Below are 1,153,433 nucleotides of genomic sequence, written 5' to 3'. Positions count from 1 at the left end.
TCCTATTACTAAGAATTGATCTGTAGCTCATACATACCAAACAGAATAAGCCTTCAGCCAGCCTTGTGTTTTTAGTTATTGACATTCCGTTTTTCATCTCCAGTGAGCATTCAAGATTCACAACAACAGGAGAGAATATGAAAATTAAAAATACAGATTAAAATAACAATAAAATCACTCAAATCACCCAACAATTAAACATCTGTTTTTGGTTGTTTTTTTTTAAATCGTACTTACAGATTTCCTACACAGTGACGAAGAATTTGCCCCATGCAACTCCCAAGGAAGTGTGTTCCAGAGCTTGGGAAAATAAGTAGAGTTTCTTGGGTAGGTCAGAAGGAGTTTGGATACCTTGTAAAGGTAAAGGTTCCCCTCGCACATATGGGCTAGTCGTTCCCGACTCTAGGGGGCGGTGCTCATCTCCATTTCCAAGCCAAAGAGCCAGCGCTGTCCGAAGACGTCTCCGTGGTCATCTGGCCAGCATGACTAAATGCCAAAGGAGCACGGAATGCTGTTACCTTCCCACCAAAGGTGGTCCCTATTTTTCTACTTGCATATTTTATGTGCTTTCGAACTGCTAGGTTGGCAGAAGCTGGGACAAGTAACGGGAGCTCACCCCATTATGCAGCACAGGGGATTCGAACCGCTGAACTGCCGACCTTTCGATCGACAAGCTCAGCATCTTAGCCACTGAGCCACCACTTCCCTTTCTGGATAGCTTGATGTAAGAATAATTCTTATTGACCAACCCAAGTAGTCAATGCTATGCCTATATAATAACCAAAAAGTCTGCATTTGCAACTATACATTAGGCCAGGGGTGTCAAACTCAATGCCCACGAGTTGGATCCAGCCCATGGGGTGCTAAGATCTGGCCTGTGGGGCCAGCCTGGAAACAGCAAAGGTCTGCTCTGCGCCTCTGCTAGTGAAAATTGTGCTCCGTTTTCACTGGCAGAGGACTATCAAAACAAACTAAAAACAAAACAAAAGGAGAAATGATTCCCCTTTTGCATCTGAGCATGCAAGAAGGGACAGGGAAGGAGAAAGGGAAAGACAAAGAGGAAAGAAAAAGGAAAAAAAGGAAAGATGAGAAGAGAGCAACGAAGGAAAAAGAAGGAAAGGAGAAAGGAGAATTAAGAGGGAAGGGAAAAGAAGAAAAGGAAGGGAGGGAGGGAGGAGGAGAGGGAGGGAGGAAGGGAGGGAAGGAAGGAAGGAAGGAGATTATAATGAGAGTGAGGAAGGGTCTCAGGAAAATCCTGCCTTAGAGCTTGGCCACCACAGATGCCCCCAACATGAGTCCCATGTCATGCCCACCCCTGGCCATGCACCCCCACCCCGGCCCTCCGAGATCTGACACAACCCTGATGCGGCATTCAATGAAATTGAGTTTGACATTCCTGCATTAGGCTATGGAGAAAGCAGCATTGTATCAGATACCGTATTTTCCGGCGTATAAGACGACTTTTTAACACATGAAAATCTTCTCAAAAGTCGGGGGTCGTCTTATACGTCAGGTGTCGTTCTCCTGTAACCAGGCAGACCAGCCCGAAAGGCTCTGACGAGCCTTAAATGGCTCTGGTGATCCCAGCTCTGACGATCCCAGCTGAGTTCCCTGCACCTCAGCTGGGATCGCCAGAAACCATGTAAAAGGAAAAAAGTTTTCCCCCTCCAGCTTGCTTACCTCAGCTGCTAGTCGCAATGCTTGCCTTACTTCCTTGCCTGAATCTATTCCATCAGCAAGCAACTCCCTGCCTGCAATCAAGCAAGCAGGGAGTTGTGGACTTCAACTCCCAGAATTCCTCAGCCAGCAAAGCAAAGCTGGCTGAGGAATTCTGGGAGTTGAAGTCTACAAGTCTTAAAGTTGCCAAGTTTGAAGATCTCTGTTCTATTGGGTAAGTTTTTTTCCCCTTTGGGAGCTTTAAAAAAAATAGTCAATTGGGGTTATAATTGGGGTGTTTTTTAGTTGTTCTTTTTTAGACCTAGCCATTTAAAGTTTAGGAAGTTTTAAATTTAGCTTTCATATAAAAATAAAAATAAAATAAAATAAAATAATATTTGTGCAGCTTTCTGAGATTTAGTGTGTTTTTGTAGTGTTTCACTCTAACTACACAAACACACAAATCTCACAAAGCTGTATGTGGAATTTTGTGTGTGTAAAGTGTGAAAGTTGGGTTTTTGGACTTTTTGTGGCTATGTGAGGTTCCTGCTTGTTGCAGGGGCCATTTTGGGTCTAGCACAGCTGCTTTTACATTGTGGGTGAGCCAGTTGTGTTGTGTATGTGTAGAGTGTGAAAGTTTTTGGGGGGGCTTTTTGTGGCTGTGTGAGGTTCCTGCTTGTTGCAGAGGCCATTTTGGGACTAGCACAGCTGCTTTTACATTGTAGGTGAGCCAGTTGATGTTTTTTAATTTTTATTTGGTGTGCATTGGAAGAGGGGTAGTCTTATATGGCGAGTATAGCCCAAACCCTATATTTTAACAGGAAAAGTTGAGGGTCGTCTTATACGCCCAGTCGTCTTATACGCCGGAAAATATGGTACATAAATTCCTAACAGAATGCAGAAGGTGTCTCCTGACAACAAATACTACAAAGCAATTTCTTCTTTCATCCTTCTCTCCCCTTCCTCCCTCCCTCCCTCCCTCCCTCCCTCCCTTCCTTCCTTCCTTCCTTTCTTTTTCTTTCTTGTTCTCAGTGGAAGGACAGTTCAGGGTAAACAATTAATCATGAGGAGGTTCCTGAAAACATGTGCTTTGTGACAGGGGTGAAATCCAGCAGGTTCTGACAGGTTCTGGAGAACCAGTAGCGGAAATTTTGAGCAGTTTGGAGAACCGGCAAGTACCACCTCTGGCTGGCCCCTAAATGGGGTGGGAATGGGGATTTTGCAGCATCCTTCCCCTGGAGTGAGGAGGGAATGGGGATTTTGCGATATCCTTCCCCTGGAGTGGGGTGGGAATGGAGATTTTGCAACATCCTTCCCCTGGAGTTGGGTGGGAATGGAGAGTTTGCAGTATCCTTCCCCTGGAGTGGGGAGAGAATGGGGATTTTGCAACATCCTATCCCTTGATTTGGGGAGGGAATGGAGAGTTTGCAGTATCCTTCCCCTGCCACGCCCACCAAGCCACACCACGCCCACCAAGCCATGCCCACAGAACTGGTAGTAAAAAAAAAAGTTGGATTTCACCACTGCTTTGTGAGGAACAGACAATTGAGCCAATGAAGGAGAATATCATATGTTATTATTGATGGTAACACAAGCTAAATTATGTAACAGAATGGATGGCGACTAAGAAAGGGACAAAAGGGACCCAGCTCGTAGGTGACATAACCGACTAAAGAAGATATTCTACCTGGGCTTCATCTACACAAATGGTTGCTAGATGGGGGATTCTTAATAACAGAATAACAAAATAACAGAGTTGGAAGGGACCTTGGTCTTCTTGTAGTCCAACCTCCTTCTCAAGCAAGACACCCTATACCAGTGATGGCGAACATTTTAGACACCGAGTGGCCAAACTGCATGTGTGCACATGCCCAAACTGAAAGGTGCGCACCAGGGGTGGGTTCTAAATTTTTTACTACCGGTACTGTGGGCGTGACTTATTTTGTGGGTGTGGCTTGGAGGTCATGTGACTAGGTGGGCGCGACTAGCTGGTCAGAGTCATTTCTGGAAGGTCCTCTCACTTACGACCCAACTCATTTGTTTGCTTTTAACACTGATCAGCTGTAGGACGGCCCTTTGAAGCCCCGCGGCAAGAGTTTAAACAGTTTTTTTCCCTCTAGTCATCAGCTGGGACTCAGGAGGCAGCAATAGATTGGGGGTGGGACCAAATAAAAGGTAAGAATAACATGGGGAGGGTGGGGGGTGGGAGGGCAGGGGGGGGAGAACCGGTTCGGTGATGTCATATCATCACCGCTACCGGCTCGGCCGAACCGGACCGAACCGGGAGGAACCCACCACTGGTGCACACGAACGTGAGCATGCACGGAAATGCAAGCATGTGCAGCAGAGACCAGCTGGCCAGCGGGAGGTGGGGCATCCCAATATCGGCAGCGCAGCAAGAGGTAAGAACTTTTTCTTTCGGGAGCTTCTGTTTCTTTGTTTGCAGGGAAACAGAAGCTCACAAAAGAAACACCACAGAGATCTGATCTAGGGCGATGGCGCGCGTGCCAGCAGAGAGGGAGGGCTCTGTGGGCCACTTCTGGCATGCCTAGCATAGGTTCGCCATCACGGCCCTATACCATTTCAGGCAAATGGTTATCCAAACTCTTCTTAAAAACTTCCGTGTTGGAGCGCTCACGACTTCTGGAGGCAAGTCATTTCACTGATTAATTTGTTCACACTGTCAGGAAATTTCTCTTTAATTCTAAGATGGTTCTTTCCTTAATTATTTTCCACACATTGCTTCTTGTCCTGCCTTCTGGTGCTTTGGAAAATAGATTGACTTCCTCTATATAAGGGGCATCCCCTTAGATACTGGAACACTGTACATTGTTTATACCTAAAAAATGTGATGGGGATTTTGAGAAATATATTTCATAAATGGAGATATAAGATAATTAACTGAAGTAATGTTAAGAAATTAGGATTTGAAGGGCAGATGGTGATATTGTTTATATATTGTGTATCAAGAAGAGATTAAGATAAGATAAAAAAAGTAGGGGAAAAGAATATGATGGCAGAAATGGAAATATGTAAATTGTAATTGGAAAAAACAAAAAAGAAGATTGGAATAGAGTATAAAAATCAATATATAACTATGTTATAAGTTTTATAAGATGTGACCTAGTCAATACTCTGTTGATAAAATAAGTATGTATAAGAAATATTTAATAAAACTTGTTCAAAAAAAAAAAAAGATATTGGAACACTGGAGTTGAAGTCCATACAGGGGTGAAATATAAAATTTGTTACTACCAGTTCTGTGGGCGTGGCTTGAGAGGGGGTAATGTGACTGGATGGGTGCGGCCAACTTTTTTTTTTTGTACTTTTAAAAGCATTTTTTAAAAATGCTTTGAAAAGCCTCTGACGATCAGGCAACTCAACTGGGATCGTCAGAGACTTTTCAAAGCATTTTTTTTACCACCTCTTCGGCCAAGAGGTTGCAGAAAAAAATGCTTTGAAAAGCCTCTGACGATCCCAGCTGAGCCGCGTGATCATCAGAGGCTTTTTTTTTAACTTTTAAAAGCATTTTTTCATCGGAAGAGGTTGTAGAAAAAATGCTTTTAAAAGTAAAAAAAAAAAAAAGCCTCTGATGATCATGCCGCTCAGCTGGGCATGGTGAGGGGGTGGGGGGTCCAGGGATTTTTGCTACCAGTTCTCTGAACCACCTGTCGCCATCGCTACCGGATTGGGCGATCCAGTCCGAACCGGGAGCATTTCACCCCTGAGTCCACACATCTTAAAGTTGCTATGCTTGAAAAACAGTGATCTATAGTTGAGAGTTAGCACATTTTTCTCACTGCCATGCTGCAGTTACCTGGATTCTATCAAAGCAAGAAGATATATTTTTGCTTGAGATTTTTTCCTGTTTTTTTTTTTTTTAGCTCCTGCAGCATAAAAGTGTTGGAATGTTGGTAGATGGTTAAATGAGAGGAGAGCGAGTTTAGCTCCCATCGCCTTTGGTAGAAAAATCAGATTTAACACACCTATTTTAATTCTCTCTTTTTTGATCCCAGCAAAACTGCTAAAAAAAACAACAACACACCAACTCAACACCATTCGGGTGTGACTACATACTGCAAACACAAGGCTGCCTTTGGAATAATTTGAGAAACGAAGGTAATCACTTCAGCGGCAGACCAAGACACAATCATCTTGAAACTTTCAAAAACAGCAATTAATTCTTTTTTTCCCCATATCGCCTTTATTATTTTTATAATACAACTCAAGATTGAAAACATATTTAATGTGCCTTCTTCCTCCTATTTTTCCCATACTTGTGAGGTGACTGGCCCAAAATCAGCCAGCCAACTTTCATGCCTAAAGTGGGACTAGAACTCACTGTCTCCTGATGACTGACCCAAAGTCACCCAGCTGGCTTTCTTATCTAGAGTGGGACTAGAACTCATAGTCTCCTGGTGACTGACCCAAAGTCACCAAGCCAACTTTCATGCCTAAAGTGGGACTAGAACTCACTGTCTCCTGATGACTGACCCAAAGTCACCCAGCTGGCTTTCTTATCTAGAGTGGGACTAGAACTCATAGTCTCCTGGTGACTGACCCAAAGTCACCAAGCCAACTTTCATGCCTAAAGTGGGACTAGAACTCACTGTCTCCTGATGACTGACCCAAAGTCACCCAGCTGGCTTTCTTATCTAGAATGGGACTAGAACTCATAGTCTCCTGGTGACTGACCCAAAGTCACCAAGCCAACTTTCATGCCTAAAGTGGGAATACAACTCACAGTCTCCTGATGATTGATCCAAGGTCACCCAGCTGGTTTTCATACCAAACTAGATCTCACAGTCTCCCAGTTTCTAGCCTGATGCTTTCATCACTAGCCCAAACTGACTCTCAGCAATCTCTCTCTTATAGTTTATGTTAGGAGAAGTCCATGGATTCAATGGATTTTTGGCAAAAAGCCATTCAGTCACACCATGGGTAGCAGTGATGGAATGATGATGGAGGAAAAGGAGAAAAATAATAATAATGTCTTCTGTTGTAGCCAAACATTTGGCCCCTTCATTCATCTTCCATTAAAATGAATTACATTCAAACAGGAGTTGCATGGCCACCTAAATTCTTGACTTGAACCAGATGATTTACCTGATTCTATGGTTTACCTCAGGGGTGTCAAACTCGATTTCATTGAGGGCCGCATCAGGGTTGTGTTTGACCTTGTGGGACCAGGGTAGGCGTGGCCAGGGTGGATGTGGCCAGCATGATGTCACTCATGTCAGGGGGTTGCCTGTGGTAGCCCAAGAGCTCTGCCAGTGAGAACAGGCTCCTGAGTTCCGTTTTCGGCTGGGACAACATCCTGCAACCCTCTGCCAGTGAAAACGGACCTCGGGAGGGCTCTGTGCGGCCCTCCCCAACTAAATTTTTGCTGGCAGAAGCACCATGGGCCAGTCCTTCACTATTTCCAGGGTGGCCCCATGGGCCAAATCTAAGCACTCCGCTTGCCAGATCCAGTCCCCGGGCCTTGAGTTTGACACCTCTGGTTTACCGTATCAAAACTGATCATTCCTGCCCCTGTTTTCTATCATAATACGTTGGAATGTCTGCCGGGCATTCCAGGAGGGAGGGACCAGGAGGGACATGGTGGCTCAGTGGCTAAGATGCTGAGCTTGTCAATCAAAAGGTCTGCAGTTCAGTGGTTCTAATCCCTAGTGTCGCGTAATTGCCGCGTAGCAGTTCGAAAGCACGTAAAAAATGCAAGTAGAAAAATAGGGACCACCTTTGGCGGGAAGATAACAGCGTTCCGTGCGCCTTTGGCATTTAGTCATGCTGACCACATGACCACGGAGACGTCTTCGGACAGCGCTGGTTCTTCGGCTTTGAAACGGAGATGAGCACTGCCCCCTAGACTCTGGAATGACTAGCACATATGTGTGAGGGGAACTTTTACCTTTACCAGGCTACCAGTCATTGTTTTCTTTTATTCTTTTATTGTACAGCTTTCATCCAGCTTTCTTTTTCTTCTTCATTAAGACAACTTTTTTTTTTCTTCGAACAATGACCATGTAATATTTTGACAGGGATGATTTTTGCACAGGGCCCCACATTAAATTCAATCGGACCTGATCCTAAACAGAAATTTAAACATGGCTGAGAATCTGGCAAAGGGGGAAAATAAAATTGAAAGCCTTTTTCTCAAGGGGAAAGAAAATCTTTGAAAAGTCAGGGACAGATTTCGATGCAAAATTAATAGCTATCATAAAACTAATAAGATATTATTTGATTACAATGGGAAATCTCATGTGTTCTGATGCATAAACTACAACTGATTTGGATAATTATGGATAATATAATTTGGACATTATGGATAATATAGTCTAACTCATACTTAGGGCAACAAACCTCATTTTCTTTCATTTTTAGAACAAATGAGCTTAACAGCCATAATCATATTTCTGAAATGTAAAATGGTTTTCTTTGCGGGGAGGGAGGAAATGAGGCCACAGATATAACACCAAGATATATTTGAGTTTGAAAACAGTGCCTTTTTTTCTAAATATGACTTACTGTCAACACTCAATGGAATTAGATCCCCCCCCCTCATAAATGGTGGAAATCATGCAAATCCACTGATTTCAATCAGCTTTGCTATTCACAGCAGCTGACCATCTGGTTTGGCTAATTTAATTGGATTAGGACAGGAATGCAAAAGAACAGCCAGGGAAAATCAAGCTAGGCCACTAAATGGATCCTTATTTACAAGGTACAATCTAGCGACATGAATCTGGATCCCCTGAGTTTTCAACCTGCCTGCTATTTTAATTGAGATGTCTTTTGGAGCCTGTTTTCTCAGGAGGAAGCAAACCACCGAACAATGCCTCTGAAATTGTTAAAATAACCACAACCATTTCCTAGAACAGACCAGGCTTTCTCCATGCAAGAGAGCCACTTACACGGAGATCTAGCCAGTGGTGGGATTCAAATGATTTAACAACCGGTTCTCTGCCCTAATGACCAGCTGGGTAGGCATGGCTGCTGGTCATGTGACTGGGTGGGCGTCAGTGGCGAAATCCAATTTTTTTTTTACTACCGGTTCTGTGGACGTGGCTTGGTGGGTGTGGCAGGGGAAGGATACTGCAAAATCTCCATTCCCACCCCACTCCAGGGAAAGGATACTGCAAAATCCCCATTCCCACCCCACTCCAGGGAAAGGATACTGCAAAATCCCCATTCCCACCCCACTCCAGGGAAAGGATACTGCAAAATCCCCATTCCCACCCCACTCCAGGGAAAGGATACTGCAAAATCTCCATTCCCACCCCACTCTAGGGGAAGGATAGTGCAAAATCCCCATTCCCTCCACACTCCAGGGGAAAGATATTGCAAAATCCCCATTCCCTCCCCACTCCTGGGGGAAGGATATTGCAAAATCTCCATTTCCACCCCATCTGGGGCCAGCCAGAGGTGGTATTTGCCGGTTCTCCAAACTGCTCAAAATTTCTGCTACCGGTTACACAGAATCTGTCAGAACCTGCTGGATTTCACCCCTGGTGGGCGTGGCCAACTTGACATCACTCACAGAAAAGAGGGAGTCGGGGAGGGGTTGGAGTCCTACCAGGAGCATTAGCCCTGCCCAAACTTCCTGGGGTAGTCCAATGTAGTTGCTGGTGGCCCGTGGTGGTAGTCTCATGGCTCAGATGCTGAAAAGGAAAAGGAAAGGCCGAATGGCACAGGCATAAAGAAAGGGAGTGAGTGAGCCTGCCTGCTCCCACTCCCTCCCCTCATCATGGTGTGAAGCGGCTCTAGTAAGCTCGGGCGAACCGCCCATCAAGGAGAGCCCAGGCGAGGAGAGGAGTGGCTGGGGGAGGGGAGGGGCGAGGCTTCAAGGCTTTTTATCAGGTTCGCCTGATACGCCAGTTGCGTCCCTTTCTGGATCGGGACTCCCTACGCACGGTCACTCAAGCACTCGTCACTTCCCACCTGGACTACTGCAATGCTCTCTACATGGGGCTCCCCTTGGGGTGCACCCGGAGGCTGCAGTTGGTCCAGAACGCGGCCACGCGGGGGATTATGGGAGCAACGGGGCGCTCACATATAACACCTCTCCTGCGCGAGCTGCACTGGCTTCCTGTGGTCTTCCGGGTGCGCTTCAAGGTGTTGGTGACCACCTTTAAAGCGCTCCATGGCTTAGGGCCGGAGTATTTGCGAGACCGCCTTCTGCCGCCGATAGCCTCCCACCGACCGGTTCGCTCACACAGAGAGGGCCTCCTCAGGGTGCCGTCGGCCAGACAATGCCGGCTGGCGACCCCCAGGAGGAGAGCCTTCTCTGTGGTGGCACCTACCCTATGGAACAATCTACCCCCAGAGATACAAGTGATCTCCGACCTCCTGACTTTTCGTCGGGCCCTGAAGACACACTTGTTCCATCTAGCTGGGCTGGCTTGATCCCATCCTCTCAGTTTTAATTGAATTTGGTTTTAATTGGGTTATTTTAATCACTGGGCTGAAATTATTTAATTGTTTTTAACCTGTGTTTTAAATTTTTTTAAAATTTTATATGTTATGTTTTATCTCGGCTGTGCACCACCCTGAGTCCCGCAGGAGAAGGGCGGTATAGAAATATAATAAATAATAAAAAAAATAATAAAAACCAGTTTGCCGAACTGAAAACAAGTTAGCTACCAGTTCTAGTGAACCGGTGCAAACCAGCTGAATCCTACCACTGGATCTAGCCATGCATGAGATATCCAAGTATTTGGGAGAGCATTGCTAATCAGATATCGGAAACCTGTGGCCCTCATCCCACTTTCAAAAGCTCTTTGCAATCAGTCAGTTCATATATTCAGGAAACACAGCTTATCTTTTTGCTGCTGGTGGATACAAAGAATACAACCCAAGAGTGTCAGAAAGAGCAAGAGGGAGAAAAATAGAGATAAGGGATGTGTCAAAAAGAAGAGAATGAATAGATAAGCCTATCTACAATTTTAAAACAAATCTGGGGAAGCTTTCCCTTACTCTCAGCAGTCCTGTTTTCAGGACATGTGCTCTTTGAAGATAGTCAGAAAGGGGTACTTTGGGATCTTGTACAAATTCTTCAAAGTAACTTTTCTGTTTTTCCTCAAAGCAGTTCTACTTTGAACTGAAAAAGACAAGGCTGCTTTAAGCAATAGCTGAGAGGTACCATGTTCATATGAAGTCCAAGACATTTCTTCCAAATCATTTTCAAAGAGTACAGAGTTAAAACTAAAGAAAGATGACAGCTATTTTTAAATTACATATGGTTCCAAATACTCATTTTTGTGATGTATCTAGTGTCAATAAATCGTATTGTGGATGGATGGATGGATGGATGGATGATAGGTAGATGATACGTGATAGATAGGTGATAGAAAGATAGATAGATAGATAGATAGATAGATAGATAGATAGATAGATAGATAGACAGACAGACAGACAGACGGTAGATTGATGGATGGATGGATGGATGGATGGATGGATGGATGGATGGATGGATAGACGGACAGACAGACAGACAGACAGACAGGCAGAAGATTATGGATAGATAGATAGATAGATAGATAGATAGATAGATAGATAGACAGACAGACAGACAGACGGATGATAGTTGGATGGATGGATGGATAGACAGATGATAGATAGATAGATAGATAGATAGATAGATAGATAGATAGATAGACAGACGATGGATGGATGGATGGATGGATGGATGGATGGATGGATGGACAGATGATAGATAGATAGATAGATAGATAGATAGATAGATAGATAATTATTATTATTATTTATTTATTTATTTTATTATTCATATTTTTATGCCGCCCACTCTCCGAGGACTCTGGGCGGCTTACACCAAAGACAGTATACTAAATAGCATATTGCCCCCAACAATCTGGGTTCTCATTTTACCCACCTCGGAAGGATGGAAGGCTGAGTCAACCCTGAGCCAGTGAGATTTGATCCGTTGATCTGCTGAACTAGCAGTCAGCTGAAGTAGCTGCAGTACTGCACCCTAACCACTGCGCCACCTCGGCTCCTCCTACAGACAGACAGACAGACAGACAGACAGACAGACAGACAGACAGACAGCTGGATAGGTAGGAGATGAGAGAGAGAGAGATTTCCCTTCTCACCCATATGGGTGGTTTGTGTCTTCTCAGTCTTAGTCCTCTACCAGAAACCAGGGAGTTTGAGGGTTCTGCATAGTATCTTACTGTTCCTGGCTCTGCACTGTTCTGGCCTCAGAGCTCTGAAGCTGTTCCCGGGATCTGTTGGAACCTTTCTCCCAATTTAGGAATCACAATCCTAAGTGTTCCTCCCATCACCGTGACCATTTTGGCCTTGACTTTCCCCAACCTGTCTAGTTCCTCCTTCAGGTTCTGGTACTTCTCCAGCATCTTCCAATCTTTCTTCTTGATTTGTTGTCCTTTGGCACCACTACATACATACATACACACACGAACAAATATATACTTCACACACATACAGTATATCCCGCTTACACTTACACTCCAGATAGTTTCTTTCAGGCTAAGGGTTGCCTTTCATTGGTAATACAAAAAAAAATAATAATAATTGAGTTCAACTAATCGTGAGTGTAAGGACATAGTCAGGGGTGAAATGCTCCCGGTTCAGACCAGATCGCCCGATCTGGTAGCAATGGAGGCGGGTGGTTTGGAGAACTAATAGCAAAAATCCTGCCCCTCACCCCCATGCCCAGCTGAGCCGCACATCATCAGAGGCTTTTTTTTTTTTAATTTTTAAAAGCATTTTTTCTACAATCTCTTTGGCCGAAAAAATGCTCTTAAAAGTAAAAAAAAAAAAAAAAGCCTCTGATGATCACACAGCTCAGCTGGGATTGTCAAATGGTTTTAAAAGCCTCTGACGATCCAAGCTGAATTGCCTGATCGTCAGAGGCATTTAAAAGAAAAAAAGCCTCTGCCGATAAGGCAACTCAGCTGGGATCGTCAGAGCCTTTTGAAAGCATTTTTTTACAACCTCTTCGCCAAAGAGGTTGTAGAAAAAATGGTTTTAAAAGTTAAAAAGAAAATTAGCCACGCCCACCCAGTCACATTACCCCCCACACACCAAGCCACACCCACAGAACCGGTAGTAACAAATTTTAGATTTCACCACTGGACATAGCCATGTATGTTTCTTAGAAACAACGTTTTATCTTTACCCTTTTCCGAAACGTTCATTCATCCCAGCAATTCTTTAAAAAAGGGGGGGGGGCAGGAGCTCATGTGACATCGTTCACAGTATCTGAAATTGATCATTAGTATTTAAGGAGCAGAGAAGAAACACAAATTTTTGCAAATGCTATAATTTTTTCTCTCCCCCCCCGCCCCCAAGAAAATGCAGAAAGCCTAATTTAACTTTCAAAAAAAAATACTTTCTTAAACCATCTATTAAATTGCTACGATAAAGATGAGGAGTTAGAATTAGAGCTGAGGACAATTCTGCATCTTCTTTTTATATAGGGCAGTATACAAATTCAAATAATAATAATAATAATAATAATAATAATAATAATAATAATAATAATAATAATAATAATAATATGTTGCTACTTAAAAAATAAATCCTTTGAATTCAGAGAACCATCTTTCTATGAAGGGGATCATGTATTCATTCCTTATTTGACTTATTTGAGGTACGATTCAGAGAATTGTATGGAATTGCCATCGTCTAATCAATATATCATATGCGATGAATTCCTGTTTCTTTCATTTCGATTAAAAAGGAATCCTTTATTTACTCAGAGCTCTTTCATCTCTCGAAAAACAGCCCGGAGCAATGTCAGATAATTTAACTAACATCTTTCTTATCAAAAGTTTAAATCCCTTTTTGAAAAAGTTGTCCTTTAGGGCTTACTGTTGATCAAAGGTCCAGATACAAAGCTGTTATTAAGACAAAGAGGATTCCTGATCACACTTTAAAAGGAGCAAGAAAGTAATCTTAGAACATAGAACAACAGGGTTGAAAAGGATCCTGGAGTTTTTCTCCATGGCTATACCCTTCTGGATGTTCTTTGGACTTGGTGGGATGGATACACATGAGCCTAGAAAGAATAATAGAATAACAGAACAGAATAATAGAGTGGGAAAGGGAATGCGCTTCAAGGTGTTGGTTATCACCTTTAAAGCACTCCATGGCATAGGACCTAGATATCTTCGAGACCACCTGCTGCTACCGATGGCCTCCCATCGACCTGTGCGCTCCCACAGAGAGGGCCTCCTCGGGGTGCCATCAGCCAAACAATGTAGGCTGGTGACCCCCCAGGGGGAGGGCCTTCTCTGTGGGGGCACCTACCCTCTGGAACCAGCTGCCCCCAGAGATAAGGAGAATCTAAGACCTCAGTGCCTTCCGCCGTGCCCTTAAAACTTTCTTTTTTCAGCAAGCCGGGCTGGCCTAACACTTTTTTTAAATGTTTTTAATTGTTTTGTCATTGCTTTTAATTATGGGGCCAAATATATATATATATATATATATATATATATATATATATATATATATATATATATATATATATAAATATATATATATCTTTTTAATTGTATTTTAATGTTTGTAGTTTATGTTTTTACTTTGGCTGTACACCGCCCTGAGTCCTCAGGGAGAAGGGCGGTATATAAATTTGATATAAAATAAAATAAATAAATGCCTGCTGAGTTAGGTCCATGTTTTACAAACTTGTCACTGTTGAATGCTATTATCACTAGAAATTTATAAATTTTACATATTGTTATGGCTACCAGATTAATATATGCACAATATTGGAAAGAAAAGGGCCTACCACCGGAAGAGCATATAACCAGAAAAGTATTTGAATGTGCTGAGATGAGTAAACTAACATATGAGTTAAAGGATGATGAAAATTCGGAGTACTATACGGTGTGGGAAGGGTGGTATAAGTGGATGGAAGATAAAATAAAAGAAGGAATAAGGGATGGTGCAACTACTAAAAGGAATAAGTAATTTAAGAGACACCATGTATGCAATCTGTAAATATGTATGAACACTGCTTAACCAATATCAGTTGAATTGTAACATTATGTAACTTAATAAAAAATGGGGGGAAAAAAAGAAAGAATTTTTCTTAGCAGCATGATTCTTAGGAAATGTCTATGGCGATTCTCAGTCATTCAGGTCATAGTTGTCCCAAAGATAGCTACAGCACTTAGATTTGCATACTGCTTAGACTTATATACTGCTTAGCCCTCTCTAAGTGGTTTACAGAGTCAGCCTATGGCCCCCAACAATTTGGGTCCTCATTTTACCCACCTCGGAAGACCGGAAGGCTGAGTCAACCTTGAGCCTGGTGAGATCTGAACTGCCAAATTGCAGGCAGCCGGCAGGCAGCAGAAGTAGCCTGCAGTACTGCACTCTAACCGCTGCGCCACCATGGCTCAAGATGCTTTTTGAAAAGGCAACTGGACTTTCTTTGTTTTTTTCCTTGAAGACATTTCTCTTCTCATCCAAGAAGCTTCTTCAGTTCTGAATGGATGGTGGAGAATAGAAGGATTTATATTCCTTGCAGTCATCTGATCATTAGCACTCTGTCTGAGTGCTCTTTTAAAAACAGCAAAGTCTGGACAGAGAGGACTGCTGGTTTGAAAGAAGGGCCAAAGAGGCCATCTACGATTAAGACTGAACAGCCAATCTCAACAGAGGGGGAGGGATACAACGTCACCTATCTCCTGTTTACAACACAGTCCTTTCAGCAGTTTCAAGGTTTCACAGCCATTTGCACTATACAGGTGACCCAGGGGAGAAATCCAGCAGGTTCTGACAGGTTCTGGAGAACCGGTAGTGGAAATTTTGAGCAGTTTGGAGAACCAGCAAATGCCACCTCTGGTTGGTCCCAGAGTGGGGTGGGAATGGAGATTTTGCAATATCCTTCCCCCAGGAGTGGGGAGAGAATGGGGATTTTGCAGTATCCTTCCCCTGGAGTGGGGTGGGAACGGAGATTTTGCAGTATCCTTCCCCTGGAGTGGGGTAGGAATGGAGATTTTGCAGTATCCTTCCCCTGCCATGCCCACTGAAGTGACCCCGAGGGCACAGTTAAACTTCCAACTGACCTCCATGACTCTCAGAAAACATGTGCTTTGTGACAGGGGTGAAATCCAACAGGTTCTAACCGGTTCTGGAGAACCGGTAGTGGAAGTTTTGAGCAGTTCGGAGAACCGGCAAATACCACCTCTGGCTGGCCCCAGGAGTGGGGAGGGAATGGGGATTTTGCAGTATCCTTCCCCTGGAGTGGGGTGGGAATGGATATTTTGCAGTATCCTTCCCCTGAAGTGGGGTGGGAATGGAGATTTTGCAGTATCCTTCCCCTGCCATGCCCACTAAGCCATGCCCACCAAGCCATGCCCACAGAACCGGTAATTTAAAAAAATTGGATTTCACCACTGAGGTGACCCCGAGGCACAGTTAAACTTCCAACTGACCTCCATGATTCTCAGAAAGAGCGCTAACAACCAGATGATTTCAAGGAATATAAATCCTTCCATTTCTCCACTATCCATTCAAGTACCGAAGAAGCTTTTTCTTGGATGAGAAGCGAAACGTCTTCAAGCAAAAACAAAGAAAGTCCAATTGCCTTTTGAAAAAGAACCTTTGGGGTTGCTAGGAAATGTCTCCAGGATGGTATAATATTAAATAAAAATATTTGCTGCTATGCCCTTATTTGCGCAAAAAAAAGAGAAAAGGACGATTCAAATTTCCTTCCACAAGGTCTCAAACTGCATTGAGATGCAAATGAAATAACCTCCATTCCCAATTATTTATATTTAAGCAGGGAAAGATTGCTTGGCTGAATGATAATAGGTGTACAGCAAATCATCAGTCTGGTTGGTGGCCATTACCTTCAGACCTCAATTGGAATGGAAATACTATTGTGCAGTTTCACAATGTATATTTAAACATGTGAGAACATGTCCTTGTGGTTAAGCCTTATAGGGAAATAAGCTTTGGGGATAAATTATTGGCTTAGGCTGGTTTTGCGCCAGCAAACGTTGTATTGTCATTTCTTGTTTTGCAGTATATCTTTTTCCAATTATGTACGGCTGAGTCCAGAAATGGGATGTTCCTACAGAATAAAGTCACACTCTTAAACAGACGGAAAGTAATAAGATTATAAAAAGAAAGAGGAAGGCTTATGAATCACACGAAACAGACTAGACTGTTACAAGCTATATTTTAACCACTTTTATTTTAAACTTCACATTCCTCTTGCGTTCTCGTGTATTTTTATTCACCCTCCATTTTGCCTGCGGAACAGGGGAAAAAAATGGTTTTGCAACTAAAAGCTGGATTTTATTTTGGCCTATGATCGGCGTTTGACTAGTTTTAATAAACTGCTCTGCAGTAGAATGTCATTCTTGTATTGTACTCATTCCCTGTAAGGCTTAGCTAAAAGGGCAAGATATTAGCCTGAATTTAAAATAAATAATAAAAAAAAAAAACTCCACACAATCAGATGAGGGCTGTAATGAACTTCTTGGAGAGATCTGGGTTTTCTCGAATAGCCTTATTAGAGTTCAAATGAACGCTGCAGGTGGCAGCTCCAGAAGATTGGCTTTATAACAACGTTCAACTTATTCATCACTAGGAAGATTAGGAACAGCATTAACAAACAAGGGACCTTCCCATTTTGTCCTATTGGGTACTGTTGGAAGAAACATCCTTCTAGGTTCTGCTCCAAGTGGGGAAAAAGACACTGGAAACATGGAGACTGCTTGGAAAGATGGTTTAATGGTGGACAGGATCACATGGCTTGAGTTCCTGAACAGCAAAGGGGCAGATACAGTAAATCCTTGGGTTTTTATGCTCTCTCTGGCTCTGCATTTCTTGGGGCCCCGAAAGAGTATCCTGATTGGTTGTCAGACTCCCAGGGGGTGGGGGCCTTGCTGGCTGATGGTCACATGTGCTTCCCAGGTCACATGTGGTGAGTTTCTGCTGCTATTGTATAGAGGGCTAATCCTATCTTTGTTGGATCTTTGGCAATTCCTACTATGGCTCTGCCTGAAGGAGGCAGATCTTTGTTATGTAGAATAGACTGGCCCAGGCCTTAATGGCCCATTGACAAAGGGTGGGGGGCAGGAAGGTGGGAGCTGCTTTGTCTGTAAAATATGCTTCTCCATTTCTCATCCAGGGAAATATAATATTCTGCCTTTTTCATATTTCCTAAAATATTTCACTCTTCCAGGAAAGGGGTGGGTCCTAACTTCCTACAGTACTTCACTCCCATCTACCATACTGTGTCTTTCATTATGCAGAATAGCAATAGCAATAGCACTTAGACTTATATTCCGCCTTACAGCCCTCTCTAAGCGGTTTTACAGAGTCAGCCTATTGCCCCCAACAATCTGGGTCCTCATTTTACCCACCTCGGAAGGATGGAAGGCTGAGTCAACCTTGAGCCCGTCAGTATCAAACTCCAGGTTGTGGTCAGAGTTAGCTTTCAATACTGCATTCTAACCACTGCGTTCTAACTGGGGGAAATGTCGCGTTCCCTGACCTGCCCGAGGCAAACGGTGAGCAGGCAGAGGAGGCTCCGGGGCAAGGCTGGAGCTGGGGAATGGTGTGTCCCTGGGCCTCAACCCAAGATGAAGGGCAAGCGGGCGGCATCCTTACCTTCGGTGAGCAGAGAGGGCAAGGCACAGAGGTGAGAGATTAGTTGGGCTGCATGGCGAAGGCAAGATATATAGGGTGGGGTGGGGTTGGGAAGGACAGGGTGGGCAGGGTGGGGCAAGTGGCAAGCGGGCAGGTGGGGCCAGGGCCAACAAGAGGTGGTATTTGCCGGTTCTCCAAACTACTCAAAAATTCTGCTACTAGTTCATCCAAACTGGTCCAAACTGGCTGAATGCCACCTCTGTTTACAACCCTCTCTATATTGTTTACAGAGTCAGCATATTGCTCCCTGTTAGGATATGGTTTGAGCCTAACAAGTTGTCCAGGCAATATATGTGTTCTGTAACTTTAATATGAATATGTATTGTGTGACTTTAAAGTTTTCCTGCTGATTCATTGTAATGCTGAGTCATGCTGTAATTAGATAATCACTGGTTGTAAACGTATTTTAAAAAAGGTAGTGTAAAGTATTCAGTTGATGATAAGCTACCATAGTGTGTGGAGTTGCTACCATTGTGCTATCATCGTTGGATGGATCTGCTATCATCGTGGTTTGTGAACCAGAGTGAGTTTGTTATTCTAACCAACTACTGTTTGTGTGGTAAGAAGATTTTTGTATCACTGGACTGATTTAACTGGCAAAGACTTGGATTGATTTAAAGACTATGAGATTGTTTTGAGAGCCTTGGTAGTACAGTGGTCTAAAGCACCCTGTTATTAAGAACAGCCGCCTGCAATTACTGCAGGTTTGAATCTCGCCAAGGCTCAAGGTTGACTCAGCCTTCCATCCTTTCTAAGGTAGGTAAATTGAGGACCCAGTTGTGGGGGCAATAAGCTGACTTTGTATAAATATACAAAAGAATGAAGGCTATTGCTTAGTGCATTGTAAGCCGCCCTGAGTCTCCGGAGAAGGGTGGCATATAAATCAATTTTTTTAAAAAAATGTTTTTTCACTATAAAGTAAACTTTTGATAAACCAGTTTGCACATCTCTTATTCATCGCTCTCAGCAACAGTTTCTCTGTGCTCTACACTCTGCTGGTTGGTAACACAACAACAATATCCTTAACACTCCCAACAGTCTGGGTCCTCATTTTACCCACCTCGGAAGGATGTAAAGCTGAGTCAACCTTGAGCCTGGTGACATTTGAACTGCCAAATTGCAGGCAGCCAGCAGTCAGCAGAAGTAGCCTGCAGTACTGCACTTTAACCACTGCGCCACCATGACTCTTACAAGAATAAAAGAGGGATCACCTGGTGTCCTCCTTTTCATCTCTATTGTGCAGTCGTATGTAAATAGTTAAGACTGGAATAACCAAAGGCCACTCCCTTTGGGATTTTCCATGCTAACTAGCTACAGTAATGTTTCCAGGGGCTCTGAGAATTTCTCCCTTTTTGATAGAGATATAAAGATCCAGATAAAATAGAATAGAATAACAGAGTTGGAAGGGACCTTGGAGGTCTTCTACTCCAACCCCCTGCTAAGGCAGGAAGCCCTACACCACTTCAGACAAATGGTTATCCAACATCTTGGATAAACTTCCAGTGTTGGAGCATTCCCAACTTCTGGAGGCAAGTTGTTCCACTGTCAGGAAATTTCTCCTTAGTTCTAAGTTGCTTCTCTCCTTGATTAGTTTCCACCCATTGCTTCTTGTCCTGCCCTCAGGTGCTTTGGAGAATAGTTTGACTCCCTCTTCTTTGTGGCAACCCCTGAGATATTGGAAGACTGCTATCATGACTCCCCAAGTCCTTCTTTTCATCAGACTAGACATACCCAGTTCCAGCAACCGTTCTTCATATGTTTTAGCCTCCAGTCCCCTCATCATCTTTGTTGCTCTTTTTGGCACTCTTTCTAGAGTCTCCACATCTTTCCTAAATTCTTGCTTAACTGTTTTGATGTTTGCTGATGTTTAACATAGAAATATGAAGCTCTATTTTTTTGCTGAGCTGAACTGAATAACAGGTATGCTTAAATTGAAAATTACTCACTGGGATTTTGCAACAGTTTCTGCTCTGCCTTTCCTTCGTTGGATAATGGATAATATTAGCAGCTTCCTCTTAGTCTACTTCTTAGGGAAGCTCGAAATACTTTATTTTCTATGGGGTCCTTGGTGCTCTCTGAGCTTGGTTATTTTCTTGAAAACATTTCCTTACCAAACTAGGTAATATCTTCAGCGCATCTGAAAAGGAGCCTTGGTGGCGCAGTGGACTAAAGTGCTGTTAAGTAGCACTTACCTGCAGCTGCCTGCAATTACTGCAAGTTCAAATCTCACCAGGCTCAAGGTTAACTCAGCCTTCCATCCTTTCAAGGTAGGTAAAATGATGACCTGGATTGTGAGGGCAATAAGGAGACTTTGTATAAAGAAAGAACACCGCTTGGGGGGGCCGAAAGCCCTACTAAGCAGGTATATACAAAAAGTATGAAGGCTATTGCTTAACGCATTGTAAGCCGCCCTGAGTCTCCGGAGAAGGGCGGCATATAAATCAAACCAATAAATAAATAAATAAATCTGCAAGAAAACAACCAAGCTCAGAGAGCATCAAAGACCCCACAGTTCAACTGTGAACTATAAATATTCTCTTCGATTGGTACTTCCTTTTCTATTCTTCCTCTCTGAGGATAGGAAAGCTATAGATCAGTGATGGCGAACCTTTTCTGGACCGAGTACCCAAAGCACGCGCACATCCAAACCCCCAAAATGCAATGCGCACAGGCCCCATGCATGCACTCCACCCCCCCACATGCACACATGCCCCCTGCATGTGCCCCACCCCCCAGCATACACACACCTCCACATGCACTTCACCCCCTGCATGCGCTCTGCCCCCATGCATGCACATGCACCCCATATGTGCCCCGCCCCCTGCATGCACACACCTCCGCATGCGCTTCACCCCCTGCATGCGCCCTTCCCCCGTGCATGCACATGTGCCCCTATATTTGCCACCCACACATGTGCAATAGAGACCCAAAGAACAGCTGGCCAGCAGGAGGTGCGCACAGATGCGTGATGAAGCTGAGCTGGGGTGACGGCTCATGTGCCTACAGAGAAGGCGCTGTGTGCCACCTCTGACACGTGTGCCATAGGTTCACCATCACAGCTATAGATACAGAGTTTCTGTCAAAATGCCTAAATTCATAATTTTCACAACCTTTGGACTACCTACCTCTAGGTAGTCTCAATTAGTTTGCTTCTATTCACTAAATGCTCCCGGTTTGGACTGGATCGCCCGATCCTGTAGCGATGGCAGCGGGTGGTTCAGAGAACCAGTAGCAAAAATCTCTGCCCATGCCCAGCTGAGCCGCACAATCATCAGAGGCTTTTTTTTTTTTTTTTACTTTTAAAAGCATTTTTTCTACAAACTCTTCGGCTGAAAAAATGTTTTTAAAAGTAAAAAAAAAAGCCTCTGATGATCGCGCGGCTCAGCTGGGATCGTCAGAGCCTTTTAAAAGCATTTTTTCTACAACCTCTTCAGCCGAAGAGAAAATGCTTTTAAAATTCTTTTAAAAGGCTCTGACGATCCCAGCTGAGCTGCGCGATCATCAGAGGTTTTAAAAGCATTTTTTTTTACAACCTCTTCAGCTTAAAAAAATGTTTTTAAAAGTAAAAAAAAAAAGCCTCTGATGATCGCGCGGCTCAGCTGGGATCGTCAGAGCCTTTTAAAAGCATTTTAAGAGGTTGTAGAAAAAATGCTTTTAAAAAGGCTCTGATGATCCCAGCTGAGTTGCCTGATCGTCAGAGGCTTTTAAAAGCATTTTTTTAACAACCTCTTTGGCCGAAGAGGTTGTAGAAAAAATGCTTTTAAAAGTAAAAAAGAGAAAAAAAGTTGGCCACGCCCACCCAGTCACATTACCCCCCCCCCACCAAGCCATGCCCACAGAATGGTAGTAACAAATTTTACATCTCACCACTGTACAGAACCCAGTTGAAAAAGCAAAATAGCCCCCATCTCAATTATTTATATTAATTGCGAGGGTTGCTTACTTTTCGGCATGCCATCGGTAGGTTAGCAAATCATCAGCCAAAACTCACAACCGATGGATTTGAAACTTTGGTTGTAATGAAAGCCAGTGAAATGGAGAATTTCAGCCAGCATTACTTTAACATAATTGTTGGTGCCCGAATTAGAGATCCTGCGAAGCGCCTATCCAAAATAGCCACAGTCTGGCTTGTCAGATTAAAATGTCTATTTAAAAAATAGACAGTTGAGCAGTTCCAAGCTGCAGCGTTTTCCGAACAAACTGAGGATATAAAAATCTGGAAGTTAACACCCCTGAAATTGAGTCTTAAATGTGTGGGTTAATAGCCACCCTTCAGAGGTTTGTCTAGAGGGACTCAAAAGTTGGTTCATTTCTTAGCAGGGTGGTCTGGCTAAATGCCACCCTTAAAAGAAAGGTGAAAATAAGGCTATGCGTTAGCAGAAATGTGTTTGGATTTGCTGACACAGAACGATGAATGCCGCTGCCCAATTCCCTGGTCTAATTCAACAATATATGAAACTGGCACCATCAGGCAGAAGACAAGTCAATGAACCAACACAGTGGCTGATTTTGAGCACTGGGCCGCCCAGAAGAGAAGCTGAATATGCCTTCTGCCGTGCAGTCTTTGCCACTACACAGAAAGAGATGGAAGAATTTGCTAAAATACCATTAGCAATAGCACTTTTTTTGTCACTAATGGTTTGTTTGTTTGTTTGTTTGTTTGTTTGTTTGTTTGTTTGTTTGTTTCATCAAGCATGTATTAGATAACCAGAGCTGAGGTGGTGCAGTGGTTAGGGTGCAGTACTGCAGCTACTTCAGCTGACTGCTAGTTCAGCAGATGAGTGGATCAAATATCACCGACTCAAGGTTGACTCAGCCTTCCATCCTTCCGAGGTGGGTAAAATGAAGATCCAGATAGTTAGGGGGCAATATGCTATTTAGTATACTGTCTTTGGTGTAAGCCGCCCAGAGTCCTCGGAGAGTGGGCGGCATAGAAATGTGAATAATAAAATAAATAAAATAAAAATAAATAACAGATATAAGTACTGTATAAACATGATTATGAATACAGGAAATGGATACGAATAAATGGGGACATTAGGACAGGGATGGTAGGCACATTGGTGTGCTTATGCATGCCCCTTACAGACTTCTTAGAAATGGGGTGAGGTCCATGGTAGAGAATCTAAGGTTAAAGTTTTGGGGGGTTGGGAAAGAAACCACAGAGTCAGGTAGTGCATTCCAGGCATTGACCACTCTGTTACTGAAGTCGTATTTTCTACAGTCAAGTTTGGCGCAGTTTACCTTGAGTTTGTATCTATTGTGTGCTCTTGTATTGTTGTGGTTGAAGCTGAAGTATTCATTGACAGGTAGGACATTGTAGCAGATAATTTTATGAACTATGCTTAGGTCGGACCGAAGACGGCGAAGTTCTAAGTTGTCCAAGCCCAAAATTTCAAGTCTGGTGGCATAAGGTATTCTGTTGAGAGCAGAGGAGTAGAGGGCTCTTCTCGTGAAATACCTCTGGACTCATTCAATTGTATTAATGTCCAATATGCAGTGCGGGTTCTAGACAGATGAGCTGTATTCAAGAATTGGTCTAGCAAAAGTTTTGTATTCCCTAGTTTGCAGTTCAATATTACGGGAGAAGAAGCTATGCAAGATTAGGTTAACAACTCTTAATGCCTTTTTGGCAATGCTGTTACAGTGAGCTCTGGCACTTAGATCATTTGATCTAAGATCAGATTAGATCACTTAGACTTATATAGATCACTTAGAGTTATATAGAACATAGGACATAGAATAATAGAGTTGGAAGGGGTCTTGGAGGTCTTCTAATCCAACCCCCCTGATCAAGCAGGACACCCTGTACCAGTGATGGCTAACCTTTTTGCCATCACGTGCCAGGAAGGGGGGGGGTCACGCGTGTGCGTGCTCATACCCATAATTCTATGTGACCCACCCATCCCCTGCTCACCCCACTCCTGGCACACAATGGCCCGGTAGGCCCGTTTTTGTTTCTCATCTGGCTCCAGGACTTTTCTAGGCATCTGGGGAGGGCAAAAACAGCCTTCCCCACCCCTTCAGAGACCCTTCGGAGGCCAAAAATGGCCCTTTTGACAACTTCCAGTCTCACCGGAAGCTGAGCTTGTGTGCGCACTGATATGGTTACGCGTGCCATAGGTTCGCCATCACAGCCCTATACCATTTCAGGTAGATAGTTATCCAGTTTCTTTTGAAACACTCCAATGATGGAGTACCCACAACTTCTGAAGGCAAGCCATTCCACTGGTTGATTGTCCTTACTGTCAGAAAGTTTCTCCTTAATTCCAGGTTGCTTCTCTCCTTGGTTAGTTTCCATCCATTGTTTCTTGTCTTTGTAGACATGCCAACTCCATTAATATACATCTTGGATAAACTTTGCAACAAGGAATGAGAGATTCAAAATGCATAAAAAGCTCCAGTGTGCCTGTCTTATTCAAAACACCTGTTGATGCATTTAAAGGAATAAAGGCCAAGAAAGGGAGATGGAGGAATATAAAATGCCCAGCTTCCCATTACATCACCACCTGATGTTTTACTTTCTAGGTAAAAGGATATTGCAAGTCACTTAATAAAACATTCGGGGGTATCAAATTTAAAGTAGCAAAGAAAAAAACCAGACAGTCAGCTGTTGGAAATGTTCCTTTGCTTTTTGGATCAGAAGAAAAAAAAATTATCTTGTTTGGGGTTTTATCGAGCAGCCTAAGACCCCCTTTGGACCAGTCTCTTCCTCTTCAGTATGTGTTACTTTGAAATAAGCCAGGCAAAGTTTGGTAATTTTGACTCCCTGTTTTCCTCCTACTCCTCTGGATTCAAGGCAAGTACTTACTTCTTACCAACCCCTCTTAAACTCAGTTCTCACCTGTGTAGGAGCTGTCAGATTAAGTTTAACACACACACCCTACCTACTCTGGCTGTCAAACTCCAGATTTACCTAATCTGTTACCCAACAGATTTACCCGCAACCTATCCAACAACGATAATGAAGCTTGATTTAGCTTGATAAACTTAGTTACTACTGCAGTTCTTTTAGCTTTGTATTTATGCTTTGTTTTCTTTTAGCTACATTTGAAATCTAGAGTTAAGAAAGATTGGGGAACAAGAGACAAAGAGTTTTTTCCCCCGAATGCCATCACTCTCCTAAACAACTAATTCCCACAATACTGTCAAATTAACTACTAAGACTGTATTACTATTCTTCTTCTCATCCTTACTAGTACCTATCTCTTCCCACTTATGGCTATATCCAGTGGTGGGATTCAGCCAGTTCGCACCACTTCGGGAGAACCGGTTGTTAACTTTCTGAGCAGTTTGGCAAACTGGTTGTTGGAAGAAATCATTAGGGCAGAGAACCGGTTGTTAAATTACTTGGATCTCACCACTGGCTATATCCATGTTGCTTATATCTTTACAATTTATATTGTTTTTATTGTTTCCTGGTATGATTTGATTGCTTATTAGTATCTTATGACTATCACTAAGTGTTGTATCTTATGATTCTTGACGAATATATATATATATATATATATTTTATGTACACTGAGAGCATATGCACCAAAGACAAATTCCTTGTGTGTCCAATCACACTTGGCCAATAAAGAATTCTATTCTATTCTATTCTATTCTATTCTATTCTATTCTATTCTATTCTATTCTATTCTATTCTATTCTATTCTATTCTGCATTTTTTCTGCATTCTATTCTATTCTGTAGTTTTTCTGCATTCCATTCCATTCCATTCCATTCCATTCCATTCCATTCCATTCTATTCTATTCTATTCTATTCTATTCTATTCTATTCTATTCTATTCTATTCTATTCTATTCTATTCTATTCTATTCTATCCTATTGATTTAGCTTGATAAACTCAGTTACTACTGCAGTTCTTTTGGCTTAGTATTTATGCTTTGTTTTCTTTTAGCTAAATTTGAAATCTAGAGCTAAGAAGGATTGGGGAACTCAGTCCGGATGAAGGACTGCATAGTCCAACATATACATAATATGATAACATCCAGGGAAGAGTCTTCAGATAGTGTAATTCCAGTAAAATATGCTCCGTGATTCCACGATGCCTAAAGGGATAGAGAGAACTGAGCAAATTTCCACTCCATAATCACATGCAACTCAACTGTGGTTTGTTTTCTTTTTTTTAACAGCCCTCCAGCAAATTTCCAAAGTCCTTTGCAAAAGTGAATGGCTAAAACAAACTAACCCCTTTTTTTCCCCCTGAGTTCCAAGGTTGGAGGGCAATAAAGACAAGAGACATGTTGGGTGTCAAAAAAATTATTGTCCATCTTGCCTTGGTCCTCATGTCGTTCTGCGGATCTGCGGTCCACTCTGCAAGGGTTTGTGTGTATCGGAAGGTAGATTGGTTGGGGAATTCTGCAGAGAATTCTGGGGTTTCACATAATTTTACCACCGGTTCGCCGCACACCGAAAATGTGAGCGTACGCAGCTTGCATGCAAGCATGCAGCTTAGAAAGCGTGGCTAAATAGGACCAGGGCGGGTGGGTAGGCAGGTTGCCACTACTGATTCGCCCGAACCGGTCCAAACCAACTTAATATCACATCTGGAATCCTGGGAGTTGAAGTCCACAAGTCTTTTTTTTTTAAGTTTTTTTATTTTTATTTCTTATACACATATTGTAAATGTACATTCTCTTATCCATAATTGATCATATATATATATATCAATTTGCCCATAAGAACCAAACCGAGAATTTCAGCCAGAAGATGACGAATATGATTTCGTCCAAACGTCGCTACTACCCTTTTAAGGATATGTTTACAATTACACGGGAAGAAACCCGAGATATTAACTGTATACACACACACACACACACACACACACACACACACACATATATATATACACACACATATACATATACATATACATACATATTGTTTCCTAATGAAAACATAAAAGTAAGATTTTAATTACATTTGGGGTTGCTCTTCTACCCAATTTCCCCTCTTTTCACAACAAACCTTCTTCTCCTTCTTTCTTTCTCCTCCCTCCCTCCCTCCTTCTACTTTCTTCCTCTCCCTCCCCCCTACTTCCCTTTCCTCTCCCCCACTCTTCCCCTCTTTTCCCCCTTTCTCACCTTCTCTCCTGCTCTTGCTCCCTATCCTTTCTTCCTCTCTTTCCCCTTTCTTCCATTCCTCTCTGTCCCTCTCCTCCTCTATCCTTTCTTTCTCCTTTGTTGTGCAATATTTCCCTTATTTGGTATCCGAGCAACTCCAATTTTCTAATACTATATGTATTAGACTATATATAGAGTCCTTGCATCCTAGATATCAGATGAGGCAGTATATAAGTCTAAGTGGTATTATTACTGCTATTATGGTGCTTATTTTCACAAAGGGCCCTCTGTGGAGATTCACTGTTGATGGGGGATGCTCAGCAGGCAAATGGGAAGTCAGGCTGTGGGGCAAGGGAATGGAACTGAGAACCTTCAGAACTGGGCAATCCACAAGCCGAGATTTGACTGCCTTCTTTCCAGGTTGAATTACAAGTTGAACTGATAAGGGAGTCTGGAGGCTAAAGTAAATGACAAATGATTGATAGTTATGTCTAGCCTAAAGAAGAGAAGGACTAGGGTTGATATGATAGTTCTAGTGTGTCTTGATGTGTCCAAGCTTCTTGGATGAGAAGCGAAACATCTTTAAGGAAAAACAAAGTCCAGTTGCCTTTTGAAAAAGTACCTTTGGGACAACCATGATCTGAATGAATGAGAATCTCCGTAGATATACAATGAACGATTGAGGGAACTAGGTATGTCTAGTCTAAAGAAGAGAAGGATCAGAGGTGATATGACAGCAGTCTTCCAATGCTTGAAGGCCTTTCAGAGAAGGGAGAGGGAATCAACCTATTATCCAAAGCATCTGAGGGGAGGACAAGAAGTAACAGGTGGAAGATGATTCAAGAGAGATCCAACCTAGAACCAAGGAGAAATATCCTGACTATGAGAAAATATTAATAATGAAATGGCTTACTTCCAGAAGTTGTGGGCTCTCCATCACTGGAGGCTTCCAAGAAGCATTTGTCCTGAAAGGTATAGGGTCTTCTCATAGAATAGAATAGAATAGAATAGAATAGAATAGAATAGAATAGAATAGAGTAGAGTAGAGTAGAGTAGAGTAGAGTAGAGTAGAGTAGAGTAGAGTAGAGTAGAGTAGAGTAGAATAGAATAGAATAGAATAGAATAGAATAGAATAGAATAGAATAGAATAGAATAGAATAGAATAGAATAGAATAACAGAGTTGGAAGGGACCTTGGAGGTCTTCTAGTCCAATCCTTTGCTTAGGCAGGAAACCCTAAACCACTTCAGACAAATGGTTATCCAACATCTTCTTAAAAACGTCCAGTGTTGGAGAATTCACAACTTCTGGAGGCAAGTTGTTCCACTGATTAATTGTTCTAACTGTCAGGAGGAGGAGGAGGAGGAGGAGGAGGAGGTGGTGGTGGAGGAGGATTTCTTATTTTGGTTCTATATATCAAATTTTATCTTGTTTTATTATTTCTTTTGTATAGTGGAGGATGGTAAGCTTTTCTTTGAGGGGTAGCAGTCATATTCCGGAGCTCCAAACATAACTTCTTAATTTGTACAGACTGAATGTCTCATTATCTGTGATTTTGACATCTTGGTTCTGTACGAAGCTTCACCCAGCAACTAATAGCATCTACCTGTCCTGTGTATAATTTTGCTTGCCACATGTCAAAAAAGATACTGTAAAGTCGCGTGAGCATTCTAATCATAAAATTAAACTTGACACAACTTTAACCTTCGACAATGCCTCTTAGCTTGGCACTTACACGCTCTGGAAATCATCTTCATTGTGTGCTTCTAATTTCGCTTCAAATTATTGTGAGTCTCGGCTCTCCAACACTCGCCCAACACTGCCCTAGAAAAATGCGAGCTGCAGCAATTGGCAGTTAAAAATAAGGTTCCCAGGAAAGCTTAACAGACATCAGTGCTCTGATCCAATTTAACTAATAGAAGTTGATGGTTTGACAATCGGGGACCTACGGAGTGGAAACAAGACGCGTTCATTTGATGACATGTTTTGGCAACTCATCATAACTGAAAACTATGCATGGAGAAGCGCACATGCTCCATGTCTCTGGATCAGAGATGGACATCTTCTAGCTGAAGGGCATGATGTATCTACCTCCAAGCTGATCCTCTTGCCCCCAGGTGCTGCTGCTAAAAAAATGTTTTATCAATGCCTTCTTTTTCCCATTGCTATTTTACAACAGCAATGTTCTTGGTTACGGAACACTTATTCCACTCTTCTTCAGAGGAAGCAGTTGATGGCTGGAAGGCATCACAGTAGGGTTTATGAATAGCCGGCCATATGGAGAAAAGCTCTAACGTAGCCGAGCCCAGCGTGGTTGGCTGAGGAATATTGGGAGCTGAAGTCCATATATCTTAGAATTGCCAAGGTTGACCTATCCTGTATATCCTGTTGAGCCGAGGTGGCGTAGTCGCTAGAGTGCAGTATTGCAGCTTACTTCTGCTGACCGCCAGCTGACTGCAATTTGGCAGTTTGAATGTCACCAGGCTCAAGGTTGACTCAGCCTTCCATCCTTCCGAGGTGGGTAAAATGAGAACCCAAATTGTCAGGGCAATAAGCCGACTCTGTAAACTGCTTAGAGAGGGCTGTAAAAGCACTGTAAAGCAGTATATGAGTCTAAGTGCTATTGCTATTGCTTAGAGAGGGTGTAAAGCACTGTAAAGCAGTATATAAGTCTAAGTGCTATTGCTATTGCTATTGCTATTGCTTAGAGAGGGTGTAAAGCACTGTAAAGCAGTATATAAGTCTAGTGCTATCTCTATTGCTATTGCTATTTTGAATAGGAGACCAAGACCATGAGGATGCTGCAATGGTTTTAGGTGTGAAAAACAGTCATAAGTCTCTTGGGGGAAAGGAGGGAGGGAGGGAGGGAGGGAGGGAGGGAGGAAGGAAGGAAGGAAGGAAGGAAGGAAGGAAGGAAGGAAGGAAGGAAGGAAGGAAGGAAGGAAGGAAGAGTTTGATCCTGACCGGCTCAAGGTTGACTCAGCCTTCCATCCTTCTGAGGTGGGTAAAAGGAGGACCCCGCTTAGAAAGGGCTGTAAAGCACTATGAAGCGGAATATAAATCTAAGTGCTATTGCTATTGCTATTTCTGCTCTGGTATTGAGAGGTTGCTTAGAGTCAGAACTGGAGAATTGTGCTCAAAAACAAGTACAACTACGGAATAGTGTGGGTGAGAAAAAAAAGGAGAAGATGAGATGGGTAATTTTTCCTGAATCCAGAGTGTCTTTTGGGCTTGGAACGATGTACCAAGTAAGGACTATATTTGTTGAAATGAGACATCATTGAAAGATGTTTCAAGAGAGACACAAACTCCTAAAACTAGTCAGTGAATCCAGAACAGAAACATTCGGTTTCATTTCATTTCTATTTCCATTTGATTACACGACTGTGTTTAACTTAGTAGTTAAATATAGTTTTATTCCGTACATGTTTACAATTCATTACACAACTGTGTTTCATTTTAAAATTAATATTATTCTCTAGTCATGCATTGAATAGTTTTCCCCTTGCATCATATTATAAATTACAACTTGGTTTTTGGAGGTCTCTAATGGTTGCGTTTAAGGCCTTCAGCCCTGAATCCAGCCTTCAGGTAGTACCTGTCTGAACTAACTAAATGAAGCTAATATGTCAGCTTTGGCCATTCTAAGTGCATCCAGGAACTGGGTAACAATAAGCTGCCATCATTTCACTGAATGATGGCAGCTGGGAAATTATTATGGGAAAGATGTATCTATTTAAAAGATTTGTTTCCTCCCCCCTGAAGTCCTTGACTTCAACAGTTCATTTAATGACCGTTCAAAGCAGTGATGGAATTCAATTTTTTTTACTACCAGTTGTGTGGACGTGGCTTGGTGGGTGTGGTGTGGCTTGGTGAGCATGGCTTGGTGGGCGTGGCAGGGAAAGGATACTGCAAAATCCCCATTCCTTCCCCATTCCTGGGGGAAGGATATTGCAAAATCTCCATTCCCTCCCCACTCCTGGGGGAAGGATATTGCAAAGAGGAGGAAGAAGAAGTGGAGGAAGAGGAAGAGGAAGAGGAAGAGGAAGAGGAAGAGGAAGAAGAGAAAGAGGAAGAGGAGGAAGAAGAGGAAGAGGAAGAGGAAGAGAAAGAGGAAGAGGAGGAGGAGAAAAAGAAGAAGAAGAGGAGGAGGAGGAGGAGGAGGAGGAGAAAAAGAGGAAGAAGAGGAAGAGGAGGAGGAGGAGAAAAGAAGAGGAAGAAGAAGAGGAGGAAGAAGAAGAGGAGGAAGAAGAGGAGGAGGAAGAAAAAGAAGAAGAAGAAGAAGAAGAAGAAGAAGAAGAAGAAGAAGAAGAAGAAGAAGAAGAAGAAGAAGAAGAAGAAGAAGAAATAACAACCACTTCTAAAAACATAAAGTTTCCTAGCTGAAACTATATTGTGTGCTTCTTATGCATAGAATGGTGTCATTTTAACTGGCTGCTTTCAGTTGCCATGAAAGTGAAATGCCATTAGTAAATAACAACAATGATATCACACAACTGCTTACTCCATTTTTTTTGTTGTTGCTCTTCTTCTTAGGAAAACGCTATTTTAGTGAACTGGTTGGGTTTGGATGTATCGATTGATTTACTCCCTGATCTTGGCCTTTTTGTTTATCTTCCACAATTTGACTCTGTTTTTAATCTGAGTCCCCCTCTGGGCTGCAAATCACCCAACTATTTACATTAATTAAATTCAATGTGTTCTGCCTCTCTCCTTACCGTGCCATAATATCTTTGTGGAGAAGAGATGGTAATAAGCCTTGCTTCACTTATGAAGAAGTGTGGAAGCTGCTCCTAATCACATAACACCTCATTTCTTCTGCATGGATGTGCAAGACTATAGGACAGTATTGGCAAACCTTTTCAGTACCGAGTACCGAAATAGGAGCGTGCACGGGGGAGCACCGGAAACCGGAAGAGCAGTTCCCCAGTGAGTATGCGTATGCTGGGAAGCTGAGCTTCCAGTTTCTGGTGTGCGCATGCGCGCCGGTTACCTGGTCTTCCGGTTTCTGCGCAAAGAGCTGTTGGGTAGGGAACATGCACACCAGGGAGCTGCTCTTCCGGCACTCCCGTGTGTGTGAAGACCAGCTGGCTGGCACGCATGTGAGCACCGGAACCCGGAAGATCAACGGGCGATGGCTGGCGTGCCCGGAGAGATGGTTCTACGTGCCACTTCTGGTACGCATGCCATAGGTTCGCCATCACTGCTATAGGAGATACAACTTCTTTTCCCAAAAGGTTGGAATGACATCCAGGGTCCTCACTAAGAAAGACCATGCTAACCAATTAGTTGCATCCATTTCTGAAAGGACATGGACTAGTCCTATCTGTAGGGCAGGGACCATCCTATCATACCATATTAGACCCGCTTTGCAAAACCCTAGTAAAGCCACACCTGGAATATTGCAACTAATTTTGGTCCCCATACTACGAAAAAGATGTTGAGACTTTGGAAAAAGTTCAGAGAAGAGCAACTAAGATGATCGAAGGTCTGGAGAGTAAACCATATGAAAAACGGCTGCAGGTTTTGGGTCTGGCTAGTCTAGAGAAAAGAAGGACTAGCAGTGACATGATAGCAATATTCCAGTATTTGAGGGGCTGCCACAAAGAAGAGGGGGTCAAATTATTCTCCAAAGAACCAGAGACAGGGGCAAAATGTACTTACCTTTCCTACTGGCTCGTTGACGTGCCAGAGTAGAGTTTACCACAGCTGTACTAGGTAAAAAGGTAAAGGTTTACCTGTCCAGTCATGTCCGACTCTCAGGTATGGTGCTCACTCATCTCTATTTCTTAGCTGAGGGAGCCAGCATTGTCTGAAGAGATTTCCGGGGTCATGTGGCCAGCATGACTATACACCAAAGGAGCAAGGAACACTGTTACTTTCCCTAAATGACTTTGTATAAATATACAAAAGTATGAAGGCTATTGCTTAACGCACTGTAAGCCGCCCTGAGTCTCCGGAGGAGGGCGGCATATAAATCAAATTAAAAAAAATAAAATAAGTGGTACCTATTTATCTACTTGCATTTGCATGCTTTCAAACTGCTAGGTGGGCAGGAGCTGGAGCAAGGAACAGGAGCTCACCCTGTCCTGCCATGTTTGGTTCTTGAACCAGGCTGTCAACTTTCTAGCTGATAACCTCGGCATTATTAACCTCTGAGCCATTGCACCCCTATTAGCTAAGTACTAAGTACTTAATACTAAATACTAAGTAGCAGATCTCAAATTCTTCATACATACAGAGTCTTCTCATCAGTTCCTCTGTTATATTCAAAGCTTTCTGACAAAGTCTGCCCCAAACTCTTGAGTTCTTTTTCACTTTGCAATTCTTCTAACTAACTGAGGTTGCTAGTAGTTTGTCTCTGGCCCTCCTTTAACATTAATTCACCTTCTCTAAGGATATGTCACAAGCTGGGGTACATCTTCCCCAAGCTGAGAAGAATAGCAGAGGTAACACAATGTCACAAGTGCAGTCTTTGCTTTGCTGGATATTTTTAAATGTTGGCGTTTAAGCATGTGATCTTTCCCCTAAGAGCCACCATGGCTTTGAATTTAGAACCACTTAAGTGCACCGTTGGAGACAATCCATGCCATAATTGCTTGAACTTCACGATGGTCCTTGTGCGTCTATGGAAGAAAGAGCTGAAAGATAGGGTGGGGGAAGAAGGGATGGAGCCACCAATCACTACCCCCCAAATCCTACCATATACACACTCCACATTTTGCAGGACAAAGAAGAAACAAATTAATCCATTGGTTTTGGCAACCTTCAATACAAGCCAGCCAATTATAGCAAAGCAATCACTCAACAGTTCTGCTTCATCCAAAAGAAGAAAACAAGCTTTGTTTGTCTTAAAAGGCTCTCACGGGGGTCAGTGGCGAACATGCGCGTAGAGAAAGAGTCCAACTCACAGAAAGAGGGCATAAAGAGAGGTTGAAAGGAGGAGACAGTGACAGGAATTGAGGACTTAAATTCAATTTGCAATGCATTAACAAGGACCATAGTGTCCTGCCTGATTAAAGCATAAAATAGGACCACACCTATGATGGGTCACCATTAAGGTAAAGATAAAGGTTCCCCTCGCACATATGTGCTAGTTGTTCCCAACTCTAGGAGGCGGTGCTCATCTCCGTTTCAAAGCTGAAGAGCCAGCGCTGACCAAAGACATCTCCGTGGTCATGTGGCCAGCATGACTAAGCAGCAAAGGCGCACAGAACACTGTTCCCTTCCCACCAAAGGTGGTCCCTATTTTCCTACTCGCATTTTTTACATGCTTTCGAACTGCTAGGTTGGCAGAAGCTGAGACAAGTAATGGGAGCTCACCCCGTTATGCGGCACTAGGGATTCGAACCGCTGAACTGCTGACGTTTCGATCGACAAACTCAGCATCTTAGCCATTGAGCCACCGCGTCCCTACATCATTGCATGGAGCCAATCTAGTGTTGCAGCTGGACAAAGAATTAGAATTGTCATCCTCTTTTCCCCTTTCTCTCCTTCTTTTCCTCTTTCCTGACAGTTCGAACAATTAATCAGTGGAACAACTTGCCTCCAGAAGTTGTGAGTGCTACAACAGTGGACGTTTTAAAGAAGAGATTGGACAAGGCCAAGAAACAGACACCACATGAATTATTGGATCTGTCCTTAATTAAGATACTGGTAGGGCGTAACAACAGATTTAATGGTGAAAGTGAAGAGAAGCTATAGAGCCTCTTGATAAAAGTGAAAGAGGAGACTGTAAAAGTTGACTTAAAAACTCAACATTAAAAAAAAAAAATCCTAAGATCAGGAGAGAAGCAACCTGGAATTAAGGAGAAACTTCCTAACAGTGATAAAATTATCCAGTGGAACTGCTTGCCTATAGATGTTGTGGGGGCTTCATCACTGGAGTTTTTAAGAAGAGACTGGACAACCACTTCTCTGAAAAGGTGTAGGGTTTCCTGCTTGAGCAGGGGGTTGGACTAGAAGACCTCCAAAGTCCCTTCCAAGTCGACAACTACTTATGTTCTCTTTTCCTCTTCCTTTGTTAGACGGAACCCAACAATCATTGTATCAGTGCAGTGTGATCTTCCTCCCCAGAATTGTGCTTCATCCACAACAAGTCCAAAGTTGTCCTTCATTAATTTAAAAGAGAGAGAGAGAGAGAGAAGTCTGACCTCCACCCAAAGCATAGGAAATGGAAACAAAAATGGAGAAAGGAAGAAAATCAGGTGTCTGAGGCTAGCTAGAACAAGGAAAAGCTTGACAGGGAAATCTACTGTATATCCTGATGGATATTTTTTTTATCTTCCTTTGATCAGAATGAGATGCTTGATTGAACATCATCTGGTGGTACTTTAGTCCTTCAATAACAGATTAAAGGAGGGTTTTCTGTCCTTCTATTCTCCAGTCTACTCCTTCTCTATCTGATGGGAAGGCCAAATGGGATCTCCAATTTAGAATGAATGAATGAATGAATGAATGAATGAATGAATGAATGAATGAATGAATGAATGGTGCAGTCTTCTGGTAGTTTTTAATCCTCTGACTTTGTTGAATAAGACTCCAGTGTATTGACTTCCATTCTTCAGTCCAATACAGATTTGACTAATCAGGTTCACTAATCACTGAGTTCAGCTACTGTGAAGGAGGCACAGTGGCATCACGGATGGCAATCACTCAGCATTAATTAATTAATGTGCCACCCAATTAGATGAAATAAATAAAATGTGCTCTATACCTTAGCTCAGCAGCAAAGTAGATGCTTTGCATGTGGATGTTCCTTTCCAGAAAAGATCAGAAATGTACAGACGCGTTAAAGGCAGCTAAAAATATAGTAAAAAATTTTTTTGTTGTACTTAATCTTGTTGTGCTAAATTTTATGATACATTTTTGGTGCATTAATTTCAAAATGTTTTGCAGGCTCCAGCAAGCAGCATGTTCTCTTCAGAATGTGTTTAGCATAATAAGAAAGCTAGAGTGCAGTTGCAAATAAATAATTTTATTCAGTACTTTTACAAGCTCATCTTCCTTGACTGTTGTTTAACTCTTTTTGCACTGCTCTATGTATGGCACAAAATGTTTTGTTGCCTGCAACAGTTTTCTAACTGTACACTCAGATCACTTTCTGAGCTTCACAACAGGAAAGCATCCTGAACTGGAGGATCCCGATTTCTCATTTGATCCTTAGTTACTCTACTGCAAGAGTTTTTTTAAAAAAAACAATGACTTTATCTTATTAGGCACAAACAAAACCCACACATACAAAGTTCAAGCTAACTACTTCATTGTGTTCTGCCTATAATACAAGAATCTTCCTAAGTCTGGCAACCTCTTTGTGGGAACAATTAGATAAGGCTCCAAGGAATTTGGAGCCTTGGTAGTACAGTGGTCTAAAGCACCCTGTTATTAACACCAGCTGCCTGCAATTACTGCAGGTTCGAATCTCACCAGGCTCAAGGTTGACTCAGCCTTCCATCCTTTCTAAGGTAGGTAAATTGATGACCCAGTTGTGGGGGCAATAAGCTGACTTTGTATAAATATACAAAAGTATGAAGGCTATTGCTTAGCGCATTGTAAGCCGCCCTGAGTCTCTGGAGAAGGGCGGCATATAAATCAAATTAAAAAAGAAATTAAAAAAAAATTTAGGGGGAGTCAACCCTAGCCCTTTGGCAATTGTGCAGTGACCCTAGGCTAGCTCAGTGCTTGATCCCTCCTCCCTGCCCGGGTGGCAGTGTGGGTTGCCCCCGGTTCGCACCGGTTCTATAGAACCGGTAGTAAAACCAGCGAGAGGCCCTGCCCACTGACCCTGATGTCATGAAAATGCTTCTGCGCATGCGCAGAAGAGCAAGCGAGTGAGCAAAGCAAAGGTAAGTAGAACCCATCCCTGCCGGGTGGGTCCTTCCCAACAAGACCCGTGGTGCAGAGGTGGGTTTCAGCAGGTTCTGACCAGTTTTGGAGAACCAGTAGCGGAAATTTTGAATAGTTCGGAGAACTGGTAAATACCACCTCTGACTGGCCCCATCCCCATCTATTCTCTGCCTCCCGAGTCCCAGCTGATTGGCAGGAAATGGGGATTTTGCAGTATCTTTCCCCTGGAGTGGGGTGGGAAAGGAGATTTTACAGTATCCTTCCCCTGCCATGCCCACCAAGCCACACCCACAGAACCGGTAGTAAAAAAAATTGAAACCCACCAATGCTGTGGTGGCGCAGTGGTTAGAGTGCAATATTGCAGGCTACTTCTGCTGACTGCCGGCTGCCTGCAATTTGGCAGTTCAAATCTCACCAGGCTCAAGGTTGACTCAGCCTTTCATCCTTCTGAGGTCAGTAAAATGAGGACCCAGATTGTTGGGTGCAAGAGGCTGACTCTCAAAACTGCTTAGAGAGGGCTGTAAAAGCACTGTGAACCGGTATATAAATCTAACTGCTATTGCTATTTTCCTTCCTTCCTTCCTTCCTTCCTTCCTTCCTTCCTTCCTTCCTTCCTTCCTTCCTTCCTTCCTTCCCAGTCCTGCATTCTAACTCTGCCCATTGCCAGCAGTTCGATTCTGACCAGCTCAAGGTTGTCTCAGCCTTCCATCTTTCCGAGGTGGGTAAAATGAGGACCCAGATTGTTGGGGGCGATATACTGATTCTGTAAACTGCTTAGAGAGGTCTGTAAAGCATCTGTGAAGCAGTATATGCTGTGCTATTGCTATATCTGTATGTTGAAAAAATAATCATGGGGTCCCCTCAACCCCCTCGGTGCCTTATAAATATTAGAAGTAGAATACTAGTTCTCAGCTAGTTCCCTTTCATTTCAGATAGGTAACTCTGCAGGAATTTTTTTAAAAAATGGCAGCCATGATGATTGAATGGAAGGAATTTTTTTAAAAAATGGCAGCCATGATGATTGAATGGAACTCCCTGCTTTACTTTGTATCATGATATATATAAAAAAGAGTCAAGCTTCTATCCCCTAGTTAGGGCAGCTGTCAGGGTCCAGAAACTAAGAAAGACACGTTATGATTCTTCCAAGCAGATTTTTTTTTATTGTTCTTCTCCTATAGAAAGAATCTTGTCAAACTGAGGTAAACTAAGAGATACATATGCTCTGCATATATTAACATATGTAGCATATGTCTGGGAACTATTAGAAAGAAGTTGTCTTCACCAGTGGTGGGATTAAAAAAATGTAACTAATGTGGGCGTGGTTTGATGGGTGTGGCATGGCATGGCATGGCATGGCATGGCTTGGTGGGCATGGCAAGGGAAAGATACTGTAAAATCTCCATTCCCTCCCCACTCCAGGGGAAGGTTACTACAAAATTCCCATTTCCTCCCGATCATCTGGGACTCGGGAGGCAGAGAATAGATGAGGGTGGGCCAGTATTTACCGGTTCTCAAACTACTCAAAATTTCTGATACCAGTTCTCCAGAACTGGTCAGAACCTGCTGAATACCACCTCTGGTCTTCACCCTCTTTCTCTCCCATACGCTATCTAAACCAGTGGTGAAATCCAAATTTCTTTACTACCGGTTCTGTGGGCGTGGCTTGGTGGGAGTGATGTGGCGTGGTGGGCGTGGTGTGGCATGGTGGGCGTGGCTTGGTGGGCATGGCAGGGGAAGGATACTACAAAAACCCCATTCCCACCCCACTCCAGGGGGAGGATACTGCAAAATCCCCATTCCCACCCCACTCCTGGGGGAAGGATATTGCAAAATCTCCATTCCCACTCCACTCTGGGGCCAACCAGAGGTGGTATTTGCTGGTTCTCCGAACTACTCAAAATTTCCGCTACCGGTTCTCCGAACTGCTCAAAATTTCTGCTACCGGTTCTCCAGAACCTGCTGGATTTCACCCCTGATCTAAACTGAGTTGCCTCTTGTTCCTCTGGAATGCACTCCTTCCCTCTATCTTGGTAATCCAGACTATATTCCATCACACCAGCCATCTTCACCCTTTGACTCCCTCACCAAGGATGTGCCCGATTTCAGAGGAAGAAGCAGGCTCCATGACTGTAGCTGAATGCAACATTTGTGTAGCATTGTTGTTTTGTACTATTTTTTTTTTAAAAAAAAAAAACCACTTGGTTTCCCTGACCTCGATTTTATAATTTAGTCAGCAAAACATCAAACCGGATAAAAATTGTTTCAATTAACCAAATGCAATAGTTGCCAACCCCAAGGAAATGAACATTGATATATTATACTTTGCAGGGTCATGCAGCCATGCATCTTGAAGGATACCAGGAGAATATAAGAAGGAAGGAAAATTATGGCTATTTTTCTCACCCGCTTGAGAATCGTCATAATTCATTCACTGACCATGAAGTTGTAAAATTGCAGTTGTTGTTAGTTGACTGTGTTAGCTAAATGTTATTCTTGTTAGCTGGGATGGAGGAGAGAAACTCGTTTCATTTGCATTTTAATGCAATAGTCCCCAGATTTGTGTTCCCTGAACTTATATAGAAGTCAGAAGATAAAATATTTTTTACAACTCTTGGGATAGAGTTGGCAATGTAAACATATGTGCAGAAAAATGAGGATATTGGGAAAATGTGCTAGCAAAAAATGTGTGTGAGTGTTCACAAGGGATTTGTTTTGTTTTTTTTTTAAATGCAAGCCTATAAATAGGAATAAATTACTTTTGTAAAAATATTTTTGAAGACAGAGGGCAGGCAGGCACGAAGGAGAATCTATATGAATATTCATCACTCATAGATAATTCAGTTAATCTTATTATGAGTGCCCCTATATTGTGTGATACCGACTGTAACTTTTAAAAAGAAATGGATATATATGGATGATTTAACAGTAGCAGGATACACACAGTCCACAGTTCTAAATCATTTTCTAGGAAAGATTTCTGCTGAAAAAAAATTTTTTTTTCCAACTATGGAAAGAGAAGTCAGTTGGATTTCTTTATTTTTTTTTCTAATACCAACCTATTTAATCGCAAAAGCATCCAATCTATTTGTCCTCTTGTTAATTTCTATCCCAATGGGAAATAGTTTAAAAGAACAGGAGCATCCACAAAAAATTAAGTCTTGCAAATCAAAATGTGTATTGTGAAGTAACCTTTCATTAAAATAGAGTCCTTATAAGCCAAGATCACATAATGGAAACCAGCATTTGCATTTTGAACATTGCATCTTCCGAAATTAGCTTTGTAATTCCTTCCTAGGATGGTAATAAGGTGCCCAAGAGAGACAAAAAATAATACTTTTGTAGAGGTTGGATGTAAAAAAAAAAAAATAGAAACAGAGGAAAAGTAGACCAATCGTATCAGACAGTTTCAGTCATGCAAAATTATTGTTATATGCTTGGATTCTGACTCAATAAGAGGAGTTACTTCAATAACTTAGTGCCAAGGAATATATTTAAGTAATAGAAGGAAAAGTTTTCTTCTCTCCTTTACAAAGGAAGGAAGGAAGGAAGGAAGGAAGGAAGGAAGGATGGAAGGAAGGAAGGAAGGAAGGAAGGAAGGAAGGAAGGAAGGAAGGAAGGAAGGAAGGAAGGGAGGGAGGGAGAGAGAGAGAAAGGGAAGGGAGGGAGGGAGGGAGGGAAAGAAGGAAGGAAGGAAGGAAGGAAGGAAGGAAGGAAAAGAGAGAGAGAGTAAGGAAAGGGAGGGAAGAAGGAAGGAAGGGAGGGAGGAAGAGAGTAAGGAAAGGAGGGAAGAAGAAAGGGAGGGAGGGAGTAAGGGAAGGGAGGGAGGGAGGAAGAGAGGGAAGAAGGAAGGGAGAGAGAGAATAAGGGAAGGGAGGGAGGGAGGAAGAGAGGGAAGAAGGAAGGAAGGAAGGAAGGAAGGAAGGAAGGAAGGAAGGAAGGAAGGGAAAGAGAGAGAGGGAAGGGAAGGGAGGGAAGAAGGAAGGAAGGAAGGAAGGGAGAGAGAGAGAGTAAGGGAAGGGAGGGAGGGAGGGAAGAAAGAAGGAAGGAAGGAAGGAAGGAAGGAAGGGGAAAGAAGGAAGGAAGTCAGAGTAACAAAATAACAGAGTTGGAAGGGACTTTGAAGGTCTTTTAGTCCAACCCCCAGCTCAAGCAAGAGACCCTCTACCATTCCAGATAAATGGCTGTCCAATCTCTTCTTAAAAACCTACTATGATCTACTAGATGAACTAGTATCAACTAGATACAATTATTCTGTCATAATTCAACACATAAAGAACGTATGCAAAGTAATCCCAAAGGTGTTTTTTTTTCAGGAGGCAACTGGACTTTCTTATTTTTTTTTCTTTTGAAGATGTTTCGCTTCTCATCCAAGAAGCTTCTTCAGCTCTGACAGGATAGTGGGGAATGGAAGGATTCCCTCCCACCCTCCATTCCTTCCTTCCTTTGTAAAGGACAAAAGAAAAAATTTCCTTCTATTATTTAATTCTTCCGTTCCCCACTATCCTGTCAGAGCTGAAGAAGCTTCTTGGATGAGAAGCAAAACGTCTTCAAAAGAAAAAAATAAGAAAGTCCAGTTGCCTCCTGAAAAAGCACTTTTGGGACAACCATGACCTAGATGAGTGAGAATCTCCTCAGATTTATAGGCAAAATAACTTCCTTTTTACCATTTTCTGAATTGATCCCTCCAACTATATTTCCAGCTTCACTGATCAATATCAGTGATCAGTGATCAAGATATTTATCACTTACCGGTATCTTTTATTTTTGGAGACACCTCAAAATTAAAAATAATATTATCCAGTCTGGAAATGAAACCGGATATTTCCCACATTTCCTTGACAATTTTTTCCCCCTCCTTTTGAAAACCCTACCAAAGAATTTCAGTTATGGCGGAGATTAAGAACGTTTGGTTTCTGTTCAGATAAGGACACTGTAAGTGTAAAAAGGTAGTCTTATTTAATCTTTAGCAATATATTTCCAAAGATCTAACATTCTGGAAAACGTCTTTTGACAGGAGGGACAAAAGAACATCTGAGAGAATGCATGTTGGAAAGAAATAATTATGTTCAGTTTTTCTTCCTGAAGCCCTCTTTGTGTCTCTCCAAAACAAGGAGACATGGAAGTCAATTCTGCCTTCTATTAACGTATCTCATTCTGCAGAAATACAACAATTTGTTTTTCTGGATCTCTCATTCCATTGGAGCATGTGGGAGATCTTGGCGCAAATCTTGGTAAATTGAGTTATTTCTTTAGATTATATATCTAAAGGGCTTTTTTTTTCCCCCTCCCCTCCTCTCCTGGCTGCCAGACAGGATGTATCCTATTATGTTTTTATCTACAAAACCTTGCTTATCTTTACAAGTGATTTATGGGGTACATTTTAGGAACTGAGATGAAAACTTTCTTACGGATCAAACGCATATTTGGGGAGAGGAGATATTTATTTTTCAAGGGTCCCCATCAAAGAGAATTATGCTTCATGAGTTCCACAGCTTTTCATATTTTAAGTCTTCCTTGGCTAAATTAATCTACGATATTACTGTAGGAAACTCTTTATCTGCAAGGAAGAAAATTAAACTATTTGTCATTTATTGGCGCTCTCGGCTTTCGTCTCAGAAATGTAAAATTGGCAAATATGCCATCTTCAACAGAGCTTGGCAGATAACTGGAATACTAGACTTTTTTTAGATGTTTGGAGAAAACATAACATTTCTGAAATTAAAGATGTCTAATGTTTACAGTGTTTTTCTTTTTTTGCCTTAGAAGAAAGAAAAATCCTGACATTGTTTCTGTTGGCCTGAATTTGAAGGATTTGAAACGGCTGCAGAGTGGTGGATATTGTTTCTCCTAATTACCACTTAATTTTCACTTTTGCTATTTCCAAACAAGTGTAAAAAGGAGAATGAAGATGCAGTTAGGAGACAAATTATAAAGCAGACACATTTCTTAGCAGCATGCAAAGCTTGTATTCAGATTAAAATTAAAAATGACAACTCAGCAACAGTTCCCTAAAATTTAATCAGCTTTATGATAGAGGTTATTTACTTTATTGTCTCCTTTGTTTTCTACAGCATTCTGCTCCATCTCATTGCCCACACGGGAATATAGGAGTTTCTACACATTAATAATTTTATTCTTGCAGGGATTCAAAACCAGATTTATGCAGAATGTGTGCATAAATACACACACGCAAAAACATACACACTCAGTTGCTATGGTAGTAGTTTACTCAAGGTCAAGGAACTAATAGGAGACAAGAAATGCAAATCTAAACAGAGTCCCGGAAAAGAGCTTGCTTGAATGGTTGCTTTTAATAGGAACATGCAAAGGAATAGTCAAAATCCAGTCCAAGTTTCCAAGAGCCGAGTTAGGGTAGCTAGGCAGTCTAGAGGTCAGAATTTCACAAGCAGAGTCCAAATGGCACCCAAGAACCTCACATCAAACACTTGCTTCCAATGAGGGGTCATAGGTCAGGGCCACCTGCCAGTTGTCACTCATCAAAGAATTTATTCCCTTGCTTGGCAAGGAGCCTCTTAGAATGTTTATGCTCAGCTCTCCTCTCTCCTCTCTAGTTGATGGGTGCAAGGGCTGGGAGTTCTTACCTCATCACCTGACTTCCCCAGCTGCTCAGGTGATGCTGTGTTTCAGCCCCATGTGATTCTTCATTTTGTGTCTCCTAGGGCTGACATTCCTCAGGTACTCCTACAGAAGCTTTTTCACATGCAGAGTCATTGTCTGATTTCTGGGAGATAACAATGGGGATTTTGATGTAAAAGTAGCTTTTAAGTACAGTTGAGTTTGGGGACTGACCAGAGGAACATTTTTATTATATTCAGTGTAGCTGAATGTTTTTTTTTTTTTTGTATACATTTTATTAAATTTTATTAATTTTCTATTAATTACATTTCTTAGTGCTTAATAAACGTTGTTTTGTCTGGGTATTTAGTTTGCTTAACAACACAGTTTTACATTCTTAATCTCCACCAGTGGTGGGTTGCCCCTGGTTTGGACCGGTTCGCAAGAACCAGTAGTAAAACCGGCGGGAGGCTCCGCCCACTGACCCGGATGTCATCAGAAGTGATCTGCCCGGGCACGATGCGAACCGGTAGTGCAGGTAAGTAGAACCCACCCCTGATCTCCACCCCTTTTTTCCAACCACTGATAAAATAGATCCCATGCTTGATAACTGTGCAGAAATGGATAGACTGACATTGAAAATTAAACAGAAAGAAGACACAGAATATTATTACCAGAGGAACATTTAAACATGCCAAATTATACTTCTATTATTTGTCAGTAAGAAAACCTAGTATCTGTCAACACTTTGGGGTAGATCAGATCAGGAAATGGACCCAAAAGAAAGACTAGAGCAGTGATGGCTAACCTTTTTGCCGTCGCATGCCAAAAACGGGGGGAGTGTGGGGGGGTCATGTGCATGCGTGCCCACACCCATAATTCAATGCTCCCCACGCCATGCTCCCCACACATGCACGTGTGCCCCCCGACACCCCCCCCCCACTTTTGGCATGAGAGGGCAAAAAAGTTACCAGTGGGCCCGGTAAAGCCCATTTTTCGCCCTCCCCAGGCTCCAGAGCGAAAACGGCTTTCCCCATCCCCATGGAGGCCCTCCGGAGGCTGGAAGCGGCCCATTTCCCGAATTCTGGTGGGCCCGGAAGGTCTGTTTTTTGCCCTTCCCAGGCTCCAGAGGCTTTCTTGGAACCTCTTGAAAACGGCCTTCCCCACCCCTCCAGAGGCCGGAAACAGCCTGTTTCCCGACTTCAGGTGGGCCTGGAAGGCCCAAAAATCAGTTGGCCCACCCTGCACATGAGCTCTGGAGCTGAGCTAGGGCAACGCTCACATGGCCACAGATATGACTCTGCGTGCCACCTGTGGCACACGTGCCATAGGTTCTCCATCACAGGACTAGAGATTTATTAAAAGAAGCTATAATAGCATCTTGATGGTGCATCTCCTCTCCTCCTTCTTCTACTATGATGAGTCTGCTTCAGTATCTTCTGAATATTAAATGTCTATGGAGATTCTCAGTCATCCAGGTCACAGTTGTCCCATAGGTGCTTTTTCAAAAGGCAACCAGACTTACTGTTTTTCCTTGAAGACATTTCACTTCTCATCCAAGAAACTTCTTCAGTTCTGACTGAATGGTGGAGAATGGAAGGATTTATATCCCTTGCAGTCATTTGATCGTTAGCGCTCTTTCTGAAAGTCATTGAGGTAACTTGGAGGTTTATCTGTGCCCTCAAGTCACATGAATAGTGTAAATGGGTGTGGAACAGAGGTGATATTCAGCAGGTTCTAACCGGTTCTGGAGAACCAGTAGCAGAAATTTTGAGTAGTTCAGAGAACCGGTAAATACCATCTCTGGCTGGCTCCACCCCATCTATTCTCTGCCTCCCAAATCCCAGCTGATTGGGAGGAAATGGGGATTATACAGTAATCTTCCCTTGGAGTGGGGAGGGAATGGAGATTTTATAGTATCCTTCCCCTGCCATGCCCACCAAGCCATGCCATGCCACGCCCACCAAGCCACGCCACAGAACCAGTAATAAAAAATTTTGAATCCCACCACTGGCGTGGAACCTTCTTAGAACTGCTGAAAGTTGTAAACAAGAGATATATAATATCCTATCTCTCCCCCTCTGTTGAGAGATGGTATTCAATCTTAAAATAGATGGCTTCTTTGACCATTGACTATTTGGCTCTGTTCTGAATACTAACTTGCTTCCTAAGGCTCAAGGGTTGTTTCAGTCCTTTTTGCTTATATCATGGTTCTTGCCTATCTCCCTCAAGGTCATCTCTGATTCTCTACAGTATTCCCTAATGGTGTTTGACACCTTTCCAGCCATAATTACACTACCCAATTCCTTCTCCTGCTCCATTCACTTTCCCAACCTTTAGATAATTGGAGGCTGCTGATTCCTATTTGTCACTCCAATTCCTGTTTCATTAAAGGGCCTCCCCATCAGTAAACCTATGTGTTAAATCTCATTCCACTTCAATGGATTTGTTTTGCCACATTCCTACGCTACTAGGGGTGAAATCCAGCAGGCTCTGACAGGTTCTGGAGAACTAGTAGCAGAAATTTTGAGCAGTTCGGAGAACCGGTAGTGGAAATTTTGAGTAGTTCGGAGAACTGGCAAATACCACCTCTGGCTGGCCCCAGAGTGGGGTGGGAATGGAGATTTTGTAATATCCATCCCCCAGGAGTGGGGAGGGAATGCAGATTTTTTTTTTTTTATTATTTATTTATTTATTTATTTATTTATTTATTTATTTATTTATTTATTTATTTATTATATTTCTATACCGCCTTTCTCTCATAGGACTCAAGGCAGTGTAGTCAATAAAATATAGATACACAAACATCATAAAATTGCTAATTAAAATTATTATTATAACATAGTTTGGCCCAATTAAATAGAACCTAAAATTAGATAACATTTTAAAAACATTCACATGTTCATATGTTTAGCCCCGCTTGTTGGAACATCAGGGTTTTGAGGGCATGGAGGAAAGCACGAAGATCAGGGATATTTCGTTTCTCAGGGGGCAGTTCATTTTGCAGGATTTTGCAGTATCCTTCCCCCTGGATGGGGTGGGAATGGAGATTTTACAGTATCCTTCCCCAGCCACACCCACCAAGCCACACCACGCCCACCAAGCCACGCCCATAGAACCGGTAGTAAAAAAAAATTGGATTTCACCACTGTACTCTACCCAGAGGTAACCTCACTTATTTCATTTATTGAATTTATATCATGAATGCAGGCAAATATACATGTCTCAGGATAATGTTACAGGATCCAAGATGGGTTGGTAACGGGCACCAGAGGTTTAGTCTTCCCAGTTTTTCCACTCTTGCTGGACCCATCTTCAGGGAACGTCTCTCTAACAGAATGTGGCACATTTTGCTAGAGAGAAGTTCCCTGAGGATGGGCTCCAGCACGAGTTAGAGAGTTCAAAAGACTAAACCTCTGGTTTCTGTGATTGACCCAGATTGGATCCTGAATTCATATCCTCCCACGGTCTCACGAGTCTCAGAGATGTAGAAGATGTGAAAAGAAATGCATCATGAGATTATAACACAGATGACAGAAATAACAAAATGCATTAATAATATTGATCACAACAGCAAAAATTAAAGAAGTAAAAGATGGCATGGGAGATGAGAATCAAGAAGAGCCCAATATTAAATAGCCTTCTGAAAGCCATTAAAAAGGGGGGAGCCAAATCTCTGCAGACAAATCTTTCTACAGTAGTGGCCAAAATTGTGGAAACCTTTTGGGAAAAGTGTATTTTCTAAAACTAGCTAATAACACCACTTTTTTTTTTTTGGGAGTAGTACCATAAAATGATATATCAATGGAAAGATAATTTAATCAAGAATGTAATGCAATAGCTTTTATGAAGGATTTGCTATTAGAATAGCAGTTGCAGTATAAAGAAGCAAAGTGAAACACGTAGAAAAAACGAGATATACAAAAATTATCACCATGTCAGTTAATACTTAGTTGGGTAACCTTTAGCATGAATGACGGCCTTACAATGTCTTCCCATGGAGTGAACCAAGTCTTTTAGTTCTGCAGTTTTTATAATGTGAAACTAAGATTGAATGTTTGTTTCTATTAACTGGGTTTTATTGCTGGGTCGCTTCTGACCAGTAGTGAGTTTCAAAAATTTTTACTACTGGTTCTGTGGGTGTGGCTTGGTGGGCGTGGCTTGGTGGGTGTGGCCGGGGAAGGTTACTGCAAAATCCCCATTTCCTCCCAATCGGCTGGGACTTGGGAGGCAGAGAATAGATGGGGGTGGGGCCAGCCAGAGGTGGTATTTACCAATTCTCCAAACTACTCAAAATGTCCACTACCGGTTCTCCAGAACTGGTCAGAACCTGCTGAAACCCACCTCTGCTTCTGATTAACAAGTTTCTTTAGTCGGCTCCATAGAATTTTCAATTGGGTTAAGGTCTGGGCTCTTCCCAAGGCTTTCCAGCAGTGGAATAGGATTATCTTGAAACTCCAAAAAAAAGTGGTGTTATTAGCCATCAAACCTCAAAAATACACTTTCCCCAAAATTGTTTCCACAATTTTGGCCACTACTGTACAACTTGGATACTACCATTGAAAAATAAGACCTTCTAGTCTAATTTCCCAAGAGTTTGGAATTACAATGAGTTTTTATCTCAGTGTCTATTTCGGTTTGGGCTGCTACAGGTTGGAATGTGCAGGCCTTCAGCAGACCCTCAGAGACCAAGCGAAAAAACATTATACAGGATAAACCCAGTATTTGAATTTGTACACAGAACTGAATCAGCAACTAGGGTATCGGAGTTATGTATTCCCAGATTTTATGAATACATGAGAGACTGCATTCTGTAGTAGTTTTGATTTCCAAGTCAAAGGCAACCCCACGTGAAATGCATTGCATTGCAATATTCTATCTGGACGGTATTGTGGTCCGCCAGCAGTCTGCGGAGCTGACAGCGGAGTCAGACAGTGAGGAGGCTGGGGAGGACAATGGGCCAGTCCTGGAGTCTGGGGAAGGCCCGGACAAGGGCTCTGCGTCAGAGGCAGTGATGGGGGCAGGGCCATCTGGGAACAATGCACGGACTCCGGAGCCTCAAGAGGTGGATAGCAAAGAGGCAGAGGAACAGGAGGAGCCTGTTCCTAATTTACGCATGCGAAGAGCTGCCAGAAGGCAACAGCAGCTAAAGCAAAAAGGATGACTCGGGAGTAAGGCCTGGAGATGATTGGCCCCTCCCAGAAGGTTTAAAAGAGCAGCAAGGGCTCTTGAGTTCTTTGTAGGAAATCAACGTTGCTAAATTTGTTTCTTGTCTTGCTACATATGTTTCTTGTTGGTCTTTTGCTTCTGAACTTTTGCCAAGAAAAGCTTTTGGCAGGGTGCCAAAGTAGATAAAGGTTGGTGATAAGGCGGCCCTCCCGAGCTTCGTTTTTGCTGAGAGAGGCGCCACAGGCTGGTCCTTCACTGTTTCCAGGGTGGCCCCGTGGGCTAGATCTAAACACCCCACAGGCCAGATCTGGCTCATGGTCCTTGAGTTTGACAGCCCTGTTCTAGAGTCTTTTTTTATATCGTGGTGATACAGAACATTTATTTTTTTTAAAAAAATATTAAATTTCCAAAGATTAAAATACACAGTACAAAAAGAAACATAATACACAAAAAAAGCAAGAAAAAAAAACACACACACAACAAAAAATATAAACAACCAAAAACAAATTGAAATTCAAAATTTCAATACTAAGAACAACTTTTCTGCATCGGTATCTCTAACCTATTTAACCTCTTTACACAAATTCTACTTCTAAATATCTCTATCTTAAAGATATAAAACATTTCTAAAATACCTAACAGGCACCAATATACAAGGGTCTTGCCCAGCAAATAAATAAAAGATTAGATGAGGGGTTTTGTAGTCCAAGGGAGCTGCACTCAAAAAAAACAGTAAATGTGTAGCTTTCCATCAGTGATTATTTCAAATTGCTTGTAAGTAAAGAGATGGCCCAAGCTAAATCCAGCCAAATTCCTCTCTTTGGTCAAAGCTCTGTAGCTTAATTTACATGACAAAAAAAAATTGTATTTCTGACATGTTCAAGTCACAACATCCCCGGAGTGTGTTTAGAGTTTGAAGTGTTGGTATATAAACACAGGATACGCTGAATGAAATAGAGAATTACAATACCAGCATCCTAGGTTCTGAAGAGAGCTGTGTATAAATCCCAGCAGAACAAGTTTGATCTGTTAAAATAAATGGCACCTATCATTTTGCACACTGAGTTGGCACCCACGATCAAATGCTTCATTATTCTATTATTCCAACGGTTGACCTTCTTGTGCTCTTTGGCTCAGTGATCCATGATTCCTAAGCTTTTGCAGCCAGAGTTCGGAAAAGGAATGCCAGAGACAGATAATCTCTTAAACGGTGAATTGCACAGGCTCCTCTCTTATCTGACCTGAGACCATGTGGAGGGAAACAGAGATTGCAATTTTAGTCTAGTATAAAGTATATCTGTATGTTGCAGGATTCTTCTGTGTCGAAAATCAAAAATGTCAAAGGTGAAGTTTGTCTCTCTCATATTTTTATATTAGACTCCGAAGATCTGTGCAGTGGCAGAAATAAAATTAAAGTGCCATCCAAGCTGCTTGACCTTCAGCCCCAAATTTATTGTTATTTTATATATATATATATATATATATAAATTATATAATATAATATAATATAATATAAATTATACATAAATAAATTATATATACATATATACATATATATATATATGTGTGTATATATATATATATACACACATACACACACACACACACACACACACACACACACACACACACACACATATATATATATATATATATATATATATATATATATATATATATATATATATATTTACACATGCAATTCCTCAGAGTTATGCTTTGCTGTGGACTGTGGATGGGTTGAGAACAAGGAGAAAGTTTTAGTAATAAAAGAGTCCATGGGATATACCCTAGATCAGTGATGACTAACGTCAGTGGTGAAATTCAAATTTTTTGACTGGTTCTGTGGGCATGGCTTGGTGGGTGTGGTGTGGCTTGGTGGGCATGGCAGGGGAAGGATACTGCAAAATCCCCATTCCCTCCCCACTCTGGGGCCAGCCAGAGGTAGTATTTGCCGGTTCTCCGAACTACTCAAAATTTCCGCTACCGGTTCTCAAGAAACTGTCAGAACCTGATGGATTTCACCCCTGGCTAACCTTTTACGTCACCACATGCCAACCTGCATGCTGGAAATGGCACACAAAACCATCCCGCTTGGACCACGAGGCCTCGCTAGCCTTCACGCACACAGGCGCGCCGAAACCTGGAAGAGCAGTGTTCCATCGCGCATGTGCTCATCGACACCCAAACTTCCAGTTTCTGGCACAGAGGCATACTCAACAAACAGCTGGTCGTCGTGCATGCATCCGACAGAAACCCAAAAGTTTGGATTCCAGTGCATGCATGTGCAATGGAACACTGCTCTTCCGGGTTTTGGTGCTCCCGTGTGCATGAAGGCCAGCTGACTGGAGCGCGCTTGGGCACAGGAATGCAGAAGAGGAGCTAGCGAGGCCGCACATTCCGCGTGGGATGGTTCTGCGTGCCGCTTCCGGCACGTGTTCCATAGATTCGCCAACACAGCCCTAGATTGTGCTGTTTTGTTATTGTATTGGTAGAAAGAGTGGCATAAAACACAATGAGTCATTGCTTCCCAAATGTTTTCCTTCATTACTCTAAACTGCTTAATCAAAAGTCTTATTATTCTTTGAGGAGCTATTGTAAATCCCTTTCTTTAGCACTGTGTAACGTCAGATTTATTCAGTGATCTGAATAAATGGTCATAACCCAAGGACTAACTCTATTTTGAGGGTGGAGGCTCGTTCTCTGAGCTTGTTTATTGGTTTCTGAATGTTTCATGACCAGGTTAGGTAACATCTTCAGTGGAATTTAGGGGATGTCAGTGTCGGTGTTCTTCTGCTTATAAGGGCTTTGTGTGGTCAGTAGGTGTTATGATGGGGAGGTCACATCAGGTGAGGGTTACATCAGGTCAAGGTCTTGTGATGGGTCAGTTGTGGGTTTGTCAAATCAGAGTCTTGTGATGGGTCAGGTGTGGGTTATGTCAGGTGAGGGTCTTGCGGTGAGTCTTGTGATGGGGAGGTCACATCAGGTGAGGGTCATTGGGAGATGACCCTCACCTGATGGTTGTGGGAGTTGCGTGGATTGGTTGAGGGTCGGTGCCATCGCTGGTTGGCTGTGTGGTTGATTTGAATTCTGAGGGGTTTGAAAGCTGGTGGTAGGTCAATGTGTCTTTTGATGGAATTGTTTGTGGAGTGCCAAGCTTCGATAAATTGGCAAGCATGGTGGGTGGTAGCATGGCCCAGGGGTGAAATCCAGCAGGTTCTGACAGAATCGGTAGTGGAAATTTTGAGCAGTTCGAAGAACTGGTAGCGGAAATTTTAAGTAGTTTGGAGAACCGGCAAATACCACCTCTGGCTGGCCCCAGAGTGGGGTGGGAATGGGGATTTTGCAGTATTCTTCCCCTGCCACGCCCACCAACTCACACCCACAGAACCAATAGTAAAAATAGTTGGATTTCACCACTGGCGTGGCCTATGAATCTTGTATTGCTCCAATCATATTGGTGCTGTTCGGGATCAGTGTAGATAGAGGTTAGGGATTTGGGATCATGGCATTTGACTGCCAGCTGGTATTCATGGATCCTAGTTTTGACGTGATGTTTGCCCCAGTTGCTTGCAATTGTTACAGTTGATTTTTATGGTTGCAGCCTTATAACTCTATTATATGAACCTTATATTACTGAATGATCTTTATGATCTTTCAGCAAATTAGCATTTCATCTTTTTTTTTCTTAGTAGGAATACTTTGGAAAATGTTCAAATATATATTTTTGTGCACGTGGCAATCTTTAACCTAATTTAAATCTCCCTCTTGAGATGGGTAATGGGTTCATGTCTTGTTACCCAAAGAAAATCCAATTTCCTAGAATTGGGAGACACTGCTTACATGCACATACAAGCTTTTATCACTGATTTGATGATAGACAACTTTAAGGCCTTGAAATTTTCTACCTTTTTCCAAAATCTACTAAGTCAAAGATGAATCCCCAATTTCTCTTGTTTTTTTCCACTGCCTTTATTTTCCTGAATCCAAGATTGCCAAAATTTGCAGCATTTAGAGCCCCTAGATCTTTGTAGGATGCCCCCAATTAAAACAAACCCACCCGTGATTTAACTGGAGTTATAATTGAGCAAGAACTAATAAAATAGTAAATGATGCAACTGGAACAGATCACAAAAATACAAAGACCTGCAAATAGAAGTAGAACGACTGTGGCAAAAGAAAGCAAAGGTAGTACCAAGAGTAATAGGCGCCTTGGGTGCAATCCTGAAACATCTGGATGACCACTTGAATACCGTCGGCATTGACAAATTCACCATCCGTCAATTGCAGAAGGCAGCTTTACTTGGAACAGCTTACATCATGTGACAATCCCTCTTTACACCATCAAACATCAACATCTGCCTATGTCAACGAAAGGCTTGATAATAATTTTAATAATTAGTTTATATATTGCAAACTGCCAACCAGTGTATCGATTTCCCCCTCCTACTTCTTCTACAAGCAAAATAAGGAACAAAGCCTAGGTCAAAACCCCAATCAGATTATAATTTTTTTTTAAAAAAAAATTGCCAAGCTCCTTGTGAAAAGCCATGGCCCCAAATGCTTTACAGCCAATTCAGCTAGAACGGTTAATGAATATTGTGTAATCGGTGGTGTCTTTGACACAGCCAAATGGCCCAAATGATCAAAGTAAAGCATTTTGTGTCCCAAAAAAGCTTCACTGTTTTAATGCTCTTTGGCTGCTTCCTTAAAGTGCCAATTTTCCTTCATTTTGAAGAAGTGCTAAGCTGAAATTAAAGGAGCAGCTTCTCAGAAAAGGTTTGAGAGGGACCAGATTCCTTCAGTTAGAGTTAAGGCAGAGGTGGGCAGCTGTGTCCCTTTTACAACCTGTGGCCTTCAATTCCCAGAATTCCTGAGACAGCCAAGCAGGCTCAGGAAATCTGGGAGTTGAAGTCTACAGGTTGTAAAAGGGCCACCGTTGCCCACCCCTGAGTTAAGGGATCAGAAGGACTTCAGAAAATCCTCATTCTTCTTGAACGCAATTGGGTTGTGTTCTGAACCAAAGGTGCTTCTTCAAAAGGCAACTGGCTTTTCTTTCTTTATTTCTTTTCCTTGAAGACGTTTCGCTTCTCAACAAGGAAGCTTTTTCAGATGGAAGCAAAACATCTTCAAGGAAAAGAAAAACAAAGGAAGTCCAGTTGCTTTCCGAAAAAGCACCTTTGGGACAACCATGACCTGGATGACTGAAAATATCCATAGATGTTGCATTCTGAAATGTATCTGTTGGGTTTTGACTGAAGCTTAGTCATGATTTTGAGATTCTTCTTGAATCTGCCTGAAATACTGATTGCCTTGCAGTCTTTATTTATGCCTTGTTTTTGGAATATGTTTCCAAGAATGCCCTCACTCTTCAGTCCCAATGATGGACATTGATATGGCTTTCCATAGATTGTCCACTCTTGTTGGTGTTCTTTGTTACATCATTTGTCAATACTATAACTCTAGAGGTGTGGGGGAAGAGGAGGAGGAGGAAGAGGAGGAGGAGGAGGAGGAGGAGGAGGAGGAGGAGGAGGAGGAGGAGGAGGAGAAGAAGAAGAAGAAGAAGAAGAAGAAGAAGAAGAAGAAGAAGAAGAAGAAGAAGAAGAAGAAGAAGAAGAAGAAGAAGAAGAAGAAGAAGAAGAAGAAGAAGCCTCTCACCGACCAGTACACTCCCATAGAGAGGGGCTCCTCAGGGTGCCGTCTGATGAAAAGAAGGATTAGAAGTGACAGGATAGCAGTGTTCCAATATTTGAGGGGCTGCCACAAAGAAGAGGGAGTCAAGCTATTTTCCAAAGCACCAGAAGAAGCAATGGATGGAAACGAATCAAGCAACCTAGAACTAAGGAGACATTTTCTGACAATGACAACAATTATCTAGTGGAACCAGTTGTCTTCAGAAGTTGTGGTGCTCCATCACTGGAGGATTTTAAGAAGAGATTAAACAGCCATTTCTCCAGAATACAATAATGGCCAAAATTGTGGAAACCTTTTGGGGAAAGTATATTTTTGAGGTTTGATGGCTAATAACAACACTTTTTTTTTTTTTTTTGAGTTTCAAGATAATCCTATTCCACTGCTGGAATGACCTGGGAATAGCCCAGACCCTAACCCAATTGAACATCTATGGAGCCGACTAAAGAAACTTGTTAGTCAGAAGCGACCCATCAATAAAACCCAGTTAATAGAAGCAATCCTTCAATCTTGGTTTCACGTTATAACAGCTGCAGAACTAAAAGACTTGGTTCACTCCATGGGAAGACATTGTAAGGCTGTCATTCATGCTAAAGGTTACCCAACTAAGTATTAACTATTTTGTTTTTTCTACGTGTTTCACATTTCGTCTTTATACTGTAACTGTATACTGTATTCTAATAGCAAATCCTTCATAAAAGTTATTGCATTACATTCTTGATTAAATTATCTTTCCATTGATATATAATTTTATGGCAATACTCCCCCCAAAAAGTGGTGTTATAAGCCATCAAACCTCAAAAATACAATTTTCCCAACAGGTTTCCACAAATTTGGCCACTACTGTAGTGTGAGGATTTCTGCTTGAGCGGGCGGTTGGAAGAGAAGACCTCCAAGGTTCCTTCCAACTCTGTTATTCTATTCTGTTTGATGATGATGATGACAATGATGATAAGTCATGAAGTCATTGTCAACCCATAGAGACTGCAAAGATATATTTCTCCCAAACCTATCCCTAACCTAGACCTTCAGCTCTCCCAATGGTGCATTCATCACTACTGTAACTGAGTTCATCTCCCTTGTTCAGAGCTGGGTTTCAGGAGGTTCTGACCAGTTCTGGAGAACCAGTAGCAGAAATTTTGAGTAGTTCGGAGAACCGGTAAAGACCACCTCTGACTGGCCCCACCCCCATCTATTCTCTGTCTCTCGAGTCCCAGCTGATCGGGAGGAAATGGGGATTTTGCAGTATCCTTCCACTGGAGTGGAGTGAGAATGGAAATTTTACAGTATCCTTCCCCTGCCACACACACCAAGCCATGTCACACCCACCAAGAACCAGTAATAAAAAAAAAATCGAATCCCACCACTGCCCTTGTTGCTGCTTGTCCTTCCCTTTCTTTTTACCTACAGAATTTCCACCAACTTTGTGAGTTTAGTCCCAGTAGTGCAGATTGCAGAGAAGGCATGGACCTACAGTGATTGCAGGAAAAAAAATCCAAAATGGAAAACTTAAAAAAAAAATATGGAAGGATTAGATCTATTCTTGATAGAAGTAGGTTAAAAGAGAATTTCAGAGGTTCTTAATTATTGTACAAATTACAAGATTGTATAAGTATTTGTAGTTTAACCTTAACCTTGGCTGTCTTCTTTCAGGCAATTTTGTGTATGCCTGAAATACAATATATATACAAAAACTTAAAAAAAATAATAACCCGGTTTTGTAAAAGCCACTAAATTAGAATAGAGTAGAGTGGAGTGGAGTGGAGTGGAGTGGAGTGGAGTGGAGTGGAGTGGAGTGGAGTAGAGTAGAGTAGAGTAGAGTAGAGTAGAATAGAATAGAATAGAATAGAATAGAATAGAATAGAATAGAATAGAATAGAATAGAATAGAATAGAATAGAATAGAATTCTTTATTGACCAAGTGTCATTGGACACATAAGGAATTTGTCTTGGTGCATAGTCTCTCGATGTACATAAAAGAAAAGATATATTCATCAAGAATCATAAGGTACAACACTTAATGATAGTCATGGGGTACAAATAAGCAATCAAATCATATTAGGAAACAGTCAACATAAATCGTAAGAATTTATATCCACATTAGTCTGGATGTGAAAATCAGAACCTCAACCATACCCAGCCTTTTCATTTTTTAAAAGGTTTTTGTTGTGTTTTGGGAGTTTTTTTAGCATTTTTTTTTTCAGTTTGAACCACCAGATAACCCAAACATTAAAATTACATTTCTTTGGTTAGATCTCTTGAGCTACACCGCTGCAGACAATAGCTGCAGGTAAATGTTTTGCTTGAAAATCTAGCATTTTAATTTTATTTTTCGTTGTAACATAGCGGTACAGCATTACCAGGAAAACGGTGCAATCCCAGAACAATTAATAAGTTCTTCTGTCTAATATAATTTATTGGAATCAATAAATCAATGCAGATCTTTAGGGCAGTGGTTTTTTTTTTAACCTTGGCAATTTTAAGATGTTGTGGACTTCAACTCCCAGCATTGCTGGCTGGGGAATTCTGGGAGTTGAAGTCTATGCATCTTAAAGTAGACAAGTTTGAAATACATCGCTTTAGAGCCCGGAGATATGAACAGAGAACTTCTTTGAGGCTGTTTAATGCAGCTGTATTTCTTCTCCCAGATCATTCAGCTGCCCTCTGCAGCTGCAGCCTCAATCCTAGAGAAAAATGCATTACGTTTAAAGCAATTTTTTTGCCCCATAAATGCAGCACTTTCTTTATATTACTATAAGGGTGACTTAAGCTTCCTAAGGGCACTCTTCCATAAGGGGAAGTCCATGCTGGCTGAAGAAAAGAAATAATGGCAATGACATGGAGGGGGGGTGGAATTGGTGTACAAGCCACTTTGGCACTTTGTTCCAAAAACTCAATTCAAACAATTCAGTGCCATAAACAGAGTGAAGATTATTGTTGTTGTTGTTGTTGTTATAATTCCCTCACCAGAATCCAGCTGTATAAAGAACTACACAATTGCTGCTACATAAACAACCATCTCACTAGAACTGGGATATAAATATTAATTAGAGAGACGAAAATAAGGCAGCATCTCAACTGTTTCTATTAATTCCTTGGCTGGTGTCCAGTTCACCGCAGCATATTGGACTTTCTTCCCTATTTAAATTCTCGGAATGAGCTGTCTGTAGTTTTGATTTTAGGCTGAGGGAAGGAATTTGGAAAGGAGCACAACATTTCCTCAGCTGTACAATTTTTATTTCCTTGGTGAAATGAAGGGGAACTTCTGAATGGATATCCAATAGCCCAGCGCTTGTAGCGTTCCCATTTCAGCCCCCAAACTCCAGTTTCCGTCCAAATGTTTCCAGTGGGAAATCTAAATGTTTATACTACCAATTAAAATGCAACCTTACTTTGGAGGCAGTGGGGAAGACGCTTGTCACAGTTTTTGGACATGTGCGTAGTAAGATTGTTCCTCCTGGTTTTTCTACACTCCTATTCTTATAGTTAGGGCGGCGTGGTAGCTCAGAGGTTAAGACTCTGGGTTTGTTGGCTGGAAAGCCAACAGCCCAGGTTCGAGACCCGAGCACTACGCAACAGGGTGAGTTCCCATCCTTGCCTCAGCTCCTGCCAACCTAGCAGTTCAAAATCATGCAAATGTGAGTAGATAAACAGGTGCCACTTTGGTGGGAAGGTAACAATGCTCTTTGATGTCATGCAGGCCACATGACCACAGAAAGGTCTTCGGACAGCGCTGGCTCAACAGAAACAGAAATGAGCATTGCCCCTTATAGTTGGCAATGACGAGCGGAGTGAAATCCACAGGGACTCCTTTTTACTTTTATTCTTAACAATTATTTACGTAGGAATTTATGTCATTTATCTCTAGGGGAAATTTAAGTGATTTACCGATGATGATGATAAGAATGATGAAAGGGGAAGTTAAGCATTTAGTACCTTTCAATAATATAGATAATACAGGTGGTTCTCAACTTACAAACCCATTTGGAACTGGAAGCAAGGTGGTCATTAGGTGAGCCATGCCCAGTTGTATAACCTTTTTGCCTTGGTCATTAAGTGGACCATGCACTTGATGAAGTATAATCAATCAGAAAGAACCAGGGGAAGATGGTATCTTAGATACTCAAACCTAATGAAGGGAAATGTCAGTGCTTTAGAGTTGTGCCAGGCCAAGAAACAGACTCCACATGAATATTGGATCTGTCCTTAATTAACACAGGGCATAAAAACAGATTTAATGGTGAAAGTGAAGAGAAACTAAAGAGCCTCTTGATAAGAGTGAAAGAGGAGACTGTAAAAGTTGGCTTGAAACTCACAACGTTAAAAAAACAACAACTAAGATCATGGCATCCGGTCCTATCACTTCCTGGCAAATAGAAGGAGAAGAAATGGAAGCGGTGACAGATTTTATTTTCTTGCACTCCAAGATCACCGCAGACGATGACTGCAGCCATGAAATTAAAAGACACTTGCTCCTTGGGAGGAAAGCTACGGCAAACCTAAACAACATATTAAAAAACAGAGACCTCCCCTTGCCAACAAAAGTCTGTATAGTCAAAGCTAGGGTTTTTCCCCAGGAGCAATGTATGGCTGTGAGCATTGAACCATAAGGAAGGCCGGGCACTGAAGAATTGATGCTTTCAAATTGTACTGTTGGAGAAGCTATGCTTACGATTGTGACTATGGAGATTCTCAGTCATCTAGGTCAAGGTTTGTCCCAAAGGAGCTTTTTTCAAAAGGCAACTGGTCTTTTGTTGAAGACGTTTCGCTTCTCCTCCAAGAAGCTTCTTCAGTTCCATTCTCTACCATTCAGTCAGAAGTGAAGAAGCTTCTTGGAGGAGAAGCAAAATATCTTTAAGGAAAAACGAAGTCCACCTTTGGGATCTATGGTTTGTGAATTTCTTCAATGCATCTAGTAAGCGACGTGGAATACTGGGAAACATTTTTACTTTAAAGATGCTTTTTGAGGGATCCTTGGTGCTCTCTGAGCTTGATCATTTTCTTGAACGATGTTTCATTACCAAACTAGAGAACATGATGTTACCTAGTTGGGTAATGAAATGTCAGCACCAAGGTACCCTCATTTCAACCCTGAGCTATCAATGTTCTCCTCTATCAATAAGATGCTTTTTATTTGAAATTGAAGACTAGCAAGATTGCACCAGGAACAAGTATCCTGCTCTACCACATTTCATTTGGCTCTTGCAGCCATATTTTGAAATTAAAAGCTCAGGGATTTGTCTGTGAGTGTACTACCTGCCTTAAAGTGATTAGGCGACCAGCAGGATGGTAGAATAGATGGTTGTATAAACACAGGCATAAAATCGAAATCACGTGAAGTATAAGTACAGTTTTATGAATCCTTAGCAAGACCACGCCAGGAATACGGCATCCAATTTTGATCACCACATGACCAAAAAGATGTTGACACTTTGGAAAGAGTGCAGAGAAGAGCAACTAAGATGATTAAGGACCTGGAGACTAAAACACATGAATAACAGTTGCAGGAATTGGGTACAGCTAGTCCAGAGAAAAGAGGGACTAGGGGTGACATGACAGCAGAATTCCAATATTTGAGGGGTTACCACAAAGAGGAGGGGGTCAACTTATTTTCCAAAGCACCAGAGGGCAGGACAAGAAACAACAGATGAAAACTAATCAAGGAGAAAAGCAACCTGGAATCGAGGAGAAACTTCCTAACAGTGAGGTCAATTAACCAGTGGAACAGCTTCCCTTCAGAAACTGTAGCTGTTTCATCACTGGAAGTTTTTAAAAAGAGACTGGACAGCCACTTCTCTGAAAAAATAGAGTAGAGTAGAGTAGAGTAGAGTAGAGTAGAGTAGAGTAGAGTAGAGTAGAATAGAATAGAATAGAATAGAATAGAATAGAATAGAATAGAATAGAATAGAATAGAATAGAATAGAATAGAATAGAATAGAATAGAATAACAGAGTTGGAAGGGACCTTGGAGGTCTTCTAGTCCAACCCCCCACTTAGGCAGGAAACCCTAAACCACTTCAGACAAATGGTTATCCAACATCTTCTTAAAAACTTCCAGTGTTGGAGCATTCACAACTTCTGGAGGCAGGTTGTTCCACCGATTAATTGTTCTAACTGTCAGGAAATTTCTCCTTAGTTCTCGGTTGCTTCTCTCCTTGATTAGTTTCCATCCATTGTTTCTTATTCTGCCTTCTGGTGCTTTGGAGAATAGCTTGACTCCCTCTTCTTTGTGGCAGCCTCTGAGATATTGGTACACTGCTATCATGTCCTTCTTTTCATTAAACTAGACATACCCAGTTCCTGCAACCATTCCTGGTATGTTTTAACCTCCCTAATCATCTTTGTGGCTCTTCTCTGCATGGTATGGGGTTTCCTGCTTGAGCAGTGGGTTCGACTAGAAGACCTCCGAAGTCCCTTCCATCTCTTATTCTGATTCTGACTGAATACAGAAAACATCCTCACCAACCCACAAGGGTTTCTGTTAAAACCTGACTTGCTCTTTGCAAACCAGCCTAGCTGGCTGACAAATGGGATAGCTCAGCTGTTCCTCACCTCTACCCCCTTATCCTTTGCCCCTCTGCAATATATCCTATTCCCCTAGCTAAAAGTTCAAGGGGGGGGGGGGAAAGATCGCCGTAGACGATGTGGCTCAGAGGTGGGCGGCTTGCCGTGCCCTGTCACATCCGACCCCTGACCTCTTCTCCACTCTGCACTTCCCTCCGGAGCTCAGACTTCGCACAAAAGCAAGCGGGAGGTCGGTGGCATTTTCTGTGCCGCTGAACCAGGGCCAGCCTTTGGCACCGGAGTTCATTTCCTGGTGTTAATGAAAGAGTCTGATGCACGAGGTGAGAAATGCATGAAGGAATGCCATCCGGGGAAATTAGATGTTTCTATGTTTGGATGGACAGTTGATTGGAGGTGTGGACATCTTTGTGTGTGTGTGTGTCTGTGTGTGTGTGTGTGTGTGTGTGTGTGTGTTTGTGTTGCTCTGCCTATACATTTTTCTCTCGGAGGGCTGTTTAAATTTTCTCTTGGAGATCAAGCAGCTCCCGTGTAGAGATTTATAGCCCTCTCTTTGCTCTTTCTGTGCCTGGAAAATGCTTCCTTCCCTTTGACATTTCATGCTATTGAGCCCAGGCGATGGGTATTCTTTAAGGCACCGTTTCTTCTTTTTATCCGAAAAAGGACGCATCATGAATTTAAGGGGGCGAGCCAATTATTTCTGCCCCATTATTTCTGCTGGGATTTCTCTCCCCTCCTCCCCCGCTCCTCCCTATTTGCTGCACCGTCCTGCCACGCAAAGAAAAAAAAAAAATCAGGATGGCCACTGAATGTCTTAATCTCTTTGCTTTTAGGCAATCTGGGTGTCAATTAGATAAGCCTGAAGGATTCCTGAATGCTCTTCTCCTCTCGGCGCCTTCTCTCTGCTACATTACTTGGTTACGTGCAAGGAATGCTAACTTCGACTTGCCTTTCCTGGCTTGGAGAAAGGATGCAGATGAGAGGACGGGGGTTCCATTTGCAATGGGAGGTGGTGGTACAAACCAGCCGTCAGCTTAAATGTTGAGCTAAAGTGTGGGAAGTCGGTGGCGTTGATTTCACGACACTCTTTTAGAGTCTCAACATTCTACAGCAGGGATGGTGAACCTTTCAACACCGAGTGCCCAAACCAGAATGTGGGTGCATCAGGGGTGGGTTCTACTCACCTTTACTACCGGTTTACAACAGGGTCGCGCGCGTGCACTCTTCTGCGCATGCGCAGAAGCGTTCAGATGACGTCGGGGTGGGTGGGCGGAGCTTCCCTCCGGTTTTACTACCGGTTCTATAGAACCGGTCCAAACCAGATTCTGGTTCGGATGGTTCTACCCACTACTGGCATGCATGTGCATGCATGTGTGCACGCCGGAGTGACGGAAACCTGAAGACCAGCTGCCTGGTGCGCATGTGCACGCCGGCCAGATGTCCTTCGGGTTTCCAACATGTGCATGTGTGATGGCCAGCTTGTCTTCATGTGCATCGGAGCATCGGAAACCCAAAGACAAAGCTAGCCAGCATGCATATGCCTGTTTTTTGGCTATTTTTAGATCGTTTTGGGGGCCATTTTCAGGCTGTTTTGGGGGCTGTTTTCAAGCCGTTTTCCAGCGCCCGCAAAGACCAGTTGGAAACCAGAAGAGCAGCTGGCGATGGCACGCTTGCCCACAGAGAGGGCTCTGCATGCCACCTCTGGCACGCATGCCATAGGTTCGCCATCACAATTCTACAGGGTCTTCTAAAGAAGAAGTGCGCACAAATGCTGCAAAGTTCACTTTGCATTACGCAATTAAACAATAAAAAAGTGTGACGCTGTGCTTTGAGTATTCACGGGATGTTTCAAAATGCAGAAGAACTTTTTTTTTTTTTAAAAAAAAGCATTTCCTACAGGATAGGGTATCCTGGTGCTTCCCATTCCCTTGTGTTCTGTCCCCAACCACACGCACACACACCAACAGAGGTTCAAGAGTTAAAGACCAAACCAGCCGGCAAAATCCTTTTCCTTATGATAACGGAACTTGGCAACAACCTAGTGGCTGCCTGCCAAGAGTTTATTATTTACGAAGAGGAGAGATAACTTCTCCCCACTCCTGGTACATCAAAAGAAACAGCTCAATAATTACGGAGTCAATCAAGTCCAGAGATAATCCAGCAAAGTCTATAGCAAAAGTCCGGCAAAGCAGAATGGCGTGGAAGCTTTCAGCTTTGTTCGTCACAAGGTTTGACTGGCCACCACGCTCCCTTTTATATCCTGTGGGGTGTGGTCCAGTGACTCAGCCTAATCTCGGGCACGCCTTTTCTTCTGTTGCGCGTGCTTATCTCTGCGACGCTGGCGTGGATCCAACCAAGACTCATTACCCTCATCACTGTCCATCTGTGGCTGCGTGGACGTGCTTGGCCCCGGCCCTATCTCTTGCCCTTCGGCAGACACCGAAGGCATTGACAGAGAGGAGGGTCCTGGAGAGGGAGGCCTTGCCAACTCCTCTCCTTCACTCTCGGAGTCCTCTCCTGCCGATGACACAGGCTCCGGTAACGGAGCCACAACACCTTGTTTGGCATTTGCTTCACAGTATTCAGAACTAAGCGTTATCAGTTTTGGTTGAGATATATATCGCCCTTCGTTTTTCGATAAAAAGGAAAATGATCTGTAAGAGCTATTTTAGGCTTCACGGACCTGTAAAACCAGTCTCCTTAACGTCTTCCAGGAATACAGTCGGAGAGAAGGAAACGGATACCTCTAATTCTGTAGCTAGAATTGAAACTTTGCTCAGCCTCAAGAAAGCTGAAACTCTTTTCCATCTGTCTTTTTTTTTTTTTTAACCTGTGATAATATGAGACTTTGGAGGCAAACATATGCCTGAAATTGGTCATGGGATATTTCTTAGGTCAAATGAGGCGCTGACCAGAATTTTATTTATAAGTCAATCCTTGATTTATGACCAGTTGCCTAACTATCATTCAAGTTATGCTGGACTTGAAAAAAAGTTACTTATGACTTTCTTCGTGATAGGGTTTCTTCTGGAGCAGGGGCTGGACTAAAACAAGGGTGTCAAACTTGCGGCCCGTGGGCCAGATGCGTCAGGTGCTGGCCACGCCCACCCCGGTTTAGCGAATGGGGAAAAAGTTGTGATACATCACATGACGCTAATGTGACAACACAAGTTTGACACCCCTGGATTAGAAGATCTCCAAGTTTGCTTCCAACTCTGTTTATTTGCTAATCTCCTTTCACAATAATGTTTTCAGAACTATATGTAATCTACACTAGGTGAAGAAAAGGAAGAGGAGAGGAAGAAAGGAAAGCGGAATAAGAGTAGGAGGGAAGGTTAGATAGGGGGAGGAAAGGAGGAGGGAGAAAAAGGAAGGGGAAGTAGAGAAGGAATAAGAGAGGAGGGAAGAAGAAGGTAGGAAGGACAAAGAAGGGAGGGAGAGGAAGAGAAAGAAAAGAAAGATTGCTGTAAAACAAAAAAGATGAAATGGAAGAAAGGCACCCCCGAACACATTTAAATATATTAAGATAAAGATTGAATTAATAAAAAAATAAAATGAAGGAGAATGTATATGATTAGGAATGGAAAAAATAGAATTTGAGGGTGAAAGAAGATACTGTTTAGAAAAATAAGAATAGAAAAATTAAGATTTGATTAACAAATATGGAAAAAGAACACTTTGGCAGAAACTGTAACTAAGTAAAATATATTTGGATATGATGAATTATATAAGATATGATATGATATGATATGATATGATATGATATGATATGATATGATATGATATGGTCAATACTCTATTTCAAAAATATATGGGTGTGTATTGGGGGCGGGAAATCAATAAAACTTGTCAGAAAAAAAACTAATCTACACTAGGTGCAGTCTGAACAACAAACAATTAAGAAGAAAAAAACTCTATAACTTAAGTTTTTTCATATTACTAATAACTGGCATTCATTGCAAAGTATTACATTGCCAGGACTACTCATACTCAAGATCCATACGTTACCTTTGGTGTATCAGTATTATAAGACACCCTGTTTCCCCGAAAATAAGACCCAGTCGGAAAATAAGTCCTAGCATGATTTTTCAGGATGCTCGTAATATAAGCCCTACCCCCAAAATAATTCCCAGTTAAGATTGTCAGCCAGATGGATGCATTTAGTACCGTATTTTCCCCAAAATAAGACCTAACCAGAAAATAAGCCCTATTTTTTGGAGCAAAAAATAATATAAGACCCGGTCTTATTTTCAGGGAAACACAGTATTATTTTGGGGTAAAATCTAAAGATTACCCAGCCAAGCTCTTGTGGGCCTCACATTGTTCCATGACCAAAGACCCTAGATAAATAATGGCCAGCAACTTCACATAAAGCAGGGGGTGGGGAAATCATATCTCAGAGATTAATAAAAGGTGATATTTGTAGCTCATGATTGAAAATAAAGGGTCCTAGGTGCTCTCTGAGCTTGGTTATTTTCTTGCAGGCATTGCTTGCTAGTTTCTTGCTAGCACCAATGATGTTACCTAGTTTGGGTAATGAAATGTCTACAAGGAAACAACCAAAGCTCAGAAAGCACCATGGAGCCCTCATATCTCAGAGAATTAATAGAACAGAATAACACAGTTGGAAGGGACCTTGGAGATCTTCTAGTCCAACCCCCTGCTCAGGCACGAAACCCTGTACCACTACAGAAAAACGGTTGTCCAATCTCTTCTTAAAAACTTCCAGTGTTGAAGCATCCACAACTTCTGGAAGCAAGTTGTTCCACTGATTAATTGTTCTAACTGTCAGGAAATTTCTCCTTAAATTATAAGTTGGATCTCTCTTTGATTAGTTTCCATCCATTGCTTCTTGTCCTGGCTTCAGGTGCTTTGGAGAATAGGTTGACCCCCTCTTCTTTGTGGCAGCCCCTTGGAACACTGCTATCATGTCATCATCACCCCTAGTCCTTCATTTCATTAAACTAGACATACCCAGTTCCTGCAACCATTCTTCATATGTTTTAGCCTCCAGTCTCCTAATCATCTTTGTTGCTCTTCTCTGCACTCTTTCTAGAGTCTCAACATCTTTTTACACATTGTGGTGATCAAAACTGGATGCGGTATTCCAAGTGTGGTCTTACCAAGGCATTGTAAAGCAATACTAACACTTTACTGCTCTGTCTTATTATTGCTTTGTCTGACCTAGTGGATTCAGGACGTTGTCACAAGTCATGATTAACTCAAAACATTCTTTTATGTCCGGTCATATAACAGCTACATGCACTTTCAGCAAGTCCTAAAGCTTGACTGCATTTTCTGAATAAGGATCTCCCAACAATTTCCAATCAGATCTTTCCAATTCTTCCCCTGAATTGTTTTCATTTGTCTCAGTCTTGGGGAACGTGTATGCTTGTAATATAGCACAATGTTTCAATTATTGCCATAGTAGTAGTGTGAAGAAAAATATAATTAACTTGCTTGGTTTATATGCACCAGGCCCATCTTCCTCATCTTTCTTGTCACCAACCTAGAATACAATATCTAAAATCTATGTAACATTTGTTCCAGTTCACATTAAGGCATAATTACTTTTGGAATCAATTGCAACCCATTATTTATTAACTGCAATGTTGAAGTTGTACCCTGCAACAAGTCTCGAAATAATATCAGGTAAATTAGCGCTGACATTTCTCATTCATTTATAATCTCTCCGCTCGCTGCTAAAATGCTTGGCAACCATGTTTCCCATACCATCAAAATGTCCCAAATGACTGATATTTGGAATCCTCAAAAGAACTAATGTACATAAGGGAATTTAGTATTAATTCTAGGGTGTGGTTAGCACATTTCAGAATAACGGAGTTAGAAGGGACCTAGAAGTTCTTCTAGTCCAATCTCCTGCTTAGGCAGGACACCCTATACCATTTCAGACGAACGGTTGTCCAATCTCTTCTTAAAAACCACCAGTGTTTGAAGCACCCACAATTTCTGGAGGCAAGTCGTTCCACTGGTAATTATTCTGACAGTCAGGATATTGGTCCTTAGTTCTAGATTGCTTCTCTCCTTGATAAGTTTCCATCGATTGCTTCTTGTCCTGCCTTCAGGTGCTTTGGAGAACAGATTGACTCCCTCTTCTTTATGGCAACCCCTCAAATATTGGAACATCATGTCATGTCACCCAAGTCCTTCTTTACATTAAACTAGACATACCCAGTTCCTGCAACTGTTCTTCATATGTTTTAGCCTCCAGTCCCCTCATTATCTTTGTTGCTCTTCTCTGCACTCTTTCTAGAGTCTCAACATCTTTTTCATATCATGGAGACCAAAACTGGATGCAATATTCCAAGTGTGGCCTTACCAAGGCATTATAAAGGGTACTGACACGTCATATGTGCTTAAGCAGAAGTTAGGTAATCTAAATTGTCCTTTCCAACTCTATGATTTTGTTATTTATCTTAGACTTAGAATAACTTTATTGTCACTTTAAATGTGCACTAATCAGCATACATTAAAATGAAATTTCATTGCATACAGCTCTGAAAGGGCCACCACCTCCAATATGCACTACATAAAGATGACTAAATAAATAAATAAACAAACAAATAAATAAATACAAAATTATGCATATACCCACATATATTATATGACACAGAGAAACAACACAGCCTAGTTTGGAGTATACATGATATATGATACATGATATACATGTATACTTGATCAGAAAAATTCTCATGTGTCTTTTTATGCAAGTTCTTATTCAATCTGCAGAAAGCTTTTTATTTTTATAAGCTGGAGAATGAGTGATCATGAATTGTCTTCCTTTGCGCATTGCTCCCTGTGCAATGCCTGCAACTTCCTGGCTTACCATGTTCCCATTAAATCCCAAGAAAAAAATATATATATCAGGAGAAAACTTTCTACTAAAAGTTCTCCAGATGCTTATTATCTTGAGAAGTCTACAAGGCTGGAAAAGTCAGAAGGAGAGAGGAGAAGATGAGACAGCCAGCAGCGTGGTGGATGGACTCAGTTACAGTTACAGCAACAAGGGGTTCAATGTTAGAAGTCCAGAAGAGCCATGTTAGAGACAACTCATACCATAGAAGATCTACCTAGGTCACCGAGTGCCGAAAAGGTTGCATGGAAATATCACACGCATGGCTGTGCGCTCGTAGGGGCCACGGTCTGGAAAAGCCGAACTTCCAAGTTCTAGCACGCATGTGCACCCAATGATCAGCTGGCTGGCGCGCATGTGCAGGCCGGTTTTTGGTGCACGGAAGGCATCACATTCCAGAAAAGCCAAACTTTGGGTTCTGGTATGCATGCGCACCCAACAATCAGCTGGCCGGCATGCATGCACACACCAGTTTTCGGCACTGCCGCACATGCGAAGGACAGCTGATCATCACACACATGTGCACCAGAAAACCGGAAGACAAACAGGCAAGGCCATGCATGTTGGGTGACATGGCTTTGCATGCCACAGGTTCGCCATCACGGACCTAGGTGGTCTCTAAAACTCAACTTTGACTTGATGACACCCAATCAATCAATACCTCCAAATCAGGGGTGAAATCCAGCAGGTTCTGACATGTTCTGGAGAACCAGTAGTGGAAATTGGAGAACCGGTAGTGGAAATTTTGAGTAGTTTGGAGAACCGGTAGCGGAAATTTTGAGTAGTTCGGAGAACCGGTAGCGGAAATTTTGAGTAGTTCGGAGAACCGGTAGCGGAAATTTTGAGTAGTTCGGAGAACTGGCAAATACCACCACTGGCTGGCCCCAGAGTGGGGTGGGAATGGAGATTTTGCAATATCCTTCCCCCAGGAGTGGGGAGGGAATGGGGATTTTGCAGTATCCTTCTCCTGGAGTGGGGAGGGAATGGGATTTTGTAGTATCCTTCCCCGGCCATGCCCACCAAGCCACACCACACCTACCAAGCCACGCCCACAAAACCGATAGTAAAAAAAAATTGGATTTCACCACTGCTCCAAATGTTACTGAAGATGAGTGTTGCGCTTGAAAAATTGTTAGAAAATGTCTCCTTTCCTTAAAAACTCACCCACATAAAAAACCTCCCAACCAATTTCTCTGCCCAATGATTGGATGGAGAATTTCCAAAAAGCTCTTTGTGATCCATTTTACAACCATCTCTTTACATCCATAGGGAACTACACCAATGCCTGTGGTCCCAGGCATTTAGCTTTAGTTCTGAACACTAAAGCACAGATGTTTAGTTTAGTTCGCTCCAGCTTTTTTCCTTCCTGTGCTCTTCATATTGCCTGAATGACTCGCAACTCGGTTTAAAAAAAACCGTTTGAACACATTTGATTTTCAATAAACTACATCTCCTCAGTTGAAAACTGCCGTAAAGATGTGACACGTAACAACAAATGCCTTTTAAGGAAGAAAATAAATGTCTGTTAAATAAATCTATAGCGTAAAAGAGGAATATTTTGTTATCAACAGCTGGCACGAAACTTCTCTGCTCATGCTTGCAAATATATATTCCGTTCAGGGGGCTCATTGATAGAGCTTATTTCTAATGCTTAATTTGCAACCGCTGTTGATATTTCCAGTATCTCATTAGCATAGACTCTATGCTCTGTAAATTATACAGTCTGCGCTACAGAGAGAAAAGAAATTGTTCAAGGACATTCTCAAAAAGCTGTTGGCACATAAACACATATGACGTTGCAACACCCATCCTGGTGTCAAACAGCCAAGTTCTACTCTGGTGCATCGCAATTAGGAAACTCTTGAATGCACAGCCTCAAGGGAACCCAGGAAAATCAAATATTTTTAAAAAGTGTATACATTTATCACAATAAGTATTTTACAACATCTGGAAAGCTGATGGTTCCTGCTACTATTGTCACCAACTGTACCTGTTTGTATATGCGCTCATTATAGATGCTGGGCTTAAAACATTCGTATGTATGTATGTATGTATGTATGTATGTATGTATGTATGTATTTATTTATTTATTTATTGGTTCGATTTATATGCCGCCCTTCTCCGGAGACTCAGGGCGGCTTACAATGCATTAAGCAATAGCCTTCATACTTTTGTATATACTTGCTTAGTAGGGATTTCTGGGGCCCCCTAAGCGGTGTTCTTTTTTATACAAAGTCAGCTTATTGCCCCCACAATCTGGGTCCTCATTTTACCTACCTCGAAAGGATGGAAGGCTGAGTCAACCTTGAGCCTGGTGAGATTTGAACTTGCAGTAATTGCAGGCAGCTGGTGCTACTTAACAGCACTTTAGTCTGCTGCGCCACCAAGGTGTCATAAGTTTATTTGTCAAGCATATATAAGATAATAGGTAAAAGTATAAACATAATTTGAATACATGAAAAGAGTAAGTAAAAAGGAATATTAGGACAGGGACGGTATCAATTGTATGGAGAAATGATTGTCCGTGAGCCAGACAAACATGCCAGAAGCTCTTTCTTAATCTACAGTCTCTCTCTGAGTTTGAACAGGTCTAAAAAATTTAGATCTCCTTCTTCTCTTTCTTTCTTTCTTTTTTTTTTCTTTTTCTTTGTCTTACTCTTTCTTGGACAGACATAGAATCATAGGGCTAGAAGCAGTGGTGGAATTCAAATTTTTTTACTACCATTTCTGTGGGCGTGACTTGGTGGGTGTGGCTTGGTGGGCGTAGCAGGGGAAGGATACTGCAAAATCTCCATTCCCACCGCACTCCAGGGGAAGGATACTGCAAAATCCCCATTCCCTCCCCACTCCTGGGGGAAGGATATGCAAAATCTCCATTGTGTTCCAATATTTGAGGGGCTGCCACAGAAGAGGTCAAGCTATTTTCCAAGGCACCCAAAAGCCAGACAAGGAATAATGGATGGAAATTGAACAAGGAGAGATTCAACCTAGAAATGAGGAGAAATTTTCTGACTGTGAGAACAATTAAAACCAATGGAACAGAAGTTGCATTTGGAAGTGGTGGGAGCTTCATCACTGGAGGCTTTTAAGAAGAGATTGGACTGCTATTTGTCAGGGTCTCCTGCCTGGAGGGTCTCCTGCCTGGAGGGTGGGGTTGAAGTGGAGTCACTAGATCTGTTAATTTTACTAATATAGCTTTACAATAAAGTAATATTATCTTATCTGGCTGTATTTCCTAATTTACATAGTAAGGCTGACAATATTCTTTAGCTGACTTCTTTCATTGCATCATGTGTTTTAATGGGTGCTTTTACTCCTTGTCAGCATCCCAAATTGGACAGTTTCCCAAGACAGGAAAAACAGCCAGATCAGATTAACTAATGCCACTATATTGTAAGACTGTATTAACAGGATCTTACAAGTCTGAAGGCACAAATCTCCTCCCGTCTCTTTTTAACCTCCTAGTAAGTTAGAATGGATCCTTTCGAAGTTTCTTTTTCTGCCCATTACTCAGTCATAGGTTTCTCCCTCTTTTTATATATATATAATCATACCTTAGGCAGTCTATCTTTTCCCCATCTTCCAAAATCACTCTCACAGTCCCTTACGCACCCCTAAAAATTCTGTATTTTCCTTGTGGTGTGAGTGTGCATATCTCATAACATACTGTTGGAAAAAATGTCCATCTGGGTTCAGTTCCAAGTGGGGAGAAAGACACTGGAAACATGGAGGCTGCTTGAAAAGATGGTTTAATGGTGGAGAGGACCACACCATTTTGAGGTCCTGGGCAAAACAGCACATGGGTGAAAGGGAGAGAGAGATTTATACCCTTGTTCGGCTTTGAATTTGAGCTTGTATTCTGATTGGTTGTCAGGCTCCCATGGGGCCACACAGGGGTAACTTTGTAGGTTGTCTTTTGAGTCCCAGGCTTGGTTGAGTCTTGCTGGGTGATGCAAACTCCCCAGGTGCCATGTGGTGAGTTCTGTTGCTAGATGGGTAGAGGGCAGAGATGGGTTTCAGCAGGTTCTGGAGAACCGGTAGCAGAAATTTTGAGTAGTTTGGAGAACCAGTAATAAAAATTCTGACTGGCCCTGACCCCATCTATTCTCTGCCTCCCATGTCCCAGCTGATTGGGAGAAAATGGAGATTTTACAGTATCCTTCCCCTGCCACGCCCATCAAGCCATGTCACGCCCACCAAGCCATGCCCACAGAACCGGTAGTAAAAAAATTTGAAGCCCACCACTGGTAGAGGGCTAATCCTATCTTGGGTGAGGGCATTTACTTATGAATAGATCTGGCTATCTCTTTATCTTTTAAGTGTTGACATCTGCTACGGGCTATTGAGGAGGGTGGGGGCTATTAAGAGTGAGTCTGCTTCCTGCCTAAAAAACATGTTTCTCCATTTCTCATCCAGGGAAGTATAGTATTTTGCCTTTTTAATATTTCCTAGAATATTTCATTTTTCTAGGAGACAGGTGGGTGCTAACTTCCTACAATACATATTTATATGCCCAATTCACCAAAATTATAGATAATTCAGTCTAATTCAAATCAGGCTACCTGATCTGAGTTGCAGAACTCCAGATGACCACTGGATGTCAGGTTATCACAGGGTTTTTTGTATCTCTTTGCTGCCATCTACTGGTCACCTAGTGTTTTCCAATCTGTATCTGGACTTTTGACCTGGTAACCAAGAATCAATGCAATGCACCACGGCTAAAATTCCTATGTTGCAGACTCTGTAACTAACTCGAATGCTTTGGGGCCCTTTAGATAGATGAGATTACATTGAACGGTGACAGACATTTTAATGAGCTTCTATTTATGCATAGATCTTTGTTGTTGTTCATAGAGTGATAAAAAGGGTACAAGCCAATAAATGAATCAAGCTTAACACTCCCAGATACATTAATAGAACGGAATATTGTGCCACTGTTACCAACTCTTATTAACTGCAGAATAATGGGGCGATCTGATACCATCAATGTTGTTACGTCTCCTGTGGAATCTTAATTTGCTGCATTCCTTCATAAATTACCCATCTGCCCGTGGTCTCTTTGCAATCACTTCCCAAGATCTCTCGGACTGAGGAAGATGGGTTGTTCTATTACTCTTCCCCACAGGGGTGGGGGGAGGAAACCTCTCCACACTTTGGTTATAAACATTTAGCCTGAATCAAGTTTCTGCAACATGTAAGTATTTCTTGTTATCAGGCCCAGCAAATTTCATTTGGCGATGCCTCACATGAAATCGGATGCGAGGCTGCGGTTGGTCTAAGGTCATCCAGCATCTTCAGAGCTTTTGCAAGGACTCCATCCCAGCTATCGGGAACAGCCATAAATCAATGTTATATGTAAGGCCCAGCCAGGATCAAGATAACATTCTATAAAAATGTGAGGGGGAAAAAAAGGATTTGTTTTTATGAGCACATAAAGAAGAGAAGGCTGGGAGGGAAGAAAGATTTTGTGTCAGGAGGTCCCAAAAAAGAAATCTTAGTACAAAAATAACCCCTCGGTTTGTCAGCGTCAGATGAATAACCTAAGACCTACAAACTGTGGCCCCAAACTTATTTATTTATTAAATTCATAAGCTACCTGACTCCATTGTGACTCAGGAGTGATACATACAAAATTTAAACAACCCATACAGTGGTGGGCTTCAAATATTTTTACTACCGGTTCTGTGGGTGTAGCTTGGTGGGTGTGGCATGGCTTGGTAGGCGTGGCAGCGAAAGGATACTGTAAAATCTCCATTCCCTCCTCACTCCAGGGGAAGGTTACTGCAAAATCCCCATTTCCTTCCAATCAGCTGGGACTCAGGAGGCAGAGAATAGATGGGGGGTGGGGGCAGTCAGAGATGGTATTTACCGGTTCTCCGAACTACTCAAAATTTCCACTACCGGTTCTCCAGAACTGGTCAGAACCTGCTGAATACCACCTCTGAATCCATACAATATAAAAATAATGTCTGGAAAAAAACAACTAACCTCTCACAAATCAAGCAAACACACACACAGAGAGAGAGAGTTATTTTAGCTAAAGCCCTGGAAACAATCCAGAATTTAAGAGCTCCTCTAAATAAGGTCAAGGTGTGGAGGCGTAATGGATTTCTGAGAGAAAGTCATTTTTATGCCCTTTCTGAAACCCAATGGCATGGCTTCCCACTGCTTTAGAAACACAAAAATTATAATAGCGTTTTTGTTATACACGGGCTATCAATTGTATGGAGAAATGATTGTCCATGAGCCAGACAGACATGCCGGAAGCTCATTCTTAATCTATAGTCTCTCTCTGAGTTTGGACAGGTCTAAAAAATGTAGGTCTCCTTCTTCTCTTTCTTTCTTTTTTTTTCTTTTTCTTTCTTGGACAGACATAGAATCATAGGGCTAGAAGGCACTTTGAAGTTCTCCTAGTCCAACTATTTGTCCAAGGCAGGAAACCTATACCATCCCATACAAATGGTTATCCAATCTTTTCTGGAAAACCTCAATTTATGGAGTACCCACAAATCCGGGAGGCAAGTTGTTCCACTAATTAATAGTTCTCACTGTCATGAAATTTCTCCTTAGTTCCAGGTTGGCTCTCATTTTGATGAGCATCTACCCATTGCTTCTTGTCCAATCTTTAGGTGGTTTGGGAAATAAGTCAACCCCCTCTTCTCTGTGAGAGTCCCTTAAATACCAGAGGATGGCTATTATGTCAGCTCTAAACCTTCTTTTTGTTAGGCTCAACATAACTGGGAACAGTTCTCCCAACTGTTCATCATATGGTTTAGCTTCCAGACCCTTATCATCTTTTTTTTTTATTTTATTTGATTTATATGCCGCCCTTCTCCGGAGACTCAGGGCGGCTTACAATGCATTAAGCAATAGCCTTCATACTTTTGTATATTTATTTATACAAAGTCAGCTTATTGCCCCCACAAACTGGGTCCTCAATTTACCTACCTTAGAAAGGATGGAAGGCTGAGTCAACCTTGAGCCTGGCGGGATTCGATCTTACTTTAATTGCAGACAGCTGGTCTTAAATTACAGAGCTCTGTCTGTTGAGCTATCCAGGCTCTTCTCTGCATTGTTTTTAGGACTTCATCAACTTTTTTGATATCTTGGTGACCAGATTTGGATGCTGTATTCCAACTGTGGTCTAACTAGTGCAGTATAGAGGAATACTATCACTTGAGGCTATCCCTCTGTTGATGCAGCCTTTTTTCTCTTTCTCTCCCCGTTCCCCCATTTGGGAGGATTTGGCCAAATTTTCCAAATGAAAAAAATGTACTGCCTACCTCTGCTTTATATGTTAGAATAGATTAAATGTAAGCTCCCTTGAGGGGAAATATATAAACTCAACATAGGAATGGCCTTAAGCAGCCATTCTTCTTTCCTAATCATGATTATAATGTAATGGAAAAAATACGACTTTCACATTTAAGGTTTCATCATTTGCAACCTGGGTTGTATTCACAAGAGTTATAATCCTCCATCCCTGAAGTTGCATCATTGGACTTTTGAGGAGATGGCTGGGAAAGAGGTTGGTTTAGAGCATTAGGAATTGTTTCTTCTTCCCCTTGAGTAGGACAGAATATCTGAATAAGGTTTGAGGAAGAGAAGACAAGACTACAGAGTGTCATATTATACAACCTTGGAAGCATGCCTATCTGCAGTCCCTGCTCTATGGAACACCATACCCCCCACCCCAAAAATCTGATTGGGCTTGACCCCGTGGCCTTTCATAAAGCATTGAAGACCTTCATAAAGCATTGAAGACCCCAGCCAACTGGGTAATTCTGAGAATTGAAGTCCTCCAGGTTTAAAGTTGCCAAGGTTGGAGACTCCTGCTCCAGGGCTTGGGATCAAGAGGTTAGAATGCTGTGCTGATTGTTTTGTTTGGGTTTATCCTCACTGACCATTGTTCGTTTGTTATTCTTTGCTAATATTTTTAATTGTGTTTAGCTACCCAAACTAACATTTCAAGTTGGGCAGCCACATACATTGATTAAACAAACAAACAAACAAACAAATGGGGTTCCCCTTGAGGAGCACATGGAGGCTCCAACTGGTCCAGAATGCGGCCGTGCGGGTGATTATGGGAGCAGCATGGCGCTCCCATGTAACACCTCTCCTGCGCGAGCTGCACTGGCTCCCGGTGGTCTTCCTGGTGCACTTTAAGGTGTTGGTTCTCACCTTTAAAACGCTCCATGGCTTAGGGCCAGGGTACCTACGAGACTGCCTGCTGCTACCGATAACCTCCCACCGGCCAATACGCTCTCACAGAGAGGGCCTCCTCAGGGTGCCGTCAGTCAAGCAATGTCGGCTGGCGGCCCACAGGGGGAGAACCTTCTCTGTGGGGGCACCTGCTCTGTGGAATGAGCTACCTCCTGGAATACGACTGATCCCAGACCTCCGTACCTTCCGTAAGGCCCTGAAGACTTATTTATTCCAGCAAGCCGGCCTAGCCTAAATGGTTTTTTTAATGGGAATTTTTAAATTTTATAGACTTGGGGTTTTAAATTGGGAGGCCGATTGATTTAATTTATTTTAGCTAGCTTAACTTTTGTATTGTATGTATTTTAATTTTGGCTGTCCACCGCCCTGAGTCCCTTTTGGGAGAAGGGCGGTATACAAATTCAATTAATAAAATAAATAAATAAATAAATAAATAAATAAATAAATAAATAAATAAATAAATAAGCAAGCCTATTTATTTATCTATTTATTGGGGTCAACCTATTCTCCAAAGCACCTGAAGGCAGGACAAGAAGCAACGGATGGAAATTAATCAAGGAGAAAAGCAACCTAGAACTAAGGAGAAATTTCCTGACAGTGAGAACAATTAATCAGTGGAACAACTTGCCTCCAGAAGTTGTGGGTGCTCCATCATGGGAGGAATTTAAGAAGAGATTGGACAGCCATAAGTCTGAAATGATATACCGTTTCCTGCTTGAGCAGAGGGTTGAACCAGAAGACTTCCAAGTCCCTTCTAGCTGTGTTATTCTGCCTAAACTTCACCCCCAGACCACAAATATCATTATGTAGATGGTTATAGTCAATTTTTATTATCACCCAGCTTGGGAAGGCCTTCACCTTCCCCCACAAAATTAAAGTACGAGTCCTGACCACTACAAAGTTGGCAGTTCAAATATAGGAGAAGGTCGTTCATCAAATTATTTAGGCGTAATTTCCTTGGCCACTCAGCATGTAATGATGGTATTGAATTAAGCATTAAAGGCCTCCAAAGCGGTATTGTAAGTCACCCATCCTCCCCTCCCCCAAGAAAGGAGAGTTTCGGCAGAAAGAACAAGAGGGATGACTAGAATGGATGCTGAAGAGGGGGAAAAAATAGCATTTGAATAGGCAAGTAAATCACCCCTGTCCCCATATGCACTTCATCAAAGAAAATAAGCCATAAGCTCAGCCATAAAACACTTAGAGGAATGCTGATTCAGGAAATGGAAGTGCTAGAAGGCAAGGACATTTGAAAACACCTAGGAAAAAAAGAAGGGATGCAGTAGCTCAGTGGCTAAGACGCTGAGCTTGTCGATCGAAAGATCGGCAGTTCAGCGTTCGAACCCCTAGTGCCACATAATGGGGTGAGCTCCCGTTACTTGTCCCGGCTTCTGCCAACCTAGCAGTTTGAAAGCACGTAAAAAATGCAAGTAGAAAAATAGGGACCACCTTTGGTGGGAAGGTCACAGAGTTCTGTGCGCCTTTGGCATTGAGTCATGCCGGCCACATGACCACTGAGACATCTTCGGACAGCACTGGCTCTTTGGCTTTGAAATGGAGATGAGCACCGCCCCCTAGAGTCGGGAATGACTAGCATATATATGCGAGGGGAGCCTTTATCTTTTAGGAAAAAAGAAATGCTTCTATGACATTCCTAGATCACCTTTATTTCATTCAGGAGAGACCTTTGCCATAATCCAATCAAACCATTTGCTGTCTTGGTTAAATATATACTATTTAATATATATTATTAAAGTGTAATTAAAGTCTGCAATGAGGATTAGGATTACAGTTAGGGTTGTCTCCCTAGAGAATTACATCCCTACCACTTTGGACTTGTGTTTCGGTTCTGGTACTGAAATAAATCAATGTTAGTTAGTTTACTTTATCGTCATTGCATCTCGTACAATGAAATTAAATGTCAGTGTACATTATACATTTTAAAAAAAACATCCTTCACATTCTATTCAATTGAATTGAAACCCCTGATATTGCATTCATATTGCACTATACAGTAGAATTCAATATAGTTACTGCTCTGGGATAGAAGCTGTTTTTCAGCCTATTTGTCCTTGTTTTTATTGTCCTGTACCGTCTGCCAGATGGTAATAGTTCAAAAAAAAAAAAAAAAAAGGTGCCCAGGATGAGATGGATCTTTAAGGATGTTTTGAACTTTCTTAAGGCAGCGGGAGCTATAAAGCTCTTCCAAAGAGGGGAGAGGGCAACCAAATGATCCTCTGGGCAATCATAGAATTTTTATTGGCCAAGTGTGATTGGACACACAAGGAACTTGTCTTGGTGCATATGCTCTCAGTGTACATAACAGAAAAGATATGTTCATCAAGAATACTATGGTACAGCACTTAATGATAGTCGTAGGGTACAAATAAGCATTCAGGAAACAATCAATATCAATATCAATCGTAAGGATACTGTCAAGTTTCGTGGTCGTCTCGAATAAAACGCATTTCAAATAAAATCTTTGAAGAAAAGACTCCTATTTATTGAGCACGACATCCTAACATGACTCCAAACGAAGCCAACACTGACTTCCTGACCCCAAACCTTCCCTTTCCGTTCCCCAATTCTCAGCGTCCCATTGGCCCTCATCCAAATCACTCTCCCCATATCTAGTACTTCAGCTCCCAGGAATGTCCCCCCTCCCATCTCATCTCCTTGGGAACATTATCTTCAGGGAAAATAATTAGGTGAGAAGTCAAGCGTCCTCTTGCCAGCTGCCCCCTCTTCTCCTTCTTATGTCAGCACTAGAGTAAATGCAGGTTGAAGTGCTGACAGATACAAGCAACAAAGTTACAGTCATGCAGTCATAAGTGGAAGGAGATGGGTGATGGGAATGATGAGAAGATTAATAGTGCAGATTTAGTAAATAGTTTGTTTAGCAGAGTGACATTAATCCTCTGGAGCACTGTCCTATCTGCCACTGTGCAATTGGCAAACCATACACAGGTGCAGTAAATTAAAATACTCTCTATGGTGCAGCGGTAGAAGGTCACCAGCAGTTTTTCATTCAGTTGTTGTTTCCTGAGAAGTCTCAGATAGTATAATCTCTGCTGGGCCCTTTTGACCAGTGCTGCAATGTGAGGGTCCCAGGTCAGGTCCTCTTTTATGATAACACCCAGAAACTTAAAACTAGCTACTTGCTCCACTTGGTCTCCATTGATAACCAAGGGCTGGATGTCTGATCTATTCCTTCTATAGCCCACTATAAGCTGGTCTTGTTGGTGTTAAGGACCAAGTTATTGTCTCCACACCACGAAAGCAACTGGTCCACCTCATCTCGATAGGCAGACACATCCCCCCCGGAGGTGGGGTGTTGTATCATCTGCAAATTTAATAATAGTATTACTGGTGTGAGTGAGAGTGCAGTCATGTACATAAAGAATGTTAGGATATGGTTTGAGCCTAACAAGTTGTCCAGGCAATATATGTGTACTGTAACTTTAATCTGTAAATGTATTATGTTACTTTAAAGGTTTTCTTGTTGATTCATTGTAATGCTGAGTCATGCTGTAATTAGGTAATGACTGGTTGTGAGAGTATTTAAGCAAGGTATTGTAACGTATTCAGTTTGATGATGAAGCTGATATGATATGCTACCATTGAGAGGAGTTGCTATCTGCTAATCATGGTTTGATGGATCTGCTACCATCGTGGTTTGTGAACCAGAGTGAGTTTGTTATTCTAACCAACTAATGTTTGTTTGGTAAGAAGATATCTGTAACTACTGGACTGATTTAACTGGCAAAGACTTAAAGACTATGAGATTGTTTTTCTACTATAAAGTAAGCTTTTGATAAACCAGTTTGCATATCTCTTATTCATTGCTCTCAGCAACGTTTCCTTGTGCATTTACTCTGCTGGTTGGTAACACAACAACAATATCCTTAACAAAGAGTATAGAGTAAGGGACTCAACACGCAACCCTGTGGTGTACCAATGTTAAGAATAAGGGCTGACGAGATACGATTACCTAATCTGACCCTCTGAGAGCAGCCGGACAGGAAATCCATAATCCAAAGGCAGATTGAATAAGAAAGCCCAAGATCCATAAGTTTAGAGTGTGTGCTTCAATGTGTGCTTCAGTTGAATTATATGCGTGTCCCTGGTCCAAATGAACATTCATTCATTCATTCATTCATTCATTCATTCATTCATTCATTCATTCATTCATTTATTTATTTATTTATTTATTTATTTATTTATTTATTTATTTATTTATTTATTTATTTATTATATTTCTATACCGCCTTTCTCCTGTAGGACTCAAGGCGGTGTACAGTCAAGAAAAAATATAGATACACAAACATCATAAAATTGCTAATTAAAATTATTATTATAACATAGTTTGGCCCAATTAAATAGAACCTAAAATTAGATAACATTTTAAAATCATTCACATGTTCATATGTTTAGCCCCGCCTGTTGGAATATCAGGGTCTTGAGGGCACGGTGGAAAGCACGGAGATCAGGGATATTCCGTATCTCCGGGGGCAGTTCATTCCAAAGGGTTGGAGCCCTCACAGAGAAGGCCCTCCCCCTGAGAGTCGCCAGTCGGCATAATTTGACTGACGGTACCCTGAGTTGTCCCTCCCTGTGAGAACAAACTGGTCGGTGGGAGGCTATTGGTGGCAAAAGACGGTCTCGTAGGTACGCAGGCCCTAAGCCATGGAGCGCTTTAAAGGTGATGACTAACACCTTGAATCTCAAACTTCTCTTACAATGCTACAGTATCCGCATGGAACTGTACACAAACTGCTTTTTAACACTTTCTGCCAACTTTATGGGAAAAGAAATTGGTTGGATGATATTTCTGAATTTCCCCAAGAGAAAATGAGATTTCCTTAAAGACTGGTACTTCTTTTTATAAGCAATAACAGTAGTATTATAGTGGAGAAGTTTAAGAGGTCCCTCTGGGGTTTGTGTACTCTAGAGAAAAGAAGAACTAGGGATGACATGATAGTAGTATTCCAGTATTTGAGAGGTTGCCACAAAGAGGAGGGGGTCAATTTATTTTCCAAAGCACCAAAGGGCAAGATGGATGGAAACTAATCAAGGAGAGAAGCAATCTAGGATTAAGGAGAAACTTCCTAACAGGGAGGACAATTAACCAGTGGAACAGTTTCCCTCCAGTGGAGGTTTTTAAGAAGAGACTGAACAGTCACTTGTCTGAAATGATACAGTATGTCCTCCTTGAATACTGGGTGGGACTAGAAGACTTCCAAGGTCTGTCTCTATTCTGATTGATTGGGTCTTCCCTTGGGATTATTGCATCCTCGACTCGCATCCTGGACATAAATTGTTTCAACTCCTACCCTCAAAATGATGCTATAGAGCACTACACACCAAGACAATTAGACACAAGAACAGTTTTTCACTGAACGTCATCACTCTGCTAAACAAATAATTTCATCAACGCTGTCAAACTATTCACTAAGGCTGCATTACTATTACTATTAGTCTTCTCATTGTTTCTATCACCCATCTCCTCCCACTTATGACTGCATGACTGTAACTTTGTTGCCTGTATCCTTACGATTTATATTGATATTGATTGTTTCCTGATGGCTTATTTGTACCCTATGACTATCATTAAGTGTTGTACCTTATGATTCTTAACAAATGTATCTTGTCTTTTCATGTACACCGAGAGCATATGCACCAAAGAGAAATTCCTTGTGTGTCCAATCACACTTGGCCAATAAAGAATTCTATTCTATTCTATTCTATTCTATTCTATTCTATTCTATTCTATTCTATTCTATTCTATTCTATTCATGAAAGTGTGAAACCAGGGAGTTCCCAGCCCACAAAAGATTCATTCTGAAATGGAAGCTGTAGAAGAAGATATTCATTTCTAAACTAGCTAAGTAAATAACTTATCCACAGCTTCTTGGAGAATAGACAGTGGAGGCGCAGTGGTTAGAATGCAGTACTGCAGGCTACTTCTGCTGACTGCCAGCTGCTTGCAGTTCGATTCCCACCGGTTCAAGGTTGACTCAGCCTTCCATCCTTCCTGGGTAAAATTAGATTGTTGGGGGCAATGTGCTGATTCTGTAAACTGCTCAGAGAGAGCTGTAAAGCACTGTGAAGTGTTATATAAGTCTAAGTGCCATTGCTATAATCACAAAACCTGACATGGAATATCTTGGATATTCTATGCTTTTAAAACAGAAGTCCTAAAGTAAACTAAATGAGAACAGGTGGAAAAATAATGCAGAAGGATTTGTTTGGCAGCACTATACTAGCTGGCCCTCCTGTCAAAGATGCAGATTTATTTCACTTTACATCACCGGTTAAGCGGTCCCAAATTTTTGGTTTTATGTACCATTCCCTGTAATATGCCAGGAAGCTGGGGAAGGGGTTTTTTTTTTAGAAAAACTTTTTTTTTTTGCTTTCTTCTCCACTATTTAATTACATTTGCTCCATATTTCTGAGCCAGACATTTTGACACTTTAAAAAAAATAAGTGTATAAATAAGTATAATTTTTTTTCCCTGAACTTGTCCTAACCTATCTTTAACTGACATCTAATTCCTTGTAACATCTACATGCCAAGCTGTTTCTTATTGCAACTTGTCACAGAAACTTGTTACAAATGGCAGAACAAGATGTTTTACAACCTGGAGGTATTTCTGTTTGCAAATTCATCTAGGTTTGCTTTTTGTAAAAATTTGTGTGTGTGTGTGTGTGTGTGTGTGTGTGTGTGTGTGTGTGTGTACATATACATACATATATATATATATAAAATGAAAAATAGAAGAATCTAACTACGCAACCTCCTTGACTTTCTTGAAGAAACTCTGTCTAGAAATTAATTACTTGCATTATGTTTCTTATCTATACTGAGATTATTCCTTTTTTTACTGTGTTATTTAAAACAAGTCTTTTTCAGGGAAAAGTCTATGCTTGTGTTCTGCCCCAGCTATGGACCCCAAAGAACGCAGCACACACAAAGTCCGCTCAAACCTTAGTTTACTAAATAAACCAGTATTTTACAACAACGGCTGTTAATTAACTGCATTAACAGCCACCAAGAATTCAAAGAAAATACTGAAAGCTTACTGTGGTTGGCAGAATGCCCAGAAGCAATTTGCAGGAAGCTGATAAAATAAGCAAGACAAGACATGAAGGTATGTGAACGAAGTTCTTCCCTGCAAATTGCTTCAGTTGACTTTCCTCCTTAAGTAGGCTAAGGGAGTGGCCAATTAGCCCCAAGCCTTACTTTCGAGGAGACCTCCTCCTGAGGAGCCACTCCTGCCTTTTGGCAGCTCTGTGCGCCCGTGCATCGAGAAGAGGCTCCTCCTCTTCGTCCTCTTCACTTAAGGGAGCTTCTGGAGATTCTGAAGGCCCTGACTGAATCCCCACCTCTGGCACCACAACTTCTCCAGCCTCCTCATTGTCTGACTCGAGTGCCAGCTGCACAGGCTGCTGGCACAGCACCACACCAGCCTCCTCGCTGTCTGAATCAGCTACTAGCTGCACAGGCCGCTGATGGGCCACAACAGCTTGGCATCTAAGTGAACAGAGATGGTGGTCCGAAATGGTAATCCAGGATGCATTGCAAGCCAATCCCACCAAACCCTGAAAACAAAAATCTGCCCTGGGGGAAATCTGGTTGAAAAATATGGGGAAATGATCCTTCCTTCCTCCCAGTTTCTCTGCCCACAAATTTGCTGAAAAAAATTCAAAAAGCCATTTGTGATCAGCCCTCCCTGTCAGATAGAACTACAGAGAAAACTGATCAAAATGACACACACACACAAAAAGCCACAAGAACTATGACAAACATTCAGAGGGCTTGGAGCTTTTAAGTTTGCACAACACAATAAATAAGCAGGGAAAACCACGATCATAACATGATACATAGTGTGGGAGAATAGACATATATACACATTATCAATTGCCTTGCACCCCTTGTGTATGTTTCATCTAAATCTTAAAACTTGAAAGATGCTCATCTTTAAGGCTTCAGAATTAAGTCCTCCCGACTTCAGTTTGACCTAAGCATAGTACATAAAATTATCTGCCACAATGTCCTTCCTGTCAATGACTACTTCAGCTTCAACCACAACAATACATGAGCAAATAATAGATACAAACTCAAGGTAAACCGCTCCAAACTCGATTGCAGAAAATACGACTTCAGCAACAGAGTGGTCAATGCTTGGAATGCACTACCTGACTCTGTAGTTTCTTCCCCAAACCCCCAAAACTTTAACCTTAGACTGTCTACTGTTGACCTCACCCCCTTCCTAAGATGGCTGTAAGGGGCGTACATAAGAGCACCAGCGTGCCTACCGTCCCTGTCCTAATATTCCTTTTTTACTTAGTCTTTTCATGTATTCAAATTATGATTATACTGTTACCTGTTATCTTATATATGCTTGACAAATAAACTTATGACTTAGGATGTCCACAGATCATTCCCAGCCATGGACAAGTTAGCCTGAATTAAGGCTAACTTAATTTAGTCTTAACTTAACCATTAACTTGAATTATTGATAAATTAAGGCCTATTTAAAGACTAGGGCTGTCCACAAGAATGTCAAAAAAAGTCAAGATGATGGACATCTTCTGAATGATTGAAGCTCAATCCTTTTTGAGCAGGACTTTGAATACATGGATGTGCCCATCATTTTGATTTTTTTTTTTTTTTGACACAATCTTGCTGGAGATGCCTTCGCTGAAGCCTCTTTATAAGTCCTCCCCTGGTCACATGCCTATAGATCAGTAGTGGAATTCAAAAATTTTTACTACGGGTTCTGTGGGCATGGCTTGTGGGGTGGTGGCTTGGTGGGCGTGGCTTGGTGGACATGGCAGGGGAAAGATATTGCAAAATCCCCATTCCCTCCCCACTCCTGGGGGAAGGATACTGCAAAATCCCCATTCCCTCCTCACTCCTGGGGGAAGGATATTGCAAAATCCCCATTCCCACCCCACTCTGGGGCCAGCCAGAGGTGATATTTGCCAGTTCTCCAAACTACTCAAAATTTCCGCTACTGGTTCTCCAGAACCTGTCAGAACTACCTGGACAAATTCCGGTGGTTTTCTTGGCAAGAGTTTGGAAGTGGTTTATTTTTACCTCCTTCCTAGGAGTAAGAAAGAGGGACTGGCCCAAAGTTACCCAGCTGGCTTTGTGCCTAAGGCAGGAGTAGAACTCATAGTCTCCCAGGTTCTACCCTGAGGACTTAACCGTTACAATACACCATACTGGCTATATATAAAATAGATATAAGTGTTGTGTCTCCGTTGCCTGAGCCTGGGCTGTCGACAGATGCAGACTCTGAGAGTGAGGGAGAGGAGTTGGCAAGACCTCCCTTTCCAGGACCCTCCTCTCTGGCAATGCCTCCGGAGGACACCGAAGGCCAAAAGATAGGCTCAGAGCCAAGCACGTCCCCGCAGCCACAGGTGGACAGCGACAAAGAAGATAAGTGCTGGCTGGACCCTCGGCAGAGGCGCAGGGAGAAGCGTGCACAGCAGAGGGGAAGGTGTGCCAGAGATTAGCTGAGTTACTGGACCACACCCCACAGGGTATAAATGTGGGTGTGGTGGCCGGTTCAGTTTGTGATGAGCAAAAACTAGAAATAATCCATGATCTCTGTGTTACTGGACTTTGCCTGCTTTATCGGACTGCATTTGGATTAATCCTTATATTGTTGAAACTCTGTCTGCTTTATCAGAATGCTTGCAGTCTAATCTTTGTTTTGTGTGAGTAAAGTCTGAATTGGCAGCTAGCCACTGGGTTGCTGCCAGCTTTATCTTCAAAGAGTTTTGTCGTGTGGCTTATTAACTCCAAGCCATCCATGGGGGTGCGTGTGTCGTACAGGGACAGAACAATAAGCTTCTAAATATGCAGACACATTCGGACTTAAATGAAACCATAAAACAAACACAGAGATATTCCCATTTACTTTTCTGCTGTGATTTGTTTTCTTCTTGGCTGGGGATGGGTAGATGGGTGATATTCAAACTGGGCTCCGCAGAACTCCAGAGGTTCAACATGACAGTTGCTCCTATGCAGGGGTGAAATCCAGCAGGTTTTGACAGGTTCTGGAGAACTGGTAGCGGAAATTTTGAGCAGTTTGGAGAACCGGTAGTGGAAATTTTGAGTAGTTCGGAGAACGAGCAAATGCCACCTCTGGCTGGCGTCAAAGTGGGGTAGGAATGGAGATTTTGCAATATCCTTCCCCCCAGGAGTGGGGAGGGAATGGGGATTTTGCAGTATCCTTCCCCTGGAGTGGGATGGGAATGGAGATTTTGCAGTATCCTTCTGCGACGCCCACTAAGCCACGCCCACCAAGCCACACCACGCCCACCAAGCCACGCCCACAGAACCGGTAGTAAAAAAAAAATGGATTTCACCACTGCTCCTATGGTATCAAACGTATCCTTGCAATATTAATTGTTATCTCTTTGTTCCAATAAAACGCAATACATGAAACTTATGAATGGATTCAGCGCCGACTTTTCACATTGAAAAATGTTTCTCCTGTATCTCCACTTGGAAGACCAAAGTTGATCTAGGCCGACTCCTACATTTCACAAAGGCAAGAATGCAGGGGGGTGGGGGGTGGGAATCCAATCTCCGCAGAAACAGTTTCGACAGATTTTCCTTATTGGTGTAACAGTTGTATTACCTGTCCTATATACAGAATGTCCCCAGTTCAAAACCCATCAGGAATAGGTTTTATTAGGTTATTATTTTTCTTTCCCTAAGCTACCTATTTTCTGCTGTGCTGCATTTTTTATTAATAAGGCCACCAGATGTACTATTGGAAAAATTATAAAACAGTGCAACAGTGGATTTATCGAGAATATATATATATATATTGTAAAAAGCAAGCAAACTGGTCGATTGTTTACCATATGGTAGGTGGAACATCTGGCAATCTGCAGCCAGTGTCTCAATGCAGAACGGGTTTTGTTAGTCTAAAGCCTGCATTAGCATAGGACAGGAACAATTTAAACATATAGTATGAATCAGTGGTGGGCTGCTGCCAGTTCAGACCAGTTCAGGCGAACCGGTAGTTCCAACAATCAGCTGGCCCCGTCCACCCACCCCTGCTCTATCCTGTCCTATATTTCCTTCTTTCTGGCTCAGCTGATTCACGTGGCACAGCTGATTTCCGCACCTCTGCTGTTCTACTTACCGGGGCTGCCTTAGAAGGTAAGCAGCTGAGCTTCAAATTGCTGTATTTGGAGCGCTGCGCGCAAGCGTGTTAGGCACACGCACACACAAAGCGTGTGAAACGCCAGCTCACAGAACCAGTTGTTAAATCAGTTGTAGCCCACCACTAGTATGAACTCTAACAATTTACAATACATCACTCTTAAGCACTTTTATTGTACTTCCCATATACTTTCTACTTTCTAATACAGGTAGTCCTGTATTAGGTTGACTTACAGTACGACCACAGCTGAGCCCCAAATTTCTGTTGCTAAGCGAGTCAGTTGTTCGCTGAGTTTTGCCCCAGTTTATAACCTTTCTTGCCACTGTTGTTAAGTGAATCACTGCAGTTGTTAAGTTAGTAACATGCTTGTTAAGTGAATCTGGCTTCCCCATTGACTCTGCTTGTCAGAAGGTCACAAAAAAAAAGTGTTCACATGACGCCCCAGGACGCTGCAACCATCATAAATATGAATCAGTTGCCCGGTGTCTGAATTTTGATCACATGACCACAGGGATGCTGCAATGGTCATAAGTGTGAAAAATGGTCATAACTCATTTCCTTCAGTGCCATTGTAACTTTGAACAGTCACTAAATGAGCTGTTTTAAGTTGAGGACTACCTGTGGAGGAGAAATATGAAAACTTCCTTCCATCAGTAGGTGTAGACCAGAACCCCCATTTTGGTTAATGCATGGGCCCAGTGGTGGGATTCAGCCAGTTTGGGCCAGTTCAGGCAAACCGGTAGTTAAATTGCTGGCTGGCCCCACCCTTCCCCTTCCAGGAGTCCCCACGCACTCCATTTTGGCTCCCAGGTAAGTGCAGGGAGGCCTACTAGGCCCAAAATGGGGTGGGGGTACGGCACACCGCCACCATGGCCCGTTTTCGCTGCAGGGAGGCTTCCTAGGCCCAAAACTGGGCCCGGGGGCGGTGCATCTCCCCACCCCCCACCCCGTGACCCATTTTTGCTCCCAGGGGGTGCAGGAGGCCGAGTACATGGCCACGCCCACTCAGCCGGTCATTAGGGCAGAGAACCGGTAGTTAAATTATTTGAATCTCACCACTGCATCGGCTTTCTGAAACTCCTCTGAATTTGCTGTAAGAAATGTAATCGTTTTGCAGTTTAGTATTTAAACCTTGCTTGGAAAATGTGCATGTGCTAGGAACTGAGTATGGAAAATATAAAGATAAGAAATTACAGAGAGCCTTGAAGATTAATGAAATGCAAACAAAGACCTTGGCGAACTTATCCTTGGAGAATTGAGAAACCTGGCCAAAAGAGATGGGATGAAATTCTTAATTCCTCGGCCACCTCAGACTTGAACAATTTTGAAAATGGTTGCAGTCAGTGATCATAAGATAAAAGGTAAAATGAAAAGATAAAGGTTCCCTCGCACATATGTGCTAGTTGTTCTCGACTCTAGGAGGCAGTGCTCATCTCTGTTTCAAAGCCAAAGACATGTCCGAAGACATCTTCGTGGTCATGTGGCCGGCATGACTAAACACCAAAGGCAAACGGAACGCGGTTACTTCCCACCAAAGGTGGTCCCTATTTTTTCTACTTGCATTTTTTACATGCTTTCGAACTGCTAGGTTGGCAGAAGCTGGGACAAGTAAGGGGAGCTCACCCCGTTAAACGGCAAAAGGGATTCGAACCGCTGAACTGCCGACCTTTCAATCGACAAGCTCAGCGTTTTAGCCACTGAGCCACCGCATCCCTTTTAAGGACCTTTGAAAAAAGAAAATATATTTCTCCCCAGATATTTCTCTTTGGATCAAGTTGGTCAGAAGACATGGATATTTCAGGCACATTAAGTTTTATGGTGTCAGTCCAGGCTAACCCTGGTATATATATATATATTCTTCTGGCCAATAAGGTCCAAGCAGAGATGACACCAAGGAAGAGAAGGGCAATGAAGGGCTGAACAGTTTAGACATTACAGGACATTGGGATACATGTGTCTTTAAGATAGATAGGAGGCCTAAGGTTATGGACAGCTGTAGAAAACATAGCATCTCTCATAATTCATAGTAGCTAGCTGTTCAGCTGGCTATCACGAAGGAATTCATTATCCCAGTGAGATTTGGGATACTGAAACTTGAAAAAAGGAAAATACACAACGAACCCATCTTTTATTCTGTTGAGATACAGTAAAACACACGTTCTCCTTGGAGAACATGCTACTGCTGGCCTTTTTGAGTAAATCTAATGTATCTCATGTTCATTGACAGAATCAACACAGAAGCTTTCGGTTTTCATCTTCTTCAGCATGGAATTGAGGGCCTCGGTCTCGCTCTCTCATATTTTTTTCACTCTAAACGTCTATCCAAGCATTCACAAAGCATCAGACCTGAATACAAATCTCATAATAGACCCCTTTTCCCTGTTTGTTTGTTTGTTTTCCCCATAGGCAGGATTAAAAATAATGTCGATACAACAATGCGGAGAAAGTTCAGTCTGGAAAACGAATATTTAAAAAGCTCTATAGCAGTGTGGGCTAACCTTTTTGCTGTCGCGTGCCAAAAGCGGCAGGAGTGGGGGGGTCGTACATGCGCGTGCCCACACCCATAATTCAATGCCCCCCTGCGCTCCCCCCACTTTTGGCACGCGATGGCAAAAAGGTTACCGATAGGCCCGTTTTTTCGCCCTCCCCAGGCTCCAGTGGCTTTCTTGGAGCCTGGGGAGGGTGAAAACGGCCCTCCCCACCCCCATCCCCCCAGAGGCCCTTCAGCCCATTTCCCAACTTCCAGTGGGCCCAGAAGGCCTGAAAATCAGCTGACTGGTTCTCACATGCATGCTGGAGCTGAGCTAGGGCAACAGTCGTGTGCCTACAGATATGGCTCCATGTGCCACCTGTGGCACGCGTGCCATAGGTTCGCCATCACAGCTCTATAGAATGTTGATTTTTTAAAAAAACAAGCAAGAGCATTATTCCATCCTCTACCCTGCTTAAGAATTTAAGAGATAATTATATCTACCTATGTAAATTCCTATACTGAGGAGCTTGATCTTGAGAAAATTTGGTTTTAATGAATTCTGATATGAAATGACCTGAACTGTCATTTCTGGATTAAATCATTGGCAGCCACTTAATTATTCAACCATTTATATATTTTCTGACTGTTCTGATGCAGCCTTGGCTTAAAACCTACTCAAACTACTTATTCAACATGTATATTTTGGAACAACTGTCTTTTGGAAAATACATGTATTTTACATGTAAACAGGATTGGAGATCGATCTGGTCGTGTTTTAGAGTAAACCCGCTGTAATCAATGAGGTTTTAATTCCCAAGACTAATTTATCCCACTGTTTTCAAGAAGCCTGTTTGAAACCTGACAAATCCTGACCATATCTTTAAACTTGCTTATTTTAACATGTAAAGCAGGGGTGAAATCCAGCAGGTTCTGACAGGTTCTGGAGAACCGGCAGCGGAAATTTTGAGTAGTTCAGAGAACCGGCAAATACTACCTCTGGCTGGCCCCAGAGTGGGGTTGGAATGGAGATTTTGCAATATCCTTCCCCTGGAGTGGGGTGGGAATGGAGATTTTGCAGTATCCTTCCCCTGCCACGCCCACCAAGCCATACCACGCCCACCAAGCCACACCCACAGAACCAGTAGTAAAAAAAAATTGGATTTCACCACTGATGTAAAGTAGAAATTTTCATGAAATCTTATTCTTATTGAAACAGAATAACAGAGCTGGAAGGAATCTTGGAGGTCTTCTAATCCAACTTGCAAAAGCAGGACACCCTATACTATTCTGGACAAATGGTTGTCCAATCTCTTCTTAAAAATCTCCAGTTGATGAGGGCACCCACAACTTCTGAAGGCAATCCATTCCACTGGTTAATTTTTCCCACTGTCAGGAAATTTCTCCTTAGTTGCTTCTCTCCTTAATTGCTTCTCAGGTGCTTTGGAAAATGAATTGACCCCCTCTTCTTTGTTGCAGCCCCTCAAATATTGGAACATTGCTATCGTGTCACCCCAATCCTTCTTTTCACTAGACTAGACATACTCAATTCCTGAAATTGTTCTTCATATGTTTTAGTCTCCAGCCCCCTAATCATTTTGGTTGCTCTTCTCTGTGATGTGATACAATGGATTAGGATTGAAGTTCTTTATCATTCATTGTTGAATGTATAGTAAAAAAAGGGGGGAGTGGGCAGTGGTGAAATCTAAAATTTGTTACTACTGGTTCTGTGGGCATGGCTTGGAGGGGGGTAATGTGACTGGGTGGGCGTGGCCTTTTTTTTTTTTTTACTTTTAAAACCATTTTTTCTACAACCTCTTCGGCGAAGAGATTGTAAAAAAAATGCTTTTAAAAGTTTAAAAAAAAGCCTCTGATGATTGTGCGGCTCAGCTGGGCATGGGGGGAGGCAGGGATTTTTGCTACCGGTTCTCCGAACTACCTGCCTCCATCGGTACCGGATCGGGTGATCCGGTCCGAACCAGGAGCATTTCACCTCTGGGGGAGGGGCTGTTGAATTCGACTCCCAGTGATGGCTGATAGGGGAATTCTGGGAATTGAAGTCCACAGGTCTTAAAATTGCCCAAAAGTTGGACACCTCTCATGTATATTGTTGCAATATTTTCAGGATCAGACTCAATAATGATAATAAGAGTTAGAGGTTTAAATATATTTCTCTTTAATTATAACAGGCATTCTATATTCACTGAATATTCACAGATAGAAGCAAGGAAAATGGTGAAGGTGGCTCCTTATATATACAAGGGGTGGAGCCAAGAATGGGAGTGGTGAATTATGAATACATTAGGAACCAAAGAATAAGTTAACCCCCGATGTCCCATATATACATTATTTACACATTAGAGAATAAGGCATTTACATCTCACAAATCCCCCTCTAAATGCCGGTTCGCTATACAACACCAATTACATTCAGATTCAGGACAATATAAGACATATAATTTTGATGTTAAATATTTGTGCTGTTTAGAAGGTAAAGGCTTCGTCAATATGTCAGCTAATTGTTCAGAGGTATCACAATGCACTGCTTTGATAAATCCATCTTGAGACAATTGTCTCACATGCTTAAATTTTATATCTATATGCCTGGACCTTTGTCCAATGGCATCGGATCTGGATATTTCAATGGCTGCTTTATTATCTTCATGCATAACAAAAGGCAAAGCAGGTTTTTTCCAAACATCTGAAATCAAATCATTAAACCATACAAGGTTATTTGCAGCTTTGGACAAACAAACATATTCCGCTTCTGTGGTCGAAGTGGCTACCAGTTCTTGTTTACCAGTGTACCAGTAAACTGGACAGTCATTTAATAGAAAAATATAACCAGAAGTGCTCTTTCTGCATGATATATCTCCAGCCCAATCCGCATCTGCGTAACATGTAAGTTTTGGTTCTTTACCATTACTAGGTTCTAATACTAAGCAAAAGTCTAATGTACTTTTCAGATATCTTAGAATTCTTTTGACTGCTTCCCAATGATACATTGTTGGTTTGCTAACATATCTTGACAATAAGTTGAGTGGTAATGCAATATCTGGCCTGGTCCAATTAGATATATAAAGAAGTGAACCTATGACTGATCTATAAAATGTATTATCCTTGAATTCAGGGGAAGATTCATCAGTGTTTCTAAGGAAATCAGTTTGCATAGGAGTGTCACAGGGTTTGGCATTGTTTAAATTGCATTTGTTCAGAAGTTCAATGATTTTATCTTTCTGAGTAAGTTTGAATCCCCTTCTAGTTTTGTTAATTTGTACACCAAGGTATTTGTTTACTTTACCTAGAGATTTCAACGAGAAATGTTCGTTTAGCTTATTTACAAAGGTTTCTCTTCTCTCCTTGTGTTTTCCTATATATAAAATATCATCTACATAAATTAATACAAATTCAATATGATCATCACTCTTTTTTACAAAGAAACAGTTATCAGCAGTGGTAGCGTTGAAATCCATGGTCTTAAGTACTTTTACCAAGCAATCGTACCATCTTTTGCCAGATTGCTTTAATCCGTATAGACTCTTGTTCAATAGCCAAATTTCATTCTTATTAGTGTATTGACTGTGTGGTGCTTTTACATATATTTCCTTATCTAGTTTTGCGTGTAAATACACAGTCTGTATGTCATATTGAGATACATCAAGATTGAGTGCAGATGCCACTACTAGAGCTGTTTTAACACTCTCTGTTCTCACTGTGGGGGAGTATGTGTCAGTGTAGTCCTCCGGATATTTTTGTGCATAACCTTGTGCAACCAATCTAGCTTTGTATAGAGTATTGCCTCCTTCTAGATTCTTAATTTTATAAATCCACCTGGTACCTATAATCGTTTTATCTTTAGGTGCAATCGCAGGTGTAAACACATTTAATCCTTGCAAACTTTCCATCTCTTTTTTCATAGCTAGTTCCCATTTTTCCTTTTCTTCACGAGGGAGTTTTAATACTTCCTCATATGTATTAGGTGTCATTTGTTCACCATCCATATGCATTATGTAATCTCTGTATTTATTTGGTACTTGATTTCTATTGTTTCTAATAGCTCTTTCGGGTTTGCTATGGTTATCATGCAAATATCTTGCTTCCTTTTTTGTTAATGTGTCTGTCTTTATTTTGTGCTGACTATTTGTCCAAGTTTTGGTTTTGTTTTTATTTTTGTTGATATTTTGATTTTCTATTGTCCCTTCCTCACAAGATTTTGTATCTTTGCATTTATTTGGAAATATTTCATTAAGATGTAATTTAGACCAATTGGCCTGTTCATGGAACACAGCTGTTCTGGAGACTATAAATTTGTTATTATTATCAATGAATCTGTACCCTTTGGTGCCAGTTTCATATCCCATAAATCTTAATCTTCTGGATACGTTTTCTCCCTTTCTTCTCAACTGCTTAGGTATGTGTACGTCTGCAGTGACTCCAAATATGTGCATGTGTGCTAATTTGGGTTTCCTATTATACATCACCTCATATGGTGTTTTATTCACAATACTGGACCAGGTTCTATTTTGAGTGTAATTTGAATAATGTAAGGCCTCTGACCAAAATTGTTTGCCTAAACCAGCATCCTCTAATGTGCACCTAATCATGGTTTGTAGTGTGGAATTCTTTCTCTCTACAATCCCGTTTTGGAACGCAGAAAATGGACTAGACGTGAAATGTAGCATTCCTCTATCCTTTAACCATTGGGAGAATTCTTTAGACATGAATTCACATCCCCTATCTGTCATAATTTGTTTTATTCTGATATTATGTTGTGTTTCTATGCGTTTGTAGAATTCCTTAAATTTCTGAAAGGTTTCATCCTTGTGTTTTAATGTGTAAACAAAACCATAGCGACTGTAATCGTCTACTATTGTTAGGAAGTAACGTTTTCTATAAGTGATTGATGGAGTTAATGGACCAACTAGGTCCATATGTACTAAGTCAAAAATTTTGTTAGTTGATCTGTTGGATTTTTTTGGTCTGGGACTAGTTTTTAGTTTAGTGGATTTACATACTGAGCATTCCAAATAATTTTCACAATTTTTTATTTTGACACCTTCTGCGTGTTCAGTCATTTTTTGTACTACAGGAAAACTTGCATGTCCTAACTTCCTATGCAAGATGTGAGCACACTCATCATGAATTGGTTTACCTATTCTTGGTTTCTTCTCATTGTGTGTATTTGCGTGATCATGAGATATTTTACATTCATCATTGTCACTGTTACTAACATTTTCATCATCTGCCTCAATACAATCTTCCATATTTGAATCAATGTTATGTAACCATCTTTCTTTTGTTATTAGATAGGGTAGGCCTCCTTTAATCATCACAGTGCCTACATTTGTTTTGTCCTTCTCTAAAGTTGCTTTCCCCTTTGAGAAAACTATATTGATGTCAGAATCTCTGCTTAGTTTTATGGCACTTAGTATGTTATGAGGTATTTCTGGAATTAACAATACCCCCTCTATTTTTCCTAGGCCAGGCAAGGTCACATTTCCTCTGCCTAATACTTGAACCTTTTCTTGATTAGCTACCTTTATTACAAATTTATCTTCTGTAAATGAAGACAATATATTTTTGTTATTAGTGGTGTGGTTGGTTGCCCCAGAATCAATAAGCCAATTATTGTTCTCATTTTGTTGTGTTTTAGTGCTGTCTTGTTTATTTAGTCCATTCAGTGAACCAGATTTTCTCTCTTTTGAATTTTCTCTACCCCCTCTACTATCTCTGTAATTTGGTGGGCTTCTATATTTATGTCTATCTGTGGAAGACTGTCTATAATTGTATTTGCTCCTATACTTTGACCTATGTCTCTCCTTTGAGATTTTGGGACGGTCTCTTCTATTGTGTTCCCTGGACCCACAATTATGGCATTTAAAAGCTTCATTGTATTTTTCCTGGAAAGCTACCTTCCTAAAAGATTTGTGTTCTGTGTGATTGCTGTAACGATTTTTTCTTGAATTGTCTTCTGCTATCAATTTGTTAGATAGATTTTCTATGGATAAATATCCTAGATTGATGGTGTCTAAGTGTGACATAAAACTATCCCATGATGAATCAAGTGAATTGATAATAACACTTTTCATTGTTTGATCTGAAATTATTTCCGCCCTCAAATGCAGTTCAGCTCTTATTTTGTTTAGAGATATCAAATGCTCACTTATGGAAACCCCTGGTTTTACTCTGGAAGAAAAGAAATCCTTAGACATTCTTGTAGTGGTAGCTACACTATCGCTGTGAAACAGATTAAACATGCATTGAATTATTTCTGAAACAGTTAGGTTTGGTTTGATGCTATGATACATTGCAGGAGACACACTAGATATTGTTAGGTAAAATGCTCTATGGTGTAAACAATCTATTTTTAAAGTCCAAGGTCTTCTTGGGGGACTGGTGATAAAAAACAGCAGGTTTTCTTTCATAAAGGCAACCTGGAGTTGCTGATACCACTCTTGCAAATTAATGCCATCAATTCTAAGTTTTGGAAAATCGCTAGGTAAGTCCCCAGTATTATTATCCCCACTACTTACAACGGAGGGTAGTCCATGGTCTCGTAAGTGTTGAAAGTCACAGGATGGAGTGGGTATTCTGTGCATTAGTCTGAGTGGTTTTTCTTCATCATAATGTCTTCTGTAGTTCTCTGAATGCATCTGCGCATGTGCATAGTTTGTATTTCTGTTGAAGCCGCCATAGGGAGCCTCTGTCGCTGCAGTTTCTTCGTAAGGTTCCTCCTCCGACGATTCGGTCTCCATCTCTACCTTGATCTTCTTGCCGATGGCTGATGCTTGCCTCTTTTCGCCAAAGCCGCTCCGCTTGAAGCTCTCCACCTCTGGAACCGTCTGCGGTGTGGGAAAAAACCTGCAGGGTCCTCTGGGCTCGGGTGTCGTCATCCTTTCTGCACGAATTGAACTGGATATGTTCTGGTTTGTCCTTTTGCTTGCTTGTCTTTTTACTTTTAGGTCATTGACTTCCGTTGATTTTTTCGTCATTTTTAAATTTGGATCAGAAGTTTTAAATAGTTGTTTCTTGATCGCTTCTACTTTCAGTTTAATAGATGTTTCTTCTGTGTCCGTGTTTGATCTTTCTGAAGAATAAAGATTTTCTTTACTATTTTTTGTACTGTTTGATTCTTTTCGCGCCAGAGATTTTGAATGGTGTATCGTGATTGGCTCTGCTTTGCTTGTCTCAGTGGCCGGTTGAAGACAAGATGGCTGCCATTCGAAATTTTGAGCGGGATCTCTGTTCTTTCTTCTCGTTATTTTCTCTTTTATAGATGGGTTGCTCACCGTTTTTGTTTCTTTGAATTCGGCTGTCTCGATGCTATTTTCTCTCGCTGCTTCGTTTTCTTTCAAGAAGTTTTGAAGGTTCGCGATGAGATCGTAGTCATCCTTTTGTATTTTTATTATTCTCAGTATCTCTGATCTGAGATCGTTGCTTTCTATTTCTTTTTTATACATGTTTATTTTATTGAGTCAATTAACCATCCTCTGCTACCAGTTTGTTGCAATATTTTCAGGATCAGACTCAATAATGATAATAAGAGTTAGAGGTTTAAATATATTTCTCTTTAATTATAACAGGCATTCTATATTCACTGAATATTCACAGATAGAAGCAAGGAAAATGGTGAAGGTGGCTCCTTATATATACAAGGGGTGGAGCCAAGAATGGGAGTGGTGAATTATGAATACATTAGGAACCAAAGAATAAGTTAACCCCCGATGTCCCATATATACATTATTTACACATTAGAGAATAAGGCATTTACATCTCACATATATAACCCTAAAGACAGGGGTGGGTTCTACTTACCTTTACTACCGGTTCACAATGGGATCGCATGCGCAGATCGCTTCTGATGACATCAGGGTCAGTGGGCTGAGCCTCCCGCCAGTTATACTACCCGTTCTATAGAACCGATCTGAACTGGGGGCAACCCACCACTGCCTAAAGATCAAACAACTTTGGCTGCTTTCCAAAAAAAAAATGTTGCAATTTGGAACTGTCTAGGACTTGGGAGATCACAGATCCAGTGTTATAGGTTTGGTTGGGGAGTTTAACACACAAAATCCAGAAAGCAACAAAAGCAAACTATTTTTGGCATGGCATTGCCAAGGTTTTTATTATGGTGTGGTCATTCCACGAATGGAAAAATCAGAGGCAAAATTTAAGAGCAGCAGAAAAAGGGTTGAGTAAGTTCTAGCAAATTCTACCTAAATATGCAGAATCCTCAGCTTCTTTTAAGATTCTTAAAATCAGGGGTAAAGACATAGGATTGCATATTTTCCTGTTTAGAGCCACAGCGGTGAAATGGGCAGACATATAAATGGGGTGTGTCTCTGTGTATCTATGTGTATGTGTGTGTTTGTATATATATGAATGAATAAACAAATACATAGTATATAAATAAATACAATGTCTAATGTAGTTATAGCTATTGGAAAATTCCTGTGGCTAATTTCCAGTTTGTAACCAGCACATTCCCAGTCAATTCTTACATTCAGATCAAATCAGAGCAAGCACAAACCCCCACTCACTTCTGAAAGCAAAAATAGAGATAGTTATTGTTTATTCCTAAACATCAGGAAACACCAACATAGTTAACTGGCAAAACTAGTTAAAGGCAGGCAAGAATTTACTCTATCTGTCTGTCTCTCTATCTATCATCATCTGTCTGAAAAGGCATGATAGGACTTTCCAAAACCATTGGAAATACTTCTGTGGTTAATCAGAAAGGACAATCCCCAAAGAAGAGATCTTTGCTTATTCTGAACAGATCAGTTAAGAAAAATTAGTCTTACGTAATTAAAACCCCACTGATTACAGTGGGTTTACTCTAAGACTTTTAAGCCTGGAAAAAGCGAAGATCATTTCTTCTAAACAGATCAGGCTTAGCCCTTTATGTATATATGTACATGACATATGGGTATATGTGCGAGGAAGTATGTGTGTGTATCTATATCTTTATAACTCTATATCTCTATCTCAGTGGTGAAATCCAAATTTTTTTACTACCAGTTCTGTGGGTGTGGCTTGGTGGACGTGGTGTGGCTTGGTGGGCATGGCAGGGGAAGGATACTGCAAAATCTCCATTCCCACCCCACTCCTGGGGGAAGGATGTTGCAAAATCTCCATTCCCACCCCACTCTGGGGCCAGCCAGAGGTGGTATTTGCCGGTTCTCTGAACTACTCAAAATTTCTGCTACTGGTTCTTCGAACTGCTCAAAACCTCCACTACCGGTTCTCCAGAACCTGTCAAAACCTGCTGGATTTCACCCCTGATCTATCTATCTATCTATCTATCATCTGTCTATCTATATCAATAGATGATAGATTAAGAAAGATGATATAAATATAGATGCTAGAGAGAAATACAGAGAGAGAGAGAGAGAGAGAGAGAGAGAGAGAGAGAGAGAGAGAGAGAGAGAGAGAGAGAGAGAGAGACGGACGGACTATGTGCAGCAGAATAGAAATGGAAAAGAGGACACTAGTTGATCTCTCTAGTCTTCACCTTGAAGAAACAATTTGGTGAGTGGGACTGATGTATCCAATAATGCAATCAGGGGTAGTATTCACTTACTTTCCCTACCGGTTCGCAAATGAGGGCACACCCAGCGCATGCGCCCAGCCTCAAAAATGTGCCTAAATACGATGGCATAGAGCCTGGATGGGTGGGCGGGCCCACCCTTGATTTCTGCTACCGGTTCAGGCGAACCGGTCCGAACCAGTTGAATACCACCTCTGAACGCAATCCACACAATGTTTAGCTCATAAGATTATTTACCAAAACGTCCTACCTGTAAATGAGTACTTTAATTTCAAACGCGATAACACAAGAGCTATCAATAGATTCAAACTCAATGTAATTCGCTCTAATCTTGATTGTAGGAAATATGACTTCTGCAGTAGAGTAGTAAATGTCTGGAACACTCTACCTGATCCTGTTGTTAGTCTCTCTAATCCCTCATACCTTTTACCTTAAACTGTCTACCGTGGACCTTTCATGTTTCTGAAGAGGTCCCTAAAAAGGGGCGTGCATAAGCGCACCAGCGTGCCTACCATCCCTGTCCTACTGTTCCCATTTATATATACTCATTTTATGTATTTATGGCTATGTTTTGCCCATTTATATCCTTTTATTTGTGCCAATATTTTTCACGTGTCCATGTCTATGTCTATACTGTTACTTGTTTCCTTGTACTTGTTGACAAATAAATAAATAAATAAATAAATGTTTGATCTATTACCTCTTGGTTGCAATGGAATAGCAACCAATATAGCAATAGCAAGCAAGCAAATGGTCCTAAGGGAAGAACATATATTTTCTTCAAACACATCAATGGTGGGTTCCCCTAGTTTGGACCGATTCGCAAGAATCGGTAGTAAAACTGGCGGGAGGCCCCGCCCACCGCCCCGGATGTCATCATCGGCAATCTGCAGGCGCAGAAGTAAGGCGCGCGCACAATCCAGTTGCGAACCAGTAGTAAAGTTAAATAGAACCCACTCCTGAAACACATGAACATTCAAGCAGGCCTCCACAAAAGAAGAGCAGAGAAGCCAAGCATTTGGAAGCCAGACACTTTTACACAATAATTGTTCTCTTTGACTTATCTGGGTAAAAAAAAATGTGCCCACGGTAGAGGTGGGTGAGAAATTGGATCGCCCATTATTTATTTATTTACACAATGGATGTGGCCGCTCATCTCATTACATGCAACAAGCAGTAAAAAGGATAAAAGCAGCAATACCCTTCACCCAGGCACCAGACCCAAGAGTTTCCCAGCTCATCCCCAATCCTAGCTCAATGCTTACAAGAAGAGCCAAATCTTTATGGTTTTCCAGGAAGTCAAAAGGGTAGGAATCTGTTGGACCTCAGGTAGGAGGCAACTCCAAATGATGGGGCAGCCTCCAAAATGTCACACCCTGAGGTCCACTCAGATGACAACAGAGAAGGGAGGGGTCCTGGAGCACAGCCATTCTACCTAATCTAGTAGAATGGGATAGTTGGTCCCATAGATAAGGTAAAGGTAAAAGTAAAGGTTCCCCTCACACATGCGTACTAGTCATTCCCGACTCTAGGGGGCGGTGCTCATCTCCGTTTCAAAGCCGAAGAGCCAGCGCTATCCGAAGACATCTCCGTGGTCATGTGGCCGGCATGACTAAACGCCAAAGGTGCACGGAACACTGTTGCCTTCCCACCAAAAGGGTCCCTATTTTTTCTACTTGCATTTTTTACGTGCTTTCGAACTGCTATGTTGGCAGAAGCTGGGACAAGTAACGGGAGCTCACCCCATTATGCTGCACTAGGGATTCGAACCACCGAACTACCAACCTTTCAATCGACAAGCTCAGCATCTTAGCCATTGAGCCACCAGTCCCATAGATAAGAATGCATAAATATTTCCCCATAGCAAGAGTGCAGAAAAGACCGACAAAGACAATTGAAGGAGCTGAAGGCTAAAACATATGAAGAATGTTTGCAGGAATTGGATATGTCTAATCTAATGGGGGGAAGAGGACTTGGGGTGACATGATACCAGTCTTCTAATATTTGACGGGCTGCCATAAAGAAGAGGGGATCAACCTATTTTCCAAAGCGCCAGAGAGCAAAACAAGAAGCAATGGATGGACATTGAACAAAGAGAGAAGCAACCTAGAACGAAGGAGAAACTTCCTGACAGTAAGAACAATTAACCAATGGAACAACTTGTTTTCAGAAGTTGTGGTTGCTCCAATACTGAAGGCTTTTAAGAAGGAACTGGACAAGTATTTGTTGAAAATGGTATAAGGTCTCCTGCTTGAACAGAGGGGTTGTACTAGAAGATCTCCAAGGTCCCTTCCAACTCTGTTATTCTATTATAACCTGACCCTGTGCATCAGGGGTGGGTTCTACTTATCTTTACTACTGGTTCGCAACGGGAAGCTTCTGCGCATGCGCAGATTGCCGATGACGACATCCAGGGCAGTGCATGGAGCCTCCCGCCGGTTTTACTACCAGTTCTTGCAAACTGGTCCAAACCGTGGGCAACCCACCACTGCTGTGCATGTAAGGCTTTAAATCTATACACTGGTATAGTCATGGCTGTTCAGAATGAGCCCTGTTGGCTGAAGGACAGGGTTATCAAACACTAAGGGCAGGGGTGAAATGCTCCCGGTTCGGACCAGATCGCCCGATCCAGTAGAGATGGAGGCGGGTGGTTCAGAGAACTGGTAGCAAAAATTCCGGGGGAGGGCCCCATTGCCCAGCTGAGCCGTGCAATCATCAGAGGCTTTTTTTTTAATTTTTAAAAGCATTTTTTCAACAACCTCTTTGGCCAAAAAAATGCTTTTAAAAGTTTTTTTTAAAAAAAGCCTCTGATGTTCACGCGATTCAGCTGGGATCATCAGAGGCTTTTAAAAGCATTTTTTTTCTACAACCTCTTCGGCCGAAAAGGTTATAGAAAAAATGTTTTTAAAAGGGAAAAAAGCCTCTGTCAATCAGGCAAGTCAGCTGGGATCGTCAGAGGCTTTTTTTAAAAAAAAAAAGCTTCTGTCAATCAGGCAAGTCAGCTGGGATCTTCAGAGGCTTTAAAAGCATTTTTTTTACAACCTCTTCAGCCGAAGAGGTTGCAGAAAAAATGGTTTTAAAAGTAAAAAAAAAAAAAATGGCCATGCCCACTCAGTCATATTACCCCACACACCACCAAGCCACATCCACAGAACCGGTAGTAACAAATTTTACATTTCACCACTGACTAAGGGTCCTGAAGATCTCAGTGTCAATATCACAATACCATAGGAGTGGGAGCAGCTTCTTCTCTACCCTTCTTGCAAACATCCCAAAAGCCTCTGTTAGACCATTGTGAGTAGCAAAATGCTGACCTAAGATGAACCTTGGTCTGATCTGGGAGAAATGTTCTTATATTTTTAAGTATTGGAAAATGAAACTGTTGTGTCTATGGATCACGCCTTGCCTAATGACCTGAGGGTTAGCCTGAAGCATGGAGAGAAGTCAGCCTGTGCTACTTCCAAAGAATGTTACTCCAAGCCTAAAATAGCTCTACTACAACCTCTGAATCCACAAGGAAATCACTAAAGCATCCTTGAAAATCACTGAGGACCAGAGGGTGAAATGGTGCAGAAATACCAGACTATGAGTTCAGATTTTCAGGAAGCAACAGCCTTTTTCAAAAATGCCGATGAATCTGGCTGAGCTCAAGAATTTTATAAGCATTCTTTTTTAAAAAAATAGTTCAGATAAATTTTGGATTCTGGTGGTGTATAAATGTGAGAACAAATAAATGTAAATACATACATTAAACAAATTGCACATTAAAATATGAACATAGCAAAAGAAGGCTACCCAAAATATATTTCCATAGAAGAAAAATTATTTGCAAAAGGTGTGCACTTTAGGAAAAACATAAGTTAGAAAAGATATGAATATTCATGCTAACCTTTCATGCCCATTTTATAAATAGTAAAGTCGTTCCTAACCTGTAGTTGGCAAGATTTGAAATTCAGCAAAAAATGAAATTGACAGAATTGCTATGCGAGGAACAGTAGACTGAAATTAATTATTTACTGGAGAGTTTTCTGTTCAAATTGAACTCTTTATTACAGGTCAGCCAACCAGGCGAGAATCTTCTGTTGTATGATGGGTGGTAATTAGACAAGTTGAAAGAACGAAGCTACAGGATGCTTTTCGACAAGATCAGAAATTGTATCAAGTTACAATCTTATCCATCTTTTTAAATATCACCTGGGTTCAGTCTCACTGTCTGTCTGTCTCTCCCTCTCTCTCTCTCTCTCTCTTCATTTCTACATGTTGCAGCAGTGTTGGACAAATTCTGGAAATTGTGGGTTGAGGGTGTGTGGTTTTTGACACATCAATGTCCTCACCATCGTGGCTAGTGTATTTTGTTCTTAAAATCTTTCCCAGATAGAAAACTTTGCTAGAAAATATTTCCCTCTCACAGAGGGATGAGTGAATGAGGTCAGAACAAAATGGAATAACAGAGTTGGAAGGTACCTTTGAGGTCTTTGAGTCCAACCCCCTGTTCAAGTAGGAAGCCTTATGCCACTTCAGATAAATGGTTGTCCAATTCCTTTTTTAATACCTCCAGAAGTTGTGTGTTGGAGTACCCACAACTTCTGAAGACGTTCCACTGATTAATTGTTCTGTCAGGAAATTTCTCTTTAGTTCTAGATTACTTCCCTCTTTGATTAGTTTCCACCCATTACTCCTTGTTCTTCCTTCGGGTGCTTTGGAGAATAGGTAGACTTCCTCTTCTTTCTGGAAGCCCGTTGGATATTGGAACACAAGTTCAAATCTCACCAGGCTCAAGGTTGACTCAGCCTTCCATCCTTCCGAGGTAGGTAAAATGAGGACCTGGATTGTGGGGGCAATAAGCTGACTTTGTATAAAAAAGAACACCGCTTAGGGTGGGGCCGAAAGCCCTACTAAGCAGGTATATACAAAAGTATGAAGTCTATTGCTTAACGCATTGTAAGCCGCCCTGAGTCTCCGGAGAAGGGTGGCATATAAACAGAACCAATAAATAAATAAATAAATAAATAAATAAATAAATAAATAAATAAATAAATAAATAAATAAATAAACACTGCTGTTAGGTCACCCCAGTCCTTCTTTTCATTAAACTAGACATACCCAATTCCTGCAACTATTCTTCATACGTTTTAACCTCCAGTCCCCTAATCATCTTTGTTGCTCATCTCTGCACTTTTTCTAGAGTCTCAACATCTTTTTTTATATCATGGCAACCAAAACTGGATGCAATATTCCAAGTATGGTCTTACCAAGGCATTATAAAGCAGTACTAGCATGTCACGTGATCTTGATTCTATCTCTCTGTTAATGCAGCCTATGATTGTGTTGGCTGTTTTGCCAGCTGTAGCAAACTGCTGGCTCATATTTAAGGTCTCAACAGCCTTGTATTAAATAAAACGATCACTTGGCACAAGGAATGCACTGTTGACATTTTGAAGCTTCATTTAATGTGTTCAGGTTCCCAATCATCTATTGGAGCCTAATAACTTTAGAGAAAAGGGCACAGTGGCTCTGCGTTTAAAGACAAAGGTCTTGTCAGCTGGAAAGCTGACAGCCCAGGTTCAAGACCCAAGCACCGTGCAATGGGGGTGAGCTCCCATTACTTGCCCCATCTCCTGCCCACCTAACAATTTGAAAACATGCAAATGTGAGTAGATAAATAAGTACCACTTTGGTAGAAAGGTAATAGCATTCCATGTGCCACGACGTATAGTCATGCTGATCACATGACTATGGAAGCGTCTTCGGACAATGCTGGCTTTTTCGGCTAGGAAACAGAGATGAGTACTGCCCCCTAGAGTCAGACATGACTGGACAGGGGAAATCTTCATCTTTAACTTTAGAGGATTTCCATTATTTTATTTTATTTTATTTTATTTTATTTATTTTATTTTATTTTATTTTATTTTATTTTATTTTATTTTATTTTATTTTATTTTATTTTATTTTATTTTATTTTATTTATTAGTTTGTCAAACATGTACAAGATAGCAGGTATAAATATGAACATGGACCTGAACGAAGGAAATGAATACAAATAAATGGGGACAGTAGGACAGGGATGGTAGGCACGTTGGTACACTTATGCACGCCCCCTTACAGACCTCTTAGGAATGGGGTGAGGTCCACGGTAGATAGTTTGAGGTTGAAGCTGTGAGGGTTTGAGGCTGTAACAACAGTCGGGTAGAGCATTCCAGGCATTGACCACCCTGTTGCTGAAGTCGTATTTTCTGCAATCGAGTTTGGAGCGGTTTACCTTGAGTTTGTATCGATTGTTTGCCCATGTATTATTGCGGTTGAAGCTGAAGATGTTGTTGACAGGTAAGACATTGTAGCAGACAATTTTGTGTCAGACCGCAGGTAGTTGTCTAAGCCCAAAATTTCGAGCCTGGTGGCATAAGGGATTCTATTGTGAACAGATTGAGTGGAGTACTCTTCTCACGAAATACCTCTGGACCCGCTCGATCGTATTAATGTCCGATATACAGTGTGGATTCCAGGCAGACGAGCTGTATTCGAGAAGGAGAAGTAATAACCCACAGATCTTCTGTGGGTCATGATTTGATCTAGATAAGGTCTGATTCTTCTCTAATTAAGACAGGATTGGAGTCATCCTATTGAATTCTTCCAACACGTACAGGTACAAAAATAGATTGAAAGCAGCTTAGCTGTGAATAATGTCATAATGACAGTGTCAATGAGCATGCCAGCGAGTTGCAGAATGATTCCTATCTCCCTGGGTTGTTTAGTTTTCTCTGAATAGTTTTACCTGGCACCAATGCCAGTCTAGAGAAAACAAGGACTAGGGGGGGCATGACAGCAGTATTCCAGTATTTGAGGGGTTGCCCCAAAGAAGAGGAGGGGAGGGTCAACTTATTCTCCAAAGCACTGGAAGGCAGGACAAGAAGCAACAGGTGGAAACTAACCAAGGAGAGAAGCAACCTGGAATTAAGGAGAAACTTCCTAACAGGGAGTTAGCATTCCAAGTGTGTTTCCAGAACTTGGATTATAGAAAAATAAACAAGTAAACAACATGAGAACTATACTGTAGATGGACCCTGCAGTTGGGTCCAATTCATATTTACCATTGGGTAATTATAACTTTCCAACATAATTGATAAAAGGCCAGTTTCCTGGTTTTTTTTTTTTTTTTTAAATCTCAGCTAAGCATTTTTAGGAATCATCTTCCCAAACATTTAAGTGCTTATCTGATTCAGAAATCTAAACCCACTGAACATGGCCACTGCCTTTATTACAAATTCAAGGTTGAAAACCTTCATGATTAATCGCCGATGGATAATTATATCTAAAGTCTCTCATTAGCTCTCATTAAATCTGCACTAAATCTCTGTGAGATTCTGCTATCATGCTTTTCTCAACCAGATCATGTTCCTCCACTCTTGGCAGGACTTTCCCCATACATCTATCATGGACTTGCAATGCATTTCATATTTTGTCAAATTGAGTTTGCTACTCTTTCCATTATCCACATACTACATATCCTGGGACTATTTGTCCACTGAAGAAACAAGCTGACTTATTTTAGTATTAGCATTGGGGGGGGGAGGAATTCAGTGGGTATGATCCAATCAAACTTAAATGAAATTTTTGGATCAGCAGCTAGTGCAGGGGTCTGCAACGTTAAATACTCAAAGAGCCATTTGGACCCGTTTCCCACAGAAAAGAAAACACCAAAAGCCACAAAACCCCTCCCGTGCCTGACTATTTCTTGGGCGGCCACAAAACTAGCGTATGTAGTTGAATTAAACCTTCCATTTTCTTTCAAAACTTTTCTTTTCTACGATTTATCCATGGTTGGCCTACTGAGGGTTGAAAAGTTTAATAAATTGTGTGTCGGGCAGGTGTTGCACATTGGCAGTTGTGATGTATATTTTGAATGACAGGGAGCCGCAGCAGAGGAGTGAAAGAGCCACATGCGGCTCCAGAGCCTCAGGTTGCTGACCCCTGAGTTAGTGTTAGCATGAATGTCTAGGAATGCTTTTGTTTTTAGTATTGTGTTGTGTCTGGTTTGAATCCATCAGAGAAATCTTTAGATTTCTCTCCTGTCTCCCCATCTGGTCAAACAATGGCTTCCTTTAAAGTTATAAAATATGGTGCATGAGCTAGATATTTTTATTATTTATTTATTTGTCAAGCACGTCTAAGATAACAGATATAAGTATAAATATGATTATGAATACAGGATAAGTTTACGAATAAATGGGGACAGTAGGACAGGGATGGTAGACACGTTGGTGCGCTTATGCATGCCCCCTTATAGACCTCTTAGGAATGGGATGAGGTCCACAGTAGACACTCTAAAGTTAAAGTTTTGGGGGTTTGGGGAAGAAACCACAGAGTCAGGTAGTACATTCCAGGCATTGACCACTCTGTTGCTGAAGTCGTATTTTCTGGAATCGAGTTTGAAGCGGTTTACCTTAAGTTTGTATCTATTGTGTGCTCGTGGATTATTGCAGTTGAAGCTGAAGTAGTCATTGACAGGTAAGACTTTGTTGTAGCAGATAATTTTATGTACTATGCTTAAGTCAGACCAAAGGCGGCATAGTTCTAAATTGTCTAATCCCAAAATTTCAAGCCTGGTGGCATAAGGTATTCTGTGGTGAGCAGAGGAGTGGAGGACTCTTCTCGTGAAACACCTCTGGACTCGCTCAATTGTATTAATGTCAACCATATAGACACAAATTGCATTAATTAAGGTTCGTTCTCTGAGCTTGTGGGTTGGTTTCTGAATGTTTCGTTACCATGCTAGGCAACATCTTTAGCAGAGTTTAGGGGGTGTCAGTGTTCTGTTTATAAGGGCTCCAGGTGTGGGGGTATCGAGGGAGGGTCTTGTGATGGACCTTGTGATGGGTCAGGTGTGAATCATGTGATGGGTTTTGAGATAAGGTCTTCACCGTTCATCCTACAGCCGAGCTAGAGATATTCACCTCAATTGCATTAATATTGGAAAGTTTTTCATGCCCCCAACGTTCTAGGTTATATGAAGTTTGTTTTCATTCTTCGGAATAATTCAGAAATGAATAAGGGACTTTTATGATCCCTGAAAACGCAGCAAGTTGACAGCAAAGCAGAAAATTGAATGTGTTGTAACCTATTCAGAAGTAACAGCAACAACATATATGTACATCCAGGGGTGGATGTACACCAGCCAGTTCGGACTGGTTTGGGCAAACCGGATGTTAATTTTAATCTGGTTCACCAAACCAGTTGTTGCGAGGACTGGCTGACCCCATCCACCCCACCCCACCCCTCCCAGGAGTCTCCACGCAGCCTATTTTGGATGTCAGGTAAGTGCAGGGGCCGTGCGGAGGCTCTGAGAGGACAAAAAACAGGCCTACCATAAGTTCCAGAAGTCCAGAAACGGGCCTGTTTCCGGCCTCCGGAGGGTCTCCAGAGCCCGGGGGAGGCTGTTTTTGCCCTCCCGGAGGCTCAAAGAAAGTCTCCGGAGTCTGAGGAGGGCAAAAACCCCCACCACCACCATGGTGCAGGAGGCTGAGTAGGCCATGCCCACCACGGCCACGCCTACCCAGCAACCAGGCAGAGAACCAGTTGCTAAAATTTCTGAATCCCACCCCTGTGTACAACGTGTGTGTTTGTGTGTGTGTGTGTGCGTGTGTGTGTGTGTGTGTGGCACACTGGGTCTTCAGATTCCAATCTGAAGATGGAACTAGTACCAGGTCTTTACAATCCACACATAAACTACCAATGATATCTCCTTCAAAGTCCTGATGGCCAGTACCATTATGACACTGCCAGATGAGCAGAGACATAACTTCCCATTCAGACTTTTTCAGGAAACTTAAGGGACTCCTGAATATTTTGTTGTTGTCTACTCCAAGAGTATTCAGGTAGGCCCCTAACTGGATTTGGGTTTTTCGAATCCAGACCAGTGGTGAAATCTAAAATTTGTTACTACCGGTTCTGTGGGTGTGGCTTGGTGGTGGTGGGGGGGGGTAATGTGACTGGGTAGGCGTGGCCAATTTTTTAATTATATTTTTTATTTTTAAAACCATTGTTTCTACAACCTCTTTGGCGAAGAAGTTGTAAAAAAATGCTTTCAAAAGGCTCTGACGATCCCAGCTGAGTTGCCTGATCGGCAGAGGCTTTTTTTCTTTTAAATGCCTCTGATGATCAGGCAATTCAGCTTGAATCGTCAGAGGCATTTAAAAGAAAAAATGCCTCTGCCCATCAGGCAACTCAGCTGGGATCCTCAGAGGCTTTTAAAGCATTTTTTCTACAACCTCTGAAGAGGTTATAGAAAAAATGTGTTTAAAAGCATTTGAGGATCCCAGCTGAGCTGCGCGATCATCAGAGGCTTATTTTTTTACTTTTAAAAGCATTTTTTCAGCCAAAGAGGTTGTAGAAAAAATGCTTTTAAAAGTAAAAAAAAAGCCTCTGATGATTGTGCGGCTCAGCTGGGTGGGGGGTGGGGGGGCAGGGATTTTTGCTACCGGTTCTCCAAACCACCCGCCTCCATCGCTACCAGATCGGGCGATCTGGTCCGAACCAGGAGCATTTCACCCCTGATCCAGACCTAAACTAGGTGAGCCTTTCTGGGAACTTCAGAGGGTTGTTAGAGGCAGGATGTGGCTGATGGGTACCACCGTAGTTTAAAAATTCCATAGCTATGATTTGCTATGACCATTTTTCTTGATTTCAGCTATAAAAATGTCAGCATTGGATCTTGATAGGAAGACACCTGATATCTTCAAATACCAATTGTATTCATAGGGATCCAACTCCCAGGCTTATACCTCTCTGAGGCAGCTTGTGGGGAAGAGGGATTCAGGGCGTTGCCCTGGGGACTGAATTCTACTTAGTGATCGTAACCTCATTTTCTGTCTAAATAAGGAAGTCACTTAGTCTCTTGCAGAAAATTAGGGTAACATTGAAGCAGGGGTGGGCTTCAAAAATTTTAGCAAGGGGTTCTCTGCCCGGTTGCTGGGTGGGTGTGGCCATGGTGGGTGTGGCCTAGTCGGCTTCCAGCACCAAGGCAAGGGGGGCATTTTTGCCCTCCCCGGGCTCTGGAGGCTTTCCTCGAGCCTCCGGGATGGCGAAAACAGCCTCCCCAGGCTGCAGAGGCCATCTGGAGGCTGGAAACAGGCCCGTTTCTGGTCTTCCCAAACTTCCGGTAGGCCCGTTTTTTGCCCTCCCTGAGCCTCCACACGTGCCCTGCACTTAACTGCATCCAAAATGGGCCATATGGGGACTCCTGGGAGGAGCGGAGTGGGAGGGGCCAGCCAGGAGTGGGATTTGGGGTTCTCCAAACTGCACAGAATCTTAGCTAGAGGTTCTCGCGAACCCACAACAGCCCACCCCTGCATTGAAGGTTGCTAACTTTGGAGCCAAGCAGTAGTCACAGCAACTGCAAGCGGAAGAATTTATCGAAAGCTAAATGCTAGCTGCCCTAGCCACAAATAAGAGACTTTCTGATTTTTTTTTTAGTGATGCAGGGAAGAATAAAAATAACTAAACGCTCATGAAAGCCAATGCAATTTCTTTTTTTTTTTTCTGCATTAGATAATCTATGTAAGTTTGCTTGAAGATGTGCTTGAGGTTTTGCCCAAGGAAATATTGTCAAATGGATCTTTGGTGTGCTTGGCCAGACAGTGTAAACCAGTGATTGCTAACCTTTTTGCCGTTGCGTGCCAAAAGTGGGGGGAGCGTGGGGGATTTGCGTGCGTGCATGTCCACATCTATAATTCAATATGCCCTGCCCCCCCACCATGCATGCATGCGCTCCCCCCGCCGCTTTTGGCACATGATGGCACGGTGGGCCTGGTAGGCCTGTTTTTCGTCCTCCCTGGCTCCAGAGGCTTTCTTGGACGCTGGGGAGGGCAAAAACAGCCTTCCCTATCCCCCAGAGGCCCTACGGAGGCCAGAAACGGCCTGTTTCCCAACTTCCAGTGGGCCCAGAATGGCCAAATATCAGGTGGCCAGCGCACACATGTGTGCTGGAGCTGAGCTAGGGCAACGCTCGCGTGCCCACAAATATGGCTCCACGTGTCATCTGTGGCACGCGTGCCATAGGTTCACCATCACGGGTGTAAACTGTTAATAAAGGCACTGGAGACTTCAAAAATTGTGTTCAATGTAGAAGACTCTAGTAGTACTACAATATTACTTCTGCATCATATTCAACAGGGCCAGTTTGGCGTAGCAGGTTAAGGCATGAAGCTAGAAACAGGAAGTCCATGAGTTCCAGTTCTGCTTTAGGCATGAAGCCAACTGGGTGGCCTTGTCAGGCACATACTCTCTGCCCAGGGATGGGTTCTACTTACCTTTACCACCGGTTCGCAACGGAATCGCATGCGCAGATCTCTGATGACGACAACCGGAGCGGTGGGAGGGGCTTCCCGCCAGTTTTACTACGGTTCTTGTGAACCGGTCCAAACCGCCCTAAAAGCAGGCAATGACAAATCACTTCTTACTTACTTACTTACTTACTTGTTTCTTTATATGTTTGTTTATTCATTCATTCAAATTTATTTGCTGCCCATTTTGTAGTTTAAGAGACTCTCACTGAAATTGGAAAGGAATGGAGTAGAGTAGAATAGAATGGAATGGAACGGAACGGAACAGAACAGAACAGAACAGAACAGAAAACAGAACAGAACAGAACAGAACAGCACAGAGAACAACACAGCACAGCACAGCACAGCATAGATTAGCATAGCAGCTGGAAGGGACCTTGGAGGTCTTCTAGTCCAGCCCTCTGCTCAAGTAGGAGACCCTATACCCGTGATGGCGAACCTATGGTACATGTGCCACAGGTGGCACGCAGTGCCCTCTCTGTGGGCACATGAGCCGTCGCCCCAGTTCAGCTCTGCCACGCATGTGCGTGTGCCTCCTGCCAGCCAGGTCTCTGCTGTGCATGCGCAGCAGCGGGTGCGGGGGGGGGGGTACGTGCATGCGCGGGGATGGGCACGGGCAGGGGGTGCATGCACAGGGGTGGGGCGCATATGCAGGGGCTGCGCATGCATTGCATTTTGGGGGTTCGTGTGTGCGTTTTGGGCACCCGATCTGGAAAAGGTTTGCCATCACTGCCCTATACCATTTCAGAGAAGAAATCTGTAGGAACCTATCCAAGGAAGCAGTTACCAGGACTTAGCACTGATCCGAAGGCATCAAAAATCATATTCAATATTCTAGTATTATCCACAATGCAATTTGCTTCACCAATATCCTTGTGAAATATTGCTCCATTATCTAAATTTAAATGGTGGTATTTTTTACTTGAAGTCAATGTCAAACTGTTCTTTGCACATTCAGCATTTAAGAATCCTGGAATCCCAAAGCAGATCAATAGCTTTCATCTGGTTCCCCCAAGAGAGTGTGCTTCAAAACATTTCTTTATGTTGCGGTCCAGAAAAGTTTCCATAGTTAGAGTAATGGGCTGCGCAAGAAAGGGATGTTGGGAATTCTTGCCTTTGTGTATTCCAGGGTTTATGCTAAAACACACACGAAAAGCAAAAGCATCTCTGATGATTTTCATGGGGGAAAAAAATCCAAAATCCATTTTAAGATAGTACTTTTATTAGGGCAAGTTAAGGTTCATATTTTGGAGGGTGGAGTGAGGAGGCAACTCTCTATATGCTACATATACACCTCTCTTTTATGTGTCATTCCCCACCACCACTGACCCCTATAATTCAACTCCCAAAATTTGATGGCAAATTTTCTGCAGGAGTTTGTATTGTTCATCTTGCAAAATGAGAAGTAATATGGTTGTAATAAAACAGGGTTAGATTTAGAAAAAAAAAATAAAGGGAAAGGGAAAAAAATAAGAGTTCCATCAGAGGAAAGGAAGGGAGGGAGAGAGGAGGGGAGGCAAGGGGAGGGTTGGGAGGAGAAGACAAGGGAAGAAGAAGAAGGAGGAGGAGGAGGAGGAGGAGGAAGAGGAGGAGGTGGAGGTGGAGAGGAAGGAGGAGGAGGAAGAGGAAGAGGAAGAGGAAGAGGAGAACAAGGAGAAGGAGAAGGAGAAGGAAGGAGAAGGAGAAGGAGAAGGAGAAGGAGAAGGAGAAGGAGAAGGAGAAGGAGAAGGAGAAGGAGGAGATGAGATAAGCACAACCCTGATGTGGCCCTCAATGAAATAGAGTTTGACTCTTATATGTTTTATATGAAGGTATGAAAGTTTGTATGGATTGTATGAAGGTTGCCATCTCTTAATGCCAAGAGTGTCTGTTGTCGTATTAACTTCTCAATAGCATTTTCCATATTGGAAATATGGAATCTCCACGTTGGAAATAATTTGTAATTGAATTTGGCTGGCATAAATGCGGGGGGGGGGGGGGGGGAATTGCATAATTTTCATTTTTAAAGACCGTCAAGCTTGGTGCAACTTGGTGCAAAAAATAAACAAAATTTATAGCTGTGTTTGTCCTTAGTCAAAAGTGATTGGATTTACCAATGTCTTGCTTTAACGCTTGCTTTGACTATGAAAGCAATTTTATACCCCCTAACTATTTGGGAATATAACTCTCCCTTAATCGTAGAACAGAATAGAACAGAACAGAACAGAACAGAACAGAACAGAACAGAACAGAACAACAGAGTTGGAAGGGACCTTGGGGGTCTTCTAGTCCAACCCCCTGTTCAAGCAGGAGACCCTATACCATTCCAGACAAGTGGCTATCCAGTCTCTTCTTAAAAGCTTCCTTGATGGAGCACCCACGACTTCTGAAGGCAAGCTATTCCACTGGTTAATTGTTCTCACTGTTAGGACATTTCTCCTAAGTTCTAGATTGCTTCTCTCTTTAATTAGTTTCCATCCATTGTTTCTTGTCTTGCCTTCTGGTGCTTTGGAGAATAGGCTAACCTCCCTCTTCTTTGTGGCAGCCCCTTACTGGTATCATGTCTCCCCTAATCCTTCTTTTCAATATTTGTTTGTTTGTTTGTTTGTTTGTTTGTTTGTTTGTTTGTTTGTTAAATTTTTATACCGCCCCCTCTCCCGAAGGACTCGGGGCGGTGAACAGCCAAAATTAAAAACACACAATATATACAAATATTAAATACATTAAAACGAAATTAAATTATCTTTGGCTTTTCCAATTTAAAACCCCTTGCCCATAAAATTCCCCAATTAAAAGATTTTTAACCCAGCCCGGCTTGCTGAAATAAAAAAGTCTTCAGGGCCCGGCGGAAGGTACGGAGGTCCGGGATCAGTCGTATCCCTGGGGGTAGCTTATTCCAGAGGGCAGGTGCCCCCACAGAGAAGGCTCTTCCCCGGGGGGTCACCAGCCGACATTGCCTGACAGACGGCACCCTGAGGAGGCCCTCTCTGTGGGAGCGTGTTGGCCGGTGGGAGGTTATCGGAGGCAGAAGGTGGTCTCGTAAGTAACTGGGTCCTAAGCCATGGAGCGCTTTGAAGATGAGAACCAACACCTTGAAGCACACTCGGAAGACCACTGGAAGCCAATGCAGCTCGCGCAGGAGAGGTGTCACGTCGGAGCGCCATGTCGCCCCCAAATAGACTAGATACGCCCAATTCTTGCAACTGCTCTTCATATCTTTTAGCCTCAAGCCCTCTAATAATCTTTGTTGCTCTTTTCTACGCTCTTTCCAGAGTCTCAACAACTTTTTTATAATATGGTGAGCCAAATTTTGATGCAGTATTCTAAATGTGGTCTTACTAAGGCTTACTTAGTAAGACTAATTACCAGGTCCTGGTAATTGACATGATCTTGATTCTATCCCTCTGTTAACGCAACCTAAGATTGCATTGGCTTTTTTGGCTGCTGCCACACATTTCTGGTTCATATTGAAGTGATTGTCCACTAGGACTCCAGGATCAGGGGTGAAATCAGCAGGTTCTGACAGGTTCTGGAGAACCGGAAATTTTGAGTAGTTTGGAGAGCTGGTAAATACCACCTCTGGCTGGTCCCAGAGTGGGGGTGGGAATGGAGATTTTGCAATGTCCTTCCCCCAGGAGTGGGGAGGGAATTTATTTATTTATTATTTATTTATTAAATTTATATACTGCCCTACTCCCGAAGGACTCAGGGTGGTGAACAGCCAAAAGATAAAATACACATAGTACAAATGTTAAAAAACCATTTAAAAATACATTAAATACTTTGACCCAAAACAAATTTAAAACACCCCAATTTATAAAACAAATTTAAAAGCAATTAAAAGGGAGATTAGGCCAGACCAGCCTGCTGGAATAAGAATGTTTTGAGGGCACGGCGGAAAGTGCACAAATCCGGGATCCTCCGTATTTCCAGGGGGAGCTCGTTCCAGATGGCAGGTGCCCCCACAGAGAAGGCTCTCCCCCTGGGGGCCGCCAGTAGACATTGTTTGACCGACAGCACCCTGAGAAGACCCCCTCTATGGGAGCGTACTGGTCGGTGAGAGGCTACTGGTGGCAGAAGGCAGTCTCGCAGGCAGGGCCGGATTTTCCTATAGGCTAACTAGGCTTCAGCCTAGGGCCTCAAGATCAAGAGGGGCCTACATTCAAATTGTTAGCAAAATTAAAATTACACTTTCACTATAAGTGAAAGGGCCTCATAAGTGGAATAGCCTAGGGCCTCTTTTCATCTAGATCCGGCCCTGCTCGTAGGTACCCCGGTCCTAAGCCATGGAGCACTCTAAAGGTGGTAACCACCGGGAGCCAGTGCAGCTCAGGCAGGAGGGGAGTCACATGGGAGCGCCACATCGCTCCCATAACCACCCGCGCGGCCGCATTCTGGACCAGCTGGAGCCTCCGGGTGCTCCTCAAGGGGAGCCCCTTGTAGAGAGCAATGGGGATTTTGCAGTATCCTTCCCCTGGAGTGGGATGGGAATGGATATTTTGCAATATCCTTCCCCCAGGAGTGGGGAGGGAATAGGGATTTTGCAGTATCCTTCCCCTGGAGAGGAATGGGAATGGAGATTTTGCAATATCCTTCCCCCAGGAGTGGGGAGGGAATAGGGATTTTGCAGTATCCTTCCCTTGGAGTGGGGTGGGAATGGAGATTTTGCAGCATCCTTCCCCTGTCACTCCCACCAAGCCACTCCCACCAAGCCACACCACGCCCACCAAGCCACGCCCGCAGAACCGATAGTAAAAAAATTTGAATTTCACCACTGTCCAAGATCCCACGCACTGTTACTGCTATTGAGCGAGGTTTCACCTACTGTGCACCTGTACATTTAGCTTTTTCTTGCCTAAGTGTAAAACTTGACTTTTCTCTACGCTGAATTACATTTCGTTTGATAGGGCCCAGTGTTCTGTGGAGTCTGTGGAGATCCATCTGCAAATTCCAACTGCAAATTTGATGAGTTCCCCTTCTATTCCCTCATCTAAGTCATTTATTTATCATCTAAGTCGTTTATCTCAATGAAATTTCCTTCTGCATAGACATATGTGTTCATTTTTTTTTTACAGCATGTGAACTGTCTGAAGGCGATGGTAGTTGTTTATACCAGCAATTAAAAAACTTGACTTGTCTTTCAAATTTCTAATCTGGTTTTCGAGCTAGAACACTCAAGGCAGTTTAGAATGTTAATGAAAATCATCATATTAAAGCATAATTAAAACACAATTAAAGCCATCAGAGTAGTAATACCATGGGTTTATCTGTTCCAATTTATAGTCAGCATTTCTGAAGCATTTCTCATCAGCAAGTTGCCTAGGACTTTAAAAAAAAAAAAAACTCTTTATAATTACAGCATGTACACAATGGGGATAATGGGAAAATTCATGCAGGTCACATTTTAATTTTTTTTTTTAACTCTGCAGCCTGGATCCATCAATGTACTATAGAAACAAAAAAGAAGAAGGCAGAGATTCATAAACGTAATGTAATAGCAAGAAAGAAGCTAACTTATACTGTCCACTATATGTGTTTCTATAAACCTTTAACCTTTCCTAAAAGTACAAGAAAACTGCTTCAAGAAAATTGGTGTCTAAAATGGACCATCAGTACAGAGAGTCCTTGACTTAGAGCCATAACTGACCCCTCCCCAAATTTCTTGCTAACTGAGACATTTGTTAAGTGAGCTTTGCCCCATTTTACGACCTTCCTTGCCACAGTTGTTAAGTGAATTATTGCGGCTGTTCAGTTAGTAACATGGTTGTAAAGTGAATCCCTCTTCAGGCAACTTCTCTCTAGCAGTGTGTGTGCTGTATTCTGTGTGGTATTTATAGTATTTGTTGTACGTGGCTTTTTAGATGTCGATTGGGATGTGGGATTCGGGTAAGGAGGAATTTCCTGACAGAACAATTAGTCAGTGGAATGACTTGCCTCCAGAAGTTGTCAGTGCTCCAATATTGGAGGTTTTTAAGAAGAGATTTGACAACCATTTGTCTGAAATGGTATAAGGTCTCCTGTGTGAGCAGTGGATTGGACTAGAAGACCTCCAAGGTCCTTCAAATTCTGTTATTCTGTAAAATCTCATGACCTATTAACCACAAGGGAGCAGTGAAATATATGGAGTGTTAAGGATATCTCAGGGGGCGCAGTGGCTCAGTGGCTAAAATACTGAATTTGTTGATCGAAAGGTCGGCAGTTCAGCAGTTCAAATCCCTAGTACCACATAACGGGGTGAGCTCCTGTTACTTGTCCCACCTTCTACCAACCTAGCAGTTCAAAAGCACGCAAAAAATGCAAGTAGAAAAAATAGGGACCACCTTTGATGGGAAAATAACAGCGTTCCGTGCGCCTTTGGCATTGAGTTATGCCGGCTACATGACCACGGAGACGTCTTCGGACAGCGATGGCTCTTCGGCTTTGAAGTGGAGATGAGCACCGCCCCCTAGAGTCAGGAACGACTAGCACATAGGTGCGAGGGGAACCTTTACCTTTTACCTTTACCCAGTGGTGAAATCCAAAATTTTTTACTACCAGTTCTTTGGGCATGGATAGGTGGGCGTGGTGTGGCTTGGTAGGCGTGGCAGGGGAAGGATACTGCAAAATCTTCATTCCCACCCCACTCCAGGGGTAGGATATTGCAAAATCCCCATTCCCTCCCTACTCCTGGGGGAAGGATATTGCAAAATCTCCATTCCCACCCCACTCTGGGGCCAGCCAGAGGTGGTATTTGCCGGTTCTCAAAACTACTCAAAATTTCCACTACCGGTTCTCCGAACTGCTCAAAATTTCCGCTACTGGTTCTCCAGAACCTGGATTTCACCTCTGCCTTTACCAAATGATATCTGTCTCCTTCTTGTCTATCACTCTGCCTGCTCTTTTTTTTTTTTAAATTTGATTTATATGCCGCCCTTCTCCGAAGACTCAGGGTGGCTTACAATGTGCTCAGCAATAGCCTTCATCCTTTTGTATATGTCAAATGTAAATGCCTTATTCTCTAATGTGTAAATAGTATATGAACGGGGTATCAGGGGTTAACTTATTCTTTACTTCTTAATGTATTCATAATTCACCACTCCCATATCTAGCTCCACCCATTGTATATATAAGGAGCTGTATGCACCCACTTCCTTGCTTCTATCTGTGAATATTCAGTGAATATAGAATGCCTAATGTAAATAAAAGAAGATATATTTAAACTTTTAACTCTTGCTAATTTTATTGAGTCTGATCCTGAAAATATTGCAACAGTATATTTATACAAAGTCAGCTTATTGCCCCCACAAACTGGGTCCTCATTTAACCTACCTTAGAAAGGATGGAAGGCTGAGTCAACCTTGAGCCTTGGCGAGATTCGAACCCTGCAGTAATTGCAGGCAGCTGGTCTTAATAACCAGCTTAATAACAGGGTGCCTTAAACCCCTGTACTACCAAGGCTCTTTATCTAAGCAATTGCTAATCTGAGATTTCTTTCTTTTGCACATTTCTTCCCAAAAACCCAACCCAACACCTGCCTCCTGGTGGATATAGCTAGCTAGATGTTAGGTTTTGCTAATCTCTGCAATGTACATAAATACCTACAATAATAATAGGTTTAAATCCATGGATCTATAAATATATTTCCTTTCTATTGTAGTCATGAAACCTGCTTCAACAATCCTTGTTCAGGCTCAATTGCTCTCTGAGCCATGTTCCTAGGTACACATACAATGCTTCAACTTCTAACATTCTTTTGATGTCAAGGCAATTATCAGTAGCCCCTTGTGACATAAAAAGCTCTTTGTGAATTTCTCTCAGAAAGTGCAAGGCAAAAAGCACAGTCCTTGTCTTCAGGAAAACAGTGGAGAGTTTTTTTTTTTTTTTTTTTTGTTTTTGATCGGATGTAACTGGTTCTGGAAGGAAAATATTTCTTCCTTTTTTTTTACATAAGATGTTTTGAATGGAGAAGCTGACTTCAGGCATCCACAATTAGGCATTACGGATAAATCCTGCTGATAACTGAATGTAAACATTTCCAGCTAGTGAAACAAAAATCTCTGAATGCCCTTTTCGTAGGGTGATTCGGTGTACTTCCGGTTTCTGAAAAGAATGTCTCTAAACAGGTCGAAAAGTTGACATTGATAAAAGCAAAGTTTGGGAACAATGCAGATAAACTCACCTTCTGGAGTGTGGGGGCTTTGTGTATAGCAGGGAGAGAAAATGAAAAGCATTTTCAGTTTTCACTCTGTTCTGGCTGCTTCTTCATGGGACAATTGCTTGGTTTCCACTCTTATGACTTAAATGCTGTTCAATAGTATAATGCAAACATAGAAAACCGATGGCAGTAAAAGCCAATAAAAAAAACAAAACCGATGGCAGAAAAAGGTTCTCTGTAGGAGGTGGAGTTAAATGCACTATCAGTTTAGAGTCGTTGCACTCCCACAAGAGCTCCAAGTCCAACCCCTCCTGACCCTTATCAATTTAGTGTTCAACTTTGGTTCACCAGATTCTTGTGTCAACTTGGAAATGACTTTGGCCGAAACCATGTTTACTTTCACTTCATTTCTTAATTGCCACTAGTGGGGGGAGGGGGTGTTAGAATGGACTGGAATATGGTGCCTTAATCCGCTAGACCAGGGGTCAGCAACCTGTGGCTCTGGAGCCGCATGTGGCTCTTTCAACCCTCTACTGCGGCTCCACAATTGATAGGGTTTTCGGTTAGGACAGATAGAGGAAAAAGGACACCAAGCTAGGGGAAGACTCTTTGATGGGGGAACCAGACTTCCAGTCAGCAGAGGAAATAGGATGCTGCACTAGGAGGACACTCTATGGTGCGGGAACCGGACTTCCGGTTGGCAGAGGAAAAAGGACACTGCGCTAGGAGGAGACTCTATGGTGGAGGGAACTGGACTTTCAGCCGGCTCCAGAATTGACTGGAGGGCTTCCGGTTAGGACCTTTGTGGCTCTTTGAGTGTTTAAGGTTGCCAACCCCTGCACTAGACAAAACATCAACCAGAAGCAGCATAAGAACCAAGGTCATGGCCACAAACATCTGCTGAGACCGAGGAGGAACCTACCACTGAATTGATTTGTTAACTTGACCCAGGACACTTGAGAGGGGTGGGAAGTTTCTATTCTTTTTAGTACTCTGAAGCACGGGAAATACTCAGAGCTAGCTTCACCTTTCTAAGTGCTGATACGATGTACTCAATATAAGGTCTTTCAAGCCTGAATGGCGCTTTCAAGTCCTGATTGAATTGCGTTCATTGCTCGGAATGATGGTATCTTGTGAATACCTTGAATAAATCTTCTATGCTGCAACTTTATGAACAATCCTGATTCTTTGCACCTGACAGTCTCCGTGGAATAACCAAGAACAATACATTTTAAGGGCTAGCAGGTGGGGCTAAAGTCCCCTTGGAGGGAATGAGATTCCAAATGAGTCATAGCTGAAAATGCCTATTTTCTGGGTCTGTCAGATGGAACTCCTTAGCAGACCACACCTGCAACATATTCCTCAGTGGTGGGTTTCAAAAATTTTTGCTACCGGTTCGGTGGGTGTGGCTAGTTGGGGGGCCATGTGACTGAGTGGGCATGGCCAATTTGACATCACTCATGCCCACACCCACTCACTCAGTCACATGATCCCCCCACCTAGCCACGCCCACAGGAAAAGGTAGAATTTTGGGGGGAATTTCCACCTATCTACCCCTGCCCTCCCTTCGCCAGCTGCCCCTGTTTCCCTCCTTTAGCAGCCCCAGCCCTAGCCCTGCTTCCTTCCCCACCACCGCCTCTTTCTTCAGGCTGCTTACCTTCCACAGCGACTGGTCCAGAGTCCAGAAGGTAAGATGACCGGAGTTTTCAGCAGCCCACAGTCAGCCGCTGCTGCTGGAAAGCGGCTGGCAAAGAAGCTTCCCTCTTTGAGAGCTGCTTTGTGGCTACAGAGGCTGGCCACAGGCCACCGAAAAGTACCAGAGGTCACGGAAAAAGCTGCTGCCATCACCGCCATGTTCTTCATGCATGCGCATCCCAATGGACTTGCAAGGCAACGCAGTGTCTGTACGCAAAGAACATGGCAGCGATGATCATGGCGGGTGGGATGAGCAAGCGGCGATTGGGGGACCAGTTCAGCGGTGTGGCTAGCCAGCCACTGCTACAGTTTTGGCAACCTTGGCCAAATTTCCACCAACAGTTTGTGCGAACCAGTGCGAACCGGCTGAATGCCACCTCTGATACCCCTCCTGCTAGTTCTGTTAGGACGGACAGACGTAATCAAAAAGAGGTGCAGTGGTGGGTTCCAACCGGTGTTACCACCGGTTCTCTTTGTGCACGCGCTTTGCGTGCAATTGCCACATGCATGCGCTCTGCACAAGCACATTAGGTTTCTGCCCAGCTGAGGTGCGGCAATCCACTCTGCCGCGCCTATCAGTGGGGCTAAAGAAAGAGAAATAAAGGTAAGTTTAACGCAGGGATGGGTGGGAGGGCCCAGCTCCCACTCAAAGAGAACTGGTTCAGAGACGTCATATCATCACCACTACCGGCTCACCCGAACCGGCCCGAACCAGGAGCAACCCACCACTAAAGAGGTGGTCTCTCTAATAACCTGGTCCCATGCCATGTAGGACTTTATAGGTCAAAAACAGCTCCTTGAATTGCACCCAGAAGCAAACCATAAACTGATACAGCTGGTGCAACAGAAGTGTAACATGTACAATCCTTGGGGCACACATAGCTGTCCATATAGTCACCCTCTGCATCTCTTGAAGCTTCTAAATGCTCTTCAAGGTCAACCCCACATACAGCACCTTGCAGTAATTCACTCTGGAGGTGTCCAGAGCATGAGTAACTGAGACGCCTCATGGTCCAGGAAAGGACACAAATGATTCATAACATGACGCTGTGCAGAGGTCCTCCTAGCTACTACTGCCCACTGCTTGTTGAGCAGAAGTCATCTAGAAGGATTCCCAGACTGTACACTGAATCTGTCTGGGGTGGGGTCACACCATCCAGCACCAAAGATGGTAAGGTTCCAGATCTTGAAGGTCATGAAATCCAAAGCCACTCAGCCTTACCAGGGTTCAGCTGCAGCCTCTTGTTCTTCATCCAGAGCTTCCAGGCAATGGGAGAAGACATTACTTAGCTCAAAGGGGCAGAGGATATATATTTCAATCTCATCAGCAGCCCCATCAATGATAGACTACTATAATTTACTCTACATAGAGCAAAGCACAAAACTGACCAAATAGAGGTAAGAACCTTTATTAAAGACTACACAGTGATGCTAACAACAGCAAAACATGATTATTATTCTGTTCTTATTGTACCCGTGAATTGTATTTTTTTTTCCTTTATTACTCAACTGTGCTGAATTGTATCTGATTGGGCAGCTATATAGATCAGTCAATTAATTAAATAGGGCTTCCTTTGAAGGCTACCCACAAACTGCAGTTGGTATAAAATAAAGCAGCTGGTGTTTTGGCCGGTGACGGCTGTTACACGCATGTCACATGGGTGTTGCAAATTCTACATTGGCTACTAATAGGCTTCTGAGTACAATTTAAAGTGATGTGTCCAAACAATAAGGTCACACATGGCTTGGCACTCAGGTTCCCCCAGGATCATCTCTTCTATCTGGTCTGCATGTCCTGAATAAAGATTTTGAGGCTTACCTTTTGGATGGGGAGGGGTGTCGGAAAACAGTTATGGCCCTATTCCCCTTGCAGTTCTGTCTAATGCTCTCTTCTAACCTTTAAGTTTAGAACAAGCTGCTCCAAAGTGGTTATAGTTGTTAAGATAATCACTAGAGGACAGGCAGCAATTAATGCTTTCTGGTGTGGTGAATTTTGATTTTAACTGTGTTGTTTGGGTTCCGGTTGATTTTAATGCATATTGAACAGCATGGGGGGGGGTGTCTTTCTATGTATGCCACCGTCTAGAAATATAGCAAATAATTAAATAAACAAATAAATGATATGCTTCTCTTACACCGTCCTCCCTAAAATTCATTCCAGCTGGCCAAGTCTCTGACCACTGGTAAAATCAGAAAGCTTAGAAAGAAGCAGGGGTAGGCTGCTGGGGGTTTGGGAGAACCTCTAGCTAAGATTCTGTGCAGTTCGGAGAATCCCCAAATCCCACTTCTGGCTGGCCCCTCCTGCCCCACCCTGCCCATCCCAGGAGTCCCCAATTGGCCTGTTTTGGATGCAGGTAAGTGCAGAATGCATGTGGAGGCTCGGGGAGGGCGAAAAATGGGCCTACCAGACATTCAGGAAATTCTGGCCTCCAGAGGGCCTCTGGAGCCTGGGGAGGCTGTTTTCGCCCTCCTGGAGGCTCAAGGAAAGCCTCCGGAGTCCGGGGAGGGCAAAAACACCCCCCACCATGGTACAGGAGGCTGACTAGGCCACACCCACCATGGCCACGCCCACCCAGCAACTGGGCAGAGAACCCCTTGCTAAAATTTTTGAAGCCCACCCCTGGAAAGAAGTGCGAGGTTATAAGAATTCTAGCCACTAAATAATATCAGTTTAGAACTAACAGATCCCTAGGGCTATTATGATGGAGACTGATTTTTTGACAGCCTTCCTATGGTTTTTCTGAGAGACTCTTCACTGATAAAATGGGGGGAGCTTTCAGATGGCTTTTGTGTAACCATCACATGAGTCTTTATCACTCAGGGAACTAACTCTTAGATCAACACAAGCAACAGGACATATGAGATCAACACAAGATCAGCACAAGGAGCATGACGTACTTAGATCAACACAAGCAATAAGTCATAAAGGCAGGAGAAAGGAGAGAAACAAAATGGACTAATTCTATATTTAGGCTAAGGGTTTTATTTATAGGTACATAGGGAGGTTGGTTGGCTGGTTTTTGTGGTATTTGCATCCTGTCTTCATCTAAAGACTTCTCAGACGGCAACAAAAAAGCATTTAAGCAGCCATCAAGATTCTAGTAGAAGAATTCAAAGTTATGTCTAGGACATGGATTCAAGATGTTCTTTTTCTTCAAATCCTTTTCTTGGAGGACTGAGGAGATAAAACAATGCAAGTGACTGATGGATACTGGTGTCTTCACCACTTGGTTGAAGGGATTGACCATCCCAAAGGTGTTTTTTCAAGAGGCATCTGGACTTTCTGGCTTTTCTTTGAAGACGTTTCACTTCTCATCCGAGAAGCTTCTTCAGCTCTTCTTGAGCTCTTTTTCATCTTGAAAAAGCACCTTTGGGACAACCATGACCTGGATGACTGAGAATCTCCATAGAGATTGAAGGGATTGAGTTTGTTAAATAAACTTGTTTGTTTGTTAGTTATGCTATCCCAATGATACAGCCATTTTGGGAGGGATGGGATGGGATAGGATGGTATGGGGTGGGGTGGGGTGGAGTGGAGTGGAGTGGAGTGGAGTGGAGTGGAGTGGAGTGGAGTGGAACGGAACGGAACAGAACGGAACGGAACAGAACAGAACAGAATACTTTATTGGCCAAGAGTGATTGGACACAATGAATTTGTCTCTGGTGCAGAAGCTCTTGGTGTACATACCAACAACAAGATAATATAATCAGTGTACATACATTTATACAAACAACAAGTGTACATACAAACAACAAGATAACAGATTCCTAAAATACCAATGGGAGAAGGTAACAGAAAATATGAGAAGGATAATAATAATAATATAGCCATACTACCAGGGTAAATATCCTTAGACATAAGACAGTACGATGGTAATTAGTTGTTCAGCAGAGTGATGGCATGGGGGTGGGTGGGTGGGAAAGCTGTCTTTGTGCCTAGTTGTCTTGGCATGCAATGCCCTAGAGAAGCTTCCTGAGGGGAGGAGTTGAAACAGTTTATGTCCAAGATGTGAGGGGTGTGTAGATATTTTCTCAACACTCTTTCTGATTGTTCTGTCCCCGTCCCACACACGCACCCCCACAGATGGCCTGGAGTTAATTAAGCCACACGACAAAGTCTTTGAAGATAAAGCTGGCAGCAACCCAGTGGCTAGCTGCCAATTCAGACTTTACTCACACAAAACAAAGATTAGACTGCAAGCATTCCGATAAAGCAGGCAAAGTTTCAGCAATACAAGGATTAGTCCAAATGCAGTCCGACAAGGCAGGCAGAAGTCCAGTAACGCAGAGATCATGGATTATTTCTAGTTTTTGCTCATCACAAACTGAACCGGCCACCACACCCACATTTATACCTTGTGGGGTGTGGCCCAGTGACTCAGCTAATCTCTGGCACACCTTCCCCTCTGCTGTGCACGCTTCTCCCTGCGCCGCTGTCGAGGGTCCAGCCAGCACTTATCTCCTTCGTCGCTGTCTACCTGTGGCTGCGGGGACGTGCTTGGCTCTGGGCCTATCTCTTGGCCTTCGGTGTCCTCCGGAGGCATTGCCAGAGAGGAGGGTCCTGGAGAGGGAGGCCTTGCCAACTCCTGTCCCTCACTCTCAGAGTCTGCATCTGTCGATAGCCCAGGCTCAGACAACGGAGCCACAACACTGATCCACACAATATACAAGTCCTCAATGGAAGGCAGGCTAGTTGCAATGGTTTTTTCTGAAGTTCTAACTATTCATTTGAAGTCTCTACCTGTCCTGTATAGTTGCTGTACCAAACCAATATGATAAAAAGTAAAAAAAAAAAAAAAGTACTGCAAAACAATTAAAATTAGAAGAATTAAATTGTTGTCATTGTTAGTTGCGAAGTCATGTCCAACCCATCACGGCCCCATGGACAACTTTCCTCCAGGACTTCCTGTCCTCCACCATCCTCTGGAGTCCATTTAAGCTCACACCGACTGCTTCAGTGACTCCATCCAGCCACCTCGTTCTCTGCCGTCCCCTTCTTCTTTTGCCCTCAATCTTTCCCAGCATTAGGCTCTTCTCCAGTGAGTCCTTCCTTCCTTCTCATTAGGTGGCCAAAGCATTTGACCTTCCTCTTCAGGATCTGGCCTTCTAAAGAGCAGTCAGGGTTGATCTCCTCTAGGACTGACCAATTGGATCGCCTTGCAGTCCAAGGGGCTCGCAGGAGTCTTCTCCAGCACCAGAGTTCAAAGGCCTCAATTCTTTGGCGCTCAATAGACAAGCTAAAAACCAATAAAATAAAATAAAATAAAATAAAATAAAATAAAATAAAATAAAATAAAATAAAATAAAAAAATAAAATAAAATAAAATAAAATAAAATAAAATAAAATAAAATAAAATAATAAAATAAAATAAAATAAAATAAAATAAAATAAAATAAAATAAAATAAAATAAAATCTCAGTAGACAAGCTAAAAACCAATATGATGGAGGTGCCTAGAGGTTTTCTTTACCTAGCGTAGCAGGTCCCTATCAAAATTCAGACAGTTGGCAACTGACTCACAGTTATGACGGTTGCAGGGATCACGTGATTATCTTTTGCAACCTTCTAGCAAGCAACGTCAATAGGGAAGCCAGGTTCACTTAACAACCCTGTTACTAATTTAATAACGGCAATGATTCACTTAATAACTGTGGCAAGAAAGATCGTAAAATGGAGGAAAACTCACCTAACAAATGTCTCGCTTAGCAACATAAATTTTGGGCTCTATTGTGGTCGTAAATTGAGGACTACCCAGAGGTGGTATTCAGCAGGTTCTGACCAGTTCTGGAAAACCGGTAGCAGAAATTTTGAGTAGTTCGGAGAACCGGTAAATACCACCTCTGACTGGCCCCGCCCCCATCTATTCTCTGCCTCCCGAGTCCCAGCTGATCGGGAGGAAATGGGGATTTTGCAGTAACCTTCCCCTGGAGTGGGGTGGGAATGGAGATTTGACAGTATCTTTCCCCTGCCACGTCCACCAAGCCACACCCATAGAACCGGTAGTAAAAAAATTTGAATCCCACCGCTGGGACTTCCTGTATTTATTGCATAGGCTCTGGAGAACACATAGTAAATAACTAAATAAAGGGTCTGAATCCAGTTCTATTATACAAGACTGAAGACTATTTTGAAATAAGTCTACCCTTGTTATTGTTAATGCGATGAATCTGTCAATTCCTTTTTGGCAGTTCTGTCCATTGACTCAGTGAAGCTGATTGTGGGAATTGCAGCATTAAAATAAACAAGGGCAATAATTTAATTGGCTTCAATTTAATTTAAAAATACATTGGAGGGTTGTGAATCCTTGAAAATCAATTGGACTACTTTAATGAATATTAGAGAGATTTTGTGGTTCTGTAATATATAAAACCCTGCTTTGGAATAATTTTCGAAGCCTGCATAGTCCTAATGGATATAATTCAAATTAAAGAAAGAAATTGAATACTGTTAACATGAATTTATTATATACAATTAGCACGGTTGTTCCTTGTGTGTTTAATAATTTTCCTTTTCAAAATTAGTATTTAGTGGTCAAGTCATCAGGGAACACAGAACCAGCTGTGTTGATGAAGATATGGAGCCCTAATCTTGTCTATATAATTTTCCTCCAATCTATGGACTTTTATATATACATATATTCCTATTTTTTTTCAAAGGGTATTCTTTTCAGTATTAATTTTAAATTGGAAAACAGAGAACAATCTGGAATAATTGCACCCCAGTTTACATGTTAGTTAGTATAGGAAAGCGAATACAAATTGAGATCAATTTGTATTAAAATGTGAACTAAAGAAGTTATCAAATCTGTAATGGGAATTAGGGAATTGGGAAAAAATATGAGGAAGGAAGGAAGGAAGGAAGGAAGGAAGGAAGGAAGGAAGGAAGGAAGGAAGGAAGGTAGGAAGGAAGGAAGGAAGGAAGATTTATATACTTATCAGATTTTTATGCCACCAGATCTATCAAATCTGTGGCTTGCAACAGCATAAAAAATCAACACACCATCCTACTTAATAAAATCACCCTGTGCAATACAGTTTCATAATTCAAAATAAAAACAAGATGCAGCATGTTATACTTTAATCTCCCGAGACACCCTATAAATCAACATGCAGCATATATCATCGGAATGATACATCCATAAACATTTAAATGTCAACATATTTCATTTCTAAGGAAAACTGCAATATGATTCTCATTCTTTATCAAAGCAGCGGTCTCAATACGGGTGCCAAAATAATTTAAAATATAAATATAGTTCAGGAGGAAATTAGCACCTATAGTAAATAAATTAAATTTTGCTGGTCTAGAGAGCTAAGCAATTTCAACCTAAAGAAATAAAAGTCTGATCATTCACAAAATAATAGTGAAACCCCAGAAGCCACACCAATCCATATCACAGGGCTGATTAAAATGTTAAAGCTCAAACAAATATTATACACAGGGGTTATGAAATACAGAGATATGTCTGGAGTAATAAGGGAAACAGCAGGACACATCATCAATCGCATCCATTAATATTTTTATTAACACGTGAAAATGATACAGAGACAACAAAGATGCCGAATTAAATTTTAATGTTACTTACAGCTAAAAGGGCTTGATAGGATATAGCAGGAATCAGACAAAGACAGAAAAATGGGTATTTAAATCATGCACTGGAGCCACAATATTTTTTTAAAAAATCATTTGAATGAAAAAAAAAAAACAGAAGGTAAATTGTACCTTTCCTTAATGATAGCAGCTAGCTTAATTATTATAGAATTATTAATTATTATTAATTATTATAGAAATAAGAAAGAAAGAAAGAAAGAAAGAAAGAAAGAAAGAAAGAAAGAAAGAAAGAAAGAAAGAAAGAAAGAAAGAAGAGAGATTTAATGTTGTTCCAGGAAGCTTTATGTTGGTTGGAAATTATTTCAAGAGAAAGGGAAATCAATGTTAGGGAAGAAAATCTGATGCTTGATTTCTGATTCTGAGGCTTGTCTTCTGATTATTTCCTAATCTGGAAAATATAATGAAAAGAGCAATATGGTGACGATTGGGATGAACCCATGCTCGCTTCCATATGTTTGCTTCTTTGAGCCGTTTGTAAAAATAGTAAAATTAATTCTATCCCTCTGTTAATGCAGCTTAGGACTGCATAGGCTTTTTAGTGCTGCAGCTGCCAGAAAGCCAACACAATCCTAGGCTGCATTAACAGAGGGATAAAATCGAGATCACATGAAGTGTTAATACCATTCTATAATGCCTTGGAATACTGTATCCAGTTTTAGTTGTCATGATATAAAAAAGATGTTGGGACTCTAGAAAGAGTGTAGAGAAGAGCAACAAAGATGATTAGGGGACTGGAGCAGGGGTGAAATCCAGCAGGTTCTGGAGAACCGGTAGTGGAAATGTTGAGTAGTTTGGAGAACTGGAAATTACCACCTCTGGCTGGCCCCAGAGTGGGGTGGGAATGGAGATTTTGTAATATCCTTCCCCCAGGAGTGGGAGGGAATGGGGGTTTTGCAGTATCCTTCTCCTGGAGTGGGGTGAGAATGGAGATTTTGCAGTATCCTTCCCCTGCCATGTCCACTAAGCCATGCCCACCAAGCCACACCAAGCCCACCAAGCCACGCCCACAGAACCGGTAGTAAAAAAAAAATGGATTTCACCACTGGACTGGAGGCTAAAACAAGAAGAACGGCTGCAAGAATTGGGTGTGTTTAGTCTAGTGAAAAGAAGGGTGCTGAGTTGACATGATAGCAATCTTCCAATAATTGAAGGGGTGTCACAGAAAATAGGGGGGGGGCGGGCTGATCTATTCTCCAAAGCAACTAAAGAGAGGACATGAAGCCATGAATGGAAACTAATCAAGGAGAGAAGCAACCTAGAACTAAGGAGACATTTCCTAACAGTGAGAACGAGTTGCCTCCAGAAGTTGTGTGTGCTCAAACACTGGAGGTTTTTAAGAAGAGATTGGATAGCCATTTGTCTGAAAGGGTATAAGGTTTCCTGCCTGATCAGAGAGTTGGAATGGAAGATCTCCAAAGTCTCTTCCAACTCTGTTATTCTATTATTCTGTTAAAGGCAGGAAATAAATAAATAAATAAATAAATAAATAAATACATACATACATACATACATACATACATACATACATACATACATACCAGTAGTGGGTTTCAAAACCCATCGCGACCGCTTCATTCGTGGGTTTGCGCGCGGCGAGCAACACTTCTGTGCCTGCACAGAAGCGTCCAGGCGAGTGGGCGGAGCCTCCCGCCACCACCGCTACGGTAGCAACCCACCACTGATACATACATACATAACCCTACCTCCGAGACCGTCTTCTGCCACCAATAGCCTCCCACCGACCAGTCCGTTCCCACAGAGAGGGTCTCCTCAGGGTGCCATCAGCCAAGTTATGTCGGCTGGCGACACCCAGGGGGAGGGCCTTCTCTGTGGGAGCCCCAGCCCTGTGGAATGAATTACCCCCAGAAATGCATAAGATCTCCGACCTCCGGGTGTTCCGCAGTGCATTGAAGACCTTGTTGTTCCGCCAGGCAGGGCTGTCAATATAATAATTTTAAATTGGGGTATTTTAATTTTTAGAGTTTTAAATCAGCCAAATCTATTTAATTATTTTAATTTTTAATTATTGTTGTGTCTTGTGTTTTTAAACTGGCTGTACACCGCCCTGAGTCCTTCAGGAGAAGGGCAGTATAGAAATAAAATTATTATTATTATTATTATTATTATTATTATTATTATTATTATTATTATTATTATTATTATTATTATTATTATTAGGAAATAATTTAGAACACCACTCAAACTTTGGAAGTTTTCATAACAGAAACTCCAGTGTTGGATTTCTTCAACTCAATAATAGAATGGCTCATCCAGGGTTAGATCCAGACCTTGTCACCTTTGCAGGAGGAATCAGTAAGCCCTAAATTAGATGCAATCCCTTTAACTCTAACTGATGTTATTGGATCGATGGAAACATGATAAGCTCTGGATCCAAATATACCGTACATTACAGCCTACAGCCTTTAGAAATTCCATTTCTTGTTCCTAAAAACCTAGTAACTGGAAACTCGATTATGTGAACTGGATTGATAACCAGATGATAGGCTGCTGTTTGTACTCTAGACCAGGGATCCCCAACCACCCGGTCCATGTACCACCACCAGATCACGGCATGTCAGAAACCGGGCTGTTGACCTCACACACACACTCAATTTGGATTTCGGGCAGTGGTGAAATGTAAAATTCGTTAGTACCAGTTCTGTGGGCATGGCTTAGTGGTGGTGGGGGTAATATGACTGAGTGGGCGTGGCCAACTTTTTTTTTTTAACTTTTAAAACCATTTTTTCTACAAAAATACTTTTAAAGCCTCTGACAATCCCAGCTGACTTGCCTGATCGGCAGAGGCTTTCTTTTTTTTTTTTTAAAGCCTCTGACGATCCCAGCTGACTTGCCTGATCAGTAGAGGCTTTCTTTTTTTAAAAAAAAAGTCTTTGACGATCCCAGCTGACTTGCCTGATTGGCAGAAGCTTTAAAAAAAAAAAAAAAACCTCTGACGATCCCAAATGACTTGCCTGATCGGCAGAGGCTTTTTTTTTCCTTTTAAAAACATTTTTTCTATAACCTCTTCGGCCAAACAGGTTGTAGAAAAAATGCTTTTAAAAATTAAAAAAAAGCCTCTGATGTTTGTGCGGCTCAGCTGGGCAATGGGGGGGGCAGGGATTTTTGCTACCAGTTCTCCGAACCACCCGCCTCCATCACTACCGGATCGGGCGATCCGGTCCGAACCAGGAGCATTTCACCCCTGATTTGGGGTTACCATCTGCCTAATATATAGGTTTTCTTTCCCAAAAAGTTAACCTTCTTTAAGATCCATTCTGCTGGCTGCTTTTTTCTTTTCACATTTCAACAACAACCAACTCTCCCGCTCAAATTGTTTCCTTGCTGTCTGCAGACCAATTACACTGGCATCTGAAAATGCTTGCACAGCAGTTGTATAAACAAGCCTGCAGGCTATTTGCAAGTAGGGCAGTGCTGGATTTTGACTTTGGTCTTCAAAAGTCGCTTTGCAGCACAAATGTAGCGCTTGTCCACAATAATCTGAAAAACTGTTCTGCATTTTCCTGGAATCACAGCTGGGAAAAGGACCTCCTGCACAATTTGGAGACCAAATACAGCCCTAATTTATTCGACAAATCTTAACGGGGGAGAGCAGATGTGGGGGGAAAATAAATGACCAAATCAGTGTCAAACAGTTCTGACTTGCGCCAACTTTTCTATCCATGCATCGCATCTGCACAAGATACAGATGAAAGGAACATCATGCTATTGCAATGTAGTTTTCATCATTTTGACAGAAACTTTTAATAACAGAATAACAAGAGTTGGATCTTGAAGGCGTTTGGGTCCAACAGTGGTGGGATTCAAAAATATTTACTACTGGTTTTGTGGACATGGCTTGGTGGGCATGGCGTGGCTTGGTGGGTGTGGCAGGGGAAGGATACTATAAAATCTCCATTCCCACCCCACTCCAGGGGAAGGTTATCATTTCCTCCCAGCCAGCTGGGACTCGGGAGGCAGAGAATAGATGGGGGCGGGGCCAGCCAGAGGTGGTATTTACCGGTTCTCCAAACTACTTAGAATTTCCACTACTGGTTCTCCAGAACTGGTCAGAACCTGCTGAATACCATCTCTGTGGTCCAACCCCCTGCTCAAACAGGAGAACCTATACCATTTCAGACAAATGTTTGTCTAATCTCTTGTGAAAAACTTCCAGTGTTGAAGCACCCACAGCTTCTGAAGACAAGCTGTTCCACTGATTAATTGTTCTATCTTTCAGGAAATTTGTCCTTAGTTCTAGGTTGCTTCCCCCTTTCATTGGTTTCCATCCATTGTTCCTTGTTCTGCCATCAGGTGCTTTGGAGAATAGGTTGACCCCCTCTTCTTTGTGGCAGCCCTTCAAATATTAGAAGATTGCTATCATGTGGTTCCCAACCTTTGTTTGGCCATGACCCACCTAAGCATTTCTAAAATCCTGATGCCCCCCCCTCCCCATGACATATAATTCTTACTGAGGGGTAAAATCCAGCAAGTTCTGACAGGTTCTAGAGAACCGGTAGCGGAAATTTTGAGCAGTTTGGAGAACAGGCAAATACCACCTCTGGCTGGCCCCAGAGTGGGGTGGGAATGGAGATTTTGCAGTATCCTTCCCCTGGAGTGGGGAGGGAATGGGGATTTTGCAGTATCCTTCTCCTGGAGCGGGGAGGGAATGGGGATTTTGCAGTATCCTTCCCCTGCCAAGCCCGCCTAGCCATACCCACAGAACCTGTAGTAAAAAAAAAGTGGAATTCACGACTGTTCTCATTATTCAAAAAGTGAACTCCTACTCACATGGAGGAAGCCTAAAATGTCATTAACTTGATTTTAACAAGGTTCCAATTGCCCCCATTAAAAATCAAATTGTCCTCCTGTGGGGCGTGGGCCCCACATTGGGAACCACTGATCTAACCCAATAAAGAAAAATTGAAGGTCCTCCTTGATTTTTTAAAATGGCAAGAGTTGTTGAAAGTAATTTAAGAAAACTGTTTTAGACAAAGAGGAGGAAGAATGACAGACAAAGGCAGGATACAAAGTAAATCCTTAACTTTTTACCTAAACCTTACTTACCTCTTGATTAGGAGCTGGTCAGGAAGTGCCGAAGAGTCATACCCAGAGGTGGGTTTCAGCAGGTTCTGACCAGTTCTGGAGAACTGGTAGCGGAAATTTTGAGTAGTTTGGAGAATCGGTAAATACCACCTCTGACTGGCTCCACCCCCATCTATTCTCTGCCTCCCGAGTCCCAGCTGTTCGGGAGGATATGGAGATTTTGCAGTAACCTTTCCCTGGAGTGGGGAGGGAATGGAGATTTTACAGTATCCTTCCCCTGCCACGCCCACCAAGCCATGCCCACCAAGCCACGCCCACCAAGCCATGCCACGCCCACAGAACCAGTAGTAAAAAAAATTGAATCCCACCACTGATCATACCTCAAAAACATGAGAAGATACACCCATCTTCTCCACCACCACCCCAAAAAAAATTTGATTCAAAAATAGAACTTTAAATATAAAATTCCTTCTCTCATCCTTTGTTCTCCAGTCACAATTATCAAATTTTCCAAAGCCACGGTCTTTGCCTGAAATTTATTCTGGAGAACCTGTTTTTAAAAATATCAGTTTTAATTTAAGTGTTGTTGTTTTTTTTAAACAAAACAAAATTCACTTGAAAATGAAAAGCTAAATAATTTAAAGTGGTTAATAATTAACTATATGCAGCACTTTCTAGTTCACACTAGATCTGTTCAGTCAAGAAAGTGAAAGAGAAAACACAGAAGCTACTGTATGTCCTTCAAGGATAGAGCTGGAAGAGTCATGGAGAATGACTAAAAGAAAAAAAAAACTTTTGTTTTGTAATGTGCCATTAAACCTCACCCACTCTGGAAAAAAATTGAGAAGAAGTTCTTAATTGCTTCTGAAAATTATTCCTATGTAATTGTTCCATTACTGCGTGGCTTCCATTTCTCCTTTGCCGGCATTTATTTTTAATTGTTTGTAATGTTTTAGATTGCTCACTCATTCCTAAACTGATTGTTATATGTCTTGATGGTGTTTCAGACCAAAAGCTGAAGCGCCCAGCTTTCCATTATAAGAAAGATAAAAGAAAAAGTTAATCTTTCAGCAAACCAACCTTCAGTCAGAAACATTAAGGAAGAATCCTTAATTAGCTTTAGTGGTTGATTTTTAAGGCTTTTTCTTGATTATGGAAAACAAAACCTCCTGATTAAGATAAGTAATAGAAAATCATATTATTGCATGAAAATATACCACCATGTATTATTTGGACGTCACGTAATTAAATGCATAAATCCTCAAACTAGTGTCAAGGCTTATAATTAAATGAGACAATGGGGGGGGGGATTCAGGCTCCAGACAAATGTGGGAACTACATAAATAAATATATAAAGAGCTTCTATAGTATAAGTCCGAATGAGTCACTGCTTTACATTCTGAATGGCAGGAAGATTATTGTCTCACTTTCATCCATATGAAAATTCAATTAAACTCTCCACACAAATTACTGTTGAACAAATATTAAACCACAGATACGATGACCTAATTATGCTGAGGACTTTCTATCTGAAGAAGAAAAAGGTCAGGTTTCAGATATCAGAAATTAGCAAATAGCTCCTATTCATATTAATTTTTTTTCTTCCCCTCTTTGGCTTACCTCGCCATACACTTGCCAAATTTGTGGTCTTTCTCAGTCAGAGGCATAGATAAAGATGGGGCTCCAGCTGTTTCTCTTTTTTCATAGAATAGAATAGAATAGAATAGAATAGAATAGAATAGAATAGAATAGAATAGAATAGAATAGAATAGAATAGAATAGAATAGAATTCTTTTATTGGCCAAGTGTGATTGGACACACAAGGAATTTGTCTTGGTGCATACGCTCTCACAAGAAAAGCTACGTTCATCAAGAATCATAAGGTACAACACTTAATGATAGTCATAGGGTACAAATAAGCAATCAAATCATATTAGAAAACAGTCAATATAAATTGTAAGGATACCTGCAATAAGGTTATAGTCATACAGTCATAAGTGGGAGGAGATGGGTGATAGGAATGTTGAGAAGATTAATAGTAATAGAAATGCAGACTTCGTAAATAGTTTGACAGTGTTGAGGGAATTATTTGTTTAGCAGAGTGATGGCATTCGGGAAAAAACTGTCCTTGTGTCTAGTTGTTCTGGTGTGAAGTGCTCTATAGCGTCATTTTGAGGGTAGGAGTTGAAACAGTTTATGTCCAGGATGCGAGGGGCCTGTAAATACTTTCACAGCCCTCTTTTTGACTCGTACGGTATACAGGTCCTCAATGGAAGGCAGGTTGGTAGCCATTGTTTTTTCTGCAGTTCTAATTATCCTCTGAAGTCTGTGTCTTCATTCAAATAAATGAGAAAAATATTCTCTTTAGACTTCGCTGTTCATAGTCTGGCAAAGTCTAAAAGGAGTTTGGAAGTCTGCAAGTGGTTTGGAAGTATGAGAAGCAGTGGTGAAATCCAGCAGGTTCTAACAGGTTCTAGAGAACTGGTAGCATAAATTTTGAGTAGTTCGGAAAACAGGCAAATACCACCTCTGGCTGGCCCCAGAGTGAGGTGGGAATGGACATTTTGCAGTATCCTTCCCCTGCCACGCCCACCAAGCCACGCCCACAGAAGCGGTAGCAAAAAATTTTGGATTTCACCCCTGATGAGAAGTCTACCTTGGAACCATATCCTTTTCGATAGAAGATAATATTTGCAGCTCAGGGCTGAACGGTGGGGACCTTGGTACTCTCTGATCTTGGTAGTTTTCTTGCAGGCATTTCATTACCCAACTACGTAACATCATCAGTGCTAGAAAAGAGAGGGATTTGCTCTCTTGTTATATACTAGCGGCTTGCCTCATCAGTGTTGCACCTAGAAAAGGAGCAACCACACAGACATAGCACCTTCCTTCAACTAATAGCACTTAGCAATAGCACTTAGACTTATATACTGCTTCACAGTGCTTTTACAGCCCTCTGTAAGTGGTTTACAGAGTCAGCCTATTGCCCCCAACAATCTGGGTCCTCGTTTAACCAATCTCAGAAGTATGGAAGGCTGAGTCAACCTTGAGCCGGTGAGATTTGAACTGCTGAACTGCAGCTAGCAGTCATCTGAAGTAGCCTGCAGTACTGCACTCTAACCACTGCACCACCTTGGCTCTTGCATTAGTCTGATGCAAGACTTTTCTTTGGGGCAGGGCAGTAAGCAATGATTGTGTCCTCCTTTCTAGACATTGAGACTTTTGCATAAACTGACTATTCATAGACTGAATATAAAAGACTGAGTTTTGAAGACATCTTTACGTGGCAACATCACCTTACAAAGTTCTAGAACATGGATCTCCAAACTTGGCGACTTTAAGACTTGCGGACTACTTGGCAACTTTAAGATTCCCCATAATGGCTGGGGAATTCTGGGAGCTGAAGTCCACAAGCCTTAAAGTTTGGAGACCTTTGTTCTCCAAGGGTGGAAGTGGCCTATTGTTGAGGAAGATGTGTACTACAATAAAGTATTGTGCACAGGTTTGCTACACTGTGTTGGGTCCAGTCCTTGGAGAGCAAAGAAGCCTCACATTCAGCCAGTGTTGAGCACAATATTGTCCAAGACTGCAGTGCTATAACTTTTATTTGCAAGAATGATTTCTGGATCTAGATGAGTGGAGGGGCTGAAGCAACCAAAACTATTTTTAACATCAAGGAGGAACAGAACACAGTTGGGAGGGAAGAGGAACCAAGGAAAAGCAGATCTTCATTCTGCATTATAGAGACCAAGAAAGGATTGCTATTTGGAAAAGTAGAAGCTAACATGTACTATGTTTTAACGTGTGCACCAGAGGTGGGTTTCAGCAGGTTCTGACCAGTTCTGGAGAACCGGTAGTGGAAATTTTGAGTAGTTTGAAGAACTGGTAAATATCACCTCTGGATGGCCCCGCCCCCATCTATTCTCTGCCTCCCGAGTCCCAGCTGATCAGGAGGAAATGGGGATTTTGCAGTAACCTTCCCCTGGAGTGGGGAGGAAATGGAGATTTTACAGTATCCTTCCTCTGGAATGGGGTGGGAATGGAGATTTTACAGTATCCTTCCCCTGCCATGCCCACCAAGCCACGCCCACCAAGCCATGCCACGCCCACCAAGCCACGCCCACAGAACCGGTAGTAAAAAAAATTTGAAACCCACTACTGGTGTGCACATAGAGGTGAAATAAGATTGTACCCAGATATGAAATTAATCAGGGAGGGAGGGAGGGAGGGAGGGAGGGAGGAAGGAAGGAAGGAAGGAAGGAAGGGAGGGAGGAAGGAAGTGTTGTGAGCTAGGCTCAAGTAGTGATTACCAGACACAATCAGTCCTAAACAAACATATTTTATTAGAACAGCTGAGAATTACTTCATTCTCAGCTTAGTCCAAATTAATTCCAAAACAAATTCTTCATAAACAGTCCTTCGGCCTTATCACCAACCTTTGTCTACTTTGGCACCCTGCCAAAGGCTTTTCTTGGCAACAGCCCAGGAAGTCAAGAAGCAAGAGATGCCGACAAGAAACAAATGTAGCAACGTTGATTTCCTTCAAAGATCCGAAGAGCTGTTGCTGCTCTTTTAAGCCTTCTGGGAGGGGCCAATCATCTCTTGGCCCTACTCCCGAGTCATCCTTTTTGTTTTAGCTGCTCTTGCCTTCTGGCAGCTGTTTGCATGCGTGCACTAGGAACAGGCTCCTCCTGTTCCTCTGCCTCTCTGCTATCTGCCTCTGGAGGCTCCGGAGTCTGCGCATCACTCCCAGATGGCCCTGGCCCCATCTCTGCCTCCGACACAGAGCCCTCATCCGGGCCTTCCCCAGACTCTAGGACTGACCTATTGTCCTCCCCAGCCTCCTCACTGTCCAACTCCGCTGCCAGCTCCACAGGCTGCTGGCGGACCACAACAGAAAGGAAGGAAGGAAGGAAGGAAGGAAGGAAGGAAGGAAGGAAGGAAGGAAGGAAGGAAGGAAGGTATTTTCCAATTTATACCAATGAAACTGCAGAATTGTGATCAAATGAAAAATAAAACTTTAGTGATATGAATTCACAATGTAGATGTATACTACACATTCAATTATAGTTGACTGCGATGAACTGTCACAAGTCATATAACTTAACAGTATAGAAATCAATGAATAAATAAGTGTGGGGAAAAAAGCCAAGTGAACGGCAGATAATAAAATTCAGATCACTATAAGTTGTAAGGTATCTACTTGGTTTTTAATAGGCCTTCTGCTTCTTCTGGAATTAGTCTTCCTCTTCGTTCTTTTATTGGTTTATTCTCTAGATTTACATCCTACAGAACATTCTACAAAAGCAATAACATAACCTTCTCCAGGATGGTGGGGAATGGTTTATATTCCTTGCAGACAGCTGGTCATTTGCATTCTTTCAGAGGGAAGTTTAGAGAGGAGTTTAGGGACGTGGTAGCTCAGTGGCTAAGATGCTGAGCTTGTCGATCAGAAGGTCAGCAGTTCATCCCTAGTGCTGCATAATGGAGTGAGCTCCCATCACTTGTCCCAGCTTCTGCCAACCTAGCAGCTCAGAAGCACATAAAAAATGCAAGTAGAAAAATAGGGACCACCTTTGGTGGGAAGGTAACAGCGTTCCGTGAGCCTTTGGCATTTAGTCATGCCGGCCACATGACCATGGAGACGTCTTCGGACAGCGCTGGCTCTTAGAAATGGAGATGAGCACCAGCCCCTAGAGCCGGAAATGACTAGCATGTATGTGCTGGGGAACCTTTACCTTTAGAGGGTCGTTGAAGCACTTGGAGGTTTATCTGTGTCCTCAGGGTCACAGTAGTGCTCCTGGTTCCTGTAGTCTGCAATTTTTCCTCTGGAAATCCATTCCTACTCCCACACCATTCAAAGGGTGTTCATCCCAAATTGGATAGCTCCAAAGAGGATGCAAATGACCAGCTGTCTGCAAGGAATATAAATCCATCCATTCCCCACTATCCTGTCAGAGCTGAAGAAGCTTCTTGGATGAGAAGCAAAACGTCTTCAAAAGAAAAAACAAGAAACTCCAGTGGCCTCCTGAAAAAAAAATCACCTTTGGGAGAACCATGAGCTGGATGATTGAGAATCTCCACAGTCAAGACCAAAGGTGAATTTCAACTGCCCTTTCTTTGTCCAGTACTCTCCCTATCTCAATAAATTTGCCTCCAACCTTAGAATGGTCTTAAATGCAAACCATGTGGATATTGTCCGTTAGCCTTTAAGGTACACTGAATTAACTGTACTCCCTAAAGCAGTGATGGCTAACCTTTCCTGGACGGAGTGCCCAAAGCGTGCACCCGAACCCCCAAAATGCAATGCATGCATGGCCCCCTGCATGCACCTCCCATGCATGCACATGCAGCCCCTGCATATGCCATGCCCCCCATGCATGCACACGCGGCCCCCTGAATGCACCTGTTGTGGCTCCATTACCTGAGCCTGTGTCATCGGCAGGAGAGGACTCCGAGAGTGAAGGAGAGGAGTTGGCAAGGCCTCCCTCTCCAGGACCCTCCTCTCTGGCAATGCCTTCGATGTCCGCCGAAGGGCAAGAGATAGGGCCGGGGCCAAGCACGTCCACGCAGCCACAGATGGACAGTGATGAGGGTAATGAGTCTTGGCTGGATCCTCGGCAGCGTCGCAGAGATAAGTACGCGCAACAGAAGAAAAGGCGTGCCAGAGATTAGGTTGAGTCACTGGACCACACCCCACAGGATATAAAAGGGGGTCAGGTGGCCATTCAGACTCTGTGACGGACAAAACTAACTACTATCGAGTCACATTGCATCTTTGGAAACAACTTTATCAGCCTTGGATTTATTTTATGAAATGGACAATTCTTAACTGTGTGTATTTTGTTTATTGAGTAAAAGTTCTTGGCAAGCAGCTACTAGGTTGCTGCCAAGCGTCTTATCAGAAGAATTGGTTGTCTGCCAGTTTATTTAACCCCCGGCTGTCTGTTTATGTGCGTGTGTGGGACGGGGACAGAACAGCACCCTGCCCCTGCGCATGCTCACGTGGCCTCCCCGCATGCACCCCATGCATGTGCATGCTCCCCCCTGCTCATGTGCAGCAGACACCTGAAGACCAGCTGGCCTGCGGGAGGCATGCGCGCATGTGCAGCGGAGCTGAACTGGGGTGATGACTCACTTGCCATCAGAGAGGGTGCTGCATGCCACCTCCTGCACAAGTGCCATAGATTCACCATCACAGTCCTAGAATGACTTACATACAAACTGGATCTTAACATAGATCTTGGCAGGCTATTTTCACCCTGCTCTTCCAGACCTTGGGACTGTGGTGGAAATGACCTCTTTGGATACCTGGAGATCTACAAGTTGCTGCCATCTCATTCATTCTGACACAGCTAGTTTGGAGTGATGGTTAAGGCGATGGCCTAGAAACCAGGATGAGTTCGAAAGTGTGAAAACCGGTCATTTTTTTTTTCAATGCTGTCGTAACTTTGAACAGCCAGTAAACAAATTGCTGTTAAGTCGAGGACTATCTATACATATTCAATAATGGAGGAACCAATTGGTTCTCTAGCTGTATCATTTTAACTTTCAGGAAGTTTTCACTAATATTGCCTTGGGCAAGGCAAATATTAGAAGACTTCAAAGATCACTTCCGGCACCTATGATTTGTAATCAGCTGTTCTGTTAAACTAGATCCTGTTTGGAGCAGATCATTACATTCTTAGAGCCGTGGTGGCGCAGTGGTTAGAATGCAGTATTGCATGCTGACTCTGCCAACTGCCAGCAGTTCGATCCTGACTGGCTCAAAGTTGACTCAGCCTTCCATTTTTCCAAGTTCAGTCAAATGAGGATCTAGATTGTTGGGGGCACTAGGCTGATTTTGCAAAACCACTTAGAGAGGGCTGTAAAGATCTGTGAAGGACAGAGGTGGTATTCAGCAGGTTCTGACCAGTTCTGCAGAACCAGTAGCGGAAATTTTGAGCAGTTCGGAGAACCGGTAAATACCACCTCCGACTGGCCGCATCTATTCTCTTCCTCCTGAGTCCCAGTTGATCAGGAGGAAATGGGGATTTTGCAGTAACCTTCCCCTGGAGTGGGGAGGGAATGGAGATTTTACAATATCCTTCTCCTGGAGTGGGGAGGGAACGGAGATTTTACAGTATCCTTCCCCTGCCCTGCCCATCAAGCCACGCCCACCAAGCCATGCCACGCCTACCAAGCCACGCCCACAGAACCAGTAGTAAAAAAATTTGAATCCCACCCCGGTGAAGGTGCATATACGCCTAAGTGCTATTGCTATTGCAATTTTTCTATTTAACATTCTATTGAGTGTTTGAGACTGCTATCGTATTTCCTCTCTAAGTTAAATAAATTCATCACCTTTAAGCTCTCTTTACAGGACTTAGTTTCTCTCCCCTGATCCATGGTGTCGCCCTTCTCTGAGTCTGCTCCACCTTCTCTGAATTCCTATTCAAAGTATAGTGTCCAGAACTAATGCCCAAGATGAAGTCTGATCAAAACACAGTGAAGTAGAATGATATTAGCCTTCCTGTGATTTCAAATTATATTTCTGTTATGCTGCCAAAGTTTGCCTTTGTCATTTTTCCATAGCTGGCTCGTATTCATCTTGCAATCAGTTACCATTTCAAGGGCTTTTTCCCCAAGCCATTTGTCCCTCATGCTCTACTTGGGCATGTGATGTTTATTTCATAAGAAAAGAAAGTTGTATTTGTCTCTGCCAAATTTCCTTCTGTTACTTGAGCCCGATTTTCTTAGCTATCCCATCATTTTCCATTTTATTTCTGTCTTCTAAGATTTTAGCTATTCCATCCAGTTCTATGTCAGCTATAAATCCGATGATCATTCCTCCCGCCTCTTCATCCAAGACATTAGTAAAAGAAAATACTAAAAAGTAAAGAAAGTATCCAGGACTGAACATTGTGCCACCCTAGTGTGCCTTACCTCTTGCCAGGTTGATGTGGTATCTTATTTATTTATTTTATTTATTTATTTATGGGACTTATATGCCGCCCTTTCTCCACAAGGACTCAGGGCGGCTCACAGCAATAAGCAACAACAAGTCCAAATTAAAATTCAAACAATAAAAGAATCTAAAATTCCCATTAAAACCCCTTCAATCCAGGGGTTCTGGACTGCTCTACCAGCTACTATAAGTAAAGGTAAGAATTGGCAAACCTTTCCATTCCCTAGCTCCAAACCGTAGAAGTGTAGAAGTCATTTCAAAGAAAGCCATACGTGTGGGCTCCTTGGTGTTCTCTGAACTTGGTGGGTTTTTTTTCAGACTGTTGTGGCCCACCGGTGGCCGACAGAGCTGGCAGCAGAGTCGGACAGTGAGGAGTTTGGGGAGGAACATGGGCCAGTCCTTGGGGCTGGGAAAAGCTCAGACGAGGGCTCTGCATTGGAGGCAAAGAGGGAGCTAGACAGCAGCGAGGCAGAGGAATAGCTGGAGCCTGTTCCCAGTATGCGCATGCGCAGAGCTGCCAGAAGACAACAATTCAGAAAACAGGGTCGACTTGTAAAGCCACACCTTAGAGGTGATTAGCCCCTCCCATAGGAAACAAAAGAGGAGCGAACAGAGAGTCGGCTTTTGCAGGAAACAATTCATTCGTTCCATGACTCTGAGAGACTCTGTGCCAAGTTTTGCCTTGTACTGCATTTGGAAATTAGTTACCTGGAAACTTTCCAAGCGAGGTAAGTTCTGTGTTGATAAATATTCCTTTGAAAAACTGTTTGGACAGGTCTTGCTGACTGTGAATGAAAGGAATTCACAGTCATGTAAATAAAAGAGGTTTTGCCGGGACCAAGACTCTGCTTCCTGCTTTTTAAGGGAGCCTAGGTCAGAACATAGACATTTCATTACCTAACTAGGTAATATCATCAGTCCTAACACAAATCACAGGAGCAAAAGTTATCCCTTGAGATGTCATGTGGTACTTCTCCTACATGTTCCCAACATCATGATATGGGAACCATATCAAGTTGAAGTTAAAGGTATCAGAGATGCTTTCAAGAGTGCAGAGAAGAGCTACAAAATGATTAGGGGACTGGAGGCTAAAACGTATGAAGAACGGTTGCAGGAACTGGGTATGTCTAGTTTAATGAAAAGAAGGACTAGGGGAGACATGATAGCAGTGTTCCAATATCTCAGGGGCTGCCACAAAGAAGAGGGAGTCAAGCTATTCTACAAAGCACCTGAGGGCAGGACAAGAAGAAATGGGTGGAAACTAATCAAGGAGAGAAGCACCTTTGAACTAAGGAGAAATTTCCTGACAGTTAGAACAATTAATCGGTGGAACAACTTGCCAGCAGAAGTTGTGAATGCTCCAACACTGGAAATTTTTAAGAAGAGGTTGGATAACCATTTGTCTGAAGTGGTGTAGGGTTTCCTGCCTGGGAAGGGGGTTGGACTAAAAGACCTCCAAGGTCCCTTCCAACTCTGTTATTCTAAGAGGTTCACAAGCCATATTTCTCTCGCAAACATGTTCTATGAACTAGTCTAAGCTTTGCAATGTACAACACAATTGAGTCATCTGGTATTTCAAACATAGCTCCAAAGGATGCTCCCATATTACTTAGGGTGCATGTGGGCTGAATCAGTATAACGGCTTGACCATACAAGAATATATATGGGAAAATAAAATGGGGAAAGCAAAAGATATCTCACTTAACTTGAAGTATTGTCATCCAAGGATGGGCTACATGGCGAGAATGACAAGGCATTATGCTAGAATTGGCTGTACATCAATCTGTACGTTATGATAAGATGCCGTTTCAGCAAAGTGGGTGCCTCCTCTGCCTTTGCTGAGCCATCAGCAACAGCCAAAATTGGAGGTAAGCTGTCAGCTGAAGCTCTGAGCTGTCTGACACTAACAATGCATTGGAGAACTATAATGGCTTTTCTCTGTCTTTTTTATCACTTCATTTATTGTCAAAGTTCTCATCTGGTCTTGCATTTTCCATCAGGCGATCCAGATATTTGAAGACAGGACAGGATAAGTATGTATGGCCCATATAAGTGAGATTGATTGTTTATCCATGTCAGCTGGCCGTTTATGGCTTGTTCGTTTTGGAAGCTGACTCAAGATATCTACTAGACGTTGGAGAATTTCTTTCCTATTGCCTAACTTTGTGCATTAGGTACATCACTGGTTTTTCCTGACATCTTCGTCTTCCAAGGGAATAAACGAACACTGCAAGAACCATATGCAATATATCACAAGGGTAGGAAGAAATAACAGATATGAATCACCATTTTAAAAACGGCTGTTTTAAATGGAACAGAGAGACTCTCTTAAATGTTTGGTCTCAAGAGGAGTAATAAACATTCATGATTTCATAGGCAGCTAATGATAATTTCTTAATGGGTACTGGTGGCTGGTTGGATATGTACAGATTGCTGTTGATGGCTGAAGATTGCTGGGTCTTTTCTACTCAAGAAACAAATCACAAAAGTAAGGAATAGCTTTTTTTCATTCCTGGCTTTGTTGAAACTTCAAGGAGGACTAAAATCTGATGAGTCTTCAAGAATTAACACCCAGGCAGTCCAAAGTAATCAAACAATAAAACAAACTCATGGGCATTGCTAAGAAGGGCGTGAGGGCTCAGCAATTAAGATGCTGAGCTTGTCAGTTGGAAAGCTGACAGTCCAGGTTCGAGACCTGTGCACCGTGTGATGGGGTGAGCTTCCATTACTTGCTCCAGCTCCTGCCAACCTAGCAATTTGAAAGCATGCAAATGCAAGTAGATAAATAGGTATCATTTTGGTGGGAAGGTAACAACGTCCCATGCACCTCGGCGTATAATCATGTTGGCCACATGACCACAGAAAAGGGTCTCCGGACAACATTGGCTGCCTCAGCTAAGAGACAGAAATGAGCACAGGCCCCTAGAATCATGCGAAATTAGACAGGGGAAAGCTTTTCTTTACTTCTATTCATTCCTAACCAATGAGCATAAATAATAATCTTCCCATCAAGATACAGATCAGGGGTGGGTTCTAAAATTTCTTACTACCGGTTCTGTGGGCGTGTCTTATTTTGTGGGCATGGTTTGATGGTCATGTGACAATTATTTAGGTTTTAGCAGAGGTACTGGTCTACCAGGCTTTTAACCGCTTGCAGAGCTGTACTGATCTACCCATTTATTTTTGGAGGCACTGATCTACTCATGTATTTTTGCAGGCACTGATCTACTCATGTATTTTTGCAGGCACTGGTCTACCCATTTGTTTTCTTTTAACACTGATCAGCTGTAGGGCGGCCCTTTGAAGCCCCACGACAAGAGTTTAAATAGTTTTTTTTCCCTCTAGCCATCAGCTGGGACTCAGGAGGCAGCAATAGATTGGGGGTGGGGCCAAATAAAAGGTAAGAATAACGTGGGGGGTGGGAGGGCTGGGGGGGCAGAACCGGTTCGGTGATGTCATATTGTCACCGCTACCAGCTGGGGAGAACCAGGCCAAACCGGGAGGAACCCACCACTGATACAGATCTTATTATATTTACATATCTAGCTGCTGTGATCGTTTTATTTTGCAAATGGGATAGTCTTTGTCACCCTAGACAGAAAAGTTCATTGTATTCAATGGTACTGGTGACTATGGAATAATCACTGGTTCTATGCCCCCTTTGGGCAAAGGTACTATTGGCAGTCCAACTATTGTCCAAAGTACCTGAAAGCAGGACAAGAAGCAATGGATGGAAACTAATCAAGGAGAGAACCAACCTAGAACTAAGGAGAAATTTCCAGACAGTGAAAAGAATTAATCAGTGGAATGACTTGCCCCCAGAAGTTGTGGGTGCTCCCACATTGGAGGTTTTTAAGAAGAGATTGGACAACCATTTGTCTGAAATGGTATACAGTGTCCTGCTTGAGTAGAGGATTCGGCTAGAAGGCCTCCAAGGTCCCTTCCAACTCTGTTATCCTCATAAACAAACCTGACTTAACTTGATATGTTGAAACTTTTGTTAAGCAGTAATTCGACAATTACAGTTGAGTTTCCAACTAAGTCAGGTGCAAATTTATTCTTTTTGTATCTGCGTTCTCTTCAGATGGTCATAGTGATGTCTACAAAAGAGGTCCATTTCTTTCTCTGATTTTCCAGTTGTCCACTTGGAGCTTCCTTCCATTGCTAATAGAATAGAATAGAATAGAATAGAATAGAATAGAATAGAATAGAATAGAATAGAATAGAATAGAATAGAATAGAATAGAATAGAATAGAATAGAATAGAATAACAGAGTTGGAAGGGACCTTGGAGGTCTTCTAGTCCAACCCCCTGCGTAGGCAGGACAACCTATATTTCACCCTATATTTCAGACAAATGGTTATCCAATCTCTTCTTAAAAGCTTCCAGTGTTGGAGCATTCACAACTTCTGGAGGCAAGTTGTTCCACTGATTAATTGTTCTAACTGTCAGGAAATTTCTCCTTAGTTCTAAATTACTTCTCTCCTTGATTAGTTTCCACCCATTGCTTCTTGTTCTACCCTCAGGTGCTTTGGAAAATAGTTTGACTCCCTCTTCTTTGTGGCAACTCCTGAGATATTGGAACACTGATATCATGTCTCCCCTAGTCCTTCTTTTCATTAAACTAGACATACCCAGTTCCTGCAACCGTTCTTCATATGTTTTAGCCTCCAGTCCCCTAATCATCTTTGTTGCTCTTCTCTGCACTCTTTCTAAAGTCTCCACATCTTTTTTACATCGTGGCGACCAAAACTGAATGCAGTATTCCAAGTGTGGCCTTACCAAGGCGTTATTATTAACACTTCACGTGATCTTGATTCTATCCCTCTGTTTATGCAGCCCAGAACTGTGTGGGCTTTTTTGGCAGTTGCTGCACATTGCTGGCTCATATCTAAATGGTTGTCCAGTGGAGAAGTGTTATGCTTCATCATGAGAAGCTGTCTGGCTTCCTTCAACTGTTGGTCCTGATCACTCCTTCTCAAATCAGATTTGAGAAAGACCATCCTTGGACATAAGAAATGACCGAAGAACAATTATTGGCATTTGATTTGTAGTTGCATGTACTGTATTGTGATACGAGAGTACAATATTTTCAAGATTTGCATTCAATAGGCTGGGGTTTTTTTTCCAGACATTCCAGACAGAATGCTCATAAAGCACTCTAGAGACAGTGAGCAAACTTTCCACTCAGTTCATGACATGCTACTGATGTTTTATGTCTTATTCTAGTCGTTGTTTTTTTTTTTTTCAAAAATGCCTTGAAATTTTTCCAATCCAAATTGTGGTGCACTGTTACTCACTAAGACTTCATAACACCCAATGTCTCAAAAAATTTCCCTCCGTACAACTGTAGTTTGTATAACTATCATTGAAAATCAATTGAAACACCTCCAGCCTATCTGAATATGTGTCTCCCATAACTAAAAAGGTTGAGCCCATAAATGGACCCATAAAGTCTATAGGACAGGGGTGTCAAACTCAAGAGCCTTGAGAGTACAGTGGTTTAGTGCACCCTGTTATTAACACAGCTGCCTGCAATTTCTGCTGGTTCGAATCTCTCCAAGGCTCAAGGTTGACTCAGCCTTCCATCCTTTCTAAGGTAGGTGAAATGAGGACCCAGTTTGTTGGGGCAATAAGCTGACTTTGTATAAAATATACAAAAGAATGAAGGCTATTGCTTAACGCATTGTAAGTCGCCCTGAGTCTCCGGAGAAGGGCGGCATATAAATCAAATTAAAAAAAAAAAAGACCTGGGGGCCAGATCCAGCTTGTGGGATGCTTAGATCTGGCCCATGGAGCCACCCTGGAAACAGCTAAAGGACCGGCCCATGGTGCAAAAATGGCATGTAGCCTTCCCGAGCTCCATTTTTGCTGGCAGAGGGTTGCAGGAGACCGTTGCAACCGAAAATGAGCTCAAGAGTCCATTTTCACTGGCAGAGCGCTCGGGCCACCACAGGTGTCCCCGACACGAGTGACGTGGAGCTGGCCACACCCACCATGGCCACGCCCATCCCAGCCTCCCAAGGTCAAACACAACCCTGCTGCAGCTGTCAATGAAATCGAGTTTGACACCCCTGATCTGGAACTTGAGTCGAACGTCAATGTAGATTCTTGGAGGCTCTGTGCCAATCTGGCCCAAGTTGCGTGCATTCTTGCATTTTGTGTCCTTTTAATATTTAAGAGCCTTGGTGGCGCAGCAGACTAAAGTGCTGTTAAGTAGCACCAGCTGCCTGCAATTACTGCGAGTTCAAATCTCATCAGGCTCAAGGTTGACTCAGCCTTCCATCCTTCCAAGGTAGGTAAAATGAGGACCCGGATTGTGGGGGCAATAAGCTGACTTTGTATAAAAAATAACACCGCTTAGGGGGGGCCAAAAGCCCTACTAAGCAGGTATATACAAAAGTATGAAGGCTATTGCTTAACGCATTGTAAGCCTCCTTGAGTCTCCGGAGAAGGGCGGCATATAAATCGAACCAATAAATTAATTAATTAATTAATTAACATTATGGCACCAATGGAAATTTGGAGTTAATTCCCAAAATGCAGAATTTGACACCTCTGCTATAGGGCGTCTTCGCCGTGGCAAAAGAGGGACATTCTAAAGAGTGAAGCGATGCTCCTGTTAATTATAGGTAGTCCTCAACTTGCAACAGTTCATTTAGTGACCGTTCAAAGTTACAACGGCACTAAAAAAAAAGTGACTTCCGACCGTTTTTCACATTTTACGGTCTTTGAAGCATCCCCATTGAGCATGTGATTGAACTTCAGATGCTTGGCAACTGGTTCTTACTTACAACCATTGCTGTGTCCCAAGGTCATGTGATCAACTTTTGCAACCTTCAGACAAACTAAGCCAAGGGTGGGAAGCTAGATTCACTTAACAACTGTGTTACTAACTTATCAACTGCAGCGATTCGCTTAACAACCGTGGCCAGAGAGGTCATAAAGTGGGGCAAAGCTCATTTAACAAATGTCTGACTTAACCACAGAAATTTTGGGCTCAGTTGTGGTCGTAAGTCGAGGACTACCTGTAATGGGAGCAACTCACTGCAAGCTATTTGATTTTATAAAAGGCGCAGTGGTCAGAATGCAGTATTGGAGATTAATTCTGCCCACAGCCAGGAGTTCAATCCTGATGGGGCTCAAGGTTGATTCAGCCTTCCATCCTTCCCAGGTGGGTAAAATGAGGACCCAGATGGTTGGGGGCAATTATGCTGACACTGTAAACTGATCAGAGAGGGCTGTATAGCTCTATGAAGTATATATAAGTCTAAGTGCTATTTCCGGCACCAAGCATAATTATGAATTAGCTTATTACTCCAAGATGCCATCAGATAGCTCCTCCCACAATCAAGCATGGACAGTTTGATCTTTCTAAACCTCTTTATATTGTAATCCCACCATCTTCAAGTATACATTCATTGTGGCACTGAAACCATTTCTTAAACCGATATTTCCGCCGTGCATTCTAGCCATCCTTAATTGCTGCGCAGACTTGAGACAGTCTTGGGTGTATTCTAATTTCTCTTTGAAACATCTCAGCTGTGAAGGGAAGACTTTTGATTTGTATGGGGGGGGAGGCAAAACACGGAGAAGAAATCTCATCTGATGTGGGCTTTTCACACTATTAACCACCTAGAAGAAATGAGTCAATCAGTCATTGACATTTGCATGATTGTGTGTCCTTTTGAACTCTGTTCCAACAATGCACGTAATTAGCTGCGGTAAATGGAATCCTTTTTTTGTGTGTGTGTGGATTGGAAATTGATAGCAGTAGTTGATCTGCTAAACTCCCTAAAAAAACTCCCTCACTAAACTTTAAAGTATTGGCTGAAATATTTACCTCCAGAAATCGTGCTTAACACAGAATGGAAGGGAAGGGAAGGGAGGGGAGGGGAGGGGAGGGGAGGGGAGGGGAGGGGAGAGGAGAGGGGAGGGGAGGGGAGGGGAGAGGAGAGGAGAGGAGAGGAGAGGAGAGAAGAGAAGAGAAGAGAAGAGAAGAGAAGAGAAGAGAAGAGAAGAGAAGAGAAGAGAAGAGAAGAGAAGAGAAGAGAAGAGAAGAGAAGAGAAGAGAAGAATTGGAAGGGACCTTGGAGGTCTTCTAATCCAACCCCCTGCTTAGGCAGGACACCCTATACCATTTCAGACAAATGGTTATCCAATCTCTTCTTAAAAAGTTCCAGTGTTGGAGAATTTACAACTTCTGGAGGCAAGTTGTTCCACTGATTAATTGTTCTCACTGTCAGGAAATTTCTCCTTAATTCTAAGTTGCTTCTCTCCTTGATTAGTTTCCACCCATTTCTTCTTCTCCTGCCCTCAGGTGCTTTGGAGAATAGCTTGGCTCCCTCTTCTTTGTGGCAGCCCCTGAGATACTGGAACACTGCTATCATGTCACTCCTAGTCCTTCTTTTCATCAAACTAGACATACCCAATTCCAGCAACCGTTCTTCATATGCTTTAGCCTCCAGTCCCCTAATCATCTTCGTTGCTCTTCCCTGCACTCTTCATTGTCTATTTGTGTATAATTCTTCTCTGCAGATCCAAGTAGAGATGATGCCAAAGCTATTGATCGTTCTTGACCATCTTTCAAAATGTGTAACCTAAGAACACAGGTGAAATATTATGAAATTGGCAACTGAGCTAATATCATGGATAGGTATGGATTGTAACTACATAAAATGTCACATTTTTTGTTTGTTTGTTTCTGTGGTTTACATGGTTTTGTTCATTGCAGTGTCTTCAGCATTTGTAGTAAAATATTCATGTGGTGGACCATCGTCACTTAATTTGTCAAGAACTTGTTATAACAATGTATCTTAAGAGGAATTGTAACTGTGACACCTTTTATGATTTGAGGTTGGACAACAATTTATTTAGAGACTGGACAACCATTTGCCTGAAGTGTTATAGGGTTTCCTGCTTGGGCAGGAGATTGGACTAGACTACCTCCAAGGCAGTGGGGGTCTCTCCCGGTTCGGCCCTGTTCCGCCAAGCCAGTAGCGGTGACGATATGATGTCACTGAACCGGTTCTGCCCTCCCCCGCCCCCGCCACGTTATTCTTACCTTTTATTTGCCCCCCCCCCCCAATCTATTGCTGCCTCCTGAGTCCCAGCTGATAGGCTATAAGGAAAAAAACTGTTTAAACTCTTGCCACAGGGCTTCAAAGGGCCGCCCTACAGCTGATCAGTGGTAAAAGGCAGTTTGGTGGTAGACCGGTGCCTCCAAAAACAAATGAGTAGACCGGTGCCTGCAAAAATAAATGGGTAGACCAGTGCCTGCAAAATTACATGAGTAGACCGGTCCTGCAAAAATAAATGGGTAGACCAGTGCTTGCAAAAATAAATGAATAGGCCGGTACAGCTCTGCAAGTAGTTAAAAGCCTGGTAGGGTCCACCACCAACCTTGGAGTCATTAACGATGATTCAGCTGCCAAAAGATCAACGACTGACAAGGGCTACCTATAAACAACATATGGCACAACAGCCTCAAGATCCAACTCAACAAGCCCAAAAAACGCAAGCAGTGGGAGGAGCTAGGCCGAAGTCTAAAATGGCGGAGGAGGTTCAGCTGATGCTCTCAAAGCTTGGAACGCCCAGAGATGGCAAATAAATTTCTATCTTGGAATGTTAACGGATTAAATTCTCCACAAAAAAGAAAGAAAATATTTCATTATTTGAAGCAATTTCAGAACGATGTTATTTGTTTGCAAGAAACGCATATTAAATCTTCAGATCAAAAGTACTTGATAAATTCGAAATTAGGTACACATTTTGTGGCATCAGCACCAGAAAAGAAAAACGGCCTAGTAATATATGTTAAAAGAGGCTTAGTGGCCAATTTAATTGAGGCTGATACTCAAGGTAGATATATCGCAATTGAATTAACAACACAGAGTGGGAAGCTGCTTGTAATCGGAGTATATGCACCTAATCAACAACAAGATAAATTTTACAAACTTTTACATACCAAAATACTACAATGGGACTATAGATCCTTATTTTTAATGGGTGATTGGAATGGGGTATTAGATACCCAGAAAGATAAAAAAAGTCTTTCCAAGATCTCCATGCGTGCTAAGTTGCCTAAATCTTTTTTTGATATTTTGGAGGATATGGAGCTTAGAGACATTTGGAGAGAAAGGAACGTATTGGAGAGCGATTTTACTTTTTTCTCAGATAGGCACCAATCTTTTTCGAGGATTGATTTTATATTAACTACAAACGATCTTTTTTCTAGGGTGAAGAGTACGAAGATATGTCCAAGAACTTTAACTGATCATAGCCCGGTTTGGGTGGAACTAGAGCAGGAGAGAGGGGAAAGGAGGTCTTGGAGGCTAAATGAGAATTTATTCAGATATGAAGACAATTTGTGTGAGCTTAAAAAACAAATGAAAGAATTTTTTATTAATAATATGAACAAAGGAACTTCGATGGAGATGGTGTGGGATGCGTGTAAGGCTTATATGAGAGGAACATTAATCTTTTTGAATAATAAACATAGATTAAAACAACAAAATAGACGGAAAGAGATAGAGGAGGAAATTAAAAAGAAAGAACAATTGCTTATAATTAATCCGGGAGATAAAAAGGCAAAAGATATGATTAATATTTTAAGAGAGCAATTTAATATGTTAATGGCGGGGCAAGTAGCAACTAGTATACAATATGCCAGACATAACACATTTTGTAATGCTAATAAACCTGGGAGATGGTTGGCTTACACGATGAGGAAAAAACAGAAATCACGTCTTATAGATAAAATAGAATTTAGAGGTAAAGAGATTTATCAACAGAATTTAATAAAAAAGGCTTTTTTGGAGTTTTATACAAAATTATATGCTAAAGATGCAATTCAAGATGTTGATATTGATAGATACCTAAAGATGGAGATTCCTGAATTAACGTTGGAACAGAGAGATAGTTTGAATCAGCCAATAACTTCTGAGGAAATTGTTGGAGCAATTAAACAATTAAAAATAGGTAAGGCTCCGGGAACAGATGGACTAACAGCTGTCTATTATAAACAGTTACAATCCGAAATGTTAGAACCACTAAAAATTTTATTTAATAAAATACAATTAGGAGGAGGAGTACCACCTTCTTGGAAAACAGCCTTTGTTTCACTAATTCCAAAGGAGGACCGAAATTCCATTAAACCGGAGAATTTCAGGCCAATTTCACTTTTGAATACTGATTATAAGATTTTTGCTAAAATATTAGCTAATAGACTAATGCCCGTTATGCAACAAATAATTCACAATGATCAATCAGGGTTTATAAAAGGTAGACAAATGAGATATAATGTCAGACAAATTGTAAACTTATTGGAATATTTGGAAAAAAATAATCAAGTCCCTGCAGCGTTTATATTCTTGGATGCAGAGAAGGCATTTGATCGTTTGAACTGGCAATTTTTGTTTAAAATAATAGAGAAAATGCACTTTGGGGAATATTTTACACAATCAATTAGAGCGATATACCAGCAGCAATCAGCACAAATTATAGTTAATGGAGGTTTAACAGAGGCTTTTAAAATTGAGAAAGGAACAAGACAGGGGTGTCCTCTGTCCCCATTATTATTTATTTTGACTTTGGAGGTATTACTGAATAAGATACGTGATTCACAAAAATTGAAGGGTATTGTAATTAGACAACAAGATTACAGATTAAGAGCCTTTGCAGATGATTTGGTTATTACTTTATCTCAACCTATAGAGTCAGCTCCATACATATTGGATATAATTAATCAATATGGGAAAGTATCAGGATTTAAAGTTAATTCACATAAGACAAAGATGATAGTTAAAAATATGACTACACTTGAAAGAGACAAATTAGCAAGATTAACAGATTTTGAAATAGTTAAAAAGGTTAAATATCTAGGGGTATATATAGCAGCTTCAAATACAAAATTATACAAAAACAATTATGAGGTACTTTGGCAGAAGGTACAGAAGGATATGGAAAATTGGAAAAAATTACAGTTGTCTTTATTGGGAAGAATTGCAGCAATTAAAATGAATGTTTTACCTAGATTTTTATTTCTGTTCCAAATGATACCTGTGCTTAAGAAAGATGAAAATCTGAGAGAATGGCAGAAAGGTGTTAATACTTTTATTTGGGCTGGGAAAAAACCCAGAATAAAAATGAAAATTATACAAGATACATGTGAAAGAGGGGGTCTTAAAATGCCTAATTTAAGATTATATTATGAAGCAGCGGTTTTATCACAAATCAGTGATTGGTTTAATTTAACTGAGGGGAGAATTTTGAATTTAGAAGGTTATGATTTGTTATATGGATGGCATGCCTATTTGTTATATGACAAAAAAGTGGATAAAGTATTTAAGGTTCATATATTAAGAAATGCTTTGTTAAGGGTTTGGAAAAAATATCAATATAAGTTAAATTATAAGATACCTTTATGGGCAAATCCTAGACATGCAATAGAAAATATAAGTATAGAACAAAAACAGGAGGTGATTACATATAAAGAGCTTCTTATTATGGAAAGGGGGGTAATGTATTTGAAATCTTTAGATACATTGAGAGAAGAAGGTATAATTTATACATGGTTTCAGTATGGTCAACTTCAAGCTAGATGGAAGGAAGATCAAAAAATTGGCTTTGTGCAAAATGAGGAGAATTTGGTAAAACAAATTAGAGATCAAAAACAAATGCATATTAAAAGGTTGTATAATGCTTTATTGGAAATAGATTCTGAGACGGAATTGGTTAAAGACTGTATGATTAAATGGGCACAAAATTTTCAAGAGCCAGTAATGATGGAAACTTGGGAAAAGATTTGGATTAGAAATGTGAAATTTACACAAGCACAAAATTTAAGAGAAAATTTTTATAAAATGTTTTATAGATGGCATTTAGATCCTAAAAAATTATCATGTATGTATTCTAATGTGCAAGCTAAATGTTGGAGATGTGACTGTGATGATGCAACTTATTATCATATATGGTGGACTTGTAGAAAAATCAAAGCATTTTGGATAAAGATTTGGTGGGTGATGCAGAATATTCTTAAAAAGAGACTGAAATTTACTCCACAGTTGTTCTTACTGGGTATAACTACGGACTGTACAGTTGCAGAGACTAAATTGATTTTGAACTTGATAACAGCAGCAAGATTGTTGGTAGCACAACACTGGAAGAAGGATTTTTTGCCTACTATTGATGACTGGATATTGAAAGTAACTAATTTAGCTGAAATGGCTAAAATTTCAGCATATCTGAAGGATCACACACAAGAAAGGTACATACAGGACTGGAGAAGATGGATTGATTATATACAAAATAAGTATCAGACCAAAAAATATCAAATAGCTTATGAATGATTTCTTTTATTTGTATAAGCGTTACATAAGTGACATTAGAAGTATTATGTTTAAGAAATAGGATTTTATATATGGGGGGTTAAGAATTTTTTTTTATAGGGATGTTAGTTTAATGATTGGTTATGCAATTTAGATTATTGTTAAAGATCAATAGAAATACCTTGTGTTCTGCTCTGGTAAGTCGGGGAGGGGGAGGGGGGGGTTGGGGGGGTTGTGGGGGGTTGTGGGGAAAATATGTTTGTTTTTAAAACTTTTTCAATAAAAAAAAAAAAAAGCCTGGTAGACCAGTACCTCTGCTAAATCCTAAAGAATTGTCACATGACCATCAAGCCACACCTACAAAATAAGCCACGCCCGGTAGTACCGCCAGAACCAGTAGTAAAAAAAATTAGAACCCACCCCTGCTCCACGGTCCCTTTCAATTCTGTTATTCTGTACCTTGGGGCATTCAGCATTGCTTGACTTTTCCCTGTGAGTATGCATTTATATAATCACAATATGTAATGCTAGGTTAACAACTCAGATTTGTTGCCATGTGCTCTAAAACCTTCGTCTTCCCAGTCTCTACTACACTGACTTGATATTTTGCAGAAGCAACTTATCGTATTCTCTGGTGATAATGGTTTATTTTAATAACGTTGGATGCTTGGACTCTTAGTCCAAGGCTTGCTGCCAGAATGCATTGGCGATGCTAATCCAACAGTTATGTTGAGATGATGTACATTTTTGTGTATATCTATTTTGAGAAACACCTAAGAATCTTCCCTCTGCCAATAAATCTCTGCTAGACCTACCGTACTTTGAGAGCGCTAGTTCGTTTTACTGCTTAAAGGTACCAAACCAGGGGTGAAATGCTCCCGGTTCGGACCGGATCGCCCGATCCGGTAGCGATGGTGGCGGGTGGTTCAGAGAACCGGTAGCAAAAATCCCTGCACCCCCCCACCCCCCCCACCATGCCCAGCTGAGCCGCGGGATCATCAGAGGCTTTTTTTTTTTTTTACTTTTCAAAGCATTTTTTCTACAACCTCTTCCACTGAAAAAATGTTTTTAAAAGTAAAAAAAAAAGCCTCTGACGATCCCACGGCTCAGCTGGTATCGTCAGAGGCTTTTCAAAGCATTTTTTTCTGCAACCTCTTCGGCCAAAGAGGTGGTTAAAAAATTGCTTTGAAAAGCCTCTGATGATCCCAGCTGAGTTGCCTGATCGGCAGAGGCTTTTCAAAGCATTTTTTTTCTGCAACCTCTTCAGCCAAAGAGGTGGTAGAAAAAATGCTTTGAAAAGTTAGAAAAAAAAAAGTTGGCCACATCCACCCAGTCACATTACCCACCACCACCACCAAGCCACGCCCACACAACCGGTAGTAACAAATTTTACATTCCACCCCTGTACCAAACTAAGGTCACACTTGGAATATTGCATTCAGTTTTGGTCGCCACAATGTAAAAAAGATGTGGAGACTCTAGAAAGAGTGCAGAGAAGAGCAACAAAGATGATTTGGGGACTGGAGGCTAAAACATATGAAGAACGGTTGGAGGAACTGGGTATGTCTAATTTAATGAAAAGAAGGACTAGGGGAAACATGATAGCAGTGTTCCAATATCTCAGGGGTTGCCACAAAGAATAGGGAGTCAAGCTATTCTCCAAAGCACCTGAGGGCAGGACAAGAAGCAATGGGTGGAAACAAATCAAGGAGAGGAGCAACTTAGAACTAAGGAGGAATTTCCTGACAGTGAGAACAATTAATCAGTGGAACAACTTGCCTCCAGAAGTTGTGAACGCTCCAACACTGGAAGTTTTTAAGAAGATGTTGGATAACCATTTGTCTGAAGTGGTGTAGGATGTCCTGCCGAAGCAGGGGGTTGGACTAGAAGACCTCCAAGGTCCCTTCCAACTCTGTTATTCTATTTCTATTTCTATAGAAACTGGGACACTGAAAGATCTAATTCTGCCTTAGGCACAAAGCCAGTTAGGTGAGCTTTGGCCAGTCTCTCTCTCTCTCTAGCCCTAGGAAGAAAACAATTGCAAACTACTTCTGAAATATGTTGCCAAGAAAACTGCACAATGTAGTCAAGAGGAATCAAAGCTGACCTGATCATCACAAACAGACACACACATGGTCTAATTTGCTGAAACATCCCCAGCAGTATTAGTAAAAAGACCCTCAATTCTAGGCAAGGGATACTGTTTAGTTTGTAGTAGTGAATTAAATCCTGGGGCTTCAGTGGTTAGAATGCAGCATTGCAGGCAAACTCTGCCCACGGCCTGGAATTCGAGCCTGATGGGGTTCAAGGTTGACTCAGCCTTCCATCTTTCCGAGGTTGGTAAAATGAGGACCCAGATACAGAGTTTTACAGATTAACAGAGTTGGAAGGGACCTTGTAGGCCATCTAGTCCAACCCCCGACCAAGCAGGAGATCCTACTCCATTTCTGACAAATGGCAGTCCAATCTCTTCTTGAAAGTCTCAAGTGATGAAGCTCCCACAACTTCCTAAAGCAACTTCTGTTCCATGGGTTGATTGTTCTCACTGTCAGAAAATTCCTCCTTATTTCCAGGTTGAATCTCTCCTTGGTCAGTTTCTATCCATTATTCCTTGTCTGGCCTTCAGGTGCTTTGGAAAATAGCTTGATCCCTTCCTCAAATATTGGAAGACTGCTATCATGTCTGCCCTGGTCCTTCTCTTCACTAGACTAGCCATGCCCAGTTCCTGTAATCATTCTTCATATGTTTAGTCTCCAGTCCCCAATCATCCTGGTTGCTCTTCTCTGCACTCTTTCTAGAGTCTCAACATCTTTTTTATAAAAAGATAGTTGGGGGCAATATGCTGACACCATAAGCTGCTCAAAGAGTATTGTAAAGCACTATGGGGTGGTATATAAGTGCTATTGCTATTGCTAATGGCAGTGTTAAATAGCTGACAATTCCAGTTAAGGAACTGAGCCCAAGGCAGTGGTGGGTTTCAAAAATTTTTACTACCGGTTCTGTGGGCATGGCTTGGTGGGTGTGGCATGGCTTGGTGGGCGTGGCAGGGGAAGGATACTGTAAAATCTCCATTCCCTCCCCACTCCAGGGAAAGGTTACTGCAAAATCCCCATTTCCTCCCGATCAGCTGTGACTCGGGAGGCGGAGAATAGATGGGGGCAGGGACAGTCAGAATTTTTACTACCGGTTCTCCAAACTACTCAAAATATCCGCTATCGGTTCTCCAGAACTGGTCAGAACCTGCTGAAACCCACCTCTGGCCCAAAGGATTCCAATCAGCTTTTAAAAGAATTCCCTCAGCTTCTATCCAGCTTCTACCTCATGACATACAGCATGTGGAACATACATATGTTTTGTGAAACATGACTGAGGCGTTTTCTTGTGATGTTATTTATCTTTGATGTGCTGAGTCATCTTGGGGAAGTAGAGCTGATCACTCTGCCCTCTCGGCTTCCCTATAGGTCACAAGACTCTGTCCTGGAAGCAGGGACCATTTTAGGAATGGCTGTAATGCAGTGGTGGGTTTTAACAATTTTTTGCCAGTGGTTCTGTGGGTGTGGCTTGGTGGGCGTGGCATGGCTTGGTGGGCGTGGCTTGATGGGTGTGGCAGGGAAAGGATACTGTAAAATCTCCATTCCCACCCCAATCCAGGGAAGGTTACTGCAAAATCCCCATTTCTTCCCCATCATCTGGGACTCAGGAGGAAGAAAATAGATGGGGACAGGGCCAGTCAGATTTTTACTACTGGTTCTCCGAATTACTCAAAATTTCCGCTACTGGTTCTCCAGAACTGGTCAGAACCTGCTGAAACCCACCTCTGCTATAATGAATTCATCACTAAGCGACCGATCGTAAATTGGGGACTATTTATTTTTCCAAGTTTCCCAGTTTCACTTTCATTATCAAATTCTTTTTTTAATTGATTTTTTATTAATTACATTTCTTAGTACTTAATAAACATCATATTGTCTGGGTATTTAATTTGCTTAACAATTCTGATTATATTCTTACTCTCCACCCCATTTTTTCCAACCAGTGGTAAAATAGATTCCATGTTTGATAGAATTCTGTGTCTTCTTTCTGCTTAATTTTCAATTCTATCCATTTCTGTACAGTCTAGTATCTTCTTAATTATCTCTTCATCTCGTGGTGTTTCTTCATTTTTCCAATATCGTGCGAAGATAATCCTCGTTGCTGTTACAACGTGTAATATTAAATACATACTTTTCTTATCTATTTTTTCTGATATTTTACCTAATAAAAACAGTTCAGGTTTAAAATCTACATGTTTCCCTATCATCTTTTCTAGCAATCTGTGTATCTTTGCCCAATTTTTTGTTTTTGTTTTAGCACAAGTCCACCACATATGATAAAATGTGCCCGTCTTTTGGTTACATTTCCAACACTTGCTAGACATATTTTTAAACATTTTAGCCAACCTAGCAGGTGGTAAATGCCATCTATAAAACATTTTATATAAATTTTCTTTATAAGACGTTGCCATTCTTAATCTATAGCTCCTTTCCCATAAATTTTGCCATTTCTCTAAGTCTATGTTCTAGCCAAACTTTTTTTCACCATTGTACCATTATGTCTTTTATTTGTTCATCCTCCTTTTTTAAAATTTAACAACAAGTTATATACCTTCTTAATTAGTTTTTCATCAGGGCTCAACAGTGTCATTATCAAATTCTTAATCTGTAGCATGCATAACTGCCTTCCTCTTTAAAGGAATTTAAAGGTTTCGTTGTTCATCTTTAGCAAAAGGTTTGCTTTTCCCTGGGCCACAGGCTCTCTCTTTCCCCCCCTCCCCTTATTGCATTTTCTGCAGGTTCCTCTTTTAAATCTACACTGAGTTAATGTGAGTGAGCCTCGGCCACAATAATAATTCATTTGACCGTTTCACTGTATTTGTATGCTATCGCATGCTTATTTACATTTGCTTTTGCCTCTGACGATAGCTCCGGCAGCAATTTCCATGGAGAGAACAATCCGTTAAGGTTTTGCTGTTGCTCAAACCGTTATGGGTATTTCTCACTTTTCACATGTACAGTAACACCACTGCTCTTTTTTTTTAAAATTTGATTTATATGCCGCCCTTCTCCGGAGACTCAGGGTGGCTTACAATGCGCTAAGCAATAGCCTTCATCCTTTTTGTATATTTATACAAAGTCAGCTTATTGCCCCCACAACTGGGTCCTCAATTTACCTACCTTAGAAAGGATGGAAGGCTGAGTCAACCTTGAGCCTGGTGAGATTCAAACCTGCAGTAATTGCAGGCAGCTGGTCTTAATAACAGGGTGCTTTAGACCACTGTACTACCAAGGCTCTTATAAAGCTCTGCAAGCTGTATGGGTTACCAATGAGTGCAATTCAATAGGTCGGTTGTTACCTATGAAGTTCTTAATGGCTTGTGAGTCCTGGTTACTTTGGGGTCTTTCTTTCTCCTGTTGTTTCTGCCTATCTGGTGAACTCTGGAAGAGTTGGGGTGGTCAACTTCTGAGATCTAGCACAACCCCCACCCGACAATCTTTTGGGCACCAGGGACCAATTCCATGGGGAAAAAAATTCCACTAATTGGGGTGGGGTGGGGAGAGGTGTCTCATGCACTGCCTGGATCCCACACATGTGCAGATAAAACTTCACTCACTTGCATGGACCGGTTTCCTAATGGGCCACTGTGATGACCTGGGGCAAGACACAGAGGCAACACAGTTCAAATCGCCCCTTTATTGCTCCAACATTCCCCCAAATGCTCCCACGTTGATGGCAAGTCCCAGAGCAAAATGATCACACACACACACACCTCCAGCAGACACTCTGGCTGCAAATAATCCACCACAGCACTGAGCACAACAGCTGCAAAGGAAGAAATCCAGCAGGGCAAGGGAGTCAATGAGTCCAGGAAGCAAAGGAACAAGGCAATTAATTCAGGAAGCAAGAAATAAAGCAAGAAGTCCAGGAAACGCCAAACATCGGCAACTGCACACAACACTCCATGAATTCAATGTTTGTTCCTGATGAATGCCCCTCCGCACAGCATCTCCTTAAAGCTCAGTCCCCAGGTGTGCCTTGTGAAGAGGGGCGGGGTGCTCTCTTCCCAAGTCATCGGGTCAGCCTGCGCTGTTCCCACCTTCTCTCCACTCTCCATGCTCGGGGATCAGGAGGGGGTGGTCCTTGCTCATTGCCTGAGCTCTGTCACTCATCATGTTCACTGCTTGCCCTCTCTTGGTCATCCTGCTCCCATTCTTCCCTGCCTACAAACCGTCCCAATCCCGAAAGGCCCTGGCCTGAGTCAGCCTGCACCTCCCCACATTCCTCTGAAGCCAACAAAGTTGTCCCCCTCGATCTCCAATGGCTCCAGCTCCGGCTCGTCTTCCTCCACAGATTCAGGCTCCCATGGGGGCATGACAGCCGCGGACCAGTCTCAGTCCGTGGACCGTGTCTTAGGGAGCCCTGATCTAGCAGATAGCAATAGCAATAGCACTTAGACTTATAAACCGCTTCACAGTGCTTTTACAGCCCTCTCTACGCAGTTTATAGAGTGAGTATATTGCCCCCAACAATGTGGGTCCTCATACTCAGAGATGTATCTTCTCAGTAACATCCCTTATCTTGTGAGGTCCCCCTATGGCCCCTCTTAGGTTTCCATAAATCTGTAAAATCCTATCTCCTTCATCTGACCCTAAGGGAAGAATGGGACTTTGCTCCCTGATATGATATTAGGTGGAGGATAAACTTGTGTCATTCTTATTCCTGAGATGTGCCCTACATTTTACTGTTCTTGTGTGTTTGTTAGTTTCTCATTGTTTTTAACCTGCAGTGGCACTGAGGCAGCATACAAGATGACAAATACTGTCAATAAAATATCCCTGCATTTTTCTTTCCACCAGCTCTGCAAAGCTACAGTACATCATAAGGGTTTTGTGGGGCAACCAAGCTTCATAATAGGTTGTGTGTTAGGCTTCCTTTAATTCTTAGTTTTTGCTCTGATTTTATCCACTTGTAGCCTCTTTCTCTTGCTAATAGTTAGCCCAGTGGAGAAGTATTATGTTTCAGCATGAGAAGATGACTGGCTTCCTTCAGCTGTTTGTCCTGATCACTCCTTCTCAAATCTGGTTTGAGAAAGTCCACCCTTCAACATAAGATATGACCTAAGAACAATTATTGGCATTTGACTTGTAGTTGCATGTACTGTATTGTAATGTTCTTGTTGTTGTTAGTTGCGAAGTCGTGTCTGACCCATCACGACCCCATGGACAATGTTCCTCCATGCTTTCCTGTCCTCTACCATCCTCTGGAGTCCATTTAAGCTCACGCCAACTGCTTCAGTGACTCCATCCAGCCACCTCGTTCTCTGCCGTCCCTTTCTTCTTTTGCCCTCAATCTTTCCCAGCATTAGGCTCTTCTCCAGTGAGTCCTTCCTTCTCATTAGGTGGCCAAAGCATTTGAGTTTCATCTTCAGGATCTGGCCTTCTAAAGAGCAGTCAGGGTTGATCTCTTCTAGGACTGACCGGTTTGATCGCCTTGCAGTCCAAGGGGCTTGCAGGAGTCTTCTCCAGCACCATAGTTCAAAGGCCTCAATTCTTTGACACTCAGCCTTCCTTATGGTCCAACTTTCACAGCCATACATTGCAACTGGGAAAACCATCGCCTTGACTATACACACTTTTGTTGGCAGGGTGATGTCTCTGCTTTTTAGTCTAACTTTGCCATAGGTTTCCTCCCCAGGAGCAAGCTTCTTTTAGTTTCTTGGCTGCAGTCCCCATATTGTGATATTCCAACCCTATTATTATATGTTCAGTCTGGAGGAAATAAAAGCTGAAAAGTGACAAATTATCGATGTTCAGGTTGCTCAAAGATGCTGTACGGATGATAATCAGGAGCTATTTTCCACTGCCACATAAACTAATGGGCACAAGTTAAAGCTATCTAGATTTAGAAAGAAAAAACTTTCATGCACAGTAAAATCCGTACAATCATAGAACAAGATACTTATGAAGATTTCTTAGGCTTATAAGAAAACCTGATTGGCCATCTCTCAATGGTTATATAATTGGTTTTCCAGCACACTGAAGACGATTGAAATTGATAGTCCTTGCGGTTCCTTCCAATTCCACAATTCTATTATTTTAATGTCCCATAATCATCTAGATATGTGAATACAAGTCAAGGCTGGGAAATTTAAAAAAAAACAGCAGATGTTACAGAGTGGATTCTGTAGGGATCACTTGTGAAGTTGCCCACTGCCATTGTGTCTGCTGTCAGGACAGCAATGAAAGACGAATCCTCTAATAAAAAAGCTATCTTGGGAATTCATTCAAAAAATAGTCCTAATTAGAACCCCAAGCAATTAGGAATAGTGTAGCTATTAAACAGAATTTTTTGAATGATATACCATATTTTTCAGACACACTTTTTTGTCTCCCAAAAGGGGTTGATAATATCTGTGCATCTTATAGACCGAATATTGCTGAAGCCTGGCCCACCCACCGTCCATTTTTTCGCCTCTGCACACCCCATTTTTGGGCCTTTTTTCGACCTTTTTCAGGCCTTTTTTCAGGATATTTTGGGGCTTTTTTCAGACTGTTTTGGGGGCTTTTTTGGCCCGTTTTCTAGGTTTTTGGGGCCATTTTGGGGGCTTTTTTGGCCCATTTTCGGGGCTTTTTTCAGCCCATTTTGGGGGGTTTTTTGGCCTGTTTTGGGGGCTTTTTTAGCTTGTTTTCGAGGCTTCTTTGGCCCGTTTTTGGAGCTTTTTTTAGCCCGTTTTTGGGGCTTTTTTAGCCCATTTTTGAGGCTTCTTTGGCCCATTTTTGAGGCTTTTTTTCAGCCTGTTTGGGGGGCTTTTTTCAGCCCATTTTTGAGGCTTTTTTTGGCCTGTTTGGGGGGCTTTTTTCAGCCCATTTTCAAGGCTTTTTTTTGGCCTGTTTGGGGGGCTTTTTTCAGCCCATTTTTGGGGCTTTTTTTCAGCCTTTTTGGGGGGCTTTTTTCAGCCCATTTTGAGGCTTTTTTGGCCCATTTTTTAGGCTTTTTCAGGCCTGTTTTTGAGGCTTTTTTCCAGCCTGTTTTTGAGGTTTTTTTCAGCCCGTTTTCAGGGGTTTTTTCAGCTCATTTTCAAGGCTTTTTTCGGCCCATTTTCAAGGCTTTTTTGGGGCCAACACATTTTTTTGTGTTGTCGTTTTCCTAAATTTAGATGCATCTTATAGTCCGAATAATATGGTATGTATAAAAAAAAAAGCTAGCATGTCCATTTTGGGACATAATATGCTATACAGTATATAGTCTTTGTGAAAACAGATTTTTTTAAAAGATAGAATATTTTATTGGCCAAGTGTGATAGACACAAAAGGAATTTGTCTCTGTTGAATAAGCTCTCCACCATGAACATGGAAATCAACAAAGTTGTATGATAAGCATAATATCAAAGTAATAATAATCATAATAATGAATATAGGTATAGAATCAAAATCATGTGAAGTATTAGTACGGCTTTATGAAGCCTTAGTAAGCCCACACCTGGAATACTGCATCCAGTTTTGGTCACCATATTGCAAAAAAGATGTTGAGACTTTGGGAAAACTTTGGGAGACTTTGCAAAGAAGAGCAACTAAGGTGATTAATGACCTGGAGACTAAAATATATAAATATATATAAATATATATATATATATAAAGAACGGATGCAGGATTTGGGTTTGGCTAGTCTAGAGAAAAGAAGGACTAGAGGGGACATGATAGCAGTGTCCCAGTATTTGAGAAGTTGCCACCAAGAAGAGAGGGTCAGCTTTATTTCCAAAGCACCAGAGGGCAGGACAAGAAACAATGGATGGAAACTAATGAAGGAGAGAAGCAACCTGGAATTAAGGAGAAACTTCCTAACAGAGAGGACAATTAACCAGTGGAACAGCTTGACTTCAGAAGTTGTAGAAGAAGAGACTGGACAGTCACTTGTCTGAAATGGTATAGGATTTCCTGCTTGAGCAGGGGATTGGACTAGAAGACCTCCAAGGTCCCTTCGAGCTCTATTCTGATTGAAATTGATTGATGATACCAATAAGAAAAGGTAGTAGAACAGGTAAGAAGGAGAAAAATAATGCAAACCAACTGCATGGTAAATGTAGTTAGACAGTGGTAAAATCCAATTTTTTTACCTACCAGTTCTGTGGGTCTGATTTGGTGGGTGTGGTGTGGCTTGGTGGGCATGGCTTGGTGAGCATGGCAGGGAAAGGATACTGCAAAATCTCCATTCCCACCCCACTCCAGGGGAAGGATACTGCAAAATCCCCATTCCCTCCCCACTCCAGGGGGAGGATATTGCAAAATCTCCATTCCCACCCCACTCTGGGGCCAGACAGAGGTGGCATTTGCTGGTTCTCCGAACTACTCAAAATTTCCGCTACCGGTTCTCCAGAACCTGTCAGAACCTGCTGGATTTCACTCCTGTACTTAGACATAAGATAGCACTGTGGGAATTAGGTGTTCAGCAGAGTGATGGCATGAGGGGAAAAACTGTCTCTGTGTCTAGTTGTTTTGAAAACTGTTTTTATTTGCTTTGGAGCCTTTGAGCCAGTTGAACAAAATGGAGTTTTCCAAGTTTTTTCATTCACTAAGTTCAATCTTATTCAAACTGTTGTCTAAGGATTGGAATAATGCTTGAAGTGGATTATAGCAATACAGCCTATCTGTCTTTCCCTCCCTCTTTCCATATTCCAATACTTATTGATTGTGGCATCCAGATTCTTCTGGTTATCGCAAAGATTAATGGACCCAGTTCATGTTGCAAAAAGATGCTACACATGAACTCTCTTGCAGACCATTGTTTCATCATACAACTGTGCCAAGGGATTGTGCCAATTATTTACAGTACACTATGAAGCCTGTTGCTAGGCCAACTTAACACAAAAGATTCTGTGGAACTGGCTGCATAATGAGTCCACAATGTTGGACATTAGTTAAATTGACTTTTGCTCTCTTGTTTTTGGGACCTCATTAGCAACAGAATCTAGCAACAGAATGAAAATACTTAGAGGGAAATACATCTGCAGTAATTTAAAGAAGACTTCCAAATCTGATACACAGGCAGTCCTCGACTTACGACCACAATTGAGCCCAACATTTCTGTTGCCAAGTTGTTAAGTGAGTTTTGCTCCATTTTATGACCTTTCTTGCCACAGTTTTTACAGTGAGTCACTGTAGTTGCTAAGTTGGTAACACGGTTGCTAAGTGAATCTGATTTCTCCGTTAACTTTACTGTCAGAAGTTCGCAAAAGGTGATCACATGACCCCGGGACACTGCAACTGTCATAAATATGAGTCACTTGCCAAGCATCTGAATTTTGATCACATGACCATGGGGATGCTGCAATGGCCAAAAGTGTAAAAAATGGTCATAGGTCACTTTTTTGAGTGCCGTTGTAAAGTAAGACAATAAAAGGAGCAGGAATGTTGAATCCCGATACTGTAGTTTCCCTTTAAAAATCTACAATAAAAATCTACAATAAAACTCAGAGTGTCATTCCAAATATTCCATTATTTGGTATTCCAAATAATGCAAGAAAACTCTACTACTTACAAGGGATATCAAGATCATTATCCTCCAGGATTCTGAAGAGACAACTTATTACATTAACCTCGTTGAATGATTTCATTCATTTCATTCATTTATTATTTAAACTACTAGATAATAGAATAATAAGAGTTGGAAGGGACCTTGGTGGTCTTCTAATCCGACCCCCTTCTGAAGCAAGACACCCTATATACAATTTCACACACTTGGTTGTCCAATCCCTGCATGCTCATGTGACTCCATCACTAACTATTGGAGGCGAGTCGTTGGCCCCCACGGAGAGGGCTCACAACTTGGGCATCCTCCTGGATACACAGCTGTCCTTGGAGGAACATCTGATGGCTGTGGCCAGGGGGACTTTTTATCAGGTTCGCCCGACCCTTCCTAGATCGGGATTCCTTGTGCACAGTCACTCATGCCCTCGTCACCTCTCGCCTGGACTATGGCAATGCTCTCTACATGGGGCTCCCCTTGAAGAGCACCCGGAGACTTCAGCTGGTCCAGAATGTGGCTGCGCGGGTAGTGACGGGAGCTGCATGGCGCTCCCACATAACACCCCTCCTGTGTGAGCTGCACTGGCTCCCAGTGGTCTTCCGGGTGCACTTCAAGGTGTTGGTTATCACCTTTAAAGCGCTCCATGGCATAGGACCTGGATACCTTCGAGACCGTCTGCTGCCACCAACGACCTCCCACCGACCAGTGCGCTCCCACAGAGAGGGCCTCCTCAGGGTGCCATCAGCCAAGCAATGTAGACTGGTGGCCCCCAGGGGGAGGGCCTTCTCTGTGGGGGCACCTGCTCTCTGGAATCAACTGCCCCCAGAGATACAAAGAATTCAAGACCTCGGTGCCTTCTGCCGTGCCCTGAAGACCTTTCTTTTTCAGCAAGCCGGGCTGGCTTAATGCTTTTAAATGTTTTTAATATGTTTTGTTATTGCTTTTTAATTTTGGGGCCAAATGTATATATATCTTTTAAAATTGTTTTTAATATTTGTATTTATGTTTTTACTTTGGCTGTACACCGCCCTGAGTCCTTCAAGAGAAGGGCGGTCTATAAATTTGATAATAAATAAATTAAAAAAAAACAGAAGGGTTATCAATGCTCTCCTTGGCCCTCATAGCACGTGGATGTTGATAGTTGGCTGCAGAACTCGATGTTCCAAATGGTGTGTGCATTCTAGAATATTCTGTTTTCTCTAATCTGGCCATTCTGAGGTAACGGTCATTTTTCAAATCTAGAAATCTAGAAGTTTCTAGAAGACGAAGTCATTTGTGCTATTCTGGCCACCGTCCAGCCTTGAAAATACTTCCTGAGTCTAAAGTCTTATTTAAAAATCTATCTTGGAGATTCTGGAGAAAAAAAAAACACCCCAGTCCTTTCCATGTTGGAGAAAGAAGACGTCAAGATAGAGAGGAGAGGGGAGAAAAGAATGCTTTAGAGAAAATAACATTATCTCCATTTTTGTTTGATTCAGTTCTATTGCCTCTGTGACTTTAATAGAACGGAATAACAGAGTTGGAAGCAGTGGTGGGTTGCCCCCGGTAGTAAAACCGGCAGAAGGCCCTGCCCACCGACCCCGATGTCATCAAAATGCTTCTGCGCATGCGCAGAAGAGCGCGCCTGCACACACAAGCAAAGCAAGCGCGCACGTGCGGCCCCGTTGCAAACCGATAGTAAAAGTATCGGAGGTCTTCTAGTCCAACTTCCTTCTCAAGCAAAATGCTCTATGCCATTTCAGATAAATGGTTGTCCAATTTCTTCTTAGGAACCTCCAGTGATGGAGCATCTACAACTTCTGAAGGCAAGCCGTTCCACTGATTAATTGTTCTAACTCTTAGGAAATTTCTCCTTAATTCTAGGTTGCTTCTCTCCTTGGTTAGTTTCCATCCATTGCTTCTTATTCTGCCTTTCAGGTGCTTTGGAGAATAAGTCAACCCCCTTTTCTTTGTGGCAGCCCTGAGATATTGGATTGAATTTCTGGCCATTATCCTTTTAGTAGATCCTTCTGTAGGGCAGTCTTAACATTTCTTTTCCCATTAATGCCTTCTCTGATTGGGTCTTATTTTTGATTGCTCTGAATTCATTTAAAATCTGTTTCGTTTGAAGTCCAAGATAATACATTTGACCGTATTTCGTTTTTAGTTTCCCTTCCAATAAAGAATTTCAGAAATATGGCACAGCCACAATGTTCCTGCTACTTCCCCGTTAATTAACATCAGATTGAGGACAGCTATTTCTTTTCTGCTTTCTTTTAATCCCTGGATATTTTTCAACATAATAAATTGACCCTCTCTCCATTGTGGCAGCCCTTCAAATATTGGAATATAGCTAATGTTGAGGAATATTAAGGAGGCACTGGCAGGAATCACAGGGAAGGATCACAGGGAAGGGCAGCACAGGTGTGCATAAATTGGGGGAGGGCAGGTGTAGGAAGTTAACATCTACCCCTCTCCTAGAAAAATTAAATATTCTAGGAAATATTTAAAAGGCAGAATATTATACCTTCCTGGATGAGAAAAGGAGAAACATGCTCTTGGAAAGCGGCCTCCATCTTTGTTAATAGCCCCAGAAAGACTGGGCCATCCTATCTACAAGACAAAAGGCTGGGCCATCCTATCTACAAAACAAAAGACCTTCAACTCAAGGGTGATGGGATTAAGAGATGGCCCTCAGGACATGATAGGTTTAGCCCTCTACCCATCTCACCACATGGGAAGATCACATCACCCAGCAAGGCTCAACCAAGCTTGGAACTCAGGAGTTGTCCCTGCATGGCTCCATGGAAGTCTGACAACCAATCAGAATACAAGCTCAAATTCAAAAGCCCAGAGAGGGTATAAAACTCAGGCACTCTCAGCGTCTCTGGCACCTTTTTTTTCCCTTCACTCAACATCTTCAAGGCATGTGATCCTGTCCTCCATTAAAACCATCTTTCGAAGCAACTTCCATGGATCCAGTGTCTTTTTCCCCCACTTGGAACTGAACCCAGATGGACATTTCTTCCAACACAAGGGAGGGATTGGGAGGCCCAAAGCAAACCATGCAACAAGGGCAGGAAGCCCAGAGGGGAGATGGCATGGGATGGCATGAGCAAGGAAACCTAGAGGGATTTACCAGAGCGACTTAGAACTTTTTTTGCCAGCTTCCAAATTGAGTTTGCTTGTGGGAAGCCATCAGGGAAGTTCATAAATGATGACCACACGACTATGGGAACATTGCAATCATTGTAAATGTGAGACAGTTGCCAAGCATCCAAATGGTAATTATATGACTGCAGGGGCCCTGCAATGGCCAGAACATTGAGGACCAGTGGTAAATACCACACATTTAGCACTGTCACAACTTTGAGCAAGTCATTGGTAAATGGGGGGCTATCTGTGTTTGCATCTACAACTCCTTTGCCACTGTGGCCAAGCTAGGTTCTCTTATGCATACCCCTGTAAGTGAGAAAATTCCTATATTCCTATATAATTGTTTTTTACCTTCCTTCAAAGGGGGAATAGAAATGCTCAGAGCCAATGGTGGGATTCAGCCAGTTCAGGCCGGTTCAGGCAAACCGATTGTTAAATTGCTGGCTGGCTATGCCCCATCGTGCCCCTTCCAGGATAATTATTATAAAATAATTATTATTTTATTAGTTTTAAAAGTAAAACAATGGACATTGCTCAACGTCTCTGGTTTCTAACATTTACATCAAAATCAAGTTAATAAGTAATCTATTCCTTGCTCTGTATACAAATTTACATATCTCCTACTTCATTATATATCGAGTATACAGTATTTTACTTTCTAACCAACTACGCGCCCCTTTTTGGCTCCCAGGTAAGTGCAGGGAGGCCTAGCAGGCCCAAAATGGGGCACGTGGGGGTGCCGCACCCCCCCCCCGCAACCCATTTTTACTCCCAGGAGGCTGCAGGGAGGCCTTCTAGCCCAAAATGGGGTGTGGGGGGTGCAGTGCATCCCCATCTCCCCCCTGTGGCCCATTTTTGCTCCCAGGAGGCTGCAAGGAGGCATACTAAGCCCAAAATGAGGTGTGGGGGGTGCGGCGCATCCCTGTCCCCCCCGCAGCCCGTTTTTGTTCCCGGGGGGTGTGCAGGAGGCCCAGTACTGCCTGTCACACCCTCTGGCCACGCCCACCATGGCCACGCCCACCCAGCCGGTCATTAGGGCAGAGAAGCAGTTGTTAAATTATTTGAAGCCCACCACTGCTTAGAGCCTTTTCTAAAGCAGCGGAAGTTGTAATTTCATAACAGAAATCAAAATCAACTTTCTTTCATTACGAGTTTACTGTTTTTAGAGATACCTTTTTTAATCAGATTTTTGCCGTACTCTTTCCTTAGGTAGATAAGGGAAGTCTTAGTGGGTCCTCTCAAAAATTTCAACAGCACTTCCTCACTTGGGGCCTTCTTGACAGTAATAGATTTGCATGTTACAAGGCAAGGGGACGATAACCGCTGTTCTGAACCTTTTCTTGGAGCACAGAAATGAGTCTCGCTATTATGATTGTCAAAATAGCTCCCCATTTAAGTGGCAGAAACCTGAAGTGCTGAAGGCCACTAAAATAAGGCTGGAAAGTATATCCCTCTGCGAGATGCTGGTTGCCAAGTCCTGCTTCAAATCTATTGCAAAATAAAATACCAATAGACAGGCTGCATGGGGGGGGGGGTGGATTACAACTTGCGAATGTTAGTCATGCATAGCAAAATATCATATTTCGTACGTCTGAAAAAATAATTCCGATGACATGGCTGGCCTTCCACTCTAAAAGACAGTTGAGCAATCTTCAATTCCTTTTTCGTTGGTCTTTCTTATATTTTGGTGGTCTTTGACTTACAACCATTTCTTAGTGACCAAAATTAGCATAGCGCTGAAAAAGGGGGCACGACCATTTTTCACACTTATGACAGTTGTAGCATCCCTATGTTCATGTGATCAAAATTCAGACTTTTGACAACTGGCTCATATTTATGATGGTTGCAGTGTCCCAGGGTCATGTGGTCACCTTTTGTGACCTTCTGACAAACAAACGGGGGAAGCTAGATTCACTTAACAACTGTGTTATTAGCTTAACAATTACAATGATTTCCTTAACAATGGCATATAAGGTTTGCTGCTTGAGCAGAAGGTTGGACTAGAAGATCTCCAAGCTCCCTTCCAACTCTGTTTATTTTGCTAAATGGGGCCAAGTACTCATTTAATGACTGTCCCACTTAGCAACATAAATTTTGGGCTCAATTGCAGTCATAAGTTGAGGACTACTTGTATCTTGTTTATCTGTGCTTAACAAATGTTTGGCTCAGGTGTGGTTGAAGAAAAAAAACTTCTCTGGAACTTGCCAATTAATGGTAAGAAAGCCATTAAGCATAATAATTATTATTCCATCTGAGCAGAAGCATTTATACAATGAAATGGCCGGAAGCATCGAAAAAACATAGTCATGAATAAAACATTGACAGAATATTGGTGGGTGGATTGCAAATGGGAAAACCCTTCTGTGTATACATCGAGTGATTTTGTGTTTGGAGGTGTCTTGTTTTTTTTTTTTCAGAAGTCACACCAACACCGAAAAGTGGCGCTGATGAAAAAAAGGAGTGAAAAAGAGAAGAGAGATTATCACTTTGACGTGTACTGTTGCCAACATTATCAGCATCACCCAAAAGCTTTGCAATCGGTTTCAAGGATGTGGCATGAAATCAAGGTGTTATTGTGGAGTGGATCATCCCACCTGCCAAATAAGATAACTTAAAAACAAGATAAGAAAAAGATATTTAAATGCCCTGGTCATTTTATTACATTTTTAAGACAAGGAAAAGTGGACGGTGTTGTAGGAAGCCCCCGCTCCCCGGATTAAAATATTCCTTATTCTTAATATTAAAAAGAATATATTAAAATATTCCTTATTCTTAATATTTTTAATATTAAAAATATTAAAAATAGAATATTTCCCCAAAGGAGAAATGGAGAAACATGTTCTTAAAGGCAGAAAGCAGACCAGTCTCCCTACCATGGGAAAACAGCCTCAAGCAGAAAAGACCAGTCTTTTGGGATGGAGATTTGGTATCCATTCTGAAAAACTGGGCCTATTCATGAACAAAACGCCTTCAGCCGTAAGCTCCCACAGAAGTCTGGAGCTGATGGGATTAAGAATTTATACTCCCCTACCCAAATTCTAAGGATGGGACAAGATCTTTAGGACATAATAGGATTAACCCACCACCACTGAAATAGTAAAAGACACAAGGCTCACTACATTGTACAACCTCTGGAGCATCTCAATTACAAAACCCCAGAACCTTATAAAAATCCATCCACTCACTCAGCCAATTGGTAAGCCACCCCAGAAACATTGCTGCTGTCACTGAAGTTTCTGGAAACCAAATAAACACTTTCTTTTTTTGTAGACAGCCTCCATTGATTTTTTTTTTCTCTCGGCTTAGAACCAGACTGGATTTTTCTTCCAACAGTGGGGTTTTTTTTTTTTCAGTCAAAGGTCATATTTGCTCTTGAAAGTATGGAATTGGGTATGGCTAGTCTAATGAAAAGAAGGACTAGGGGTGACACGATAGCAGTCACGTCAAAATTTTTTGGGGCTTGCCATAAAGAAGAGGGGGTCAGCCTATTCTCCAAAGCACCCGAAAGCAGGACAAGAAGCAATGGAAGGAAACTAATCAAGGAGAGAAGCAACCTAGAAATAAGGAGAAATTTCCTGACCGCTAGACCAATGGAATGGCTTGCCTTCAGAAGTTGTGGATGCTCCATCAATGGAGGTTTCTAAGAAGAGATTGGACAACCATTTACCTGAAATGGCATAGAGCGTCTTGCTTGTGAAGGAGGTTGGACTAGAAGACCTCCAAGATCCCTTCCAACTCTGTTATTCTGTTCTATTAAGGTCACAGAGGCGACAGTACTGAATCCAACAAAAATGGAGATAATTTTATTTTCTCTAAGGCATCCTTTTTTTCCCTCTCCTCTCTGTCTTGATGTCTTCTTTCCCCAACACAGAAAGGACTGAGGTTTTTTTTTCCTAAAGAATCTCCAAGATAGATTTTTAAATACGACTTTAGACTCAGGAAGTGTTTTCAAGGCTGGACGGTGGCCAGAATAGCACAAATGACATCGTCTTCTAGAAACTTCTAGATTTCTAGATTTGAAAAATGACCGTCACCTCAGAATGGCCAGATTAGAGAAAACAGAATATTCTAGAATGCACACATCATGTGGAACATCAAGTTCTGCAGCCAACTATCAACACCCACGTGGTATGAGGGCCAAGGACAGCATTGATAACCCTTCTGTCCACATGAACATGCAGGGATGTGTGCAGGGTATGGTTAAAAAAAAGTCAATAAATGCCCATAACTGTGATGAAAGCTCTGCCTGGGTTTTTTTGTGGGCATCATCTTGATGTCTGTTAGCCTCAAGTCTCTTGGAGAGATTAAAGGGTCTTGCAAGTACATATTTATGAGAACGCGTGTCTGGTTCCAGAATTCCATCCATTGATGGATCATTTGTGAGGTGGCTCCATTATTATGAATAGCCCTCCATTTGTTATTTGTTTTGTTTTTATAGTTTTTTTTTTATAATTAATACGGACATTGTGGGTTTTTTTGTACATTTATTCTTTGGTTTAGCTGCCCAGAGTCTGGTGAGATGAGTGTGTGTGTGTGTGTGTGTGTGTGTGTGTGTGTGTGTGTGTGTGGCATATAAATTGAATAGATAGATAGATAGATAGATAGATAGATAGATAGATAGATAGGATGGATGGATGGATGGATGGATGGATGGATGGGTCTCCGGAGAAAGGCGGCATATAAATTGAATTAATAGATAGATAGATAGATAGATAGATAGATAGATAGATAGATAGATAGATAGATGATAGATAGATAGATAGATAGATAGATAGATAGATAGATAGATAGACAGACAGACAGACACTCAGACAGACAGACAGACAGACAGACAGACAGACAGACAGACAGACAGACAGACAGGCAATCAAGTGAAAACAAATATCACACTGAAAAGCAGGGTTTTCTTTCTTCTGAGACTTCTATAATCACTCCCCCAAATCTCTAATGGTTTAGGAGAACATTGTCCCTGTCTATAGATCTGTACTTAATGAGATTTGAGTAGTGAGGAAATTTGGTATTTTATTTATGCTTCCTAAGATACTTCTGCTGTTCATACCTTGAAACAAAACTTAATATTAATACTGTAGATTACAGTATGTCCACCAGGTTTGCATTGATTCTTAATGAATTATTCCCAGCCTGGTGTTTCAGGTCCTCCAATGGCCATCCGCTTTGCCTGAGTTCTTCTTCCTTGCTCTTGTTTGTCCTCTTTTTCTCTTTTCTTCCATCTTTTCCAACATTGCAGACTTCTCCTGAAAGCTGGGTCCTCCCGTGTCTTCAAACATGATAATCTGAGCCTGTCATTCAAGTCAGAGCTCTGCGTTGATTTATTCTGTTATCCGTTTGTTTGTTTTCTAGGCTGTCAGAAGAATTCTCAGGAGTCTTCACCGGAAAAAAAAGTGCTTACAGGGGCTTTCCAAATGACAAATGATGGCATGTATGTACAAAAGAGAGAGAGAGAGAGAAAGAGCTGTCAATTATGAAGCTGTGCTACCATCTTGCCAATTTTGATACCCTTTCCCCGAGAACTCCCTTCTTTTCATGAGAAAAGGTGACTCTAGCTGCAACAAATGAGAAAAAAAAAATACAAATACACATCCATCCAATTAAAATTGTGACTTAAAAAGAATTGACTGAAGGAGATGGGCCTAAAACTGACACGATTTAAGGTACATATGGCGGATGTTCCAGCTTTCTGAGTAGCAAAATGTTATTTGCGGTGAGCTTTCTGCAAAGAATGTTTAAAAATTCACCTGGGAGGAAAAACATGGATTCTTGTTTTCCCCAGAGGTGGGTTCAACTGGAGCATTATGAAAGGAATTGTTCTGACCTAGGCTTCCTTAGACAGTATACAGCACAAACTTAGTCCCGGCAAACCTCTTTAATTCAGACGGCTGTGAATTATTGTCATTCCCAGTCAAAAGGCTTCTCAAACAGTCTTTCAGGGGAGTGTTTACAAACACTCACCTTATCTCCCTTGGAATGCTGCCAGAGAACTAATTGCCAGACGCAGGGCAAGGCCAAATTTAGCACAGAGTCTAACAGAGCTTTTCCATAGTTTTTACCGACCAGATGAACTAATTGCTTCCTGCAAAAGCTCATGTGCCATTCGCTTCTCTTTTATGTCTTATGGGAGGGGCCAATCATCTCCAAGCCTTACTCCCAAGTCGACCCTGTTTTCTTAATTGTTCCTGTCTCCTGACAGCTCTGTGCATGCGCACACTGGGAACAGGCTCACGCTGTTCTTCTGCCTTGCTGATGTCAGACTCCGGAGACTCCAGAGGCAGCAAAGAACTACCAGATGGCCTTGGCCCCCTATCTGCCTCCGTCTCAGAGCCATTGTCCAAGCCTTCCCCAGACTCCAGGACAGGCCCACATTCCTCCCCAGCCTCCTCACTGTCTGAATTTGCTGCGAGCTCTGCTGGCCGCTGGCAGGCCACAACAGGAATATTCCAAATCCAGTTATCTACCTGCAGCTCATTCTGCTTCAAAATCTGCTTTGACTCAAACTCGGCTCTTGGTGAGTTCTTGGACACACTCATGTAGTTTCTTCTTTAGGGATTTTTTTTTCTTTTCTCAATTTGTCAATTTCTCAATTTTTGGGAGGGATGTCATCCCATCCAAGCTTTCAAAAAGTCCAAGCCTCCTTAACCTGTGAAGATAAGCCAATGTTAGCTCCTAGGTTTAATATTTTTGAATAGAAGAGAATATATGTAGCTCAGGGTTTTGCTATGGAGTCTTTGGTGCTTTCTGAACTTGGTTATTTGCTTGCAGACATTTCATTACCCAACTAGGTATCATTATCAGTGTGAGTATGAGTGAGTGTGAGGTTTGCTCCCTATATATATATATGCCCTGCCAGTTTTGGTGAGGATATGGTTTCTTTCTTGGTGGTTCCTTTATTAGGCTATTGTTCTCTGCTTTTTTTTTTTTAATTTGATTTATATGCCGCCCTTCTCCGAAGACTCAGGGCAGCTTACAATGTGCTCAGCAATAGCCTTCATCCTTTTGTATATTTATACAAAGTCAGCTTATTGCCCCCACAACTGGGTCCTCAATTTACCTACCTTAGAAAGGATGGAAGGCTGAGTCAACCTTGAGCCTTGGCGAGATTCGAACCCTGCAGTAATTGCAGGCAGCTGGTCTTAATACCAGCTTAATAACAGGGTGCCTTAAACCCCTGTACTACCAAGGCTCTGCTTGATTGTTTGTCTGGTGTTAATCCCTGCTTATCTGGATATGGGCTGCTAGAGGTGATGTCTTCTGCTCTTTTTGTTTCCTTCCTAGCTTTTTTTATGGTGTGTAAATATGATTTCTATGTGCTTATTGATGGCAGATTTGCCTGAATGCCAAGCTTCTAGGAATTCCCTAGAATTTTTATTTATTTATTTAGCTCAGTCTTAGGATCTCATAGTGGAAACGGTGGTTGAATCTGTCCATGTGTTGCGAGATTAAGGAGTTCTCATCTTGTCTTCTGGCTGCTACTTGGTGTTCATGGATGTGCTCTGCTAATTTTCTGCCTGTCTGTCTTCAAAACTGCTGTTGTCGTTCTGTTTTAGACCTATTTCTATTCTGTAAGGAGCAAGAGAATTACTGAAACGAGACAAAGCTTCTAAGCAGCCCGGATCAGATTTCTCAATCCATACAATTGCTGAACCATTCATACAACTTGCTTTCCAAACATTTGTTCCATGGCTAACAATCCACTTCAAAGTCTCTTGTTTTTCATCTGACTGGCTGGGGTGACATGTCCCTCTTCAAAACATTTTTGAGAGGATACCAGCTGCGGGAGGGAAGAAAAGAGGGAGGGAAGGAGGGAGGGAAGGAAGGGGAGGGAAGCGAGAAAGGGAGCGGGAGAGGGAGGGAGTAAAAGGGGGAGGGAGAAAGGGAGGGAGAGCGGGAGAGAGGGGGGGAGAAGGATGGAGGAGAAAGGGAGAGAAATATATTAAAGTGATAAAGATCCTTTAAATCTGAGGGAAACCGCCAAGGCACAGCCCTATGATTAATGGTACTGAAAGCAGCTGAGGTATCCAGTGACTTTATCCATTTCTTATCCCACATTATGATTTTTCTCTTTCTGGCTTTATGTAAAAAAACATCATCAGTCTGGGAGACCTAGCTGATCCAGCTCCTGTTCAGCTTTTGCAGCAAGCAGACAAAAGCTAATGAAGGCAATATCCCTGGCAACCCAGGGATTATATGGCAAAAGTTTCCCCCCTAAAGCAATGTCCCTCTACCTTGACGACTCGAAGATGTGTTGACTTCAACTCCCAGAAACCCTAGCTGGCATTAAAGTTGCCAAAGTTGAGAAACTTTGCGTGTGACTTTGTGCTCAAGGGTGGATGTTAACACATGTGAATGTGTGTAGCGTGGAGTTAGCTCGCCAAACGTCACCCCTTACTTTTGTTTTTCCTTCCAGGTTTTGGGGTTTTTTTGTTTTTGCATTTTTTCCCAACTTTTTCAGAAGTGCTCATTGTTTGGCCTACACTTGAAAACTGTCTTGTTTAGCAGCAAAAAAACGTTGTGCTCAATTGTGGTCATAAGACAAGGACTTCCTATACTACATAATTTACCATAAGTCAGTATAGATGATTGCGAAAGAGAACAAAGTCATGAAGGATTGTATGATTAGTGATTACCAGACTTGATCACTGTTATCTACTTCTGGATTCACGAAGAGGTATGTCTTGAAATATACTCTTAATCTCCAGGATGGAAACGGACTCTTTTTGTCCTTATTTGAGATCCTTTGTCAGGGTTCCAAGGAACACCCCCAACAAAATAAAGCTCTGAGGCCTGAGGTTCCTCAAAGTTCCAATTTATTAGAGATGTCATGTTGGCACATCTGGGAAAACCCGAATTTGAAAGCTTCCAGGTTTCCCTCACCCAGCTAAGAATTCACAGCCCTGCCCACACCCACAAGTTATCACATTGCCCAATCAACTCTTCACACACCACTGGATACAATCTTCAGGCAGTCTCCATCAGACGCAGGCAAAAGTCCTTGAATACGGAATGTTGTTATAACTAACTTTCTACTGCTCCAACAACAACCCCCTCCCAACTTCCCCAGCTAAAATATGTGGCAGTTTAGAAGCAAAAAGAAAACTGTCTTCCAAAACTGACATCCTTCTGAATGTACTGGACATGGTGGGATTCAAATAAATTAACAAACAGTTCTCTGCCCTAATGATTGACAGGGTGGGCGTGGACATGGTGGGCATGGCCAGGGGGTGTGACAGGCAGCATTCGGCCTCCTGCACCCCCCTGGAGCTAAAACAGGCCGCAGGGTGGGGCCACCCCTACCCTGCCCTGCACCCTGTTTTGGGCCTAGTAGGCCTCCCTGCAGCCTCCTGGGAGCAAAAATGGGCTGTGGAGGGCCTGTTTTCAACCTCCCCGGGCTCCAGGGGCTCTCTGGAGGCTGGAAATAGGCCAGTTTTTGCACTCCACAGGCCTCTGGGAGGCCTGTTTTCCACCTCCATTGGCTCCACATGCCCCCTGCACTTACCTGGGATTCAAAATGGGCCACATGGGGACTTCTGGGAGGAGTGGAGTGGGGCGGGGCCTGCTGGTCGTCAGAACTACTGGTTCACCGAACTGGACATAAAATTAACATCCGGTTTGCCCGAACCGGTCTGAACTGGCTGAATCCCGCCTCTGATACTGAACCATGATATGGTCCAGAATATGAATCAAATGGTCTTCTAATCTGATCCAGAAGACCTCTTTTGTTTTCACAGCATTGTGTTGTCTATATCTAACACACCAAATCACTATTGGATTTTTGCACTGAGTGCTAAATATTTAAAATGTGATGGAAAATTAAGATATAAAGACTAAGGCAGTATATGTGATGCATAGAAATTGGCTGAAGATTGTCAGAATATGAAGGCATGAGGCCAACAATCCCATATTTTTTTTTTCCTTACCCATCTCCTTGGCATGGAAATTCCATTGACAAAAAAGTTAATCATAGCTAGGAACAACCAACATTCTCCATGTTAGGAGGATTCTAACAGTAGGGCAGTCAATTTTTAAATAATGTTCCGAACAGACATACAGAGTTGCTCTTTCCTTTACTTTTTATCAATTGTTTTAATTAATACTTACAAAGTATTGCTTATTCTCTGATCATTAATATTTCTTAAGCCTTTTCCCAACAGGACAATAAATCATTTTAGAGAATTGATCCACCCTTTAGCATTTCAGCTACAATAATACATGAGAAAAAGTTTGTAAACATTCAAGACAAAATTAGGACAACATTTGGTATAGATAAATTTGCCTATGAGTATGCTTATGTGACAATCTTATCTCAGGTATATCCCTTCTGATTGTGTTACTTTATTTAACAAATATGATCTACAAACCTAGTCCTTTATTGCATACTGTAAATTATGCAGAAGAAAAAAAAACTGTACAATACTAGTTCTATTTTTAAGCATCGATACAAATATTTTGATCCTTTAAACTTATACTTTAAAGAAAAAATTCCAACTGTAATATAGTTCTAGTTATAAATTGTAAATATATGTCTGCATGGTACTCATTGCAATTCAAACTTAATAAAATAACCAAATGGCAATGTATTTTCAGTTATAAATATTGGGCTGCATGAGAAACGAAGAGGGAATCAAGATTAATTTGGCTTAAAAGAGCAACTGGGCCCTGAAAAAAAAATTGAAAACAGAACTGGAGAACAACTGGAGAACAAAAAGTGGTCCATAATATGTAGAGCGATTAAAAAATAAAAATATTTACAAAGAAAAACCTGGGATGAGGGAACAAAACTAAATGTAAGGGAGAGAGTTAGAAAACCTAGCAGTGGAGTGAAAAGAGGAATCAGCCTAGAATCCCTATGTAATCACAAGCAAACTAAATCCAATCTCCCTTGAATTCCATAGACCTGTGATGGTGAACTTTTTCGGCACCAAGTACTGAAAAGGGAGAGCACATGCGCCGCATCAATTACCAAAAAGGGAGCACTTCACACACAAGAGCAACTGGGCCACAATCAGGAAGAGGAGTTACCCAGAAGGCTTGCATGCCCCGAAAAATTTACTTCTAGTTTCTGGCGCGCAATTGCACGCCGGCTAGCAAGTCTTCCTGTTACTGCTGCACATGCGCACATGCCGATCAGCTGATTAGCGTGCATGCTCACCGAACACCTCTTTCAGTTTCCAGCACTGCCACATGCATAAAGGCCAGCTGATCGTTGCGTGCACATGCGCACCAGAAACCCAGAAGAGGAACAGCTGACACCACGCATGCCAGGTGACATGGCTCCACATGCCACTTCGGGCATGCATGCCATAGGTTCGCCATCATGGCCATAGACCCTTATCTACTGTAATTCCTACCAGATGCTAACCTTTGGTTGAGAATTTTCCTGTGTATAGACATGACTAACAATAAATCACTGGGTGATTTACAATAAAATAGATTAAAACAAATACAATAACATGATATAAAATAAAGACATGTTGTATCTGAGCTTCATAAATAATAAGTAAAAACTAGTGGGAAAGGATGGGAGGAATGGAATAGTGGCTGGAAGTCTGCACAGGAATATTCTGTGTCAGGGCTATGCACAGTGGTGGGATTCAGCCGGTTCAGGCCAGTCTGGACGAACCGGTATTTAAATTGCTGGCTGGTCCCACCCTTCCCCTCCCCGCCCCTTCCAGGAGTCCCCATGCACCCCATTTTGGCTCCCAGGCAAGTGCAGGGAGACCTACTAGGCCCAAAACGGGGCACGGGGTGGTGGCACATCCCCCCACAGCCCGTTTTCGCTCCCAGGGGGGTGCAGGAGGCCGAGTGCTGCCTGTCACACACCCTGGCCATGCCCACCATGGCCACGCCCACCAAGCCAGTCATTAGGGCAGAGAACCGGTTGTTAAATTATTTGAATCCCACCACTGGCTATGCATGATTTGAAAATAATTTGGTAGGGCTTCAAAACTTGGAGGACTATGAGCACCTCAACTCTTGCTACTCATTAAAGCAAATTTGTCTTTTCTCAGGCTTCTACTCAAGCCCTATAAATGATATTTGGATTCCTGCTTTGGCAGGGGATTGGACCTGAAGACCTCCGCGGTCTCTTCCAGTCCTAAGATTCTATGGCCCTACGATATGAGTTGCATTACCTGCTTAAGAACCAGTTTGGCATAGTGATTAGTCAGAATAGAGCTGGAAGGGGCCTTGGGGTTCATCTAGTCCAACCCCCTGTTCAAGCAGGAGACCCAAAACCGTTTCAGGCAAGTGGCTGTCCAATCTCTTCTTAAAAACCTCCACTGACAAAGCACCCACAACTTCTGAAGGCAAACCGTTCCACTGGTTAATTGGCCAATTAAGGCAACTCAATACTAGTCTTAGAAACTAGGCAACTCAGTTCTACTCCCACCTTTGGGAGACAGCTGGATGACCTTGAGCCAGCCAGTCTCTCAGCCCTAAGAAGGAGGCAATGGAGTAAATCTCTAAAGACTCCATCTATTTTACTATCTCTATAGCGTTCTTAGGACACTAGAGTTGAACTAGAATGAGGATTAAAAAAAAACAAACTTATGCACTGAGGTACAAACAAAACTTCAGAAAAAGACTGTCTCTCCTAGAAACAGATCTCTCTGGATCCAATGCTAGTAATTTGACCTTATATTGTTTAGGAGATGGCTCCTCGCACATTACTTTTCAGGTTTCTAAATTTTTTTTAAGAGCTGTAACTATTAGAGGAGAACGCTGTAATTCCTCTCAGCCAAGGCTTTTGGTAGCCAACTGTTTATGATATTACTTTCCCCACGTTCTTGTGACGGCAAATAAAAGTTATTATTATTATTACTTCAGAAAAAGAGAAATTATTAAGGAGTTACAAAGCAAGCCCAGTCCCTAACTAGTCACACACACACAAAAAAAATTCTACAGCTGTCCAATCTCATTTAAATTTAGACTATCACACCATTATCATACCTGCATTTGTCTTCTCACCTATTAAATTACATTCACCGGGAACACAGCCAAGCAACAACTTTTGGCAGTGTCCCTCTAAGGAACTTCTTTTTAAAAAAAAACAAAAAAAAAACAACTTTAGTCACACCACTGCATTATTCCAGTTCGGAGAGGAAAACATCCTACAAGCAATTAAAAAGATGTCACAGATTAGCAAGGAGCAAAAACCCGTCATTAAATCTTTAAGGATTGGATTCTTTTTTTTTTTAATCCAAGAGGAGTCAAGTTCAAACCCGCAGAAGAATTCCCTTTTTGGAGGGTTGACAAATGGTGGGAGAAAGGAAATCTCTTGTAAAGAAAATACGAAAATCCCCAGAACGGAAGGATTCCCATTCTATAAAACCACCTGTCTTTTTCCACTTGTAAGGTAAGGAAAGGAGATGGGGGGGGGACAGAGGCAGGGCTCAGAGCCAAAAAAAAGACCACCTTAAGCATTCTGAGGAGATCATTATCTAAATGAGATGAAATCCATTAGACTAATTGCAGTAGGGTACCAAAGCATCCTCCAAGAGAACAGGTGCTTCTCTCTCTTTTTTCCCCCAATCTCAGTCCTTGATTTTGTTATTTCATCCAGTTTTCAAGCAAGCCATTTTCCTTTTGTCCTCTTGCACCGCACCCACCCCCATGCCCTGTTTTGGGCCTAGTAGGCCTCCCTGGGCCATGGGGGGGGAGGGCTGCGCTTTACCGCCCCCCCCCATTTTGGGCCTAGTAGGCCTCCCTGCATTTACCTAGGAGCCAAAACGGGGCATGTGGGGCCTCCTGGAAGGGGCAGGGAGGGGAGGAGCGGGACCAGCCAACAATTTAACAAGTGGTTTTTTACAAACCGGCTGAATCCCACCACTGGCTTTTATTGTTGTTCATCTGTAGACAGACTGAAGAAACTATCAGCATAATCATTAGACGTAGTCTATGAGGGGCCATGGTGGCGCAGTGGTTAGAATGCAGCATTGCAGGCTAACTCTGCCCACTGTCTAGAGTTGGACTGTCATTTCTCAGAAATGGTGTAGGGTCTCCTGCTTGGGTGGGGGCTGAGGCTTTGGACTAGATGACCTACAAGGTCCCATCCAACTCTGTTAATCTGTAAAACCATCAGACAGACAAAAGCCAGAAGAGGTTCTAGGAGCGTCAACAAAGCAATGCTCTTTGTTGTAGAAAACAAAGTTTGACCCTAACCTGTGATCAGGCAAGGTCAGGAACTTTTGGTACTTTGTGAGCAACCTGCATATAGCAAAGGCTGGAACATCAGTCCTTGAAGGCCTCAACTTTTAGCTACAAAAACATCACTGACATTTGACTTTGTCTCAACTCCTGATTTCCCAATTCATTTATTCCTTTGTACCCTGTCTTCCCAGTGTGCCTGCTTTCGCACTCCGAACATGGACTTGGCTTGTTTTTGTGCTCTGAACTTTATGGCCACTAGATTAGCCTGAAAGATTTATTATGGCAGTAACCCAGACAACGTTCTTCCATTCGTGAATCTAGGACACAGTGGCAGTAGTGTTCCTCTCTGTTAAAAGCCAGAACTGAGTATATCGCTCAACCGACTCCTTTCCACAAACACATGCCATTCTGACATTATAGCAGTGTTCCAGTATTTGAGGGGCTGTCACAAAGATGAAGGGGACAAACCAGGGGTGGGCTTCAAAATTTTAGCAAGGGGTTCTCGGCCTGGTTTCTGGGTGGGCGTGACCTAGTCAGCCTCCTGCACCATGGTGTGGGGGGGGCATTTTTGGCCTCCCCAGCCTCCAGAGGCTTTTCTCGAACCTCCGGGAGAGTGAAAACGACCTCCCCAAGAGGCCCGTTTCTGGCCTTCCCGAACATCTGGTAGGCCCATTTTTCACCCTCCCTGAGCCTCCGGGCGTGCCCTGCATTTACCTGCATCCAAAATGGGCTGCATGGGGACTCCTTGGAGGGACGTGGCGGGATAGGAGGGGCCAGCCAGGAGTGGGATTTGGGGGTTCTCCGAACTGCACAGAATCTTAGCTAGAGGTTCTCCCGAACCCCTGCGAACTCCCAGCAGCCCACCCCTGGGGCAAACAATTTACCAAAACATCAGAAGGCAGGACAAGATACAATGGATGGAAACTAATCAAGAAGAGAAGCAACCTGGAACTGAGGAGAAATTTCCTAATGGTGAGAAGAATCAAGGAGTGGAATGCCTTGCTTTCAGGAGTTGTGGGTGCCCCATCACTGGAGGTTTTCAAGAGACTGGGTAGCCACTTGTCTGAAATGGTACAGACTCTTGGACTAAATGACTTCCAAGGTCCTTCCAACTCTGCTATTCTATGTTCTATGCTGCCTAAACCTGTGAGGCAATCTCAAGGGTTTGCTAAAATAAGACCCAGCTGCTTGAACCATTAAATTCAGAGGATGACTTGGGAAAAGGGAGCTAAAGCGTTAGACTATGTATGAATAGGCAGCAAATATCTTGGGCCAACCTCAGCTTTTGACATCATAGAGTGTTTGTATGTATGCGATGTGTGTATATTTGCGGGAATCAATATAGAGATGAGGGAGAGGGAGAGGGAGAGAGAGATAATAGATAGATATAGATTGATGATTAGATAGATAGATAGATAGATAGGTAGATGATAGATATAGATAGATAGATAGATAGATAGATAGATAGATAGATAGATAGATAGATAGATAGATAGATGTGGATGGATGGGTGGAGAGAGAGAGAGATGTGGGTGGGTGGATGGATGATGGATGGATGGATAGATGGATAGATAGATAGATAGATAGATAGATAGATAGATAGATAGATGATAGATAGACAGACAGACAGACAGTCAGATAGATAGATGTAGGTGGATGGATGGGTGAAGAGAGAGAGAAAGAGATGTGGGTGGGTGGATGGATAGATGGATGGATGGATGGATGGATGGATGGATGGATGGATGGATAGATAAATAGATAGATAGATGTGGATGGGTAGGTGGGTGGATGGGTGGATGGATGGATATAGAGATATAGAGTGGGAGAGATGATAGAGAGGGAGAAGGAGAAGGGCAGAGAGAGAAAGAGAGAGATAAAGCAACTTTAAAGTCTCTGAGTACTCTGGAGTAACATTTAAAAAAAAAAAGAAAGAAAATAGTTTGGACTTTTTTCCAAAAATGTTTCAGCCGAATAAGGGAGCCTACAGCATCTTGATTGGCCCAGCAAAAGGAGAAGTGCTTTACCGTCCACATCACTGCAAAGTGTTGCTCTTAACAGCTGTGGCAGGACATTTATCACCATTATGATGACAGGAGTATAGTACAGGTGATAGCTGCCATAAAAAGCTTCTTGGGTAGGCCACAAGCGCAGGTCTTCTATTTACAAATTAGGATGTAACGTCATCAGAGAAGATGCTTTTGTATGACAGTCTCCATGCTGTCATCGCTTAAGTCAACCTGGCAATTTCTGCTGCATTTCAGTCAGAGTACCCAAATCTTTCCAGAAGGGCAGAATAGAGTTTGCATCTCCAAAAACGCTTGTCATAAACTTCTATGTAAGGGAAATGCAAGAACACACCTTAAGCATTAAGACAGAGTGTGTACAAGAACTTAATATTATTAGGCAGCCATTGATTTCATAAGGCATCTCAATTAGAAAAACTGTGCTCAAGTACACCTATAAAGACTAAAAGGCGAAAAATATAAATTGATGTAGAGCTAGGCTGAAAAAAACCATTAGCATCGTGATAAATAGAAAGAGAAACAAACACTGAAGATTTATGCATCTTCTATTTGGATGTTTGGTGTAAAGAAAGATGGGGGGGGGGAAGAAAAGAAACTGAGTATATTTTTTTTTCCCCAGATCTGGTTAAATTGAAGTTAGAGATGCTTGAGGAAATCAGTCATGGAAATATATATGCAAAAAAAAGCTGTCCCATCTATCTCAGTCTAATATGCTGGTTGAAATACAACTAGCCAGCAAATTCCATCCTTTCCTGAAAATAAACAAACAAACAAGCAGGAATTTATTATACTAGACAGCAGGGGTGAAATTCACTTACCTTTCCCTACTGGCTCGCAAATGTGAGGGTAAAAAAATGGGACATGATGACGTCCGGGGCGGGTGGGCGGAGCCTCCCGCCGCCAGAGCTACCAGATCGCGCGATCCGGATAGATCCGGCTGAATTTCACCCCTGCTAGACAGGACTTAAGGTGCAGACTACACAAAGAGGTTTCAGAGACTGATGTAGAGTGGCAGGAATAGCATTCATTGAGTGGCATGACCAAGTAAAGTAGATGGCATTGTGTACAGGCAGATCTGGATTGTGTATGGGCTAGACCAGGGGTGTCAAGCCCATGGGCCGGTTCCAGCCCATGAGGTGCTTAGATCGGGCAGGGGTGGGCTTCAGATCCTTTAGCAACAGATCCATCGCTGCCCCGTTGCTGGATGGGCATGGCCATGGTGGGAATGGCCTACTCGGCCGCCTGCACCACAGCAGGGGGGACTTTTTTGCCCTCCCCAGGCTCCGGAGGTTTTTCTCGAGCCTCCGGAAGGGCGAAAACATCTTTCCCCGGGGTGTGGAGGCCCTCTGGAGGCTGGAAACAGACCCATTTCCGGACTTCCGGAATCTCCGGTAGGCCTGTTTTTTGCCGTTCCAGATCCTTTGCACGGCCCCTGCACTTACCTGGAATGATGAACGGGATGCGTGGAGACTCCTGGAAGGGGTAGGCTGGGCTGGGCTGGGCTGGGCTGGGCTGGGCTGGGCTGGGCTGGGCGTGGCCACCCAGGGGTGACATTTGGGGGTTCACTGAACCCCGGCGATTAGTGTTGCCAGGTGTCCACTATTTGACAGTCCACTTTTTTCACATTATGTTCACTATTTTTTTTCACAAAATAGTGGACATTTTTTTTATTCAAAAGCTTTATGATGAAATTAAAATGTAATTTAATATTTTACATATTATTATAATATATTTGATGTTTTGAATTTTAAGTAAAGTTTTGAAGTGATTATTTTAATACGTGTTAAAATGCTTGTAAGAAAATATATAATTTAATTGTAAAAAAAATTTTACTACTTAACCCTCCCCCCCCCGCTTGTCCGCTATTTTTTGGAAGCAGACCTGGCAACCCTACCGTCGATCCTTGACTAGAGGATCACCCATACCCTATCGAACCCCCAGGAGCCCGCCCCTGCCCGTGGGGCTGCCCAGGGAACAGCGAAGGACTGTTTCGTCCAGTCCTAAGGTCGTGATGGTTGAACCTATGGCACGTGTGCCAGAGATGGCACGCAGCACCCTCTCTGTGGGCATGCGAGCCGTCACACAAGTTCAGATCCGCCACTCGTGTGCGCGTGTCTCCCACTGGCCAGCTGGTCTTCGGGTCTCTGCTGCGCATGTGTGGGGGTGCACATGCATGCATGGGGGGGTACATGCACGGGGGGGTGGGGAGCATGTGGGGGTGGAGTGCATGTGGGAGCTGTGCGGGGCAGTGTGCATTGTATTTGGTGGGTTCAGGCACGCGGCCACACATTTGCGGGCACGTGCATGGGCTTTGGGCACTTGGTCCGAAAAAGATTAGCCATCACTGCCCTAAGGAAATGGAACCTCTGTTGAGCCTTCCTGACCAACAGGGATGTGTTATTTTTCCAGGTGAGATCTATTGCTATCTAGAATTGAACTCCCAACCTTCCGAGTGGGAGGCGAGCATCTTCACCACTAGGCTGCCTCACACTCTCGCTTTGAGGCTCCTAATATTTGTTTCTAATTTCAGCTATTCATCATAATTTCTGCAATGTACATACTTCCTGAGCTTGAAAGTTTGAGATTGGCATTATTTCTGGTCAAACCCAGCACAAAATAAACTCCCAGCACAAAATAAACTGTTTCATTTATTCAATTTGCTTTCTCTAACAATTGTCCACTTATCTAGACACAGTTGCATCTGAATAATCTTTCCCAAAAAGTGGGGGGGATACCTACTTGAACATGTTTAGCAACTCTTTCAATATGCAGATCATTTTATTTTATTTTATTTTATTTTATTTTTGGAAGCCTTTATCAGTATTTTCCTGCAAGTATATAATCAGAAGAAAAAGAACATGAAGCAAATAGGCTGCGGTCCAAATTGCATTTAAGAAGAAATAAATCCTATTGATTTCATTGTTGATCTTTGCAACTTCTGCTGGTCGGTTTCTTTTCTTTCCCTTTTTAGAAAATTATAGATTTGGATTATTTCAAGGCAAAATTCCAGGAGAAAAAAAAACATTACATCAGTGTTTGGCCCTTCAACAGGCAGAACAATTATGCCGAAATCTTATAAAACACAATCCTACCAGAAAAAAAGAGAGAAAAATCCAGCGATTTCTTTTCTTCTAGTTTCAGATATTTCTCATTTTCTTATTTTAAATACAAATCACTCAAGATGAAATAAGAAAATTATGGTGGGTGATATCCAGTCTAGCTCCCAGCCTCCCTGCCAATCAATTCCTAGATAAGAACAAGCTAACATACCTCTCCGTTCAGCTAACAAAATGCACCTTGATGTTTGTTCATTCAACATCAGCAAATATCAGAACTGTGAACTGGCAAGAAGTCACAGAACATCAGGTAGAGGGAGAGAGACAGAAAACAGGCAAGGATTTGTATTAACTGTATCTCTATCTATGTACAGGGGTGGGCTTCAAACATTTTAGCAAGGGGTTCTCTGCCCGGTTGCTGGGTGGGCATGGCCTAGTCGGTCTCCTGCACCAGGGCAGGAGTGTCATTTTTGCCCTCCCTGGGCTCCGGAAGCTTTACTCGAGCCTCCGGGAGGGTGAAAATGGCCTCCCCAGGCTCCGGAGGCCCTCTGGAGGCTGGAAACTGGTCCGTTTCCAGCCTTCCTGAACTTCAGGTAGGCCCATTTTTTGCCCTCCCTGAGCCTCCACACACGCCATGCACTTACCTGCATCCAAAACAGGCCGCGTGGGGTCTCCTGGGAGGGCGGAGTAGGGTGGGCGGGGCCAGCCAGGAGTAAGATTTGGGGGTTCTCCGAACTGCACAGAATCTTAGCTAGAGGTTTTCTCAAACCCCTGATAACCCCCAGCAGCCCATCCCTGTCTATATACCTATCAAAAGATTTTGTAGATAGCTCGTGGTACCAAACATCAAATGAATTTAAACAAAATATATTCCCTATCATTATTTCCAATGGGAAAAATCTTCCCTCCCCACAAACCAGCCACTCCCTTTGGGACTATCTATGCCAATTACCCGTAAAGCTGGGATTCAATCGCTCTGGAAAGTTTTGTGCTGTGATACAACTAAATAGCTAATGTGAATTCTTGCTTGTTCATGTCTTTCCCTGCCCTTGCTTTGGCCTGTCTCTTCAGCCCTTTTCTCCAGTTAATCGGTCTCGATCTTTGCTGATGTTAAATAAATAAACCTCAAGCTCTACTTTTTTTTTTTTTGCTAGAGGAACTGAATGTTGTGTGGGCTCTGCTTTGATCTGGAGGTCAAGATCGACTGGGAATCGTCTGCTGGGTGCAAACAAAAGTGGAAATTGCTCAGGTTTCAGGTTTTCCCACCTCACATTCTGCCCAATGTCTAGAATTGTTTTACCAATGACGTTGATATTATCCCTTGTGTGTGTGTGTGTGTGTGTGTGTGTGTGTGTGTGTGTGTGTTGTTTGCTGTCCCTGAGCAGCTGTCGAAAATAGATTTATAGAGTTGGGGGAAAACCTGGTGACCCTACTCTGCAAAACAAACTCAGCCAAGAAAATTCTATGGTTTTACCAACAGGAGAATAAAAAAAAATAGTACCCATAATAGCAGACGCCTTTGATGCAATGCCAAAACAACTGGGGTATCACCTAAACACCTTTGTCCTTGAAGCAGTTTCACTGATTGCTCTACCGTGGCCTCTGCAGACTCCGAAAACTGTAGAAAGCACAACCTGTTTATATGTGTGATTGTTTTGAAGCTTCGGGAGGGAATGGGATAACGTACCACAGCCTACTTGCTATGGCAAACTTGCTGCAGCCAACTCCCTATGGCCAACTCCCCATGGCCAGCTCGCCACAGCCAATTCACCATGGCCAACTTGCCACAGCCAACTTGCTATGGCCAATTTACCATGGCCAACTTGCCAAATCCAACTCGCCACAACCAATTCACCACAGCCAACTTGCCACAGCCAACTCACCAAAACCAACTCGCCATGGCCAACTCGCCACAACCAATTCACCACAGCCAACTCGCCACAGCCAACTTGCCATGGCCAATTCACCACGGCCAGCTTGCCACAGCCAACTCACCAAAACCAACTCACCACGGCCAGCTCACCACAGCCAATTCACCACGGCCAACTTGCCACAGCCAACTTGCCAAAACCAACTCGCCACAACTAATTCACCACGGCCAACTCGCCACAGCCAACTCGCCAAAACCAACTCGCCACGGCAAACTCACCACAACAAACTCACCACAGCCAACTCGCCACAGCCAACTCACCATGGCCAATTTGCAGCAGGCAAACTCACAGCCAACTCGCCACAAGACAATTTATTGCAGGACAATTTAACAATTCTATTTAATTATTATTTAAAATAAATAAAAATTATTTTAATTTTTGCCATTCACATTTCATTCTGTCCCTCCTTTTGCATCCTTTCTGTACTGATTCTATTCCACCATTTCTTTGATATTAGTGTAACTCTTGTCCCGCGGCCACTTGTCTGTGCTGAGAGGGGCATGCTGAATTGTCCTGCAGTGAGTTGGCCATAGTGAGTTGGCTGTGGTGAGTTGTCATAGATCCCTTTGGGAGGCCATGCAACTTCCAGAAGGACCAGAGGCTGCTCAAGAACACAACCCATTCCTGCACACCCTCTGAAAATGCATGCTTTCAAGAATAGCTGTTGTCAAGTATTGGCAAACGGTGTGTCACTCAAAACATTGTAGCATGTCATCTTTGACCCATATCAAAGGCTATCCATCAGTGTCCTGGGTCAGAGCTGACTGGAGAATTCTGGGAGTTGAACTCCACAAGTCTTAAAGCTGCCAAGTTTGAAGACCTCTGTCCTAGGTTCTTGGGAAGAACTGGCAAGTGTGACATCACATTGTTGTCATATAATCATAGGAATAAAGGGTTGTATTTTATGAAAAAGATTTTAAGCTGATCCATCTTCTACACAGGTAGTCCTCGACTTACCACCACAACTGAGCCCAAAATTTATGTTGCCAAGTGAGACATTTGTTAAGTGAGTTTTGTCCCATTTTGTGGCCTTTCTTGCCACAGTTGTTAAATGAATTACCGCAGTTCTTAAGTGAGTAACACGGTTGTTAAGAGAATCTGGCTTCCCCATTGACTTTGCTTGTCAGACGGTCGCAAAAGGGGATCACATGATCCTGGGAATCTGCCACCATCATACATATGAGTCGGTTGCCAACTGTCTGAATTTTGATCATGTGACCAGGAGGAAGCTGCAAAACGGTCCTAAGTGTGAAAAACGGTCATGAGTCACTTTTTCAGTGCCATTGTAATTTTGAACGGTCACTAAACGGATGGTTGTAAGTCGAGGATTCCCTGTATATATTTAAAACTATAGCCTGGAAATGTTTCCCCGAAAATATGACCTACTCAGAAAGTAAATCCAAACTTGCTTTTTACATGTGTGCCCAATATAAGCCCTACCCCTAAAATAAGCCCTAATTAAGACATCACCCACTCCAGGGTGCATTGGCAGAGGTGGGATTTACTTACCTTCCCTATTGATTCGCAAATGTGAGCATGCAACCTCTGCACATGCGCACGTCCTTCTGCGCATGTGCAGTAGTTGCGCATTACGTACAGGCGAGTGGGCGGAGTCTCCTGCAGTTGCCGTTACTGGTTCGCGTGATCCGGATGGAACCGGCTGAATACCACCACTGTTCCATGGGTAAAAATTAAGCTAGGATGGGGATGGGGCAGTGGTGGGTTGCCCCCAGTTCGCACCGGTTCTATAGAACCGGTAGTAAAACTGGCGGGAGGCTCCGCCCACTGACCCTAACATCATCAAAACGCTTCTGCGCATGTGCAGAAGTTTCTGCGCTTGTGCAGAACAGTGAGCACACGCAAGAGCGTTGCAAACCGGTAGTAAAGGTAAGTGGAACCCACCCCTGGGATGGGGGGTGGAGCTGCCCTACTACTTACCTTCGGATAGTTGCAGCCAGGCCTCGCACACCTCGGCCCATTTCTTCTGCAGCCAGCAGGGCTTTCCTGAAGGCCCCTGTAGCCGATAACAGAGCTCCAGATCGATCCGGAGCTCTGTTATCGGCTACAGAGGCCTTCAGGTAAACCTTGCTGGCTGCAGAAGAAATGGGACGAGGTGTGTGAGGTTTGCCTGCAACTATCCGAAGCCAAAGAAGTTCCTGAAGGCCTCTGACAGCGAAAAGAAGGCCGGGAGTGAAACATGTAAGTGAGGTGAGTCAGTGGACGTCATCCACCCCCGTCCCGAAAATAAGACCTGGTGCCTTTTTTGGTGGCAAAAAAATTATAAGACAGGGTCTTATTTTCGGGTATTAGTTTTCAGTTTGCATGAATGTTGCAGGGTTAATCCCATTTAGGTCGAAAAGGACAATTCCCACACCATGAGAAAGGGTTAAAGAAAACTCCGTGATTGAAATCTCTGTTAAGCTTGTCCTAGCTAGAAGGCATTCTTTGCATAGCTTTGCAGAGAGCATAATTTTCCCCTCAAAAAGATGAAGTCACGAAGAAGCCTACCGAAAAAGACACATCCCCTTGCTTTTAAGGGAGCCGTGTTTACACGCTGGAAGCAGAATTTCTCCTCTTAAGCTCTGACTTCATGATTCAGATATAAATACGTTACTCAGGACAATGGCTCGCAAAATGCCAGGCAGACCTTCTTATGAACCCACCACGGATTTTTTTTTTGCCTTGCCGATTTCTATTTCTAACATTCATTCAAAGGAGCTGCTTCCACGTATGTGCCGTTGAGCAAATGGAAAAAATGTTATTAGACTCTTCAGTCTACTAACGTAGCTTTTTTTTTCAGGCATATTCTCTCACACAGCCCAGCTTTTGAAGGGGGAAAAAAAGCAGACTTTTTAAAATTACCTATTTGGGTATGTTATATTCAAGAAGATTACATCTGGGCAAACTACAAAACTGAAACCCCTTAAATGCTCTATTTGTTTTTCCCACCAGCACTCAAATGAAACACACACTTTCTCTTCCACTTTCTGGATGTGTAAACTGTGTGTCACATTTGCACACTACTAATGTACCTCCCTTCCATTTTTGTGTTATTCTGCCTTCTCTCTCCCATTCTCTCTCTCTCTCTCTCATTCTCTCTCTCTCTCATATTCTCACTCTCATATTCTCTCTCTCATCGCTCATATTCTCTCTCATTCTCTCTCTCTCATATTCTCTTATTCTCTCTCTCTCATATTCTCACTCTCCCATAATCTCTCTCCTATTCTCTCTCTCCCATTCTCTCTCTCTCATATTCTCTCTCTCATATTCTCTCATTCTCTCTCTCTTTCATATTCTCTTATTCTCTCTCTCTCATATTCTCACTCTCCCATAATCTCTCTCCTCTCTCTCCCATTCTCTCTCTCTCATATTCTCTCTCTCATATTCTCTCATTCTCTCTCTCTCATATTCTCACTCTCATATTCTCTCTCTCATCTCTCTCTCATATTCTCTCTCATTCTCTCTCTCTCATATTTTCTCATTCTCTCTCTCTCATATTCTCACTCTCTCATAATCTCTCTCCTATTCTCTCTCTCTCTCATTCTCTCTCATATTCTCTCTCTCATATTCTCTCACTCTCATATTCTCACACTCATATTCTCTCTCTCATCTCTCTCTCTCTCATATTTTCTCATTCTCTCTGTTATGTATTGATACTTTTCAGCGGGAGTTTCAAACCTGCCTAAGTTTCTGATTGGCTGACAGTCCCTCCAGGATTGTATATAAGGAGGGCTGCAGCCTCTGAGTTTTTGCTGAAGTCTCACTGTATATTAAAGAGCTGTTGTCACTTGCTTGCTTGTGCCTCTCGTTATTCCCGAACCACTTCACTCTCTCTCTCATATTCTCACTCTCTCATAATCTCTCTCCTATTCTCTCTCTCTCATTCTCTCTCTCTCATATTCTCTCCCTCATATTCTCTCCCTCTCATAATCTCTCTCATATTCTCTCTCACCCACACTCACACAAACACACACATAGACAGGTGGACATGGACACAGCATGCACGCATGCGCACACACACACACACACACACACACACACAGAGAGAGAGATGGGCACAGCACACAAACACACACACACATGCACACACACACACCTCTTTTTTTCTCAAACCCTCTTTTAGAAACAAACCTCCCCATGTTGTGGGAAATTGTGAATGAAAACAGACAGGCAATTCTGTTCTGCATCATATTTAATTCATTGAACACTAATCTACTGCCATATTTTGCTAATACATATTTTGATTTCTGTATTCCGATATATACAGGTTATGAATTTGAGGTCAATCCAGGATTCTCACTCAAAGCACAAACAATTATTCTACTTTTGACACGTTATACGAAAACCCCGCTCTCTGGAGAAGACCCTGATCCTGGGAACGGTAGAAAGAAAGAGATTGACCACTAACAAGATGGTTTCAGGTTTAATAGCAGCAGGTTACTACCAGAAGACCAGCTTAGGGACAGATCCTCATGAAGAAATTTTTTCTCTATCATGTCTGTCTGGCTATCTATCTATCATCTTTCTGGCTCCTAGGAGTAGAAAACAACTTAATGACATAATCAGTTTGTTACGATATTTTCAGGATCAGACTCAATAAATAGGTTGAAAATTAGAGGTTCAAATAAATCACTGTTTATTTACATAAGGCATTCTATATTCACTGAATATTCACAAATAGAAGCACAGAATGGACGTATGCAGCTCTTTATATATACAATGGGTGGAGCTAGATATGGGAGTGGTGAAATATGAATACATTAAGAAGTGAAAAATAAGTTAACCCCTGATACTCTGTTCATGTACTATTTACATAATGAAGAATAAGGCATTTACTTGTGACACAGTTAATCGATCAATCAATTTGTGGGGGGTTCTGATCACTTACACACGGTCTATAGCACTAGCAATAGCACTTAGACTTAAATGATCATTCATTCCAAGCCTTCATAGCCATCATGTAGGTAGGTAGGTAAGCTATTGTTAAGGGCAAAACTATCTGCTTTGTTTCAAGTTCTTAGCACGGGTAGAGACCCTTTCCAGAACACCAGGAGAATCCATCAACTGCTCCAAGAGATCATCTTTTCCAAGATTCCTGGGTATTTTCTTGGATCAATGCCCTTCAAAGACCTTTCTGGCAACCTTCAAATCAGTTTGCCTCTTGTGAGCAAAGACCTTTAGAATTCATGCCCGTGAAACTGATGCACAGCTATACAAATGCGGTGACATTTCTTCCTAATTAGGAGCATCGCTATACAAACAAGCCTTGGCTCTATCAAAACATGTTCCTGTTCAAATTACAGCCTTGCTGCAAAATCGAAGCTGGGTTCAGAGATAATTGCCTTAGACGGGCCCGTTCACGAGGCACATTGTGTGTTGAAGCAGGCCGAAGCTGGAGGCCTGCAAACTGTCTTCTCTGTGTCTTGTTTATGATATGACAGAATCTAAGGCTTAAGCCCAACCGAAACTCCTTATCCTTTGACCCAGACGTGTAGCTATTCCCAAATTCCAAAGGCATGAAAGAGGCAGTCTTTGGGTTATTTGCTATATGATCCAAGAGGTTATAGCTCAAACCACATTCCACAGAACTTTGAGATTCTTTCAGGGTTTCTTTAAACTAAAATCAATGTCGAACAGTCACCGCAAGCTGCGCATCAGAACAAAAGAAGAGCATGTAGCAATAGCAATAGCACTTAGACTTATATACTGCTTATCTAGAGTGATATGCAGCAGTGGTGAAATTCAAGGTTTTTTACTACCGGTTCTGTGGGCATAGCTTGGTGCGCATGGCCTGGTGAGTGTGGCAGGGGAAGGACACTGCAAAATCTCCATTCCCACCCCATTCCAGGGGAAGAATACTGTAAAATCCCCATTCCCTCCCCACTCCTGGGGAAAGGATACTGCAAAATCCCCATTCTCACCCCACTTCGGAGCCAGACAGAGGTGGTATTTGCCGTTTCTCCGAACTATTCAAAATTTCCGCTACCAGTTCTCCAGAACCTGTCAGAACCTGCTGAATTTCACCCCTGCTTTGCAGCCCTCTCTAAGCATATAGATCCCAACAATTTCAGTCCTCATTTTACCGACATTGGAAGGATGGAAGGCCGAGTCAACCTTGAGCCGGTGGGAATCGAACTGCTGGCAGTCAGCAAAATTAGCCTGCAATACTACATTCTAACCCCGGCGCCACCACTGCTCAAAAACAACCATGAGCATTTTGAAAAGCACCTTTGGGACATCTAGCTGACTGTGCAACCAACTGTAATTGTGCAAATATAACTGTGCAATGAGCCACGGTGGCACAGTGGTTAGAATGCAGTACCGCAGGCTACTTCTGCTGACTGCCGACTGCCTGCAATTTGGCAGATCGAATCTCACCAGACTCAAGGTTGACTCAGCCTTCTGTCCAGAGGTGGTATACAGCAAGTTCTGACCAGTTCTGGAGAGCCAGTAGCGGAAATTTTGAGTAGTTCGGAGGACCGGTAATTACCACCTCTGAGTGGCCCCACCCCCACCTATTCTCTGCCTCCCGAGTCCCAGCTGATTGGGATGAAATGGGGATTTTGCAGTAACTTTCCCCTGGAGTGGGGAGGGAATGGGGATTTTACAGTATTCTTTCGCACCAAACCACACCCACCAAGCCATGTCACGCCCACCAAGCCACGCCCACAGAACTGGTAGTAAAAAAAAAATTTGAATTCCACCACTGCTTCCATCCTTCCGAAGTGAGTAAAATGAGGATCCAGATTTTTGGGGGCAATAGGCTGACTCTGTAAACTGCTTAGAGAGGGCTGTAAAAGCACTGCGAAACGGTATAGAAGTCTAAGTGTATTGCTATAATAGTGATACCATTTTCTATACAAAAGGGACATAGCTGTCTCTTCACACTTTGCTAATATTCACCCAAGATTGCATTTTCATGGCAATGCTGTTCTGATGTCACAGAATCATCTGATTGCACAGACAGCACAATCTTTGCAGAAAGTAGCAAATTGCCACAATTCTACAGGCCTTGTCAAGACTCCATTTGTTTATGGATCAGTTGAGTTGTTTCAGCGTCCTGGATAGAAACAGGCAGAGGGATGAAGCTCACTGTTTTTTTTAATAGGATGCAGCCTTTCCACCTATCTGCTTCTTGAAGGCACAGAATAAAATAATTAAAAGCAATCTGGAATATTAGCTGTATAATAACATGCGAGTGCAGCGTCTCACGTCCCCAGCTGTGATTTATGCTGACTAGGTATGTGTTATATTCCCTGCTTCATCAGTTTTGCCAAACGCTTAACAATAAATCTCGCAAATGTTGCAACTTGTAATATTGCAAACCGTGTGTGTGCCTTTATATAGACAACCAAACTAGGAATGGCACTGCTCGGCCAGCAGAATTCTTGGCCGGAAGCCTTGTCTCTCCGTCTTTTTAAAAATCATTTTTTTAAAAACCTTCTATTTTTTTAGGGGTCTTAATTCAACTGTTTTTCCCTCCCCGAGCCCTATAAATTCTTAATTGTTTGTCAGAGGCTGCCCTTTGTGAGCTCCGAGCAGAATCTATCAAAGAATAGATTCTTTGATATCTAATAAGAGTAAGGAGAACAAGCAGAATCTATCAAAGAGACAAGAAGGAAGATATCTACAAAGTTTAACCAACAAGCAAGGAAATGTTTATAGAATAGAATAGAATTCTTTATTGGCCAAGTGTGATTGGAAACACAAGGAATTTGTCTTTGGTGCATATGCTCTCAGTGTACATAAAGAAAAAAAATAAAATATATTCGTCAAGAATCATAAGATACAACACTTAGTGATAGTCATAGGATACTAATAAGCAATCAAATCACACTAGGAACCAATAAAAACAATATACATTGTAAAGATACAAGCAACATGGATATAGCCATACGTGGGAAGAGATAGGTACTAGTAAGGATGAGAATAGTAATACAGTCTTAGTAGTTAATTTGACAGTGTTGTGGGAATAAGTTGTTTAGCAGAGTGATGACGTTCGGGAAAAAAACTGTCCTTGTGTCTAGTTGTTCTGGTGTGTAGTGCATCGTTTTGAGGGTAGGAGTTGAAACAATTTATGTCCAGGATGCGAGGGGTCTGTAAATATTTTCACAACCCTCTTTTTGACTCGTGCAGTATACAGGTCCTCAATGGAAGGCAGATTGGTAGCAATTGTTTTGTCCACAGTTCTAATTATCCATTGAAGTCTGTGTTTGTTTTGTTGGGTTGCAGAGCCAAACCAGACAGTTATCGAGGTGCAAAGTTATCTTTGGCAGATGGTGTACATCAGGGGTGGGTTCTACTTACCTTTACTACCGGTTTGCAACAGGATCGCACATGTGCAGATCGCTTAGCTCGCACGCGCACCTTGCTTCTGCGCATGCGCAGATTGGCGATGACGACATCTGGGGCGGTGGGCGGAGCCTCCCGCCGGTTTTACTACCGGTTCTTGCAAACCGGTCTGAACCGGGGGCAACCCACCACTGGTGTACATCTGATCTAATTACTGCCATAGAGGTGTTGGCCCAGTGCATTTTTGCAAAGGAAGTGTTTCACCAGCCACAGCAAATATGTGTGTGTGTTTCGATCTTTGCATGTGTGTGTATGCGCATTTCCCCACAGTCCTCTGCTATTATACAGAAACACACTTTGAAGCGCCCTCATCTTGAAAACCTCATCAGATCAATACTGCAGATGCTTCCACTCACCCCTTTCATTACTGGGAGATTCCTGCTGCTGCCTGGCATTCCCCTTCCGATTTAATTGCACTCACATTTAAAATTCTGGTGCACCTACAGAGGTGAAGCCGGTTGCGAACAATGAAATCGCCTAACCTCCACTGTCATGTCCCGTGTCCCCCCACCCCACCCTCAGCACCCCCACCGAAGTCACAGGAGAGACAGAAGCTATAAATCATCCATCAAGAGCATCAAGGCAAATGGCCCTGAAGATGGAAGAAAAAAGGTTTATCAGCCAGGCGGTATCTCCAGCTGACCGTAGGAAATGAACCACAAAAATAAGAACGGCTTCTTATCCTCCCACCCCACCCCACCCCATTTCCCTTTTTTCGGGGGCTGAACATGATTGCTAGCTTTGCAGAGCCACAAATCCAGATGGATTCAGGGAGGTTTGGAGGTTAGCTAGCAAAAAAAATAGATAAATTTGGAGAGAGGTTTGCAGTCCAATTAGAGAAAAATAAGATCAAGAAATATGGGTCATCTTTCTGTGTTGTTTCTTCTTCTTCTTCTTCTTCTTCTTCTTCTTCTTCTTCTTCTTCTTCTTCTTCTTCTTCTTCTTCTTCTCCTCCTCCTCCTCCTCCTCCTCCTCCTTCTTCTTCTCCTCCTCCTCCTCCTCCTCCTCCTCCTCCTTCTCCTCCTTCTCCTCTTCCTCCTCCTCCTTCTCCTCCTTCTCCTCTTCCTCCTCCTCCTCCTCCTCCTCCTCCTTGTCTGACTTCAGTTTCTTGACTGAGAGAGCCAGTGTTGTCCAAAAGACATTTTCCATGGTCATGTGGCCAGCATGGCTATTTGCCAAAGGTGCAGAGAATGTAATTACCTTCCCACCAAAGTGGTACCTATTAATCTATTTGCATTTCCATGTTTTCAGACTGCTAGGAGCTGAGGCAAGGAACAGGAACTCACCCCTTTGCATGGCGCTCGGGTCTCCAACCCAGACTGTCAGCTTTCCAGTTGACACGCTCAGCAACTTTAACCTGCTGAACCATTGCGTCTCCATCTTCTCAAAAATCCCCACTGAATTCCATCAGCTTTGTGCTGGACTCTCATTCTATGTTACACCTGTCTATTTGAAGCTACCCTGCACCAATTAGTTTTGCTCAAGCAAGTCAAAAAGGGGGGGGGGGGGAGAGAGAGCCTTCCTCGGATTACCTGTGATCTTCTGCACAGGCATTACAAATCAAAATACTGTAAAGGATTTCTACGCATTGCAAGCTTCCTGTTGACAATTCTCCTTGAAACTCTGTATATGACAAATATCTTTGGAGACTTTACAGAACTCTGTTATTCTTAACTGCCTTTTCAATGGCTCCAAAACCTCCTTTTCCTTCCCCAAAAAAGGAAAGACCGTAAGAAGTTAAAGAGATGCCCAATGTTTCAAGGAACAGTTCAGGCTACTTTTCCCCCTTGCCCCCTAGTTCTCATTATTTGGGAAACAGATTGGCATCTCCAGCACTAACAATACTGTAACCTTAGTCCTGCAGTCACAACAAAGTACTAATGACTCCAGCTGTCTCCAACTGTCTGCAGTTAGTAAGTTCGAATCTTGCCAGGCTCAAGGTTGACTCAGCCTTCCATCCTTTCTAAGGTAGGTAAATTGAGGACCCAGTTTGTGGGGGTAATAAGCTGACTTTGTAAAATATACAAAAAGTATGAAGGCTATTGCTTAACGCGTTGTAAGCCACCCTGAGTCTCCAGAGAAGGGCGGCATATAAATCAATTTTTTTTAAAAAAATGAGTTTGGTTTAGAGAAGGGGTCAGCAACCTGCGGCTCTGGAGCCGCATGTGGCTCTTTCACCACTCTGCTGCGGCTCAGTCACTCAAAATATGCATCACAATTGCCAATGCATGACACCCGCTGGCATATGATTTATTGAGCCTTTCAACCCCCGATAGGCCAACCATGGATAAATCCAAGAAAAGAAAAGTTTCAGAAGAAAGCAGAACGTTTAATTCAACTACATTTGCTAGTTTTGTGGCCGCTCAAAAAATAGCCAGGCACGGGAAGGGTTTTGTGGCTCCCGGTGTTTTCTTTTCTGTGGGAAACAGGTCCAAATGGCTCTCTGAGTGTTTAAGGTTGCAGACCCTTGGTTTAGAGTTTACAGGAGAGCCCCCTGCATCAGAGAAAGGGTTATTCTTCCCAACTGGTTTATCTTTCTTATCTCATCTAAATTTCAGTTACTTGAGACAGATGTGGCAAACATTTCCAATGGAATTCCTCTAGGAATATGGTTTTATGAGAAGAGGGGAAATGTCAGCTGAGAAAGCAAAAGCTCAGAAAAAATAGAATAGAGAATCAAAGCGAATCAAACGGGGAGGGGGAGGGAAATGTGGTGGCCATGTTGACTTTGCCACCAAATTATATATGTCATATTCTATATAATACAATGCAATGTTTGATCACGCCATGCTTTCCAGAACCTCCAACAAACACCCCTCTAACCTATCTGCCCATCACCCAAAAAACATTTTCTGAAATCTTATATGATTGGGGTAAAAAAAAAAAAATCGTGAGGTTTCAACAATTTCCTGGATCAGATTTTGCAAGATTGATGACATTTGTGAAATTTTGCATTAGAATGAAGACATCTTTTGCATTCTCATGTTATATTTCCTTCCTTCCTTCCTTCCTTCCTTCCTTCCTTCCTTCCTTCCTTCCTTCCTTCCTTCCTTCCTTCCTTCCTTCCTTCCTCTTTGTCTTTCTCCTTTTGTTCTTTTCTTTCTTTCCTTCCTTCCTTCTTTCTTTCTTCCTTTTAATTTATTTCTTTCTTTCCTTTCATATGCCACCCATTTCACTTTGCAAAGCAGTTCTGGGCAATTTTTAACTAAAATCATAAGTATTGAAAACATTAAAAACATTAGGTGCAAAGATAAGAACAAGAAAATGAAATTGATTTAACAATGGGATCTTCCTTGTTAATCTACCAACTACCTCCAACAGGGACACGGTGGCTCAGTGGCTAAGACGCTGAGCTTGTCGATCGAAAGGTCGGTAGTTTAGCGGTTCAAATCCTTAGTGCCGTGTAATGGGATGAGCTCCCGTTACATGTCCCAGCTTCTGCCAACCTAGCAGTTCAAAAGCATGTAAAAAATGCAAGTCGAAAAATAGGGACCACCTTTGGTGGGAAGGTCACAGCGTTCCGTGCACCTTTGGCGTTTAGTCATGCTGGCCACATGACCACGGAGACGTCTTCGGACAGCGCTGGCTCTTCGGCTTTGAAACGGAGATGAGCACCGCCCCCTAGAGTCGGGAACGACTAGCACTTATATGCGAGGGGAACTTTTACCTTTACCTCCAACAAGAGCACTCCTTCAAAATCTCAGAATGACTGTCCCTTCTACTTTTCAATCCCCAGGATTGACCAGAAGCATGAGAAATCAGGAAAGACAAACCATGGATGAGATGATTGTACAATGACAGGCACCTGCCTCCCCCCACCCCCCCCACCCCCCCATCCCGCAAACAAGCTCAATTCTTACATCTTTCTTTCTCTCCTTAAAAATTGTCCATTTTGATTTACTCATCAAGCCAAGTGAGATACAATCGGCAAAGTGATTAGCAATAGGCAAATTTGTCCATTTTGATTTCACTGAAGCCCAAACCCATCTCTTCCAAACAAGCTCACAGGTTTGGGTTTGTTTTTTTTAAACAAAAAAAAAAATCCATATTGTGACTGATTTTTCATTTATTAACCATGTCCGCTCTAGGTCTTGCCCTCGGTCTATTGATTTAAACAACCCAATCCTAATAGATCATGATCCGATTTTAATCCTTTTGTTTGTCTTCCATTCCTCAGGAATTTCTCCGTATGCCACATCCCCATGATATTTAAAATAATAATAATGCAGCAACCACTTTACAGCAATTCTCTCATCTTGTGCTACATTTTTGAGAAGTAAGATAAAATGAATATGTTTCCAAAGCCGGATGATTCATGCTGACCAGTTTTTCAGAACTGTGGATGCATGCATATTGTAAATTCAGCCTTCATTGAACGGGAAAATAGATTCCAGCATCGGGAAAATCAATGCTAGCATCAACATTAGCATCAGCTTAATCAATTGCTCATCCCAATATTTCTTCAGTGTTTGGGCCTTATTGCAATCATGGGATTGGCACACCATGGAAGGGGGGGAGGGGAATCTACTGAGTTTTCAAAGACCAGAAGAAGCACAGGATAATACCCATAGTAAATGACCCTATTATTCAATCAATCCATCGGAATAGATCTGGAAGGGACCTTGGAGGTCTTCTAGTCCACCCCCCTGCTCAAACAGACCTATATAATTTCAGACAGGTTGTCAGACTGCGATGCTATCTCAAAATTAAATGAATTTCCAAACTGCCAATCTTTAAGGAAATCTTTCTTTAATTGAGCACAGCCACCGGATCATGACTCCGCACGGACAAGATTGACCTTTTGCCTCCCAATCCCTCCCTTTCCGATCCCCAAATCTCTGCTTCTTATTGGCTGTCTTCCAAGTCATTCTTCAGACTTCTTTTCAGTCATTTCCCAGGAATGTGCCCCCTCCCCTCATTTCCACGACAACCCGACTTCAAAGGGATTTAGCAGGCAAAAGTTTCAGAGTTTATCTCTCGGTCTCCTCTGCTCTCTATGCCAGCGTTGAAACGCTGACACAGGTGGCTTTTCCAGTCTTTTCTTAAAAACATCCAATGTTAGATCGCCCATGATTTCTGGAGGGAAGTTGTTTCACTGGTTAATTGTCCTCACTGTTAGGAAGCTTCTCCTTAATTCCAGGTGGCTTCTCTCCTTGATTAGTTTTCATCCATTGTCTCTTGCCTTGCCTTCTGGTGCTTTAGGAAATAAGTTGACACCCTCCCCCCTCTTCTTCGTGGCAAATATGTCTGTGTGTCTGGCAAGCCGATCAGAAGTTCCAATCACATTTATTTATTTTATTTTAGAACAGTTATAGAGCCACCCACTCACTCACAGAAACTCTAGGCGGCTTACAAACAGTAAAAATACAAAATAGAATAAAAATAAAAAAGCAATAAAAAAGCAATAACTCCCCCCCCCCACACACACACACACACAAACCAGCAACAGGACATGATTAAATAAGCCATTTGATGGGTTCCATCACAATCTGGGTACCTCAGGCCCACTAGCAAAACCACATCTTCAGGGCCTTCTGAAAGACTGCCAAAGTGGGGGCCAGTCGAATTTCTACAGGGATGATGTTGCAAAGTGAGGGAGCCACCATGGAGAAGGCCCTTCTTCTGAATCCTGCCAGATGTACCCAGGGGTGGCATTCAGCCGGTTTGGATCGGTTCAGACGAACCGGATGTTAATCTTAATCTGGTTTGCTGAACTGGTAGTTGCAAGGACTGGCTGACCCCACCCACCTCACCCTGCCCCTCCCAGGAATCTCCACATGGCCCGTTTTGGATGCCAGGTAAGTGCAGGGCCCACACAGAGGCTCTGGGAGGATGAAAAACGGGCCTACCAGAAGTACCGGAAGTCCGGAAATGGGCCCATTTCTGGCCTCCGGAGGGCCTCTGGAGCCCGGGGGAGGCTGTTTTTGCCCTCCCGGATGCTCAAGGAAAGCCTCCAGAGCCTTGGAAAGGGCGAAAATGCCCCCTTCACCGTGGTGCAGGAAGCTGACGCTCCCATGGTCACACCCACCCAACAAACAGGAAGAGAACTGGTCGCTAAACTTTTTCAATCCTACCCCTGGATATACTTCCTTAGGGGACAGGATGGGACCCTCAACATTCCATGCAGGGGTGAAATGCTCCCGGTTCGGACTGGATCACTCGATCCAGTAGCAATGGCAGCGGGTGGTTCGGGGAACCGGTAGCAAAAATCCCCCCCCCATGCCCAGCTGAGCTGCACAATCATCAAAGGCTTTTTTTTTTTTTTTTTACTTTTAAAAGCATTTTTTCTACAACCTCAGTAGAGAGATGGCCTGAGGAGAAAAAACTGTCCTGTGTCTATTTTTTCAAGTGGCAACTGGACTTTCTGGTTTTTCTTTGAAGACATTTTGCTTCTTGTCCAAGAAGCTTCTTCAGCTCTGACTGGATGGTGGGGAGCTGAAGCTTCTTCGGTCAGAACTGAAGAAAGTTTCTCGGATGAGAAACAAAATGTCTTCAAAGAAAAACCAGAAAATCCTGTTGTCTCTTGAGAAAAGCACCTTTGACCTGGATGACTGAGAACCTGCATAGATATTTGCCCTATGTCTAGTAGTTTTGGCATGCAATGCCCTATAACGCCATCCTGAGGGGAGGAGTTGAAACTGTTTATGTCCCGGATGTGAGGGGTCTCTAGATATTTTCTCAGCCCATTGTTCTGACTTAGGTTTCACAAAAGCACGAAGCGGACTCCTTATCCCAACAAAACCCCTTTTTATTAAGCTAATGTGAATTCCTCTCATTCACATCCAGCAAAGTCCCAGGGTGAATAATCTTTCCAGGGTGGATTTACAACCACAGACCTTATCAGGCTTGGAGAGCTGCCAGGGCGATATCTTCTAAGTGCAATGGTGTACAAGAAAATACTTGGCAAGTAGTCTCTGAGACTCACGAACAGATCTTCACACTAATGAAATGAACTAATTGTCTCCGCAAACTCCACTCCCCTTTCAGTCCTCTGTATTCCCTATGGGAGGCGGCATTCACCGTCCACCTGTGCCTTTACTCCCGAGTCGGCCCTTGTTCCTTAGCTGTTCCCTTCTCCTGGCAGCTCTGTGCATGCGCACATCAGGAACAGGCTCCAGCTCTTCTTTAGCCCCACTTATCTCCGACTCCGAGGGTAGCTGATAACTATCGGATGGCCCTGGCCCCATCTCTGCCTCTGATGCAGAGCACTCATCAGAGCCTTCCCCAGACTCCAGGACTGGCCCATGTTCCTCCCCAACCTCTTCACTGTCCGAGTCTGCCGCCAGCTCTGCTCGTGGGCCACAACACTCTCCTTCTGACCCACACAATGTACGGATCTTCTATAGAAAGCAGGTTGGTTGCGATTCTTCTTTCTACAGTCCTAATTATCCATTGGAGTCTGTGCCTGTCCTGTTTGGTTACTGTACCAAACCAGACAGTGAAACTGGCATATGCTATTGCTGGGTTAAAGTCATTTATGTATTATAAATGCTCCTTTGCTTCTTCAATCATGTGACACTAAGCTGCTTACAGCAAAGCATGCAGTATATATCATAAATCTGCATTTATCAAATTTGTGTAACCATATTCAGCCCTAACCGATAATAAGAAAAACACTAACAGCACAGATTCAACATGATCTACGAATCATCATACAACCCTGAGATAATATCACGCAGCCAGATTAAACTCTGCTCGGTTCAAATCCATCTCTCATTCTTGTTTCAGTTCCCAAATGCCCAGGTTTTTTAAAAAAAACTTCCTGCGTATTAGGAATGAGGGTGTGGTTCTTACATTTGGTAGGGAGGGGGAGATGTTCACAAGAGGGGAGAGCCTACAGGGAAAGCTCATCTCTGAGTCTCTTTTCCTTAAACCTCTGTTATGCCTTCGTCGGAGCCAATGGAGCTGACGGAGATCGAGAAAGTGGTTTCATTGGCTTCGAAGGAATGTGGGGAGAAGCAGGCCGAGTCAGGCCAGGGTCTTTCAGGATTGGGAGGGCTTGTAGGCAGGGAGGAATGGGGGCAGGATGACCAAGAGAGGGCAAGCAGTGAACATGAGGAGTTACAGAGCTCAGACAATGAGCAAGGACCACACCTCCTGATCCTCAAGCATGGAGAGTGGAGAGAAGGTGTCTTTTGCTTTTTTGGAATCAACTCTCTCCCTCCTGGGAATCCAGACTGCACTCCATCACAATAATTACCTTCATGGGCCATTTTTCTTCTCTCATTTTAGGATTCTTTATCTTAGCATCAGACCATCCCAATCTGCTGCCCTTGTATTTTCAAGCTAAAGTCCCATTTTGTCATGCCCCTGTCAAAGTCTGAATCTGAGACGGAAGACGAACAGTTGACAGAGAGAGGGAGAGTGGCTCTGTTGGCTGTGGAGGAAACTGGGGAAGAGCAAAGTCAGGGTGGGCAGAGCAGGGGAGAGTTAGAACAAGGTAGAGGGGGTTCAGATGAAGACCAAGACCCACCCCCTCCTCATCCTAGGGCATGCAGGGAAGAATGCAGAAGAGAGCAACATGGGTTGCTTGGCTTTCGAGGAAGGAAAGGGCCCCGATTCCCTTTACAAGGCACACCTGGGGATGGAATTTAAAGGAGAGGCAGTTGGGAGGGGCGTTTGTTGGGAACAAACACTTCTGCACGAGCTGCACTGGCTCCCAGTGGTCTTCCAGGTGCGATTCAAGGTGTTGGTCACCACCTTTAAAGCGCTCCATGGCATAGAACCTGGGTACCTTTGAGACCAACTTCTGCCACCAATAGCCTCTCACCGGCCAGTCCGTTCCCACAGAGAGGGTCTCCTCAGGGTGCCATCAGCCAAGTTATGTTGGCTGGTGACACTCAGGGGGAGGGCCTTCTCTGTGGGAGCCCCTGCCCTGTGGAATGAACTGCCCCCGGAAATGTGTAAGATCTCCGACCTCCGTGTATTTCGCTGTGCCCTCAAGACCCTGCTGTTCCGCCAGGCCGGGCTATCAATGTAATGATTTTAAATTGAGTGTTTTAAATTTTGGGGGTTTTAAATCTGAGCCGAAATTATTTAATAATTTTAATTATTTTTAATTGATGTCTGTCTTCATGCTTTTAATAGGCTGTACACCACCCTGTGTCCTTCGGGAGAAGGGCAGTATAGAAATAAATTTATTTATTTATTTATTTATTTATTCATTCATTCATTCATTCATTCATTCATTCATCTAGTGTTGAGAGTTGTGGCCTGCATTCCTGGCATTCCTCCTGACTGTTTGAATTAGTGCCCTGCTTCTGTGCTTATGTATGTATGTATGTATGTATGTATGTATGTATGTATGTATGTATGTATTTATTTATTTATTTATTTATTTATTTTATTGAATTTATATACCGCCCTACTTCCGAAGGACTCAGGGCGGTGAACAGCCATAGAATAAAACATATAAATATAAAATTTAAAATAAAATAAAACAAATTAAATAATTTGGCTGAACAAATTTAAAACCCCAATAATTTAAAACCAAATTTAAAATTTCCATTTAAAAAGAGGAAAAACTTAGGTCAGGCCAGCTTGATGAAACAAGAAAGACTTGAGCACGCGGCGGAAGGTACGCAGATCCGGGATCCTCCGTATCTCTGGGGGGAGCTCGTTCCAGATAGTAGGTGCCCACACAGAGAAGGCTCTCCCCCTGGGGGCCGCCAGTCGACATTGTTTGGCCGACGGCACCCAGAGGAACCCCTCTCTATGGGAGCGTACTGGTCGGTGGGAGGCTATTGGTGGTAGCAGGCGGTCCCGTAAATATCGGGACCACCTGCTACCTTGTCTTGTCTTGCTAGAATTATTGCCATGATTCTTCACTTCTGGGACTCATTATCTTGCCCTGCTGGGGTGATTGATTGCAGTCATTCTGCTTACAGCATTTGGACTGGAGTATCTATGGACAGAAGCTGCTGCAGGTTTGTGGGAGAGTTTTTCTCCAGGCTGGAGAGTAAACGGGACGTTGGGGGCAAAGTTGGTGCCAATAAAGGGACTCATACTGGTTCTCTGGCTTTGTTGCCTTCGTGCCACACCCCCGGTCATCACACATCTCCTCAAGAAGATATATGTAGTCCTCAATTTACAAACATTCATTTAGTGACCATTCGAAGCTACAATGTCCCTTAAAAAGTGACTGATGACCGCTTTCCACACGTATGACTGTTGCAGCATCCCCGTGGTCACATGATCAAAATTTAGATGCCTGGCAACTGGTTCAGCGTCTTGGGGGGGGGGGGTATTGCCAAATGATCACCTTTTGACAAGCAAGTTTAATGGGGAAGCCAGATTCACTTAACAACCATGTTATTGACTTAACAACTGCAGTGATTCACTTAACAACTGTGGCAAGAAAAGTTGTAAAATGGGGCAAGGCTCACTTAACAACTGTCTCGCTTAGCAACAGACATTTTGTGCTCAGTTGTGGTTGTAAGTCAAGGACTACCTGTACCAGGTTGAGAAAGGCAGGAACATAAGGTAAAGGTAAAAGTTCCCCTTTATATGCTAGTCGTTCCTGACTCTAGGGGGCAGTTCTCATCTCCATTTCAAAACGGAAGAGCTAGCGCTGTCCAAAGATGTCTCCGTGGTCATGTGGCTGGCATGACTAAACACCAAAGGTGCACGGAACGCTGTTACCTTCCCATCAAAGGTGGTCTCTATTTTTCTATTTGCATTTTTTACGTGCTTTCGAACTGCTAGGTTGGCAGAAGCTGGGACAAGTAACGGGAGCTCACCCCATTACGCGGCACTAGGGATTCGAACTGCTGAACTGCCGACCTTTCGATCGGCAAGCTCAGCATCTTAGCCACTGAGCCACGATGCCTTTAAATTGAAAACCCTGTCTTACAAACTACGCTATGCGGCCTACCCAAGAACCAATGAAGAATTGAATGCAATTTTCTCCTCTTGTCGCACTCTGAGAGTTTGGGAACTTGTTAAATGTCCTCAGGCAATTTCCTTGTTTCTCTTACTTTCCACCCAGAGAAATGGTGGTGTCAGCTTAAATTTAAAGCTATTTCCTTCTTCTTCAGCAAACTGTCCTTCACCAGAAAGAGAGCCCTTTGCTCGAAGATGGATTCCAAATTTGATAGGAAGGGATCTCCCCCATTCTCTTACCTCTAGTCCTTCTTCTTCAGATCGCTTTTCCTACTGGTCTTGTGGGAAATATATATAGGATCATATGTGCGTGTTGATACACACACAATATATATACATATCAAAAAGGACCAAAAGAAGAGTGATGGAAAATCCACTGCACTCCTCCAGTGGCCTAGAAAGTGAAAGAGATTCCAAATAGTTCTTTGTAGAAGAATCAAAGCTTTTTCAATTCCATGCTTCTTTCTTTAAAACAGGACACAGGTTCCAAGAAAGGAGAATATTTGTAGCTCAGGGTTGAAATTGCGGGGAAGGTCCTTGGGGCTCATTGAGCTTGGTTGTTTTGTTGCAGATGTTTCATTGCCCAAACTAGATTACATTACTAGGTAATGAAACATCTGCAAGAAAATAACCAACCTTGGAGAGCACCAAGGACCTCCCCTCCCCTCCCCTCCCCACCCCCACTGTACACAAGTTATGGTATCTATGTTGGCCTCGGAGGTTTTCACACTGTGTTCTAACCTCACTCCTTTCTTCTTTTCTTCCTTCTCTTCCCACCTTCCTTCCTTCATTTCTTTCTGTTACTTTCTTTCTCTTTCTTTGTCTTCCTTCTTTCCTTATTCTTCTTTCTTTCTTTCTCTTCCTTCCTTCCTTCCTTCTTTCCTTCCTTCCCTTCCTTTTCCTTCTTCTTTCTTTCTTTTTCTTTTTGTCTTCCTTCCCTCTTCTTTCTTTTTTCTTTCTTTCCTCCCTTCTTTCTTCCTTCCCTTTCCTTCCCCTCTTTCTCTCTTTCTTTACTATCTTTCTCTTCCTTTCTTCCTTCTTTCTTTCCTTCCCTTCCTTCTTTTTCCTTCTTTCTTTTTTCTTTTTGTCTTCCTTCCTTCTTCTTCTTTCTTCGTTCTTTCTTTCTTTCCTTCCTTCTTCCTTCCTTCCCTTTCCTTCCTCTCTTTCTCTTTCTTTACTATCTTTCTCTTCCTTCCTTCCTTCTTTCCTTCCTTCCCTTCCTTCCTTTTCCTTCTTCTTTCTTTTTTCTTTTTGTCTTCCTTCCTTCTTCTTCTTTCTTCTTTCTTTCTTTCCTTCCTTCTTTCTTCCTTCCCTTTCCTTCCTCTCTTTCTCTCTCTTTCTTTACTATCTTTCTCTTCCTTTCTTCTTTCCTTCCTTCCCTTCCTTCCTTTTCATTCTTCTTTCTTTTTTCTTTTTGTCTTCCTTCCTTCTTCTTCTTTCTTCTTTCTTTCTTTCCTTCCTTCTTTCTTCTTTCCCTTTCCTTCCTCTCTTTCTCTCCCTTTTGTTACTATCTTTCTCTTCCTTCCTTCCTTCCTTCCTTCTTTCCTTCCTTCCCTTCCTTTTCCTTCTTCTTTCTTTCTTTTTTTATCTTCGTTCTTTCTTCTTTCTTTCCTTCCTTCTTTCTATTCCTTCCTTCTTTTTCTTCCTTCCCTTCCTTTTCCTTCTTCTTTCTTTCTTTCTTCTTTCTTTCTTTCTTTCTTTCCTTCTTTCCTTCTTTCTTTCTAGCATTTCTTTTTCTCAATGGAAAAGTTTGTTTATTAGACCCTTCCTTTATTTTGATTCCATTTCTAAATTCTAAATGGTGCCAGTGGATAGTTTAGTCTTTCAGTTTTCTTACCTTGTTTTACTTCCCTTTTTGGGGTCAATTAGTCATAGAAGGATACTTACAGAAGCATAGTAGGATTCAAAGAGATTATAACAGGAGGGTACAGAGAACAGAATGAAGAAATTATATAAGTAAAGAATAACGATAATTGTACATATCAGCTGTAGGAAATCTTTGGGCTGTGTGGCCATAGCAGGAACAGTTCTTACATCTTCATAGTTTTCTCTACAGCCATGAGGGCTGGAGACTTAATAATAACCCATGGCAATAAAAAGAGAAAACAGCTGGCAGTGTGCTTGGCAGCATGACATTCAGCCACAGGTGTAGAAGGGGCTGCCTTGAGAAATGAGCCCTGACCATTAAAATTCCAGTAAATATCAACTGAGATCTCTTTGCCTTTCTTTGTGAGATATGTGCAACAGCTGGCAGATAGCGCTCCCCAAAATGGTTTTTTAGCTGGCATTTGTAGCAGAGTTAAACTTCAATGGGCACTGAGCTATTCAAGGAGTATTCATCAGGATCTATTTTATTCTTTTCATTTTTACTGGTGGGCTGCTTTTTTACTTCCTAGGGGTTTTCAACCACTCATCCCTATATCATCATTTCCAAATTAAAAAAAAAAAAAAGATTAACAATTGCACGATCTCAAATAGAGAGAGAGAGGGAGAGGGCGGGAGGGAGGGAAAGAGAGAGAGATGTGAGAGAATGAGAGAATGATAGAGATATATTGATGATAGATCATTAGATAGATGATAGAGATGATAATAGGGAGGGAGGGAGGGAGGGAGGGAGGGAGGGAGATAGATAGATAGATAGATAGATAGATAGATAGATAGATAGATGATAGATAGATAGATACAGACAGACAGACGGACAGACATAGAGATGAGAGAGAGAGAATGATAGATATTGATAGATCATTAGATAGATGATAGAGATGATGATGATAGATAGATAGATAGATAGATAGATAGATAGATAGATAGATGATAGATAGACAGACAGACAGACACAGACAGTTCATTGGATAGAAGATAGAAGAGAGATGGGAGATAGATGATAGAGAAAGAGAGAGAGAAATGAGCAGTATGGTGGCCTAGTGGTAAAGACACTCAACTCGCCCCACTCAGAAGGTTGAGAGTTCAATCCTAAGTAGCAGCAGATGTTTCTCTCCTAGGGCCCAAAGAAAAAATATATGCTGCGAACACCACATAGGCCTCAGGAAGGGCATCCGGCCAGTATATTCTTAGTCTGGTCTCCCTTATAGGGCTGACATGTTCCTTAGGTCAACTGATTCACTTCTGATGTTGCCATGATATACCAATCCTGTCTCCCATTCTTCAAATTACAGGAACTTCAAGTACAGGAACTAAACTATATTGCCCTGCTCCTGACTTGTGATTATTTCTTCAGCCAGGAAGAGGAAAGAATAGATCTCTAGACAAACTGGTACAGGCTTGCCTTTGGGCCCAGTGAAAACCTGCAGATCAATTACTCCAGTGGTGGGATTCACATGTTTTTACCACTGTGGGCGTGGTGGGTGTGGCATGGCTTAGTGGGCGTGGCTTGGTGGGTGTGGCAGGGGAAGGATACTGTAAAATCCCCATTCCCTCCCCACTCCAGGGGAAGGTTACTGCAAAATCCCCATTTCCTCCCTGTCAGCTGGGCCTCGGGAGGCAGAGAATAGATGGGGGCGGGGCCAGTCAAAGGTGGTATTTACCGGTTCTCCAAACTACTCAAAATTTCTGCTACCAGTTCTCCAGAACTGGTCAGAACCTGCTGAATACCACCTCTGATTTACTCCCACAACTCCGATTACAAATTAAACACCAGGTCGCTGATGTTGTCAGTCTCAGCTAGAGAGCCAAACGGTTCAAACTAAAAAGGCACAGATGTGGTCTTGAAATATCAGGATCTATAACTAGGATTGATAAGCTCCAATTGTTTTATTTGTGCTCTATTGTGCTGGAAGCATGGAAGCTACGTGATAAAGCATTATCCAAGGGCAACTTAGGTGCTGGATCAATATTTCCCATTTCCACGTGACTCAATTAAAGTTGTATTTCACTGCTGGAACATTTCTGCTGTGTTCTGATCATGTCTCTGCCTTTCCCTTCAGATCCTGCTGCTATAGTACGTTTGGCTCTGGAAATCCTTACTGCTGTTTGTTTGGTTTTTTTCCCCTCCCCAATGTCTCATTCATTGATAGCCTATGCCTGGATTCAGACTGAATAAATGTTAATGACCTTGGCTTGCAAATTAACTGAAAGCGATGGCTTGTTGCTTGGTGAGTGCTTATAAAGGCAACAGGCTAAGACAGACAGAGCCACTGGTAGGATCTCCTCTTTCTTATTTCTAAGGAAATAGATGAGATATTTTGCCTCTATTTAATTCTTGGTAGGAATGGTGTGGTGGAATGTAGCCTGGATTCCCAGGAGGGAGGGGCTGCTTTCCAGAGGACAAAGAGGCAGCAGAGCTTGGAAAGTCTGGTTGCAGAAAGAGGGTTCTCTTTCAGAGCAGAAAACAGCTCTGTCCTAGCTTTTTCCAGAGTATGTATGTATGTATGTATGTATGTATGTATGTATGTATGTGACATGGTGTCTCAGTGGCTAAGATGCTGAGCTTGTCGATCGAAAGGTCGGCAGTTCAGCAGTTTGAATCCCTAGTGCCGCATAACAGGGTGAGCTCCCCTTACTTGTCCCAACTTCTGCCAATCTAGCAGTTCGAAAGCACGTAAAAAATGCAAGTAGAAAAATAGGGACCACTTTGGTGGGAAGGTAACAGCGTTCCATGCACCTTTGGCATTTAGTCATGCTGGCCCCATGACCACGGAGACGTCTTCGGACAGTGCTGGTTCTTCGCCTTTGAAACGTAGATGAGCACCGCCCCCTAGAGTCGGGAACGACTAGCACATATGTGCGAGGGGAACCCTTTACCTTTATATGTATGTATGTATGTATGAATGTATGTATGTATGTATGTGTGTGTGTGTGTATGTATGTATAAAATTTATATGCTGCCCATCTCACTTTCGAGAGTGATTGTCGGTGGTGAAGAGTATACCCATAATTATTGCTAAGCGATGCAATCATCAACCATGGTATCATGTGAACATGACAGACTAACCACCTCATTTCTGCCAAGGTCATTAAGCAAATCACCCGCATCAACCCGCAGGTCGCCACTACCGGTTCACCAGAACCAGTACGAACTGGCTGAATACCATCTCTGCTTGACATATCGAATTCCTGCAACTATTCTTCAGATATTTTAGCCTCCAGAAATGCTGTATGATCTCCCTCCCAGTTATTGTTTCTGAAGGTCCTGCCAATGTTTGGGATTATGGCAGATTCTTCTGGAACGACCATTATTAATAGTGACTTACATTCTTGGAACTCCATTCTGTCAAAGCTCCTCTCACCAACTCATTGTCAATCTTTCAGGCAATAGTGGTATCCTTCTTGTCTACTACTTTAACTTGGCTCTGGATTTGAACCGATTGCTTTTCATATTCCACTTTTCAATAGTTTGTCATTCATCACATTTTCTGGCTTACGTGACTGGACATGCCTGAAGAACTGACACAAAGAATGTACTTATGTACCCATTGGCTTTGCAGTACCCTGCTGAAATGCTTAGCTTTAAAATAAATTAATAGCTTTTCAGCAGAAAGATGCTTCCGAGTGAATATTTAAGTGCAATGTGGATGCTGATTTTTTTAAACCCCGTGGATTAAAATGGAAAGTAGATCTTCTAAGATCTTTGGGGGGGGGGGGTACCTTTCAAGAAGGTTTTGTGTAAATAATATTGATGTAACTTCAAGAGTAGTGTAGAGTAGAGTAGAGTAGAGTAGAGTAGAGTAGAGTAGAGTAGAGTAGAGTAGAGTAGAACAGAACAGAACAGAATGCAGAAAAATGCAGGATAGGATAGGATAGGATAGGATAGGATAGGATAGGATAGGATAGGATAGGATAGGATAGGATAGGATAGGATAGGATAGGATAGGATAGGATAGGACAGGACAGGACAGGACAGGACAGGACAGGACAGGACAGGACAAGACAGAATAGGTATATTTGGCAAGTGTGATTACACATGCAAGGAATTTGTCTCCAACGCAGAAGCTCTTAGTATACATGCAAAGCAACAGAAGTAATAATAATCATAATAATGATACCAATGAGAGAGGTAGTAGAGAAGATGCGAAGGATAGTAATAATACTATTACCATACAACATGGGTAAATATACTTAGACATAAGACAGCACTGTGAAGATTGGGTGTTCAGCAAAATGATGGCTCAAGGAGGAAACAGTTTATATCAAGGATATGAGGGGGGGTGGGGTGTCTGTAGATATTTTCTCAGCCTTCTTTCTTACCTGCGCAATATACAGGTAAGGCAGGCTGGGTGCAATTTCTTTTTTTCTGCGGTCCTCATGGTCCTCTCTGTCAGGTTCCAATTAATGCATCCATCATAAATTGAATTCTGAGGCATTCCTTTCGCTCAAAGAACAAATTTATTTAGATACACCATCTTGGCACTAACTGGTGAAAATCCAGTACTGAAGTTCCCGGGCTTTTCACCCCAATATAAGTTTCACTTTCTCAATTTCCCAAAACAAACTGTCATATTGTCCAACCAAGATGGGAGCTGGTTGCTTGGCCACTTCTCTCCTCCGGCCAACCAGCCGTTGGAATGTGGTTGACTCATCGGCTAGGAATGATGTTTTGACTGAAGGCTCTTTCCTCCTTCAGCTTCAAACTGTGTCAAGCTGAATTCATGTCAGAATACCCAATGATACAAATAATCCCGGACCCCAGTCAAATTCAGACTTGACACTCTCATTTATAGGACCTCTTTTGCAGTGGTGGGATTCAAATAATTGAACAACCGGTTTGCCCAGGTCAGGTTGGTTGTCGTGGAAGGCATGGACCAGCCCCGTCCTCCACCTCTGCCACACATGTGGGACGAGCCTCCCATGACGGCCAACCTGAACATGAGCGAAGCAGTTGTTAAATCCCCCCCCCCACAATGCTATCAAAGTGGATTCTGGGCGCTGTGCTGCAATGGAGAAATGGGCAATGGAGTGGCCTTCTCCTTCCCTCGTGCCAGCCGCTCCACCACCCATTTCTCCATTGCAGCGCAGCACCCAGGATCCACTTTGATAGTGGGGAGGGGGGTTAACAACCGGTTCACCTGAACCGGTGCGAACCACCTGAATCCCTCCACTGCTCTTTTGGCATTTGCAATTGTTGGGACATTCACAGTATTTGTGCAACACATTTGCAGCAACTGTCTTTGCAAGCAACAAATAATCCTAGGAAACAGGAAAGTGATGTGAAATGCTTGGCTGTGGCAATACAAAAGTGCCTCACACTGTCCTAGGAGAAACAATATGGAGTGGGAAGATTATATAGAAATTGCCTGACATGCACAAAAAACTGTTTTGAAGAATGACTTTATTTTGTAAGCCATTTCAGGGCATCATACATTTAAAAGAAAAATTGCTGGTCCATAATTCTGCAGCTGTTTATTTTCAGTACAGGTAGTCCTAGACTTATGACCACAATTACCATATTTTTCAGAGTATAAGACGCACTCCCCCCCCAAAAGAGAGTGAAAATTTGGATGCGCCTTATAAACCGAATGTAGCCAAAAACAAGAGACACGAAGTAGGCGATGGTCTATGGCAATCCCTGCAGCCTGGAATAGCTGATCGTGGGTATTCTGGGAGGCCAATTCACTGCCAATCAGGACCTCATGCTGAATCAGGCTGCAATAATGTGCTGAAGCTGACCTGGCTGTTCACTATTTGCTGCAAGGACTGTCAGAGTTTGCAGCAACAAGCAAAACACAAGCAGAGGAGAGGAGTTTCAGTTTCAGTTTTAGTTTCAGAGATCAGCACAGCATGCAGCTTTAGAACAATTGATCTAAGCCATGCCCAGGCTCCTTGCTGTCTCCTCCCTTGTTGCTCACACAGCAAATACTGTTTCAATTTCCAAACAGTCTCACACGCTGACAGGCCTACCGATGGATGCTGGTAGGCAGAGGCAGATTTTTTTTTCTTATTTTCCTCCACCACAACTAAGGTGCGTCTTATATTCCGTAGCGTCTTATACTCCAAAAAATACAGTAAGTGAATCACTGGTCTTGTTAAGTTAGTAACACGGTTGTGAAGTGAATCTGGCTTCCCCATTGACTCAGGTCACAAAAGGAGATCATATTACCCCAGTCGTAAATATGAGTCAGTTGTCAAGAATCCGAATTTTGACCTCATGGCCATGTGGTCATAAGTCACTATATTTTAGATCAAATGTTATTATTTTTTATAAAAACATAAGATAAAATGAAAATAAAAAGTAATGGAAAACTACCCCATTTCCCCCAAAATAAGACATCCCCTGATAATAGGCCCAATTGGGCTTTTGAGCACATGGCAATAAGGCCAAGCACTTATTTCAGGGTTCAAAAAAGTATGAGAGGGTCTTATTTTCGGGGAAACATGATAGGAGGAGGAGAAAAATAAAAAAAGGTGTGACTTCCAACTCTCTTTGGCACAGTAGAAGATAAAAACATTACAACTTCAACTTTTTACTTTTGTACAATAGTATATACTAGCCATTTCTATAACAACAAACCTGTCTAACCAACAAAAGCAAAATTAGTTATTAATTTTAGAAATGTTCTTAAAGAAAAGTTCGAAGTTCTACCATTTAGAAAAAGTTTTTTTTTTTTTTTGTCTTTTGGGTTAAAAAATTTGAAAGAATATTCTGAATGTTATTATTATAAAAGTACATCGATTTATAAACTAGGATAGTCTATACATATTAATGAGAAAACAGAAATATATATTATTTCCCACAGCAAGGAAAAGCAGAGATTGTTAAATCAATTCTTTTATCCAAAGAGAGGATTTATTTAATTTTGTTTCTATTGAGAAATTGCTTCTGGACTTTGTGCTTGTGATGGGGGGGAAAAATTAAATTTTGATATGTCACTTTTTTCAGTATCTATGCAGTTTCTCAGTCATCCAGGTCATGGTTGTCCCAAAGGTGTTTTTTTAAAGAAGACACTGGACTTTCTTGTTTTTCTTTGAAGACGTTTCGCCTCTCATCCAAGAAGCTTCTTCAGCTCTGACTGGTGGGGAATGGAAGGATTTATACACCTTGCAGACAGCTGGTCATTTGCATCCTTTTAGAGAGTCGTTGAGGCAAATGACCTATACAATAAAAGAATGCAAATGACCAGCTATCTGAAAAGAATATAAATCTTTCCATTCCCTACCATCCAGTCACAGCTGAAGAAGCTTCTTGGAGGAGAAGCAACACGTCTTCAAAGAAAAATAAGGAAGTCTAGGTGCCCCTTGAAAAAGCACCTTGGGGAAACATTTTTCAGTGTCATCGTAACTTTGAATGGCCACTAAATGAACTGTTGTAAGTTGAGGGCTTGTTGTTATGTTGTTGTTGTTAGTTGTGAAGTTGTGTCCAACCCATCGCGACCCCATGGACAAAGTTCCTCCAGGCCTTCACCTTTCTCTGGAGTCCATTTAAGCTCACGCCGACTGCTTCAGTGACTCCATCCAGCCACCTCGTCCTCTGCCGTCCCCTTCTTCTTTTGCCCTCAGTCTTTCCCAGCATTAGGCTCTTCTCCAGTGAGTCCTTCCGTTTCATTAGGTGGCCAAAGGATTTGAGTTTTCTCTTCAGGATCTGACCTTCTAAAGAGCAGTCAGGGTTGATCTCCTCTAGGACTGACCGGTTGGATCGCCTTGCAGTCCAAGGGACTCGCAGGAGTCTTCTCCAGCACCATAGTTCAAAGGCCTCAATTCTTTGGCGCTCAGCCTTTCTTAGGGTCCATGTCAAGGGCTACCTGTATTGATTTATTTATTTTGCAATCTCCTGTGCTTTTTGGAAGGGAGTCCTCTTGAAAGAGGCAGAACCAGCTTCTGAGCAAACATGCCCAGGACTGACTGAATCGAAGGCACATTTCGGCTCCAAATTGCTCGGCAGGCTACCGAGCCTGATACTCTCTCCTCCTGCCATGCCACATTCCATGTATTTCCTGCGCCACATGTGTAAGGAATTCCACTTAAAGCCCCTTGAAACGCTTGCTCCCTATCTGAAGTGCTTGTGGGTCCCCGCTGTTCTCAGCGCTGACATGAGCTAAGAATAACCCCGATGGCATTTATCTTTCCTGCTCCCCTTATGAAATTTTGTTTACTTTAATGAGGTACTCTGTTCGGCTCTTGATTTTCAAAGCATCCCTTCCCTTCCCTTCCCTTCCCATCCTCCACCCTCAGCCTGCCATCATTATTCTTCTTGAAGAAACAAATATTTTTCTCCCCCTCTCTCCTTTTTCTCTCTCTTTATCAAACTGGCTGCCTTCTGTTCTGTGTTTTCCATTTTTAGCATACCATTTGTTAACTGGAACCGAATACAAGATGTCGAGCTTGCCCTCACTTTGAAGGGGGAAGGGTGTGTATGTTTTTTCCCTTCTCCGAGCTGCATGCAGACTCCTTTTTTTTTTCCTATCCTGCAATCGGAACAAATATGTGTTTGCTTGGAAAGATCTGAGAGATTTGTCTGCCAGCAGCTTACCAGATGCCTTCTGACAATCCTAGCACAGGTCTTTTCCCTCTGGGATTTTCAAGCCAGGCTTTAACTGAGATATTCAAATGGATAGGATAGCATAGCATAGCATAGCATAGCATAGCATAGCATAGCATAGCATAGCACAGGACAGGACAGGACAGAATTAGAATTAGAATTAGAATTAGAATTAGAATTAGAATTAGAATTAGAATTAGAATTAGAATTAGAATTAGAATTAGAATTAGAATTAGAATTAGAATTAGAATTAGAATTAAGGATAGAGATAGAATTAAGGATAGGAATGGGATAGGATAGGATAGGATAGGATAGGATAGGATAGGATAGGATGCAGAAAAATGCAAAATAGGATAGCATAGCATAGCATAGCATAGCATAGCATAGCATAGCATAGCATAGAATAGAATAGAATAGAATAGAATAGAATAGAATAACGGAGTTGGAAGGGACCTTGAAGGTCATCTAGTCCAACTCCCCTGCCCAAGCAGGAGATCCTACATCTAGGGTGTCAAACTCTTTTTTATTGAGGGCCTCATCAGGATTGTGTTTGACCTTGGGGGATGGGGTGGGCGTGGCAAGGTGGGCACAGCCAGCTCGACGTCACTTGTGTCGGGGGTACCTGTGGTGGCCAGAGTGCTCTGCCAGCGAAAATGGGCTCCCAGGCTCCATTTTCGGCTGCAACGGCTTCCTGCAACCTTCTGCCAGAGAAAACAGAGCTTAGGAGGGCCCTCCCGAGCTCCGTTTTCACTGGCAGAAGCACCATGGGCCAGTCTTTGCTGTTTCCAGGGCAGTCCCGCGGGCCAGATCTAAGCACCCCGTGAGCCAGATCCAGCCCCCGGGCCTTGAGTTTAACACCTCTGCCCTACATCATTTCTGACAGGTGGCAGTCCAGTCTCTTCTTGAAAGCTTCCAGTGATGAAGCTTCCACAACTTCTTTTTTTAAAAGAAAAATCTTATTAAACACATATTAAAACATTGGACATGGTGTAACCGTCCTGGCATTATCTTTGCTATACATACGAAAATGTATAGTTTTATACAACGTAGCTCATTGCGCCCATGTAACTCCTCTCCTAAGCGACCTGCACTGGCTCCCGGTGGTCTTCTGGGTGCGATTCAAGGTGTTAGTTATCATCTTTAAAGCGCTCCATGGCTTAGGACCTGGGTACCTACAAGACCATCTTTTGCCACCAATAGCCTCCCACCAACCAGTTCGTTCTCACAGGGAGGGACTACTCAGGGTACCGTCAGTCAAATTATGCCGATTGGCGACTCCCAGGGGAAGGGCCTTGGTAGTAAAAGGGTTTAAGGCACCCTGTTATTAAGCTGCTTAAGACCAGCTGCCTGCAATTACTGCAGGGTTCGAATCTCGCCAAGGCTCAAGGTTGACTCAGCCTTCCATCCTTTCTAAGGTAGGTGAAATGAGGACCCAGTTTGTGGGGGCAATAAGCTGACTTTGTATAAATATACAAAAGGATGAAGGCTATTGCTGAGCACATTGTAAGCCGCTCTGAGTCTTCGGAGAAGGGCGGCATATAAATCAAATTTAAAAAAAAAAAAAAAAAAAAGAAGGGCCTTCTCTGTGAGGGCTCCAACCCTTTGGAATGAACTGCCTCCTGAGATACGAAATATCCCTGATCTCCGTGCTTTCCGCCGTGCCCTCAAAACCCTGATGTTCCAACAAGCGGGGCTAAACATATGAACATGTGAATGTTTTTAAAATGTTATCTAATTTTAGGTTCTATTTAATTGGGTCAAACTATGTTATAATAATAATTTTAATTAGCAATTTTATGATGTTTGTGTATCTATATTTTTCTTGACTGTACACCGCCTTGAGTCCTACGGGAGAAAGGCGGTATAGAAATATAATAAATAAATAAATAAAAAATAAATAAATAAATAAATAAATAAACAAATAAATAAATAAATAAATAAATAAATAAAATAAAAGATAAATATCATATATACCTTACTACTTACAGTATATACATTTGGTCTATTCGGTAATTACATATATAAAAACATCATTCTTCTTTCCATATTACTTATACATTTGTCTTATCCACTTTCACGTAATTTGACTAATTACATACATAACCTTAGTTCTCCATTCTATGAAGTCTAGTCAGTTCATATTTTTCGTCCCTCGAGGTACCACGAAACTTTTTTAATGTTTTCCGGTTTGGAGCCGAGCAAGCATGTCTCTGGTCGCAATTCAAACTCCTGATTGAAAATCTCTTTTAGCCATTTTTTAATTTTCTCCCAAAATTTAATTGCTTCTGGACACGTCCACCATTGATGATAATAAGTGCCACATTCAAATCCACACTTCCAACATTCAGCGGACTGTATACCTTGTATTACATATTATTACTGCAGCGAGAATAACATTTGCTCAATTCTGGAAAGATAAAAATATCCCATCAGATGAAGCAATAATAAAGAAGATTTTGGATTGTGTGGAAGCAGATAGATTGACAAAAAAATTGAAAGATAGAGACCAAACGCAAACATTTCATCTTGGGAAAAATGGTATACTTGGCTATCGAAAAGAAAATCAAATTCAAAATCAGAATAATATGAATAGGCGTGGTATTTATTGAAAATATTTTATTACACACAAAAAGTGAGGTTGGATAGACCTGATCGATTTATAAACTTAAAATAGACCGTTTTGTCTCCCCTGGAATGTAGTATGAATTTGTTGTATAGATTTGTACTAAATATTAGGTTACTAAGGCATTATTTATATGCATTTATGTTCTTTGTTTTGTTGTTTTGTTTTGTTATTTGTTTGGTGTGTTGTTGTCTTTTTTAACTATAAATGTAAATAAAGATTTTTTTTAAAAAAAATATATTTTTCGTCCCTCCTTTCCGTTCCAACCATTGATAAAATTTGTTCCATATCTCATTGTATTCTGACTCGCCTTTATTTTTCAATTCCAGCGTTAATCTATCCATTTCCGCGCATGCCAAAATTGGAAAAAATAAGGAAATCCCCCTAGAAGATGAAGTGATTAAAAAAATTTTGACCAGCTTCCACAACTTCTGAAGGCAACTTCTGTCCCATCGGTTGATTGTTCTCACTGTCAGAAAATTTCTCATTTCTAGGTTGCATCTCTCCTTGAACAGTTTCCATGGGAAATGTCTGGTTGCTGGAAGAGTTGGCAGTGCAGGCAAATAACAGGGTTTTAGGCAGTGTTGGGATTCAGCCAGTTCGCACCACTTCGGGAGAACCGGTTGTTAACTTTCTGAGCAGTTTGGCAAACTGGTTGTTGGAAGAAATCATTAGGGCAGAGAACCGGTTGTTAAATTACTTGAATCCCACCACTGGTTTAAGGGTCAAAGGTTAAAGAATAGGACTCTGCAAACATTCCATCCAGAGATTTGATCTGAGAGTGATTTGCTTTAAATTGGATTCTTGCACTAATGCAGGAATTTGATTCTGATGATCAACTGGAAACAGACATTTTGGAAGGGACCTTGGAGGTCTTCTAGTCCGACCTGCTTCTCAAGCAGGAAGCCATATACCAATTCAGACAAATGGTTGTCCAATCTCTTCTTTAGAAACTGAAGATTAGAGAATCTAATCTAATTTGCAAACTGATTAGATTCTCAGGTGCGCTGCCTGCCGGTCTTTTAGGATTTGAATTGAACCAGATTGATTATTTATTTATGCCTATTACAGCACTCATATGCTCCTCCAGTCATAAGAATCTGATTTTTAATCAATATTTTTTTAAAAAAAAATTAAAGCAGCAGCTTGGATCAAATTAACTTGGCAGTCTAAACTGGTAGTCAGAGCAGATTTGCACAGGCCTGTTAAACATCTATTGGCACAAATATACTGTGTGAATATCTCATGAAAAAATATAGCACACTCAGTTCTTTGGGTAAGTCAGTCCAGGAACCAGGAAGTTTTCAGTTCAAATGTTATTCATTAATTCGAGGAGAAGCCATCTTCTTCACTAGGGATGACATGAGAGCAGTGTTCCAATATTTGAGGGGCTGCCACAAAGAAGAGGGAGTCAACCTATTCTCCAAAGCACCTGAAGGCAGGACAAGAAGCAATGGATGGAAACTAATCAAGGAGAGATGCAACCTAGAACTAAGAAGAAATTTCCTGACAGTTAGAACAACTAATGAGGAATGACTTGCCTCCAGAAGTTCTGGATACTCCAACACTGAAGGTTTTTAAGAAGAGGTTGGTTAACTATTGGTCTGAAATGGTATGGGTTTCCTGTTTGAGCAGAGGTTTGGACTAGAGTACTTCCAAAGTGCCTTCCAACTCTGTTAATCTGTTTAGTCATTATGCTTATATAAATATACCTCTCAACACTGTGTAGAAATATAAAGGTAACGGTAAAGGTTCCCCTCGCACATATGTGCTAGTCGTTCCCGACTCTAGGGGGTGGTGCTCATCTCCGTTTCTAAGCCAAGAAGCCAGCGCTGTCTGAAGACGTCTCCGTGGTCATGTGGCCAGCATGACTAAATGCCAAAGGCGCACAGAACGCTGTTACCTTCCCACCAAAGGTGGTCCCTATTTTTCTACTTGCATTTTTACATGTTTTCAAACTGCTAGGTTGGCAGAAGCTGGGACAAGTAATGGGAGCTCACCCCTTTATCTGGCACTAGGGATTCAAACCACCGAACTGCCGAACTTTCTGATCAACAAGCTCAGCGTCTTAGCCACTGAGCCACTGCATCGCCAAGTGTAGAAATATAATAGAGTCTAAAAACTGGAGTACCTGTTATATCAGTTACTTTCAGTCTTTCACTCTGGATAGCCTCCCACAGAACTCTTCCCTTGATTATTAAATCCATATTTTTAATCCAACCCATAACATTTATCTGGTGGCCAGTCAAAATGCATTCTGCCACAACTTTTAATACCCGTACCAATGGAGCTTGGAATTGCAAAATGTAAATTTTTCATATCGACTAGACCGCTCAGTGAAACTATGAATATGTGTGGATGTTTCAATGCAACCTTCTTCTGAGCCAATCTGAAACTGAAAAACGTCCAGACATTGCTCACTGAACACAAATTACAAAGCCAAATAACAAAATAGACCATCAGCATTCAGATCTGAGGTAACAGGGTTTCTCCAGAATTATTAAAGAAGCAACCAAAATCCATAAACATCCAAATAATTCAGGGAGGAAGGACCTCAGCTGTTAACTATGAGGCTGTGAGCAATTGGCTAGAGGTATTCTGGTCCACTGAATGCAAGCAACGTACAGATATCTTCTGCTAGCTTCGGATCCGCTACAAAGAAACTTACAACCAAAAGGCTGGAACTATTTGCATGCAAATCTACATCTTCTTTATAGCCTTTGAAAACCTCTCTCTGACCTACAGAGCTATGACCTCTGACTCTAGAAAGAGTGCAGAGAAGAGCAACCAAGAGGATTAGGGGACTGGAGGCTAAAACATACGATGAACGGTTGCAGGAACTGGGCATGGCTAGTCTAGTGAAGAGAAGGACCAGGGGAGACATGAGAGCAGTCTTCCAATATTTGAGGGGCTGCCACAGAGAGGAGGGGGTCAGGCTATTTTCCAAGGCACCTGAAGGCCAGAGAAGGAATAATGGATGGAAACTGATCACCCACCCATAGTCACTACTACCAGTTCGCCTGAACTGGTCCAAACCAGCTGAATACCACCACTGGATCTAGTGATATAAGGCGCCAGGCTAGAAACTGGGAAACAGTGAGTTCCAGTCAGTGGTGAAATCCACATTTTTTTTACTACCGGTTCTGTGGGCGTGGCTTGGTGGGCGTGGCTTGGTGGGCATGATAGGGAAAGGATACTGCAAAATCTCCATTCCCACCCCACTCCAGGGGAAGGATACTGCAAAATCCCCATTCCTTCCCCACTCCTGGGGGAAGGATATTGCAAAATCTCCATTCCCACTCCACTCTGGGGCCAGCCAGAGGTGGTATTTGCCTGTTCTCCGAACTGCTCAAAATTTCCGCTACCGGTTCTCCAGAACCTGTCAGAACCTGCTGGATTTCACCCCTGGTTCCAGTCCTACCTTAAGCATGAAAACCGACTGGGTGATTTTGAGCCGAACACTCTCTCTCATGTTATTTTTTTGTATGAATGAAGAACGTCCTCCACCATTTTAAGTCAACTCACATTGCCATTAACTCTCTGTTGAGTCTGTAACTTTGTATTTGGCTATAATTTTTCTCTTTTTCACTCTTGTAATCATGCTTCTGAAGCGTAAATCTGATGCAAATGCTGGTGATTGATAACTGATTGATTGATTTTTATCAGTAACATGTTCTATTGTGGCCCTGTATCTCTGATACAGTGAGTGATTAAGGAAAAGGATCACAACTAAAAATAAAGTGGAAATAATAAAAAGATGCAACAGATGATAGCATTTGAGGAAGAAGCTTGGGACCTACAAATTAAAACTTTTTTTTTTTTTTTACAGTTACCCAAAGCTCTTTATGTTATTCAAACAGGGATGGCAAAGTTAGAGAAGCAAGATCCTAAAGTGGAGAAGTTCGCCAGAGATTATCATACAGTTACCAAGGAATTCAACTGAGGCTGTTTAGGATAAGAGAATCTCTGTACAAACCTCTTTTCATACCTAAGGTAAAGGTAAAGGTTCCCCTCGCACATATGTGCTAGTCGTTCCCGACTCTAAGGGGCAGTGCTCATCTCTGTTTCAAAGCTGAAGAGCCAGCACTGTCTGAAGACATCTCCATGGTCATGTGGCCGGCATGACTAAATGCCAAAGGCTCATGGAACGCTGTTATCTTCCCACCAAAGTGATCCCTATTTTTCTACCTGCATTTTTTACGTGCTTTCAAACTGCTAGTTGGCAGAAGCTGGGACAAGTAACAGGAGCTCACCCCATTACGCGGTACTAGGGATTCAAACCACTGAACTGCTGACCTTTTGATCGACAAGCTCAGCATCTTAACCACTGAGCTACCATGTCCTCCTATTACCTACTATACCTACTAGATACCTACTAGATACCTACTAGAAGGTAAAATATATACTGCATAATAAGTGAAAGACTTATTTACCTCACGGATGCCAAACTCACGGTGTCACGTTGCTGTCACCTGATGTATCACAACATTTTTTTCCCTTTGCAGAGCTGGAGTGGGCGTGGCCTGTGCATGACGCATCAGGCCCACTTCAACTGATGCTAAATAAGAACTTATATACCTGTTCCAATTTATCTACAAATTCAATTTAAAGCTAGATTTAGCAATGGATCTTTTTTGTAACCCAGGAACTGCCTGTATGGCAAAGAGATAAATAGTCACTTTCTCTTCAGTTCCGGATCAAAGGATCTAATGCTGCTTTTCACTTCGGTATCTCCGAGTATTTTGATTTAATTATATTTTTATTTGTTTATTTTCTTTATAAATAACTCAAGGCAGCTATCATACCCGACACCTGTCCCTCTTCCTATTTTAAGAGAGATTGGACAACCATTTGTCTGAAATGGTACAGGATTTCCTTCCTGAGCAGGGAGTTGGACTAGAAGACCTCTAAGGTCCCTTCCAACTCTGTTATTCTAATTCTATTTTTCTCACAACAACCCCATGAAGTGGGCTGATCTGAGAGAGAGGGACTGGCCGGAAGTCACCCATCTAGCTTTCTTGCCTAACGCAGGACTAGAATTCAGTCTCCTAGTTTTTAGCCAAATGCTGGAAATATAATTGTAACAGAACTAATATAATTTGACGTATCTACATATCACTTAGTTTGCACTAAGGACTGAAGTGTATGCTACATCACAGTATAGCTTCTATTTTGGGGCTATATCACTTTATAATGCTGAGAAGTTCTTCCCACCTAGAAAAACTCCTTGCATGCTGCAAATTCATCAGGAGAGAGAGAGAAAAAGGACCATGTTAACTTTCCCCCTAAAGCAACAATTTTTCCTTATGAAAATGAATGTATTGTTTCTTTCCTGTTTTTTAAACATAAAATAGCATTCAAACCAGAGATGGGATTCACATACTGTAGCAACCAGTTCACCCAGCATTGGCATTGTGAGCGAGCGAGAGCTATCCAACATGCCTGTGGCGTCACATAACACGGCAATTCGCTCTCGCATGCCATCCACACATGTGTGCAACATCAAACAACACGGCCATTTGCTCACACGTGCCGTCCGCACATGCATATGGCATCAAAAACACAGCGATATAGGACAGGATTGCGCCCAGGCAGGTGAGTGCAGTGGGCCCAGGCTACCCACAGGTCGCCTCCACCGGTTCGCCTCAACCGATCCGAACCGGCTGAATACCACCTCTGATTCAAACAATGACCTCTTCAAGACCAACCTTTCTTCAGAGAGATCTAGAAAACTATCAGCAGACCTCTTTGGGGCTGATTCAAACCCCCATGTTTGATCAATCCCTAAGGTCACGTTCTCAAATTCGTGAGCTGTACAATCTTTAGTTGCCAAAAGTCTCTGGAATGTTCAGAATATTAAACTTTTATGGCTGAGAAAACCTAGCTGATGGGGATTTACAGCCATTAATTCAATAAATGAGGTTGAAAAGATAGTGCTGATTTAAAACCTCTCGCTTTTTGATGGAACTATTTTTCAATCACTTCTCTCCTATAAAGATTGGCACCCATGCAAACCTAAGCACACGACAAACGTTGTGTGAGTAATAATAGCGATGCCAATGAAAACTAGAAGGGCTTTTGCCAACTTTTAGCTCTTTCAAGTTACTGTATACAGAGCCCCACATGCAGTGCTGGGATTCAAGTAATTTAACAACCGGTTCTCTGTCCTAATGATTTCTCCCAACTACCAGTTTGCCAAACTGCTCAGAAAGTTAACAACCGGTTCTCCAGAAGTGGTGCGAACTGCCTGAATCCCACCATTGCCCACATGGCTTATGCTATCCTCTTATGGGGTAAACAGCATGATGAAAAATGGAAAAGAAAAAAAAAAAAGGAGTAAGGAAGAGAAACCAAGCGAATTAAAAGTGTGAGGGTTTTGGAGTTTTTTTAAAGGAAACTGGCTGCAGAAATGTGTCTATTTTCCATATTTGGAGATGCAGAGATTCCCCCTAATTTTATTTCAGAAACATTAAAGGTGATATCATAGAAATAATTTTGCTCTGTAATGCATAATTATGTTGATTGTACAGGCAGTCCTTGACTTACAACAGTTTGTTTAGTGACCAGTTACAATGGCACTGAAAAAATTAACTTATGAACATTATTCACATACAACCTTTGCAGCATCCCTATGCGCCATAGTGGCACACTGGTTAGAATGGAGTACTGCAGGCTACTTCTGCTGACTGCCGACTGCCTACAATTTGGCAGATTGAATCTCACCAAGATCAAGGTTGACTCAGCCTTCCATCCTTCCAAGGTGGGTAAAATGAGGACCCAAATTGTTGGGGGCAATAGGCTGACTCTGTCAAACCGCTTAGAGAGGGCTGTAAAAGCACTGCAAAGTAGTATATAAGTCTAAATGCTATTGCTATTGCTATGACCATGTGATCAAAATTCAGACACTTGGCAACTAATTCATATTTATAACAATTACGATGTCCCAGGATCACGTGATCTCTTTTGATGACCTTATGACAAGCAAAGACAATGGGGAAGCCAGATTCACTTAACAACCAGTTTACTGACTCATCAACTGCAGTGATTCACTTAACAACTGTGGCTAGGAAGGTCATAAAATGGCACAAAACTCACTTTACAAATGTCTCTCTTAACAACAGAAATTTTGGGCTCAGTTGCGCTCGTAAGCCAAGGACTATCTGTGTAGAAATTTCCACCATTATCACAATTTTTAAAATATATATATATAATTTGAATAATCTTTGACACTATTGCAATTTGTTTTTGAGATACCTGGGAATAATTTCTTGCTGAACTAAATTCACTTTTAGATCATAAGAAACATTTCTAACATTCATTAAAACCTGATGGCATATATATATTAATATAGGGTACCCTAGTTCTCAGTTTCCCAATTTCTTTGAAGTAGATTTTTCATTTTTTTAAAAAAAAACATGTTAAATCATAATTAAATGACAATTTAAGCAAAGCTCTTTTCTAATAAAATCAACACCTTTGAGTTTTGATGGTCATGAGGATGTTGAAGGCAAACAATGTGTGGTGTTTTAATTATAAGTGTTATTAACACCAAACTTTGCAGTGGGGTACATTCTAATATTAAATTTAAAAGGCTGTATCAAAGAGATAGGGATGTGGTGGCTCAGTGGCTAAGATGCTGAGCTTGTCAATCGGAAGATCAGCAGTTCAGCAGTTCGAATCCCTAGTGCCGCGTAACAGGGTGAGCTCCCGTTCCTTGTCCCAGCTTCTGCCAACCTAGCAGTTCGAAAGCATGTAAAAAATGCAAGTGGAAAAATAGGGACCACCTTTGGTGGGAAGGTAACAGTGTTCCATGAGCCTTTGGCTTTTAGTCATGCCGGCCACATGACCACGGAGACATCTTTGGACAGCGCTGGCTCTTCGGCTTTGAAACAGAGATGAACATCACCCCCTAGAGTCGGGAATGACTAGCAGATATATGCAAGGGGAACATTTACCTTTACCTTATCAAAGAGATGAGCATAAACAAAGAACAAAAGTAGGATAGTGTGCACATTTTAAAAGTTACTTTAAATCAGAGGAAGATGCATTAGAAGCTTGTCTGTGGTTTCCCTGGGTTTAGTGTGTTTGGGGCAGCGGTGGCTCACGTAGTAAGATGCTGGGCCTGCGCACCGCTGAGGTGGGCAGCTTGGTGGCTTGATTCCCGTGAGTGAATAAACCGCGTAGGGACAAGAAAGGAGCCTCCCCCAATTGCCTACCGGCATTCAGGCATCCGGCGGGTAAAGATAACACCGCCTGAAAAATTCCTTTCAGAGAGTCAGCCAGCCACCTCGGTGATCCCTGGCCAACATGTGCCATACACTTTTTTTTTAAAAAAAGTGTGCTTGTGAAGCTCCTGTTGTGTTCTTTATTATTGTGGTTGTTTTTCATTCCGGGCTGTTATGTGTAACTGTCATATTTTTAATGGTTTCAACTGTATAATTGTAAGCCATCCAGTTTTTTGAAATGAGAGGCCACAATATTATATCTATCTATCTATCTATCTATCTATCTATCTATCTATCTATCTATCATCTATCTATCTATCTATCTATCTATCTATCTATCTATCTATCTACAGTATCTTTCTGTATCTCTGTATTTTCTGTCTGTCTGTCTGTCTGTCTGCCTGTCTGCCTGTCTGTCTCTGTCTGTCTGTCTGTCTGTCTGTCTGTCTATCCATCTATCTGTCTATCTATTTACTAAAAGACGCTCTGGACTATAAAACGCACCTACCTTTTTTGGTGAGGAAAACAAGAAAAAGAAATCTGCCTCTGCCTCCCAGCAATTTAACTCCTTGCAGCAAGAAGCAGAAGCCCACGGAAAACAGCTGAGAGTCGAGAGGTCGATCCAACAGACAATCAACTTGTGCTAATTAGGCTGTGCTGAAGCTGAAATAGGCTTTTTCTTCTTGCTGCTTGCTGCAAGGAGGTAAATTGCTGGGAGGCAGAGGCCAAAGGGTGGGGGCCAGTGGGTGGGCGGGGCTACATTCGGTGTATAAGACGCATCTAAATTTTCACCCCCTTTTAGGGGGCAAAAAGGTGCATCTTATACTCCGAAAAATATGGTATCTATCTATCTATCTATCTATCTATCTATCTATCTATCTATCTATCTATCTATCTATCTATCTATCTATCATCTATCTATCTATCTACAGTATCTATCTGTATCTCTGTATCATCTTCTGTGTATCTATTTATCTTTCTATCATCTATCAATCAATCATCTATCTGTCTATCTATCTATCTATCTATCAACAGTATCTATCTGTATCTCTGTATCATCTTCTGTGTATCTATTTATCTTTCTATCATCTATCTATCAATCAATCAATCATCTATCTGTCTATCTATCTACAGTATCTGTATCTCTGTATCATCTTCTGTGTATCTATCTATCTATCTATCTATCTATCATTTGTCATATTTTTTAACCACCCATCTCCCTGGGAGATTAATTATATTTTATTACTGGTATGAATATTAACGATACTATAATAATGACATTATTAGATGTTGCTCATGAAATGCTTGGGAAATGTTGTAGTTTTGTTTCTTAAAAAGTCTATTTCCCCAATATACATATAGACACACACACACACTCACACCCCCAACTAAAAATGCTGCCTTATTAATATGAATAATAACGCTAACAGGTTTTTTGCAATTTCTCCACTCCCACCAGCCTCCGTATCACTGTCTAACTTTCCACGTCGAGTGTTCAGCCTTGTATGTCAGGCAAGCGATTCCTTTGAGTGCATTCTCTCAAACAAGACCCAACATTTTTCTTCGTGCAATCTGTCCACTGGGATTATGTGTGGGAGAGGGTGTAAGCCCAACTCAGCTGGAACCCCAGAATATGTGACACAGCGTTCATTTTCAAGCTGTGCTCCCGAAAAATCTTTGGAAGCTTAGCAGGGATTCCTTAAGAAGATCAGAAATGATTGGCAAAGTTCCTTTAGAAGAACAGTTTGTCTGCTACTCACTTACGATCTTTATTTTATTTTATTTATTTATTTATTTTCGTCAAGCATGTATTAAATAATAGATATAAGTATAAACATGATTATGAATACATGAAATGGGTACGAATAAAAAGGGACATTAGGACAGGGACGGTAGGCACTTATGCACGCCCCTTACAGACCTCTTAGGAATGGGGTGAAGTCAACAGTAGACAGTCTAAGGTTAAAGTTTTGAGGGTTTGGGGAAGAAATCACAGAGTCAGGTAGTGCATTCCAAGCATTGACCACTCTGTTGCTGAAGTCGTATTTTCTGCAATCAAGTTTGGAGCGGCTTACCTTAAGTTTGTATCTATTGTGTGCTCATGTATTGTTGCGGTTGAAGCTGAAGTAGTCATTGACAGGTAGGACATTGTAGCAGATGATTTTATGTACTACGCTTAGGTTTGCCTGAAGACGGCGAAGTTCTAAGTTGTCTAAGCCCAAAATTTCAAGTCTCATGGCCTAAGGTATCCTGTTGCGAGCAGAGGAGTGGAGGACTCTTCTCGTGAAATATCTCTGGACTCGTTCGATTGTATTAATGTCCGATATACAGTGCGGGTTCCAGACAGATGAGCTGTATTCAAGAATTGGTCTAGCAAAGGTTTTGTATGCCCTAGTTTGCAGTACAATATTACTGGAGAAGAAGCTACACAAGATTAGGTTAACAACTCTTAATGCCTTTTTGGCAATGCTGTTACAGTGAGCTCTGGTGCTCAGATCGTTTGAGATGATCTTCCTTCGCAACAGGAAACCTCAAGGGAGGGTTGACCGTGTTCCAGAGTGTATTTATATTTCCAGGGATTGACATCAAGGACTAATAAACCTGGACACCTCTCTGCATGAAAAGACCAGTTTTGGTACGAATTTTTGGATTTACCTCAGCTGAGCTGTCAAGAGATAGACCTGGTTCTAGATCTGGCAAAAAACAACAACAACATGTGAAGTGATCACATAGATCAAAATTCATTCTGAAGGGACCTAATTAGCCCGATTGTTGTATTAATTATCTCCCCAAAAGATGTGACAGCAACCCAGACACAGTGGTGGGCTACAACCGGTTTAACAACCAGTTCGTTAAGCGCGCATGCGCCTAGAGCGCTTACGTGCAGCGCTAAAATTGGAGGCTTTTAAAGCTCAGCTGTTTACCTTCTAAATCAGCCCCGGTAAGTAGAACAGCTGAGGCACGGAAATCAGCTGTAACATGCAATTTAGATAATCTAGAAACAAGGAAATAAAGGACAAGATAGGGCGGGGGTGGGTGGGAGGGGCCAGCTGATCGTCAGGACTACCAGTTTGCCTGGTACCGGTCCAAACTGGCTGAATCCCACCCCTGCCCAGAGATCATCCTTGCCATCCTGAACAGCAAGATCCCAGATGCATGATATTTCAATCAATCAGCATAGAACTTGGAGGTCTCCTACTCTAACCCTCTGCACAATTTGAGATGAGTGGCTGTCCAGTCTCTTCTTAAAAACCTCCAGTGATGGAGCACCCACAGCTTCTGAAGGCAAGTGCCAAAGGTGCTTTTTCAGGAGGCAACTGGACTTTCTTGTTTTTCTTTGAAGAGGTTTTGCTTCTCATCCAAGAAAGATCCTTCAAAAAATAACCCAGGAAATTCAGTTGTCTCTTGAAAAAGCACCTTTGGGACAACCATGACCTGGATGACTGAGAATCTCCAGAGACATTCTGCTGCTGCATCACATTGTTGAAGCACAATTTAACTTGTGATTTTTAAGGTATGTGATGGCACATACCTGATGGCCTGGCATTCCAGGAAGGAAGGGAGCGGGGGAGGGAGGGAGGAAGGCAAGGAAGGAGGAGAGAGAAAGGAAGGAAGGAAGGAAGGCAAGGAAGGAAGGAAGGAAGGAAGGAAGGAAGGAAGGAAGGAAGGAAGGAAGGAAGGAAGGAAAGAGGAAGGAAAGAAGGAAGGAAGGAAGGAAGGAAAGAAAGAAAGAAAGAAAGAAAGAAAGAAAGAAAGAAAGAAAGAAAGAAAGAAAGAAAGAAAGAAAGAAAGAAAAAGGAAGGAAGGAAAGAAAGAAGGAAGGAAAGAAAGAAAGAAAGAAAGAAAGAAAGAAAGAAAGAAAGAAAGAAAGAAAGAGGAGGGAGGAAGGAAGGAAGGAAGGAAGGAAGGAAGGAAGGAAGGAAAGAAAGAAAGAAAGAAAGAAAGAAAGAAAGAAAGAAAGAAAGAAAGAAAGAAAGAAAGAAAGATAGATAGATAGATAGATAGATAGATTTGGAAGTTAAACACATTAGTACTCCAAACACTTGATATTTACCTGCTCAAAACTGGAATGCTTAAAAGAGACATTTGCACAAACAATATTGCAATAATTTGGCACTGCAATCTGTTCACTCAGCACATGGCTGGTGCTCAGATTTTAAAAAATGTATATATATATTTATATATATATATGTTTTCTTATTTCTTCGTAGGGTTAGAGCTTGCTAGCTGTTAGAAAGGAAAAAAGCCCAGAACCGAGTAGATGTGATTCTACTGAGCTGGAGCTACAAAAAAACCTTGGTTACGTAGGGAAAACCTGGCTAGAAGAAAAAAACACACACACACACACACACACACACACACACATACACACACACACACATATATATATATACATACATATATATATATATATATATATACACATACATATATATATATATATATATATATATATATATATATATATATATATGTAAAAAATCTTGATTCTTTACATACTGCATGCAATGATCCAGCTGTCCCTGTTTCACAGTAACTAGCTTATTTGTTTTTCTCTCGCTTTTTGCCTTAGTTAGTCGTCTATTAAACTTTGCTGCCCACAGGATTCCTTCGCATTATTCTGCAACATCGATTGCCATTTAATAAGATAAAATAAATACGCCTGCTCTGTTTGCCATGAAAACTCTAAGCCATGCAGCTTTCACAATCATGTTATTTACTTACAAGAAGAAAAATGCAATTTTTTCTTCCAAATTTCACCTGCCTTTAACTTCACTCTGCCGTTTCTTTTTACTCCTTGCCATTTGTGCATTCATATCTCATGTTATGATATATTTATTAAATATTGAATGTATACTTTAATCATGGATAGATGGAGATATTAAAAAATCATCGTCAAATAAATAAAGAAATCGTAGATTTGTAAATTCAAATTATCTCTCCGTGTACTAAATATTTCATGATATATGACACTAGAATCAATAATTTAATGAATGTACAATGATGTATGCTTTGAAAAGGGTTCAGAATCAATGCTTTCAGAGTTTCCTGTGCCCAGCAACTTCCTGCTGCTCACTAATTTATTCAATTATTTATTGACTAAGGACACTGCCAAATGCAGAATCCCTCCAGAAATTAACAATGTCAGTTAAAATGTCCACTGTAAACAAAGCAATTCTAAAAATAGAATCCAAAGATTAAAAAATAAGACAGAACAAACTAACGTTACAGGTGGTATGAAGGAATTCTCTGGCTGTAAAAATGAAAAGGGACATTTCCAAACTATTGCAGAACAGGGACAGATTGATGGACATTTTTTGGGTTCACCAAATTTCAAATCTTTCTTGTCAGCGCACAACATATGTACAATGAGATTGGTTGAGCTCCCTCAGTGCACCCCCCCCAACACAATACAACTCACAGTGAAGACAGAAAATTCCTAACCCAATAAATCATATTAAGAACCCCAGTCCTATTGCACCAGTGTGAACATGTTACATGTTGTGGCGGCCCTACAAGTCCATTGTACTACATTGTTATAATGTTATTTTGCATTCAGGAGTCTGACAGCCCACGGATAAAAACTGTTCTTCAGCCTGTTTGTGCGGCTGGCTATGCTTCTATAGCTCCTTCCCGATGGTAGGAGGGTAAAGAAGTGGTGACCAGGATGAGAGTCGTCCCTGAGAATTTTCCTCACTCTTCTAAGGCAGCGAGCCCTAGCGATCTCATCTAACTTCCAGTGGAAGCAGCAGCATCTGCAGAGGGTTAAAAAGGTCCCAGCAGAGTATGTTCAAAACCCTGCTTCTTTGTATTTGAATGCAACACCAAAACATGTAGACAATGGGTAGGGCTTCAAGTATGCCTTCCATCTATCAGTCAATCATTTTTTTTTCTTTTTAGGACACTGTAATCCCTTGTTTTCAGGGTGGAGTCAGGACAACTGAATGGAGTTGAGCATTTACTGGCCAGATGCCCTTCCTGATGCCTATGTGGAGTTCACAGCAGATATTTTCTCTTTACGCCCTGATAGAGAAACATCAGTCACTGCCTAGGATTGAACTCTCAACCTTCCGAGTGAGAAGCGAGCATCTTCCCCTCTAGGCCACCACACCGCTCAATAAATCGATCAATCAAATAAATAGTTCAATAATATGAAGTGTTTTTTTTCCGGTGAGACCAGTCTATCAGGGCAACCTGGTCTACCCAATTATGGGATGGAGCATACTGCTTCTGCTTTCGCCTTTCAGCCCCAATCCAGAAGCCTTCGTGGGCAGTTGCTTTCATGACAAACTATTTTTGTGTTGAATTTATGTTTTACTGACAAAGAAATAAAGGGAGACTAGCATAGATCTATTTCGAGCTATTTAGCTCTCATCAGTTAGCCATATCCTTCTGGGATTCAAACTCGGGCTGCTTACAGAATCGAAGCAGAAGCAGTATGCTCCGTCCCATAATTGGGTAGACCAGGTTGCCCTGATAGACCGGTCTCACTGGAAAAAACACTTATATACCCTGATATAGCCAATAAAGTGAGGAGAGCCCATGCTTTAGAGCAGGGGTGTCAAACTCAATTTCATTGAGGCCGCATCAGGATTGTGTTTGATCTTGGAGCGGCCAGGGGGGCCAGGGGGCGTGGCCAGCTTAATGTCACTAATGTCAGTGACTCGAGAGCTCTGCCAGCGAAAAGGGGCTCCTGAGCTCCGTTTTCACCTGCGATGGCTTCTTGCAACCCTCTGCCAGTGAAAACGGAGCTCGGGAGGGCTGTCCGCGCCCCTCACGAGCTCTGTTTTCACTGGCAGAGGCACCGCGGGCCGGTCCTTTGCTCTTTCCAGGGAGGCCCCACGGACCAGGTCTAAACACCCCACAGGCCAGATTCGGCCCCCGGGCCTTCAATTTGACACCTCTGGCTTAGCGGTTAATACAACTACCTAATATGTAAGCAGCCCGAGTTCGAATCCCAGAAGGGTATGGCTAACTGATGAGAGCTAAATAGCTCGAAATAGATCTATACTAATCTCCCTTTATTTCTTTGTCAGTAAAACATACTGTATTTTTCGGACTATAAGACACACTTGTTTTTCTCCCAAAAGGGGGTGAAAATGTCTGTGCGTCTTATAGACTGAATATTGCTGAAGCCCCACCCACCTGCCAACCGATTTTTTGCCTCCACATGCCCCGTTTTTTGGCCCCCTTTTTTGGCCTTTTCAGACCTTTTTTCGAAAAAGCCACAAAAATGGTCTGAAAAAAGCCTAAAAAATGGGCCAAAAAAAAGCCTCAACAAGGGCTGAAAAAAGCCTCAAAATGGGCTGAAAAAGCCTTGAAAACGAGCTGAAAAAAGCCTTGAAAACGGGTTGAAAAAAGGGCCAAAAAAGCCCCCCAAAAAGGGTCAAAAATTGGGCGTGCGGAGGCCAAAAACCTTTTTTGTTGTTGTTTTCCTCTTCTAAATTCAACAGTTCAATAAGATATTTTCCCGTTCTTGGCCACTATTGTGCTTTCCACACCTGTTTACAAACCACAAATAGCCATTCATCACCAATATCTTGTACTAGTTCTAAAAAAGTTTGGCCAGTAATTCATCGACTCCAGTAGCTTTGTTGTTAGCAATATTTTCTAGGGCTCATTTAACTTCACTTTCTGAAAATGTCTCTCTCTAGTTCAGCGCTCACCCCTTTATCGGTATCATCAATTTTGGAAGATTTTGGTACAGTCGTATAGCCTCTTTACACCATCTATTCTTTACAATTTAATTCTCCAGTAATTTTATGTCTTCTTTGTCTTTTGTTGTGTTTATCTCTATGTTGTCCTGATTTCTGTACTTTTCTTAACTCTCATGTTCTCCCCAATGGACTGTAATGTTTAATTTATGTCCATTGCTTATTTAGATGTAACTACTTGTCTCCTCATGTTCTTCTCTGGAACACAGCATTTCATCGTGCAAATATTTCTGCCTTTTATTCTTGCTTTCTGCTTTTCTTCAGCTATTCACTTCACCTCGTCTCGCTTTTAGCATTAGGGAATGTGTTTGTTTGCTTTATCTGTAATTATATCACTAATTTCAGTTCATTAAGCCAATAAATGCATTCTTTATCTTAACCAGAAAATCAAATGGAACACTGCTGAGATCATATCTTCTTGGCCTGGTTATTTTTTTAAATAAGGACTTTTTCTATTTTTGTAATGATTGTTTTTGTGTATTGGGGGTTTTATTTATTTATTTATTTTATTTTATTTATTTATTGTCCAGAGATGGACAGCTACCGTGTTTTCCCAAAAATAAGACCCTGTCTTATATTTTTTTGAACCCTGAAATAAGCGCTTGGCCTTATTGCCATGCGCTCGAAAGCCCGATTGGGATAATTATCAGGGGATGTCTTATTTTGGTGAAAACAGGGTACATAAATGTAATTCATCAATAAAATAATAAATAAATTGTATTTCTTCTCTTTTAGGGTAAGTTGTAATTTTGCAAAGAATTCTTGAGTGGAAACTCAGCACCAATGTTTTTGTTTGTTTTCTTGTTGATTTAGTAGGGCTGTATTATCAAGGAGAGAAGCAACTTAGAACTAAGGAGAAGTTTCCTGACAGTTAGAACAATTAATCAGTGGAACAACTTGCCTCAAGAAGTTGTGAATGCTCCAACACTTGAAGTTTTTAAGAAGAGGTTGGATAACCATTTGTCTGAAGTGGTGTAGGGTTTCCTGCCTAAGCAGGGGGTTGGACTAGAAGACCTCCAAGGTCCCTTCCAGCTCTGTTATTCTAAATTTATTTATTTATTTATTTATTGGTTCGATTTATATGCCGTCCTTCTCCGGAGACTCAGGGCGGCTTACAATGCGTTAAGCAATAGCCTTCATACTTTTGTATATACCTGCTTAGCAGGGCTTTCGCCCTCCTCCCCCCCAAGCAGTGTTCTTTTTTATACAAAGTCAGTTTATTGCCCCCACAATCCGGGTCCTCATTTTACCTACCTCGAAAGGATGGAAGGCTGAGTCAACCTTGAGCCTGGTGAGATTCGAACTTGCAGTAATTGCAGGCCGCTGGTGCTAATTAACAGCACTTTAGTCTGCTGCGCCATCAAGAATTCTATGTTCTATTATACTATTATCCTTCTCATCTTTTCTACTACCTACTCCTATTGGGGTGTTATGTTTATACAGGTAGTCCTTGGCTTACAACCACAATGGAGCCCCCAATTTCTGTTGTTAAGTGAGACATTTGTTAAGTGAGTTTTGCCCCATTTTATGACTTTTCTTGCCACAGTTGTTAAGTGAATCACTGCAGTTGATAAGTTAGTAAGCTGGTTGTTAAGTGAATCTGGCTTCCCCGCTGACTCTGCTTGTCAAAAGATCGTAAAAGGGGATCACATGACCCTGGGGCACAGCAAAAGTCATGAAGATGAGTCAGCTGCCAAGTGTCTGGATTTTGATCACATGATCATGAGGAGGCTGCAAAGGTCGTAACTATGAAAAACGGTCATAACTCACGTTTTTCAGTGCCGTTGTAACTTTGAACGGTCACTAAATGGACTGTATTACTTTGTTGTTTGTATGTACACTGAGAGCTTCTGCACCCGAGACAAATTCCTTGTGTGTCCAATCACACTTGGACAATAAAGAATATTCTGTTCCATTCCATTCCATTCCATTCTATTCTACATTTTTTCTGCATTCTACTGTTCCGTTCCGTTCTGTTCCGTTCCGCTCCGTTCTGTTCCATTCCGTTCCATTCCATTCCATTCCATTCTATTCTATTCTACATTTTTTCTGCATTCTGCTGTTCTGTTCCATTCCGTTCCATTCCGTTCCATTCCGTTCCATTCCGTTCCGTTCCGTTCCGTTCCGTTCCATTCCATTCCATTCCATTCCATTCCATTCTATTCTACATTTTTTCTGCATTCTGCTGTTCTGTTCCATTTCGTTCCATTCCGTTCCCTTCCATTCCATTCCATTCCATTCCATTCCATTCCATTCCATTCTACATTTTTTCTGCATTCTACTATTCCATTCCATTCCATTCCATTCCATTCCGTTCCATTCCGTTCCATTCTATTCTTTTCCGTTCCGTTCCGTTCCGTTCCGTTCCATTCCATTCAACTCTACTCTACTCTACAGTAGTCTATTCTTTGTTTTCACTGAATAAATAGAAATTCTCCATCTACCTTTGTAGACTGTATAAACAGTTTGATTTTGGCATGGTCGAACTGGTGATGCCCAATGTATCCAGCATCTTTTAGGTTGTCGAAATAAAGTGTTTGCTATAAACATATACTTTTCTTGGCAGACCCCTATTAATCTGTTTCCTGCTTCACCAAGGCCGTTCTCCCACTATTCCAAATGCCATTTTACTTCAAACTTTAGATTTTAATCTCCTGTAATGAGTGTGATGTCCTCTGTGAGAGAGGCTGCATGGCATTGTTCATGTGTTCAACTCCTACTTCCTCTGCATTTGGGCTTGGAGAAGAGATTTGAACGATTGCGGTGTTGATTGGCTTGCCTTGGATGCAGATTTAGATAAATTCTATCCGAGTACTGACTTTCATACCCTTTTGTTAATAATGATGGCTATCACATTTCTTCTGCAATTTCCTTGTCCGTAGCAGGAGTGCCGATGCTTCTCTGATATGAAGTGACCCATTCCGATCCATTCCAACGTAGTAATTTCCAGAATGTCAAATTTGGTCTTGACATTTCAGCTCTAACAAGTTTGTCTTGGCTCATGGTTTTGACATTTCATATACTTTTTTTTTTTTTTTTTACATCTCACAGGCCTGCTCATTTTTCATAGGCCTTTTCGGTCATAATTCAAGACTGGAGGTGGGACAAAAATGACATTGGTCACTGCTAGGACCTCAGTGGGGGAACATGTCCCTTCTAGATCGTTTTGGATCTCTCCATGGTTCCATCATGTCCATCTTGGACTGCCTTCAATGATTGAGGTTTAGGAGACACCGTTCTGCAGAAGGTTCCTTTCTTCCCTAAGTGTCATATCAGGTACAGGGGTGAAATGCTACTGGTTCAGACCGGTTCTCCCGAACCGGTAGTAAAAAATGCTACCGGTTCGGGCAAATAGGTATTTTCGACGATCAGCTGGGCGACAATCAGCTGTGACGCGCGATTTATACTAGCTAGAATCATTGGATTTCCTGCTTTCTAACTAATCTAAATCACATGGCACAGCAGATTCCGCCCCCTCCCGCTCACTGTTCTATTTACCTTTGTGGACTTGGAAGCAGGGGTGAAATCCAGCAGGTTCTGACAGGTTCTGGAGAACCGGTAGTGGAAATTTTGAGTAGTTCAGAGAACTGACAAATTCCACCTCTGGCTGACCCCAGAGTGGGATGGGAATGGAGATTTTGCAATATCCTTCCCCCAGGAGGGGAGGGAATAGAGATTTTGCAGTATCCTTCCCCTGGAATGGGGTAGGAATGGAGATTTTGCAATATCTCCATTCCCCTGCCATGCCCACCAAGCCACAGAACCCAGGAAAAATTTGGATTTCACCCCTGCTTGGAAGGCTTCAAAATGTTCCTTTCTAAGCTGCACAGGTGCGCCTCAGGTGTGCATGCATGCGCAAGCGCACGCTCGGTAGCAGATTCACAGAACCGTAGCAGACTTCAGAGGATTTCACCATTGATCAGGTAGTTATCTAAAGATGGAGGTAGGGTTATCCTCTATGACTACTACATGATATCTTGCATCGTTGGGGCACTATAAAAAATTCTAATGCCTTCAAGAATTCTACTTTGTTATACTTCCTTTCCTTCATTGCACCTATCCTGCAAATATGTCTCTTATCCTTTTGTGAGGAATTGAAATCTTGGTCCGGAGAAAATATAGGGGGCGCAGTGATTCGGCGGTTAAAGACACTGAGTTTGTCAGCTGAAGAGACCCGAGACCTGAACTCCGCACAATGGGGTGAGCTCTAGTTACTTGCCCCAGATCCTGCCCACCTAGCAGTTCGAAAGCATGCACATGCAAGTAGATAAAAAGAAAAAACTCCGTGCACCTCGGCGTATAGTCATGTTGGCCATATTTCTTCTTTAATGACCCCGTAATCCCTTCCATCAGGGTGGAGTCGGGGCAACTGAATGGAGTTCAGTATTCAGTGGCCAGATGCCCTTCCTGTCACCAATGCAGAGTTCGCTGCAGATTGTGCCCAGAGAGAGAAATATCTGCTACTACCTAGGATCGAACTCACAGCCTCCTGATTGTTCATGATTGATCATGTTGGCCATATCAGCAGTCACCAACTGATGGTCCATGGACCACTGGTGCTCTGCAGAAAAATTATTTGCATTTTTTTTATATTGCACTAAATCAGGGGTCCTCAAACTACGGCCCCTGGGATGGATACGTGCAATGAACGTTTGTGTTGCTGCTGAGAGTTTCCCCCTTCTGGGTCTTTTTGTGCGGGTTGAAGGGGGGCAGAAATTCCGACTTGGGGTCTGCTTCAGCCTCCTAGTGTGGGGCTTTGGGTCAGTGGTGAAATCTAAAATTTGTTACTACCGGTTCTGTGGGCGTGGCTTGGTGGGGGGGTAATGTGACTGGGTGGGCATGGCCAATTTTTTTTTTCTTTTAAAACCACTTTTTAAAATCATTTTTTGTAAAAAAAAAAATTGCTTTCAAAAGGCTCTGATGATCCCAGCTGAGTTGCCTGATCGGCAGAGGCTTTTTTTCTTTTAAAAGCCTCTGCTGATCAGGCAACTCAGCTTGGATCGTCAGAGGCTTTTAAAAGAAAAAAAGCCTCTGCCGATCAGGCAACTCAGCTGGGATCATCAGCTGATGATCCCTTTGACGATCCCAGCTGAGCCGCACGATCATCAGAGGCTTTTTTTTTTACTTTTAAAAGCATTTTTTCGGCCAAAGAGGTTGTAGAAAAAATGCTTTTAAAAATTAAAAGAAAAAGCCTCTGATGATTGTGCGGCTCAGCTGGGCATGGGGGGGGGCAGGGATTTTTGCTACCGGTTCTCCGAACCACCCGCCTCCATCGCTACTGGATCGGGCGATCTGGTCCGAATCAGGAGCATTTCACCCCTGCTTTGGGTGAAGGCTGGAAGGAAGCACCACTGTTGGCGAAGAGCCGAAGGGCCTTGTTCCAGTAGGACTGCATCATGGTCTGGAACTGGCTGACCATCGCAGCCTGCTGAGCCTCCAGGCACCGGTACCTGGCCTTGCACTCCTGCAGGTCTTCCCTCTGCTTGGAAAGCCTATGCTTGTAGTCCTCAGTGAGGTGCTTCTGCTGAGCCTCCTTCTTAGTCAGATCCAATTTGAACCTTTGCAAGCTCTTTCTCATTATGGCTGTTTAGCTCCAGCAACTGCTTCCTGTTGGGGCCCTAAGGAGCCTGGGCAGGCAGGCAAAGAGTAGTGAGTAGAGGCTGGCAAGGCGCTCCTCAACGTGAGTGACATCAAGTTGGCCACACCCACCCAGTCACATGACCACCTAGCCACGCCCACCCAGCCATTCATTAGGCAGATCGTATTAGTGATCCGCGGGATTTAAAAATTATGAATTTAGTGGTCCCTGAGGTCCGAAAGGTTGGTGACCCCTGGGCCATATGACCATGGAAATATCTTTGGACAATGGTGGCTCCCTCAGCCAAGAAACGGTGATGAGCACAAAGCCCTAGGGTTGGACACAACTGAGAGGGAAACCTTTACCTTTTACAGAGAAAATATTAGAGATATATTTGAAAGGGATGCTAACAAGGATGCTACTGCAGTGCCGACATCCAAATGTTCATATTTGCATTGTGAACAAGCCTAAAAGTCTCTCCCAATATCTGATTGGTACTATCATGTGCCCTACTGGGAAAAGTTTCTACTTTCTTCACTTGTAGACCATCTCTTCAGCATATCTTGAAGGGAGATCTTTGGTAAATGTCCTGTTAAACAACATCCAGATGGTGACCATCCATCATCCAACCTTGGCAACTTTAAGCTTGGAGGACTTCAATTGCCAGAATTCCCCAGCCAGCAAAGCTGGCTGGGGAATTCTGGGAGTTGAAGTCCTCCAGGCTTAAAATTGCCAAAGTTGGAGACCCCTGATCTGGAGGACATTGTTCATTATGTCTTCCACTGTACCATTTATGATGAAATCAGCACCAAACTATTCATGGTAGATGAATTCAAGAGCTTGGACCATGCGTGATCGAATTATCTTCTTGCAAATGCCTTTGCAACTGTTAGTCAGGTTGCTGCTTCTACTTTATTGCCATGCAAACTTAGAATGAAATATTAAAGTTCTTAACCACGGCCCTGCTTTATTATGTTTTGACCTCTTTGCAACACTCTTTTTTATTACTTTATTTTATTGTTATTTTGTTTTACGGCATTTTATACCATGCTAGATTGCTACGGCCTGTGGTTACAACAATAAACTAGCTTACTTATAGGTCCAGATGGTGTTGGTTGGGGATGAGTAGGTGTTCCCTTGGGTGCCACAAAGTTTGTTTCTTTCCCTTATGTTGTTTAACATATGCAGGAAAGCATTGGGGGAAACCATCCATCGTTTGGGGATGAGGTATCGTTAATATGCTGGTGATACCTAGCTGTATATTTTCTTGGCTAGGTTAGAGGTGCTATTGAGGTTTTATCTGGAGCTATTTGTAGGTTTGATGCAGTTGGGGGAATTCAATTTTTTTGACTACCGGTTCTGTGGGCGTGGTGTGGCTTGGTGGGCATGGCTTGGTGGGCGTGGCAGGGGAAGGATACTGCAAAATCTCCACTCCTGGGGGAAGGATATTGCAAAATCTCCATTCCCACCCCACTCCAGGGGAAGGATACTGCAAAATCCCCATTTCCTCCCCACTCCTGGAGGAAGGATATTGCAAAATCTCCATTCCCACCCCACTCTGGGGCCAGCCAGAGGTGGTATTTGCTGGTTCTCTGAACTAGTCAAAATTTCCATTACCAGTTCTCCAGAACCTGTCAGAACCTGCTGAATAGCACCCCTGGTTTGATGGGAACAAACAAGTTGAGTATGAACAATAGCAAGACAGAATTGAGAACTAAGCAAGGAGAGTATTGTAGGTCAGGGTTGACACGAGGGGGTCCTTGATGCTCTCTGAGCTTGCTTGTTTTCTTGCAGATGTTTCGTTACCCAAACTAGGTAAATCATCAGTGCTAGAATTGAAATCATCATTCTGAAATCATTTGATGTAGTCCAGGAGAGCCCAAGAGCCTTGATAGTACAGGGGTTTAGTGCACCCTGTTATTAACACAGCTACCTGCAATTTCTGCTGGTTCGAATCTCTCCAAGGCTCAAGGTTGACTCAGCCTTCCATCCTTTCTAAGGTAGGTGAAATGAGGACCCAGTTTGTTGGGGCAATAAGCTGACTTTGTATAAAATATACAAAAGAATGAAGGCTATTGCTTAACGCATTGTAAGCCGCCCTGAGTCTCCGGAGAAGGGCGGCATATAAATCAATTTTTTTTAAAAAAAAAAAAGGGATGCGGTGGCTCAGTGGCTCAGATGCTGAGCTTGTCAATCGAAAGGCCGGCAGTTCAGCGGTCCGAATCCCTTGTACCAGCTTCTGCCAACCTAGCAGTTCGAAAGCACGTAAAAAATGCAAGAAGAAAAACAGGGACCACCTTTGGTGGGAAGATAACAGCGTTCCGTGCGCCTTTGATGTTGAGTCATGCCGGCCACATGACCACGGAGACGTCTTTGGACAGCGCTGGCTCTTCGGCTGTGAAACAGAGATGAGCACCGCCCCCTAGAGTCAGGAACGACTAGCACATATGCTCAAGGGGAACCTTTACCTTTACTTTTAGGGGAGCTCAATTTCTGCCCAACTAAGTTTTGTGCAGATGAATCATGAAAATGGGTCAGGTCAAGGCCCATTTTACAAATGTATTTAAAGAGTACCAATAAAGGAGAATATTTGTAGCTCGGGGTTGAAATGAGGGGTCCTTGGAGATCTCTGAGCTTGGTTGTTTTCTTGAAGACATATCATTACCCAAAGTAGATAATATCATCAGTGCTAATAAAGAATATTATTTACTCTCAATTTATATTCTAATGCAGGGGTGGGCAACTATGGCCCTTTTATGACTTGTGGACTTCAACTCCCAGAATTCCTGAGCCAGCCATGTTAGCTCAGGAATTCTGGGAATTGAAGTCCACAAGTCATAAAAGAGCCATAGTTGCCCACCCCTGTTCTAATGGGTTGGTGGGTGTGATCTTGGAAGTTCTTTGGTTGGGGCCTTTATTGTTAAGTTGTTCCTTGATTGGGGTATCATTTACTTCTTGATTGTTGGTCTGATTTAATCTTGCAGTTAATCCATGCTCATCTGGATGTTGATTCCTAGTGGGGAAGGGTTTTGGTGTTTTTGTTCCCTTTTGGGCTTGTTGGTTGTCTCTTGTGTATAGTATGTAGATATTGTTTACGTCTATTTATCTAAGGATGGCTAATTTGTCAAAGTGCCAGGCTTCTAGGAATTCTCTAAAGTTTTTTGGGGGATTTGGCTTGGTCTGGGATGGTTACAGTTTCCCAATTTAAAATCTGGTTAAGTCTGTCCATATGCTGTGAAATTAAAGAGTTTAAAGAAGTAAAACAGCAATTTAAGAAGTAAAATGAGTAAGGAGGGACAAATGCAAGAGTCTCTCAGCTCTGACCAAATGCAGTAATAGTCTCAAGGTTTGGGGCCCACTCATTCAGGGGCCACAGAAGGAGTGCCGGTGTGAAGATATGAGCAATAGAGTTATTCCAATAATAACAGACTTTGAGCACAAAAGTAGTCTAGATCTAGACTTCAAAAGGATCAGATGTTAGCCTTTTCCTCTCATATCTCATTTTCTAGCACAGGAGTCAGCAACCTGCAGCTCTGGAGCCGCATGCGGCTCTTTGGGCCATTTGCTGTGGTTCCCTGTCAGGTGATCCCACCACTGGCTGGCCCCAACCCTCGCCGTCCCCTCCCAGTCACTCCTCACCTGGCCTGAGAAGGTAAGGGCGATGGTGGGGGATGGAGAAGTGGCCAGGGCAGAGACAGAGAGATACAGAGAAAGGGGGGGAGAGGGAGGGGGGAGAGAGAGAGATGTCAAAAGGATTTTGTGGTGTTTTTTAACAACTGGTTCTCTGCCCTAATGACCATCTGGGTAGGCATGGCTGGGGGGGGGTCATGTGACTGGTAGAAGTGAGTGACATCGAGTTGGCCACGCCCACCCAGGTTTTGTGGCTCCCGGTGTTTTCTTTTCTGTGGGAAACAGGTCTAACTAGCTCTTTGAGTATTTAAGGTTGCAGACCCCTGTTCTAGCATCAGGCAGTGGTGGTATTCAGCCAGTTCTATCCAGTTCGGGGAAACCATTAGCGGTGACGGCGGGAGGCTCCGCCCACCTTTTGACGCTCTGTGCATGCGCGGAAGGTCCTGTACATGTGCACTCACATTTGCGAACCCGTGGTGAAGGTAAGTGACTACCAACCCTGGCATCAGGAGATACTGTATATTCTCCCAGCCATCTAGCTATCCATTCTTCTGGAGCTGCTCTTAATTATATCAGAAGTGGAACCTTTCATTGGTAATCAGAATGCAGGACTAATATGTAATTATTTTTCCATCAATATCTAATAGACACGATTAATCAAATTTAGCATTTCTGGTGTGGAACGATTATTTTCTAGAGGGAAATTATTCCCTTTCTTAAGAATTAAGAGTTCTACTTTACATTATACAAATAGCCATCCCTTTCTGTTTATTAATTACATTGTTTAATGAAATTATTTCCCACACACACACACACAGAAATGAAGAATACAGGTTGTCTGACATAAGCCTTTTTTGGGGTAGGAAGGAATCAATGGTTTTCTCAGATTTCTGTTAAGCCAGAAAAATAGATGAGGGAAAGGGGATGCTCTTGCAAAGGACAACCAAAGGATTATGGGGCTAGAAGTTCATTTTCCCCACCCACCCACCCCCCAAAAAAGACAATATGGTTTCTGACTTTGACAAAATGCAAGATAACCAGGATGGCTCCAGACTGTAATCATGCATCTTCCCTGCTTCACAACACACCTAATTTCCATCGTTGTCCTTGTCACTGCATTTTTGTATTTACCAGATGAGCTCATATTTTTGGACATTCAGACTTACCGTAGCTTGCCAAGTTTCTTATCAGTAAGCTAACTGCGCATGTCTACATTCCTTCACCTTTCTTCTAAAACTTTCCTTTGTTCTCCTGCCAGGAGAGGTTCGGCAGGAACGTTGCCAAGATGTAACTAATTAGGCTAGTGAGATGTTCTATTTTCTTTATAACAAATAAATGAGTTTTTCTTAGAAAACATATCTTCGGGTTTATTTTCTTGCTAAAAGTATACACAAGGAGAATGCCACAATTCACCTCTAACTCAGGCTATTACCCCAGGAAGGTAACGGGGCTGATTGCCACTCTGACAGTCCTTCCATCCTGTTGTGTGGTTTGGCCACGCATACTGATCTAAGAGCAGCCCTCTGACCACCAACCAAGCTGTTTCTTCCTAAACAAGTGCAACTAACATTGATGAAAAGAAGTCTAACAAAATGAAATTCAATGGTGGAAAAAAAGAAAGGTTCTACATTCAGGCAAGAAAAACAAAAAGCACAGGTACAGTATATGTCATACCTCAGTCAATAGTGGTGACTTGAGAGGGATTTTGGGAGTCCTAGTGGACAGTCACTTAAATATGAGCCAGCAGTGGGCAGCAGCTGCCAAAAAAGCCAACACAGTTCTAGGCGCCATAAACAGAGGGATAGAATCAAGATCACGTGAAGTGTTAATACCACTTTATAATGCCTTGGTAAGGCCACACTTGAAATATTGTATCCAGTTTTGGTCGCCATGATGTAAAAAAAGATGTTGAGACTCTGGAAAGAGTGCAGAGAAGGGCAACAAAGATGATTAGGGGACTGGAGGCTAAAACATATGAAGAACGGTTGCAGGAACTGGGTATGTCTAGTTTAATGAAAAGAAGGACTAGGGGAGACGTGAAAGCAAAAAAGATGATTAGGGGACTGGAGCAGTAGTGGGTTTCAAATCCCGGCGCTATTGGTTCGCTATTGGGAGTGTGTGGGTGCACATGGGTGCTTTGTGAGCGCGTGGCACTTCTGTGCATGCGCAGAGTGCTTTTGATGACGTCTGGGCAGATGGGCAGAGCCTCCCGCCGCCACCACTACCGGTTCGCCCAAACCAGAGCGAACCAGTAGCAACCCATCACTGGACTGGAGGCTAAAACCAGTGGTGGGATTCAGCCAGTTCGCACCACTTCAGGAGAACCGGTTGTTAACTTTCTGAGCAGTTTGGCAAAGTGGTTGTTGGAAGAAATCATTAGGGCAGAGAACCGGTTGTTCAATTACTTGAATCCCACCACTGGCTAAAACATATGAAGAACGGTTGCCGGAACTGGGTATGACTAGTTTAATGAAAAGGACTTGGGATGACATGATAGCAGTGTTCCAATATCTCAGGGACTGCCACAAAGAAGAGGGACTCAAGCTATTCTCCAAAGCATCTGAGGGCAGGACAAGAAGCAATGGGTGGAAACTAATCAAGGAGAGAAGCAACTTAGAACTAAGGAGAAATTTCCTGATGGTTAGAACAGAACAGAACAGAACAGAACAGAACAGAACAGAACAGAACAGAACAGAACAGAACAGAACAGAATAGAATAGAATAGAATAATTTATTGGCCAAGTGTCATTGGACACACAAGGAATTTGACTTGGTGCATATGCTCTCAGTATACACTAAGAAAAGATAACCTTCATCAAGAATCATAAGGTACAACACTTAATGATAGTCATAGGGTACAAATAAGAACAATTAATCAGTGGAACAACTTGCCTCCAGAAGTTGTGAATGCTCCAACACTGCCAGTTTTTAAGAAGATGTTGGATAGCCGTTTGTCTGAAGTGGTGTAGGGTTTCAGGGGTTGGACTAGAAGACCTCCAAGGTCCCTTCCAACTCTGTTATTCTAAGTCTCATGGCACTGCTGGCAAGACGATTCTCAATCGAACCAAAGCACATACCAACAAGAGATCGTACATGCAAATTTAACAGCTCCGAAAAGGAAATAAAAGATGTTTCCGTAACAGGTCCTCCTCCCTGCTGCTTCAGCTGGGGCATATACCACACTTGTAATTAGACTGTTCTTTGTCCACCCAACCAATTAAATCTGCAGGCTTTCTTATCCAGATTCGGCGCTAAGATTTTTCAGTCTGCAAGGACCAGGTTCTGATTTAAAGCGTTCCTTGTGTTTCGATAGCTAATTGATCAGACCCGTTGTAAAATGCCAGCAGCAGAATGATTAAACACGTTTCCCACTCGGGGCTCTGCATACATCTATTGTTTGAATTATGTGTCTGTGCATTACACTATTGGCATTCAAAGGGCTGTGCATGTGGCCCACACCTACACACTTAACACTCTGATATTGGGACAAATTCCAAAGCCTGGTCTATAAATAGCTAGGCTGTACAAGCGACACATATTTTACTATGCGTTTTTAAGGGAGAAAGAGAGGTTGTTTGCCTGCCTTTTCAATGTCTAAATTGAAATGTAAAACATTTTTGGCAACGTTCTTATTTATTGTATCAAGGAGCACATTAGAACATCGAGTGATGGTTTGCTGGTTAGGTTGCTGCCATCCTTAGGTAGTTATGATATTTGCCCATTTCACTCAAAAAGAATACAGAATAACAGAGTTGGAAGGGACCTTGTAGGTGCCACAGGTGGCACGTGGAGCCATATTGGTGGGCCCGCGAGTGTTGCCCTAGCTTAGCTCCAGAGCGCATGCGCACATCGGCCAACTGATTTTCAGGCCTTCCGGTCCCACTGGAAGTCGGGAAACTGGCTGTTTCCGGCCTCCGGAAGGATGGGGAAGGCTGTTTTTGCCCTCCCCAGGCTCCTAGAAAGCCTCTGGAGCCTGGGGAGGGGGGGAAAATGGGCCTACCGGGCCCACCGTGCCATTGCGTGCCAAAAGCAGGGGGAAGTGTGGGGGGTCACATGCGCATGCGTAGGAGGGCAGGGCGCATTGAATTATGGATGTGTGCACCCGCACTCGCGACCCCCCCCGCGACCCCCGCTTTTGGCACGCGACAGCAAAAAGGTTAGCCATCACTGTTGTAGGTCATCTAGTCCAGGGGTCAGCAACCTGCAGCTCTGGAGCCGCATGTGGCTCTTTTACCCCTCTGCTGCGGCTCCGTCACTCAAAATATGCATCACAACCACCAATGTGTGACACCCACATGCACAAGATTTATTGAGCTTTTCAACCCCCGGTAGGCCAACCATGGATAAATCCAAGAAAATAAACATTGCAGAAGAAAACAGAACATTTAATTCAACTACATTTGCTAATTTTGTGGCCGCTCAAGAAATAGTCAGGCACGGGAAGGGTTTTGTGGCTCCCGGTGTTTTCTTTTCTGTGGGAAACGGGTCCAAAATGGCTCTTTGAGTGTTTAAGGTTGCAGACCCCTGATCTAGTCCAACCCCCTGGTGAAACAGGAGACCCTATACCAGGGGTGTCAAACATAAGGCCCGTGGGCCGGATCTGGCCTGCAAGGAGCCCTGGTGGCGCAGCAGACTAAAGTACTGTTATTAACATCATCTGCCTGCAATTACTGCAAGTTCAAATCTCACCAGGCTCAAGGTTGACTCAGCCTTCCCTCCTTTCTAAGGTAGGTAAAATGAGGACCCAGATTGTGGGGGCAATAAACTGACTTTGTATAAATATACAAAAGTATGCAGGCTATTACTTAACGCATTGTAAGCTGCCCTGAGTCTTCGGATATAAATCTTCACATATAAATCAATTTTTTTTAAAAAAAATGTGGTCAGATCCGGCCCGTGGGGCCGTCCTGGAAAATGTAAGAAGCTGGCCTATGTCGCTTCATTGGGTCTACCCAATGCGAAGAGGAAACATGCCAGCAGTTTGGGGAGTGGTATCAAGCTGGCCATGCCCACCCAGTCAGCCACACCCAGTGAGGGGAATCAAGGTGGCTACGCCCACCCAATTGACCATACCAACACGGTCAGCCCCTCGAGGTCAACCACAGCCCTGATGTGGCCCTCAATGAAGTTGAGTTTGACATCCGTGCCCTATACCATTTTTGACAGATGGCAGTCCAGTCTCTTCTTGAAAGCCTCCAGTGATGAAAGCACCCACGGCTTCTGAAGGCAACTTCTGTTCCATGGGTTGATTGTTCTCACTGTCAGAAAATTTCTCCTTATTTCAAATTTCTCTATTTGAATCTCTCCCTTGATCACTTTCCATCCATAGTTCCTTGTCTGGCCTTTGGCTGCTTTGGAAAATAGATTGTCCTTCTCTTTCTGGCTGAACCTAAAAGACGGCACTGCCTTTGTCCTTCTGTAGCACATAATGACACTCATTTTCTTTCTTTTTGGGTCAGATGTCAACATCATATTCTTCTCTGACAAGCCACCCTAATGAGAGAAAGTACAATGCAGGCTGCCTCGCTTTGGGCACTTGGAGAATCTGTTGGGCAAGAACATATCTTGATGGCCTGACTTGTTTTGGAACAGAAGGTTCTAACCTATTTTTCACTCTGTTACCAGCTATTTGAAATTCTAACACCATCCTCCGCTCCCTTCTTCAATTGAGTGATGTGTCTTTTTTTTTTTTTCCTTCCAGAACTTGTACAGTGTAGAGAGATGACAAAAAACTGAGCTCTTTCTTCTATTGGAGGTCAACGGTTCATTCTCCTTTTGTTTCAGAATCTGATGAGGAGCAGTTCCTGATGAAAAGGTGGCTGGCAATAAAAAAATTCAATAAAAAGCAAACTGGCTTGCCAGTTTCAATCTAGCATGAGTGGATCTGTAGAGCAGCCATTTTCCAACATTCTGTTCTATTTCTGCAACATTCCATTCTATTCTCCCAACATTCCACTTTATTTTCCCAACATTCCATTCTATTCTCCCAACATTCCACTTTATTTTCCCAACATTCCATTCTATTCTCCCAACATTCCACTTTATTTTCCCAACATTCCATTCTATTCTCCTAACAGTCCACTTTATTTTCCCAACATTCCATTCTATTCTCCCAACATTCCACTTTATTTTCCCAACATTCCATTCTATTCTCCCAACATTCCACTTTATTTTCCCAACATTCCATTCTATTCTCCTAACAGTCCATTTTATTTTCCCAACATTCCACTTTATTTTCCCAACATTCCACTCTATTTTCCCAACATTCCATTCTATTCTCCCAACATTCCGTTCTATTTTCCCAACGTTCCATTCTATTTTCCCAACATTCGGTTCTATTTTCCCAACTTTCCATTCCGTTTCCTCAACATTCCATTCTATTTTTCCAACATCCCATTCTATTTTCCAAACATCCCATTCTATTTTCCCAACTTTCCATTGCAGCAGTTTTGCAAAATTCCATCATACTCAAGGTTGACCAAAACACAAAAGCTAGTTTGGGGCAAGGAGCTAAAAGGATGGAAGTAGGAGTAAGGGTGATTCTCACTTAAACTGGGAGCACCTGGGAAAGTGGGGGGCTGATTGGCCACAATCTTTTTGGTAAAAGGAGTTTGTTTATGTATTTTTTCAAGCAAGCGACTCTAAGCAGTGTTAAAAAACAGAGACTGTGAAAAACTAACAATAATTTATTTATTTATAAATAGGGCTTATAGGCTACTCCAATCAACCACTTCTGACTGACATATCAATGCTGTAACAGCATTGCCAAAAAGGCATTAAGAGTTGTAAACCTAATCTTGCGAAGCTTCTTCTCCGGTAACATTGTACTGCAAACTAGGGCATACAAAACCTTTGCTAGACCAATTCTCAAATACAGCTTGTCTGCCTGGAATCCACACTGTATATCGGACATTAATACAATTGAGTGAGTCAAGAGGTATTTCACAAGAAGAGTATTCCACTCCTCTGCTCACAACAAAATACCTTATGCCTGATCTGTCCCCGTCCACACACACACACAAACACAGCCAGCTGAGAGTTAAGAAAGTACTTGGCATGCAAACAGGTCGTTATCTCAAACTTGGCAGCAATATAATCACCATCTGCCAAGAGCTTTTACTGCAACAGATAACATAAAATTACATACGCATTGCAAATAGTCCAGCAAAACAAAATCCCTTTCGGCAGCTTCAGACATTGTTCAAGTGACTAGCCAAAGTTCGTTTTTGTTCGTCACGGAGTTTTACCAGCCACCACCCTCTCTTATATAGTCTCTGAGGTGTGGTCCAGTGACTCAGTTCTAATCCCTAGCACGCCTCCTTAACTGCTGCAACCGTTTATCACGCCTTCGTTGGCGTGCATTCAGGAATGATGGCTCTCCTTCGCTCTCATCCGAGACACCTGGCTCCTGGCTAACCTCCTCTCCCTCGGCCGGCACCTGAGACAGTGCCAGAGGGGAGGGGCCTGGAGAGGGAGGCCTGGCTGACTCCTCTTCCTCATGTTTGGAGCTTTCTTCCTCTGATGAGATAGGCTCAGAGGGCGGGGCCACAACAATGCTAGCAGGCTTGAAATTTTGGGCTTGTACAACCTAGAACTATGCTGCCTGCAGTCCGACCTAAGCATAGTACAAAAAATTATCCACTACAACATGCTACCTGTCAATGACTACTTCAGCTTCAACCGCAATAATACATGAGCACACAATAGATACAAACTCAAGGTAAACCGCTCCAAACTCGAATGCAGAAAATATGACTTCAGCAACAGAGTGGTCAATGCCTGGAATGCACTACCTGACTCTGTGGTTTCTTCCCCAAACCCTCAAAACTTTAACCTTAAACTGTCTACTGTTGACCTCACCCCCTTCCTAAGAGGTCTATAAGGGGGCTTGCATAAGCACACCAGCGTGCCTTCCGTCCCTGTCCTACTGTCCCCATTTATTCGTACCCATTTCCTGTGTTCATATCCATGTTTGTACTTATTCCTGTTATCTCGTATATGTTTGACAAACTAACTAAATAAATTAAATAAATAAATATAGCTCCCATTTATGTAATCTGCAGTTCAAAGCAAACGCTAACCATACAGTGACAGAAATGCAATATATAATTACAGTGAAAAATACAGCTAATATAATATGCTTAGCAACAGGAACCCTATAAGGCAAAAAGCCTTTAACAAGAGCCACATTTTTGCAAGCTGGAAAGTTAAAAGAGTGGGAGCCATCCTTGCCTTTCGGGCAAAATATTCGAGAAAGGTGGAGCCCTCAGTGAGAATTCCCTACCCCTCAGTGGCAGAACAGTTATTGCTTGGTGAGCAGACAATCCCCAGGTAACAGATTAGAAGATTCCATACCTTTTGTCCCAAGGCAGCCCTTCATTTTCTCTCAGACAGCCAAATGGTTATAGTTTACTAGTGTGGGTAAATAAATAAATAACCACATTGCATTTGTGATTTTTTTTCTGGAGTGAGCACTACTCACTGCAGTACGCTGCTCAAAAAAATAAAGGGAACACAAGCAGAAGACATCCGAGATCTGAATGAATGAAATAGCCTTATTAAATACTTTGTTCGTTACATACAGTAGTTTTGTGTTCCCTTTAGTTGTTTGAGCAGTGTATAAACTACTGTATGTAAAGAATAAAGTATTTAATAAGGCTATTTCATTCATTCAGATCTCGGATGTCTTCTGCTTGTGTTCCCTTTATTTTTTTGAGCAGTATATATTCACAGAATTAAGTTTGTGTGAGGATGGACATGGAACTGTTCCTGTCCTTCTCTTTCAGCGCCATGCCTTATTTGGAGCATTTATTCTCGATTTATTCTCAGCTACCACTTTTTGTTTCTTTTTCTTGGATCATATGTTCTGTTTACAGATATTTATACTATTGTTTTAGCTTTTAATTCTGCTTGCTGTTGCATGGGAAAATAGTTAAAGCATTCTTTTAAAGGTACAGTGAGGGGAAGGTGGGAAGTGGGAGGTGGGGAGGGAGGAGAGGGGAGGAGAGGGGGAGGAGAGAGGAGGAAAAGGAGGAGGAGGAGAAAGAAGAAGAAGAGGAGGAAGAGGAAGAGGAGGAGGAGGAGGACGAGGAAGTGGAGAAAGAAGGAGAAGAAGAGAAGAAGAGGAGGAGTAGGAGGAGGAAGAAGAAGAGAAGGCTTGCTGAGGCTAAAATTCCAGAGTTACTAAACTCCAAAGACTTCCAAAACAAGGTGGAATAACCTTCTTGTAAGGTGGCACTTACACTGAAGAAAGCATCAACAGAACCTTTATAAACAAACCAGGTAAAGGATGGAGATATGGCCTGCATGTTGGGAAGTATTCCAGGTGCTGGCAGACTAGACTGGCAGCCAGGGAGAAGTTAGTTTATTTATTTATTTATTTATTTATTTATTTATTTATTTATTTATTTATTTATTTATTTATTTATTTATTTATTTATTTATTTATTGGTTCGATTTATATGCCGCCCTTCTCCGGAGACTCAGGGCGGCTTACAATGCTTTTAAGCAATAGCCTTCATGCTTTTCTATATACCTGCTTAGTAGGGCTTTTGGCCCCCACTAAGTGGTGTTCTATTTTATACAAAGTCAGCTTATTGCCCCCACAAACCAGGTCCTCATTTTACCTACCTCGGAAGGATGGAAGGCTGAGTCAACCTTGAGCCTGGTGAGAATTGAACTCACAGTAATTGCAGGCAGCTGGCAGCTAAATACTACTTTAACAGTAGTTTAGTCCACTGCACCACCAGGCTCTTGTTGAACATCAGCTAGCATTAAGAAAAATATCTAAAATATTGACAGTTGCTGGAGTAGTGCTCAAGAACAAGAGCTGAATGATTGGACTCAGGATGCTGGCAGAAGAGACAGGATGGCCTAAGAGCCCAGGACACCAATAATCCTGGATAGCAGCAAGCGTTAATGAGTAGCTATTAAAGAGCAGCCACAACTACTGAATTCAGCAACCAAAAGAGATGCTACTCAGCTCTTAGCTGGATGAGGCTGAGCGTGAAATAGAGTAGTTTTAGGACAAGTGAAATTGGAGAAAATACTTCAAGTTAAAAATAAGGTAAAGGTAAAGGTTCCCCTCGCACATATGTGCTAGTTGTTCCCAACTCTAGGGGGCGGTGCTCATCTCCGTTTCAAACCCGAAGAACCAGCGCTGTCCGAAGACGTCTCCGTGGTCATGTGGCCGGCATGACTCAACGCCAAAGGCGCACGGAACGCCTGTTACCTTCCCACCAAAGATGGTCCCTATTTTTTCTACTTGCATTTTTTACGTGCTTTCGAACTGCTAGGTTGGCAGAAGCTGGGGCAAGTAACAGGAGCTCACCCCATTATGCGGCACTAGGGATTCGAACTGCTGAACTGCTGACCTTTCAATTGACAAGCTCAGCGTCTTAGCTACTGAGCCACCGCATCCCTTATTTAAGTTAAGAATAGAGGTTGATAAAGGCAAGTATAGGGGAAAATATAGAAATATATATGTAAAGCAAGGTGTATGTTAGTTTATAACATGATTATACTGAAAGAGAACACTGTAGTAGAAGGAATGAGACCTTAACAAGGTGAAAATAGACTAGAGATACTGTAAGTTATGACATGAATAGAGGAGAAAACAAGATAAATAAAATTTAGAAATAGAGAATCAAAAAAATCACACCATTACTTTAAGAAATAAATATCTTTTCATGTAAAACAGTTTTGTAATAAACACACTTTCTCCTAACAGCCTCCTAAATCCTGTCTAGGTTTGTACAATTCCTGAATCTATGAGAATATAATGTAATATAATGTAATTCTGCACCAGGGCACCAAAATACAATGCAATCCAATCCAATTCTTTATTGGCCAAGTGTGATTGGACACACAAGGAATTTGTCTTGGTACATATGCTCTCAGTGTACATAAAAAGAAAAGATATATTCGTTAAGAATCGTAAGGTACAACACTTAATGATAGTCATTGTAAGCCGCCCTGAGTCTCCGGAGAAGAGCGGCATATAAATCGAACTAATAAAATAAAATAAAATAAAATAAAATAAATAAATAAATAAATTGGGTACAAATAAGCAATCAAATCATACTAGGAAACAATCAATATAAATCGTAAGGATACAGCAACAAGTTTCAGTCATACAGTCATAAGTGGGAGGAGATGGGTGATAGGAACGATGAGAAGATTAATAGGAATAGAAATGCAGATTCAGTGAACAGTTTGACCGTGTTGAGGGAATTATTTGTTTAGCAGAGTGATGGCGTTTGGGAAAAACTGTTCTTGTGTCTTGTTGTTCTGATGTGCAGTGCTCTATAGTGTCGTTTTGAGGGTAGGAGTTGAAACAATTTATGTCCAGGATGCGAGGGGGTCTGTAAATATTTTATTTACATATATTAATATTATAATAATATAAATATTATTATACGCCTGAGTGGCGTAGGAGGTTAATGCCTCCTACTAAGGCAGCATTTAACATCCCGCTGCCTCCAATTACTGCGAGTTCAGTTCTCACTAGGCTCAAGGTCGACTCAGCCTTCCATCCTTTCTAAGGTGGGTAAAATGAGGACCCGGTTTGTGGGGGCAATAAGCTGACTTTGTACAAAATATACAAAAGTATGAAGGCTATTGCTTAACGCCTTGTAAGCCACCCTGAGTCTCCAGAGAAGGGCGGCATATCAATCAAAATTAAAAAAAAAAAAAAAATGTGTGAAAATGACTTCATGGTATCTTACAGAAAAGAATTCAGTTATACAGGACCAAACCTCAACTATTTTAGTTCTAACTTACAAAAACATACAAGGAATTGCTTTTTTTTTCTTTTTTCTTTTCTTTTTTTGCTGATGATCCATCATGAACTCAGATTGAACTCTGTGTATAAATAAATGCTCACCAGTGTGGTCTCTTCCTGGGGTGGCCTAAGTCCTTTTCTACAATCTTCTTATCTGTAAAGTTCACCAACATCCTTCCCTCTCTTTCTAAGGTTCAAACTTCAAGGGCCATTGAAGGAGATGACAGAGAGCTTGGAAACCCCAAGCTTGCAGATGTATCACACATTAGTAAAAAGAAAAAAGAATCTCTAAAGAAGGAGGGGGCGGGGGACCTTGACAATATACTGTGTTCAATGAAGCCCAAACAGCAAGTAAAATATCAACCAAAATCATTTAGATATGAGCCAGCAGTGTGCTGCAGCTGCCAAAAAACCAACACAGTTCTAGGCTGCATAAACAGAGCATTGAACATTGGGCGCTATCTAACAAAATGAAATTCAATGGTGAAAAAAAGTAAGGTTCTACATTTAGGCAAGAAAAACAAAATGCCCAGGTACAGTATAGGCCAGAGATGGCTAACCTTTTTGCCATCGGGTGCCAGGAGTGGTGGGGGGAGGGGGTTGTGCGCACAAGTGCCCACACCAATAGTTCTATGTGCCCCACCCCTATGCATGCGCGCACGACCCCCACACTCCACCCGCACTCCTGACACGCGATGGCACGGTGGGCCTGGTGCAGAGGTGAAATGCTCCCGGTTTGGACCAGCTCGGTCAAGTAGGTAGCGATGGTGGCGGGCAGTTCGGAGAACCGGTAGCAAAAATACCTGCCCTCGCCCCCCCCCCCCATGCCCAGCTGAGCCATGGGATCATCAGAGCCTTTTTTTTCTTTTAAATGGCTCTGACCAGCCAAGCTCTGACAATCCCAGCTGAGTTGCCTGCTAATCAGGCAACTCAGCTAGGATCGCCAGAGCCATGTAAAAGAAAAAAACTTTTTTCCTTTTAAATGGCTCTGACAATCCCTCTCCCTCCCCCACTCAGCTTGCTTACCTTAGCTGCTGGTCGCAACGCCTTGCTGTAATCCCTGCAATCAATTGCATCAGCAAGCAACTGAATCTCCCTGCCTGCAATCAAGCAGGCAGGGAGTTGTGGACTTCAACTCCCAGAATTCCTCAGTCAGCAAAGCAAAGCTGGCTGAGGAATTCTGGGAGTTGAAGTCTACAAGTCTTAAAGTTGCCAAGGTTGGAGACCCCTGTTCTATTGGGTAAGTTTTTTTCCCCTTTGGGAGCTTTAAAAAAATAGTTAATTGGTTTTTTTTTTAGTTGTTCTTTTTTTAGACCTAGCCATTTAAAGTTTAGGAAGTTTTAAATTTAGCTGCTTTTATATAAAAATAAAAATAAAATAAAATAATATTTCTGCAGCTTTCTGAAATTTAGTGTGTTTCTGTAGTGTTTCACTCTAGCTACACAAACACACAAAATCTCACAAAGCTGTATGTGGAATTTTGTGTGTGTAAAGTGTGAAAGTTGTTTTTTGGGGCATTTTGTGGCTGTGTGAGGTTCCTGCTTGTTGCAGAGGCCATTTTGAGTTTAGCACAGCTGCTTTTATATTGTGGGTGAGCCAGTTGTGTTGTGTTGTGTTTTGTAGGTTAAAAAAGGGCAAAGAAGTGACATTGACTTGGCCACGCCCACCTTACCAACAAGCCACACCTTCCCAGTCACTTTACCACCAAGCCACGCCCACTAATTAAGCCACACCCACAGAACCGGTAGCAAAAAATGTTAGATTTCACCCCTGGCCTGGTGGGCCCATTTTTGTCTCTCCCCAGGCTCCAGAACCTTTCTAGGAAGTTGGCATACGGGCCATTTCTGGCCACCGGAGGGCCTCTGGGAGGGGCATTTTCACCCTCCCCAGGCTCCTAGAAAGGCTCTGGAGGCTGGGGAGAGCAAAAAACGGGTCTTCCGGTCCCACCAGAAGTTGGCAAACGCGCCATTTCCAGCCTCTGGAGGGCCTCCAGCGGGGGAGGCCATTTTTGCCCTTCTCAGGCTCCTAGTAAGGCTCTGGAGCCTGGGGAGAGACAAAAATGGGCCTTCCCAACCACCCTCCGAGGCCTTCCAGAGGCAGGAAACAGCCTGTTTCCCTACTTCCGGTGGGCCCACAAGGCCCAAAAATCAGCATGTGCACGCGCGCTGGAGCTGACCTTGTGTGCCCACCGATATGGCTATGCGTGCCACCTGTGGCATGCGTGCCATAGGTTCACCATCACGGGTATAGGTGGTACCTTGCTGTAGTAACTGTGAGAGGGATCGTGGACTCCTAGTGGACAATCACTTAAATATAAGCCAGCCGTGTGCAGCAGCTGCCAAAAAAGCCAACACAATTCTAGGCTGCATAAACAGAGGGATAGAATCAAGATCACGTGAAGTGTTAATACCACTTTATAATGCCTTGATAAGGCCACACTTGGACTACTGCATCCAGTTTTGGTCGCCACGATGTAAAAAAGATGTGGAGACTCTAGAAAGAGTGCAGAGAAGAGCAACAAGGATGATTAGGGAACTGGAGGCTAAAACATATAAAGAACAGTTGCTAGAATCGGGTATGTCTAGTTTGATGAAAAGAAGGACTAGGGGAGACATGATAGCAGTGTTCCAATATCTCAGGGGCTGCCACAAAGAAGAGGGAGTCAAGCTATTCTCCAAAGCACCTGAGGGCAGGATAAAAAACAACAGATGGGAACTAATCAAGGAGAGAAGCAACTTAGAACTAAGGAGAAACTTCCTGACGGTTAGAACAATTAATCAGTGGAACAACTTGCCTACAGAAGTTGTAAATGCTCCAACACTGGACGTTTTAAAGATGTTGGATAACCATTTGTCTGAAGTAGTGTAGGGTTTCCTGCCGAAGCAGAGGGTTGGACTAGAAGACCTCCAAGATCCCTTCCAACTTTGTTATTCTATTCTATTCTAAATACTCTACCTGCCACATTCTGAGCGCTGAATCCACTTGTCTTAATATAGCGAATCAAGAGCTCCTATTTGTCATTCCCACTGCTCTTAAATGATCTTGAGATCATTCCGTTATTTAAAGCTATGGGTACTGGAAATTATATTGCTGAAGCATTTTTGAGATTTACTTAAGGCAGCATTTTCTCCAAGGACCCAGTAATCGATAAGCTTTAGATGGTCCATCAAAAGAAGCTAATGATGCTCTCTGCACATTCCTGGCTTATTCATATGAGCATCAAATTTACAGCTTTTTCGTCCAAGATCAGAATTGCGATTAGATGACACAGGGCTTGGGATTTAAAGGCAAAAAGATATGAACACGGTCTCTAAGTGGAACTCCTTAATAATCACCCCAAGAAATGTTGCTCTATGAAATCCTGAGGAATTGTTGAGGAAGTGTTGAGGATCTAAACAGCCCTTATTCCTGGCGACTGTTACCACCACACCATTCTGCTACTACCACTTCCTTGACAATATGCCAGCAGTCATGTGCTGAAAGAAACCACCGAATAGCAGAGTTGGGAGGGACCTTGGAGGCTTTCTAGTCCAACCCCCTGCTCCAGGTGGACATCATTTCAAACAAATGGTTGTCCAATCTCTTCTTAAAAACCTCCAGTCATGGAGCACCCAGAAGTTCTGAAGGCAAGCCATTCCACTGATTGATTGTTCTCTCAGGAAATTTTCTTTGTTTTAGATTGGATCTTTTTAAAATGATCTTTCACCCCTTATTTCTTGTCCTCCCCTCAGATGCTTTGGAGAATATGTCGACCCCTCTTCTCTATGACAGCCCTTCTTGTATTGGAAGACTGCCATTATATCACCCAGGGATGGGCATCAGCCGGTTCAGACCGATTCGGTCGAACTGGTAGTTCCAACAATCAGCTGGCCCTGCACACCCATCCCATCCCCGCCCTATCCTATCCTATATTTCCTTCCTTCTGGCTCAGCTGATTCGCGCCTCCGCTGTTCTATTTACCGGGGCTGCCTTAGAAGGTAAGCAGCTGAGCTTCAAATTGCAGTATTTTGAACGCTGCGCGCAAGCATGTTAGGTGTTTTGCGCGCTCACCAAACCAATTGTTAAACCGGTTGCATTCCACCACTGATATCACCCCTAGTTCTTCTCTTCATTAGACCAGACACACCTAGTTCCCTCAATCGTTCATCCGACAGTTTACCCTCCAGACGCCTTATCACCATTGTTGCTCTTCTCTGCGTTCTTTCTAGAGTCTCAATATCTTTGGGCTAGAAAAGGAGCCAAGATGGAAAGATTTAATGACATCCATTCATGCCTCGGTTTCTATGGGCAAGGAGATGACAGCCCTAGTATGATATTATGCTTAAAAAGGTAAAGGTAAAGGTTCCCCTCGCAAGATCCTAAAGTGGAGAAGTTCTCCAGAGATTATCATCCAGTTACCAAGGAATTCAACTGTTTAGGATAAGAGAATCTCTGTACAAACCTCTTTTCATACCTAAGGTAAAGGTAAAGGTTCCCTCGCACATATGCGCTAATCGTTCCCGACTCTAGGGGGCAGTGCTCATCTCTTTTTCAAAGCCGAACAGCCAGCAATGTCTGAAGACGTCTCCGTGGTCATGTGGTTGGCATGACTAAATGCCAAAGGCGCACAGAACGCTGTTACCTTCCCACCAAAGATGGTCCCTATTTTTCTACTTGCATTTTTTACGTGCTTTCGAACTGCTAGAAGCTGGGACAAGTAACGGGAGCTCACCCCGTTACACAGCACTAGGGATTTGAACCGCTGAACTGCCGACCTTTTGATCAACAAGCTCAGTGTCTTAGCCACTGAGCCACCGCATCCCTTATACTATTCTTAGACTTATACTATGCTTATAAAAGTTTAAATGTTCTTCAAAATAGAGAGGCTTTTAAGCAAAGTTTAAGTATTGATTCTTAAAGCTCTTAGAAATTTAGAATTTTATATACAACCTATCCTTGGAGATAAATCTTCTTTTACTTTGAAATGTGATTCACAACTTTTTCTGGATGGTCCATTAGCAATGAGGCATAAAGGAAAAGGATAATGAATATAAGGTTCACTTCAGTGGCATAACTCTTTCCCTAAGAAGTTCAGATGTCCAAAATGAATTGGGTGCCTGATAAGCCTGACTTCTGAATGATTATAAATATAGCAGATCTGGTTTTCTCTCTCAATCTCACTTTTAAAAAAATATATATTCTCCCAATATTCTCAATTTGTTTTGTTCTGCTTTAATATTTTTAGAAGGTGCTTACACTTTTAAATCGTGAAGTTACCTTGGAGTCCAAGAGGCACATTAGAAAGAATAAATGAAGAACAAATAAAATTTTGCAAGGGGCATATGAAAACCTGTTTAACAAGCTGTATTTTTGGGCACTTCGTTTGCTCTTCCTACATTTTTAACTACAAGCCCTTTACCATTTTTTCCCCCTAATAATTCAAAAGAACTGCGATTTCAGAATCACTGGAACTGGCAAGAGATAAAACAAATACAAAGAGGAAACCAATAAAACAAAGCCAGATATACGAACCGCTTGACCAAGTGAACTTATAACAGAAATATTCCAGCTGTTCCTCCTTCATTGTGTCTTCCTGCTGAAATTATTTTCCTTTCCCATTTTACCGGTACATAATTAATGGAATTACCAGGTAGAGGTTTCTGTAAATCAATCAGACCTGAGCTGAAATTGTAAAAAGCTTTTGACTTGAGCTACAAAGAGCTATTCTAAGGAGTGGAAGGCACATATTTCACTGACAGTAAAGTTCCCTCCAGATCTGTTAGGTCAGTGGCTCCTAACCTTTTGGGCATCAGGGACTAGTTCCATGGAGAAAGGTTTTTTTCTGTGGACTGGAGGGGGTGTGGTTTTGCATGCTGCCTGCATCCCATGGATGGGGCTTCGCTTATTTGCGTGGCCTGTTGGTGGCATACTACGGATCAGTGCCTGTCCATGGACCAGGGGTTGGGGATCCCTGTGCTAGATGACTCTGCTCCTTACATAAAACTAGCCATGGCTATCTGACATTTAGTGATACATAGAATAGAATAGAATAGAATGGAATGGAATGGAATGGAATGGAATGGAATGGAATGGAATGGAATAGAATAGAATAGAATAGAATAGAATAGAATAGAATAGAATAGAATAGAATAGAATAGAATAGAATAGAATAGAAAATAGAAAATAAATAGAAAATAGAAAATATAGGATGGGATCGGATGGGATCGGATGGGATGGGATCGGATGCAATAGAAGAGAAGAGAAGAGAAGAGAAGAGAAGAGAAGAGAAGAGAAGAGAAGAGAAGAGAAGAGAAGAGAAGAGAAGAGAAGAGAAGAGAAGAGAAGAGAGAATAGAAAATAAATAGAAAACAGAAGATATGGGATGGGATGGGATGGGATGGGATGGGATGGGATGGGATGGGATGGGATGGGATGGGATAAAATAGAGTAGAGTAGAGTAGAGTAGAGTAGAGTAGAGTAGAATAGAATAGAATAGAATAGAGTAGAATAGAATAGAATAGAATAGAATAGAATAGAATAGAATAGAATAGAATAGAATAGAATAGAATAGAATAGAATAGAATAGCAAAGTTGGAAGGGATCTTGGAGGTCTTATAGTCCAACCTCCTGCTCAGGCAGGAAACCCTATACCATTTCAGACAAATGGTTGTCCAGGCTCTTCTTAAAAACTTCCAGTGTTGGAGCATTTACAACTTCTGGAGGCAAGTTGCTCCACTGATTAATTGTTCTAGCTGTCAGGAAATTTCTCCTTAGTTCTAGGTTAGTTCTGTCCTTGATTAGTTTCCACCCATTGCTTCTTGTCCTGCCCTCAGGTGCTTTGGTGAATAGCTTGACTCCCTCTTCTTTGTGGCAGCCCCTGCATGCATTGCCCCTCTCAGGTAGACATAGAACTATTATTTCTTTCTTGTTCATCGTATGATCACTGGCACGGGATACGTTGTGAGTAAGAGAGACTTCTGGATAGCCTAGTAAATTGTTCAACCACCCACTAGCTACTCTGAGAAACAGGCCTTTCAGAAAAAGGGGGAAATGATATACGCTCGTGTTTAACGGGGCGTACCTGTTTACATTCAGATTCTGAAGTCCAGCCAGAACCGCTGAAGTATGTTGATACTTGAAACGGTCCTCCGTTTCTACCTGAAAGATGGTTTGCTGGTCTGCCACAGGGGTGGGGAAAAATATTTGCTTCTAACAGCTGTATCAATAACCACCACCGCCACAACTCGGAAAAGCAGATCGTTGTATCAGATTCCACCCTGCTAAACAAATTTACTTTACTATAGTTTACTTTGTTGTCATTGCACTTCAGACAACAAAATCAAATGCCATCTTCAGTGTACAATATAACTATAAAAAATAAAACACACATCCTTCGGACTCTATACAATTGAATTGAAAACCCCTGATATCGCATTAATATTGCACTATACAGTAGAATTCAATATAGTTATTGCTCTGGGATAGAAGCTGTTTTTCAGCCTATTTGTCCTTGTTTTTATTGTCCTGTACCGTCTGCCAGATGGTAATAGTTCAAAAAAAAAAAGGGTGCCCAGGATGAGATGGAACTTTAAGGATGTTTTGAACTTTCTTAAGTTAGCGGGAGCTATAAAGCTCTTCCAAAGAGGGGAGAGGGCACCCAATGATCCTCTGGGCAATGATGTTAACCCTCTGCCACTTATCTGCCACTGTGCAATTGGCAAACCATACACAGGTGCAGTAAGTTAAAATATTCATTACGGTGCAGTGATAGAAGCAGCGGTGAAATCCTCTGAAGTCTGCTACCAGTTCTGTGAATCTGCTACCAAGTGCACGCACGTGCAGCGCTAAAAAAGGAACATTTTGAAGGCTTTTGAGTCTGCAAAGGTAAGTAGAACAGCGAGGGGGGGGGATTCGCTGTGCCACGTGATTTAGATTAGCTAGAAAGCAGGAAATCTGATAATTCTAGCTAATATAAATCGTGTGTCACAGCTGATCATCGCCCAGTTGATCGTCGGAAATATTGGTTTGCCCGAACTGGTAGTATTTTTTACTACCGGTTCAAGAGAACCGGTCCGAACCGATAGCATTTCACCCCTGGGTAGAAGGTCACCAGCATTTCATTCAGTAGTTGTTTCCTGAGAAGTCTCAGGTAGTATAATCTTTGCTGGGCCCTTTTCACCAGTGCTGCAATGTGAGCGTCCCAAATTGCGATTGGAAAGGGTTCCATGACCACATTCTTGAAACTAAATCGAGACTTTCAGCAAACATTACCTCATTGCTTTTCCAAAGACTGTTTACATCTCATTTTAAGCCTGCTCCTTCGCTGTGTTAAGCCTTTTTCCTACCTCAGGAGTTAAGATTTCAATTGTGGCTCATGTCTCTCATAACAAACAGTCCTCACATGTATAACCATTGCAGCATCTCCACTGTCACATGATCAAAATTTGGGGCACTTGGCAGCTGGCAATCCCGCCATTTCTGACCTTACCAGTTAGTTTCTGACAGGTGAAGTCGACAGGGGAAACAGGATTCAGTTAATGACCGGAATAACTTAATTTGCTTAATAACTGCAGTGATTGTCTCAGTTATCCAGGTCATTTTTGTCCCTAAGGTCCTTTTTCAAGAGGCAAGTGGACTTTCTTGTTTTTCTTTTGAAGATGTTTCGCTTCTGATCCAAGAAGCTTCTGCAGCTCTGACTGGATGGTGGGGAATGGAAGGATTTATACTCCTTGCAGACAGTTGGTCATTTGCGTTCTTTTAGAAAGTCGTTGAGGCAAATGACCTATAAAATAAAAGGATGCAAACGACCAGCTTTCTGAAAGGAATATAAATCCTTCCATTCCCCACCGTCCAGTCAGAGCTGAAGAAGCTTCTTGGATGAGAAGCGAAACACCTTCAAAGAAAAACAAGAAAGTCCAGTGGCCTCTTTGAAAAAAAGCACCTTTGGGACACTTTTTTTCAGTGCCGTTGCAACTTTGAACCGTCACTAAATGAACTGTTGCAAGTCGAGGGCCACCTGTATCGATTTTATTTGTTAATTTTTGCAATCTCCTGTGTCTTTTGGAAGGGAGTCCTCCTGAAAACAGCAGAACCAGCTTCTGAGCAAACATGCCCAAGTCTGAATAGAAAGCAGTGGGGCACGTTACCTCTTGATAAAGAAGCTTTGAGATAACTGCAGTGATTTGCTTAACCATTGTGGCAAAAAAAAAAAGGTTGTAAAATTGTGTGTGGCTCCTTTAACAACCATCTTGCTTAGCAACAGAAATTCTGGTGGTTGTAAGCAGTGCTGAAATCCTCCGCGGGTTGCCACCGGTTTCTGCCCACGCATGCACGGTGCGTGCCAAATGCACGCTGCGTGCACACATGCATATTGTGTGCCAAACACACCAGTGGTGGGTTGCCCCCAGTTCGGACCGGTTCACAAGAACCGGTTGTAAAACCAGTGGGAGGCCCTGCCCACTGCCCCAGATGTCATCATCAGCGATCTGCACATGTGCAGAAGCAAGGCACGCACACGAGCAAAGCAAGCGCGTGTGCATGATCCCATTCCGAACTGGTAGTAAAGGTAAGTAGAACTCACCCCTGAAACACATGCTGTGCGCGCATGTGCAATACACACCAGACGCACCAGAGGTGGGTTTCAGCAGGTTCTGACCAGTTCTAGAGAACTGGTAGCGGAAATTTTGAGTACTTCAGAGAACCAGTAGTAAAAATTCTGACTCCCAAGTCCCAGATGATCAGGAGGAAATGGGGATTTTGCAGTAACCTTCCCCTGGCTTGGGGTGGGAATGGAGATTTTACAGTATCCTTCTCCTGCTACACTCACCAAGCCATGCCATGCCATGCCACGCCCACCAAGCCACACCCACAGAACCTGTAGTAAAATATTTTGAAACCCACCACTGAGACACGCGCTTCATATGGAAAATGGAGCCTTTTCCAGCCGGGGGAGGGGGGGGAAACAGCTGTGCCACGCGATTTAGATTCGCTAAAAATCAGGATTTCCTGCTTTCTAATGAATATAAATTGTGTGGCTCAGCTGATCATCGGAAATACCGGTTTTCCCGAACCGGTGCGAACCAGTAGCATTTCACCCCTGGTTGTAAGTTGAAGGCTACCTGTACCATGGGAGATTTGGGAAGAGACCATAACTCAGAGACCAAAACATTAAGTGCCCATATGTTCAGTCCTTGTAAGTATAGACTAGGAAAACTTGTACCTCTTAATTTTTAAAAAAATCTGAATTGTTTTTCTGTGTGTGTGTGTTTACAGGTAGTCCCCAACTTACAACAGTTCACTTAGTGGCCATTCAAAGTTACAATGGCACTGAAAGAAAGAGACTTACGACTGTTTTTCATACTTATGACCGTTGTAGCATCCCCACGTTGTCCTGTGATTTAACATTCAGATGCTTGACAAAATGACTCCCATGTACGACCATGGCAGTGTCCTGTGGGGTCATGTGATCCCCTTTTGTGACCTTCTGACAAGCAAAGTCAATGAGGAAACCAGATTCACTTAAGAACTGTGTTACTCGCATAACAATGGCAGGGTTCCACTTGACAAACGTGGCAAGAAAAGTGTTGTGACCCAGGCCCAAGTCGGTATTATCAGACGCAATCAGTTCGAAAACAAACAGACTTTATTAGAACAGCTGAGAATTAACTCATTCTCAGCATAGTCCGAACTAATTCAAAATAAATTCTTCATAACACAGTTCTTCAGCCTTATCACCAACCTTGGTCTAATTAGGCAACCTGCCAAAGGCTTTTCTTGGCAAAAGTTCAGAAGCAGAAGACGCCGACAAGAAATAAATGCAGCAAGACAAGAAACAAATCTATCAACGTTGTTTTCCGACAAAAAGCCCAAGAGCCGTTGCTGGTCTTTTAAGCCTTATGGGAGGGGCTAATCATCTCTTGGCCTTACTCCCGAGTCGTCCTTTTTGCTTTAGCTGCTCTTGCCTTCTGGCAGCTCTTCTCATATGTGCACTAGGAACAGGCTCCTCCTGTTCCTCTGCCTCTCTGCTGTCAGCCTCTGGAGGCTCCGGAGTCCGCACATCACTCCCAGATGGCCCTGGCCCCATCTCTGCCTCCGATGCAGAGCCCTCATCCGGGCCTTCCCCAGCCTCCAGGACTGGCCCATGTTCTTCCTCAGCCTCATCGCTGTCCGACTCCGCTGCCAGTTCCGCAGGCTGCTGGCAGACCACAACAAAAAGTCATAAAATGGAGCAATACTCACTTAACAAATTTCTCACTTAACAGCATCAATTTTGGGCTCAATTGTGGTCGTACGTTGAGGATTTACCTGTACTTTCTGCTGGCTATTAATTCTGTACCAACTGCTTTCATTTTTGGTGTGTGTTTTTGTGTCTCTGTATCTCTGTGTGTGTTTTTTTGCCAACCCAACCACCATGAGTATCTTCTCAAGTAAGGCCAAGATATGCCTGTTTCAAATAAATAAACAATGGGTGGGGAACAAATAGACCAACCAGAAAGAAAAGATTTGCACATTTGCGAGTCTTGTGAATGTCTGCTTTGCTAACAGTTAAACAGAGAGGGTGGTTTGTCTTGTTTCCTATCCTTCCACATACACACACTTTAAAAGGAGCCTGCGGGTTCAAGGTATGTGAGCAGCTACAGTTAAAAAGCTAACGACATGTCCAGACAAATATTCAAGCTTCCATTTGTGTGTGACTGTAAATTTATTGGTTTTCAACCTTGAGTTTTGGCAAGGGCCACTCTCTGCCGTCATAAACCCTTCCTGAAAAGTTGCAGAAGATTAAAAGCTCTTAATGAGCTGTAAATATTAATCAGAGTGGACCAGTAATCAGAAAATCTTTTTCTCTTTTCTCTCTCTCTCTCTCTCTCTCTCTCTTTTTTTTCCGGCAATCATATCAAATCACACCCTGCTAAACAAACAGCAATCGGAAATGGTTCCACCACGACTACATTCTTGAAACAAAATTGAAACTGTCAGATTGCTTTTCAAAAGAGGTAGATCCACTCATATCTCGTTTTAAAAGAGTCCTTTGTCTTGTAAAGACTTTCCCGTATGGGGCATTATACATTTTATTTTGATTCTCACTCCAATATTTTTTTTTTTTTTTTTTTGCAAGCATGGAGGGGAAAAAATTCACCCTGATTTAATTACAATTTTGCTTCTACTCTTCAGGGTTGATTCTTACATAAATTACAAAGCTTTACGTATCTGCATGTGTATTTCAATGATAGAACTAAAGGAAGGCTGCCTTTTAAAAGGACAGAATTTGTGAAGGCTACGAATACAGATAGTCTTCCGCTTACGACGACAATTGAGCCCAATGTTTCTGTTGTTAAGTGAGACATTTGTTAAGTGAGATTCACCCCGTTTTGCAACCTGTCTTGCCAGAGTTGTTAAGGGAGGCACTGCAAGTTGTTAAGTTAGGAACACGGTTGTGAAAGGAATCGGGCATCCCCATGGATTTTGCTTGTCAGAAGGTCGCAAAAGGTGGACACACATGACCTCGGGATACGGCAACCGTCATAAATATGAGTCAGTTGCCAAGTGTCTGAATTTTGATCATGTGACCATGGATATGCTGCAATGGTCATAACTGAAAAATGGTGATAAGTCACTTTTATCAGTGCTGTTCAGAGGTGGGTTTCAGCAGGTTCTGACCAGTTCTGGAGAACCGGTAGCAGAAATTTTGAGTAGTTCAGAGAACCGGTAGTAAAAATTCTGACTGGCCCCGTGCCCCATCTATTCTCTGCCTCCCAAGTCCCAGCTGATTGGCAGGAAATGGGGATTTTGCAGTAACCTTCCCCAGGATTGGGGAGGGAATGGAGATTTTATAGTAACTTTCCCCTGCCACGCCCACCAAGCCACGCCCACAGAACCGGTAGTAAAAAAGTTTGAAACCCACCACTGGTGCCCTTGTAACTTTGAATGATCACTAAATGACTGGTTGTAAGTCAGGATTACTTGTATATCTATATACCTGTACACCTATATATAGAAAGCTTTTTTTTTGGCCTGAGGTCCTAGAACAGTGATGGCTAACCTTTTTGCCGTCGCGTGCCAAAAGCAGGGGGAGAGCGGGGGGATCGTGCGCGTGCGTGCCCAGTCCCATAATTCAATGCCCACCCGTGCCCCGCCCTCCTGCACACATGCGCGTGCTCCCCCCGCTTTTGGCATACGATGGCACAGTGGGCCCATTTTTCATTCTCCCCAGGCTCCAGAGGCTTTCTAGGAACCTGGGGAGGGCAAAAACGGCCTTCCTCAACATCTCCTGGAGGCCGTCCAGAGGCCGGAAACAGCCCATTTCCCAACTTCCAGTGGGCCTGGAAGGCCCAAAAATCAGCTGGCCGGCGGGCACATGTGTGCTGGAGCTGAGCTAGGGCAATGCTTGTGTGCCCTCAGATACGGCTCTGCGTGCCACCTGTGGCACCCATGCCATAGGTTCGCCATCACAGTCCTAGAATCAGGGGTGGGCTGCTGGGGGTTTGCAGGAGTTCGGGAGAACCTCTAGCTAAGAATCTGTGCAGTTCGGAGAACCCCTAAATCCCACTCTTGGCTGGCCCGCCCACCCAGCCCGTCTCTCCCAGGAGTCCGAAGTGGCCCGTTTTCGATGCAGGTAAGTGCAGGGTGCGCTCGGAGGCTCATGGAGGGTGAAAAACCGGCCTACCGGATGTTTGGGCCCATTTCCAGCCTCCAGAGGGCCTCCGGAATCTGCAGAGGCCATTTTCACCCTCCCAGAGGCTCGAGGAAAGCCTCCAGAGCCCGGCAAAAACGCCCTCCCCCACCGCCATGGTGCAGGAGGCCGACTAGGCCACACCCACCATGATTACGCCCACCCAGCAACCGGGCAGGGAACCCCCTGCTAAAATTTTTGAAGCCAACCCCTGCCTAGAATGGAGCTCAATCTTTCAGAGATTGGTTAGTTATTCTCTTCTGTGATCCCACATAATCCTAGTTGAAAGACATATGTTCAGCAGATAAAAATATATTGCTAAAGTAACACCTTAGATTGACCTGCTCTGGGTGAAATAATAAACAATACTAACTGTTGGTTTGTACCTATCTGAGTTCTTTGATCATGGCTTATCCTGTTCTCTACTTTATATTATTCGCTCTGCTTCCCCACCCCCCCCCCACCCCCCCCGGTCTCTTCTCAGTTGTGTTACACTGTGCAATTACAAGGAGATTCAGTCACAGAGACATATCCATATGCTCATAAGGTGTTCTTAAGAACGACACACCTGGAACCAGATGGAGGTGAGTGAAAAACGAATAAATAATGTATCTTTCGCTTACAAACTGTCACTCGTTCAAAAACTCTGAAGAGAGCAAGACTGAAATATATCAAAATAAATATATTCAGCGTCAAAATAATTCCAGCAAATTATCAAATTCTAGATTTCTCTTCCGAGTCTCTTTGAAGAAGAAAATCTAAGGCAAGGAGAGACTTCCTTAAGTCGCTTGCTGCGAGATGTTTCTCCTAATCAGAGATGGCAGCTACAAAGCGAGTGCCAACATTGGCATTTTGAAATACATTATTTATGTGCATTTTGGGAAAAAAGGTATTCTGAATATCTGCAGCGGCTGAAACCTTTTGAAATTGGAAGCAATTCTTATGAACGCCAACGTTTCTGTTGCTAACCAAGACAGTTGTTAAGTGAGTTCTGACTCATTTCATGACCTCTTTTGCCACCGTTGTTAAGTGAATCACTGCAATTGTTAAATTAGTAACCCGGTTGTTAACTGAATCTGGTTTTCCCATATTGCATTCAGAAAAAAATCCATGAAAGAATGCACAGGAGCTCAGTTTTAAAACACCTCTATAATAATAAGGATCTTGACAGACTTGAACATTGGGTGCTATCTAACAATATGAAATTCAATGGTGGAAAAAGTAAGGTTCTACATTTAGGCAAGAAAAACAAAATGCACAGGTACCGGATAGGTCAGTGTTGGTGAACCTTTTCGGCACCGAGTGCCAAAACAGGAGTGCATGCTTGCGCGCGCGCACATATGCCAGAAACCGGAAGAGAAACCACCCAGGTGGCATGCACACGCCGAGAAGATGATCTTCCAATTTCCGGCACGCCACCTAGTCTTCCGGTTTCTGGCGCGCATGCATGCACGAAGACCAGCTGGCTGGTGTGCATGCACGCACCGGAAACCAGAAGATCATCTTCCCAGTGTGCGCATGCGCATCGGGCGGCTGTTCTTCCAGTTTCCGGCGCTTCCACACACGTGAAGACCAGCTGACCAGCACCGCTGGAATCCAGAAGAGCAATGGGAGATAGCTCGCATGCCCGGAGAGATGGCTCTGCGGGCCACTTCTGGCACGCGTGCCATAAATTCTCCATCATGGGGATAGGTGGTACCTGGCTCAATAGTAATAACTGTGAAAAAGATCTTGGAGTCCTAATGGACAACCATTTAAATATGATCCAGCAGTGTGCAGCACGTGCCCAAAAAGCCAACACAGTTCTAGGCTGCATAAACAGAGGGATAGAATCAAGATCACGTGAAATGTTAATATCACTTTATAATGCCTTGGTAAGGCCGCACTTGGAATACTGCATCCAGTTTTGGTCGCCATGATGTAAAAAAGATGTGGAGACTCTAGAAAGAGTGCAGAGAAGAGTAACAAAGATGATTAGGGGACTGGAGGCTAAAACATATAAAGAACAGTTGCAGGAACTGGGTATGTTTAGTTTAATGAAAAGAAGGACTAGGGGAGACATGATAACAGTGTTCTGGTATCTCAGGGGCTGCCACAAAGAGCAAAGGGTCAAGCTATTCTCCAAAGCACCCGAAGGCAGGACAAGAAGCAATGGATGGAAACTAATCAAGGAGAGAATCAACTTAGAACTAAGGAGAAACTTCCTGACAGTTAGAACCATTAATCAGTGGAATAACTTGCCTCCAGAAGTTGTAAATGCTCCAACACTGGAAGTTTTTAAGAACAGATTGGATAACCATTTGTCTGAAGTGGTGTAGGGTTTCCTGCCTAAGCAGGGGGTTGGACTAAAAGACCTCCAAGGTCCCTTCCAACTCTGTATTCTATTCTATTCTATTCTATTCTATTCTATTCTATTCTATTCTATTCTATTCTATTCTATTCTATTCTATTCTATTCTGTATATCCAAATAATGCATGTGTGAGTATGTACATACACACACACATACATATATATATACACACATTCTTAATAAGAGAAAAATGTAGGCAAATGATTATCATTCTTGAATCAAATGCAAAGCCAATTTGTGGGAAACCAATTATCTTTGCAGCATCATTTTTACACGTGCTCCCAGAGGAAGGATTTGAATTAATAGATCATTTTCATTATGCAAATACTTTTCTCTGTTCTGAAAAATAGCAGGGTATCTAACATTTGGCCTGTCATGGAAGCCATGCGCCCCACCACATCCCTTAAAGAGGCCTTTGCATTAATTCAACGTGAAAGGTCAGTTCTTCATAATTAATGATAACCTGCTAAGATCTACTCTCAGCTGCGCTGCTGAAGGTCTGACCAGGACCGTCTCTGAAACTAAGACAACCAATTCTTTCTTGTAATGTCTGACAGTCTCTTCTCTGTCTCACATTTTAACTTCTGGAGTTATATTTTGGCTAAGTGTTTCCAGATGTTTTATCTTAATCTGACATTAGCGTATGGCAATATTACAGCTGATCCCTACTTTTTATACTTTCAAGTTGAGCTCAACTTCTGAGGATTACTGTATTTTTCTTGGCACTAGGATTGAAATGGTATGTCACTGCCTTCTTCAGAATTTTTTTCTTCGTTTCCCAGTCTAGGGTACAGCCAGTGATGGGATTCAATTAACAACCGGTTTTCTGCCCTAATGATGGGTTGGGTGGGCGTGGCCATGGTGGGCATGGCCAGGGGGTGTGACAGGCAGCACTCGGGAGCAAAAACGGGCAGCGGGGGGCCGCGCCGCCCACCCCCATGCCCCATTTTGGGCCTAGTAGGCCTCCCTGCAGCCTCCTGGGAGCAAAATCAGGCTGGGGGGGGGCACGGGGGACCACGCTGCACCCTCCCATGCCCCATTTTGGGCCTAGTAGGCCTCCCTGCACTTACCTGGGAGCTAAAATGGGGCGCATGGGCACTCCTGGAAGAGACGAGGTGGAGCGGGGCCAGCCAGAAATTTAACTACCAGTTTGCCCGAACTGACTGAATCCCACTACTGGGTACAGTCCTAACTCAAGTCCTTGTGACCATTGGATTAGATCCGGGATCTCCAAACTTGGCAACTTTAAGACTTGTGGATTTCAACTCCCAGAATTCCCCAGCCCGCACATGTTCATCATGGTTGGAGTTATTCTGGTAGTTGAGGTCCACGTCTCTTAAAGTTGCCAAGGTTGAGAAACATTGACTAGAGCAGGGCTGTCAAACTCGTGTAGTCACAGTGGCATCACGTGACATATTGGGATTTTTTTCCCCTTCACTAAACCGGACATGGGTGTGGCCAGCATGTGACGCATCCAGCCCGCAGGCCACAAGTTTGGCAGCCCTGGACTAGAGACATATTCCTCATGGTTGGCTGGGGAGTTCTGGGGGTTGAAGTCCACAAGTCTTATAAATTGTCAATTTTGGAGACCCCTGGATTAGACTACTGGAATGCACTTTAATTTTACCTCCACGGCCTCGTGAAGTAGGTTGGGTGAGCAGCAGAAGGGGTATTCAGCCGGTTTGGGTGAATCAGCAGTAGCGACCTGCGGGTAGCCGCCCATCTGCCCCAGCGCTATGCTATCCTTTTTAGCCATGTTTTCAGGCCATGCACATGGGTGGAAACCACACATATGATCAAAGTGCATGATCGGAAGGTCACATTTTCGGTGCTAGGTGAACCGGTAGATAAATTATGTGAATTCCACCCCGGTGAGCAATTGTCTGACTCATTCAGCCAGTACATTTTCTTGGTAGAAAATAGACTTGAATAAATTGTTTAACCTTCTTAGTCCAGCATATTAACTATTCTACTATATTGAGTCTCCAATGTACAGGGAAAAGGTTGATATCTTCTTTTTCTTAATAGAAAGCTTACCAGAGATATACCTGGAGGGAAATGGCTTTCATGGTAACAATTTTCAAGGGAAGTTGCCTTTCTGAATGTTGACCTTATGGCCAAGGAAATACCCGGAACAGCATTCAATTGTACTCAATTATTAAGTAATAATTTTGCTTTTGCTGATGAATCCACAGCTACTAAATATTTACTTTTTAAAAAATAACCCCGCCATCCTGTCTCAGTTGCTTATCTTTAAATCAAAAGGCTACTACCCTGTTTCCCCCCAAAATAAGACCCAACTGGAAAATAAGTCCCAGCATGATTTTTCAGGATGCTTGTAATATAATCCCTACCCCCAAAATAAGCCCCAGTTAAGATTGTCAGCCAGATGGATGCATTTAGTATTTTCCAGTGCTGAAATCCAATTTTTTTTATTAACGGTTCTGTGGGCATGGCTTGGTGGGTGTGGTGTGGCTTGATGGGCATGGCAGGGGAAGGCTACTGCTAAATCTCCATTCCCTCCCCACTCCTGGGGGAAGGATATTGCAAAATCTCCATTCCCACTCCACTCTGGAGCCAGCCAGAGGTGGTATTTGCCAGTTCTCCGAACTACTCAAAATTTCCACTACTGGTTCTCCGAACTATTCAAAATTTCCACTACCAGTTCTCCAGAACTTGTCAGAACCTGTTGGATTTCACCTCTGGTATTTCCCCCAAAATAATACCTAACCAGAAAATAAGCCCTAATGCATCTTTTGGAGCAAAAAATAATATAAGACCTGGTCTTATTTTTGGGGAAACACGGGTAAGTAATTTTAAGCAACCCAACCTATATTTCCCAGTAGTTCTGCAATTGTTTCATCATTCCCTTAGGCTCACTTATTTCAGGATAGTGGCTTGGTGAGAACCATTTTTCCATTTGATTCTATCCTATAGTTTTGGAGATGTTAGATTTCACTTCAGGGGGAAAGACTCCGAAGAGTTTTTCTTCAATCTGAAAGGTCCCCTTTAAATGTGCAAAAGATTTCTTCAACTCCTGGAATTCCCAATCCATGTTGGCTAAGGATTCTGGGAGCCCTCATTCTTCAACACATTTGGAAGACACCAAATTCCAATCTGACCTTTGAAACAAATACTTCTCCCTCCGTTTCAGCTTTGCCTTGAATGTACTTAAGAGATGTACAGTGTGTAATTGCTATTAGTAGGAGTAATTAATTCCATTTTCCTCATTAATCAAGCCCCTGTAACATTTTTTTTCTTAATTGTTCTCTGAACTGGATCCAGCTAGAAAGCAAGCAGTCTTGATCAGGAGCAACCATCTGAAGGCCTATGAGATATTTTCAGATCTCTGCCTACTCCAAGTCAGTAAATCCCGTTTTAGATGACAGTATAGTAATTGTGTGTATAGTAAACCACTGTAGTATAAGAAATAGTCAAGGTTGTTTTTTTTTTTTTTTTTTTTTTGCAATAAGAGTGATTTTGGATAGGAATCCTTAGTAACATATCATTGGGACAGCATAGGTAGCAGCTTTTAAGGAAGTTTTTTTTTTATCAGAAGACAGGTGATGCCACCTGCCAGAATAAATTATGGAGCTGCTATAAAATGAGGTACAGGAAGGAGATGACAGTAAGGATTTAAAATCACAATTTATGGCAATGATGGTCTCAGCAGGCTACAACTGATTTAAGCTTAGAAGCTGGAGAGTACTTGAGTGGGAGACTTCCACAGAATTGTTGGGTTGTTGCAGGCTAGACTTGAAAACCTTGAAGAGCCTTGGTGGCGCAGCAGACTAAAGTGCCGTTAAGTAGCACCAACTGCCTGCAATTACTGCAAGTTCGAATCTCACCAGGCTCAAGGTTGACTCAGCCTTCCATCCTTTCGAGGTAGGTAAAATGAGGACCCGGATTGTGGGGGCAATAAGTTGACTTTGTTTAAAAAAGAACGCCGCTGGGCGGGGGGGGGGGCGAAAGCCCTACTAAGCAGGTATATACAAAAGTATGAAGGCTATTGCTTAACACATTGTAAGCTGCCCTGAATCTCCAGAGAAGGGCGGCATATAAATCGAACCAATCAATCAATCATCAATCAATCAATCAATCAATCAATCTGAAAAACATCTTGGATGAAGTCAGATACGTCCACTACTTTGCTACCAGTTTGCTTCATGCACGCATGCGCGGTGCATGCCAAATGTTCGCTTTGCGCACATGTGCACCACAGGCACTACTGCGCAGTGCTGAAAAAGGAGGATTAAGAATCCATTTCTGAGTCTTCAAAGGTAAATAGAATAGCGAGGGGGGGGCACAATTTAGATTCGCTAGAAAACAGGATTTCCTGCTTGTCGGATTGTCAGAAATCCTGGTTCGCCCGAACCGGTAGCATTTCACCCCTGCAACAGAGGGTATAAATCTCTCTCTCTCTCACCCATGTGCTTTTTTGCCTAGAACCTCAAAACCATGTGGTCCTGTCCACCATTAAACCATCTTTTCAAGCAGTTTCCATATTTACAGTGTCTTTCTCCCCGCTTGGAACTGAATCCAGGTGGAGATTTCTTCCAACACTGCTTTATGGTATTTCTTCACCTTGGCAACTTTAAGATGTGCGGATTTGAGCAGATCTGGGGAATACTGAGAGTTAAAAGTCCATACATCTTAAAAGTTGCCAAGGTTATGAAATCCTTTTCTAGTACTTCAAATGCTGTTCCATTTTCACAAGATCCTTTGCATTTTTAATTAAAGCTACCTCTGACAGGCAGCCTCTTCATTCTCTGGAACAGATTTGGAGGGGAGAAGAATTTATTTTGCCAGTGGAATGAAACATTGAACGGAACCCAACATCATGTCATAAGAGTCAAATAAACGCTTCTTTGCAATACATCACTCTTACGAAGAACTCGGGATGCAGAGACAGCATTCACCATTTTGTCATCATTTTCCAAAGAAAATATTCCTTTCAGGGAGAAAACAGTCCAGCTGTAACAGGCCAAACGCTCCCTGTTGTCCAGTCTTCCCTATATTGTCTCTTAAACAGAGAAATTGCATTTCTTTCTTTTTGACAGATTGAAACGGGTGTATTAACAGCCTAGAGATACAGTCTATCTCGAAGCAACATAAACATAAAAAGCTTAACATCGCATAAAGATAGAAAACCGGGGCAAAATACACAAAAGCTTATCCCATTTATCCAGATCTGTCCATCTTAAAGCAACCGGAGATTAATTTTAAGAATCCAAAATGCAAAAAAACATGGAAACTCAGAAAAAAGATTCTTTTTGATGCCAAAATGTGTAACAGCACAAGAGATTAAGTTGACTTCTTTACGGCAGCAATCCAAAGACAGGATCCCTTTTATAATTTTTTTTTCCTGTCGGTGCCTGATCTTAACTTCGATGATACCAAAGTCATAAAGCACATGTTGCAATGTCACCCCATAAGCTCCAGTGCTTTCATGAAACTGCTGTGAAGCAACCGCAAAAGGAGGGCTCTTTGTATGGCGACAATGCAACACATGTATTGTCATTTAGCCCCTTGCTTTCCCAGGAGACATCTCTATTAAGAGTGAGCTTTCTTGGACCACTTAATTGATTGCATTTAAATCTTGCATTTTATCTGAAAGCTCAGTGATGTACAGAATCTCTGGTTTTATATCCAGAGGTGGTATTCAGCCGGTTCGTGCAAACTGGTAGCGGTGACAGTAATGTTAAGCCCAGACATAATGCCGTCCTATCTAGCCACATTTTCGAGGCCGGGCACATGCGCGGAAGGCACATACGTGAGCAAAGTGCATGCGTGGATGCTGCGCGTGTGCATGATGCGAGTGTGCACGCGCGGGGTGAACCGGTGGTAATAATATTGGAAACCCAGCGCTGTTTATGTCCATCATACAACCTTACGGAGGTAGGCTCTGCTGTAAGACAACAACAAGCTTAGAGTCCCCACTGATTTCCACTAGTGATCAGAGATTTGAAACTGGGTTTCTTCATTTGTCAAATACCACTATATCAGGGGTGTTAAACTCGATTTCATTGAAGGCCGCATCAGGGTTGTCTTTGATCTCGGGGGTCGTGGTGGCAGGGGGCGTGCCCAGGGGGGCATGGCCAACTTGACCTCACTCGTGTCAGGGGCACCAGTGGTGACCTCGGTGGGGCTGGGGGAAATTCACTTTTGTAGTAGTTTGTTTTGTTAGCACTCTGCCAGCAAAAAAATGAGCTCAGGGGGCCCCACGCGCCCCCCCCAGGCTCCATTTTCAGCTGTGACGGCCTCCTGCAGCCCTGTGCTGGTGAAAAGGGCCATCATGTGTGCCTCCCTCCCCCACAAGCTCCATGTTTGCTGGCAGAGGCACCATGGGCCGGTCCTTCGCTGTTCCAGGGCGGCCCCGTGAGCCAGATCTAAGCACCCCATGGGCCAGATTCAGCCTGAGGGGCCTTGAGTTTGACACCACTGCACTACACTATCCTACTTAGAAGAGGGAAGACTGAAGTACAGTAAATCCACACCCACAATACCAACCTAAAGATACTTACTTTTTAATAAGTATGTGGCAGGGGTGGGTTCTACTTACCTTTACTACCGGTTCGCAATGGGGCCGGACATGCTCTTCTGTGCATGCACAGAAGCATTTTGATGACGTCGGGGTCAGTGGGCGGAGCCTCCTGCCGGTTTTACTACCGGTTCTATAGAACCGGTGCGAACCAGGGGCAACCCACCACTGGTATGTGGCATATGTTGGCATTTCATATAACTGAAGGGATGGAAAGGTTCTTAAATTCTACTTGTCTATGGAGATTCCCAGTCATCCAGGTCAGGGATGGGTTCTATTTACCTTTACTACCGGTTCGCAACGGGACCACACACACGCACTTCTGCGCATGCAGAGAAGCTTCCTATGACGTCGGGGTCGGTGGGTGGAGCCTCCCGCCGGTTTTACTACCTGTTCTTGTGAACCGGTCCGAACTGGGGGCAACCCACCACTGATTCAGGTTATGGTTGTGCCAAAGGTGCTTTTTCAAAAGGCAACTGGACTTTGTTTTTCCTTGAAGACATTTCGCTTCTCATCCAAGAAGCTTCTTCAGTTCTCTAGACCAGAACTTGAAGAAACTTCTTGGAGGAGAAGCGAAATGCCTTCAAGGAAAAATAAAGTCCGGTTGCCTTTTGAAAGAGCGACTTTGGGCTAAATATTTATTTACTTAAAACATTTATATATCCACCCATCTTCTAACCTAATTTTAATCTTTTCATCATTAATTCTTAATTTTAAATGTCTAAATTGGGTAGCTTTATTTTAATTAGATATGGGCCAAACTATTTAATATTTTTAAATTGTTTTTAAATTTTATATTTGTGTGTTTTATGCTGGCTGTACACCGCCCTGAGTCCCTTTGGGAGAAGGGCGGTATATAAATTAAATAAATAAATAGATAAATAATAAATAAATAAACCAATTCTGGGAAGCTCTCAATCATGTCATTTAATCCAGTCCTGGGCTTCTTGTAGAATGTTTGCAGTTGTAGGATTCCTGCCATCTTTGCTTACTTACAAGCAATCCTAACTTGTAGGATTTTGTGCAAATTGTTGGTTGCCATTTCTGCACATGTGCAAATGGCAGTTGAGTTTTTGTTCGGGGACAATCGGGTGCCTGTCATTTTTTTTATGTATGTACAAAAAGCTGACTACTCAAGCTGTTCATGTCCCTTCTTCGGATACAGTCCAATTCACCTGATGTATCTTGTATAACCCTCAACCACTTGTTCATTGGAAGCTGGATACCCATCATCTTGAGGTGATTTGTCAAATAGCTCTCAACATTTAAATCAGAGGTGTCCAACCATGGCCATTTTAAGACATGTGGACTTCAATTCCTAAGGCTGGCTGGGGGAATTCTGGAAGTTGAAGTCCACAGGTCTTAAAGTTGCCAAGTTTTCGAAACCTGGGATTTAGATGTTTCTCCAGAGCTTTACCAAAATTACCTCCCTTACATTTTTTTTTCTCTTGATGGAAGTTTCTTTAGATTTAACATCCGATACCTTGCTATTTCCATCCGTACGTCTGTTCCCCGGACTGGTATTAAAGTACCGTAACTGAGTTCCATCTTCTTTTTGACCAGCCACTGGAGTTTTGGAAGTCTACTATCGTGTTTCCTCTTAATTGTAACCTGCTCAATGTAACCAACGCTGTTTTAAACATTTCTCATAACTTGGTTTCTATGACGCTTCACAGGGCTTTACAGGTTTTGAAGACACATGGAAGGAAATGTCAGAATATTCCACTGTGGATTATAAAATAGCAATAAATGCTCAGATACCATATCTGGAGTCAGTATTTACCAGTAAGTGACATTTTCCACATCATTGGCCTTCGATATCAAAAATAAGCCTTGGGACATATTTTGTTATTGTTACATTTTCCAACGGACCTCCTAAAAACCATTAATAGTGAGTATCGACATTCACCAATTTTTTCATCATTTACTGCAAAGGTCAAAGCCTCGACAGGTTTATTTCCCCATTCGAGCTATATATTTTATTTATTTAAAGATTATTCCAGGTGTCCCAACTGCATTAGAGAAGAACGATGGGTAAGTAGGGCAGGTCTCTGAAGAAATGTCTCTGCTGAATTTTTAAAAAAATAAATAAAGAATTCGAAAAAGGAGTTACATTTCTGAAAACCCTTACTCCTATTGAATTCCCAGCGGCAATTTATTTATTTATAAACAAACAAACGAACATCTTACCACAGGGTAACTCATCTGCTCATCTTACCACAGGATAATTTACCACAGGATAATTTTCATAGCATTTATTTATTTAATTTGTATTCTGCCTTTTATTATTTTTACAAATTAACAACAACCCTGTGAGGTAGATTGGGCTGAGAGTGAGTGACTGGTCCAAAGTCACCTAGCTGGCTTTCATGGTTAAGGCAGGACTTGAACTCACTGTCTCCTACTTTCTAGCCTGCTGCTTTAACCACTAGACCAAATTGGCTCTCTATTAATTGCTCCTACACCAGTCAGATTTGACAATGGCAACATAGACCTGACTTGACTACTGCAGTGTGTTGTATATGGGTCTATCCTTTATGACTGACTGGAAGCTTCAATTTTGAATAAATATGCCGGGCAGGCTGCTGTCTATTATAATATCACTGAACATGGAACGGATTAAAGACCTGCAGTTTTTAAATCGTTTTCCAATACCTGTTTAAGGTTATTTGCGTTGACCTTTCTAAACCAGGGCTCTTCAAACTTTAAAGACTTGTGGATTTTTAACTCCCATATTTCCTTAGCCAGCATGGCTGATCCGGCTTCTGAATGTTCTTCAAAGGCAGATCACATTGCAAGAGTTTAGCAAAGCGGTGAATAAAGGAGAGTAGCTGTGATTGTATCTGAAGGTAAGCCAAATCAATAAGTTTTATTGCTCAGGAGCAGAACTATTTATAGACCCCTTGCATCCTGGACATAAACTGTTTCAACTCCTACCCTCAAAATGATGCTATAGAGCACTGCACACCAGAACAACTAGACACAAGGAGAGTTTTTTCCCTGAACACCATCACTCTGCTAAACAAATAATTCCCTCAACACTGTCAAACTAGTTACTAAGTCTGCACTACTATTAATCTTCTCATGTTCCTATCACCCATCTCTTCCCACTTATGACTGTATGACTGTAACCTTGTTGCTGGTATCCTTAAGATTTATATTGACTGTTTCCCTATGACTATCATTAAGTGTTGTACTTTATGATTCTTGACGAATGTATCTTTTATGTACACTGAGAGCTTATGCACCAAGACAAATTCCTTGTGTGTCCAATCACACTTGGCCAATAAAGAATTCTATTCTATTCTATTCTAACTGGAGAAATCCACTTCTTCAATAGCAACCAGATGGGCCTTGGGAAGTAAGGAAATACAGGTTCGCCTTGACATATGTCCATAATTGAGCCCAAAATTTATGCTGCTATGTGAGACATTTCTTAAATTAGCTTTGCCCCATTTTACGACTTTTCTTGCCCCAGTTGTTAAGTGAATCACTTCAGTTGATAAGTTAGTAAGCTGGTTGTTAAACAAATCTGGCTTCCTCATTGACTTTCACTTGTCAGAAGGTCGCAAAAGGTGATCCCATGACCCCTGCAACCGTCATAAATATGAACCAGCTGCCAAGCATCTGAATTTTGATCATGTGACCACGGGGATGCTGCAATGGTTGTTAATTGTGAAAAATGGTCGTTAAGTCACTTTTTTCCAGTGCCATTGTAACTTCGAGCGGTCACTAAATGAACTGTTGTAAGTTGAGGACTACCTCTCAGGAATGCCGTGCGAGACGCAATCAAAACACAGCTACAGCCTTATTCAGCTCTTTTGGCACGCTGGTTTATTCGCATCCGCATCCGGCTACACGCTGTGATTCGTAAACACGATTGAAATCGGCGCTACATTACACCAAGAATGGGGTGTTTATATAGCCCATCTTTCCATTAACTCATTAGGACCGCGCCCTTGTTTGTTACCACGCCCCTCTTTTAGGGGCGTAGATTGCGCCCTTGTTTATTACCACGCCCCTCTTCTAGGGGCGTAATTGGTCTTCAGCGTGTTCTGGAAGGTGCTGCCGCTGTGTCCTCCGGAATGGCCCTAATCCCGTTGCACCCGATACCACCACCCCACACCCCGCATACGGCCGCCTTCACCCAGTGCCACCACCACCAAGTATGTATATGTCCCTCGATGCTTTCAGCACGCGTTAGCGATGTCGAGCAGGTTGCTAGGCTCGACACTACCTGTATTCAAGATAAATTTTTCTGCTCACCCTAACGTCCAGGTAAGGTTCATATGGAAGTAAGTGGTCCTTTAAAAAAGTCTTACCGTAGTAGTAAAAGAACAGGGCCCTCCAAGCTGGACGATTTTTAAGACCTGCGGACTTCAACTCCCAGAATTCCACAACAGGCATGACACTTACATTAAGGCAGGGTTGTCAAACTCAATTTCATTGACGGCTGCATCAGGATTGTGTTTGACTTCGGGGGGGGGTGGGTAAGTGGCCAGCTCGACATCACTCGTGTGGTGGCTCGAACGCTCTGCCAGCAAAAACGGACTTCCGAGCTCCGTTTTCGGGTGCGACGGACTCCTGCAACCCTCTGCCAACGAAAACGGAGCTTCGTTTTCATTGGCAGAGATACCCCAGGCTGGTCACCCTTCGCTGTTTCCAAGGTGGGCCCCACTGGCCAGATTTAAGCACCCCAAGGACAGGATACGGCCCGCGGGCCTTGAGTTTGACACCCCTGCATTAAGATGAGCAGAAAAGCTTTTGACTTTAAAGACCAGAATGCAGCAGCCCAGTATTGGGTGTCTCATGGTACCAGTGGTGGGATTCAAAAATTTTTACTACCGGTTCTGTGGGCGTGGCATGGCATGGCATGGCTTGGTAGGCGTGGCAGGGGAAAGATACTGTAAAATCTCCATTCCCTCCCCACTCCAGGAGAAGGTTATTGCAAAATTCCCATTTCCTCCCGATCAGCTGGGACTCAGGAGGCAGAGAATAGATGGGGGCGGAGCCAGTCAGAGGTGGTATTTACCGGTTCTCCGAACTAGTCAAAATTTCCGCTACCGGTTCTCCAGAACTGGTTAGAACCTGCTGAATACCACCTCTGCATGGTACGCTCATTTAATACCATGTTTTATGAATTGCACTGGCTCCCAGTCAAGCTTCTGGGTGCAACAACTACAAGATTCCAGTTGTCCTACATGGCCTTGGGTGAAGTTACTTGTAGGACCCCAAGAAATGGATGACTCTGACCCTGTTCTTCCACAAGGCCAGAAAGGTATCTGGCTATGCCTCCAATCACTGGTGGGGCCAGGGTGTTAATGGAGCTCTGATGTGCCTGCAGGTACAATTGTTACCTCACTACCGAGGCGTTTTAGAGACCTCAATTGCTATTGGTAGCGCAGCAGACTAAAGCACTGTTAAGTAACACCAGCTGCCTGCAATTACTGCAAGTTCAAATCTCAGCAGGCTCAAGGTTGACTCAGCCTTCCATCCTTTCGAGGTAGGTAAAATGAGGACCCGGATTGTGGGGGCAATAAGCTGACTTTGTATAAAAAAGAACACCGCTTAGGGAGGGGCCCCAAAGCCCTACTAAGCAGGTATATACAAAAATATGAAGGCTATTGCTTAATGCATTGTAAGCCGCCCTGAGTCTCCGGAAAAGGGCAGCATATAAATCGAACCAATAAATAAATAAATAAATTTTATGCTTTTTTTTTTAATGTCACGGATTGTGATGTTGCTTTACACCACTCAGAGTCCCTTGGTAGATGGGCAGCCATATAAACATGTTAAATAAGTAATAACTGGAGCAGGGAACACATAAATCAAAATAAACTTATTATTATCATCATATACTTTATTCATTAAACATGAAACTCAGTCAACCAAACAGTTTCATGTTTATTGAATAAAGCATATAATAATAATATAAGTTTATTTTTATTATTTAGGATGATGATGAGGATGTTTTAAAATAACCCTCTACGGAGCCAAGCGTGGTCTAATCTAATTTCGAAGTTTGAAATTAGATTAGATCCATGATGGCGAACCTATGGCATACGTGCCGGAAGTAGCATGCAGAGCCATTTTTCCGTGCACGCGAACTGCTGCCCAACTCACCTGCAGCTGCGCATGTGTGCGCGCCCCAGCTGGTGTTCAGGCCTCTGGTGTGCATGCATGCAATTCAGGGGACCCAGATGGTCTTCGGAGCTCTCCTGTGCATGCGCATGCATTTGCGCATGTGTATGAGAGTATTGGTGCACAGCGTGCGCATGCGCAGACAGCGTTCGTGCACATACACTGCAGGAGTGAAAACCACATGCATGCGCAGATGGAGTGATTGAATGTGCAGTGCATGATGAGGCGCACGCATGAAAGCTGCGTGCATGCGCAGACGGTGGTTGTGCACAGTGCATGTTGGGGGTGCGTGCGAAAGCTGCATGCATGCGCAGATGCTGCGGTTGCATGCACAGCACATGGGGGGGAGCCGCGCAAAGAACAGACATTTTTGGGACTTGGTGAGTAAAAGGTTCGCCACCACTGGCTCATGACGGGTTTAGAGGAGGAAGAGGTGAATTCTGTTCTTCCACGCTACCAATCTGTAAAGTTTTACCGGCAAATTCAAGATTTAATTGCTTTTCTAAAATTCCAAAGGTCTAGGACCAACTTGAATTTAAGGGAAGTTTATTCTAGAAGAAGGAGTCAGCAATGTAGAAGAACTAAGTCTGTAGTCCCAGTAGATGACCTTCCTAGAAGTAGAGGCTCTTAATGGACAGGCAGAAGCCACTGGGGATCGGCAAAGGTGCTCAACAGGAGGACTCCCAAAATTTGAGCCACAGTGGCACAGTGGTTAGAGTGTAGTACTGCAGGCTACTTCTGCTGACTGCCGACTGCCTGCAATTTGGCAGTTCAAATCTCACCAGGCTCAAGGTTGACTCAGCCTTCCATCCTTCCGAGGTCGGTAAAAATGAGGACCCAGATTGTTGGGGGCAATATGCTAACTCTGTAAACCGCTTAGAGAGGGCTGTAAAGCACTGTAAAGCAGTATATAAGTGCTATAAGACGTTTCGCTTCTCATCCGAGAAGCTTCTTCAAAGAAAAACCAGAAAGTCCAGTTGCCTCTTGAAAAAGCACCTTTGGGATATATATTCAGGTCGTTGAAGTCCATAAGTCTTAAAAGTTGCCAAGCTTGGAGTCTCCTGCTCCATATTTTGTCCAATATGGGATTGGAAGATATTAAACCACAGATAAGTTACCATAAGGCTTCAAGACAATGAAGATGTAGAAAGATGAGGTATTTGGATTGCTGGCCAGCTCTCCAAACCACAGGTATAATTTTCAGCTCCACCTGTCAGGTATAATGAGACCGCCTTCTGCCACCAATAGCCTCTCACCGCCCAGTACGCTCCCATAGAGAGGGGCTTCTCAGGGTACCGTCAGCCAAACAGTGTCGACTAGCAGCCCCCAGGGGGAGAGCCTTTTCTGTGGGGGCACCCACCATCTGGAACGAGCTCCCCCCAGAGATACAGAGGATTCCGGATCTGCGCACTTTCCACCGTGCCCTCAAAACATTCCTGTTTCAGCAGGCCGGCCTGGCCTAACTTTCCCTTTATATTGCTTTTGATTTTATTTTAAACTGGGATGTCTTGAATTATCTAGGACCAGAGTGTTTAGTATATTTTAATTGGTTTTTTTAACACTTGTATTACATGTATTTTTATCGTTCGCTGTTCACCGCCCTGAGTCCCTCAGGAATAGGGCGGTATATAAATTTAATAAATAAATAAATAAATAAATAAATAAATAAATAAATAAATAATGAGTTCTGAATTAAATTGCTTACAGAACTTATATCAAGAGGTGGGAATACATGAATATCCTTATATTTCCTTTAGCTGAAGCACCCTGCGCTTCAGCTAAAGGAAAATACAACGTGGATTTTGTGTTCATGTGACAATGGGGATGCTGTGATGGCCACAATGATGAAATATAGCCAGAAGTCCCCTTGTTCAGAACCATCGTAAGTTTGATCACTAAATGGGAAATACCTGTATATTAAGAGTGGGGATCTTGATGAGAGCGAAGCTGTGGTTAAGATGCTGAACTAGAAACTGGCAAATGGGAGTTGTAGTCCTCCCTTAGCTTGAATAATGGCTGGGTGACTTTGGGCCTGTCCCTCTCTCTTAGCCCAACCACCTCGCAGGATTGTTGTTGCTGTTGTTGTGGAAAAAAGCAAGAGATTATGTATGGTGCCTTGAAATGTATATAAAGATCTCGCTTTGCAGTGAGATGGAGGGCAGGTGAATTTAAGAAATGAATAAAGACAAAAAACAAATAAAATTTAATAAATAAATAAAAATAAATAATTTGATAAATAAAAATACATAATTTGATAAAAAATAAATAATTTAATAAATAAAAATAAATAATTTGATAAATAAAAATAATTTGATAAATGAAAATAAATAATTTGATAAAGAAATAAAAATAACAAAGGTAGGATATAAATTGAATAATAACAAACGAAATACTTGTCCCATTAAAGCTCCTTGTTTTGCATTTAATCAGACCTTATCGCAACGACAGTGGGAAAATCAGTAGCAATTTCCTGCTGTTTCGAAGAGCAAAGTGAGAAAATTAATCTTTTTTTAAAAAAAAAAGATCGTTAAGATTGAAATTGTTAAACCAAAGCAAAAGTTTAGGGGGGGGGGAATGGAGAAAACTCTGGCTCCCCCTTCTCCCCAAACCTCTAACCCCCTCCCCCCACCCTTGGCATTATCTCCCCAAGCCTCTAAACCCCCCCCCATCCTTGGCATTATCTCCCTCTACCCCCCCCTTGCCTGGCTAGGTGGCTCAGTGGCTAAGACGCTGAGCTCATCGATCAGAAAGCTCGGCAATTCGCATCCCTGCGTGAGCAGGGGGTTAGAATGGATGACCTCCAAGGTCCCTTCCAACTCTCTTACTGTTACCCTTCCCCTTCCCTTGAAATTGTTAAACCAAAGCAAAAGTTTAGGGGTGGTGGTGGAGAAAACTCCCGCTCCCCCTTCTCCCCAAACCTGTAAACCCCCCCCCCGCATTATCTCCCCAAGCCTCTAACCCCCCCACCCACACACCCTTGGCATTATCTCCCCCTACCCCCCTTGCCTGGCTAGGTGGCTCAGTGGCTAAGACGCTGACCTCATCGATCAGAAAGCTCGGCAGTTCGCATCCCTGCGTGAGCAGGGGGCTGGACTAGATGACCTCCAAGGTCCCTTTCCAACTCTCTTCCTGCTACCCTTCCCCCCCTCCCTTGGCGATTTACCAGCCCCCGCTTGGTTTTTACCCACAACCAGCGCCCCAACACAAACACACACACACCACCACCACAACGATCGGCAACGATCTATCTACCTACCTACCCATTGCGCACCTTCACACCAAGAACGGCGCGCAGGTCGAGGCTCAAGCCCGCAATCCCAACTACATCATCCTCTCCTCCCCACCCACCCCCGTTGAACCCGGGCTCGTTGCGCCGCACCAGCCCGGCCAGCGGAACTACAGGCGGGCCCCGCTGCCCGTGTGTGTGTGTGTGTGTGTGAACCCCCTTTATAAAACGGCGGCTCTTCCAAAACCAAGGAGCAAAGAGCCCGGGGGCAACAAAAAGGAGGATCCTTCCTCCGGGTAGCTTTCCTTTCCCTCCTTTTTCCCCGGCGCTCCGGCGGCATCCCCTCCCCAATCGGACAAGGGCGCCCGATCGTCCGAATCTTTGTGCGGAGCCGAGCCCGGCGGCATCGCTGCGCATCGGGGCGGGTTAGGAGACGGGCAGGAGCGAGAAGCCACGCGTGCCTCCTTCCTCTGCCTCTTTTCTCTTGCCCGGCTCCGCTCGGAAACCTCGGCGCCGAGCCCGGCTTGTTGCTGCTGCTGCTGCTTGGCTGCCTCCGCCTCCCGGTAGGCTGCGCTGTGTTCAGCGTTGCCGGCTGGGAATCGCCCCCCCCCCCCACTTTTTTTTCTTCTTTTTCTCTCCCCCCCTCCTTCTCTCCTCCCTTCGGAGGCCCCCTGAGTCAGGAGTTGCTACCGCCAGCGCTGCTCCGCGCGGCTCCAGTCCCGCGTTGCCTCGGGAAGGGGAAAGGGGAAGGAAGAGCCGCGGCGGTGATTGCAACAGCAGCAGCAGCCGCAGCAAACAGCAGCACCGGCGGCTGCGGCGGCTGCGGAGGAGGAAGCAGCGCTGGAGCTGCCGGCTTTCCTTCTCCTTCTTCTTCTTCTTCCCTCCTGGCTGGCACCTTTTCGGTCCATGGATACCTTACGCAAGGAAGCGGTTGGCAAGCTCCGGAGCTGATCCCACCACCGGCTTTGGAAGGAAGGGTGCGTTGTTTGGATTGTTTGGGGTTTGGGTGTGTTGGGATTCCTTGGCGGTTGGCCGAAAACACGCGCGGCAAGGATCTCTCTCTCTCTTTTTTTTAATTTTTTTTTGGCCGGTTCGGAAAGGGCGCGCAGGTTGGATGGAGACGCGGGAGCGAATTGGGCGAAGGAAGCTTTTTTTTTTTTTTTTTTGCAAAGTTTGCCTCTTTTCCCCTTTCTTAAAAAAATATTATTAATTATTATTATTATTAACTATTATTATTAACTATTATTATTAATTGTTTATTATTATTATTATTAGTATTATTATTATTAGTATTAGTATTAGTATTATTAATTTATTTTGCCGTCTTTTGCAAAGTTGCCGCGGGTCGGTGGGGGCGGGGGGGAAACAAAAAAGCCGCCGGGCTAGCAAGCGTGGGAAGCGCCGGAGAGCTTCCTGATCAACCGCGTTTATAAGTGGTGGAGTGGAGCGCAGAGGGGAACCGAGCTGGGCTGTTATTATTTTAGTTCTGTTTTTTCCTTTTGCCAACTTGTCAGAAGAACGATGGGTCATCGGAAGAAGGAAAAAGTTGTTGCGCGGTTCCCCAAGACGTCTCCTCTCCTGTCGTGGCTCTCTCCCCCCCCTCCTCTGTTCACTCACTCACTCTCTCTCTCTCTCTCTCTCTCTCACACACACACACACACACACACACACGGTCTCAATAAGCAGCACTGAATAGTTTGGACTACTAGCAGGTTGCCTGGGTGGCTTGTTTTCCTTTTTTGCACGCGCGCTGCTGTTTGCAAAAGAACCGGATCCCCCCGCGATTTTTCTTGTCTTTCTTTTTTTTTTTTTTTTGCATTGCATTGCAAGGTGCAAAAGCGGTGGCGGCAGATCGCGCGTGTCCTGGAAGCTGGACTGTATTCCGGTAGGAGCGAGAGAGAGAGAGGGAGAAGAAGGAACCGGGAAAAGAGAGAGAGAGAGAGAGAGAGAGAGAAACCGGGAAAAGAGAGAGGAAGGAAGGAACCGGGAAAAGAGAGAGAGAGAGAGAGAGAGAGGGAGGAAGGAACCGGGAAGAGAGGGAGGGAGAAGAAGGAACCGGGAAAAGAGAGAGAGAGAGAGGAAGAAACCGGGAAGAGAGAGAGAGGGAGAAGAAAGAACCGGGAAGAGAGAGAAAGAGAGAAACCGGGAAAAGAGAGAGGAAGGAAGGAACCGGGAAAAGAGAGAGAGAGAGAGAGAGAGAGAGAGAGAGGGAGGAAGGAACCGGGAAGAGAGAGAGAGGGAGAAGGAGGAACCGGGAAAAGAGAGAGAGAGGGAGGGAGAGAGAGAGAGAGAGAGAGAGGAAGAAACCGGAAAAAGAGAGAGAGGGAGAAGAAGGAACCGGGAAGAGAGAGAGAAAGGGAGAAGGAACCGGGAAAAGAGAGGGAGAGAGAGAGAGAAAGGAACCGGGAAGAGAGAGGGGGGTGAGAAGAAGGAACCGGGAAAGAGAGAGAGAGAGAGAGATGGTACGAACGGGCTTGCTTTTCGCCTGCTGGGTTAGCCAACGCGCCCAGCCCCGGGCGCTGGGGCTTTGCAGGAGAAAGAGAGCGTGTGTGTCTTCTGCCTCCCGCTGTCTTTTTCTCCTCTCTTTTTTTCCCTCCACCCCCCCGTGCTTCTCAAGGCATGCAAAAAAAATAAAAAAAATAAAAAGAAAGCACGGTCAAATTGGGGAGGGGGGCGTGGGGGGGGGGGTCGGGACGGAGTGGTAGCCGATTCCCACGGTGGCAAATCCCTGCGGCGGGCGGGCTGGCTGGCGGGCTTGCTTGGCCAGCGGACGAGCCAACAACGGCGGCTTGGCTACCTTGCGCGGCTGGGGCTGGGGAAGAGAGGCGGGAGATGGGGGTGGGGGGTGGGTGGATGGGTTTCCCCCGGGGATGCGGAGGTGTGTGGAAGAGTCAGACGGCTGCGAGCTCCCGCCGGAGAGCGAAAGCAATGTTCATTTACCGGAAAATTCCCTCGCGGGAGTAGCGCGAAGGGAAAAAAAAGGAAAGAAAAAAAAACTCGCAGCGGCGACTGTAACCGGAGCTCCCTTGATTAACAATTCGGATTTTTTTCCCCCATTTATTATTTTTTTTAGTCCCTTCCCGCCGGTGCACCGTTGATAATTAGGATCCGGTGCCTCCTGTCCTGTGGGGGGGGGGTTGGCATGGTTAGGTTTGGTGAGGGAAGGAGGGCAAGGTTGAGAAAAAGGCTCCCGGGATCGGGCTTTGATTTGAAACGGAAGGCTTTTGTAACCTCCTACTAGACCGCAGGGTCCCTGAGCAGGTGCAGAGTGCTTGCCACCCTTCCGCCCGAACCAACCAAAGGAGGCTTTTCTCCATCCTTTTTAAGATGCAGGTCGGGGCAGCTTCTGCAGAGTTAGGAAGGTTTTTCATTCCCACCCTCCCCAAAAATCCCTTCTTTTGGCAGTCTGTAAAATTGGGTATATTTTAACTCTTTTAAGTAAATGTGACTCTGGAGGGGTTGGTCTAGTTCGCTTACCCAACTCGCAGAAAGAACTAGGGGTGAGTGAGCTCACAACCTACAAGCCTGGGAGATGTTGAGTGTACATGGCTTGAGGTTGTTCTCCTTGGTTGAGCTTGTGTGGTTTGGGTTGTTCTCCTTGGTTGGGTTTATGTGGTTTGGGTTCTCCTTGGTTGGGTTTATGTGGCTTCCATCTCTCACCTTGGTTGGGTTTATGTGACTTCCATGGCTTACCTTGGTTGGGTTTATGTGGCTTCCATGGTTCACCTTGGTTGGGTTTATGTGCCTTCCATCGCTCACCTTGGTTGGGTTTATGAGGCTTCCATCTCTCACCTTGGTTGGGTTTATGTGGCTTCCATGGTTCACCTTGGTTGGGTTTATGTGGCTTCCATGGTTCACCTTGGTTGGGTTTATGTGGCTTCCATGGTTCACCTTGGTTGGGTTTATGAGGCTTCCATCTCTCACCTTGGTTGGGTTTATGTGGCTTCCATCTCTCACCTTGGTTGGGTTTATGTGCCTTCCATCTCTCACCTTGGTTGGGTTTATGTAGCTTCTATGGCTTACCTTGGTTGGGTTTATGTGGCTTCCATGGTTCACCTTGGTTGGGTTTATGAGGCTTCCATCTCTCACCTTGGTTGGGTTTATGTAGCTTCCATGGCTCACCTTGGTTAGGTTTATGCAGCTTTTACAGCAGGCTGGCTGTTCTTCCTATAACCAGGTCAAGCGTGTTGTGTGAACGCACTCTTTGGGGTGCCCCTAAATACTGCGTGTCTAGACTATCAAATCTATAAATGATGACATGCGCTGGACATGTAATGTCATGTAACGTGTATATACATCATCAACCCACCAAGACGAGGGTAAGAAAACCCCGATTTCCTCCACAGGAGAGCAACAGAGAAACCAAGGGGAGCTGCATAAACTCTGCAGCTTCCCTGCTCCTTCAGCACTGCTTGGTGTTGTAGGCACAAGGTAAAAATATCATATACAGCATAGTATAGCGTTTCCTCCGGTTAATGATTTTAGCAGAAGGAGTCTCCAGAGCCCTCCACTTCCATCCCCTTCCAACTTGGATAAAATTCCCTATCAGAAAGGAGAGAGCATCCCTCTTCCCCCCCCACCTCCATCCACACACCCCCACCCCCTAAAATAACTAGCTTTCCAGATGGCAGCGATCTGGGTAAATTTTGGCTTAAAGGGGCTCAGACTCCTATAAAGCTACAGTACAGTTTTCTCCTTGGATGTCTACAGTCCTGGAGGTACAGGCAACTTAGAGAGAGAGAGAGAGAGAGAATGAATGAATGAACGAACGAATGAAGGGGGCTAAAACTCTATCCACAAAGGTTGTCTGAAGCAAAACAGTTTTCTCTGGGCTGGGATAATGGCAGCTGCAGTCGGATGTATCCAGGGGTTGCAGATTTTAAGTATAGGAGTCTGCTTGTTTTGTGGGATGTTTGCTATTCCCCGCTATCCTGTTCTTTCTCCACTGCCTCTTCACCTTCCCCCTCTCAAAAGGTGATTTCTTTGTGTCTTTGTTTTATGGTCCAGGGCATCCCCAGCGGTTGATATCCTTGGTTCCAAATCCAATTAAAATGAATGCAAATGCGAGGGGACCAAGAAACCACCCGAAAGCTATTCCCCCAACTCACTCAACCAAACTCACTGCTTAAAAAAAACAACAACAACGGACACTGGGAGGAAGTCTCCATCCTTTCTTCTCTTCTTCACTTGCTTGCTCCTTTGCCAAAACTCTGTGTGTGTGTGTGTGTGTGTGTGTGTGTGTGTGTGTGTTTGGGGAGGGGGGTTTGCTGTCAAAACATTTAAACCAGCTTCAATTTGGGTTTCTACTTGCTGGCGTTGCAAAGCATCCAACTTCCTTTAGGGCTTCCCTCGTCTCCCCGCCTCTAACTTTATGAATGATGATTCACATGGCTTCTGGCAGAGCCTTCCAACGGTTGTAAAGACGGTTTGACCAAATTTAGCAGGGGAGACATACCTAAGCGTTCAAAAATAGCTGATTGCAACGTTTCTGTAAAAAAAAAAAAACGGAAAAGTCCAGCCTTGTCTTCAAGTCCAGAAAAGAAACAGATGCATTGTTGGCCGCTTGGCTATTTTGCATTTGAAGAATTCAATCGTTCTGATGTACTAAATGAGATCTACAGGGACAGGTAGTCCTCGATTTAACAACAGTTTCATAAGCAACGTTCAAAGTTAAAACGGCACTGAGAAAAGTGACTTGTGATCGTTTTTCACACTTAACGACCGTCGTAGCATCCCCACGGTCATACGATTTGCTTGATAACTGACTCACATTTATGACGGCTGCAGTGTCCCAGAGTCACGTGATCGCCTTTTGCAACCTTCCGACAAGCAAAGTCAACGGGGAAAACCAGATTCACTTAACAACCCTGTTCCTAATTAACAACTGCAGTGATTCACTTAACAAATGTGGCAAGAAAAGTCGTAAAATGGGGCAAAACTCACTTAAGAAACTTCTCGCTCAATTGTGGAGAACTGCCTGTACTCCTTGAATTGCAGCCATTCATTTAGCGACTGTTTGAAGTTACAACGGCACTGAAAAAAAGTGACTTTCAACCAGTCCTCGCACTTACAACTGTCACAGGATTCCCATGGTCATGTGATCAATGGGCCATTGGCTACCCACATGTATTTATGACAGAAGGATCTTGACAGACTTGAACACTGGGTCTTATCTAACAAAATGAAATTCAATGTAGAGAAAAGTAAAGTCTTAAACTTGGGTAAGAAAAACCAAAAGCACACATATAAACTGGGGGAAACCAAGCTTAACAGCAGTGACTGTGACAGGGATCTTGGAGTCTTAGTGGACAATCAGCTAAATATGAGCCAGCAGTGTGCAGTGGCAGCCAAAAAAGCCAATGCAATCCTAAATTGCATTAACGGATACAATCAAGGTCAAGGGAGGTACTATACCCTAGTAAGACCACACCTAGAGTACTGCATCCAGTTTTGGTCACCACACTATAAAAAAGATGTTGAGACTCTAGAAAGAGTGCAGAGAAGAGCAACCAAGATGATTAGGGGACTGGAGGCTAAAACATACAATGAAAGATTACAGGAACTGGGCATGGCTAATCTAGTGAAGAGAAGGACCAGGGGAGACATGATAGCAATGTTCCAATATTTGAGGGGCTGCCACAGAGAGGAGGGGGTCAACCTATTTTCCAAAGCACCTGAAGGAAGGACAAGAAGCAATGGATGGAAACTAATCAAGGAGACAACCAACCTAGAACTAAGGAGAAATTTCCTGACAGTTAGAACAATCAATCAGTGGAACGACTTGCCTCCAGAAGTTGTGGGAGCTTCATCACTGGAGGCTTTCAAGAAGAGACTGGACTGCTATTTGTCAGAAATGGTGTAGGGTCTCCTGCTTGGATGGAGGGTTGGACTAGATGACCTATAAGGTCCCTTCCAACTTTGTTAATCTAGTTGCACATCCTGGGATCATCTATAACCTTCCCAGCTGGATTTCAACAAACAAAACCAATGGGGGAAACTGGTTCATGCTTAACGACCATGCGATTCACTTAACAACTGCAGTAATTCCCTTAAGAACCATGGCAAAAAGTCATAAAATCACGTGCTACTCACTTAGCCTCATTGCTTAGCAATGGAAATTCTGATCGCAATTGTTGTTACAAGCTGAGGACTAAGTATACGTTCATTATTCAACCATGATTATAACAAGCTTACTATGATGTATGTGCCTGATTAATAAGCCATGGCAAATTATGGTTCGTTTAAATGTGGTTTTTAAATTATGTCATAGCTGACTGCTTTTGTGCGAAATGCACTGAGGTAAAGCAAACAATTTGTGTGTTGGCTTTAAGTGTAGTGTACAAGCCTAGTTTGTTGGGTATAGAGGTGGATTCCTGGTGATTGATTTCATTGACGGCTGCATCAGGGTTGTGTTTGACCTCGGGGGGGCGTGGCTAGGGGGCATGGCCAGGGTGGGTGTGACCAGTTCGATGTCACTCATGTTGGTGCCTGTGGTGGCCCGAGCACTCTGCAACTAAATGGGCTCCTGGGCTCCGTTTTTGGCTGCGATGGCCTCCTGCAACACTCTGCCAGAGAAAACAGAGCTCGGGAGGGCTGCCTGTGGCCCTCACAAGCTCTGTTTTTGGCTGCTATAGCCTCCTGCAACCCTCTGCCAGCAAAAATGGAGTTTGGGAGGGCTGCCTGTGGCCTTCGCAAGCTCCATTTTCAGCTGCGATGGCCTCCTGCAACCCTCTGCCAGAAAAAACTGAGCTCGAGAGGGCTGCCTGTGGCCCTCACAAGCTCCGTTTTTGGCTGCGATGGCCTCCTGCAATCCTCTGCCAGAGAAAACTGAGCTCGAGAGGGCTGCCTGTGGCCCTCACAAGCTCCGTTTTTGGCTGCGATGGCCTCCTGCAATCCTCTGCCAGAGAAAACGGAGCTCGAGAGGGCCGTGTGCAGCCCTCCTGAGCTCCGTTTTCAGTGGCAGAGGCACCGTGGGCCAGTCCTTTGCTTTTTCCAGGGTGGTCCCACCGGCCAGATCTAAGCACCCCACGGGCCAGATCTGGCCCCCGGGCCTTGAGTTTGACACCCCTGATCTAAGTTATCCTGATCTCTTCAAATAAAAGGTAGCATAACAATGGCTTTAGGATGATGATCAACATCATCAAGTAGGATAAAAGTAAAATATTTGTGATCAGTTCCTCTGCTATTTTGTAGATTTCCTAACTTATGTAAACTTATTGAATGGGCCTGCCTTATGGTGAGAAATATATGTTTTTTAGAGACTTCATTCCAACCACCAACTCATAAAAGGGTCTTAACTAAGACAAGCTCAACAATAGGTACTATAATAGGTACTAAAAATTGCATTTTATGATAAAACGCAAATTAATCTGGTTCCTTTGGAAAAAAAATGGAAGGAAGACAATTAAGTTCCTGATTTTGTCAGAAAAAATGTGCTGTAGTGTTGTTGTTTTTTTAATTTTCCCTTTTGGAGAAAATATTAAGCATCTAATCCCAGTTTATGGAAATTAATTTCCATGGGTTAACTCTGAATTGAGTGGACTTCAGTCACTGAGTTAGTAAAAAACAAGATGATCTATTTTTGGAAAGTGACAGTATATTTTGAATGAGTTGTGAGATCATCTGGATGGACCTCTACAACATTATATTTTTTGCTCAGTCTGTTTGATTCCTGTTTGATTTTATTTTTAAGAAGGTACATCTTTGGAACCAAAGGGGGTTTGACTCCACATTTTGCGTCAATCTCCTTTAAAGCCAGGCAAAGTCTTCAAATCTCTGTCTATGAATTTCTGTTGAGATTCCACATTGTGGAGTTTTTCAAATACAATAAAATTCTGGTTTTATAGCCCAGTGCAGAAAAGGGGGTACATTAAAGCAAAATATCCACAAAATCCTCATGGAATGCACACAGGGACAAATAGGAATTGATGTCTCCATGGAAGTGGATGCTGTATGAGCGAGTTTAGTTTGTTCAAATTGAAGTTTAGAGGTCTACAAAGACCCTGTGAAAGAAATCTTACGCCATGGTGACATCCAGCCAAGAGAACTAGAAGCTGCAGCGACTGGCAAACAAATGAGCTGTGGTGGCGCAGTGGTTAGAGTGCAGTACTGCAGGCTACTGCTGCTGATTGCCAGCTGCCTGCATTTTGGCAGCTCGAATCTCACCCGGCTCAAGGTTGACTCAGCCTCCCATCCAGGGGTGAAATCCAGCAGGTTCTGAAGAACCGGTAGCGGAAATTTTGAATAGTTCAGAGAACTGGCAAATACCACCCCTTGCTGGCGCCAGAGTAGGGTGGGAATGGGGATTTTGCAATATCCTTCCCCCAGGAGTGGGGAGAGAGTGGAGATTTTGCAGTATCCTTCCCCTGCCCCACACAACACGCTCACCAAGCCATGCCCACAGAACGGGTAGTAAAAAAAATTGAATTTCACCACAGCTCCCATCCTTCCGAGGTGGGTAAAATGAGAACCCAGATTGTTGGTGGACAATATGCTGACTCTGTAAACTGCTTAGAGAGGGCTGTAAAGCACTGTAAAGCAGTATATAAGTCTAAGTGCTATTGCTATCTGTTAAGTGAAGAATTGTAATGGACATAAGAGGAAAAAAAACTAGGAAGAACAGGAGGAAGTGTCGTAACCAAGGCTACGCTCAAATCAAAGGCATTTTGAATCTTGGGGCAGAGGTAAAATTTGAGGAAGCATCTCAGACATGACCCTCTGGAGTTTTCATCAAAATGAAACGGGAAGTACAGGTAGTCCTCAAGTTACGACTGCAAATTGAACCCAGAATTTCTGCTGCTAAGTGAAACATTTGTAAAGTGAGTTTTTGCCCCATTTTAGGACTTTTCTTGCCCCAGCTGTTAAGGCAGTGTTTCCCAAACTTGGCTATTTTAAGATGCATGGACTTCAATTCCCAGAATTCCCCAACCAGTATGCCTGGTTGAGGAATTCTGGGAGTTGAAGTCCATACATCTTCAAAGGGTCAAGTTTGGGAAACACTGTGTTAAGGGAATCACCGCAGTTGGTAAATTAGTAACACGGTAGCTCTACTGCATTGAAGTGTGTACGGCAGGGGTGCCCAACCTTGGCAATTTTTAAGACTTGTGTACTTCAACTTCCAGAATTCCCCATGGCTGAGTTGAAGTCCATGTATCTTCTTTTTTTAAAAAAATTGTTTTATTGAATTTTTACAATTAAACAATCATTATTCCACCCTTGTGCATGACTGTGACCATTTACATATCATCACACTAGTATTCACCTATACTCTATATATTTTTACTAAATCTACATTCTATTATTTTCCTTTTTTCTATTTTTGATCCAATTATACCATTTCTCCCATATTATGTAAAAATCTGAGTCCATCAATCCTTTCAATTCAAGTGTCATTTTGTCCGTCTCGGCACAATCCAATATCTTTTTAATTATTAAATTTTCAGAGGGTATATTTGAGCTTCCCCAACATTGCGCGGAGGCCAATCTTGCCGCAGTTGTCATGTGAAGTCCGCATATCTTCAAGCTGCCAAGGTTGAGAATCACTGGTCCATCATGGATCATGGTCCAGATTTTGAGAATCCCTGATTTACAACTTCCTTTACTGACTGTAGAAAGTCTAAAAGCGGTGCCCGTTTCGGATGTCAATAATTTAGGTACACGAAACACTGTCTGTCACTGAGCACAAATAATTAAAACCCATTGCAGATAGTAGAAGGTTCATGTAACACACCCTGTGATAATTTAGGATATACAAATATTCAGAAGCTATTTCTTTTGAAGAGTAATGAACCTCCCCTAGAGTAAATTATCATCTGAAAATCAGAATTATTTACTTACATTGCTTATGTTATATCAAGACTATTAGCTGGAGTGGTTGAGACCAGGTATCATCCACACCAGCTAGCACTCAAGCTCTTGTAGAAAAGATAGGACTGCCATTTGTCAGAAATGGTGTAGGGTCTCCTGCTTGAGCGGGGGTTTGAACTAGATGACCTGTAACAGTGATGGCTAACCTTTTTGCCATCGCGTGCCAGGAGGGGGGGGCGGGGAGGTTCGCACACGCGCATGCCCACACCCATAATTCTATGCGCCCTGCCCTACGCGCGCAACCCCTCTCCCCTCTGCTCCTGGCATGCAATGGCCCAGTAGGCTCGTTTTTCTTTCTCACCTGGCTCCAGATCCTCTCTATGCATCTGGGGAGGGCGAAAACAGCCTTCCCCACCCATCTCTAGGAATCTCTGGAGGCTGGGGACAGCATAAAAGTCACTTCCTGTCCAACTGGGAGTTGGGAAATGGGAAATTTCAGGCCTCCGGAGGGCCTCTTGAGGGGTGGGGAAGGCTGTTTTCGCCCTCCCCAGATCCATAGAGAGGATCTGGAGCAGGTGAGAAAGAAAAACGGGCCTTCTCCACACACACCCAGGCCCCTCCGGAGGCAGGAAACAGCCTGTTTCCCTACTTCTGGTGGGTCCAGAAGGCCCGAAAATTATCTGGCTGGCGCGCGCATGCGCACCAGAGCTGAGTTGGCGTGCCCACTAATATGGCTACGCGTGCCACCTGTGGCACACGTGCCATAGGTTTGCCATCACGGACCTATAAGTTCCCTTCCAACTCTGTTAATCTGTTAATTTGTGCAATGCTCTTCAGGTAGTCCTCAACTTACAACTATAGTTGGGCCAGAGTTTCCTTTGCTAAGCATGGTGGTTATTAAGTAAATTGCACCCAATTTTATGATTTTTTTTCACAGTTATTAAGTAAATCACTGCAGTTGTTAAGTGAATCCCATAGTTGTTAAATGAATCCAGCTTCCCCCATTGACTTTGCTGGTCAGAACTGAGCTGGAAGGTGTCACGTGGTGATCATATGACCCTGGGATGCTGCAGCTACCCTGTTTTCCCCAAAATAAGACATCCCCTGATAATAAGCCCAATCGGGCTTTTGAACGCATAGCAATAAGGCCAAGTGCTTATTTCAGGGTTCAAAAAAAATAAGACAGGTCTTATTTTTGGGAAAATGCGGGTATTGTAAATGCATACTGGCACCCAAATTTTGATGACATGACCAATGGAGAGGCTGCGACGGTTGTGTGAGACGTGATCATGAATCACAATTTTCTTCGGTGCCATTGTAACTTCGAACAATTGCTAACTTGACCTGTGAAGCTTTGTACGAAGTATGGAGAACCAAACATAAACTGCAAAGAGTTGATATGTGTAAAATCACTTTTAAGATTCCAGTCCTTTCTGGTAATCATTGTATTACCATGCATTTTTCTTCTATGGAATGTGAGAAACATTGATCAGGGAAGATAAGGTGATGGGTGGCGTCAAAGGCAGCCAAAGAGATTAACAGACTCATTTGTCTTCCACTGAATTTCACCAGGGTATCTATGCCTCTCTTAGGGTGAAATCTTTTAACAGACGTATGTTGATCTGACTCAAAAATAGTCCACCCTTTCAAAATAGATATCCTCCTGGTTGAAGTTCTAAACCAGGGGTATCAAACTTGTGGGCCATTGGCCAGATGCGTCACACGCTGGTCCACATCCATCCCGAGTTTAGCGAAGGGGGAAAAAAAGTCACGATACGTCCAGTGGTGGGATTCAAATAATTTAACAACCGGTTCACTGCCCTAATGACCGGCTGGGTGGGCGTGGCCATGGTGGGCATGACCAGGGGGTGTGACAGGCAGCACTCGGTCTCCTGCACCCCCCTGGGAGCAAAAACATGCTGCCCCTCCCGCGCCCCGTTTTGGGCCTAGGCCTCCTTGAAGCCTACGAGCAAAAATGGGCCACAGGGGGGTGTGCTACACACCCCTGTGCCCTGTTTTGGGCCTAGAAGGCCTCCCTGCACTTATATTGGAGCCAAAATGGGGCGCGTGGGGACTCCTGGAAGAGGAGGGGTGGGGAGGGGAGGGGCCAGCCAGCAATTTAACTACCGGTTCGCCCGAACCAGCCCAAACTGGCTGAATCTCACCACTGGATACGTTCACATGACGACGATGCGAGTTTGACATCCAACCTTCTCGAGTAGTTTGCAAACATGGATAAGCAAAAGTTGTTACTGTTCCCTTGTTCCCAATTAAAACGTTAAGGAACCGTATGTGGTTACTTCTTAAACACAGGCAGGCTTATTGCTAGTGGCATGGGTACAACAACAAGCTTTGTGCAAGAGATAGGACATTGTTCTTTGTAAGTGAAGGGCTGTGCTTTGCCTGCCATTTTGACAAATTGAGTGGCACCACGGAAAACGCAAAAAAACACACTCCTTTTTTGAAATCTGCTAATTCCAAAGCATTTAAACACCGACTAAAAAGACACTGTCATCTAATTTTCATGTCAAACCTGCGCCAAGACATTTTACTAGCAGCTCTCAAAAGAACCCTGTGGAGCGCACTAATGCTGCAGGGTGCTCAACCTAGTAAAATATCTGCATTAGAGCTCATGGATTGAGGTTAATGCTGTAAAATTAATGATAGCCATACAGGTGGCCCACAGCTGAAACCTAAGGTATCTTTTTGTACCTGTGAAGTTTTGCGGGGAAAGGGGGAGATGGATAAATGCCAGTTTGAACATGGTGGAGTCATGCGCAAAATGGTCAGCAGGATTTAAAGTTTAGATTAAACCCGGTTAGTCCTCTGCCTTTATTGATGCAGTTATTACTCATTGAGTTTATATTATGCATTTCATTCAAATAGTGGTCCGTCGTTACGTTCTGCTGATGGAAACCTAAAATAGTTAAAAATAGTTGCGGTTTGAAAGTATGCAAATGTGAGTAGATAAATAGGTACCATTTTGGCGGGAAGGGTGCCTTGGCATATAGTCATGCTTGTCACTGGAAAAGGTTAGGCTGAAGAAGGAAATCTAGACTCCTTTCCAAAAAGGAAAAGGTTGATCATATTGAAATAGTCCATGAGATCATCAGGTCCTAAATTATGTAAGTTTTTAATGGTCAAACTGAAACCATTGATTGTGTGCAGAAGCCGTTGATAAATAGTGCATATCTTTCTGTGCAGGCATAACATGTTCTTGGCATCATGCATTGGTTAGCATCCTGGAGGTTATGTTGGGTAGAGAAGCTTCCAGATTCCTCAGGAAAACCCTGAGCACATTGGTGACATAGATTTATGTATTTGTTTCTCTACTGCCTTTATTATTTTTATAAATAACTCAAGGTGGCAAACATACACAATAGTCCTTCCTCCTCTTATTTTCCCCACCACAACAGCCCTGTGAGGTATGGTGGACTGAGAGAGAATATCTAGTTCACCCAGCCGGCTTTCATTCCTAAAGTGAGACTAGAATTCACAGTTTCCTAGTGATCGGCCGTCGCAGCGGAAAATGGAGCTCGGGAGCCTGTTTTCGCTGGCAGAGCGCTTGGGCCACCACAGGTGCCCCAAATATGAGTGAGGTTGAGCTGGCCATGCCCCCCCTGCCCCCCCCAGGTCATACACAACCCTGATGTGGCCCTCAATGAAATCGAGTTTGATACTCCTGCCCCATGGTATATAATACCTGCCAGTTGGTTAAAAGAAAATTATGATGGATGATAACCGGAAGCTACCAAACGGTTTTAAACTAAGAGTTTTCTTGGAGCCCCTGGTGGATTTGCTGTAAAGAGACAGGATGGATTGGATGAAGGGCTTGATAAATTGTAATCTGCTAAGAGAACCAGGAAAACCAGTTAATTTAAATGCTTGGAAGGAAAGTCTCTTGCCATTTTCGCTGCTGAGCCAGCTGTGCTCCTAAGAATACCTGTGAGAGAATATCATGATGTAATATTTTCTGCAGGGCATTTTGAGAAACAGAGAAGCTTGGTGTGTATAAATGTGTTTTAGGATTTTTTAAAAAAGTGGGGGGGCGGGGAAGATCTTGGCCTGTATTTTTTACCCTCTGCTATTTTTGCAAAGCAGCCCGAGGTTCAGCCTCACCCCCACCAAAATTTATCTCAATTTCATGGTTTTCTTCCACACGCGCTAAAAATAGCCTTAAAACTTCCCTCAGCAGGATGGATTTCTACAAATTCTAGGGTTGGCTTGACCTGATCTTGCTTAAAATAATGCTGGTTTTGGCTGCAGTTTCTGATAGAAATAACCCATAATGGGAAATGTACTTTGGATAATGAATTAGATAGTGATGGTTTATTGTATTACAAAAATAAATTCTCAGTATTTTTATTTAAATGAGTCGTACTTGGTCCTTCAACATAAGCCATTCAGGATTGGTGTCGGGCATAAATTGGTGGAGAGAGAACCATGTATACTTAGAGGAGAGGTTGAGTATAAATCGAAAGAAGTAATTCATTTAGTGACCATTCAAAGTTGCAATGGCACAGAAAAAAGTGACTTGTGACCATTTTTCACACTTACGATCAGTGCTGGTATTCAGCCGGTTTTATCCGGTTTGGGAGAACCGGTAGCAGCAGCTGCAGGAGGCTCCGCCCACCCGCCTGGACGTAATCACGTCCCGTTTATCCATTTTTTTGATGCTCAGCGCATGCACAGAAGGTCCTGTGCATGCGTGGAGGTGGTTGCGTGCGCGCTCACATTTGCGAACCGGTAGTGAAGGTAAGTGAATACCACCCCTGCTTACAACGTTTGTAGTGTCCCCACGATTTCGGGATCAAAATTCAGATGACTCATACTTATGATCGTTGCAGTGTCCCAAGATCATGTGACCACTTTTTGACAAGCCCGGAGGTTAAACACGGAATACCAGTATGCTCTTAAAAAGCTCCTGGCTAAGAGATTTTAACTTCAATTATTTTTCCTTCCATTGCTTGTTTGCCGTTTTCCACTTCAGACTCGTTTCTTATTCTAGGACAGGGGTATCAAACTCAAAAAAGCCCGTGGGACTGCCCTAAATCTGACCTGTGGGGGTTGTCCTGGAAACAGCGAAGGACCAGCCTATGGTGCCTCTGCCAGGGTTGCATGAGGCTGTCGCAGCCGGAAATGGAGTTCAGGAGCCCCTTTTCGCTGGCAGAGCGCTTGGGCTTTCACAGGTACAAGTGACATGAGTGACGTCAAGCTGGCCATGCCTACCCCGGCCACATCCACCCCGGCCCCCTGAGGTCAAACACAACCCTGATGCGGCCCTCAATGAAATCGAGTTTGACACCCCTGTTCTAGGACTCTTAGAAGCAGTCCATCCAAATACCCTGGATTAAAATCATTAGAGATATGTGTGAACATTTTGATACGGGTGTTCAGAATCCTTGCATTTGGGACAGCAACAGACGGATAAGAGGGCATCGTTCTACCTTGCAGAATTGTTGAGGGGCATTGGACCTACATTTTGTAGTTGTTCTTCTCTGCATGAGAAATGTTGCTTTAGAACAGGGGTCCCCAATCCCTGGGACCGTGACCCCCAACTGGGCCTTGAGCCATTTGGAACCAGGCCGTGGAAGTGGCAGGAGAGTTCGTGCATGCGCATGCATCTCCACTCGCATGAGCAGCAGGCGTGCATGTGCCCACATGCTCCATTTGTGCAAGTGGCGGGCACACTTGCCCGCCGCTCGTATGGGACCATTCCCTTCCCCTCTCCCCCTTCTCCCCCCACCAGTCCAACAAGTCAGAAAACTTGGGGAAACTTTGCTTTAGAAGACTTTTGCTCTCTGCCAGCAGTTATATTGTGAAGTATGGCTGCATTAATATCTGAAAGGAGCTTGAGTATTTCATTAAGCGTGTTGCCTTTGGACTCGGCAGCTTGTATTATCTCAAGGGATCCAGATTGCTGAATTACGTGAGGTATGATGAACTGGGTAATTAAAGATGTATCCTGTGTGCCCGTCTGTTCCTTGAGAGCAGCCTCTCTCAACATCTTACTAAATTCCCAGCCCCACCAATTATTCTGTCAAATGGAGTAAAAGGTAAAGGTAAAGGTTCCCCTTGCACATATGTGGTAGTTTCCGTCGCATATATGTGCTAGTTGTTCCTGACTCTAGGGGGCGGTGCTCATCTCCGTTTCCAAGCCGAAGAGCCAGCGCTGTCCGAAGACGTCTCCATGGTCAAGTGGCCAGCATGACTAAATGCCAAAGGCGCACGGAACGCTGTTCCGTTCCCACCAAAGGGGGTCCCTATTTTTCTACTTGCATTTTTTACGTGCTTTTTGAACTGCTAGGTTGGCAGAAACTGGGACAAGTAACGGGAGCTCACCCCGTTACGTGGCACTAGGGATTTGAATCGCTGAACTGCCAAACTTTCGAGAAGTTCAGCATCTTAGCCCCTGAATCACCGCGTACCTTTTTGTCAAGTGGAGTAGGTCCTTCCAAAGTCTCTTTTTAAAAGAAGGATGTTTATATATAGGGGAGATGCTTATTTCTTTGTTTGTTTCTTTGTTTATTGTACAGGTAGTCCTTGACTTACAACAGTTCATTTAGTGGCTATTCAAAGTAACAATGGCACTGAAAGATGTGACTTATGACTCTTTTTCACACTTAACGATCATTGCAGCATCCTCAGGCACATCTCCCAATGTGCCATTCCAGGTTCACTGAGTTGAGAAAACATACTCTTAAAAAAATGAAGTTGACAACTACCTGCATTTCCTCTGGTAGTTTTTGGGGACACATCAGATAATTGGCTATGAAAGCACATTGGAAAAGTTTGTTTTAAAAGATTCAGGGTGAAGCCCAAGGCAGAAGAACAGATACTTTCTGATGCTTTTATGTCTTTTTTATTTTTCCCTTTTTTTCAGCTGGAGACTGAACTTCATTATCATGAGTTAGAATTAATGCGCCGGGTCTCCCTGCAAATGCAAAATACCCCCCCCCCCCCATCCTTGTCTTGTCACATTAGGATTCTTTCTCTTTTCTGTGTCAAGCTTTGGAAGATATCCAAAATTCTCCAGCTTTACAGAGGGAGCAGAAAATAGAAATGTCAAATCGGGCACTCGGCCAAGCAGAGTGAGGGGTACGTGGATCCCCGGAGACCATTGCGAGCGAATGCAAAGCTGCAAGTCTCTAAATAGGACCACTCTGATCGGCGTGATGTACATGACTTTCGGTTACAAAATTATTTGGTTTTAGCACCGTGGAACCAAATGAATACCATCTGCCCACTAGTAGTCTGAAGCAGATCTACTTGTCACACACACAGACAAAAACACGTCTACTAAATAATGCCTTCACCTTGGCCTCCGTGTCTCTATTCATAAAAACCATTAGAAACTTTGGCCCAGTGACATATTCTAATATTTCATGCCTCACATGTAGAATTGGATGGTGGGTGGGTGGGGAAACAGGCATGCCTTATCCTAGGAATCAAACACTGGCTACTGAAGCAATCTATGAAGGTGTCATGAAGGTTAATGGAAGCCAATCTTATTAACATAAGCCAAGGTTTTTTTGTCTCTGTGCCAAATCCACATTTCCTGGCTGTCTCTCTTCTCCCCCCACCATCCTTTCAGATGCCTTCTGAATAATCCAGCCTTTCTCCTCAACTGAATGGTGTCCTTTCCAGTTAATATTTTGCCCCTTTTGCTATTACGTTTGAATTTAGGCCCAGTCAGCAAAATCGATGGACGGCAGATTTATGACAAAAGCAAAGTCGTTCTTCGCACGGCGTGCTATTAACTGCGGGGAGATGTGACAGTGGCCACTACCTTGAGTTCATTCCAGATGTGATGAGTCAGGCTTCTTGCTTCATTTGCATGTTGGCCATAAAGCAAACGATTGTGTCGAGTTTTCACTCCGAAGGACGTGCTCGGACGAAGAGAGGCGATTTTGCACAGAGCTTTGTTCGTTCCGTGGTTCTGCTTTTAGCGCGCTCATCTGCCCAGTTTATGTCCCGTGTAGGAATTGGATTCAGAACTTGATAGTGAGATGGGCGGCATATAAATTTAATGAATGAATAATAATTAATAAATAAGGAGCCCACAGTGAAAAAAGTGCGGTAGGTTACAGTGAGGACAGATTACTTCTACTCATACAGGTAGTCCTCAATTTACAAATTTACAATTCTACAAATTTACAATTTGGACCAGCATTTGTTGCTAAGCGAAGTGGTTGTTAAATGACTCAGGCCCAAATTTAGGTCTTTTTGCCAAAGCTGTTAAGGCAATCACTGCAGTTGTTAAATGAATCATATGGTTGTTAAGTGACTCGGACTTCCCACCAGCTTCCGACAAGCAAAGTCAATGGGGAAAACAAGATTCGCATATTGACTGTATGTTTCGCGGAATGGAATGGAATGGAATGGAATTCTTTATTGGCCAACTGATTGGACACACAAGAGATTTGTCTAAGAACTTCAGTGATTGGCTTAACCACTGTGGCAAAACAATTCGTAAAATGGCGCGAACCCCACTTAACAACTGCCTTGCTTAACAACGGAAACTTTGGTGCTCAGTTGTGGTCACAAGTCAGGACTACCTCTATCCTGTTTATTGTAGTCGAGTCTTTGGAGTTTATCGCATTAATACATGTCCGAATATCTAGTTTAGGAATGTGTTGCTTTTGTCTGTGTGCGAGTGAAAACTTGATTACGTTTCTTTGCCTGCGTGTTGCGAGGTCTGGACCAAAAACATAAGCAGGATCAGGACAGCTAAATTTGAAGTAACCGAAATAAAATTAAAATAGCGATTCTAATTAACGTTGACTTCTTTTGCACAGCTCCGTGTCCATTTTTTGAGAGTTAACTTTTGTCCTTGCTTGTTTTGATAGCAAAAAAACAAAAAACAAAAAAACAAACCAACAACTTGAGATTTGAGAACAAAATGGGAATATCGGTGGGTGTCCCTCCCCCCCCCCCCGAGAATTTACATTCGTGAAATATGAATTGTCCTGTCAGACTGATTTGAACAGTTGGGTGGTGCTTCAGACGTGATCTTCAAAAATGTATTTTGGCATGCCTAGGAATATAATAGCAACATCTGGTCCGCAACAACTTAAACAGCTGCTCTTTTTGCTGCATGCATTCTTAGGGAAACATACAGCTGCTTTAATGAGTTGAAGAGAGGTGCTGTCTTCCTAACCCCTCGTGCTTTGAAGCATCTTTTACAGAGAAAATCCATGTGCTGCGGGGCCCCATTGATTTATGAATATCTAGCCATATGAGCATGCATTTTGCCCGAGAGTTTATTCATTTCAAGAAGTTATTTGGTGAAATTATTTTGAAATATTAGCTCTAAAAATATGTCATAAAGCTTGCTAATTACGCGCCTAGCTTAAACTGCTTAAAAACCTTTTCAGCCATTTTTTGATCAGATATCCAATCCCTCCCGCCCTTCTTTCTTTGGAAGGTAATTTCGGTTATTGAAAGTGAGGTGTTTGGATAGTAAAACTGCCCAGTTTAATTGTAACACGAGGAGCAAGGGAGAATTGAATTGCAAACAAACCGATTTTTTTTTAAAAAAAATCTACTTGACTATTATTATAGGTTAAATATGATTTCTTTTGCCAAGCTGTTAATTAGCATTCAGTACTTTAAAAAAAAAAACAATAAGTGGTTTTATATTAAGTTCTAAATTAACGTTGTATCTTGTCTTCTAACTCTTAGCCCTTAGGAGCATAATATGGATTAAATGTAGAACTGGAAGTGCATATAATGAGAGGATAAAAGCCAATTTTGCCATGGAATACGATAACTGTGCCCACTGCAGACTTTCAGTAAATACAACCTTGCTTTTTACATGAATTATTAATAGTATTTAGTTACTCTTAAAAAACGAAGAGGATGTTATGATCAGGGTAAAACTTTTCCGTGATTATAGCTGGGGATTTTGGATACTGTTCAAAATGCATCTTTGTCTCCCTGTCCTCTGGATTTGCTAATCGCCCTTCTTCTTAATGTTAATTTTATTTATTTTCGCAACATAACACAGCAACACGCTAAAATTGCATAGATGGCTTCTGAAACCATCACGGACTATTTAGTAGAGGAGGTTGAACCAAAGGTGCTTTTTTTCAAGAGGCCACTGGACTTTCTGTTCTTTCTTTGAAGACGTTTTGCTTCTCATCCAAGAAGCTTCTTCAGAGCTATAACTCTTTTAAGAACTGTCACAGGTTCTTTTTAGTATATCCCAGGTCAGTGGGTTCCAAAACTCAAGAGGGCCAACACAACCACACGGGTCTGTAGCAGGGATGGGCTGCTGGGGATTTCCAGGGGCTTGGGGAACCTCTAGCTAAGATTCTGTGCAGTTCGGAGAACCCCCAAATCCTACTCCTGGCTGGCCCCGCCCACCCCATCCCTCCCAGGAGTCCTCACACGGCCTGTTTTGGATGCAGGTAAGTGCAGGGTACGCACAGAGGCTCCGGGAGGGTGAAAAACGGGCCTACCAGAAGTTCATTTCTGGTCTCCAGAGGGCCTCTGGAGCCTGGGGAGGCCGTTTTCACCCTCCCGGAGGCTGGAGGAAAGCCTCTGGAGCCCAGGGAGGGCAAAAACGCCCCCCCCACCATGGTGCAGGAGGCCCACTAGGCCACGCCCACCATGGCCATGCCCACCAAGCAACTGGACAGAGACCCCCTTCCTAAAATTTTTGAAGCCCACCCCTGGTCTGTAGGCAACATCCACGCCAGCACTCAAAGGCTAGTACTGCTCACTACTCCACTCTTCCCCACTACTATAGCTCCTAAAACTGCTCTTCCACTGTTAACTTCTTGTGAGTCTCACTGCTGCAGAACAGTATCTCTTTCTGTTAGCTTTAGGCTGCTTCAGGTTTTTATTTCCATAAACAAACACAACCACCTTCCTTCTTGCACCACTGCCACACCCAACTGCCTCTCTATTCAGCTTTTATAGCCACTCGATGCTATGCTGGCTACAGAGAGGTCTTAAAGAGACAGCAGACCAGGTTGTAGCCAATTTGCAAATAGCAAACCACGGTTTTCTTTGACGCTCCCTTAGCAAACACCCATTTTTTTGAAATACCTTTTCATTGTCACACAAAAGTACTATTTTTTTCCCAAATAGTTTGGTAGCCACTTTGGTACCCTTTGCATTGGATTTACATCAGAAATACCCTGTTTCCCCCCAAATAAGACATCCCCTGATAATAAGCCCAATTGGGCTTTTGAGTGCATGGCAATAAGGCCAAGCACTTATTTCAGGGTTCAAATAAATATAAGACAGGGTCTTATTTTTATTTATTTTATTTATTTATTTATTGAATTTATATACCGCCCTTCTCCCCGAAGGGACTCAGGGCAGTGAACAGCCGGAAATTAAAACAACATACAATATAAAAGTTAAGATAACTAAAAATAAATTAAATTAATAGGCCTCCCAATTTAAAACCCCAAGCTATACAATTAAAAACTAACCCATAAAACCTATTCAGGCCAGGCCGGCTTGCTGTAATAAAAACATCTTCAGGGCCTTACAGAAAGTGCGGAGATCCGGGATCAGTCGTATTCCGTGAGGTCGCTCGTTCCAGAGGGCGGGTGCTCCCACAGAGAAGGCTCTCCCCCTTGAGGCCACCAGCCGACATTGCTTGACTAACGGCACCCTGAGGAGGCCCTCTCTGTGAGAGCGTATTGGCCGGTATTTTCTGGGAAACATGGTACTATATTTTGCAACTCCATAATTCCATACTTTTTGAAAACTGGTATTATAGTTTATAGGGCAAGTGTCTTTTTATTTGATATGAGATTGCTCCCGTGTTAAATAAAACATTTTCATCTATCTGATTTGCTGGTGAATGTGCTTTTCAAGTTTCCCTTCAAAGGAACTTCTCAACGGAAAAATCAGAAAAAAATGTTCATTATTCTAATGAAAAAACTGACACTGCTTTCAAGTGTCTATCTCAAACCTTCCCATCGGGCATTGTTTCTTCTGAATTTGTTGACAGATCACGCTAGTAAATAAATGGAACAGTCAGCCGTGTTTGTTCAAATATATCGTATTTGCATTCCCAAATTTACAGTAAAGTTTAAGCAGGTTAGGCAGGAGATAGCAATGGAAGATCAAAGAAGAGATGCAATAAAGTGATGGAATAAATGGAATTTGCCACTTGCTCATGAGCCGAAATTCAAACAACTGACAGTGGAAGAAAATACAAATATACACCGAAATTAATTGGGAACGCAAGCAGCTTATATTCAAACGCTGCAGTTTTTCATCATTTCTGAGAACAAGTATGCAAATTCTGAAGCAGCCTTTTGCTTCTTTTTCTGGCATTTGACATGTACATATTTTCCCCCCAGTTATTTTAAGGAGAGGGAGCATCTATTTCTGATCATTGCTTCATGGAAGCTGTTCAGAGGATGTACGCAAATGGTGTTTATAGAATCCTTGTGCAGTTTTAATTTTTAGTAACTTGACTTCTGTTTGGGATGTATCAGAGAGAGTATTTTTAAGATTTAGCACGTTGTAAGAAAGTTAACTTCCAATGTTACTTCCAGTATACTTTTGGATACCAAGCATTGTGCATCGTTGATGTTCTCCTAACACAGGGATGTCCAACACGATTTCATTGAGGGCTGCATCAGGGTTGTGTCTGACCTCAGGGAGCCAGGGTGGGCGTGGCCAGCTCGACGTCACTTGTGTCGGGGGCACCTCTGGTGGCCTGAACGCTCTGCCAGAGAAAACGGGTTCCTGAGCTCCGTTTTCGGTTGCAATGGCCTCCTGCAACCCTCTGCCAGCAAAAATGGAGCTCCGTTTTTGCTGGCAGAGGCACTGTGGGCTAGTCCTTTGCTGTTTCCAGGGCAGCTGCGCGGGCCAGATCTAAGCACCTCACAGGCCGGTTCCAGCCCCTGGGCCTTCAGTTTTACACCCCAGTCCTAACATGCTCTGCGGTTGTGTTTGCTTATAGCACTGACCATGCTTTATATTTTTATCTGATAAAGATTTATTTAAATCTTGAAGAAATTTTTCTTTGTGTTGCATTTTGCCAGTTATTTATATCTTATATCCGAATCCCCCCCCCCCGGGTCTGTGGATGGGTACTGGTCTGCGGCCTGTAGGGAACTGGGCTGCACAAGTGGTGGGCGAGTGCATGAAGCTTCATTTGCTCATGTGGGGGATCTAGGTTGTGCTAATGAAACCATCCTCCAGGGGTGCTATTCAGCAGGTTCTGACAGGTTCTGGAGAACCGGTAGCGGAAATTTTGAGTAGTTCGGAGAACCGGCAAATACCACCTCTGGCTGGCCCCAGAGTGGGGTGGGAATGGAGTTTTTGCAGTATCCTTCCCCTGCCATACCCACCAAGCCACGCCCACTGAACCGGTAGTAAATTTGAATTCCACCACTGCCATCCTCCCACCACCGCCGCCAGTCCATGGAGTCAGAAAGGCATGCATGCAGAAGGCGCGCATGCGAGCAAAGCGAGTGTGCATGCGTGCTCACATTTGTGAACCGGTAGGGAAAGTAAGTGAATACCACCCCTGGTAGTATAGAAAGTATATAGATAGTATAGAGTATATCTTCCTGAAGGTAAAGATATTTTGGTTAGGAATCAATTGCCTTGCTTAGCAACAGAAAGTTTGGGCTCAGTTGTGCTTGTAAGTTGAGTATTAATTGTACTTTATTGTAAAGCTACACAACAGAATCTTGCAACTCTGAAAGTACTTCAGTGCCTTGTCCCCTTTACAGCCTGAATCTAGGGTGAGTCTCTTCCCCCAACCACATTTCTGCTGCCCAGTCAGTTGTCTTTTATGTGACCATTCCCTTGGCTGTGACTCTTTGCTCTGTCTCCCAAGGTCATTTCCTCATACCATTACAAGGCGCTCCTGCTTTCTTCGCCATAGTCTTTTCCTTTCTGTTGTTCTTTTTGGAGCTATCTTGTTTCCCTTCTCCAGAAACACCTTGTCTTCCTAATAAGTCTCAATGTGGCCAGTGTGCCTCCAGACTGTCTCCTTTCTCCTCCAGCAATGCAGTGAGTTCCGACTCCCCGTACAGGTGTAGTTAAAATCTTCCTCAGGCAGAAATGCAAGCATAACACCTATTTTGTGTTTCCTTGTCCGTCTCTCTCTCTGTGTTTCCTGAAGCCAACTGCAAACAGCGCCTTCCTATCTTACCTCTAACACCTTGTGTGGATTCTCTTGGCAAAACAAAACCAAAACTCCAGAAACAACAGCAACAGACTATTGTTCTACATGCTGAATGAGAAAAAAAGGGAGGAAGCTAATAAGTTGGTTAGTTTTGGGGTATTTTTAAACTCCCTGAGTGCCTTGCTTTGAGCTGATGAGCTGCAGTCTAACTTCCCTATGGTTTGTTACTACTTTCTGCTCACTTACTAGAACCGTGATGGCGAACCTATGGCACGCGTGCCACAGATGGCACGTGGAGCCATATCGCTGGGCACGTGAGCATTGCCCTAGCTCAGCTGCAGCGCACATGAGCGCGCAGGCCAACTGATTTTCGGGCCGTCCGGGCACACCGGAAGTTGGCAAATGGGCCGTTTCTGGCCTCCAGAGGGCCTTCAGGCGGGTGGGGAAGGCCGTTTTCACTCCTAGAAAGCCTCTGGAGCCTGGGGAGGGCGAAAAAACGGGCCTACTGGGCCCACCGGGCCATCGTGTGCCAAAACAGGGGGGAGCACGGGGGGGGGGTTCCGTGCATGCATGCGGGGGGGCATTGAATTGTGGGTGTGGGCATGCATGTGCGCGACCCCCCCTGTGCTCCCCCTGCTTTTGGAACGCGACGGCAAAAAGGTTAGCCATCACTGTCCTAGAATATGTGTATGGAAATTATCACAACAAATGCATTCTTCTTACTTCTTTTACAAGAGTTTTATGGCGTTTTAAATGTCACTGGATTTATTTTCGTTTACAGGTAGTCCTCGACTTAACAATGGTTCATTTACTGACCGCTCAAAGTTACAACAGCGCTGGAAAAAAAAAGTGACTTACAACCATTGCCACTTCCCCGTGGTCACGTGATCAAACTTCAGATACTTGGCAACTGACTCATATTTATGATGGTTGCAGTGTCGTGGGGGTCATGCGAACACCTTCTGACAAGCAAAGTCAATGGGGAAGCCAGATACGGTTAACGACCGTGTTAATAACTTAACAACTGCAGCGATTCACTTAACGATTGTAGCAAGAAAGGTCGTAAAATGGGTAAAACTCAATTAGCAATAGCAATTAGACTTATATACCGCTTCACAGTGCTTTACAGCCCCCTCTAAGGGGTTTACAGAGTCAGCCTATGGCCCCCAACAATCTGGGTCCTCACTTTACCCACCTCGGAAGGAGGGAAGGCTGAGTCAACCTTGAGCAGGTCAGGATCGAACTGCTGGCAGTTGGCAGAATTAGCCTGCAATACTGCATTCTAAACACTGTGCCACCATGGCTTTTAATGTAACAAATGTTTTTATTTAGCAACAGAAATTTTGGGCTCAATTGTTGTTCGAAGTTGAGGGCCTACCTATATTTTATCATTCTTTTAAGAGTTTCTGTTTTCTTTAGTATCTTGTGCATCCATGTTGTGATACATCATTTATTTCCCTAGCTTCTCCTCATGCATAAGCTCATATTATCGGACCATTGTGGAATCTATTCTGCCTATTAAGATCCAGACCAGCAATTTTTCATGCTGTGGGGGTTTTTTTCCCCCCTTTTCACAATGTTCAATTTCTTTCTAATCTACTTTATCTATCAGTTGGCCTCCATTATCAACTGTGCTAGTTGGACTGTAGCTTGACCAGAATGAATGAACCCTATCAATGAAATGTGTTTGTGGGTGTTTGTTGAGTTTGTTGCATAAATAATAACTCTGGCAGTTTTATCAGTTAATGTCTGGCTGCCGTCTTTTGACTGTTGCTGGAAATTCTTCTGTAAACTTTTCTGGAAAACAAAGGGGTATCTGTGTGTGCTTTTTAAAATGGAAATAATATGTGGCTTGATCCAGCTTTGCCTGAACATGTATAAACAGATGATTTTGAAACTGGAGATTTGAAGATGATGGACATTTGGAATCCCGTTTATTTATTATGAAACCTGCAAGGATCTTTTCAAACCTAGTGGATTAAATTGTTGTTAGATTCTTAGCTGCTCTGCTTGTGTGCAGCAGGATAATAAGTTAGGAATTTTCTGGTTCCAGATGTGATTTCCATCACAAGAATACAGATAGTCCTTGACTTACAACCATTTGTTTAGTGACTGTTGGAACCTACAGTGGCATATAGTCATTTTTCACACTTAACGACCATTGCAGCATTCCTATGGTCGCATAATATAAATTCAGACACTTGGGAACAGGCAAATATCTGTGACGGTTATATTATCCTAAAGTCATGTGATCGCCTTTTGCATTCTTCTGACAAGCAAACTCAATGGGGTACCAGATTCACTTAACAACCATATTACCGACTTAACAACTGAGTGATTCGCTTAACAACGGTGGCAAGAAAAGTTGTAAAACTGGGCAAGATTCACTTCAGAGTTGTCTCACTGAGCAACAAAATTTGGGCTCAATTGTGGTCATATTGTGGACTATCACAATATAGGCCATATTGTGGACTATCTGCAGGAAAACAGTCCTTCTGGATTAGGCCTGTCCCTTCCAGTCAGCATTCTGTGTTGCCTGGTAGGCCAGAAAAAGCATCTGGGAACTTCACAATCAGGAGATAAAGGGAAGGAAATGGGTTATATATGTAAAATTGTATGAATATTAATATATATAATTGTAATAATGGAATCTAGGGAAAATATTTGAAATTATATTGTGAAAAGGGAGCAATGGAAAAATATTTGAATAAGATGATTTAGAGTTAGGGTTAGGTTTTAGAAAAATGATTGACTTTAAATTAAAGGGTTTCAATTTGAAAAAAGTAATGAGAGGTGGGGGGGGGAAAGAAAAATTGATCAAGATTAAAGATTAGGGCAAATGGTAATATTGTTTATATACCAGAAGAAACAGAAGGAAAATAAAACAAAAAATTAAAGAGAAAGAATATTATGGCAAAAAGTGAAATATATAAATTGTTTTTGGAGAAAACTAAAAGCGGTACAAATTTTGACTCGGCCAATACTCTATTCAGAAAATTTTTTCCTTTGTTTGTTTGTGTGTTTGTTTTGAAAACAAAATAAAAAACTTTTATTAAAAAAAATAGATAAAAGAAGCCTTCCTCATGTTGCTCCATGTATCTAGAACAGAGGTCCCCAACCCAAGGTACATGGACCAACACCGGTCCGCAGCATGCCAGAAATCATTTTGTGCAAAGAAGCTGAGCCCCATCTGCGGGATGCAGGCAGCATGCAAAACCACGCCCTCTCCGGTCTGTGGAAAAACCTCTCTCCACGGAATCAGTCCCTGGTGCCCCAGAGGTTTGGGGCCGCTGATCTAGAACACAAAAGAAGATGGCCGTTGTGCTTGAAGGTAGCATAGCCACTGATAGAATTCTAAGAATTTGTCTGGTTGCCTTCTGCAACATCTTAATTAGTGCCAGAAGTGGCACGGAGAGCCATCTTTCCAGGCACGCCAGCCGTCGCCTGTTGCTCTTCTGGGTTCCTGCTGATCTTCGTGCGCAGGAGCACCGGAAACTAGAAGAGCAGCTCCCTGGCGCACATGTGCACGCCAAGAAGCTGAGCTTCAGTTTTGCGTTGGCTAGCTGGTATTTGCATGCGCATGCGCGCCAAAAACTGGAAGATCAGCTTCCTGGCGTGGACATGCACGCCCGGGAACTGCTCTTTCGGTTTTCGGCGCTTGCCCCTGCACTCGTGCTCGCCTTTCAGCACTGAGTGCCGAAAAGGTTCCCCAACACTGGTCTAAATGAATGGCCAGCATCCCGTCTTTTGACAGGATGATTAATGGGGTGCATGTATGAATATTTTCTTTAATTAGTTTTAAATCTTCTAGTCAGCTTCATTGAAGGTGGTCTAATTTCACTAGGCGGTGGAGAAAGACTGCTGCTTGCACTTTCTTCACCGTGCATAATTTTATACACCTCGGCGGAAAGTGGTTTTTTTTTTTTTGTAAGCTAAACAGGCCCAAGAATCGCATCTTGTTCTCAAAAGAAAGTATTAAACTTTGGACTTGTTTGACAGTTCTGACTTCTCCCTCAGAACCTGGGATCACGATCTTAGTTAAGTATAGAATATGGGTGGTCCTTGACTTACAACCATTCGTTTAGTGACAGAACTTACAACGGCCCTAAAAAAAGTGATTTATGATTGGCATTCACACTTACAGCCATTGTAGCATCTCAATGGTCACGTCATCAAAATTTGGGCGTTTGGCTGAATTAGCTAGCATGTACTTGAGACAATACTAGGATCATGTGATTACCATTTTGTAACCTTCCCAACTAGTTTCTGACAAGCAAAGTTAATGGGGGAAACCAGATTCAGTTAACAACCTCACAGTTCACTTAACAGCTGCAAGTGATCCACTTAACAACTGTGACAAAGAGGTCGTAAAGTGGGGCAAAATTCACTTAACAACTGCTTTGCTTAGCAGTGGAGATTTTGGACTCAGTTGTGATCATAAGATTTACCTGTACTATTTTTTTGCAAATATCGTTCTGTCGTTCTTGGGCAATTGTGATTGGAAGGAAGTCAAGAAAAAGAGCTGAATTTGATCCCACGCTCAAGGTTGAGAAGGTTACAGATCGTGCTTGGATCTCTGCAGATGTGTTTTGATGAAGACACCAGTAGTTGCTTTTTACAGAATTACCGAGATACAGGAATGCATTGCAGAGCCATCTCCATCTCTAATCCAAGATAACTTTTCTGGTACCTGGCCAGGTACATACATATTTAATTTGGGTGATAAATTGAAAACGGACCCAGTAGTTTCAGGCCATTATTACCTAACTGCTAGAACTTCATCATGCTGGCAGATCTTGCGAGTAAGTTCTGGATGAGTTATTTCGTTCTGCTTCCTTAGCCATGATTTAGCCTGATGCTGGTTTCTTTAATCTTGAAACTGTACAACTTCCTCGTTGTGTAGTTTACTCAGCCAGTATTTCAAATCCTCTCTGTTGAACCTCCGTGGTGTTCCCTGCTTTGCCAATACGTTTGTGAGCTTGAACATGGATTTATGGGCTCTGTCATATTTTTATAATATTCGGAGGGTTGACCTTAACAATTCTCCTGCTTTCCTTAATATTTGTGATGTCCAAGCAATTTGCTTTCCTGATTATTTTGCGTGTCCTCTGCATCCTATCTCAGGAAGACTGGACATATCCTTAAAAAAAACAACCAAGAGTGTAAACCAGAGGTTATACGGTAGAATGGAGCATGAAATAAATTATATAATAAGTAAATGAGATAAAACACTTCCTTGAACGTATGGATCAATGCCACCTAGGCGTAAACTCACTGGTGTCTTGTTTCTTTTATTCTTCCTTATTGTATAGTTACAATACAACAATTGAATTGCATTGTTCTTTCTTTCTTTTTTAAAACTGGTGTGATCAAGGAAGTGACTCTTTAAAATATTCATTCCCTCTAATATTTGAAAATAGCAGGTTTTACAGGTGTGCAGTCTGCAACCAAAGTTCCACGTTGTGCCAAAATGTAAAAGAGGTTTGTTTGGGTTTTTCTTCCTTATTGTGTTCCAAGAACCCAGCTGCTGCGGTTTGATAATCATGATTTATGGCTTGGCATGGCGCGTGATTCTAAGCTGTAATTAGAATTTATTCAATATACCATAATTATGCAAACCATGGTTTAATTCAATATGCAAGCCAATCGTGTGTTTCTTAAAGTCTTGGCTAAGGAGGGAAGTCATTATTTTTGCTTAATGAGTGGCTTCAAAGTGGTAACTGCAACGATTAATTAATTAATTCTGGCCACTTTATGACACTTTGTGTTTGTGCCAGTATCCTCGACTGATGACTCCATTTTTACTTTTCATCTTGATTTCGTACCTTGCAATGATTCCCTTTAACAACTGTGGCAAGAAAGTTCGTACAACGTAGCCAAATTTACTTAACAACTGTCCCACTTAGCAGTTGAAATTTTGGGCTGCGTTCAGTGGTGGGTTTCAATTTTTTTTACTACCGGTTCTGTGGGCATGGCTTGGTGGGTGTGGCATGGCTTGGTGGGCATAGCAGGGGAAGGATACTGTAAAATCTCCATTCCCTCCCCAATCCAGGGGAAGGTTACTGCAAAATCCCCATTTCCTCCCGATCAGCTGGGACTTGGGAGGCAGAGAATAGATGGGGGCAGGGCCAGTCAGAATTTTTACTACTGGTTCTCCGAACTAAAAATTTCCACTACCGGTTCTCTAGAACTGGTCGCAACCTGTTGAAATCCACCTCTGGCTCCGTTGTGCTCATAAATTTAGGATTCCCCGTACGATTTTGTAACCCCTCAACATAAAACGAGAAGCAGAATTGCAGGGATATGCAGGACTGCCTTCCTTCCCACCCTCAAGATTTACAAGAAAGTAGAATTATTCTCAGAATCTTCTTGGCAGTCATTTCCAGTCTGTGTTCAATAACAACCACAACAAAAACCAATCAATGATTAATCATGGTTCCTAGAATTCCAAGTATCCATTCCTGGAGATGCTCCTGTCTCTGTTTGCATCCTTTGGCCTCATCCATTCCTCTTGCTGTTTTTCCTGCATCTCTGATGTGATGATTGGATTTGCCTGTCCAAATTTTTTATTGGCTGGCTTTATGTGATGCGAAAGTTAGAATCAAGGAAAATATATTTTAGGTTGATGAGTCTAGCCCAGGGGTGTCAAACTTGAGGCTCGCAGGCCGGATCTGGCCCATGGGCTGCTTAAATTTGGCCTGCGGGTCCGGCCTGGAAATAGCAAAGGACCAGACTATGGTGCCTCTGGCAGCCAAAATGTGGCACTGCCCTCACATGCCCCGTTTTGGCCAGCAAAGTGCTGCAGGAGGCCGTCCAGGCCAAAAATGGGGCATGGGGAGGCTGCACGCGCCCCCCGCACCCTGTTTTGGCCAGTAGAGTGTTGTAGGAGGCATCTTTCCTGTCTCCCCCCCCTCCCTGGTCCGCCCACAGAGGAGAAGTACAATGCTGATTCTGCCTGCAAAGAAATCCAGTTTGACACACATGGTCTAGCCCAGGGGTGGCGAACCTTTTACACACCGAGTGCCGAACAGGTCCATGATTCGCGTGCCATCCATGCTAACATGTGGCTCCTCCCCCATGCACTGCGTCTGCAACTGCACCATCTGTGCATGCGCACAGCTTTCGCACATGCGACCCATCGTGCGCTGCACACTCAATCACACCATCTGCACATGTGTTGTGGCCCCCCAGCAGCCTGCGCAGATTGTTGCTGATCCCGATGACGAGGAGGCTGTTGTGGTGTCGCACCAGCAGCCTGTGCAGCCGGCGCTCGAGTCAGACAGCGAGGAGGCTGAAGAAGATGTGGTTCCAGAGGCAGGGATTCAGCCAGGGCCTTCAGAACCTCTAGAGGCTCCTTTAAGTGCAGAGGATGAAATGGAGGAGCCTCTTCTCAATGCATGGGCACGCAGAGCTTCCAAAAGACAGGAGTGGTTACTCAGGAGGAGGTCTTCTCGAGAGTAAGGCTTGGGGCTAATTGGCCACTCCCTTAGCCTATTTAAAGTTTGCACACAGCTTCTAAAAAGCTGCAGGAAACAACGCATGTTCGCTCGATGATCATTGAATCTGGATTTTCTTTGCAAACCTTGCTTCTGGGCTTTTTGCCAACTCTCATAAAACTTTATCTTTCTGTGGAATTTCTGGCAGGTTGTTAAGGACGTTTTAGTTAACAGCCTGCATTTGTAAAAAAAACTCTGGAAGTAAATTGAGTTTGGTTTATAATTTGTGCGTGCTGCATTCTCTGGGATCCGTAACTGGGGCAGAACAGTGCAAAGCATGTGCACGAACATTATCTATGCATACGCTGCACACCAGTACTCTTGTATGTGCTCCGGAGGCCCGAACACCAACTGGGGCGCATGTGCATGCACAGCTGCAGGTGAGTTGGGCGACAGCTCGCGTGCCCGGAAAAATTACTCATGCCAAAGGAATTGCCTTCAGTAGAGGAATGGAAATTCAAGAACACTTTGAGAAGGGACAGATGGTTGCAGATCTTCCAAATTCTACCATCAGGAGGTCAGGCATATGGATGATTTTGGCCTCCTGCTTTTAAGTTGGGAAAAGTAATGTTCTTGGACTGTCTGCATTCAGCCAACGATTGCTTTTACCGAACCGATTCAGGGTTTGAAACAATTTGCATTACAGGCAGACCTCGACTTACCACCAAAATTGAGCCCTAAATTTCTGCTGCTCAGTGAGACAATTGTTCAATAGGTTTTACTCCCTTTTGCAACCTTTCTTGCCATGATTGTTAAGGGAATAGCAGCAGTTAAGCTAGTAACATGAGTGTTAAGTGATTCTGGCTTCCCCATTGCTTGTCAAAAAGTTGCGGAAGTGCCTCCGGGATACCGCAACCGTCATTGTAAACACATACCAGTTGCCAAGAATCTTGAGTTTTGATCATGGGGATGCTGCAACTATTGTGGGAAAAACAATCATAAAGTTACTCTTTCAGTGCCGTTCTAACTTCAGACAGTTGCTAAATGAATGGTCAAGAACTACCTGTTTTCTCTGACTTTCAGTGTTCTTGAGATGTCTGCATGGAAGGGACCCTGTCTTAACTCTTCAAAGAAATGCCCACTCCAAACCTAGGCATAATTTCAGTAATTATTCAACCAGGTAATTCCTCTATGGAGAGTCTATGTCATCCAGGTCGTGGTTGTCCCAAAGGTGCTTTTTAAAAGGCAACTGGACTGGCTAAAACATATGAAGAACGGTTGCAGGAAGCAAACATATGAAGAACGGTTGGGTATGTCTAGTGTGATGAAAAGAAGGACTAGGGGTGACATGATAGCAGTGTTCCAATCTCTCAGGGGCTGCCACAAAGAAGAGGGAGTCAAGCTATTCTCCAAAGCACCTGAGGGCAGGACAAGAAGCAATGGGTGGAAACTAATCAAGGAGAGAAGCAACCTAGAACTAAGGAGAAATTTCCTGATAGTTAGAACAATTAATCAGTGGAACAACTTGCCTCCAGAAGTTGTGAATTCTCCAACATTGGAAGTTTTTAAGATGTTGGATAACCATTTGTCTGAAGTGGTGTAGGGTTTCCTGCCGAAGCAGGGGGTTGGACTAGAAGACCTCTAAGGTCCCTTCCAACTCCTATTCTATTCTATTCTATTCTATTCTATTCTATTCTATTCTATTCTATTCTATTCTATTCTACTCTACTCTACTCTACTCTACTCTACTCTACTCTACTCTACTCTACTCTACTCTACTCTTCTTTCTTTTTTCCCTTGAAGATGTTTTGCTTCTCATCCAAGAAGCTTCTTCAGTTCTGGATGAAGTTTCTTGGATGAGAAGCGAAAGGACTTCAAGGAAAAAGAGAAGAAAATCCAGTTGCTTTTTTGAAAAAGCACCTTTGGGACAAGCAATTCCCACCCACCCCAATACAAACAAGAATTCTCCATATAAATGGTGTATCGTCAAGGTGAGCTCCTTTGCTTTTACGAGCAAAATCCTTCCCATCATTTCCTCCCCCTCTTCCTTGCTGATCTTTTTTGCTGCTCTCCAAATACAATTTCCTTATCGCTAAATGCCTTTTTAGAAAAGCAACTACTGGCACTCTATCATCTCAGTCTGCCAAGAGGAGGCTTCAGAGAGAGTACAGAACCGGTCTATTGCTTGTGTCCCAGGATGGCTGATTTGAATCTGTCTTAAAAAAGAGAAACTGGAACAGGAGTTAATCAAGAACATCCTTCGACAAGCTCTTTGTGTGCCTTGTATCACTTTCCTGGTGTCTTCGGCATAAGCTGGGATGCCTTTGATCAGTTTAAATGAGAATTCTGATGGAGGAAGACAGTATGCCGATATGGAAGACAAATGTCGGTTGCACATTTAAAAGCAATTTGGTTCTTCATGGGTAAAAGCGCCTGGGATGATATTCATTGGCTTGGCTTTAATGGGAGACAGGAGAGGGCAGCTGTCTTAAGCGGTTGCTGTTTATGAAGGCATGTGAGCTGCATATCATTCATAGGAGAGAGATTATTTATCGCTATTGAGCCAATCCAGGGACTGTAAAAAATTCTTAAGTTCAGACTCTGGCTTTTCCAGTTAGAATAAGTCTGGGAAATCTCTTCAGTCCTACGGCTCTTACAAGCTGAATGGATCAGAGGTTCAGATGTGTGCTGTCAGACCTGTCCCAGCTTGGACATTCAGGAAAGAAAGACCCTCGACTCCATTTGTAGTGAAGCTATACTTTTACGGAAGACAAGTGGTTACAGCATAGTAAAGCAGATTACTAGGATTTCCCATGTAATCGTAGTAATTTTCCCTTCTTCCAGGCCCTCTCCTCTTGGTCATCTTAGTGGTGTCCAGAACGGTTCAAATTAGATGTTTTGGTAAAACAGTTCCACATTTTGGTGCCTCTTTGAATGGGTGTTTTGCATTTCTTTCCCGGACTTGTGTCCTCGGATCTTTCAACTGTTGTCTCTGGATGGCATCTCTGCTTCCTGTCATTCCCCCCCTCCCTATCTTCCCATTCCCCCTCCCCACACTTTATGGCAGGCTGGCATTAAAACGAAGTGAAGCACGGCTGAAGCAGTTTGATGGCAGATCTGACAGTGTGTGCAACCGCATCATTGCACACGCACACCCCACTCCCATGCTTGTATATGTATATGTATATGTATATGTATATGTATATGTATATGTATATGTATATGTATATAATGTTTTTCTATCGAGACACCTGGTCTACCCCAGCATGTGGGAGGGAGCATACTGCATCCCTTTCACCTTTCAGCTGCAATCCAGGAGCCCTGAAGCAGTCGCATTCATGACAAACCATTTTATATCAAATATATATTTATATTATACATATACATATACATATACATATACATATACATATACATATACATATACATATGTATTTTTCTTCAACCGGGTATTTTCCTACGTAAACCAAGTTTGCAGCCATAGCTCAGTGAAATCACATCCACTATCCTGGGCTTCTTCAGACATCAAGCAAGCATTTTGCTGCCTATTGGGAGACTAATATAGATCTATTTTGGACTGATTGGTCCTCATCAGTTAGCCAGAACTCAGAAGAAAGCAAATACTTAGCCTCTACGGGGAGGGAATATATGGTAAGGGTGTGGCTAACTGATGAGGACCAATCAGTCCGAAATAGATCTATATTAGTCTCCCAATAGGCAGCAAAATGCTTGCTTGCTGTCTGAAGAAGCCTAGGATAGTGGATGTGATTTCACTGAGCTATGGCTGCAAACTTGGTTTACGTAGGAAAATACGTGGTTGAAGAAAAATACATACAAAAACCTATGCTTAACATTTCAGATGTTAAAAGTTAAGACATTGAAAGTGTTGGAGTTTGTTGCAGGAAATCAAATATGGTGACCTGAGCGCTCTGCCACTGAAAACAGGTTCCCAAGCTCCGTTTTCAGCTGTGACGGCCTCCTGCAACCCTCTGCCAGTGAAAACAGAGTTGGGAGGGCCGCACGCAGCCCTCCTGAGCTCCATTTTCATTGGCAGAGGCACCACAGCCCGATCTTTTGCTGTTTCCAGGGCAGCCCTGTGGGCCAGATCTAAGAACCTCATAGGCCGGATCTGGCCCCCAGGCCTTGAGTTTGACACTCCTGCCATAGTATATCAGACTCCTCTGTCCTCCCCTGTCTCCCAGAGTTTGCCCAAATTCATGTTCATTGCATTGATGACACTATCTAACCATCTCATCCTCTGCTGTCCCTTTCTCCTTTTGCTTTCAATCTTTTCCAACATCGGGGTCTTTCCCATCAAGTCCTCTCTTCTCATCAGGTGGCCAAAGTATTTGAGCTTCAGCTTCAGTATCTGTCCTTCCAAAGAACAGTCAGGATTGATTTCCTTTGGCAACGATATACGGAACCCTATAATAGCCAAGCAGACAAAGTGGAACCATCACGAATAAACCTCAAGTTGAAACAAATTAAATGAATTAGTTGATAGATATTAAACATATGTGACTATAGTCAGTGGTGGGATTCAGCCAGTTCGTACCTATTCGGGAGAACCAGTTGTTAACTTTCTAAGCAGTTCGGAGAACCGGTTGTTGGAAGAAATCTTACTTTGTTTTTTTCCCACTTTACAGGGCTAATCCTGTAAGGAAGGCAAGAAGGAAACATTCTGCTGTTGTTTCTAGCCTAATCTTTATTGCCCTACTTACAGAAACTGCCGCTCTGGTTAACCCTTATTACATTGTAACAGTGAGTGACGTTGAGTTGGCCATGCCAACACGGTCACATGACCAACGAGCCAAGCCTACCCAGCTGGTCATTAGGGCAGAGAACCGGTTGTTAAATTATTTGAATCCCACCACTGGCTATAGTTGCTGTCAGGACTTCTGTCTTGAGAGCATGCAGATTGACTTTCTTCTATTTTTTACTGTACCTGATATACTGTTTAGAAAATGTACAATTCCGTTAGCCGCACAGCTGGCTATTGGATTGGAATACACGTGGATTTCTTAACATGGAATTTAGACAGTGACCATCATTGTAATTGGACACTGTTCTGAGTTCTTGAGATACTAAATCACGGATACACGAAACAGTGCATTCTCGTAATGAGATTCACCTCTGCCTTAGATCATAAGGCATATATGGGATCTAACCATAAATATTACTACTGCAATAAATGGATACCTATAAAATTTAAGTAAAACTGCACTTAGTTTTTAAAAGCCAGTGTCAGTGTTTGATCTGAGGCAAGCCATGTGTATTTTATAAGGGGGTCTGGTTTTTTTTTTTTTTTACCAGCACTATTTCTGGTAATTTACAGTTGGTTTTACATGCCAGGTTTTGTGTGGTATAGTTCTTTCACCCAACCAACTACAGGTAAACGATTGGCAACCATTTTGCTTTTTGAACAAGTTTTATTAAATTTTTCTTTTACATACATATTTTATAAACAGAGTATTGACTGGGTCACACCTTATACAACTTTTAACATAGTTATATATTGATTTTTATAATCTATTCCAATCTTTTTTGTTTTTTCCAAATACAATTTATATATTTCAATTTCTGCCATGATATTCTTTTTCCTTACTTTTTTATCTTATCTTAATTCTTCTTAATACATAATATATAAACAATATCACCATCCGCCCTTCAGATCCTAATTTCTTAGCATTACTTGAATTAATTATCTTATTTCTCCATTTATAAAACATATTTCTCAAAATCCCCATCACATTTTTTGTCTATAAACAATGTACTTCACCTTATTCAATTTTTACATTGAAACACTTTAACTTAATTGACCTTCCACATTTTATCTTAATCTCTTCTAAATACATAATAAGCAATATCACTATCCGCCCTTAATTCCTGATTTCTTATTATAACATCAATTAATTATTTTATTTCATCATTTACAACATATTATTTCAAACTCCCCATCACACTTGTTATATTTCAATTTTATCTCTTTATTTCACTTATTTTCATAATTGAACCAAATTACCACTTCATATTTCATCTGCTGTTCCTTTTGCAATACACAATATGCATCATCATATTTACTTTTTACATTCACAGTTACTAATGTTAATACAGTTCCCTTAGATCTACTAACATATATCTTATTTCCCTTCCTCCTTTCCACTATTCTTCCCCTTTTAACCATTTTCTCTTGGTCTCTCCAGAATTCCACCTCGTAATGATTTTCTCCCTTCATCCCATTCTCTTGTCTTCTTCTTCTTATTTTTATCGATTGGCAACCATTGAACACTCTCTTCCAACCCTTAATTTGGAATCAACTCAACTCAAATAATTTGATGTTCTTGAATATCTTAAACTATCTTCCGCATATCATGTTCCCAGTAACTACATAAGATGTATAATATGGTCCCTTTCCTAACGGTGGTATTTGAATGGGAAATTTAACATGTGCCTCATTATACTGGTCTGTATTCTGGAAGTCAGAATAGAACAAAATTACAGGAGGAGGAACGTGGATGTCTTCTATTCCAAACCCCTGGTCAGGCAGGAGATCCAATACCAGGGGGTCCCAAACCCTGGTTCATGGTCTGGTACGGGTCCGTGGCCTGTTAGAAACTAAACCGCACAGCTGGAGGTGAACGGCAGATGAGTAACCAAGGCTTCATCTGTACTTGCAACTGCTGCCTGCTGCTAGTATCACCGCCTCAACTCCACCTCAGATAATCAGGCATTAGATTCTCATAGAAGTGCAAAACCTGCTGTAAACTGCGGATGCGAGGAACCTAGGTTGCACACTCTTCCTCCCCTCCTCAATCCGTGGAAAACTTGTCTTCCAAGAAATAGGTCCCTGGTGCCAAAATGTTGGGGGTTGCTGCCCTATACCCGTTGTGGTCTGCCAGCAGCCTGCAGAGCTGCCAGCGGAGTTGGACAGTGAAGAGGCTGGGGAGGACAATGGGCCAGTCCTGGAGTCAGGGGAAGGCCCAGACAAGGGCTCTGCGTCGGAGGCAGAGATGGGGCCTGGGCCATCTGGGAGCAATGCACGGACTCCGGAGCCTCCAGAGGCAGACAGCAGAGAGGCAGAGGAACAGGAGGAGCCTGTTCCTAGTGCACGCATGCGAAGATCTGCCAGAAGGCAAAAGCAGCTAAAGCAAAAAGGACGACTTGGGAGTAAGACCAGGAGATGATTGGCCCCTCCCAGAAGGCTTAAAGGAGCAGCATCAGCTCTTGGGCTCTTTGTAGGAAAGCAACGTTGCTACATTTTGTTTCTTGTCAGTGTCTCTTGCTTCTGAACTTTTGCCAAGAAAAGCCTTTGGCAGGGTGCCAAAGTAGACAAAGGTTGGTGATAAGGCCGAAGGACTGTTTATAAAGAATTTGTTTTGGAATTAATTTGGACTAAGCTGAGAATGAAGTATTCCCAGCTGTTCTAATAAAATATGTTTGTTTAGGACTGATTGTGTCTGGTAATAACTACTTGGGCCTAGGTCACAACAATACCATTCCAGACATGTGGCTGTCCAGGCTCTTCTTAAAAGCCTCCAGTGATGGAGCACCCATAGCTTCTGAAGGTAAGCCATTCCACTGATTGGAATGGAATGGAATGGAATGGAATGGAATGGAATGGAATGGAATGGAATGGAATGGAATGTCAGGAAATTTCTCCTTCATTCTAAGTTGCTTCTCTCCTTGATTAGTTTCCACCCATTGCTTCTTGTCCTGCCTTCAGGAGCTTTGGAGAATAGCTTGACTCCCTCTTCTTTGTGGAAGCCCCTGAGATATTGGAATACTGCTCTCAAGTCACCCCTAGTCCAGGGGTGGTATTCACTTACCTTCACTACTGATTCGCAAATGTGAACGCGCATGCGCAGAGTGTCAAAAACGTGGATAAATGGGACATGATTACATCCAGGCGGGTGGGCAGAGCCGCTACCAGTTCACCCGAACCAGATAGAACCGGCTGAATGCCACCACTTCCCTAGTCCTTGTTTTCATTAAACTAGACATACCCAAGAAGTCATACGTTGAACGCCATGATCTACTGGGAATAAAATCCAATGATGTCCCGAAGTCCTTGCTTTTGACATTTTTCCCACGTTCTATGGGAAAAGGAACTTGGTATAAATGCTGTGGATATTAAAAGATCACTCTGAGCCCATTCTGAACACAGGAGGATTTGAGTCTGAATTTGGAATGTAGAGCATTTATACTCTGCTTTTCAACTTGAAAGGCTCTCGGTTATTATACCCTTTGACTTGTAATTGAAAAAGACACATCATAAAAGGGGAGAGGAGGAGAAGCGGGGTTAGACTATTCAAATGCTGGTTCTTAATTTGACATGGATCTCATACCAAGTACTTGTAATGCAGAAATAATGCAGCGGCTCTAGCATATTACAGTGGTTGTTAATATTTGTATTTCAACCGGATGGAACAGAAATGGCTAAATGGGAGAAAGAACTATTTTTTAAAAAAAAAAATCTGAATTTTCATTCTGGTCATGATGTCTGTTCTTCCTGTCATCTTCTGCCATAGCTTGATGGAATGACTTTTGAAGCAGCAAAGCTGTGGAAAGTGATTTCTCAGGAGGGATGAGAAAATCCTTGCCTTCCTTTTATTTCAGCCTGCAGATCTCAATATTTTTTTTCTTCTTCCCTGAAATGCCACAGCTTTGGCTATTACAACTTTGGAATGCGTTAAGTGATAGTTATAACCATGGTGTCCCTGGTCATGCGTTTTCCCTTCACCATTCAGTAAATCATAAGAAATCTGGTCTCAGAAACTTACCGTATTTTTTGGAGTATAAGATGCACTGGAGTATAAGATTTAAGTTTTTGGGGATGAAAATAGGGGGAAAAAATCTGTCTACCCAGTATTCATCTGGCTAGCGTCCTTAGCCTGGGCAGCTTCAGCACATTAGTTCGCTGGTTTTGAGCTCACTTCGCTCGCAGGTGCCGCATTGGGGCTGAAAAAGTAGCTTCAAAAGCAGAGCTGATCGTCGGAGGGAGCAGCAATGAGAAAAGCAGGCAAAGCGCGGAAGGGGTAAGAGAAGGCAGCAGCTGTTCCACGTAGCCATTTTGGGCACTGCGCGTCATGTTTTCAGCCTCCAAACGCATTGCATTTTTGGGGGGGCGATCGGCGGCAATGCACTTTGGCGATCCCCGCAGCCTTGAAGGGCTCTCAAACGGAGCGTTTGGAGGCTGAAAATGCGACGCACGGAGCCCAAAAACACAAGCCATTGTCGGTGGCAATCTCTGCAGCCAGGAAGAGGACGTGCGGAGGCCAAAGGGTGGGGGCCGGTGGGTGGGCGGGGTTACATTCATAGTATAAGACACACTCACATTTTCAGCCTCTTAGGGGCGAAAAGGTGTGTCCAAAAATACGGTAGTTTTTAACCTTAGACGGAAAAAACATAGAACAATCCCTCTGGAGAAAGTTGACATTTCATATTAAAGCCCTTAATTACTAATTACTTGAATAGGTTCTGGGAAGAACTGGGGAAGGTGTTTGTTCTTCTGGGGTTTCATGAAGAATGACAATTGACAGACAGATAGTCTTCAACTTACAACAATTCGCTTATTGACTGTTTGAAATGACAACAGCACTGAAAATAGTGACTTACGGCCATTTTTCACACTTATTATGACCATTGCAGCAAGCCAAGGGTCACAAAATTTACATTCAGATGATTGACAACTGACTCGTGTTTATGAAGGTTGCATTGCTCAGGATTCATTTTGCGACTTTCTGACAAGCAAAGCAATGGAGAACCCAGATTCATTTCACAACCATGTTACTAATTTAGCAACTGCAGTGATATGGCAAGAAACATCATAAAGTGGGACAAATTCATTTAATAAATTTTTCACTAAACCACATAAATTTTTGGCTCAATTGTGGTCAATTGTAAGTTGTCAATTGTAGTCCCCAAATTGTAGTCCTCAATTGTAAGTTGAGGACTACCTGTGGATTTGTCTGAGTTTTTCCTCTATATTAAGCATAATTGTAAGGTCATTTGTAAAGGGGAGGCATGTTTGAGAGGGAGCTTTAATTACAGATACTCCTCGAGTTACAACAATCACTTAACAACCAGTTGAAATTACTGTGGACTGTTCCCCCAAAGGCACTTACAAACTAGTTCTTGGCAACTACATTTGGTAGCTGGCAGTTACATTTGCAATGCCCATTGGTCATGTGATTTCCAATGTTTTTTTCTGAAAACTGGTGTTTACTTCCTGTCCTCAGGAAAAATACCCCATAGTGAGCAAATAGGTTCATTTAACAACCATGGCATTTGCTTAATGACTATGTCAGGGTTCCAAGTAACAGCTCAGGGCTGCCAGACTACAGATTTGCTTAATGACCATGGCAGTTTGCTTAATGACCACATAATGCCAAAAAAGGTTATTGTCATGCCCCTGAATCTGCCAGGGAAGATGAGGGATGGTTTCGTTGGCTTCAGTGGAAAATGGGGAGGAGCAGGACCAGTCAGGCCAGAGCCTTTCAGTATTGGGATGGTTTGTAGACAGGAAGGAATGGGCAGGATGACCAAGAGAAGTTAAACGGTGAACATGAGAGACAGAGCTCAGGTGATGAGCAGGGACCGTCCCCTCCTGATCCTCAAGCACGGAGAGTGGAGAGAAGGAGAGAACAGCGCAGACTGACTCTGCTATTTGGGAGGAGAGCGCTCCGCCCCTCTTCACAAGTCACACCTAAGGACTGAGACTTAAGGACACGCTGTGGGGAGGGGCATTGGTCAGGAACAAACATTGAATTTCATGGATTTTTGTGTGCCATTGCTGATGCTTGGACTTTCCTGGATTTCTAGCTTTATTTCTTGCTTCCTGGATTAATTGCCTCGTTCCTTTGCTTCCTGGACTCATTGACTTATTCCCTTGCCGCTTGTTTTGCAGCCGTGGTGCTCACAGCATTGGGCTGGACTATTTGCATCCAGAGACTGCTTGAGGTATGTGTGTGTGTGCATGTCATCACTTTGCTCTGGGACTTGCCAGAAACGTGGGAGCGTTTGGGGGAATTTGGAGCAATAAAGGGGCGGTTTGAACTGCCAGCTCCCTGTGTGGCCTCTGTGCCATTCCCTGGGTCATCACAAGGTTATAATATCTGGTTGGTCACATAGGTGACCCGCTTTATGACTGTCCCGACCATACTGAGCGGGGTCCATTTTGGTTGTACGTTGAGGATTACCTATATGAAAGTCACCTCTTTTGTTTTGCACCCTTCCCAACTAACTCATTGACAGTCTATTACTACGAGTTTTGGAGTTCTGCATGGTTTTTGAGTTCATTCTCTGTGCCGCCTGCCTGCCCCACCACAATTTGCATCGATGGGCAATTTAGCTAGTGTATTCTCAGTAACCTTCCAAGATAGATTAGTATCTCTTCTAATAAATGTGGAGATGAGAGAGGTTGTTTGAGAAAAGTGGGTTACATCTTAACGGTGCTGTAACTAAGAAAGTGGCACTTCATCTTTTTGCTTCCGAAGTGGGGAGACAAATTACATATCAGCCCAAGCAACAAGAGAAATAGTTTAAGGTCATTGCATATATTATTTTCTGAGTATGAAACTAGCCCATTTCATTGATAAATTGTTTTGGAAATGCTTTATGACTCGTGTCCTACCCTACCTGAATAAATCTAATTGATCAGCTGTAAAAAGGCAAAGAGAAAAATACAGCGCATACATTCTCCATAGAAAGTTTGCTGCATTTATTTGATTTGGAACTTCTATTGTACTGTTTTTGCGGTGGCTGATCTCCAAGGATAAAATCCACTTTCTACTTTCAATTACTCCACTGGCTTCCACCTTTGTGCAAGTGACTTTAACAGAATGACAAGAGTTGGAAGGGACCTTGGAAGTCTTCTAGTCCAACCTTTGCCCAGGCAAGAAACCCTATGCCTGTGATGGTGAGCCTATGGCACGTGTGCCCAAAGTGGCACACGAAGCCATGTTGCCCGGCACGCGTGACCTTGCTTGTTTGTCTTCCGGGTTTCTGGCGCGCATGTGCATTTGATGATCAGCTGTCCATGCGTGCGGCAGTGCTGAAAACCAGTGTTCACGCCAGCCAGCTGATTGTTGGGCGCGCATGCGCGCGAGAACACAGAAGTTCGGCTTTTCCAGAGCACTGCCCCGATGAGTGCGCATGTGCACGCGACGTTTCCGGGCGCTTCGCCATCACTGCCCTATGCCATTTCAGACAAATGGTTATCCAACATCTACTTAAAAACTTCTAATTTTGGAGCATTCACAACTTCTGGAGGGAAGTCGTTCCACTGTTTGATTGTTGTTACTGTCAGGAAATTTCTTCTTAGTTCTAGGTTGTTTCTCTCCTTGATTAGTTTCCACCCATTGCTTCTTGTCCTGCCTTCAGGTGCTTTGGAGAATAGCTTGGCTCCCTCTTCTTTGTGGCAGCCCCTGAGAGATTGGAACACTGCTATCATGTCACCCCTGGTCCTTCTTTTCATCACACTAGACATACTCAGTTCCTGCAACCGTTCTTCATATGTTTTAGCCTTTTGAAAAAGCACCTTTGGGACAACCACGACCTGGATGACGTAGAATCTCCATAGATATGACCTTAATTCTGCTGCAGTCATTAAGTGAACCACCCACAGTCATTAAGCAAGGTATTATGTGACTGCGAGTTGTGATTTTATTGCTGGCTTCTCCATTCATTCTGCTTGTCAAAAGCAGGCAAATTGCAGTCACAATTGTGATTGTCGTGAGTGTGCAGACACCGTGACAGTCATAACTGTGAAGACCAGTCATAAAGCTTCCTTTTAATGTTGTAATTTTGAACGGCTGCTAAACATGGAAGTTTTTAAGTGAGGACTATCTGTGCATTTACTTTCCCAAAAACTAAGGACTTTTTAAAAAATATAGTATTAATTGAAGAGATGTTTAACAAAAACAATAGAATTATTAGAGGAGAAGCAACAAAAATAAGAATGGTGAATAAGTAAGAAATAAAATCCGCTGTATATTCCAGACAAGTTTCTTTTGGTTTTTCATGTGCTAAATATTGTTTCGAGAATAAAGCCATATATGGAAAAATTCAGTGTGTTTAAATAAGTAGCTGTGTTTTCCTCAAGGGAATACGGGCATTTTATTTCTTCTATTTGTGCATTTCTTTTCTTGAGAGCTGTTGTCACTGTCACTGAACTGGCTGTTTGTCATTGGAGATTAACTTTATTTCTTCAGCCATCGTCAAAAAGAAAACGCAAGCAATAACATCTTCCACTTATTTAGAAAAGACTACAGGAGATTTGAATCTAGCTACCCAGGATCCATGCCTCCCTACGTGTCCAATTCATGGGCCAGTTCCACAAGATACACGTAATGAAATGTCTCATTCCATTGTTGGTTAATGTAATGGTGTGGGTCTGGAGTATTCTCAGTCATCCAGCACATGGTGGTCCCAAAGAGACAGCTGGACTTCCTTGTGTTTCTTTGAAGACGTTTCACTTCTCATCCAAGAAGCTTTTTCAGCTCTGACTGGATGGTGGAGAATGGAAGGATTTATACTCCTTGCAGACAGCTGGTCATTTGCATTCTTTTTAGAGGGTCATTGAGGCCACTTGGAGGTTTATCTGTGTCCTCAGGGTCACCTGAGTAGTGTGTGAGGGCGGTGTGTGAGGATGACCTTGGGAGACCGGAGAAAGAGATGCAACCTAGACCAGTGATGGCTTACCTTTTTGCCGTCGCGTGCCAAAAGCGGGGGTCGGGGGGTCGCGAGTGCGGGTGCACACATCCATAATTCAATGCACCCAGCCCTCCCACGCATGCGCACATTACCCCCCCACACTTCCCCTTGCTTTTGGCACACGATGGCATGGTGGGCCCGGTAGGCCCGTTTTTCCCTCTCCCCATGCTCCAGAGGCTTTCTAGGAGCCTGGGGAGGGCAAAAACAGCCTTCCCCATTCTTCCGGAGGCCGGAAACAGCTAGTTTCCCGACTTCCGGTGGGACCGGAAGGCCTGAAAATCAGTTGGCCGGTGCGCGCATGCGCTCTGGAGCTAAGCTAGGGCAACACTCGCGGGCCCACCAATATGGCTCCGCGTGCCACCTGTGGCACCCGTGCCATAGGTTCGCCATCACGGACCTAGACCATGGTTTGATAAACGAAGAGGCTGAAGTCAGACGTGGGTTTCACATAATTTTACCACCGGTTCGCCGCACACCAAAAATGTGAGCGCATGCATGTACATGCTCGCTTTGCACCAGCGCGCCTTCCGCACATGTGCCCAGCCTTCCGTGCATGCACTTTGCTTGTGCGCGTGGCTTGCACACATGCGTGCAACTTAGAAAACGTGGCTAAATAGGACGGCAGAGCACCAGGGCTGGTAGGTGGGTCCACCCACAGATCAACACTACCAGTTCTCCCGAACTGGTCCGAACCGGCTGAATACCACCACTGGCTGAAGTGGGAAAAGTATCTCAGAAGTGACCCTCCTTAATGTTTACGAGAGTAAAAAACCAAAGGAAACTTTCAAACTTGCAAGTTTTTCTTAATATAACTTAACGGTAAAGTTATACTCATTTTTGTGCACTTGTTATTAGAAAGCTAATAAGAACGTCTTTTCATTGGCTCTGAAAAAAGTGACTTATGACAGTTTTTCATACTTAAGACCATTGTCGCATCCCCGTGGTCACATGATCAATATTAGGATGCTTGGCCACTGACTCGTGTTTGTGTCCCAGAGTCATGTGATCTTCTGATAAGCGAAGGTCAATGAGGAATCCAGATTCATTTAACGACCAGGTAAACCTAACTCGCTTAGTCATAGAAATTTCGACCTCTGCTGTGGTCCTAAGTTGATGACTTACTTGTATAGGAATGTAAAATAGCTGAGGAACCTGCAACACAAATTTTTGATGCAGCAGATTATGAGAGGACATTGGAAATTCTCAGTTCCATCAGATTTCAGTGGAAGGAAGGAAGTTAGCTCATTTTTCTACTGAGATCGTTGAACTTGAACAGATTGAATTGTTTCCTCCGTCCAAGCAATTTCTCCAATTCCATTTTAATGCCACCCTCCGAGAGACTTAAACACTTTGGCTGGGCTCACCCACAATTTTTGGCTTGAATGAAAAAGAATTAAGGTGGTTTGTGGTGGCCCTCGTTGGAAATTAGCCATTGATACAATTCATTGATTGAGTAGGGACATCACTAATCCCTAATGGGGTTGATTTGGTGATTGGACCATTGTATTTTTTTTGTTTTTCTTAATTTATTGTGGATGGGTAATGTGGATTTGCTGTAGGGACGCGGTGGCTCAGTGGGTAAGATGCTGAGCTTGTTGATCGAAAGGTTGGCAGTTCAGTGGTTCGAATCCCTAGTGCCGTGTAAGCTCAAGTTAATTGTCCCAGCTTCTGCCAACCTAGCAGTTTGAAAGCACGTAAAAAATGCAAGTAGGAAAATAGGGACCACCTTCGGTAAGAAGGTAACAGTGTTCTGTGCGCCTTTGGCGTTCAGTCATGCTGGCCACATGACCATGGAGAAGTTTTCGGGCAGCACTGGCTCTTCGGCTTTGAAACGGAGATGAGCACCACCCCCTAGAGTCAGGAATGACTAGCACATATGTGCGAAGGGAACCTTTACCTTATGTGGATTTTAGTTACCATTCACTCCTGGTGTTTACCTGGACTGGTCCTTGCAGTTTCCTTGGCAAGGTTTTTCAGAAGTGGTTTGCTATTGCTTCCTTCCTAGGGCTGAGAGAGAGTGACTGGCTCAGGATCACCCAGCTGTGCCTTAAGCACTACAGCTACTGCATTAAATATAATCTTTGACATACAACCACAACAGGGACTGGGAAATACATCATTAAGTGGTATTGTTGTTGTTAGGCGAGACATCGCATGACTGCACCCAACTTTACAACTGTTTTTGCTGTGGTCGTTAAGTGAAACACTGCAGTTGTTAAGCGAGACATCAGCAGCCTTCTCTGCTGAGCTTCTCCATTGACTTTGCTTATCGGAATCTGATTGGGAAGGTCACAAATACCATTTGTGATCACAAAGGGTGTTGTGACTGGGATAGATGTGTGATGCTTGCCAAGCGCTTAGATCATAATCATGCAATTGCAAGGACTCTACAATGGTCATAAGTGCAAGGACTCTTTGTAAGTCACTTTTTCCAGTAACGTCATAATTTTGAGTTGATATTAAACAAATGGTTGTAAATTGTAAGATTATACAATCTTACAGCAGACTGGCTGGCTGTTATTAATATCAACTGATCAAATTATCAACAAATAAAGATATGGATTACATAACAAAATGGACTTTCTCAATCCAGAATAGGGGAGTGACTTCCTCAACTTCTGGCTTCTTCAGCAGGGTCCTCTGTGACAATTCTGCATCTCATAGGCCACAACATTTGTGGTTGACCAAAATAGGGCTTGGATGTACCTGTGTTGCCCCAAAATAAGACCGGGTCTTATATTAATTTTTGCTCCAAAAGACGCATTATGGCTTATTTTCCGGTTAGGTCTTATTTGGAGGGGAAATACAGTAATAAATATGTCCGTTTGTTGATGACCTTAACTGGGGCTTATTTTTGGGGTAGGGCTTATATTACAAGCATCCTGAAAAATCATGCTAGGCCTTATTTTCTGATTGGGAATTATTTTCGGGAAAAAGGGTATCAAATATTCTGCCCATTTGCAATTTGGAATTAGTTTGTAACACAAATGAAGGCAAATGAATATGTCCCAGGATAATATCGCAGGATCCAATCTGGGTCGTTCACCGGGGCGAAAGGTTTAGTCTTTTGAGCGTTTGGACTCATGCTGGAGCCCATCCTGAGGGAACTTCTCTCTTACCAGAGTGACATTCTCACCAGAATGACAGAATGACATTTTGTGTGAGAGAAATTCCCTCAGGATGGGCTCCAGCACGAATCCGAAAGCTTGGAAGACTAAACTTCTGTTCCTGGTGACCGACCCAGATGGGATCCTTCTGGTCAGTTACTTTATCCCTGACGATGGGCTCCAGCATGAATCCGAAAGCTTGGAAGACTAAACCTGTGGCCCCAATGACCGACCCAAATTGGATCCTATTTTGTAATAATTTGAGGAAGCTGTTTTGGACATTGGGGAAAGTGGTGTCATAATAATATGGATGCTGACCACAAGCCCATGTCCTTGCTGTGCTCTATCTTACAATTCAGCTCTTTTTCTCTTGCACATGTGAATAGTAGTAGCAGCTTTTAAGGTAAAAGTTCCCCTCGCACATATATGGTAGTTGTTCCCGACTCTAGGGGGCAGTGCTCATCTCAGTTTCTAAGGCGAAGAGCCAGCGCTGTCAGAAGACGTCTCCGTGATCATGTGTCCGGCATGACTAAACACCAAGAATGCACGGAACGCTGTTACCTTCCCACCAAAGGTGGTCCCTATATTTCTACTTGAATTTTTTATGTGTTTTCGAACTGCTAAATTGGCAGAAAGTAGCAGCTTAGAGGAATTTAAAAGAGATCGTTCACAGCTGCCTGCCCAGTTTGAAGAAGAGCTGAGATGATTAATCTGTACTTAGATCAGAGATGTTTCATCTTGAACAGGGTGGATAAAAATCGATGATTTCTTTTTTAAAAAAGCAAAAAAAAAATCGGATTTTTTTTATTTCAATCGGATTTTTTAAATTTTTTATTAAATTTATTTTAATAAAATGGAGTAAAAATCTATCTAAAGATAGTTTTCTATTTAACATACATGAATAATTTAGTTTATTCAGCATGAAATGGAGCTTAGTTATGTAGCATATGAGGCTGTATATTCTGCAATATTGGGATTGTCAGTGAGTCAACCACGGGTTAGAGGAGGAGCCGCTGGGACAGAGATGACAAGTTGATTTAAATCAAGTTGATTAAATCAAGTTGATTTAAATCAAGCCTTTTTACTAGTGATTTAAATCATGATTTGAATCGTGATTTAAATCGACTTGATTTAAATCAAATCCACCCTGATCTTGAACATCAAGATGGTGCAAACGTCAAAGCAAGAACAATTTGGAAAGGACATGCAACAGACACCGTAAAAGCTTATTAGAGAATTGTGTTACTTTATTAGGTCACTTTTCTTTTAAAAAAAGGGACAATCTCATCTATCTACATGACTTTTATATTAGCATATGTGGATGTATATAGTTTTAAATCACACTAACTCACATTTGGGAAGTAATTTATATTGTTGAATTCTATTATAGCACCAAAATAGCTTCAGGACTGCCTCCTCCAACTGGAATTGACCTGCTTGTTTCTCCCAGAAGAAACTGTTGGTTAATTCCCCATTTCTGCAGGTTACTTAAAGTGCTGCTTTTTTTGTGGTAGTGCATACTAAGATTGAAAACCAGGCTTGCCAGATATTACATCTTTTCTATCCTGCTCTACTCTCTGAGTAGAGGGTTGGTCTCTGACAGAAAGTGACTTGAAGAGACTAGAAACATTTGAAATGTGGATTTTCAGACGGCAGTTATGTGTAAGTTGGGTTGACAAAATCGGAAATGGGGAGGTGATAAGCCACCTGGGAAAGCCGAGGGAAATCATCAAAACCATAAAAAAGCAAAAAGTTAGAATATTTTGGACATGTGATGCGACATTTGGAAAAATACGGCATACTTCACTTAATCCTCCAGGGAAAGATTGAAGGCAAACGAGGTCCAGGCAGAAGAAGAACATCATGGCTTCAAAATCGAAGGGGCTGGTTTGGACAAAACTCAACAGCACTTATTCATGTGGTTGTTGATAAAAATAAGATCGCCAACATCTGATGACAGATATGGCACAACAAGAAGAAGTGCCTACTATATATATAATCTGCTGCTTGAACCTGTAACAGCAGGAGCCCTACAGTATTTCCAGATCTTTGGAAAATTTGAAAATGGAATTGTTCTTCAGCATCTTTGATGGTGGAAGATATCTATATTCGTTTTTTGTGTTCAGTCATGTCCAAATCTCTGCCTGGAGTTTTCTTGACATTCAGACAAAATGCCCCATAGCAAACAGTAGGTTCAGTTAATGACTGGAGATCACTGTGGATTTGCTTAACCACCACACTGATTCGTTTAACAACCACTGCAAAAAAAAAAGTCAGATCAGGTTGGTCACATAGGCGACCTGTTCTGTGACTGTCAGGACTGATGATCATAATGAGTACTGTGTTTCCCTGGAAATAAGCCCACCCCCGAAAATAAGTCCTCCCCCAAAATAAATCCTCTCCTGAAAATAAGCCCTCCTCCGAAAATAAGTCCTCCCTGAAAATATTTAAGCACATGCGCAGACGGTCCCCACCATTTCCTCTGATTAGGGTTAGGGAGACAGAGCTGAAAATCAGGTAAGATGGCAAGAGGAGCCCCACCTTGCTCCACGCGCCCCAAAATAAGATCTCTCCGAAAATAAGGCCAAGCGCTATTTCAGGGTTCAAAAATTATAAGGCAGGGTCTTATTTTTGGGAAAACACGGTAGATTTCATTACAGTCATAAGTGAAGGATGAACTGTATGAGTTTGCAGGCAGTTGTAGTGCTTAAGAGAACTCTGAAGGGTAAAAATACCTGGAAGAAGGCAGTTTTATCAGTTTACATGTTTACATAAATAACAGAGTTGGAAGGGACCTTGGAGGTCTTCTAGTCCAACCCCCTGCTCAAGCAGGATGGCGCATGGTTAGTTTGTGTTCCATGATATCCATTTTGTGAACAAAAAACAACATGCAGCCATTTTGTGAATATATTATTCCATGTTCTCCAAACACGAAGTATCTGCGGTGTAAACTGTGAGTTTAGGCTGCTATAGTTGGGTTACAAATATACGGATGAACAGTAGAGACAGGAAAGTCTCAATTTCTCAAGGTTTCTGATTAATAAATGGCTTTCTCATCCCTATAGTTCAGGGGTGGGCAAATGTGGCCCCTTTACGACCTGTGGACTTCAACTCCCAGAATTCCTGAGCCAGCTTGGCTGTCTCAGGAATTCTGGGAGTTGAAGTCCACAGGTCGTAAAAGGGCCACATTTGCCCACCCCTGCTATAGTTGCAAGTAGCACCTTCTTTTTTGCTGTTTCAAAGATTGCAGGGAAGCATTGCACAAAGCAGTAAAACAATTTTGTTTTGTTTTTAATTCTGAGGCTGGGGACATGAACTTCTGTACAGGTAGTCCTCACCTTACAACAACTCACTTAGTGACCATTCAAAGTTACAACGGCACTGAAAAAAGCGACTTATAACCATATTTCAGACTTATGACTGTTGCAGCATCCTCATGGTCCCGTGATTTACATTCGGGTGCTTGATAACTGACTCAACTTTATGACGGATGCCAGTGTCACGTGATCCCCTTTTGCGACTTTATGACAGTGATGGCTAACCTTTTTGCCGTTGCGTGCCAAAAACGGGGGAAGTATGGGGGGGATCATGTGTGAGCATGCCCACACCCATAATTCAATGCTCCCTGCCCCCCCGCACGTGCGCACACAACCCCCCCGTGCTCCCCCTGCTTTTGGCACGTGATGGCATGGTGGGACGGGAAAGCCCGTTTTTTCGCCCTCCCCAGGCTCCAGAGGCTTTCTAGGAGCCTGGGGAGGGTAAAAACAGCCTTCCGCATCCCTGCAGAGGCCCTCCAGAGGCCGGAAACAGCCTGTTTCTTGACTTCCTGTGGGCCCGGAAGGCCCGAAAATCAGCTGGCTCGCATGCACATGCGCACTGGAGCTGAGGTAGGACAATGCTCGCGTGCCCACCGATATGGCTCCGCATGCCACCTGTGGCACGCATGCCATAGGTTCGCCATCACGGCTTTATGACAAGCAAAGTTAATGGGGAAACCAAAGTCAGTTAACAACCGTGTTACTAATTTAACAACTGCAGTGATTCGCTTAACAGAGGTGGCAAGAAAAGTCGTAAAATGCGGCAAAGCCCACTTAACAAATTTCTCATTTAGCAACCTTAAATTTTGGGCTCCATTGTTGTTGGAAGTGGAGGACGATCTCTACTCTTGAACCTCTTTGCCAATTGACCAATTTGAATCGGTTTTAAATCTCCACGGGGGAAAGTAAATTGAGCGACTAGCGTAATTCCAGTTTCATTTTTTTCTCTTTCATGTGTTTCCCAAAGCAGTTGCTGTTAAAAAACAACAACTCTGGAAACTACCCATTTGTCACTAAAAATAGCCTTTATGTTACCTAGGAGCATAATCGAGAAACTGGTTGTACGGTCCATCTCCTTTTTTCATTACAGAATCTGTCTTTCTCTGAAGCAGGAGCTAGTGAGAAAAGAATAAGGTAAAGATTCCCCTTGCACATATGTGCTAGATGTTCCCGACTCTAGGGGGTGGTGCTCATCTCCATTTCAAAGCCGAAGAGCCAGCGCTGTCCGAAGACATCTCTGTGGTCATGTGGCCGGCATGACTAAACGCCAAAAGCGCATGGAATGCTGTTACCTTCCCACCAAAGGTGGTCCCTATTTTTCTACTTGCATTTTTTACATGCTTTCAAACTGCTAGGTTGGCAGAAGCTGGGACAAGAAACGGGAGCACTAGGGATTCGAACCACTGAATTGCCGACCTTTCGATTGACAAGCTCAGCATCTTAGCCACTGAGCCACTGTGTCCCTGAGAAAAGAATAGTACTGTCTTGTTTCTTCTGTACCTTTTGCGTACAGTAGTCCTCGTTTAGCCACTGCCTCGTTTAGTGACTTTCAAAGTTACATTGATACTTCAAGAAGAAAACAACTTAGCAACGCTCTCGCATTTACAACGTTTTCCTGTTCTTTTTTTTACTTGCTTATTTACCTCAGTCACTTATTTACCTTACACGTGACCAAGGTGCCCTAAAAGACGGAGACAACAAAACAGCCCCAGTACAGAAGCAAAAGAAAACGATAGTAAAATTGTAAGCACAGTTATGGCCACATTATTTTCACTTAACAGTTGCTTTGTTTAGCAACTGAGTTGCCGGAGCCAATTGTGGCCGCTGTGCTTTGCTTCCTTTGACACCTCTTAAACATGACAGGGTACCATATGTTTCTCCTAGTTTAGTGGTTCTCAACCTTTTCTTCACCATGGGCCCCCTTTAAATATCTTTTTGTGGTCATGGACCATGGCCATGGAAACCCCAAGACTTGATAGAGCCTTGATAGTACAGTGGTTTAGTGCACCCTGTTATTAACACAGCTGCCTGCAATTTCTGCTGGTTCGAATCTCTCCAAGGCTCAAGGTTGACTCAGCCTTCCATCCTTTCTAAGGTAGGTGAAATGAGGACCCAGTTTGTGGGGGCAATAAGCTGACTTTGTATAAAATATACAAAAGAATGAAGGCTATTGCTTAACGCATTGTAAGCCGCCCTGAGTCTCCGGAGAAGGGCGGCATATAAATCAAATTAAAAAAAAAAAAAGACTTAACTCAAGCTTTATATACTGCATTCGGTTTTGGTTGCCACGATGTAAAAAAGATGTTGAGACTCTAGAAATAGTACAGAGAAAAGCAACAAAGATGATTAGGGGACTGGAGGCTAAAACATATAAAGAACAGTTGCTGGAATTGGGTATGTCTAATTTGATGAAAAGAAGGACTAGGGGAGACATGATAGCAGTCTTCCAATATCTCAGGGGCTGCCACAAAGAAGAGGGAATCAAGCTATTCTCCAAAGCACCTGAGGGCAGGACAAGAAGCAATGGATGGAAACTAATCAAGGAGAGAAGCAACCTAGAACTAAGGAGAAATTTCCTGAAAGTTAGAACAATTAATCAGTGGAACAGCTTACCTCCAGAAGTTGTGATTGCTCCAACACTGGAAGGTTTTAAGAAGATGTTGTCTGAAGTGGTGTGGGGTTCCCTGCCTAAGCAGGGGGTTGGACTAGAAGACCTCCAAGGTCCCTTCCAACTCTGTTATTATATTATATTTAAATCATAACATTTCTTCAAGCCTTCGCAGAACCTCCTGTGATGACATCACAGTCCCCCAGGATTCTGCAGACCACAGGTTGTCCCAGTAGATGAAATTTGGGCAACCCCCATTCGATGACAGATCTAGCTTGCATTGACTAGAGTGAGACCATGTGAACTAAACTAGTTTTGGTTTCCTTATGGCATGGTGACAAACCTAGCAATAACAATTATATACCGCTTCACAGTGCTTTGCCCCCCTCTCTAAGCGGTTTACAGAGTCAGCATATCACCCCCAACAATCTGGGTTCACAATCTACCAACCTCAGAAGGATGGAAGGCTGAGTCATCTTTGAGATGGTCAGGAATCAGGATCGAACTGCTGGCAGTGAGTAGATTCAGCCTGCAATACTGCATTCTAACCACTGCGCCACCATGGCTCATAACATATTTCTATTTGGACATTTATTATGTAATCTTACAGACTGTTTCAATCATAGCCGACACTCCACCTTTGTAACTAAGATTAAAACAATGTACATAAAATATTAATAACTATAATAACATTATGTAGGCTTACAGACTCTTTCAATCATAGTCATCTCTAGAGCCAGAGTCTTCACTTTTGTAACAAAGGTTAAAACAATGCATTTTAAATATTAATAACTATAACAGCAACTGTAACACAGTAAAGCTCAGTAGGTGGCCAAAAATGTCAAATCCAGTCTAAACATCTGGCTGATTGTGGAACCAACTCTATGCATGGTATTCAAATTCCTAATGCTGCAAGAAAACATTCTGTCAATATAAACAGTCACAATGTTAACTCCCTTTTTAGGACCCTGCAACCCCTTAATTCGGGCAACTGGATGGAGCGTTTACTGGCCGGATGCCCTCCCTGACACCTTGTGGAGTTCACAGCAGATATTTTTTCTTTGTGCCCTAGGAGAGAGAAACATCTAGGATTGAACTCTCAACCCTCTGAGTGAGAGGCGAGGGTCTTCACCTCTAGGCCACCAGACCATTTAGAAACAGTCACAAAGTTCATATCCCCAAATCTTCCAGGAACAACCAGGTTTTGATGTCCTTGAATTCCCAAACTGGTTGGGTGTAACTTAATCTAACTTTTGAAGAGGAGATCAGAAGGCCTGGTTTTCAGTTCCCTGATTTTGGCATATTCTCAGAGAAGGGACCTGAAGAGAGACCTCTGTTTCCAGTTATAGTGGATAGGTAAGGCAATAACCAGTCAATTTGCCCAGTATCACCATGTCAGCAGCATTTTCTCTTGCCAACCGAGTCCTTCTAACTCTAAAGGCAAAGATGGCATTTGAAGTCATTCATGCTTCCTTCCATGTAAGAAAGATATCGAGAGATAATAGTTAATAGAGTTATAAAATTAATTAAACTATAAAGCGTTTCTTTATTTAATGGCTTTGATTTTTTTTAGCTTGATTTTTCTGGGTAATGTGCTTACCCCTAAAATGAAGCAGGTGATAGGTATGTATGAACGAATAATAAAAAAAATAAGTATGTTTGTTTGAAGACGCACTAATTGTGAATGGGTAGAATAGGGCTTCTAATGGAGGAAGAAAAGCATTCAATAGAATTGCATTTCCCAGGATTCTTGAGTCTGTAATGTGATGTGGACGGGATGTGAGTTTGAACACTTCCTGTGTTCCAGGTTTTTAGTTTTTGTTTTGGCTATTCAAATACAGTTTGCTTTAGTTGTCCTATTCTTGGTATAGGTAGCCCTCAATTTAAGATCTAAGCTGTAAAAGATGTCCAGGCTTAGCCCAAGGGAGGGGTCAAATGTGTCATCAGTCTTGAGTCCCTTCATGCTCACAAGACTTCTAAATCCAGTTCACCTTGAGCAAAACTGCACATGTGTGAGATATAGGTTGCATGCTCTTCCTTCCCCTGGTCCATGGAAAAAATGTCTTTCTCAAAACCAGACCCTGGAGCTAAATAGATTGGGAACTGCTTAACTATGGGTAGAATGAATGATATGTGATATATTCCAAGATGAGAGGAGTGGTGACTCAATGGCTTAGTGGCTTAATGATGCTGGACATGGTCTCAGTCCGGTGGTTCGAACCCTAGCTCTGTGTGATGGGGTGAGCTCCCATCCCTTGCCTCAATGTCTGCCCATCTTGCAGTTGGAAAGCTTGTTCTATGCAAGTAGATAAATAGGTACCACTTTGGTGGGCAGACGAGCTGTGCTCTGTGCAGGCAGTCAGATTCCTGATGGCTCTGAATTTTCCCGGTTGTGGCGCCCACTTGCAAGGTAGCTCCAGAAAGGGGGAAGAGCTGCTCATCTTTTTCTCTGGTGGGAAACGGGCTTACCCTCCTGGCGTACCTTGGAAAGCGTGCAAGAGTTTCCCATAACAGGCCTGATACCTTGGCAAGCCAAACTACCAATATCCATTGTGGTCTCCTGGCTACTGTAACCACGCCATACGCTAGTAATAATATAATATATTCTAAGAGATGCGGAGGAAGAAATCAAAAATGTGATTTGAGGAGTGATAAGCTCCCCAAAAGCAGTGTGTGAGCTCTTGCATCTGCTGACATATTATTTCATGCAAGCTGACAAACATTTCAATTTCCGATTTACAAGACCGTTTCCTGCAATCAAAGCACATGGCAAACCGTCATTGCTTGTTTTATCCAGCGCTAATGAAATCCTATAAAACATGCCCAGGAGGATTGAAAATATATTTTCAGGAGCAATGGTGTTAATTAAACAATAAATAATTTTTTTTAAAAAAAAAACTTCCCATATAAGTATGTCTGCATGAACAAACAAAGGGTGAAAGATTGCTAGGAGTATGTTGGATGATTCTTTCACTATCTTGATAAGCTAAAAAAAAAAAGCGCTGTTGTACTTTGGCTATCAAATCCATGGATTTTTTTTTTCAGGAAGGGCCTGATTTGCGTTTATGATGCATTAAGCCAAGAGAAGGTTTAGGCTGAAACAGATGAGCACAAATAAATACAGGTAGTCCTCAACGTACTATTAATTGAGCCCAAAATTGATGTTGCTAAGTGAGAAATTTATTAAGTTGAGTTTTGCCCCATTTTACGACTTTTCTTACCACGTTTGTTAAGTGAATCACTGCAGTTGTTAAGTTAGTAATGTTAGGAAATGGCTATTGTCTAACTAGTTGGTCAGGCAATATATAAACTATCAATACATGTTTGTCAAAAGGTATTATATTGCTTTAAGACTGTATTGCATCATCCTGTATCCTGATTGGCTAAGCTCTGTAGCCAATGTACTTAAGGGGGAAGCCTGAATCATGGCTTAAGAACACTACACCATTTTATCTGCTTATTTGCTGTTACTCTCTACCTGATCTCTCTGCATGATCACTGTTTGATCATTGCTACTTGTTGCTTTCTACTGTTTATTGAATGTTTTAATACTGAACTTGTTCCTGTTTGAAACTCAAGAACTGTTTTATTATGTAATGACAACAACTGGTAAGAAGACTTTGTACTTGGAATATCCCTGAATTGATATTTTAACTATCGCCTTATCTGTGTATGACTTGGATTGTTATTGGACTTTGCTTTACTTGCAATGAGGGAAGGGAAGGGAAGGGAAGGGAAAGGGAGGGAGGGAGGAGGGAAGGAAGGAAGGAAGGAAGGAAGGAAGGAAGGAAGGAAGGAAGGAAGGAAAAACACTTGTTCCTTGTTTCAGCTCCTGCCCACCTAGCAATTCGAAAGCATGAAAATGCGAGTAGATACTGTATTTTTCAGAGTATTAGACAGAGTTTTTTCCCTTCTAAAAGAGGCTGAAAATTTGGGTGCATCTTATACTCCAAATGTACCTTTTTTGAAGTTTTTTTCCAGCCCTAACGAGGTGCTAGCGAGTGAAGCGATCTCCGTGCTTTGCCTGCTCCCTCAGACTCTCAGCTGTGAAGATTTTTTCCAGCCCTAACGAGGCGCTAGCGAGTGAAGCGATCTCCGTGCTTTGCCTGCTCCCTCAAACTCTTAGCTGTGAAGCTTTTTTTCAGTCCTAACCAGGCGCTAGCGAGTGAAGCGATCTCCGTGCTTGGCCTGCTCCCTCCGACTCTCAGCAGTGAAGCTTTTTTTCAGCCCTAACGAGGCGCCAGTGAGTGAAGCGATCTCCCTGCTTTCCCTGCTTTTCTCATTGCTTCTCTCTCCAAAGATCAGTTGTGCTTTAGAAGCTGTTTTTTATCCCCAAGCAGGAGATAAAAAACCAGCAAACCAATGTGCTGAAGCTGATCAGACTAAGGACGCTAGCCAGATGAATACCTGGTAGGCAGAATTTTTTTTCCTATTTTCCTCCCCAAAAACTAAGCTGCGTTTTATACTCAGGTGCATCTTATACTCTGAGAAATACGGTAAATAGATACCACTGCATGGGAAGGTAACATCTTTCTGCATTATATTGCATGCTCTGTACTGCAGTATGATATCCTGCTGGCCACATGACCTGAGAAACATCTTTGGATACCGCAGGTCCCTTGACCAAGAAGCAGAGACGGCAACACCGCTGTCCTAGAGATGGACATGACCCGTTGTGGGGGGGAGGACCCAACTTTTATCTTTTTCTAAAGCAGAGGTCATTGCAGGACAGGAATTTAATATCTAAAAATGAAAAACCCTTTCCTTCAAAGCAATTGCTGTAATCACATGCAAATTTAAATGAATTCCATTAGGACATTTCATTTTAATGGTTTCGCTGACCAAGATTTGTTTAATTGAATAACTTTATTCAGGCACATTTTCTTTAATTGGGCAAAAGAGTTTTGGATTTTAGTGGGCCAGCGGCCAAAGCCAATCGAGGAAGTTGTTAATGTGAGAATCATAATATGAGGCACATAAAATGTTGTGATGGGTAAGTACATGGTCAGCATCTACAGCTAGATTTTATTTTCCTGATTATCAGTCCATCATGTCTTCTCAAAGACCAAAACCCACAAATGTCAAACTTCACTAATATATTTAAGTCAATTAAGAGCTGCGTAATGTTTCTGAAACGGCATTTTTTCCGGAGACTCAGGGCGGCTTACAGTGCATTAAACAATAGCCTTCATACTTTTGTATATTTTATACAAAGTCAGCTTATTGCCCCCACAATCTGGGTCCTCAATTTACCTACCTTAGAAAGGATGGAAGGCTGAGTCAACCTTGAGCCTGGCAAGATTCGAACTTACTTTAATTGCAGACAGCTGGTGTTAAATTACAGTGCTTTTGTCTGCAGAGCTTGGCGGCTGACTCATACTTATGACGGTTGCAGTGTCCTGGGGTCATGTGATTCCCTTTTGCGACCTTCTGACAAACAAGGTCAATGGAGAATCCAGATTCACTTAACAACTATGTTACTAACTGAACAAGTGTGGGGATTCACTTAACAGCTGTAGCAAGAATGGGACAAAACTCCCTTAACAACTGTCTAACCATTGTAAAATGGAGCAAAACTCCCTTAACAAACGTCTAACTTAGCAACAGAAATTTGGGGGTCATTTGTGGTCTTTAAGGACATTTTTTAGATGGTTGGTGGGCAAAATAAAATATTCCAATAATATGCCAACATAGCATTAAAAGGAAGTGACCAAACCTTCATATGTGTCATTGAAAAGACTCTCTTTTTTTTATTACTGGGAAAGGGATGGATATCTCAGAACAGATTAGAGAGGCTAACAATTAATTTTCTTACTATTTTTGCTCAAGTTGCAATGATGGCGTTATCTGCAAAAATAGTATCTCTTCCATCACGGTCATTAAAATAATCAAAATGAAGCCTAGCATTTAATAACGACAACCAGAGAAATAAATCAATGGCCATTTGGAGCAGAGACCTAATTTCTCTCTCTAAGCAAAAATCCAGGTGAAAATGGAAATTCTTAAAAGCTTATGCAATCAAAGCACGTGGTTTGCTGTTGTGTTCTCTCCGTTTCCTTGAGGAATACTTATTTACTGATTTATTTGTCATTAGTTGATCGAATTTGCAAGGCTGCCCGAATCCATGGCAACGCTGGAAGATATAGACAGAGAATTAAAATCAGTTTGAAACCAACATGTAGCAGACCCCGCCTGTGTCGTAGAATAGAATAACAGAGTTGGAAGGGACCTTGGAGGTCTTCTAGTCCAACCCTTGCTCAGGCAGGAAACCCTACACCACTTCAGACAAATGGTTATCCAACATCTTCTTAAAAACTTCCAGTGTTGGAACATTCACAACTTCTGGAGGTAAGTTGTTACACTGGTTAATTGTTCTAACTGTCAGGAAATTTCTCCTTAGTTCTAGGTTGCTTCTCTCCTTGATTAGTTTCCACCCATTGCTTCTTGTCCTGCCCTCAGGTGCTTTGGAGAATAGCTTGACTCCCTCTTCTTTGTGGCAGCCCCTGAGATATTGGAACACTGCTATCATGTCATCCCTGGTCCTTCTTTTCATCAATATACCCAGTTCCTGCAACCGTTCTTCATGTGTTTTAGCCTCCAGTCCCCTAATCATATTTACTGCTCTTCTCTGTACTATTTCTAGAGTCTCAACATCTTTTTTACATCGTGACGACCAAAACTGGATGCCGTATTCCAAGTGTGGCCTTACCAAGGCATTATAAAGTGGTATTAACACTTCACGTGATCTTGATTCTATCCCTCTATGCATCCTGTTTATTCACCCTCTGTTTATGCAGCCTCTTGTAGGATGTTGTATCACATGCATTGACCACGATCTCCTGCAGAACCAGAGGGAATGTATTTAGCAAGAAAACCCCAGATTATCCAACAATATGCTTGTCAACAGAGTTCAGGATAAGAAAGGGGTTTAACTTTCCAGTCCTTTCTGAGGAATCAGAATAGAGCTGGAAGGGACCTTGGAGGTCTTCTAGTCCAGCCTCCTGTATTGAGCCAAGTGGGATAGAATCAAGATCACATGAAGTGTTAATACCACTTTATAATGCCTTGGTAAAACCATATTTGAAATATTAACATCCAGTTTTGGTCGCCACGATGTAGAAAAGATGTTGAGACTCTAGAAATAGTACAGAGAAGAGCAGTAAATATGATTAGGGGACTGGAGGCTAAAACATATAAAGAACAGTTGCTGGAATTGGATATGTCTAGTTTGATGAAAAGAAGGACTAGGGGTGACATGATAGCAGTGTTCCAATCTCTCAGGGGCTGCCACAAAGAAGAGGGAGTCAACTTATTCTCCAAAGAACCTGAAGGAAGGACAAGAAGCAATGGATGGAAACTAATCAAGAAGAGAACCAACCTAGAACTAAGGAGAAATTTCCTGACAATTAGAACAATCAATCAGTGGAACGACTTGCCTCCAGAAGTTGGGAATGCTCCAACACTGAAAGTTTTTAAGAAGAGATTGGACAACCATTTGTCTGCAAAGGCATAGGGTTTCCTGAATGAGCAGGGGGTGGACTAGAAGACCTCCAAGGTCCCTTCCAACTCTGTTACTCTGTTACTCTGTTAAATTTCCATCCAGACATCCCCTCAAATAATGGACAGGCCCATTGCTTCCAAAGTAACCGTATTAATCTGGACAACGCCATTCAATTTACATTGATTTACGGTATGGTGTGTCATCGCACAAGTGACACTAATTACATCAGTTATATCAGTTTACTTCATTTCCATAACGGCATCATGAGGCGAACGGTGCAGATTGAAGCGAAGGACACCGTTATGCAAATGACGTAAAATCGCTCTAAACTATGCAGCATTGTGATTTTCAGTTTAGCAGGCATTTTGGAGCTAACACATCCCAATATGATGTGTTCAATCAGCTGTCCGTTGCACTTGGCAGATAATGTAGGACTTCTTCCTTTAAGTGGAACCATTTCGTGGAAGAGCCTTCAAACGTAAAGCTTGTAAATTAGCTGTTAAGGATATTGTTGTTGTGTTACCAACCAGCAGAGTGTAGAGCACAGAGAAACGTTGCTGAGAGCAATGAATAAGAGATGTGCAAACTGGTTTATCAAAAGTTTGCTTTATAGTGAAAAAACAATCTCATAGTCTTTAAATCAATCCAAGTCTTTGCCAGTTAAATCAGTCCAGTGATACAAATATCTTCTTACTACACAAACAGTAGTTGGTTAGAATAACAAACTCACTCTGGTTCACAAATCACGATGGTAGCAGATCCATCCAACGATGATAGCACAATGGTAGCATCTCCACACACTATGGTAGCTTATCATCAACTGAATACGTTACAGTACCTTTCTTAAATACGTTCACAACTAATTACAGCATGACTCAGCATTACAATGAATCAGCAGTAAAACTTTAAAGTCACACAATACATATTCATATTAAAGTTACAGAACACATAATGTTGCCTGTACAACTTGTTAGCTCAAACCATATCCTAACATTAGCTATGACCATATCTAGCTTGACACTGGTACATAACACTGACAGACATCCGCCAGATTCAGTACGCTTTATTTGCTTAACTGGTTCCTGGATTTGCATAATACTTGAATCATAAACTGATTCGCCAAAAGGAAAACCCAGATTAGAACTAAACATAAGAGGTTGTGTGAATGTAGCTGCTTTTGCTACCCTGGTGAAGCGTATGAGCCATGGTGGCGCAGTGGTTAGAAGGCAGTATTGCAGGCTAACTCTGTCTACTGTTAAGAGTTCCTGACCTTCTTAAGGTTGACTCAGCCTTCCATCCTTCCGAGGTTGGTAAAATCAGGGCTCAGATTGTTGGGGCCAATATGCTGATTCTGTAAACCGCTTAGAGAGGGCTGTAAAGCACCGTGAAGCAGTATATAAGTCTTAAGTGCGCTTGCTCTTGCTGTATCACATGATTACACGGCCATAATGTTTTCAGTGTTTTCCCCTTCCTGTTTCAGAATTTTAGTGTGTTAAGTGAATCAATGTAGCTGTTAGATTAGTAACACGGTTGTTCAAAATATCTGGTTTCCTTGTTGACTTCGCTCGTCAGAAGGTCGCAAAAGCAGAAGGTCACATGACCCCGGGACCCTACAACCGTCATAAACATGAGTCTGTATTCAAGCCTCCGAATAGAAGTCACGTGACCATGGGAATGCTGCGATGGTCATTAGTGAGAACAATGGTCATAAGTCACTTTTTCAGTGCTGTTGTAAATTTAAACAGTCACTAAGTGAATTGTAAGGGGCGTGGTGGCTCAGTGGCTAAGACCCTGAGCTTGTCGAACGAAAGGCTGACAATTCAGTAGTTCGAATCCCTAGTGCCGTGTAACGGGGTGAGCTCCTGTTACTTGTTCCAGCTTCTGCCAACCTAGCAGTTTGAAAGCACGTAAAAAATGCAAGTAGAAAAATAGGGACCACCTTTGGTGGGAAGGTAACAGTGTTCCGTGAGCCTTTGGCTCTTAATCATCTGGCCACATGACCACGGAGACGTCTTCGGACAGCGCTGGCCCTTCGGCTTTGAAATGGAGATGAGCACCGCCCCCTAGAGTTGGGAACGACTAGCATGTATATGTGCGGGAAACCTTTACCTTTACCTTTAAGTGAACTGTTATAAGTCAATGACTACCTGTAGTTCCAAAACTCTCTGTTCATATAGGGAAAGGACTGTTTTAGAAGGGGGAAAGCTCCTTTTTTTTTTTCATTTTTCAGAAGCCTGTGAGAAAACTTTGATCTTAAAACTGATCCCCTTCTCTACCCCGTCCCCCCAAAATATCTCAATACTATCTGATGCTTCTTTATTATACAGTTTTGTTCAGAGAGTCCCCCAAGGCCTGTGTTCACATATGTAAAATCTATAGAGTGATTCAGAACTGATGCTTCTGCTGGGTGAAAACGACAGCCTGGAACTCTATGTATGTGTTACAGCATATTTCGAATTACGCAGCAGCTGTCCTCGTGTCTATAAAAGGATATCTCTGTGAGTTTATTTCCCCCCCCCCACCCAGAGACTTTGCCGTGCTATTAAACGCAAAATGCACAACTGGAAGGGAAAGAAAAGAAGCAGCAACATGCTGCTTTCATGAAGAGAATTTGCATTTTGCAAAGTTGGACTGACCCAGCTTCTGGAAATATCTAGAAGTTTGGGAAGCAAAACGATATTTTTCTGTTGGACCCATCGGAACCAACTTATATAAAAATTGGAGAGCTGGATATGGAAAATGCTTTTTAAAAATGGATAGCTTGCTTTGTGAAATAACTTTTTTCTTGGTTACCCTGTACAGGTAGTCTTCGAATTACGACTTTATATTGATTCTCCAAAGAAAAACAAGAAAACCCAGTTTTCTCTTGGGGGGAAAAAAGCACCTTTGGGATGAAAGGGCACAATTGCGGGCACAATTGCATTGGTCCTGCAAACTACCACTTGTGGTAGGTACCAGATTGGCGGGTTGCTCTGCCACAAAGCAATTAACTAATTAAGGGACGTGGTGGCTCAGTGACTTAGACGCTGAGCTTGTCGATTGAAAGGTCGGCAGTTCAGCGGTTCGAATCCCTAGTGCCGCGTAACGGGGTGAGCCTCCGTTACTTTTCCCAGCTTCTGCCAACCTAGCAGTTCGAAAGCACGTAAAAAATGCAAGTAGAAAAATAGGGACCATCTTTGGTGGGAAGGTAACAGCTTTCCGTGCGCCTTTGGCATTTAGTCATGCCGACCACATGACCACGGAGACGTCTTTGGACAGCACCGGCTCTTGGGCTTTGAAATGGAGATGAGCACCGCCCCCTAGAGTCGGGAACGACTAGCACATATGTGCGAGGGGAGCCTTTACCTTTACCTAGGAGTTGCCATGGATATTCCTTCTCCTCCCCCGTCATTCCCTACTAGGGGAATTGCCACCGTCCTTATTTTTATGCTGTCGCCAGTGCTGAGATGCGTCTAAGTGTATTACAGCATTCGTAGAGTCTTATTCTCCATAGTGTAGAAATGGGAGGTGCCAGTCTGGGTATTCCTTGCTCTAGCTCTATGTCCTGAGCTGAAAAGTTCTGAAGATCCGCCTCCCTGGTGACGTCTCTTCAGTTTTTTTCAGCTCAGCACAGCTCATGGTTGCAAGATTTTAGCTCCTGAGCTTTGAGCCAGTTTAAATAATTTCTTTTTTCCCTGGATTTTCTTTCTTTTTACTTTCTTTTTATTTTGGAAGCTGCTTTCTCCTCGTTGCTTGCAGGTACTGTTTAAAGGGGGAGCTCTCCGGTTTTGGATTGAGCGTGGGGGGGTGGCTGTTGTTCTCCCCTCAATCTCCCTTATCGTGTGGGCGGCTGTGAGGGGCTAGCCGGCTGGCTTTCGCCCCGGTCCCTCCAAAAAATTCCTCGGAAGCCTCTCAGGCTTCACAGACAGCCGCGGGAGCCGCGCGCGCCATTTTGAAGGGCCGCGGCCTCCCTTTGATCACCGCTCGTCAGCTGGGAGGCGGAGCGGCGTTTTTGGGCCTTATTTGCCTGTTTGAGGCCTTTTCTATCTTGCTGCAGCCGCGCCAGCCAGAATTGGCTGGTGGTTTTGAAGAAGGTGCCTTGGCTGAGGAGTGTGGGCCGGGCGCTGGGCCACGCTACTCCCTGGCTGGCAATGGCGGCCTGTAAGTCGCGGCGGCCTTCGTCCCCGCGCATTTTTTGGCGCGAATTAGTCCAGCTGGCTGTGATCCCCTGGCAACCTTTGAATACAGAGCTGGTGTTTTTTTCTTTCCTTGGGAAGCAGAGGAGAGAGTGGATTTCTGACCAGCGCAACTTTATCTGCGGGTTTGCTTGGCGGCCTGATCTGGTATTGCTTCTGATTATAGAGAGAGCCTTTCTTTGAACTGGGCAGTTGAGGAGCGGCCATTTTGAGACCTGGGAGCCATTTTGTATTTTTTTGTTTTGTTTTTTTTGCAGAGTCTTTGGAATTTGGTTTCCTGTGACTGCCATCTGACTTACCATCATGGGGGATGCTGACAGGCAACCATCTTTCTCTGCTGAGGGCTCCTGGTCACCTCTACCTGACAGGGGTAGGGCCTCTAGGCCACGAACTGCCAGCCTTGCTGCAGCCAATAAAATTAAGGCCAAGGCTAGAGCTCGCCCCGGGCGTTCCAAGGCTGAGGAAAAGTCAGCTCAAGTTAGGCACCGTGCTTTGGACAGAGAATTTGCAAAGGCCGCTGCCATTAATATGGCTGCTGACCCCCCTCAAGCTACTGTGCCTGCGCTTCAGCCATCAGTTCAGCCTGTGGAAGATTCTGTCCCTCAGACTGTCCATTCTCCTACCTTGGCTGGGCCATCCAGGGCATGGTCTCCAGAATTGCAGGCCGAGCCCCAGCAATGTCCAGGGCCTTCTGGTACCAACAAACGCCCTGAAGCCACCTATACCCCCACAGCGGCTGGCCTTCGCCAGGATGAAGGGGGGGAGCAGGAGGTTCAGAATTCCATGAAGTCTTGGGTGGAGCAGGCTATTAGGCAGGGCATTGCAGAAAGGATGCAGCTTCAGTCACAGATGTTTGCCCAAATGTATGCCCTTAGACCTGAGGTGGAGTCCCAGGGATATCTTGCCCCTTCTGAGGATTACCTTGGACAGGTCTCTCCTTCCCCTTCTGAACTAGTTGACTATGCAGAAGATTATCTGGAGGAGGGAGAGATTTCGGATGGGGATCAGATCCAACCACCCAGGCCCGCTTTCAAAGGTTTATTTAATCCAGCCCTTTTGAAACCACTTCTGATTAAGGCCAGGGCCACTGCTCGATTGGGTCCTGACCCAGCACTCTCTGGTACCCTGGGTGCTGGAGAGCAGGATGATTATCTTTTCACAGAACAGGCGGTGGAGGCAGATACTATTCCTATCCCGGGAATGTTTCTGGACATGATCTGTAGACAGTGGGCGACTCCAGCTCTTCCCTCCAGGGCCTCAGGGCTGGACAACCAGTTGTTTACGGTGGATGCGGACATGATCAACTTGCTGGAGGTTCCAAAGGTGGACGCTCCGGTGGCGGCTCTCACCTCTTCTTCTGTTTTGCCACCTGATGCAGAGGACGCCTTAAAGGCAGAAGATAGGCGAGAGGAGACGGCACTTCGTCGTGCGCACCAGGCGGACGCCTGGGCTGTAAGAACTTCTTCGGCAGCATCCTTTCTCACCAGAGCGTCGGTCAGATGGCTTCGCCAGCTACAAGGCCATTTGGCACCAGATGATGTTCGGGCCCACCAAGACCTTTCTAAGATTCTGGCTGCAGCTGAATACACGGCGGACGCTACTTTAGCAGCTGCCAGGTTCTCTGCCAGGGCCATGGCTTCGTCTGTCACCGCTAGACGTATGCTATGGCTACGCCATTGGCGTATGGACGGGAAGAACAAGTGGAAGTTGGCTTCCGCTCCCTTTGAAGGGGGGTTTCTTTTTGGACAAGCTTTAGATCCCCTACTTATCGAGACTAGGGATAAAAGGAAGGTACTCCCGTCCCAGAGCAGGCGAACGGATTTCCGTTCATCCCCTTACTATAGGCGGCCCTCCTTCCGCCAGGGGGGAGCTGGGCCAAGCTTTCCCCGTCAGCAACGGCCCTTTCACTCCTCCAGACCTAATTATCAGGCAGATAGATCAGCCTTTCCCCGGGGTCGCCAACAGTCATCCAACAAGCCCTTTAGGGGCTCCAGTGGCAGAGGGGCCAGGAGATCTAAGTGACTATCCGTCACTGGATCCTCTTGGGGGCAGGCTCGGCCTGTTTGCAGACCGCTGGGACGACCTCACTACAGACAATTGGGTGAGGGAGACAGTAAGAGCAGGGCTCTCCCTCGAATTCCTTTCATCCCCTCCGAGGCGTTTCCTCCGCTGCCCCATTTCTGGAGACCCGCTCAGGCGGGAACTCATGGAATCGGCTATCCAGCATTTGCTGGATATCCGGGCCATCCAGCCGGTTCCACGGGAGCAGTGGGGGCGAGGGTTCTATTCCATCCTATTTGTCATCCCAAAGGCCTCGGGAGGGTGGAGGGCAATTCTAAATTTGAAGGGCCTCAACGAGTTTATCGTCTACAGGAGGTTCAAAATGCACTCCCTGCATTCCATTTTAGCCGGAATCAGGGAGGGAGACTTCCTAGCCTCCATAGATTTGACCGAAGCCTACCTCCACATCCCAATTCGGCCGGAGCATCGTCAATACCTGAGGTTTTGCTATTCAGGCCGTCACTTTCAATATCTTGCCCTGCCGTTCGGGCTGGCCTCCGCCCCCCGGACGTTTACCAAGATTCTCTCTGCCTTGGCGGCGTATCTCAGGTCTCTTCCCATCAGAATTCAGTGTTACCTCGACGATCTGCTCATTCAAGGGTCCTCCCAGCGGCGAGCAGAACAGGACTTGGCCACGACAATACAGGTATTGAGGGACCACGGGTTCTCGGTGAATCTGGCAAAGTGTCATCTCGTACCTTCTACAAGGTTAGTTCACCTGGGGGCCCTGATAGACACGATAGCGGGGCAGGTCTTCTTGTCCCCGGACAGACAGGACAGTATCAGGGTGCTGATTCAGTCCATTCAGGGATCCCAGACAGTTCAGGTAGCCCAGCTATCCCAATTGTTGGGGAAAATGATTTCTTGTATGAACATAGTTCCCTGGGCCAGGTTCCATGCGAGACCACTACAGTGGTTCTTGCTCCCCTTTCAGAAGGCAGGAAAGAGCTCATCCGAGATGAGGGTTCAGGTTCCCCCACGGGTCCTACGATCCCTGACCTGGTGGACGTCGGGGGCCATCCAGAAGGGGTGCTTCTTCAGGGAACCCCGCAGGGTGATAGTAACGTCAGATGCCAGTCTGACGGGCTGGGGGGGCCATTGCGGGTCTCAGGTGGCCCAGGGCCGATGGTCCTGCCAGGATCTATTCCATCAGATCAATTGGTTGGACCTCCGGGCTGCCCGTCTGTCTCTTCAGACCTTTCTACCGCAGGTGAGGGGGCAGCATGTGCTCCTTCTCACAGACAATACGACGACGAAAGCCCATATCAACAGGCAAGGGGGAACTCGTTCCGGGCCTTTAATGCGAGAGGCGGAGACCCTCTGTCTTTGGGCAGAGACTCACCTTTTGTCCCTGACAGCGGACTACATCGCAGGGACGGACAACGTAGAAGCCGACTGGCTGAGCCGAGCCATTGTGGATCCCTCGGAGTGGAGGCTCCATCCCAACTTGTTTGCGGAGATAGTCGACCGGTTCAGCCGCCCGGTAGTGGACCTCTTCGCCTCCCCAGCGAACGCACAACTCCACCTTTTCTTCTCCCGGTTTCCTGCCCCAGGAGCGGCGGGGGTGGACGCTCTGCGGACCCCGTGGCCCAGGGGCCTCCTTTACGCATTCCCTCCCCTACCCCTAGTCCCGGCCGTCATTCGGAAGTTGATACTGGAGGGGGCGGAACTGGTTTTAGTGGCTCCTTATTGGCCCAGACGCCCTTGGTTCGCCGACCTGGTCGACCTGTCGGTCGCCACTCCCTGGCGGATTCCCCCGGACAGAGTCGCGCTCAGCCAGTGCCCGGTTCAGCATCCGGACCCACAGAGACTGCAGTTAGCCGCTTGGAGGTTGAGCGGGGCCTCTTGAGACGGGAGAACTTTCCGACCAGGGTCATCAGGACTATGCAGGCGGCCAGGCGGCCCTCCACCACGCGAATATATGAGGCAACGTGGAACAGGTTTGCCGGGTGGTGTGCCTCCAGACAGTTGAGCCCGACTTCAGCATCGGTGGTGGAGGTGCTGGAGTTCCTGCAGGACGGGTTGGACATGGGACTTTCCACTAACACTCTACGGCGACAGGTGGCTGCGCTAGGCACTGTCTTGACATTTGGGAGGTGGGGCTCCCTTGCTAACCATCCGAGGGTAAAGATCTTTCTGCGTGGGGCGACTAATTTAAGACCGCCGCCTCTTCACCGTTATCCCACTTGGGATCTCGCTAAGGTTCTTCAGGCTTTGACTAAGACACCTTTCGAACCATTGAGGGAGACTAGTCTCCGTCTCCTTTCGTGTAAGGTTGCTTTCCTTGTGGCCGTCACGTCTGCCCGACGGATCTCAGAGTTGGCGGCTTTATTGGTGCGGAAAGACCTCTGTATTTTTCATCCCAACAGGGTGGTTCTGCGGCTGGACCCTGCCTTCCTTCCTAAGGTCAACTCATTGTTCCACCGAGCACAGGAGTTGATCCTGCCAGACTTCTGTCCTCGGCCTCGGCACGCCTTGGAGCAGAGCTGGCACACCTTGGATGTGAAGAGGGCCCTCCGTATTTACATTTTTAGAACCTCTTCTTTCCGGAAGACGGAGGCTCTCTTTGTCTCTTTTCAGCCGTCGACTCTTGGCCACAGAGTGACCTCCTCCACGGTGGGACGCTGGATTAGGACGTGCATCTCATCTGCATATGAGCTGCAGGCTCTCCCGGTGCCTTCAGGGATAACGGCCCACTCCACCCGCAGTGCTGCCACGACTGCGGCCTGGTCTACTCAGGCGTCAGTGGAAGACATTTGTAGGGCGGCCACATGGACTTCTCCCACTCCCTTCATCCGTCACTATAGACTTGACTCCTTCGCTTCGGCGGAGGCGGCCTTTGGGAGAAGGGTTCTGCAGCGGGTTCATGAAGATCCGGGGTCGTCGGCCCAGGACAGCTCCCTCCCTTAGGGCTGGTCAGTCTTTGGTATATCCCAGACTGGCACCTCCCATTTCTACACTATGGAGAAGGGACGTTGGTCTTACCGTGATACGTTCCTTCTCGTAGTGTAAAATGGGAGGTGCCAGCCCCACCCTGCTTGAGGCTGCCTGGACCAGCTCCCCTGGTGGAGCATGTTGTTTCTATCTTTCAGTCTGCGTACATTGGCCTGGACTGCGTACCATTCGCTTTCGCTTCGCTGGCAAAACTGAAGAGACGTCACCAGGGAGGCGGATCTTCAGAACTTTTCAGCTCAGGACATAGAGCTAGAGCAAGGAATACCCAGACTGGCACCTCCCATTTTACACTACGAGAAGGAACGTATCACGGTAAGACCAACGTCCCTTTCTTTCCTTTTGCATATTTGCTAAAGGCATGCTTAGAAGCCAAGTAGCTACAGGTCTCGGAATTGCAACGATTACCCGTTTTGGAAACACTGGGAAGACTAGCCCGGTTGTCAGCACGTCTGACCTACAATTTTACTCTTTGAAGAAAGAGATGCTTTCTGTCACACAAGGGGACTCTTCATTACTGCGCCGTCGAGGTAGCTTAGGAATTGGGTTGTTCTCTCCAGCTGCCTCCTCTTCTTTGTACAGTCTCTCCCTCCCTCCCTCCCTCCCTCCCTCTGTTTCTGTCTCTCTCTCTCTCTCTGTGTATGTCTCTTTCTCTGTCTCTGTCTGTCTGTCTGTCTGTCTGTCTCTCTCTCTCTCTCTCTCTCTGTCCCTTTCTCTGTCTCTCTGTCTCTCTGTCTCTCTCTGTCCCTTTCTCTGTCCCTTTCTCTGTCTCTGTCTGTCTGTCTCTGTCTGTCTGTCTGTCTATCTGTCTGTCTGTCTCTCTTTGTCTCTTTCTCTGTCCCTCTGTCTCTGTCTGTCTGTCTGTCTGTCTCTCTCTCTCTCTCTGTCCCTTTCTCTGTCCCTTTCTCTGTCTGTCTGTCTCTGTCTGTCTGTCTGTCTGTCTCTCTCTCTGTCTGTCTCTCTTTGTCTCTTTCTCTGTCCCTCTGTCTCTGTCTGTCTGTCTGTCTGTCTGTCTGTCTCTCTGTCTCTGTCCCTTTCTCTGTCTCTCTGTCTCTCTGTCCCTTTCTCTGTCCCTTTCTCTGTCCCTTTCTCTGTCTCTGTCTGTCTGTCTGTCTGTCTGTCTGTCTGTCTGTCTGTCTGTTTCTCTGTCTCTGTTCCTTTCTCTGTCTCTCTGTCTCTCTGTCCCTTTCTCTGTCCCTTTCTCTGTCCCTTTCTCTTTCTCTGTCTCTCTCTGTCTCTCTCTCTCCCCCCCTCCTTCTTTCCTAAATAAGATTAAGGCTCGAAGATGTTGATTATATAGAGTCTTTTATGTAAGGCCCCTGGAATGGAATGCAAAATGTGGTACCCCTGCTGCCCCCCCCCCCTCACTTACATTCTCTGAAGTGGGAAAATAGCCCCTTTCTTAAATAGGGCCTTGGCTCGAAGCACATTAGCTGAATAATTCAGAACTTTGAAGTAGGTGAATTAGAAGAGATTCATGCTAGACCCGGGGAGGTGGGGAGGGGGTCAACAGTTAAAATGTGGTGGCGCTACAGAATAATTCAGAATATCAAGAGAGCCCACACACCCACAAACAGTTGGTTAATTCACTAATGCATAGTTAGAGGGCTCATCTCTCTCTCTCTCTCCCTCCCTCCCTCCTCCTTCTCTCTCTCTCGTCCCCCCCCCCCTTCCACTGTAGTTTAGTGACCTGAATTCTAATTACTTTTCTCCCTGCACATTGACATTTGACCAGGGCATAGAAATGCGTGTAAAGTAAAATCAGCACTGGGAGGGCAGTGCTTTTTAGTGGCCCCTGCAAAAAAAAAAGAAAAAAAAAGGGGGGGGGTACTTTTATTTTATGTGCATCCAAGAAAATGCTTTATTTCTCAACCCTCACCCCCACCCCTTGCTTCCCCCTCTCTCGGATCTCTAACATAAAGACAGTCTGAGCTTCATTTCCCTTTTGAGAAAGGACTGGCGTTATTTTTTTTTTCTTTCCCCTTGCTCGTTTGCTTGATCTACAAATAGTTGCGATGTTCCTTGACATCATGTTAATAGAGCACACGGTTGTAATGAAAGCAGGAGAGAGAGAGAAAGGAGGGAGGGAGGGAAGGAGAAGAAGGAAGAATGCCGATACTCGAAAAAAATAAATACCATTGATTTCCTCCCGGCCATTAAAATGAATGAGAAGTGTTTGAAAGAGACAATTAAAGGACTGTGAAACTGATTTACTTGCGAGATGCTTTGCGCAAAGGGGAAACTTTGCAATTGACATTATGACACAGTTTGCCTTCCTCGTCTTACAAGAAGTCAAAGCATGCAACTGATTTAATACAGGGATCCACAACCTCCGGGCCGTGGCCCACTACCAGGCGTGGCCTATTTGGAATTGGGCTGCATGAGTGGCTGGCCGGAGCGCCTGTGTGCAGCTCATCTTGTGTGTGCACCGACCCACCATTCATGCAAAGGCTGTGTCCACGAGTCCGGCCTGCTGCTCATATGGCCCAGTTCCCCTTCCCCTCTACCCATATGCAAGTTATGGTTGCTGGGCATGGTCTTCACTTGAATTCAAGCTTGGGCATTTCTGTGCCCAAGTAACTCAGAATAATGCAATCAAGTATTGCGTTCAATGATTTTCATTATATGAAAGACTATAGATCTGGCTTTATGAATAGGGAAAGAATGAGATTATTTATATCTATCTATCTATCTATCTATCTATCTATCTATCTATCTATCTATCTATCTATCATCTACAGCAGTGTTTCCCAAACTTGACCCTTTGAAGATGTATGGACTTCAACTCCCAGAATTCCTCAACCAGGCATACTGGTTGGGGAATTCTGGGAATTGAAGTCCATGCATCTTAAAATAGCCAAGTTTGGGAAACACTGATCTACAGTATCAATCTATCTGTTCTGCCCCAGCTCCGGATTCCCGAGGATATTAACACACACCAATGGTCCTTATCAAATTTATTAAGTAGCAAGAATAAACCAAAGTCTGGCAAAGGTTGGCAACCAGCCCAGAAAACAAAATACGATAAGACTTTTCCAAAAATGCTCTGATGATAATTACAAGTTGTTTCTAGCAAGAAACTTACTAACGGCGTGTGACTTAAATAGACTAAGGGAGTGGCCAATTATCCTCAAGCCTTACTCTCGAGGAGACCTCCTCCTCCTGAGTAGCCACTCCTGCCTTTTGGCAGCCCTGCGTGCTCGAGCATTGAGAAGAGGCTCCTCCACTTCGCTCTCTCCACTTGAAGGAGCCTCTGGAGGTTCTGAAGGCCCTGGCTGAGTCTCTGTCTCTGGCACCACATCCTCTTCAGCCTCCTCGCTGTCCGACGCGAGCGCCGGCTGTGCCAGCTGCTGGCGCGACACCACACCAGCCTCCTCCTCGTCAGGATCAGCCACGATATGCGCAGGCCGCTGGCGGGCCACAACTCTATCTATCTATCTATCTATCTATCTATCTATCTATCTATCTATCTATCTATCTCCTTTACTTTTACAAATATTTTGAGACGGCGGACGTATCCAACACTTTCCACCTCCAGTTTTGTCGACAACAACAACCTTGTGAGGTGGGTTGGGCTCGGAAAAAGTGGTTGGCCCAAAGTCATCTAGTGTCTTTCATGGCTAAGATGGGACTTGAACTCAAAATCTCCAGCTTTCTAGCCTGGTGCCTTAACCACTAGACCAAACTGGCTAATAACCTTGACTTTACTTTCATTGGTATAAGATACGATAGAGAGAAACTGAGAAACTTTGAAGGTTCAGCTATGGTATGCTACAGTATTAAAGATTTTCCAGGAATCCCTACTATATCTGTTTCTTTTTATTATTATTATTATTATAAATTTTTATTATAGTGCAAAAAAACAAAAACAAATGTATAATAGTTTTTCTATCACGGTGTAACATCACCAAAATATCCATGTATATATACACCAATAATCAGAAAGTAAAAATAGAAACTATTTACAGATTCTTATATACAATTTTACATTTCCAATACTTATTGATTACCATAATTATACCATCATCTATAATTGTAATCCAACATTATCCTTTATCTCTCTCCCATCGTTTCTGGATCCAATCATACCGCATGTTCCAACTACTGTAAAAATCTGAGTCTCTTTTACCCTTGATCAGTTTTGTAAGTCTGTCAGACTCCGCACATTCCATGATTTTATAAATTATTTTTGAGTCCGTTGGTACTCATTGCCTACTATATCTGTTTCTTGAACTAGCCTATCTCAAAGGCTTACATGTAACCAGTCCTACTGTAGATCACATTTATTTATTACACTGATCAGTTAATCTATCTAAATACAGAATTTTAATCTTTGCCGATGATCTAACGCTAACAATCCAGGAATTCATCTAGATTCACCAAGGAAGAACGATTAACCAGTTGAGTGGCTTTCCTTCGGAAGTTGTGGCTGCTCCATCACTGGACGCTTTTAAGAAAAGATTGGTCAGCCATCTGTCTGAAATGGTGTAGGATCTCCTGTTCAGGCAGGGTGTTGGACTAGATTAAAAGACGTCCAAGGTCTCTTCCAGCTCTGTTATTCCATGTTGTAATGTGTAACATCTGGATAGCTGGATCACCTATTACAGAGTTGGGGAACAATGGCCCTTTTATGACTTGTGAACTTCAACTCTCAGAATTCCTGAGCCAGCATGGGAGTTGAAGTCCATAAATCATAAAAAGGCTATATAGTTCCCCACCTCTGATCGTTTATAGTGCCAGTCGGCTCAGACCAACTGGAGAACTAAGTTCATGTCTTCGGGTTGCCCAAGTGTAAGACAAAATAGTGGATTATTGACTGTAATAGGACAAGGTTGGATCCAGAGGTGGGTTTCACATATTTTTACTACCAGTTCGCCGTGCGCATGCTTTCCATGCATGCACCTGGCCTCTAAAACGTGGCTAAATAGGAGAGCATAGCGCCAGAACAGGTGGGCTGGCCCACCCACAGTCGCTGCTACTGGTTGGCCCGAACCGGCTGAATACGACCACTGGTTAGATTGCAATATGGTAGAAACTGGGTATACATCAGATTATTATTGCACGTTTTAATTTAAAATGCATACAGAGAAACTGAGAAATAAGGTCAGTGCCCTTAACATCATTATTCCAAACTTCTTGAAGGAAAACACTGGGTAGCCACCAAAAACTCTTGTCTTGTTCTTCCGTCCCGCTTTGAATATGCATGCCTAGCATGGGAACATTCCATTCATGCAAGGAAAATTGACCCATTATTGAGGAACAGCTGCCAAGTTATCGCAAGCCGATAAGACAAATAAATTGTATATTCTCATAGCAGTATCTCTTCCAGACATCTGGATAACTGTAGCAAGGCAGAATGAAAGAAGACAATTTGGAGGATAATGTATATAACCACGCTGTGGAGCAAAGACATTTGAGATCACACTAAAGCTTTCTTAATGCAACAAAAGCATTAACTACCAAACGTGCTAGAGAAGAATTATGGCAGACATGACCAAAATATCTCAAAGATAAAATGGACATTACATTTAAAAAAAAAAAAACAACAACACCAGTTTCATGGTGAAGCAAGGGCGATGTGTGCCTTTTAGGGATCTGTGGGACAGAGATCTGTGACTGATGTCATAAAAGTATACAACTTCTATTTACTCTTTGCGACAGAGTATTGCATAACATAGAATCTAAGTTTGGTCAACCAAGAAGCCATGAACAGTGGGAAGAAATCCAATATTAGTGAATGGCATCAACAGGGAAATGGATTTAAGCCATACTAATCTTTGGTTTAGGGACACGGTGGCTCAGTGGCTAAGATGCTGAGCTTGTCGATTGAAAGGTCGGCAGTTCAGCGGTTTGAATCCCTAGTGCCGCGTAACAGGGTGAGCTCCCGTTACTTGTCCCAGCTTCTGCCAACCTAGCAGTTTGAAAGCACATAAAAAATACAAGTAGAAAAATAGGAACCACCTTTGGTGGGAAGGGAACAGCGTTCTGTGCGCCTTTGGCCTTTAGTCATGCCGGCCACATGACCACGGAGACGTCTTCGGACAGCGCTGGCTCTTCAGCTTTGAAATGGAGAAGAGCACTGCCCCCTAGAGTCGGGAATGGCTATCACATACATGCGAGGGGAACCTTTAACTTTACCTAGTCCTTGGTTTACAACCATAATTGAGCCCAAAATTTCTGTTGCTAAGCGAGAGCGTTGTTAAGCGAGTTTTGCCTGATTTTACAATCTTTCCTGCCACAATTGTTGAGTGAATCACTGCAGTAACTCGGTTGTTAAGTGAATCTGGCTTCCCCGTTGACTTTGCTTATCAGAAGGTCGCAAAGGGTGATCATATGACCTTAGGATGCTGCAACCGTCTTAAATATAAACCAGTTGCCAAGAACTTTGATCATAAAAAAAAAAATCATAAAATCACAGGGCTGGAAGGGACCTCGGAGGTCTTCTAGTCCAACCATTGCCCAAGGGAGGAGACCTTACACCATTCAGGACAAATGATTGTCCAATCTCTTCTTGAAGACTTTCAATGATGCTCCCCAACTCTCAATCAATCAATCCATCAATCAAAAGAGCTGGAAGGGAACTTGGAGGTCTTCTAGTCCAACCTCCTGCTCAAGCAACTTTGAATGCTTGCTGAGTGACCAGTTGACCCCTCTTTGGAAGAGCTTTATAGCTCTCGTTGACTTAAGAAAGTTCAAAACATTCTTAAAGATCCATCTCATCCTGGGCAATCCTTTTTTTTTGAACTATTACCATCTGGCAGACGGTACAGGACAATAAAAACAAGGACAAATAGACCAAAAAACAGCTTCTATCCCAGAGCAGTGACTATATTGAATTCTTTTGTATAGTGTAATATTAATGCAGTATCAGGGGTTTTCAATTCAGTTGTATAGAATACGAAGGATGTGTGCTTGTGTTCGATTTTGATAGTTTTCTTATGTATGATGTACACTGATGATGGCATTTAATTCCGTTTTACAAGATGCAGTGACAATAAAGTAAACCAGATAATGTTCATTTTTAGACAGTTGTTACAAAAATGGCTTGTACATACTGTTGTGTAAAAGCAAACAGTTATGGTTGTAATGTTGTTATCTTCCACTGTGCTAAAGGGAGTCGGAAATTGGTGCTTTTTTCTTTTTCTCTCTTTACACTATATTTCTTTTCCCTCTTCTTCTTAGTTTTCCACGACTTTTTTTATTTTTCTTTGTATTTTATATTTTGAAAAACCAATAAAACACACACACACATTTTTAATATATAATTTATATATATATAAAAACACGTTTAACAAATTACAGTGGCTGTGGTCATTCATTGTGCTAAAGCAAAAAGGAAACTCCGCATTATGGCTCAATGCAATATATATATATGGATGGAACTAATTTAAAGGAAATGCTTTTGGAAATTTAACCTCTATCAAGAACATGTTTAATAGGCTCAATACAATAAACTGCTTCCTCTTTTATTTCGGCATTGATAAAAGGTTCAGGCAGCTTGAGCGGTATTTGAAATCACAATATACAAGATTGTAGAGTTGCAACAGAATGCTTAGATGAGTAAGTTCTCCATCTAGTCCTTTTTTTTTTTTTGGACAGGATTTCCAAGCTATTAATCTTCTCATCGTTCCTATTACCCATCTCCTCCCACTTATGACTGTATGATTGTAACCTTGTTGCTGGTATTCTTAAGATTTATATTGACTGTTTCTGTATGACTATCATTAAGTGTTGTACCTTATGATTCTTGACGAATGTATCTTTTATGTACACCAAGAGCGTATGCACCAAGACAGATTCCTTGTGTGTCCAATCACACTTGGCCAATAAAGAATTCTATTCTATTCTATTCTATTCTATTCTATTCTATTCTATTCTATTCTATTCTATTCTATTCTATTCTATTCTATTCTATTCTATCCTATCCTATCCTATCCTATCCTATCCTATCCTATCCTATCCTATCCTATCCTATTCTGAAAATGGAATCTTCTCCTTTAAGAGTCCTTCTATAGCAGGGGTGTCAAACTCGATTTCATTGAGGGCCATATCACATCAGAGTTGTGTTTGACCTCGGGGCCAGGGTGGGCATGGCCAGCTCGATGCCACTCATGGCGTTTGTGGTGGCCCGTACATTCTGCCAGCAAAAACAGCCTCACGAGCTCCGTTTTCGACTGCGACAGCCTCCTGTCACCCTCTGCCAGCAAAGATGGAGCTCCATTTTCGCTGGCAGAGGCACCGCAGGCCGTTCCTTTGCTGTTTCCAGGGTGGCCCCATGGGACAGATCTAAGCACCCTGCCGGCTGGATCTGGCCCCTGGGCCTTGAGTTTGACACCCCTGTTCTATAGGTTTTGTCCATTACGTTTAGACAATCATGGTCCTTATGCACTTCTCCACGTAGTGTTTCGCATAAATGTTATCACTACTCTTTTTCTCGTGCTTGTTAGAGATTGTCCTAGTCCCGTGATGGCGAACCTATGGCACACGTGCCACAGGTGGCACGTGGAGCCATATTGTTGGGCACGCAAGCCATATTGGTGGGACTTCCGGAAGTTGGCAAACGGGCCATTTTCGGCCTCCAGAGGGCCTGTGGAGCCTGGGGAGGGCAAAAAACGGGCCTACTGGGCCCACCGGGCCATCTCGTGCCAAAAGCGGGGGGAGCATAGGAGGGTCATGCGCACATGCACGGGGGGTGGGGCATATAGAATTATGGGTATGGGCACGTACGCGTGTGGACCCCCCGTGTTCTCCCCCGCTTTTGGCACGCAATGGCAAAAAGGATAGCCATCACTGCCCTAGTCATTCCTGGGCTGGGCCTTGCTCTCCATTTTTAACTGATATCCGAATAGGTAAGAGAGTCAAAAAGTTGTGAGTCGAGATCCTGCTCTCTATCCTAACATCAATAACATAGCATAAATCTGAGTTATGTCTTGTTTAATCCAGTTTATGGAAGTCTTGATTGATGAAAAATATTATTTTAAGTCAAATTGTTTCATTTATTTACATCCCATCTTTATTATTTTTACAAATAACTAAAGGCAGCGGACGTATCCAACACATCTTCCTCCTTCTATTTCCCCCCAGCAACAACCCTGTGAGGTGAATCGGACTGAGAGAGAATGACTGGCCCAAGGTCACTCCACTAACTTTCATGGCTAAAGAAGGATTAGAACTCACATTCGTCTCCGTTCTAGTTGGTGCCTTAACCAGTAGTGTAAACTGGCTCTCTTATTCAAGTTATTTTGAAAACCAATCTTTCCTGTGGGCGAGGAAACTTGGTGCAACCTGACAAAAGGACTAACTCAAGTGTGATGAACTTAAGAAAAGCTTAAGTATTCATAACATTGATGGATGGGTGGATTGATTATATTCTTTTAAGTTAGTATCAACTCTTTTTGACCACATTTTCCAGAATGAGGAGAAGAAGCAACCTAGAGCTAAGGAGAAATTTCCTGACAGAATTAGTGGTGATATTCAACCGGTTTGGACCAGTTTGGACAAACTGGTAGTGGCCACATGCGGGTGGGCCCGCCCCCCTGGCCTGGCGCTAAGCCGTCCTATTTAGCCACATTTTCTAAGCTGCGTGCATGCGTGCAAGCCGCGTGTACGAGCAAAGCGCATGCACGGAAGGCCGGTTGCATGCACGGAAGGTGCGTCCACACATTTTTGGTGCGCGGCTAACCTGTGGTAAAAGTATGTGAAACCCATCTCTGGTTAGAACAATCAGTGGAACGGCTTGCCTACAAAAGTTGTGGGTGCTCCCAACACTGGAGGTTTTTAAGAAATGACTGAAATAGTATAGAGTTTCCTGTTTAAGCAGGAGGATGGATTAGAAGAAGAGACTCCGAAGTCTCTTCAAACCAGGGGTGAGATGCTTCCGGTTCGGACCGGATCGCCCGATCCGGTAGCGATGCCGGCACGTGGTTTGGAGAACCGGTAGCAAAAATTCCTGCCCGCCCCTCCCCCCCATGCCCAGCTGAGCCACACAATCATCAGAGGCTTTTTTTTAATTTTTAAAAGCATTTTTTCTACAACCTCTTCAGCCGAAAAAATGCTTTTAAAAGTAAAAAAAAAAAAAAGCCTCTCATGATCACGTGGCTCATCTGGGATCGTCAGAGGCTTTTAAAATCATTTTTTTCTAAATGTAAAAAACATGCTTTTAAAAGCCTCTGACGATCCCAGCTGAGTTGCCTGATCAGCAGAGCCTTTTAAAAGCATTTTTTTACAACCTCTTCGGCCGAAGAGGTTGTAGAAAAAATGGTTTTAAAAGTTAAAAAAAAAAAGTTGGCCACGCCCACCCAGTCACATTAACACCCCTCCTCCCACCAAACCACGCCCACATAACCGGTAGTAACAAATTTTACATTTCACCCCTGCTTCAAACTCTGTAATTCTGATGTGTCACCAGCCGGGCCCTTCCGGTCTCCTAAACATATACCCATCACCACTATAACCCAGTCCTTGTTCCTTTCCATCATTCCCAGCGTTCTAGGCTTCTCAAGGATGGTGGGTCTCCATATAATGTGTCCAAACTATGATCATCTTTAATATACCAGAGAATTCTTGAGTGGGTTTGGAAGGAAGGTGGGGTGAAATTATGGCCTCAGTCTTTTATTAATAACTGCCATATGCTAGGACTGTTAATAATTCACCCCTATTGGTAGAGGATCTGAGTGAATCATTGCTACAATGGAAGAACTTCTCCTTTGAAAGTCGTCTTCATTCTATGCCTGCTTGGCCAAGTCTTTTTTCTTTTTTTTCAGTCCGATACCTTTTGTAAGCTCTGTTTTTAAAAATGCATTGAAAATGCCACACTTGATAGGGATTGTACTATTTCTCTTTTGACAGAGCGGATAAGGGAATGTCTTGGTTTTGTTGAAACCCATTAAAGTCTGATGCACTTAGGCCAGTGCTGTGGTTTTTCTTTTCTTTTTCTTTTTTTTTTGAACTGAGAGATTTCTCCAGCACTTCCTGGAATGACTGATCACATGATATGGAAGGATGGAGTCATGCCAGCTGGATTTCACTTCTAGCTAGTGCTCCGCACACCATGAATTCTCTTATTTCTAGGCGTGGAAATTCTTGTACAAACATATGTAGCCATTATTTTAAGTCATAAAGTCATCCAGATATTTTGGGATTTGCATTCGATTCGAAGGAAGATTTGTGACCTGCTGTTCAGCCATTTAATAAGGGGGCTGAGATATTAATTTAGCAATACATTCATAGCCGTAAAGACAGCGACAACAATGGTGTGATATTTCTGTCCTTTTTAATAATTGGAAAAAGATCCCGATGTATAGTTGATTGAACACACCCGCAGGAAATCGGCTATAAGGAATAAGAGGAGGGGGGATGCTGCTGCAGCACAAGTATTTGTAAAAAGCGTGGCTTTTAATTTTGAATTTGAAAAGCATGTTCAGTTCTCATCGCCCATATAAGAAGAGAGAGGACGCCTTGACTTATTAGGGCTGCGCATACTTTGATCATGATTTGGAAGCATTGCTTAGAACTTCGTGTGAGGTCAGCCCTTTTTCTGCTGTTCATTAAAGATGCTACTTTTTTTTTTTTTTTTGAGATATTGGACCAAGTCTGAAAAAAGAAAAAAAAAGATTGCTTTACATTTAATAAATGGATTTCTTGAAAGAACCCCAGCATCTTTTTGCTTCTTCACCAAGTTTGTGTGAAAGTTTGAAAAAAAAAACTCCCGTTGTTAATAATTTCTCTTATTAAGGACTTACAAGATATTTTGTCCAATGACCATTCCATATACTGAGCAGTTGTTTCCAGGTAATCCATAACAAAATTGAAATATGGATGCTTATTTTATTTATTTAAAACATTTATATAACTGCCCATTTTTCTTTCTTTTTTCTTTTTTTTTTTAAATACATTTTTATTATAGTTCAAAAAAACAAAAACAAATGTATAATAGTTTTTCTATCACGGTGTAACATCACCAAAATATCCATGTATACATACACCAATAATCAGAAAGTAAAAATAGAAACTATTTACATATTCTTATATACAAATTTACAGTTCCAATACTTATTGATTACCATAATTATACCATCATCTATAATTATAATCGAACATTGTCCTTTATCTCTCTCCCATCGTTTCTGGATCCAATCATACCACATGTTCCAACTACTATAAAAATCTGAGTCTCTTTTACCCTTGATCAGTTTTGTAAGTCTGTCGGACTCCGCACATTCCATGATTTTATAAATTATTTTTGAGTCCGTTGGTAAGTCCTCATTCTTCCATTCTAACTGCCCATTTTTCAAATAACCCTTTACATGGGCAGCTCCCAATCAAAGATTAGGGGTGACGTGATAACAGTCTTCCGATATCTAAGGAACTGCCACAAGGGGCTCAACCTATTCTTCAAAGCACCTGAAGTCAGGATAAGAAGCAATGGATGGAAACTAATCAAGGAGAGAAAAGCAATCTAGAACTAAGGAGAAATTTCCTGATCGTTAGAATAATTATTCAGTGGAATGACGTGCCTCCAGAAGTTGTGAGTGCTTCAAAACTGGAGGTTTTTAAGAAGAGATTGGACAGCCATTTGTCCAGAATGGTATAGGGCAGTGGTCCCCAACCCCCGGTCTGCGGACCGGTGCCGGGCCGTGGAGTACCTGGCACCGGGCCGCGCAGCGGCCGGGGGACATAAACGCTGCAGCGCAAAGGCTCCTGGGCCGTGCGCAATGGGCCGTGCGCAAAAGCTCCTGGGCCGTGCCCCCACCCCTGCGCGCGCTCAGCGGGCCGCGGCGATAAAAAGGTTGGGGACCACTGGTATAGGGCATGGGTGTCAGATTCAAGGCCCGTGGTTCAGATGCAGCCTATGGAGTGCTTAGATCGGGCCTGCAGGGCCACTCTGGAAACAGTGAAGGACTGGCCCGCGGTGCCTCTGCCAGCGAAAACAGAGCTCTGGAGGGCCACATTTTTGCTGGCAGATGATTGCAGGAGGTCGTCGCAGCTGAAAACGAAGCTCGGGAGCCCGTTTTCGCTGGCAGAGCGCTCGGGTCGCCACTGGTGCCCCAGACACGAGTGATGTCAAGCTGGCCGCCCTGGCCCCATGAGGTCAAACACAACCCAGATGTGGCCCTCAATGAAATCGTGTTTGACACCCCTCGTATAGGACAAGGGTCGCCAACCTTGGGGCATGGCCCACTACCGGGCCTTGAGCCATTTGGAACTAGGCTGCGGTAGTGGCAGATGAATGTATTTGCATACATCCCCACTTGTGCAAGCAGCCGCTTGTGCAAATGGAGCTGCATGCGGGTGCACACTTGCCCACTGCATACGCAGAACTATCCCCTCCCTTATCTGCAAAGCCGGAAAGGTTGGGGAACTCATATTTCCCCAACCAATGGAAGAATTAAACTATTATCTGGAATCCTGAGGGGAAGGCAGGGGTGTGCTGCTACGGGTTTACCCGGGTTCGGGAGCACTCATAGCTAACATTATGGCTGGTTCGAAGAAACTCCAAATCCCACCCCTGGCTGGCCCTGCCCCACCCACCCTGCCCCTTCCCTCCCAGGAATCTCCATGTGGCCCGTTTTGGATGCGAGGTAAGTGCAGGGCCTGCGCGGAGGCTTGGGGAGGGGGAAAATGGGCCTCCTGGAAGTTCCGGAAGGCCGGAAATGGGCCCGTTTCCGGCCTCCAGAGTGCCTCCGGAGCCCAGGGGAGGTTTTCACCCTCCCAGAGGCTTCAGGAAGGCCTCCATAGCCTGGGGAAGGCGAAAAGTCCCCCCCCCATGGTGCAGGTGGCTGACTAGGCCATGTCCACCATGGCCATGCCTACCCAGCAACCGGGCAGAGAACTCGTTGCTGAAATTTTTGAAGCCCACCCCTGAGGGAAGGTACAGTGTTTTCACTTCTTTCCTCTGCTCTTTTTTTAAATCAGCCCCTGTTTTTGTTTCCCTGGGTTTATTTATTTCTCACCTATCAAACTGAAGATGAGATGAATTAGTGCCCAGTCTTGTAAATGAGGAGGCATGATTGTTCACTTAGAATCCAGTGAGAGTTCTCATTTTCCTTGTTAGGCTTTTCAACTATACAGGTGGAATTACATCTTCCTTTCGCTCATTGTTATGGGTTTAACCTTTATGGCGGCTGTTTGGAGTTAAGGGGCAGGTGGGGTCTAAACAAGTACCTAAAAATGAGCTTGGAAAATGTGTGGCAGAGATCTTGGGAAATGCCATAAGATTTTGGAGTGCCAAAGAAATCTCTGGGTGATATCTAGGCTTCCATTTTGGCGGTGGGACCCTGAACTGGTAAAGGCCAGTTTTGTGTCAAGCATGGGAAAAGTCCAGGCAGTTCAAATGAATATAAAGGTTTATTGCAAGCGGAAGCTCTCTACAAGAATCTGAACTACTAATGGTCAAAGCGAATAGGCGGTAGATAAGAGTCAAGGGAATTCAAGGTGGGCTGGACTTAGATCTCTTGTGGGAGCGAAGGGAGGAGAGACTGATGATGTGTTTGACCCCTTCCTCAGGCCCAGCCTCATCATTTCGCACACAGTGGAGATTACGCCCACAAAAAAATGGCAGAGACCGTTAAGCTGCAGCTCCAAGTTGGCTGATGGTTGATGATTCTTCTTGTCTTCTTTGCAGTGGTGGGATTCAAATAATTTAACAACTGGTTCTCTGCCCTAATGACCAGCTGGGTTGGCATGGCCATGGTGGGCATGGTCAAGGAGGTGTGATAGGCAGCACTCGGCCTCCTGCGCCCCCCTGTGAGCAAAAATGGGCCACAGGGGGGACACAACACACCCCGCACCCCAAGGAGGCCTCCCTGAACCCTCCTGGAGCCAAAATGGGGCACATGGGGACTCCTGGAAGGGGTGGGGAGGGGCAGAGAGGGGCCACCCAGCAATTTAACTATCGATTTGCCTGAACCGGCTGAATCCCACCACTGCCTCTTTGGATTCTGAAATAAAAAACTCGTCGTGCTGATAGAAATAACTCAAATTCAGTTCCTCCTATTGTCCTCCAAGTGAGACAGTGTTTCTGATTCCCAAGGGTTATTGCTTGTTGTTGAGAATAGTGAAACAATTGGTGTTGCTGTATGACAATGGTCTCCAACCTTTTGGGCACCAGTTCCATGGAGAGCGGTTTTTCCGTGGACTGGAGGGGATGTAGTTTCATGTGCTGTTTGCATCCCGTGGCTCGGGCTTTGCTTCTTTGCGCTGAGTTTCTGTCATGCCGCAGACTAGTGTCGGTCCACAGACTGGGGGTTGGGGATCCCTGCTCTATGAAATGTTTCACAGTTTTATTGAAATACCAACTCTACCATGGATTTCTCTTGTCACTTCCATGTTTCTGTTTTGGCTGTACTTAATTGAACCCACCCCTGAGGGTTTCTTCAATTGTGGTGGATGTATGTACATGTGATAAAGGAATAAATAAATAAAAGAGAGCATTTATGGAGGTCACTGTTTCTATTGCTTATTCAGCCCACTCCCGTACCTCATAACTTTTCAAAAAACAGAATATATATATATATTTTTTTGCATGCAACTGTGTTAGCACCAAGCTGTGCGGTTTGGATGATTCTATTTTACATCTTTAGCCCGTGTTTGCACACTTTAAAAAAAGTGCCTGCTTGCCATTGAAATATTATTGTAAATTAATATTTATGTATACTTATAGAGGATAAATGTGTGTGTGTGTGTGTGTCTGTGTGTAGTTGCAGATATTGGGAATTCAGCTTTTTTGGATGGATATTTTATTCAGGTTTCTTTCTCTTAGTGCTTTCTTAATCTTTATTGTCCAGAATATACTTTGCACAGTACAGAAGGAGATCATGAAAAGGAAAGTATTTTCCGTTTTCTTTTTTTCTTTCTTTCTCTATTTTCAGCCGCAAGATGATTGTTTTAATCTGACTTCCTCCACTTCTCTCTCTCTCTCCCTCTCTCTCTCTCCCCCCCTCTCTCTTTTCCCCCTGCTCTTTAAATTAAATTCTTTTTGCCCGTTTCTCTCTGATGCTAAAAAATAATGAACCCAGCGGTGTTCGGCTTTCTTTAAATGTAAAGAGGACATGATTCCTCTCAGGGGGGAAAGGATGCCTCTTGGGTTTTATCTCACACTGGATTTGTGGACTTTTATGAGGCTAGCAAATGCACACACCCACTTTGTCCATTAATAGCTCATATCCACTTTGAAGCCGAGCCGAATTGCTTGTGCTGCTGTTTGTCTCTTTAACAATGAGCTGTCGAAAGAAATGGCTTTTCCTTACCTTATTGTTGTAGTTCTGCAACCCATTGCTGGATATTTTCCTTTCTGTAGTAGGGCTCTTTGAAATGATTCCTTTAAATGCCTTCAGTGTTTCCTGCACATATCTAGGGAGTTTTAACCTACAGATCAGAGGTGGGATTCACTTACGTTCCCTACCAGTTTGCAAATGTGAGCGCATAGAATAGAATAGAACAGAACAGAACAGAACAGAACAGAACAGAACAGAATAGAATTCTTTATTGGCCAGGTATGATTGGACACACAAGGAATTTGTCTTGGTACATAAAAGAAAAGATACATTCGTCCAGAATCATAAGGTACAACACTTAATGATAGTCATAGGGAAACAGTCAATATAAATCTTAAGGATACCAGCAACAAGTTACAGTGCTCACGCAGTACGTCCGGGCGGGTGGGTGGAGCTTTCCGCTGTCACCACTACCGGTTCGCCCGAACCGGACAGAACCGGCTGAATCCCACCACTGATATAGATAGTCCTTGACCCACAAGCACAATTGAGCTTAAAATTTTTGCTGTTAAGCGAGACCCTTGTTAAGTGAACTTCGCGCCCATTTCACAGTCTTTCTTGCCATGGTCGTTAAGCGAATCACTACAGTTGTTAAATGAGTAACACAGTTGTTAAGTGGATCTGCGTTCCCCATTGACTTTGCTTCTCAGAAGGTCGCAAAAGGGATCATGTCAGGGGTGGTATTCTGTGCATGCGCAGGGCCTTCTGCTCATGTGCAGAGAGTCAAAAAGGAGACATGATGACATCTGGATGGGGGAGCCAGAGCCTCCTGCAGCCGCCGCTACTGGTTCGCCCGAACCGGATAGAACCGGCTGAATACCACCACTAGATCATGTGACCCCCAGGAGGCTACAACCATCATAAATATGAACCTTGATCACATGACCATGAGGATGCTGTAATGGTCGTGTGAAAAATGGTTGTAAGTCATTTTTTTCAGTGCCCCTTGTAACTTTATGTTGTTAAGTGAAACATTTATTAAGTGAGTTTTGCCCCATTTTATGACTTTTTTTTGCCACAGTTAAGTGAATCATTGCATTTATTAAGTTAGTAACATGGTTTTTAAGCGAATCTGGCTTCCCCATTGACTTGGCTTGTCAGAAGGTCGCAAAAGCTGATCACATGACCCCCAGGACACTGCAACCATCATAAATATGAACCAATTGCCAAGCGTCTGGATTTTTGATCATGTGATCATGAGGATGCTAAAATAATCTTAAGTGTGAAAAATGGTCATATGTCACTGTTTTCGGTGCCGTTGTAACTCTGAACAATCACTACATGACTGTTGTAACCAAGAGCCTTGGTAGTACAGTGGTCTAAGGCACCCTGTTATTAAGCTGGTTATTAAGACCAGCTGCCTGCAATTACTGCAGGTTCGAATCTCCCCAAGGCTCAAGGTTGACTCAGCCTTCCATCCTTTCTAAGGTAGGTAAATTGAGGACACAGTTGTGGGGGCAATAAACTGACTTTGTATAAATATACAAAAGGATGAAGGCTATTGCTTAGCACATTGTAAGCCGCCCTGAGTCTCCGGAGAAGGGCGGCATATAAATCAAATTAAAAAAAAAAAAACTCAAGGACTATCTGTAATAAAATGTTGGAGTGGTTATTCCATATTTATTCTCTCTCATCCTATCTTCAAAGGTTGTGGCTGCAGGAATACATTGGTGAAGCTTGCATGGACACCGCAGTGAACTGTAAATGCAATTGAAAATTAAATAATTTAGTGTAAAGCAAATAAAAAAGAAAGCAGCTATATGCTATGTAATTGAATATTGTGAAGTTTAGTTCTCAGTTTTCTTCCAAAACCCTGCCTAAATATTTCTTCTGATAAAACCCTCTTGGTTTTTGAATCTTCCATTTCAGTTTCTGATTTTTATCTGTAAAGTTTCTAAGTTTTTTCTTATTCCATTTTGATGACTTATTGTTACTTTGGATATTTTGTTACTGATTAACCTCACAGATCCTTGGTAAGGAGTCCTGTGATAAAGAAGTTTGCAAATTATATGTAATAAAATATTTCTGTAGTAAGTTAAGGTAAAATTGCAATGGCCTTTCAGAAGATAGAATCTGGAATTCACATTTGCTGTGATTTCTAATCTCTAGAAAGCTTTATCATCATCATCATCATGCTTGGCTCAATTGCATAAGTTCGGGTTGGGCTGCTGGGAGTTCGCAGGGGTTCGGGAGATTCTGGGCAGTTTGGAGAACCCCCAAATCCCACTCCTGGCTGGCCCCGCCCACCCCACCCCTTCCAGAAGTCCCCACATGGCCCGTTTTGAATGCAGGTAAATGCATGGCGCACGCAGAGGCTCGGGGAGGGCTTAAACGGTCCAACCAGATGTTCGGGAAGGTCGGGAATGGGCCTGTTTCCAGCCTCCAGAGGGCCACTGGAGCCTGGGGAGGCCGTTTTCACCCTCCCAGAGGCTCAAGGAAAGCCTCTGGAGCCCGGGGAGGGCAAAAACGTCCCCCCCGCTGTGGTGTAGGAGGCCGACTAGGCCACGCCCACCACACCCACGCCCACCCAGCAACCGGGTAGACAACCCCTTGCTAAAATTTTTGAAGCCCACCCCTGCATAAGTTACCTGTTTTGCTCAAGCACTGGAAAATAAGAGTTCTTCTAGATGAGGTTAAAAGACCTTAATACTTCAGCTTCTACCACGCCCATTCAGATCCCTGTTGAAAATCAACAGAGCTCATAAAGACTGTATTTCTATCATGGTTGTTTCTAAACAGCTGGTATTCTGAGACACCTTGCCTATAATTGTAAAGATGATAGACAGTCATAATTATATTCATATGAATATAATGAATTATTAGTTTTGAACTCTGAGGAAAACAGCCTCACACAAAAAACTTTCCATTGGAACTTTGCAGTGGTGTGTGCTCAGAACAAAATTTGACTTGGATTCAGTCGTTTTAACTTTCCAATTAAACATCCCTAGGTATCTGCAGGACCGTCATTGTAAAATTGTGAACTATGTAAATTGTATCATTTATACATTGGTGTTGTTTGCCTGACATCATGACATGTGTGAAGCAGGGGTGAAATCCAGCAGGTTCTGACAGGTTCTGGAAAACTGGTAGCGGAAATTTTGAGTAGTTCAGAGAACCGGCAAATAACACCTTTGGCTGACCCCAGAGGTGGTCAGAATGGAGATTTTGCAATATCCTTCCCTCAGGAGTGGGGTGGGAATGGAGATTTTGCAGTATCTTTCCCCTGCCATGCCCACCAAGCCACCCCATGCCCACCAAGCCATGCCCACAGAACCGGTAGTAAAAAAATTTGGATTTCACCACTGATGTGAAGCCACTATGATCTAGTGCAGCGGCCCCCAACCTTTTGGGCATCAGGGACTGGTTCCATGGAGAGAAGTTTTTCCGCGAACTGGAGGGCAGCGTGGTTTTGCATGCTGCCTGCATCCTGCGGATGGGGCTTCGCTTGTTTGTGTGGCCCGGTTTCTGGCAAGCCGTGGCCTGGTGCCGGTCCACGGACAGGGTTTGAGGACCTCTTGTCTACTGATTAAATTACCAGGATAGCGATTGGAAGACCATAAATTCTAGTTCTGCTTTAGTCATGGAAGCTGGGTGGGTGATTTGAATGAAATTCAACAGTGAAAAAAGTAAGGTTCTACATTTAGGGAAGAAAAAGAAAATGCACAGGTACCGTATATGTGGTACCTTGCTCAATAGTAGTAGCTTTGAGAGGGATCTTGGAGTCCTAGTGGACAACCATTTAGATATGAGCCAGCAGTGTGCAGCAGCTGCCAAAAAAGCCAACATAGTTCTGGGCTGCATAAATAGAGGGATAGAATCAAGATTATGTGAAGTGTTAATACCACTTTATAATGCCTTGGTAACGCCACACTTGGAATATTGCATTCAGTTTTGGTCACCACGATGTAAAAACGATGTGGAGACTCTAGAAAGAGTGCAGAGAAGAGCAACAAAATGATTAGGAGACTGGAGGCTAAAACATATGAAGAACGGTTGCAGGAACTGGGCGTGTCTAGTTTAATGAAAAGAAGGACTAGGGGAGACATGATAGCAGTCTTCCAATATCTCAGGGGTTGCCACAAAGAAGAGGGAGTCAAATCTCCAAAGCACCTGAGGGTAGAACAAGAAGCAACGGGTGGAAACTAATCAAGGAGAGAAGCAACTTAGAACTGAGGAGAAATTTCCTGACAGTTAGAACAATTAATCAGTGGAACAACTTGCCTCCAGAAGTTGTGAATTCTCCAACACTGGAAGTTTTTAAGAAGAGATTGGATAACCATTTGCCTGAAGTGGCGTAGGGTTTCCTGCCTGGGCAGGGAGTTGGACTAGAAGATCTCCAAGGTCCCTTCCAACTCTGTTATTCTATTTCTATTTCTGTTTGGGGCCGATTACCAGGAAATTGTGAATTCTAGTCCCGTCTTAGCCATGACAGCCAGATGAGTAACTTTGTGCCAGCCACTCTCTCGGCCCAACTCTCACCTGACAGATGTTGTGGTGAAAATAAGAGGAGGGAGGAATATTAGGTATATACGATGTCTTGACATTATTCATAAAAATAAAGGAAGTGGAATAAAAAAACCTTAAGAATAAAAAAAGATCATTGGCGTTTGCGTTGAACATTAATGGGTTGTAAAAGAAATCTGGTAAAGATTTGGTTTGGGTTTTTTTTTTGTTTTCCAGGCAAAATGACGCGGCCACCAACATGAAATTATGTAGAGTTTATTCTAACAACTCACATATCCAAATACAGTATTTCTTGAATCGGAATTCAGAATGCGTATGTTTGAGGAAATATGCATATTTTAGCAAGTTATGTTGGAAAAATATTATTGAAATTCCATATTTAGTAAGTATGATGAGCATTTTGCCTGCCAGTATTAAGGAGAAATCCACACAGAGAGATGATTTAAGAATATTATATTCCTGGGATGTGTTGGCAATCTTGTTGAAGATCGTTGCTTTTCACAAGGCACAAATATGTGAATACATGGACTTGGATTAATCGTCAGGGCCCTAAATGCAAGCAATTATGATGAATTGATTTCTTCTTCTTATATATTCCAAATCTGGCATTGCTCATCTAAACCAATTTCCATAATATGCAATGGGCTGTAAGAAGTTGAAGACTCGGTCCAGACCAAACAGTGTGCATGATATTAGCAAGTTGGTGGGTGGGCTAACTGAGGAAATGGTGTTATGGGTTGGATCATGTTTTTCCCAAAGGAAGAGAGTTATTGTTTGGGGTATCTTTAGAACTTGTATAGTGGCTGTGATCCAGACTGATTTTTTTCTTTGAATCTTGGCTACTTTGCTAAAAGGGCCTACATGATGCATCTATGGCAGTGGTCTCCCAGTCCCCAGACTGCAGCCCACTACGGGGACATGGCCTATTTGAAACTGGGCCCCATGAGAGGTGAGCCAGCACACATGCAGCTCCATTCACATGAGTGGAGGGCTGGCACCAGTGTTGGTATTCAGCCGGTTCTATCCAGTTCGGGCGAATTTACTAATAATCTTCAACCAGTTACATAATGACCCACTTAAGGACTGCCAGACTTACAACCCTAATTCTGTGCTCAGTTATGATCGGAGGTTGAGAACTACCTCTACAGGTAGTCCTCGCTTTACAACTTACTTACAATTTACGATTTCACTTAGTTACTGTTCGAAGTAACTTGCGACAGCACTGAAAAAAGTGACTTATGAAAAAGTGACTTTCACACTTACGATTATTTCAGCATCCTCATGGTTATGCAATCAAAATTCAGAGACTTGGCAACTTATTCATATTTATGACAGTTGCATTGTCCCGGGGTTTTGCAACCTTCTGACAAGCAAAGTCAATGGGGAAGCCAGATTCACTTAATAACCATGTTACTATCTTAACACCTGCAGTGATTCACGTGGCAAGAAAAATATCGTAACATGGAGCAAAACTCGCTTAACAAACATGACGACCTGGGACAAGGCACGTAGGTCACACAGCCAGCTGAGAGTTCAAACTCCCTTTTAATGCTCTAAAATTTCCCCCAAATGCCCTCGGCAAGTCCCATCCAAAAGCGCACACCCCCCCACACCCCCCCACAGCCTCTGGCTGCGCTCAGTCCAGCAAAAAAAGGGAACAGGGAAATGAATCCATGAACCAAGGAACAAACAATGAGTTCACGAACCAAGGAACAAAGAATGTGTCCACAAGAAGGGAACAATGTCCACGAAGTAGGGAATGAGTCCAAGAAGTCAGGAATGAGGCACAGTGTCTCCTTAAATCTCAGTCCCCAGGTGTGCCTTGTGAAGAGAAGCGGGGCGCTCCCGAGTCATTGGGTTGGCCTGCGCTGTTCCTGTCTTCTCTCCACTCTCTGTGCTCGGGGATCAGGAGGGGGCGTTCCTTGCATTGCCTGAGCTGGTTGCTCATCATTTCCACTGCCTGCCCTCTCTTGGTCATCCTTCCCCCGTTCCTCCCTGCTAACAAGCTGTCCCAATCCTGAGGAGCCCCGGGGTGCCTCGGCCTGCTCCTCCCCACATTCCTCTGAAGCCAACGAAATGGCCCCCTCGATATCCGTTGGCTCCAGCTCAGGCTCGTCGTCCTCTGCAGTTTTCGGCTCCGACAGGGGCATGACAACAAACATCTAACTTAGCAACAGAAATTTTGGGCTCAATTGTCGTCGTAAATCGAGGACTACCTGTAATTATTTTAATCCAAGCTGCTTGTGTTTAGTTGTTTACTTTTTAAAAAAATGGATTGTGTGAGCTTCCCTGAGTCTTCTGGAGCAGGCAGCTATATTACATTGAATTAATTGGATTGAATTAATTCTGCTTCTTCAGCAGGCCTCTCGCTGGCTTTCTGATTTAAGTTTCAGTCTCTCTATCCAATTGTACCTCTAGGCATTGATTTGGAACATCAGCAGAACTATCTCTTCAGCAAATTTATCTGTTATGATAGATGAGAAAAGAGAAGTTGTGCTATGTTTCATCCACAAACTGGGTGACAACCCTTTGTAAATTTTGCATTTTCTTTCATCGGTTTCAGTGGTAAATAATGCGAGGACAAGACCCATTTTTAAATTGCTTCGTGGGCAGTTTGGATTATATTACGGTTGCCTTTAAATGTGCCTGCAGATGTTTTAAAATTAGTTCAAGTGCTTTTTGTCCTGGGAAGACAATGCATCATGGTATTTTTTAGGGTTCCAGGTAATTTGGAAAAATAGGTGTGGATATAATTCACTTAAAGTTACAGGAACTTTAAAGCATGGATAAAAAAAATGCACTTATTTAATGAAGAGCAGAGAGATGCTGGCCTCATGCCAAATCCAAATTACTTGGTCTAGATTGTTAGTGAATCACAGATTATCTCGGTAGAAAACTGTTTATACATATAAAAATTCTGATGCCCTGAATTTCCCATCCGTCATGACATTTCTAATCATTTGCAGTGACATTGATTTCAGGGAATCAGTTTAGCTATTTAGCTCTAGGAAGGGGGGCCGGGGGGAATCAGTTACTGCTTGGTACTCTTCTTAATTTAAGAAAATATATATATATATATATATTGGTTTTGCCTCTCTTGCGAAACCTGGCTGAGTTTTTGATTCCATGTCATATGCACCAGTGATACGATACTTTCCATACTAGCGTAATTTTGTCATCATAACTTCTTCCCGTGACAATAAATATTTGAGCATCATAGTGCTCAAATAGTGCACCAAGAGCCTTGGTGGCGCAGCAGACTAAAGTGCTGTTAAAGTAGCACTTAGCTGCCAGCTGCCTGCAATTACTGCGAGTTCAAATCTCACCAGGCTCAAGGTTGACTCAGCCTTCCATCCTTCCGAGGTAGGTAAAATGAGGACCCGGATTGTGGGGGCAATAAGCTGACTTTGTATAAAAAAGAACACCGCTTGGGGGGGCCAAAAGCCCTACTAAGCAGGTATATACAAAAATATGAAGGCTATTGCTTAACGTATTGTAAGCCGCCCTGAGTCTCCGGAGAAGGGCGGCATATAAATCGAACTAATAAATAAACAATAAATAAATAAATAAATAGTGAATATCAGCACACACACACACAGCAGGTCAAATGTAGGCAGTTTTGAGATACCAATAACGGAGAATATTTGTAACTCAGGGAGAGCACCAAGGACCCCTCATTTTGGTATAATTAGCAAAATTGTAAGAGTCTCTTGGAATACTCTTAGAAAATAGTTAACACTATTCACAAATTAATTCCAGGTAGTCCTCAAATTGCGTCCACAATTGATCCCCAAATTGCTAAGCAAGACCGTTATTAAGTGAGTTTTGACTTATTTTATGACCTTTCTTGCCACAGGTGTTAAGGAACTTACTGCAGTTTTTTTTTTTTTTTTAATTTGATTTATATGCCGCCCTTCTCCGGAGACTCAGGGCGGCTTACAATGCATTAACTCACTGCAGTTGTTAAATTAGTAACACAGTTGTTAAGTGAATCTGGCTTCCCTTTGACTTTGCTTGTCAGAAAGTCACAAAAGGGGATCACATGACCCCAGGACACTGCCACCGTCATAAATGTGAACCAGTTGCCAAGTATCCGAATTTTGATCAAGTGACCATGGGGATGCTGCAATGGACGTAAAGGTGAAAAACGGTCATAAGCAGCGGTGAAATCCACTTACTTTCGCTACCGGTTTGGGAATGGGAGAGCTCTGGCGGATGGGTAGAGCTTCCTGCTGCCGGCTCTACCGGTTCGTGCGAGCCAGACAGATCCGGCTGGATTTTACCGCTGATTGTCTATTTTTTTCTGTGCCATTGTAACTTTGAACAGTCACTGAATGAACTGTTGTAAGTTGAAGATTACCTGTACTACAGTGTGCGAGATTAATCACTTATCACCTGCTTGTGACAGTGATGAAGTTGCTCTGTGCTGTCCAATTTACCTTTGTCGTTTTTTTCTGGCCCTGTGGAGATACAGGTAATAGCAATAGCACTTAGACTTCTATACCGCTTCACAGTGCTTTACAGCCCCCTCTAAACGGTTTACAGAGTCAGCCTATTGTCCCCAACAATCTGGGTCCTCATTTTACCCAGCTCGGAAGGACGGAAGGCTGAGTCAACCTGAAGCCTGGTGAGATTCGAACTGCCAAATTGCAGGCAGTCAGCAGAAGTAGCCTGCAGTACTGCATTCTAACCACTGTGTCACCGCAGGTCCTCAACTTATCACTGTAATTGAGCCCACAATTTCAGTCATAAGTCATGGACTGTCATTAAATGGATAATCACATAACCGTGCCTAATTTTACAACTTTTTTTTTTGCAGCATTTGTTAAAAGAATGCCACAATCGTACAGGGAATGCAGCAATCATATAGCGAATTCTGTGGTCATTAAGCAGAGCCATTGTTTGCTATGGGTCGTTTTTTTTTTTTTTTTTTTTTGCTGGAAAGTGGAAATAAATGCCAGTTTCCAGAAAAAAAAAAAAAAAAAATTGTCGTAAATTGACAAACTGCCAGATGTTGCAAATACCTGTAAATGCAGGCTAGGTGGCTAAGTGCCCAAAACTCAGTCATGTGATGTTGGTAGAGGCAGGCTGTTGAATCTGGGTTGTGAGTTCCTTTTTCAGAGTCCATCATAACTTTGGACAGTCGCTAAGCAACTAACTGGTTGTTATTCTACAATTGGCTGAGCCATCTATAATTTTAACCTCAACTTCGACGCTATATACATTTTGCAGAGAGTAAACTGCATTGCATGTCATGAAATGTTGAGTGGAGTTGTTTTAGAGGCTGCTTGCCAGATGGCTAAAAAAGCCAATTATATGTGTGCGTTTGGGAAGTTGGCTTCTGAATCACAAACCCCGATTCACAAGGGAAAGTGGATTATATTTCCCATCTTGCTTAAGTTGGCATTTCAGTAACTCTGCACAACTTCCCCTTCTTGAGAAACTGCAGATTGTTTTTTATTATTATTATTATTTATTTTATTGAGTGGCAACTGGAAACTCAAATGCAAACCCATCCAAACCTGCAAGATTGGACAAGTTTGGGTCAAAAAGTTTCATCTCCCCCTTTAGGTAGCAAAAGGGCAGGGTCTCCGCTCTCCAGATGGAGAATTTGTGTAGGCATTTTTAATAAGCTCAATGCAGGGTATAAAGATAAAGATCTCGATCTTGTGGGATAGGGAACCATTTAAGAGCTTTTTCTGAAAACTGCGAAAAGCTCGATTCTAAAAGGATGAGAATCCCATTAAAATTTGCAATGGAAGATGGGTGTCAGGGTTCCAAGTAACACACCCCAATGGAATCAAAACTCCAAGCTGACAACCGGCGCGAAGAATTGAGTGGCTCTGAATGTTGGTACGCAACATTAGGTGCCACCTGCTTCTGCTCAGTGGCCTTCCTGGCACATGGTCCATCAGGGGCCTTCACGGTTCACTGGAGGGGAGATGAACTTTGCCTCATTCTCTTGGCCCCACGATCCTCTGCTCTGGGTTTTCAGAGCAGAGATCAGATTCAGCGTGTGACAGATTGATTGGCCAATACATTACCAAATGCAAGACAGCAGTTGCTGTTTTTCTTCTGTATGTGCTGTCTGACATACCCCCCCCGCCCCCTTCGGTGCCCAACAAGGTAGACCACCCAACCTCTTCTGTTGATCTACGGAACAATCTCAGACCTGAGCAGCCCAAGATGCTTCTGTTTTATGGACAACTTTCTCTTACTCTGTAGCCACTCCAGATACCTTCATTCTCAATCACGGTTTGAAAAAATGTATATCAAAAGAGCCTTGATAGTACAGTGGTTTAGTGCACCCTGTTATTAACACAGCTGCCTGCAATTTCTGCAGGTTCGAATCTCTCCAAGGCTCAAGGTTGACTCAGCCTTCCATCCTTTCTAAGGTAGGTGAAATGAGGACCCAGTTTGTGGGGGCAATAAGCTGACTTTGTATAAAAATATACAAAAGAATGAAGGCTATTGCTTAACGCATTGTAAGCCGCCCTGAGTCTCCGGAGAAGGACGGCATATAAATCAAATTAAAAAAAAAAAAAAATTAAAATGGAAGCCAAATCTAGTTTGACTGGATGTAATTTTGAAACAAAGCACATTGTAATTTATTTGTTCAAATGGTACAGGTTGTCCTCGACTTAGGATCACAATTGAGCCCAACATTTCTGTTGCTAACTGAGACATTTGTTAAGTGAAGTTTGCCCCATTTTACGGCCTCTCTTGCCGCTGTTGTTAAGTGAATCATTGATTTTGTTTGTCAGAAGATGGCAAAATGTGATCCCATGACCCTGGAACCCTGCATCCATCATAAATATGAGTCGGCTGCCAAGCATTTAATTTTGATCACATGACCATGGGGATGCTGCAATGATTGTAAGTGTGAAAAACGTTCATAAGTCACTTTTTTCAGTGCCATTGTAACTTCTGATGGTCACAAAACAAACTGTTATAAGTCAAGGACTACCTGTACATGTAATTTTTTAAAAAAAAATTATTATTAAATTTATAGACCACCCTTCTCCTGAAGGACTCAGGGCGGTGTACAGCCAAAGTAAAAAACAAATACAAACATTAAAAACAATTTAAAAAGATATATATAAATTTGGCCCCAAAGTTAAAAAACAATAACAAAACATATTAAAAACATTTAAAAAGCATTAAGCCAGCCCAGCTTGCTGAAAAAGGAAGGTCTTCAGGGCACGGCGGAAGGCACCGAGGTCTTAAATTCTTCGTATCTCTGGGGGCAGTTGATTCCAGAGAGCAGGTGCCCCCACAGAGAAGGCCCTCCCCCTGGGGGCCACCAGTCTACATTGTTTGGCTGATGGCACCCTGAGGAGGCCCTCTCTGTGGGAGCACACTGGTCGGTGGGAGGTCGTTGGTGGCAGCAGACGGTCTCGAAGGTATCCAGGTCCTATGCCATGGAGCGCTTTAAAGGTGATGACCAACACCTTGAAGCGCACCTGAAAGACCACTGGGAGCCAGTGCAGCTCACACAGGAGAGGTGTTATGTGGGAGCGCCATGCAGCTCCCGTCACTACCCGCGCGGCCGCATTCTGGACCAGCTGAAATCTCCGGGTGCTCTTCAAGGGGAGCCCCATGTAGAGAGCATTGCTGTAGTCCAGGCGAGAGGTGACGAGGGCTTGGTCCCTCGTCACCTCTCAATTGGGATGGCTGACATAGGCTAGGTCCATCCATCCAAAGATAGTTTGGGAGGGAGGTTTGTTTTTGACTTAGCATGTTGTCTGTTTCTAGTTTTCATCAGTTGAATAGTTTTTCACTCTTTGCACTTGCATCTTGTACCTTAGAGTAATAATTTTATGCGTTTGGATATTACAGCTTATTTTGATATGCGTTTAACTGCCCTTTTCTCTTAGGCTGCATTTTCGTTCATCTTAAAACATTAATGTTCCCTTAAATGTTTTCTCTGAACGCGGCCTTTCAAGATTTGTCTGAAATGCCTCAAGCGACATTCCAGTCCTTCAACTAGAAATAATTGTCTTGCAAGATTTGAGTAAGGACAATGGCAACTGAGTCTGAGAGATGCCGATCAAACTTTTTCTTTAGATATCTATCATCCCCCCCACCCCCTCCCACCCCAAGATTGCTGTTCGTGGAAGTATCTTATTTTTCGGAGTATAAAACGCACCTACCTATTTTGATGAAGAAAAGAAGAAAAACAAATCTCCCTCTGCCTCTGAGCAATTTTGCCTCCTTGCAGCAAACAGCCTGCTTTACTTTCAGTTTCGTTTTCAGCATAGCTTGATTAGCACAAGGAAAAAAAAAACCTGCTCCAGCAATTTACCTCTTTGCAGCAAGCAGCAGAGCCCTGCACAAAACAGCTGAGAGCAAATCAGCTGAGAGTCGGGAGGCCATGGAATCAACTTGTGCTAATTAGGCTGTGCTGAAGCTGAAAGGAGCTGTTTTTTCTTGCTGTTTGCTTGCAAGGAGGTAACTGCTGCGAGGCAGAGGCCAAAGGGTGGGGGCCAGTGGGTGGGCGGGGCTACATTCTATGTATAAGACACACCTAAATTTTCACCCCCTTTTAGGGGGGAAAAAGTGCATTTTATACTCTGAAAAATATGGTACATCTTCAATCTTCATACCTTACAAGAAAGGGACTTGGTAGGGGCATGAGAATAACCGTATCAGCATTTCATAAAACTTCAGTGGTGTTGAAAAACATAGCCATACATACAACTTTCTTTTACATTACTCAAGAAATGATATGGTTCTTCCATTGCAAATGGCAGATCAGAGTCTGGATTTTCTTCGCTTTTGATTGATTTCCTACTTTTGTGTTGCCCACTTTCCTCTAGTTTTGTAGCAGCAAATACAGTTACACCTTGGACTTGGTACCGGTTGCTAAGCAACTATTGAACATTCCGACATATCTACATTGGGAGGGAGGTTGTACTTGTAACTTGGATTCAAAGTTACAAAGGTCTTCCTCTCCCCCCCCCCCCCCCGGTCACATGACTGTACTTTGGGTATTCGGCAACCAGGTTAGGTTTGTCACATGACTACGTTTTTGTAACCATTTTGATGGGGGGAAAATGGGATTTCCATTTTTTGCAAAACCTGGCCCATAGCAATCTATAAAATCGGGTCAGTTCATGTGACCATCGCAAGTTACGATGATGGGCAAAGGCTCCCTTACGGTCGTAACTGGAGGACCACCTATAATTCCCAGTAATGGTTTCCATGCTCCTCAGTATGGATAGAGTAAGCCAATGTGCGCCATTTTCCAAATATTTCATTATGTGTAGCTTGCTGGCCCTGAAAGAAAATAGCCTTCGAAAGCATTGAGGTTTTAACGTGATTGTCTAATGAAGGCCGGAGTAATTTACAGACTTAATTTGCAAGGTTGTATTACCAAATCCTTGTCAGCAGGAGTTTTCTGAGAACATTGACCTTTCTTTTTCTTTCTTTCTTTCTTTTTTTTTTTGAAAAAACAAAACAAAACAAAATTTCAATTTCAATTTAATTCAATTTATATGCCGCCCCTCTCCGAAGACTCAGGGCGGCTCACAATACATTTAAAATCCTAATAAAAAACATTTAAAAATTAAAAACATGAAAACATTAAAACTCATTCATACCATTCATGGCCGGATCTCGCCAGATCGTAAAAGCGAGATCAACGGCCCCAGGCCTGCCGAAAACGTTGACCTTTCTTGACAACCTGGGATTTAAAGCCAAGACCGACTTGCTGCTCGCTCTTGTCCCTTTCTCCTGCTCTGACTTAGTGTGTGTGTATATGTGTGTGTGTGGTCTTGTCTTCTCACATTTGTCCTTGACCCACTTTTCACATCACAGCCCCTCACCGTTCTTCCATTGGAAGGGTGATGTTTCAATTCAGCTCCTTTCTGTGAGGGACCCCTGTCATTCCACATCAGCCTTTCTGGCGCATTGACTGCTGATGATCTACACCGTCAGAGGTCAGAAGGGCACATGTGCAAGGAACCGGAGCTCTTTCCATCTCCCCCCCCCTCCATCTTCTCCTTTCCTCAGAAGCTGAAGGGTTTGAGAAGATAACAGAAAAGAGCAGCTGAACAGCTTAGGATGTGACCATAATGTGTGTTTATGTTTTTTAACGTTTGGCAAAGAATAGTTCCAATGTTCAGGTAGTTCTCGACTTAACAATCATTCATTTAGTCCACTGGTCAAAGTTTCGATGGCATCGAAAAAAGTGATTTATGATCATTTTCATAATGTCTCTTGCCGGTTACATCGACCCAACCCACCAGAGCAGGGAGGCAAGGAATGTTGCAGATCACATCCCCTAAGGCAGAGGTGGGCAATTGTAGCTCTTTTACAACCTGTGGACTTCAACTCCCAGAATACCTGAGACAGCTTGGCTGTCTCAGGAATTCTGGGAATTGAAGTCCACAGGTTGTAAAAGAGCCACAATTGCCCACCCCTGCCCTAGGGTGATACACCCAGTGGTGGGGTTACTACTGGTTGTAATAACCGGTTCACCCAGCACTGAAAATGTGAGCGCGCAAATTATTATATTCATAATCAGTGATGGGATCCTGCTGGTTTAACAACCGGTTCGGTGATCACGTGCCTGATGCGCGATGCATGTGCATGCACAGTTTTACAAAAACGTACTTTCTGTGTTACTGCTGAGGAGTAACACAGCTGAGGCGCGGCAATCCTCTCTGCCGCGTGAATCAGCTGAGAAGATACAGGTCAGTAAAGCGCAGGGGCAGGCGGGCGGGCCTACCTGTCAGAGCGAACCGGTTCGCTCCCAGCTGATCATCAGAGCTACCGGTTCTCCCGAACCTGTCCGAACCGGTAGAATCCCATCCCTGCTCATAATTCCCTTTTTCTTTCTTTGCCCATCTTCTGTTTTATGAGAGTCCTTAAAATTTTGTTATTTTTCTCACGTCTTTTTTCCCCTCATTTTATTGTTGGATTTATTTGTGATTTTACTTGTTTCTTAGAATATTAGCCATCGCAGAGCAATTTTTCCCATCCTGATGCCTTCCAACTGTGTTGGACTATAACTCCCAGAATGGACTATAACTCCCAGAATGGACTATAACTCCCAGAATTTCCAGGCATTTTAGGAATTGTAGTATAGCTTGATATATTTGAAAGGTGGAAAGTTCAAGCAAGTCCCTTTTCAAATTTTGAAGTTTACCATGGCAGCTTTGTTGCATCTGTGTGTCCTTTTAGTATGTGAATTAAATGATTTATTTGTATTGTGCAGGACGAATACCTCAGTATGTTTTCTTCAGTTCTCTCCCCTACATAGTTTTTCATTCCATCATTTTACATCGTTCACATTTTCCATAGATAAAATGGAAAATAAATAACCTTCCACAGCAATATCATATAATATGCCTTGAGTTTAAAAAAAGCTAAATAACTCATATGTTTTCAATGCCCCCATGTGGTAAGCAACTGTAGAACCTTCTTTCTGTTTTAAGTTCAGTCCTGGATTTCCAGGAAGGCAGGGCAAATCAAGATAATACAGGTGAATCCTCAACCTATGACCGCAATTGGACCCAAAATTTCTGTTGCTAAGCGAGATAATTGTTTCGTGAGTTTTGCCCCATTTCATGAACTTTCCTGCTATGGTTGTGAAGTGATGGACTTCAGTTAAGTTAGTATCACAGTTGTTAAATTAATTTGGCTTCTCCAGTGACTTTGTTTGTCAGAAGGTCACAAAAGGTGATCACATGACCCAGGACTCTGGAATGGTCTTAAATATGAACCAGTTTGCCAAGCATCCGAATTTTAATAATGTGACTGTGGGGATACTGCAGTGGATGTAAGTGTGATAAACGGTCATAAGTCACTTTTTTTCAATGCTGTTACAACTTTGAAAGGTCACTAAATGAATGGTTGTAACTCGAGGACTAGCTGAAGCCTGATTTTGCAATTTTATATTTTGCTACTGCTTTGGGACGGCAGGCATAAGTTACGTTTTATTAACTAATGCAAATATTGATGTTCTTTTCTGTCAAGAAATGTTTCTCTTCTAAAACCGTAGCTCGCCCTCAATCTTCGCTTTGGTTTGACCAAGTTGAATGCTGGGAGTTCTAGCCTGGCAATTAGTTTTGATGAGGAAGGTGGGGCCTAGTTATGTGCCCAAGGAAAACCTTAAATAAGTGCATTAGATCTTTTTTTGTGCAATTCAGTTTGCCCTGGATGGCATTGGGTTCCGTGTAGGAAAATTCAGTGCAGGTCCAGCTGCCATTTTGAAATTAGAACAAGATGTGTGGACTTCAACTCCCAGAATTCCTAGCCAGCATGCTGGGGAATATAATTGTCTGAATGCCAGGCTTCTAGGTATCCCCTAGCACAGGGGTGGGCAACTATGGCCCTTTTATGACTTGTGGACTTCAACTCCCAGAATTCCTGAGCCAGCCATGTTAGCTCAGGAATTCTGGGAATTGAAGTCCACAAGTCAAAAGGGCCATAGTTGCCCACCTCTACCCTAGCACCATGATGACGAACCTATGGCATGCATGCCGGAAGTGGCACGCAGAGCCATCTCTCTGGGCACATGAGTTGTTGCGTGTTGCTCTTCCGAGTTCCAGTGCACCAGCCAGCTGGTCTTCACATGCGCGGGAGCACCAGAAACCGGAAGAGAAGCTGCCCAGTGCACATGCTGGGTGGCTGCTCTTCTGGTTTCCAGCACGCACATGCGCACCGACCACCTGGTCTCCCTGTTTCTGGCGCGAATGCACGCTTGAAGACCAGCTGGCTGGTGTGCATGTGCATGCGTGTGCCAGAAACCGGAAGATCATCTTCCCGGCGTGCACATACGCACAGGGAGGCTGCTCTTCCGGTTCCTGGACACACTTGGTGCCGCAAAGGTTCGCCAAAACTGCCGTAGCATTTTTCAACTTAGCTTTGTCTAGGATGATCACAGTTGTTCCCCAGTTGAAACTATGGTTGAGTCTGTCCATGTGTTGTAAGTTTGAGTTTTTATCCTGTTTTCTTACTGGTAGTTGGTGTTCATTAATTCACTCTTACTAGCCTTCTTCCTGTTTGTTGTCCTTTATGGCTGTTATAGTGTCCTTACATCGGAAATTGTAGATGACAGATCAGCTATCAGACATGTTGAGATGAACCACATTTACACATCATTCAAAAAGAGACAATAAAAAAGCTCAGAAGAAATCAAATAGATCATAACACATCCTTCCCAGTAGTCAACAGTCAGATAAACGGCGATTAACACCAGACAAACAATCGAGCAGAAAAATACCCTAATGAAGGAACTACCAAGAAGAAAATCACATCCTCCTCAAATTTTATGACTGTTTTGCCACCCAGAGTCACTTGTCAGAGATGGGAGGTTATAGAAATAAATAATTAATAAATAAACAAATACTGGCAGATAAGATGCTGTATATAAGGTAGCAAACCCTCATACTCAATGGCACTGATGTTGTTACGTGGTTAGGTAGGAAATGAAATCCTCTGCAAGAAAACAGCCAAGCTCAGAAAGCACCAAGGACTTGTAAGGTTGTTCAGAATAATTAGACAGAATATAAATACCTAACTTATTTATTTGTACTCTTTTTCTCCTGGTAAAAGGTCTTCCTTTCCCATGTTCTTCCTTGAATCCTTGTTTTTTTTTGTACCCTTCAAACTTGGTTTATGTTTTTTTCCCCCTGCTTGGCAGCCTCTGTGCTTTTTCAAGGCCATCTCAGTTTGAAATCCAGCTTTTTCTTTCTAAAAGCTCTTGGAACATTGTGTGAAGACCGGATGCTTTATTGGATTGAAATTGGTCACTCCGAGGAGGCAGCAGTCCAGATATCTGTTATTTTTGGAATGCTATTCCAAGGATTATGTTGCACCTTTTCCAAAATGGTCTTAATTTGGGACAGGGAGTAGATCTTCAGGGACTCAAACCATCTGGAGTCTCTTCCTAGTCTTGATATGATCCTTTTGCCAGAGATTATGTGAATTCAGCCGATTTTATGCCAAAATCTTTTTTTTTTCTGATTTCCTCAAAGTTATTAACAGATAGGCCATCTAGTCCAACCCCCCACTCAAGCAGGAGACCCTACACCATTTCTGACAAATGGCAGTCCAATCTTTTCTTGAAAATCTCAAGTGATGAAGCTCTCACAACTTCTGAAGGCAACTTCTGTTCCATTGGTTGATTGTTCTCACTGTCAGAAAGGTCCTCCTCATTTCTAGGTTGGATGTCTCCTTGGTCAATTTCCATCCATTATTCCTTGTCTGACCTTCAGGTGCTTTGGAAAATAGCTTGACCGCCTCCTCTCTGTGGCAGCCCCTCAAATATTGAAAGACTGATATCATGTCTCCCTTGGTCATTCTCTTCACTAGACTAGCCATGCCCAGTTCCTGTAACCGTTCTTCATGTTTTAGTCTAGAGTCCCTTAATCATCCTGGTTGCTCTTCTCTGCACTTTTTCTAGAGTCTCCACATCTTTTTTATAGTATGGTGACCAAAACTGGATGCAGTACTCTAGGTGTGGTCTTACTAGGGCTTTATAGAGTGGTATTATTACTATTATGAAAATAATATTATGAAAAGCAAAAGAAGCTTTTTATGTTCTTCAGAAGATTTCATTCTGAGAAATTGTTTTAGATTTTCTGTCATTGGGATTTTGGTGTCATATGATCCTTTCAAGATGGTGGAATATGTTCTTTATTTTTCATACATCATACAACCTTGCTAGCTGCCTCTTCTGCTTCTTAGGCCTGAAAAAAAAATCTTATGGGAATAATTCCCTTCCGATGATCTTGGCATTTAATGAGAAATCAGAAAGGTGGAAGAGTGCTGAACGAAAGGCACACTTACCTGTTAGAAAGCTATTAGTGAGTCCCAGGAGGTGGACTTTCTTTGCTGTGGTGTCCACCTTATGGAATCTTCTCCACCCCAGAAGGAGGTTAGCTGCATCCCTGCTAATGTATTGGAAGTCCCTCAAGATCTGATTACATCAACAGGCCTGAGGTCCCAGGGGATTGGTGAGATTTTGAGGTAACTCCCTCATTGTGATTAACATTCATCCTCTCTTGTGTCTTCTGCTTTTTAAATATTTTTATTATGATTGTTTTTATAGTTACTGTTGTTTAACTTAGTATTGGGCCGAGTCACTGCTTGTGAGATGGGCGGCCCTATAATCTTGATAAATAAATAAACACCAATAAAATAAGAAAAGCAAAGCGGTTTAATTTCCATCACATTCATAGAACATCAGATTTGGAAGGGATCTTGGCAGTCTTACAGTCCAATGCCTTGCTCAAGGAGGAGACCCTATACCAGGTCTGTCAATCTCGTGGGCCGTGGGCTGGATGCATCACATGCTGGCCACGCCCACGTCCGGTTTAGCAAAGGGGAAAAAAGTTGTGATACGTCATGTGATGCCGCCATGACGATGCGAGTTTGATACCTCTGCCCTATACCGTTTCAGTCAAGTGGCCGTCCAATCTCTTCTTAAAAGCCTCCAGTGATGGGGCAGCACAGCTTCTGAAGGCAAGCTGTTCCATTGGTCGATTGTTCTCACGGTCAGGAAGTTTCTCCTTAATTCCAGGTTGCTTCTCTCCATGATTAGTTTCCATCCATTGCTTTGCAACCTGCCTTCTGGTGCTTTGGAGAATAGATTGACCCCCTTCTTTTCTTTTCTTTTCTTTTTTTTGTAATTTGATTTATATGCCGCCCTTCTCCAGAGACTCAGGGCGGCTTACAATGCGCTAAGCAATAGCCTTCATCCTTTTGTATATTTATACAAAGTCAGCTTATTGCCCCCACAAACTGGGTCCTCAATTTACCTACCTTAGAAAGGATGGAAGGCTGAGTCAACCTTGAGCCTTGGCGAGATTCGAACCTGCAGTAATTGCAGGCAGCTGGTCTTAATAACAGGGTGCTTTAGACCACTGTACTACCAAGGCTCTTCTTCTTGGTGGCAGCCCCTTAGATATTGGAACACTGCTATCATGCCACCCCTGGCCCTTTTCTTCGTTGGACTAAACATGTCTAATTCCTGCCATCATTTTTCATATGTTTTAGCCTGTGAATTTAGCCTTTTACACATGTTTTAGCCTATGAATCATTTTTCATATGTTTTCAGATGTTCTGCCAAATCATGTCTTTGTGGTTAGAGATTTAAAGCAGTGAGAATACAAAATAAAAACGCTTAAGCCTCATTTGGCTACTTTACAGTGTCCAATTCAGTGGTGGGTTGCCCCCGGTTCGGACCGGTTCGTAAGAACCAGTAGTAAAACCGGTGGGAGGCTCCGCCCACTGACCCAGACATCATCATAGGTGATCTGCGCATGCCCAGAAGAGCGCGCTGGTACGATGCGAACTGGTAGTAAAGGTAAGTAGAAACCAGCCCTGGTCCAATTCCATAGACCAGTGATGGCTAACTTTTTTGGCGTCGCGTGCCAAAAGCAGGGGGGAGCAGGTGGGGTCGTGCACGTGTGTGCCCACACCCATCATTCAATGCGCCCCGCTCCTGCGTGCAACCTGCCCCCGCGCTCCCCCGCTTTTGTTACACGATGGCAGAGTGGGCCCGGTAGGCCCGTTTTTTTCGCCCTCCCCAGGCTCCAGAGCCTTTCTAGGAGCCTGGGGAAGGCGAAAACAGCCTTCCCAAACTCCCCGGAGGTCAGAAACTGCCTGTTTCCTGACTTCCGGTGGGCCCAGAAGGCCCAAAAATCAGCTGGCTGGCGTGTGCATGCGCACCGGAGATGAGCCAGGAAAACACTCATGTGCCCACTGATATGGCTCCACGTGCCACCTGTGGCATGCGTGCCATAGGTTTGCCATCACGGCCATAGACTTTCCTTATCATTTTGCAGCAGCTGAATCACCTTCTGCGCGATATATCTAGCAATGTGATGCTTGGAACACAGAAAGTTTCTCAGAATTTAGCTACCATATCCTCTACTTTTATTTCCTCCTCAGAAAATAATCTTTCCCACCACATGTAAGAGAATGAGGACAAAAGCAGAGAAGAACCACAAATCTTCAATGCAAACATTCTTACTTGGTGCCGTACGTGGCTATATTTAGTTTAGCTGATTTTCAAAGTTGCCATAGATAGAAGAATATGCTTTTTATTTGCATATGTTCACAACAAGAAAGGAGTCAGGGAGATAAAACTATACAAAATACATAGAATTTGAGTGACAGCTCAGCTGGTGAAGATCAGTGATTGGAAATTCATTGTGCATAAATCTTCTATCCTTACTAGGAGACGCAGCTAAGCTCTGAAGCATTTAACTCTTTTATGAACATTGCACAATGCGTTCTCTCCCTAATCTGAATTTAATTTAATATTAAGGTGAATATTGTACATTGTCATTCTCTCATCGCATTATTAACAAAGAAGAAGTGATAGGAAATGACATTTTGAGTTACCATGTCAACAGGAGTGGGAAAACTTCTTTTATTCCGGAGAGTCACCATCTATTATGTATGGCCTTATATACAAAAGGATTATTTTATAAGTACTAAATACCAGTCCTGTTCTTTATTTGCCTTGTCAAAAAAAATCGATTTTTAAACCTGATTAACATCTAGGTTTTAAGGCACAAGCAGAGCCACAGTTTAAATAATTCTCTTTTGAAAAGCTTTCTGGGGAATTTCTATCTGCTCTGCTATAAATTCTGTAAGTTCATGTCATGCTAGGTAAAAAGAATAGTTCCTGTTCATCTGTTTTCCTTGGAAGATTATCTTGCTCACTCTTTCTTGAAAAAGGGTCAGATATCTGAGCGAAAATACACAGTATAGGTAGTCCTCGACTTAGGACCACAATTGAATGCAAAATTTCTGTTGCTAAGCGAGACAGTGTTAGTGACTTTTGCAGCATTTTAGGACTTTTCTTGACACTGTTGTTCAGTGAGTTACTGCAGTTGTTCAATTAGTAACACAATTGTTAAGTAAATCTGACTACCCCATTGAACTTTGCTTCTCAGAAGGTCACAAAAGGTGATCACATGACCCTGGGACACGCAACTGTCATAAATATGAGCTGGTTGCCAAGCATTCGGATTTTTATCACGTGACCATGGGGATGCTGTAACCATATGAAAAATGGTCATGTCACTTTTTTCAGTGCCGTTGTAACTTTGAATGGTTGTAAGTCAAGGACTTAACCTTTATCTTGTTCCTTAAATTATTCGATTTGGCCTTTAGAGATGCCAAAATTTGTGAAAGGTTCTTCTTTGGGAGAGAAAGAGATGCCAAGATTGAATGAGGATCCAAAGTGACTGACTGAGTTTGGGTCAGGGAATGACGCTGAGGCAGAATGTCAGGGAAATACTTCAAAAGCTGACCACAGTGATGAAAGAAATACTTTAAGATCTGCTACAATGATAAAAAGCTAGGAATGTGTCAGCAAGGTTTTTGGGCTGATACAACTTTAAGAGGCTGTATATATAAGAAAGACCCTGTGAAGGCATCTCTGTCTCTCTCTCTCTCTGTGCTTCCCTGCTGTAGTTGATGATTGATTGTCTGACTTTGCCTAGTATGTGTATGTATATATTTCTTGTAGATAAACCACTATTTGAAAGAGAAACCGTATTTTGCTCCTGGGTTGTCTCAAAATAGTCACACTGTGCGCACTCTGACATAGAACCAGTCATTTGAGGTTGCTGCCTGTCCAATCTCTGAATCTTGATCTCTGATCTCTAAACATCTCTGCTACTACTGAGTAGAGAAAATGATGGAATAGTGGATGGAGGAGGACCAGATTGCAAGGTAGAACTTCTGGAAGAAATGGTCTCCTTGGTAGAATCATAATGCAAATCCTGCTGAGCTTGTGAGAGGTTTTATATATCCGTATAAAAGTAATTATCGGAATACAACTTCATTCAGCCCGTTTTTGACTTGCCCAATGGAATCTGAGATTGTGAACTCTTTCTTTGAATATCTCAGCTTTTGACTGGACCAAGACTGATCCTTTTCTCCAGCATTATATTCCTAGATTGGCTTTCACTTTAGCACCTTGATTTCCTTTTTTTTTTTTTTTAAATTTGATATATTTTCTCTCTCGATCCCTTCCGTTCCGTAGAAAGGGAATGATTATGGCATCTGTGCCTGCCACCCAAGATATTCAGGGATGTTTTCTAAGGAGAGAAGGCCACAGTGGTGACATGAGATTAGTGGTGTGAAGACACGAACCAGGTTATTAAGTACCAAACACATGGGCCTAGTGAGAAGTGATAGTTCAACCACACTGTGTCTGTTTTAGCTTACATTCCAATTTTGTCATTTTTCTTTCTATCTCATAATTGTAGGAAGGCTTCCATTGCAATCACTGAATTTCATTGCAACGATAAAGGAAGCTTTAGGGCCTTTAGGGAGCTTAATGAATGATTAGTCCAAATAACATACATTAACCATACAGAGGAAGTGGCAGTATATTTATTCTGCAGTTTGTTTGTTTCCCCCACCCACCCACCCTAGTGATGGGGAAAAAAAGTGTTTTTTTTATAGTTTTGCTGCTTTCTGGAGGACATTTGCAACCAGATAAAGGAAGTCAGGTGGTAACTCTTGATGCTCCCCTATGTTTAAATGCAAAAGCTTGAAAAGAAAGTCAACTTGAGGTTCGGTCATTTTACTAGAAAACAAATTGGCGTGGGCGGATCTCTCTTGTGACCTGGTGTATAATTAATGCAGGGAAATAGATTAATTAACAAGGTGCTTATCCAGCTCCTGACAATTAATGGAACTGTAACTTTTATTTAATGTGGGTGTTCAGCGGACATATATATTTATTTATTTATTTATTTATTTATTTATTTATTTATTTATTTATTTATTTTTTATTTATTTATTTATTTATTTATTTATTTATTTATTTATTTATTTTTTATTTATTTATTTATTTATTTATTTATTTATTTATTTATTTATTTTTTCAATTTATATACCGCCCTTCTCCCTGAGGACTCAGGGCGGTGCACAGCCAAAATTAAAAACATGAAATACAAATATTAAAAACAATTAAAATCTATATAAATTTGGTCCAAAATTTAAAAAACCACAAACCAATTAAACATTTAAAAATTTTAAAAAATTTCTTCCTAAGCCAGCCCGGCTTGCTGGAAAAAGTGGGTTTTAAGGGCACGGCGGAAGGCACTGAGGTCTTGGATTCTCCTTATCTCTGGGGGCAGCTGATTCCAGAGGGTAGGTGCCCCCACAGAGAAGGCTCTCCCCCTGGGGGTCACCAACCTACATTGTTTGGCTGATGGCACCCTGAGGAGGCCCTCTCTGTGGGAGCGCACGGGTCGCTGGGAGGTCGTCGGTAGCAGCAGGCGGTCTCGAAGATAGCTAGGCCCTATGCCATGGAGCGCTTTAAAGGTGATAACCAACACCTTGAAGTGCACCCGGAAGACCACTGGGAGCCAGTGCAGCTCGCGCAGCATAGTATAGGTTACTGTGACTTGTGTTCCTAGATCAAGGGTGTCAAACTCAAGGCCCGGAGGCCGGATCTGGCCTGTGAGGTGTTTAGATCTGGCCCACGGCACCCAGGAAACAGTGAAGGACCGACCCGTGATGCCTCTGCTAGCAAAAATGGAGCCGTTTTCATTGGCAAAGGGTTGTAGGAGGCAATTGCAGCTGAAAACAGAGCTCTGGAGCCTGCTTTCACTGGCAGAGCACGTGGGTCACCACAGGCGCCCCTGACACAGGTGACGTCGAGCTGGCCATGCTCACCCCGGCCCCCCGAGGTCAAACGACCCTGATGCGGCCCTCAATGAAATCAAGTTTGACACCCCTGTCCTAGATGATGTCTGCCCAGGAATATACAGCAATGTTTTCATGACCTCTGTTCCATGTATCAAATCAACAAAATTAACGTTGAATGTATTACCCTACTTTTAGGAAATATTTTAGCACCTCTTAGGTTGACTTATCACGAGTCCTCAGATTTTATTTTCCTTTTCCTTGCTTTTCTTTTTGTAAAAGTTTATTTGGCACTGTGACTAATCTGCACTACCTGTATAACCCTCACACAATAACTGCCTTTCATAACCGCCTGGCTTACATCTGTACGACACCTTTATCCTCCAATGATCCCAGCCAGGTTTATTGATTTAAAAGGTTTTAAGTGTCTGGTTGTTTCCTATAGTTTGCAAGAGAAAAACAAGAGAAATGAGTTTACAAATACACACGCACGCACGCACACACACACACAGAGAGAGAGAGAGAGGGGGGGGAGAAAGAGAGAGAGAACCCAAAGGACTAAGTGTGCAGATGAAGCTGGCTTATGCTTTATCACTTCCAGGAGATAATTGCAGTCCTCATTAATCAGGAGACATTTGCAAGAAATGCAGCTTTCTCATATGGGATTTGATTCTGCTTTGATCTCCTCCTGTAGTAATTGACGAGGAAAGACCCTGAGCTAAAAGTAGCATTTCTAGTGATTTAATCTGCCATGGATGGTCCCACCAAACTTCAGGATGTGGAAAAAGCATATATGATAAAAAGGGGAAAAATTTCTTTTTCTTAACCTGAAAGATAGAAATGACACATTTGACTGATTTATTTATTTATTTATTTGGTTCGATTTATATGCCGCCCTTCTCCGGAGACTCAGGGTGGCTTACAATGCGTTAAGCAATAGCCTTCATACTTTTGTATATACCTGCTTAGTACAGCTTTTGCCCCCCCACCCCACCCCAAAGCGGTGTTCTTTTTTTATATATTTTATATATTTTCTTCTATATTTTATGTGTAATGCAGTATAAGTGATGCAATATTTTGTGGTGTTGGAAGAAATGTCCATCTGGGTTCAGCTCCAAGTGGGGAAAAAGACACTGGAAACATGGAGACTGCTTAGAAAGATGGATTAATGGTGGAATCACATGGCTTGAGTTCCTGAACAGAAAAGGCGATCACATGCTTCAAGATGCTGGGTGCAGAAGAAAAAGGGAGAGGGCTGAGTTGATGAGAGTCCCTTGGTTTTATACCTTCTCTTGGGCCCCATCTTAGTATTTCCTGTTCCTGTATAAGAAATGTATCCTGATTGGTTGTCAGACTCCCAGGGGGCAGGGGTCTTAGCTAACTTTGTAGGTTGTCTCCCAAGCTTGCTTGAGCCTGGCTCAGACCTTAATGGCCCATTATCAAAAGTGGGGGGAATGAGTGAACTGGCTCCGGCCTTGATGGCCCATTGACAAAGGTGGGGGAACAGGGAGCTGCAGGGAGCTGCTTTGTCTTTAAAACATGTTTCTCCATTTCTCATTCAGGGAAATATAATATTCTGCCTTTTTAATATTTCCTAAAATATTTCATTCTCCTAGGAGAGGGGTGAGTTTTAACTTCCTACAGTGGTTTAGCCGAGGGACTGTCCAACCTTGGCATCTTTAAGATTTGTGGACTTCAATTCCCCAGATTCCTCAGCCAGCATGGCTAGTTGGGGAATTCTGGGAGTTGAAGTCCACAGTTCTTAAAGTTGCCAAGTTTGGGCACTCCTACTTTAAGCCCTTTTAGTTAAATGGATTGCAATTTCCCCTTTGGGACAAGGATTGTTGTAAAAAAGGTGGTCAGTCAGTCCTAGACATATGTGAAAAGAACAAACCACCTGAATCCATTCCAATCAGATTTGAAGCCTGGATTTAGGCAGTAGTGGGATTCAGCCAGTTTGCACCACTGGGAACCGGTTGTTAACTTTCTGAGCAGTTTGGCAAACTGGTTGTTGGAAGAAATCATTAGGACAGAGAACCAGGTGTTAAATTACTTGAATCCCACCACTGGATTGAGGTCTGAGAAATGTATACCGTGTTTCCCCGAAAATATATTTTTTACTCCAAAAGATGCATTAGGGCTTATTTTTTTTGGTTATGTCTTATTTTTGGGGAAATACGATACTAATTGTGTCCTTCTGGCTGATTATCTTAACTGGGGCTTATTTTTGGGATAGGGCTTATATTAAGAGCATCCTGAAAAATCATGCTAGGGCTTATTTTCCGAGTGGGCCTTATTTTCGGGGAAACAGGGTATTAAAGAATTATGTTTGTCTTGCAGATATCGCACAACTTGAGTTTGCCTCTTGTGCTGTGCAACATCTGCATGAAGCCACAAAGTGACAGGAGGTTATTTGGAGTTGGTCACCATCGTTATATAGAGAGATGTGATACGTTCTAATGTCTTGTTAGCGTTCAGGGAGGGAACTGCATGCGTGGAGCCCCTGATGAATTTCATTTCTTACATTTTACAGTTATCTGGATGTCTATATATGTTATCACAGTTTTAACAAGCACCTTATAAGGTTCCGAGCTGGAAGGATTTGTCAAAGGGAAGGAAAAAGGAAACCACAATTAGTGTTTACTGCTTTAGGGCAAGAATTAACGACCAACCGTATTGGAGCCACGCTGTCGTACATGCCACAACTGGCAAGATAAACCCTGTGGGAGATTTCTCAGTATGCCACTCTTCCGAGACGAATGGCATTTGAAGGAAGAACGGGGGAAAAATGCCAGCACTGGAAATAAATGCCCAAAGTTGCAATTTGCACATGCTCCCACTGAACCTTTGACCCAGATAGCAAATGTTCTAGATTAGAAGGGAAAATAGAGGAACTACAAATGGTCTTAACCCCCATGTAGCAATTAATCCAATTTAGTCAAGCCGACATCAACACACCTCATTATCTAAACCCTTTTCACTAGCAATCCTTCTGCACTTTTAAGGTTTATGGCCTTCGGCAAATGCTGCTTAGTTAACCTTGTAAGTTTGATATTTATTTTGTGGGTCTTAAAGAAATGGGAAAGGGAAGGCTCGGTTTTCTTTTACTTCTTAAGGAACCCTGGGGAGCTGCGAAGTTTATTTTCCTCCCTCACCCCCATATCAGAAGGAAAAGGGGAAGGGAGGAAACTTAACATAACATAAACCATAGTACTTCAAGGCAAGTGACACTTCAAAGTAATAAAACTGGAACATCCGTGCTGATTTATTCCTAGTTATAAAAATGAGAACAAGAACTTTTTTTAATCAGTATTTTTTTTTTCCTGGAGTTGCATGCTTTTTTTATGGAGGTATTTTTAGAGGATGAATAGAAACAAAAAACAGTTTGCACAGAACATTTATCTCTGGAATTTTTTTCATAGTGAAACCAAGCAAATAATTGCAGAGTAAGACTAGTCTTTTCTCTTTTTCCCCCCGGTTATTCAAATCTTGAGATGGGTTGCTGGATCATTAAAAGGTATGCCTGGCTGATAAACTCCTTCAGATGACTTAGAATTTGGAACCTACAAGTGGTCCTTCACTTAAAACCATTTGTTTAGTGATTGTTCCAAATTAAAAAGGTAAAGATAAAAGGTTTCCCTTGCACATATGTGCTAGCCGTTCCCGACTCTAGGGGCTGGTGCTCATCTCCGTTTCAAAGCCGAAGAACCAGCGCTGTCCAAAGACGTCTCTGTGGTTATGTGGATGGCATGACTAAACTCCAAAGGCGCATGGAATGTTGTTACCTTCCCACCAAAGGTGGTCCCTATTCTTCTACTTGCATTTTTTTACGTGCTTTCGAACTGCTAGGTTGACAGAAGATGGGACAAGTAACGGGAGCTCACCCCATTATGTGGCATTAGGTATTCGAACCGCTGATCTACCGACCTTTTGATCGACAAGCTCAGTGTCTTAGCCACTGAGCCATTGCATCCCCTCTGTTCCAAGTTACAACAGCACTAAAATAAGGCATTTCTGACTGTTTTCCACTCATATGACCAGTGCAGCATCCTCATGGTCATGTGGTGAAAATTTGGGTGCTTGGCAACTGTTCATATTTATGATGGTTGCAGTGTCCCAGGGTCATTTGGTCACCATTTGCGACCTTTTGACTCGCAAAGTCCATGGGGGAAGCTTACCAACTGTTAATAATTAACAGCCGTGGCAAGAATGGTCGTAAAACGGCACAAAATTCACTTAACTGTCTTGCTTAGCAACAGAAATTCTGGACTCAATTGTGGTCGTAAGTCGAGGACTATCTATTACGTTAGGAACATTCATGGATGGAGTCATTTTTCTCATTTAGAGTTCATTTTTTCCCCTTGGCAAATAGAAAGCTGTAGGATGGGAATTAACATGGCATTGTAAATGATTGCAATCTTTGTTTATTCATTGGGTAAATAGTGGGGAACTATAAGGAGGATACTAAAAACAACAACAATGCTAGTGTTTATTTGTTGTTGTTAGTTGTGAAGTCGTGTCCGACCCATCACAACCCCATGGACAACGTTCGTCCAAGCCTTCCTGTCCTCTACCATCCCCTGGAGTCCATTTAAACTCACAGCGTTTATTAGTAACAGTTAAATATTATTACAATTTTCAGTATAGTACAGTAATAGTTTGCAAACTGCCCAATAAATTAAAGTTGCACACCTCTCTTTTTCACCCCATTTTCTTACTGGGAGATGAAAATTTATTGATTTATTTTTTTTAAAAAAATGAAACTACTGAAAACTGCACTGTCTCAAGTAGTAGGGCTAATATCATACATACATGACGGCACGTGTTGTCAACGTCGTTAATCACTTGAACAATTTTTCAGAAGAACAGCGCCCTGCCGACTGGCACCATGGTTGGGTTATCCATCACGCTCATGGTTTGTTTGACTAAGGTTCATTGAACAAAACATATGAACGCCATTGGGTTCATACAACATGCTGAGCCGAACATAGAGCCTGTCCATCATTCTGTCTTGTCCAGTCTACTCCAGCCTGGTGCTCTCCAGGTGTGCTCATTAGAAATTGGGGTATAATACAACACATCTGGGGGAAAAAGATGTTTCTATATCCAGTGGTTGACCTCGTGTTTTGGGAAACCCATGAGCAAGTGGAAAAGCAACAGCCTGAATGTCTTATTTACCTCGTTCCTCTCTTTAATTCTTTCCTCTGATCCTAAAGGTTTCATTATTTGTTGATTTATTTGCAGGTAGTCCTCGGCTTACAACCATGTGTTTAGTGACTGTTGGAAGCTAAAACAGCACTGAAAAAAAGTGACTTAGGTTGATCATTTTTCAGAGTTACAACCATTGCGACAACCCCAAGGTCACATGATCAACATGCAGGCACTTGGCAACTGGCAGGTGTTTATGACAGTTGCAGCGGAGGTGGTATTCAGCCGGTTTAGACCGGTTTGCCCGAATCATTAGTGGAAATTGCGGGTTGGCCCACACACCCACTCTGGCTCTATGCCATCCTATTTAGGCACGTTTTTGAGGCCGGGCACATGCATGGAAGGCACGTGCACCAGCAAAGCGCATGCGTGGAAGGCCGGGCACATGCGTGCGTGCACTCACATTTGTGAACCGGTAGGGAAAGTAAGTGAATACCACCCCTGAGTTGCAGCATCCTGGGGTTATGTGATCACCAGTTATATATCCCTCCCATCTGGCTTCTGACAAACAAAATCAATGTGGAAATCCAGACTGGCTTAACAGCTGCATGATTCACTGGCAAAATGGTCATAAAATGTGGCAACAATTCATTAAGCAACTACCTTGCTTAACCACAGAAATTTTGATCTCAATTGTACATCAAGGATGTCCCACCTTTTAAATTGGTTGTAAACAGCTCAAGGCTGCGAACCTACCTAATACTCCTTCCACCTATTTTTCTCACAACAACTACCCCATGAGGTAGGAAAGTCACCTAGCCAGCTTTCATGGCTAACGCAGAACTAGAATCCAGTGATGAAATCAAAAATTTTTTACTACCGGTTCTGTGGGCGTGGCTTGGTGGGCATGGCAGGGGAAGGATACTGCAAAACCTCCATTTCCACCCCACTCCAGGGGAAGGATACTGAAAAATCCCCATTCCCTCCCAACTGCAGGGGGAAGGATATTGCAAAATCTCCATTCCCACCCACTCTGGGACCAGCCGGAGGTGATATTTGCCACTTCTCCGAACTACTCAAAATTTCTGCTACCGGTTCTCCAGAACCTATCAGAACCTGCTGGATTTCACCCCTGCTAGAACCCCATGGTTGCCCAATTTCTAACCTGTTGTCTTCAGCACTAACCAAACTGTCTTCCATATATACCTATAATTAGCTAACAACCATCGGCTAACAACCATTGGCTTTAATTAGTTAACAACCATTAATAGTTTCTGCCATTTTGAAGTTGGAAATAGAAGAAAACTATTTTATCATTTACAAAAGAGGAAGATTGCAATTTTAAAAAATGAATTCTCCTATACTTAATTCTACATAAGAGTGTGAAACTCAATCCATTCATATCAAATCAATTCAAACTGATTTTTTTTTATTATGATCACTGGCCGTTATAAGTATATCCCACTCAATTTGAGGTTTTCATCGCCATCCTCCAAATGACTGTTTGCCACCAAAGATTGTCTATCCCTGTTCTAAAGTTAGAAAAGCTTAGATACCCTGTTTCCCCGAAAATAAGACCCAACTGAAAAATAAGTCCTAGCATGACTTTATTATTCATATTCATATTTCTATTATTCATATTTCTATGCCACCCACTCTCCGAGGACTCTGGGCGGCTTACACCAAAGACAGTATACTAAATAGCATATTGCCCCCAACAATCTGAGTCCTTATTTTACCCACCTCGGAAGGATGGAAGGCTGAGTCAACCTTGAGTCGGTGAGATTTGATCTGCTGATCTGCTGAACTAGCAGTCAGCTGAAGTAGCTGCAGTACTGCACCCTAACCACTGTGCCACCTCGGCTCTAAGACTTTTCAGCATGCTCATAATATAAGCCCTACCGCCCAAAATAAGCCCCAGTTAAGATTGTCAGCCAGATGGGTGCATTTAGTAACGCACTCTCCTGCGCGAGGTGCACTGGCTCCCGGTGGTCTTCTGAGTGTGCTTCAAGGTTTTGGTTATCACCTTCAGAGCGCTCCATGGCTTAGGACCTGGTTATTTGCGGGACCGCCTGCTACCACCAATAGCCTCCCACCGACCAGTACGCTCCCATAGAGAGGGGCTCCTCCAGGTGCCATCGGCCAAACAATGTCGACTGGCGGCCCCCAGGGGGAGAGCCTTCTCTGTGGGGGCACCTACTATCTTGAACGAGCTCCCCCCGGAGATACGGAGGATCCCGGATCTGCGTACCTTCCGTCGCGCGCTTAAGACGTTCCTATTTCATCAAGCTGGCCTGACCTAAATTTTCCTCTTTTTAAATGGGAATTTTAAATTTGGTTTTAAACTATTGGGGATTTAAAATGGTTCAGCCAAGTTTATTTAATTTTGTTTTATCTCTATTTTAAATTTTGTATCTATATGTTTTATTTTATGGCTGTTCACCATAAGTCCTTCGGGCGTAGGGCCGTATACAAATTTAATAAAATACCAAAAAAAAAAAAAAAAATAGTACTATATTTTCCCCAAAATAAGACCTAACCAGAAAACAAGCCCTAATGCGTCTTTTGGAGCAAAAATTAATATAAGACCTGGTCTTATTTTGGGGGAAACACAGTATTATATTATCCTCAAGCCTCCTTTGAAATATGGGCTATTTTGGCTGGGTTCATTCGTAACCTGTATGTGTGCGTGCCCACAGAGCTCTCTCTGTGGGCACGCGTGCTGTCATCAGCTGTTCTTATGGTTTCCGGCATGCATGTGTGCTGGCCAGCTGGTCTTCGTGCATGCTGGAGCACCGGAAACCCGAAGACTAGCTGGCCAGGGCGCATGCATGCGCCGGCCACCTGGTCTTTGTGTTTCCAGCACATGCACGCATGCATGCTGGCCACCTGGTCTTCATGTGCGGGAAACCCGAAGACCAGCATGCGCACCGGCCACCTGGTCTTTGGGTTTCTGGCACTCCGGCATGTGCACATTCCAGTTTGGGCACTCGGTGCCGAAAAGGTTTGCCATCAATGACCTATACATACCCTATGACGGGGGTGTCAAAGTCAAGGTCTGCGGGCCGGATTCAGCCTACAGGGTGCTTATATTTGGTCCACGGGGCCAGCCTGAAAATAGCAAAGGACTGGCCCGCGGTGCCTGTGGCAGCCAAAATGGGTTGTGGGGGTGTGTGGGTTCCCCCGTATCCCATTTTCAGCCTGGACGGCCTCCTGTAACACTCTGCTGGCCAAAATGAGCTGCGCAGGGGGCGCCTGCAGCCCCCCATGCCCCATTTTGGCCGGAAGGGAGGCATCCAACCGGTCTCTCCCCCTCCAGCCGGTCCGCAGAGGAGAAGTACAATGCTGATCCGGCCCTTGAAGAAATCCAGTTTGACACCCCTGGCCTATGAGACATATCGTATTATGTTCCTTTCGACATAATATTGTGAAACCTTACTTGTAGCTTTATAGCTTACTGCATTGTACCAGAGAATTATGCATGGACTGTGAAAAATTCACTGAAGCATATTGAAACCAGCACACCATATTGCCATGTTCAAAGCTTGTCTTCATCTCGGCCTAATGTTTTTACTAAAATAATATGTAAAGTACCTTGATTTTCTGAAAGAAAAACAGAATATAAATGAAGAAGGCTGAAACGGCTCTTTTTAGTTGTTCAGTCTGGCATGTTGATCCACTCCAGTTGGGAAATACATACAGGCCTGAATTTATAATCCGGTCGTTTAGTGACCGAAACCCTGATGGACCCCGAAAAAAAAACACACACCTTGAGACCCAGTTTCAAAGTTCATTGTCTGTCCCCCCCACTGGTCACATGACTGAATTTTGGACATTCAGTGGCTGACCATATTTATGGCTGTTTGCAGCACCCCACAATCATGTGATTGATTTTTACCATGTTTTCCCGAAAATAAGACCCTGTCTTAATTTTTTTTTGAACCCTGAAATAAGTACTTGGCCTTATTGCCATGCTCTCAAAAGCCCGATTGGGCTTATTATCAGGGGATGTCTTATTTTGGGGAAAACAGGATAGCAATAGCACTTAGACTTATATACCACTTCACAATGTTTTACAGCCCTCTCTAAGTGGTTTACAAAGTCAGCCTATTGCCCCCAACAGTCTGGGTCCTCATTTTACCCACCTTGGAAAGATGGAAGGCTGAATCTCCGGTGAGATTCAAAATTATGACATTTTTTTTTTACTGGAAACCAATTCTTTTTTTCCGGTTTGTAGCAAAAATTGTCCCATAGAGAACAATGGGATTGCTTAATGACTGCTAGGTTGCTTAATGACTGTATTATTTGCTTAACAATTGCTGCATTTGCTTTAGGTCCAACATGCTCACTTTACGATGGCACTCATTCACTTAATGACCACTGCAAAAAAAAAAAGATTGTAAAATTGAGTTTGGTCATGCGATAACCATGTTTACAGTCATCGTGACTTAACGACTGTAATTTCAGAGCTCAGTCATGGTTGTATGCAAGGATGGGTTCTACTTACCTTCAGTAGTAAAGGTAAGTAGAACCCATCCTTGCATACAACCATGTCCCGTCCCGTTCGCAACAGGATCGCGCGTACGCGCCTTACTTCTGCGCATGCGCAGATTGCTTCTGATGATATCAGGGTCAGTGGGCGGAGCCTCCTGCCGGATTTACTACTGGTTCTATAGAACCGGTCCAAATCGGGGGCAACCCACCACTGATTGTATGGACTAATATGATGGTCTAACTGTGTTTGTTTGTTAGAGGAAGCAAAACTAAAGGGGTGTTCAGAGATTGAAGATGTAGAATGCATGGCTATTCCATGCAAAAGACTAAATTCAGGTAATCCTCAACTTACAACAGTTGATTTAGTGACCGTTCGAAGTTACAATGGCACTAAAAAAAGTGACCAATGATTGTTTTTCATACTTACGACCATTGCAAGCACCTGCATGATCACAGGATCAAAATTCGGATGCTTGGCAATGGGTTCGAATTTATGACGGTTGCAGTGTCCCGGGATCATGTGATCACCTTTTGCAACCTCCTGACAAACAAAAAGTCAGTGGGAAAATCAGATTCACTTAACAACCACGTCACTAACTTGACGACTGCAGTGATTAACAACTGTTAATGGTTATAAAATGGGACAAAATGAACTTAACTGGCTTACTTCGCAACATAAATTTTGGGCTCAGTTGTGGTCGTAAGTCATTGTTATTTTTTAAAATAATATGGATTTGTTATCGAAGCCAGCAGACTCACACCACATAGCCTTTTAATTTGTTCAGTTTTTTTTTTCCTTTCCCTGGTTTAGTATCGTTGCCTTGAAAATAATTTAAACATAGACGGTTAATATTCATTAATTTAACCCCTGTGTGCCTTCCATAGCTTTCATCCATTAATGGTGTCTTCCTCCAGATGAGCGTTTTAAATTGACTTTATTCTTATGGAAATGTGATCTCCCATTAATCCAAGAAGATAGATTGGAGTCTGGTGTAAACTCAGCTGTTCTGTCAGTGAATTTGCTGAATGTTTTCTATTTTTATTTTATTGCTGATGGGTCAAATTGTATGCTGTCCTCCCCCATCTCTTACAGTGGTAAAAGAATGCGATAAGAAACAAGTGTATGTATGTATGTATGTAGTATGTATGTATGTATGTATGTATGTATGTATGTATGTATGTATGTTTTTCTCAGTTGTAAACCAGCAATGTAAAAATGTGTTTCTCCCCATTCTGTGGACGGTATTTTTTGTTTTAATACTCGTACAATAAGAAAGAAAAGATGAAATGTGCACCGATGAGACATTCATTAAATCCGAGCAGAGAAGGTGTACTTAAGGTTGACACCTAGGTGACTTTTGATAATAATATAGGCTGTTTGGCTTTTTCATTACACGAAAAGACGCAGTGGGGTTGTTGGCCCGAGGTGTGAACCCAGTTTGCACAACAAAGTGTGCATTTTGGAAAACCAAATGCAGATTTAGAGACTGGATTTGCTGATTTCTTATGCTTCAAAGAGGCTGTCATGTGTGTATGTGTATTAATCTTTGATTTTGAAACAGCTTGATACATTTATGTCTCTCTCTCCCTGTGTGTGTTTTATTTCATGAACTTCAATTCTGCTGTTCACCCAGCATCATCAAAATGTCATCAATTCTGCTGTTCACCCAGCATCATCAAAATGCCATCAAAGCAAACCATATGATAAAAATGATAATAATAAAAAGCAATGGTTCCCATTTAAAGAACAGTACTCATATTTGTCTGCTTTTTCTTCTTGGGTCCTTTTGGACATGCCAGTTGGTGATGCAAGGGGAGAGAAAAGATTTTAGGATCGGGATTCTTGCATTTCTGTTAATTGTTAGATTTGGAAATTTCAAGTCTATCATGATGTTCCATTCCAATATTTAATTAAGCAGGTAGGTGAGATCCTGGGGAAGATGGAGATAAAAATAGCACTTAGGCTTATATACTGCTTTACTGTGCCTTCAGCCCTCTCTAAGTGGTTTACAGAGTCAGAGTATTGTCCCCAACAATCTGGGTCCCATTTTACTGACCTCAGAAGGATGGAAGACTGAGTCAACCTTGGGCCGGTCAGGTTTGAAAGAATCAAACTTCTGGCAATGTGAGCAAAGTTAGCCTGCAATATTGCATTGTAACCACTGTGCCACCACGGCTCCAGATAGTTTTATCAGTTCTATGTGTTGGTTGAGAAATGTCTTATCTTCTAATAAATCATCTTCAAGAGCTCATTGCACTTCCAAATAATCTTGGATTTCTTTAAAAAAATGTCCAATGTAAAAAAAAAACATAGCTTCCAGGAGTGTCAGATGATCACAAAACATGCCCTGATGTTAAATGGGGAAAGAAGTACAAATTCTTCAATATTGTACATCCATATAAACCAACACTCTGAGAGATTCATGCGGATAGGTAGAATGGATATGCAGAGTACATTTTAGATCATAGAGTAACATTAAATAATTTTTATATCTGTCATGAGGTCCCTCCTTAATGGAAGAAGAAGAGCCTGGAGTCTAGGATGTGATTAAGAGCTTACATTAGGAGTAAAGGCTGAAACAGATCCAAATCCTACAGTATCTATAGTCTTTCTTTGCAGCTCCAGTCTCTCATTCTGTTCCATAGCTTCTGAGTGTGAATAAGATCAATGACATTGAGTAGAGACATAGAAAGATGACGTTCTACTCCTAAACCCTTGGTAGGCTTCCAAAAATTCTTGAAGACATAGTTCTTCAAGAACTATGTCTTGAAGCATTTGAGGACGATGAGATTACCCTGTCCCCGTTTGGTGTCACCATTCAGATGTTGTTGTTTCGACTATTATGAGTTGGTTTTAGTGGGAGTTTTTCTTCTTCTTGACATAAGCCTTCCAGAGTGGTTTGGAAGTTAATAGCATGCAAGTCATTATAGCTAAACGTTGGAGACCAATTGTCCCAATCTGGAGGAGGAATCAAGTGGGAAATTAGTCTGGAATCATTTACGTAAACAAAGAAGGGCAAGGTCTGACCATTCCCTGAATGCCTTTGAGCCTTAGAAAGTTTTTAGTCTGGAAGGATTCCTGTGAAATAGGCATAGAACAATAAAGTTGCCTGTTTGAACTTTCCAAATGTGAGTTTGTTCTTGCCTGACAGTGAGTGAGTGAGTGAGTGAGTGAGTGAGTGAGTGAGTGAGTGAGTGAGTGAATAAGTAAGTAAATACAGAAGTAAATAGAGGTCAGATTACTAGTTTGGGTTCCCTGGAAAGCTAATTTCCTTGGGAGTCGGATTCATAAATCGCACAGTTCCTGGAAGAGATTAGCTCTTGAGAAGTTCATAAGATGGTATCAGAGGCCAAGACAATTACTGGAGGTGATTTTTCATTCTGTCTTATCTTGGGCCCTTGGAGTTCAAGTAACACCAATATTTGCGAGAAGAAAGCCAAGCTCAGAGAACATCAAAAGCCACAGCAGTTCAACCCTGAGCTGCTTATAGTCTCCACTGTAGCATCTTAATTTGTGCATTACCACTTGGAACTTTAACTGTGTCTCTAGATATCTTGACCTTTATCTGAATCATGGGCTATGTTTTGAGTTTTAGTTTTTAGTTGAACATAACCAAAGTTAAGTAAGGTAAAAGAAAGTCAAGTAAAATAAGTAAAACTAGAATGAAACACAGTTTTAGTTCAACATAACTATCATGGAATCATAAAGTTGGAAGGTATTTTGAAGGTCATCTGGTCCAACCCACGTCTTTTACTCCATAATGTGGCTTTGGATGAATTTTTGGAAGTAGTACCTCTGTTTTACTAGTGCATAGTAAATAATCAGATTATTTATTCCCTGCAACTCTGGGTGGACTGATCAGTGAAGACATAGCTGAATCCTAGAAATAGTTGTCTCTATTGAAAGGGGGCCAATGTAGTTCATTGATAGCATCATTTGTTTGTTTTGATGAAAACTTCTGAAAAGTTCAGAAGAACTTGAGAGCGGGCAGAATTAAACCTGAGGGAAAGAGTTGTTTATAGATGCATATATCTATAGAGCAGGGGTGTCAAACTCGACTTCATAGAGGGCCACATCAGGGTTGTGTTTGACCTTGGGGGCGGGGGGCACATGGCCAGGGTGGGCGTGGCCAGCTCGACATCACTCGTGTCTGGGGTGCCGGCGGCCCTCCAGAGCTCCATTTTCGCTGACAGAGGCACTGCAGGCTGATCCTTTGCTGTTTCCAAGGCGGCCCCGCGGGCCAGATCTAACCATCCCGCTGGCTGGATCCGCTCCCCCGGGCCTTGAGTTTTACACTCCTGCTATAGAGCAAAGAAGAAAAGGGGGAATCAATTTGTAATATTGTTCTAAAAGCCTGAAGTAAGATTATGAATTTGCGAGCTGATCTAGAGAGAGTAGGATTCTGGGATGGTGTGAGATCATTTGAGCATTTATGTTTCAAAGCCAAGTCCATTTCCATTGAAATTTTCTGCCGAATTTGTAGCCAGAGAAATATGGGGCAGGGGATAACATTTCTCTGAATGTTATCAGGAGGAAAAGAAATTCTCCCACAGTTTTTTTAAGAGCAAGACTTGATGTTAGCACTCAAAGAAACAACACTTCTGAAAAATTCCCACAGGAGGCAGCTTTCTAAAGGAACTACTCTTTCGTGAAATTAAAGAACTGGTAGGGGAAAAAAATTAAAGAGGGATATTTTTTCCTTGGCATCAAGTCAGGTCTTTGAGCAAACGCTTCCCAATATGTTGGTTAAGATATTCCAGTTTGTCTTCAGAGGGCCTAAAACTCATCTTTTACATATTCTGGATTTTCACCCAGAGTTACCGCAAGTAAAGTAGTCCTTGATTTACAATCAAATTTGAACCAAATTTTTCTGTTCTTAAGCAAGGCATTTGTTAAGTTGTTGCATCCCATTTTACAATGGTTTTTTTCCCCTCCGTTGTTAAATGAATCATTGCACTTGTTAAGTGATTCATGCGGCTGTTAAGTGAATCTGGCTCCCCTGATTGACTTTGCTTGGTGGAAACTAACTAGGAAAGTTTCAAATGGTGATCACATATGATCACCAGGACAACTGTCATGAGTACATGTCCATTGCCAAGCACCCAAATTTTGATCATGTGAGTGTGGGGATGCTGCAATGGTCATAAGCGTGAAGTCTGATCATAACTCTCTTTTTTCAGTGCCATTGTAACTTCATGCAATCACTAAATGTACGGTTGAACGTTGATGATGGCCTGTAGTTGCGATTCAGAAGAAGATGCCATCCCTTACAAAAAGTGACCATACGAGTAAAGTTTGCCCAAAGGGACCTTGTGGAGTTCAAACAATCTCTAAATAATCTATTTCAGGGATGTCAAACTCAATTTCATTGAGGACCGCATTAGGGTTGTGTTTGACCTCAGGGAGGTGATGTGTATGTGGCCCGCTCGATGTCACTTGTGTTGGGGGCACATGGTGGCCCGAGCACTCTGCCAGTGAAAATGGGCTCCCGAGCTCCATTTTGGCTGCAATGGCCTCCTGCAAACCTCTACCAATGAAAATGGAGCTCGGGTGTTCCTGAGCTCTGTTTTTGCTGGCAGAGGCACTGCGGGCTGGTCCTTTCCTCCTTCCAGGGTGATCCCACAGGCCAGATCTAAACACCCCTTGGGCCGGATCCGGCCCCCAGGCCTTGAGTTTGACACTCCTGGTCTATTTGATCAAGGCCAGCACTGTTAACTTAAACAATGAGTAGTCAGAATTGGATAGTGTAGAACTGACCAACAAGATGAATTAGGAGATAATGAGGCTGAGCCCGAAGGAGGGGTCAAACATGTCATCCGTCTCGACTCCCTTGGTGCCCACAAAAGATCTAAATCCAGCCCATCTTGAATTCCATTGATTTATCTACCGCCAATTTGCGTTGACCATTAGTAGTTCAGATTCTTGTTTAGAGGTGGCATGAAATAAACCAGTATTCATTTTGGACCAAACTCTTGTTCCCAATTTCTTGCACCTGATCATAAAGGTGGTCCTCGACTTAGCAAATTTCTGTTGCTAAGCGAGAGAGTTGTTAAATCAGTTTTGGATCGTAAACCCATTTTACAATCTTTCTTGCCACAGTGGTTAAGTAAATCACTGCAGTTGTTAAGTTAGTAACTTGGTAACTCTGCTTGTCAGAAGGTCACAAAAGCTAATCACAGGACCCTGTTATAAATATGAAACAGTTGCCAAGAATCCAAATTTTGATCCCATGATCATGGGGATGCTGCAATGGTTGTAAGTGTGAAAATGGTCATAAATCAATTTTTTAGTGTGGTTGTAACTTCTCATGGGCACTAGACGAATGGTTGTAATTTGAGGACTAATGTACTGTAGTATTGTTACTGTTTACTGCCGTTACTGTTGTTGAATCATCAGTCTTCCTTTTCCCACAGTGGAAACTGAGGTAGCGCTCTTGGCAATTGGAGATGGTTTTATTGCAACTGTGATGTTTATGTGCGCATGTGTTGCCTCTCTGTGTGTGTTTTGCTTAATTCAGGGATGCTAAAACACAGTTTATTTTTAAATCAATCGTTGCACTGAGCAGTCAGCAAAGCACAGCGCTAATTGGGTCCAGTGGAATTCCTGTCCCCTTGGGCTTGCGGCCGCTTCATTGAACCGAGCACCAGATTAGGAGATGCAGGCAAAAGAGGGTAAAGCAAACGCATGCCAAGGAAGATGCCTCCTCAACCTGAAGTGCACGTTAACAGGGAAAGCTTCAGTGGGTAATAATGAGTAAAATGAAGGAAGGCGGTGTTTCTGCCCCCTCCTTTCCTCCCAGTACAAGTTCGTAAAACCCTTTTATCCTTTTTTCAGGCGTTTATTCAAACACGAGGAGCGATTTTTTTTTTAATCATCAAAAGGAAGACGCAAACAAAAGAATCCTTGGAAATTTGCACAATGCAGGCTTCAAGGTGACTCTTTCTTGCAAACTCCTACTACCCTGGGGTTTGAATTTTCTCCGGATTTGAATTGGATCCACTACACAAGGGTGGAAACTGGGAGGGCCAGAGGAGGAGGGGAAGAAAGGAAAGTACACAATCAGGATCAGAACAATCTTTGCAATATTCTCCCTTCTCCCCTTGTTCCCATCCCCCAAATCCACCCTTCTGTCCATTAGTTCACAACCCCCCTCCCTGCCCCCAGACGGTTCTTATCCCCATCTTTTCCTTCGCGGGAATCCCGGAGACCAGCCGTGTCAAACTTGAAGAAGTCTCTGGGTTGCCTTGCATACTTGGAACAAAAAAAAAAAAAAAGGAGACTTACTTTGTGATTATCGTTTCATCTCAGCCCTCCTCCTTGCTTTTCTCCTCTCTCCCTCCTTCTCTATTTATAACCTAACGCTTTGCAGGGTGGGGTGGGGGGAGAAAACGGAGGCCGGGCCATTCCGTTTTTTGCTTTCCTTGGTTACCGTGGCAGCATGCACATCTCTTTGCCTGCCGAAGAATGAAGGAAAACTAGGAGCAGTTTCTGTTTCTGGCTGTTGCTTTTGAGATGACGGAGAGAGAAGAGTCTGGGAAGATCGGCCTCTCAGGGCAAGGGGAACCGGCTGAGTTTAGAAGGCTTTTTGCTTACTTGTGACTTATGTGAGAGCTCCGAGGTGAGAGTTTGTCCAAATCTCCCGTTCCCCCTCTTGCAAAAGTCTATGGGCATTGTTCTGTGGCTGGTGTTTGCTTGTTGTAGATTTTGCTCAGGGGAGGAAGTGAAAGTATGCCGAGGGTGGGGTAGATATGCATATAGGGGCCTTGGATTCTGATCAGGTTAAACAACCAAGTTGATTAAGACATTGTACAGATGGAAGTTGTCCATAACTAAGTCAAAGAGGTTCATAAGTGGCTTCCCTCCTCCCTAATGATCAACAGTGAAGGAGAAGTGTCTCTGCTTGATCACAATCCCAAGCCACATGGACCTGTGTTTCTTCACAGGTAGTATCATTGCGTAATAAGATCACAGACAGGGCTGTGTTAGAGAGCAGATACTGCTCCTTGAATTCTTACGATTTCAAAGAAAACAAAGTATGAAGAAGACCAGAGCGTTTCCAACTTCTCTGAGGTAAAGTTTGATACCCTCCACATTCTTATGGTTTCAAAGAAAACAAAGTATGAAGAAGACCAGACCATTTCCATCTTCTCTGAGGTAAAGTTTGATGTCCTCCACATTTCCTGCAAGGTAAGATCTCACCTTGCTTCCCCAGGATGAAGTTTCAGAATTTATCCTGTACAATGTATACAAACCATGTGTGGTGGATGCTTCTCAGTTTCCACAGAGCTGTGAGAACTTGGCAAGACGTTAGCGCTGGTTCGCTTGGTCTTGTGGTGCCTCTTTCAAGGGTTCCTACAGTAACCCTGTGTGGCCTTGAATTTCAAGAGTATGAGTCTTGGTATGTTTATTGATAAGAGGAATCTCCCAACAGATTCATTTATAATCAGGTGAATGGAACACTCCACAGGCACCATTCATGTGCCAAAAAAACCATGAATGGAATATTTGGAAGTTCTGCGCATGTAGTTTCTACTTTGGCATTTTCATAGAAAATAGTTTTTCCCCCCCCCATTTCATGGCATTCTTAATGGAACACTAATGTGATTTCTAGTCCTATCAAGCTTTTCCCTAATCTTCCTGCCAAGTCATTTTACTTCTTCCTCTCTTTTATAGATAGATAGATAGATAGATAGATAGATAGATAGATAGATAGATAGATAGATAGATAGATAGATAATAAATAAGTTGGAAGGACATTATGAAGTTTGGGATTCTGTCCATCAGCAGAATAATTCTACCAAACCAAAACAAGACAGGAGCAGATTTAATTCAAAATTGAACTGCATACAATTAAGGCTTATAGAGAGAAAGAAAAAAAAATCCGGAATAATTTCCCCAGTGCATCTCTATGAGAAGAGCATTTAGGCAGTGCTTGAAAATTGCTGACTCCTCCTGTTTGAGATCACAGTGCTTTTCTTTCTCTGTCATGTGATTCACATGGAGTTACTTTTAAGGAAGTGGAATTCTGAAAACCAGAGCTTTCATCTTAAAGATGTTTTCTTGGTTTTTCCTTGAGGAACAAGAAGATGTTCATCAGTTGTGACTGGATCCATCAAATAGTCATTGTCGTCTCCTCCTCCTCCTCCTCCTCCTCCTCCTCCTCCTCCTCCTCCTCCTCCTCCTCTTCCTCCTCCCCCTCCCCTCCCCCTCACAACAGTCCAGTTGCCTTTTGGAAAACAAAAACACATTTGTGACAGCTGTCACCTGGATGACTGAGAATCTCCATAAACACAGAGCTATCATCCTTTCCATAACTTGTTTAAATTTGTATCTGAACATTAAATTTGCAATGGGTGATGCATTCAGGATGGTACAGGTTCATGCATCATTTCCTTTACTGGTAGTTCTCAATTTACAATCCTTGGTTTGGTGAATTGCGTTTCTCCACCGACAACGCAATTTTGTTATCAAAGTAATGTGGGAAGAAATATCCATCTGGTTCAGTTCCAAGCTCGGAGAAAGACACTGGAAACATGGAGGCTGATTGGAAAGATGGTTTAATGATGAAGCAGAAGCACATGGGTTCTGGGCAGCTGACCACATGAAGTTGAGAGTGGAGGGCTTTTATACCTTCTCTTGGGCTTTGCACTTGAACTTCCTGTTCCTGTGCAAGAACATGTGTTCTATTGGCTGTTGTCAGACTCCCATGGGGCCATGTACAAATCCTAGGAGTTTGTCTGAGCTACGGTTTGGTTGATGTTTGGTCTGCTGATGCAACGAAGGGGCTTGTTCGGCAATTTCTATTGTGTCTGAGGGCTAACCCTATCTTTGTTCAGACCTTGCTGCAGGGAATTTGCTTATAAATAGAGGTATCTATCTCTTAAGTGCTGACATCTGCTGAGGGCTATTAAGGAAGGTGGGGGCTGCTTTCCAAGTGCATGTTTCTCCATTTCTCATCCAGGGAAATATAATATTCTGCCTTTTAAATTCTTCTCAAAATATTTCATTCTTCTAGGAGAGGGATGGGTGCTAACTTTCTACAGTAGTTTGAGTAATGTCATAAATATGAATCAGTTGCCAAGTGTCTGAATTTTGATTACATGCCCATGGGGATGCTACAGTGGTCGTAAGTGTGAAAAAGATCATAAGTCAGTTTTTTTCAGCGCCGTTGTAACTTTGAACCAGTCACTAAACGGATTGTTGTAAAGCAAGGACTACCTGTATAACGTGGCTGGGAGATATGTGCAAACATCCTCTTTTTCATTGCACATCTGCCTCACTAGTACTCTGCACTCTCCCTGACTTTTCACTCCTTTTAAGTTAAGATTAATTCAAAGGGAAATTAAATCCAAGGAGAAAATTGAATTATTGATTGATTGATTGATTAATTCGATTTATATGCCGCCCTTCTCCAGAGACTCAGGGCGGCTTACAATATGTTAAGCAATAGCCTTCATACTTTTTTTGTATATACCTGCTTAGTAGGGCTTTTGGCCCCCCCAAGCGGTGTTCTATTTTATACAAAGTCAGTTTATTGCCCCCACAATCCGGGTCCTCATTTTACCTACCTCGGAAGGATGGAAGGCTGAGCCAACCTTGAGCCTGGTGAGATTTGAACTCGCAGTAATTGCAGGCAGCTGGCAGCTAAGTGCTAATTAACAGCACTTTAATCTGCTTCGCCACCAAGGCTCTTATGCAGTTAGAAGACTTTTTTTCAGGTAGTGAACAGGATTGGCCAGAAAGGCTGCAAACTGAGCTGATTGAGTACAGTTGGGACAGAAAAACTACTAACGAAAAACTATTAACTTTTTCAAGCAGGGAAAAAAATGTTTAAAAATACTCCCAGAAGAAATTTAAAAGCATCGTCATTTGTTGACCGTTATCTGTGATGCATCCTGAATACTGAATACAGACCTGGTCTGTTTATGACATTCCTGGGAATTTAAAGAAGAGCAAGGGCCTAACTTAACTGGTCACCTCTTGTTCCAATGCCAGGGAAGTTAAACCCAGGAAACCCCTTCCCCCCCCCCTCCCCCGGGCCAAATAATTATTGAGAAAAATTGGCTGGAAAACGAGATGGACGATGGGAGTAATAGCCAACAGCAGTAGTGCATGAAACTCTTTAGGAAATCGATTATAATTTTGTGGCTGCCTCTTCTCGCCTTTCCCTCCCCTTGCTTTCATTCTATATTTTTCCCCCCTTTCTTTTCCCATCTCCCACCCCCGCACCCCCCAAATAAATGAATAAATCAGGATTCAGCACCACCACCATGGAAATGACAAAGAGGAGGAGAAGTGATTCTTAAAAAGAAAAAAAGAAAAAAAAAATCCCTAGGCTTACCACCCAAAGGAGAGAAAAAATACAGGGCTCACTTGTTTGAAAGCGATTAGCATTTGAATGAACTCCCCCCCACATGATGTGTTGGTTAAGGTGGCCTTGCAGAACAAGGAGGAGAGAAGAGGGGGAAGGGAGCCTGGGACAGTTGATCCTTTGCAAAGTTTGCAGGACATTGAGGCTCTTGACATGGGCACATCCTTTCTCCTGCAAATTGCAGCTAGTGTAGCTTCTGCGCATTATCTATCTATCTATCTATCTATCTATCTATCTATCTATCTATCTATCTATCTATCTATCTATCTATCTAATCTCTCCTTGCAGAATTGCTCAGGGAAGCTATAAGCAATTTCCTCTGCCTTCTATAGTAGGGGCTGCATTGGAGAGAGACATCTACACAATAGCTACCTAGTGTGAACCCTGTGTGCCTATATTCTCAGGCACTTCGTTTCCCCATCCTCCCCTTGCAAAATGTCAGTTTTAGTGAATGCTTCTCACCCAGCTAATCCACAAGAGCAAATGAACTGTAGCAGTTAATCTATCATATGGGAAGCGTGAACTCCTGCCGTTCTTCTCATAAGAGTTTCCTGTCATGGAGCTAGGAAGCCCAGAGGCTGAGACAGCAAGTTGGCAAAGCAAAAAAAACAAAAAACAAAAAACAAAAAACACACAGTTGGCTGGCAAACTCTACAAAAAGGAACTTCTGATCCCAAAATAGGCTGATTGGTAGAATCAGCAATATCTAAAACTGTAGGGGAACTCTGATGTATCTCTGTGCTATACATTTAGTCCTCAACTTACCACCACGATTGAGTTCATTTCTGTTGCTGAGCGACACAGTGGGTTAAGTAAGTTTGACCTCCTGCTACGAACTTTCTTGCCGCCGTTGTAAAGTGAATTGCTATATTTGTTTTGTTAGTTAACACGGTTGTTAAGTGAATCTGGCTTCCCCCTCGACGTTGTCAGAAGGATGCAAAAGTTTGTTGGAAGAAATATCCATCTGGATCAGTTCCAAGCCGGGAGGAAGGCACTGGAGACAAAATGGAGGCTGGAGGATAATTGGAAAGATGGTTTAATGATGAAGCAGCATATTATCAGTCAAAGACAAAGACATAGTTTGAGCCCAAAATTTCTGTTGCTAAGCAAGTCAGGTATTAAGTATGCTTTGCCCCCATTTTATGGCCTTTTTTGCCATAGTTGTTAAGTGAATAATGTGGCCATTAAGTGAATCTGGCTTTCTCCACTGACTTTGCTTGTTGAAAGCCATAGTATTTAGAGTAGAGTAGAGTAGAGTAGAGTAGAGTAGAGTAGAGTAGAGTAGAGTAGAGTAGAGTAGAGTAGAATAGAACAGAACAGAACAGAACAGAACAGAACAGAACAGAACAGAACAGAACAGGGGAGGGACCTTGGAGGCCTTCTAGTCCAACTCCATGCTTAGGCAGGAAACCTTGTACCTTTTCAGACAAGTGAGTGTCCAGTCACTTCTTAAAAACTTCCAGTGTTGGAGCATTCACAACTTTTGGAAGCAAGTTGTTCCACTGATTAATTGTTCTGTTAGGAAATGTCTCCTCAGTTCTAGGTTGCTTCTCTCCTTGATGAGTTTCCACTCATTGCTTCTTGTCCTGCCCTCAGGTGCTTTGGAGAATAGCTTGACTCCCTCTTCTTTGTGGCAGCCCCTGAGATATTGAAACACTGCTATGATGTCACTCCCTAGTCCTTCTTTTCATCAATATACCCAGTTCCAGCAACCGTTCTTCATATGTTTTAGCCTCCAGTCCCCTAATCATCTTTGTTGCTTTTCTCTGCACTCTTTCTAGAGCCTCCACATCTTTTTTTACATCGTGGCAACCAAAACTGGATGCGGAGAAGTAGTTCTGAAGAAATGACATTGTGATTTAAAAAGTTCCAAACAGGCTGCGCTTTTGGTCTGGTGCTGGAAGCCATCTTTTTGAAACTAAATTTTAAGTCAGTTTTTTTTTTTAACTTCATGTATACTGAAAGAATATTGCAAAGGGGTTATAAAATTCAGTAGGAAAAAAAGTTAAATGCACAAGGTCACCCTGAAAAAAAAAACAAGCAGGTTCTTGGAGCCTATTGTTGAGCCAGAATTTTGGAGAAGAAATAATGCGAAGAATGCAAAACCGGTTGATTGTTTATCTCAAACACAAAAAGTCTAGTTTAAGTGACCTCTTTATAGCGGCAGCTAAATAAGGTCTTTTTTTTTCATGAATTGTTTGCTTTTAGCATGGAGTCTCAATCTATTAGCTGAGCCAAAAGTTCAGTGAACTCTCGAACTGCTGATGTTATATCATATGTAGTTTTGAAATCAATCTAAATGTATTCATGATCCCAGACCCAACATGTAATTTTATAATTGTTTGCAGTTATTGAGATATAACCTGGCTTTTTACCCAGGCCTTTGTGAGGGAGGGGACTGAGACCCCCTTCCTTCATTCCATCTGGTCTGTTGTGCTTGCCTTCTTGAAACTTTTATTGGTTTTATTGTGATTTCCGTAATCTGATTGTTGCGAGCTGCCGTGAGTTGTTGGGAGTTGGGTGGCATGCGAATGTAATAAATTATTATTGATAGTATAGCGTGCCACGGGTCATTAGCAATAACATACATATTTAGTGGATCCATTTCGGAGTGAAAGAATGGCCCTCTTTTAAGTCTTAATACTCTTAAGTTATTCCTGCTTTCACAGCTGTTTTGTTGCAAGAAATACTTCAGTGGTTTACATTAAAGGAAGATGCAATCTCAGTCTAAGAGGTTATGAAAATAGTCAATTAGTTCAGATAACATAGTAAAGTCTGCCTTGGTTTGCATCTGCTGAAAATTATTCAACCCATTGTGAAGGACTTTCTTGTGTTCAAGGACTACATCAATGTTTTGGTTTCCCAGGGACTTTAAGAGGCAAGTCGATGAAGTTGTAATAAGTCAGATGCTTAGAGTAGAGTAGAGTAGAGTAGAGTAGAGTAGAGTAGAGTAGAGTAGAGTAGAGTAGAGTAGAGTAGAGTAGAGTAGAGTAGAGTAGAGTAGAGTAGAGTAGAATAGAATAGAATAGCAGAGTTGGAAGGGACCTTGGAGGTCTTCTAGTCCAACCCCCTGCTCAGGCAGGAAATCCTATACCACTTCAGACAAATGGTTGTCCAATCTCTTCTTAAAAACTTCCAGTGTTGCAGAATTCACAACTTCTGGAGGCAAGTTGTTCCACTAGTTAATTGTTCTAACTGTCAGGACATTTCTTCTTAGTTCTATGTTGCTCCTCTCCTTGATTTGTTTCCACCCATTGCTTCTTGTCCTGCCCTCTGGTGCTTTGGAGAATAGCCTGACTCCCTCTTCTTTGGTGCAGCCCCTGAGATATTGGAACAGTGCTATCATGTCACCCCTAATCCTTCTTTTCATAGACATACTCAATTCCAGCAACTGTTCTTTATACGTTTTAGCCTCCAGTCCCCTAATAATCTTTGTTGCTCTTTTCCGCACTCTTTCTAGAGTATCAACATCTCAACATGTTTTACCACCAGTTGTGGTCGTAAATTGAGGACTTCCTGTATCTCTTTACTCCATAATAAGATATTAAGAGGGGACACTTCTGCATTATAAACCGTAGGATCAGCTTTGAAAGGCACCTTGTTATTATATGAGCCACGGTGGCACAGTGGTTAGAGTGCAGTACTTCTGCTGCCTGCCGGCTGCCTGCAACTTGGCAGTTCAAATCTCACCAGGCTCAAGGTTGGTTGACTCAGCCTTCCATCCTTCTGAGGTGGGTAAAATGAGGACCCAAATTGTTGGGGGCAATAGGCTGACTCTGTTAACCGCTTAGAGAGGACTGTAAAGCAGTATATAAGTCTAAGTGCTATTGCTATTTCTCTTAGGCTACACCTTCCGCTTTCGTAGGCTCTAACGTGTTTAAGCTATCACAGTATCAGCAGCCCTGACAGTTTTCCAAGTGATAAATGGTCTAGAAGCTTTAGATATTCATGGTAGTAATCTAAGAGTTACAGGGAATATCACGCTTTCTAATTTCACCATTCCAGTTTCCTTGGCTACAGAACATTTTTGCATACTGGTACAAGATGCTTTCTTGCTATAATTATTCTGGTAATTTAGGGTTTTACAAGAGGAAAACTTGGGAGCAAAGGCTGATAAATTCTTTGTATATTCATTACTGAAGAGAGTAACAAGAGAAGGAGCATCTTAACTTCGTCAATTAACCTATACAATTTGCTTTAAATTGAGAGCAGGCTGCAACTGTGGAAATGCTGCCATTGTGTTGGAAGAGTCCACGTGTCCTGGATAACATTACTGGATCAACGTCGATGCAGTCAATGTTGGTGGCATGAAATACTTCTCAAAGTCTTGGCTTCATTGCCTCTATTCATTGCTTATTTGTTTTTAACAAGTTAAACATTTGTGATTAGGTGAAACATTTAATCTTTCCTAGAAGGAGCTACCGGAATGACGATCGATGTTCAAAAGCTTCTGAGAAATATTTGCTGTTTTAATTTTTTGAGTTCATCCTTTGTAATCGAGTAGGTTTGTTATGGCTTAATGAGGTACGGAAATTAAGCCATTATTTGCTTGAACATCATATGTGAAGTTTCACCCACACTTTTAGTCATACTCGAAAGCTCAGGCAGGGAGTTGAAGACCCAACTCTTAGGTAAATTAGCCCTCTTACCAGTGGTGAAATCCAAATTTTTTTACTACCGGTTCTGTGAGCATGGTTTGGTGGGCATGGCAAGGGAAGGATACTGCAAAATCTCCATTCCCACCCCACTCCAGGGGAAGGATACTGTGAAATCCCCATTCCCTCCCAACTCCAGAGGAAGGATATTGCAAAATCTCCATTTCCACCCCACTCTGGGGCCAGCCAGAGGTGGTATTTGCCGATTCTCGAAACTACTCAAAATTTCCGCTGCTGGTTCTCCGAACTGCTAAAAATTTCCGCTATCGGTTCTCCAGAACCTGTCAGAACCTGCTGGATTTCACCCCTGCCTCTTACTAACAGAAAATTTATCATTAGAGCTGGAAACCAGCAACTGCCAATACTAAGTCAGTCCCCAGGTTTGTGTCTTACATTTTTTCCCCTCCACATTTGTAAAAGAGCAGACTGAGCAGGAGGCACGGTTAAGCGCATCATCAGCTCAGAGTCCTTACGCTGCCACAAATGGTGCAAATTCAACCCCTCTTGAATCCCGTCAACCGTTATCTGATGCCAATTTATTATTGACTCGATTCTTCTGTACAGACTTTAACAATAAACTTTCCGAACTGCAGTTTAATGTACGGGCCTGATCCTTTGTGCCCAACAACTTTTGTACTGCAGGGCCTGAGAGCTGATACTTTCGCAATAGGAGGGATGGTTGATATTTGGGCAGTATCACTGTAATGACCTCCTCTAGTCTGACTTTCTTTGCATTTAACTTGGATTCTTCTACTATACTGGTTTATGGCTAAGCAATAAATGTATACCAAGCCACTGCTTGTGAGCAAAGTCTTTCTTCTAATTGGTTGTAGATCTCAGGGCCTTTAGAGGGGATTGTTTTTTGAGCTCATTTTGGAAATAATTTAGATCAATTAGTGATCACTGAACTACTTTCTTTCCTTACGTCTTTGACGCTTTTCCTTAGCAATTGGACCAAAGCATGATTTTCTGCCTTGGCCTCTGAATTCAGGTGAACTTCAGCACAGGGGTGAAATCTAAAAATTTTCCCTACCAGTTCTGTGGGCGTGGTTTAATTGGTGGGTGTGGCCTGGTGGCCCAGTGGGCATGGCTTGGTGGTCAGGTGACCAGGTAGGCGTGGCCAATAATAATAAATACTAAAAATAATAAACAAAGAACACAAAACAATAAGAGGTACCAAAAACCAATTTTCACACTTTACACACACACAACAAACACAACACAACACAACTGACTCACACACAATGTAAAAGCAGCTGCACTTCACCCAAAATGGCCCCTGCAACAAGCACAAACCTCACACAGCCACAAAAAGCTCAAAAACCAACTTTCACACTTATTCCAAACAAAATGCCACATACAGCTTTGCGAGATTTTGTGTCTTTGTGTAGTTAGAGTGAAACACTACAGAAACACACCAAATCTCAGAAAGCTGCACAATTTTTTTATTATTTTATTTTATTTTATTTATATTTTTAGATAAAAGCAGCTAAATTTAAAACTTCCTTAACTTTAAATTGCTATGTCTAAAAAAAAAAATAATAAAACTCCTAAAAAAAACCCAATTAACTATTTTTTAAAATTCCCCCCCCCCCCAAAAAAAAATCCCTAGATACTTACCAAATAGAAGGGACAAGGCAGGCAGTTTGAGTTGCTCACTGATTGGATTGATTGCAGGTAGGCAGATTAAGTTGCTAGCTGATGCAATGGATTGCAGCAGCCGAAGCAAGGCAGGAAAAGCGAGCGAGCCCAAAAGAAGCAGCAAGCTGCTAACTGGGCAAGTGGGGACTGGGCGATTGGGTGGGCATGGGCGGGGTGGTGGTGGCAGGGATTTTTGCTACCGAACCGGGAGCATTTCACCCCTGCTTCAGTGGCTGAGTTCAGACATCCTGCTAATATGTGCTCGTTTTTCCTTAGCACAATGGATGGTCTGTGAAACCTGATTTATGGATGAACATTAGCTGTAAACCTAGTGCTCTCTGAGCACAATGAGACTATATCTGCCGAACAAAACTCCGTATTGGCGACAGGAAGGGTATTTGGCCATTAAAACACTCCACTAGTTCCATTCAGTTGCCCAGACTCCACCCCACAAGGGATTATGAGGTTGTTAAAAGAAGAAGAAGATGATGATGATGATTAGCTGTAAATCTAGTACAAAATTCACGAAACTGTGATGAAAGGTATTAAGGTAGAAGAGAGGCTGCTAGAATCCCCGATACCTCCAGAGGTGCTTACAAAAGTATAATTTTAAGGCAACAATGATATTTATTCAATAGATGATTTCCAAACCCTACTGTTTGGAAATTGAAAGTTGAAAAATTTGACACAACCTAATTACTGCCTGTACACGCACGCACCCACCCACACACCCACCTACCCTACAAATACATATACTTTCAGTCTGTGTGTTTGTGTGTGTATACATACAGTATAGACAGCCAACACAGTATATACATATATGTGTGTGTGTGTGCATGTACATATATGTACAATATATGTATATGTATATATAATTGTGTAATAGATGGTATCAAGATGGTAGCTTGAAAAAAAAAAAATGGAGTAGCTTCATTCCATTTTTTTTTAATGCATAGAAAGCCTTCTCGTGTTTCCTTTTATCCACCCAGCACAAGTAATATAACTCTCAGTTCATTTATGAAAATAAAGTCTATGGCTCAGAGATACACAAACCACAGATAATACTTTCATAAATTCCCGGAACAGGTGCAAAATGGAGCAGTGCCTTTATTGAAATTCTGTTCATTTGAGCTTTGGGATGCCAAGAGCTGTTTCAAGCTCTGTTTTTTTTTCTTTTTTAAAAAAAAATGACATATAGAACTGCATTTTGCCCACAACATTTATTCATTTCAGGCAGAAGAAGACCTTTTTCAAGGAATCTGTGACACTTCGTGGAGGCGTAATATGACCAACTTCATATTTTCTTTAAGAAAAAATGCATGTGCTTCTGTTTCAGTGACAAATATAGCTTCCCAGTAGGAAATTCATATTTGAAGCTGACAATGTCTTAGCCTCAATATGCTGTACAGTTAGTGCATCTCTTTTTGTTGAAGTCCATCAAATGTTCTCAAACTTGCTCTGTGCGCAAATGGCCATCCTCGCTACCAGATAATTTTTTTTTATTGCTCTTATGATGTATTTATGAGTATATAAGCCACTTAAGTCAGTGCTACTTTACTTTGGTATCAATTATAGAGAAGATGAGAAGAAGGCCAACTTCACTGGTAAGGACATGTCCAGAGAACTGTGGCCAAGACTGCCTATCAGCTAGAAGCCAATGGCTGGCAACTTCACGGGCATCCAAAACAGAGATGGCAATCCCACAACCTTGCATTAATGTCAGGGTTCCAAGTAACACCCCCAACGAAAGAAGACTCTGAGACTAGAAGTTCCTCAAAGTTCCATTTTATTAGAGATGCCATATTGGCACATGTAGGAAAACCCGAATCTGAAAGCTTCCAGGTTTTCCCCACCCAAAAGAAAGTCCAAGTCCCTTCCCCTGCACCCACATGTCCATCACATGGTCCAATCAATGCCCCATCCCAACTGGAGATGCCTCCCAGTCACGCCACTACAGATGCAGGCTGAATGTCCTTGACTCCCAGAGAAAAGAACGTTGTTATGGCTAGATATCTCTGAAACTCCATGCAATCCCCCCTCCCAGTTTCCCACAGCACTAAGTGTGGCAGCCATGAAGATCCAAATAAAAAGATGCTGACAACACCATCAACAAAGATATGCAAGCTTCAGGCCTGCGCCATGGAGACGCAGCTGATCGTGCAAAGTGGTGTTCAAGGAACCGAAAAATGGACCCTGCAGCTGTGGGAATATACTAGGAGGAGGAGGAGGAGGAGGAGGAAAAGAAGGAGAAGGAGAAGGAGAAGAAGAAGAAGAAGAAGAACAACAACAACAACAACAAGAACAACAAGAACAACAAGAACAACAAGAAGAAGAATATTTGATGGATCCAGTCACAACTGATGAACATCTTCTTGTTCCTCAAGGAAAAACCAAGAAAGCATCTTCAAGATGAAAGCTCTGGTTTTCAGAATTCCACTTCCTTAAAAGTAACTCCATGTGAATCACATGACAGAGAAAGAAAAGAAGTCAATGCTACATTTCAGCATCACACAAAACAACAGCTGGAGCCAATATAATAACTATAAAATATAACACAGTTATAGGAGTCTTGGTGGTGAAGTTACTAGATTGCCATTCTGCATCTCTGCCCACAGCCCAGAGTTCGATCCTGACTGGGCTCAAGGTTGACTCAACTTTCCATCCCTCTGAGGTCCATAAAATGAAAAGCCATATTTTTGGGATTAATATGCTGACATTGCAAACTGCCCAGAGAGTACTGTAAAGCAGAGGTCCCCAACCCCCTGGATCGGTACCTCACAAGACCGTACAAGTCAGTGAAGCTTCATCTGCTCACGGATGGGATCTAGGTACCATGCGAAATCACTCCTCCTCCGGTCCCTGATGCCCACAAGTTTGGGGACCGCTGCTGTAAAACATTATGGGGTGGTATATAAGTGCTATCGCTGTTTTTATATGCTAACATGCAATAAAATTATAATGAATGCTTAATTATAATGAATGCTTAATTATATTAATAATCAATTAATATTCCTGGCACAGGAGCTATATTGTATTCAAGTCCCAAAGCTCTTCTGGGATAAGCTTGTTTTTTGAGCTTCAAAAAGCCCAGGACCTACCGAGCCACGGTGGCTCAGTGGTTAGAGTGTAGTACTGCAGGCTACTTCTGCTGACTGCCGGCTGCCTGCAATTTGGCAGTTCGAATCTCACCCAGGCTCAAAGGTTGACTCAGCCTTCTATCCTTCTGAGGTGGGTAAAATGAGGACCCAGATTGTTGTGGGGCAATAGGCTGACTCTGTAAAATGCTTAGAGATGGCTGTAAAGTGGTATATAAGACTAAGTGCGATTGCTCCTTTTGCTTCTGGAAGCAACTTCTTCCAGAGAAGGGAGACACATGGACACGTTAATTGCATGCAGAACTCTTCTGTTTTGTGGATGGGTATTTCTGTTCCAGAATATCCCAATTTGTCTGTTTCCACAATGGTTTTCTGGAAGTAAATCTTCCAGAAAAGGAAGTGATTTATGGAAAACTACCAAGCCTCCATTGAAACAGTCTGATCACTGCATTCCAGAAGAAAACCAGAGAATTCCAGTTAACACCGTAATACTTTTCCTCTGGAATGGTGAGTTTTGCAAATACCGCTTAATCAGCTTTTGCCCAAGTTTCTAGAGTACTGAATAAGATGTGCACATGGTTATATAATCCTGAAATGTAATACAGGTAGTCCTCAATTTAGGACCGATGGCTTAGTGACGAACGACATCCTCAGGAATTTTAAGACCCGGTTGTGATGGCTCTCTTCCCTTGTCGACCAGTCACGTAACTGTATGTCGGTTGCTTAGCAACTTGCTCCATTTACGGCCGTTTGCAGTGTCCCGCAGTCAAAAGACTGCAATGTGCAATGTTTTTGCTGAAAAATTGCATCTACTTCTGTCTTTGGCAAAAACGGCCCATAACAAACAACAGCTTCGTTTTTTTTTTTAAGACTTCCATGTTTACATTCTGACCGCTGTAAAAAAGTGGGTGTCCTGTTTTACAACCATCATGCCTTATGACCTATTACGATCATAAGTCAAAAGCTGGTTGCAAAAACAGACTGGTTATTTAAACCATTTAGAAAGGCCACACATTACAAAAAAGGAAATTGATCAGCTAAAATTCTCCATTTCTTTGGGGGAGGAAATTTTGCAATTTAGACAGCGTTATAGAGAACACTGTTGTCGTCGTTGTTTTTATTAGACTTTCTACTAAATTTTTCGCAGTTTACAATAACAACGCAGGAAGTCTGGATGCCTCATGTTGTACTAAAGCATGATTTCTTTTTTTGGATTGTGCAATAGAGTAAAAATATTTCGTCTTGGAGGCTGAGTCTGGGAATGGACTTGACCAGCAGTGGGTTTCACATTATGTTACTACTGGTTCGCTGTGCGTACGCATGCTCGCTTTGTGTGTGTGCGCCCCGGTTTACACACACACCTGCCTTCTGCGCATGCGCCCAGCCTTCCGTGCATGCACTTTGTTCGCACATGTGCATTCCGTGCATGAGCCCGGCCCCAAAAACGTGCCTAAGTAGGATGGCATAGAGCCGGGGGGGGCGGGGGGTGTGTGGGCCCACCCGCAATTTCCGCTACGGGTTCGGGTGAACCGGTCTGAACCAGCTGAATACCACCTCTGGACTTGACCTGTAATGGGTTACAATTCCTCATGTGGGGAACTTAGGGACTTCATATAATCAAAACCAAAGTAAAGAGTTGATGGAACCAGATCTAAAATGGGGCAGATACTAATGTTCTAGGTATACTCCCCCCCACCATTATTTCTGCTACTCTTTCTTTCTCTCATTAATTTTTCCTCTGACATTGTCCATGGTCTCATTCTCTCTTTCTCCAAGGGAGTAAACAGTAAACAAAAGAAAGATATCAAAATTGAAATGGTTTCTTGCAAGGGGTTATTTAAATTTGGCTAAAGACAGCATGTAGCCCTAACTCTTTTAGTATGTGATCTTAAGGTTTATTTAATTTTTCCTTTTCAACTCAAGTCTTATCAAGGCATTATTGCCCCCTTCCTCTTACCATCTATTTGACTTCATTTAGTTTACAGAACAGTGAATTTTTTCCTTTTGTTTAATCCTCCAGAACGTGTTTTTTTTAAAACACACACACACACACACACACACACACACACACACACACACACACACATCTACTTTTTTGTGCTTTCTTTCATGCATTGAAGCGGGAAATTTCATTTATTCATTTAAATCCTGCTTTTATTTTGTTTTTATAAGTAACTCAAGACAGTGAACTTCCTAATATTCCTAATATTCTTTCTTTCTTCTGTTTTCTGTACAACCCTGTGAGATGCGCTGGGCTGAGAGGAAGTGACTGGCCCAAAGCCACCCAGTCAGCTTTCATGCCTAAGGCGGAACTACAACTCCCAGCCTCCCAGCTTCTAGCCTGGTGCCTTAACCACTAGAACAAACTAGCTGTAGCCCATGATATGTGCTAGGAAATTACCCTGCTTCCCTGAATATAAGACCTCCCCGGATAATAAGCCCAATCAGGCTTTTGAGCACATGCGCTAAAATAAGCCCCCTCTGAAAATAAGCCCTCCCTGAAAATATTTAAATGCACGTGCAGCCGGTCCCCGGCATTTCCTATGGTTAGGGTTAGGGAGACAGAGCTGGAAATCTGGTAAGATGACAAGAGGAGCCCTATCTCGCTCCACGCGCCCCAAAATAATAAGAGCTCGAAAATAAGGCCAAGCGCTTATTTCAAGGTTTAAAAAAAAAAATATAAGACAGGGTCTTATTTTCGGGCAAATATGGTAGACATGATACTTGATCAATACTCTATTTGTTGAGATACGTTTTTCAAATAGGTAGCATATCTATATCTACAGTCTCCCTCCCTCCCTCCCTCCCTCCCTCCCTCCCCCCTCTCTCTACACACACACACACACACACACACACACACACTTTGGTTGCAGCCAATATGGTTGTGACCTGAATCTAACCAAAATTAATGCAGTGGCCACATGTGGGTCACTGTTGTTCGTAAACAAACAACAGGAAATTTGGCGCTTACAAGAAAACTGATTTGGTTGTGGTCAGAAGCGTTCGTGACCAGAGATTCTATTGGGTATGTGTGTGTGTATGTATGTATGTACAGTATGTATGTATATTCTCTCTCTCTCTCTCTCTCTCTCCCTCCCTCCCTCCCTCCCTCCCTCCCCCTCTATCTATCTATCATCTATCTATCTATCTATCTATCTATCTATCTATCTATCTATCTATCTATCTATCTATTGGAAGGAAGCATACTTTTAAATGGTGACTTATACCTGTATTAGGAAGTTTCATAAGATTAGCACGTAGACATATGGAATTAAGAATATCAACGAATCTTCTCAGTTCTGTGGGGCCTTCATCTTCCTTTGAGTTTTTTTAATGCTCTAACAGTGGGCCAGGATTTAAAATTCTACAGATTTTTCTATTCTCTTGCTAAACTTCGTAGGACAGTAATATGAAGTTCCCAGGTGTTCTGCTTTAAATTATTGATGGTGAGAGCCTGGTCTCAGAAGTTAAAGGCCACTTTGAGAATGTTAATGAGTGAAGAATGAATGCCTTGGAATCTTAATGGCGAAATAATAAGGTTTTCTGCAAAGACAGATGCTCAATCTATTCACCCCAACTCATGAGGATATCTACATACTTTAGGAATCTTGTCGCAAGTTTTTGTTGTTGTTCGGTTGCTAAGTCACCTCTGACTCCTGTGGTGCTATGGACCACAAGATGCCACCCCCACATCCTCCGCTGTCTCTCGGAGTTAGCTCATGTTCATAGCGTCGATGACACTATCTAACCATCTCATTCTCTGCCGTCCCCTTCTCCATTTGCCTTCAACCTTTCCCAGCTTCAGGGTCTTTTCCAATGAGTCGTCTCTTCTCATTTGGTGGCCTTGTTGCAAGTAAGAGTTGGTAAAAACTATTTTTCTAAGAATAAGCTTTTATACTTAATTAGGAGTGTCTCGCCCAGTAAGACTTGTCCTGAGTACCAGTTACTCTCTCCGAATTGTGGACTGCAATTTGGTCTCCTAAATTCTTCTACCTCTCAATAAATAAATAAAATTTGGTGGCAGCAAAGCAGTCGTTTCTGCTAACATGCCCCCCCCCCTTTTTAAAGCAAATTGAGGCTTAAAATAATTTTGCGGCACCTCTACATTTTCTCTATTAACTTTGCTACACCCCAGAATTAAACAACGAGCTAAAAAGTCAGCGCTGCCCACTCTGTTGGCATTGCTACATAGACAAAATCACAAATATGAACTTGGAGAAGACATGAATTAAAGAAGGAAAAAAAGAGAACATAAGAAAGAAACTTAAGTGGCTCCACTTTAATTCTCATCTGTTTAAGAAGAAGGGTATGAAAATATTGTCAGCCTCTGAGATTTTAGTATTTTAGCCCGGGGTCCCCAACCTGTGGGCTCTTGCTCGCTACTGGTCCATGGCCTATTTGCAACCAGGCCACGCATGTGGCCAGCTGGTGCACGTGCACACGCACAGCTTCACTTGCGTGTTGCAGAGCCTCGTGGCACTACTCACACGAGTGTCACGAGTGTTTGAGGCTCCACTTGCGAGTGTTGCAGGCACTCGGGGCTCCACTCACATGAGGGTTGTGGGCGCTCAGGGCCTCACACAAGCATTGCGGGTGCTCAGGGCTCTACTCGTGTGGGCTCACAGCCCCACTTGCACAAGCGCTCGCGGCTTCACTCACATGGGCGTTCACGGCCCAACTTGCATGAGCGTCGTAGGCACTCTCAACCCTAGTTGTACGAGCAACGGGTGCTCGCGCATACCTGCCCCTCCCACAAAACCATCACCTCTTTCCTCCCACCCTCCCCCACTCCAGACCGCCAACCCGGAAAGGTCGGGGAACTCTGTTATAGCCTGCCAACCCGGAAAGGTCATACTTCCCATGGAAGTTGAAAAACCTTATTAAGGGATATGCTCTGAAGGAAAAAGAGGTCGTTTCTTCTGACTCAATGATTCAGAAACCAATACTGGTCCAACGAAGTGAAAAACTTAATTTCACTTGCCCTTGTTTAGGGAAGTAGAGATGCAATGGGACCCGATTGATGCCTGGAGAGCCTCCCAAAATTGTAGGTAGTTCTCCTGTATCTTAAAGAATATGCATGAGTCAGTTACATTTATGTTATCTTTTTTGAAGTACGCATTGATTTGAGTCATTCGTGTAACTATGCCATTAAGTAAAGAATGCAAATTCATCCTTTGTGACAATTTGCATTGCTTGGGTATGCATCATGCTTACCTGTCACTTGCAAATGACGCCAATGGCTGTAAATTACATCATTTATGGCGTTTGCACCGTGATGGGGTCTACACAAGTGAGATAAGTTGCCAGAAGTGACATCATTTGCAACGTAACGGACAGGCAAACGGAACCCCCCTAAATGAACCCCCCTGTACCGTACAAATTTATAGACTTCACTGTGGATGATTTGGTAAACTCTTGGTCTGTTACAAAAACATTTTAAAAAGAGAAAAAATAGCAGAGGGATTCTTTGATACATGTTGCTTCTCAAGCCATTAAACACTAATTGAGACAATTTTTCGATTTTGGGCAGGAAGGTCCATATCATCATCTGAAAACTGGCTTTTGTTTACTACTCTCGCGTGTCCAACTGCTTCTTGATTTCTTTCCTCTTTTGTCTCTGTGCATTTCTCGTAACTGTTGGTCCAGTTGCATGCCACCGCTCTGCCAAGACACGCAGAAAATCCTACATTTCATCAATATGGTAATGAAGTATTTGTCTTGGGCTCAGGAAATTTGCATTTACAAGGTGAATGGCAGCAGGGTTTACTTAATTCTCCAGGAGTGCTAGTAGTAGCTATTGTCGGGGAATCACTACGTGTAATTAAAAGTCACCTTGACTAGTTCCATTTTTCAGTTGATCTGACTGCTCGGAACAAATCTCCTTTCTCCCCTCTTTTCCCCCCTCCTGCTTTTGTAAGCCAATCACTGCAGTTTTGTGTAGTTTTCCTCCTTAGGTGTGTCCAAACCACACACAAGTAATCACACTCTTAATCTTCCACTTGAATCCATCACATTCCTTTGAGTTCTTTGTTTCTGAAGGGAGGCATATTTACTGAGCGATTTTGGTTCGTTTTCACTCAGTCCTTTTATGATTGGTTACTACCTCTAATCTCATTAAATTTCCTACCAGCTAAGCAGGAAGACACAAAGCTGACTCACATTACATCCAAGAATCCGAGTTGACAAGTTTGCAAGCCAAGAATTCAGAGGTGGAGGGTAGAAGGAGGGAGAAGGCGATCCAAGAACAGTGTTTAATCTAAATGTTGTTTTCAAGATTTTGATTATTTTGTAGAATGTTATACTAATGTTTGGCTAGTTCCTGATTTATTTCTTCCCCTGTTTTGAGCTCACCTTTTCCCCTAGGAAAGGTGTTCCTATAGCAGATGATCAACCACAGTGCTGTTAATAGTAATTTGATAATCATTTGAAATTTATTCGTAGTGTGAAATTTCGTTTTCCCAATTCATATTGTTACAAACTTGTGTGTTCCATGGCAAAAACAAAAACAAAAATAAAAAACCAAATAGATTTATAGGACATTGTAATTGAAAGGAATTGTAAGCCACTCAGAGTCAATGAGTGAGATGGGTGGCTATACGAAAGGAAGGAAGGAAGGAAGGAAGCAAGGAAGGAAGGAAGGAAGGAAGGAAGGAAATATTTTCAGCGGTGTTCGTTGGTCACATCTGATGTGTGATCTTTGTAAGATTTCAATTATTCAGTTGGGATGCCACATGGCTCCAAAAGCTGCACTGAGGATTTTAACTTGAGGTGAACTTGGAATTCCTAATAGAAATTTTATTTACAACAGAGAGCTTAAAGGTTGCATTTGGTGCATAATCTATTGGTTGGTCAAATTCTTACAGATTTCTGTAAGGCAATCCATAATTTTTTAATACTGCTGTAGAACTTGGTGAAATGCTAAAACAGGTTACTGATTATAGCTTACCACTTATATTTGTCCACCTATAAGGTATTCTCATGTATTTTTACTACTGGTCTGAGGCTATAAAAACACATCGATTCTTTTGTTTGTCCATCCATCCACCCATCCATCCATCCATCCATCCATTTTTTAAATAGCTGCCTAACTCATATATATGAATGGTTTATAAAGAATTGTAATTTGAGAATTGTAAAACTTCTTTCTGACTGATGGGTAACTTTCAGCATGGTGGATATAGATTAGAATTTGGTGGATGATTTGAAAAACCAGACTGATTCCATGTCTACGTGTATATATGTATAGGTCAAACCGTGGTTTCTTGCTAATCAATGTCATCTTTTTGTTTATTTTTAAAGGATGAAAGAATGATGTGATGGAGAAGAATATGGGCCACTGGTCATATCCTTTGGCCCCTGCTTCTGGCCTCGTCTTCCTGCTTGTTCAGCTTTTGGGTAACATCTGTCATGGCCTTCAAGGGAGTTTACCACTGGGCTTCCACTTCACACATTCCATTTACAACACCACAGTGTACGAAAACTCAGCAGCACGGACTTACTTGAACAGCCAAAGCAGAATGGGCATCGCGATGGCTGACTTCTCTTGGGACATCAAGTACAGGATTGTGTCTGGCGATGATGAAGGTTTCTTCAAAGCAGAGGAAGTGGCAATAGCTGATTTTTGTTTCCTTAGGATAAGAACTAAAGGGGGGAATTCTGCCATACTGAATCGAGAAATCCAAGACAATTATTTATTGGTAATAAAAGGTTCTGTCCGGGGAGAAGACTTGGAAGCTTGGACGAAAGTGAACATACAGGTTTTGGACATGAATGATTTACGACCTTTATTTTCACCCACTACCTATTCTGTAACAATACCTGAAAGCACACCTTTGAGGACTAGTATTGCGCAGGTCACTGCAACGGACGCTGATATTGGTTCGAATGGCGAATTCTATTACTACTTTAAAAATAAAGTTGATCTGTTCTCAGTCCATCCCACCAGTGGAGTTATCTCCTTAAGCGGCAGGCTAAACTACGATGAGAAGAACCGCTATGACTTGGAAGTTCTGGCTGTGGACCGAGGGATGAAGCTATATGGTAACAATGGAGTAAGCAGCACCGCCAAACTTTACATTCATATTGAACGTATAAATGAGCACGCCCCAACTATTAATGTAGTGACGCATGTCCCCTTCCCTTTGGATAAGGAGTCTACGTATGCTGTAGTTAATGTTGATGATCTAGATGAAGGTTCCAACGGTGAAATTGAATCCCTTTCTATTGTTGCTGGAGATCCCTTGGAGTACTTTCAGTTGGTCAAGGAGGGGAGATGGTTGAATGAATACAAAATCAAAGAAAAGAAGTCCCTTGATTGGGACGCTTTCCCCTTTGGTTACAATCTCACTTTACAAGCCAAAGACAAGGGGTCTCCTCAGAAGTTCTCAGCTATGAAACTGGTCCATATTGCCAGCCCTAAGAAAAAGAACAATCCGGTCAAATTTGAAAAGGAAAGTTACGATGTAGCTATCAGCGAATTCTCTCCTCCTGGCGTAGTTGTTGCCATCGTTAAATTAACCCCAGAAACCCAGGGAGAAGAATACAAATTAACCCTCAGCGAAGATGCGCAATATTTTAAGATAAATCCCAAAACAGGGCTGCTTACCACAGCACTTCCTTTAAAAATTGTTGACAAGGAATTGTATGATTTGGAAGTCACAAATAAAGAAGGGGACTTAAAAGCACCTGTGGCTGTGAGAATTGAAGATGCCAATGACCATATTCCAGAGTTCACCCAGCCTTTGTACAGCTCCTATATCAATGAAAGCGTCCCTGTGGGGACTAATATTCTATCGATTTCTGCCTTTGACAAAGATCGTGGGGAAAATGGCTACATCACGTACAGTATTGCTAGTTTAAATTCACTCCCCTTTTCCATCAACCAGTTTACTGGGGTTATTAGCACGTCCGAAGAACTGGATTTTGAGTCTTCCCCAGAGAGTTACCGGTTTATTGTGAGGGCTTCGGATTGGGGTTCCCCTTACCGCCATGAAAGTGAGGTAAATGTCACCATCGTCATAGGCAACGTGAACGACAACAAGCCACTCTTTGAGAAGGTGGCTTGTCAAGGAGTCATCTCGTCAGATTTTCCCGTCGGTGGGCATATCACAGCCGTCTCTGCTATAGATATCGACGAGCTGGAGCTGGTGAAATACAAAATTATTTCAGGTAACGAATTGGGTTTTTTTTACCTGAATCCAGACTCGGGAGTTCTACAGCTTAAAAAGTCTCTTGCTGGTGCTGGCATCAAGGCTAGTAATTTTGGACTTCGGATCACGGCAACCGACGGGGAATATTTTGCGGACTCTATGTTTGTCAACATTTCAGTAGTTCACGGAAAGGTTTCTTCCAAGACCTTCAGCTGCAGAGAGACCAGGGTCGCTCAGAGGCTGGCAGAGAAGCTGCTGAAAAAGGCCAAAGCCAATGTCAAACTTAATTCTGAAGATGGCTTTCTTGATTTTTATTCTGTGAACAGGCAGGCCCCGCATTTTGATAAATCCTTTCCCTCGGATTTGTCAGTCAGAGAAGATCTCCCTGTTGGTGCTACCATACATCGAATCAAGGCCTACGATGCTGATTCTGGATTTAACGGGAAGGTCCTCTACACCATATCATCCGGTAACACCGACAGCTGTTTCAATCTTGAAATGGAGACTGGTCTGCTGAAGGTCCTTATGGCGCTGGATCGTGAAAAGACAGAACTGTATCTTCTTAATATTACCATTTATGACTTGGGCAACCCACAGAAAGCCGCATGGAGATTACTTACTGTCACCGTTGAAGATGCCAATGATAACAAGCCTGTATTTTTGCAGGAAAGTTACACAGTTAATATTTTGGAAAGTACAAGTATCGGTGTGGAGATTATCCAGGTGGAAGCCAGGGACCGAGATCTGGGAGTAAATGGAGAAGTGGTTTATTCTATCTTGACAGACACACGGCAATTTGTAATCAATAGCTCCACAGGGATCATTTATGTGGGGGATCATTTGGATAGGGAAGCCAAGGCAAATTTTACATTAAAGATAGAAGCAAGAGACAGAGCAGAGAATGGACACCAGCAGTTTTCTGTCATTCCCTTAAAGGTGTTTTTAGATGATGTCAATGATTGTGCTCCGGTTTTCATCCCACCTAGCTATAGCGTGAAAGTCTTGGAAGATTTACCAGTTGGTACAGTCATCGCTTGGCTTGAAACCCAAGATCCGGATCTTGGTCTCGGGGGACAAGTGCGTTACTCTTTGGTGAATGATTACAACGGGAGATTTGAAATAGACAAATCCAGCGGGGCCATCCGGCTCAGCAAAGAACTCGATTACGAGAAGCAGCAGTTCTACAATTTGACCGTACGAGCCAAGGATAAGGGGCGCCCTGTTTCTTTATCCTCGGTGTCCTTTGTGGAAATCGAAGTGGTGGATGTGAATGAAAATCTCTACATGCCTTATTTTTCTGACTTTGTGGTGATTGGCTCTGTGAAGGAAAACTCCCGCATCGGCACAAGTGTTTTGCAAGTCAATGCTAGGGATGATGACACCGGCAGAGACGGCGAGATCCAGTATTCCATCCGTGACGGCAGTGGACTTGGACGTTTTAACATAGATGAAGAAACGGGTAGGTGGATCCTTCTTCTCTCTCTGCAATGTATATGTAAGGGTGCTTCGTCAGAGCCAGAGTTGTGATTTCTGACCATCCCGCATAATGACGGAAGTGGCATTGTCACCTTTAATTGGGAGTTAATACAGGAGACCCTTGATACGACTGAATTTGGAAATATCTCTAGGGGGCAAGCATAGGTAGTCCTTGACTTATGACCACAATTGAGCCCAAATTTTCCATCGCTAAGCGAGACATTTGTTAAGGGGGGTTTTGCCCCATTTTACAACTTTTCTTGCCGCAGTTGTTAACCACTGCAGTTATTAAGTTATTAACACGGTTGTTAAATGAATTGGCTTCCTTGTGAGAAGGTCAGAGAAAGGTTATCACGTGACACCAGGACACTGCAACTGTCATAAGTACATGCCAGTTGCCAGGGGTCTGAATTTTTAATCACATAACTGTGTGGATGGTGTAACTGTCTTTAAGTGTGAAAAATGGTCATAAGTCACTTTTTCCAATGCTGTTGTAACTTTGAACAGTCACTAAACGAATGGCTGTAAGTCAAGGACTACGAAGGGGCAATATCACCCTTAAATTGGCAGTTAATACAAGGGTCTCTTGATATGACTGAATTGGAAATATCTCTAGGGGATAAGTATATCCAGGTTATCTGAGGGACCGACTCTTGCCGGTCACATCTACCCGATCCATCAGAGCAGGGAGGCAGGGAATGCTGAGGGTCCCATCCCTGAGGGAGATACACCTGGTGAGACCCAGAAGAAGGGCCTTCTCCATGGTGGCTCCCTCTCTCTGGAACATCATCCCCCCCAGAGATTAGAACGGCCCCCACTCTAATACTCTTCCGAAAGGCGCTGAAGACCTGGTTCTTCCAGCGGGCCTGGGGAACCCAGAGTGGGATGGAGCCCATTAAATGGCTCGTATGAATCTGCTGTCGCTGGGCTGGGGGGTGATTTTATTACATTAATTTATTTGATTTTTTTAAAATTACTTTTATTAGTTTTACTGTTTTTAAATGTGGTTTTATATTTTGTAAGCCGCCTTACATGGGCGAATAGGCAGCAATATAAATTCAATAAATAATAATAATATATTTGAATACAGATTGCACATATGGAACCGAATGCATAGATATGTATTTGCAAACGTGTCTCTCTTTTTGGGTGATACCATGCAAAAACTAGGTGTTGGTGGATGGAAGCATCAGTTAAGTTTCTAACCGCCTATATTTTCCAATTGTAACGACAGTGATTGACTGTTCGGTTACATCTGCCCCAAGAGAGCCACAGAATTGCAAGCCTTCCCCTTTGCCATTGCTCCGTTCGGAGTAGGAAGCGAATGGTGCCTCTTGTGTGATTCCATTAGCACGGGGTATTATGGGATGACAACTGTAAATTATGCCGCCCAGCCTGTTAGACCGTCTGTACACTCTTGACCCCATCAGAAACATGAATTCTGATACAGCAAAATTAGAAGTGCAAAATGGATTGTCAGATTGATGGAGAAAAGATGATTACTTTGGTGGGTGCATTGTTCTTTATTATGTTACTGGAGGGGCTTTTTTTAAAAAAAAAATAATAGCCAATAAAATATACAGAACAGGAATATGGTAATTCAGAGTTAGCACTGATTAAACTAGAATTAAGCATAGAAACAAGCTAGGCGTACGAACTTTATGCTTGTTTCGGTTTTTTTTTTTTTTTTAAATGCAAAAGACATTAAACATTCTCATTTTCCAGAGGGGATTAAGGGTTTGAAGGCTTTTCAGATATTTAAATTACGGCTGTTCCCCACTGCCATTACTGAACATTATCCAAATCAGGAAAGGGAAGAGTCAGAATATGCATCCATACGATAAAATTGCAGCTAAACAAGCTGGCTGTTAAGTATCTAATAGGTGGTGACATTAATGGAGTAGCTGTAACATTAGATTAAGTGAGGAAATTAGAAGTCATTACTTTGCATTTCGAAGAAATTTCATTAAGGGCTAGCTTTGCATTAAGCTCTGCCCTAAGTCTACAAGGGAACAGAGGGCACAAATTCATTATATCTCGTTGCTCTTACTGTCTTCTTTGATGCCAAAGAAATGATTGAAAGCTTTTAAAAACAGGAAGACTTTTCGCATGTCGGTTCTCACTGGGAAATTCAGTTGTGTCTCTTGGGAAATAGGGAAGATTCACAGGCCCACACTTTCCCCAGACTTCAAGAAGAAAAACATTTCTAGTGTTGTGATTTTTAGCTACAAAAAGGCAGGATTTGGATCTTGATGCTTTGTCTATCATTTTGCAGATGTTGACATTCCCACTTCCGACCGATAATCCATCTTCACAACTACTAGAATCTTACCGATTAGCTTTTGTGAGTGATATGATATTGTGGAACTCTACCATTCTTTATGTTTATGGAGATTCTCTGTTGTGTCCAGATCATGGTTGTTTCAAAAGTGCTTTCTTTCAAAAAGCAGCTGGATGTTTTGCTAGAAGACTGAATGGAAGGATGTATATTCCTTTCAGTCATCTGGTTGTTAGTACTCTTTCTGAGAATACTGCTCGGCAACTTTTTGGAAAATCATCGACCTCCGAGATAAAATGTGTTCATTTTACCTATTTTGATTAGATGAATTAGAAAAACAGGTGATAAAGGTGCTGGTTGGTTAAAGTTTTCAAGATATTTCACCATAAAGATTTATACATAGCCAAGTATAATTGCCTACAAGGGAGGGAGGTGTCTAATGATCATGGTGCCTCGGAACTTCTTGACAAAGTACAGTAGAACAATGAAAATGGTACCACATGGAAGTGTATAAATTTATCTTCACTTTGAGAACAGCAAGGCAGATGACTACGAAAAGCACGTGGAAAATTTGCTTAGGTCCTATAAAGCACCACAACATTGTTGTGGCCCACCGGGGGCCAATGGAGCTGGCAGCAGAGTTGGACAGAGATGAGGTTGGGAAGGAACATGGGCCAGTCCTGGGGGCTGGGGACAGCTCGGACAAGGGCTGTGCGTTGGAGGCAGAGAGGGAACTAGACAGCAGTGAGGCAGAGGAACAGCTGGAGCCTGTTCCCAGTATGCACATGCGCAGAGCTGCCAGAAGACAAGAACAACTAAGAAAGCAGGGTTGACTTGGGAGTAAAGCCACTTCTTGGATCAGAAGCAAAACATCAAGAAAAACAGGAAAGTCCAATTGCTTTTGCATCTATCATCCTTTGGTGGTTGTGTTAAGAAATCTGGATAGCCAAAACATTCAGCCACATTTTAATTTCCTATCGTTTTCTACAGCCATTAAGCAAGCTGATACCTCAGGTTATACTGTATATGGCTGTGATGGCGAACCTATGTCACGGGTGCCACAGGTGGCACATGGAGCCATATCAGTGGGCACGCGAGCACTGCCATAGCTCAGCTCCAGCGTGCATGTGTGCGCCGGCCAGCTGATTTTTGGGCCTTCTGGTCCCACCGGAAATTGGGAAATGGGCTGTTTCTGGCCTGCAGAGGGCCTCTGGTGGGGTGGGGAAGGTAGTTTTCGCCCTCCCCAGCCTCTTAGAAAGCCTCTGGATCCTGGGGAGGGTGAAAAATGGGCCTACCGGGCCCACTGTGCTATCGCGTGCTAAAAGTGGGGGGGACACACCGGGGGGGTCACGTGCATGGGGGCGGGGTGCATTGAATTATGGGAGTGGGCAGTTGCTGAATTCTTATGTGTTCTTCATGGAGAACTATTTTAAAGCAACATGGAACAAACATTAAAATCAGGAATTACACTATTCAAAAGGTTCAATGTACTGTTTGGAAAACAGGGGTTAATATGGCCTAGAACATATTTCTTCAATAGAGAAGTAGATAGGGAGGTCAATATGCTTGGTGGTGGAGATGCATTCAGTTCTCCAAAGGGCTATAATTTTTCTCTTTGGCTGGAAAGTACAAGAAGTCTCTATTTTGGCCATCTCAATTTCCTCAAACATCAGACGTCTGTTTTGGCCATCTCAATTTTCTCAAACACGAGAAGTCTCTGTTTTGGCCATCTCAATCGGACACCAGTATTCAAAGCTGTTTATGAAAGCCAGACAGTTGTACATACTCCAGGGATTGGTTTATTTAAATAAAGCATTAAAAACATATAAATCTTCTTTGAGAGACTGTGTTGAAACTTGGATTCTGTAACGGCAGCAGAGTTTGAATCTACACCGTCCAAGAATTTAACTTTGGGATGACAAAACCTTACAAAAGGCTTCTGCATTTGAAATCCAGTGATGGTTAGAATGGAAATGTGTCATATTGAGAACGCTTTCAAGAAGTATTTACATATACATAATGCAGTACTGGTAGTTTTCGACTTATGACTGCAACTGAGCCCAAACTATTCATTGCTAAGCGAAACAAGCTGTTCAGTGAGTTTTGCCGTATGGCCTTTCTTGCCACAATTATTAAGTGAATCATTGCAGTTATCAATGATTAGTCACATGGTTGTTAAGTGAATCTGGCTCTGTTTGTCAGAAGGTCGCAAAAGATGATCTTATGACCCTGGGACACCGCAACCTGTCATAACTATGAACCAGTTGTCAAGCTTCTGAATTTTGATCATGGAACTGCTGGCATGCTGCAACTGTCGTCAGTGTGAAAAATGGTTATAAGTCACTTTTTTCACTGCTGTTATAACTTTGAACAGTCACTAAACAAATGGTTATAAGCTGAGGACTGTCTGTCCATATTCATATATATCGTGTGAATCTGGAAAAGGAGTAGAAAAAAACAACTAGAATGCCTGAGAAGATTTAACAACTTGAGGAACTCTTGAGTTTAAGGATTAATACAGGGGTGAAATCCAGCAAGTTCTAACAGGTTCTGGAGAACCGGTAGCGGAAATTTTGAGCAGTTCGGAGAACCGGTAGTGGAAATTTTGAATAGTTCGGAGAAATACCACCTCTGGCTGGCCCCCCGAGTGGGGTGGGAATGGAGATTTTGCAATATCCTTCCCCCAGGAGTGGGGGGGGGAGAGAATTGGGATTTTGCAGTATCCTTCCCCTGGAGTGGGGTGGGAATGGAGTTTTTGCAGTATCCTTCCCCTGCCATGCCCACCAAGCCACACCAAACCACACCCACCAAGCCACGCCCACAGAACCGATAGTAAAAAAAAAAAAATTGGATTTCACCACTGGATTAATACACAACCTGGGACCCATTATTTTCTCAATTATCCCAAATCAGAGTTTTAAAAAATCAGGGGATATTAAAAAACAAACAAAAAACCTCTGTAAGTGTACTTTCTGTTGGAGAGAAATGTCAACAGGATTGCGTTTAGGAAATAAATAAACTGCCTGTAAATTGGCATCATAAAAAACATGGATTTCCTCAATTGAAAACAAAACACATACACAGGGAAACACACACACACACAAACACACACACACAGCTTCTTTCTCAGCAAGAGTGTGCTAGAGATTACACAGAGTGGGAATTGATGATGAGTGAGTTATTCCCTCTATTAAATATTGGAACCGGGAATTCCCCAAAGAAACTTCAGGGGCGAGAAATTGAGGAAAGGGAAGAAAGAAAAAAACTTCTTCATACAAGACATTGTGAAAATAAGGCCATCAATGGGTAATGGTTATTATGGATATAAATTAACTTTATGGCCATCGATAGTATGTCTTTGGAAGGTTACTGGGAATGATCTGTGGGAGAAACCTAATGTTGTGCTCCACGGCGTTTGGCTTTGAGTAGATATCTGAAGATGTCTTCAAAATACGCTTTTAAACTTCTCTTTGACTTCCCTCTCAAGAAATCTTCTTATGTTATACTTATTTATAGTCTATATAGGTGCCTTGCCCATCAACACCCTAGTATTAACCTTTTGGACTCCATTGCTGTAAATCAAAATCTTTGAAGGACAGTCTCCTATGCCATCCTGTCCATTTGCTAACTGGCGACGTCTTGCTGTTACGCTGCTTTTTGATGTGTAGGGATCGCAAGACTGGGCTTTGTAAAATCTGTAACTGTAGAGAGTAAGGAAGATGACGATTGACGGAGATATGCAAGAACCTTAAAAGAATAGCAGAGTTAGAAGGAACTTTGGAGATCTTCTTGTCCAACCCCTTGCTCAAGCATGAAACCCTATACCCATGATGGCGAACTTATGGCACGTGTGCCACCTGTGCCATATCGGTGGGCATGCGAGCGTTGCTCTAGCTCATCTCCGGCGTGCATGCACACGCCGGCCAGCTGATTTTCGGGCCTTCTGGACCCACCGAAAGTCGGGAAACAAGCTGTTTCTGGCCTCCAGAGGGCCTCTGGGGGGATGGGGAAGGCCGTTTTCACCCTCACCAGGCTCCTAGAAAGGCTCTGGAGCCTGGAGAGGGCAAAAAATGGGCCTACCGGGCCCACTGTGCCATTGCATGCCAAAAGTGGGGGGAGCATGGGGGATTGTGCACACATGCATGGGGGAGTGGCGCGCATTGAATTATGGGTGTGGGCATGCGTGCGTATGACACCCCCCCTGCTCTCCTTGCTTTTGGCACGCAACGGCAAAAAGTTTAGCAATCACTGCCCTATACCATTTCAGACAAGCGATTGTCCAATTTCTTCTTAAAAACCTCCCGTGATGGAGCACCCACAACTTCTGAAGGCAAAGCTTCTGATGGTTTTACACCAGGGTGGATAAAAATCAATGATTTTTTAAAAAAAAAAAATAAAAAAAAATCAGATTTTTTTGATTTAAATCGGATTTTTTTGATTTAAATCAGATTTTTTTGATTTTTATCGAATTTATTTTAATAAAAAACTTTTGGGATAAAAATCTATCGTAAGATAGTTTTCTATTTAAGATACATAAACAATTTAGTTTATTCAGCATGAAATGGAGCTTAGTTATGTAGCATGAGGCTGTATATTCTGCAACACTGGGACTATCGGTGAGTCAACAGTGGGTCAAAGGAGTAGCAGAGATGACAGTTGCTCTTTAAAAATTATGATTTAATTCGAGTTGATTTAAATCAAGCCTTTTTACTAGTGATTTAAATCATGATTTAAATTGTGATTTAAATCAACTCGATTTAAATCAAATCCACCCTGTTTTACACTCAGAGAATTTCTCCTTATTTTTAGGTACAACACAAGCAAATTGTATCCAGTTCCAGCAAAAATTCTATTAGCCTTTCTATGGAGTTGATTTCCTGGTCTGGTCTATATAGTAGGGTTGACAGCAGTCTTACAAGTAATACCCTTTCCCATTTCTGTTGCTCTGCCTCATGTTTTAATGAAGAGGGTCTCAAATAGGAGATAGCTTTACATAAAATAGGAAATAGGATTGGAGATTAAACAGGATTGCACTAGAGCAGGGGTGTCAAACTCGATTTCATTGAGGGCCGCATCAGGGTTGTGTTTGACTTCAGGGTGGCGGGCAGGGGTGTCTGGCCAGGGGGGGGCGCAGGTCAACGTCATTTGTGTTGGGGGCACCTGTGGTGGCCCAAGCACTCTGCCAACGAAAACAGGTTCCTGAGCTCCGTTTTCGCTGGCAGAGGCATTGCGGGCCGGTCCTTTACTGTTTCTAGGATGGCCGCACAGACCAGATCTAAGCACCATGCGGGCCAGATCCGGCTCCCGGGCCTTGAGTTTGACACCGCTGCATTAGAGCAAATTACTCAGCCTTTTCATTTTTAAGATGTGTGTGGATTTCAACTCCCGGAATACCCCTGGCCACATGCATTCTGGGAGTTGAAGTCCACACAGCTTAAAGTTGCCAAGCAGGAGAAACACTGCAATGCAAAATATTTCTTGAAATACAATCCTGCCCATTTACTGATTATCAACCCAAGAGGCCTTTCTGCTCTATTGTTTGTCATCCATCCAACATCTGTAGCTCAGTGTTTAGACTCAACGATTCTCAAGTTCACGCTCTTGACACTTTCTGATATCTGAAAATAAATTCTTGAAGAAACATTGTCCGTTGGTTCTAAACTACAGGGCTTGTAGTTTTGACAAGATTTCCATGGCATTTGTTGGAAGACTGAAATTAAAAAAAAAAAAAAATCAGTCTTGGAAGCCTGGTGGCGCAGTGGACTAAACTACTGTAAAAGTAGTATTTAGCTGTCAGCTGCCTGCAATTACTGCAAGTTCAATTCTCACCAGGCTCAAGGTTGACTCAGCCTTCCATCCTTCCGAGGTAGGTAAAATGAGGACCCGGTTTGTGGGGGCAATAAGCTGACTTTGTATGAAATAGAACGCTGCTTGGGGGTCCAAAAATCCCTACTAAGCAGGTATATACAAAAGTATGGCTATTGCTTAATGCATTGTAAGCCGCTCTGAGTCTCCGGAGAAGGGCGGCATATAAATCAAACAAACAAACAAACAAATAAATAATAAACAAACAAACAAAGATTCTGGACAATGTTTCCTTCAGGTCAGTTTTCATACATTCCTTGAGCAAATGGAGAGTGGATTCTAGAATATATCTATATCAGTGGTGGGTTTCAAAATTTTTTACTACCGGTTCTATGGGTGTGGCTTGGTGGGCGTGGCTTGGTGGGAGTGGCAGGGGAAGGATACTGTAAAATCTCCATTTCCTCCCCACTCCAGGGGAAGGTTACTGCAAAATCCCCATTTCCTTCCGATCAGCTGGAACTCGGGAAGCATCGATGGGGGCGGGGCCAGCCAGAGGTGGTATTTACCGGTTCTCCGAACTACTCAAAATTTCCGCTACCGGTTCTCCAGAATTGGTCAGAACCCGCTGAAACCCACCTCTGATCTATACCACTCCGGTAATTGCACATTCATTCCAAGGGAAGATATAACCGCGCGCTTAATGGTCAGAAATGATGGGAGAATTTCTTTTAAGATAGTGGCAGCCTTAAAACCCAATTGGGCAATAAATCAGCTGTAAAAGTCACTGGCTCGGATTAATTGTTAAGAAGAGAGATCTATGTGTTTTATGTGTGGCTCTGTGGAACTCTTTAGAACTGACCTTGACTCTGGCATGTTTATACGATTCCTGGAAACTTGTGCAGCTAAGCAAAAATGGGAAGAGGAAATAAATAAAAGAAAAAAAGGAAAGCAATATTTTACTGCGCTTGCTGTTACAGACCAAGGGCTGCAGTAATCATTTCTGTTAAACATATTAGCCCATCGTAAGGGCTGCTAGTTTAATATGCTAGTTGCATAAAGCCATACAGTATTTCGTATTGGCAGGTGTGTATGCACCCATCCATCTTGATTCTGTCAAGACAGTTACTTCACATGTTGTATCATTCTTCCAAAGCCCTGCTATCTTCCAGATAGGAAGTCAACTGTCATAATCTCTACAGCAGGGATGTCAAACACGATTTTATGGAGGGCCGCATCAGGGTTGTGTTTGACCTCCAGGGGCCGAGGTGGGCGGGGCCATGATGGGCGTGGCCAGCTCAGCATCACTCTTGTCAGGGCGCCTGTGGAGACCGTGTGCTCTGCCAGCGAAAACGGGCACTTGACGTCCGTTTTCGGCTACCATGCCCTCCTGCAACCCTCTGCCAGTGAAAACGAAGCTCTGTTTTCACTGGCGGAAGCACCACAGGCCAATCCTTCTCTGTTTTCAGGGCGGCCCCGCGGGCCAGATCTAAGTACCCCATGGGCCATATTCGGCCCCCAGGCCTTGAGTTTGACACCCCTGTTCTACAGCTATTTGGAAATAATGGAAGCCTGTGTAACTTCATTGTACTAGATAAAGGAATAAGCCAGTTTTTCCCCCCTCAATTCTTGTGAAGCACTGAATGTTCAGAAAATTGCCAGGGTTACTTCCTTAAGCATATGTTCCCTTTCCCTTTTTCTTCCTTAAGAATCTAGGAGTTTATTATTATTTTTTTTTGGCACGTAAGTTAGATGATTACAGCTGGGTGATCTTTCTGATTCTCCCCTTCTGTTGTTAAAGACTTGTTAAAAGTAACTTTGTCCCCACAATTTTAAATTGCAAATTGACTCTTTTATTTTAATCCCTTGAATTAATTTTGTGCCATCTTGATTTTAACAATGACAATTCTTACTTAAAATCTAACTGGTGAAGAATATTTTCCACAAGAAATCTAAGACCCAAGGAGCTAAGGGAAAGTGATTTTTTTAAAAAATAGTCATTGCCAAATGTTCTATTACTTTGGTAGTCCTCGACTTACAACAGTTCATTTAGTGACCGTTCATAGTTTCAATGGCAATGAAAAAAGTGACATATGACCGTTTTCACACTTGCAGCCTTTATGGCATCTCCATGGTCACATGATCAAAATTCAGATGCTTGGTAAGTGGTTCATATTTAGGACGGTTGCTGTATCCCAGGATTGTGTGCTCACCTTTTGTGCCTTTCTGACAAGTCAATAGGGAAGCCAGATTCACTTAACAACCGTGTTACTAAGTTAACACTGTAGTTTCATTTAACTGTGGCCAGAAAGATGGTAAAATGAAGCAAAATTCACTTAACAAATGTTTCGCTTAGCAACATCAATTTTGGGCTCAATTGTGGTTCTAACTCAAGGACTACCGTTGTGGCCTCTTGGCTGCCGGCCTCTCCAGCAGCCAAATCAGATGAGGCGGCGGCGTGGGAGTAAGGACCAGCATCAAGACAACCTGAGAGCTCCAAGGGGGAAGAGGGAATGGAGCTGTCAGAGATAGGGACAGAGGTGGAGCCTCGGCCGTCCATCAGCCCTCAGATGGAGAGTCAACAGCCCCCAAGTCTGGTGGTGGCTGATGAGGAAGAGGAGGAACAGCTGGGTCCAGTGCCTGATGCGCAGAAGGCAGAGGAGAGGAGAGCAGTGGAAATCTATGGGCCGATCCTTGGGATGGAAGAGCCACTGCTGCTACGGGATGAAAGCCCCACCTTAATCTCTCGGAATAAAAGGCAGGGAGTGGAGATGAACAGGTGTGGCAGACAACTATTCATCTCCCTGCCAATCAGACTTGTTAGCCTCCTATGAGAAAGAGAGAGAGGGAGGGAGGGAGGGAGGGAGGGAGAGAGGGAGAGAGAGACTGAGACTGAGACTGAGACTGACTTTTTGCTGGAGCTTTTGGCGTTCCTAATAAAGGAATCATTGATTTAACTACAGAGAGTTTGTTGTGTTTGGGAGCCGAGTCAGAACAACTATGTGTAATTTGCATAGCAAGAAGCCTGTGGACAACTAACTACCTTGGCAGCTGTCACAGCTTTGTGAGATTCCAGGAAGTGTCTTGCATTGGTTCTTGTTCTTCTTTTCTGTCTCAATGCTCGAAGGTCGTGATGCTACTTGGACGAAAATCTAGATTTCATTCCTTTGAAGTTTTCCATTCCCAATATTGTAATTCATGGACAACCAGCTGAAGCGTTTGTTACTGAAATTCATGACAGCAAAGGGGGCCTACATTGATGATCTGCTAATGTTTGTTAGGAAAAAAAGTCAGTAGATTTGGATCAAAATTTATCTCCTTTATTTGCAAGGAAAACCTCAAGTCAGCTCTGCTGGGATTGTTCAGGTCGATCTAAAAGTATTTCATCCTGATTGTTTAATCATTGATTACCTTCTAGCTTTAAATAATGATGTCTCCTTCTTTTGTAATAAACAGGTGGAAATTCCTTTAAGGGAAATGGGGCTTTAGATGCAATTGGGAAAGATTAATTCTTTTGAGTCCATGCAGCATTTGATAATTAATTAAAAACGGTTCGTTAAGATGCTTAATCCAAATAAACAATTTTTCTGTTTCAAGGTTACGATGGAAAGAAATCTGCAAAATAATTTGTTGGACTCTGAAGAAAATTAAGGATGGTCATGTGACTGCATTCTGGTGCTCGGCAACCCGGTTTGCTTTTATAACCGTTTGCGGTGTCCCGTGGTCATGTAGCCACATTATGGCAATTTTGCTTAAAACTAGTGTTTTATTTGTGATTTCTGGCATAGCAAGCAATAAGTTCACTTAATGAACGTCATTGTCAGCTTTTCAGAAAAAACCCCAACTCCAAGTAAAAACTCTGAAGCAAGTATTTTTCAAAGTTCTATTTACTAGAATAGGTAAACTGGCACATCTGGGAAAACCCAAATCTGAGAGGTCCAGGTTTTCCCTCAGTAAATCCAAACCATCCCCTCAATCGTCAGTCGATCACATGCTCCAATCAACCGCCGTCCCATCTCAAGACCTCACTCCGACCACTCCTTCTCCAGATGCAGGATCGTCCTGACCTTGACCGACAGGAAGAATGCTATTATGTTATGATGTTTCTTTCTCTTTGAACACACCTTTTTTAAAAAAAAGAAGATAAGACGGACCACATCTTTTTAAGTCATGCATTTCCTTAATTCTATCATTTCCACAGATTTCTCCCCTTCATCTTGTAAAGGGCAGGCAACTTAATCACACGCTAAATCAAGCATCTTCTTCTGAAGGTACCAGAACTTTCCTAAAAGGCCTGGCAAGAGAGTTACTTTCTCTGATTTATGTGGCAATGATGTAAGTTAATGGGAAGGCTAGCCACACACACAAAAAATCAAAGCCAGCACTTTCATAAAGTTAGATTTTCTGTTTCTGTTCCTTTTGTTCTAATTAATTATGTTATTATGTTATATTAAAGCTTGCCAGGCCTTTTAGGAAACTTCTGGTACCTTCAGAAGAAGATGCTTGATTTAGCGTGTGATTAAGTTGCCTGCCCTTTGCAAGATGAAGGGGAGAAATCTGTGGAAATGATAGAATTAAGGAAATGCATGACTTAAAAAGATGTGGTCCGTCTATCTTCTTTTTTAAAAAAAGGTGTGTTCAAAGAGAAAGAAACATCTGTGATTATAGATTTTGATTTATTTCGAAGACAAGGCATTGTATTATATTGTTGCTGGTTATGGCTGTTTAGGCTTAGTAACTGGAACTGTTTAACCCTGGGAAGAAATGAGGGCCATGATAGGTGTGGTAATCCTATAAAATGAAGATCTGCATCATATACGAATGTATCTTTTTTTTTATGTACACTGAGAGCGTATGCACCAAGACAAATTCCTTGTGTGTCCAATCACACTTGGCCAATAAAGAATTCTTATCTATCTACTGTATCTATCTATATCAGTGTTTCTCAACCTTGGTAGCTTGAAGATAGGTGGACTTCAACTGCTGGCTGGGGGATTCTGGGAGTTGAAGTCCACCCATCTTCAAGCTTCCAAGGTTGAGAAACACTGATATAGATAGATACAGGTAGTCTTCAGTGTACAACCACAATTGAGCCCAGAATTTATGTTGCTAAGTGAGAAATTTGTTAAGTGAATTTTGCCCCATATTACAACTTTCCTTGGAACATTTGTTAAGTGAATCACTGCGGTTGTTAAAATTAGTAGCATGGCTGTTAAGTGAATCTGGCTTCCCCGTTGACTTTGCTTGTCAGAAGGTTGCAAAACGTGATCACATGACCCAAGGACACGGCAACCGTCATAAATATGAACCAGTTATCAAGCATCCGAAGGTAAATCACGTGACCATGGGGATGCTGCAACGGTCATAAGTCATTTTTTTCAGTGCTGTTGTAACTTCAAACAGTCACGAAATGAACGGTTGTAAGCCAAGGACTGCCTGTAGTTGAGGGTTAGATTTTTATCTACTTATCTGTAACCCGACTATTGTTTTTACGAATAACCCAAGGCAGGGAACATATCAAATGGGACAACTCACACCCTGGTCAGCACTTTACCCTCCTACCAGGGTTGGGTTCTACTTACCTTTACTACCAGTTCGCAACCAAACCTGCATGTCCCACAGGGTGGGAACAACCCGGCCCAGTGATCCTGTGCTAAGATGGACGGCCTGAAGCACCCGACGGCTGAATGCCACATCCGCTGAGGCGAAGGAGTCCACCTTGTAGTGGTGGATAAAGGGAGTCAGGCTGGTCCACGTAGCAGCCCTGCAGACCTCCTCCAGGGAGGCTGGCGTGGCCCAGGCTGCTGAAGTAGCCGCACTTCTGGTGGAGTGTGCTGCGATATTGCATGGGACCGGTAGGGCTTGCCATTGGTAAATTGTAGTTATGGTCGCTCTGATCCATCTCCCTGATGTTGGTCCTGTGACCTTGGTTCAGTGCTGTGGAGTTGGAGTCGGAGTCGGAGTCGGAGGAAATTTTGGGTACCTGGAGTCAGAGTCGGAGTCGGAAGTACAAAAAAACTGAGGAGTCGGAGTCGGAACATTTATCTCCCGACTCCATAGCCCTGACAGTGCTGTGGAGTCGGAGTCGAGGAGTCGTAGTCGGAGGAAATTTTGGGTACCTGGAGTCGGAGTCGGAAGTACAAAAAACTGAGGAGTCAGAGTCAGAGTCGGAACATTTATCTCCCGACTCCACAGCCCTGTCTTGGTTCCAATGGACGCAGATTGGAATGAAATGAACAGAACTTTCGTCTTACGCAGGGCCGCGGTCCTGGCGATGTTCCTGATGACATCAGGGTTGGTGGGTAGAGCCTCCCGCCAGTTTTACTACCGGTTCTTGTGAACCGGTCTGAACCGGGGGCAACCCACCACTGCCTCCTACCATCGGGAAGGAGATATAGAAGCATAGCCAGCCGCACAAACAGGCTGAAGAACAGTTTTTATCCGTGGGCTGTCAGACTCCTGAATGCGAAATAACATCATAACTACGTAGTACGATGGACTTGCAGGGCTGGCACAACGTGTAACATGTTCACACTGTCAGATTTGGAAGCCATATTAGGCCGGAAGCTTCTATGCTGCCACCTGTTCATGTGTGGGAAAGTCGGAGGGGGGATTTAGTAGAGGGTTTGTCTGTAGACATAATAGCATCGATTTCTGGAACGCTGACACACCCTGGTGCAATAGGACTGAGTGTTTTGTTAATATGATTTATTGGGTTAGGGATTTTCTGTCTTCACTGTGAGTTGTTTTTATGTTTGCGGGGGGTGCACTGAGTGATCTGTCCCCGTCCACACACACACACACACACACACAAACACAGCCAGCGGAGGATTAAGAAAGTACTTGGCACACACACAGGTCGTTATCTCAAACTTGGCAGCAATATAATCACTGTCTGCCAAGAGCTTTTACTGCAACAGATAACATAAAATTACATACGCATTGCAAATAGTCCAGCAAAACAATATCCCTTTCGGCAGCTTCAGACGTTGTCCAAGTGACTAGCCAAAGTTCGTTTTTGTTCCTCACGGAGTTTTACCAGCCACCACCCTCTCTTATATAGTCTCTGGGGTGTGGTCCAGTGACTCAGTTCTAATCCCTAGCACGCCTCCTTAATTGCTGCAACCGTTTATCACGCCTTCGTTGGCGTGCATCCAGGAATGACGGCTCTCCTTCGCTCTCATCCGAGACACCTGGCTCCTGGCTAATCTCCTCTCCCTCGGCCGGCACCTGAGACAGTGCCAGAGGGGAGGGGCCTGGAGAGGGAGGCCTGGCTGACTCCTCTTCCTCATGTTCGGAGCTTTCTTTCTCCGATGAGATAGGCTCAGAGGGCGGGGCCACAACACTGAGGAAGCTCCACCAATCTCATTGTACATATGTTGTGCGCTGACAATAAAGGTTTGAATTTGAATTTGGTTTGAATTTGAATTTCAAATGCACTTTCCTCCTCCTATTTTCCTCGTAACAACAATCCTGTGAGGTGGGTTGGGCTGAGAGAGAGTGTCTGGACCAAGGTTACCCAGCTGGTTTTCATGGCTGAGGCACTTGGACTTAAGCTCTCACAGTCTTTTCCATTTTTTCCTCTCTCTCTCTCTCTCTTCCAGTTGTCAAGATACTCGTTGTTTTTCAAAACCGGTTAAATCTGTTCAACAGATGTCGATACTAAGTATGGACATAGATACGAATATATTGTTCCTATCCTAAAACCCTGTTGCCAGTGGAGCACTGAATCCCTAATTTTTAGCTTGCATTATATAGAGAATATATTAGGCATGAAATGCTCGAAATTAGTTCAGATTTTTTTTTCCAGACCTTTAATCTAGTTGAATACGGGACATTTAAATAATCGGCGAAATGCATCAGGTTCAAAAAAACCACCAGCTATTTGTTCATTAGCAGGCCCCTTTCTTAACCTACTTGAAAGGTGACATCAAAGCAAAGATGCTAATGGAATGCATTTAAAAACGTCTGTTTATTCCTCCTGTGACACTCGGCCTATAAAATTATTTCCCTCGGAGAAGTCCGCTTGGATCTTGTGTTATTGGAGTCGGCTTTTGGAAACGGGATGAAAATATTTTATTCAGCCAATCTTTTGTGCTGGCAGATGACTGATACTATAATCAGAAGTGAACGTTACTTCATAATTAACCACTCTCTGTCATTTGTTTTTTAGGTATGCATGCGTTATCATTAGTATTTTGTATTTTTCTGTTTATTTGTCTTGTCAGTCACAGGATCCTGGGTGTCGACTGAAGGCAGGAAAGTAGTTTTAAAAAGGATCATAAATAAAACTTGCGGGAAGCTGGGTCCTAATGTCTTTTAGATACCGAAAGAGCAGAATATGTATTATTACTAGTTTTAAAAAGTGATAAGCTACAGTGGTACTTTGGTATTCGATGTTAATTGGTTCTGGGAGGCACGCCAAGTTGAGATATCAAACAAGCCAGATGACTTCTCACATGACCCTTTGTTCTGGCTGGGAAGAATTTTCTTTCCTTTTTCCTATTTCAGTGACCAGCATGTCCGACTTCCTGTTTGTTCTCTGCGGCTGTCCCCCTCTTCCTTTTCAGGGTGCCAAATACCGAAGAAACTACGAGTACTGGGATGGCATTTTCGCATCAAAATGTGTTGTGTACCAAATTTGATGAGTTTTGAAGCAGTCGAATAGGTACCACTGTATATCCTCAGGACAGGGGGTCTTCATCTTAAGGACAGTCACTTAGCAACCATTCAACTTAGGATAGACCTCCCTGGAAGTACTTATGAACCAGTTCCAAAGTTCTGATAACTGCCCTCCCCCCCAATACACACACACTTTGGGTGGCCTGCATTATAACGGTTTGTAGTGTGATCAGGGACCATGTTTTTAAATATTTTTGCCCCAAGACCAGCGTTAAGTTCTAGTTTTGGCAAATCAGCCCATAGGGAACGATTAATGACCACAGTGTTCATTTAATGGTTCCCACAAAAAAAGGTCCTAAAATCAGGTTGGTTTCCTGCCTAAGCAGAGGGTTGGACTAGAAGACCTCCAAGGTCCCTTCCAACTCGTGTTTGTTCTATTCCTATTTATTCCTATTCCTATTCCTATTCCTATTCCTATTCCTATTCCTATTCCTATTCCTATTCCTATTCCATTCCATTCCTGTCCTGTCCTGTCCTGTCCTGTCCTGTCCTGTCCTGTCCTGTCCTGTCCTATCCTATCCTATCCTATCCTATCCTATCCTATCCTATCCTATCCTATCCTATCCTATCCTATCCTATCCTATCCTATCCTATCCTTCCACTGGGTGGAATTATTGTATCATCACTGATTTCATCTTAATAAAGCTTGATAATGAGAATTGGGGGGTGGGATCACATTCAATTCTGGCAGCTACCGAAGGACGGAGAAATTGTACTGCAGAAGGCAGCTACACAAGCTGAGGAACATGCAGCTTTTATAAAAAGTTGAACAACGGGTGGAAAGTGAGTGTCACATCTGCCTGAAGCACCTTTTCCCCTTCTAATCTGAACCTTTCGCAAGTCGTTAAACTACCGTCTTTCAGTGACAAGTTTTTTTTAGAGGCTCAGCATTCAGAATGGACCTGGAGCTATCCATGGTGCTGATTCAATTTTCCCTGTTTCTATGCCGCTAAACTTGTCTTCACCTGTCTAGTTGTATGTCTTGTTGCAACTGAATCTTCCTATTTAACCTGGCTCACTTGTCTGGAACTGACATACTCTAGTCTGACCTTCTCTGACTTCACTTGTTGGATTATTGCAAATCTCCTTGCATACTTAACCGACGTGACTTCCTTCAAAACGAATCTGCTCAGCTCACGTTTTACCTTGTGTGCCTGAAGCCCCAAAGCAAATGTGTGCGTACACCTATTTTTTGTGCTTTTGTGCGCTTTTAATATGCCTGGTTATACTGTAAGTCACTGTTTTACAAGTCAACACACCGACTTGATTATTAGAATAGAAACTTTTTAAAAAAGGGATATTTTGAAAATGTAAATGTGATGAAATAAGGAAAGGATCAAATAAATCAGATAGATTCTGTTCTGGAAACTGAATGAAAAGAAATGATGCATGCAAGAGTGAATGATTTGCACATCTTATCATCCTTGGTGGCTTCTCTTAAAAATTGGCTGGGCACATACATGTTTTTCCTAGAGTTGGGGAAGGCTGCCATAAATGGAATTAGCCCAACTTTCTGCAACTTTATAAACTCCAAATTTGCATGTACTGTTGATCCGAGAATCCTCTGTATTGTAGTTGGATTTGCTGGCTATAAATTTTGAGAGTGGCAATACTAGCAGAACTAGAGGGGGATCTTTGGAGAAAGTTGGATTATATGCCTAACAACTAGAGGACAGCTTAATCTTCAGCCAAATTAGCATAACATTGCATTCTCTTTTTAAGTTTGTTTGTTTGTTTAGTACATAGTATATTATACATGGACTATCACTATATATTAACATTTCACCTAGATTAGTAGAACACAATAAAATATAAATGTTGAAAAGATCTGTGTTCAATTAGCAATGTCCAAGCCATCTAAACTGCAAGGCGAACAAACAAGTCAATCCTAGAGGAGATCAACCCTGACTGCTCTTTAGAAGACCAGATCCTGAAGATGAAACTCAAATACTTTGGCCACTTAATGAGAAGGAAGGACTCACTGGAGAAGAGCCTAATGCTGGGAAAGGGGACGACAGAGAATGAAGTGGCTGGCTGGAGCCACTGAAGCAGTCGGCGTGAGCTTAAATGGACTCCAGAGGATGGTAGAGGACAGGAAGGCCTGGAGGAACATTGTCCATGGGGTCGCAATGGGTCGGACACGACTTCGCAACTAACAACAACAAGCCATCTAACCATTGAAGTGCAGCATCGTTTATATTTTTTTAAAAATCAGATATTGGACTGGTTTATGCCCTTACCTTACAGCCGGTCACAATGTGATCTACAGTTTGATATGGGATCTTGATATGAGAATATTGTGCTCCACTTCTATAAAGAGTCCCAGCAGACACCTTATGAAAATCGAATCCTATTGAGGATTGTCCATTGTCTGATGTGATAGTTCAAATCCTAACATCTTTTTTGTGGGGTCACTTACACGTCTTCCTCTTTTTAAGTAATTGTGATTCACTTACACAACTGCAGTGATTTACTTAAGAAACATGGCAAAAAATTGTAAAATTGGGCACGACTCACTTAATCATCTGGCTTAGCAATGGAAATGCTGTTTCCAATTGCAGTTGAATGTCAAGGGCTATGAATATACTATATCTAGTCAAAGGATTTATTATGCATGGTAGAATCTTTGACAATGACTCACTTCGATTCATATCTAAGACTGTTCAAAAACTTCAGTTGAACGTCAGTGAATTCCGATTTGGCTCCTTGAAAGAGGAAGGAAAAAGTCTTAAGATTTCTGCCACCAATACATAGAGAATCAGTTTTAAACCATCAGGAAAGGGTTTTTTTTTTTGGCACTAATTGGCTAGGATGAAACAAGCAGCTTACTGTTTCTAGCTATCTTTGGGCTTTGGGGAGTGGTTTCACCTCAAGATGTGTGTGTCTGTGTGTGTGTGTGTGTGTGTGTGAATGAGTGCTGAGAGTGTAAGAGCAGGGGTGAAATGCTCCCGGTTTGGACCAGTTCGGCCGAGCCGGTAGCCATGACGGCTGGTGGTTCGGAGAACCGGTAGCAATGGCGCCTCAAGGCTCAGGCAAAAAAACACTGTTTTTTACTCTCTGTGCATGCACAGAGGGTTGGTGCACGTGCATGGCACCTGCACTTCTGAACTGGTAAGGAAGGTAAGTAGATTTCACCCGTGTGTAAGAGCCTTTCTGACTCCTTCCCTATCTAAACCCAACAAAATCAGCCCCACCAACCAATCCAAGCTGCAGTGAGTTAGAAGTAACTCAGAGCTGAACCAGATTCTGCATCCATGTGTGCCCTACAACATTCTCCAGTGATATTTTACCAATCAAGGAATGGAGAAACAGTGTTCTGTGTCTCTTTTGGCCTTCCTCCTTGCCAAGGTGAGCAATGTTCACATGAATGCTGTTGGTACTGAGTGCAAATAAACCAGAATATGGGGATTAGAGATGGAATGGGACTATTCTGTCCCCAACCCCACGCACACACACCAACAGACGTTCAGGAGTTAGAGACCAAACCAGCCGGCAAAATCCTTTTCCTTATGATAACGGAACTTGGCAACAACCTAGTGGCTGCCTGCCAAGAGTTTATTATTTACAAAGAGGAGAGATAACTTCCCCCCACTTCTGATACATCAAAGGAAAGCAGCTCAATAATTACAATCAAGTCAAGAGATAATCCAGTCTTAAAGCAAAATTCTGGCAATGCAGAATGGCGTGGAAGCTTTCAGCTTTGTTCGTCACAAGATTTGACTGGCCACTACGCTCCCTTTTATATCCTGTGGGGCGTGGTCCAGTGACTCAGCCTAATATCGGGCACACCCTTTCTTCTGTTGCACGCGCTTATCTCTGCGACGCTGGTGTGGATCCAGCCAAGACTCATTACCCTCATCACTGTCCATCTGTGGCTGCGTGGACGTGCTTGGCCCTGGCCCTATCTCTTGCCCTTCGGCGGACACTGAAGGCATTGCCAGAGAGGAGGGTCTGGGGAGAGAGGCCTTGCCAACTCCTCCCTTTCACTCTCGGAGTCCTCTCTTGACAATGACACAGGCTCCGGTAACGGAGCCACAACAGGGACACCTCGCCGCTGTCAACTCGCCACAGTCAACTTGCCACAGCCATTTCACCATGGCCAACTCGCCGTGGGACAACTCGCTGTGGGACAATTCAACAATTCAATTTAATTCTTTAAAATCATTTTAAAAAACATTTTTAATTTTTGTCATTCACATTTGATTTTGTCCCTTCTTGGGCATCCTTTCTTTAATGGTTCTATTGGACTATTTCTTCGACATTAGTGTAACTTTGTCCTGTGAATGAGTTGGCCGTGGCGAGTTGCCGCTCGGTGCATGGGCTGCAGTGAATTGGTCCCAGCAAGTTGCCTGTGGTGAGATGGCCGTAGGAAAGTTGGCCGTGGCGTGTTGTCGTAAATATTGAATGGGATCAGAGTAAACATGGAGAGGGAATTTGCTTTGTTTTCTTCTTTCTCTTTTCTTCTTCGCCCACAGATTCCAGGATGTATGTAGCCATTTAGTAGAACGTTTTTACCTCAGGGTGATAGAACACTAGAAGAAAAGCTCCATGTAATTTTCTGCTCCAGTTAATGTCTCCTTCCCCCCCACCCCCTGCAAATTTAATTGTCTCCTCCCTCAGCGTGTTGGAAAGTAAAGACACATTTAATGTCTGTGGTAGTTTGGGCACGAATATTCCGTACACAGTGGGCTTTGCAAGCAAACGTCTGGAGAACACTTGTTTTGATACCTCCCAAGAGTTTCTAATAGGCCAGGAAGGATGTAGATCTGATAATTAAAAAAGCTGAGAATGAAAAGTCTTGGAAATTACAGGAGCTTCCTTAAGTCTTATTTAACGCTCCTCTGTGGCCTCGGAGGGCTTTACGCCCACTCTGAATTCACCACCATGGTAATCCGATGAAATGTTCATATTCTCCCATGGAGTAGAGGAAAACTTCTTGTCAGGCTCTTGTCATCACCCTAATTCCTCTTGCAAACATTACCAAATGATTGTCTAGGTTGACTTGCTATTTCACTTGTATCAACAAATACTTTCTGGATTTGAATGTCTGAGCACACGCTGGGTCTGGGAATGTTGGATCCTGTTTAAATGCTGTTTTTACTACTATTTTAAATGAAAGATTGATTTCATTAAAGTCGATCTTCGGTCAATTCAAATGTGATACTTTCTTTGAAATTTTTTTCCAGTGTGTGTGTGTACGTATATGTACACATGTATATGTCTGTCTGTCTGTCTGTCTGTCTGTCTGTCTGTCTGTCTGTCTGTCTATCTATCTATCTATCTATCTATCTATCTATCTATCTATCTATCATCTATCTACCTACCTATCTATCTATCATTCTATCTATTTATCATCTATCATCTATTTATCAATCTATCATCTATCATCCATCTATCTATCTATCATCTATCTATCTATCTATCTATCTATCTATCTATCTATCTATCTATCTATCTATCTATCTATATTATGTATATTCATATATATATATGTATACACTGTACATGCACATACCGGTAGTCCTTAACTTACTACCACAATTGAGCCTAAAATTTCTGTTGCCAAGCAAGAGATACGTAAAGTGAATTTTGCCCCATTTTACAACCTTTCTTGTGACTCTAGTTAAGTGAATTATTGCCGTTGTTAAGTTAGTAACACGGTTATTAAGTGAACTTGACTTCCCCATCGACTTTGCTCGTCAATGGGTCGCAAAAAGTGATGATCATATGACCCTGGGACAGTGCAACAGTCATGAATATGAGTCAGCCTCTGAATTTTGATCACGTGACCATGGGGATGCTGCAACCATCATAAATGTGAAAAAATGGTCATAAGCCTCTTTTTTTCCAGGGCTGTTATAACTTTGAATAGCCACTAAATGAACTGTTGTAACTCGAGGACTACCTGTGTTCCTTTATATACTGATGAGAATTAACGCAAGTAAAAAAGATTCCTGTTTCAAAGCTTCAGGCCAATTCTCTCCCCCTCCTTACTCCTTCCCCACCCATTATTAGGAATAAATAATGACATTAGAATAGTTGGATTAGCAAGGCCAGCTCTCTTGATGTTTTAATCAGCACTTAGAAAAGGAAGTCTAGTCTCCTTTCACTGGCATGAACCCAGAAAGAAGAAGCGACTATAAATAAATGTAAAATCATCTTGGAACATTGCAGTAAATCTATTTAAAAAGTTGCACGTGCCACGATAGGAACAGGACTTGATTGAAATTTCGGTTTGTTAGTTCATAGACGTAATAAAGTGACCTTGGGGTCCATCTTCTCCTTCAAAGGATTGATGGTATATCTGACTCAGTTTCTTTTAGATTTAGTTATTTCTCAAAAAAGCAGTTAAATTTTGGGGATTTTAATAAGAAGGGGAGGGCGGTCTGGTTGCAGCTGCAGGGGGATGATCAGGCTGAACTCGAGGGAGGGGTCACACGTGTCATCAGTCTTGAGCTCTTTCGTGCCCGCAAGAGCTCTTAAGTCCAGCCCTCCTTGAATTCTGTGGCCTCTTATCTACTGCCTCTTTGCTGTGACTGTTAGTAGTTCAGATTCTTGTAGACAGCTTTCGCATACAATAAACCTACACTGCTTTGAACTGCCTTGGAGTCCTGATTTCCTGTGCTTGACAGCAGCATCTGTCATTCATTGATTGACAGGTTTGTTTTCAGCTGATCTGACTGACTCAGTGTCTGTCCTCTTCGTTCACTTATCATGTCCCTCCTGAAGGAGCACACTCAATGGAAGGGGTTGGCTATTCCAGATGTAAGAATCTCTAGTCAAAGATATAGTGGAGATGCCAGATTGAATGCCTTTATGATAGATTATAATATTCATTGTAATCATATAGAACATTTTTTATTGTAGAATCCTTGGTGCTCTCTCTAAGCTTGGTTATTTGCTTGCAGACATTTCATTACCCAACTGAGTTACATCATCAGTGCTAGTGACTGTGAGATTGTCCCCATTTATACACAGTAACTTTCTGTTGCTATGTTATCCTGGACTTGGTACACTTCTATTTTTCTGTTTCCAGTAAAGCATTTGGCATTCTTCAAATGACGGTGTGTCTAACTGGGTATAAGCTTTAGTTTCTCTTCATTATTATGTAAAGGTCATTTTCATGTTTATTCTCAATTCCATGCATAATATTAGTGTGAATATTTACACTTAATAGCAATTTTGTTTGCAAGCTTTCTCCCCACCATCCTCTTCTTATTTTTCCCCTTCATTGGATTGAGGGTCTGATCCTTTGAATGTCAGAACAATTTAGGAAATTATATTCTGTTTGGCTTTGTGCTTAACTAAATAAACGAGCCCAACTGGATTTTCCAATGGTTTGAAATTAACCAATCTCTTTAGCCCAGCAGCATGGTAAATTCCAACACATGAAATAATCCTGTTTACAGTGTGTATAATAAAGCTGGGAAGGAATTAATTTAATTCAATAAATATATTTGCTAAAATCTTCCCTTCTGTTACAAGTATTCAGTGCATTGTACAGATGTTATACTTTCTTTTCCTCTTTTGGTTAACAGTTAGATTTCCTTAATCTTGACTTCTTCTCTCACTCCATTTCTCTCAAAAAAGTGTTTTAGCTACTGATATCTCATCATCCCTTTGAGCTGTGTGGTAGCCTAGTGGTGAAGACACTTGCCTCCCACTCAGAAGGTTCAGAGTTCAATCCTCGGTAATAGCAGATATTTCTGTCCTAGGGCGCAAAGAAAAAAAAAATCTGCTGTGAACCTCTGCATGGTGTCAGGAAGAGCATCCGGCCAGTAAATGCTCAGCTCCATCCAGTTGCCCCAACTCTACCCTGAATTAATTTTATGATTACAGGATCATAAAAAGAAGTATCTTGTCATCCCTTTAATTTATTCTCTGCACTTTGTAGTCACCTCTTCCTTTGCATGCTTGCAGTGGTACATGGGCGCCATCAATTTGGCTGAGCATTATTTACTCAAGTGGCTATAATATTATTTTTTATAAAGCAGCCTATTTGAATATATATATTTACACTTTTCTGAAGGTACACACATTTCTGCAGTGTAAGATTTAAATTGTTGTGTTCCACATGCAGATAACTGCTGAATCGTCTTTATCTAACCCAGTTCAGCACCGCTGGTACTTGGCCATTAATTTACTCGGTCAGTGTTGCATTTCATCTGCAAAATTAAAAATTACATGCACGAGAAAATCCATATTCATTTACATGCTGCATTCTTCAACCTACCCCATTTCCTAGGCATTTTTCAGACATTTTCAGGTAATAGGTCTTTTTGTAATATGTACATTTTCCTAATCTACACAGTTCAGCATGTAATGTGCAGTCCCCAAAACTGCACATTTCTGTTTTTTGAACATAGCATAGAGCAGTGTTTCTCAACCTTAGCCACTTTAAGCGGTGTGGACTTCAACTCCCAGAATTCTGTGCTGGCTGGGGAATTCTGGGAGTTGATGTCCACACTGCTTCAAGTGACCAAGGTTGAAAAACACTGGTATTGAGTCTTCCATTAAACGAAAAGTAGTATTGTGCATAGGCCACATAAGATCCAATTTGATGTACATGTGGTTCTGATCCTTACCTCATTGCAAGATTCTGTCCTGTGTTATAATGTCTGATAGAATATCCTTAACGCCAACATCTGGTTATGATGAGTCTTTGGTGCTCTTTCAACTTGGTTGTTTTCTTGAAGATGTTTCCTTATCCAAACTAGGTAACACCTTTAGAACTATCACTGTTGATGTTACTTAATTTATATAATGAAATGTCTGCAAGAAAACAATCACTAGCACTGATGATGTTGCCTAGTTTGGGTAATGAAACATCTGCAAGAAAGACAACCAAGCTCAGGGAGCACCAAAGAGCCCTTGCTTCAACCTTAAGCTTGTTGGAAGAAATGTCCATCTGGTTCAGTTCCAAGTGGGGAGAAAGACACTGGGAACCTGGAGGCTGATTGGAAAGATGGTTTATTGATGAACAGGACAACATGGGTTTGAAGTCCTGGGCAGCTGACCACATGGAGTGGAGAGCGAGTGTTTTTTATACCCTCTCTTGGGCCTTGCCCTTGAGCTTCCTGTTCCTGTGGCAAGAGCATGTATTCTATTGGTTACTGTCAGACTCCCATGGGGCTATGTAGGGGTCATAGCTAACTTTGTAGGTTTTCTGAGTCAAGCTTGGTTGAAACTTGGGCTGATGCAATGCAGTTCCTATTGTGGCTGAATGGATTTGCCCTGAAGGATAATCCCATCATCCTGGAGCTGAAGGCCTTTTGTATTGTAGATAGGCTGGCCCAGTCATGCTAGGGCTATTAAGAAAGGTGGGGGCTGCTTTTCCAAGAGCATGTTTCTCCTTCAGGGAAATATAATATTCTGCCTTTTATAATATTTCCCAACATATTTCATTCTTCTAGGAGAGGGGTGGGTGCTAACTTTCTACAAGCTACAAATATTCCCTTTTATTGATACAACATGTGGCTCTTCAATTGTTACTGAATTGCTGCTCTCAGTATCCCTTATGACTTCCCAGGCTAACTAGGGCTTATAGGAATTATAGCTCAACACCTGGAGAGCAACATATGACCTATTCAAATACAGACATTACAACCGGAGCAGTGCTTTGGATTCATTTTGGGGAAAAAAAATGTGTCAAAATACACAGGTGTGCGCAGCATCTGTGACTTGTTTCAACAGCTATATCTGTTTCCATAATCAGCAATTCGAAGCTTCGGGGATTTCAAAAGCACAAACATTGTTTAGAAGGAGAGTAATTTTGGAACCATGCCTGCAGCTTGCCACCGGTATGCAGAATTGCCATAGAGTGTGTGTGTGTGGGGTGTGTGTGTGTGTGTGGTTGCCTTAAGCTAGCTTTCTACACAAGCACTCAGTGTGTGAACTTGGCTCTGTGAATTAGATTGGCAGCTGAATCAATTATCAGAGCAGAACTATAAGTCAAGGCAGCGAGAAAGCAATGTTCAAATGCTTGTAGACTCAAGAACCAGCTGTATTTGGTGTGGAGGAATTCAGAATTCATAATCTATAGCTGAGTGGCACTTCACCATTTACAGAGTACCGGTGTTGTGGCCTGCCAGCAGAGCAGAAGGGATTCTTCTGGTATGTTGTTGTTGTCATTGTTAGTCATGAAGTCGTGTCCGACCCATCGCGACCCCATGGACAACGTTCCTCCAGGCCTTCCTGTCCTCTACCATCCCATGGAGCCCATTTAAACTCACGCCGACTGCTTCGGTGACTCCATCCAGCCACCTCGTTCTCTGCCATCCCGTTCTTCTTTTGCCCTCAATCGTTCCCAACATTAGGCTCTTCTCCAATGAATCCTTCCTTCTCATTAGCTGGCCAAAGCATTTGAGTTTCATCTTCAGGATCTGACCTTCTAAAGAGCAGTCAGGTTTGATCTCCTCTAGGACTGACCGGTTTGATCGCCTTGCAGTCCAAGGGACTCGCAGGAGTCTTCTCCAGCATCATAGTTCAAAGGCCTCAATTCTTTGGCGCTCAGCCTTTCTTATGGTCCAACTTTCACAGCCATACATTGCAACTGGGAGAACCATCGCCTTGGCTATACGCACTTTTGTTGGCAGGGTGATGTCTCTGCTTCTGGTATACTTTCCTTAAAACATGAATGGTATTAGCACCTGAAAAGTGACCTCCCATTCATGTTTTAAGGAAAGTATCCCAGTTCTTGCTATACCCTAAGATCTGGATGGCTATCTTAATTTTAATTTCAATTTTCTATTTCAATTTTTGAGGTTAATAGCAATACTTGTATACTACTTCACAGTGCTTTCCAGCCCTCTCTAAGCAGTTTACAGAGTCAGCATATTGCCCCCAACCATCTGGGTCTTCGTTTTACCAGCCTCGGAGGGATGGAAGGCTGACTCAATCTTGAGCTGGTCAGGATTGAACTTCCTGGCAGTGGGCAGAGTTAGCCTGCAATACTGCAGTCTAACCACTGCGCCACAATGGCTCTTAAAAATAGAGTTAATTATTGGATAGTTTATTGTTTTTGAGAATGTTTTAATTTGATGGGAAACTTCAAGAGAAATAGGATATAAATTATAGAAATATGTAGAGTAGTTGATTGGAAGATAGATAGGAAAACTTACTTCTCTTAATCCAAATTGCAACAATAAAGCTTATTTGTAAGATTCAAAACTTCTATTTTGTTTTTGTCTGATACGGACTTGGCTGAAAGTTCATCTAAGCAGGATATATCCACAAAAATCAGATTTACAATCTCTTTGACAGATGCCAAGCCAATATACAATTTTCCTGTGCCCGTTTGGCAGATTCATTGTGGGCTTTTGCTCTACCGAACAAAACTTCATTTTTTGATATTTAATCATAAAAAACCCAAGACTTTCCTTGCTGACATTCATTAAAACCTTGGTGTTGTCAGATAAAAAAAGATTAAGCTATTCAGACAATTTTCTTCATCTCCAGAAAATCATCTTACTTAGCAATTATGTTATCAGTATGCTGGTTGTTAGAGAGATAATGGGACATGAAACACAAATTTTTTGCAATCAAAAAATTGGATGTTACACTGGGACTATTCAGCAATGTTATAACTATTTCAATTGAATGCAAATTTAAAAAGTGATGGGAGGAAATATATAATAATGCTGTGTTGCCCAACTAGGCACTTTAAATCCCAGAATCCCCCAGCCACTGTTGAGAACAGTTACACAGTGAGAAAACACTCAGGTTGGGAAAGGTTGCAAAAATACATTTGCAAGTACAGATAATCTTCAATTTACGGCAAAAATTGAGCCCAACATTTCTGTTGCGAAGTGAAACATTTGTTAAATGAGCTTTGCTCCATTTTATGACCTTTCTTGACATAGTTGTTAAGTGAATCCCTGCAGTTGTTAAATTAGTAACACGTTGTTAACTGAAACTGGCTTCACCATTGACTTTGCTTGTTAGAAGGTCGCAAAAGGGAATCCGCGGGGATCCACTGACCCAGGGACAGTGCAACCGTCATAAATTGGGTGGGTGATTATGGGCGCAGCTCGTTACGCCCATGTAACACCTCTCCTACGCGAGCTGCACTGGCTCCCGGTGGTCTTCCGGGTGCGATTCAAGGTGTTAGTTATCACCTTTAAAGCGCTCCATGGCTTAGGACCTGGGTACCTACGAGACCGTCTTTTGCCACCAATAGCCTCCCACCGACCAGTTCGTTCTCACAGGGAGGGACTACTCAGGGTACCGTCAGTCAAATTATGTCGACTGGCGACTCCCAGGGGGAGGGCCTTCTCTGTGGGGGCTCCAACCCTTTGGAATGAACTGCCCCCGGAGATACGGAATATCCCTGATCTCCGTGCTTTCCGCCGTGCCCTCAAGACCCTGATGTTCCAACAGGCAGGGCTAAACATACAAACATGCAAATGATTTTTTAAATGTTATCTAATTCTGGGTTTTATTTAATTGACCAAACTAAGTAACAATTTTAATTAGCAATTTTATGATGTTTGTGTATCTATATTTTTCTTGACTGTACACCGCCTTGAGTCCTACGGGAGAAAGGCGGTATAGAAATATAATAATAAATAAATAAATAAATAAATAAATATGAGTCAATTGCCAAGCATCCAAATTTTTGGTTCACGTGACCATGGGGACACTGCAGTGGTCGTGAGTGTGAAAAACGGTCACAAGTTGCTTTTTCCAATGCCATTGTAACTTTGAATGGTCCCTAAATGAACTGTTATAAGTCGATGTACTTCTCCTGTACTTTTCCAATCTCATTCATGAAATGTGTTTATTTATTTATTTATTTGTTCGATTTATATGCCGCCCTTCTCCGGAGACTCAGAGTGGCTTACAATGCGTTAAGCAATAGCCTTCATACTTTTGTATATACCTGCTTAGTAGGGCTTTCGCCCCCCCCCCCCCCCCGCGGTGTTCTTTTTTATACAAAGTCAGCTTATTGCCCCCACAATCCGGGTCCTCATTTTACCTACCTCGAAAGGATGGAAGGCTGAGTCAACCTTGAGCCTGGTGAGATTTGAACTCGCAGTAATTGCAGGCAGCTGGTGCTAGTTAACAGCACTTAATCTGCTGCGCCACCAAGGCTCTTTTTTGTTGAACCAACGCATGTGGCATCACCTGCATAGTTTTCACAGTGGCCAAGAAATTCAAACTGCTTTGGAGTTGGAAATTGCAAACAATAATAATAATAAAATAAAAAAGGATGGGATAAACTTAAAGCAGAAAAATGAGAATTCCTTATTACTGTACGTATGCATATCTAATAGGCTGTTTGGGTTGATTCGTACAGCAGGTCAGTATTAAATTATCTCCCTACTTTTGATTTTGCTCTTTCCGTATTTAATTTTTTCATAACCAATGGGATATTGCCAAATCCAGTCTAAACATCTGAATGACTCTGTGACAAACCATAATAATAATATTATGAGGGTGGTGATGATTGTGGCGTTGATTGTTGGTTCAGCATGTATTGTATTTATGTTTTATATTTGTTTTATGTTTTATTAGATTTATATACCGCCCTACTCCCGGAGGACTCAGGGCGGTGAACAGGCACAGAATAAAATACATAAATACAAAAGTTAGAAACATAATTAAAACCAAATTAAATAATTTAGCCCAAGACAATTAAAAATCCCAATAATTTAAAACAAATTAAAATTTCAATTTAAAATTTAAAAAAGGGGAGAAAATTAGGCCAGGCCGGCTTGCTGGAATAGGAGGGTCTTATGCCTTCAAATCTGTCTTGACTTCTAGTGATTGTCTGAAAAGTTTCTCAGTTTACTTGGCAAGATTTCAGAGAGTGGTTTGCCATTCATTGCCTGCTTCCTAGGGCTGGGAGGGTGTGGCTGGCCTAAAGTTCCCCCGCAAGACGTCTGTGTAACATGGGACTAGAACTCACAGCCTCCTAGTTTTTAGCCTGATGCCTTAACCACTACACCAACCTGGCTCTTTCAGTTTCACAGCAGAGTCAATCTACTCTGGAAGAGACCTTGGAGGTCTTCTAGTCCAACCCCCTGCTCTGGCAGGAAACACTATACCAGTGATGGCAAATCTTTATGACACCGAGTGCCCAGACTGCGTGCATCCATGCCCAAACTGAAAGGACATGCGTGAACGTGCACATGCACGGACATGCGCAAACACGTGCATGCACGGACATGCATGCGCGCATGCACATCAGAGACCTGAAGTTCAGCTGGCCAGCAGGAGGCAGGGCATCCCAGTATCGGCAGTGCGGCAAGAGGTAAGATCTTTTTTTTTCTTTTTTTTTTTCATGAGCTTCTGTTTCGTCATTTGCAGGGAAACAGAAGCTCACGAAAGAAACACCACGGAGATCTGACCTGGGGCAACGACGCGCGTGCCAGCAGAGAGGGCTCTGCATACCACCTCTTGCACGCGTGTCACAGGTTTGCCGTCATGGCCCTATATCATTTGAGACAAGTGGCTATCCATTTTTTCTTAAATAATTAAAATTCTAGGATTGAAATTTTGGGCTTGGACCAGTGGTGGGATTCGGTCAGTTCGTACCATTTCGAGAGAACCAGTTGTTAACTTTCTGAGCCATTTGGCAAACTGGTTGTTGGAAGAAATCATTAGGACTGGTTGTTAAATTACTTGAATCCCACCACTGGCTTGGACAACCTAGAACAGTGATGGCTAACCTTTTTGCCATCACGTGCCAAAAGCTGGGGGAGTGCAGGATAGTTGCGCGCGCACATGCCCACACCCATAATTCTATGTGCCCTGCCCCCCCCCCACGCCATCACAGACCTAGAACTATGGTCTGACCTAAGCGTAATACACAAAATTATCTGCTACAACATCCTACCTGTCAATGACTACTTCAGCTTCAACCGCAACAATACATGAGCACACCATAGATACAAACTCAAGGTAAACCGTTCCAAACTCGACTGCAGAAAATACGACTTCAGCAACAGAGTGGTCAACGCCTGGAATGCACTATCTGACTCTGTGGTTTCATCCCCCAAACCCCAAAACTTTAACCTAAGATTGTCTACTGTTGACCTCACTCCATTCCTACTTGGTCTGAAAGGGGCGTGCATAAGCGCACCAGCGTGCCTACTGTCCCTGTCCTAATGTCCCCATTTATTCGTATCCATTTCCTGTGTTCATAATCATGTTTATACTTATATCTATTATCTTATGCATGCTTGATAAATTAAAAAACAAACAAACAAACAAAACCCTCCAGTGATGAAGCACCCACAACTTCTAAAGCTGTTCCACTGATTAATTGTCCTCACTGTTAGGAAGTTTCTCCTCAATTCCAGGTTGCGTCTCTCCTTGATCAATTTCCATCCATTGTTTCATGTCCTGCCCTCCGGTGCTTTGGAAAATAAGTTGACCCCTTCTTCTTTGTCACGGCTCCTCAAATACTGGAATACTGCTAGCATGTCACCCGTAGCCCTTCTCTTCTCTAGACTAGCCATGCCCAATTCCTGCAACCATTCTTCATACGTTTGTGTCTCCAGGCCTTTAACTATCTTAGTTTGCTCTTCTCTGCAAATTAAATGTAAGCTGTACATTAAAAATACGTCTTCTCTTGTGTATCCGCTCCTCTCAGGTACACACACAAGTGCCTGGTAATAAGTTAGGATTGTAATGCAACCCGTCAAGGATTGCTGCAACTGCAAGTTCTCTTGCAGATTGCGTTACCCTGGTTTGCTGAGACAGTAGCCATTTCTCATTATCTGCTCCCTGTTCTTTATTTTAATTAGTGGTTCCAGGGAGTCAGTCATGTGCTCTACTCGTGAGCAAGCCTCTTTTTCCCTACCTGTATTTCATCTTTGAAAGGCCTGTGTTGGAAAGAAAAGCTGCTCTCACCATAAGGTAAATGTAATAAAATGATGAGGGGGGGAAAAAATGTAACTGTGCTACGAACTTGATTTAATGAAAGGGGGGGGGAATCACCCAAATGAGAAAGTGTGTAATTATGCTAAATTTCATGACACGTGGGGTCACAAATGGATTTCTTCCACATGTTCAGAATGACATCAATTAATACCCAGTTCTAGCTGTCTGTTAAGCAGTAGAATGTGATGATGTTTTTTATATTAAATGGATATTAATTCTTACGGGATTGTTATGGAGGCCCGATGAATTAATTTTTTTATGGAGATGAACAGGTTTTTAAAAGTCTTATTTTTGTGAAGTTGTAATATGGTATTGAACAATGGTTTTTTTTTTTTTTTTTACAGAAAAAAATTATAGTGGCCCATTAAAAAGAAATGTCTACTGCACACAGTATCATTAAAAAAGAGAGAAAAATTCAATATTATATAGGCTCACTTTCTTGTCTATCTATCCATGTTATAATTTGAAGTTGCTTTTTCCCCCTCTTTTTTATTTATTTATTTATTTTTATTTATTTATTTATTAGTTTGTCAAACATGTACAAGATAGAGGTATAAATATGAACATGGACATGAATGAGGAAAATGAATACAAATAAATTGGGGCAGTAGGACAGGGACGGTAGGCACTCTGGTGCGCTTATGCACGCCCCCTTTATGGACCTCTTAGGAATGGAGTGAGGTCCATGGTAGACAGTTTGAGGTTGAAGCTGTGGGGGTTTGAGGATATAACAATGGAGTTTGGTAGAGCATTCCAGGCGTTGACCACCCTGTTGCTGAAGTTGTATTTTCTGCAATCGAGTTTGGAGCAGTTTACCTTGAGCTTGTATCGATTGTTTGCCCATGTATTAGTGAGGTTGAAGCTGAAGAAGTCATTGACAGGTAAGACGTTGTAGCAGACAATTTTGTGTACTGTGCTTAGATCGGACCATAGGCGGTGCAGTTCCAGATTGTCCAAGCCCAAAATTTCAAGTCTGGTGGCATAAGGGATTCTATTGTGATATTATATAATATGATTATATTGTTTCATGCAAGAAAAAAATGGAGGTAGTCCTTGATTTACAATCAGTTGTTTAGCTACCATTTGAAGTTAAAATGGACTTCTCATAGGTACTTACGACTTGGTTCCAAAGTTCCAGTGGTCACCCCTGTTCCTTCAGTCATGTGGCTGCATTTTTCACTGTTTACAGCAGAAGGGTCAAACTCGATTTCATTGAGGGCCGTATCAGGGTTGTGTTTGACCTTGGGGGGCCGGGGTGTGCATGGCCAGGGTGGGTGTGGCCAGCTCGACGTCACTGGTGGTGGTGGCGAGAGCATTCTGCCAGCGAAAATGAGCTCCCGAGCTCCGTTTTCACTGGCAGAGGCACCGCAGGCTGGTCCTTTGGTGTTTCCAGGACGGCCCCACGGGCCAGATCTAAGCACCCCGTGGGCCAGATCTGGCCCCCGGGCCTTGAGTTTGATGCCCCTGGTTTATCATGTCCTGCAGTCACATGGTTCTGATTTAAGACTTTTTGCCAAAAACCAGCATTTAGTTAGGTTTTTGGCAAAATTGCCATAGTGCGAACAATGGATTTGTTGAACAATCGCTAATTCACTTAATGATTTGTGGTTATGCTTAACAACCGCCTCAAAAAAGGTCATAGAAATCAGGTTGGTCATGTGATTACTGCTTTATGACCATCACAACTTACGACCATAATGAGCAGCTCCATTACAGTTGTAAGTCAAGGACTATATTTATGTTGAGAGCTGAGGAAATTGCACAATGTTTCCAATTCTCCTGTATCAAATTTTGAAAGGAGAACGCAAGGCATTTAAATCTTAGTGATAACTGATTACAGAATGACTGTGATAATACAATTTTATTGGAAGGAGAGAATAGTTATATCCTGTTTATCTGGGCAAACCAATGAGGGGTTAACAAAGATTGCAAATTTTACAAACATTTGTGATGTTTAGCAGAAAAAGTATCAAGTCCGTATTTATTTGCTTGAATCAGATTCAAACTTTACTCTCATAGTATGTTGTAACCTAAAATTGATTTTAATTAAAAGTTTTGCATGTCAGCTGGTTGAAAATTTTAATAAATTTTCATGTTGAACCTCTGCAATCCTAGGCCAACTGTAAGTGATTCGTTCCTTTTATAATTATATTCGTGCTTTTTTTAAAAAAATGTACCCCGTTTGACGGAATTGTTGAGCCAGATCCTTGAGTAAAAAGCAACATATATAGTAACTAGATATTTCCTGGGAGGTCCAGTATTGCCTATAAGGAAATCATGATGACCTGTACCTCAAAATGTTAACATTTAAAAGATATTTATAAACAGACTTAAATGCCTACTATTAATATTCCATTTGCTAATTAATTGGACCAAGAATTATTGCTTCATATCGACTTTAATGAATGTAATTAGATTCATGAGACGATCCTGACTTTTTATTAAATTTCTTCATTAATTTTTACTAATTCCAGAAAAAAAAAAATGGAGGCAGCTTATTATTCAAATGGAACAGGCAATATTTTTCTTCCCTGTTTCTCTTTTCGAAAGAAAAAAAATAAAATTATTTCTTATTATTAAAAGTTCTTGGCTTCAGCTTGAAGGTTGAAATTATAAAGTTGAGCCTCTCCCACATATAACATTGACAATTGTTTCCTCAAATTTAAATGAAGCCTCAGTGAGAAATAAAAAAAGAAGAATCAGCACTGAATTAGAATTTCAGTCAAGTAGTTCAAATAAAGCTGGACAGAAACCATTTCACAAAATTCTCCTCCTATTTTGTAGACAGACAAATGGGGTGAGCGTTTTTCTGCAGGTGTCTAAGGAAAGGAGAAATTCCACAATACTTTCTCAATTTCTGAACTTTAAGCAGACCAACACAATAATGATGTGTACAGCTCTACAATGAAATAAAGGATCAAGATTTGAGCTTCCCTGAGCATTGATGGTTGTGTCATACAAAAAATTCTTCTTGATAGTTTCTCTTGGACCTCTGTAGAAGTGTGGGAAGACAGAGAAGCAAACCAACCAGCGGTAGACTTCACATAATTTAACAACCGGCTCACCCAGAATCAAAAATGTGAGTGTGCACTCACACTTGCTTTGCTTGCTTGCGCCTTTTGCACACGCGTGCTGCCCCAAAAACACGGCTACTGTATAGGATGGGATACAGGATGCCGGGGTAGGTGGGTGGGCCCAGCCGCTGGCCGCAACTACCGGTTCGCTCGAATCGGTCCAAACCAGCTAAATCCCAACCCTAAAACTAACACTACAATATTGTGTACAACTCTACAATGAAATAAAGGATTCCACGATCAAAGATTTGAGCTTCCCTGAACAATGATGCTAGTATCATACCAAGGACATCTCATGGAAAGAGATTGGTTTTGATACCTTCTTTTGGACTTCTGAAGAAGTGCGAAGACAGGGAAGAAAGCAGGGGTGAAATGTTACCGGTTCGGCTGATGGTGGCGGGTGTTTCGGAGAACCGGTAGCAACGGCAGCATGAGGTTCCTCCCACCTGCTCGGTCATCGTTACTTCCTGTTTTTAACCAGGAAGTAAACTGTTTTTTACCCTCTGTGCATGCGCAGAAGGAGTTGCACATGCGCAGAGGGTCTGCGTGCGTGCGGGCAGCACGTGCACTTCCGAACCGGTGGGGAAGGTAAGCAGATTTCACCCCTGGAAGAAAGCCAACACTATAATGGATTGTGCAACTCTACAATGACATGAAGTTTTGTACAATTGAATGCAGAGCAGCTATTGCTCGCTTTATAACTGATAAGTCCATCCTTCCTCCATGATAATTTAATGTGAATGCTTTTCTTCTTTGAAGGTGATTTTGAAAATTGAACATAGATTTACATTCTTTTTCTGCACTCTGGAAAGAGTGCAGAAAAGAGCAACAAAAATGATTATGGGGCTGGAGGCTAAAACATATGAAGAACGGTTGCAGGAATTGGGTTTGTCTAGTCTAGTGAACCAAAACAAAAGTGCGTATAGTCAAGGCTATGGTTTTCCCAGTTGTAATGTAAGACTGTGAAAGTTGGACCATAAGAAAGGCTGAGCACCAAAGAATTGAGGCCTTTGAACTATGGTGCTGGAGAAGACTTCTGCGAGTCCCTTGGACTGCAAGGCCATCAAACCGGTCAGTCCTAGAGGAGATCAACTCTGACTGCTCTTTAGAAGGCCAGATTCTGAAGATGAAACTCAAATACTTTGGCCACCTAAGGAAGGACTCACTGGAGAAGAGCCTAATGCTGGGAAAGATTGAGGGCAAAAGAAGAAAGGGACGCCAGAGAACGAGGTGGCTGGATGGAGTCACTGAAGCAGTCGGTGTGACCTTAAATGGACTGCAGAGGATGGTAGAGGACAGGAAGGCCTGGAGGAACGTTGTCCACTTCGCAACTAACAACAACAACAAGTCTAGTGAAAAGAAGGACCAGGGGTGACATGATAACAGTGTTTCAATATTTGAGGGGTTGCTTCAAAGAAGAGGGGGTCAACCTATTTACCAAAGCACCAAAAGGCAAGACAAGAAGCAATGGATGGAAACTAACCAAAGAGAGAGTCAACCTGGAACTAAGGAGAAATTTCCTGACAGTGACAAAAATTAACCAGTGAAACAGGTTGCATTCAAAAGTTGTGGATGCTCCATCACTGGTGGCTTTTAAGAAGAGAGTGGACAGTCCCTTGTCTGGATTGGTATATAGGATCTCCTGCTTGAGCAGAAGGGACATCCAAGGTCCCTTCCAACTCTGGTATTCTATTCCACTCTATCAGACCGAATGAGACCTGGTAGGGAAAACCCCAGAAGAATTCATCTACTCCGCATCGGATTCAAAAAAACATTTCAGATGTTGCAGAAAAACAGGAAGGGGGAGGGAAAGGAATGTCGACTGGTGACCCCCAGGGGGAGAGCCTTCTCTGTGGGGGCACCTGCCCTCTGGAATGAATTGCCCCCGGAGATACGGATGATCCCTGACCTATGCGCCTTTCGCCGTGCCCTCAAGACGTTATTGTTCCAACAAGCTGGGCCGGCCTAAACATGAATTTTAATGGTTGTTTTCGTTTTTTTTAATATACCGGGGCCAAATTATTTAATATATTTTAAATTGCTTTTAAATTTTTTGCATATGTGTGTTTTAGTGTTGGCTGTGCACTGCCCTGAGTCCTTCGGGAGAAGGGTGGTATAAAAATTTAAATAATAAATAATAAGGAAAACTACAGCATCAATTTAGGAAGGTCCAGTCACAAAAAGCCCATTATTTCCTTCACACGATTTTCAACTAACCCATTTGCTATGTGACTGAGGGTTCATTAGTATATTCATTATCCTTTCACGAATGTATTTCAAATACTTCTAAAGTCACATGAAATTATGTCGCTCACGTCATGAATTATTCATGGAAAACCTTTTAAGACCTTTCAAGATGTGGGTAAAAATAAGGTAAGAGAAGAACGGTCCCCGATGCTCTTCTTTTCTCAAATCCCATTATAAAAAGGCGGGAATTGTCAAGCTACTAGGTTTCCCCCCCCCCCCCAGCTTTAGGATTTTATAAATCTCTAAGGTAGGGGTTTTTTTTTCTCATTAGGCACCCTCTCCTTTTCCATCTCCTTTCCTATCCTCATCCATTGAGACTTTGCATGTTTTAAATCAAGTGTTGCTACTCACAGTTCTGTGGTTTCGTTAGAAATGCTGAGAGAGAGAGAGAGAGAGAGAGAGAGAGAGAGAGAGAGAGATAGTCAGAGAGAGAGAGACAGAGAGAGAGACAGAGAGAGAGAGACAGAGGGAGAGAGAGAGAGAGAGAGAGAGAGAGAGGTTATGCAGTGGTGGAATTCCTTATTAGATTTAAAATATTCCTTAAATACAGTTTAATCTCCCGAGATTCATTTTCGAGCTTCGGAGCTTTGAAGAAAATGTATTTCCCATTTCTGGCCTTTTTTTTTTTTCTCCCCCATATCAAGAAGAAAATTCGACATCGCAGCATGGCTATCTCTCCTCAAACAGGATATGTAGCTTGTGGTTAAATATTCAGTTAATGAGCTTCCACTCCTGGGCAATCTGATGAGTGTCACCCCAGTTTCCAACTGCATTATATCGCTGCATTTTTCGTAGCAGGGAAGTGAGATTGCGTCCTTCCCATCGTATAGAGCTGAAACGATTCGGAGTTTAATGCGATGAGCGGAAATAATAAAAAAAACCTCCATAGTTCTGCATGCTATCAAATTACCACTTTTTTTTTTTTTTTACCTCACGGTTCCTGTATTATATACCAAAGGAAACCTTTCATTTCAGGGCATTTCAGGGGAAAATTAGATCACCGTTCAAAGACAATTACTATGTTTTCTGCCTGCATCTCAGCTTTGATTGCAGATTGTCATAGATAAAAGAAATGGCATCTTTTTTTTTTTTTTACCCCTTAACTTGACTCTTAGATAAACTGAATCAGGGTTTTTTTAAAATTATTATTATGATGTTGACTTTTTGAGGAACATGGAAATTACAGCTTATTTATTATTTATATATTCCTGACATTTCTAGGCTGCTGCTCTCCAAATACCTGTGAGTGGCATTCTGTGAAAATCAGGATTAAAAAAAAACAAAAACAAAAAACAGGCAAGAACTATCAACAAGCCATAATGGGTAAATCCATCCCCACAATCAGGGTTTTGACTGGAAACTCCTCTGTTGGAACTAAGCAGAACATAAATACATAAATAAGTACAAGTGTTTTGTATCTGAGAGAGTTTTCTAACGAAAACTCCCCATGTTTAATGTTGGGAATTAACTATTTCATTAATTTATTTCATTTATGTTGCTACCCATATTTCTATATCTACTGGCTAACACCATATAAAAGACAGAATCCAAATCCATATTGACATTAAAAAACAAACAAACATACAAAGCACATACATGGTTTGATGGTCATGTGACAATTCTTTAGGATTTAGCAGAGGTACTGGTCTACCAGGCTTTTAACTGCTTGGAGAGCTGTACCGGTCTACCCATTTGTTCTTGGAGCGTCCTGGTCTACCCATTTGTTTTTGGAGGCACCGGTCTACCCATTTGTTTTTCGAGCGCACTGGTCCAACACCACATTGCCTTTTAACACTGATCAGCTGTAGGGCGGCCCTTTGAAGCCCCGCGGCAAGAGTTTAAACAGTTTTTTTCCTTCTAGCCGATCAGCTGGGACTGGGAGGCAGCGAATAGATTGGGGGTGGGGCCAAATAAAAGGTAAGAATAACGCGGGGCGGGCAGGAGGGCCCAGCTCCCGAACAAAGAGAACCGGTTCGGTGATGTCATATTGTTACCGCTACCGGCTCGACCAAACCGGGCCGAACCAGGAGGAACCCACCACTGGTCACAAGTACCTCTATTGTAACTTCAAAAACTCACCAAGCTACTGGTTGTAAGTCAGGGAGTACTTGCATGGTGTTCTAAAGGAAAGGCACTGTGACACAAAAGTTGTGCTTTGTGGGTCCCACAAGATTGCATTCCCTAATCCACAGGACTCATGCATGCTATTCCTTCTGGATCTGGTCAATTTGAGCTTAATTCTTCAACCAGTGCATAATGTGCTAATTGAAGGAGAAGTGGGCAGACTTAAAACATTGACTTTGTTTTATTATTTAACGCTTGCACTGAAAGCCCTAAAGTTTTGACAATTGTGAATGGTGGCACGGTTGATTATTCAACACGCAAGTAGCTTTTAGTGGCGTGTAATTAATTCAGTGTTAGTTTTCTCTCCCCAGTGGGTCCCTGGTTTTGGTTGCCTTACTATTAGTAGTATAATTTCAGGTTGCACGTGTTTGTTTGAAGTCCAGTGACTGCCCACACACATTTATGAGAATGCAGGCTTAGACATAATATAATAATAATAACAATGAAAATGATGGTGTGATTATTCACAGCTGTCTAGCTGTGTAAGTGAGCAATGAAATGCAGACTCTGGAAGCAGAAATGCTAGTCTGGATTTCCATTCTGCAGATCCCTGTACTTGGTGCTTTAATTCAAAGGAGAAAAATGTAGAGGAAAAGACCGCGCAAGGAATTCTACAGTTTTATAAATCCATTAGGAAGAGTATTGCTAGATTGCTTTTTTCCCCCCTTCCATTCAGTCATGTTCGATTCTTGGAGACTGCCTGGACAAGTCCCTGCATTGTCTTGGCAAGAGTTTTTTTTAGAAGTGGTTTACCATTGCACCCTTCCTAGAGCTGAAAAAAAGTGGCTGGCTGGCCAAAAGGTCACACAGCTGACTTTGTGCTCAAGGGAGAACTAGAACTCATGGTCTCCCATTTTCTAGCCTGACTCCCTAACCACTATACCAAACTAATTCTGCCAGCCTTCTATATTTAGAATAGAATAGAACAGAACAGAACAGAACAGAAACTTCATTGTCACTTTCAATGTACACTCATCAGCATACATTAAAATGAAATTTCGTTGCACTCAGCTCTCAAAAGATAACCATTATACATATACCCACATACACACACATATATGACACAAAGAAACATCACAGTCTAGTTCAAATCTATACATGTACATGGTGGAAAAAAAGTATCCTACGAATTTACAAGATGAATGGCATAAGGAACAAAGCTGTTACAGAATCTAGTAGTCCCGCTATAGATGCTTTGAAACCTCCTCCCAGAGGGGAACAACAGAAACAGACCGTGAAGTGGATGTGTGGAGTCTCTAACAATGTTTTGAGCTATAAGCACATAGCGCTTATAAGCAGTATCCTGAATAATGAGAAGCAAGCTTCTTATAATCTTCTCGGCTGTCCTTACCACTCTCTGTATGGACTTTCTATCTGAGGCACTGCTGCCACCCAACCAAACAGTGATTCAGAAGACTAATTTCCCTCCCACAATCAAATATTTTACTTTTAGAACAAAATACTGTTGCATATAACATAAATGGAGGCGGACCAGATTTTCCATCTCATTTTTTCAGGGATGTTCAATTCAGGATCGTCGCTGAATTGGGATGAATATGGAAATTCCTCGTGAAGATAAGAGGAAGGGAATATTGTAGGTCAGAGAAAGGCTGGTATGGAATGTCAAGAAATGAAGCCAGAAAGGCAATAAGTCTCCTGAATTATGGAAAGAATGGAAATGTCCATGTTGTTTAATATACATTGGACTTTCAGCTTGAGCTTAAGTTAAATATGGACTTCTGCCAGGGAAGAAGAGGTGAGCAGTTATAATTCGTCTTCTTTAAACAAAATAGTTGGTGTCTTGGCCAGGTCTTGGACACCCGACTGTATTTACATTTCCAAACGGGGCACTCTTTGTTCGTGCACATTCCTTCCAACTGACTTATGCCACACGCAAAGCTGCCTTTTCTGCTTATGCTGCTGGAGAATCTGCCCCAGACATATTAACCACGTGCAGACAAATTGAGCTGGCTGTTCAGAAGCTCCCAGAGGAACTCTTGATTGCCAATTACACTGTTTCTCCTTTCTCTCAAATTGCTAAGAAACAGCCACTCTCTTGATTTAAGATTATTTCCATAGCTCGTGGTCTGTACGCTAAGCAATTGCTTTTATTATATTTAGGTGTGCAAAGCACAATTTGGCTTGCATGAATTGTGTGGTTTCCCCCCCCCTCCGCCCACTCCCAGCTCTGATTCGCAACAATCTCGGTTGGACCTCCATTGATTAGCCTCCCTTGTGCGCTGCATTAGCTATGTATCATCTGATCAGATCGTTCTCTCCGCCTGCTGTTTCGAGAAAGAAGGGGGGGATGGGGAAAGGGACAAAGAAAGCCAGGAGAGAGAGGAAAGAGAGAGAATTGTGGGTTTTCTTGCTTTTTAATGGAACAATTCCTTTGTCGTGGAAATAAAACCATCCCTAACACCTTCTAGGTATTCTAATACCTTCTAAACGAGTTCCATCACGCACATGTGTGCCGGCCAGCTGGTCCGGTGTGCATGCGCACCGGCCAGCTGCTCTCTTCTGAGTTCCGGTGCGTGTATGCACGCCAGCCAGCTGGTCTTCATGTGAAGATCAGCTGGCCGGTGCACATGCACATGATGGAACTCGGAAGAACAACTGGCCGCCGTATTCATGCGCACTGGTCAGCTGCCCTCTTCTGGGTTCCAGTGCTCTGGCGCACACTCCAGTTTTGGCATCCATCACTGTTAATCATGACAGCCATATAGGATGTCAGCAGAATGTCTTCAATGGGCCCACTGAGTCTAGGAAAAATATATAATGCATTTCCCTACCTCGCTGGCTTGCCTAGGGGTTTTAATCCTTGCCATACAGATAGTTCTCGACTTACAAAAAGAATTGACCCCCAAATGTCCATTGCTAAGAGAGACAGTTGTTAGGTGAATTTTGCCCCATTTTACCACCTTTCTTGTCACCGTTGTTAAATGAATCATTGCAGTTCTTGAGTTAGTAACCCGGTTGTTAAGAAGCCCCTGGAGCCTGTTAAATGAACTGGCTTCCCCGTTGACTTTGCTTGATCACATGACCACGGAGGTGATGCAACAGCCATAAGTGTGGAAAATGGTCGTAAGTCACTTTTTTCGGTGCTGCTGTAAATTTGAACGGTCACTAAATGAACGGTTTGTAAGTCAAGGACTACCTGTACTTATTCCCATATTGCAAATCTGCATGCAACTCTCTCGCTTCTCCCCACTAGATTAAACTTCAGTAAAACGCTTCAGAACTAAGCGCAGTGGCCAATAAAAGTCTGGGGGGGAAAAAAAGGAAATTCAAAGAGAATTTCAGGACAATTCAGACTCTTCATGCTTAGATCTAACTTCAGAACATAAAGTGGAGTCATTAGCAGAGTAATATATGCTGTTCGTGGAGAGGAAGTTCTTAGCATGTGCAGAACAAAAGAAGGGACATAGGAAAAATATATTCTTCCTACTCCAGAAGTCTTGCTAAAATCAGATTTTTTTTTTAAAAAAATAAAAATTTGAATAAAACAGAGGGAGCGATACAAGATATACAAATGGATCTTGGAATATATATATATTACAGGTAGTCCTTGACATATGACTACAACTCAGACCCAAATTTCTGTTGCTAAGCGAGACAGTCATTAAGTGAATTTTGCCCCATTTTACCACCTTTCTTGCCACCGTTGTTAAGTGAATCAGTGCAATTGTTAAGTCACTCACCCGGTGGTTAAATGAATCTGGCTTCCCCATTGACTTTGCTCATCTGAAGGTCGCAAAAGAGGATCACACGACCCCAGGACACTGCAACCGTCATAAATATGAGTCGGTGGCCAAGCATCTGAATTTTGATCACGTGATACATGGGGATGCTGCAACGGTCATAATTGTGGAAAAACGGTCCTAAGTCATTTTTTCCAGTGCCCTTGTAACTTGCCGTTGAACGGTCACTAAACGGACGCTTGTAAGTCGAGGACTATCTGTACGTATCTGTTCATTTCAATCATGCAACATTAAATGCTCCGCTTTGCAGGAGAAGGGTAGGTGGGAATGAGTTAAAGAAAATAGCCAACAGATGAATAGATCACTCCTCTTTGAAGGAGTGATGTGCTTTAGAATCCCTGAATTAAATTCTGCACTTCGCTTTAAGCGTGCCTGGGGAAATGCACCCACGTAGTAAAGCCTTTGTAGCCTGTTCTTTTCAGACTTGTGGGTGTTACTGGCCATTTCATGTCCTTTCTCTCTTCTCTGTATTCCCTTCTTCTCTCATTTTCACTTCTTTGCAGACGCAAACAAAAAATAAGACGTACATAACTAGGAAACAACGAGATAATATTCACATCCCTTGCTGGACTTACCAAGCGAACAATAGGGGTGCTGATGGACTCCAGATGCCCCCCCCCTTCTAGATGTTTTACACGCCAGGTGTTGATTGCACTAATTGGCTTATTATCTTGGTTTCTTTGGATAACTCAAGGTAATACAAAGTCGAAGGAATGAAATATCCACAAGCCAGTATGCTGTATTTATTTATATTTCGTGTTTCTAGACCACTCATCTCCCTCTGTGAGGGGCTCTAAATAGGGTACCGTATAATCGACATATAAACCAGCTTATAAAATTAACCTTGGAGGATTAAAATTAAAAATGGAATATTAGAAATTATAAATTCATAATATTATAAAATTTCAAAGAATTTTTTTTTAAAAAAATCCAAGATGGTCATTTAACATCGGTTAGTGAAGGCAGAGGGAGGGCTCTCGTGGTGCCAGCAAGCCCCTGAATTGTATGGTCCTTTGTGCCCCCACCCTCCACAAGTCGGCTGAGGCAGGTTTTGGCTCCTTTTTGGAAAGCCAGGAGAGTGGGGGGCCCTCTCACCTCCGGGGGAGGGTATTCCATAATGTGGGTGTGGGGGGGCAGAGGCATTCTCTTAGACCCCTGCCAGTCAAAATTCTTTTCTTTTGAGAATATCGCTAAAGTTGATTGACAGTGAACATTAAATAGTCCAATTTGGAACTCTGTAATTTAATGAAGAGAAATGAGAAGAAATTTCCTGACAGTTAGAACAATTAATCAATAGAATGGCTTTCTTTCAGAAGTTGTGAGTACTCCAGCACTGGAGGTTTTAAAGAAGAGATGAGGCAACCATTTGTCTGAAATGGTATAAGGCAGGGGTCCTCAAATTACGGCCCAAGGGCCAGATACGGCCCGCTGAAGCCATTAATCCGGCCCCCTTGGGTCCATGAGCCTGCCCCGCCCACATCACCCCACCTACCCACTGGCGCCCACCTGCCTTCTGGAGGCTGAGGAGCAGTGGTGGGTTTCAAAAATTTTTATTACCGGTTCTGTGGGCATGGCTTGGTGGGCGTGGCAGGGGAAGGATACTGTAAAATCTCCATTCCTTCCCCAATCCAGGGGAAGGATATTGCAAAATCCCCATTTCCTCCCGATCAACTGGGACTTGGGAGGCAGAGAATAGTGGGGGCGGGGCCAGTCAGAATTTTTACTACCGGTTCTCCGAACTACTCAAAATTTCCGCTACCGTTTCTCCAGAACTGGTCAGAACCTGCTGAAATCCAGCTCTGCCGAGGAGGCCAAAAACGAGCCCGTTTTTGGCCTCCCCAGCCTCCAGAGAGAGAAAAGAGAGAGAGGGAGGGAGACAGACAGACAGACAGAAAGACACACACACACACACACACACAAACAAACAAACAAAAGTCCCTTACACACACTCCAAGACAGCCACAACCCTTTACTAACCACCTTTCCACTGGCAGGAGCATAACAAATTAAAGTTTAATTTGTGTATATTGTTTAATGGATTGCTAAATTGGCCACACCCACCAACATCCTAGTCACACCAACCCAACCGGTCCAGCCCCCCAACAGTCTGAGGGACCATGAATTGCCCCCCTGTTTAAAAAGTTTGAGGACCCCTGGTATAAGATCTCCTTCGTGAGCAGTGGAGTGGGCTCCAAGCTCCCTTCCATTATTCTGTTTAATCTCTTAAACTCCCGATTCTCCTTTTTTAAAAACCTTCAGAGTTTTTCTACAACTTTTCTTGAAAATGTGTTTTTATGAACACAGTGGCCTTTCCCGTATATTTTTAATTGTGCAGTGACGGTTACATGCATTTGGGGGGAGAGTGGCAGGCCCGCAAGAGACCAAAACTAATTTGAAAGCTGTGTTCTAGTACGTTTTCTTTTCTCTGCATGCTTACACACTCTTTCTTTCTCTCACACACAGACACACTGGTCAACCAATTGCCAGAAAGAAAAAAAAAGTTTAATTATAATGTTTATAGCAATTCCCCGAGATGTATTTTTCATGGAAGCCCCAGTCTCTCCGATGAAGCCAGTTTATCCCTTTGTGTATATACTATATTGAGCTTTGTTTCTTTTGCCTAATGAGCTAGTTAATTTTTACTCTTTCTGTTTGACAACTTGTATAACTCACTGAAGTTCCAGGCTTTTTTTTTTTTTTGCCAGCATTGTGGTATGACAAAAGCTTGGGTCTACATTAAGTTTATCCAACCACCCTTCGCTTGGTGGAGGTCAGAAGCCAGGGAGGAAAATTGGTAACCAGCAATGAGTAAATAATACAGAAAGAACTTTTGGGTTGCTTTGATTCAAACTCGGCTTTGAACTTTGGGGTTGCTATATAAACTAAACTTGGTTGATAAACTTCAGTAGGAATGAAGAATCTTGATTCAAAGCAAGTATGGCTTAGAGGCTTTGACTGGCACAGCAGAGCCTCATTCTCTTGCATTGTTAATAAGTTTTAATTTTTTTTCCATTGTGTTGCTGACATGATTTTATTTTACTTATTTCAAACATTTATATAGCCCCTCATCTTACATTGAACTCCAGGCAGCTATATACATGGCTTTAATAAATTATAATCATTTAAATTTATTATTTAAATGAATAAGCTTTTGAATCAGAGCCGTGGTGGTGCAGTAGTTAGAATGCTGAATTGCAGACTAATTCTGCTGACTGCCAGTTTAATTCTCACCAGCTTTTTCAAAAAGGCAAGTGGACTTTGCTTTTCTTCGAAGACGTTTCACTTCTGATCCAAGAAGCTTCTTCAGTTCTGACGGAATGGTGGACAATGGAAGGCTTTATATCCCTTGCAGTCATCTGGTCGTTAGCAGTCTCTCTGAGAATAGTTGAGACCACTTGGAGGTTTATGGGTGCCCTCAGGGTCACCTGAATAGTGCAAATATCTGTGGAGCCTTATTGTCACTGCTGAAAGTACTGTCTTGTAAACAAGCACCCTCAGGCTGGTTAAAGTCTTAAAAAATAAATTTGGCTCAATTGTGGTTTCTGATAGAACAGTGATGGTGAACCAATGTCATGTGTGCCAGAGGTGGCACGCAGTGCCCTCTCTGTGGGAATGCAAGCCATCTCCCCATTCAGCTTTGCTGCACATGCGCACGTGCCTCCCACTGGCCACCTGGTCTTTGGGTCTCTGCCGCACATGCACAAGGGGGGGCGTGTACAGGGGGTGCACACGCATGTGCGGGAGGGCAGGGTGTGTCCGGGGGGGACATGTGCATGTGGAGGGTGAGTGCGGGGGGTCGCGCAGGCATGTGCAGGGGTGGGGTGTATGCTCAGCAGCCGCCCACACATTGCATTTTGGGGGTTCGGGAGCACTTTGGGCACTCGGTCCGGAAAAGGTTAGCTATCACTGTGATAGAAGATGAAAAGCAAAATTAGTAACACACCATATATGATCTTGTACTTCATTTGTGTCCCTTTGTGAGAGAAAGTGTATCTAGATTTTAAAGCCACGTTAATCTCAATAGCCTAGATTCTAGGTTAGCCTCCTGCAACCTGCCATTGTCTCTTGTTCTGTGCCATCTCGTCGGAGAGGTCTAGTGCCACTCATCTGTAAACCATTATATTGGGAAAAGACTGTTTGTGATGATTCTCCTGGACACTTCCCCAGATATCTCTCCAGATGTCAGCTCGGAGGAGGATGAACCAATTCCAGGCACATCAGGAGAGGAGAGTTGGTCAGTGGCTCCAAGCAGCCATTTGAGAGGGATTTGGCTGAAGCACAGCTGCAGCACTACAGCCCTAAGGCTTCAGGTGGGGAAACCATGGAGCTGTAGCTGGTCAGCGATGAGACAGAGGAATTGCCTTCTGCACCTGATCCAAGAACACGTAGGGCAGAGAGAAGGCAGGAGCAGCGAAAGTCAGCCTGATAACTCATGAGGAAGCAGCCTCCCATGCCGCTCTTGATGGGGTGGACAAGAAGCTGGCTATTTAGCACAGCAGAGAGCTGGAGACCATGCTGGGAACAATCTGTTTCCTTTTTGTTTGTTCTTGCCTTGAACTTTGGATCATGTCTCTTCAGCCCTTGCCTTCCCTTTGCCTGTGAAGTTGCCTTTGCCTTGGAAACTTGCTTTTGCCTAGTGGATTGGACTTGCCTTTGCCTTGAGGACTAGTGTTGGTTTCATTTGAGTAGCCTGTGGAACGCATTAGGGTTGAGCTGGTGCCTGCATAGGGAATTGGCTGGGGAATACCAGTTCAGCTCGGAAACCATAATAAAGACTCCTTATACCATGGGGGTGTGTGAGTGGGGCAGCACATTGTTAAAAGTTATCTGGACTCTATAAACCAGGATGGGTTTGATTTAAATCAAGTCGATTTAAATCACTAGTAAAATGGCTTGGTTTAAATCAACTCGATTTAAATCATAATTTTTGAAGAGCAGCTGTCATCTCTGCCCTGCAGCGGCTCTTCCTCTTACCCGCAGTTGACTCACCGAGAGTCCCAATATTGCAGAATATACAGCATCATATGCTACGTAACTAAGTTCCATTTCATGCTGAATAAACTAAACTATTAATGTATCTTAAATAGAAAACTATCTTTAGATAGATTTTTACTCCAAAAGCATTTTATTAAAATAAATTTGATAAAAATAAAAAAATCCGATTTAAATTTTTTTAAAAAACTGATTTTTAATTTTTTTTAAAAAAAAAATCTTCGATTTTTATCCACCCTGTTATAAACAAACTTTTTGTTCAGTAGTCTGATGCCGAAAACAAAGAGAAGAATAACTGTTAAAAACCAGATGTGATTGTGTTATATTACAGTATGTAAACTTTTTTCCTTTTTTCTTTTTTAAAGAAAATCAATAGTAGATCAAACTTTATATGATATTGAAAGTGCAGTGCAGCCCCGGAATTAAAATGGATGGATGGATCTGGTTTAGGATGAGGATGGTAGCAGTGGGAGTAAGACAGGGGTGAAATCTACTTACCTTCCCTACTGGTTCGGATGTGTATGCGCCGTGCATGTGTGACCACTTTGCTCGCACGCGCATGCCTCATGCGCACACATGGACCCTCTGCGCATGCACAAACCTTTCTGCGCATGGACAGAGGATAAAAAACAGGTTACTTCCTGGCGGATGGGTGGAGCCTCGCACTGCCGTTGCTAACAGTTCTCCAAACCACCCATCACCATCGCTACCAGTTTGTCTGAACTGGTAGCATTTCACCCCTGTAGTAAGAATTCCAACCTACCAGTAAATGCTGTATTTGCAAGGCTGCTTTGAAGAATAAAGCAAAAAGTAGGATCTCCAAGGTCATAGCCTTGATGATGTTATCTAGATAAAGAAATGAGACCACCCAAATGAAGCGCTCAATTCAGAGAACTTCATCAGCCTTTCACTCCATTCCTGAGTGATGCTTATCTCCTTCCACTGTAAGATTAAAAGACTTTGGGATGAAGGAAGGTTTCAGATGAGATGCAGATATCTGCAGTAAGTGAAAGGCTCATAAATACTAATCTTCCTTCGCAATCTCTCTGTTCCAGCTTCTTAATGAATACTGTTCATGAACTTGCTGCTCTTGAATAAACAGAACTAAGAAAATACAGTACTTGCGTTCGGAAAAAAAAATGCTGGAATTGGAAGGGAACATTGTGTATTTACAAAAATAGGCACAAAAGTTTTGTTGAACCTTTTTTGGGAAATATGAAGCTGGAAACACTGCATGCAATGAGGAAAGGAAGGATATTTGAACTGTTTCGCCAGAGTGCTCTTCGCCAGAAAGCACGAAAAATAATTATTAAAATCAGTTGGAAGCATCAGGATGGAAATAGCTGATACCTAAAGGTAGTGTTTTTAGTATACAAATAGTCCTCGACTTACAGCCAAAACTGAGCCCAAAGTTTCCAGTGCTTAGCAAGACAGTTAAGTGAGCTTTGTCCCATTTTGTGGCCTTTCTTGCCACAGTTGTTAAGTGAATCACTGCAGTTGTTAAAGGAATAATAACGGTTGTTAAGTGAATCTGGTTCCCCAGTGATTTTGCCTGTCAGAAGGTCGCATAAAGGAGTCACATAACCCCAGGGACACTACAGACGTCATAAATGTGAGTAAATGTTTTGATTTTGGATCAGGTGACCATGGGGATGCTGCAATGGTTGTAAGTGTGAAAAACGGTCATAAGTCACTTTTTTTCCCAGTGCCGTCGTAACTTCAAGCAGTCGCTAAGCAAATGGTTGTAAGTCGAGGACTACCTGTGCAGAGACTCACTATGCTTTAGAATATAAAGGCAATATTTGATACAACGATCAGTGGTGAAATTCAAATTTTTTTTACTACCGGTTCTGTGGGCGTGGCATAGCTTGGTGGGTGTAGCAGGAGAAGGATACTGCAAAATCCCCATTCCCTCCACATTCCTTGGGGAAGGATATTGCAAAATCTCCATTCCCACCCCACTCTACGGCCAGCCAGAGGTGGTGTTTGCCGGTTCTCCAAACTACTCAAAATTTCCGCTATCGGTTCTCCAGAATCTGCTGAATACCACCTCTGACATCGATCCCTCAACAAATGGTTGTAAGTGAAGATTGTACACTGTAATTGGATCTTTCAATGATGATACAGTCACGTAGAGTATAACAAACACTATTATTTAAAGGAGGGGGTGGTAGGAAATAAAAGGTTCTTTAATATATCCTGCCAGATATGGAAGCCCCAACTTTTGTTAATAGCAATATAGCACTTAGTCTTATATACCGCTTTACAGCCCTCTCTAAGCAGTCAGCTTATTGCCCCCAACAATCTGGATACTCATTTTACCCACCTCGGAAGGATGGACGGATTGAGTCAATCTTGAGTGAGTGAGACTCGAACTGTCAAATTGCAGTCATCTGGTAGTCAGCAGAAGAAGCCTGCAGTACTGCATTCTAACCACTGCGCCACCATGGCTCATAATGTGCATTACACAAACGTAAAAAGGGGGGGCAGGTCCTAAAACTGCCATCTTGAAATTTTTAGCATCTTCATAAGCTTTTGCTTATCCTAGGGGGTCCCCAAACCCCGTTCTGTGGATCCGTACCAGGCCGCGGCATGCCAGAAACCAGGCAGCCCGAACAAGTGACATCCCATCCGCCAGATGCAGGCAGCACATGGAAGCACACCCCCTCCGGTCTGTGGGAAAACTTGGGGGGGGGCACTGATCTTCAGTTTCATTTTTTTTACCCATTTGTTATTTTTTTGACTCCTAAAATGTATCGGCGCTTCTGTGAACTTCAAAGATTTTCTGACCTTGTTAACATTTTCTTCTTCGTTTCCCGGTGATCCGTTTTCGCTCTTATTTTCTGTTGGCGTTTGCTACCCAAATTGGCTATTTCAGGGAATTTTTTTTGTTTTTGTTTTTTTAAAGATGGCACTGTTAGCTTTAAAAAAAATAACATATTATGGAGAGTGGTATGATTTTTATGAGTTGCATTTGGAGAAATTGGAATGAAGTTGAGAAAACAGTTGGCCCCCAACTAATTTGTTGTTGGCTGAATAAAGCCGTAGTTTGAATCTGGATCTATTTTTTCATAATTCACTTTGTGACACCAACTTGTATCTGTACTTCTCAGTAGCTTTATTACCAGTGGGTCTGTCATTTTGGTCTGCCATCTGAATATTTTGCTATTAGCCCTATTGTTGGCTTGCATTACCAATACAATTACTAATTCCAAAAGAGGAGAAGAGTAAAACTGGGCAGGGATGGCTTTGCAAACAGAGCTTTAGAAACTGAATTTGGGGCAAATAATGAAGAATATTGGGATAATGTTGACCAGCCTGCTAATGTTTCACATTCTTTATTGCAGGAGTACAAAAAGCACTTTTTCTCGTCTCCAGAATTGATAGTCTTAACATTTTGAAAAAAAATTGGCAAGGAGAGAGGTGATATTGATATGATTTTAAGGAACAAATGGATTGATTAAACCAAAGGCCTGGAAACTTGGCAACTTGAAGACGTGTGGACTTCAACTCCCAGAATTCCCCAGTTGTTTGGGGAATTCTGGGAGTTGAAGTCCACACATCTTCAAGTTGCCAAGTTTGCAGATGTCTGGATTATACCATAGCCTGTTTCTCGATTCTTGTACAAGAAGCAAAAGGTATTTAAACGGGAGAATATATATATATATGGAACATCTCCAGCAAATCCTCAGCTTGGGCAGTTGATGGAATATAATTCAAGACAATTCTGTAAATCAAGTCCGTTTTCTGAAAATCAAGTCCAAATGATTTGGTGGTGGTGGTGGGGAAAAGAGCATGCGAGCATCTCATCCGAATTGCCAAATTGATTCAGAGGCGTCCAATTCAATTTGACAGTTCAGTTTGTCTTTCTGATTCCAACTGAAGCTTCACACAGTTTTATTTCGTATCACTCTTTGTCCTCTCTCCACCCACGGTGATTTCCTTCAGGTTTTGCACAGATGACCGGGTACTTCAGCCAAGTTGTAGAAAAAGTTGGAGACTAGAGAGGAAGTTGGCACCGATTGGGCCAAATGACAGGTTCTGACTTAGACTTTTAGTTGCCAATCCCTTAAATATACAATTTCCCTTTTCGGGTGGACTCATTGAGAACATTCAGTGCAATATTCTGCTCCATCTGCCTTCTTCTCGTCTCAAATATTCCAAAATGGTACTCTATTATTAAGAACCTTTTTTTTTTTAAAAAAAAGGTTCAGATTTGTCAGATGTGACATGTTTGATGAAGGAACAGAATAGGATTAAAAAAGAACAATTCTCAACGATTTTGGGGCAAATCCTTTAGAGAGTGTCCACTTTAAACATGCAGAAACACGAATCCTAACTGGAAACTCTCCCCCCCCCCCCCCTTGTGTCTTCAAACTCAAAGGTGAAACAAATTTCTTATTTGTGCTGTTGTAAATATAAGGGGGGGGGGAAATTCACTCCAAAGAAATGAAAAAATCAAGCCAGTGCTACATATTACCTCTTTTATTTGGCTTATTTGTTTAATTGGGTTCTCTGTCTAGTTTTAGGACTACTGTGTTTCCCCGAAAATAAGACCCTGTCTTATATTTTTTTGAATCTCAAAATAAGCACTTGGCCTTATTTTCGGGGAGGTTTTATCATTTTGGAGTGCGTGGATCAAGACAGGGCTGATTTTGAGCTCTGTCTCCCTAACCCTAACCAGAGGAAATGGCAGGGACCAGCTGCACATGCATTTAAATATTTTAGGGGAGAGCTTATTTTCAGGGGAGGGCTTATTTTCGAGTAAACATGGTAGTGTGGAGAACAGACCATATTTTAGACCTTATGTATGGAAAAATGTTGAAAATTCAAAAAGGTTCGCGGATTTTTAAGCAGGTTCCATTGCTAATATGTATTTATTGGCGTACAGTCAAATCTTTCGACCTTTTGTAAGCAATTTGGCATGCAGCTTTTCCTATGTAATTTTTTTTAAGTTTGTTAATTGCATTGCAGAGTAGCTAATTAACTGGGATCATTATGCGCCCATTTATGCAAGGATAGGTTCTGTTTTCAAACATTAGGCTATCTCGTTGGGTGAGCTGACCTATTCGGGCTTTTCCAAGCTCGCTTTGAAAGAAGGAATGTCGGCTGTCTCTTTGTTTCTGTGGGAGTCACTGTTCTGAGTTTACCACTCAAGGGCAGCAGCTGGGAGTGTGTTTTTATGGGTGACTAGTTATTTATCCAGAGGACACTGTGGCTCAGTGGCTAAGATGCTGAGCTTGTCGATGGAAAGGTCGGCAGTTCAGCAGTTCGAATCCCTAGTGCCGCGTAACGGGGTGAGCTCCCGTTACTTGTCCCAGCTTCTACCAACCTAGCAGTTCGAAAGCACGTAAAAAATGCAAGTAGAAAAATAGGGACCACTTTGGTGGGAAGGTCACAGCGTTCCGTGTGCCTTTGGCATTTAGTCATGCCGGCCACATGACCATAGAGATGTCTTCAGGCAGTTCTGGCTCTTCGGCTTTGAAACAGAGATGAGCGCCGCTCCCTAGAGCCGGGAACAACTAGCACATATGTGTGAGGGGAACTTTTACCTTTACCTTTAGTTATTTATCCATGGAGGTTTTCTTGAATGTTTTTGGCCAAGAAAAAGCCAACACAGTTCTAGGCTGCATCAACAGAGGGATGGAATCAAGATCATATAAAGTGTTAATACCACTTTATAATGTCTTGGTAAGGCCGCACTTGGAATATTGCATCCAGTTTTGGTCACCACAATGTAAAAAAGATGTTGAGGCTCTAGAAAGAGTGTAGAGAAAAGCAACAAAGATGATTAGGAGACTAGAGGCTAAAACATACGAAGAACGGTTGCAGGAACTGGGTATGTCTAGTTTAATGAAAAGAAGGACTAGGAGTGACATTATAGCAGTCTTCTAATCTCTAAGAGGCTGCATCAAAGAAGAGAGGGGTCAACCTATTTTCCAAAGCACCTTAAGGCAGAACAAGAAGCAATAGATGGAAACCAAATCAAGGCGAGAACCAACCTAGAACTAAGGAGAACTTTCCTGAGAGTTAGAACAATTAATCAATGGAACCGCTTGCCTCCAGAAGTTGTGGATGCTCCAACACTGAAGATTTTAAAGAAGAGATTGGACAACCGTTTGTCTGAACTGGTGTAGGGTTTCCTGCCAGAGCAGGGGGTTGGACTAGAAGACCTCCAAGGTCCCTTCCAACTCTGTTATTCTGGGCTGTCTTTAGGTTTGTTTGCTTGTTTAGTGGGAGAAATTTTAGGAGCTTGGGACAAGTAAAACCAATGCATTTGACAGCTTCTTGTTTCAGAAGAATAGGAAGATTTCAACCAGGACTGCTAGAAGCTGACCCCGGAATCTAACCCTTCCTCCCTTGCACCTCCTTAATCTCCCATTTCAGAAGCTGAGGTCTAGATTCTTTTGTGGATAAATTTATCCTTTCTGACTACAAAGACAGGAAGCATCATTCCTCTTTCTGTAAATTGAAGTTCTGAATTCCTGCAGATAGCTAGGGGTAAATAGGCCGGTGGAATTTCTCTTTAATCTTATGGTTTATTATTATTGTGAGGTCAGAAAAAAGGGGCTAGAAGTACGGGGTATTAAGGAGGCGGAGGAGACGAGTGGAGGGAGATGGTTTTTTTTAAAAAAAAAAGGACAGGGAAGCTAGATTTCATTTGTTTTTGGGTTTTTTTGGACGTGAAAGTGGTTTTGATAGGAACGATCTGTTTGCACGACTGCTTTTTTTAAAAAAATATTTTCATTCCATATTTTCATGTGATTTGCCGATTGCAGAGCTGGGTTTGAAATCCTGCCTTCCCCATGATGCTTCCTTACTGCCTTTGGGTGATCTGTGTGTATTTTGTGTTGGAATGATCCAGCAAAGTCAAGACAGTTTTGCAAATCTGTCGTTTTTAAAAGGGAAGAGATTTAATGTATCTTTTTTTTCCTTTTTTAAAATCATTTTTGTTTTTATTATATAAAATACAAAAAAAGAAAAGAAAAGAAAATAGGAAATTAAGGGAGGGAAAGAGAACGGGAAAAATGGGATGTGAAATAGAAGGGGGAAGAGAAAAAGAAAAAGAAAGAAAAGGGGGCATTGATTTCCAACTCTTCCTAGCACAGTACAAGATAAATAAACTCCAGCCTCAACTTTTTGCTTTTACACATTAATATATAACTAGCTATTTCTATAACACCAAATCTTTCTAATCAACAAAACCAAGATCAACGTTTCATTTTTTTTTCTTCACAAGCACAAATTCCAGAAATGATATCCAAATAAGAACACATTTTCCTCTTTAAATAAAATAATCAATCTAACCATTCCTGCTTTATCTTCCTTGCTATGGAAATAGCAATAGCAATAGCACTTAGACTTATATACTACTTCACAGTGCTTTACAGCCCTCTCTAAGCGGTTTACAGAGTCAGCATCAGGGTTGAAATCCAGCAGGTTCTGGAGAACCAGTAGCGGAAATTTTGAGTAGTTCAGAGAACCGGCAAATACTACCTCTGGCTGGCCCCAGAGTGGCGTTGGAATGGGGATTTTGCAGTATCCTTCCCCTGGAGTGGGTTGGGAATGGGGATTTTGCAGTATCCTTCCCCTGCCATGCCCACCAAGCCACGCACACAGAACCTGTAGTAAAAAAATTTTGGATTTCACCACTGATCAACCTATTGCCCCCAACAATCTGGGTCCTTATGAAAATGAAGCTCACAATCACTGAACCGGTTGTTAAACCGGAAGGATCCCACCACTGTAGTATTCTGTCAAGGTTTACTGAGTATTGGGGAGATCGCACTGGCTTACAAGAAAGTCCAAATGAAGAACAGAAAAGTGATATGACTAAAGTATTACCTGGACAATACATTCTAAAAAAAAATAGCAGAGAAAGATAACAACAATACCTGGCAATGGCTAAGAGTAGGAAAATTGAAGAAAGAGACAGAGGACTAATTCTGACTGCACATGACCAAGCCTTAAGAAAAAATGCATACAAAGCCACATGAGATAGCAAATGTTACCTCTGCAAAGAAGCTGAAGAAACTGTGGATCACCTGGTGAGGTACTGTAAGAAGATTGCACAGAGTGACCTCAGACAACGGCCAAGCAAAGTAGCAACAATGGTGCATTGATAGAGCTGCAAGAAATACCACTTGCCTGTAAACAAGAACTGTTGGGAACATAAAATAGAGAAAGCGATGAAAATGCAGAAGCTAAACTGCTCTGGGACTTTAGAATTCAAACAGACAGGCCTCTGCTACATAACACCCCACACTTAACAACTATTGATATAAAAGATTTTAAAAAAGTCTGGAAAATGGACATTGCAATGCCTGGAGACCACAGTGTAGAAGAGGAAGAACAAGAAAAAAATCACAAACTACAAAGACTTGCAAATAGAAATATAATGACTGTGGCAAAAAAAAAAGAAAAAAAGCAGAAAAAGTACCAATAGTAATATGGTCCTAAAGCAGGGCTGTCAAAGTCAAGGCCCAGGGGCCGGATGCGGCTCACAGGGTGCTTAGATCTGGCCACCCTGGAAACAGCAAAGGACTGGTCTGCAGTGCCTCTGCCAGCAAAAATGGAACTCGGAGGGCCGCTTGCAGCAGAGGGTTGCAGGAGGCCGTCGGAGCCGAAAACGAAGCTCAGGAGCCAGTTTTTGCTGACAGAGTGCTCGGGCCACCACAGGTGACCCCAACACAAGTAACGTCAAGCTGGCCATGCCCACTCTGGCCACGCCCACCCCAGCCCCCCAAGGTCAAACACAACCCTGATGCGGCCCTCAATGAAATCAAGTTTTGACACCCCTGATCTGGAGTATAACTTGAACACAATCTGCATTAACAGAATCACCACCGAACAATTGCAAAAGACAACTTTACTTGGAATAGCCTATATCCTGCAACAATACATTTAGTATTATTAAACAACATCTACTTATCCTAGATCTTTGGGAAAGACTCGATAGGTACATAAAACCGTCATATCCAGTCTAAACATCTGGCTGATTGTGTGACGAACCATCATAATGTCAATTACGAATAAATATATGCCTCCGTTCATCCTGGAGAAAATCTATCTATATGCTAAGAGCTGACATTGACCTGATGGAACATAATCAATATTTTTCTTTTTGTAGCGGAAAAAAAACCCCAATTTGGATAATAAATGTGCTGTGATAAGGATGGAATATAATTTACTGGAAGCAGTAAAATTGACCAGACCAATACTAAAAAGGCATACTAGAGTTAAGGAAGAGATTACACTGGCATTTCTGTAAAAAAAATAAAAATAAATACAGATTCACAGTTCATAAGCGAATTGCAATAAGTTATAAATAAATTGCATGTTCCTGGAAAAGTGCAGTCGCAGTTAAAGTATTTGAAAACGACTGACCCAAAACTTGATGGGATTTTAAAATTTAGATTAGGTGCAAGGACTTAGAAAGAAATGGGATGGCCTAGATTTGGAATAAATTTTGTTGTTGTTAGTTGCAAAATCGTGTCCGACCCATCGCAACCCCATGGACAATGTTCCTCCAGGCCTTCCTGTCCTCTACCATCCCCTGAGTCCATTTAAGCTTACGCTGACTGCTTCAGTGACTCCATCCAGCCACCTCATTCTCTGTCGTCCCCTTCTTCTTTTGCCCTCAATCGTTCCCAGCATTAGGCTCTTCTCCAGTGAGTCGTTCCTTCTCATTAGGTGGCCAAAGTATTTGAGTTTCATCTTCAGGATCTGGCCTTCTAAAGAGCAGTCAGGATTGATCTCCTCTAGGACTGACCGGTTGGATCGCCTTGCAGTCCAAGGGACTCGCAGGAGTCTTCTCCAGCACCAGAGTTCAAAGGCCTCAATTCTTTGGCGCTCAGCCTTCCTTATGGTCCAACTTTCACAGCTATACATTGCAACTGTGGAATAAATTATGCAGACCAACCTTAAAAGCAGCACTGTTTTGTCCTTCCTATATAATGATGCCTGCCTTTATGATTTCCAAGGTTGAGGGAATGCTGGAATCACGAAAACTAATCAACAACAATGTTTGTTGGAACTAGAAGAAGGAAGAAGAAAGTAACTTCACGTTTATAAAACTGGTACATGGGGCAGGTTAAAACTGGAGATAGTGAGCTGTCACCTCCTCCAAACAGAAAAGCAGAATATAGATTTTAATAATAAATCCATAAATAACTGTACCTGGCTGACTCTTGGGATGATCCAGATGCCCAAACATGCAGGTGTATCTATGGATAGATACCGTATTTTTTGGAGTATAAGATGCACCGGAGTATAAGACACACCTATCTTTTTTGGTGAGGAAAAGGAAAAAAAAGAAATCTGCCTCTGCCTCTCAGCAATTTTGCCTCGTTGCAGCAAACAGCAAAAAGAGCTCTGGTGGCTCAGCAGACTAATTAACATCCACTTACATCTGCTGCCTGCAATTACTGCAAGTTCAAATCTCACCAGGCTCAAGGTTGACTCAGCCTTCCATCTTTTCTAAGGTAGGTAAAATGAGGACCCAGATTATGGGGGCAATAAGATGACTTAAATATACAAAAGTATGAAGGCTATTGCCTAGCCGCCCTGAGTCTCCGGAGAAGGGCGGCATATAAATCAATTTTTTTAAAAAAAACATCCTGCTTTACTTTCATTTTCATTTTCAGCATAGCTTGATTAGCACAAGGGGAAAAAAAATCTGCTCCAGCAATTTACCTCTTTGCAGGAAGCAGCAGAGGCCGTGGCAAAACAGCTGAGAGCAAATCAGCTGAGAGTCAGGAGGCGGATCCAATCAACTTGTGCTAATTAGGCTATGCTGAAGCTGAAAGGAGCTGTTTTTTCTTGCTGTTTGCTTGCAAGGAGGTAACTGCTGGGAGGCAGAGGCCAAAGGGTGGGGGCCAGTGGGTGGGCGGGGCTACATTCGGTGTATAAGACACACCTAAATTATACTCCGAAAAATACGGTACTTCTGTTGGAAGTCCCCACTTTAAAAGTGTTCCTTTCCTCCCTTTTTTAAAAAAAGAAGATATATTCATTTAATTTCATTCCATTAATTAACTAATGGTAATCTGGCAAGTTATCCACTTCTGTCATCAGCTTTGTTTCCAAGACGTTTCTTCACCTTCTACCATCTCTGTCAACTTTCATAGATCCTGAGGTGTTAGGTGAGGTAACTACCGGTGAGTGTGTCATGGCTGCCATGACCAACCTGGACAGCCATGGTATCAAAACTCTAACATGTGTCACTGGTCCCAAAAAGTGGCCAAGCCCTGGCCTAGGCCCGTGATGGTGAACCTATGGCACATGTGCCACAGGTGGCATGCAGAGCCCTCTCTGCGGGCACGCCAGCTATCACCCCAGCCCAGCTTCACCATGCATGCACACGCGCCTCCTGCTGGCCAACTGGTCTTTGGATCTCTACTGCACATGTGCGGAAGGCACCCATGCGAGGGGAAGCAGGAGGAGGCCCCCCAACGCCCTGTTTTGGGCCTGGGAAGCCTCCTGCACCAACCTAGAAGCCAAAGCAGGGCACATACGCGGGAGCACAGGGCACGGTGCAAGCACAGGGAGGCGCTTGCATTGCATTTTGGGGATTTGAGCACACGTGCGTACATTTGCGTGCTCACACGTGCACCTTGGGCACTGGCCTAGGCGTTGCAGTGAAAATAAGAGAAACATATGGAAGGCAGGGGTGGGATTTTCAGAGTGAGGAATAATGCCAAAAGTCATATTTCACCACGATCAACACTCTGAGGCCCTGATATTTTAATAAAGTACTCCCACCACAAGTAGTCGCAGGGTAATTGATTGATGGAGCTCAAGGGAGGTGATTGCTTTTTTTCATATCAGCACATTACAGCTTGGATGGTTTTTTTTAATGAAATGAACCAAACACGGACCAAACTTTGCTCATTTTTGTGAGTTTTGTATAGAAACGGGATGCAGGTGAAACCCTGTCCCCATTCACTGACAGAGATATGCAAAAGTTCAGAAAATTTGAAAAGGGCCAATGCTGCTACAGGCAGACTTCAGCTTTTTTTATTTTTTTATTAGTCATATTTCAATGCCGCCCACTCTTTGAGGACTCTGGGCAGCTTACACCAAAGACAGTATACTAAATAGCATATTGCCCCCAACAATCTGGGTCCTCATTTTACCCACCTCGGAAGGATGGAAGGCTGAGTCAACCTTGAGCCAGTGAGATTTGTTCCGCTGATCTGCTGAACTAGCAGTCAGCTGAAGTAGCTGTAGTACTGCATCCTACCCACTGCGCCACCTCGGCTCTTACAACAGTTCTTTTAGTGACTGTTTGAAATTACGACGACACTTTAAAAAAAGTGTCTTTTAAGTGTTTTTTACACTTCTGGCCATTGCGGCATCCCCATGGTCACATGATGAAAATTCAGACTCTTGGCAACTGACTCATATTTATGACGGTTGCAGTGTCCCGGGGTCATGTGATCACCTTTTGTGACCTTCTGACAAGCAACGTGAAGGGGGAAGCCAGATTCACTTAACAACCATGTGAATAATTTATTAGCTGCAGTGATTTGTTTTAACTGTGGCAAGAAAGGTCGTAAAATGGGGCAAAACTCACGTAACAATTGTCTCGTTTAGCAACAGAAATTTTGGGCTCAATTGTGGTCGTAAGTCAAAGACTACCTGTAGTATTTCCTCCTCTTCCTCTTCCTCCTTTTTTAAAGTAACAATTTCTCTAAGTTAACATCAGTGCCAACAGCATAGAACAGTGATGGCGAATGAAGTGCTGAAAAGGGCGCATGCACATGCTCGCCTGGGCCAAAATCCAGAATCCAGGGTATGTATGCGCCAAGGGTGGGTTCTACTTACCTTTACTACCAGTTAGCAATGGGGCCGTGCAGGAATGCGCAGAAGCGTTTTCATGATGTCAGGGTCAATGGGCGGGGCCTCCCGCCGGTTTTACTACTGGTTCTATAGAACCGGTGTGAACCGGGGGCAACCCACCACTGGTATGCGTGTACCCAAAAATGAACTTTTGGTTTCTGGCATGTGTATCTGCGCTGGCCAGCTACTCTTCCAGGTTTCTGGCACACATGCACCCGTGATGATCAGCTGACTGATGCGCATGCTCACACAGGAAAATGGAAGACCAGCTCTTCCAGTTTTTGGCACTGCCGCAGACAAAAAGGCCAGCTGATCATCGCATGCGAATGCATGCCAGAAATCCGGAAGAGGAGCAGGTGATGTCGTGCGTGCCAGGCGACATGGTTCCGCATGCCACTTTGGGCACGCGTGCGGTAGGTTTGCCATCAAGGGCATAGAAGAACTATTTCCGAGGAAAGTCTTCGATTCCTGTGAAAACATAGGAATAATATATACTCTAAAAAGAAAGAGTTGGGAGCTTTAAGGATTCGAGCTTAAGTAAAAAAAGAATAAAAAGACCCATCTCAAAATGTAACTGAAAATTTATGTTTTATTAAAATACTTCTCTCAAACCCAAAGAAGAATTGTGCTTCTTCGCCAATGCAAAATGCAAGATGAATTTGCACCAACAGCTTCCTCTTTTGTATCTCTGACATCGTTCTGGGGTTTTTAGAAAAAAAAAAACTACTATATTCAGCATTTTAGTTTCACAGGATATCATCACAACTTCAGATGCTGCTGTTTGCTACCTAAGGTGCTGAATGTGCTTTTTATAGTAATAATAATTAATAGCGCTAGATATATATTCCAAAAAGTTTTTAATATTCCATTTCATTAAGAGATTTGGTCTTTTCAATATATGTTTAATCTTCCTTATTTTCTCTTAGCAAAGTGTGTATGGCGTGGATACCCTGGAGTGTATGTTAAGTGCATCTAGTTTATTTCTGTTTAAAATTAATGATGCAATTCAAAGCTCAGAAGAACAGCAAATGGATCCCACAATCTGCCTGCCAGTCTTTGTCATCTCAAAAGGTGGATTAATAGATTGTGTTTCTTTTAAAGGCACTTTTCAGCCAATAAATATGCAACATTAACAACAAAATATATGGGCAAAATGGTTGACTACACTACTTTGAAGCCTGTCTCAACACATCTCTCTTGGTCCATAGTGATGTATGTCTATACGTAAGGGACATATAAAAAACAACAACGCTCAGCCTTACACAACTAAAGGCAAAGATTAAGGTTTCCCCCTGTCCAATCATGCCAGACTCTAGGGGACAGTGCTCATCTCTATTTCTTAGCTGAGGGAGCCAACATTGTCCAAAGATGCTTCTATGGTCAGGGAGTCAGCATGATTATATGCCGAGGTCAGGGGTGGGATTGAAAAATTTTAGCAACCGGTTCTCTGCCTGGTTGCTGGGTGGGCGGGGCCATGGGGGCGTGTCCTTCTCTGCCTCCTGCACCATGGCAGGGAGGGGGACGTTTTTGCCCTTTCCAGGTTCCGGAGGCTTTGTTCGAGCCTCCAGGAGGGCAAAATGACCTCCCCTGGGCTCTGGAGGCTGGAAACGGGCCTGTCTCTGAAACCTCTGGGAGCCCCATTTTTGCCCTTCCAGAACCTCCGTGCAGGCCCTGTACTTACCTCACCTCCAAAATGGGACATGTGGAGACTTCTGAGAGGGTCAGGCAGGGCCAGCCAGTCCTTGCAACACCCGGTTTGGATAACCAAATTAAAATTAGCATCCGGTTTGCATGAACCGGTCTGAACCAGCTGAATCCCACCCCTGGGCGAGGTGCATAGAACACTGTTACCTTCCCACTGAAATGGTACCTATTTATCTACTTGCAGTTGCATGCTTTCACACTGCTAGGTTGGCAGGAGCTGCAGCAAGAAACGGGAGCTCACCCTCACACAGCGCTCAGGTCTCAAACTGGGACTGTCAGCTCTCCAGCTACAAGCCCAGTGTCTTAACTGCTGAGCCATCACGTCCCCCCACTTACATAACTAAATGTTCTCGTAATGTAGTAGAATTTCAGGAGGCTTGAATTAGGTTATCTCTTTGTCTTCTATTGCAGTTTATGTGCTCTTTGGAACATTGAGGGTGTTCTCAGAAAAGGGTAGCAAAGAAAGGAAGTGAAGCAGCTGCACAGCACCAATTACCAGCATAGCATCTTCCTGCCTTCCCATGTTCCCCCCTGGGATTATACTCTCCAGCCTATTTTTGTATTTTATTCCATCAAGTGGAAGTACTTCCAAACAGAACACTGAGCTGTGCTTGTGGGTTGTGTCTCTTCTCTAGAAAATTTACACTGGTGGCTAGGAGTTTGCTTTGCTCCATTCCATCTTCCCATTTATTCAAGGTGTAAAATACTCAATTTGGCAGGGGATGTATGATATGGTGGAATACCTGTCTCCATTTTAGTACAACTGTATGCCTCTCCTGTTGTGCTCTCATCCTAGTCATAATCCTGGCCACATCCTAGCCAGTTTGGTCTAGTGCTAAAGGCATTAGGCTATAAAGTAGGAAACTGTGAGTTCTAGTCCCACCTTAGTCATAAAAAATGGCTGGGTGACTTTGGGCCAATCACTAGAAGATGCGAGTTATAGACCCGCCTTAGTCATGAAAGACAACTGGGTGACTTTGGACTAGTCACCAGGAGACTGTGAATTCTAGTCCCGCCTTAGGCATGAAAGACAGCTGGGTGACTTTGGGCCAATCACAAGGAGACTGTGAACTCTAGTCCCACCTTAGTCATGAAAGATGGTTAGGTGTCTTTGGATTAGTCACCAGGAGACTGTGAATTCTAGTCCCGCTTTAGGTATGAAAGTTAGCTGGGTGACTTTGGGCCAGGCCCTCTCTCTCAGCCCAACCCACCTCACAGTGTTGTTCTAGGGGAAAATTGGAGGAGGAAGGAGTATTAGATAGGTTTACCGCCTTGAGTAAATATAAATATATATAAATGTAAAATATAAATATAATACCGCCTTGAGTAAATATAAAAATAATAAAGGCAGGATATAAAGATAAATAAATAAAATAAGAAAGTACAATTATTTGATGTTAATGTTTAGCTACCGCATCTGTACATAAGCCTTCTACAGGATGATCCCTCCCCAGGCTACTTCAGCTGACTGCTAGCTGCAGTTCGGCAGTTCAAATCTCATCAGCTCAAGGTTGACTCAGCCTTCCATCCTTCTGAGGTTGGTAAAATAAGAACCCAGATTGTTGGGGGCAACATGTTGACTCTAAACCACTTAGAGAGGTCTGTAAAGCACTGTGAAGAGGTACATAAGTCTAAGTGCTATTGCTATTGTAGAGGCAGTTTGTTGACTTACAACAGTTGCTTGGCAGGCACAAACACAGACACACACAGAGTCACACACCACGGACACGTAATCTCATTTTGGGAGCTTGGGAGCTGGCTCACCTTTAGATGCGAGTTCTAATCCCATCTGAGGCATGAAAGGTGGCCTGTTGACTTTAGGTCAGTCACTCTCTCATCCCAGCCCACCTCATAGTGTTGTTGTTGTGAGGAAAATTGGAGGAGAAAGTGGTATTAGATATGTTCACCACCTTGACTTGTATACCTATGGCCTTTTGCAGTGTCCCACAGTCACATGAACACTGTTTTTGATGTTTTTTTGCCATTTTTTTGGCATTTTGTTCCACTTTCCAGCAAAAAATGCCCATTGGATAAAACAAATTCGCTCAATGACTGCCACATTTGCTTAATGACTGGGTTGGCCACTTTAGGACCACAATGTTCACTTAATGTCCACTTCAAAAACGGCATAAAATCAGGTCAGTCATCTGACCAATCTGTTTTACTAGTTATAACCATGACAGGCAGGCTCCATTACAGTCATAATTCGAGGACTACCTGTATAATAATTACTATTATTATACACACATACTGTTACTTTGACTTGAATGCTAAATTGCTATTAGTGGAAGTGTATAAAAAAATGTAGTAATTCCTGAATAAAAGTTTATAGGTTTGTGTTATTTGAGCACAACAGTAATACAGTGAAATGAAAGTGCGATAAGAATCTATCCATATATGCTAAAAGCATGCTTATATAATTAATAAAACTATTGTAGAGTTATTGTCTGTGATGATACCCTTATGAATCTGGTTGGCAGCGAATAAATAAATATATATTAATTTCATGTAAATGCCACAATTATGAATTGGTAAGTGCCATTTATTAGGGATATATTTTAAAGCCTCCATTCTAAGTAGAAAAATTTAATATGCAGTAAAGAATTCTGCCAGCAGTAAATCAGCAATGTTAATAAGGAATATAGGGACTCTTCCGGTTTGCGAGCTTCGGCGACGGCGGTGATTTTCTAAGACCGCCAGCCCCGCCGCCTGTAGAGCCGCCCCGCGAACGAGGAGCGGCTCGAAAACTCCGAAATCTTGAAGATTGCAGGAGCAGAGACAGCAGGGCACAGGTTGAGCCCCTGTAACCCCCCCAGGGAATTGTTTCTGGGGGTGAAAACAGGAGCGGCTCCCTTCCAACCTGCGGAGACTCCGGGCGGCGTGGGACGATTCTGCCTTCAGCAGAACAAGCCGACAGCAGCAAACTCTTAAAGTGAGAGGAACTAATTCTAACAAATAGCGGAAATACCAACTTGAATCCAGAAACCTGAAAATTGCAAGTATTAGTGCTTTATTGACTTTTTAAATCAAGAGAAAGTGAGCGAGTGAAAGTGATTTGGAAAAAATATGGCGTCCAGCGCTTGAGTTAACGAGCTAGTGAAAGTGAATTTGTGAAGCCTCTCTGCTTTGCTACAAAGTTGAAAAGTTGCTACAAAGTTGTCTTACCTAAAGGAAAACATTTCTTTTTGCTAAAATTTGACTTTGCTTTACTTCAGTTTTATTTGACTAAATTTGGGGGACTTTTTTAGAAGCTTTTGTGGAAGAGGGAAAGGAAAAAGAACTTCCCTCTCTAGAAAAATTAGCCTACGTGGCACAATGGCTTCAAAGAAGCAGGAAGGGAAGGCATCAGGGGGGGGATCCCCCACACACAAACATCAAACGCAACTTCCCCCTGCTCAACAACTACAAACTCAGAAAAAAGAACTTGATGTGGGAGATTTAAAAGACTTTATTGCTAAAACTTTGGATGAAAAATTTCAAGAATCTCAACAGGAAATAGATCATAAACTTCAAAAATCACATGAGGAATTTCTGCAGGAAATTAATGAAGTTAAAGATATGGTGAAGCAGAATCAAAATATGGTGACCAAAAAAATATCAGAAGTGGCGTCTGGCCTGGCAAATTTTATTGGGAAAGTTGATTTTAAAGTTGAAGAACTCAAATTAGAAGTTAATGTTAGGATGAAAGATAATGACTATAAAATTGAAGAAGCTGATAATAAAATGCAGAGAATTGAAGATGAGATTGTCATGATACAATTCCGGGCGATGGAATTTGCCATACGGCTTCGGGGAATTCGAGAGGAGGAGAGACAGGATTTGAGACAAGTTTGCTCTGAAGCCCTGGCTAAGATCTTACAAGTTAACCCTGATTTGGTATTTCACAAAATAGATAAAATTTACAGAGTCAACTCTTGGGTGGCCAGACAAAGACAATTGCCTAGAGATGTGGTCATATACTTTACTGAGAGAGAAATTAGAAATGAAATCCTCCAAAAATCTTTTCACACCTCTGTAGAAGTGGGGGGCTCACGACTTGTAATTTTTAAAGAATTACCTCCTAAAATGCTGAAAGCTAGAAAAGAGTTTGGTTTTCTTGTTAAGGAACTGAAAGACTTACAGATACCCTTCCGGTGGGATGCACCAGCTGGGATAATTTTTAGATATAAGGGAGAAGGATATCGATTGAATACCGTGGAGAAGGCACAACATTTTTATAGTACTATTCTTAAGGAAAGAACACCATCTCCACGTACATCTACAGTTTTGGAGATTAAGGAGAGTGAAGAGAGGCAGTCGGAAGAACAGCCCAAGCAAGAATTAGAAAATGTGCAAGGTGCAGAAGGAGGTTTTCTGAGTGAGCCCTTGCTGGATTCTTCTCCAATTTTGGATTTGATTCAGCTGACTGAAGTTAAAGATCAACGTATAACTAGAGCTCAATCCAAGCTACTTAAACAAAAGCAACAACAACAACAGGGAAGACAAGACAAGATGGCAGCTAAGAGTACCCCACAAGAGAGTGGAGCTATGGGAAGAGCAAGATCGAAGCTTTTGGATGAACTTCAAATATTTTGCTCTGCGCTCCAGAAACAGGCCGATGACCCTTAAGTGTCTATCTTGGAATGTTAATGGGTTGAATTCAGCACAGAAAAGGAAGAAAATATTTACATATTTGAAACAATTTAATAATGATATAATTTGCTTACAAGAAACACATATTACAACTCAAGATCAGAAATATTTGATAAATTCAAAATTAGGAGTGCATTATATATCTTCAACTTCGCAGAAAAAGAATGGTGTGGTTATTTATGTAAATAAAAAATTAACAGCAAAAATTATAGAAGTAGATCAAGATGGTAGGTTTGTAGCAATTGAATTGCTTACAGCAAATGGTCAAATTCTTTTGATTGGAATTTATGCTCCTAACCAACAACAGGATTGTTTTTACAAGATGTTACATACTAAAATATTGCAATGGGACTATAGATCTATTTTATTTATGGGAGACTGGAATGGAGTAATTGATTCTAAATTAGATAAAAAGAGCTTGGCAAAGTCTAGAATTAGACTACCGCAGACTTTTTTTGATATGAAAGAAGATATGGAACTAAAAGATGTTTGGAGAATACATAATCCGAATGAATTGGATTACACTTTTTTTTCCGATAGACATAGATCCTTTTCTAGGATTGATTTTATTCTGTTGTCAAATGATTTACTTATTAAGACAAAAAGAACAAAGATTTTTCCAAGAACTTTGACTGACCATAGCCCTGTATGGATAGAAATTGAGATGGATAAGGTTGAGAGACGTTCTTGGAGATTAAATGAGAACTTGTTTAGATATGAAAAAAATACAATAGAACTTAAAAAGCATTTGAAAGAATTTTTTGAAATAAATCTGAATAAAGGTACCCCAATTGAAATTGTTTGGGACGCTAGTAAAGCTTATATGAGAGGGGTACTTATCTACATGAATTCTAAACACAGACTGTTCCGACAAAAGAAAAGATCTGAGTTGGAAATGGAAATAAAGAATAAGGAACAGTTACTTATTAAAAACCCAACAGATGAAAGAATAAGAAGTGCTATAAAACTTTTGAAAGACCAATTTCAAATGCTTATGGCGGAACAAGTTGCAACAAGTTTACAATACGCAAAGCATAATACATTTTGCAATGCTAATAAACCGGGCAGATGGTTGGCTTACACACTGAGGAAAAAACAAAGTATACGGACTATTGATAGTATTGACATTGGAGGGAAAGAAATTTTTCAACAAAAATTAATTAAAGAAGCTTTTGTGGATTATTATACTAAATTATATGCCAAAGAAGAGGTGCAGAATGGACTTATAGAAAAATATTTAAAGGATAAGAGAATTACAAAAATTACTGATCAACAAAAGGAAAGAATGAATTACCCTATAACAGTGGAGGAGATAATAGCAGCAATTAAGCAGCTAAAAACAGCTAAAGCGCCTGGCACGGATGGTTTGACAGCAGTGTATTACAAAACTTTACAAGCTGAAATGGTGGAACAACTTAGAGATTTATTTTGTAATATTCAACAAGGGGGTAAAATACCCCCATCTTGGACAACTGCTTATATATCTTTGATACCAAAGGAACAAGTTGGTCCTAAAAAACCAGAGAACTACAGACCAATATCTCTTTTGAATACAGACTATAAAATTTATGCGAAGGTATTAGCCAACAGGTTGATGCCAGTAATTCAAAAAGTGATTCATGAGGACCAAGCGGGATTTATTGAGGGCAGATATATGAAGGATAATGTAAGGCAAGTAATAGACTTATTGGAATATCTTGATAAGAATAAACAGATTTCTGCAGTGCTGGTTTTCTTGGATGCGGAGAAAGCCTTTGATAGAGTGGATTGGAACTTTCTACTAAAGACTTTAAAAAAGATGGGCTTTGGGGACCAATTTATACAGGCGATTTCAGCAATTTATCAAGAGCAAAAAGCACAGATTATTATTAATGGAAGTTTGACGACAGAGTTTAAAATTGAAAAAGGAACAAGACAGGGATGTCCGTTGTCCCCACTTTTATTTATATTAACATTGGAAGTCTTGCTAAATATAATACGGGACTCAAAAATCTTGAAAGGTATAGTGATAAGGCAAGAGGATTATAGAATAAAGGCATTTGCAGATGATCTGGTTGTTACCCTATCACAACCAATGGAATCAATAATCCTGATGAACGACATTATACAAGACTATGGTAGAGTTTCAGGTTTTAAACTGAACTCAAAAAAGACTAAAATGATAGTTAAGAATATGACACAAGATCGTAAACATGAGCTTGAAAGGAGGGCAGGTTTTGAAATTGTACCTAAGGTAAAATATCTTGGAATTCAGGTTGCAGAATCAAATATGAAATTGTTTCAAAATAATTACGAGGTGTTGTGGCGAGAGGTTCAGAAAGACATGGAGACCTGGAAAAAGCTGCAACTGTCTTTACTTGGAAGAATAGCAGCAGTTAAGATGAATATTTTGCCAAGATTTCTGTTTTTGTTTCAAATGATTCCGGTGCTTAAAAGTGATAAACAACTGAAAGTCTGGCAGTCTGGTGTGAATAAGTTTGTCTGGAACGAGAAAAAGCCGAGAGTGAAATTGAAAATTATGCAAGATGTTCCAGAAAGAGGAGGCCTTAAACTCCCAAACCTACAGTTATATTATGATGCAGCAGCTTTAACTTTAACAAGTGACTGGTTTGGAAATAAAAAGGCTGGAATATTGAATGCAGAAAGTTTTGATCTTGAATTTGGATGGCATGCTTATTTATTTTATGATGATAAAGTTGATAAAGTATTTAAAAGTCATATACTCAGAGATTCTTTGATGAGAGTTTGGAAGAAGCACCGACTCAAATGGGATTATAAAATACCGCTATGGCTGGATCTTGGTCATACCTTGTGGAATACAAATATAATGTCACTCGGGGGGTTTTTATACAAAGAGGTTCTTTTTACAGATGCGGGCAGATGGCAGCTGAAGACATTGCAGACACTGTTGGACGAAGGGATTAACTTAACCTGGTTACAATATAATCAATTACAAATGAGATGGAAAGAGGACCAAAAAACTGGTATTATGTTGCATGAGGAAGAATTGGTTAGACATATAAGAGAGAAAGGTCCAATGCATATTAAAAGGCTGTATAATGTTTTGTTAGAAAGAGATTCAGAAACGGAATTAGTTAAAGATTGTATGATTAAGTGGGCACAGAATTTTGAAGAACCAGTGATGCTGGAAACTTGGGAAAAAATTTGGGTTCAGAATGTTAAATTTACACAGTCGCAAAACCTGAGAGAAAATTTTTATAAAATGTTTTATAGATGGCATTTAGATCCTAAAAAGTTGTCATGTATGTACCCTAATGTTCAGCCAAAATGTTGGAGATGTGATTGTGTAGATGCTACATATTATCATGTTTGGTGGACCTGTAGGAAAGTTAAGGCTTTTTGGATAAAAATTTGGTGGGTCATGCAGAATGTTTTGAAGAAAAAAATTCAATTTTCTCCACAATTGTTTTTATTGGGTATAGTTAAGGGTTTTACACGGGGTGAAATAAAACTAATATTGTATATGATAACAGCAGCTAGATTGTTGATAGGTAAATATTGGAAGAATGAAGCTTTGCCTACTATCGAGGAATGGACTTTGAAGATGGCCAGCTTTGCAGAGATGGCGAAGATTTCAGCGTATCTAAAAGATTGTTCACAAGAGACTTACGAATGGGAATGGAAAAGGTGGATAGAATATGTTCAGAACAAATACCAAACCAGAAAGTATCAAATAGCTTTTATTTGAAAATAATGTGTTAGAAATATTTTTATGTAAAGAGACAAAGAGGAAAAATTATATAGGGGGAGGGATGGGTTCAGGTTTATATATTAGTGTTATTAGTTATGAGTATGTAATAGGGAAGTCTGGGGGGGGAGGGTTAGGGAGGGTTAGGGTGGATGGGAAGTTTGGGGAGGGAGGTGGGGGGGTGAAAAAAGGGGTGAAAATGTAATTGTAAAACTTTTGCAATAAAAATAAGGAATATAGGGATAAATATAGCACAGCCAATAATATCTTCATTCTTTTGTATAAAAAGAATGTAATTGGGAATACGTTTCAGCTAAATAGCAGCCAATTTGACATCACTTTTTTTAAGCACAAACATATGCCAAGCGTTTAAATTTTTATTTTATCAGGATGTTCATACAATGCCATAACAATAATGAATATTTAAAAAAAAATAAATAAGAGAAATTATTCCTAATTGGATGCCAGCAAACTGGTCTGCCTTAAGGAGACCATGAAGAAATTTATGAAATTCAATCACCATTTTGTAGGTCCTCATCGCTTTATATGACTTAATTCCAATACAATGCTAAATCAAACTAAAGGAAAAATCAATTATGGTTTGGCATGATGCCTGGCTTATCGGACCATAATTATGCTTACAGCTCTATCTCTAGAAATTATATGTTGTCTGCATCACGAAGACAGCCAAGAAATGTAAGGAGCTGATGGCCAAAAGATTTGGAAAATGAAACTCAATGTAAGGTTGTCAGTACCAAAATGCTGGACAAAGGGGTGTCATGTCGCTGAAAGGAAATTATAGGTAGTCCTTGACTTACAACCACAATTGAGCCGTTTCTGTTGCTAAGTGAGACAGTTGTTAAGTGAATTTTGCCCCATTTTACGCCCTTTCTTGTCACAGTTGTTAAGTCAATCGCTGAAGTTTTTAAGTGAGTGACACACTTGTTAAGTGAATATGGTTTGCTTGTCAGAAGGTCTGAAAAGGTGACCACATGACCTGGGGACACTGCAACTGTCATAAATATGAGTCCGTTGCCAAGTGTCTACCCTGTTTTCCCCAAAATAAGACATTCCTTGATAATAAGCCCAATCGGGCTTTTGAGCACATAGCAATAAGGCCAAGCGCTTATTTCAGGGTTCAAAAAAAATATAAGACAGGGTTTTATTTTTGGAAAACATGGTAAATTTTGAACACGTGACTGTGGGAATGCTGCAACGATCGTAAGTGTGAAAAATAGAAATAGAATAACAGAGTTGGAAGGGACCTTGGAGGTCTTCTAGTCCAACCCCCTGCTTAGGCAGGAAACTCTACACCACTTCAGACAAATGGTTATCCAACCTCTTCTTAAAAACTTCCAGTGTTGGAGCATTCACAACTTCTGGAGGCACGCCCTCGCCCGTGCATGCGCCCTGCCTCCCCCCGTGCCCCATTTTGGCTTCCAGGTTGGTGCAGGAGACTTTTCAGACCCAAAGTCAGACCCACATGCACGTGTGTGTCCTCCGCATGCGCCCCAAAGACCAGCTGGTCAGCAGGAGGTGCGCATGCATGCATGGTGGAGCCGAGCTGGGGCAATGGCTGGCTTGCCTGCAGAGAGGGCTCTGCGTGCCACCCGTGGCACGTGTGGCATAGGTTCGCCATCACGGGCATAGAATGAGTGGTTTCTGTTTTGAGGTCTATGGAAAAGCAAAGGATCACCCATCAGAAGGAAGTCATTTAGGTATTCTTCTTACTTCCTATTGCCAGAGACTCTGTAGGCACTAAATTGAATTGCTTGCCAAAATGCTGGGAAAATCCAAATGGAAATGATATAGATTCATTAGGCACCTGGTATGGATTAATATGGATAGAGTTATTATCCAGTGGAGATCATGGGTGAAATTACATTTGGATCAAGATATGATCTGACCACAGCAAAGGGGTAAGGCAAATCTTTTCCATATTCAGATCACATAACATCTGTTCAGGGACCAAAAACACAAAAAACCAAGTCTAATGTGTCAGGTCAGAAATTGAGACGTCCATAGAAATCATGAAATCCTGGGCTTTATCAGAACCAGCTTTCCGAAACCTGGAGGTTGAAATTCCTCAATATCAAGAATTGGGGATTTTCCATCAGCAGCCTAGAGATGCAGCTTTTGTATACAGGTAGTCCTCAATTTACGACCACAATTGTGCCCTATAATTCCGCTCCAAATAAGATACTTGTTAAGTGAGATTTGCCCCATTTCTTGCCATAATTGTTAAGTGAATCACTGCAATTGTTAAGTTAGCAACCCAGCTGTTAAGTGAATCTGGCTTCCCTATTGACTTTGCTTGTCAGAAGGTTGCAAAAGGTGATCAGATGACTCATAAATATGAGTCGGTTGCCAAGCATCTTGATTTTGATCGTGGTTCCATGGGGATGCTCTAACAGTTATAAGTGCGAAAAATGGTCATTAGTCACTTTTTTTCACTGCCATTATAATTTTAAATGGTCACTAAATGAATGGTTGTAAATTGAGGACTACATGGAGAGTCAGACCTACTCTATTGATAATCTTTTATTGGCTTTGTTTTTACTTGTTGTGAGCCGCCCTGAGTCCTATGGAGATATTAAATTAAATAAATAAATAAATTTATATCTGAGTAGCTTAGATATGAGCTATTCCTGGTCAGTCAGAACCACTGCCCATCTTCCACTGGAATTGACATGCTGAAGGTCTCAAAATCTAACTTCTTCTTCTTCTTCTTCTTCTTCTTCTTCTTCTTCTTCTTCTTCTTCTTCTTCTTCTTCTTCTTCTTCTTCTTCTTCTTCTCCTTCTCCTTCTCCTTCTCCTTCTCCTCCTCCTCCTCCTCCTCCTCCTCCTCCTCCTCCTCCTCCTCCTCCTCCTCCTCCTCCTCCTTCTCCTCCTTCTTTTTGGAGACATTTTCCACATTTATTTATTAAAACTGACACAAAACAAAACCTGTAAAAAAAAAAAAACGGTTGCTTGAGGCTTTTTTAAATCTATATATATATAAAAGCAAATCTACTCACTCATCACAAAATCTCCAGAACTGTAAAGCCTACAAACTTGAAATTTGGCATGTATGTTCCTCTTGGCTTCTAGGTGCTCGCTAAGAAAGGATTTTTCGAAATGTCAATCAGATCATTAGTATTTCATATACAGTTTATTCATATACGGTGTATTAACACGCTCTGATGCTAAGGAGTTAGATGTTTTACTCCCCCTCTCCACCTGAAAAGTTCCAACTGCCAGTTGCCTCACATTCCGTTACCTCAGTTCAAACTGGCAGACGTTCCACTCAGGAGTGGTCTGAGGCTCCTTACAGTACTAAACGTCCCTACTTCACCAAAATGTCTATGCCTTCCACCTATAAACTAATTCCGGACTCAAGGCGGTGGGAGAGATATTCCCTTATGTGTTTCAATCACTGACCACCACTGAGCCAACGGATTGTGAACCGAATTTCTCCTGCATCGTATCCCAGCCCCAACTCACTTCTTACACTGACCTCCTCAGTTCAGACAAATCTGTTCCTTCTACTGTAATACCAGTTAAGGGGAAAAGATTGTCTTTCTGCTGCACGGACATACAACGGATGCTTCAAAATGACGTCTTTTAGAGCCAAAGAGGTGAAGGAGGGAAATTTTATGCCAACATTTAAAGTGCAGGGGAAGGTCTACCACAGGATAGGGAGCATCATGGCGGGGCTTCAGTAGCAGCCTTCATTTCTCCAGATATACTTTGTTGTTGATGATGACAATGAGAGTCTGTCAAGACCATGGAGATGATACTATGGTTGTAAATGTGAAAAATGGTCATAAGTAGCGAAGCACAGGTCTCCAGCTAGTAACAGATATAAAGAAGGTATTGTCTTGAACCCCCTCTTCCACGTCGTCTACCTGCAACTGCCTCCCTTTTTTTGGATTTGACTTTTGGTTCAACATCCACCAGCAAATTATCAAGAGGCAAACTGTCTGGCAGAATAAAATATCCGGTATTATTGCCTCAAACGCTCAATGTCTTCAACTGGACAGGTTTTCTGTTCTTCAAAGTCATCTTTACAGCTTTAAGATGTGCATTCACGCTGACATCCGCTCCTGTAATGGTTCCATGTACCTTGAGTCCCATTTTTCAGTTCAATGGTGACAGTTTCATGACTAAGTTTCATAAGAAATTGCACGAGTTTCATGGCAGAAAGGCAATAGGCGCAACTCGAAGCAGGTAAACCGGAGACAGAGGCCCCTCCCCGAGGGTGAGAAGCCAAAAGAAATGATGAAAAATTGAGCTTGGCGCAGCCACCTCAAACTAGGCCGTTTCCGTTACCTGCGAAGGGAAGTTACTCAAAATCTAATTTCTTATCCAGTCATGCCAAATATGCTACTGTATATGCACAATTTAATATTTGTAGGCTGGACTACCAGTATTTGGAGATGCAAACCGAATTGAACGGAAAGCCTTGGGTTTAAAACTTGAGGAATGTTGTATCCACGACAAAGTCTAATGGGAAGGACTTTGGCGATATGTCGCCATGGTGCAAAAATACGGGTGTGCATATCATAATGCAAACTCTTGTCATTATTGCACAGATAGTCCTCGAGTTAGGACCACATTTGAGTCCCAGATTTCTGTTGCTAAGTGAGACATTTGTTCAGTGGATTTTGCCCCGCTGTGCGACCTTTCTTGCTACAGTTGTGGCAAGTGAATCTCTGAAACTTAAATTAGTAGCATGGTTGTTAAGTATATCTAGCTTTCCCCTTTGGCTTTGCTTGTCAGAAGGTCGCAAAAGGTGATTGCGTGACCCTGGGACACTGCAACCGTCATAAATATGAACCATTGCCAAGCGTCTGAATTATAATCACGTGATCACGGGGATGCTGCAATGGTCGTGGGTGTGAAAAACGGACATAAGTCACTTTTTTCAGTGCTGTTGTAACTTTGAATGGTCACTAAATAAACTTGTAACTCGTGGGCTATCTGTACTTGCAACTCAGTTTCAGGTCAGTTATGGAAGTTGTGATATTTGTGTTGTGGATCAGATAGTCCTCGTTTAGTGGCCGTTCGCAGTTATGACACTGATGAAAAAATAACTCATAAGGACAGTTACAGTTTCACAGTTCAGTTCAGTTCATAACCAAGTTGCTGGTACCAGTTGTGGTCACTAAATGAGGACTACCTGTGTACAATTGCCTCCCTGAATGGCCTTGAGTGATAAGTAACCTAAATAATGAGTAGTATTTTGGAGTCAATCCTGGATAGTTGTGGTGGTGGTATCTACATAAATGGAAAATAAATTTCCCCTTTCACTATATTTGTTTATTAGTTTCCACTGAATACAACTGATGCAATGAAAAATTGGTGGAAATGAGAATAGATGTGAAAATCAGAATTCATGCGGCACTCCTCTCTTAAATTAACTTCACTACGACTAGAGACCACACAACTCTTGACAGGCATTCTTCAAAAGTCTGAAATGTGGCAATGCTTCTGCCAATGCACGGACATTAAAAAGTGTCACGGGAAATCGGGAATCATGGTGGGAACCACTGAATCAATAGCAGAGGGGGGTTAGCTGTGCATTTACATGCCGAACCAACTTCATTAAGTTTGATAATTGCTTAATTTGTAACAGGCAATCCTAGTTAGAATTGCTGCTTTCATTCCAAACTTTGACTGCAAGACTTTTATTTTTTTGCATCGGGAGAAATTTATGTTGAAACCAGTGGTGGGTTTCTACCGGTTCGCCCCAATTCGGGCAAACCAGAAGCAGCAGCGGTGGGAGCCTCCACCCACCTTCCCGGATGTCATCACGGATGATTGCGCATGCGCAGAAGCGCCGCACACGAGCGAAGCATGCATGCACGCACGTCTCCCACATGTGCAGCAGTGACCCAAAAACAAGATGGCTGACGAGAGGTGCACACGCATACACAATGAAGCTAAGCTGGGGTGACGGCTCTCATGCCCGCCATGGCAACGTCAAAAACACAGTGACATAGGATGGAATTGTGCCAGGGCAGGCAACTACCGGTTCACTCGAACCGGCTGAATCCCACCACTGAAACAGTTGTTAAGTGAATCTGGCTCCCCCATTGACTTGGCTTGTCAGAAAGTCGCAAAAGGGGATCACATGACCCTAGGGCACCACAACCATCATAAATGTGAATCAGTTGCCAAGCAGCTGAATTTTGATCACATGATCATGGGGATGCTGCAACAGTCCTAAGTGTGAAAAACAGTATTAAGTCACTCTTTTCAGTGCTGTTGTAACTTTGAACTGTCACTAAACGAACTGTTGTAAGTCGAGGACTACCTGTACAGATAATCCTCGGTTTAACAACCATTCATTTAGTGACTGCTCAAAATTACGATGGCCCTGAATAAAGTGACCTATGACAATTTTTCACATGCAGCATCCCGATGGACATGTGATCAAAATTCGGACATTTGACAACTGACTCATATTTAGGACGGTTGCAGTGTCTTGGGATCATGTGATCATCTTTTGTGCACTTCTGATGAGCAAAGTCAATGGGGAAGCCAGATTCACGTAACAGCCATTTTACTAACTTAACAACTGCAGTGATTCACTTAACAAACGATGGCAAGAAATGTCGTAAAACGGGACAAAATTCATGTAAGAGCTGTCTTGTTTGGCAACGAGAATTTTGGGCTTAATGGTGGTCATCAGTCAAGGACTAACTTTAATGAATAAAAAGTAAAGTCCAAAGTTTGCCCTTATAGCTCAGGCCGGTTATCACTTCCCTGCATGAATTCCTTTTCTCATTTTTCAATCTTCTGATCAATCCAGTCCCAAAGTAGAAAGAGCAGATTTGATTTGCTTTCTGGCAAACCCAGATTAATAGTGAGAAGCACAAAGGATGATGAGTGATGAAAATGGGCTGTTCTCATTCTCCTCCACTTCCCCCGTGTATCACGTAGACCTTCTGCAGCTTCAAAATGAAAAGTGACCCCTGTTCAGAGGTGGGCATCCCATACTTTAACAAAAGGTTCGCCCAGGAACTGGAAATGTGAGTGCACGCCTCTGTGCATGTGTGCGGCATCACAAAACATGGCAAGTCGCGCTGTCCATAAATGTGTGCGGCATCAAAAACACAGCGATATAGGACGGGATTGTGCCTGGGCTGGTGAGCAGGCCCACCCGTGGGTCGCAACTACCGGTTCGTCTGGTTGTAACTGTTAAAAAGGGGATAGTGGAAATCTTTCAGCTTCTTGTTGTCAGTTGCGAAGTCGTGTCCGACCCATCGCAACCCCATGGACAATATTCTGCCAGGCCTTCCTGTCCTCTACCGTCCTCTGAGTCCATTTAAGCTCACACCGACTGCTTCAGTGACTCCATCCAATCACCTAGTTCTCTGCCGTCCCCTTCTTCTTTTGCCCTCAATCTTTCCCAGCATTAGGCTCTTCTCCAGTGAGTCCTTCCTTCTCATTAGGTGGCCAAAGTATTTGAGTTTCATCTTTCAGCTACATATATTTTTTAGTGCAAGAAATGGCTTTCTTTTTATATCCTTCCGTATTACAATGTGGTGTGGATGTTAAAAATATAATGTCTGAAAAGAGACACACATTTGCCTTCTTGGAGAAGGAATTAGCTGATGTCATAGGAACAGTCTTTCCAAGCCTTAGATGTGCTTTCAAGAGATTAAAATTGGGGTGTAAATTAGGAAGTTCCCTACACTCTGCTTTGATCAAATACCACTTGGAGTTCTAGTGTTCAGTTCTGGGTATCACAATTTTAAAAAGACCCAAGTTCAGAAGAGAGCTACCAAGATTCTGAAGGGTCTGGAAACCAAGTCCTTCAAGGAGCAGTTAAACTTCACTTAACAACCGTTAAGCATTTGCTTAATGACCAGCACAAGAAAGGTTGTAAAATAGAGTGTGGCTGCTTAACGGCTGACATGATTTACACATGTAATTCTAGGCTTAATTACGCATGTAAGGAGGACTACCAGTAATAAAGAATTAACAGCAACAAGTTTTAAAAGAGTTCACTCAAACACAGCCAATTTACCATCAGGATTTTGTGTCTTGATTACGAACTCTGGGGTTTATTTATTTTTCATTTAAGTAACTAGGTTCAGAGTGAAAAAAGATTTGAAACTTCTGGCACTGACCTTAATTTTGAAGGAAATATTTTATAAATTGTTTCCTCTTGTCAACAGTCATCCAGAAAGAGGTAACACTGCTGTTGAGAGAAATGTCTGAGAAATAACAAAGAGCTTATATCGGAATCATTTGTACTACAGGTAGTCCTCAACTTACGACCAGAATTGAGTCCGAAATATATGTTGTTAAGTGAGAAATTTGTTAAGTGACTTTTGCCCCATGTTATGACTTTTCTTGCCACATTTGTTAATGTGGATTAATCGTCATGAATGTGTATCAGTCATCAAGCATCTGAGAATGTAAATCATGTAACCATGGGGATGCTGTAACGGTCATAAGTGTGAAAAGAATTGTCATAAGTCACTTTTTTCAGTGCCGTTATAACTTTGAACAGTCACTAAATGAATTGTTGTAAGTGGAGGACTGCCTGTATTTTGTTTTAAAATCAGTATCAGGGAATTTTAAATAATAAACAACAGGGAGGGAGGGAAGGAAGGAAGGAAGGATGGAGGAAAGGAAAGGAAAGGAAAGAAGGAAAGGAAAGGATAGGATAGGATAGGATAGGATAGGATAGGATAGGATAGGATAGGATATGATAGATAAAATCTATGTCACTGGTCAGTTTCCTTACTAACACAGACAGTAAAATTAAACTGAATTCCAAGAATCCATACAATATAGATCCTGAATCTCATGGTTTTCGTAAGATTCACCTGCCTGGACTGCAAAATCTGAGCTACTTGAAAATGTGATGTTTGTAGCGGCTGCCTCCCCAGTCATCTCAAAAGCCGTTAGTTAACCTGTGGCAGAGTTATTAAAATAATCAGGGCCAACAAATGTGTTTTCAGTTTGCATTAAGCACAGGGTTTTTCTATCCCTGTAAAGTCAAGTGGAGCAGTGAAGTAATGTGGTTCCCATAAATAACAATGCGCGAGTATGAATGGCGCTCAAGTGCTCTCGTCTCCTGCAGCTCACTTCACTTTGAGAGGGCTGGTGGGTTGAGAACGTTGCTTGTGGGGAGCTCAGGAGTCCTCTTGTGGCTATAACATAAACTCCTCGTTTTTTTTTCAATGTTCCTGCTGCTCTGTTAATTTTATGTGTGTGTGCTACGTTTTCTTTGATAGACATGTTTTGTGGGTTTGCACCATATTACATCAATGTTTTGTCACAGCGTGAAGTCTGTATGGTCTAGCGATGAACCATCTGAGGAAAAAAAAAGACACAGATAGAGAAACTAAGAAAGCTACCTTCCAATAAATGAGTCTTAAGACGAATTTATCAAGAATTTCCAGATTCCTGTCCATCATCCGGGCTAAATTTAATGCTCTTTACAGCTAGGTTTGTCAACACAGACTGTTGCCATTCTCCAAGCGTATCTGGAGGCAGAGAAATTGGATGGACAATTCCTTCAAATTTCTCCCAGGGAAAAAGAAAAACCTCCTATGAGTTCTCAAGGATAAACTTCCCTATTTGAGATGGTCACTAAAGCTCTCCTGAAAATGTTCTTCTGTTAAGTGTTTTGGGTTACACATACTCCAGGGGTGATATTTACTTACCTTCCCTGCCGGTTCGCAAATATGAGTGAGTGTGCGTGCATGCTTCGCTTTCATGTGTCCTGTCCATACATGTGCCCGGCCTTCCGCGCACACGTTTTACTGAGGCGCACACCTTCCACGCATGCGCCCGTGCTCAAAAACATGCATAAATGGGATGGCATAGAGCCGGGGTGGGTGGGCGGGGCCACCCACAATTTCTGCTACCGGTTCAGGCGAACCGGTTCAAACCGGCTGAATACCCCCTCTACATTAAATGTGTTTTTAAAGAAAATAGATAGCACAGGGAGAGAGGTTTATACTGATATTGCCACAGTTTTGTTCACAATCCTGCCTAATTTTGGGAACACCTGGCTCCCTTATAATTTTGAGACTCCTGTTTATGTCTTTCAAGTATCTCTGGATGCAGAAAGATGCTGGCACTGCATTTTGTCCTCAATTGTTCTCTGTCAATCTTCGATTTTATTCCTGCTTTCAAAAACCCCAGAGAATATTTCACCGTGGGCAGCTTGGATGTTTTGCAGACTTAATTCCCAAGAGCTGAGATTCTTGGTGGATGGAAAATCCGGGTTGACAGGCAGATCTAGATAAACAACAAGAAGCTTTTTTTCAGCAGACGTCCATCCCAAACTCCCTGAACCTGGAAACAATTAGTAAGCACAGGGGCCCGGTGACTTTCTCTTTCAAACGGGGGAAGAAAATTTAGGCCCTTAGACAAATGAAGCCAAGGATAAGCAATTAGAAATAATATGCTGGCAGATGGCTATCCCAGAGATATCTGTCAAAGTAACTCATAAACGGTTTCTTCTAATAAGACTTTTTTCCAGAAATGTTTTTTTTTGTGAGGACTGAGGTCCTTCTAGGAGTACTTTGCTACAAAATCTGTATTTAACTCTCCGCAGGTAAAGGATGGCAGAGAAGTTGGGGATGACTCTGACTTTAATATCTCAAGGTGGTGCTAAACTTTTCTGGAACTTCAGGTTGTTGTACAACAACAACAAGAACGATAATTTATTATTACAGAACAAATAAAAGCACTCAGTATATATACACTTAAAACTTCTAGTATAATAAATAATAAATAACTAAAATCTATAATAAAATCCAGTGTCAATTATACATGGTCTGACTATATGATAGCTGCCATCCCTAAACCAGGTGTCTGCAACCTTAAATACTCATAGAGCCATTTGGACCCGTTTTCCGCAGAAAAGAAAACACTGGGAACCACAAAACATGGGTGGGTGTGGCCAACTCGATGTCACTCACTTCAACCAGTCACATGATACACACCCCAGCCACGCCTACCCAGCCGGTCATTAGGGCAGAGAACCAGTTGTTAAAAAACAACGGGAACCACAAAATCCTTTTGACATCTCTCTCTCTCCCCCCTCCCCCTCCCTTCCTCCCCTCTCCCTCTTTCTGTATCTCTATGTCTCTCTCTCTTCCGCTTTCTCTGTATCTCTCTGTCTCTCTCTCTCCCGCTCTCTGTATCTCTCTATGTCTCTCTCCCTCTCTCTCTGTATCTCTCTATGTCTCTCTCCCTCTCTCTGTATCTCTCTATGTCTCTCTCCCGCTCTCTCTGTATCTCTCTGTCTCTGCCCTGGCCGCTTCTCCATCTCCCACTGTCACCCTTACCTTCTCAGGCCAGGCGAGGAGTGACTGGGAGGGGAGGGCGAGAAGCGGGGCCAGCCAGTAGTGACAGGGAGCCACAGCAGAGGGCCCAAAGATCCACATGCGGCTCCAGAGCCACAGGTTGCTGACCCATGCCCTAAGCTGTGTGGTGCCATGCGATTCCATCGGTCGTCCTATAAGGCAAGTATAAAAGGATACCATTCATGGAAAGTCTGTCCCTGTGGCTCAGGAGAGGTGGAGACTGTAGGTCACATGTTCCTTAGATGTTCCTTTTATATGGAGATTAGGAAAAAACATATTCTGCCAATAACTGCTAGATGTCCTGGCTGTTCTGATACTACCTATCTTCAGTGGCTGCTTAAGGATGAACAGTCCATAACTACAGCACAGGTGGCCAGATTCGGCGCAGCAGCACTGGGGATTCGTCACAAACACGTGTCTTCTCCACCATAGTGATGTTATATAACAATTGTGGCAAACCCTTTGCACTGCTTAGTCATTTCCCTTTTAGCATTGAACCTACAACGGGTTGTTGTATGTGGAAGAAAGGAACAGGATAAATCAGCCCTGGAAAAAGGAATCGTGTACCGCACCAGATACAAGGATAATTTTGAATTATTATTTGGGAACTAGTTTCAAGCAACTGGGACTGACCATATTGACGGAAGTCCAGCCAACTGCAAATATGAGACCAAGACTTACAGCACAAGTTAGTGTGGTACTTATTGTTAGGATAAGCCAAATGAAGGAGAAACGGGTACCTACCCGATCCCAAATCATGATCCTGATTGAAGTTGCTGTAGTGATGCCACAGCATCAAGTCCAAATCAGGGTTGATGTGGAAATGGGATAGGACAGGGCAGTGGTGAAATGTAAAATTTGTTACTACCAGTTCTGTGGGTGTGGCTTGGCAGGGGAGTAGGCATGGCCAACTTTTTTTTTTTTTTTTACTTTTAAAAGCATTTTTTCTATAAACTCTTAGGCCGAAGAGATTGTTAAAAAAATGCTTTTAAAAGGCTCTTGACGATCCCAGCTGAGCCGCGCGATCATCAGAGGCTTTTTTTTAACTTTTAAAAGCATTTTTTCGGCCAGAGAGGTTGTAGAAAAAATGCTTTTAAAAGTAAAAAAAAAGCCTCTGATGATCACATGGCTCAGCTGGGCATGGGCGGGGGGAGGGGGGCAGGGATTTTTGCTACCGGTTCTCCGAACCACCCGCCGCCATTGCTACCGGATCAGGTGATCCGGTCTGAACCGGGAACATTTCATCCCTGGAACAGGGGTGTCAAACTCAAGGCCCAGTGGTCAAATCCGGCCCGCGGGGTGCTTAGATCTGGCCTGCAGGGCCACCCTGGAAGCAGTGAAAGACCGGCCTGCAGTGCCTCTGCCAGGAAAAACAGAGCTCGTGAGGGCTGCAGGCGATCCTCCTAAGCTCCGTTTTTGCTGGCAGAGGGTTGCAGGAGGACATCACAGCCGAAAACGGAGTTTGGGAGCCTGTTTTCTCTGGCAGAGCGCTCAGGCCACCAAAGGCACCCCCAATACGAGTGACGTCGAGCTGGCCACGCTCACCCCCAGCCCCCTGAGGTGAAACACAACCTTGATGCGGCCCTCAATAAAATCGAGTTTGACACCCTTGGGATAGAACCAATTTAAGATAGCCAAAATAAATAGTAATTTAATATAAGGAAATGGAGATTTCATGGTTTCCTAATCATGTGCTGTCTAAGGGAAGAAGAGGTAAATGGATGAAGTATTGAAGAAAATATTGAGTTCTGCGGTCAAAACTCCAGTTGATGTTCCTAAAATGTCAAGTGAACGCAGCTTCGAAAATAAATGAATATATCTTTATTTTTGCTGTACATAAATATCTTAGAGAGGGAAAAATATGCCCTTCAGGTGCTTGCAGACAAAAATCTCTACATTTTGTCAATTGAAAATGTATTTCCTGACTTGTGTTAGCGTTCCTTTTAGTGGGAGATATAGGAATAATTGGCCGGCGATGCTGGACTGATGTTATTGGCAGAGAGTTAATTTCCTGAAATCACCAGAAACTTGCTCCTGGTATTATTTTTATTGTTACTATTTTTCATCAAAATGGGAGATCTCAACCCTCCCTGACACGGCATATCTCTACAACGCATGTTTTCATTGGTGTATGGGAGTAAGCAAGAAACTCAACATTTATCTTTAATTTCATTTTCTTTTTTTAAAAATCTTGATGACTGTCTGGGATTAGCCCCTGCAGTTTTCTTGCAAGATTTTCAGAAACGATTTCTTCCTAGGGCTTGGAAGGTCATCGAGTGGCCCGAGGTCAAATCAAATCAAATCTTTATTACGGTCAAAGACCAGCATAAGGAAGATGGGGTGCAGTCTGTTAAAGAAGATAGAAAATACATCAAGAGTCTGAAAGATATCAAGCGGAAAATGTATATGTATATATAAAAAAACAAAAGTCTAAAAGGAAGGGTAGGATCATTAGATAAATTCAGGGAAGCATAAAAGTTAGTATGTGGCAGACTAAACCCATCACAATACAAAACACTCAACTATGATGAAACTCATGCTTATTAAGACGAGTGTATGGCACAGGTCATCATCTGATGGATTTTAAGCACAGCTGCGCAGAACCTGTTAGCATTATGCATTATAGCGGGTTTAGCCTCTGAAAGCAGCAGGAAGGTGTAGAAATGCGCCCTATGCTGGATAAATGGATATTTATTTAATAATGGTGAGATGAGACTAGTACAAATGTCCCTGTAATACAGGCCCTGGAGAAGCACGTGGTGTGTTAGTTTCTGTGTGTCCAGACTCATAGGGATATTGGATGTTGTTTCTTTTTGTAGGGATCTTCTTCCTGTATCGGCTTAAAGGACAGCAGAAGGGAAGGCATGATATTGGGCCAGAGTGAAGGCCCTTCCTTCTCTGGTTTGGTACTCCAAATGTCATTGAGGAGGCAGAACACCGTTTGAATGTGAATTTTTGAATTTACTTTATTGTCACCGCACCTCGTACAACGAAATTAAATGCCATCTTCAATGTACATTATACATAAAAAAAACTATAAAAAATAAATCAGAAACATCCTTCACTTTCTATACAATTAAATTGAAAACCCATTTGATATTGCATTAATATTGCACTATACCAGTGGTGAAATCTAACATTTGTTACTACCGGTTCTGTGGGCGTGGCTTGGTGGTGGGGGGTAATGTGACTGGGTGGGCGTGGCCAATTTTTTTTTTTACTTTTAAAACCATTTTTTTACATGTAAAACCATGTAAAAAATGCTTTCAAAAGACTCTGACGATCCCAGCTGAGTTGCCTGATCGTCAGAGGGTTTTTAAAAAAACGCTCTGCCGATTAGGCAACTCAGCTGGGATCGTCAGAGCCATTTAAAAGAAAAAAAAGTTTTTTCTTTTAAATGGCTCTGACGATCCAAGCTGAGTTTCCTGATCAGCAGGCAACTCAGCTGGGATCGTCAGAGCTTGGATCGTCAAAGCTTGGATCATCAGAGGCATTTAAAAGAAAAAAAGCCTCTGATGATCACGCGGCTCGGTTGGGCATGGGGGGCGGGCCAGGGATTTTTGCTATTGGTTCTCCGAACTGCCCGTCACCATTGCTACCTACTCGCCCGAGCCCGTCCGAACCGGGAGCATTTCATCCCTGCACTACACCAGTGATGGCTAATCTTTTCCGGACCAAGTACCCAAAGCGCAAGCCCAAACCCCCAAAATGTAATGTGTGCGCGCGGCCCCTGCATGCATCATGTCCCCCGTGCTAGCGTGGCAGAGAATAGAAAATCAGCTGGCTGGTGGGAGGTATGTGCGCATGTGTGTCGGAGCAGCGCTGGGCCGACGGCTCCCGTGCCCACAGAGAGGGCGCTGCGTGCCACCTCTGGCACAAGTGCCATTGTTTGCCATCATTGCACTATACAGTAGAATTCAATATAGTTACTGCTCTGGGATAGAAGCTGTTTTTTCAGCCTATTTGTCCTTGTTTTTATTGTCCTGTACCGTCTGCCAGAATTCTGGGAGTTAAAGTCCACAAGTCTTGAAAGTTGCCAAGGTTGGAGATCTCTGGATTAGAAGACCTTCCTTTCAACTCTGTTATTCTGAGGTCCTTTGCAGCTATTGGCGTAGTATTGGATGCAGGGTCCAAGGTCACCCAACGGATTCCGCGCCTAAAGCAGAACCAGGAGTGAAATGCTCCCGGTTCGGACCGGATCGCGCGATCCGGTAGCGATGGCGGTGGGTGGTTCGGAGAACTGGTAGCAAAAATCCCTGCGCTCCCCCCCCCCCGCCCATCTGAGCCGCACGATCATCAGAGGCTTTTTTTTTTTTTTACTTTTAAAAGCATTTTTTCTACCACCTCTTCTGATGAAAACATGCTTTTAAAAGTAAAAAAAAAGCCTCTGATGATTGCGCAGCTCAGCTGGGATCATCAGAGGCTTTTCAAAGCATTTTTTTCTGCAACCTCTTGGCCAAAGAGATGGTAAAAAAATGCTTTGAAAAGTCTCTGACGATCCCAGCTGAGTTGCCTGATCGGCAGAGGCTTTTCAAAGCATTAGAAAAAATGCTTTGAAAAGTTAAAAAAAAAAAGTTAGCCACGCCCACCCAGTCACATCCCCCCCACCAAGCCACGCCCACAGAACCGGTAGTAACAAATTTTACATTTCACCCCTGACTAGAACTGTATGTTTCCTGTTTTTTAATCTGGTGCTGTTAAGACCTATACCAAACTGGCTCTCCTACTTTTTTTTAATACTAAAATTTTAACCCATCTTCAGTTAAAACAGCGATAAAACCTTCATCACTGAGTTACGGAAGTCCCTTGAGTTTGTGTTTGCGGTTTGTCAGTTAGATGTGTGCATGCAAAAATAATATACTGTATTTAACACATAGCACGTTTAACACGTAACACATAGAAGGTTTAACTTGTGGTTTAAAAGTTCCTTCCAAATTACAGAATATAAACCACCTTAGTTTCCTCTGTAACAACGCAAACCTCAGAACTTTGTATGATAATACTGATGCTCGCTGTATGGCGTATTGCTTAACCATATGTCCACTGAAAATGTTTTGGAAGAGAATGCTATTACAGTCAATTATCTATTCTTTAATTTGTACGAAATGTTACATTTTGCAAATCAATCTGCATGTGTGTTTTAATTCCCTGTGTCCTGCATTAACAGTCAATTTATTAAGACAATAAATTAATAGCAGATTAAAGGATTGTTGTTGTTGTTAGTTGCAAAGTCATGTCCGACCCATCACGACCGCATGGACAACTTTCCATCAGGCCTTCCTGTCTCTACCATCCCCCAGAGACCATTTAAGATCACTCCAACTGCTTCAGTGACACCATCTAGCCACCTCGCTCTCTGCCGTCCCTTTCTTCTTTTGCCCTCAATCTTTCCCAGCATTAGGCTCTTCTCCAGTGAGTCCTTCCTTCTCATTAAGTAGCCAAAGTATTTGAGTTTCCTCTTCTGGATCTGGCCTTCTCAAGAGCAGTCAGGGTTGTTCTCCTCTAGGACTGACCGGTTTGATCGCCTTGCCGTCCAAGGGACTCACAGGAGTCTTCTCCAGCACCATAGTTCAAAGGCCTCAATTATTTTGACGCTCAGCCTTCCTTATGGTCCAACTTTCCCAGCCATACATTGCAACTGGGAACACCATAGCCTTGACTGTAAGCACTTTTGTTGGCAGGGTGATGTCTCTGCTTTTTAGTATGCTGTTTAAGTTTGCCATAGCTTTCCTCCCCAGGAGCAAGCGTCTTTTAATTTCTTGGCTACAGTCCCCATCTGCGGTGATCTTGGAGCCTAGGAAAATAAAATCTGTCACTACCTCCATTTCTTCCTCATCTATTTGCCAGGAATTGAGAGGGCCGGATGCCATGATCTTAGTTTTCTTAACATTGAGTTCAAGCCAACTTTTTCACTCTCCTCCTTCACCCGCATCAGAAGGCTCTTTAGTTCCTCTTCACTTTCTGCCATTAGAGTGGTATCATCTGCATATCTGAGGTTGTTGATATTTCTCCCGGCAATCTTAATTCCAATTTTTGATTCATCTAGCCCCACCTTTCTCATGATGTGCTCTGCGTATAAGTTAAATAGGCAGGGCGACAGTATACAGCCTTCCCGGACTCCTTTCCCAATTTTGAACCAATCAGTGGTTAAAGATTAAAGAATACATTCACTTAAATGTTCTTGGCTTTTGTGTTTGTGTCTGTGTGTGTATGTATGTATGTGCCATTGCTTCTGGCACTGCCAACCATCTAAGAACCGTTTATAATTTGAAATCTGGAAAGTCAGTTTAACTGGCTTAGAACTATTTTGTTTTGCTTTTTTAATTCAACCAATGCTTTTTTCTCCAAAGGCTCCTCTTGGCAAGGCCCCCGTCACTAACTGATGTAATAGGTCATCTCCCCTTTCTAATGTTTACAACGGCAAAAAACCACTGGGTTTGTTTTGCCAACTTTCCGACAAGTGCACCTTTGTTTCCCTCATTCTCTGTTTTTTTTTATCCTTGCTATTGAAAAATAAACAGAAAGCTGGAGCTCTTCTTAAACCAGCAAATGAATGCAGTGTCCCTAATATCAAAAGTGCATATAATTGATAACTGATTATACTTTCTCTCTGTGAGACGTTCTAAAGACAAGTTGCACAGATTTTACTTCCCATTTGATTGGAATATAGGGAGTTTCTTTATAGTATGTATTTTTATTTGCAACCATCCAAGCACGGATGTGGGATACAAGTAGTTGGAAGGCATTCCTCAGGCTTTGACAACGCATTCTGTTCCAGGACTGGAGTTCATAAAATCATAGCATCGCTGAATTAGAAGAAGACCATCTTTGTTCAATGGCGCATCCAGCGGAGCATTTCTGACAAATGACAATTGAGCTGCTGTTTGAAAAGTCTCTAGAAAAGGAAAACTCGGCAGATGATGGGGAAGCCTGTTGCATTGGTTGAAAACTCATATTAGAAGGAAATTCTTCCCAATGTCTAACCTGAAACACATTTCTTGCTTCAGTTCCATAGATTCTGGACTTGCCTTTTAGAATGATGATGTGACATCAAGTTGTTTTCTACTCCTGGAGAACATTAAGATATAGAGAGTAATTCAGCTCATTCTTTAGTCTGATGGTCTTTCAGATATTTCAAGATTGCTGTCACATCTCCCCTTGGCTATCTTTATTTTGTAGACTAAATATATTCTGAACTTCCTTGAGTTGCTCCTCAATATGACTTGAGTTTCCAGACCCTGGTAGTCCTCCTCTGAACTCACATGTCACTGTCGTTTTTGAATTTTGGTGCCTGAAATTGGACACAGAATAACAGAATTGGAAGGGACTGTGGAGGTCTTCGTCCAATCCTCTGCTCAAGCAGGAGACTTTATATCATTTCAAACAAGTTGTTGTACAGTCTCTTTGTGAAAGCCTCCAGTAATGGAGCACCCATAACTTCTGGAGTCAAGTCATTCCACTGATTAATTGTTCTAACTCTCAGGAAAGTTCTCCTTAATTCCAGCTTGCTTCTCTCCTTGATTAGCTTCCATCCATTGCTTCCTGTCCTGTCTTCAAGTGCTTTGGAAAATAACTTGCTCCCCTCTTCTTTGTGGCAGCCCCTTAGATATTGGAACGCTGCTATCATGTCACCCCTGGTTCTTCTTTTCATTAAACTAAGGTAAAGGTTCCCCTCGCACATATGTGCTAGTCGTTCCCGATTCTAGGCAGCGGTGCTCATCTCCGTTTCAAAGCTGAAAAGCCAGCGCTGTCCGAAGATGTCTCCATGGTCATGTTGCCGGCAGGACTAAATGCCAAAAGTGCACGGAACACTGTTACCTTCCCACCAAAGGTGGTCCCTATTTTTCTACTTGCATTTTTTACGTGCTTTTGAACTGCTAGGTTGGCAGAAGCTGGGACAAATAACAGGAGCTCATCCCGTTACAGGGCACTAGGGATTCGAACCGCTGAACTGCCGACCTTTCGATCGACAAGCTCAGTGTCTTAGCCACTGAGCCACCACTTCTCTTACGTTTCATTAAACTAGACAGATCCAATTCCAGCCACTGTTCTTTATATGTTTTAGCCTCCAGTCCCCTAATCATTCTTCTTGCTCTTCTCTACACTCTTTCTAGAGTCTCAACATCTTTTTTTATATCGTGGCGACCAAAACAGAACCCAATGAGATCTGATCAAAATTCTTCCAGTGTTCCTGGAAATCTACGGTGTTTCAGATTTTCTCCTTTTCTCTAATTAAGTCTTTGCTCGTTGTTTCTTTTAATTGTGTGTTCATGGGTAGAGCTATATGATTTCATCATGTTCATGCACAAATAAGGATTTGTTTCTCTGCTGGAAGCCACTCAATCCAATATTGTCAGAAGCTTGGATGCTCCACTGAGACCAGCTTCCATTTTGGAATGGAAAGTGAGTGTCTTTTTTTACATCCTCTTTGTTGGTCATGCAGCACAGCCTTTCTGGAAACAGACCCTGACCAACATAAATAAGGAAATGAGTTGCAAAACACAAGCATACCACACTGAGCAATGCAACCACAGCAAATATAAAGCCGATTTGTCATAATGTTGTAAAATATTAACCCACCAGACATAGTAACAGTTTGCAAGGAGTGGGTGTTTCAGGACCATGTGTCCCAAAAGACAAAAATGGAGGTGGGAGATTTATGAATTGGAAGCAGATTTCTGGAACTGGCAGATGGGTCTGAAGGACACAGAAGGTTGAGTGGGCAAATTTCTGGGCTATAACATTAACCGCCATTGATTGCTTTCTCCTACCAAAAAGCACCATCCACACCTATTAAATAATACTCTGACAATACTCTGTCAAACTCAACTTTCTTCTCAAATACATACCTATGTACAGTACTGGCCAAAATTGTGGAAACCTTTTAGGAAAAATGTATTTTTGAGGTTTGATGGCTAATAACACTACTTTTTTTTTTGGAGTTTCAAAGATAATCATATTCCACTGCTGGAATGACCTGGGAATATCCCAGACCTTAACCCAATTGAAAATCTATGGAGCTGACTAAAGAAACTTGGTAGTCAGAAGCGACCCAGCAATAAAACCTAGTTAATAGAAGCAATCATTCAATCTTGGTTTCACATTAGAACAGCTGCAGAACTAAAAAGACTTGGTTCACTCCGTGGGAAGATGTTGTAAGGCCATAATTCATGCTAAAGGTTACCCAACTAAGTATTAACTGACATGGTGATAATTTTTGTATATCTCGTTTTTTCTATGGTGATAATTTTTGTATATCTCATTTTTTCTATGTGTTTCACTTTTCTTCTTTATACTGTAACTGCTATTCTAATAACAAATCCTTCATAAAAGTCATTGCATTACATTCTTGATTAAATTATCTTTCCATTGATATATAATTTTATGGTATTACTCCAAAAAAAAAAGTGGTGTTATTAGCTAGTTGTAGAAAGTACACTTTTCCCAAAAGGTTTCCACAATTTTGGCCACTACTGTATATGCACAAGTATTGATCATGTGCTATCAAGATACTCTTGACTGTTAGCAACTACATAAGGAGGTGTTCTCCAGGATGATCTATCCCCAGAGAAAAGTGACTTGTGACCATTTTTCACACGACTTCTTGCAGCATCCCCATGTTGACGTGATCAAAATTCAGATGCTTGTCAACTGTCATGTATTTATGACGGTTGCAATATCCTGGGATCACGTAATCCCCTTTTGCGACCTTCTGAGATGCAAACTCAGTGGGGAAGCCAGATTCACTTGACAAACTGTGTTACTAATTTAACAACTGTAGTCATTCATTTAACAATTGCGGCAGAACAGGTCCTACAATGGAGCAAAATTCACTTAACAACTGTCTTGCTTAGCAACGGAAAAGTTGGGCTCACTTATAGTTGTAAATCAAGGACTATCTATATTTGTGGCATGTAGGTGTGTGGTAATGTCACTGCACTCACTCCCTCATTTTAGCATCCTTATTGTTTTGTTACAATGCACCAAATTACCTGACTTGTCACTTTTCATTCATTGTTCATATTTTTAATTGAAATATTAGAATATAATAGAATAACAGAGTTGGAAGGGATCTTGGAGGTCTTCTAGTCCAACCCCCTGCCCAGGCAGGAAACCCTACACCATTTCATGGTTATCCAATATCTTCTTAAAAATTTCCAGTGTTGGAGCATTCACAACTTCTGGAGGCAAGTTGTTCCACTGATTAATTTTCTCTCAGGAAATTTCTGCTTAGTTCTGGGTTGCTTCTCTCCTTGATTAGTTTCCACCCATTGCTTCTTTTCCTGCCCTCAGGTGCTTTGGAGAATAGCTTGGCTCCCTCTTCTTTGTGGCAGCCCTTGAGATATTGGAAGACTGCTATCATGTCTCCCCTAGTCCTTCCTTTCATCAAACTAGACATACCCAATTCCAGCAACCGTTCTTCATATGTTTTAATCTCCAGTCCCCTAATCATTTTTGTTGCTCTTCTCTGCACTCTTTCTTTATTGTACGGCATCTTCAATGGAATAAAATCGTGTAAATTTTTAATAGAAATAGTACAACGGATTTAAGAGCGAGGACAGTTTTACAACAACAGCTTTTCCATGTGAGATTTCATTTTCTTTCTGAGGTATATTTCGAATGGTTTTTGGTATCACATTCAGTAAATAAAATCGTTTTGGATGATGATCTAGTTTTGCTGAAGAACATTTTGTTATATTCCCCGTCTTCAGTGACATGAGGTGATTATAGTCAAATAACTGATGCTTTTATATAATAGAAGAATGCCGGGCCTATTATTGGGCCACCCAGAAAAAAAGAACAAATTGTACTTTGTGCTTCTATAAGAATAAAGTTATAGCAATTTTTACAGTTTTGATTCAACTGCCAGAGAGGAAGCGTGGTAGTATGGCTGAGGAAGGCAGCTGTCTGAAGTTTAGGAGAAAAAAAAATTAATACACAGTACCTTTCAAAATTTAAACAGCCAACATGATTTGTCTTAGAATACTTTACTTTCCAGACAGGCTGGGAAAGCATCTGTTAAAACTATGACTGTTTTCTAGAAGACTGATTTTTTATAAAGCCTTGACAGTATTCAGAGTTTTAGCTACGGTGACTTGGAGCTTCATAGAAGCTGGAAGGAAAATAATAATTTTGGTCTATAAAGCAAGTACAGTAAAATCAGACAATGGTTGGTGGGCACTGAAACTTTTCTCTCTTATTTATTGTCCTCTCCATTATGGGTCCTTCAGAGATTTCATAGCTTCTAATTAAATCAGAGAGAAAAGGAGGAAGGGAAGGAAGCTGAAAGAGGGAGGGAGGGGATGGAAGGGAAGAAGGAAACAAAGAAGAAAGGAAGGAGAGAGGGAAGAAAAGAAGCTGAAAGAGGGAGGGGAAAGGAAGGAAGGAAGGAAGGAATCTTGTTTTGGTATTAACTGTTAAAATCTCCTCCTCATTAGATGTGTTTAGGTAGACACTGGACAGCCATCTGCTGGAGATGCTTGCATTTGATTTAGAGTTGGATTCAGTAACCTAAATAGTGTCTTTAAACTGGGTAGATTCTATAATTGTTGTAGCATCTCTCAGATATTACCAAAAATAATTTTAGGAATTTGTGTGAAAATTTGCTTTCCTATCTGTAGTACTGAGACTTAATCTTGAACCAGATTAAAATGAAAGACAGCTGTAGTTTTTAATAATAGATTGACTTGTCATTTTTATAATCTGCTTATTCCTGGAAAGTGTGATGATAGATAGATAGGTAGGTAGGTAGGTAGGTAGGTAGGTAGGTAGATAGATAGATAGATAGATAGATAGATAGATAGATAGATAGATAGATGATATAGATGATAGATGATAGATAGATGATAGATAGAAGCACGATAGATAGATAGATGATAGAGGATGGATAGATAATTTTGTGACTTTTAGCTTCTTTTATATCTTTAATTTACCTTCCTTTTAAAATTTTTATTAAATGATAAAATCAGCTGCCAGAACCACAAATAGTATGCAGGTAGGCAGGGTGCCTAATCTGTAGTTAGTTACTCGTGGTTTTTGCCTAATTATTTTTCTGGACTATGGAGACATTTGAGGCTTTAGGATTGCATATAATTCTTTATTGGCCAAGTGATTGGACACACACGGAATTTGTGATTGGACACACAAGGAATTTGTTTTAGGTGTATATGCTTTCAGTGTACATAAGGAGAATAAAATACATTCATCAAGAATAAAAAAGATACAACACTTAGTGATAGTCAAGGTTACTAATAAGATATCAAATTTTACTAGGAAACAAATAAAAACAATATAATTGAAAGATACAAGCAACATGGTTATAGTCATAAGTGGGAAGAGATAGATACTAGTAAGGAAGAGAATAATAATAGTAATACAGTCTTAGTAAATTATTTGACAGTGTCGTGGGAATTAGTTGTTAAGCAGAGTGATGGCATTCGGGGAAAAACTCTCCTTGTGTCTAGTTGTTTTGCTATGCAGTGCCCTATAGCATCTTTTTGAGGGTAGAAGTTGAAACAATTTATGTCTAGGATGTGAGGGGTCTGTAGATATTTTCACGGCCCTCTTTTTGACTCGTGCAGTATACAGGTCCTCAATGGAAGGCAGGTTGGTAATTATCTGTTGAAGTCTGTGTTTGTCTTGTTTGGTTGCAGAGCCAAACCAGACAGTTATGGAGGTGCAGATGACAGACTCAATAATTCCTCTGTAGAACTGGTTCAGCAGCTCCTTGGGCAGTTTGAGCTTTCTGAGTTGGCGCAGAAAGAACATTCTTTGTTGAGCTTTTTTGATGATGTTTTTGATGTTAGGTGTCCATTTTAAGTCTTGAGATACAGTAGAACCTAGAAACTTGAAGGACTCTACTGTTGATACTGTGTTGTCTAGTATTGTAAGAGGTGGTAGTATAGGAGGTTTTCTTCTAAAATCCACCACCATTTCTACGGTTTTGAGTGTATTTAGTTCAAGATTGTTCTGGTTGCACCACAAGGCACTAGCTGTTCAACCTCCTGTCTGTATGCAGATTCCTCGTTTCATTCTTCCCTGAAACCTTTTTTGAACCTCTCAAAGCCTCTTGACCAGGGGTGAAATCCAGCAGGTTCTGACAGGTTGTGGAGAACCAGTAGCGGAAATTTTGAGTATTTCGGAGAACCGACAAATACCACCTCTGGCTGGTCCCAGAGTGGGATGGGAATGGAGATTTTGCAATATCCTTCCCCCAGGAGTGGGGAGGGAATGGGGATTTTGCAGTATCCTTCCCCTGGAGTGGGGTGGGAATGGAGATTTTGCAGTATCCTTCCCCTGGAGTGGGGTGGGAATGGAGATTTTGCAGTATCCTTCCCCTGCCATGTCCACCAAGCCACAACACGCCCACCAAGCCACGACCACAGAACCGGTAGTAAAAAAAAAATTGGATTTCACCACTGCTCATGACTACAATTGCCCAAAATCCAAACTTGTAATTTCCCATCCATTTTGAAGTGGGTAATAATAAAATACTTTTTAATCCACTTGTTTCAAGTTGAACTCTCCTTGGGATTGCAGGGAGATAGCATTCAGTTTTCACAGCAACAATATGAAGATGGCTGTCCTCGCTTTTTTTGAAGGATGTTTTTTTTTTCCGGTTTTCCAATCAAATATATTTCCTAGTAGCCTCCCTTCAAAATGTTAACAGAATTCAACCCTGCTTGGTCTTTCTGTGTTCAGCCAAGGAGGGTTGGCATTGTCATCTGTTACAAAATAAAGCCTTTTGTTATTTATAAAAATATAGAAATATAAGTTAACCTCCATCTTCATTGTTACCTCAACCACCTCCTGAAGCAGAGAGATCTGTAGGACGTCCTGTTTTTGCTGTTTTTGGACTTGATCCTCTGTATGAAGCCAGGATTCCTGTCTTAGTGAACATTTTCCGGGGTTGTCTTCTGGATTAGTCTTCAAACAAGACAAATCAGAATATGGAATAACAGAGTTGGAAGAGACTTTGGAGGTCTTCTAGTTCAACCCGCTACTCGAGCAGGAGACCCTATATCAGGGGTGTCAAATTTAAGGCCCATTGGCCAGATATGGCCCACGGGGTGCTTAAATCTGCCCCATGGGGCCGACCTGGAAATGGCAAAGGACTGGCCTGTGGTGCCTCTGGGTGCTGCAGAAGGCCGTCCAGGCCAAAAATGGTATGGAGGGCCACTTGAGCCCCCCCTGCCCCAGTGTCCCATTTTGACCAGCAGGGTGCTGCAGAAGGCGTTCACCCCGTCCCGTTCCCCCTGCTGGCCCAAGGAGGAGAACTACAATGATGATCCGGCCCCCTGTTGTAGTCCGCCAGTAGCCTGCAGAGCTGGTAGTGGAGTCGGACAGTGAGGAAGCTGAGGAAGAATATGGGCCAGTCCTGGAGGCTGGGGAAGGCCCAGATGAGGGCTCTGCATCGGAGGCAAAGATGGGGCCAGGGCCATCCGGGAGTGATGTGCAGACTCCGGAGCCTCCAGAGGATGACATTAGAGAGGCAGAGGAACAGGAGGAGCCTGTTCCTAGTGCACACATGAGAAGAGCTGCCAGAAGGCAAGAGCAGCTAAAGCAAAAAGGACGACTCGGGAGTAGAGCCAAGAGATGATTGGCCCCTCCCATAAGGCTTAAAAGACCAGCAACAGCTCTTGGGCTCTTTGTCGGAAAACAACGTTGATAGATTTGTTTCTCGTCTTGCTGCATTTATTTCTTGTCGGCGTCTTCTGCTTCTGAACTTTTGCCAAGAAAAGCCTTCGGCAGGTTGCCTAATTAGACCCAGGTTGGTGATAAGGCTGAAGAATTGTGTTATGAAGAATTTGTTTTGAATTAGTTTGGACCAGGGTGGATAAAAATCAATGATTTAAAAAAAAAAATCAAAAAAATCAGATTTTTTTTATTTAAATCGGATTTTTTTTTATTTTTATCGAATTTATTTTAATAAAAAACTTTTGGGGTAAAAATCTATCGTAAGATAGTTTTCTATTTAAGATACATATTTAGTTTATTCAGCATGAAATGGAGCTTAGTTATGTAGCAGGAGGCTGTATATTCTGCAACACTGGGACTATCGGTGAGTCAACAGTGGGTCAAAGGAGTAGCAGAGATGACAGTTGCTCTTTAAAAATTATGATTTAAATCGAGTTGATTTAAATCAAGCCCTTTTACTAGTGATTTAAATCATGATTTTAATTGTGATTTAAATCAACTCTATTTAAATCAAATCCACTCTGGTTTGGACTATGCTGAGAATGAGTTAATTCTCAGCTGTTCTAATAAAGTCTGTTTATTTTCGAACTGATTGCGTCTGATAATATCTACTTGGTCACAACACCCTCGGAAGAAATCCAGTTTGACACTCCTGCCCTATATCATTCCGGACAAATGGCTGTCCCATCTCTTCTTGAAAACCTCCAGCGATGGAGCAACCACAACCTTCACTGCAAGACATTCCATTGGTCAATTGTTGTCATTGTCAGGGAAATTTCTCCTTCGTTCTAGGTTGGATCTCCCTTTGACATGCTTCCATCCGTTGTTCTTGTCCTGCCCTCAAGTGTCATCCAATGTCTCCAGCGGATATATCAACTATTGCTGTGTACGATGAGTGGAATGCTATTTTCCTTGGCTTGTTACGGTCTCCTTCATGTTTTCCCTGTGTTTTTAAAAAAACAGCCCTTAACCTTTCTTCCCTTGACTTCAAACCCTTGTCTAAATTTTCCCTGCTTGGCAGACTTTATGAGTCCAGATTATATATTAGGTGACAGCTTCAAATGACTCTTGGAAGATAGATTTTCTTCTCTTTTCCCTCCTTTCCACCCCCTCTCTCCCTTCCAAAGGTGAGGGAAAGGCACCAAACAGTTGTGGCATCAGCTTTGTTAAAAAGGGGTGCAGATAATTAAAGAGATGCCCACCACCTCCAAGCTAGCTTGTTGATGTGTTTTCAATTTAACCCAGAATGAGTGATGGCCTTCAAAAGTGCTGTCACTGGGGGAAATCAAAGACTTGCTGAACCGTGGCAATGATCCCTGTGTTGCCATGTTCGGAGCAAGTCCAAAGCTAATACAGAAATGCTACTGGGCAGAGTTAATATTGTGATTGTCGGAGGGAAAAGCATGTTCTCCTTGTCCAAGGGGTTTCATATGTGGCATTTCGCCTGGACAGAATGAGATTTCTGAAATGTATAGAGGGAGCAAAGCCTACATTTAGTTGGACCTGCCCCTCTGACTCCATGAAGTAGAGCAAACCTATCCATCACAGAGCCTTGTCAGTCTCCACTGCCACAGACCACATAAATTATCAAATGGGCATCAGGAATGTCTTTTCTTCACAATAAGAAATGTTTAGTAATAGAAGACAAGGGCTGAACAAATGATAGATTCTCGCTCACCGAAGAAAGTCTTTAAACCTAGGCTAGATCCATCTCTCAGAGACCTGTACTTCAGGATGTCCTCAATTTATGATCACAGTTAGAACCAGCTGGTTGTTAAGCACCCAAATGTGGTCATGTGATCACAGGGGGGGGGGGCGATGTTAGAACTTCAGATCCCATTCATAAGTCATTTTTTTTCAGGATCCATCGTAACTTTCAACCAGATGTTAAGCCGAGAGCTACATTCTTCAATTTACAACCATTCATTTGGTGACCTTACATTCAACTTACATTCCTCAGCTTACAACCATTCCTTAACTACATTCCTCAATTTACAACCATTCGTCAACTATTCAGTTCTCCTCAACTTACAACCAGTGGTGGGTTTCAAATTTTTTTACTACCGGTTCTGTGGGTATGGCTTGGTGGGCGTGGCAGGGGAAGGATACTGTAAAATCTCCGTTCCCTCCCCAATCCAGGGGAAGGTTACTGTAAAATCTCCATTCCCTCCCCAATCCAGGGAAAGGTTACTGCAAAATCCCCATTTCCTCCCCATCAGCTGGGACTTAGGAGACAAAAAATAGATGGGGGCGGGGCCAGTCAGAATTTTTACTACCGGTTCTCCGAACTACTCAAAATTTCCGCTACCGGTTCTCCAGAACTGGTCAGAACCTGCTGAAACCCACCTCTGCTTAAAACCATTTATTTAGAAGTTACAACGGTACTGAAAAAAGTGACTTGTGACCGCTTCTCACACTTATGACCATTGCAACATCCCCATGGTTATTGGCAACAGGTTCATATTTATGATAGTTGTAGTGCCCCGGGGGTCTTCTGATTCAATTTTTGCAACCTTCTGACAAGCAATGGGAAAACCAGGTGCACTTAACAACTGTGTTACTAACTTAACAATTTGCAGTGGTTCATTTAACAACTGTGATCAGAAACATCATAAAATGCAGCAAACTGTCTTTTTCAGGTCAATTGTGGTGGTATGTTGAGGACTACCATGTTTCTCCAAAAATAAGACCCTGTCTTATATATTTTTGAACCCTGAAATAAGCGCTTGGCCTTATTGCCATGCGCTCAAAAGCCCGATTGGGCTTATTATCAGGGGATGTCTTATTTTTGGGAAAACAGGGTATCTGTTCCTATACAACAATGGTGTATTGTTAACTTGGGTCTAGAGCAGTGATGACGAACCTTTTTGCTATCATGTCCCAAAAGTGGGAGGAGCGGGGGGTGGCCCGCGTGTGTGTGCCCACACCCATAATTCAATGCACCCTGCCCCCCACCCATGCATGCGTAATCCCCGTGCATGCGCGCGCAAGCTGCCCCCCATGCTCCCCCTGGTTTTGGCACGCAATGGCACGGTTGGCCCAGTAAGCCCGCTTTTCGCCCTCCCCAGGCTCCAAAGCCTTTCTAGGAGCCTGGTGAGAGTGAAAAACGGGCCTTCCACAACCCCCTGGAGGCCCTCCAATGGCCGGGAACAGCCAGTTTCTCGACTTCCGGTGGACCTGAAAGGCCTGAAAATCAGCTTGCGCGCGCCGAAGTTGAACTATGGCAATGCTCGTATGCCCACCGATATGGCTCCGCGTGCCACCAGTGGCACGCGTGCCATAGGTTCGCCATCACGGGTCTAGAGCGTTTCTTGCTTTGTGAACTTAACTTCTAAATGCTTGTCTTCACGATTTAAATGATTCTGCTTTCGATAAGAGAAAAATCTGATGTATTCATGCTTGCTGCTATTTGCAGTGGCATTAAAGTCTCACCCCATTCAAATTAAATGACCAATGCAGAAGCTAAGAAATTTTGGAGAGGAAATTGGTTGTTTTTCCAGTATCTGAAACCCAAAAACAATGAATGCGCAAGGGCCGATTGTGGCTTTTTGTCCAGTAAGCAAAGCGAACACGGGATATTTATAAGTTGGCAGCCTGGCAAAGGCAGATGTGGTGGAATACAAGTCTGTTTAGGAGGTCACATTGTGGCATACGGGCAATGAGTTGGATGATTGAAAATTGGAGTTTTGCTGGGAAGATATTCTTGGCAGTGGGGATGCCAGTAAAGGAATGTCAGTCAATTAGAGGGGGAAAGTGTTTGCAGAGACGTTATTGAGGTTAGGTAATTTTAGACGCTTAAACTGATCCAGTTGTCCGGCATTAAAACTGGAGACGTTTTTGTGGGAACGTACTTATTTACTTACTTAGGTGGTTCAATCAATTCTAAGCATCTCTCATTTCCCACTTACAGTAGAATATTAAAACAGTAAATGTTGTTCTGTGTTGTAGGAGATAATACACCCGGGAACTAAAATCCATGCAACCATAACCTTTACCGCAGGAGAAATCCAATTGTAGCAGATTTGCAAAGGATTTCTGGAAGAAGTGGGGTCTAAAGGTTTTCCTAAACCCATCAGGATTGGTGCCAGCCTAATCTTAGGAGGAACGCTGCTCAAAAACAGGAAGCCGTAACAGAAAAAGCCGAGCCATGTGCCAGTTCTTTGAATATGGTTCCTGAGTTCTTTACGCAGGATTATGTTAACCCTTTAATCTTTTAAATTTAACACTTTGAAATGGAGGAAAGTATAACCAGGAAACCAGATAGGTTTTCCACCATTGCAGGTCTTACCGCAGTTCGTTTAGTGACCATTCAAAGTTACAGTGGCACTGAAAAAAGTGATTTATGACCATTTTTTTCCACACGGAGGACCGTTGCAGCATCCCCATAGTCAACGTGATCGGAATTCAGACACTTGGCAATGGACTCGTATTTATGACGGTTTGCAGTGTCCCGGTGTTATGTGATCACCTATGACAGGGGTGTCCAAACTCTATTTCATTGAGGGCTGCATCAGAATTGTGCTTGACTTCTGGGGGGCCAGGGTGGGTGTGGCCAGCTCGATGTCACTCATCAAGGCTCCATTTTCTGCCACGACGGCCCTTCCAGGCTCCGTTTTCGGCCGCAACAGCCTCCTGAAGCCCTCTGCCAGCGAAAACGGAGCTCGGGAGGGCTGTGCGTGGCCTCCCTGTTCTCCATTTTTGCTGGCCCAGAGTTGCAGGAGGCCATCGTGGCCCTCCCAAGCTCCCTTTTCGCTCGCAGAGGCACTGTGGGCCGGTCCGTTGTTTCCAGGGTGGGCCCATGGGCCAGATCTAAGCACCCCATGGGCCAAATCCGGCCCCCGGGCCTTGAGTTCGACACCCTTGACAACCTTCTGACAAGCAAAGTCAATGGGGAAGCCATATTTCTTTAACAGCCGTGTTACTCACCTAATAACTGCAGAGATTTACTTAGCAACTGTGGCAAGAAAGGTTGTAAAATGGGGAGCAATTCACTCAACAATTGTCTCGCTTAGCAACAGAAATTTTGGGCTCAATTTCAGTCGTACGTTGAGGACTAACCTATATAACGTGAACAACACAGGAGTCATTAAGTTACTTTTTTCCAAACTGAGGGCTCTTCGGTGCTCTCCAAGCTTGGTTGTTTCCTCGCAGATGTTTCTTTACCCACACTAGCACAACTGATGATGCTACCTAGTTGGGTAATGAAACGTCTGTAAGAAAACAACCAAGCTCAGAGAGCACCAAGGGCTCCTCCTTTCAACCTCGAGCCACAAATATTCTCCTTTATCTTTCCAAACTGCCTGCCTACTTTCATATTTGGCTCACCGATGCCTTGTGGTAGCTCCTTCTGCCCTGCTTGCAGTATCCCTGACTCTGCGGTTCTCATTAGGAAACCAAAATATCCTTAGAGCTTTGCGACCTGCTCCAAAAGGACAATGCCTTTTGCAGGCTCCGCTAGTGAGAAGTCCATGGCATACCTACGATAAGCCTTGCCATCTCTTTGTCCGCGGATCGTAGGCCCCCAGCATTTTAATTTACTTTACATAATGCTTTCTTAATGAGTTCCAGTGGATAACCATTGAAACATGCTATTGCCGTGGCCCGATGTGATTACAGCGGAGTAGCTATTATTTGATTTACGTGATAGTCTATTACGGCAACTGATATTTGCGGATGACACGCTGTCAAGGGGGTGAAGGGGGAAGGAGGGACCCTTCGTTGAGATTTGGGTTGTAGAGGAATGAGATGCTAAATCAATTTATTTTGTCTGGCTGCGTGTGAGCCGCTAATTGAAATCTGTGGGTATCCGTCCTAGATACTGAAAATCCTTGCGGGACCGCAGTTCATTTGGTTTTCTGGAAAGTTCAAGCGAATCCGATAATGGAAGAAGATTGGAGTCTCTGTCTCCCTTTCTCGGTCTCTTCTTTTCCCCCACTCCCCAATGCAAATTACTTTTCTGTTTCATTGCACAGAAGCCCTATTACTGTATAGGACTGGAAACCAAAGCAGATGGAATAGATAAAACAGCAAAAAAAACAGATGGGGAAAAGTTTCACTCATACAATAAAATAATGTTTTGATGATATTTTGGGGAAAGCTTTGTTGGATTGGCTGCTTTTATTTGGTCCTCGTTTGGCAATCCAATGTAGATGAACTCCCCTACCCAGCCCACACTCACCCTTCAATACGTTCGTGTCAATCCATCTTGAAATGTGAGCAGTTCAAACTCTGGAAATATATATATGTACCTTTTCTTAAGAATATGCAATCATTTTGTTTCCCATTCCCAGCATATCTTCGGCATTGATATTATAAATGCAAGACAATTTTCACCTAAGTATGAATTCCATAGTTTATGCCAATCGTCATTAAGGTAGTTTTAAGTGGCAAAAAATAGCAGTCGTGGTTTCCAAAATAGAATATATAATAGCTTTTTAGTACATTTTGCATTAGTCAAATCTTTTTGGAATTACTTTAACTACCTTAACTTTAGAAAGAATGGAAAAGTGTTATATGCAAGCAATATAAAGCAATGATCCGGGCTGATATGGCAAGAAATCATTGTTGCAAGATCATGAGCCACGGTGGCGCAGTGGTTAGAGTGCAGTACTGCAGGCTACTTCTGCTGGCTGCCGGCTGCCTGCAATTTGGCAGTTCGAATCTCACCAGGCTCAAGGTTGACTCAGCCTTCCATCCTTCCGAGGTGGGTAAAGTGAGGAGCCAATTTGTTGGGGGCAATAAGCTGACTCTGTAAACTGCTTAGAGAGAGCTGTAAAGCACTGTAAAGCGGTATATTTAAGTCTAAGTGCTATTGCTATTGCTATCCTTCCACCCCAAAAAATGTTGTAGTTGGGCAAAAGGCCTCCCTGGACATTGCTGCTGCTTATCCTTCCAGCAGGAACCACGGAGATAGTGCCATCTGCTTAAAAGACAACACTGGAACTGACCGTGTGTGTACCACATATACAAACGATACGCACACACACATCTATATATCATCTATATTTATAGCAATGGCACTTATATACAGCTTCATAGTGCTTTACAGATCTCTCTAAGCGGTTTACAGAATCAACATGTTGTATTTAATTTTGCCTGGTGGGTTTATCTTGTTTGGGAACCTTTCAAGGGTATTGTGGACTCTGGCCATTGCTCTGTGGACTAGCATGGGTCTGGTTTTGGCTGAGCTTTTGGTGAAGGGAATTGCTGGGGGATATTAATAAACACACTAAACTACCATTATGTGTTTGTGTGAGTGAGAGAGAGAGAGTTGAGTGAGCAGGACAGCACACACAATGCGACGCACCCCCAATTTTCGATACTATGGCCAATTGTATCAAAAGCCACTGAGTAAGTAGACTATATAACATGCATCCACCTGTGCTATCTAAAACCATGAGCAATGCATTTCTGTCCCATATCCTGATCTGAATCTTGACTGAAATAGGTCCAGAGCATCTCTTTAGGTCAGAGACAGTCCATCCAGTTAGGTGTTTCAAAGACATTTTACCACTTTCTTGACAGTATAATTAAGATATTTCAGTCTTAGGCCCGTGATGGCGAACCTATGGCACGCAGAGCCATCTCTCCGGGCACACAAGCCATCACCCATTGCTATTCCAGGTTCCGGAGCGCCAGCCAGCTGGTCTTCACACGTGCGGAAGTGCCAGAAACCAGAAGCGCAGCTGCCCGGTGCGCATGCGCATGCCAGGAAGATGATCTTCTAGTTTCTGGCATGCTCATTTGCACCGGGCAGCTGCTCTTCCGGTTTCCGTCGTGCACTTGTGTGCCGGGCGGCTGCTCTTTGCATGCACGTGTGTGCTGGAACCTGGAAGATCATCTTCCCGGGTCGCGCATGTGCACCAGGTGGCTGGTCTTCCAGTTTCCGGCACTCACATGTGTGCTCCCATTTTGGCACTTGGTGCCGAAAAGATTCGCCAACACTGTCCTAGGCCCATAAATAGAACACTCAATGTGTATATATCAGTCTTGAAGCCACATTTATTTTCATGTTTCTTCTTTGCCAGAGACTCATAAATACTGTCATACACTTTGCTTAAAGAAAAAATAACCAGAGTTGTAGAATTTGACACACTTGTTTCTACAAAACGGGAACATTTTTCTTGTGGTAATTATTCCCAGGTGTTTAATACAATAAAGACAATGCTATGAGGGCCATTTTATTTCTCGTTCCTTTTGAAAATGATGCATGGAGCGAAATCTTTATTTAAACAAGATCACTGTTTCAAAGAATTAAGTATTCAACTCGTTCTCCTCTAATTTTAGCTTTATTGTCTTCTGTGTCAGAGTCAATCTAAATCTAGTATATTTTAGGTCAGCCTTTCTTCTTTACTGCCAATTTTAAGATCGGCTTGAAAGTAGATTAATTCTAAAGTTCGTATTTCTTCATAACCGTTGGAACATTTGGCTTGTCGCGAAGTGGCCAACGGGCTGCAACAGACTGAGTGCGGTTTAAGGATTAGAAGTGCTTAAATAATACTCTTGCATATAATTATGCATATGAAACACAGTTCTTATTTCATAAATAATAATTGCTGGTTTAACTTATTTTTATGGTTTGGGCACTTTAAAAAAAAGACACATCAGCTCAAATGTTAGCGTAATATGCTTTTAGCCAATAATGTGATTTAAATTGAGAAGCCGTAAAACATATTTCGATGGAGAATAATACATGGAGAGAGAGAGAGAGACAGAGAGAGAGAGACAGAGAGAGAGACTGAGATAACACCCACTTTGTTTTTAGCTAATGGAATGAACCGAGTTGCTAAATTATTGCCATTTATTGTTTACAAAGGTAATTAGGGAAAAATTGCTTCACATTAACCGCAGTAAAAAAATGAGCGCTCTTTATAGCCCCTTGTTCGGAAAGCGGCCCAGTTTACCCTTATTTGCCTATTAGAATTATTTTGTTGCCCAAGTAGTCATCTGTCTTCTTTTAGCAAAACAAAGCTGCGAGGAAAGACAAGCAGAGTTCGTATGGAAATAATTGTCCTCTCTGGGTGGAAGAAAAATGGTCTGCCTCCACTCGCAGGTCCTCGGAGGGCTGCTGGAACTCAAGTTGAAAGTTTGCCCTGTTTATATAGGAAGTTTTCATCTTGAAACGCAATGGCAACAGAAGGAGAGAATGGTGGGGGTTGTTTTTTTCCTCTTCTCAGAGTTGTAAAATGAAGAAAGTGTTGACTCAAGATGTTATGAAATAGAAGAACAGGCCTGTCAAATGGGTGACCCGTGGGGCGGATGTATCCTGCGCAGGTCACGCCCACCCCGGCTCCGCAAAGGCAACATCGTGATACCGTCACGTGAAGCGATCGAGTTTGACACCCGTGAAATAAAATCTGGATTGCAGTTGTCGGTGTGTTATCTTGGAAGCACATCCTCCTGCAATAAAAGGCTTTCCATCATGAACATTGGATTGATATACTCAAGTTACCAAAATATATGTTTTCTTTTTCTTTTTTTTCCAAATTTTTATTTCAAAAATAAGACAATGCATATAAAAGGAACAACTACAAAGACGGTTAAAAAAAAATACAAAAATTACAAAGCAAAAAGAAAAAAAAGATAATAAAGAAGTGCACCCAACATATCTGGAATCAACATTAAACATACATTGTCCACCCTGGTTGAGTGTTGAAAAAATTATTTGAAATAAATCTAGCATATCCCCCCCCCCCCGCTATTGCGCATTGGGCCTACAAATAATTATGAACCTTCTCATCTGTATGACTAGTATATTACTATTTTTACATCACAGTTACTTAAGAAATATCTCAACTATATCTAATGTCTATCAATCATGTTGGTCCAATATCTGTTAGTTATAATAAAACCCCTGTTAATTGATATCCCCCCAAAATAAGCTAATCTTCAGAGCCCTCCATTAACGATCCATTATTGTATTTAACACAGAGAAACTCCACGAACGGCTTCCAGCGTCTTATAAACAAAAAATATATGTTCAAAGCAGTGGTGGGTTTAAAAAATGTTTACTACCGGTTCTGTGGGCGTGGCTTGGTAGGCATGGCATGGCTTGGTGGACGTGGCAGGGGAAGGATACTATAAAATCTCCATTCCCTCCTCAATCCAGGGGAAGGTTACTGCAAAATTCCCCATTTCCTCCTGACCAACTGGGACTTGGGAGGCAGAGGCCAATCAGAATTTTTACTACCAGTTCTCCAAACTACTCAAAATTTCCGCTACCGGTTCTCCAGAACTGGTCAGAACCTGCTGAAACCCATCTTTGGTTCAAAGAGGTACAGCATATAGAAAATAAATACTGTAGTGTTTTGGGATACATTTCATGAGGTATGCTTGGCTTCCGTTCTGTTGTTCTTCCAAAAAGAAGAGCCTGGTGGCGCAGCAGACTAATAGCCTGTTATAAACATTCAGCTGCCTGCAATTACTGCAAGTTCGAATCTCCCCAGGCTCAAGGTTGACTCAGCCTTCCATCCTTTCTAAGGTAGGTAAATTGAGGACCAAGTTTGTGGGGGCAATAAGCTGACTTTGTATAAATATACAAAAGTATGAAGGCTATTGCTTAGCGCATTGTAAGCCACCCTGAGTCTCTGGAGAAGGGCGGCATATAAATCAAATTTTTTTAAAAAAGCCCTAAAAATGTGTTTTTTGTCAGCAGCCCTGGAGGCCATAAATGGAGACAAAGCCAATCTGAATTTGTGGCTGATTTGATTGCATTGTTGCTTCCGTGGGGTGGTGGAGTAGGTTTTTTTAAATTATTATTATGTGATTATTTTTTTTTAAATGCTGTAAGCTACCTGGAGTCACCTATGTGTGAGTTGGACGGCAATATAAATTTGTTTAATAAATAAATACTGTGTTTTCCCCGAAAATAAGACCCTGTCTTATATTTGTTTGAACCCCGAAATAAGCCCTTGACCTCATTTTCAAGGAGGTCTTATTATTTTGGGGCGCATGGAGCAAGATGGGGCTCCTCTTGCTGTCTTACCTGATTTTCAGCTCTGCGGTTAAATATTTTCGGGGAGGGCTTATTTTCGGGGGGAGGTTTATTTTAGCGCATGCGTTCAAAAGCCCGATTGGGCTTATTATCACGGGATGTCTTATTTGCTAAGGGTCCGAGTTTTGTGATGGTGGGGGTGCTTTGATGGTTGTAAGTGTAAGAACCAGTCATAAGTCACTTTATTCAATACTGTCATAGTTATGAACAGTCACTAACCAAATGAGGATGCTTGTATCGGGAAATAGTTCTGTTTAAAGCAAGGGATGTCAAACCTGATTTCATTGAGGGCCGCATTAGGGTTGTGTTTGACCTTGGGGACCAGGGTGGGCGTGGCCAGCTCAACATCACTCGTGTCAGGGGTGCCTGTGGTGGCCCGAGCACTCTGCCAGCGAAAACAGGTTCCCGAGCTCCGTTTTTGGCTGTGACAGCCTCCTGCAGCCATCTGCCAGCGACCCTAATGAGCTCCAGTTTTGCTGGCAGAGGCACCGCGGGCCGATCCTTTGCTGTTTCAGATCTGCTGGGTCAGATCTAAGCACGCTGTGGGCCGGATCCGCCCCCTGGGCCTTGAGTTTGACACTGCTTGTTTAAACCATCAGGCATTCTCTGCTCAAAAAAACTAATATGGCTCAGAAAAGAGAGAGGAGATTTTCTCTGGATATTGATCTGTGAAAATAACAGATTGTTCATTGGAATCATTGTTTTGGTTTAGTCGTTTTTTGGTTCAGAAGGTAGCGAGCTGAATGTTGCATAATTAAAAGCCAATAAATTCAAAGACTGTTCAACCAACCATTCCAGCATTATTGCTGAATATGTGAACTGTTCCCACTGAAATGAAGTCAGAACGAGCTTAGGGGAAGTATATGGCAATATACCATCTGTTCTGTGTGTATACTGGAGACTCCCATTTTATTTATTTATTCATTGCTTCAGCTTGATATACTACAAACTTACCAAAGTTTTCCAGTTATTCGTGATTAAAACACATTAAATTGGCTTATTTATTAATTAAATTTCTGTGCTGCCCATCTTACTATCCAAAGTTAATATATATTAACTTTGTTTTATATATCTCTATCTCTATCTGTCTACCTATCTTCTATCTATCTTCTATCTATCATCTATCTATCTATCTATCTATCTATCTATCTATCTATCTATCTATCTATCTATCAGACTTTGATTTAAAATAACTTTATTGTCACTTTAAATGTACACTAATCGGCATATATTAAAATGAAATTTTATTGCATACAGCTCTCAAAGGGTCACACCAGGGGTGGGTTCTACTTACCTTTAAGTAAGGTAACGGGATCGACCCAAACAACTTGGGTCCTCATTTTACCTGACATGGAAGAATGGAAGGCTGAGTCAGCCTTGAGCCCTATCAGGATCAAACTATAGGCTGTGAACAGTGTTTGCCTTCAATACTGTTACTTTAACCAGTGCACCACAGGACTGCAATGTGAAACGAGAAATTTAGATATAGAGGCTTCCCCGGAGTGTATACATGTTCCTCTAGGAAAGCTTAATTACCTTCACAACTGTTGTGGCCCGTCGGCGGCAGCAGAGTCGGACAGTGAGGAGGCTGGGGAGGAACATGGGCCAGTCCTGGGGGCTGGGGAAAGCTCGGACGAGGGCTCTGTGTCGGTGGCAGAGAGGGAGCTAGATAGCAGTGAGGCAGAGGAACAGCTGGAGCCTGTTCCCAGTGTGCGCATGCACAGAGCTGCCAGAAGACGAGAACAACTCAGAAAGCAGGGTCGACTTGGGAGTAAAGCCACACCTTGGTGGTAATTGATCCCTCCCATAGGAAACAAAAGAGGAGCGAACAGGGCGTAGTCTTTTGCAGGAAACAATTAGTTCGTTCTGTGACTATGACAGACTCTGTGCCAAGTTTTGCCTTGTACTGCATTTGGAAATTAGTTACTTGGAAACTTTCCAAGTGAGGTAAGTTCTGTGTTGATAAATATTCCTTTGAAAAACTGTTTGGACAGGTTTTGCTGACTGTGAATGAAAGGAATTCACAGTCGTGTAAATAAAAGGGGTTTTGCTGGGACCAAGACTCTGCTTCCTGCTTTTTAAGGGAGCCTAGGTCAGAATAACAACAGGTGTATCTATCAGCTTTCTGGAAATATGGCTCTTCACAAGTCTGGGTTCGGTTTCATTTTATTATCTTTTGTCCAGGCTCATGGCCAGAACATGTTCATGGGAGCCACCTCATCTCTTGAAAATGTCGCCAAGAAATAGATCTCGCACCCAACTCAAAATGTTCTGAAGATCTCTCTCAGTGGTTTCATCTGCAGATTGAAATATATTGGAGATAGACCAGAGCCCTTGGGGACACTGCATAATAGCTTCTGTTTCAAACAGCAACTATCTCTGAGCAACACCGAGTAAAATACACCCTAGAGATACGAATGGAATGACTACAAACCTGTGTCCCCTATATCCGAGATTGGCCGATTGCCAATAGGGAAATTCCCAAGATTTCCCTACTGGCCACAAGTCAATTTATATTTGATGATGCAATAAACAACAGAATAAATTCCTAAATCTCTCAGGCAATCCAGAAGGCCAACGCTATCAAAAGCCACCAAGAAATCGAGAAAAAACAATAGAACCACAATGTCTTTTAATCCTATTCCCCCACCTATGGAAAGTTATACACTGGCTATAATTACTAAGTTCAAAGGAAAATTATTTTTGATGTTATTACTTCCGTTTTGAGACCCCTTGACTCCACAGCAACTTTGGGTAGCTTATGATTTTAAACAATGGAGAAGAAAACTATACACATCAAAGGAAAAGAATACAGATGACCAGAAGGCAGGATCAAAAATCAAAGATACTCAGCCACCATTCTAAACCAGAGTCTGGGAGAACAACCAGGTCTTGAAAAATCAAAAGATGGGATCAGTATGGATCTCCATAGGGCAGGCACCATCACTAAGCACCCATGCTACTTGGTCCCTCAAATTGGCAATGCTTCATTGACAGAACCAAGAAGCTGCCCCTAACTGACTTCCCTATAGTGGTAGAAACATATGGACATATTGATCCGTCAATTAAAGGTAAAGGTTCCCCTCGCACATATGTGCTAGTCATTCCCGACTCTAGGGGGCGGTGCTCATCTCCATATCTAAGCCGAAGAGCCAGCGTTGTCTGATGACAATTCCGTGGTCATGTGGCCGGCATGACTAAACACCGAAGGCACAAGGAACGCTGTTACCTTCCCACCAAAGGTGGTCCCTATTTTTCTACTTTTTACATGCTTTCAAACTGCTAGGTTGGCAGAAGCTGGGACAAGTAATGGGAGCTCACCCTTTTACACGGCACTAGGGATTCAACCTAGTGCTGAACTGTTGACCTTTCTATCGACAAGCTCAGCATCTTAACCACTGAGCCACCACATCCCACGTCCAGCCCTGTAGCAATCCACAAGTAAAAGGCTGCAGGCATAGCCTCTTATACCTCCATCAACACCAAATGAAACTGGCCATGGAAAGGAGGAGAGATACTGCAAAACTTTGCCTCTCTGTCTCAACTTGGATACTGTAGTCAACAGTACTGAATATTGCTGAGAGATCAAGAGGTATCAGGATAGACATACCCATCTCTTTTGCCACCATGATTTAGTTTTGCACAGCTTGCAGTCCTTTCAGTCAACGTTTGCTGCTAATAATTAAATTACTGATGTGCAAAGTGGTACAAACTTTAATTTCCCATATTTCTATTCTATGGGAATACGTTATCAGGAAGTTTAACTTGAGCTCCTGAAAAATAAAAACACAAAAATTTAATTATATGTTTCAGAAAGAATTCCGTAAGCCCCTGTTTATCTCTCTAAATCAGGAAGTTTACTTTATTTCTGCCATAATTTTTTTTTTCTCCGCAAATCAATCTTAAAGATGGTGCACATTTTGGACTTTTAAGCATATGAGTGGGTGTGGCCAGATATATTTGCACACTTGGTTCAATTATCTGTTGATTTTAATTCATCAACATCCAACGTTGTGGAATATGTCAGAATTGATGTAATGAATCTGCTATTACGGTGGCAGATGGACTTGCGTGGGTTTTCATGTTCTCTAAGCGGTAAAAATTGACTATGCAAGTCTGACTGTTTCTCTCCCCCCCCCAAAAAAAAATATATAAAGCAAATAAACAATATGGTATAAGTGCAGTTTCGTGGAAGTTTAGCTTAATGTACAGCTTTGAATGCTCTTTTTGCCTCGTCCACAAGAAACTTTGTGAAATGTTTTAAAAGACGTAGAACATTTTCGAACACTGAACACAATGTTTAAGGCAAAGATTCTGTTACTGAAATATTTTGATTCCCCCAGTGGTGGAATTCAAACTTTTTTTACTACCGGTTCTGTGGGCGTGGCTTGGTGGGTGTGGTGTGGCTTGGTGGGCGTGGCAGAGGAAGGATACTGCAAAATCCCCATTCCCTCCCCTCTCCTGGGGGAAGGATATTTGCAAAATCTCCATTCCCACCCCACTCCGGGGCCAGCCAGAGGTGGTATTTGCCGGTTCTCCGAACTACTCAAAATTTCCGCTACCGTTTCTCCAGAACCTGTCAGAACCTGCTGGATTTCACTCCTGAAATGATCTCTTTAAAAAAATGATCCATCAAAAAAACTTTGTACACAGAATCATGGAAGGGAGGACAGAGGTCATCCTTCCAAATGGAACAGCAATACCAATGGTATTTAGACTGATAAAGTGCCCCACAATGCTTTTACACCAGGGGTCCTGAACTTCTGGTCCATGGACCGGCACCCATCCGTGGCATGCCAGCAACCTGACCACGCAAACAAGCGAAGCCCCATCCACGGGATGCAGGCAGTATGCAAAACAATGCCCCCCCCTTTGGTCCGCAAAGAAACATTTCTCCATGGAACCAGTCCCTAATGCCCACAAGTTTGGTGGAAGCTGCTTTATACTGCTCTCTGGGCAGTTTACAAGGTCAACCTATTGCCCCCAACAATCTGGGTCCTCGTTTTTCTGACCTCGGAAGGATGGAAAGATGAGTCAACTTTGAACCACGGTGGGGCAGTGGTTAGGGTGCAGTACTGCAGGCTACTTCTGCTGACTGCCAGCTGACGGCAATTTGGCAGTTCAAAGTTTAAGTGAATCATTGCAGATGTTAAATGAATCACGCGGTCATTAAGCGAATCTGCCTTTTCTCACTAATTTTGCTTTTTGGAAGCCGGCTGTGAAGCTTACAGATGGTGATCATGTGACCCCAGAATAGCACAACTGTCATAAGTACATGCCAGTTGCCAAGCGCTCAAATTTTGATCACATGACTGTGGGAATGCTGCAACGTTCATAAGTGTGAAAACGTTTTTTTTTTTTCAGTCACTTTTTTCAATCTGTTGTAACTGTGTAACTGAATGGTTATAAGTCGAGGAGAAACTGTAATTAAAAATCATCCACAGGCTTAACCATACTCAACTTAGTGTAGCAAAAAAAAATTTTTCACATTTCTCTCCTGCCACAATCTGATATCCCTGCTAAATTTAAAAGAAATACAAAATAAATGCCTCATAAAACCAAACCCAATAAAACACGATAAAGGAAGGTAATAAAATAAGGAATACAAGATGGTGAATTTCTCTAGTTTGATGATTTTATGAACAAACTAGATTTTAAAGTAGAGCTGAAGAAGCTTCCTGGATGAGAAGCGAAATGTCTTCAAAGAAGAACCCAGAAAGTCCAGTTGCCTCTTGAAAAAGCACCTTTGGGACAATTTATAAAATACCTTATTTCATTTTTTTCCTCTCAAATTTTATTCCTTTCCTCCTGAAGAAGGATAAGTAGCTTAATTTAATCCTTGAAGTAAGAACCCTAATTGTTACATCATTCTTTACCTCTGATAGAAGCGTATCCAGGCTAATAAAAAAAACATTTAAAATTGGTGAAGTGTCCCTTCTTATTATTGGGTCATAGCTTTTTAGTTATGAAGTTTATCTCTTCTTCTGCCACCAATTTACTTATTCATTTTATTTATTAATCAAATTTGTATTTCTACCCAACTCACAAGAAAATGACTTAGGAACTAGGAAATATTATATTTTGGAAGACTTCTCAGGAAGTAACAAAAATACATACGAAACCTTCCTCTTCTCCACTCAGAAGGAAATAGAGAACATCTTTCACCAATTAGGACATCACTACTACCTCCTTTCATGTGGGAAATAGCTACTCTTATTGCTTCTTGGAAAGAAGCTGTTTTCCTAGGCTTAGAAAGACAATTAATCTGTAGCGTGTTCACCTTCTGAGAAAAAATGACAGCTCAGGATGCCCAAAGTCACCATATGTTCCTGTTTAATAGCAATTTATAAGAATGTGAATTTTGCCTAGGGGAGATACCCCACAACTCTAGGGTCATGTAAACTAATACAATGCTAATGTGGTGCAGCTTGTTTTGCACTTACACATACATTTAAATACCTTGAAAGAAACATTAGGGGGATTCTTCAGCTTACCAGATGTAATGAATACTAGGCCACCAAAAGGTAGAATATTAAAATCATATCTGGTTATCTGACTCTATGAAGAAAAAACAGGCCATCATCGTTTTATTGAAGAAAGGCTGTGATCCTATTTATTAATTTGGGGGGAATAATCTACATTGAAATCAAAGTGTTTTTGTGCAAAGGAGTGTAGGATTGAGCTGAAGACTTTTCAAAAGGGGTTTATGATTCTGGTCTTAATTATCAAAAGTTGACAATTAAGTTATCAGTGACATCTGCATTTGCAGCTATGTTTGACCAAAGTCTCTCTCTGTGTTTGTGTGTACAGTATTTGTACATGCTCATATCAAAGATGAGTACCATGAAAACAGTGTTCCAGTATTTGAGGGGCTGCCACAAAGAAGAGGGGGTCAACCTATTTTCCAAAGTACCAGAAGGCAGGACAAGAAACAATGGATGGAAACTAATCAAGGAGAGAAGCAACCTAGAACTAAGGAGAAATTTCCTAACAATGAGAACAATTAACCAGTGGAACAACTTGCCTCCAGAAGTTATGGGGGCTCCAACACTGGAGGTTTTTAAGAAGAGATTGGACAACCATTTGTCTGAAATGGTATAGGGTTTCCTGCTTGAGCAGGAGGTTGGACTAGAAGACCTCCAAGGTCCCTTCCAACTCTATTATCCTGTTACAAACTATAGGCCAGATCCCTGTTAAAAAAACACATGTACTTTAATCTTTTCACTAGTTATCTCTGCACAAACAGATAGATTAACAGCTTTTTGGATTTTTATCACATGATATCCTACATGGCTTAGGCCCAGGATATTTGTTGGACCATCTGCAGCCAGCAACAGCTTCCCATCGCCCGGTGCGTTCTCACAGGGAGGGCCTTCTCCAGGTGCCGTCGGCTAGACAATGTCGGCTGGCGGTCCCCAGGGGTAGAGCTTTCTCTGTGGGCGCGCCTGCTCTTTGGAATCAACTCCCCCTGGGGCTTCGGTTGGCTCCTGACCTTCGCACCTTCCGCCGCAAATTAAAAACATGGCTGTTCACTTCGCCCAGCCAGGACTGAGGGTTTTTTTTTATTATTTTAATGGGTTTTAATATATGTTTAAATTATGCATATTTATGTATTTTATGTTTTATTGGGTTTGTTTTTATTTGTTGTGAGCCACCCTGAGTCCTACAGAGATAGGGTGGGATACAAATTATATTAAATAAATGAATAAAATAAATAAATATCCCAATTTGGGTTTATGCTTTGTAAGTCTGTTTTATTTTATTTTGTACGGCGTAGGAAAATGCAGCATAGTGCATAAAATTCACAGAAACAACGTATAAAATGTGTATCAAAGTATAAAACACCAGAGCAGTTAATTATTTTAAAAACACACAGTACGAGTGATGAATAAAATTATAAATAAAATTAAGTTATGCATGAGCTGTGTTTTGGAGTGACTAAACCTATGGCCAGATATCTAGATCATTTTTTTTTCCATATTTTTTTTTATTATTAACATATAAAAAAAAAGAAATTAACATACATAACATACATGAATCATAATATATAATATATAACAATATACAGAATACAAACAATCAACGAGTGCTCCCCCACCCCTCGGGATCATTCCTGCTTCCAGAATCTTAAAGCTTCTTCTGGTGGTGGTATCCCTCTTCCTCCAGAAAACACATATATTAGGAACTGTTTCCAGATTCCATTGAATTCGTTTACCTTCATTATGCCCCTCCTTACTTTAATATTGCAAGTCAATTTATCATTTATGGCAAGATCCCATACTTCCTTATACCATTCTTCCAAATTATAAACACCTTGTATCTTCCAGTTCCTAGAAATCATTAGCCTTGCTGTGGTCAACAAATTTATTATCAATTCTTTAGTCTCTTTTTTACATTTTATATCTTCCAATAGTGAGAATAATGCTACCTTTGGTGCCTCTTCTACCTTTATTCCTACAATTTCTTCTATCTCCTTAAACACCATCTTCCACAATTTTTGCACAAATTTACAATCCCACCACATATGTAAATACGTTCCTTTTTCCCCACAGATATCTAGATCATTTTTTATCATTCTGGCCACCGGACCTCCCAAGGATTTCCAAGCAAGAAGCAGTAGCATGAAAACATCAGTCTGTAATAAAACCTGACTAAACTCAGGTTGACTATTCTTGTTTCTTTGTGTAGATTTAATTCCAGGTTTGTCTAGCTCAGCTAGGGTACATTTACAGGACAGTATTTCCATATTTAACCTTACTGTCGTGTCAGGCAGTTACTCTTCTCAACGTCCAAAACCTGAAAATAGCCACCATGGACTTATTTAAGACTTATTGTCTCTGTCCATGATTACTATTCTCTGCAAACCAGAGAAACAAACACCGTATGAGTTACCTTCGGTTTGTTGCTCTGCTTAGTAGCCGTGGAAGTTGTTAGAAGACCACAAAAAGAAAATAGTATACAATACAAATAGGTCTGCTTTGAAACCACATAGGTCAGTGGGATGAGACTCTTAACATATAATTACCTACGTTAACCATTAAAGATAAGTTTAGTTAGTGTATCTTGGCAACACGGTCGAAGATATCTGTTTTCTTAGCAGTTTACTCACCGAGGTGAAAGAGCGCGCAATTTGTTTAAACTATAGTTTATTGAGCCAAAATGTCTGGGTTAATTTTGTAAGTGTGGGCAGCCATTCTGTAAAGAGTGAACTTGTCCTGAATTATTGTGGTTATTTCAGGGGTGGGTTCTAAATTTTTTTACTACCGGTTCTGTGGGCGTGGCTTATTTTGTGGGTGTGGCTTGGAGGTCATGTGACTAGGTAGGCATGGCTAGCTGGTCAGAGTCATTTCTGGAAGGTCCTCACACTTACGACCAGTCCTCGCACTTACGACCCGACTCATTATTATCCGACGTTATATCATCACCGCTACCGGCTTGGCCGAACCAGACCGAACTGGGAGGAACCCACCACTGGGGTATTTGCATAGGCAGAATTTAGAAACCAAACTGTTTTGATGATCAGTACCACTTTGTGACTTTTGTCATATCAGCTTGAAGTAGCGTGAAAAGGTGTTCTTATTTTGGAAACTTAAAAAAGAAAATGATATAAAATTGATTCAGGTAGAACTTGCCACAAATGGTTTCATGACCATTTGAAGTTACATCAGCACTGAAAAAAAGAAACTTGTGACCAGTTTTCACACTTACAATCGTTGCAGCATCCTGATGGTCATGTGATCAAAATTTAGGCACTCGGCAACTGGCATGTACTTAGGTGTGATAACTCCCACGGACACTTCCCCAGATACCTATCTAGATGTCAGTTCGGGGGAGGATGAACCAGTTCCTGACTTGTCAGAAGTGACGAAGCTTCTTGGATGAGAAGTGAAATGTCTTCAAAAAAAAAAAATCCACTTCCTTTTGGTCAGATAAATGCATGCTTTTGCACCCTCCATGGATACCCATGTTCAGCTGGATAGATACTTTCTAAGAATTGTACATATTTCAACAGATGCTTTTTAAAATGCTTTTCGCTCCAAATATATATGCCCAGCTATTCTTGGGGATTAAGTCTTATGCAACAGAGCATAGCTAAGGAAAGAAGACTAATCCACGCTTTAAGAAGGAATTTTAATTTAATTAATAATTAAGGGTAAGACACAGAACCTTGGAAATTGTTTAGGAACTTCCAATTCTTTTTTTATTAGTTACTTTATTAAGATAGACTAGCTTTGAAAGTTATGTTCCCAGATATTCTACAAGAAGGACATTTGTGAGATAAGCTGCTAATGAATTCAGTTCTCCATTGGCTGTTTATATCTACAGTAGTGGCCAAAATTGTGGAAACCTTTTAGGAAAAGTGTATTTTTGAGGTTTGATGGCTAATAACACTACTTTTTTGGGGGGGAGTTTCAAGATAATCCTATTCCACTGCTGGAATGGCCTGGGAATAGCCCAGACCTTAACCCAATTGAAAAAGAAACTTGTTAGTCAGAAGCAACACAGCAATAAAACCCAGTTAATAGGAGTAATCATTCAATCTTGGTTTCGCATGATAACAGCTGCAGAACTAAAAGACTTGGATCACTCCATGGGAAGACGTTGTAAGGCCGTCATTCATGCTAAAGGTTACCCAACTAAATATTAACTGTCATGGTGATAATTTTTGTATATCTCGTTTTTTCTATGGTGATAATTTTTGTATATCTCATTTTTTCTATGTGTTTCACTTTTCTTCTTTATACTGTGACTGCTATTCTAATAGCAAACCCTTCATAAAGGTTATTGCATTATATTCTTGATTAAATTATCTTTCCATTGATATATAATTTTATGGTACTACTTCAAAAAAAAAAAGTAGTGTTATTGGCTAGTTTTAAAAAATACACTTTTCCCAAAAGGTTTCCACAATATTGGTCACTACTATAGAGTTCCTTCTGTTTTTATTTTTTATTTTTCTGATCCTCCTTCTAGTCTTTTCTCCTGTATCATGCACAAGCAGCATTTTGCAGATTATCCAACAGAATGTTCATTTTCTTAGTCTCTCAATGAAGGACAAGTCTTGAAATGGGCACTAAATACCAGATGCAAAAAATACAAGACATGCTATTGGTATCCGACTGCTGGAAATGCAGTGATGATCAGTAACCTCTAGCAATTACTTCTCTCTGTGAAAGAGTCATTATAACAGCATCACTATTCATAAAATGCTTGTGATTTATGGGAACTCGAGCCAAGAGGATGCTTTGTAGTTCAGTAGTTCGCATATTCATCCTGAACTTTTCAGGTGTTGACAATAGGACCGATGAAATATAATTTTACTGACCTATTTATCACAATAGTTAAACCAGCTGAGAGACTGTTGAATATGTCTGAGTACTTAAAAATAATAATAGTGTTATGGTAAATCCAGCTAAATCTTGTTTTTTTCTGTTTGGAAAATTTCTTCCATGTATACAGTATATATACATAGACACTTTGATTGGCTGGGGAATTTGCTCTAATTTTTTTTTCCAATGGATTTAACACTTCCTAAAATGAGATGCCCAGAACTGGATACAATATTCAGTTTTATATACATATAAGCCTGTTTTCATCATTGTTCATTTACTATACACTAAGCATATCACAACCAATGAAAGAACCATTCTATCATCCACAGGAGTTCCAATGAACTTCTTGCAAAATAATGTTGGATATACAATGGCTGGTTTAGACTCGTAGAGAATAGAATATTCTCTAGTTCACTAATTCAGGAATTTTATCCTTACTTTTAAAAGCATTGATTGCAATGTATTTTTCTGAAGTATAAGATGCACCAGAGTATGAGACGCACCAAGATTTCGAAGAGGTAAACAAGAAAAAAAATGGTTTTGCCCTCCCCGGCTGCCAGGAGCACTCTGCAAGCCTCCCAAACCCTCTGCGTGTTCTTTTTTTTTTTTTTTTTTTTTTTTGCAAAAATGGCCTGCAGAGGGTTTGGAAGGTCTGCAAAGTGCTCCTTGGAGATGGGGACGGCAAAAATGTGATGCGTGGGGGGTTTTGGAGGCCAAAAATGGGCCCGTTTTTCGCAAAAATGGGGCACACAGAGTGTTTGGGAGGCCTGCAGAATGCTCCTGGGGGCTGGGGAGGGCCATCTGACGGCCGTAACCAGGGGGGGGGCCTTTGCACAGGTGCGTCTTGTGCACCAGTTGCGCCCTTTTCTAGACCAGGATGCCCTCGCCACGGTCACTCACGCCCTCATTACCTCTAGGTTGGACTACTGTAACACCCTCTACATGGGGCTGCCCTTGGGATGCATCCGGAAGCTCCAGCTAGTCCAGAATGCAGCCGCGCGGGTAATTACGGGGGCTTCTCGATACTCCCGTGTAACACCTCTCCTGCGCGAGCTGCACTGGCTGCCGGTGGTGTTCCGGATTCGTTTCAAGGTGCTGGTGCTTACCTATAAAGCCCTTCATGGCTTAGGCCCAGGGTACTTGCAGGACCATCTCCAGCTGCTCTCCCACCGTCTCGTGTGCTCTCACAAAGTGGGCCTCCTCAGGGTGCCTTCAGCCAAACAATGTCGGCTGACGGCCCCCAGGAGGAGAGCGTTCTCTGTGGGAGCCCCGACCCTCAGGAATGATTTGCCCACCGAGCTCAGGACAGCCCCCGACCTCCTTTCCTTCCGTCGTGAGTCGAAGACGTGGCTCTTTTGTCAACTTAACTGATCCGTTATGGGTGTACATTGTTATAATTTTAAATTGTTTTAATTGGGTTGTTGATTTTAATTTTATTGTGATTTGTATTGGATATTGTTTTTGTAAGCTGCCCTGAGTCCCTCGGGAGAATGGCAGCATATAAATCGCAATAATAAAATAAATAAAATAAAAGCCCCCCACCATTTTTTTGCGAAAAACAGACCCATTTTTGGCCTCCCGACCCCCACACACATCGTGTTTTTGCCCTCTCCAGCCCCCAGGAGCACTCTGCAGGCCTCCCAAACCCTCTGTGCATTCCGTTTTGCAAAAAACGGGCCTGTATTTCACAAAAATGGGATGCGCAGGGCAGGATTTCAGGAAGCCAAAAACAGCTGTATTCAGTGTATAAGACGCACCAACATTCCCACCCTCTTTTAGGAGGGAAAAAAGTGTATCTTATACTCCGAAAAGTACGGTATTTTTCTGTCTTTCAGGTCCCTTCCAACTCTGTTATTCTGGTCTTCTGTATTAAACCAGTGGTAGTCCTAAATCGGGGACAACCGTATTGGTTGATATATAAGTCTGTGTATGTTTTAAGAGTAGGAGAAGGAACTTAAAATTTCAGTTTGGTCCCTGTGAAAACAATCGAGAAATAATTGTCAATGCAGGTAACACCACTTGGAGCACAACTTTATTTTCCTTTGGAGCTGTCCAGTTGATTTATGAGGGACTTCAACCATAGAAAGATTGCAGTCTTGTACGCTGGCATCTATACAGAGATGAAAATGTTCTATATCCTCTCTTCGCCATTATTGGCTTCCGAGCAGAACTATGCCCACTGACTTTTATTGCTTTGTTATAGCCTCTGGGCTACAAAATCCCCAATTATTTCACAATAATTATCTTGGCGTTCCCTGTTCATCTGTCTTCTCCTTAGATCACGTCAAGGCCACAAAGCGTTGGTCAGGCCTTCGCCGTGATAATTCTGATAGCCGGGTCCGGAAAGTTGTTGTTCCTTGCTACTTTGAACAAGAAGACTAGCTTTTGTGAAAGCTGATCTCCGAATGAATGAACGAAGTAATTAAAGGAAACCATATGTTCCACAACAGAGACCTCCGGATTCAGGTGTGATGTTGAACAGAACTGCACCAACTGTTACTGTGAATTGCCAGATGCAACTTTAGCCAGTGGTGCAAGAAAGAAAAAATATCATGTTAATTTACCCCAGGGTAATTCAGGAGTGGGGAAGAGGGGGAGAGAGTTGTGTTTGACACCTTCTGTGTAGCATCATTCTAATAACACAGCCAGTACCAAAAGACTTGATCTTAACAACAAGGAAATGTAGACTCTCGCATTAGTAAATTAAAATCAGAAATACACGGGGATATTTTCTTCTTTATCTTTGCCCACTATGGCCAAGGAAAGTAATTGAGAAGTCTTGGGCTCCAAATAACAAATGGTAGTTTATTTAAAGTTGGCTGTGTCCCGATCAGATATAAAACTTGTGTATTTGAAGGGTCTGCTTTGAATATCAAGCAGGAGCAAACAAGAAGTGATGAATAATAACTTTTGCATCTTTTAGCTCCGCAGCGTAGTCTCTGGGATGTATTTATCTGTCTGGCTATTGATTTTTTTTTATTTGTTCCATTTTTTTTACTCACCACAAGAAAACTAGAATAAAACTTTGTTAATAAAAAAAAGAAAAGAAAAGTACATAATCATAATCGTAAAATCAAAATTAGAATCATGTATCATCAAAGGCCCTCCTGGACAAGTCTCTTCTTTTATCATGTCCAGAAATGCAAAACTTCTGGGACCAACTGAATTTCAATTGGGTTGGCTTAATACAGGAGACCACAATAACGTGAGTTGGAAGGGACCTGGAAACACAGAAAATTAATTGCATCAATGCTTTTAAAAGTAAGGATAAAATTCCTGACGTAGTGGACTAAAGAATATCATTTCTCACTCTCCGTGAATGCTCTCCTGCCAGGAGACAGTTGCCGGGGCATGGATGGCCAGGCTGTGGGAGCCCTGAGGTAAGCCGGTGCAGGGCACTTGGGGCAGCCCCACAACCTCCCTCGCCTCACCTCGTGTCGGCGGCACCACAAGCAACCAGACAGAATGGGCAGGCGACCAGTTGCGCAGGCACTTAAATAGGGCTTATTTTGGGGTTAGAGCTTATTTTCAGGTAAGCAAGGTACACTGAGAGCTTATGCACCAGAGACAAATTCCTTGTGTGTCTAATCACACTCGGGCAGTAGTGAGTTGCCCCCGGTTCGGACCAGTTCGCAAGAACTGGTAGTAAAACCGGCAAGAGGCTCCGCCCACTGCCCCAGATGTTGTCATCGGCAATCTGTGCATGCACAGAAGCAAGGTTTGTGCGATCCCGTTGCAAACCAGTAGTAAAGGTAAGTAGAACCCACCCCTGCACTCGGCCAATAAAGAATTCTATTCTACTCCTTTCCATTCCATTCCATTCCATTCCATTCCATTCCATTCGAAAATTCTAGATTGGCCAGCTTTGGTGTAAAAAAATGGGAGCTTGACTAAATATATTATTGAGACTAGATGGTGGTGGTAGTGGTGATGATGAAGATATTATCGTGTCTGTCCTTTTTTTTGGGGGGGAGGGTAATCATTCTTCTGGAATTGACGCCCTTAGCAATGAAGTGGCTGTAGGGGAAAGATAAGACTTAATCAGCATGTGGCTTTCTTAACCGTCTCTCTCTTTCATTGATGAGATCCGAAAGTGGAATTTTTGTTTTAATTGCATGGAATCATTTGCTCTTGAAGGGCCATTTTTTTCTATATGATTAGGGTAAATTAGGATGGCGTTGCATGAACCCTTGAATTAATTAATTCTGTTACAAAAGAGACAGCTGATACCATCAGTGAAGGATTAGACTGCCTCCTTATGTTATAGCTGTCTATTGCAAGATAGTTCGACCAAGGAATCAATTGCTTTATACTTGAAATAAATTCGAGATCCTGAATTTTTTTAATATTATCTTGACGGAGATGACCATAGAACATTTACAGAGTGTGAGTCCCAACACAATGATAATCTTTTGAAAAATAACTTCATAAACAGTGTGTTTATTTTTGCTTCGATGGCTCACCCTTTTTCGTGAAACCTCTAGTCAGCGTTAGAGGCAATCTTCGATTTACAGCTGTCATCGAGCCTGGAACTACAGTCATAAGTAGTTGCAGTCATTAAATGTGACTGTGCCCAATTTTTATGACCATTTTTTGGGTGGTCATTAGTCAAATGCCGATGATCATTAACAAACACTGCAGGCAAAATGTGAATCCATTTATTATTTTATTTAGTATATGGCATCTGCAGAGGTCAGTCTACACACACACACACACACACACACACACACACACACACACACAATACAAGAGATAAAATATTAAATTAAGATGTAACCATAATAAAATGTGAATCCATTTCTGTCAAATGTACATTTTTGGTGGAAATTGGAAGCAAAAGCTGGGAACTCTAAAAAAAAACAATAACTGAAAAACACATTCCATTGACCACGGGGTGCTGCAAAAATCCATAAATGTAAGCTGTTTGTCAAATGCCCACAATGTGATCAGGTGAACACTGTGTGTATGTGCATTTGTGCGTTTCTGTGTGCAGCCATCTGAACTTCAAAATTGGGTGACAACTACCTTTGGGGGTGCGGTCTGCCGTGACTTAGAATGCTTGCTAAATGGCCAGCCGTTAAGCAAGGACTCCCTGTACATGCGTATCTCTCCAACATTATCTCCTATCATTATATGATAGGGGTGGGCAACTGTGGCCCTTTTATAACCTGTGGACTTCAACTCCCAGAATTCCTGAGCCAGCTTGGCTGTATCAGGAATTCTGGGAGTTGAAGTCCACAGGTTGTAAAAGGGCCACAGTTGCCCACCCCTGTTGTATGAGATAGTTTAGGTCAGGCGTGTCAAACTCAATTTCATTGAGGGCCACATCAGGGTTGTGTTTGACTTCGGGGGCCAGGGTGGGCATAGCCAGCTCGACATCACTCATGTCGGGGGCACTGGGGTGCCCCGAGCGCTCTGCCAGCAAAAACAGACTCCTGATTTCTGTTTTTGGCCGCGACGGACTCTTGCAGCCCTCTACCAGTGAAAACGGAGCTCAGATGGGCCGCGCATGACCCCCTGGAGCTCCGTTTTCACTGGCAGAGGGCTGCAGGAGGCCGTCGTGGCCAAAAACGGGGCCTCGGAGGGCTGCCTCCCAAGCTCTGTTTTTGCTGGCAGACAAACCGCGGGCCGGTTGTTCGCTATTTCCAGGGTGGCCCCGTGGGCCAGATCTATGCACCCTGTGGGCCAGCTCCGGCTCCGGCTCCCAGGCCTTGAGTTTGACACCCCTGGTTTAAGTCAAAGGAGTAACAGATCCGGTGTTGCTGAGTCAGCCGTTTGGTTGGTTGGGAATTTTACTGCAAGTCTTCTAGTCTTGTTTCTAAACTTGGAACCAAATTTATTCTTCCCAAGGAAGAATTGACTGAAATACATTTTTCATACCTTGTTAGATCCTTTCTCCATATTTGCAAAAGAAACAGAAAGTAACAGATTTCTCCAGTGTTCGCTTGCAAGCCGCTGTTCGTTGAATGTATTTCTCTTCCAATAATGCTTAATTGATTTTTCTTGTCTGCACATTAGATAAGCCTTCTCACTTCATTTTTCTTCCTATGAATTTGTATCAGGAATATTTCCAAGTTCCTTCACTTTCATTCTATAGTAGATCTCTCTTAAATAACATTGGAATGGGAGTTCTACCCCAAACAGCTATTTGAGATGGATTGCGTGGGATATGGTGAAATAGTTAAACCAAATACTGTGAAGGATTTTAGTTTTGGCAAGTTAATGCGGGCATGAAATGCTGAAAAATCAAACCATGCAACCATTTTTTTTTTAAAAAAAAGAAAACCCGTGTGCTCCTCCCCATTCCCTCCAACTAATTGTAATATGTAGTACAACTTACCTGTAGTCGCAATATTGCTACCTTTAACATGCAATAGATGCTCTAACAAACCCGTTGCCATGGTGAAGCATGTCAATTTCTCTTGCGTAATGGGATGGCGAGTCAGGACATTTTAATTTGCCCGAAAGCCACCTCCTTTAACCTCCCAGGATGCTCCTTATTAACCCAAGGTGTGTGTGTGTGTGTGTGTGTGTGTGTGTGTGTGTGTGTGTGTGTGTGTGTGTGTGTGTTTACTGGAAAGATGAGAACATTTCCAAATAAAGCACTAGGTCGAAGCCTAGTTTTTGTTTTCAAAAACTGTTATTAGTGCTAACAAGATGTTTGCGTAACTGTTGCGACTCATGGCCTATCCTAATGCCCCAGTCAAACAGAATTCAGCCAGAACCATCCATCAGTTGATACTTTTCCAGTATATCCAGTAAGAGCCAAGGTGGCGCAGTGGTTAGAGTGCAGTACTTGCAGGCTACTTCAGCTGACTGCTAGTTGAAGTTCGGCAGTTCAAATCTCACCAGTTCAAGATTGACTCAGCCTTCCATCCTTCCGAGGTGGGTAAAATGAGGACCCAAATCGTTGGGGGCAATAGGCTGATTGTGTAAACCGCTTAGGGAAGGCTGTAAAAGCACTGTGAAGAGGTATATAAATCTGAGTGCTATTGCTATTGCTATATCTGATGAGACAGCTACCTCTTGAACATTGAAAGGGAGAGATATCTGATCTCCTTCACCAACTATAAACCCAAAAATTAATGTCTGATGGATTTTGATGTGAATTCTCTGTGTCTCTCTCTCACACACACACACACAAAGCAAGACTGTATTTAAAAAAGATGTTGAGACTCTAGTCTAGCAAGAGTACAGTGAAGAGCAACAAAGATGATTGGTGGCTAAAACGTAGTAAAAACGGCTGCTGGAATTGGATATGACTAGTTTAAATGAAAAGAAGAACCTGGGGTGACATAATAGCACGGTTCCGATATCTCAGGGGTTGCCACAAAGAAGAAAGAGTCAAGCTATTCTCCAAAGCACCTGAAAGCAGGACAAGAAAAACGGATGGAAACTAATCAAGGAGAGAAGCCACTTAGAACTAAGGGGGAATTTCGTGATGGTTAGAACAATTAATCAGTGGAACAACTTGCCTCCAGAAGTTTTGAATGCTCCAACTCTGGAAGTTTTTAAACAAGAGATTGGATAACCATATTCCTGAAATGATATAGGGCAGTGATGGTTAACCTTTTTGCCATTGCGTGCCAAAAATGGGGGGAGTGCGGGAGGGTTGCGCGTGCATATGCCCACACCCATAATTCTATACGCCCTGCCCCCCTGTGCTCCCCCTGCTTTTGGCACGCGATGGCACGGTGGGGCCATTTTTCACCCTCTCCAGGCTCCAGAGGCTTTCTAGGAGCCTGGGGAGGGCAAAAACGGCCTTCCCCACCCCTCCGAAGCCCTCCACAGGCCGGAAACAGCCTGTTTGTCTACTTCCAGTAGGCCCAGAAGGCCTGAAAATCAGCTGACCGGCGCACGGATATAGGGTTTCCTGCCAGAGTAGAGGGTTGGACTAGAAGACCTCCAAGGTCCCTTCCAACTCTGTTATTCTGTTCTGTTCCCAAAATGAAGTTTTCTGTACATGCTTTTTGGTTTATCTAAAAAATGCCATGTCTCCTCAAAAATTGCACACCTTGTTTGCTGTAGGCAAACATAGATGCCTAGCTAACTGACAGATACATTAACGAAAAATATCAAATTGCACATACTGGGTTGTTTCCAGCAGCTTTTACCTTAGTAGATTAATATTGAGAACCACTAAGAAGTTTAATGCTAAATTATCCTTTCCTATTATGAAGACCAACGCTCAACTATTTATTGCAGAGTTTTTAAAGTATTTTTCTTAATTGTTAAATATTATGTCACTGGATTTTTTTTAAAAAAAAATCTAAATCCAGACCACTTATATATAGATATTTCAGTTAGACACACACACACAGAGCTGTTATTTTTATATTATACACCTGTAGAAATAATTCTGCTTTTGTTTGCTTGTTAAACATAAACCAGGGAGATCAATTTACCCGCTCGGCAATTCCTTCCATTCGTGGCATCATTCTGACGCATCCACTTATATATAATAAAGCAAATTGTGTCATCCTATTTGGCACCTGGATTCTGTGCTATTGTTTAGGCTTGTTTAGACAGCCATGTGATCCAAGTTCCTGGTTATTGATTGTGCCAGGTTTTTACACCGATCTCCTGGCATGGTTGTAGGGTTTGCGTTCATGTCAGAAATGAATAAATGCTGGGTAAGGCTATGAGAGATCTTCCTCTGTGTGTTTTCTTCTTTTCTCTTGCTTGCTGCTAGTTTCACGAATTAGCAGATGTTTCCGCTTGATTCATGGAGCTCCATGCCACCCAGTGGAGCTAGCCCTTTAATTGCCTGGCATCAGCTGTTTGCTGGGTAACACATGCTTTAAAAACCTTGCCAGGAATTCCAGTGTTCTTTAGAGGCCTATGGCACTTGCCGCAAGTAAGGGGTTGTTATTTGATGGGACAACATATGTCTGGTATGCAAGCAAGCAGCCTTTGCATGTCCAAACAGAGATAGATAGCCATTTGTCAAAACCCGGGAACCGTCATTAATCAGGGTAAAACATCCTTGTCCAATATAATACCATCTGGAAATTTTAGACTAGAAAGCTTCTTATCCTTGATCACTGACCAAGCATGTTAGAGCCGGCGTGAATGCAGGTCTAAAATCAGGTTAGGGGACAATGGTGTGTAGAGACATTAATTCATTTCATTTATTATTTATGCATTAACCCAGCGTATACAACCCGCTCATTTATCGGAGCAGCTTTGGATGGCAAACAAAGTAAAAACAAGGTATCTTGTAAGGCCTAAAACTCCAAACCGAGGCTTAGTAAAATGACAAAGCCACTAATCACATAAAGCCAGTTTAATCTAGTGGTTAAGACACCAGGCTAGAAGTCAGGAGACTGTGAGTTTTAATCCTGCCTCAGACATGAAAGCCAGCTGGGTGATTTTGGACCAATCATTCCCTCTCAGCCCAAATTACCTTACATGGTTGTTGTGCAGAAAATAGGAGGAGGAAGGAGGATATAAAAATAATAGAGGAGATACACACACACAGGTTCATATATGTGTGTGTGTGTGTGTGTGTGTGTGTGTGTGTGTGTCTGTCTGTCTGTCTGTCTGTCTGTCTGTCTATCTATCTATCTATCGTCTATCTATCTATCTATCTATCTATCTATCTATCTATCTATCTATCTATCTGTATAGTTAATATTTCGGGTTTCTTCCCGTGTAATTGTGGATATATCCCTAAAAGGGTAGAAGCAACGTTTCGACAGAATCCCATCTGCCATCATCAGGCTTATGTCAGCAGCCTTTTTTTTTAGTCTGTCTGTCTATCTATCTATCTATCTATCTATCTATCTATCTATCTATCTATCTATCTATCTATCTATAGTGTTTTTCTGTCAAAGCACCTGGTCTATCCCAATAAGAGAGGGTTTCAGCTCCAATCCAGGAGCCCTCAAGCAGTCTCATTCACGACAAACCATTTTATACCAAATTTTATATTTTGCTGCTAAAGTCTCCCTTTATTTCTTTATCAGCAAAATATAAAATTTGATATATATATATATATAACTTATTTATTCCTGGCAAATAGATGGTGAAGAAATTGAGGTAGTGACAGATTTTATTTTCCTGGGCTCCAAGATCACCGCAGATGGGGACTGCAGTCAAGAAATTAAAAGACGCTTGCTCCTGGGGAGGAAAGCTATGGCAAATCTAGACAGCATACTAAAAAGCAGAGACATCACCCTGCCAACAAAAGTGCGTATAGTCAAGGCTATGGTGTTCCCAGTTGCAATGTATGGCTGTGAAAGTTGGACCATGAGGAAGGCTGAGCGCCAAAGAATTGAGGCCTTTGAACTCTGGTGCTGGAGAAGACTCCTGCGAGCCCCTTGGACTGCAAGGCGATCCAACCGGTCAGTCCTAGAGGAGATCAACCTTGACTGCTCTTTAAAAGGCCAGATCCTGAAGATGAAACTCAAATACTTTGGCCACCTAATGAGAAGGAAGGTCTCACTGGAGAAGAACATAATGCTGGGAACGATTGAGGGCAAAAGAAGAAGGGGACGGCAGAGAATGAGGTGGTCGGATGGAATCACTGAAGCAATCGGCGTGAGCTTAAAGGGACTCCAGAGGATGCTGGAAGATAGAAAGGCCTGGAGGAACGTTGTCCATGGGGTTGCAATGGGTTGGACATGACTTCGCAACTAACAACAACTACACACACACACACACACACACACACACACACACACACACACACATACAAGGAATTGTATACACCAGGATGGTGGTGTCTGGCAGGGTTTTCTAAGAATCTTAAGTTTCTCCTGCAATCACTTCCATTTTCAGAGAACTTTAATTAAGCGGAATTTTGATTTACCTGACCATTTGGATGTGGGGTTTGTCATCCCAGATACCAATAAAATATTAAATTACATCATTCACCTTGGTTTACATAATTGGTGTAATGACATTACACAATTGAAGTAAATTGATGCAAATGACATAATTCACGAAATTTGTGTAGCGATGTCAATTAAGCCCCTTTTCATTTTAGCCCACATCCTGAGTTAACAGCTGAAACTCAGTTGCATACAAAGACTTTTCCATGTTGGAAGCAACGGATTTCATTTTTAGCCATGGTGCGCTTGTCCAGATCATCAAATTTAGCTGTTAGGCATGTCACAGAATTAACGCAATTGTCCATGTCTGAACCGTTTTGAATCAGAAAAGTTGTAGCATTCTTTGTCCTTATGCCAATTAAAAATCCTACATGGTTATTATTGTAAAGAAAATCTTCAGGTCTTGAATTAGATGTCTAATTCATTTGCTGAGATTCCAGTCATATTTGTTGGGGATGGATAGAGTTACTCAGTTTTGGAAAGTTGCAACTTCTTCACCTTCTTCTTCTATATCCCCAACATTTCAGATAGGAATTGTGATAGATCTATTGATTATGGTAAATTCGGTCCCCCTGCTGACCTAGATGGTTCATTGTCTAGGACCGTGATGGTGAACCTGTGGCATGTGTGCCACAGGTGGCACACGGAGCCATATCTGTGGGCATGCGAGTGTTGCCCTAGCTCAGTTCCAGCGTGCATGCGCATGCTGATCAGCTGATTTTCGGGCCTTTTGGGCCCACCGGAAGTCGGGAAATGGGCCGTTTCTGGCCTCCGGAGGGCCTCCGGGGGCGGGGGAATGCCATTTTCGCCCTCCACAAGCTCCAAGGAAGCCTCTGGAGCCTGGGGAGGGCGAAAAACGGGCCTACTGGGACCATGGTGCCATCGTGTGCCAAAAGTGGGGGGAGCCCAGGGGGTCACGCACGCATGCATGGGGGGGCGGGGCACAGGGGCATTGAATGTGGGCACGACCCCCCCACATATCCCCCCCGCTTTTAGCATACGATGGCAAAATGTTTAGCCATCACTGGTCTAGGATAATGGGGGTCAACAGTTGCTGCTAATCTGGAGCATAATATTGGCAATTTGATGGTGGTTTTGAGATTGTCAGAGCAGGTGAAACAATAGTCTTAATTCTTGTTCACTAGGGAAAAGATCTCTTCCTGTAATGATGCAAGTCTAAAAGGATATAGCTGACAAGCTTCACAGAGACATCGCTGTAAATGTCGGCTCTTCAAATATTTAACCCTTAATTTAGGAATTAGTTTAGTCAGCAGGATTATTTTCCATAGTGCTGATAGTAATGACGCCATGTACTCACAGAAGATCTGACTATTGCAGTATGCAGAAATCCCAGCCCTTAGATTCAATAGGTCTACGATTCTCAATTTAAATTCTAGATTCCCACTCCCTTTTTTAAAGTCAACCATCACTTGGTCATTCTGTAGTAGCCTGAAGAGGCACCTGATCTGTGCTTGACATAACAGATTGATTGATTGATTGATTGATTGATTGATTGATTGATTGATTGATTCAATTTATATGCCGCCCTTCTCCGGAGACTCAGGGCGGCTTACAATGTGTTAAGCAATAGCCTTCATACTTTTGTATATACCTGCTTAGTAGGGCTTTCAGGCCCCCTCAAGCGGTGTTCTTTTTTATACAAAGTCATCTTATTACCCCCACAATCCGGGTCCTCATTTTACCTACCTCGAAAGGATGGAAGGCTGAGTCAACCTTGAGCCTGGTGAGATTTGAACTTGCAGTAATTGCAGGCAGCTGGTGCTACTTAATAGCACTTTAGTCTGCTGCGCCACCAAGGCTCTTTTTATCTAGAAGGTATAGAAGGTTCTCTCCTAGGTGGGAATATCTCCACAGGGGTGCAGGAACAGCTCTACTTACTGATAGAAGAGAATATTTGTAGCTTAGAGTTGAACTACGGAGCCCTTGGTGCTCTCTAAACTTGGTGGCTAGCAACTTTTAATTTTAACTTGACTTCTGTGGACTTCACCTCATATTTAAGAAGTTCCTAAGGGTGCGTGCCTATCATCCCTGCCATATTTTAATTTTTTTCCGTTTTGTTCATTTGAATTTGTAATTTTTATCTGACAAAACAAATAAGCCAGCCAGCCAGCAAGCTAGTCCCACTCTCTTCTAACACTGATGATGTTACTTAGTCAGGTAATGCAAGAAAACAACCACGCTCAGAGAGCACCAAGGACCCCACGGAACCCTGCTTTGCAAATGTGCTTGAATCCATATTACCAGGGATTCCTCTTGCCATTCATCTGGGTTTGTCCAACTTGTTGGACTGTGGCTAAAACAGTAAACCATAGCTACAGACCAGTGGTGGAATTCAATTTTTTTTACTACCGGTTGTGTGGGTGTGGCTTGGTGGGCGTGGCAGGGGAAGGATACTGTAAAATCCCCATTTCCTCCTGATCAGCTGGGACTCAGGAGGCAGAGAATAGATGGGAGCGGGGCTAGTCAGAGGTTGTATTTACCGGTTCTCCGAACTACTCAAAATTTCCGCTACTGGTTCTCCAGAACTGGTCAGAACCTGCTGAATACCACTTCTGGTACAGACTGTGAGGAAGGTGTTTCTCCGTAGCCATAGGTTGAACCAAGATCAGAGTATAGATAACACCAGAGGTGGGCTGCTGTTGGTTCAGACCGGTTCAGGCGAACTGGTAGTTCTGACCAGTGACTTGCCCCGCCCACCCACCCTGGTGCTATCCCGCCCTATATAATCACCGGTTTTTCGATGCCGCGTGCATGCTCACATTTTTGGTTCTGGGCGAACCGGTTGTTACAGTATGTGATGCCCACTTCTGGATAACACAGTAAATCAAATAAGAGTGTGGCTTAGCCTTGGATTTACGAGCTCCATCCTGCTATTATTCCTTTTCTTTTTTGAGAAAAACTATATATTTTTTCAGTTCAGACACAACAGGAAACTATTGCATCCTTGCAAACTAGTGTTGAATATACCTTTTTTTTTTTTTTTTATGTTTCCACAAAGGCTGATGGAATAAATAATAAGCAATGCTTTGGTTACAACCATAAAATGAACATAGTCATATCTTTTGTCTGTATCTGTGTAAAAGGAAGAAGAGTCATATGAATATCTTCTCTTTGAATTACAGAAAGAAAAATTCTCACAGGAGGAAGACATTAGCTATTAACGTCCCCTATTCTTTTCCAGTTAATGCAGGATTAATTCACAGTATTAATCAGAAATAAGACAGTCTATTTGTGCCCGTATTCCCTTTCTTGGAATGAAATGTTCTGTCCTTGGGGGTGGGGGAAAATCCTTTTGTTGAAGAGAGAAGAACAAGGAGAAAAGAAGAGGGGGAGGGGGAGGGGAGAGAAATCTATAGGTTCCTTCTTTGTTCTTTTTTCCTTCATTCCCTAATTTGAATGCATTTTAGTAAGTCAGCAACCTGTAGGCACTCAGCAGTTGTGGGTTGCCCCCGGTTCGCACCGGTTCTATAGAACTGTAGTAAAACCGGCGGGAGGCCCCGCCCACCGACCCCAACATTATCAAAACGCTTCTGCGCATGCGCAGAGTAGCGTGCGTGCACGCAAAGCGAGCGTGAGCGCGTGGCTCTGCTGCAAACCAGTAGTAAAGATAAGTAGTACCCACCCCTGGCACTCAGTACTGGAGAAGAGGGCCTACTGTACCTCAATTAGGAGCAAAGATAAATATTAATTCAGTAATGGGGTTCATAGTGTGATATTATTTCATAGATTCCAAAATTAGAAATTTGAGAGTCGTCCTGCAAGCCTCAGAAATGAGAAAGAGGGGGAATCTGATTAAAAGACTTGGTGAACTAAAAATTGCAGCTTTGTATTGTGCTCCTTCTGATACAATATCTAATAAAGGCCAAGGAATCTGGTGCCTTTAGGTTATTTTGGATTCCAGCTGCGATAATTTCTAATAATCGGCCTCTCTGACAGAAGCTTATGGAAACTCGAATCCAAAATGGCCTTATGCCACCTGACATAATATTGTACCTTCCCCTGTGAGCTTATATTATTAGACTGTCTTATTATTTTTCTGAAGGTGGTTGAAAAAAAAACTATAATCAATACACAAGCCCAACAAGAACAAGATGCTGTAAAAGATTTTAAAAAAGCCATCTTTAAGTTATATACAGGTAGCCCTCAACTTACAAGCACAAGTTCTGTTGCTAAGTGAAACATTTGTTAAGTGAGTTTTGTCCCATTTTGCCACTTTTCTTTCCACAGTTGTTAAGTGAATCACTGCAGTTGTTAACTTAGTAAATGGTTGTTAAGTGAATCTGGCTTCCCCATTGACTTTGCTCGTTAGAAGGTCGCAAAAGGGGATCACATGACCTCAGGACACTGCATCCATCTTAAATAGGTATCAGTTGCCAAGCATCTGAATTTTAAACACATGAACATGGGGATGGCTGCATCGGTCCTAAGTGTGAAAAATGAACGTAAGTCACTTTTTTCAGTATCATTGTAACTTCGAACGGTCACTAAATGAAGTGTAGTAACTCAAGGACTACATGTAGTGATAGGTCCAGACGGACTGTGTTAAAATATGTGGCCAAGTCCATATTGCAAAATTATAATTCAGCAGCAGTAGTTCTAGTATATTTTCTGATCGTCAACCTAATTTCTTTCATTATTCATATTTATGGATGTCTATCTAGTCAACCTTGACTGATCTCAAAAAGGTTGAAACCTAGATCGTATTGGGAGGGGTGGGGGGGTCACCCAAAAACTCTAGGGCTATAAGCTAGACCAGTGATGGCTAAGCTTTTTGCCGTTGCGTGCCAAAAGTGGGGGAGACCGTGGGAGGGTCGTGTCCGTGCGTGCCCACACCCATAATTCAACGCACCCCCCCCCGTGCATTCATGCGTGACCCCCCCCACACTCCCCCTGGTGATGGCCCGGTAGGCCTGCTTTTTGCCCTCCCCAGGCTCCAGAGGCTTTCTAGGAGCCTGGGGAGGGCGAAAACAGCCTCCCCCCCAGAGGCTTTCTGGAGGCCAGAAATGGTCCATTTCCTGACTTCTGGTGGGCCCAAAAGGCCCAAAAATCAACTGGCCGGCACACGCATGCATGCTGGAGCTGAGCTAGGGCAACGCTCGCATGCCCATAGATATGGCTCCATGTGCCACCTGTGGCACGCGTGCCATAGGTTCGCCATCACGGAGCTAGACTTAAAGAAATCCTATAAATGAAGGTCAAACAATTTCTGTATCGCAGGGTCCTTGGAGCTCTCTGAGCTTGGTTGTTTTCTTGCAGACATTTTATTACCAAACTAGGTAACATCATCAGTGCTAGTGACTAATACTGAGGATGTTGCTTAATTTGGTAATGAAACGTCTGCAAGAAAACAACCAAGTTCAGAGAGCTCCAAGGGCCTCACATTTCAACCCTGAGCTACAAATATTCTCTTACGTTGTTTCCATATTGTTCAGAAAATCATGTGGAAGTATCCACGAAGTCATCAGGAACTAAACTCAAAGGAAGCTTTACTTTAAAAGCCAGAGGAAAAAAATAATAAATAGCAGTTGGTACTGGCAATTTACTCAAGGGTCCTTGAGTCCTTTCACAGAACGTAAGTTAATGTGTTAAGTTCTTCTCACTTGTTTTTGGTTGAAAACGTCCTCTTTTTTTTTTTTTTTTTGAAAGCTCATCTTTCCTAGCAAGCATTTATTTAAGGATTATAATGATTTTTTACATATGTAAATAAAGCATGGCAGACCTTGGATTATCTTCTGGTTTAATTTAATTTAATTTTTAATTTTATTGCAATTTATATGCCGTCCTTCTCCCGAAGGACTCAGGACGGCTTACAAGATAAAAATTCAACAATATGAATTAAATATAAATTAAAATCCAATTAAAATTAATTCAAATTATTACAATGTAAAAACCCCCCTCAACAGGTCAGTCCATTTGATGAAAAAGCCATGTCTTCAGTTCGCGGTGGAAGGAGAGGAGGTCGGGGGCTGTCCTAAGCCTAGTGGGCAAACCATTCCAGAGGGTCAGCGCTCCCACAGAGAATGCTCTCCCCCTGGGGGCCACCAGCCGACACTGTCTGACTGATGGCACCCTGAGGAGGCCTGCTCTGTGAGAGCGCACAGGACGATGGGAGGATGGCAGAAGATGGTCCTGCAAGTACCCCGGGCCTAAACCATGTAGGGCTTTATAGGTGAGCACCAGCACCTTGAAGCGAACCCGGAGGACCACTGGCAGTGCAGCTCGCTCAGGAGAGGTATTACACGGGAATAATGAGAGGCTCCCGTAACAACCCGCGAGGACGCATTCTGGACTAGCTGAAGCCTCCGGGTGCATCTAGCTTGTGCAAATAAGACAATAAAAGTACCTAATGAATGCATTGGCGTTATGATGGTGTTCCAGTTCATTTGGAAATATTTTCGAGGTAATCCAAAGTTTTCCCCAATTTTAAGAAAAACGGTATGCTGTAACCTGAGCCGATCCCTCAGGCTTGTGAAACTGTTGGTCGTTCAATGATCAGGATCAGAATAAAACTGGAAGGGACCTTGGAGGTCTTCTAGTCTGACTCCGTCCTCAAGCAGGAGACCCTATCCCATTTCAGACAAATGGCTGTCCAGTCTCTTCTTAAAAACCTCCAATGATGAAGCACTCAGAACTTCTGAAGGCAGGTCGTTCCACAGGTTAATTGTCCTCACTGTTAGGAAGTTTCTCCTTAATTCCAGGTTGCTTCTCTCCTTGATTAGTTTCCATTCATGGCTTCTTGTCCTGCCTTCAGGTGCTTTGGAGAATAGGTTGATCCCCTCTTCTTCATGGCAGCTCCTCAGTTACTGGAATACTGCTATCATGTCACCCCTAGTCTTTCTTTTCTCTAGAACACAGTTGTCAAACTTGCGGTCCACCATCCGGATACGTCACATGCTGGCCACGCCCACGGCCAGTTTAGGAAAAGGGGGGAAAGTCGCAATATGTCATGTGACGACGACACGAATTTGACACCTCTGCTCTATAAGATAATATCACACACGCACATACACAGTGGTGGGTTTCAAAATTTTTTACTACCGCTTCTGTGAGTGGGGCATGGCTTGGTGGGCGTGGCAGGGGAAGTATAGTGTAAAATCTCCATTCCCTCCCCACTCCAGGGGAAAAATACTGCAAAATCCCCATTTCCTCCCAATCACCTGGGACTCGGGAGGCAGAGAATAGATGGGGGCGGGGCCAGTCGGAGGTGGTATTTACCAGTTCTCCAAACTATTCAAAATTTCCGCTACCGGTTCTCCAGAACTGGTCAGAACCTGCTGAAACCCACTTCTGCATACACACCAAACAATAGAAGATAACATCTCACACACATCTAGAAGATAACATCACACAGAGAGACACAAACAGATACACGCCAAAAAATCTTCAAGAACTCAATACCGTTATTAATAAAATACTCGCAGGAATGAGCCTTATTCACCAACTCAGGGCTGATAGATAGTCTCATTGATTAAGATTTTTTTTTTTTCTGGGATCTTCCTGCTTGTCTCTTGCCTGTGTCCATTGTCTCTCCTTCCCACTAAAACCTTCAGGCAGCTGGAGATGTATTTATGTACTGGCAATCAACTCTTTTGATTAGGGCTGTGTGAAAGCTTTTGTTTTGTTATTGCCTGTCTGAATCGCTTCATCCGCCAACATACTACAATGATAGCATTGTGCATTTTTGCGCTCCTTTTGTTATGCAATAAAAATGCCAGTTCAGAAACAATCTTCAAAGCAGGAGAACACAAAGCAAAATTATTGCTGAATCACTGACCTGTATTCTCCGAGTTTTCACTATTTGTCATTTGCTATTCAAAGCCTTGCCGGCTTGAATGCCATTCTGAATTATTGGTAGGCATTGTGTCTCAACTTTGGCTTGGATTGCTCGGTTCGTTCGTCACTTTTTTTTCCCCAGTGAAAAAGGAAAACGTTTTTTTTTAAAAAAGGATTTTTTGGCTAATGAAAATATTCTCATATTTAATTTCCTGGTGTGCTTTAATACAGTGGTCGCCAATCGGTGGTCCGTGGACCACTGGTGGTCCGTGAGAAAATGTTGGTGGTCCGCAGAAAAATTATTTGCATTTTTTATATTGCACTAAATACTACTGTATCTTTTTTAAAAAATCATATTAGTGGTCCGCGGGATTTAAAATTATGAATTTAGTGGTCCCTGAGGCCCGAAAGCTTGGTGACCCCTGCTTTAATAGGTTAGCCAGCTTATTAAATGCTTCCTATTTTTGTCTTTTGGCCCAAATTTTGCCTTCAGTCCTCACTACTGGTATCGCCCTGTATAGATAGTTCTCGAGTTACAACCATTCATTTAGTGACTGTTTGTTGTTACAACGGCACTGAAAAAGGTGACCTACGGCCAGTCCTCACACTTATGACCATCCTAGCATTTCCATAGTCATGTCATTAAAATCCATCTGCTTGGGAACCAGCATGTATTTATAAAAGTTGCAGCATTCCGGGGTTGTATGATCTCCAGTCAGGGTGAATAAAAATCAATGATTTAAAAAAAAAAAAATCAATTTTTTTTTTATTTAAATCAGATTTTTTTTATTTTTCTCAAATTTATTTTAATAAAATGCTTTTGGAGTAAAAATCTATCTCAAGATAGTTTTCTATTTAAGATTATTTAGTTTATTCAGTGTAAAATGGAGCTTAGTTATGTAGCATGAGGCTATATATTCTGCAATATTGGGACTGTCGGTGAGTCAACAGCAGGTCAGAGGAGGAGGATAGAAATGACAGTTGCTCTTTAAAAGTTATGATTTAAATCAAGTTGATTTAAATCATGCCTTTTTACTAGTGATTTAAATAGCAATAGCACTTAGACTTATATATTGCTTCATAGTGCTTTATAGCCCTCTCTAAGCGGTTTACAGAGTCAGCCTATTGCCTCCAACAATCTGGGTCTTCATTTTACCCACCTCGGAAGGATGGAAGGCTGAGTCAACCTGGAGCCTGGTGAGATTCAAACTGCCGAACTGCAGCTAGCAGTCAGCTAAAGTAGCTTGCAGTACTGCACTCTAACCACTGCGCCACCTCGGCTCTCTAATCGTGATTTAAATCCAATCCAGTTGCAACCTTCCTAGCCTAACCTTTTTTCCCTTTTTAAAACGCAAATTTTATTTCGTTTTTAATTTATTGGGGTGTTTTAAATCTGTCTTCGGCCAAATTGTTTAATTCGGTTTTATTCTGTTTTTAAATTTTGTATTTATTGTTTTTTATCTTGTGGCTGTTCACCGCCCTGAGTCCTTCGGGAGTAGAGCCAGGGGTGGGTTCTAAATTTATTTACTACCGGTTCTGTGGGTGTGGCTTATTTTGTGGGTGTGGCTTGGAGGTCATGTGACTAGGTGGGGGTGGCTAGCTGGTCAGAGTCATTTCTGGAAGGTCCTCGCACTTACAACCTGACTCATTTGTTTGCTTTTAACACTGATCAGCTGTAGGACGGCCCTTTGAAGCCCCGCGGAAAGAGTTTAAACAGTTTTTTCCCCTCTAGTCATCAGCTGGGACTCAGGAGGCAGCAATAGATTGGGGGTGGGACCAAATAAAAGGTAAGAATAACATGGGTGGGTGGGAGGGTGGGGGGGAGAACCGGTTCGGTGACGTCATATCGTCACCGCTACTGGTTCGGCCGAACCAGACCGAACCGGGAGGAACCCACCACTGAGTAGAGTGGTATATAAACTAAACTAAACTAAACTAAACTAAACTAAACTAAACTAAACTAAACTAAACTAAACTAAACTAAACTAAACTAAACTAAACTAAACTAAACTAAACTAAACTAAACTAAACTAAACTAAACTAAACTAAACTAAACTAAACTAAACTAAACTAAACTTCTGGCAAGGAAAGCCAATGGGGGAGTCACATTCACTTAACAACTGTATGATTCAACCATGGCAACCACAACAACAAAAGGCTGCAAAATTGGGCTCAACTCACCATCTTGCTTAGCAAAGGAAATTGGGGTTGTAAGCCGAAGATTACTATAGCAATAGCACTTAGACTTATACACCGCTTTACAGCCCTCTCTAAACAGTTTACAGAGTCAGCCTATTGCCCCCAACAATCTGGGTCCTCATTTTACCCACCTCGGAAGGATGGAAGGCTGAGTCAACCTATAGTTTCAAACCTTTATCAGGAAGGAATTACAGATCACTAAACCTGCTAGAAAAATCCATTTGCAGCATCCTTAATACGCTGCAACCAATCTGTAGTGGAAACCTGGAAGAAACCATTTATAGAAAGCTGGGAACAGATCGCGGTTTTTAATTTCCTATCACACAGGAGAATTAACATTGGCATGTGGTCAGACACCTTAAGAGTGTTTTGAACTTGTGAATGGGAACACAGCTTATTTGAATCAAGTATAAGGGGACTCTGTTGTTTATGTAGAGTATTTGTAAAACACATCAACATGGTACAGTTTTTCCAGAGGAATGGATGATGAGAGATAGAAAATATGGAAAAACTAAAACTTGTGGTCCATTTTCCAATTGAACTTTAGCTGGGGATGTATAGGAATATTCTGGACAATGATGTTATTTAAAATAAAAAAAAAAAACTGGAGGGGTTTTTTGAGACCCATAAAACCCCCAAATCGGAATGCGTTCCCATTTGCACTGTTCCCTAACAGAGAGCTTTTGAAACAAAAAACGAGGAATTGTTAATTTTAACCTGGATTTTTGTTTTAATGGTTTGTTTGTTTTGTTTTAATTGTTGTGAACCGCCCCGAGTCCATTGGAGATAGGGCGGCATACAAGTTCCATTAATAAATAAATTGGGGTGGGGGGGATAAAAGAGAAGACGACACATGGTGAGAAAGAGAAGAAGCCAAAAGTATGTTGGTGAGGGGGTGCGATTACAAGTGCATGTGGTGGATGGGAAGGAGACAGTCTGTGCAGTAGGTGGGAATGGAAATGATAGAGCATTATGGCTGGGTGGGTGAGAATATCCAAGTGAGAAGGTGACATAGCCTGCTAAAATATGTGTGTCTTATTGGAAAACAAATTCGTTCTTTGAGAAAGGGGTTTCAGTTATGGAAATATTACTGTTAAGACTGTGGTTATCAGGGCCAAGTTTTTGCACTGATGTTGTCACCCTTTCCAAATAGACCATGGAGAAAACACTTACAAATTACAGTTTTGGTCGCCACATTACGAAAAAGATGTTGAGACTTTGGGAAAAGTGCAAAGAAGAGCAACTAAGATGATTAAAGGACTGGAGGCAAAAACATATGAAGAACGGTTGCAGGATTTGGGTTTGGCCAGTCTAGAGCAGGGGTGTCAAACTCGATCCCGTTGCGGGCCCAATTGGGATTTTGTTTGTCCTTGGGACTGGGGTGGGTGTGGCCTAGTCGTCGCCGCCAACTGGATGGGCCTGGCCAGGCCTGGGGCAGCAGGGACCAGTCCCTTGCTGTTTCCGGGACAGCCCATAGGCCGTCTCCACAGCCTATCGCAGGCTGGATCTGGCCTGTGGGCCGCGTGTTTGACACCCCTGGTCTAGAGAAAATGAGGACTAGGGGTAAATGATAGCAGTCTTCCAATATCTGAAGGACTACCACAAAGAGGAGGTGGTCTAGGGATGGATTCTACTTTCCTTTACTACCAGTTCGCATCGCGCTTGCATGCGCAGATCACCTATGATGATGTCTGGGTCAGTGGGCGGAGCCTCCCGCCAGTTTTACTACCGGTTCTTGTGAACCGGTCCAAACTGGGGGCAACCCACCACTGAGGGGGGCAACTTATTTGCCAAAGCACCTGTAGGCAGGACAAGAAACAATATGGATTCATTGCTGTTTTCTGCATTTCCACATATTTTTTTTCTCCTTTCGTTCTGTAGGAGTTATATACACAGGTGATATACTTGATCGAGAGACGACTCAGTCATACTGGCTAACTGTGTATGCCGCGGACCGTGGAGTTGTTCCGCTTTATACCACCATCGAGGTCTTCATTGAAGTGGAAGATGTAAATGACAACGCACCCTTGACTTCCGAACCCATTTATTATCCGTCTGTTTTGGAAAATTCCCCGAAGGATGTTTCAGTCATTCAGATACAGGCACACGATCCTGATTCCAGCACTACTGAAAAGATTACGTACAGGATTACAAGTGGAAACCCCCAAAACTTTTTTGCCATCAACACCAAAACCGGTAGGAGATACTTCCTTGTTTTTCATGCTCTCAAGAATTGGTTGTATAGATCTTGTGGGAGGTTTTCTTTATGTATATTGTTTTTCGTTCAACTGTCTTTTGTGCTTCTGCTTCAGAGAATGTTCACAGTTATTGGTGGTTAGTTTTCAGGAAGCTGGAACACTGAAACAAGTTGACACAGAAATATTGCCAGATTCACACATATTTCTGAAGCTTGGTCTCAAATGTCCAAGCTCCGGACTGACACTAGTAGGAAAATGCCACACGTGAGGAAGCAAACTGGGTTTATTCAGCTGGACTCTGACACACAATTAGGTCATTCAGTAGCGAAACAGCAGTCTATAAAGTCTGTTAGCAAGTCTGTTAGATGCGAAGTCAGCACTGGGAGCTTTCCCCTCCCAGCGCCTTTAAGTAGGCAAGCCACACCTCTTCCCTTTGCTGACCTCGCCCTGGTGCTTATCATGCACCGAGGCCCCGGCCCAACTGATTGTCGGACCGGAACAGCTAGTTGTCGCGTTCTTCATGCGGTCACGCCTCCGCGTCTTGCAGCTGAGCCTTGCTGCTACGTCCACTGCAGCGGAGGCCACTGAGCCAAGCCGATCGTGGCTAGGAGCAGCCGTCCACGCCACAACTCCCAGTCGCACAGTTGGTCCACCTCCGTTGCTGCAGCAGCCGTCCCGACACCCCCCATCACTGGTGCTCCGTGGTCACCGCCAATGCGGTCCCGACACCCCCCCTTCATCCGTGCTCCTTCCCGCCCCACTTTGGCAAGCCCGGGCCTCGGGGCTTGGTTTGTAAACCATAATATAGATGGAGCTACTGTTGCATATGAATTGTTCCTCATATTTTTTCCATGTAAAATATATCAACTGGCCTTTTATTAATTTTCAAAATAGTTGCAGTACCAGTAATATTTGTTGTTTTTATCTAAGATTAATTGATTAACAATTAATTGTTTATATGTAAACAGTTCAGATTTTTCCATCAATGCTGACTTGAGAAGATTTGTCAAAGTTTTTCTGTCCATAACTAGAGATTTCTAAATTTGACAAATCAATCAAGCATTAGGTTTTTGCACGTACAAATGTTCGCTTCGGAGTTGACAGATGCAGTAACAGACATATCAGGATTACTTCCAGTTAAATGTAAGGGTTTGATTGGAAGCCTCTGGAATTATTTTTTTAATTGGACAGCTATTATATATATTGTTTATATTATTCACTTGAGTCATTTCTATACATAGAGATGGACAACATTTAAAAACTATTCAGTATTTCTTTCCATCCTTCTTCATTGCTCTATCTCGGTCTTCATTCCCCTTCTTTTGGGTCATTGTAAACATCCTGAGCAAACAATTTTGATTTAATGATCAAAATTGTGGTTGGAGTTTCCCAACTGGTATGCACATACTGTGGCTTTGAACCCCAGGACCCCATATTTTCATTCTTAGTGCGGTAACATTTCTTAGATAAAGCACTGGCCATAACAAATCTTTTGCCAATACTGCTTTCTTTCCCATGGTTTTCTTCTATACTTCCAACCCACAGCTTGTCATTTAAAATGTCTGGAACTTTTATTCAGATTTGAACAACAACAAAAAAAGTACTTTCTTTCTTTTTTTTTTATTGCAAAAGTTTTACAATTACATTTTCACCCCTTTCCCCCCCCCCTACCCTCCCCGAACTTCCCATCCTCCCTAACCCTCCCTAACCCTCCCCTCCCCCCGGACTTCCACACAATATACTTATATCAGGTAAAAAAAAACCCTTAATATAAAACTTATATAAAACTTGAACCCCTCCCTCCTTCTTGTAAATTTTTCATCTTCATTAAACTAAAATATTTCTATCTTAAAATATCATTTTCAATTAAAAGCTATTTGGTACTTCCTAGTTTGATATTTATTCTGAACATAATCTATCCACTTTTTCCATTCCCATTCATAAGTCTCTTGTGAACAGTCTTTTAAAAATGCTGAGATCTTCGCCATCTCTGCAAAACTGGCCATCTTCAAAGTCCATTCCTCAATCGTGGGCAAAACTTCATTCTTCCAATATTTACCTATCAATAATCTCGCAGCTGTTATCATATACAATATCAACTTTGTTTCACCCGTAGTAAAACCCTTAACTATACCCAATAAAAACAATTGTGGAGAAAATTGAATTTTTTTCTTCAAAACATTCTGCATGACCCACCAAATTTCTCCAACGCGCAGCTTGGAGAATCCAAAGCTTCGGGTAGTTCAGTAGTTAGGTAGCCTACACTGAGTGTGCTCCTTTAAGAGATTTCTCTTCAGACACGCCCACTTGCTCAACAGAGTCCCAGTTTAGTTCACTCAGTTGAGCCTGTGACACTGTCTGAAAATTTCTCTGGTTACTACTAAAACTATTCCAGAAGCTTTGGATTCTTCAAGAGTGTTTCCACACCAGTTCTCTTCTCTTCGACTAATTTTGCCGGGGGGTGAGTCTGCCTGCTGCTTCAGGCACGCTGTCAGGGACCTTTCGCTCTTACTGAAGCCCGGCCTATTATCAGCCCTCATTAATAGCCGCAGGCGTGTGGGTAGGTCCCCCGGCTTGCCGGCAATACCGCCCTCGCCGTCTGGACTGCAATTTGAATTTGGCGGCCTGAGATTGACGCCCTTCGCTCAGCGGCGTCTCTCTCTCTCTTCCCATTATTGACTTTGAGACTATCCTAGCGTCGGGATCACTTCTGAGTGATCGCACGCCTTGCCCTCGCGGAGATCGAGTTACAGCCCCCTCCACGGACGCCTGGATCATCGTGGCTGTCTTCGAGCGCCGGAACGCCCCTCCTGCGCCGCTTAATCGCCGGAGCGCTCGCCTGTATCTACCCAGCCGGGAAGTGCTTCTGAGCCTTCGGCTGATCTCCTGCAGGCATTACACCTTGCTCGGGGCTCTAGGCGGCGGCGCTTGGACTGTTTTAAAAGTGCGCGCCATTTTTAGCCGCCTCAGCGCTGGGAGCTGCGCTCAGCGGCAGCTCGCGCTCTTTGGCTTTCCCCTCCCCACAAGAAGCCTCCTTTCCTCATCGATCTCTCGACCGGCCAATTCATCGGCCTCTCAAGGATATTAAAAGAAACAGCCCTTCTAACTGTTACTGTCGCCCTCGTTCTGCAGCCCTGACTGGCGCCATTCCCTTTACCCTAAGGGAAAGGGATTCAACGGCTGTGAATTTCTGCCTGGCAACTAGCTCACGCATGCGCAGTTGACTCCTAGAGGAAAAATTTTTTTCTTCTGCTGCCATTTGTGACCTAACTAGCTTGTCTCTCTGGAGCAATCGGCTAGTTTCACTACTTCTCCACCCCCCCCCCCCCCGCCCTCCTCTACTCCTGGACTTACCTGACTAGCCCTTTGGCTCTGTATATTTGATCCGTCGATCCTCAATTTTTTCCTATAAAAAAAAAAAAAAAAAAAAATCAAACTATATATATTTGTATCCGTCTACATAACCACAAATATTAAATACTTACTTGGAATTACTCTTCATCCTTTCTGAATATAAAAAAAAAAAAAAAAAAAAAAGGGACAAATAAGGAAGCAAGAGATCCCAACATGGCGGAACGTGATCTCTCGTCAGAACTTGAGGACAACAACAGCTCTCCCGAGCGCCTTCGCGAACAGTCCAAGCAACGTAAAAGGTCCCGAAAACATGCTTCACATTCGTCCTCGTCTGCTGCTCCTAAAAAGACCAAACATTCGTCAGCTGCGGACAAGGATGCCTCCAGGAGGCACAAGGCCCTGGAGCGTCAGTTTGAGAAGGCGCGCAGCCAGTCAACACAGGCTGCATTCGCACACTTACCAGTCCCACTCTCGCCGGCGGCTGAAGCTCCTGTCCAGCCCGTCCATCATGCTGTTCAGCAGCCCTTACCACTGTTGCATCAGACGCCGGGCATGGAAGATGTCCCTGAGGCGTTTTCGGCCCACTGCACAGAACCGGTGGACCTCTCGCGCAACACCACTCTTTCTCGGCGGTCTCAGCCAGAGGCAACCTTTACTCCCACTGCTGCGGGATTGCGCGCCACGGAGCCAGCCCCTCCGCCCTTTCAGTATGACATTCAGCAGATCATCTCTGACACGGTTACCAAGACACTGGCAGCAACTTCTCAACATGCTGCACCATATGGGGCTTGGCCTCAGCCACGTTTTCCTCCTCCTCCTCCTCTGGCCCGGGTCTCTCAACAGGCCCCTATCCAGTATCAGGCTATGTCGCATGGGTCTGACCCGTATCTGGACCATGGTCACCGCGAGGAGTCGTCTTCGGAGGAGGGAGAGTGCGACCCCTCGGATATGGACTTATCTGATGACGCCGATATGCCACCCGAAAAGCCAGCCTTCTCTGGACTCTTTAGACCCTCGTTATTCAAGTCACTCCTGCATAAGGCCAAGTTGGCCACGAATATGGCTGACCCAGCCCCTCAGGTGGATCAGCCTGGTCCTTCTCAACAACATGAGGCTTTATTTACGGCGCCTAAGGCAGAAGCGGACTTTATTCCATGTCCACAGCTCTTTTCTGAGGTGGTCCAGCGATCCTGGTCCACGCCTTCCTCCTTGCCCGCCCCTTCGGGGCTAGACAAGAAACTTTATTGTTCGGCGCCTAGTCTCCAGGACCTTCTTCAGTTACCAATAGTAGACGCACCAGTGGCAAATCTAACGGCTTCCTCGGTAATTTCCAATGATGTCGCCGACGGCTTGCGCTCCGAGGATCGGAAAGCCGAGTTTACCTTCCGGCGTACACACATTGCGGCCGCCTGGGCGGTTAGGGCAGCCACCTCGGCTTCCTTCTTCAGCCGTGCCTGCTTAATCTGGCTACGCCAGCTTCACGAGCGCCTTCCGCCCGCGGATTCACGCCTCCGCCAAGATGTCAACAAACTGGTGGCGGCTACTGAATATACAGCGGACGCTTCGCTCAATGCCGCAAAGTTCGCTTCGCGCGCCCTGGTGTCATCCGTCACATCTCGCCGTTTATTATGGCTTAAGAATTGGAGAGCGGATGCCAAGTCTAGATGGCGCCTCGCTTCGACTCCGTATAAAGGTTCCCGCCTTTTTGGAGAATCCTTAGACCCCATCCTTGTCGAGGACAAGGATAAACGAAAGGTAATGCCATCCTCCTATAAAAGGGCAGACCGTAAACCATCGTCCTACTCCACCAGGCAGCCCTTTCGGAACGACGCCGGACCTTCGGGGTCCTTCTCCTCAAGGCACTATTCTCAAGGCTTCGACCGTGCCTTCGATAGACCCTCCTTCAGAGACCGTGGTCGAAAGGCCCCAGCACCCAAACGGCCCTTTCGAGGTACGGGATCCCGTAACTTTAGAAGAGGAAAGTGACTACATCCATCTTCCCATTGGCGGCCGTCTAACTCATTTTCTTCCCCAGTGGGAGATCTCGACAACGGACGCCTGGGTGCTCCAGACAATTCGTCTGGGCCTTACCCTGGAGTTTCGCTCCAGACCTCCCTCACACTTTGTCCAATGCCCTATTTCTCCCAACCTGGACAAGCGCCAGCTCATGGAGGCAGAAATCCATCACCTGCTTCAAATTCAAGCCATCGAACCGGTTCCCCACCATCATCGCGGGACCGGCTTCTATTCGATTTTCTTCCTGGTCCCCAAATCGTCCGGGGGTCACAGGGGCATCCTAGACCTCAAGAGGCTGAACGAATTTATCGTATACCATCAGTTCAAAATGGAGTCCCTCCGATCGATTCTGGCTTCCATTCGACCATCGGACTGGATGACCTCTATCGATTTGAAAGAAGCGTATCTCCACGTACCAATACGGCTGTCCCATCGTCGTTTTCTACGCTTTGCCTACAACAACAGGCATTACCAATACAGAGCAATGCCCTTCGGCCTCTCCTCCGCCCCAAGGACCTTTACGAAGCTCCTGGCAGCAGTGGCGGCCCATCTTCGTCAACATCCGGTACGGCTCCACTGCTACTTGGACGATATTCTAGTGCTCTCCCCCTCCCCGGTCCGGGCTTCTCGAGACCTGGAAGTGGTGTGTCGCTGCCTTCGTCATCATGGCTTCTCCCTCAACATCCCGAAGAGCCAGTTGCAGCCCACTACTCATATTCTTCACCTCGGGACAGTAATAGACTCAGTACAGGGCCAGGTGTTCCTGTCACCGGATCGGTGCTCCAGTCTCCAGTCCTTAGCCCTTCAGGTCTTTTCCTCGCGAAGGGTGACCTTGCTGCTCCTGTCCCGCCTGCTCGGCAAAATGATTTCCTGCCTGTCTGTCGTCCCTTGGGCGAGATTCCATTCACGCCAGCTCCAATGGTTCCTCCTCCCCTTTCAGAGAGCCAGGAGAAGCAACTCTTCCACACACGTTTCCCTCCCGCCGGAGGTCTCAAGGTCTCTCCTCTGGTGGTCCTCCCAGAGCCTACATCAGGGCAGCTACTTCCAGAATCTACAGCGCCTGATAGTAACAACGGACGCCAGCCTGACAGGATGGGGAGGTCATCTTTTATCCCACGTTGCCCAGGGAACGTGGTCAGCAGAGGAGAGCCTCAACGGGATCAATTGGTTGGAACTCCGTGCGATCCGCCTCTCCCTCCAACGGTTCCAGCGGATTGTGTCGGGGCACCATGTCCTGATACGCACGGACAATGTAACAGCAAAGGCGCACGTGAACCGCCAGGGGGGGACTCGCTCGGGTCCATTGATGGAGGAAACGACCCTACTGCTGATCTGGGCGGAGACGCACGTCCTGTCCCTTGTGGCGGAGCACATCGCCGGGACCACGAACATCACAGCGGACTGGCTCAGCAGGCAACACTTGGACCACGCCGAGTGGCGACTTCACCCAGATCTGTTCGCCGAGATCGTCCGCAGATTCGGCACGCCTCTAATCGATCTATTTGCCAGCCGCGACAACACTCACCTCCCCAGGTTCTTCTCCCGGTACCAGTGCCCTCAGGCGGAGGGAGTCGACGCCCTCGCCTCTCCCTGGCCCAGGGGTCTCCTCTATGCCTTTCCCCCTCTACCGCTCCTTCCTCGTCTGATCCGCAGGATAATAGCAGACAGGGCAGACGTCGTTCTGGTCGCACCCCACTGGCCTCGGAGGTCCTGGTTTGCGGATCTGCTGGACCTGTCGGTGGCTCGGCCGTGGAGAATTCCAGGGGACAGGATCATCCTCAGCCAGGGGGTCATTCTGCACCCAGACCCGCAATGGTTGCAGTTGACCGCCTGGCGCTTGAACGGATCTTGCTAAGGAGAGCCAACGTGCCTAGCAATGCGATCCCCACGATTCAGGCGTCACGTCGGCCGTCAACATGCCGCATTTATAACGCAACCTGGAACTCCTTCTGCTCCTGGTGTGCTAGATCCCACCTAGATCCAACGTCTGCTTCTGTCCCCGAAGTGCTGGGATTCCTTCAGCGGGGCATGGACAAGCACCTTGCGCCTAACACTCTTCGTCGCCAAGTTGCTGCACTTAGTACGGTCCTTTCGACTTCTGCAAAGCTTCCTCTCTCCCAGGACCCGACGATTCGCGACTTTCTGCGAGGGGCATCCAACCTGCGCCCTCCGGTTATACATCGATACCCGACCTGGGATTTGACTCTGGTCCTTCAGGCCCTCATGCATCCTCCATTTGAGCCTCTCGCCTCCATTAGCCTCCGCTTTCTGACTCTTAAGGTGGCGTTTCTGGTCGCGATTACTTCGGCTCGCCGTGTATCCGAACTAGCTGCACTGTCTGTGAGAAGCGACCTTTGTATCTTCCATGCAAATCGCGTGGTACTAAGACTAGACCCCTCATTCCTGCCTAAAGTAAATTCCACATTCCATCGAGCCCAGGAATTAATCCTTCCGGACTTCTGCCCCGATCCTCGACATCCTCGGGAAGCAGACTGGCACCTGCTAGATGTCCGACGGGCCCTGCGCAGGTATATTAAACGAACACAGCATTTCCGGAAATCAGAATCGCTCTTCGTTTCCTTTCTGCCCTCCTCCATGGGCCGGAAGGTATCCTCCACAACCATTGGGAGGTGGATTAAGTCCTGCATCTCCAAGGCTTATTCAGCTCGGAACAGACCAATTCCACAGAGGATTCTTCCACATTCTACCAGGAGCGCCGCCACAATGGCCGCCTGGGCCACTAATGCCTCCATCTCTGACATCTGCAGAGCGGCCACCTGGTCATCCTTGAATCCCTTCATCCGACACTACAAGGTGGACTCCTTTGCCTCGGCGGAGGCATCCTTCGGCCGTCGGGTGCTCCAAGCTGTATGCAACTCTTCAGACGATGCGCAGCAGCCAGCCACCCTCCCTGTATAAACTTGCTTGGGTAAATCCCGAAGCTTTGGATTCTCCAAGCTGCGCGTTGGAGAACGGACGTTGCTTACCTGAACGTCCCTTCTCGACGCGCAGCTGGAGAATCCAACCCACCCAGCCTGGCTGCTGAACCTTTCTTCTTTACGCTCTACTGCTCCTTACTTCGTGAACAAAACTGGGACTCTGTTGAGCAAGTGGGCGTGTCTGAAGAGAAATCTCTTAAAGGAGCACACTCAGTGTAGGCTACCTAACTACTGAACTACCCGAAGCTTTGGATTCTCCAGCTGCGCGTCGAGAAGGGACGTTCAGGTAAGCAACGTCCGTTTTATCCAAAAAAACTTAACTTTCCTACAAGTCCACCAAACATGATAATATGTAGCATCTAAACAATTACATCTCCAACATTTTGGCTGAACATTAGGATACATACAGGATAATTTCTTGGGATCTAAATGCCATCTGTAAAACATTTTATAAAAATTTTCCCTCAAATTCTGCGATTGTGTAAATTTAACATTCTGAACCCATATTTTTTCCCATGTTTCCAACATCACTGGCTCCTCAAAATTTTGTGCCCACTTAATCATACAATCTTTAATCAGTTCAGTTTCTGAGTCCCTTTCCAACAAGACATTATAAAGCCTTTTAATATGCATTGGACCTTTCTCTTTTATATGTCTAACCAATTCTTCCTCATGCAACATAATGCCAGTTTTTTGGTCCTCTTTCCATCTCAATTGTAATTGATTATATTGTAACCAAGTTAAGTTAATCCCTTCGTCCAACAGTGTCTGTAGTGTCTTCAACTGCCATCTGCCCGCATCTGTAAAAAGAACCTCTTTGTATAAAAACCCCCCGAGTGACATTATATTTGTATTCCACATAATATGACCAAGATCCAGCCATAGCGGTATTTTATAATCCCATTTGAATCGGTGCTTCTTCCAAACTCGCATCAAGGAGTCTCTAAGTATATGGCTTTTAAATACTTTATCCACTTTGCTATCATAAAATAAGTAAGCATGCCATCCAAATTCAAGATCAAAACTTTCGATATTCAATATTCCAGTCTTTTTCCTTCCAAACCAATCACTTGCTGAAGTCAAAGCTGCTGCTTCGTAATATAACTGTAGGTTTGGAAGTTTAAGACCTCCCCTTTCTGGAACATCTTGCATAATTTTCAATTTCACTCTCGGTTTTTTCTCGTTCCAGACAAACTTGTTCACTCTAGTTTGCCAAACTTTCAGTTGGTTATCACTTTTGAGCACCGGAATCATTTGAAACAAAAAAAGAAATCTTGGCAAAATGTTCATCTTAACTGCTGCTATTCTTCCAAGTAAAGACAGCTGCAGTTTTTTCCAAGTCTCCATATCTTTCTGCACCTCTCGCCACAAAACCTCATAATTATTTTGAAACAATTTCATATTTGATTCTGCAACCTGAACTCCTAGATATTTTACCTTTGGTACAATCTCAAAACCTGCCCTCCTTTCAAGCTCATGTTTAAAAAGTACTTTCTTGTATAGATACCGTGCAAAACCAGATTGTGGTGAAGTTTCTAACAGCACCTACTATACATAATCCTGGGAGGTTCTCTAAAATATCCTTTCTACCATTGAAAAAACCTCTTAAGTCAAATATCATTGCTTTTCAGCTTCGATACCAAAGTAAACATAAATTCCGTTTACATAACAACTGAATTCAGGCTTGCCAGTTTGCCTATGGTTATAATCTGGATTTCATTGTCTGAAAACGGAGTCTTATTTTGCTCATTTATATGAGGTATCACGTACAGTGACGATTGTCTTTAGAAAATTTGTTATTTGTACTATGTAAATATGTAAAAGAAATCCTATTTTACTTTTAGGTCAAATAAACCATAATTCAAAAGAGAAATGTGACGATCAGTAATTTTCTGAAACCAAATACTTGCCCACAATGTTTAAAATGATTTAACAAGCATTTGATGATGTATATTTATAGAAGATACAGAAAATGCTTCATACAAAGCACGAAGCAGGGAATATTAACAAATATCAGTGATACAAATGCAATTTTCTGAGTAGTTCTATCACACAGGTTTCAAAACTCAGGAATATTTGAAGAAACTGGAAAAAAGGAAAAGGAAACGCCTCTGTGAAAATCTGCTCTACATGCTTTAGTAATTATTTCAGAGTTCTCAAGTGGAATTAAATATATGTTTTAAATGTGTGCTATTTCAAATTAAAGACCGAGTTTCCTTAATAATGGGTTATGCGCTCCCTTCTCATCAAAATAGATTTTATTATATTTGCTAACATTTTTTAGGTAGTTCCAGCACTGTTTAAATCTTTGTATGTTAGATATGCTGATTCCATTTGTACTGAAATTCTGGTCATGTAAATTCCGTATGTAGCTTTGTCCAAATGTTGTGCCTTCCAGCTGTGGAAATTGAACATTTTCAGTATCACTGGAGAATGTGAGTTTAGAAAAGGTGCCCTTAATTATATTATTGATATATTACAGATCTTAAGCTTCAATGCTTATGCCCCCAGCAGTTAGTCGCATGGCAATGATATTTTTTCCACCCTCGTGCAGTCTTCATTAATCAATAGCCTTACATCCCTTAATAGTTCTTGTAACGTGACATTTTTGCAATGGCTAGAATATCATTCATAACAAGCCATTCGCTTTTCAATTTCGCAGTTCCTGAAAAAGGTTTTTTTTTTTTTGTTAGAGAAGGGAAGAAAGTAAATAAAACAGATGATGAAGTTACATACATTAAAGCAGATTGATTGCCGCTATAAATTTTCAGTTTTATTTCCCATATATAAGTGTTAATTTCACAGCAACCCATAGCGGTAATTTATCGCCTCAATTTATGACATTTTTGTGTGGTCGGAGGGAAGTGATGAATTTTAATTCCGACCATTATGCTCTTCAAAATAAAAAAAAAATGGACAAACTGCTAACGGAAGAGCTAACAATTATGTTCTGAAATGATGTTGATATATCAAAGGGTTCTTTGTACGTAGAAACCTTTATTTCAAATTATTAGGGATGTAGAGTCCTTCAAAAGGAGGTTAAAAGCCATAACATAAATGTGAGAAATATCTATGGAGATTCTCAGTCATCCAGGTTAGGACAGCATCTGCCAGAAGAAGTTCAAAAAAATCAAGATGGTGTCTCTGATTATATCTCTTGGTATTCCCCTTGGCTTAATGGGCTACCAGCCATCCAAACTTCTAAGCGGCACTGGAGAACCATCGATGTCACACTCCCATGAGGCCATGCTGGGCAACTCTGTAGGCTGTCCCGTGTCCCAGGCTTGGTTGAGCCTTGCTGGGTGATCTTCCCAGATACCATGTGGCGAGTTCTGTTGCTAGATGGGTAGAGGGCTAATCCTACCTTTGTTGGATCTTGAGGTTGCATTTGCCTATGAATAGACCTAGCTATCTCTTTATCTCTTAAGTGCTGACATCTGCTGTGGACTATTGAGGAGGGTGGGGGCTATTAAGAGTGAGTCTGTTTCCTGCCTAAAAAACACGTTTCTCGATTTCTCATCCAGGGAAATATAATATTCTGCCGTTTTAATATTTCCTAGAATATTTTATTTAGGAGTGGGGTGGGTGTTAACTTCCTCCAGTATGTACATCATTGAGTAACTTGTTCTCCTTTAATATTAGGTATTTAAAATTCGGTCATATTAGGAATCTATATGTATATGTGTATATATAGCAAAAGAAGAAAAAAAGTGGGTTTTTTTTTCTCAGGGTCTCTCCCCTTCCCCTAGGAAAAATAATTTTCTACTCCTTAAAATGATATATGATTTGAGTAAAAATGGTGATGAATGATACCCTAACCTTCACTGTTCAACCCTTTTTATAAAAGGGATGTAGTAGGAAAGCTTATATGAATCTGTTTACAGTACCAGATCATTACAATTCTGGTATGCAGAGGTGGGGTTAAGTAGTACAACATTCAAATGCAAGGACAAGGGAATATTTCTCCAATTGGGGGATACAGATGTTTATTTTTATAGGTGCATTCTTTGCTGATGCCCAGGCTTCTTCTTCCTGTTGATTTTCAATCAATTTCTACTGTGTCTTAAAGCATTGGGAACACAGCAGTCATTTCATTGGCAGAAATATCATTTATTTACTCTCTAAGGTGTAACAGATATTCCCCCTGCTTTTTGATTTCTGAAAAAGTGAACTGTTTAATTGCTGCAACATGTTCATTTCCACACATTTTAATACACGCATAATGCAAGCATCTGAGTAAACTGCATATGGAAGAAATTGAGTTCTTTGGATAACATGCTCAGCTCTACATGCTAAAGCTTCCTTGGTGTAGTTGTGTGTATATTGAATCCAAAGTGCAATAATGTATTTGTTTATTTATTTATTTTGAATTTTAGAACTGCTCCTCTGCCTCCCAGAGGGACTCTGGGTGGTGTAAAAATAAAATATTAAAACATAAATATATACAAGCAATCCTCGACTTGCTTAGTGACCGTTCAAAGTTACAACAGCACTGAAAAAAGTGACTTACGACCATTTTTCACACTTACGACCGTTGCAACATCCCCATGGTCACGTGATTTCCATCCGGATGCTTGACAAACTGACTCACATTTATGACGGTTGCAGTGTCCGGGAGTCATGTGATCCCCTTTTGCGACCTTCAGACAAGCAAAATCAATGGGGAAGCCAGATTCACTTAACAACAGTGTCACTAATTTAACAACTGCAGTGATTCACTTAACAAATGTGGCAAGAAAAGTCTTTAAAATGGGGCAAAACTCACTTAACACATTTCTCACCTAGTAACAGAAATTTTGGGCTCAATTGTGGTTGTAATGTTGAGGACTAACTGTATATAAAATTCAAAAAGAGACAAGGATGATTCAAATTCAGTGTTCCAAGTTAATTAAAAGGCAGGGAGGGAGGCTTCCGGGGTGCTAACCATAGCTGCGTACTCTTCCGTGACCCACAAGTAAGACAGTAGAGCCATGTTTTCAAATCTTTTGGAAAACCCAGGAGAGTTGGGGGCCTGCCTTATTTTTTAGGGGATGTGGCAGCTCAGTGGCTAAGATGCTGAGCTTGTTGATCAAAAGGTTGGCAGTTCAGCAGTTCGAATCCCTAGTGCCACATAACGGGATGAGCTCCCGTTACTTGTCCCAGCTTCTGCCAACCTAGCAGTTCGAAAGCACATAAAAAATGCAAGTAGAAAAATAGGGACCACCTTTGGTGGGAAGGTCACAGCGTTCTGTGCACCTTTGGCGTTTAGTCATGCCGGCCACATGACCACGGAGATGTCTTCGGACAACGCTGGCTCTTCGGCTTTGAAACGGAGATGAGCACCGCCCCCTAGAGTCGAGAACGACTAACACATATGTGCGAGGGGAACCTTTACTTTTATCTTTACCTTTATCTTACTTCTTGGAGGAGAATGTTAAACGGGATGGGGCAACAGCAGTGAAGACTCTCTTCCTGGAGTATAATGGAGTATTACAAGATACTCTACATGGGGCTGTTCTTGAAAAGTATTCAGAAGCCTCAGCTGATAGAGAATGCAGCCGTGTACGCCATGCACATCCCTAGGAGGGTGCATGTTACATTTTTGCTGCATTATTTAGCGTATGATGATATTACCTTAGCAAGGAGACTACAATGCTAACACAGAGTAGTTTGGCTGCCTAAGAGTACTAGCTCATTTGGTTCATGCTCATGTGCTTTCCAAGGTGCAATACAGGGGAAGAGCTAGTTCCACATCAGAAAGAAAGACAAATGGCATCCTGCAGCGTCATATAGACCCTTCTCCTTCCATCAAAGTTTACCTCACAAACGATCGTCATATCCAGGAAGGTTCAGCCTCGGCAGGATTCTGACCCGCCTCACAAAATGCCAGCTTCATTTTCTCACCAAAGTGGTACCTATTTATCTACTCACATAATAATATGCTTTCGAATGGCTAGACGGGCAGAAGCTGAGGCAAGGGACCTCACCCCCATCACATGGTGTTAGGACTCAAACTGCTGGAGCACAGGCCTTCTCCAGCATCATTAAGCCACTGAGCCAGTGTGCCTCTTTCTTTGCTACGTGAGCTGCATTGGGTGCCGATTTGCTTCCACGTTCAATTCAAGGTGTAGCTTATGACCTTTAAAGCTCTATGTGGCATAAGACTAGATTGCCTGCAGTGCCACTGTTATTTGGAACGGTCACTAAACAAGCTGTTGTAAGTGGAGGAACACCTGTATTCCACTCTTGTTTTAATCACCTACTAATATATAACTTTTATCTATCAGTTTCATCTACAGATAATTTTTATCTATAGCTTTTATGTTTTAATCTCTTATTCCTATACCTCCCAGAATCTCTCTGTGAGGGAAATTAACACCTCCTAAATGTGATCCATAAATAAAATAATGTACCTGCGAAACTGGGCCAAAGATATTTAAGTGTGCTCATTCTCCACATACAGCCTGAAGATTTCTATAACAAAGGTGTCCAAGTAAGACCAAAGGCACCACAAATGATAAAATAAGTGTTGTGCCATTGTGGTGCACGCACAAAATGCAACGGTCATTCCATCAGTTTGAAAAAACGTGAGCTGCTGCTAGAGAGATACCTCTGGGCTCTAATGTTATAATATCCACTCTCATTTCACACCAGCACTACGGTTTTCCATGTCATGTTAAAACCAGCAATTCAAGACCTGTAATGGGATGAAGAAAATTGATTCATTCTTTATATGACCAGAAGATTGCTCCAATATTTGCCAGGTGAGCGGGAGATGCGTGTTTCGAATCATATAGTGGCTGACAGCCCATTTTTTATTTATTTTATTATTATTATTTTTTTACTCTACCTATCTCTCTGCGAAGTGTGGAGAATGAATGTCTGTTTGTTTAAAAAGGCAGATCAAACAAAGTTCTCCATTTGTTAGCTGGTAGGTTTCTTTTTTTTAAAAAAAAAAAAGGATTTCTTTTTTAAAATAAAAATAAAAATCCAGAACGAATGTGAGAGCCTTATGACAGTTGCCTGATATAAAAAAAACAATAATAGAAGAACTAATTTCAACCAATTTAATTTGGTTATCCTCAGTGAAACAGATTGCTCATTTTTTTTATATACAGATAAATGTTAGTCAAGGAAGGCTACAAATAAGGGAAGTTTCCTCATTATTGTCAAATTGATCTAATGGTTAAACAAACTGGCCAAGAATCTAGGAGACTGGAATTCTAGTACCGCCTTAAGCATGAAAGTAGTTAGTGACTTTTGAGCCAGTCATTCTCCCTCAGCCTAACCAACCTCACAAGGTTGTTGTGTGGAAATTGTAGGAGAAAGGGGTGTTAAATATATTTGCTGCCTTGAGTTACTTATAAAAGCAATAAAGGCAATATAATCTAAAGATAATAAAGTTAATCTAATAAATTATTTAAAAAATTGCTTTGAACACAGGGTCTCAGCCTAGATATGATATAGATTGGTATTTATTGCAATATGTATTGTTTCATTTCTTTTCTGTTCTTTTTGCATATTTAATTGTATTATCTAAACACAGTTTAAGAAAGGATGGATGGATGGATGGATGGATGGATGGATGGATGGATGGATAGATAGATAGATAGATAGATAGATAGATAGATAATAGAAAGAAAAAGAGAAAGTTGGATAGACAGACAGACAGACAGATAGAGATAGAAAGATAGATAGATTTTCTGATTTTCTTTCTAATAGTTTTCCTACAACCTGGCAAAACGGCAACACTTTCAATTGGTAATGGAAAGGTGACAGCTTGCTGCTTAACAACTGTCTCACTTAGCAATAGAAATGTTGGGCTCAAACTGTGGTCGTAAGTAGAAGCAAGAGTGACTTTAGTGTTATTCACTCTTCCCAGAGTAGGGAGGGGAACCTTTAGCCAGAATGCCAAGATAAAAAAAAAAAAATCCTTTTTGTTCTGGCAAGCGAATGAGAAAATAATGAAGCTTTCAAATATGATTTATGGCAATTTAGCGCAGCAAAAGACAGAAAATAATAAAGTAGAAACTGGGCACTTTCTTTATCCTCTTTGTGCAGCTTTATTTCTACTTCATGCTATCAGTATAAATGCTAACGTTTCTTTTCAAGCATTTTACATTTCTTCTTAGAGCAAACGGTTGTTGCAGGTCAGTGGTCTAAGGGTCTTTTATTTAGTCAACCCAACCAACTTAGAAATAAATACTGGTGAGTTCAGGCCAGCGTGAAAGAAATTGTAAAGTAGCTTTTGTGCTGATAAGACTTAATTTTGGCATTTGGTGAAGAGCTTTTGAAGTCTGAATGGCGGCGGATAAATCAGAGTGTTTGTTTCTATTGGCGAATTTAATTCCCAGGCATAGAATTATGGACGACTTAACTGACCATCTGATGAACTTCTACCATTAAACATTTACCACTGAAAATTCTGCAGGTTCAGAAAAACCCTAAGTCAAGGGGTGTCAAACTTGCGTCGTCACGTGACGTATTGTGACTTTTTTCCCCCCTTCGCTAAACCAGGCATGGGCGTGGCCAGCGTGTGATGCATCCGGCTGGTGGGCCGCCATTTTGACAGTCCTGCCCTAAGTCTTGAGGAAGAGAGAATGGCTGGCTATGTCCTTGTACAGGAACGAGCTACACTGCAATATTTTGTTGCAGATTTCACACTTACTCTTCAGTGACAGATGCACAAATGAATTTAGGTGGAAGGCTTGAGTAGAATTCTCTAAATTGTACTCTTCCCTCTCGATTCCTATCCACCCTTTCCTTAAATTGCCCTGTGGAAAGGATCACAGGATTTTGCAATATGTCCCAAACTAAAGTTCTGGATACTTGGAATTTTCAATATCTTTTCCATTATAACTGTATAGAAGGTTCCTTGTCCAATTGTGGTTTTCTTTCTATGTTTTTTTTTCCTGTTCTTCTCCCTTTCTACCTGACATTTCCATGCTCTTTTTTGTAAAGTTAATGTAGCTTTTTTGGGATGGAGCTGTAACAACTAATTCCTGATATAAAATAGTCATATAAATGTTGGATGTAATCTAAGCTGCTACATTATAGTAAATTTTAAAAAAATCCTTCCTTCCTTCCTTCCTTCTGTTCATCTATCATATTGATATAGCCACTCATCTCACAATCAGGTGTCTTATGCAGAACAACAGAACTATCAAATTTATCAGCGTTTGCAGTAGAAATTAAATCCAGAAAGCACTCACAGGTAAACTGATTCAGCAGGATTCATTAACTTCTTTATACAGTACATATAATACATGAAGATAAATGTACAATACCAATATAGATTCTCCTTCAACGTAGTAGCAATTACAAGCAAAACATAAGGCAGGAGAGAACAGTTAGTTTCATTTCAGCAGAGCAGACTAGTTTCAGTTTCTCTTAGAGTTTCTCTTCAGCTGTAGACTAATGCTATGGTCACAGCTTCAACAAATGTGAAGCAATCTATAGCTGTATTCCCAATAGACATCTGTTTTTTGACTTTCCTACAAGAAAATTGAGAGGGACATGGTGGCTCAGCGGCTAAGATGCTGAGCTTGTTGATCAAAAGGTCGGCAGTTCAGCGGTTTGAATCCCTAGTGCCGCGTAACGGGGTGAGCTCCTGTTACTTGTCCCAGCTTCTGCCAACCTAGCAGTTCAAAAGCACGTAAAAAATGCAAGTAGAAAAATAGGGATCACCTTTGATGGGAAGGTAACAGCGTTCTGTGCACCTTTGGCATTTAGTCATGTCAGCCACAGGACCACGGAGACGTCTTTGGACAGCGCTGGCTCTTCGGCTTTGAAACGGAGATGAACACTGCCTCCTAGAGTCAGGAACGACTAGCACATATGTGTGAGGGGAACCTTTACCTTTACCTTTTACAAGAAAATTGGGCTAGACAATTTGTCAATATTAGGGAGAGAGAGAAGAAGGAAGGAAGGAAGGAAGGAAGGAAGGAAGGAAGGAAGGAAGGAAGGAAGGAAGGAAGGAAGGAAGGACATAGCTCAGATATCCATATAATATGGCGAAAATGTTAGTAGTTATTTGAAGATCAGACAAAGTAGACCAAAACACAATATTAGGAATTTTTAGAGAGGTTGCGAGTACTGTAGCTCAGGGGTCCTCAACCCCCAGGCTGTGGCCTGGTACCGGGCCGTGCAAGTGGCGGGTAAGCGTGCACACAACTCCACTTCCGTGAGTGGCAGATACGCACACTCGCACATGCAGCTTTATTCGAACAATTTTTTTCTACAGCACCCACTGCTAGGACAAATGGAGCTCTGTGAGCACCCGCCACTGGTGCGAAACCTACTGCTATAGCTGGTAGGGGAGAGTAGGTATCACGGTGCCATGGTCTGTTTCAAATTGAAAAAAAGGTCGGGTGGAATATGGAATCTATAGTGCAGCAAGAGAAGGGACACAGATTTACTTTATTTATATTGTAATTCCCTGTTATAGGCAGTTTAATCAGGGGACTCAATTCAATGTACCGAAAATTAAAATACATCATAAAATACGTCGTAAAACCAACCAATCAGTGCAACCAAAGCATGTCGGAAAATACAAGACATAAAATAAATTGGTAAGCAGTCTTTTACATGCTCTTCTAGCTCAAGGCCTGCCAGAAGACGCAAATTTCTGAATTTTTTCCTAAAAGATAGCAGGGCCAGGGGTTGGACTAACTGGGCTGGGGAGGGGGGGCCAGTGCTGTTATAGGGCAAGGCTAGTTGAGAGAAAATGTACCTCTCAGGCCCATGAAATAGAATTGTTAAGTAGATGGGACCGAGAGCATGGCAATCCTGAAGAGCATATACACTTAGAGAGTTGTTCATTCATTCATTCATTCACTCACTCACTCACTCACTCACTCACTCACTCACTCACTCCTTATTCATACTTTCATTTGCTTATTTCTCTTGTCTGTCTGTCTTATCTACCTACCTACCTACCTATTTCTATATCACCCATGTCTATCCATTCATTCATCCATCCATATCTATCTATCTATCTATCTATCTATCTATCTATCTATCTATCCATATCTATCTATCTATCACCTATCTTCATCCCTCCCTCCCTCCCTCCATCCATCTATCCATCTCCTATCTCCATCCATCCATCTATCTGGCTGCCAGCTACTCTCAATAACTGGGTGGGTTACAAACAATAAAAACCCAAGATAAAAGAATTTAAAAAAATAATAATAACCCTTCCACCCCCCGGCACAACACATAATCAAACAAGCTACTTGATGGGCTCCATCTCACTCTGGGTTCCCCAGGCCGATTGAAGAACCAAGTCTTCAAGGCCTTAGAAAAGACTGTCAAAATGGGGGCCACTCTAATCTCTGTGGGGAACAATATTCCAATCGTGTTATGTTAACCATAAACATCCATTGGCAGCGAAACACATGCAGTCTTGCTTTTTCAAGGCATAATTTTCATATAATGTATATATCCCTGATTTATAAATCCTACATTTACAACCATCATTGTACAGGTAGTCCTTGAATTACGACCACAATTGAGCCCAAAATTTTTGTTCTTAAGTGAAACATTTGTTAAGTGAGTTTTGTCCCATTTTACGATCTTTTGTGCCACCGTTAAATGAATCCCTGCAGTTGATAAATTAGTAATCTGGTTGTTAAGTGAATCTGGCTTCCCCATTGACGTTGCTTGTCAAAAGGTTGCAAAAGGGGATCACATGACACCGGGACACAGCAACGGTCGTAAGTATGAACCGTGTTACCAAGCATCTGAATTTTGATCACATGATCATGTGGATGCTACAAAGGCTGTAACTGTGAAACACAGTCCTAAGTCACTTTTTTCAGTGCCGTTGTAACTTTGACCGGTCGCTAAATGAACTGTTGTAAGTTGAGGACTACCTGCATTTGTAAGTTCCATCACTAAGCGATCAGTCATTAAGTGATTTGTGCATGATTTTACAACCTTCTTTTTTTGCCAGGTTTTTTAAGCAAAACATTGTAGTCAAACAACTTGCCTGGTTGTTAAGCAAATCCAACTTCCCCCATTAAATTTGCTTATCTGAAACCTCCCCCCCCAGAGTTGAATAGGCAACCACGTGACCCTTCTCCCCCAAGATATTGCAACCCTTGTAAATGCTTGCCATTTGCCAAGAGTCCAAATTTTAATCACATGACCACAAGAGGCTGCAACAGTCGTAAGTGTGAAGACCTGTTGACAGTTAGTTTTTTTAGTGTCGTTGCAAATTCAGTCATTAAAGGAATGGTTGTAAGTTGAAGTCTATCTGTATGAAATACCTATGGCAGGGGTGAAATCTACTTACCTTCCTTACTGGTTTGGAAGTGCGTGCTGCACACACGTCAGAAGGCTGCACAAAAGCCTTCTGCGCATGCACAGAGGGTAAAAAGCAGGTTACTTCCTGGTTACATCCAGGCGGGTGGGCGGAGCCTCGCACTGCTGCCGCTACCAGTTCTCCGAACCACCCGCCGCTACCGGTTCGGCCAAACTGGTCTGAACCGGTAGCATTTCACCCTTGACCTATGGTATATAGTATGTTGATTAAAATCAGACTTAATTTCTTGTCAAGAGCGGGAAGAACTGCATTTTTTTACATGGAATTTTGTATGATTTCATATACTCTGAGATATTCCCTTGACTTCTTGGTATACTTTAATTGTTCACCATTATTCAGGCATGCATAAATACAAAAATCTACAGCAACGGGGTAAACAGATGGATTAGCAATTGTGCATGTAATTAGAAATAACCCTTGATACTTTTTTCTCTAAGTTTAAATAGTCAACTCCCTTTATATGGGGGGGGGGAATCAAAAACCATCTTGATTGAAACAAATGATTCCCCCAGTAATAAAATAAATAAGAAACCATCTGAACGTCTGTCACTGAATATGATCTTATAATGCAATTTTCACTTTAAATGAATTGCTGGCGTTTCAGTGATCCCTAAGAATGATCCAATGGGAGCATGAACTTCTACTAGAGTCACCCTTGCTGTAATGATCAAAAAAAAAAGAAAAGAAAAGAAAAGAAAAGAAAAGAAAAGAAAAGAAAAGAAAAGAAAAGAAAAGTGAAGCTAAGATTGTAGGTTAACCAAGTAAAACAAGAATCTCAGTAATTAAACCCAGATGAAGGCATATGAGAAACTCACATCTTTGGGGTTGCCAAGAAAATTGGAGATAGCTTCCTTGCAATGTTTAGATAAGTTCGTGTCGCACAATAAGGTTTAGGTTAGGTTTAGGTTTATTAAATTTGTATACCGCCCTTCTCCCGAAGGACTCAGGGCGGTGAACAGCCAAAATTAAAATACATACAGTAGAAAAATTAAAATAAATTAAAACAGAATTAAATCGGTTTGGTTTCCCTAAATTTTTAAAACCCTTTACCCATAAAATAGCCCATTAAAATTTTAAGCCAGCCCGGCTTGCTGGAATAAGAAGGTCTTCAACGCTCGGCGGAAAGTACGGAGGTCCGGGATCAGTCGTATTTCTGGGGGTAGCTCGTTCCAGAGGTCTAATAAGTCTACTTGGAGTCAGAAAATGCTCCTCTAGTTATTGAGAAGACCACTGATATCTTCCCAAGCAGATCTGAATTTGATGATTATGGTCAGTCCAAGCTATAAAGAGGTCCGGTGCAGGGGTGAAATGCTACCGGTTTGGACCAGTTCTCCTGAACCGATAGTAAAAAAAATGCTATCGGTTCAGGCAAACTGGTATTTCCAACGATCAGCTGTGACAAGCGATTTATATTAGCTAGAATCATCGGATTTCCTGCTTTCTAGCTAATCTAAATCACGTGGCACAGTGGATCCCCCCACCTCACTGTTCTACTTACCTTTGCAGACTCGGAAGGCTTCAAAATGTTCCTTATTTAGCGCTGCGCGCCCGCAAAGCACACACTCGCTAGGAGACTCACAGAACCGGTAGCAGACTTCAGAGGATTTCACCGCTGATCCAGTGGTGTCACTATTAAAAGTTGTGGTCATACAACTGGCACTAGAATCTGAGGGTCATGAACTAAGAAACCTTGCCACTGTCAAAGCATAAATTAAATTATATGTTTTCGGAATAAGTGAATTTGATTGGATCAAAGTGGGCTGGTATAAATCAAGTGTTCATAAAAGCGAGATCATATGAAAGAACTAAACTGCAATAATACGCAAAAAGGACAAAGTTCAGTATTTGATTAATCCAGTCAATTGGGTTGATTAACCCAATAAATGACAGGTCTGTCAGAATTAATAATATCCAATCAACAACAACATTGCACAACTTAGTTTTTTTGCTCAGTGGCCACACCTGTTTCAAACAATAGAACCACCGGCTGTACACCTGAACTTTATGGGATGGACAACATCAAATTCAAGTTGGTAACGTATTAATGGAATATGAGGAATTGCAATTCATTCAGCCAGGTCATTTCCAGACATAGATTGCAGAACAGACCATAAATCGTTTCTTTCAATTGTAACAGAGTAAACTTGGAAAATTAAAGAAAATAAGTGTGATTGTGTTCAGTCTATAAAATTACTACAAGGGAATCAGTGGTGGGTTTCAGATATTGCTACCACCAGTTTGCCCCACGTGCATGCACACACCTTCCATACATGCACCCGGCCTTCCCTGCATGTGCTTTGCTCATGCGTGCACCTTCCGTACATGTTCCCAGCCTTGAAAACATGGCTAAATAGGATGGCATAGTGCCAGGGCAAGTTGGGCGGGCCCACCCCACTCACAATCTCCGCTACCGGTTCGGTTGAACCAGAGCGAACCGGCTGAATACCACCTCTGCAAGGAATGTATCCTGACTACTTACCTTACATGAAAGGGAATTTGAGGAGTAATGAGATTCAAGGCCTTATTCAAATATGAAAATGAATAAAAAATTATTCTTGGAATTTCAAAGCGAAAAAGCAGATTTTTTCAGGACAATGATGTGGTATTGCTGAAGAGGATGACATAAAATGTTGAGGAAGGAGTAGGAATAGATGGATAGAGCATTGTTTTCTAACCATTGCAATTTCCAGGTGTGCCGACTTCAACTATCAGAATTCTTATCGAATGGCCATGTTGGCCGTAGGATTCTAGGATTTTTAATCCACACGCCTAGAAAATTGTTAAGGTTGGGAAATATCACTCTGGAGATATTTTGTCCAATTCTGAATGATATATGAAAGGATGTTTCACATCGAAGACCAATACCTCATCACCCTAGAGAATGGAACATGGAATAATTGATTCCAGTTATAGGAAGGCAGATTACCTTTGAATGTTAGGGGGAAAAAACTTTTTTTAAAATAATGTAAGCCATTGAACAGTGGAAATGATTATTAAGAGAAATGATGAATTACCCTTTGCCAGATGTGCTCAAACAGAAACTGGAGGTGTCATGGGTGCTTTAATTTTGATTCCTACATGATCGGGTGGAGGGCTCAGTGGCATAAATCTCTGTTAGTTTTATGATGGTTTCATGCTCACTGTCCAGATGCTGTAATTATCTGGACCCAGGTTATTTAAACACCATAATTCTAATTGTCATCCTTGATCACTAAAGATATTTGTTTCAACTGTTTGTCTTTATTCACCCCTGTCACTTTTTCTTCCTCTACTTCTTGTCAGTATGTTATGACCACCTTACCCGACCCAGCACAGTTGTGAATTTTAGCAGGAGTAATTAATGAGACCGAAAGTAATGCTGTATGAAGTAAAAATGAGTGTAAGAGATGACCAGGCTGAGCCTGAGGGTGGGCTCAAAAACACATCATAGGTCATGAGTCTCTGTGCGCCCGCAAGAGATCTAGATCCAGCCCACCTTGAATGCCTAGTTAATTCCTGCTCATTTCCCTTGAACGTTAGTAGCTCAGATTTTTGTAGAGTGCTTAAGCTTGCAATAATACTCATTTGCACCAGTTCAATTGGAGCGACACAAAAATCATCAGCCATGCTAGTGAGTTTATTGAAGCCTGGCACTCCACAAGCAAGTCCGTCAACAGATACGTTGACCTACAACCAGCCTACCAACCCTCTTAGAATCCAAATCAACCACGTCAGAGACAGTACCGACCCTCAACCAGCCCACGCAATTCCCCCGCCCCCACATCAGCAGTTCACCTCCCAACAACCCTGACCTGAGGGAATCCCCTTATCACAAGACCCATCACAAGACTCACTGATGACTCACAGCTGACCCATCACAAGACCCTCACTTGACACACCCACACCTGAAGCTCTTATAAACAGAACGCTGACATCCCCTAAATTCCGCTGAAGATGTTACCTAACATCTTGGTAACGAAACATTTGAAAACTCACGAACCTTCGGCGAACGAACCTTTATCCCTAATAAACAACATCTACATACCATTAAAAGAGACAATTAAAAAAAAAGAAAAGAAACAAAAAGATCAAAGCACTTTCTTGTCAGCTGTCAACATCTAGATAAGCAGAGATTAATACCCAAGATTAATACCAGACCAACAATCAAGCAGTAAATATTACCCCAATCAAGGAACCACCAAGACCACTATCAGGGCAAGCCACTTCTATGTAAACAGATGTAAACACTACTCCTAGCATTGTTGATGTAACCTAGTTGGGTAATGAAACATCTGCAAAAACAACAACAACCAAACTCGAAGCACCAGAGATCCTCCGTATCCTATTTGTGTTACATGTGTAGAAGCAGTGGTGGGATGCTGCTGGTTTAACCACCGGTTCGGTGATCGTGCGCTTCGTTAGCGCGTGTGCACAGTTTTACAAATACAAACCTTCTGTGTTACCACTTGGGAGTAACACAGCTGAGGCACTGCAATCCACTCTGCCGTGCCAATCAATTGAGAAGATAAAGGTAAGTAAAGTACAGGGGTGGGGGACGGGCCAACCTGATCGTCGGAGCGAACCGGTTCGCTCCCAGCTGATCATCAGAGCTACCGGTTCGCCTGAACTGGTCCAAACCGATAGAATCCCAACCCTTTTAGAAGCATGTAGTAGATAAGGTTTGCTTTGTAATAAACATGCATATTTTCTTTTTGTCCTTCAAAGGCCCATTAAACAGAAGCAGTTGCTTTGCATAGCCTTAATAGTGAGTCATGTGACTTGAGAGCATTTTTCATGCTGCAATCTTAAAAGAAGATGGGGCTTTTGATCACTCAGCTGTTGTCTGAAAAGAGCCTAGCATTTTTTCAGAATGTTACTTTTGTTTTAAGTTTTTGTTAGCTTTTTTGGGGAAGTTCTGTTTTCATTTATCAAAGTTATATTACCAACCACCAAAGTCTTTCCACAATTTAAAATAAACCATAAAATCAGCATTAAACGTGAACATATTCAAGACAGTTGAAAGCAAAAGCAATTAAAATCAACCATTAAGCTAGCAATTAAAAGCCAGCAATTAAACGTTGTGTTTTGGAGGCTATTTAAGGTTAAGAATTTAGGCCTTTCAACTCCGCAGGGACAGAATTCCAAAGAACTGGGGTAGCCTCAGAAAAGTTGAACTGAATTGAGTTTGTCTCTGCCAGAGTGGTATGTATAGTCCACCACTTCAGCTGTTGGGAGTAAAGAAATCCAGATGTTAACCTTATATCACACCTCCATGTGCAGGCTTTTATATAACTTCAATCCTCCTCCTTGAAGGAGCAAAGATTTTCTCCATTTTTATATAGTATATCGTTATACATTACACTGTATGTATATAGTATATACATTTTTATAATGTATATCGGACATTAATACAATTGAGAGAGTCCAGAGATATTTCATGAGAAGAGTCCTCCACTCCTCTGCTCACAAACAGAATACCGAAGCAGTGAACATGAGAGGCAGAGCTCAGGCGATGAGCAGGGACCGCCCCCTCCTGATCCTCGAGCACAGAGAGTAGAGAGAAGGCAAGAACAGCACAGACTCACTAATCTAATCAGGAGGAGAGTGCCCCGCCTCTCTTTACAAGGCACACTTGGGGACTGAGACTTAAGGAGACGCTGTAGGGAGGGGCATTTGTTGGGAACAAATGCTGAATTCCTCCAGTGTTGAGTGCCGACGTTTGAATTTTCCTGGATTCCTTCTTCGTTTTTGGATTCTTGCCTTGCTCCTTGGCTCTCTGGATTCTTCGACTTGCCTGCTGGATTTTCTTGCTTGCAGCCGTGGTGCTCACAGTATTGGACTGGACTATTTACAACCAGAGGCTGCTTGAGGTGTGTGTGTGTGCGTCTTATCCCTTGGCTCTGGGACTTGCCAGAAACATGGGAGCGTTTGGGGGGAATTTGAAGCAATAAAGGGGCGGTTTGAACTGGCAGCTGCCTGTGTTGCCTCTGTGCCATGCCCCGGGTCATCACAGTCTTACCTTTCATTGTTTAACAATTTCAAATTACCATATTTTTCGGAGTATAAGACGCACCTTTCCCCCCCCCCAAAAAAAAAGAGAGTGAAAATCTGGGTGCGTCTTATACTCTGAATGTAGCTCCCCCTGGCTTCTCAAACGGAGGTTTCAGAGCCTGAAAAAAGCATCAGAAACGAAGCTTCAGAAAAGAAGCCCCCAAACAGAGCTTCAGAGGCTTTTTTTTCTGAAACTGTTTTGGAGGCTTTCAGAGGCAGGAAAAAAAAGTTTTTTCTGAAACAAGAGTTTCAAAAGTTTCAGAGGCAGAAAAAAAAAAAGCAAGGCACAGAGCTCACAACCAAGGAACCTGTTGCTAAAATTCACCTCTGGGAACAGCTGATTGGGGGGTATTCCAGGAGGCTGATCCACCTGCCAATCAGCTTTTTTCTTATTTTCCTCCCCAAAAACTAAGGTGCGTCTTATACTCCGGTGCGTCTTATACTCCGAAAAATACAGTATACCAACTCCCGGTGAAACTAGTTCTAGAGATTTCCTCCTTGCCAGTGTGCATGTGACACGTTTGTCAAAGCTCCACTTCAAATGCAAGACTGGTATTGCACCTTCCACCCCTGACTGTGTAGAGTTCAGCTAGTTTAGATGATAAAATGGGCTATCAGCATTGGAAGAAAATTGCCTGACTGTTCATCAGGACGTTAACGTGAGAAGAGTGTTAAACATCGTCAAAAGCAACAATGAGTTGGGCAGAGGTGTCTACACAGAGACAAGCCGCTATATTTTCATCAGTGCCACATGAGAAGGGATGATGATGATGATGATGATGATGATGATGATGATGATGATGATATTAATACAAATACAAATATTATACACAGGTAGTCCTCGACTACAGTTGAGCCCAGAATTTATGTTGCTAAGTGAGAAATCGGTGAAGTGAGTTTTGTCCCCCCCACACACACACTTCCGACTTTTCTCGCCACCATTGTTAAGTGAATCACTGCAGTTTGTTAAATTAATAACAGGGTCATTAAGCGAATTTGGCTTTCCCCGTTGACTTTGCTTGTCGGAAGGTCGCAAAAGAGGATTCCATGACCCCGGGACAACTGTGACCGTCATGAAATGTGAACCAATTGTCAAGCATTTGTTTCAGTGGTGAAATCTAAAATTAGTTACTTACCGGTTCTGTGGGCGTGGCTTGGTGGGGAGGTAATGTGACTGGGTGGGCGTGGCCAATTTTTTTTTAAAAAAATAACTTTTAAAACCATTTTTTCACAATACATTTTTCAGTGAAGAGGTTGTAAAAAAATGCTTTCAAGAGGCTCTGACGATCCCAGCAGAGTTGCCTGATCATCAGAGGCTTTTTTTCTTTTAAATGCCTCTGCCGATCAGGCAACTCAGCTTGGATCGTCAGGTATCATCTTGGATTGTCAGCTAGGATCATCAGCTTGGATCGTCAAACACAGCTTGACGATCAGGCAACTCAGCTTGGATCGTCAGAGGCATAAATGCTGAGTTGCCTGATCATCAGAGGCTTTTTTTCTTTTAAATGCCTCGGAAGAGCCAAGCTGAGTTGCCTGATTGGCAGAGGCTTTTTTTGTATGTAAATTGCGTGGCCGGGGGGAGAGGGGGGATGCTGCAAAGGTTGTAAGTGTGAAAAATGTTCATAAGTCACTTTTTTTCTTTTCTTTTTTTAAATTTATTTTTATTCGACATTTACATCTTCAAAATCTTAGCTACACTTTTACAGCTTTCCAATTACCGGCATCTTTAGTAATATCCATTTTATCCTTCGGCTGATTGTAGACATATGCATTTTGTTTGTTACCTACTTATTCATATAATCACTACATTATATACATACCTACTACACATGAAATATTGCATTTTCACTATAATATCTTCTGTTAACAGTCCTACGTCACTTTTTTTCAGTGCGGTTGTAATTTTGAATGGTCACTAAAGGAACTGTTGTAAGTCGAGGACTACCTGTACATTATAGAATATATATGTATTGTGCAAATGATGGAGAAAAAAATGATCTATCCCTAGGTTGTATAAATTCCCTTTATACAAATATGGGCAGGGAGAGGTATATATACCCTCATTCTCTACCTCCACCGCTTTCCCCAATTCATCCCTTTGCAGAGTCCTGGGGTCATATGATCCCCTTTTGCGAAGTCAATGGAGAAGCCAGATTCACTTAACAACCGGGTTGCTAAGTTATCAACTGTAGTGGTTCTAGGGTGGATAAAAATCAATGATTTTTTTTAAAAAATCAAAAAAATCGGATTTTTTTTTTTTATTTTTATCGAATTTATTTTAATAAAAAACTTTTGGGGTAAAAATCTATCGTAAGATAGTTTTCTATTTAAGATACATAAATAATTTAGTTTATTCAGCATGAAATGGAGCTTAGTTATGTAGCATGAGGCTGTATATTCTGCAACACTGGGACTATCGGTGAGTCAACAGTGGGTCAAAGGAGTAGCAGAGATGACAGTTGCTCTTTAAAAATTATGATTTAAATCAAGTTGATTTAAATCAAGCCTTTTTACTAGTGATTTAAATCATGATTTAAATCGTGATTTAAATCAACTTGATTTAAATCAAATCCACCCTGAGTGGTTCCCTTAACAACTGTGGCAAGAAAGGTCATAAAATGGGGCAAAGCTCACTTAACAAATGTCTCACTTAACAAGAGAAAATTTGGGCTCCATTTGGTTATAGCTTCAAGGACCACCTGTAGTTTGTAATGGTTGTAAGTGCAAATTCAGGTCATAAGTGACTTTTTCTGAGGCCATAATAACATTCAACCAGGGGCGCTATTCAGCAGGTTCTGACAGGTTCTGGAGAACCGGTAGCGGAAATTTTGAGTAGTTCGGAGAACCGGCAAATACCACCTCTGGCTGGCCCCAGAGTGGGGTGGGAATGGAGATTTTGCAGTAGTCTTCCCCCAGGAGTGGGGAGGGAATGGAGATTTTGCAGTATCCTTCCCCTGCCACGCCCACCAAGCCAAACCATGCCCACTAAGCCACACCCACAGAACCGGTAGTAAAAAAAAATTGAATTACACCAGTGCGTCCAACCATCATTAAACATGCTGTCATAAGTTGAGGACTACGTATATGTCTTTTTGTTGTGTTGTTCAACCCAACTGGACTGTAGTATTCTCTAAATATGCTACCTTTTGAAGAAACTGATCCAAAGACCGTCTTATTTTTCGTTTTCCACCCCTCTGTAACTCTTTCTTTGCTAGCAAAGATTAGACATCAGCAAATGTAGGCTAACTGGGGTCACTGACATCTCTGTCAAGTTCCATTTAAAAAACAATTTGTCACGCAAGGATGCGGAAATACAGGAAATCAATTCCATGCAAATACCAAAGTCAGCACATCTAAGTAGCTAACATGTTGTATTTTTCTGCATCTTTTCCTCTGAAGCAAGAATTCTGCTATTGCATTTTAAGTGAAGATAGAAAGTTTAATTGCTGAGAAAAGATGCACAAAATACACATATTTTTTGGTGCCATATTTGGAAGGGAATTTTTTATTTTTTTACTGATCTGTATCAGATAATTTTCTAAGAGGAAGAAAAGATGCCTCATATCTGAAAGTAAACATTAAAATTGGGTTCTGGGGTTTGGGTAGGAGTCTTACACTTTCTCCAGATATTTTTCTTTTAAACTTTTCTCCAATTCTTCAAAATTTCAAACAGATTTCTCTTCCAGTCTCTATCATTCATATACACACATACATACAGGGGTGGGCTGCTGGGGGTTCTCAGGGGTTCGGGAGAAAATCTAGCTAAGACTGCAGTTTGGAGAACCCCCAAATCCCACTTCTGGCTGGCCCCGCCCACCCCGCCCCTCCCAGGAGTCCCCACATGGCCCATTTTGGATGCAGGTAAGTGCAGGCCGTGCGTGGAGGCTCAGGGAAGGTGAAAAATGGGCCTACCCACATTTCTGGCCTCCAGAGGGCCTCTGAAGCCTGGGGAGGCCATTTTCGCCTTCCCAAAGGGTCGAGGAAAGCCTCCGGAGCCTGGGGAGGGCAAAAATGCCCCCCCCAACTGTGGTGCAGTAGGCTGACTAGGCCACGCCCACCCAGCAAAAGGGTAGAGAAACCCTTGCTAAAATTTTTGAAGCTCACCCCTGCAGATATATATATATATATATATATATCTACTGTACATATACATGCACACACATACACACCAGGGGTGGCTTATACTTACCTTTACTACCAGTTTGCAGCGGGGCCGCGTGCGCGCATTTGCTTCGCTCATTCGCGCACTCTTCTGCGCATGCGCAGAAGCATTTTGATGATGTCAGGGTTGGGGGCGGAGCCTCCCGCCGGTTTTACGGACCGGGGGCAACCCACCACTGATACACACACACACACACATATATATATATACATACATACACACACATATACATACATATATATACATACATGCACACACACAGACATATATATATACCCAAACACAAACATACGTTCGTGTGTTTGTGTGTGCATGTGTTTATAATTATAATTAAGTATTGTGGTATTGATAATGAACATTTGCTGATCCTTGTGCTGTTGAAATGTCATATCTTGAAAAATAAATGATTTTGTCTCGGGGAAAAACAGTAAAAATTGTTCACTGAGCATTTTGAAATGTTTCTTGGTGACATGGTTGATTTATCTGTCATTATCCAGTAACGATTTATCTTGTCTTTTTTTTAAAAAAAAAAAAAAAATAGAACTCCCCTGAATCTTTGTGAAAGTCTATTTTTTTTTTTTTTTAAATCATCGCTTTTTGTGCTACGGTGATAACATCGCTGCAGTTATTTTTTTATGGATTGTTTGTATCTCACTGGGTATCATCATTATTTTTAAAAAATATATATATCTATTCAAGGTCATATAATCACTTGAGAAGAAGATTGTCTGAAGCAAAGATTGGTGATCCATGATGCTAATTAAAACCAGGCAATTAATGGATGCAAAAACAAAAAACAAAAAAATCCCCAATCATCATTGGACCAGAATGGATATGATGAAAAGTTACAAATGTTAAGAAAGAGTGCTAATACCTGATTTATTTTTATCTTCCTAAGCAGAATTTTTCTTCTAAAACAATTCATTAATGGTGATGTACTTGCCCCTACATATTTTTCCATAACTTGTGACATTTTCTTTCAGGGTTTTTGTTGACTAAATACATACTTCCGTGTGAATCTATATCAAGGTTTTTGTAGTCTTCAAGCTGGACAACCATTTGTGTGAAATGGTATAAAGCAGTGATGGCTAACCTTTTTGTCATCACATGCCAGGAGTGGGGGGCTGGGGAGGCATGCGTGCACATGCCCACACCCATAATTTTATGCATCCCACCCCCACGCATAAACGTGCGACCCTCCCCTTCCCCCCCCTCCTGGCACGCAATGGCCTGGTAGACCCGTTTTCTCTCTCACCTGGCTCCAGAGCCTCTCTAGGAGTCTGGGGAGGGCAAAAACTGCCTCCCCCCCCCGGAGGCCCATTTGCCAATTTATGGTGGGCCCAGAAGGCCTGAAAATCAGCTGGCTAGCACACGCATTCGCGCCAGAGTTGAGCTCACGTGCCCACTGATATGGCTACGCGTGCCATAGGTTCGCCATCACGGGTATAAAGGGTCTCCTACTTCAGCAAGGGGTTGGACCAGAGGTGAGTTCCAGCAGGTTCTGACCAGTTCTGGAGAACCAGTAGCGGAAATTTTGAGTAGTTTGGAGAAAAAATGCTGACTGGCCCCACCCCCATCTATTCTCTGCTCCCAAGTCTCAGCTGATCGGGAGGAAATGGGGATTTTGCAGTAATCTTCTCCTGGATTGGGGAGGGAATGAAGATTTTACAGTATCCTTCCCCTGCCATGCCCACCAAGCCACACCCACCAAGCCATGCCACGCCCACCAAGCCACACCCACAGAACCGGTAGTAAAAAATTTTGAAACCCACCACTTGGTTGGACTAGAAGACTCCCTTCCAATTCTGATATTCTGACTTTTGACTTCTTTTTTTTCCTAAATGTGTGCATTAAATTTCAAATTAAGAGTTACAACTTGATCGAAAAGGTATCTAAAGAGCCTATCAGTCCATTCTGTAGTCTTTCAGTAATTGCACTGAGGAGGCAGTTTCTCATGTTAAAACGAAGAATGAAAGGTACATGTATGTATGTATGTACACACCAGAGGTGGGATTCAACCAGTTCTGTGTGGTTCGGGCGAATCAGTAGCGGCGACTGCAATAGTCCCCACCCACTCAACTGGACATAATGCCGTCCTATTTAGGCACGTTTTTGAGGCCGGGCGCATGCACGGAAGGCATGCACGCGAGTAAAGAGCATGCGCGGAAGTGAGCGCACGTTCACATTTGCGAACCAGTAGGGAAGATAAGTGAATCCTAAGTCTGGTACACACCCACACACACTACCTACATACAAATGCACGTTCTTCAAATAATGTCTATAGCTCAAAATAGATGTTGCTAGATTCAATGGGGCTTATTCCCAAATAATGGCTAACCTTTTGGCCATCGCGTGCCAGGAGAGGGGGGGTGGGCAAGGTTCACGTGCGGGCATGCCCATAATTCTATGTGCCCCGCCCCACGCATGCTTTATATGTCTCTCTAGGAGTCTCTGGAGGCTGGGGACAGCAACCAGATGTTGGGAAACGGGCCGTTTTGAGCCTCTGGAGGGCCTCCAAGGGGGTGGGGAAGGCTGTTTTCACCCTCCCCAGATGCATAGAGAGAATCTGGAGCCAGGTGAGAAAGAAAAACGGGACTTCCCCACCCCCCTCCAGGCCCTCCAGAGACAGGAAACAGCCTGTTTCCCTACTTTTGGCGGGCCCAGAAGGCCCGAAAATCAGCTGGCAGAGCTGAACTGGCATGCCCACTGATATGGCTATGCGTGCCATAGGTTCGTCATCACGGACTTAGAGAATTTCACCTTCAGAGTTTATCCAGCAAGTATTAAATAAGAAGATAGCAAAATTAATCTACCATTCCAAGATAAGATAGCACAGAAATTTGGTGGAAGACCAAGAATTTCAGTACAATATCAGGTGGCAGAATGTCAAAATTCTTAAAGCTACTTAGTTCTTTTTTATTGCTTTTCTAAGCACTTAGTTCATATATTTTATTGCTTTTGTAAGTATTCCTTAAGTCCTTTTTTTGAACAAAAGAAGGGAGGGAGGGAAGGAGTTTGATCTAGTGGTTAAAACATCAAGCCAGAAAACAAGAGACCATAAATTCTAGTCCTGCCTTAGCCAGCTGGGTGAACCTGGGCGAATCACTCTCTCTCAGCCCAAATCACCTCATAGAGTTGTTGTTGTTGTGGTAGGAAAAACAGGAGAAAGAAGGTGTGGTTGGATATGTTCACCACCTTCAATAAAAATAATAAAGGAGGGAGGCACGCAGGCAGGAATATGGAATCAACCAACTTGTCCTTATTCCGATGGGAAGTTGATTGGATTAAAGGTAAAGGTACCCCTTGCACATATGTATTAGTCGTTCCCATCTCTATGGGGTGGTGCTTATCTCCGTTTCAAAGCAGAAGAGCCACTGCTGTCCGAAGACGTCTCTGTGGTCATGTGGCCGGCATGACTCAACACCAGAGGCGCACAGAACACTGTTACCTTCCCACCAAAGGTGGCCCCTATTTTCCTACTTGCACTTTTTACCTGTTTTTGAACTGCTAGGTTGGCAGAAGCTGAGACAAGTAACAGGAGCTCACCCCATTACACGGCACTAGGGATCTGAACCGCTGAACTGCCGACCTTTCGATCGACAAGCTCAGCGTCTTAGCCCCTGAGCCGCCGCCTCCCTCATTGATTGCACATCTGATTGCACTTTCTTACTGAACGAAATAAGTAAGAAAGAATAAGTAAGAATACGAGATTACTTACTGCATCTTGTATTTCTGCACAGCATACCTGGAACCGTGAGAAGTTTTATTCAAGCTTCTCTGTAGGTCACCTTTAGCAAGAAAGACTCTTTTAATGTTCACATCAAAGGGCAGAAGGAGGAACCATTGTGTCTGCTCATTAGAAAGGTACTGGCAAAGTAAAGGACAAAATCATTTCCATCGTTTTAAAACAAGGCCATCAAAAGCAGCCGCTGACAGTGACACTCATAATGGCTTCATGATATTATTTATAGCTGCCGAGCTTCTGAGCCTCCCATAAATGTTCAGCCGTGATTAACTAAATTGGAGCTTTGTGCTACAACTTTTTTTCTACAGGTAATCCTCGACTGACGACAGTTCATTTAGTGACCGTTCGAAGTTACAACAGCCCTGAAAAAAGTGACTTACGACCATTTTTCACACTTACGACCGTTGCAGCCTCCTCATGGTCACGTGATCAAAATTCAGATGCTTGGCCACTGACTCCTGTTTACGACGGTTGCAGAGTCCCGGGGTCACGGGATCCCCTTCTGCGACCTTCTGACAAGCAAAGTCAATGGGTATGCCAGATTCGGTTAACAACTGGGTTACGAACTTAACAACTGTAATGATTCATTTAACAGCTGTGCCAAGAAAGATTGTAAAATGGTCGTAAAACTCACTTAACAAATGTTTTAACTTGGCAACATAAATTTTGGGCTCAATTGTGATCCTACGTCGAGAACTATCTGTACTGTGATGATTACATTTTTACTGAAGCTTCACCAGCACACCATCTGAATATACTTGGACTAGAGATCTCCTCCTCCTTCTCCACCTCCTCCTCCTCCTCCTCTTGCTCTTGCTTCAGATGTTGAGGGAGATACAGTGTTCTGGTTCTTGCTCTCCTGGTTGCCTCAATCATTGTTAGTTATCAACCATGCTGTTATAATGTTCCTTTCATGTTGTCTCTCCATCTTCTTCTGGGTCAGTGGTGAAATTCAAAATTTTTACGACTGGTTCTGTGGGCGTGGCGTAGCGTGGTGGGCGTGGCGTGGTGTGGCGGGCATGGCAGGGGAAGGGTACTGCAAAATCCCCATTGCCTCTCCACTCCAGGGGAAGGATATGCAAAATCCACATTGCCTCCCCACTCCTGGGGGAAGGATACTGCAAAATCCCCATTCCCACCCCACTCCAGGGGAAGGATACTGCAAAATCCCCATTGCCTCCCAACTCCTGGGGGAAGGATATCTCCATTCCCACCCCCACTCCAGGGGAAGAATACTGCAAAATCCCCAATCCCACCCCACTCCAGGGGAAGGATACTGCAAAATCCCCATCCCCACCCCACTCCAGGGGAAGGATACTGCAAAATCCCCATTGCCTCCCAACTCCTGGGGGAAGGATATCTCCATTCCCACCCCACTCTGGGGCCAGCCAAAGGTGGTATTTGCCGGTTCTCCGAATTCTCCGAACTACTCAAAATTTCCACTACCGGTTCTCTAGAACCTGTCAAAACCTGCTGAATTTCACCCCTGTTCTGGATTTGCCTCATGTCCTTTGACCTTCTCCTCTCTTCGTATACGCCTTGTATGGTATGGAATCACAAGACAAGATATCGCCAAGAGATATCATAGGGAGGGAGGGAGGGAGGGAGGGAGGGAGGAAGGGTTGAAAAACATGATTAGGCCATATTGGAGAATTTCTCCTTTCCCTCCAGGAATGTTGGGAAATTTGATGAAGAATCTTCTTCCCGGGTTTTAACCTGAAACTTTAAAACTTAGCTACAGCTAAATAAATACTCTCCTGGAGCATGGCGATACAATTTTTAATAATAATAAAAAAATTCACACAATAAAGAAGGCACTTACAAAATGAATCACAACTGTCACAGGAGTAACTAAAAACCGACGTAATAAAAAGGCATAGCGAGAAGCTTATATAATAGGCAAGCTAATCCTGAACAGAGATAAATCAAGAAGAAACTAGATCTATTATAAAATTATCATTCTGGGTAGGGGACGTTGTTTTTCGTATCTCCTCTCTGGCACTGCTTGAAAGAAGGGCACCTTGTCATGGTAAAGGCGCTTCTATGCATGAATGAACCAATTTTGTGAGGTCTTAGGTTTTAGCAGCCATCTTATCCATTGGCCCTTAGCAAGATCGGCGCTCTGCCTAGATCAGTTTATCACTCTGCAGCCATTAAACGTTGTTTAATAAGCAACGTTGCTTGGACATAGCTCCTTTTTATTATTCCTTATGGAGACAGACCGTATGCCTTTAATTTGCTTACCAGAGAATTCATCCAGAAAGACTTATCTGCCACTGTCGAGGGAAGGGGGGAGGTTCTCAAGTAAGAAGACCATCTGAAGCCAGTAGGTAGAAATTAGTAGAGTAGAGAGTTGGTAACAATAACAAAGTTGGAAGGGATCTTGGAGGTCATTTAGTCCAACCCCCTGCTCACGCAGGAGACCTGTACTAGGGATTCAAACCGCCGAACTGCCGATCTTTCTGATCAACAAGCTACATCTTTTCTATCCTGCTCTATGGAGTAGAGAGTTGGTTCTTTGACAGAAAGCCACTTGAAGAGACTAGAAGCATTTGAAATGTGGATTTACAGGCGGCTGTTACATATAAGATGGGGTAACAAAATCAGAAAGGTGATAAGCCACCTGGGAAAGCCAAGGGAAATCATCAAAACCATAAAAAAATGAAAGTTAGGCGCAGTGGTTAGAGTGCAGTACTGCAGCTACTTCAGCTGACTGCTAGTTCAGCGGATCAAATCTCACTGGCTCAAGGTTGACTCAGCCTTCCATCCTTCCGAGGTGGGTAAAATGAGGACCCAGATTGTTGGGGTCAATATGCTATTTAGTATACTGTCTTTGGTGTAAGCCACCCAGAGTCCTCGGAGAGTGGGCGGTATAGAAATATGAATAATAAAATAAATAAATAAATAAATGTTTTGGACATGTGATGCGACACCTGGAAAAATACAGCATCCTTCACTTAATCCTCCAGGGAAAGATTGAAGGCAAATGAGGTCCAGGCAGAAGAAGAACTATCAAAATCTAAGGGGCTGGTTTGGACAAAACTCAGCAGCACTTCTTCGTGCGGCTGTTGATAAAAATAGGATCGCCAACATGATCGCCAGTGTCCGAAGAGAAGAAGAAAAAAGTAGAAATTAAAGCCAAATTCTACCGTGTTTCCTTGAAAATAAGATCCTGTCTTATTTTTTTTGAACCCTGAAATAAGCGCTTGGCCTTATTGCCATGCGCTCAAAAGCCCGATTGGACTAATTATCAGGGGGTGTCTTATTTTGGGTAAAACAGAGTATCTTTTGCCTTCATCGTTCCTGATTCAACATATAAGGTCACTTCAGAGACATAACAAGGTACCTGAAATGCCCTAAAGAATTTGGACTGGACACATCCCAGAGGGCAAAGCTGGGGAATGATCTAACCTGCACTCCATAGCTGAAAGGAGCCAAAGATTTGGCTTGGAATAATTTGTGGGCATCTGGAAGGAAGCATGGAGTGGTGCACTGGCCTAGAGGTGGAGCTCTCGCCTCACAATCAGGAGGCTGCAAGTTTGATCCTAGGTAGAGGCAGATTTTCTCTCTCTGGGCACACTGAGAATCTGCTGAACAAAACTCCGTGTTGGCAACAGGAAGGGCATCCGGCCATTGAAACACTCTGCTAATTCTATTCAGTTGCCCAGACTCCACCCCACAAGGGATTATGGGGTCGTTAAAAGACGACAATGATGATGATCTGGAAGGAAGCATGTCCTACTCTGTCCAGTAAAAGAACAAGTTGGATACTGAGTAATTTTGTGGACCCAAGAATACAGAATAACAGAATTGCAAGGGACCTTGGAGGTCTTCTAGTCCAACCCTGTAGGAGACCCTATACCAGTGATGGCTAACCTTTTTGCTGTTGCGGGGGTAATGGGGGGGATTGCACGCTCGTATGCCCACACCCATAATTCAATGTGCCCCGTCCCCCCATGCATGCGCGCGTGAACCCCCCTGCTCTCCCCCCGCTTTTGGCACGCAATGGCATGGTGGGCTCGGTAGGCCCATTTTTTTGCCCTCCCCAGGCTCCAGAGCCTTTCTAGGAGCCTGGGGAGAGTGAAAACAGCCTTCCCCACTCCCCCGGAGGCCCGGAAACAGCCCATTTCCTGACTTCCGGTGGGCCTGGAAGGCCCGAAAATCAGTTGGCCAGCGTGCACATACGTGCTGGACTGAGGTAGGACAACGCTCGTGTGCCCACAGATATGGCTCTGTGTGCCACCTGTGCCACCTGTGCCATAGGTTCGCCATCACGGCCCTATACCATTTCAGACAAATGGTTGTGTAATCTCTTCTTGCAAACCTCCAGTGATGGAGCACCCTCAGCTTCAGAAGGCAAGCTGTTCCACCGATTCTCTCACTGTGAGGAAATTTCTCCCTATTTCTAGATTGGAGCAGTCTTTCGTTATGTTTTCATCCGTTATTTCTTGTCCTCGTATTGGAGAATAGGTTGACCCATTTTTTTGTGACAGCCCTTTAAATATTGCATGATTGCTATCATGCCATCTCTAGCCCTTCCCTTCATTAGACGATACATACCCAGTTCCTGCAACTATTCCTCATGTTTCAGCTCCCAGACCCCTAATCATCCTTGTTGCTCTTCTGTGAACTCTTTTCACTCTCAACATCTTTTTTGTATTGTGACCAGAACTGGGTGCAGTATTCAAAGTGTGAACTCACCAAGGCAGTATATATAAGGAAACATACCGTATTTTTCAGAGTATAAGACGCACCTACCTTTTTTGGTGAGGAAAACAAGAAAAGAAATCTGCCTCTGCCTCCCAGCAATTTTGCCTCATTGCAGCAAACAGCAAATAGCCTGCTTTACTTTTATTTTCATTTTCAGCATAGCTTGATTAGCACAAGGGGGAAAAAAAATCTGCTCCAGCAATTTACCTCCTTGCGGCAAGCAGCAGAGGCCCCCTCAAAACAGCTAAGAGCAAAACAGCTGAGAGTTGGGAGGCCGATCCAATCAACTTGTGCTAATTAGGCTGTGCTGAAGCTGAAAGGAACTGTTTCTTCTTGCTGCTTGCTGCAAGGAGGTAAACTGCTGGGAGGCCAAAGGGTGGGGGCCAGTGGGCGGGAGGGGCTACATTTGGTGTATAAGATGCACCTAAATTTTCACCCCCTTTTAGGGAGGAAAAAGGTATGTCTTATACTCCGAAAAATACAGTATGTGGCATGTGCTCTCTGACTGTGTGCTAACATTGCTGCTCAGGTGAAGGCAAAAAGGAAGGGACAAATGAGATGATGAAAGCAGTGCCACCTCTTCCCTGTAAACAATGTCGTAAGAGACAGCGTGTGCCTTATGGTTAGCCTAATGATAATTTGGAAATACAGTAGAAATACAACGGAAGAGAGCTACTTCCTTTCCCCAGTCTTTTCGATCAACTACTTAGGACATGCCTGTAACCCCGCCTCCATTATCAAATCAAGTAGGCAGTGATGTGAATCAGCTACTTTTACATTATTCTTCCTACAAACTATATTCTTTCTTTCCTTCATTTTTTTTTTTTTTATTCTCAGCATAACTCAGTGATATGTTAGGCCGAAAGACTGTGCTTGTGTTAGAAATGTCATGGTTTTGATCTAAGTGACTAAATACAATATTTTTAAGCAACTTTTTCCATCAGGGTCTACAACTATTGGAGGTTCTGAGATCCCTTCATTGTAGACAAGAGAGCAGTGGTGAAATCCAAATCCAGCATTTTAAAAAGCATCTGTTGAAATATGTACAATTCTTAGAAAGTATCTATCCAACTGAACATGGGTATCCATCAGTGGTGAAATCCCATTTTTGTTTTATTACCGGTTCTTTGTGCGTGGCTTGGTGGGTGTGGTGTGGCGTGGTGGGCGTGGCTTGGTGGATGTGGCAGGGGAAGGATACTGCAAAATCTCCATTCCCTCCCCATTCCTGGGGGAAATATATTGCAAAATCTCCATTCCCATCCCACTCTGGGGCCAGCCAGAGGTGATATCTGCCGGTTCTCCGAACTGCTCAAAATTTCTGCTACCAGTTCTCCAGACCCTGTCAGAACCTGCTGGATTTCACCCCTGCAAGAGAGCTGAATTAAGCATGAAATGGCTTCCTTCCTTCCTTCCTTCCTTCCTTCCTCCCTCCCTCCCTCCCTCCCTCCCTCCCTTTCTTCCATCTATCCATCCATCCCAGGCAGAAGATATAAATCTCTTGTTTTTAACACGATACAATGAAAATGGTCATCACTGTTTTTTGTCTTAATTTTTTTTAAAAAAAGAAAGGTTATATTTTCAAATAGTGCTGAACTCTTCCCACAAAGAGTTAATAAAATATAGGGACTAGGTGACATGCTATTAATGTTCCTGTCATTCTAGATTTATTCTTCTCCCTGGGCAGCATCAACTATTAAATGCCATTTTTTTCCTCCTCATATATTGTACGTGGTGTCACTTCTGTGTGCTGGGCCTTTTTATTGGTGTATATCATCACCTTCTATGTAATTGACCTAGCATTGAACAATTTTCTTTTTTCTTCTGTGGATGCTGGGAATAACAATGGGTCAAACCCACCTTATTGAAGTCAACTCTAGTACTTCAGATAGTTCGGTCATTGGCTGCCCAATCCTCTAAGTTGTCAAACAAGTTTTGGGGGTTTTTTGGCCCATGAGAGCAAAATATAAATCAACACTTTGATTTAATAGGTTCCATAAAACTTCTATTCGATTGTACTTTGATAAGGAACTGTACAGCTCAGAAACATAAGCAAGGCACCCAACATGAGAGCTTATGCACCAAAGACAAATCCCTTGTGTGTCCAATCACACTTGGCCAATAAAAGAATTCTATTCTATTCAATTCTACTTCTAGTGCTAAAAGGAAGCTTCTTAGACTGATTTTCCATTTGTATGGAAAACCCATTATACTGGAACTGGTGCAAGAAAGCTAACTTGCCTTGTTACTTCCAATATTTATTTTATTATTATGCCTCCCACTCTCCGAGGACTCTGGGCACCTTACACCAAAGACAGTATACTAAATAGCATATTGCCCCCAACAATCTGGGTCCTCATTTTACCCACCAGGATGGAAGGCTGAGTCAACCTTGAGCCGGTGAGATTTGATCCGCTGATCTGCTGAACTAGCAGTCAGCTGAAGTAGTTACAGTACTGTACTCTAACCACTGCGCCACCTCGGCTCTATAATGTTGGATGTTCCTGAAGTTCTAATATGTTGGATGTTCCTGAAGTTGTTACTGTAGACCAGGTCTCCAAACTTGGCAACTTTAAGACTTGTGGACTTCAACTCCCAGAATGCTATATTCACCTCCTAGAATCCCCAGCTATCCTAGCTGGAGAATTCTGGGAGTTGAAGTCCACAAGTCTTACAGTTACCAAGTTTGAAGACCCCCGGTCTAAAAATAGCAACTTTAAGATTTGTGGACTTCAACTCCCAGAATGCTATATTCAACTCCCAGAAACCCCCAGCTATCCTAGCTGGAGAATTCTGGGAGTTGAAGTCCACAAGTCTTAAAGTTGCCAAGTTTGGAGACCCCCGGTCTAAAGTAGCAACTTTAAGACTTATGGACTTCAACTCCCAGAATGCTATATTCAACTCTCAGAATTTCCCAGCTATGCTGGCTGGAGAATTCTGGGAGTTGGAAGTCCACAAGTCTTACAATTGCCACGTTTGGAGACTTCTGCTTTAGACTGAGTTCATACAGCAAACTAAACCTTAGATCTGAGTTACAAAGCACACATCCTAATGTGTGATACCAGCAGTGAGTTTCACATTTTGTTACCACTGGTTGCCGCGTGCATGCTCGCTTTGCGTACGCGCCTTCTGCACATGTGCTCAGCCTTCCGTACATGCGCCTGGCCTTCTGTGCATGTGCTCTGCTCACATGTGTGCCTTCTGCACATGCACCTGGCCTCAAAAACATGCCTAAATAGGACGGCATAGAGCCAGGGCAAGTGGACAGGCCCACCTGCGATTTCCGCTACCGGTTTGCCTGAAGCGGTCCGAATACCCACCTCTGTGTGATACCCAAATAAATAAACCATTTATGAGAAGAGGCAGGGTGAATCAGAAGATTGGGTGTTTGGATTCAACTAAAAAATCCACACGCAGGACCTCGGTGTAATACTTCTAGAGCATTGTTAATCTGTCTGAAGTTGAGATTGAATCATTTGTTGTTCTGAACCATCCTAGATGTTTCAAATAGCCCATCTGAAGTAGAAGCCACCAAGACCATGGGCCTCTCTGAGATGTACTTCTTTTGGCTTGTTTAATACGTATGTAGCTCAGTGCAAATTGTTTTGATTGGCTGAAATTCTCAAATTCTTTCAACATGTTTCTGTAATGAGGACCATGGAATTTCATTCTGTTCGGTTCTTTGAGAGACTTGTTAGTAGTGCTACATGGATGGGGTAACTTTGATTTTGTTTACATTTGCTTTTAACCAAAATAACTATTGTTGTTCCTGTTATTCTCCAGTCATTTATTTCGTCATTTCCTATTGTATCACACAAAGAATGTTTACATCAATGTTGTGACCCCGACTCCCGAGCCTGTCCTAACAGAGGAAGAGGACTCAGAAGGTGATGGGGAGGAACTGATAAGGCCTCCCTCTCCAGGACCCTCCTCTCTGGCAATGCCTCAGGTTCCATCCAAAGGCCAAGAGGAACAGCCTGGGATATGCCAGGAGAAAAGCATATCGGAACAACAACAGATAGGGAGCGAGGTTGATGAATCCTGGCTTGATCCCAGGCAGCGTCAGAGGGAGAAGCGTGCGCAGCGACGAAAGAGGCGCGGGAGGGCCAGAGATTGAGCTGAGTCACTGAGCCACACCCCAAAAGGAATAAAAGTGGGCGTGATTGCTCTTCAGGCTTTGTGACGGTCAAAGTTAAAAACCTGAGAGTCACATCACGTTACCTGAAATCTGGCTTGTGCATATTTGGACTGGACCTTGGCTAACTCTTGCTTTGTGGATTACTTTTTGCTACTGAACCGGACTGAGGATAAACTCTTTCTTGCTAACTGTGAGTGAAAACTGACTTGGCAGGCATTTCGCAGTTTACTGCCAAAACTCTTATCTGCAAGAGTTTCTAGTCTGATTGCTTAATAACATCTTGGCAGGCGTGCCTGGTGGTGTGTTTGCCTGTGTGGGGAAGGGGGACAGAACAATCAACATGAATTAAGGAGTGTGTAGAACAGGGGTGTCAAACTCGATTTCATGGAGGGCCGCATCAGGGTTGCGTTTGACCTCGGGGTGGGGGTGGCCACTCAACGTCACTAGTGTCAGGGTGCCTGTGGTGGCCCGAGCATTCTGCCAGTGAAAACAGGCTTCTGAGGTCCGTTTTTGACTGCGACGGACTCCTGCAACCCTCTACGAGCAAAAATGGAGCTCAGGAGCTCCCGAGCTCCGTTTTCGCTAGGAAAAGCACTGCGGGCCGGTCCTTTGCTGCTTCCAGGGTGACCTTGCAAGCCAAATCTAAGCACCCCTTAGATGTGCCCACGGGCCTTGAGTTTGACACCCCAGGTGTAGAGACTGGATGCAAGGGATTAAGTAGTTTAAGAATCTGTTTTAGGAAGAATGTGCAGGATGGCAAAACATTTTAAATTCTGTTTTCTGGAAAACAAGACCCCTTGGTCCTATCTCCATCTCTGCTGCCCAGAAAATGTGCAAATCAAACAATTAGCACACATTTTTCAGTTCACATTTCTCCTAATGATGCAAAGTTCTGTGCTCACTTTTTCCTCTGCCTACACCTTTTTTCTTTTTTTTCTCCCCAAGTAATTGTCCTGTCCTCTAATGTAATGGATTTTGATCATATTTTTTTCCAAATACAAGCACTTTTCAGGCATATTTTCCCTTAATAAACAGATTTTTGCGCACGCCTTTTGATTTGCAAACTCGGGTTGCCTATTACGAAGAAGTGCAAAGCCAAGCATGCTGCTGCGTGATTTGTATTCCAATTCAAGTTATGCAAATGTAAATGGCAAGGTAAAAAAAATTCTTTTTTTTTTTTTTAATTTTATGTTGTAGCTCCATGGGCAATGGAGCTGACCAATAAATCAATCAATGCTGCAGTATATTATATCCTGTAAAAAAATCTCTTTTTTCTCTCTCCTTCTCTTTCCACACCCCTGAACAAGAATCAGGATTTAATAATATCTTATCCTAAGATATTATTGTTGCTGGGGAAAAGTTTCATTCCCTAATTTGCCAAGTCATAGGGGCAGGTCATAGGAAAGACTTTGCATATTTTAGATTTTTTTTTCCTGAAATATTTCTCTCTGACGCATAGCTGGCATTGCTTGGCCATGTCAAGGACTGCATTGATCCCCGAATATCAAGCATTCCTTTTGCTTAACAAAATAGAACCAAGTGTAAAAAGAAATGTTAAAAATCACAGGCGCAAAAAAAAGAGAAAAGGAAAGAAAGCAAGGCAACAAAAATGATATTGTTTTCTGCTTTTTTACAATACTTTTGATAAAGAGTGATCATATTTCACAGTAAAAGCTTTCTGTTCCTGTAAAAAATAAAATAAAATAAAACCAGGCCCACCTTTCAAATGCAGATAGAAACCTATTCAAAATAACGTTGTTCTTCCCAGATGCTTTTTTAAAGAAAGAATATATATTTATTTGATTCTTATTCCTGCATGTATTACTTTATAAGTAACTCAAGGCAGCGAACATACATAATACAGGATAGTCCCTGACTTACAACTGGACACTTAGTGTTTGTTCAGAGTTACAACAGACACTGAAAATGTGACTTTCAGACTGGATTCAGTGTTCTGACATCTGCTGTCCCACTCCTTTCCATGTTCATGTGACCACATTTTGGCTGCTTAGCAACTGATCTGTGTATTGTTGTTGTTGCGAAGTCTTGTCTGACCCATTGCAACCCTATGGACAGTGTTCCTCCAGGCCTTCCTGTCCTCTACCATCCCTCGGAGTCCATTTAAGCTCACGCCAACTGCTTCAGTGACTCCATCCAGCCACCTCATTCTCTGTCGTCCCCTTCTTTTGCCCTCAATCTTTCCCAGGATTAGGCTCTTCTCCAGAGAGTCGTTCCTTCTCATTAGGTGGCCAAAGTACTTGAGTTTCATCTTCAGGATCTGGCCTTCTAAAGAGCAGTCAGGGTTGTTCTCCTCTAGGACTGACCGGTTTGATCGCCTTGCCGTCCAAGGGACTCGCAGGAGTCTTCTCCAGCACCATAGTTCAAAGGCCTCAATTCTTTGACACTCAGCCTTCCTTATGGTCCAACTTTCACAGCCATACATTGTAACTGGGAACACCATAGCCTTGACTATACTCATTTTTGTTGGCAGGGTGATGTCTCTGCTTTTTAGGATGCTGTCTAGATTTGCCATAGCTTTCCTCCCCAGGAGCAACTGTCTTTTAATTTCTTGGCTGTAGTCCCCATCTGCGGTGACCTTGGAGCCCAGGAAAATAAAATCTGTCACTACCTCCATTTCTTCCCCATCTATTTGCCAACAATTGAGTGGGCTGGGAGCCATGATCTTAGCATCTTATGTTCATGTGACCACGATTTACAACATTTTTGCAGGAGACCGCGAATTATTTCTGATTTTCTGTCTAAACCTGCCCCATAGCAAACTGTGGGTTTGCTTAATGACCATGGTGTTTGTTTTACAACCCCCACAAAAAGTCATAAAATCGAGCACAGTCTTGTGGTGACCTGCTCTATGACCATTATAACTGAACTGAAATTGTGAGCTCAGTTACGGTCATAAGTTAAGGACTACGTATACTCACTCCTACTATTCCCCCCCCCACACACATACACACCAAGCATATTAGGTGGGTTGAGCTGAGAGAGAATGTCTGACCTATTATCATGCAGCCAGCTGTCATGCCTAAGGTGGGACTAGAACTCACAGTCTCCTGATGATTGACCCAAAATCACCCAGCCAGCTTTCATACCTAAGGCGGGACTAGAACTCACGGTCTCCTAGTGATTGGTGTAAAGTCACCAGCTAGCTTGCATGCCTAAGGAGGGACTAGAATTCATAGTCTTCGGGTTTCCAACAGATTAACCATTGTATCAAACTGGTTCTAAATAAAAAATATATATACAAGATTCCCCTTTAGCACGGCAAGCTGTGAAAAAATAATTATATTTTTGCTTCGGAGTTCACGCATTTCCATCAAATCTTAGCACCCACCGCTCCTAACATCACAATGAGCTGTGGCTGGGATAAATTTGAGTTCCCAAGGGCATTCTCAAAACTATAGGTGAATATGAAAACAGAAGGGAAAAAGACTTCCTCAGCAGCAATAGTCATTTTTTTCTTACGTTAGTAAGGGAAAATAGTGCCATAGGTGAAAAGGATGAGGAAAAGCCAGCAAATGTAATCGCTCAGCAGAATTTCTGAGCGTGTGCTGTTCACAGCTCCCGCCAAGATTTACTCCCTGCTCTCGCTCTTTCCTTTGAAAAATGTGGCCGGCATATCACCTGCAGCATTAAATATTTCATTATATTTAGCACATTATCCATTTGGAAAATGAAGTTCCAGTGCAGTATATCATTACCGTTCAAAAGCGCGAGTGTGTTAAATGAAAGCCACCTTGTTCCTCCTTGGGGGGGCGGGAGGGGGGAACGTTCAGATGGCAAATCACTTAGAAGAGAGTTGGGGCAGGACTGTGGAACGACAAAGGAAGGCCCCTGTGTAGCCCTGTAAAGTAGTCGAGGCAGGAAACCGTCAGTACTAACGCCATCTTTAATGTTAGTAACAGCATCTTGCAAATCTGAAAACACTTCTCCCCTCCATTGTCCTTGCCTTTCTCAGAGAAACTAGGAAGGGGTCCATAAGAGCTGTGGTAATGCAATGGTTAGAATGCAGCATTGCAGGCTACTTCTGCTGACTGCCGGCTGCCTGCAGTTCGATTCTCACCGGCTCAAGGTTGACTCAGCCTTCCAACTTTCCGAGGTGGGTAAAATGAGGAGCCAGATTGTTGGGGGCAATAGGCTGACTCGGTAAACCGCTTAGAGAGGGCTGTAAAGCACTGTGAAGCGGTATATGTCTAAGGGCTATTGCTATTCTGAGATGCTTTCCCCAGGTCTGTTTCTTCTGTGGACTGAATATCTCTTATCTGATCATTGTCCTGGCTGCAGCTCTTCCTCCTGCCTCCCAGTGACGCAGTGGTTAGAATGCAGTATTGCAGGCAAACTCTGCCCACAGCCAGGAGTTCGATTCTGACCCACTCAAGGTTGACTCAGCCTTCCATCTTTCCAGGGTGGGTAAAATGAGGAGCCAGATTGTTGGGGGCAATAGGCTGACTCTGTAAACTACTTAGAGAGGGCTGTAAAACACTTAGAAGCGGTATATAAGTCTTAAATCTTATTGAGAATAGAGTCTTATAAGTATTATAAGACTTATAAGAGAATAATCTTATTCTCACAATTCACCAATAGATTTTGTTTTGACAGTTAAGACCAACAACAAAAATGCAAAGAGTGAAATTTCTTCTCTCAGAGTTTCGGTCAGCTCTTTTCCATATTTCCTTCCCTTTCTCCTTAAAAGACATAACACATCCTATGACAAAGTGCACCTCTAAAACCCATATATGTCCATTGCCTTTTATCACTTTCCAATCATCATCATCATCTTCGTGATTGTCATCATCAACACTGACCGGACAGACCACTAGTATATAAAAATAAAAGCAAACCCCACTCCATTCTAACACTGATGATGTTATCTAGTTGGGTGATAAAATGTCTTCAAGAACATCACAAAGCTCAGCGAGCACCAAAGACACAGTTCAACGCTGATGTACAAATACTGTATTCTCTTCTATCAGTAAGATGTAAGGAGGGCTAAAATGGCCGAAGTTGATTCCTTCCTCCAAAGGATTGAGCAATAATTATTGTGTGTCATGCCCTCACAAAATCTCAAGAAATGACTGATAATTATAGATTGCAGCTCCCTCTTGCCTTAAAACTAAAAATGAGACATTAGCAAACCACCCAATAGGAGTCTGAGAAGAAAGAACATTTCCTCTGCTTTTTCAGCCAGATGCGTTTCTTCCAAAATAGAGCTTGGCTACTATTTTTAATGTAACATGAAAGACAAAAATAGTTATTGGCAGAACTCTGTATTCCAGCTAATACGTTTTCCATCCAGACTCTTAGTGGAAAGCGCAAAAGTGGAAAATGTTAAAACAATTAAGTAGTACAGATACTCTACAGTCCATTTCCAAAACACAAACTGGTCTGGGCAAATTACAAACCATCTGCTTGGGTTGGGCATCTGATGAAGAGAGGAAGTATATGTCATAATTAAGGATCTTGAGGGGCAAAATGGTGGAAGGATTTGGCCGGGACTGTTTAGAGCTGGGTTCTGCAGATGTTGAAGCTGAAAAAATGTACTTGGTCTTTGTATAAAATGCTCGGCTCTGAGAAAAGGTGAGAAAAATTGGAGCAAAAAAAAAAAAAACCCACAATGGTCCCAGACAAGATGAACCAAACACAATTAATATGGCTCCATTATGTGGTTAATTATGCTGTTCAGATTTTTTTTTTTATTTGATTTATATGCCGCCCTTCTCCAGAGACTCAGGGCGTCTTACAATATGCTAAGCAATAGCCTTCATCCTTTTGTATATTTATACAAAGTCAGCTTATTGCCCCCACAACTGGGTCCTCAATTTACCTACCTTAGAAAGGATGGAAGGCTGAGTCAACCTTGAGCCTTGGCGAGATTCGAACCTGCAGTAATTGCAGGCAACTGGTCTGCAACTGAGGGCATGGATCCCAATTCAAGAAAATTAATATATATAAATAAATATCATGTGGAAGCTGCAGTTTATGATTGAAAAATACATGAACTGCACATACCAGGAAAATAGGTATGGAAATAAGTAAGTTAGGAAAAAGGCATATATAAATATATCTTTTTATTGTGTAAAAAATCGTTTCTTTTCTCTTTTCTCTTTTCTTCTTTTCTCTTTCCCAAATAAAATATTTGAGAAAGACAAAAAAGAAAGAAAGACCGGCCCATCTCTTATCACATGTTTTTAGGTTGTTGTATTTGTTGTATCAAGCCAATCTCTTGTCTTCAAACTAGTTATGTTTTTTTATAGAGCCTTAGAGGTCAACCCCATATTGACAAGTCCTAACCCCAAAGTCATTGTATTCCAACCTTTCTGGAGGTCTTTCAACACTAGAACAGACTGTTCAGATGTTAATGGAAGCGGTCCAACCTTTAAATATACATTCTGGCTTCAGTTTTACAGTCAACGTGGTTGGCTTTGTGACCCATTTTTCATTCTGATCAAGCGCATCAAAACACTTTGGAAATTTTTGTACACCTCTACTCACTACCCTGTTTCCCCGCAGATAAGACCCAACTGGAAAATAAGCCCTAGCATGATTTTTTAAATGCTCGTAATATAAGCTCTATCCCCAAAATAAGCCCCAGTTAAGATCGTCAGCAGACAGAGGTGTTTAATACTATATTTCCCTCAAAATAAGACTTAACCGGAAAATAAGCCATAATGCGTCTTTTGGAGCAAAGACCCGGTCTTATTTTGGGGGGAAACATGGTAGGTGTGATTGTGACACTGAGAATTAATGTCACAACTGGGGTTCGAATGCCAGCTTGGGTTGAGGTGAGAGCTTTTGTTCCAGGGAACAACCAAAACCCTTTAAAAGGCCGTGTTACCATATCAATATACTTTACTGAAGATCCAGGATTTGCATTCTCCTATCAAATAATCACTTGTCACAGAACTGGCCTTGCTGTCATATCATGTTGAATAGACTTTGTCCTTGTGAAATGAGAGCAACGCTCTCAGTGGTTCGGTGCCAAAAACAAGACAAAAGAATAAGGGGGCTCCTCATCTAGTCATCCCAATAATCACAATCTAATTTTATTTTATTTTTTGTCTCTGTTCAATCTGCCACTTGCTCTCTATTGAAAATTCATTGTTGCTGTTTTTTAATCCAAACAAAGCATCTTCTTGTAGCTAAACAAGGAGCGGATTGATGCTGAATTTTGACATGCTGTGTTTTCTTAATTGAGGATTTGCTACACAATCTCTCTACACATGTAAACGAAACATGTATTTATCTCCCTGGAGTGAGGAAGGGAGGGGCGCTGTTGGATGAGGTTTAAATCGGCAAGCCACAATGTTTTTAGGAAGGTCAGGCATGCCCGATTTTCAACGCAGCGACAAAAGATTCCCCAACTTTTTTTTTTTAAAAAAAAAAATATGTTATTAATATATTATCCAATACAGGTGGGAATTCTGCTAGTTAAAAATCCAACCCAGCTGGAAAGCACACCAGGTTATTCTATTCCTTCAGTGGAAACAATCTAAGACAACATTATTTATCTCCATGTGGGTTTTTTTACGACGGGTGGACCTATTTGCTTTCAAGAAGAAAATAGGTGGGAGTGTGCTTTTATTTAATTTGGAACATTCCAAGTTTCCAGATTTGCTTAATTTGAAGTCATTTTTGAAGCAGGGGGGTAATTTTGCTAGGCTTCTCGGTCATGGCTTTGTTGAAGTGAATGGTGCATGGGAAGGAAGTAGAAATGAAATGAAACTTAACTGTTGTTTATTTCATGGCTCTGGCCTGAGCCAAACAGTAGGAACCGGTTTCATATTCTCAAGTCTGAGATTTAGGCTATAATTCTCCTGGGTTCGTTCTGGATCAAAACACATTTGTAAAGGCAACATTCCACGATATTTAACTTGCCTGTTTTGTTTTTAAAGTTTTGAAACTGGTTTCTAACTCGCACAGTTCCCAGAGAAAAATATGTATTTTTGTGGGTTTGATATTAAAAAGTAGTAGAATTATTTTGGAACTGTAAACTGGCTTTCCAGAAATCGGGACTGCTTGTGTTTACACTGCTCGTTCTTCTACCCTCGAATATTTTGCATGCATTTTATTCTCTTAATTTCAGTGGCATCTTCTTCAATAAAAGACCACTTTTGGACGTTCAAAAGTAATTCTCTCTTAATTCTCTTTTGTAAGGTTGATTCCCAAGGAATACAAGATTCCTATCTAAAGTTAGTACTGCTCGTATTTTCCCTTACTAAATTAGGTTACAGATCATCCTCACTTACCAACTGCATCATTCAACAGCTATGCAAATTTATGACAGTGATGAAAAAGTAGCTTTGTGACCAATTCCCATTAACGACCTTCGCAGATTCTCTCAATCACTTGACCACCATTCCAGTCAGTACTTGTTGGCCTGTGTCTGGTCTGTTATGTTTTTCCCTTTGCACGCTAGTGAGATTGGAGAGGAAGAGATTACAGGAGAGTAAGTAGACACATAACTGGGCATACAAGTAGAAAGCAATGCACTGATACTGGCAGCCATGAGGGTATTATGCAGTCAGTCCAGTATATCCTCCATTATGTACCTTCTTACTCTCCTGTAATCTCTTCCTCTCCAATTTTATCAATCTTACTATTGGGTGGTGGAGGAATTAGGAGGAAAACATCAGACATGAGAAATTGCCTACAGAGAATGCTTTGTTTTGTTCTTCTTCTCCCATTACAAGGTAGAAAGATTGGAGAGGAAGGGATTCTAAGAGAGTAAACAGACATACCATGGGAAATTGCACAGGGCAGTTTGCATAGTATGCTGCCATTCAATATGCATTCTCCGTTGGGTTCCCTCTTACTCTCTTGGAATCTGTTCTTCTCCAATGAATGTAAATACAAACTCTAATTCCCTTTTTGTTAATTATCCCAGTGCCCTGGGGAAACAGGGAAGCAGAAAAAAAAAAAAGAAAGCAAAGTTATGGTCAGGTGGCCAGGGTGGGCATGGCTAGCTCGACACCTCTCATGTCAGGGGTACCTGTGGTGGCCCGAGCGCTTTGCCAGGGAAAACAGGCTCCCAAGCTGTATTTCGGCTGCAACAGCTTCCTGCAGCCCTCTGCCAGCGAAAATGGAGCTTGGGAGGGCTGCCTGCAGGCCTCCCGAGCTCTGTTTTCCCTGGCAGAGGCACCACGGGCTGGTCCTTTGCTGTTTCCAGGGCAGCCCCATGGGCCAGATCTAAGCACACACAATCCCGGGGCCAGATCTGGCTCCTGGACCTTGAGTTTGACACCTCTGGACTAGATGACCTCTAAGATCCCTTCCAACTCTGTGATTCTGTTCCATTAGATTATAGTTCTGATGCACCGTCTGCTTGATTCAAGACAATGCATTGTTTCTACCAGATATGATTGGGTCAAAATCTGCAGGATGGATGTGCCTGTATAGAAGAGGCAGAGCTGTAATTAACTGCACCACACCTGTCATCTTAGAGAATTTGACTCCCCCGAGTGCCCCTGAGACAGTGGGCTTTTGTTGTTGTTGTTGTTATTGTGTTGAAAGAAACACAAATGCATTTGGTGGAAATGCATTTCCTCCTCTCCCCCCCCTCCACCCACAACAACAAAAAAATTAAGTTCTAATTTTAATCACCTCTATTTAGGTTTTGGACAGATTTTGATTAATTTTTCCCATTAATTGAGTTCAGTATGGTGCTTTCACATGGCAGGTTTGGTCACGTGATCTTCCACATTAAAGGCCTAAAACCAAGAAGGACTGACGTGATTTGCTTAATTATTTACCCCTCTATACTTTTATACCCCCTTTGTGGGATACATGTTACCTATTGGGATGGATTTAAAAGTTAATTAGAACGAGTGTGTTTCTTATCTCATTAAAAGAAATTACCAGCCACTCCTTATCTCATAGGCAATTACTACTTTGAGCATACTGTAGGATAATTTACATTATGGGCAGCATGCCAGTTTTTTAGTTAGATAGGAAAACAACTCTTGGTACCTCGTGAATTAAAATCCAGATGGACTGGATGATAAATAACCTAACATCCTTCCCTAAAGGTTTTCCATGTCTTTGGTTTTCCCAACTTTTGACTAGATTTAGAAAATTAAGGATGTACCATGACAACAGATAAATCTATGTGAGAGTAGAGTAGAGTAGAGTAGAGTAGAGTAGAGTAGAGTAGAATAGAATAGAATAGAATAGAATAGAATAGAATAGAATAGAATAGAATAGAATAGAATAGAATAGAATAGAATAGAATAGAATAACGACTGGACTGGACTGGACTGGACTGGACTGGAGTAGAGTAGAGTAGAGTAGAGTAGAGTAGAGTAGAGTAGAGTAGAGCAGAGCAGAGCAGAGCAGAGCAGAGCAGAGCAGAGCAGAGCAGAGCAGAGCAGAGCAGAGCAGAGCAGAACAGAACAGAACAGAACAGCTTTATTTGGCCAAGTGTGTTTAGACAGTCAAGGAATTTGTCTCCCAAATCACATTTATCAATGCTAATAGTGTGTCAATTTGTCAATTGTCACACTTTTGATAATGTGGTAGTCTATCCTGAAACATTAGTACCATATTTAGATTTATGGGATAAAAAGATCTATATAAAGTCAAGTGTCAACTCGCAAAGGATCCCTGACCTACTCTTGAGTTGCCATAGGCAAGGGGGGATTGGAAACGGACGAAGCAACACCGCAGCAACAGACAGGAGCACATTCCAGACATATATTTCTCAAGGCTGTCTCCCAGGGTTACCGACAGCGGCTGGAGGGGAGTGGTCTCTACAACCCGTGAAAATGCTCCGTTGGCGAATATGATTGATGACACATCCTGAGGGGAAGGTGGGGAAACAGGGTCATGATTAGGGCCATAAATTACGTGGGGTCAGAGTTGGCTTTATTTGGGTACATGCCAACATGGAGCTCCTAATAAATAACTGGATTTCTTTTGAAGCGTGGCTCCAGGCTCATGATTTAATTAGGGCATCCAGTGGGAACCCTGACATCAAGGTCAATACTGAAATGCAACAAAAATTAGGTCTCTGCTCCTATAATCGGAGTATAATAGAGTATAATAGAGACAGAAGGGACCTTGAAGGCTATTGAGTCCAATCACCTGTTCAGTATAATAATCAAAATGGAAGCGTTCTGAACCCACAGCTCTCCAGCTTCTGTTTAAACTCATCCAGTGGAGGGAACCCACCATTTCTCTGTGTTAAAGGATTCTGTGTTCTGTTAGGAATATTTTCTTAATAAATGTCATAAATCTATTTTGCTATATAAATTGTACTTCTTATTCGGTGTCTTAGAATCTGAAAGGAGTATGCAATCTCCTTTCACTTGTTTGAAGAGCACAATGATATGCCTCTTCAGATTTCCCCTTCCTTCTGTGAAAAGAGAGTAGAGCTGATCTTGAGAACAGTGAAGGAAGACCCTGAAGCATCAGGGGGCTATTTTCAAAAGAAATCACAGTCTTGAAGAAAAGGAAAAAATGAGCAAGATACTCAGTGTAACTCCACCGATTTTGTGGAATAGAGTAGAGTGATGGCCAAGTGTGATTGGACACACAAGGAATTTGTCTTTGGTGCATATGCTCTCAGTGTACATAAAAAGACAAGATACATTCGTCAAGAATCATAAGGTACAACGCTCAATGATAGTGATAGGATACTAAATAAGCAATCAAATCATACTAGGAAACAATCAATATAAATCGTAAGGATACAAGAAACAACGTTACAATCATGCAGTCATAAGTGGGAGGAGATGGGTGATAGGAATGATGAGAAGACTAATAGTAATAGTAATGCAAACTTAGTGAATAATTTGACAGTATTGAGGGAAATATTAGTTTAGCAGAGTGATGGCGTTCGGGAAAAAACTGTTCTTATGTCTAGTTGTTCTGGTGTGCAGTGCTCTATAGCAGTGGTCCCCAACCTTTTTATCGCCGCGGCCCGCTGAGCGCGCGCAGGAGTGGGGGCACGGCCCAGGAGCTTTTGCGCACGGCCCATTGCGCACGGCCCAGGAGCCTTTGCGCTGCAGCGTTTATGTCCCCCGGCCGCTGCGCGGCCCGGTGCCAGGTACTCCACGGCCCGGCACCGGTCCGCGGACCGGGGGTTGGGGACCACTGCTCTATAGTGTCGTTTTGAGGGTAGGAGTTGAAACAATTTATGTCCAGGATGTGAGGGGTCTGTAAATATTTTCACAGCCCTCTTTTTGACTCGTGCAGTATACAGGTCCTCAATGGAATACAAGATGGGACACAGAGAAGCTTGGACAGGCTTTCAAAATCCTAATAAAGGAGAATATTTGTAACTCAGGGTTGAAATGAGGGATCCTTGGTGCTCCCTGAACTTGCTTGTTTTCTTGCAGACGTTTCATTAACTTTACAGCACTTCTTACTAGCACTGATGATGTTACCTAGTTAGGGTAATGAAATGTCTACAAGAAGGTAGCCAAGCTCAGAGAGCACCAAGGACCCCTCATTAAGGGCCTTGGTGGCTCAGTGGACTAAACTACTGTTAAAGTAGCACTTAGCTGCCAGCTGCTTGCAATTACTGCGAGTTCAATTCTCACCAGGCTCAAGGTTGACTCAGCCTTCCATCCTTCCGAGATAGGTAAAATGAGGACCCGGTTTGTGGGGGCAATAAGCAATAAACAATAATCAAATAGAACACCGCTTGGGGGGGGGGACAAAAAGCCCTACTAAGCAGGTATATACAAAAGTATGAAGGCTATTGCTTAAAAGTATTGTAAGCCGCCCTGAGTCTCCGGAGAAGGGCGGCATATAAATCAAACTAATAAATAAATAAATTTCAAGTTTGTTTTATCGTACTTTATTTCAATTAAAAAGCATTGCTAGAATTCCTGTTTCTTCTTCTTGCCTATCATTCAGGGCTGACACAGTTAAATGTACACCGATCCTTCAGTTTTCCTTCGTAGAGCTTAATTTCTAGTGATTATGGGTGCTGGAGGCTAAAACATATGAAGAACGGTTGCAGGAATTGGGTTTGTCTAGTCTAATGAAAAGAAGGGTGATATGATAGCAGTGTTCCAATATTTGACAGACTGACATAAAGAAAAGAGGGCCAACCTATTTTCCAAAGCACCAGAAGACAAGACAAGAAGCAATGGATGGAAACTAATCAAGGAGAGATGCAACCTAGAAATAAGGAGAAATTTCCTAACAGTGAGAACAATTACCCTGTCAGACCTACCACAACTTCAACCTCTAAATAGCAACGATCCTTGGCTCCATTTGTTGAGAAAGGTATAGTTTATTAGAGATCAAGTGTATTGCTGTATTGCAAAGCCAGAACTGAGAATCACACGCCAAAATCTCTAAGTTCTACTTTTCTGTCCCTTAATTATCTCTCACTGCCCACCCCAGTATAACCAATCAAGTTCAGGCAAGATGTTTTCATAACGGTCAGTCCAAGTATGGTTTTGTATGTGGTTCCCTCCTTCTCCCAGCTGGGTGACCTTGAGGCAGTGTCTCAAGAAGGCACAGCACTTACTTTAGTTTCCCCAAGCATTCTTCATTCCCTCTCCCCACAGTCATAGCTGTCTGTCATCGCATAGCAGCAAAGCATAAGCAAGCAGCTGACATAACCAATGGAATGGCTTGCTTTAAGAAGCTGTGGGTGCTCCATCACTTGAGAAGAGACTGGGCAGCCATTTTTCTGGAATGGTATAGGGTCTCCTGCTTGTGAAGACCTCCAAGGTCCCTTCCAACTATAATCTGTATGGACTACATCCTCCCATATATAGCAGAGATGGAGATAGGACTTAGGATGTCCTAAAGCCATTAGTTCATTTGAAGCCATTGATTCATTTAAAGCCATTAGTTCATTTGAAATCAAAAGAGTTTGTTTTCTTGGAATGTCTAGCAAGGGGTCTGCAACCTTAAACACTCAAAGAGCCATTTGGAACCATTTCCCACAGAAAAGAAGACACCGGGAGCCACAAAACCTCAGTGGGCGTGGCCAACTCGACGTCACTCACTTTCACCAGTCACATGAGCCCCTACCCAGCCGGTCATTAGGGCAGAGAACTGGTTGTTAAAAAACAACGGGAACCACAAAACCCTTTTGACATCCCTCTCTCCCTCCTTCCCTCCTCCCCTCTCTCTGTATCTGTCTCTGTCTCTCTCTCTGTCCCCCTCTCTCTGTATCTCTGTCTCTGCCCCAGCCGCTTCTCCATCCCCTGCCGTCGCCTTACCTTCTCAGGCCAGGCAAGGAGTGACTGGGAGGGGAGGGCAAGGGGTGGGACCAGCCAGTGGTGAGATCATCCAACAGGGAGCCACAGCAGAGGGCCCAAAGAGCCGCATGCAGCTCTGGAGGTGCAGGTTGCAGACACCTTGTCTAGCTTATTCAGACGTTTCTCACTTTTTCCTGGTTATAATACATACTTCCTTGCAGGAGAAGAGTTATCCGAAATAGCAATGGAGAAATTTTGCCTTTTTGATGTTTAAATTTGATATTTGGCCATAATAAAGATGATGTCAACAATTCAATTTAAAGCCATCACAATCGTGTTTGCTAATACATTTTTTTTTAATTAATTCTGGGGGTGCAAACCATCTCTTGCCAATAGGCCATCATGTAGATAAGTCAATTCATGGTCCAAGAAATAAACATTATAGCTGATAGCACTTTTGTAGCTAATCATTGAGTTGTAGTATTTTTTCCCCTTTCTGGTCTACTTCAGTGGACTGGAAAAATGGATGAGACTTAACAACCGGGTTACTAACTTATCAACGGCAGTGATTCACTTAACAACTGTGGCAAAGAAGGCCATAAAATGAGGCAAAACTCACTTAGCAAATGTCTCACTTAACAACGGAAATTTTGGGCTTAATTGTGGTCCTAAATCGAGGACTACCTGTAGTCCACTTTAATTACATTGTCTTCTCACGCCTGATACCCTCTGAATATTTTTAGAAATATAACTTCTAGAATTTCTAACAAGCATTTTCCAAGCATTTCCTCTGGGTGGAAATTCTGTAAACTGCAGTCTCAGCAGAACTGAGGCAGCAGCAGGTTGAGAAAATTGCATAGAGCAGCATTTAATGAAGAGTCAGAAATGTTGTCTATTAGTTCTTGCTTGTTGTCCTATTCATTTTAAAAAGAAATACTATAATTCCACATTGTTACAGACTTACCAGCTATCACACAGAAAGTAATCTGACGATTATCCATGAATATGTATTGTTTTTAAATCTGTTTTGTTAGGGAACTATAAGGTGAAATTTGACACTGTTTTCGACTTGATTTTAGAAATCAGGGCTCAGTGCTTGCCTGGAATTCATTTGAAAACATGACATGTGATTTCCTTTTCGCTGAGTTATTGTCCCCATCATGTCTCCATCTTTTTTTTTCTTTTTTTTTTTTAATGAAGCTGAATTTCTCTTCCCATCCATATTTTTTTTCCCCTGGAAAAAGATTCCGGTGAAGAATCGTTAAATTGTAAAATAAAATATTTTTTTAAAAACTTAATTGCAGTTTAGACTTCAGATTTATTTGAAAAGGAGATAATGATAGTAATTACCCAGTTTGAGTTTTGGAGAAGGCTAATTAGATCCCCAACACATTTGTATGCACAAAGCAAACTATAAATACAAAAGACCATCTGGTTCTTATCAGCTTACAACACTAACACTGTCTGTAATTATTTTTTTTTTCCCTATATTGTTTTGATGTTGACATTTGATGCGCCAATACTTGGGGCTTGGGTAAAGGAATAACCTGTCCTGTCATGGAGTGGGGACTTTTAAGCATACATATATGCACATTTTTTTTCTCACTGTGTGTCAAGAGCCAATGTGAGTTGTTGTTGTTGTTTTTTAATTTGATTTATATGCTGCCCTTCTCCGGAGACTCAGGGTGGCTTACAATGCATTAAGCAATAGCCTTCATACTTTTGTATATTTATACAAAGTCAGCTTATTGCCCCCACAAACTGGGTCCTCAATTTATCTACCTTAGAAAGGATGGAAGGCTGAGTCAACCTTGAGCCTGGTGAGATTCGAACTTACAGTAATTGCAGACAGCTGGTGTTAATCACAATGCTATCAGTCTGCTGAGCCAGTAGCAGGTTTGTTTGTTTGCTTGTTTTTATCAAAGGTGAAAGGGATATTTTCTAATTTTTCTGGGTTACGCAATCTTAATGTGGGGGATCACAGTTCAGTTTGAGGATGTTGATAAATTCAAGGAGAAGGTGAAAGAATTTCCATTACTTCCTTTGTATTACCAAAAAAAAAAATAAAAAAAAAATCCACAAAATTAAAAAGAACAATCTTTCCACTGAGGTTCCAGCCTCATTTGCGGTTTAGACAATTTGCTTAGTGCTTAACTTGTGATCTCCTGTAGATTTTTTTAGGACTCTACGGTGTGGTTGTTATTAACCAAAATTGCCAAAGGCATGAAAATGTAATCCAAAAATATCCAGAGATATAGGCTATTTACTAACCATATTTTGCAGCATAAGTCCTACTTTGCTCATTTATCCAAATTCAAAATGTTTGATTATTTAAATGTTAAATGTTTGAAAACTGTCAAATTAACTACTAAGACTGTATTACTATTCTTCTTCTCATCCTTCTGGTACCTATCTCTTCCCACTGATGGCTCTATCCATGTTTCTTGTATCTTTACAACTTACATTGTTTTTATTGTTTCCTAGTATGATTTGATGGCTTATTAGTATCCTATGACTATCACTAAGTGTTGTATCTTATGATTCTTGATGAATATATTTTATTTTTTGTTTATGTACACTGAGAGCACATGCACCAAAGACAAATTCCTTGTGTGTTCAATGACACTTGGCCAATAAATTATTCTATTCTGTTCTGTTCTGTTCTGTTCTATTCTATTCTATTCTATTCTATTCTATTCTATTCTATTCTATTCTATTCTATTCTATTCTATTCTATTCATTAAGCAAAAAATCATTAACCCAAGCACAGTTCTTCGAAATCTTTCTAATAGCAATCAGTGGAACTTTCTTTTCAATAAGCTTTTAAAGATAGTCCTTGATTTACAACCATTCATTGAGTGACCGTTCAAAGTTACGCCAGCACTGAAAAAAGTGATTTATGACCATTTTTCACACAACCCGTTGCAGCAACCCCATCATCACATGATTAAAGTTCAGACGCTTGGCAACTGGGTCATATTATGATGGTTACAGTTTCCCAGGGTCATGTGATCCCCTGTTACAACCTTCTGACAAGCAAAGTCAATGGGGAAGCCAGATTCACTTAATCACCATGATACTATCTCAACAACGGCAGTGATTCGCTTAACAACTGTGGCAAGAAAGGTCGTAAAATAGGGCAAAATTCACCCAACAAGTGTCTTGAACAGCATCAGAAAATTTGGGCTCAATTGTGGTCATAAATCAAGGACTACCCTTATTGGCTCAAGGTATATCAGCTATCTTAATATCAAAAAATATGGCGGTCTGTTAGAAGATCTTTGTGTTGTACATGAGTCTCTTTGAAATCAAACTAACACACAAACAGCCCAGTGAAGATTAGGTTTTCCTCAAGGTCTCCAAAATGCTGAGTTACAGTTGAGGGGCACATTTTAAAAAAAGCAGGGGGGTGGGTCAGAAAATCAAGGAGAAAACATGTTTTTTAACCCCATTTCTCAACAATGATCATCCTGACTGGAGAATTCTGGGAGTTGAAGTCTACAGATCCAGAAGTTGTCATTTGTTAGAAAACATTTGCATAGAATATCCCAGAAAAAGGGATATTTTTACCTGGCTGAATCCAAGATTCATTGGTTTAGCATTCTATATCATATAGCCAATTCAAGAAAGATGGGCAATCACAGTTGTTTCCCATAAATTGTTACTTAAGGTACAGTCCCTGACTAAGGAGTAATATCCAGCCACCCAAATTTGTAGCTGTTTCCAACCCAATTTCTCATAAATTTCTCTAGGCTTCTAAACTGGTTGGCCCATCACAGGTCGGATGGCGATAAATCTATAATCCATAGTCTTCCTACGTCCCAGATCTCCCATCTTCTTCTCTTCTGCCAGTTGAGTTTTCCTCTCTCAAAAAAATAATTTCTGCTCTGCCAATAAAGGGGAATATTTGTAGCTCAGGGTTGAAATGAGAGGTCCTTGGTGCTCTCTGGGCTGGGTTGGTTTTTTTGCAGATGTTCCATTACCCAAACTAGATAACATCATCAGTTCTGGGAATGATTGAAGGCAAAAGGAGAAGGGGAGGGCAGAAGGTGAGATGGTTAGATATGGGGTGGCCTTCAAAAATTTTACCAAGGGGTTCTCTGCCTAGTTGCTGGGTGGGTGTGGCCTAATCAGCCACCTGCACCATGGCGGGGGGGGCATTTTTGCCCTCCCCGGGCTTTGGAGGCTTTCCTCAAGCCTCCGGGAGGGCAAAAACGGCCTCCCCAAGCTCCGGAGGCCCTCTGGAGGCTGGACACGGGCCCTTCCTGAACTTCCGGTAGGCCCATTTTTCGCCCTCCCCGAGCCTCCGCGCATGCCCTGCACCTACCTGCATCCAAAACCGGCCACGTGGGGACTCCTGGGAGGGGCAGGGAGGGCGGGGCCAGCCAGGAGTGGGATTTGGGTGTTCTCCGAACTGCACAGAACCTTAGCTAGAGGTTCTCCCGATCCCCCAGGAGCCCACCCCTGGTTAGATAGTGTCGTTGACGCAATGAACATGAATTGGGCAACATCTTCATGTTGGGTAGACATTGGAGGACAGAGGGACCTGGCATGTTATGGTCCATGGAGTCACAAAGAGTCAAACGCGACTTAGCGACTGAACAACAACATTGTTTTCAGTGACATAAAACTGACAACATCTCGCAGGACTATTAAAAAATATTGGAAAATAGATGTTAAGATTGGGATTTGGTTTTATTTCATTCTAAGTCCGAAAGTATCTTGCAAGCTTAATTAAAACGAGTGTGTCTGTCTTTTCATAAATATGCCAGCCATGGTTGAAAATCCTATGGACTAAATCAGAACTGAAAAGTCTACTTGGCCAGATTAATGTGGACTATTGCTCTTTTTTCTTCTTCTTCTTCTTTTTTCCACCCTTAACTGGAGTAGAAAGTAGATGAATCATAAGGGGCCAGTGTGTTCTGGTCTGTACAGGTTGGTAGGATTGGCTGAGAAATTTGTCATGTTTCATTTCATCTGTCTGAATTTTTAATGCTTTTATTGTGCCAAATGGCCTCTGCTAGTTTTTTTTTTTTTTTCCAGCCAGCAGATAAAGGTCAGCATTATACTGGGGGTTGCAAGATGCCTTAACTTTCCTACATTTTGAAAGGAAAAACTATACATTCTCTGAGACTCTACATGTATACAATTTTCCCGTAGAATTTGATGTTTGGCACAGCATCTGATTTCTGTTTGGTCTTTCAGGTAAAGCTGGTTTTGTAGATCTCGTAATCTAGCAGTTTTATGGAGCTTTTTCACACAGGGACATATGTGTGCATAGATTAATTCGCTCTGCTGAAAAAAAAAAATCACTATGAAAACCCACAGTGTTACGAATCGGGATAACTAATCCCGAACTGGTGGATATAGCAGATAAGACAGGCAGAGAGGATTGGGAAAACACACATTTAAGCCCCATTTAACCATGCATCAGTCATTTGTCTCTTAAGCAAAGGAAGAACTGTTCTTTTGTTTGAGACATATATATATATATATATATATATATATATATATATATATATATATATATATATATATATATATATATATATATATATATTTCTTTTAATTCATAGGTATAAATGTGCGATATTTTTGCAATCAGGGTTTTTTCCTATGTTGAAAGATGTTAAAATGGCCATGGTGGGATGAAATCTCTATTCATCGCTTTCAGGCCTGACAGACATTTTATGTTGTTTCTTCTGAGACTTATGGGAGACTGGGATAGCACTATTTCGGCCTTCTTGGACCTCTTCAGCCAGACACACCCATATTTTATGACTCCTCCCTGTAGAGGTCAAATATTTATTTCTTAAGGAGTCATAAAATATGGGTGTGTCTGGCTGAAGAGGTCCAAGAAGGCCGAAATAGTGCTATCCCAGTCTCCCATAAGTCTCAGAAGAAACAACATAAAATGTCTGTCAGGCCTGAAAGCGATGAATAGAGATTTCATCCCACCATGGCCATTTTAACATCTTTCAACATAGGAAAAAACCCTGATTGCAAAAATATCGCATATATATATATATATATATATATATATATATATATATATATATATATTCTCTTTAGCCAGGTTCTTCCTACGTAAACCAAGATTTTTATGCAGCCCTGGTTCAGTGAAATCACAATCCACTAGTTTCTAGGCTTTTTTCAGGGCAGCCATCAAGCACCCTGTTGCCCATTGGGAGACTAATATATATATATTTCTTATTCTGAAATTTCTTATTTCCTGATTTCTTATTTTCTGGTGAAGGTTATTGTTTATATGAGAAGAATTTGCAGGTTGGTATATGGAGCATACAGCTAGGGCAGGGGTGTCAAACTCAAGGCCCAGGGTCCGGATCCGGCCTGGGGGGTACTTAGATCTGGCCCGCGGGGCCACCCTGGAAACAGCAAAGGACCGGCCCGCGGTGCTTCTGCCAGCGAAAATAGGCTCCCGGCCTCCATTTTCAGCTGCCACAGCCTCTGCAACCCTCTGCATGCGGCCCTCCCGAGCTTCATTTTCACTGGCAGAGGGTTGCAGGAGGTCATGGCAGCTGAAAACAGAGCTCGGAAGCCTGTTTTTGCTAGCAAAGCACTCGGGCCATCACAGGCACTCCTGACAGGAGTGATGTTGAGCTGACCATGGCCATGCCCACCCCAGTCCCCCGAGGTCAAACACAACCCTGATGCGGCCCTCAATGAAGTCAAGTTTGACCTCCCCTGAGCTGGGAAGTCAAGCCGCTGAACAATCAACTTTCCAGCAGTATCTTAGTATCTTAGTTGAGCTCTTTTTTTTTTTTTTACCAAAAAAGCATCAAAAACCCCCATTTCCATGTAACCACCAACAGTGACCAGGTTCACACATCTCACCGTGCTATAGTTTACTTCACTGTGACGGCTTGAATAACCCATTTTTGGTTTCAACGCAGCACACCTTAGGCCAGGGGTCTGCAACCTTAAACACTCAAACAGCCATTTGGACCCATTTCCCACAGAAAAGAAAACACCGGGAGCCACAAAACCCTTCCCGTGCCTGTCTATTTTTTGAGCAGCCACAAAACTAGCATATGTAATTGAATTAAATGTTCTGTTTTCTTCTGAAATTTTTCTTTTCTTGGATTTATCCATGGTTGGCCTACCGGGGGTTGAAAAGCTCAATAAATCGCATGCCAGCGGGTGTCGCACATTGGTGGTTGTGACGCATATTTTGAATGACAGGGAGCCGCAGCAGAGGAATGAAAGAGCCACATACGGCTCCAGAGCCGCAGGTTGCTGACTCCTGCCTTAGGCCATAAAGTATAGTTTGCCAGCTAGCAAATAAATCATATGACAAATGGTTGAGGGACCTAGGTATGTCTAGCCTATCAAAAAGAAGACTCAGGCATGGGTGGGAGACATGATGACTGCCTTCCAGTACTTGAAGGCCTGTCACAGAGAACAGAGGATTGACTTACTCTCTAGAGCACCAGAAGGCAGAAGAAGTAATGCGTGGAAGCTTGTCAAAGAGAGATACAACCTAGAAGTGAGGAAAAATTTCCTGACAGTGAGAACAATTAATCAATGGAACAGCTTGCCTCCCAGAGTTGTGGCTGCTCCATCACTGGCGGTTTTCAAAAATAGACTCTGCAACCATTTGGCTGGGATGTGTATAAGATTCCTGCCTTGAGCAGGGAGTTGGACTAGATCCAGGGTCCCTTCCTACCCTATGAATTCCAAGACCAGCCTCACACATCCCCATTGAGACCAAGCCAATTTGAATCACCTAGGAGCTTAGTGCAATGCGTTACTCCCCCTATTTCTTCAATTGATTCCCTCCCACCGCCATTTAAGACAGTATTTGCCTTCAAGGAGGCATTCCCGTCCAAGTCATTTTAAAGCACGAGAGAGAGGGAGGGAGGGAGGGAGGGAGAGAGAGAGAGAGAGAGAGAGAGAGAGAGAGAGAGAGAGGGAGAGAGAGAGAGCGCAACTGTGGCCTGTATCCTTGTCTCGTTTGAGCTCCGGGTCTCAATTGTTGGCCATTGAGAGAGGTTGCTGAATGGTCTGTTCTAGCAGCCGTCCTGATTAATCAGCCAAATAGAGAAGGCCAAAGATACGGAAGGGTGATGTCATCCCTAGCAACAGATGGCCTTTTCTCTGCTAGCATTTCTGGAGTGTCGATGTTTGTGAATTCATGTGACAATAAGGCTACCACTGGGTTAAGCGCTGCTTTATCCGGGCCTTTTGTGCCATCTCAGCGTTTTCTCCATGGAAACATCATTTGCTGAATTACGCGTTTGCTTCCCCTGCCTGATTCTTTCTTTCTTTTTTCCCCCTTTTCTTTCTTCCTTTTTTTTTTTTCGGTTCCTTTTTTTCTTGGGTTTGGCCCTTCAGCTTCCGTACAAGTGGTTGCAAGTAACTTCTAACTTGAGGGTAAGGACATCAAAATAAAAAGTCCGTGAATAGGAGAAGTGAATGTCCCACCATCAACATTTGCTGCTCCCGTGTCAATAGCAGTTAAAGTTGCATTATGGAGATTTTTTTTTTGAGAGCACAATAATAGAATTGTTATGGGTCGGTCATTCTTTTCTGGTTAAAAAAACATCAGTAATTTATTTATTTATTTTATTTATTTAATTTAATTTATATGTCGCCCTATCTCCGTAGGACTCAGGGCGGCTCACAACAATAAAATATCCAATAAAAATGTGTTAAAATACATGTTAAACCCCCCAGTCCAGGCTGAACAACCATGTCTTTAAGTCACGGTGGAAGGTGCAGAGGTCAGGGGCCAACTGAAGCCCCAGAGGAAGTTGGTTCCAGAGGGTGGGAGCACCCACAGAGAAAGCTCTGCCTCTAGGGGTCGCCAGTTGACACTGTCTAGCCGACGGCACCCTGAGTAGGCCCTCCCTGTGAGAACGCACCGGGCAATGGGGAGCTGTTGCTGGTTGCAGATGGTCCGACAAATATCCTGGACCTAAGCCATGTAGGGCTTTATAGGTCATCACCAGCACCTTGAATCTCACCCGGAGGGCAACCGGCAACCAATGCAAGTCGCGCAGGAGAGGTGTAACATGGGCGTATCAGGAACCACCCAGAGTTGTAATGTATTCCTTTAAGGAAAGGTGAGTGGGGGTACATAATGGAAATCTGGGCAAATATCCTGCTAATTGAAACAGGGTACATGTAATGAGTTGGGGTTCTGCACACATTGGTCTAAAGCAGGGGTGTCAAAACTAAATTTCTTTGAGGGCCGGATCAGCATTGTAGTTCTCCTCCATAGGCTGGCCATAGGTGAGGGGGGAGAGAGAGAGAGAGACAAGATGGGAGGGACGCCTCCTACTGCACCCTGCTGGCCAAAACAGGCCATGGAGGGCCTCGCACGCCCCCCCCCTGCACACCCCGTTTTGGCTGGCAGAGTACTTCAGGAGGCCATCCAGGCTGAAAATGGGATGCAGGGGGTGCGCAGCCCCCCTTCTTGCCCCATTTTGACTACCAGAGGCACCGCGGGGCAGTCCTTTGCTATTTCCAGGCCTGTCCCACGGGCCAGATTTAAGCACCCTGCAGGCCAGATCCGGCCTACAGGCCTTGAGTTTGACACACCTGGTCTATTCTGTAGACAGAATAACAGCGTTGGAAGAATCCTTTGAGGTCTTCCAGTCCAACCCCCTGCTCAGGCAGGAAACAGACAATTTGCACATGCATTGTGGTATCATAAAATAGTATCTGTACAGTATTTCAGCAGAGCAAATGAATACAGAAGAATTTCGTTTTTCAAACAAGCTATTTTTTCTCCATCAGTGTTGTAGATTTGTAATTCCTTCCCTTTCCACTTTCCCTCTCCCCCTTTCGCCTTCCCTTGTATATTTTCATCCGTTGGGATCCTTCTGATAAACTTGCTTGCTGTGTTTCACAGTAGCTCTTATTTATTTTTAATAAACTCATTTTTTGCAGCGATTTACCAGTGCTTTTACAAGTAATGTGTTTTTATGGGAATTGCAGCAGGATTTCAACCAACCAGATTTCTTACATCCTCATGCACCCCCACTGTGTGTGAGATTTCTATCCCCTCCAAGCCAACCCTTGGTACTTTGTACTCACAGTTTATGCATAGTCCTTAACTGAGTTTTGGAGTATTGTAGAAGGGGGATTTTCACACTTATTATTTCCTTTAATGACTTTTTTATAGATTTTTAAAATACCGTATTATTTTATAAATAATTCATGGTAGCGAACATTTCTAATACTTTTTCCTCCTCCTATTATCCCCATAATAACAACCCTTTGAGGTGAGTAAGGCTGGGACAGAGTTACTGGCTTTCATGTCTAAGGCAGAACTAAAATTCACGGTCTCTTAGATTCTAGCCTTAATCACTAGACCAGGGTGTCAAACTCAAGGCCCTGGGGTGGATTCACCCCGTGGGGTGCTTAGATCTGGGCTGCAGGACCACACTGAAAACAGTGAAGGACCACCCCACAGTGCATCTGTCAGCAAAAACAGCTCGGGAGGGCTACGTGCGGCCCTCCCAACTCCATTTTCACTGGCAGAGGGTTGCAGGAGGCTGTGGCAGCCAAAAACGGAGCTTGCGAGGGCCGTGTGCAGCACTCCCAAACTCCGTTTTCGCTGGCAGAGGGTTGCAGGAGGCCGTCACAGCTGAAACGGAACTCGGGAGGTCGTTTTTGCTGGAAGAGTGCTCGGGCCTCCACGGCACCCACCACACGAGTGACATCAAGCTGGCATGCCCACTGTGGCCACATCCACCCGTGTCCCCCAAGGTCAAACACAACCCTCATGCAGCCCTCAAGGAAATCGAGTTTGACACGCCTGTACCTAGACCAAATTGGCTGTTGCTTACCTTTTGCAAAAACTAGAATTCCTGCAAGTTTGTTTATATTCCGTTTGTTGTTAGACATAATTATTTTATCAGTTTAAGAGTACCAGAGAAGCGAGACTATTGTTCGTACAGCCAGTTCTCAATTTAAAACAGTTTAGTGGCCATTCAAAGTTGCAACGGCACTGAAAAAGTGTGGTTGTAAGATGAGGACTACCAGTATGGACTCTGTCACTTCAAGCAAGTGTGATGAATGTTGGGATTAGAATTTCCATTGCTAAGCAAGACAGGTGTTAAGTAACTTGTGCCTGATTTTATGATCTTTTTTTTTTTTTTGCCAAAGATCGCAATCGCTGCAGTGGTTAAGCAGATCACATGGTTGACTCAGTTATATCCGCTATCTAATAAAAGGCTAAACTACAGATTTCATAGGGATGTGGTGGCACAGTGGCTAAGACGCTGAGCTTGTCGATTGAAAGGTCAGCAGTTCAGCGGTTCGAATCCCTAGTGCCGCATAACGGGGTGAGCTTCCGTTATTTGTCGCAGCTTCTGCCAACCTAGCAGTTCAAAAGCACATTAAAAAATGCAAGTAGAAAAATAGGGACCACCTTTGATGGGAAGGTAACAGCGTTCCGTGTGCCTTTGGTGTTTAGTCATGCCGGCCATATGACCACAGAGACGTCTTTGGATAGTGCTGGCTCTTTGGCTTTGAAACGGAGATGAGCACCGCCCCCTAGTGTCGGGAACGACTAGCACATATGTGCGAAGGGAACCTTTACCTTTACCTTACAGATTTGATAAGTGGGGTTTCTCATGCAATCCCTAGGGACACATTTTTTTCCATTCCATTTAATTCCTTTTTTTGGGGGGGAGGGGTAATATAACTTTATTAAAGATTTTTTTTTAAAAAAAAAGATAAAAATGGATACAAAGTGAGAAAAAGAAAAGAAGAAAGAAATTCAAGAAAAGGCTAAATTTGCCAGAAAGGAAAAGAAAAATAGAAAAACAGAAAACAAAGAAGTTACAAAGAAGTACTGTAGCTTCTGAATGTCTTTTCAGAAGACGTTCTGAAAGCAGCAGTTATAACTGCAATTATAATTTTACCTCTTACTTTGTGGTTACAACCTAACTGTCTTCTCTCAATCATTAATTCTGCCGGAACATTAAAATCATAAATCATAACTTCATTTTTTTCCTCTTTCGCACAAAAGAATCTCTATAAATGATTTCCAGTCAACAATAAATGTAGATAGTGGTGTTACTCAAATCAAAGAAATCAGTTTGGCCATCCTAACAAGTTCTCATCCGGTACACCAGTCATTCCTCCGTTGTGTGTAATACCAAATCCTTTTTTGTATACCATAATCTCGCTGCAGTTATTATTCCATTCCATTCCTAAGAATATTGTCTCTACATTGTGCATTTTAAACGCCTGCTGAAAACATGCTTCAGAATAAGAATTACTCCAGAACGAGACTTGCCATTGGGAATGAATGTATTTTAAATTGAACTTCGTTTCAATTATTTTTTTCTTTTATCGTTTTATTTCCCTGCGTCATAACAAACTGTTTCTGAATTTTTTTAAATAATTTTCAGCGGAAGGTTGTTCTATTGTCTTTTTTTTTTTCCTTTCTTTCATTCAGTCATTGCATGCGTAGATGGGGAAGAACAGCTGTTGTCATGATCATGATTACGTTAATTTGGTAGGTGATAAGGAATTGCAATGCCCTGTTTACAATTTCGCTCAAACGTTAGGTAAGAAAATGTTTAACTGGAATTAAAATGTGTTTACCACTCGGAGTCACTGAGCGTTGGGCAACAGAAGAAGGAGGGCTGGGAAGATGTCTGCAGACCCCTCACATCCTGGACATAACCTGTTTCAACTCCTCACCTCGGGATGGCGCTATAGTGCATTGCATGCCAAAACAACTAGATGCAAAGACAGTTTTTCCCCTTATGCCGTCACATTGCCGAACAGCTAATTCCCACAGTGCTGTCTAATATCTGTGTATACCTACCCATGTAGTTTGGCAGTATATTATTATTTATCTTTATTATTGTCTTCTTTACTATCCTCTCTTATTGGGATTATCATCATCATCATCATCCTGTATGTATGTTTGCATGTACACTGAGAGTCTTTGCACGGAGACAAATACTTCGTGTATGTAATCACACTTGGCCAAATAAACTATTCTACTCTATTCTGTTCCATTCCATTCCATAGTATTCTAAACACAGACATTTAAATATTGTGGAGGTAGTTAGGGTTAGGGTTAGTTTCTGGGTGTGTAGGCTAGCTTGGTGACTCAATGGTGAGACACTGTTGAAGGAAGCTCAACAGAGCCTACATTTTCTGTGTTTCATGAGAAAAGTTCATCTTCCTTCCCGGGTCCTTACCACTTTCTATAGAGGGACGATCAAGAGCATCCTGTCATATTGTATTACTGTCAGCTTTGAAAGCATTACTGTTTCAGACAGGAAGGTGGTGCAGAGAGTGGTGAGGACAGCAGAAAAGATTATTGGTAGTTCACTTCCTTCTATTGAGGACATAGCACATAAGCGATGCACAAGTAGGGTCCGCAGTATTGTCTGGGACTAAACATCCTCTACACAACCTGTTTTCCTTGTTACCTTCTGCGAGGAGGCTTTGTTGTGGCTCCGTTACCTGAGCCTGTGTTATCGGCAGGAGAGGACTCCGAGAGTGAAGGAGAGGAGTTGGCAAGGCCTCCCTCTCCAGGACCCTCCTCTATGGCAATGCCTTCGGTGTCCTCCGAAAGTCAAGAGATAGGCCCAGAGCCAAGCACGTCCACGCAGCCACAGGTGGACAGTAATGAGGAAGATGAGTCTTTGCTGGACCCTTGGCAGCGTCGCAGAGATAAGGGCGCGCAACAGAAGAAGAGGCGTGCCAGGGATTAGGCTGAGTCACTGGACCACACCCCACAGGGTATAAAAGAGGGTGTGGTGGCCGGTTCAGCTCTGTGATAAGCAAAAAACGGATATCGGACGACCTTCTTTGTATTTACTGGACTTTGTTGATTATTGTGTATTGGCTTTGTTCCCAGACGAAGGAAGAAACTCCCCCTCGTGAGTAAAGAATACCTGGCAGCCAGCCACTGGGTTGCTGCCAATTCTGATACCGGATAAACTGTTGTCTGCTGAGTTCTTTAACTGTTGCCTGTCTGTGGGGGTGCGTGTGTGAGACGGGGACAGAACAGGCTTCATGGTGTCCAAAGCAGAACATCTGGATTTGGTCACAGTTTTGTCCCATATAGCTTCAACTTTGTGAACTCTGAAGTTACCCCTTTCCGCTACGTATTCAAAATCGACAGTGGTGTGTGTGTGTGTGTGTGTGTGTGTGTGTGTGTGTGTGTGTGTGTAAAGTGTTTTTTCTATCGAAGCACCTGGTCTACCCCAATATGGGAGGGAGCATACTGCTTCCCTTTCGCCTTTCAGACCCAATCCAGGAGCCCTCAGGCAGTCGCTATCACAACAAACTATTTTGTATCAAATTTATATTCGCTGATAAAGAAATAAAGGGAGATTAGTATAGATCTATTTCAAGCTCTCATCAGCTAGCCATACCCTTACTCGGATTCAAACTTGGGCTGCCTGCATATTAGGCAGTTGTATTAACCTCTGAGCCACAAGTTCTCCCTTTATCAGCTGAGCCAGGGGAGAGATTAGGTGCTTTTTCTATCTTTATCAGCGAATATAAATTTGATACAAAATGTTTGTTGTGAAAGCGACCGCCTGAGGGCTCCTGGATTGGAGCTGAAAGGCAAAAAGGAAGCAGTATGCTCCCTCTCATATGGGGTAGACCAGGTGCTTCGATAGAAAAAACACTTAAACTCTCATCTGATAAAGGGAGGAGAACTTGTGGCTCAGAGGTTAATACAACTGCCTAATATGCAGGCAGCCCAAGTTCGAATCCAAATGAGCTAAATAGCTTGAAATAGATCTATACTAGTCTCCCTTTATTTCTTTATCAGCGAATATAAATTTGATATATATGTATATGTGTGTGTGTGTCTATATATATAAACACGAAAACCACTCACGCTGTAATCACAAAATCTCCAGAACCGTAAAGCCTACAAACTTGATATTTGCAATATATGTTCATCTTGGGCTTCTAGGTGCTAACTAAGAAAGGATTTTTAGAAATGACCATCAGAGCATTAGTATTCCTATATTATGATTAACACGCTCTGATGCTAAAGAGTTCTACTCTCCCTCCCCACCTGAAAAGAAATCTGTTCCAAATGCAAAACACAAGCAGAGACAGGAGTTTCACTTTCAGTTTTACTTTCACAGCAGCAACCAGGGGATAGGATGGGGAGGCTTCTGTGGGGCAAGCCTGAGGAATAGAAGGAGAGAGGAGAGGCCGATCATAACTACTCATTAATTTTCAAGCTGTAAATGTCGATTTGTCAAGCCCGATCACATAGTTTCATAGCGAAGCAAGGGTATCCAGTTAGTATATGTATATATAGAGGTGGGCTGCTGCCAGTTCGGGCAAATCAGTAGTTGCAACCCGCAGGTGGGGCTGCCCACCCGCCCCAGCATTATCCCGTCCTATATCGCCATGTTTTTGAAGCCGCGTGCATGCATGGAAGGCCGCACACATGCACGGAAAGTGACCGTGCGCATGGAAAGCGACCATGTGCACGTGCGCACATTTTTGGTGCTGGGCGAACTGGTTGTTGACAACCGGCAGCAGCTCACCACTAGTATATATGTATATATAGTGCAGGTATATATTTATGTAGGTATGTAGCATGTGTATATGTGTGTTGTGTATGTGTTTGGGTAGATATCAGGGGTGAAATGCTCCCGGTTCGGACCGGATCACCCAATCCGGTAGCAATGGCGGCGGGTGGTTCGGAGAACCGGTAGCAAAAATCCCTGCGCCCCCCCCCCCCCACTATGCCCAGCTGAGCCGCACGATCGTCAGAGACTTTTTTTTTTTACTTTTAACAGCATTTTTTCTACCACCTCTTCCGACAAAAAAATGCTTTTAAAGGTAAAAAAAAAAAAGCCTCTGATGATCGCGTGGCTCAGCTGGGATCGTCAGAGGCTTTTCAAAGCATTTTTTTCTGCAACCTCTTGGCCGAAGAGGTGGTAAAAAAAATGCTTTGAAAAGTCTCTGATGATCCCAGCTGAGTTGCCTGATTGTCAGAGAGGCTTTTCAAAGCATTTTTTAAAAAGCCTCTCTGACGATCCCAACTGAGTTGCCTGATTGGCAGAGGCTTTTCAAAGCATTAGAAAAAATGCTTTGAAAAGTTAAAAAAAAAAAGTTGGCCACACCCACCCAGTCACATTACCCCACCACCACCAAGCCACGCCCACAGAACCGATAGTAACATATTTCACCCCTGGTAGATATATACTTTCTCTTGAGAGCAAGCAACAGGATTTCATTTTTAATGTGGCCTGATATGCTCACAGTAAAAACAATGATAATAAAGTTCTCTTCTCTTCTCTTCTCTTCTCTTCTCTTCTCTTCTCTTCTCTTCTCTTCTCTTCTCTTCTCTTCTCTTCTCTTCTCTTCTCTTCTCCCCTCCCCTCCCCTCCCCTCCCCTCCTTATCTATTTTATTAATAATAATAGTTGCTGTTTTCTCATTCAAGGGATCAGGTATAATCCGTGATGTAGAGAATTAAAATCGCTATTTCCTCTAGGAAAAAAGTTATCAATTGCGCCAAAAATATTAGAAGTTTGAAGCCCGTGGTGAAATAAGATTTTTACCATGTTCTCTACTTTTCTTGCTTCCTGGAAGTCAAAATCCAACCGAAATGCCTGCAGTTACTTTTAATGAATGAGCTCAAAATCATAACATGGTTTGACCCCTTTTTTTCCAAGCTCAATCCGTCTCATTTTAGTTGGTTTTAGCATTAACTGCTATCCGTAGCTTGAAAAGGGCTTTTAGGAAGCCATCTGTAAGCTGCTCAAAGTGATTTGTATGTGGCTAACCTTAAAAATCAATTAGGAAACTGAATAAAAATAGACAAATAAATCAGATTCATGTTGTCCAGTGAGCACAATTGAGCATTTTTAGGGAGCTTGTCGGCTCTTTTCATATAATGGCTATTGTGATGGACCAATTGAATTAAAAGAAAATCCGAAAAACCTGTAAGAAAAGACAAATTGGTGTACTGTAGACCTCTCCAACTTGTATTTATATTTTATTAGCATTGGAAGGATAGAAAGGATGCACTCTTCTGAATTAAGCACTGACACAACCACTACTGCTTATTATTAATTTTGATTATTAATTTTGTAAGGCAAACTCACGACGTCACATTGTCATCACGTGACATATTGCGACTTTTTCCCCCCTTTGCTAAAATGGGGGTGGGCGTGGCCAGCGGATGACGCATCTGGGCTGTGGGCCGCAAGTTTGATAACCCTGATGTAGAACATATTGTAGAACCCTGAAAATTATGAGGGAGATCTTCTGCCCCACTTTGGAAGAGAGTTTGAGACTTGCAAGATGGATGTCAGCCTTGCAAGATAGCCCAGATAAGAAGCAAACCCAGGAGTACTACAGGTAGTCCTCTTACTTACGGCCGCAGTTGAGCCCAAAATTTCTTATGACTGTTCTTGCCATAGTTGTTAAATGAATCACTGCAGTTGCTAAGATAGTAACCTGGTTGTTCAGCAAATCTGGCTTCCCCGTTGATGTTGCTTGTCAGAAGGTCCCAAAAGGGAATCACAAGACATCATAAATATGAGTCAGTTACCAAGCATCTGAATTTTGATCACATGACAAGGGACAGAGATGATGTAACAGTCATAAGTGTAAAAAAAACAATCATTGGTCACTTTTTTCAGTGTGGTTGCAACTTCGAACGGTCATTAAATGAAGTGTTGTAAGTCGAGGACTTCCTGTATTGCACTAAGGTAGACATCTACGGTACACATGGTTAAAGCTAGTTATGCAGTGATAAATGGCATAGTCTGTCAGACCCGGAAGCCATCTTTTTACCTTGTACCTTCAGGCCTACCACAAATTCTACTGTGGGAAAATGGGAGGGGGGAATTGTACGGGGTGAAGATGATATGTAGTCAAAATAACATTCTTTCTAAAAAGTCAAGGCCGTTGTGCCCTGCAGCTGTGCTGAGAAGAATTAGGAGGTATCTTCTGTTCTGGAGGGTACCTGATTGGTTTGTGTGATGGACATGTGGGTGAAGGGCAAGGACTTGGATTTTCTTTTAGGTGAGGAAAACCCAGACGCTCTCAGATTCGGGTTTTCCCAGATGTGCCAATATGATATCTCTAATAAAAATTAGCTTTGAGGAACCTCAAGCCTTGGAGTTTGATTTCATTGGGGGTGTTACTTGGAACCTTGACAGGTTATAGTCATAATTTCCACCATGGCTTTCAAAATCTTGCTTTCTCCTCCAATTGAACGTGTTGTACTTTTCCATGCTAAAAGATGGCTTGGAGTAGCTGCCCAGCCTGAGATCTTAGGAAAAAATCATAGGGATCTTTGCAAAACTTCATATAGCCCACCAAAGTCATACCCAAATTGCTGCTAATAAAAAGGGGAAAACGTGTTTTAATCCATGACAAATAAACTCTTTAACTCTGCATGTCAGTACCTTTTACTGTAATGCTATTTATATCTAAAGCAAATTAAATCCAACAAAGCTTTTCCCCTATTCTGTTTTTAGAACGATTCAAAGGCCTTCAGCTTTAACAATTCTTACCATCCTTCTTTTCATGGAACTAACAAGTGCTTTTATTTTTAGACAACTGTAGCCCAACAAAATCTAGTTAGGCAATTCATAAGAAAAAAAATAACACTTGAACTAAGTACTACTACCTCATACCGTGCTCTAATGAAAGGAATAATGAAATATTAATGGAAGCCATTCTTACTTTGGGATCGAGTGGAGAAGAATAGTGCCTAGCCCAGCTTAGTTTAGGAATTATTGGAAGTTATAAAAAGGACACGATAAGAGAGGACTTTTATTGAAAATCTGATGTGGCTTTGTTTGCAAGATTGCTCAGCTGACAGGCCTCTTCAGGAATAGGTTTAATCCTCTTCTGATCATGGTTCACTAAATATGCAAACTTGGTACGCATTGTGGTTTTTCATTCCAGTGAAAGTGATGGATGGCAAGTGTGAATTATAATGTGGCCTTAAGTGAAGGGTTTTGTGACTGGGACAGAGGGATGTGGATTATTGTTTTCAGTAAATCAGGCCTGTTAAACCTATTTGAAGAATTACACATCTGCTTTATTCCCTTTTTTAAAAAAAATTGAAAAAAAATGTGTTCTAATTAGGCTCTTTGTAAATTTCAACAATGTGATCTTGAAGATACAGGGAAAGAATTGAAACATTTTTCCTACTTTTGTCCAGAGATTCCAACAGTTGGGAGATCCCACCGGGGGATCTCAGAGGGGGTTCCTGTGGGGGATCTCATGGGATCACAGAGATCAAAGATCCCACAGTCCAGAGATCTCAGGTGTGACTGTCAATATATAGTAATTCACGCTTTATGATGCCACACACAATACTTTCTTCTCCCTTTGAAGGGCCTTCCATTTGCCCAGTGATCTGTGACATCATTGACTAGACTGACGTGTGATTGTGTTGAAGATATCTAAGTCTTTTCTAAATAATAATAGTTGACCTAAACAGGCTTAAATATGACTGGAGTTGTCTATTCTGGGAATTTTATCTCTCCTTCAACAAACCCAGCGTGAAAAACTGTGTTCCCCGAAGTAGTTCAGAAGACTAAAATACAACTGTCAACAATCTAAAATGATTTGATATCAGCTGTCTATAAGCATTTTTTGTGTATATATTTTCATGTATTTATTTTCTCTAGAGGTGCATCACGTTGCCTATGGCTGCAAAATTGTTGCACATAATTGTAAAATGTAGAAGCGATTGATGTAACGGATCTTACCAAGTATCATTTTTGCAGGATGGTATGTCATGTTTCCATCTATATAAGAACAAGTATATAGCACCCAGTGCTTGCAGGACAAGTACAGTCATCCCAGAAAACAATTCAGCAATGCTGTTGATAAATTCATACCGTGGGAAGTTATCAAAAGTTGAGACAATGGTGCTTACTTTTGGATTCTTTCCCTAATTAGTTGGACAAACGTGACCCAATTTGGTCTAGTGGCTAAGCTCCAAGCTAGAAACCAGGAGACCAGTGGTGAGTTGCTACCAGTTCACCCCAGATTGGGCGAACCAGTAGCGGTGGCAGTGGCGGCGGGAGGCTCCGTATGCACATACCCACAAGCAAACAGGTAGCAACGGGTTTTGAAACCCACCCCTGCAGGAGACTAAATTTTAGTCCCACATTAGGCATGAAAGTCAGCTGGTGTTGTGGCCCTTCAGCGGCCTGTGCGGCTAGTAGCTGATTCCGACAGCAAGGAGGCTGATGTGGTGCTGCACCAGCAGCCTGTGTAGCTGGCATTCAAGTCGGACAATGAGGAGGCTGGAGAAGATGTGGTGCCAGGGGCGGGGATTCAGCCAGGGCCTTCAGAACCTCCAGAAGCTCCCATAAGTGAAGAGGAAGAAGAGGAGGAGCCTCTTCTCGATGCATGGGCACGCAGAGCTGCCAAAAGGCAGGAGTGGCTCCTCAGGAGGAGGTCTCCTCGAGAGTAAAGCTTGGGGCTAATTGGCCACTCCCTTAGCCTATATAAGGAAGGATGATGACTGAGGCAATTTGCAGGGAACAACTTCATTCACTCTCCTTCGCGTCTTGATCTTAGTTCTCTGCAAATTGCTTCTGGGCTTTCTGCCAACCATAATAAGATTACAATTATTTATTCTTTGGATTCTTGTAGGCTGTTAAAAAAATTAATTAACAGTCTTTGTTTGAAAAATACTGATTTAATTTTGTAAACTAAGGTTTGTACAGACTTTGTGTGTGCTGCGTTCTTTGGGGTCCATAGCTGGGGCAGAACAGCTGGGTGATTTTGGGCCAAACACCAGGAGGCTGTGAGTTCTGGTCCCGCTTTAAGCAGGAAAGCTGGCTAAGTAATTTTGGGCCAGTCACAAGGAGACTATGAGTTCTAGTTCCACTTTAGGCATGAAAGCTAGCTGGATGTCTTTAGACCAATCACTAGGAGACTGAATTTTAGTCCTGCCTTAGGCATGAAAACTAGCTAGGTGACTTTGGGCCAGTCCTTCTTTTTCAGCCCAATTCACCTCATAGGAATATTGTTGTGGGGAAAATAGGAGAGGAGAAGAGTACAGTAGAACCTCTAGTCACGACCATAATTTGTTCCATAACTTTGGTCGCAACCCGATTTGGTCGTGACCCAAACCTAACCAAAATTAATGAAGCGGCCACACTAGCTTGCTGTTGTTTGGTGCTTACAAAAAAAATGGCGCAGAAGGGGAAATCAACCGCGGCCATGTTTGATCGCCACCCGAGTATGTTTTCGTGGCCAGATTCAAAAAGTTTGCAAATTTTTTGGTCGGAACCCAATTTGGTCGTGGTCAGAAGTGTTCGTGACCAGAGGTTCTACTGTATTCGGTAGGTTCACCACCTTGAGTTATTTATCAAAATAAGAAAGACAGGATTAAAAAAAAAAACCCTAAAATCTAACTTGGAACCTTTGCAACACAAAGTCTTCCAGATGAATTTTCATGTTGTTTTGAAATTTTTGAATCAGGGTGGATTTGACTTAAATCGAGTTGATTTAAATCACAATTTAAATCATGATTTAAATCACTAGTAAAAAGGCTTGATTTAAATCAACTCGATTTAAATCATAATTTTTAAAGAGCAACTGTCATCTCTGCTATTCCCTTGACCCACTGTTGACTCACCGATAGTTCCAGTGTTGCAGAATATACAGCCTCCTGCTACATAACTAAGCTCCATTTCATGCTGAATAAACTAAATTATTTATGTATCTTAAATAGAAAACTATCTTACGATAGAGTTTTACCCCAAAAGTTTTTTATTAAAATAAATTCGATAAAAATAAAAAAAAATCTGATTTAAATAAAAAAAATCTGATTTTTTTTTATTTTTTTAAAAAAATCATTGATTTTTATCCACCTTGTTTTGAATTTATAGTCCTGAAATCTGTGGAAGCACTAGTTTGGAAAAAGCTAACGTGGAAGCTTGACATGACTAGAAAATGAGGTTCTTCATTTACAGAAGAAGGGGAGATGGTTGCTTTGATTTTGCCAGCTGTAACTTTTGTGTAAAATATTCTATTGAAAAACTGGCAAACAAAGTTTTTGGATTCTTAAGCAGCAACTGCAGATGTTGTAAATTAGGGATGGAGGAATTTTTTTCTCCCTTTCGCTTCCTTCCTTGTTTCCCTCTCCCCCCCCCCCCCCCCAAGTTTATCAAGTAAAGAGTAATGTACTACCATACTGACATTGGTGCAAATCTGCATTTTTTAAAAAGAGACCTCACTTCCTTTTTAAATTTCCTAATCTTTATATAAACATAATGCTTATGTTTGTTAATTGAGAATAACAGAGTTGGAGGGGACCTTGGAGGTCTTCTAGTCCAATCCCGTGCTCGAGCAGGAAACCCTATACCAGTGGTGGGTTTCAAAATTTTTTACTACAGGCTCTTGGTGGGCGTGACATGGCTTGGTGGGCGTGACTTGGGGTGTGTGGAAGAGGAAGGATACTGTAAAATCTCCATTCCCACCCCGCTCCAGAGGAAGGATACTGTAAAATCTCCATTCCCTCCCCAATCCAGGGAAAGGTTACTGCAAAATCCCCATTTCCTCCCAATCAGCTGAGACTTGGGAGGCAGAGAATTGATGGTGGTGGGGCCAGTAAGAATTTTTACTACCGGTTCTCCGAACTACTTAAAATTTCCGCTACCGGTTCTCCAGAACTGGTCAGAACCTGCTGAAACCCACCTCTGCCCTATACCATTTCAGACAAATAGTTGTCCAATCTCCTCTTAAAAATCTCCAGTGATGGAGAATCCACAACTTCTGGAGTCAAGTCGTTCCTCTGATTGATAGTTCTAACTGTCAGGAAATTTCTCCTTAGCTCTATGTTTGATCATTACAAATATTAATGGTTTGGGGAGAAAATTGAAGAGTTCAGTCCTTAGCTGTGATGAAAGTTTGTCACACCCTGAGTGGCAAACCCACTTTGTAGACATCATATATCTCTTTGATTTCTGCTAAAGCCCAAACCAATTGGCATAAATTACTCTGATCAGTTTCCCAAGCTTTACTCAGTTTCCCATGGCACTGATACATTGGGTAAAAAAAGTGACGAAAAATTATATCATGATTGTGCGCGCTGGATACCAAGCTAGCCAGTAGTTAGATAGGTATTTATAGCAATTGCTGGAAGTACTAATTATATGCTAATTGCAAGCAGACTAGAATGCCATAATTTTCGTGGAAAATGAGAGAGTGACACAGTTGTTTAAAACTGTGAGGAGGCTTCATATTAACAATTAGCTGTTTAGGAGACACCAAATTTTCTCTGAAGTGGCAGACAAAAAAGGACCCAAATTTTGTTGCATATCCATCTGGGTTTCATTTATTTTCAAATGCGTAGGTTTTTTTTTTTTTAAACAACCTCTTTTTAATATCATTAGAAAAAGGGAACAACCCATTATTCAGTTGTCCTCATTCATGCTAGCAGTCCCATTCATACCAGTTAGAGCGTCTCTATTTTGAGATTGTTCACTTACGGATTGAATTTATTTTGGGATAGTTCACTTATCCTTCTCATCCTTTTTACTACCTCCTCTTTCCTACTGGTATCATTATTCGGATTACATTATTGCAATTTGTATGTACACTTGAGAGTTTATGCACCAGAGACTTGTGTATCCAATCATACTTAACCAATAAAGTTGTTGTTGTTGTTAGTTGCAAAGTTGTGTCCGACCCATCGCGACCCGATGGACAACGTTCCTCCAGGCTTTCCTGTCTTCTACCATCCTCTGGAGTCCATTTAAGCTCATGCCAACTGCTTCAGTGACTCCATCCGTCTACCTCGTTCTCTACCATCCCCTTCTTCTTTTGCCCTCAATCATTCCCAGCATTAGGCTCTTCTCTAGTGAGTCCTTCCTTCTCATTAGGTGGCCAAAGTATTTGAGTTTCATCTTCAGGATGTGGCTTTCTCAAGAGCAGTCAAGGTTGATCTCCTCTAGGACTGACTGGTTTGATGGTCTTGCAGTCCAAGGGACTCGCAGGAGTCTTCTCCAGCACCATAGTTCAAAGACCTCAATTCTTTGGCACTCAGCCTTCCTTATGGTCCAACTTTCACAGCCATACATTGCAACTGGGAACACCATAGCCTTGACTATACTCACTTTTGTTGGCAGGATGATATCTCTGTTTTTTAATATGTGTCTAGATTTGCCATAGCTTTCCTCCCCAGGAGCAACCATCTTTTAATTTCTTGGCTGCAGTCCCCATCTGCGGTGATCTTGGAGCCCAGGAAAATAAAATCTGTCACTACCTCCATTTCTTCCCCATCTATTTGCCAGGAATTGAGAGGGCCGGATGCCATGATCTTAGATTTCTTAATGTTGAGTTAATAACCAATAAAGTATTATATTCTAATTCTATTCTAAACTGAAGCTTGGTATCGCAATACTCTTATATCCCAGATCTTCTGAAATTACATCAGCCGGGAGATCAAAATCCCGTTAGTCAATCATTTAGAACTTAGCTTTCTTGTCCCCTAGACCAGGGGTTCCCAACTCCTGGGACACAGCCCACTACTGGGCCATGAGCCATTCAGAAGCAGCAAGTGAGCTGCAGGGCTGGGCTGCAGAAGCAGCAAGTGAGCTCAGGTGTTCCATTTGCACGAGTGACGGGTGCACATGCTCGCCGCTCGTACAAATGGAGCTGCATCCGTTTGCTTGCCATTCACACAGAACCATCCTCTCTCCCCCCCCTCCCACTAGTCCACAAACCCAGAAAGGTTGGGGAACTCCACCCTAAATGTCTATATAACCCCAAAAGACTAAATATTTATCTTAGGAAATGTATAACCAGTGGTGGGATTCGTTTTTTTTTACTACCAGTTCTGTGGGCATGGCTTGGTGGGCGTGGCCAGGGGATGTGACAGGCAGCACTCGGCCTCCTGCATCCCCTGGGAGCAAAAACGGGCCACGGGGGGATGTGCCGCCTCCCTGCGCCCATTTTGGGCCTAGGAGGCCTCCCTGAAGCCTCCTGGGAGTGAAAATGGACCACGGGGGGGGCACCACCCGCCCACACCCCATTTTGGGCCTAGGTGGCCTCCCTGTATTTACCTGGGAGCCAAAATGGGGCATGTGGGGACTCCTGGGAGGGGCGGGGCCAGCCAGCAATTTAACTACCGGTTCGCCTGAACCAGCCCAAACTGGCTGAATCCCATCAGTGTGTATAACCCCCACCAACACCATCTTAATATGCCATAACTCTGGACAGCTCAAAAAGCAACATCAATAAAAACATGTTAGAGGTAAGCAACTCTGGTTTATATAATTTGTTCCTTTTTTTTAGACTTTGAACTGGTTCATTTTCATTCCATAGTTAATTTGATGGGTTGTTGTTTTTTTTTAAAAAAAGTTTGTACTAATTTTTGTATGTATTTTGAATTCATATTTTTATTCTGAACTTTGCCAAAGGACTACGCTTTTGCAGGCGATTTTTCTCAATACGATTTGCGTCTATTTTCTCCTTAATATCTGTAACTGTTTTTCTGACTTAATGAATTAATCTGCAAAATTCAGAGAAGTGACAACATTTGAAATATAACTGAGTTTCAGTTCATTAATTGGCTTGAAATGTGTGAAATTAGCTACATTTGCATTAAAATGCAAACCAAATGAATTTTCTCCATTCCTCATGTGTATTAATAATATAATTTAAAGCACCCTGAGGCACAATATAAATCTCCAATATTAATACGGTGGTGATGATATCATGATCGTGATGATGACTTCAAATCGAGTCTTAGTTATGTCAAGGGAGTTTTTTCTCATACATTTGACATAATCTCGTCATTATGATAGCCACACTGGGTGGTTTGATATTATCCTTCAGGATGTTGGTTTGACTTCCCAGTGTAGTGTATAGATCCGTGATGGCGAACCTATGACACAGGTGGCACACGAACCCATATCACTGGGCACATGAGCATTGTCGTAGTTCAGCTCCAACGCATATGTGTGCGCTGGCCAGCTGATTTTTGGGCATTCTGGTCCCACCGGAAGTTGGGAAATGGGCTGTTTCCCGCCTCCGGAGGGCCTCCGGGGTGGGTGGGGAAGGCCGTTTTCGCCCTCCCCAGGCCCCTAGAAAGCCTCTGGAGCCTGGGGAGGATGAAAAACGGGCCTACCGGGCCCACCGGGCCATCACGTGTTAAAAGTGGGGGGGAGGTGTGCGCACATGCGCGGGGCGCATTGAATTACGGGTGTGGCCACGCACGTGGGCAACCTCCCCGCGCTCCCCCCACTTTTGGCACGTGACGGCAAAAAGGTTAGCCATCACTGGTATAGATAGTTCTGCTATTCCCTGATGGTCAGTATTAACCCGACCGAAACTTGCTTAGGCTTTTGAAATAAGCCAAAGTCAGCTAAATTCCTCTTATTCGCAAACCACTTTAATGGGCCAAGTAACTTTGCAATGTGATAGAATGCTGTCTTAATAAGGGACTGGAGGCTAAAACATATGAAGAACGGTTGCAGGAACTGGGTATGTCTAGTTTAATGAAAAGAAGGGGAGACATGATAACAGTGTTCCAATATCTCAGGGGTTGCCACAAAGAAGAGGGAGTCAAGCTAATCTCCAAAGCACTGAAGGCAGGACAAGAAGCAGTGGATGGAAACTAATCAAGAAGAGAAGCAACTTAGAACTAAGGAGAAATTTTCTGACAGTTAGAACAATTAATTGGTGGAACAACTTGCCTCCAGAAGTTGTGAATGTTCCAACATTGGAAGTTTTTAAGAAGATGTTGGATAACCATTTGTCTGAAGTGATGTAGGGTTTCCTGCCTAAACAGGGAATTGGACTAGAAGGCCTCCAAAGTCTCTTCCAACTCTGTTATGTTATTCTATTCTATTCTAATTCCCAGGAGGGATGAAGTGCATTTCAGAGGATCAAGAGACACCAGAGTTAGATAGTGTGAGAGAAAGAGGGTGAAGACCAGAGGTGAAATCCAGCAGGTTCTGACAGGTTTTGGAGAACTGGTAGCGGAAATTTTGAGTAGTTCAGAGAACTGGTAGCAGAAATTTTGAGTAGTTCCCTCCCCACTTCTGGCTGATCCCAGAGTGGGGAGGGAATGGGGATTTTGCAGTATCCTTCCCCTGGAGTGGGGTGGGAATGGACATTTTGCAGTATTCTTCCTCTGCCACGGCCACCAAGTCACACCCACCAACCTACACCATGCCCACCAAGCCACGCCCACAGAACAGATAGTAAAACATTTGAATTTCACCACTGGTGAAGACAGTTCCTCCGTAATAGTTCCCTGAGTAACTGAGTCTATGGTTCCCTGAGTCTGTGGTTCAAGTGATTTGCTTTCATTTGGCAAGATTTCTATCTATAGGTGTGGAAGAATAAAGAAAAATGCTTAGAGAATCTCATGTGTCTGTCTTGGTTTTGGGAGCCTGCCATGCAGTGAATCTCAGACTTTAGTTAAGGAAGTTCCTTCTTTCATATAAAGTAGGCTAATATTGCAGTCCATGACTATTTACCTAGCATGTTCTTGTTCCTATTGAAATTCACCAAGTATGGATGCTGAAAGCTCTAATTCTCCAGAACAGAAGGCCATGTGCATGCTCAGAAGGCAAGCAAAGCGAGCGTGCGCACATGCTCTCTCACATTTCCGGTGTGCGGCAAAGCGGTGGTTAAATTATGTGAAAAACCTACATCTGCTCCATATATAGAAAACAGCACAATTATAGTGCACAGAAAATTTCAGTCTCTCTTCTTTACCTGATCTCCAGTGTAGCTGCGGAATAGGCCAGGAATGGGTTGCCACAGTCGGATCTGCCTAGAGACTGAGTCATAGTTTTTCAGCCCGCCCCTTGCCTTCTTCTCTCAGGCCCAGTTTCAACTCAGTCGGCCTGAGAAGAGAAATATTTGGAGATTGCAGATCCCAATCCTTTCCTGGCCTCATTGGACTCAGTGTTTCTTCGTTTTTTGGCCTATTTAGCCTATTATTCCACCACTAAGGCATTTAAGTCCGTGCTGGCTAGCCCAGCTTTGCTGGCAACGCCGCCGGCGCCTTAGCTACGGGACAGCTGTAAGGTGGCCTTCTCAGATTACTGCGGCGCCATTCCACCCAAAAGCGGGGACCCAAATTACAGTTATTTAGGAGAACCTGTCCTGCAAGAAGTTTGCAGAGGACTCTCTATAAATCAGATTTAGGCCTTTGTCCCGTGAGAGGATGCACATTGCCTTTTCCCCAGCTGTGTACCTCATCTCAATTCCCATTTTTCCTAGAAATGAAAATTGAAGAGAGATTTTCACATGTTTTCTATTTTAGGGCAAGTCAAATCTATGGAAGGAAGTCTTCAGACCTCGGGTTCATTCATCCTTTGCCATGCAGTAATACATTATCTTCTTAATATGAGCTTAATACAAAAGTACTCTCAGCCCACACTTCACAACGCACAAGTGATGCTATTAAGACATTCTGCTCAAGGAGAGATTCAAAGCCGTTTTTAAAGAGTTTCTCCTCAGGCCAGAATGCTTCGAAATACAAATTAGAGACACGGAGAGCTTACTTGCATCGTGGTTCAATGCAAATATTCAGGGAGTTCCCACGCAACTTGAAGCTGTCAGCAAATTTTTGTCAGTCATGAAATTCAAAGCCCGTGTGACAGTTCCTATTAGAGGAAACACAGGAGGTTTTAGAGAAAAAGATCTTTAAAAAGGCAAAAACAAGGAGGGGGGAGTGGGAAGGGAGAAAAGCTTGATCTAAGCATCTTTTCAAAAATGCATATAAGTCACAATGTATGACATGAATTTTTTTTTTTTTTTTAAATCAACTTGGAAGCCATTGAAAGGCACCTGGGCTGGGCTAAGATTTAAGATTGCACTAAGCTTACCTTTTCATTCTTAGTTCCTTTTGCAAGTGGGACATGTCTTTGGGCTCATGGGGATGCCTTCATTGGGATGACGACGACGAAGCAAACCCCAGAATAGTAGGCTAGCTACCGCTCTGTATTATTATCCACCAAGCTCACCATTTGGGAATTCCACAGAGCCCTAATTGTAAACATCTGCTCTATCTCAAGCTTACCAAAAAGATTACCAATTAGTAAGGAGAATAGTAAGCTCCTGTTTTCTGGATGTGTTCAAACAGATGCCGGATGGCCATCTGGCAGGAGTGCTTTAAATTGTCCTCCTGTGCCAGAGCAGAGATTGGAGTCTTCCAACTTTGTGTGGTTGTGGGATCCTACAATTTTTAGTAATTTATAATAATTCCATTTGGCTTTATTGTCGTGTTTACCCCAAACCTCAATTTGTTAAACATTGCTTCAGCTGCTAAAGATCTTTGAAATGGATTTCTCTCCCTGGGAACTGTATTTGGATTATTTTGGTAACCAGTCAAAACTTGCCCTTCAAATCAACAAAAGGCATGTAGTCTTTTTTTTTTTTAATGTTATTCTCTTTTATTTAATAGGGTGCAAATTTGAGGGGGAGAGGGGGTGTTTCACTGCCAACAGCCTTACTATTCTTCCTAGGGTTTTCCAATAATTTTGACCTTTTCAGATCACAGATTTTTGGCACATGAAAGAATTTGAGGAAATCCATTCCTAGCCGGTCCCAGTGGAGGCACCAACATTAAATTGGTGGAGTGACATTGGTGTGATTCTCAACAGATTTGAGATTTGTCCCCAAATGAAGCACAAAATAGCCTTCAGCATAAATATATTCAGAGATAATTCCCATCCTGTTTTTCTGAACAGCCTTTTTCTTTGTCGGTAAAAATATACTATGAATATTCAATGCAGAAGTTGCCAGGGGTGTTAACATGTAACTAATTCTCAGAATAAGGTAATAACATAAAATCTCAGTGGTCTGTTTTAGAAGACTGGAAAACAAGAAGTTGTGTCATGTCTGCTTTAAATTTTGTCATGATAAATCTTTAGGAGAGTTGTTTGACACCGTTGACATAAAATTATAGTAGTAAATACATCATGAGAACTTGTATAGACCTGGATTTTAAGAGGAAATGATGTCTGTTACTTCCAAGTGACTGTTAAATCCATATTCATCTCATTTACATTAATTTATGTCATTGCATAATTATATAATCGAGATAAGCGGCATCATTTGCAGGAAACCTCCTTTTAAAGGATAATCTATTGATTTAATAGGAAAATCTTTCCACAGTGACACCAGTCCATTAAATACGTTAAAATCCTAATGAAAATTTTGCCTGTTGTCTGCAAAGTCTGTTAAACTGAAGTCGGCTGGACCATACTTATATTGTATTATAGGGGCATCCTGTTTCAACTGAAGGGACATGGTGGCTCAGTGGCTAAGACGCTGAGCTTGTCGATAGAAAGGTCGGCAATTCAGCGGTTCGAATCCCTAGTGCTGCGTAATGGGGTGAGCTCCCGTTACTTGTCCCAGCTTCTACCAACCTAGCAGTTGGAAAGCACGTAAAAAATGCAAGTAGAAAAATAGGGATCATATTTCGTGAGAAGGTAACAGCGTTCCGTGCGCCTTTGGTGTTTAGTCATGCCAGCCCCATTACCACGGAGACGTCTTTGGACAGCGCTGGCTCTTCAGCTTTGAAATGGAGATAAGCATCACCCCCTAGAGTCAGGAACGACTAGCACACATGTGCGAGGGGAACCTTCACCTTTACCTTTATAGTGGCAACAATACTGAGCTGAGATTCAGGAAATTCTGATTGAAGTCCTTTGATATGTCATTTTCTGTGAATTTGAAACTCCCGTCTGCAACATCAATATTTTCATACAAGCACACGTGTTGGTGTGCTATGAGATTCTACATTAATGGCTGGGTGACTGGGATATTTGCACATCATTACCCTACTCTAAAAAAATATTTGAACCTTTGTGTTGTGGAGACGATCAACTTCCATCCAGTTTTGGTATTTAAGGCTTGTTGTGGATGTCACCAGAATCAATTGGTCCTCAGCTTTCTGGGTACTTGTAGGAGATGAGTAGGCTGAACCTAAGGGTGGAGTTAAACATGTCATCAGTTTGGAATTGCTGTGCAGCCACAAGAAACCCAAGTCCAGGCCCCTGCCCCTGCCCCCGCCCCCGCCCCCGTGAATTCTGTTGACCCTTTACCTGTCACCAATTTGACTTGACTATTATAGACCAGATTATTTTGTATAGGTACCATGTAATAATTTTTGGGTGCTTTAAATTCACTCCTGATCTTAGTTATTTGCGTTTGACAAAACTTTAATGGAGAATAAGGGCAGTTGAAACAGGATGACATAGGACACAATAATCTGGCGAAGTAATCATTAAACCAACCTTCCTTCCTTCCTTCCTTCCTTCCTTCCTTCCTTCCTTCCTTCCTTCCTTCCTTCCTTCCTTCCTTCCTTCCTTCCCTCCCTCCCTCCCTCCCTCCCTCCCTCCCTTCTTTCTTCTTTTTTCTTTCTTTCTTTTCTTTTCTTTTCTTTCTTTCATAAAGCTGCCCAATTCAAACAATGTGACTCTTGGTAGCAAACAGTAACATAAAAAAAAGAAACCCCAAGCAAACAATAAACTGAAGAAACCCACATAACAGTAAAACAAGCTCCGAATGTAATTATGAAATGCAGAATATAAATGTCTATGCAGTGTCTATGCAGTGTACTAAAAAGAACCAAAAAGAGATTTCCACCTCTAGGAAATGCCAGGAGGGAAAGTCAGATCTTCACAGTTTTCCTAAAGGCAAACTGAATTGCGGCCTGTTGCATATTTTGGGGAGAAGGGGAAGTTATTGATAACAATTCTAAAAGCCGATAACCTCACTGTCCTACATTGTCATTTTATTACATAATTGCAGTGGCCCAGTCTCCAGTAAATTCTGAAGATTGCAAAGGTAGGTTGGACTGAAAGATGTTTACAGGTAGTCCTCAACTTACAACCATTCATTTAGCGACCTTTTGAAGTTATAGCAGCACTGAAAAAAAGCAACTTATAACTGCTCTTCACACTTACGACTTGCATTCCTATGGTCACGTGATCAAAATTCAGGCACTTACGTAACAACTGGCATGTATTATCAACCGTGGGATCATTTTGCAACCTTCCCAGCTAATTGACAACGAGCAAAGTTGATGGGGGAAGACAGATTTGCTTAACAATTGCATGATTTGCTTAACAACTGTAGCAATAGCACTTAGACTTATATACCGCTTCACAGTGCTTTTACAGCCCTCTCTAAGCGGTTTACAGAGTCAGCCTATTGCCCCCAACAATCTGGCTCCTCATTTTACTGACCTGGGAAGGATGGAAGGCTGAGCCAACCTTGAGCCTGGTGAGATTTGAACTGTCAAATTTCAGGCAGCTGGCAGTTAGCAGAACTAGCCTGCAGTACTGCACTCTAACCATTGTGCCACTGCGGCTCATAATTGACTGTAACTACAACTGTAACTAAAAGTTGTCAAATCGGGCACAACTCACTTATCAACCCCCTTGCTTAGCGATGGAAATCGTGGTCTCAATTATAGTCGTGACTTTAAGGACTATTGTAGGACTAGCTCAGGGGTCTGTAACCTTAAATACTCAAAGAGTCATTTGGACCGTTTCCCACAGAAAAGAAAACACAGGGAGCCACAAAACCTGGATGGGCGTGGCCAACTCGATGTCACTCACTTCAACCAGTCACATGACACACACACACACACACCCAGCCACACCTACCCAGCCAGTCATTAGGGCAGAGAAGTAGTTGTTAAAAAACACTGGGAACCACACAATCCTTTTGACATATCTCTCTCTCCCCTCTCTCCTCTCTGTATCTGTATCTCTGTCTCTGCCCTGGCCACTTCTCCATCCCCTGCTGTCGCCCTTATCTTTTCAGGCCAGGCGAGGAGTGACTGGGAGGGGAGGGCGAGAGGCAGGACCAGCCAATGGTGGGATCACCTGACAGGGAGCCACAGCAGAGGCCCAAAGAGCCGCATGTGGCTCCGGAGCCGCAAGTTGCTGACCCCTGGACTAGCTGTACAGTCGGTAGTCTCTAGGTTGACAGATGTTCTCTTCTCTCCATGAAGAAATGCCATAGTAGGGAAGCCCAACCTCATCATTCTACAAAAGAATGGTGAATACAAAAGAATTCCTGCTTTGTTCAGTCATGCCACAAACTCTACTCCCCATATATCCAGATGTCACCCATGATCGAGCACCTGTATATCTCAGATCCTTACCTCCTAACCCTTCATTCTCCATTGGTCTTGTATTATCCACCATAATCCAAGATAGAATGGCTTTTTCATTTACGGTTAGCCATCGTTACATCTCCAGCTCATTATAACTCTGACATAACTAAGCTTTTCTGCTGCATATGGTGCATCTGGGATAGGCAATTATGTAGTGATGTTTGATATATAGCCTATCTTAATGTATTCAACACAAGGCACTTGGCTGCATTAGAAAAATAAAGAGCTGGTGTTGTTTCGTTTTTTACTATTCTTTGGGGAAGAACAAAATATATCTTTAGCCTTCGCTGGCAGTTCAGTTGTTGGTGGTTGTGCATAGCAAAATTTGTAAATAAGATAATTTATGCTCTTTTTCAACTCTCAAGAGGTGCTTAAAATGTCAACGGGAGTAGACCACATCCAAATCAAGACAGACAAGTGAACGCTCATCCACACTCCCAACAACGACAGGTTGTGACTTGTATGGCAAACAGCCCTATCTGCGCTAGGAGTTTTTTTTATAGGTTTTATATCACTATAATGCTCATGGCTTCTTCCTAAATATCCTGGGAGTTGCATTTCGGAGAGCATACCCACAATTTCTTTATTACAATTCCAAGTGTTTCCTCTTTCAGAACTACAGCTTCTAGATGTTGTGGGCAGGAGAAATTGGCTTCTGATTCAAATCAGTGATGTGTGTAGCCCTCTGGGTTATTACAAATGCACCACTCCTCCATTCTGCTGTATTGTTGAAGCCCAGTCATTCTTCATCAGCAGTTTCTGGAGATGCTACCGACTATTTAGGCAACAAATTGCTTTTGTAGAGATTTATTGCAGGATGGCGCAATTGTACGCCTGCCCTTTCGTAAGTAATTCTGATCAATGGAGCTTATTCCAATTTAACTGTGCATAGAATTTCATTCTAGATTTTGGATCACCAATTCACGCTCTATTTCTCAGGGATTAGCTACATGGTTGACAGCAAGATCTCGGCAGCTCTACCCTTGTGTGGGCTTTGTGAAACCAATTTGTGCTTGGTGCATAAATAGCAAAATCAAAAATACTGGATTAAAAGAAGTGCGGATTACGAGACAGAGAAGGCATTTAAAGTGAAAATACACAGGGTAGGCCAAGAGAATTACCCAGATAAGGATTCTTTGCTAGATATACGAAAGAAACCAGCTGGAGTTTTAAAAATTAAGGGGAAATACACATGACAAACCAAAAGAATGGCCTGGATAATGTATTTTTATTAGATTTAGAAAAAAAAGAGGCCTATGCGATAAGACAGAAGAATTGAAGAGAAAGTAAATCCTACAACAGTATTTTAAGGAATTTAAAGATGATGTTTTTTCAGAAGTAAAAGGAAGGAATATAAAGATGGTTTATTTGATCGATCACTTAAATATGAGCAAGCATATTTGAGGGGCTGCCACAAAGTAGAGGGGTTCAACTTATTCTTCAAAGCACCTGAGGGCAGGAGAAGAAGTAACAGATAGAAGCTTATCAAAGAGAGATCCAACCTAGAAATAAGGAGAAATTTCCTGACAGTTAGAACAATGGAATGAATTGCCTTCTGAAGGTATGGGTGCTCCATCACTGGAGGTTTTTAAGAAGATATTGGATAGCTGTTTATCTGAAATGGTATGGGGCTGTGATGGCGAACCTATGGCACGCGTGCCACAGGTGGCACTCAGAGCCATATCAGTGGGCACGCGAGTGTTGCCCTAGCTCAGCTAATTTTCGGGCCTTCCGGGTCCACTGGAAGGCTATTTCCGGCCTCTGGAGGGCCTCCGGGGGGGCATTTTTGCCCTCCCCAGGCTCCTAGAAAGGCTCTGGAGGCTGGGGAGAGCAAAGAATGGGCCTTCCAGTCCCACCGGAAGTCGGCAAACAGGCCATTTCCGGCCACTGGAGGGCCTCCGGGGGGATGGCGAAGGCTATTTTCACCCTCCCCAGGCTCCAAGTAAGCCTCTGGAGCCTGGGGAGGGCGAAAAAACGGGCCTACTGGGCCCACTGTGCCATCGCGTGCCAAAAGCGGGGGGAGTGCAGGGGTGTCACGCGTGCCTGTGGGGGGGGAGCGGGGTGCACTGAATTATGGGTGTGGGCACATGTGAGTGCGACCCCCCCTGCACTCCCCCGCTTTTGGCACACGATGGCAGAAAGGTTAGCCATCACTGGTATAGGGTCTCCTGCTTGAGCAGGGGGTTGGACTAGAAGACCTCCAAAGTCCCTTCCAACTCTGTTAATTCTGTTAGCCCTGCAGATGGTTGGTATTGTGAAAGTGTCCTCTTCACCTTTTTCAACTTTTTACATTTGAATGCTGTTACCCCTGTCTTTTCGTTCTGTTTTTGACTTCATTCTTGTTTATACAGTTACGTGATGTTTTCATCATAAGCCTCCCAGAGTCACTTACAGTAAGATGGGCAGTATTGAAATCAATAGATAAATAAATAATTGATAAAACAAATTTAGCCTATATCATGTGATTTTTATTACAGTTCCAATGAATTGCGCACAGCCCAACCTGTGAGAATAATCACAGTCAGATGAAGCAGAAACATTTGCCATTTGAGATAGATATGCTCTATGTTAGGCCTCACATTTACTGAAAATATTTCTGTGTTTTTTTTTTCCCTTACAGGGCTCATAACCACAACTTCAAGAAAGCTAGATCGTGAACAGCAGGCAGAACACTTTCTTGAGGTAAGATTTAGATGGTGAAAGGACAAACTTGCTCATAGATTTTGCACAAATGAGCCGTTCATCTATGGAGATTCTCAGTCATCCAGGTCATGGTTGTCCCAAAGGTGCTTTTTCAAAAGGCAATTGGACTTTGTTTTTCCTTGAAGACGTTTCGCTTCTCATCCAGGAAGCTTCTTCAATTCTGATGGAATGGTGGAGGATGGAAGGATTTGTATTCCTAGCATCTTCTAGTCCAGGGGTCAGCAACCTGTGGCTCTGGAGCCGCATGTGGCTCTTTCACCCCTCTGGTGCGGCTCCCTGTCACTCAAAATATGTGTCACAACTGCCAATGTGCGACACCCCCCGGCATGTGATTTATTGAGCTTTTCAACCACCGGTAGGCCAGCCATGGATAAATCCAAGAAAAGAAAAGTTTAAGAAGAAAACAGAACATTTAATTCAACTACATATGCTAGTTTTGTGGCCGCTCAAGAAATAGTCAGGCACAGGAAGGGTTTTGTTAAGGATATTGTTGTGTTAACCAACCAGCAGAGCGTAAAGCACAGGAAAATGGTGCTGAGAGCGATGAATAAAATACATACAAACTGGTTTATCAAAGTTTTTACTTTGTGGCTCCCGGTGTTTTCTTTTCTGTGGGAAACGAAATGGCTCTTTGAGTGTTTAAGGTTGCAGACCCCTGTTATAGTCCAGTGACCAGATGGCTGCAAGAAATATAAATCCTTCCATCCTCCACCATTCAGTCAGAACTGAAGAAGATTCTTGGATGAGAAGCGAAACATCCTCAAGGAAAAACAAATGTCCAGTTGCCTTTTCTTTCTTCTGTTCAATATCCTTCTTCAATTCCCTAAGCATACTTGTGTATTTCAGGTGAGGACTTCTGAGCAAAAGTGGAAGCTCAGAACTATACCACACTTCAGAAGATCCTATTGTTCCTTCATATTCTTAGGAGAAACTAGCATCATGGGAAATCTCTATTTTTTTCCATTGTTCTTTTGCCATCATGGGTGGAGATTGTATTTCACCTCAGTCTTGCTTCAGCCAGGCAATTAAGTGTTCCAAATCAGATAAAGGATTATTTTGTTTTCCCGAAATAAGACCGGGTCTTATATTAATTTTTGCTCCAAAAGACGCATTATGGCTTATTTTCCGGCTAGGTCTTATTTTTATTTATTTATTTTATTTTATTTTATTTCGAATTTATATACCGCACCTTCTCCCGAAGGACTCAGGGCGGTGTACAGCCAGATAAAAAACATACAATACAAACATTAAAAACAATTAAAAAGATATATATTAATTTGGCCCCAATTTAAAATAGCAAACCAATTAAAAATATTTTAAAAATATATTAAGCCAGCCCGGCTTGCTGAAAAAAGAGAGTTTTAAGGGCATGGCGGAAGGCACCGAGGTCTTGGATTCTCCTTATCTTTGGGGGCAGCTGATTCCAGAGGGTAGGTGCCCCCACAGAGAAGGCCCTCCCCCTGGGGGTCACCAGCCTACATTGTTTGGCTGATGGCACCCTGAGGAGGCCCTCTCTGTGGGAGCGCACAGGTCGGTGGGAGGTCATCGGTAGCAGCAGGCGGTCTCGAAGATTTTGGGGGAAATACAGTATTAAACGCCTCCGTCTACTGACGATCTTAACCGGGACTTATTTTTGGTGTAGGGCTTATATTACGAGCATCCTGAAAAATCATACTAGGGCTTATTTTCCAGTTGGGTCTTATATAGTCGCCCTGAGTCTCCGGAGAAAGGCAGCATATAAATTGAACTAATAATAATAATAATTTTCAAGGAAACAGAGTAGAAAATGGCTATCAAATAGAGCTAGATACAGATTAGGATCTGTTCATTGAGTTGCTTTATGGCAGAGCTGTCAAACTCACGGCCCATGGGTTGGATGTGTCGTGTGCTCACCACGCCCAGTTTATCAAAGTGGGGGGAAGTCCTGATACATCATGTGAGGATGCCATGACGACGCGAGTTTGACAGCCCTGCTTTATGGTTTAACCTCAGCTTGGTATTCTGAGTCCTCTTTCATTCTACCTGGAGAGAGGGTGGGAGAGGGAGAGAGAAAAAGAGAGGTGGGCAGAGGTGGTATTCACTTACCTTCGCTACCGGTTTACAAATGTCAGCACATATGCCACCTCCGCGCATGCGCAGAGCCTTCCACGCATCCGCAGAGCGGATATTATTTAATGATAGGGTGAGCAAATTAACATCCTGTCTTTCCAACTCTTTGCACTTTTCCTGAGTTAAATCCCAAGGGTGGAAGTCATTTGAGAATAGATCTCCTTGGGCTTTTTCAATAGGGTGTCTGTCAGGTTTCGATATCGTCTTCAAATAAAATAAATTGCATTTCCAAACAGATAGTCTTTGAAGAAATCTTTCATTTTATTAAGCACGACAATCTGGCCCCGATCATGGCGTAGCCAGCTCTGGCTTCCTGACCCCAAACCCTCCCTTTCTGTTCCCCAAATCTCTGCGTCTCATTGGCCTTCTTCCAAATCACTCTCCCCATATCTACTACCTAAGCTCCCAGGAATGCCCCCCCCCTCTCATCTCTTAGGGGATATTATCTTCAATGAAAATAAGTAGGTGAAGTGTCAAGCATCCTCTTGCCAGCTGGCCCCTCTTCTCCTTCTTATGTCAGCACTAGAGTAAATGCAGGTTGAAGTGCTGACAGTGTTCTTCAACAATTTTTGGCGAATTGTATCTTCAGCCCATGACATTAAGGACACCGTTTATCTCATTTCTTTTTTCCACAAATTGGCTGAAGAATTTCAAAACGGCATAGTTGCCCAGCTTTACAATCCAACCTGTCTTCTCTTTCCTGATATTGCTTCAGGTCTTTTGAGACTAGAAATCAAAAGATGGACTGATGCATAGATACAAATATGGAGGCTAGGGGTGGCCTTCAAAAATATTAGCAAGAGCTGCTCTGCCCAGTTGCTGGGTGGGCGTGGCCATAGTGGGCATGACCTAGTTGGCCTCCTGCACCACGGTGGGGGGGGGAGGTGTTGCCCTCCCCAGGCTCCAGAGGCTTTTCTCGAGCCTCCGGGAGGGCAAAAACAGCTCCCCAGGTTCCAGAGACCCTCTGAAGGCTAGAAATGGGTCGGTTTCCGGCCTTCCCGAACTTCCGATAGGCCCGTTTTTCACCCTCCCTGAGCCCCCACGGACACCCTGCAGTTACCTGCATCCAAAATGGGTCGTGTGGGGACTCCTGGGAGGGGCAGGGCAGGGTGGGCAGGGCCAGTCAGGAGTGGGATTTGGGGGTTCTCCAAACTGCATAGAATCTTAGCTAGAGGTTCTCCCGAACCCCTGCAAACCTCCAGCAGCCCACCCCTGATGGAGGCCCAGGTTAATGTTATCTCTTCCCTCTGCCCAGGCAGACCTGCTTAAAACATTCAACACCTTTGTCCCAAACAACAAAACTGTTAACAGTTTAGCCCTAAATTGTCTGAAGGACTAGGCTTTCTTTTATGACATTTGCAAAGTAGTTTCTGAAATGTTTGGCTCTTACCATGTTTAATTAACCTCCTGGGGGAGACTTTAATTGTCAGTATTACCATGGTCTCCCTGTTTTACCATTAAATCTTTCCGGATTTTTTTTTTTTTTTTCATATTCTTCCTCCCTGATTGGCATTGAAAGAAAATAAAATTGGCTCCTTTTGAAAAGATATCTAATTGCTGGTGGAGTTAAAAGCTTCCCTTCCCCATTCACATGGTGTGAGAATGTATGGGTGTTGATGGGCCCTGATGTGGACAGAAACTTAAATTGTTTCGACTTGTTCTGAATTTGACAATGATGTAATACCCTTAAAGTCACTCATAAAAATTTGCCCAAAGCTGAAATAAATGGAAAGAACTGAAAGCAAAATTTGAGATCTCTAAAAAGAATAAACATATTCACTTGGTGAGATTTGTGTTTTTGGTTTTATTGTTCATTATGATGATGGGAAGGGGTATTTAAGATAAATGTCTCCGAGTAGTAGGAGCTGCTAACTGTATCTGTGTTGTTGATTGATGCTCCAGAGTATATATTCCTTCTTTATATTCCAATATATATCATCTCTGTACTTATCGTATTTTTTGGAGTATAAGATGCTCCGGAGTATAAAATGCACCTTAGTTTTGGGAGAGGAAAATAAAAAATTCTGCCTCTGCCTACCAGCATCCAGGGTATTCATCTGGCTAGCATCCTGTCAGTATGTGAGACTGTTTGGAAACTAAAACAGTATTTGTTGTGTGAGCAGCAAGGAAGGAGACAGCAAGGAGCCTGGGCGTCGCTTAGGTCAATTGTTCTAAAGCTGCATGCTGTGTTGATCTCTGAAACTAAAACTGAAACTGAAACTCCTTCTTGTGTTTTGCTTGCTGCTGCAAACTCTGACAGTCCATGCAGCAAATAGCAAGGTCAGCTTCAGCACATTATTGAAGCCTGATTCAGCACGAGCAGCTGATTGGCGGTGGATCGGCCTCCCGGAATACCCCCAATCAGCTGTTCCAGGCTGAAGGGATTGCCATAGACCATCGCCTCCTCCGTGCTTCGCGTTTTTGGCTACATTCAATGTATAAGACACACCCAAATTTTCACCCTCTGTTGGTGGGGGGTGCATTTTATACTCCCAAAAGTATGGTATCTATATGCTATTAGAACTCTTGTCATGACCTTTAACTGGGTAAAATGGTGCATCATCAGGCAACGTTTTTTGAACCAAAGTACCTCAAATAGACTAACTTACAAATTGCGTCCAAAAGCCAGGACCCATGACTCCAGTGGATTTGAAATTTGGCAAATGTTATAAAATAAACATTTCCTGTTTATTGATGTTTGACTGTGCTATGTAGTTCAGCATGGGCTGTCGGAAACGACCAGGATGAGCCCGAGGGAGAGGTTAAGCCGGGGGTGAAATCTAACATTTGTTACTACCGGTTCTGTGGGCCTGGCTTGGGGGGAGGGGGGATGTAATGTGACTCAGTGGGCATAGCCAACTTTTTTTTTTAACTTTTAAAAGCATTTTTTCTACAAAAAATTTGCAGAAAAGAATGCTTTTAGAAGCCTCTGACGATCAGACAACTCAGCTGGGATCGCCAGAGGCTTTTAAAGGCATTTTTTTTTCTACAACCTCTTCGGCCGAAGAAGTTGTAGAAAAAATGCTTTTAAAAGCCTCTGACATCCCAGCTGAGCCGCGCAATGATCAGATGCTTTTTTTTTTTTTTTTTTACTTTTAAAAGCAATTTTTGGGCTGAAGAGGTTGTAGAAAAAATGCTTTTAAAAGTAAAAAAAAAACAGCCTCTGATGTTTGCGCGGCTCAGCTGGGCATGGGGGGGCAGGGATTTTTGCTACCAGTTCTCCAAACCACCCGCCGCCATCGCTACCGGATCAGGCGATCTGGTCCAAATTGGGAGCATTTCACCCCTGGGTTAAGCACGTCATCAGTTCGGAGTCCCTTCGTGCCCACAAGAGATCGAAGCCCTCTTGAATTCTATTGGTTTCTTATCTAATTTGCCAAAACCAATTTGCCTTGACTGTTAGTAGTTCAGATTCTTGTTTAGGGATAGCATGGAATAAATTTGTATTCATTTGAACAACCCGGGTTCCTGATTCCTTGCACCTGACATGGGTTACTTTCAAGGCACATACTTCTCTGAATATCTCCCTGAATTTTTTAAAATTTCTTCAGTACGCTATAGGTTCTCCATTGTTGAAAGCATCGCAGAATCTAGCAAGGGCCTACATATATCTGAAAAGATGAGCCAAGCGGTCACACAGGTTGTCTTGTTTACAATTAATAATCAGATAATGCTTTCAGAATTGCTAGATCCTAAATAGTTTAGTAGCTTGCATGCCAAGACATGCTTTTGATAGATTAGTAGAACTAGATAAGCATTCAAAAATGATTCCCTATTACAGATTGAATATTTTAGTGATCTCTCAGGAAAAAAATAGATGCATCCGTAATTAGTTGTAGGATATTCTAAATTGATATGTACATTTGTTTAAGAGGTACAAGTCAGGCAGAGTGAAACTATTTCCCTAACTTTAATATACATATATTCTATCCCCCACCAGGCTTTATAATCTATTGTTGATAGATGCCATGTGCAAATGTGTGTGAACCCAGCAAAGTGAGACCTATCACCTATCAATTTTATATCTCACAGATGCCTTATTAAAAAATAACGATGATGGATGTAATGTTCTGGTATTTGTACCCAGTTGGTGTGGAACAGTGTTCCTCAACCTCAGCTCCTTTAAGATGTGTAGGCATCAACTCCTAGAATATTGTTTGGAGGAATTCTGGGGTTGACGTCCACATATCTTTACGTTGGTGGGGTTGAGAAACATTTATCTAGAAATGGAGACGTAAACTGGCAAGGTAAGGAGAATCCAGAAGTGATCCTATGATAGGCATTTCCCTTCAGTATGGCTTGTATCTTTGGAAGAAGACTGAGTTGTTCCACCCTAGATATCCCATACAAGCCACCATGACATCACTTGCATCTTGGCATTAGACAAGTAATGAAATCCATGCCCATTTCTGTGATGATTTCATAATACATTTGAGGTCCAGATATGGGAGTGAAATGGCATTGGTCACACTCACGGACAATCTGTGGCAGGAGTGGGATGGAGGTGATTGGACTTTGTTTTCTATGTTTTTGTTGTTGTTGTTAGCTGCGAAGTTGTGTCCGACCCATTGTGACCCTATGGACAATGTTCCTCCAGGCCTTCCTGTCCTCTACCATCCTCTGGAGTCCATTTAAGCTCACGCCGACTGCTTCAGTGACTCCATCCAGCCACCTCGTTTTCTTGTCGTCGCATTCTTCTTTTGCCCTCCATCGTTCCCAGCATTAGTTTCTTCTCCAGTGAGTCTTTCCTTCTCATTAGGTGGCCAAAGTACAGTATTTGAGTTTCATCTTCAGGATCTGGCCTTCTAAAGGGCAGTCAGGGTTGATCTCCTCTAGGACTGACCGGTGTGATCACCTTGCGGTCCAAGGGACTCGCAGGAGTCTTCTCCAGCACCATAGTTCAAAGGCCTCAATTCTTTGGCGCTCAGCCTTCCTTATGGTCCAACTTTCACAGCCATACATTGCAACTGGTTTTTATGTTACCTGGTAAAATTAACAAGAGTTCTTCCAAATTTCCTATTCCAACTCAAATGACAGAAAGAGAAAATTGGTGGTTACTTCTCTCCACTGTCCTTTGAGAAATGCAGTACAACGCTGAGTGATACATATCAGAAGAATTGAGGGGGGTAGTTTATACACTACTTTCATAGCCGTGTTTTTTTTCACTTTTCTTTTCTTTTTCCTTTCTCACCAAGCACAGAACATTTTAGTAGATATTATTTGACTCTACTCAAGAAGATATTATTTGACTCTGTTCATTCCGTGTTCTTGGTTCCCTAGTTGGGCCCATTTTGGTAGCTCTAACAATGGTCAGCCTTGGAAGTCCATGACAGATTTTGTTTTTCACCTTTTGTTAGAGATTATTTCCCTCTCTTCTTTTCAGCGGCAGCAGCCCTACCTTATTCTGCAGAGTTGAGATATGCCTTAGAATAGACCACGGTAACGATATCATTGTAAGCATGTTATAGGGTAGCTTTATTGAAGAAGTTTTCCTGCCCGCCATGCTTTAGACAATTAGTTGTCTGCTTTCATTCAGATAGCAAACGAAATGACAGCTGACTGATAGGCACACTGGAATATCCTCAGATAGGTATATTCCCAGATTCTTTTTTTTTTTTTCCCCATCCGCTTAGTCTCATCTTGAGAAAATATAAATTATAGTCTATTCTGGTCTGCCAGTCTGCACGTGCCGTTTGATGGAAATGAAATGTTTAATCCAGTTACAGCTCATTGACTTGCACACTGATGCTTAAAAAAAAAAGAAAGAAAGAAAGAAAATAGATCCAAACTGTTATTTTTCCAGTTCCAGTATTGAGCAATTTTGGAATGAGGTCAAGCAAATGTGGAGCCATTCATATCTTCATAGACAAGCAGGCAGTTCTAAAATGAACTCTCTCTCTCTCTCTCTCTCTCTCTCTCTTTTTTTTTTTTTTTTTGGCCCACTGAGTTTAAGGCTATTTTTTTTTCTTAAAACAAAACCCTCTTGTCTTCAAAAGCTCTTCACAAGAACACTTAATATTAATGGAACAAAGCTTTCAGTTTGCATGTTTTCAACTTTTCATCAGGACCCCCTCCCAACCTTAATTTTTTTCCATGTCTATGTTTTTAAGGAGAACACAGTGGCTCAGTGGCTAAGACGCTGAGCTTGTCGATCGAAAAGTCGGCAGTTCAGCGGTTCGAATCCCTAGTGCTGCATAACGGGGTGAGCTCCCGTTACTTGTCCCAGCTTCTGCCAACCTAGCAGTTCAAAAGCACGTAAAAAATGCAAGTAGAAAAAATAGGACCCACCTCTGGTGGGAAGGTAACAGTGTTCCGTGTGCCTTTGGCGTTTAGTCATGCCAGCCACATGACCATGGAGACGTCTTCGGATAGCGCTGGCTCTTTGGCTTTTAAACGGAGATGAGCACTGCCCCCTAGAGTCGGGAACGACTAGCACATATGTGCGAGGGGAACCTTTATCCTTACCTATGTTTTTAAGAATATCATTTAGCTGTTACGTTATTTAAAGGGTTGGATTGTCATGTTAGACAATTGGGTGTGATGCTAATATGTACAATAATATTTTCCTTTCTTTTCCTCTCCTCTCCTCTCCTCCTCTCAACTCCCCTCCCCCTCCCCTCCCCTCCCCTTCCCTTCGAAACGCTGTGATCACAGTTGTGTGTAATGGCCAATAATTTTGAAATTACCCCAATAACATTTGGAAGATGCCAGTATGAGAAGCTTTTTTAAACATTGCTCCCAGAATGCATTGAGAATGGAAATTTATTTGATTTTTACTTTAGATGACACCTACACAAATGAGCCACCGTCAAGATGAGTGTGGTGACAACTTGGAACAATCCCTGAATAACATGCTGTCTGGGTTTTGTGTTCCATACATATGTAGATGGTTGCGGGTTGTGATAGCTGTGGAGAAGGCTTATGATTTTCCCAGATGTATGTTTGCTGAAAAGGAACCTGTATCTCATGCAGTAGCTCTACAGCTGTATTCCCTGGGATAGACCCTATGTTTTCCAGAGATGAAGCAGATGGGTCATTAAAGCTACATCCAAACTATGTAATCTAAACAGGCCAAATAAGGACCATAAAGGACAGTTGAACAAAGAGTGAAAGCCTCACACCATTACAAAAAGTGATTAAGAGGTTCAGAATTTCACTCTTTGTCATCATGTCATCACCATATGCCGTATCAGCCCAACAAATCAGCAGTTCTCTCCAATGGTTATTTTTCCTGATTATACAGTATGAGAAAGCAAGGTAGGTCAATGCTTGCAGCTAAATACCTGCTAGATGTTTTATTTATTCGTTTGATAGATAGATAGATAGATAGATAGATAGATAGATAGATAGATAGATGTAGGTGGATGGATGGGTGGAGAGAGAGAGAGAGATGTGGGTGGGTGGATGGATGATGGATGGATGGATGGATGGATGGATGGATGGATGGATGGATAGATAGATAGATAGATAGATAGATAGATAGATAGATAGATAGATAGATATGGATAGATAGATGGATGAATGGATGATAGATCGATGACAGATAGATTGTTGTTGTTGTTAGTTGCAAAGTCATGTCCGACCCATCAGGACCCCATGGACAATGTTCCTCCAGACCTTCCTGTCCTCTACCATTCCCCAGAGTCCATTCAAGCTCAAGCCCACTGCTTCAGTGACTCCATCCAGCCACCTCGTTCTCTGCCGTCCCCTTCTTCTTTTGTCCTCAATCTTTTCCAGCATTAGGCTCTTCTCCAGTGAATCCTTCCTTCTCATTAGGTGGCCAAAGCATTTGAGTTTCATCTTCAGGATCTGGCCTTCTAAAGAGCAGTCAGAGTTGATCTCCTCTAGGACTGACCGGTTTGATGGCCTTGCCATCCAAAGGACTCGCAGGAGTCTTCTCCAGCACCATAGTTCAAAGGCCTCAGTTCTTTGGTGCTCAGCTTTTCTTATGGTCCAACTTTCATAGCCATACATTGTGACTGGGAAAACCATAGCCTTGACTATATGCCCTTTTGTTGGCAGGTCGATTTCTCTGCTTTTTAGTAAGCTATCTAGATTTGCCATAGCTTTCCTCCCCAGGAGCAACCGTCTTTTAATTTCTTGTCTGCAGTCCCCATCTGCACTGATCTTGGAGCCCAGGAAAATAAAATCTGTCACTAGCTCCATTTCTTCCCCATCTATTTGCCAGAGGTAGGTAGGTAGGTAGGTAGGTAGGTAGGTAGGTAGGTAGATAGATAGATAGATAGATAGATAGATAGATAGATAGATAGATAGATAGATAGAGGCAGGCAGGCAGACAATTCTGGACAGTATTTTTCAGCATTCATGCAAGTATGCATATTTGGAGGAGAGCAAAGTGAAGCCTCTGATGATCGCGCGGCTCAGCTGGGATCGTCAGAGGCTTTTAAAAGCATTTTTTCTACAACCTCTTCAGCCGAGGTTGTAGAAAAAATGCTTTTAAAAGCCTCTGACGATCCCAGCTGAGTTGCCTGATCATCAGAGGCTTTTAAAAGCATTTTTTTACAACCTCTTCAGCCGAAGAGGTTGTAGAAAAAATGGTTTTAAAAGTTTTTTAAAAAAAGTTGGCCACGCCCACTCAGTCACATTACCTCCCCATCACCAGCAAGCCACGCCCACAGAACCGGTAGTAACAAATTTTACATTTCACCACTGTTTTGAACTCTATCCTGGTTCCTTCTTGCATCTGACTTAAAACTAGAATATGCTTTCTGACTTGTTTCATTGTACTTATTATACATCTCTGTTCTCCAAGCAAAAGAAAGCATTTTGCCCCGCAGAGAAAAAACCACTGCTAGTGACACAGTTATCTTTAGTTCTAATTGAAAGGATCAAAAGAAATGAAAAATTGCCAGTTACATTGCTGAGTAAGCGGTGTTTCAATTTTCAGGCCCAGTAGCTTCCTTTACATGTAGTCTCTGCACAATGAAATCTTTCAAATATTTAATAGCACGGCATTGGAACTGCTCTTAGACCGCCATTTCCTAAACTTATTAAAACTACAAAGAAACAAATGACCAGCTCTATCGTTTCCTTTTTTAAAAATAGTCAGGGAAGACATCAAACACCTTTTTAATAATTATCTTCTCTCCTTTATATTTCATAAATTAATTAGAAGTGTTAATAGAATGTGTGACTCCTTTCAGTATCAAGATTGAGATATGCTGAAGAACATTTTAGAATTGATGTAAAAATTCAGCCTATTTCAGAGTTTCGCCATCTTCGCCTTGAATTCTGAAAATCCATTTTGCAGAAAAATGAGCTCAGTGAAAAGTGACTTCAAGGGCGCTTTTGGAAACCTTGAAGTTTAATTAATGAATTAAATTAAATTAATTAATTAATTTAAAGGCCATTCTTTTGCTGGAGGCAGGATTCCTCCACATAGCGGCCTTAAGCTTCTTGTCTCCTACTGAAAATGAAGCTGGCTTAAATAAATCCCTTTCTGGATTTAATCACGGGACGTTTTTGGATTGGATAGATAGTTTGTTCCTGGGATTTTATTTTATTTTTTCACAACTTCTGTTCACTTGTCTGTAGGATTGGTAAGCCGATGAAGGCTGAGAAGGAAGAGAGAGATAAATAATAATAACAACGGGGTCAGAATAAAAATCTTTCATTGTGCAAAGCTAATTAAAAGGTGGCCACCGCAAACCATATAGATTTTTCTTTAAATGATCATTGATTAGACAATTGGGCATCACCATGGAAAACTCTGAAACACTGATTATTGCAGCTTCGCAGCTCTTATGATGTTAAGAGGATTGGATTTATTCAAAGAATAACAGCTCATGAAAGATGAAACAGATTCAAACAATCCTTTGGCACACATAGAGGAGGGGTTTTTTTATAATCCTTTCGACAAATCTATAAAACGTTTTCAGTGGATAAAGCACAGAAATACTTGACATTTTTTAAATCTTGGTTTTCCATACTTTTTTCCCTTGTGTTATGAGTTTCGACGATGTTGATTTCATTCCCCTAGACAATCCATGGGTATTTCCTTTTGCTTTGCTCAATATTGCTTGATCTCCAACTTGGTGCCCACTCACTGAGCAAAAAATAAAAAATTAAGTATTTGCCAACAAAATCCAGAAGGACAATTCACACTTATTAAATAAGCTTGTGGTCGTCCTAACCTCCTCCCTTAAACGTTGCAGTTTCCAAAAGATTCATGAGCTGTAGGGTGCCTTCACAGTTTCCCTTCGCAAGCTTTTCATGTTACTTGAAGTGTATTGTGAACATTGCATTATTTTGTTAATGACATTTGAAGCCCGTAAGCATTGCCAAGGCGTCTATCTTATTCTTGTGGTATTGTTTCAGTTTTTCTTGCAGACAGATAAATATTGGCAGCTTTTTAAGGGAGGAATTGTGTGGTAAGAACCACTCTGGTCTCATTTCTTCCACTTCCAGATCTAATATTTAGATATACATATTATGATGTATCATTCAACCTCGCCTTCATTTTTATTTGGAGAAATAAAGGTTCGTTAAGGGACTAGCAAGGCAATTAAACTTTCACACCACCCGTTCATATACTGGCAGGAGCTGAGGCGACGATGGGAGCTCATCCCTGAGTTGCCAGCTTTCCAGCCGACAAATCCAGCGAATGCGAGTAGATAAATAGGTAGCACTTTGGCGGGAAGGTAACAGTGATCCGTGATGTCATGATGGTCACATGACCACGAAAATGTCCTAGGACAGCGCTGGCTCAATGGCCTTGAAAGGGAGATGACACCGACCCCTATGATTAGTGATTAGTGATTAGTGGAGAAAAATCTGCAGGGACTCCTTTACCTTTTTTACTTTTACCTTCATATGTGTTGTGGTCCGTTGGCTGCCAGCAGAGCTAGCAGCAGAGTCAGACAAGGAGGTTGAGGGGGAGCCTGGGCCAGCTTTGGAGCCTTTGGAAGGCTCTGATAAAGAAACAGCATCAGAGGCAAGCAGAGCCAGGCCCTTCCGTCCTCCCCCAGGTGGAGAGGCAGCTGTCTTCGAAGCCTGAGCTGAGTGAGGAGGAGGAACAGATGGGGCCAGAGGTGGAATTTAGTGGGTTCGGACCAGTTCGGGCGAACCACTAGTGCCAACAATCAGTTGGCTCCGCCCCCGCTCTATCCTGTCCTTTATTTCCTGCTTTGTAGTTCATCTCAATCACGCAGCACAGCTGATTCCCCCCCCCCCCGTTCTATTTACCGTCACTGACTTGGAAGGTAAGCAGTTGAGCTTCTAAATGCTCCATTTTCAGTGCTGTGCGCCAGCACCTTGTACGCATGCTCACCAAACTGGTTGTTAAACCGGCAGCATTCCACCACTGGATGGGCCACATCCCAGATGCGCGTATGCATCTGGGATGTGGCCCATCACATCCCAGGAGGAAAAGTGAGGCGAGCAAAGAAAAACAATAACCCGGTCTCAGGGAAAGGCAGACACAGATGCTAGCCAACCCCTCCCTGGCAAATAAATAGGAGGGGTTTGGGAGTGGCCGGTTGTCGCAGACAACCGTTCGTTTCTAGTATAAAACAAGCAATTCGGATTCCTTGGTTAAATCCAGGTTTGTTGGGACTACGTCAGTGGCGAAATCCTCCACGGTTTGCCACCGGATGTGCAGTGCATGCCAAATGCGCATGCACAGTACATGCCAAATGCGTGCTGCACACGCATACCCAGTGTGCACGGAAAAAGGAAGCTTAAGAAGGTAAGTAGAACGGGAGGGGGGGGGAACAGCTATGCCACGCAATGTAGATTCACTAGAAAGCAGGATTTCCTGCTTTCTAGCGAATATAAATTGCGTGGCACAGCTGATTGTTGGAAATACCGGATCAGACAAACCGGTAGCTTTTGTTTACTACCGGTTCACTCGAACCGGTGCAAACCGGTAGCATTTCACCCCTGATCTACATACATTTGAGTTTTTGTTTATCCATGTGAATAAAAGACTGTTACTTTTCTGTTATGAAAAGGGGGTTGTTTTACTCACAAGTAAATGGCTTACCATTACTTGCGAAGACTGGGTCAGAACAATATGTTCTGGATCCAATCATCTCATGTGGCATAGCTTGTCTGCAAAGTTCATCCCATTCTAAGGAAAACAACATTTTTATTTTTATTTTTAAATTTGATTTATATGTCGCCCTTCTCCGGAGACTCAGGGCGGCTTACAATGTGCTCAGCAATAGCCTTCATCCTTTTGTATATTTATACAAAGTCAGCTTATTGCCCCCACAACTGGGTCCTCAATTTACCTACCTAAGAAAGGATGGAAGGCTGAGTCAACCTTGAGCCTTGGCGAGATTCGAACCTGCAGTAATTGCCGGCAGCTGGTCTTAATAACCAGCTTAATAACAGGGTGCCTTAGACCACTGTACTACCAAGGCCCTTTGTTGTAATGTAATGTAACTGACATTACAATCAGTTACAGATAAGCTGTAGAGCATGGAACTCCTTGATCTGAAGACTTGTTCCAAAGCTAGTCAGTGAGTCTACCGGATTGATTCTAGAGCAACGTAGACCAGACTGGGTAATTTCCAGAGTTCTGGATTGATGCCCCCTGTGGATTTTCAAACAGCATCCAAACATTTTGAAATCACAATATTTCCAGTTCAAAATACTTGCTCCTGGTTTTCTGTGACAGTTCCAACTTTGTTTCAACCACGCTGAAAGTGAAGGTCAAAACAAGAAGTCCCGTGTTAAAGGCACAATGTTTTGCTCATTAATTTCTGCACACCCTAAATAGAAAAGTGTCTCATGTCAGCAATAAATAAATAAATATCTGAACTCCTTTGTTAACAGTGTATTTTTAAAGCAGGTGTTTAAGGCAGATATCCATAGAGACTTTTCTGACTTAAATATTCAAAGGCTGAAGTCAATAGCAGGAAAGAAATGCACACAATTAAGTGAAAAAAATTGGGACCTACTGATGTTTTCCCTTGTTCCCCAGTTAAACAAATAACATTACTTTAGCAAAATGCAGAAATGATGTATAAGAATAAGTATTAGAATTGACAATCATGTATTCCACGGTATTAATAAAATATATAGACCAATTACCTGAAAGATTGCATATAAAATATAAAGTAGCTTTCAAAGTGTCTTTAAAATGTTTCTAATGAATTTGAAAGAGAATGACTCTCTTGAAAACCATCTGTAGAACTGCAGAATAAAATTGGCATGCTGCACCTCTACAGTTCAAAGAACTACTTCTGCTAAAAACAAGCAAATTAAAAAAAAAGCCGATATTTTATTAAATATGATTAAACCAGGATATAAATAAATAAATAAAATGAAGTTCTACAATGTGGGAACAATACGAAACATCTCCTTTCTTTCTTCCTTCCTTTCTTTCTTTCTTTCTTTCTTTCTTTCTTTCTTTCTTTCTTTTTTTAATATTTGTTGCTTTTCCTTCCCTCCGCAGTCACCCAGTTGATGGGGCCTTCCAAGGACAGCTCATTTTTGAGCTAAGAAACTTTAGAGAATTCAGATAGATAGATAGATAGATAGATAGATAGATAGACAGACAGACAGACAGACAGACAGACAGATAGACAGAGAGAGATGGGTGGGTGGACGGACGGATGATTCATTCATTCATTTATTTATTTATTTATTCATTCATTCATTCATTCATTCATTCATTCATTCATCCATTCATCCATTCTAGAATAACACAGACTTGGTTCTACACATTTGGCTTGTTCCACTAATGGGTATCTTTTTCATCTTTTTGTTTCCCAGGGTATTATCAAAAGCAAAACAAATGTGAAAGGCAACCTATTTTTTTCAGTACTTAAGTAATCTTCCCCGTGCTCCGTTGAGAATAAGTAAAATACTATCCAAAACTATTCTTCATTCCATTGTTGATGGAAACATGCATAATTCTTGTTCTATTCTGCCCCAGAAGTATCCATTAAAAAAATGGACAGATTTCACAATAAAATGACAAGGAGAGGTGTCTTTTGTGAGAGTTGTTTTTAATAATAATAATAATAATAATAATAATAATAATAATACCCCCATGTTTCCCTGAAAATAAGACCCTGTCTTATATATTTTTTGAACCCTGAAATGGCCTTATTGCCATGCACTCAAAAGCCCGATTGGGCTTATTATCAGGGGATGTCTTATTTTGGGGGAAAGAGGGTAATAATAATAATAGTCTTGGTTCATTAATACAGGTGATGCACAAATTGAAGAGAAACAGCTAGAAAAAAATAACAAAATACCCTGATTTGCAAATTCAAGTTGAGCGTTTATGAAGGGGAAAAAAAATCAATGATTGGACCAATAATAATAGGAACCCTTAGAGCAATACCCAAAGGACTGCCTGGATACATGGAAATTTTGAACTTACTAGACCTGAATATTCTGACTTTGAAAAAAAAAAAACCTTACTCGGAACTGCCTATATGCTCAGATGTTACCTTAACAGCTCTTCGTCCTTGGTTGGACCTAAGTTTTTAACCACCCCCAAACTGTGAATCGAATTGAAGATTAAATCTTAAATAGTAGTAGTAGTAGTAGTAGTAGTAGTAGTAGTAGTAGTAGTAGTAGTAGTAGTAATCAGAAGCAAGCAAAAGTGGTACCCATAGTAATAGGTGCCTTGGGTGTCAAAACAACTGGAGCTCCATTTGAACACTATCGGCATTGACAAATTCACCATCACTCAATTGCAAAAGGTGGCTTTACTTGGAATGAGCCGAGGTGGTGCAGTGGTTAGAGTGCAGTACTGCAGCTACTTCAGCTGACTGCTAGTTCAGCAGATCAGCGGATCGAATCTCACCAGGCTCAAAGTTGACTCAGCCTTCCATCCTTCCGAGGTGGGTAAAATGAGGACCCAGATTGTTGGGGGCAATATGCTATTTAGTATACTGTCTTTGGTGTAAGCCGCCCAGAGTCCTCGGAGAGTGGGTGGCATAGAAATATGACTAATAAATAAATAAAATAAATAAATAAACAGCTTCCATCCTGCAAACGATTTCTATAATATCATCAAACATCCAGATTTGCCTATCCCAGGGGTCCTTGGAAAGCAGTGGTGGGTTCCCCCGGTTCGGACCGGTTCTATAGAAACGGTAGTAAAACCGGTGGGAGGCTCCACCCACTGACCCGGACGTCATCAGAAGCGATGGCATGATGCGAACCGGTAGTAAAGGTAAGTAGAACCTACCCCTGTTGGAAAGGACTCGATAGGTCAACAAAAATACCAAACCCAACCTGAACATCTGGCTGACTGTGCAACAGCTTAATTTTGTAATATTTGGCAGGCTGCAACATCTTTATATTTTAAGTCCTGGCTGCAGTCAGCTGGACTTGTGAATTAGAATTTAATTTATTATTGTAGACCAAACACTGAAAGTATTAATCGGGACATCTTTTTCTAGGAAGAAAGGATACCAAATCTCTAAAGCGTCAAGTTTTGCCCTCCAAAAGCAATTTCTTCTTTGTAGCCTGAGGAATTTTCGATACCAAGAAATGGAGAGATAGGATGAACTATAATATCATTTTCTAACCTGTCACATTAGAGAGATAATTTGTAAGGTAGTATGTTGCTTCTCCTCCCATCAGTGCTTCCCGTGTTTGAGAAATGTGCTTATTCTGAATATCCCTGTAGGAAATCCATGATGAAGATATCAAGAATCAAAATGTCACTGTTGAATTAATCTCTTCCTTCTGAATAACTCGGGAGAATAATAACGCAGGGACATTTGTAAGATAGTCAGGTTTCAAGTTATCATCGGTATCTTTAAATCCTCTCCCTCTTTTAAGATTGGACCTGTTTTTGAATTAGAAAGGAAAGACTTGGAGAATCTTAATTTTGTGACTGGAATAGAAAACTTTCAGCATCAGGGTCTACGTGGCCCTCCACTCTCTGCCCTTGAGATCTTTGCCAAGGGTATCCTTAGTAAGAATCAATGGGGCGATTTTCATCTTCCATTGAATTGTAATGGGTTGACCTTAGGCCAATTGTCTTCTCTCAGCTGAACACACCTTACAGGATTGCTGGGCTTGGTAGAAGTGTCTGTGCGACAAAAAGGAATATGTGTGAATACAACTTCTTTGTAAGGAGTACAGCACTTTTATGTGGGCCAATCTCTTTAGACCATGGGTGGGCTTCAAAATTTTTAGCAAGGGGTTCTCTGCCCGGTTGCTGGGTGGGTGTGGCCATGGTGGGCATGGCCTAGTTGGCCTCCTGCACCGCAATGAGGGGTTGTTTTTTTGCCCTCCTTGGACTCCGGAGGCTTTTCTTGAGCCTCTGGGAGGGTGAAAATGGCCTCCCCAGGCTCCAGAAGCCCTCCGGAGGCTGGAAATGGGCCCATTTCCTGAACTTCTGGTAGGCCCGTTTTTCGTCCTCCCAGAGCCTCCACGCAATGCCTGCACTTACCTGCATCCAAAATGGGCCGCGTGAAGGCCACAACTGTGCGGTCAAAGCTCTGTCATTCTTGATTGGGGGCTGCACAGTGTTGGTTAGAAGATGGGTGTGTATATAGCAATGGCACTTAGCAATAGCACTTAGACTTATATACCACTTCATAGTGCTTTACAGCCCTCTCTAAGCGGTTTACAGAGTCAGCCTATTGTCCCTAACAATCTGGGTCCTTAGATTTTACCCACCTCGGAAGGATGGTAGGCTGAGTCAACCTTGAGCCGGTGAGATTTTTTTTTTTGAATTTTTTTTTGAAATTTTTATTTCTTATACAAATAATGTAAATGTACATTCTCTTGTACATAATTAATCATACATATACATATTTTCTTAAAGAGAGCATACAAATAAGACATTTTTATTGCATTTGGTGTCGCTCTTCTACCCTTTCTTTTCCCTGATTTCACAACAAACCTTCTTCTCTTTCTTCTTCCTTTCCTTTCCCTTCCCTTCCCTCCCTCCTCTCCTCTCCTTTCTTCCTCCTCCTCTCCTTCCTCTTTCCTACTTCCCCTTCCCCTTCCTTTCCCCCACTCCTCCCCTCTTTTCCCCCTTCTCTCCTTCTCTCCCCTGTCCTTTCTTTCCCTCCTTTCCCCTTTCCTCCCTTCCTCTCACTCCCTCTCCTCTTTCATACCCTCTATTCCTCTCTCCTTTCTTTCTTTTGTTGTGGAATATATTTTTGGTATCTGAGCAACTCCAATATTCTAATAATTTTAACCCCAAATAGTTAGTTTGGGGCTAACCTAATTTCTCACCCCTTCCCACTGTCAACTGTGTAATGCAAACCAAAGAGCACGCCTGTGTTAGCAATAGCACTTAGACTTATATACCACTTCATAGTACTTTTACAGCCCTCTCTAAGCAGTTTACAGAGTCGGCCTCTTGCCCTCAACTATCTGGGTCCTCATTTTACCCACCTCGGAAGGAAGGATGGAAGGCTGAGTCAACCTTCAGCCTGGTGAGATTTGAACTGCTGAACTGCAGCTAGCAGTCAGCTGAGGTAGCCTGCAGCACTGCACTCTAACCACTGCGCCACCTAGGCTCTATAAATGATAGATGGATGGATGGATGGATGGGTGGGTGAGTGGATGGAAGGAAGGAAGGAAGGAAGGAAGGAAGGAAGGAAGGAAGGAAGGAAGGAAGCATGCATCCATGTTAAAAACAGGTGGGGGAACAGCTTTGTGCAGTTATGATTGTCATCTTAACTGTTCTATCCCCCTTCACCAAAAAGCCTTGGGCATAGGGTTAACTTAAGGTAAACAGAACTATATGTGTTGTCCTGAGGTTCTAGTGCAGTGATTCCTAAGCTGTTTGATCCAATTACCCCTTTTTCTAGTCTCTCCAAAACTTTGCTCTTTTATACAAACATCTTAGCAGCAGCAACAACAACAACAGTCCCAAACTGGATTCTGGTCTCACAAACAAGCAATTAGAAATTACTCTATAACCTTTGTATATTACCTCTAGCTTAAGAACTGTTCTACTGGAAAGGGGAAATGTAAGTCTAGTGAGTGAGTAAATATATATAAATCAGTTAATAAATGAATACATCAACAAAATTCCCTACCAATACCAAGAATTAATTAATTAATTTATTAATTTATTTATTTATTTATTTATTTATTTATTTATTTATTTATTTATTTATTTATTTATTTATTTATTTGATACGCCACCCATTCCCCTGATAAGATGACTCTGGGTGCCTTACAAAATGTTTCATCTTGTTTATATGTGGTTCAGCCTGAATGGAGCTAGCAGAGCATTTTAATGGCCGGATGAGCTTCCTGTCGCCAATGCGGAGTTTTGTTCGGCAGAAATATTCTCAGTGTGCCCAGAGAGAAATATCTGCCTCTACCTAGGATCGAACTCACAGCCTCCTGATTGTGAGGTGAGAGTTCCACCTCTAGGCCACCGCACTACTCTGCTAGTTCCAAAGTGCAGGTTCCACTTTTTTCAGGTCAACCAAGTATTGATCCATCCATTGATCTCGATTGTGACAAGAATTGATGCAATAAAATAAATTCCAAAAATTGAATTCCCTTTCCCGCTTGCCAGCTTTCTACTAAATATTACTAAACTTTATATTCTACAAGGTATACTGGGCTACATTTACCAATGTTAAGAGCTGCTAGGATATTCAAAACTTCTCATTAGTGTTAACTAAGACTCAAGTGTCAGATGAGATACAAGCCCAGAGGTACAACTAGAGCCCAATAATAGCCTCCATATTAAATTCAATTCTATATCGGATTTGTTTTTTAAAACAGAAGGTTATTGTAAGGATCAAGCCTTCACGCATGAAGCATGTTTTCTAATGAGAAGTTTTGAGAGTTGCAGCCTTATCTAGTCAGTCATGGATGATTTGTTAAATAGGGATGGATTTCTTACTGACTAGATAAGGCTGCAATTTTTCACTTTAACATGCATTTCACACTGCGCTGATTATTGTGGTTGAGACTCGTATAGTGACTTTATTTGAATAATGATCTGTAGTTTTAAAATGTGAAAAGGTCATGAAATACATAGAACAAAATTAGCAATATTCTGGTAGTTTATACTTGAGTTTACTTCATCTTATGTGCATGTAACTCTCTTTTATATGTAATCTGAGGGTTTTTTCCCTTTTTTATTCTCTTTTTTCTTTTAAAAAGGAAGAACTCTCCCTCCCTCCCTCTCACTCTCTTTCTCTCTCTCTCTCACTCTCTCTCTCTCCATCCGCATGTGTGTATTACAGTACTTCCATCTAAAAGCAGATTACATTCTTGCTATTAATAATAATAATAATAATAATTTTATTTCTATACCGCCCTTCTCCTGAAGGACTCAGGGCGGTGTACAGCCAATTTAAAAACACAAGACACAACAATAATTAAAAATTAAAATAATTAAATAGATTTGGCCGATATATATATATATATTGTTTATACTGTACGTTCACTACCCACTTTTCATCTTAACCCAAGTGTTAAACCAGGATTTCTTTTCTTACGACCTCTTGGGAATAAGAACATAAGAAGAGTCAGATCAGAATATATGGAATTTGCATTATGATTCCAAATTGTGGCATTTTGGTTGCTTATAGGAAACTCCCCAGTATAGTGCAAACAAAGAAATCGCTTTCTCCCATTTTGATCCCCAAGATCTGGTTAGTTATTTATTTAGCATGTGGCAATGGTATAATTATCCAGGAGACTGCAGTGTTATTACAGTGTAGTTATTTGGCGGCTCAAGAGTGCTAGTTCATTTAGTTCACGCTTGTGCGCTATCCACCGTGTACCACAGGGGCCATACCAGCAGGTTCTGATAATTTCTGGAGAATCGGTAGCGGAAATTTTGAGCAGTTCAGAGAACTGGCAAATACCACCTCTGGCTGGCCCCAGAATGGGGTGGGAATGGAGATTTTGCAATATCCTTCCCCCAGGAGTGGGGAGGGAATGGGGATTTTGCAGTATCCTTCCCCTGGAGTGGGGTGGGAGTGGAGATTTTGCAATATCCTTCCCCTGCCACACCCACCAAGTCACGCCCACAGCACCGGTAGTAAAAAAAATTGGATTTCACCACTGGGCCGAACTAGCTCCTCACCAGAAAGACAAGTGGCGTCCTGCGGCATTATCCAAGGCCTTCTCTCACCACCAATGTACTCGTAGTTGGGCATCACATCCGTGCAGGTCCCGCACCTGTCCCGCACCATCCACATGAAACACCGCCACATTTCCCACCAGTGGTACTTATTTATTACTTGCATATAGCATGCTTTTCAAATACTAGATGGGCAGAAGCTGAGGCAAGTGACGGGAGCTCACTCCACAGTGTGATGCTAGGACTCGAACCGCTGGCACAAAAACCATCTCCACAATCTTTAAGCCATTGAGCTATTGCACCTCGCAACATGTTGGTTCTAGGAATAGATACAATTAAACATCAATTTTACCATAAGTCATAGGCCATTGCATTCTTTTCCAAATCTTGTGTTGTGAAAAGCACAACGTTTTAAAATTATTTTTTTCTCCACGAAATATGCATGCTAATTCATTGCAAACACCGAGAATGCTTTTATTCATCTTTTAGTAATTTTCTTGAGTTGAGTGTCTGTTTTATGAACCGAGTCGTTAATAAAAGGGAGAAGATGAACAGATTCAACTCAAATCTACATATCCCTTTAGAAAACATCTTCTAGGGATCCGCCTGGCTCCCATCCTCCAGTTCTGCTTGTAAAACCTAGTTATGCGCCCAGCCTGGAGGTAGAACAGTTATTTAGCCTTAATAATTCTTTCTCTCAGTTTTCAAGAGGAGCTTGTTTGGTTTTGCTTATCTCACCTGTATGTTATAGCACCATTATTTGTGTTATAAGGTAAAGGTAAAGGTTCCCCTCGCACATATGTGCTAGTCATTCCCAACTCTAGGGGGCGGTGCTCATCTCCGTTTCAAAGCCGAAGAGCCAGCACTGTCCGAAGACGTCTCCGTGGTCATGTGGCCGGCATGATTCAATGCCAAAGGCACACAGAACACTATTCCCTTCCCACCAAAGGTGACCCCTATTTTTCTACTTGCATTTTTTACATGCTTTCGAACTGCTAGGCAGTTGGCAGAAGCTGGGACAAGTAACGGAAGCTCACCCCATTATGCGGCACTAGGGATTCGAACCGCTGAACTGCTGACCTTTCAATCGACAAGCTCAGCGTCTTAGCCACTGAGCCACCGCGTCCCTTATTTGTGTTATAGCTCATCATATTTCCACTTTTTCCCCTATGCTAGAGATTTATTTCACAATCGGTATAACCAAATAAACATGTTCTTCTTTAGCTGCAATTATATTACGAATCCCTCTTTCTGAACACCAGGGGGAAAAAAGTTTATTCTAACAAGATAGAAAGGTTCACGGAGCACGTAACGTATTTTGTAGTCAGTGACATTTCAGATCTCATTATTCCTAACCCGTCTGCCCTTTCCCATATGATACCCATCATTATTTTTCTATATATCACTATTTCACCACATTGAAAGGAAGAGAAAAATAAAAAAAAATACCAATGCTAGAGACCAAGAAGGAGCTCCCACTGAATTCAATACCTGTTAGAAGGGTTGTGGCTTAGGGATCCAGTTGGGAGGTAAAGTGAGAAGGAAGAGAAGGCCTGGTTCTCTCTGAAGGTCATTCCATACTTCTAGATTCAATCACTATCTTTCAGCCTAGCGGCCCCAGCCAACATCCCAGATTTCTTTTGAGGGTGTCATGGGAAAGAGGTGTCTCATTATGCCAACCTGAATTTCGTAGGAGCCACAAATGAAACTTGGGCTAACTAAGTTCTACCAAAAGCCGAGGTGGCGCAGTGGTTAGAGTGCAGTACTGCAGCTACTTCAACTGACTGCTAGTTCAGCAGATCAGCGGATCAAATCTCACCGGCTTAAGGTTGACTCACCCTTCCATCTTTCCAAGGTGGGTAAAATGAGGACCCAGTGTCAGACTTCGATGCTATCTCATAATAAATGAATTTCCAAACTGCCAATCTTTAAGGAAATCTTCTCTTTAATTGAGCATAGCAACCGGATCATGACTCGATGCAGACAAGACTGGCCTTTTGCCCCCCAATCCCTCCCTTTCTGATCCCCAATTATCTGCTTCTCATTGGCTATCTTCCAAGTCACTCCACTGATTTCTTGTCTCGTCATTTCCCAGGAATGTCTCCCCCCTCCTCATTTCCACGACGACCGGGCTTCAAAGGGATTTAGCAGGCAAAAGTTCAGGGCTTATCTCTCTCCTCTCTATGCCAGCGGTGAGACGCTGACACCCAGATTGTTAGGGGGCAATATACTGTTTAGTATACTGTCTTTGGTGTAAACCGCCCAGAGTCCTCGGAGAGTGGGCGGCATAGAAATATGACTAATAAAATAAATAAATAAAGGAAGAATTACAGAAGGTATACAAGAAACCCCCCTCATAAATGTCAGTCAGCTTGAAAAGTTCTGGATGACCTGCCGTGTTAAACAAACTTTTGAAATATGAGTTTGCTGTACCAGTAGTCCTCAATTTTTCAACAGTTTGTTTACTGATTGTTTGAAATTAACAACAGCACTGAAAAAAGTGACTTTTGACTGCTTTTCACACTTAACAATCGTTGCCCCATGGTCTTGTGATCAAAATTCAAAAGCTTAGCAACTGACTCGTATTTGTGACAGTTGCAGCGTCCCGGAGTCTTTTGCAATTTTCTGACAAGCAAAGTCAATAACTTAATGACCTTGTTACTAACTTAACGACAGGAGCGAATCACTTTAACAATTATGACAAGGAAGTTCGTAACATGGGGCAGAACTCACTTAACAACAGAAAGTTTGGGGCTCAATTGTGGTCGAGAACTGCCTGTATCTCATGTCCTGTAATTAAACAAAGCAGGATATAAATGCCATTAATAATAAGGAATGTAATAGAATTGGCAGATTTTGTACAAAGACAAATGTTTAGATGAATTTGGAGCATCCTGACTGCATAGAATATTTTAATTCGTGCTATAGTTTTGTTCAGAAGCTTTATGTGAACTTGAATTATAAAATAACTTTTGCTTAAATCTATCAAACTGAACAAATGCACTTAAATTCTCACAATGGAGCAACTAAAGACTGGCTCTCAAATCCTTGGACATTTGGTTAAATGTTTGCCAGCCTGCATCATAACACGCTCTTAACAAATATGCAGAAAATAGAAAGGGAGATAAAAAGCTGTGGGGTTTTTTTCTTTTTTTTTTAAATCTGCAAACTACTAACTGTCTTTCCTCATGCAAGACAAGCTGGAAAAAAGGTTCCCCCTCTACTTCTCTAGATGTCACCCCGACAGCTTACAAAAGAGACAATTAGAATTCTGTAGCAATCATTGCAATTTTAAGGAAACGTTGAAGGAAAGGTGTTTAGTTCCCGCTGGCTGAGGAGATTGGAATCAAGCAAGTTGCGTGAATAGAAAATAAATGGCGGACCGGGCCTGTGAAAAGATGGTAATGTGATGAGCTTTGTAGCCGGAGCTTTTCTCTCAGCAGGCACGAGGACTCTAAGAGGAGTGAGAATGGGAGATACTTTATCCCCTGAAGTGAGCACACAAGAGGTTTTTGAACGACTATTATCCACCAAAGTAGAGTCAGTCCGAGTTAGAGCGGAATGTCTCCCACATATCAATACTTGACATAAAGCTTGCCAGAACTACGGTGGTTGAGGGAAGCACAGAAAGCTGTCAAAAAAGGAGAGAGAACTTTCCAGAAATAAGAGAACTCTGAGGGGATTGCAGTTGAATGCAAAATATTTCTCAGACCATCATTGGAAGTTATGTCACATCTGATCACCTGTCCATCTAATTCAGGGATGCTCATATTTGGGCACATTTGTGGCCTTCCGAACTTTCCCTTTCCTAGCAATCTCCATTTTACAAGGGACCTCCATCCCCCCTGCCTTTTTTTTTTTTTTTAGTTTCCAAAACCCATGTGAAAATATAGTATCAAAAGTATGGGTCCTAACTGTTTTGGGACTTATAGACACAACTGAATTTTGGGGGATATTTTGCAGATACTATAGAAAATGCAAATCTGAATTTAGTATGCAATATATTCTGTCCTCTAATGGAACATAGCAGGATATAAATGCCATTAATAATAAGGAATGCAATAGAATCGACAGCAGATTTCACTCAAAGATAAATGTTTAGATGAATTTGGAGCATCCTGATAAGATAGAGCCGTGATGGCGAACCTGTGGCATGCGTGCCAGAGGTGGCCTCTCTGATTGCATGCGAGCCGTTGCCCCAGTTCAGCTCCACCATGCATGTGTGTGCACCTCCCGCCAGCCAGCTAAGCTTTCAGTTTCTGCTGTGCATGTGCGGGGGACAGGGCGCATGCGGCAGGGCCGCTGCGCATTGCACTTTGGGGGGTTGGGCATGCATTCGTGCATTCACCAGCACACGTACGCGTGCTTTGGGCACTCGGTCTGGAAAAGGTTAGCCATCCCTGAGATAGACCCATGAGGTGACACGCAGTATCCTCTCTGTGGGCACGCGAGCCATCACCCCAGTTCAGGTCCGCTGAGCATGCGTGCACGCCTCCTGCCGGCCAGCTGGTCTTTGGGTCTCTGCTGGGGGGCAGGGCGCATGCGGGGGGTTGTGCGTACATGCACGGGGAACATGTGGGGGGCGGATGCAGGCACGGGGGCAGGGTACATGCGGGGGCGGCCGAGTGTACATGTGTGGGGGTGGGGTGTGCGGGGGCCATGCATGCATGCATGGGGCGGTCGCATGCGGGGGTCATGTGTGCATGCGCAGGGTGCATGGGTGGGGCACATGCACATGTGCATTGCATTTTGGGGGTTTGGGCGCACATGCGCGCATTTGCACATGCGCAGCCGCGCTTTGGGCACTCTGTCCAGAAAAGGTTAGTCATCACTGAGATAGAGTATTTGAATTCGTGCTACAGTTCAGTTCAGCAGCTTTATGTGAACTTATAAAATAACTGTGGCTTATTCCTTGTTTATTTTTGCCATGCTACCTCCTTCAAATTCTTCAATGTTGTCTGCCTTTAAAGATACGGTCACCTCAGAGACACGAGAACAGCAAGACATGTGCTTATCAATTTTTTAAAAAACTGCTTTTGTCTACAGAACAAACACCCAGAATGGATCCAGAATACACGGGTAGATAGTCTGTATGAAGGTTTATGGAGGAGGTAGGGCTAATTGAAAATCCTCACCTGAAAAGCTTTGGGAATTGACTTCCTGTAAAAGTCATTCAAATTTACAGACGCTCCCGGTGGTACAAAAGGCCTTGTGGTCTTTATAGGTTTTGCTTTTCATTAAAAAGAAAAGCCTGCTCAGCTAATACTTTTGCCAGATCCCATGCTGGTCAGGATGCCAGTAGCTGCCCACTCAGGGAGCAGATTGTTGAAATATTGGACATGGCAGAATGTTTATGGAGATTCTCAATCATCCAGGCCATGGTTGTCCCAAAGGTTCTATTCCAAAAGACAACTTTACTTTCTTGAGGGGAAAAGTATAGAGACTCATTATACTATAATACCGTCTTTCCCTGAAAATAAGATCCTGTCTTATATTTTTTGAACCCCAAAATAAGCGCTTGGCCTTATTTTCAGGGAGGTCTTATTATTTTGGGGGGCATGGAGCAAGATGAGGCTCCTATTGCTCTCTTACCTGATTTCTAGCTCTGCATTTAAATATTTTCGGGGAGGGCTTATTTTCAGGGGGTGGCTTATTTTCGAGCATTGCACTCAAAAGGGCTGAGGTGGCGCATTGATTAAGGTGCAGTACTGCAACTACTTCACCTGGCTGCTAGTTCAGCAGATCAGCGGATCAAATCTCACCGGCTCAAGGTTGACTCAGCCTTCCATCCTTCCGAGGTGGGTAAAATAAGGACCCAGATTGTTGGGGGCAATATGCTATTTAGTATACTGTCTTTGGTGTAAGCCGCCCAGAGTCCTCAGAGAATGGGCGGCATAGAAATATTATTATTATTATTATTATTATTATTATTATTATTATTATTATTATTAATAATAACAACAACAACAACCCGATTGGGTTTATTATCAGGGGATGTCTTATTTTCGGGGAAACAGGGTAGCAGCCTAGATCACTGGTGGACAATCTGCAGGCTTCCACATAGAATAACAGACTTGGAAGGGACCTTGGAGGTCTTCTAGTCCAACCCCCTGCTTAGGCAGGAAACCCTATAGCAGTGGTGGTGAACCTTTTACTCACTGAGTGCCAAACAGGTAAGCGCTTCGCTTACACGCGGCTCCCCCATGTGTTGTGCGTGCAACCGCACCATCTGTACATGCGTGTGGCTTTCACGCAGCTCATCCCGTGCGCGCAATTGCACCATCTGCGCATGTGTGCGGCTTTCACACACGCAATGTATGCGCACAAATGCCATCTGCGCATGAGCACACTGCGTGCAGGTACTTGCACATGCATGCGCAAATGTATGTGCATGCACAGGAGAGCTCCAAAGAGCAAGTGGGTCTCTGGAATTGCACACATGCGTACTGGAGGCTTGAACAGCAGCTGGGGTGCGCACACATGCACAGCTGCAAGTGAGTTGGATGACAGCTCACATGCCCGGAAAGAAGGCTCTGTGTGCCACTTCAGGCATGTGTGCTATAGGTTCACCATCACGGCCCTATAGCATTTCAGACAAATGGTTATCCAACATCTTCTTAAAGACTTCCCGTGTTGGAGCATTTACAACTTCTGGAGGCAAGTTGTTCCACTGATTAATTGTTCTAACTGTCAAGAAATTTCTCCTTAGTTCTAAGTGGCTTCTCTCCTTGATCAGTTTCCACCCGTTGCTTCTTGTTCTACCCTCAGGTGCTTTGGAGAATAGCTTGACTCCCTCTTTTTTGGAGCAGCCCCTGAGATATTGGAACACTGCTATCATGTCTCCCCTAGTCCTTCTTTTCATTAAACTACACATACCTAGTTCCTGCAGCCATTCTTCATATGTTATATCTGACCTATTGCCTTGGGAGTAGCTCTTCATCCTGTCCTCCAAGGCCTTCCCTTTGCCTTCTAAACCATCCTCAACCACTGGCAAAAATGGGAAAGTAAAAGTTCTTCATCCCTGATATTGAGAGAAAAACTGAGATGTTGTTGCTTCCCTTTTCCAGCACAGATAGGTTTTTTAAAAAAGAAGAGACCTTCCTTAACCTTATTATTGTGTAAATTCTTATTTCGTTTGACCTTGAGTTGAGCAACATGGAATACACTCAAGTTTGGAAATGGAAACCAAGCTCAAAAAAGTATTTCTTGATTAGCACCGTGCATTATAATGATCCTTATATACGCACATATGGATACAAATATTACACCTCACCATGCTTCCTGCAGTGATACACACTTTGCAATTAATGAACTGTCAGATTCCAAGTCCTTAAAATGAAATATGTTACACTTTCTGTGTACACTAAAAGCATAATATCCCTTGGTCTGTTGATTCATTGGCATGAATACTCCTACCCCATCAGAAATTTATCAAATTAAAAAAAACCTGCTACCTTCTGTTTTTGGCTTGGGCAGAATCCTCCGGCTTAGTCTCTAGTGTTTTATATGCAGAGGATGTGTTTGTAGGAAATTCTCACCTGCAAATTAAAAAGATAAATTTTTTTTCTACCTCAATTAAATCTAGACCAGATAAGAAGTTGTTGTTGTTTTTTAAAATAGCATCACTTTCTCTCGGTATGCATAATAAACTTTGGCAAATACTTAATAAAGTTCACTTTATTTTAATGTTATTAATAATGTTTATTTAATAAAGTATTAATACATATTTTGGCAAATAGCCAGTTTGGTATTGTTCTGACCCAGCTCTCTTAAACACGACAAACCCTGTGAAGTTAACTCAAAGATTCCTTTATTAGGAGTGTCAGCAGCCCCGGCAAAAAGTTTCTCTCTCACCGCAGGCTACCAAGTCTGTCCAGCCAGGAGATGAATAGTTGTCTGCCACATCTATTAATCTCTGCCCCCTGCCTTTTATCCCCAGAGCTAGGGTGGGGCTTCGCTAGCAGCGGTGGCTCTTCCGTCCCAAGGATTGGCCCACAGATTTCCACTGCTCTCCTCTCCTCTGCCTTCCATGCATCAGGCACTGGACCAAGCTGTTCCTCCTCTTCCTCATCAGCCACTTCCAGACCTGGGGCTGTTGACTCTCAGTTTGAGGGTTAACGGATGGCCCAGGCTCCGCCTCTATATCTCTCTCTGCCAGCTCCATTCCCTCTTCCCCCTCAGTGCTCTCAGGTTGCCTTGATGCTGACCCTGACTCCCACACATCCTCCTCCTCTGAGTCGGCTGCTGGAGAGGCTGGTGGCTGACAGGCCACAACAGGTATAGTGGTTAAGGCACTGGCCTAGGAACCGGTGAGTTCTATTCCTGCCTTATGCATGAAAGCCAGTTGGGGACTTTCAGCCAATCACCAGGTCACTGTGAGTTCTAGTTCCACCTTAAGCATAAAAGCCAGCAGGGTAACTTTAGGACAAGGTAAGGATACCAGCAACAAGGTTACAGTTATAAGTGGGAGGAGATTGTTCTGTCCCCGTCTCCACATACACACAAACACAGCCAGCCGAGGGTTAAGAAAGCACTTGGCACGCACACAGGTTGTTATCTAAAACTTGGCAGCTATACGAGCATCGACTGCCAAGGGCTTTACTTCATCAGATAAACAGAAAATACATACAAATTGCAAATAGTCCAGTTCAAAACAAGGAACCTTCGGCAGATTTAGGCGTTGTTCAAGTGACTAGCCAGAGTTAGTTTTTGTCCGTCACAGAGTCTTAAATGGCCATCACACTCTCTTATATAGTCTCTGGGGTGTGGTCCAGTGACTCAGTTATAATCCCTGGCACGCCTCCTTAACTGCTGCAACCGTTTATCACGCCTTCGTTGGCATGGATCCAGGAACGACAGATCACCTCCCTCGCTCTCATCGGAGACACCTGGCTCCTGGCTAATCTCCTCTTCCTCGTCCGGCACTTGAGGCAGTGCCAGAGGGGAGGGGCCTGGAGAGGGAGGCCTGGCCGACTCCTCTTCTTCATGTTCGGAGCCTTCTTCCTCCGATGAGATAGGCTCGGAGGGCGGGGCCACAACAGAGAGGGGTGATAGGAACAATGAGAAGATTAATAGTAATGCAGACTTAGTGAATAGTTTGACAGTGTTGAGGGGATTATTTGTTTAGCAGAGTGATGGCGTTCGGGAAAAAACTGTTTTGTATTTAGTTGTTTTAGTGTGCAGGGCTCTATAGCGTCGTTTTGAGGGAGGGAGTTGAAACAGTTTATGTCCAGGATGCGAGGAATCTGTAAATATTTTCACAGCCCTCTTTTTGACTCATGCAATATACAGGTCCTCAATGGAAGGCAGGTTGGTAGCAATTGTATTTTCTGCAGTTCTAATTATCCTTTGAAGTCTGTGTCTGTCTTGTTGGGTTGCAGAACCAAACCAGACAGTTATGGAGGTGCAGATGACAGACTCAATGATTCCTCTGTAGAACTGGATCAGCAGCTCCTTGAGCAGTTTGAGCTTTCTGAGTTGGCGCATTAGTTTATGTCATGAACTCTTGAGCAAAAAGGACAAGTTCTTACCTTCTCCGGGACATAATTTCAGATATTTGAAAAACGTGGTCATGTACCCCTCCCAATTTTCTCTTCTGGAACCTTTCCCCCCCCCCCCACCCAGTTCTTCCTATCTCACTTTACAAGAGTTATTTTTTTAGTTCCTTGGTCGACTTTATTGACCTTCCCTGAGTTTGTTCCCATCTCTCTGTTTCCTTCTTAAACTGTTGTGTCTGAAACTGGGCATCGTATTTTAACTGGGTTTCGACCAAAGGAAGATTGAGTGGAACTATTACTTTCCGTGATTTCAAAATTCTTCAGGATTTACCGAGTTCCTGGCAGGACTCCTGCCTTCTATGAATACCATGGCATCATTCTGACAGATTTTGGCTAGCAAAACCCAACTGCATTCAGATCGACACATGAGAACCCAAGAACTCCTGCTAAGTAGTTTATATTGTAGAAAAGTCATAAAGCCGTTAATGAAAGAATTCAAACAATTAAAGGGTTTCAAGTACAAAACCTATGTTGCTAAGCTATTCGCTTTCTCTTCTTTTTTCCTTTTTAGCCAACCATTTGGCCTCCACTTTTGCAATGACGGAGGTCCTGTTTCCATCTGGCCCTTGTTTAAAAGATGGTCTGCGATGGTTATCAAGTTGTCATTCTCTGACCCTGTGAGAATTTACTCTCACAGATCAGGCATGACTAATGCTAAACCTCCTCAGTCAATTTTTGTCACAAAGATCTTAACGTATTTCTTCTTTTTCCTTCATCCATTTGTCTTAAAATATTTGCTTGCTTTCCTTTATCTGATTTATTACCGTATTTTTCGGAGTATAAAATGCACTTTTTTCCCTCCTAAAAGAGGATGAAAATTTGGGTGTGTCTTATACTCCGAATATAGCCCCCCCCCCCGCTACCCCCCCCCCCACCCTTTGGCCTCCGTGCAACTTCTTCCTGCTTGCAGAGATTGCCACTGACAATGGTTTATGTTTTGGGGCTCCGTACATTGCGTTTTCAGCCTCCAAACACTCCATTTGAGAGCCCTTCAAGGCTGTGGGGATCGCCAAAGCACATCGCCACCGATCGCCACCCGAAAATGTAACACGTTTGAACGTTTAAAACACTATGTGCGGTGCCCAAAATGGCTACCCAGAACAGCTGCTGTCTTCTCTTACCCCTTCTCAGCTTCACTGGAGCTTCCTCCAACGATCAGCTGTGCTTTCGAAGCTGTTTTTCAGCCCTAACGAGGCTCTAGAAATCTTCTGCACTTTGCCTGCTTTTCTCATTGCTGTTCCCTCCAACAATCAGTTGTGCTTTAGAAGCTGTTTTTAAATCCAAACCACTTGTGCACTCAAAACCAGCGAACTAATGTGCTGAAGCAGACCAGGCTAAGGATGCTAGCCAGATGAATACCTGGTAGGCAGAATTTTTTTTCCTATTTTCCTCCCCAAAAACTTAAGGTGTGTCTTACGCTCCAGTGCGTCTTATACTCTGAAAAATATGGTAGTTAATTGCTGAACTTGTCAGCTGGAAAGCTTGACAATCCAGGTTGGAGACCCAAGAGTCACACGACAAGGTGAGCTCCCAATACTTGTCCTGGCTCTTGCCCATCTAGCAGTTCAAAAGCATGCAAATGCAAGTAGATAAATAGGTACCACTTCAGTGGGAAGGTAACAGCATTCCATTCACTTCGGCATATAGCCATGCTGGCCACCTGACCACAGAAGTGTCTTCAGATAACTCTTGCCTCTCTCAGCTAAGAAATGGAGGTGAATACCACTCCTTAGGGGAACGTAGTGGCTCAGTGGCTAACATCAGAAAGGTTGGCAGTTTGGCGGTTTGAATCCCTGGTGACGTGTAACAGAGTGAGCTCCCGTTATTTGCCCCAGCTTCTGCCAACCTAGCAGTTCGAAAGCACGTAAAAATGCAAGTAGAAAAATAGGGACCACTTTGGTGAGAAGGTAACAGCACTCTGTGCACCTTCGGCATTTAGTCATGCCGGCCACATGACCACGGAGACGTCTTCGGACAGCACTGGCTCTTCGGCTTTGAAACGGAGATGAGCATCACCCCCTAGAGTCGGGAACAACTAGCATGTATGTGCGAGGGGAACCTTTATCTTTACCTATGTTTTTAAGAATATCATTTAGCTGTTACGTTGTTTAATGGATTGCATTGTCATGTTAGACAATTTGGTGTGATTCTAATTTATACAATAATATTTTCCTTTCTTTTCCTCTCCTCTCCTCCTCCTTTACCTTTATCTTTACCACTCCTTAGAGTCGGGCACAATTGGATAGGAGAAACCTTTAGTTTTACCTTTAATAATTCACTTTTGGTTTCCCCATCAAAAAAGTTTGAGTAAGATCTTACTGTTCCACTTCTTTATAAGCTTTTCAGTCTTGGTCTTATTGCTTTAATGACTCCATCCTGTAAATGACAGTACCAGGACGCAAATTTCCTTTCTTGAATGGACATAGTCTTTGCTTTTTCACTGTCTAAAGATATACCTCTTAAAAACACTTCCAAGCTTCTCCTAAATTGGTAGCATACATCTTATAGATACAGACCCTGAAACTATTATAGGTCCTTTGTCATCTTCTGAAGCTTTGTGGGAACTCTCATGTCTTCTCAAGAGCCTTTATGCTCCAAGTCTCCTATGGGAAATACCTCTTCTCTACTGCAACGAGTATCAAGGGAAATCACTCTGCAGTGTGCTGCTAAATGTTTGAGAACTGACACAGCCAGTTTCATTGTTACTATCATGTCACTCACTGTAGAACAGCTGATTGGTGTGCTGGACTTCAAGGGTCATCTCTGCTGTCAACTGACTTGCAAAATTCCAGAAAATCTAACAATTGGCTCTTGCAAACTGATGCAAGCCGGCTCCAGGAAATAACTGAAGTCACTTAATGGCCTTCTAAAAGACTTCTAACGCAAAAAAAGGAGAGCATAAAGAGATAAATCCCATAATCTCTCTGCTATCTACTCTGCCCCTTGTGAGTCCTTCTCCACACTAGTTGTTGCCTCTGTGTTTTCATTGGTTCCATGTTGCGAGGTTGACTGATGAGGACTGTTCTGTCTCATTTGGATCAGTTCCTTTTGTTTGATGTCAAGAACCTCAACATTATTTCTTGGTTCCCCTCGGTGTACTAGTCTCAGCAACAGAGACAATCCGGTAGAAGCTAAGCCTGATCACACATGGGAAATGATGATGATGATGATGATGATATCCATTCAGTTGGGTCCGACTCTTGGCGATTCTATGCACCAGGTCCCTCCACATCTTCCAATCTTATATATTTATATTATATATTTTCCTTTATTGTACATCACATTTCCAGTTTTGTAACGACAGTGTACTGGCTGTATCAGGTCCTTTTTAAGTATAGATAGTATTATATACCCTGAGTATAACCATTATTCTCGTAGTCATACAATATAGTCTCTTTTAAATACATAATGTTGTACATCATTGTTATAACCATTATTTTCATAGTTGTACCATAATGCTCTATACATTTATCACTCTATATGTTTTAATCTATAGTCACGTACAGTCCGATAGTACTATTGCTTACGGTATATATTCTTATATATGTCTATATAACTGTATCTATTTCTATTTTGTTGATCTTTAAGTTATTAAGTTATTAAGTTACTAATCTCTGCACCTGTTGTTGTTAGTTGCGAAGTCGTGTCTGACCCATTGCGACCCCATGGACAATGTTCCTCCAGGCCTTCCTGTCCTCTACCATCCTCTGGAGTCCATTTAAGCTCACGCCAACTGCTTCAGTGACTCCATCCAGTCACCTCATTCTCTGTCGTCCCCTTCTTCTTTTGCCCACAATCTTTCCCAGCATTAGGCTCTTCTCCAGTGAGTCCTTCCTTCTCATTAGGTGGCCAAAGTATTTGAGTTTCATCTTCAGGATCTGGCCTTCTAAAGAGCAGTCAGGGTTGATCTCCTCTAGAACTGACCGGTTTGATGGCCTCGCAGTCCAAGGGACTCACAGGAGTCTTCTCCAGCACCAGAGTTCAAAGGCCTCAATTCTTTGGCACTCAGCCTTTCTTATGGTCCAAATTTCACAGCCATACATTGCAACTGGGAAAACCATAGTCTTGACTATACACACTTTTGTTGGCAGTGTGATGCACCTGTTATCTAACCATTTGTACAGTAAGTCCCATTATAAGTAATACTCTGATTCATCTTTATCTTTAAGTTCCATCATTAACCTGTCCAATTCGGCACATTCTAATATTTTCTTTATTATCTTTTTGTCTATAGGTATACTTTCATTTTTCCAATTTTGTGCATATGTGATTCTAGCTGCTGTTGTTACATGTAACATTAAGCATGTGATTCTTTTATTGTATTTCCCCAGCAGTATACCTAATAAGAATAGTTCTGGTTTTAGATCTATTTGTTGTGCTGTCATCTCGTCTAACCACCTTTTTATCTTCCAATCTTGAACTACTTCTGTGAATTGTACTATGCTCTGGCTGGTGTCAGCTCTGATGGTGTCCAACCACCCTTTTTTTTTTTTTTTGACGTCTTTGTTTCCTTTTACCACTAATTCTTTCAAACATAATTGCTTTGTCCAGTGAATTCCACTGTGTGACTTGCCCAAAGCAAGTGAGATGCAGTTTCATGATTTTGAGATTATCATTTCTCCAAAACCTTCAAAAAAAGTTCTGCTCAGGCAAATTTGACCAATTAGAAAATTCCGGTTATCCGTTAGTAATCACTTTTCTTTTTTCCACTGTCTTCATACATGGGAAACTCAACACAAGTAGTTCACATATTTGGAAAAGTTCCCTGTAATTAAACTTTGGGCCTGACAAATCATTAATTGTAAAATTGCTTTTCAGCTTTCATGACCTACATTACATAACATACATTAATCAAAACAGAAAACAAAAGGAAAGGGGGAAAAAAAACCCATGGTATAGAACAGAACAAATAATTTGAATAGAGATGAGTAAGTTCAGAGAGCTGAATAAGTTAAATTAATAACCGAGCTGCAGCTTAACGTTTAATTGCTGACCATTTCATTGTGGATGGTACTCTGGAAATAAATAATGCAAGATGATATTTTTCAACATTTTTCTTTCTTGTTTCAACTGAACGCGATACCATTACAGAGGAGAGGCAGGTATGGATTTTTACTAACTTGAAAGTAGCTTAGGTTCTGCTTTTGCAAAAAGCTGCTAATACACCAATTCCCACGATGACAGTGTTTGATGGTTGCAAGCCAAGCTCCCTTGTATTTTGTTCCGTCTGGCTCTGTTGACCTCCCGTTTCATATTGATTGTTGTGTTTGTTAACTGCTGTGTTGGTTTATTTAGTCGGTACTTCCCACATGTTTTCTTTTCACTCTTGTTAAAATAAAAATGAAACTGATCGTTCTGAATCATCACAAAAATAAGAGAGATACAGAGAGCATCTTCAGACATGTATCTGTTTTGATTGATCCCAGAGATTTGAGCCAGATTGGCTCCCTCACTCTGAAAAGCAAAATGACCAGCCTACCTAAATAGCCAGCACTGAAAGTCATGCTTACCTCCAACATTATCAGACTTCAGGAAGAAATTAAAAACAGACTTTTTTTCTGGAAGGCTTTGGGGACTGAAATCCTATTTATTTGGGGAAATTTAATGTCTTTCTAAGATTTTTTTTTTTAGTTACTCTACTATTATCATGCTTTGTTGATTTATTGTGAGTCACTGAGAATCTTCCACGATTGCAGCAGGATATAAATGTAATTAATAAAGTCTTCTTCTTTTTTTTGAGTGACTATATTAACCTTGGTGAATTTGACAGGAAATCGAGTTTGACAGGAATGCCAGTGAAAACGGGCTCCCAAGCTCCGTTTTCGGTTGCCACAGCCTCCTCCAATCCTCTGCCAGCAAAAACAGAGCTCGGGAGGGCCACATACTCCATTTTTGCTAGCAGAAGACCACAGGCCGGTCCTTTGCTGTTTCTAGGGTAGTCCCATGGGCCAGATCTAAGTACCTCATGAGCCAGATCCGGCTCCCGGGCCTTGAGTCTGACACCCCTGTTGTAAGATATGTTGACTTCAACTTCCAGAATTTCCCTTAACGTCTATTTTAATTCTGTTTTTGGTCCATGACTATACATATAAACCAATAAAATCACAAAATAATGACCTCGTTGGCAAGGCTCACATATCTGGTTTGGGATATGTTGTGGGCCGTCAGCAGCATGTGCAGCTAGTAGCTGATTCAGACAGCGAGGAGGCTGGTGTGGTGCTGCGTCAGCAGCCTGTGCAGCTAGCACTTGAGTCGGACAATGAGGAGGCTGGAGAAGATGTGGTGCCAGAGGCGGGGATTCAGCCAGGGCCTTCAAAACCTCCAGAAGCTCCCTTAAGTGAAGAGGACGAAGAGAAGGAGCCTCTTCTCGATGCACGGGCGCTAGAGCTGCCAAAAGGCAGGAGTGGCTTCTCAGGAGGAGGTCTCCTCGAGATTAAGGCTTGGGACTAATTGGCCACTCCCTTAACCTATTTAAGGAGGAACGGCAACTGAAACAATTTGCAGGGAACAACTTAGTTCACATACCTTCGTGTCTTGTCTTGCTTATCTTATCAACTTCCTGAAAATTGTTTCTGGGCATTCTGCCAACCATAGTAACCTTTCAGTTATTATTCTTTGAATTCTTGGCGGCTGTTAATGTAATTAGTTAACAGCCGTTGTTGAAAAAGACTGGTTTATTTAATAAACTAAGGTTTGAATGGACTTTGTGCTGCGTTCTTTGGGGTCCGTAGCTGGGGCAGAACAGTATATTTGAAACCCCCAACCCAATCACTGTATATCCTCTCCCCCACTATTAATTTAGAGATGGTTAATTTTAACCCCAAAGAGTTAGTTTGGGGCTAACCTAATTCACCCCTTCCCACTGTCAACTGTGTAATGCAAACTATAGAGCACGCCTGTGTTAGCAATAGCAATAGCACTAGCAATAGCACTTAGACTTATATACCTCTTCATAGTGCTTTTACAGCCCTCTCTAAGCAGTTTACAGAATCATCCTATTGCCCCCAACAATCTGGGTCCTCATTTTACGCACCTCGGAAGGATGGAAGGCTGAATCAACCTTGAGCCGGTGAGATTTGAACTGCTGAACTGCAGCTAGCAGTCAGCTGAAGTAGCCTGCAGTACTGCACTCTTAACCACTGTGTCACCTCGACTCTTGCCGAGGAATCCATCCTGAATTTTCTCATGCTGATAGAATCTGTGAATCATGCTGTGAAAGATGTAGCTGAGTTTGTGCTTCTCTGCCCATGGCTTCTACTTGAAGGATCTCGGTGTCAGGCATGATGTCCTCAGAAATTATCACATCGTAGCTTGGGTGGGAAAATTCTGGACCGTTATCGTTGTTGTCCAAAACTTTGATTAATACCTTTAGTTAAGAATCAAAGTGGGGAAAAAGAAAAGAGAAGAGAGATTTATATATTTACCAACTCTTGTCAAAAGGAGATACAATTATTTGGAATACAGAAATTTACATTTAGTTTCGCAGCTACTAAGATTGTCGGTCGAGCAGGTACAAAAATAGCCAGGGAAATGTTTGAAGCCTGGGAAACGGGCCCCTCGTCAGTCAACAGGAGTGCTGAATTACCACCAGTTTATCAAATACTTAGGAGCCGAAGGCTTGGCAGCACAAGGAAACAGCAGCCAATAGCCAGCCCTCAACACACCAATCAGCCAATAGGAAGACACCACATAAACACGACTCACAGAACAGCCCAAAGCATGTATTCCAGTAGAGAGAAATTCCCTGAAGATGGGCTCCAGCATGAGTCCAAATGCTCGGACGAGTAAATCTCTGGTCCCGCTGACCGACCCAGATTCGATCTTGGAAACTATATAGTTAATTGTTCTTTCCTTATGCAAGTTCTAGAAAGACTTAAGCCAAAGTGTGATGTTATTGTTTTACTTTGGTTTTTCCAAAGGGGGACATTGACAACTGTAAACTCACTGCCCTCCCACTTCACGTCTCCACTAATTTATTCCCTTCTTGCTTTTCCACAAAGTAAAACAGATTTAACCTCCTAGGTGGATACTTTTTTTTTTACTGGGATATTATTTCCATTCAGGGAAATCTACAAAGCAAAGCCTACATTCCCTTAAAGAATAATAATTAAAATGTTATTTCACAGCTTATTGTAGTCCCGGAGCAGTTTGCTGTAATAACCTACCACCAAAATTAATAAAGCGTTTTAAAATAACCGTTGAAAATTAAGTTTTAAGTCAACCTTAAAAGCTGTTTTGGGGAAAAAGGTGTCTTTAAAACCTTTTTGAATGCTAGTAAGGGGGCCAATCTCAATCGGGGAGTGAATTCTAGAGCAAGGAATAAGGATAGGAAAGACTGCAGCTATTTTAAGAAAGCATTGATCTTTATTAGGACAGCAACCATTTGATTCATCCCTTGCAGCCTAATACATGGTACAAGTAATCCTCAATTTACAACCATTAGTTTAGTGACTATTCAAAATTGCGACACAGAAAAGTGACTTATGACCATTTCTCACACTTACGACTGTTGCAGCATCCCCATGGTAACGTGATCAGAATTCAGACTCTTATCAACAGGCATGTATGGGTTCTACTTACCTTTACTTTCACAACAGGAGTGTGCGCGCTTCTGCGCATGCGCAGATAACCCATGATGACGTCGTGGCAGGTGGGCAGAGCCTCCCGCTGGTTTTACTACCGGTTCTATAGAACCAGACCGAACCGGGGGCAACCCACCACTGGTATGTATGTATCAGTGGTGACATTCAAATTTTTTCCCTACCGGTTCTGTGGGTGTGGCTTGGTGGTGGCTCCTGTGACTGAGTGGGTGTGGCCAACTCGATGTCACTCACAGCCATGGCCACTCAGTCACATGACACCGCCCCCCACCAAGCCACACCCACAGAACCCGGTAGGAAAAAAATGTGTTTATGAGCATGAGAAGGGCTCATAGTGAATACTGTGGCAGAGAGAAGCCGAACTTTTCCCCCTCCATTCACAGCGGAGCTGCTGCTCCCTTTATTGTCCCGACCGGCCCCCTCCCTCCCAGCGACTACCTTAAAGGGACAGGCTACAGCGGCCAGAAGATGTGAGCGGCGAGCAGGCAGGCGTGGAGGTGATTTTTACCGTTCCGTGAACTGATTCAAATCGTCCCTACTGGTTCACCCGAGCCGGTCCGATCCAGTTGAATTTCACCCCTGGTATGTATGTATGTATGTATCAGGAGTGAAATGTTCCCGGTTTGGGCCAGATCGCCCGATCCGGTAGCGATGGAGGCAGGTGGTTCGGAGAACCGGTAGCAAAAATCCCTCCCCCCCCCCCCCGCCCAGCTGAGCCACACGATCATCAGAGGCTTTTTTTCTTTTAAATGCCTCTGACGATCCAAGATGAGTTGCCTGATCATCAGAGGCATTTAAAAGAAAAAAAGCCTCTGATGATCGCAACTCAGCTGGGATTGTCAGAGCCTTTTGAAAGCATTTTTTTACAACCTCTTCCCCGAAGAGGTTGTAGAAAAAATGGTTTTAAAAGTTTTTTTTTAAAAAAAATTGGTCACGCCCACCCAGTCACATTACCCCCTCCCACCAAGCCATGCCCACAGAAACAGTAGTAACAAATTTTAGATTTCACCACTGGTATTATGTATGTATGTATGTATGTATGTATGTATGTATGTATGTATGTATGTGTGTATGTATGTATTTAATATTGCCGCCTATTCGCCCATGGCAAATTTTATTTTACAGAATAAAAGACCACATTTAAAACAATAAAAACCAACAAAAAGAATCAAATACAGTACAATATAGCAAAATCACCCCCACCTCCCACCTCCCGCCCCGGTGACAGCAGATCAAATAAGCCATTTAATGGGCTTTATTTATGACAGTTGCAGCATCCCAGGGTCATGTGATCCACTTTTGTGACCTTCTGACAAGCAAAGCAAACAGGGAAGCCAGATTCACTTAACAACCGTGTAACTAATTTAACTGCAGCAATCCACTTAACAACTGTGGCAAGGAAGGTCGTAAAATGAGACAAAACTCACTTAACAACATTCTCAGATTGGAAGCATTCTGCTTTGAGTTCAGATCTCCCCACTTTGGGGCTCAAAGCTTTCGTCTCAACTTCCAAACAGGACATTTGAGATAGTTCACTGTTTTGTTCGTATTTAAGTGGTGCAGTGGCTTAGAGGTAGAGCTCTCGCCTCTCAATCAGGGGGCTGTGAGTTCGATGCTAGGAAGAGGCAGATATTTCTCTCTCTGGGCATAGTGAGAATATATCTGCCGGGGGAAAAACTCTGCATTGGTGACAGGAAGGGCATCCAGCCAGTAAACACTCAGCTCCATTCAGTTGCCTCAGACTCCACCCCACAAGGGATTACAAGGTCATTAAAAGAAGATGATGACTGTTTTGCTCATGTTTATTTATATTCCGTTTCAACTTTTTACTAGCTTTGTGCACTTCTAACATTTTTTTTGTTGTTGCTATTGTTACTCTTTCCACTTCAGGTGACAGTAACGGATGGAGGGGTCTCTCCCAAGCAGTCGACGGTATGGCTGGTAGTCCAGGTTTTGGATGAAAACGATAACAAGCCTCAGTTCCCAGAGAAAGTCTATCAGGTCAAGTTGCCCGAAAGGGACCGAAAGAAGAGAGGGGAGCCCATATACCGAGCCTTTGCCTTCGACAAGGACGAAGGCCCCAACGCCGAGATTTCCTACAGCATTGTGGATGGAAACGAAGACGCCAAATTCTTCATTGACCCCAAGACTGGAATGGTTTCTTCGCGAAAGCAGTTCACTGCGGGGAGCTATGATATCTTAACTGTAAGAGTTCAGTACTGGAATAAGCTTTAAGAGCAGGTTTTACTGTTTTTAAGTATTTTGCGGGAAGTCCTTGAGTTACGACTAGCCACTTAACAACAACAAATTACGATGGGCCTAGAACGAACGTGTTATAGCCCATAAAGCACTTCTAGCCATCATCTTAAAATATGCCTCACACATGCACACCACATATATATTATACAAACACAAAGACTTATATATAGTCCTTGACTTACAACTTGGTCACTTAACATGAAGTTATGATGGGCCTAGAACAAATAAAACACTTCTAACCATCTTAAAATGTCATGCTTCACACACACAAGCAAACCACATATATATTACACACACACACACACACACACACACACACACACACACACAGAGTCCCCAACATACAGCAGGTCACTTAAACAACAACTAAAACGATGGGCCTATAACTCTAGTGTCTGACTCTAGGGTTTGGTGCTCATCTCCATTTCTTAGCCGAGGGAGCCAGCATTATCTGAAGACATTTCTGTGGTCATGTGGCCAGCATGACTATGTGCTGAGGTGCACAGAACACTGTTACCTTCCCACCTTAGTGAGATACCTGTTTATCTACTCGCATTTGCATGCTTTTGAACTGCTAGGTGGGCAGGAGCTAGAGCAAGGAACAGGAGCTCACTCCATCATGCCACACTCGGGTCTCGAACCTGGGCTATCAGCTTTCTGTCTAATAAACTCAGTATCTTTAATCACTGATCCATCGCACCCCTGATGGATTTTCAATTTTTGACCTGGACTTTCAAGTAAGTTGAATTCAGGTATCTCCATTCAAACCAAATGTACTTTAAGACTCAGTATTGTCTCATTCTTACTGAATATGAATATGGGACTCGGTGACTCAGTGGCTAAGACTCCAGCGGTTCAAATCCCTAGTGCCGCGTAATGGGGTGAGCACCTGTTACTTGTCCCAGCTTCTGCCAACCTAGCAGTTCTAAAGCACGTAAAAATGCAAGTAGAAAAATAGGGACCGGCTTTGGTGGGCAGGTAACAGCGTTCTGTGCACCTTTGATGTTTAGTCATGCCGGCCACATGACCACGGAGACGTCTTCGGACAGTGCTGGCTCTTCAGCTTTGAAATGGAGATGAACACCGCCCTCTAGAGTCGGGAATGACTAGCACATATGTGCAAGGGGAACCTTTACCTTTTATCTACTGAATATGAAAAATAGTTGGCAGGATGGCCTATATGTGAGAGATTAATTGGAATCCACCTTCTTCATTATTGGAAGGAATTCACAGGAACTTAATTGGATGGCAAGTGGTGGAGGGTTAAGTGGGCACAGGTGTCTGCTGGTGTGTCATGCAGGTCGACAGCAGGCCTTCTCGGTGCATCTGATTTAAAAGCCATAACAGTGGATGCATGGTGGCAGCAAATTACAGTCTAGGCAGGTGGCTTTTCACAACTCACTCTGTGTAACAAATGAACTTTGATTCTTGGGAACTAGTTCAATGGCAAGCAAGGCTGTTTGCTCAAAGTGCTTAATCAGGTCTGATGAATATTTAGTTGCTGCTTCACACAAGATGTGAAGTGTGGCTAGTGTTGATCTTGATTAGAGTTTGTGGGGGGGTTTCTAAATTAGTAAATTGTACGAAGAGGTAATCCTCGGCTTATGACTGCTCGCAGAAGAGAAGAGAAGAGAAGAGAAGAGAAGAGAAGAGAAGAGAAGAGAAGAGAAGAGAAGAGAAGAGAATTCTTTATTGGCACACAAGGAATTTGTCTTTGGTGCATATGCTCTCTGTGTACATAAAAGGGAAAAAAATACATTCATCAAGAATCATAAGACACAACAATTAGTGATAGTCATAGGTTACTAATAAGCAATCAAAAAAACAATTGCTACCAACCTGCCATCCATTGAGGACCTGTATACTACACGAGTCAAAAAGAGGGCTTAATAAATTAATAAATATACCACTTCACAGTGCTTTACAGCACTCTCTGGGCAGTTTACAGATTCAGCATATTGCTTCCAACAATCTGGGTCCTCGTTTTACCGACCTCGGAAGGATGGAAGGCTGAATCAATCTTGAGCCGGTCAGGATCGGACTCCTGGCTGTGAGCAGAGTTAGTCTGCAATACTGACTCCCAAGCACTTGAATTTTGATCCTGTTGCTGCAGGGAACACTACAACAATCAAGTGTAAGGACCAAAGTCACTTTTTTCAGTGCTGTCATAACTTCAAATGGTCGTTAAACCAATGATTGTAAGTTGATGACTTGATTACCAACAAAGAGAGGAAAGCAAAGTTTGCACTTGACAACTCTTTAACTTTGGTTGGGCTCAGTCTCAAGTTTAAAAAGGTAAATAAGACGAATTGATTGGAAGAACAACAACATGTTGTTCAGAAGTCTTTTGCAGACAAAATACCCTCCTCCCCACCCCCCCCAAAAAAAACAGGAAAATAACACTAGACTAGTGGCCTTTGATTAGATTTAAATACCAAGCACATCCATGAAAATTATTTGCCCTGAAAGTCCTGTTTCTACAAACCTTGGGACCTTGTCAACATTTGTTACTTCACTCTGGTCCTTGTTTCTTCCAAAAACATTTTAAGAAGAAATTCCATATTCTCCCCTCCCGCCTCCTTTTCACTACCCACTGGTCATCCACCCTGTTGCCTTAAATGTTTTCACCAAAAATACAAAATGTCATGACAGAATAATAGAGTTGGAAGCAGGGAGGGTATTCACTTACTTTCCCTACCGGTTCGCAAATGTGAGCATGTCCCACGCATGTGCCCGGCCTTCCGTGCACGCACTTTGCTGGCAGGTGTGCCTTCCACGCATGCACCTGTGCCTCAAAAACGTGCCTAATTAGGATGGCATAGAGCCAGGTTGGCCAGTGATTTCCGATACCAGTTCGGGCGAACCAGTCCAAACCGGCTGAATACGACCTCTGGTTGAAAGGGACCTTAGAGGTCTACTAGTCCAACCCACTGCTCAGGCAGAAAACCTTATTCCATTTCAGACAAATGGTTCCAGTCTCTTCTTTAAAAGCCTCCAGTGTTGGAGCATTCACAATTTTTGGAGGCAAGTTGTTCCATCAATTGATTATTCTCATGGTTAGGAAGTTTCTGCTTAAATATATACACATACCTCATTGCAGCAAACAGCAAACAGCCTGCTTTACTTTCATTTTCATTTTCAGCATAACTTGATTAGCACAAGAAAAAAAAAATCTGCTCCCAGCAATTTACCTCTTTGCAGCAAGCAGCAGAGGCCTGCGCAGCAATAGGCAATGGCAATCCCTGCAGCCTGAAACAGCTGAGAGTCGGGAGGCCAATCCAAGGACAATCAACTTGTGCTAATTAGGCTGTGCTGAAGCTGAAATGGGCTGTTTCTTCTTGCTGCTTGTTGCAAGGAGGTAAATTGCTGGGAGGCCAAAGGGCAGGGGCCAGTGGGTGGGCATTCGGTATATAAGATGCACCCAAATTTTCACCCCCTTTTAGGGGAAAAAAGGTGCGTCTTATACTCTGAAAAATACAGTATATAATTTATAAGCATTTTTGAATACAGGGTATGAATACAGGGTATGTCAGTTACACAAACAAAGACCAGAATAAAAAAAGATATTAACATATGAACTCATTAACAGTAACTAGTAACAGTAACTATAATATGATAACACTTGTATTAGATATAATTGTAATACTATAACCAAATAATTTAAATTGGGTTTTCTTATATCTTGGCCTCTTTACATTTTATAGATCATCATACTTATAGTTGAATAACCTTCTCTATTTTAATACAGACATTCATAGTCTTTTTTCCTCTAATTCCTACCCATTTTCTCTAGCCATTCATAAAAACTGTTATATCTGGTAGTATTCTGAGTCTTCTTTATCTTTAATGTTAAAAGTTAACCTATCCATTTCAGCACATTCTAAAATTTTCCGAATCACTTCTCCGTCTCACGGAGTGTTTTCATTTTTCCGATATTTAGCAGATATGATCCTTGCCGCTGTCAGTATATGTAAAATTAAATATGTGTCACCCCTATCCTTGCTTGCAGTGTCATGCAGAAAAACGCCATTCATCTCATGATTTTGGGAATTCGGGGACCCTTTTGAAAGCAAAACAGGGGTGAAATCTTTGCCCAGAGAAGTGTGTTAAAGCGTCCTCTGTCTCCCATCTCTAACAGATCAAAGCAGTTGACAACGGCCGGCCCCAGAAGTCTTCTACAGCACGCCTCCACATCGAATGGATTAAGAAACCACCTCCATCCCTCGTTCCTCTGACTTTCGATGAGCCCTTCTATAACTTCACCATCATGGAAAGTGACCGAGTGACAGAAATTGTCGGCGTGGTCTCCGTGCAACCTGCTAACATCCCCTTGTGGTTTGACATTGTGGGTACGTTGAACCCCGTATGCAATCTCTTGCCCAGAATGGAAAGTTGATGAAAACTGCATAGATTTGGGTTAGAGAAAACTAGAGAAAACTAACAAGGGATTGATTGATTGATTGATTGACTGACTGACTTGACTGTCTGGCATTGAAACTGCTGTAACAGTGCTGTATTGAATCGTGGCTAATTTAATATAACTACCTTTTTTCACGCTTTGGTTTTTGATGCCTTAGCTAAGCTATATGGCTGGATTGTTTCTGTTTTCTTTTTTTCCCTCTCCTCTTCCATAATATGTGACTGACTTGCGATCCTAATGTTGTCTGTCGTTTAAATTCTCTGGCCGTAATTTGCTAATCTCATTTCTAAATGTATTTCGATGGCGACTTTAATCAGCTGTCCTTCATTTCTCTCTCTTTCTCTCTCTCTTTCTCTTTTCTCCCGGTGCTTTTTATTTCCTTTTGCATTCTGTTACCTTGGTTGTTTTTTTGTTGTTTGTTTTATTTTTCTGCTTCCGACCGCTCTGCTTCAAGGTGGCAAGCATGCCCGGGAGATGTTCTATATCCTACAGACAGCTTGTGGGCAGAACTGCTCAACAGAAGGTACCTTCAGTGGAAATACATTTGCTACAGTTTTATCAACTGCCTTTCTCGGTGATCTTTTTAATATCTAAAAAAAAAGAGACAGATTCACACTCCAGAAGATAGGCTTAAGATACAGGAAAGTATCTTGGAAAGTAAGATACAGGAAAGTATCTTGACAGATGTGGAACATTGGGCGCTATCTAACGAAATGAAATTCAATGGTGGGAAAAGTAAGGTTCTACATTTTAAGTTTAAGTTTAATGCGATTTATATGCCTTCCTATCTCCAATGGACTCAGGGCGGCTCACAACAGTAAAATACACAATGACATTAATGCAATATAAAATTAAAAGTCCGAAATAAAACAGTTTTAAAGGAGCCTGAGTGGCGTAGGAGGCTAATGCCTCCTACTAAGGCAGCATTTAACATCCAGCTGCCTGCAATTACTGCGAGTTCAATTCTCACCAGGCTCAAGGTCGACTCAGCCTTCCATCCTTTCTAAGGTGGGTAAAATGAGGACCCGGTTTGTGGGGGCAATAAGCTGACTTTGTATAAAATATACAAAAGTATGAAGGCTATTGCTTAACGCATTGTACGCCGCCCTGAGTCTCCGGAGAAGGGCGGCATATAAAAATAAAAAATAAAAAAAAAGTTTAAAATCAGTTTAAAAACTATTAAGAACCATTCCCCCCCCCCCCCTCATCAGTCCAGGCTACGAAATAACCAGGTCTTCAAATCACGGCGAAACGAGCGAAGGTCAGGGGCCATCCGGAGCTCCAAAGGAAGTTGGTTCCAAAGGATAGGTGCGCTCACAGAGAAAGCTCTCCCCCTAGGGGTCGCCAGCCGACATTGTCTGGCCAATGGCACCCTGAGGAGGCCCTGTCTGTGAGAACACACCGGGCGACTGGAGATTGTTGCTGGCTGCAGGGGGTCCGACAAATATCCCGGACCTAAGCCATGACGGGCTTTATAGGTGATAACCAGCACCTTTCTTGCCCATTAGGCAAGAAAAACCAAACAAGCAACGTACAGTAGGTAGTACCTCACTCAGTAGTAATAACTGTGAGAGGGATCTTGGAGTCCTAGTGGACAATCACTTAAACAGGAGCCAGCAGTGTCCTGCAGCTGCCAAAAAAAAGCCAACACAGTTCTGGGCTGCATTAACAGAGGGGTAGAATCAAGATCACAGGAAGGGTTAATACCAGTTTATAATGTAATATAAAGTTAGTAACATGGTTGTCCAGTGAATCTGGCTTCCTTCGTTGACTTGTGAGAAGGTTGCAGAAGGTGATGACATGACACTGCAGCCATCCTAAGTATGAGTCAATTGCCAAGTGTCTTATGTATTTATGTGGGAGGCTGGAACAGTCGTGTGAAAAATGGTGGTAAGTCCCTGTTTTCGGTACTATTGTGACTTTGAATGGTCACTAAATGAACTGTTGTAAGTCGAGGACTACCTGTCCTTGGGCCTAATTTCAATCTTCCTTTGTGATCTTCAGCGTTTTGTCCTCCAAATTAGCTTTCAGGTGATTTGGAATAACATTGCTGAATGTCCAGAAACTATCAATTTGGAACTATTATGTAGTGTTAGTCTTTGCAGTGTGTTCAGAAATGGCATATGATTGAAGGTGGACCAATTAGAACAGTTTCTCAATCACGACAACTTTAAGGTGTGTCGATTCCCAGAATTCTACAGCCAGCCATTGGAATTCTGGGAGTTGAAGTCCACACATCTTAAAAGTTCTCAAGATTGAAAAACACTGAATTTGAATGTTACGTAATCCAGGCCTGGGGGATTACATCACAGCTCTGATGCAACTTGGTTCCCATTGCTGGCTTTGACTTTTAAAGCTCCAAACTTGGCCTTACTCCAAAAGCATTGGAACTGCAACCACAAGAATTTCACGCTGGCTGGAAATTCAGGGAGTTGTAGTTCCAAAATTGTTAGAAGATAACCAGTTGGGAAAACTGAAGAGTCTCTCAGGATCTTCTGGATTTGTTATCAGTTCTGTCTGTTGAGGTCTGTTGATCTGGTTCGAAGTTTAACAAGACAAGAGGTGGTATTCAGCCAGTTTAGACCGGTTTGCCCAAACTGGTAGCAGAAATTGCAGGTGCACCAGCCCCGGGTCTATGCTGTCGTATTTAGGCATGTTTTTGAATCCGAGCACATGCACGGAAGGCACGTACGCTCACATTTTCGGTGCTGGGCGAATTGGTAGGTAAATTATGTGAATCCCACTTCTGGACAGGAACTTCCGTGTGGAAGCACCTACTCCTTGGAATTCCTCTCCAAAAGAGTTTGTCTTGCTTCTTCCTTACTACTTTTGATTTGCAAAACAAAGGTAGAATTCTTCTGAATTCTATTATATTATTTTAGTTAGTGTCCCTTCCACGTTATTATTCCTTTTTGCTGATCATCAGTATGCCTACAGTGCTTAATTTGGAAAGTTTTATCAGGCATGTAATTATTTTGGTATGTCTTACTCGCCATCTTCGAGATAACTGGTTGATAGGCAGTTTATATACACAGATCCCAAATAGTTGTATGCATCTGTCAGCGGATTGTACTACAGGTAGAATTGAATTAAATTTTTATGTGAGCAGAATTCCTTTGGCTGCCTGGAATTCAGCTTAAATAAATTCTGTCAGCCCCCGACCATCAAGACAGGTTCTTTTAATAGGCAAAATGAAAACCACATGGGTGTTTTTTTAAAAAAAGAAAAAAAAAGTACAAAGAAGGAAAATTATGGGAGAGGAATCACATTGTATGCCAGATTGGCAGATGTGTTACAGATGATGGAGTCTACCCATGAATCTTTCTTGGCTGCTGTGTGTCTCAGCAGCAATCGAATGCACTGAGAAGAGTGGCAGATAATTGCTAAATTGCCTCCTTTTGAACGGATGCAACATCTGAGAACCAAGCAGGAGTATCTCAGCTTTCTATCTACTGAACGCAGAGCCAGCCAAGATGAGACAAGCGTGCCAGATCAGAGAACAGCAATCAGTGGCTTTTTACAAACCTTTCCTTCTTTTGCAGTCCATCTCTACGTGAACCGTAACTCAGGAGCAGAGCCTCTTCAGTGTAGAAGGTCCCAGATTGAATCTTTGCCTCTCTTAAGTGTTACTGAAATTAACTTCTAGCATTCTTCACCATTGGTTATATAGATCATGGATGCTAAGGGTTTAGGTTTAACGATTCTGTTTTGCACGCGGAGGCCCATGGATTCCCCATCCTGACTTTTATGTTTTCAGCTGCCAAAAAAGCCAACACAGTTCTAGGCTGCATAAACAGAGGGATAGAATCAAGATCACGTGAAGTGTTAATGCCACTTTGTAATGCCTTGGTAAGGCCACCCTTGAAATACTGCATCCACTTTTGGTCACCATGATGTAAAAAAGATGTGGAGACTCTAGAAAGAGTGCAGAGAAGAGCAACCAAGATGATTAGGGGACTGGAGGCTAAAACATATGAAGAACGGTTGCAGGAACTGGATATGTCTAGTTTAATGAAAAGAAGGACTAGGAGTGACATGATAGCAGTGTTCCAATATCTCAGGGGCTGCCACAAAGAAGAGGGAGTCAAGCTATTCTCCAAAGCACCTGAGGGCAGGACAAGAAGCAATGGGTGGAAACCAATCAAGGAGAGAAGCAACCTAGAACTAAGGAGAAATTTCCTGACAGTTAGAATAATTAACCAGTGGAACAACTTGCCTCCAGAAGTTGTGAATGCTCCAACACTGGAAGTTTTTAAGAAGAGATTGGATAACCATTTGTCTGAAATGGTGCAGGGTTTCCTGACTAAGCAGGGGGTTGGACTAGAAGACCTCCAAGGTCCCTTCCACCTCTGTTATTCTATTCTATTCAGTTTTAGATTCCTAACAAGGTCATCAGACATTTTCCAAGACTCAATATCAGTCATTTTTTAAAAACAGCTTAACCGTGTTAAGAAATGACTTAGTCAGCCTCACTGGCTATTGGTATGTGCCTAGGAATGATTCATTTGGAACTATAAAGCTGTGTCAGCACTTTAGATCAGGTTATTTAGGGTGCACCACGTCTTTCCTCAACAGCAGACATGTCTACATTGACCAGTTTCTGCAACTATCTTGATACATGACTTGGAAATATTGTGAAGGGCATATCAACATTTGCCTAGCAATTTTTCAAACGTGTTTATCTGTGAAACAGGATTCCATTTTTCTAACATTCTCAGGAAGCTTGAGATAGGTCAGGGGATAGCAACCTGCGGCTCTGGAGCCACATGTGGCTCTTTCACCCTTCTGCTGCAGCTCCCTGTCACTCAAAATATGCATCACAACCGCCAATGTGCGACACCCGCCGGCACGTGATTTATTGAGCTTTTCAACCCCCGGTAGGCCAACTATGGATAAATCCAAGAAAAGAAAAGTTTCAGAAGAAAACAGAATGTTTAATTCAACTACATATGCTAGTTTTGTGGCCGCTCAAGAAATAGTCAGGCATGGGAAGGGTTTTGTGGCTCCCGGTGTTTTCTTTTCTGTGGGAAACGGGTCCAAATGGCTCTTTGAGGTTTAAGGTTGCAGACCCATGAGATATGTATATAGGGAGAGAGAGAGAGAAAAAAAAGGGAGATATGTAGGGAAAGAGAGAGAGAGAAGGAGGGAGAGAGAGAGAGATTTGTCTTTTAAAATTTATCTTCGGGATTTTTTTTTAAGCTGACATTGTTGGAAGTAGCAGAGAATAGAGTCCTGTTTCATCCTGCACATCACTCTGAGTTCCTCCCATTGTCCAGTCTGGAAAAAAAAGAAAGAAACAAAAAAGATTTGATGGCAGGAAGGCTTCCAAAGCGAGAAATGATTTCACAGTAGAAGTCAGTCTGTTCATATACGCAAACGCATGAGCCTGCATACACACGCATACAGAGAGAAAGAAAGCTCGTGATCATTTTTAAATTCAGTAAGCATAGGATTACCACACTAGTCCCGTGGGAATTTCTCAGTAGCTCTCTCTTCCTTTAAAGGAAATATTGAAGGCAAATTCTCTTTCAACAAATTGAGTGAGAAATTGCAGAATAAAAAAAAAACGGGATTTTTTTTCAGCCCCCTCTCCACAGTACTAATAGGTCATACTGTGCAAACCTCATACATCAGCCTCTTCTGGAGAGAACAAACCACAGAGTGTTTCCCTGGCATGTTTTCAGTTTGCTTATGGCACCCTATTCAACTATCAAACACTTGCACGTACCCCATATGTTAGTAAAATAATACTCGAGATTTTGTAATTCAGACTTCAGCAATGCACAGTGCAAGAATTGCCAGATGTGCAGGCTGGATTCAGAAGAGGCAGAGGAGCCCTAGTTGTTAACTTCCATCAGACGATGGAAAAAGCAGTGAAGTTCCAAAAGGATAGATAGATAGATAGATAGATAGATAGATAGATAGATAGATAGATAGATAGATAGATAGATCCTTTTGGAAATCCTTTTGCAAAGTATTATATTTATATATATATATATATTTCGCTGATAAAGAAATAAAAGGAGACTAGTATAGATCTATTTCAAGCTATTTAGCTCTCATCAGCTAGCCATACCCTTACTTGGATTCAAACTTGGGCTGCCTGCATGTTAGGCAGTTGTATTAACCTCTGAGCCACAAGTTCTCCTCCCTTCATCAGCTTGAGCCAGGGGAGAGATTAAGTGTATTTCTATTGAGATATATATATAGTTATTAAAGTGATAGATGCCTCAGGCCATCTCCTCCACCTATTGCAGAATTTGTAGGACCATCAAGGAAAGAACAGGAAGGAAGGTGGTACAATTACATTGTTTAAACTGGAGAAAAGAGTATTCCAAGGTTAGGTACCATCCAGGGGTAGTATTCACTTACTTTCGCTACCGGTTCGTAAATGTGAGCATGCACTTCTGCGCATGCACAGTGTCTTCCACGTATACATAGAGCATCAAAAACATGAATAAATGGGATGTGATTACATCCGGGCGGGTGGGCGGAGCCTCCCGCAACCACCACTACCAGTTCGCCCGAACCGGATAGAGCTGGCTAAATACCACCACTGATCCCACATCACTTTGTTCATTTGACTTAGATGCATGACATATGAGAAATACTTGGGCTCGTAGAAATAGAAATTGATATTAAAATTGCTGGAAGAATCAATACCGCATCAAAAACGTGAATAAATGGGAGTTGATTGCATCCGGGGGTGGGCGGAGCTTCCCGTAGCCGCCCCTACCAGTTCGTCCGAACCAGATGGAACCAGCTGAATATCACTACTGGTACCATCACTTTGTTCATTTGACTTAGATGCACGACATATGAGAAATACTTGCACTTGTAGAAATAGAAATTGATATTAAAATTGCTGGAAGAATCAATACTGTAAAAATAAGACCTGTCTTATATTTTTTTGAACCCTGAAATAAGCGTTTGGCCTTATTGCCATGCGCTCAAAAGCCCGATTGGGCTTATTATCAGGCGATGTCTTATTTTGGGGAAAACAGGGTAATCTCAGACATGATGTTGATATCATTTTGATGGCTAAATCAAGGAACACTTAAGGAATCTGATTGGACATGAAAGAAAAAATTGAAAAGTCAGCTCATTTTTTTTTAAAAAAAAAATTAAGGGCAATGCCAACCTAATGCAAAAAGATGGAGGAGAAGTAGTAGTAGCAGGCCTTATCTTCAAAATTCAACAAGGACGTTGATTGTAGTAGCCATTAAATAAAGTAATGTTTGCTCCCTTTGGAGAAGATACATACATATGGCCAAAACCATAGGGTTTTTTTGCCAGTTGTAACATAGGAATTTGAAAACTGGGATCATCAAAAGTTATGTTGGAGTAAATTGTTTTGAATATACTGCACAAAGAAGCAGTCATTCAGTTCCAGATGAAATAAAACCAGACTTCTCACGAGATATACAAACAATGAAGCTAAAGCTTAAATATTTTGGATATCATACAAAGGTCCCTCTCTACGTCTACAGTAGTAGCCAAAATTGTGGAAACCTTTTGGGAAAAGTGTATTTTCTAAAACTAGCTAATAACACCACTTTTTTTTTTTTTTTTTTTGGAGTAGTACCATAAAATCATGTATCAGTGGAAAGATAATTTAATCAAGAATGTAAGGCAATAACTTTTATGAAGGATTTGCTATTAGAATAGCAGTTACAGGATAAAGAAAAAAAGTGAAACACGTAGAAAAAACGAGATATACAAAAATGATCCCCATAGAAAAAATGAGATATACAAAAATTATCACTATAGAAAAAATAAGATATACAAAAATTATCACATCAGTTAATACTTAGTTGGGTAACCTTTAGCATGAATTACGGCCTTACAACATCTTCCCATGGAGTGAACCAAGTCTTTTAATTCTGCAGCTGTTCTCATGTGAAACCAAGATTGTATTAATTGGGTTTTATTGCTGGGTCGCTTCTGACTAACACGTTTCTTTAGTTGGCTCCATAGATTTTCAATTGAGTTAAGGTCTGGGCTATTCCCAGGCCATTCCAGCAGTGGAATAGGATTATCTTGAAACTCCAAAAAAAAAGTGGTGTTATTAGCCATCAAACCTCAAAAATACATTTTTCCCAAAAGGTTTCCATAATTTTGGCCACTACTGTGTGTTTAGAAGTATTTAAGAAAGCATCGTAACAGTGGCTTCCACCATCTTTGAGGTTCATTCCACCCTTGCAAGGTATGAGAAATTCCAAACCAGTCCTGCTCCTCCCAAGTATCTATGGATCACGACACTCTCACAACAGTGATTTGAGGAGATCCTTGCAAAAATTCATCTTCCTTTCCCCCCCCCCCCAGAATGTTGTGTTTCTGAATGATTAGCTTCGGTTTATTCACTCCGGTATTTCAGAGGTTGGTTGCTGCTCTTTTTGTTTTTAAAATCCTGAATGGGAGCAGTTTGTTGCACCTTTGATTTTATTTGAAGTGCCTGCGGCTACCTTGTGCACAGATACACAATAAAATTCTGCCAAAAAGCAAAAACGGGGAAAAAAGAAAATCTTGCATGCCTGGCTAGCTGTAGTAAATGAATCCTGACAAAGTCCCAAAAACTATAGATACCCTTCAGACAAGCTTTGTTTCACCAAACTTTCCATCCCAACTGACTTGAGGGATGATATCTACTCTGGTTACTAGATACTGTATTTTTCGGATTATAAGAAACATTTTTCCCCCCTAAAAGAGGGTGAAAATTTGGGTGTGTCTTATACACCGAATGTAGCCCCGCCCACCTGCCAGCCCCCATCCTTTGGCCTCTTCCTTCCAGCAATTTACCTCCTTCCAGCAAACAGCCCATTTCAGTTTCAGTTTCAGCACAGCCTGATTAACACAAACAGCTGATTGTCGATTGGATCGGCCTCCCCACCATCAGCTGTTTCAGGCTGCAGGGATTGCCTATTGTTGCCTCTGCGCGCCCCATTTTTTTTCTCCGCTGTTAGCTGCAAGGAGGCAAATTGCTGGGAGGCAGAGGAAGATTTTTTTTTCTTTTGCTAATCAGGCTGTGTTAAAATGAAACTGAAACAGGCTGTTTGCTGCAAGGAGGCAAATTGCTGTGAGGCAGATTTTTTTTCTTGTGCTAATCAGGCTATGCTGAAAATGAAAATGAGACAGGATGTTTGCTGTTTGCTGCAAGGAGGCAAATTGCTGGGAGGCAGAGGCAGATTTTTTTTCCTTGTTTTCCTCCCCAAAAAAGATAGGTGTGGCTTATAGTCCAGAGAGTCTTATACTCTGAAAAATACGGTACCTGTACATTTGGGTTTTTTTTTACTTTCAGTTTTGAAGACACTCAGGATTGGGAGCACGTTATAAATAGAGTTCATAAATTAAATATTTTTTAAAAAAAAAAAACCTGGAGATAGCATAGGCACAAAAAATCAGGCTTACGCATAAATCCCAGTTCAAAAGATCTATTATTCAAGCCTATACACAAGAATGTAGTTAACTAACAGACAATACCAAATTGGCATTGGATAAAGAGTGAATGGAATTCAAGGAGAAGGGGACTAGATTTGAATTGTTTGTGGACATACTGTATAATGATTCTAAGCTAAGTCCTCTCTTGACTCTGCCTTCACCTGCTTTCTCCTACAGATATGATAATACATTTTTCTAGACAAGAAGAAAGGAGTCATCTATCAATGCATTTTTCCAAGAAAAAGATTTTTTTAAAAAAAAATTCTCAGTCTATTCTGCATGCCTAGATTTCCTAGTGATCTCCAACCCAAGTACTAATGCCAAGTGACTGTTGGGAGGCTGCATGGAGGCCTTACAAGACCTTCAGGAGATGTCACAAAGAGCCAGTAACTGCTTTAGTCGGTTACGCCTCATCAGCAGTGGGAGGAAGAAGGCAGGTTGAGATGAACCAAAAGCAGCTAATGCAGAAGCTCGTTAAAAATTGACTTAAATAAGGCCACTTGAACGGATGTGGTGGCTCAGTGGCTAAGATGCTGAGCTTTCCGATCGAAAGTTCAGCAGTTCGAATCCCTACCACATAAGGGGGTGAGCTCCCGTTACTTGTCCCAGCTTCTGCCAACGTAGCAGTTCGAAAGCATGTAAAAAATGCAAGTAGAAAAATAGGGACCACCTTTGGTGGGAAGGGAACAGTGTTCCGTGCCCTTTTGGCATTTAGTCATGCCGGCCAAATGACCACGGAGACGTCTTCGGACAGTGCTGGCTCTTCGGCTTTGAAACGGAGATGAGCACTGCCCCCTAGAGTCGGGAACGTCTAGCACATATGTGCGAGGGGAACCTTTACCTTTACCTTTTTAAGGGCACTTAGTGAAGTGTGTTGGCCTATGATTGAAGCATTTGTCCTTGAGCATTAAGGCAGCCACCTCCTTGGAAAGACTCAACGTAGCTGTTCCAAAGTCCTTTCCCCAGTTATCTGCTTCTTTATATGCATGGAAAGGCACTACTGTTGTTGGGCTATCCTGAAGCAGAGCAGCTGTTCATGGACACACATCTATAGATAACCAGGAACAGCCTTTGACGCAGCTATGTTAACCTTCAGGAGGATGCGGCTATTTTAATATTCTCAAGAGAGAGGTTCCACACCGGCCAATACCCTCTGCAAAGTGTTTCTTGCAAATGGCTTGCCCTTGGAAAAGATTTTAAAAGGATCCTTTCATTCAATTCAAGCTAATCTATGCTTTCATTACTACAAGTTGCATTTAAAAAGCACCCGCTTCCTTTTTTAATACCTTCTAACTTTTAATTTTAATTTAAATTAAAAGACGTTTGCTCCTGGGGAGGAAAGCCATGGTAAAGCTAGACAGCATACTAAAAAGGAGAGACATCACCCTGCCAACAAAAGTGCGTATAGTCAGGGCTATGGTTTTCCCAGTTGCAATGTATGGCTGTGAAAGTTGGACCATAAGAAAGGCTGAGCACCAAAGAATTGAGACCTTTGAACTCTGGTGCTGGAGAAGACTCCTGGGAGTCCCTTGGACTGCAAGGTGATCAAACCGGTCAGTCCTAGAGGAGATCAACCCTGACTGCTCTTTAGAAGGCCAGATCCTGAAGATGAAACTCAAATACTTTGGCCACCTAATGAGAAGGAAGGACTCACTGGAGAAGAGCCTAATGCTGGGAAAGATTGAGGGCAAAAGAAGAAGGGGACGGCAGAGAACGAGGTGGCTGGATGGAGTCACTGAAGCAATTGGCATGAGTTTAGATGGACACCAGGGGATGGTAGAGGACAGGAAGGCCTGGAGGAACCTTGTCCATGGGGTCGCGATGGGTCGGACACGACTTTGCAACTAGCAAGAACAACAAAAACATAAAAACCAAAGTCCAATCACCTCCATCCCTCTTCTGTATTTTTAAAATACAGAACTTTCAATGCGACTGTTTTTACTATTAAGCCAAGATAATCTTTTGGACTTCTGATTTCTCATTATGATTCCAATGAAGCACCTTCAATTATTGCCTCCTCCTCCTCCTCCTCCTCCTCCTCTCAGGGTTATCAATTAAAACATTATCTGCAAGAAAGCACGCCCTGTCCCAAGGCTAAAAACGAGCTTTATCACAGATTTCTGCATGAGAAACAACCCATTCGTTCCCTTCTTTGGAAAGGCTTTTGCTGAGCCGAAATCAGTGTGAGATTATCTTCCTTTTTTTATCAGAGAAAGCAAAGGGCAAGGGCTGCTTTTGGGGGGGGGGGGGGGAAGGCAATAATGAAAAGCGTATAATCCAATAGAAATATTTTAATGCATTAATACCATTATGGGTTTAATTAAATGTCAAGAACAGTTAGGCCACTGCTTACGGTTGAATGCTACGGAGTGTGCGTGCAGCAGCTCAAAGAAGAGATAAGTTGCTATGACATGCGTAGACGGTTGCATGGGGAATAGGTGCATTTTTGGCATAAAATCATATTAGCATCAAGTTCAAAGGGCCATATTCTTTTTAAAGGCGGAGGCGCGGATCTTTGGGAAGAACTGGGCTTAGCACGATATGTCCAGACAAGGGGTAAAATTCACTAACCTTCCCTACTGGTTCGCAAATGTGCGCACGTCATCCGCGCATGCCCAGAGGCTGAAAATCATCACAAACAAGCGATGTCTGTGTGGGTTGGCAGGGCTTTTCGCAGTCAGCCCTACTGTATGGCGCGATCCGGATAGAACCGGCTGAATTTCATCCCTGGTCCAGACCAGGGGTGGGTTCTACTTACCTTTACTACTGGTTCGCTCCGCCCGTGCACGCGCCTTGCTTCTGCACATATGCAGATCGCTGATGATGACATCCGGGGTGGTGGGCAGGGCCTCCCGCCAGTTTTACTACCGGTTCTTACGAACCGGTCCGAACCGGGGGCAACCCACCACTGGTCCAGACATTCTTCTTAGACCAACTGAGGGGGGGTCATGGCTCTCTTTGTTCGAACATCTGTTTGCTTTCTTAGCCATCTACATTCAAGCCCTCACCTCACAGCTTGAAACAAATCAAATTGTGCCGTGCAAAGAAGTGGTGGCAGAGACTGTAGCATCAATCTGCCGATGAAGGAAAGCACATTATTGAATGCTCCCCTGCATATACAATCTGCCTGTATAAAAGAGGGGGGGAGGAAGGACCTTTTTGTATAGAACAAATCACCACTTTGGGGAAAAAAGCTGAAGCTATCCTTCTTGCAAATGTCGTGATTTTTATTTTGTAAGAAAGCTTAGAGGACCCTTGTGAGACTCGGGAGTCATTCCTGGAAATACAGATGAGGCCAAAGCTGGCTCTCTTTATTTAATTAAACATATTTTTCTTTTCTTTTCTTTTTTTTTTTCTCCCAGCAAGCATAATTTTTAATCATGAGAAGCCAGATGTCACATGGAACCTGATCCTGTTATGGGATAAATTGAGGGAGTTTTTCCCATCCGTTGGCTTTTTTTTTTTTTTTTCATATCTCATGTTGTTGACTCCAGTTTTGGCTCCTGGTCTCTAGTTTATGGAAATAGAGAAGTTTAATCTCCATTTCGTTTCTATTTGAAGCCTGCCCAGAGGAGGAGAAGGAGGAAGGAGAAATGATAAAAACTTTGGATTGGATAGTAAATACTCTGGAGCAAGGATCTCCAACCTTGGCAACTTGAAGATTTGTGGACTTCAACTCCCAGAGTTCTCTGGGTTCTCTAGGAGTTGAAGTCCACAAGTCTTCAAGTTGCCAAGGTTGGAGACCCCTGCTCTGGAGGACTAGAAAAGATTGCAGGGAGCAACTAAGCCAATTTGCTTTTTTTGGTAAATTGGTATTCTCATGGTCACACCCAAAATGGTAACTGTTTAGTAATGAGCAAATACCCCTTCCACTACAGTCATTTTTTGAAGCACTTGTGATCTTTTTCCATGTGTCTAAGATCCCAAATTTTGAAGAGCTCTTTGTCATATTTTGAAAGGAGAAATAGCTCCTGGCGAGTATTCTCACCATATTGGTTTCTTCACTGGAAGCAATATATGGTCACTTCGTAGTAGTAGTGTGCAAATTCTGCCTTTCTATTTATAGATATAGATATAAATATAGACATTGGACAGAGCAGGGTCTATAAGGATTTTCCTATCCCAAGCAGTGTCAATTTACAATCTGGAGCAAATGCAGATTTAGCCAAACTGGAAGCTGCAGGGTTCTGTGAGGACCACTAGATGGCCATGGAGAGATGAAAAATAACTCTTGGCTGCCATCTACTGATCACTGAAAGGAAAAGGCTTAGTTTTTTAAAATACCCATCCCTATATTTAAAGGAACAGGATATTCTGCACCCTATAGAGCCGTGATGGTGAACCTATGGCACACGTGCCAGAGGTGGCACTTAGAGCCCTGTCAACTGACACGTGCACCGTCGCTCCAGGTCAGATCTCAATGGCGTTTCTTTCGTGAGCTTCTGTTTCCCTGCAAACGATGAAACAGAAGCTCATGAAAGAAAAAGATCTTACCTCTTGCTGCGCTGCCGGTGTTGGGTTGCCCTGCCTCCTGCCAACCAGCTGATCTTCGGGTCTCTGATGCACATGCCCGCACCTTTCAGTTTGGACATGTGGGCCAGTGATGGGTTGCAACCGGTTCGGGTGAATCAGTAGTGACGGCAGTGGGAGGCTCCACCCACCCACCCAGACGTCATCAAAAACGCTCTTTGCATGTACGAAACGCCATGCGTGCGCAAAGCACGTGCTCCCGTGCACTCCTGGTAGCACTGGAAATTGAAACCCACTACTGATGCGGGCGCGCACAATTTGGGCACTCGGTGTCTAAAACGTTTGCAACCACTGCTGTAGAGCCTAGCACTGGGTAGCTGTCCCCACCCCCACCCCCAAATGAATTTAAAATTTCTACCAAAAAGGGGGAGAGGAAGAAAACAGACCCCCCCCGACCAAAAAAGATCCCCCTGAAAAACATGCAAAATCTTCCTCAGTGTGACTGCTCAGTGTGACTGCTCACAGGGTCTCAGAAATTATGCTTTTTTGCTTATATAGGAGAAAGGAACCATGCTTATATAGATTCCATGCTTATATAACCATTGCTTATATAGGAGAAGGGAACCATGCGGTATAATTACAGGATATCTGGAAGTTGAAAGCCAGTTGGTCTGCTAACCTCTCGGGATGCTAGATCTTTTTATTTTTATTTTTATTTTATATTGGATTTCTATACCGCCCTTCTCCCTGAGGACTCAGGGCGGTGTACAGCCAGATTAAAAAACATGCAGAACAAATATTAAAAACAATTAAAAGATATATAAATTTGGCCCAATTAAAACTCATTTACCAATTTAAAACGTTTAAAACATTTAAAAAACAGTTAAAAATTTCATCTTAAGCCAGCCCGGCTTGTTTAAATAAATGGGTTTTAAGGGCGCGACGGAAGGCACTGAGGTCTTGGATTCTCCTTATCTCTGGGGGGAGCTGATTCCAGAGGGTAGGTGCCCCCACAGAGAAGGCTCTCCCCCTGGGGGTCACCAGCCTACACTGTCTGGCTGATGGCACCCCGAGGAGGCCCTCTCTGTGGGAGCGCACGGGTCGATGGGAGGTCGTTGGTAGCAGCAGGCGGTCTCGAAGATAGCTAGGCCCTATGCCATGGAGCGCTTTAAAGGTGATAACCAACACCTTGAAGCGCACCCGGAAGACAACTGGGAGCCAGTGCAGCTCGCGCAGGAGCGGTGTTACATGGGAGCGCCATGCTGCTCCCGTCACTACCCGGATCTCCTGAGATTGAAGCCATTCTTTGATTTCCTCATTGTAGCAAGAAGATTTAAAACCAATCGTGGTTCCCCCCCCCCCCCCCGTGCCCTAAAATTGTTCAGGATAATTGTTTGGGAAGCGGAGGAGGAGGAGGCCCTGATATTAATCGTTAAAAAATGCTCCTTCTTGACAACGTTGTAAACATCCTGGCATATCATCACCACCTTCTGTGACATCTGTAGGTACCTTGGCTCATTCATTAATCTTCCTGACTCCTTCAGTTAAAATGGGACGGAAACCTTTAGCTGCCTCCGACCTCTTTCTTTTCCCCCTCTCCAGAAAGATTTTCCGTAAATTCCAATTAAAATGCATTTACTTGATGGGAAGGCAGAAAGGGGCAAGGTGAGGAAGCATGTTTGCTTTTGATCAATGGCATTTCTAAACATAATGACCAATTTATTTAGTCATAAATTATTTGTGACTCTCCTCTGGGGAGGGGGAGGGGCTTACCAAACTTGTACTTTTTAATAAAGCAGTTACTGGGGAGAGTCATCATGTTGAAGAAATGTTATCGTTTAGGATAGTGTTCTCGCCCAGCTACGGACCCAAAGAACGCAGCACACACACACTCTATACAAAGCTTATTTTACTCAAATAACTCAGTCTTTATCAACCAAAGGCTGTTAATAAACTGTCTTAACAGCCTACCAGAATTCTAAGATAAGGTAATCACAGTCTTACTAGAGTTGGCAGAAAGCCCAGAAGCAATCCAGACGCGAAGGAGAGTGAACTAAAGTTGTTCCCTACAGCTTGCTGCAAGCGGCATTCCTCCTTAAATAGGCTAAGGGAGTGGCCAATTAGCCCCAGGCCTTACTCTCGAGGAGACCTCCTCCTGAGGAGCCACTCCTGCCTTTTGACAGCTCTGCACACCCGGCTCCTCCTCTTCATCCTCTTCACTTAAAGGAGCTTCTGGAGGTTTGGAAGGCCCTAACTGAATCCCTGCCTCTGGCACCACATCCTCTCCAGCCTCCTCACTGTCCGACTCGAGCGCCAGCTCCACAGGCTGCTGGCGCAGCACCACACCAGCCTCGTCGTTGTCAGAATCAGCTACAATCTGCACAGGCTGCTGACGGGCCACAACAGATAGGTGCAAAGCAACTGATGTGAAGAGCAGGCAGAGTTAGGAGGGCAGAGTTAAGCACGTCATCATCTTAGAATCATTACATTCCCACAAACAATGCAAGTCCAATGAATTCCATTGACCTTTATCTGGCGCCAGTTTAATGTTGAACTTTAGTTGATTAAATTCTTGTGTATAGGCTTGTGCAATAATTCTTCAGACTGCAATTTAACTATAGGCCTGATCCTTTGCGCTGACATGAGGTGGATGGGAGTGGACGGTAAAATATGAAATAGATTTTTACTCAGATACAAATAATTTGAATCAAAAATAATGGGAGACAGTGGTGCTCCTAAGAGTCATATATTTTTAACTTTCTGGTTCAGTATATGCAACTAGTAATAGTGTTGTCACTATGGTGGGTGTTAACATAAATGAGATGTGGAGTTTTGCAACGTTCAGTTGTGCAAATCTTTCGATTCCTGCCCAAAGAGAACTGTTGTGTCTCTCTTAGGAATCCCTGCCAACCATAAATGCAAGGCAAGTTCTGCTTTCCAAATAGCCTTCATTAGTTAGACTGCTGGTAGACATCTCCCAAGAAGTTAGAGGCTCACAACTTTTGGATGAGCAAAGAAGGCCAACTAATGACTCGCTTAAGGGTCATAGATGTTTTTGAAGAGGGTGAAGGTTAGAAGGCAAACCACTTCTGTTCCAACTCTTAAACTGCCACTTTACCTCTAAATCAAGATGGAACCTGTTAAGGAATTGGCAGAGCAACCCTAGAGTAGCAAGGATGTGCACATGAAAGCGACTGAGAGCAGTTGCGAATAAACAGCCAACACAGAGATACACTGAGTTGTGTTTACTTTTTAGGAAGTAGTAATAAGGCACAGTCCAATAAACAGTCCAGGTCATACACAGATAAAGCAGTAGATAGTAAAACAATAGTCCAGGGATATTCCAATAACAAAGTCTTCTTACCAGTCGTTGTAGTCATACACAATAAACGGTTGCAAACAGTAGCAAACACAGCAAAGAGCAGTAAATATCAGCAAAGAGCAATAATGGTCAGCAGAGAGAAACAAATCATGTTTCAAGCTCCCTCTTAAGGACATTGGCTACAGAGCTAACCAATCAGGACACAGTATGATGCAGTCTTACTGCAATACAGTCTTACAGCTATATTGAGGGTCTATATATTGCCAACCCAACAAGTTAGGTAATCATCATTTCCTAACAGAACCAATTTCAATCTTTTTGCTGTTGAGTTTTGGAGTGCTAGTGGACCACAGCAATACACAAATAGCTTGTTCCTGACCCTGAGTTAGATTCTGTCTGTTTCTGCAAGGGCAGGAGAAGTCTTTCCATGATCCACCTAGCAAGAGTGGAAGTAGAACTAACCAGGTAAATCAGATATCCTTGGTACAAGTAGTTGCTAATCAGAAAAGGGTTTTCTACCAATAGCTTCTAGGACATAATTGGAGAGCATCGCGCTTCCCTTTTGTGTCATCAAGACGAAACATATTAATCACTGAATATGTACAGTAATCCACGATATTAATCACTGAATATGTACAGTAATCCACGGTATTAATCACTGAATATGTACAACCTGGAAGACAGAAAGGGGAAGGGGTAACATGATTGAAACCTTTAAGTATATTAAGGTTGTGAATAAGGTTCTAGAAGGCAGTATTTTCAGTATTTAAAAAGATCAAGAACAGGGGATATAACCTCAAACTGACAGCAATAGCACTTACACTTATATACCGCTTCATAGGGCTTTTACAGCCCTCTCTAAGCAGTTTACCTCTAAACCTATTGCCTCCCCCCCCCCCGCCAATAATCCGGGTCCTCATTTTACCGACCTCTGAAGGATGGAAGGCTGAGTCAACCTTGAGCCTGGTGAGATTCGAACTGCCAAATTGCAGGCAGCCGGCAGGCAGCAGAAGTAGCCTGCAGTACTGCATTCCAACCACTGCGTCACAGTGGCTCTTAGGAGGGAGGTTCAAAAGTCATGTTAGAAAGTATGACTTCACAGACGGAGTAGTGGAAGCTCGGAATGAATTTCCAGCAGAGGTAGTGGATTAAATCGTCAATTATGGAGTTTTAAACATGCTTGGGGATAAGCACATGTCCATCCTGTCAGAGTGTTTACAGCGTGACTACTAGTTTGAGACAACCCAGGAGCAAAATGCAGGACACAGAAGTTTGTCTTACAAACAGTGGTTTATATACAAGACTTCTATATACATACATACACGTGGTAGGCACATACCAGGCAAGCAATCAGTCTTCAACTCTACACGGAGAACTACAGTGCAGATAGAACACAACGAGGAGAGAGATACACGAGAGAGAGAGAGAGAGAGAGAGAGAGAGAGAGAGAGAGAGAGGAGAGAGAGAGAGAGAGAGAGAGAGACGCCCGCTCATTGCCTCCCTTATATAGACAGCTTCTTAAAGTGGCAATAACGCTGCGGACTCATCCTCAGTCCATCATCCTGGTCCACAGCCTTACAGCGGCTGGTCAGCTTTAAATCCTCATCACCCTGACACTCCTCCCATTTAAAACTGAACAGCCGGATGCTTTAACATATTCATGATGCGTTCTATTTCTATTTACAAAATTTAATATTACATTTTTCTCCAAATTTTTTTTTTAAAGTAAATATAAATAAAATATAAAAATAAATAAATAAACTCAGGGTTGACCCAATGGAACACTAGGTCTTTTTCTGCCATCAGCTTTTGTATGTTTCTAATCATATATAAGAAATAAGCTAAGGACAGCCGTCAGCACTTCCCCCCTTCGACAAACATATATGATATTCGCTCTTCCCGCTTTTCTGAGAGTTTGACACATTTCCCTAAAGATTTTTCACTCCTGTATCTCCAGGAGAAAGCTCTTTTTTGCCAATCAGGCGAATCACACACACTCTCTCTCTCTCTCTCTCTCTCTCTCTCTCAGATCAATGGAGGCTTTTTTTTTTAACGAATGGGAAGCACTTATGCGCCCACTAATTGAAAGAAAACCAAGATTTGCTTTCAAATAGACTGCCACGAAGACGGGGGTGGGGGGGGAGGGGGTTGTGTGCATTAGACTTCCTTTGTGTGTTCGGTGATCCTAACACACGCCAAACAGAAAGTCGTGGGATCGGTGCTAAGTCGCCCTAGGTAAATTTGACATGTAACGTGGGGAGGTGGAAATGTGGAAAGTTCTTGACTGGGTAGCCAGTCCTGTTAATCTAGACATTTCGGGCTAATTATCCAACTTGGTTTAAAGTCGCTTTCTATGAGAAATGGTATTTCTTTCATGAAGAGGACTGTTAATTAAAGGAGTCAACTCTTGTTAAAGACACGTCTGTGGCCCTGCTGGTGCCGAACAGATCGTGTGACATGAAAACGATGCTCAAATCTTGATCCCCAAAGGCACACGCAACGAAGATGTAGCTTTCATATTAACAAGGGTGTACAATCTACAGCCTGCATGGATGCATTGCTGAATCTTTTGTCCGCAATATTGGTTATTATTTTTCTCCTCCCCTCCTCCCCTGTCCCTTGTTGCGCTGTTTTGAAATATAGAAACGATGCCTGAAAGAGGGAAAAAATTAGCGTAGAACAAGGATGATAAGGGCGGGTTTTGTGCAGTGCCTCTTTGTAAATCAGCACATAAACTGGTCTGCGCCTGTTGCCTTGGGTATTTTATTGTCTCGACTCCAAAACATTCTGTGAATGGTAATTGTACTTTCTGTTGTAACGACAACTAGGGGGGAATTTCGAGAGCTCTTTCGAAGCGGACAAAGGTGTGGGGACGATTGTCGTCGCAAAACCCTTGGACGCAGAGCAGAGGTCGATGTACAACATGACAGTGGAAGTCACCGATGGAACCAATGTAGCCAGCACTCAGGTAGCATCTATTATCACGTCTGTCCCAATTTGCACCTAAAAGTTATTAAAATGAACCTCTCGTTCATGAATCCCTTGCTCTTGTTCTACTGAAGGGAATCTCTTAATCGGTTAATTCATGTATTTGTTTCTTGCATGCAGTTATTACATGTATATATTGTACCAATCAAGAATGGGGCAGTGGCCTAGAGGTGGAGCCCTCACCTCACAATCAGGAGGCTGTGAGTTCGATCCTAGGTAGAGGCAGATATTTCTCTCTCTGGGCACACTGGGAATATATCTGCTGGAAAAAAAAACCTCCGCATTGGCAACAGGAAGGGCATCCGGCCAGTAAACACTCCGCTCCATTTAGTTGCCCAGACTCCACCCCGCAAGGGATTATAGGGTGGATTAAAAGAGGATGGTGATGATTGTACCAATAAAGGAGAATATTTGTAGCTCAGGGTTGAAATGAGGGATCCTTGGTGGTCTCTGAGCTTGGTTGTTTTCTTGCAGATATTTCATTACCCAACTAGGTAACATCATAGCACTGATGATGTTAGCTAGTTCGATAATGAAACGTCTGCAAGAAAACAACCAAACTCAAAGAATGCCAAGGACCCCACAATCCTGTGTTCCTCCATTCTGCATTCACATCCAGTTAAAAATACCTAAAATTTCTGGCCAGCTGATCTTGGACTTGGGCTTAACTTTCTGAAGAGCATCTGTGAATTCCATAGAATCTGTAGCTGTGACCAAAAACCTTGTTTTGTTGATTTTCCCCTCCAATGGATTCAAAACCACACCAGTGAAGGGATTAGTCATTTCTTGATGAGCCTGAACAATATCTCCTTCCCCATCCCAGCAACGGAGTCTTTTACTGTTTACGCTCAAATGCACCTGCAATTTTTTATTTTTTTTATTATTTTTGGTGATGCTTGCCAAATGGGTAGCAGTTTTTAAAAAGAGAGAGAGAGAGAGATTCAATAATTCTGTAGGTTTGCAAAGCCGTAAATTCTCCTCCCGAGGCATTCTGAATACGAGCCACCAAGCCGCTGAGCTCCAATTTGTAGAATGAAACTACATATATAGGTATAATTGGATAGCGCTTGCTGGTGCTTTTCTTTCATGCCCTGGCAGTGTGTTGGCTCTGCTGTCAAAGGAGGCAAAAGATGTTGTCAAAATGCCAGAAAATGTTTTCCTCCCGGAGTGTGGTCAATGAGGTTGATCTGGGAAACTTTCAGTTTCTGTAATGAGATGGCTGCCACTCAATAACAGGTTTGGATTTTCTTTCCTGCGTTAAAAACTGTGACGATTTCCTTTTCCCATTCTGAGCCCTCTGCATGTGGTCCATTACGGCTGTAGTAAAGGGAGTCCAGTAACGGTGGGTTTACAATTCACACAAGGGTTAAGTTACTTGTGTATTAGCTTCGATGGCAGCTAACCAAAAAAAACCTTAAGGGACCTGAACTAAGGCTTCGTCAGTTCAGGGTTCGGTAAATTCTCAGCCGTTTGGGGCTAGCAAAATGTGGGATTAAAAAACCGGATCCAAGTGGACTCCCCAAAGCAACTGCTTTAACAGATTTAATAGATTAACAGAATTGGAAGGGACCTTGTAGGTCATCTAGTCCAAACTCCTGCCCAAGTGGGAGACCCTATACCATTTCTGACAAATGGCAGTCCAATCTCTTCTTGAAAGCCTCCAGTGATGAAGCTCCCACAACTTCCGAAGACAAGCTGTTCCATTGGTTGATTGTTCTCACTGTCGGAAAATTTCTCCTTGAATCTCTCCTTGATCAGGTTCCATCCACTATTCCTTGTCTGGCCTTGGAAAATAGCTTGATCTCCTCCTCTCTGTGGCAGCCCCTCAAATATTGGAACACCGCTATCATGTCTCCCCTGGTCCTTCTCTTCACTAGACTAGCCATGCCCCATTCCTGCAACCGTTCTTCATATGTTTTAGCCTCCAGTCCCCTAATCATCTTTGTTGTTCTTCTTTGCACTTTTTCTAGAGTCTCAACATCTTTTTTGTAATGTGGTGACCAAAACTGGATGCCGTATTCTAGGTGTGATCTTACTAAGGCTTTACAGAGTGGCACCTCACTTGATCTTGATTGTGTCCCTCTGTTAATGCAACTTAACCAGTTTCGATGCAGGAATTGGGTATGTCTAGTTTAATGAAAAGAAGGACTAGGGGAGACATGATAGCAGTCTTCCAATATCTCAGGGGCTGCCACAAAGAAGAGGGAGTCAAGCTATTCTCCAAAGCACCTGAGGGTAGGACAAGAAGCAATGGGTGGAAACTAATCAAGGAGAGAAGCAAACTAGAGCTAAGAACAAATGTCCTGATACGTAGAACAATTAATCAGTGGAACAACTTGCCTCCAGAAGTTGTGAATGCTCCAATACTGGGAGTTTTTAAGAAGAGATTGGATAACCATTTGTCTGAAGTGGTGAGGGTTTCCTGCCTAAGCAGTGTATTGGACTACAAGACCTCCAAGGTCCCTTCCAACTCTGTTATTCTATTCCATCCATTATTCCTTTTCTCGGCTTCAGATGACTTGGAAAATAGCTTGACCCCTTCCTCTTTGTGGCAGCCCCTCAAATATTGGAACACTGCTATCATGTCTCCCCTGGTCCTTCTCTTCACTAGACTAGCCGTGCCCAGTTCCTGCAACCATTCTTCATATGTTATAGCCTCCAGTCCAGGGGTGGGTTCTACTTACCTTTACTACCAGTTCGCAACAGGATCGCGTGCGCTCGCTCACTTTGCTCATGCGCAGAAGCTTCTGCACATGCGCAGATCGCTGATGATAACATCCAGGGCAGTGGGCGGGGCCTCCCGTCGATTTAACTACCGGTTCTTGTGAACCAGTCCGAACCGGGGGCAACCCACCACTGCTACAATCCGCTAATCATCCTGGTTGCTCTTCTCTGCACTTTTTCTAGAGTCTCAACATCTTTTTTTATAGTGTGGTGACCAAAACTGGATGCAGTATTTTCAGGGTGCATGATTTGTCCTGATCGGCTGTCAATCTCTTGGAGAATGGAAAACTACTAGTCAGGCTTTCATGCCAGCCAAGTTCCCTTTTGAAAGCCTCTTTGCAAAGACTTGAAGCCAAACGGTGGTTAGCGGTAGTCATGGAGAGAACGTTAATTCATTGTCTGAGAATGAGGATGAAGGAACCTGTCAGGTTGATTAACCTCAACAAAGGTTGAGCCAGACGCCAAGCAAGAAGAGGCTTTGCCTACATCCTCTGTTTAATTCTTCACTTCTTTTAGTCATCTGGCAGCTTGCAATATGTTTGTATTAATCTTTTCCCCATCTGAAAAATTTGAGAAACGGAGCAGCTCTCCCGCTTAAATTAACTCACGGATTGTGAACACAGTGGTGCATTCACAGGCGACATTTAAATTATGCCTCTTTCCAGCCTCATAACATTCGCCTTCTTATACTCGAGGGGAACAATTCATAAGCCACTGGTTATATGACGTGTCTCAGCCCCTGAACTGTGGTGAACACAAACCGTGGCTTACGCAAGCCGTCTTTACAAACCACTATTTGAAATGGGCTTGTTTTCGATTAATCGGAGTCCGCCGTTTGAATTCGCGAACAAGTCACCGCGAACAGTGAAAGTTTATGTGGTTCTTCTGCCATTTTTTGCAAGAAAGAAAAAGAAACATGTTTACTTCAGGGCTCATTATATATCCGTGATAAACACACATGATCTAGCTCAGGGACGTCAAACTCAATTTCATTGAGGGCCGCATCAGGGTTGTGTTTGACCTCGGGGAGCCGGGGCGGGCGTGGGTAGGGTACGCGTGGCCAGCTCGACATCACTCGTGTCAGGGGCATCTGTCGTGGCCAAATGCTAAGGCAGGACTTCCCTCAGACCCTCCCTCACTCTCATTATAATTTTCCTTCCTTCCTTCCTTCCTTCCATCCATCCTTCTTTTTCCTTCCCTCTTCATTCTTCTTCCTTCTCCTCTTTCCTTCTTTTTCCTTCCTTGCTCTCTTCCCATCTTTCCTTCTTTTCCTTTGTCTTTCCTCTTTCCCTTTCTCCTTTCCTGTCCCTTCTTGCATGCTCAAATACAAAGAGGAAACATCTCCCCTTTTGTTTTGTTTTTAGTTTGTTTTGCTAGCCCTCTGCCAGCGAAAACGGAGCTCGGGGAGGCCATGTATGCCCCCCTCCCAGGCCCCATTTTCAACCACGAGGGCCTCCTGCAGCCCTCTGCCAGTGAAAATGGAGCTCGGAGGCTGGCAGAGTCCCCTCTGGCTAGTCCGATGGGCCAGATCCAGGGGTTAAATTCAGCAGGTTCTGACAGGTTCTGGACAACCGGTAGCGGAAATTTTGAGTAGTTTGGAGAACCAGCAAATACCATCTCTGGCTGGCCCCAGAGTGGGGTGGGAATGGAGATTTTGCAATATCCTTCCCCCAGGAATGGGAAGGGAATGGGGATTTTGCAGTATCCTTCCCCTGGGGTGGGGTGCGAATGGTGATTTTGCAGTATCCTTCCCATGCCACGCCCACCAAGCCACACCACGCCCACCAAGTCACAGAACCAATAGTAAAAAAAATTGAATTCCACCACTGGCCAGATCTAAGCCTTGAATTTGATGCCCCTGATCTTGCTAGACTGTCCAGTAAAGAAGTTTCTTGGATGAGAAGCAAAACATCTTTCGAGAAAAATCAGAAAGTCCAGTTGCCTGTTTTTTAAAAAATTGCCTCTGGTCTTTTTTTTGTATCATTTCTAATCATACGGCAGAACCTCAGAGACACGGAATATAAAACTGCAGGCAAATGAATTCATTATCCAAACCACTCACTGCTTATGGGGTACCGTTTTAGTACAGTCTGATCTTAACCACCTTGCAATTCGCCAATAAAATAGATATGCCAGATACAGTTATTTTTGATTACTTGATTTATTACAAGCTTTTCGCAAGCATGAAAACTTGTCGTGGGTCCCACATTCACAGAGCATTTGCTAATATGAATAGAATTATAAAAGTATTATCAAAAATAAATTGGCTTGCCTAGAACCGGGACGCCTGACTGGGATTTCTTTTTCTAGGCTTCTTAAAGTCAGATCCAACTGTCTTAATTGATTGTTATGGCTCTTTTGCTGCTACTGGTCTATCTCTTAAGGTTTATAGGGCGCTCCCTGCCCCCTTTAAGATTTGTGTGATGTGACAAGTAGGACAATAGCAGCAGAATAGAATTCTTTATTGGCCAAGTGTGATTGGACAACACAAGGAATTTGTCTTAGGTGTATATACCAGGAGTGGGTTCTAAATTTTTTTACTACCGGTTCTGTGGGCATGGCATATTTTGTGGGTGTGGCTTGGAGGTCATGTGACTAGGTGGGCGTGGCTAGCTGGTCAGTCATTTCTGGAAGGTCCTCGCACTTACGACCCAACTCATTTGTTTGCTTTTAACCCTGATCAGCTGTAGGACGGCCCTTTGAAGCCCCGGGGCAAGAGTTTTAAACAGTTTTTTTCCCTCTAGTCATCAGCTGGGACTCAGGAGGCAGCAATAGATTGGGGGGTGGGACCAAATAAAAGGTAAGAATAACGTGGGTGGGAGGGGGGGAACCGGTTCGGTGATGTCATATCGTCACCACTACCGGCTCGGCCGTACCCGACCGAACCGGGAGGAACCCACCACTGGTATATACTCTCAATGTACATAAGGAAAATAAAATACATTCATCAAGAATAAAAAGATACAACACTTAGTCATAATCAAGGTTACTAATAAGCTATCAAATCATACTAGGAAACAAATAAGAACAATTTAATTGAAAGATACAAGCAACATGGTTATAGTAATAAGTGGGAAGAGATCGGAGTGAAATGCTCCCGGTTCAGACCGGATCGCCCAATCCAGTAGCGATGGCGGCAGGTGGTTCGGAGAACCGGTAGCAAAAATCCCTTCCCCCCCCCCCCACATGCCCAGCTGAGCCGCGCAATCATCAGAGGCTTTTTTTAAAAAAAAGCATTTTTTCTACAACCACTTTGGCTGAAAAAATGCTTTGAAAAGTAAAAAAAAAAAAAAAAGCCTCTGATGATCGCGCAGCTCAGCTGGGATCATCAGAGGCTTTTAAAAACATTTTTTTTACAACCTCTTCGGCCGAAGAGGTTGTAGAAAAAATGCTTTTAAAAGGCTCTGACGATCCCAGCTGAGTTGCCTGATTGTCAGAGGCTTTTAAAAGCATTTTTTTTTTACAACCTCTTCGGCCAAAGAGGTTGTAGAAAAAATGGTTTTAAAAGAAGAAAAAGCCTCTGATGATCAGGCAACTCAGCTGGGATTGTCAGAGCCTTTTAAAAACATTTTTTTACAACCTCTTCGGCGGAAGAGGTTGTAGAAAAAATGGTTTTAAAAGTAGAAAAAAAAAAGTTGGCTACGCCCACTCAATCACATTACCCACCACCAAGCCACACCCATAGAACCGGTAGTAACAAATTTTACATTTCACCACTGAAAGAGATAGATACTAGTAAGGAAGAGAAGAATAATAGTAATACAGTCTTAGTAAATTATTTGACAGTGTTGGGGAAATTAGTTGTTAAGCAGAGTTATGGTATTCGTGGAAAAACTGTCCTTGTGTCTAGTTGTTTTGGTGTGCAGTGCCCTGTAGCATCTTTTTGAGGGTAGGAGTTGAAACAATTTATGTCCAGGATGCGAGGGGTCTGTAGATATTTTCACAGCCCTCTTTTTGACTCGTGCAGTATACAGGTCCTCAATAGAAGGCAGGTTGGTACCCATTGTTTTTTCTGCAGTTCTAATTATCCTCTGAAGTCTGTGTCTGTCTTGTTGGGTTGCAGAACCAAACCAGACAGTTATAGAGGTGCAGATGACAGACTCAATAATTCCTCTGTAGAACTGGATCAGCAGCTCTTTGGGCAGTTTGAGCTAAGATTTGTGTGATGTGACAAGTAGGACAACAGCAGCAGCCAATATACACTTGCAGGCTCTCACTCTTTCCCCTATATAGATTGTCAAGCCATTTACAGCAATATGTCATCAGATTAAAAATATAGCTGAGATATCGCTGACTTTATTTCTGAATCCACCTCCTGACCCAAGCAGGCAAGGTTTCCGAAGTTACAGTTACTCAAAGGGAAGCATTGTCTAACATACAGTTCATACCTGTATAAATCTAACCAACACAGAACAGACCTGATGGCCAGGAACAGCAATTCCCTCCTGCAGAAAAATAGGATAAGTTATATTATTAGGACCTAGAGGGGTAAAAAAAATAAATAATGGGAATAAAATTGCTGGAATGTCAGAAACGTGGTTGGCTTGAATTGTCAAGTTTGTTAGCGGTGGTTGCTGTCTCCTACTTCACCTTGGGCAACAAAATTCAGAACGGTGTGTTCCTGCATATGGTTTGTGTAAATGGTGTTCTCAGCATTTTTCCTCCTGATACCTCTTTCAAAAATCCAAGGAGAAATAGTTTTTTTTTTTTTCCAGTGAGGAGAATGAGAGGGAAACCCCTAAAACATGGGTTTTTGCAAAAAAAAAAAAACCACTAACAGGAAGGAGGAGGAACCAGGTTCTCGGTGAGAAAAATCAAGTTGTCTTCCTCTTCTTCCTCCTCCTCTTCTTCTTCTTCCTCCTCCTCTTCTTCTTCCTCTTCCTCCTCTTCTTCTTCCTCTTCTTTTTCTTCCTCTTCTTCTTCTTCTTCCTCCTCCTCTTCTTCTTCCTCTTCCTTTTCTTCTTCTTCTGCTTCTACTTCTTCCTCCTCCTCTTCTTTTTCCTCTTCCTTTTCTTCTTCTTCTACTTCTACTTCTACTTCTTCTTCCTCCTCTTCTTCTTCCTCTTCCTTTTCTTCTTCTACTTCTACTTCTTCTTCCTCCTCTTCTTCTTCTACTTCTTCTTCCTCTTCTTCTTCTTCCTCCTCTTCTTCTTCTTCTTCCTCCTCCTCCTCTTCTTCCTCCTCTTCCTCTTCTTCTTCTACTACTTCTTCCTCCTCTTCTTCTTCCTCCTCCTCTTCTTCCTCCTCTTCTTCCTCTTCTTCTACTTCTTCTTGCTCTTCCTTTTCTTCTTCTTCTATTTCTTCTTCCTCCTTCTACTTCTTCTTCCTCTTCTTCTTCCTCCTCTTCATCTTCTTTTCTTCCCCTTCTTCTCCTTCTACTCCACCCCCTCCTCCTCCTCCTCCTCTCATTATAAACAGGTAATCCTCAACTTACAACCACATTTGGGATGAGAATATCAGTTGCTAACCAAAGGCAGTTGTTAAGTGAATCGTACTGGATTTTTACAGCTATTAACTGAATTTACTGATGTTGTTGACTGAATCGTGTGTTTGTTACACGGATCTGTCTCCCCTGTTGATTTTAACTTGTTGGAAGTTGGCTGAGAAGGACACAAATGGCAGACCTATGACCCTGGGACATTGTAACCATCATAAATTCATGCCTGTTACCAAACATCTGAATTTTATCCAATATTTGGACAAGAAACAATCCAAACATATACTGTACATTGGAGATTTCCTTTTCCTTTACATGAATAACTGTAAAATACAACAAGAAAATTCAAAAGGATGTGAGAAACGCCACTCAAAAAAGGCAAAAAAGAAATAAAAGTTTAGTTGCAGTGGCTTCCATTGTAAGCTTCACATGTGATATTAAATATTCCCTCTTTCTTTCTGCTGAAAGTTATTTTCTGTTCTAAGGGAGACGTTTTCCCCATTCCCCTGTGATTTTAAGAAGCAGTCTATGCCATAGCTGAGCAGCTGCTGTTCATTCTTTTCTCTTTTTTTGCATAAACCATGATATTTGGGCTGACAAATCCTTCGGCAACTTATAGTCTGCAGCTGCTGGTATATTGGGGACACGTGTGTCCATGACAAGGTGCCAACTAAAAGCGAAGCCCACTACATACAAAAAGGGGCTGTATTCAATGTTTAACTCCATATTCCTCTGCTCCAGATTTCTCTGGGGGAGGGAAATCCAGTAGTGAAATGCAGCTGGTTCTATCCGGCTTAGACGAACCGGTAGCGCCGGTGATGGGAGGCTCCGCCCACTCGCCTGGGTGTCATCACATCCATTTTTGACCCTCAGCACATTCACAGAAGGTTCTGCGCATGCGTGGAGGAGGCGCAAGCATAGCAAGTGCCCGTGTGTGCTCACATTTGCGAACCGGTAGCGAAGGTAAGTGGATTTCACCCCTGGGAAAATCCGTACCTCCTTGAAAACGCAGAGGGGAAGAGAACTTATTATGGAAACACAAGCTGAAATCTCTAACATTGTTCTCAATTTCAGGGTATAACATTACACTTCAGTTATTTTTCTTAGTAAGCAGTCATAAGCAAAGAAGGTCAGTTCGAGCATTATAGATTTTGCAGGATTTATTTAACAGATCTAGGTATCAGTTCTTTACATTCCCCCAACCTTAGGAAACAACTCCTCCCTAAGGCTACCTCAGCTTCTTCAGTAACATATAACCGTAGCGTAGAGTTTTATTATGGCTGCCTTCTAGACTGTTCCCAAGATGGATCTTTCCAGATGATGGAGGAGAGGGTCAGTTGTGGGTGTATTTTCTGGTAAAACGTTCAACAGATGTCATGAAATGTTGCTAATGTCGTGGAAAGCTAATGTTTCATGTTTCTTGGGGAACTATTTTCATAAAATATTGCTGTAATAGTTCATACAGGTAGTCCCTGACTTACAATCATTCGTTTAGTGATCGTTCGAAGTTACTGTGGCCCTGAAAATCGTGACCCATAACCGTTTTTCACACTTACAACCAATGCAGAAGGGTCCCACGATCAAAATTTGGGCTCTTGGCAACTGGCATGTATTGATGATGGTTGCAATGTCCCAGGGTCGTGTGATCACTTTTTGCAACCTTCTGATAAGCAGAGTCAATGGGAGAAGCCAGATTCACAGATTAACAACCGTGTTACTAACTTAACAACGGAGTTATTCACTTACCAACTAGGGCAGGGGTCTGCAACCTTAAACACTCAAAGAGCCATTTGGAACCATTTCCCACTGAAAAGAAAACACCGGGAGCCACAAAACCTCGGTGGGCGTGGCCAACTCAACATCACTCACTTTCACCAGTCACATGATACCCCCCCAGCCACGCCTACCCAGTTGGTCATTAGGGCAGAGAAACCGGTTGCTAAAAAACAATGGGAACCACAAAACCCTTTTGACATCTCTCTCTCTCTCCCTCTCTCCCTCCCCGCCTCCTCCCTCTCTCTCCCCCCCTCTCTCTGTATCTCTCTATGTCTCTCTTCCCCCCCCCCACCTTTCTCTGTATCTGTCTCTGCCCCGGCCGCTTCTCCATCCCCCGCCATCGCCCTTACCTTCTCAGGCCAGGCAAGGAGTGACTGGGAGGGGAGAGCGAGGGCTTGGGCCAGCCAGTGGTGGGATCATCCAACAGGGAGCCACAGCAGAGGGCCCAAAGAGCCGCATGCAGCTGTGGAGCTGTAGGTTGCAGACACCTGAACTAGGGCAAGAAAGGTCATGAAATGATGCAAAACTCATTTAACAACCTTCTTGTTCAGCAATAGAAATTTTGGGCTCAAATGTGATTGTAAGTCAAGGATTACCTGGATATAGTTTCTTAAATAGCAATCCTACTATTATTTATACATGTCCATTGCGGGGAATTGAGTACATACGTCTCACCAGCCAGAGCCTGCTGGTTTGTTCTACTAGAAAAATCCTTCATGTTTCCCTAATAATTCAATAAAAGAGAAAATGCCCTAAAAGCTTTTCAAAAGACGGGGGGGGGGGGGATTGAAGAAATGTTTGTGGGTGGACTGTGATGCTGTCCTAATTGTATAGTTTAAGTGTATGAATGTCTCTCCTATAGTGTGTTATATGTTGATTTTTCCAATTATCTGTCTGCTTCTTGATTTCCACTCTTAAATTAAATCCCAGAAGAAAACACTAGCAGAAAACTGCTCCTGTGGAGATTCTCCAGTCACCATTAAGTCCTACTCCTCAGAAACGTTTGGGGAATTTCTACTTCATAGGAATTCATTCATCCATCCGGTTTCTTTGTTCACAGTTAGATGGAGAATGTTAAAAGCCAGGCCTTAGTGGTTTTTTATCTGGTTTTACCCAGAAAACGTCAGAAATGATGATCTTACGTATGACTTATTGAGCCAAAGGATTGAAAATGGTCTGTTCGGTTTAACCCTTTTGTTTAATTAATGAAATCTGAGGCTACAGCATCTTCAACGGATCCTTGTTCAGCCTTTTTATGAAGGTTTCCACTCCAGAAGAAAAGGAGAGATCCCTGCCCCTCTAAGTCAGAATGTCAGGGTTCCAAATAATACATCCATAATAAACAGCCCCGAGGCATGTAGGTTCCTCAAAGAATTGGTTTATTGGACATATCATATTGGTGTAAGCTGGTGAGAACCGACTCTTAATATCCCCACGGTTTTCACCTAATTAAAAATAAAAGTTTCCCCCATTTCCCAGTTAGTCAGTCACACGGTCCAATCAAGGTCCCATTCGGTTGCCTGGCAACATCACTCCTCCTCTCCCCGGCCACCTGTGGGAATGGCCTTGGTTCCCAGGAGAAAGTATTTTGTTTTGGCTACGAAACCCTTCTATCTCTATTCCTCTCTCCCTATCCCTCAGTTCCAGTCTGGCAACACTGAAGCCTCAAAATGACCTCGGCTAGGTCAGCTTCAGGATTGACACAGAAATGGCTCAGCAAATGCCTCTCAAGTTTCTGCGTACTTTTAATTTTTATTTTCTACCTTTTAAAGCTCTGTCTACCATGGTCTAAAACAGAGGTGTCAAACTGGCGTGGCCCGTGGGCTAGATGCGTCATGTGCAGGCCACGCCCACCCAGCCCCACGAAGGGAAAAAACATCATGTGGGGGCAATTTGCCGCCGCAGATTTGACATGTCTAAAACAATTCCGTGTCTTCCTGCTATTTTGAGATATAAAATCATAGGATAACCAAACACCCTCTAAAGAGGATTAACATTTGATGTAAATCTAACCTAATGTAAGCCTATAAAATTGAATCTTGCTCTCAAGTCTTTCCCTTTTCTAATTGACTAATCCCCTTTCAGCAGTGGTGAAATCCAAATTTTTTTACTACCGGTTCTGTGGGCGTGGCTTGGTGGACGTGGTGTGGCTTGGTGGGCGTGGCAGGGGAAGGATACTGCAGAATCTCCATTCCCACCCCACTCTGGGGCCAGCCAGAGGTGGTATTTGCCGGTTCTCCGAACTACTCAAAAATCCCACTACCAGTTCTCCAAACTACTCAAAATTTCCGCTACCAGTTCGTCAGAACCTGCTGGATTTCACCCCTGCCTTTCAGATATTTGAATACCAAATCCATCACCAGTTGTCTTTTCTTTAGACTGTAAACATACACATCTTCCCATAGAAGCAATGCAATACCTTTTTTTTTTTTTTTAATGAAGGAATAGAAGATGTGGATAGTGAGGGGTTCAATGGACAGTTATGTCTATGGAGATTCTCAGTCATCCAGGCCATGGTTGTCCCAAAGGTGCTTTTTCACAAGGCAATTGGACTTCCTTTGTTTTGCTTGAAGATGTTTAGCTTCTCATCCGAAACGCCTTCAAGGAAAAACAAAGAAAGTCCAGTTGCCTTTCGAAAAAAGCACCTTTGGGAATGGACAGTTATGTTCAGTTTTGGCTTTAGATAACTATGAAATGACTTTCACACATACATCCAAAGCATTCAATCTAATAATTATCTACTAGTCTTATGAAATCATATCTCCAAGATCCAATCTTTGTCGGTTATAATCTTTTTATTTGTTTATTAGACTTTTAACATGCCTTTATTGCTTTATAAGTAACCCAAGGCAGTGAAAATACCTAATACTCTTTCCCCCATCCTATTTTCCCAACAACAACCTTGTGAGGTGAGTTGGGCTAGAAGAGAGGTGCTGGCCCAAAGTCATCTGGCTGGCTTTCATGCCTAAGGTGGGACTAGAACTTACTGTCTCCTGGTAATTGGCCAAGGTCACCCAATCTTGTTTCATCCTAAGGCGGGACTAGAACTCATAGTCTGCTGGTGATTGGCCCAAGGTCACCCAGTCAACATTCATGCCTAACACAAGACTAGAACTCACAGCCTCCTGGTGATACTCTTCCAACCTTTTGGGCTCACGCTGCAGCCCATTTTCAGGGAATTTCTCTCTACTGGAATATATGCTTTGTGCTATTCTATGAGTCATATTTATATGATGCTTTCCTATTGGTTGATTGATGTGCTGATTGGCTGTTGTTTCTTTGTACTGCCAAGACCTCGGTTCCTAAGTGGTGGTAAATCAGCATTCCTGCTGACTGGCAAGAGGCCTGTTTCTCTGGCTATTTTTGTACCTGCACGGCCAACAATCTTAGTAGCTGTAAAATTGAATGTTATGTCCAAATAATCATACGTCCTTTTGGCAAGAGTTGGTAGATGTATAAATCTTGTTGTTCTTTTTTTCCCCCTCTTTTGATACTTAACTAAAGGTATTAATCAAAGTTTTGGACAACAACGATAATGGTCCAGAATTTTCCCACCCAAACTACGATGTGATGATTTCTGAGGACATCATGCCCGACACCGAGATCCTTCAAGTAGAAGCCATGGACAGAGATGAGAAGCACAAGCTCAGCTACATCATTCACAGCAGCCTTGATTCTATCAGCATGAGAAAATTCAGGATGGATCCCAACACAGGCGTCCTCTATACCGCTGAGCGTTTAGATCATGAAGCTCAAGATAAGCACATCCTCAACATAATGGTAAGCGGAGAATATTAAGCTGTACTCTTCCGCAACACAATTGCCAGCTTTTAATAGGCCCGTGCTATAGTCTTCCCGATAAGCAAAACGGCTTTAGATTTGGTTAAGGAGGCAATAATTAGGTTTTTTTTTTAATTCCCTCCCTTCCACGGCAATGCATTTATTCGCCGTGGAGGCTTTGTGAGGTTTAATACGAAAAGAGGAATTTTTTATCTTGCAAAATGCTTGTACCATCTTGAAGCCGAACATGTTGGAAACATCATCATCTCCCAGTGTCAAGGCCCTTTTATCGGAGGTAACTTTTTTAAAGTGTATTCTTCGGAATCTGAACATTCTTTGGGAAAGCTGTTAACAAAGCGATTGTCGCTTTTCTTGCTGTGCTCAGCTCTTAAAAGTCAAACGGTCCGCTTTATTGCAGATTTCTGCCGGGTTTTCGAAAAGGCAGAAGATAACTGATTTTGCTGGTGCCTAAATTACATGGTAGAAATTGTCCCACTGTGAAGTGTGTGTCGAGTGGAACAATAACCGGGTTTTTTTTCCCCCAAAGATGATTTTTAAGAATTTCCACACTCGTGTTGAATTTCCACATCTCGGGTGCCAAAAGCCCTAAGAAAGGTTATTTGCATCATTGGAATTGGATTCACTGTAGTGACTAAAAGACAACTGCTGATTACAATTTCCCATACAGGTAGTCCTCGACTTACAACCAGCTGTTTAGTATCTGTTCGAAGTTAACAACGACACCGAAAAAAATTTGACTTAGGATCATTTTTCACACTTATGACCGTTGCAGCATCTCCATAGTCACTTGATTTATATTTGGATGCTTGACAAGTGACTCACATTTATGACCCAGAGTCGTGTGATCCCTTTTTGCGATCTTTTGTGACCTTCTAACAATCATGTTACTAACTTAACAACCACAGTGATTCACTTAACAGTTGTGGCAAGAAAGATCGTAAAATAGGGCAAAACTCACTCAACAACTGTCTCGCTTAGCAACAGAAATGTTGGGCTCAGTTGTGGTCGTAAGTTGAGGACTACTGGGGTGGTGATGTGTGAAGACATTCTAAGAAATCAATCGAGCACCTTGAAGTGGCCAACTATTAGATGCTGCAACTGTTGTCCACCATCACTTATTTTGTAGGATGAGGAGTAATAATAATCTTTCTGGGCGCAATCATACAACACTTCTCAAACTAGGAGGCCAGCTCACGGGACCATATTTTTTTATTTATTTATTTATTTTTATATGCCGCCCTTCTCCGGAGACTCAGGGTGGCTTACAATGCATTAAGCAATAGCCTTCATACTTTTGTATATTTTTATACAAAGTCAGCTTATTGCCCCCACAAACCGGGTCCTCATTTTACCCACCTTAGAAAGGATGGAAGGCTGAGTCAACCTTGAGCCTGGTGAGAATTGAACTCGCAGTAATTGCAGGCAGCTGGATGTTAAATGCTGCCTTAGTAGGAGGCATTAGCCTCCTACGCCACTCAGGCTCCTCATGTATTCTCATGTATCCGGAGCTCTTCAGTCTGCAACAGACATCTTTAGCAGAATAAAAAGAGTTGGAAGGGACCTTAGAGGTCTTCTAGTCCAACCCCCTGCTCAGACAGAAAACCCTGTACCATTTCAGACCAATGGCTGTCCAATCTCTTCTTAAAAACCTCCAGTGTTTTTTTAACAGACTAACAGAGTTGGAAGGGACTAACAGAGTTGTCTAGTCCAACCCCCTGCCAGGCAGGAAATCCTACACCACTTCAGACAAATGGTTATCCAACATCTTCTTAAAAACCTCCAGTGTTGGAGCATTCACAACTTCTGGAGGCAGGTTGTTCCACTGGTTAATTGTTCTGTCAGGAAATTTCTCCTTAATTCTATGTTGGCTCTCTCCTTGATTAGTTTCCACCCATTGCTTCTTGTCCTGCCCTCAGGTGCTTTGGAGAATAGCTTGACTCCCTCTTCTTTGGAGTAGCCGCTTAGATATTGAAACACTGCTATCATGTCACCCCTAGTCTTTCTTTTCACTAGACTGGACTTACCCAGTTCTTGCAACCGTTCTTCATATGTTTTAACCACCAGTCACGTAATCATCTTTGTTGCTCTTCTCTGCACTCTCTCCAGAGTTTCAACCAGGGGTGAAATCCAGCAGGTTCTGACAGGTTCTGGAGAATAGGTAGCGGAAATTTTGAATAGTTTGGAAAACTGGCAAATACCACCTCTCGCTGGCCCCAGAGTGGGATGGGAATGGAGATTTTGCAGTATCCTTCCCCTGCCACGCCCACCAAGCCATGCCCACAGAACTGGTAGTAAAAAAAATTGAATTTCACCACTGGTCTCAACATCTTCTTTATATCGTGGCGACCAAAACTAGATGCAGTATTCCAAGTGTGGTCTTATACTAAGTATAAAATAGCAATAGCACTTAGACTTATATACCGCTTTGCAGTGCTTTTACAGCCCTCTCTAAGCGATTTACAGAGTCAGCCTATTGCCCCCAACAATCTGGGTCCTCATTTTACCCACCTCGGAAAGATGGAAGGCTGAGTCAACCTTGAGCTGGTGAGACTCGAACTGCCGAATTGCTGGCAGCCGGCAGTCAGCAGAAGTAGCTTGCAGTACTGCATTCTAACCACAAGGGTCCTATGATTTACAAATGCCCTGGAGCACATCAATAACGCTTAAGAAAAACAAAAGAAGCAAACTTAAAAACTACTCCACTTTCCAACTGGGCACAAGGGTGACAAATATTTCTCACTTGCCCTACTGAAGAGATTATTTCCTCTTTCCTCCAGGTTCGAGACCAGGAGTTTCCTTATCGACGTAACTTGGCGAGGATCATTGTAAACGTGGAGGATTCCAATGATCACAGTCCTTACTTCACCAGCCCTCTGTACGAAGCCTCTGTGTTTGAATCGGCTGCCGTCGGATCTGCAGTTTTGCAGGTTACTGCCCTGGACAAAGATAAAGGAGAGAACGCAGAGTTGATGTACACCATTGAAGCAGGTTAGCAAACCAAGAATTAAATAACCTCTAAGTGGGTTTTTTTTTGCTTCATTTTTTTTATTTTATAACATACAACCCTCTAAGACTTTTTTATGCTCAAGAGCAGGGGTGTCAAACTCAAAGCCCACGGGGTGCTTAGATCTGGCCCATGGGGCCACCCTTAAAACAGCGAAGAACCGGCCTGCAATGCCTCTGGCCACGAAAATAGAGCTCGGGAGGGCCACTTGCGGCTCTCGCAAGCTCCATTTTAGCTGGCAGAGAGTTTCAGGAGGCCGTCGCAGCCGGAAACGGAACTCAGGAGGCCGTTTTCGCTGGCAGAGTGCTCGGGCCGCCACAGGTGCCCCCGACACAAGTGATATCAAGCTAGCCACACCCCACCCTGGCCACACCCACCCCGGCCCCCCGAGGTCAAACACAACCCTGATGCGGCCCTCGATGAAATCAAGTTTGACACCCCTGCTCAAGAGTTTCATGTACGTGATTTAAGGCAATTGTTTTAACTGCAGTTTAAAATTTGAAGACATGTAATCTCAAAAGAAGGTAGGTGTGGTCAGTTCCCATAGAAATCAACGGGTTGCCATAAAACCTAATTAGCCCTAATAATGAGCTCATTGGCTTTTATCTATTTTGCCTTCCAGACAGGCAGCTTTATTAAGCAGCTGCCTTTATTTGCCTTCTGATGCATATTATCTTTGTAAAAATTGTTCACGTTATTTTTTTTTTTTTGCTGTTGTGGATACGGTTGCCTTTCTAAAGCTAATTTGCTAAGAAATACACCATCTGGAATGCAACGGGATTTCAGATTAAACTATTTTATGAGCCACTTCTGAGATGGTAGATCCCGACTTGCTTCTAAAGCAGCAGATAAAGAAATGGTCAGCATTGGATCAAGGCTTTTATTTATTTAGAAATCTTGACACAAACGGACAATCTTCTCTGCCCTTTGGATTCATAAACCCATCCACATTGGACAGACAGACAGACAGAGACATATATATTGTGCAGGGATGGTACTCACTTACCTTCGCTACCGGTTTGCAAATGGAAGCAAATATGCCACCTCCGCGCATGCGCAGAGTCTTCCATGCATGTGCAGAGCATCAAAAATATGACATAATGACATCCAGGTGGGCAGACCTTCCCGCAGCCGCCGCTACCGGTTCGTCCGAACAGATAGAACCAGCTGAATACCAGCACTGATATTATGCATGTCTGTGATGATTCCTCGGACATTTTATGGCTGTTTTGGTAACTTTGGGTCTTAGAGGGAATCCCCATTGGAGAATGGACTTAGAACTATGATCGGGTGGCATGGAATTCTTTTTATTTGGTACTGCAGGTAGTGACTTAAAACAGCTCATTTAGTGACCATTCCAAGTTAACAACAGCACTGAAAAGTGACTTGCGACCATTTTTCACACTTACAAGTGTTGCAGCATCCTCATGTTCATGTTTAGTTTAGTTTAGTTTAGTTTATTGGATTTATATACCGCCCTACTCCCGAAGGACTCAGGGCGGTGAACAGCCACAAAGTAAAATAAATATATACAAAATTTAAAAGCTGAATAAAACCGAATTAAACAGTTTGGCCCCAGACAGAATTAAAACACCCCAATAATTTAAAAACAAATTAAAATTTACATTTTAAAAGGAAAGGGGGAAAAAATGAAGATTAGGCCAGGCCAGCCTAATGTGATCAAAATTCAGAGTCTGACTCACATTTACGACATTTGCACTGTCCCCGGGTCATAAGGTCAACTTTTGTGACCTTCTGACAAGCAATGTCAATGGAGAAGCCAGATTCACTTAACAACCATGTTATTGACTTAACCACTGCAGTGAGTCACTAAACAACTGCAGCAAGAAAGTTCCTAAAATGGGGCAAAACTCACTTAACCACTGTCTCAGTTACCGTGTTTCCCCGAAAATAAGACCGTGTCTTATATTTTTTTGAACCCGGAAATAAGTGTTTGGCCTTATTTTCGGGGAGGTCTTATTATTTTGAGGTGCGTGGAGTAAGACGGGGCTCCTCTTGCTGTCATACCTGATTTCCAGCTCTGTGTTTAAATATTTTCAGGGAGGGCTTATTTTGGGGGGAGGCTTATTTGAGCACATGTGCTCAAAAGCCCAATTGGACTTATTATCAGGGGATGTCTTATTTTTGGGGAAACAGGATAGCAACAAAAAATGTGGGCTCAATTGTGGTTGTAAGTTGAGGACTGCTTGTATTAAATCAGGGGTGTCAAACTCAAGGCCCACGGGCCAGAAGCGGGCCGCAGGGTGCCTAAATCTGGCCCATGGGGCTGGCTTGAAAATAGCAAACGACCGGCCCACGGTGCCTCTGGCAGCCAAAACGGGGCATGGGGGGGGCGTGCGCAGCAGTGGTGGTATTCAAATCCCAGCGCTACCAGTTCACTATCAGTAGCACATGGCGCTTCTGCGCATGCGCAGAGCATTTTGGGGGATGTCTGGGTGGGAGGGCGGAGCCTCCCACCGCCACCATTACAGATTCGCCTGAACCAGGGCGAACTGGGAGCAACACATCCCTGGTCCACAGACCTCCACGTGGCCTGTTTTGGCCGGCAAAGTGCTGCAGGGGGCCATCCAAGCCGAAAACGTGCCTCATACATCTCCCACCCACGCCCCATTTTGGCCAGTAAAGTGTTGCAGGAGGCATCCGTCCTGTCTCCCCCTCTCCCCCAACCCCACCGGCCGGCCCACAGAGGAGAACTACAATGCTGATCTGGCCCGCGAAGAAATCCAGTTTGACACCCCTGTGTTAGATAATCCCAGGTTGAGCAGCTACTACATTCCAAAGTTCATTAAAGGCATTTTTTTTTAAGATCAATTTACAAAGCACAGGAGACGGGGGAGCTAAGCAAGCAGGGAATGTTTTATCATTTCCTACCTGGTATTTCCATCCGTTAAGTTTCTTCCTCCAAGCAATTGGTCCTGTGTTGTATATATTTCCCAGGCAGTTTGGAGAAAAGCAGTCAGTACGGCTGGACTAGGGACGAAAGAGAATTTCCCTAAATATACTCCTGGGAGTGATTTGGGTCTTTGCTAGTTGTTCCATGGTGATGAATTAAGTGTATCTAACTTTCTCACTTGAAAAAAAAAATTTTTTTTTGCAATGGATATGTTTACTTTTCTCGGTAAATGTGGTGTCCAAGGGGATCTATTCTATTTTTATTAACTTCTTAAAGGTTTGGTGCACTACAGTGATATTACTCTGGGCTCTCTGAAAAATAGAGACTTCTTTCCTGGGGATTTCTAGAAACAAACATATAAAGACTTTGTTCTGAAGAGCTAAAGTAGCTAAGTAATCTTCATGGGACAGTTATTAGGTAAATCCACAGCTGGCTTCAAAATCAGCACTCACCGAAGATTCATCCAGCTCAGCTCTACCGTGCACATGCACCTCCCGCTGGCCACCTGATTTTTGGGATGCGCGGGGTGCATGCAGGAGACATGCGCGCATGTGCAGGGAGGGTCGTGGGGAGGTGGGGGTCACATGCATGGGGGACGGGCAGTGGGTGGAGTGGTGTGCCTGTTTTTGGGCCCAGGAGGCTGCAGGGAGGCCTGCTAGGCCCAAAACGAGGCATAGGGTGGTCGTGCGTGCATGCGTAGGGAGGCAGGGAGAGCATGGGGTGCCGTGCCCGCATGCGCAGGGGGGCGCCCACATTGCATTATGGGTGCCGGCACGCGCACGTGTTGTCACACACCCACGTGCGCTGTTTCGGCACACAATGAGAAAAAGGTTAGCCATCCCTGGTTTAGACATTTCTTTCAAAAGGAAACAAAGAACTAGAGCAGCCCCTACCTTAATCGGTAATTCCTGGAGGGGTTGGAATTGCCCTCTTATCTCTTAAGAGGGGTCTCCCACCCACCCACCCCCGCTGCTTTGCAGCTGAGCACTTTGTAGCCCCACGACTTGCTCGTCTCTGTGGTGAATGGACAGAGCGATGCCATGGCATCGGTTCAGCAGGATAGAAAGAAAGAATAAAACGCTTCTAATAATGAAGGAGGGGAGGCGTAGGACAGCAGCCAGGAAGTGGGACGGTGCGAAGCTTTCCCGCAGCACAATTGTGCAGAAGCTTGAAACCTTTTAATGAGACTTTATCTCTCCATGACTATCACCGGTTCTTTTTTTCATCCCTCTCTCTGCCAGCAATTTGAAGCTTCAAGCCTCGGCTTCAGATAAAAATGTGAATTCCCACTGTTTCATTATCCACAGATGCTCCCGGATGCGCTGTAATATAGCTTTTGGAGGCTGCCATTTCTCTGATCCATGAATGAATCTGAAGAGAGGATGTTAATTTTAACGGATGTGTTCAGGCTATAGGCATGGGCTTTTTTTTTTTCTTTTCTTTTATTTTACTTCCCAGGGCATTCAGTTAACATGAACACTGCACTGGATAATAGAAACCAATAATTTCACACTTAATAACCTCTGAGAGTCCCCATCTTTTATAAACGCCTGAGTCTGTGGGGAGGCTCAAATGTCTCATCTGAGAAATACTATAGACCAGTGATGGCTAACCTTTTTGCCATCGCGTGCCAAAAGCAGGGGGAGCGCGGGGGGGGTCGTACACATGCATGCTCACACCCGTAATTCTATGCGCCCCACCCCTGTGCATGTGTGTGTGAGACCACCCTGAGGTCCCCCTACTTTGGCACACGATGGCACGGTAGCCCTGTTTTTTGCTCTCCCCAGGCTCCAAAGCCTCTCTAGGAGCCTGGGGAAGGTGAAAACGGCCGTCCCCACTCCCCCGGAAGCCGGAAACGACCGATTTGCCAACTTCCATTGGGACTAGAAGGCCCATTTTTTGCTCTCCCCAGGCTCCAGAGCCTCTCCAGGAGCCTGGGGAGGGCAAAAACAGCCTTCCCCACTCTCCTCAGGCCCTCTGGAGTCAGGAAACAGCCTGTTTCCTGACTTCTGGTGGGCCCAGAAGGCCTGAAAATCAGCTGGCCAGTGCGCGCATGCGCCCTGGAGCTGAGCTCGCGTGCCCACTGATATGGCTACGCGTGCCACCTGTGGCACGCGTGCCATAGGTTCGCCATCATGGCTATAGACACTCAGTACACTAGTCCCATTGACTAGGTCAGTGATGGCTAACCTTTTCCGGACCGAGTGCCCAAAGTGTGCGAGCGCACGAATGTGTGCACATGCACCCAAACCCCCCAAAATGCAATGTGTGCGCTGCCCCATCGCATGCACCCTGCCAACATGCATGTGTGTGGTCCCCGTGCGTGCACCCCACCCCATGCATGCGTGCATGGCCCTGCCACATGTGCCCCGCCCCTGAGCATGCACCTCGCCCCCCCACATGCCCCACCCTCCACGCATGCGTGGGCACCCCCCCCACAAGCCCCACCCCTGCGCATACACGGCACAGACCCGATGACCAGCTAGCGGAGCTGAACGGGTGATGGCTCGCGTGCCCACAGAGAGGGCACTGTGTGCCACCTCTGGCACGGGTGCCATATATTCGCCATCACGGGACTAGGTGGATCATACATTTTCCCTTTGAATGGAATCCATTGTTAACGCTTTTTAATTCATAATCCAAAGGTAACGCCTTTGAGGGGAATATAGAGGACTAATTTGCTGTAATGGCATCTGGGAATGATTGTAGAGGACAAGAGGAAGAGCTGCAGTAGAGACAATGTATTGATAATATGTTAGTTCAGAATAACAGAGTTGGAAGGGATCTTGGAGATCTTCTAGTCCAACCCCTTGATCAAGCAGGAGACCCTATACCATTGCAGACAAGTGGCTGTACAGTCTCTTCTTAAGAGCCTCTGTGATGGAGCACCCACAGCTTCTGAAGGCAGGCTGTTCCACTGGTTTAGTCTTCTCACTGTTAGGAAATGTATCCTTCATTCTAGGTTGCTTCTCTCCTTGATTAGTTTCCATCCATTGTTTCTTGTTTTGCTTTCTGGTGCTTTGGAAAATAAGTTGACCTCATTTCCAAGATCCCTCTCACAGTTACTCTACTGCTGAGCTAGGTTTCACCTAATCTGTACCTTTATACTTGATTTTTCTTGCCTAAGTTTAAAACATTAACTTTTCTCTACATTTAAATTTCATTTCAATTAAAAAACAATAATTGAAAAGAGGAGGGGTGGTAAAAGTCTCCCAGAAGAGACTCTCTAGTTTTCAGTAGAGTGAAAATGAGAGACAGGAGGGGTACAGGAAGGAAGGAAGGAAGGAAGGAAAGAGGGAAGGAAGGAAGGAAAGAGGAAGAGAAGGAAGGAAGGAAGGAAGGAAAGAGGGAGAGAGGGAAGGATGGAGGGAGGGAGGGAAGAGGGAGGAAAGGAAGGAAAGAAGGAAGGAAAGAAAGAGGGAGGGGAAGGAAGGAAAGAGGAAGAGAAGGAAGGAAGGAAAGAGGGAGAGAGGGAAGGATGGAGGGAGGGAGGAAAGAGGGAGGAAAGGAAGGAAAGAAGGAAGGAAAGAAAGAGGGAGGGGAAGGAAGGAAGGAAGGAAGGAAAGAGGGAGAGAGGGAAGGATGGAGGGAGGGAAGGAAGGAAGGGAGGGAAGAGGGAAGGAAGGAAAGAAAGAGGGAGAGGAAGGAAGGAAGGAAGGAAGGAAGGAAGGAAAGTGGGAAGGAAAGAAGACTTGGGAAACAGAAAAAAAGCCTCCTGCTCACATGTCAGTATTTATATCCTAAATCCTAAATATGAATTGTTAGTATCAGATACTAACATTGTTAGTATCAGAGAGAACAAAAAAGTTTAAGGAGTCAAATGTCCCTTTTCATCAAAGCTACTTTTTATGCTTGAATAGCTAAAGAGACAGAAAAACTGCAAGGTTCAGGTCACGCCAGCAACTTGACACAAGCCGTTCCATCAAAATGGATCATGGTCTGCACCAACAATGCACAAAAGCATGACGAGACTGCACACACACACACACACACACACACACACACACACACACACCAGACCAGCCAGCATAGCCTCTTTTGTATTTGCAAATGCACACTCAAGTCTCCATTTAAAGAAAAAAAAAAGGGGGGGTGGGGGGAGGAGATGACAAGAAAAGGCAGTCCAGAGAATGCAAGATAAAGGAAATAATTCTAAAAACCAAACCAAAGGAATGACCAAAAAGAAATAACTCTACAACCATCCCAAATCAGAACGGGCCAAGCAGAAAATTTTTGAAGGAGAAAAGAGCTGCCAATAATAGTACTGTATTTTTATGATGGGTTGCTGAGTTGAGCTGCGATTCTGGTTTCTTTGTTCTATTGACTGAGAAGCTTTCAAAGTGCCTTTGAAGATAGAGATGGTCACTGCATATGGAAAGCATCCTGAATCTCAGTATCAACAAAGCAACAAAGACGATTAGGGGACTGGAGGCTAAAACATATAAAGAACGGTTGCTGGAATTGGGTATATCTAGTTTAATGAAAAGAAGGACTGGGAGTGACATGATAGCAGTGTTCCAATATTTCAGGGGTTGCCACAAAGAAGAGGGAGTCAAGCTCTCCTCCAAAGCATCTGAAGCAGGGGTGCTATTCAGCAGGTTCTGACAGGTTCTAGAGAACCCTTAGCGGAAATTTTGAGTAGTTCGGAGAACCAGCAAATACCACCTCTGGCTGACCCCAGAGTGGGATGGGAATGGAGATTTTGCAATATCCTTCCCCCAGGAGTGGGGAGAGAATGGGGATTTTGCAGAATCTTTCCCCTGGAGTGGGGAGGGAATGGGGATTTTGCAGTATCCCTCCCCTGCCACACCCACCAAGCCATGTCCACACCACACCCATCAAGCCACACCCACAGAACCAGTAGTAAAAAAATATTGAATTCCACCACTGATCTGAAGGCAGGAGAAGAAGCATTAGATGGAAACTAATCAAGGAGAGAAACAACCTAGAACTAAGGAGAAATTTCCTGACAGTTAGAACAATTAATCAGTAGAACAACTTGCCTACAGAAGCTTTAAATGCTCCAACACTGGAAGTTTTGAAGAAAAGATTGGACAGCTATTTATCTGAAATGGTATATGGTTTCCTGCTTGAGCAGGTAGTTGGACTAGAAAACCTCCAATCTTACCAGCTTTGTTGTTGTGGGCCACTTATCTGAGATCCAGCTTCCCCACTGTAATTTTACCAAAAATGTTCCAAACATTCATTTGTTTGTTCGTCCATTCATTCGTTAGATTTTTATATTGCCTTTATTAATTTACAGCTAATTCCACACGGTGAACATGCCTATAATATTCTTCCTCCTATTTTCTCCACAACAACCCTGTGATGTAAGTTGGGCTGAGAAAGAGTGGCCAGCCCAAAGTCACCCAGTAAAACTAGAATTCACTGTCTCCTGGTTTCTTGGCCACCATCTTAATTACTAACACCAAAGTATCTGAATAAGAGTGACGGGCTTTTTAATTTCCTTGTGTAAATCTCCCAAAATGAGCTTTTCTCTACACAAAATAGTTCAGGCCCATACTTTTCTATTTCCTGCCCCAAATCTTTTTCATTTGAAAAATAAATTACCGTATTTTTCAGAGTATAAGACGCACCCTAGTTTTGGGGGAGGAAAATAAGAAAAAAATTGATTGGCAGGTAGATCTGCCTCCCAGAATACCCGCAATCAGCTTTTTCCAGAGGTGAATTTTAGCAACAGATTCTTTGGTTGTGAGCTCTGTGCCTTGCTTTTTTTTTTTTGCTTTTTTCCTGCCTCTGAAAGCCTCTGAAACAGAGTTTCAGAATAAAAGCCTCTGAAGCTCTGTTTGGGGGCTTTTTTTTCTGAAGCTTCATTTCTGATGCTTTTTTCAGCCTCTGAAACCTCCGTTTGAGAAGCTGGATGGGGCTACATTCGGAGTATAAAACGCACCCAGATTTTCACCCACTTTTTTGGAGAGAAAAGGTGCGTCTTATACTCCGAAAAATACGGTAATTCCTGCATTCAGCAATGGACTTTTTCTACATCTCTTCCCTATTTTTTTAAAAAAATGTGTATTCCCTGATTAATAAACTTCGAAAGCTCAGTTGCTTTCAGAATAAAGTCCATTATATAAAAGATGTGCAGAAAATTCGAAATAAAGGAAATGGGTTGTGAATTGGTAGCGTACCAATTTAAGGATTGGTTGGGTTCGGTTTGGTTTTATGGATCACACATACTTTTCTCCTAATGTGATGTCACTAGGCACCAGTGGTGAAATCCTTTATGGTTTGCCACAGGTTTGCTGCTCGCGCATGTGTGGTACGTTCCAAATGTGCCCTGTGTGCGTGCATGCCCAGCGTGCGCCAAATGCACGCTGCACATGCACACTGCATGCGGAAAAAGGAGGCTTAAGAAGGTAAATAGAAGAGCGAGGGAGGGAACAGCTGTGCCGCACAATTTAGATTAGCTAGAAAGCAGGATTTCCTGCTTTCTAACGAATATAAATCGTGCGGCATAGCTGATTGTCGGAAATACCGGTTCGGACGAACCGGTAGCTTGTTTTAACTACCGGTTCACCTGAACCGGTAGCTTTTATTACTACCAGTTCACCCGAACTGGTGCGAACTGGTAGCATTTCACCCCTGCTAAGTGCCCATTGAATGTTCTTCAGTCTCTGATATTATAGTTTTACTTTTTTTCTCTTATATTTAAATTTCACATTTAATTCATTTTTCCTGTTTCATTCTTTCAGGGAATACCGGAAACACGTTCAGGATTGAACCAATTCTAGGCATCATCACCGTGCTGAAAGAACCAGACCTGACTACCATGAACCAGTTTGTGCTATCCGTTAAAGCGGCCGACCAGGGTTCTCCCCCGTTGTCAGCTACTGCCATTGTCCGCATATCTGTGACGATGTCGGACAACTCCCACCCCAAATTCACGCACAAGGAATGGCAAGCTGAAATCAATGAAAATGTTGATTTTGGGACTTCGGTTATCCAAGTCTCGGCAATCAGTCAGTCTACATTAGTATACGAAATCAAAGATGGCAATGTAGACGGAGCCTTCGTAATCAACCCTTATTCTGGAGTCATCACGAGCCAGAAGTCTCTTGATTATGAGCACACTTCCTCTTACCAGCTCGTAGTGCAAGCCACAAACATGGCAGGAATGGCATCAAATGCCACTGTAAACATCCAGATAGTTGATGAAAACGACAACCCGCCTGTTTTTCTTTTTTCTCAATACTTGGGCAGCATCAGTGAAGCCGCACCTGTAAATAGCATTGTCCGGAGCGTGGGAAACAATCCACTTGTGATACGAGCCACGGATGCCGATAGTAATCAAAATGCACTGCTCGTCTACCAGATTGTGGAGTCAACTGCCAAGAATTATTTTACAGTAGACTCTAGTACAGGTGCAATTAGAACGATTGCTGATTTGGATCACGAAACCATCGCTCATTTCTACTTCCACGTTCACGTTCGAGATAGCGGCAATCCCCAGCTTACTGCAGAAAGTCCCGTGGAAGTTACCATTGATGTAACGGATGTCAATGATAATCCTCCAGTGTTCAGCCAGGCAATGTTTGAAACCATCTTGCTTCTACCAACTTACGTGGGAGTGGAGGTTCTTCAAGTCAAAGCCGTGGACCCAGATTTAGAAGTCCCCTCTGAACTGACTTACAGCCTGATTGAAGGGAACACAGAATATTTTCTCGTTGATCCAATTTCTGGGGTGCTGACCATAAAAAACAACAGCCTTTCCAAAGACCATTACATGCTGATCGTGAAAGTGTCCGATGGGAAATTTTACAGTAGTGCTATAGTGACAATAATGGTCAAGGAAGCCATGGATAGCGGTCTTCACTTCACTCAGAGCCATTATTCTACATCAATCTTGGAGAACAGCACCAACGTCACCAAGGTAGCGGTGGTCAATGCGATTGGAAACCGTCTCAACGAGCCCTTGAAGTATAGCATATTAAACCCCGGGAACAAATTCAAGATCAAACCCACTTTAGGTCTTATTCAAACTGTTGGCCTCCCATTCGACAGAGAAGAACAGGAATTATATGAACTGGTGGTAGAGGCTAGCCGCGAGCTGGACCATCTACGGGTGGCCAGAGTGGTTGTCCGAATTCTCATTGAAGACATCAACGACAATGCTCCAGTATTTGTTGGACTTCCATACTACGCTGCTGTTCAAGTTGAGGCTGATCCTGGCACTCTGATATACCGAGTGAGGGCCATTGATAAAGACAAGGGCGCAAATGGGGATGTATCTTACCTATTGAAGGAGGACTACGGGCACTTTGAAATTGACAGTCACAGTGGGAGCATCACCTTGAAAGCGCCCTTTAACTCCGACTTATCGAATATAGAATATTTAATTATTGTCATAGCTAAAGATGGAGGTGACCCATCACTGTCTGCTTCTGTGGAACTGCCCATCACCATTGTTAATAAAGCCATGCCCATCTTTGACAAGCCCTTCTACACAGCCTCTGTCAATGAAGACATAGAAATGAACACCCCGATCCTGAGCATCAATGCTACCAGCCCAGAAGGTCAAGGTATCATTTACATCATAGTAGACGGGGATCTTTATAATCAATTCAATATTGACTTTGACACAGGAGTCCTCAGTGTCATCAGTCCATTAGACTTTGAACTCAATCCCATTTTCAAGTTGACAGTGAGAGCCAGTGATGCTCTTACTGGTGCCCGAGCTGAAGTTACAGTGGACTTAATTATCAAGGATGTCAATGACAATGCTCCAGTGTTTGACCACTTTGCTTATAACGCCACCTTAACCGAAGCCTCCTTGATTGGGACTCCTGTCTTACAGGTCATTGCTACCGATGCAGATTCCGACAATAACAAAATCATTCAGTACCAGATAGTCCAGGACACTTTCAATAGCACGGATTATTTTCATATCGATGGGACAAGCGGACTGATCCTAACTGCCCGCTTGTTGGACCATGAACTGATGCAGCAGTGCAGCTTAAAAGTACGGGCCACCGATAATGGATTCCCACCTCTAAGCAGTGAAGTTCTAGTTAACATCTACATGACAGATATGAACGACAACCCTCCTATTTTTAATCAGTTGATCTATGAATCCTATGTCAGTGAATTAGCTCCTCGGGGTCATTTTGTGACCTGTGTCCAGGCTTCTGATGCAGACAGCTCCGATTTTGACCGATTGGAGTACAGTATCTTGTCTGGAAATGACCGTACCAGTTTTGTGATGGATGCCAAAAGTGGCGTCATCACGCTGTCAAATCATCGGAAGCAGAGAATGGAGTCAATGTACAGCTTGAACGTTTCTGTTTCTGATGGTTTGTTTACCAGCACTGCCCAAGTCCATATCCAGATTCTCGGAGCTAATTTGTACAGCCCCGTATTCACACAAAGTATTTATGTGGCAGAAGTCAGAGAAAACGCTGTCCCGGGAACCAGGGTGATCCACGTAAAAGCAACCGATGGAGATTCGGGCATCTACGGTCAGATAAGTTACTCCATCATCAATGATTTCGCCAAAGACAGATTTGTCATTGACAACAAAGGGCAGATCCTCACCACGGAGAAACTCGATAGGGAGCTCCCTTTAGAAGGTGACATCACCATATTTTTAAGAGCTCTCGATGGCGGAGGGAGGAGCACATTCTGCACGGTCCGAGTCATAGTGGTGGATGAGAACGACAACGCCCCACAGTTCATGACTGTGGAATACAGAGCAAGTGTCAAAGCAGATGTTGGGAAAGGCCACTTAGTCACTCAGGTCCAAGCTCTTGATCCTGATGATGGTGCCAATGCTAGGATTGTCTACTCCCTGTATAGTGAAGCCTCTGTTTCTGTTGCAGATCTTCTGGAAATTGATCCAGACAATGGTTGGATGGTAACCAAAGGGAATTTCAACCAGCTGAAAAATACGGTGCTATCTTTTTTTGTCAAAGCCGTTGACGGGGGCATTCCCGTACGGCATTCCCTTATCCCTGTATACATACACGTTTTACCTCCAGAAACCATCTTGCCTTCGTTTTCTCAACCTCAGTATTCCTTTACAGTATCAGAAGATGCCCTCATAGGGAGTACAATTGATGCTCTCCACGTTTTGCCTAACCAAGGCGTCGTCTACAGCACGGTCAATGGCGAATTGACCGGAAACAACAAGGATGGAGTTTTTATTATAGAGCAAGACACTGGCATTATAAAACTGGACAAGAGGCTGGATCATGAGGCAGACCCCGCCTTTCATTTTAAAGTGGCTGCAACCCTACAGCTTGATAAGGTGGACATTGTGGTAACCGTGGATGTGGACATTAAAGTTCTAGACATTAACGACAACAAGCCTATTTTTGAGGCAGCCAAGTATGACACGATCGTAATGGAGGGAATGCCAATAGGGACTAAACTTGTACAAGTCAAAGCAACCGACGCAGATTCGGGGGCCAACGGTCAAGTCACCTATTCTCTTTTAACAGAATTGGATATTGACCGGATCTCGGAAGTCTTCACTATTGACAGCAACAGTGGCTGGATCAGCACCTTGAAAGATTTAGATCATGAGACGGATCCCACTTTTGCCTTCACTGTGGTTTCTTCTGACCTGGGAGAAGCCCTGTCCCTCTCCTCAACCACCTTAATCTCGGTCACCGTGACTGACATCAACGACAATGCTCCCGTATTCCAGCAGGAGATGTACAGGGGGTCTGTGAAGGAGAGTGACCCACCGGGAGAAGTCGTGGCTGTCCTTAGCACTTGGGATGAAGATACCTCTGACATCAACCACCAAATTAGCTACCATATTACAGGTAAGTTTCCTTTCAAACCTAATATTTCCCTGAAAATAAGACCTAGTCTTATCAGCACCAGGTCTTTTTTGGGGGGGATGTCTTACCCCCGCTTACCGTAGGACCACCGCAGTCAGACCTCCCGCGTTCCAACACCTGTCGCGTTGCGGCCCAACTTCTGTGGCCACTCGCGGCCAGACACCATGTGGCTCGTTACACCAGTGCCACTGCTCACAGCAGGCCACATGGAGCGTTGTTCACTGGTGCAACATGCCACTCGGCGTACTTCCATGAGTGGCGGCAACGGCACAACAAGCCACGTGGCGTCCTTTGAGTGAGGGAACTGGTACGATGTGCCACGTACCATCTGGCTGCAAGCAGCCGCAGAAGAAGTTGAGTGGCATAATAGGGCATGGGAGGCTTGGCTGTGGCCATCCTAAAGTAAGCAGACATTGGGCAGCTCTGCCACCACCCTAGCCTCATACACCCACCATGTGGTTGGGTTAAACCTAGTTAAACCTAGGACTTATTTTTGGGTAGGACTTACATTAAGTGCAGGCATGAAAACCAAGCTAGGGCTTGTTTTCTGGGTAGGTCATATTTTTGGGGAAACACAGTATAAAAAGGAAGCATACTGGGGCAGTTTAAGTTTTACCAGCAGATGGTTCCTCATTCCAGCCCTGGCTTCTCTGGTTAAGAAGAATGTTAGGTAACAGAATTGAGCAGATCCAGATTTTTCAGGTGGTCCTTGTTTAATGACTACTTGTTCAGCAACTGTTTGAACTTACTTATAATTGGTCCTCAAACTTCCCACCGTCATAGCATTTCTGCCCTGTGATCATGAGCCCTGGTGGCGCAGTGGTTAAAGTGCAGTATTGTAGGCAAATTCTGCCCACAGCTTGGAGTTTGAAGGTTGACTCAGCCTTCCATCCTTCCGAGACTGGTACTGTAAAAGATGTGTGGACTTCAACTCCCAGAATTCCCCAGCCAACAAGGCTGGGGAATTTCATTCTTTATTTAAATCAAATCTATTGCAACAATTACAGTATTTTTTGGAGTATAAGATGCACCGGAGTATAAGCCTGCTTTACTTTCATTTTCGTTTTCAGCATAGCTTGATTAGCACAAGTGAAAAAAAAAATCTGCTCCAGCAATCTACCTCTTTGCAGCAGAGGCCTGGGCAAAACAGCTGAGAGCAAAACAGCTGAGAGTCGGGAGGCCGATCCAATCAACTTGTGCTAATTAGGCTGTGCTGAAGCTGAAAAGAACTGTTTTTTCTTGCTGTTTGCTTGCAAGGAGGTAACTGCTGTGAGGCAGAGGCCAAAGGGTGGGGGCCAGTGGGTGGGCGGGTCTACATTCGGTATATAAGACGCACCTAAATTTTCACCCCCTTTTAGGGGGAGGAAAGGTGTGTCTTATACTCCTAAAAATACAGTAAGTCCTTGCTTAAGTGTGGTACTCTACCCATTGAAAGTTATACAGTCCAGTTATAGGCTTTGTATTTAAAAGAATGAATCTTGGCTCAGCCTTTTTTTCAATATGAATATAAATACATATAAATAAAAGAGCCCTCATGGGCTCCCCGCAGCCTGGAGTTTGATCCTGATGGGACTCAAGATTGACTTAGCCTTCCATCCTTCCGAGGTCGGTAAAACAAGAACCCAGATTATTGGGGGCAAATAATGCCTACATTATAAGCCACCCAGAGAGTGCTGTAAAGTACTGTGGGGCAGGATATAAGTCTTATTGCTATCCAGGCACTCGGCAACTTGTCCCAACCATCACAGCATCCTGTGCTTGCAATTTGTGGCCTTCCCTGCCAATTTCCCACAAGCAAAGTCAAAAGTTGCAATTACATAAAGTCCTCATTTAACAACGTTAACTGGTGCGGTCTGCTGGGACTGCCATCGCTAAACAGCACAGTCATGTGCAATGATGAAATCCATTTTTTTTTTACTATCGGTTCCGTGGGCGTGGCTTGGTGGGCATGGTGTGGTGTGGTTTGGTGGGCATGACTTGGTGAGCATGGCAGGGGAAGGATACTGCAAAATCCCCATTCCTTCCCCACTCTGGGGCCAATCGGTATTTGCCGGTTCTCCGAACTACTCAAAATTTCCACTACCGGTTCTCCGAACTGCTCAAAATTTCCGCTACCGGTTCTCCAGAACCTGTCAGAACCTGCTGGATTTCACCCCAGTCATGTGACATTGAACTTTATGACCATATCACTTAGCAACATAAATTCTGGTCTCAATTACCATTGTTAAGTGATGACTATCTGAAAAAGAACACCGAATAAATCCAGAGTGTTCTGTAAACAAAGTGACTCTCAGCACCTCTAGCCTCTTGAGAAATATGGGTAGAGAGATTTTTTACCTTTAGGGTTGCAGATAGAAGGAAGTGAAACGGAGAAATACAGTGTGGCAAATAAAAACAGCAGACACAGCAACGAAGCTAGATAGATAGCAGCAATTGGGTACTGGTATAGTTAAGTAATTCAAGTAATGATTTAAGCATGAAAAATTAGAGCCAGTTTGTTCTAGTGATAATGGTTAAGGCACTAGGGTAGAAACCAGGAGATTGTGAGTTCTAGTACCGACTTAAGCATGATATCACGGTTCCGAGCCTAAGTCAGTAAGGAACGAGGCCACACCATCAGTGGAGCAACTCTCCTTTACTTGGTAATAGACTCGTCACACAGTGACACAGATTTAGTCAGCGTTACAGCCTTCCGCCCTCCAGCTGATTATGAGGGCTCGGCATGCCTTGCCCTCTTGGAAGGCTCGCTCCAGCAAGGAATCACCGGTCTTGGACTCCTCGGCTCCACGCCGGCCTCAAACGCTGCTGTTTCTCGCCTTGCTGTCTCGTCCCACCCCTCCATGAGTCCTTCGCAACACCCAATATCCCACACTCATCTATGCAATGTTGACAGATGGCTCCCCTCTACCAGGGAGAACGTACCTGGAAAAGAAGAAGCATATGTATAGGTTAGTGAATATGTGCTCAGAGTCGTTTCCCGGGGGTTCCCTCCCTGGGCTTGTTGATCAGCCTCTCTGCTCTCACGTCTTTACACTTCATGTAAAGCTGGCTGAGTAATTTTGGGCTAGTCACTCTTCTTTCAGCCCATGACATCGGGTAATTTCTGTCCCAACCAATGGATTAACACTCAGTTGTTCCAGAAAGAGAAGACTCTGTCCTTGCAGGGAAAAAAGCTAGGAAGAAAAACAAATCTAAGAATGAGACGCATTACAGGGCTAGATCAAGCCATTCTCAAAGGTCCAAGCTCCAGACCTAACCCACAGTGAGGACACCACTCACTTTGAGTTCTCAGTGGTTTATTAAGCCGGCTGTCAGCACACATTGAGTTTCGAAAAATGTAGGACTAAAGTTTGTGCTGGGAGCCTCTGCCTCCCAGAGCCTTTTGAATGCTGGAGCCGTGCCCTTTCGCCTCCGGAGCAGCCAGCAGGCCCTATCAGCTGATCATCAGGCTGCCGACAGAGTCGATCAACAGCCCGTTTGGCTGGCTTGCAGGCAATTACGATCCAGGCCGAATGCAAGCTGGCTGATCATCAGCTGTTCGTCAGCATCACGTTGCTTGCCGCTGCGCCAGTTGTCTCTTCGCGGCCGGGACACCACTTGCAGCTTTGGTGCTTGACAGCCGTATTGTGTGAATTGCCTTCTCCCTTAATACGATCTACTGGCCATTTGTTCTCCACCTTCCCCTAGAGTGCAATTTAGCAGCTCTGACAACTGGAGAGCTGCCATAGTAGCACTGAGAGTAAAGGTTCTGGATCAAGCTGGCTGAAAACTCAAAGACCTCTGGGACCATAGCTCAGATTCACAAATCCTTTTTCCCCCCCTCCCCTTGGGGTGTTTATTCAGTTTAACCTTTAAATTGTGAGCAAAGGAAAATGGAACATTAGCCAGGAGCTTTTTAATTGGTTAGGTTGGTGCCGTGCTACCATGGAAGGGGCTCTATTACCAATTATGATTGATGAGCAGGATTGTAACATTGTGCAAGCAAGCAGAGACAATGAAGAAATTTGTTCTTGGAGATTGGCTGAGGTCAGGGAGGGTGGGTTTTAATTTAAAAACTTCTCCCAATTTTCTAGATAGCAAAGATCAGCGAAATGCTCATTTCTTTAAAAAAAAAAAAAAACCAACCCGCCAGTGGAAAAGAATGGATGCTCACTCTGTATGGATAAAATAATAGTAGGAGTACCAAAGGTGTTTTTTGAAAAGGCAACTGGACTTTGTTTTTCCTTGAAGACATTTTGCTTCTCATCCAAGAAGCTTCTTCGGTTCTGAACGGAAGAAATTCAGAACCGAAGAAGCTTCTTGGAGGAGAAGCGAAACATCTCCAATGAAAAACAAAGTCCAGTTGCCTTTTCAAAAAAACACCTTTGGGACAACTGTGACATGACTGAGAACCTCTGTAGACAATAATAGTAGTTGTTACTCTGCAAAATAAGCTGACTTTGATCAAGATTGTGGCCACAGAGAAATGGTGGACACTCCCATCCTTTGGCTGACTTCTTTCCTTCAGTCTCCTTTTGCTGAAGAATGTTTGCAAAAATTGCTTCTCTTATTTGTAATTTAATATGCACGCTTCGTGATATACTAAGTTGATTGCAAACCAGAATTTGTGTTGTCTGCCCTCCAGGTGTCGGTAGTCTTTTGTAACCAAGACGTGCAACTGGGATAAGAAATTTTACTTTGTGTCTGTGGGAAGTATGACAGGGCAGCAAGTAATATCAGATGCATCATGATGCTGTCATGCAAATTTCGCAGACTACACACATCCAGGCACACAGCATCCATTTTGTCATTGTGGCAGCTTCAGCCAGAGACCTATATATATGTGTGTAGCTTTGTCATCCTGGTCTTTGATGCAGGTGTTTTTGAACACCCTTGTGTAACTCCTGCTTTGGAAGACCTGTGTTCCACGACATGTTTGCCGTGGTGGCGCAGTGGTGAGGAATGCAGTACTGCAGGCTACTTCTGCTGGCCGCAGTTCGATTCTCACCAGCTCAAGGTTGACTCGGCCTTCCATCCTTCCAAGGTCTGTAAATGAAGACCCAAATTGTTGGGGGCAATAGGCTGACTCTGTAAGCCACTTAGAGAGAGGGCTGTAAAGCACTGTGAAGTGGTATATAAGTCTAAGTGTCATTGCTATTGCTTCACTGTGAGATCTTGAGCAAGTAAAGCTGATCTGCTCCACCAGATTTTCAACCAAGATTTCTTCCTACCAGCCTTGGAAAAGTTATTAACCCGTCCACATTGGAAATCTGTGATGAACTTCTGGTTTGTGTGTCTCAGGGTTTTCATCAACCTTTTGATGACTGGACAAAACATTTCAGGGGTAAATGATGTGGAGTAGCAGGCGTATCGGGGTGAAATGCTACCGGTTTGCTCCAATTCAGGCGAACCGGTAGGGATTAAAAAACTACCAATTCAGGCGAACCAGTAGTTAAAAAAAAGCTCCCGGTTCCTCCAAACCGGTATTTCCAACAATCAGCTGTGCCGCGCGGTTTAGCTTTGCTAGAAAGCAGGAAATCCTGCTTTCTAGCTAAGCTAAATTGCGCGGCACAGCTGATTCCTCCCTCACTGTTCTACTTATCTTCCCAAGCCTCCTTTTGTTGCGCACTGCACATATGCATGCAGCACACGCGCTTGGCATGCAGCGCGCATGCACGGCCAGCGAACCAGTACCAAACCAGTTCAGATTTCACCACTGAGGCATATCGTATTTTTTTCAGACAGATGAGTCAAGTCAAGACATTTTTTTTCAGGCATTTTTTTGCCTTTTTTAAAAATCTGTAGTAAGACCTGTTCTTTTCGTGTATCTTCCTTCTCTCCCAATCAGTAAATCGTCATTGTCTTTTAATGACCTCATAAACCCTTGCGGGGTGGAGTCTGGGCAACCGAATGGAGCTAGCAGAATGTTTTAATGTCCAGATGCCCTTCCTGTCGCCAGTGCAGAGTTTTGTTCAGCAGATATATTCTCATTGTGCCCAGAGAGAGAGAAATATCTGCCTCCACCTAGGATCGAACTTACAGCCTCCTGATGGTGAGGCGAGATCTCCACCTCTAGGCCGCCACCCCACTCCTTCTCTCAAATCAGTAAATGTCTTGCCAAAATTTTCTTGGTCATTAAATTCAGCAGGGCATTTGGAGCTTCACCTGTGGTCTTCCCCCCCAAAAAAAATAGATTGGACACCGAAGATATTCCTAAAACCTTAGCTTGCTGCCTTCTTCCTACTAAGCACAATATAATCTTCTTCATCAGCAGTTCTCAAAAGTCAAGCTGTTTTCCTATCTCGTGCTACCTAAACATTTTTTGTCGCTTTTTAATCCTGTAGATAACCAGGAACCTTCCAGTTCTTTGTTTTGTGTTCAGCCAATTTCTTCTTAACACGGGATACAGTACTATCTTTCCCATCACCCACCACCTGCCTTATGACATTTATTTTTTTTGGGGGGGGGGGGAACAGGATGGGCAGCTATTAGTAAATCCCTTGAGAACTGTTTGGCCTTTGCCAGTCCAGCTGAATTAATAAATAAAAAAGTGTGGGGGGGGAGAATGACAGGTGTCATTCAGAAAACTCTTTTCCAGTGGAACAGGATTGCCCTACAGCTGGCCATCGAAGTGAATGGGATGGCTTCATTTCCACAGAAGATAAATAGGAGTTGTCAGACTGGCGTCTCCTGTTTATTCCAAGATGTTGTTTCCAAAACACAACGGTGCTTGTGCACCCAAAGCAAAAAAGATAATAAAGGCTGTGTCATACAGCTTTCCAAGATGGATGGAAACATCCCTATCCCACTGAAACATCTGCTTGCCCTCATTAAACAGAGACCGTTCCATGCCAAGCTTGAGCCATGCGGTGCATTTAAATGCAAAACCTCAGGACATTTTTCTTACCATAGAGAGTAAGTAAGCCTGCTCTCATTTACTCTCAGTTGCAATTTTTTTAAAAGTGCACAAATTCCATTTCACGCTCATAGCTAATGCACGAAGCAATAAATGTGTGTATAGTGATCCTTGGTTTACAACCGCAGTGGAGCCCCAAATTTCTGTTGCTTAAGTGAGACGGTTATTAAGCGAGTTTTGCCCCCATTTTACGACATTTCTTGCCACCGTTGTCAAGTGAATCAGGGGTGAAGTTAGTAACACAGTTGTTGAGTGAACCTGGCTTCCCTGTTGACCTTGCATGTCAGAAGGTCGCAAACTAGGATTCTGCAACCGTAGTAAATCTGAACCAGTTGGAAAGCTTCTGAATTTTGACCAAGGGACCATAGGGATTCTGGAACAATATTCATAAGTGTGAAAAACAGTTGTAATTCAGTTTTTCGCTCTTTCTGTTGTAACTTCGGACGGTCACTAAAGAGTTGTAAGTTGAGGGCTACCTGTACCCTTCTGTGAACAAGCCAACTGATCAACTCTTCAAAGCACACAATGCATGGTGCAATAGGCCTTCTCAGTAATCTAGATCAAGGGTCCCCAACCCCCAGTCCATGGACTGGCACCGATCTGCAGCATCCCAGAAACCGGGAGTGCAAACAAGTGAAGCCCCATCCATGAGATGCAGGCAGCACACAAAACTATGCCCCCTCTTGTCTGCGGAAAAACTTTTCTCCACGGAACCAGTCCCTCGTTTCCCAAAAGTTTGGAGGGTGGCTGTTTTAGATATCTGGAGCTCTCAGAAGTCCTAGAGAGTCTAGGGAGTTTTTTCCTTCTGAGTAAACAGGCAGAGAATTAGAGTAGAATAACAGAGTTTGAAGGGACTTTGGAGGTCTTCTAGTCCAACCCCCTGCTTAGGTAGGAAACCCGATACTATTTCAGACAAATGATTATCTAATCTCTTCTTAAAAACTTCCATTGTTGGAGCATTCACAACTTCTGGAGGCAAGTTGTTCCACTGGTTCATTGTCCTCACTGTCAGGAAATTTCTCCTTACTTCAAGGCTGCTTCTCTCCTTGATTAGTTTCCACCCGTTGCTTCTTGTCCTGCCCTCAGGTGCTTTGGAGAATAGCTTGACCCACTCTTCTCTGTGGCAGTCCCTGAGATATTGGAACACTGCTATCATGTTACCCCTAGATTGTGATGGTGAACCTATGGCACGTGTGCCAGAGGTGGCACACAGTGGCCTCTGTGAGTACTTGAGCCATCGCCCCAGTTCAGCTCCGTCACGCAAGCGCGCACCTCCAGCTGGTCAGCTGGTCTTCAGGTCTCTGCCACGGATGTGTGGGGGATGGGGCCAGTGGTGGGTTGTTCCCGGTTCTATAGAACCGATAGTAAAACCAGTGGGAGGCTCCACCCACCCGCCACGACATCATCATTGGTGATAATACGCGGAAGCTTCGATTGCACATGCGTGCGATTCCGCTGCGAACTGGTAGTAAAAATCAGTGGAACCCACCCCTGGGTAGAGCATGTTCAGGGGTCATGTATGCATGTGGGAGGGCCATGCACATGCGGGGAGGCCATGCACGGATTGCATTTTGGGTGATCGGGCGCGTGCGTGCACATTCGCACACGCACAGGGACTTGGTCCGGAACAGGTTAGCCTAGATCTTCTTTTCATCAAACTAGACATGCCTAATTCCAGCGACCATTCTTTATATGTTTTAATTTGGGGTCATATCTAATTTAAACAGCTTGTTAGGACTGCTAGCAGATTCCAAGTCCAACTCCTTTCATTGCTGCTAATTCAGATTTACACTGACGGTTGTTAAAGCGGGTTAGAGGAGGATCTCCGAACAATGCACGTTCAAGATACTGCCTTCCCCAAGGGAATGGATTCGCTCAGGTCTATTTTTGTTTCCCCCCCCCCCGCAAGGAGAACCTTTACTCAGTGTGTAAAAGTGAGATATTTTCAGACTTCCAAAGTTCCCTTGCTGCTGTTCTTTCTGTCATTTGAACATAGGGAACAATTGATTTTTAAGCCTAGATGTAAGGACAGTCACAGAACGGCAAGCAAAAGAGAGAGAGACAGAGAGAGAAACAAAGAATGTCACGCTTAACAAATTTGCTATCTGGTGTGGCTGCACAGTTCCTTCTCACAAAAAAACAGGCCCGTCGTCTTGGGCTCCTCCCAGAGGTGTACTTCTTCCTCCGCTGATGTGACCCCAGCACAAGCAAATTGCACGGAATTAAGAACGTCTTGGGAAAGAAGCGCATTATCCAAAGAGCTCACAGTAGGGCTCTGCCGAACGGATCTGCATGTACAAGCGTAGACAAGCAGGGGACTTAACCTTTTTTCTTGCCATTTAAAATCTGGCGCTCAGCTTGATACGGGATTCACCTCATTGCCTTGCTGCTTTTCAACCCACTCAGACCGAACTATGGAGGGAAAAAAAAAAGGCTTTATTTTCTGGTAGCAGGGAAAGGAGAACTTTCTTTGGAGCGTTATAAAGCCTTTTTGCCCAGAAAATACCATACTTTTTGGAGTATAAAATGCACTCCCCCCCCCCGCTAAAAAAGGGTGGAAATCTTGGTGCGTCTTATACACCAAATACAGCCATTTTTGGCCTCCCGAAACCCCGCCCCGTACGTCCCATTTTCGCCAAAAAGAGGCCCGTTTTTCGCAAAAACAGGGCACACAGAGGGTTTGGGAGGTCTGCGCAGTGTTTCTTTGGGTTGGGGAGGGCAAAAATGTGATGCGTGAGGGGGTTGGGAGGCCCAAAACGGGCCTGTTTTTCCCAAAAATGTCATTTTTGCCCTCCCCAGCCCCCAGGAGCACTCTGCAGGCCTCCCAAACCCTCTGCAGGCCCCATTTTTGCAAAAACCAGCCCCATTTTTGGCCTCTCAAACCTGTTTTCCGCAAAAACTGGACATGCAGAGATTTTGGGAGGCCTACAGAGTGCTCCTGGGGGCCGGGGAGGGCAAAAACTTTTTTTTTCTTATTTACCTCTGCGAAATCTTGGTGCGTCTTATAGTCCGAGAAATACGGTAATTCTCTCTCACCACTTACCCTACCTCTTTCTACAGGAGTACATGTGTGTGTGGGGGGGGGGTGTTCTTTCTCCTGCTCCCAACTACAATGGAGAAAACTTGCAAAAAATATCTGGGCAAGCATGTTTGGGCCAAAGGATGTGTGTGATCTTAAGTTGCCTGCGAGAGTTGTTTTCAGAGAGTGGCTGTGATCCGAGAAATAATATCTAGACCCGGAATGTGAAAGGTTGGATATAAATTCATGTATTGAAAGCATTTTAATGAAATACGATAGTGTGACAGTAGCCAGTCAGATGGAGAATTAACAGAATTGGAAGGGGCCTTGGAGGTCTTCTTCACAATCAAACCAAGGTGACCAAAAATACAGCTTCATTTAAACATCTCTTTTCCCATGAAGTTACATAGCATTTAGCAGTAGCTGGAGTTGGAGTTGAGTCGAGAGTTCTGTTTATCTCCTTTTTATATAAGTCTGGGTTCACAACAGCAAATCATGTTATCAGTTTGAAATGGAAGAGCTTCTCATGGTCGACCTAAGTCTTCTCTGATATGAGTCTGGCAAACAAGTCTCTTGAGTAAATTATTTGGAGACCATGGAGCAAGTATTTATACATTGTCAAGCCTTTGTATATACATAGCCGTCTGTTGCTGATGTTCATCGTTGGTCTGCAGTCAACATTAATACTAAAATATCAAATGTCACCAAGCTGCATTTGTTTTAGAAAAAGCTGACCAGGGTGAAAGCTAAAATGTGTTTAGCCTGAACATGGGCCCACTGCTTTCGTTTTGGCTATTGAGATAGAAATCCTAGAAAATTATTACATGGGCATACCGCTACATGCAAGCGGGTTGCGATGGCTAAGATGCTGAGCTTGTCGATCAAAAGGTCAGCAGTTCAGCGGTTCGAATCCCTAGTGCCGCGTAATGGGGTGAGCTCCCGTTACTTGTCCCAGCTTCTGCCAACTTAGCAGTTCGAAAGCACATAAAAAAATGCAAGTAGAAAAATAGAAAACACCTTTGATGGGAAGGTAACAGCGTTCCATGTGCCATTGGCATTTAGTCATGCTGGCCACATGACCACGGAGACGTCTTCGGACAGCGCTGGCTCTTCGGCTTTGAAACGGAGATGAGCACCGGCCCCTAGAGTCGGGAACAACTAGCGCGTATGTGCAAGGGGAACCTTTACCTTTACTGCTACATTGACTTCCAAGATCAGAAACCGTACATTATTTAAAACCTTTTGCAGTTTGAGGATTTCTAAAGTATGATTTTAATTTTTTTCCTACTGGCCGAGCGTTGGGATCATAAGCCTGCCCCACAATGAGCACATTGTGTAAGCTACAACATTCCGCTGGGATCAATTTGTATGTTTGGTTTTTCGTTGCCAAAGCCATTCTGTCATTTTTGTGGCTCAAAAAGGCTGTTCTGTAAATACAATCATGCATGAACCATTTACTTAACGAACTCGTGAGTTGAGTAAGTAGACCACTGAATTAAAAGGAGGGGAGCGGGAAGGATAATTAATGAGAATGGTGCGTAATGCACTCCGAACACTTATTAGATTTACCTCTAAGGAAAGGTGTTGGCCCTGTACAAAATGTGGAAAATCTATCTCAAGCAAGAGATGTAAAATCGTACAACTGCTTACTGTGCTCTTGGGAGAGCTTATATTTGGAAAGGGTGGGATGTTTTCGCTCTCTTCAGCGTTTTATTAGAAGTTTCCCATTCTCTTCTGCCTCCGTAGAAAAAAGAATTATTCCCTCTTTTCACAGGTGTTCCTAAAATCTGTGGAATCCTTAATGCTAATGAATCAGTAAATCAGCATGTTCCCATCCCTGGGATTAATAACGGGTCAGATTCTGGCAAGAAGGAAGTGCCTTCTCTGTTACATGTTCATAGCCTCCGTTCACCAGGAGATCTTTGACCAGCTACAAACTTAATACTATTGTAAATTCTGTTTATGATCCATCCATTCTCCAAAGAATTCCTATAATAATGTAAGCTTCCTGGTTCTCTCCACCTCTCCCCTTTCTGATTCTTTGAACAACTTTCTCATTTTGCTCAGAAAACTTAACCTGGTATTTGAATCAATAGGGGGTGACAACAGGGGTGAAATCCAGCAGGTTCTGACAGGTTCTGGAGAACTGGTAGTGGAAATTTTGAGTAGTTCAGAGAACCAGTAGCAGAAATTTTGAGTAGTTCAGAGAACCAGTAGTGGAAATTTTGAATAGTTCGGAGAACCAGTAGCGGAAATTTTGAGTAGTTTAGAGAACTAGTAGTGGAAATTTTGAGTAGTTCAGAGAACCAGTAGTGGAATTTTTGAGTAGTTCAGAGAACCAGTAGTGGAAATTTTGAGTAGTTCAGAGAACCGGTAGCGGAAATTTTGAGTAGTTCAGAGAACCGGTAGCAGAAATTTTGAGTAGTTCAGAGAACCGGCAAATACTACCTCTGGCTGGTCCCAGAGTGAGGTGGGAATGGAGATTTTGCAATATCCTTCCCCCAGGAGTGGGGAGGGAATGGAGATTTTGCAGTATCCTTCCCCTGCCACGCCCACAAAGCCATGCGCACAGAACCGGTAGTAAAAAAAAAATGAATTTCACCACTGAGTGACATGATAACAGTGTTCCAATATCTCAGGGGCTGCCACAAAGAAATGGGTGTCAGCCTATTTTTCCAAAGCACCTGAGGGCAGGACAAGAAGCAATGGGTGGAAACTAACCAAGGAGAGAAGCAACCTAGAACTGAGGAGAAATTTCCTGACAGAACAAGCAATAGATGGAATGGCTTGTCTTCAGACGTTGTGGGCTCCAACAGTGGAGGCTTTCAAAAAGAGACTGGACAATCATTTGTCTGAAATGGTATGAGGTATCCTTGGTGCTCTCTGAGTTTGCTTGTTTTCTTGCAGACGTTTTATTACCCAAACTAGGTAACATCATCAGTGCTAGCACTGAATAGCACCAATGATGTTATCTAGTTTGGGTAATAGCAATAGCATTTAGCATTGAAACACATTAGCAATAGCACTTAGACTTATATATCGCTTTACAGTGCTTTACAGCCTTCTCTAAGCAGTTTACAGAGTCAGACTATTGCCCCCAACGATCTGGGTCCTCATTTTACCCACCTCGGAAGGATGGAAGGCTGAGTCAAACTTGAGCCTGGTGAGATTTGAACTGCCAAACTGCAGGCAGCGGGCAGGCAGCAGAATCATCCTACAGTACTGCACTCTAACCACTGCGCCACCGTGGCCCATGAAACGTCTGCAAGAAAACAAGCAAGCTCAGAGAGCAGCAAGGACCCCTCATGTCCTTGCTGCTCTCCTATAAGAGCCTTGGTGGTGCAGCAGACTAAAGTGCTGTTAAGTAACACCAGCTGCCTGCAATTACTGCGAGTTCAAATCTCACCAGGCTCAAGGTTGACTCAGCCTTCCATCCTTCCGAGGTAGGTAAAATGAGGACCCGGATTGTGGGGGCAATAAGCTGACTTTGTATAAAAAAAAGAACACCGCTTTGGGGGGGGGGGGCGAAAGCCCTACTAAGCAGGTATATAGAAAAGTATGAAGGCTTTTGCTTAACGCATTGTAAGCCGCCCTGAGTCTCCGGAGAAGGGCGGCATATAAATTGAACCAAGAGAGAGAGAGAGAGAGAGAGAGAGAGAGAGGAAGGAAAGAAAGAAAGAAAGGAAAGAAAGAAAGAAAGAAAGAAAGAAAGAAAGAAAGAAAGAAAGAAAGAAAGAAAGAAAGAAAGAAAGAATAAATGTCTGTCAACCCTGAGCTACAAATATTCTCCTCTATGGGATAAGGTAGTGTTGGCAAACCTTTTTGGCACCAAGTGCCGAAACAGGAGCGCACAGACGCGTGGGGGGGGGGAAGCACCAGAAACCAGAAGAGCACCTTCCGGTTTCCGGCGTGCACATGCGCGCTGGTCACCTGGTCTTCCTGTTTCTGGCCCGCATACGCTCGCGAAGACCAGTGTGTGCCGGAACCCAGAAAGCAACGGGCGATGGCTGGCGTCCCCGGAGAGATGGCTCTGGGTGCCACTTCCGGCACGTTTGCCATAGGTTCGCCATCACAGGTATAAAGTCTCCTGCTTGAGCAGGGGATTGGATTAGAAAAACTCCAAGGCCTCTTCCAACTCTGTTATTTGTTAACCCAATTTCTGGGTGTGACCAACACTCTGAACCAGGGGTGAAATGCTCCCGGTTCGGACTGGATCGCCCGATCCGGTAGCGATGGCGGCGGGTGGTTCAGAGAACCGGTAGCAAAAATCCCTGCGTCCCCCACCATGCCCAGCTGAGCCACACAATCATCAGAGGCTTTTTTATTTTACTTTTAAAAGCATTTTTTTACAACCTCTTCCGACAAAGAAATGCTTTTAAAAGTAAAAAAAAAAAGCCTCTGATGATTTCGCGGCTCAGCTGGGATCGTCAGAGGCTTTTCAAAGCATTTTTTTCTGCAACCTCTTTGGGCAAAGAGGTGGTTAAAAAAAATGCTTTGAAAAATCTTTGACGATCCCAGCTGAGCCGCGCGATCATCAGAAAGGCTTTTCAAAGCATTTTTTTCTGCAATCTCTTCAGCCGAAGAGGTTGTAGAAAAAATACTCTGAAAAGTTAAAAAAAAAAATGTTGGCCACGCCCACCCAGTCACATTACCCCCCCCCCACCAAGCCATGCCCACAGAACTGGTAGTAACAAATTTTACATTTCACCCCTGCTCTGAACCATAAACTAACCAATGGGTAGTGTGCTAAGCCACAAAGAAACAAAGCAAAGTTAAAAAAAAAATAACCCTGTTATGTATGTACAAATGCAAGTGTTTTATTTATTATTTATTTATTAGATGTTTATCCCATCTTTATTACTTTATATGTACCGGTTACTCAAGTTAACAAACATGCATACTATTCCTTCCTCCTGCTAGTTTATTTTTGGGTCCGTCACACACTTGGAAAATATGGAACTGCTTAAATCTATCTGAACATAGATTTAAATCTGGGTCTTCCCACTTTACACTTATTTAAGGATATTTGTGGTTATTGTATATGACATAGGATCCCTTCATTTTCAATGTTGTTATTGCCGTAGCAGTTCCTTGCACCTAGGTGTGAATCCTATGCCAATTCAGTGCTTCCCATCATGAAAACCTTCCATGCAGTAAAACAAAAAAATCCTCAAAATGTGTGATACACAGATCATCACCAGAGATAGCAATGAGTGTCATAATGGCAAGGGGGAAAGACTAGCATTTTGTTAATCTATTAACTGTAGGAACTCACAGAAAGTTTTATAGCAGATTTTCAAAACTGCAGCGTTTTGACCTTTTAAACTTTCTGTGTGTGGTTTATTCCTGTGTTTTGAAGAGTTTATTTTTCTTGGGGATTTGCACATTCCTTTTATGTAGTTGAACATGCCTAACTTTTGTAAGATGCACTGATTTGGGGTGGAGGGGGTTATCCAGACTTGAAGTAAACAAAGATTTGAGACAGTATAATGCCGATTGTTTAAGCTTTAAAGCCTTTGAAAAAATCAGATTTTTTTTAAAGTAGTCCTTGTATATTGTAATGTAAGCAGAATGTAAAATTCGCCAGTAGATTTTTTTTTTTTTTTTTTTGTAATATAAAATATGTTTTTTTTAATTTATTTATATGCCACCCTTCTCCGGAGACTCAGGGCGGCTTACAAGGCGTTAAGCAATAGCCTTCATACTTTTGTATATTTTATTCAAAGTCAGCTTATTGCCCCCACAAACCGGGTCCTCATTTTACCTACCTTAGAAAGGATGGAAGGCTGAGTCAACCTTGAGCCTGGTGAGAATTGAACTCGCAGTAATTGCAGGCAGCCGGAAGCTAAATACTACCTTTAACAGTAGCATTAGTCTGCTGCGCCACTCAGGCTCCTTTTAATGTTAATATTTGCAGTCCGGATTCTTCTATTTTAAAAAATGCACAGAAAAATTGATTAATTAGAACGCTTTTAAGACACCGGTGCTGCTTATTATGTTAGCAGAAAAGTTAATTAATCACCAGAGAACTGGATTTGCAAGCAAGCATATATAGGGGAAATAAAAGACCCGAGTCACAGATTGCCATGCACACCCACAACACATAACATAACACAATCGCACACACTTCTTTTAACCTTAAAAAATTTAAGCCACATTGCCCAAACAGGTGATTACTTGGAACAAAATTTCCCAAACCATTATATTCCAGAAGTGTTGAGCCAGTAACTCTCGTAACTGACTAAATAGCGTTGACAATCTTGAATTCTGCTTATGATTTATTTACATTATGGCATTCAAAAGCTAAATTTGAGGCCATCGTTGTGGTCAAAGGTCCAAGTAGAAGGTCGAACAAGCTCTCTTTGAGATGCCTATAGTAAACTCGGGGGATGCGGTGGCTCAGTTGCTAAGACGCTGAGCTTGTTGATCAGAAAGGTCGGCAGTTTGGCGGTTCAAATCCCTAGCGCCGCATAACGGAGTGAGCTCCCGTCACTTGTCCCAGCTTCTGCCAACCTAGCAGTTTGAAAGCATGTAAAAAATGCAAGTAGAAAAATAGGGACCACTTTTGGCGGGAAGGTAATAGTGTTTCGTGCGCTTTTGGTTTTTAGTCATGCCGGCCACATGACAAACAGAATTGTCATCAGACAGCGCTGGCTCTTTGGCTTTGAAACGGAGATGAGCACCGCCCCCTAGAGTCGGGAACAACTAGCACATATGTGCGAGGGGAACCTTTACCTATAGTAAAGTCAAACCGAAACATCTCCACTGAATCTGAGTATAGTATGCTGCAGACAGGGAAATTTAACTGTGGGGTCCTTGGTGTTCTCTTGAGTTTGGTGGTTTTCTTACAGGCGTTTCATTACCAAACTAAGTAACACCATCAGTGCTAGAAAGGAGTGGGGTTTGCCCTTATTTTTATATACTTCTGGCTTGTCCTGTCTGTTGGTAGGAGTGTTCTTGGTGGTTCCTTAATTAGGTTGTTGTTTACTGTTAACTTGTTCGTCTGCATTGGTTGTTCCTTGATTGCGGTATTGTTCACTTGATTGTTGGTCTGGTATCTTGGCGTTAATCTCTGCTCATAGAGAAAGGTCACTTTTAACATCGTCCCAAAAGTGTTTTTTCCAAAAGGCAACTGGACTTTCTTGGGCTTGTTTTTTTTCCCTTTGAAGACATTTCACTTCTCATCCAAGAAGCTTCTTCAGTTCAGAGAAGAACTTCACTTCTGCAAAAGCGAAATATTTTCAAACGGGGGGAAAAAAAAAACCCAAGAAACCAAATGAGGCAACTTGCTGCAGGACAATTTAACAATTCAATTGTTTAAAATAAATAAATAAATAATTTAATTTTTTGACATTTAATTTTTCACATTTCATTCTGTCCCTCCTTTTGTATCCCTTTTTTAATGATTCTATTCCACCATTTTTTTATATATATTAGTGTAACTCTTGTCCCACAACAAATGATCCCACAATTAGTTGGGCACGGCAAGTAGTTCCACAAATGGCCTTGTTGTGGGCAGCAGAGTTGGACAGTGAGGAGGTTGGGGAGGAACATGAGCCAGTCCTGGGGGCTGGGTAAAGTTCGGACGAGGGTTCTGCATCAGAGGCAGAGAGGGAGCTAAACAGCAGTGAGGCAGAGGAACAGCTGGAGCCTGTTCCCAGTGTGCACATGCACAGAGCTGCCAGAAGACAAGAACAACTCAGAAAGCAGGGTCAACTTGGGAGTAAAGCCACACCTTGGAGGTAATTGACCCTCCCCCCCCATAAGAAACAAAAGAGGAGCAAACGGAGAGTGGGCTTTTGCAGGAAATAATTGTTCGTTCTGTGACTCTGTGCCAAGTTTTGCCTTGTACTGCATTTGGAAATTAGTTACCTGGCAGCCTTCCAAGCGAGACAAGGTCTGTGTTGATAAATATTCCTTTGAAAAACTGTTTGGACAGGCCTTGCTGATTGTGAATGAAAGGAATTCACAGTCGTGTAAATAAAAGAGGTTTTGCCAGGACCAAGACTCTGCTTCCTGCTTTTTAAGGGAGCCTAGGTCAGAACAGATCCCAAGTGGCAAGTTGACCATGAGGAATTGTCATAGAAAATCCAGTTACCTTTTGGAAAAAGCACCTTTTGGACAAACATGACCTGAACGATTGAGAATCTCCATAAACTTTTAACATCAAGGCATAAATAAATACTGGGAATATTAAGGAACATGGATCAAAATCATTACTCCCGGCTTTTTATTCCTTGTATACACCAATATTTGAAACGGCTCTATTTCCCTCGTAGAAGATGGTGAAAACAAGTGTTCTGACTTGATTTTGTACCGTGCAATTTAATGATGTGGAAAAAGTAATATCCCTGGGTTCAGAGTCACACTTCTAGGGTAATAGCCAGCTGATTAGCTTCATCTTTTCTCTTCCTCGACTGGCTTTTTCCTCTTGTATAAATTTACTTTAATTGCCAGCCTTATCTTGAAACGGCTCTTTAAACGACCTCTTGTTAGGTCTACTTAAAGATCATGTGTCTTTGTGCGTTTGGCAGGCTCTGGAAATCAGCACTCAACTCACACACAAATACACACCCCCAAACAAGCATTGTAAGTAATACAGAAACAACACCAGCAGTATAGGGAGGCGGGGAGGGAAGGAAGGAAGAAGAGACCTCCATTAACACATTCTGCTGCATTCCCTTGATTGCATAATCAACAGCTAATGAAATTGTCCTAATAACCGGAATGAGGGGGTTGAAGCACATCCCCTCGAGACTGAAGTGGAAAGAGAATTTGTACCACGTGAAGCCTATTGATTGTTCACCGTTTGAATCTGATTACCCTTCAGAGGAGTAAAACAAGGATCCCATCTCCCAACTTGGCTCAGGGGGTTGTCGTTTGCGTACCGTGTTTCCCCCAAAATATGACCTACTCCGAAAGTAAGTCCTAGCTTGATTTTTACATGTGCACCTAATATAAGCCCTACCCCCCCAATAAGTCCTAATTAAAACCCTGCCCATTCCAGGGTGCACGGGTAAAAATTAAGTTAGGGTGGGGATGGGTGGGTGGAGCTGCCCTACTACTTACCTTCGGACAGTTGCAGCCAGGCCTCGCACAGCCCGACAACACCAGATCCGGAGCTCTGTTAACTCTTTGGCTTAAGCCAGGGGTCCTCAATCTTTTTAAACAGGGGGCAAATTCATGGTCCCTCAGACTTTGGGGGGGCGGCTGGGGGGTGCTAGGTGGGCATGTGACTGTGTGGGCATGGGCAATTCAGCAGTCCAAACAATACACACAAATTAAACTTTAATTTGTTATGCTCCTGGGGGCGGAAAGCAGATTAGTGAAGGGATGTGGCTGCCTTGGGGTGTGTACAAGAGACTTCTGTTTCTCTCTCTCCCTCTCCCTCTCTCTCTCTGTCCCTCCCTCCCTCCCTCTCCCTCTCTCTCTCTCCCTCCCTCCTTCTCTTTCCCTCCCTCCCTTTCTCTCCCTTTCTCCCTCTCTCTCTCCCTCCCTCCCTCTCTCTCTCCCTCTCTCCCTCTCTCTGCCAGGGAGGCAAAAACGGGGCCCATTTTTGGCCTCTATACATCCTGTTTTTGGCCTTCCTGGCCTCCAGTACCACTCTGTTGGCCAAAAATGGGACGCTGGCAGAATGGTACTGGAGCCCGGGGAGGCCAAAAACGAGCCCATTTTTGGCCTCCAGGTGTCCCGTTTTGGGCCTCCAAAAGGCGGGTGGGGGCCGGCGGGTAGGTGGGGCGATGTGGGCAGGGCAGCTTCGTCGTCCTGTGCGCGCCGGATTAATGACCTCGGTCAGCCGTATCCGGCCCATGGGCCATAGTTTGAGGACCCCTGACTTAAGCAGAGGCCATTGTGAGAAACCTTTCGGACTTCTGAATATCCTGCCTGAAGCAACTTTTTTTGTATTTTTGCCACAGGAGGAAACCCCAAAGGGAAGTTTGCTCTTGGCCTGGTTCAGAACGAATGGAAAGTGTACGTCAAGAGGCCTCTGGATCGAGAAGAGCAGGATGTCTACCTGCTGAACATTACAGCCACGGATGGACTGTTCGTAACCCAGAGTGCGGTGGAAGTGACCGTCACCGATGTTAATGACAACAGCCCCGTCTGTGATCAGGTTAGTTGGCAGCTTTTTCAACAGATGGAAATTAAGATTAGATCAGATAAACAGATAGATAAAACTGGAGATATTTTATTTTATTTTTTTTTGGAACATATTATGCATCACATGTCCAATGACAACTATCTGGAGATGGGTCAGTACCAGAGGTGGGATTCACTTACTTTCCCTACCAGTTTGCAAATGTGAGCACATGTGCCACCTCTGCACATGCATAGTAGTCACACATTATGTCTGGGTGGGTGGGCGGAGCCTCCCGCATTCGCTGCTACCGGTTCACGCGATCCGTACCGAACCGGCTGAATCCCATCACTGGTCAGTACGATCTAAAAATGGATAATGAATGGAGCGCAGGCACTGAGCAGCACTTCCAAACCAACTGCTGTATACATGGCATAGCAATAGCACTTAGACTTATATACCACTTCATGATGCTTTACAGCCCCTCTCTAAGCGGTTTACAACATGGTAAATTGAGACCGTTGGCATTTTTTAATTGACCATCATTTGTCAGTCTTAAATTGGAATAACTGTTTTTTTTTCTTTTCTTTTTTCTTTTTTGGCCTTAAGGTTACATATATGGCAATATTTCCTGAGGACATCCCTCCCAACAAAATCATCCTTAAAATGGGTGCACAAGATGTAGACATTGGATCCAACGGTGAAATTCGCTATTCTTTATATGGCTCAGGAAACGGCAAGTTTCTTTTGGATCCTGAAAATGGTAAGACGATGATGAATTTTTACACGGATGATTTCTCTGCTTGATTACTGCTGAAATTACAGCTACTTAGGAAGCTTGCCGATTTCTCTCCCTCAGCCTCTAGGTACCTCCTTCACATTACTGCCAAAATATGCTGGCTGCTTCCAACATTTTGCTTATTTAGAAGTTGCCTAGTAGTTCTAAAAATAGATCTTATAGAGGAGACCACATTTGTCCAACAGAACAGAACAGAGTAGAGTAGAGTAGAATAAACTAGAATAGAACATAGAATTAGAGTTGGAAGGGAACTTAGAAGTCATCCAGTCTAACTCCCTGCTCAAGCAGGAGATCCTATACCAGTGTTGGCGAACCTTTTCAGCATTGAGTGCCGAAATGGGAGTGCATGTGCGCGTGCTGGAAATTGGAAGGCCAGCCGCCTGGTCCACATACGCGCGCCGGGAAAATAATCTTCTGGTTTCCTGTGCACACATGCCGTGCCGGCCACCTGGTCTTCCAGGTTCTGGCACGTATGAAGCCCAGCTGGCCAGCACGTACTTGAAACTGGAAGAGCAGCCACACAATGTGCATGCCAGAAACCATAAGATCATCTTTCCGGCATGCGCATGCACTCCAGGCAGCTGCTCTTCCAGTTTCCGGCCCTCCTGCGTGTGTGAAGACCAGCTGGCCAGCACGCCGGAACCTGGAACGGCAACGGGCAATGGCTCACGTGCCCAGAGAGATGGCTCTGCGTACCACTTCCATAGGTTCACCATCACGGCCCTATACCATTTCAGACAAATGGTTGTCCCGTCTCTTCTTGGAAGCCTCCAGTGATGGAGCACCCATAACATCTGAAGACAAGCCGTTCCACTGATGGATTGTTTGCACTATTAGGAAATTTCTCCTTAGTTCTAGGTTGCTTCTCTCCTTGATGAGTTTCTATCCATTGCTTCTTGCCCTGCCTTCAGGTGCTTCGGAGAATAGGTTGGCTCCCCTCAAGCTATTTAGAAATTGAATGGAATGGAGGAATCAGAACACTTCACTTCATTTGGCCTAATGTGATTAGACACGCACAAAGAATTTGTCTCTGGTGCAGAAGCTCTCAAGATGCTTCTTAAGATGAACCTTCCCTTTCCGATATGCAGCTCCTTCAACTGTTTTAAGGATCGTAACCCAGAAATGAGCCAGTGGCAATTGTTACTCACCTATTTGCTGGTGTGATTGGCCGCATGCATGACTAACCGTTATCTACGATTATTTTCCTGCTTGAGTGAAGCCCATTTGTTACTTCCAGTCTTAGAACTCTATATGCCTATCCATTAGAGCCGTGCATTAAAAATGCATTTTTTTTCTCTGTGAGGTCTCTTTCAGTTTAATGGAAGAAATATAGCTTTCAACGTTGCCTTGAAAGGAAGAGAGAATTTTTCTAGCAGGAGGGTAGTGCCTGGGCACTTATTTAATGATGAAGTGGCCAAGTTGTTTGCTTGAGTGTCTAATCTTCCACTATACAATCATCTCTTCAGCAGCTTACCACTATTCCGCCTCCTGATACTTCAGTTCCTCTCTTGCAGTACACTTGCCTCCATGCCAAATTGTTTATCAATGCTATGCAATTCTTTTCTTTTTTTTTTTTAACAGTTTGGGAGGAGATACAAGGAGGGGTTGCAGTGAAAAGGGAAACATTCTGGTAATTTATCAGCAGCAACTTGTTAGGTCGATGATAGAAATGTGCAGATTAGGTCAGGTTGGTCCATGTAACTTGGCATTTAGAGATCCAGGGAGTGTTGTAAGGGAGACATCATTTTGGTGAAGAACATCAAACGTCAATGAACATTTACCTTGTTGTATTAAAAAACCTTGTTGTTGTTAGTTGCGAAGTCGTGTCCGACCCATCGGGACCCCATGGACAATGTTCCTCCAGGCCTTCCTGCCCTCTACCATCCCCCGGAGTCCATTTAAACTCAAGCCTACTGCTTCAGTGACTCCATCCAGCCACCTCGTTCTCTGTCGTCCCCTTCTTCTTTTGCCCTCAATCGTTCCCAGCATTAGGCTCTTCTCGAGGGAGTCCTTCCTTCTCATTAGGTGGCCAAAGTATTTGAGTTTCCTCTTCAGGATCTGGCCTTCTAAAGAGCAGTCAGGGTTGATCTCCTCTAGGACTGACCAGTTTGATCACCTTGCAGTCCAAGGGACTCACCGGAGTCATCTCCAGCACCATAGTTCAGCTGATCTTTGAGCCTTCCAGGCCCACCGGAAGTTGGGAAACGTGCCGTTTCCATCCTCCGAAGAGCCTCCAGGGGGTGGGGAAGGCTGTTTTCGCCCTCCCAGGCTCCAAGAAAGCCTCTGGAGCTTGGGGAGAGCGAAAAATGGGTCTTCTGGTCCCACTGGAAGTCGGGAAATGGGCCATTTCTGGCCTCCGGGGGGGGGAGGCTGTTTTTGCCCTCCCCAGGCTCCAAGAAACCCTCTGGAGCCTGGGAAAGGCAAAAAACCAGCCTACCGGGCCCACCGGTAACCTTTTTGCCATCGCGTGCCAAAAATCGAGGGGAGCGCAGGGGGGGGGTCGCGCACGTATGCATGGGGGATTAGGGCACGGGGAGGTCATTGAATTATGGGTGTGGGCACACGCGCACAGGACTCACCCACCCCCCGCGCGACCCCCGCTTTTGGCACACGACAGCAAAAAGGTTAGCTATCACTGGAATAGAGTAACTTTATTGTCACTTTGAATGTAGGCTAATTGTCATACATTGAAAATGAAATTTCATTGCATACAGCTCTTAAAGGGTCACCACCTCCAATTTTATGCTACATATTATAACATTTACAAATTACTTTGTAAAAACAAAACCGTAGCGTTAGTAATAAAATAATGATATTGTCATGACAGTCCACTTATTTTTCCCTGTTTTATCTTTTTTTCCCCTGAATTTGTTCTAGGGGAGCTCAAAACCTTAGCTCCGTTAGACCGTGAAAAGACCCCCGTCTACAATCTGATCGCCCAGGCAACTGATGGGGGAGGGAAATTCTGTCAATCAAAACTCCATCTAATATTGGAAGATGTCAATGATAATCCTCCACTGTTTTCTTCTGACCACTACACCGCCTGTGTCTATGAGAACACCGCCACCAAAGCCTTGTTGACAAGAGTTCAAGCCAATGACCCTGATGTAGGTGAGTATAGGACACTAAAAGCAACACCGATTAGAAGCGCGTGAGTAGAACTTGGTAAGGGGTAGCCTTTATTTTCCCTGTAATTTATGCATTACCTTTTAACAGCAATGGTAAAATTCAGAAATAGCACAAGAAACTGACGTTCTCACATTTGGATTTGGTCCCCAAATCCAAAGCTCACGTTCGTTGGTTAAATAGTGCCTTAGCCCAGTTAGGTCTAGTGGTGAAGTCACCAGGCTAGAAACCAGGAGATTGTGAGTTCTAGTCCCATCTTAAACATGTGAAAGACAACTTGGTGATTTTGGGCCAATCACCAGGAGACTGAGTTCTAATCCTACCTCAGCTAGCCGAGTGACTTGGGGCCAGTCGTTATCTCTCAGCCTAATCCTTCTCACAAGTTTATTATTGTGAGGAAAATAGGAAGAAGGAATGTTGTGTATGTTCACAACCTTGAATTATTTATAGTAATAATAATGGTGAAATATAAATCAATTCAATATTTTTTTAAAAAAATGAGATTAGGTTTGGTTTTGTGGTTAAAGCATTAGACTAGAAACTGGAAGAATGTGACTTGCAGTTCCACCTTAGGCACAAACCCAACTGAGTGATGGTGAGCCAGTCACTTTCTCTCAGCCCTAGGAAGCAGCCAATGGTAAATCACTTCTGAAAAACCTTGCCAAGTAAACTGCAAGGACTCATCCAGGCAGCCTCTAAGAATCAGACACAACTGAATAGAAAAGGGGAGGGGGACAAAATAGTAGAAAGTCCATGGCAGGGGTGAAATCCAGCAGGTTCTAACAGGTTCTGGAGAACTGGTAGCGGAAATTTTGAGTAGTTCGGAGAACCAGCAAATACCACCTCTGGCTGGCCCCAGAGTGGGGTGGGAATGGAGATTTTGCAATATCCTTCCCCCAGGAGGGGAGGGAATGGAGATTTTGCAGTATCCTTCCCCTGGAGTGGGGTGGGAATGGAGATTTTGCAATATCCTTCCCCTGCCACACTTACCAAGCCACGCCCACAGAACCGGTAGGGAAAAATTTTGGATTTCACCCCTGGTCCATGGGACTAAATTAGCTCATAGATAGATGGTACTCAAAAGTTACCAGGCAGAGAAGTGTTGCAAGAGATACATTTTTGCCAACTTTTTCTGAAATCCTTATATAGCAAAAGCACTTAGACTTGTATACTGCTTCATAGTGCTTTACAGCCTTCTCTAAGCGGTTTACAGAGTCAGCCTATTGCCCCCAACAATCTGGGTCCTCATTTTACCCACCTCGGAAGGGTGGAAGGCTGAGTCAGCGTTGAGCCTGGTGAGATTCGATCTGCCAAACTGCTGGCAGCCGGTGATCAGCAGAAGTAGCCTGCAACACTGTACTCTAACCACTGCGCCATCGCGGCTCTTATATGTGTAGGAAATGACCAGGCTGAGCCCGAGGGAGGGGTCAAATGCATCATAGGTCACGAGTCCATACGCGCCCACAAAAGATCTAAGTCCAGCCCATCTTGAATGACTGTCTTATCTCCCGCTCATTTCCCTTGACTGTTGGTTGGTCAGATTCTTGTTAGAGAGCTTAACCTTGCAATAAATCTTTATACTCATTTGCACTCCCCTGGCTCTTGAAAATATGACTGTGCAAAGTTGCAGTGCAGCATCAGGGGAAGTTTTTATTAGTGTGCCCTGGCTGTGATTTTGGGAGCCTCTCAGATAAAATATCAGTCAATTGCAGTTTGATCATCTCGTAAACTTTGTAAGGAAAATGCAGTTCACCTGTCTCTGGAGGATTTTTGCTAGCAAAAGACAAACTCTAGGCAGGGTTGAATTAATGCAGAAGTTCATCCCATTGCAAAGCCTAGTCCCGTGATGGCGAACCTATGGCACACGTGCCTGTTGTGCCCCGGCAGCGGCCTGCATGGATTGTGGCTGATCCTGACAAAGAGAGGCTGGTGTGGTGTGGTGCCAGCAGCCTGCACTGCCAGCGCTCGCGTCGGACAGCGAGGAGGCTGAAGAGGATGTGGTGCCAGAGGCAGAGACTCAGCCAGGGCCTTCAGAACCTCCAGAGGCTCCTTCAAGTGGAGAGAGCGAAGTGGAGGAGCCTCTCCTCAATGCTCGAGCACGCAGGGCTGCCAAAAGGCAGGAGTGGTTACTCAGGAGAAGGAGGTCTACTCAAGAGTAGGGCTTGAGGATAATTGGCCACTCCCTTAGCCTATTTAAGTCGCATGCAGCTAGTGCTTTCTTGCTGGAAACAACTCGTATTTTATTATCAGAGTATTTTGGTTTATCATATCTTGTTTTCTGGGCTGGTTGCCAACCTTTGCTGGTCTTGTTTATTCTTGCTACTTAATAAATTTGATAAGGACCGTTGGCGTGTGTCAATATCCTCGGAAATCCGGAGCTGGGGCAGAACAGTGGCACGCAGAGCCATCTCTGTGGGCACGCCAGCCGTCACCCCAGCCCAGCTCCACCGTGCATGTGTGCGTGCCTCCCACCAGCCAGCTGGTCTTTGGGTCTCTGCCGCGCATGCGTGGGGGATGGGACACATGCGGAGGACACACGTGTGCATGTGCGGGAGGGCAGGGCGCATGTGCGGGTAGGTGCAGGAGGTTTTTCAGGCTCAAAACGGGGTGCGGGGGGGGCTGCGTCCCCATGCTCCATTTTAGGTCTGGAAAGCCTTTTGCACCAACCTGGAAGATAAACCAGGGGAGGGTGAATGAGCCCCCCCCCCCCCGCACCCCATTTTGGGCCTGGAAAGCCTCCTGCACCAACCTGGAAGCCAAAACGGGTGCGGGGGCGCATGTTCGGGGTGTGTGTATGCTCGGGGATGCGCACGCATGGCGGGGGTGGGACGCATGCGCGGGGGGGCTCTGGCATTGCATTTTGGGGGTTTGGGCACTCACTTGTGCATTCGCACGCACACATATGTGCTTTGGGCACTCGGCACCAAAAAGGTTAACCATCACTGGCCTAGTCATTGCAGGTTGTCCAAGTTCATTGGCATTAGATTTGCCACAGGATTCACAAACTTTCCTAAATAAAAATAGGATTCAACTTTGGAATCTTATCTGTCTTTGGATGTTTGTTGAAAACAAAACGTGGGAATTCTACTGAACCTCTTAACTGTTCATACTAGGAAGCAAGTGCTGCTTAAAAATGTTTGAATTTGCATTTTGCATTTGAATTTTAGAATGCAGATCAAAATCAAAATTTGAATGCAAACAGAAGATGTAGGAACATTCTTTCCTTTTGTCGCTACTTCATGTTAGAAATAAGAGAGCAGAGCCATGAGAAAGAGAAACAAAGAGCCAGCAGATTTTATAGTTAATGATGAATAACGCAGATTTCCTTCTCTAACTTTTGACTTGTAGCTTAGCTATTAAGGTCAAATGCAAACACAGGATGCCGGTAATAAAACATGACAGTATTGATATGTGAATATTAAAAGAAAGATCTCTTGATTCAGCAGTCTGTTAATACAGCTATAAATCCTTCCGTACTGAAGACAGGCAACCCTCTCTCCATGCGTGGTCATCTTTTGAGAACATGCCATTTGCACAGTGATACCTGCTTTAAAAGGGACACAGTGGCTCAGCAGGTAAGACGCTGAGCTTGTCGATTGAAAGGTCGGCAGTTCAGTGGTTCGAATCCCTAGCGCCGTGTAACAGGGTGAGCTCCCGTTACTTGTCCCAGCTTCTGCCAACCTAGCAGTTCAAAAGCACGTTAAAAAATGCAAGTAGAAAAATAGGGACCACCTATTTGTTTTAATCTATCCAATATATTTCTTTAATTAGTTTCCATCCATTGTTTCTTGTCTTGCCTTCTGGTGCTTTGGAAAATAAGTTGACCTTCCTCTTCTTTGTTTGACAATAGGCTTTTGGGCTCAGTTTAGAGCACTGAGATTGATCAATTATAACCAAGTCTTAAGAGAATTAGGAATTACCACAATTAGCCATTAAGGCTAGTTGGGCATCTATCAGTAACTGAAGAATTCATGATTCCTGAAGCCATTTAGATACCAGCTAGATCTCTTCTAACTGGAATCTCCCTTGTCTGTGCACACATGTAGGGAGAGAATGCGGTTAGTCCTGGCCAGGGGTGGGCTTCAGATCCTTTAGCAACTGGTTTGCTGCCCCGTTGCTGGGTGGGCATGGGGTAGTCGGCCACCTGCACCACAGCTGGGGGGGGCATTTTTCGCCCCCCAGGCTCCGGAGGCTTTTCTTGACCTCCAGGAGGGCAAAAACTGCTTCCCCTGGGGTCTGGAGGCCGGAGAGAGGCCCTTTTCCGGACCTCCGGAACCTCTGGTAGGCCCGGTTTTTGCCCTCCCAGACCCTCCGTGCAGCCCCTGCACTTACCTGAAACGATGAACAGGCCGTGTGGAGACTCCTTGGAGGGGAAGGGCAGGAGGGGCATGGCCAGCCAGGGGTGGCATTTGGGGGGTTCGCCAAATCCCGCCAATCCTTGGCAAGAGGATCGCCCGAACCCTGCCGAATCCCCAGGAGCCCACCGCTGGTCCTGGCCTAACATGAATTTAAAGTTCATGACTCTATAAATAAAGGTAAAGGTTTCCATGAATGGGTTTAAGACAAGCTGATTTCATATGGATTCCTTATAGATCAATTTTGACTTCAGTATGGATTCTTAATTGTGGTTTGTTCCACTGCTCTAAATCAAGAAATGGAAATTTGCAATTAATGAAAAAAAAAATTTCCTGGTTTGTTAATTCATTTTCGTAAAAGGGTAAAGATAGCATCTTCTCTTTAGAGTAAAACTAGAAGAATAAAAATTTATAAATACTCATTTATAAATAGTAATTGTAGCTATTTGTTGTTCTGTTTTATGTAACTCACCAATAACTTACCTGACATTGGGGTCGGGGTAATTCGTGCAATAGGAGTAAATAATAGTAATGATGGATGACTTGAATCTGCAAAGACTTTAAAATACCAATGAATCAAGTAGGCATATAATAAAATCATAATTTAAATACTACTTACCTTTAATAACTGCAGAATGTTAGGAGATAAATCCTGTGTGTATCGACATGTAGATTCTAAATTATAATTGAAGTACCATTTCTGCCTAATGACTTTTTCAAGGTTTCATGTCATCACCTTTGGATAAATCAAAAATGGTTTTCTTAAAAAAAAACAAAAAAAAAAACTGTTCCTTGGAGAGTGTCATCTAATCTTTGGTAATATAATTTAAACAAGTGTTCATATATTGTTCTTATGATTGCATTTTATGAATATGCCTAGACAACAGGGCATCCTTCCCCAGGCCTTTCTAAGCAAGGAATTGTGCTCCTGACATATCGAGCGGAAAATAAATGTATGTTATATTCCGATCCATGTTAATTAGTTTTATACAATAACATTTCTGTCATTATAAAAAAAAAAAAAAAGAATTGCCCAGTTGGATGACTGAAGCTATTTGATCTTGACGGAGCTGGAAAAGTTGGTGAGGTTTATAGGAGGTTTAACCTTCTGAGTTTTCACTGCAAAATCTGTAAGGACCACTAAAGACAGAGGTCATTATTAGTGGTGGGTTGCTACCGGTTCTCCCCAGTTCTTGCGAACCGGTATTGGAAATTTTGAGTAGTTCAGAGAACTGGTAAATACCACCTCTGCCTGGCCCCGCCCCCAATCTATTCGCTGCCTCCCGAGTCCCAGCTGATCGGCTAGAAGGAAAAAATCAGGGCTCACTTGACAAAGAAAGGAAAAAATAACCAAGACACCTTAGCTTTAAATTGAGAAGCCAAGAAGCCTCCCAACTGATCGGCTAGAACCGATCCGCACCTTGTAAACCGCTCGGTGGTGGTAGATTGGCAATTGAGGCCAAGCTGCCTCAAAGCGGTTTCCAATGCTCTCGGTGGTGGCAGAGCAGCAAAAAAACTGTTTAAACTCTTGCTGCGGCGCTTCCAAGGGCCACCCTACAGCTGATCAGCGGGAAAAGGCCGTCTGGTGGTAGACCGGTGCGCTCCAAAAACAAATAGGTAGATCAGAATGCCCCTGTTTTAAAATTCTTTTAAATTGAAATTTTAATCTTTTTTTTAATTATTGGGATTTTTAATTTTCTCGGGCTAAATTATTTAATCTGGTTTTAATTATGTTTTCTAACTTTTGTATCTATGTATTTTATTTTGTGCCTGTTCACCTCCCTGAGTCCTTCGGGAGTAGGGCAGTATATAAATCTAATTAAAAAAAAAAAAAAAAAGTACAGCTCTACAAGCAGTTAAAAGCTTGGTGGACCAATACCTCTGCTAAATCCTAAAGAATTGTTTGTCACATGACCATCAAACCACACCCACAAAATAAGATATGCCCACAGAACCAGTAGTAAAAAAAATTTAGAACCCACCCCTGGTCTTCAAACTTGGCAGCTTTAAGACTTGTGAACTTCAACTCCCAAAATTCTGGTTGGAGAATTCTGGGTGTTGAAGTCCACAAATCTTAAAGCTGCCAAGTTTGAAGACCTCTAACTAAAAGTAAAGGTAAAGGTTCCCCTTGTACATATGTGCTAGTCATTCCCGACTGTAGGGGGCGGTGCTCATCTCCGTTTCAAAGCCGAAGAGCCAGCACTGTCCAAAGACGTCTCTGTGGTCATCTGGCCGTCATGACTAGATGCCAAAGGCGCACGGAACACTGTTACCTTCCCACCAAAGGTGGTTCCTATTTTTCTACTTGCATTTTTTACGTGCTTTCGAACTGCTAGGTTGGCAGAAGCTGGGACAAGTAACGGGAGCTCCCCTGTTACACGGCACCAGGGATTCGAACCGCTGAACTGCCGATCTTTCGATCGACAAGCTCAGCATCTTAGTCACTGAGCCACTGTGTCCCTGTAATGACCACTAGATGGCAGCAAATGTATAAACATCATGGTGATTCTCTTCGTTGCCATCTAATGGCTGTCTGTATTTTTGCATGTTTTATGTGATAGCAGCTCTTCTCGATTAGCATGTGAGCGAAAGGCTCCCAGGAAATTCCAAGGTAAAATGGAAAGTTAAAAAGTAACTCCCCGGAGAAAAGTGTTAGGGAATCATTTTTGTCCTGCTTCTAAAATATATGGGCAGCCATGAAATCATCAGAACCTTGAAGGAAGCTTTATCTTTCAAGTACTACTAAAGGAATGTCACCCAATTTTGAATTAATGAAGTATAACTAGAAGCAGGATGTGGAGTTTGTGTTCCTAAGTGATTGATGTCAGGCAGATAGTAGTTCTGGCTCGAAAACAAATGTCTTCCTACTTCTGTTGGCTTCAAAGGAGAGGGAAAGTTGACTTTAAAAGACTGTTGTGTTCTTTGTTTGTTCCCCTTTGCCACTGCTAAGTTGTACAGTTATGGCAACAACAACATGGAAATGTGCAGAACTTAGTTTTTGCATTTGTGTTCAATTAGGCTGAAAGCAAGATGGGGCTGATTTACCTGATTTCCAGCTCTGCGTTTAAATATTTTCAGGGAAGGCTTATTTTTTTTTTGGGGGGGGGAAAGGTTATTTTACCGCATGCGCTCAAAAGCCTGATTGGGCTTATTATCATGGGATGTCTTATTTTCGGGGAAACAGGGTACCTGTATCTCCCTGCTCTGCTGCTGCTAATGCTGAACTATGTGCGGTTAAAGTGTTGTGCCATGTTGGCATCTTGGTCTTTTCTGCCTCGGAGAATTAAAAAGAACTGCTGTTCTCTCCTCTTCTCTTCTTCAGGGGTGAACCGAAAGATTGTGTATTCCCTGGCCGATTCTTCAGAAGGTTTCTTCTCTGTGGACATGTCCTCAGGGATCATCATTTTGGAACATCCTCTGGACCGGGAACTTCAGTCTTCCTATAATGTCACCATTAAAGCTTCCGACCAGGGCATTGTGCAGACGCTGTCCTCGTTTGCCACCGTTACAATTACCGTCCTGGACATTAATGACAACCCCCCTGTCTTTGAGAGGAGAGATTACCTGGTCGAGGTGCCCGAGGACACCTCCCCAAATGCCGAGATACTTTTTGTCTTTGCAACCAGCAAAGACATTGGTACAAATGCAGAGATCACCTACCTCATCAGATCGGGCAACGAAAAAGGAAAATTCCAAATCGATTCTAAAACAGGTACGTTTACCAAAATAAGGAGAAGGCTTATCAAGCAGGTTTAAAAATAATCCTTTCATTTTATAGCTGGGTAAGGAATAACAGGGGTTGTTGAGGGTTTTTTTTTTTTTGCACCGTGCATATCACTGCTTATATTTAAGTTGGGTTCTGTTGTTACTAATTTATGCTTCAACCCAGGAGCAACGGAACAATGTTACAAAAATCCTGAAGAATCCTCATTGTCAATAAAGGAGAATATTTGTACCTTGGGGTTGAAATGAGGTGTCCTTGGTGCTCTCTGAGGTTGCTTGTTTTCCTGCAAACGCTTCATGACCCTAACTAGGTAACAGTTCTGTCCCCGTCTCACACACGCACACCAGCAGTCGACCAAGAGTTAAAATAAACCAGCAGACAAGAATTTCCTTTGATAATAGAATTGGCAGCAACCCAGTGGCTGCTTGCCAACAGTTTTTTACTTACAAAGGGAGATTTATCTCCTCCAACCGAAAACATAAAAGTCCACAAAAGCCAAAGAATAGTCAAGTCCGGTCCAAAAAATCAGTCCAAGCAGAGCATATAACAAAGTTCCAGAAATGCAGAATGACTTGCTAGCTTTCAGTTTTGTCCGTCACAAAGCCTGAATGGCCACCACACCCCCTTTTATCCCCTGTGGGGTGTGGTCCAGTGACTCAGCTTAATCTCTGGCACGCCTCCTTCTCTGCTGCGTGCACTTGTCTTTCCGACACTGTTAGAGATCCAGCCAAGACATATCTCCGTCGCTGTCTAACTGCGGCTGCTCGGAAGTGCCTGGCTCCTGGCCTATGTCTTCTCCTAATCAAGGAGAGAAGCAACTTAGAACTAAGGAGAAATTTCCTGACAGTGAGAACAATTAATCAGTGGAACAACTTGTCTCCAGAATTTGTGAATGCTCCAACACTGGAAGTTTTTAAGAAGATGTTGGACAACCATTTGTCTGAAGTGGTGCAGGGTTTCCTGCCTAAGCAGGGGGTTGGACTAGAAGACCTCCAAGGTCCCTTCCAACTCTGTTATTCTATTCTATTCTATTCTATTTCATTCTATTCCATTCCATTCCATTCCATTGCACGTGTGTCAGAGGTGGCACGCAGAGCCTTCTCTGTGGGTACCTGCACCATCGCCAGCTGCTCTTCTGATTTCCGGTGTTCTGGCGTGCATGAAGACCAGCTGAAATCTGAAGACCAGTTCAGCTCAGTTGAATGATGATGTGATGAGTATGTGCGCTCGCTTGCTCACACATGCCCCTTTCACGCATGCACAAAGCATCAAAAACGGGACGTGATGACGTCTGGGCAGGTGGGCAGAGCCTCCCAGAGCCACCGCTACCGGTTCACCTGAACCAGATAGAACCAGCTGAATACCACCACTGGATTATGGGGTCGTTAAAAGAAGATGATGTCATGTGTTATGCGATCACCTTTTGCGACCAGATCCTGACAAGCAAAGTCAGTGGGGGAAGCCAGATTCACTAAACAACCATGTTACTAACTTAACGACTGCAATGATTCACTAAGAATAGTCATGAAATGGGGCAAAATTCATTTAACAGCTGCAACAGAGATTTTGGGCTCAGTTGTGGTCGTACGTCGAGGACTACCCATAACTTGGGCCTTTCATTCCCTTTAGATTCAAACACCGTTTGTATTTTTGCAAAGGCTTTTTTGCACTGACGTCAAGTCAAATGAACAATAACAACAAAGAAGCCTCTTCTACATTTTTCCATTGCTACCAATGAAAAGGAGAAATAGGTCCATTGAGTTAATCTTCATTCAAGCTTCCGTGCAGCGTTTTTGTGTTTGTTTGTTTGCTTGCTTGCTTTCTTTTGTTTTCCTATTCCCTTTCTTTTCTGCCAGTTCCTGAAATCTCTCTTTTTTTTTTTTTAGTCAGTAGAGATTTTTAGAGATACCACTCAAGGGCACTTTTAAGTTTTAATATTTGAGAGAGCTGGAGTGGTGTTAGCATATTACCTCTCCTTGGTATTGGAACAAAAGCAATAGTTAAAGCTCTATTTCAAAGGAAGACAAGAAGGTAAATCAATTAAAAATAGTGACATTTAATTACCAATGAGGTATTTATTCTGTGTTAATGAATGACAGCTTCCCTATCAACAAATCAGCAGTAGGCACTAAAGACTCAAAGCAATCCTGTAATTATGTAGAATATCTGGTGAATTTATTATTTTTTAAAAAAAAAATTATCCCCAACCTAGTAGTGATGGATGTTTTATGCCGATGCTTGTCCATGCTGACAAATGTATAGTATTTTTTCCCCCTGAAGTTGGAAAGAACTGCACCTAAGTTTCCCATGACAAATTGTTGGGGAGAAATAAGAATCTTGGTCAACAGTCAGAAATCAAGGCCAACCTTCAGTGGTTGACATGAAGATAGGAGATGGCCGGGACTAGATAGTCTTTAGATGCCTTTTTGTTTTTTCAAATTAAGCTATCACTTTTGGGAACATAAGAGACGCAGTGGCTCAGTGGCTAAGATGCTGAGCTTGTCGATCGAAAGGTCAGCAGTTCAGCTGTTCGAATCCCTAGTGCCGCGTAACGGGGTGAGCTCCTTTTACTTGTCACAGCTTCTGCCAACCTAGCAGTTCAAAAGCACGTAAAAAATGCAAGTAGAAAAATAGGGACCACCTTTGGTGGGAAGGTAACAACGTTCCATGCGCCTTTGGTGTTAAGTCATGCCGGTACATGGCCATGGAGACGTCTTCGGACAGCGCTGGCTCTTCAGCTTTGAAACGGAGATGAGCAGTGCCCCATAGAGTCGGGAACGACTAGCACATATGTACAAGGGGAACCTTTACATTTACCTTTTTATTTTTTGGGAACATATTTGGAAGGTGATGCTCTCACCAAATGTCTGCTTTGAAAGGAGTGGCCAGTTCACAAACTAACCACTTACTAGAAATACGGTACTGCATTGAGATTATTCTATTCTAAACCGCTTAGCTCCCCAAAGATACTGTCTGCCAGTTCAGCTTATCTTTGTCTTTTGTTTTTTTAAGTGCCCTCTCCTAAAAACATATTAGAGTTTTGGATACCAGCCATTTTTTATTTTCCAAGTATACCTCTTGGAAGTGAAGTTGAAGCTAGAGACTTGTACTTTGCGGTATGTCAGCTTCCAGTTTTTAATTTTCAATGAAAGTAATGTTTAAAAAAAATACGTCTGCTGAGAGAGTGTTCACAACATATGGACAGATTATCCATAATTTCAACTGGGAAACTGTGAGCATCCTAGTCCAAACCAAGTCAAAAAATGATAAGAGAATTCTTATCAAATTGGCCATCAACAGGCACATAGAGATAAACAACATCTACATGCCATTCAAAAGGGATGTGGTGGCTCAGTGGCTAAGAGGCTGAGCTTGTCAATCGAAAGGTCAGCAGTTCAGCGGTTCGAATCCCTAGTGCCACGTAATGGGGTGAGCTCCCGTTACTTGTCCCAGCTTCTGCCAACCTAGCAGTTCAAAAGCAGGTAAAAAATACAAGTAGAAAAATAGGAACCACCTTTGGTGGGAAGGTAACAGCATTCCGTGTGCCTTTGGCATCTAGTCATGCCGGCCACATGATCATGGAGACGTTTTTGGACAGCGCTGGCTCTTTGGCTTTGAAATGGAGATGAGCACCGTCCCCTAGAGTTGGGAACAACTAGCACATATGTGCGAGGGGAACCTTTACCGTTACCTTACATACCATTCAAAGAGACAAAGGCCAAAAAGGAAACATAAAGATAAACTAAGTTTCCCAGGACAAATGGTTGAAGAGAACTAAGACTTTTGGCCAACAGTCTGAAATCAAGGCAGGCAGCATCCAGATGAACAGAGCTTAACACCAAGACCAACATTAGATCAACAATCAAGAAGCAAACAATACCCCAATTAAGGAACTACCAATTCAGAGAAGCAATCTAAGAGTAAACAGTCTAATGAAGGAACCATCAAGAGCACTCTGACCAACACTGATAGGACAAAGCCACTAGTTTATAAAGTGAGAGCCAACCCCACATCCTACTAACACTAATGGTGTTAACCTAGTTTGGTAATGGAACATCTGCAAGAAAACAGCCAAGCTCAGAGAGCACCAAGGATCCCACGGAATCTCATGTTTAGTCTGACATTGAAAAGATATTGATCAAATGCCAATAACACCTAAGGAATTGTTTCTGTGACAATTGAATTTCCAATTCGAATATTTCTCTGTTTAATAAAAGGAACCCAGTGACATTCGCATTGATACAGATCTTTTCTTTCATTCTGACCAGCTTTGCTCCTTCCAACATGAAAAGTATATCAGAAGTGGCTTTACTATATCATCTGGATTGTCATTGCTTGCTTTGTGTTTTTCTACAGTCACTGAGGCTGCTTATATTTGCTTTCATAGAAAAGTTGATGACTTTAGGAACGCATATGATGTTCCTGTTCTTGTCTTCTGTCTCCAAGGGTCCATATCTGTAATTGAAGCTTTGGACTATGAAATGTGTAAGGACTTCTTCCTGGTCATTGAAGCTAAAGATGGGGGCAGCCCAGCTCTGAGTGCTGTAACAACAGTGAATATAAATGTGACAGACGTTAATGATAACCCACCAAGATTTAGTCAAGATGTCTATAGTGCAGTCATCAGTGAAGACGCATCAGTTGGCGATTCGTTAGTAATGGTGAGTTCTGAGTTTTTCTGCCCGTATCACCAGGGTAAATGGCTAATTTTAAGTGAATACAGGACACACTTTCTTCATGATAACATATATTGATAACTTTGAAAATGCTGTAAGTCTAGGAAAGGATTATGCAAATAGCACTGTCAGCAGAAATGTGGACAAAATCTAGGGTTTCATTATGGTCTAGTACAGTCTAATAGAGAGCTAGAAAGATAGCTAACTATCTGGCTGGCTAACAATAAATAAAGGTAGGTAGGTAGGGGGAGAGAGAGAGAGAATGCATAGATGACAGATAGATTGATTGATTTTTTATTTTTATTTTTTTAATTTGATTTATATGCCGCCCTTCTCCGGAGACTCAGGGCGGCTTACAATGCATTAAACAATAGCCTTCATCCTTTTGTATATTTATACAAAGTCAGCTTATTGCCCCCACAACTGGGTCCTCAATTTACCTACCTTAGAAAGGATGGAAGGCTGAGTCAACCTTGAGCCTTGGAGAGATTCGAGCCAGCAAATAATTGCAGGCAGCTGTGTTAATAACAGGGTGCTTAGACCACTGTACTATCAAGGCTCTTGATTGATTGATTGATTGATTGATTGATTGATTAATAAAAGATAGATAGATAGATAGATAGATAGATAGATAGATAGATAGATAGACAGACAGAGATAGAGAGAGAGAGAGAGAGACAGAGACAGAGACAGAGAGACAGACAGATATAGGTAGGTTATGTAGGTAGGTAGAGAGGTGAGTAGATGGATAGGTTTGGAGAGGGAGACATTTCTTGACCGGCAAACTTAAAATTAAATGTGTATTCAGGAAATTTTTACAGGAACAATATATTTTTTGAAAGTTTTGTTAAAATGCAGATCACATCAACCCAATTCATTACTGTGCTAAACCATAATGTAGTTTGTTTAGTTTGCTGTCGCATGCTGTGGTACATAATGAAGCCAATTATAAATCATAAAGCGTGGCATGGATGTATGAAGCAAGTCTTCAAATTGCAAGACGGTGATTGAATTAATTTCCCAAATTAGAGAATAACTCCCCCAATCAGGTTTTTTTCCCATTTGGGAGTTTCTGGTCTAGGTTATGGAACTTTGTTTGGGTGAGACACTGATTGGTTGAAGTAGTCATCTTGGTACATTCCAAGGGGAAAGTATCCTACCTGTTTTAGATAGTTACCTCTGTGGAATCTCGATAGACCATAGGTGCCTTTCTGATATGTTTTAAGTTCATCATATAATAGCATTTAACCATATATACATTTGTGATGATTTCATGTACAGTGGAATTTATCAATTCATTGTCATCATTCTCCCTTCTATTTATAATTCCTCGTTTTTCCAAAGTTGATAGCCGAAGACGTGGACAGTCCTCCCAATGGACTGATTTCTTTCTCCATTATCAGCGGAGATCAAAACAACGAATTTTCAATTGATCCTGGCTTGGGACTGATTAAAGTTAAAAAGAGATTGGACCGAGAACAGGTAAGGTCAACCAATTTCATTGCTTTTCCATTGCTTTCTTCATGCAGCTAGTCTTAATAATTGATAAAGGCTTACAGATTTATGTTATAGAAGTAAAAAGTTTATTTCGCGGGATTATTCTTCGGCATTTTCCCAAACGGGCCTTGCTATAGTGTGAGAATAACGCCAGGAAAGAGAAGATTCTTTGGCATTTTCCCATTGCTTTTCTGTTTAAACGCCCTCCTTTCCCAGTATCCCCAATCCATTTTGTATTTGGGACAAATACAGAAGAGTATTTGCTACTTTTCTGATATCCTGATTGTAGAAGCTTGGAGTTCCTATTTTTCAGAAAAAAATACAAATTAAATAAGAAAAAGAGATATATACAGAACAGACAAAAATAAACAGGCAGCTTTTCTGAGGTGCTTTCTCAAGAATTAGTACAGTTCATATGATATAGGGCCGTGATGGCGAATCCATGGCATGTGTGCCACAGCTGATTTTCGGGCCTTCTGGGCTTTGGAGCCTGGGGAGAGCAAAAAACAGGCCTACCGGGCCCACCATACCATCACATGCCAAAAGTGGGAGGAGCACAGGGGGATCGTGTGCATGCTTGGGGGCGGGGCATATAGAATCATGGGTGTGGGCACGCACGTGCGTGACCCTCCCGTGCTCCCCCCCATTTTTGGCACGCAATGGCAAAAAGGTTAGCCATCACTGATATAGGGTTTGAAGGTGTGTTGAACCAGAACTGAGATGCCCCAGGTTCAAATCAACCACAAAAGTTCACTGGGTGATTGTAGGCCAATATATCTTATTTCAATCTACCTCACATAATTTTTGTGAGGATAAAAAATATAGGAATATGTAAATAACCTTGAGCTTCTGAAGAATAGGTGGAACATAGATCTAAGGTAGGGTAGGGTAGGGTAGAGTAGAACAGAACAGAACAGAACAGAACAGAACAGAATAGAATATTATTTGTTGGAAAGTGTAATATAATTACACTTGGTAGCGCAGCAGACTAAAGCACTGTTAAGTAACACCAGCTGCCTGCAATTACTGCAAGTTCAAATCTCACCAGGCTCAAGGTTGACTCAGCCTTCCATCCTTTCGAGGTAGGTAAAATGAGGACCCGGTTTGTGGGGGCAATAAGCTGACTTTGTATAAAAAAGAACACCACTTAGGGGGAGGCCGAAAGCCCTACTAAGCAGGTATATACAAAAATATGAAGGCTATTGCTTAAAAGCATTGTAAGCTGCCCTGAGTCTCCGGATAAGGGCGGCATATAAATCGAACCAATAAATAAATAATAATAATATCACAAGTGTGGTGTAAACATACCACAAGATATAAACACATTATTTAAAATATTCTGGGAGTGCAAGTTCTATCTCTATAACCCACTTTCACTCTTATTTGAGTTTCTGCAATCCTAGTTATTGTATGTTTCACGCTTACTTTGTGAATGGCTTAACTTGTATCCTGAGGATCTCAAGGAAATTTGCTGAGGATAAATACAGCGAATGGATGAGGCAGGCCGGCAAAGATAATCAGGACCTTGGAGAGCTCAGTGCATGGAACGCAGGCTTGGTTAACTGTCCACTCAACCTGAACTGACTTTCCTTCCAGCGCTCAGCTAAGCTCCTACTAAGACTTTAATAAAGCTAAAAAGCCAGTGATTCCTTCGCTCCAATCCAAAGTGCTGCTCATTTTAGATTGGAAGAGCTCATTACCCTTCCAGACATTTGAGGCCTGGATAGCTGGGAAATTGAAGTAAATAGAAGGGCCTGAAACAAAGATTTCAGAAGACGAACCCAAACCGTAAAATCATCGTAATAGATAACATAGTAGTAGCCCATAGTACCCTGTTTCCCCGAAAATAAGGCCTATCCTGAAAATAAGCCCAGGCATGTTTTTATGCATGGGCCTAAGATAAGCCCTACCCCACCCCACCCACCCCAAAATAAACCCTACTTAAGACCCTGCGCAGCTGGCCTCCTGGCCATTCCATTTAGTTGCTCGCAATGCCATGACCACAAGGTGAGGTGGGAGAGTGGTGGGGCTGCCTCACATGTCCCACACCGGTTTACCTCAGGGCCTCCGTAACCAGGCCATCCACGCGCCGACACCTGCCTCACGGCAGCAGCAGCAATGTGCAACAGGAGCCCATATGGCTGCCGGGCCATTTCTGCTTGCTCGCAGAGGAGGCTGAGTGGTGTGTCGCAGCCGTGAGATGAGGCAGTGTCGGGGCATGGATGAGGTAAGCCAATGTGGGATGTATAAGGCAGCTCAACGCCCATACTTTGTGCCGGTGGCACTGGTGCACCGCATGACCTCCTGTCCCACAGCAAGCAACCAGAAGAAGTGGGCCTCCCGTACATGGAAAAACATAAGACATGCCCTGAAAATAAACCGGAGTGCTTATTTTGAGGCCCAAAAGAAAATAAGACCTGGATAACAAAAAGGTTAGCCATCACTGCACTGTAGTGGGCATTTGGGATGCTTCCATCTCTAATCTTGACAGTCCTAATGCAATAGACATTGGCATACAGTTAACACAGATGCAATACTTTTGTGCCAGAATGAAATTTATTACTGCATAAAGTCATTCATCTGCATTGTTGATCAGTCCAAATGAGCCTCTTTGAAGAACAAATCTTCCAACCACACAATGCTAACATGATGTGGAAAAAAACCAAACTAAAATCATCAGAAAATGATATCGCTTTTTTCAGAAAACTAAATCTTACACGGGAAAATACAGATAGTCCTCAACATAAAGACCACAATTGAGCCTAAAATTTCTGTTGGTAAACAAAACAATTATTAAGTGAGTTTTGCTCCATTTTATGACTTTTATTGCCACAGTTCTTCAGTGCAGTTGTTAAATTAGTCACCTGGTTTTTAAGAGAATCTGGCACATCCCCCATTGACTTTGCTTGTCAGAAGGTCGCAAAACGTGATCACATGACCCCGGGACACAGCAATGGTCATAAATGTGAGTCAGTTGCCAAACATCTGAATTTTGATCGCATGACCATGGGGATGGTGCAACGGTCGTAAGCGTGAAAAGTGGTTATAAGTCACTTTTTTCAGTGCCATTGTAACTAAATGAATTGTGGTAAGTTCAGGACTGCTTGTATTTATGGGACACTGCAACCGTCATAAATACATGTCAGTTGCCAAGCATCCAGATTTTGATCATGTGACCATGGAGACGCTGCTAGGTTTGTAAGTGTGAAAAACGGGCATTAGTCACTTTTTCAGTGCCGTTGTAACTTCAGTCACTAAATAAATGGTTGTAAATAGAGGACTACCCGTAAAGCTCCATTCTCATAGAAGAGTATGCTTGCACATCCAACTAATTTTCTTTAAAGCGAGAGGTGCAATTCAAGGTGGTGGTTGTCACCTTTAAAGCCCTTCATGGCTTGGGACCAGATTTTCTGAGGGATCATCTCTTGCCGGTCACATCCACCTGACCCATTAGAGCGGGGAGGCAAGGAATGTTGCGGGTCCCATCCCTGAAGGAGATACATCTGGTGGGACCCAGAAGAAGGGCCTTCTCCGTGGTGGCTCCCTCTCTCTGGAACATCATTCCCCCAGAGATTAGAATGGCCCCCACTCTGACACTCTTCCAGAAGGTGCTGAAGACCTGGTTCTGCCAGCAGGCCTGGGGAACGCAGAGTGGGATGGAGCCCATGAAATGGCTCATGTGTTATGTTGTCGCCGGGAGTGTGTGTGTTATTTTATTATTTTATTTGATTAATTTATTGTTGATTCTCTGTTTTATTAGTTTTATTGTTTTTTATATTTATAGATATATATGTGTGCGTGTGTGTGTATAGGTAAAGGTAAAGGTTCCCCTCACACATATGTGCTAGTCCTTCCCGACTCTAGGGGGCGGTGCTCATCTCCATTTCAAAGCCGAAGAGCTGTCCGAAGACGTCACCATGATCATGTGGCCGGCATGACTAAAAGCCAAAGGCCCACAGAACGCTGTTACCTTCCCACCAAAGATGGTCCCTATTTTGCATTTTTTATATATATATATATATGTATGTATGTATGTATATGTATATACACATATACATACATACACACACACACACACATATTCTTGTAAGCCACCTTAAGTCGCCATGTGTGAATAGGCGGCAATATAAATTTCCAAATAAATAATAAATAAAAATAGAAGTCGTTCTTCTAGATGTTGATGATGATGATGATGAAGGAGAAGGTGATGATGGAGATTTATCAGTTTACTCTGCAATCCTGGCATTTCCTGGTATGTCCGTGGCCACTACTAATCCAGGCCAGCCTTGTTTAACATTTCGGAGATCCGCCAAGATCAGCTGGAGGCTACGTTTTCTTGAAAGAAGAAAAAATATCTCCACTTGGGGGTGGGGGGACAAATGCTCTTAGGCTGCTTAATGCAAAAGAAAAACATACTTCCCATATTAGCATCACAGCCAGTTGGAGCTATCAATATTTGAATCACCATTATAAATAGTTTGCCAGCAGAATGTAGGCAGAGCAGAATAGGTGGGTGGATCTGCTGTCATCTTTGGAATGTGGGGAAAATTCTTGAGGAAGAATTAGGCGGTTGCATTGGAATTTTAGGTGGGATATCAGCAAAAAAAACCCAGCACATAAGTCAGTTTTTTGGCAAGATTTTTCAGACGTAGTTTGCCATTGCCTCTTTCCTGAGGCTGAGAGAGAGTGACTGGCCCAGAGTCACACAGTTGGCTGTGCCTAAAGTGGGACTAGAAATGGTCTTCTGATTTCTAGCCTGATGCTCTAACCGATGGGTCAGCAATCTTAAACACTCAAAGAGCCATTTGGACCCGTTTCCCACAGAAAAGAAAACACCGGGAGCCACAAAACCCTTCCCATGCTTGACTATTTCCTGAGCAGACACAAAACGAACATATGTAATTGAATTAAATGTTCTGTTTTCTTCTGAAACTTTTCTTTTCTTGGATTTATCTATGTTGACCTACAGGGGTCAAAAAGCTCAATAAATTGTGTGCCGGGGGGGTGTCGCACATTGAGCAACAGGGAGCTGCAGCAGAGAGATGAAAGAGCCACATGCGGCTCCAGAGCCGCGGGTTGCTGACCCCTGCCCTAACCACTACATCAAACTGGCATTCTATCCATCTAATTAGTATCATTAAATATAAGATTTTTTTTAAAAAAAGTATACTTAACATCTTACTTCTGCAATCCTTTATTTTCTCTCAAACGTTCTATTGGTATGAGATCGTTCTTAAGCTTGTAGTTCGCAGGGCTGGCTTAAGCCTCCAGCTATCACTGTAGCCATGGTGTGGATTGTAGAAATAAATTTTGGAATCCATTCTTGTAACACAATTGATCGGGCTGCCTGAGTCTATATTTGATATCTGCGGGGGTTTAAAAGCATTTTTGTGGACAGATAACTTCTCAAAACTATAAGAGCTGATATTAAATTTCTTATGTAAGATGCTTAGATGTTGTTTTTTTAAAGTACTCCATTATGTGCAATTTGCATCATCTCTAGGAGCAATTTTAACAGACCGGAGCCATTATGTTTATGGATGCTTTTACTAAAAAAGTATTTGAGTCACATTGCAGCTGAAAATGCAGAAATGCCAATACTCAAAAGCCAGACAGTGCAGCCCAGACACTTGTATTAGAGAACCTGGTACTCTTTGCTGAACATTAGAGATGTTTGCTTATAATGATTGAGGACCCAAAACACCTTGAGGGCATCGAATTCTCTTTCACAGTATGAATTTTCCTGATAGAATTCTAGAGGAAGAAAGCAGATTATTCTCCTTCAGTCTATTGAGGGTGTTTTCTGAGTTATGTCCTTTGGTCAGTCAGTCTCCACATGTTCTGAAATATTTCAGTTTTTCCTACTGCCTAACTGATCCTCTAGTTCAAGGGTGTCAAACTCAATTTCATTGAGGGACGCATCAGGGTTGTGTTTGACCTTGGAGGGGGGGCATGGGGTGTGGTCAGGGGGCGTGGCCAGCTTGACATCACTTGTGTCAGGGGCGCCTGTGGCGGCCCGAGTGCTCTGCCAGCGAAAATGGGCTCCCGAGCTCCGTTTTCGGCTGCGATAGCCTCCTGCAACCCTCTGCCAGTAAAAACGGAGCTCAGGAAGGCTGCCCACAGCCCTCCCGAGCTCTGTTTTCACTGGCAGAGACACCGTGGGCCGGTCCTTCGCTGTGTCCGGGGCGGCCCCACGGGCCAGATCTAAGCACCCTGTGGGTCAGATCTGGCTCCCGGGCCTTGAGTTTGACACCCCTAATCTAGTTGATAAAACCATGTTCTTTCAAACATCATAAGTGCATGGCTGGGAAGATGAGAAGCAAATACAGGAGGTCCTTGTCTTACGACCAGTCGCTTACCAACTGTCCAAATTTATGATGGACCTACCTTGAGACTAGTTATAACCTGGATTACAGTTACTATGCTCACAATTCCTCCTTTATCATGGTCACATGACCTAACTTTGGCCACATTTATGACCATTTGCCTTGTCCTGTAGTCATGTGACCACGTTTTACTACGGTTTTGCTGAAAACTAGAATTCCCTTAACAACCAACCAAAAAAAAGGTAGGTCACATAAGATCATCTTACGACCATCACGAGTTATGACTATGATGGGCAGGCTCCATTCCAGTCATAAATCAAGGGCTACAAGTAAGTCCTTGACTTACGACCACAATTGAGCCCAAAATTTCCATTGCTAAACAAGACCGTTGTTAAGTGAATTTTACAACCTTTCTTGTCACTGTTGTTAAGTGAGCCTTGATAGTACAGGGGTTTAGTGCACCCTGTTATTAACACAGCTGCCTGCAATTTCTGCTGGTTCAAATCTCTCCAAGGCTCAAGGTTGACTCAGCCTTCCATCCTTTCTAAGGTAGGTGAAATGAGGACCCAGTTTGTGGGGGCAATAAGCTGACTTTGTATAAAATATACAAAAGAATGAAGGCTATTGCTTAACGCATTGTAAGCTGCCCTGAGTCTCCGGAGAAGGGTGGCATATAAATCAAATTAAAAAAAAAAAAAAAAAAAAAACCATTGCAGTTGTTAATCTAGTCACCCGGTTGTTAAGTCCATCCGGCTTCCCATTGACTTTGCTTGTCAGAAGGTCGCAAAGGGGGATCACATGACCCCAGATCCCTGCATCCGTCATAAATACGAGTCAGTTGCCAAGCGTCTGAATTTTGATCATATGACCATGCAACTCACATGCAAATGTGAGTGTGAAAAACGGTCATAAGTCACTTTTTCCAGTGCTTTTTCCACCATAAATAAGTACACTTTTTCCACCATAAATGCATGCCAGTGGCCAGGCATTTGAATTTCAATTACATGACCACAGGATGCTTCAATGGTCGTAAGTGTGAAAAACTGTCATAAGTCACTTTTTTCACGTAACTTCAAACAGCACTAAAACAAATGGTTGTAAATTGAAGACTACCTTACCTGTATATCAGCGATGAAATCCAGCAGGTTCTGACAGGTTCTGGAGAACCGGTAGCGGAAATTTTGAGCAGTTCGGAGAACCGGCAAATACCATCTCTGGCTGGCCCCAGAGTGGGGTGGGAATGGAGATTTTGCAATATCCTTCCTCCAGGAGTGGGGAGAGAATGGGGATTTTGCAGGATCCTTCCCCTGGAGTCAGGTGGGAATGGAGATTTTGCAGTATCCTTCCCCTGCCATGCCCACCAAGCCACGCCCACAGAACCGGTAACAAAAAAAATTTGGATTTCACCACTGTTGTATATGTAAGCAAATAATGTTGAAATTTCTTTTGGGGAAACAGCTGTCTTGAACAGAACGGTGGAAGATTTGAACCTTCCCACCTAACAATCTGCCATGTGAGAATGAGAACAGCATGGAGCAGTGGATGTACATGCAATTATGCAGATGCACAAGTATTTATGGCCTGTGGTATCACACTGATCACCAGTCCTTTTCCATTTGCATGGCTCCCAAAAGGCTCCACAGATATCGGTAAACTACTTCAAAAATGGGTCAACTCTATCTTAGAATGTCTAGAATGCTTCCTCTGGTTAAAAAAAAAGAGAGAGAAAGAGACAAGGAATTGAAGGAAAAATAAAGCAAACATCAACTATTAAACAAGTGTTTTAACCAGTCTTAAGGATGGAGGTTGGAGACCAGGTAAATTAAGATGTCAGAAGCTCTTGATAGGAAAATTGTTTCCCACAGTCCATTCTAGTTCTGGATTTTTTCCGAGTTCCTCTTTATTTGTGAGCTGTTATAAGATTGATTCTTTTCCATTTAGCTGTGATTTGTCGTTATTTGAAAAATACACCCTGCATCAAATGTGGCACTAATTGGAATTAAACATGAGGACAAGAAAGGAGCCTCTTAGACAACTATTGGGAAAATGTACAAACTAATTCCGGGCAAGAATTCTTACATCCCTGTTTTGAAACTTTCCCCCGGCTGCCAAAACAGCAGTGAAGAAGACAGTGCTTTACAAGCTGACTGAAGCTTTATTACTATTATTATTGGTTAATCTTTAGTGAGATTCACAGCCTTTGTGGCTGGTTACTAGCTCAGCAGCTCGAATCCTAACCAAGGACCTAGGAACTGTTAAGGTATCGTCGGAGGATGTAAGCTGTTCCAAGTAAGGTGGTTTTTTGTAGAGTCAAAATGTTCAAGTCCGGCAAATTTAGAATTTCTAAATAGCGGGGTAGCCCTTTGGGTATTGCTCCAAGGGCTCCAATTACAATCGGGACAACACACGATTTCTTTTTCCTATTTTTTTTATTTTTTATCTTTTTTATTATTATTATTATTATTATTATTATTTCTCTTCATCTTTTTGGTCATGCATTTATTTGTTTGTTTACTGTCGCCGCACCAGTGGAAAAAAAAACACTGCGAGTCTTCGCTTAGAATTGAAAATGATAAATCCGTTCTGCTACTTGAGCATTTCTACAACTTTTGTATATTTATTTATTTGAATCCCACCCTTATTACTTTCGCAAAGAACCCGAGGTGGTGGACATATCCTTCCTCCTCCTATTTTGCTCACAACAACAACAGTCCTGTGAGGTGGGTTGGGCTAAGAGAGTATTACTGGCTCAAAGTTATCCAGCCAGTTTTCATGGCTAAGGCAAGACTTGAACTCATGGTCTCTTGCTTTCTAGCCTGTTTCCTTAACCACTAGACCAGGGGTGTCAAACTCAAGGCCCAGGGGCTGGATCTGGCCTGTGGGGTGCTTAGATCTGGCCCGTGGGGCCACCCTGGAAACAATGAAGGACTGGCCAGCAGTGCCTCTGCCAGCAAAAATGGAGCTCGGGAGCCTGTTTTTTCTTGCAGTGTGCTCCGGCCACCACAGGTACCCCCGACATGAGTGATACCAAGCATGCCCACCCTACCCTGACCATGCCCACTCCGGCCCACTGAGGTCAAACACAACCCTGATGTGGCCCTCAATGAAATCGAGTTTGACACCTCTGCACTAGACCAAACTGGCTCTCTTATTAAGAGCTGAGGTGGTGCAGTAGTTAGTGCAGTACTGCAGGCTACTTCAGCTGAGTGCTAGCTGCAGTTCAACAGTTCAAATCTCACCAAGCTCAAGGTTGACTCAGCCTTCCATCCTTCCGAGGTGGGTAAAATGAGGACCCAGATTGTTGAGGGCAATAGGCTGACTCTATAAACGGCTTAGAGAGGGCTGTAAAAGCACTGTGAAGCTGTATATAAGTGTTATTGCTATTGCTATACTGATTGTAAAAAAAGAAAGAGAGAGAAGGATAGAATTTGGACCCTTTTCTAGACTAATGTTTTTCTTTAATGTTTGTGCAGGTTTCAGGATATTCATTAGTCGTGCAGGCTCAAGACAGTGGTAATCCTCCTTTGACAGCCACCGTGACAGTCAATGTTGACATTTCTGATGTGAACGATAACAGTCCTGTGTTTACACCTGCCAATTATACAGCTGTGATTCAGGTAAGCTGATCCGAACCGTTCCCAAAGGGCCCTCTCCTTCTGTCCTTTAAGATATAAAGATGTTGGCATGCAATTTTGATCCCGGTTGAAGATTTATCAGCTTGCAGTGCATGGTATCATACCTTTCTTTGCAAGGAAAGGGCGCCGCAGTTTCCATAAACTGGTTCATAAATGGGAACGAGACTCAAAAGTTCTTGTTTGCGTAGTAGGTCCCTGCAAGGATTCCAAGTCTCAGAGAATTTGGACGGAGCTGTTTTATTGAATTGCAGAGTTGAGTTTTCTAACCTATTGGCCATAGCTACTGGTTCGCAAATGTGAGCTCACGCGCCACCTCCGTGCATGCACAAAGCGTCAAAAACAGGACATGATGATGTCCGGGCGGGTGGGCGGAGCCTCCAACCACCACTGCTACCGGTTCGCCTGAACTGGGGCGAACCAGTAGCAACCCATCACTGCCCCAACATGAGTGACATCGAACTGGACACACCCACCCCGGCCCCCCAAGATAAAACACAACCCTGATGTGGTCTTAAATGAAATCGAGTTTGACACCCCTGCTCTTAAGTGATCCTCTCTAACCAGTCTATAGGTTATTCTAACAGTACAAAAATGCACAAAAGCAAATGCACATTTTATAACAGATGGCAGATAGAGGGGGAAAAAATCTATGTGTGCTATCAAAATGCCGTATTCTCACACGTTGCTCATCAGCGTGCCAAGATGCGTAATTAAAATTCTGTCTCTCGTTTTCTCTGCCTCTCTCTTTTTAACGCTACGTTCGTCGACGATGCACAAAGGAAAACAAACCAGTAGGTACCAGTATTCTGCAATTGGTGGTAACGGATAAAGACTCCCTGCACAATGGCCCTCCTTTCACCTTCGCCATCCTGGCTGGAAATGAAGAGAAAGAATTCATGCTTGACCAGCAAGGCATCTTGCGATCCACTGTCATCTTCAAACGCATGGTAGCCACTGAATATGTGCTGTGTATTCAGGTACCAGTTTTCATTTGTTCGTCGCCATAGAAAATGGTTGAACATCGTTCTTAAGCCTTCAGAGCATTTTCCTGTCCATGTAACTGTGATCACCTACATCAGGGGTGTCAATCTCAAGGCCCGCAATCTGGATCCGGCCCATAGGAGCCGCCCTGGAAATAACAACGGACTGGCCCGCGGTACCTCTGCCAGCGAAAACAGAGTTAGGGAGGGCAGCATGTGACCCTCCCAGACTCCATTTTCGGCCGCGACGGCCTCCTGCAGCCCTTCGCTAGAGCTCCGTTTTCGCTGGCAGGGTGCTGCAGGAGGTGGTCGCGGCCGAAAATGGAGCCAGATGGGCCACGCACGGCTCCCTTGAGCTTCATTTTCGCTGGCAGAGGGCTGCAGGAAATGGCAGCCGAAAACGGAGCCTTAATGAGTGACCTCGAGCTGGCCATGCCCACCCTGGTCATAACCACTCTCCCCCCCCCCCGAGGTCAAACACAACCCTGATGCGGCCCTCAATGAAATTGAGTTTGACACCCCTGACTTACATGCAATATTTTTAGCAACCTTCTTTGAAATACACTTTTCAGCATGTTTTTAAGTTTTATTGAACCAGGAGTAAAATACTTTGCACGAAATGAAATTTTGCATCGGATCGTTTTAAGGCTGTCATTAATTTTCTTCCAAATTATATATATATATATGTGTGTGTGTGTGTGTGTTTCTGTCGAGACACCTGGTCTACCTCAACATGTGGGAGGGAGCATACTGCATCGCTTTCGCCTTTCAGCTCCAATCCAGGAGCCCTCAAGCAGTCGCATTCACGACAAACCATTTTATACCAAATTTATATTTCGCTGATAAAGAAATAAAGGGAGACTAGTATAGATCTATTTCAAGCTATTTAGCTACTTAAGTTTGAAGAGCACCACAACACAAGTTGGAAGAGCGATTGGTTCTCTTGAAGTAATACAGAGCGAATGCAAATTAAATTAGAAAATGAAAAAGGGGGAAAATGTCAGAGAGCTAAAGCTCAATAAGACTTTTCCCATAAAAATGAAGAAAATGAACTTGTGATTTATGATTTTAATGATTAGACAGGATAGATCTGACCTGGGGGGAGAGGGGCTGCCCTCCACAACAATCCCACTTTCTCATATGCCCCTTTGGAAAATTAATTGCCCCCCTCTGCGATAGATTATAAAAAGAAGACAGTCTTGATGTAACTTTATAGAGAGATTAAATTTTATTGTCCTTATAACTGCTTTGAAGAATATCAGAAGCTATTTTTTAATATGTTTAGATTTTTTTATATTTTTCTCCTTTTTTCTATTTTCTTGTCATTGTTTTTCTTATAACCCACACAAAATATCATTTTGGCGCATAAGCAAAAACTCAACATTCTGATTGTAATCCAAATTTAATTTTTGCAAGCATTCCATGATCTGCGTACAGAAAAAGAAGTATTATCGATGCCAATCAAATCCATAAACAATTCTATCCTGTTTTGGAGCTTGGAAACTCTGCAAGCTCCAAAATATTCAAACACATTTCAACTTGCAAACTCTGCCTGCAGCTTATTTTTTTTTTTATTTTTTTTCTGTTTGGGAAATCGATCACAAAGAGAAGATTTTCTCTTTGCAAGAGAAAGATGGTGAAGATTTCCCCAGCTGGTTCTGTACCTCCAAATTATGCGCAGGCCACCTGTTACAACTGGGTGTTCCATTTTTACCAAGAAATAACTGGAAATGTGATGTTCTTTTCCAATTCAACACAAGGAAGCTGGCATCCTTGGCAGCTGAATTCTTACACTGTTGAAAGTCTAAAAGGCTTTTTTTAAAAACTATTTTCTCAATTATTTTTATTACAGTCTTTAAGGCACAGCCTGGAAATGATCAATGACATCTTTGAGTGATGATGTTCAGGTTTCTAAACCCAATCTCAATTCGAAGCTGGATGTGGGAAGAAAGAATAACTTTAAAGCAGTGGTGAAATGCTACCGGTTCTCACCAGTTTGAACGAACCGGTAGTGATAAAAACTACCAGTTCAGGCAAACCGGTAGTAAAAAAAAGCTACGGGTTCCTCCAAACCAGTATTTCCAATGATCAGCTGTGCTGCGTGATTTAAAATCATTAGACAAAGACAAAATTTAGGAAAAATTAAAAGCAATAAATAGACAGAGTAGGTAATAAGTCACTGTTTATATATGTGTGTGTATATAATTACATATATTCAGTTTGTTTATGGTGATTTGTATTGTATATCTAATTTTATGATTGAAAATAATTTGTATATTTTTATCTTTTTAAACTTAATAAAGTTTGTTTTTAAAACAAAAAAATAATAAAATAAAATAAAATAAAATAAAATAAAATAAAATCACTAGAAAGGAAATCCTGCTAGTGAATCTAAATTGTGCAGCACAGCTGTTCCCCCACCTCGTTGTTCTACTTACCTTCCCAAGCCTCCTTTTTCTGTGCAAAGCACGCGTTTGATGCATACTGCGCATGCATGCGCACACAGCGTGTGTTGGTGTGCACTGCACATGCAATGCAGCGTGTGTTTGGCACACAGTGTGCATGCACGCATGCATTTGGCATGCAGCACGCATGCATGGGCAACGAACTGGTGGCAAACCAGGGAAGATTTCACCACTGCTTTAGAGCACAGTGTCCCAAAGGGAGGCAACTGGACTTTCTTGTTTTTTCTTTTGAAGACGTTTCGCTTGTCATCCAAGAAGCTTCTTCAGCTCTGACAGGATAGTGGGGAATGGAAGGATTTCTATTCCTTGCAGACAGCTGATCACTCACTTGGATGTTTATCTGTGTCCTCAGGGTCACCTGAGTGGTGCTCCTGGTTCCTGTAGTCTGCAATTTTTTCCTCTAGAAATTCATTCCCCCTCATGAGCTTCGTTTTCTCTGGCAGAGGGTTGCAGGAGGCCATTGCAGCCGAAAATGGAGCTCGGGTGGGCCATGGGCAGCCCTCACAAGCTTCATTTTATCTGGCAGAGGGTTGCAGGAGGCCATCACAGTTAAAAATGGAGCTTGGGAGGGCCATGGGCAGCCCTCACAAGCTTCATTTTATCTGGCAGAGGGTTGCAGGAGGCCATCACAGTTAAAAATGGAGCTCGGGTGGGCCATGGGCAGCCCTCACAAGCTTCATTTTATCTGGCAGAGGGTTGCAGGAGGCCATCACAGTTAAAAATGGAGCTTGGGAGGGCCATGGGCAGCCCTCACAAGCTCCATTTTATCTGGCATAGGGTTGCAGGAGGCCATCACAGTTAAAAATGGAGCTTGGGAGGGCCATGGGCAGCCCTCACGAGCTTCGTTTTCTCTGGCAGAGGGTTGCAGGAGGCCATCGCAGCCAAAAATGGAGCTCGGGAGGGCCATGGCCAGCCCTCACGAGCTCCTTTTTCGCTGGCAGAAGGTTGCAGGAGGTCATCGCAGAGGCACCGCAGGCCGGTCCTTCGCTGTTCCGAGGGCAGCCCCACTGGCCAGATCTAAGCACCCCATGGGGCAGATCCGGCCCACAGACCTTGATTTGACACCCTTGGACTAGGCTGTGCATTGAACAGAAGTCCTTGTCCTTGGTTACATTGGCTTGGAATGTAATTACAATCTCAAGTTTTCTTTCCAATGCCCATTGACTACTGTAGTGTTGCAGGAAAAAAACGGGACCAGGCCAAGCTCTTCAATGCAGTAAAGAGTTTATTGTGCACGGTTCAAACAGCCCAAAGGCAAACAAAAGTTTGAACGCCGATGGCTTCTTCTGGCCATGTATTTATACAATTTAAAGGCAGAGTCATTACAGAGAGTGCTACAATTCATACGTAGAAGCTGCCCTTTCATCTATCTCTAGGAAAGGAAATAACAATCTTCTTCTCACATACTCAGGTTCTCTGCTCAGGAGCTCAAGACATAATAAAAGGAGATAAGAGGCTTGGAGACGCCTCAAGGGCCGTAAAGGAAGCGGCTCTTTTTATCTAGGGATATGCGTGACATTTGGGATGCAATAAACAGTAAACAACAGGATATATCTGTTTAGGGTCAGTTTGCCCTTCTACAATTCTGTACCTACGTCAAATACCTTTTGCCAGCTTAGCACCTTGGCACGGAAGAGGCACTTCTGTCTTGACCAAAGATTTAGAATTATACTATTTGAATTTTGTCCCAATATCGGATCTTAGCCTAGCTCAGTAGGACAATGGTAACATGCAATTTGCAGATGCTAGGCCTGAGGGACTTATTTACTTATTTATTTATTTGCTCTGCTATAGATCTAGCATTGGAGTTTTTGCTTTAGAGACTCTGAAATTCCTCTGAAGAAAGAGCTGCCCAGACAAGTGGTGTGGTGGCCTAGAGGTGGAGCTCTCGCCTCTTGAGGACCCAGTTTGTGGGGGCAATAAGCTGACGTTGTATAAATATACAAAAGTATGAAGGCTATTGCTTAACGCATTGTAAGCCGCCCTGAGTCTCCGGAGAAGGGCGGAAAAGAAATCAAAATTTTTTTAAAAAAAAAATTAAAACAATCAGGAGGCTGTGAGTTCGATCCTAGGTAGAGGCAGATATTTCTCTCTCTGGGCACACTGGGGATATACTGTATCTGCTGAAAAAAAAACCCTCTGCATTGGCGATAGGAAGGGCATCTGGCCAGTAAACACTCAGCTCCATTCAGTTGCCCAGACTCCACCCCGCAAGGGATTATGGGGTCGTTAAAAGAGGATGAAAGAACCGTCTGGATATTTTTAGACTCCCATACTGGGCAGCATTTAAAAGGAGTTGTTGTTGTTGTTTTTGTGTATGTGTGCGTTGCATCATTGGGTTTTCAGTTTCTCCTTTCTTGAATTAGGCCAAGGATTCAGGGAAGCCTCAGCAGATTTCCCATACCTTCATTCAGATCCGGGTGATCGAAGAAAGCATCCACAAACCCACAGCCATTCCCCTGGAGATTTTTATCGTGACTATGGAAGACGACTTCCCGGGAGGTGTCATCGGAAAGATCCATGCAACAGACCAAGATGTCTATGATGTCCTCACCTACGGCCTGAAGTCGGAGCAGAAAAGTTTGTTCAAGGTCAACAACCACGACGGAAAGATCATCGCCCTCGGAGGGTTGGACAGCGGGAAGTATATCCTGAATGTGTCAGTCAGCGATGGGCGGTTCCAGGTCCCCATGGACGTGACAGTCAACGTCGAGCAGTTGGCCCAGGAGATGTTGCAGAACACGGTCACTATCCGCTTTGAGAACATCTCCCCGGAGGATTTTGTGGGTCTTCACATGCATGGATTCAGGCGCACCCTGCGCAACGCGGTCCTTACCCAAAAGCAGGATAGCCTGCACATCATCAGTATTCAGCCCGTGGCGGGTAGCAATCAGCTTGACATGCTGTTTGCGGTTCAGATGCACGCCGGCGGCTTCTACAAACCGGCCTACTTGATTCAGAAGTTGACCAGTGCAAGGCGACACTTGGAAAATGTGATTCGCATTGCTGCCATCCTTGAGAAGAATTGCTCGGGGCTGGATTGTCAGGAGCAGCATTGCGAGCAAAACCTGTCTATCGATTCCCATTCCCTGATGACTTACAGCACCGCCCGGATTAGTTTCGTGTGTCCCCGGTTCTACCGAAACGTCCGCTGTTCTTGCAATGGTGAGTGCCATTTTCCCATCTCTCCATCCAATTGTTCTCCTCCTCCTCCTCCCCCCCATTCAAAGCTCTTTTTATTTCTGAGACGATGCCGCCACAACACAGGAAGCTCATGTCACGTTTCTAAAAGATCTGGTACTTTTGTAAAGCAGAAGGCTGAGACTTTCATTCTCACGCTCAAACGGGGAAAGTCTGATCTTTATTTTTTTTTATTTATTTATTTTCATCAAGCATGTATTAGATATTACAGATATAAGTATAAACATGATTATGAATACAGGATAAGGATACAAATAAATGTGGACAGTAGGACAGGGACGGTAGGCACACTGGTGCACTTATGCACGCCCCTTACAGACCTCTTAGGAATGGGGTGAGGTCGACAATAGACTGTCTAAGGGTAAAGTTTTGGGGGTTTGGGGAAGAAACCATAGAGTCAGGTAGTGCATTCCAGGCATTGACCACTCTGTTGCTGAAGTCGTATTTTCTGCAATCGAGTTTGGTGCGGTTCACTTTAAGTTTGTATCTATTGTGTGCTCGTGTATTGTTGTGGTTGAAGCTGAAGTATTAATTGACAGGTAAGACATTGTGGCAGATAATTTTATATGCTACGCTTAGGTCGGACCGAAGACGGCAAAGTTCTAAGTTGTCTAAGGCCAAAATTTCAAGTCTCATGGCATAAGGTATTCTATTGCGGGTAGAGGAATTGAGGACTCTTCTTGTGAAATATCTCTGGACTCTCAATTGTATTAATGTCCGATATGCAGTGCGGGTTCCAGACAGATGAGCTGTATTCGAGAATTGGTCTAGCAAATGTTTTGTATGCTCTAGTTAGTAGTACAGTATTACCAGAGAAGAAGCTACGCCAGATTAGGTTAACAAATCTTAATGTCTTTTTGGCAATGCTGTTACAGTGAGCTCTGGCACTTAGATCGTTTGAGATGAGTACTCCAAGGTCCTTGACAGAGTGAGGGTTGTCTACAAGGTCGTATCCACCCAGCTTGTATTTTTGTATCTTGATTGAGGTCAGAGAAAGCTAGTCAACTTTGACCTCTTGGGACAAAGGTCGCCAAACTTTCAGGACATAGCCTAATGAAAGAGGTCAGCCGTGCCACGGAAAAGGGTGTGGGATTAGCAGAGAGGGCAGATTTGGGGCTTGGAAGGCAGTGGTTGTGTAAAGGAACAATCCCAGTATTTTCAGACTGATCGGGGCATCTAACCTGAGCGATATAAAGTTTAAAAAGACATTGACTCATTTTCTATTTTGCCAGAGTAATGAAAACCCATAAAGCATGTCATTAAGTAATTGAGACCAAAGAGGGAAGTCTTGACCTTTCCCAGAGCATACTCATTATATGGCCCCCTCGTTTATTTTTGTTGCTTTATATTCACACACACTGGGGGGGAAAAAAAAAACGATCGGAAACTTCTGTACTGTTTTGAAGGTGGCCTAACTGCAGCGTTTGCTTTTTTTAACCACGTTAGGCACTGTAAAAACCGAAGGGCCTTGTGGAATTAGCCTAAAGGACCATCGATGTGGTCCATTAAATGCAGGCTATATTTTTTGGGTATGCCCCTTTCCTAGAATTTGCACCCTTAAGAAGAAAACATTGGCAGAAAAATACCTTTGGGCTGAAATAAATCCACCGAAGAGAATGTCAACCGAATTTTACATGGCGGAAGAAAGGCTGATACAAAAGAGGGATGTTCACTCTTAAAATATGCATCTTATTCCAAAGCTTATTCCCACAGACAGATGTCGTGGGCATTCATTGTTTATGCATGCCAGCTGTGGAGCAATTTGACTTGGTTTACCTTGATTAGCAGGGATAGTTACCAAAACACAAAACAGGCTGCAAGATGGCGGAGAAAAGGCTTGGTCCTCTCAAGGGTTTTGGCCCTTTGTGTTGGTTTGAATATAGTCAAGAAAAGTAGATGGAATAGTCCAGATCCTTTTACCTCAGTCTTTAAAGTTTAAGTTTCAAAATGCTTTAAATTCATCTCATAAACTTTAATAAAATTAAATCAAATTTCCTGGTTGTGGGAAACTGGATATATCTAGTCTAACCTTTTTCTCATTGTGTGCCGAAAGTGCATGCGCGTGTGATAGCGTGCGTGTGTGCCGGCACCCATAATGCAATACACCCCCCCTGTGCATGCACGCACAACCCCCCCACACTCCCCCCCATGCATGCACACGTGATCCCCCTTCCCCCCGTTTTGGGCCCAGTAGGCCTCCCTGCAGTCTCCTGGGCCCAAAAACGGGCCGTGGGAGGAACGTACCCCGCGCCCCCGTGCATGTGTGCATGATCCCTGTCCCCCCACGCATGTGCGTGCGACCCCCATGCATGCGCGTGTATCTCCCACATGCACCACCCCGCGCATCCCAAAAAATCAGCTGGCCGGTGGGAGGCATGTGCGCATGCGTGGTAGAGCTGAGCTGGGCGAAGGCTCACGTGCCCGCAGAAAGAACTCCGCATGCCAGCTGTGGCAAACGTGCCATAGGTTTGCTATCACGGGTCTAGTCTAACGAAGAGAAGGACATGATAGCAGTCTTCCAATGTTTGAAGGGCTGTCATAGAGAAGAGGGGGAGGGGATGTTAACATATTTCCCAAAACACCTGAAGGTAGGACAAGAAGTAACAGATGGAAGCTTATCAAGGAGAGATCCAACTTAGAATTAAGGAGAAATTTCCTGTCAGGGAGGACAATTAATCAGTGGAATGGCTTGCCTCCAGAAGTTGTGGGTGCTCCCTCACTGGAGGTTTTCAACTAAAGATTAGACCGCCATTTGTGTAAGGTCTATTGCTTGAGCAGGGGTCGGAGGAGAAGGCCTCCAAGGTCACTCTGTTATTCTATTAACAGAAACATACATAATCAGCCATATGACCCAAGCAAAAAAAAAAAAATGAGTACAGGTAGATCGTGACGTACAACAATTCATTTAGTAACTGTCCTATTTACTGTCCTATTTTCTAACACAGATTTCCACTCTCATAGGTTTATGTCCAGAATTATGTCTAGGTATTTATCTTCATGCAGACATATAGACATTCCAGACAGAAACATGCTGGCCTTTTTCATGGAAGCAAAGAGTTTTACCGATTATACAATATATGATCTGGCTATGCCTCTTAGCTCTTCTATCTAAACAGCAAGAATCCCACATGATCCCAGTAGGACAGATTTCTCCTGAGGTTGCTTCTACTTTGCAGAACTTCCTGGAATGACCAAGTGTCCTTCAAGCGGTTTAATCAGTAGTGGGTTTTCCTGGTTCTGTCCGGTTCTTGCGAACCGGTAGCAAAACTGGTGGGAGGCTCCGCCCACCCGCCCGGACGTCATAATGGACGATCTGAGCCAAGTGTCCTTCAAGCGGTTTAATCAGTAGTGGGTTTTCCTGGTTCTGTCCGGTTCTTGCGAACCGGTAGCAAAAGTGGTGGGAGGCTCCGCCCACCCGCCCGGACGTCATAATGGACGATCTGAGCATGCGCAGAAGCGCAAGCGAAGCAAGCGTGCACACACGCTTCCATTGCGAACCGGTAGTAAAGGTAAGTAGAACCCACCCCTTGGCTTAATCCTATGTACTGGTAGTCCTCAATTTACAATAGTTTTCTTAGTGACCGTTTGAACCTACAACAGCACTGAAAAAAATGACACATGATCATTTTTCACATTTATGACTGTTGCAGCATTCCCATAGTCACGTGATATATATTCATATGCTTGACAGCTGACTCACATTTATGATCCAGAGTCGCGTGATCCCCTTTTACGACCTTCTGACAAGCAAAGTCAATGGGGAAACCAGATTCATTTAATAACCACGTTTCTAATTTAACAACTGCAGTGATTCTATTAATAAATGTGGTGAGAAATGTGTAAAATGGGGCAAATCTCGCTTAACAAATTTCTCAATAACATAAATTTTGGGCTCAATTGTGATCATAATTTGAGGACAACCTGTATTGTAGGGTAAATTACCTATTCTAAAATGAAATTACTGCACTAAACTGTAATCTGTGCTAAATTCCACAAATTTGCAAAATTAGCCTTAGTTATTCCTTTCTCCTGTTGCTTTACATATTTAAGTCTCCTTTAAATTCAGGGTTGTTGGGTTTTTTTTTTTTGTTTCCACGCAATTTGTCATCTTGCCATCTCTACTCTTCTTTTTGTTTCCTGTCATTTGTAAGGTCTTGTTTAAATGTTTTAAATAATTGTCAGCTGCTCAGAGTTGTTTTGAGTTGTGCAGCATACATAATTATTTATTCTATTTGTAAACCACTGAATCAATAAGGAATCTCAGCGAGTTTCAGCAGTCCAATAAAAACAAACAATTAGAACATCCACAGTAAGCAACCTTGATAAACAGTTTGTTGAAAATGGATAAAAATGAACTGTTGATATTGGGATTTATTGAATAAAAAGGTTATTTGAGGGAGGAAGGGAACTACGATATGTAATATGGGAGGATGGAGATGATAATTATTAAGTTTCAGTTTGCTGCAAAGAATACCAGAAGTCATTTCTTTAAATATCTTTTTCTTGCTTTTTTGTTACTGATTTTCTTTTACCCTTTTATAATATTTTTCTATTCTATTTCTTCTTCTATCTTTGCAAAATATTCCTCTAAGAAAAACTACTTTTAAAAACTCCACAGTAGTGTAAGCCTTTTAAAATCCAAACTGTAAATGATATAGGACGATGTTTGAAAGTTGAGTCATGTCAACTGGACTTATTTTCTTATTGGTTTGAGATATTTTGCTGCTCATTTTTTGGACTACTGGATTAGGGTATTGAAGGAGTCTGTCTGGAAAATTTAAGATTTTGAGCATGCTGTTTTTTTTTACTTCTGTTTATGTGTTTTATACTATGTTGTCATAGTGTTGGTATGTTTATTGTTTGTTTTTTATTTCAAATCCAGTGTTAGCTCCACTGTGCGAGTTAGGTGGGTATACAAATAACCCAATGGTGGGTTTCAAAATTTTTTACTACTGGTTCTGTGGGCGTGGCTTGGTAGGCATGGCAGGGGAAGGATACTGTAAAATCTCCATTCCCACCCCACTCCAGGGGAAGGATACTGCAAAATCCCCATTTCCTCCCGATCAGCTGGGACTTGGGAGGCAGAGAATAGATGGGGGTGGGGCCAGTCAGAATTTTTACTACTAGTTCTCCAAACTACTCAAAATTTCCGCTACCGGTTCTCTAGAACTGGTCAGAACCTGCCGAAACCCAACTCTGAAATAACCCAAAGATCCCTTGCCATTATCGGTTCAGCTAACTTGTTTCCATTTAACTTTACGATATTGTTTAACAACAAAGGATGGAATATACTTATGGACAGAACAGACGAATGATAAAATATGGTTGAAGCCGAGAAAGGAGAGTTGTGTTCATGTGATCCTGAATTGGCTCTCCATTTGCAAATGATGGTTTCCGGAAACACCGTTAATTCTGGTTCACACGTAATACTAAACCATGATGTGATATGTTGGGTATTGGCATATCTTGAATCAAACCAGTTCATCCGTTGTGGCATGAGGATGTGGCAACGTGATTCCCAAGCTGCAGTTTTGTAGTTGCAGAATTGTGTTATCCCAAAATTTCAGGATCTTCATTGGTATCAGGAGGAGTTTTATGAGCCCATCTGCCAAATCAATTTGTCTTTTCTAAGGCTTTTAGGAACTTAATATTGGGCATTGGACCAGAGTTTTGAGTGAGTTCACCTCTAGGAAGCAAAGTAGAATATTTTGATTAGAATCTTCCATTGCAAAATTGCCTGCGGTTTTGTTATGAACCGTTTTTCCTTTTTGGTTTGTTTGTAATTTATTTGTCTTAGTGGTTAAACAGCCATAAAAATGGAATAAATGAATTAAATAGCGCTTTTTCATAAATGTTCCACAGAAATGGGAGGTTCCACTCCAACCAAAACAACTGTTACGTTAGAATTATAATATTTATAATAGGCTTTACATCGTTAAAGACAAAGAGAAGCTTCAACTTTTTCTGCCATCCAAGGGGTGGGTGGGAATTGTGGCTCACATACATATATGCACACAGCAGTTGTGTCCTTCTTGCAAGTTCATCACCACCATTTGGTACACCCTTCAATGTCCTTACATCATAGCTTAACATTTTCTGTGAGCCTGAATCACGACTCCCACAAGGTGCTGGGTCAGCTTTTTCAAACCGTTTTCTAGTAATTTCCTATGCCACTGCAGGAACATTAAGAGCCTTGTGGTTATGGCCATTTCCATCTCCTAGAGATACTGCGGAGAACCGCAGTTTGGGGTTGAATTTTCATGGGAATGGGAATTTGGGAGTGGCAGAATGTGACAGTGATTTAACTATTCAGGAAATTTTGCTGACACCGCTGCATAGGATACAATATAGTTTAAATACTGGTTGTCGTAAGTCAGCGCTAACTCTGACAGAGCACCATTTTCTAGCATGACAGCAGTTGGTTTTACTGTCTGGAAAATAACAGAAGATATAATTGGTAGGGTGGGGAAAAGAGAAGAGAGAAGAGAAGAGAATCTATGCTTTGGGTTTTTACCCTCATTCCCTACCATGACACGTCTAAAAAAAGATCTGACTTGAACCCAAGCCTTCAGCGCCACACCAGTAATCCAGTAATAAGCATCATGTTTTGAGAATTCCTCTCTCCTCTATATTTTAGTTGGCTTTTTTTTTTCTTTTTTTGCAGTTAACCGAGGGAAAAAAGCACACCTCTCAGCTCTTTCGAACAGTCCACCCACAGTATCGACAAATAGTTTAGGGCAGGGGTGTCAAACTCGATTTCATTGAGGGCCGCATCAGGGTTGTGTTTGACCTCGGGGGGGGGCATGGCCAGCTTGAAGTCACTCGTGTCAGGGGCGCCTCTGGCGGCCCGAGCGCTCTGCCAGCGAAAACAGGCTCCCGAGCTCCGTTGCGATGGCCTCCTGAAGCCTGTCATGCCCCTGTCGGAGTCTAAATCCGAAGGGGAAGAGGAACAGCTGACAGAGAGTGAGAGAGTGGATCCCTTGGCTGTGGAAAAAACTGGGGAAGAGCAAAGTCAGTCTGGGCAGAGCAGGGGAGAGGTAGAACAAGGGAGAGGGGGTTCAGATGAAGACCAAGGCCCACCCCCTCCTCATCCTAGGCAGCACAGGGAGGAACAGAGAAGAGAGCAATGTGGGTTGTGTGGTTTACGAGGGAGGAAAGGGACCGAATCCTCTTTACAAGGCACAGGTGCTGATGGAGTTTAAAAGTAGAGGCAAATGGGAGGGGCGTTTGTCAGGAACAAACGCTGAGTTTATCTGGTGTTTCTTGGAATCCTGGCATCCTCTCAACTGGTTTGATTTATTGCCGTGCTACTTTACTTGTGGAATTACTTATTTTGCTTGCCCTGCCAGATTAATTACCTTGTCTTGTCTTTGGATTTTTTGTTAGAAGTTTTCCACTTACAACATTTGGGAGTGAAGTATTGCCACCCAAAGACTATTACAGGTTGGTGGAAGAGCTCTCTCCAGGTCGGAGAGTTGAAAGGGACATTGGGGGCACAGTTGGTGATAATGAAGGGACTCATATCGGTTCTCTGGCTGTGTTGCCTTTGTGTCACGCCCTGGGTCATCACAGAACCCCACGCCAGCAAAAATAGAGCTCCGTTTTTGCTGGAAGAGGCACTGTGGGCCAGTCCTTTGCTGTTTCCAGGGCGGCCCTGCAGGCCAGATCTAAGCATTTTGCGGGCCAGATCCAGCCCCTGTGTCAAGCTTCGTTGTTATCTCCAAATAAATGAATTTCCAAACGCCTGATCTTTGAGGAATTTTTTCTCTTTATTGAGCATAACGAACTGACCCTGACTCAATGCGCAGTTAGCACTGAACTTTGGCCCCCCAAAAGCCTCTCTTTCCAGTTCCCAATTCTCTGCGTCTCATTGGCCATCTTCCAAGTCACTCTTCTCATCCCATCTCCGTCAGTTCACAGGAATGTCCCCCCCCATCCCATCTCCGTGGAGACAGTTCTTCAGGGGAATTAAGTAGGTGAAAGTTCAAGCCTCTCCTCTCCATCCTTATGGCAGCTTGGAAGCTGACACTCTGGGCCTTGAGTTTGACACCCCTGGTTTAGAGTCTTCTTTTTGCTGTCTCTGGACCAAGAATGAAAATGAGCAGCTCAGAATCAGCTGAATATGTTTGGTTGTTGTTCAGTCTCTGAGTCGTGCCCAGGGCCTCCTGTCCTCCACTGTTTCCCAGATGCCTAGGGAGATTCTCAGTTACCCAAGTCGTGGTTGTCCCAAAAGTGGTTTTTCAAAAGACAACTGGACTTCCTTGTTTTTTCCTTGAAGACATTTCGCTTCTCATCCAAGAAGCATCTTCAGCTCTCTTCAGTTCTTCTCCAGAACTGAAGAAGCTTCTTGGATGAGAAGTGAAATGTCTTCAAGGAAAAAATAAAGTCCAGTTGCCTTTTTAAAAAGTACTTTTGTGACCACTGTCTCCCAGATGTTCCAAAGGTGCTTTTTCCAAAGACAACTGGACTTTGTTTATTTGGTTTTTTATTTATTTATTTATTTATTTTGTTTGTCAAAATAAATAAATGTACAAGATTACAAGTATAAGTATGAATATAAACATATATAAACACTTCTTTGAAGACATTCTGCTTCTTATTCAAGAAACTTCTTCAGTTCTCTTCAAGAACTGAAGGCGATCACTTGCAAAGCGCATGCGCGATGCGAACTGGTGGTAAAACTGATTAGAACCCACCACTGATCAGAAAGTGTTAATAAAAGGCAACTGGCAGTTGGAACAGAGGGGGAGGGGAGTAGTCTGTCCACAGGCGGGATGAGTCACGCGCTGGCTACACCCATGCCTGGTTTAGCGAAGGGGTAGCATCAGAGCGTGTTAATATAAGGCAACTGGCAGTTGGGACAGAGTTCTTTTCAGGTGGGGTGGGGGAGTAGAACATCTAACTCTTTAGCATCAGAATGTGTCAATATAATACTGTATATGAAATACTAATGATCTGATGGTCATTTCGAAAAATCCTTTCTTAGCGAGCACCTAGAAGCCAAGAGGAACATACATGCCAAATTTCAAGTTTGTAGGCTTTACAGTTTTGGAGATTTCATGATGAGTGAGTGGTATTTGGCTTTTATACAGTATATATAGATATGCATAACTATATGCATATAATTATTTACTTTTGTAAGGGGTGCGAAAATATATCAGAAGCGTTTTAGGGGTGCGGGGTATAGAAAAGGTTGGGAACCCCTGCTCTAGGAGAATATGTTTGGAGTTGAGCTAAAATGGAATATGGGTTTGATATAGCACAGTTGTAGTAATGGTCCTGCATTATCTTGGACAAAGCAAGAGATCAATGAAAGATCCTTTGAACCAGTAAAGCATCCTTTGGGTGATGCATGCAGCCTGTTCTTTCTGGGACCATATGAATCATCATAGCTTTTTGAGATTGTGGTATGGAATGACATATCCGTGGTTAGCGGCATCCATGAGGTAGTATCAAAATCAGCAACTGGAATATTGTGATTTAAACCCTGCTCATTTTGAACATTCTTGGAGGATATGTTAGGTGGCATATTTCATTGCTCCATCCAGACCTTACTGTTCTTTCTATTTTATTATGCTATTTTATACTGGTTTTTAGTGCCGCATGCCACTCAGCATCACTAGAGAGAGAGAGAGATCATCTTCCTAATAACAAATAAACCGTTCAGATTTTGAACTCATCCTGCAGTAGTAATCCATCTGTCAGTTATCCTATCATCCAAGTCAGTTAGGACAAAGAAGTGGGTGGACCAGCAGAAACACAATTAAATGTATCCAATAATTTCAGTTATATTTAAATGAAAGTAATTCAACCACTCAGATGCTTGATTCAGCACAGTTGGGTTAGATTGAAAAAGCTGATAACCCTGAATCACTTAATAGGTTCAACCCAGTGGTGAAATTCAGCCGGTTCTATCTGGATCGCGCAATCCGCCCGGATGTCATCGCTTTCTGTTTTTGACCCTCTGCGCGCACGAGCACTCACATTTGTGAACCAGTAGTGAAGGTAACTGAATGGTGCAATGTATTAAGTCTGCTGAAGTAGGAAGTAACATTCTGTTCGTTGATTGGTTAAAGTAACGTTCTGTTCGTTGATTGGTTAAGCCGCCTGACAGCTGGCAAGATAAGAGCTGTCAGGCAGAGTTCCAAGCAGTTTCAGTTATAGCTGTGGCAGTTAGCACAGCTGTTGTTAATAAACAGTTAATTACATGATCTTTGCATTGTCCATCGTCATTGATCAAGCCAATACATTTCAAATTCCACCCCTGGTTCAACCATTGAGTGAAGATTTGAACCTTATCTCCTCAATCTCAATCCAAAACCATAATCATGATTTTGCAATATTGTACAAGAAGTCTATGGACATTCTCAGTCATCCAGGTCATGGTTGTCCCAAAGGTGCTTTTTCGAGAGGCAACTGGACTTTCTGGTTTTTCTTTGAAACGTTTTGCTTCTTAACCAAGAAGCTTCTTCAGTTCTGGAGAAGAACTGAAGAGAGCTGAAGAAGCTTCTTGGATGAGAAGAGAAATGTCTTCAAAGAAAAACCAGAAAGTCCAATTACCTCTTGGAAAAAGCACCTTTGCGATTGTACAAGAAGGGATTTGGATGCTGAGTAGGACTTTCTGTTAATCTCTGCTACTACAGCTGAGATGTCAGTAAATGTGATTGTTGAACATCTGAAACACTCCCAACGAAACAAATCTAAAATATGGGGTCCTTGGTTGTTTATTTGTAGATGTCTCATTACCCAACTAGGTAACCCCCAAAGATGCTTTTTCAGGAGGCAACTGGACTTTCCTGTTTTTTTCTTTGAAGACGTTTCACTTCTCATATAAATCCTTCCATTCCCTACTATCCTGTCAGAGCTGAAGAAGCTTCTTTAATGAGAAGCAAAATGTCTTCAAAGAAAAAACAAGAAAGTTCAGTTGCCTCCTGAAAAAGCACCTTTGGGACAATGACCTGGATGACTGAGCATCTCTAAAAGGTAAAGGTAAAGGTTCCCCTTGCACATATGTGCTAGTCGTTCCCGACTCTAGGGGGCGGTGCTCATCTCTGTTTCAAAGCCGAAGAGCCAGCGCTCTCCGAAGACGTCTCCATGGTCACGTGGCCGGCATGACTAAACACCAAAGGCGCACGGAACGCTGTTACCTTTCCACCGAAGGTGGTCCCTATTTTTCTATTTGCATTTTTACATGCTTTCGAACTGCTAGGTTGGCAGAAGCTGGGACAAGTAACGGGAGCTCACCCCATTACGGGGCACTAGGGATTCGAACCACTGAACTGCCAACCTTTCGATCGACAAGCTTCCCTTCCTTTCTAGCACTGATGATGTTACCTAGTTGAGTAATGAAACATCTGTAAGAAAACAACCAAGTTCTGAGAGCACCATACGACAACTTTGAGCTGCAAATATTCTCTTCTGTTGGTAAAAATGTTTGCTTTGGGGGTGAGAAGAGAATAATTATCTTGATTCATCTGATGGAAGAAATCCATCCAGGATCATTTAGAATCTACACTTAGTAGAGTACAAAGATATTTTCAGAAGTCCCTCCAGTCTTACCTCAGCGTTACATTTATTGGGGCTTTTGTGGTTATATATCTTGGAAATATTGCAAGAAGCAGTCCCTGTGCACATTGATTTTTTTACTGCTATTTACGATGCTTCTTGCATGTAGCTTTTTTTCCATTCTTGCCATGCTAAATCATTCCTATCAGAAGCCAGGGCACGTTCTGGAAAGCAATTAATGTCATCTTTTTCTTGTTCTGCATGTGATCTTACCTGTAGTGGCAACAGAGAATCAGCCCGGGATGAATGGCATAGATAGGGATTTTATAGTTCAATAATCAGGGCTGATAATTGTGTCACCACAGGGGAGGAAATGAAAGCTAAAAAAAAAAAAAGTGACTCCAGCTGTTAAATGCTAAACCAATCTTGGGGATCTTTAGACCAAAAGAAGTTAGGGATGAGCAGTATAAATCTTTATTTTAGGTGTGCCAAAATAGTGGTTTTAATAGCCACCAGTTTTTACGCAATTTGTTTATTTGAATTTATTAGTTTGGATTCATCAGCGGCCCGACTCCATTGGAGTCTGAGTAACTTGACTACAGTTTATGACGTTAACACACATGTACCTATGAATATCCCTACATCCCTGCGCATACATGTTTTTTATGTGCACAGTTTGCATGCACAGGTTCCCGTATGTATATGAGCCAGTGGTGAGATCTAAAATTTGTTACTACCGGTTCTGTGGGCGTGGCTTGGGGAGGTAATGTGACTGGGTGGGCGTGGCCAACTTTTTTTTTTTTTTTACTTTACTTTTAAAACCATTTTTTCTACAACCTCTTTGGCCGAAAAAAATATAAAGAATAAAAAAATGCTTTTAAAAGCCTCTGACGATCCCAACTGAGTTGCCTGATCGGCAGAGGCTTTTAAAAGAAAAAAAGCCTCTGCCGATCAGGCAACTCAGCTGGGATCATCAGAGGCTTTTAAAAGCATTTTTTCTACAACCTCTTCTACAACCTCCCAGCTGAGCCACACGATCATCAGAGGCTTTTTTTTTTACTTTTAAAAGCATTTTTTCGGCCGAAGTGTTGTAGAAAAAATGCTTTTAAAAATTAAAAAAAAAGCCTCTGATGATCGTGTGACTCAGCTGGGCGGGGGGGGGCAGGAATTTTTTTTCCGAACCACCCGCCTCCATCACTACCGGATCAGGCAATCCAGTCCGAACCGGTAACATTTCACCCCTGATATAAGCGGCATGCAAACATTTTTCCATAGCAAATTGCAATTTTATATGTAAAGATACTGTACATATGTTCGGGTGAATATACTATGTAGGAAATAAATAACTAAATTTAAGACAGATACAGGTAATCATCAATTTAACAACAGTTCGTTTAGTGTGAATTTACAACAGGATCACAAAAAGCGACTTATGACCATTTTTCACGCTTATGACTGTTGCGGCATCCCCATGGTTGCATTATCAAAATTTGAATGCTTGACAACTGGTTCATATTTATGACAGTTGCAGTGTCCTAGGGTCATGTGATCCCCTATTGGGACCTTTTGACGAGCAAAGCCAGTGGGGAAGCCAGATTCACTTAACAACCGTGTTACTAATTTAACAACCTTCCTATCTTTTCATAAGGGCCTAAAGATGTGGCTTTGCCAATCAGCTTGGAGCCCCAGTGGGGGAACAGCAAAATGGAGGCGGTTGATTGAGTAATAATAGATCTCACCCCTGTACATGCCCCCTCCCACTGCCCTCCCTATGTATCCTCAGTTTTAATCTCTGATTTTAACTTTTTTATGTTTTAACTGTATATGTAAAACTGTAAGCCGTCCAGAGTTAGCCTATGGTAAGATGGGCAGCCGTTACATTTTATAAACAAACAAGCAAACAAACAATTGCAGTGATTCATTTAATAACTGTGGCAAGAAAGATCATAAAATGAGGCAAAATTCACTTCATAAACGTCTCACTTAGCAACAGAAATTTGGAGCTCAATTGTGGTCGTAAATTGAGGACTACCTGTACATTTATGTGCACGTTTTGTACATGTTTAAAAGTGGGAACACAGCAGCACACATACACCACACCTGCCATTTTGGATTTTGCCTATTTTACTGAGGAGAGCAGAAATTATTCTACTTCTTAATGCCTGCCTAATGCATTTCGCCTAAATCACGAGGAGATTGTGTATTTTCCTTGGCTCTTCTCTTTTAGCCTAGATTAGATGTCTCTATTTTCTTATGTTCTCCAAGTAACTTTTTTTTTTTCATTTCAAAAATAGAACATGAAACACTGCAGTAATACTGTATTTTTTAAAAAAATAACGTGAAGCATATAAATAGACATTTTCACGTATATGTGTGAAATTAAGGGGGAAAATGCAGTGTGGATATATTATTTGGCCAACACAACTAATCCAATAGGAATGCATTATTTTATTGTCATTGCAACATGGCGTATGTTCTGTCCCCGTCTCACACACGCACACAAACAGACAGCCGGGGGTTAAATAAACTGGCAGACAACCAATTCTTCCGATAAGAAGCTTGGCAGCAACCCAGTAGCTGCTTGCCAAGAACTTTACTCAATAAACAAAATACATACAGTCAAGAATTGTCCAGTTCGTAAAATAAATCCAAGGCCAATAATGTTGTTTCCAAGGATGCAATGTGACTCGATAGTAGTTAGTTTTGTCCATCACAGAGTCTGAATGGCCACCTCACCCCCTTTTATACCCTGTGGGGTGTGATCCAGTGACTCAGCTTAATCTCTGGCACGCCTTTTCTTCTGTTGCGTGCGCTTATCTCTGCGACACTGCCGAGGATCCAGCCAAGACTCATTTCCCTCATCACTGTCCACCTGTGGCTGCGTGGACGTGCTTGGCCCCGGCCCTATCTCTTGCCCTTCGGCGGACACCGAAGGCATTGCCAGAGAGGAGGGTCCTGGAGAGGGAGGCCTTGCCAACTCCTCTCCTTCACTCTCGGAGTCCTCTCCTGCCGATGACACAGGCTCAGGTAACGGAGCCACAACAGCGTAAGAGGACAGTCCATATAATAAACCCAATTAAGTGAAGTCTCAAAGAATAGCACTGTGTTGCTATGCGCTGGTTGTCCTTAACAGAACAGAATAACAGAGTTGGAAGGGACCTTGAAGGTCTTCTAGTCCATCCCCCTTCTTAAGCAGGAAACTATATAGAGTGGTTCTCAACCTGTGGCCCACAGACCTCTGAGGTGGGCCACCATGTCATCACACGGGCCCCACGAAGTATGGAAGAAATGTGATGATTTAAGTCTTGAATTAAGTCTTGGGGGAGGGGGGGTCCGTGGCCCCAAAAGATATTTAAACAGGGTCCATGGTGAAGAAAAAGTTTGAAAACCACTGCTCTACACCGTTTCAGACCTACAGTTGTCCAATCCCTTCTTAAAAACCTCCAGTATTGGAGCACCCACAGCTTCTGGAGGCAAATCTTTCCACTGATTAATTCTTTTGTCAGGAAATTTTCTGCCTTGTTTGTTCTGGAACCAGGTAGATCAATTTTACCAGGTTTTGAAATGTGATTTGTTGGCTTTTTTTTAACTGCCTTTTTTGCTCTGGTTCCAAATAGCAGCACATTCATGTAACATGGGTTAAATTATTTAACTTACAAGTTAGGCGTGACCCATTTCATTTAAGGAAGATTTACTCCCAAGTTAAGAATCCTTGGATTGGATTCCTACTCCTTTTATTCAGGCCCCAGAGAAATGCCATTAATATATATATATTGGTCCAGACTGGTCTAGCAAGAGTAATCCTACCTCCATTCCAATAATGGACTTTGCTTGGTGAAATAAAGACCAGCAGAAAAACCACTGAACTTCAAAGTAGGTACTCAAGCTTTGGCTATAAATCCCCAAAGATGGATAACATCCTACTGAGTGCTTTAGTGGTTTCCTAGTCGGTGCCATTGTGAAATCATCCTGAAAATGCAGGTTAGCAGGGGAGCTGTGCTGCAGTAGCACAAGATTTGTAGCTTGGGGTTCACAAAGACAGACATAAAATACTCTTTCCGAAGCTTTAATATTTTAAAAGTTTTTTTTTTTTTTTTTTTTTTGGTGATAGCTATAAAATTCAACCTACAGGAGCCTGAGTTAAAAAAAGAAGAAGAAGAAGAAGAAATGTTTCCATTGATTCTCTGACTGGACTGCTCTTCATACCTTGAGAAGAGTACCGAATGGCAACTTGGTGCAAAGAATGAGTTGCTTAGCAAAAGCAACATCACAGTTTGGGCAAAATGAAGTAAATCTATGGATAAAGTCCCAGTTGCCAAACAGAACAGCTTTTGAGGATATAGAAGTAGGACCAGAAGTGGTATTCAGCCAGTTCGGACCGGTTTGCCCGAACCGATAGCGGAAATCACGGATGGGCCCTGCCCACCCGCCCCGGCTCTATGCCATCCTATTTAGGTACATGTTTGAGGCCAGGCGCATTCGTGGAAGGTTTACATGCCAGCAAAGCATATGCACGGAAGGCCGGGCGCATGCATGGATGCGCACGTGCTCACATTTGTGAACCGGTAGGGAAAGTAAGTGAATACCACCCCTGAGTAGATAAGAAGAGAGTAGTGTTGTGACTGAATGGTGAAGAGGCTCATCTCCCATTGGGAAGGTTGAGAGTTCAGTCCTAAGTAGCCGCAGATATTTCTTTCCTAGGACACAAAGAAAAAATATATGCTGTGAACTCCACATAGGTGTCAGGCAGGGCATCCGACCAGTAAACTCTCATCTCCATTCAGTCACCCCAACTCTACTCCAAATTAAGGGATGACAGGGTCGTAAAAAAGGGATTTTTTAGAAGTAGGACAGAAGTGAAGAGGGGACACATAATTACACTCTCTTAGCTCCGAAGCTTTCTAATTGCTCAAAAAAGGAAACTGATTCCATGTCGTCTTTTCTTCTGCATGCCTATCTGCATTCTTACTAATAACTTCAGAGATTCTAACTCTAAATTTTTCATCCCAACATCAACTTAGTGGCATCACTTAGAACGGATTGGCAAACAAAAATCACAAGGCGTGCACAAGCCTTTCTTATTTTGAAAAACTAATGGTGTGCATTTCTCTCAAAATGATCCTTTAAGGCAAAAATCAAGAAATGGGAGTCATTTGTTTTTTGTTAGTTGCGAAGTCATTGCGACCCCATGGACAACATTCCTCCAGGCCTTCCTGTTCTCTACCATCCCCTGGAGACCATTTAAGCTTACGCTGACTGCTTCATTGACTTCATCCAGCCACCTCATTCTCTGTCGTCCCTTTTTTCTTTTGCCCTCAATCGTTCCCAGCATTAGGCTCTTCTCCAGTGAGACCTTCCTTCTCATTAGGTGGCCAAAGTATTTGAGCTTCACCTTTAGGGTCTGGCCTTCTAAAGAGCAGTCAGGGTTGATCTCCTCTAGGACTGACCGGTTTGATCGTCTTGCAGTCCAAGGGACTCGCAGGAGTCTTCTCCAGCACCATAGTTCAGAGAACTCAATTTTTTGGCACCCAGCCTTCCTTATGGTCCAACTTTCACATTGTGCTTGGTTGCAGTCAGCAACAGAATCTTGAGAGCTGGTCAAAGGTCCTTTCTACTCCAACTTATACCTAACAAAATCAAGGCATAGTTATTTTGACTTTCTTTCCTACACTTCCTACTTTCTCAGGACTAAGATATCTTTTCCATAACAGCTCTACAACCTCCTGACCTTCCATCGCACATAGAAAGGTCTTCCTTACTCCTCTTTTTATTATCACAAAGGTCATGTCAAGCTTATGTCAACCACTTAGCATTGGAGGCTGAGTTGAGAAGATGGTCAAACCAAACCAATTGTGACTATGTCAAAAAAGCTAAGCAGGGACAGACTTGATTGGCATTTGAATGGGAGACAACCATGAAACCCATTACTGTAGAAGCCTCAAACTATGACAGTGTCAAATCATTTCTAGTTTTTCACAAAAACATAACACATTCAGGTGCGTGTAAGCAAAATGAATTCAGAGGTCCTTGGTGCTCCCTGAAGTTGGTTGTTTTCTTGCAGAGGTTTCATTACCCAAACTAGGTAACATCATCAGTGCTAATAGGCAGTGGGGTTTGCTCTCAGTTTATATCCTAATGGCTTGCCCTGTGATTGTTGGTGGGAGTAGTCTTTGGTTGGGCTGCTTACAGTGGTGGGATTCAGCCAGTTCACGCGCAGATGACAGTGCATGCACAGACAATGGCGTGTGCTCGAGCGAAGCAAGCGCGCACCCGCGGCGTGTGCACATCAGCGAACCGGTAGGAAAGGTAAGTACATTTCACCCCTGACCTAAACTATTAGGGGAGCTGTCTATGGAGATTGTCAGTCATCTAAGTCACGGGTGTGCAAAAGGCAACTTGACTTCCTTGGTTTTTTTCCTTCAAAACATTTGGCTTCTCATCCAAGAAGCTTCTTATATTAAGATATTTGGGACTAGCATTGTTGTTGTTGTTGTTGTTAGTTGCGAAGTTGTGTCAGACCCATCGCAACCCCATGGATAACATTCCTCCAGGCCTTCCTGTCCTCTACCATCCTCTGGAGTCCATTTAAGCTCACGCTGACTGCTTCAGTGACTCCATCCAACCACCTCGTTCTCTGTCGTCCCCTTCTTCTTTTGCTCTCAATCGTTCCCAGCATTAGGCTCTTCTCCAGTGAGTCCTTCCTTCTCATTGGGTGGCCAAAACATTTGAGTTTCCTCTTCAGGATCTGGCCTTCTAAAGAGCAGTCAGGGTTGATCTCCTCTAGGACTGACCGGTTTGATCGCCTTGCAGTCCAAGGGACTCACAGGAGTCTTCTCCAGCACCATAGTTCAAAGGCCTCAATTCTTTGGCACCCAGCCTTTCTTATGGTCCAGGGGCTAGCATGGAGTTTTGTAATTCACATAGGTTCTGGTTGCTATGAGTTCCAAGGGATTGGAGAAAGAAAAAACAAGAAAGTCCAGTTGCCTCCTGAAAAAACACCTTTGGGTTCCAAGGGATTCTACCATCATAGAGATGTTTGCCTGAACAACTGTTTTGCTCTGCGGCCATTGTACTTCAGATCTATGGACGTTCTGCCTCAACACAGCCTCTGAATTCTTCCAATCAAGGCCCACAGAAGTCTTGACAGCATTTTCCTTCACACACCGTCTCCATTTCTGCCTTCTGTCTGAAATGATGAAAAGATTGGCATTATCGGACACTTGGGAGGTGCCAGGACATGGTGATAGTTGTCTTGGAATGTTGTGTCACACAGAGCTGTCATATTAAATTATTAGCTTCTTCCTATATACCTCTTGGCCTCATAGGAACTCACTCGTGTCTCAAGTAGGAAACAACTGAAACATGGCAATGATTGATTACAAGGCTGCATCTCGACTTCACTGCTTGGTGTCAAGATTTTACCAAAGGTTAAAAGGTTGTAAAAACATGTGGTGCTCTGTTCCAAAATCTCAGCAGGGTTGTCTTCCCACAAAGCCAACGTATATTTGCTGCCTTTTTTTTTTTTTTCCTACCTAACTTGTCTCTCTGTCAGGCTCAGAGAGACTCGTTGAGAATTATTGCCTGACGTGACATAAAATTTAATTGTGTTCTGAAAACAAATATCCTGTGCATACAGATCTGTAGGCAGTGTTGATGTGATATCATGATACATGAAACGTGTCAGCATGATCAGCTGGATAACCAGAAATTTCTAAAGAGACTGTTTTAACTATTCATTGTTGGTTTTGGGAGCAAATACGTTATAACCCTGCTGCTTAATTCTCTGAGCTTATTTCAAAAACACATGGTGAAAATAAGAATTAACTCCGTAATGTTTATTCACTGTGGTTGATAATATTTGCAAGGGAGGAAGCAACCTTGATAATGAGGCTAAAATCTGTTTATTGATCGGTTATTAGATTTCTACACCCATTAAATGGTAGCGCCAAACTGATCTGATCTCAAAAAGCTAAACAGACTCGATTTTGTTTAGTGCTTGCGTGGAAGATACTAGAAAAGATATAGACTTATTGGCTAAATTGGGAAGTCCCCCCAAAAAAATATATGATACATTGGCAAATTACTTCCATAAACATGGAATTATCCAGGAACAGGAGTTTCATTCAAATACTTTACTTGATATTCCTATGTACCATGTTTCTCTGAAAATAAGACCCAACCAGAAAATAAGCTCTAGCATGATTTTTTCAGGATGCTCATAATATAAATCCTACCCCCAAAATAAGCCCCAGTTAAGATCATCAGGCAGACGGACACATTTAGTACCGTATTTCCCCCCCCCAAAAAAATAAGACCTAGCCGGAAAATAAGTTCTGATGCATCTTTTTGAGCCAAAATTATTATAAGACCCGGGCTTATTTTCAGAGAAACACAGTAGCTGTTCCTATGTGAATCTCCCCATTCCCATTTTATCTTCACAACACCAAATATGTCAAGTTGGCTGGAGTCACATTTGGCCTACATCCTTTATGGCATCAGTTACAATAATAGAATCTTTATATATATAAAAGCAAAATACCACTCATGCATCATCACAAAATCTCCAGAACCGTAAAGCCCACAAACTTGAAATTTGCCACGTATATTCCTCTTGGCTTCTAGGTGCTCACTAAAAAAGAATTTTTTGAAATGACCATCAGAGCATTAGTATTTCCTATATTACTATTAACATGCTCTGATGCTAAGGAGTTCTACTCCCCCTCCCCACCTGAAAAGAAATCTGTTCCAAATGTAAAACACAAGCAGAGGAGAGGAGTTTCAGTTTCAGTTTTACTTTCACAGTAGCAAGCAGCTTTATTAAAGAACAGTTGAGCAAAGCCATGCCCAGGCTCCTTCCTGTCTCCTTCTTCCTCACACAGCAAATACTGTTTCCCTTTCCAAACAGCCCTCTGATGCTAAGGAGTTCTACTCCCCCTCCCCACCTGAAAAGAAATCTGTTCCAAATGCAAAACACAAGCAGAGGAGAGGAGTTTCAGTTTAACTTTCACAGTAGCAAGCAGGGGATAGGATAGGGGAGGTTTCTGTGGGGCATGCCTGAGGGAGAGAAGGGGGATAGGATAGGATAGGATAGGATAGGATAGGATAGGATAGGATAGGATAGGATAGGATAGGATAGGCTTCTGTGAGGTAAGGCTGACAGAGAGAAGGGGAGAGGAGAGGCCGATCGTAACTACTCATTAATTTTCAAGCTGTAAGTGTCGATTTATCAAGCCCAATCACATAGTTTCATAGCGGAGCACGGGTATTCAGCTATAATATATATATACTTAACATTTAAAAAAACAATATTATCATGTTACTTTTATTTTGAAAACGAAATACATTGTTTTTAAATCAGAAGTATGATATTTAACTTTTCAACCCATATTTTAAAATGGTGAGTATTGTTAATTATTCAGTATTGTTGCACCAGAAAGTAGGAAGGCAACAGATTCTTTTTTTTTAATGAAAATAGTTGAAAAGAAAAATTTGATAATCAAGTCACAATCACCTGGGCTAAAATATTAACCATTATATCATACTGAAGTTGTGGCAGACTATTTGCCTTCTATGAAATTATTATGTTTTGAGGTAATCTTCATTTGGCGACTGCCTTATTTAGCAACTGTTCACAGTTGCCGCACTAATGAGAAAGCAATTTTATGAACAATCCTCACATTTATGACCTTTGCAGGTATCTATACAAGAAGTCCTTGACTTACATCCGCAATTGAACCCAAAATTTACATTGCTAAGCAAGATAGTTGTTAAATGAGTTTAGGCCCCATTGTATGACTTTTCTTGTCACAGATGTGAAGTGAATCACCGCACTTGTTAAGTTAGTAACACGGTTGTTAAGTGGCCTCCCACTTGACATTGCTTGTCAGAAGGTTTTAAAAGGTGATCACATGACCCAGGGATATTGCAACTGTCATAAATATGACTCAGTTGCAGTGGTGAAATCTGAACCGGTTTATTACCGGTTCGATGGCTGCACATATGCGCTGTGCGCCAAATATGCGCTGCACGCGCATGAACACTACACACCACACACCAAATGTGAGGTGCCCCCGCGCGCAATGCACACCAAAAGGAGGCATGGGGTAAGTAGAACAGCGTGCGGGGAGGTGATCAGCTGTGGCGCGCGATCTTTGAAGCCTTTTTTTTACCTTTTAAAAGTAGTTTTTTACAACCTATTCGGCCAAATAGGTTGTAAAAAAGTGCTTTTAAAAGTTAAAAAAAAAAAGGCTCTGACGATCGCACGCCACAGCTGTGATCATCGGAGCCTCTTTTTTTTTACTTTTTAAAAGCATTTTTACTACCGGTAGTAAAAAAAAAGCCTAAAAAGTTTTTTTAAAAAAAGTTCCGACGATGAGCTGAGCGACGCGCGATCTTCGGAACTTTTTAAAAAAAAAACTTTTTAAAGCATTTTTAACTACCGGTTCCAGAGAACCGGTAGTAAAAAAATGCTAAAATAGTTTTTTTAAAAAATTCCAACGATCGTGCATCGCTCAGCTCATTGTCGGAACTTTTTTTTTTTACATTTTTTACTACCGGATCGGTGAACCAGTGGACTTTTTTACTAGCGGTTTGGGCAAACCAGACCAAACTAGGAGCATTTCACCCCTGCTCAGTTGCCAAATGTCTGAATTTTTATCACATGACCATGATTGGGGATGCTACAATGGAAGTAAGTGTGAAAAACTGCCATAAACCAGCCGCCACTTTAGTTTTATTTTTCTTCAGAGACCTTTCTTCTAGCCATATCCATCTTCTTAGATTAGGCAGATAAGTTCCCAGTATTGTGTTGTTGTGTATTGTTGTTTTAACCATTCAGTCACGGCCTACTCTCGGCGACTTGGTAGGCAAGTGATCTCCATGCTACCTTTCCAAGCACAGCTTCTTTCAGTTGTTAGATATTCATCTCGGTATTGTTGTGGCTCCGTTGCCTGAGCCTGGGCTATCGACAGATGCAGACTCTGAGAATGAGGGAGAGGAGTTGGCAAGGCCTCCCTCTCCAGGACCCTCCTCTCTGGCAATGCCTCCGGAGGACACCAAAGGCCAAACGATAGGCTCAGAGCCAAGCACGTCCCCGCAGCCACAGGTAGACAGCGATGAAGAAGATAAGTGCTGGCTGGACCCGCGACAGAGGCGCAGGGAGAAGCGTGCACAACAGAGGGGAAGGTGTGCGAGAGATTACCTGAGTCACTGGACCATACCCCACAGGGTATAAATGTGGGTGTGGTGGCCGGTTCAGTTTGTGACGAGCAAAAACTGGAAATACTCCATGATCTCTGTGTTACTGGACTTTGCCTGCTTTATCGGACTGCATTTGGATTAATCCTTGTATTGTTGACACTCTGCCTGTTTTATCGGAATGCTGGCAGTCTAATCTTTGTTTTGTGTGAGTAAAGTCTGAATTGGCAGCTAGCCACTGAGTTGCTGCCAGCTTTATCTTCAAAGAGTTTTGTTGTGTGGCTTATTCACTCCGGGCCGTCTGTGGGGGTGCGTGTGGGGTACGGGGACAGAACAGGTATTAGTTTTGATGTTATCAAGCCCGTATTGGTGCCCCTTCTTCTTGTCCCATTAATCAAGTGGAATAAACTAATCAAGGAGAGGAGCAACCTAGAACTAAGGAGAAATTTCCTAACAGCGAGGACAATTAACCAGTGGAACGACTTGCCTTCAAAAGTTGTGGTTGCTCCATCACTGGATGCTTTTAAGAAGAAACTGGACAGCCATTTGTCTGGAATGATATTGCGTCTCCTGCTTAAGCAGGGGGTTGGACTAGAAGACCTCCAAGGTCCTTTCCAACTATGTTATTCCATTCTGTTCCGAGACCTTCACCTTTCCTGTTCATTCCTAGCATCGTTAACTTCTCCAATAATATTTGCATGCATGACACGGGCAAAGTAAATCAGACGTATCCCAGTACTGTTGTAATTTGCAATTCACCCAACCTTTTTTTCATTAATTTATTTATCTTCCATTCAATCTTCCATAGACTCTAGCTGTATTTTCAGGCACTTGCCCTTTTATTTAAATATTTATTGGTTCTTTTATTTAGATTCAGGTTCTGTTCTTTTAATCGCATTTTGATAGTGTATTTTTGTTGTTGTTGTATGTTTTCCTGCTATGGGATTTCCAGAACAGCTTAGATTTCAGGTTCAATTTATATTGATATGTGGAGTCAGCTAACATGACTTGGTCAGGAGGGAAGCAATCATTTTATAGCTTTTCTATGGTTTCAGCCTTTACTGCCTTTAGAGACTGTTCATGGCCTCAGCAGGGGTGGGATCCTACCGGTTTAACATCCGGTTTGCTGAGCGCGCACTTTGCATGCATGCACAATTTGCAGAAAATTGAACTGAGAGCAAGGAAAACAGCTGAGGAGCGTCAATCCACTCTGTCGCCCTGATCAGCTGGGCTTCAGAATCAGAAATATAGGTAAGTATAAAGCAGGGGCAGGTGAGCGGGCCCACTTGAAAGAAAGAGAGAACCGGTTGGCTCACAGCTGAAAATCGAAGCTAACGGTTCGCCTGAACCGGTCCGAACCAGTAGAATCCCACCACTGGTCCTCAAAGGAATCAATTTATAATTTTGTCTGGTCTGAAGATCATGTAAGTGAAAAGTTAATGGACATTAAGAACATCTGACTTCGAATGTGGATAAAGAGAGTCTTGTTTCTTACCTTCTCACTTGTACAACAGGAGGACTGTGTCCAGGCGCTAATGATCCTTGCACAGAAAAGCCTTGCCCAGGAGATATGCAGTGTGTAGGCTACGAAATCAACCAGAGACTCTTCATCTGTCAGTGTCCACCTGGAAAACTTGGAGAATGCTCAGGTACACAATTTGCTCTGCTGCTGCTGTATCTTCTTGGTCAGGTCCAGGGGTGGGCTGCTGGGGATTCGCAGGGGTTTGGGAGACCCTCTAGGTAAGATTCTGTGCAGTTCGAAGAACTCCCAAATTCCACACCTGGCTGGCCTTGCTCACCCTGCCCCGCCCCTCCCAGGAGTCCCCACGTGGTCCGTTTTGGATACAGGTAAGTGCAGGGCTCATGCGGAGGCTCGGGTAGGGTGAAAAATGGGCCTACTGGAAGTTCAGGAAGGCTGGAAATGGGCTTGTTTCCTGCTTCCGGAACCTGAGAGGCCATTTTCGCCTTCCCAGAGGTTTGAGGAAAGTAAAAAATGCCCCCCCCCTGCCGTGGTGTAGGAGGCCGAGTAGGCCACGCCCACGCAGCAGCCAGCCAGAGAACCCCTTGCTAAAATTCAGGTCTGTTCAGGTCTAAAAGTCCTGTCAGTCTTTTCATCTAAACCAAGGGTGCCAAACAGAAGGCTGGCAGGGTCCTCCTGGAAAATGTAGAGGCCGGCTCATATCACTTTGGTCCGGCCCGGCCTACCCAATGCAAAGCGGAAACATGACAGCAGTTTGGGGAGTGGCGTCAAACTGGCCACACCCACCCAGTCAGCCACAGTCAGTGGCATCAAGCTGGCCACACCTGCCCAGTTGGCCACGCCCCCCCAGCCTCCTCGAGGTCAACCACAGCCCTGATGCAGCCCTCAATGAAATTGAGTTTGACACCCTTGTTCTAAACCCTCTTGAATTCAACATGTCAGAAAGACTGTGGTGGAATGTAGTCTGGATTCCCAGGAGGGAGGGGCTGCATTCCAGAGAACCAAGAGACCGTGAAGTTTAGATAGTTTGGTTGGGAGAAAGAGAGTTAAGACAGCTCCTCCTTAGCAGTTGAGAGTATATATTTAATGATGTAAGTAGGGTTGTTGTTTTTTTTCGTTTGGGAAGATTTCTGTGGAGGAAACCACTCAGAAGTAACTCAAGGTGTCTTTCTTGGTTCTTGGGGCCTTACATCAGTCTTGCCAAACTAAAGCAGCTACTTGATGGCCTCCCTATTGGGAATCCAGGCTACATTCCACCATAATGACCCATTATTTTTCTAAAATGGGGTCTCCAAACTTGGCAGCTTTAAGACTTACGAACTTCAAATCCCAGAATTCCTCAGTCAATCAAAAAGGGTGTGGTCAAACATTGTTTTTGTTGTTATGATAAAAATAGCAAAAAAAAACAACACCCACCCTACCTAATATTTGATTTACAGTCTTGTTCATTCACTACCAACAGATTACTATTGTTTTATGCACAGCAATCATTCTTACTAAGAAAGAAGTGCATCGATCTTTAACAGCATAGAGCAGGGGTGTCAAAACTCAAGGCCCGTGGGCTGGATCTGGCCCGCGGGGTGCTTAGATCTGGCACGCGGGGCCGCCCTGGAAACAGTGAAGGACCGGCCCCCGGTGCCTCTGCCAGCAAAAACAGAGCTTGGGAGGACCACGCACGACCCTCGTGAGCTCCGTTTTCACTGGCAAAGGGTTGCAGGAGGTCGTTGCAGCCGGAAACGGAGCTTGGGAGCCTGTTTTCACCGGCAGCGTACTCGGGCTGCCACAGATGCCCTGACACGAGTGACATCAAACTGGCCACGCCCACTCTAGCCCCCCCCCCCCGCCGCCGCCGCCCCCGAGGTCAAACACAACCCTGATGTGGCTTTCAATGAAATCGAGTTTGATACTCCTGGCATGGGGTGTGCATACTACAGGGGCAGGTTTTTAAACTGTCAAAGTTGTGGTTTGTTTTTTGTTTGTTTTTTTTAGATTCTTCCTTATCTGCCTTGTTAACCAAGCATCTTCCTTAATTAACTTTCTTTTCCCCCTTGGTGTAAAGGATTGGATAATCTCCAATGTTTGGTTTCAGAAGGCACAAAATAGAACTCTGTAATCTGTTTTCTAAATGGTTATTTCAGGACACACTTCCCTGAGCTTTGCTGGGAACAGTTACATCAAATACCGGGTTTCTGAAAATAGCAAGAATGAAGAATTCAAATTGGGCCTCCGTCTGAGGACTCTGCAAAGCAACGGAATTATAATGTACACCAGAGCAAATCCCTGTATAATTCTGAAGGTAATTAAAATCAGTTTTATCTTTTCCCCCAGGTTGGGTTTCTTTCTTTTTTTCTTTTTTTTTCTGGATTATATGTTTCTCTCTCTTTAGGCTCAATTAGAAATGTTCTTGTTTCAGCAAGAAAAATCCAGCTTTTCCAGTTTTGAGAATGATAAAGAAAGAAACTACAGTTTTAGCTACCATAATGGACATGTCTTGTTTCTATGATGTACATTTTTTTTTTAATTAAAATGAACTCCAGGATGAGTAAAAGGGCAACAGCAAGACTGAGTAGCTTATTTTCTACCTCACTACGGTATCTGCTAAAGCCAAGGATGTAGAAGAATTCTTACAATAGATTTAGCTGCAGATAAGATTTAGGTTTTTCCTTCTAATGGACCTTGCGATCCAGTGAGTAACAGCAAAAATGAAGTTTGGCTTTTATTCTTCCCAAAGAAAAGTCCGTATCTTACATTTGGAGAAGTATGAGATGGCCAAATTTCTTCGCTTTTTCTTTCTTTTTGCAACCAAAATATCAACCAAAATAAATTGGAAGGCAGAAATTTACACAGGTTTATTTTTTTTAAAAAAAATAGCAAATTGCAGATCATGCAATACAGATAACGATTTGCATATGCAACCCAATAGCATCATATGTCCTAATTCACAAATGCCACCAATGTTAATGTAGTTGGTTTGTTTATGCCCGGGGTATAATGTTTGAAACCGCCATTGTGGCTTGGTGCAATGGGTCAATTGTACTAGTCTGGTTTGTATAACAAATTGTGATCAAACCTGTAATTAAAATTCCTGGTTTGGGTTAATTCAGAGTCAGTCTGTGCCGAAGTTGAATGTCTTATTGTTAATCCTGTCAGCTGTATGAGCCACAGTGGCGCAGTGGTTAGAGTGCAGTACTGCAGGCTACTTCTGCTGACTGCCGGCTGCCTGCAATTTGGCAGTTCGAATCTCACCAGGCTCAAAGGTTGACTCAGTCATCCGTCCTTCCGAGGTGGGTAAAATGAGGACTCAGATTGTTGGGGGGCAATAGGCTAGAAAAGAAGTATTGATATTTCCTGGCTGCTAAAGACTTTCCCCAATTAAGAGCTTTTCTTGAATGTGTTCTGAAAGGACCTGATTCAACACTCTTGAAGAACACTCTTCAAACCACAGGGTTCAGTACTACCTGGGGGAAGTGTTAATTTACTAACACATAAGGGGTCAAGTTCCTTCTGTTTATGGTTTGGTTCAATTTACACCTATTTGCTGAAGCCACAGGCGACAACAATAGCCACATTCAACCATAAGCAAAGCCAAAACTGTAACAGCACCTATTGTTAAAATGCAGAGCAGGCTCCTGATTCTCACTCCCTTTGCTCCAGACATTCTTCTTCCTTTAGCTCATTTCTAGAGAAAAGCCTTTGGAGCTATAAACCAAAAGAGTAATTTTCAGCAACCCCTTATTACGTGGGTCATTGCCTTTCCTGGCCTCTGCTCATTTATTCTAACTTTTACGATCAAGCTATGGCAATAGACTGAATTTCTCACTTGTAGAGCAGAGCATGGCCTGAGAATAATAAAAAAAGGACAGATTATGAATTTCTTCCAATGTGCTAAGTTTTGCTCCCTCCACAAGTAGTAGCACTTCTCCTTCTTCTTCTTCTTCTTCTTCTTCTTCTTCTTCTTCTTCTTCTTCTTCTTCTTCTTCCTCTTCTTCTTCCTCTTCCTCTTCCTCTTCCTCTTTCTTTACTTCCTCCTCCTCCTTTACTTCCTTCTCCTTCTTCTTTTTATTCCTCTTCCTCCTCCTCCTCCTTCACTTCCTCCTCCTCCTTCTTCTCCTTCTCCTCCTCCTCCTCCTCCTGTAATAAGTGTGGAAGAGGTAGTCCTCGCAGTTGAGCTCCAAATTTCGGTTGCCGAGCAAGACAGCTGTTAAGTGAATTTTGCCCAACATTTTACGACCTTCCTTGCCATCGTTGTTAAGTGAATCACTGCAATTCTTAAGTTAACAACCCGGTTGTTAAGCGAATCTGGTTTCCCCATTGACTTTGCTCATCAGAAGGTCGCAAAAGCAAATTGCATGACCCCCAGGACACAGCAAACTGTCATAAATGTGAAACCAGTTGCCAAGCTTCTGAATTTTGATCATGCAACCTTGGGGACACTGCAACAGTCGTAAGTGTGAAAAACAGTTATCGGTCACTTTTTCCAGTGTCATCGTAACTTTGAATGAACTGTTGCAATTTCAAAGAACTCTCTGTAATAAATATATTGGTCTGTATATACAGTATAAGTACCCTGTTTCCCCGAAAATAAGACATCCCCTGATAATAAGCCCAATCGGGCTTTTGAGTGCATGCGCTAAAATAAACCTCCCCCCGAAAATAAGCCCTCCCCAAAAATATTTAAATGCAAAGCTGGAAATCAGGTAAGATGGCAAGCGGAGCCCCATCTTGCTCCACGCGCCCCAAAATAATAAGACCTCCCCAAAAATAAGGCCAAGCGCTTATTTTGGGGTTCAAAAAATATAGGGCCTGGTGGCTCAGCAGACTGATAGCATTGTGATTAACACCAGCTGTCTGCAATTACTGTAAGTTCGAATCTCACCAGGCTCAAGGTTGACTCAGCCTTCCATCCTTTCTAAGATAGGTAAATTGAGGACCCAGTTTGTGAGGTCAATAACTGACTTTGTATAAATATACAAAAGTATGAAGGCTATTGCTTAACGCACTGTAAGCCGCCCTGAGTCTCCAGAGAAAGGTTTTTTGTAGCTCCAGCTCAGTAGAATCACATCTACTCGGTTCTGGGCTTTTTTCCTTTCTAACAGCTAGCAAGCTCTAACTGCTAGGTGGGAGACCTAAATAGATCTATTTCTAGCTCGTTTGCTTTTATCAGTAGGCCACACCCATATCTTATGTATCCTCCCTGTAAAGGTACAGTATCAATTTTCTTACTTCTTCGTAGGGTTTATGTGTGTTTTTCTTCTAGCCAGGTTTTCCCTACGTAACCAAGGTTTTTTCTAGCTCCAGCTCAGTAGAATCACATCTACTCGGTTCTGGGCTTTTTTCCTTTCTAACAGCTAGCAAGCTCTATGGCAGGGTCTTATTTTCGGGGAAACATGAGTATGTCTAGTCAGATAATAAATACATTTACATACACTCAGTAGAATTCAATTCAGATAACTTTGTAGTTGTCATCTGTTACACCAATCAAGACTTGCCTGAAACGTTCATTGCTGAAACAGCCCTTGGAAGTGATCCCAGTGTGGCGGGAGCTGTAGGAAGTAATATTTTAATAAATCTACCATTTTGGTCAAATGATCCTGAAATGTAATCCTTCTAACTGAACGTTCCCCTGGATGGGGTGGATGAGGCAGTCTTTTTGCATTCAGGAACTGTGACTGCAAGTCAAGGAGGGGAAGTCCCTGAAGGACCATTTGATGGTTTTATTACTAATGCTGATACGCAGATATGGTTGACATCCAAGGCACCTTTTGCTAGGCTAATATTCCAAAAATGATTTATTAGGGCCATTCGTCTCATTCCGCCTATTTGGTGAGGCAATGAAAGGGCACCAATTTGTGTATTAAAAGTTCCTTCCTTCCTGGCCCAATTTAATGACTGCCTGTGTAGGTGTGCGTAGGTGCATGTACCGTCTATATGAATTATTGATTCGTGGGGAATTATTAAATCATGGGGATTTAATTTATGGTTTGGATTTACTGCACGTGTCGTTCGGAGACCTTAGGCTAAAATCCAGGGAACTTGGTTCAAGGAGAAGCAAGTGCTCCTGGTTCCTGTAGTCTGCAATTTTTTCCTCTGGAAATCTGTTCCTACTCCCACACCATCCAAAGGGTGTTCATCCCAAATTGTATTGCTAAAAGTCTGTAGAGATTCTCAGTCATCCAGGTCATGGTTGTCCCAAAGGTTCTTTTTCAGGAGGCAACTGGACTTTCTGGTTTTTCTTTGAAGACGTTTCGCTTCTCATCCAAGAAGCTTCTTCAGCTTTGACAGGATAGTGGGCAATGGAAGGATTTATACTCCTTGCAGACAGCTGGTCATTTGCATTCTTTTTAGAGGGTCGTTGAAGCACTTGGAGCTTTATCTGTGTCTGTTGTGGCTCCGTTACCTGAGCCTGTGTCATCGACAGGAGAGGACTCCGAGAGTGAAGGAGAGGAGTTGGCAAGGCCTCCCTCTCCAGGCCCCTCCTCTTGGGCAATGCCTTCAGTGTCCGCCAAAGGGCAAGAGATAGGGCCGGGGCCAAGCACGTCCACGCAGCCACAGGTGGACAGTGATGAAAGTAATGACTCTTGGCTGGATCCATGCCAGCGTCGCAGAGATAAGCGCGCGCAACAGAAGAAAAGGCGTGCCCGAGATTAGGCTGAGTCACTGGACCACACCCCACAGGGTATAAAAGGGAGCGTGGTGGCCAGTCAAGCCTTGTGACGAGCAAAACTGAAAGCTTCCACGCCATTCTGCATTACCAGACTTTTGCTATAGACTTTGCTGGATTATATTTGGATTTAAGTTACTCTGTAATTATTGAACATTTTACTTAGATGTACCAGAAGCGGAGAGACATTATCTCTTCGTGAGTAATAAATTCTTGGCAGGCAGCCACTAGGTTGCTGCCAAGTTCCGTTATCATAAGGAAAAGGATTTTGTCGGCTGGTTTGGTTTTTAACTCTTGGACGTCTGTTGGTGTGTGTGCATGTGAGACGGGGACAGAACAGTGTCCTCAGAGTCCCAACTATGGGAGATGAGAGGTCCCTCAAGTTGCCAGGCCCTAGATCAGTGATGGCACACCTTTTCGGCACTGAGAGCCGAAAAGGGAGTGCCCGCGCATGGCACCAAGTGCCAAAAAGGGAGCACTTTGTGTTTGCACTTGTCAGGGCAGCGACCACGAAATGGAGCTGCCCAGGGGGCATGCGCGTGCCGGATAAGGTACTTCCGGCCAGCAAGTCTTCCAGTTACTGCTGCGCATGCGCACATGCTGATCAGCTTTGCTGGCAGGCATGCACACGCCGGAAAATGGAAGACCAGTTCTTCCGGTTTCCAGCACTGCTGCATACACAAAGGTCAGCTGATCGTCGCCTGCACATGTGCGCCAGAAACCCGGAAGAGGACCTGGCGATGCCGAGCGTGCCAAGCAACATGGCTCCGTGTGCCAGTTTGGGCACGCGTGCTATAGGTTCGCCAATAGTTCATAACAGATATCTTGAATTGCACCTGGAAGCATAATAGTAACCAAGTCCAGCCTTGCAGAGCAGAGATGTGACATGGATATACCAAGGCATGCCATCACGCCTGTATAGCTGCATTCTGGACCAGTTGAAACTTCCAAGCATTATGTAGAATAGGGGTGTCAAATCAATTTCATTGAGGGCCACATGTTTGACCTCAGGGGGGGCAAGGTGGGCGTGGCCAGGGTGGGCGTGGCCAGCTCGACGTCACTCGTATTGGGAGCACCTGTGGTGGCCCGAGCGCTGTGCCAATGAAAACGTTTCCAAGCTCCGTTTTCGGCTGTGACGGCCTCCTGCAACCCTCTGCCGCATGTGTCCCCCCCTACCCCCGAGCTCTGTTTTTGCTGGCAGAAGCACCACGGGCCAGTCGTTCGCTGTTTCCAGGGCGGGCCTGCGGGCCAGATCTAAGCACCCCGCAGGCCAGATCCGTCCCCCGGGCCTTGAGTTTGACACCCGTCATGTAGAATATCTTTTTTTTGTTGTTTTAATTTGATTTATATGCCGCCCTTCTCCGGAGACTCAGGGTGGCTTACAATGCGTTAAGCAATAGCCTTCATTCTTTTGTATATTTTTTTTACAAAGTCAGCTTATTGCCCCCACAAACTGGGTCCTCATTTCACCTACCTTAGAAAGGATGGAAGGCTGAGTCAACCTTGAGCCTTGGAGAGATTCGAACCAGCAGAAATTGCAGGCAGCTGTGTTAATAACAGGGTGCACTAAACCACTGTACTATCAAGGCTCTTGACCATTGGACAGTGCAATTGCTATAAAATGGAGAAATTTGGCCAATGCAAAATAGACGGATTATATGCTGCTTCCGTTGGAAATCCTACCATGGTTCCCATCTGTTTTCTGCACTTCAAGTGTTTGTTTAACCTTTAAAGTGCTAAATAATTTCATTCCGGACTATTTGAGAGACCGTCTCCTGCAGGTTTCTAAAGACGCTCCCATTATGAGAAGCTGGCATACCGTCCTTCTCTCTCTGCCAGGAATCTCTGGGGGGGGGAGCGGGGGGGGGGCTCCAAAAAGTCAAGATGGCCTGTTCAACCACAGAGTCTAAGCCAGTGTTTCTCAACCTTGGAAGCTTGAAGATGGGTGGACTTCAACTCCCAGAATCCCCCAGCCAGCAGTGCTGGCTGGGGGATTCTGGGAGTTGAAGTTCACCCATCTTCAAGCTTCCAAGGTTGAGAAACATTGGTCTAAGCCTTTACCCTTTTTTATATGCAGGTAAATGCAAATAGGATGCAGATAAAAGAGGTGACAGAACTTCAGTCACCCAGTCATGACTGACATCTCGGCATTTTTGATGCACACACCTCCAGAGATCCTGCCTGCTCTCTTCCTTTAGAACAGAGGTCTTCAAACTTGGCAGCTTTAAGACTTGTGGACTTCAACTCCCAGAATTCTCCAGCCAGCATTGCTATGGTTATGCCAAGTTTGAAGACTTCTGCTTTAGAACATCTAAAATGATAAATCTTATACACCAGCCCTTTAACACACAGTGACAAGGAAGGAAGGAAGGAGGGAGGGAGGAGGGAGGGAGGGAGGAAGGAAGGAAGGAAGGAAGGAGGGAGGGAGATAGATTTCTTTTTATAATTTCAACATGCTCAGGATTTTCTGCCATAATAGGAAGGGAGGGAGGGAGGGAGGGAGGGAGGGAGGGAGGAAGGAAGGAAGGAAGGAAGGAAGGAAGGAAGGAAGGAAGGAAGGAAGGAAGGAAGGAAGGAAGTAGATAGATTTCTTTTTATAATCTCAACATGCTCAGGATTTTCTGCCATAATACAGGCAGACCACAATTGAGCCCCAAATTTATGTTGCTAAGTGAGAAATTTGTTAAGTGAATTTTGCCTCATTTTACGACTTTTCTTGCCACGTTTCTTAAGTGGATCACTGCCGTTGTTAAATGAGCTACACGGTTTTTAAGCGAATCTGGCTTTCCCCGTTGACTTTGCTTGTCAGAAGGCCGCGAAAGTTGATCCCATGACCCGGGGACACTGCAACCGTCATAAATGTGAGTCAATTCTCAAGCATTTGAATCTAAATTCAAATCCGTGGGGATGCCACAACGGTCATAAGTGTGAAAAATGGTCATAAGTCACTTTTTTCAGTGCCGTTGTAACTTTGAATGTCACTGAGTGAACCATTGTAAGTCGAGGACTATCTGTAGCCAGAACAGGAGCATTTGAAGACAGTCAGTACATTTCAAGTCAGATAAATGTCCAGATTATTTGTTCGTTGTCTTGTCATTTCTGTATCTCCTTTCCTTTGTCAGAAATAGTGTAGGGTCTCCTGCTTGGGCGGGGGGGTTGGACTAGATGACCTACAAGGTCCCTTCCAACTCTTAATCTGTCTCTCTGTTTCTGTCTCCTTGAGGAGCTCCTTGTGGTGCGTTTAATAGTCCATCAACCTGTATGGCTGAGAATGGACTGGAACAGGTGGCCCACTTCCATCCACTTCACTTTCTGGCTTTTTGTATCTGCCTCCAAAGAAGCCAGCATTGCCAAGTATAGAAAGAAGTCTTCTCCAGCTCAGATTCAAATTCAAGCCGGAGAAAAATGCCTTCTCATAAATCAAACACCGGCTTTGCAAAATATCAGCTTCGCAACAAGAATCCCTATTTTAAAATGCATGATGTGTAGACATCGTCACTCAAGAGTTAAGAATGAATTAAGGAATATTGGGTCAGTGTGGAAATTAGGGGAGAAAAAAAAGTCTAATTTGGGGAAATAACCGTTTTTTTCAGCAATCATTCATAATCAACTTGATGTGCTGATTTTAGGACAGACTCCACCTGGTGTTATATTCCATCATTGCAAAGAAACTCTAGATTCACTGTGTATTATCTAGCAAAATGACAAAATGCCGTATTCGGTAACCGTTTTTACTTTGCAGTAGTAAAATTTTTTGCAGGATTATCAGTGAAATTCTAGAAAAGAAAATGGAAAGAGGAATCAGAATGGAATTTTGTTTCGTTTCGTTCCTCTCTCTCCCTCTCTCTCTCTCTCTCCCTCCCTCCTTCCCTCTGTTTCTAAGCATAAAAACCAGAAATACGTATCCTATTTTGTAGGAAGGATTATTGGAGAAATGTCTGTGTCAGATAACTTCTATTTGTAAGTATATCCTTACAGGAGCCTTGGTAGTACAGTGGTTTAATGCACTCTGTTATTAACACAGCTGCCTGCAATTTCTGCAGGTTCGAATCTTACCAGGCTCAAGGTTGACTCAGCCTTCCATCCTTTCTAACATAGGTTAAATGAGGACCCAGTTTGTGGGGGCAATAAACTGTATAAATATACAAAAGTATGAAGGCTATTGCTTAATGCATTGTAAGCCGCCCTGAGTCTCCGGAGAAAGGCGGCATATAAATCAAATTAATACGAAGTCTACAGTGATGTATAATGCACTTAAGTCAACATTGACTGATTTGGAAAGATTATACCTGGTTTGTAATTGGTTGGGAGGCCACAAGGAAATCCTCTGGCTATGTATTAGACCAGGGGTGTCAAACTCATGGCCCGCAGGCCGGATGCTCACGTGCTAGTCACGTCCATCCCCGGTTTAGCAAACGGAGGGGAGTTGTGATACGTCACGTGATGACAATGTGTCGTCGCAAGTTTGACACTCCTGTATTAGACTGTGAAGCTGAAAGAACATTTCAGAAGAAAGCAATGCAAAGTTGTAGTACTTGCCAAGAAAACAATATGGCTATGGAGTAATCGAGAATCAAGCTCATTTCAAGGAAACTTTCAGCACATAATCGACTTTCTGTGCATTTTCTGTCTAAAGCAGTGGTGAAATGTAAAATTTGTTACGACTGGTTCTGTGGGCGTGGCTTGGTGGGGGTGGGGGTAATGTGACGGTGGGCGTGGCCAACTTTTTTTTTTTTTACTTTTACTTTTAAAAGCATTTTTACAACCTCTTCAGCCGAAGAGATTGTAGAAAAAAATGCTTTTAAAAGTAAAAAAAAAAGCCTCTGATGATCGCGTGGCTCAGCTGGGCATTGGGGGGGGGGGGCGCAGGGATTTTTTTCTACCAGTTCTCCGAATCACCCGCCACCCTCGCTACTGGATCAGGTGATCCGGGCAAACCGGGAGCATTTCACCCTGGTCTAAACCATACCTGGGAGGTGATATTGATGCTAAAATCCTCATCTCGGATGCTCCCATTGTATTCCACAATTTATTGTTCCCTCTGTTTCTTCTTCAAAGCTATTTTTTGTCTCTTGGACATCGGGAAGAGAAATGCTACCTCTTTTAACGAAATCACGGGGCAAACTATTTGTGTTCCTATATTTTATTTTATTTTAAAACCTGCTTCAAAAATATTCAGTGAAATCTCAAATTTATCTGATCCTAATGCATGGGTCTTCATATACGATGAATTAAATTTCCAGGCAGTGTACAAGATGATTTAATTCCATAAAAATTGTGTTGCGCTTGGTGATACAAAGCAAACCTCATGTCCATTTACATCATTTGCACAGTGATCAGGCAAATCATGTAATTGGTATCATTTGCATAACATCTTCAAATGATATACATTTTCTCAATGGCCTTTCATATTTAACAGACAATCTTAGTTCCCCTCTCCCCAGGAGTCTATTAAACAAGCTGATATTCTGGAAAGCCTGTGCTTGATTTATGCGAAGGACCATTCAGACTAACTTGTTAAGCATTTTGCCATTTACTTCAATTTCTTTAAATTCTTTAGGCTATCAGTTAATTTCACGTTTGTACTTGAACAAAGGTTAACTCACCAGGTGGTTTTTCAACCTCGTTGCATTGAAGCTCTCTTTTAAGTTTGAAGTAATTCAAAGAAGTTTAGAAAGTGAGGCTTAGTGTCCATAAGAGGCTCTATCACAGTTGAAAGCTTGATGGCCTTTATGACTTCCATCATTTCCTGGAGCTCAGACCTGTGGAAAACTGTTGTCCTGCAATCTCCTCGCAAGGAGCTGCTTTCTCAAGCACAAGTGGTCAATCTCTCCTCCTTTATCTGGAGAGGTTCTGTTACAATAGGCTGTCAGTCCTTGCGGTCTCTGCTTTTTTGAAGACGTCTGGTTTACCATTTCTTGGAAATCAAAATCCTTTTTGCCTTTGGGCTGTTTTAAGAACATAAGCAGTGTCTTGCTGGATCAGAAGCCCGGTGTTCTGTCCCCGTACCATGCACACACCCAACCAGCTAGCCGAGGGTTAAATAAACTCTTCAAACACACAACGTCAGTGATAAGGAACTTGGCAGCAACTCCGTGGCTGCCTGCCAAGAGCTTTTACTCCGATAACACAGACAAAAATACACACAGTTTGTAATTAAATCCACGGCAAATAGATGTTGTGTCCGAAGATGCAAGTGCCTCGCCAGAGATTAGCTTTGTCCGTCACAGAATCCGAATGGCCACCACACTCCCTTTTATAGCCTGTGGGGTGTGGTCCAGTGACTCAGCTTAATCTTTGGCACGCCTCCTTTTCTGCTGTGCCCGCTTGTCTCTCCGATGCTGGCGTGGGTCCAACCACAATGTTTCTTCATCACTATCCGACGGCTCGGAAACACCTGGCTCCTGGCCAATCTCTTCTCCTTCGGGAGACACCTGAGGCATTGCCAAAGAGGAGGGTCCTGGAGAGGGAGGCCTGGCCAACTCCTCTCCTTCATGTTCAGAGCCTTCTTCCTCCGATAAGATAGGCTCGGAGGACGGAGCCACAACACCCGGCCCATCTAGTCCAGCAGTCCATTCTCACATGGCCAGCCAATTGCACAAGCTGTCCCATTAGTCTCCCAGAGATGGCCTTCAGAGACAGTCCCATTATCATCAAGGAACTGCATCTTAATATAAGGTTCTCTACTAGGCCATCAAGGACTTGGGGGATTCCTGAATTTTGTTTTGTAGACTGTCTCCCTCTTAAGATAGAGAAGAAAATACTTGGCATCCTCTCTCCTCCAAATCAAAGGCATGTTTCCTTGCACAAGTAAGGAAAGAAATATGTTTGGAAGCACATCTTGCTAATATCATAAACCACGGAGTATTGCCATGTAGAAGATTTGCTCCTGTGTTTCTCATAGGACTAGGACAGGGGTCGGCAACCTGCAGCTCTGGAGCCGCATGTGGCTCTTTCATCCCTCTGCTGCGGCTCCCTGTCGCCACCACAATTTTGGGAGGAGCTTCCAGTTGGGTGGGAAGCACGGCATACCAGGAGGAGACTCTATGACAAAGGGCAGGTTTTCCGGTCGGCTCCACAATTGATAGTGCTTTCGGTTAGGACAGGTAGAGGAAAACGGATGCCGCACTAGGAGGAGACTGTATGGTAGGGGAACTGGACTTCCGGTCGGCTCCAGAATTGAACGGGGGGATTCCGGTTAGGACTTTTGTGGCTCTTTGTGTGTTTAAGGTTGCCGACCTCTGGACTAGGACATGGAGCAGCCCATGTATCCATGATCTGAGAAGCACAAAAAACCATGCGAAAGGCAGCACTTCATTTAATGCTTTAAAAAACAAAACACTCCTTTGGCTCAGAAGTAAACCAGGGAGCAAATCTTACATTGTCAGTTGTTTTGGAATACGCTCTATGTAACCGGGCCCTATGGCTTAGGGCCCGGTTATTTACGAGACCACCTTCTGCCACCGATAACCTCCCACCGGCCAATACACTCCCACAGAGAGGGCCTCCTCAGGGTGCCGTCGGTCAGGCAATGTCGGCTGGCGACCCCCCCCCCCCAGGTAAGAGCCTTCTCTGTGGGGGCACCCGCCCTCTGGAATGAGCTACCTCCAGGGATACGACTGATCCCGGACCTCCGGACCTTCCGCCGGGCTCTGAAGACTTTTTTATTTCAGCAAGCAGGGCTGGGTTAAAAATCTTTTAATTGCTGAATTTTATGGGTAAGGGGTTTTAAATTGGGGGAAGCCAATATAAATTTAATTTTGTTTTTATAGTATTTTAATGTTTATATTGTATGTTTTTTTAATTTTGGCTGTTCACCGCCAAAACCAATGCTGGGGCAGTGATATCTCCGCTGTTACAAGCTCTGTTTTCCTGACATTTCACTTACCATTTGCAGGTTGTGGACGGTAAACTGTGGTTCCAGTTGGACTGTGGCGCTGGCCCGGGCATCCTGGGAATTTCAGGCAGGACTGTGAATGATGGCAGCTGGCATTCCGTCTTCCTCGAGTTGAACCGAAACTTCACCAGCCTCTCGCTCGACGATAGCTACGTGGAGAGGCGCAAAGCTCCCCTTTATTTCCAGACCCTGAGCACTGATAGCTCTGTTTATTTCGGAGCCCAGGTCCAGGTGGATAACGTCCGAAGCTTAACAGACAAGAGGTCCACCCAGGTCTTGAGCGGCTTCCAAGGATGTTTGGATTCCATCATCCTCAACAACAACGAGTTGCCTCTCCAGAACAAACGCAGCAGCTTTGCAGAGGTGGTGGGACTAACCGAACTGAAGCTTGGCTGTGTGCTGTATCCTGACCCCTGTGAGCGTAACCCTTGTCAGAACGGAGGAACCTGTATCAGTGTGCCATCTGGGGGTGAGTATTCGCGCCTTGTACTTGGGAATTTTCTGGGTGAGGGGTGTTGTGACTCAGGCCCAAGTAGGTATTATCAGACACAATCAGTTCTAAACGAACAGACTTTATTAGAACAGCTGAGAATTAACTCATTCTCAGCGTAGTCCGAACTAATTCAAAACAAATTCTTCATAACACAATTCTTCAACCTTATCACCAACCTTGGTCTACTGTGACAAACTGCCAAAGGCTTTTCTTGGCAAATGTTCAGAAGCAGAAGACGGCGACAAGAAATAAATGCAGCAAGACAAGAAACAAATCTATCAACGTTGTTTTCTGACAAAGAGCCCAAGAGCTGTTGCTGGTCTTTTAAGCCTTCTGGGAGGGGCCAATCATCTCTTGGCCCTACTCCCGAGTCGTCCTTTTTGCTTCAGCTGCTCTTGCCTTCTGGCAGCTTTTCTCATGCGTGCACTAGGAACAGGCTCCTCCTGTTCCTCTGCCTCTCTGCTGTCAGCCTCTGGAGGCTCCAGAGTCCACACATCACTCCCAGATAGCCCTGGCCCAGGGGTGAAATGCTCCCGGTTCGGACTGGATCACCTGATCCAGTAGCGATGGAGGTGGGTGGTTTGGAGAACCGGTAGCAAAAATCCCTGCCCCCCCCCGATACCCAGCTGAGCCGCACAATCATCAGAGGCTTTTTTTTTTTACTTTTAAAAGCATTTTTTCTACAACCTCTTTGGCCGAAAAAATGCTTTTAAAAGTAAAAAAAAAAGCCTCTGATGATCGCGCGGCTCAGCTGGGATCATCAGAGACTTTAAAAAAAAAAAAAAGCTTCTGCCGATGAGGCAAGTCAGCTGGGATCGTCAGAGGCTTTAAAAGCAATTTTTTACAACCTCTTCAGCCAAAGAGGTTGTAGAAAAAAATGGCTTCAAAAGTTAAAAAAAAAAAGTTGGCCATGCCCACTCAGTCATATTACCCCCCACCACCACCAAGCCACGCCCACAGAACTGAAAGTAACAAATTTTACATTTCACCACTGCCTTGGCCCCATCTCTGCCTCTGATGCAGAGCCCTCATCCGGGCCTTCCCCAGCCTCCAGGACTGGCCCATGTTCTTCCTCAGCCTCCTCACTGTCTGACTCCGCTGCCAGCTCCGCAGGCTGCTGGCAGACCACAAGAACGGGTGAGCTTAGTTGAACTCCTGGTGGTGTAGTGGTTAAAAGTGCAGAATTGCAGGCAAACTGCCCACAGTCTAGAGTTCGATCCTGACTGGCTCTCAAGGTTGTGAGAGAGAGAGCCATGGTGGCGCACGGGTTAGAATGCAGTATTGCAGCCTTAACTCCCTGCTCCCTGCCAGGAGTTCGATCCTGACCGACTGAGGTGGGTAAAACGAGGACCCAGATTGTTGGGGGCAACATGCTGACATTGTAAATTGCTCAGAGAGTACTGTAAAGCACTATGGGGCGGTATGTAAGTCTTAACTGCTATTGCTATGGACTCAGCCTTACATCCATCCTTCCAAGATTGATAAAATGAGGACCCAGATTTGGTGGAGGGGACAATATTCAAATAAGAGATGGTATTCAGCCGGTTCGCAACAGTTCGGGTGAACTGATAGCGGCGATCATGGGTGGTGGCTCCAAGTCATGCTATTTAGGCACATTTTTGAGGCCAGGCGCATGCGTGGAAGGCACACAAGTGAACAAAGCACATGCATGGACGAGCATGAGCGCAGCGAACTGGTGGTAAAGGTAAGTGAAACCCACCCCTGAATTCCAGATAATGCTTACATTTTGACTGCCCAGAGCGTGCTGTAAAACACTATGCGACGATATACAAGTCTAACTGATATTGGTACTGTGCCATCAGCTTTGCATGCCAACCCTCCGTCCATTTGTCGATTGATTTTCAGCTGCAGAGAGAAATTGGAAACATCTTGCATATCTTTCTGCGCAGCATTAATTCACAGAGCCGTCAATGGTATAATATATTCCATTTGTCTTCGGTCAGACATATTGACTTATCTTGTGTTGGGCAGCATCCCCCAACTTCACAATAATTCTTTGCACTCTTAATTGGTCTGAGTGTCCCTAAATCACACTTTCTGTAGATGATTGATTTGGTGTTCTGCGCTGCAATCAATCATTCCAATGATCTCCTAACCCGTCCAAGATGCTGGGCTCTAGACCCATCCAACTTTGGCGATGGTGATGATCACAGTGATAATGATTTGTTGTTTGACATGACGACACATCTATTGATCACAGAGTCTAACCCGCTTCCTATTGCTATGTCTCCTATTCCTCTGTGAGCGCTGAGTATAATAATTTCCCTTTATTCTGAACCTGTGCTGTTGTTCGGATTCCACCATGAATAATGTGCTATGAAGAGAGATTAAATATTTAGCTCGAAGAAGGGAACTTTGATGGAGAGTATGCAGAGGTGGTATTCAGCCAGTTCGTGCAAACCGGTAGCGGAGACGTCCTATATAGGCATGTTTTTGAGGCTGGGTGCATGCATGGAAGACATGTGAGCAAGCAAAGTGGATGTGCAGAAAGCAGTGGGTTTCAAAAAATTTTACTACTCATTCTGTGGGTGTGGCTTGGTGGGCGTGGCAGGGGAAGGGTACTGTAAAATCTCCATTCCCACCCAATTCCAGGGGAAAGATACTGTAAAATCTCCATTCCCGAGTCCCAGCTGATAAGCTGGGACTCGGGAGGCAGAGAATAGATGGGGGTTAGTCAGAAGTGGTATTTACCGGTTCTCCAAACTACTCAAAATTTCCGCTACCAGTTCTCCAGAACTGGTCAGAACCTACTGAAACCCACCTCTGGCAGAAGGCCAAAATGTGAAACCCCTCCACTGACAGTTATGGCACCGCAGGGAGTAAGGATGATAAAATTTTAGTTTCTGGAAATAGGGAAGAATGGCTTTCTAAGGGAAAGGGACTGAATTGTTTTTAAGTCCAGAGCAAGCAGATAGCGTTCGGAAGGGATTCAGGCAGATTCCTTGTACTAAATGGAGTCTAAGAGTATAAGAGCCATGGTGGTGCAGTGGTTGGAATGCAGTACTGCAGGGCTAACACACTACTCACTCCAGGAGTTCAATTCCGAGCGGCTCAAGGTTGACTCAGCCTTCCCTCCTTCCGAGGTGGGTAAAATGAGGACCCAGATTGTTGGGGGTGATAGGCTGACTCTGTAAACTGCTTAGAGAGGGCTGTAAAGCACTGCGAAGCGGTATATAAGTCTAAGGGCTATTGCTATTGCTATAAGGAGGAGTTATAGCATAATCAGACTTTGCTTAGGTTCTGAGATTACAGCAAGATTCTGTTGATATAGCCAATCCTATAGAGTAGGGGTCTCCAACCTTTCCAGCTTTGCAGACCGATGGAGGTGGCGGGGGAGAGAGGGGGATGGTTCCCTGATGCTCAGGTGTGCAGCTCCATTTACACAAGCGGCAGGTGCACACGCAAATGGAGCTTCCTGTGCAACCGCAAAAGACTGTCACTCACACAAATGGAGCTTTGCCGCTTGCCTGCTGCTTGTGCAGCCTGGAGGTTGGGGACCCCTGCTAGAGAATTGATTTCCTGGTCTGATCCCTACCCCTCCCTTCAAATACCTAAAAGGACATCACACACACACATACACACACACACAAAATCACTGTTGTTTTAAGCAATAAAATTAACATTGATTAGAATTCAGTTCTGCCTATCGGTTTGCCCCTCCACAACAGTCCCCACGTGGCCCCATGGGAAAATTAATTGCCCATTCCGACATAGAGTCGACTATGCTCTCGATAGTCTATAACAGGGTCTCCCAACTTGGCAACTTTAAGACCTATGGACTTCAACTCTCAGAATTTCCCATGCCGGCTGGGGAATTCTGGGAGTTGAAGTCCACAAGTCTTAAAGTTGCCACGTTTGGGAGACCCACAACATCGAAGACATGTAGAAGAATATCACAAATTAGCTATCGCCTTAAGAGGCAGGATACAGAACAGTGGGTTACGCGAAAAAAAATGCCCATTGAATCCTAGAGAACAGTTCAACAGGAAAAACAAATTATCCAGTTTGGCGGTTGAGTTCTTCATTGGCTACGTTCAAGTGCAGATGGACATCTAGAGGGACATCTTTCAGGAGGAGCTTTGTTAAACTAGGCAGGACTTTGAATAGCTCTTTTCCGATCTATGGTTTTATGAGTTTTGAAAGTCCCATATCTCTTTTTTGTGAGCTTTGAGGAGGGATTTGATTCATATTAGGACAGATTTTTGAGGCATCCATTCTTCGTAGGGTACATTATAGTCTATTCAGAGGTGGTATTCAGCCGGTTCGCACCGATTCGGGCGAACCAGTAGCGGCGATTGCGGGTGGCCCCGCCCAGCCGCCCCAGCTCCAAGTCATGCTACTTAGGCAGGTTTTCGAGCCTGGGCACATGCGTGGGGCAAACTGATGGTAAAGCTAAGTGAACCCACCCCTAAATCTATTCCTTACTCCTTGCCATCTTAGTATTGGAATTCATGGGGATTTATACCACGCCCCCCATCACATATACCAACATGGAACATAGAAGCACAGTCCAATGTTTGAGTGGATCTTTACTGAAAGTGTGTGCCTCCGCTTATACTTGAAGCTCATGCCAATAATTTTGCATCTAATCCTACCGAAACAACTTTCTCCTTGGGGAAATAAGGAAATGGTATTGTAATGCATAAATTGCTTTTGTGGTTAATCCCACCTGCTAGAAACGAATTCTCAGTGGAATATAATTTTCTGTGTTATTGATGAGCTCGCCACATAGATAATCTAATATGTGTGCACTTGTGAGCATGCATATCACACTGATGAATATATTGTATATTCTCCCACTTTTTCTACTCAATACCGATGATCCTCGACTTAATGACCGTAATTGACCTTAAAATTTCTGTTGCTGAGCGAGATGGTTGTTAAGAGAATTTTGCCCCATTTTACAACCTTTCTTGCCACAGTTGTTAAGTGAACCCCTGCAGTTGTTAAATTAGCAACACGGTTGTTAAGTGAATCTGGCTTCCCTGATTTGACTTTGCTGTCAGCAAAAGGTGATCACATGACCCCAGGACACAGCACTCGTCATAAACCTGAGTCAGTTGCCAAGTGCCTGAATTTCGATCACGTGACCATGGGGATGCTGCAACGGCCATAAGTGTGAAAAACGGTCATAAGTCATTTTTTTTCAGGGCCGTTGTAACTTCGAACGGTCACTAAATGAACTGTTGTTTTGTTTTGTTTTTAATTTTGATTTATATGCCGCCCTTCTCCGGAGACTCAAGGGGGCTTACAGTGCGTTAAGCAATAGCCTTCATACTTTTGTATATTTTATACAAAGTCAGCTTATTGCCCCCACAATCCGGGTCCTCATTTTACCTACCTTAGAAAGGATGGAAGGCTGAGTCAACCTTAAGCCTGATGAGAATTGAACTCGCAGTAATTGCAGGCAGCTGGAAGCTAAATACTATCTTTAACAGTAGCATTAGTCTGCTGCGCCACTCAGGCCCCTGTATGTATGTCGAGAACTACTTTGTACAAACAAACACAGTATCTTTGGCCATCCTGCACCAGGCCAGCCCTACCTTTATGGCTTTGCAGCCTTCATGTTAATACTGGCCATCTCCTAGAACAGGGATGGGCAAATGTGGCTCTTTTACAACCTGTGGACTTCAACTCCCAGAATTCCTGAGCCAGCTTGGCTGTCTCAGGAATTCTGGGAGTTGAAGTCCACAGCTTGGCTGTCTCAGGAATTCTGGGAGTTGAAGTCCACAGGTTGTAAAAGAGCTACATTTGCCCACCCCTGTCGTAGAACAACTGACCTTCAGAAGTTGGGGGAACTTCATCACTGGAAGCTTTCAAGAAGAGACTGGACTGCCATCTGTCAGAAATGTTGTAGGGCTGTGATGGTGAACCTAATGGCACGCATGCCAGGGGTGGCATACAGATCCCTCTCTGTATGCACATGTGCCATCACCAGCTGCTCTTCTCACTTCCAGAGCCAGCTAGCTGGTCTTCAGGAGCACTGGAGTGCCAGAAAACGGCCTAAAAACAGCCAAAAACCAGGCCATTTTTTGGGCTGTTTCCAGGCTGTTTTGAGGCCATTTTCTGGCGCTCTGGTGCCCCTGAAGAACAGTCTGAAAACAGTCTGAAAAACAGGCCTGAAAATGGCCCAAAAAACAGCCTGGAAAATGGCCAAAAACGCCCAAAAAACAGGCATGCATGGGCCGGCCAACTGGTCTTCGGGTTTCCCGTGCTCCAGCGCATGTACATGCACGCATGTTCCAGTTTGGGCACCCAGTTCGCCATCACTGTTGTAAGGTTTCCTTTTTGGACAGGGGGTTGGACTAGATGACCTATAAGGTCCCTTCTAACCCTGTTATTCTGTTAGATTGCTTCAATCTTACGGGAAACAAACTCAAGGATAATACTTAGTGAAAAAACAATGGCAATGTCCATAGACCTGAACACGAAAGCATTAGCGCCTTTAATAGGGAACCTTAGAACATGTGTTGATGCAAAGTTGTATATGTAAAAAGTTCCCCATATTTGCAAATATGAAATCTGGGAGGCTGAGTGCATTTGATCGTGCGAGGAAAGCAGGGTCATCATTCCAAAGGTGCAGAAGCTTTTAAGGAAAATAGTAAAATGCGTTTATTTATGTTTCTGAGCCATAAAAATAAAACCCGTGCCTAACTTTCACTCGGCATATTATAAATTAGATCAAGCATCTTTCCCCCACCCGCCTCCCATAAATAAGCAAAGTAAATGGGGAGCCTGGCTCATCTTGGCGCTCTCAATCTTGCGGGACTCAGAAAAATAGCCTGATGTTCTGAAATTTTAAACCTTTCTGTACCAAATCATTTTAATAGAATTCCCTTTTCTGCTTCGTCCCTCGGCGGATTGAACGCTTCACATTTACATCGGCTGCCGGGAGGGAAGAACCTCTTCAGATGAAGGGCCCATTTTATTAGAAAGAAGCGGAGACGAGCAGCTCACATCTGAAGGGTCCGTTTTATTAGGCGAAATAGACAAGATAGACATTCGGGTGTGTTTTGCTGCTGTGTTTTATGTTCGAAAGCTAGTTAGGCCGCCATGCGTTAACGGCTGCCGTCGGAGGAGAGCAAGCGCCTTGAGGGGGGTAGCTCAGCTTCCTTACTCATCGTCTCCTCTCTGTCTTGCATCGTGTTTCTCTCCGTGGTCTCTTGTTAGGAAATTTATTTCCTTGGGCTTTTCTTTCACGCTCTCAGCAGTGTATGTAAATAAAGGATTGTAATGGTGCCATAATTCTAAAGCAGCAGCCTTTAACGATATATCAGCCAGTCTATAAGGCAATCAGCTGCCGGCACCAGTAGGAAACTTCCTTTCCGTTCCTTCCTCCCTCCCAAGCAAAATAAATTTATTAGCCCAAGCCAATCCGCTGTATATAAAAAGCGTATATATAATTCAACCGAGTTCAGCAGAAGGCCCTCAATTTTATCAGGGCGTCGATTCAACCTATTGGCTAAAAGAACGGGCCATGGTTAGAAGAGGTCTTTTCACACTTTACTTGGTGACTATCGAGTAGATCAGGGGTGTCAAACTCAATTTCATTGAGGGCCGCATTAGGGTTGTGTTTGACCGCAGAGGGGGGCGTGGCCGGCTCGATGTCACTCGTGTCGGGGCACCTGTGGTCGCCCGGGCGGGGCTGGGGGATCCATTGTCACCCACCAGCCTGCCTTCCTACCTACCTTCCTTCCTTCCTTCCTTTTCTTCTTTTTCCTTCCCTCTTCATTTTCCTTTATTCTTCCTTCCCCTCTTTCCTTGCTTTCTTCCCATCTTTCCTTCTTTTTCTTTGTCTTTCCTCTTTCTCTTTCTCCTTTTCTGTCCCTTCTTGGATGCTCAAATGCAAAAGGGGAAACATTTCTCTTTTTCTTTTGTTTTGCTTTTAGTTTGTTTTGTTAGCCCTATGCCAGCAAAAACGAAGCCGGGGAGGCCACGTGCGGCCGCCCAGGGCCCTGTTTTCGGCCCCGATGACCTCCTGCAGCCCTCTGCCAGTGAAAGCAGAACTCGGCGGGGCCACACACACAGGAGACCATCATAGCTGAAAACAGAGCTCCATTTTCGCTGGCAGAGGCACCGGGGGCCGGTCCTTTACTGTTTCCAGGGCGGCCCTGCAGGCCAGATCTAAGCACCCCACAGGCCCGATCCGGCCCACGGGCCTTGTGTTTGACACTCCTGGACTAGATCAACAGGTTAAGAAGAGTGCTTTGGACAAGGCCCAAAGCTAACTACGAGCCTAAGAGCCTGTTTCCAGGTATACACTTTGCAACTAAAATCCATGTGAAAATGCGCCTTTCAGCACGCATTTTCAAACCTAGTTTTTCCTCAAAATGTGCATCACTCGATAGTCCTCGATTTAGCCACAATTATGTGGCTAAGCAAGGCGGTTGTTAAGTGAGTTTTGCCCCATTTTACAACCTTTCCTGCCACAATTGTGAAGCGAATCACTGCAGTTGTTAAGTTAGTAACACGGTTGCGAAGTGAATTTGGTTTTCCCCGTTGACTTTGCTGGTGAGAAAGTCCTGCAGAAAGTTGTAGGAATTGGGTATGACCAGTCTAGAGAAAAGAAGGACTAGGGGTGATAGGGAAGCAGTATTTCAATATTTGAAGGCCTGTCATAAAGAAGAGGGGGCCAACTTATTTTCCAAAACACTAAAAGGCAAGACAAGAAGCAATGGTTGGAAACCGATCAAAGAGAGAAAGCAACCTGGAATTAAGGAGAAACTTCCTAACAGTGAGAACAATTAACCAGTGGAACAACTTGCCTCCAGAAGTTATGGGGGCTCCAACCCTGGAGGTTTTTAAGAAGAGACCAGACAGCCACTTGCCTGAAATTTTATAGGGTCTCCTGCTTGAGCAGCAGGGTTGAAGACCTCCAGCTCTATCCTGATTGATTGATTGATTGATTGATTGATTGATTGATTGATTGATTGGTTCGATTTATATGCCGCCCTTTTCCGGAGACTCAGGGCGGCTTACAATGCGTTAAGCAATAGCCTTCATACTTTTGTATATACCTGCTTAGTAGGGCTTTCGCCTTCCCCCTCCCAAAGCGGTGTTCTTTTTTTATACAAAGTCAGCTTATTGCCCCCACAAACCGGGTCCTCATTTTACCTACCTCGAAAGGATGGAAGGCTGAGTCAACCTTGATCCTGGTGAGATTTGAACTTGCAGTAATTGCAGGCAGCTGGTGTTACTTAACAGTGATTTAGTCTGCTGCGCCACCAATGCTCTATATTGATCCCTCCTCACTGTTTTTTTTTATTATTATTTTTAATTTGATTTATATGCCGCCCTTCTCCGGAGACTCAGGGCAGCTTACAATGCGTTAAGCAATAGCCTTCATACTTTTGTATATTTATACAAAGTCATCTTATTGCCTCCACAAACTGGGTCCTCATTTAACCTACCTTAGAAAGGATGGAAAGCTGAGTCAACCTTGAGCCTGGTAAGATTCGAACCTGCAGAAATTGCAGGCAGCTGTGTTAATAACAGGGTGCATTAAACCACTGTAGTACCAAGGCTCCTACACTGTGTAGTCTTTAGAGAAGTTTTAACAGTAACAGAGTTGGGAGGCACCTTGGAGGTCATCTAGTCCTACCCCCTGCTCACGTAGGAGACCTACACTAGGGATTCAAACGCCGAATTGCTGACCTTTCTGATCAACAAGCTCAGCGCCTTAGCCACTGAGCCACCTAGCCAGGCTAAAGTACCTTAGCTAACCTGAAGGTCCTTATTCATAAATATTGCAACGTATCTAAACCCTTCTGCTGTTATAGCTTTGATTTTCTTCTTCATTAAAGTAAAACAGCCTCCAGGCTTTTCGATAAACCCACAAAAGGAATGCACGTTGCACAATCTGTGTGTGATTTGTTCCTGATGTAAGGTTTCTAACTGAGGAATATCTCTAAATTGACCACCAGAGGGGGATAAAACACCACTTTTATTCCTGTTAACTTCCCCAGTGCAACATACCCTATTTGGAGAATTAAAAGAATTTCATTTATCGCTGAAATGTATACTTACCCTTCCAAATTTCTGCTTTTCTCCTTCTCCCAAACATAGGTTACCAGTGCAGTTGCCTTTCTCAGTTCACTGGGCGAAACTGTGAATCGGAGATCACCGCCTGCTTTCCAAATCCTTGCCACAATGGAGGATCCTGTGATCCCATAGGCAGCGCCTTCATTTGCACCTGCAAAAGTGGATTGACTGGAGTGACGTAAGTAAAATCATCCCGGAGAAGACCTCACTAGGGTGCAACCACGAAGGTTTTTTGGATTTAGCATCACTAATCTGCAGCGTTGTCAGGGTTCCGACGGACGTCCTAATTAAACATGAGTTTCGAGCCAAGCTTCAGAAGAAATCCAGTTATTTATTAGGAGCTACATGTCGGCACGTTCCCAAGTGAAGCCGGCTCTGACCCTACGTAATTTACGCCTGTTTCCTGTAGCAATAAAAAATAATTTTGGAAAGCCAATTCCATTGATGATACAGAGTTACAGTCCGTATGTGGTTTATACAATAATAATCAGACAACACACAGTGCTACAAAAGTTAAATTGGTTATTTTTTTTCAAAGCATTGATGAGAAAAAACTGAGTGGTGCGGTGGCCTAGAGATGGAGCTCTCGCCACACAATCAGGAGGCTGTGAGTTCGATCCTATGTAGAAGCAGATATTTCTCTCTCTGGGCACAATGAGGATATATGTGCTGGGGGGACGGGGAAACTCGGCAACTTGGCAACAGGAAGGGCATCCGGCCAGTAAACACTCAGCTCCATTCAGTTGCCCAGACTCAACCCTGCAAGGGTTTATGCGGTCATTAAAAGAAGATGATGATGATGATGATGATTGAAGAGAAACATCTGTTTTACATCTGTCTCCTTACTTTCTTCATGCTGAAATCAAGGTAACAAGCATAGGATTGGCCGTCAGCAGTCCCATGATAAGACAAAGCTCTTCAGTGACCTTCACACTCAGCTCTTGGACGTGTAACTGAAGACCATCTTAAGCTATTCCGAATCTTCTTCATCCTTGTGTATGGAGATAGCCACTCCTTGCAGCTCATTGCTGAATTAGGTCTTTTAATGAGATATTCTTAGATAACCATTGACTGCTGATCCTACCGAGATTAGTTGAGAGAGGATTTTTCCCCTAGTTGTGCCTTGCTTAAGTAAAAAGATCTTTCTGAGCTCTCACATAATTCAATGCCTCTAACTGTTCTTCATCTATATATCAGTGGCGAAATCCAAATTTTTTTACTACCTGTTCTGTGGGCGTGGCTTGGTGGGTGTAGTGTGGCTTGGTGGGCGTGGCAGGGGAAGCATACTGCAAAATCTCCATTCCTACCCCACTCCAGGGGAAGGATGTTGCAAAATCTCCATTCCCACCCCACTCCAGGGGGAAGCATACTGCAAAATCCCCATCCCTCCCCACTCCTGGGGGAAGGATATTGCAAAATCTCCATTCCCATCCCACTCCAGGAGGAAGCATACTGCAAAATTCCCATTCCCTCCCCACTCCTGGGGGAAGGATATTGCAAAATCTCCATTCCCACCCCACTCCTGGGGGAAGGATATTGCAAAATCTCCATTCCCATCCCACTCCAGGAGGAAGCATACTGCAAAATCCCCATTCCCTCCCCACTCCTGGGGGAAGGATATTGCAAAATCTCCATTCCCACCCCACTCCTGGGGGAAGGATATTGCAAAATCTCCATTCCCACCCCACTCCTGGGGGAAGGATACTGCAAAATCTCCATTCTCACCCCACTCCAGGGGGAAGCATACTGCAAAATCCCCATCCCTCCCCACTCCTGGGGGAAGGATATTGCAAAATCTCCATTCCCATCCCACTCCAGGAGGAAGCATACTGCAAAATCCCCATTCCCTCCCCACTCCTGGGGGAAGGATATTGCAAAATCTCCATTCTCACCTCACTCTGGGGCCAGCCAGAGGTGGTATTTGCCGGTTCTCTGAACTACTCAAAATTTCCACTGCCGGTTCTCCAGAACCTGTCAGAACTGCTGGATTTCACCCCTGCTATATATGTAACCTTTCAATGATTGACAGGCCATCCTGTATTAGCAATTTCACACAGGTAGCAGGATAGGCGGTAAGTGAACCGGGTAGTTCCTGGATGTTTTGTTCCTTAATACAGTATGGAGTTGTTTAAATGTTATCCCTCCATTCTTAGCCTACATTGATTTACCGGGTTGAATTTAACAAAGGCAAGCATGTAGTAGTGGTTGAGGTTGGAGTCAAGAATAGCTGACCCAAGTTCAAGTCCATCTTCAGCTATGGAGGCTGAATAACACTAGGCTTGTCACTTTCTTGAAGTCCAGCCTATTCAATATTCCCCTGCCCAGTCATGTCTGACTCTTAAGAGCAGTGCTCATCTCCCATTTCTTAGCTGAGGGAGTCAGTGTTGTCCAACGACACTTCCGTGATCATGTGGCCAACATGATTATGCACCGAGGTGCAAAGAACACTGTTATCTTCCCATCTAAGTGGTACCTATTTATCTGCTTGCATTTGCATGCTTTCGAACTGCTAAGTGGACAAGAGCTGGAGCAAGGAACGGGAGCTCACCCCGTCACACAGCGCTCGGGTCTCAAACCCAGAAGTGCCAGCTTTCCAGCTGACAAGCTCAGCGTCTTTTAATTGCTAAACCATCGCGCCCCCTTATTCAACAGGGCATGGTTGTGGGGGGAAAAATGTCAGAATGCGCGCTAGAGGAAAAGCAATATATAAATGTAGGGCTGAATAAAATGTATGGAAAGTAAAGGCAAAGACATGTAAACTGCTGGAATCTCTCATCCGCTTTGATTTTCTTCCTTGCAGATGCGATGAAGACATCAACGAGTGTGAACGAGAGGAATGTGAGAACGGGGGCTCTTGCGTCAATGTATTCGGTTCCTTTCTGTGTAACTGCACGCCCGGATACGTGGGCCAGCATTGTGGACTAAGACCCGTGGTGGTTCCTAATATCCAAGCTGGCCATTCTTATGTGGGCAAAGAAGAATTGATCGGTATTGCCGTTGTTCTTTTCATCATCTTTTTGTTGGTAGTCCTCTTCATTGTCTTCCGCAAGAAAGTTTTCCGGAAGAATTACTCTCGGAACAACATTACTTTAGTCCAAGACCCAGCCACTGCTGCTCTCCTCCACAAAAGCAACGGCATTCAGTTCAAGAACATGAGGACCAGCGGCGACAGCCGCAATATCTATCAAGAAGTAGGACCACCTCAAGTCCCAGTGAGGCCAATGGCCTACACCCCTTGCTTCCAGAGTGAGTCTAGGAACAATTTGGACAAGATAGTGGATGGACATGGGGTGGAACATCAAGAGATGACAACCTTCCATCCGGAATCTCCCCGGATCCTGACAGCAAGGAGGGGTGTTGTAGTGTGCAGTGTGGCCCCCAACTTGCCCGCTGTATCTCCATGCCGTTCTGATTGTGACTCCATCCGGAAGACCTGGGAAAACGGCAATGAAAGTGAGTAACGTCCCTTCAACTTTCTAGATGTTGGGTTTTTTTTTTTTAATTCACATTTCTTTCCTCATTGCCATTTTGGCCTTAGAACAACCTTTTTTAAAATGTCTGGTATAAAGGTTAGGGTCAGGGGTGAAATCCAGCAGGTTCTGACAGGTTCTGGAGAACCGGTAGCGGAAATTTTGAGTAGTTCGGAGAACCAGTAGCGGAAATTTTGAGTAGTTCAGAGAACCGGCAAATACCACTTCTGGCTGGCCCCAGAGTGGGGTGGGAATGGAGATTTTGCAGTATCCTTCCCCTGCCATGCCCACCAAGCCACGCTCACAGAACCGGTAGTAAAAAAATTTGAATTTCACCACTGGTTAGGGTTATAAATACAAGTTTCCAAAGATTAGAAAAGGGGTGTCAAATTTAAGGCCCGTGGGCTGGATCCGGCCCACGGGGTGCTTAGATTTGGGCCCCCCGGGGCTGCCCTGGAAACAGGAAAGGATCGGCCCACGGTACCTCTGCCAGCAAAAATAGAGTTCAGGAGGACTGTCTGTGGCCCTCCTGAGCTCCATTTTCGCTAACAGAGGGCTGCAGGAGGCCATCACAGCCAAAAACGGAGCCCAGGAGGGCCGTGTGTGGCCCTCCAGGGCTCCATTTTTGCTGGCAGAGGACTACAGGACGTCAAGCTGGCCACACCCACTCGTGCCCCCCCCCCAAGGTCAAACACAACCCTGATGCAGCCCTCAATGAAATAGAGTTTGAGACACCTGGATTAGAAGATCCGGGGCTCAGTTCTTAACGTCTTCAGGCCAGCTTGGCAATCTTCCTGCTTAAAATCCAACAGCCAAAGCTTCTCTAAATATATGGGCATTATATCACATGTCACGCAATGGCACATATCCAAAATAAACCTACTGCTTCGTTGGTACACAAACCGTATCGACTTCTGCCGTATAAGTAAGTCCTTTAATCAGCGAACTATCAACCGCAGATTAGCAGAATAATGATATGACAGTCCTGAAATACAGCCACCCGAGCATATGCACAAAGTTATTAATTCAGTAATTATATTGTATTTAATTATACAGTTCTCGAATCGTGATCAAATTAGCAATTTGGAATATTTTATTTTCGTCCCAAATAGCATGTCTTGCCTTATCCTGAAAGCAATGTAAATAAATTGGTGTTCGCAGAGAGACACATTTGCAACCCTCTTCCAATGATGCATAAGTCAACCTTCAGATTTCTCCAACCGGCATTCTGGGACCTGAAGTCTCCAGACAGCTGGGAAACACCATATTGGAAAAGCTGCCTTTAAGGAATTGGATAAATAGACAAGATAAATTGTCTTTTATAGGAAGCAGGCAGAATTTTTTTTTCAATTTGCCAGAGCTACTGAGAGCAAAATTTAAAGCTTACGCTCACAAAACCTTTTAGAAGAAGTTGATGCTCAGAAATGAAAAGAAACACAGTTCTAGACTTGCAATGGAGCCCAAAATTTCTGTTGCTAGATGAAACATAGGTTAAGTGAAAAACCGCAGTTGTTAAGTTAGTAACACGGTTGTTAAGTGAGCCTGGCTTCCTCGTTGGCTACACAATTGGTTGTAAGTTGAGGACTACCTGTAAGATGATGAGTGTCACGCTTGGGGCTCAGGACCCCGGACAGCGCCCCGAAGTTCGGGAAAGCTGCTTTAGTTAAAAAAAGAGATTCGGGTTGATGTCAGGGTTCCAAGTAATACCACCAATGAAAGAAGACTCCGAGGCTTGAATTTCCTCAAAGTTCCTTTTTATTGAAGATGTCATACTGGCACATCTGGGAAAACCTGAATCTGAAAGTTTCCAGGTTTTCCCCACTCAAGTGAAAGTTCAAGTCCCTGCCCAGCACCATATGTCCATCACATGGTCCAATCATCCACCATCCAAACTGGAGACACCTCCCAGTCATCTGACTCAAGGTGCCGGGGCAAGGCGCCCTTAACTCTCTGAGAAAGGAATGTTATTTTGACTACATATCACCCATACCCTATGCAATCCCCCCTCCCATTTTCCCACAGAAGAAAATGTGGCAGGCTTGAAGGCCCAAATGTAAAAGATACCTTCCAGGTCTGACAACGAGCCATTTCTGAAGCAAGAAGTCTCGTTGGATGCAATGTGCTTTAAAACCCAGGTCTGTATATCCATACAACCCGTTCTCTCTTCTTTTACATGTGTATAGGCAAAGAACTTGACGATATGGAAGAGGTGACCTGTTTGTCAGGAAGCAATAAAGGCAGCAATTCAGAAGTTCAGTCCCTCAGCTCCTACCAGTCGGATTCCGGTGATGATAATGGTAAGAATAGAAATAGTTTTCATCCTCCCATCTTCTTGAAATAATTTTGATGTTATCACCGCAGAGGTCTTGGGTACTAGGATTCTAGCCAATCTTTTCTCTCCCGGGTGAAATGTTCAACAGTTTACAATTAGTAATCAACAGCTGATTACTATATAATATTGATGCTACCTAATTAATTTCTACAGGTAAGAAGAAGATGGAAGTCAACTCTTAACTGTTACAGGTAGTCCTTGACTTACAACACAACTGAGCCCAAAATTTCTGTAGCTAAGCAAGACATTTATGAAATGAATTTTGCCCCGTTTTACAACCTTTCTTGCCCCTAGCTGTTAAGTGAATCGCTGCAGTTGATTTAAGTTAGCAACCCGGTTATTAAGCGAATCTGGCTTCCTTCGTCGACTTGGTTTCTGAGAAGTTCGCAAAAGGGGATCACGTGACCCTGGGACACAGCAGCGGTCATAAGTATGAACCAGTTGCCAAGCATCTGAATTTTGATCGTGGGGTTGCTGCAACGGTCGTGTGAAAAAGGACCATTTTTCAGTGCCGTGGTAACTTTGAACTGTCACTGAATGAATTGTTGTAATTTGAGGACTACCTGTAATCAGTTTTGTTCTAAGCTTAAAGATATTCAAAGAATATTCCCGCCTACAGAGTAATAATGCATTTGACATTGCAGATAAAATTTCTAGGAAAAGAATCTAAAACTCTGTAGCAAGGCCTGCGTTGATGTTTCTATTCTCCAAAGCTACACAAGATCATTGAACGAAAGAATAAATCATGCGGTTGCTATGATACAGACAATGATGTGGTAGATATTTCCTCTTCCAAACACAGCTTAATATAGTATTGGCAAAATAATGTTTTCCAAATAAAGGATAACCTCCACATAGGGATTTGTGAATAGGAAGGAAGATGCCTAACAGAATCATCATTTCTAGAGCCAAGTACAATGGCTTGGACATAAACCCATCTACCCCAACCTAAAAAGTTGAGAGATCATCACATTAAACTCAGTTAAGCGAGTTTTAGTGAACTCTGGAGACACCTTGAGATACTTCACTCCAAGTATTGATTGCCCAACTATCATGAGTGTTGCAGAATGTCACTAGCTTCAACCAAATACCATGTGAGACTTCTTATGTGAGATTTGGAAATGATTAAAATTTAGATGTTGGCATGCCTAGTATATCATGTATGAAGAAGTCAATAGAAGTATTGCTAGAGATATTTGCTTCTCTGCTTGGAGGCGTGAGGGATGGCATCTATCTAGGGCCTGACATAGTCATCCCAATCATTATGCGTTGCTAAGATTCTGTGCTTCCAAAAAAGTTCTTGTTGTTCAATCACTAAATCGTGTCCAACTCTTCACAATCCCATGGACCAGAAACGCCAAGCCCGCCCCCTGTCCTCCACTGTCTCCTAGAGTTCACCCAAATTCATGTTCATTGTGTCAGTCACGCTATTTAACCATCTCTTCCTTTGCCGTCCCCTTCTCCTTTTGCCTTCAAGGCCAAGAAAAGTTACTTCTTCTTCCATCACTAGATGTCTATGGAGATTCTCAGTCATCCAGGTCATGGTTGTCCCAAAGGTGCTTTTTTCAAGAGGCCAACTTGTCTTTCTGGTTTTTCTTTGAAGACATTTTGCTCAGTAGTGATATTCAGCCGGTTCTATCCGGTTCGAGCAAACCAGTAGCGGTGGCTGCGGGATGGTCCTGTTGTGACCCAGGCCCAAGGAGGTATTATCGGATGCAAATAGTTTGAAACAAACAGACTGTATTAGAACAGCTAAGAATTAACTCATTCTCAGCATAGTCCAAACTAATTCAAAACAAATTCTTCATAACACAGTTCTTCAGCCTTATCACCAACCTTGGTCTAATTAGGCAACCTGCCAAAGGCTTTTCTTGGCAAAAGTTCAGAAGCAGAAGATGCCGACAAGAAATAAATGCAGCAAGACAAGAAAGCAAATCTATCAACGTTGTTTTCCGACAAAGAGCCCAAGAGCCATTGCTGGTCTTTTAAGCCTTATGGGAGTGGCCAATCATCCCTTGGGCCTACTCCCAAGTCATCCTTTTTGCTTTAGCTGCTCTTCCCTTCTGGCAGCTCTTCTCATGCGTGCACTAGGAACAGGCGCCTCCTGTTCCTCTGCCTCTCTGCTGTCAGCCTCTGGAGGCTCCGGAGTCCGCACATCACTCACAGATGGACCTGGCTCCATCTCTGCCTCCGACGCAGAGCCCTCATCCGGGCCTTCCCCAGACTCCAGGACTGGCCCATGTTCTTCCTCAGCCTCCTCATTGTCTGACTCCGCTGTCAGCTCTGCAGGCGGCTGGTGGACCACAACAGGTCTGCCCACCTGCCCGGACATCATCACATCCCGTTTTTGATGCTCTGTGCATGCTCAGAAGGCCCTGCGTGCTCACATTTGCGAACCAGTAGCGAAGGTAAGTGAATACCACCCCTGGTTTCGCTTCTCATCCAAGAAGCTTCAGAGGTGAAGAAGCTTCTTGGATGAGAAGTGAAACGTCTTCAAAGAAAAACCAGAAAGTCCAGTTACCTCTTGAAAAAAGCACCTTTGGGACTTCCTTCTTCTTAGTTACTTCATTGACTCCTGTATTTTTTACTTCTTAAGAGAAAGGCAACTGCTTATGGACTTTTATTTCTCAGATGCCAAAATATAACTGAATAGGGTTTTTAATGGTACATATTTATTTCATTATATAGCTTTTTTGAAAAGCCAATGGGTAGTGCTTCAAAGCATTAACTTCAAAACATTTCTCATGAATTCTTCTGAGCCATAAAGGGTACCAGTGGGTCTTAGACACTTGGAGGACAATGCTTTCCTTTGAAGTATTTCCAGCTCCACAGGGGGAAAAGTCAGAAATGAAAGGAAGAAATTTGTTGCCAATGAGTGCATGGAAAAGATTTCAAGAGGAGAGCATGGTTGATAGATGTGACTGACCTAATGAGGAAAGAAAGAAAACAGTGGACAAATCCAAGAGGCTCTAACCCATAATAGAAGGATGAGAAACCAGGAAATAGGATGTGAGCAGATATTGGCAGAAGGTCTGGATAGAAACAGAAAAGGTGAAAGGTGGACTAGTGTTTCTTAGGGTGTTCATGTGAGAGAATATTTGGGGAAGGATTAATTCAGAACGAGAAAGAAAAAAGACAGATTAGGTGATGTGAAATTTTGTGTGAGAACACGAGAAAGAGAGAGACGATGGAGAAAGTCCTGGGTGTGAATTATCTACAACTAAAGAGAAGAGATGGTGTGAAGGATAGATCCAATTCAGGTTTGGGAACAAATCCCGGGGGTGTTTTTTGGGGGGCAAAATAAATATTGGGTGAGTGACTGCAAACTCTAAGGTAAAGGTAAAAGTTCCCCTCGCACATATGTGGTACTCGTTCTCGACTCTAGGGGGCGATGCTCTGTTTCAAAGCCGAACAGCCAGCGCTGTCCAAAGACGTCTCCATGGTCATGTGGCCAGCATGACTAAATGACAAAGGTGCATGGAACGCTGTTAATGATGCTGAGCTTGTCAGATAGAAAGCTGACAGCCCAGGTTCGAGACCCAAGCTCTGTGCAACTGGGCGAGCTCCCGTTCCTTGCTCTGGCTCCTGCCCACTTAGCAGTTCAAAAGCAAATGCGAGTAGATAAATAGGTACCACTTCAGTAGAGAGGTAACAGCGTTCCATGCACTTTGACCTATAGTCATGCTGGCCACATGACCACAGAAGAGTCTTTGGGCAACGTTAGTTCCCTCGGCTAAGAAACAGAGACAAACACCATCCCTAGAGGGGAACCCTTTACGTTTATTTTAATGGTATGAAAGAGACTTTTTTTTAGGGCTCTTCCCTGGGTGGAAATATCAATCCCGCTAGGTTAGAAGCAGATCTTGGAAGGGATATCGGCCTTTAGATTTGTTCGACTGCAACTCAAGGTCATATTGGCTGGAAATTTTTGAGACTGTAAGGGTGCCCAGATACTAGGAAAAACAATAAAATGGGATGTACAAGGATTTGGGGGAATTTTCACAAAGTCTTCAATTTAACTAGGACGCAGTGGCTCAGTGGCTAAGACGCCGAGCTTGTCGATCGAAAGGTCGGCAGTTCAGCGGTTCGAATCCCTAGTGCGGCGTAACGGGGTGAGCTCCCACTACTTGTCCCAGCTTCTGCCAACCTAGCAGTTCAAAAGCATGTAAAAAATGCAAGTAGAAAAATAGGGATCACCTTTGGTGGGAAGGTAACAGCATTCCGTGCGCCTTTGGCGTTTAGTGGGTGTGTGGGGTCTCTTACAGTCGCTTTGAGCTTTAAGCACATAGTGTTTATAAGCAGTATCCTGAATAACAAGAAGCGAGTTTCCTATAATCTTCTCGGCTGTCCTTACCACTCTCTGTAGGGACTTTCTATCTGAGGCAGCGCAGCCACCAAATCAAACAGGGATGCAGTTTATTAAAACGCTCTGAACCATGCCTCTGTAAAAAAGTGGCCAGGATAGAAGAAGAAAGATGTGCTCTCCTCATCCGATGCAGGAAATGCAGACGCTGGTTTCTCCCCCTTCTTGCCCATATCTCATGTTATAAAAAAGCTTTATTCCAATAATTGTTGCTCTTGAGTTAAAAATTCAAGCTACACTTGATAATGAAATCTGTTGGGTGATCCTGGGATAAATGCTCATCCAAATAAACAATTCTCAACTAGGTAAACCAATGATCTACAAGGAAGTCTTATTCTAACATTAGTCTACTGCAGGGGTGTCAAACTCAAGGCCCGGGGGCCAGATCCGGCCCGTGGGGCGCTTAGATCTGGCCCACAGGGCTGCCTTGGAAACAGCGAAGGACCGGCCCATAATACCTCTGCCAGCAAAAACAGAGCTTGGGAGGGCCACATGCAGCCCTCCCAAGCTCCATTTTCGGCTGCGACGACCTCCCTCAACCCTCTGCCAGCGAAAACGGAGTTCAGGAGGGCCGCGAGCGCTCGAGCCACCACAAGAGCCCCTGACACAAGTGATGTCGAGCTGGTCACACCCACCCTGGCCATGCCCCCCCCCTCAGCCCCTCTGAGGTAAAAAACAACCCTGATGCGGCCCTCAATGAAATCGAGTTTGACACCCCTGGTTTACTAGCTGTATTGTGATTGTTGCTAATGTGAAATTTTCTCTTTTGACACCGCTGATAATCCCAACATTGAATAAGCGGCCGTCTCTGGCTTAAAGGGATGTTAAAAAATAATTAAGGGATAAGTAGCCTTTAAACAGCAACTATTTAATGAGCAATGTTTAATCTACCCTTCTACCTGTCTCTAAATGTTTCCCAAGCAGAATTTGTAATTAATTCCCCACTAAGACTTTGTGTTCATTCAGAAGCAAGTAATCCTAATGGTGGTGGTGAGGGGGTGGAATTTAGCCAAACACTTTTATAAAACCACCTTAAATTATTCTGGCTGCCTGGAAGATAAGAGGCACTTCAAAGGCAGCACTTAATCTCAAGGGTTTGGGGTTTTTTAAGCAATTGCCATTTAGAGATGAGCGTCAGCTAAAGTCATTGAATTGTGGAGTCCTTGGTGCTCTCTGAGCTCGGTTGTTTTCTTGCAGATGTTTTCATTATCCAACTTGGGGACAGTCTTCAGATTCATTGAATCTCCCAGGTTGGATTTATGAACTGGCGGTAGTCATCTCATTGCGTTTTTTGTGTTTTCTCCCCATTTGCTGCCCTGTTATGGGGGAAAAAATACTCAAGTGTGTGTGTATATGGAGTTACCAGATGTTGAAATGTTCTCAAACCATTGCCTAATTCATTTGTAACCGTCTACCCTTCTGTAGTTGGTCTCACAGCTAATCTGAGATTGTGTTCGTTGATAACCTCTCATGTGAAATAAATAAATTACTAACTTGAGACTGTCCTTCCTTTATTTCTGCTCTCCTCCTCCCGCAAGCTTCCATTGTGACTGTCATACAGCTTGTCAACAATGTAGTTGACACAATAGAAAACGAAGGTATTTAATCTTTTAAATATATATGCTGTATATATGTATGTATGTATGTATAGATATGACCTTCTCCTCCTGCACTGTCGTCTATTGTTTGTTAATTGTTTGTCTGATTTTTGTTCCTCTATATAAAAAAAAAGACCACAGCAGAACTTTATTAACTCACACTGACTAGCCAGGACTCGGCAAACCATTCTTTGGCAAAGAGGGAAGATTTTGAAAAGATAGCAACCAAAACAAATTACCATACTTTGCTTTATTATGGATTGCAGACCTTAAGAGAATTGAAGGCTTTGTTTCTAATCAGATTTTGTCTGGGGAGGGAAGCGAGTCCCCAAATAAGTGATACCCTTCAAAACTGAACCAAATGCAACTAACTGAATACAAAGGAGCTGTGTCAAAGATAGGGAAACATATGTTTACAGTCATTCTCTGCTTACAGGGGTATTTAACATAACAGTATATGGACAGAGGCCTTAGCTTAACACGCTGTATCAGCGTTTCTCAATTTTGGCTACTTCAAGATATGTGGACTTCAACTCCCAGAATTCCCCAGGCTGACATGCTAGCTGAGGAATTCTGGGAGTTGAAGTCCATATCTCTTAAGAGTTTCCCCACGGCTGACATAAATTCATCATTAGACAAACACTGCAGTACCCATATACAGGTCCATATAAACCTTTTTTTACAGTGTCTTATCTGTTAACCCTCATTCAACTTCCTTCTGTGCACTTTCGTTCCTGGGCTCACATCTACAGGTGGTCCTTGACTTATGACCATAATGGAGCCTGCCAAATTATAGTCGCAGTGGTCATAAAGCAGAACGTCATAGGTAACCAGACCCGGTTTTACAACTTTTTTTGCAACAGTTATAAAGCAAACACTGCGGTCCTTATGTGAGCCCAATGTTCACTATTGGGCTTTTTTTCCCGCTGAAAACCAGAAATAAACACAAGTTTCCGGGAGGAAAAATTGGGGGCTGGGGTGTCATAAATCATGGTCACATGACCAAGGGATGCTGCAAATGGCTGTCAATGCTGGCCAAGTACCGGAAATGTAGTCATGTGACCACAAGAGGGCGCCATCACTTTGGAACCAGGTTGTAAATAGCTTTTGAGGAGGGGAGTCCATCATAACTTTGAACAGTCACTAAGCAACCGCTCCTAAGTAGAGGACTTACCTGTATGTTAGAGAAACTAGAAAGAGGGGGAAAATGCTCTTCTAGGATTTTTGGATTCCAGCATCTTTGTCTTCGCTGACATCTGGCCCACCATCCAAACCCTGTAGTCCTTTGCCACAGGCAAGTTACACTTTCCCTCAGTTGCACTTGAGCTCCAAGTGCAGATTTCTCCTCCTTGATATAGGCCTGTGATGGCGAATCTATGGCACACATACCCAAAGTGGCACGCGTGGCGTCACCCATTCCTCTTCCAGGTTTCTGGCGCGTATGCACGTGCAACGATCAGCTGGCTTTTTTGCATGCGGAAAGTGCCGGAAACTAGAAGAACTTCTAGCTGGTCTTCCGTTTTCCTGCATGAGCATGCGCACCAGCCAGCAGATCATCACGTGCACATGAGCACCAGAAGCCCAGAAGAGTAGCTGGCTGAAACCGGAAGTTCAGTAGCAGAAACTGGAAGTTCATTTTCAGGCGCGCGCATGCGCCCTCAGCAGCTCCTCTTCTGGGTTGCGGCCTAGACGTGCACGCACTCCTTTTTCAGCACTCGGTGCCGAAAAGATTCGCTATCACTGATATAGGCAATATTGCTGCTCCATCAGGGGTGAAATGCTCCCAGTTCGGATCGGATCACCCGATCCAGTAGCGATCGTGGCGGGTGGTTCGGAGAACCGGCAAGGCTCCGCCCACCCGCCCGGTTGTCGTTACTTCCTGGTTTTAACGAGGAAGTAATGTGTTTTGTACCCTCTGTGCATACGCAGAAAGGTTTTGCACATGCGCAGAGGGTCTGCGTACACATGTGACTTCCGAACCGGTAAGGAAGGTAAGTAGATTTCACCCCTGTGCTCCATGCTTACAAACACAAGTCCAAGAATCCCCATGTCCATTACTGAACACTTCTGTCCTTTTATATATTTAGACCTAGAAGGTAGGTGATTTAACTAGGTAGGCACAAAGCCTCTTGGTCTCTCCATGTCACAAAACCTGATTTTGATCCACAGAGAGGGGGGGGGGGGGGAAACCCTTTTAACTTTGAAATCCAAATCCATCTGAGCAATTCACTCTTCCACATACCCCATTTCCTTAAGATAATTCACCTTTTCTAAGTAGGCCGGGTCAAGAAACAAGACACTCGTGGATTTTTTAAGATTTTTTTTTAATCCCAACTTTATTACTGTTATAAATAACTCAAGGCAACCGACATATCTAATCTTCCTTCCTCCTCCTATTTTCTACAATAACAACCCTTGTGGTGAATTGGGCTGAGAGGGAGAGTGGTTGGGCCAAAATCATCCAGCCAGTTTCAGTGCTTAAAGCAGGACTAGAATTCACAGCTTCCTGGTTTCTAGCGGGGGTGCTTTAATCACTAGACCAGACCTGGGCATTTTAAGAACCCCCGAGCCACATCTGACCCTTTGGTTGTCCCTGTCTGCCCCGCGTGGATTGCTTTTATTTAGAAGGCAACTTCTATTTTTTCCCCCAATTTACATAGGCACCTGTGTGCACGCCTATGCACCTTCACAAGCAGTAGTGGGTTGCTCCCGGTTCGCCCCAGTTCGGGCAAACTGGTAGCGGCGGGAGGCTCTGCCCACCTGCCCAGACGTCATCAAAAATGCTCTGTGCATGTGCAGAAGCTCCACATGCTCGCAAAGCGAGCGAGCGCGCCCACGCACTACCGATAGCAAACCAGTAGCGCTGGGACTACTGTTCACAACCCTATTGGTTCATCTCCCCACTACAGTTCCAGTTTCTCATGTGGCCCCTTGGGGAAAGCAATGGTCCATTCCTGCACTAGACCAAACTGGGATTTCCAGGAATGCTTCTTTATTGTTGCAGGTCAGGGATGTCAAACTCAATTTCATTGGGGGCCACATCAGAGCTGTGCTTGACCTCGGCGGGGGAGGGGGGGCTGACTGGGGGTGTGTGGCCAGCTTGATACCACTTCCCAAACTGCTAGCATGTTCCCTCTTCGCACTGGGTAGACCAGGCCAAAGCCACACTGGCCTGATGTTTCCTCTGCATTGGGTAGACCGGGTCAAAGCCACATGGGTTGGCCCCTTACATTTTCCAAAATGGCCCCGTGGGCCAGATCTGACCACATCGCCAGCCAGAACTGGCCCACAAGCCTTGTGTTTGACACCCTTGTTGTAGATTATATTAACAAAATCTGGAAAGCGTGTTCAACCCCTTCAGTGCCCATTTTTTAAGAACAACAAGGTCAACGCAAAGCTGGCCCAAATCTCACACACTTCCTCCTTTCTCAAAGATTGAGGATCGTTTCCTCTTTCTCCTTTTCTTTCTCAAGGCCAAAGCTTAAATTCCTCTACAAATAAGGGCCGGGAGATTTACTCAAGTCTCGAATGCTCTTTGTTGTATTCTTTGTCTTGTCTCCTTTGTGGTTCCTCGCTCATTCCCAAAGCTGTGTCCTCATTTCAACTCTAGAACTTTTCTTTTCTTGAGCTTTTTCCCTTGAACAAATTTAGAATGGTTTGCTAACTAACCTCAGTCTGCCATAACGGTCCTTTCTTCCAACTGGTGATCGGCTCTCTGCTTCTACACTAGACTCATTTCTGATGTATCTTAATCTCTGGTTAAAATTTACCCTTTTCCCTTCCTCACTCAATCTCACTTCTTGGAATTTAGGCTTACTCCCTCCTAATTCCTTTCATTTGGCTTTGTTAACCATGCCTGCTAGGCCTCCTCTAATCCCTTTCAATTATTAAATGATGACATACTGAGATATTGGTGCCGACCGTCACATCGCAAAATAGATGAGCTAAAATCCTCCAATAATATATTTCGCTAACTGAGTCTTTTCCGAAAGTGTCTTCCTGAAAACTAAGTGAACTCTTGCATGCCTGTTCTTGGAGAACCTCTAACAAAATAATGGTGAGCACTGGTATTTTGTTCTTTTTTCTTTTTTGCTTTTAACACCAGTTAAGACTAGCTGCATCATTAAACCAAGCATATTTCTTCCATTGACCTTTGTTTGTTTTGGGGTTTGTTTTGTTTTTTTCTTTTCAACTTAGATGAACTTTGGAGATCAACAACCAATAAAATTTTCAGGGTCACATTTGGGCAGGTTTTGGCTCTGTGACCAAACTTATTGCGTATATAAAACCTCTGTTCCTACTTATATCCCCCTCTTGGCTTTTTTGCTATTCTTTTTATCCTATTGACCTTCTAATTTAGTCTTCTTATGTTTCTCTTTCATATGAGCTTCTCCTTTCCCTGGCCGTTTTCTAATAACTAACCAGTTTTTACTTGCGTCCTCTGTCTGCAGGTAACTAAATAATCCTCAAATAATTATACTGCACAATTGCTTCTTTCTGAATGATGCTTTTCTAACCAGAACTTACAGATGTTGTGGGAACCTCGTACCGCCATTTTCTCCGAACTCTTTTCTCTAGTCGTAAACATTTATTACCTAGATTTGTTAGTTAAGCTGACAATTCTCAGATTCTTTCCTGAGCTACATAAGGGCATTCCCTAAATGTCTGCCTGCATGTATATTTTGTTCCATTATATTGCCGTAAGATTGTCTTCTTCACTTTGTTCCTGTAAGGCCCAATGCTGACTTGGCAGTCCATTTTGTTTTACCCGTGCTCCTGTGGTTGCCAAATGTTTTTCTAAAAAAGGATTCTGTGTCGTCCTCCTGCTGCTAATTTGGAGGTTTAATATCCTCAGGCTCTTCCCTGACGCAAGGTGGAGAAGAAAATCTTACTCTCGTGCAGGTAGTCCTCGACTTACAACCGTTCATTTAGTGACTGTTCGAAGTTACAATAGCACTGAAAAAAGTAAGATGACTGTTTTTCACACTTACGACCGTTGCAGCATTCCCGTGGTCACATGACCAGAATTTAGGCTACTGGCATGTATTTACGATGGTTGCAATATCCTGGGGTCATGTAATCACCATTTGTAAACTTCCCAGCTGGCTTCCAACAAGCATAGTCAATGGAGGCAGCCAGATTCGCTTAACAGCGTGATTACCTTCACAACTGCAGTGATTCACTTAACATCTGTGGCAAAAGGTCATAAAATGGGGTGCAAGTCAGTTAACAACCATCTTGCTTAGCAATGGAAATTTTGGGCTCAGTTTGGTGATAAGTCGAGGACTAGCAAAAGAACCACTAACATGTCTTTAAATTCTTACAAGGAGCCCCCCTTCTAAATTTCACTCTCGAATTTCTCATTCTTTCAGTTCTCTCTCCAACGCTTTATCTTCTTCTTGATGTTGTAGCATTAGCTAGAACATCTTTACCCCGGACTCGGAGGATTCTCCCTTTGACTCCTTTTCCCTTCAACTTCCCTCCCTATAAATGGAATGTGAGAATGGCCTTGTAAGACAGGGGAAGAGGTGCTGCCTAGACAGCCATCTGATAAAAGGAAGAATAGCCCATAGCTGAATAATAGGCAGGGAAAGAGACTTAAAAATGATTTATTTATTTATTTATTTATTTATTTATTTATTTATTTTATTAAACTTGTATGCCGCCCTCTCTCCCAAAGGACTCAGGGCGGCTCACAACGATAAAAAAACACATAAAATCCAGTATTCAAATATAAAAACCAATAAAATTCCCTTTAAAAAAACCCTTCAGTCCAATCCGGCCAGGCCAAATAGCCATGTTTTGAGGTCACGGCGGAAAGAGCGAAGGTCAGGGGCCATCCGGAGCTCCAGGGGGAGCTGATTCCACAGAGTAGGTGTGCCCACAGAGAAGGCCCACTCCCTGGGAGTCGCCAGCCGACACTGTCTGGCCGACAGGACCCTAAGGAGGCCCTCCCTGTGAGAGCGCACCGGGCGATGGGGAGCTGTCGCTGCCCGCAGATAGTCTGCCAGGTAGGGCTGTATAGGTAATTACCATCACCTCTAACTTAGCAGGTGATAAAAAGAGACGGCGGGAGATCTGTACTTTCAGACTTGTAAGATTCTGTTAATGTAGCCCTAGAACAGGGGTATCTAACTCACGGCCCGCAGGCCGAATCCAGCCCATGGTATACTTAGATCTGACCTGTGGAGCCGCCCTGGAAACCAGAAAGGACTGGCCCACGGTGCCTCTGCCAGCGAAAACGGAGCTCAGGAGAGCTGCGTGCCAACAGGGTCTGTTGGAGACCCTGTTATAGACAATTGAGAGCATAGTAGACTCTTATGTCAAAGTGAGCAATTAATTCTCCCACAGGGCCAAACCGATAGGCAGAACTGAATTCTACTCAGTATTAATTTTATTGCTATATAAAATGCAGTAAATTTATGGTTCTGATTACTGTGAGGTGTATAGGCACCCACGGACGCACATAGGTAAATTGAAAAATAACTAGGAGTCACCTTCAAAATAAAAGCAACGCAGCTGTATTGCGTGCATGGTGTACACTTATTTACATTTGATTTCTAATTTCCTATTGACCTCACCATGAACTGGTATCAGGTACAGGAAATCAGGAGTCCAGGCAGTTCAAATAAATATGTAGGTTTATTGTACGCTAAAGCTCTCTACAAGAATCTGAACTACTAACAGTCAAAGCAAATTGGCAGTAGATAAGAGTCAATGGAATTCAAGGTGGGCAGGACTTAGATCTCTTGTGGGCACGAAAGGACTCAAGACTGATGAGGCGTTTGACCCTTTCTCCATTGGACTCTGCTTGGTCATCTCCTACATTTGGACACGGACAACCAAAGGGGTGGATATGGCTCCAGAGCTGTAAAATGCCCAGGTTTGTTCTTTATCATTGGTAACTTTCAAAGGGAGGATTGATAGGTTTCAGGGATGCTTTGATTTAAGTTCACGCATTGAGCAAGGATTGCCTTGATGGTGCAAATGATCTTTTCCAACTCTATGATTTTATGGATCCCACTTTGCCTATTCTTTCTGCATCTTTGCTTCCTAATTGCCATTATACCAACAGGAAGAATTACAATAAAGCAGAACAGAACTTTATTAAAGTGAGTGATCAGGGCAAGAAGATGGAAGGAGGGAGAAATCAGCAAAATATTGATGTACGTATGAATGAATGGATCAACAGGTAGATTTAAAATTAACAGGTAGATGCAAAATTATAGACATAAAATCTTATAAAACCCACTGAACTGACCTAGTTAATCAGATTTATAAAACCTATTGTCTATAAAACCTGCCTACTTTATTCTCTCTTTTACCATTTTTAGTTGAGCGCACATAAGTCAGAAAAAAACGAAGTGAAGGGAGTAAATAAATTTCTGACACACAATGTTTGAAAGCATGGGAATATCTTGATCTGAAGAGCAGCCTTTTCTAGCCTGGTTCCTTCCTTAATATTTTGAAACTAAATTCCTAACCATCATCACCAGAATCAGGGAACGAGAGAACTGAAATTCCAAACATTCCCCATATTTAGTATACCTGAAAAATAATTGGCAAATCTCTATCCAGATGCTCAACAAAAGGCTATTGTTTGGAATGACTTTATGTTCTGATCCAGCTCCCAAACACGCCCCCTGCCTTTTATCCCCAGAGCTGGGGGGGGGGGGCTTTGCTAGCAGCGGTGGCTCTTCCATCCCAAGGACCAGCCCATAGATTTCCACTGCTCTCCTCTCCTCTGCCTTCTGTGCATCCAGCTGTTCCTCCTCTTCCTCATCATCCACCTCCAGACCTGGGGACTGTTGACTCTCCATCTGAGGGCTGACAGATGGCCCAGGCTCTGCCTCTGTCTCTCTCTCTCTGTCAGCTCCATTCCCTCTTCCCCCTCAGAGCTCTCAGTTTGCCTTGATGCTGACCTTTGTTGTGATCGCGGCAGCCCGGCAACTGGGACGCCGCCAGCGGATTGGCTAGAGGGGTGTGGTTAACACGCGCGGGAGAGTTACTGTGTTCTTATTGGTTAGCTCACTGACAGCTCGGGGTATAAAAGAGCTGTCAGTGCTGAAGTTGCTGTTCTGTTTTGCCTGTTCGTATCGTTGCTGTTGAGGTAAATAAACCATTCTTGTTATGCAACCCCCGCCTCATTAATCTCAGCTAAGAACAGAATACTGGCGACGAAGGTGGGATATAACCCCTGCTGAGACCCTATAGAGAGACTGAGATGGCCCCACCAACGTTTGTTCCCTATGATGCCCTCGCAGAGACATGGGATGCCTATATGGAGAGATTCGAATGCTTCCTGGAAGCAAATGATTTCACTGATCTCTCCAGCGGCAAAATAAGAACACAGTAACTCTCCCGCGCGTGTTAACCACACCCCTCTAGCCAATCCGCTGGCGGCGTCCCAGTTGCCGGGCTGCCGCGATCACAACAACCTTGACTCCCACACTTCCTCGTCCTCCTCTGATTCGGTTGCTGGAGTGACTGGCAACCGACGGGCCACAACACTTTAGTGGCACTGATGTGAAAAGTTTTACAGTACTTGGAAGTAGCCAAAGCAACCAAACAAATGAATATTTCGATTCAGAAATGTATATGACCTTACTTGTGGGATTTTTGCTTCAACCCAGGAAGGGAAAGTGAGTTGTTGTATCTTGCAGAGCCGGCAAGTTAAGAGGTTAGTGGAGTTCTGCTGTGTTGTGTAAAAATAACCATGCCTTGCCCAACCTGGCATCTTTCAGATAGTGTGAGCCTCTAAAACTCTCCAAAGTCCACGTTGGCATGGCCTCAAACTAAAAAAAAAATTACCCTTCCTACACATCTAGAGAGTACCAGGTTGGGGACAACCACACTGCAACGAGTGACACACAAAAGCTCCTTGCACCTGATCAAGAGAACGTTTGAATATGTGCTTTTGTTTTGTTTTTGTATAGTCAGGGCCGGTTCAGACAGCGCTACCTGAGCTGCAACCACTGGTAGGAGAGAAAGTCTTTTCCTTCTGCTAGCCTAGTTTATTTATCGCCATAAAACATACAGGGTGTTCAGAAAATGCTTGGAAAAAAAAATCACATTTATCCAATCCAACCCAACCCTGCAGACTGCTTCCCCTCCCACCCTCCCAAAAAATAAAGTCATGCTGTGGTCTTGCAAGTTTTCAATACTTACCACACTATTTGCAACTCTTCCACAATAGCCACCCATGCAACCGTGCAATGTGGAACTTGCTACACTGAGTACCTTCTTGCACAATTTCAGGCATGGCCATAGAGAATAAGACACTGAGCTGGTCACCCGGAAAGCTGACAGACCAGGTTAGAGACCCGAGTGCTGCACAATAGGGTGAACTCCCGTTACTTGCTCCAGCTCCTGCCCACCTAGCAGTTCGAAAGCATGCAAATGCGAGTAGATAAATATTTAATTTAATTTAATTTAATTCATCATATTTCTATGCCGCGCAACTACCAAGCGACTCTAGGCGGCTTACCACAGAAATAATACAAACAGTGAACATAATTTTTTTAAAAAAAAAAACATTATAAAAGCATTTTAAAAACATTAAAAACACATGCACACCATCCATGGCTGGATCTCGCAAGATTGAACAGCGAGATCAACAGCCCCAGGCCTGCCAGAAAAGCCAGGTCTTCACCGCTTTCCGGAAGGCCAATAGGGTGGGGGTAGTCCGGACCTCAGGAGGTAACTGGTTCCAGAGAGCTGGGGCAGCCACAGAGAAGGCCCTCCCCCGCAGGCCCGCCAGCCGGCATTGTTTAGCTGATGGGACCCAGAGGAGACCAACTCTGTGGTCTCCTCCGGGTGTGTATATGTACCACTTCAGTGTTAAGATTGCACCGAGATCTTGTGTTTCACTAACCCGTTGCACAGCAATCACATGATTTGCATTTCTGAGAGAAAGACTTATATTCTTTCTCAACATTAACCTGATGTCTTTGTAACATGTCTCTAGCGCTTATATTTAAAAGCAGGAAAACCCTATTTCATCAGAATAACCAGGATCCTATTAGATACATTATTTTCCTCACTTGAATTTTCAGTGTCTGTTATTACCTGCCACTTCTTCTGTTCCTTTAATGACAACTTAATAGCTGGGTAGTAGAATACACTTAACATGCCTGCAGCACAGGCTACTAAATGTTTGCAGAGTAGGTCGTAGTTCAGATAATCCCTACAGTATAGAAAAAGTTTTGCCATTTCTTATTGTGCCTTGGAATAGGTCAATTTTGAAAACTTGGAGACCACATATTCCATAGGCCAGGGAACACACAACTTGTGGCCTCCAAGCCCCCTGTTTCTGCAGCCCCTTTGTATGGTTGACCAACCAAATTATCCATTGTTTTGACCTTAAAGGGCATCTGAAAATTGGTGTATCGGTCCCAATTCATTGCAACAGAAGATTCTGCATCCATCCACACAGAGGAGGTTGTCCATTAATTTTGCATTAATACTCCCATGGTAACCCTTGGCCTCGTGAAGAACCAGCTTCCAACTCTCAAATATTTTCCTAACGTTGATGTTCTCAGTACCAAGTGAGAAGATTAAGGAGATGACTTGAAATCATTCGTCATCTTTTAACGACCCCATAATCCCTTGTGGGGTGGAGTCTGGGCAACTGAATTGAGCTAGCAGAGCATTTTAATGGCCGGATGCCCTTCCTGTCGCCAATTCGGAGTTTTGTTCAGCGTGGCTGACGTTGCGGCAATTCGACGCATCCCGCAGGGCTCTGTGGAACACGCCAAAATCCAAACAGCTATATTCTCATTGTGCCCAGAGAGAGAAATATCTGCCTCTACCTAGGATCGAACTCACAGCCTCATGGTTGTGAGGCGCAAGAGCTCCACCAAGATGACTTGAAATGGGGGAATGAAAGTCAGAGCAGAGAAAGCTTCCTTTGCCCCTTCTTAGCCAGTTTCCCATTTCCCAGATGGAAAGATAGAGACGGATTCTGTGCTATGTGGTTCTAGTGGCCCAATTGACTGCTTTTTATTCTGTTCTGTTCAGGTTGTTATACCGTGCCCCTCACCGTGGTATCTGAGCGTACTTGGGCCCAGATTTGTTTGAACCGGCCCTGAACATGGTAGATTCCTAATTTTTTTTTCTGTTTCACAGTGAGCAAGAAAGAAATACATCACAGTCTTTTTTTAAAACCACAAACAAAGTGTATTGACTTTTGTGTTAATTCCAAAGTCAGTTTTGCATGTCTGCTTCAGATAATTAAAAGTCATCCATTCTATCCATTGGTTGAAAAACGCTGTTCCCATTTGTGCCTCCGTAAGGTTTGATTAAGCGAAAAGCAGAATAACGTTTTAACCTTTCATTGAAGCATGGCTTAAAAGTACTTTTTAATCATATTTTACATCAGCCGCATTTAAAGAAGCATATAGCATGGTGTTAAAAGACGTGTTGCGGTGCTCTGTTTAACTCTGCTGGTTGCAGATTTGAGAATTTCCAGTGTTTGTTTTTTTGTTTCTTCACTTTATATTTAACAGTCTCTGGTATGGATGAAGGACAGAACTGCAATAGAGGTGACTTTGCATCTGCCTGCTGTAATGGTTGGAAAAGGGTGGCCTTGATGGGAGTTTTGAAATGCTACTAATACACTTTATTTGGCCTCACTGACTTGGGCTTTATTTTTTATCTAGATTGTGCATGTTACAGCATGTTACGAGATAGATTTTGGTCCTGCAGAAAACCATGGGAATGGCGTTCCTTTTCATTTCAGGGTTTTGCTAGTCCTATTATTATTATTATTATTATTATTATTATTATTATTATTATTATTATTATTATTATTATTATTATTATTATTATTATTTTACTTTTCTGCCTGTTACTTAGTTTGCCTGTGTAATTTTTTCCTCCTTTTCCCAAGAGCTTGGAAATGAACACAATTGCAAGAGCATGTTGACTTTTCTAATGTCTGTGTTTTATACGCTTTTCTACCTAAATCACCAATTGCCTGCATTTCCGCGAGCAGTTTTACACGTTCAGCAAGTCTGATTTCTTGCTTCCTTTGCCTTGATTTTGATTTTTTTAAAAATTTTCTTTACTTTAGAGATGGCGGCGTTGTGTCAGTTACTGCTGCGACATTAGGTTGCTTCCCTTCACATGGGCCAAAGCATGCTTGGCTGATGTTTCACAGAAACCAAAAAATAAAAAAATTAAGATGCATGCTGATTATTTGCTTAAGCAACTTCATTGCATAAGGCAGGGGTGTCAAACTCAAGACCCGTGGGCTGGATCTGGCCCATGAGGTGCTTAGATCTGGTCCACACTGGAAACAGTGAAGGACTGGCCCTGACAGTGCCTCTGCCAGCAAAAACGGAGCTCGGGAAGGGCATGCTTTCGCTGGCAGATGGTTGCAGGAGGCCGCCGCAGCTGAAAACGGAGCTCGGGAGCATGTTTTCGTTGACAGAGTGCTCTGGCCACTACAGGTGCCCCCCAACACTAGTGATGTGAAGCCCAGCCCCCCAAGGTCAAACACAACCCTGATGCGGCCCTCAATGAAATCGAGTTTGACACCCCTGGCATAAGGTCTCCTATGCATGTGGGACTTGTTACATTTCCCTTAAAGATTATGCCATGTTTTTTTTTCCAACGTAGTGTTTGTTTCCCTCTACAGCTTATCATTGGGACACTTCTGACTGGATGCCGAGTGCGCGTTTATCTGACATTGAGGAGGTGCCCCACTACGAGGCAGCCGATGGCAGCTCAGCTCATCACGGGAGCACCAGGGAGCTCGAGACGGATTACTACCTTGGTGGTTACGATATTGATAGTGACTATCCTCCACCGCATGAGGAGGAGTTTTTAAACCAAGACCAATTGCCCCCTCCCCTCCCAGAGGATTACCCAGACCACTACGAAGCCCTCCCGCCCTCCCAGCCAATCTCCATGGCCAGCACGCTGAGCCCAGACTGCCAGAGGCGGCCGCAGTTTCACCCGAGCCAATACCTCCCTCCTCATCAATTCCCCAACGAGATGGACAACGGTGGAACTCAGACTGGGAACGAATTTAGTACTTTTGGCGTTGGCCCAGGACCAAATACAGGCAACAGCGTGGCCAAGAAACCCTTGTCTTTACACAATTCTCTGGACGCATCCTCGTCCGATGTTTCGATGGGCTGTGGTTTCGATGACTCTGAGATTGCCATGAGCGATTATGAAAGCATCGAGGACTTCTCTCTCGATCACCATCAGATTCACATTCCTTTTGTGGAGATCCATCAGCAGACTCAAGTATGAAGGAGCTCTTGTTCATGGACTTCGTTGCTGTCGTTTGGTCCCGTTCATAGCATAACTCAACAACTCTTCTCTTTTGCGTCGTAAGTGTTCTACATCTGGTGCAGGGTTGAGATCCAATCATTTTCAGCCCACCAAGAAGATTGATGTTGTGCATGCACATTACAGGGTGAAAACTGCAGGTTGTCTTGGAAAATCGGTACCCAAGGTTTCATCCATTAATTAGTCTTTGGAGTTAGCATTTACTGCTTATTGCCAAAAGAAAGATTTCCTGGCGGAAAATGGATTGATGGCAGACCGACCCTTCCATTTTGCATCATTGCGTTCTAAACCATTTTAAACCCTAGATCAGTTAATCAATAAAGGAAAGGATAGCTGGTAATTCCCCACCCTAAAACCTTTCTAAATCAGTTCATTCAGAATTGCTGGTCCATTAAACGTAGTATTTCTACATTGCCCCATATGTTGGCCGATTGCGTTGAATGCACTCACTCATAAACACAGCATAAGCCAATCGTCCTCAGCTTGATACTTTCCCAGAGTATTAAGTTTGCACTTGCCATAATTGGTGATCAGCATGCTTCTTGGTCATTCAGTCTACGAAGAATGGGTGTTGTAATCCAAGACATCAAGAGGATGTCCAATTGGGAGTGGTTCTAACTCATGCCTACAGCTCTAATTCTAAAAGAAACAGGGAATTAAGAGTTATTTGGCCATCACGATGAATCAAATCGTAGGTATTAAGATGGTCTCCTTAATCCAACAATGTATGCCACTGAGCCATCAGTCTTGTTGGCTGTCATATAAACAACAGTGTGTCAACGTGAAATTTAATACCTAGAGATTTTATTCATCTTTAAATACCATATACCTTGACCCAGTGGTGGGATCCTGCCGGTTTAACAACCGGTTCGGTGATCGCGCGCTTTGCGGGGTGCACAGTTTTATGAAAATTTACCTTCCGCGTTACTGCTGGAGAGTAACACAGCTGAGGTGCAGCAATCCGCTCTGCCACGTGAATCAGCTGAGAAGATACAAGTCAGAAAAATTCAGGCGTGGGCGGGCGGGCCCACTTGATCGTCAGAGCGAACCGGTTCATCCGAACCGGTCCGAACCGGTAGAATCTCACCCCTGCCCTGATCTTGATTCAGGACTAACGCTGCAGCCTTGGGTGGGTCAGGAGTAGAAAAATGGAATGGCCTTGGTGGATGGGTTGTTTGTTTGTTTGTTTATTTATTTGTTGGGTTCCCTGTCCTCTTCTGAGCCTTGATTCTTAGGATACATCAACGGCATTTTTTCCCCATTTATCTTTAAATTTACCATTTATCCTTTAGTTGGTAATGACTAGCCGAGTAATATCCGTAGGTAGTCCTTTCCCTTTTATCTTTAAAGAGTGCCATTGTAGCTGTTGACTCCATCGCCACCATGTATTTTAGGGGTGAAAAAAAAAAAAAAGAAACCCCCAGCCAGATGATCTTTTTTGCATATTTTGAACACTGTTGCCACATTCTTTGTCTCACTGGAATTCCAGCTTCCATTTCGCATGGAAGAAAATACCAGGAGAAGAAAATGCCAACCTACCAGCAACTGAAGGAAAGGAAAAAATAAATGATTATTGGTGGAAGGGAATTATGGTTTACGGATGTCCCCGCAGGTCTTTCGTGGGATTCGTCTGCGGGGATGGGAGGAGGGGGGGGGGGTCCGAAAAAGTCAAGATGGGGGCTGCAACCATGTAACTTAAGGCTCATTCATTTTTCATGCGTGTGTTGCTCATAACAGCACATGAAAGATGTAGCTTTGACCTCACAACAGGTTGCCTTCTTGACTTTCGCAAACCACACATCTCAATCATATCTTGTTTTTGTTTTATCAGTACAATGTTGAATGAGTGCTTCCATCCCAACTGAGATAGATTTCCTAAAAATTCTTTACACCAAGTGACAAATTTTGTTTTTTTACTTGGCTTGATAAATTAAATATTTCTGGTGTCCTCATGCTAATCAGCACTTATTTCAGCCTCGGAGAATACCGGTTATTTAGAGCATATCAAGCCAAGTAGTTCAGTCAAATGCCATGCAATAAGCAAGGGGAGCAGCTTTATTTTACAAAGGTTATCTAAATTTTATGTTGGAAGTTGAATGAATCTGTTGATTACAACTCCCGTTGTAAGTCTAAATTTTATGTTGGAAATAGAATGAATCTGTTGATTACAAGTCCCGTTTCAGGCTATAAGAATATTGTAACTAAGGGTTATGTGATAAGAAATGGTCTGGTTAGAAAAACGTGTGTAAAAAATTATTTTTCGAGCCAGGACAATACACTGCTGGTATGAATATCCTGAATCGTACTAACTTAACGTGTGCTTCCTGTTCAGTGATTTTTTTTCCCCCCTCTTGGGCTTCGCTTCCAAATATGGTAGACATTCTTTTATAATGCATTTTATAAAACAATGATTTTTGTTAACCCTTCTTCAGCCTTATATGAACCCTTTTTCGAAATGCTTTGGGATGAAGGAAACATGGTACCTGACCCTTGTGTTATGGTGAGGATGCTAATGTATGAAATTGAATGAGCTTAGTCAAGAGAGAAACTAGCTGATATATGGGTTGACCTTCTCATGACCATGAATGAGTGTTATGTGTGTGTGCGTCTGTGCGCACACACATACATAGACACACAGAAGAGCTGACATAATCAACATCTCTTCCAATTGCTCATGCTCATAGTTATTCTATACATTGGGGTTGCTTTGAATGGATACCAAAGTTACTACACATTTGAATTCTGGACTACTGTTCGGTTGCACTTATTTGTCCCCACACAGACATGCACACACACACACACAGACACACACACACACACACACACAGTCATTATGAAGTAATTCTTCCTCACTTTTAAAAGGAATTTTCAAATAATGCTCTCTTGTTTTTTTGGGGGACATTTACTACTATACCTGAACTTAAGTGAGATATCTTTCCCCCCCTACTTTCTAGTAGTCTTCCGTAAAAAGAATAAACTGAAAACCTTTGATAGTTCAAAGTAAAGGGGTGTTTTTGACTTCTAGATAACTTGCATGTGTGTTCTAGAAACCCCAAAATATTAGACTCTTCTTATCTTGCCAGATCCTATGCAGTCATCACTTCCTTCTTCTTCCTTTCCCCACATCTCTTCCAGCAGCTGGCTGCTCACTGCCCCCAATGTAATTGTCCCACTTATTCTAGAGCATAATCTGCATTGCTATCTAATCTCAGAATGAATTGCCCATTTATACATTCCACGGGGTTTACTTTCAGATTCTCTTGTAATGTGCTATTAAATTTTAGCTTTGCATAGGTAAAAAGCATCTTAGACAAGCGAGCTAAATACATTGGCCAGGCTCCAGATGTTTGTAGCATCCGCAATTCAGCACAATTAGGAGACATGCACACTTTCTCTGCCGGCATGTTGTTGTTTTTTTCTCCTTACTTTCTTTTTACCATGAATCACCCTGATTTTTCCTGTCTTTATCCCAACAGCAACTCCTCTGTCAATTGGTGTTGATGACATGGGATAAAAGATTAGTAGTAAGTAAAGCCGTACATGATTAAATGGCATTGAAGCCAACTGGGGCTTCGAACCGTCTGCCCTCAGCCACTCTGTGCATAGATAATTACAACCGATTCAGTGATTCAGAGATGGGGAAATACGTATTTCTGATTGCTCCTACACATAAACCAGTTCAGCATATCATAAAGTGGGACAGTTTGAAAAGAGCCGTGCGGCCAATTTTAATTTTGTTTTTCCCAGTCGGATGCTTTTCGGGGAATACATATTTGGTTTAATTTGGAAGAGATTTAAGAAAAATATCTCCTCTCCCAACAACAATCAGAAATGGGACATTTCAGAACTATCTGAATGATGTGTAGTCTTTGGTGAGTTAATAAAGAAATTAAAGATGGCCGCTTCAGTCTCATAGAAGCGTCCACCATCTTGGTTTTTTCTTGATGTCCCTATGCTCTACTGGCACCCTGGCAGCCATGGGCAGCTCCATTGCTTTTGATATGACTCAGGTTTTGTTCTATGCAAAAGGGTCTTATTCCTCCTACCGGTAGTAGACAAGATGGCAGGCTGAAGTTCACAGGAATAAGTGTTTTCCTAAAAATAATAATAATAATTCCACATGATAAAGCTAAATATCTCAAGCCAAAAGGTCCAGACTCAGCATTTTCTCTTTGCTTCCTATTTACGAGATGGTAAGAATGTCTATATCACGTTAGCCATATCACGCTTGAAGTAGTACTGCCCAGAGGCAGTATTAGTTATGTAAATATTTGGTACACACAGGTAGGACCTGTCATTGCAGTTGCATACAAAAGGAGAGAAACTCTCGACTCCCGCATTCTAATGTTGATAGCAAAGCGGTTTAATATTAATTTACTGCTTTTATTAAGCGTGTCTTTCACAAGCTAAAGGTCAATAATTTCGATATTGCCACAGAGAACAGAAATCTTCCCAAAATTTTGATGGGGCGGTTTAGCTGAACTACATCTTCCAAATTCATTCCACATAATTGGGAGTGGGGAAAAAGATTTGTTTCACGATTATGCAAACATTGGATTTTGGCAGTTTCCTTTCTTTGCTCATTGCATCTCTCCAGTAGTAAAATCCATAGTAAGTTTATCCATGAAAGATCATTATTTCAAGGCTATGCACCAAACAAAAGAGCACTGGACATTTTTATTTTATTTTTTTTTCATTTAGAGAGAAAAGGAGAGGCAGTGGGATGTAAGTAACCGTTTCATCTTTTTTTTTTTTTTTTAAAGAGCAATAATTTACAAATGTATTACAGGCCATAACCAAACTTCACCACTGGCAGTGTTAAAAGAAAATAATTGAACTGGATCGTGGGAATTCAAGGCCTCACTTAACATAGCTTAAGCATATCATTGAATTCTTACCAGAACAATTTTTCAAACCCAGGATAACTGCTTTTTCAGGAAATTTATTTGGGGGGGAAAAAACCAATCTTAAGTTCTCCTTGAAGCACTGTATAAGAAAAGATAATTGTGTGTAAATTTTACCTGTTGCAAGCAGGCTGGTTTGTAAAAGATGTACGTTTTTGGTGTTAAAAGGTTTATAAAATAATGTATATAATAATTTTGAAATTACTGGGCTTTTGTAGATATTCAATGCCAATCAGGTTCGCTTTTCATTTTTGTTACTTGTGTTCATTTGTGTAAAGTCATCCCTGTCAGGTTAATCATATAAAACATTTCTTATAAAACGAAAAAACACGTCTTAGTTGCTGAAGGGGACTTCAGTTTTCATTTGGATCAGCTGTTTTCGGTTAACTTCTGTTTCTATGAAACTGCTTCCTGGTTATTTTTTTTTTAATGGTTTTTTGTGCAAAATGCAATCACGTTTTTTAATGACATTTAAAAAAAAAAGGTTTCTCCCGTTATTTCACCTTGTATAACAAACTTATGCAAAAGGGAAGATGATCTCCGGAAATGAAATGGATCTTGTCCCCTATTGCCTAACACATCAGTTGTTCATTTTCCTGTTGGCAGTATTGTCTTGTTATTTTGCTATTAAAAAAAGAAACAAAAAAGTGTACAGGTTTGTAACTGCCCAAATTTGCTAAGTTGGTCGTTAAAATCAGTTTTCAATTAAAAACATACGGTTTTTGCTGACTTTTCCTTCCTTCCTTCCTTCCTTCCTTCCTTCCTTCCTTCCTTCCTTCCTTTCTTTCTTGGAGATACATTCCTACTTTATAGTACCGATCCAGAGGTGGGATTCACATAATTTACCTACCAATTCGCCCAGCACCGAAAATGCGAGCGAGCGAGCGCCCACCTCCACACATGTGCCCAGCCTTCCACGCATGCGCTTCGCTCACGTGCGTGTCTTCCATCCATGCGCCCAGCCTCAAAAATGTGCCTAAATATGACAGCATAGAGCCGGGGCGGGGGGGCGGGCCCACCTGCAATTTCCGCTACCGGTTCGCTTGAACCGGTCCAAACCAGCTGAATACCACCTCTGTACCAGTCTCAACTACAACTGAATCCAAAATTTCCATTGCTAAGCAAAATAGTTAAGTAGGGTTTGCCCCATTTTACGACCTTCCTTGCCAAGTTGTTAAGTGAATCACTGCAGTTAAATTAGTAACACCGTTGTTAAGTGAATCTGGCTTCCCCATTGACTTTGCTTGCCAAAAGTCGCAAAAAGTGATGATCACATGACCCTGGGACACTGCAACCATCATAAATATCGTGTTTCCCCGAAAATAAGACCCTGTCTCATATTTTTTATGAACCCCGAAATAAGCGCTTGGCCTTATTTTTGGGGAGGTCTTATTATTTTAGGGCACGTGGAGGAAACCAGAGGAAATGGCGGGGACCGGCTGCGCATGTGTTTAAATATTTTCGGGGCGGGCTTATTTTCAGGGGGGGTTTATTTTAGCACATGCGCTCAAAAGCCCGACTGGGTTTATTATCAGGGGATGACTTATTTTCGGGGAAACAGGGTACATGTTGTTTGCCAAGCATTCTAATTTTGTTCACGTGGATGCTGCAGTCGTAAGTGTGAAAAGCATAAGTCATTTTTTAAAAAGCGCTATTGTAACTTTGAACGGTCACTAAACAAACGGTTGTAAATCAAGGACCACCTGTAAAAGAGTGGAAAAGTTGACGTTTGTTACTTGTCACTTTAGTTTCCAAGTTTCTGGAGGTCACTCCAGTGCCCTCAGCTTTTCACTCACGTTCTAGTATCATTTTGATGAATGGGAAGAAAAAAATACACGGAGCTCTTGAGATTTGATGATCTCAAGGTATTTCGAGATCGTCACATCTCATTTAAAGGAGTGGTGTGGTGGCCTAAAGGTGGAGCTCTCGCCTCACAATCAGGAGGCTGTGAGTTCGATCCTAGGTAGAGGCAGATATTTCTCTCTCTGGGCACCGGTAGGATCCCACCCCTGCTCTGATTAGTTCATAGTGTTGCTCTGGTTCCTTGCACCTGACTCCGGTTATGTCTGACTTACAATTCCAGACCAAAGATTTGCCTGTGGTTGAGTATCTGCCACATTCACAAAAGATACAGAGTAGTATTTCCACTTCCCAAAAGACAATATCCATTTCCTCTGTCCACAGTCATAGAACTCGTCCATTTTTTGTGATAAATAGTAACCGAAATAACTGCAGCGTAATATAATTCAGAGGCAAGTGTAGCCCTGAGGCTCAGACTGTCCGTCACACACTAAAATATACTTGATCAAAGCACAAAAAATATTCTTTCCCCCTTTTTATTGTCTGGAGGCTAGGTTTATAATGGTTCCATCTGGGATAAACCGAACATCCTTTACTTTGAAGTATTTTTATTTACCAGCGAATTTTCTTTGTTCAAAAAAAGAAAAACACAGATGTGGATTGTCAGTTGAATGACTCAGCAGGAAATGCTATTTAAAGCCTCAGGTCCCCGAGGTTGGCCTGAAATACAGCGAGAAGAATTATACACTAGGTCAATAATGAAACATCGCTTGGACTTCTGAGATACTATTGGAAGCAATAGGATGAGTACATGGCCTGTTTCACGATGCCAGCTTATCTTCTTCCAGCTCTTCTGAATCCACCTGCAATTGATCTGACCTAGTTCCAAGATCTAATCTGGGTTGGTCACTGGGACCAAACGTTAAGTCTTCTGAGCTTTTGGACTCGTGCTGGAACCTATCCTCAGGGAACGCCCCTGTACCGGAAAGTGTGCTTTGAGCTATTCTATATATAGTATTTATGTGGTGCCTGGTTCTCTTTGTCTGCCCCTCCAGCTGTTGATTGGGGTATTGATGGCCAATTACTAAGTCGTTGGCTATTGTTTCCTTGTGCTCCCAATCCTCGGTTCTTATGTGCCTGGTAAACTGGTAGTAAATCAGCACTCCTGTTGATTGACAAGGGGCCCATTTCCCAGGCTTCAGTCACTGGATTATGTAACATTATTATTATTATTATTATTATTATTATTATTATTATTATTATTATTGCTTTAATTTATATGCCGCCCTTCTCCGGAGACTCAGGGCGGCTTACAATGCGTTAAGCAATAGCCTTCATACTTTTGTCTATTTATACAAAGTCAGCTTATTGCCCCCACAATCTGGGTCCTCATTTTACCTACCTTTGAAAGGATGGAAGGCTGAGTCAACCTTGAGCCTGGTGAGATTTGAACTTGCAGTAATTGCAAGCAGCAGATGTTAATTACAGTGCTTTAGTCCACTGTAGTACAGGCCCATTATCATGGGATTGGTCTATTTGCCTTCATTTGTGACCTAGTTACCTCTGACATGTTACTATTGGCTGTTTGTTTATTTATTTATTTATTTATTAGTTCAATTTATATGCCGCCCTTCTCCGAAGACTCAGGGCAGTTTACAATGCACTTATAGCAATAGCCTCCATTCTTTTGTATATACCTGCTTATTAGGGCTTTTGGCTCCCCCATAAGCAGTGTTTCTACAAAGTCAGCTTATTGCCCCCACAATCCGGGTCCTCAATTTACCTACCTCGGAAGGACGGAAGGCTGAGTCAACCATGAGCCTGGTGAGATTTGAACTCGTACTAATTGCAGGCAGCTGGCAGCTAAGTGCTACATAACAGCACTTAGTCCGCTGCACCACCAAGGCGCTTGGTGCAACAATCTACTTCATGGTGCTATTTCTCCATGCAGTCTGGTCCCCAGAAATAGCAGTTCTTGCTTATTCGTTATTGTACATCAAAGCTTTGGTTTTTGGAAGTTAAGTTCAGAACTTAACTTAATACAGTATAACCTAGAAGTTTCAGAGTGTAGAAGCCAGGTGATTATTTCCTACTCTATTAGTGACATGAAGTTGGATATAAAAGATATCTTGAAATACATCTAGAAGTGCTAAGTGGGTGTGCGGGCGGGGCGACTGAGCGGCAACCAGGGGACCGGTTCAGGGGAATGGCCAGGTGGCCATCGCTACTGGTTCGGCAACCTTGGCCAAATTTCTGCCAATGGTTCATGTGAACCGGTGCGAACCAGCTGAATACCACCTCTGGTCCTGGTGTAGCTGACCACATGGAGTGGAGTGTCAGGGATATTTATACCTTCTCTTGGGCCTTGCCCTTGAGCTTCCTGTTCCTGTGCAAGAAATGTATTCTATTGGCTGTAGTCAAGACTCCCGTGGGGCCATGTGGGGTCAAGTTTGTCTGAATCAAGTTTGGTTGAAGCCTGGAGGGTGATGCAATGTCCCCTGGTGATTTTGCAATGCAGTGAGTCCTGCTGCTAGTTCATCCTATTATGTCCTGGAGGGTCATGTCTTAATCCCATCACCCTAGAGCTGAAGATCTTTTGTTTTGTAGATAGGCTGGCCCAATGGGCACCAAATATCTGCTGGGGGCAGGGAGCTGGGGCTTTGAGTTTCTGTCTCCCTTAAGACTTCTATTTCTCTTTTGGGGGAAATATAATATTCTGCCTTTTTAAATATTTCCTAAAATATTTCATTCTTCTAAGAGAGGGGTGGGTGCTAACTTTCTATACAACCAAGTAATCACAGGAAAGGGTTAGGAAGGGATTTTAACATCCCAGGGGGTTGGATTAGAAAACTTCCAAAGTCCCTTCCAACTCCTAAGATTCTCTAAACTCTTTACTTGTAGTTTTGATTATTTTCAGGTCCTCTTTCTGAGCTATCTGGATATCAGGATGCTATAAGCAAGGTTGCTGGATTGGAAGAAGATGAGTTTGGCTTTAAAACCACCGGAAGAAACATCCATATTTGGCTCTACATTGCCAGATGTCTCTACATTTTATTTATTTATTTGTTTGTTTGTTTGTTTGTTTGTTTGTTTGTTTGTTTGTTTGTTTCCATTTCTATACCGCCCTTCTCCAATTAGGACTCAGGGCGGTGAACAGCCAAAGTAAAAAACAGAACATACAAAATTTAAAAAACAGTTTAAAATAATTAAATATTTTGGCCGTAAATTAAAACAATCCAATTTAAAATCAATTTAAAATTTAACTCAAGCCAGCCCAGCTAGTTGAAATAAATAGGTTTTCAGGGCCCGACGAAAAATCCGGAGGTCTGTTATTGTACGTATCTCTGGGGGGAGGGTGTTCCAGAGGGTGGGCGCCGCCACAGAGAAGGCTCTCCCCCTGGGGGTCGCCAGCCGACATTGTCTGGTAGACGGCACCCGGAGGAGGCCCACTCTGATGACACAACCCTAATAGTTGAAAATGTAAAGAATTTGCAAGCCCAATAATAGACTGGAAGAGACAGAAGAGAAGGGGAGACATACTGGAGGAGACAGGGTTTTTTATATTTCTTTAAACAACAGCCCCAAGCCAGATCTGACCCATTTCTCAACCTGATATTCCTTTTGACAGTTTCTCCTCGTATACCAAAAACGATGCCATTTTGTTTACTTTTCGGAATGTTATCCTGCAGACAAGATAATATCGCAAAAATCTTTACGTCCTTTCCAACATTTTCTTAGGTTAAGAAGAATAAAAAGGGAAACTTCTGAAGATAAATATTGTGTTAAATAACACCAAGAGATCTCAAGGAACATTTGTTGAGAAACCTAAACAAAATGCAAATCTTTATCTAATCTATTAAGCAAATGGCCAGGAGTGCAGTGGCTCAGTAGTTGGAACCCTGGGCAGAGGTTAGCAAGGCCACGTTCGAGAGCCAAGAGTTGCCGTGGGGCAGGGTTGAGCTCTCGTCCTTCACTCCAGCTCCTGCTGGGGACATGAAAGGAGTACCCAGCTGGGCATCCCCAGGGCAACAGTGATGTTAACAGCTAAGCCTTTCAACCCAGAAGTGCCTCAGTGTTTCTGACATGTGTGCAGAAGCTCCCAAAACTTCTGAAGACAAGCTGTTAAATGCTTTAGCTCAATGGCTCTGTACAGAGGTGGGTTTCAGCAGGTTCTGACCAGTTCTGGAGAACCGGTAGTGGAAATTTTGAGTAGTTCAGAGAACCAGTAGTAAAAATTCTGATGGGCCCCGCCCCCATCTATTCTCTACCTCCCAAGTCCCAGCTGATCAGGAGGAATTGGGGATTTTGCAGTAACCTTCCCCTGGATTGAGGAGGGAATGGAGATTTTACAGTATCCTTCCCCTGCCACACCCACCAAGCCATGCCACGCCCACCAAGCCACACCCACAGAACCGATAGTAAAAAACTTTAAAACCTACCACTGATCCTGTAAGTATGGTCTTTGGACCCCTGAGATTCTTTCAAAGGGTTCTCAAAGTCAAATTTAATACGTTGACATTTCCCTGTTTATAATATACTGTCACCCACAAAATCCAAAGTTTCTTTGGGTTCTCGGTCATTTTTAAGAATTTAAATAGGTCCTAAGAGCAAAACATTTAAGAATTACTAAACTAAAGTAGACACAGAAAAGGATTTTTTATCATGCAGCTATCAGCCACAGAATCTTTTTTATTTTTAAATTATATTGCTTACATTTTGCTGTAAAATATTGGAGTAGTTTTTAAAGCAAACATCACACTGTTGGAAGAGGCGAGTTGGCCTTTCACGCAGGGGTGAAATGCTCCCGGTTCGGACCAGATCGCCTGATCCGGTAGCGATGGTGGCAGGTCGTTCGGAGAATCAGTAGCAAAAATCCCTGCACGCCTCCCCCCCCCATTTCCAGCTGAGCAGCAAGATCATCAGAGGCTTTTTTTTTTTTTTACTTTTAAAAGCATTTTTTCTACAATCTCTTCGGCAGAAAAAATGCTTTTAAAAGTAAAAAAAAAAAAGCCTCTGATGATCGTGCGGCTCAGCTGGGATTATCAGAGGCTTTTAAAAGCATTTTTTTTTACAACCTCTAAAGAGGTTGTAGAAAAAATGCTTTTAAAAGTAAAAAAAAAAAAGTTGGCCACGCCCACCCAGTCACATTACCCCCCCCCACCAAGCCACGCCCACAGAACAGGTAGTAACAAATTTTACATTTTACCACTGCTTTCACGGCCAACTGTCTACCCAGTGCAGGAATCCAAATTCAATCATCTCCCTCAAATGACCAAACTCTGGTTGAAAATATCCAAACAAGGAGATTCATCACCTTTCTGGGTTCTACTTTTAATTTTAATCTATTCTATAGAAAAACTATAGAATAAAGCCAAGAAAGAAAAAATAATAATTAACTAAAAACTCCCAAATGGCAAACAGAAACATGCAGGTATGATCAAGGGAATGGCGGAATAGTATTATCGTTTTAACAGCTTTCCTAATGTTTCCTAATCAAACGGTCTGCTTGAATCCTTGGAAATATTGTGTGGAATTTCAAAACACAGGGAGTACAGTGGAATATATCTGCAACTTGGTCTACGTTCCTCTCATACCACATAGAGTGAAGACTCTAAGCCCATGATGGCGAACCTATGGCACGCATGCCACAGGTGGCACATGTAGCCATATCTGTGGGCACGCGAGCGTTGCCCTAGCTCAGCTCCAGCGCGCATGTGCGTGCTGGCCACTTGATTTTCAGGCCCCACCGGAAGTCGGGAAATAGGCTGTTTCTGGCCTCCAGAGGGCCTCTGGGGGGGTAGGGGGTGGGAAAGGCTGTTTTCATCCTCTCCAGGCTCCTAGAAAGCCTCTGGAGCCTGGGGAGGGTGAAAAACAGGCCTTCCAGTCCCACCAGAAGTTGGGAAATGGGCTGTTTCTGGCCTCCAGAGTGCCTCTAGGGGGTGGGGAAGACCGTTTTCATCCTCCCCAGGCTCCCCAGGCTCCAAGAAAGCCTCTGGAGCCTGGGGAGGGCGAACAACGGGCCAACCAGGCCCACCGTGCCATTGTGTGCCAAAAGTGGGGGTTGCGCAGGGGATCACGCACACATGCGCAGGGGTGGGGCGCATTTAATTATGGGTGTGGGCATGCATGTGCGTGACAACCCCCCCCACACACACACTTTTGACATGCAACGGCAAAAAGGTTAGCCATCACTGCTCTAAGCAGTCCTTCTCATAATGTACTTGCTAGATGAAAAAGTTCAACCTTGGCAAAGACTCAGTGGTTAGCTGCAACCGGTTTAACAACCGGTTCTGTGAGCACGTGCTTTGCACGTGCACATGCACTTTGTGTGCACATGCGCCTAACACGCTTGCATGTAGCATTCAAAATACGGCAGTTTGAAGCTCAGCTGCTTACCTTCTAAGGCAGCCCCAGTAAGAAAAACAGTGGAGGTGCAGAAATCAGCTGTGTCGTGTGAATCAGCTGAGCCAGAAAGAAGGAAATATAGGACAGGATAGAGCAGGGGCGGGTGGGCGGGGCCAGCTGATCGTTCGAACTACCGGTTCACCCCAACCGGTCCGAACCAGCAGCAGCCCACCACTGCAAGGACTGATGTGATCCAGTGTTACACCAAATAGGGCTTTGTAGGGCATTATCAGTCTTTTGAATGGGCCAAAAAGTCTTCTGATAGCCAATGTTACAGCTTTGTTAGTAGTGTTAAGCTATTATAATGCACTTGCCTCATCAACAATCTTACCAACACATTTTGGATCAGTTGCAGCTTTTGGGTCGCCTCCCAACGACCACTCCATTTAGGACAAATGAATAAAGTAGGGGTGTCAAACTCAAGGCTCGTGGGCTGGATCCGGCCTGCGGGGTTCTTAGATCTGGCTCGCCGGGCCACCCTGGAAACAGCGAAGGACTGGCCCACGATGCCTCTGCCAGTGAAAACAGAACTCAGAAGGGCCACACACTGTTTTCGCTGGCAAAGGGTTGCAGGAGGCCATCGCAACCGAAAACAGAGCTCGGGAGTGTTCGGGCCACAGGCGTCCCTGACACAAGTGACGTCAGGCAAGGTATCCAGGGAGTTATGGGACAAAGTCAGATTTATGTCTGTGAGTTTGTGAGTTTGTCTTTCTGGTTATGTATTTCTGCAAACATTCAAATTTCTTCCAAGTATGGGAAGAACATTTGTTGGCTGTAGTGGTGCCGTGGTTAGAATGCAGTATTGCCAGGGATGAGATTCAGCCGGTTCGGGTAAACCGGTAGCTCCGATGATCAGCTGAGAGCAAACTGGTTCGCTCCAACAATCAGCTGGGCCCGCCCGCCCCTGCTCTATACCGACCTATATTTCCTTTGTTTGAATCCCAGCTGATAGGCACGGCAGAGCGGATTGCCGCGCCTCAGCTGTTTTATTCACCGGGGCTGAAGGTAAGATTTACAGCTGTTTTCAAATGCACTGCGTGCGCGCAAAGCAAACCAGTTGTTACACCAGTTGAATCCCACCACTGAGTATTGCAGACTAATTCTGCCCATTGCCAGGAGTTTGATCCTGACCGGTTCAAGACTTGACTCAGCCTTCCATCCTTCCGAGGTGGGTAAAATGGGGACCCAGATTGTAGGGGACAATAGGGTGACTCTGTAAACCGCTTAGAGAATATATATAATATGAAGTGGTATATAAGTCTAAATGCTATTGCTATTCTTCTCTTAGCCATATTTATGTTGCAACCCAGATAGCTTTGACCTATCCTGAAATTATTATTAGAAATTGGCTACAGGGTTTTTAGATATATTTTTATTTAGGCATTCCATATCATGCAACTACTGCATAAAGAAATTTCCAATGACAGAAAATTGTCCATGCTGTCAGTAATAGAACAATGACTAAGATGCTCTTTGATTCCCATTTTTCTCCTCTAGAGAGCTTATGCTGTGGGGAAAAGCTGAACTTTAAGAGCAAAACACAAATAACTTGAATGAATGAGTCAGCCTGTAAACTCTACGAATACCACCTTAGTCGCCCCAAACCTTTAAGAATGGAAAACATTGAAAGTTGATGTTTCCACCTGAGGCATGTTCGTTCATAATTTTTTTCCCTCAACTCTGGAGACTCTTCACTCTGCTACTATATGAACAAAGCATCTATTGTCTTCTGCCTCTTTTATTTTCTCCCTTCTTTCCTCTTTCACAACATTTGTTCCATACTTGACATTTACTAAGCAGTTTAGAAGAACAACTTTTTCTAAAGCAAATTATGTATTGTGATAAAAAGGTTTGTTGAGGAGAAGGAAAGCATAGCGAAGGCCTTCCCCTTCCCTCCTCTTCCTCCTTCCCTAAATCTGTACCACAATAGCTCTGGTTATCCTGTTGTTGTTGTTTTCCCCAAAAGGTATAAAGTCTGGTGAAAGGATGTCTAGAACCGTGATGGCAGGGTGGATAAAAATCAATGATTTTTTTTAAAAAATCAAAAAAATCAGATTTTTTTTATTTAAATCGGATTTTTTTTATTTAAATCAGATTTTTTTTATTTAAATCGAATTTATTTTAATAAAAAACTTTTGGGGTAAATATCTATCGTAAAATAGTTTTCTATTTAAGATACATAAATAATTTAGTTTATTCAGCATGAAATGGAGCTTAGTTATGTAGCATGAGGCTGTATATTTTGCAACACTGGGACTATCGGTGAGTCAACAGTGGATCAAAGGAGTAGCAGAGATGACAGTTGCTCTTTAAAAATTATGATTTAAATCGAGTTGATTTAAATCAAGCCTTTTTATTAGTGATTTAAATCGTGATTTAAATTGTGATTTAAATCAACTCGATTTAAATCAAATCCACCCTGCGTGATGGCGATCCTATGGCACGCGTGCCGGAAGTGGCATGCAGAGGCACTGTCCGTTGCTTTTCCGCGTTCCGGCGTGCCAGCCAGCTGGTCTTCATGCACGTGGGAGTGCCAGAAACCGTAAGAGCAGCCACCGGGTGCGCGTGAACACACCGGGAAGATGATGTTCCAGTTTCCGGAATTCACATGCACACCGGACACCTGGTCTTTTGGTTTCTGGCGAACATGCGTGTGCAAAGATCAGGTGGCCGGTGCATGTGCGTGCCAGAAACTGGAAGATCATCTTCCTGGCATCAGGCAGCTGCTCTTCCGGTTTCCGGCACATGTGTCCCCCCATGTGTGCGCCCCTGCACTCGGCGCAGAAAAGGTTCGCCAACGCTGATCTAGAAGCTTTCTGAAGAAATGAAAACACCAGTTTGACTGAAGCTTGGCTCTTGGTGGGCCACCACTCTCCAGGGGAGGAACAGAAAACAGAAAGTGCCACTTTTTAATGCAACATTTTTGAGTATTGTAAAAACCCAATAAATCAGAGGTGTCCAACCATGGTAGCTTTAAGAACTATGGACTTCAACTCCCAGAATTCCCCAGCTAGTCATGCCGGCTGGGGATTTCTGGGAGTTGAAGTCCATAGGTGTTAAAATTGCCAAGGCTGGATACCCCTGCACTAAAATTATTGTTAAAGTTGGACCATAAGAAAGTCTGAGCGCCAAAGAATTGAGGCCTTTGAACTCTGGTGCTGGAGAAGACTCCTGTGAGTCCCTTGGACTGCAAGGCGTTCAAACCGGTCAGTCCTAGAGGAGATCAACCCTGACTGACCTTTAGAAGGCCAGATCCTGAAGATGAAACTCAAATACTTTGGCCACCTAATGAGAAGGAAGGACTCCCTGGAGAAGAGCCTAATAGTTAAAAGATAGATTAGATGATAAATAGAGAGATAGAAGATAGATTATAATTAGATAGGTGAAAGATAGAGATAGAGATAGATAGATCATAGATCTCTCTGTGTGTGTGTGTGAGAGAGAGAGAGAGAGAGAGAGAGAAAGAGAGTGATGATAGACTGATAAACAGATGTATGTGTGTGTGTATGTTTATGTTATCTCTGCCTCTTTAAAGATGTGGCAGTGTTCATACATTGAGAATCACAACTGTACAGTATACATACCTAAATTCTTGAATAGCAACAACAGCACAATGTCATAGGGCTTACAATTAAATCACATAGTTATATGCCCTTTTTAAATAATTTCTCCCTTTACAAAAACGTTTCAGCAACAGAACATATTGTAAAAGATCTTCATTCGCTCAGACTTTACTCCAAAGTTTTGCCATGTAACAGGATATTCCAACTCCCCCAGTAGTTCCCTTGAAGATCTGGTTAGATGCCTGGGCCCATAAGTTGCTAACTTGACGTAACATACTTGGGACCCTGTTTCCTGGTTATATTGATATTTATGGTTATACTTTTTCTCAGATGCGTTATTTTTGTATTACGTTTGTACTTGGTTTTAATGGATGTTTATGATTGTGGGCCACCCAGAGTCAATTTCAGATGGACAGCTGTAGAAAATGAATGAATGAATGAATGAATGAGTGAGTGATTGAATGAATGAATAAATATCCTTTGTCTTCTAATAAGGATATCCCAGCCCTTCACTTCCCAACCAGACAATGTCTCTCTTCACTCATACATCACTGCTGCTTAAGATAACAGGTGAGCAATCCTTTTAGAGCTGGAAACTGTCATTTTCTTTCCGATGTATTCTCTGGCTCACAAAATAACCCAATTCCCAGCTAACAGCCATTTAGCAGAGGGAACCAATTCAGTGATGGGCTTGTTAAGCTTATTGGCAACTTAATGCACCTCTTTGTCATTTTTCTGTAGACAAAACAAATCACACAAAGAAAATTGTTCTGCTATTATTCCATGCGATGCTGCAATAAAATTTCAGGTGCAATCTTGGCATTGCTCTGAGGGTTACTGAGATGGATTTGGAGGATGGCTCGTTTCCCAGGTCACAGTTCCCGAAATCTTGCCTTAATGAAGCAACATCTTGCACCAGGAAATGGGCTAGATAGATCCATCGTGATATTGTACACACAAAGCAGGGATAGTTGAAAAGCAGGCTTTCGAAATTACAGCTTCGAAAAGACGCTTTGTCATTTCTTAGATGAATGTGTGTCTGATGGATAAGACAGTCACTGCCAAATTTTCACAGTTCTGGATTTTTAGCTTTAAAACCCCGTTTTCAAAAGAACTCTGGAACTTTTTTTTTTCTTTCAAAAATCTACTTTCATTTTAAACAGAGGAAGAAAAGGAGGAATAGAAGAAATATTGCTTGGGGTTTAAAAGAATGATGTTCTCTTTTGACCCCATAATTCCTCTTGTACTGCATATTCTCTGTCGGTAGTGAAAAATCTGCCTTTATACTTTGGGTGATCTCTTGCTCTCAAAACTTGTTCCATTTTTTAAAGGAGGATAAATTAAAAGGGTTGGAGGCACACCAAGATTTACAGAAATACTAAACCCAAATGTAGGAAGAGAGGGAAAAATAGGGAATAGGAACCCTGTTGGAAGAAATATCCATCTGGTTCAGTTCCAAGCTGGGAGAAAGACACTGGAAACATGGAGACTGATTAATGATGAAGCAAAACCACATGGATTCTGGGTAGCTGACCACATGGAGTTAAGAGTAGGGTTTTTTTATACCTTCTCTTGTGCTTTGAACTTGAGCTTCCTGTTCCTGTGCAAGAACATGTATTCTATTGGCTGTTGTCAGACTCCCATGATGCCAGGTACAATTCCTAGGAGTTTGTCTGAGCTAAGCTTGGGCTGATGCAATGAAGGGGCTTGTTGGGCAATTCCTATTCTGGCTGAGGGCTAATCCTACCTTTGTTCAGACCTTGCTACAGGGAATTTGCTTATGAATAGAGTTATCTATCTCTTTATCTCTTAAGTGCTGACACCTGCTGAGGGCTAATAAGAAAGGTGGGGGCTGCTTTCCAAGAGCATGTTTCTCCATTTCTCATCCAGGGAAATATAATATTCTGCCTTTTTGATATTTCTCAAAATATTTCATTCTTCTAGGAGAGGGGTGGGTGCTAACTTTCTACAACCCTGAAACATTCATTAATTCGTTCATTCATTCATATGGCTGCCCATCTCAAATTCACAACTCTGGGTGGCTCACAGTGTTAAAAGAAAATGGAAATGCCTAAAACCAAAAAAGCAACTTCGAAACAGCTACCAGAGTAAAAACAGGCCCATCAATCACAGTTAAGAAAATGTGGGATCTCGTTTTAAAGGATCATTGACTTCCTTGAAAGAATTGGATTTCTTTGGAAGAATTCGATATTAGGGCTGCATCTAATTAATAGGAAATGTGGATGAGAAGAAACAAATGGGCTGTATCTTTTCTGATCTGCTTGATATCCCGGACACATCCATTTTTTGTTGAAACAAGAATGACAGTGAGTAAACTAGAAAAAAAAAATACAAAACCTAATTTATTTTTTATTTTTTATTTTTATTTTTATATACCGCCCTTCTCTGGAGACTCAGGGCGGTTTACAATGCATTAAGCAATAGCCTTCATACTTTTGTATATTTTTATACAAAGTCAGCTTATTGCCCCCACAAACTGGGTCCTCATTTTACCCACCTTAGAAAGGATGGAAGGCTGAGTCAACCTTGAGCCTGGTGAGAATTGAACTCGCAGTAATTGCAGGCAGCTGGATGTTAAATGCTGCCTTAGTAGGAGGCATTAGCCTCCTACGCCACTCAGGCTCTCTTAGGAAGAGAATTTTAGGAAGAAATGAGAAACAGGGGCCATGAAAGATTGTTTCTTCTTTCTTTCTTTCTTTCTTTCTTTCTTTCTTTCTTTCTTTCTTTCTTTCTTTCTTTCTTTCTTTCTTTCTTTCCTTCCTTCCTTCCTTCCTTCCTTCCTTCCTTTCTTTCTTTCATCTTTCAGCCAGTCAGTCAGTCAGTTTCAGTGGTGGTATTCAGCCAGTTATATCTGGTTCGACGAACTGGTAGCAGCTGCTGAGGGAGGCTCCACCCACCCGCCTGGACGTCATCATGTCCTGTTCTTGACACTCTGCGCATGCGCGGAAGGCCCTGCGTGTGCGGGGAGGTGGTGCGTGCACTCACATTTGTGAACTGGTAGCGAAGGTAAGTGAATACCACTCCTGTTCAAATTTATATAGCTTTCCATTTCAAATTCATAATTTTTCCTTTAGGAAGAGGCCACTCAGATCTAATTACCTAGGTAGATTAATGATGTTTGAGTTAGACTCCCTATGTGTACAACAAAGAGCTCAGTCTTTCACGATTTATAGCATCCTCCAGATGGTAGACTTCAAAATACGCTGCTAGGAATATTTCACATTGAAGAGCGGTTGTGGGAATTGGGTACGTCTAGTTTAAGGAAAAGGAAGAGTAGGGATGACATGACATGGCTGCCTCAAAGAAGAGGGGGTCAAGCTATTCTCCAAAGCACCTGAGGGCAGGACAAGACGCAATGGATGGAAACTAATCAAGGAGAGAAGCAACCTGGAACTAAGGAGAAATTCCCTGACAGTGAGAACAATTAATCCCTTGTTGCCAGGAACCATCTCTTCCTGATGGTGGCTCTCATTGTCAACTCTCTTCTTTTCTCCCTCTTGGTTCAAATCAGGGGTGGGCTCCTGGGGGGTTCGGCAGGGTTCGGGCATTCCTCTAGCCAAGGATCTCCGGGGTTTGGTGAATCCCCAAATGCCACACCGGGCTGGCCACGCCCACCCTGCCCTACCCTTCCTAGGAGTCTCCACGCCACCCATTCATCATTCCAGGTAAGTGCAGGGGGTGCGTGGAGGGTCAAGGAGGGCAAAAAATGAGTTTACCGGAGGTTCCAAAGGCCAAAAACAGGCCTGTTTCTGGCCTCCGGTGGGTCTCTGGACCCTGGGGGAAGCAGTTTTCGCCCTGCCAGAGGCTCAAGGAAAGCCTCCGGAGCCTGGGGAGGGCAAAACACATACACACACACACACACACACACACACACACACCATGGTGCAGGCAGCCGACTAGGCCACACCCACCATGGCGATGCTCACCCAGCAATGGGGCAGCAAACTTGTTGCTAAAGGATCTGAAGCCCACCCCTGATTCAAATCATTACAAAGCCATCCCCAAAAAGGAGCAACTGCATCTCTATTGCTTTTTTCCTGCCTGCTGTCAGCACTTCAACCTGCATTTACTCTAGTCCTGACATAAGAAGGAGAAGAGGGGGCAGCTGGCAAGAGGACGCTTGACTTCTCACCTACTTATTTTCCTGAAGATAATGTCTCCTAGGAGATGAGATGGGAGGGGGGAACATTCCTGGGAGCTGAAGTACTAGATATGGGGAGAGTGATTTGGAAGAGGGCCAATGAGACACCGAGATTTGGGGAACGAAAAGGGAAGGTTTGGGGTCAGGAAGTCAGTGTTGGCTACGCCACAATCGGGGACAGGTTGTCGTGCTTAATAAAATGAAAGATTTCTTCAAAGACTATTTGTTTGGAAATGCAATTTATTTTATTTGAGACAACATCGAAACCTGACACCTGCATATTTAGAGGAAACAGATGAACCAGCTCTAAGAAATCTGGACTCACCGAAGCAAGGCAGGACAAGAAGCAACGCATGGAAACTTATCAAGGAGAGAACCAGCCTAGGACTAAGGAGACATTTCCTGACAGTGAGAACAATTAACCAGGGGAATAAGGCTTCCCTCCAGAAGTTGTGGATTACTCCAACACTGGAGGTTTTTAAGAAGATGATTGGGCAACCACTTGTCGGAAATGGTATAAGGTTTCCTGCTTGAGCAGGGGTTGGACTAGAAGACCTTCCAAGGTCCCTTCCAACTCTGTTATTCTGTTAAATATAAATCCATCCAGATCACAACAGATTAGAGACAAATGGCCTAGCACAGGGGTCTGCAACCTTAAACACTCAAAGAGCAATTTGGACCCGTTTCCCACAGAAAAGAAAACACCGGGAGTCACAAAACCCTTCCCACGCCTGACTATTTCTTGAGCGGCCACAAAACTAGCGTATGTAGTTGAATTAAATGTTCTGTTTTCTTCTGAAACTTTTCTTTTCTTGGATTTATCCATGGTTGGCCTACCGGGGGTTGAAAAGCTCAATAAATCGCGTGCCAGCGGGTGTCACACATTGGCAGTTGTGACGCATATTTTGAGTGACAGGGAGCCACAGCAGAAGGGTGAAAGAGCCACATGCGGCTCTAGAGCCACAGGTTGCTGACCCCTGGCCTAGCAGATCATATTCCATAATAGAAACGCTTTACTCTTTTCTGTTCAGTGGCATCCTTTATTCTATGAATGGACTATGTTTTGCTACTGTTTTATTTCTATACCAATCATTCATACCCAATTCTGCTCAGGGCTTCAGCAAAATCTACCTTCTGCTCTCCCCAAAATTTACCATAGAGATAGAGATAGAGATTAGATATAGATTCAGATACAGATCAGTGGTGGGTTGCCCCCCAGTCCGGACCGGTTCGCAAGAACCGGTAGTAAAATCGGCGGGAGGCTCCACCCACTGACCCTGACGTCATCAAAGTTAATCTGCGCATGCGAAGCAAGCAAGCAAGCGTGGGCACAATGCGAATCGGTAGTAAAGGTAAATAGAAGCCAACCCTGATACAGATATAGATATAGATATGCTGTATATTGCTGCTGCATTACTGAACACAGAGCTTTAAACTGCTAGCCATTATAAATAATCTTAAATCTACACACTGAATGGCTGACATAGGGAAGAGGAAGGGAGTGTGTTGGGAGAAAAGTAACATAAAACTTTCTCCAATCTGACAGATAGATAAGATGATCTAAGTGAGATTTCCTTGCCGAACAGTCTCATTTTCTTAATTGGTGGTAACTGGAGTAAATCACACCTCATTACCATTCAGCTATCTACTATGACAGTGACTCAGAGTAACAACTAAATTGTTCCATTTGGGAGAAGCTGTGCAATGAAGCAAAAGAAGCAGTGAACAAAAAAAAAATAATAATAATCAAAGACTTATTCATCTTCCTTCCCCTCCATGTCACTTTTTATCAGCTTAACTACAGCCCCTCTCCACGGTGGGAAGCCAAAAGGAACGACAGGTGGCACAATTGCAGATCCAAATGTATAGAGGAGTAGGGATTGATTTTGATCTTCCCACACCCCCAAGTCTGAGAGAGAGGGACTGGCCCAAGGTTGCCCAGCTGCCTTTGTACCTAAGGCAGAACTAGAACTCACAGTCTCCTGGTTTCTAGCCCCAAGTCTGAGAGAGAGGGACTGGTCCAAGGTTGCCCAGCTGCCTTTGTGCCTAAGGCAGAACTGGAACTCACAGTCTCCTGGTTTCTAGACCAAAGTCTGAGAGAGAGGGAGTGGCCCAAGGTCAACCAGCTGCCTTTGTGCCTAAGGCAGAACTGGAACTCTCCTGGTTTCTAGCCTGGTGCTTTCATCACTATACCAAACAGACTCCACCTCACTAGGTTGTCTTAACTTGGATTCCTGTACTGAAATGTTATATGCAGTGTTATCTTCATTTTAGATGTCCAAAGGGTTTTGTGGCTGCCGGTGTTTTCTTTTCTGTGGGAAACGGGTCCAAATGGCTCTTTGAGTGTTTAAGGTTGCCGACCCCTGTGTTAAAGAAAGAACCATGAGGAAACTGTTTGGTGCTAAACTGGTGTGAATCTTTCTCCTCCTCCTTTTCTCCTTCTTTTCTCTTTTTCTCCTTCTCCTTCTCTTTCTCCTTCTTCTTCACGTTCTCCTTATCCTGAGCATGCTGGCTGGGGAATTCTAGGAGTTGGAATCTACACATCTTGCTAAGATTGAGAAACATTACTATAACTTTTCTTGACATTACCTCAGTGGTGGGTTGCCCCCCAATTCTGACCGATTCGGTAGTAAAACCGGCGGGAAGCTCCGCCCATTGACCTGGACGTCATCAGGAAGTTTCTGTGCATGTTCAGAAGCGTGCGCACCAGTGGTGGGTTCCTCCCGGTTCGGTCCAGTTCGGCCGAGCCGGTAGCGGTGACGATATGATGTCACCGAACCGGTTCTCCCCCCCCCGCCCTCCCACACCCCCCCACATTATTCTTACCTTTTATTTGGTCCCACCCCCAATCTATTGCTGCCTCCTGAGTCCCAGCTGATGACTAGAGGGAAAAAAACTGTTTAAACTCTTTCCGCGGGGCTTCAAAGGGCCATCCTACAGCTGATCAGTGTTAAAAGCAAACAAATGAGTCGGGTCGTAAGTGCGAGGACTGGTCGTAAGTGCGAGGACCTTCCAGAAATGACTCTGACCAGCTAGCCACGCCCGCCTAGTCACATGACCTCTAAGCCACACCCACAAAATAAGCCACGCCCACAGAACCGGTAAAAAAAATTTTAGTAAATTTTTTACAGTAGTAAAAAAATTTAGAACCCACCCCTGGTGCTCACGGATGGTCCCATTGCAAACTGTTAGTAAAGGTAAGTAGAACCTGAACCTGCATTACCTGAATAATAATAATTAATAATTATATAATAATTATTATTTTTTGTATTTGGATGCTAGATGATGACGCTGCCCCTGCGAACTCTAGGTGCCAGTCAGATTTCTAATGAGGTAAGGAACCTTCAGGTTTGTAGAACTGCGCTTAATATCCACTGGCGCATTTCATTCACTGCCTCCAAACTTCTGATATCTTTACTTGTAATTAATATCGATTTGCTGAATCCACACTACAGATGCCAGTAATTAGGTGGCAGGCATTCAGAACAGGTGGGAAGTGTAGCCTGGAGGGGGAATTGAAGTCAGCATCATTCAGACTCTGTAATTATAATTAGTCCATTAGAAGCCAGCTTCTCCGTACGCAAGGCCTGGGTGCATTGGTTGTCATCAAGCGCTCCCTGCCTAAAATAAAACCTTTAACAGGGTTTGAATCACAATTAAAGGGCCTGCCTCATAGGAATATGAGGTAATTTTGGCTAATCAAAAAAGGAAGAAAAAAAAGGCTAAGCAGGGTTTGGCCTGGTTTTTCTTGGATGGGGGACTGACCAGTAAATGTGTCCATCTAGTTGTTCTGACCTAGGCCTCCTTAGAAAGTAAACAGCACAAACTTAATCCCGGCAAACCTCTATAATTCATATGGCTGTAAATTACTTTCATTTACAGTCCGCAAGGCTTGATAAACCGTCTTTCAGAAGAAGGTTATCAACACCCACCTATCTCAAGTGGATCGCTGCCGAAGAGCTAATTTCCAGACTCAGGGCAAGGCCAAACTTGGCACAGAGTCACAAACAGAATTTTCAAATCTTGAATTGACCAGATGAACCAATTGCTTCCTGCAAAAGCTCACGTCCCATTCGCTTCTATTTTATGTCTTATGGGAGGGGCCAATCATCTCCAAGCCTTACTCCCAAGTTGACCCTGTTTCCTTAATCGTTCCTGTCTCCTGGCAGCTCTTGTTGTGGCTCCGTTACCTGAGCCTGTGTCATTGGCAGGAGAGGACTCCGAGAGTGAAGGAGAGGAGTTGGCAAGGCCTCCCTCTCCAGGACCCTCCTCTCTGGCAATACCTTCGGTGTCCGCCGAAGGGCAAGAGATAGGGCCGGGGCCAAGCACGTCCACGCAGCCACAGATGGACAGTGATGCGGGTAATGAGTCTTGGCTGGATCCACACCAGCGTCGCAGAGATAAGCGCGCACAACAGAAGAAAAGGCGTGCCCGAGATTAGGCTGAGTCACTGGACCACACCCCACAGGATATAAAAGGAAGCGTGGTGGCCAGTCAAACCTTGTGACGAACAAAGCTGAAAGCTTCCACGCCATTCTGCATTGCCAGACTTTTTGCTATAGACTTTGCTGGATTATCTCTGGACTTGATTGACTCCGTAATTATTGAGCTGTTTCTTTTGATGTACCAGGAGTGGGGAGAAGTTATCTCTCCTCTTCGTAAATAATAAACTTTTGGCAGGCAGCCACTAGGTTGTTGCCAAGTTCCGTTATCATAAGGAAAAGGATTTTGCCGGCTGGTTTGGTCTTTAACTCTTGAACGCCTGTTGGTGTGTGTGCGTGTGATTGGGGACAGAACAGCTCTGCACATGCGCACACTGGGAACAGGCTCCCGCTATTCTTCTGCCTTGCTGATGTCAGACTCCAGAGACTCTGGAGACAGCAAAGAACTACCAGATGGCCTTGGCCCCCTCTCTGCCTCCGACTCAGAGCCATTGTCCAAGCTGTCCCCAGACTCCAAGACTGGCCCACATTCCTCCCCAACCTCCTCACTGTCCAACTGCATATTGACAACACTTCCATCTGTCATTTACAAAAAGCTATGGTGCTTGGATTCTCACACATACTACACAAATAAATTATGACATCCTAGGTTCTTGACAAGAATTCAATGCGTATGATGACCTAACACCAGCTACAAAAGTGGCAGATGTGATTACACATTGTTGGGTATAATTATCACAATCCCAAAATCAAGACAATTCTTTCTGCTGTGGACAACCTTAAGGGATAAAGTGGGTACTTTAAGATTTAAGGTCCTTATTTCACCCCTCATGCCAAAGATTTCCCAAATTTAACTATGCTCATTTCAATGACATCATATTACTGTCCACATCCAGTTCACAAGAACCAGTAGTAAAGTGCAGTTTTCTTAAACTGAAAAAGAAAAGGAAAAAAAGATGCTTTCCCAGATTAAAAATTTATCTCCATGGTGGAAACAGCAGTACAAAAGAGGGGACAAAAATTATGTTTCCTATTGCTTTGCCATACATCAGTGTACAAAGCCCAAGGAAATACCAAACTAGTAATTCTAAACTTGCATCGTGATCCCTTTGGGTGTTTCACAGACTCTAACTCACCTCCTCACACACACACACACACACACACCAGATCCCAAAAGCTTGAAATATAATCCCAATCAAATTAGGCTTTCTAAAATCACAAGGGTGAGGTTAATTGGTATTTAACCTGCTCAGAGATCAATACTGGGCCTGTTTCTCATTGTTGTCTTAAAATCACGTAATAGTCTTCCACGGAGCAGAAAAAAAATGATGTCAGCAGGTAAGCAAAAATCAAGTTGTTTTATTTCAATAATTCCTATCAGAACCCTTTTTTGTGTGCCTCTGAATAGGTGCTCAGTTGTGGTTTGACCTTATCAAATCTCAAGGAAAAGAAACACTCAGCATGTGTGGCAGTTCAGATAATTCACTACTATTATCTCCATTTTAGCTACTGTTCTACCTCAGAAGAGTCCCAAATTACTTTCACCTTGGACTATTTTCCTGAAGAGGATGAAGGCAAGAAAAAGTTGCTTTGTATTGAAATGGCCTTCTGCCCCTAAAATAAAACCCACTGTATTTGTTGTTAATTATTTAAACATGGGAGAAAAAAATTAAAATATGATCCTGTTTAACAATAGCACTTAGACTTATATACTGCTTCACAGACCTTGGAGTACTCATTTCTAAAGATCTAAGTGCCTGAGCCCACTGTAACAACATTGCCAAAAAGGCATTAAGAGTTGTTAACCTAATCTTGCATAGCTTCCTCTCTGGTAATGTTCTACTACTAACTAGAGCATACAAAACATTTGCTAGACCAATTCTTGAATACAGCTCATCTGTCTGGAACCTGCACTGCATATCGGACATAAATACTGTACAAACGAGAGAATCCAGAGATATCTTATGAGAAGAGTCCTCCATTCCTCTAACTGCAATAAAATACCTTATGCCACCAGACTCCAAATTTTGGTCTTAGAACTACACCGACTTCAGTCTGACCTAAGCATAGTACATAAAATTATCTGCCACAGTGTCCTTCCTGTCAATGACTACTTCAGTTTCAACCACAACAATACATGAGCAAATAATAGATACAAACTCAAGGTAAACCGCTCCAAACTCAATTGCAGAAAATATGACTTCAGCAAGAGTGGTCAATGCCTGGAATGCACTACCTGACTCTGTGGTTTCTTCCCCAAATCCCTAAAAGTTTAACCTTAAACTGTCTACTGTTGACCTCACCCCATTCCTAAGAGGTCTATAAGGGGCGTGCATAAGTGCACCAGCGTGCCTACTGTCCCTGTCCTAATATTTTCTTCAAGCCTCTAGGAGGGCGAAAACGGCCTCCCCAGGCTCCAGAAGCCCTCTGGAGGCCAGAAACAGGCCCGTTTCCTGCCTTCCCGAACTTCCGGTAGGCCTGTGTTTCACCCTCCCTGAGCCTCCGTGCACACCCTGCATTTACCTGCAGCCAAAATGGGCCGTGTGAGGACTCCGGGGAGGAGAGGAGCAGGGTGGGCAGGGCCAGCCAGGAGTGGGATTTGGGGATTCTCCGAACTGCACAGAATTTTAGCTAGAGGTTCTCCCCAACCCCTGCGAACCTCCAGCAGCCCACCCCTGACACCCGGTGCCTAAAAGATTTGCCATCACTGGGCTTGTGTGATTCACACAGGCAATTCACCTGCTTTTATTTCAGAATGGAATTTCATTTGCAAGACTCTTGCAAATGTATAACCATTCGTGACTCAACCCATCTTTCACCCAGCAAAGCTATAACTAGGAGTGCTTGAATATTATCAAAGTGAAACTTTTCTAAGCTCTTCTATATATGGTATGTTATTCATCAGAAGGCGTAACAGTCCTTTCTTCTCCAGGAGGTTAGGAAATTTAGTTATGATTTTGACAAATCACTCTCTATAACAGTTCTGGATTCTGTGTTGGAACTTTCATCTCTCTCTCTCTCCCTCCCTCCCTCTCTCCATTTTAAAACGGGATGACATAATTTGATTGAGCTGCAATTTGAGAATAAAAACAATTTTCTCAAGGCGCAGGATTTGTCCACAAATGTTCCCTAGTGACAGATTTCTAAAATGTGCATTGTATCTGCCTTGCTCTGTAAGGATCAGAAGGCCAATAATAGGTTTATGGATGCTCTAATCTGTCCCTAAACTGAGATTAGACTGATGTTAGACTCAGAAATCTCCAAAGAAGCAGCTGGTAGCAGATGGAGCGGGGAGGGGGGGGGGTGCTTCTATTGACATTATATCTGATATTGCATTATGTCCTAGTTTCTACCCTCAGATAGGGTAGATACATATAATGTCATCCATACTCACTGTTCAGTAAAACGATCACCTTTAGACAGAGGAAAGAAAAGGCTGAATAACGGAGTTGGAAGGGAACTTGAAGGTCTTCTAGTCCAGCCTCCTGCTCAGGCAGGAGACCCTATACCATTTCAGTCAAATGGCTGTCGAATTTGTTTTTAAAAACCTCCACTGTTGGAGCACCCCTAATTTCTGGAGGCAAGCCATTCCACAGTGAGATTATTCTCGCTGTCAAGAAATTTCTCCTTAGTTCTAGGTTGCTTCTCTCCTTGATTAGTTTCCACCCATTGCTTCTTGTCCTGCCCTCAGGTGCTTTGGAGAATAGGTTGACCCCCTCTTCTTTGTGGCAGCCCCTGAGATATTGGAACACTGCTATCATGTCACCTCAGTCCTTCTTTTTATCAAACTAGACATACCCAGTTCCTGCAACCGTTCTTCATACATTTTTCCCTTCTGTTGTGGCCCGCCAGCGGCCTGCACGGATTGTAACTGATCCTGACGATGAGGAGGCTGGTGTGGGGTCGCACCAGCAGCCTGCACAGCCGGCGCTCGCATCGGACATCGGAGGAGGCTGAAGAGGATGTGGTGCCAGAGGCAGAGACTCAGCCAGGGCCTTCAGAACCTCCAGAGGCTCCTTCAAGTGGAGAGAGTGAAGTGGAGGAGCCTCTCCTCAATGTTTGAGCACCAGGGCTGCCAAAAGGCAGGAGTGGCTACTCAGGAGGAGGAGGTCTTCTCGAGAGTAAGGTTTGAGGATAATTGGCCACTCCCTTAGCCTATTTAAGTCGCACACAGTTAGTAATTTCTTGCTAGAAACAACTTGTAATTATCATCAGAGCATTTTTGGAAAAGTCTTATCGTATCTTGTTTTCTGAGCTGGTTGCCAACCTTTGCCGGACTTTCGTTCATTCTTGCTACTCAATAAATTTGATAAGGACCGTTGGTGTGTGTCAATATCCTTGGAAATCCGGAGCTGGGACAGAACACCTTCAATCCCCTAAGCATCTTGGTTGCTCTTCTCTGCCCTCTTTCTAGAGTCTCAACATTTTTGTTATATCTGCCTAACAACATCCATGCAGGAAGGTCAGATGCATTCAAATGGTAATAAATAAATAAATAAATAAATAAATAAATAAATAAATAAATAAATAAATAAATAAATAGGCTAAGGTCAACAGCACTGATTTTATCTGGAATTTTCCTTTCTGGGATTATTGACTTCACTTTTTTTCTTTCTTTTCCCCCTTTTCCCCCAGAAAACTCCTTTTTTTCTCTCTCTTGGCTTGTCGCTTCATCGGTTTAATAAAGTTCTAATTAAAACCTTTCTAATATGCTGGACTCCTGGTGATCAAAGAAAAGCAACAAATAAATACTTTCTCCTCTAAATTAGATGCTGAAGAATAACTGGGGGTGTGGGGAGGACCAGAATAAGAAGTTTTATGGTCTAAGACCAATTATAAATTCCTGGGCTGATGAGAAATCCCAGTTTTTGTCTCCAGATGTGTTTGACAGCCTATTATTTTGACTCCAGCCTTGGTTGGCCCTTGGGATCTACTGTATCATGGTAACAAAGTTATCCTTGCAAGCCTGAAGTCTGCCCACCCCTGCCTCAAGCAGAAAAAGACATTATTCACCAAACTCTTTCGTAATACTTCAGTCGGTCCTTCCAAATAAATATCCCAGACCTTCTTGTTGGAGAAAATGAAACCTCAGCTAGAAAATGTAATCTTTGCAATTGTTGTGCTCTCTATTTTAATCAACAGTACTGAAATACACAAACATACTGTTGCAATATTTTCAGGATCAGACTCAATAATGATAATAAGAGTTAGAGGTTTAAATATATTTCTCTTTAATTATAACAGGCATTCTATATTCACTGAATATTCACAGATAGAAGCAAGGAAAATGGTGAAGATGGCTCCTTATATATACAAGGGGTGGAGCCAAGAATGGGAGTGGTGAATTATGAATACATTAGGAACCAAAGAATAAGTTAACCCCCGATGTCCCATATATACATTATTTACACATTAGGGAATAAGGCATTTACATCTCACAAATCCCCCTCTAAATGCCGGTTCGCTATACAACACCAATTACATTCAGATTCAGGACAATATAAGACATATAATTTTGATGTTAAATATTTGTGCTGTTTAGAAGGTAAAGGCTTCGTCAATATGTCAGCTAATTGTTCAGAGGTATCACAATGCACTGCTTTGATAAATCCATCTTGAGACAATTGTCTCACATGTTTAAATTTTATATCTATATGCCTGGACCTTTGTCCAATGGCATCGGATCTGGATATTTCAATGGCTGCTTTATTATCTTCATGCATAACAAAAGGCAAAGCAGGTTTTTTCCAAACATCTGAAATCAAATCATTAAACCATACAAGATTATTTGCAGCTTTGGACAAACAAACATATTCCGCTTCTGTGGTCGAAGTGGCTACCAGTTCTTGTTTACCAGTGTACCAGTAAACTGGACAGTCATTTAATAGAAAAATATAACCAGAAGTGCTCTTTCTGCATGATATATCTCCAGCCCAATCCGCATCTGCGTAACATGTAAGTTTTGGTTCTTTACCATTACTAGGTTCTAATACTAAGCAAAAGTCTAATGTACTTTTCAGATATCTTAGAATTCTTTTGACTGCTTCCCAATGATACATTGTTGGTTTGCTAACATATCTTGACAATAAGTTGAGTGGTAATGCAATATCTGGCCTGGTCCAATTAGATATATAAAGAAGTGAACCTATGACTGATCTATAAAATGTATTATCCTTGAATTCAGGGGAAGATTCATCAGTGTTTCTAAGGAAATCAGTTTGCATAGGAGTGTCACAGGGTTTGGCATTGTTTAAATTGCATTTGTTCAGAAGTTCAATGATTTTATCTTTCTGAGTAAGTTTGAATCCCCTTCTAGTTTTGTTAATTTGTACGCCAAGGTATTTGTTTACCTTACCTAGAGATTTCAACGAGAAATGTTCGTTTAGCTTATTTACAAAGGTTTCTCTTCTCTCCTTGTGTTTTCCTATATATAAAATATCATCTACATAAATTAATACAAATTCAATATGATCATCACTCTTTTTTACAAAGAAACAGTTATCAGCAGTGGTAGCGTTGAAATCCATGGTCTTAAGTACTTTTACCAAGCAATCGTACCATCTTTTGCCAGATTGCTTTAATCCGTATAGACTCTTGTTCAATAGCCAAATTTCATTCTTATTAGTGTATTGACTGTGTGGTGCTCTTACATATATTTCCTTATCTAGTTTTGCGTGTAAATACGCAGTCTGTATGTCATATTGAAATACATCAAGATTGAGTGCAGATGCCACTACTAGAGCTGTTTTAACACTCTCTGTTCTCACTGTGGGGGAGTATGTGTCAGTGTAGTCCTCCGGATATTTTTGTGCATAACCTTGTGCGACCAATCTAGCTTTGTATAGAGTATTGCCTCCTTCTAGATTCTTAATTTTATAAATCCACCTGGTACCTATAATCGTTTTATCTTTAGGTGCAATCGCAGGTGTAAACACATTTAATCCTTGCAAACTTTCCATCTCTTTTTTCATAGCTAGTTCCCATTTTTCCTTTTCTTCACGAGGGAGTTTTAATACTTCCTCATATGTATTAGGTGTCATTTGTTCACCATCCATATGCATTATGTAATCTCTGTATTTATTTGGTACTTGATTTCTATTGTTTCTAATAGCTCTTTCGGGTTTGCTATGGTTATCATGCAAATATCTTGCTTCCTTTTTTGTTAATGTGTCTGTCTTTATTTTGTGCTGACTATTTGTCCAAGTTTTGGTTTTGTTTTTATTTTTGTTGATATTTTGATTTTCTATTGTCCCTTCCTCACAAGATTTTGTATCTTTGCATTTATTTGGAAATATTTCATTAAGATGTAATTTAGACCAATTGGCCTGTTCATGGAACACAGCTGTTCTGGAGACTATAAATTTGTTATTATTATCAATGAATCTATACCCTTTGGTGCCAGTTTCATATCCCATAAATCTTAATCTTCTGGATACGTTTTCTCCCTTTCTTCTCAACTGCTTAGGTATGTGTACGTCTGCAGTGACTCCAAATATGTGCATGTGTGCTAATTTGGGTTTCCTATTATACATCACCTCATATGGTGTTTTATTCACAATACTGGACCAGGTTCTATTTTGAGTGTAATTTGAATAATGTAAGGCCTCTGACCAAAATTGTTTGCCTAAACCAGCATCCTCTAATGTGCACCTAATCATGGTTTGTAGTGTGGAATTCTTTCTCTCTGCAATCCCGTTTTGGAACGCAGAAAATGGACTAGACGTGAAATGTAGCATTCCTCTATCCTTTAACCATTGGGAGAATTCTTTAGACATGAATTCACATCCCCTATCTGTCATAATTTGTTTTATTCTGATATTATGTTGTGTTTCTATGCGTTTGTAGAATTCCTTGAATTTCTGAAAGGTTTCATCCTTGTGTTTTAATGTGTAAACAAAACCATAGCGACTGTAATCGTCTACTATTGTTAGGAAGTAACGTTTTCTATAAGTGATTGATGGAGTTAATGGACCAACTAGGTCCATATGTACTAAGTCAAAAATTTTGTTAGTTGATCTGTTGGATTTTTTTGGTCTGGGACTAGTTTTTAGTTTAGTGGATTTACATACTGAGCATTCCAAATAATTTTCACAATTTTTTATTTTGACACCTTCTGCGTGTTCAGTCATTTTTTGTACTACAGGAAAACTTGCATGTCCTAACTTCCTATGCAAGATGTGAGCACACTCATCATGAATTGGTTTACCTATTCTTGGTTTCTTCTCATTGTGTGTATTTGCGTGATCATGAGATATTTTACATTCATCATTGTCACTGTTACTAACATTTTCATCATCTGCCTCAATACAATCTTCCATATTTGAATCAATGTTATGTAACCATCTTTCTTTTGTTATTAGATAGGGTAGGCCTCCTTTAATCATCACAGTGCCTACATTTGTTTTGTCCTTCTCTAAAGTTGCTTTCCCCTTTGAGAAAACTATATTGATGTCAGAATCTCTGCTTAGTTTTATGGCACTTAGTATGTTATGAGGTATTTCTGGAATTAACAATACCCCCTCTATTTTTCCTAGGCCAGGCAAGGTCACATTTCCTCTGCCTAATACTTGAACCTTTTCTTGATTAGCTACCTTTATTACAAATTTATCTTCTGTAAATGAAGACAATATATTTTTGTTATTAGTGGTGTGGTTGGTTGCCCCAGAATCAATAAGCCAATTATTGTTCTCATTTTGTTGTGTTTTAGTGCTGTCTTGTTTATTTAGTCCATTCAGTGAACCAGATTTTCTCTCTTTTGAATTTTCTCTACCCCCTCTACTATCTCTGTAATTTGGTGGGCTTCTATATTTATGTCTATCTGTGGAAGACTGTCTATAATTGTATTTGCTCCTATACTCTGACCTATGTCTCTCCTTTGAGATTTTGGGACAGTCTCTTCTATTGTGTTCCCTGGACCCACAATTATGGCATTTAAAAGCTTCATTGTATTTTTCCTGGAAAGCTACCTTCCTAAAAGATTTGTGTTCTGTGTGATTGCTGGAACGATTTTTTCTTGAATTGTCTTCTGCTATCAATTTGTTAGATAGACTTTCTATGGATAAATATCCTAGATTGATGGTGTCTAAGTGTGACATAAAACTATCCCATGATGAATCAAGTGAATTGATAATAACACTTTTCATTGTTTGATCTGAAATCACTTCCCCCCTCAAATGCAGCTCAGCTCTTATTTTGTTTAGAGATATCAAATGCTCACTTATGGAAACCCCTGGTTTTACTCTGGAAGAAAAGAAATCCTTAGACATTCTTGTAGTGGTAGCTACACTATCGCTGTGAAACAGATTAAACATGCATTGAATTATTTCTGAAACAGTTAGGTTTGGTTTGATGCTATGATACATTGCAGGAGACACGCTAGATATTATTAAGAAAAATGCTCTATGATGTAAACAATCTATTTTTAAAGTCCAAGGTCTTCTTGGAGGACTAGTGATAAAGAATAGTAAATTTTCTTTCATAAAGACAACCTGAAGCTGTTGATACCATTCTTGCAAATTAATGCCATCAACTCTAAGTTTTGGGAAGTCACTGGGTAAGTTTCCCACATTATTTTGTCCATTACTTACAACCTGAGGTAGTCCGTGGTCTCGCAAGTGCAGGAAATTGCAAAACGGCATGGGGATGCTCGCAACGAGTCTGCGCGGTTCTCTGGCCAGTTCAAGTCTTTCCGGACCGTCTACGTAGTTTCGCACATGCGCGTTGCTCATTTCTTCTTTGGCGTCGTCGTGGAAGGTTCTCTCCATTGCAGCTCGCTCGCTCCGCTCCTCTTCAGACGAGTCGGTTTCTGGCTCGGTTTTAGGAGTTTTGATGGCGGCGACTGCTCTTTTCTTTCTTTTGTGTGCGTTGGTACTTGATCCGGTCTGCGGTGTAGGGCGGAATCGACATGGCTCTCTGGGCTCGGGCGTCGTCGCTCTCGAAGTCAGGATAGGAGCGTGCAGGTCTTGAGGTATCGGCTTGTTCTCTAGCTTCTTCGTTGTCGCTTTGGAAATTTTTAATTTTGGCCCAAGTGCAGCAAAAAGCGTCTTCATTGCTGACTTTACTTGGGATTTCGTTAAGTCGTCTTCGCTTTCTGATTCTGGTTCTTCTGAAGAGTTTGAATCTTCCTTTTCGCTTTCGTTGTCTGATAACGTTTTTCGCGCCAGAAATTTTGAACTGAGCATTTTGATTGGCTCTGCTTCGCTCACTTTGGAGGCTTGTTGGAACCAAGATGGCTGCCATTCAAAATTTCGCGCGGGATCACATCTTTTCTTTTTCATAACGACTTTCTCTGTAGTCATATCACTCACAGTTTTTTGGTCTTTGGGTTTCTCTTTAGCAATGTTTTTCTCTCTCGCTGCTCCGCTGTTTTTCAGTATTTCTTGGAGATTCGCGATGAGGCTTTCATCATTCTTCTGGCTTTTTAATAGTTTTAATATCTCTGACCTGAGTTCGTTATTTTCTATTTCGATTTCCTCCTGGTCATTATTTTCATTTATTAGTTCTTCTTCTTCAGTGGTGTATTCTTCGGATTCTCTCGAAATCGCGTTTGTGGATTCGTTGATTATTTCTTGTTCAGTTTCTATTTCTTTGCTGTAGGCCCTGGTGTTGGGCCTATCTTTCTTAGACATCTTTAAGTATTTATTGAGTCAATTAACCATCCTCTGCTACCAGCTTGTTGCAATATTTTCAGGATCAGACTCAATAATGATAATAAGAGTTAGAGGTTTAAATATATTTCTCTTTAATTATAACAGGCATTCTATATTCACTGAATATTCACAGATAGAAGCAAGGAAAATGGTGAAGATGGCTCCTTATATATACAAGGGGTGGAGCCAAGAATGGGAGTGGTGAATTATGAATACATTAGGAACCAAAGAATAAGTTAACCCCCGATGTCCCATATATACATTATTTACACATTAGGGAATAAGGCATTTACATCTCACACATACAAACCTATGACAGGGATATATTAACACAATTATTTTACTAGATGGGCTGGCAGGTACATTGGAAATTGAAGTAGCTGAGGCCAAAAATCTGAAAGTAATTTTATGCACAAGGTCAGCATCTGCTCTAGGAGAGTCATATACTGTAAGTAGTAAATATCCGCCACCCATTTCAATGGAGTGGAGTGGAGTGGAGTAGAATGGAATGCAATGGAATGGAGCAGAGCAGAGCAGAGCAGAGCAGAGCAGAACAGAACAGCAGAACAGAACAGAACAGAACAGAACAGAACAGAACAGAACAGAACAGAATAGATAAAAGAAGAAGAAAAGAGTAGACAAGAGAAAAGGAAAGGAAAAGAAAGAAGGAAAGGAAAGGAAAGGAAAATAAAATAAAATAAAATAAAATAAAATAAAATAAAATAAAATAAAATAAAATAAAATAAAATAAAATAAAATAAAATAAAATAAAATAAAATAAAATAATAAAATAGTATTCTTTATTGGCCAAGTGTGATTGGACACAAGGAATTTGTCTCTGGTGCATAAGCTCACAGTGTACACACAAGCAGTAAGTGATCAAACGGGCCTGGTGGCTCAGCAGACTGATAGCATTGTGATTAACACCAGCTGTCTGCAATTACTGTAAGTTTGAATCTCACCAGGCTCAAGGTTGACTCAGCCTTCCATCCTTTCTAAGGTAGGTTAAATGAGGACCCAGTTTATGGGAGCAATAAGCTGACTTTGTATAAATATACAAGTGTATGAAGGCTATTGCTTAACACATTGTAAGTCGCCCTGAGTCTCCGGAGAAGGGCAGCATATAAATCAAATTTTTTAAAAAAATCTTGATCGTAATCATAAAATACAATCATCATAAATTATAAATCACGTAAAACTCCTTATTGATGGGGCTGTTTTTGAAGATGTCTTATATTACAGTATAATATATAATTTACAGTATAATTTGCAGTAAAACCATTGCCCCTTCTAGGTTTCTGTGTCCTACTAAATGAAAAGCTATTCAGAAAGAGGTCTTCACAGGCACTCTCTAGATCAAAACCAACCTTCTTTGGTCTCACTTCTTTCTTAAGGTGAGAGTGTGCGGCTTCCATTGCCTTAGAGGTATATGCAACATGCTGAGAGTCATATTTCAAAAGCAGATGGGATTGAGCCTCCTGAGGGGTAGGATTGTGTTCTGCTTCCAAGCGATTTTCTAAAAATACTCCTGGGATCCAGAATCATTCTAGGAAATCAAGATTATGCTTTGGGTTTCAGCACAAAGAAAGATTATGGAGAAGGAAGGAAAGAAGGAAGGAAGGAAGGAAGGAAGGAAGGAAGGAAGGAAGGAAGGAAGGAAGGAGAGAGAGAGATAAAGGGGGAAGGGGAGGGGAGGGAAGCAACAGAAGTCATCTGAGGTGATTTCTCTGAGATTATAAATGTATGTATACAGTATCATGCAGGCCTGAGATTTTATAGCCAAACTAGAAAAGCCATTAAAGTATAGGGCTGCTCAAAACAATCTTTGTTTGTTTTGTTTGTTTGTTTTATTAAATTTATATACTGCCCTACTCCCGAAGGACTCAGGGCGGTGAACAGGCACAGAATAAAATACATAATTACAAAAGTTAGAAACAATTTAAAACCAAATTAAATAATTTAGCCCAAGACAATTAAAAACCCCCATAATTTAAAACAAATTAAAATTTCAGTTTAAAAATTTAAAAAGAAAGGGGAGAAAATTAGGCCAGGCCAGCTTGCTGGAATAGGAGGGTCTTAAGAGCATGGTGGAAAGTGCGCAGATCCGGGATCCTCCGTATCTCCGGGGGGAGCTCGTTCCAGATAGTGGGTGCCCCCACAGAGAAGGCCCTCCCCCTTGGGGCCGCCAGTCGACACTGCTTGGCTGACGGCACCCGGAGGAGCCCCTCTCTGTGAGAGCGTACCAGCCGGTGGGAGGCTGTTTGTGGTAGTAGGTGGTTCCGTAAATAATCTTACTATGTCAGAGAACTGTGCCAAATAATGATCAGCTGCATTTCATTTGTTTTATATGGGATAACGCAGGGGTGAAATGCTACCAGTTCGGTCCGGGTCGCCCGAACCGGTAGTTAAAATTCTGACTGGCCCCGCCCCCATCTATTCTCTGCCTCCCAAGTCCCAGCTGATTGGGAGGAAATGGGGATTTTGCAGTAACTTTCCCCTGGATTGGGGAGGGAATGAAGATTTTACAGTATCCTTCCCCTGCACACCCACCAAGCCATGCTCACCAAGCCATGCCACACCCACCAAGTCACACCCACAGATCCAGTAGTAAAAAAAATTGAAACCCACCTCTGGAGAGGAGGCGAGGGAAGAGGAGCAAAGGGCAGAGGAGGGGAGGGGAGGAAAAGGAAGAGAAGAGAAGGGGAGCAAAGGGGAGGGGAGGGGAGGGAAGCAACAGAAGTAATTTGAGGTGATTTTTCTGAGACTATAAATGTATGTATATCATGCAGGCCTGAGATTTTATACCCAGCTAAAAAAGCCATTAAAGTATAGGGCTGCTCAAAACAATCTTGCTATGTCAGAGAACTGTGCCAAATAATTATCAGCTTCATTTCACTTGTTTTATATGGGATAACCCATATAAAAATTACAACCAAATTTTCTGAATGTTGTGCATTAGAATAAGTGTTTTACCACCCGCAAAGATACACTTTTGATGCCCCCCAAAAAGAGTGTAGCAAAAAAAAAATTTAAAAAAATAGGGGGGGGAGAGAGAATTGGGTGTTCTAGTTTTATAGTACTTAAATCGACGGCAGCTAAAACAGTGCCTATCTCGTAATGATGAATAAAAAGTATTGGGTAAAATCAACATTGGTTGGCTTACTTAGTGTTCTTCATATCTTGACAGAGTTGAGTAGGAGGGAATAAATTCAAATTTCTAGGTTCTACCGTATCTCATGACCTAAAATGGACACCCAACATCAAAAACGTCATCAAAAAAGCACAACAAAGAATGTTCTTTCTGCGCCAACTCAGAAAGCTCAAACTGCCCAAGGAGCTGCTGATCCAGTTCTACAGAGGAATTATTGAGTCTGTCATCTGCACCTCTATAACTGTCTGGTTTGGTTCTGCAACCCAACAAGACAGACATGGACTTCAGAGCATAATTAGAACTGCAGAAAAAACAATTATTACCAACCTGCCTTCCATTGAGGACCTGTATACTCCACGAGTCAAAAAGAGGGCTGTGAAAATATTTACAGACCCCTCACATCCTAGACATAAACCGTTTCAACTCCTACCCTCAAAACGACGCTATAGAGCACTGCACACCAGAACAACTAGACACAAGAACAGTTTTTTCCTGAACACCATCACTGCTAAACAAATAATTCCCTCAACACTGTCAAACTATTTACTGAGTCTGCATTACTATTTATTTTCTCATCGTTCCTATCAATCATCTCCTCCCACTTATGACTGTGTGACTGTAACTTTGTTGCTGATATCCTTAAGATTTATACTGACAGTTTCCCTATGACTATCATTAAGTGTTGTACCTTATGATTCTTGACGAATGTATCTTTTCTTTTATGTACACTGAGAGCATATGCACCAAGACAAATTCCTTGTGTGTCCAATCACACTTGGCCAATAAAGAATTCTATTCTATTCTATAATATATTAAGGATTAAACTGGAGAGATGCACAAATCTCTCGTGGCCTTTTCAGGACAAGAGAAGTGAAAAGAGTTTTGCAAACAGAAAGTGGATGAGGACCAGTAGATGGAGAGTTGATGAACCAAATCAAATAGCTTTCAGGTACTGTTGAATGATACTGTCAGAAGATTCATTGGAGACAGCATGGATTATCCACTAACAAAGGGATAGAATCAAGATTATATGAAATATTAGTACTGTTTTATAAAGGCTCTTAGTAAAACCACTCTTAGAATATTGCATCCAGTTTTGGTCACCCTGTTATAGAAAAGATGTTGAGATTCTTAAAAAGAGTGCAGAGAAGAGCAACAAAAATGATTAGAGAACTGGAGGCTGAAACATACAAAGAATAAATTAGCTGAGCAATAAATTAGTTTAACTGGAACTTAACATGGTCTTGAGCCTTCACACCTGACAAGTTGTGACAAGATGTTTGGCTGTTTCTTTCTCTCTTTTTTAAAATTATTCCAGGACCAATAATAACTTTGGTATCAGGAAACTCAACAATATTTTGGTAGCGGTCAAATGAAAGAAGCACTGATTGGCTCAGAATGATATTTTCAGGTTCTGTTCCAACTAGGGTGAGCAGAAGCAAAAATAATTATGGATCAGTTCAAATTTCTTTGGAGGTTCCGAGTAGTAGAAAAAATGTCCTTGGTAAAGCATGAAATGCACATTATCAACTAATGAACTGAATATTTTTTCACACCGACACATCACATGATGAACGAGTTTGTGATATATGTGATCAAGCACCAAACTCAGCGTTACTCTGATTTCCTTTATACATCGGTAGAACCTGTATGAAGTTTTGATAACTTTTATGACAAAGCTGGAGGCATTCAGAAAATCCATGCACAGGTAGTTCTCAACTTATGACCACAGTTGAGCCCAAAATTTATGTTGCTAAATGAGATATTTGTTAAGTGAGTTTTGCCCCATTTTACAACCTTTCTTGCCACTGTTGTTAAGTGAATCACTGCAGTTGTTAAATTAGTAGCTTGGTTGTTAAGAGAATCTGGCTTCCCTCTTGACTTTTTTTATCAGAAGGTCGCAAAAGGGTGTCAGATGATCCTGGGACACCGCAACAGTCATAAATATGAGTCCATTGCCAACAGTCTGACTTTTGACCATATGACCATTGGGACACTGCAAAGGTTGTAAGTGTAAAAAATGGTCATAAGTCACTTTTCCCAAGTGACGTTGCAACTTAGAATGGTCACTAAATGAGCTGGTGTAAATCAAGGACTCCCTTTACTTTTTCACCAAATTATAACCGCTTGAAATTTCCTTATGTTGTTGAAAACTAAAAAAAAAAAAAAAAGAGGCCGAGCTGCGATTCATCAGACCAAACTTTTTTAATCTTGGGATTCTAATTAACGTCTTAATTAGCACGTTCTTACAATTTCAGACAACACATTGGGATAATGATCTGTAACAGTCAGCATTACTAAGCCACACTTTATTTAGTAACAATTAATTACAGGGGTACTAGCAGCAGCACAATTCTTAAAGAGTAATTTGTAATGTGGGATAAATGAAAGTTCTATAATTAGGGTTTAGCATCTGGACATTTGAAAGGGTGGGGAAATTCAATTATTTATGGATCAGTGCACACTTCCTGTTTTCTCTTGCAGCTGAGCTTAACCTACAACTTGCGCCGGTGCCAACTCAACACCTTTGCTGCTACACCATGCCTCTTTCACTGTTGTTCCTTAGAGGCCGATAATTAAGATGTGTGATTTATCTTCTAAGGGTGAATGAATAGAGTTTGAGGCTAATAGCCCTGAATAGAATTTGTTTGGGTCCTATCTAGAAAGAGGGCAACATAGATGATTAGGGAACTGGAGGCTAAAGCATATGAGCAACGGTTGCAGGAATTGGGTATGTCTAGTCTAGTGAAAAGAAAGACTGGGGCAGGGGTGAAATGCTACCGGTTCACTCCGGTTCAGGTGAACCGGTAGTGATAAAAACTACTGGTTCGAATGAACTGGTAGTAAAAAAAAAAAAAGCTACCAGTTCAGTCAAACCAGTAGTTTAAAAAGCTACTGGTTCAGGCAAACTGGTAGTTAGCTGATCATCGTAAATACCAGTTTGGAGGAACTGGTAGCTTTTTTAAACTATCGGTTTGCCCGAACTACCAGTTCGGGCAAATCGGTAGTTTAAAATAGCTACCGGTTCCTCTGAACCAGTATTTCCGACGATCAGCTGTGCAGCAGGGTTTAGCTTTGCAAGAAAGCAGGAAATCCTGCTTTATAGCAAAGCTAAATTGCGTGCCACAGCTGAACCCCCCCCCGTTGTTCTACTTACCTTCCCAAACCTCCTTTTGGTGTGTACTGTGCACACACACACACGCAGCATGCACCAAAAGGAGGCTTGGGGAGGTAAGTAGAACAGGGGGGGAATCAGCTGTGCAGCGAGGTTTAGCTTTGCTAGAAAGCAGGAAATCCTGCTTTCTAGCAAAGCTAAATCGCCCATCACTGCTGATTTTTCCCCTCGCTTCTACTTACCTTCCCAAGCCTCCTTTTGGCATATACTGTGCATGCATGTGCACTCACAGCTTGTGCTTGGTGCGCACTGCGCGTGCACAGCCAACGAACCGGTAGCAAGTTCGGATTTCACCACTGGACTGGGGTGACATGATAGCAATCTTCCAGTATTTGAGGGGCTGCCACAAAGAACAAGGGGTCAACCAATTCTCCAAAGCACCCGAAGGCAGGACAAGAAGCAATGGATGGAAACTAATCAAGGAAAGATCCAATCTAGAACTGAGGAGAAATTTTCTGACAATTAGAACAATTAACCAGTGGGACAGCTTGCCTCCAGAAGTTGTGGGTGCTCCAACACTGGAGGTTTTTAAGAAGAGTTTAGACAACCATTTGTCTGAAATGGTATAGGGTTTCCTGCCTGAGTACGGGGTTGGACTAGAACAAGGGTGTCAAACTCAATTTCATTGAGGGCCGCATTAGGGTTGTGTTTGACCTTGGGGGGGGGGGTGACCAGCTCGATGTCACTCATGTCAGGGGCACCTGTGGTGGCCAAGTGCTAAGGAAGGACTTCCCTCAGACTTTGCCTCACTCTCATTATAACCTTCCTTCCTTCCTTCCTTCCTTCCTTCCTTCCTTCCTTCCTTCCTTCCTTCCTTCCTTCCTTCCTTCCTCTGGCAGAGGCATCGTGAGCCAGTCCTTTGCTGCTTTCAGGGCAGCCCTGAGGGTCAAATCTAAGCACCCCATGGGCCAGATGCATCCGGTGGGCCTTGAGTTTGACACCTCTGGACTAGAAGACCTCCAAGGTTCCTTCCAACTTCATTATTCTGTTGGATTGTCAGTCATCACCACATCTAATCGTCAACTCTGTATATTAAGCATGATGCCTATAGTAATGGAAGAGTGCCTTATGCCCTCAGGTCCTGTGCTTAGCACAGGAATCTAAATTAAAGCATTCCTGATGGACAGCTGTCCAGAATTTGGTTTCCTTCCAGACCCAACAGCCTCCAGACACTAGGACAAAAACTGAATACATCATTAGAATTGTCCAAAGAGAGGATGCATAATTAGTTACCATAAATATCTTGATGACATTTCACTCTAATTGAAAAGTAAAGGGGAAAGAACAAAGTCTTTCAATGTTCACATTTTTATCCAAAAATTGATCAAAATATATAAAATAAGAAATACAAAGAAAATGAAAAGGATGAGAACATGGGTGGGGGAAGAGTAGAGGAGGAAAACGTGTAGAGGAAAGGGGAAAAGGAAAAAAAACATTTTGACTCTTTTTGGCGCAATAAAATCAGGCAATATCATGCAATTTTAACTTTTTTACTTTAACATAATAATAATAATACACAGGTAGTCCTCAACTTAGAATAGTTCATTTAGTGACCATTCAAAGTTACAACTGCACTGGAAAAAGTGACTTATGACCGTTTTTCACAGTTACGACCTTTGCAGCATCCCCATAATCAGGTAATCAAAATTCAGATGATTGGCAACTGACTCACATTTATGACCGTTGCAGTGTCCCAAGGTCATGTGATCAACTTTTGTGACCTTCTGACAAAAAAAAGTCAATGGGTAAACCAGATTCATTTAATAAACAGGTTACTACCGTGTTTCCCTGAAAATAAGACCCTGTCTTATATTTTTTTGAATTCCAAAATAAGTGTTTCGTCTTATTTTTGGGTGAGGTCTTATTATTTTGGGGCGCGTGGACCAAGACGGGGATCCTCTTGCCGTCTTACCTGATTTCCATCTCTCTCTCCCTAATGCTAACGCTAACCCGAAGAAATGGCCAGGACCGGCTGCGTATGTGTTTATATATTTTCAGGGAGGGCTTATTTTCGGGGAGGGCTTATTTTAGCGCATGCACTCAAAAGCCCGATTGGGTTTATTATCCGGGGAGGTCTTGTTTTTGGGGAAATGGTACCAAATCAACCGCATTGATTCACTTAACAATTGTTGCTAAAAAGGTCGTACGATGGGGCAAAACTCACTTAAAAATATCTTACTTAACAACAGAAATTTTGGGCTCTATTGTGGTCATAAATCAAGGATTACCTGTACACTAGCCATTTCTATAACAACAAACCTATCTAATCAGCAAGACCCAAAATCAAAATCTTATTTTTTTTTTCTCACCTCAAGCACAAAAGTCCAGAAGCGGATTCCAGATATAAATAAAATTAATTATATTTGGGATATATATGCCCACTGAGAAAGGACTGGAGCATAAAGTTGAAATACCTCAAATTTTGAGTAGTTTGATGATTAGGTGGCCTTGAAAACCCCAAAAATGATAAGCCGCCTGGGAAAGCCAAGGGGAATCATTAAAACCATACAAATGTGAAAGTTAGAATATTCCGGACATGTGATGCGACACCCAGAAAAATACAGCATACTTAATCCTCCGGGAAAAGATTGAAGGCAAACGAGGTCCAGGCAGAAGAAGAATATCATGGCTTCAAAATCTAAAGGACTGGTTTGGACAAAACTCAGCACTTTTTCATGCAGATGTTGATAAAAATAGGATTGCCAACATGATCGCCAACGTCCAATGATGGATATGACAGAAGAAGAAGAAGAAGAAGAAGAAGAAGAAGAAGAAGAAGAAGAAGAAGAAGAAGAAGAAGAAGAAGAAGAAGAAGAAGAAGAAGAAGAAGAAGAAGAAGAAGAAGAAGATGATCAGGTAGATCAGTGTTTCCCAAACTTGGGAACTTTAAGAAGTGTGGACTTCAACTCCCAGAATTCCCCATCCAGCATGGCTGGCTGTGGGATTTTGGGAGTTGAAGTCCATACATCTTAAAGTTCCCAAGTTTGGGAAACACTGAGGTAGATCATGGGTGGACAACCATGGCCCCTTTGTGACCTGTGGACTTCAACTCCCAGAATTCTAGTCTCATTTTAGGCATGAAATGGGTGACTGGATTAGTTACTTTCTCTCAGTTCAGCCCCCCTCACAGGGTTGTGTGTAAAAGAGGAGGAGGAAGGAGTATTACGTATATTCTCCATGTTACATATAAATTAATGAACATAGGATAAAAGTTCAAATAAATACATTTATATACTATCCAGAGCAACTTCAGTCAGCTAACAGTACAACAAAAACAGAAGTATAAAAACAATTATACATTATAAATATCAGGACAATTAGAATTGCAACAATGAAATAAATGATAAATAATGTACTTTTCTTTATATCAATTGATGCTCAGTGACACAAATATTGTAAATCACATATCAATAGTCTGGACTGCTTGGTTGATGACTCAAGACTAAAATCTATACTAAAATGTTGTCTGTGGCATCCAAAGTCCCTTAAATAGGGAGCCTGTAACCCTGAGGTTTTACTGCGCAAAGTATATTTGTCATCTTAATTTGCTCACCTCTTTATAAATTAAAGCATCTAATTAGTATTCCTTTCCCTTAGTTTCAGCATTACGTCTGAACCTTTGTGTGCTTTTCTGATAGATCCAACATGATATTCCTAAAACGCAATTATCTGTTCCTATAAAACACGCACAACCCCATAAACTTCACACTTTAATTATCTTTGCCAACATTTGCTTTCTGTTGTCATCGAAAGCAACCAACTTTGGCATAAAACCGTCCCTGGCTCTCTTCATCAAGCATACCATACTTTTCAGAGTATAAGATGCACTTCTCCACCCCCAAAAAAGAGGGTGGAAATGTTGGTGTGTCTTATACACCGAATACAGCCATTTTTGGCCTCCCGAAACCCTGCCCCGCGCGTCCTGTTCTTGTGAAAAACAGGTCCATTTTTTTTCCAAAAATGGGATGCGCAGAGGGTTTGGGAGGCCTGCAGAATGCTCCTGGGGCTGGGGAGGGCAAAAATGTGACATGTGGGGAGAGGGAAAACGGCCTCCCCAGGCTCCGGAAGCCCTTTGGAGGCCAGGAACGGGCCCGTTTCCACCCTTCCTGAACTTCCAGTAGGCCCATTTTTCGCCCACCCCGAGCCTCCATGCGTGCCCTGCACTTACCTGCATCCAAAATGGGCTGTGTGGGGACTCTTGGGAGGGGAGCGGTGGGGTGGGGTGGGCGGGGCCAGCCAGCAGTGGGATTCTCCAAACTGCACAGAACCTTAGCTAGCTATATTCTCCCAAACCCCTGTGAACCCCCAGCAGCCCACTCTTGCATCTGAGGTTTCTATGGGAATGGGTTGATATGCCCATGGAAGTGATCCCATCCTACAGATGTCCTTGAGTATTTTTCCCAGATTCTAAACATTTTCCTTAAGCCACAAAATTGTAGTAAAAACTGGAAAAGGGATCAGGACAAAAATAGCCAGACATAATACAAAAATAGCAAATTAGCAAAAAAAAATAAAAAAAAATTGGGATACTAAAAAAATACTCTCAACATCTAGAGATGAGATCCTCTATCCTATTTATAGTACTGTAAAAAGTAACCCATGGCCAACTTCGTGGCCTTCTAAGCCCATCAAATCTTTCTACAGCTCAGATTCCCCCCCCCCTATTTTGTTTCATTCAATGAAGAAGAAAAAAAAATCAGCTAGGTTTTTCCAAAGCAAAAAGATTGCAGCAAAAAAAAGAAGAAGAAGAAGAAGAAGAAGAAGAAGGAGAAGGAGAAGGAGAAGAAGAAGAAGAAGAAGAAGAAGAAGAAGAAGAAGAAGAAGAAGAAGAAGAAGAAGAAGAAGAAGAAGAAGAAGAAGAAGAAGAAGAAGAAGAAGAAGAAGAAGAAGAAGAAGAAGAAGAAGCAGCAGCTTTAAATGCTTTTTTAAAAGCATAAAAATATAAATATAAGATTAACCTCCCTTCTGGATCTGATCCATTGGCTAGTGAGATCATAGATCATGCTTCTTTGAGATGTCATTTTTGGGAATAAGGTGCATATTTAGACAATGAATTGATGAATTGTCATGATTTTAGTAATATATAAATGAATAACAAAATGGACACTCCATATTGATAATATCATCAAGGTGTAATGGGATCTCCGAGTACTCAGTGGCTTAACTTGGTGAGTCACTTTATCTGAATTTAGACTGAGGTCATTTCTCCCTTAGTCCCTTATAGCACTTTATAATATTACTCCATCATAATTATCCTCTTAGTGCTATATTGGCACAGAAATGGTTGGAAGTTTCTAAAAGATGTTCCACATCATTAGTAGATGGAATTTCCTTGGAATTAACTGAATCGTATCGATTAAGAATGGACTGGACTGGACTGGACTGGACTGGACTGGACTGGACTGGACTGGAATGGAATGGAATGGAATGCAGTTTTGCCAACTGGAGTTGTGTCAAGGGAGCCTTAAGCTTTATGGAATCTCTAGGGAGATTCTCAGTCATCCAGATCATGGTTATCCCAAAGGTGTTTTTTCAAAAGGCAACTAGACTTTGCTTTCCCTAGAAGACATTTCGCTTCCCATCCAAGAAGCTTCTTCAGTTCTGAATGAATGGTGGAGGATGGAAGGATTTATATTCCTTGCAGTCATCTGTCGTTAGCCCTCTTTCTGAGAGTCATTGAGGCCACTTGGAGATTTATCTGTTTATCTGAGCAGAGCAGGGGTGGGCTTCAAAAATTTTAGCAAGGGGTTCTCTGCCCAGTTGCTGGGTGGGCGTGGCCATGGTGGGCAGGGCCTAGTCAGCCTCCTACATGACAGTGGGGGGGGGGGCGTTTTTTGCCCTCCCCGGGCTCCGGAGGCTTTCCTTGAGCCTCCAGGAGGGCGAAAACGGCCTCCCCAGGCTCCAGAGGTCCTCCGGAGGCTGGAATTGGTCCTGTTTCCAGACTTCTGGTACTTCCAGTAGGCCCGTTTTTTCACCCTCCCTAAGTCTCTGTGCGCGCCCTGCACTTACCTGCATCCAAAATGGGCTTCCCCACCCCCCCCGGAGGCCCTCCAGAGGCCAGAAATGGCTCATTTCTGGCCTCTGGAGGGCTTCGGCAGAGTGGGGAAGGCTATTTTTGCCCTCCCCAGACTCCTAGAAAGGCTCTGGAGCCTGGGGACAGAAAAAAACAGGCGTTCTGGTCCCATCAGAAGTTGGCAAACGGGCTATTTCCAGTCAACGGAGGGCCTCTGGGGGATGGGAAAGGCTGTTTTCACCCTCCCCAGACTCCTAGAAAGGCTCTGGAGCTTGGTGAGAGAGAAAAACGGGCCTACTGGGCTATCGCATGCCAGGAGTGGGGGTTGCGTGGGGGGGGGCGCACATGCATGCGCTGGGGGGTGCATAGAATTATGGATGTGGGCATGAGCGTGCGTGACACCCCCACCCACCCCGCTCCTGGCACGCGATGGCAAAAAAATTAGCCGTCAGTGATATAGATGATTGGTGTGTTGCATTCATTTCACTGCACAGTGTTTTTCAACATTTATTGTATCCTGTCAGATTTTTATCCAAGCTAGATGTTATAAGAGTACTCTAAAATATAAACAGACAAAGAAATCGATAAAGTAATAGGCTTGATGATATATTATGAGAAAAATAACAAGCATTATGTATTTATCACCGCAGAGGGGTTAGTGGGTCATAACCCCTTCATCCCATGAAAAATGTATTGTGATCCATGAAAGTTTTAGGAACGAATAAGATGTCTTTAAAATGTCCCAAGTTCCTTTATTTTTACTAAGCGAAAGTTATTACTGATGAAACTAATTAGGAACATTTCAAAAGAAACTTTCTAGTTCTTGAACTGTTTTTTAAAAAATTTATTTAAAAATAGTTCGGACAATATGGGATGCGTTATAATTTCCTCTTCAGAATATCTTAATATCTTAATAAATTGACTACCTCCTAATTACCAAGCTGATTGTTGAAGGTGGAGGCTGTGGGAGAAGAGCAAGAATTAATGCCAGCCGCAAATAACCAGAAGCGTTTATTGAGTTCAAAGCACAGGAGAGTATATTGCTGCTGCCTCTAATATAAGAATCTAGTCAACTAACAGTCAAAACTAAATTGGCACTGGATAAGGCTCAAAGGACAAGAAACAATGGATGGAAACAAATCAAGGAGAGAAGCAATCTGGAATTAAGAAGAAACTTCCTAACAGTGAGAACAAATAAACAGAGGAACAGCTTGCCTTCAGAAGTTGTGGGTGCTTCATCACTGGAGGTTTTTAAGAAGAGACTGGACAGTCACTTATCTCCGCATTGGCGTCAGGAAGGGCATCCGGCCAGTAAACACTCTGCTAACTCCATCCGTCCAGTTGCCCAGACTCCACCCCACAAGGGATTATGGGGTCATTAAATGAATATGATGGTGACTGGACAGTCACTTATCTGAAATGGTATAGAGCAGAGGTTGGCAACCTTAACCCCTCAAAGAGCCACAAAGGTCCTAACAGGAAGCCCCCCGTTCAATTCTGGAGCCGACCGGAAGTCCGGTTCCCCCACCATAGAGTTTCCTCCTAGTGTGGGGTCCTTTTTCTTCTACTTGTCCTAACTGAAAGCCCTATCAATTGTGGAGCCGGCCAGAAAACCCGTCCCTTGCCATAGAGTCTCCTCCTGGGATGCCATGCTTCCCCCCCCCCCTTAACCGGAAGCTCCTCTCCAAATTGTGGCACCGACCGGCGACAGGGAGCTGCAGCAGAGGGATGAAAGAGCCACATGCGGCTCCAGAGCTGCGGGTTGCTGACCCCTGGTATAGGGTCTCCTGCATGAGCAGGGGGTAGGACTAGAAGACCTCAAAGTTCCCTTCCAGCTCTATTCTGATTGATTGAAATGGAATTCACAGGCGGCTGGATTTGGGTCTATTGTGGCAACGCAATGGCTCCAAACTGATATCTCATTTAACCCCATCTCCCAGTTCAGCCTGTTCTTCTACACGGGTAGGGAATAGCATGCGTATGTCAGTCTTTTTAATACACAGTTTGGAGGCCGAGTGAGTCATCTCATTCAAAACAGGATATTAGCTGGTGAGGGAACTATAGCAACCCGTGATTTGCAACAGTTATTCTACTCAAATTATATTTCAATAAAAAATATTCCTTGTAAATGAAAAAAAAAATAGGAATAAACTTCCATTATAAAATGTTTTAGGCAATGCAATCTTCCAAGCCCACACCCACGTAGACTTTTGGGGCCAGGGAAATTACAGAAGTAGGGAGATATCTCATGTCTCTTTCCCCTTTAGAGTTTTTCGTCATTAGCAGATTCATAGCAAACAGGCACCAGAAGGCATTCTCCATGTGAGAAAATTCTGCTTCTACTTCATTTGTTTGCTACTGACTGATGCCAGTTTTGTTTGCTACAGGAAAACAACCTCAAGCAGAATTTTGAAGACTTTAAAAGATGGATATTTTGTACCTATTAAGATATCCAGGCCACTCTATTCATAAACAAAATGGCTTCAGCCACAAAGGTCCCGCAGAAGGTTGGAGCAGATGGGCTTAAAAAGTAGAAAAACAAAGACTCCTAAAATCTACATTCCTCACCCAGCTCCAAGGACAGGACATGACCTCCCAGCCACAATGGGAGTCAGGCAACAATAAGTACACAAAATTGTCTGCTACAACGTCTTGCCTGTCAACGACTTCTTCAACTTCAACCACAATAGTACACGGGCAAACAATCAATACAAACTCAAGGTAAATTGCTCCAAACTCGATTGCAGAAAATACGACTTCAGCAACAGAGTGGTCAACACCTGGAATGCTCTACCCAACTCCATTGTTACAACCTCAAACAGATTCAATCTCAAACTGTCTACCGTGGACCTCACCCCATTCTTAAGAGGTCCATAAAGGGGGCGTGCATAAGCGCACCCCCGTGCCTACCGTCCCTGTCCTACTGTCCCCATTTATTTATATTCATACCTATACTTGTTATCTTGTACAACAAATTAAATAAATAAATAAATAAATAAATAAATAAATAAATTAGAATACTAAAAGGATACATTCAACCACCAGTCAAAGTACATTTCACAACCAACAGGCATCTCAATCAGAAAGCCCCCCAAAATATAAAATAGCTCATCTATCTCAACCCCATTTTGTCAGCCACCCTATAAACATGTTGATGTCACTGAAGTTTCTGGCATCCAAATAAACAGAGGCCTTCTTTCCTGCACTCAGCCTCCATTTTATTTCCAGTGTCTTTCTCCCGGCTTGGAACCGGACCAGAGTTTTATTCCAATAGGATAGGATAGGATAGGATAGGATAGGATAGGATAGAATAGAATAGAATAGAATAGAATAGAATAGAATAGAATAGAATAGAATAGAATAGAATAGAATAGAATAGAATAGAATAGAATAGAATTTTTATTGGCCAAGTGTGATTGGACACACAAGGAATTTGTCTTGGTGCATTTGCTCTCAGTGTACATAAAAGAAAACATACGTTCATCAAGAATCATAAGGTACAACACTTAATGATAGTCATAGGGTACAAATAAGCAATCAGGAGACAATATCAATATAAATCGTAAGGATACAAGCAACAAAATTACAGTCATACTGTGGAAGGAGATGGGTGGTGGGAACGATGAGAAGATTAATAGTAGTTCAGATTTAGTAAATAGTTCGACAGTGTTGAGGGAATTATTAGTTTAGCAGAGTGATGGCATTCGAGAAAAAAACTGTTCTTGGGTCTAGTTGTTCTAGGGTGCAGTGCTCTATAGCATCGTTTTGAGGGTAGGAGTTGAAACACTTTATGTCCAGAATCTGAGGGGTCCTGGACTACCTGTATTTAGCTCCACTTCTATTAGCAGGTATGTTAAAAAAAAACAGGCCCCCCTGGACTTCCTCTTCTTTTAAACTCCACTTTATTTAAGGAGCAGCTGGCTCATTATTTATGAAATATAAATGGAACACCTCTCTGTTCTGTGTTGTTTTGCAAACTTCTGTTCTTGTTTTTAGGGTCAGAGAGTTCCATCGTGGCATTTGTGGGATGAGATCATTACGCACGTATTGTCATTTCCATATCCCCGTAGTTTCTTAAGGATCCTGTTGTCTGCCAGCAGGCCCCTCCGCCCACCAGGAATCAATGAATAACCACTTCAGCCATTCTGGTTAAGGATAACGTGCATCCAAGGACTGTCTCTTTTTTTATTCAATGAAAGTCAATCTCGACAAATGGATGAAATAGTTACCTCTTGAAAGGGCTGATATTAGAATGACTAGTTGTCAGGTCCTGGGAGGTGGGGTGGGGAAATAAATTGCTTAAGTGAAGATGTATGAGATGAAATGTGGAGAGAATGCATAAATTCTACAACCTAGTGGGGAGAAATACAAAGTTAGATCTGGATTGGCTAAGGAATAGATCAGTGGTGGGTTCCTCCCGGTTCGGTCCGGTTCGGCCGAGCCGGGTAGCGGTGATGATATGACGTCACCGAACCAGTTCTCCCCAACCCTGCCCTCCCACCCCCCCCACCCCCCACGTTATTCTTACCTTTTATTTGGCCCCACCCCCAATCTATTGCTGCCTCCTGAGTCCCAGTTGATGACTAGAGGGAAAAAACCTGTTTAAACTCTTGCCACGGGGTTCAAAGGGCCGTCCTACAGCTATCAGTGTTAAAAGCAAACAAATGAGTCGGGTTGTAAGTGCGAGGACTGGTCGTAAGTGCGAGGACGTTCCAGAAATGACTGACCAGCTAGCCACACCCACCTAGTCACATGACCTCCAAGCCACACTCACAAAATAAGCCACAACCACAGAACTGGTAATAAAAAAAATTTAGAATCCACCCCTGGAATAGATGGGAATTGTGGTAGAAGGGTTTGAAATAGTTTATATGTTGGAAGTTCTTCAACATATACTCTACTTCTGACACATCATGTGAAGTCTTAGCTCTCTGGAGAAGGCTCTAATGCTGGAAAAAGAGGAAGGAAGCATTAGGTGTTTTGTGCCAGCCATGGCAGTTTCTTAAAAGGCCACCAGATGGGAGCAAAGAGGCACCTTTGATCCCACTGGTGGGTCAAGGGGCTCCGGCCCCTGCAGCTCCATTGGGAAGAGTTAATGGCCCTCTGGCCCCCTCACACATATTGGTAAGGGAAGGGCCAGGGGCCCCTATAAGAGCCCCTGCACAGGGGCTGCTCTTCGGCTCTTGTTCTAGCTTCCTACGGGACTGATCCATGGGTTCAATCCAGGCATGGATGCCTCCATGCCAGGGAACTCATTTTCTCTACTTTATTCCTAAATAAAGATTCAACTTGATTGCATCCTTGCATGCTGCCTTTTTCTTGGAAGGGCCTCAACGAACTATCAACCTTTGTGAGATCTCTCACAGGAAGGAAGGAAGGAAGGAAGGAAGGAAGGAAGGAAGGAAGGAAGGAAGGAAGGAGGGAGGGAGGGAGGGAGGGAGGGAGGGAGGGAGGGAGGGAAGGAAGGAAGGAAGGAAGGAAGGAAGGAAGGAAGGAAGGAAGGAGAGGAGAGGAGAGGAGAGGAGAGGAGAGGAGAGGAGAGGAGAGGAGAGGAAACAATGACCAGCAGCAAGATAGATGGATTCAGTTACAATGGAGATGAATACACCACTGGAACAGTGGTGGGTTACAAAAATTTTTACTAGCAGTTCTGTGGGTGTGGCTTGGTGGGAGTGGCATGACTTGGTGAGCGTGGCATGGGAAGGATACTGTAAAACCTCCATTCCCACCCCACTCCAGGGGAAGCTTACTGCAAAATCCCCATTCCCTCCCAATCAGCTGGGACTCAGGAGGTAGAGAATAGATGGGGGCGGGGCCAGTCAGAATTTTTACTACCGGTTTTCTGAACTACTCAAAATTTCTGCTACCTGTTCTCCAGAACTGGTCAGAACCTGCTGAAACCCACCTCTGCACTGAAAGATCTGAAAGACAAAGTTGGAGACAGGTCATCATGGAGAAAATCCATCTATGGATCTCTAAGAGTCAACAAGGATTTAATGGCATACAGAACACAGAGTAGCAGACTTGGAAGGGACTTTAGAGGTCTTCCAGTTCAACCTCCTGCTCGAGCAGGAAACCTTATAGGGCCGGGTTGGCGAACCTTTTTGGCACCAAGTGCCAAAACGGGAGTGTGCGTGCATGCAGGAGAGCACTGGAAACCGGAAGAGCGCTCCCCGGCGTGCATGTGCAGGAGCGCCGGAAATCAGAAGAGCAGCTGAGCTTCCGGTTTCCGGTGTGGTCACCTGGTCTTTCGGTTTCTGATGCGCATGTGTGGGTGAAGACCAGCTGGCTGTCGCGCATGCGCGTGCCAGAAACCGGAAGCTCAGCTTCCCAGCACGTGCATGCACGCCAGGGAGCTGCTCTTCCCGTTTCTGGCACTCCCACGCGCATTAAGACCAGGAACCCAGAAGAACAATGGGCGAGCTCTGGCGTGCCTGGAGATATGGCTCTGTGTGCTACTTCCAGCACGCCTGCCATAGGTTCGCCATCACTGCTATAGGGTTATGGCTAGCTGATGAGAGCTAAAAAGCTTAAAATAGATGTATACTAGTCTCCCTTTATTTCTTTGTCAGTGAATACAAATTCAACACAAAAATAGTTTGTCACGAAAGTGACTGCCTGCGATGGCTCCTGGATTGGGGCTGAAAGACGAAAGCGGAAGCAGTGTGCTCCTTCCCATATTTGGGTAGACCAGGTTGCCCGGATCGACCGGTCTAACCAGAAAAAACTCTTGTTTGGTCACAGACCACAGTAATAAAGCAAATATCACAATAAAATGGGACCCATGAATCTGTTGGTTCCCCACTGCATATAAAGATTATATTTGTACTATACCATAGTCTACGAAGTGTGCAATAGCACTACATCTAAAATAATAATGTATGCATCTTAATTAAGAAAATACTTTATTGTTAAAAAAAACTGCTAACGATCATGTGAGCTTTCAGCAAGTTGTCATCTTTTTGCTGGCGTGAAAAGCACAATATCTGTGAAGCACAATAAATTGAAGTGCAATAAATGGACATACGCTTGTATTTCCTTGGGGCAGTGCAGCTACTTGAAGGAGCAGCTGACGGAGGGAAGTGACTGGTGCCAAATGTAAACCATTTTTGCTGGCTTCGTATTCCTGCTTTTTCGGTCTGGCATCCTAACCTATGTTTGTCTTTTCTGCATGATAGCTCAAACTTCCAAATAAAGCAACATCCAAAACTTTTATTTCTAAGAACATATGCGAGTCAAAGTTGTCCATAAACTAAGAATGAAGGCAAATATATGTGTCCCTGGATAATGTTGCAGGATCCAATGTGGATCAGTCACCGGGACCAGAGCAGTGGTGAGTTGCTCCCGGTTCAGCCCGGTTCGGGCGAGCCGGTAGTGGTGATGATGTGACGTCAGCGAACCAGTTCTCTATGACTGTGAGCTGGGCCCTCCCACCCGCCCCCACGTTATACCTACCTTTATTTGTCATTTTTTAGCCCAGCTGATAGGCGCGGCAAAGTGGATTGCTGCGCCTCAGCTGAGCAGAAATCTAATGCGCTTGCGCAGAGTGCAAGATTGGCGCGCGTGCGAGCGAAGCGCGTGCACAAAGAGAACCGATGGTAACACCAGTTGGAAGACTAAATCAGAGGTTTAGTCTTCTGAGCTTTCGGACTTGTGCTGGAACCCATCGTCAGGGAACTTCTCTCTCAGTAGAATGTTTACTTTGGGCTAGTCTATGCGTTCTCAAATGTCCCAGTGCTAACTTACTCTCAAAGGTCCGAGCTCTGGACTCAAACCGAAATTAGGATGCCACTCACTCCAGGTTCCCAATGGTTTATTGAGCCAGAAACGCAGCACACAGTGAGTTCTGTCAAAAGGAATAAAGTTTGAAGGCTGGGGCCACACCCTTCTTCCACTGGAGCAGCCGACCATCCAGCAGGCCCAATCAGCTGTTTGTTGGCCTGCCAGCAACCGCAACCAGCTGCTCATCGGCTTGCAGTCAGACGGAATCAGCCGCTCGTTGGATCTGCTTTACTCACTGCTTGCAGCCTCCGTCATTCGCCAGTCCGAAGGGCTTTGTGATGCTGTGTTTGTCCACCATCTATCTTCTGTGTTAGGGGACTCTCCCTCAGGTATGGCAACCCTGAGATGGCATTTGGCGTAGTTGCCATTTCGGGGATTGCCACGCGTAGTATTTATGTGGTGCATGTTGTAGGTGGCTTTTTAGTTGTTGATTCTGGTGTTGATGGGCAGCTATTAAGTCAGTGGCCTCGAACGTTTTGGACACCAGGGACTGGTTCTATGGAGAAAGGTTTTTCCGTGGATCAGATGGGGTGTGGTTTCACATGCTGCCTGCATCCTGCAAATGGGACTTTGCTTGTTTGGACGGCTCGGTTTCCGGCATGCCATGGACCGGAGGGGTCTTCCAACCAGAAGTTGAGAACCCCAGTATTAAATCATTGGCTGTTGTTTCCTTGTGCTGCCAAGTCCTCGGCTCCTAAGTACCTGATAAGCTGGTGGTAAAAAGATTGTTGGCTGAGCAGGGACAAAAATAGCCAGGGAAATAATTGAAGCCTGGGAAACGGGCCCCTTGTCAATCAACAGTAGTGCTGATTGATCCAAAGTCACCCAGCTGGTTTTTCATGCCCAAGGCATTTTTCACTAAAGGAATTATTTTAAAAACGAAGTTTAGAAGGCAAAGAACGTGACACCAAAAATTGTGTTTTGTGCGTATACCGATGGTCATAGCCTTAAAGAACACTCATTTTTAACATGGACAATAAACGAATGAAGTCAATAAGCAATAAGTTGGAGCCTGTTTCTATTTTGCAAGAGTTAACTCCTCTCCAAAATTAAAAAGAGAGAGAGAGAGAAATAAAAAACGTATCTGTAGAAAAGTTTCTAACCGGCCTTTGCGAATGCAAGATGTGTGTATTAACCTAACCGTTATCACGGATTAATTCTTTTATTGTCTGTGCAAATAGGAAATTCAGGGTTATGGGATTTAGGAGTAGGTTCTGCTTCCCACTCACAGGAATGAAAGGGTTTGCAGCTTTTTGATAAGAGGTTTGCCCTGTGCTTGGAATTAAAAAAAAATCAAGTCATGAAATGCAAAAGCAGAGTGGCTGATTCCCAACGCAAAGCAATAAATCCACAGTGGAAATGAAAGAACAACATGAAAGGTGCAGAGCTGGGTGGCTGATGGTTTTAGTAGGAGGTGTTAAGACTTCAAACACAAAGATTTCCAAGCATGGCAGGAGAATACATCAAAAGCCGATCGGTCTTGCATTTAAAAATATGTTGACTCCTTCCTCAATAAGGGGGAGGGGAAAATGTATGAGCCGAGGTGGCGCAATGGTTAGAGTGCTGTACTGCAGCTACTTGAGCTGACTGCTAGTTCAGCAGATCAGCGGATCAAATCTCACCGGCTCAAGGTTGACTCAGCCTTCCATCCTTCCGAGGTGGGTAAAATGAGGACCCAGATTGTTGGGGGCAATATGCTATTTAGTATACTGTCTTTGGTTTAAGCCGCCCAGAGTCCTCGGAGAGTGGGCGGCATAGAAATATGACTAATAATAATAATAAATAAATAAAATAAAATAAAATCCCAGATTTGCTTATAGGAAATTCCTGGGAAAGTCATAAATGGTGATCATATGACCTGGGATAGCTGTAACCGGCGGTGGGCTGCTGGGGGTTTGCAGGGGTTTGGGAGAACCTCTAGCTAAGATTCTGTGCAATTTGGAGAACCCACAAAGCCCACTCCTGGCTGGCCCCACCCACCCCTCCCAGGAGTCCCCACGCGGCCCTTTTTGGATGCAGGTAAGTGCAGGACGCGCATGGAGGCTCGGGGAGGGTGAAAAATGGGCCTACTGGAAGTTCGGGAAGGCCAGAAATGGGCCCGTTTCCAATTTCCAGAGGGCCTCCGGAGCCCGGGGAGGCTGTTTTTGCCCTCCCGGAGGCTCGAGGAAAGCCTCCAGAGCCTGGGGAGGGCAAAAACGCCTCCCCATCGTGGTGCAGGAGGCTGATTAAGCCACACCCACCATGGCCACGCCCACCCAGCAACCAGGCAGAGAACCCCTTCCTATATTTTTTGAAGCCCAACCCCTGGCTGTAACCATTATAAATACATGCCCAGTGCCAAGTGCTTGAATTCCCATGTGCCCACAGGAAACACTGTGACAGTCATAAGTGTGAGGACTGGTCATTAGTCTCTTTTTTCAGTGCTGTTGTAACTACTCTTACGAATGTTTGTTGAAAAAGTAATAACCTAAGGATTTGGGGCAAAAATTACAGGTAGTCCTCAATTTACAACAGTTCATTTAGTGACCGTTTGAAGTTACAAAGGCTGAAAAAGTGACTTATGACCATTTTTCACACTTATGACCGTTGCAGCATCCCCGTGGCCCTGTGATCAAAATTCAGATACTTGGCAACTGACTCATATTTATGAAGGTTGCAGAGTCCAGAGTCTTCATGGCCATGTGATCACCTGACCAGCAAAGTCAATGGGGAAGCCAGATTCCCTGAACAACCGTGTCACTAACTTAACAACTGTGGTGATTCGCTTAATGACCGTGTCAAGAAAAGTCTCAAAATGGGGCAAAACTCACTTAACAAGTGTCTCACTTAACAACAGAAATTTTGGGCTCGGTTGTGGTCGTAAGTCAAGGACTACCTGTATTCCGAAGGAAGTTTGGACTTGATTATTTTTCCCCTTTGCTTTCTTTTGACAGATGAAACCTATGCCTTAAAGATTGGTAAGTTTCTTACATCTGTCTCCAAATCTGGCATCTCCCAGAAATGCTGGGATTGGAATTCCCAGAATTCCTAGCTGACATTTGGCTAGAAATTCTGGGAAATGTAGTTTGACCACATCTAGAGAACATCTACTTGAGGTAAACTGTAGACTTCATATTAAATGAGTACTTTCTGTTTGAGAGGGCAATGCCCAGTTTAAAATCTATTAGCAATAGCTCTTAGACTTATATACCTTTTGTGGCCTGTCGGCTGTTGGCCCCTCCGGCAGCCGAATCAGAGGAGTGGGAGTCAGGTTCGGCAGCAAGGCAACCTGAGAGCTCTGAGGGGGAAGAGGGAATGGAGCTGACAGAGAAAGAGACAGAGGCGGAGGCGGAGCCTGGGCCCTCAAATGGAGAGTCAACAGCCCCCAGGTCTGGAAGTGGCTGATAAGGAAGAGGAGGAACAGCTGGGTCCAGTACCTGACGGGCAAATGTGCAGAAAGCAGAGGAGAGGAGAGCAATGGAAATCTATGGGCTGATCCTGGGGAAGGAAGAGCTACCATTGCTAGTGAAGCCCCACCCTAGCTCTGGGGATAAAAGGCAGAGGGCGGAGATAAATAGATATGACAGACAACTATTCATCTTCCAGCCGGATGGCCTTGTTAACCTGTGTTGAGACAGAAACTTTGCCGGGGCTGCTGGCGTTCCTAATTAAAGGAATCTTTGAGTTCACTTCAGAGGGTTTGTCGTATTTGGGGAGTTGGGTCAGAATAGTACTGCTCCATAGTGCTTTACAGCACTCTCTGGATGGTTTGCAATGTCAGCCTATTGCCCTCAACAATCTGGGTCCTCATTTTATTGATCTTGGAAGGATGGAAAGCTAAAGGCAACCTTGAGCCCCATCAGGATCGAACTCCAGGCTGTGGGCAGGATGTCACAAGTAAATGCCTTATTCTCCAATATGGGAACTGTATATACTCGGGGTATTAGGGGTTAATTTATTCTTCCTCTCTTAATATATTCATATGTAACCACTCCCATACTTTACTCCACCTTGTGAATATAAAAGGAGCTGCATACTCCTCCTCCTTGCTTCTATCTGTGATTACTCAGTGAATATAGAATGCCTACTGTAAATAAATAGTGTTATGTTTGAATACTTTATTCAAGAATCAATTATTGAGTCTGATCCTTAAAATTACGCAACAATCTGGTAGCAGAGGATGGTTAAATTGACTCAATAAAACTTTAGATATGCCTAAGAGAGAAAACTCCAGAAACAAGAGAGAAAGACCCAACACCAGGGCACACAGTAAAGAAATGGAAGCTGATCAAGAAATGATCGATGAATCCACAACTGCAATATCGAGAGAATCTGAAGACTGCACTACAGATAACGAGGAGATAATGGATGAAACTGATGACCAAGAAGAGAACGAAATAGAAAACAACGAACTCAGGTCAGAGATACTGAAACTCTTGAAAAGTAAAAAGGATGACGAAAATCTCATCGCGAACCTCCAAGACATAATAAAAAACAACGGAGCAGCGAGAGAGAAACACATCGCAACAGATGAACTTAAAGAATCAAAAATGGTGAGCGAATTACCTGTAGATAAGAATATAACAAAAAAGAAGACTAACAGTCCCGCACAAAATTTTGAATGGCAGCCATCTTGGTTTCAACAGACCACTAAGATGAGCGAAGCAGAGCCAATCAGAAAGCAGAATTCAAAATATCTGGCGCGAAAAGCCTTGCATGATGCAAAAAACAATAAAGAAAAAATTTACTCTTCAGAAGAATCAGACACAGACATCGAAGAAACTTCAATAGAAATGCAAATAGAATCAGCAATGAAAACGCTTTTTGCAACATTCGGCCCAAAACTAAGAATTACAAAAGAATCAACAAAAGCTAGCAATCGAGAAATAAAGAAAAGACAAGCAAGCAAGCAAACGTCTCAGAATCTACCCGCTTCTATCCAAACGACGAGAGCACCGACGCCTGAACCCAGAGAGCCCTGCAAATACCACCCCACACCTCAGACGATCCCAGGAACCAGCGATCTCAACAAGAATCATCTCAACAGAAAGAAACGAGCGCCTGCCGTCACCTGGACGCCCAAGATCGAACCGGAGACCGATTCTTCGGAAGAGGAATGCTGCGAGGGAGCTGCAACAGCGAGAACCTCTCCCGACAGCTCCAGAAGCGAAATGAACAATGCGCATGTGCAGAACTACGCAGACAACTACAGAGGACATGAAGAGCAGAGAGAGCCATTCAGACTCGTTGCAAGCATACCCACACCATTCTGCAACTTTCAACACTTGCAAGATCACGGACTACCTCCAGTTGTACCCAATGATTTCCCAAAACTGAGAATAGATGGTATTAAATTGCAAGAATGGTGTCAACAACTTCAGGTTGTTTTTCTAAAAGAGAACTTATTATTCTTTATTACTAACCCCCACAAAAGACCTTGGACTCTAAAATTGGACTGCCTACACCACAGAGCATTTTACTTATTAATATCCAGTATATCTCCTGCTATGTACCATAGTATTAAGCACAATTTGACTGTATCAGAAATTATTCAATGCATGTTTAAATTATTTCATAATGAAAGTGTAGCGACTACTACAAGGATGTCTAAAGATTTCTTCTCAGCTAGGATAAAGCCAGGGGTTACTATAAGTGAACATTTAATATCTTTAAACAAAATCAGAGCAGAGCTGCATTTAAGGGGAGAGGTAATTTCAGATCAAACAATGAAGAGTGTTATCATTAACTCATTAGATCCATCATGGGATAACTATATATCACATTTGGACACAATTAATTTAGGATACTTATCCATAGAGAATTTATCAAATAAGCTAATAGTTGAAGATAATTCAAGAAGGAGTCGCTGTAATAACTATATAGAACAGAGACAATATAAGAGAGTAGCATTTCAAGAAAAATATCGTGAATCAGTTGAATGCCACAACTGTGGATCTAAAGAACATTGTAGAAGAGATTGTCCTAAATTCCTTAGAGAAAGACAAAAAACTGACTATAGAAGTAGATACCATAACAGACAATCATCCATTGATAGACATAGATATAGAAGATCACCCAACTATAGAGAACATAGAGGGGGCAGGGATAACTCAAAGGATAGAAGATCTGGTTCACTAAATGGATTAGACAAACATAATACATCTAACATACAACAATCAGGGGATAATGACTGGCTCATTGATTCTGGGGCAACTAATCATACTACACATAACAAAAGTATATTATCTTCATTTATAGAAGATAAATTTGTAATCAAAGTAGCTAATCAAGAAAAAGTCCAAGTTATTGGTAGAGGAAATGTAAACTTACCCGGTCTAGGAAAAATAGAGGGGGTATTACTAATACCGGAAATACCTCATTACATACTTAGTGCAATAAAACTAAGTAGAGATTCTGACATAAATATAGTATTCTCAAAAGGAAAAGCAACACTAGAGAAAAACAAAACAAGCTTAGGTAGTGTGATTATCAAAGGAGGTCTACCATATTTAATCATAAAAGAAAGATGGTTACACAACATTGACTCCAACTTGGATAATAACAATGACATAGATAATGGAGACAATAGTAATAGTGATAATGAGGAACATGAAACAATTCATAGTCACAAAGACACATCTATTAATGACACATACAATGACAAAAAACCTACAATTGGAAAACCAATTCACAATGAATGTGCGCATATTTTACACAGGAAATTAGGGCATGCTAGTTTTCCTGTAGTACAAAAGATGATTGAACATGCTGAAGGTGTTAAAATAAAAAATTGTAAAAACTATTTGGAATGTTCAGTATGTAAGTCCACAAAACTCAAAACTAGCCCCAAACCAAAAAAAGCAAATAGATCAACTAATCAAATTTTTGATTTGGTACATATGGATTTGGTTGGTCCATTAACACCATCAATCACATATAGGAAACGATACTTTCTGACTATTGTAGATGACTATAGTCGTTACGGATTTGTTTACACTTTAAAACACAAAGATGAAACCTTTCAGAAATTTAAAGAGTTTTACAAACGTGTAGAAACACAACATAATATCAAAATAAAACAAATCATGACAGATAGGGGATCTGAATTCATGTCAAAAGAATTCTCCCAATGGCTAAAAGACAAAGGGATGCTACATTTCACGTCTAGCCCTTTCTCTGCATTTCAAAATGGAGTAGTAGAGAGAAAGAACTCGACATTACAAACCATGATTAGATGCACATTAGAGGATGCTGGCTTAGGAAAACAATTCTGGTCAGAAGCATTACAATACTCCAATTATACACAAAATAGAACTTGGTCCAGCATTATAAACCAGACACCATATGAATTAATGTACAGTAGAAAACCCAAAATAGCACACATGCACATATTTGGAGTCACAGCGGATGTACACATACCAAAACAATTGAGGCGTAAAGGAGAGAACGTGTCCAGAAGACTTAGATTCATGGGATACGAAACAGGCACAAAAGGGTACAGATTTATTGATAACAATAACAAATTTATAATTTCTAGGACAGCTGTATTTCATGAACAGGCCAACTGGTCTAAAATACATCTTAATGAAATATTCCCAATCACAAATTCAAACTCTGAGCATCAAGATAAAATAGATAGAGAAGAATGCAATCACAACACACATAGATACAAAAACAAAACATGGACAAACAGTCAGCACAGAATAAAGACAGATTCGTTAACAAAAAAGGAGGCAAGATATTTACATGATAACGATAGTAAACCAGAAAAAACAATTAGATGTAATAGAAATCAAGTGCCAAGCAAATACAAAGATTATGTAATGTATATGGATAGTGAAATATCAACACCAAACACATACGAGGAAGTATTAAAGCTTCCCACTGAAGAAAGAAGAAAATGGGAATTAGCCATGACCAAGGAGATGGATAGTTTACGAGAGTTAAATGTATTCACACCTACACCTGCACCTAAGGATAAAACTATTATAGGCACCAGGTGGATATACAAAATTAAAAATCTAGAAGGAGGCAACTCATTATACAAAGCTAGATTAGTTGCACAAGGTTATGCTCAAAAATATCCTGAGGATTACACAGACACATACTCTCCCACAGTAAGAACTGAGAGTGTCAAAACAGCTTTAGTTATAGCATCAGCACTTAACCTTGATGTATTCCAATATGACATACAAACTGCGTATCTACACGCAAAACTTGATAAAGAGATATATGTAAGAGCACCTCATAGTCAATACACAAACAAGAATGAAATGTGGTTATTAAATAAAAGTTTGTACGGATTAAAACAATCTGGCAAACGCTGGTATGAATGTTTAGTCGAAGTGCTCAGAACTATGAATTTCAATGCTACTACTGCTGATAACTGTTTCTTCGTCAAAAAGGAAGGTGACTCATTAGAATTTGTGTTAATTTATGTGGATGATATTTTGTATATAGGTAAACATAAAGAAAGAAGAGACACATTTGTAACAAAACTAAATGAACATTTTTCTTTAAAATCATTAGGGAAGGTAAATAAATATCTTGGAGTTCAAATCAGTAAAACCAAAAAAGGATTCAAACTTTCTCAGAAAGATAAGATTATAGAACTCCTAAACAAGTGTAATTTAAATAATGCTATAATGTTTCTTAAGGAACATAGATGAATCATCCCCTGAATTTAAGGATAATACTCTCTACAGATCAGTTATTGGTTCCCTTTTATATATTTCTAATTGGACTAGACCTGATATTGCTTTGCCCCTCAATTTGTTGTCCAGGTACGTCAGCAAACCCTTAATGTATCATTGGGAAGCTGTTAAAAGAATATTAAGGTATTTAAAGCACAGCTTAGACTTCTGTTTATTATTGGAACCCAATAACGTCAAAGAGCCCATCCTCACCTGTTACGCTGATGCGGATTGGGCAGGTGATACCATATGTAGAAAAAGCACATCAGGTTATATATTTTTTCTTAATGATTGTTCAGTTTACTGGTACACTGGAAAACAGGATTTAGTAGCCACTTCAATAACTGAGGCAGAATATGTTTGTTTGTCCAAAGCCTCCAACAATCTTGTATGGTTTAATGATTTATTGTCAAATACTTGGAAGAAACCTTCATTACCATCTATCATACACGAAGATAATAAAGCTGCTATTGAGATATCTAGATCTGATGCTATTGGTCAGAGATCCAGACATATAGATATAAAATTTAAGCACGTGAGGCAATTATCTCAAGATGGATTTATCAAAGCAGTTCACTGCGAAACATCAGAGCAAATAGCTGACATATTAACAAAGCCTTTGCCTTCTAAACAACACAAATATTTAACTTCCAAATTGCAAGTTTTGTATTGTTCTGAATCTGAATGTAATTATTGTTATATATCAAATCGGCATTTAGAGGGGGATTTGTCACAAGTAAATGCCTTATTCTCCAATATGGGAACTGTATATACTCGGGGTATTAGGGGTTAATTTATTCTTCCTCTCTTAATATATTCATGTTGCAATATTTTCAGGATCAGACTCAATAAAGATAATAGAAGTTATAGGTTTAAATATAATTCTCTTTAATCATAATAGGCATTCTATATTCGCTGAATATTCAAGATAGAAGCAAGGAAAATGGGGAGGATGGCTCCTTTTATATACAAGGGGCGGAGCCAGGAATGGGAGTGGTAAAATATGAATACATTAAAGCTCAAGTAATAAGTTAACCCCTGATGTTCCATATATACATTATTTACACAATAGAGAATAAGGCATTTACATCTGACAAATCCCCCTCTAAATGCCGGTTCGTTATACAACACCAATTACATTCAGATTCAGGACAATATAATACATATAATTTAGAAGTTAAATATTTGTGTTGTTTAGAAGGTAAGGGTTTTGTTAATATGTCAGCTAATTGTTCAGAAGTATCACAATGTATTGCTTTGATGAATCCGTCTTGAGATAGTTGTCTCACGTGCTTAAATTTTATATCAATATGCCTGGACCTTTGTCCAATTGCATCGGATCTAGAAATTTCAATGGCCGCTTTATTATCTTCATGCATAATAAATGGTAAAGTAGGTTTCTTCCAAACATCTGTGATCAAATCATTGAACCATACAAGGTTATTTGCAGCTTTAGACAAGCAAACATATTCTGCTTCTGTGGTAGAGGTGGCTACCAGTTCTTGTTTACCAGTATACCAGTAAACTGGACAATCGTTCAATAGAAAAACATAACCAGAGGTACTCTTTCTGCATGATGTATCACCAGCCCAATCTGCATCAGCATAACAAGTAATTTTTGGTTCTTTGTCATTATTGGGTTCCAATATTAAACAAAAATCTAATGTACTTTTCAGATATCTTAAAATTCTTTTGACAGCTTCCCAATGATACAAGGTTGGTTTGCTAACATATCTTGACAATAAATTGAGAGGTAATGCAATATCTGGCCTAGTCCAATTAGATATATAAAGGAGTGAACCTATAACTGATCTGTAAAATGTGTTGTCTTTAAACTCAGGGGAAGATTCACCATTGTTTCTAAGAAAATCAGTTTGCATAGGTGTGTCACATGTTTTGGCATTATTTAAGTTACATTTGTTTAGGAGTTCAATGATTTTATCTTTTTGAGTAAGTTTGAATCCCCTTTTTGTTTTGTTAATTTGTACACCAAGGTATTTATTCACTCTACCTAGTGATTTCAATGAGAAGTGTTCGTTTAACTTATTTACAAAGATTTCCCTGCTCTCTTTATGCTTTCCAATATATAAAATATCATCCACATAAATTAATACAAATTCAATATGATCATTACTCTTTTTTACAAAGAAACAGTTATCAGCAGTGGTGGCGTTGAAATCCATGGTCTTTAGTACCTTTACCAAACAATCGTACCATCTTTTGCCAGATTGCTTCAATCCGTACAGACTCTTATTTAGTAACCAAATTTCGTTCTTATTAGTGTATTGACTGTGTGGTGCTCTTACATATATTTCCTTATCTAATTTTGCATGTAAGTATGCAGTCTGTATGTCATATTGAAACACGTCTAGATTGAGTGCAGATGCTACTACAAGAGCTGTTTTGACACTCTCTGTTCTCACAGTGGGTGAATATGTGTCAGTATAGTCTTCTGGATATTTTTGTGCATAACCTTGTGCAACTAGTCTGGCCTTGTATAAGGTATTACCTCCTTCTAAATTCTTAATTTTATAAATCCACCTGGTACCTATAATTGTTTTATCCTTAGGTGCGATCGCAGGTGTGAATACATTTAATCCTTGTAAACTTTTCATTTCTTTTTCCATAGCTAGTTCCCATTTTTCTCTTTCTTCACGGGGAAGTTTCAATACTTCCTCATATGTATTAGGTGTTATTTGTTCTTCATCCATATGCATAATATAATCTTTGTATTTATTTGGTATTTGGTTTCTATTATTTCTAATATTTCTTTCAGGTTTGCTATGGTTGTCATGCAAATATCTGGCTTCCTTTTTTGTTAATGTGTCTGTCTTTATTTTATGCTGACTATTTGTCCAAGTTTTGGTTTTGTTCTTACTTTTGTTAATATTTTGATTTTCTGTTGTTCCTTCCTCGCAAGATATATTATCTTTGCTTTTATTAGGAAAAATTTCATTAAGGTGCAACTTAGACCAATTGGCCTGCTCATGAAACACAGCTGTTCTGGATACTATAAATTTGTTATTATTATCGATGAATCTGTACCCTTTGGTTCCAGTTTCGTATCCCATGAATCTTAATCTCCTGGATACGTTTTCTCCCTTTCTCCTCAATTGTTTAGGTATGTGCACGTCTGCAGTAACTCCAAATATGTGCATGTGTGCTAATTTAGGTTTTCTATTGTACATCACCTCATATGGTGTCTTATTCACAATACTGGACCATGTTCTATTTTGAGTGTAATTTGAATAATGTAAGGCTTCTGACCAAAATTGTTTGCCTAAACCAGCATCCTCTAATGTGCATCTAATCATGGTTTGTAGTGTGGAGTTCTTTCTCTCTGCAATCCCATTTTGAAAGGCAGAAAATGGATTGGACGTGAAATGTAGCATCCCTCTATCCTTTAACCATTGGGAGAATTCTTTAGACATGAATTCACATCCCCTATCTGTCATAATTTGTTTTATTCTGATATTATGTTGTGTTTCTACGCGTTTGTAGAATTCCTTAAATTTCTGAAAGGTTTCATCCTTGTGCTTTAATGTGTAAACAAAACCATAGCGACTGTAATCATCCACTATTGTTAGGAAGTAACGTTTTCTATAGGTAATTGATGGAGTTAATGGACCAACTAAGTCCATATGTACCAAATCAAAAATATTGTTAGTTGATCTGTTAGATTTTTTTGGTCTAGGACTGGTTTTTAGTTTGGTGGATTTACATACTGAGCATTCTAAATAATTTTCACAATTTTTTATTTTTACACCTTCTGCGTGTTCAGTCATTTTTTGTACTACAGGAAAGCTAGCATGTCCTAACTTCCTATGTAAGATATGAGCACACTCATCATGAATTGGTTTACCTATTTTTGGTTTCTTCTCATTGTGTGTATTTTTGTTATCATGAGTTAATTTACATTCATCATTGTCACTGTTACTGACATTTTCATCATCTGCTTCAATACAATCTTCCATATTTGAATCAATGTTATGTAACCATCTTTCTTTGGTTATCAGATAGGGTAGACCCCCTTTTATCATCACAGTGCCTACATTTGTTTTGTTCTTTTCTATAGTTGCTTTCCCCTTTGAGAAAACTATATTGATGTCAGATTCTCTGCTTAGTTTTATAGCACTTAGTATGTTGTGAGGTATTTCTGGGATTAATAATACCCCCTCTATTTTCCCTAAACCAGGCAAGGTCACATTTCCTCTGCCTAATACTTGAACCTTTTCTTGATTAGCTACCTTTATCACAAACTTATCTTCTGTAAATGAAGATAATATACTTTTGTTATTAGTGGTGTGATTTGTTGCACCAGAATCAATAAGCCAATTATTGTTCTCATCTTGTTGTGTTTTGGTGCTGTCTTGTTTATTTAGCCCATTTAGTGACCCAGATTTTCTCTCTTTTGAATTTTCTCTACCCCCTCTACTTTCTCTGTAGTTTGGTGGACTTCTATATTTGTGTCTATCTGTGGAAGATTGTCTGTAATTGTATTTGCTCCTATATTCTGGCCTATGTCTCTCCCTTGGGACTTTGGGACAGTCTCTTCTACTGTGTTCCCTGGATCCACAATTGTGGCATCTAAAGGCTTCATTATATTTATCTTGAAAGACTACTTTCCTAAAAGATTTGTGTTCTGTTTGGTTACTGGAACGATTTTTTCTTGAATTGTCTTCTGCTATCAATTTGTTAGATAGACTTTCTATTGATAAATATCCCAAATTAATGGTATCTAAGTGTGACATAAAGCTATCCCATGATGGATCAAGTGAATTGATAATAACACTTTTCATAGTTTGATCTGAAATCACTTCCCCCCTCAATTGCAGCTCAGCTCTTATTTTGTTTAGATTTATCAAATGTTCACTTATAGAAACCCCTGGTTTCACTCTAGAAGAAAAGAAATCCTTAGACATTCTTGTGGTTGTGGCTACGCTATCGCTGTGAAATAGATTAAACATGCATTGAATTATTTCTGATACAGTTAGGTTTGGTTTGATGCTATGATACATTGCAGGAGACACGCTAGAAATTATTATGAAAAATGCTCTATGATGTAAACAGTCTATTTTTAAAGTCCAAGGTCTTCTTGGAGGACTAGTTATAAAGAATAGTAAATTTTCTTTCATAAAAATAACCTGAAGCTGTTGGTACCACTCTTGTAAATTAATGCCATCAACTCTAAGTTTTGGGAAGTCACTGGGTAAGTTCCCCACATTATTTTGTCCATTACTTACAACCTGAGGCAGTCCGTGGTCTCTCAAGTGCAGGAAATTACAGAACGGCATTGGGATGCTTGTAACGAGTCTGCGCGGTTCTCTGGCCAGTTCAAGTCTTTCGGGGCCGTCTACGTAGTTTTGCACATGCGCGTTGCTCATTTCTTCTTTGGCGCCGTTGTGGAAGGTTCTCTCCATTTCAGCTCTCTCGATCCGCTCCTCTTCAGATGAGTCGGTCTCTGGCTCGGTTTTTGGGGCTTTGGTGATGGCGGCGGTTCTTCTCTTTCTCTTGTGTGTGCTGGCACTCGATTCTGTCTGCGGTGTAGGGCGGAATCGGCATGGCTCTCTGGGCTCGGGTGTCGTCGTTTTCGAAGTCAGGATGGGAGCGTGCAGGTCTTGAGTTGTCGGTTTGATTTCTTGCTTCTTCGTCGATGTCTTGGAGATTTTCAATCTTGGCCCAAAAGCAGCAAAAAGCGTTTTCATTGCTGACTTTACTTGAGACTTTGTTAAATCGTCTTCACTTTCTGATTTTGGTTCATCTGAAGAGTTTGAGACTTCTTTTTCACTTTCTTCGTCTGATAGTGTTTTTCGCGCCAGAAATTTTGAACTGAGCGTTTTGATTGGCTCTGCTTCACTCTCTTTTGAAGTTCGTTGAAACCAAGATGGCTGCCGTTCAAAATTTCGCGCGGGGTCACATCTTTTCTTTTTTACAATTATTTTCTCAGTAGTCATTTCACTCACAGTTTTTTGATCTTTGGGTTTTTCTTTAATGACGTTTTTCTCTCTCGCTGCTCCGCTGTTCCTCAGCATCTCCTGGAGGTCCGCGATGAGGCTTTCATCATTCTTTTGGCTTTTTAGTATTTTTAATATTTCTGACCTGAGTTCGTTATTTTCTATCTCGATTTCTTCCTGGTCGTTATTTTCACTCATCAGTTCTTCTTCTTCAGTGGTGTATTCTTCGGATTCTCTCGAAATCGCATTAGTGGATTCGTTGATCATCTCTTGATCAGTTTCTATTTCTTTGCTGTAGGCCCTGGTGTTGGGCCTATCTTTCTTGGACATTTTTTAATTACTTATTGAGTCAATTAACCATCCTCTGCTACCAGCTTGTTGCAATATTTTCAGGATCAGACTCAATAAAGATAATAGAAGTTATAGGTTTAAATATAATTCTCTTTAATCATAATAGGCATTCTATATTCGCTGAATATTCAAGATAGAAGCAAGGAAAATGGGGAGGATGGCTCCTTTTATATACAAGGGGCGGAGCCAGGAATGGGAGTGGTAAAATATGAATACATTAAAGCTCAAGTAATAAGTTAACCCCTGATGTTCCATATATACATTATTTACACAATAGAGAATAAGGCATTTACATCTGACAATTCATATGTAACCACTCCCATACTTTACTCCGCCTTGTGAATATAAAAGGAGCTGCATACTTCTCCTCCTTGCTTCTATCTGTGATTACTCAGTGAATATAGAATGCCTACTGTAAATAAATAGTGTTATGTTTGAATACTTTATTCAAGAATCAATTATTGAGTCTGATCCTTAAAATTACGCAACACAGGATCAGTTCTGTTCTTCGGTGACCCTGATGCCACGATCAGCCAGGCTGTTTTCTCTCTGCTTTGTTTTGTCCTCGTTAACACCTCACAATTTCCATTGCCACAAATACTCAGACCATTTTTATCCATTTTAAAATGTGATTCTGGATCATTTTAAATGAATCACCGGGTCATTTAAATTGGAACATCAAATGGTTGCAAAGAGGCCACACATCTTGCATCTCTTTGCTACCAGCTAATGGTACCATTGTGGAGATATTTGATATAAGTCAGTCCCAAAGACTCAGAACATTTGGGGGTTTTAGTGCTGTTTTTATTTAGTTGCTTACTAAATTTTAGCTCAGAGTTGTTCAGTAAGATACAAAGTTATTCAGTTGGAAGAAATCAATTTAAATAAATAAATAGTTGTTTAATAGATTAAATCCCATTGTTTCATTAAGTCTATTTGTAGACTAATATCTAAAGTCAACCTTCTTCTTCTTTTCCTTCCTTCCTCCCTCCTCCTCCTCCTCCTCCTCCTCCTCCTCCTCCTCCTCCTCCTCCTCCTCCTCCTCCTCTTCTTCTTCTTCTTCTTCTTCTTCTTCTTCTTCTTCTTCTTCTTCCTCCTCCTCCTCCTCCTCCTCTTCTTCTTCTTCTTCCTCCCCCTTCTCCTCCTCCTCCATTTTTCATAGGAAATATTTTGAATTTCTAAATCCAATATCTTCAAAGTATTTGTGCAAATGTGGGACACAACTGGGTGGCCAGCATTCTCCAGACCTACATTATTAACCTCACAATTATTTGCGTTGAAGACTGAGATAGATGGTAAATCACAGCACAAACTCAGTTCATCAACAGTCTCTCTTCTTCTCCCCCAGGAAGGCAGGAAAGAAATTTAAATGCCTACACTAAATGGTTTCCTAATTATCTGAGACTGGATTCTTTCCATTAGCTCTCTTTTAAGTCTTACTTATTGGGGCGCGGTGACCCAACAGTTAAGACTCTGGACTTGTCAAGTGGAAGGTTGACAATTCAAGATCCAAGGACTGTTTGATGGGGTGAGCTCCTGTTCTGCTCCAGCTCCTGCCAACCTACCAGTTCAAAAGCATGTAAATGCGAGTAGATAAATAGGTAGCACTTCGTTCAGAAGGTAACAGCATTCTGTGTGCTTCGGCATATGGTCATGCTGACCACATGACCACATTTTTGTTGCCTTTTAATGACCCCATAATCCCTTACATCAGGGTGGAGTCGGAGAAACCGAATGGAGCTGAGTGTTTACTGGCCAGATGCCCTTCCTGTTGCCAATGCAGAGTTTGCAGCAGATCATTACTCATCCTGCCCAGAGAAAGAAATATCTGCGGCTACCTAGGAACAAACCACATGACCACATAAACAGTCATAAATGGACAACGCTGGCTCCTTCAGCTAGGAAATGGTTATGAATACCATCCCCTAGAATTGGACATGACTAAACAGAAATAACTTTTATCGTTTCATTTACCATGAGCCACGGTGGTGCAGTGGTTAGAGTGCAGAACTGCAGGCTACTTCTATTGTGACCTAGGCTTACTGAGTCATTACAATACACAATTAGTCCCCAAAAACTCTATTTTATTGTAACAGCTGAGAATTACATTCATTCCCAGCTGAGTCCCAATTAGTTGCAACAAAAGTCCTTTGGAAGAAGTCTTTCAGGATAATCACCAACCTTTATCTTCTTTGACCCCCTGCCAAAGTCCCACAAAGTTCAGAAACAAACAAAAGATGCTGACTGGAAACTGAGTTAGCAACATTGCTTTCCTGCAAAAGGCCCAAGTGCCTTTATTTCTCTTGTAAGCCTTATGGGAGGGGTCAATCATCTCCTGGCCTTACTCCCATCCCTTTTGCTTTAGCTGATCTTGCCTTCTGGCAGCTCTGCGCATGCGTGCACTAGAAACAGGCTCCTCCTGTTCCTCTTCCTCTCTGCTGTCCAACTCTGGGGGCTCTGGAGTCCGTGCATCACTCCAAGATGGCCCTGGCCCCATCTCTGCCTCTGACGCAGAGCCCTCGTCTGGGCCTTCTCCAGACTCCAGGACTGGCCCATGTTCCTCCCCAGCCTCCTCACTGTCCGACTCCAATGCCAGCTCCGCAGGCTGCTGGTGGAGCACAACAACTTCTGCTGACTGCCGACTGCCTGCAATTTGGTAGTTCAAATCTCACCAGGCTCCAAGTTGACTCAGCCTTCCATCCTTCCGAGATGGGTAAAATGAGGACCCTGATTGTTGGGGGACAATAGGGTGACTCTGTAAACTGCTTAGAGAGGGCTGTAAAGCAATGAAAAGTGGCATTGCTATTGTTTTGGTTTTTAAGCCTTGCTTAGCAGTTCATGGTGCTTAACTAACCGCAGGCCAGTGATCTTCTTGAAGACATTCTATTTCTTCAGTTCTGCGATGACTCTTGCATAAGAGTTGAGGAGGCAAAACGATCTTGTGGATTTTGTATGACTAACACAATTGCAATAAACCTTCCTCTTGTCTTCATGACAGCAAACGTCGTAATTTCTTTGCCTCTGAAGAAGCAGAGAGACCTTTCAAAGTTCCCAAAGCCTGTGGGGAGAAGCTCTTTTCTCTTGGCTAACACAACACGGGGTCGAGTTAGCAAACTTCATTATAATTTCCTAATAACATTTTTATGACCGGCAGGAACAGGGAGTGACGGCATGATGGCATTTCTTTGACTCGCCTGCATTTTAATTTCAAGGATCAGATTGTCCCTTAGCTATGACTGTTTGTTTTGTTTTAAAGCTGCTTTTCAAGACCCAGAATTATCTGGATTATACTGCTTTTGATCTTTCAAAAGTTAGACAGAATCCCAGGGGAGAACAGCATTCTGTGAAGGTAGATTCACCAATCAAAAAAGTAAAATAACTCGGTCAATTTTTAAGTTTTATTTTCAAACAATGTAGGGAGTGGGGCACATTTTTTTTAAACGTCATTGTGTCATATGCAGAGTTGTATACAAAAACACACTGCATATATTCATGTTCTGCACGTTATACACGTATGATCCTGTGTTACATTCACCCACCCATTCACCCAGGGCAGGGGTGTCAAACTGGCAGCCTGTGGGCCGGATACGTCATACACAGGCCACGCCCACCTCAGCTCCATGAAGGAGAATATGCCGCGAAACATCATGTGAAGGCAACGTGATGCCGCGAGTTTGACACCCGTGACCTAGCGCAGATGCCTTCATACATGTTCATGACTTTGGCCATGCACATTATAGGTAGTCCTTGACTTATTATCACAAATGAGCTCAATATTTCTGTTGCTAAGCGAGACAGCCATTAAGTTAATTTTGCCCTCCCTGCCTTTACGATCTTTCTCACCACAGTTGTTAAGTGAATCCCTGAAGTTGTTAAGTTAGTAACACAAGGTGGTTAAGCAAATCTGCCTTTCCCAGTGTTGTGACCCGCCAGCAGAGCTGGCGGCAGACTTAGACAGTGAGGAGGTTGGGGAGGAACATGGGCCGGTCCTGGAGTCTGGGGAAGGCTCTGATGAGTGCTCTGCATTGAAGGCAGAGATGGGGCCAGGGCCGTCTGACAGTTATCAGCTACCTTTGGAGTTGGAGATAAGTGGGGCTGATGAACAGCTGGAGCCTGTTCCCGATGTGCGCTGTTGTGACCTAGGCTTCCTGAATCATTAAAACACACTAGTCCCAAAAACCTCTTTTATTGCAAGAGCTGTGAGCTACTTGGCAAAGCCACATGGAGTCCAGAATCAAACAGAGATGCCAATTGGGAAAGAATAAGAACGTTGCTTTCCTGCAAAGGGCCCAAGTGCCTTTGCTCTTCTGCAGGCCTTACTCCCGAGTCGTCCCTTTTGTTTTGACTGTTATTGCCTTCTGGCAGCTCTGCGCATGCACACACTAGGAACAGGCTCCTCCTGTTCCTTTGCCTCTCTTATGTCTGGCTCTGGAGGCTCTGGAGTCCGCACATAACTCCCAGATGGCCCTGGCCCCATCTCTGCCTCTGATGCAGAGCCCTCGTCCGAGCCTTCCCCAGCCTCCTCACTGTCCAACTCCGCTGCCAGCTCCTCAGGCTGCTGATGGACCACAACATGTACATGTGCAGAGTTGCCAGGAGAAGGGAACAGTTAAGGAACAAGGGCCAACTCGGGAGGTGGACGGTGGATGGTGAATGGCCCCTCCCATAGGGAATCAAGAGGAGCGAAGGGGAGGGGAGTTTGCAGGAGACAATTAGTTCAATTCATTAGAGTGAAGATCTGTTCCTGACTTCTTGCCAAGTATTGTCCGCTACAGTGTGGCATTTGGAAGATATTGGCCTGGCAACTCTCCAAACCTGATAAGGTCTGTGGTTGTAAATTCACCCTTAAAAGACTGTTTGCCGGGACTTTGCTGGATGTGAATGAGAGGAATTCACATTAGCTTAATAAAAAGGGGTTTTCTCGGGACAAGGAATCTGCTGCGTGCTTTTGTGAAGCGTAGGTCAGAACACCCATAGACTTTGCTTGTCAGAAGGTCGCAAACGGTGATCACATGACCCAGGGGTGAAATCCACTTACCTTTGCTACTGGTTCGCAAATGGGAGCGCGTGTGTGACACCTCTCTGCATGCACAGGACCTTGTGAGCATGTGCAGAGCATCAAAAATGGGACGTGATGACGTCCGGGCGGGTGGGTGGAGGCTCCCGCCACCAGCACTACCAGTTCGCCCGAGCTGGATAGAACTGGCTGCATTTGGGGGCGAGTCATTGGGCCCCACGGAGAGGGCTCGCAACTTGGGTGTCCTCCTGGACACGCGGCTGTCTTTAGAAGAGTATATGATGGCCGTGGCCACGGGAGCTTTCTATCAGGTTTGCCTGATTTGCCAGTTGCGACGCTTTCTAGATCGGGACTCCTTATGCACAGTCATCCATGCCCTCGTCACTTCCCGTCTGGACTACTGTAATGGTCTCTACATGAGGCTCCCCTTGAGGTGCACACGGGGGCTCCAACTGGTCCAGAATGCAGCTGCGCGGGTGATATTGGGAGTGACATGGCGCTCACATGTAACACCTTTCCTACACGAGCTGCACTGGCTCCCGGTGGTCTTCCGAGTGCGCTTCAAGGTGTTGGTTCTTACCTTTAAAGTGCTCCATGGCTTAGGACCTGGGTACCTATGAGACCACCTTCTGCAACCAATAACCTCCCACCAACCAGCACTCTCCCACAGGGTGGGCCTCCTCAGGATGCCATCACTAAAGCAATATCGACTGGTGGTTCCCAGGGGGAGAGCCTTTTCTGTGGGGGTAACTACCCTTTGGAACAGGATACCCCCAGGGATACGAATGATCCCAGATCTCCATACTTTCTGTCGTGCACTTAAGACCTTTCTGTTTCACCAAGCCGGGCTAGCATAAATTTCTTCTAATTGTTCTAAATTTTTAAGCTGAAGATTCTTAACTGATGAGTTTTTTATCAAATTGGTTTAATTATTTTAAATTGCTTTATTTCACATTTTATATGTATGTTATTTTGACTGTTCACCACCCTGAGTCCTTCGGGAGAAGGGCGGTATAAAAATTAAATGAATGAATGAATGAATGAATGAATGAATGAATGAATGAATGAATGAATGAATGAATAAATAAATAAATAAATAAATAAATAAATAAATAAATAAATAAATTTATTTCACCACTGACATGACCCCAGATTGTTCCTGCTTTTTTCCTTGAAAATGTTTTGCTTCTGAGCCAAGAACTGAAGAAGCTTCTTGGATCAGAAGCGAAACATTTTCAAGGGGGAAAAAAACCCAAAAAAGTCCAGATGCCCTTTTGAAAAGAATCTTTGAAAAGACCAAGTGCTTTCTTCAAAGTATCTACAGATACTGGGGAGAAGGGCTGCTTTAAATTGTTTCGGAGAAGGAAAAAGTGCTGAAATTTTCATGACAAAAATATGGTCTGTTTATTTCAAGGATGTTGAAAAATCAGGGACACACACAGGGGTAGTGTCAGTGAATCATCAATTAAGCTGCTGCAGACAGGAATATGAAGGTCCATAAATTAAGAGCAAACCCAGAAGGACTGAGTAGCTCACTATGTGCTAAAGAGCGTTTTAGGATATGAAATGAGTAAATGCATTTATTGCTAGTGACGAATTGCTTCCCAAGAAATGAGTTTATTTACAGGCATATACAATGAGACTAATGCACCGCCATTAAAGCCGGAGTAACAATACCGATGGACTGGGGGATTTAATTAGAAGACTACGTATATCTTTGCAACTCGTGTTTCAACTCGTGAGCGTCCGAGTATTCCAAATGTTAGCTGTAAAACTGTGAAACGTTTGTTCTCATCACTGATACAGAGCAGTCAACCTGCTGTTTGGTTTATTAGGTGGTCATGCTCCTAAAAAAAAAAAAGAAAGAAATCATGGTTTATAGCTTAGGCAGCCCACATTGGAAGGAAGCAAAGTATTAGAACTGTGTGGGTAGGGAATGACATCGTTCTAGGTTAAAGCACAAATAAACGGCTAAAATCACTATGGGATAGATCAGGGGTGTCAAACTTGATTTCATTGAGGGCCGCGTCAGGGTTGTGTTTTACCTCAGGGTGCAGTGGTGAAATCTGAACTGGTTTGCTACCAGTTCGCTGCACACGCATGCACAGTATGTCCCAAAAGGAGGCTTCGGTAAGTAGAACAGCGAGGGGAGGGGTATCAGCTGTGCCGCGTGATTTAGTTTGCTAGAAAGCAGGATTTCCTGCTTTCTAGCAAAGCTAAACCGTGCGGCACAGCTGATCATCGGAAATACCGGTTCGGAAGAACCAGTAGTTTTTTTTTTTTTTTTACTAAACCAGTAGTTTTTATCATTATCGGTTCGCCCGAACGGCCATCTTGGCATCACTCATATTGGGGGGGGCACCTGTAGTGGCCTGAGTGCTCTGCCAGTGAAAATGGACTCCTGAGCTCTGTTTTCAGGTGGGATGGGCTTCTGTAGCCTTCTGTCAGTGAAAACGGAGCTCAGGGTGTGTGTGTGTGGCCCTCCTGAGCTCTGTTTTCACTGGCAGAGGCACCGTGGCCCAGTCCTTCGCTGTTTTCAGGGCAGCCCTGTGGGCCAGATCTAAGCACCATGCAGGCCGGATCCAGTCCACAGGCCTTCAGTTTGACACTCCTGGGATAGATCTTTTCATATTGTTGAGTCCAGTTCTCCTTTCTTCCCTTTCCGTCTTTTTTCTTTTTCTTTTGGTGCCTCCAAGTGAGTGTTGATGCCCGATGGCTGCCTAGACAAATCCCTGCAGCTTTTTTGGCAAGATTTTCAGAAGCGGTTTGTCCTTCCTTTCTTCTTCCTAGGACTGAGAGAGAGAGAGAGAGAGAGAGAGAGAGAGAGAGAGAGAGAGAGAGAGAGAGAGAGAGAGAGAGAGAGAGAGAGAGAGAGAGAGAGAGAGAGAGAGACTCGCCCAAAGTCATCCAGCTGGCATGTGTGCCTAAGGCAAATCAAGAACAAGACCTCCTCATCAATATTTGCAGTGCCTTTAATGCCGCTAACGTTAAACCAACTCTTGACCTCCTTGTACTTTAAACCACAACTTCATCCCCATATAAACAATGCAGAGCTTTGCTATTTTTTTGAAGGATCAAAGGATGAATGAGCTTTCTTCTTTGAAGTGCTTGCATATGCTACTTTAGGCAATCAAAGGCAAAACACAGCCCATTCATCAAAATGACTTCCTCATTTTCCATAGAAGAGCCCTCTCCATAGATGAGTGGGAAAATTCATTCCTCTTAAGAGACCCATTATCTGGGATTTTGCTTTTAGGTAATAAATTCCCTTGATGAAAACAGCTGCCTGAATGCAACTGTCAGGAATGAAACGTCTTCGTACCATTAATTTGAATATTATTGTAACACACCCAACCAGAGGTGGGTTTCACATAATTTTACCACCAGTTCGCCGCGCACCAAAAATGTGAGCGCACGCGCATTCCGTGCATGCATGTGGCCTTCCACGCATGTGCTTTGCTCTCGCGCGCAGCTTGCATGCATGCGTGCGGCTTAGAAAACGTGGCTAAATAGGACGGCATAGCATCGGGGCGGGTGGGCGGCCACCCACAGATCGCCACTACCGGTTTGCCCAATACTGGTCAGAACCGGCTGAATACCACCGCTGCACCCAACCTATCTCTAGTCAAATTTCTTCTCCCCCCCCCCGCCCCCCACTCCTCCAACATAAGAAGTAATTCACTTCTCTCTGCTTCCACACTCACCAAGTCAGAGGTGGGTTTCAGCAGGTTCTGACCAGTTCTGGAGAACCGGTAGTGGAAATTTTGAGTAGTTCGGGGAACCGGTAAATACCACCTCTGACTGGCCCCGCCCCGTCTATTCTCTGCTTCCCGAGTCCCAGCTGATCGGGAGGAAATGGGGATTTTGCAGTATCCTTCCACTGGAGTGGGGAGGGAATGGAGATTTTACAATATCCTTCCACTAGTGGGGAGGGAATGGAGGTTTTACAGTATTCTTCCACTGGTGGGGAGGGAATGGAGATTTTACAGTATCCTTCACTGGTGGGGAGGAAATGGGGATTTTGCAGTATCCTTCCACTGGAGTGGGGAGGGAATGGAGATTTTACATTATCCTTCCACTGGTGGGGAGGAAATGGGGATTTTGCAGTATCCTTCCACTGGAATGGTGAGGAAATGGAGATTTTACAGTATCCTTCCACTGGTGGGGTGGGAATGAAGGTTTTGCAGTATCCTTCCCTTGCCAAGCCCACCAAGCCATGCCTACCAAGCCACACCCACAGAACCGGTAGTAAAAATTTTTGAAACCCACCTCTGTACCAAATGTATGGCAGGAGTGACAGAGAGCTCTTGTTCAAGTGTAGATTTTCTGCTCTCTTAAAATTCACAGGTTCCAATTCAACCCAAGGCAAGGCAAAGAAAAACAAGCTGTCCAGAGAGCAATTTTCATTCCTTCTATCATACATGCTCCTTTCAAGGTTATAACTGTGGCAATATATAACGTTCTTTAAAAGGTTTAAATGTCCAGGACAACCATGATCTGGAGGACTGAGAATGTCTACAGACTTTTAGCTATACAATTTGGGATGAACACTTTTGGAATGATATTCCAGATTTCCAGAGGAAAAAAAAATTGCAGACTATAGGAACCATTTGCACTACTCAGGTGACCCTTAGATACAGACCCCAAACGCTTCAACGACCCTCTAAAAGGATGCAAATGGCCAACTGCCTGCAAGGAATATAAATCCTTCCCTACCATCCTGTCAGAGCTGAAGAAGCTTCTTGGATGAGAAGCGAAACGTCTTCAAAACAAAAAAACAAGGAAGTCCAGTTGCGTCCTGAAAAAGCATCTTTGGGACATTTCTTAAAATGAGAAAGAATAATCTTCAGTCCAAGCTGGAAGCCCAGATGACCTTGGTTCTCTGCTTTGGCAGTCTCTGCTGACTTCTGAGTTGCCAGCGTGCCATCAGCTATATATTCTCAAGCAGTTTCTTGGACTCATGAGGGCTAGAAACATGGTGTTCTTCCAGAAAGAAGAATGAAAGGGCAAGACTAAGCCAATAGTTCTGGATGATGATGTTAAATCCATTCTGAGTTTTTTTGAGAGAGAGAGGAAGAAAATAGAAATTGCAGCTTGACCAGTGGTAGATTGCCCCCGGTTCGGACCGGTTTGCAAGAACCGGTCCGATGTCATCATTGGATGTCGTCATCAGCAATCTGCGCATGCACAGAAGCAACGCGTGTGCGCAGAAGCAAGGCACGTGCGTGAGCGAAGCGGGCTCACACACACGATCCCATTGCGAACCAGTAGTAAAGGTAAGTAGAACTCACCCCTGAGCTTGACTATATACCTGCCTTATCAAGAACATCCTGTCAGCACGTCAAGATGCATTTATCCTAGTGCTGACATGAGAAGGAGAACGCAAGTGTCTGCAACGGGACGGTTGCCTTTCACCTACTTATTTTAGCTGGAGATAATGTCCCCTAGGAGATGGATGGGAGGGGGGAAATTCTTTGAGTTGGAGCAGTAGATTAGGGGTGAATGATTGGGAAGATGGCCAATGAATGCAGAGGAGTGGGGGAAGGAAGAGGAGGGATTTTGGGTCAGCACATCAGTGCTGGCTGCATGGAGTCAGTGTAAAAGTTGCCGTGCTAAATAAAATGGAAAACCTGACACATCCAATGGCCTTTTGGAAAACCATCTTTGGGACAACCTATGACCTGGATGATTGAGAATCTCCATAGACACCAGTTGAGGAAGGTTTTCCATGTGTGTGCTTCTCTCTCTTGAGATTTCATTTGCAAACATCTTCACTTATGGAGCCCCGGTGGCGCAGTGGTTAGAGTGCGGTACTGCAAGCTACTTCTCTTGGCTGCCGGCTGCCTGCAATTTGGCAAGTGCATATCACACCAGGATCAAGACTGACTCAGCCTTCCATCCTTCCGAGGTGGGTAAAATGAGGACCCAGATTGTTGGGGGCAATATGCAGGGTTGGTATTCACTTACTTTCCCTACCGGTTCGCAAATGTGAGTGCACGTGCATGCACCCAGCCATCTGCATATGCGCTTTTCTGGTGCTGTTGTGGCTTGCCAGCGGCCTGCGCAGATCATGGCTGATCCCAACGACGAGGAGGCTGGTGTGGGGTTGCGCCAGCAGCCTGCGCAGCCGACACTTGTGTCGGACAGCGAGGAGGCTGAAGAGGATGTGGTGCCAGAGGAAGAGACTCAGCCAGGGCCTTCAGAACCTCCAGAGGCTCCTTCAAGTGGAGAGAGCGAAGTGGAGGAGCCTCTTCTCAATGCTCAAGCACGCAGGGCTGCCAAAAGGCAGGAGTGGCTACTCAGGAGGAGGAGGTCTCCTCAAGAGTAAGGCTTGAGGATAATTGGCCACTCCCTTAGCCTATTTAAGTCACACGTGGTTAGTAAGTTTCTTGCTGGAAACAACTTGTAATTATCATCAGAGCATTTTTGGAAAAGTCTTATCGTATTTTGTTTTCTGGGCTGGTTGCCGACCTTTGGTGGACTTTGGTTTATTCTTGCTACTTAATAAATTTGATAAGGACTGTTGGTGTGTGTCAATATCCTCGGAAATCCAGAGCTGAGGCAGAACAGGCGCATGTGCTTTCCGTGCATGCGCCTGGCCTCAAAAACATGCCTAAATAGGATAGCGTAGAGCTGGGGTGGGTGGGCTGGCCCACCAGCTATTTCTGCTACCAGTTTGGGCAAACCGGTCTGAACCGGCTCGGTTGAACCGGTCCGAACTGGCTGAATACCACCTCTGGCAATATGCTGACTCTGTAAAATGCTTAGAGAGAGGGCTGTAAAGCACTGTAAAGCGGCATATAAGTCTAAGTGCTGTTGCTATTGCTTATATCGGTTGTTCAGATGGGTGACTTTTCTTACGCTGGAAATCTTACGCTTGGACTTACCATATTTTTCAGAGTATAAAATGCACCTCTTCCCCCCAAAAAAGAGGGTGGAAATCTGGGTGCATCTTATACTCCAAATGTAGTCCCGCCCGGCTTCTCGAACGGAAGTTTCAGAGGCTGAAAAAAGCATCAGAAAAGAAGCTTCAGAAAAGAAGCTTCTGCCCCAAACAGAGCTTCAATAAAGAAGCCCCCAAACAGAGCTTCAGAGGCTTTTTTTCTGAAGCTGTTTCAGAGGCTTTCAGAGGCAGGAAAAAAAGTTTTTTCTGAAACGGTGTTTCAGAAGTTTCAGAGGCAGAAAAAAAAGCAAAAAAAAACAAGGCACAGAGCTCACAACCAAGGAACCTGTTGCTAAAATTCACCTCTGGGAACAGCTGATTGGGAGTATTCCAGGAGGCCGATCCACCTGCCAGTCAGCTCTTTTCTTATTTTCATCCCCAAAAACTAAGGTGTGTCTTATACTCCGGTGCGCCTTATACTCCAAAAAATACGGTAAGTGATGTAAATGAAATGGCCTATTTGATGGGTCTACTAGTGCACAGAAGCACTATTGGCATTCTCTTGGAAGCACCATGAGAAACAGTTTAAAATCATCTAAGTGATTGTCAGATATATTAGGGCATATTGCCCATGAAAATAGGAACGGGACATCCAAAAATAGCTCCCATCGTTTTGTATCCTCCCACCACCGAGCTGTTGTGGATGAGAAACAAGTGACGATGAAAAAGGCTCAATTCGGCCTTGGAAAAGCCAATACATCAAAAGAAGAATTGCTTCAATACCTTCTTGGCTCCTTTTTTTTTTTTTTTTTGCAAACTATGCCTGATGCGAAATTACATCTAACCAAGTGATCTGAAGATGCTTGAATGCGTAATGGGTTTCTTGTAAAATGGATAGATTGCCAGCTCCCCATCAGCAGTATCACTTCTAATGCCCGGATGGAAGATTAGTACCGAGTTTTCCCGTAAATACCACCTACTCCGAAAGTAAGTCCTAGCTTGATTTTTTTACATGTGCACCCAATATAAACCCAATCCCCCACAAAATAAGCCCTAATTAAGACCCCACCCACTCCAGGGTGCACGGGTAAAAATTGAGCTAGGGTGGGGATGGAGCTGCCCTATTACTTACCTTCGGACAGTTGCAATCAGGCCTCACACCAGCAGTGAGTTCTACTTACCTTTACTACCGGTTTACATCATGCCCCCGCGCACGCGCTTCACTCGTGCATGCGCTCTTTTGCACATGCGCAAAAGCTTCTGCGCATGCGCAGATCAACTTTGATGACATCTGGGTCAGTGGGAGGAGCCTCCCGCCAGTCTTGCGAACTGGTCCGAATCAGGGGGCAAACCACCACTGCCTCACACACTGCAGCCCATTTTTTCTGCAGCTGGCAAGGGTTTCCTCAACGCCTCTGCAGCCGATCATGGAGCTCTGGATCGATCCAAAACTCTGTTATTGGCTGCAGTGGCTTTCAGGAAAGCCTTGTCGGCCTTGCCAGCCGAAGAAGTTCCTGAAGACCTCTGACAGGGAAAAGGAGGCTGGGGGGGGGACATGTGGAAGTGAGGCGAGTCAGTGGACGACATTCCCACCCCCCCTGAAATGAGTATTATTTTTGGTGGCAAAATAATATAAGGCAGAGAAATTTTTTGACAGTGAGAGCAATCAACCAATGGAACAGCTTCCCTTCAGAAGTTGTGGGAGCTTCATCACTGGAGGTTTTCAAGAAGAGACCGGACTGCCATTTGTCAAAAATGGTGTAGGGTCTCCTGCTTGGGTAGGGGGTGGGGGTTGGACTAGATGACCGACAAGATCCCTTCCAACCCTGTTAATCTAATCTTATATCCCACCTAACTCTTAATGACTTATATATCATGGGCAATGAAAAATAGGTTTTTACGGACCTATTTTTGAAAAGCACAATTCCACTATTTGGGAATGAGCCCGGCTCATTCAAGACAAAATCCATTTCAAGACTTCTCCCCTTTGCAATTTTGCAAGAGGTAATTTCGGATGCACGGAGAACGGAGGGAAGATTTTGCTTCTCCCTTAGTCAAATAAAACAGCAGAGATGGCTTCACTCAGCCATCTGCAATACGATCCCTTCTCACTATTTCAACTTCAACCCCCATTAACTTTAGCTAGCATGTTTCCTGGCACAGCTGGTTAGGGACTGCGGATGCCAATATAAAAGTAGCAAAAAAAATAAATAAATATTAGCATTCGCTTCTTTGTCATGTTTATTTCTTGATTAAAGGCGAAAGGCTTTTGTTAAGCTCTAAACCCAAATCACCTCGCAGGGTTTTGCAAATCTAGCCAACAAACTGATGATGGTTTTATTATTTTGAGCACTAAGACCTTTGAGCATTGGTGTGAAACTTTACATGTGAGTCACATGCAGGAGAATTGTCTCCTTCAAACCTCATAGAATTTAATGGGACTTTTTTTTCCCCCTCCAGATAAGTGGATATAAAAGGAGCAGACTTACACAATTGCTAAGATCATTGAAGTAAGCGATCAGGTTTTAACCTGAGAGGGAGACAGCTTAAAAGCGCATGAAATAAGTAGTGGATAAACGTGTCCCATTTTAAGTTCTCGAGAGGGAGGGTGAGGTTTAAGATCTGCAAACAGCTCCTTTCGCTAGCCTGGATTTCGAGAAAATGTTGCCTTTCTGCCAGCTGGCAGATGGGAACCCAAAACCTTCAGAGAGAAGAGGTGTTGCCCCCTGTTGATAGGGCGCGCAACTTAGGCATCCTCCTGGATTCACGGCTGACTCTAGAAGATCATGTTACGACTGTGACCAGGGGGGGCATTTGCCCAGATTCGTCTGATGCGCCAGTTGCGCCGCTACCTGGACCGTGATGCCCTACGCACAGTCGCTCATGTGCTCGTCACCTCCCGGATCAACTACTGCAATGCTCTCTACATGGGGCTGCCCCTGAAGACCACTCAGAGGCTTCAGCTGGTGCAGAATGCAGCTGCGCAGGTAGTGATGGGAGTGTTGTGGCTCCATTACCTGAGCCTGTGTCATCGGCAGGAGAGGACTCCGAGAGTGAAGGAGAGGAGTTGGCAAGGCCTCCCTCTCCAGGGCCCTCCTCTTTGGCAATGCCTTCGGTGTCCACCGAAAGGCAAGAGATAGGGCCGGGGCCAAGCACGTCCACGCAGCCACAGGTGGACAGTGATGAGAGTAATGAGTCTTGGCTGGATCCACACCAGCGTCGCAGAGATAAGCGTGTGCAACAGAAGAAAAGGCGTGCCCGAGATTAGGCTGAGTCACTGGACCACACCCCACAAGATATAAAAGGGAGCGTGGTGGCCAGTCAAACCTTGTGATGAACAAAACTGAAAGCTTCCACGCCATTCTGCATTGCCAGACTTTTGTTATAGACTTTGCTGGATTAACTCTGGACTTGATTGACTCTGTAATTATTGAGCTGTTTCTTTTGATGTACCAGAAGTGGGGAGAAGTTATCTCTCCTCTTCGTAAGTAATAAACTCTTGGCAGGCAGCCACTAGGTTGTTGCCAAGTTCCGTTATCATAAGGAAAAGGATTTTGCCGGCTGGTTTGGTCTTTAACTCTTGAACGTCTGTTGGTGTGTGTGCGTGTGGGATGGGGACAGAACAGGGAGCGTCCCGACACTCTCATGTTACACCCCTCCTGCGGGACCTGCATTGGCTGCCAGTTGCCCTCCGGGTGAGATTCAAGGTGCTGGTAATCACCTATAAAGCCCTACATGGCTTAGGCCCGGGGTATTTGGTGGACCATCTGCGGCCAGCGACTACTCCCCATCGCCCAGTGCGTTCCCACAGGGAGGGCCTCCTTGGGGTGCCGTCGGCCAGGCAATGTCGGCTGGCGACCCCTAGGGAGTGGGCCTTCTCTGTGGGTGCACCTACCCTGTGGAATCAGCTCCCCCTGGGGCTCCGGGTGGCCCCTGACCTTCGCTCTTTCCGCCGTGACCTTAAAACATGGCTATTCCGCCTGGCTGGCTTGGACTGAATGGGTTTTAGAGGGGATTTTAATGGTTTTTATAGTTTTATTGGGTATTTTTAAAAAATTGAACTTTGTGTGTTTTATTGTTGTTAGCCGCCCTGAGTCCTTTCGGAGATAGGGCAGCATATAAGTTTAAATAATAAATAATAATAAGGTAAGGGAAACTACATTAGTGGCCAAAATTGTGGAAACCTTTTGGGAAAAGTGTCTTTTTGAAGTTTGATGGCTAATAACACAACTTTTTTTTTTTTTTTTTTTTTTAGTTTCAAGATAATCATATTCCATTGCTGGAATGGCCTGGGAATAGCCCAGACCTTAACCCAATGGAAAATCTATGGAGCTGCCAACTAAAGAAACTTGTTAGTCAGAAGTGACCCAGCAATAATAGTTAATAGAAGCAATCATTCAATCTTGGTTTCACATTAGAACAGCTGCAGAACTAAAAGACTTGGTTCACTCCATGGGAAGATATTGTAAGGCTGTAATTCATGCTAAAGGTTACCCAACTAAGTATTAACTGACATGGTGATAGTTTTTGTATATCTCGTTTTTTTCCATGTTTCACTTGTCTTCTTTATACTGTAACTGCTATTCTAATAGCAAATCCTTCATAAAAGTTATTGCATTACATTCTTGATTAAATTATCTTTCCATTGATATATAATTTTATGGTACTACTCCCCCCAAAAGTGGTGTTATTACCTAATTTTAGAAAATACACATTTCCCAAAAGGTTTCCACAATTTGGCCACTACTTTATGTTTGAAAGCAGCTTCCGTTTCACTTGATTATTTTCAGCCATGCCCAGAGAGTATCCAACGAGTTTCCCCAACCCACGTAATTTATTAGCCACAGCAGACCAATTCCTGGTGACCTGTCGCCCCGCAGCTTTTTGGTAATTTCACCACCCACCTGTGCCAGATATCCACCCTTCCCTCCATCCCTTCCCCCCTCCTTCTCCTTTCCACGCCTCAGATCCGGTGAGTCACACCCGTGTCAATCAGTGTAAGAGAAAAGAAGGGATAACCTCCCACGTGCTCTGGCTCCTCCAGGGGCACTCTCAAATCTCAGGTGCTTCCTCCCTATCTTCCTTCCTTCTTTCTTTCTCCCTTCCTTCCTGTCTTCCTTCCTATCTTCCTTCCTTCCTATCTTCAGTCCTATCTATCTTCCTTCCTTCCTTCCTTCCTATCTTCCTTCCTATCTTCAGTCCAATCTATCTTCTTTCCTTCCTTCCTATTTTCCTTCCTTCCTGTCTTCCTTCCTGTCTTCCTTCCTTCCTATCTTCCTTCCTTCCTTTATCTTCACCCTTTTACTCTCAATAACGCACCACATCTGGTGAGAGGCCTCTTTCTCATGCACAGGGGCATTTAAAAAAAAAATGTGGGAGGGGAGTGGCAGAGGAAGAAGGCAAGAACCAATCAATATATTAATATATACCAATTAAGGTTTATACTAATTATACTAATTAATACACCAATATATACTCAAGATTTATATTAATTAGTTAGTTATACTATACTAATTAGTTAGTTATAGTAACTATACTGCTTAGACAGGGCTGTAAAGTCCTGTGAAGCGGTATGTAAGTCTCATATCTTGTCTTTTATGTACACTGAGAGCATGTGCACCAAAGACAAATTCCTTGTGCGTCCAATCACAATTGGCCAATAAAGAATTCTATTCTATTCTATTCTATTCTATTCTATTCTATTCTATTCTATTCTATTCTATTCTATTCTATTCTATTCCTAATTCTATATTAAGATCTACTCAAGGTTTATATGAATGCATTATTTTACAACTGTGCATTTCGGAGTAAATGATGGACGGGAGTCGGTTTGGGACCCTTTGACAGTCACCCCCAGTCCCGTCCCGCACCGGCTTCCTCCCCCAAAGCCTCCCGAGCGAGGAAGGAATGAATGAAAGACCCGCGCGCAAAAGTTTACTTTGGAATCCCAGAAACCCCATCCACCAGGAAGGAGGAGGCGTGGCCTGTCCCTCAAGGGGCGGGGCTGGAGACTCCTTTCCCTCTCCTTTCCCCTTCAAAGGAGCAATGAGAAGAAGGTGGAGGAGGAGGAGGCGTGGCCTGGCCCCCAAGGGGCGGGGCTGGAGACTCCTTTCCCTCTCCTTTCCCCTTCAAAGGAGCAATGAGAAGAAGGTGGAGGAGGAGGCGTGGCCTGGCCCCCAAGGGGCGGGGCTGGAGACTCCTTTCCCTCTCCTTTCCCCTTCAAAGGAGCAATGAGAAGAGGGTGGAGGAGGAGGCGTGGCCTGGTCCCCAAGGGGCGGGGCTGGAGACTCCTTTCCCTCTCCTTTCCCCTTCAAAGGAGCAATGAGAAGAGGGTGGAGGAGGAGGCGTGGCCTGGCCCCCAAGGGGCGGGGCTGGAGACTCCTTTCCCTCTTCTTTCCCCTTCTAAGGTGCAATGAGGAGAGGAGGGGGAGGAGGAGGCGTGGCCTGGCCCCCAAGGGGCGGGGCTGGAGACTCCTTTCCCTCTCCTTTCCCCTTCAAAGGAGCAATGAGAAGAGGGTGGAGGAGGAGGCGTGGCCTGGCCCCCAAGGGGCGGGGCTGGAGACTCCTTTCCCTCTCCTTTCCCCTTCAAAGGAGCAATGAGAAGAAGGTGGAGGTAGAGGAGGAGGAGGCGTGGCCTGGCCCCCAAGGGCGGGGCTGGAGACTCCCTCTCCTTTCCCCTTCAAAGGAGCAATAAGAAGAAAGTGGAGGAGGAGGAGGAGGAGGAGGAGGAGGCGTGGCCTAGCCCCCAAGGGGCGGGGCTGGAGACTCCTTTCCCTCTCCTTTCCCCTTCAAAGGAGCAATAAGAAGAGGGTGGAGTTTGGGACCTAAGCTCCTCCTTCTTCCCCCCCCACCTCCTCCTTTCGCGCCTTTGGTTTGGAGGGAATAAAAAAAAAGGGGGGGGAGGCGGGGAGAGAAGCAACAGCCTATTAAACCCCCTGGCGGGGCGGCGAGAGGCAGAGTAGCGCTTTGGCGGGGCGAGCGAGCGAAGGGAGGAAAACGGGGAGACTTTTCTGGCCGCTCTTTCCAATGCGAAGAGGAGGAGGCAGCGGCGGCAGCGGCGGGCGCCGGACGGCAGGCGGAGGGCGGCTCTGGAAGCGGCGAGGGGCTGCTCCGAAATGCTGGAGAATGGCTCTCTGAGGAACTGCAGCGGGCTGGCGGGCCGAGGAGGAGCCTTCGCCTTCCCTTTGCCCCAGCGCGGGGAAGAAGAAGCGGCGGCGGCGGACCCGAGACCGCGCTGGGTGGTGACGGTGCTGTCCAGCGTGCTGATCTTTACCACCGTCGTCGACGTGGTGGGAAGCCTGCTGGTCGTCGTCTCGGTTTTCAAGAACCGCAAGCTCAGGAACGCAGGTAAAGGCAACGGAGAGGAGAGGCAGCTCCCGGGACGAATCATGTGTCAGGGAGTTCCACCGGTGACAAGAAGTGAGGTGGGGGGGGGGGAAGGAGGAGGGAATGGAGGTGGGGGGGGTGAGGAGAAGAAGATGCCAGGCTCTTCCTTGGCTCTTCCTTGGTTTGGGGGCTCGCCGTGACTCAGTGGTTAAGAGGCTGAGCTTGCGGATCAGAAAGTTCGGCGAGTTCGAATCCCTAGTCTAGGTCTCCTGCGTGAGCTTGCTTATTTATTTATTTATTTATTTATTTATTTATTTATTTATTTATTTATTTATTTATTTATTTATTGGTTCGATTTATATGCCGTCCTTTTCCGGAGACTGAGGGCGGCTTACAATGCGTTAAGCAACAGCCTTCATACTTTTGTATATATCTACTTAGTAGGGCTTTCGGGGCCCCCTAAGCAGTGTTCTTTTTTTATACAAAGTCAGCTTATTGCCCCCACAAACCGGGTCCTCATTTTTACCTACCTCGAAAGGATGGAAGGCTGAGTCAACCTTGAGCCTGGTGAGATTTGAACTTGCAGTAATTGCAGGCAGCTGGCGTTACTTAACAGTGCTTTAGTCTGCTGCGCCACCAAGGCTCCAAGGGTTGGACTAGATGACCTCCGAGGTTCCCTCCAACTCTGTTACTGGGACTAATTACTATTCGTTGCACGAGGTCAGCGGTCCCTTACCAAAGGGGAAACTGAGGCTCAGAGAACGTGTGTGTGTGTGTGTGTGTGTGTGTGTGTGTGTGTGTGTGTGTGTGTGTGTGTGTGTAAGGTTGGGCACTGAAACTCGGGCATCTTTCCCACGAGGAGAAAGAAAGCAAATGTTGTGTTTAATTCGTTTATTAAGTTTTACTTAGATTTTTATCTTGCCTTTATTATTATTATTATTATTATTATTATTATTATTATTATTATTATTATTATTGTTTGATATAAAGAAGGCAACCCATGCACATGGTGCTCTTTCCTCCTCCGATTTTCCCCACAACAACAACAATCCTGTGAGATGGGCTGGTCTGGGCTGAGAGGGAAGGATCGGCCCAAAGTCACCCAGGTGGCTTTCGTGGCTAAGGCAGGACTAGAACTCACAATCCCCAGGTTTCTAGGCCAACTCTTACCACTACACCAAAGTGACTCTCATCTAACTACATATCTATGATTTGTTTATCATTTCCTTAATTACTTATTTAGAATTCAAAATGGGAAGTTTACAATATAAAATGTGTGGGTTGTTTTTTTTTAAAAATGCCATCCTTTGGACCAGGTGTCCAAAATAGGCACAACACTTTCTAAGAATTTTACCAAGATTCGCAATCTCTGCTCCAGAAACAGTGAGATTCATCCTCATTGCAAGACCATCAGCAAAAGTCTTATCAGACCAGTGTCCTTAAATGTCCTGCTTCCCAGAGCAGCTGGGTATATCCCCACTGCACTACCAGTACTTCTAAAAGGAGCACCTTCCCTGTTGCTGCTCCTCTAACAGGATATTGCCTTTGATATTAAATCTGCATTTATTGAGCACAGCTTCTGATAAACCTATTCTACAAACGTAGGCTATTAACTTGAACACTTTAACATTTGAAATGATTCTGGTTCTAGCATCACTGAGTATCTCTTAGTCTCTTTGTTTATGCTCAGAAGCCACTGGGCCACAGGTGAAAAATATATATGCTTATCTATTGCACTATTCCTTTGCAGGCTAAGGAACCTTATGCAATGCATAGAAAAGGATAAAAATAACAAAGAAAAGGAATTAAAGATATAACAAAGGAAACAGAGTGAAAACAAGTTTACACACCATTCACCATTCTATTCCACACTTTTCTATCCTTGCCAATTGTTTTGGCATTTATTCTTTAAGCTTCTTTAAAGCTTCTTTTTTTTAAACTTTAAACTTCTTTCACTTCTTTCCCTGTGAGACTCTCATCAATGCTATCTAACGTGGTGCACAGGGAGTCCTTGGTTAATGACGGCACTGTTTAGCAACCATTTTAACTTAGGATAGTGCTGACAAAGTTCTTTTATGATCAGGACTATTCGTTGCAGCTGTCCAACATCTCCCTGCAGTTTACGTGATCGCCAATTTGTGAGCTTCACAGCCAATTTCTGACAAGCAAGGTGAATGGAGAAGTTGGCAAGAAGTGACAACTCAGGGTGACACAATGTCACACTGAACGGTCGTTGGTGATTATCTTAGTATCTGCAGAAGAACTGATGTTGTAACTGATCCAGCAAGATCACAGGATGTTTCATTTTAGGAGTACATTTCTTAGCGATGGCGTTGCTGCTGCAGTTGTTGAGTGAGGTCACCCTGGGTGAAATCCAGCAGGTTCTGACAGGTTCTGGAGAACTGGTAGCGGAAATTTTGAGTAGTTCAGAGAACTGGCAAATGCCAACTCTGGCTGGCCCCAAAGTGGGGTGGGAATAGAGATTTTGCAATATCCTTCCCCTGGAGTGGGGAGGGAATGGAGATTTTGCAATATCCTTCCCACAGGAGTGGGGAGGGAATGGGGATTTTGCAGTATCCTTCCCCTGGAGTGGGGAGGGAATGGAGATTTTGCAGTATCCTTCTCCTGGAGTGGGGTGGGAATGGAGATTTTGCAGCATCCTTCCCCTGGAGTGGGGAGGGAATGGGGATTTTGCAGTATCCTTTCCCTGGAGTGGGGTGGGAATGGGGATTTTGCAGTATCCTTCCCCTGGAGTGGGGAGGGAATGGAGATTTTGCAATATCCTTCCCCCAGGAGTGGGAAGGGAATGGGGATTTTGCAGTATCCTTCCCCTGGAGTGGGGAGGGAATGGAGATTTTGCAATATCCTTCCCACAGGAGTGGGGAGGGAATGGGGATTTTGCAGTATCCTTCCCCTGGACTGGGAGGGAATGGAGATTTTGCAGTATCCTTCTTCCTGGAGTAGGGAGGGAATGGGGATTTTGCAGTATCCTTTCCCTGGAGTGGGGTGGGAATGTAGATTTTGCAGTATCCTTCCCCTGGAGTGGGGAGGGAATGGAGATTTTGCAGTATCCTTCCCCTGGAGTGGGGTGGGAATGGGGATTTTGCAGCATCCTTCCCCTGGAGTAGGGTGGGAATGGAGATTTTGCAATATCCTTCCCCTGCCACGCCCACCAAGCCACGCCCACCAAGCCACACCATGCCCACCAAGCCATGCCCACAGAACCCGTAGTAAAAAAAATTGGATTTCACCACTGGGTCTACCTGTATGGGAAGGGAATGGCCTTGGGAGACAGGAGTGTTAGACTAAACAACGGTCAGATAAGCAGCATATTTGGCTCATAGAAGGAATGTGTATGTGGCAATCATCTGAGAAGAGATGCTCGCTAGTTAACTGGACTATAAAGGAGGGAGAGATATACTTTTAGACTTGCAACATTGGATTAAAGTTACCTTACAATAAAGTTGGAACTAGTTACTTCTGGAGAAGCGTCTTGTCTGGACAACCTCGCAAAGCTGACACCCTTTCTCTCGCTCATTTGTTCTTCAAATATTTATTTTGCAATTCCCTTCTCATTCTTTCTCTGTACACAGCCAAACCACTTCGATTTAGGTCTTTTTGTGCCGCTCGGTTTTTGCATGTGCAAGATTTCACTGAAAACATTTTCCTGGGGATCGTTCCTATTTGGGCACAAAACCATGCCTGCTCCTTACCTAGGGCTCGCCTTAGATTCTAAAACCCAGAACATTTGAGGTTATAACAGATTAACAGAGTTGGAAGGGACCTTATAGGTCATCTAGTCCAACCCCCCACTCAAGCAGGAGACGCTACACCATTTCTGACAAATGGCAGTCCAATCTTTTCTTGAAAGTCTCAAGTGATGAAGCTCCCACAACTTCTGAAGGCAACTTCTGTTCCATTGGTTGATTGTTCTCACTGTCAGAAAGTTCATCCTCATTTCTAGGTTGAATCTCTCCTTGGTCAGTTTCCATCCATTATTCCTTGTCTGGCCTTCAGGTGCTTTGGAAAATAGCTTGAGCCCCTCCTCTCTGTGGCAGCCCCTCAAATATTGGAAGACTGCCATCATGTCTCCCCTAGTCCTTCTCTTCACTAGACTAGCCATGCCCAACTCCAGCAACTGTTCTTCATATGTTTTAGTCTCCAGTCCCCTAATCATCCTTGTTTTTTTTTTTTATTATTTGATTTATATGCCGCCCTTCTCCGGAGACTCAGGGCGGCTTACAATGCGTTAAGCAATAGCCTTCATCCTTTTGTATATTTATACAAAGTCAGCTTATTGCCCCCACAAACTGGGTCCTCATTTAACCTACCTTAGAAAGGATGGAAGGCTGAGTCAACCTTGAGCCTGGTAAGATTCGAACCTGCAGTAATTGCAGGCAGCTGTGTTAATAACAGGGTGCTTTAAACCACTGTACTACCAAGGCTCTTGGTTGCTCTCCTCTGCACTTTTTCTAGAGTCTCAACATCTTTTTTATAGTATGGTGACCAAAACTGGATGCAGTACTCTAGGTGTGGTCTTACTAGGGCTTTATAGAGTGGTATTAGTACCTCACGTCAGCCCCCAAAACGTTTCCTGCTCACGAATGAGATTGATATCCCATCCTACACAATCTCCCCTAAAGATTTTCCTTCTGGCGTATCTGCAGTTTTAGTGTCCATTGGAAGCTTAGTACGGTTAGTCCTCACTTAAGAATGGTAATTGGGACCAGCAACTCTGTTGCTATGCAACACAATCACAAAACGTGACACTTACAGTCGTGGCAGTCCCAGTTGTCATTGTTAGGCAAATCCTATGCAGTCCCAACATCCTTACAGTCACATGATAGAGCTATTTGTGACTTCTTGCCAGCTTCCTCACTGACTTTGTTGGAAGCCAGCAATGAAGATTACGAGTGGCAATCGCATTACTGCAGGACACTGCAATGTCATAATTGTGAGCTTGTTGCCAAGCAGTCCTTGTGATCGCATCGTTGTGGGGACGCTGTGACGGCCGCAAGTTCAAGGACCTGTCATAAGTCCCCTTTATTCAGCACTTTAGTAAGTTAGAACAGTTGCTAAACACGTGGTCCTTAAATCGCATCAGTCTTCATTCATCTATAATGCATTAGACTGATGGATTTTCATCTCTGGTTTGAGTTTTTAAAAAAAATCCAACAACCGGGCATTTTTAGACTTGTGTAAGGATGGATATAAATAAACATTTATGAGCCCTTTTCAAAATACGCATAAAAGAAGAGCTTCTGTTTCTTAGCCTTCCCGTGTGCACTGATTGAATTGGGGTGGAAAAGGACAGACAAGAAAAGGGAAGGGTGATTGTTATCTCATCCTATATAGATTTATTTGGATCTCTTTTTTTCCCCTTTTTCCTTTGAAAATTGTCTTCCCATCATTTCTTAGAACTGCATTTGAAAGTTTTGGCAAAGTTAGAAGAACTAAAACTAAACCAGACTAGACTTTTCCCAATTCAGGGGACCTGTGATGGAAGGTGGAACCTGGGATGAGAATGGAGTCAGGATTCCAAGTAACACACCCATAGCAATCAAAACTCCGAGACAGTTGGATTCCTCAAAGAATAGATTTATTGGGTAGGTCATATTGGCACGAACTGGTGAGAGCCGACTCTAAATGTTCCCACAGTTTTCACCTAATTAAAAGTTTTTTCACTTTCTCCAAACAATCCGTCACATGGTCCAATCAGGATACAGTCCAGTTGCTAGATGACACCAGTCCCCTCCTTCTGGACACCTGGTGGGAATGTCCTTGGTTCCCAAGAGAAAGTATTTCATTTTGGCTACAGCAACCCAGCTATCTCTACTTCCCCCTCCCTTTCCCACGGCTCCAGTTGTGGCAGCACTGAAGCCCCAAAATGGCCACAGCCAGGTCAGCTTCAGGGTTGACAAATGAATCTCCAGGAGGGAGGCGCTGCAGGAGTAAGAGGTACCTTGGCCCAGATATCATATGTGAGAGAAAGAGGGTGAAGACAGTCCCTCCCTAACAGTTGACAGAGTATATTGTAGATGCAGGCAGTAGAGTGGTTATCCTGACATGATGTTGTCGAGAATAGAATATTTATTTATTTATTTATTTATTTATTTATTTATTTATTTATTTATTTATTTATTTATTTGATTTATTTGATTTATATGCCGCCCTTCTCTGGAGACTCAGGGCGGTTTACAATGCATTAAGCAATAGCCTTCATACTTTTGTATATACCTGCTTAGTAGGGCTTTTGGTCCCCCCAAGTGGTGTTCTTTTTTATACAAAGTCAACTTATTGCCCCCACAATCCGGGTCCTCATAGAGTAGAGTAGAGTAGAGTAGAGTAGAGTAGAGTAGAGTAGAGTAGAGTAGAGTAGAGTAGAGTAGAGTAGAGTAGAGTAGAGTAGAGTAGAAAATAAAATAAAATAAAATAAAATAGGGTAGGGTAGGGTAGGGTAGGACAGGACAGGACAGGACAGGACAGGACAGGATAGGATAGGATAGAATTTTATTGGCCAAGTGTGATGGGACACAGAAGGAATTTGTCTTGATGCATATGCTCTCAGTGTGCATAAAAGAAAAAATACATTCATCAAGAATCATAAGGTACAACAATTAATGATAGTCATAGGGTACAAATAAGCAATCAGGAAACAAGCAATATCAATATAAATCATAAAGCTACAAGCAACAAAGTTACAGTCATGCCGTCATAAGTGGGAGGAGATGAGTGATAGGAACGATGAGAAGATTAATAGTAGTGCAGACTTAGTAAATAGTTTGACAGTGTTGAGGGAATTATTTGTTTAGCAGAGTGATGGCATTCGGAAAAAACCGTTCTTGTGTCTATTCTGGTGTGCAGTGCTCCATAGAGTCGTTTTGAGGATAGGTGTGAAACAATTAAGAAAAAAACTTGGAATAATTACTACATGTGACCTAAAATAGAGAAGCACATTGTCCCACACAGGAGACAATGCATTGAAATCAAGGGACAGATTTGTGTATCTTTGTCTCAGAGTTTTTTCATCTTGGTGCATATAACACACTCTTGCTGCAGTTAACCATGGGTAAACCACCATCTGTATGTCTTTCCCAGTTTGTTTATCAACATCTTTGAATGCCGCTATGCCCGTTCTTTGCCGCTGTGCCATTTGCAGCAAGTAATGCTCCCCGCTTGCCGGAGAAAAGCAACGCTGCCATTCACATTATAATTGTTTATATTGTGAGACGTCGGAGGCATTCTGCGCAAGGCTGCCTGCTGAGGTTCTTACAGTGAGTCAATCACTAAGTGCTGCAAGCAGTTGCCTTAAATGCTTCCCAGTCTAGTTTATGAGGAAGGGATTCAGCCAGTAGTGAAATGTAAAATTTGTTACTACCGATTCTGTGGGCGTGGTTTGGTGGGTGGGTGGGGAATATGACTGAGTGGGCATGGCCACTTTTTTCTTTTTTTTTTTACTTTTAAAACCATTGTTTCTACAACCTCTTCTCCTCAAGAGGTTGTAAAAAAAATGCTTTTAAAGCCTCTGACGATCGCAGCTGAGCAGCGTGATCATCAGAGGCTTTTTTTTTTTTTACTTTTAAAAGCATTTTTTCGGCCAAAGAGGTTGTAGAAAAAATGCTTTTAAAAATAAAAAAAAGCCTCTGATGACCGCGCAGCTCAGTTGGGCAATGGGGGGGAAGGCAGGGATTTTTGCTACCGGTTCTCTGAACCATCCACCCCCATCGCTCCTGGATCGGGCGATCCGGTCCGAACTGGGAGCATTTCACCCCTGGATTCAGCCCTTCAGAAGTTTTAGAGGGGAAGACATTTGGTAATTACATGGAGCTCTTTCATATAATAATAATAATAACTTTATTGTCATTGTACGTGTATACACAGTATACCCATACAACGAAATTCACTTAATACCCAAAGACCAGGTCCAACACACATAACAATCCCCAAACACACCCCCACCCCCACCCCCAAATTCCCCACCCCTAAACCACCCAAACATCCAGACAACAGACCAAGTAATGCTGTCCAACAGCTCACTGATGGTGGCCCTTTAGTTCATTGTTGAGTGCAATTATAGCTCTGGGATAAAAACTATTCAGAAAACGTGTGGTCTGAGTTTTAATTGTTCTGTATCTTCTGCCAGAAGGCAACAGTCCAAAAAGATTGTAAGCAGGATGGGAAGAGTCTGAACATATGATGTTCAGGTCAACATTTAATTTTCCTATTAATCTTTGCACTCAGACTGGTTCAGTTATACCCCTTTCTGATCCTGACAGATTCTGAGCTATTAACAATTTCCAGCAGGTTCTGACAGGTTCTGGAGAACCAGTAGCGGAAATTTTGAGTAGTTCAGAGAACCGGCAAATACCACCTCTGGCTGGCTCCAGAGTGGGGAGGGAATGGAGATTTTGCAATATCTTTCCCCCTGGAGTGGGGTGTGAATGGAGATTTTGCAGTATTCTTCCCCTGGAGTGGGGAGGGAATGGAGATTTTGCAGTATCCTTCCCCTGCCATGCCCACCAAGCCATGCCCACAGAACTGGTAATAAAAAAAATTGAATTTCACCACTGCCCTGCAGGCAATATCGGCCAAATATTCTGATTGTAATGATGTTTTGTGGGGAAAAAGAGACATGAAACTTGATCCCATTCCAGAGATCTTTTGACATGGTGCATAGATCAAATCCTCATTAAAGGGAGGGAAGGAAGGAAGGGGGGAAAGAAGAAAGGAAAAGGAAACACAATAAGGAAGGGAAGTAGGAGAAAGAGAAAATGAAATGCAAGAGGAAAGAAGGAAGGAAGGAAGGAAGGAAGGAAGGAAGGAAGGAAGGAAGGAAGGAAGAAGATAAAAACAAAGTCAGGGAAAATGAAATGCAAGAGGAAAGAAGGAAGGAAGGAAGGAAGGAAGGAAGGAAGGAAGGAAGGAAGGAAGGATATAAAAAGTCAGGGAAAATGAAATGCAAGAGGAAAGAAAGAAGGAAAGGAAGGAAAGGAAGGAAGGAAGGAAGTTTGGTTGGTTGCAGAAAGTTATTAATCTCTGGGGATCCTCCACTAAGCTTATGCCTGGCAACCAACCACAAAAATTGTATGGTAAATTTGATACGTTTTTGATCTACTTGTTTAGAACAGGGGTGTCAAACTGAGGGCTGCATCACGGTTGTGTTTGACCTTGGGGGGGGGTTGAGGTGGTGGGCGTGGCCAGGGTGGGTGTGGCCAGCTCAACGTCACTCATCAAGGCTCCATTTTCGACCGCAATGGCCTGCTGCAATCCTCTGCCAGCGAAAACGGAGCTTGGGGAGGCTGTGCACGGCCCTCCCGAGCTCCATTTTCACTGGCAGAGGCACCGCGGGCTGGTCCGTCGCTGTTTCCAGGGCAGCCCCACGGGCCAGATGTAAGCATCCCACGGGCCAGATTCATCCCGCGGGCTTTGAGTTTGACAGCCCTGTTTTATCCAGGTTTCTACCTCATTACAGAAAACATCCAAATCAATCTCTGTTAATTGCCCTTTATTTTTTCCTTGCTTGCTCCTAAACTGTCAAGAAAGTGCAGCATTTGGGGGAGATTTTTCTAACTTTTAGCACCAGCTCATCAGAGGTGGGTTTCAGCAGGTTCTGACCAGTTCTGGAGAACCAGTAGCGGAAATTTTGAATAGTTCAGAGAACCAGTAGCAAAAATTCTGACTGGCCCTGCCCCCATCTATTCTCTGCCTCCCAAGTCCCAGCTGATCAGGAGGAAATGGAGATTTTGCAGTAACCTTCTCCTGCCACACCCACCAAGCCATGCCCACCAAACCACACCCACAAAACTGGCAGTAAAAATTTTTGAAACCCATCACTGCAGCTCATCCCTGAATTTTCATTTTGCCCAAAAGCTTTATTTAATCTTTAAGAAAGGCACATTGTGTCACGTGGGTTACCAAGCATCAACGGGGCCAACGACTTTGCTATCCATCTCCAAAATCAGGCCATGGAAAATTTGGGGAGCCAGGAGGCACACCTCTCACTCCGCCACGAAATTTGGACTCGGGCAGCCTCCCTAGATCCAGGCTTCTCTTTAGGAACATCTCAATTATCTTCCTTTTTCTTGGGGGAATTGTGTCAGGATGATTAATTAGCACATTCCTCTTTTCCTAAGGAAATCTTACGGCTTTGTCATTCAGCCATCTAGCTGAACGCTCTGGGGTACCCAGAGCAGTGGGTGGCCTTTCATCAGACTTTCAGGAAATACAATCAGACAGAGCTGAGATGAGAAAATGAATCTCATCTGCTAATTGTCAGTATAGTCAAGGAATTGAAGCAGCGCTAGCAAGCAGAGTCCCACCAGATCAGGGGTCCCCAACTTTTTAGACCTCAGGGACCACTAAATTCATAATTTTAAATCCCGCGGACCACTAAGATGATCTGCCTAATGACTGGCTGGCTGGGCGTGGCTAGGTGGTCATGTGACTGGGTGGGCGTGGCCAATTTGATGTCAGTCATGTCATAGGATGCCTCGACGGCCTCTACTGGCCCCTCCCCTCCCAGTCACTCCTCCCCTGCCTGCCCGGGCTCCTTAGGGCCCCAATAGGAAGCAGTTGTTGGAGTGTTCTGCCCCAGTTCCGGATTCCCAAGGATTGTGACACACACCAACAGTCCTTATCAAAGTTATAATGTACCAAGAATAAAGAAAGTCCAGCAAAGGTTGGCAACCAGCCCAGAAAACAAGATACAATAAGACACTCACTCTCCAAAATGCTCTGTAATAATTACACGTTGTTTCCAGCAAGAAATTACTAACTGCGTGCGACTTAAATAGGCTAAGAGAGTGGCCAATTATCCTCAGACCTTACTCTCGAGGAGACCTCCTCCTCCTGAGTAGCCACTCCTGCCTTTTGGCAGCCCTGCGTGCTCAAGCATTGAGGAGAGGCTCCTCCACTTCGCTCTCTCCACTTGAAGGAGCCTCTGGAGGTTCTGAAGCCCCTGGCTGAGTCTCTGCCTCTGGCACCATATCCTCTTCAGCTTCCTTGCTATCTAACGCGAGCACCGGCTGCGCAGGCTGCTGGCGCAACCCCACACCAGCCTCCTCATCATCAGGATCAGCCACGATCCACGCAGGCCGCTGGTGGGCCACAAGATGGAGCTAAGCAGCCATAATGAGAAAGAGTTGGCAAAAGAGCTTGCTCAGTTCAAATTGAATCTGACCGAGAAGAAGGCTAAGCAGAAGCACCTCACTGAGGACTACGAGCATAGGCTTTCCAAGCAGAGGGAAGACCTGCGGGAGTGCAAAGCCAGGTACTGGCACCTGGAGGTTCAGCGGGCTGAGATGGTCAGCCAGTTCCAGACCATGATGCAGTCCCACTAGAACAAGGCCCTCCGGCTCCTTACCACCAGTGGTACTTCCCTCCAGCCTTCGCCCAAAGTCCTGCACTAGGACGTTGAAGCAGACGAAGTCAGAATTTCTCCCCACCTCCGACCCGCAGAAAAAGACCCCGAAGGGGGAGACACTCTGCAGCAACACAAACATTCATTGCACATATCCGGCCCAGGGGCCATAGTTTGGGGATCCGATTTAGTCCAATTATAAAAAAATGGAAATAATTTTTCTGCGGACCACACAAATTTTCTCATGGACCACCAGTGGTTCACGGACCACCAGTTGGGGGATGCTGCACCAGATGACTCTCAGTGCAAAAAGACAGCTATGGTTAGTAGCTGAGCTTTGGCCTGTGAACATGGGAAGATTGCAATTCATCACCTCGTCCTCTACAGACCATATGTTTGCAATCACCATCATAAGGAGTAGCAAATGTCTTATGTTAGAAGTTGTTATGGATAACAGTCCAGGGTAATTGCTAAAGTTAAGGACAGGACTATTCATTCCGCTTGCAAGGCCCATTGATTTTAATAGGACATAATGTTCAACCTTCGGCCTGTTTGATTCATCAAAGTTCAGTTACCAAGCAGCCAGAGAGTAATCACATAACTGTGGTAATATTGTGATGCGTATAATGTTCAGGACCGGTCATAAATAATTTTTTTCCAGTGCTGTTGTAACTTCAAATAGTCACTGAATGAACGATCATTAGGCAAGGACGAATCTGTAAAGTAGGCAATTTCCTGCTAAAGATTAAATAAAGCTTTTGGCCAAGATGCAAATTCAGGGATGAGCTGGTGCTAAAAGTTAGAAAATCTTCCCAAATGCTGCACTTTCTTGACAGTTTAGGGTAAAGCCAAAAAAGAATAAAGTGCAATTGATGGAGATCCGTCTGGATGTCTTCTGGAATGAGGTACAAACCTGAATAATCTAAAACAAGTAGATCAAAAATGTATCAAAGTTACCATACAATTTTTTGTGGTCAGTTGCCAGACAAAATCCTGGTAGAAGATCCCAAGAGATTATTAACCTTCTGTAAATTTCCTTCCTTCCTTCCTTCCTTCCTTCCTTCCTTCCTTCCTTCCTTCCTTCCTTCCTTCCTTCTTTCTTTCTTTCCTTCCTTCCTTTTGCATTTCATTTTTCCTTTCTCCTCAGTTTCTTTTTCTCTTCCTTCTTCTTGAGCTCCTTCCTTCCTTCCTTCCTTCCTTCCTTCCTTCCTTCCTTCCTTCCTTCTTTCTTTCCTTCCTTCCTTTTGCATTTCATTTTTCCTTTCTCCTTAGTTTCTTTTTCTCTTCCTTCTTCTTGAGCTCCTTCCTTCCTTCCTTCCTTCCTTCCTTCCTTCCTTCCTTCCTTCCTTCCTTCCTAGATGTTTTACTATCATTTTGCTTTATTTATTTCCTTTATCATTGGCTTGATTTTTATCTAATTATAAGTGAATTGCACCAAAGTTGATAAAGCTCATGTGAATTTAAATTTTGGATTGTAGTTCTTTACTCACAGTATCTGGGAGTAATCCTCATTACTTCTCTATAGTTACTGTATGGATAGGATTGCAGTACATAAGCAAATACATGAGATAGCCGTGTCCATCCCCTCAATAAAATACTTTCAAAGTCTCGAAGCTTTCTCTCTGATCAATATTTTAGCCTTAAATTTGATAAATGGCTTAAGGGTGTGAATGCACCTCCTTGATTTATGACTGGTTATTTCATGCCTGTTTGCAGTCTCAATGACCTCTCAGAAAATGGGTTCTTTATGGCCCATTTAAGCTTTAAAACCCATTGTAAAACTTTATGCCAGTCACATGACTGGATTGCAGATGCTTGGCAACCTGTTCACATTTACAACCAGTTGGCAAGGACCTTGCAATCTCCATTTGCAATCTACTTTGTTGGCTTCCCTAGAAAATCAATGGGAAAGCTGGCTTGGAAGATTGCAAGCAGAGGGACATTGGATTGGAGGTCAATTCTTCCAATGCGCCAAGGTAATTCCCCTCCTCTCCATACAGGGAAGGGAAATTCTCCATGTGCTGGAGAAATGGACTTCATGTCTCATGGAAACACTATGGAATGCCAGCATTGTGAGCCTTTCAAAACGATGGGATTTGCTACTGAATGCCAATATCCCGAAAGGCTCCGAAGAATGACGTTTGCTAATATTTTACCCTGAAGAGGTGGGGAAAACACAAGTACCATTTTTTTTTCTCATGATTGTTCGGCCTGGTGGGGCAAGGAGAGGACTTGGACCTTCCGGTCTGGTGGGAGACCTTGGTTCTCTCCCCATCCCACCACACACCTGAGAAGCCTTCTTCCAGCACTCTATTTAGCCACCTTCACGGTCACTTAATGACTGAAACTAAGACAGATTGAATTGCAGTCGTTGAGTGAAGCACTCATGTGGCATCTTGTGTCATGTCTGCTTTGCTCAATGAAGAAGACTGAGTGGTCTTATTAAGGGGAAGACTATAAATACAAGACTGCGCATTTATTCTCTTGGTTGACTTTTTAGAACAGGCACTGAAAACAGCCACCACTGCAATACTTTGAAGTTCTAAGAAGTTGAAGTTGTACACTAAAGAAACTTAATACTTTCAAACATTAAGCATGATCTTGACCTAATCATTGTCTTTCAGACAAGTCTTGCTCAAAGGACTGTGGCATTAGGAGAAACAGATACTGTGTTTCCCTGAAAATAAGACCCTGTCTTATATTTTTTTGAACCCCGAAATAAGTGCTTGGTTTGATTTTGGGGAGGTCTTATTATTTTGGGGTGCATGGAGCAAGATGGGGATCCTCTTGCCATCTTACCTGATTTCCAGCTCTGTCTCCCTATCCCTAACCAGAGGAAATGGCGGGGACCGGATGCGCATGTGTTTAAATATTTTCGGGGAGGGCTTATTTTCCGGGAAGGCTTATTTTCAGGGAGGGCTTATTTTGGGTGAGGGCTTATTTTCAGGGAGGGCTTATTTTGGGTGAGGGCTTATTTTCAGGGAGGGCTTATTTTCGGGGAGGGCTTATTTTCATGCATGTGCTCAAAAGCCCAATTGGGATATATTATCAGGGGATGTCTTATTTTCGGGAAAACACACTATTACTCATGAAACTACACTATTCAACACACTTGAACTCATGAAATAATCAATATAAATGCTGCAATTAAAGCTTCAGGACAGTTCTGAAGAGCTCTTGGTTCTAACTTCTGTCCAACTATGAAACGCCATCATTTAGTTTGCCGTAATGGGAAGTACTGGTGTAAGGATAAAATTAAAAAAGAGAGAAACATTATTTAAAATGCCTCAGGATCCTTGGTTGTGATTAAGCAAACAACCAAAATTGACAGAATACAAAATGAGCAAAATTCAGCAACAATCATGATCCAAAATATTAATCAGCTTGCTTTGCTTTAGGACATCTATTTCCAGCTTTCCAGGGGCTGAATATTAAATATATAATGATTAAGTGAGTCAGTCTCACTCAGTGAATAACATTTCAGAGCCCTCATTCAAGAATAGTTAGAAGGGTTTGAGGATCGGGAGGTGGATTTCAATCTCACAATATCTCCTTTTAGAAGCGTAGCACTCTCTGGAATCTCTTAAAACCTTCCCGGTGTAAAAATTAAAACATGGAAGAATGTTAATATTTTACCAAAAGTGATGTGGCGTGAGAGAATTACATCCTTAGTTGTAAAATAAAGATGAACTGGGAAGATATAAGAGCATGAAAAACACAAAGAAAAGGAATCGTTTTGCAAATCCGTCTTCATCTTTTTTTAAAAATGAAATGAGCAATTATGCCTTACCTTGTGAAGTTTTGTGTTGAGCAAGCATAACATAACATATAAAACTTGATCCTTAATCACCCTAATGTGTTTCATAGAATTGCTTGGTAAAGACGACATGACTACTGAATATTAATATACATTTGCCTTTATTGCTGACATATCGGTTTATATCAGGGGTGCTATTCAGCAGATTCTGACAGGTTCTGGAGAACTGGTAGCAGAAATTTTGAGTTGTTCGGAGAACCAGCAAATACCACCTCTGGCTGGCTGCAGAGTGGGGTGGGAATGGAGATTTTGCAATATCCTTGCCCCTGGAGTGGGGTGGGAATGGAGATTTTGCAATATCCTTCCCCCTGGAGTGGGGTGAGAATGGAGATTTTGCAGCATTCTTCCCCTGGAGTGGGGAGGGAATGGCGATTTTGCAGTATCCTTCCCCTGCCATGCCCACCAAGCCACGCCCACCAAGCCACACCACACCCACCAAGCCACACCCACAGAACCAGTAAAAAAAATTGAATTCCACCACTGATACACACACACACACACACACACACACACTCTTGTGCTACAATAAATGTATTAAAGATGCTACGAAGGTTTTAAGAGATTCCAGACAGTGCTACACTTCTAAAAAGAGACATTGTGAGATTGAAATTCGCCTCCTGATCCTCAAATCTTTTATTTACTCCGCTTATTTCTATTTCCATATTCATCCAATTGGCTCTGTATTTTGTCATTTTCAGTTCCTTCCTCCCTAAACAATAGTTTAATCCCCAAGTGCATCATGCTGTTATCTAAATAGATTGCACAACTGAGTCATAATAATGACTCTGCAGAACATGAGCACTATTATTGATTTTTTTTCTAAAAAGAAAAAGAAGAAAGAAATCTTAGTAAAGAACAAAAAAAAAAAAACCCTCCCACTTCTACCTAGGCAGTGACCCTGAAATATACAGTACTATGTGTTGTGGCCCGCCAGCGGCCAGCGGAGCTGGTGGCAGACAGTGAGGAGGTTGGGGAGGAACATGGGCCAGTCCTGGAGTCTGGGGAAGGCTCCGATGAGTGCTCTGCGTCGGAGGCAGAGTTGGGGCCAGGGCCGTCCAACAGTTATCAGCTGCCTTCGGAGTCGGATATCAGTGGGGCAGAAGAACAGCTGGAGCCTGTTCCCGATATGCGCATGCGCAGTGGTGCCAGGAAAAGGGAACACATAAGGAACAAGGGCCGACTCAGGAGTAAAGCCACAGGTGGATAGTCAATGGCCCCTCCCATAGGGAATAAAGAGGAGCGAAGGGGAGGGGAGTTTGCAGGAGACAATTAGTTCAATTCATGAGGGTGAAGATCTGTTCCTGACTTCTTGCCAAATAATATCTGCTACAACGTGGCATTTAGAAGATATCGGCCTGGCAACTCTCCAAGCCTGATAAAGGTCTGTAGCTGTGAAATCTCATGAAAGATTGTTTGCCGGGACTTTGCTGGAGAGGAATTCCCTTTAACCTAAATAAAAGAGGTTTTATTGGGATGAGGAGTCTGCTTCATGATCTTGGGAGGCCTAGGTCAGAACAGACTGATAGTACTGAAAGCTGTTAAGAGATCCAGGAGAATAGAGAATGTCACAATTCTCCTTTGAGTTATTGGATGTACACCATCCATTAAGATAATCAAGATTGTTTATGTCCTAACCCAGGAGTGTCAAACAGCCCGTGATGTGGTCAGGTCCAGCCTGCGGGGCCGTTCTGGAAAATGTAAGGGGCCTACTCAGTACGAAGAGGAAACATTGGGCCAACATGGCTCCGGCCCAGTCTACCCAATGCGAAGAGGAAACATGCCAACAGTTTGGGGAGTGGCTTCAAGCTGGCCACACCCACCCTGTCACCACACCCACCCTGTCAGCCATGTTCCCCAGCCTGCCCAAGGTCAACCACAGCCCTGATGAGACCCTCAATGAAATTGAGTTTGACACCCTTGTCCTAACCCATCTCTTAACCAAGACTGAAACGGTAGCCATTAACTCAGGTCTTCTGAGATGTCCAGTCTATGAAAGGTTGAGATATGTAGAGTGCCAGCCTCTACATAACCCTGAAGAATGAACATTGACTTGTTCTGATAGGTAGTGTGCTTCGCTGTTTCTGATCTCAGATATCTGTGTTCTTGTAGACATAGAACTACTAAGCAATAGAGAAGGAGGCTGGCACAGAAGGAAAAAAAATTGGCATTCCTAGGCTTAACATCAATGTTCTTTTTAAAAAGTAAATATTTAGACCAGCAACTCCCAATCACTCATGGTTAAGAGACTTAAACCTGCCCCAATCATATGGATTTTTTTTTTTTAAAGTACTTGACCCAAAGAGGAGATCCTGGACTCATCCATTTTGATCCCGTGTTCAGAGTGCAGAAAGCTGAACTGAACTCTCCATTGTGTTGGCAGCAAATGTATCATTCCCTTCTCCAAGTTAAGTTATTGGTGAGTGCAGGAATTACCGTATTTTTCAGAGTATAAGATGCACCTTTTCCCCCCTAAAAGGGGGTGAAAATTTAGATGCGTCTTATACACCGAATGTAGCCCTGCCCACCCACTGGCCCCCACCCTTTGGCTTCTGCCTCACAGCAATTACCTCCTTGCAAGCAAGCAGCAAGAAAAAACAGCTCCTTTCAGCTTCAGCACCACTTAATTAGCACAAGTTGATTGGATCGGCCTCCCGACTCTCAGATGATTTGCTCTCAGCTGTTTTGCGCAGGGCTCTGCTGCTTGTTGCAAAGAGGTAAATTGCTGGAGCAGATTTTTTTTTCCTTGTGCTAATCAAGCTATGCTGAAAACGAAAATGAAAGTAAAGCAGGCTGTTTGCTGTTTGCTGCAATGAGGCAAAATTGCTCAGAGGCAGAGGCAGAGGGAGATTTCTTTTTCTTCTTTTCCTCACCAAAAAAGGTAGGTGTGTCTTATACTCCGAAAAATACGGTAAGTGGTTTCAGGGACACAGCTCTTGAATCGGAGACGTAAAACGAGAATGACTCACTTTGAAGCCTGTTTGCAGAACTACTTGAGAGCTGGGGGGAAATGAATGATGTCCAAAGCATTTTTTACAGAATTTTGATAAGCATGAAGCTCATCGGCCAGCTATTTATACAAACATATAACACAACCCCCAGAAGCTACGGACAAACCACTGAACCCATGAAGCCTTTTGATATACGACTTCAGAGCAGTTTTATTGTTCGCTTCACAGATCTGCTTCAATGGGGTAATTCAGTCACAACTTCATTGAAGTGGAACACATTTCTGCAGCTTTGAAGAACCTTAAATATTGCTTCTTTTTACTTTCATCATCGCAACAAAAGACTTGAAAATAGATACGCACGCACGCACACACACCCTATCTATTCTCATCCTGGGGCTCTCTGACTCATATATTCTGTTAGCTGATAAACTCATGACCCTTCGGGAAATGAGAACCACATGTGAATATTGTTAAAAGTGTCCATATCAGAAACGGCCATTCGTGAGATAAAGAGAAAGTACTGTATTTTTCGGAGTATAAGACGCACCTCAGTTTTGGGGGAGGAAAATAGGGGGGAAAAATTCTGCCCACCAGGTATTCATCTGGCTAGTCCTTAGCCTGGTCAACTTCAGCACATTAGTTCGCTTGCTGGTTTTGAGGTTGGGGCTGTTTGGAGCTAAAAAACAGCTTATAAAGCACAGCTGATTATCAGAGGGAGCAGCAATAAGAAAAGCAGGCAAAGCACGGAAGAGCACTTTGCTCAGGTTGGGCCTGAAAAACAGCTTCAAAAGCACAGCTGATTGTCGGAGGGAGCTCCAGTGACTAAAGCAGGCGAAGCATGGAAAGGGTAAGAGAAGGCAGCAGCTGTTCCGGGTAGCCATATTGGGCACCACGCGCGGGATTACATTCTGAGTATATACGACGCACCCAAATTTTCAGCCTCTTTTAGAAGGGAAAAAAGTGTGTCTTATAATTCCGAAAAATACGTTAAATAAGGTTAGAACATAAAAGAAGTAGGCCCAGAGTAACAATCTCAGTACAAAAAAAAATGTTAGCACTTTTTTTAAAATAAGTTAATTTCCCCACTCTATCCATTCTTCCCTAATTCCCATGTCTTTAAAATCACCAATGTGTCTTCATTTAAAATAAAAAATAGCAGGGTCTGTGATGAAGGGAAACTGACAGAAAAATAGCGCATAGGGGATTCCAGCTACACATTTCCATTTCGTATTCTCTGTGTTCTATTTGATTAACTTTGGAAAAAGTTTGCGAAATTAATCATACCAGACAAGACAGCCCTTAACTCCTATTCCAGGGCTGCATCCATCAACTCAGAAAGTTATGCTGTTGAACAAAATGATGGATGGTGCACCGAGATTATCCTTATCTTTGTCCCTGAGACTGACACCAGGAACTAGAATTTGAAAATGGTGGACTGTGGGAAAATGGCTCAGCAGCTAATATATCTTTGGAGCAAGAGCTCCGTCCACTCATCATACCTTAAGGCAGTGTTTCCCAACCTTGGCAACTTGAAGATCAGTAGCGGGTTCCACTTAACTTCACTACCGGTTCGGAATCAGAAGCACGCCTGGGATGTTTCTGCATGTGTGCAGAACCTTCTGCGTGTGCGCAGAGCGTCCGTGATGACATCCGGGCGAATGGGGGGAGCCTCCTGCCACCGCCACTACCGGTTCGCCCGAACCTGGGCTGAACTCACCACTGTTGAAGATGTGTGGATTTTAACTCCTGGGATTTCCCCCAGCCAATATTTTCCCAGAGTTTGAGCTAAAACCATGCGCAGTCAGGAATTTGGAGAACTTATTGTAGGAAGTTATAAGAGTGGTGCGGTGGCCTAGAGGTGGAGTTCTCGCCGCACAATTAAGGAGGCTGTGAGTTTGATCCTAGGTAGAGGCAGATATTTCTCTCTCTGGGTACACTGGGAATATATCTGCTGAGGAAAAAAAAAACCTCCGCATTGGCGACAGTAAACAACGCAAGGGCATCTGGCCAGTAAACACTCCACTCCATTCAGTTGCCCAGATTCCACGCCGCAAGGGATTATGGGGTCGTTAAAAGAGGAGGGTAATTGTAGGAAGTTATAAGATGGTCAACCCTCAATAGTCCAGCATTAGTCTGAACAGGGATATTCAAAAAGCCGAAAGGGTCAAGAACACTCTCCAATTCTGTTTCCTAGGATACCTGGTCAGAGAGTAATCATTTTAATTACCTTTGAATTTTGAATCAAGTTTAAATATAAATGAAAAACAAGTCTGAGGAGGTGTTGTGTTTTTTTTTTAACCTGACTCAAGATTTTTCAGGCCATTTTCAGGGTGTTTTCCGGTGTTGCAGCACCCATGAAGACCAGCTGACCGGCGCACATGTGAGTGCCAGAAACAAGAAGAGCAGTTGGCAATGGCGTGGGTGCCCACAGAGAGGGCGCTGTGTGCCACCTCTGGCACACATGACATAGGTTCCCCATCACGGGCATAGTGTATTAGAATCACAATTGAGATCTGTCTGTGAAAGAGAGTTAAAGAAGCAAAGTGTTTAGATTCAGATGAATAGAGAATTAAATCTTTAAATCTTACCTTTCCAGACAAAAATTATTATGAATTGGCAGCATTTCTAGTTCTTTAAGTGTATCTAAGGTATGGGTGTCAAACTCGATTTCATTGAGGGCTACATCAGGGTTGTGTTTGACCTTGGGGGGCTGGAGTGGGCATGACCAGGATGGATGTGGGCAGCTTGACGTCACTCATGTTGGGGGCACCAGCGCTCTGCCAGAGAAAACGGGCTCCCGAGCTCCATTTTTGGCTGCGACGGCCTCCTGCAACCCTCTGCCAGTGAAAACGGAGCTCGGGAGGGCTGCCTGTTCTGTCCCTGTCTCACACACACACACAAACAGTCAACCAGGAGTTAAATAAAACTTGCAGACAATAAATTCCTTCGGTAACAGGATTGGCAGCAACCCAGTAGCTGCTTGCCAAGAACTTTACTCACAGAGAACCAAAACAAATACACAAAGCCACAGAATTGTCAAGTCCAGTGCGTATTAAATCCAAGGCAGGCAGATAACGTAGTTTCAGAGATACAATGCGACTCGCTAGTTGTTTAGTTTTGTCCATCACAGAGCCTGAATGGCCACCACACCCCCTTTTATCCCCTGTGGGGTGTGGTCCAGTGACTCAGCTTAATCTCTGGCATGCCTCCTTTTCTACTGTGTGCGCTTGTCTCTCCGACGCTGGCGTGGATCCAGCCAAGACTTATCTCCGTCACTGTCTGACTGCGACTGCTCGGCGATACCTGGCTCCTGGCCAATCTCTTCTCCTTTGGGAGACACCTGAGGCATTGCCAGAGAGGAGGGTCCTGGAGAGGAGGCCTGGCCAACTCCTCTCCTTCACTTTCAGAGCCTTCTCCCTCCAATAAGACGGGCTCGGGGGTCGGAGTCACAACAGCTGCCCACAGCCCTTGCGAGCTCCATTTTCAGCTGAGACGGCCTTCTGTAATCCTCTGCCAGCGAAAATAGAGCTTGGGAGGGCCACATGTGGCGCTCCCGAATTCCATTTTCACTGGCAAAGGCACTGCGGGCCAGTCATCCGTTAATTCCAGAGTGGCCCCACAAGTCATATCTAAGCACCCCACTGGACAGATCTGGTCCCGGATCTTAACTTTGATACCCCTGATATAAGATATGGAGTAAAACCTGATTTTCAGAAATAATGGTTACTGAGGAGATTTTGGTGTCTCCTTGAACTATATATAATTTTGAAGAAGGAATAATTTTCTTTCGAGATAAGACCTAATTGAAAACTCAAGTGAGGAGCACTGAAAAACAAGTCAAGCAGCCAAATTTCCTGCATGAAATTAAGATTTGCAAGAACGCTTCACAACTCTTTGCTACAGAATTAAATTCTAGTGAATGACTTTTCCAGAATCAGTTCCCGTACCCATCAGTCGACCTTGGCTGATTACACAGCTGGTTTTCATTTCATTTCATTTCCCCGTAATGAGATTTGCTTTGACAAAGCTAGTATGCTGCACGTTTTAGATGCTGCTTTTGGGTGAGAAGTGGATTCACTAGGGTTTTCTTGAAAAACCTCTAGGGAAAGGCATTATCCTGCACCAGTAGGGACCAGTTCCACTGTTGTGCAATTACTATTAAGAACATCCTGTTTCTGTATCAGAGGCAGTGGTGGGTTTCAAATTTTTTTACAACCGGTTCTGTGGGCGTGGCTTGGTGGGCGTGGCATGGCATGGTATGGCATGGCTTGGTGGCCGTGGCAGGGGAAGGATACTGTAAAATCTCCATTCCCACCCCACTCCAGGGGAAGATTACTGCAAAATCCCCATTTCCTCCCAATCAGCTGGGACTTGGGAGGCAGAGAATAGATGGGGGCGGGGCCAGTCAGAGGTGGTATTTACCGGTTCTCCGAACTACTCAAAATTTCCGCTACTGGTTCTCCAGAACTGGTCAGAACCTGGTGAAACCTGCCTCTGATCAGAGATCTATTACCAGTTCTTCATTCTCTGCTGCATTCATTGGCTCTACTTTCACAGAGACGTCTTGACATCTTCACGGACTGCAATGGATAGTTAGAAATATAGGGGGAAAAAAACCAATTGCAACCAGCTTGCCTTCCACTGAGGATATGTATATTGCGTGGGTCCATCCTTCCAAGGTCGGTAAAATGAGGACCCAGATTGTTGGGGGCAATAGGCTGACTCTGTAAACAGCTTAGAGAGGGCTGTAAAGCACTGTGAAACGGTATATAAGGAGGGGTGGGCTTCAAAAATTTTAGCAAGGGGTCCCCTGCCTGGTTTCTGGGTGGGGGTGGCCATGGTGGGGGTGGCCTAATCAGCCTCCTGCAGTGCAGGAGGCTTTCCTCGAGCCTCCGGGAGGGCGAAAACAACCTCCCCAGGCTCCGGAGGCCCTCTGGAGGCCAGAAACGGGCCTGTTTCCAGCCTTCCCAAACTTCTGGTAGGCTCGTTTTTCGCCCTCCCCGAGCCTCTGTGTGCACCCTGCACTTACCTGCATCAGAAACAGGCCACTTGGGGACTTCTGGGAGGGGCGGGGAGGGGGAGGGAGTGGGATTTGTGGGTTCTCCGAACTGCACAGAATCTTAGCTAGAGGTTCTCCCGAACCCCTGCGAACCCCCAGCAGCCCACCCCTCTTTATACGTCTAAGTGCTATTGTTATTGCTATTCACAAAACCTAACATCCTATGGCTTTTGGAGAAGGCATATATGGGTACAAGATTAGACCTAAAAAGGAGACACTGGGATGACCTTGAACATACGAATACTTAATTCAATTCAAACATATTACGAAAACTACAATTGATGCATTAACTCTGCTAGAAGTCTCTAAGACAGAAATCTTGGACTGAAATAGATGAGCAAGGAACAATCTTCTGAATCATTTCTGAAGCTCTTTCAAAGATGCGGGGGTGGGGGGGGCAGGGGTAAGCTCAACCGTCAATTAGTAATACACAATTTTTTATGATGAAATAAGAGATGGTTCTCTAGGAGGATTTCTTCCTCTATACTTATGTTTGGTTGTATTGAAAGTGATGGAACGCATTCCAAGAAGACCATCTGAAATCCATTCACCAAGCGTAGCATGTTCAGATTCAGATTCACAGAGTTGGAAGGGACTTTGTAGGTCATCTAGTCCAACCCTCCATCCAAGCAGGAGACCCTACACCATTTCTGACAAATGGAAGTCCAGTCTCTTCTTGAAAGCCTCCAGTGATGAAGCTCCCACAACTTCTGAAGGGAAGCTGTTCCATTGGTTGATTGCTCTCACTGTCAGAAAATTTCTCCTTATTTCTAGGTTGAATCTCTCCTTGATCAGTTTCCATTCATTATTCCTTGTCTGGCCTTCGGGTGCTTTGGAAAATAGCTTGACCCCTTCTTCTCTGTGGCAGCCCCTCAAATATTGGAACACTGTTATCATGTCTCCCCTGGTTCTTCTCTTCTCTTCACTTGACTAGCCATGCCCAGTTCTTGTAACCGTTTTTAATATGTTTTAGTCTCTAGTCCCCTAATCATCCTGATTGCTCTTCTCTGCATTTTTTCTAGAGTCTCAACATCTTTTTTATAGTGTGGTGACCAAAACTGGATGCAGTATTCTAGGTGTGGTCTTACTAAGGCTTTATAGAGTGCTATTAGTACCTTACTTGATCTTGATTGTATCCCTCTGTTAAGGCAATTTAGGATTGCATTGGCTTTTTTGGCTGTTGCTGCACACTACTGGCTCATGTTTAACTGGTTGTCCACTAAGACTCTAAGATCCCTCTCACAGTTACTGCTATTAAGCCTGGTTTCACCCAGTCTACATGTATACTTTTGGTTTTTCTTGCCTAAGTGTAAGACTTTACTTTTCTCTACATTGAATTTCATTTTGTTTGATAGGGCCCTGTATTCAAGTCTGTCAAGATCCATCTGGATCTTGAGCCTATCATCTAGGGTGTTAGCTATTCCTGCCAGCTTAGTATCATCCACATATCTGGTAAATTCCCCTTCTCTTCCCTCATCTAAGTCGTTTATGAAGATATTGAAGAGTACTGGGCCTAAGACGGAACCTTGTGGTACCCCACTGCTTACTTCCCTCCATGTAGACATATTAAGGAATACTCATTGAGTATGGTTTGTTAGCCAGTTGCGAATCCATCTGGTGGTGATGCTATTTATCCCCCTTTTTTCTAGCTTACCAAGAAGTAGGTTGTGGTCTACTTTGTCGAATGCCTTGCTGAAGTCTGAGTATATTATGTCCACAGTATTTCGCTGGTCTACTAATTTAGTCACTATGTTGAAGAATGAAATAAGATTGGTTTGGCATGATCTGTTTTTAACAAACCCATGCTGACTGCTAGTTATTACTTTAGTCATTTCTAGATGTTGCAGATCTGTTTTTTCATTATCTTTTCCAGTATCTTCCCGGGTATTGATCTTAGCCTGATTGGTCTGTAGTTTCCTGGGTCTGTTTTTTTCCCCTCTTTTTTGAAGATGGAAACCACAAGTCCTCTAGTAGTTCTCTGGTGCTCCAGGATTTTTTGAAAAATGTGGTACAGTGGTTCTGAGATGACATCTGCCAGCTCCTTTAGAACTCTGGGATATTGGCAGGGGTGAAATCCAGCAGGTTCTGACTGGTTCTGGAGAACCGGTAGCGGAAATTTTGAGTAGTTCAGAGAACCAGCAAATACCACCTCTGGCTGGCCCCAGAGTGGGGTGGGAATGGAGATTTTGCAATATCCTTCCCCCTGGAGTGGAGAGGGAATGGGGATTTTGCAGTATCTTTCCCCTGGAGTGGGGTGGGAATGGAGATTTTGCAGTATTCTTCCCCTGCCAGGCCCACCAAGCCACACTATGCCCACCAAGCCACGCCCACAGAACCGGTAGTGAAAAAAATTGGATTTCACCATTTTGGTGAAATATTGGGCAAATGCAGACATTTGCAAGCCTGTAACTGGGCCCGTGTGTTCTGTTAACACAATGAAGGAGATAGACCAGCTACGAAAATGATGAAGTAATTAATTCGGTTAAATTAAAAACACATAATGGAAATCGCACTTTGGAGATTACCTCTGCTAGCATCTATGAGTCTAAAAGGCTGGGCCAAAATGGATTAGCAATTAGCAATTGTGTGCATTTCTTTTAAGCATAGAGGAGGCAAAAAAAAAAAAAAAAAAAAAGGCCCAGAGCTCAAAAGGGTAGTATTAAATCAATTAGTGGTTGCATGAATGATTTTTAATGAGAAATAACAGATGCCAGAAATGTTCAGAGATTTTTAAGAGTCTTTAATCTTTTGGTATGCAATGCAGTCCTGAACTGGATTGGGGTTCCTGCATCTGCTTTTTTGAATAGGAGGGGAAAAAATTGGTTCCACAGAAAGTTTTCTCCTCAGGCAAGTAGATTAGATTAGATTAGCTTTATTGATTAGCCTATAGGCCGTATCAAAATATAAGGTCCAAACACGTAGGCCAATAAAATCCTATATAAACAATTTAAAATAAGAATAGGTAAAAAAAAAATACAATAATTATAGGATAAAATACAATAATTTAATACACAAATAGGTAAAATAGAATAAAATAACATAACATTATGTTTCTGTATCACCCCTACCGTCTACCCCAATCAGGCCTACATGGGCTGACCATTTTAGTTGGAAACTGTGCTGTATTAAATGTCATTTTCAAATTCTGGCCACACATGAGGTATGTTGTTCTAATATGGGCCTCCTGCTGGGCCATACATTTAATGTATGAATCAAGGCACTTATCTCTTGCCCCAGTGGTGGGTTTCAAAATGTTTTACTACCGGTTCTGTGGGCATGGCCTGGTGGGCGTGGCATGGCTTGGTGGGTGTGGCTTGGTGGGCGTGGCAGGGGAAGGATACTGTAAAACCTCCATTCCCACCTCATCCAGGGGAAGGATACTGCAAAATCCCCATTACCTGCCAATCAGTTGGGACTTGGGAGGCAGAGAATAGATGGGGACGGGGCCAGTCAGAATTTTTACTACCGGTTTTCCGAACTACTCAAAATTTCCGCTACCGGTTCTCCAGAACTGGTCAGAACCTGCTGAAACCCACCTGTCTTGCCCCCTTATACGGACAGCAATCAAATAATATATGAGTCAAGTCTTCTACCTCTTCAGCTCCGCAAATACATCTACGGTCATTATATGGGATAGAACGGGATCTCCCATATCTAACTATTGTATCAAGCTGTTTGAATCTTGCTCGGGTAAATGTCTCCCTGAGATGTTTTGGCCTCAGGCAAGTAGGGGATGTAGGGTAAATAGCAAAGTTTACCACTCCGGTGCAACCTATTCGCCACGATGTAAAAAAGATGTGGAGACTATAGAAAGAGTGTAGAGAAGAGCAACAAAGATGATTAGGGATTGGAGGCTAAAACATACGAAGAACAGTTGCAGGAACTGGGTATTTCTAGTCTAGTGGAAAGAAGGAGTGACAATATTTGAAGGGCTGGCGCAAAGAAGAGGAGGTCAACCTATTTTCCAAACACCTGAAGGCAGGAGAAGAAGCAATAGGTGGAAACTGATCAAGGAGAGAAGCAACTTAGAACTAAGGAGAAATTTCCTGACAGTTAGATTAGATTAGATTAGATTTATTAAATTTGTATACTGCCCTTCTCCCGAAGGACTCAGGGCGGTGAACAGCCAAGATTAAAATACATACAATATAAAAATTAAAATAAGTTAAAACAGAATTAGATCAGTTTGGCGTCCACAAATTTTAAAACCCTTTATCCATAAAATAACCCATTAAAATTTTAAGCCAGCTTGGCTTGCTGAAATAAGAAAGTCTTCAACGCTCGGTGGAAAGTACGGAGGTCCAGGATCAGTCGTATTCCTGGGGGTAGCTCGTTCCAGAGGGCGGGTGCCCCCACAGAGAAGGCTCTCCCCCTGGGGGTCATCAGTCGACATTGCTTGACCGAAAGCACCCTGAGGAGACCCTCTCTGTGGGAGCGCATTGGCCGGTGGGAGGTTATGGGTGGCAGAAGGTGGTCTCGTAAATACCTGGGCCCTAAGCCATGGAGCACTTTAAAGATGAGAACCTTTAAAGATGAGTTAAAACAATTCATCAGTGGAACAACTTGCCTGCAGAAATTGTGAATGCTCCAACACTGGAAGTTTTTAAGAAGATGTTGGATAACCATTTGTCTGAAGTGGTACTATAGGGTCTCCTACCTAAGCAGGGGGATGGACTAGAAGACCTCCAAGGTCCCTTCCAACTCTGATATTCTATTGTATTGTATTGTATTGTATTGTATTGTATTGTATTGTATTGTATTGTATTGCATTGCATTGCATTGCATTGCATTGCATTGCATTGCATTGCATTGCATTGCATTGCATTGCATTGCATTGCATTACATTACATTACATTACATTACATTACATTACATTACATTACATCTGTTAATGGTTTTGGGGAATTGCAGTTGATTTTTGCTGGATGAAGACTAGTATATATTTCATCTTTTTCTTGCTGCATAAGGTTCTTCCAGTTTACTTAGTTTGACTCAATCCTCAGAGTCTGTGGGTAGGCAGAAAGTAGGAGGTTTCTCTTCAGTTTCAAGCTGATCCCTTCAGGCCCACCCACATCCCTTGCTTTTCAAAATGGTTAAAATGGTTATCATTACTGTAATTAGCAGTCTAATAAACAAGTGAGCAATGCATTAACATTCTGACAGGTAGAAGCCCACATCCCTCCTGTATTAGGGTTTCACTCCAAAGCCCCTGAATTTGCAAGTTGTTTGCACTGCATTTCCAACTTCTTTTCCCCCCCCCCAAAAAAAATAAAAATAAAGGTTTTGGGGGGGGGGTTGTGCACTCTTATAAATTATGGCATTGCTTTAACTCTGCTAATGTCAGAGTTCCAAGTAACACCCCCAATGAAAGAAAACTCCGAGGCTTGAAGTTCCTCAAAGTTCCATTTTATTAGAGATGTCATTTTGGCACATCTGGGAAAACCCGAATCTGAAAGTTTCCAGGTTTTCCCCACCCAAAGAAAAGTCCAAGTCCCTGCCCAGCATCCACAAGTCCATGGATGGTCCAATGAAAGCACAGTCCCAGCTGGAGATACCTCCCTGTTCCAACCTTCCAGGTGCAGGGCAAGATGTCCTTGACTCTCTGAGAAAGGAATGTTATTGTGACTAAATATCACCCTGGCTCCATACAATCCCCCCTCCCAGTTTCCCCCAGTAGTAAACATGGCAGGTCTGAAGGCCTAATGCAAAAGATGGTTTACAGGCCTGACAGGCCGCCCCCCCTTGGTCAGAAAACCAGAGGTGGGTAGTATACTGAATGATAATATGTCTCCATTATGCATAGATGAGCTGTGAACCACTTAGTGTTGGTAGGCTGCAGTTTCTATCATCCCTTACCATTTGCTGTTCTGACTACAATGGATCAGAGCTGGAATTCAGGAGATGACAATGATTAGTAGCACTAACCACTGAGCCACGGTGGTGCAATGGTTAGAGTGCAGTACTGAAGGCTACTTCTGCTGACTGCCGGCTGACTGCAATTTGGCAGTTCGAATCTCACCGGCTCAAGGTTGACTCAGCCTTCCATCCATCTGAGATCAGTAAAATGAGAACCCAGATTGTTGGGGGGAAAATGCTGACTCTGTAAACTGTTTAGAGAGGGCTGTAAAAGCACTGTGAAGCGGTATATAAGTCTAAGTGCTACTGCTATTGCTAACTGCATTGTAAACCACATTAGTATGATAAATTGTAGTGGTTCATTTTCTTTCAGCTTAATAGAAAGTCCTCAATTTATGACATTCGTTTATGACCATGTGGAGTCATAACACTGCTGAAAAAGTGACTTACAACCAATCCTTGTATTTACGACCAACATCACAACATCCCCACAGTCATATGATCAAAATGCGGGTGTTTGGCAATTGGCATATATTTATGAAAATTGTTGTGACTTTCCTAGACACTTTCCAACAAGCAAAGTCAGTGGGGGAACCAGGTTCGCTTCACAACTGTGTGATTCACTTAATGACCACAATGATTGACTTAATGTCTGCAGCAACAGAGTTTGCAAAATTGGGTGCAATTCACTTAACAAGTACCTTCCAGTCCCAATCATGTTTGTAAATTGAGGAGTACTGTTCTGCCCCAGCTACGGATCCCAAAGAACACAGCACACACAAACTCTGAAGAAAACTTAGTTTACTCAAATAACGCAGTTTTGGCAAATGCCGGCTGTTAATAAGCGTTCTTAACAGCCTGCCAGAATTCCACAGATAAGATAGTCAGAGTTTTACTGGAGTTGGGAGAAAGCCCAGAAGCAAGGTTGCAGAGAAATCCCAACGCGATGATTAGCAAACTAAAGTTGTTTCCTGCAGCTTGTTGCAAGCTGCGTTCTTTCTTAAATAGGCTAAGGGAGTGGCCAATTAGCCCCAAGCCTTACTCTCAAAGAAACCTCCTCCTGAGGAACCACTCCTGCCTTTTGGCAGTTCTGCGTGCCCGTGCATTGAGAAGAGGCTCCTCCTCTTCGTCTTCTTCACTTAAAGGAGCCTCTGGAGGTTCTGAAGGTCCTGACTGAATCCCTGCCTCTGGCACCACATCTTCTTCAGCCTCCTCGCTGTCCAACTCAAGCGCCGGCTGCACAGGCTGCTGGCGCAGTATCACACTGGCCTCCTTGTCGTCAGGATCAGCAACAATCCGCGCAGGCCGCTGGCAGACCACAACAAGTACTTGTATCAAAGACATGGAAAAGGTAGGTTTCTAAAAATTGAACTGGAAAGGAAATATGATCTATAGGGATGTAACAGTCAACCTATCTCTGTCATAGTCCTCATTCTTTGGAATATCCTACCCCTGAAATTTTGGGAATACCCCCCCCCATAACTTTGCAGGGCTTTTGGAGACCACTAAAATATGCTAACTTCAAATTGTGGCCTGTGTGTTGATTATTTCTTATCGCTATTTTGTATTCAAAACATTTTGTATATCTTATAAGCCTCTGTGAAGCTCCAGAAACGGAGCAGCATATAAGAAATGAAATAGTATAAATATAAAACATTATAAGCCAAAGGATTATCGGATCCTGTGCATGTCATGAGAAAGAGATCGTGCTGTCTGTGATGAAGACACAAAGGAATGTAGGATTTAGAATGTAGGAATCTAGATTGGTGAGTCTATAATTCCACCACTCTGCTAGACTTCTTCACTTAAGCAATCCATCCAAGCTTTGTTGTTGTTAGTTATGAAGTTGTGTCCAACCCATCACAACCCCGTGGACAAGGTTCTTCCAGGCCTTCCTGTCCTCTACCATCCTTGGAGTCCATTTAAGTTCATGCTTACTGCTTCAGTGACTCCATCCAGCCACCTCGTTCTCTGTCGTCCCCTTCTTCTTTTGCCCTCAATCGTTCCCAGCATTAGGCTCTTCTCCAGTGAGTCCTTCTTTCTCATTAGGTGGCCAAAGTATTTGAGTTTCATCTTCAGGATCTGGCCTTCTAAAGAACAGTCAGGGTTGATCTCTTCTAGGACTGACCGGTTTGATCACTTGCAGTCCAAGGGACTCACAGGAGTCTTCTCCAGCACCATAGTTCAAAGGCCTCAATTCTTTGGTGCTCAACCTTAACCTTTCTTATGGTCCAACTTTCACAGCCATACATTGCAACTGGGAACACCATAGCCTTGACTGTACATACTTCCAAGCTTTAGGTGAAGGCTATCTCACCATACTATTAACCCCTCTGTTTGTTTGCGGTCTACAAAACCTTCATGCATTGTGATAAAGTTGTTGAATCTAGGAACAGATGGTGAAGATCAGCAATGGCTTTTGCAGACATTAGATCCTGCAAGCACATAGTGTCTGAATCCATGCTTCTTGTATTTGTTAGTAGGAGAAAGGTCTAGAGGTTCAAAACCTCTCAAAGGTTCATTTTGGTTGCTATGGACCCATCTGGCAATTCAGAAGCTAAATCAGAGGCTAGGAAAACTTCATTGGGATGGAACACAAGTCAGTATCATAAGCCAGAACGGGAAGAAGCAAAGCAGAAGAAATTAAATATGCAATCGAGAAGCCATAGCTTTCAGAAATCATCCATCCAATGATGCATAATCTATCTCTTCTAGGAACCAGATCAATGCTTCCCAATTTTGGCAAGTTACAGACGGGTGAATTTCAAATCTCCAGAATATTCAGCAGAGGCTTATATTGGCTGGGAAATTCTGTGAGCTGAAATCCATCCATCTGGAATTCGTCAAGGTTGGAAAATACTGAACTAGACTACCAATGAGAACCTTGCACTCCTAAAATTATATGCATCGTTTAATTTCATGCAACCCTTAATGTATTTTTTTTCCAGCAAGCAAAAAGTTCAGAGAACTTACACTTAGAATAACAGAGTTGGAAGGGACCTTGGAGGTCTTCTAGTCCAGCTCCCTGCTCAAGTAGGAGACCCTGTACCATTTCGGATAAATGGCTGTCCAGTCTCTTTTTAAAAGCCTCCAGTGATGGAGTACCCTCAACTTCTGAAGGCAAGCCATTCTACTAGTTTATTGTTCTAGCTGTCAGGAAATTTCTCCTTAGTTCTAGGTTGCTTCTCTCCTTGATTAGTTTCCAACCAATGCTTCATGTCTTTCCTTCTGGGGCTTGGAAAAGTAGATTGACCCCCTCTTCTTTGTGGCAGCCCCTCAGATATTGGAACACTGCTATCGTGTCACCCCAGTCCCCCTTTTCACTAGACTAACCATACCCAATTCCTGCAACCGTTCTTCATATGTTTTAGTCTCCAGTCCCCTAACCATCCTGGTTGCTCTCTTCTGCACTCTTTCTAGAATCTCAACATTTTTTTTACATTGTGATGACCAAAACTGGATGCAGTCTTACCAAGGCCTTATAAAGCAATACTAACACTTTGTGGTGATCTTGATTATACTCAGTTTTCTGCTAAAGGGAGAGTAAGAAAGATGTCAGAATCAGAAAAAGTTATAGAAAGAGCATTCAAAAAGCATATGGGATTCTAAGAGTCAACTGTAGACATCCTAATAAGTTTGGCAGGTATCACATTACATAGAGACTGTTACCATGTTTATGAAAATATAATCAGAGTACTAAGAACATGGTTCCACCAAGAAATCTAGCAAGAACACTTCCACACAACCAGCATTTCTGTTCCCCATAAAACAATCTGAATGGGACTCATAAGCATCTTCACTTTGGCCAACTTTGTTACTCAGAAAATGTACAGGGAACACCAATCAGTATTCTCCTTCCAACTGACCAATCACAGAGTCCAAAGCCAGTTACATAATCAGCATCCTTCCCTTTGAGTTGCCAACCGTCTTTGGTCTTATCCCTAAAAGGATTGGCTACCCCCTTTTTTCTATGTGCAATTTTGTGAATGGATGTGGTGTTTTGCAAAAATATAAAATCTGAACATATGAAAGGAAGGTAATTTGGTTACCTGCACAGACTGGGAGGTTGTTTGACCTGTAGGTCTAAGTTGCCTCTTATGAATCTAGGATTTTGTGATCCTAAGCTGTCTGAAAGTCAGCTGTAAAATACATGTAAATAAAAGTACCAAAATCCCCCAAAGATGTGCCATCTACTTTCTCAGCATTTGCTTGTTGTATTTGAGCTGTGAAGGTTAAATTATTGCAATTTTGTAATCAGATGCTTTTTTAAAAAAAAAAAATTGTGGGGATAGATAAATTTGAAACAGGTAGATGTACATTCTAAATAATGCAGGCAGGAAAAGATAATTTCCAGGAACAGGATGCTGAATTCGGTAAGGGTGGAAGAGAATAATTAATAGCTCGCTTTAGCCAAAGAGGCAAGAATGGCAACCACAGCTATGAAAAATAAATATTTGCAGTGTTTAGAAAAAAAGATCACAGCAAAACATAAATTGATTTCACTATTGAAAAGAGATAACATTATCAATCAGAACAATTGGCACAAAAATATTCATATATATAAAGAGAGAGAGAGAGAGAGAGAAATGCTCTTTTTTTTTTTAAAGAAAATGACGCTATAGGACACTGCACATCAGAACAACTAGACACAGGGACAGTTTTTTCCTGAATGCCATCACTCTGATAAACAACTAAATCCCACAATCCTGTCAAACTATTTACTAAGACTGTATTACTATTATTCTTCTCATCCATCCTATTTCCTTTTCTACTTATGACTATAACTTTGTTGCTTGTATCTTTACAATTTATATTGTTTTATTTAGTTTCCTCGTATGATTTGATTGCTTATTTAGTATCCTATGACTATCACTGTTGTATCTTATGATTCTTGATGAATGTATTCTCTTAATGTACAGTGAAAGCATATGCACCAAAGACAAATTCCTTGTGTGTCCAATCACATTTGGCCAATAAAGAATTCTGTTCTGTTCTATTCTATTCTATTCTATTCTATTCTATTCTATTCTATTCTATTCTATTCTATTCTATTCTATTCTATTCTATTCTATTCTATTCTATTCTATTCTATTCTTTTTTTTAAGCATCCCCAAATATAGTACAGTAATGTACTGAATTAACATTACACTAGATGCCTATCCTGGAGCTGTCTATGGTGCTGAAAATTACATTCTCAGTCTGGAGATCCAGTTTGGTGTAGTGGTTAAGCTAGAAACTGGGAGACTGTGAATCCTAGTCCTGCCTTAGGCAGGAAGCCAGCTGAATGACCTTGGGCCATTCATTCTCTGTTTGTCTTAGTAATAAGACAATGACAAACCACTTTTGCTCAACATTGCCAAGACAACTGCAGGGACTACTCCCAGCACTTGCCAGGAATCAAGACTGATTCATAGGAGCAAAAATGAAAAAGAAAGAAGTGAGATATCTTATCTCCATTGTCCATTATCATTTCCCAGCCTAATGCTCTCCAGATGTGTTGAAGTACATTTCCCATCATTCCGGGCCAACTTTATTGTTTTACCGGAAACTATGGGAAATATAATTAACACACCTGGAAAGCACCACATTTGGCATATCTCATGACTGGAAGGACCAATCTAGGGAAGACCGTATCATTCTTTGAAACAAAAGGATGCAAATACAGATACATGTACAGATTCTCTCTACTTTACAGAGCAAAATCTGAGTTAATGGAGTTTTTGCTATGTTTTGTTCCAAAGTCAGATTTTTTAAACAACAAAACTCAATTGCTTCTCCTGATAGATAGATAGATAGATAGATAGATAGATAGATAGATAGATAGATAGGATTCTTTATTGGCCAAGTGTGATTGGACACACAAGGAATTTGTCTTTGGTGCATATGCTCTCAGTGTATATAAAAAGAAAAGATACATTTATCAAGAATCATAAGGCACAACTAAGAATACGAACCCCAAAGTCAGAATCAAAGAACTTCTTTGAAAAAAAAGAATAGAATATTCTTTACTGGCCAAGTGTGATTGGACACACAAGGAATTTGTCTCCTGTGCATAAGCTCTCAGTGTACATACAGACAACAAAGTGATATAATCATAAGAGATCTGTAAGTACATTTCAACCTAATGATTCTCTGAATTCACAGAAATTGTAAAAGACCCTAGCTTCGATTGTTTCCTTCCCATTAAAGACACTCTGCCAATGAAAAGCTTGAATTCATTTAGATATTGATTTCTCAGTCCATTGATTGTCCCGAATAAAATCCTACCTAGGTCCCATTTACAGTTCTTCAGTGTATAAAACCCTGAATGTTATGTCTATGGAGATTCTCAGTCATCCAGGTCATCGTTGTCTCAAAGGTGCTTTTTCAAGAGGCAACTGGACTTTCTGTTTTTTCTTTGAAGACATTTCACTTCTCATCCAAGAAGCTTCTTCAGCTCTGGACAAGCTTCTTGGATGAGAAGCGAAACGTCTTCAAAGAAAAAACAGAAAGTCCAGTTGCCTCTTGAAAAAGCACCTTTGGGACCTGAATGTTATGATTAATTAGAATAACAGAGTTGGAAGGGACCTTGGAGGTCTTCTAGTCCAACCCCCTGCTTAGGCAGAAAACCCTACACCACTTCAGACAAATGGTTATCCAACATCTTCTTAAAAACTTCCAGTGTTGGAGCATTCACAACTTCAGGAGGCAAGTTGTTCCACTGATTAATTGTTCTAACTGTCAGGAAATTTCTCCTTAGTTCTAAGTTGCTTCTCTCCTTGATTAGTTTCCACCCATTGCTTCTTGTCCTGCCTTCAGGTGCTTTGGAGAATACTTGACTCCCTCTTCTTTGTGGCAGCCCTTCAAATATTGGAAGACTGCTATCATGTCTCCCCTAGTCCTTCTTTTCATTAAACTAGACATACCCAGTTCCTGCAACTGTTCTTCATATGTTTTAGCCTCCAGTCCCCTAATCATCTTTGTTGCTCTTCTCTGCACTCTTTCTAGAGTCTCCACATCTTTTTTACATCGTGGCGACCAAAAGTGGATGCAGTATTCCAAGTGTGGCCTTACCAAGGCATTACTAAGTGGTATTAACACTTCACGGGATCTTGATTCTATCTCTCTGTTTATGCAGCCTAGAACTGTGCTGGCTTTTTTGGCAGCTGCTGCACAATGCTGGCTCATATTTAAATGGTTGTCCACTAGGACTCCAAGATCCCTCTCACTACTATTGAGTGAGGTACCACCTATACTGTACCTGTACATTTTGTTTTTCTTGCCTAAATGTAAAGCCTTACTTTTTTGACCATTGAATTTCATTGTGTTAGATAGCGCCCAACGTTCAAGTGTGTCAAGATTAAGAACAAGAGGAAACTGGGGGCCGTTTGTTTTGGATAAGGACTATTTAGCAATTTTTATTTATCATCAGACAAATGTAGCACTGTTAGGCCTTTTTTGTCCATTCCCTCAGTATTCTTTTCCGAAAGGAATGTCAACCTTTTGAGATTAAATAATGGCTTGGTTTTTTCCCATCTAAAATCCGATCATAAAATCAAGGCGTTTTGTTTTTGTTTTTTAAAAAAAAAAATATTTGTTTAATCTCTACCTATAAGAACAAAAAAGATTGTGGAAGTTAGCCAAATAGTTAACAAAGAGTGACGAAACGACCCCTGATGTACTATATGTTCTTTTCCAATGAGCACAAGATGGCAACTGAGGGTCATTTTAACCTGAATTAATAATACAGATGTCAGCGTTCCAGAAAAACCCCAACTCCAAGTAAAGACTCTGAAGCAAGCATTTTTCAAAGTTCTATTTACTAGGATAGGTAAATTGGCACATCTGGGGAAAACCCGAATCTGAGAGGTCCGGGTTTTCCCTCAGTAAAGCAAAACCCCCAAAACCATCCCCTCACTCCTCAGTCAGTCACATGCTCCAATCAACCGTCGTCCCATCTCAAGACAGCACTCCGACCACTCCTTCTCCAGATGCAGGATTGCCCTGGACCGACAGGAAGAATGCTATTATGTCTACAGACAACCTCTCTACCAAATCCCCCCTCCTACTTTCCCCACACATGAGAAGGTGGCAGCATGGAAGCTTCCGGCCTAATATGGCTTCCAGAGCTGACAACAGAATGGAAAGACTTGCTAGGGAGATGGTAACTGAGTAACGTTATGTGTGGAGACCATAATGATATATTTCTCTATGAAGAGAAGGGGAAGAATGAAGGAGCATTCTCTGGTCTGCAGGAAATTTGAAGGATTTATGGATAGGGAAGTGCCATCCTTACAAAGTTCTGGCTCGAGCCTTCAGAACAGTTAGACCCACAACCACAACCACAATCCAGCACAACTAAGGGCACCACACAGGATAAGGCCAAATGAATGTGTTGTGTTGTGGTCAACAATCTCAGAGTTACTCAGTACGAACAGAGTTTCTTCGGATATGTTGAGCAAGATGGTATGTGGGTGTGTGAGAGAGTGCTGCCTCAAGGCGCCATGCATTTTTTATTGCGCTTTTATTGCGCTTTTATTTGATTGTTGGGGGTGGCATTTTTATTGCTTTGTGAGCTGCCCAGGTTGTGGTTACAACAGGGATAGCGGTATAATTCTTTTAAAAACTAATAAGATAAAAATAATCTTGCAGCCTCGTAAATAAGCCAACAGACATTCTAACCCCTCTCCAAGAGGCTAGTAATCCAGATCCTGTGTTAGATATGATAAGAGAAATCTTTTCTTTGAGGCCAGGATCTAAATCTTTTACAATTTAACTTTAAAAACTGGGCAGGCTCCAAGAGGCTAGGCTGGGAGCCTAATGAGATTAGGGGCTGGGCCTAATGAGATTACTTGAGTCTCTACTCTGACCTGGTACAAAATGGAACATAACATATTGCAAGGAAGTTTGATCTAATGGTTAAGACACCAGACTAGATGCCAGGAGCTTGTGAGTTCTATCCTTTTGTTGGAAGGAAACAGCGTTCCTTGTGCCTTTGGCGTTTAGTCATGCCAGCCACAACGACCATGGAGACGTCTTCGGACAGCACTGGCTCTTCGGCTTTGAAACGGAGATGAGCATTGCCCCTTAGAGTCAGGAACGACTAGTGCGAGGGGAACTTTTACCTTTTACCTTTATGCATATTGTCTTGAAATTTGTCCTTTACATCTGAAAGAGTTTCTCGTTTTGGATATCCAAAATCTTGACTTTGTTCCTTTCTCTCTCTCTCTCTCTCTTTTTTTTTTCTTTTTCAGGCAATGCGTTTGTGGTTAGCTTGGCCCTGGCGGACTTAGTGGTAGCCGTGTACCCTTATCCTCTAGTCCTCGTTGCCCTTTTTCACAACGGCTGGTCATTGGGCGAAACACACTGCAAAGCAAGCGGCTTTGTGATGGGATTGAGCGTGATCGGTTCCATCTTCAACATCACCGCCATTGCAATCAACAGATACTGCTACATTTGCCACAGTTTTGTATACAATAAAGTGTACAGTTGGCGGAACACAATATTCTATGTCTGCCTTGTCTGGGTTCTCACTGTGGTTGCAATCGTTCCGAACTTTTTCATTGGCTCCCTCAAGTACGATCAAAGGATCTATTCGTGCACCTTCGCCCAGACAACCAGCTCCTGTTACACCATTGCCGTTGTCGTCATCCACTTCATCCTTCCGATCACCATTGTGAGCTTCTGCTATTTGAGGATCTGGATTCTGGTGATACGAGTCAGGAGGAAAGTCAAATCGGAACTGAAGCTGAAGATAAAACCAAGCGACTTCCGAAACTTTCTCACCATGTTTGTTGTCTTTGTGATCTTTGCCTTTTGCTGGGCGCCGTTGAACTTAATAGGTCTGGCTGTGGCCATTAATCCTTCCGAAGTAGCACCCAAAATCCCCGAGTGGTTGTTTGTGGTGAGCTACTTCATGGCCTACTTCAACAGTTGCCTTAATGCAATAATTTACGGGCTTCTGAACCAAAATTTTCGGAAGGAATATAAACGAATTCTAATGTCCCTGTGGCTTCCCACGCTGTTTCATCATAACCCTTCCAAAGAGGGAGACAGAAACATAGAAGAGCAAACTTTCTCCTGTTTTAAATGATAATGACCAAATTCATACCAGGACGTTGTAAATAGATGGAGGTGAATGATAAATGTGTCCCCTCCCATCGCATGGAATCAAACTGAGTTCTTTGTATGTTTGTATGCCTAAATCTTATTCTGCCACTCCATCGTGACCACATGGGACCGAGCTCTCAACAAAGAAGATTCTGTTTACATTTTTATTCACAAGGAACCATTTTAAAAACGGCTTTGGAATTTTGAAAGTAAACTCAACGTTTTGTTCGCTTGCTTGGTTTAAGTTCAAAAACTTACGTGGGAGGTTGATGTATGGACAGCAACAACTGTGATCTTTGTTGAGTTTGTCCAAAATAGGACTCTTAAAAACTGGAATGTGTCTCTTAAGGAAAGAGGAATGAATGTAATTTAATGACATTCTTTTTTTTCTTCTTCTTCTTTAATGGTGGTTATGGTGATTATTTAAACTCCCTTCAGCTGAATGCTGGTTCAGTCTTACATAGTACTAAAAGAGTAAAATGGGAATAACAATGTCTGTTCCTCAGAGTTGACTTAATTATTGTTTATTATTTATTTATTTATTAAATCTATGTTCCGCCCATCTCATTGTCAAATGACTCTGGGTGGCTTACCCAGACCCATTAAGTTTTAAATAAACAGAAATAGAATAAAATCAGAATACCATGGGGGTGGAGTTGGGAATCTTCTTCCTGGTCCACTAATCACCTTCAACATGGAATGCCTCCATCAGCGTCCCAGGCCGGTCAAAAGGGGCTGGTTTTGAGGCTCTTATGGAAGGCCGAAAAGGTAGGAGGTGGCTCTCAACGTGGGGTACGATGTCCCAGAAGGTGGGAGCCAATTAAATGAATTAAATTGTCAGCTCATGAGAGGTTCGTTGTTGTTTTGCATATTGTCAGAATTATAATCCAAGTGGTGGGACTACAGCCATGAAGATTCAGTTGGAAGATTCAGGTAGATCTTTCACATCTCCTCTTCCCAATACCTTGTTTGTTGTTCTCTCGCTAAGTCATGTCCAACTTTTCACAACCCCATGAACCATAGCATGCTAGGTCTCCTGTCTTCCATCATCTCCCAGAGTTTGCTCAAATTCATATTCATTGCATTGATGACACTATCTAATCAGGGGTGGGATTCAAAAATTTTAGCAACCGGTTGCTGGGTGGGTATGGCCATGGTGGGCGTGGCCCACTCGGCCTCCTGCACCATGGCGGGGAGGGTGTTTTCACCCTCCCCAGGCTCCAGAGGCTTTCCTCGAGCCTCCGGGAGGGCGAAAACGGTCTCCCCGGCTCTGGAGGCCCTCCGGAGGCCAGAAACAGGCCTGTTTCTGGACTTGCAGAACTTCCAGGAGGCTCATGTGGGCACTGCACTTACCTGGCATCCAAAATGGGCCACGTGGATACTCCGGGGAGGGGCGGGGAGGGGTGGGCGGGGTCAGCCAGTCCTTGTAACTACTGGTTCGACGAACCAGATTAAAATTAACATCCGGTTTGAACAAACTGGCTGAATCCCACCCCTGTATCTAATCATCTCATCCTCTGCCGTCCCCTTCTCCTTTGGCTTTCCATCTTTCCCAACATCAGGGTCTTTTTCAGTGAATCCCCTCTTCTCATTTGGAGGCCAGAGTATTTGAGCTTCAGCTTCAGTATCTGTCCTTCCAAAGGACAGTCAGGGTTGGGTTTTTTTTAGGAAAATCTGATTACTCTATACATATTCACCTATAAGTGAGTTGAGCATTGGGCTTCCCTAGTGTCCTACAAAAATTCACCCCTCTCACAAATCAGTCAAGGGATTTCCTCTCTGTCCCAACCAGTCTCATTCCAGAATTACTATAATCTTGCTGTGATGGGAACCCCAAAGAAATGAGAAGGACTAGTCTTGAGAATATTTTAGTGTTTACAAATCTTGCTGGGTTTGTAGAGATGGATCCATAGGAAAACTATCCCCATTCCTAATGGATGTGCTTTAAATGTTCCCATGATGATCTTAAGTCATCTTAAGTCAGTAATCATGGCAGACAAAGAGAAGACTTAAAAATAAAATACAGATTGTATTTTAAATACAGGTAGTCCTCGATTTACAAAATAGTGACCGTTCAAAGTTACAACAGCGCTGAACAAAGTGACATGGCTATTTTTCACACTTATGACCGTTGCAGCATCCCCATAGTCATGTGATTGATATTCGTATGTTTGGCGACTGACTCACATTTATGACGGTTGCAGAGTCCCGGGGTCATGTGATCCCCTTTTTGCCACCTTCTGACAAGCAAAGTCAATGGGCAAACCAGATTCACTTAACAACCGTGTTACTCATTTAACAACTGCAGCGAATCTGTTAACAAATGTGGCAAGAAAAGTCATAAAATGGGGCAAAACTCACTAAACAGATTTCTCACTTAGCAACGTAAATTTTGGACTCAATTGTGGTCGTACGTCAAGGATTTACCTGTAGGTATTATATTTTTATATATGTGATTAAGGGATTACAGGGCTATAAAAAGGAGTTTTCATATATTTTATATATGAGAATGTGTTTTTTTCCACATCGGGAGGCTCAATGCCTTCCAGCTGTTGGAATCAAATGCAATGTTTGTGCTTATTAAAAGGATATAAAAGAACTGAAAGGTTAAAATTTCATAAATGAAATGTGTCCTTGTTTTTACAACAAAATCAAAATATGTTTTTGCTCCGGTTAAGTAATGAATATCCACTGTATTAAGTATATTCCTTTTTCTCCATCTCAGCTATAACACTGAGATCTAGAGATCTGTTATATCTTTGTGTATTGCGTGCATATTTACCTCACTTTCTTCTTTAATGGATGAGAAGGAGTTCATATCTCCTTGCTCCAACATGAATTAGAGTGAAAATAGTATTTTTCCCATATCGTTCAAGGGGAAATTTTCTCACACCGATTGGAGGTATACTGATCCTGTACAGAACTTGGATAAGAAGAGAAAAACCACCTATTACACAGATGTCAAACTCACCGCATCACATTCAGAGATGGTATTCATCCGGTTCGGACAGGTTCAGGCGAACTGGTAGCAGAAATTTTGAGTAGTTCGGAGAACCCACAAATACGACCTCCGGCTGGCCCCATCCTCCCGCCCCCACCATTCCCTGTCCTATATTCCCTTGTTTTTTAGTTCAGCTGATTCGTGTGGCAGAGCAATTTGCCGCGCCTCAGCTGAGCTAAACAACAGCTCAGCTCACCAGTGCTGACACCGAGGGTGGTCTTTGAGTGCTGCGCACGCGCGCAAAGCACACTCTCATAGAACCAGTAGGAAAAGATTTGGAATCCCACCACTGGTCCCATTGCTGTCACATGATGTTTTGCAATGTTTTCCCCCTTTGTGCAGAGCTGGGTTTCAGCAGGTTCTGACCAGTTCTGGAGAACCTGTAGCAGAAATTTTGAGTAGTTCGGAGAACCGGTAGTAAAAATTCTGACTGGCCACGCCCCCATCTATTCTCTGCTTCCCAAGTCCCAGCCGATCGGGAGGAAATGGGGATTTTGCGGTAACCTTCCCCTGCTACGCCCACCAAGCCACACCCACAGAACTGGTAGTAAAAAATTTTGAAACCCACCACTGCCTTCGTGGAGCTGGGGTGGGCGTGGCCTGCATGTGACACATCTGGTCCACAGGCCCCCAGTTTGACACCCCTGACCTCAGTGTTCCCCAACCTTAGCAATTTCTAGGTGTGTGTGTAGAACTTCAAATCCCAGAATTCCACAGCCAACCTGGCCATCAATGAGAATTCTGAGAGTCGAAGCCCATATTCCTGGAAGTCCCCGTGGTTGAGAAACACTGCATTACTTTAAAAGTTCAAATAGGACCATTTCCTTTCTTCATTCAGTGTATCTTGGCTCAAACACCATTAGTGATCATGCCTTTTCAACAGGAAACTCCACTGAATTCAATCAGACTTTATATGGAATATGAGTATAGATTGTATACTTTGTTAATGCATTTAACTATTGTAGTTCTAAAGACAATAGCCAGAGAGCTCTTTGTTTTTGAATAAAGACATTTACAATTCTATAAGAAGCTATCACTTTGGATGGATCTTTTTTTTTCTTCCCCACAATGAATATTTCCCTTGTTGGCATTATTTCTTTCAGGATAAATAAGGCATCTGAGGCTATCCCATTATTACTGTTATTGAAATTCTCCACTTCCACCCGAATCAATTCTCAAAATAGCTAACCCAAAGGAATGAAATATATAGATAAAAGCGTAACTAAAATAAACCATAAATCATAAAATATCAGTGGAAACTGAAATGTGGGCTGTGTTATATTTTTTTTATCAAGGCACTTAATGCTGCAACATATTTCACTCCACCAATTTCTTTCACCTCTCCTTCCTGGATTTTTTTTCACCATGTAATTCTATTTCCCTTGGAATCAATAGGCGGGAAATCATTATTCAGGTAGTCCTCGACATACGACCGCAACTGAGCCCAAAATTTCCATTGTTAAGCAAGACTTAAGTAGATTTTCCCCCCATTTTATGACTTTTTTTGTCACAGTCGTTAAGTGAATCACTGCAGTCGTTAAATTAGTAACACAGTTGTTAAGCGAATCTGGCTTACCCATTGACTTTGGTTATCAATAGGTCACAAAAGTTGCTCACATGACTCCCAGACTCTGCAACAGTCATAAGTACATGTCAGTTGCCAAGCATCCCAAATTTGACCGCGTGGCCATTGGGATGCTGTGACGGACATGAGTTTCAAAACTGGTTGTTAGTCACTTTTTTCAGTGCCGATGTAACTTTGAACAGTCACTAAACTCTAGGACTACCTGTACCTGTTTGAGGGCTTGTCAGTGTGATTGCTCTTTGGGGAGGGAGTCACTATTAAGAATATAAAATATGATTGACCATTTTTTTGCTATTCCCATTTCTCCCTCTCTCCGAAGATGTAGTGGCTCAGTGGCTTAATGACACTGGAGATGGTGTTAACTCCAGCGTTCGAACCCTAGCACTGTGTGGCAGGGTGAGCTCCTGACACTTGCCTCAGCTTTTGCCCACTTTGCAGTTCAAAAGCATGTTTTATGCAAGTAGATAGCTTGGAACCACTTCAGTGGGGAGACGAGCTGTACTCTGTGCAGGCAGTCAGATTCCTGATGACTCTGAACTTTCCCAATTGTGACACCCACTTGCGAGGCAGTTCTGGGAAGGGACGGAGCCTTGGGGGGGGGGAGAGAGACACTGCAGGAAGTGCTGCGTATTTTTCTCTCTGATGTGAAGTCAGATCGCTCTCCTGTGGCACACTTGGGAAGTGCCAGTTTCCTATAAGAGGACTGGTAACTTGGCAAGTCACTACTCTCCAATAGCATTGTGGTCACCTGGTTACTGTAACAATGCCATGCAATCAGTGGTGGGATTCTGCTGGTTCCCACCAGTTCAGGTGAACCAGTTGTTAAATTACACCACCACCTCTGCTATCAAAGTGCCTGGATGCTGCACTGTAATAGAGAAACGGGCAATGGAGTGGCTGGCATGAGGGAAGGAGATGGCCGTTTTCCCTCTTTCTTCCCCTCCTCCTCCTCCTTCCCTCGTGCCGGCTGCTCCATTTCCCATTTTTCCATTTCAGGCAGCACCCAGGATCCACTTTGATCAGGTGGTGGTGTACCGTATTTTTCGGAGTATAAGACACACCGGAGTATAAGATGCAGGTTAGTTTTGGGGGAGGAAAATAGGGGGGGGGAAATCTGCCTACCAGGTATTCATCTGGCTAGCGTCCTTAGTCTGGTCAGCTTTAGCACATTAGTGTGCTGGTTTTTTATCCCCTGCTTGGGGATAAAAAACAGCTTCTAAAGAACAGCTGAGAGTCGGAGCAAAGCATGGAGATCGCTTCACTCGCTAGCGCCTCATTAAAGCACAGCAGAGAGTCGAGGGAGCAGGCAAAGCTGGGAAGATCGCTCACTAGTGCCTCGTTAGCGCCTCATTAGGGTTGAAAAAAAGCTTTGAAAAAGCTACTTTCGGAGTATTTATTTATTTATTTATTTATTTATTTATTTATTTATTTATTGCGATTTATATGCTGCCTTTCTCCTTGGGGACTCAAGGCGGCTTACAAAATGTCAACTTCAATACAAATCACAATACAATACAAAATTAAAATCAGTAACCCAATTAAAAAACAATTTAAAATTATACCAGTGTACCCCCAAACGGATCAGTTTAATTGGCAGAAGAGCCACGTCTTCAGCTCGCGGCGGAAGGAAAGAAGGTCGGGGTCTGTCCTGAGCTCAGTGGGCAATCCATTCCAGAGGGTCGGGGCTCCCACAGAGAACGCCCTCCCCCTGGGGGTCGTCAGCCGACATTGTTTGGCTGACGGCACCCTGAGGAGGCCGACTCTGTGAGAGCGCACAGGACGATGGGAGAACGGCTGGAGATGGTCCTGAAAGTACCCCGGGCCTAAGCCAGGAGTATAAGATGCACCCAAATTTTCAGCCTCTTTTAGGGGGGGGGATTTTTCGGAGTTTTATACTCTGAAAAATACAGTAATTTAACAACCGGTTCACCCAGGGTCAGGTTGGCGGCTGGCCATCACAGGAGGCTCGTCCCGCATGTGTGGCGGAGCTGGAGGATGGGGATGGGCCATGCCTCCCACAACAGCCAACCTGACCCTGGGAGAACCGATTATTAAATTATTTGAATCCCACCACTGCATACAATAGTAATAACAATAACAACAACAACAAACAACCCCCTCTCCAGCCTTCATCATATCATTTTTAGTCAATACTGGGAATTAGATTCAATAAGCTAATAAGGGGAACAAAACCATTCATTTAGGGCAGGGGTGTCAAACTCAAGGCCCGGGGCAGTGGTGGGTTGCTCCCGGTTCAGCCCGGTTCGCTATTACGTCACCGAACCGGTTCTGTTTCTTCGGGAGCTGGGCCCTCCCACCCACCCCCGCGTTATTCCGACCTTATATTTCTTCTTTTTTCGCCCAGCTCAGAGGTGCGGCAGAGTGGATTGCCGTACCTCAGCTGAGCAGATTCGCAACGCGCTTGCGCAAAGTCCTAATTTGATGCGCATGTGAGCAAAGCGAAGAGGTGATCGCGCACGAAGCGCACGCACAAAGAGAACCGGTAGTAAAGCTGTGTTAGAACCCACCACTGGCCCAGGGGATGGATCCGGCCCACATGGTGCTTAGATCTGGCCCGCGGGGCCACTCTGGAAACAGCAAAGGGCCAGCCCGCCATGCCATTGCCAGCATAAACAAAGCTCTGTTTTCATTGGCAGAGGGTTGCAGGAGGCTGTCACAGCCAAAAACGGAGCTTGAGAGCCCGTTTTCACTGGCAAAGCGCTTGGGCACCACAGGTGCCCTCGACACAAGTGACATCGAGCTGGCCATGCCCACCCTGATCACGTCCACCTCGCCCCCCCCCAAGGTCAAACACAACCCTGATGCGGCCCTGAATTAAATTGAGTTTGACATCCCTGATCTAGGATTACAGGGGGAGGAAACAGGAACAGCCAAAGTTGGACTTTCCTCATTGGTTACAGAAGGGTGAATCTGTTCAGTTTTTATCTTAGGTTGCTTTGTTCTTTCTATCATTTTTCTTTCTACCCCAGCTTATTTCTAGTCTGTGCCATTTGTCAGGTGTTCATGAATGAATCAGTGTCATCTTGTTTTCTCATTAATTTATGAGTTCCTTTTAAAGAACAAACCTAAGATAAATACACACGCATATTTTAATACATTTTTCTTTAGAAAAATGAAGAGATTGCAAAACATATTTTAGCTTATACACAGGTTGAAGTTTTAAAAACAAAACTGAATGGTGAAATGCAAAACAACACATTTTTAAATATATATATTTCACCCATTCTGTATTCTGATCTCTAAGATAGCAAGGTCGATTTATATCACTATTCAGAAAGATTGGTTCCTGAAGCATTCCTTTTTCAAACCTAAAAATTTCTACTTTATCTTCCTTTGTGAGGCGATCAAACCAGTCAGTCCTAGAGGAGATCAACCCTGACTGCTCTTTAGAAGGCCAGATCCTGAAGATGAAACTGAAATACTTGATGAGAAGGAAGGACTCACTGGAGAAGAGCCTAATGCTGGGAAAGATTGAGGGCAAAAGAAGAAGGGGACGACAGAGAATGAGGTGGCTGGATGGAGAGAATCTGACCAAGGAGAGATTCAACCTAGAAATGAGGAGGAACTTTCTGACAGTGAGAACAATCAACCAATGGAACAGAAGTTGCCTTCGGAAGTTGTGGGAGCTTCAACACTTGAGACTCTGTTATCTGAGTCACTGAAGCAATCGGCATGAGCTTAAATGGTCTCGGGGGGGAGGGGGGAATGGTAGAGGACAGGAAGGCCTGGAGGAATGTAGTCCATCAGGTCGCGATGGGTTGGACACGACTTCGCAACTAACAACAACTTCCTTTGTGAAGAAATTATAACCGCAAGATTATTCTTGTAATAGAATAAAGGCAGACAATTTTACTAGCCTTTACTAGTTAGCTGTTTTTTAGCAACCTTTAAGCAAATTCAAAAAGGATGTGGACCGTGGTAGAATCCTTTATGTCTCTTCTAGGAAATTAGCATGCCAGTTTCAAATAAAACTGATTACAGCATTTCAAATATTGATGCCTTAATATTTCAAACGGTAGCAAAGAAGGCTTCATCTATAAAATAGTTGGGGGCAAATGCTTACCATTTTGGAAAACAATCATTTTATTCTTTCTTATCCTACGTATTTTTGAAAAGCCATCACATTTATTTCCAATAAATAATGCATACGTAGATTGCATGGATGACTTTATTAGATGCAATTCATCATATTGGAGGGGAGGGGGGGAACCCTTTGATTTTTTAACATTCCATTTTTGTCTAAATGGGAAGAAGCTGTTCTGCCCCTAAAAAAAAATATTGGAGTATAGGAATGATTAAGATCATTCCAGAAGTACTCTTAGCCCAAGTCTACCGATTCACTTGAGGAAACTCCAAATGCTCAATTAAACAGAACCACTTTGTTAAGCTGATTATGTAAAACGCCAAGATGTTCTACCATCCGAGACATAAGGCAAAACACCACCAATGCGGCACACATAAAACTCCCTTTTTTACAACACTGTAATCCCTGAATTTGGGGTAGAGTCAGGGCGATTGGATGGAGCTGTGCGTTTACTGGCCGGATGCCCTTCCTGATGCCACACGGAGTTCACAGCAGATATTTTTTTCTTTGTGTCCTAGGAGAGAAAACATCTGCCACTACTTAGGATTGAACTCTCAACCTTCTGAGTGGAAGGCAAGCATCTTCACCACTAGGCCACCACGCCGCTCAGGTATTTACACATACAGAATAACCAGTCTCCAGCTGTCTCTTTTTTATATATATAAATTTTATTGAGATTTTTTAAAGAACAAAAAAGAAATAAAAAGATAAAACAAACAAACATTCAAACAATAACGTAGAACACATAAATATAATATACATTTTCAATTTGTATCGGATGTGCAGTGTTTTAACTATTTACATAAATAATACTTGGTGACATTTTAACTCACTTTTAACCAATATTTAACACACCTTTAAATCTTTCTTTCATTTTATCATGCAACCACTTGTACCACCTTTCCCACACCATATAGTAAACTGACTTTTCATCATTTAATTCATAAGTTAATTTAGTCATCTCTGCGCACTCGAGTGTTTTCTTAAGTGTTTTCTTAATTGTAAGCTCTTCTGGTGGTTGATTTTTCTCTTTCCAGTACTGTGCGTATGCCAATCTAGCGGCTGTAATTATATGGATCATTAAATGTGTCATTTCCATATGGCTTCTTTATTATTCCCAGGAGGAAAATCAAGGCACCTTCTTTCACATGTGGTGGACATGCCCAGAAGCAAAAGGATACTGGAATAAAATTAGGAGGTGGTTATATGAAATAACTGATGAAGATATTGAACTAACACCAGTCTCCAGCTGTCTCTTATTCTGGTAAGAAACTGATTTGATATTAGACTGTTTGTTAAAAGTCTGTAGAGATTCTCAGTCATCCAGGTCATGGTTGTCCCAAAGCACCCAAAGGTGCTTTCTTCAGGAGGTAATTGGACTTTCTTGTTTTTTCTTTTGAAGACATTTTGCTTCTCATCCAAGAAGCTTCTTCAGCTCTGACAGGACAGTGGGGAATGAAAGGATTTATATTCCTTGCAGACAGCTGGTCATTTGCATTCTTTTGGTAGTTGAAGCACTTGGAGATAGACTGTTTGCTGTGACCATAAACAAGAACCTGATCCTGAGCTTCTTTTCTTGCAGACAATGATGATACCTAATTGGGTAATGAAAAGTCTACAGGAAAATAAGCTCTGAGAGCATCAAGAACCCCACAGCTCAACCCTGTACAACAAATATTATTTTCTATTGATAAGAACTTGTTCTCTTAACAGTTCTGGTTGCTACATCAGGCTTGATTCATAACCATTCACCATTTCTGCTCATGACTGGAAGGTCTCTCCCAACTCTGTTATTCCGTATTCTGAGCTACATGCAGCCCAGCTGAATAATGGAACAAAGGCATAAGCTGTTTTTCATTGATTGATTGGACGGAGTTGGCTACTGATGTTCAATTTGTCTCCTCTTCTGCATAATATTTAGCTGATTTTATTTTTTTCTTTCCTTTTTTTCTGGGTCTATAATTGCAATTTATGAACAAGAGACAAGCATACTTTGATTTTCGGCATTATCCTTCTCTGCACACGTAATTAAAATCGCGTCAAAAACTGTACCCTTCTTTCTTAAGTTTGACTACAGTGTAGTAAAAAAAAATTAAAAAATGTAAACAGAATGTTCGCCACTCCCCAAAAATGTATCTTTTACTGCTAAAAGAAAAAGGTAATATTCATTTTTCTCCCAAGGACCTCACTATGAAGAGATCTCGTACTCTATAGCACAAGGGTGTCCAACTTGGCAACTTTAAGACTTCGGGACTTCGGGAGGAGCGTGGCCGGCATCAGGCGATACGGTGTGGATTCTGGAGCTCCAGGAGAACACCGATACCCTAGCCGATTTTGGGGATCCCCAGGGATCATAGCTGTCTTGTGGAGACAGCGAAGAAAGAAGATGCTGGCTGGCATGGATAGGGAATGAGCAAGTTCCCTGAAATGCCGGCATTAGTCTTCGACTCGTCGGCGAAGAGAGGCAGCCATTAAGGAGCTGTCACAAGCCAGAATGGCCACGATCAGAAAGAGGGAATGTAGGAGTGGTAATTGAATGGAATATTGTTACCGGGTGAGTAATTGGCCAACTCACAGGTAAAAGAAAAAAAGTCTTTGACTGCTTGAAAAAATTGTAGCGGAAGATTGGCGGCTAATTGGCACAGAAGGACTAAAGCAGAGAAAAAAGAAGAAAAACCCAGAATTTTAAAAATCAAACCTAAAGCCCTAGAAGAAATCTTCCATTCGGATTTAAAACTGGATTTGGGGGGAAAAAATAAGACAAGAAAAAGAAGATAAGACTTCTGGACGTCAACTCCCAGAATGAGCGTTTTCAACTCCCAGAAAGAGAATTTTCTGACATTCACTTCTAATGTAGCTTTATATAAGAGGACCCTCTAATTCAGTTTGGGGCAGTGGTGAAATCCTCCGGGGATTGCCACCGGTTCACTGCCCACGCATGTGCGGTGTGCACCAAAAGCACGCTGCATGCACATGCACAGTGCACACCACACACATGTGCATGCGCAGTGCATGCCAAACACACGCTTCGTGCAGAAAAAGAAGGCTTAACAAGATAAGTAGAACAGCGAGGAGGGAACAGCTGTGCCGCGCGATTTAGATTCGCTAGAAAGCAGGATTTCCTGCTTTCTAGCGAATATATCTCGTGTGGCACAGCTGTTTGTCAGAAATACCAGTATGGACGAACCGGTAGGGTGTTTTTTCTACCAGTTCGCCTGAACTGGTAGCTTTTATCACTGCCGGTTTGCCTGAACTGGTGCGAACCGGTAGCATTTCACCCCTGGCTTGGTGTCTTTTGATCTATAGAGCAGAGGTCTACAATCTTGGCAACATTAAGACTTGTGGACTGCAACTCCCAGAATTCCTCAGCCAATGTGGAGGTTTTTTTTCAGCAGATATATTCCCAGTGTGCCCAGAGAGAGAATTATCTGCCTCTACCTAGGATCAATCTCACAGCCTCCTGATTATGAGGTGAGAGTGCCACCTCTAGGTCACCGCACCACTCCTGAGGATGGGTTTATCTAGGAGTATATAATGGATAAATAGGTACCTTTAAAAAAATGGAGGGAAAAACCTACCATATATACTCATGGATAAGCCCATCTGTGGTTAAGCTGAAGCCAATTTGGGGGGGGCGGGGTGTCTATTTTAGCACCTAAAATTATCGGCTTATCCACAAGTATATACGGTAGCTACTCTAAGACTTTGATTTTCTAAAAGCAGAGGGTGAAATTTTCCAGGAGGCATTGGAATGAGTCATGATCTTTCAAAACATTTGACAGCATTTTATTAGGTTATTTCCTGAAATCTCACAAGATATTGATTCCACCTCAAACACAGTCTCTGACACCTAAAAGTAAATAAAGGCAAAAAAATTGTGGTGAAGAAGTGCAATGAACTATCAGCTGGGACCGGGGAAAGATATCCATCACTGTTATGGCCACAGATGTCCATGAGAATTTTTCCCGAGATGGACAAAGCTGCATTAGGGAATCTATCCATATGCATGATATGTAGCATTAAAAAAAAAATACCCATTTCTGTTTCTAGAAAGAAATTTCTGTTTCCTACTACTGGATATTTTTCAAATAATTGACAAAATGAGGTTGACAAAATGACAACACTAATTTTAATCCAAGGATTAAAATTAAAACATCATAAATCAGCTTATCTGCAGGTGGCACATTATTTATGATATTTTTGGATTAAAAATGTAAGGGTCAGCTTATCGGTGGATGGGGCTTCTCCGGGAGTATAAAGATAGTCTTCGACTTACAACCAAGTTTCTTTTGCAAAGTGAGACAATTGTTAAGGGAATTCTGCCCCATTTTACAACCTATCTTGCTAAAGTTATTAAGTGAAGTACTGCAATTGTTGAGGGGTTGTACAGGGGTTGGCAACCTTAAACACTCAACGAGCCCAAAGGTCCCGCCCCTTCAATTCTGGAGCCGATCGGAAGTCCGGTTCCCCCATCACAGAGTCTCCTACTAGCCCGGCATCCTACTGTTGTGACCCAGGCCCAAGTAAGTAGTAGGAAAATCAGTCCGTGAAAAAACAAACAAACTTTATTCGAACAGCTGAGAATTACTTCATTCCCAGCATCGTTCAACTAAATTAAAGCAAATTCCTTCCAACACAAATTCCTCAGTCCTATCGCAAACCTTGGTCCAATTAGGCAAACTGCCAAAGGCCTTTCTTGGCAAACGTTCAGAAGTCACAGATACAAAAATAAATACAAGATGTAGACGAAGGAGAAGACGAAGCTACCAACGTTGTTTTCTGGCAAAGCCCAAACGCTGTTTCTGGTCCGTTTTAAGCCTTATGGGAGGTGCCAATCATTTCTTGGCCCTACTCCCGAGTTGTCCTCTTTGCTTGAGCTGCTCTTTTCTTCTGGTAGCTCTTCTCATGCGTGCATTAAGAACAGGCTCCTCCTGTTCCTCTGCCTCACTCCTATCAGTCTCTGGAGGTCTGTAGTCTGCACCTCACTCCCCGATGGCCCTGGCCCCATCTCTGCCTCTGACGCAGAGCCCTCATCCAGGCCTTCCCCAGCCTCCAAGACTGGCCCATGTTCTTCCTCAGCCTCATTGCTGTCCGACTCGGCTGCCAGCTCCACAGGCTGCTGGCGGACCACAAGATCTATTTCCTCTACCTGTCCCAACCAAAAGCCCTATCAACCAGTGACAGGGAGCCCCAGTAGAGGGATGAAAGAGCCACATGTGGCTCCAGAGCCACGGATTGCTGACTCCTGAGTTAATAGCACGGTTGTTCAGTGAATCTGGCTTCCCCATTGACTTTGCTTATAAGATGGTTGCAAAAGAGAGTTGCATGACCTCGGGACACTGCAACCGTCATAAATATGAGTCAGTTGCCAAGCGTCTGAATTTTGATCACATGGGGCTGCTGCCATCATTGTAAATGTGAAAAGGGGTCATAAGTCACTTTTTTCAGTGCTGTTGTAAATGATGTGAAACTGTTCTGCGGAGGGCTAGATATCACCTTGAAGCCAGAGGCACAAAAAATGTGCTTTCGGTTGCCAAGAACTTCATCAAACAAGCATATTTTTTTCTATGGAGAAATTGCTTTCTGACAGCTAGGCTGCTGCAGTGGTTAAGGTTCCAGACCAGGAGCAACCAGGAAAGTGTGACTGTTCTTCCCCAGCTATGGACCCAAAGAACGCAGCACAGACAAACTCTTTACAAAGCTTATTTTACTCAAATAACTTAGTCTTTATCATTCAAAGGCTGTTAATGAACTGTCTTAACAGCCTACCAGAATTCTAAGATAAGGTAAATCAGAGTCTTACTAGAGTTGGCAGAAAGCCCAGAAGCAATTTTGCAGACATGAAGGAGAGTGAACTAAAGTTGTTCTCTCCAGCTTGTTGCAAGCGGTGTTCTTTCTTAAATAGGCTAAGGGAGTGGCCAATTAGCCCCAAGCCTTACTCTCAAAGAAACCTCCTCCTGAGGAACCACTCCTGCCTTTTGGCAGCTCTGCGCGCCCATGCATTGAGAAGAGGCCCCTCCTCCTCGTCTTCTTCACTTAAAGGAGATTCTGGAGGTTCTGAATCCCTGCCTCTGGCACCACATCTTCTGCCAGTTAGGTTTTTATCTCCAGATTTTGAAAGGCAGCTTACAGAACACGATGCTGGGCTACACAGGACTGTCATATTCCTACAAGGGATTCCTTATTATTATAAAATGTGGCAGACAGGGCCTTCAAGAAATAGATATTTCCAGTTTTGTGTCTGCCTGATATTGTGTAACAGGCAGTGGGAATAACCTTAATGAACAGAGGAAGAATAGCGACCAAGGCAACAGTCAGATAAATGAAACCTGACTCCAGGGCAAAAATGTATTTTGAGAAAGTGTCTCAGACTGGATGCTAGAAATACGGAACATGGAATGATAGGATTAGAAGGAGTCTTGGAGGGTTTCTACTCCAACCCTCTGCCTCTGGCAGTAGATCCTATATCATTTCGGATGATGAAACATGGACACTAACCTCACAATCAATACAAAAGCTACAAGAGGCACAAAGAGCCATGGAAAGGGACTTGATCTGCATTACAAGACAAGATAGAAAGAACCTGCAGATGGATTAGGGAACGAACAAAAGTACACAATATCATCAAGAGAGTACATCAGTGAAGAGTAACCTTTTTGATGCCGAGTGCCCAAAGTGCGTGCACACGGGCGCAAATGCAATGCGAGCACCCCCACACACATGCGCCCTGGCCCTACACATGCGCACACATGTGCCCCACCCCCCCGCACCCCTTTTTGGCTTCCAGGTTGGTACAGGAGGCCTTCCTGGCCAAAATGGGGCACAGGGAGCCCTCATGCTGCACCCCTGTGCCCCATTTTGGCTTCCAGGTTGGTGCAGGAGGCCTTCCAGGCCCAAAATGAGGCACGAGGGGCCCTCGCACTGTGCCCCCCGTGCCCCATTTTGGCTTCCAGGTTGGTGCAGGAGGCCTTCCTGGCCAAAATGGGGCACAGGGAGCCCTCATGCTGCACCCCTGTGCCCCATTTTGGCTTCCAGGTTGGTGCAGGAGGCCTTCCTGGCCAAAATGGGGCACAGGGAGCCCTCATGCTGCACCCCTGTGCCCCATTTTGGCTTCCAGGTTGGTGCAGGAAGCCTTCCAGGCCCAAAATGAGGCACGGGGGGCCCTCGCACTGTGCCCCCGTGCCCCATTTTGGCTTCCAGGTTGGTGCAGGAAGACTTCCATGCCCAAAATGGGGCACAGGGGGGCGCGCACGAGCACCCCCAAAATGCAATGCGCCCTGCCCCTGCACATGTGCAGCAGAGACCCAAAGACCAGCTGGCCGGCAGGAGGCGTGCATGAATACACGGTGCTGCTTGGCTGGGGCAACGGCTGGCGTGCCAGGTGACATGGCTCTGCATGCCACTTCAGGCACGTGTGCCATAGGTTTCCCATCATGGGAATAAAAGAATGGAAATGGAAATGGGCTGGTCCCATAGCAAGAAGAACTGATGGCAGGTGGGCCAAGGCAGTCATAGAATGGACCCCACTTGATAAAAAGCATCCACGAAAGATTGATGATATCAGCAAGTATGGCGGGTCCAATTGGCAAAAGGAAGCTCCGGACTGTATTAGTTAGAAAGATGCAGAAGAGGCCTTCATCCTACAATGGATAGACAATGGATAGAAGGAAGAGGAGGAGGAGGAAGAAGATGATGAAATGGCTGTCCAACTTCTTCTTGAAAACTTCCAGCAATAAAGCTCCCTCCCTTGGTCCCTTAAAGGGAAGAAGAGGGGGGAACATTCAGATTTGAAAGATTCTCTTGCTGTAAACTTATAATAAAACTAAGGTAGGCAGGTAGTCTTTGACTTACAACCATTCATTTAATGACCTTTTGAAGTTACAATGGCACTGAAAAAAGTTACTTATGACCATTATTCACACTTACGACCATTGCAAAAGGAGATCACATGACCCCAGGAGACTGAAACTGTCATAAATATGAGTCAGTTGCCAAGTATCTGAAGTATGATCAGGTCAGCATGTGTGGGCTCTTCTCCTAGCTCAAGTACTGCAAGTGAAGACTTTCATAGACAAGACCACTCTATGAACTTCGTAGGATTGTTTCACTTTTTACACAACTCAGCTGACCTCCCAGCTTTCATTTTACACATCCTACATTGTTCAGATTAAACGACAATGTTTAGTAGATGAACAGGTACCACTTTGGTGAGAAGGTAACAGTGTTTTGTGTATCTCTGTTGCATAACCATGCTGGCCACATGACCATGGACTCCTTTGATCAAGAAACAGAGATGAGCACCGAGCCCTAGAGTCAGACATGACTGGGCAGGGAAATTGTGATGACCCGGGACAAGGTACGAAGGTCATACAGTCAGCTGAGAGTTCAAACCCCCCTTTAATGCTCCAAATTTCCCCCAAACACTCTCACGTTCTTGGTAAGTCCAGAGCAAAGTGTGTGCGTGCACGCACACACACACACACACACACACACACACACATGGCAGCCTCTGGCTGCACCCAGCAAAACAAAGGAACAGGGAAATGAGTCCACGAAACAAGGAACAAACAATGAGTCCACGAAACAAGGAACAAACAATGAGTCCACAAAGTCAGGAACAAGGCCCGAGTCCACGAAGTAAGGAAGAAGCAAGCAGTCCTGCAAACTCCAAATGTCTGTACCGGCACACCAAACTCTATCAATTCAGTGTTTGCTCCCAATAAACGCCCCTCCCCACAGCATCTCCTTAAATCTCAGTCCCCAGGTGTGCCTTGTGAAGAGGGGCGGGGCGCTCTCCTCCTGGGTCGGCCTGTGCTGTTCCTGCCTTCTCTCCACTCTCCATGCTTGGGGATCAGGAGGGGATGATCCTTACTCATCGCCTGAGCTCTGTCGCTCCTCATGTCCACTGCTTGCCCTCTCTCAGTCATCCTGACCCCGTTCCTCCCTGCTAACAAGCCATCCCAATCCTGAAGGTCCCTGGGCTGCCTCAGCCTGCTCCTCTCCACATTCCTCTGAAGCCAACAAAGCCGCCCCCTCGATCTCCATCGGCTCCAACTCCAGCTGGTCTTCCTCCGCCGATTCACACTCCGACGGGGGCATGACAGAAATCTTTACCTTTTTACAATGTTTACACTCACAGTTCCTAAAGTTCTCTCACACTCCAGCAAAACTGAGATACAAAATCCAGAAGATGACCCTGCCATGAAAGAGGCAGGAAGAGGCAGGCGATGATGTTCTTGATCCTCAACAACTGAGATCCTATCCCCATTATTTTTGACGGTCTTCGATCTTACCCAGTTACCCAGCCATTCCCCGTTAAGATGCAAGAAATACAGCCACTTTGTTTTCGTTAATCATTCTGTTGCAGCTTGGCTTATTGAAATATAATAGAGACAGATTAGACTCCAAGCTGCACGGAGTGTCTGAGATTCTTAATTATACGAGAAACTGCTTCTTAATTTAATTTTATTTGATTCTTTAGGAATCTTGCTAATTCAATCTGCTTTAGCTCCGTCTCACACAGATGCGCCGTCTGGCTGATGTCAAATTTCCACCAAACCTTCCCACACAAAATGCTCTCCTTTTTTTTTTTTGCTCCACACCATCTGGAGGGTTTCCCAGTGGGGAAAAATGTGCTATTTTGCAGCAATGAGATAAATTAATCCAAATCAAACCCTTAGCGGGTATAATTTTGAAAAGAAAATGAAGACAAACTAGGCGCAGAGCTACAGCTTATCTTTCTGTTGTGGTCCTATTTCTCAAGGGAGAGGGGGAGCTTTGTCCCATCCAAATTAGAGACATGCACATTACTTATACTTCCAGGTTTTCTAACACAGATTTCCACTCTCATAGGTTTATGTCCAGAATTATGTCTAGATATTTATCTTTCTGCAGACATATGGTCATTCCAGACCAAAACATGCTGGCCTCTTTCATGGAGGCAAAGAGTTTTACCAATTATACAATATAAGATGTGGCTATGCCTCTTAGCTCTTCTGTCTAAACAGCAAGAATCGCACATGATCCCAGCAGGACGGATTTCTCCTGAAGTTGCTTCTACTTTGCAGAACTTCCTGGAATGACTTTGTGCCCTTCATGAGGCTTAATTCTATGTACTGGTAGTCTTCGACTTCAGTGGTGGTATTCACTTACCTTCACTACCGGTTCACAAATATGAGCGTGCCCATGCCACCTCGGCACAGGCACAGAGCGTCAAAAAAGGGATATGATTACGTCCAGGCGGGTGGGAGGAGCTGTTGTGGTCCGCCAACAGCCTGCGGAGCTGGCAACGGAGTCGGACAGCGATGAGGCTGAGGAAGAACATGGGCCAGTCCTGGAGGCTGGGGAAGGCCCGGATGAGGGCTCTGCATCAGAGGTAGAGATGGGACCAGGGCCATCGGGGAGTGAGGTGCGGACTCCAGAGCCTCCAGAAACTGATCGGAGTGAGGCAGAGGAATAGGAGGAACCTGTTCCTAATGCACACATGAGAAGAGCTGCGAGAAGGCAAGAGCAGCTCAAGCAAAAAGGACAACTCAGGAATAGGCCAAGAGATAATTGGCCCCTCCCATAAGGCTTAAAAGAGACCAGCAACGGTGTTTGGGCTTTGCCGGAAAACAACGTTGGTAGCTTTGTCTTCTCCTTCGTCTACATCTTGTATTTATTTTTGTATCTGTGACTCTGAATGTTTGCCAAGAAAGGCCTTTGGCAGTTTGCCTAATTGGACAAGATTTGCGATAGGACTGAGGAATTTGTGTTGGGAGGAATTTGCCTTAATTTAGTTGAATGACGCTGGGAATGAAGTAATTCTCAGCTGTTCGAATAAAGTTTGTTTGTTTTTTCACTGACTGATTTTCCTACTACTTACTTGGGCCTGGGTCACAACAGGAGCCTCCCACAGCCTCTGCTACCAGTTTGCCCAATCCGGATAGAACCAGCTGAATACCACCACTGCTCGACTTACAACAATTAACTTAGTGACCATTTGAGCTTACATCAGCACTGAAAAAAATGACCCGTGACCATTTTTCACACTTATGAATCGTTGCAGCATGCTCATGGACAAGTGATCAAAATTCAGATGCTTGGCACTGACTCATATTTATGATGGTTGCACTGTCCCGGGGTCATGTGATCCCCTTTTGCGACCTTCTGACAAGCAAAGTCAACGAGGAAGCCAATTCACTTAACAACCATGTAGCTAACTCCCAACTGAAGTGCTTCCAAGGGTGAAATGCTACCGGTTCGCTCCGGTTCAGGCAAACTGGTAGTGATAAAAACTACCAGTTCAGACAAACCGGTAATAAAGAAAAGCTACCGGTTCGTGCGAACCAGCAGTTTAAAAAGCTACCAGTTCGTGCGAACCAGTAGTTAAAAAAAGAACAGTAATTCCGATGATCAGCTGTGCAGCAGGGTTTAGCTTTGCTAGAAAGCAGGAAATCCTGCTTGCTAACAAAGCTAAACTGCGCTGCACAGCTGATTCCCCCCCTCCCCCGCTGTTCTACTTACTTTCCCAAGCCTCCAGGAGTGACCAGCAAACCAGTAGCAAACTGGTTTGGATTTCACCACTGAGTGATTCACTTAACAAATGTCACAAGACAGGTTGTAAAATAGGACAAAACTCACTTAACAAATGTCTCACTTAGCAACGGAAATTTTGGGGCTCAATTATGGTCGTAAGTCAAAGACTACTTGTAGACTTCATTCTGCTGGCTTTTATTCTGCTGTGAGGACATCGTTTGCCAGATTTCATTAATCCGATTCCAAAAAGATCTGAGAGAAAATTCTCATCTATTCTTATTTCACACCAACTACAAACCTATGTTTTTCTGCTCCCAGTGCGCCAAACTCATATCTAGAAGGAAAAAAAAGCACTAAGAAATTCTTCTGGATTTGAATTTGCTCTAAGTTTTACTTCCAGCCTCAGTCCAGGCACTCAAAAGTTTGAATTCTGGTGACTCTGAGCAATAGATCATGCTTACATATCAGGTATTTCATTAGTCACCTTGTGAGTGTTTTTAATTTTAAAAATTGAATAAATATGTAGCAAATAATATATTTCTTTCGCTCTAAGATTAACAATTTAGTTTATGAAAAATATGACTCAATGCATGGTGCTTTTTAAGAAGCCACAATGGACAATAATAAATGACCAGCTACAATTTTAATATAGGAAAAGGCACAATTGTTTCCACAAAGATCCACAAATATACAGGCAAAAAATCCTAGTTGTTAACTAAACAATTGCACTGGAGCAAAGTATCCGTTTCAATTCTTGTATCTTAATACAAATTTTACAAATATTAATGAGACTTTGGTAACCATTTCCTAAAAACAAGCAAAGTGGATTAAGCACTGTTCCCCAAAAAGTCTTAATTTCTGGATAATTATAGGTGTGACCATCAAAAATATTTCTTGTTTTCTTTGGAATTTTGTTTTCCTTTTGTCTCTTCAAAATTTAAGCTGTTGCCATAAACCGGAAAAAGTCCCTTGACAAAACAATGAAATCATACTTTAATTGGTGAATATTCTGTAAATGAGCATAAGCCTTCAAATAAAAACATAGAAAATCAATCTTTTTACTTAATAAATAGCCTGAGCTATCTGAGTTTGGGCCTGACAAATGCCTTCACTAATCAGACGCCATTTTATTTGACTTCATTGAAGATCTTACCAATTATGCCCCTCCTATATTTCAATATTATCAGTATGAAACATCAAAGATGGCCTTAAAATATATGGAAGTTATCGTACATCTCAGTTGATTGCATCAATAACCCCCCAAAATTTTTGTACAAGTTACCACTAAATGATTATTTGGTCAAGATGATAGAATAAGATAAAGGAATAGAATAGAATAGAATAGAATAGAATAGAATAGAATAGAATAGAATAGAATAGAATGGGATGGGATGGGATGGGATGGGATGGGATGGGATGGGATGGGATGGGATGGGATGGGGATGGGGATGGGATGGGATGGGGATGGGGATGGGATGGGATGGGATGGGATGGGATGGGATGGAATAGAATAGAATAGAATAGAATAGAATAGAATAGAATAGAATAGAATAGAATAGAATAGAATAGAATAGAATAGAATAACGGAGTTGGAAAGGACCTTGGAGGTCTTCTAGTCCAACCCCCTGCTTAGGCAGAAAACCCTACACCACTTCAGACAAATGGTTATCCAACATCTTCTTAAAAATTTCCAGTGTTGGAGCATTCACAACTTCTGGAGGCAAGTTGTTCCACTGATTAATTGTTCTCACTGTCAGGAAATTTCTCCTTAGTTCTAGGTTGCTTCTCTCCTTGATTAGTTTCCACCCATTGCTTCTTGTCCTGCCCTCAGGTGCTTTGGAGAATAGCTTGACTCCCTCTTCTTTGGGCAGCCCCTGAGAGATTGGAACACTGCTATCATGTCTCCCCTAGTCCTTCTTTTCCTCAAACTAGACATACCCAGTTCCTGCAACCATTCTTCATATGTTTTAGCCTCCAGTCCCCTAATCATCACTGAATAGAATATTTGTAGCTCAGAGAGACTTGTCCTGTGGGGTCTCTGGTGCTCTCTGAGCTTGGTTGTTTTCTTGCAGATGTTTCATTACCAAACTAGGTAACATCATCAGTGCTAGTCCTGATGACGTTATCTAGTTTTGGTAATGAAACATCTGCAAGTAAACAACCAGACTCAGAGAGTCCCAAGGTCCTCTCACAATGCCATCAACAAAATGCCCCTTAATTATTCTAGAGTTTTAACAAGCCTATGAAAGACCTGTGTAGAAAGTGGGAAACCAGCAGTAAATCAGCAGCTCTATATTTTGTTTAGACAAGAAAAACAAAATGCACAGGTACAGTATATGTGGTACCTTGCTTGATAGTAGTAACTGTGAGAGGGATCTTGGAGTCCTAGTGGACAATCATTTAAATATGAGCCAGCATTGTGCAGCACATGCCAAAAAAGCCAAGACAGTTCTAGGCTGCATAAACAGAGGGATAGAATCAAGATCACGTGAAGTGTTAATACCACTTTATAAGGCCTTGATAAGGCCACACTTGGAGTACTCCATCCACTTTTGGTCGCCACGATGTAAAAAAAGATGTTGAGACTCTAGAAAGAGTGCAGAGAAGAGCAACAAAGATGATTAGGGGACTGGGGGCTAAAACATATGAAGAACGGTTGCAGGAACTGGGTATGTCTAGTTTAATGAAAAGAAGGACTAGGGGAGACATGATAGCAATGTTTCAGTATCTCAGGGGCTGCCACAAAGAAGAGGGAGTCAAGCTATTCTCCAAAGCACCTGAGGGCAGGACAAGAAGCAATGGGTGGAAACTAATCAAGGAGAGAAGCAACCTAGAACTAAGGAGAAATTTCCTGACACTTAGAACAATTCATCAGTGGAACAACTTGTCTCCAGAATTTGTGAATGCTCCAACACTGGAAGTTTTTAAGAAGATGTTGGATAACCATTTGTCTGAAGTGGTGTAGGGTTTCCTGCCTGGCAGGGGGTTGGACTAGATAAACTACAAGGTCCCTTCCAACTCTGTTAGTCTGTTAAAAAAACACTGGAGGTTTTTAAGAAGAGATTGGACAGCCGTTGGTCTGAAATGGTACAGGGTTTTCTGTCTGAGCAGGGGGTTGGACTAGAAAACCTCCATGGTCCCTTCCCACTATTTTATTCCATTATTCATGATTCCACTCCACAATTTTACAGAGCAGAGCTTCCAAACAAAATAGTTAAGCTTATAGAGCCATTTCTGTAAAACAACATATTGGCACATTCTTTTTTCCCCCTTCTCAAAGTCTGTGATTTATTGTTGTTCTTGGCAGTTGACAGAAAGCATTTCAAATGAAGACAAATTTTTGCCAAACCAAAAGTTTGTCCAGACAGATGAATCTACCTAAAGAGAAAAGGCAGATGCATTTCATTTGTACTATTTTCCATTCCTGACAAATTGCCATAAATATAAATATTTTGGGAGGGGGGGGAGAGACAGAGAATTTGACAACAATACCCATATGGATTAAAATGATGACAAGTCGATAGCCAATGAGAATCAAGGAATCTGAGTAGGAACAAGGGAATAAGAAAGCAGCAGGGTGGATAGCAGAAAATGGAAGATGAGTGAATTGGTCATAAATTGAGGACTAACTGTATGCAGAAGGTAGTCGTGAGCCCCCTTACAAAAGCGTGGCATTTCTTAGGGTATTGCCAGCCCAGAGTGAAGCTTTTCTTTCTTCTTTGTCCTATTGACAAAGAAGTTATTTCAGATTAATAAACATTTCATATTCCACGCCCGGAATAATGTAGGCAGATGCATAGGCTGGATCTAAATCAGTACATCAGAAGAGAGAGCATTGCACAATGAAGATTTTTTTTGCTCAACTGCCAACATAGTACATTGAAAACAACCCCTTTTCGTGTGTCTTGCATCGCTTCATTTAAGAAATCACGTAGCAATCGTGACTTACCCTCTCGATAATGCAGAAAAAGATTTAATTATATATTAATTAAATATAGATTTAATTATGTTTTAAAGTATTTTAATGTTTATATTGTATGTTTTTTAATCCTGGCTGTTCACTGCCCCGAGTCCTTCGGGAGAGGGGCGGTATAAAAATTTAATAAATGAAATGAAATGAAGATTGGGTGTTGCAAAACCGCTTCCTTTACAGCAGGGGTATCAAACTCAATTTCATTGAGGGCCGCATCAGGGTTGTGTTTGACCTCTGGGGGGGGCAGGGGAGTGTGGCCAGGGGGCGTGGCCAGCTTGACGTCACTCATGTTAGGGGTGCCTGTGGTGGCCCAAATGCTCTGCCAGCGAAAACGGGTTCCCGAGCTCCGTTTTCAGCTGCGACAGCTTCTTGCAACCCTCTGCCAAGGAAAACGGAGCAGGAGGCCATTTTCACTGGCAAAGGCACCATGGGTCGGTCCTTTGCTGTTTCCAGGGCAGCCCCGTGGGCCAGATCTAAGCACCCCATGGGCCAGATCCGGCCCCTGAGCCTTGAGTTTGACACCTCTGCTTTACAGGAACATCTAATTATTATTTTCCTTGACCATAGCGGCTTCCAAGTTTTCCAAAACAGTCTATATTTAAAGCAGAAGCATCTAAAGCAAGCCGAAGGATGATGGTATAGAGTTTCCTGCTTGAACAGGGGGTTGGACTAGAATAACTCTGTTATTCTGTTAAATGTTACATACCATCTTGTCTCTTTTAAGCCCCCTATGGATGCTGGTGCCAACATCTCCTTCAAATCTCCCCGTTATTTTCCCAAGTTATCTCCCCCCAAAACTAAATTAATATAGCATACATAAATTGACCCTCTGTTTTCTTCACCCCACATCATCCTTCTAGTTCATTTCCTTCTAGACCAGGGGTGTCAAACTCAAGGCCCGTGGGCCACATCCAGCCTGCAGGGGTGCTTAAATCTGGCCCGCGAGGTCGGCCTGGAAATAGTGAAAGACCAGCCCGCAGTGCCCCGTTTTCAGCCTGGATGGTCTCCTGCAGCACTCTGCCAGCCAAAATGGGGCACGGCCAGTGGTGAAATCCAATTTTTTTTACTACCGGTTCTGTGGGCGTGGCTTGGTGGGCGTGGCAGGGGACGGATACTGCAAAATCTCCATTCCCACCCTGCTCCAGGGGAAGGATACTGCAAAATCCCCATTCCCTCCCCACTCCTGGGGGAAAGATATTGCAAAATCCCGATTCCCACCCCACTCCAGGGGAAGGTTACTGCAAAATCCCCATTTCCTCCTGATCAGCTGGGACTCAGGAGGCAGAGAATAGATGGGGGCAGGGCCAGCCAGAGGTGGTATTTGCCTGTTCTCCGAACTACTCAAAATTTCCGCTACCAGTTCTCCAGAACCTATCAGAACCTGCTGAATTTCACCTCTGCCCTAAAGAGACATTTATATTTTAGCATTTCTTCCTCCCCTGACCAAAGTAATAGTGGTTGATTTCCCCCCCCCCTCCTATCAGAGTTCTCATTTTTTTTTAATTCAAAATTCGTGGTTAGAAGTAGAACGATGGGATTGTGAGGAGTTGGGATTGTTTGCCATTTTGTTTCGGTATAACAAACCTTTGACAACACTAAGCAGGAACATCTCAATGAGTTATAAAAGGTATAGAGAGCAATGGATTAGCTTCGTTTAATTATTTATATTTTGCCTTTTGACAGAAACATGGCATGGATGGTTTGAGTGAAGAGAAGCTATAAATAGGAAGGGGGGAAAAAAATCCAAGAAAAACATTTGTGTATAATCTCTGTCTTGCAATCCTACAAATCCATAATTTTTCTTTGTCCTCCGGTACTTAATCACTATTCTGGTAAGGGCAATCTTCTTATCTGATTCATTAAATCAAATACACTTTGACTCCATTTATCCAAGATTGAGAGCCAAATGCCATAAGGAATGAACTTATGATCGTTCTTAAGTTATCATCACCTGGACACCAATCGCTTTCCTTAGTGGGACTTGCAGCTCTGCATTGAATCTGCTTAAGTATTTGTCAAAATGGATTAATACAAGCAAAGGAAACAAATACAAAGGTAGTCCTTGATTTACGACCACAACTGAGCCTCAGATTTCTACTGCTAAGCGAGACATGTGTTAAGTGAGTTAAGTGAGACGTTTGTTCAGTGAGCTTTGCCCCATTTGACATCCTTTCTTGCCACCGTTGTTAAGTGAATCACCGCACTCTTTAAATTTGTATCGCGGTTCTTAAGCGAATCTGGCTTCCTCATTGACTTTGCTTGTCCGAAGGTCACAAGAGGTGATCAAATGACCCCGGGACGCTGCAACCATCATAAATATGAGTCAGTGGCCAAGTGTCTTAACTTTGATCACATGACCATAGAGATACTATAACAGTCGTAAGTGTGAAAAATGGTCATAGGTCACATTTTTCAATGCTGTTGCAACTTTGAACGGTCACTAAATGAACCGTTGTAAGTTGAGGGCTACCCAATGGGCCGCGGATTGGTACCAGTCTGCAGTCCAGGGCAGGGGTGGGCTGCTGAGGGTTTGCAGGAGTTCAGGAGAACCTCAAGATAAGATTCTGTGCAGTTCGGAGAACTCCCAAATCCCACTCCTGGCTGGCATTGCCCTGCCCATCCTGCCCCACCCCTCCCAGGAGTCCCCACGTGGCCCATTTTGGATGCAAGTAAATGTAGGACGTGCGCGGAGGCTCGGGGAGGGTGAAAAACGGGCCTACCGGAAGTTCAGGAAGGCTGAAAACGAGCCCATTTCTGGCCTCCAGAGGGCCTCCAGAACCTGGGGAGGCTGTTTTCTCCCTCCAGGAGGCTCGAGGAAAGCCTCCAGAGCCCGGGGAGGGCAAAAACGCCCCACCCCCGCCGTGGTGCAGGAGGCTGACTAGACCACGCTCACCATGGCCACTCCCACGCCCACCCAGCAACCAGGCAGAGAACCCCTTGCTAAAATTTTTGAAGCCCACCCCTGGTCCAGGGGTTGGAGACCCCTGCCTTTACAGTATAATAAAACCATGAATATAAAAATGATTAAAATGAATCCACACTTACCGTAATATGAAGAATGATATATATTATAATTACCATATTTTTCGGAGTATAAATTTTTCCCTCTAAAAGGGGGTGAAAATGTAGGTGCATCTTATACACCGAATGTAGCCCTGCCCACCCACTGGCCCCCACCCTTTGGCCTCTGCCTCCCAGCAGTTTAGTTCCTTGCAGCAAGCAGCAAGAAGAAACAGCCTATTTCAGCTTCAGCACAGCCTAATTAGCACAACTTGATTGGATCCGCCTCCCAACTCTCAGCTGTTTTGCGGGGCCTCTGCTGCTTGCTACAAGGAGGTAAATTGCTGGAGCAGATTTTTTTTCCTTGTGCTAATCAAGCTATGCTGAAAACGAAAATGAAAGTAAAGCAAACTGTTTGCTGTTTGCTGCAACGAGGCAAAATTGCTGGGAGGCAGAGGCAGAGGCTGAGACAGAGGCAGATTTCTTTTTCTTGTTTTCCTCACCAAAAAAGGTAGGTGCGTCTTATAGTCCAGTGCATCTTATACTCTGAAAAATACAGTAATATGATAAACTAGCTAACATTAAAATTACGCCTCCGAGCTCTTCAATCCCTAACATTTGGACTCCTAATGGGAGAAAAGCCAGCTCTACGCTACTTCTAGGGATGTCCCTGAACTGTATAGTTTAGTTTTGATACAATACCAACGTAGGAAACAATTTCAGAAATCAGTCTCAATCAGAGCCCCATGGAGCTTGTATGAAGATTAAGCTGTTATTATCCGCAAGAGGTTTTGCAAAGCAGATGGTAATTTGTCTAGGTATTAATAAGCGTAGCGCATCAATCAATCTAAACATTATACTTTTCCAAAGGAAACATGTCATCCTTTTGGAGGGTTTTGAGGACACAATAGGAAGAGAAAGAGGTTTACTCTTATGGGATTATGATATTTGTCCCTCCTCTCTCTGCTCTGAGCTGGTGAAACTAGGTGGGGGAGAGAAATACTGTTCTTCCTTCTCCTTTGAATTTTAATTGTTTCATGGAATCTATTGCAGGTGAATGATGTCGCAAGCCATCCTGGAAATGGAAAAAGAAAATGAGAAGAACGAAAGACTACCTACAAAGGCAGTCATTATAAACGCAAGAAAATGGACTGGTCTATGCTTTAACTGTACAGGTAGAGGTAGTCCTCGACTTACAAACAGTTCGTTTAGTGACGGTTCGGAGTTACAACGGCACAGAAAAAAAAGTGACTCGAGATCCAGGGGTGGGTTCTAAAATTTTTTACTACCGGTTCTGTGGGCGTGGCTTATTTTGTGGGCGTGGCTTGATGATCATGTGACAATTCTTTAGGATTTAGCAGAGGTACTGGTCTACCAGGCTTTTAACTGATTGCAGAGCTGTATCGGTCTACTCATTTGTTTTTGGAGGCACCGGTCTACTCATTTGTTTTTGGAGGCACCGGTCTACTCATTTGTTTTTGGAGGCACCGGTCTACTCATTTGTTTTGGAGGCACCAGTCTACTCATTTATTTTTGGAGGCACCGGTCTACTCATTTGTTTTTGGAGGCACCGGTCTACTCATTTGTTTTTGGAGGCACCGGTCTACTCATTTGTTTTGGAGGCACTGGTCTACTCATTTGTTTTTGGAGGCACTGGTCTAGGAGGCATCTGTCTACTCATTTGTTTTTGGAGGCACCGGTCTACCACCACACTGCCTTTTACCACTGATCAGCTGTAGGGCGGCCCTTTGAAGCCCCGCGGCAAGAGTTTAAACAGTTTTTTTTCCTTCTAGCCAATCAGCTGGGACTCAGGAGGCAGCAATAGATTGGGGGTGAGGCCAAATAAAAGGTAAGAATAATGCAGGGGGGGCGGGGGTGGGGTGGGGCAGCTCCCGAACAAAGAGAACCGGTTCGGTGACATCATATCGTTACCGCTACTAGCTTGGCCGAACCGGGCCGAACAGGGAGGAACCCACCACTGTCGTGATCGTTTTTCACACTGATGACTTTTGCAGCAGCCTTAGGCTCATGTGATTTTACATGTGGATGCTTGACAACCGACTCACATTTATGACGGTTGCAGTGTTCCAGAGTCACGTGATTCCATTTTGAGACTTTCTGACAAACAAAGACAATGGGGAACCCAGATTTACTTAACGATCATGTTACTAGCAGTAGCAATAGCACTTAGACTTACATACTGCTTCACAGTGCTTTACAGCCCTGTTTCAGTGGTTTACAGAGTCAGCCTATTGTCCCCAACAATTTGGATTGTTGTGGATTTTGTGTTTGCAATGGGGAAAAAAATGAAACTTTTGATTCTGTTTTTGTAAATTAGACAGGCTTATTGTTGTAGAAGTGGTTTGTACATATCACTGTGTAAAAGCAAAAAGTTGTACTTGTAATGTTACCTTTGACTATGCCAAAGAGTCGGGAGTTGGTGCCTTTTTTTCTTTTTTTCCTGCTCCCATTACACTATACCCCATCTTTTTCCCTTCCTCTCTTCTTACTTTTCCATGTTTTTTTCTTTGTATTTTATACTTTGATAAACTAATTAAAAAAAGTTTTAATTGAGGAAAAAATAGTGAGCCACACCAGTGGTGGGTTTCAAATTTTTTTACTACCGGTTCTGTGGGTGTGGCTTGGTAGGCATGGCAGGGGAAGGAAACTGTAAAAACTCCATTCCCACCCCACTCCAGGGGAAGGATACTGCAAAATCCCCATTTCCTCCCGATCAGCTGGGACTTGGGAGGCAGAGAATAGATGGGAGCGGGGCCAGTCAGAATTTTTACTACCGGTTCTCTGAACTACTCAAAATTTCTGCTACCGATTCTCCAGAACTGGTCAGAATCTGTTGTGGCCCGCCAGCGGCCTGCACGGATCGTGGCTGATCCCGACGACGAGGAGGCTGGTGTGGTGTTGCACCAGCAGCCTGCGCAGCCAGCACTCGCGTTGGACAGTGAGGAGGCTGAAGAGGATATGGTGCCAGAGGCAGAGACTCAGCCAGGGCCTTCAGAACCTCCAGAGGCTCCTTCAAGTGGAGAGAGTGAAGTGGAGGAGCCTCTTCTCAATGCTCGAGCACGCAGGGCTGCCAAAAGGCAGGAGTGGCTACTCAGGAGGAGAAGGTCTCCTTGAGAGTAAGGCTTGAGAATAATTGGCCACTCCCTTAGCCTATTTAAGTCACATGCCATTAGTAAGTTTCTTGCTAGAAACAACTTGTAATTATCATCAGAGCATTTTTGGAAAAGTCTTATCGTATCTTGCTTTCTGGGCTGGTTGCCAACCTTTGCCGGACTTTGGTTTATTCTTGCTACTTAATAAATTTGATAAGGACCGTTGGTATGTGTCAATATCCTCGGGAATCCGGAGCTGGGGCAGAACAGAACCTGCTGAAACCCACCTCTGACCAACACCCAATATAAACCTACAAAGCAGGGGTGGGTTCTACTTACCTTTACTACTGGTTTGCAGCGGGGCCGCGCATGCGTGCAAGCAAAGCAAGCGCGCACGTGTGCTCTTCTGCGTGAGCGCAGGAGCTTCTGCGCATGCGCAGAAGCATTTTGATGACATCGGGGTCAGTGAGCGGAGCCTCCCGCCAGTTTTACTACCGGTTCTATAGAACCGGTGCGAACCGGGGGCAACCCACCACTGCTACAAAGCATAAAAACATAAAATAAAAAGTATCATGATAAAATCAAAAAAGGCTCTCGGGAACCACTCCGTCTTGAAAAGCTGCTGAAACATCAACACTGTTGATCCTGACATCCTGACCCAGTATTGACGCATGCACGAAAAGAACCAGTAGTTGGAACCCACCACTGATCTACGACCTTTCTTGCCGCAGTTGTTAAGTGAATCACTGCTGTTGTTAAGTTAGTCACACGGTTGTTAAGCGAATCTTAACAACCTTGTTAAGTTTGCATCGTTGGTTGATCGAGATGCGAAGAAATTTGTGATGTAGCCCGAGTTAGGTCTGGCTCTGAAATGTGTCGTTGCTGTGATCCATCTTTGGAGGAATGTCAAATTTCTGCTGATTTAGCAATGAAAACCAATCCTGATCATTCCAGCTGAAAGCCCATTATTAGACCCGCAGATTATGAATAGCTTAATCATGTCTCTCTTTAAATGTAGGTTGGCCGGTCATTGATTGCTTTCAAAAGGATTAAAGAGGGAAAGTAAATGGCGAGGCTAAAGTGGTCTTTTTTTAACCAAAGACTTTCATGGAGGGAGAGGGAGGGAGGGAGGGAGAGAGAAGGGGGGAGGGGGGGAGGGAGGGAGAGAGGCAGAGAGAGAAGGAGGGAGGGAGGGAGGGAGAGAGAGGGGGAGGGAGGGAGGGAGAGAGGCAGAGAGAGAAGGAGGGAGGAAGGGAGAGAATGTATATTCCAAATACAGCTATAATTTTCAGATACGGCATGCAGCTGTGATTTTTGCCCTCAAGGTACTGCATTCCCAAATGATTCACTTTAAAATTATTCTTCCTTCTCTAGTTAAAATTTCTTGTAATCATCCCAGAAGGATCCCAGAAAGAACAGATGTTTGAAATGGGCTTGCATGCAATAGGGAGATGATGGGATAGCATTCCCTGTTTGTTTGAGAATTAATATGGCCGCCTACTCACTTTCAGTGAATTTAGCTGTCTCACAATAAATAAATAAATAAATAAACAAACAAACAAACAAACCCCCTGGCGACAATAAACAATCAAACAAGGCGCTTGATGGGCTCCCTAGGCTAATTAGCAAAACCAGGTCTTGTGAAAAAGTGTCAAAATGGAGGCCAGTCTAATCTCCACAGAAATGAGGTTCCAAAGGGAGGGAGCCACCACGGAGAAGGCCCTTCTTCTGGGTCCTGCCAGATGTACCTCCTTAAAAGAGGGGATCCATATAGAATGCCTATTGCCCTCAACAAACTGGGTCCTCATTTTACCCATCTCAGAAGGATGGAAGGCTGAGTCAACCTTGAGCCGGTCAGGATCGAACTGCTGGCAGTCAGTAGAATTAGCTTGCAATACCGCATTCAAACCACTGTGCCACCATGGCTCTTATTAAGCCAGCCAAGTAAAGGGCCCATGAGTAGACATCTACCGCCATCAGTGGTCTCTTCTTGGCTTATCCCACAATAATGTTCTTCTGGCCAGGAGTATGGAATGAGATCAAGCACCATTTTAATTTCCCACAATAGCTCTGAAAGTAGCATGGCATTGAAAGGTCTCAGGTAACTGACACAAATATGGAACTGTCCCAATTTGGAGTTAGGCTGAAGTCCCAACTGCTCAAAAAATTATGGAGAGATTTCTCTGATCCCCTCCCAGACTTCTACCCAACCTTCTCATGCCCAGTGGATTTGCATATTTTTCTCAGAAAAAAAATCCATTTTAAACAAACCAGAAACTCTTCCAAATCATTTTTAAGATGGATAACACCCCTCTGAACTTCTGCATTCAAGTAAGGTAAAAGGAACATTAAGCATTTTGTTTTTAAACTGTGAAACCAATGATGTGCAAATTACAGTAGCACAACATATTAGCTACCACCTTGTAAATCCTTAATTGCTGTACCACCCTCAAAACATTAGTTACGTTGGATGCTTTCAAAGTAAATAAGCTATGATACAGCGCAGATTTATTTCAATTTTCCATTAAGGAAGGAGCCCACCCACCTGCACTTACATCTTATGGGGGAGGCAAAAATCGTGTTATGCAAGACCGACTCAAAGTATATGTTTAGAAAAGTATTGAGCTTGTATATATTTGAACTTATTGAACTTAGCAACATTTCCATTTTCACTGCAATTCTTCACTTTGCTGTAAACACGATGATCATTTCATGATTCAGCTGTGTGAATCAGCTGAGTTATCTAAGTTGGTTCTTTATAGAACAATTCTTATTTCATCAGGATTGCATTCATTGGTAAGATGTTAAAGGACGTGGAGGCTAAACTCTATGATGAAGGGTTGAAGAAGCTAGGTATGTCTAGCTTATTGAAGAGAAGAATTGTGGGGGGCATGATAACTGTCTTCCTACTACTTCCTCTATTTGAGGGGCTGTCACAGAGGAGATGTCACAGAGGAACGCAGTGGCTCAGTGGCTAAGACGCTGAGCTTGTCGATCAAAAGGTCGGCAGTTCAGTGGTTCAAATCCCTAGTGCCGTGTAACAGGGTGAGCTCCCGTTACTTGTCCCAGGTTCTGCCAACCTAGCAGTTTGAAAGCACGTAAAAAATGCAAGTAGAAAAATAGGGACCACCTTTGGTGGGAAGGTAACAGTGTTCCGTGCCCCTTTGGCGTTGAGTCATGCCGGCCACATGACCACAGAGATGTCTTCGGACAGCGCTGGCTCTTCGGCTTTGAAACAGAGATGAGCACCAGCCCCTAGAGTCAGGAACGACTAGCACATATGTTCGAGGGGAACCTTTACCTTTGCCTAATAATCTTGGCAATGTTTGGCAACTGGCATGTATTTATGACAGTTGCAGTGGCCTGGGGTCATGTCATCATCTTTTGCAACCTTCTAATGAGCAAAGTCAATGGGGAATCCAGATTCACTTAACAACCATGGTACTAACTTAACAACTGCAGTGTTTCACTTAACAACAGTGTCAAGAAAGGTCATAAAATAGGACAAAACTCATTTAACAAATGTCTCACTTTAGCCACAGAAATTTTAGGCTCATTTGTGATCATAAGTCAAGGACTACCTGTAGTCTGACCGTTTTAGTCATCGTGGGAGTCAGCCCAGTTCATTTATTATTTTAGGTGGTTCCAGCACTATAAAATAAGAATCCCTGTTTTAAGCAGGAGTGCAATTCATCCCATCTACATATAGTTTAGCTTAGGCCAGGAGTGTCAAACTTGATTTCATTGAGGGCCGCATCAAGGTTGGGTTTGACCTCGGGGAGCTGGAGTGGGCGTGGCCAGAGTGAGCAGGGCCAGCTCAATGTCACTCGTGTCAGGGGCGCCTGTGGTGGCTCAAGCGCTGTTGCAGAGAAAAAGGGCTCTCAAGCTCTGTTTTTGGCTGTGATGGCCTCCTTCAATTATCTGCCAGTGAAAACGGAGCTTGGGAGCACTGCATGCAGCCCACCAAGCTCCGTTTTCGCTGGCAGAGATACTGCGGGCCAGTCCTTCACAGTTTCCAGGGCAGCCCCATGGGCCAGATCTAAGCACCCTGCGGGCCGTATCTGGCCTCCGGGCCTTGAGTTTGACACCCCTGGATTAGTGTCACCCAGTGTCATCCTTCAGCATATTGGCAAAGATTCCAAGCACAGTTCAAGGGACAAAGCATGGACCTTCTGGATGCATTTGGCAATTTTGAACCTTGTAAATGCCCATCCAGCACTCAGTTCTGTATAGTTTTAGGAGAAAAAAAAAAACACTTGGAGAACAGCACAAAGCTTGGTATTTTTTTTTCTCTGCAGCCACACACTACTTTCACAGCAGAAAACGTGCTGCTGTGATTAATTTGTGGCAGCAGGACTTATTTCCCAAGAGGTAAATGAGAAAAGGCTAAAAAGAGACATGCATAAAGCAGTGAAGTTTAGACCAGCTTATAAATCTAGCTACCGATATCTTCCCATTGCACCTGCCCACTTCACCCCCCTCCCCCAGATCTGAAAAGCCACTAAAATGATGCATTGAAGTATTTTGGAAGAAAAACACCGAGTAATTCTATTGCAACATTTTTTATTAAGTTAAAAACTCCATAGGCAACTGAATGCATGGGAATGAACAGGGTTGTTGTTTTTTTACACAGAGGCTGTGCCTTCGGAAAGTTAGTAGTGAGTAAGTGGCACACTTTTTAATGCAGCCCCATGTATACATTGCATTAAAGCTGCCCACCATAAAATCCACTTCAATATAAATTTATGTAATGCATACAAACATAATACTTTTGCTCCATAAATTTAAAACATCCACGGGAATTCTTTTCTTTCGTTTTGCTGTCGATTGCCTCTTTAAACGGGCATTGTTTTAAACTCTGCAGTCTTTCGTTTTCTTCACCGGAGCTTCCCATTGTATTGCTCTGTGTCTTCAAAACCGTTGTGTTATTATTGTGCTTTTTAAATTCTTGTTAAGACCTTTGGCAAGCACTCTTTGGAACTTGGTTTCCTATAGTGCAACTGCTCCAATTTGGATATCCTGAGAGGTATGCCTTTGTCCCACTGAATTTGCTTCCTTCAATTTATTTATTTTTTTACATAATAGACACAAAAATACATAGTGTGACGACTCTATTCCAACTCCTTGAGTAAGTGCTACGGAGGCGAAGGCCTTCTATTGGTACGATGTGCTGGATCAGCCACCTTGAAGTCACAAGCTCCTACATGGTAGGAAAAGACTGGCGGGAAAAAAATCTACATGGGAAACACCTGGTTTTATAATGCTTCGAGTCCCATCAATGACAGCAATTGGGGATATGCCTTTGTACCCAGAGGAAGCATAGCAACAAATATGGATAGTTGCTAGGCAGGCCAGATAAGAGTAGCTGAACGCGATAGTAGGGTTGAATGAAATTACATGCTCTTCAGAGGACAGGAATTCAATGCCTCCCCCCCAATGGCACCGACGTATAAAATCTGTATCCACTTTGGGAAATACAGTCCTTCCTTTTCTCTCACAAAAGGCACATCATAGACTTTACAAATGTATGTAGTATTCAGTTAACCTTGTCATGGGGGGAGGGGCTACAGATTAGTGCAGGGGTGTCAAACTCGATTTCATTGAGGGGCGCATCAGGGTTGTTTTTGACCTCAGGGGGCCAGGATGGGTGTGGCCGGGGTGGATATGGCCAGCATGACATCACTAGTGTCGGGGTGTGTGCCTGTGGTGGCCTGAGCACTCTGTCAGTGAAAACGGGCTCCTGAGCTCCGTTTTCAGCTGGAACGGCCTCCTGCAACCTTCTGCCAGCAAAAATGGAGCTCGGGGACTGCACGCGGCCCTCGCAAGCTCTGTTTTCGGCTGGGATGGCCTCCTGCAGCCTTCTGCCAGTGAAAACGGAGCTCGGAAGAGCCGCATACAGTCCTCGTGAACTCCGTTTTTGCTGGCAGAGGCACTGCAGGCCAGTCCTTTCCAGGGCGGGCCCGCGGGCCAGATCTAAGCACCCTGCGGGCCGTATCTGCCCTCCGGGCCTTGAGTTTGACACCCCTGGATTAGTGTCACCGAGTGTCATCCTTCAGCATATTGGCAAAGATTCCAAGCACAGTTCAAGGGACAAAGCATGGACCTTCTGGATGCATTTGGCAATTTTGAACCTTGTAAATGCACCCAGGGCACCGGCAAAAACAGAAGGGGGAAGACAAAGCAGAATTGACATTCTCTGCAATGAAGACAAACAGGTTAAATTATTCTTTTATAACTGTTTACGCCGGGAGCCGATGCAGATGCAATTGTAGCAGTACTTTAAATTTGAAGATACACCTGCTCGGTCAGATATTGGGGTTAAGAATATGGCTCTACACCCACCAACTATTTACTTGCAGCAGACCTGAAATGTACAGTCAGAGCAATGTTTCTCAACCTTGGAAGCTTGAAGATGAGTGGACTTCAACTCCCAGAATTCCCTTCAATTCTAGGAATTGAAGTCCACGCTTCTTCAAGCTGTCAAAGTTGAGAAGTCCCGATTCAGAAGGTGTCAAGAGATACTGAGCAGGTCTTGGCTTGAAAATTGGCGCTCCATCATTTTTACACGACTAGAGCAGTCAGGCTTGAAAATACTGGCCGCTGGTCACGCTCTCAGCTATAAGCAACACTGTTATAACATCTTTAACTCGTTTCGTGCAGGGAAATTTATATACTCCAAAATTATGATGCCCAGTAAAAAGTAACCTCAGGTTCACAGGCTGTTCTGACCTAGGCTTCCTTAGAAAGTATACAGCACAAACCTAGTCCCAACAAACCTCTTTAATTCAAACGGCTATGAATTATTGTCATTCCCGGTCCAAAAAGCTTTTTAAACAGTCTATCAGGGAAGTGTTTACAAACACTCACATTATCTCCCTTGGAATGCTGCCAGAGAACTAATTGCCAAACGCAGGGCAAGGCCAAACTTAGCACAGAGTCAAACAGAGGTTTTCCAGAGCTTTTCCCAACCAGATGAACTAATTGCTTCCTGCAAAAGCTCATGTCTCGTTCACTTCTCTTTTATGTCTTATCATCTCCAAGCCTTACTCCCAAGTCGACCCTGTTTTCTTAATTGTTCTTGTTTTCTGGCAGCTCTGCGCATGCGCACACTGGGAACAGGCTCACACTGTTCTTCTGCCTCACTGATGTCAGACTCCAGAGATTCCAGAGGCAGCAAAGAACTACCAGATGGCTTTGGCCCTGTCTCTGCCTCCGACTCAGAGCCCTCATCCGAGCCTTCCCTAGACTCCAGGACTGGCCCACATTCCTTCCCAGCCTCCTCACTGTCCAACTCTGCTGCCAGCTCTGCTGGCCACTGGCGGGCCACAACACAGGCCAGTCAGGAAGAAGAATATGGATGACAGATCAAGAAAACGTATGTTGAAAATTAGGCTTTTTACTTTAAGGACTGCAGAGTCTGTTAAAACTGCCGAGTGAACATACCTCCCATTGTTTTTCGCAATCCAGAAAAACTAGAGGCTTTGAAAGCATAAATTCAGCAACCAAAGCCAAGGATGATGTGGCAACAATCCTTTCCACAACTATTAGGAAAAAGAATTATATTGCTTTGCAATCCCTTTCTTTCTCCCCTTCTCCCTGCCTCTGACCAGGTTTTTCAAAGGTGTGATGCATCAGAGAAAGAGGTTCAAGAAGGAATCAAAGATTTTAGCAAAGGAATATAAATCCCAGGTAGGAAAAGGTGAAGTTTTGTGACATATCTTGTATGTTAAATACAGGTAGCCTTTGACTTACGACCACAATTGAGCCCCAAAATTTATGTTGCTATAAGTGAGAAATTTGTTAAGTGAGTTTTACCCCATTTTACAACTTTTCTTGCCATGTTTGTTAAGCAAATCACTGCCCTTGTTAAGTTAGTAACGTGAATGTTGAGTGAATCTTTGACTTCGCTTGTCAGAAAGTCACAAACAGTGATCCGTGACCCAGGACACTGCAACCGTCATAAATATGAACCAGTTGTCAAATGTAAATCACATGACCATGGGGATTCTGCAATGGTCGTAAAGTGTGAAAAATGGTCATAGGTCACTTTTTTCAGTGCCGTTGTAACTTCGAACGGTCACTAAATGAACGGTTGTAAGTCGAGGACTACCTGTCCACAGATGAACGTAAACACAAAAAGTCTGTATACTGTAATACAGACTCCAAAATGTAAATAAATGCAAAATGCCGAGGGAAATTTCCTATTTTCTGGAATCCATCACAGTATAAAATTGGATGGATCTGCCCTGCTGAATGCTTTGGATTATGAAATTTCATGGCAACAAAGAGAATCAGAAAATAACAGCCCGTGACAATTTCAGGGTATACTATTATGGCCAAAAGCAAGCAAAACAGAAGACATATTTTCTGTCTTCTTATTCAGCTCCTTAGCAAATTGAGAAAGAGTTAGCAGGGATGGTATTTAGCCAGTTCTATCCAGTTCGGGCGAATTGGTAGCAGCGGCTGTGGGAGGCTCTGCCCATTTTTGACACTCTGCACATGCGCGCTCACATTTGCGAACCAGTAGCGAAGATAAGTGAATACCACCCCTGAGAGTGAGGAAGGATCGGTCACCCCAAGATATGAACCCCTTAACATGTGAGGTCCAATGGATTTTAATGGAGTCAAACTGTTGAGTAAGACCAGACTTTGCCATGTTTAGCATATACTCCCTGAAATTGCTAAATTCAAATCGTGGCTATTTTTAAGCCTAATTGTTTTCAACTGGTTTACTCTGAGATTAAGTCTCAGGTTTACCGCATCTCCATATGATCAAAACTTTTTTCCTTTGAAAAAAAAAACAGATTAAAGCATAAAGGATAAATACATATGATTTCCACAGAAAGTGAAATTCTGCGGAGATATCTCATTTGCAACCATACAGTGCTAACATACAAATATAGTGTTCTATATTAGTTAGAAATAAATAGAAAAATACAGCTTTCTGTGAAACTGTAATATTACTCTTATGTGTGTTGGGGGGGAAATATCTGTGATAATCCACTATTGTGGCTTGACTCTGTTATCAAGACCCAAGCAAGGTACTGAGTCTCCAAAATTTCATCATCCTTGTTCCTTTACATCAGGGGTGTCAAACTCGCAGCCCGTGGGCCAAATGCATCACACACTGGCCACGCCCACCCCTGGTTTAGCGAAGGGGGGGGAAAGTCGCGATACATCACATAACGACCACATGAGGCTGCAAGTTTGACACCACTGCTTTACATCATGTAAAGAATTTGCATGACCAAGACCTAAGTCTGAAGACATATTTCTTTGCAGACTTTAAGAGAAATTACTAATATGATGAACCAAAGGTGCTTTTTCAAGAGGCAACTGGACTTTCTGGTTTTTCTTTGAAGACGTTTCGCTTCGCATCCAAGAAGCTTCTTCAGCTCTCACTTGATGGTGGGGAATGGAGGGATTTATACTGCTTGTAGACAGCTGGTCATTTGCATTTTTTTTGAGAGTCGTTGAGGCCACTTGCAGGCTTATCTGTGTCCTCAGTGTCACCTGAGTAGTGCAAATGGGTATGAAGCCTTCTTGGAACTGTTAAAAGGACGGTGTTGTAGGACAAAAAGAACTGCCTATCTTCAGTCTACAACACCGTTCTTTCAACAGTTCCAAGAAAGCTCCACACAATTTGCATTACTCAGGTGACCCTGAGGACATAGATAAACCTCCAAGTGGCCTCAACAACTCTCTATAAGAATGCAAATAACCAGCTGTCTGCAAGGAGTATAAATCCTTCTATTCTCCACCATCCAGTCAGAGCTGAAGAAGCTTCTTGGATGAGAAGTAAAATGTCTTCAAAGAAAAACAAGAAAGTCAAGTTGCCTCTTGAAAAAAGCATCTTTGGCACACCCATGACCTGGATGACTGAGAAACTCCATAGATACTAATGTGATGAGTTTATCTTGCTCTCTCAAGATAAACCATGGAGATTGTTAATTCAAGGACGTGAGGTCTAATCTCACGGTGGAAAAACGGCAGTGAAGGAACGGGCTTAAGTCCTTGGCCACTTGGGCAGCAGAATCCACCAGAAAGCATTTCCACTTGTGTTTCAAATAGATACATAAAATTCAAAATATAAGAGAGGATTTTCACAATACATAGAGAGAGAGACAGAGAGAGAGAGACGATATCCACATTTTTGCATAAATCTTGTTAATCTCTGAAGTTATGCGAAGAGGCTCTCTAAAGACTGATTTAACTTTAAATAAAGAAGTTGGCAGGGATTATTCTCTCAATGTGAGATGTCCAAACAACCAAGAAGTATTCTTTGATTTCTGGTCCCGTTTGCAAAGAAATACGTAGTAGTCCATGATGCTTGAACGGAAGGGAAGAAAAAACTTGAATAAGTTGTATCCTCCACAGGAGCAGATTTCGATTGGGGGGGAGGGGGGGGAATCTGTCCTCCAATCATTTTCTCTTTCAAAACCTATCCATCTGGAGTCTCTTTGGTTTGCAAACACACATCTATTATGAAATTCAAGAGGCCCACAATCTTCTGGCATTAATTGGCACCTTTGGCCAAGCGGGAAGTGTTGAAGCAAGTTGCTGAACCACTTGTGGCATTCTCAAAAAGCAAAGTTGTGGGGCAGATAATCTCTTTCACACTCACGTACGTGCCAGCTATGAAACCGACCACACCAAGGGAGGCTATGAAAACGTCTTTGAAGATCACCCATCTGTTTAGCTTCTCCTTGTAAAAGGTGAGGATTTCAATCAACGGAGGCAGGATCAAAGCCAAAGTGCTGCTGCTTACGGCGCCAACCAACGAGATCACGATGTCCAGACGGGGGATGGATATCGCTATAGCACCTGGAAAAAGAGAGAGAGAGAGAGAGAATCCAAAAGGGAAAGTTCATTATTGCTTAAAGTGATTTAAGTGATTGCTTTACTGATTTTAAATTGGTATTGTATTGTGATTTGTATTGAAGTTGTCATTTTGTAAGCCGCCTTGAGTCCTTAGGGAGAAAGGCGGCATATAAATCGCAATAAATAAATAAATAAATAAAAAACATGGTGTATTGTGACAGCAGCAAGAACACTCTTATGTACAAAAATGGAAGGATATTGCGATAGTGGGCGGACTGCTGCAAAAGTTGGTGGAGTTAGCAGAGATGATTCAATGCAGGGGTGGGTTGCTGGGGGTTCGGGAGAACCTCTAGCTAAGATTCTGTGCAGTTCAAAGAACCCGCAAATCCCACTCCTGGCTGGCCCCACCCACCCTGCCCCTCCCTCCCAGGAGTCCTCACGTATCCCATTTTGGATGAAAGTAAGTACAGGGGGTGTGCAGAGGCTCAGGGAGGGCGAAAAATGGGCCTACCAGAAGTTCAGGAAGGGCCTCCAGGGCCAGGGGAGGCTGTTTTCGCCCTCAAAGAAAGCCTCCGGAACCCAGGGAAGGCAAACACACACACACACACCGCAATGGTGCAGGAGGCTGACTAGGCCACGCCCACCCAGCAACAGGGCAGAGAACCCCTTGCTAAAAAAATTTTGAAGCCCACCCCTGGTTCAATGGGCTGCCTTGATTAAAGAAAAGAATTACAGTAATTCTATTTAAAATTAAATGTTTAATTTTATGTTCAATTCTCATTTTATTTCTGTTTGGAAATCACTTTTGGACTCGGTGCTTGAGGTGGGGGGGAAAATGAAACTTCGATTTTGATTTTTGCTAATTAGACAGGCTTGTTCTTATAGAAACGGATAGTATATATTATTATGTAAAAGTAAAAAAAAAAAATGAGGTTGTACGTTTTTGGCTTATTCTACTGCACCAAAAAGAGTCAGAAGTTGATGCTGGGATAGCATAGGGCAGTGGTCCCCAACCCCCGGTCCGCGGACCGGTGCCGGGCCGTGGAGTACCTGGCACCGGGCCGCGCAGCGGCCGGGGGACAGGAACGCTGCAGCGCAAAGACTCCTGGGCCGTGCGCAATGGGCCTGCGCAAAAGCTCCTGGGCCGTGTCCCCACCCCTGCGCACGCTCAGCGGGCCGCGGCGATAAAAAGGTTGGGGACCACTGGCATAGGGTATCCTGCTTGATCAGGGGTTTAGACTAGAAGACCTCCAAGGTCCCTTCCAACTCTGCTATTCTGTTATTCTTTCCTTTTCCTTTCCCATTTGACGCTACACTTTTTCCTCTTCCCCTTCTCCTTCCCTGTTTTCCTTTGATTCTCATTTTGCTTTGTATTTTTGTATTTTGATCAACTAATACAAATTTGTAAGAAGGAAGAAATACGAAGCGAAATAGACATCTCTGAATGAGTTTTGACATCCCAGGCTGGAGATGTTTGAAGATCTGAAAAAGAAAAGCCAGTTTGGTTTTTAGAGGTGGACACGCCTCTCCCTTCAATAGCTAAAATGAAATTAATCTCTACAAAGGAAAGTGGGACCAGGCTAAATCTTAAATAGCAGAGGAATAAGCAAAGCACCCAAAGGCAAAAATGTTTCATTCAATCTTCCTGGGCCTCTTCATCTTGCTGAGCTGGAAGGTGTAGTTCCATTGCTTTAAAAGTTGAACAACTTTAAAAGTTCTAGAACTCATCCTAATAAGAAAAGGAGTCAAGGCATTACAGGTAGTCCTTAACTTACAACAGTTCGTTTAGTGAGCGTCTGAAGCAGGGGTGGGTTCTACTTACCTTTACTACCTGTTTACAACAGGAGCGCGCATGTGCATGCGCAGAAAGCCCCTTGATGACGTCGGGGTAGGTGGGTGGAGCAACTGTCATAAATATGAGTCAGTTGCCAAGCATCTGAATTTTTGGTCAAATGACCACGGAGATGCTGCAACGGTTGTAAGTGTGAAAAACGGTCACAGGTCACTTTTTTCAGTGCCGTTGTAACTTTGAATGGCCACTAAATCAACTGTTATAAGTTGAGGACTATCTGTACACAAAAAAAAGAGTGCATGAAATAAAGAAATCACTTTTTTTCCCTTCAACATGGAAGGTGGGAAATGGATTGGCATTCATAGAAATTGCATGGAAAGATTTAGGATGTACAGTCCTACACCTTCTGTGAATATAATTTAGTGAAACAGGAATAGGGGGGAAAGTGAGTTTTGATGCAATTGAAACCCCAAAACATTAAATACTGGGTGAGATGTAGAATTATGTATATAAAAGGTAAAGGAGTTTCTCCAGATTTTATTTCGCTAGTTGTTATTAACTCTTGGGGGCGATGCTCATCTCTGTTTCAAGGTCATTGAATCAGCGCTGTCCAAAGACATTTCCGTGGTCATGTGACCAGGAACGCTGTTACCTTCCCACTAAAGTGGTACCTATTTATCTCCTCGCATTTGCATGCTTTCAAACTGCTAGGTTGGCAGGAGCTGGGGCGAGGATGGGAGCTCACCCCATCAAGTGGAGCTCAGGTCTCAAACCTGGGCTGCCGGGTTTCCAGCCGATAAGCCCGGCATTTTAACCGCTGAGTCACCACACCGCCCCCACCCTAGAATTATGCATAGTCATTAAAAATTCTAAATTATTCAATTTGATCACAGTCCTTTTTCAATTCATTCAATCTCATTTAAGTCAGGGGATACTTACTCTTGGGGATCTACTATGCCCATCAAAAATGAGACAAAATGTTAATCAATAGGCCGACACAACAAAAACTTCAAGGACTCGCAATTAAAGGTAACTCCAGTCTACTGAATGCAGCTGAAGCACCTAAACCCCGAGTTTGAAATATGTTTGTATTGCATGGCAAAAATGTAGTTAATGAATATATACAGTATATGGAAAGCTGTAGCACCAGAGAAGGAAACATTTATTTCAATGTAACTTAAGTGGATGTGGTGGGTGGAATCATTAAACATCAGTTTGTGACTATAATAGACTTCCTTCCATTATCCTCAAGCATTTACAATTAAGATAGATTAGTCATTAACTATATTAAATTAATATATATATATATATATATATATATATATATATATATATATATATATATATATATATATGAAATGCATGCTGATTATGGAAATAGGAAATTATTTCTTAGGTGATTTATAAGTTCCTGAAATGTAATGACTAAAAATGACCAAAAATGTATCCAGAACCACTTATCTAAAAAGAATAACAAAAACATAATCCACAGTACTGAGAAATTCTCTTTAAATGGAATGCCTTTTGTTCCTATAATGTTAGGGCTGGGAGATTTTCCTTCTGTCGATGCAAATAACTATTGCCATGTCTATCATGGTAGCTCTCCAACCATGATGGAACTATATTTCCTAAAATTCTTGCCCCACATGTGCTGGGAAATCTGGGAGCTATAGTCCCAAGCTTAACAAATAATTTGATGAAAGCTGCTTTGTTTAGGAAATAGATTAGAATATTAGTCTAAAACAGGGGTGTCAAACTCGATTTCATTGAGGGCCACATCAGGGTTGTGTTTGACCTTGGAGGGCCAGGGTGGGTGTGGCTAGGGTGGATGTGAGCTCTCTTGTCAGTGAAAATGGGCTCCCGAGCTCCGTTTTCAGCTGCGACGGCCTCCTGCAACCCTCTGTCAGCAAAAATGGAGCTCGGGAGGGCTGTCCGTGGCCCTCCCAACCTCAGTTTTTGCTGGCAGAGGCCCTGTGGGCCGGTCTTTTGCTGTTTCCAGGGCAACCCCCGCGAGCCAGATCTAAGCACCCCGTGGGCCGGATCTGGCCCCTGGACCTTGAGTTTGACACCCCTGGTCTAAAATATGCTACTTTGTTTTCCACTGTGTTTACGAAAATTCTGATGTTAAAGTTGCTTAACGCATTGTAAGCAGCCCTGAGTCTCCGGAGAAGGGCGGCATATAAATCAAATTTAAAAAAAATAAAATTTAAAAAAAAGTTATGTGTCTAGATCTTCCATGATAAATTTGGTACTTAGACTTTACAGATTCTGTTCCATGAAGAAGCTAAAAAAAAAAAAAGCGCTAAAATATCTGAATGTTCTGCTGGTCTTTAAAGAATCTGGAGCAGTCCAGACTTGCCATCATATTCTCATCCTTTTTCCTTCTTGTTCTGACCTAGGTTTCCTTAAAAAGCATGAAGCAGAGTCTTGGTCCCGACAAAACCCCTTTTATTTACACAACTGTGAATTCCTTTCCTTCACAGTCAGCAAGGCTTGGCAAACAGTCTTTCAGAGGAATATGTATCAACACAAACCTTATCTCGGTTGGAAAGCTGCCAGAAAGCTGGGCCAATTCTATACAATTCAGAAGTAGTTTAGTTTAGCTGATCTGTGTGTGCCTTTCTCTGGGCCTGGTGGCTCAGCAGACTGAAAGCATTGTGATTAACACCAGCTGTCTGCAATTACTGTAAGTTCGAATCTCACCACGCTCAAGGTTGACTCAGCCTTCCATCCTTTCTAAGGTAGGTAAATTGAGGACCCAGTTTGTGGGGGCAATAAGCTGACTTTGTATAAATATACAAAAAGTATGAAGGCTATTGCTTAACACATTGTAAGCCGCCCTGAGTCTCCGGAGAAGGGCGGCATATAAATCAAATTTTTTAAAAAAAGAAAAAGATAACTAGTTTCCAAATGCAGGGCAAGACAAAACTTGGCACAGAGTCTGTTATAGTCACAAACATAACTTTCCACTCTTGAACCGACCGACTGAACAAATTGTTTCCTACAAAAGCCCACTTCCCGTTCACTCCTCTTTTGTTTACTGTGGGAGGAGCCAATCACCTCCAAGATGTGGCTTTACTCCCAGGTCGACCCTGCTTTCTTAGTTGTTCTTGTCTTCTGGCAGCTCTGTGCATGCGCACACTGGGAACAGGCTCTAGCTGTTCCTCTGCCTCACTGCTGTCTAGCTCCCCCTCTCCAAGTTCCTCCCTAACTTCCTCACTGTCCGACTCTGCTGCCAGTTCTGCTGGCCGCCAGCGGGCCACACTTCTCTTTCCAGGTTCATATCTTCTCACCTCTCTTTCTTCTAGCATTCTGCAATCCTTCCTCCTCTCTTTGGCCATCCCAAATTAGGATCCAGCCTTACTCATTCTTTTATTTATTTTATTGTCATTATCCAGATCCAGTCATTCTCCATCCATTGATGTTGTGGCTATTAGTCAAGGGTATGGCAAGAAAGACGTTTTACAAAAGATCTCAAAACTTACACAACTAATAAATTTTTAAAGGACTTCAGTTAAGAGACTTGCAGAAGCGTGTTCTTGGGTGGTATTTCTTGCATACATTCATCTTCCTTGCCAACAATCTACAGTGTGGGAGTGTAGGAATTGGAATTGGAAAGTTGGTAGACCTATAGACTTAGACTCCTAAGAATCTGAATCTCTAAGACAGAATCAAAGATCTTCTTCAGATGGTCATGCCAGATCTGAGCCTAACTTGGAAGGAGTATTCTACTGTTAAAATATCAAAAAGAGAAATGTAACCTTGGTTTAATATATTTGTACCATAACTACCGTGTTTCCCCAAAAATAAGACCCTCTCTTATATTTTTTTGAACTCTGAAATAAGTGCTCGACCTTATTGCCATGCACTTAAAAGCCCGATTGGGCTTATTATCAGGGGATGTCTTATTTTGGGGGAAACAGGGTAGTTCTCCAGTCAATGGAAGGCACGTATGAATAAGTTATGCTCCCTTTTTTTTTTACAACCTTGTAATCCCATATTTCGGGGTAAAGTTGAGGCTACTGGATGGAGCTGAGCATTTATTGGCCAGTTGCCCTTCCTGACACTATAGGAATAAGCTATACATGGTATGAAAAAAGCCGTTTCTTTCCTTGGCAAAGAAATTCCTTCTATATAAACAGCAGGAAATGAGCTTGATTATTTTCAGCCAATTTGTTTACATACAGCTGTGGTGTTCTACATCAAACATTCTTTTTTTAAAAAAAGGGGGAGAGGGAGGGAGGGAGGGAGGGAGGGAGGGAGGGAGGGAGAGAGAGAGAGAGAGAGAGAGAGAGAGAGAGAGAGAGAGAGAGAGAGAGAAATATTTGGAGAGTTAAATATAACACTCCAATACACCCATACTTGTCACTTTATTCTTTATGACTCATATTGTTTATTTTTTTCAGTTGAAAGGACTTGCTGTAACGTCTCCTCTTTATAAACTATATAACTACATACCAGTTCAGTTTTGCTGAAGTCCCAAGCTGACAAGGAGAAATGGTTTAATCTTCCCTCTCCGATATATCTATTTTTTTTTGCCAGAGAATTGAATTGGTAGCTCTGTTCTTCAACTGTAATTTTCTCAAGAGCAACATTAACCTTACACCAGGTTACTGTCACTGAGTACCTCTCCAGTTGTTAAAAAGCATTTGACACAAATAACAGTTGATGTTGCTGATAATGGACCTTGCCATCAATCAGTCCTTTTGGACAATCCAGCGATAAATATATTAATGGCTAGAGAGGTTATAAATTAAAGCTAAAGGGGCAACAGAGGGATGGGGTAAGAGTAGAGAGAAACAGGAAGCTTTTTACAAGAACAGTTTGCGGATGTGGCAATAATCAATTTCTTGATAGGCTTCCAAGCAAAGCTGTACTGAGGGTGGAGGGGAGGGGGGAATACAGCCAAATGACCATCCATTTAATAAGAAAGTTGAATAAATCTCATAAGCATCTCTTCAATGGCCATCTCCTAATTCAGAGATATCTTAATCCCATTCAGCTAGATATCGCTTGGGACTTAACAAACCTATTTCTATAGATAGAGCACAACCTGGTGATCTCTTGGGCACCTTTCCTTATTACTGCCAATAGGGGTTCCAGCTAATCACGATCTAAGTTAATCAATGTAGATTCCAGCACCAGTAATGCAGGTAACTTTGAAGAGCCCCATTAGCAGAGGTGGTATTTAGCAGGTTCGGACTGGTTTGCCTGAACCGGTAGCAGAAATCATGGGTGGCCCACCCATCCGCCCAGGCTCTATGCCGTCCTATTTAGGCACGTTTTTGAGGCCGGGCGCATGCACGGAAGGCGCATGCGCTCACATTTGCCAACCGGTAGGGGAAGTAAGTGAATACCACCCCTGACCATTAGGTAGGCAGTGACTTCCTTGGGGTATTAATAGAGATCTCATTTAAAGCCACTGACTTACTGACTTGGCTCATGTATTGTACCAAGACATGGTTTAACTATGGTTTCGTTGAATAAGCCCAAAGCAGGGTTTCATACCGTACTAAACCAGAATCTACAATTGAGTTAACCCAGGGATCTGCAACCTTAAGCACTCAAAGAGCCATTTGGACCCGTTTCCCATAGAAAAGAAAACACCGGGAGCCACAAAACCTGGGTGGGCGTGGCCAACTCGATGTCACTCACTTCCACCAGTCATATGACACCCCCCCAGCCACGCCTACCCAACCGGTCATTAGGGCTGAGAACCAGTTGTTAAAAAACACTGGGAACCACAAAACCCTTTTGACATATCTCTCTCTCCCCTCCCTCCCTCCCTCCCCCCTCTCTCTCCCCCTCTCTCTGTTTCTCTCTATGTCTCTGCCCTGGCCACTTCTCCATCCCCCGTCATCACCCTTACCTTCTCAGTCCAGGCGAGGAGTGACTGGTAGGGGAGGGCAAGAGGCGGGGCCAACCAGTGGTGGGATCGCCCGACAGGGAGCCACAGCAGAGGGCCCAAAGAGCCGCATGTGGCTCCAGAGCCGCAGGTTGCTGACCCCTGAGTTAACCTAACCTAGTCAGGCAAAGCCAAATAAGCCATCTTAAGGTTTTGCAGCAATGGATGGACACAGTTGTGTGACTGTTATAAAAAGGTTGCAGGTTTCATGCAATAGATCATGGATATGAAAGAGAAACAATAATAAGGATATAATAAATAATACTAGAATATGATATACTGGTATACTAGATTCTATAACCATTAGGTTCCTGTAATACATATATGCCTTTGTATTTGTATCACACATATTATGCCTTTATATTTGTATCTCCTGTAACAAACATATTCTGTTATTAGGCCTGTAATGTATCTGGTATTTGTCAAACATATGTCCCTGCCATTTGACCTGAACCCATATCAATCTTCTCCCTGTATTTTCCTGTGCCATCCAAGAGCATGGTACGTATCTCCAAGGGATAATTTACACCTCAGCCCTAATTTATGTTTGATCTGGATAAACTCCTGTCCTGCAAAACCAGGGGGCCAAATGGCTAATTGAGTAAACAAAGGAATGCTCAAGGATGACTAATTGGGAAGTTTCTATTCCCCCTTGCAGGGCAACAAGGAATACACAAACCTAAATTAGGAGGCCAGAATTGGGTACTAAGCTGACGTCTCTGAGGGTATAAAAGGACGCCATACCTCCCTCAAGGTGTGGCTATCTCCATTGTATCTGTATGTTCTGGATATAGTCCCACCCAGTATTTTGTTTTTGGCCATAAATAAAATCTGTTTTTTTTGCAATGCCTCTCTCTTTGGCATTCTGGTGACTCAAGTATATTTTGGGACCTTACAGATGGGTGTCCAACTTTGGCAACTTTTAAGACTTGTGGACTTCAACTCTCAGAATCCACTAGGCAGCATGGATGGCTGGGGAATTCTGGGCGTTGGAGTCCACAAGTCTTAAAGTTGCCAAGGTTGCACACCCCTGCTATAGATAATGAAGCATTCAAAAGTCATTTCAAGTAAAAGCTGATATATCTGAAACAAATTTCATGCCTATATAATTCCCCTAAGCCACAAGTGGAATCAACCATATGATTTATCAAAGGAGATGGACCAAGAAGGGTTTTGCAGGCTGACTTCATGTTGTCTAAAATTCAGTGCCTATGAAGTTCTGCTAACTTTCTCGCGTAAACATTTCCCATGGTTCAGCTAAGGTTTTTCTATGCAAGCATCTAAGCAACAAAATCAAGACAAGGTTTAATTTCCTCTGGCAGCAATATATAATTAAAAGAAGACACAAGGAAGAATTATCTGAGAAGGCGTTGCAGAGACAGCAATACGATGCTTCCTGAACAGTTAAAACGTTGAAAATATTTACACAGATTACAAACCCAAAAGGGGAAAGAGAAACTTTTTACAATGCCCACCAAAGAAATAATAGGAACGATAATAGCAAAGAAAAAAAGAGGAAGTCTGGAATTTGAAATTACCAAGCAAATTTACACAGCAGAAAATAAAGTATGCAATTACCGGTATATTAAAATTTTCTGCGTCTTCCCCCAGCAAGAACGACTAAAATAAGAAAGAAAGAAACTGAAGTGGGTTTAAAAGTAGATCCAAAAGACAAATAATTAAATGATACTTAATCCAAGGACACATAAGAAACGTCTTCTTCAAACTGAGGTTCACAGTGATCCCTTCATCTTCAGTAGTCTGCAAACTAATCATAAAGATTTCTTCCCTAATTTCGCTTCTGTTCTACAGCCATTGTGGTTTTTAGTTTCAGCAATGAAAGGAGAATCATCATACTTAGTGAATAGCCAGATGAGCAGACTTAACAGAACAGAATAACAAGAGTTGGGAGGGATCCCTTGGAGGTCCTCTAGTCCAACCCCCTGCTCAAACAGGAAAGCCTATGCCATTTCAGACAAAAGAGTGTCCATTCCCTTCTTAAAAACTTCCAGTGTTGGAGCATTCACAACTTCTGGAGGCAAGTTGTTCCACTGATTAATTATTCTAACTGTCAGGAAATTTCTCCTTAGTTCTAAGTTGCTTCTTTCCTTGATTAGTTTCCACTCATTGCTTCCTGTCCTGCCCTCAGGTGCTTTGGAGAATAGCTTGACTCCCTCTTCTTTCTGGCAGCCCCTGAGAGATTGGAACACTGCTATCATGTCACCCCTAATCTTTCTTTTCATTAAATTGGACATACCCAATTGCAACCATTCTTCATAAATTTTAGCCTCCCCTAATCATCTTTGTTGCTCTTCTCTCCACTCTTTTTAGAGTCTCAACATCTTTTTATTATATCGTAATGACCAAAACTGGATGCAATATTCCAAGTGTGGGGTCTTACCAAGGCATTATATAATGATATTAACACTTTGTGTGATCTTGATTCCATACCTCTGTTAATGCAGCCTGGGCCTGCATTGGCTTTTTGGGCAGCTGCAGCACACTGCTGACTCCTATTTAAGTGATTGTCCACGAGGACTCCTTGTTAACAGGTTCATCTCTAAACCAGTGGTGAAATCCAATTTTTTTTATTACCAGTTCTGTGGGTGGCTTGGTAGGTGTGGTGTGGTGCGGTGGGCGTGGAGTGGTGGGCATGGCAAGGGAAGGATACTGCAAAATCTCCATTCCCTCGCCACTCCTGGGGGAAAGATATTGCAAAATGTCCATTCCCACCCACTCTGGGGCCAGCCAGAGGTGGCATTTGCCGGTTCTCTGAACTATTCAAAATTTTCGCTACCAGTTCTCCGAACTGCTCAAAATTTCCGCTATTTATTTATTTATTTATTAATCATATTTCTATGTCGCCCACTCTCCGAGGACTCTGGGCGGCTTACAACAATTGACAGTATACTAAATAGCATATTGCCCCCAACAATCTGGGTCCTCATTTTACCCACCTCGAAAAGATGGAAGGCTGAGTAACCTTGAGCCAGTGAGATTTGATCCGCTGATCTGCTGAACTAGCAGTCAGCTGAAGTAGCTGCAGTACAGCACTCTAACCACTGTGCCACCTCGGCTCTTAGAACCGCTACCGGTTCTCCAGAACCTGTCAGTACCTGCTGGATTTCACCCCTGCTCTAAACCCAAGTTAACAAATTGTTTACTGTCTTCATATAACAGATTGTGTCTCAGCAATATCCACAACAAGAGAAGAGTACTGTTGCACCTTCCTTTCGCAGCTTCACCCCTTTTGAATGTGGATTGTGATATGCAGCAATAGTAACTATGCACAAAGCTTCTCTGGAAAGCCCATAATAGCTCAACAAAACATTATTAGAGCTGAACAGGATATCCTAATTTATAAAACCACTCTGAAGACAAAGGCTGGGTTTTCTGGGTGACTCGGCCAATCACACACTCTCCAATCAACTTCACAGGATTGCTCTTCCAGGAAGGACAAAAGAAAGATATATCCTCATGTGAGCTGATTTTTTAAAAAAGGAACGAATAGCAATAGCACTTAGATTTATATACCACTTTATAGTGCTTTACAGCCCTCTCTAAGTGGTTTACAGAGTCAGCCTATTGCCCCCAACAATCTGGGTCCTCATTTTACCCATCTCGGAAGGATGGAAGGCTGAGTCAACCTGGAGCCTGGTAAGAATCGAACTGCCAAATTGCAGGCAGCCAGCAGTCAGCAGAAGTAGCCTGCAGTACTGCATTCTAACCACTGCGCCACCTCGGCTCATCAATATCCATCTAATGGGAGCATGATGGCTCAGTGGTTAAGAAGCTTACCCAAGTTGCAAGAGATGCAAACTATTTTACAGTAGTTTCCTCTTTCCTTAGATGACCCTTATGCAATAAAATTTGTCTACATTGGTTTCAACCTTTAAAAAGAAATCTCACAAACTTCTTTTAACATGACATATTTAGGTTTGGGTTTTAGAATGAGAGCTAGTTGTGAAACCTTTGCCTCCCACCTACCCCCCCAATTTTGATCTGCAAAACACCCATTCGTTTAAACACCCGTTTACATGGTTCTCCTGTTTTTTAATTAACTTCTGACTATGCTTCAGAATGTGAAAATGAAAGCAAGGGAAAGGGACATGTGAATACATGTGCATTTACTTGCATGTTGATGTTGCTTATGGATAGAATTCCTACACTGTCCAACTCTGGAACACTTTGGGGTAGTTTCAGAAGTTATAAACACACTTAATGGAATGGAATAGGGGGTAGGGATGGGGTAGGGGAATAGAATAGAATAGAATAGAATAGAATAGAATAGAATAGAATAGAATAGAATAGAATAGAATAGAATAGAATAGAATAGAATAGAATAGAATAGAATAGAATAGAACAGAACAGAATAGAATTTTCATTCTTTTAGAGGGTTGTTGAGGCCATTTGGAGGTTTAGAGTCACCTGAGTAGTGCAAATGTGGAACCTTCTTGGAATTGTTGAAAGGACTATGTTGTAGGACAGAAAGGTCTATCTTCAGTCTATAACACAGTCCTTTCAATAGTTCCAAGAAAGCTCAGGTGACCCTGGGGACACAGATAAACCTCCAGGTGGCCTCAACGACTCCCGAAAAGAATGCAAATGACCAGCTATTTGCAAGGAGTATAAATCCTTCTGTTCCCCACCATCCAGTCAGAGCTGAAGAAGCTTCTTGGATGAGAAGCGAAACATATTCAAAGAAAAACCAGAAAGTCCAGTTGCCACTTGGAAAAAAAAGCACCTTTGGGACAAACTTTAATGAATCTTGCTCAAGAAGCCCGAGTTCACATGGCTGATTTGTTAGGTCTATTCAGAGAAAAGGAAAAGACTTGAGCTCTAAAATTACCGTATATACTCGAGTATAAGCCGACCCGAATATAAGCAGAGGCACCTAATTTTACCACAAAAAACCTGGGAAAATTCGAGTATAAGCCCAGGGTGGGAAATGCAGCAGCTACTGGTAAATTTCAAAATAAAAATAGATACCAATAAAATTACATTAATTGAGGCATCAGTAGGTTCAATGTTTTTGGCTATGACAACTACTTTCAAAATTGTTACTGGATATTTCCCGTTACATGAAACTGCTAAAAGGCTTTTGCAGTCATATAATGCAACAAAACATTTTTTTAATGGTAAAAGTAAACTGACATATGAAGCTACTTCTAAATAACTATGTAAGAGAGGAATAAATCTTTTTCTGAAAATTACTGGCGCAAAATTAGAGCTGTAATGTGTGGTAATATTATTTATAGTAGAATTTTGGTGGAGGAAACAGAGTTGAGAACTACATGAAAGGAACACAATAGTGATAAAGTCACTGTATATGAATTGGGTAGCTACAGTATATAAATTTGTTTAATAAATACAATGGGAAAGGTCTTTGGGGATTCCAGAATATACATAGCACTAATTGGATTTTTGATCTCCCTTTTATTTTGAGACATAATAGACTAGTTTTACACTATAACTAAATTACACAAGAGAATGTAGTATATATACCAAAAATAATTCAATAACAATTTAATCTGATACACTGGGTTAAGTGATGTAGGGCTTGATCTAATTTCAGGCAAGTTCAAGCCTCTGTTAAGAGATACCTGCATTTGCTCTCTCTCTCCCTTCCTTTTTCTTTTTTTTTCTCTTTCTTTCTTTGTCTCTTTCTTTCTTCTCTCTCTCTCTCTCTCTTTCTTTCTTTCTCCCTCCCTTTCTCCTTTCTCCCTTTCTGTGAAGAACCCCAGAAGGTCTTTGGTAGGAGGAAGAAAAACCCTAAACAGTGAGGATTTCTTTGTTTCTTTCTCCCTTGAAGCCCCCCCCCCCGCCTGTTTTTGCTTCCAGGGGGCTGCAGGGAGTCTTGCTAGGCACCCTCCCCCCATGCCCCATTTTGGCCTTAGCAAGCCTCCCTGCAGTCCCTGGGAGCCAAAACAGGGCGTGGAGGGGGCGCTACACCCCCCCTCCCGCGCCCCTTTTTGGCCTTAGCAAGCCTCCCTGCAGCCCCTGGAAGCCAAAACGGGTTGCAGGAAAAAAGGCATTTTTTCCTCACCCAAGTATAAGCCGGGGGGCGGGGGGACTTTTTTCAGCATAAAAAATGTGGTGAAAAACTCGATTTATACTCGAATATATACGGTAGTAGATTTTTTTTTTCTTTTTGCACATCACACCTGGAAAAAACAACAACCCCATATTAACCCTTTGTACTTACAGGTTGAGCAGACCAGAAGCATTCGCACAAACATTTCAGAGATCAACTTCAGCTTCTGCTGCACTCTGGTTGCTACAATAGGAACAATGATCTCCGCTGGAACGTAGAACTGAATCGAATAGGTCACAAAAATCCCAAAGGAATAAAGGATCTTGACCATTTGGTACAGCCTGTGAATAATTGAACAAAACCTATGAATTACGAAGACAGTCTGCTACGAAGAAAAGGAACCGCTGCAAATTGTATTTTGTGAACTGTCAAATAATTTGCTCCTTCAGTTCACCATAGTCCTCGACGTACGACCACAATTGAGCCCAAACTTTATTTTGGAAAGTGAGAAATTTGTTAAGTGAGTTTTGCCCCATTTTACGACCTTTCTTGCCAGAGTTGTTAACTGAATCACTGCACTTGTTAAGTGTCAGGGTTCCGACGGATGCCCTAATTAAATCATGAGCCTCGAGTCAGTCATATTCGCCAATGGAGCAATTTCACGGGTTGTAGAGATCACTCCTCTCCGGCCACTGTGGGTAACCCTGGGAGACAGCCTTGAGACAGAAATGTCTGGAATGTGTTTTTGTTTTTGGCTGTTGTGCTGCTTTGCCGTTTTCCCATCCCCCTTGCCTATGGCAACTCGAGAGCAGGTCAGGGATGCTTTGCGAGTTGACATTAAGTTAGTGGCACAGTTGTTAAGTGAATCTGGCTTCCCCACTGACTTTGCTTGTCGGAAGACCGCACAAGGGGATTACATGACCCCAGGACACTGCAACCATCATAAATTTGAAACAGTTGCCAAGCATCTGATTTTGGATCATGTAATCTTGGGGATGCTGCAATAATCGTAAGTGTGAAAAATGGTCATAAGTCACTTTTTGACACCGGGACACAGCAACAGTCATAAGTAAGAACCCTGGGACACAGCATATGACCCTAGGACACAGCAACGGTCGTAAGTAAGGACCCTAGGACACAGCAATGGTCATAAATATGAACCAGTTGCCAAGCATCTGACATTTGATCACATGACCATGGGGACCATGCTACAAAGGTTGTAACCACGAAAAATGGTCACACTTTTTTCAGTGTCGTTGTAACTTTGAATGGTCACTAAGTGAACTGTTGTAAGCCAAGGACTACCTGTACACAAAGGCAAAAATGTGTCTTGTTCTGGGTTTATGCCAAACACATTGTGGCTTGGAATCCTCTCCTCCTCTCCTCTCCTCTCCTCTCCTCCTCCTGTCCTCTCTTCCTCTTCTCTTCTCCTCCCCTCTTCTCTCTCCTCTCATCTTCCTCTTCTCTCCTCTCATCTTCCTCCTCCCCTCCCCTCTTCTCTCCTCTCATCTTCCTCCTCCCCTCCCCTCTTCTCTCCTCCCCTCTTCCTCTTCTCTCCTCTCGTCTTCCTCCTCCCCTCCCCTCCCCTCGCATCTTCTCTTCTCACATCATCTCATCTCATCTTATCTTATCGTGCCTTACTTTACCTTACCTTATCCTACCTTATCCCACCTCACTCTACCCTATCCTACTATAACTTATCATAATGTATATGGGCACCCAGCCAACTCACAGTGACTCCAGGTGGCTTATAGAAATAAAACCTCAAATACAACACCCAATACCCCCCCCCCCCCCACACACACACCCCTGGTGGCAACAATCAGACGAACATCTTGAAGTGCTCCGTATCACCCTGTGGTCACCAGCCCTGCTGACAAAGCCAAGTCTTCAGGGCCTTTCGAAATAATATCACGGTGGAGGCTAATCCTATCTCCCCAGGAATTATGTTCCATGGGGAGAGAAGGCCTTTCTTCTTGGTCCCATCCCATGGACCTCCTTCATGGAGGAGACCCGTAACATATCCTGCCTCCCTGCTCTAATGGGCTGGATAGATGTTACTGGGAATACTCACACCGATTATGGAAAATACTCTGTAATTACAAGGATGCTAAAAGAATCAAGTCTTAACATGCTTCGACTGACCATTGATCTTGTGGCAGGTTGAGAGTAATGCTGGCTTTGATTTCGTCCCCAAAGCGTACGTATCCTAGGGTGGCTAATGAAATATACAAGGCCATCACAATTCCCATGCCAACGTTGAGCGCCACTGGGAAGCGGTCAACTTCTTTCATCCTATTCTGGATGGGAAGCACCTGAAAAAGAGAGGATGCAGATATGTAAGACGAGGATAAGACATTTTAATTTATTTATTGATTAAATTTATATGCTGCCTGCCTTGCTACTGAAATGCTCAAAGCGGAGTTTCACATCTGAATAGTTCCGTCCTAAAAGTTTCCCAAATAATTAAAATCAGCTTTTTTTCCCCACTCAACAGCTGCACAAGTTGGAAAAAATTACAATCATAATACAACCTGAGTGTATGAGAATTATGTAAGCGACTTCCAAAGTAGAGGGGTACATTGGCTCAGTGGTTAAAGATGCTGAGCTTATCAGAGGGAAAGCTGACAGCCCAGGTTTGAACCCTGAGCATCGTGCGATGAGGTGAGCTTCCGTTCCTTGTCACAGCTCCTGCCCATCTGGCAGTTTGAAAGGATGCAAATGTGAATAGATTAATAGGTACCACTTCAGTGGGAAGGTAAAAACGTTCCGTATGCCTTTTTCAGAGTATAAGACGCTCCGGAATATAAGACGCACATTAGTTTTTGGGGAGGAAAACAAGAAAAAAAATTCTGCCTCTGCCTACCAGCATTCATCGGTATTCATCTGGCTAGCATCCTTGCAGCAAACAGCAAACAGCCTGGTTAGCTTCAGCACGTTATCGCAGCCTGATTTAGCATGAACAGCTGATTGGTGGTTGGATGGGCCTCCCGGAATAGCACCAATCAGCTGTTCCAGGCTGCAGGGATTGCCAGAGTCCATCCCCACCTCCATACGTTGCGTTTTTAGCCTCCGTGCATTGCGTTTTTGGCCTTCGCATACTCCATTTTAGACCCGTTCCAGGCTGCGGGGATCGCCACAGCACATCGCTGCCAATCACCACCTCTGTGTGTCACGTTTTTGGCCTCCATGCATCTCATTTTCGGCCTCCACACACCCCATTTTTGGCCTCCGCACGTCTTATTTTCAGCCGATTCCAGGCAGTGGGGATCACTGCCGCCACCCGCTGATCCTCGCCTGGAACCGGCTGAAAATGCGATGCAAGGAGACCAAAGACGGGGGGTGCAGAGGCCAGAAACGCAACACGCAGAGGTGGCAATTGATGGTGATGTGCTGTGGTGATCCCTGCAATCTGGAATGTGTCTAAAATGGGGCATGTGGAGGCCAAAAACACAACACATGGAGGCTGAAAATGGCCAGCGGGTGGGGGCCGGCGGGTGGGCAGGGCTTCAGCAACATTCAGTGTATAAAACACACCACAATTTTCACCCACTTTTATGGGGGCAGTTCATCTTATACTCCAAAAAGTACGGTAGCCATTCTGGCTACATGACCATGGAAGCATCTTCAGACAATGCTGGCTCCCTTAGCCAAGAAACAGAGATGAGCACCACACCAAGGACTCCGGACATGACTGGACAGGAAAATCTTTACCTTTTACCTTTATTTCCAAAGTATCCTAGACCTCTGAGCCAAATGACTACAGTGTCAGTGCTATATTGAGGGCTTGGAGCTATAGATTAATTGCAATTGATTGACCCCCCACAGCCAAAGAGATTGTGAAAAATGAAGACAGCCAGCTTTCAACAAGCAAAGTCAATGGGGGAGGCCAGATTTGCATGATTCATTTAATAACTGCAGTGATTCACTTAACAACTATGGGAAAAAAGATTGTAAAATGGGGCAAAATTCTGTTTTGTTTGGCAAAAGAAAACTTGCGGTCAGTTGTGGTTGTAAGTGGAGAACTACTGTGTTTTCCCAAAAATAAGACCCTGTCTTATATTTTTTTGAACCCTAAAATAAGTGCTTGGCCTTATTGCCATGCACTCAAAAGCCCAATTGGGCTTATTATCAGGGGATGTCTTATTTTGGAGGAAACAGGGTACCTAAATGATGACACTGAAAAGATGCCAGGGTTATCCCTAAACCTGCCTAAAAAGGCTGTCCAAAACCTCTATACAGGATTAAGACAGTTTCTTGAAGGCAAATTTTAAATTCAGACTAGCACTTTCTCTAAACGGGGTCCAAACCCTAGGAGGAAAACCCACCAAATAAGCAAACGCTTTAGTTTTAAGAACCGAACGTATTAAATTATATTAATTTTTGGAGAGCCGCAGTGTGAAATTGCACTGTTACAGCCAATTCCTGCATGTCATTGTACCAGCTGAACAATTCTGAGCCTCTTCAAATGCGAGAACAATCTCACGTAAGCATCAGCTCTTCAATGGTCAATGGCTCCCAATGAATTTGTGCTGAAGGAAAAACACCAGCCTCCGTGAATAAAACCGCCGTTCCATAATTTCCCGCAGACTCGGTACTTGCTAAGCCTAAAGGAGTTCTGAAGAAAAAAGAGGCTTGATGGGATTTGAGAAGAACCTTGAGGGAGATGACAGAGGACAACAAAGAGGAGCTGCAGAGAAAGCACTTGCTGGATTATCAATCCTGTATAAATAAACTTCCCCACTTTCTATGCTGTAGGATAGAAGGCTGAGTTAACCTTGATGGGATCGAACTCCAGGCTGTGGGCAGAGTTTGCCTGCAATACTGCAGTTTAAAACCACTGTGCCAGCAGGTCTCATAATGTTACTCCAGGAGGTGTATTAAGAGTTTTAAAAATATATACACATAGGGACACAAAAGACAACTATTTATCACACGCGCTAGTTGTCTTTGTCCATTTTGTAGGCCAAAGTTCAGCTATGAAATGGCCTCCAGCCATTACAACGTCACCCACTTGTTCAAGAAACAATAGGAATATGGCCCAAATAGGAAAGGGAAAAAATGTAAAGTCAACCTAAAAGGCCACAAAGCTGAAAATCCACTTCTTTGAGTAAGGACCAAGTCAAAGTCTCTCTGGTGCTTTTTTCAAGAGGCAACTGGATTTCTGGTTTTTCTTTGAAGACGTTTCACTTCTCATCCAAGAAGTTTCTCCAGCTCTGACTGGATGGATGGGAATGGAAGGATTTATATTCCTTGCAGACAGCGGGTCATTTGCATTAGTTTAGAGAGTTGTTGAGGCCACCTGGAGGTTTATCTGTGTCGTCAGGATCACCTGAGTAGTGCAAATGGGTGTGGAATCTTCTTGGAACTGTTGAAAGGACTGCGTAGTAAGACAGAAATCTATCTTCAGTCTACAACACAGTCCTTTCAATAATTCCAAGAAGGCTCAGGTGACCCTGAGGATGCAGATAAACCTGCAGGTGGCCTCAACAACTCCCTAAAAGGATGCAAAAATGACCAGCTGTCTGCAAGGAGTATAAATCCTTCCGTTTACCCACCATCCAGTCAGAGGTTAAGAGGCTTCTTGGATGAGAAGTGAAACGATGCCCTTGATGTGATGTCTCGCTGCCTGGAGGCCGTACGGGTCTGGATGGGGAGAAATAGGCTCAGACTCAACCCCTCCAAGACCGAGTTGCTGTGGTTCCCGGCGTCCCGATATAGTCAGCTGGTGCCATCGCTGACTATTGGGGGTGAGTCTTTACCCCCCCACAGAGAGGGCTCGCAATCTGGGCGTCCTCCTGGACGCACGGCTGTCTTTAGAAGAACATATGACGGCCGTGGCCAGGGGGGCTTTTTATCAAGTTTGCCTGATTCGCCAGTTGCAGCCCTTTCTGGATCGCGACGCCTTGCGCACAGTCACTCACGCCCTTGTCACCTCCCGACTGGACTACTGTAATGCTCTCTACATGGGGCTCCCCTTGAAAAGCACCCGGAGGCTCCAACTGGTCCAGAATGCGGCCGCGCAGGTGGTTATGGGCGCAACTCGTTGTGCCCACGTGACACCCCTCCTGTGCGAGCTGCACTGGCTCCCAGTGGTCTTCCGGGTGCAATTCAAGGTGTTGGTTACCACCTTTAATGCTCCATGGCATTGGACCTGGATACCTTCGAGACCGTCTTCTGCCACCAGTAGCCTCCCACCAGCCAGTCCACTCCCACAGAGAGGGTCTCCTCAGGGTGCCATCGGCCAAATTATGTCGGCTGGCGACACCCAGGGGGAGGGCCTTCTCTGTGGGAGCCCCTGCCCTTTGGAATGAACTGCCCCCAGAAATTCGTAAGATTTCTGATCTCCGTGTATTTCATTGTGCCCTCAAAACCTTGTTGTTCCGCCAGGCCGGGCTATCAATGTAAAGATTTTAATTGGTTTTAAATTGGTTTTAAATATGGGATTTTAAATTTGGGGTTTTATAATTGAGCCTATTATTTAATAATTTTAATAATTTTTAAATTTTGTCTGTCTTTGTGCTTTTAATCAGGCTGTACACCGCCCTGAGTCCTTCGGGAGAAGGGCAGTATAGAAATTAAATAAATAAATAAATAAATAAATAAATAAATAAATAAATAAATAAATAAATAAATAAATAAATAAATAAATAAAGTCTTCAAAGAAAAACCAGAAAGTCCACTTGCCTCTTGAAAAAAAAAATACATTTGGGACAACCATGACCTGGATGACTGAGAATCTCCATAGACAAAGTCAAAGTTTACCGATCCAACTTGCCCTTCCATATGTTCCTGTGTTCCTGAAGCAAAATTTGCAGTCACTGCTGCATAAGCCGGGCTGAATGTCCCAAGCTAAAGTCGAAGAAAAAAGTGTTGCCTATGATTTATATGCAAAAACACAACTTCTCTTTATTTCATCAATTTGCTTCCGCAAATATTTACGGTTGCTCAAATAAACTCAATTTACAGTAATGAAATTAAAAATAAACGCAATCAAGCTAACCATGAAACTTCTAACATATAAATAGCGGCAATTTTTGCAATGATTGGATCATCATCTACTGCTTAAGACAGTTCAAGATGATTTTGACTCTTGGCTGCAAGTTGCAGAGATTTCTATCCACTCATTCTCACAAAACATGTCAAAAAAAAAAAAAAGTAGAGCTTTAATCTTATTGCTGCGGCTACCATCTCAAACTTTTTTTCATCATTTCTCATGAATGCCCCTGGAGAGTGCAAGGCGTGACATTAATGCTCCTTCTTCTGTTCTCTCTCTCTCACACACAACCTTTGTGCACAACACACCCACTTCAACTTTTTTCCACCCTTCACGCATGACATAAGAGACATGGCTTCCCAATCACTTTCCTCAGGATACCCCTAAAAGTGGGAATCACATATTTATAGCATGTACACTTGTTTCCCCGAAAATAAGACCTAACCGGAAAATGAGTCCCAGCATGATTTTTCAGGATGCTCGTAATATAAGCCCTACCCCCAAAATAAGCCCCAGTTAAGATTGTCAACCAGATGGGTGCATTTAGTACCGTATTTCCCCCAAAATAAGACCTAACCAGAAAATAAGCCCTAATGTGTCTTTTGGAGCAAAAATTAATATAAGACCCGGTCTTATTTTCGGGGAAACACTGTATTTTTATTGCAGAGTAGAGCAATAAAGAGAAAAGAAAAACATGTTTGAATTTGAGAGGACTTCGGCAAGTTCTTAACCCCAACGTAAATACTCACCACTCCTATTCCTTCAAATGCAAAAATAGCTGTGCCAAAGAAAAGGGGGTACTTGTTCCAACCAGTCACCAGGATCAGTTTTCGAGGTTCAGATAAACCCTGGGAAGAGAAATCAAAGAGTGGCGATCTGTAGCTAAACCAATTCAGTTTCAAGAGCAGGAGGTTTTTTTCCCCCAAAGAAGCCAAGTTAGGCCACCTAATGCCTACCGACATGACCAAAATCATATCCAATGAAGGATATTCTTCATTCATTATAAACTTCCTGATGAGTGGTGTGGTGGCTTAGAGGTGGAGCCCTCGCCTCACAATCAGGAGATTGTGAGTTCGATCCTAGGTAGAGGCAGATATTTCTCTCTCTGGGCACGTTGAGAATATATCTGCTGAATATAACTCCGCATTGGTGACAGGAAGGACATCCGGCCAGTAAACACTCAGCTCCGTTCAGGTGCCCAGACTCCACCCCGCAAGGGATTATGTTGTCATTAAAAGGAGATGATTATAAACTTCCTGACAGTGAGGACGATTAATCAGTGGAATGGTTTGCCTCCAGAAGTTGTGGGTGCTTCATCACTGGAGGTTTTAAGAGACTGGACAGTCACTTGTTTGAAGTGATAGAGTCTCCTGTTTGAGCAGGGGGTTGGACTAGAAGACTTCCAAGTTCCCTTCCAGCTCTATTCTGATTGATTGATTGGTTGATTGATATTAGTAGCATATCTCATTTTTTACAATTGTCAAAAGTGATATTCTATGCAATCATCAGTGGGTAGAATGAGATATGATCAAGCCTATCTCAATTCCTCATGATTTCAAGGTCAGAGTCAAGTTGTTTTCTTTGGGGGGAAAATTCTGCTCTTGCAGCCACTAAATCAGAAAGACTCAAATCAGTTTCCTTTAAAAATTCCATACAGGTAGTCCTCGACTTACAACAGTTCCTTTAGTGACTGTTCAAAGTTACAACAGCACTGATCAAAGTGACTTATGACCGCTTTTCACACCTACGACCATTGCAATATCCCCATGGTCATATGATCAAAACTCAAATGCTTGGGAGAAGACTCACATTTGTAACCAGTGCAGTGTATCAGGGTCATGTGATTCCCCTTTTTGCAACCTTCTGACAATCAAAGTCAATGGGAAAGCCAGATTCACTTAACAACGGGGTTACTAATTTAACAACTGCAGTGATTCATTGAACAACCGTAATTCACTTAACAGACGTCTCACTTAGCAACATAAATTTTGGGCTCAATTGTGGTCGTAAATCGAGGACTACCTATACGGGAGTTGTTTATCCTTGTTTTCTTCTCCAGTGAGATAGTTTCAACCACCCTTGGAGTTTGCGTGAAGGTACAGAAACACAGGGCCAAATTCACATTAGAAAGGATCAGGGCAGAACTCAACCAAATGTGACACTGAAAAACGAAACAGGGGAGAAATACTTCCGACTCACTCCAGGAGTTCGATCCTGACCAGCTCAAGGTTGACTCAGCCTTCCAGCCTTCCAAGGACGGTAAAATGAGAACCCAGATTGTTGGAGGCAATAGGCTGACTCTGTAAACCGCTTAGAGAGGCCTGTAAAGCACTGTGAAGCGGTATATAAAGCGGTATATCAGGGAGTTTTCGATTCAATTGTATAGAATGTGAAGGATGTGTATTTTTGCTGTATTTTTTATGTATAATGCACACTGAAGATGGCAATTAATTGCGTTGTATGTGGTGCAATGACATTAAAGCAGGGTGAAATGCTCCCAGTTCGGACCGGATCGCCAGATCCGGTAGTGATGGCGGCGGGTGGTTCGGAGAACCGGTAGCAAAAATCCCTGTGCGTCCCTCCCCCCATGCCCAGCTAAGCCGCACGATCATCAGAGGCATTTTTTTTTTTACTTTTAAAAGCATTTTTTCTACAACCTCTTCCGACGAAAAAATTCTTTTAAAAGTAAAAAAAAAAAGCCTCTGATGATCGCGCGGCTCAGCTGGGATCGTCAGAGGCTTTTCAAAGCATTTCTGCAACCTCTTGGCCGAAGAAGTAAAAAAAATGCTTTGAAAAGTCTCTGACGATCCCAGCTGAGTTGCCTGATCGGCAGAGAGGCTTTTCAAAGCATTAGAAAAAATGCTTTGAAAAGTTTAAAAAAAAAAATTGGCCACGCCCACCCAGTCACATTACCCCCCACCAAGCCACGCCCACAGAACTAGTAGTAACAAATTTTACATTTCACCCCTGCATTAAAGTAAAGAAAAGTAAAGTAAACCAAACCAAACCAACTAAAATAAACTAAAGTAAACTAAACTAAACTGTAAAGCACTGTGAAGCGGTATATAAGTCTAAGCGCTATTGCTACTCACCTCTATAACATAATGATAAATAATGATCAAGCTGACAGCCATGGCTAAATTTGCCAGGAATGAGAACACAGACAGATGCTTAAGATCTCGAATGAAAACCAAGAAGATTACAAATGGAAGGAAACACAACATGTATAATCTCAAATCGATGGTCCTTCTGTCTGAGGGGCCGGCGATTCCTGTGGTATTCGTAGCATATGATTTCATTTGAGCGTATCCTTCACAAACCTGACGTAAATTAAGCAAAGAGAAAGAGAAGAGAGAGAGATTAGCACATCTAGCATTGTGAGCATTACAGGAAGTCTTCGTTTTATGACTGACTAGCTTAACAACCGTGTGAAGTGATGACAGTGTAAAAAAAAATTAGTTTTGCGCCCATGCTTACATTTATCATTGTCTCACCACTGATGTGCTTCACAACTGGCTTGCAGCAAGCGGAATTCATAGAATTAATTAATGCTCTCACAGAGAGGGGCTCCTCAGGGTGCCGTCGGCCAAACAGTGTCAGCTGGCGGCCCCCAGGGGGAGAGCCTTCTCTGTGGGGGCACCTGTTATCTGGAATGAGCTCCCCCTGGAGATACGGAGGATCCCAGATTTACGCACCTTCCGCCACGCCCTCAAGACCTTTTTATTCCAACAGGCTGGCCTGGCCTAACTTTCCCTTTTAAATGGTATATGAGTAATTTTAAATCTGTTTTTAAATATGGGGATGTTTTAATTTGTCTCAGGCCAAATTGTTTAATACGTTTTTATACTGTTTTAAATTTTATAATCTGTGTGTTTTATCTTTTTGGCTGTTCACCGCCCTGAGTCCTTCGGGAGTAGGGCGGTATATAAATTTAATAAAATAAAATAAAAAAATAAAATAATACTTAGTTGGGTAACCTTTAGCATGAATTACAGTCTTACAACGTCTTCCCATGGAGTGATCCAAGTCTTTTAGTTCTGCAGCTGTTATCATGCGAAACCAAGATTGAATGATTACTCCTATTAACTGTGATTTATTGCTGGGTCGCTTCTGACTAACAAGTTTCTTGAGTCGGCTCCATAGATTTTCCAGATTGGGTTAAGGTTTGAGCTATTCCCAAACTATTCCAGCAGTGGAATATGATTATCTTGAAATACCAAAAAAAAGTGGTGTTATTAGCCATCAAACCTCAAAAATACACTTTTCCCAAAAGGTTTCCACAATTTTGGCCACTACTGTACAACCAGCCTACAAACTCCTCAGAATCCAAATCAACCACGCAGCCAACCAGAGACAGCAGTGACCCTCAACCAATCCACGCAAACCCCCACATCCGGTTCACCTCCCAATGACCCTGATCTGATGTAATCTCCTTATCACAAGACCCTTGACAAATCCCATCACAAGACTCACTGATGGCTCACAGCTGACCCATCACAAGACCCCCACTCGACACACCCACACTTAAAGCCCTTATAAACAGAAGAACACTGACATCTCCTAAACTCGGCTGAAGACATCTCCTAAACTTGGCTGTCAACTTGCAAAGCATCCCTGGCCTGCTCTCGAGTTGCTATAGGCAGGAGAGGGGGTGGAAACTGATGGAGCAGCACAGCAGTCACAACCAGAAGCACATTCCACGCATACCTTTCTCAAGGCTGTATCCCAGGTTACCTGCAGCAGCCGGAGGGGCGTAATCTCTACAGCCCACGAAATTGCTCCATTGGAGAATGTGATTTAGGGCACACCCTGGGAGGAGTGGGGAAACAGGGTCATAATTGGGCCGTAAATTACGTGGGGCAGAGCTGGCTTCACTTGGGTACCTGCCGACATGTTGCTCTTAATAAATAACTGGATTTCTTTTGAAGCTTGGCTCGAGGGTCATGGTTTAATTAGGGCATCTGTCGGAATCCTGACAGTTACAAAGCCTGGTAACAAAACATTCAGAAATCAACCCACAAGCTGGGAGAACAAACCTTCACTCTCAGACAGGAATTTCAGTAGTATTTCGATTCTCCCATAATAAGATTCAAGATTCACACAGGAAGAACTATGAACACTGTAAACTGTCTTACATTTCTTTTTTTAAAAAGGGTTTGGCTTCGAATTGCAATTTCCTTTAAGAGCTCCCTCCAATCTTAAAAATAAAAAAATAAAATAAAAAAAGGATGATACCAGCCTATAGGAACAGAGATGACTGCTAGGAATAAGACATCCAATTCAAAGTCTCCTGCAGCTTTGTCCAATGTTAATCACTCCACCCAAAAGAAAAAGAAAAAAAAAACATTTTAGACTTTTAAATCTATTCTCTATTAAACCACAGGGATAATAGGGTTGCTCCACGGGGTCTCCCTAATAATTACCTGAAGTAATTTGAACAACTATTTGAGCGTGGGAAATATTTTATTGCATAAACATCTGGTATCATTTGGCAGGCACTATATGCTATTAAGGCTCTTCGGGATCCCACTGTTTTTCATTACAATAGAATAGTAAACATTATTAGCCAGGATTTTGCATTATTAGACCTAACAGAAGGTCAGGGTAAAAGCCAACATACCAGCAAGGAGACCCTTATGTTTTCTTTTCTTTTCTTTTCTTTTCTTTTCTTTTCTTTTCTTTTCTTTTCTTTTCTTTCCTTTCTTTTCTTTTCTCTTTTCTTTTCTTCTTTTCTTTTCTTTTCTTTTGTTTTGTTGTTTTATTATTTTATTTATTTTATTTTATTTTATTTTATTATTTTATTTTATTTTATTATTTTATATTATTTATTCATTTATTATTTTATTATTTTATTTATTTAGAAAATTTATATTGCCGCCTACTCACACATGGCGACTCAAAGCGTCTTACAAGGACATAAACACACAATATAAAAGAAATAAAAAGAAAAATGATTTAAAAACCCTGTTCCAAAGTTTCAATGGTCAGGCCTCTTCTGTGGTCACATGACCACACTCTAGGCACTTTTGGTGACACAGCCACATTTATCCATGGTCATTTGACTGCATTTTGTCATGGTTTTGCCAAAAAGCAGCACTTAACGTCTGGTTGTGACACCACCATTGCCCATTGCAAATCATGGATTCGTTTTAGAACTGTAGCATCCGTTTTGCAACTAAAGTGGTTGCATTACGAATACTGTGTTCACGTAACAATGACCACAAACGAGGTCATAAAAACAACCATCATGACCAACTAGCCATCATGGAAGGCTCTATTATTGTTATTCATGTCAAGGATTACCTGTAACCAGGAGTGGGTTTCTGGGGGTTCGCAGGGGTTTGGGAGAACCTCTAGCTAAGATTCTGTGCAGTTCGGAGAATCCCCAAATCCCACTCCTGGCTGGCCCTGCCCACCCCTCTCCTCCCCTCCCAGGAGTCCCCACATGGCCCATTTTGGATGCAGGTAAGTGCAGGGTGCGTGCGGAGGCTCAGGGAGGGCGAAAAACTAGGCTGCTGGAAGTTCAGGAAGGCTGGAAATGGGCCTGTTTCCAGCCTCCAGAGGGCCTCCAGAGCCTGGGGAGGCCATTTTCGCCCTCCGAGAGGTTCGAGGAAAGCCTCCAGAGCCCAGGGCGGGCAAAAACGCCCCCCCCCCCCCCGCCATGGTGCAGGAGGACAACTAGGCCACAGCCACCATGGCTATGCCCACCCAGCAACCGGGCAGAGAACCCCTTGCTAAAATTTTTGAAGCCCACCCCTGCCTGTAACCATGGTGACATATTTTCTTGGGGCAAAAAAAACCAACCTGACGAAAGGACAAATCCAGAAGAGCTTCATAAAGATTAAAACGAATTGCTTATCTTTGCTTTATACAAAGACAAACTCAAAAGCAAAACCAAGAAAAATGCATATTTTAATTAAAACATATCTAAAAACATGAAAAACTATGAAAAACTAAGCATGTATTAACAAAGATTAATGCATCGGACTAGTTAGTAACACCATTTGTATGGTAAAAGTTAAATGACCAAAATAAAGAGATAAAAGTTTTGTTTTCAAAAATAAAGGACCTACAGTCACTGTGGCTATAACACTCCAGACTATATACTTTTTTCACCAAATAACAGTAACAGAGTTGGAAAGGATCTGGGAGGTCATCTAGTCCAACCCCCTGCTCACGCAGGAAACCTGTACTAGGGATTCGAACCGCCAAACTGCCTACCTTTCTGATCGACAAGCTCAGCGTCTTAGCCACTGAGCCACCTAGTCAGGATAAGTAGATTTTTTTACATTAAAAAAATTAATCTCTTGGTGCACAATTTCATTATGACAGGCCGGTAACTCAGGAAAAGAAAAATTGTAATGGGAGGGTGGGGGGTTGAAGTTTCCCCCAAGATTTGAACGGGCCCCACCCTACTGATATTTCAAATATGTTTTAATGCTTTATAACCATTTGCAAATTGCCCAGAATCACTGAGAGTCAGGTGGCGTATTCATTTAGTAAATAGTAATTTGTCCCACTTTATGACTTTTTTTTTGCCCCATTTGTTAAGTGAATCACTGCAGTTGTTAAATTAGTAACACGGTTGTTAAGTGAATCTGGCTTCCCCTTTGACTTTGCTTGTCAGAAGGTCGCAAAAGGGGAATCACACGACTCCGGGACACTGCAACAACCGTCATAAATATGAACCAGTTGTCAAGCATCTGAATGTAAGTCTACGTGACCCTGGGGATGCTGCAATGGTCATAAGTATGTAGACTGTCATTGTCATAAGTCACATTTTTTCACTGCCATTGTAACTTTGAACGGTCACTAAATGAACTGTTGCAGGTCGAGAATTACCTCTAATGTGTCCAAAGTAGGAGAATTTGAGCCTAGTCGACTGGCGACACCAGGGGGAGAGCCTTCTCTGTGGGGGCACCAGACCTCTGGAATGAGCTTCCCCTAGAGCTCCGTCTTAGCCCCAACCTACGTACTTTTCGCCGCGCCCTTAAGACCCTCCTGTTCCAGCAAGCCGGACTGGCCTAATATGAATTTTATTGTGGGTGTATATGTGTTTTAAATTTGCGGGCCAATTTTATATATTGATTTTAATTTGGTTTTAAATTTTATAAATTTATGTGTTTTAATATGGCTGTACTGAGTCCTGAGTCCCTGAGTCCTTCGGGAGAAGGGCGGTATAGAAATCTAATAAACTTGAAACTTGAAACTAGTCACTTGTGTCTCGCGTGAAAACTTTGAATCATTTGTTTGACGATCCACTGGCTTGTTTCCCTGACTATCCCACAGTTCTCTCAGGATTTTTCTCCAACATCAAAATTCAAAAGCATCAATACTCTCTTCTCCCACTTCTTCAAAATCCACAAAGGAGATTTTATCCCTTACTGTAGGGTTGCTTTGATTAACGGAGGGCACCATTTCAAAATTGCATTTGGTACTTGAAGGGCTGTAAATTATCATCTTTAAATGTTTTAATTGCTTTATCCTGCAGCATGCATAGATCTCTTAGATCAGAGGTTTTATCGCTACCGAAGAACAGCGCTATTGCCGTTTTTCTTCTTACATATGCAGATGCTTTACCAGTGGTGAAATCCAAATTTTTTTACTACCGCTTCTGTAGGCGTGGCTTGGTGGACGTGGTGTGGCTTGGTGGGTGTGGCAGTGGAAGGATACTGCAAAATCTCCATTCCCACCCCACTCCAGGGGAAGGATACTGCAAAATCCCTATTCCCTCTCCACTCCTAGGGGAAGGATATTGCAAAATCTCCATTCCCACCCCCCTCTGGGGCCAGCCAGAGGTGGTATTTGCTGGTTCTCCGCTACCAGGTTCTCCAGAACCTGTCAGAACCTGCTGGATTTCACCCCTGTGCTTTACTCCAGGGGTGTCAAACTCAAGGCCCATGGGGTGCTTAGATCTGGGCCGCAGAGCCACCCTGGAAACAGTAAAAGGACCGGCCTGCAATGCCTCTACCAGCAAAAACAGAGCTCGGGAGGGCCATGCACGTCCCACCCGGGCTCCGTTTTCGGCTGTGACGGCCTCCTGCAAGCTCCGTTTTTGCTGGCGGAGCACTCGGGCCACCACAGGCGCCCCCGACACAAGTGACATCAAGCTGGCCACCCCTACCCTGGCCACGCCCACCCGGGCCTGTGAGGTCAAGCCAGTGGTGGGTTGCCCCCGGTTCGGACCAGTTCGCAAGAACTGGTAATAAAACTGGCGGGAGGCCCCGCCCACTGCCCCGGATGTTGTCATCAGCAATCTGCGCATGCAGATCCCGTTACGAACCGGTAGTAAAGGTAAGTAGAACCCACCCCAGGGTCAAACACAACCCTGAAGGGGCTCTCAATGAAATTGAGTTTGACACCCCTGCTTTATGCTACTTTATCACTCTTTTTTTTTTACTAGCTTGTTAAAATAGGACTCAAGATAAGAAGAGTAAAAGAATCAAACCAGAGGCATTCATAGAAAAACTGACCATCTCTCAGTTAGGATCAGACCAACCATAGAGACTGGAGCCCACCAGGAAAGAAAATCAAGACAAGGTTGTATGAATCTCTAAATACAATTAAAACAAGAATATAGCTTAGTGCAATGTGTGAACCAGGCCACATGGACCAGGGGTGAAATCCAAAATTTTTCCCTACCGGTTCTGTGGGCGTGGCTTGGTGGGCGTGGCAGGGGAAGGATACTGCAAAATCTCCATTCCCACCCCACTCCAGGAGAAGGATACTGCAAAATCCCCATTCCCTCCCCTCCTGGGGGAAAGATATTGCAAAATCTCCATTCCCACCCCTCTCTGGGGCCAGCCAGAGGTGATATTTGCCGGTTCTCCCAACTGCTCAAAATTTCCGCTACCGGTTCTCCAGAACCTGCTGGATTTCACCCCTGACATGGACTATGCTAATCTAACCAGCTTATTGTTTTATTTGCGTGTTATGTGTGAACAAAGTAAACCTGCTTTTCTCAGCTTGTCACCCTCCAGGAAAACATAAATCTGGAAACTGCTGCAGCAAGATACGTGAAGGGAACATGACAAAATCACGAAGGAGTGCCAAACAGCACAAAAGGATCACTGCAAAGAACGCAAGCTTTCTTGGTTCTGAGTAACAGCTACTAATGTTAATATAAAAGAGATTGATCATGATCAATAATTGGTTATCCCGACTAATTTTCTTACATACCGGTACATGTGATTTTTTTGCAGGGTGAAGATGCCGTTTTAACAAGAAAATAGAATTACAACCAGCAGCTGAAAGAATTGGGCTCCCCCTACTGTTGAAAATGAGTATCTAGATCAGGTCCCCAATCCCATTTAGATTTTTAGCGAAGCAAGTGGGAAATTCTCATGTTTTGATGCAGTCCCAGTTTTGATGCAGCCACGTTCAATTTTTGTTTGTTTGCAAAATTCAGTTTGGGTATTTATGTATATGATTTAGAGGCCATGTGACTTTCAATGATTCTAGCCAGCTTATATTCATGTTAATTTATGTTTACATTTATTTATTCGTATTTCACCTTTATTATTGTTTAGAAATAACTCAACACATCAAACATAGATAGATACAGATTAACAGAGTTGGAAGGGACCTTGTAGGTCATCTAGTCCAACCCCCCACCCAAACAGACCCTATACCGTTTCTGACAAATGGCAGTCCAATCTCTTCTTGAAAGCTTCCACTGATGAAGCTCCAACTTCTGAAGGCAACTTCTGTTCCATTGGTTGATGGCTCTCACTGTCAGAACATTTCTCCTTATTTCTAGGTTGAATCTCTCCTTCTTCAGTTTCCATCCATTATTTTTTGTCTGGCCTTCAGGTGCTTTGGAAAATAGCTTGACCCCCTCCTCTCTGTGGCAGCCCCTCAAATATTGGAAGGCTGCTATCATGCCTCCCCTGGTCCTTCTCTTCACTGGACATATCCAACACAGCTTTACAAATGAAAGCCAGCAACCACTACCCTGTACTATAAAAATGTAGAGTTGGAGGGACTACAAGTATCATCTAATCCAGTGTTTTTCAATCTTGGCAACCTATTGTGGCTAGGGGGATTCTGGGAGTTGAAGTCCATGCATCTTAAAGTTGCAAGACCGAAAATCACTGATCTAGTACAACACTCTGCAGTGCACAGGAAACCAGTTATACAATCCATGAGAGATGCCTGTACAGACTCTACTAAAATACTCCAACAGATCAAGAACCCACAAACTCCATAAACTGAGCATCCCCCAGAAATTTTTAAGACGACAACTTCATAGCCGGCCATTGCACCCCAATCAACAACTAAAAAGCCACACACAGCCAGGCACCATATAAATACCACACAGAGAATAACCCAAAGCACACACTCTGCTAGAGAGAAGTTCCCTGAGGATGGGCTCCAGCACGAATCTCAAAACGTGGAAGGCTAAACCTCTGGTCCCAGTGACCAACCTAGATTGGATCTTGCAACATTATTGGGACATGTATATTTGCCTTTTTTATTATTATTATTTTATTTTATTTTGATTTATATGCCGCCCTTCTCCGGAGACTTAGTCTCCAGTCCCCTAATCATCCTGGTTGCTCTTCTCTGCACTTTTTCTAGAGTCTCAAATCTTTTTTATAGTGTGGTGACCAAAACTGGATCCAGTACTCTAGGTGTGGTCTTACTAAGGCTTTATAGAGTGGTATTAGTACCTCACTTCATCTTGATTGTATCCCTCTGCATTGTTGTTGTTGTTAGTTGCAAAGTCATGTCCGACTCATCGCGAGGCCATGGACAACATTCCTCCAGGTTTTCCTGTCCTCTGCCATCCTCTGGAGTCCATTTAAGCTCACGCCTACTGCTTCAGTGACTCCATCCAGCCATCTCGTTCTCTGTCGTCCCCTTCTTCTTTTGCCCTCAACCTTCCCAGCATTAGGCTCTTCTCCGGAGAGTTCAACCTTCTTTCTCGTTAGGTGGCCAAAGTATTTGAGTTTCATCTTCAGGATCTGGCCTTCTAAAGAGCAGTCAGGATTGATCTCCTCTAGGAATGACAGGTTTGATCTCCTTGCAGCCCAAGGGACTCTCAATAATCTTCTCCGGCATCATAGTTCAAAGGCCTCAATTCTTTGGCGCTCCTGTATTTCTGACTTACTCCAAAAGTTCCAGCTATTTCACCTTCGCGGCTTACAAAGCGTTAAGCAATAGCCTTCATACTTTTGTATATTTTATATAAAGTCAGCTTATTGCCCCCACAAACCGGGCCTTCATGTTCCTATAAAGTCTTTCCTTATATTTAAACACAATCTAAGCAGCTGCAGCCTGCATTCATTATTTCTGGGCCCAGCTTCTGTAGCCATAAAGTTCTTGGCTGTCTCATCCAGAGCTTCTCTTTATCTACCTAAGCACAACTATCACGTCTGCCCAGAGCTCATTTTCAAATTAAACATTCCAAAATTCTTCCAGTAGCTCCTCGTAGGTCATGTCCTCAAGTCCCTGAATTGTTTTTGTTACCTCTTCTGAACTTCCTCAGTCAGTGTCCTTCTGGAAATAGGATGCCCAGAAATAAACATACAGTATATCACAGAAGTGAGTACACCCCCCCCCCCCACATTTTGTAAATATTTTAAGTGTAACTTTTCATGTGATAACACTGAAGAAATGACACTTGTGTACAATGTAAAGTAGTGAGTATACAGCTTGTATAACAGTGTAAATGTGCTGTCCCCTCAAAATTTGGACATTATCACATAGGGGTGTACTCACTTTTGTTGCCACCAGTTTAGACATTAAACTAAATGTGTGTTGCGTTATTTTGAGGGGACAGCACGTTTACACTGTTATACAAGCTGTATACTCACTACTTTACATTGTAGCCAACTGTCTTTCTTCAGTGTTATCACATGAAAAGTTACACTTAAAATATTTACAAAATGTGAGGGGGTGCACTCACTTCTGTGATATACTGTAAGTATGGTTGAATTAAGAGAACCAATTAACCAAGATGATTAGGGGACTGGAGGCTAAAACATATAAAGAACGATTGCTGGAATCGGGTATGTCTAGTTTGATGAAAAGAAGGACTAGGGGTGACATGATCGCAGTGTTCCAATATATTAAGGAGCTGCCACAAAGAAGAGGGAATCAAGCTTATTTTCCAAAGCACCTGAAGGCAGGATAAGAAACAATGAATGGAAACTAATCAAGGAGAGAAGCAATCTAGAACTAAGGAGAAATTTCCTGACAGTTAGAACAATTAATCAGTGGAACAGCTTGCCTCCAGAAGTTGTGAATGGTCCAACACTGGAAGTTTTTAAGAAACATTTGGATCATCATTTGTCTGAAGCTGGGAGTTGGACTAGAAGACCTCCAAGGTCCCTTCCAACTCTATTCTATTCTATGCTAACTAAGGGAATGAATTAGAACCACGATGCATCTTTTAGAAATTTGAGCTACTCCTTTCTAGGAAAGCAAGAAGCTTTTGAAGAGCAGTCAAGGACATTTAGAGGAGAACGCAGTATGAAGAAAAACCACAGATGAGATGAACAGGGGGCAAGAACATAACACACATCCAAACAATATTTGTTGCACTTACTTGTTTCATATTTTCAGCTAAGAATACAAAATAAACACTACAAAAGCCCAACTGGGTAACCACAAGGAAGAAGTCAACGACATATCTAGGAAACATAATGAGAGGAAAAATAAGTTTTTAAGTTAGTTGTGTGGCCTTGGCAATGTAGTAAAACAACGATCATGAAAATACATCAAATGCCTCAGAAGAAGGGGGCACACTGAAAAGATAATTCTGTGAAACAGTGCTTACTAATTTGTTTTAATGGCATCTACTGGTTTATATCTCCAGTGGATCCGTTAATACTCCTTTTTAGATGGCCTCGTTTCACCCTGCCTTGGATTAGCAGACTCATCCAAGGTATTCTAACCAAATTGTATTTTGAAGGCATAATTTTAATTGGCATTTTGATTTTCCACTGCTAATGACACTGGACTGTTTTCAGAACATTTCTAGCCTGTTTATTCCTTTATGTAAAAGGAATGCAATTGCTTTTTTTTCTCAGATTATCCTACTAGATGAAAAAAAGAGGAATGTGGGAGTACATAATTGTATTTTCCAATTATATGCTCTTCAAAGACTACAGATTACAAATTAACAGAATCGGAGGGGACCTTTAAGGTCATCTAGTCCAACCCCCCACCCAAGAAGGAGACCCTACACCATTTCTGACAAATGGCAGTCCAATCTCTTCTTGAAAGTCTCAAGTGATGAAGCTCTCACAACTTCCGAAGGCAACTTCATTTCCATTGGTTGATTGTTCTCACTATCAGAAAGTTCCTCCTTATTTCTAGGTTGAATCTCTCCTTGTTTAATTTCCATCCATTATTCCTTGTCTGGCCTTCAGGTGCTTTGGAAAACAGCTTGACCCCCTCCTCTCTGTGGCAGCCCCTCAAATATTGGAAGACTGCTCTCATGTCTCCCCTGGTCCTTCTCTTCACTAGACTAGCCATGCCCAGTTCCTGCAACTATTCATCGTATGTTTTATCCTCCAGTCCCCTAATCATCCTGGTTGCTCTTCTCTGCACTTTTTCTAGAGTCTCAATATCCTTTTTTATAGTGTGGTGACCAAAACTGGATCCAGTATTCTAGGTGTGATCTTACTAAGGCTTTATAGAGTGGTATTAATACCTCACTTGATCCTGATTGTATCCCTCTGTTAATGCAACTTAGAATTGCATAGGCTTTTTTGGCTGCAGCTGCAGATTATTGGCTCATATTTAATTGGTTGTCCACCATAATTTCACTGCCAAAACTTTGCAGGGTTGAGGTGATTTAAGTAGCAAAACAGATTTTCATCCTTGACAAAATTCTTGGGAGATGCAATGGGGCAATGGGATACTGAACATGGCTTGTGGGTTTCCAACTCTATGCTAAGCCACCATGCATATCATCAACTTAATTGTGGCTCGCCGTGATATGTAATTTTTGATTTGTGAACTATGAGTACAGAAGTGGCGAGATTCATGCTTCTTTAATCCACAAATTTAAATAATAAGCCAGGATTAAACTAAGCCAAATAATGTCTGGTCTTCCCTTTCCCTCACATTCTCAAGATACACTGTGTGAATGATGATTAAGGCTGATTAAATACATCTAACTGGCAATGCTTCTAAGGGTCACATCACTTCTGCTGGTTTTTATTCAGTTTGAATTCATAATTTACTGATTGGGTTTATATGCAGCCATAGGCCATAAGTGGCTCAATAAATCAAGTTTATTCAGCCACTACACAACCGGAACATACCAACTGTTTTCAGGGGGCATTTTGTGTTTATATGTCTAGCCTCAAGGGCTGCAGAGAGGTTGTTTGGTAACAGGGAGAAGTACAGAACAGGGGGAGGGAAAGGAGAATATATATGGTCTAACTTCTCAACATGACATTGTCCAGTTGTGTAAGAATTGCAGCCCTTGGGCCTCCTAAAAGGGCATCATAGATCATTCTGATCATGACAATGTAGCAGGGATTTTCATTTTCTGACAGACACTGAGGGGATTTTTCTGATCAGACCCACCCATTCTGCTCTGTTATTGCGGAACCCGAAGGCTGCATAATTCTCCGCATTAAAAAATAAGTGAGTCCATGCAGAAACAGTCCTTACCTTCCCCAAGCCGATCGTTTCTGTAATAAGTGAAAGGGACACGTTTCCATGGCATGGCTAAGGGTGTCGCTATACCCTAAGAAAGGTATTTTCAATCTATCAAGAACAAGAAAAGTAATTATTTCTCCTCCAATTGAAAAAAATAAATAAAAGAAAGATCAATGTGTTTGTTCGCTGCTGCAATTTTTCAGAGACTCTTGAGTAGCTCACAGGATTGATTTAAAAAGATTAAAAACAAAAATGTAGTAAGAGAGAGAAGTCTGGCTACTCAGGAGTAAGCAGTACCAAGAAGGGGGGGGGGCATCACTGGGAAAGTCTCCGAACAGAGCATTCCCCAGCAAGACCCCACCCAGACCTTATTCAAGGCAGAGCAGACAAGTCCCAGAAATAGGTTGCAGATAGTCTTCAAGGGCTGCCCCCTTGTTCACCAAGTTTCAGCATTCCAGATGTAAAGTTACAAGATTATGAGTAAAGTCTCTTGATCCAAGGATGTCTGGTACTGGCGCGCAAGATGAAATTACACAAAGGGTCTCTTGGCTGTGGCTTTCCATCTGCTGTTTTGCAGGAGCCTTAAATGGACCAGAAGGACCTCCAGATTGCAAGTCGGCTCTACCTGGAGAAGAACTATGCCATCCAGAATGATAATCGCTCCCTCTTTGAGGGAGATGGATAATTCAAAAATAGGAGAGGAGAGGGAGGGAGGGAGGGAATCTATCATCTAAACACATTTTTGAATTATTCATTTCGCTCAATAAAGGGAGTGGTTATTATTCTGGATGGCATATATTATTATTCTATATAGAGATAGATAGATAGATAGATAGATAGATAGATAGATAGATAGATAGATAGATAGATAGATAGATAGATAGATGGACGGACAGACCAGATAGATAGATAGATAGATAGATAGATAGATAGATAGATAGATAGATAGATAGATAGATGGATGGATGGATGGATGGATGGATGGATGGATGGATGGATGGATGGATGGTATATCAATAGATTATCTATCCATCTATCTTTCTATCTATCTATCTATCTATCTATCTATCTATCTATCTATCTATCAATCTATCTGTCTCTATCTATTTATTTATCTATCTATCTGTCATCTATCTATCATCTATCTATCTATCTATCTATCTATCTATCTATCTATCTATCTATCTATCTATCTCTGGGCTCAATCCATAATTACCTGGTAGAATTCAGCCTAAGCCTGTTTCTCCTCTTCCAGATCTCCATGCAGTGGATGGAGTTATATAAACAGGTATCATTAGCATATTGATGATACCTCACCCCAGGCTGCCAGATGACCTCTTCCAATCCATTAAGAGAAAGAGAGTTGTGGAAGATGGATAAAGTTAAGTCATTATGAAAGTGCTCAAGAAAATGCAAGCATCCTCCCGAGAGTAGACGTAGTTTGATAGAAAAAGAAAAATAAACAAAGTCCAGAAAAACATTAAAGGCAGTGGTAAAATCCAATTTACTATCGGTTCTGTGGGCATGGCTTGGTGGGCGTGGTGTGGTGTGACGTGGCGGGTGTGGTGTGGCTTGATGGGTGTGGCAGGGGAAGGATATTGCAAAATCTCCATTCCCACCCCACTCTGGGGCCAGCCAGAGGTGGCATTTGCCGGTTCTCCGAACTACTCAAAATTTCCGCTACCGGTTCTCTGAACTACTCAAAATTTCCGCTACGGTTCTCTGAACTACTCAAAATTTCTGCTAGCAGTTCTCCAGAACCTGCTGGATTTCACCCCCGATTAAAGGGTATAATACTCAAATTTACCATGATGACCAGGAATTCCATGCAAATGAACAAACTGGAGGGAAGGGGACAGTCTGCTTGGTTTCTGTATGAGCAAATCCCAGAGGGAAAAAAACGTTTCCTCTCCTACAGCCAGCACAGAAATATGGCGGGCACCCTGACTCCATTAATCCCCATGGTACAGAGCAAAGCAATACAATATAAAACAAAACAAACCCACAAATCTAACCTGCTAATAGGTTTGTGGTTTTTTTTTCCATAGTGGCTGCAAAGAAAGGGTCTATCCTTAAACTTGATGTCCTACATATAGGCTGATAATATTTGGCAGGTTGATTTCCAGAGCAGAAGCGACATCGACAAAATAAGATAGCTACATACTAACCTGACAGATAGATACTGGCTGCACCGAACCAAAATGTGCATGCAGTGAACTGATATAATTCCAATGAAAAGAAGACTGATTGGTCCAAGCTGCATGGGAGAAGGAACAAAGATTAGCAACCAATTTACAAAGAGTAATGTGCCTCCCCTTTCTGCAGTGAGGAGCAGAAAACAGATCAGGGTCTCCTAGAAGATTTGCCAAGTATCAGAAAGAATATCCATCTCTGCTAGGCTCTTAAAAATACAAAAGCTTTGGATTTATCTATTTAAATGCTTGCATGTCTGTTCCAATTCAGGATGGGAATAAGTAAACTATAAATCTCGTCCCCTATTCCGCATCTGTCTTGCTGAGTGACTATAACATTTGATGTATTTTGCACTTCTAGTGTCAAATACATTCAAGAAAATAAATTTCGAGCTTGGCCGCTATGTGGCATCTCAAATGACAGTGAAGCCTTGATTCTGGACCTCCATATAAAGGACTTTGCACACAACTGACCAACAGTGATTTATGTCATTTGCATCAGAGGTGGGTTTTATATATTTTTACCACTGGTTCGCCCCGCGCACACGTGCCTTCCGCGTGTGCGCCTGGCCTCGAAAACATGGCTAAATAGGATGATATAATGCCGGGGTGGGTGGGCAGGCCCAACCGCAGTCACCACTACCGGTTCGCACGAACCGGCTGAATACCACCACTGATTTGCATGTTAGCTTTTCACAATAGCATTTAGACTTACATATTGTCTCATAGTCCTTTACAGCACTCTCTGGGTGGTTTACAATATCATCAGATTACCCTGCAACAATCTGGGTTCTCATTTTACCGACCTCAGAAGGATGGAAGGCTGTGTTGTGACCCAGGCCGAAGTAAGTAGTAGGAAAATCAGTCCGTGAAAAAACAAACAAACTTTATTCGAACAGCTGAGAATTACTTCATTCCCAGCATCGTTCAACTAAATTAAAGCAAATTCTTCCCAACACATATTCCTCAGTCCTATCGCAAACCTTGATCCAATTAGGCAAATTGCCAAAGGCCTTTCTTGGCAAACGTTCAGAAGTCACAGATACAAAAATAAATACAAGACGTAGATGAAGAAGACGACGAAGCTACCAACGTTGTTTTCCGGCAAAGCCCAACCCGTTGCTGGTCTGTTTTAAGCCTTATGGGAGGGGCCAATCATCTCTTAGCCCTACTCCCAAGTTGCCCTCTTTGCTTGAGCTGCTCTTGCATTCTGGCAACTCTTCTCATGCGTGCATTAGGAACAGGCTCCTCCTGTCCCTCTGCCTCACTCCTATCAGTCTTTGGAGGCTCTGGAGTCCGCACCTCACTCCCCAATGGCCCTGGTCCCATCTCTGCCTCTGACGCAGAGCACTCATCTGGGCCTTCCCCAGCCTCCAGGACTGGCCCATGTTCTTCCTCAGCCTCATCGCTGTCCGACTCCGCTGCCAGCTCTGCAGGGTGCTGGCGGACCACAACAGGATGAGTCAATCTTGAGCTGGTCAGGATCGAACTCCACACTATTTTATTTTATTTATTTATTTATTTTTATTTGATTTATATGCCGCCCTTCTCCGGAGACTCAGGGCGGCTTATAGTGCGTTAAGCAATAGCCTTCATACTTTTGTATATTTATACAAAGTCAGCTTATTGCCCCCACAAACTGGGTCCTCAATTTACCTACCTTAGAAAGGATGGAAGGCTGAGTCAACCTTGAGCCTGGCGAGATTCGATCTTACTTTAATTGCAGACAGCTGGTGTTAAATTACAGTACTTCTGTCTGTTGAGCTAAACCAGGCTAATTCTATGGGGAGAATTAGCCTGCAACACAGGTAGTCCTCAATTTACAAATCCCCATTGGGTGTGGGTGGGTGATATGGTGACAATGAGAATCTTTAGAGGGCTCAAACTTAGAATTTTAATTGATTTGGATTATAATGTATGCTATGTTTTCACCATCCACAGTTTCAGTAATTAGAAAGGCAGCCTTATGAATAAATATTTATTGAATAAGTAAATATTTTATTTTCCCATAATGATCTACCCCCAATGAAATAAATAAAATCATATTCTGATTTCATATAATGGCCAGGTTCACAGAATATAGAAAGATCCTGGCCGGATTCTCAATAGCAATAGCGGTTAGACTTATATACCGCTTCACAGTGCTTTACAGCCCTCTCTAAGTGGTTTAGAGTCAGCCTGTTGCCCCCAACAATCTGGGTCCTCATTTTACCCACCTCGGAAGGATGGAACGCCGAGGCGACCTTGAGCCGGTGAGAATCGAACTGGCAAATTGCAGTCAGCTGGCAGTCAGCAGAAGTAGCCTGCAGTACTGCATTCTAACCACTGCACCACCGCGGCTCTTAATATACTGAATCTCCCACCATTCGCCTCATGTGTTATGCGAACCCGGCCATTTTGTGGCAGGCCTCAACAGCCAACTCTCAACAGCTTATTGTCCCCCGTAGCTGGGATCTGACTAAAACTTACCAGAATGCCGGCATTTTTTATTGCAAGAGGGAGGCTCAGAAGACCTGTCCCAATGTTTCCTTTAAGGATGTGAGTGAGCGTTTGAACAAATCTGAAAAATGTAAAGAAAAACACAAAATATCAGGTGTGTGTGAATCATCTAGTCCAGTGATGGTGAACCTTTTTTCCTCAGGTGGCAAAAGTGCGCGCAACAGCGCACACACACGTGCCAACACCCATAATGCAATGTCCCCCCGCAGGCCCCAGCCCCTGCCCCAGCGCATGTGTGTGCGACCCCCATTTTGGTGCTAGCAGACCACCCTGAAGCCTCCTGGAACCAATAACAGGCTGCGGGGAGGGGCATGCTGCACACACCCCCACACCCCGTTTTTGGTCCCAGGAGGCTTCAGGGAGGCCTGCTAGCACCAGAACAGGGGGGAGGGGGTGCCGCACCCCCCCCCATGCCCTGTTTTGGTGCTAGCAGGCCTCCCTGAAGCCTCCTGGAACCAAAAATGGGGTGTGGGGGGGCACTGCACACCCCCACCCCCCACGTATGCATGCCCGACCCCACCTCCACCCCCCATGCATGTCTCCCAGCAGAGACCCAAAAATCAGCTGGTCGGCGGGAAGCACCCGGGCATGCATGGTGGAGCTGATCTGAGCATCGGCTAGCGTGCCCGTAGAGATGGCTCCGTGTGGCACCTGTGGCACGCGTGCCATAGGTTCGCTATCACAGATCTAGTCTTATCGAAGTCTTGAAAGAGCCGAGAGGTTATTGTAAATACATGGGAATGGAGTACATACGTAATGCCTTCCTGATCAAGCTGATATTTCTTCTCTGCCGGTAGTAAATCTGCTTCGTTCTCATATTCATCGTCTGAACTCTGATCTTCTATTAGAGGCTTCATTACTTCCAGGTCTACTTTAAAACAAAACATTCTGTATTACTGAATTATAGTACCTAAGAATATCTTCAGATCGCCATCGGTTTTCTTATTAGAACATTAATACAAGTCATCATTATAAAAATCACTTCCCTGGTTAATTCTGCTTTGAAGTGCTGTTTCCCAATCAAGTTTAATTCCTTTTGTATGAGTGCTGAGGATTTTCCTCTTTTATGTTCCCTTAAAGTTAATGAACAGCTGATTTGGTTCATAGAGTAACAAATGGAGTGGGAAACATCTATCATTTGCGGGATTTACAACTGAAATCCAAGTGATTTGAGATTCCCTAAATGCTAAAAGGTAGTTTAAGGTATATTAACATAATTCTTTATTGAGGAATAGAATTTGGGTTTGGGGAGGGGTTAGTTATGCCTTTGAATCAGCCTTGATTCCAGGGAAGTGTGGGAAGATGGCTCCCACAGTTTTCTTAGCAACATCTGGTTTGCCATTGCCTGATTCCTAGGGCTGAGAGAGTGTGTCTGGTTGAAGGTCACCCAACTGACTCTGTGCCTAAGGCAGGACTAGAACTCACCATATCCCAGTTTTTCGCCTGGTGCCTTTAACCATTACACCAAACTAGCATTAAGGAAAGGTTTAGGCAGAATTGTTTGTCAAGATTTGCACATCCAGGTGATACAGGTAGTCCTTTGACTTACGACTCGTTGCTTAACAACTGTTCAAAGTTATGACGGACCTTCCCAGGGCTATTTACAACCTGGTTCTGAAGTTCTGATGGCCAGTCCCTCCCCCTGATCACATGACCACATTTCAGGGATTGAACAATCAGTCTGCATTTACAAACGCTTGCCACATCCTGTGGTCCCATGATCACGATTTACAACATTTTAGCTTGAAAACTTAACGTTTGCTTCCAGTTTTCAGCAAAAACTTTCTGAAGTGAGCAATGGGTTCACTGAACAACTGTGGTATTCACTTAACAACCACTGCAACTCCCCTTTTACGACTTTCATCCCTTAAATAATTCGGGGTAGAGTGGATGGAGCTGAGCGTTTACTGGCCGAATGCCATTCCTGATGCCACGTGGAGTTCACAGCAGATTTTTTTTTTTTTTGCACCCAGGGTGAGAAAAACATCTGCCACTACCTAGGATTGAACTCTCAACCTTCCAAACGGGAGGCAATTAGCTTCAACACTAGGTCACCACGCCGCTCTTAACAACCACTACAACAAAGGTAGTAAAATTGGGTCATTCACGTGGTTGACCCGCTTCACGACTTAGGGCCATAGCAAGTAGGCCAAGTTAGGGTCACAAGTCAAGGACTATCTGTATTATTTATTTTATACCCACTATAATCAAAACAGATTCTCTGCAGTTTATAGGAAGAGCAAAACGAAGCAAAGCGTGTGAATAGAAGCAGCCGCAACTAAAACTAGCAAAATCAATAATACTGAAAAAAAATCAATAATCACAATGAACAATTCTGGGGATGCCATCATTCACCATAACCCTCCAAATTAGCTCATTTTCTAATTTCCAGTCAAGTTTATTTCATAACGTAGCTGCTGCCATCAAAAAGAAGCATGTAATTGATAGAAATGCAGAATTGTTTCATTTTTAAAACTTATTTTGCAGTTCAAAGTGATGGTGATTCTTTACAGAGGTGTAGGTATTGCAGAACAGGTGGGAAATCAATTATATGAACCTGTCTTCACCTTTTTAGGCGTATTAGGGATAGGAAAGAGGAAGAAACAGGAGAAATATCCATGGATTAAACTATATATGTGAGGGTTTTTTTAAATTGAAGATTCCCTCCAAAACCAGATATAGAAGATAATTTATTAATGCAAGAGAAATACAACAGAAGCAGCTAAAAATAAAACTTTTTCCGCCCAAGAAAAAATATTATAAATGCTTTTAATTCATATAGATAGTCCTCGCTTAGCGAACAAAATTAGGATCATCGCTAAGCGACATAGTCAAAAAGTGAAATATCACATGATGCCGAACTTGAGACGTCACGTTTTCTGCGGTTATTAAGCAAGTCATCTGCGGTCATTAAGCAAGACATCATGGGACTGCAACTTGTGATTTTACTGCCAGCTTCTCTGACTCTGCTTATTGGAAGCTAGCCGTGAAGTTCAAAAATGGCGATCATATGTGGGATGCCGAGGTCAAGATTCAAAGCACCCAAATGATGATCATGTGACATGTTAAGTGCAAGGAATGACCATAACTTTTATCTTTCTGGCACGGTCATAATTTCAAATAGTTGCTAAGCAGAGCAGCCGTTAAGCGAGGACTACTTGTATTTTTTTAGGGGATTAAAAAATTCCAGAATCAGCAGCATCTGGGTGAGAAGGAGAGTCAAAGTAACAAAAGTAGCATGTCAATGTGTTGCAAAGCCCACCCCTTTCCTAGTATGTGTTTTGCCACATCACATCCTGTGTTGTCCTGTGGCAACACAAGACTCCATCATAGTGTGAATCTTCTGTACATGCAAACATGGCATTTTAAAAATTAATTCCAATTAGATGAATGGAATGGTAGCCTCGCTATCAGCTGAGACTACAGGTAGTCCTCAAGTTACAACGGTTCATTTAGTGACCGTTTGAAGTTACAACAGCGCTGAAAAAAGCAACTTATGACCGTTTTTCACCGTTACGACCTTTGCAGCATCCCCCATGGTCACATGATTTAATAGTCAAACACTTGGCAACTGGCTCATGTTTCGGACAGTTGCAATGTCCCGGGATCATGTGATTCCCCCTTTGCGACCTTCTGACCAGCAAAGTCAATGGGGAATCCTGATTCACTTTACAACCATGTCACTATCTCCACAACTGCACTGATTCACTTAACAACTGGGACAAGAAAGGTTGTAAAACGGGGCAAATTTCACTTAACAACTGTCTCACTTAGCGACAAAAATCTGGGGCTCAATTTTGGTCGTAAGTCGAGGACTACCTGTGTTCAGGGCTTCAGCGTCAATAACCGCACACATGCAGAAGATGGTCCCTCTAAATTAGTTTGATTAAAGAAAGCCCTTTCTTCCTCATGGTTTCTCCATCTCTGCGGTGCTCTTCCTAGGAAGATTGAGCCAGTGCTACGAGCCAGTGTCCTACATATTTGCAGTTTTTTTTAAAAAAATACCAAATATTTTCCCATATTCTTCAGTTTTAAAGAACATGGATCTGGTTAGAACGCTTTATGACAGATATCTGTTCTGAATCTTTTTCAGTAATTATTAAGAATTTACCTCAAGGGTAAGCAAAACAGTTCACTAAAATAAAATGGCCACTTACAACATTTCTAGAATCAGTTGGAGAGAGGTGTAGTATATATTTTTATATATATTAACCTCTTCAGAGATAATGCCCATTTAAGTCTCCCTCTAGTGACATTCAATTCTTGTTAACTTATGGACACCTACATGTAATTTCTTAACACCATAAGAAAGTGGTGTTTTTTTTAAAAAAAAATTCCCATTAGCTTTGTAATTTTGGGCAGAAATATTGTAAAGCGATGCATAAAACGTTCACATTTGTGCACCTATATCCCAGTTACCCTGTTTCCCCCAAAATAAGACATCCCCTGATAATAAGCCCAATCAGGTTTTTGAGCGCATGGCAATAAGGCCAAGCACTTATTTCAGGATTCAAAAAAATGTAAGATAGGGTCTTATTTTCGGGGAAACACAGTAGCATCTAGCTTTTTTTTTTTTTTAAACTGCTTTTTGTTTTGCCTTGATTCTTTCTCTTTTAATTCTTTATTAGCTTTGAGTTCTTTTTTTCTTTGGCTCTGCAAAAATCATGATTTAAAAAACCTCATTTTTTTTTTTAAAAAAAAAGCTTGAGTTCCCCAATTTCTTTACCTCACAAACTCATGACTATGACCTCCGGGATACTAGGACTTTTATATAACAACCTTATTTAGCATTTTTTTCAGGTACTTGATTGTTTAGAATTAAGAAAGAAAATGATCCTAAATGAAAAGATTAAAAAAAAAAAACTCCTAATGATTAAAGGTGCAAAAAGATTATGAGTTTCAATTCTGAAACATCTTGTTTTGAGGGTGTGAACCACTTGAGTATGAAACAGGTTTCCAAGAGTGATGAATCTACATTGAAAATACTGTTTTGCATCCGAAACAGAGTTTCACATACACTAGAAGGATATTTTTAATTCAAAACAATTCAATCCCAGCTGTTTTTCACAGTCCTATTCCTAGCCATATACTCCTTATCCTAATCCTTTGCCCTTTATAAAGCTCAATATTCGGAGACATCTGTGAGGAGTTAAAAACAAAAAGGCAATATGGTAGTTGTAGCATTGCAATGGAAGGCCTTTCCCTCTTATATACACTGAGTATTACATCAATAGTATAGAGTTTCCTGCTTGAACAGGGGGTTAGACTAGAAGACCTCCAAGGTCCCCTCCAACTCTGTTATTCTGTTAAATGTTACATACCATCTTGTCTTTTTTAAGCCCCCTATGGATGCTGGTGCCAACATCTCCTTCAGATCTCCCCGTTATTTTCCCAAGTTATCTCCCCCAAAAACTAAATTAATATAGCATACATAAGTTGACCCTCTGTTTTCTTCACCCTACATCATCCTTCTAGTTCATTTCCTTCTAGACCAGGGGTGTCAAACTCAAGGCCTATGGGCCGCATCCAGCCCGCGGGGGTGCTTAAATCTGGCCCGTGAGACCAGCCTGGAAATAGCAAAGGACCAGTGCCCCGTTTTCAGCCTGGATGGCCTCCTGCAGCACTCTGCCAGCCAAAATGGGGCACGGCCAGTGGTGAAATCCAATTTTTTTTACTACCGGTTCTGTGGGCGTGGCTTGGTGGGCATGGCAGGGGAAGGATACTGCAAAATCTCCATTCCCACCCCACTCCTGGGGAAGGATATTGCAAAATCTCCATTCCCACCCCACTCTGCGGCCAGCCAGAGGTGGTATTTGCCGGTTCTCCAAACTATTCAAAATTTCCGCTACCGGTTCTCTGAACTGCTCAAAATGTCCGCTACTGGTTCTCCAGAACCTGTCAGAACCTGGTGGATTTCACCCCTGGGCATGGCACTGCCAAGCGCAGGGGCCCCCGTACCCCGTTTTGGCTGGCAGGGTGCTGCAGGAGGCATCCGTCCCATTTCTACCCCCGGCCGGCCCGTGGAGAATTACAATCCTGATCCAGCCCTCAAAGAAATCCAGTTTGACACCCCTGTTCTAGACTTAACACATAAACTGGGTTGAGTATTTCTCATCAGCACCTGTGAATATCCCATGTTAAGTGGACAGCTTCTCACCCTAAGGAAAACCCAGAGCCCTACATACAATAGGACCTGGTCACGCAGTGGTGCTTCTATGGTTACCAGCTCTGAATGCAAAAAGTCCTCACCCACTCTAGACAGGGGGCGGGGCTTGATGGAACATGGCAGACAAGGGGGTGGAGCTTGATGGAATCTTCAGGTTACTGGCCACAATCCTGAAAGGAGATTTTTATTGGTTGGCAACTGAGCTGCTCTGCTCCAGAAGACCAAGCCTGTAAAATACAAAAAACGGATATACTCAAGGGGTGGAGTATATAGAAAGGAGGCTCATCCCATCCCTGGATTCTTTCAACAAGCTAAAGCCATAATGTAGCATTTCTGTGCATTTGGCTTAAACCAGGATCTATGGAGATTCTCAATCATCCAGGTCTGCCATCTCCAAACTTTCCAGCTTTGCGGACAGGCGGTGGGGGAAGAGAGATAGTGGTTTCACGTGAGTGGCAGGGGAGCACGCGTGTGCACACAACTCCATTTGCACAAGTGGCGGGCATGCTCGTCCACTCACTGTGCGCATAAGTGGAGCTGTGCATGTGGTTGCTGCCACTTCTGCAGCCCAGTTCTGAAAGGGCCATGGCCCAAGGGCCATAGACCCGATCCAGGTCATGGTTGTCCCAAAGATGCTTTTTCCCAAAAATGCAACTGGAATTTCTTGGGTTTTTTTCTTTTGAAAATGTTTCGCTTCTCATCCAAGAAGCTTCTTCAGTTGTTGAGTTCTGAAGGAGCTTCTTGGATGAGAAGCGAAACATTTTCAAAAGGAAAAAAAAGAAAACCAAGAAAATCCCGTTGCCTTTTGGAAAAAGCACCTTTGGGATGGCTTAAACCAGTGTTTCTCAACCTCAGCATTTTTTCAGAAGTATGGACTTCAACTCCCAGAATTCCCTGGAATTCTATCAACTGAAGTCTATACGTCTTTACAGACCCCTCACATCCTGGACATGAACTGTTTCAACTCCTACCCTCAAAACGACGCTATAGAGCACTGCACACCAGAACAAATAGACACAAGAACAGGTTTTTCCCGAACGCCATCACTCTGCTAAACAAACAATTCCCTCAACACTGTCAAACTATTCACTAAGTCTGCACTACTATTAATCTTCTCATCGTTCCCACCACCCATCACCTTCCACTAATGACTGTATGACTGTAACCTTGTTGCTTGTATTCTTACGATTTACAGTATACTGACTGTTTTCTAATATGATTTGATTGCTTATTTGTACCCTATGACTATCATTAAGTGTTGTACCTTATGATTCTTGACGAATGTATCTTTTCTTTTATGTATATTGAGAGCATATGCACCAAGACAAATTCCTTGTGTGTCCAATCACACTTGGCCAATAAAGAATTCTATGCTATGCTATGCTATGCTATGCTATGCTATGCTATGCTATGCTATGCTATGCTATGCTATGCTATGCTATTCTTAAAACACTGGCTTAGACAATTGTGTGGGATCTAGAATATAAACCATGATTTGTGGCTCACTATATTGTGCAAAGGCAGCCAATTGTGGTTTAATAAAAATCACATTTAAGCAAACTATGGCTTAACACTTTCGGAGAACATTGACTACTCTGGTCAACACACAATTTACAAGCTGCTGAAGTTCAGGAACTCAAACGCATCCTTAGCTTACTCATGTTTGGAAAGTTACCTGGACTGCTTTTAAAAAATTATGAAAGTCTTTGGGCAGTGTGTGTGTGTGGTCTATAAAAACTTAAATTTGACCAATTTCTTGTTGTTCTTGTAACAACGTAATAAGACAGTGCCCTCCAACTGAAAACCTAAAAAAGGGACATGAAAACAAATGTGCAGCTGGACCAGAGATCTCTACAGAGGATGTCAAAAAACTCAAGTTAACAGCCATAGCCATGTGTTCTCTATTTTAATGCAGTGCCTGAAACCAGCCTCTGCACACATTGTATGTGGATAATTGATTCAGGCAACACATTTTAACTATCTGCAGTCACAGTGGAATTGCACAAACCACTATAAGTACAGAACTTCTGTCTAGAAACATCACCAGGAGCTGTGCCTGCCTCCCAAGTAATCCTTATCTTAAATTACTTACTTATCAAAGCAATCTTTTATAAAAGGGTTCCAATTAACTTAAACTGGTTCCCTTTTTCAGCTCCCCCACAGCTTTATATTAGATGAAAGAGCATATAAAAATAGATGAGGAGCGGCCTGCTTTCAGATGAACACTTTAGCTGTGGTATAAATCGGGGGTGAAATCCAGCAGGTTCTGACAGGTTCTGGAGAACCGGTAGTGGAAATTTTGAGCAGTTCAGAGAATCGGCAAATACCACCTCTGAATGGGGTGGGAATGGAGATATTTTTTTTTTAATTTGATTTATATGCCGCCCTTCTCCGGAGACTCAGGGCGGCTTACAATGCGCTAAGCAATAGCCTTCATTCTTTTGTATATTTATACAAAGTCAGCTTATTGCCCCCACAACTGGGTCCTCAATTTACCTACCTTAGAAAGGATGGAAGGCTGAGTCAACCTTGAGCCTTGGCGAGATTCGAACCTGCAGTAATTGCAGGCAGCTGGTCTTAATAACCAGCTTAATAACAGGGTGCCTTAGACCACTGTACTACCAAGGCTCTTTTGCAATATCCTTCCCCTGCCATGCCCACCAAGCCACACTATGCCCACCAAGCCACACCCACAGAACCAGTAATAAAAAAATTTGGATTTCACCACTGGTCTAGCTGCTTAACCACATAAGCCTATCTATATTGGATGAGATTGCTTCATCTTCCAAAATGACTTCTTTTTTTCAGTCTGTTGTGGTACGTATTTTATTTAAACATCAAGAATCACGAAAACTACTTCATGAAATGCTTCAAGAATTGCTATAAAATCCATCCAATCAGTTCATCTCTGGCGATTCATGCTTTTTAAAATGTTTACTTAGCACAGTATGAAGCCAGCGATTACTGTCTGTATGGTTACAATTTAATGCTCTCCCAACCCAGCCGCCTATTTAAACTGTGCATAAAGCACAAAGGACTCTATAAATGAGGGGTGCCAATGCTTGGGCTGCAGCACACTACAGACACTTCAGGACTTGGCCGTGAAAATGGTGGGTGAGAACGTGCGCGTGCAGCTTCACTGGAGCGAGCAGTGGGTGCTCGCGCACAAAGCTCCACCACAGAACCATCCCCACTCCCCCCACACCGGTCCGTCAACCTGGAAAGGTTGGGCACTGCTGCTATAAAGCAAACTATGGTTTAACACAATAGGTCCGTGATGGCGAACCTATGGCACGCATGCTGGAAGTGGCATGCATAGCCATCTCTCTGGGCACGCAAGCCATCGCCCTTTGCTCTTCCGGGTTCCGGCACGCCGGGCAGCTGGTCTTCACATATGCGGGAGCATTGGAAACTGAAAGAGCAGCCTCCCGGTGTGCATGCACACACCAAGCAGTTGCTATTCCGGTTTCTGGCTCATATACGTGCATGAAGACCAGCTGGCACACCGGAAACCAGAAGATCATCTTCCCAGTATGTGCACACCAGGCAGCTGCTCTTCTGGTTCCTGGCATGCGCATGCGCGCCAGCTAGCGCCAGGAACCAGAAGACCAGGTGGCCAGGGCGCACACATGCACCGGAAACCGTAAGAACAGCTGCCCGGTGCGCACATTTGCGCCAGGTGGCTGCTCTTCTGGTTTCCGGCATGCTCACGCACGCTCCTGTTTGGGCACTCGGTGCTGAAAAGGTTCACCAACACTGCAATAAGTCATCTGCATGATAAGTTGTGAGCAAACACATTTCAATAATTTGCTGTTCGCAATAAAAAAACATGCTTCTACTCATCTTGAGAATTCCACAAACCCATTCTGGATTAGTTTGTTCCAAAAAATCCCCAATCCTTGGACCACCGTCTAGAACAGTGATGGCTAACCTTTTTGCTGTCGTGGGCCAAAAGTGGGGGGAGCACAGGGGGGGTCGTGCACGTGCATGCCCACACCCACAATTCAATGCGCCCCACCCCCCCTGTGCATGCATGCACAACCCCCTCCCCGTGCTCCCCGTTTTTGGCACACGATGGCCTGATGGGCCCAGTAGGTCTGTTTTTCGCCCTCCCCAGGCTCCAGAGGCTTTCTAGGAGTGAAAACAGCCTTCCCCACCCACCTGGAGGCCCTCTGGAGGCCAGAAACGGCCCGTTTGCCAACTTCCGGTGTGCCCGGAAGGCCCGAAAATCAGTTGGCCTGCGCGCTCATGCGCGCTGCAGCTGAGCTAGGGCAATTCTCACGTGCCCACCGAAATGGCTCCGCGTGCCACCTGTGGCACGCGTGCCATAGGTTCGCCATCACGGTTCTAGAAAGACCAGTCTGCCATTTTTGGTTTATTTCATAAAAGGGGTATTTATGTCTCTCATGTTGGTTTACTCCTATGGGATGGGGAAAAGCTGTGCTTAGGGGGAAAAGGAATAAACAAGAGTTGCGACTGAGCTTGGTGTCGGGCAGTGTGAGGAAATAACACTGTTGAGGAAATATAATTAGGAGTGTATATTGGCAGCAATCACACAAAGGCATGAAAACCCGAAACAGATGAAATTTCCAGTAGAGAAGGATGACCACAGAGATAGCAGTGGAAAAGTCTGGAAGGACGGAAGATTACACATATTTGACTGTATGTGTCATTTATACAAATTCCCCAACTGGTTCAACAAGTAAATGCAGTTACTAAACCAATGATAAGGTACTGACCCTTAGTCATCACAACCTGTACGTTTCAACATCGCATCCTTAACAGAATTCGAACACTTCTAAAGACAGATTCTGCAAGGAACGCCTGACCATTTCAGAAATCGACACTGATAATTATTTGATCAAATATATGATTTCCAGTTCTGCTCTCCGCCCCAAGTTTGCTATTACTCCTGGTGGTACTAAAGACTTAGGCTGATAACCTGTATAGATAGATATTCATTTTGTGACTGCTCAAAGTTACAAAGGCATTGAAACAGGTGATTTATAACCGGTCCTCGCACTTACGACTGTTGCAGAATCCTCAGTCGTATGATAAAAATTTTGGGCATGTATTTAACAATAGCTGCAGTGTCCTGGGGTCATGCGATCACCCCTTGTGACCTTCCCAGCCAGCTTCTGACAAGCAAAGTCAATGGGGGAAAGCTGGATTCCCTGTGATTCGCCTAATAGCACTAGCACTTAGACTTATATACCGCTTTACAGTGCTTTACAGCCCTCTCTAAGCGGTTTACAGAGTCAGAATCTGAGTCCTCATTTTACCCACCTCGGAAGGATGGAAGGCTGAGTCAACTTGAAGCCTGATGAGATTTGAACTGCCAAATTGCAGTCAGCCGGCAGTCAGCAGAAGTAGCCTGCAGTACTGCACGCTAACCACTGAGCCACCGTGCAGTGATTCGTTTAACGATCCTGGCAAAACAGGTTGTAAAATTGAGTGGGACTCACTTAACAACTAGTAGGAGAAACAAGATCCTTGCTTAGCAAAGGAAATTCTGGATCCAATTGTGGTCATAAATCAAGGACTACCTGTACCATATTATTCCCCCATGCTGTTCAGTAGCTACATGAAATTATTGGGGACTTTCATTTGGAGGTTTTGAGTGAGATGCTCTCGTTATGCCGAGTATCTTCTGCTCTTCTGGTGTGTTTTTTTTAAGCATTCAACTCCAAAGAAGCAATCAGGATTGTCAAATGTTGCCTAAATTATGTGATGAACTAGATGAGAAAGAACAAAATGAAATGAAACACTGTTGGTTAATGTTTGTGAAGAAGCAATCGGCATGCATATCCAATTTATTCCTATTCTGCTAGTCACGTCAGCAGGTAGCAAACTAAGAACAGAAATTTTCATAAAGCATCTGAACTTGTGATTATAAATCAGGATCTGTATGTTAATAAACCTTAGTTTAAAACTAGCTTATGACTTTGGTTTCTTTGGGAAGAATGAACATTTGCTGCTTTATTAACTTCAACCTGGAGATCTATCTATGTGGCTTCTAAGGATTGATGCTGACTTGAAGGATTAATAATAAATTGATTTTACTAACTGCATATTCATATTTGTTGGAAAAGCGACAGGAATTTTCCAGCTATGGATTTTGCTTCTTTAAATTACAGTGATGTTTGTTATTACAGTGCTTTCCAAGTAAATAATTTATACTTAATTTGTTAGTAATTAAAATGCAGGCACTTAATTGTTTAGAAGCAGGCCAATACAAGGAAGTAAAACAAGTCTGCCAAAAATAAATTGTGTGAGATTAACTTCTTATCTTTCCATGACAGAATGCCTATTTTAGTAGACCAAGGGAATTTCTGTGGATGTAAGTGTACTTTGATCACATTAACGTATTTAACAAGGCCTTCTATGATACCACAGTGGACAAGACAGATAAATGTGGGTTTGAGGATGCTAAAGCTTCCTAGATTTGAACTTGCTGAACTGCAGCCAAAAGGAACTGATAAAATGGTTATGCATTGATCTCTGGAGGGAAACACTGAGTGGATTTATCCTGATTCCATCCTCAGTCCAATGCTATTTCACATCTTAATAAATGATCTAGAGCAGGTGTCAGCAACCTGCAGCTCTGGAGCCACATGTGGCTCTTTGGGCCCTCTGCTGTGGCTTTCTGTCGGGTGACCCCACCACTGGCTGGCCTCGCCCTCCCCTCCCAGTCACTCCTCACCTGACCTGAGAAGGTAAGGGCAACGGCAGGGGATGGAGAAGTGACCAGGGTAGAGACAGAGAGATACAGAGAGAAGGGGAAGGAGGGAGGGGGAAGAGCGAGATGTCAAAAGGGTTTTGTGGTTCCCAGTGTTTTTTAACCACCAGTTCTCTGCCCTAATGAGCAGATAGGTAGGCGTGGCTAGGGGATCATGTGACTGGTGAAAGTGAGTGACATCGAGTTGGCCACGCCCACCCAGGTTTTGTGGCTCCCGGTGTTTTCTTTTCTGTGGAAAATGGGTCCAAATGGCTCTTTGAGTGTTTAAGGTTGCAGACCCCTGACCTAGAGTAAAAGTTTCTCGACCTTGGCAACTTTAAGACATGTGGACTTCGATTCCCAGAATTCCTCTGCCAGTTTTTGAGATATCGGTAATCTGCTGTCATTTTGCCCGCAAGGTTTCTCTTTTACAAATGAAAAACGTCTACTTCATTGAACAATGTAAGAAACTGGCTTCCGGATTCTGTCATTCTACTTTCTCCATATCTCATTTAAAGAGCTAAACACAATACAGGTAGTCCTCAACTTACAATGGTTCATTTAGTGACCAAAGTTACAACAGCACTGAAAAAAGCGACTTATGACCATTTTTCACACTTACGACAGTTGCAGCATCTCCATGGCCACATGATCAAAAGTCAGACGCTTGGCAACTGACTCATATTTATGACGGTTGCAGTATCCCGGGGTCACGCGATCATTTTTTGAAACCTTCTGACAAGCAAAGTCAATGGGGAAGCCAGATTCACTTAACAACCATGTTACTAACAGCTGCAGTCGTTCCTTTAACAAGGTCATAAAATGGAGCAAAACTCATTTTAAAAGTTTCACTTTGTGTTAGGAAACTGATGGGAGATAATGTTGTTTTTGCAAAGAAAGCAATTTTTAAGAGTTGTGGGTATAAAAGTTCAGTAGGGACACTGGGACATTAAAAGGTAAAAAGGAAGAAACTGTGATTCCGATAAGCTAGTCAGCTTGGTCAAGCAGATTTAACCTCACAGTCTAGTAATATAGTGGAAAAATTAATTAATCCCTTGCTTCAATTTATTGTGCTTATGCTGCAAGGATTGTAAGGAAGCAAGAAATATAGGTTAAGAAATAATTTTTAAAAGGGGACAAAAGGTAGTATGGAAAAAGGGGAACTGTGCAAAAGGTGGGGAAACAGATTAAGCATGGGGAAATTCATGGAGAAACAGGCATTCCGGGAAGATTGCAACCCTGTGGTCTTTGTCCAAGGGGAGGGATTTGTAGTTTGGGTGAAGGGAATAAAAAGTTGAAGAAATGTATTCCTCGGTGTGCCTACTTGTTAGCCACCCGCTCTTGCAAGAACGTATTTTACATGCAATAAACTGCTTGCTGTTCCGCTTTATGACTCTGTCAAATTTCCGACAGGTGAGTCTGTTTCTCACATTAGTAACAGAAAATTTTGGGCTCAATTATGGTCGTATGTCGAGGATTACCTGTACTCTGTGAAAATGGAATAATCAGCGCAGAGAACAATGGAACAATTATTTTGCACTAGACTTCTGTCAGTGGGAATCTCTATTCCCACTCCACTCTGGGACCAGCCAGAGGTGGTATTTGCCGGTTCTCCGAACTACTCAAAATTTCTGCTACCGGTTCTCCAGAACCTGTCAGAACCTGCTGGATTTCACCCCTGCTCTCAAACTAGTACTTATATGCTTAATTCTATTTACTCAGGTACAGGAACTTCATCCTGTTAGATATAGATCCAATCTGAGGTCATTCTGAATTTTGATTTGTGAAATCAAATGCTTTAGTCTGGCGTAATTTACACATCTGATAAGCATCTCTTTCGCTCCATATTCTAGGTCAGGGTTTCCCAACCTTGCCAACTTGAAGAGGGAGCAGCCCTATTCTCTGTTGAAAGCAAGGGCAGGGAACGGATAAATACAGGTATTCCTCGACTTACAACAGTTCATTTAGTGACCAAAGTTACAATGGCACTGAAAAATGTGACTTATGACCATTTTTGCAGAGTTACCACCTTTGCAGCATCCGCATGATCACATGACCACTATTCAGATGCTTGGCAACGGATTCATATTTATGACGGTCGTAGTGTCCCGGGGTCATGTGATCCCCTTTCGTGACCTTCTGACAAACAAAGTCAACGGGGAAGCCAGATTCACTGAACAAACCAGGCTATTAATATATCAACTGCCATGATTCACTTAACAATGGTGGCAAGAAAGAAAAGTCGTAAAACGGGGCAAAACTCACTTAACAAATGTCTCACTTAACAACAGAAATTTTGGACTCAAAGGTGGTCGAGGGTTAGGGTCGAGGACTACCTATACTTTGAAATGGGAAAAGGAGACACATGATGAGTAGTAGGAAGCCATGGCAAACAGTTTCAGTTCATGAAGTCCCAAGGAGTCCTGCTCAACTCAACTGAGCCTTCGCCTTTTAAAATACATACCCAGACAGTCATTACTAAAGAAAGGGGATTTAGCACTATCAAAAAAACACTACACAGCTCGACTTTGTGGGTGGGCCACAAAGGAAAGGATTTACTTTTCAGCAGCCTCTTTTACAAAATTTTCCAAACCCCTGGGTGATGACATCTTTCCGTTAATGCCTGTGTTTTTCCACTGAGTCTTTCATGAACCAATTAAAAAAATAAATAACTGAAACAAAAGCCACAGTTGAGCAAGGGGACAGAAGAGTATACGGCAAACTATTTCTAATGACACCGGTTCACGCAATCTTTTTACCCATGCACCGTCCTACAACAACCTTTATTGGGACATTCTCCCTCGTTTTTTGGGAGATCATGTTTACTCTTAATTTAGGATCAGCTAAAAGAAGAAAAAAACTAAGGAAGGGAGGAATGTTAAGTCATTGCCTTCGATCTCCACCCGGGATTGTAAAACATAGGAGAATCAACGGAGTTTAACAAATTAACAGAGTTCGAAGGGACCTTGTACGTCATCCAGCCCAAGCAGAAGACCCTACACCATTTCTGACAGATGGCAATCCAGTCTCTTCTTGAAAGCCTCCAGTGATGAAGCTCCCACAACTTCTGAAGGCAACTTCTGTTCCATTGGTTGATGGCTCTCACGGTCAGAAAATTTCTCTTTATTTCTAGATTGAATCTCTCCTAGTTCAGTTTCCATCCGTGACAAATGGCAATATAGTCTCTTTTTGAAAGCCTCCAGTGATGAAGCTCCCACAACTTCTGAAGGCAACTTCTATTCCATGAGTTGATGGTTCTCACGGTCAGAAAATTTCTCCTTATTTCTAAGTTGAATCTCTCCTTGATCAGTTTCCATCCATCATTCCTTGTCTGGCCTTCAGGTGCTTTGGAAAATAGCTTGACACCCCCCCCCTCCTCTCTGTGGCAGCCCCTCAAATACTGAAACACTTCTATCATGTCTCCCCTGGTCCTTCTCTTCACTGGTCTAGCCATAGCCCAGTTCCTGCAACCGTTCATCGTATGTTTTAGCCTCCAGTCCCCTAATCGTCTTGGTTGCTCTTCTTCACTATTGCACGGCGACCTGCGCCTCGTCTGAAAGCGGTTCCCGTTTTGCACCGAACGCGCCTTGCAAAGATGATTCTGCAAACCATCTTTGCAAGCGTCCCCATGCTCTTTTTTTGCAAACCCTGGGCTGCAATAACCTCACGGGGGAACCCCCAAAACCCCGATAAGGGAGTAAAAAAGAAATAATAATAATAATAAAGCCCTCCTCGTTTTTCTTTAGGACCCACCGCCCGCTCCCCACCACCACGTCCATCCTTAGCCTCCCCCTCCTCCCCCCCACTCGCGAGAATCCGTTTGCCAACTACGATACCTAATTCTTCTCTGGCCGGCGTCCCCATCGCGCCGTCTCTATGGTACCTTTCTCTCCCTTCCGCCAATGTGGAGCCCGAGCGCCAAAGGAAGAACCGCGCCTGCGCGGATCGAGGATGCCCGACACTTGCTTCTAGCTGTACAGTACTGTACAGTGTACAGTACTGTAGCCCTCGCCCTCGATATCATAGATATGCGAAGTGCTAGAACGGCAGTGGAGGTGGTTATCATCCCATCTAGGGCCTTTCCACAGGGGGAGGATCATGGGACTTCCAGCAGATCTGGGAGTCCCAAGTTGGGGAGTGTCTTCTTTGGGGTGGGGTGGGGAGATGCTAAATCGAGTCCACCGCTTGAGGGCAGCAGAGAGATAGGGAAATTTGTCTTCTTCATAAAGACAATTGTATTCTTCATACAGACAAAAATTACATTTTTTAGGGCAGAGATTCACACAAATTATAATTTACTTTGGCTTGGGCATAGTAAGGATGTGCAAACTTAGCCATCTTAGTTTGCTATGGTTTTCCGTTCTGTGCAATTCTATTCTTTAGTAAGCTACAGTTCAGTGAATAATGGTTTAGTACAAAATGTTAACCAACTTCTGAGTTTTCTCTTTGAGGAAAGATCTAAAACTCAAATGGATTGGAAGATCACACAGACAGATATCGATTTTTACCAAAGTTCTTCTCCCATATAATTTAAATTCACATCCTAATGTCTCCTCTAAATTCCTTTCAGAGGTCAAAACATGGTTTCCCTTTCCCGCCTACAAACTAATTTAGCACATTATCTACTGTCCTTTCTTCACAATAAAAACAAGAAGAAAAGAACCATAGTCCAGCTCAATTCTTGTCAACTTACAAGCTATATTGAATGACTTACAATACTCGCCTACACATTATTTGTACACTGTTTGTCCAAACAACAGACAAGATAATTAAAATATTGATTGTGCCATGGTAAAACCTATACTATTAACATTATTATGTGTAGAAGACTACAGTGTCAGGGAAGAGTCTTTATCACTGGAGTATTACTTTATTTAGCATTTAACCATGAAATTCCTTAGCCTACCAAAGTAAAAAACCAAGTTGTAGATTAGCAAAACACTAGTTATCTTCTCAGATATGAATACACCAGATTTCTCTAGCCAATGACCTCCAGATTCCAACTCTAGAAGTAATGAGACTTTAGAAAGAGTGCAGAGAAGAGCAACCAGGATGATTAGGGGACTGGAGACTAAAACATGAAGAACGGTTACAGGAACTGGGCATGGCTAGTCTAGTGAAGAGAAGGACCAGGGGAGACATAATAGCAGTCTTCCAATATTTGAGGGGCTGCCACAGAGAGGAGGGGGTCAAGCTGTTTTCCAAGGCACCCGAAAGCCAGACAAGGAATAATGGATGGAAACTGATCAAGGAGAGATTCAACCTAGAAATAAGGAGAAATTTTCTGACAGTGAGAACAATCAATCAATGGAACAGCTTGCCTTCGGAAGTTGTGAGTGCTTCATCACTGGAGGCTTTCAAGAAGAGATTGGACTGCCGTCTGTCAGAAATGGTGTAGGCTTGCCTGCTTAGGCAGAGGGTTGGACCAGATGACCTACAAGGTCCCTTTCAACTCTGTTAATCTGAACTCCCATAATGCCCCTCACACTTATTCCTCACTCCTGTAATCTGGGGCCAATAACATTGAAGCAGCAATTTGTCCAATAAGGTTTAGGATCTCCTGCTAAGGGCAGAAAGCTGGACTAGAAGACCTCCAAGATCCCTTCCAGCCCTATTATTCTATATTCTATGTTCCTTTCAAAGTTAACCAAAGGATTACAGTTAAATGTGTACACAACACTGTGTTACCAATCAAACAAGAATGTTATGGAAAGCCATTAGAATAGTTAAGTGTACAGATAGAACAATAGGGGCAAAATTTCAAAATTTTGCTCAGACCTGTATTTGTAGAAGGCACTTACTTAATTGTGGGCAGAGGTGAATTGTGATTTATCCAGCTCTACAGGTAGTCCTCAACTTACAACAATTGGGCCCAAAATTTCCATTGCTAAACGAGACAGTTGTTAAGTGAGTTTTGTCCCATTTTTACATATTTATAGACCCCTCGCATTCTGGACAAACTGTTTCAACTCCTACCCTCAAAACGACACTATAGAACAGTGGTCCCCAACCCCCGGTCCGCGGACCAGTGCCGGGCCGTGGAGTACCTGGCACCGGGCCGCGCAGCGGCCGGGGGACATGAACGCTGCAGCGCAAAGGCTCCTGGGCCGTGCGCAAAAGCTCCTGGGCCGTGCGCAAAAGCTCCTGGGCCGTGCGCAAAGGCTCCAGGGAAGAGAGCCCCGCGCAGGTACGCACGTGTGGCCCAAAGCCTCCACCCCTGCGCGCGCTCAGCGGGCCACGGTAAAATTATCAAAGGCTGATTGGTCCGCGGCGATAAAAAGGTTGGGGACCACTGCTATAGAACACTGCACACCAGAACAACTAGACACAAGAACAGTTTTTTCCTGAACACCATCACTCTGCTAAACAAATAATTCCCTCAACACTGTCAAACTAGTTACTAAGTCTGCAATACTAATAATCTTCTCATCGTTCCCATCACCCATCTCCTCCCACTTATGACTGTATGACTGTAACCTTGTTGCTGGTATCCTTAAGTTTTATATTGACTGTTTCCCTATGACTATCATTAAGTGTTGTACCTTATGATTCTTGACGAATGTATCTTTTCTTTTATGTACACTGAGAGTGTATGCACCAAGACAAATTCCTTGTGTGTCCAATCACACTTGGCCAATAAAGAATTCTATTCTATTCTATTCTATTCCATTCCATTCCATTCCATTCCATTCCATTCCATTCCATTCCATTCCATTCTATCCTATCCTATCCTATCCCATCCCATCCCATCCCATCCCATCCCATCCCATCCCATCCCATCCCATTCCATTCCATTCCACAACCTTTCTTGCCACACTGCAATTGTTAAGTTACAAACACAATTATTAGATGAATCTGACTTCCACACTGACTGCTTATCAGAAGTTCACAAAAGGTGATTGCATGACCCCAGGACTGTATAATCGTCATAAATATGAGACAGTCGCCAAGTGTTTGAATTTTGATCACACGATCATGGGGTTGCTGCAATGGTTGTGTGAAAAACAGTCATAAGTCACTTTTATCAGTGCCGTCATAACGTTGAACGGTCACTAAAAGAATGGTTGTAAATTGAGGACTGCCTATATTTTCTACATTTCCATGATACATTGAACTACAACTTAATTTTGTGGACTTGGTGTGTGTAGACTGTTAGACTAAAGCATAGTTGGTTTAGTTAGCCGGTGGCTCAGCGTAAGTGCTTAAATATAATCAGCCAAGAACTTCAACTTGAATAGCCGTGGGCTGTTTCCATGGCTGCCCTCCCACATAGTGTTTGAGAATAAAAGGTGGATGGAAAAAAGCCTTTATCTTCAAGAGGTTCATGGTAGTGTGCAATTAAAATAATAATTACACCTCATCTCATGTTTAGAATGCTGGAAAAATTCCTGTGCGATGCCCAGTTTACTCACCTGATCAATGTTGGGTTCAACCCCAGTTGAAACAATAGCAATAGCACTTATATACCGCTTCACCATGCTTTTACAGCCCTCGCGAAGCTGTTTACAGTGTCATCAAATTGCCCCCAACAATCTGGGTCCTCATTTTACCCACTTCGGAAGGATGGAAGGCTAAGTCAACGTTGAGTCAGTCAGGATCGAACTGCTGGCAGCTGGCAGTCAGCAGAATTAGCCTGCAATATTGCATTCTAACCACTGCGCCACCACAGCTCATAAACGAGCCCTGAATATGTGTATCTGTCACACTGGTGTGTGTGCAAATGTGTGCCTGCCTGAAGCCACACCCCAAAAATCATTCATTGAATGAAGAACTCCTCATTACAGGTAGTCCTCAATTTACGCCCACAATTGGGATCAGAATTTCTGTCGCTAAGCAAGGCAGTTGTTGAGTGAGCCACCCCCAATTTTACAATCTTATTAAGAAAATAAAGTTAAGTCAGGGATCTCCAACCCCGGACTGTGGCCCACTACCGGGGATCTGCGGCGTCTGTGAAACTGGGCCGCGTGAGCAATGGGTAAGTGTGTGTAAATCAAAAGGACTATGAGGCTGCTACAACGGTCATAAGAGTGAAAAATGGTCACAAGTCACTTTTTTTCAGCGCTGTTCTGACTGTTGAAGGATCACTTAAATGAACTGTTGTAAGTCAAGAACTACCTGTATAGAGATATCTAGGTTTGGAACAGTGGTGGGTTGCTCCCGGTTCGGCCCGGTTTGGCCGAGCCGGTAGCAGTGATGATGTGATGTCACCAAACCGGTTCTCTTTGTCTGGGAGCTGGACCCACCTACCCACCCGCCCCCGTGTTATTCCTACCTTTATTTCTTCTTTTTTAGCCCAGCTGATAGGCACGGCAGAGTGGATTGCCACACCTCAGCTGGGCAGATACCTAACGCGCTTGCGCATAGCGCAAGTTTGGCGCACATGAGAGCGAAGCGAGCATGCACACGGTGATCGTGCGCAAAGCGCGTGCATGAAGAGAACCGGTGGTAATGCCGGTTGGAACCCACCACTGGTTTTCTGTGTCCCTTTTCAGTTCAGGTGGATCTAAAAAAGAGCCTTGGTAGTACAGGGGTTTAAGACCCTGTTATTAAGCTGGTTATTAAGACCAGCTGCCTGCAATTACTGCAGGGTTCGAATCTCGCCAAGGCTCAAGGTTGACTCAGCCTTCCATCCTTTCTAAGGTAGGTGAAATGAGGACCCAGTTTGTGGGGGCAATAAGCTGACTTTGTATAAATATACAAAAGGATGAAGGCTATTGCTGAGCACATTGTAAGCCGCCCTGAGTCTTCGGAGAAGGGCGGCATATAAATCAAATTAAAAAAAAAAAACGAACAAAAGTGGATGAAGACAAGGTGGGAAGAAGACAGGGAATTAAAGATAAGTAAGTTTAACGCTAAATAAGTGACTTTTCCAAAGCAGGAGCTAATCTTCAAAGCCAGCGGCAATGTCATTATTTGTTCTTCCTCTCCATTAAATCCTGCCGTAGTGTATAAGCACACAAAGTTCCTTGTGTTCTCGAGGCAAACAAACCAGACTTCTCAAATATCAGCATTTGCAATTCTACTCGCATCAACAGCTCGTAGCAGCTAATAATAATAATACGGCTTGCTTTTAAGTTTCCTTAACCGTCTTTGAAATCGGCGATAAGAATCACGTTATCGGCTCCAGGAAAAAAATCACGCTATCAACTCGCAAAGAATCCCTGGCGTGCTCTCAAGTTGCCATAAGCTTTCCTGGTTTCCGGCACCTGCATGCGCACCGCCCAGTTGGTCTTTGGGTTTCTGGCGCGCCAGTGAGCGCGAAGGCCAGCTGGCCGGCATGCATGCGCCCCAGGGGTGGGTTCTACTTACCTTTACTACCGGTTCACAACGGGATCACGCGCGCACGCTCACTTTGCTCGTGCATGCATGCGCAGATCGCCGATGATGACATCGAGGGCAGTGGGCGGGGCCTCCCGCTGGTTTTACTACCAGTTTTTGCGAACCGGTCCAAACCGGAGGCAACCCACCACTGATGCGCGTGCTGGAAACCAGAAGAGCAGTTGGCATGCGTGTCCACAGAAAGGGCTCTGCGTGCCACCTTAGGTTCGCCATCATGGGTATAGGGCAGGGGTCTGCAACCTGTGGCTCTGGAGCCACATGTGGCTCTTTCATCCTTCTGCTGCGGCTCCCTGTCACTCAAAATATACGTCCCAACCGCCAATGTGCGACAGCCACCGGCACGCGATTTATTGAACTTTTCAACCCCCGGTAGGCCAACTATGGATAAATCCAAGAGAAGAAAAGTTTCAGAAGAAAACAGAACGTTTAATTCAACTATATTTGCTAGTTTTGTGGCCGCTCAAAGAAATAGTCAGGCACGGGAAGGGTTTTGTGACTCCCGGTGTTTTCTTTTCTGTGGGAAACGTGTCCAAATGGCTCTTTGAGTGTTTAAGGTTGCAGACCCCTGGTATAGGGTCTCCTACTTGAGCAGGGATTGGACTAAAAGACCTCCAAGTTCCCTTCCAGTTCTATTCTGATTGATTGATTGGTTGATTGATTGATTGATTGATTGATTGAAAGTTGAGGACTACCTGTAGATGGAGATCAAAGGTCCTCTCTTCCACTCCTTTACTTCCTTTATTACTGTAATCTGTGGATGACAACAGAAAGGACAGTGCTGCTGTTTTGATAAGGTGAACCTAAGTAATATTATTCCCCTGCAAGTAATAAGGCAAATATTCCTGTCACTAATTTCTGCCTTGGCAATGGAAGTTGCAATCACAGCCGAATAACAGCATGCATATAAACTATTATTTGTACCGACAGATTGCTGCAGGCTTACAAATGAAGCAGTCAGACAGAAGAAGTAAGTTGGTAGGAAAATGTAGGAAAGGTAAACACTTCTACAAGTTAAGCAGGTTCCTGTGCACAGTCCCGTGTGAGGTTCAGCTTATTTACTTTGACAATAATATGGAAGGAATTTGCTACTGCTGACATTTGGGCTATTTTTTTTATTATAAGGCTAATCTACAACTGTGGGGTGTTGAAGCATTAGTATAGAGCTCTGATTCAACTTCTGAGATCAGCCAGGAATAAACCTCTATCTATCTATCTATCTATCTATCTATCTATCTATCTATCTATCTATCTATCTATCATCTATCTATCTTTCTATCATCCAGAGGTGGGATTCACTTACCTTCCCTACCGGTTCGCAAATGTGAGCACATCGTGCATGCACAGTGCTCACACATTATGGCTGGGCGGGTGGGCGAAGCCTCCTGCAGTCACCATTACCGGTTCGCCCAAACCGCACAGAACCGGCTGAATCCCACCTCTGCTATCATCTATCTATCTATCTATCTATCTATCTATCTATCTATCTATCTATTTATCTATCTATCTATCTATCTACCTGCCTACCTACCTACCTACCTACCTACCTACCTATTAGAGAAAGCTAGCTGGGTGGCCTTGGGCCAGTTATTCTCTCTCAATCATGGGAAGAATATAATGCAAGCCACATCCAAAATCTTGCCAAGAAGCTTCAGGGACTTTTCCGGGTAGTTGTTAGGAGTCAATATTGACACAAAGGCGCACAGAAAGAGTGTGAAGTGCGCACTCAGTGAACCGGTTGTTCATCTGGTAGGATTCCACCCCTGTTCCTATGAGGTTCATGGCTGGTTCTATAGGCAAAAGGGAAAATGCAAATCCTAGGTGTTCATCCGAGCTAATTTTGTCAACCTTTTGTTTGTTGCTTATCTGGAGTTTCTTTCTGACCCAGTCTTTCTGAATGGATTACCAAATCTGCATTTCTAAAAGCTGGCCTCCTCAGTTTCTGCTTGGGGCAGGGAAATGGGGCTGATTTCTGCCTCCCTTAAGATTTTTTTTTTATTTCTCCTTTAGGGAAAATGTTTTGTCCTGTCTTTTTAATATTTCCCAAAATATTTCATTCTTCGGGGGGCGGGGGGGCTTCCCACAGAATCAGGCAACATCCTAAACCAGTGATGGTGAACCGTTTCGGCACCGAGTGCCCAAACCGGAACGTGCACGCACGCCGGAGCACCGGAAACCCAAACCAGTTGGCCGGTGCGTATGCACGCGCCATTCACCTGGTCTTTGTGTTTCCGGTGTGCACATGCGCGCTGGCCAGTTGGTCTTCATGCATGCCCGAAGATCAGGTGGCTGGTGAGCATGCTGGAATCCCGAAGCCCAGCTGGCCGGCGCGCACATGTGCCTTGGCCAGCTGATCTTCGCATGCACCGGCCAGATGGTCTTCGGGTTTCCAGAAACCCGAACAGCAGCTGGCGATGGCACGTGTGCCCACAGAGAGGGCTCTGCGTGCCACCTCTGGCATGCGTGCCGTAGGTTCACCATCACGGCCCTAAACTGAATAAAGCATATATTTTTTAATACTCATCTTTTTTTCTTTGAATGCTGCAATCTCGTTGTCATGGACTCTGCTGCCCCCATGTGGTGTGCCAAATTTTGTTCACGTTTTATCACAAAGTAATACTGCACGGTTTTTTAAACCTGGGATTTAGATATCTGCACAACTAACCAACCTTTGTCAAGAGATGGCAGCATCAGATTGGTTTTGGCTCATCCAGAATGGTAAGTAGGATGGCCCTGGTTTGAATTTGAACAAAAGGGAGAGTTTGGAAGGACGGGATTCTTTTTAAGATTTGTGCCCAGAGATTGAAACTAGGTCCTCTGTAATCTTCCTTAGCAAAATATTTGAATCACAAACTCATGCTGACTGTCTTCTCTACCAGCTTAATTTCAAAATGCTTTTGTCCAGGATTAATTAAAAGAAACCGTCTTCTTTATTTCTTTATTAAGGTCTGTGTGTTGGAAGAAATGTCCATCTGGGTTCAGTTCCAAGTGGGGAGAAAGACATTGGAAACATGGTGGCTGTTTGGAAAGATGGTTTTTAATGGTGGACAGGACCACATGGGTTGAGGTCCTGGGCAAAAAAGGCACATGGAGTGGAGAGAGGGATATATTTATACACTCTCTTGGGCCCTGCCGTAGAGTTTCCTGTTCCTGTACAAGAAATGTATCCATTGGCTGTCAGACTCCCAGGGGGCGGGGGTCTTAGCTAACTTTGTAGGCTGTCTGTGTCCCAAGCTTGGTTGAGTCTTGCTGGGTGATGTAATCTTCCCAGGTGCCATGTGGTGAGATGGATAGAGGGCTAATCCTATCATGTCCTGAGGGTTCACACCGGTTCGGGAAAACCGGTAGTTAAAAAAACAAGCTACCGGTTCTCCGAACTGGTATTTCCAACGATCAGCTGTGCCGCACGATTTAAAATCACTAGAAAGCAGGAAATCCTGCTTTCTATGAATCTAAATTGCGCGGCACAGCTGTTCCCCCCCCCGCTGTTCTACTTATCTTCCCAAGCTTCCTTTTTCCGCGTGAAGTTGTTTATTTGGCGCATACTGTGCATGCGCACAGTATGTGTTTAGTGCACACTGCACATGCGCATGCCGCATGCGTTTGGTACACACCACACATGCGTGCACACGCGGCACGTATTTGGCACACGCTGCACATGCGCAGCCAGCAAACTGGTGGCAAACCATTTCAGATTTCACCACTGCCTGAGGGCCATGTCTTAAACCCATCACCCTGGAGCTGAAGTGGGTGGGCAAGGAGCTGCAGGAAGCTGCTTTGTCTTTAAAAACATGTTTCTCTTTTCCTCATCCAGGGAAATATAATATTCTGCCTCTTTAATATTTCCTAGAATATTTCATTCTTCTAGGAGGGGGGTGGGTGCTAACTTCCTACATGTGCATATCTTCAAGTTCCTTCAATCTCTTGGAGGTTTTGAATCAGAGGTGGATTTCAGCAGGTTCTGACCAGTTCTTGAGAACTGATAGCAGAAATTTTGAGTAGTTCGGAGAACCAGTAGTAAAAATTCTGACTGCCCCCCCCCTCCATCTATTCTCTGCCTCCCAAGTCCCAGCTGATCAGGAGGAAATGAGGATTTTGCAGTAACCTTTCCCTAGATTGAGGAGGGAATGGGGATTTTGCAGTATCCTTCCCCTGAAGTGGGGTGGGAATGGAGATTTTGCAATATCCTTCCCTCAGGAGTGGGGAGGGAATGGGGATTTTGCAGTATCCTTCCCCTGGCGTGAGGTGGGCATGGCGATTTTGCAATATCCTTCCCCTGGCGTGAGGTGGGAATGGGGATTTTGCAGTATCCTTCCCCTGGAGTGAGGTGGGAAGGGAGATTTTGCAGTATCCTTCCCCCAGGAGTGGGGAGGGAATGGGGATTTTGCAATATCCTTCCCCTGGAGTAAGGTAGGAATGGAGATTTTGCAATATCCTTCCCCTAGGAGTGAGGAGGGAATGGGGATTTTGCAGCCCCCTTTCCCTGCCATGCCCACCAAGCCACGCCCACCAAACCACACCATGCCCACTAAACTACGCCCACATAACCAGTAGTAAAAAAAAATTGGATTTCACCACTGGCCCCAAGCCAACTGCCAGATCAGGTTTTAAGGCCCTTCCAAAACATTCGCAAGTTAAAGATTGATCTAGAAATAACTTTGTTTTAAATTGTGCACTCGCTTCATCCGATCTAAGATATCATTAAATTCCCTTTGAATGTTAGTATTCAAAAAAAAAAAAAAAAGCACTTGTAAATCGCCAGTTTTCTCCTTGATTGTGCATTCATCTTGCTGCTTCTTACACCTGCTAGTATTAAACTTCCTTTTCATGGAAAAACAGTCCCTTGTTGCCATGGTGTGCAACCTTGAAGTTGTCCATGGTTGCATATTTTCTTTAGAAGTATCTTTTTGGACACTTAATTGCAAGCTTCGATCTGTAACGGTTCTGCTGCCATTCAGAGACGTAGAACTAAATTGCCTCTTCACCATCTGAATAACAGAATAGAATTTAAAACATGGGCCTTTCAAAATACAGAAATGAAGATTGGATAAAACGTTCTACTTGATGAGAAACAAAAGGGATACACACAGGAAAAATCTACAGTATGTTAAGTGGGCATAATTATTTTAGAAGTAATGAGAGGTGCAACTACATGCCAATATGGATATAATAACAATTACACTTCATTCACGATATTCTTATTAGAATAATAGAGTTGGAAGGGACCTTGGAGGTCTTCTAGTCCAACCCCCTGCTTAGCCAGGAAACCCTACACCACTTCAGACAAATGGTTATCCAATCTCTTCTTAAAAACCTCCATGTTGGACCATTCACAACTTCTGAAGGCAAGTTGTTCCAGTGATTAATTTCTCCTTAGTTCTTGGTTGCTTCCCTCCTTGATTAGTTTCCACCCATTGCTTCCTGTCCTGCCCTCAGGTGCTTTGGAGAATAGCTTGACTCCCTCTTCTTTGTGGCAGCCCCTGAGATATTGAAACACTGCTATCATATCACCCCTCATCCTTCTTCTCATTAAACTAGACATACTCAGTTCCTGCAACTGTTCTTTATATGTTTTAGCCTCCAGTCCCCTAATCTTCTTTGTTGCTCTTCTCTGCACTCTTTTGTAGGAAGAGTGCAGAGAAGAGTCCACCCCTTTCCTAGAAGAATGAAATATTTTAGGAAATATTAAAAAGGCAGAATATTATGTTTCCCTGGATGAGAAATGGAGAAGCATGTTTTAAAGACAAAGCAGCTCCCACCTTCTTGCCCCCCACCCACCCTTTGTCAATGGGCCAGAGGCAGAAATTCAATTCCTTCCCAACTTTGTCAATGGACCATCATCTGCAACACAATAGGACCCATCTAGCAACAGAAACTAACACAATAGGACCCATTTAGCAACAGAAACTCACCACATGGCACCTGGGAAGATTACATCAGCCAGCAAGGCTAACTAAGACCCCCACCCCCGGGAGTCTGACAACCAATCAGGATATTCTTTTGGGGCCCCAGGAAGTTCAAAGCCAGAGAGGGCATAAAACCCAGGGACTCACTGCGTCTCGCCCCTTTTCTGTTCAGGAACTCAAACCATGTGATCCTGTCCACCATTAAACCATCTTTCCAAGCAGTCTCTATGTTTCCAGTGTCTTTTTCCCCACTTGGAGCTGAACCCAGAAGGATATTTCTTCCTACACTTTCTAGAGTCTCCACATCTTTTTTACATCGTGGTGACCAAAACTGGATGCAGTATTCCAAGTGTGGCCTTACCAAAGGCATTATAAAATGGTATTAACAATGACATTGAAACTTCAGTATTAAGGTTATAAAGAGGTAGTCCTTGATGTACAATCGTTCATTTAGTGACCAAAGTTAAAATGGGACTAAAAAAGTGACTTATGACCATTTTTCACACTTATAACCGTTGTAACATCCACATGGACAGATGATCAAAATTAAAATAATTGCCAATGCTTGGTTCATATTTATGATGGTTGCAGTTTTCTGGGCTTGTGTGATCACCTTTTGCAACCTGAGAAGCAAAGTTAATGGGGAAACCAGATTCACTTAACAACCAGATTACTAATTTAACAACTGCAGTGATTCACTTAACAACTGTGGCAGGAAGGTTTGTAAAATGGGGCAAAATTCATTTAACAACTGTCTTGCTTAGCAACGGAAATGTTGGGCTCAATTGTGGCCGTAAATCGAGGATGATCTGTACTTAAGGTCAAAACTTGTATTGATATAATAAATATGTTTAAATGAGGTGTAGTGTTTTTTTATGCTATACTCAATTTTGAATGAGAAAGGCAAATAATTTTAATGCGTGTCATATTGATATCATAAATTATAGTTAATATTGATAGAACATTTTTCTCTTCTGTTTTCAATGCTGCACGTTATCTAAACCACATAATGTCAAAAGTTATTAGTTATGTTAACATCATTGTATTGATATAACACGATATCTCAAGATTGTGTTAATAACACACTAAAAGGGCGGGGGGAGTATTTGATAAAAGTATCATTTTTAAAGGTCTCTAGATTAAACTCCTTCCTGCTTTCCCCGCTCATTCATTTCCACCTAGAATTTTTCCACCAATTAAATGGCAGGGATATTCATTACCAACAGTCCTCATTTATCAACTGCAAGTGAAACTAGCAATTTGGTTGTTCAGCGATGTGGTCATAAAATGAAACATCATGTGACCACACCCAACTTATAACAGAAGCTTGCCAGTTCAACTGCAGTGGTTAAGCTAAAATCACTGCAACTTGTTAAATATGACATCACATAACTGCAACTTGCTACTTCCTGCCAGCTTCGCTATTGAATTCCCTCGTGAGAAGTTGGTTGTAACTGTTGAGACTAGAGTAGAGTAGAGTAGAGTAGAGTAGAGTAGAGTAGAGTAGAGTAGAATAGAATAGAACAGAACAGAACAGAACAGAACAGAACAGAATATAGAGGAGAGGAGAGGAGAGGAGAGGAGAGGAGAGGAGAGGAGAATATAAAGAAGAATAGAGTAGAGTAGAGTAGAGTAGAGTAGAGTAGAGTAGAGTAGAGTAGAGTAGAATAGAATAGAATAGAATAGAATAGAATAGAATAGAATAGAATAGAATAGAATAGAATAGAGAGAGGAGAGGAGAGGAGAAGAAAATATAAAGAAGAATAGAGTAGAGTAGAGTAGAGTAGAGTAGAATAGAATAGAATAGAATAGAATAGAATAGAATAGAATAGAATAGAATAGAATAGAATAGAATAGAATAGAATAGAATAGAATATAGAGGAGAGGAGAGGAGAGGAGAGGAGAGGAGAGGAGAGGAGAGGAGAGGAGAGGAGAAAAAAATATAAAGAAGAATAGAGTAGAGTAGAGTAGAGTAGAGTAGAGTAGAGTAGAGTAGAGTAGAGTAGAATAGAATAAGTGTTGGAAGGGACCTTGGAGGTCTTCTAGTCCAACCACCCGCTCAGTCAGGAAGCCCTATACCATTTCAGACAAAACATGAAAAATATGAACCCAGCATTGCCAAGTATTTCAATTTTAATCCAAATTTTAATCAATTGACCACGGGGATGCTGCAATGGTCATAAGTGTGAAAAACAGTCAGAAGTCACTTTTTTCAGTGCCGTTGCAACTTCAAATGGTCACTAAGCAAATGGTTGTAAGTCAAGGACTCCTTGTACTTTTGAACTCTATCCTGGTCCCTGACTTCTTGCATTTGACAGGACTGTCCTGTACTACATGCCGGCATGAAAAATCTGACTCCATTGGTGTGATTGCGTCTTTATGCATGTGTCAACATTTAATACCCTTCACTGCCTGCTTCCCTGACGGATCTGCCCAGCTGCTTTGAAGTTGATTGTGCTGACTTTGTATAAAGTAAAATAAAATAGCATTTATATCTGTCAAATATATTTCCTTCTCCTTTGTAGATCTGAAACTGGTGTTTAATAAGAGATGAGCAATTTCAAAGAAATGGCAACTGTCAAGAAAACAGCACTATGCTTCCACACAACCGAATCCTAATTCTTACATCCATCTCTCTTTATTGCTATAATCAGCGCTCTCAATTACGGATCTCAATGCAAGAAAGCAAAAATATTCTCCGTTACTAAATAATTTCGATATCTTGGAATTGTGGCGGTCTGGAACGCTTTTAAT

The 1,153,433-nt window shown here is 42.9% G+C and overlaps 4 protein-coding genes across 5 annotated transcripts; 2 read left to right on the top strand and 2 right to left on the bottom strand.

The window, feature by feature from the left end:
* The first annotated feature begins 444,435 nt into the window (after nt 1-444,435).
* FAT3 (FAT atypical cadherin 3) lies at nt 444,436-910,982 on the top strand. Its single transcript, XM_070943674.1, has 27 exons — nt 444,436-447,727; nt 590,534-590,848; nt 684,169-684,230; nt 726,419-726,733; nt 730,926-731,136; nt 751,266-751,405; nt 764,867-765,142; nt 767,941-768,151; nt 777,795-781,868; nt 801,718-801,914; nt 802,488-802,641; nt 805,555-805,788; nt 813,481-813,870; nt 818,329-818,543; nt 819,903-820,040; nt 829,855-829,998; nt 830,796-830,993; nt 835,828-836,626; nt 860,878-861,012; nt 862,982-863,139; nt 875,402-875,870; nt 885,981-886,134; nt 888,757-889,409; nt 891,610-891,723; nt 897,660-897,719; nt 909,227-909,262; nt 910,360-910,982. Exons 1-27 carry the CDS (start codon nt 444,436-444,438, stop codon nt 910,980-910,982), a joined length of 13,767 nt encoding a protein of 4,588 aa, XP_070799775.1.
* Nucleotides 523,312-523,657, bottom strand: SNRPD1 (small nuclear ribonucleoprotein D1 polypeptide). Its single transcript, XM_070943126.1, is given in 2 exon segments — nt 523,312-523,584; nt 523,586-523,657. Coding segments are annotated over 2 exon segments (345 nt in total).
* A 90,077-nt stretch (nt 910,983-1,001,059) lies between the features above and the next one.
* On the top strand, nt 1,001,060-1,040,412 carry MTNR1B (melatonin receptor 1B). The gene is given in 3 exon segments (XM_070944010.1): nt 1,001,060-1,001,291; nt 1,039,543-1,040,351; nt 1,040,353-1,040,412. Coding segments are annotated over 3 exon segments (1,101 nt in total).
* Nucleotides 1,040,413-1,081,111: 40,699 nt separating this feature from the next.
* SLC36A4 (solute carrier family 36 member 4) lies at nt 1,081,112-1,117,939 on the bottom strand. 2 transcript variants are annotated; one of them, XM_070944008.1, is made up of 9 exons: nt 1,117,875-1,117,939; nt 1,115,790-1,115,878; nt 1,112,873-1,112,916; nt 1,107,645-1,107,664; nt 1,105,334-1,105,487; nt 1,102,991-1,103,089; nt 1,097,390-1,097,559; nt 1,095,416-1,095,585; nt 1,081,112-1,081,516 (listed from the first exon to the last, which is right to left on the bottom strand). In XM_070944008.1, the coding sequence occupies exons 1-9, from the start codon at nt 1,117,922-1,117,924 to the stop codon at nt 1,081,209-1,081,211; spliced, it is 1,104 nt and encodes a 367-aa protein (XP_070800109.1). In that variant the 5' UTR covers nt 1,117,925-1,117,939; the 3' UTR covers nt 1,081,112-1,081,208. The 2 variants fall into 2 exon arrangements, with proteins under 2 accessions (XP_070800109.1, XP_070800108.1); XM_070944007.1 differs by lacking the exons at nt 1,107,645-1,107,664; nt 1,112,873-1,112,916 and having other exon boundaries at nt 1,105,334-1,105,561; nt 1,115,794-1,115,878; nt 1,117,875-1,117,924.
* Nucleotides 1,117,940-1,153,433: the final 35,494 nt, after the last annotated feature.

The sequence above is a fragment of the Pituophis catenifer genome, unplaced genomic scaffold (assembly GCF_029215685.1).
Source record: "Pituophis catenifer annectens isolate HBS135680 unplaced genomic scaffold, rPitCat1.0.hap2 SCAF_4, whole genome shotgun sequence".
NCBI classification, from domain to species: domain Eukaryota; kingdom Metazoa; phylum Chordata; class Lepidosauria; order Squamata; family Colubridae; genus Pituophis; species Pituophis catenifer.
The sequence above is the reverse complement of the archived record's forward strand: the minus strand, read 5'-3'. Positions and strand labels throughout refer to the sequence as shown.

What these genes read in the sequence shown, in the direction of transcription:
- FAT3 (XM_070943674.1), top strand. Translation starts at nt 444,436, where the DNA reads ATGGAGAAGAATATGGGCCACTGGTCATATCCTTTGGCCCCTGCTTCT. An exon ending in GATGTACACCATTGAAGCAG is followed by an intron (nt 768,152 to 777,794) that starts GTTAGCAAACCA and finishes TCATTCTTTCAG; the next exon opens with GGAATACCGGAAACACGTTC. An exon ending in AATTAGCTACCATATTACAG is followed by an intron (nt 781,869 to 801,717) that starts GTAAGTTTCCTT and finishes TTTTTGCCACAG; the next exon opens with GAGGAAACCCCAAAGGGAAG.
- SLC36A4 (XM_070944007.1), bottom strand. Translation starts at nt 1,117,924, where the DNA reads ATGGAAACGTGTCCCTTTCACTTATTACAGAAACGATCGGCTTGGGGA. An exon ending in AAACGATCGGCTTGGGGAAG is followed by an intron (nt 1,115,879 to 1,117,874) that starts GTAAGGACTGTT and finishes TATGTTTCCTAG; the next exon opens with ATATGTCGTTGACTTCTTCC. An exon ending in TAGCTGAAAATATGAAACAA is followed by an intron (nt 1,105,562 to 1,115,793) that starts GTAAGTGCAACA and finishes AATTTACGTCAG; the next exon opens with GTTTGTGAAGGATACGCTCA.